At 44.6% G+C, this 1,153,433-nt stretch overlaps 2 protein-coding genes and 1 long non-coding RNA gene across 5 annotated transcripts; 1 reads left to right on the top strand and 2 right to left on the bottom strand.

Annotated features, from left to right (window-relative positions):
* Positions 1 to 116,730: 116,730 nt before the first annotated feature.
* On the bottom strand, positions 116,731 to 117,217 carry LOC138667687 (uncharacterized). The gene is made up of 2 exons (XR_011318889.1): positions 117,139 to 117,217; positions 116,731 to 116,938 (listed from the first exon to the last, which is right to left on the bottom strand). It is a non-coding gene; the product is annotated as an uncharacterized lncRNA (long non-coding RNA).
* A 5,037-nt stretch (positions 117,218 to 122,254) lies between these two features.
* On the bottom strand, positions 122,255 to 123,909 carry LOC138667686 (uncharacterized). Its single transcript, XM_069755805.1, has 2 exons — positions 123,592 to 123,909; positions 122,255 to 123,102 (listed from the first exon to the last, which is right to left on the bottom strand). The coding sequence occupies exons 1-2, from the start codon at positions 123,892 to 123,894 to the stop codon at positions 122,302 to 122,304; spliced, it is 1,104 nt and encodes a 367-aa protein (XP_069611906.1). The 5' UTR covers positions 123,895 to 123,909; the 3' UTR covers positions 122,255 to 122,301.
* Positions 123,910 to 328,442: 204,533 nt separating this feature from the next.
* DLG5 (discs large MAGUK scaffold protein 5) lies at positions 328,443 to 1,007,887 on the top strand. 3 transcript variants are annotated; one of them, XM_069753072.1, is made up of 33 exons: positions 328,443 to 329,275; positions 489,392 to 489,460; positions 507,393 to 507,561; positions 507,725 to 507,868; positions 546,834 to 547,017; positions 594,163 to 594,422; positions 619,936 to 620,248; positions 628,682 to 628,912; positions 646,569 to 646,753; positions 648,115 to 648,240; positions 661,639 to 661,771; positions 663,068 to 663,195; positions 681,611 to 681,786; positions 734,300 to 734,403; positions 773,850 to 773,942; positions 778,253 to 779,161; positions 779,342 to 779,471; positions 779,573 to 779,717; positions 780,594 to 780,715; positions 814,269 to 814,343; positions 837,690 to 837,858; positions 910,244 to 910,406; positions 913,038 to 913,168; positions 913,272 to 913,436; positions 920,271 to 920,454; positions 931,906 to 932,054; positions 942,740 to 942,910; positions 955,409 to 955,605; positions 976,628 to 976,771; positions 976,916 to 977,043; positions 978,637 to 978,746; positions 999,151 to 999,260; positions 1,007,434 to 1,007,887. In XM_069753072.1, the coding sequence occupies exons 1-33, from the start codon at positions 328,831 to 328,833 to the stop codon at positions 1,007,535 to 1,007,537; spliced, it is 6,066 nt and encodes a 2,021-aa protein (XP_069609173.1). In that variant the 5' UTR covers positions 328,443 to 328,830; the 3' UTR covers positions 1,007,538 to 1,007,887. The 3 variants fall into 3 exon arrangements, with proteins under 3 accessions (XP_069609173.1, XP_069609174.1, XP_069609176.1); XM_069753073.1 differs by having other exon boundaries at positions 955,409 to 955,548; positions 1,007,434 to 1,007,689; XM_069753075.1 differs by lacking the exon at positions 489,392 to 489,460 and having other exon boundaries at positions 328,705 to 329,275.
* The last annotated feature ends 145,546 nt before the right edge of the window (positions 1,007,888 to 1,153,433 follow it).

Here is a 1,153,433-nt window from a genome sequence, read left to right as displayed (position 1 = left end):
CCAGTATTTTTGGTCCATTGTTTTGTTTTTGAATTTTTGATTTTTATGTCCATTGTTTTTTTTGGACTACATTGGTTTTCTATTGGTTGCAAACAAATAAACATATTAGGGAACAATAATGTATAATGGTTTATGAAGAATTTGAATATTTTAGTGGTAGGATAATTAATTAAAGTGATTGAAATCATGGGTGGAATGTGTTGTATTATATATTTTTATAATGATTTCAACACTCCAATTAATTAATACGAATGATAGAGCTATTTATATGGTTTCAATCGGATATATATTTCCCCCACATGTGTTCAGGAGCCCATCCCCCAGTTGTTGAATTTCTGCCATGTGTCCTACATGAAGCCCCCTCCTCCAGTTGCAAAAAACTGGTTAATCAGGTTTCATTGGGGATTGAGGGGATGTACCTTTGAGAGTGGACAAGAGACTGGTGACATCATTCCCCACACATGGGGGCTGGACACCTTTGGTAGCTGGAGAGATATAACACATGGGCTTGGGCCCTTTCTCTTGCTTCCTGGACGATGAGTGATGGACTTGCAGCGCCCCAGAGTCCTGGTCATTGCAGTAATGTCGCTCTGCCACTAAGGGGAGTGATGTTATGTCTGATTGCACTAAAGGAGTTCACCTGACCAGGTATCACAGTCACACATTACACTTCACACTCTGGCCACCAGGGGGAGCAAAAGGCACTATGTATTAGGCCACTCCTCACACTCTGGTGAAACTGAGGGTTGGATAGGAAGTTAGGGAGAAAGAAACCTGGGAGAGCTCCAGGGAGGACCTGTCAGGAGTGGGTTCCTGGCAGGTACCTAGCAGAAAGGACAGATCGTTACGGAGCCGCGCCTGCACTACCTTGTGGCGGCATCCTAAGGAAGGACACGAAGTGAAGTATATTGTGGAGAAGTGAGAAACGAGATCGCAGCACAAAGGAGATAGAAGCAGTAGGAGTCGTGCCCCGAGAACGGCAACATCCTACTGAGGCGCATAGCTGGTGGCCACCAGGGGGAGCAAAAGGCACTATGTATTAGGCCACTCCTCACACTCTGGTGAAACTGAGGGTTGGATAGGAAGTTAGGGAGAAAGAAACCTGGGAGAGCTCCAGGGAGGACCTGTCAGGAGTGGGTTCCTGGCAGGTACCTAGCAGAAAGGACAGATCGTTACGGAGCCGCGCCTGCACTACCTTGTGGCGGCATCCTAAGGAAGGACACGAAGTGAAGTATATTGTGGAGAAGTGAGAAACGAGATCGCAGCACAAAGGAGATAGAAGCAGTAGGAGTCGTGCCCCGAGAACGGCAACATCCTACTGAGGCGCATAGCTGGTGGCCGGAACGCCGAGGAAGTAACAGACTTCAAGCATTACTTCAAACAGCGGCAGGATAGGTTGGCTGTCTACCTTAAATCACCTAAGCAGACATAGGGGGCAATTGTGGGAGAGGGGCGTCTCTAGGGTCCCAGAATAACTCCAGGCCTTCCCGTCATACGGGTGCGTCCTAGCCAGATAAACTGGGGGAGGAGAGAGAGAGAACGAACAGATATGAGAGTTGTGAGGACTATCCCGTGGTGCTCAGCAGGGAAGGACTACAACACACAGGCGCTAGTTGGTAGGCACTGATTTCCACCTGCAAAGGGAACTCTGGATGTGCCTTCGGACCGGCCGGTCTCAGCCAGCCCTGTTAGCAGTGCTCTGGATTGCGGATCCTCGTTATTAACCACGTCTTTCATCATCAACACCTACACTACTGGGAAGCCCTGGGGAAGCACTTCACCTGTGGGAAGGTATTCCATCTAGCTGCCATAACACCACCCCAGTGGACCCCAAGCAACGTCGGTCACCCTGACCGAACACCACAGGTGGTGTCACGAATCCTTGACAGACTTTGATCACCTTTCATTGGACGCCCCTTAACAGGGTCACGGACCGGGTCCAGCCACCGTGACAACCCCAGGACCGAGACAGAGAGGACCGGTATCGAGTATCCCGCGGCCCTGCATCTGGGGGCGCTCCAGACTTTTACCTTGAGAGTGTAATGTATGACTATTGATTCTGTGCTATTTTTAGTGATTGTTTATATTTATTATCTTTTATTAAGTAAATTCATTTTTGTCTTATTCAATTTTCATGTGAGATTTATTTATTCATCACAATTCTTTGAACCTTAACATAACACTTCCCTTCTGAGCTCTGCCATGCGCATAAACCCTGGTTTACCCCCACATGTGCGGTATCAGAGTACTCAGGACAAATTTCACAATAACTTTTGTGGTCCAATTTTTTCTGTTACCCTTGGAAAAATAAAAAATTAAGGGCAAAAAAGATCATTTTTGTGAAAAAAAAAGGATTTTTTATTTTTACGGCTCTACGTTATAAACTTCTGTGAAGCACTTTGGGGTTCAAAGTGCTCACCACACATCTAGATAAGTTCACTAGGGGGTCTAGTTTCCAAAATCGTGTTACTTATGGGTGGTTTCCACTGTTTAGGCACATCAGGGGCTCTCCAAACGTGACAAGGTGTCCGATCTTAATTCAAGCCAATTTTGCATTGAAAAAGTAAAATGGCGCTCATTCCCTTCTGAGCTCTGCCATGCGCCCAAACAGTGGTTTACCCCCACATATGGGGGTATCAGCATACACAGGACAAATTGCACAACAGCTTTTGGGGTCCAATTTCTCTTGTTACCCTTGGGAAAATAAAAAATTGGGAGCGAAAAGATCATTTTTGTAAAAAAAATATGATTTTTTTATTTTCACGGCTCTACGTTATAAACTTCTGTGAAGCACTTGGGGGTTCAATGTGCTCACCACACATCTAGATAAGTTCATTGGGGGGTCTAGTTTCCAAAATGGTGTCACTTGTGGGGGTTTTTCACTTTTTAAGCACATCAGGGGCTGTCCAAAGGCGACATGGCGTCCAATCTCAATTCCAGCCAATTTTGCATTGAAAAGTCAAATGGCGCTCCTTCCCTTCTTAGCTCTGCCATGCACCCAAACAGTAGTTTACCTGCACATATTGGGTATCAGCGTGCTCAGGACAAATTGCACAACAATTTTCGTTGTTTTCTGTTATATTGACCCCACAAAGTCACTTCAAATGTGAGGTGGTCCTTATAAAAATGGTTTTGTAAATGTTGTTGGAGAAATGAGAAATTGCTGGTCAACTTTTAACCCTTATACAGTAAATTCCTAACAAAATAAATGTATTCCAAAATTGTGCTGATGGAAAGCAGACATGTGGGAAATGTTATTTATTAACTATTTTGTGTGACAACACTCTCTAATTTAAGAGTCTAAAAATTCAAAGTATGAAAATTGCTAAATTTTCAAACTTTTTGCCATATTTCCAGTTTTTTCATAAATAAATGCAAGTCATATCAAATAAATTTACCACCATCATGAAGTACAATATGTCACAAAAAAATAGTCTCAGGCCGGTTTCACACATCAGTGTCTCTGGTACGTGTGGTGACTAGTGTTGAGCGATACCTTCGGATATCCAGAAGTATCGGTATCGGATTGGATCGACCGATATCCAAAAAATATCGGCTATCGCCGATACCAATACCCGATACCAATGCAAGTCAATGGGACACAAATATCGGAATGTAAATAAGCCCTTTCTGTCCTTCTACATCCTATTCCGGAGGGGGGAAAGTGTGGGCGGTGCGTGGGCGCACACTGTGTGTGTCTGTGTGTGCAGGCGGGATTTGTGCAGGCCTGCCGGGGGTCTGTGCGGGCCTGCCGGGGGTCTGTACGGGCCTCTCGGGGGACTGTGCGTGCCTCCTGGGGGTCTGTGCAGCGTGCGGGGCTCTGTGCGGTGTGCCGGGGCTTTGTGCGGCGTGCGGGGCTCTGTGCGTGTGTGCCGGGGCTCTGTGCGGCGTGCCGGGGCTCTGTGCGGCGTGCATGGCTCTGTGCATGTGTGCCAGGCTCTGTGCGTGTGTGCTGGGGCTCTGTGTGGTGTGCGGGGCTCTGTGCATGTGTGCCAGGGCTCTGTGCGGCATACCGGGCTATGTGCGACGTACCGGGGCTCTGTGCGGTGTGCCAGGCTCTGTGCAGTGTGCAGGGCTCTATGCATGTGTGCCGGGCTCTGTGCGTGTGTGTCGGGGCTCTGTGCGGCGTGCGGGGCTCTGCGGCGTGCCGGAGCTCTGTGCGGCGTGAGGGGCTCTGTGTGGCATGCAAGGGCTCTGTGCGGGCTGCCGGGGCTCTGTGCGGCATGCCGGGGCTCTGTGCGGCGTGCCGGGGCTTTGTGTGGGCTGCCGGGGCTCTGCGGCGTGCCGGGGCTCTGTGCGGCGTGCCGGGGCTTTGTGCGGCGTGCGGGGCTCTGTGCGTGTGTGCCGGGGCTCTGTGTGGCATGCCGGGGCTCTGTGCGGCATGCGGGGCTCTGTGCATGTGTGCCAGGCTCTGTGCTTGTGTGCCGGGGCTCTATGTGGTGTGCGGGGCTCTGTGCGTGTGTGCCAGGGCTCTGTGCAGCGTGCCGGGGCTCTGCGGCGTGCCAGGGCTCTGTGCGGCATGCGGGGCTCTGTGCATGTGTGCCGTGGCTCTGTGCAACATGCAGGGGCTCTGTGCGGCATGCCGGGGCTCTGTGCGGCGTGCCGGGGCTCTGTGCATGTGTGCCGGGCTCTGTGCGTGTGTGTCGGGGCTCTGTGCGGCGTGCGGGGCTCTGTGCGGCATGCGGGGCTCTGCAGCATGCCGGAGCTCTGTGCGCGTGTGGGGCTCTGTGCAGCGTGCCGGGGCTCTGTGCGGCGTGCCGGGGCTCCATGCGGCGTGCGGGGCTCTGTGCAGCCTGCCGGGGCTCTGTGCAGGCTGCCGGGGCTCTGTGTGGCGTGCCGGGGCTCTGTGCGGCGTGCCGGGGCTCTGTGTGGCGTGCGGGGCTCTGTGCTTGTGTGCCGGCCGGGGCTCTGTGTGGCGTGCGGGTCTCTGTGCGGCGTGCGTATGTATGTAGCATGTATGTTTTTTTTTTTCATTCAACACATTAGCCAGATGATAGGACTACTACTGTCCCATCATTGGCTAATGTGTCAATCACTGTCACTGTAGTAGGCAACGTCCCATGGGACTTGTAGTCCCATCGGACGATGCCTGCACACAGGCACAGAGCCCCGGCACGCCGCACAGAGCCCCGCACACCGCACAGAGCCCCGGCACGCCGCACAGCCCCGACATGCTGCACAGAGCCCCGGCACACACGCACAGAGCCCCGCACGCCGCACAGAGCCCCGGCACGCCACACAGAGCCCCGGCACACTGCACAGAGCCCGGAACACACGCACAGAGCCCCGACACGCCACACAGAGCTCCGCACGCCGCACAGAACCCCAACACACACGCACAGAGCCCCGGCACGCCACACAGAGCCCTGGCACACATGCATAGAGCCCCGGCACACATGCACAGAGCCCCGGCACACATGCACAGAGCCCCGGCAGGCCCGCACAGCGCCCCGGCACACACGCACAGAGCCCCGGCACACACGCACAGAGCCCCGGCAGGCCCGCAAAGAGCCCCGGCACACATGCAAAGAGCCCAGGCACACACGCACAGAGCCCCGACACACACGCACAGAGCCCCGGCAGGCACGCACAGACCCCCCCCTTCACGGTCATGCACAGACCCTGCCCGCACACAGACACGCAGTCTCCACCCACGCACCGCCCACACTCCATTATAGTGCATCATTGCACAGAGCCCCGGCACACATGCACAGAGCCCCGGCAGGCCCGCACAGCGCCCCGGCACACATCACAGAGCCCCGGCACACACGCACAGAGTCCCGGCACACATGCACAGAGCCCCGGCACACATGCACAGAGCCCCGGCACACACGCACAGAGCCCCGACACACACGCACAGAGCCCCGGCAGGCACGCACAGACCCCCCCCACGGTCACGCACAGACCCTGCCCGCACACAGACACGCAGTCTCCACCCACGCACCGCCCACACTCCATTATAGTGCATCATTGCACTATAGGAACTTCCGATTCCAGTATCCAATATCGCAAAAGTATCGGAACTCAGTATCGGAATTCCGATACAGCGAATATCGTCCGATACCCGATATTTGCAGTATCGGAATACTCAACACTAGTGGTGACAGTTTTCTCACGTACCGGAGACACTGACACACGTAGACCCATTCAAATGAATGGATCTATGGACATGTCATCGTGTTTTCACGGACCATGTGTCCGTGTGCAAAACACGCAGACATGTCCTTTCTCACCCGGACACACGAGCCGCAAAATGTGCCACACACGTACACATGGAGAGCAGTGCACACTCTCCTCCATGTGCACGGATGACCGCCGGGGAAGAATCGCTACTGTAAGCCGCTGTTTCTCGGCGGCTTGTGCTGAACATGGCTTTCATCCATTTACCCCTGCTCTGCCGGCGAGCAGCGTGAGCAGGGGAGAATGAATGAATTAAAAACCCGACGTGGGGTCCCCCTATGTTTTTAAACCAACCCGACAAAACTCACAGGTGCGGGCTGCTATTCTCAGGCTGGTAAATGGCCATGGATATGGGCCCCCATCCTAAAAACAGCAACTCGCAGCTGCCCAGAAGAGGCGCATTTATTAGATGTGCCAATTCTGGAGATTTGCCGGGTTCTTCCCACTTGCACTGTAGCGGTGGCAAGTGGGGTAATGGGGGGTTAATGTGACCTTCCTGTTGTAAGGTGACATTAAGCCCAGCTTAGTAATGGAGAGGTGTCAATAAGATACCTCTCCATTACTAATCCTATAGTTGGTAAAGGGTTAAATAAACATGCACACACACACACGCAGAATAATGTAGTTTAATGAAATCATACACCACACGATTTTGCCATTTTTATTATACTGGTAATTCAAAAGATGCCCTCGATCTCCTGTAAAAAAAATAAAAATGATAAACCAACAATATACCATACCTGTCCGGTGTTCAGTCAGTCCCACGTCGTAATCCATATCTAGGGGAATGTACAGTTTACAACCGGGAGCGGTGCTAATGAAACCGGCCTGGCTGTAAACTACTGGGGAATGAATGAGAAGCAGTGGGCCCATGCTCAGTATCTAGCGGTGATGTCACTGAGTCTGTGCTCGCTGCCGGCATGAACTCCAGTGACCTCAGGACCATTGGAGAATGCAAATGATGAGGTCACCGCAGTTCAAGCTCGGTCACAGTGACCTCAACACTTGCATTCTCCTATGGTCCTGAGATCACAGGAGTTCATTCCGTGTCATGATTCCAATGGCAGGGAATCACAAAAGGACAAGCACCAACGAGCTCTAGGGTGATGGAACCTGAGCTGACCGCGACCCTAAACCTGAACACACAAATAACAATAGCCGGGGAACGTGCCTACGTTGATCCTAGACGTCTCGCACCAGCCGAAGATCTAACTTCCCCTATTAGAAGAAACACAGACCTCTCTTGCCTCCAGAGAAATACCCCACAGAAATAGCAGCCCCCCACATATAATGACGGTGAAATGAGAGGAAGGCACATACACAGTATGAAAACAGATTCAGCAAAATGAGGCCCGCTAAAACTAGATAGCAGAGGATACAAAAGTAAACTGCGCGGTCAGCAAAAAAACCTTCAAAAAACCATCCTGCAATTACTTGAACTCATGTTCCAACTCATGGAACATGAGGAGCAATTACAGCCCACTAGAGCAACCAGCAGCAAAGAAACAATTATATGCAAGCTGGAAAAGACAAAAATAAAGCAAAACGTGGAACAAGAAAATCAAAAACTTAGCTTGTCCTGAAGATTACTGAAGCCAGAAGCTGAGGTAACAAAACACTCTGATAACCTTGATAGCCGGCGGGGAAATGACAAGAAAGCCCAGTTAAATAGGAAACTCCCAAATCCTAATAGAACAGGTGGACACCAGAGACAGCAGAACACAAATCACCCAGTACCATCAGTAACCACCAGAGGGAGCCCAAAAACAGAACTCACAACAGTACCCCCCCCTTGAGGAGGGGTCACCGAACCCTCACGAGAACCACCAGGGCGACCAGGATGAGCCCTATGAAAAGCGCGGACCAAATCATCAGCATGAACATCAGAGGCAACCACCCAAGAATTATCCTCCTGACCATAACCCTTCCACTTGACCAAATATTGGAGTTTCCGTCTGGAAACACGAGAATCCAAGATCTTCTCTACAACATACTCCAATTCTCCCTCCACCAGCACCGGAGCAGGAGGCTCAAGCGAAGGAACAACAGGTACCTCATACCTCCGCAACAACGACCGATGGAACACATTATGAATAGCAAACGATGCCGGGAGATCCAAACGAAACGACACAGGGTTAAGAATTTCCAAAATCCTATAAGGACCGATGAACCGAGGCTTGAACTTAGGAGAAGAGACCTTCATAGGAACAAAACGAGAAGACAACCACACCAAGTCCCCAACACGAAGTCGAGGACCCACGCGGCGACGGCGATTAGCAAACTGCTGAGCCTTCTCCTGGGACAACTTCAAATTGTCCACCACATGACTCCAAATCCGATGCAACCCATCCACCACCATGTCCACTCCAGGACAATCAGAAGGCTCCACCTGACCAGAGGAAAAACGAGGATGAAACCCCGAATTACAAAAAGGAGAAACCAAGGTAGCAGAACTAGCCCGATTATTAAGGGCAAACTCGGCCAGCGGCAAAAAGGTAACCCAGTCATCCTGATCAGCAGAAACAAAACACCTCAAATAAGTTTCCAAGGTCTGATTAGTTCGCTCCGTCTGGCCATTCGTCTGAGGATGGAATGCAGACGAAAAGGACAAATCAATGCCCATCTAGACACAAACTGGGATCCCCTGTCAGAAACGATGTTCTCCGGAATCCCATGCAAACGAACCACGTTCTGGAAAAACAGAGGGACCAACTCAGAGGAGGAAGGCAACTTAGGCAAGGGTACAAGATGAACCATTTTAGAAAAGCGGTCACACACATCCCAGATGACAGACATTTTTTGAGAGACAGGGAGATCCGAAATAAAGTCCATGGAAATGTGCGTCCAAGGCCTCTTCGGGATATGCAAAGGTGACAACAATCCACTGGCTCGAGAACAGCAAGGCTTAGCCCGAGCACAAACCTCACAAGACTGCACAAAAGAACGCACATCCCTCGACAAGGAAGGCCACCAAAAAGACCTGGCCACCAAGTCTCTAGTACCAAATATTCCAGGACGACCTGCCAACGCAGAAGAATGGACCTCGGAGATGACTCTACTGGTCCAACTATCCGGAACAAACAGTCTCTCAGGCGGACAACGATCAGGTTTACCCGCCTGAAACTCCTGCAAAGCACGTCGCAAGTCTGGGAAGACGGCCAACAAAATCACCCCATCCCTAAGGATACCAGTGGGCTCAGAATTTCCAGGGGAGTCAGGCACAAAACTCCTAGAAAGAGCATCCGCCTTCACATTCTTTGAACCTGGCAGGTATGAAACCACAAAATTGAAACGAGAGAAAAACAGTGACCAACGAGCCTGTCTAGGATTCAGACGCCTGGCAGACTCAAGGTAAATCAGATTTTTGTGATCAGTCAAGACCACCACACGATGTCTAGCACCCTCCAGCCAATGACGCCACTCCTCAAATGCCCACTTCATGGCTAAAAGTTCCCGATTACCCACATCATAATTCCGCTCAGCGGGCGAAAATTTTCTAGAAAAGAACGCACATGGCTTCATCACCGAGCAATCGGAGCTTCTCTGTGACAAAACCGCCCCCGCTCCAATCTCGGAAGCATCAACCTCAACTTGGAAAGGAAGCGAAACATCAGGCTGACGCAACACAGGAGCAGAAGAAAACCGGCGTTTAAGTTCCTGAAAGGCCTCCACAGCCGCAGGAGACCAATCAGCAACATCAGCACCCTTCTTAGTCAAATCCGTCAAAGGCTTAACAACACTAGAAAAATTAGTAATAAAACGACGATAGAAATTAGCAAAGCCCAAGAACTTCTGCAGACTCTTAAGAGATGCAGGCTGCGTCCAGTCACAAATAGCCTGAACCTTGACGGGATCCATCTCAATAGTGGAAGGGGAAAAAATATACCCCAAGAAAGAAATCTTCTGGACTCCAAAGAGACACTTTGAGCCCTTTACAAACAAGGAATTAGCCCGCAGGACCTGAAACACCTTCCTGACCTGCTGAACATGAGACTCCCAGTCATCAGAAAAAACCAAAATATCATCCAAATACACAATCATAAATTTATCCAGATATTCACGGAAAATATCGTGCATAAAGGACTGGAAGACTGAAGGAGCATTAGAAAGTCCGAAAGTCATTACCAAATACTCAAAATGGCCCTCAGGCGTATTAAATGCGGTTTTCCACTCATCACCTTGCTTTATTCGTATAAGATTATACGCACCCCGAAGATCAATCTTAGTGAACCATTTAGCCCCCTTAATGTGAGCAAACAAATCAGTCAACAAAGGCAAAGGATACTGATATTTTACGGTAATCTTATTCAAAAGACGATAATCTATACAAGGCCTCAAGGACCCATCTTTTTTGGCCACGAAAAAAAAACCTGCTCCCAAAGGGGACGAAGATGGACGGATATGTCCCTTTTCCAAGGACTCCTTAACATAATCCCGCATAGCAGTATGCTCTGGCACTGACAGATTGAACAAACGACCTTTAGGAAATTTACTACCAGGAATTAAATCTATAGCACAATCGCAATCCCTGTGAGGAGGAAGCGAACTGAGCTTAGGCTCCTCAAAAACATCCCGATAATCAGACAAAAATACAGGAACCTCAGAAGGAGTAGATGAAGCGATAGAAATCGGAGGTGCATCATCATGAACCCCCTGACATCCCCAGCTTAACACAGACATTGTTTTCCAGTCAAGGACTGGATTATGAGTTTGTAACCATGGCAGACCAAGTACTAGAACATCATGTAAATTATACAATACCAGGAAGCGAATCACCTCCTGATGAACGGGAGTCATACGCATGGTCACTTGTGTCCAGTACTGAGGTTTATTCATAGCTAAAGGTGTAGAGTCAATTCCCTTCAAAGGAATAGGGACTTCCAGAGGCTCAAGACTAAACCCACATCGCTTGGCAAATGACCAATCCATAAGACTCAGGGCAGCGCCTGAATCTACATAGGCATCGACGGAAATGGATGATAATGAGCAAATCAGAGTCACAGACAGAATGAACTTAGACTGTAACGTACTAATGGCAACAGACTTATCAACCTTTTTGTGCGTTTAGAGCATGCTGATATAACATGAGCTGAATCACCACAATAAAAGCACAACCCATTTTTCCGCCTATAGTTTTGCCGTTCACTTCTAGACTGAACTCTATCACATTGCATTGTCTCAAGTGCCTGTTCAGAAGACACCGCCAAATGGTGCACAGGTTTGCGCTCCCGTAAACGCCGATCAATCTGAATAGCCATAGTCATAGACTCATTCAGACCCGTAGGCGCAGGGAACCCCACCATAACATCTTTAATGGCCTCAGAAAGGCCATCTCTGAACTTTGCAGCCAGGGCGCACTCATTCCACTGAGTAAGCACTGACCATTTCCGAAATTTTTGACAATATATTTCTGCTTCATCTTGCCCCTGAGAGAGAGCTAATAAAGCTTTTTCAGCCTGAATCTCCTGGTTAGGTTCCTCATAGAGCAAACCCAATGCCAGAAAAAACGCATCCACATTAAGCAACGCAGGATCCCCTGGTGCCAATGCAAATGCCCAATTTTGAGGGTCACCCCGCAGGAAAGATATAATAATCTTAACCTGCTGAGCAGGGTCTCCAGAAGAGCGAGATTTCAAAGAAAGGAACAGCTTGCAATTGTTCCTAAAATTCAGAAAACTAGATCTATCTCCAGTAAAGAACTCTGGAATAGGAATTCTAGGTTCAGACATAGGAGCATGTACAACAAAATCTTGTATATTTTGAACCTTAGCAGCAAGATTATTCAAGCTGGAAGCTAAACTCTGGACGTCCATGATAAACAGCTAAGGTCAGAGCCATTCAAGGATTAAGAGGAGGAAAAAAAAAAAAAATCAGCCAGGCTGCAATTAAGGCTAGGCAGCAACCTCAGAGGAGAGAAAGAAAAAAAAAAAAAAAAACTTCCTCAGACTACTTTTCCTCCTACTTCAGCCCAAACATTTTGGCCGGCTATACTGTCATGATTCCAATGGCAGGGAATCACAAAAGGACAAGCACCAACGAGCTCTAGGGTGATGGAACCTGAGCTGACCGCGACCCTAAACCTGAACACACAAATAACAATAGCCGGGGAACGTGCCTACGTTGATCCTAGACGTCTCGCACCAGCCGAAGATCTAACTTCCCCTATTAGAAGAAACACAGACCTCTCTTGCCTCCAGAGAAATACCCCACAGAAATAGCAGCCCCCCACATATAATGACGGTGAAATGAGAGGAAGGCACATACACAGTATGAAAACAGATTCAGCAAAATGAGGCCCGCTAAAACTAGATAGCAGAGGATACAAAAGTAAACTGCGCGGTCAGCAAAAAACCCTTCAAAAAACCATCCTGCAATTACTTGAACTCATGTTCCAACTCATGGAACATGAGGAGCAATTACAGCCCACTAGAGCAACCAGCAGCAAAGAAACAATTATATGCAAGCTGGAAAAGACAAAAATAAAGCAAAACGTGGAACAAGAAAATCAAAAACTTAGCTTGTCCTGAAGATTACTGAAGCCAGAAGCTGAGGTAACAAAACACTCTGATAACCTTGATAGCCGGCGGGGAAATGACAAGAAAGCCCAGTTAAATAGGAAACTCCCAAATCCTAATAGAACAGGTGGACACCAGAGACAGAGTCTCTGGGTGAGAGGCTGGGAGAGTGGTTAGATCTGCTCCTCCAGCCTCTCGTCCAGAGAACACCTGGGCACCTTAGGGATAGTACTGATGTCCTGAATTTCATGGAGGGGTTTATATGGCAGTCTAATTTCTCTTGGATCACTTCAGATGTCACCTCGTTATATACCTCTATACCACATGAAGTGGCGATATTTGCTCTTAAATTTCACATGCAGAAGTATAGTGATTTTTCCGTAGATTTACAGTCTTATGTCATAGAGGTCACTTCTTTTCTCATGACTACAAATTTTTTCTGCTTCAACCAAGTATATTTCATGCAAACCAGTGGTGTCTCAATGGGTGCCAAATATTCACCCTCCATTGCTAATCTGGTTATGAGTTGGTGGGAAGAATCTTACATATATAATGATGAGAATCCATTTAAAGACTGTATACGATGGTACGGTAGATACATTGATGACCTGATATTTATCTGGAGTTCTGATGTATCTACCGTACAGGATTTAACAAACTATTTAAATTACAATCCATTCAATCTCAAATTTATTTCACGTCAAGACCACACGTGTATAGAGTTTCTAGATTTAAAATTAAAGGGGATACCTAATACCCCGATTGTTACCTCCACTTTCCGGAAAACCACAGCAGGGAATACAATATTGCGTGCAAATAGTCACCATCCTAAACATACTATCAAAAGTATTCCTATAGGGGAGATGGTAAGAGCTAAACGTAATTGTAGCACACTAGAAGATTACTCCCAAGAGATTGAGGGAATGAAAGGCAGACTTGTGCAGAGAGGCTACAGTGACTGGCATTTAAAAAGAGCAGAAAAAATTGTCGCTCGACGACCTCGTTTTCATAGTAAACAAAACCAAAGTTTATCTCCTCAAAATCCAATCACTGTGGTCTTCCAGTACAGTAATCAATTTAATGCAATCAGGAAAATATTGACTAATAATTTGACTATTCTTAAGGAAGATGCTGATATAGCTCAAATTTTGAGTAATGGATACAGAATTGTGTCTAGAAGAGCCCCCTCTTTAGGCTCTAGTTTATCTCCGAGTTCTCTTCATGCCCACCCTGCACAACCTTCTCATTGGCTCAGCACAAAAGGCTTTTTCAAATGTGGTGCGATGGCTTGTAAAACTTGCAAATTTTCGAGCAAATGCTACAATTTCACTGATGCCAGTAATCAAAATGTTTATCCCATCAAGACTTTCATGAACTGTAACACCAAAAATGTGGTATACATTATGGAATGCATGGCATGCCATCTTAAATACGTGGGGAGTACCATACGGTCTTTAAAAACACGTATTCGTGAACATATTTACGATGTTGAAAATATTAGTGCTAATAGGAATACTTCACAAGCTTCACAACATTTTATTAATTATCATCAATCTAACCTTGAGTCACTCAAAATTTATGCGATTGAAAAAATTCATAAACCATTTAGAGGAGGAGACATCGAGGTGACCCTGAGAAACAGGGAATCATGGTGGATCTTTAAACTCGGAACAAGAATTCCACATGGTTTAAACAAAAGGAAAGATCTCATGCTCTTCTATTAGTATTCTGAGGGTTTACAAACAATGAAGTTGCTTTTCTGACATCTAGTAACTAAATTTGTAGTTTATATTTCTCGTATAATTAATTTTTGTGAGGCTAATAGCTATCAATTTGTCCTTCTGTTTCCCCTTGTTTCCCCTTGCTTGCTGGCCGCTGTCACATTGTCACGGCGTCTGCAGCTGTGCTTTCACTTACTTGCTCCAACCTATTTTGGCTGTTACAGCTCCCTGATTGGGAGATTCCTGCCATTGATTTTTTTGTTTTTCCATCCATGGTTGTCTGTGAGCTCACTATTTTTTAGGTACTAGGGAATTTTGTAGTTTTATTTATTATAAGATTTACATGTATGTCTCATTTTTTCCAGAACTCATATGAGTTTGTGTCTACTTAAGGATAGCCTTTTTTTTTTTTTTTTTTTTTCCCTTGCTTGCTGGCCGCTGTGACATTGTCACGGCATCTGCAGCTGTGCTTTCACCTATTTGCTCCAACCTATTTTGGCTGTTACAGCTCCCTGTTTGGGAGATTCCTGCTAATATTAGTTTTTTTTCTATATTGTTATGTGGGTTCATGACATAGGACACTGTACATACTATTATATTATTTTTCTATCATATTCTTGGATTTATTTAATGATTATTGTAATGTCATTTTGTTTTTTTATATAGTTCCTGTATTTTGTGTTATTTCTGTTTTTTCTGCATTTATGTTTAGCCAAAACATTTGTTTTTGTCTTTCCATCAAGCTTGTCTTGCTTTCATTACCATGTGTGCCTATTTTTGCTTGATTAGACAATTCTACCAATTGCAACACTGGAGTGATAACCGGATACTAGTATAAAAGTATAGACATGTCTTGTACCAGGTATCATGATTAAGGGTGCTTAGTCACCGGAAACGCGTTGACCTTGTTTTTATAATTTTTTCTGTATGCTGATGTTTTGTCCTTTCATTGTATTTTGAGTGAAATAAATTATGGATTTTTCACTATTTCGTTGAGCTGGATCTCCTTCTCTTTCCTGTTCGTCCACGCCCTGACACAGCGGTTCCGTGCTCCGAGCTCCTGGGAATGTCGGTATGGTGAGCTGGATTTTGTTTTTCCTGGACACCAGAGACAGCAGAACACAAATCACCCAGTACCATCAGTAACCACCAGAGGGAGCCCAAAAACAGAACTCACAACAATTACGGCAGCGAGCACAGAGTCAATGACGTCAGCGCAAGTTACTGGGCTTGTGCCCGCTGCGTATCATTCATTCATTCTCAGCTGGTGACCAGTGTGAGCAGGGGAGAAGGGATGACAGACGGCATCAGCACCAGCCACCGGGGAACAGCGCTTACAGTAGCGCTACTTCCCCGGCGGCTGTCCGTGTGGTACTGATGCGGCAAACGGTTGCCACACGTGTGCAGCACATAGTACACACACGGACACATGGATACAGAGACATTGATATATCCAATACTGTTTTTTCCAGTACTGGAAATATTAGGATGTGTGAAACCGGCCTCAGAATCAGTGGGATCCATTGAAGCATTTCAGAGTTATAACCACATAAAGTGACAGTGGTCAGAATTGTAAAAATTGTCTTGGTCAGTAGGCAGAAAACTGGCTCTGTCACTAAGGGGTTAAATGATGTACCGTAGAGGGGGCAGTAGGAAAAAAACATTAATGCTGGTGGGTGTGGACCCACTGCACCATAGTTCAGGCTTAGCTTGGAGAGGCGTAACTAAGTGACTAACTGGTATTCACTAGAGCCTCTGATGGTGAGGATAGGCTTGATGGCAGGTAGTCACAAGGTATCACTCCAGGACAGTCCCGGGTTTTCAGCAGCTGACCGGAGGTTCAAAGGCACAGGTGCAAGGTACAAGGGGTCTAACGCAAAGATGTGGTCAGATAATCTGACGTCAAAGCAGACTTCACTAGTTCAATATATGTAGCCGAGAAATCAGGATAAACTGTAAATGAGCCAGGTCAATAACAGTGGAGACAGAACGAACAGGCACAAACCAGAAATAGAGACAAGCTACTAGGAACCTATGTTTAGGCAGGGAGTGGCGGGAGGAGCTGCCTAATAAACCCCCTGCTGCTGAGGGATTGGCTAGGGAAACCAAACTCTGCTGGACACGAGTGGTTAAGGTCCTGCAAAATCTGGCCTTGCCTCCCTTTAGCCAGGTGGAGACCAGAGGCATATCTAGAGGGGGTAGCCGGGGCATGTGCCCTGGGTGCAGCAGGCAGGGGTGTGCAGTAAGGCCGCCTAATGTGACAGTCTGAAATGTCTCTTCTGGCAGCTGCATTCTGCCACTCACTGGACTGGGAGTCGGCAGTTCTCTGAGCCAGCTGTCAAGCTGACAGCCGGCACAGAAAAACTGCAGCGTGCTGGCTCCCAGACTAGCTCCCAGCTAACAGACACGAGTACAATTGAAGCTCTGACCGCCGGGTCAGGGCGACTCCAGCAGTGTGGTCATTTCATCTGATCACGCTGCTGACATTACTTACTGGCGCTGCAGATGTGAACACTGGTGCTCCACACTGGAGCTGAAGATATGAAAGATATGGAGGGTGTATTTACTGCTTGGGGGTGTTTCATTCAAGGGGGTGTATTTACTGGGTGTAGGTGGTATTTACTGGGTGTACTAGGGTGGTGCATTTGCTGTGTATGTGTGTGTATATTTACTGTGTGTGAGGGGGTATTTAGTGTGTGGTTGTATTTCGTGGTTGTGGGTGGTGTTTACTGGGTGGTGGTACAATTACTGTGTGTCTGTGGCTGTATTTAGTGTGTGGGGGTATTTACTGTGTGTGTGGCGGAGATTTACTGTAATGGTGCTGAAGGAGATTTGCAATAGAGATTGTTTGAGAAGCAGTATGAAAAGTGAGACGTAAATGTATGAGTAAGGAGGGAGAAACGTGTGAGGAAACAATTGAGGGAAATAGTGCAAGGAGACCGTATAAGTGAAAAAATGCGAATGGGCACAGAATCGAGACTAAGTAGTGTGGGGAGTGATGCATGGGGGAACAGTGTAAGGGTCCAGTCATGAGTCGACAGTATACCAAGGAGTTGGAGTGTGATAAGGGGGCACAGTATAGAGATGGCCCTATAGGGGGGATTCAGTGTGAGAGAACAGTGTGAATAGGTGGGCCCAGTATGGAAAGGAGGGAGCAGTGTGCCATAAGAGGGACAGCGTGGGGTCATATTTTGTGCAGGGAATATAGTGAGGGGGCAATTATTTAATCAGGGGCTGAAGACATTCTATGTGACTGCAGACTTCTGAATTCTAACAGTGCGCACTGCACGCTGTCAGGATTCTCTGGTGTCAGCGATTTGCATACATGTGGTCACGTGCTGACTAGACATGCGTAACCTCACTCAATAAAAGTGAACTGAGAGAGGCCGGCATGTCTAGACGGAATGTGGCCAGAAGTATACATATCTCATATCTGTGCAAGGGAGAATCCTAAAAGTGTGCAATGCATGCACTGTGATAATTCAGAAGCCTGCAGCCACATATAGTGACTGCAGACTTTCATCTCAAACCTGGATGAACCCTTTAGTTATACAATGAAGCCCTGCAGCCAATCCTAACAGCCTGAAATATACTCTGTCAGGATTCAGCTCTGCTTGCAGGTTCCAGCAGTCATCACATGGCTGCTTCACTCATATGCAATTTTCATACTTGTGCTGTTACATGACAACGAGCTTCTCGTCTGCTTCTCTGTTTTTCACTGAACATTGAATTAGGGCAAGCAGCTTGTCAGCACATAATAATAATCTCTTTATTTATATAGCACCTACATATTCCGCAGTGCTTTACAGTTTTGCACACATTATCATCGCTGTCCTCCACGAGGCTCACAATCTAGATTCACTAGCTGTATGTGTCATGATCCATCTTTGGATCTGTGGCAGATTTGGCGTTTCATATTAAAACTTTTTTCTTTTCAGGTCATCGGGGGTTAATGCAGTTCCCCCTTACCCGGTGACCGCTGGTGTAATTACATTGCTGCCTAGTCTGCTGATGTGGTTGATGACTACTCCCACCATCCTTGAAAAGGTCACCTGATGCATCAGCTGACTATTGGTTATACAGGTCCTTTTGGATACCAACCGTGCTGAAAACTGGAGGTTGCTGGTTCAGTGGTGCTTCATTTCAATGCAGTAATTTGGTGCCTTACTCTGCTGTGCATTTCAGCAGAGAAAAGCTGAGTTCTGTTTTGTGTTTCCTTTTCCCTATGGTGTTTGTCTTAACTTACCTTGTGTTGTCTTAGTGCAGCAGTGGGACCAGTGTTCTCACTTGCCAATTCCCTACTTAGTGATAGGAGCAGGGCAAGTGACAGATTAGGTGTCCTGCTCGGCGACAGGGTGAAAGAACCCGTATAGGGACGATAGGGAGATGAGGGTACAGCCTCAGGTGAGTGCAGGAGGTGTCCATTCCCCATTCCCAACTGACATTGCCCACCGTTGTTAAAGTGTCCCCGGAGTACCCTTGTGTGTTTCGCCGTTTTGTGAACGACCCCTCTTCTGGTCGTGTCATGCTAGTACAGTCACTTCGTGACATTATAACCAACCATTCCATTTTTTCTAGTGATCCATGGCTTAAATGCAGGCCTTTGCCTCACTGCTTCAGATGCTCACCGAGGAGTTTAAGGTGAGGTGGTGCAGCAGCTGCAGCATTAAGTGGGGATTTGGGCTCCGACAAAGGTGCAGGCTCAACCAGAACCCAAGATATTTCTTCCTGACAGGTTCTCTGGAGGGAAAGATACATTTTTGTTTTTTCAGGAAGCCTGTGAATTGTACTTTAGGCTCCGCCCTTGTTCATCAGGGAGTGAGGAACAGCGTGTGGGGATTATAATCTCCCATTTTAAGGGTGATCCCAAATCCTGGGCTTTCTCCCTGCCGGCCGGTTCTCCATCTTCACGGTCCATGGACAAGTTTTATGCGGCATTGGCGCTTGTGTATGGGAATCCAGATGGCGCCTTCCTGGCGGAATCCCGACTGTGTAAAATCAAGCAGGGGGTTCAGGAGGTGGGCCCCTGACACACAGTGGAATGAGCCTGCCCTTAGGAACCATTTTAGGCAAGGTCTGTCTCCAAGGTTGCTGAATACTCTTGTGCAGTACGCTGCCCCAGGTCATTGGAGGCCGCCATGTCCCTTGCCATCCGGGTAGATAGACAATTGAGGGAGAGACATACACCAAATGTGCCCCCAGTAGTGCTTGCTAGGGATGAGGACACCTGAGCAGGCGGACAAACCCATACAGGTGGGAGGAGTTGGTTCCCAAACGGGGTTGCCTGCTGTTCACCGTGGTGTGGGGCATGTTTTTACTGTGGACAGACTGGTAATTTCATCATTGTCTGCCCAGCTCGCACCAAAATACCTTTACCACCTAAGAAGCCGCGTCCCCCTGGACTTGTGGAGGGGGGCGACCAGGGAGTGTATATTTCCTCCACTTCTTCCTCTCGGTTTACCTTGCCTGCTGAAGTGGTGGTTGGCCGGGTAACTGAGTGTATACTGGTGCTTGTGGACAGTGGAGCAGGTGTCAATCTGGTGGATGCTCATTTTGTCCAGACCCATGGCCTGAGATGTAGGATACTAACTAAACCCCTAAGCGTCCAGGCCATTGACTCCGTACCACTCAGCCAGGAGTGATTGACCCAAGTCGTGGATGATATACACATGCATATAGGGACTCCTCATGAGGAGTTCTTGTCGTGCTACGTCTTGGGAGGAATGCCTATACCCATTGTTTTGGGATTCCCTTGGTTGAAAAAACACAACCCGGTCATAGATTGGTGGTCAATGGAAGTGGTCATCTGGGATCAGTCATGTGAGGGCTGCTGCCCGAAGGCTACTGTCTCTGCCATCCTTCTACAACCTACCCCTTTTACTCCAGTCAGGGCAGCAGAGGTGCTGCCAGGGAGTAGAGGCAGGACTCAACCCTCACCACAAGCTAACTCTGAGTGTCGAAGTCCTCTTAGGAGGGGGTCAGGGGAGGGTGGTGGTTTCCTCTGAGCTCTGTGGGGGGTGTGAGTGTGGCAACACAGGGGGACGCCTCTGTTCTCGATTCCTCAAAGAGTTCACCATCTTGTAGCCAACGTATGTGTGGCAATAAACGTTCAGGTCCGGACCTGTGTGTGAATGAGTACGTATGGGTGTCCACCATAAACATCAGGTGGAAGTGTGCAACTGCGACCTGGAGTTCCAGGGTTATCGGGCAGTATCGGGTGTCGGCCATTCTCAGCCCAGGGATTTTCCAGTTGGAGTTACCCCCAGTTATAGATGTACACAACTCATTCCCCAGGTTGGCACTCTGGAGATTTGTGGTGCCTTGGAGCCTTCGTTGTTGGCATTTCCATCAGGCCGTGTTTGCTATAAACCTGAGGGTCTGGTGAACTCTGGTGATTCGTGGCGTTCTCACCGAAGGTTGTTTTCTAGTGAGGTCCAGTGTTGAGGGTCAACAGGCCCCTCTTTGAAAGGGAGGTACTGTCACAATACATTTTTGGATCTGTGGCAGATTTGGCGTTTCATATTAAAACTTTTTTCCTTTCAGGTCATCGGGGGTTAATGCAATTTTCCCCCCGGTGGCAGCTGGTGTAATTATATTGCTGTCTAGTCTGCTGATGTGGTTAGTGACCACTCGCACCATCCTTGAAAAGGTCACCTGATGCATCAGCTGACTGTTGGTTATACAGGTTCTTTTGGATATCAACCGTGCTGAAGACTGGAGGGTGCTGGTTCAGTGGTGATTCAGTTGAATGCAGTAATTTGGTGCCTTACCCTGATATGCGGTGCATTTCAGCAGACAAAAGCTGAGCGTTGTTTTATGTTTCCTATTCCCTGTGGTCTTTGTCTTACCTTACCTTGTGCTGTCTTAGTGTGACCAGTGTTCTCAGTTGCCAATTCCCTACGTAGGGATAGGAGCAGGGCAAGTGAGGGATTAAGTATACTGCTCAGCGACAAGGTGAAAGAACCCGTGTAGGGAAAATAGGGAGATTAGGGTACAGCCTCAGGTGAGTGCAGGAGGTGTCCCTACCGACAGGGCCCACCATTGTTAAAGTGTCCCTGGTGTACCCTTGTGTAACACCCCTTTAGGGCTACCACGGTACACTGGGTGTTATGGGGGGTCTCACCTCTCCAGGGCGCAGTGCCTCCACCCGAATCTTGATTGGAGTTCTCTCTCTGGGACTGCAGAAGGGCTATTATCTTCTGCCAGGGGCTGATTCGGGAAGCCCCTGCCACTCTCAGTACACACTCACAGGGATCAGGAGTAAAACAGTTTAACAGGTTTATTGCTACGCAGCATAAATTAGATGGATTTAAAAGAATAACATGAAATACAAATAACTGTGCTCTGTCAAGGTCATATACACATCTCACTCTAATTCTACTTCAACCCTGCAAGTATAACATAGTAGGGTTTTTTGTTTGTTTCTTCTAGTTTAACTCAGTCCAAACGTTGGGGCCCAGTTGCCGCGGATGCAGGCGCGCAAATTAAAACAGTTGGTGCACTTAGACGAATATAACTGGCAATAGTCTGGGCTGTAATGTACTCACTGTAAATAACGCTGGTAGGACCACAAGTCTCAGAAAGTCACTCACGGCACGTCTCTAACGGTCGGATGGTTCTCTGGACACCAGCTGGGGGCGGTCGGATTCAGTCCTTTATACGGTGGGAGTGCAGGCAGAACTCTCCAAGTTCTTGATGCAACTTGCTCCAGAGGGTAAAACAAAGTCGCACTCTCTCCAGCAACACGAGTATATCCGGGAGGACAGCAACCCTGCAGCATGGGGCCAGGCAAGTCCCCCGTGCTCCGTCTCTCCCAACAAGATACCACGCTCTTTTCTTCCTCTGAATTCTTAGTTTCACTTTCTCCCCAGCTACTGCCTCCAAGTCCCTCCTCCTCCAATCCAAGCTGTGTCATCTGACTCAAACAAGGATCCCTGGGAATTGTAGTCCAGGGGTCCTTGGGAATTGTAGTCCACTGCAGCTCAGAGGAAAATCTGCTAATGTCTGTAGGTCCTGGTATAACAGCAGCTGCAAAGCTCTTCTTAGTGTCTGTAAATCCCAGTATACCAGTAGCTGCCCTAACAGTTCCCAGTGCAGGTGTTACACTCTCCCCCTGGTGAGTCATTGAAAGTGTCCCATCACGACATGAGGACTCACCACCTGAAACATGAATGGGGGTTAAAGCATCCTGACTAACACCAAATTTACATGCACGCAAACCACCTCCTGGACACATAGGAGATACTGGGAAATAAGGCCAAACAGATTTTGAATTAAAGTGTATCAGCCGGAGGACCTCAGTGGTATGTCCCATTCTATCATAGGTCAGCATCATGGGTGGCCTAGTGTCCCGTTTGGGACGAGTGTGTACTGAGGGGGCCCCCTCCTCAGCTCCCGACTCTTGTCGGTCAAGAACGGGCTCCTCCAGGTGGATCTCTTCATTTAATAAATGTCCCTCTTCTAAACTCTCCCCCAATGGTGGGCAGAGCGCACTCGCCTCCTGACGAATGTCCTTTTTTTGTGCTTCCACTTCAGAAGTCTGGTTTTCAGGGCCCCCCCCCCCTATGGGGCATGGGTCCTCAGTCCACCTGTAGCTCCATTGACCTTCAGATCCCCATTCATCCCCAGATTCGCTGTCACTTCCTCCTGAAGCAACTCCAGGCTGGGGTGGTTGTTGACACCTACGACTTCTCCTATTGCATGGAAGGTTTGTATGACCTCCTTGGGTTGGCAATGGCGGTAACAGGATGTTTTTTCCCACAGGCAACAAATGGTGTCGATGATAGGTTTTGACAGCTCCACTCCCTTTCTCGGGCTTCACTCTGTAGGCCGGGACACCAGGCAGCTTCTCCATCACCACATAAGGGTCAGTACACCACCGATCAGCAAGCTTATGCTTCCCAGGAAGACCTAGAAGTTGGATAAGAACTCTATCTCCAGGCAGTAAAACTTGTTCCCGAACTCTACAGTCGTAGCGAGTCTTATTGCGCTTCCCTGACCGACCAGAGGCCTGCTCTGCCAATCTGTACGCTTTTTCCAAATCTTCTTTTAGCTGGGACACATATTTTAAATAGGTCTTCCCATTAGAATTTTCAAAGGATGTCCCAAAACTAATATCCACTGGTAGCCGAGCTTTTCTTCTAAACATGAGAAAATAGGGAGAGTATCCCATTGACTCATTTGAGGTGCAATTGTAGGCATGAACCAACTGACTCACATGCCTGCTCCATTGTCCCTTCTTCCTGGGATCCAAAGTGCCTAACATGTTCAGAAGGGTACGGTTGAACCTCTCAGGTTGAGGGTCCCCTTGGGGGTGATACGGGGTGGTTCTGGATTTCTTGATCCCACAGATAGCGCATAGCTCCTTGATTAGTCTACTTTCAAAATCTCTTCCTTGATCGGTATGGATGCGGGCAGGCAGCCCATAATGCACGAAGAACTTCTCCCATAGTGTTTTTGCTATAGTAGTTGCCCTTTGATCTTTGGTGGGGTAGGCTTGGGCATATCGGGTGAAATGGTCAGTGACCACTAACACATTACTGACATTGCTTTCATCAGGCTCGATGGAGAGGAAATCAATGCACACTAGCTCAAGTGGGCCATCACTGGTAATGTTCACAAGGGGGGCTGTTCTCAAAGGCAAGGTTTTTCTCAACACACATTGGGAGCATGATTTGCAGTAGTCTTCAACATCCGCTTCCATCCGAGGCCAGTAAAATCTGTCAGCCACAAGACTCGTGGTCTTTTTGATGCCAAGATGTCCATGGTCATCATGCAGGGACATCATGATCATCCTCCGGAATCGGGTGGGTAACACCAGCTGTCGGTGGACTCCTTCCTTCTGGCGCTTTGCCTCCCGGTATAGTAGTCCATTTCTTACTACCAGAGACTCTAGCTGCCGCGTCAGCAGGACAGATTCCTCTGTTCGTAATGCATTCTTTTCGGGCCTCCAGCCCCTCTTAACCCACCATCGGACCACCCCCACTGATCGATCCTCCTGCTGCGCCTTTTGGACTTGATTACGAGTCAGTTGAGGGAGAAAGTCTGGGGTTACATTTGTCACTTGGCAGTACAACAACGGGATCGCTTCACTGGATACTCCTAGGAATTCAGCACAACCCTGCATAGGGAGAGCATTAGTTTGATGTCTATGGCACAGAGTCTTCACCTCAGGGGCAGGGACCTCTATCCATCCTCCTTCTTCTTCTTCATTTAAGGGTTCCCTAGGCAGGCGAGAGAGTGTGTCTGCATCGATGTTACTGATCCCCGGTCGATATTTTAAGCTGAAATCGTACAAAGAGAGTGCGGCAAGCCACCGGTACCCCGTGGCATCCAGTTTTGCCATGGTTCTCACGTAGGTTAATGGATTGTTGTCGGTATGAACCACAAAGGGTACCCCATAGAGGTAGTCATGCAGCGTGTCCACTACAGCCCATTTCAAGGCCAGAAACTCCAGTTTGTGGGCTGGGTAGTTGCGTTCACTGGGAGTCAATCCTCGACTAATGTAGTAGACGGGACGCAGACAGCCTTCATGGTCTTGATAAAGAATCCCTCCTTGCCCATCAAGAGAAGCATCTACATGTAACACATATGGTTTGCTGGGGTCTGCATAGGCCAACACTGGAGTTTGGGTCAAGCATGACTTCAATTTCTCGAATGCCTCATCGCATGCCGGTGTCCATCTATCCCCAAAAAGTTCGTTAACTTTGAAGTAGACCTTCTTTCCTGACCTTGAGGAATGGGCTGTCCTCCCGGAAGGGGGATACCCCTGAGTAAGGGCAGTTAACGGCTTCGCAATCCGAGAGTACAAATCTTCGGTAGTATCCGCAAAATCCTAAAAAGGGCCTAAGCTCCTTCAGTTTGGTGGGTTTTGGCCAGTTTACAACAGCCTCCACTTTGGCGGGGTTGGTGGAAATTCCTTCTCTGCTGACTATGTGCCCCACATATTTCACAGTCGTCTGGCAAATCCGGCACTTATCAAGGGACAACTTCAACCCAGCCTCCTTCAACCGATCCAGCACCTTGAACAACCGCTGGTTGTGTTCTTCCAGAGTCTTCCCAAAAACAATTAGATCATCGAGATAAACCAGGACCTCACGTAAGTGCATGTCCCCCACTACTTTGTCCATACATCTCTGAAAAGTGGCCGGAGCACCTGTCAGTCCTTGAGGCAGTCTCTGAAACTCGAAGAACCCAATGGGGCAGATAAAAGCAGTCTTCTCTTGATCTTCTTTTGACATGGGTATCTGATAGTAGCCACTCCGGAGATCTAACACAGAAAACCATTGGCTCCCTTGCAAGCAATCCAAAGCTTCATTGATTCTGGGCACAGTGTACTGGTCGGGGATCGTACGCTTATTCAAGGTTCGATAATCCACACACATCCGAATAGCTCCATTTTTCTTTCGAGCTATCACAATGGGGGAAGCATAAGGGCTACTAGATTCTATGATGACTCCTGTGTCTAACATACCGCGTAGATGCTGCCTGACATCTTCGATATCTGCTGGGGCCAATCTTCGGGACCTCTCTCGAAAAGGCTTTTGATCCTTCAACCAAATGCGATGCTCCACTCCATGAGCGAGGCCCATGTCCCATTCACCTAGAGAAAAAACTGCACCTCGCATCATCAGGCCATCAATGACCAACCCCCTCTCTTCTCCTTTTAGCTCGCTTCCTTCAAAACAAGGATCAAAGCTTTCAGGCCGTAGTTCCCTCTTCTCCTCCTCCGTTCTCACATAGGCCTCCAGGCAGACTGGGTGGATGGATAGGGTCTGCGAGTAATTTTCTCCCCCAAATTCCCGACACCACTGAGCTAACGTACGGAAGATGTTGGCATTTGTTCCCACTATGACAGGTGTTTGTCTCTCATCTGCCTCGGCTTCTGGGCAGATTAGCGCTATGATGGGTATCTCTTTATCCACTCCAACAACAGTCTCTGAGAATCGTAGCGTCACGGACACGTATCCTCTGTAGGGGTAGCTGTGCTCACTCAGTCACCACACCACGAGTCCAGACAATGGTTTCAGAGGCACTTTGGATAAATATCTCTTATACCATCCTTCAAAGATGATAGATACCTGAGACCCGCTATCCAGTAATACTGTGCAAGGTTGATCATTGATATATGCGGGGACATGTGGGGATGGTCCCACTAAACCTTCAGGCAGGGTTTTCGATGATGCACTATTAGATGGGGCGGTAGAGTAGGTCCTAGTTGCTGATGGGGGCTCAGTATGGGGTTCTACTGGCCCCCTTTCCCGTTTCCCGACTGCCTCTGAGGGTGATGGGGAAGCTGTGAAGAGTTCTTTGAGCTCCACCTCTTTGGACACTGACGAGCTATATGGCCTGGACTCCCACAGATGAAGCACCCTTTTGGTTTCCTACTCTCCACTCTACCGAGATCTTCTTTCTCTCTTCCTGAAACCAGTGTTTTCTGCTCGGCTACCTCCGCAACACTTTGAAGTCGCTGTATTGTCTTGGCCTGAGCACTTAACAGTTGTGTAATCTGCTCCCCCTGTTTCTCGATGACTTTCAACAGTTCTATGTGTCGGCAGTCGGCTTCTGGCTTCAAGGCAACAGTAGTCACCCCAGGGGAAGCCTTCTCTCTTGCGGCCAAAATAACCTCCTCCTTCCGAACTTCCTTAAGCAACTCATGAAAAGATCCAGGAATCTTCTCTCTATCACAAGACCTCATCCGCTGGGCAATTGGATCATGAGTGAGAGCTCCTCTGAGTACTTGTTCCAGGCGACACTGATCAACTTCTTGAGGGCTGATGCCACCTTTAGCTACTATTCTATGAACCAGCTTATCTAGTCGGTATAAATAGTCGGACATCTTCTCATCTGGCTGTTGGTAGGTGGTACGGAGTTTAAAGAGTAGATCAGTAGCATCTTCAGGGGATCCAAAAGCATCTTCTAAAGCACTCATATAATCTTGATAAGTTGCCAGAGGCTTGCTCCGCCAAGCAGCCTGCACCACCTCCATAGCAGTACCCTTCAAGCTCTCTACTATTCCCTGCCTCTTTACAGCATCAGTGCACTGCCACTCTTCTAGGCACTGTAAAGTGACATCCCTCCAAGTATCATATCCTTCTTCTCCAGTAGGGGTGGGGAGGGCACCCGAGAAAATTCTTAGACAACGGTAGTTCCCTTCTGGCTGCATCTTGGCAAACTGACTGACTAACTTTTCCATAGCTGTCATAAGCACATCAGCAGGGGCCGCTGTCTCTTCAGGACGGAATCTAGGTGGAGTAGAAGGTGGAGATATACTAGTCTTTCTAGGCTGAGTGGTTGATTCCTGTTGCCGGGTCTCAACTTTGGACTCAGTAGGCCAAGTGATCTGCCATTGTCGACCATACTCTGAAGACACAACTACCATAGAGGGGAAGTATTCTTTCCTCAAGATCTGCCCGGTTGAAATCAGGGCTGTGGGTAACTGTCCCCCCTTTTCCTTCCGGCGATCAAATACTTTAGGGTGGGCAAGTTTAGTGAGTCGGTTAACTATTTTCAGTATCTCTTCATCAGACGTATCACAGAGCTCACCACTCACTGCAAAGCTTTGTTTGGCGGGAACATCCATCTCTTCACACCATAAATACACTTCTTGTTCTGTCAAAGTCTCCATAGTAAATACTCCTGTGTTAGTTCTAGATCTCAACAGTGCCTCCACTGTAACACCCCTTTAGGGCTACCACGGTACACTGGGTGTTATGGGGGGTCTCACCTCTCCAGGGCGCAGTGCCTCCACCCGAATCTTGATTGGAGTTCTCTCTCTGGGACTGCAGAAGGGCTATTATCTTCTGCCAGGGGCTGATTCGGGAAGCCCCTGCCACTCTCAGTACACACTCACAGGGATCAGGAGTAAAACAGTTTAACAGGTTTATTGCTACGCAGCATAAATTAGATGGATTTAAAAGAATAACATGAAATACAAATAACTGTGCTCTGTCAAGGTCATATACACATCTCACTCTAATTCTACTTCAACCCTGCAAGTATAACATAGTAGGGTTTTTTGTTTGTTTCTTCTAGTTTAACTCAGTCCAAACGTTGGGGCCCAGTTGCCGCGGATGCAGGCGCGCAAATTAAAACAGTTGGTGCACTTAGACGAATATAACTGGCAATAGTCTGGGCTGTAATGTACTCACTGTAAATAACGCTGGTAGGACCACAAGTCTCAGAAAGTCACTCACGGCACGTCTCTAACGGTCGGATGGTTCTCTGGACGCCAGCTGGGGGCGGACGGATTCAGTCCTTTATACGGTGGGAGTGCAGGCAGAACTCTCCAAGTTCTTGATGCAACTTGCTCCAGAGGGTAAAACAAAGTTGCACTCTCTCCAGCAACACGAGTATATCCGGGAGGACAGCAACCCTGCAGCATGGGGCCAGGCAAGTCCCCCGTGCTCCGTCTCTCCCAACAAGATACCACGCTCTTTTCTTCCTCTGAATTCTTAGTTTCACTTTCTCCCCAGCTCCTGCCTCCAAGTCCCTCCTCCTCCAATCCAAGCTGTGTCATCTGACTCAAACAAGGATCCCTGGGAATTGTAGTCCAGGGGTCCTTGGGAATTGTAGTCCACTGCAGCTCAGAGGAAAATCTGCTAATGTCTGTAGGTCCTGGTATAACAGCAGCTGCAAAGCTCTTCTTAGTGTCTGTAAATCCCAGTATACCAGTAGCTGCCCTAACAGTTCCCAGTGCAGGTGTTACACTTGTGTTTTTCGTCATTTTGTGACCAAACTCTCATCGGGTCGTGTCACGTTAGGACAGTCACTTTGTGACAGTGTTACATAGTTACATAGTTATTAAGGTTGAAGGAAGACTATAAGTCCATCTAGTTCAACCCATAGCCTAACCTAACATGCCCTAACATGTTGATCCAGAGGAAGGCAAAAAAAAAACCATGTGGCAAAAAGTAAGCTCCACATTGGGGAAAAAAATTCCTTCCCGACTCCACATACGGCAATCAGACTAGTTCCCTGGATCAACGCCCCATCAAGGAATCTAGTGTATATACCCTGTAACATTATACTTTTCCAGAAAGGTATCTAGTCCCCTCTTAAATTTAAGTAATGAATCACTCATTACAACATCATACGGCAGAGAGTTTCATAGTCTCACTGCTCTTACAGTAAAGAATCTGCGTCTGTTATTATGCTTAAACCTTTTTTCCTCCAAACGTAGAGGATGCCCCCTTGTCCCTGTTTCAGGTCTATGAATAAAAAGATCGTCAGAAAGGTCTTTGTACTGTCCCCTCATATATTTATACATTAAAATAAGATCACCCCTTAGTCTTCGTTTTTCCAAACTAAATAGCCCCAAGTGTAATAACCTATCTTGGTATTGCAGACCCCCCAGTCCTCTAATAACCTTGGTCGCTCTTCTCTGCACCCGCTCCAGTTCAGCTATGTCTTTCTTATACACCGGAGACCAGAACTGTGCACAGTATTCTAAGTGTGGTCGAACTAGTGACTTGTATAGAGGTAAAATGATGTTCTCCTCATGAGCATCTATGCCTCTTTTAATGCATCCCATTATTTTATTTGCCTTTGTAGCAGCTGCCTGACACTGGCCACTGAATATGAGTTTGTCATCCACCCATACACCCAGGTCTTTTTCATTGACGGTTTTGCCCAGAGTTTTAGAATTAAGCACATAATTATACATCTTATTACTTCTACCCAAGTGCATGACCTTACATTTATCCCCATTAAAGCTCATTTGCCATTTATCAGCCCAAGCTTCTAGTTTACATAAATCATCCTGTAATATAAAATTGTCCTCCTCTGTATTGATTACCCTGCAGAGTTTAGTGTCATCTGCAAATATTGAAATTCTACTCTGAATGCCCCCTACAAGGTCATTAATAAGTATGTTATAAAGAAGAGGGCCCAATACTGACCCCTGTGGTACCCCACTGCTAACCGCTACCCAGTCTGAGTGTGCTCCATTAATAACCACCCTTTGTTTCCTATCCCTGAGCCAGCTCTCAACCCACTAAGGCTACGTTCACATTAGCGTCATGCGACGCAGCGTCGCCGACGCAACGCACGACGCATCGGAAACGCACGCAAAAACGCACCATTTTTTACGCATGCGTCGAACGGATGCGTCGTAAAACGCAGCGTTTTTTGTGCGTTTTTGTTGCGTTTTTCCAAAAAACGCAGTGTTTTACAAAGAATGCGTTGTCAAACAATGATGTCATCTTTCAACACAATTTAGTGTCTAGACACTAGATAATACCACCAATGAATAGAAGAGGGTGGGTCTAGTGTCTAGACACTAGATAATGCCACCAATGGGTAGATGAGGGTGGGTATAATGTAATTGTGGTATATATACCCCTGCATAGATTAATTCCAACCATACAGCATCAAGATGGAGCGTCCCATGGAGAGTATCTACCTCAATATGGAGCTGGAATTTGCCCTTGCTATTGCTTATGCTATTGCCTGTCATGAACAGAGGAAAAGAGACAAACTACGGAGAAGGAGTCGTCGGCGTTTTTGGCTACACCCTATAGTGGAAGTCCGAGAGAGTCGTGGAGCCTACCATTGTCTGTTTGGCGAGTTAAATGAGAACCAGGAGAAATACTTTGAGTACACCAGGATGTCTCAAAACAGCTTCCGATATCTGCTGCGTCTGGTGGAAGGAACCATTTCCAGGCAGGACACGCAGCTCCGTAAATCGATTTCCCCCGAGGAACGTCTGCTGGTGACTCTACGGTACGTAATGCAATGTGAAGGATTTATATGTTCTTGCCATTTTTTAAAGTAACGTGTTTTGGTTTTGTGGGGTGGGGGATTGTAATTAAAAATGAAAATTTATTTCATAACAATTTAATTAATTATATTTATTTATTTTTCTTCTTGTCAGTTTCCTGGCTACCGGAGAGACCTTGAGATCACTGCATTTCCAGTTTAGGATTGGAGTCTCCACACTTTCTGGTATTATTGCCGACACATGCCGCGCATTGCGAGACAACCTCCGGGAGGAATTTTTACCCATCCCTACAACAGAATTATGGCAGGCCAACGCCCAAAAATTCGAACAAGTGTGTTATTTCCCAAACTGTATTGGAGCCGTGGATGGGAAGCACATTAGGATTACCAAGCCTTCAAGAAGTGGATCTCTGTTTTTTAATTATAAAAAATACTTTTCCACCGTGCTCATGGCAATTGCAGGTGCGGACTGCAGGTTTCTCGCTGTGGACATTGGAGCGTTTGGCTGTGCAAATGATTCACAGACATTTAAGGAGTCTGACATGGGCCAAAGATTATACGAGAACAATTTTAATTTCCCCCAGCCACGACCTCTTCCCAACACCGAAGGCCCGGCCATGCCATTTGTTGTGGTTGGGGATGAGGCTTTTCAAATGAGTGGCAACCTACTTAAACCGTACTCCAGTCGGGGGTTGGACCGCACAAAAAGTATTTTTAATTATAGACTGTCCAGGGCCAGAAGAACTGTGGAGTGCGCCTTTGGAATCCTTGTCTCCAAATGGCGTATCTTAGGATCCGCTATAAATTTGAAAATTGAGACAGTGGATGAGGTGGTGAAGGCTTGTGTGGTTCTCCACAATTATATTATTGATAAAGAGAGAGTCACCGTGGAACTCGATGAACCCATACCAAATCCATTGCCTGATTATCAAGATCATGCTCTGCGGACAACTGTGGAGATTGCTCATATGAGGGACCAATTTGCTGCATACTTTGTTTCAGATGTTGGGCATGTTTCATGGCAAGATCAAATGGTTTAATTCATCTTGGTATTATGATACAATAAAAACACTGTCATGTAAACACTGTGGAGTCCATGTCATTTTACCAGCCTATGTTATTATTATTATTATTATTATTTATTGTTATAGCGCCATTTGTTCCATGGCGCTTTACATGTGAGGAGGGGTATACATAATGAAAACAAGTACAATAATCTTAAACAATACAAGTCATAACTGGTACAGGAGGAATGAGGACCCTGCCCGCGAAGGCTCACAATCTACAAGGGATGGGTGAGAATACAGTAGCATATGTAATGTTATTTAAATGTTGTTAATGTCCCCTCATTTTCTAATGCGCTGTGTTTTGAAATAAAGTTCTTGTGCCTTTCCGTTTTAACAAAACAAATCTCCCATATGTTTTTGAATAGTAAACTAAATTTAAAATCCAATGTTCTAGAAACTAATGTGTGTCCCACAAAATTTATGTGAGCACCAGTACCCAAATGGACTGTGACAAAACAAAAAAAATTTTCAGCCGTGTGTTCCATAGTTTTGACATATAACATGATCGGCTGCCACCTTGTCAACCATTTTTAATCTTGCAGACTTTTTGCATATGGAACCTGGCTTGACAAGGAGGGAGACGATCATGTTTGCAAAACTCTACAGAGTTAACACTATTGGACTCAGGATGCTAGAATACGTCCAGAGTCAAATAGTGGCGACACTGTGAACATTGCTACCACCTCACCTGACCAATATTCTTAAGGTACCGTAATAATACGATTAGCCAACGATCCCGACCAGTGATACGACCGGACCGTGATCGTTGTTAGTCGTCGCGTGGTTGCTGGAGAGCTGTCACACAGACAGCTCTCCAGCGACCAAAAAAGAGCAAGTCCCCGTGTAATCTGCATGGCCGCACTCACGATGTTTTCCCTGTTTACCATTGTAAATTTAATAAAAAAAAAAAAATACCCTTACATTCCGGTGTGTGACACGTCCATCGCCGTCAGCTTTCCGTACTGTGCCAGCCCTAAAGCACAGCACAGCGTTAATTATTAAGTCAACGGTGTGCTCTGCTTTACGGGCGGGAAGGACAGTGCTAGTCACTGCGGGAAGATGACGTCGAGGGACGTGGTTGACACCTTTTTTTTTGGGGGGGGTATTGTTCACTTTTTGGATTGTTTAAAACACTGCGCTAGTAACCCAATATTCCCTTGTTTACAGCAAAGACATCGCTGGATCGGTGTCAAACACGCCGATCCAACAATGACAGCGTGTGATCATTTACCCAAACAAAATTCCTAATCATTCGCTGAGACCTACAATCTCCCAGCAGGGGACCACCTCCCGACTGCCCCTCCACCCTGCCCTAATATATGGTAAGCCCCTGTTATTTCGCTGGCGATTTATGATCTTTTTACTTGTGTGTTGTACTGCCAGCAGCTATGGCACCTGTGTGCACATCGGTGCTTACCGGTGAGGTTAGTGACACTGAAACCTTCTCCATTTGCCCCTAGACCGGTATAATTTTGGTATTATCCCCATGTCAGCCTTATGATTTTTGGTGCTCTATGGGTTCCCTAGATACTGTTTTACATGGCACATGGGGGTCCATGTTTATTCGGGTGGACACATGTGTGACTTCATTGTGAGTCTTATTCGTATTCAGTGTGTTACTTTCCTCTCTTTTCCCTCCCTTAGTCTATTGGGGGAGGGTGGGGGAGGGTGGGCAGGGGTAGGATATACACCCATCTAATAATCTTAATAATAATCTTTATTTTTATATAGCGCTAGCATATTCCGCAGCGCTTTACATTTTTTCACACATTATCATCACTGTCCCCGATGGGGCTCACAATCTAAATTCCCTATCAGTATGTCTTTGGAATGTGGGAGGAAACCGGAGTGCCCGGAGGAAACCCACGCAAACACGGAGAGAACATACAAACTCTTTGCAGATGTTGTCCTTGGTGGGATTCGAACCCAGGACTCCAGCGCTGCAAGGCTGCAGTGCTAACCACTAAGCCACCGTGCCGCCCATCTGGGTTTATATCATAGGGAGAGGGAATAAGGGTATGGGGTTATGTTTTCAGCTTATCATTCACAGTCATCTTTGTTCACATTACCTGAATATATTTGAAATGTTATTATATGTTATGTGTAGCTTTTGAATAAAGTTGATTTATTGTTCATCGATGCTCAGTTTTTCCTCCGGGCATACACAATCTCCCAGCAGGGGCCTGATCGTTGGACTATTTCAGAAAAGATAACGTTGGTTACTGACAAAAAACAACTATATCGTTAATGAAATCGTTGTGTGATGGTACATTTTAAAATTGATATATTGAGCAATGCTCTTTGTGTTTGTAACATCTCATAGTACAATGAGCGACAGCCCTATAAAAAAATGAAAAAAAATATTGATAAAATAGTGTCAGACATTGCACATCAGGTGTTACAAACACAAGATTTGTTTATACGGCGCACGGTGTGATTTGGTGCAAACTTTATTATAGACAAGAAAAACTCAGTATTTTTGAACAAATTAACAAATTTATTAGGGACACAAAAAAAAAAAGGGTAAATGTTATGGGGTATCAATGTCTGCGATTAAGGGGGATTGATATCCTCCACTTTTGCTGTGTCTTGAGGAGACCGAGGAGGAGGACGAGGGGGAGGAACCAGCATACTCTATCACACTAGACGGGATGCCGACATCAATCCAGCCAGTAGACGGTGGCGAGACTGCCAACGCAGGAGGTGAGGGAGGAGGAGGGACGACCAGTGTCCTTGGCTGGCTACTCCTGCTCCGGGTAGACCCAGGCTGAGTACTGGGTGTGCTCCGTGTAGACCCAGGCTGGGTACTGGGTGTGCTCCGGGTAGACCCAGGCTGGGTACTTTGGGTGCTTGTTTTGGGAGCAGCCATAGCCGATGTTGTAGTGCTAGTCATCTTCTTCTTTTTTTTCCTCCTCTCTCCCTCTGGGTGTGGGTCGGCTTCCCGTCTGTGTGCCCTTGAAGGCCTGGCAGGAGCAGAAGTTTGGGGCTCTGTTCTGTGGTGGCGGTGGCGGTGGCCCTCAGCACGCGGAGCTCTGTGGTGGTGCTCTGCAGCAGGAGTCGGAGCCATGGCAGCCAGCGATGGTACTGTGGGCATTGTAGTCGCTGACTGCATGACCCGAGCCTGCTGCAGAGCAGTGACATATGCGTTGTTGCAGGCCTGCATCACCGAAATCTGGAGTTCCGGCTTAAGATGTTCAACCATGCCCTTCTGAATGGCACTAAAAAAATGTTTGGCCGGCCTCGAGAGCCCCGATTCTATGGTTTCAAGACGCCGGTCGATATTGGACATTTTATCGCACAGCGCCTTGAAACCATTCTGGAATACGGTGCTCAAATGTAAAAATTCGGGCAGGATCGCCCTGTCCGAGGCCCGCTGACGCTGTCGGGAAGACCCGAAGGAAGGAGCGACAGAGGCCTCGGCCAGGGGAACATCTGATGGACCGGCTGCCGGTTCGCCAGATTGTGGTGGTGCAGACCTGCTCTCGCTGTGGGATGGCTGCGACGGTTCAGATGGCGCTTCACGAAGGACCGCTCCAGAGGGTCGGACAGTCTCGCGGGTGCTGCTGTGTGTTCTGTGAAAACATAAGGAAACCATTAGTATACAAAATATAACATTTCACATTCGTCACCACCTGTGTAAAACTTAACATTGCATCACACACTATTAAGGGTTTGTTCACGTAACGGTTTGCTGATTGAACCAGCCAGCTGCCTGACATGGCTGATGCGACCAATCAGCGCGGGTGACAGGCCTGATTAAAATGCCCGCTCCTTACTCCCCGCAGTGAAGGCCCGTCGCCCGCATACTCCCCTGTCATCAATTAACTTTACTGGCGGTATCCATTGCCGCCGTTAATGTTAACCAATTTTTAATATTGACACTGCATATGCCACATCAATATTAAAAATAGAATACATTTATTTATTTCAAAATAGTCACCCATGTTTGCCGTTTGTAACTCCCGACAATTACGCTTATCGTCGGAACTGCCATGACGTCACGGTCATGTGACCGATACGTCATCACAGGTCCTGCGAGCAGAGCAACCATGGGAACATAACCTGCCTTGGAGTAGAAGGTATGCCGTGTCTATTATATTTTTCCTTTTTTTGAAAAAAATCTGGGATACACCTGGATGGGCAATATACTACTCCACTATGAAGTATTGCCCGGGCATGGCCAATCTACTATCTTTCTGTGTTCTGTATACTTCGTATTTCAGGTAAAAAAATAGGAATTCCAGCTCACCATAGTAGTAATCCCAGAATGCTCGGAGCACGGAGACGCTGTGTCAAGCGTGAGAAGACCAGAAATGATGAAGAAATTCGAGCTCTACGAGGCGTGAAAAGTAAAAACTAAATACTTTATTCACTTCAATCAGAATCAGAGGATGAAACATCAGCACAATACAATAAAAACACTATCTACGCGTTTCAGGTGATAGGGCACCCTTAATCATGATGTCTGATGTTCCCTGTCACCTGAAACGCGTAGATAGTGTTTTTATTGTATTGTGCTGATGTTTCATCCTCTGCTTATGATTGAAGTGAATAAAAGTATTTATTTTTTACTTTTCACGCCTTGGTGAGCTTGAATTTTTTTCTTCATTTCTATACTTCGTACTTGCCAAAATAAATGGCTGGGCAATAAACTACGTGGCTGGAATATAGTACGTGAATATGTATGTTTTAAAAACTAGGTGTGTGCATAGGTACTATACTTACTCTCTGCTTTCAAGGACCGGTCGCAAGAACTGCAAAATACGATTATATTTGTAGATTGAGGTCCTTGAAGCTGCAGCACCACTACGGATCTGTCCCTCCTTTTTCAGGCCCCTCTTGAAACGGTCCTTCATGGAGCGCCATCTGGTCTTCAATTGTTTAACTGTGTATAAATGTAAAAAAAAAAATTAGTTTGAGAGAAAATATTGAAATTGATAACGCAACCGTGTGCAATCCCAATAGAAGACATCACAGACGGTTGTGTATCCTGGCATGATGGGTCATAGCAGCATTTTGGAAATACTTACGAAAATTAGCTTTGCCCACGGGGGAAGCGCTGTCGAAGCCATCCCACAGCGATTTTGCCACCTCAATCCACAAACGGCGCAACACGCCCTGGTCCGCGTGCCGGGGGTCACGGCTGTCCCACAACGGGCCTCGTTCCTGTATGGATGCCACCATCAGGTCTACGTCCAGTGGGTCATCCTGGGCCCATTGTGAAACCTAGAATAAATGGAAAATATTAATGTTTGCAAGATAAAAATTGTTCTCCCTACCTCCTCCACCACCACCTACCACCTCCACCACCCCCCCCCCTCCCACCACCCCCCATACCCCCAAAAACAAAAAAGTTAAAGAAAAAAAAGGAATAGGTTTGACATAACAACTTACTCGCCGTCCTGCCACCACAGCTTGGTCCCGTGGTCTCTGCTCCTGCTGTCTCTGCTCCTGCTGGCTCTGCTCCTCCTGGCTCTCCTCCTCACTTGAAGAAGCCTGGAAAATAGTTTACAAAAAGTTGAGTGACCCATCTACAAATGACAGCGAATAGTAAGCAATAGTTGATCATGTACTCACCGGACTCCTCAGCGGTGGGGTGTGGCTTGAGTCGCTGGCCATTACTAATGCAATTCTGAAATAAAGAACAAAATAAAATTTATCCTATGCACAATACAGCGGAACATAGTAAAATTAAAAAAAAAAAAAACATTTACATTTCAACCACAAAGAACATTGCACTCCAACTGAACTAATGCTGAGCAAACAACTCTGCCACATTGATTAAAAAAAACAATGGCAGAGACAACAAAATGCCAGAGTAAACAAAAGCCTAAAGATAACAAAACAAATACACAACAGACCCTATGTCGTAATCCAAAAAGAGAGTTTTGTTTAAAAAAATGTACAGTATGCACGGAGCAGCCCAAAAAACACAATAGATTTTTTAAAGGAAAAAATTAACAACCCCCAAAAATTAAGGACAGAAACGGCAATCCTGGATACACCGCCATACTTTACAATAAAACCGACAGGGCCGGAGACAATAAAAGGCCACACAACGCCATACATCACAACCAGAAACATGCAACAATGTCTTTACATAACCACAGTGCAGAACATAATACACAACTTGCAATATAAATTATTACATTTAATAAAAGGGCGCAGAATCATTCTATACTACCATACTTTACAATAAAACCGACAGGGCCGGAGACAATAAAAGGCCATACAACGCCATACATCACAACCAGAAACATACAACAATGTCTTTACATAACCACAGTGCAGAACATAATACACAACTTGCAATAAAAATTATTACATTTAATAAAAGGGCGCAGAATCATTCTATACTACCATTCTTTACAATAAAACCAACATGGCCAGAGACAATTAAATTCATATAACGCAAGAATAAAACATCACAACTGAATACAAAAAACAACACCAAACCAATAAATGGAAAAGAAAAATCTATCCTGGAAAGAACAATAATCAAGGCCGCAGACAATGAAACGCCATCCTTTACAACGCCATACATCACAACCAGACTAAAAATACAACAATATCTTTAAACAACCACAGTGCAGAATATAATACACAACTTGCAAAAACAATTTAAAAATAAAACATGTAGAAAATGCACAGAATCATTCTATACTTACATCTCTGGACAGCAGATGAAGATGTCTGGTCTGTCTGGTCTGATGTGTTGCCTGTAGATGCTGCAGCAGAAGTGACAAATGATCCAAACATTTTCTTTATATATGGGGGATGTTTTTATCACTGTTTTCACTGTCTAGACACTGTCTAGACACTTTTTTGTTTAATTTTATTTAACGACGCATGCGTCGCACAATGCACGCACGACGCACACACGCGACGCAAGTGCGTTGTCAATTGGTTTCAATGGGAAATTGTAACGCAATGACAACGCACAGGCGACACAAGTGCGACGCGTGCGTTTTTTAGACGCTACAAAAATGCTACATGTAGCGTCTCCGACGCCACCCAGGTGCGGTGAAACGACGCATGCGTCGTGCGTTTTTACAAAAACGCACGACAACGCAACGCATGCGTCCCCAATGATAAAGATAGGGGCGCATGACGCATGCGTTGTTGTGCGTCGACGACGCTGCGTCGCATGACGCTAATGTGAACGTAGCCTTACACATATTTTCCCCTATCCCCATTATTCTCATTTTATGTATCAACCTTTTGTGTGGCACCGTATCAAAAGCTTTTGAAAAGTCCATATACACTACATCCACTGGGTTCCCTTGGTCCAGTCCGGAACTTACCTCTTCATAGAAACTGATCAAATTAGTCTGACATGAACGGTCCCTAGTAAACCCGTGCTGATACTGGGTCATGAGGTTATTCCTCTTCAGATACTCCAGTATAGCGTCCCTTAGAATGCCCTCCAGGATTTTACCCACAGTAGAGGTTAAGCTTACTGGCCTATAATTTCCGAGTTCAGTTTTTGTCCCCTTTTTGAATATTGGCACCACATTTGCTATACGCCAGTCCTGTGGTACAGATTATGGAGTCCTTAAAGATTAAAAATAATGGTCTATCAATGACTGTACTTAATTCCTGCAGTACTCGAGGGTGTATCCCATCCGGGCCTGGCGATTTGTCAATTTTAGTGATTTTTAGACGCCGCCGCTAGAGTTGAGCGACCTTGACCTTTTTAGAGTCGAGCCGGGTTTTGCGAAACCCGACTATGTCCAAAGTCGGGTCGAGTGAAATCGGCCGATTATGACGTAAAGTCGGGATCGACCGAAACACGAAACCCAATGCAAGTCAATGGGGCAGCATAGTCGGCAGTGAGTGGGGGCCAGGAAAACACCTAGAGTGGCCATTTTAATGTCAAAACCATCCATTCTTCTTAATGAAGCTTGTCAAGCGTAATTTACCTTATAATAATTGGAAGGCATTTGAAATTGGGGGTCATTTGGCTAAAGTTGTGGGGGGTAGGGCTGGTTCAAGTAATTAGTGGGCCCAGGAAATCTGGACCACGTCACGGCAGTGGAGCAGGGAGAGGTAAGTATTTCAACTTTGCAAGTGCTGTGAACCTGAGCAAGCAGGGGGGGCCCACTCGTTGGCATTGGCACTGGCACAGGGCCCCTCAAAGTACAGCGGTGTGTTTGCACGGCGGGGGCGCCTCCCACCGGCAGCAACACTTTTGCGTACTATGAGAGGCCCTGTGCCAGTGACGTCGCCAACTAGTATTCCTCCCCCCACCTGATGAAGGAACCTGCACTTTCATCTGCACCTTCCTCTTTGTCCCCGTGTAAGGTGGTATGGTATGCGGGAAGAGCAACCTGACTTTCAGCAGGGTCACAATGTTGTTGTGTAGCGTGCACGGGGAATGTTGCGTTATGGGTCAATGTACCAGCAGACTCATCTATCACTGGCTGGGCAATGGGCACGATGAAGTGGAAACACAGATATAGGCCCAAAGAAGAAAGTGGGCTAAATGCAGTTCAAAATTGGTAACACAGGAATAACCAGGGGGCATTGCAGTGGAGGACAACTGGAATGAGAGGCTGACACAGAGAGTAGGGCCAAATCAGTAAGTAGTCGAAATGCAGTTCAAAATTGGCAACCGTAGTAAACAGGCGGCACAGCTTTGTTCAGTGGAGGAGAACAGCAAGGAGTGGCAGACACCGATAGTAGGCCCCAAACCAACTAGTACGCCAAATGCAGTTGTTCCATTTAACCACAATTTAATGAGAGCCTGAAGATAGAAGCTCAGGAAAGGCAACCTGGGGAACACCTTGGAGTGTAACACACCATCTCTCTCCACCCCATACCCATTTTGTATGGCCTAATGCAGTGTACTTTTCTACAACTACTAAACGAGAGTCGGAAGACCGAAGCAATGGCAAGGAAACCTGGGGAACACCTTAGAGTGTAACACACCCTCTCTCTACACCCCATACCCAATTTGAAGGCCTAATGCAGTGTAGTTTCCAAGAACTACTAAACGAGAGCCGGAAGATCGAAGCTCAGGAAAGGCAACCTGGGGAACACCTTGGAGTGTAACACACCCTCTCGCTACACCCCATACCCAATTTGAAGGCCTAATGCAGCGTAGTTTCCAACAACTACTAAACGAGAGCCGGAAGATCGAAGCTCAGGAAAGGCAACCTGGGGAACACCTTGGAGTGTAACAAACCCTCTCTCTACACCCCATACCCAATTTGTAGGCCTAATGCAGCGTAGTTTCCGACAACTACTAAACGAGAGCATGAAGATCGAAGCTCAGGAAAGGCAACCTGGGGAACACCTTGGAGTGTAACACACCCTCTCTCTACACCCCATACCCAATTTGTAGGCCTAATGCAGCGTAGTTTCCGACAACTACTAAACGAGAGCCGGAATATCGAAGCTCAGGAAAGGCAACCTGGGGAACACCTTGGAGTGTAACACACCCTCTCTCTACGCCCCATACCCAATTTGTAGGCCTAATGCAGCGTAGTTTCCGACAACTACTAAACGAGAGCCGGAATATCGAAGCTCAGGAAAGGCAACCTGGGGAACACCTTGGAGTGTAACACACCCTCTCTCTACACCCCATACCCAATTTGAAGGCCTAATGCAGTGTAGTTTCCAAGAACTACTAAACGAGAGCCGGAAGATCGAAGCTCAGGAAAGGCAACCTGGGGAACACCTTGGAGTGTAACACACCCTCTCGCTACACCCCATACCCAATTTGAAGGCCTAATGCAGCGTAGTTTCCAACAACTACTAAACGAGAGCCGGAAGATCGAAGCTCAGGAAAGGCAACCTGGGGAACACCTTGGAGTGGAACACACCATCTCTCTACACCCCATACCCAATTTGAAGGCCTAATGCAGAGTAGTTTCCAAGAACTACTAAACGAGAGCCGGAAGATCGAAGCTCAGGAAAGGCAACCTGGGGAACACCTTGGAGTGTAACACAACGTCTCTCTACACGACGGAAGGGCTGATTCTTAGGAAGGAAGGCTGTTGGAAATAAGCATTGCGCGTCCGAGGGTGATTATATTCTTATTAGGTATATACTCACCCTCGGACGCGCCCTGCTTCTTTATTTGGAATGAATGTTTATTTGCAATGTGGTGTTGACTTTCTCTATTATTTTGGTAATTAATGATTTTATTATTTTCATTATTTTGCATCTTCTCGGCAATAATATAAAGAAGACGCGACAGGACAACACTCGGTGGATGCCATATGTGTGTTTTCAATTTAAAAAAACTTTCAGTTAACTACTTGCAGGAGAAAGTAATTGTAGCTGGTGGCCATTTTTAGTACTGTACCAGATTAGAGTTGTGTGTTTGTTTTTAATGTTAAAATGTCTGCATTTGATATCTCACCAGTATTTTCTTTTTTATAAGCAAAATACTTATTTTTATATTTTCTGATGTTGGTTCCAGGGGTACACGGCCAGCAGTGCCCTGGTCAGTGTAGTAGTAGTTGAAAGAATGGACCGCAGACAGGCATCGAAGGCCTAAAATAATAACACATGGCTGTAGGCAATTTTAAATTGGTTCCAGGGGTACACGGACAGCAGTGGTGTGGTCAGTGGAGGCCTAGTGGAAGGAGTGACCGCAGACAGGCATCGAAGGCCTAAAATAATAACACATGGCTGTAGGCAATTTTAAATTGGTTCCAGGGGTACACGGGCAGCAGTGACCTGGTCAGTGTAGTAGTAGTTGAAAGAATGGACCGCAGACAGGCATCGAAGGCCTAAAATAAAAAAATTGGGCTGGCTGTAGGCAATTTTAAATTGGTTCCAGGGGTACACGGGCAGCAGTGGTGTGGTCAGTGGAGGCCTAGTGGAAGGAGTGACCGCAGACAGGCATCGAAGGCCTAAAATAATAACACATGGCTGTAGGCAATTTTAAATTGGTTCCAGGGGTACACGGGCAGCAGTGACCTGGTCAGTGTAGTAGTAGTTGAAAAAATGGACCGCAGACAGGCATCGAATGCCTAAAATAATAACACATGGCTGTAGGCAATTTTAAATTGGTTACAGGGGTACACGGACAGCAGTGACCTGGTCAGTGTAGTAGTAGTTGAAAGAATGGACCGCAGACAGGCATCGAAGGCCTAAAATAAAAAAATTGGGCTGGCTGTAGGCAATTTTAAATTGGTTCCAGGGGTACACGGACAGCAGTGGTGTGGTCAGTGGAGGCCTAGTGGAAGGAGTGACCGCAGACAGGCATCGAAGGCCTAAAATAATAACACATGGCTGTAGGCAATTTTAAATTGGTTCCAGGGGTACACGGACAGCAGTGGTGTGGTCAGTGGAGGCCTAGTGGAAGGAGTGACCGCAGACAGGCATCGAAGGCCTAAAATAATAACACATGGCTGTAGGCAATTTTAAATTGGTTCCAGGGGTACACGGACAGCAGTGACCTGGTCAGTGTAGTAGTAGTTGAAAGAATGGACCGCAGACAGGCATCGAAGGCCTAAAATAATAACACATGGCTGTAGGCAATTTTAAATTGGTTCCAGGGGTACACGGACAGCAGTGACCTGGTCAGTGTAGTAGTAGTTGAAAGAATGGACCGCAGACAGGCATCGAAGGCCTAAAATAAAAAAATTGGGCTGGCTGTAGGCAATTTTAAATTGGTTCCAGGGGTACACGGGCAGCAGTGGTGTGGTCAGTGGAGGCCTAGTGGAAGGAGTGACCGCAGACAGGCATCGAAGGCCTAAAATAATAACACATGGCTGTAGGCAATTTTAAATTGGTTCCAGGGGTACACGGACAGCAGTGGTGTGGTCAGTGGAGGCCTAGTGGAAGGAGTGACCGCAGACAGGCATCGAAGGCCTAAAATAATAACACATGGCTGTAGGCAATTTTAAATTGGTTCCAGGGGTACACGGACAGCAGTGACCTGGTCAGTGTAGTAGTAGTTGAAAGAATGGACCGCAGACAGGCATCGAAGGCCTAAAATAAAAAATTTGGGCTGGCTGTAGGCAATTTTAAATTGGTTCCAGGGGTACACGGACAGCAGTGGTGTGGTCAGTGGAGGCCTAGTGGAAGGAGTGACCGCAGACAGGCATCGAAGGCCTAAAATAATAACACATGGCTGTAGGCAATTTTAAATTGGTTCCAGGGGTACACGGACAGCAGTGACCTGGTCAGTGTAGTAGTAGTTGAAAGAATGGACCGCAGACAGGCATCGAAGGCCTAAAATAAAAAAATTGGGCTGGCTGTAGGCAATTTTAAATTGGTTCCAGGGGTACACGGGCAGCAGTGGTGTGGTCAGTGGAGGCCTAGTGGAAGGAGTGACCGCAGACAGGCATCGAAGGCCTAAAATAATAACACATGGCTGTAGGCAATTTTAAATTGGTTCCAGGGGTACACGGACAGCAGTGGTGTGGTCAGTGGAGGCCTAGTGGAAGGAGTGACCGCAGACAGGCATCGAAGGCCTAAAATAATAACACATGGCTGTAGGCAATTTTAAATTGGTTCCAGGGGTACACGGACAGCAGTGGTGTGGTCAGTGGAGGCCTAGTGGAAGGAGTGACCGCAGACAGGCATCGAAGGCCTAAAATAATAACACATGGCTGTAGGCAATTTTAAATTGGTTCCAGGGGTACACGGGCAGCAGTGACCTGGTCAGTGTAGTAGTAGTTGAAAGAATGGACCGCAGACAGGCATCGAAGGCCTAAAATAAAAAAATTGGGCTGGCTGTAGGCAATTTTAAATTGGTTCCAGGGGTACACGGGCAGCAGTGGTGTGGTCAGTGGAGGCCTAGTGGAAGGAGTGACCGCAGACAGGCATCGAAGGCCTAAAATAATAACACATGGCTGTAGGCAATTTTAAATTGGTTCCAGGGGTACACGGGCAGCAGTGACCTGGTCAGTGTAGTAGTAGTTGAAAAAATGGACCGCAGACAGGCATCGAATGCCTAAAATAATAACACATGGCTGTAGGCAATTTTAAATTGGTTCCAGGGGTACACGGACAGCAGTGACCTGGTCAGTGTAGTAGTAGTTGAAAGAATGGACCGCAGACAGGCATCGAAGGCCTAAAATAAAAAAATTGGGCTGGCTGTAGGCAATTTTAAATTGGTTCCAGGGGTACACGGACAGCAGTGGTGTGGTCAGTGGAGGCCTAGTGGAAGGAGTGACCGCAGACAGGCATCGAAGGCCTAAAATAATAACACATGGCTGTAGGCAATTTTAAATTGGTTCCAGGGGTACACGGACAGCAGTGACCTGGTCAGTGTAGTAGTAGTTGAAAGAATGGACCGCAGACAGGCATCGAAGGCCTAAAATAAAAAAATTGGGCTGGCTGTAGGCAATTTTAAATTGGTTCCAGGGGTACACGGGCAGCAGTGACCTGGTCAGTGTAGTAGTAGTTGAAAGAATGGACCGCAGACAGGCTTAGAAGGCCTAACATAACAAACTTGGGCTGGCTGTAGGCACTTTTAAATTGGTTCCAGGGGTACACGGGCAGCAGTGGTCTGGTCAGTGGAAGTCTAGTGGAAGGAGTGACCGCAGACAGGCTTCCAAGGCCTAACATAACAAACTTGGGCTGGCTGTAGGCACTTTTAAATTGGTTCCAGGGGTACACGGGCAGCAGTGGTCTGGTCAGTGGAAGTCTAGTGGAAGGAGTGACCGCAGACAGGCTTCCAAGGCCTAACATAACAAACTTGGGCTGGCTGTAGGCACTTTTAAATTGGTTCCAGGGGTACACGGGCAGCAGTGGTCTGGTCAGTGGAAGTCTAGTGGAAGGAGTGACCGCAGACAGGCTTCCAAGGCCTAACATAACAAACTTGGGCTGGCTGTAGGCACTTTTAAATTGGTTCCAGGGGTACACGGGCAGCAGTGGTCTGGTCAGTGGAAGTCTAGTGGAAGGAGTGACCGCAGACAGGCTTCCAAGGCCTAACATAACAAACTTGGGCTGGCTGTAGGCACTTTTAAATTGGTTCCAGGGGTACACGGGCAGCAGTGGTCTGGTCAGTGGAAGTCTAGTGGAAGGAGTGACCGCAGACAGGCTTCGAAGGCCTAACATAACAAAATTGGGCTGGCTGTAGGCACTTTAAATTGGTTCCAGGGGTACATGGGCAGCAGTGTATGGTCAGTGGAAGTCTAGTGGAAGGAGTGACGGCAGACAGTCTTCGAAGGCCTAACATAACAAAATTGGGCTGACTGTAGGCACTTTTAAATTGGTTCCAGGGTAACACGGCCAGCAGTGGCCTGGTCAGTGTAGTAGTTGTAGAAAGAAGGGACCGCAGACAGGCTTCGAAGGCCTAACATAACAAAAATGTCAAAACAATGGTATTGTCAGTGCCAGGCATTGAAGGATGTCAGCGGCTAGACTAAACATTGGTGAAGCTGTGAGAGATAATTTTGCTAGTGGTAGAGCACTGTTTGAGCTGGGGGGGGGAACTGTCTTGTGGCCGGCGGTACAGGCACAGGGCCCCTCATATTACAACGGTGTGTCTGACGTTGGGTGCGCACCACCACCGCCAGAGACACTTTATTGTACTATGAGGGACCCAGTGGCAGTGCCGTCGACCAAAAGCGGCCACACCCACCTCTTCAGACAAACAGCACTCTCAAGGGTCCAAGCGCAAAGTGGCGATAGCACGGCCCCGTGTGGGGAGTTTGGCCATTTCGTGAGGTGGAAACATGTCGTATGCTGGACAATCAGGTGAAGAAAATTACGAGATTGGAAAAGTCATTCAGAATAGTCCACAGGCAAGACCTTTTCATAGGAAAGCTAGGTGTCAGCCGGGCAGGGTGGGGCAAAAGATTTTGAAATCCAGTTGTGGTTCATTTTAATGAAGGTTAGATCATCTACATTTTGGGTAGCCAGACGAGTCCTTTTTTCTGTTAGTATTGAACCTGCAGCACTGAATACTCTTTCTGATAGGACACTAGCTGCCGGGCAAGCAAGCTCCTGCAATGCATATTCTGCCAATTCTGGCCAGGTGTCTAATTTGGATGCCCAGTAATCAAATGGGAATGACGGTTGAGGGAGAACGTCGATAAGGGATGAAAAATAGTTTGTAACCATACTGGACAAATGTTGTCTCCTGTCACTTTGAATTGATGCTGCAGTACCTGTCCTGTCTGCGGTCATAGAAAAATCACTCCACAACCTGGTCAGAAAACCCCTCTGTCCAACGCCACTTCTGATTTCTGCCCCTCTAACACCTCTGGTCTGCTGGCCCCTGGAGCTCGTGTGAGAACGATCACGGGCGCTGTGTGCAGGGAATGCCAGAAGCAAACGGTCAACAAGAGTTGATTGTTTTGTTGCTAATATTAGTTCCAAGTTCTCATGTGGCATAATATTTTGCAATTTGCCTTTATAGCGAGGATCAAGGAGGCAGGCCAACCAGTAATCGTCATCGTTCATCATTTTTGTAATGCGTGTGTCCCTTTTGAGGATACGCAAGGCATAATCCGCCATGTGGGCCAAAGTTCCCGTTGTCAAATCTGCGGTTGTGCTTGGTTGAGGGGCAGTTGCAGGCAAATCTACGTCACTTGTGTCCCTCAAAAAACCAGAACCCGGCCTTGCCACGCCACCAATTTCCCGTGCCCCCGGGAAAGCTTCCTCATTAAAAATATACTCATCCCCATCATCCTCCTCATCCTCCACCTCCTCTTCGCCCGGTACCTCGTCATGTACACTGCCCTGACCAGACAATCGCTGACTGTCATCAAGGCTTTCCTCTTCCTCTGGTGCAGACGCCTGATCCTTTATGTGCGTCAAACTTTGCATCAGCAGACGCATTAGGGGGATGCTCATGCTTATTATGGCGTTGTCTGCACTAACCAGCCGTGTGCATTCCTCAAAACACTGAAGGACTTGACACATGTCTTGAATCTTCGACCACTGCACACCTGACAACTCCATGTCTGCCATCCTACTGCCTGCCCGTGTATGTGTATCCTCCCACAAAAACATAACAGCCCGCCTCTGTTCGCACAGTCTCTGAAGCATGTGCAGTGTTGAGTTCCACCTTGTTGCAACGTCTATGATTAGGCGATGCTGGGGAAGGTTCAAAGAACGCTGATAGGTCTGCATACGGCTGGAGTGTACAGGCGAACGGCGGATATGTGCGCAAAGTCCACGCACTTTGAGGAGCAGGTCGGATAACCCCGGATAACTTTTCAGGAAGCACTGCACCACCAGGTTTAAGGTGTGAGCCAGGCAAGGAATGTGTTTCAGTTGGGAAAGGGAGATGGCAGCCATGAAATTCCTTCCGTTATCACTCACTACCTTGCCTGCCTCAAGATCTACAGTGCCCAGCCACGACTGCGTTTCTTGCTGCAAGAACTCGGACAGAACTTCCGCGGTGTGTCTATTGTCGCCCAAACACTTCATAGCCAATACAGCCTGCTGACGTATGCCAGTAGCTGCCCCATAATGGGAGACCTGGTGTGCAACAGTGGCAGGTGCGGATGGAGTGTTTGTGCGACTGCGGTCTGTGGACGAGCTCTTGCTTCTGCAGGAGGACGAGGAGGAGGAGGAGGAGGGGGTGCGAACGGCTACAGACAACTGTTTACTAGACCGTGGGCTAGGCAGAACTGTCCCAAACTTGCTGTCCCCTGTGGACCCTGAATCCACCACATTTACCCAGTGTGCCGTGATGGACACGTAACGTCCCTGGCCATGCCTACTGGTCCATGCATCTGTTGTCAGGTGCACCTTTGTGCTCACAGATTGCCTGAGTGCATGGACGATGCGCTCTTTAACATGCTGGTGGAGGGCTGGGATGGCTTTTCTGGAAAAAAAGTGTCGACTGGGTAGCTCGTAGCGTGGTACAGCGTAGTCCATCAGGTCTTTGAAAGCTTCGCTTTCAACTAACCGGTAGGGCATCATCTCTAACGAGATTAGTCTAGCTATGTGGGCGTTCAAACCCTGTGTACGCGGATGCGAGGCTAAGTATTTCCTTTTTCTAACCATAGTCTCATGTAGGGTGAGCTGGACTGGAGAGCTGGAGATCGTGGAACTAGCGGGGGTGCCGGTGGACATGGCAGACTGAGAGACGGTGGGAGATGGTATTGTTGCCGCCGGTGCCCTAGATGCAGTGTTTCCTACTACGAAACTGGTGATTCCCTGACCCTGACTGCTTTGGCCTGGCAAAGATACCTGCACAGATACAGCAGGTGGTGCGCTAAATGGTGGTCCTACACTGCCGGAAGGGATGTTGCGTTGATGACTAGCTTCATTGGCCGAGGGTGCAACAACCTTAAGGGACGTTTGGTAGTTAGTCCAAGCTTTCAAATGCATGGTGGTTAAATGTCTATGCATGCAACTAGTATTGAGACTTTTCAGATTCTGACCTCTGCTTAAGGAAGTAGAACATTTTTGACAGATGACTTTGCGCTGATCAATTGGATGTTGTTTAAAAAAATGCCAGACTGCACTCTTTCTAGCATCGGATACCTTTTCAGGCATTGCAGACTGAGCTTTAACCGGATGGCCACGCTGTCCTCCACCAGGTTTTGGCTTTGCCACGCGTTTTGGGCAAGATACGGGCCCGGCAGATGGAACCTGTGGCGATGTTGATGCCTGCTGCGGCCCCTCCTCCTCCTCTGCTTCAGAACTGCTGCCGCCTGCACCCTGTTCCCCCAATGGCTGCCAATCGGGGTCAAGAACTGGGTCATCTAATAACTCTTCTTGTACCTCCTGCGCAACTTCGTCTGTGTCACCGTGTCGTTCGGTGGTATAGCGTTCGTGATGGGGCAACATAGTCTCATCAGGGTCTGATTCTTGATCAGCACCCTGCGAGGGCAATGTTGTGGTCTGAGTCAAAGGACCAGCATAGTAGTCTGGCTGTGGCTGTGCGTCAGTGCACTCCATGTCAGATTCAATTTGTAATGGGCATGGACTGTTAACTGCTTCACTTTCTAAGCCAGGGACGGTATGTGTAAAGAGCTCCATGGAGTAACCCGTTGTGTCGCCTGCTGCATTCTTCTCTGTTGTTGTTTTTGCTGAAGAGGACAAGGAAGTGACTTGTCCCTGACCGTGAACATCCACTAACGACGCGCTGCTTTTACTTTTACCAGTTTCACGAGATGAGGCAAAAGAGCTAGAGGCTGAGTCAGCAAGATAAGCCAAAACTTGCTCTTGCTGCTCCGGCTTTAAAAGCGGTTTTCCTAATCCCAGAAAAGGGAGCGTTCGAGGCCTTGTGTAGCCGGACGACGAACCTGGCTCCACAGCTCCAGACTTAGGTGCAATATTTTTTCCCCCACGACCACCTGATGCTCCACCACTACCACTACCCTCATTACCAGCTGACAATGAACGCCCCCGGCCACGACCTCTTCCACTAGACTTCCTCATTGTTTTAAAAACGTAACCAAACTAACGTTATTTGTTGCAGTCACACAACTTACACGGTGAGCTATAACTTCAGTATGATTTAGCTACCCCTTTACAGGTTGGTGAGACCACAGCGAAAATCAGGCCCAATGTTACACACTCTTTTTTTGGTGGCTGCAAATTAGAGAGATGCCCCACACGCAGGACTGTCACTGAAGCACAAATGTTAATATTAATGTCACACTATTATTTTTTTTTTATTTTTATTTTTTTCAGGAACACTTTAGAAACCCCCCAAAAAAAAAAAAATAGATTTTTGCAGGGAGAATTTAGAAAACAAATGTAACAAACTATATGCTTTCTATGGGCCACTGAGTGAGAGATGACGCACACAGGAATCAGGAGTGGCACACAAGCCCAGAGGCCAATATTTTTCTACCAATGATTGATGGAGTTATTTTCTCTGGTAGATTTTGGAACCCAAATCAAGGAAAAAAAATGTAGGCTTTCTATGGACCACAATTGGAGAGAGAGAGAGAGATGGCACACCCAGGAGTCAAGACTGGCACACAAGCAGAAAGGCCAATATTAATCTCCCACTGTTTTTTTTTTGTTTTTTTTTTTTTTTCAGGGAGACTTTAGAAAAAAAAATAATAAAAAAAATATGATTTTATCAGGAAGAATTTAGAAACCAAATAAAATAAAATGATTTTTTCAGGGAGAATTTATAAAACAAATAAAAACAAAAATAGGCGTTCTATGGCCCACTGACTGAGAGATGACGCACACAGGAGTCAGGAGTGGCACACAAACCCAGAGGCCAATATTTTTCTACCAATGATTGATGTAGTTATTTTCTCTGGTAGATTTTAGAACCCAAATCAAGGAAAAAAAATATAGGCTTTCTATGGACCACAATTGGAGAGAGAGAGAGAGAGAGAGAGAGAGAGAGAGAGAGAGAGATGGCACACCCAGGAGTCAAGACTGGCACACAAGCAGAAAGGCCAATATTAATCTCCCACTGTTTTTTTTGGTTGTTTTTTTTTTTTTTTTTTTCAGGGAGACTTTAGAAAAAAAAATAATAAAAAAAATATGATTTTATCAGGAAGAATTTAGAAACCAAATAAAATAAAATGATTTTTTCAGGGAGAATTTATAAAACAAATAAAACCAAAAATAGGCGTTCTATGGCCCACTGACTGAGAGATGACGCACCCAGGAGTCAAGACTGGCACACAAGCAGAAAGGCCAATATTAATCTCCCACTGTTTTTTTTGGTTGTTTTTTTTTTTTTTTTTTCAGGGAGACTTTAGAAAAAAAAATAATAAAAAAAATATGATTTTATCAGGAAGAATTTAGAAACCAAATAAAATAAAATGATTTTTTCAGGGAGAATTTATAAAACAAATAAAACCAAAAATAGGCGTTCTATGGCCCACTGACTGAGAGATGACGCACCCAGGAGTCAAGACTGGCACACAAGCAGAAAGGCCAATATTAATCTCCCACTGTTTTTTTTTTTTTTTTTCAGGGAGACTTTAGAAAAAAAAATAATAAAAAAAATATGATTTTATCAGGAAGAATTTAGAAACCAAATAAAATAAAATGATTTTTTCAGGGAGAATTTAGAAAACAAATAAAACCAAAAATAGGCGTTCTATGGCCCACTGACTGAGAGATGACGCACACAGGAGTCAGGAGTGGCACACAAACCCAGAGGCCAATATTTTTCTACCAATGATTGATGTAGTTATTTTCTCTGGTAGATTTTAGAACCCAAATCAAGGAAAAAAAATATAGGCTTTCTATGGACCACAATTGGAGAGAGAGAGAGAGAGAGAGAGAGAGAGAGAGAGAGAGATGGCACACCCAGGAGTCAAGACTGGCACACAAGCAGAAAGGCCAATATTAATCTCCCACTGTTTTTTTGGTTGTTTTTTTTTTTTTTTTTTCAGGGAGACTTTAGAAATAAAAATAATAAAAAAAATATGATTTTATCAGGAAGAATTTAGAAACCAAATAAAATAAAATGATTTTTTCAGGGAGAATTTAGAAAACAAATAAAACCAAAAATATGCGTTCTATGGCCCACTGACTGAGAGAGAGAGAGAGATGGAACGCTTAGTACTGGCACACAAGCCCAAAGGGCAATATTAATCTCCCTTTTTTTTTCCAGGGAGAATTTCTGAAACCCAAAAAAAAAATAAAATAGGCTTTCTATGGCCCACTATTTGTGAGAGAGATGGGACGCTCAGGACTGGCACAGATGGCACGCTCAGGACTGGCACAGAAGCCCAGAGGCCAATATTAATCTCCCTTTTTTTCTGGGAGAATTTATAAAACCAAAAAAATATTTAAATAGGCTTTCTATGGCCCACTATTTGTGAGAGAGATGGCACGCTCAGGACTGGCACAGATGGCACGCTCACAACTGGCACACAAGCCCAGAGGCCAATATTAATCTCCCTTTTTTCAGGGAGAATTTCTAAAACCCAAAAAAAAAATAAAATAGGCTTTCTATGGCCCACTATTTGTGAGAGAGATGGGACGCTCAGGACTGGCACAGATGGCACGCTCAGGACTGGCACAGAAGCCCAGAGGCCAATATTAATCTCCCTTTTTTTCTGGGAGAATTTATAAAACCAAAAAAATATTTAAATAGGCTTTCTATGGCCCACTATTTGTGAGAGAGATGGCACGCTCAGGACTGGCACAGATGGCACGCTCACAACTGGCACACAAGCCCAGAGGCCAATATTAATCTCCCTTTTTTCAGGGAAAATTGATAAAACAAAAAAAAAAATTAAATAGGCTTTCTATGGCCCACTATTTGTGAGAGAGATGGCACGCTCAGGGCTGGCTGGCACAGATGGCACGCTCAGGACTGGCACACAAGCCCAGAGGCCAATATTAATCTCCCTTTTTTTCTGGGAGAATTTATAAAACCAAAAAAATATTTAAATAGGCTTTCTATGGCCCACTATTTGTGAGAGAGATGGCACGCTCAGGACTGGCACAGATGGCACGCTCACAACTGGCACACAAGCCCAGAGGCCAATATTAATCTCCCTTTTTTCAGGGAAAATTGATAAAACAAAAAAAAAAATTAAATAGGCTTTCTATGGCCCACTATTTGTGAGAGAGATGGCACGCTCAGGGCTGGCTGGCACAGATGGCACGCTCAGGACTGGCACACAAGCCCAGAGGCCAATATTAATCTCCCTTTTTTTCTGGGAGAATTTATAAAACCAAAAAAATATTTAAATAGGCTTTCTATGGCCCACTATTTGTGAGAGAGATGGCACGCTCAGGACTGGCACAGATGGCACGCTCACAACTGGCACACAAGCCCAGAGGCCAATATTAATCTCCCTTTTTTCAGGGAAAATTTATAAAACAAAAAAAAAAATTAAATAGGCTTTCTATGGCCCACTATTTGTGAGAGAGATGGCACGCTCAGGGCTGGCACAGATGGCACGCTCAGGACTGGCACACAAGCCCAGAGGCCAATATTAATCTCCCTTTTTTTCAGGGAGAATTTATAAAACCAAAAAAAAAAATAAATAGGCTTTCTATGGCCCACTATTTGTGAGAGAGATGGCACACTCAGGACTGGCACACAAGCCCAAAGGCCAATATTAATCTCCCACTGTATTTTTATCAGGGAGAATTTATACACCCCACAAAAAAAAATACAGAAAAATGAAAAGGCTTTCTATGGCCCACTATGTGAGAGAGATGGCACACACAGGGATGGCACTCTAGCAGAAATGCCAAATTGCCAATCTTAATCTCCCACCAAAAAAAAAAAAAAAAAAAAAACAGGGAATGTCCTACAATTACTATCTCCCTGCCTGCAGTAATCTCAGCTAGGTATGGCAGGCAGCTACTATCTCCCTGCCTGCAGTAATCTCAGCCAGGTATGGCAGGCAGCAATAAGGAGTGGACTGATGCACAAATGAAATAAAAAGTGTGGACAAACAAAAAAGATAGCTGTGCAGAAAGGAAGGAACAAGAGGATTTGTGCTTTGAAAAAAGCAGTTGGTTTGCACAGCGGCGTACACACAGCAATGCAGCTATCAGGGAGCCTTCTAGGGCAGCCCAATGAGCTACAGCGCTGAGGGGAAAAAAAAAAAAAAAAAAACTTCCACTGTCCCTGCACACCGAGGGTGGTGTTGGACAGTGCAAATCGCTGCAGCACAAGCGGTTTTGTGGTTAATGGACCCTGCCTAACGCTATCCCTGCTTCTGACAAAGCGGCAGCAACCTCTCCCTAAGCTCAGATCAGCAGCAGTAAGATGGCGGTCGGCGGGAACGCCTCTTTATAGCCCCTGTGACGTCGCAGACAGCAAGCCAATCACTGCAATGCCCTTCTCTAAGATGGTGGGGACCAGGACCTATGTCATCACGCTGCCCACACTCTGCGTTTACCTTCATTGGCTGAGAAATGGCGCTTTTCGCGTCATTGAAACGCGACTTTGGCGCGAAAGTCGCGTACCGCATGGCCGACCCCGCACAGGGGTCGGATCGGGTTTCATGAAACCCCGACTTAGCCAAAAGTCGGCGACTTTTGAAAATGTTCGACCCGTTTCGCTCAACCCTAGCCGCCGCACTTCCTGCTGGGTTAAGCAGGTGACATTTAATTGGGAATTTTTATCACTAGTCATTTTGTCTGCCATGGGATTTTCTTGTGTAAGTACTGATGAAAAAAAAAGTCATTTAGCATATTGGCTTTTTCCTCATCCTCATCCACCATTTCACCCAGAGTATTTTTAAGGGGGCCAACACTATCAATTTTTAGTTTCTTACTATTTATGCAGTTAACACTAGAAGTCCCAGAGAGCGGTCATTTGACATTTCTACCTTTGAAACCCAGAGAAGGGTCAAATGACCTAAAGGATTTTATCTATAGCTTATCTTATCTCTATTCACTGTCTTTTGTTCTATAATTAAGGCCATTACTGTTGCACCACAGGAGGTTGTTTGCTGTTTTCCATCCAGTTTACCCATGTAGTTTCAAGTTTCAAGTTAGTTCTGTTCAGTTTATTGTATTTGATAATATAAAGACTATACATATTGTATTTAGTTTAGTATTATTTGTGCAAAAAAGCGCTGAAACAATTAATCATTTTTTTTATATTTTAAATAGAGAATTAGAAATTTTAGAGCAAGGTACAGCTGTGAGTAATGACCAGAAGCATTTGTGTCTAAGGCTACGTGCACATTTTGCTGATTTCACTGCGGATTTTTCCGCAGCGGAATTCCAAAATCCGCAGTGAAAACCCGTTGCGGTTTTACTGCGGATTTATCGCGTTTTTTACTGCGGTTTCTTCTGCGGATTTTCATCTGCAGTTTCCTATTGGAGCAGGTGAAAATCCGCAGGAAAGAAGTGACATGCTGCGGAATGTAATCCGCAGTATTTCAGCGCGGATTTTTCCGCAGCATGTGCACAGCATTTTTTGTTTCCCATAAGTTTACATTGTACTGTAAACTCAGGGGAAACTGCTGCGGATCCACAGCGGTCAAAGGTACCGTTACATGTTACGATCTCGTCGACGATATAGTTAGAAATGTCACGTGATCACATCGTTCGTGCAATCAGTTTCACATCGTCCAAGAGGCGTCACATGCAACTATCTTGTTAACGATGTAAATTTTGGCTCCGCGTTAGCCTCATTGCAAACGTTTGCAGAACGAGTTTTCACAATGGCAGGAATAGGAGAATTTACACCAAAATCGTTCATCTCAGCGTTACACTGAACGATGCTGCACATCTTCTGACACATAATTGGACGAGGATCGTCAGATTTGAGATCCTGACCTCAAATCTGTGATCAGCGATCCAACGATGTGTTCGTCCGATATCTTCACGTTACACGCAACGATGTGAAAACGACATTGCATGAACGACGTGATCATGTGACGTTTTCAAACGATATCATCAACGAGATCGTAACGTGTAACTGTACCTTTAGGCCTCAATCACACTAACGAAAAAAAATCGCAGCATGTTCATTCTTGTGCAAATTTGGCGCGAAAAAAATTCCGACAAGAGGACTGAAATTTTAGTGTGAAAAATATACAAAAGAACAACTGTTATTTGTTTTGATGCTTTTAATTTTTTTTTAAAAACCAATAAGATTTTTTTTTCACTAAAGGGTTATTTCACACCAACATCAAACAAATAGTCACATTTTCAAGATGAGCAGTGTATAAGCGGCATGGCCAAACAAATGTGATAAAACAGTGAACAAGAAAACAATATAATCAAATTATACAACAGGGAGGGATGTTGGTGGAGGAGTGGGAAGAGGGGAGGGGGAAAGGGTAAAGACAAATACATGGGGGTAGGGGAGTAAAGGAGCACGCATCAAAGGATGCTTTTTATTTTTGTTATAAAAATGTTAAAAAAATACAAGGAATAAAACAATTCCACACATATTTTCCATAGGCTGCAGTGGGGGGCTGTGTGTGTGTGAGTGGCATGTCCTTGTGTGACTAGCATTTCAGCACTCACTCAGCAGTCTGTCTGAACATGTCGGAACATACCTGGCACTGCCTGGGTATGTCCCTGGTACATTTGCCACACGTGTATTTGTAGCAGTCAACACATCTCTCAGTTGCACAATTGTTCGTGCATCGATGGTTTACCTGACACTTCACCCTTTTGCCAGGGCTGGGTGTGGAAGGAAGTTGCCAAAGGAGTTTCTCCTTGCGTGCCTTCTTTTCAGTCACATGACGGCCACCTAACTCTTTTGCAAGCTCAACCAGGAAGTCCGCCCGTCTCTCCCGCACCCCAGTGCATGCCTGATAAAGTACATGAGCATAGAGTGCTGCCATGTCAATCATGTTGTAGAACACGGCGACTGGCCATCTCTGTGTTCCTGCACGCATGCTGTACTCCCGCACCATTTGGTCCATTACATCCACACCGCACTTTGTGTGGTTGTATTGTGTGACCGTGTTTGGCTTCCTTTTGTTGGTATCCTCAGTCTCAACCACGCTGTGCATGCTGCTGAGAATGTAGACGGCCTTCTTTCGTTTGGGTGCATACACTGTCAGTGTGGCACCAGTGGTTGAAAACACCTGAGTGGTGAATTCAGTGCGGTCCATCTGTCTAGCGGATTGAGGAATTTCCCGGTGACTCTTGTTGACTGTGCCGAGGATAGTGGTTTCCCGGCTAAGCAGTCGTTGTGCAAGTGACAATGATGTAAAGAAATTGTCCGTGGTTACAGTTCTGCGGTTTCGGGTCATAGTGGCAATGATCCTTGGGTTTCCCAGGTTTGCTGACCAGCTGTCACGTAGTGATGGAATCTTGGTCACCCCCCGCAAGATAATGACTGAAATAAATGCCATTAGTTCCGGGAGACCCATTAACCAATCCACCTGCTCCGTGTGACGTGCATGTTGAGTAGTCCATTCTTCAATGCTACGAAGCATGTCAAGACTGATAAAACAGAAGAAGCTCGGAAGGCGACCGGAAGTGAGAGGAACTGTCAGTGCTGGACTGAGGTGAATATGAAATTCTTTATTTTTAGGCTTTTCACTTTCCTCCATTGTCCGCGCACACGGAAGTCACACGGATGACATCTGTGTGCATGGATGTTTTCGGCAAAAAGCGGTCCGTGTTTCCGCAAAACAACGGACATGTCTCTGTGTGGAGCAGATGGACACGCATGTGCTCCACAGAGAGGCACAGTTTGTGCGGAATGGGGCCATAGGGGAACATGTGTCCCGTATGTCCGTGCCTACTAGTGTTGAGCGATACCGTCCGATACTTGAAAGTATCGGTATCCGATAGTATCGGCCGATACCCGAAAAATATCGGATATCGCCGATACCGATATCCGATACCAATACAAGTCAATGGGACATTTTTGGTAGAGGAGGAGTCTCCTCATCTGCAAGATAAATAATTTCAAATAAGCATTTTGTTTTGGTTCAAAATAAAAAAGATATTCAGAATAATAAAATAGGTAACTCACACTGCCTTTTTGGCATCCTGTTCCATCCGTTTTTGAAACAAGCAGAACAGGATCCCTTTTGGCCCCCGTGCACCGTGGGTGATGTCCGTGTGCTATCCGTGAATCCACAGATAGCGCTGTCTGCTGTCACCACATACTCACCTCCCTCCAGCGCCTCTTCTCCTCTCACTTCCGGTTCACTCTTGGGCTCAGTGAAGTAACATAGTAACATAGTAACATAGTTAGTAAGGCCGAAAAAAGACATTTGTCCATCCAGTTCAGCCTATATTCCATCATAATAAATCCCCAGATTTACGTCCTTTTACAGAACCTAATAATTGTATGATACAATATTGTTCTGCTCCAGGAAGACATCCAGGTCTCTCTTGAACCCCTCGACTGAGTTCATATGAACTCAGTCGAACATATTCATAGCCTAATGAGCGGCACCGGAAGTGAGAGGAACTGTCAGTGCTGGACTGAGGTGAATATGAAATTCTTTATTTTTAGGCTTTTCACTTTCCTCCATTGTCCGCGCACACGGAAGTCACACGGATGACATCTGTGTGCATGGATGTTTTCGGCAAAAAGCGGTCCGTGTTTCCGCAAAACAACGGACATGTCTCTGTGTGGAGCAGATGGACACGCATGTGCTCCACAGAGAGGCACAGTTTGTGCGGAATGGGGCCATAGGGGAACATGTGTCCCGTATGTCCGTGCCTACTAGTGTTGAGCGATACCGTCCGATACTTGAAAGTATCGGTATCCGATAGTATCGGCCGATACCCGAAAAATATCGGATATCGCCGATACCGATATCCGATACCAATACAAGTCAATGGGACATCAAGTATCGGAATGTATCCTGATGGTTCCCAGGGTCTGAAGGAGAGGAAACTCTCCTTCAGGCCCTGGGATCCATAGTGAGGTGTAAAATAAAGAATTAAAATAAAAAATATTGATATGCTCACCTCTCCGGCGGCCCCTGGACATCACGCTGGTAACCGGCCGGCTTCTTTGTTTAAAATGAGCGCGTTTAGGACCTGCGAATGACGTTGCGGCTTCTGATTGGTCGCGTGCCGCTCATGTGACCACCACGCGACCAATCAGAAGCCGCGACGTCATTCTCATTCATAAAACTCCTAATTCTAGGAATTTAGGACCTGCGAATGACGTCGCGGCTTCTGATTGGTCGCGTGGCGGTCACATGAGCGGCACGCGACCAATCAGAAGCCGCGACGTCATTCGCAGGCCCTAAACGCGCTCATTTTAAACAAAGAAGCCGGCCGGTTACCAGCGTGATGTCCAGGGGCCGCCGGAGAGGTGAGCATATCAATATTTTTTATTTTAATTCTTTATTTTACACATCCCTATTGATCCGATACCGATACCCGATACCACAAAAGTATCGGATCTCGGTATCGGAATTCCGATACCGCAAGTATCAGCCAATACCCGATACTTGCGGTATCGGAATGCTCAACACTAGTGCCTACGGCATGTGTCAGCACAGACCCCACATGTGCCGGTTGAAGGACTATCTCTTCTCCATCTGAGTCTGAAGGGTTTGTGTTGCTCAGAATCAGTTCCAATGTCTCTTCAATGGTGTACCTTCTCTCCATTTTCTTTCCTGTGAACAAAATAGGTTTCTCCCCCACACTCAGGGAGAAACCAAAATAGGTTTTTCTTGTGAGCAGCAACCCCCACACTCAGGAATAGCTTGCATTATTCTGTTTACACACTCTTATCTTAGATAATCCCCCCTGCAGATTCCTCAGGCAAGAGCACATTTACAAATGAAAAGATGCTAATTAAGGTGTCACTATGGACTGAGGGTCATTTGACCCTCTCTCAGGACTTCAAGGGGGATCTTGAAATTCCCGGGACTTCTAGTGTTAAAGAATATTTTAGGATTATTTTTACTCTCTCTGGCAATGAGTCGCTCTGTCTCAATCTTTGCTGCCTTGATTTGCTTTTTACAGAATTTATTTAATTTTTTGTATTTATTTAATGCCTCCTCACTACCTACTTCCTTTAATTCTCTAAATGCTTTCTTTTTGTCACTTATTGCGCCCCTTACAGCTCTATTTAGCCATATTGGTTTCCTCCTATTTCTAGTATGTTTATTCCCATACGGTATATACTGTGCACAGGTCCTATCCAGGATGCTAATAAATGTCTCCCATTTTCTTTGTGTATTTTTGTGTCTCAGGATATCGTCCCAGTTAATTGCACCAAGATCCTCTCTCATCCGTTGGAAATTTGCCCTCCTGAAGTTTAGTGTCCTTGTAACCCCTCTATTACACATCTTTTTAAAGGATACATGAAAACTTATTATTTTGTGATCGCTATTTCCCAAGTGACCCCCAACCCTTATATTTGCTATGCGGTCTGGCCTGTTGGTTAATATTAGGTCTAGCAGTGCCCCCCTTCTTGTTGGGTCCTGAACCAGTTGTAAAAGGTAATTGTCTCTCATAGTTGTCAAAAACCGATTACCTTTGCTGGAACTGCAGGTTTCTGTTCCCCAGCCTATTTCAGGGTAGTTGAAGTCCCCCATAATAATGACTTCTCCTTGAGTCGCAGCTTAATCTATTTGCTTTACGAGGATATTCTCCATTGCTTCCATTATTTTTGGAGATTTATAACAAACCCCTATCAGTAATTTATTATTGTTTCTCCCTCCCCTTATCTCCACCCACAGGGATTCTACATTTTCATTAAATTCACCTATATTATCACGCAGGATGGGTTTTAAGGACGATTTTACATATAGACACACCCCACCCCCTCGCTTATCTGTACGGTCTATAGCCCTGCAAGTTAACAGCCCAGTCATGGCTCTCATCCAGCCATGTTTCAGATATCCCCACCATGTCATAATTATGCTCAACATTAGTTCTAATTCGTCCATTTTGTTGGCGAGGCTTCTTACATTAGTATGTCTTTGGAATGTGGGAGGAAACTAGATAATCCTGAGGAAACCCAGGCAAACAAGGGGAGAACATACAAACTCCTTCCAGATGTTGTCCTGTCCTGGTGGGATTTGAACCCAGGACTCCAGGGCTGCAAGGCTGCAGTGCTAACCATTGAGCCACTGACTAAAGGCCCCTTCACATTAAGCGACGCTGCAGCGATACCGACAACGATTCGGATCGCTGCAGCGTCGCTGTTTGGTCGCTGGAGAGCTGTCACACAGACCGCTCTCCAGCGACCAACGATGCCGGTAACCAGGGTAAACATCGGGTAACTAAGCGCAGGGCCGCGCTTAGTAACCCGATGTTTACCCTGGTTACCATGCTAAAAGTAAAAAAAAACAAACACTAGATACTTACCTACCGCTGTCCGTCCTCCAGCGCTGCGCTCTGCTTCTCTGCTCTCCTCCTGTACTGTCTGGGAGCCGGAAAGCAGAGTGGTGACGTCACCGCTCTGCTTTCCGGCTCACAGCCAGTACAGGAGGAGAGCAGAGCACAGCGCTGGAGGACAGACGGCTGTAGGTAAGTATCTAGTGTTTGTTTTTTTTTACTTTTAGCATGGTAACCAGGGTAAACATCGGGTTACTAAGCGCGGCCCTGCGCTTAGTTACCCGATGTTTACCCTGGTTACCAGTGAAGACATCGCTGGATCGGTGTCACACACGCCGATCCAGCGATGTCCACGGGAGATCCAGCGACGAAATAAAGTTCTGGACTTTCTTCAGCGACCAACGATCTCCCAGCAGGGGCCTGATCACACATAACGATTTCATTAACGATATCGTTGCTACGTCACAAATAGCAACGATATCGTTAACAATATCGTTATGTGTGAAGGTACCTTTAGTGTGCAAATCCTATATGTGCTGGGTGGGGGTCAAACTGAATTCGTGTCCCAGGTACCAGAAAATTTAGATACACCTCTGATGGAGACTCACCAGCAGCAGTAGAGGATGCAGCAGAGCTAGAAATGCTGCAAGAAGCAGCTCAGCAAGGAGTCCAGAGCCTGGGGGAGCAGAGTGGAGACCACAGTGAGTAGGGCTGCGCTTAGGCTATGTTCACATTTGCGTTGTGCGGGGCTGCGTCGGCGACACAACGCACAACGCAAACAAGAACGCATGCAAAACGCATAGTTTTGCGACGCATGTGTCCTTTTTTTGCCGGATTTTGGACGCAAAAAAAATGCATCTTGCTGCGTCCTCTGCGCCCTAACGCTTGCGGCACAAAAGACGCATGCATCCCAAAATGCATGCAAACGCATGTCCATGCGCCCCCATGTTAAATATAGGGGCGCATGGCGCATGCGTCGCCGCGGCTGCGCCCAACGCAGCCCGGCAGAACGCAAATGTGAACGTAGCCTTACTGCACATGCGAGTCACCGGTGTGACACACTGCAGACTGAAAAATGTGCATTGTCTTCCAGTCTCCACACTGCACTGTAAAGGCCCCTTCACATTAAGCGACGCTGCAGCGATACCGACAACGATCCGGATCGCTGCAGCGTCGCTGTTTGGTCGCTGGAGAGCTGTCACACAGACCGCTCTCCAGCGACCAACGATGCCGGTAACCAGGGTAAACATCGGGTAACTAAGCGCAGGGCCGCGCTTAGTAACCCGATGTTTACCCTGGTTACCATGCTAAAAGTAAAAAAAAACAAACACTAGATACTTACCTACAGCCGTCTGTCCTCCAGCGCTGCGCTCTGCTTCTCTGCTCTCCTCCTGTACTGGCTGTGAGCCGGAAAGCAGAGCGGTGACGTCACCGCTCTGCTTTCCGGCTCACAGCCAGTACAGGAGGAGTGCAGAGCACAGCGCTGGAGGACGGACGGCTGTAGGTAAGTATCTAGTGTTTGTTTTTTTTTACTTTTAGCATGGTAACCAGGGTAAACATCGGGTTACTAAGCGCGGCCCTGCGCTTAGTTACCCGATGTTTACCCTGGTTACCAGTGAAGACCTCGCTGGATCGGTGTCACACACGCCGATCCAGCGATGTCAGCAGGAGTCCAGCGACGAAATAAAGTTCTGGACTTTATTCAGCGACCAACGATCTCCCAGCAGGGGCCTGATCGTTGGTCGCTGTCACACAGAACGATTTCATTAACGATATCGTTGCTACGTCACAAATAGCAACGATATCGTTAACAATATCGTTATGTGTGAAGGTACCTTAAGGAAACAAGACAGGGGCCCAATCTACACGACATCTTTGCTACATTTTATAGTAGGGATTGTAAATTAACTTTTCCAATTAGTAAAAGGAAAAAAAGATTCCACATGGGCTAAAACATGTAACTGTAAGTAGGCGAAGGAATAGCAGTTATAGGAGGATGCAATGTAAACCTAAGACAAGACCGATCTAACTATTTGCTGTAAATTTATACCCACATTAAAACTATATATAAAAAGAAACAGTTTCAGACTATAATTCAAGTTTCTTTAGTGTTGTTTTTTGGTCTCATATGTTCTTTATTCACTGCTAAGTTCTGCAGCTGGTGAAGCTTAGTGCCAGAGGCACTATAGAAATACATGACACTTATAGAAAGTGATGCTTTCCTTGCAGAAGCATGAGAACTCCCCACGTCACCAACATGCTTTTCGCTCAGGAAAGATCTGGGCTACATTCTAGGCAGGGTGACTTTTCTTCTCCTCCAGGCTTTATGTATTACAGACACAGAACGCAGAAGGTGGGGAGAGGAGTGGTGATACAACAACCAGTGAAACATAACTTCTAGAAGTCACTGACTAGACCATACCCAGAAAAACTTGTTTTTTATGGTATACTAGCTGAAGAGCCTGGCGTTGCCTGGGCATAGTAAATATCTATGGTTAGTTATAGCACCTCACTTCTCTTATTTTCCCATCACGCCTCTAATTTTCCCCCTCACATCTCTCATTTTCTCCCTTACACCTCTCATTTTCCTCCTCACTCCTCTCATTCCCCCCTAACACTTGTCATTTCGACCTCACATCTGTCATTTTCCGATCACTCCACTATTTTCCCTCACTCCTCTCATTTTGCACTCACACCTTTTCATTTTCACCTCACACCCCTCATTTTCACCTCACTCCTCTCATTTTCCCCTCAGTATATACATGTTTGTCATCTCCCTTATATATAGTATACACCTGTATGTCATCTCCTGTATATAGTATATACCTGTATGTCATCTCCCCTGTAAATAGTATATACCTGCTGTATGTTATCTCCTCCTGTATATTGTATATACCTATGTGTCATCTCCTCCTGTATATAGTATTTACCTGTATGTCATCTCTTCTGTAGATACCATATACCTGTATGTCATCTCCTCCTATGTATAGTATATACCTGTATGTCATCTCTTGTATATAGCATATACCTGTATGTCATCTCCCCTGTATATAGTATATACCTTCTGTATGTCATCTCCTCCTCTATATACCTATGTGTCATCTCCTCTTTTATATAGTATATACCTGTAGGTCATCTCCTCCTGTATATAGTATATACCTGTGTGTCATCTGCTCCTGTATATAGTATGTACCTGTGTGTCATCTTCTCCTGTATATAGTATGTACCTGTATGTCATCTCCTCCTGTATATAGTATATACCTGTGTGTCATCTGCTCCTGTATATAGTGTATACCTGTGTGTCATCTCCTCCTGTATATAGTATGTACCTGTATGTCATCTCCTCCTGTATATAGTATATAAATGTATTTACCAAAATCCCACACTGTCTGTCTGCTATCTCGGCCTTCTTTTCTGCTCGCTTTCTACAACTGAACATGGACAAAACAGAATTCATCATCTTTCCCCCATCTCACTCTACCCCTCCAACAGACCTACCCATCAATGTCAATGGCTGCTCACTTTCCCCAGTCCCACACGCCTGGTGCCTCGGGGTGATCCTCGACTCTGCCCTCTCTTTCAAGCCACATATCCAAGCCCGACTAATCTACCTGTCTCCCCGCTACTCCCCAGCCTCTCCCCTATGTCAAGCCATTCACTGGCTTCCTATTGCCCAGAGGCTCCAGTTCAAAACCCTCACAATGACATACAAAGCCATCCACAACCTGTCTCCTCCATACATCTGTGACATGGTGTCCCGGTACCTACCTACACGCAACCTCCGATCCTCTCAAGATCTCCTTCTCTATACCCTTCTCATCTCTTCTTCCCACAACCGCATCCAAGACTTCTCCCATGCTTCCCCCATACTTTGGAACTCTCTACCTCAACACATCAGACTATCGCCTACCATAGAAACCTTCAAAAAGAACCTGAAGACTCACCTCTTCCGACAAGCCTACAGCCTGCAGTGATCCTGAACTTACTGAACCGCCGCACAACCTGCCCTACCCTCTCCTAGTGTTGCATCACCCATCCCCTGCAGACTGTAAGCCCTCACGGGCAAGGTCCTCCCTCCTTATGTACCCATGTGCCTTGTTATTTGCTCATGTTTAATGTATTTGCTATATTTGCCCGTATTCACATGTAAGGCGCCATGGAATAAATGGCGCTATAAAAATATAATAATAATAATAATAATAATGTCATCTCCTCCTGTATATAGTATTTACCTGTGTGTCATCTCCCCTGTATATAGTATATATGTGTGTGTCATCTCCTCCTTTATATAGTATATACCTGTGTGTCATCTCCCCTGTATATAGGATATACCTGTGTGTCATCTCCCCTGTATATAGGATATACCTGTGTGTCATCTCCCCTGTATATAGTATGTACCTGTAAGTCATCTCCTCCTGTATATAGTATATACCTGTGTGTCATCTCCTCCTGTATATAGTATATACCTGTAGGTCATCTGCTCCTGTATATAGTATATACCTGTGTGTCATCTCATGTATATAGTATATACCTGTAGGTCATCTGCTCCTGTTTATAGTATATACCTGTGTGTCATCTCCTCCTGTATATAGTATATACCTGTAGGTCATCTGCTCCTGTATATAGTATATACCTGTGTGTCATCTCCTCCTGTATATAGTATATACCTGTAAGTCATCTGCTCCTGTATATAGCATATACCTGTATGTCATCTCCCCTGTATATAGTATATACCTGTATGTCATCTCCTCCTGTATATAGTATATATCTGTGTGTCATCTCCTCCGGTATATAGTATATACCTGTGTGCCATCTCTCCTGTATATAGTATATACCTGTGTGTCATCTCCTCCTGTATTAGACCGCATTCACATGTTATTTGGTCAGTATTTTTACCTCAGTATTCGTAAGCTAAATTGGTAGCCTGATAAATCCCCAGCCAACAGGAAGCCCTCCCCCTGGCAGTATATATTAGCTCACACATACACATAATAGACAGGTCATGTGACTGACAGCTGCCGTATTTCCTATATGGTACATTTGTTGCTCTTGTAGTTTGTCTGCTTATTAATCAGATTTTTAGTTTTGAAGGATAATACCAGACTTGTGTGTGTTTTAGGGCGAGTTTCGTTTGTCAAGTTGTGTGTGTTGAGTTGCGACATGCATGTAGCGACTTTTGTGAGATGAGTTTTGTGTGGCAACATGCGTGTAGCAACTTTTTGTGTGTCGAGTTGCATGTGACAGGCTAGTGTAGCAAGTTGTGTGCAGCAAGTTTTGCGCATGGCGAGTTTTTCGCGTGGTGAGTTTTATGTGTAGTACCTTTTGAGTATGTGCAAGTTTTGTGTGAGGCAACTTTTGCATGTGTTGCAACTTTTGTGCATGTGGCAATTTTTCCGCGTGTGCAAGTTTTGCGTGTGGCGAGTTTTCCATGAGGTGAGTTTTGCACTTGTGGCGAGTTTTGCGTGAGCCTAGTTTTTGCATGTGGCGAGTTTTGCGCGTGGCGAGGTTTGAGCGGCGACTTTTGTGTTTTGACTTTTATGTGGCGAGGTTGGTGTATGTGTGGCGAAATGTGTGCTGAGGGTGATATGTGTTCAAGCACATTTTGTGTGTGTGTTCATATCCCCGTGTGTGGTGAGTATCCCATGTCGGGGCCCCACCTTAGCAACTGTACGGTATATACTCTTTGGCGCCATCGCTCTCATTCTTTAAGTCCCCCTTGTTCACATCTGGCAGCTGTCAATTTGCCTCCAACACTTTTCCTTTCACTTTTCCCCATTATGTAGATAGGGGCAAAATTGTTTGGTGAATTGGAAAGCGCAGGGTTAAAATTTGACCTCACAACATAACCTATGATGCTCTCAGGGTCCAGATGTGTGACTGTGCAAAATTTTGTGGCTGTAGCTGTGACGCCTCCAACACTTTTCCTTTCACTTTTTTCCCCATTATGTAGATAGGGGCAAAATTGTTTGGTGAATTGGAAAGCGCGGGGTTAAAATTTCACCTCACAACATAGCCTATGACGCTCTCGGGGTCCAGACCTGTGACTGTACAAAATTTTGTAGCTGTAGCTGCGACGGTGCAGATGCCAATCCCGGACATACATACACACACACACACACACACACACACATACACACACACATTCAGGTTTATATATTAGACTAGCTGAAGAGCCCGGCGTTGCCTGGGCATAGTAAATATCTGTGGTTAGTTATAGCATGTCACTTCTCTTATTTTCCCATCACGCCTCTCATTTTCCCAATCACATCTTTAATTCTCCCCCTCACATCTCTCATTTTCTCCCTCACACCTCTCATTTTCTCCCTCACTCCTCTCATTTCCGCCTAACACTTGTCATTTCGACTTCACATCTGTCATTTTCCGATCACTACACTATTTTCCCTCACTCCTCTCATTTTGCACTCACACCTTTTCATTTTCACCTCACACCTCTCATTTTCACCTCAGTATATACATGTTTGTCATCTCCCTTATATATAGTATACACCTCGATGTCATCTCCTGTATATAGTATATACCTGTATGTCATCTCCCCTGTATATAGTTTATACCTGCTGTGTGTCATCTCCCCTGTATATAGTATATACCTGTATGTCATCTCCTCCTATATATAGTATATACCTGTATGTCATCTCCTCCTATATATAGTATATACCTGTATGTCATCTCCTCCTATATATAATATATACCTGTATGTCATCTCCTTCTATATATAGTATATGCCTGTATGTCATCTCCTCCTGTATATAGTATATACCTGTGTGTCATCTCCCCTGTATATAGTATATATCTGTGTGTCATCTCCTCCTGTATATAGTATATACCTGTATGTCATCTTCTATATATAGCATATACCTGTATGTCATCTCCTCCTGTATATAGTATATACCTGTAGGTAATCTGCTCCTGTATATAGTATATACCTGTGTGTCATCTCCTCCTGTATATAGTATATACCTGTATGTCATCTCCTCCTGTATATAGTATGTACCTGTATGTCATCTCCTCCTCTATATAGTATATACCTGTGTGTCATCTCTCCTGTATATAGTATATATCTGTGTGTCATCTCCCCTGTATATAGTATATACCTGTGTGATCTCCTGTGTTAGACCTCGTTCACCTGTTATTTGCTCAGTATTTTTACCTCAGTATTTGTAAGATAAATTGGCAGCCTGATCCCCAGCCAACAGGAAGCCCTCCCCCCTGGCAGTATATATTAGCTCACACATACACATAATAGACAGGTCATGTGACTGACAGCTGCCGTATTTCCTATATGGTACATTTGTTGCTCTTGTAGTTTGTCTGCTTATTAATCAGATTTTTATTTTTGAAGGCTAATACCAGACTTGTGTGTGTTTTAGGGCGAGTTTCGTTTGTCAAGTTGTGTGTGTTGAGTTGTGTGTGGCGACATGCATGTAGCGACTTTTGTGAGATGAGTTTTGTGTGGCAACATGCGTGTAGCAACTTTTTGTGTGTCGAGTTGCATGTGACAGGTTAGGGTAGCAAGTTGTGTGCAGCAAGTTTTGCGCATGGCAAGTTTTGTGCGTGGTGAGTTTTATGTCTGGTGCCTTTTGAGTTTGTGCAAGTTTTGTGTGAGGCAACTTTTGCATGTGTTGCAAATTTTGTGCATGTGGCAATTTTTCCGCGTGTGCAAGTTTTGCGTGTGGCGAGTTTTCCATGAGGTGAGTTTTGCACTTGTGGCGCGTTTTGCGTGAGCCTAGTTTTTGCATGTGGCGAGTTTTGCGCGTGGTGAGTTTTGAGCGGCGACTTTTGTGTTTCGACTTTTATGTGGCGAGGTTGGTGTATGTGTGGTGAAATGTGTGCTGAGGGTGGTATGTGTTCAATCACGTGGTAGTGTGTGGCGCATTTTGTGTGTGTGTTCATATCCCCATGTGTGGTGAGTATCTCATGTCGGGGCCCCACCTTAGCAACTGTACGGTATATACTCTTTGGCGCCATTGCTCTCATTCTTTAAGTCCCCCTTGTTCACATCTGGCAGCTGTCAATTTGCCTCCAACACTTTTCCTTTCACTTTTCCCCATTATGTAGATAGGGGCAAAATTGTTTGGTGAATTGGAAAGCGCGGAGTTAAAATTTCACCTCACAACATAGCCTATGACGCTCTCAGGGTCCAGACGTGTGATTGTGCATAATTTTGTTTCTGTAGCTGCGACGCCTCCAACACTTTTCCTTTCACTTTTTTCCCCATTATGTAGATAGGGGCAAAATTGTTTGGTGAATTGGAAAGCGCGGGGTTAAAATTTCACCTCACAACATAGCCTATGACGCTCGCAGGGTCCAGAAGTGTGACTGTGCAAAATTTTGTTGCTGTAGCTGCGACGCTTCCAACACTTTTCCTTTCACTTTTTTCCCCATTATGTAGATAGGGGCAAAATTGTTTGGTGAATTGGAATGCGCGGGGTTAAAATTTCGCCTCACAACATAGCCTATGACGCTCTCGGGGTCCAGACGTGTGACTGTGCAAAATTTTGTGGCTGTAGCTGCGACGGTGCAGATGCCAATCCCGGACATACACACACACACACATACACACACACATTCAGGTTTATATATTAGATGTATATTACACAGGCTGAAAAAGCTGCCATTGACATCTGAATTAATTTAGGGTATTTTGGAAATACTGAATTCAAAAATGTTATTAGTGTTACATGATGGGCTCTAGTCTTTTTAAATATGTTATAGTCCTTTTGAAATGTGATGTTGCAAAGTGTTACCCTTCATACATATTTTCCAACAGCTGAGTGAACAAATTTAACCTCTCCCTGACATCCTCCAACCATTTATGGATGTTTGTTATGATTGTATGAAGCAGGCTGAGTCATTGAACCCAATCCATAAAAAGCATTTTTTGGCTATTATACAGCCTGCACCTGCCTCTAATAACAGACATGTCAGCTATCTATGATGGCTGCTATTTAACCACTTAGATGCCACTGATAATTGCCGACAGCAGCTAAAGGGAATCTATCATCAGGTGTTTGCTACCTCATCTGAGAGCAGCATAATGTAAGCAAAGAGACCCTGATTCCAGTGATTATGTCACTTAGTTTACTGGGTGATGCAGAGTTCCTCGATGTAGCATGAAGCAGAGTGGAGAAAGCTACCCCTGCCCACACCTGGCTCTCTATATACAAAGTCCATAAACAGTGAGGTGCTTATCAGAGGGGGGTCGTGGTCAGACTAGGTCCCTCGTGCTGCTGTAGTTCGAGTAACGATAAGGTCCTGGTGATAAAATCTTTATCATAAGTAAATAACAACATACAGCCTAATAAGTGACGCATCGCTGAATTCAGTGTTTTAACCCTTACATCATGCTGTCTTCAGATTACATAGCAAAAACCTGTTGACAAATGGTGCAATCTGAACCTCTTTGACGTCATTGCAGGTTCAAGTTCCCAAGGATGCTAACGTGAAGAAAAGTTAAAGGGAACCTGTCACCTCGTTTTTTCAGATTGAGATATAAATACTGTTAAATAGGGCCTGCGCTGTGCGTTACTATAGTGTATGTAGTGTACCCTGATTCCCAACCTATGCTGAGAAATACATTACCAAAGTCGCCGTTTTCGCCTGTCAATCAGGCTGGTCTGGTCAGGTGGGCGTGGTGACATCGCTCTTTTGTTCCCCAGCTTTCCGTTGGTGGCGTAGTGGTGTGCGCATGTCCAATTTCCGAATTCCCTGCGCGCACATGAAGAAACAGCGCGCGATCTGCGCTGTAATCCCTTGCATCGGTGGGGGCGGCCATCTTCCTGGGGCCGCGCGTGAGCAGATGGAGTGCTCTGCTGCACGGGGCTTCAGGAAAATGGCCGCGGGGTGCCGCGCGTGCGCAGAAGAGATCGCGGCGGCCATTTTCCCAAAGCCGAGATGCAAACTGAGACTATGGAGTCTTTCAGTTTCCCGAACGAGTTGAAGGCCGCATCCGAGAGAAGGAACGGGGTTGCATTGATGCAATTGTACAGAGGCTGCATTAAGACTGAGGCATCAAGGATCCAAGTTCTGCACTACAAAACTAGACCAAGGAAGGCCTGTAGCATCTTTGGAGTTGTTGGAGGAGCCAGCTTCTCCACTGTGGTTTTCCGGTCATCTGCCAGATGTTTCGTCTGGTGAGCAATACAGTGTCCCAGGACATAACTAGTTTCTGACACCACTGGGCTTTGTTTTTCAAGACCTTGCATTGCTGCTCCACCAGGTAGAGTAGGAGAGACAAGGAATGGGCTGTGCATGTATTGATATCAGCTGCACAAAGGAGAAGATCATCCACGTATTGTAGTAGAGTGACCTCCGCGTGTTCTGTAATCCAGTTGGCAAGGATGGAGGACATTCATTTGGTGAACTGTGAAGGGCTGTTCTGGGCCCCTTGCGGCATCACTGTCCATGTGTACTGTGCCCCCTGGTGCGTTAAGGTGAACAGGTACTGGTCGTCTGGGTGAAGGGGAACACTGAAGAAAGCATTGGCCAGGTCGATCACTGTGAACACTGTTGCTGTGGAAGGTACATTTGAGAGCAGAGTGTGTGGATTTGGCACAATTGGTGTTTCAAATACCATAGCCTTGTTCACAGCTCTAAGGTCATTCATCATTCTGAACTTGGCTGGCTCCCCTTTTACAGTCTTTTTCTTGACCTAGAAAAGCGGGGTATTGCAAGGCGAAGTGCAGGGATTAATGACCCCTTTTCCAGGAAGACCTTCAGTTGGTCAGAGACAGCTTGACTCTGGGCGATAGACAGGGGATACTGGGCCTTACGAGGGTACGGGGTACCTGGCTTGAGTGACACCCGTACTGGGGCAACTTGAAGTTTTCCCACATCCTAGGGTCCCTTAGACCAGAGGTCCCCAACTCCAGTCCTCAAGGCCCACCAACAGGTCATGTTTTCAGGATTTCCTTTGCATTGCACAGGTGATGCAATTATTACCTGGGCAAGACTAAGGAAATCCTGAAAACATGACATGTTGGTGGGCCTTGAGGACTGGAGTTGGGGACCTCTGCCTTAGACCATAGATTTTCTAGTACTACATCCAGTACCTCCTTGGGTAGGCCTCCATCGGTTGTTTGAGGTTCTTGTAGGGCTGCCAGCATGATTGATTCTTCTTGGGTCAGGGGTGAAGAAAGTGTCACGGTCCCATCTTCTTGGAACACTATGGTCGCTTTCAGCTTCTGCAGTAGGTCTGCTCCCAGCAGGTTGAGTGGACAGATCCTGGACACCATGAACTGGGACAGAATAGCGTGTCCTGGCTGAGTCCACATGCTCAGGGGCTTGTAAGCTGGGAATGTCTGACTTGACCATCAATCCCTATGCAAGACACAGAGGATTCTGATAGGCAGGTGGGATCGGGGAGTTCAACATGTCTCATCACAATTCTGACTGCACCAGTGTCCACAAGATAAGATCTTACAACCCCATCCACTTTCAGGGTAATTTGAGGTATTGGTCCCACTGGTGGGGTTTTGCATGTTAGGAGCGTGGTGTCTTGTGGACCTGGCTTGCCCCTGTCCTACGGGCAGAGCTCTTAACCGATTTCTGTACTTCTTCCTTGACCTGTATCTCTGGGCAAACTCTTGGGTTGCGTGGGTGCTCTGCACTGGTTCCGGAATTGGCCAAACTTGCCACAGTTGTAACACTTGACACTTCTTCTGTCTTTGTAGGGTGGTTGCTCTTCCAGGTCAGTGGTCACCATAAGGGGGGCTGTCTTCCACACTCCTAGTTGGGACTCAATCCCTTTGGCTACTGTGAGCAGGGTGTCCATTGCTATAGACCAGTACTCGGGTCTGGCCACTATAAGTGGTTTCCTGATTACCGCCCTTAGTCCATGCATGAAGGCCTGTGAAAACATTTGCCTGTGTATCTGGTCATGAATGGTGAAGCCCAAGTCTTGGAAAACTTGCATTACTCTGCCATGAAATATCTCTACAGACACTGTCTTGGCTCATGTCATGTAAGCTGAGGGCTTTTCCTGCCAATCTGTCTTTGTTCCACTCTCTGAGCTGTTCAATTAGCTGTGGCCCTCACTCCCAAGCATGTACATCTAATTCTGCTGGAAGTTTGAAGTGTTCCCTCGTGATTGGCCAGAGAGCATCACCTGCTTTTATTTCCATTACGGCCCAGAGATCATTCCAGGTGGCTGCATATGTCCGCTGCTTCTGCTGCATTCTTCGGGAAAATGGCATGGGGTGCATCTCTGGGTCTGGAAGATTATTCAGAATGCTGGTCACCTGACTTGAGGTGAAATGCACATAAGGGTAAGGGTGGTGCCTCCATCTACCCCTGCTTTCTTGGTGCCTGTGGGTTTCTTTTCCTAGTACTAGGCAGCATGTATGACGTTCCCTCTTCATCTTCATCAAAGGAATAGTTGTGATAGCATGTACTGGGGTTATGCACTGGCTGATATTTGGACTTAGAAGTTGCCTTCTTGTGTGAGGATGTCTCCCCCTTGCTGAAGCTGTGGTGGATTAGGAATATAGTTCCATGTTGGTGTGAATGTTGGCAGCTCTGACCGGTGCTGAAGTTGTACATTATCAGCAGATGGTGATGTCTGCCCTCCCCCTCTGCACCTGGGGCTGAGCTGCCTGCTGCTTGGTGTGTCTGGGGTAGTGTTGAGCATTCCGATACTGCAAATATCGGGTATCTGCCGATATTCGCTGTTGGAATTCCGATACTGAGTTCCGATATTTTTGCGATATCGGATACCGGAATCGGAAGTTTCCATAGTGCAATGATGCACTATAATGGAGTGTGGGCGGTGCATGGGCGGAGACTGAGTGTGTGTGTGTGCGTGACCGTGGGGGCTCTGTGCGTGCCTGCCGGGGCTCTGTGCGTGTCTGCCGGGGCTCTGTGCGGCCTGCCGGGGCTCTGTGCGGGCTTGCTGGGGCTCTATCCGGCTTGCCGGGGCTCTGTGCGGGCTCCCGGGGTCTGTGCAGGCATCGTCCGATGGGACTACAAGTCCCTTCGGACGATGCCTGCAACAGTGACAGTGATTGATACATTAGCCAATGATTGGACAGTAGTAGTCCCATCATCCGGCTAATGTGTTGAATGTAAAAAAAAAATACTACATACATACTACATACTACATACATACTACACACATACATACTACAGTCATGGCCAAAATTTTTGAGAATGACACCAAAATTATATTTTCACACGATCTGCTGCCCTCTGGTTTTTATTAGTGTTTGTCTGATGTTTATATCACATACAGAAATATAATTGCAATCATATTATGAGTACCAATAGGTTATATTGACAGTTAGAATGAGGTAATGCAGCAAGTCAATATTTGCAGTGTTGACCCTTCTTCTTCAAGACCTCTGCAATTCTCCCTGGCATGCTCTCAATCAACTTCTGGACCAAATCCTGACTGATAGCAGTCCATTCTTGCATAATCAATGCTTGCATTTTGCCAGAATTTGTTGGTTTTTGTTTGTCCACCCGTCTCTTGATGATTGACCACAAGTTCTCAATGGGATTAAGATCTGGGGCGTTTCCAGGCCATGGACCCAAAATCTCTATGTTTTGTTCCATGAGCCATTTAGTTATCACCTTTGCTTTATGGCAAGGTGCTCCATCATGCTGGAAAAGGCATTGTTGGGTGCCAAACTGCTCTTGGACGGTTGGGAGAAGTTGCTCTTGGAGGACATTCTGGTACCATTCTTTATTCATGGCTGTATTTTTAGGCAAGACTGTGAATGAGCCGATTCCCTTGGCTGAGAAGCAACCCCACACATGAATGGTTTCAGGATGCTTTACAGTTGGCATGAGACAAGACTGGTGGTAGCGCTCACCTCTTCTTCTCCGAATAAGCTGTTTTCCAGATGTCCCAAACAATCGAAAAGGGGATTCATCAGAGAATATGACTTTGCCCCAGTCCTCAGCAGTCCACTCCCTGTACCTTTTGCAGAATATCAATCGGTCCCTGATGTTTTTTCTGGAGAGAAGTGGCTTCTTTGCTGCCCTCCTTGAAACCAGGCCTTGCTCAAAGAGTCTTCACCTCACAGTGCGTGCAGAAGCACCCACACCAGCCTGCTGCCATTCCTGAGCAAGCTCGGCACTGCTGGTAGTCCGATCCCGCAGCTGAAACAGTTTTAAGATACGGTCCTGGTGCTTGCTGGTCTTTCTTGGGCGCCCTGGAGCCATTTTGACAACAATGGAAGCTCTCTCCTTGAAGTTCTTGATGATGCGATAGATTGTTGACTGAGGTGCAATCTTTGTAGCTGCGATACTCTTCCCTGTTAGGCCATTTTGTGCAGTGCAATGATGGCTGCACTTGTTTCTTTAGAGATAACCATGGTTAACTGAAGAGAAACAATGATACCAAGCACCAGACTCCTTTTAAAGTGTCCAGTGATGTCATTCTTACTTAATCATGACTGACTGATCGCCAGCCCTGTCCTCATCAACACCCACACCTGTGTTAATGGATCAATCACTAAAATGATGTTAGCTGCTCCTTTTAAGGCAGGACTGCAATGATGTTGAAATGTGTTTTGGGGGTTAAAGTTCATTTTCTGGGCAAATATTGACTTTGCAAGTACAGTAATTGCTGTTAAGCTGATCACTCTGACATTCAGGAGTATATGCAAATTGCCATTAGAAAGAATGAAGCAGTAGACTTTGGAAAAATTAATATTTGTCTCATTCTCAAAATTTTTGTCCATGACTGAACATACATACTAAATACATACATACTATATACATACTACACACAACATACATACTACATACATATATACTACATACATACTACATACATACATATATACTACATACATACATGCTACATACATACTACATACTACATACATACTACATACATACATGCTACATACATACTAAATACATACATTCTACAAACATACTACATACATACTACACACAATACATTCATACATTACATACAATACATACATACATACAGTACATATAACATAGATTACATACTCAGCATTACTTGTCACTTTGTTCCCCGAAGCCAGTGTCATCTGTAAAAAAGATTAAAATAAACAACCAATATACTCCCTGTCCGCAGAAATCCACGAGTGTCCCACGACGATCTCACGTGGAGAACGGCAGCATCAGCTGATGCGATCGCTCTCCAGGGGCTCCAGGAATACAATGATGGGAGGAAGGTATCCTTCCGCACTGTATTCCTCCGCAGCTGTAAAAAAATAGTCCCTAGTCTCACTTTTGGCATTGCTGTGTGAGAAATTTTCCCACGCAGCAATTGCCATAAAGTGAGACTTTGTCCTAAGGTAACCTCTCAGCGATGCACTGCAGGAGCCATTGCCTCCTGTCAGTGTGTCACTGAGGGTCCTATAGAGCAGTGACATCACCCGATGTCACTGTTCTATAGGGGAGATCATCGTGGGACACTCGTTATTAATTGGACTTCGGCAGACAGGTAGTATACGGTTTATTATTTTACGTTTTTTGCAAGTGCTGAAGTATGGTAAGAATGGTTAAATGAAGAATATTAAAATACTTTTTTCCTAATGTGTGTGTGTGTTTTATTAATCCTTTCCCACTAGTGGATTAATAATGGATAGGCGTCTTATTGACGCCTCTCCGTTATTAACCCGACTTAATGTCACCTTACAATAGCAAGGTGACATTAACCCCTTATTGCCCCATATCCCACCGCTACACGGGAGTGGGAAGAGAGGGGCTAAGTGCCATTTCTGGGGCGGCTGCGGACAGGTATTTGTAGCCAGGCAATATCCATGGCCCCTCTCTAGGCTATGAATATCAGCCCGCAGCTGTCTGCATAGCCTTTCTGGCTATAAAATATAGGGGGACCCCACGTCATTTTTTGGGGGGTCCCCCTATTTTCATAGCCGGTAAAGGCTGCGCAGACAGCTGCAGGCTGATATTCATAGCAGGCTACAAATATTGGCCCCCAGCCGTCGGCTTTCCCCCTCTGGCGCAGAAAATTGTGCAGGAGCCCACACCATTTTTCCATTTTTTTTCTAAAATTCAACGTTCATTAAGGTATCTTTCACACTTGAGTCGGTACGGGTCCGTCGCTATGCGTCGGGCCGACGTACTGACGCACGTTGTGAAATTTGTGCACGACGTGGGCAATGGGATGCAGTTTTTCAACGCATCCGCTGTCCATTCTGAAGTCCGGGGAGGATGGGGTGGAGTTTCAGCCGCGCATGTGCGGTAGAAAATGGCGGACGCAACGGACAAAAAACGTTCACTTGAACGTTTTTTCATGCCGACAGTCCGCCAAAACACGACGGATCCGTTGCACGACGGATGCGACATGTGGCGATCCGTCGCTAATACAAGTCTATGGGTAAAAAACGCTTCCTGCGAGCACATTTGCAGGATCCGTTTTTTCCCAAAACGACGGATTGCGACGGATTGTTAAAAACGCAAGTGTGAAAGTAGCCTTAGAAACATCGGCCTTTCTATTATATATCTATGGATATATCTACCTATAGATATATTTATAGATAGACTCGTATATCTATAGATACATAGATGCATCTATCCATATATCTGGCTGCTTTCACACATCAGGTTTTTGCCGTCAGGCACAATCCGGCGAGTTTTGAAAAAAACCGATCCGTTTTTTTTCTGCCGGATCAGTTTTTTCCGCAGGATCCGTTTTTTTCCACCAGATCCATTTTTTTCCGCAGGATCCTTTTTTTCCCACCGGATACGTTTTTTTCTGCAGGATCTGATTTTTCCACCGCATCCGTTTTTTTCCACCAGATCTGGTTTTTTTCCAAAGAATCCGTTTTTTTCCACCAGATCTGTTTTTTCCGCAGGATCTGTTTTTTTCAAAACTCGTCGGATTGTGGCTGACGGCAAAAACCTGATGTTTGAAAGCAGCCAGATATATGGATAGATACATCTATGTATCTATAGATTTATCTATCTATAAATATATCTATAGATAGATATTTCCATAGATATATAATATAAAGGCCGATGTTTCTAAGGCTACTTTAATAATTGCGTTTATAGCAGTCCGTCGCAATCCATCGTTTTGGGAAAAAAACGGATCCTGCAAATGTGCTCGCAGGAAGCGTTTTTCACCCAAAGACTTGTATTAGCGATGGATGGTCACACGTCGCGTCCGTCGTGCAATGGATCCGGCGTGTTTTGGCGGACCGCCGGCACGAAAAAACGTTCAAGTCAACTTTTTTATCCATCGTTTCTGCCATTTTCTACCGCGCACGCGGGGCCGAAACTCCGCCCCCTCCTCCCCGGACTTCAGAATGGGCAGCGGATGCGTTGAAAAACCGCATCCGCTGCCACGTCGTTCTCAAATTTCACAACGTGCGTCGGTACGTCGGCCTGACGCATAGCGACGGACCCATTCTGACGCAAGTGTGAAAGATTCCTTAATGAGCGCTGAATTTTAAAAAAAATTGAAAAACGGAAAAAAACAGCGTGGGCTCCTGCGCATTTTTCTGTGCCAGTGGGGGAAAGCCGATGGCTGGGGGCCAATATTTGTAGCCTGCTATGAATATCAGCCCGCAGTTGTCTGCGTAGCCTTTACGGGCTATTAAAATAGGGGGACCCCCCAAAAAAATGACGTGGGGTTCCCCTATATATTTTTTAGCCCCTCTCTTCCATCTCCCATGTAGTGGTGGGATATAGGGAAATAAGGTGTTAATGTCACCTTGCTATTGTAAGGTGACATTAAGCCGGGTTAATAATGGAGAGGAGTCAATAAGACGCCTGTTCATTATTACTCCAATAGTAATAAAGCGTTAATAAAACACACACATTAGGAAAAAAGTATTTTAATATTCTTCATTTAACCATACTTACCATACTTCAGCGCCTGCAAAAAACGTAAAATAATAAACCGTATAGTACCTGTCCGCCGTACTCCAATTAATAACGAGTGTCCCACGTCGATCTCCCCTATAGAACAGTGACACTGGGTGATGTCACTGCTCTATAGGACCCTCAGTGATACACTGACAGGAGACAATGGCTCCTGCAGTGCATCACTGAGAGGTTACCTTAGGACAAAGTCTCATTTTATGACAATTGCTGCGTGGGAAAATTTCTCACACAGCAATGCCAAAAGTGAGACTAGGGACTATTTTTTTTACAGCGGTGGAGGAATACAGTGCAGAAGGATACTTTCCTCCCATCATTGAGTTCCTGGAGCCCCTGGAGAGCAGTCGCATCAGCTGATGCTGCCGTTCTCCACGTGAGATCGTTGTGGGACACTCGTGGATTTCTGCGGACAGGGAGTATATTGGTTGTTTGTTATTTTAATATTTTTTACAGGTGACACTGGCTTTGGGGATCAAAGTGACAAGTAATGGTGAGTATGTACTCTATGTTATATGTACTGTATGTATGTATTGTATGTAATATATGAATGTAATGTATGTAGTATGTATGTATGTTATTTTTTTTTTACATTCAACACATTAACCGGATCATGGGACTACTAATGTCCCATCATTGGCTAATGTGTCAATCACCGTCACTGTTGCAGGCATCGTCCGATGGGACTTGTAGTCCCATCGGACGATGCCTGCACAGACCCCCGACAGCCCGCACAGAGCCCCGGCAAGCCCGCACAGAGCCCCAGCAAGCCCGCACAGAGCCCTGGCATGCCGCACAGAGCCCCGGCAGGCCTGCACAGAGCCCCGGCAGGCCGCACAGAGCCCCGGCAGGCACGCACAGAGCCCCGGCAGGCTGCACAGACCCCCGAGATGCCCGCACAGACCCCGCCCATACACACAAATTCGCACAGTGTCCGCCCACGCACCGCCCACACTCTTCCCCCCTCCAGAACAGGATGTAGAAGGACAGAAAGGGCTTATTTACATTCCGATATTTGTGTCCCATTGACTTGCATTGGTATCGGGTATCGGTATGGCCGATATCCTATATTTTTGGGATATCGGCCAATCCAATCCGATACTTCTTGATATCGGAAGGTATCGCTCAACACTAGTCTGGGGGCTACTTGTGCTTTGGGTAGGGAGACTTTCACCTTCTTCCACCGATATCATAACTAGCAATTTCTGGACTGTGCCTGGGACATAGAAGGTGCCTTTTGCTGTAAGCACTGTTTGAATTGGGCATTGGTCCAGCTGGTAACAAGGAAGAAGAAGAAGAGGAGGAAGAAAGAGGGTGGGAAAGAGGAGAGGGAGGTTGATAGAGGAGAGAGAGGAGAAGGATATGAGAGGTCTGCAGAAAGAGGAGCAGGAGAAGATAGGTGTATCAGAGAAGGAGGAGGAGGGGAAGAGAGGTGTGGAGAAGGAGGAGAAGGTGGAGATAGGTGTGGCAGAGAAGGGGGAGGAGGAGAAGAGAGGTGTGGAGAAGGAGTAGGAGGAGTGGAGGAGAGAGAGAGAGGAGGAGATAGAAATGAAGGAGGAGAGGGGAGTGACAGAGGGGAAGAAGGAGAGGTCCTCCCCCTTTTGTGCAGCCTGAGAGGCATGGTTGGAACAATAATGCCTTGTCCCTGTAGGGAGGGACAGGGAGAGCCACATACTGTGCAAGTCTCCCATACAATGGACTATGCTGAGAGCAGACTGCACATGTCCAATATCTCCCATCCTCGTATGGGGGAGGCACTGATGGCTTAACACCTTTTCCCATCTTGTACACATAAAAATCACTTCCTGGATTGTTCACATATCTTTCTGAACCTCCTAAACTATGTAAGTTTGTTGCTTCTTTATACCATGTATTAGCATCATTCAACAATTTAACATCAACTAACTTCCCTTATTTTCCTTTCTCAATACGTCATGCCATTCCGCAGCCTGAAGTCTGCCATTCTTATGAATCCCACATACTTTATACCTTCTAAAATTCTTCACATACTTAACACCTTCTTGTTCTGCCACTATCTGGGGGGCAGTTTTCTCATCAGGAATAAAAAACAAACAAAAAACACTCCTGTATGCCCATCTTACTCCCCATTCAAAAGGAAAAAAAACTTCAAAAAGTAAAAGGTTGAAACAGCTTCTAACACTTCTGTCTGTGCTCAGACATACTCAGACACACTTCCCCTTTCTTATGCTGATGTATCCAAAGTCACTAAAGTCACATATCTAAAAACAGGTATCTCTGAGCAGTCACAGATACCACTCAGTTTCACTTCCTCAAAACTTCTACGCTGTTGCTAGCACTTATCTCAGAATACAAAGACAGGAAACAGCAAAAACAGATGTGACTGTGTGATTTACAAGGGATATTTCCCTGCTAACAGCAAAAGGAGAAGTGTGAAGAAGAGAAAAAAAACTTTCTATTGCAACTTTATGCATTTAAAATCGACAGTACGTGACATAAACAAGAACAGATAAACCGACGTCCGGGAGAAATCGATGCCCTCTTTATTATTTTGTGACTCGTACAAGCTGTCCTGGTAACAGACAACTGCCAATCGCACAGAGCACTCAAATGCTCGGGCAGCCTGCGTGGCAGGTGGGAATTCTACCACCCTCAGCTCCGGTCATCCTGCCTGGCTCGCCAGTTACGGGAATCTGTGGTAGCCCTCTAAGTTATCACCATCCGAGCCTGGATTTCTGGGACCACCTGTCCCTCCTGTGCACGGGAATCTGTGATAACTTATCGAGCGATTTGACTTCCTGGTATCTGTTTCCCAGCAACCACAAGCAAATCAGTCACTGTTTCATCTATCTCCCGGATCTACACAGACATAAAACACATACACGGTACACAGCAGACTCCTTGACTTATATCCCAGGGTTTGGATAAGGCGTGGAATTTTTATACTACCTGGGAATGCGGTGGTGACCACACCTGACCGGCAAGAGGTATTGGACCAGGACTGGGCACAGGGGACATTCAGGTAAGATGACAACATTTTCTTACCTTACTTATGGAGCTGCGCAGTCACCATCCTATGAGCTGAGGCCATGGCCAACACCTCCGTCTCTCCGGTCAGCAGGGTTCCCGTGCATTTTGTCCATTTCCATGCGTGCAGGCGCCAGATGTTATGGAAATTTGGTTTGGATAAATCTATCCCTGTGTGTGCTGTGGCCGTTCCCAATAAGACTGAGTATTTTGAGCGCTCATCAAAAATGAGACTGTACACCATGGTGACAGAATAACATTCCACCAATACCGCCGGTTTATTGTACATACATGGTTTTATAATTGCATATAGAAAGGGGGAGGTTAGGGGTGGTTAGTTCATTACCATCTTGTCAAGCTCCTCTGTTATTGGTTATCTAAATATACCGTATATGGAATATTGTGATTAATGGACATATGAATGCTGATTAGGCAACTAAAGTGTAGCTGTCTCCGTTTTCTGCATCTAAGACAAAGTTGAGACATCTGATCATCACTTAGTACATCTGGTGCTGTTTCACTTTTGCCTGGAAAGCCTCAAACAGTCTGTCTGGCTTATATCTGTTTATGTTAGCCATTTTAAGCAATTGACTATAGTGTACTGTATATATTAGCTGTGAGTATATATGAGTTTATATGCAAGTGATATCTATATGAAATATATATATATATATATATATATATATTTCCAACACAATCACATGGTCAAAAGTATTCAGATCCTTTGCTCATTATTGAGCAGAAGCACCCTTTTTTATCTAGTACAGCCATGAGTCTTCTTGGAAATGATGCAACAAGTTTTTCAAACCTGGATTTGGGGATCCTCTGCCATTCTTCCTTGCAGATCCTCTCTAGTTCCTTCAGATTGGCTGGGCCAGTCCAGAATGGTCGGTGAGTTGTTCTGAAGCCACTCCTTTGTTATTTTAGCTGTGTGCTTAAGGTCATTGTCTTGGAAGGTTAACCTTCGGGCAAGTCTGAGGTCCAGAGCACTCTGGAAGAGGTTTTCATCCAGGAAATCTCTGTAGATGGCCGAATTCATGTTTCCCTCAATGACAACCAGTCGTCCTGGCCCTGCAGCTGAAAAATAGCCCCATAGCGTGATGCTGCCACCACCATGTGTCACGCACGCGCCCAGACTGGATGGCTCGGGCTTACGGGGGTGTGACTGTCACGCACGCGCCCAGACTGGATGGCGCGGGCATACGGGGGTGTGGCCCCACTGGACCACAGACCAAACTTCCCTGGAAGGGGCGTAACTAAGTAGCTTCCTAGGTGTTCGCTGGAGCCTCTGATGGTGAGGTCAGACTTGTGCAATAGGAAGCTACCAGGTGCCACTCCAGGGTGATGTCTGGCTGTGGCTGCTGATCCCACTAAGGAACGGAGCGGGCACGGCTGGCACTCTGGCTGACAGGCGGGCATGGCTGGGACACAGGCAGGCAGACGGGTACAACAGAGACACTGGCGAGCAGGCGGACACGGCTGGCTCTCTGGTAGGCAGGCGGGTATGGCTGGAACATAGGAAGAACCGGTAGGGACCGGTCTGCAGGCAGGTATATGAAACAGGTTGGAACCTGTTCAGACAGGAGGACTAAGTAACAAGTAGAGAAAGACCGCAAGAGCGGATGCAGAGCGAAAGCACAAGAGCTAGAACCAAGAACAGAAACGCAGGAGGCTGAGTACGAGTAGAAGGTGGAACTAAGAGAAGAGAAGGAGAAGGCAGAGGCAAGGGCGGAGCCGCAAGAGGCGGAGCCAAGGGCGGAGATGCTGAAGGCGGAGCCAAGAGCGGAGGCTCTGGAGGCAGAGCCAAGAGCAGAGACGCTGGAGGCGGAGCCAAGAGCGGAGACGCTAGAGGCGGAGCCAAGAGCGGAGACGCTAGAGGCGGAGCCAAGAGCGGAGACGCTGGAGGCGGAGCCAAGAGCGGAGACGCTGGAGGCGGAGCCAAGAGCGGAGACGCTGGAGGCGGAGCCAAGAGCGGAGACGCTGGAGGCGGAGCCAAGAGCGGAGACGCTGGAGGCGGAGCCAAGAACAGAGACGCTGGAGGTAACGCCAAGAGCGGAGATGCTGGAGGCGGAGCCAAGAGCAGAGACGGAGCCAACTGTAGAAACAGGAGGCGGAGCCAGATAGAACCGCAAAGAGCGGAGCCAGATAGAACCGCAAAGAGCGGAGCCACAGAGCAAAGCCAGAGAGTGCGAAGCAAGGTCTGAGTGCAGAGCCGCAAGAGTGCGGAGTGTAAGCAGACTGAGAACACAAGGAAAGACAAAGCAGGGAAGGAAGCCACAGACAAGGAGACCGAGAAAAGACAAAGTACAGACAAGGCAATGGAACAAGACACAGGGACAAAGACACAGGGACCAGGGTATTCTGCCTCCTGGAGGGTGGACTACAAGATAAAGGCAATAGCACAGAGAAAAGCTCAGAGGGAGTAACTCAGAGCAAGGCCAGGCAAACTCAGCAGCTAAACACTAACTGAGCAAACACATTGCACAGGCCCAGACCACAGGGTGGAGCTGCACTATATACAGGAGGCCTCTTGGTAATTGGTCAGGAACTGATTGGACAGGTGCACCTAATTCCTATAAGAACCAGAGAGTTCAGGCGCCGGCCCCCTATACACATAGCCATGAGGCATGCAGAGAGCAGAGACACAGAACATGGAGCTGGCATTAAAGAGAAACCACATCATGGCCTGGAGCAGTGGGTAAGATAGTGTGAGAGATGTGAGGCCATGCTGTGATGCCAGCAGAGTTGTTACAGTACCCCCCCCCCTTTACGGCCCCTCCTCTTCAAGCCCGCCAGAACAACCTGTAGAAGAAGGATAGGAGGACACATAGTCATAGCCATCACAACATTCCTCTCGTAGAATGAGGTATTTGAGACATTAAAGATCTCAGGATGCTCAGTCTCTTTGAGTCCAGTAAGATCAGCCTCCCACTCAGAAGACACAAGGGACAGGACTTCTTTCACCTGGTCAACAGAAAGCAGGGACTTGGAAGCTTGTGATTTGACCACAACATAGTCTGATTCTTTGGACACTGAAGACACCTTCACTGGATCCAACTTAAGTCCATCATCACAAGAAAATTGGACCTCCTCCTTTAGACCGGTGGGAAGCATAGATGAGAACACTTCAGTCTTGGGATCTTCGCCCGATAGCCAGATGGAAACTGGTGGCATACATATAGGAAACATCTTCAACCTGGTACCCTGAAAAAACTGGACTTCCTCTTCAAGATTAGAGGAGGAGTAAGTCTCTGTCTTAGTATTATCAGCAAGTAGCCACTTGGAAGCAGAAGACATACATTTAGCAAGCCCCATCAGCCAGTTGCTCTGACAAGACTGGACCATCTCTTCCTCCGGATTGGTGAAGAACAGAGATGCAAGAGCTTCAGCTTCAATTTCTTCATCCACGTGCCACATGGAATCCGAAGGCATCATTACAGGAAGCATCTTCTTCCCAAAGTTCATAGAAAATTTTTTAAGTGACAGGGATGTTCCTGGGAACTGGTCACAGGTATTGACACTGGAGGTGTGCGGAGAGGACGCCACTGTTTCCTTTACTTCAGTGAGGTCAGCACACCGTGACTCAATAGCCAGCTGATTGGGTGGAGAAGATATCAACACTGTAGGTTGACCTAGCAGTTTAGGAACAAGAAACTTCTGGAGACTTGATAGTTCCAAACGCAGAACCACGCTGGGTCTTTGGACCGGAACAGGCAGCAGAGTATCCGGTTCAGAACAACCGACGGGCGGACTGGTCAACAAGTGGAAAACAAATCTCTCCGCATACAATGCTCCGATTTGGAGATGTAGTTGTCCCTTCAACACTGGACTGTTCATAAGTAGGACTCGGCAATCACCAAACACCTTCACAGGATTCTGGAGCAGTGGAACAGGAATCACACTTAGACTCCGTCTGCTTAGCAGCTTTAACACATCTGCAGGACCGAAGCTCCCACAAGGCACTGGAACAGACTCAGACTTTAGCGGAAGGGAGTTATTCTCACCAAGGGCAGTCTCTCCTACTGGCCCGAGGTTTTGGAGCTTTAGATCCCCTGGACAGAGATCTTCCAGGTGTTCCTCACAACAGCAGCGACATAGTAAGCCCTTCTTACGACTGGTCTTAGACTGATGCTTTGCCAGTCCACTCTTGACAGTCTTTTTGGGTTCTATTAGAGTAGCTGCTTTAACGGGTAGAGGAACTGGAGGATCACAGACGGTCATGGCTTGACGTGGAGGTTTCTTCACAGGTTTCACCCGTCTGGAGCGCCTCTCGGATCTAGATGGGGAAGACTTCACAGGAGCAGCAGGACGAGGCTTGTCAAAGACTTTACGGAAGGCCACCAGGAAGGCCCCAAGACTCATGACGATAGGATCCCCTGCTTCCCAGAGGGGACAAATCCATAATAAAGCATCTCCTGCTAGGTAGGACATGATGTAGGCCACCTTAATCCGGTCAGAGGGAAAGCAAGCTGCATTCTGCAGGATGTAGCGCAAGCACTGTTCCAGGAAGCTTTGGCATTCTTCTGGATTCACATAGAACCTAGGTTGGTCTGCTGGGTTGTGCTCTTCCTCATAGGCCTGGAGTTGATCGTAGAGAGCGTTTGAAATTATGATTGGGCCCGAGGTCTCCTCAATTGGAACGACACAGGGCGGAACAAATTCTTCAGCAGGGGGTGTGGCCCCACTGGACCACAGACCAAACTTCCCTGGAAGGGGCGTAACTAAGTAGCTTCCTAGGTGTTCGCTGGAGCCTCTGATGGTGAGGTCAGACTTGTGCAATAGGAAGCTACCAGGTGCCACTCCAGGGTGATGTCTGGCTGTGGCTGCTGATCCCACTAAGGAACGGAGCGGGCACGGCTGGCACTCTGGCTGACAGGCGGGCACGGCTGGGACACAGGCAGGCAGACGGGTACAACAGAGACACTGGCGAGCAGGCGGACACGGCTGGCTCTCTGGTAGGCAGGCGGGTACGGCTGGAACATAGGAAGAACCGGTAGGGACCGGTCTGCAGGCAGGTATATGAAACAGGTTGGAACCTGTTCAGACAGGAGGACTAAGTAACAAGTAGAAAAAGACCGCAAGAGCGGATGCAGAGCGAAAGCACAAGAGCTAGAACCAAGAACAGAAACGCAGGAGGCTGAGTACGAGTAGAAGGTGGAACTAAGAGAAGAGAAGGAGAAGGCAGAGCCAAGGGCGGAGCCGCAAGACGCGGAGCCAAGGGCGGAGACGCTGAAGGCGGAGCCAAGAGCGGAGACGCTGGAGGCAGAGCCAAGAGCGGAGACGCTGGAGGCGGAGCCAAGAGCGGAGACGCTAGAGGCGGAGCCAAGAGCGGAGACGCTAGAGGCGGAGCCAAGAGCGGAGACGCTGGAGGCGGAGCCAAGAGCGGAGATGCTGGAGGCGGAGCCAAGAGCGGAGACGCTGGAGGCGGAGCCAAGAGCGGAGATGCTGGAGGCGGAGCCAAGAGCAGAGACGCTGGAGGCGGAGCCAAGAGCGGAGACGCTGGAGGCGGAGCCAAGAGCGGAGACGCTGGAGGCGGAGCCAAGAACAGAGATGCTGGAGGTAACGCCAAGAGCGGAGACGCTGGAGACGGAGCCAAGAGCAGAGACGGAGCCAAGTGTAGAAACAGGAGGCGGAGCCAGATAGAACTGCAAAGAGCGGAGCCAGATAGAACCGCAAAGAGCGGAGCCACAGAGCAAAGCCAGAGAGTGCGAAGGTCTGAGTGCAGAGCCGCAAGAGTGTGGAGTGTAAGCAGACTGAGAACACAAGGAAAGACAAAGCAGGGAAGGAAGCCACAGACAAGGAAACCGAGAAAAGACAAAGTACAGACAAGGCAATGGAACAAGATACAGGGACAAAGACACAGGGACCAGGATATTCTGCCTCCTGGAGGGCGGACTACAAGATAAAGGCAATAGCACAGAGAAAAGCTCAGAGGGAGTAACTCAGAGCAAGGCCAGGCAAACTCAGCAGCTAAACACTAACTGAGCAAACACATTGCACAGGCCCAGACCACAGGGTGGAGCTGCACTATATACAGGAGGCCTCTTGGTAATTGGTCAGGAACTGATTGGACAGGTGCACCTGATTCCTATAAGAACCAGAGAGTTCAGGCGCCGGCCCCCTATACACATAGCCATGAGGCATGCAGAGAGCAGAGACACAGAACATGGAGCTGGCATTAAAGAGAAACCACATCATGGCCTGGAGCAGTGGGTAAGATAGTGTGAGAGATGTGAGGCCATGCTGTGATGCCAGCAGAGTTGTTACACCATGCTTCACTGTTGGGATTGTATTGGGCAGGTGATGGGCAGTGCCTGGTTTTCTCCACACATACCACTTAGAGTTATCACCAAAAAGTTCTTTCTTCATCTCATCAGACCAGAGAATCTTATTTCTCATAGTCTGGGAGTCCTTCATGTGTAGGACAGTGCCACAGTTTCCGGGTATCGTGTAGCATAGTCCACCACTGTGAGGATGTACTTTTTGCCAGCGCTGCTAGGGATTGCAAGTGGCCCTATGATATCCACAGCCACTCGCTGGAAGGGCTCGTTGATCACAGGCAGTGGTATCAATGGAGCTTTCTGTATATTCCCGGACTTCCAACTCTCTGACAAACTACACATGATCGACAGTAATTGGCAATATCTGTCCCCATCTTGGGCCAATAGAAGTTATGTGTCAGGCGAGCTTTAGTCTTTTGTATTCCAAGGTGTCTGGCCAAAGGAATTTCATGGGGAATTCTCAGTAATTGTTCCCTAAATGGATAAGGGATGGTCAGCCGCCTTTCATAGTCCCAAGATTCTGTAGTATCCACTGGGATAGTCTCTGTATACAGTCTGCCCTGGTCCCAGTATACTCTCTCCTTGCCAGAAGCAGCAGAGGGTTGGTCTGCAAGACATCTGAGCTCTTCCAGACTGACATCTGTCCGCAGGGCCTCCTGGAAGCTCTGACTGTCAGCCTGCAGGCACTGGCCTAGTGTGACTGCCAGGCTCTGGTCTGAATCTGAGTCTTCAATGTTGGTTATCAGGGACCTTGTTGGGTCTGCCATGTGAGGAGGCTCCGGGACCACAGTATGGGCCTCCTGTTCTGGCAGTTCTGTCAGAGACTAATCCTTGAATCTCTGTGCCTGAGTCTGAGCTGCATCCTGACTCCGGGTCACAGCTGCCACATATTTACAGTCCTGTGCATTGGGACATTTTCCCTCCTCGCACGGGATCTCAGGTGGGTCACTTTCTTCCACCTTCTCTGTACCATTGCCTTGTAAGGGAGGAACATAGTGGGACACCATCCTCCCCAGGTCCATGCCTAGCAACACATTGGTGGGAATAGCCTCCGATACTCCCAATTCTCTCATTCCTTTCCCTGCTCCCCAGTCCAGGTACACACGTGCCATGGGCACGGCAGGGTTGACCACTCCAATCCCGGTTATAGACATAGTCTTTGCTGGTATGATATCGGCAGGGGTTATCATGGCTGGACGCACCAAGGTCACCTCTGCCCCAGTGTCCTTGAAACCAATGGTGACTTTATTGCCAACAGTGACAGATTGACAGTTCTCATTAGCCCTTGCATCAGAGCCGGCCACAAAGAGGACAGATGGTGGGGACACAGTCGGCTTTGTGGTTGTAGTTGGGCGTTTCTCCCTATCAGGGCAGACAGCGCTAACGTGTCCCACTTTATTGCAGGAGAAGCACTGGTGTGCATCGCCTAGAGAATGTCTATTCCCCGGGCCCCATATAAGGTGAGCTTGGACAGCAACGGTGATCGTCCGGCAGAGGGAGAAGGGTCACCATTTGGCTTACCTCCCCTCCAGCTGAATCCCAATGGCTTCCTCACCTCAGGCATCCTGTTAGCCACATAGCAGTCCACAATCCTTGCAGCCTGATCCGCAGTATGTGGCTCCGGATCACTCACAAATTGTCGTACATCCGTGGGGCACATGTGAAGAAATTGATCCTTGAACATAAGATCCGTTAAATCCTCAAAACTGTAAACAGAAAGTCTCTTGATCCATTGGTGGAACGTGGTCCTCAAGGTGCTCACAACATCCGCATAGCTGTCAGTTGATCCACGTTGTAGGTTCCCGAACTTTCTCCGATACACTTCTGGTGTTAAGTTGTATTTCCTGATCTGGGCCTCTTTTATGGCCTCACAGTTCCCATCTAGCTCCGGTGGAAGAAATCACAAAATACTTGGCACTCAGTAGTTTTTTTGCAGAGAAAAGTTGAACATTTTGTTTATTTGTGCATCCAGTTTAAAGATCTTAAATGTTTTCGGTCTAATCACAAGACCTTCATCAGAATGATCTTTATCACAACTGAAATATATACAAAATCACTCAAGGATTTAAGAGAAAATCTGAATGAAGCACAATCAGAATAAACATGAATCATCATCAATACCGTTCAAAATAAATTTTGTCAACTAGTAAACAGAAAAAAGTGACAACCGTGGCGGGTGGGATTGAATCCAAGCTGGTGCTCCATGAGTCGTGGCGGTTCCAATCAGAAAAAAACTATAAACTGTGATTGTGGATAAGGGAAGAATAAAAACGTGATATAGACATAAAAACATATACAAAGAATACTAATGTTAATGCAGCTGAGATACCCTGAAAGGATACTGAGTGGGAAGATTTTCCAGGGCGCTGGGCCATAGCGCTGGGTGTGCAAGTGCAGGATGAATGCCTATAACAGAGATGTATACACTATGAATATTAATATAAGCGCCTAGACACAGTCCTAGGTATCAAGCTGCAAGAAAAAACGCTTCAGCACGTGACAACATAAAATACACAGGAAGAGGCCATCATGGACGAAAAGAGAGACAAATGTTAACCAATGAGCCCAAGAATTGAAATACGCTGTAGTGATACAACTGGTAGTATGTGTACAAAGGAGTGCACAGCATATGGTACCTGGAGTAATGAGCACGGTATGTGGGCCTGCAGGCCTGCGTATATCTACACCCCGGGAGAAATGCACCTAGGGATTATATATAGGGAAAGGAGGGTTACCGCGGTCAGCACGGATATGTGCAGCAGGAGGAAACAAGAAGCGCTAAAGATCTGGGGGTGAACAACAGAGTAAAACTAAATACCTCACCGTAGCCTGGAAAATGCCTGGGCATGGAGGTGCGGAGGTAAGGCGAGGAGTCACAATATGGGCTGGTGCTGGGGAAGAGAGCACACAAGGGGACGATGCCCTCAATATTGTGCAATAAAGATACTAGCCAATATGCGCTATCCCTGTGTGTACCTTAAGTTTCCAGGTCTGTGATGTAGAGCTGCAAAGAAGCCGGTGGCTCCCGAGAACGTTGAGGACCAGCGCAACTTCCGGGTTTATGTGCGCCCTGAACCGCCGCATCATCACGGTCACGTGATCGCGATTTGTGCGAACCGCACATGCGCAATTGAAAATCTGTGCTGTAGTAAGCAAGGAGAGCAGGGATGCCCGGGGCGAGCGCACCAAGGGTCTAGTGGGAGGTACTGCGATCTGATAGGCCATAGGGCATAACATCTAACACAAGGGACATGAGCAAACTATGTGATGGCTCGGAATAATGTTAGCGGAGATGCAGTATATGTGAAGTCAGTACTAGAGAATGTACGTAGGCAAAACATAAAGCAGTACATATTACAGAAATATGTATACTCTACCAGGTGAAGTGCCATAAGTGCCCAGTTCGTGACCTGACCTTAACGGTTCTAAAGGGGGAAAGAAACGACAAACATAAAAATTAGGCAGGAAAAGAAGGATATCCTGTATGGCAGAATGTCACATACCACTTTTTGTAATAAAACATCACATTATGGAAGCATCACATTATAAAAAAGCCGATATATCATAATCTCTATTTAATCCCTTAGATTCTAAAGTCTGCAAAGTAAAAATGCAAAACGCTTCTTGTCTCTTGAGTGTTTTAATACGATTCTGGCCTCTCCTAAGGGGGTCAATTTGCTCGAGAACCTGGAACCTGAGTTGAGAAATATTGCCTGAACCCACATCCGCTTTGACCAATCTGTCTTTCAGATTTTTGGCCCGTCTGAAACAAGAGAGAAATGGTGTTTTAAATTCCGGAATGTGTGGATAACCTTTGACCAGTATATTCCAACTAGCTATTGAACCCGTTCTACGCCCGGGTGGCGAGCATTTATATTGGTATATGGTCTCCATCCTGGTATGTGCTGCTCCATCCTGCGTCCCCATCCTGTCATGTGCTGCTCCATCCTGCGCCCCCATCCTGTCATGTGCTGCACCCATCCTGCGCCCCCATTCTGTAATGTGCTGCTCCCATCCTGCGCCCCCATTCTGACATGTGCTGCTCCCATCCTGCGCCTCCATTCTGACATGTGCTGCACCCATCCTGCGCTTCCATTCTGACATGTGCTGCACCCATCCTGCGCCTCCATTCTCTCATTTGCTGCTCCCATCCTGCGCCCCCATTCTGTCATGTGCTGCTCCCATCCTGCGCCCCGTTCTGTCATGTGCTGCTTCCATCCTGCACCCCCGTTCTGTCATGTGCTGCTGCCATCCTGCACCCCCGTTCTGTCATGTGCTTCCCTATTCTGTCATGTGCTGCTCCCATCCTGCGCCACAGTTCTGTAATGTGCTGCTCCCATCCTGCGCCACCGTTCTGTAATTTGCTGCTCCCATCCATATGCCCCGTACGCTGCTCCATAAAGGTTAATGGCCCCCATAAGATGCTCCATAGTATATGCCTCATATGCTGCTCCATTATGGTTGATGGCCCCCATAAGATGCTCCATAGTATATGCCTCATATGCTGCTGCATTATGGTTGATGGCCCCCATAAGGTGCTCCATAGTATATGCCCCGTATGTTGCTCCATTATGGTTGATGGCCACCATAAGATGCTCCATAGTATATGCCCCGTATGCTGCTCCATTATGGTCGATGGCCCCCATAAGATGCTCCATAGTATATGCCCCGTATGCTTCTGCATTATGGTTGATGGCCCCCATAAGATGCTCCATAGTATATGCCCCGTATGCTGCTCCATAAAGGTTTATGGCCCCCATAAGATGCTCCATAGTATATGCCCCGTATGCTGCTGCGATATATATAAAAAAAATAACATACTCACCTATCGTCGCTGGGCGCCGAGTGCTGGGGGGCCTGAGCAGGAAGGGACACCGACTCGCTGTGGGGGTCAGGTGCCGGAGTCGCCGCTAGCTCAGGCCCCCGACACTTGCTATATTCACCTGTCCCGTTCTAGTGCTGCGTGCCGCTCCGTGTTCCGGGTCCTCTGGCTGTGACTGTTCAGTCAGAGGGCGGCGCGCATTAAGCTCGTCATCGCGCCCTCTGAACTGTGAACGTCACAGGCAGAGGACCCGAAAGACGGAGCGGCACGCAGCGCTGGAACGGGACAGGTGAATATAGCATACTCACCCTCCTGGCACGTCCCTGCTTCTCCGTTGGAGATCGCGGTGCGTGTTCAGTGCTTACGCATACCACGATCTCCTGGGCTGCGTCACTCTGTGGGGTCCAGACTGCGCCGGCACTTGCGCAGTCTATAAAGGCTTCGGACAGAGTGATGCTCCCAGCATTATATTATAGATGTCTCCTGATGATGGATTGCACCAAACCAGAAAACAGATGATAGGTGGTAACAAAAGGAATTCTCTTATTGCCATCCTTAGATTTCGTGGATGCCATGTTCTGTTTGGCCTTAGTGAGAACCCCCTCTCCTTATAAATTAAAGTATCCAGGAAATTAATCCGTTCTGCGCTGTATGGAAAATTTTAATTCAGGCCAAATGTTGTTAATATGACTGTCAATAGGGTTGAGCGAAACGGATCGAACAAATTCAAAAATCGCCGACTTTCGGCAAAGTCGGGTTTCGTGAAACCCGACCCGATCCTAGTGTGGGTTCGGCCATGAGGTCGGCGATCTTCGCGCCAAAGTCGCGTTTTGTATGACGCTTTCAGCGCCATTTCTCATCTCATGATGACATAGGTCTCGGTCCCCACCATCTTAGAGAAGGGCATTACATTGATTGGCTTGCTTTCTGCGGCGTCACAGGGGCTATAAAGGGGCGTGCATGCCGACCGCCATCTTACTTCTGCCAATCTTAGCATAGGGAGAGGTTGCTGCAGCTTCATCAGAAGAAGGATTATAGTTAGGGAGGGAAGATTAACCCCGAAACTGCTTGTGCTGTAGCGAGTTCCACTGTCCAACACCACCTTTTCTTTGCAGGGACAGCGGAGTTTATTTTTTTGTGCATCAGCTCTGTAGCTTATTAGGCTGCCCTATAAGGCTCCCTGATAGCTGCATTGCTGTTTGTACGCCGCTGTGCAAACCAACTGCTTTTTTAAAAGCAAAAATCCCATTGCTCCTTTCTGCACAGTTCTCTTGTTTCTTTGTCCACACTTTTGTGTGCAGCAGTCCTTTTTATTGCTGCCATACTTGTCCTGAGATCATTGTAGGGAGATTGAAATTGTACTACAGCCCTTTTTTATATATCTTCCAGCCACGTTCTGCCACTTACTTTGTGTAGTGTAATACACTACGCCTGAGTTTTGTTGCAGTCTCCCCACCCAAAAAAGGGAGATTTAAATTCTCCACAAGTTTAAATACACCTTCTACCTTGTTTCACAGTACCATATAACGGTTGTTATTTTGGTTAGATTTTTCCAAAAATGGGGAAGTCTGGTGGAAGAGGCCGTGCGCAGTCGTTGTCAGCTGGTACTGATAGTGGTGGTGGTGGTGGAGCATCTGGTGGTAGTGGGAAAAGCAAAATAGCACCAAAGGCTCGAGGTGTTGAACCAGCGTCATCGTCTGGCTACACAAGGCCTCGAAGGCTCCCTTATCTGGAAGTAGGAAAACAGGTTTTAAAGCTGGAGCAGCAGGAAAAAGTTTTGGCTTTCCTTGCTGACTCAGCCTCGAGCTCTTTCGCCTCCTCTTCAGAAGGTTCAAAATCTAAAAGCAGCGAGTCGTGAGTGGATGCTCCCGGTCAGGAACAAGTCGCTTCCTTGAGTCCTTCACCCAAACCAAAAGTGAAGGATGCTGCAGGCGAAACTACAGTTTACTCCATTGAGCTCTTTACACATACCGTGCCTGGGTTAGAGAGGGAAATTGTTAAAAGCCCATTACAAGATGAATAGGATATGGAGTGCACAGATGCACAGCCACAGCTAGATTATTATGCTGTTCCATTGACTCAGATCAATACATTGCCCTCGCAGTGTACTGAGCCAGAATCTGACCCTGATGAGACTATGGTGCCCCGTCACGAACGCTATAGCACCTTACACGGTGACACAGAGGAAGGTGCACATGAAATTGAAGAGGAGGTGATAGATGACCCAGTTGTTGACCCAGATTGGCAGCCATTGGGGGAAGAGGGTGCCGCTGCCAGTAGCTCAGAAGCGGAGGAGGATGATCCACAGCAGCCATCTACATCGCAACAGCTTTCATCTGGCAGGCCTGTATCTGGCCAAAAATATTTGTCAAATCCAAAAACAGGTTTAGAACACCGTGGCCATCCGGTGAAAGTAGCACAGCACAGTGTAATCTATAGTAGGAAGAGTGCAGTGTGGGCATTTTTTAGCCAAGATCCGAATTATCAGTGCAAAGTTATCTGTAAGAAGTGCTCAAAGACCTTTAGCAGAGGGAAGAATCTCCTAAATTTAAATTCAACGTGCATGCGTAGACATTTAACCAGCATGCACTTGCATGCCTGGACTAACTACTCAGAATGAAGGTAGTCAGCAACGCTACATTGCTTCCCTCACAGTAAGAAAAATTTTTGGAAAACAATATAATGCCAAATAGGATCTCAAGAGACTACCATAAGCTATCCTAAAATAATAAATCTTTATTAATAAATACAAAGAACCTATATTGGTTCACACCGCAAAAGACGGATAAAAATCACAAAACTAAACACTAAGTTAAAAAGGGGGGTATGCTATGAATCCCTAGTTAGTACTATACTTCTATCCTACCTGGCTGTGGAGGTTGGCACCCTACGGGGGAGCGTTGTGGCGCCCCCACTCCGCGGCGGCTGTCCCTGGGTTACTGATGCACCCTACGATGGCCACGGGACACCCACTACCCACAGCCTAGGGCCCACTACAGGCTAAACAGAGAAGCTCCTACACTAAGGGAACACTAGATCCCCACAGAATAAAAACAAACGTGCAGAACACATAAGGCACATCGATGCTGACGTATTCGTTGGGGAGTACTTATAGGGGCACAGTCTTATAGAGGTACATGTTGCCAGTCGTGGCCGATCCCATTGACTATGGCTGAACCCGTAGACCAGTGTCACCCATATATTTGTACATGTGTAATCACATATCTCGGTAAAATGTTGTAAGCACTTATCTCCCTCTGTACGTCGTTTGCCCCAGACCACAGCGCCTCAACGCGTTTCGCCCTCCGCGGGCTCCTCAAGAGGCAAGATTCACTGACATAGTGTGTCCTGATGCGGTGTCATGGCTGAGCAGCCCTCAGCATCCCCGCTCCTTTAACCCTCCGTCACGATTGCGGTGGACTAGATCACCACACCCCCTACCTGCGCATTTCCGGTGAGTGTGGCATCACCGCGCATGCTCCCGCTGGCCCGCATGAGACTCCGCCAGCGACAGCACGGCGTCCGAGTCCCCGCTGCCCTTTCACTTCCGGGGACGCGCTAGACAACCCGCACCGCTTCTGGGTCGTCCCTCACCTGTCCTAACTGCGCATGCTCCAGCTACATATCCTGCAGCTGCGCACATCTCTCAATATTCACTGCGCTTGCGCACAGTGAAACAGTGCGATGATAATCATTTTAGTGAGACCCTCGGGCTATGCCCCACTTTAAACATCATACCCCCCACCACTTCAGTTTACTGGATATTTTGACGTCCTTGGATAGAGCCATACCACACCACCACAGATTATTGCGTATGGCCACAATCCACCAGACATCCCTATCTCACACCAAAGGAAGGGAGGGAGATGGGGGGGGGTTTGGTTTTCAGGCCTCGCCAGCTCTTTTAATTAGGCCACGCCTCCTCTAAAGTCCTAGCCGAAGCGTAGGAACCAATGCCCGCCCCCACACTTATCCCCCGGTGTACTTAGTGCCTGCGCACTGTTTGTATATATAACATAGCAGGGAGTTGGTATACTCTAGTCAGATTGTGGTTATCTCCCCATTCGATATTGGGGCCGGACCTTCAAAGGAAAGAATATTACTCTCCCCCTTATCTTAACCATGCTTTTTTCGTCCGGATATAAAAGCCAGAGCGCACCGCCGTAAACCACTGGCGCACGCATCTGGTTCTCATTCACCGCCTCCCTCCTCCTCATATCTTACACTTGCAATGACCTGGTATATTCATTGTTCTATATCTGATTGATAGCCCTCTCAGTATCCATTGATAATATCACTGGTGGACATCTATTCCGATATTCCAGATCAAGTGTATCCGCCCACCGGCGACATTATTATGTACCTAGAGGATTACGCGGGTTTGTTATCGGTAGTAGGGCTATAGGAGCGGGGTATTAATATATGGATATTGATACATCGATATTGCACACTGGTCTATGCCGCTCCCCTATTCCATCGGGAGACTCCAGACAAACGTTAGACAAATGCACAGCTATAAAATATTGACCCCCAGCCAACACCCCTACTTTGACTGTACTGCAAAAAACAGGCATATGATAATTGGTCGTTCAGTCCTTTAGGTTCAAGACTCCCCATTCTAAATATCCATTCACACTCTCTCCTTAGAATGGTCTTATCTGCATTACCCCCTCTGGGGTTGATGTTAACCACTTCGATAACAGTAAAGGTCACACTTTTGACATCTCCCCCATGATGGGTTTGTATATGCTTTGCTAGTGGGGTATCCCGGTTGTTTCTGATATCCCCCATGTGCTCCCCCACTCGTCTCCTAAATTCCCTTTTTGTTTTGCCTACATAGTCTTTCGGGCATGAGCATTTACACCACCCCTGTAGTTTTACAATTGGAGAAGTTTCTCTGATAGTATACTCTCCCTGTGGCCGAGCTACGAAATGATTTCCCTGGTTCCATCCATCTACACATGCTACAGTTGCCACACTTGAAGAAGCCACATGGCTTTCTGTCCAACCAGGTGCCACTTGGTTCAGGTCTTCTATATTGGCTATGTACAAGCATGTCTCTGAGCGACTTCCCTTTCCTGAACGTAATGCTGGGGTATTCTCCCACCACATCACTCAATTCCGGATCCAGTCTGATGATATCCCAATGTTTAAGTAGTATTTTACGGATCTCGTGATGCCTAGTGTCATAAGTGCCAATTATCCTTATGTCCTCCTTTCCTTCCTCATCTCTCCCCTTACTTTGTAGAAGTTTTTGTCTGTCTGTTTTTTTGGCATGTTCATAAGCAGTGTCAAGTACATGTCTCGGGTATCCCTTTTCCCTGAATCTTCTGTACATATCCCCTGCTTGCCTGTCAAATAGATCTTTCCTGGAACAGTTCCTCTTGAGTCTCAGGAACTGGCCCTTGGGGATCCCTCTCTTAAGGGGGGTCGGATGGTGACTTTGCCAATGCAATAGGCTGTTAGTGCTTGTCGGCTTACGGTATATCCCTGTGGAAATTCCCCCTCTACCCTTTTTTTTGATGGTGACATCCAAAAAGGCCAGTTCCTGTTTTTGGATTTCTGATGTGAACCTGAGCCCTAGATCGTTATGATTGAGGTCCCCTAGGAAGTCCCCAAACGTCTCTCTCGTTCCCGTCCATACCAAGAACACGTCGTCTATAAATCTGTACCATACTAGAATAGAGTCCTGCCACCAGCCAGCATCACCCCCAAACACCACCGTTTCCTCCCACCAGCTCAGGAATAGATTTGCATACGATGGGGCACAGGGACTCCCCATCGCAGTGCCCCTGAGCTGGTGGAAGTGCCTCCCATCAAACATAAAGGTGTTATGGATAAGTGTGAATTCCAGAAGGGACAGTACAAATGTGTTATGCTCTCTGCATGCCACCGACCTTTGTTGTAGGTAGAACGGTACTCCTCTGATCCCTGCCTCGTGTGGTATGCTGCTATATAAGGCCTCTATATCAATGGATGCCAACCAGTACTCCCCCTCCAGATGTATTCCCTCCAATTTCAATAGTAAGTCTGCTGTGTCCCTCAGGTATGACGGAGTGGCCACCACAAATGGACGTAAGATTTGATCCACATAAATCCCACAGTTCTGTAGCAGAGAATCCACTCCCGACACTATGGGTCGTCCCTTTAGTGGATTCAGCCCCTTGTGAATCTTCGGGAGTGCATAAAACGTGGCCATGAGTGGATATTTGGGTAGCAAAAACTCATACTCCTGTTTAGAGATAAGATCCCGGGAGAAGGCCCCTTCTAATAGTGCTCTTAGTTCCTCCCCAAAGATCCCCATTTGGCTGCGATCTAGGATCTCATATGTTTCTCTGTCATTTAAGATGGACTGACACATTGACCGATATTCAGTGTGGTTCAGAATGACCAGATTCCCCCCCTTGTCTGAGGGTTTAATTATTATCTGTTCATTCATTTTAAGGGTATCCAGGGCCAGACATTCACTCTCTGACATGTTCCCCTCTCCCCCCATACAGTGTAATTTCCTCAGGTCCCTTTCCACCAATAGTGCAAAGATGTCGATGTTACTTGTGTCCCCCTGCGGTGGCATCCTTGTGCTTTTGTTTTTCAAGGATGTGAATGGACCTTTTCCATCTTGTGGGGCTCTGTCATTTTCTCTAAGGAGATCTCTGAGTGCCTGGTACCCCTCTATATCCTCATGACCCAGGCTGCTGTGATAGGCAATTCAGTATCACAATGGACATGGAGGTCAGAGCACATACAGTGATCTGACAATAACCCAAAATAATAGAACGAGCTCTGAGACGTGGGAACTCTGCAGACCGCAATCCCTAATCCTCTCCAAACAACACTAGAGGCAGCCGTGGATTGCGCCTAACTCTGCCTATGCAACTCGGCACAGCCTGAGAAACTAACTAGCCTGAAGATAGAAAATAAGCCTACCTTGCCTCAGAGAAATACCCCAAAGGAAAAGGCAGCCCCCCACATATAATGACTGTGAGTTAAGATGAAAAGACAAACGTAGGGATGAAATAGATTCAGCAAAGTGAGGCCCGACTTTCTTAACAGAGCGAGGATAGGAAAGATAACTTTGCGGTCTACACAAAACCCTAAAGAAAACCACGCAAAGGAGGCAAAAAGACCCTCCGTACCGAACTAACGGCACGGAGGTACACCCTTTGCGTCCCAGAGCTTCCAGCAAAACAATTAGACAAGCTGGACAGAAAAAATAGCAAACAAATAGCAAAGAAGAACTTAGCTATGCAGAGCAGCAGGCCACAGGAATGATCCAGGGAAAAACAAGTCCAACACTGGAACATTGACAGGAAGCATGGATCAAAGCATTAGGTGGAGTTAAGTAGAGAAGCACCTAACGACCTCACCAGATCACATGAGGGAGGAAACTCAGAAGGCGCAGTACCACTTTCCTCCACAAACGGAAGCTCCCAGAGAGAATCAGCCGAAGTACCACTTGTGACCACAGGAGGGAGCCCTGCCACAGAATTCACAACAGTACCCCCCCTTGAGGAGGGGTCACCGAACCCTCACCAGAGCCCCCAGGCCGACCAGGATGAGCCACATGAAAGGCACGAACAAGATCGGGAGCATGGACATCAGAGGCAAAAACCCAGGAATTATCTTCCTGAGCATAACCCTTCCATTTAACCAGATACTGGAGTTTCCGTCTTGAAACACGAGAATCCAAAATCTTCTCCACAATATACTCCAATTCCCCCTCCACCAAAACAGGGGCAGGAGGGTCAACAGATGGAACCATAGGTGCCACGTATCTCCGCAACAATGACCTATGGAATACGTTATGTATGGAAAAAGAATCTGGGAGGGTCAGACGAAAAGACACAGGATTAAGAACCTCAGAAATCCTATACGGACCAATGAAACGAGGTTTAAACTTAGGAGAGGAAACCTTCATAGGAATATGACGAGAAGATAACCAAACCAGATCCCCAACACGAAGTAGGGGACCCACACGGCGTCTGCGATTAGCGAAACGTTGAGCCTTCTCCTGGGACAAGGTCAAATTGTCCACTACATGAGTCCAAATCTGCTGCAACCTTCTGCACACCAAAGAGACACTTTGATCCCTTCACAAACAAAGAATTAGCACGCAGGACCTGAAAAACCGTTCTGACCTGCTTCACATGAGACTCCCAATCATCCGAGAAGATCAAAATGTCATCCAAGTACACAATCAGGAATTTATCCAGGTACTCTCGGAAGATGTCATGCATAAAGAACTGAAACACTGATGGAGCATTGGCAAGTCCGAATGGCATCTGTAATGATAGGCAATTCAGTATCACAATGGACATGGAGGTCAGAGCACATACAGTGATCTGACAATAACCCAAAATAATAGAACGAGCTCTGAGACGTGGGAACTCTGCAGACCGCAATCCCTGATCCTCTCCAAACACAACTAGAGGCAGCCGTAGATTGCGCCTAACGCTCCCTATGCAACTCGGCACAGCCTGAGAAACTAACTAGCCTGAAGATAGAAAAAACAAGCCTACCTTGCCTCAGAGAAATACCCCAAAGGAAAAGGCAGCCCCCCACATATAATGACTGTGAGTAAGATGAAAAGACAAACGTAGGGATGAAATAGATTCAGCAAAGTGAGGCCCGATATTCTAGACAGAACGAGGATAGGAAAGATAACTTTGCGGTCTACACAAAACCCTAAAGAAAACCACGCAAAGGGGCAAAAAGTCCCTCCGTACCGAACTAACGGCACGGAGGTACACCCTTTGCGTCCCAGAGCTTCCAGCAAAACAAATAGACAAGCTGGACAGAAAAAATAGCAACAAATAGCAAAGAAGCACTTAGCTATGCAGAGCAGCAGGCCACAGGAATGATCCAGAGAAACACAAGTCCAACACTGGAACATTGACAGGAAGCATGAATCAAAGCATTAGGTGGGGTTAAGTAGAGAAGCACCTAACGACCTCACCAGATCACCTGAGGGAGGAAACTCAGAAGCAGCAGTACCAGTTTCCTCCACAAACGGAAGCTCCCAGAGAGAATCAGCCGAAGTACCACTTGTGACCACAGGAGGGAGCTCTGCCACAGAATTCACAACAGTACCCCCCCCCTTGAGGAGGGGTCACCGAACCCTCACCAGAGCCCCCAGGCCGACCAGGATGAGCCACATGAAAGGCACGAACAAGATCGGGAGCATGGACATCAGAGGCAAAAACCCAGGAATTATCCTCCTGAGCATAACCCTTCCATTTAACCAGATACTGGAGTTTCCGTCTTGAAACACGAGAATCCAAAATCTTCTCCACAACATACTCCAACTCCCCCTCCACCAAAACCGGGGCAGGAGGGTCAACAGATGGAACCATAGGTGCCACGTATCTCCGCAACAATGACCTATGGAAGACGTTATGTATGAAAAAAGAATCTGGGAGGGTCAGACGAAAAGACACAGGATTAATAACCTCAGAAATCCTATAAGGACCAATGAAACGAAGCTTAAACTTCGGAGAGGAAACCTTCATAGGAACATGACGAGAAGATAACCAAACCAGATCCCCAACACGAAGTCGGGGACCCACACGGCGTCTGCGATTAGCGAAACGTTGAGCCTTCTCCTGGGACAAGGTCAAATTGTCCACTACATGAGTCCAAATCTGCTGCAACCTGTCCACCACAGTATCCACACCAGGACAGTCCGAAGACTCAACCTGTCCTGAAGAGAAACGAGGATGGAACCCAGAATTGCAGAAAAATGGCGAAACCAAGGTAGCCGAGCTGGCCCGATTATTAAGGGCGAACTCAGCCAAAGGCAAAAAGGACACCCAGTCATCCTGATCGGCAGAAACAAAGCATCTCAGATAGGTTTCCAAGGTCTGATTGGTTCGTTCGGTCTGGCCATTAGTCTGAGGATGGAAAGCCGAGGAAAAAGACAAGTCAATGCCCATCCTACCACAAAAGGCTCGCCAAAACCTCGAAACAAACTGGGAACCTCTGTCAGAAACGATATTCTCTGGAATGCCATGCAAACGAACCACATGCTGGAATAACAATGGCACCAAATCAGAGGAGGAAGGCAACTTGAACAAGGGTACCAGATGGACCATCTTAGAAAAGCGATCACAGACCACCCAAATGACTGACATCTTTTGAGAGACGGGAAGATCTGAAATAAAATCCATAGAGATATGTGTCCAAGGTCTCTTCGGGACCGGCAAGGGCAAAAGCAACCCACTGGCACGAGAACAGCAGGGCTTAGCCCGAGCACAAATCCCACAGGACTGCACAAAAGAACGCACATCCCGCGACAGAGATGGCCACCAAAAGGATCTAGCCACTAACTCTCTGGTACCAAAGATTCCAGGATGACCAGCCAACACCGAACAATGAACCTCAGAGATCACTTTATTAGTCCACCTATCCGGGACAAACAGTTTCTCCGCTGGACAACAATCAGGTTTATTAGCCTGAAATTTTTGCAGCACCCACCGCAAATCAGGGGAGATGGCAGACACAATTACTCCTTCCTTGAGGATACCCGCCGGCTCAGATAAACCCAGAGAGTCAGGCACAAAACTCCTAGACAGAGCATCCGCCTTCACATTTTTAGAGCCCGGAAGGTACGAAATCACAAAGTCAAAACGGGCGAAAAACAGCGACCAACGAGCCTGTCTAGGATTCAAACGCTTAGCAGACTCGAGATAAGTCAGGTTCTTATGATCAGTCAATACCACCACGCGATGCTTAGCTCCTTCAAGCCAATGACGCCACTCCTTGAATGCCCACTTCATGGCCAGCAACTCTCGGTTGCCCACATCATAATTCCGCTCAGCAGGCGAAAATTTCCTGGAAAAAAAAGCGCATGGTTTCATCACTGAACAATCAGAACCTCTCTGCGACAAAACAGCCCCTGTTCCAATCTCAGAAGCATCAACCTCGACCTGGAACGGAAGAGAAACATCAGGTTGACACAACACAGGGGCAGAAGAAAAACGACGCTTCAACTCTTGAAAAGCTTCCACAGCAGCAGAAGACCAATTGACCAAATCAGCACCCTTCTTGGTCAAATCGGTCAATGGTTTGGCAATACTAGAAAAATTGCAGATGAAGCAACGATAAAAATTAGCAAAGCCCAGGAACTTTTGCAGACTTTTCAGAGATGTCGGCTGAGTCCAATCATGGATGGCTTGGACCTTAACAGGATCCATCTCGATAGTAGAAGGGGAAAAGATGAACCCCAAAAATGAAACCTTCTGCACACCAAAGAGACACTTTGATCCCTTCACAAACAAAGAATTAGCACGCAGGACCTGAAAAACCGTTCTGACCTGCTTCACATGAGACTCCCAATCATCCGAGAAGACCAAAATGTCATCCAAGTACACAATCAGGAATTTATCCAGGTACTCTCGGAAGATGTCATGCATAAAGGACTGAAACACTGATGGAGCATTGGCAAGTCCGAATGGCATCACTAGATACTCAAAATGACCCTCGGGCGTATTAAATGCAGTTTTCCATTCATCGCCTCGCCTGATTCGCACCAGATTATACGCACCACGAAGATCAATCTTGGTGAACCAACTAGCCCCCTTAATCCGAGCAAACAAATCAGATAACAAAGGCAAGGGGTACTGAAATTTAACAGTGATCTTATTAAGAAGGCGATAATCTATACAAGGTCTCAGCGAACCATCCTTTTTGGCTACAAAAAAGAACCCTGCTCCTAATGGCGACGATGACGGGCGAATATGCCCCTTCTCCAGGGATTCCTTCACATAACTGCGCATAGCGGTGTGCTCAGGCACGGATAAATTAAACAGTCGACCTTTTGGGAATTTACCACCAGGAATCAAATTGATAGCACAATCACAATCCCTATGCGGAGGTAGGGCATTGGACTTGGGCTCATCAAATACATCCCGGTAATCAGACAAGAACTCTGGAACCTCAGAAGGGGTGGATGACGAAATTGACAAAAATGGAACATCACCATGTACCCCCTGACAACCCCAGCTGGACACCGACATGGATTTCCAATCCAATACTGGATTATGGGCTTGTAGCCATGGCAACCCCAACACGACCACATCATGCAGATTATGCAACACCAGAAAGCGAATATCCTCCTGATGTGCAGGAGCCATGCACATGGTCAGCTGGGTCCAGTATTGAGGCTTATTCTTGGCCAAAGGCGTAGCATCAATACCTCTCAATGGAATAGGACACTGCAAGGGCTCCAAGAAAAACCCACAACGCTTAGCATATTCCAAGTCCATCAAATTCAGAGCAGCGCCTGAATCCACAAACGCCATGACAGAATATGATGACAAAGAGCAGATCAAGGTAACGGACAGAAGAAATTTTGACTGTACCGTACCAATGGTGGCAGACCTAGCGAACAGCTTAGTGCGCTTAGGACAATCAGAGATAGCATGAGTGGAATCACCACAGTAGAAACACAGCCCATTCAGACGTCTGTGTTCTTGCCGTTCAACTCTGGTCAAAGTCCTATCGCACTGCATAGGCTCAGGTTTAAGCTCAGGTAATACCGCCAAATGGTGCACAGATTTACGCTCACGCAAGCGTCGACCGATCTGAATAGCCAAAGACATAGACTCATTCAAACCAGCAGGCATAGGAAATCCCACCATGACATCCTTAAGGGCTTCACAGAGACCCTTTCTGAACATAGCTGCCAGCGCAGATTCATTCCATTGAGTGAGCACTGACCATTTTCTAAATTTCTGGCAATATACCTCTATCTCATCCTGACCCTGACAAAGAGCCAGCAAATTCTTTTCTGCCTGATCCACTGAATTAGGCTCATCGTACAGCAATCCGAGCGCCAGGAAAAACGCATTGATATTACTTAATGCAGGATCTCCTGGCGCAAGAGAAAATGCCCAGTCCTGAGGGTCGCCGCGCAAAAATGAAATAATAATCAAAACCTGTTGAACTGGATCACCAGAGGAACGAGGTTTCAAGGCCAGAAATAACTTACAATTATTTTTGAAACTCAGAAACTTAGTTCTATCTCCAAAAAACAAATCAGGAATAGGAATTCTTGGTTCTAACATAGATTTCTGATCAATAGTGTCTTGAATCTTTTGTATTCTTGCCGAGAGCTGATCCACAAATGAAGACAGACTTCTAATGTCCATCGCTACACCTGTGTACTGAACCACTCAAATGTCTAGGGGAAAAAAAAGACAAAACACAAAGCCAAGAAAAGAAAATGGTCTCAGAACTTCTTTTTTCCCTCTATTGAGAATCATTAGTACTTTTGGCTTCCTGTACTGTAATGATAGGCAATTCAGTATCACAATGGACATGGAGGTCAGAGCACATACAGTGATCTGACAATAACCCAAAATAATAGAACGAGCTCTGAGACGTGGGAACTCTGCAGACCGCAATCCCTGATCCTCTCCAAACACAACTAGAGGCAGCCGTGGATTGCGCCTAACGCTCCCTATGCAACTCGGCACAGCCTGAGAAACTAACTAGCCTGAAGATAGAAAAAACAAGCCTACCTTGCCTCAGAGAAATACCCCAAAGGAAAAGGCAGCCCCCCACATATAATGACTGTGAGTAAGATGAAAAGACAAACGTAGGGATGAAATAGATTCAGCAAAGTGAGGCCCGATATTCTAGACAGAACGAGGATAGGAAAGATAACTTTGCGGTCTACACAAAACCCTAAAGAAAACCACGCAAAGGGGCAAAAAGACCCTCCGTACCGAACTAAAGGCACGGAGGTACACCCTTTGCGTCCCAGAGCTTCCAGCAAAACAAATAGACAAGCTGGACAGAAAAAATAGCAACAAATAGCAAAGAAGCACTTAGCTATGCAGAGCAGCAGGCCACAGGAATGATCCAGAGAAACACAAGTCCAACACTGGAACATTGACAGGAAGCATGAATCAAAGCATTAGGTGGGGTTAAGTAGAGAAGCACCTAACGACCTCACCAGATCACCTGAGGGAGGAAACTCAGAAGCAGCAGTACCAGTTTCCTCCACAAACGGAAGCTCCCAGAGAGAATCAGCCGAAGTACCACTTGTGACCACAGGAGGGAGCTCTGCCACAGAATTCACAACAGGCATCACTAGATACTCAAAATGACCCTCGGGCGTATTAAATGCAGTTTTCCATTCATCGCCTCGCCTGATTCGCACCAGATTATACGCACCACGAAGATCTATCTTGGTGAACCAACTAGCCCCCTTAATCCGAGCAAACAAATCAGATAACAATGGCAAGGGGTACTGAAATTTAACAGTGATCTTATTAAGAAGGCGGTAATCTATACAAGGTCTCAGCGAACCATCCTTCTTGGCTACAAAAAAGAACCCTGCTCCTAATGGCGACGATGATGGGCGAATATGCCCCTTCTCCAGGGATTCCTTCACATAACTGCGCATAGCGGTGTGCTCAGGCACGGATAAATTAAACAGTCGACCTTTTGGGAATTTACCACCAGGAATCAAATTGATAGCACAATCACAATCCCTATGCGGAGGTAGGGCATCGGACTTGGGCTCATCAAATACATCCCGGTAATCAGACAAGAACTCTGGAACCTCAGAAGGGGTGGATGACGAAATTGACAGAAATGGAACATCACCATGTACCCTCTGACAACCCCAGCTGGACACCGACATGGATTTCCAATCCAATACTGGATTATGGGCTTGTAGCCATGGCAACCCCAACACGACCACATCATGCAGATTATGCAACACCAGAAAGCGAATAACCTCCTGATGTGCAGGAGCCATGCACATGGTCAGCTGGGTCCAGTATTGAGGCTTATTCTTGGCCAAAGGCGTAGCCTCAATTCCTCTCAATGGAATAGGACACTGCAAGGGCTCCAAGAAAAACCCACAACTCTTAGCATATTCCAAGTCCATCAAATTCAGGGCAGCGCCTGAATCCACAAACGCCATGACAGAATACGATGACAAAGAGCAGATCAAGGTAACGGACAGAAGAAATTTTGACTGTACTGTACCAATGGTGGCAGACCTAGCGAACCGCTTAGTGCGCTTAGGACAATCAGAGATAGCATGAGTGGATTCACCACAGTAGAAACACAGCCCATTCAGACGTCTGTGTTCTTGCCGTTCAACTCTGGTCATAGTCCTATCGCACTGCATAGACTTAGGTTTAATCTCAGGTAATACCGCCAAATGGTGCACAGATTTACGCTCACGCAAGCGTCGACCGATCTGAATGGCCAAAGACATAGACTCATTCAAACCAGCAGGCATAGGAAATCCCACCATGACATCCTTATGGGCTTCAGAGAGACCCTTTCTGAATATAGCTGCCAGCGCAGATTCATTCCATTGAGTGAGAACGGACCACTTTCAAAATTTCTGACAATATACCTCTATCTCATCCTGACCCTGACAAAGAGCCAGCAAATTTTTTTCTGCCTGATCCACTGAATTAGGCTCATCGTACAGCAATCCAAGCGCCAGGAAAAACGCATCGATATTACTTAATGCAGGATCTCCTGACGCAAGAGAAAATGCCCAGTCCTGAGGGTCGCCACGCAAAAAAGAAATGACGATCCTAACCTGTTGAACTGGGTCACCATAGGAGCGAGGTTTCAAAGCCAGAAATAGTTTACAATTATTTTTGTAACTCAGAAATTTAGTTCTATCTCCAAAAAACAAATCTGGAATAGGAATTCTCGGTTCTAACAAAGAATTCTGAACCACAAAACCTTGAATATTTTGAACTCTTGCCGTGAGCTGATCCACACATGAAGACAGACCTTTAATGTCCATTGCTACACCTGTGTCCTGAACCACCCAAATGTCTAGGGGAAAAAAAAGGCAAAACACAGTGCAAAGAAAAAAAAATGGTCTCAGAACTTCTTTTTTTCCTCTATTGAGAATCATTAGCACTTTTGGCTTCCTGTACTGTTGTGATAGGCAATTCAGTATCACAATGGACATAGCGGTCAGAGCACATACAGTGATCTGACAATAACCCAAATTAATAGAACGAGCTCTGAGACGTGGGAACTCTGCAGACCGCAATCCCTAATCCTCTCCAAACAACACTAGAGGCAGCCGTGGATTGCGCCTAACTCTGCCTATGCAACTCGGCACAGCCTGAGAAACTAACTAGCCTGAAGATAGAAAATAAGCCTACCTTGCCTCAGAGAAATACCCCAAAGGAAAAGGCAGCCCCCCACATATAATGACTGTGAGTTAAGATGAAAAGACAAACGTAGGGATGAAATAGATTCAGCAAAGTGAGGCCCGACTTTCTTAACAGAGCGAGGATAGGAAAGATAACTTTGCGGTCTACACAAAACCCTAAAGAAAACCACGCAAAGGAGGCAAAAAGACCCTCCGTACTGAACTAACGGCACGGAGGTACACCCTTTGCGTCCCAGAGCTTCCAGCAAAACAATTAGACAAGCTGGACAGAAAAAATAGCAAACAAATAGCAAAGAAGCACCTAACGACCTCACCAGATCACCTGAGGGAGGAAACTCAGAAGCACCACTTTCCTCCACAAACGGAAGCTCCCAGAGAGAATCAGCCGAAGTACCATTTGTGATCACAGGAGGGAGCTCTGCCACAGAATTCACAACACCAGGCCATGTTGTTGGCATTCTTCCCGAGTGTTATGCTGGAAAAACTTTTTCCACTTTAACTTCCTACAGAATAGGTTCAAGTCTTTTACCCATTCAAAACAGTTGTATTTGTTGGTTGGTACAAAATTAAGGCCCCTAGACAATACACGCATTTCATTATCAGTGAGTAGGTGCGAGGACAGGTTCACAATCTGACCTTTTATTGGTTGAATCGAGTTCACAATCCGTATCCTGTTCTCGCACCCTGCTCCAAAAAAGATGGTACTGAGGAGGATGAGGATGGTTGTGTAGATGCCACTCCCCCACTGTGTGGAAAGAAGGAGGCAGACATTCCTGCTGCCCCGTTGTATGCTCCTCTTCCTCTTTTCCCTGTTTTTCTCACAGTAAGCCCACCGGTTAGGACACCACCAGCAGCAAATGTGGAGGTATCGTCGTGTCGGGATCACACTCAGTCGGAGCAGCCTTTGGAAGTGGAGAATCACCAGAAATAATACACAAGACACGTCTTGTATAGTGTATCACTGGGAAGTCTCTGAAGCACGCCTGCCTTCAATGGTGCTATCCCTTCTTTATATAGTTGTTTCAGCAGGTTTAGTGGTTATACAAGTTTTGCATGTTTAAACAAAGAGACAAAACAGGAAAGAAAGAAAAGAAAAGAAAACAGTTTCGTGGGCGGCAGTTTCACAACAAACAGTACAAAGGCAATTCCACAGACAGGAAAAACAGGATTTCATACTATAGCTAAAATGTCCTTGAATGGACAGGTCAATATTTATCACAAATTCTTTTTTTTTATTTTTGTTCATTGAGGTAATCATTTTTGTTCTGCTCTTCACAATCCCCCCTTTGACATATTCCATTCAAAACCTTGTCGATCATTTTAGTCATTCTTTTTGTGATATTACAAAAAAAAACTTTATATTCTCGCATCCATTACACAAAATTTATTTGTGCATACCGAGATACCCTTGAGTACAACCTTGAACAATACATATATAATTACAATAACCATAACTGTATGTATTAGGCTTTGCATAATCCCGGTAACCCACCCACCGATCCCTCTGAACCAATTGGCCAGGTTAAGAAAAGAAAAGGTATCTGACCACCAGCTATCCTTATTTTGGTCATTGTCTTTGTCATACTGATCCCTGAGTCGTTGTACGTCTTTTAATTTAAATCTCATACTCATTGGATTCATTACAAACCAGGTTCCCCGGCTTACTTGTACAACTGTTTGCATCACCTTGGGGGAACAACTCAGAATGTTCCCATTTTCTATTATGTATGTATCTTTCCAATACTGTAGGTTTGAAAGCATCAGAGGAAGGGGTGGTTGTACTGAAACTGAGCTGTAGATTTTCAGTGGGGACCTGTCCTAAATCAGTTAATCCAGTCTTATTCCTAGGTACCCATTTTCCTCCCTTGAATGCTAAATATTGTAAGTTGTCTATTTTTCCTGTAAGATTGCCCTGCCACCAAGGAAATTCTACCCATCTCACAATTGGTATGGCGATTGTAGTATTCCATAGTCTAGTATTGCCAGGTTGGTTGTTGGCCAGGTTGTCTGAACAATTAGGCCAATCGAATATTTCTTCAGCTGACACGGGAACTGCTAGAAAAGGTATACTTGTGGCTGATACTGGTGAATGGGTACAGATCCAACAATCTGCCAGGGGTTGCGTATTATTTAACAAGTCATGCACTAATTTTCTATGATGTTGTACGAATCTATTGTTCAAAGGGGCTAGAGAATTCAGTCTTTCCCATGCCTCCGTTGAGGTTAACATTATTAACATCAATATCATGAGTCTTATACTGCTTTTTTGCAATGGCTTGCATGTATCCATGATGCCTTTCCTTCAAGCTTGACTGCTGTTGGAGTTGTTAACAGGACTTGGAAAGGTCCGTCAAATCTCAGTTCCAGAGTCTTTCTGGTGTGTCTTTTCACGTAGACTTGATCACCAGGTTCCAACTTGTGGCCTCCTTCGAGATTTTCTGGATCTGGAAGGGAAGCAAAAACTTGCGAATGCACTTTAGTTAAACGTTTTTGTAATTCTTGTACATAAGCAGTTAAAGTCTCAGTATTCAACATCAGTTGTTGTGGAAAATAACAACCCAAATTTGCTGCTCTACCAAAAAGAATCTCATGTGGTGACAGCTTAGCCTTCCCCCTTGGGGTGTTTCGGATGGAATACAGGGCAAGTGGTAGACACTCGGTCCAAGGCTTTCCTGTTTCTGCCATGGCCTTCTGGATTTTTAATTTTATTGTCCAATTTAATCTTTCCACTTTACCTGAACTCTGTGGATGATATGGAGTGTGAAACTGGTTTTCTACTCCCAACATTTTCATAACATTCTGGAATATTTCCCCAGTAAAATGGGTACCTCTATCTGACTCGATCACCTCAGGCATGCCGTAACGGGGTATCAGTTCATGTGCTATTTTAATGGCAGTAGTTTTTGCTGAGGCTCTACGAACTGGATAAGCCTCTGGCCACCCTGAGAACATGTCCACACACACAAGCACATATTCGTATCCATTGTACCTAGGAAGTTGGATGTAGTCGATCTGGAGTCTTTGAAAGGGATACAGTGGTCTTACATGATGCTTGGTTGGGGTTTTAATGGCCTGACCTGGATTGTGTGCCAGGCATATAGCGCATGCAGCACACATGTTCCGAGCAAAATTACCAAAACCTGGAGCCAACCACCTTTCTTTTACCTTGAGCGTCATACCATTTGCCGACACATGCGTGGGTAGGTGGAGGTCACTTGCCACTGCGGGGTACCAGGCTCTGGGTAAACACAACAAAGTTTCTTTTTTCCATAATCCTTGCTGATCTTCTGCCCCTTTTTTCTGCCACTGCCCTCGTTCTTCGTCGTCTACCTGTTTCTGAGCTTCCTTCAATCTTTCCTCATCATCTTCAGAGCTATCTAGTGTGTGGGCATGATGTAAGGGTTTACGTGCTGCCTGTTTTGCTGCCTTATCGGCTTTATCGTTACCCCTGGCTTCCTCGGTGTCGAGTCTCACATGTGCAGCTACCTTTATCACCGCTATTTCTTTAGTTTCTTGTGCTGCCTCCAGAATCTGTCTAATGAGGGAGGCATGTTTAACAGGTTGGCCTGAAGCAGTCATATAACCTCTGGCTCTCCATATTACGCCAAAATCGAAAATAATGCCATGTGCATATCTAGAATCAGTGTATATGTTTGCTGTCTGATCTTTGGCTATTTTTAGAGCTTCAACTAATGCCGTAAGTTCTGCTTCTTGTGCAGACTGATTAGCAGGGAGAGGTTCTGCTTTCAGCACTTCATGCTGAGTTACTACCGCATAACCTGTATGAAATTGTCCATTCATATCTGCATATCTACTGCCATCTATGAAAAGTTCAAATGTAGCATTACAGAGTGGCTTGTCACGTACATTACATAAGCCCTGAGTCTCTTGTTCCATTAATTGTACACAATCATGCATTGACTTTGATGGGTCAAAGGAGTTGGAGAGTGCAGTTGCAGTTTCCTCAGGTATGGTACCCCCCTCAGACTCTAAAGGGAGCAAAGACGCGAGATTAAGAGTCTGAATCCTGGCAAAGGAAATGTTGGGCGGCAGTAGTAGGGAACATTGGAGACGGAGGTGTCTGGCCATTGAAATATGTTTAGGTTGGACCTGGTTAAGAATGCCATGTACATCATGAGTGGTCTGAACTAGAAGTGGGTGATCAAGAACAATCTCAGAAGCTTTATCTAATAACAGTGAAATTGCGGCTACTACTCTTAGGGTACCGTCACACAGTACAATTTTGATCGCTACGACGGCACGATTCGTGACGTTATATCGTCGCTTAATTATCGCTCCAACATCGTAGACTGCGGTCACACTTCACGATGCACGGCGCTGGAGCGATAATTTCATGACGTATTTGCGATGTAGAAGTCGTATGGGACAGTCCTACGGTCGTGTCACACAAGACGATTCAGAGCACATTTTGCATAATCTGTGCGTGACGTTGTTCACTAGGGGGCGTGTTGAGCTGCTAGCTAATGTGCTGATAGGCCACAGGTTCTGTGCACACAATTGGTTGGAAAATTTGTCACCTGAGCGCTATTGTTCCCAAAGCCACCTCACAGATTTCAAAATTTCCTTTCTTCACTTTGTACTTGGACACTTGTTGGACCTGGACGTCGGATTTAGTATTTCACAGAATATTCCACGCTTTGCACCGCAGCTTCGAGGTATGTTAAACCGCTTGGGCATAGTGGATGGAACGATGTACGGTCGGCATGAGCGCTTCGTTCCGCCGCTGAAGCGATGCAGATGGTACGCTGTTGTGACTGGTTGTGACTGGTGGGCTACAGCGTGGCAGATGGTACAATGTACGGTCGGCATGAGCGCTTCGTTCCGCCGCTGAAGCGATGCGGATGGTACGCTGTTGTGACTGGTTGTGACTGGTGGGCTACAGCGTGGCAGATGGTACAATGTACGGTCGGCATGAGCGCTTCGTTACGCCGCTGCAGCGATGCGGATGGTACGCTGTTGTGACTGGTGGGCTAGAGCGTGGTAGATGGAACGTTGTTTGGTCGGCATGAATGCTTCGTTCCGCCGCTGAAGCGATGCGGATGGTACGCTGTTGTGACTGGTTGTGACTGGTTGTGACTGGTGAGCTAGAGCGTGGCAGATGGTACAATGTATGGTCAGCATGAGCGCTTTGTGTGGCTGCTGTTGTTAAGCGTTTGGCACACTGGTAAAAGTAGTGTTTTAAGGACTCTTTGTTAACTTTTTTTTATAATTATTTTTCAGATGTCAAATCGTGTGGAATTTATCAGGGATTTCATAGAAATCTACCAGTCATTTCCCTGCCTCTGGAAGATCAAATCTCCAGAGTATTGTAACAGGGAAAAGAGGAAGGAGGGTTATTCAAAGCTCATTGAGTTTTACAATCGCCATGCACCAGAAGAGCCAGCAAACGAAGCGGTAATCAAAAAGAAAATTCAGGCGCTACGCACGGTGTGGAGGAAGGAGCTTAACAAGGTTCTTCATACTACAAAGTCCGGGGCTTCCACCGAAGATGTTTACGTGCCAAAGCTTTGGTATTTCGAACATATGAATTTTCTGAGGGACCAAGAGGTGCCACGGACATCCACGTGTTTACGCTTGTTGGCACCTGTGGAACAAATTGTATCGGAGAACCACGCCGAGCAGGACTCACAAGGGCAACAAGTAAGTAGCTCTTTGCACGACAGTTCACCAATGTGTCCTATAATTACATATAATTTCTCTGCATTTTATGTTTTATACTTCTGATTATCCCATCAATTAGAAGTTATTACAAAAACATGTACACATAAGTAACCCTGTCGCAGTAAAGTATTATATGGGGAACTTCATATGTATGAAATGGCGACATTTCTAAACCATACCATCTAAGCATTATAGAAAATAGTATCACTTCAAGCTGCCGATGTACTCTTGTTGAGACTATTTTGACAATAAAATATTCATCAGGTTCCCCTAGCAGTCAGAACAGTGTAGTTCAAAGTAATAAAAAAATGGGAAGGTTAAAGAATATTACTAAGCTAAAAATATATTACAACCTTTTTTTCCCTAATACGAATATATAGTTTGGATGCGGTTATGGTGTTAAAACTTTTTGTTGCCGGGTTCATAACTTACTTTTTTTTTTTCTCCCCAGTAGGACAGTGAACAGGACAGTACACAGGACTGTTCACAGGACTGCACGACAACTGATTTAGTGGAGGCTGCACCTGCCAGGACTCAATGGAGGCAAGGTCCAAGGAAACGGAAAGCCACCTCAGACGTCTCACATGAACTGTTGAGCCTTGCAAAAAAGGTGTTAACAAACAATGTTAGCCCTGCGTTGCAGGGTTTTGGACACTATGTTGTTGACAAACTGGCCAAAATGGATGACAGCCAAAGAACACTAGCGGAGCGTCTAATTATGGAAGCTGTGAACAAGGGTACAGATGGCAATTTGGACGAGCACACTCGTTTGGTCTCTTCCCGGCCAATGCAGCGGACAGAGCCCTCATATCATAATGGTTGGTCACAGTGTCAGACACCAATGTGACACAATGTTCCCGTTTCCCACTTCGGCCAGCCACCCCCTAACTCCTACACGCCAATACCTTCACATATGGCTTCGCCCATCAGGCACCCAAGTTATCAGCCAGAAGAATCGGCGTATCACGATTTGTGATTTCCTAACTTATTTTAAATTACTTTTTTTTTTTATTGTCTTGTTAACATAATGTGTTAAATAAAAGCTTTTCTTTGAAATTCTATCACGACTGTTTGATTGGTGTGTCTCGATCACAGCACTGTATGAGGGCACAAATTAACGTAACAAAGTCATGTACATTTAACTAATACAAAAAAAAAATGAATCATAGTTTAACTAAATTTTTTTAATGTAACAACAAAAAATTTTTTAACCCGGTAATAATATGTATTATTGTCCCGCCTCCAACAGTTGGCACATGTCTTTAATCTTATTCAACTCTCCGATTGCCAGATTCTGCTGCTCCTGAATCTGCGCCAGAGTCACGCACAGCCTTTCAATCCTGGCTTTAACATCTACGATGGTCACACTGCCGGCTGCTGTTGTTGAGAAAGCATAAAAACATAACATTAATACCACAGTATTATCCAGATAGTGGGCTGTGATCACATCCCCATAATAGCGTAAAGGATGAATGAAACATCTGAGGCGGCGGAAGGCTCTGAAACGGCCCTTGATGTACAGGGTTACATAGAGAGATGCAGTGAGTGACAATCTTAAGCGAGTTGGAAAAACTTACGTGGCAAGACCTCGTCTGGGGTCATATTCTCCGGAAGAGCATCAGGGGGCCAGTACTGCGGTGACTGGGATGCCTCGGGGTTGCTTTCCTGTTTCTTTGCCTCTGTGAAGGGAAAAAAACTAAAAAATATTTAACATAAATGGCAACAGTGACTGCAGTTGAGGGGGGGGGGGGGGGAAGAGGGGACCTGCCACCAATTTCTAATCACATTATTGTGGGAACCTACTAGGTTGTTCAGCCGTTGACCCAGAGGGCGCACGGACATGTGAGGCGGGGTGGGAAGCCTCGTGGCTGCGGCGCTGTGTCTTTGCCTCTGTGAAGGGAAAATTTTTTTTTTTTTTAACATAAATGCCAACATTGACTGCAGTTGTGGGGGGGGGGAAGAGGGGACCTGCCACCAAATCCTGAACACATTATTGTGGGAACCTACTAGGTTGTTCAGCCGTTGACCCAGAGGGCGCACGGACATGTGAGGCGGGGTGGGAAGCCTCATGGCTGCGGCGCTGTGTCGTTGCCTCTGTGAGGGAAAAAAAAAAATTTTTTTACATAAATGGCAACAGTCACTGCAGGTGGGGGGGCGGGGAAGAGGGGACCTGCCACCAAAACCTAATCACATTATTGTGGGAACCTACTAGGATCTGTAGGCACGGAGGGCAACTCTGGATCAGAGTCCGTGTCAAAGGCCTGGTAAAGTCGACAGCGGCGCTGTGTCTTTGCCTCTGTGAAGGGAAAAAATAAAAAATTTTTTTTTACATAAATGGCAACAGTGACTGCAGGTGGGGGGGGGGAGAGGGGACCTTACAACAAATCCTAATCACATTATTGGGTGAACCTACTGGGTTGTTGAGCCGTTGACCCAGAGGGCGCACGGACATCTGAGGCGGGGTGGGAAGCCTCGTGGCTGCGGCGCTGTGTCGTTGCCTCTGTGAGGGGAAAAAAAATTTTTTTTTTACATAAATGGCAACAGTCACTGCAGGTGGGGGGGGGGGGAGAGGGGACCTGCCACCAAAACCTAATCACATTATTGTGGGAACCTACTAGGATCTGTAGGCACGGAGGGCAACTCTGGATCAGAGTCCGTGTCAAAGGCCTGGTAAAGTCGACGGCGGCGCTGTGTCTTTGCCTCTGTGAAGGGAAAAAATAAAAATTTTTTTTTTACATAAATGGCAACAGTGACTGCAGGTGGGGGGGGGGGTAGAGGGGACCTTACAACAAATCCTAATCACATTATTGGGTGAACCTACTGGGTTGTTGAGCCGTTGACCCGGAGGGCACAGCGATATCTGAGGCGGTGTGGGATGCCTCGTGGCGGCGTCGGTGTGTCTTTGCGTCTGTGAAGGAAAAAATAACGTTCGATCAGCAGATATGGCAACAGTGATATTTTACCATAGCAGGTCCACATAGTGCTCTGTACCTTTCATTATTGCACCATAGCAGGGCCACATAGTGCTCTGCACCATTCATTATTGCACCATAGCAGGGCCACATAGTGCTCTGCACCTTTCATTATTGCACCATAGCAGGGCCACATAGTGCTCTGCACCTTTCATTGTTGCACCATAGCAGGGCCACATAGTGCTCTGCACCTTTCATTATTGCACCATAGCAGGGCCACATAGTGCTCTGCACCTTTCATTGTTGCACCATAGCAGGGCCACATAGTGCTCTGCACCTTTCATTATTGCACCATAGCAGGGCCACATAGTGCTCTGCACCTTTCATTGTTGCACCATAGCAGGGCCACATAGTGCTCTGCACCATTCATTATTGCACCATAGCAGGGCCACATAGTGCTCTGCACCTTTCATTGTTGCACCATAGCAGGGCCACATAGTGCTCTGCACCATTCATTATTGCACCATAGCAGGGCCACATAGTGCTCTGCACCTTTCATTATTGCACCATAGCAGGGCCACATAGTGCTCTGCACCTTTCATTGTTGCACCATAGCAGGGCCACATAGTGCTCTGCACCATTCATTATTGCACCATAGCAGGGCCACATAGTGCTCTGCACCTTTCATTGTTGCAACACAGTAGGGCCACATAGTGCTCGGCACCATTCATTATTGCACCACAGCAGGGCCACATAGTGCTCTGCACCATTCATTATTGCACCATAGCAGGGCCACATAGTGCTCTGCACCTTTCATTATTGCACCATAGCAGGGCCACATAGTGCTCTGCACCTTTCATTATTGCACCATAGCAGGGCCACATAGTGCTCTGCACCTTTCATTATTGCACCATAGCAGGGCCACATAGTGCTCTGCACCTTTCATTGTTGCAACACAGCAGGGCCACATAGTGCTCTGCACCATTCATTATTGCACCATAGCAGGGCCACATAGTGCTCTGCTCCTTTCATTATTGCACCATAGCAGGGCCACATACACACCACATACACACCCAATTAACCCTTCGCCGTGCAATACTTTTGGGTACCTGCGTACTCACCACTGCGGATCTCACGGCGAAGCTCCTGCAGGCGCGCTGGGCTTTTTGATTTAAGATCTCTCCATTTCTTCACAATCTGGGCCTTACTTCTCGTTATCCCAAACTGCTTCCTGAGGCCCTCAGACACCACCCGCACAACTTCATCCTTGTGCTGGTTGCGGTGCAGCACCAGCCCTGTGGTTTCATACTGCATCTGATCCATAGTGGTAATCATGAACTTTAGCTCTGGGACACCCATAGGAGGATCACGTCGCCTGGCAGCCATTTTAAGGATGTCAGGGAAGCAAAGCAAGGTAGCGCAGGCACGCAGGAACGCTGTAACGTCATCACGCCGTCATATACCACGAGCGCACATTACGTGCCGCACGGGCGTTATATCTTCATCGTTCGAACGTCATTTACTATGTGCGTTCCTTCTGTAGCGCTCAGCCGTCACAAATGTGACGCTGTCCATAAACGGCAACGCTATAGCGATGCGGATCGCGCGGGAGAACTGCACAGTTAAGGACTTCCTCTGGGCGTGGTTAGGTGCTGCTTTATAGCGTCTTTTTATCTGTAATGGCTGGAAGACAGAGATCTGCCCCTTTGGGGCACACCGAGCTCCGGTTTTTGGTACATCGCATGGATGCACTTGATTATGAGTGCCAGAAGACTCTCCCAGCACACCCGAACCAACATAAGCAGGAGGTGCTGCGTCGCATTGTCCAAATGCTGGATAGGAGGTTTGGCGTCCGCCGGAGTGCGCAGCAGTTGCATAAGAAATGGGCCGACCTCTGACACAAAAATCCACACCTTCTTGCTGAGTTGCGTGCGGAAACAAGGCGAGGCAAGTACCAGTATGGGGGAATTGGGCGATGCACGCTTTTATGAGGAGGTAGGCCTGCAGGCTATTTTTTTGGGGGGGGGGCTCTGGAATCCCTGTTCTTTGTTTTTAAAACATTGCTTTTATTTCATTTATGTGTAGAAAGAAGGCGACGGCAACACAGACCTGCCATTGCTGCCAGTTCTCCTTCATCCACCAACAGCAGCAGGCCACAGCCCAGGACCTCACGTAAGTGTACCATCACTCATAGAAATGTAATTATAGCATAGGTGACATAACAGTGTAGCGTACATATTGTATACATTATCCTGCGCGCACAGTGCCCGGAGGAGAAATAATGGCAGCTAATCAGTAGACGCGCACAGCCGTGATGCTCTTCTAGTACTGCGGCATACACACCGTGTCGCACATAATACGGAGCACACACAGTGCCGCACACACAACGACGTACACACCGTGCCGCACACAGTACCACGTACACATCGTACGGAACACACAATATGGAGCACACACAGTACTACACATATAAAAGACAAGCTTCTCTGTTACAACTTCTCCAAATGCTGCTGCAAAACACGATCAGAACACAGCGTTCATTCCCTTTGAATTTTAGGACTAATTAAAGCAGGAAACGTATTGGTTTAAATGATTCCCTTTGCTCTGCACTTGGTTTACAACATACAGTATAGGAATGTCTAAACATTTTGTTTGTTTCATTTATGTGTAGAGAGAAGGCGCCGGCAACAGGCACCTCTCATTGAGACAAGCTCTCCTTCATCCGCCACCAGCGGCAGCCCAGAGCCCGGGACCTCAACATGTTTATTGACCATGCGGCCTCGCACCCCAACACCACCCTCAACACCTCCCTTCCGGCCCTCATTTTCCTCCCCCGGGTCGGCGGCCTTCTCCCCAGAAGCTACCATACGTAAGTGACAAAAACAGCGAGCGCTTTGCAACGGCGTGTTCCATAGTTAAACAGATCTGTTATTATTTCCTTTTAGCAGCAGTGGCCAGATGTCATGGATGGGAAATAAGCAGTAGTGGTTCTGGCAATGAAGAACCGGCGTCCCTTCTCCGTAAGTATTAAGATAATACGAGTGGATATCTCGGTGGAATGTCACAATTGACAACAAAAACTGTAAAATTTAATTTAAAAAAAAAATGCCCTGTGTGCCCGGACCAAATAGAAATTTACAACACACTCAATTTGGTCCAGCAACAGAGGTCGATAGGTATTTTCAGCGGAATCACCATCAGTTCTCCAACCTCTTCTATCCACAGAACCGCCCACCGTGAGAGAGCTCCTGGCCAGACAACTGCGCCTGGAGCGTACAGCAGCGCTCCTGCAGCAGACAGCAGCGCTCCTCCAGGCTCAAGTTGAGCAGCAGGGCGTGATGCTGCGACACCTGTTGGGCCGTGGAAGAAGATAATTTTTCTTTTTTATTGTTTTTTTTGTTATGTTATATTTTGGAGTTAGATTGTTACATATAAAGAAATGGTTATCTAAAAAAAAAAAATCTCATTATTTAATGTTTATGGAGCTATAAGGGTTTACAACACTATTTTTTAGGCATCTCATCACATTTTAAGTCATTTACAGAGGTTTATATGATTGAAAATACGATTCTGTGTGGGTACACCTTTGTTTGTGTGCATGGCAGAGCTTGGAATGGAAGGAAGTCAACATTTGACTTTGGAATGCAATATAGACCGACCGCTATAACGTAGTATCTAAAATGAACAATCAACAATAACGGGAGAAATAAATACAATTTAATTTTATTACAGAAAAGACAGTGACCTACTCGCAAATTTACATTGTGGACATGAAAGCATAACATACATATTGTTGAGTAAACAGCAAAACAAAAAGAAATATTTTTTTTATACGGCGCGATCCTGCCAGGGTACAGCTCCAGAACCATTAAAGTACTGACAGTATTTTTCTCGACAGTCCCTTGCATCGTCTGCCTGTCTGCCAGATCCAAGTGCTTGAAGAGCTGTTAAATTATCAGGTTGTGTACGCCATTCCCCGGGCACAATATCTCCGGTTCTTGGGTCCACTGCATCAATAAACGAAGGAGGAGAATAGGAGCTCGTATCATGATGTCTCAGGAAATTATGGAGCACACAGCATGCCAAAACCACAAAGTCTATAGACGGCAGCTTCAAGTTGATAGCTGTGTGGAACACTCTAAACCGATTAGCCATAATCCCAAAGGCATTTTCAACCACACGACGGGCCCTCGACAACCGGTAATTATAGATTCGGCGCTCCGGTGTGAGTGTTCTCTGTGCAAATGGCTTCAGCAAATGTGGATGAAGAGGGAAAGCTTCGTCTGCGATGAAAACAAAATTGAGGTTTGCTTTTGTGTCTTCATTTACTGGCAACTGCAGTTGATTGTTCCTTAAGCTTTCCCCAAATGAAGTGTGTTCAAAAACTCCACCGTCGGAGACTCGACCATTCATGCCAACATCCACATCGACGAACTCATAGTTCGCATTGACAAGGGCCATGAGGATCACACTGAAATATCCTTTGTAGTTGAAAAAAAAGGATCCAGAGTTGGCTGGTTGCGTGATGCGCACATGCTTTCCATCTAATGCACCACCGCAGTTTGGAAACTGCCACAGCTGATCAAAATCGGAAGCAATCTTCTTCCAGTCCTCCGCCGTCTTGGGAAACTGCAAGATGAGAAGGAAACATGTACAAATTAGGTCAAATATATTGTTGTGCACATACACTCTCATGTGGACATCCTAGAGTGATTGACGCACAGTTTTGATTAGTATAACAAAGTTATAGTCAACAATCCAGAATATGCAGGCAGCCATTTTATCAGACGGCTTCACTGACTGAGAGGGGGTGCAAAACAATATATCGAAATAATATAACCTATTAAATTACGTTGGGAGCAGCAAATAAAAGAAGGGTGGCGCAGGATTGGAGCAGCACATGTCAGAATGGAGCCGCAAAATGGGAGCAGCACATGTCAGAATGGAGGCGCAGGATCGCAGCAGCACATGTCAGAATGGGGGCACAGGATGGGAGCAGCACATGATAGGATGTAGAACATATACCAATAGAAATGCGCGCAACCAGGGCGTAGAACGGGTTAAATAGCTAGTATAATATATCGACATAACACAACAGCCAAAATAATATAGTAGTACCTCCATATAATGCCTTAAGCTGTGCACAATGGCCTCGCATGTCTCCGGAATCACAACGCTCAGGAAAGGTCTGGAAACAGCTGCGGAAAACTGCAAATCCTGAAGAGACCTTCCTGTTGCCAGGAACCGCAGTGTCACCGCCAACCTTTCATCCACGGGCACGGCTGCACGCATCGGCGTATCACGCCTTTGTATGAGTGGCGTAACAGCAGACAGTATTATTTGGAAGGATTCCTCTGACATCCGAAGGTAGTTTCGGAAATCATGAGGGTTATTGTCACATAACTCTCTTATGAGACCCATGTGTGACAATGTGGATCTTTTCTGCAGCCAGCTCCGGGTCCACATGCGACGTTTTCGTTTAGGACGTCTCTCCTCTTGGAGACGTGCTGCCTCAAACACCAGGGCTGCAGCAACAACAGAACTCTCATCGGAAGTGAGCATAGTTCCTAAAAATAAAACAAATGTACAATAAATACACGTGCTTACAAAACAATGTTTTGACCATTGATCTAATAACTATATATGTTACTACTGGCATTAAATGGGGCAGTCAACCATCTCGATCTGTAAAAGGATTAATTAATTGGGCCACGCTACAGCTGTGTACCTGAGGTTCTCTGGCCTACCCTACCCTACTCTCCATAAAGGAACAATCGACCACGCTCCAGCGTTTATCCCCGTTGAAGCGCAACATCTGCTACGCTGTAGCGTTATGCATACCTTTTGCGGTAAAAGTCTGTAGTTGTAGTAGTTATAAAAGTCCAGGGAATCCAGCGAATTTAGGAGTTCTGTATCCAGCACGTGCTACAGAGAGAAATGAATAGAGCGCTCGACAGCTCCGGTTTTATCCGCTTGGAACAATAGTCCTTTGTCTGTCGAATGAGCGCACAGTATTGTACCGCCCAATCAGCACACGGGAGGTGGAGAATTTTGCGCTCCTACGTAGCCAGCTCCTCCGCCCTTTACATCATATACAATATCGTGCACACCTTTGTTACACCATGCGATCATGCCGCCACAGCGGGACACTAGACGACGAAAGAAAGTTTCAAACGATGTGCTACGACGTACGATTCACAGCGGGGTCCCTGATCGCAGGAGCGTGTCACACACTGCGATATCGTAACTATATCGCTCGAACGTCACGAATCGTGCCGTCGTAGCGATCAAAATTGTACTGTGTGACGGTACCCTTACACAAGCTACAGGGTCCAGATGAGCTGATATGCATGCCACAGGTCTCTGTTTGTTTCCATGTTTTTGTGTGAGCACCCCTGTAGCATGTGAGGATATCTCAGCTGCCATCAATTGAAAAGGTTTAGTGTAGTCTGGGAGTCCCAAAGCCGGAGCTGATACCAGTGCTGTTTTCAAAGAGGAAAATGACTGTTTAGCCTCTTCACTGAGTGAATATGGTGTGTTGGCAATACAGTCATATAAAGGCTGCATGAGTTGACTTGCATGTATGATCCACTGTCTACAGTGTGAAACAATACCTAGGAAAGCACGCAGCTGTTTGTGATTCCTGGGTTCAAGCATGTTACGTATGGCTTCCGTACGTTGAGGTGTGAGGTGTCTGATGCCCTGTGATATGCAGTGACCTAAAAACACGACTGTTTGTTGACAAGCCTGGAGTTTCTGTCTATTTACTTTACAGCCTTCTTGTGCTAGGAAAATTAAGAAATTAACAGTTGAGGTAACTGCCGTCTGCTCATCAGGGCAACAAATAAGTAAGTCATCTACATACTGTAGAATGACTACTCCTGGTTCTGGGATGAAATTTTTTAGCACGGTCTGCATTGCTTCAGAGTACAAAGTTGGTGAGTGTACCATACCTTGTGGCAATCTTGTCCATTCTAATTGTTTACCCTTGAATGTAAAGGCAAACAAATGCCAACAGTTCTTATGTAGTGGCACAGAAAAAAATGCGTTTGATAAGTCAATTACCGTAAAATATGCAGCAGTGCTGGGAATTTGAGACAGTAAGGTATGAGGATTCGGTACCACAGGGGTGACCGGTGCCAAAACCTTATTGATTTCCCGTAAGTCGTGCACCATGCGATATTTCACCATAGTTTCTTTGGAGGACACTTTCTTTTTAACAGGATATAAGGGTGTATTGGCGGGTGACCTGATTTCTACCAAAACACCTTGTAACACATAATCCTGAATTTGTTGAGAAATCGCCTGTTCTTGCTGGGCGCTGATGGGGTATTGCCTAAGCTGAGGTAATATGGTTCCCGGGGCAGTTTCTAACAGTATAGGAGCTACTGATAAAAATCCTACATCAGTGTCTCCTTTTGCCCATAGGCTGTCAGGAACCCGAGACAAGTCAATTTTTGCTTGTTGAGTGTAAATTTAGGGAAAATCCTCCATTGCCTGTATTCTAACATATGGTTCCAGAGTTTCTGCATCTTCAGGGATGGTCAGCATAACTGTGCCATCTTCTCTAAAATGGATGTTTGCATGCATTTTACTTAAGACATCAGTACCCAACAAGCAGGTAGGTGCACCTTTAGCAAATAAAAATTTGGATACAAAAGTTTTAGGGCCAAAGCTCACATTTAAAGGTTTTGTAAAGGGCAACGCCTGAATTTTACCATCATACCCTTCTGCATATGTAACCTTTGAGGATATATTGTCAGGATATGGTAAAAAGTCCTGATTTAAAATGGAGGATGTTGCTCCCGTATCTATCAGAAAAGGTACATTTTTACCCTCAACTTCAACTTGTATTATTGGTCTTCTAGAAGGAAGAGAGACCTGCATAACTTTCAGTCATTCTGAGCTGTCTGTTTGATCAGGCACTGGGTTATTTATCCTATTTTTGGGTACAAAGGTTCCTGAATCTATATCTGCTTTTCTCTTCCTACATTCCCTTTGGAAATGTCCTGGCTTCTTACAGTAATGACAAGTAAACTTTTGATTAGCAGAGCCAGTATTAGCCTGTGCAATTCTTACTGGCTTAGAATTTTCTCTTAAGTCCATTTCTATCCCTACAGCTTTCTGTCTAGCCAGGTGTGGGTCTTCCAAGGTTCTCCAATCAGGGGTTGCGGCCTTAAGCTTTTCCTTCACTTTTGGAGACAATCCATCTATAAAGGTTTTTGTAACTAACCTCATCATTCCTGGAGCGGTTAGATCCATGCCTTCATCTATGAAATTATTTTCTACACTTAGATAATATTCGTCTACTGATTGTCCAGATTTCTGAGCCACCACTCCCGTTGTTCCTCTCTGCCTCTGTCTCTCCCTCATGAAAACCATTAAGTGATCTACAAATTGTGTACCTGATTCTATCGTTTGTAAGGCACCATCTCCTGCTTGGGGCCTATGTACCTGTAGATTCGCTAATAGCTCCTGGAAGAGTCCAGGAGTCATTTTCATTCTACATAATTCTTCTCCATCTGCCCAAACTCCAGCGTGAGTCTGCATAATTTGCTGTATATATTGTGCAAATCTAACTGGACACTGGGTGGGATCTGGTGCGTTATGCAAGAGAGACATGCCTTCAGCGGGGGACCAAGGGAAATATTGTCGAGTTTGGTGATATCTAGTTCCCATTACTCCGTCAGCACCAGGTTCCCTAAAGGGTCTTGGTACTACCCTAACAGGGGCAAGTACAGCGCCATGTCTAGGTGTACCACAGGCTAGGCAATCATTTCTCCAGTCTGGATTTTGTTGTCCACAGTGCGGACATACCCATCCTCCTGGTCCGGCTAAACTTTGAGGTAGTGTTTGGAGAAAAGATGGGGCATGTGGGTTAAGGTATGGGGGTGGGGTATTTTTAGATTCCACATTTTGTTTTTCTCCACAGCCTGTGGGTCTAATACACCACTTTTTACTCTGTTGATTATATGTCCATCCCTCATTTTCTGCTACCCTAGAGACATCAATCAATGCTTGGATCTTATCTATCCATTTCTTGTCTCTGATTATGCCTTTTTTCCTTTCCTGAATTCCTTCCCATAGTTTTCTACTAAAAGCTTCTGCCCTGGTAACGCCAAACTTACTAAAAATCTTTTTCAGCCCCTTAGTGGCATCTTCACCACTTCTCTCCTTTATGATAGTATAGATATCTAATTCTTCTGGTTCCGACTTTGTTTGCTTATTCCCCATTTTCTTATCCTGAGCTTTCTTGCCCTAGGTGGCGTTTGGGTATGAGAATACCTCGTTACCTTCTTCCTAAGGAGCTAGGATGTCTTTTTCTTGCCCTAGGTGGCGTTTGGGTATGAGAATACCTCGTTACCTTCTTCCTAAGGAGCTAGGATGTTTAAACTGTGTTGATGTAAGAAAATCCTGATTCCTACACCTATAGCAAACAACACAAATGCAACCAGACAGAAAAATAAAAAGAACATACAACGTATCTTGTCCCAGGCTAATTTATCTGTCCTGGGCTTATACTATCACACACAACGTATTCTTGTCCCAGGCTAATTTATCTGTCCTGGGCTCATACTATCATACACTTATCCGTCACCAGGTTTTTGTCAAAGACAGGATCAGAGATTGAACATAGGCGCGGAGGTCTCCCCGAAAGGACGCAACCACGTTGCCCAGTGGGACAGTCACTTCTTCTGTTTCAACCCCCTGGGCGGCTTATAGGGCTATTCCCAACTTCCACACACCTTCTATTCACATTCACTCTCATTCAATGCCGTACTCCGTGAGGTGATCAATTCCTAAATAGTTTAAGAACCCGAGCTATAGGTATCCTCCTCTACTAGAACTACCCGCTAAAGAACACGACACAGAAAATCTTACGGACAGTGCAGGGCAGATATAAGAGATCTAACAGTGTCTCTTACCTGGCCAGGTTTTTGTTCATCTGCCGTCCATTATCCCAGATTCTCTTTTCGTTCGTATTCTGCCGGTGTTCTTGAAGGAATACACAGACCTCGGGTCCCTGTTCGGGCGCCAGGAAATGTCGGGATCACACTCAGTCGGAGCAGCCTTTGGAAGTGGAGAATCACCAGAAATAATACACAAGACACGTCTTGTATAGTGTATCACTGGGAAGTCTCTGAAGCACGCCTGCCTTCAATGGTGCTATCCCTTCTTTATATAGTTGTTTCAGCAGGTTTAGTGGTTATACAAGTTTTGCATGTTTAAACAAAGAGACAAAACAGGAAAGAAAGAAAAGAAAAGAAAACAGTTTCGTGGGCGGCAGTTTCACAACAAACAGTACAAAGGCAATTCCACAGACAGGAAAAACAGGATTTCATACTATAGCTAAAATGTCCTTGAATGGACAGGTCAATATTTATCACAAATTCTTTTTTTTTATTTTTGTTCATTGAGGTAATCATTTTTGTTCTGCTCTTCACAGTCGCAAGGCCAAAGCAGTCAGAGAATCACAAGGTTATTGGTAGGAAACACTGTAGGTAGGCCAACATCAAGAATACCATCACCAACCCTCTCTAAATCTGCCATGTCCACCACCACCCCCGCTAGTTCCACCATATGCAGCTCTCCAGTCCAGCTCACCCTACAAGAGACTCTTGTTGGAAAAGAAAGTACTCATCCTGTCATCTGCGTACACAGGGTTTGAACTCCCACATTGCTAGAATAATCTCGTTAGAGATGATGCCCTACCGGTTGGTTGAAAGCGAAGCTTTCAAAGCCCTGATGGCCTACGTAGTACCACTGTGATAGAAATATTTATATCATGTAGATCTCACTTGCATGTATACTCCTCTATAATCATATATACTCATATAAACGCAAATATATCTATATACACTATAATCAATTGCTTTAAATGGCTGACATAAACTGATATAAGCCAGACAGACAGTCCGGTGTTTTCCACCCAAAAAGCAGAAGAACTCCAGATGTATTAAGTGCTGATGAGTTGTCTCAACTTTGTCCCAGATGCAGAGAACTTCATTTTAGTTGCTTAACCAGCAGTCATATGTGCATTAATCACAATATTCCATATATATTCAGATAACCAATAACAGAGGAGCTAGACAATATGTTAATTAACTAACCACCCCTAACCACTCCTTTCTATATGCAATTATAAAACTATGTATCAGGAAATAAAGAGGCAGTATTGATGGAATGCTTTCCTGTCACAATCGTGTACAGTTTCATTCTTGAGCGCTCAAAATACTCAGTCTTATTGGGAACGGCCACAGCACACACGGGATAGATTTATCCAACCCAAATTTCCATATCACCACGCTATGACCTACCCAGTCAACACTTCTTTGCGAGAAAAGCCATCCCAGCCCTCCACCAGCATGTCAAAGACCGCATTGTCCATGCACTGAGGCAATCAGTCAGTAGAAAGGTGCACCTCTTAACAGATGCATGGACCAGTAGGCATGGCCAGGGACGTTACGTGTCCATCACGGCGCACTGGGTTAATGTGGTGGATGCAGGGTCCACAGGGGACAGCCATAGTGGAACAGTTCTGCCTAGCCCACGGTCTAGGAAACAGTTGGCTGTAGACGTTCGCCACCCCTCCTCCTCCTCCTCCAGAAGCGAAAGCTTATCCACAGAGCGCAGTTGCACGACCACTCCATCCGCAGCTGCCAGTGTTGCACACGAGGTGTCCCATTATGGAACAGATAGTGGTAAGCGACAGCAGGCTGTGCTACAAATGAAGTGTTTGGGCGACAACAGACACACTGCGGAAGTACTGGCCGAGTACTTGCAGCAAGAAACTCAGTCATGGCTGGGCAGTGTACATCTTGAGGCAGGCAAGGTAGTCAGTGATAATGGAAGGAATTTTATGGCTGCCATAGCCCTTTCAAAACTGAAACACATTCCTTGCCTGGCTCACACCTTGAACCTGGTGGTGCAGTGCTTCCTGAAAATTTATCTGGAGTTACCAGCCCTGCTCCTGAAGGTGCGAAGACTTTGCTCGCACATCCGCCGGTCGCCCGTACACTCCAGCCATATGCAGAACCATCAGCGATCGCTGAATCTTCCCCAGCACCGCCTAATAATCGACATTGCAACAATGTGGAATTCCACACTGCACATGCTTCAGAGGCTGTGCGAACAGAGGCGTGCTGTCATTTATTTGTGGGAGGATACACATACACGGGCAGGAAGTTGGATGGCAGACATGGAGTTGTCTGGTGTGCAGTGGTCGAAGCTCCAAGACTTCTGTCAAGTCCTTCAGTGTTTTGAGGAATGCACACGGCTGGTAAGTGCAGACGATGCCATCATAAGCATGAGCATCCCACTAATGCGTCTGCTGATGCACAGTTTGACGCAGATCAAGGAGCAGGCATCTGCAGCCGAGGAGGAGGGTAGCCTTGATGACAGTCAGCCATTGTCTGGTCAGGGAACTCTCCTGGACGAGGTGGCGGATGAAGAGGAGGAGGAGGATGATGGGGATGAATATTTATGGGAGGAGGCTTCTCAGGGGGCAATATAAACTGGTGGCGTTGCAAGGTCAGGTACAGGGTTTTTGTGGGCCACAAGTGATGTTGATTTTCAAGAAAGTGCTCCTCAACCCAGCACAAGCAGTGAATTGACACCTGGAACATTGGCCCACATGGCAGAGTATGCCTTGCGTATCCTAAAAAGGGACCCCCGCATTATCAAAATGATGACCGATGACGATTACTGGTTGGCCTGCCTCCTGGATCTACGATACAAAGGAAAATTACAAAATATCATTCCATATAGTAACGAAGAAAATGTGGCACTCACCCAGAAGAACTGCTGAATTAGTTTTCTTTATTCATCGTGCGGTAAAACAAAACATTTTTGGAGAGGCGGCTGGGATCGGGTGATGGTGCGGGGAGAAGGAAAAAAGGACGACGATCGTTTCGCGCAAATGCGCTTCAACGGGTCCAGGTGCACAAATTAAAAACGTCATATCCTTTATAGGGAACCAGCTGACGTAATACTTGCAGGTGTGTGAATTAAAAACACAAATGGTTAAGTGCAAAAACAATATTAACAAGCACAAATAAATTGTAACATTATCAATCATATATGAAAAAAGAATCTTCTCTGATATTACAAACAAAGAGTCTTATCTGATATTACAAGAAAATCGACATGTCTAATTTATCATTAAAGGGAACCTGTAACCTGAATTTGGCGGGACTGGTTTTGGGTCATATGGGCGGAGTTTTCGGGTGTTTGATTCACCCTTTCCTTACCCGCTGGCTGCAAGCTGGCTGCAATATTGGATTGAAGTTCATTTTCTGTCCTCCATAGTAAACGCCTGCGCAAAGCAATCTTGCCTTGTGCAGGCATGTACTATGGAGGACAGAGAATGAACTCCATTCCAATATTGCAGCCAGCATGCAGCCAGCGGGTAAGGAAAGGGTGAATCAAACACCCGAAAACTCCGCCCATATGACCCAAAACCAGTCCCGCCAAATTCAGGTGACAGAGTCCCTTTAAGACCAATAGGTCCCTGGGCATTAGTGTCCATTATCCATTTTGCCTCCCGTTGTAGTAAAATTTTATTGCGATCTCCACCCTGCACGGGGTGTTTTACAACTTCTAAGCCAGCGAACCGTAAAACATTGGGGTTCGCATTATGGTACTCATGTACATGTTTGATAAACCGGGGGCAGCCTTTACCAGATAATACTGAGTTATAATGCTCTTTAAATCTGGTAACCATCGGACGTATTGTTTTACCGATATAATAAAAAAGACATGGGCAGAGAATTAGATAGACTACGTATTGGGTTTTGCATGTGATGAAATGCCGGACGAAATGGCGAACAGGACCTATGCGGATAGGATTCTCCAAAAGTCTTAAATGGCAAAACTTACAGTTTCCACACTTGTGGTTACCTGTTGGTTGTGCACATGTGAGCCAATTGCTATCTACCAGAGATAAACTGTTGGTAACTAACAAGTCACCCAAATTTCTTGTCCGCTTATAGCCAAATCTCGGCCGATTCATGGCCACTGCTGATAAATCTCTGTCATTTTGCAAAATGTGCCAGTTTTTATTTATGGCCGCATAGATGTTTTTATCGATGGGACTGTGCGTAAAAGTAAACGTAAATCTTTTTTGTCGTTCATCATCTTCACGATGAAGCTGTTGTTTGCGCTTACGAGTTTTTAATAACTCATTTTGGGTAAGTTGTTTAACACGCTGTTCAGCTGCTGTTAGGATATAGGGAGGATAATTTCTTTTTAGGAAATCATTTTTTAACTCTGCTAACTGGCGTTCAAAGCTTATTTCATTATTGTTAATTTTTTTGTAACGTACCATTTGGCTATACGGGAGACTATTTTTAGTGTGTTGTGGGTGCGCACTAGAGAAATGCAACAAACTATTTGTTGCACTCGATTTTTTATGTACTTGCGTACTCAAAATTCCATCCGTAATATTAAGCTTGACATCCAGAAATTCAAGAGTATTACCGCCATAGCAAGCTGTGAATTGCATGTTTTCGTTGTTTACCTCATTTAGATACTTAACAAAAGAGTCAAAATCATTATGGGAACCATCCCAGACGATAAAAATATCGTCTGCGAATCTGAGAAATAAACGAATAAATTTCAAGAAAGGGTTCGTAATGGAAGTAATATATTTTTCTTCAAACGCCGCCAAAAATAAATTAGCAAAAACGCAAGCCACGGGCGTACCCATTGCGGTTCCGGTATGTTGTAGGAACCACTTTTCGCCAAATTTAAATGCATTATGGGATAAGACGAACCGCAGACTTTCGACGATAAACGCCACAAAATCCTGATCCTTATTTGTGTTCGAAAGAATAGTTTCAATAGCCGCAATACCTTTATCCTGAGGAATCCTCGTATAAAGGCTGACAACATCAATAGAAGTTAGTACATATGTAGGTTGCCAGTTTACTGATTGTAAGGCTACCAAAAAATCTCCTGAATCCTTTACAAAAGAGGGGATTTTATGCAGCAGTGGTTTTAGAAGCCAATCAAGGAATTGGGATAAGGGTTCCGTCAATGACCCAATTCCGGAGATTATCGGGCGTCCAGGGGGGTGAGTAGCATTTTTATGCACTTTGGGCAAACTGTACCAATAAGGAATGGAGGGATGGGTAGGAAGTAATCTTTCCGCTCTGCTCTTTAACAAAGTACCCTTTGATACATACTTATTTAATAAACATCTTAATTTCTCTTTATACTTTTCTGTTGGATTGTGATCTAAGAGAATATAAGTATTTTTATCATTTAGTTGGGACATAGCTTCATTGACATAATAGCTCTTATCGAGCAGCACTAGATTACCCCCCTTATCTGCTTTTCTTATGATGACATCCTCCCACTGCTGCATTTCCCGTATTGCGGATTCCTCTATACATGACAAATTCTTTTTTGGCTTACGATATAAAATAGCCTCAACATCCTTTATCACTAAGTCCTGGAACAAGTCAATCACATTACCCGGAGAAACCGGGGGCATAAAGGTTGAACTCAGGCCACCTTTAAAGGGCTCGACACCTATCGCTTTATCGTCAGCATATGTAGAGACGATAGTTTCTTGCGATGATTCACAGAGATTGGCTAGCATCCATGCGTCTTCAAGATCCTGTGGATCAGAGGGAGGAAACGCAATGAAGCCCAAAGTTCCGATGGTAACCGGGTTGTCCGTCGACGTGGTGTGAGGCTTGTTACTCAGGTTTTTAGTGCTAGAAAAATATTTATGCAAATGTAGTTTTCTTGTAGCCTTGAAGAGATCGATTTTAAAATTTGTTAGATTAAACTCGTCCGGAACACAAAAATTGAGACCTAAAGACAACACCATCCTCTGTGCGGGAGATAAAGTCCTGTTGGATAAATTTATTATCTGGAGTTCGTTGGATGTCATTTCCTCCACGAAACTTCTTTGCGTTTTTTCTGCAGATTTTTTACGGCCACCTCGTCTAGTCTTTTTTCTAAAGGGTCATTTACTGCTGAAGAAGTAATTGCGGTGGTACTCTCTTTTTCATGATCATCCACACCACTGGAATCTGAGTCTGTAATCCACCCGTCTTTTTGTGGCTTGCGTTTGTTAAATTTTTTGGGGTGATGCTGTCTTTGAAAATTTCTTCTTTTGTTTTTGTTCCAAGTAAAAACCTGGCCAGTTTCGAAATCCTTTTTATCCCTAAGAAATTTGTCTTTCTTTTGTTGTTTCGTCTCAATTTGAATCAATACTAATTTTTTCTCCAGTTTTTTAAGGAACAGCTTGTTTTGATTATCTGTCAGCCGGGATTTTAGTTCTTGTTTGGCTTTATCTAATTGTTCACACAGATTAATATATTCCTTATCATTTTGTGCAATAACCAATGCTAAGAGACTTCGAGAGCATTGTAAATGTATTTCGTCCCATGCTTGTTGGAATGCAGGATCTTCAGCAAATTGGGAAATTTCCTTGAAAACACGTAGTCCTCTTGGAACCCTTCCGCATTCTACGTAAGAATTTAAAGATTTAATTGTCCAATACATTCTGATTTCTCTTTCAGCCAGAGAATAAATTTTTGTTTCCAATAATTTAGTGCTTATCAATAATAAATCCTCTTTATGGTTGCAGTCCATAAAGAACTCCTCCGCACCTTCCCATCCAGCCAACAAGCCACCCTCCGCAGATGTGCTTGCTTCTGAGTCCATAACATCATCTTGATTGTGATCCATTATAGTGTGCTATAAAAAACACACCCTGCGTGCAAATTATCACAGCCTGTGCTCAGTCTCAATGCAAGTAGAACATATACAGACAAAAGAAAAGAGTATGTAGACGGCACCAGGCTCAAAATGCACTAACTCTTCACAACAAGGAAGCACAGTGTCTCCACGGGAGTCATGCAGCAAGCACAAATAAAGCAGGATACGGGGGTGCTTCACAAGAAAAAAACCAAGTCCAGTCCATATAGTAACGAAGAAAATGTGGCACTCACCCAGAAGAACTGCTGAATTAGTTTTCTTTATTCATCGTGCGGTAAAACAAAACATTTTTGGAGAGGCGGCTGGGATCGGGTGATGGTGCGGGGAGAAGGCAAAAAGGACGACGATCGTTTCGCGCAAATGCGCTTCAACGGGTCCAGGTGCACAAATTAAAAACGTCATATCCTTTATAGGGAACCAGCTGACGTAATACTTGCAGGTGTGTGAATTAAAAACACAAATGGTTAAGTGCAAAAACAATATTAACAAGCACAAATAAATTGTAACATTATCAATCATATATGAAAAAAGAATCTTCTCTGATATTACAAACAAAGAGTCTTATCTGATATTACAAGAAAATCGACATGTCTAATTTATCATTAAGACCAATAGGTCCCTGGGCATTAGTGTCCATTATCCATTTTGCCTCCCGTTGTAGTAAAATTTTATTGCGATCTCCACCCTGCACGGGGTGTTTTACAACTTCTAAGCCAGCGAACCGTAAAACATTGGGGTTCGCATTATGGTCCTCATGTACATGTTTGATAAACCGGGGGCAGCCTTTACCAGATAATACTGAGTTATAATGCTCTTTAAATCTGGTAACCATCGGACGTATTGTTTTACCGATATAATAAAAAAGACATGGGCAGAGAATTAGATAGACTACGTATTGGGTTTTGCATGTGATGAAATGCCGGACGAAATGGCGAACAGGACCTATGCGGATAGGATTCTCCAAAGTCTTAAATGGCAAAACTTACAGTTTCCACACTTGTGGTTACCTGTTGTTTGTGCACGTGTGAGCCAATTGCTATCTACCGGAGATAACCTGTTGGTAACTAACAAGTCACCCAAATTTCTTGTCCGCTTATAGCCAAATCTCGGCCGATTCATGGCCACTGCTGATAAATCTCTGTCATTTTGCAAAATGTGCCAGTTTTTATTTATGGCCGCATAGATGTTTTTATCGATGGGACTGTGCGTAAAAGTAAACGTAAATCTTTTTTGTCGTTCATCATCTTCACGATGAAGCTGTTGTTTGCGCTTACGAGTTTTTAATAACTCATTTTGGGTAAGTTGTTTAACACGCTGTTCAGCTGCTGTTAGGATATAGGGAGGATAATTTCTTTTTAGGAAATCATTTTTTAACTCTGCTAACTGGCGTTCAAAGCTTATTTCATTATTGTTAATTTTTCTGTAACGTACCATTTGGCTATACGGGAGACTATTTTTAGTGTGTTGTGTGTCATGATCCCAATGGCAGGGGATCACTAAAGGACAAGCACAGATACAAACAAGCTCTAGGGCGATGGAACCTGAGCTGACCGCGACCCTGAACCTAACACACAAATAAAAGTAGCCGGGGAACGTGCCTACGATGATCCTAGACGTCTCGCTCCAGCCGAAGATCTAACTTCCCCTATTAGAAGAAACACAGAGCTCTCTTGCCTCCAGAGAAATACCCCACAGAAATAGCAGCCCCCCACATATAATGACGGAGAAATGAGAGGAAAGCACATACGCAGTATGAAAACAGTTTCAGCAAAATGAGGCCCGCTAAAGCTAGATAGCAGAGGATACAAAAGTGAACTGCGCGGTCAGCGAAAAACCCTTCAAAAAACCATCCTGAAATTACTTGAACTCATGTGCCAACTCATGGTACATGAGGAGCAATTTCAGCCCACTAGAGCAACCAGCAGCAAAGAAGCACATATCTGCAGGCTGGACTAAAAACCAAATAAAGCAAAACACCAAAACAGGAAAATCCAAACTTAGCTTGACCAGAAGGTTCTAGGAGCAGGGAGCAGAGGTAACAAGACACACTGGATACATTGATAACCGGCGAGGAAATGCCAGCAAAGCCAGGTTAAATAGGAAACTCCCATATCCTGATGGAACAGGTGAAACCCAGAGACCCAGGAAAGACAAGTCACCCAGTACCATCAGTAACCACCAGAGGGAGCCCAAAAACAGAACTCACAACAGTACCCCCCCCTTGAGGAGGGGTCACCGAACCCTCACGAGAACCACCAGGACGACCAGGATGAGCCCTATGAAAAGCGCGAACCAAATCATCAGCATGAACATCCGAGGCAACCACCCAAGAATTATCCTCCTGACCATAACCCTTCCACTTGACCAAATACTGGAGTTTCCGTCTGGAAACACGAGAATCCAAGATCTTCTCCACAACATACTCCAATTCTCCCTCCACCAGCACTGGAGCAGGAGGCTCAAGCGAAGGAACAACAGGTACCTCATACTTCCGCAACAACGACCGATGGAACACATTATGAATAGCAAACGATGCCGGGAGATCCAAACGAAACGACACAGGGTTAAGAATTTCCAAGATCCTATAGGGACCGATGAACCGAGGCTTGAACATAGGAGAAGAGACCTTCATAGGAACAAAACGAGAAGACAACAACACCAAGTCCCCAACAAGAAGTCGAGGACCCACGCGGCGATGGCGATTAGCAAACTGCTGAGCCTTCTCCTGGGACAACTTCAAATTGTCCACCACATGACTCCAAATCCGATGCAACCTATCCACCACCATGTCCACTCCAGGACAATCAGAAGGTTCCACCTGACCAGAGGAAAAACGAGGATGAAACCCCGAATTACAAAAGAAAGGAGAAACCAAGGTAGCAGAACTAGCCCGATTATTAAGGGCAAACTCGGCCAGCGGCAAAAAGGTAACCCAGTCATCCTGATCAGCAGAAACAAAACACCTCAAATAAGTTTCCAAGGTCTGATTAGTTCGTTCAGTCTGGCCATTCGTCTGAGGATGGAATGCAGACGAAAAGGACAAATCAATGCCCATCTTAGCACAGAACGTCCGCCAAAATCTAGACACAAACTGGGATCCCCTGTCAGAAACGATGTTCTCAGGAATCCCATGCAAACGAACCACATTCTGAAAAAACAGAGGGACCAACTCAGAGGAGGAAGGCAACTTAGGCAAGGGTACCAGATGAACCATTTTAGAAAAGCGATCACACACAACCCAGATGACGGACATTTTTTGAGAGACAGGGAGATCCAAAATAAAGTCCATGGAAATGTGCATCCAAGGCCTCTTCGGGATAGGCAAAGGTGACAACAATCCACTGGCCCGAGAACAGCAAGGCTTAGCCCGAGCACAAACCTCACAAGACTGCACATAAGAACGCACATCCCTCGACAAGGAAGGCCACCAAAAAGACCTGGCCACCAAGTTTCTAGTACCAAATATTCCAGGATGACCTGCCAACGCAGAAGAATGGACCTCAGAGATGACTCTACTGGTCCAATTATCCGGAACAAACAGTCTCTCAGGCGGACAACGATCAGGTTTACCCGCCTGAAACTCCTGCAAAGCACGTCGCAAGTCTGGGGAGACAGCAGACAAAATCACCCCATCCCTAAGGATACCAGAGGGCTCAGAATTTCCAAGGGAGTCAGGCACAAAACTCCTAGAAAGAGCATCCGCCTTCACATTCTTTGAACCTGGCAGGTATGAAACCACAAAATTGAAACAAGAGAAAAACAGTGACCAACGAGCCTGTCTAGGATTCAGACGCCTGGCAGACTCAAGGTAAATCAAATTTTTGTGATCAGTCAAGACCACCACACGATGTCTAGCACCCTCTAGCCAATGACGCCACTCCTCAAATGCCCACTTCATGGCCAAAAGTTCCCGATTACCAACATCATAATTCCGCTCAGCCGGCGAAAACTTTCTAGAAAAAAACGCGCATGGCTTCATTACTGAGCCATCGGAGCTTCTCTGTGACAAAACCGCCCCCGCTCCAATCTCGGAAGCATCAACCTCAACCTGAAAAGGGAGCGAAACATCTGGCTGACGCAACACAGGAGCAGAAGAAAACCGGCGCTTAAGTTCCTGAAAGGCCTCCACAGCCGCAGGAGACCAATTAGCAACATCAGCACCCTTCTTAGTCAAATCCGTCAAAGGCTTAACAACACTAGAAAAATTAGTTATAAAACGACGATAGAAATTAGCAAAGCCCAAGAACTTCTGTAGACTCTTAAGAGATGTAGGCTGCGTCCAGTCGCAAATAGCCTGAACCTTGACGGGATCCATCTCAATAGTAGAAGGGGAAAAAATATACCCCAAGAAAGAAATCTTCTGGACTCCAAAGAGATACTTTGAGCCTTTTACAAACAAGGAATTGGCCCGCAGGACCTGAAACACCTTCCTGACCTGCTGAACATGAGACTCCCAGTCATCAGAAAAAAACAAAATATCATCCAAATACACAATCATAAATTTATCCAGATATTCACGGAAAATATCGTGCATAAAGGACTGGAAGACTGAAGGAGCATTAGAAAGTCCAAAAGGCATTACCAAATACTCAAAATGGCCCTCAGGCGTATTAAATGCGGTTTTCCACTCATCACCGTGCTTTATTCGTATAAGATTATACGCACCCCGAAGATCAATCTTAGTGAACCATTTAGCCCCCTTAATGCGAGCAAACAAATCAGTCAACAATGGCAAAGGATACTGATATTTTACGGTAATCTTATTCAAAAGACGATAATCTATACAAGGCCTCAAGGAACCATCTTTTTTGGCCACGAAAAAAAAAACCTGCTCCCAAAGGGGACAAAGATGGACGGATATGTCCCTTTTCCAAGGACTCCTTAACATAATCCCGCATAGCAGTATGCTCTGGCACTGACAGATTGAACAAACGACCTTTAGGAAATTTACTGCCTGGAATTAAATTTATAGCACAATCGCAATCCCTGTGAGGAGGAAGCGAACTGAGCTTAGGCTCCTCAAAAACATCCCGATAGTCAGACAAAAACACAGGAATCTCAGAAGGAGTAGATGAAGCGATAGAAATCGGAGGTGCATCATCATGAACCCCCTGACAACCCCAGCTTAACACAGACATTGATTTCCAGTCAAGGACTGGATTATGAGTTTGTAACCATGGCAGACCAAGCACTAGGACATCATGCAAATTATACAGTACCAGGAAGCGAATCACCTCCTGATGAACAGGAGTCATACGCATGGTCACTTGTGTCCAGTACTGAGGTTTATTCATAGCCAAAGGTGTAGAGTCAATTCCCTTCAAAGGAATAGGGACTTCCAGAGGCTCCAAACTAAACCCACAGTGATTGGCAAATGACCAATCCATAAGACTCAGGGCAGCGCCTGAATCCACATAGGCATCGACGGAAATGGATGATAATGAACAAATCAGAGTCACAGACAGAATGAACTTAGACTGTAAAGTACTAATGGCAACAGACTTATCCACCTTTTTTGTGCGTTTAGAGCATGCTGATATAACATGAGCTGAATCACCACAATAAAAGCACAACCTTTTTTTCCGCCTATAATTTTGCCGTTCACTTACTGTCATGATCCCAATGGCAGGGGATCACTAAAGGACAAGCACAGATACAAACAAGCTCTAGGGCGATGGAACCTGAGCTGACCGCTACCCTGAACCTAACACACAAATAAAAGTAGCCGGTGAACGTGCCTACCATGATCCTAGACGTCTCGCTCCAGCCGAAGATCTAACTTCCCCTATTAGAAGAAACACAGAGCTCTCTTGCCTCCAGAGAAATACCCCAAAGAAATAGCAGCCCCCCACATATAATGACGGAGAAATGAGACGAAAGCACATACGCAGTATGAAAACAGTTTCAGCAAAATGAGGCCCGCTAAAGCTAGATAGCAGAGGATACAAAAGTGAACTGCGCGGTCAGCGAAAAACCCTTCAAAAAACCATCCTGAAATTACTTGAACTCATGTGCCAACTCATGGTACATGAGGAGCAATTTCAGCCCACTAGAGCAACCAGCAGCAAAGAATCACATATCTGCAGGCTGGACTAAAAAACAAATAAAGCAAAACACCAAAACAGGAAAATCCAAACTTAGCTTGACCAGAAGGTTCTAGGAGCAGGGAGCAGAGGTAACAAGACACACTGGATACATTGATAACCGGCGAGGAAATGCCAGCAAAGCCAGGTTAAATAGGAAACTCCCATATCCTGATGGAACAGGTGAAACCCAGAGACCCAGGAAAGACAAGTCACCCAGTACCATCAGTAACCACCAGAGGGAGCCCAAAAACAGAACTCACAACAGTTGTGGGTGCGCACTAGAGAAATGCAACAAACTATTTGTTGCACTCGATTTTTTATGTACTTGCGTACTCAAAATTCCATCCGTAATATTAAGCTTGACATCCAGAAATTCAAGAGTATTACCGCCATAGCAAGCTGTGAATTGCATGTTTTCATTGTTTACCTCATTTAGATACTTAACAAAAGAGTCAAAATCATTATGGGAACCATCCCAGACGATAAAAATATCGTCTGCGAATCTGAGAAATAAACGAATAAATTTCAAGAAAGGGTTCGTAATGGAAGTAATATATTTTTCTTCAAACGCCGCCAAAAATAAATTAGCAAAAACGCAAGCCACGGGCGTACCCATTGCGGTTCCGGTATGTTGTAGGAACCACTTTTCGCCAAATTTAAATGCATTATGGGATAAGACGAACCGCAGACTTTCGACGATAAACGCCACAAAATCCTGATCCTTATTTGTGTTCGAAAGAATAGTTTCAATAGCCGCAATACCTTTATCCTGAGGAATCCTCGTATAAAGGCTGACAACATCAATAGAAGTTAGTACATATGTAGGTTGCCAGTTTACTGATTGTAAGGCTACCAAAAAATCTCCTGAATCCTTTACAAAAGAGGGGATTTTATGCAGCAGTGGTTTTAGAAGCCAATCAAGGAATTGGGATAAGGGTTCCGTCAATGACCCAATTCCGGAGATTATCGGGCGTCCAGGGGGGTGAGTAGCATTTTTATGCACTTTGGGCAAACTGTACCAATAAGGAATGGAGGGATGGGTAGGAATTTTGTGGCGTTTATCGTCGAAAGTCTGCGGTTCGTCTTATCCCATAATGCATTTAAATTTGGCGAAAAGTGGTTCCTACAACATACCGGAACCGCAATGGGTACGCCCGTGGCTTGCGTTTTTGCTAATTTATTTTTGGCGGCGTTTGAAGAAAAATATATTACTTCCATTACGAACCCTTTCTTGAAATTTATTCGTTTATTTCTCAGATTCGCAGACGATATTTTTATCGTCTGGGATGGTTCCCATAATGATTTTGACTCTTTTGTTAAGTATCTAAATGAGGTAAACAACGAAAACATGCAATTCACAGCTTGCTATGGCGGTAATACTCTTGAATTTCTGGATGTCAAGCTTAATATTACGGATGGAATTTTGAGTACGCAAGTACATAAAAAATCGAGTGCAACAAATAGTTTGTTGCATTTCTCTAGTGCGCACCCACAACACACTAAAAATAGTCTCCCGTATAGCCAAATGGTACGTTACAGAAAAATTAACAATAATGAAATAAGCTTTGAACGCCAGTTAGCAGAGTTAAAAAATGATTTCCTAAAAAGAAATTATCCTCCCTATATCCTAACAGCAGCTGAACAGCGTGTTAAACAACTTACCCAAAATGAGTTATTAAAAACTCGTAAGCGCAAACAACAGCTTCATCGTGAAGATGATGAACGACAAAAAAGATTTACGTTTACTTTTACGCACAGTCCCATCGATAAAAACATCTATGCGGCCATAAATAAAAACTGGCACATTTTGCAAAATGACAGAGATTTATCAGCAGTGGCCATGAATCGGCCGAGATTTGGCTATAAGCGGACAAGAAATTTGGGTGACTTGTTAGTTACCAACAGGTTATCTCCGGTAGATAGCAATTGGCTCACACGTGCACAACCAACAGGTAACCACAAGTGTGGAAACTGTAAGTTTTGCCATTTAAGACTTTGGAGAATCCTATCCGCATAGGTCCTGTTCGCCATTTCGTCCGGCATTTCATCACATGCAAAACCCAATACGTAGTCTATCTAATTCTCTGCCCATGTCTTTTTTATTATATCGGTAAAACAATACGTCCGATGGTTACCAGATTTAAAGAGCATTATAACTCAGTATTATCTGGTAAAGGCTGCCCCCGGTTTATCAAACATGTACATGAGTACCATAATGCGAACCCCAATGTTTTACGGTTCGCTGGCTTAGAAGTTGTAAAACACCCCGTGCAGGGTGGAGATCGCAATAAAATTTTACTACAACGGGAGGCAAAATGGATAATGGACACTAATGCCCAGGGACCTATTGGTCTTAATGATAAATTAGACATGTCGATTTTCTTGTAATATCAGATAAGACTCTTTGTTTGTAATATCAGAGAAGATTCTTTTTTCATATATGATTGATAATGTTACAATTTATTTGTGCTTGTTAATATTGTTTTTGCACTTAACCATTTGTGTTTTTAATTCACACACCTGCAAGTATTACGTCAGCTGGTTCCCTATAAAGGATATGACGTTTTTAATTTGTGCACCTGGACCCGTTGAAGCGCATTTGCGCGAAACGATCGTCGTCCTTTTTTCCTTCTCCCCGCACCATCACCCGATCCCAGCCGCCTCTCCAAAAATGTTTTGTTTTACCGCACGATGAATAAAGAAAACTAATTCAGCAGTTCTTCTGGGTGAGTGCCACATTTTCTTCGTTACTATATGGACTGGACTTGGTTTTTTTCTTGTGAAGCACCCCCGTATCCTGCTTTATTTGTGCTTGCTGCATGACTCCCGTGGAGACACTGTGCTTCCTTGTTGTGAAGAGTCAGTGCATTTTGAGCCTGGTGCCGTCTACATACTCTTTTCTTTTGTCTGTATATGTTCTACTTGCATTGAGACTGAGCACAGGCTGTGATAATTTGCACGCAGGGTGTGTTTTTTATAGCACACTATAATGGATCACAATCAAGATGATGTTATGGACTCAGAAGCAAGCACATCTGCGGAGGGTGGCTTGTTGGCTGGACGGGAAGGTGCGGAGGAGTTCTTTATGGACTGCAAGCATAAAGAGGATTTATTATTGATAAGCACTAAATTATTGGAAACAAAAATGTATTCTCTGGCTGAAAGAGATATCAGAATGTATTGGACAATTAAATCTTTAAATTCTTACGTAGAATGCGGAAGGGTTCCAAGAGGACTACGTGTTTTCAAGGAAATTTCCCAATTTGCTGAAGATCCTGCATTCCAACAAGCATGGGACGAAATACATTTACAATGCTCTCGAAGTCTCTTAGCATTGGTTATTGCACAAAATGATAAGGAATATATTAATCTGTGTGAACAATTAGATAAAGCCAAACAAGAACTAAAATCCCGGCTGACAGATAATCAAAACAAGCTGTTCCTTAAAAAACTGGAGAAAAAATTAGTATTGATTCAAATTGAGACGAAACAACAAAAGAAAGACAAATTTCTTAGGGATAAAAAGGATTTCGAAACTGGCCAGGTTTTTACTTGGAACAAAAACAAAAGAAGAAATTTTCAAAGACAGCATCACCCCAAAAAATTTAACAAACGCAAGCCACAAAAAGACGGGTGGATTACAGACTCAGATTCCAGTGGTGTGGATGATCATGAAAAAGAGAGTACCACCGCAATTACTTCTTCAGCAGTAAATGACCCTTTAGAAAAAAGACTAGACGAGGTGGCCGTAAAAAATCTGCAGAAAAAACGCAAACAAGTTTCGTGGAGGAAATGACATCCAACGAACTCCAGATAATAAATTTATCCAACAGGACTTTATCTCCCGCACAGAGGATGGTGTTGTCTTTAGGTCTCAATTTTTGTGTTCCGGACGAGTTTAATCTAACAAATTTTAAAATCGATCTCTTCAAGGCTACAAGAAAACTACATTTGCATAAATATTTTTCTAGCACTAAAAACCTGAGTAACAAGCCTCACACCACGTCGACGGACAACCCGGTTACCATCGGAACTTTGGGCTTCATTGCGTTTCCTCCCTCTGATCCACAGGATCTTGAAGACGCATGGATGCTAGCCAATCTCTGTGAATCATCGCAAGAAACTATCGTCTCTACATATGCTGACGATAAAGCGATAGGTGTCGAGCCCTTTAAAGGTGGCCTGAGTTCAACCTTTATGCCCCCGGTTTCTCCGGGTAATGTGATTGACTTGTTCCAGGACTTAGTGATAAAGGATGTTGAGGCTATTTTATATCGTAAGCCAAAAAAGAATTTGTCATGTATAGAGGAATGCGCAATACGGGAAATGCAGCAGTGGGAGGATGTCATCATAAGAAAAGCAGATAAGGGGGGTAATCTAGTGCTGCTCGATAAGAGCTATTATGTCAATGAAGCTATGTCCCAACTAAATGATAAAAATACTTATATTCTCTTAGATCACAATCCAACAGAAAAGTATAAAGAGAAATTAAGATGTTTGTTAAATAAGTATGTATCAAAGGGTACTTTGTTAAAGAGCAGAGCGGAAAGATTACTTCCTACCCATCCCTCCATTCCTTATTGGTACAGTTTGCCCAAAGTGCATAAAAATGCTACTCACCCCCCTGGACGCGCGATAATCTCCGGAATTGGGTCATTGACGGAACCCTTATCCCAATTCCTTGATTGGCTTCTAAAACCACTGCTGCATAAAATCCCCTCTTTTGTAAAGGATTCAGGAGATTTTTTGGTAGCCTTACAATCAGTAAACTGGCAACCTACATATGTACTAACTTCTATTGATGTTGTCAGCCTTTATACGAGGATTCCTCAGGATAAAGGTATTGCGGCTATTGAAACTATTCTTTCGAACACAAATAAGGATCAGGATTTTGTGGCGTTTATCGTCGAAAGTCTGCGGTTCGTCTTATCCCATAATGCATTTAAATTTGGCGAAAAGTGGTTCCTACAACATACCGGAACCGCAATGGGTACGCCCGTGGCTTGCGTTTTTGCTAATTTATTTTTGGCGGCGTTTGAAGAAAAATATATTACTTCCATTACGAACCCTTTCTTGAAATGTATTCGTTTATTTCTCAGATTCGCAGACGATATTTTTATCGTCTGGGATGGTTCCCATAATGATTTTGACTCTTTTGTTAAGTATCTAAATGAGGTAAACAACGAAAACATGCAATTCACAGCTTGCTATGGCGGTAATACTCTTGAATTTCTGGATGTCAAGCTTAATATTACGGATGGAATTTTGAGTACGCAAGTACATAAAAAATCGAGTGCAACAAATAGTTTGTTGCATTTCTCTAGTGCGCACCCACAACACACTAAAAATAGTCTCCCGTATAGCCAAATGGTACGTTACAGAAAAATTAACAATAATGAAATAAGCTTTGAACGCCAGTTAGCAGAGTTAAAAAATGATTTCCTAAAAAGAAATTATCCTCCCTATATCCTAACAGCAGCTGAACAGCGTGTTAAACAACTTACCCAAAATGAGTTATTAAAAACTCGTAAGCGCAAACAACAGCTTCATCGTGAAGATGATGAACGACAAAAAAGATTTACGTTTACTTTTACGCACAGTCCCATCGATAAAAACATCTATGCGGCCATAAATAAAAACTGGCACATTTTGCAAAATGACAGAGATTTATCAGCAGTGGCCATGAATCGGCCGAGATTTGGCTATAAGCGGACAAGAAATTTGGGTGACTTGTTAGTTACCAACAGGTTATCTCCGGTAGATAGCAATTGGCTCACACGTGCACAACCAACAGGTAACCACAAGTGTGGAAACTGTAAGTTTTGCCATTTAAGACTTTGGAGAATCCTATCCGCATAGGTCCTGTTCGCCATTTCGTCCGGCATTTCATCACATGCAAAACGCAATACGTAGTCTATCTAATTCTCTGCCCATGTCTTTTTTATTATATCGGTAAAACAATACGTCCGATGGTTACCAGATTTAAAGAGCATTATAACTCAGTATTATCTGGTAAAGGCTGCCCCCGGTTTATCAAACATGTACATGAGTACCATAATGCGAACCCCAATGTTTTACGGTTCGCTGGCTTAGAAGTTGTAAAACACCCCGTGCAGGGTGGAGATCGCAATAAAATTTTACTACAACGGGAGGCAAAATGGATAATGGACACTAATGCCCAGGGACCTATTGGTCTTAATGATAAATTAGACATGTCGATTTTCTTGTAATATCAGATAAGACTCTTTGTTTGTAATATCAGAAAAGATTCTTTTTTCATATATGATTGATAATGTTACAATTTATTTGTGCTTGTTAATATTGTTTTTGCACTTAACCATTTGTGTTTTTAATTCACACACCTGCAAGTATTACGTCAGCTGGTTCCCTATAAAGGATATGACGTTTTTAATTTGTGCACCTGGACCCGTTGAAGCGCATTTGCGCGAAACGATCGTCGTCCTTTTTTCCTTCTCCCCGCACCATCACCCGATCCCAGCCACCTCTCCAAAAATGTTTTGTTTTACCGCACGATGAATAAAGAAAACTAATTCAGCAGTTCTTCTGGGTGAGTGCCACATTTTCTTCGTTACTATATGGACTGGACTTGGTTTTTTTCTTGTGAAGCACCCCCGTATCCTGCTTTATTTGTGCTTGCTGCATGACTCCCGTGGAGACACTGTGCTTCTTTGTTGTGAAGAGTTAGTGCATTTTGAGCCTGGTGCCGTCTACATACTCTTTTCTTTTGTCTGTATATGTTCTACTTGCATTGAGACTGAGCACAGGCTGTGATAATTTGCACGCAGGGTGTGTTTTTTATAGCACACTATAATGGATCACAATCAAGATGATGTTATGGACTCAGAAGCAAGCACATCTGCGGAGGGTGGCTTGTTGGCTGGACGGGAAGGTGCGGAGGAGTTCTTTATGGACTGCAAGCATAAAGAGGATTTATTATTGATAAGCACTAAATTATTGGAAACAAAAATTTATTCTCTGGCTGAAAGAGATATCAGAATGTATTGGACAATTAAATCTTTAAATTCTTACGTAGAATGCGGAAGGGTTCCAAGAGGACTACGTGTTTTCAAGGAAATTTCCCAATTTGCTGAAGATCCTGCATTCCAACAAGCATGGGACGAAATACATTTACAATGCTCTCGAAGTCTCTTAGCATTGGTTATTGCACAAAATGATAAGGAATATATTAATCTGTGTGAACAATTAGATAAAGCCAAACAAGAACTAAAATCCCGGCTGACAGATAATCAAAACAAGCTGTTCCTTAAAAAACTGGAGAAAAAATTAGTATTGATTCAAATTGAGACGAAACAACAAAAGAAAGACAAATTTCTTAGGGATAAAAAGGATTTCGAAACTGGCCAGGTTTTTACTTGGAACAAAAACAAAAGAAGAAATTTTCAAAGACAGCATCACCCCAAAAAATTTAACAAACGCAAGCCACAAAAAGACGGGTGGATTACAGACTCAGATTCCAGTGGTGTGGATGATCATGAAAAAGAGAGTACCACCGCAATTACTTCTTCAGCAGTAAATGACCCTTTAGAAAAAAGACTAGACGAGGTGGCCGTAAAAAATCTGCAGAAAAAACGCAAAGAAGTTTCGTTGAGGAAATGACATCCAACGAACTCCAGATAATAAATTTATCCAACAGGACTTTATCTCCCGCACAGAGGATGGTGTTGTCTTTAGGTCTCAATTTTTGTGTTCCGGACGAGTTTAATCTAACAAATTTTAAAATCGATCTCTTCAAGGCTACAAGAAAACTACATTTGCATAAATATTTTTCTAGCACTAAAAACCTGAGTAACAAGCCTCACACCACGTCGACGGACAACCCGGTTACCATCGGAACTTTGGGCTTCATTGCGTTTCCTCCCTCTGATCCACAGGATCTTGAAGACGCATGGATGCTAGCCAATCTCTGTGAATCATCGCAAGAAACTATCGTCTCTACATATGCTGACGATAAAGCGATAGGTGTCGAGCCCTTTAAAGGTGGCCTGAGTTCAACCTTTATGCCCCCGGTTTCTCCGGGTAATGTGATTGACTTGTTCCAGGACTTAGTGATAAAGGATGTTGAGGCTATTTTATATCGTAAGCCAAAAAAGAATTTGTCATGTATAGAGGAATCCGCAATACGGGAAATGCAGCAGTGGGAGGATGTCATCATAAGAAAAGCAGATAAGGGGGGTAATCTAGTGCTGCTCGATAAGAGCTATTATGTCAATGAAGCTATGTCCCAACTAAATGATAAAAATACTTATATTCTCTTAGATCACAATCCAACAGAAAAGTATAAAGAGAAATTAAGATGTTTATTAAATAAGTATGTATCAAAGGGTACTTTGTTAAAGAGCAGAGCGGAAAGATTACTTCCTACCCATCCCTCCATTCCTTATTGGTACAGTTTGCCCAAAGTGCATAAAAATGCTACTCACCCCCCTGGACGCGCGATAATCTCCGGAATTGGGTCATTGACGGAACCCTTATCCCAATTCCTTGATTGGCTTCTAAAACCACTGCTGCATAAAATCCCCTCTTTTGTAAAGGATTCAGGAGATTTTTTGGTAGCCTTACAATCAGTAAACTGGCAACCTACATATGTACTAACTTCTATTGATGTTGTCAGCCTTTATACGAGGATTCCTCAGGATAAAGGTATTGCGGCTATTGAAACTATTCTTTCGAACACAAATAAGGATCAGGATTTTGTGGCGTTTATCGTCGAAAGTCTGCGGTTCGTCTTATCCCATAATGCATTTAAATTTGGCGAAAAGTGGTTCCTACAACATACCGGAACCGCAATGGGTACGCCCGTGGCTTGCGTTTTTGCTAATTTATTTTTGGCGGTGTTTGAAGAAAAATATATTACTTCCATTACGAACCCTTTCTTGAAATTTATTCGTTTATTTCTCAGATTCGCAGACGATATTTTTATCGTCTGGGATGGTTCCCATAATGATTTTGACTCTTTTGTTAAGTATCTAAATGAGGTAAACAACGAAAACATGCAATTCACAGCTTGCTATGGCGGTAATACTCTTGAATTTCTGGATGTCAAGCTTAATATTACGGATGGAATTTTGAGTACGCAAGTACATAAAAAATCGAGTGCAACAAATAGTTTGTTGCATTTCTCTAGTGCGCACCCACAACACACTAAAAATAGTCTCCCGTATAGCCAAATGGTACGTTACAGAAAAATTAACAATAATGAAATAAGCTTTGAACGCCAGTTAGCAGAGTTAAAAAATGATTTCCTAAAAAGAAATTATCCTCCCTATATCCTAACAGCAGCTGAACAGCGTGTTAAACAACTTACCCAAAATGAGTTATTAAAAACTCGTAAGCGCAAACAACAGCTTCATCGTGAAGATGATGAATGACAAAAAAGATTTACGTTTACTTTTACGCACAGTCCCATCGATAAAAACATCTATGCGGCCATAAATAAAAACTGGCACATTTTGCAAAATGACAGAGATTTATCAGCAGTGGCCATGAATCGGCCGAGATTTGGCTATAAGCGGACAAGAAATTTGGGTGACTTGTTAGTTACCAACAGGTTATCTCCGGTAGATAGCAATTGGCTCACACGTGCACAACCAACAGGTAACCACAAGTGTGGAAACTGTAAGTTTTGCCATTTAAGACTTTTGGAGAATCCTATCCGCATAGGTCCTGTTCGCCATTTCGTCCGGCATTTCATCACATGCAAAACCCAATACGTAGTCTATCTAATTCTCTGCCCATGTCTTTTTTATTATATCGGTAAAACAATACGTCCGATGGTTACCAGATTTAAAGAGCATTATAACTCAGTATTATCTGGTAAAGGCTGCCCCCGGTATATCAAACATGTACATGAGTACCATAATGCGAACCCCAATGTTTTACGGTTCGCTGGCTTAGAAGTTGTAAAACACCCCGTGCAGGGTGGAGATCGCAATAAAATTTTACTACAACGGGAGGCAAAATGGATAATGGACACTAATGCCCAGGGACCTATTGGTCTTAATGATAAATTAGACATGTCGATTTTCTTGTAATATCAGATAAGACTCTTTGTTTGTAATATCAGAGAAGATTCTTTTTTCATATATGATTGATAATGTTACAATTTATTTGTGCTTGTTAATATTGTTTTTGCACTTAACCATTTGTGTTTTTAATTCACACACCTGCAAGTATTACGTCAGCTGGTTCCCTATAAAGGATATGACGTTTTTAATTTGTGCACCTGGACCCGTTGAAGCGCATTTGCGCGAAACGATCGTCGTCCTTTTTTCCTTCTCCCCGCACCATCACCCGATCCCAGCCGCCTCTCCAAAAATGTTTTGTTTTACCGCACGATGAATAAAGAAAACTAATTCAGCAGTTCTTCTGGGTGAGTGCCACATTTTCTTCGTTACTATATGGACTGGACTTGGGTTTTTTTCTTGTGAAGCACCCCCGTATCCTGCTTTATTTGTGCTTGCTGCATGACTCCCGTGGAGACACTGTGCTTCCTTGTTGTGAAGAGTTAGTGCATTTTGAGCCTGGTGCCGTCTACATACTCTTTTCTTTTGACAAAATATCATTCCACATGAGAACCTGGAGCAAATATTGGCTACCAAACAAGCAACTCTTGTAGACCATTTGGTTCAGGCATACCCAGCACACAGAGGCGGTGATGGTTCTCACACGAGCTGTAGGGGGCAACATGGCAGAGGTGTTAGAGGTGCACAAATCCGAAGTGGCGTTGGACAGAGGGGTTTAATGACCAGGTTGTGGAGTGATTTCGCAGTGACCACAGACACGACAGGTACTGCTGCATCAATTCAAAGTGACAGGAGACAGCATTTGTCCAGTATGGTTACCAACTATTTTTCCTCCCTTATCGATGTCCTCCCTCACAGGTCATTCCCCTTTGATTACTGGGCATCTAAAATAGACACCTGGCCTGAATTGGCAGAATATGCATTACAGGAGCTCGCTTGCCCAGCTGCTAGTGTGCTATCAGAAAGAGTCTTCAGTGCTGCTGGTTCAATACTGACTGAAAAAAGGACACGTCTGGCTACCCGAAATGTTAATGATCTAACCTTCATTAAAATGAACCAATCATGGATTTCAAATTATTTTGCCCCACTTTCCCCTGCTGACACGTAGCTTGCCTTCAAATTGTCTTGCTTTTGGCCTCCTCTTACTGACTGCTCCAATTTCTCCATTTGCAGCTGCTGAATGTCCACCATAGGCCATTTTTATACCTCCCTAAATGGGCTGACTCCCCCCACAGGGCCGTGGTCAACACTTGGTGCAAGCACCCGTGCGAGTGCCATTTGCCTGGACAGGTGAGTGTGCCCACTCTTGGGCCACGGCACTGGCACAGGGTCCTTCATAGTACAATGAAGTGTCTCTGATGGTGGTGGTGCACAACCAACGTCAGACACACCGTCGTAATATGAGGGGCCCTGTGCCAGTACCTCCGCCCACGAGAGAGTGTTCATCCCAGCTCGAACAGTGCTCTACCACTTGCAAAACTTACCTTTCCCTGCTCCACTACTGTGTAGTCTGTGTTGTTAAATCCTTCAATGGCACTGCCAATACAAATTTGTTGAAATGATAGATGATAGTAAAAACATACAGGAACCCTGGCCTCCATTAAGACCAGTTAATACTTTGCGCCAACTTCCACTGTCTACTACTGAGCAGAGGAGCCCACCCCTGTACCTAGCTATGCCACCAGTTTATTTATGAACATTTTTTGGGCTGACATTTAGCCCACTTTATTATTTTGGCCTACTAACTGTGTCAGCCACTTATTACAGTTGTCCTCCACTGAAAAAAGCAATGCCGCCTGTGTACTCCTCTTAACAATTTTTAACTGCATTTAGCCTACTTACTTACTTGGGCCTAGTAACTGTGTGAGCCTCTCATAACAGTTGTCCTCCTCCGCTGAAAAAAGCTATGCCGCCTGTGTACTCCTCTTACCAATTTTTAACTGCATTTAGCCTACTTACTTACTTGGGCCTAGTAACTGTGTGAGCCTCTCATAACAGTTGTCCTCCTCCACTGAAAAAACCTATGCCGACTGTGTACTCCTCTTACCAATTTTGAACTGCATTTAGCCTATTTTTTTATTTTAGGCCTACTAAGTCTGTCTGAGCCACTTATTACAGTTGTCCTCCACTGAACAAAGCAATGCTGCCTGTGTACTCCTGTTACCAATTTTGAACTGCATTTAGCCTACTTTTTTATTTTAGGCCTACTAAGTCTGTCTGAGCCACTTATTACAGTTGTCCTCCACTGAACAAAGCAATGCCTCCTGTGTACTCCTGTTACAAATTTTGAACTGCATTTAGCCTACTTTTTTATTTTAGCCCTACTATGTCTGTGTGAGCCTCTCATAACAGTTGTCCTCCTTTGCTGAAAAAAAGATTTGCCGCCTGTGTACTCCTCTTACCAATTTTTAACTGCATTTAGCCTACTTACTTACTTGGGCCTAGTAACTGTGTGAGCCTCTCATAACAGTTGTCCTCCTCCACTGGAAAAAGCTATGCTGCCTGTGTACTCCTCTTACCAATTTTGAACTGCATTTAGCCTACTTTTTTATTTTAGGCCTACTAAGTCTGTCTGAGCCACTTTTTACAGTTGTCCTCCACTGAACAAAGCAATGCCGCCTGTGTACTCCTGTTACCAATTTTGAACTGCATTTAGCCTGCTTTTTTATTTTGGGCCTACTAACTGTGTCAGCCACTTATTACAGTTGTCCTCCACTGAACAAAGCAATGCCGCCTGTGTACTCCTGTTATCAATTTTGAAAAGCATTTAGCCAACTTTTTTATTTTAGGCCTACTAAGTCTGTCTGAGCCACTTATTACAGTTGTCCTCCACTGAATAAAGCAATGCCGCCTGTGTACTCCTGTTACCAATTTTGAAAAGCATTTAGCCAACTTTTTTATTTTAGGCCTACTAAGTCTGTGTGAGCCTCTCATAACAGTTGTCCTCGGCTGAAAAAAGCTATGCCGCCTGTGTACTCATCTTACCAATTTTGAACTGCATTTAGCCTACTTACTTACTTGGGCCTAGTAACTGTGTAAGCCTCTCATTACAGTTGTCCTCCTCCGCTGGACAAAGCTATGCCGCCTGTGTACTCCTTTTACCAATTTTGAACTGCATTTACCCTACTTTTTTATTTTGGGCCTATTAACTGTGTCTGCGTCACTTATTACAGTTGTCCACCACTGAACAAAGCAATGCCGCCTGTGTACTCCTGTTACCAATTTTGAACTGCATTTAGCCTACTTTTTTATTTTAGGCCAACTAAGTCTGTCTGAGCCACTTATTACAGTTGTCCTCCACTGAATAAAGCAATGCCGCCTGTGTACTCCTGTTACCAATTTTGAACTGCATTTAGCCAACCTTTTTATTTTAGGCCTACTAAGTCTGTCTGAGCCACTTATTACAGTTGTCCTCCGCTGAAAAAAGCTATGCCGCCTGTGTACACCTCTTACCAATTTTGAACTGCATTTAGCCTATTTTTTTAATTTAGGCCTACTAAGTCTGTCTGAGCCACTTATTACAGTTGTCCTCCACTGAACAAAGCAATGCCGCCTGTAGACTCCTGTTACCAATTTTGAACTGCATTTAGCCTGCTTTTTTATTTTGGGCCTACTAACTGTGTCAGCCACTTATTACAGTTGTCCTCCACTGAACAAAGCAATGCCGCCTGTGTACTCCTCTTACCAATTTTGAACTGCATTTAGCCTACTTACTTACTTTGGGCCTAGTAACTGTGTGAGCCTCTCATAACAGTTGTCCTCCTCCGTTGAAAAAAGCTATGCCGCCTGTGTACTCCTCTTACCAATTTTGAACTGCATTTAGCCTACTTTTTTATTTTAGGCCTACTAAGTCTGTCTGAGCCACTTATTACAGTTGTCCTCCACTGAACAAAGCAATGCCGCCTGTGTACTCCTGTTACCAATTTTGAACTGCATTTAGCCAACTTTTTTATTTTAGGCCTACTAAGTCTGTGTAAGCCTCTCATAACAGTTGTCCTCCTCTGCTGAAAAAAAGATTTGCTGCCTGTGTACTCCTCTTACAAATTTTTAAATGCATTTAGCCTACTTACTTACTTGGGCCTAGTAACTGTGTGAGCCTCTCATAACAGTTGTCCTCCTCCTCTGAAAGAAGCTATGCCGCCTGTGTACTCCTCTTACCAATTTTGAACTGCATTTAGCCTACTTTTTATTTTAGGCCTACTAAGTCTGTCTGAGCCACTTATTACAGTTGTCCTCCACTAAACAAAGCAATGCCGCCTGTGTACTCCTGTTACCAATTTTGAACTGCATTTAGCCTACTTTTTTATTTTGGGCCTACTAACTGTGTCAGCCACTTATTACAGTTGTCCTCCACTGAACAAAGCAATGCCGCCTGTGTACTCCTCTTACCAATTTTGAACTGTATTTAGCCTACTTACTTACATGGGCCTAGTAACTGTGTGAGCCTCTCATAACAGTTGTCCTCCTCCGCTGAAAAAAGCTATGCCGCCTGTGTACTCCTCTTACCAATTTTGAACTGCATTTAGCCTACTTTTTTATTTTAGGCCTACTAAGTCTGTCTGAGCCACTTATTACAGTTGTCCTCCACAGAACAAAGCAATGCCGCCTGTGTACTCCTCTTACCAATTTTGAGCTGCATTTAGCCTACTTTTTCATTTTAGGCCTACTAAGTCTGTCTGAGCCACTTATTACAGTTGTCCTCCACTGAACAAAGCAATGCCGCCTGTGTACTCCTCTTACCAATTTTGAACTGCATTTAGCCAACTTTTTTATTTTAGGCCTACTAAGTCTGTGTGAGCCTCTCATAACAGTTGTCCTCCGCTGAAAAAAGCTATGCCGCCTGTGTACTCATTTTACCAATTTTGAACTGCATTTAGCCTACTTATTTATTTTGGGCCTACTAAGTCTGTCTGCGTCACTTATTACAGTTGTCCACCACTGAACAAAGCAATGCCGCCTGTGTACTCCTGTTACTAATTTTGAACTGCATTAAGCCTACTTTTTTATTTTAGGCCTACTCAGTCTGTCTGAGCCACTTATTACAGTTGTCCTCCACTGAACAAAGCAATGCCGCCTGTGTACTCCTGTTACCAATTTTGAACTGCATTTAGCCTACTTTTTTATTATAGGCCTACTAAGTCTGTCTGAGCCACTTATTACAGTTGTCCTCCACTGAACAAAGCAATGCCGCCTGTGTACTCCTGTTACCAATTTTGAACTGCATTTAGCCAACTTTTTTATTTTAGGCCTACTAAGTCTGTGTAAGCCTCTCATAACAGTTGTCCTCCTCTGCTGAAAAAAAGATTTGCTGCCTGTGTACTCCTCTTACCAATTTTTAAATGCATTTAGCCTACTTACTTACTTGGGCCTAGTAACTGTGTGAGCCTCTCATAACAGTTGTCCTCCTCCTCTGAAAGAAGCTATGCCGCCTGTGTACTCCTCTTACCAATTTTGAACTGCATTTAGCCTACTTTTTATTTTAGGCCTACTAAGTCTGTCTGAGCCACTTATTACAGTTGTCCTCCACTGAACAAAGCAATGCCGCCTGTGTACTCCTGTTACCAATTTTGAACTGCATTTAGCCTACTTTTTTATTTTGGGCCTACTAACTGTGTCAGCCACTTATTACAGTTGTCCTCCACTGAACAAAGCAATGCCGCCTGTGTACTCCTCTTACCAATTTTGAACTGTATGTAGCCTACTTACTTACTTGGGCCTAGTAACTGTGTGAGCCTCTCATAACAGTTGTCCTCCTCCGCTGAAAAAAGCTATGCCGCCTGTGTACTCCTCTTACCAATTTTGAACTGCATTTAGCCTACTTTTTTATTTTAGGCCTACTAAGTCTGTCTGAGCCACTTATTACAGTTGTCCTCCACAGAACAAAGCAATGCCGCCTGTGTACTCCTCTTACCAATTTTGAGCTGCATTTAGCCTACTTTTTTATTTTAGGCCTACTAAGTCTGTCTGAGCCACTTATTACAGTTGTCCTCCACTGAACAAAGCAATGCCGCCTGTGTACTCCTCTTACCAAATTTGAACTGCATTTAGCCAACTTTTTTATTTTAGGCCTACTAAGTCTGTGTGAGCCTCTCATAACAGTTGTCCTCCGCTGAAAAAAGCTATGCCGCCTGTGTACTCATTTTACCAATTTTGAACTGCATTTAGCCTACTTATTTATTTTGGGCCTACTAAGTCTGTCTGCGTCACTTATTACAGTTGTCCACCACTGAACAAAGCAATGCCGCCTGTGTACTCCTGTTACTAATTTTGAACTGCATTAAGCCTACTTTTTTATTTTAGGCCTACTCAGTCTGTCTGAGCCACTTATTACAGTTGTCCTCCACTGAACAAAGCAATGCCGCCTGTGTACTCCTGTTACCAATTTTGAACTGCATTTAGCCTACTTTTTTATTATAGGCCTACTAAGTCTGTCTGAGCCACTTATTACAGTTGTCCTCCACTGAACAAAGCAATGCCGCCTGTGTACTCCTGTTACCAATTTTGAACTACATTTAGCCAACTTTTTTATTTTAGGCCTACTAAGTCTGTGTGAGCCTCTCATAACAGTTGTCCTCCGCTGAAAAAAGCTATGCCGCCTGTGTACTCATCTTACTAATTTTGAACTGCATTTAGCCTACTTACTTACTTGGGCCTAGTAACTGTGTAAGCCTCTCATTACAGTTGTCCTCCTCCGCTGGACAAAGCTATGCCGCCTGTGTACTCCTCTTACCAATTTTGAACTGCATTTAGCCTATTTTTTTATTTTAGGCCTACTAAGTCTGTCAGAGCCACTTATTACAGTTGTCCTCCACTGAACAAAGCAATGCTGCTTGTAGACTCCTGTTACCAATTTTGAACTGCATTTAGCCTACTTTTTTATTTTGGGCCTACTAACTGTGTCAGCCACTTATTACAGTTGTCCTCCACTGAACAAAGCAATGCCGCCTGTGTACTCCTCTTACCAATTTTGAACTGCATTTAGCCTACTTACTTACTTGGGCCTAGTAACTGTGTGAGCCTCTCATAACAGTTGTCCTCCTCCGTTGAAAAAAGCTATGCCGCCTGTGTACTGCTCTTACCAATTTTGAACTGCATTTAGCCAACTTTTTTATTTTAGGCCTACTAAGTCTGTCTGAGCCACTTATTACAGTTGTCCTCCACTGAACAAAGCAATGCCGCATTTGTACTCCTGTTACAAATTTTGAACTGCAGTTAGCCTACTTTTTTTTTTTAGGCCTACTCAGTCTGTCTGAGCCACTTATTACAGTTGTCCTCCACTGAACAAAGCAATGCCGCCTGTGTACTCCTGTTACCAATTTTGAACTGCTTTTAGCCTACTTTTTTATTTTAGGCCTACTAAGTCTGTGTGAGCCTCTCATAACAGTTGTCCTCCTCTGCTGAAAAAAAGATTTGCTGCCTGTGTACTCCTCTTACCAATTTTTAAATGCATTTAGCCTACTTATTTACTTGGGCCTAGTAACTGTGTGAGCCTCTCATAACAGTTGTCCTCCTCCGCTGAAAAAAGCTATGCCGCCTGTGTACTCCTCTTACCAATTTTGAACTGCATTTAGCCTACTTTTTTATTTTAGGCCTACTAAGTCTGTCTGAGCCACTTATTACAGTTGTCCTCCACTAAACAAAGCAATGCCGCCTGTGTACTCCTGTTACCAATTTTGAACTGCATTTAGCCTATTTTTTTATTTTAGGCCTGCTCAGTCTGTCTGAGCCACTTATTACAGTTGTCCTCCACTGAACAAAGCAATGCCGCCTGTGTACTCCTCTTACCAATTTTGAACTGCATTTAGCCTACTTACTTACTTGGGCCTAGTAACTGTGGGAGCCTCTCATAACAGTTGTCCTCCTCCGTTGAAAAAAGCTATGCCGCCTGTGTACTCCTCTTACCAATTTTGAACTGCATTTAGCCTACTTTTTTATTTTAGGCCTACTAAGTCTGTCTGAGCCACTTATTACAGTTGTCCTTCACTGAACAAAACAATGCCGCCTGTGTACTCCTGTTACAAATTTTGAACTGCATTTAGCCTACTTTTTTATTTTTGGCCTACTCAGTCTGTCTGAGCCACTTATTACAGTTGTCCTCCACTGAACAAAGCAATGCCGCCTGTGTACTCCTGTTACCAATTTTGAACTGCATTTAGCCAACTTTTTTATTTTAGGCCCAATAAGTCTGTGTGAGCCTCTCATAACAGTTGTCCTCCTCTGCTGAAAAAAAGATTTGTTGCCTGAGTACTCCTCTTACCAATTTTTAAATGCATTTAGCCTACTTACTTACTTGGGCCTAGTAACTGTGTGAGCCTCTCATAACAGTTGTCCTCCTCCGCTGAAAAAAGCTATGCCGCCTGTGTACTCCTCTTACCAATTTTAAACTGCATTTAGCCTACTTTTTTATTTTAGGCCTACTAAGTCTGTCTGAGACACTTATTACAGTTGTCCTCCACTAAACAAAGCAATGCCGCCTGTGTACTCCTGTTACCAATTTTGAACTGCATTTAGCCTACTTTTTTATTTTAGGCCTACTAAGTCTGTCTGAGCCACTTATTACAGTTGTCCTCCACTGAACAAAGCAATGCCGCCTGTGTACTACTCTTACCAATTTTGAACTGCATTTAGCCTACTTACTTACTTGGGCCTAGTAACTGTGTGAGCCTCTCATAACAGTTGTCCTCCTCCGCTGAAAAAAGCTATGCCGCCTGTGTACTCCTCTTACCAATTTTGAACTGCATTTAGCCTACTTTTTTATTTTAGGCCTACAAAGTCTGTGTGAGCCTCTCATAACAGTTGTCCTCCTCCGCTGAAAAAAAGATTTGCCGCCTGTGTACTCCTCTTACCAATTCTTAACTGCATTTAGCCTACTTACTTACTTGGGCCTAGTAACTGTGTGAGCCTCTCATAACAGTTGTCCTCCTCCGCTGAAAAAATCTATGCCGCCTGTGTACTCCTCTTACCAATTTTGAACTGCATTTAGCCTACTTTTTTATTTTAGGTCTACTAAGTCTGTCTGAGCCACCTATTACAGTTGTCCTCCACTGAACAAAGCAATGCCGCCTGTGTACTCCTGTTACCAATTTTGAACTGCATTTAGCCTACTTTTTTATTTTGGGCCTATTTTAACTGTGTCTGCGTCACTTATTACAGTTGTCCTCCACTGAAGAAAGCAATGCCGCCTGTGTATTCCTCTTACCAATTTTGAACTGCATTTAGCCTACTTTTTTATTTTAGGCCTACTAAGTCTGTGTGAGCCTCTCATAACAGTTGTCCTCTAACGCTGAAAAAAAGCTATGCCGCATGTGTACTCCTCTTAAAAAATTATTAACTGCATTTAGCCTACTTACTTACTTTGGCCTAGTAACTGTGAGAGCCTCTCATAACAGTTGTCCTCCTCCGCTGAAAAAAGCTATGCCGCCTGTGTACTCCTCTTACCAATTTTGAACTGCATTTAGCCTACTTTTTTATTTTGGGCCTATTAACTGTGTCTGCGTCACTTATTACAGTTGTCCACCACTGAACAAAGCAATGCCACCTGTGTACTCCTGTTACCAATTTTGAACTGCATTAAGCCTATTTTTTTATTTTAGACCTACTCAGTCTGTCTGAGCCACTTATTACAGTTGTCCTCCACTGAACAAAGCAATGCCACCTGTGTACTCCTGTTACCAATTTTGAACCGCATTAAAGGGAACCTGTCACCTGAATTTGGCGGGACTGGTTTTGGGTCATATGGGCGGAGTTTTCGGGTGTTTGATTCACCCTTTCCTTACCCTCTGGCTGCATGCTGGCTGCAATATTGGATTGAAGTTCATTCTCTGTCCTCCATAGTACACGCCTGTACAAGGCAAGATTGCTTTGCGCAGGCGTGTACTATGGAGGACAGAGAATGAACTTCAATCCAATATTGCAGCCAGCATGCAGCCAGCGGGTAAGGAAAGGGTGAATCAAACACCCAAAAACTCCGCCCATATGACCCAAAACCAGTCCCGCCAAATTCAGGTGACAGAGTCCCTTTAAGCCTATTTTTTTATTTTAGACCTACTCAGTCTGTCTGAGCCACTTATTACAGTTGTCCTCCACTGAACAAAGCAATGCCGCATTTGTACTCCTGTTACAAATTTTGAACTGCAGTTAGCCTACTTTTTTAGTTTAGGCCTACTCAGTCTGTCTGAGCCACTTATTACAGTTGTCCTCCACTGAACAAAGCAATGCCGCCTGTGTACACCTGTTACCAATTTTGAACTGCATTTAGCCTACTTTTTCATTTTAGGCCTACTAAGTCTGTGTGAGCCTCTCATAACAGTTGTCCTCCTCTGCTGAAAAAAAATTTGCTGCCTGTGTACTCCTCTTACCAATTTTTAAATGCATTTAGCCTACTTATTTACTTGGGCCTAGTAACTGTGTGAGCCTCTCATAACAGTTGTCCTCCTCCGCTGAAAAAAGCTATGCCGCCTGTGTACTCCTCTTACCAATTTTGAACTGCATTTAGCCTACTTTTTTATTTTAGGCCTACTCAGTCTTTCTGAGCCACTTATTACAGTTGTCCTCCAATGAACAAAGTAATGCCGCCTGTGTACTCCTCTTACCAATTTTGAACTGCATTTAGCCAACTTTTTTACTTTAGGCCTACTAAGTCTGTGTGAGCCTCTCATAACAGTTGTCCTCCTACGCTGAAAAAAAGATTTTCCACCTGTGTACTCCTCTTACCAATTTTTAACTGCATTTAGCCTACTTACTTACTTGGGCCTAGTAACTGTGTGAGCCTCTCATAACAGTTGTCCTCCTCCGCTGAAAAAAGCTATGCCGCCTGTGTACTCCTCTTACCAATTTTAAACTGCATTTAGCCTACTTTTTTATTTTAGGCCTACTAAGTCTGTCTGAGACACTTATTACAGTTGTCCTCCACTAAACAAAGCAATGCCGCCTGTGTACTCCTGTTACCAATTTTGAACTGCATTTAGCCTACTTTTTTATTTTAGGCCTACTAAGTCTGTCTGAGCCACTTATTACAGTTGTCCTCCACTGAACAAAGCAATGCCGCCTGTGTACTCCTCTTACCAATTTTGAACTGCATTTAGCCTACTTACTTACTTGGGCCTAGTAACTGTGTGAGCCTCTCATAACAGTTGTCCTCCTCCGCTGAAAAAAGCTATGCCGCCTGTGTACTCCTCTTACCAATTTTGAACTGCATTTAGCCTACTTTTTTATTTTAGGCCTACAAAGTCTGTGTGAGCCTCTCATAACAGTTGTCCTCCTCCGCTGAAAAAAAGATTTGCCGCCTGTGTACTCCTCTTACCAATTCTTAACTGCATTTAGCCTACTTACTTACTTGGGCCTAGTAACTGTGTGAGCCTCTCATAACAGTTGTCCTCCTCCGCTGAAAAAATCTATGCCGCCTGTGTACTCCTCTTACCAATTTTGAACTGCATTTAGCCTACTTTTTTATTTTAGGTCTACTAAGTCTGTCTGAGCCACCTATTACAGTTGTCCTCCACTGAACAAAGCAATGCCGCCTGTGTACTCCTGTTACCAATTTTGAACTGCATTTAGCCTACTTTTTTATTTTGGGCCTATTTTAACTGTGTCTGCGTCACTTATTACAGTTGTCCTCCACTGAAGAAAGCAATGCCGCCTGTGTATTCCTCTTACCAATTTTGAACTGCATTTAGCCTACTTTTTTATTTTAGGCCTACTAAGTCTGTGTGAGCCTCTCATAACAGTTGTCCTCTAACGCTGAAAAAAAGCTATGCCGCATGTGTACTCCTCTTAAAAAATTATTAACTGCATTTAGCCTACTTACTTACTTTGGCCTAGTAACTGTGAGAGCCTCTCATAACAGTTGTCCTCCTCCGCTGAAAAAAGCTATGCCGCCTGTGTACTCCTCTTACCAATTTTGAACTGCATTTAGCCTACTTTTTTATTTTGGGCCTATTAACTGTGTCTGCGTCACTTATTACAGTTGTCCACCACTGAACAAAGCAATGCCACCTGTGTACTCCTGTTACCAATTTTGAACTGCATTAAGCCTATTTTTTTATTTTAGACCTACTCAGTCTGTCTGAGCCACTTATTACAGTTGTCCTCCACTGAACAAAGCAATGCCACCTGTGTACTCCTGTTACCAATTTTGAACTGCATTAAGCCTATTTTTTTATTGTAGGCCTACTCAGTCTGTCTGAGCCACTTATTACAGTTGTCCTCCACTGAACAAAGCAATGCCGCCTGTGTACACCTGTTACCAATTTTGAACTGCATTTAGCCTACTTTTTTATTTTAGGCCTACTAAGTCTGTGTGAGCCTCTCATAACAGTTGTCCTCCTCTGCTGAAAAAAAGATTTGCTGCCTGTGTACTCCTCTTACCAATTTTTAAATGCATTTAGCCTACTTATTTACTTGGGCCTAGTAACTGTGTGAGCCTCTCATAACAGTTGTCCTCCTCCGCTGAAAAAAGCTATGCCGCCTGTGTACTCCTCTTACCAATTTTGAACTGCATTTAGCCTACTTTTTTATTTTAGGCCTACTAAGTCTGTCTGAGCCACTTATTACAGTTGTCCTCCACTAAACAAAGCAATGCCGCCTGTGTACTCCTGTTACCAATTTTGAACTGCATTTAGCCTACTTATTTATTTTGGGCCTATTAACTGTGTCTGCGTCACTTATTACAGTTGTCCACCACTGAACAAAGCAATGCAGCCTGTGTACTCCTGTTACCAATTTTGAAATGCATTTAGCCAACATTTTTATTTTAGGCCTACTAAGTCTGTGTGAGCCTCTCATAACAGTTGTCCTCCTCCGCTGAAAAAAAGATTTGCCGCCTGTGTACTCCTCTTACCAATTTTTAACTGCTTTTAGCCTACTTTTTTCTTTTGGGCCCATTAACTGTGTCTGCGTCACATATTACAGTTGTCCACCACTGAACAAAGCAATGCCGCCTGTGTACTCCTGTTACCAATTTTTAACTGCATTTAGCCTACTTTTTTATTTTAGGCCTACTCAGTCTGTCTGAGCCACTTATTACAGTTGTCCTCCAATGAACAAAGCAATGCCGCCTGTGTACTCCTGTTACCCATTTTGAACTGCATTTAGCCAACTTTTTTATTTTAGGCCTATTAAGTCTGTGTGAGCCTCTCATAACAGTTGTCCTCCTCCGCTGAAAAAAGCTATGCCGCCTGTGTACTCCTCTTACCAATTTTGATCTGCATTTAGTCAACTTTTTTCTTTTGGGCCCATTAACTGTGTCTGCGTCACTTATTACAGTTGTCCACCACTGAACAAAGCAATGCCGCCTGTGTACTCCTGTTACCAATTTTGAACTGCATTTAGCCTATTTTTTTATTTTAGGCCTGCTCAGTCTGTCTGAGCCACTTATTACAGTTGTCCTCCACTGAACAAAGCAATGCCGCCTGTGTACTCCTCTTACCAATTTTGAACTGCATTTAGCCTACTTACTTACTTGGGCCTAGTAACTGTGGGAGCCTCTCATAACAGTTGTCCTCCTCCGTTGAAAAAAGCTATGCCGCCTGTGTACTCCTCTTACCAATTTTGAACTGCATTTAGCCTACTTTTTTATTTTAGGCCTACTAAGTCTGTCTGAGCCACTTATTACAGTTGTCCTTCACTGAACAAAGCAATGCCGCCTGTGTACTCCTGTTACAAATTTTGAACTGCATTTAGCCTACTTTTTTATTTTAGGCCTACAAAGTCTGTGTGAGCCTCTCATAACAGTTGTCCTCCTCCGCTGAAAAAAAGATTTGCCGCCTGTGTACTCCTCTTACCAATTCTTAACTGCATTTAGCCTACTTACTTACTTGGGCCTAGTAACTGTGTGAGCCTCTCATAACAGTTGTCCTCCTCCGCTGAAAAAATCTATGCCGCCTGTGTACTCCTTTTACCAATTTTGAACTGCATTTAGCCTACTTTTTTATTTTAGGCCTACTAAGTCTGTCTGAGCCACTTATTACAGTTGTCCTCCACTAAACAAAGCAATGCCGCCTGTGTACTCCTGTTACCAATTTTGAACTGCATTTAGCCTACTTATTTATTTTGGGCCTATTAACTGTGTCTGCGTCACTTATTACAGTTGTCCACCACTGAACAAAGCAATGCAGCCTGTGTACTCCTGTTACCAATTTTGAACTGCATTTAGCCAACATTTTTATTTTAGGCCTACTAAGTCTGTGTGAGCCTCTCATAACAGTTGTCCTCCTCCGCTGAAAAAAAGATTTGCCGCCTGTGTACTCCTCTTACCAATTTTTAACTGCTTTTAGCCTACTTTTTTCTTTTGGGCCCATTAACTGTGTCTGCGTCACATATTACAGTTGTCCACCACTGAACAAAGCAATGCCGCCTGTGTACTCCTGTTACCAATTTTTAACTGCATTTAGCCTACTTTTTTATTTTAGGCCTACTCAGTCTGTCTGAGCCACTTATTACAGTTGTCCTCCAATGAACAAAGCAATGCCGCCTGTGTACTCCTGTTACCCATTTTGAACTGCATTTAGCCAACTTTTTTATTTTAGGCCTATTAAGTCTGTGTGAGCCTCTCATAACAGTTGTCCTCCTCCGCTGAAAAAAGCTATGCCGCCTGTGTACTCCTCTTACCAATTTTGATCTGCATTTAGTCAACTTTTTTCTTTTGGGCCCATTAACTGTGTCTGCGTCACTTATTACAGTTGTCCACCACTGAACAAAGCAATGCCGCCTGTGTACTCCTGTTACCAATTTTGAACTGCATTTAGCCTATTTTTTTATTTTAGGCCTGCTCAGTCTGTCTGAGCCACTTATTACAGTTGTCCTCCACTGAACAAAGCAATGCCGCCTGTGTACTCCTCTTACCAATTTTGAACTGCATTTAGCCTACTTACTTACTTGGGCCTAGTAACTGTGGGAGCCTCTCATAACAGTTGTCCTCCTCCGTTGAAAAAAGCTATGCCGCCTGTGTACTCCTCTTACCAATTTTGAACTGCATTTAGCCTACTTTTTTATTTTAGGCCTACTAAGTCTGTCTGAGCCACTTATTACAGTTGTCCTTCACTGAACAAAGCAATGCCGCCTGTGTACTCCTGTTACAAATTTTGAACTGCATTTAGCCTACTTTTTTATTTTAGGCCTACAAAGTCTGTGTGAGCCTCTCATAACAGTTGTCCTCCTCCGCTGAAAAAAAGATTTGCCGCCTGTGTACTCCTCTTACCAATTCTTAACTGCATTTAGCCTACTTACTTACTTGGGCCTAGTAACTGTGTGAGCCTCTCATAACAGTTGTCCTCCTCCGCTGAAAAAATCTATGCCGCCTGTGTACTCCTCTTACCAATTTTGAACTGCATTTAGCCTACTTTTTTATTTTAGGTCTACTAAGTCTGTCTGAGCCACCTATTACAGTTGTCCTCCACTGAACAAAGCAATGCCGCCTGTGTACTCCTGTTACCAATTTTGAACTGCATTTAGCCTACTTTTTTATTTTGGGCCTATTTTAACTGTGTCTGCGTCACTTATTACAGTTGTCCTCCACTGAAGAAAGCAATGCCGCCTGTGTACTCCTCTTACCAATTTTGAACTGCATTTAGCCTACTTTTTTATTTTAGGCCTACTAAGTCTGTGTGAGCCTCTCATAACAGTTGTCCTCTAACGCTGAAAAAAAGCTATGCCGCATGTGTACTCCTCTTACCAATTATTAACTGCATTTAGCCTACTTACTTACTTTGGCCTAGTAACTGTGAGAGCCTCTCATAACAGTTGTCCTCCTCCGCTGAAAAAAGCTATGCCGCCTGTGTACTCCTCTTACCAATTTTGAACTGCATTTAGCCTACCGTATATACTCGAGTATAAGCCGAGATTTTCAGCCCAAATTTTTGGGCTGAAAGTGCCCCCCTCGGCTTATACTCGAGTCACGGTAGCGGTGGGGTCGGCGGGTGAGGGGGTGAGGGCGCTGAGGCATACTTACCTAGTCCCAGCGATCCTCGCGCTGTCCCTGCCGTCCCACGGGCTTCGGCGCTGCAGTTTCTTCCTCTCTTCAGCGGTCACGTGGGACCGCTCATTACAGAAATGAATAAGCGGCTCCACCTCCCATAGGGGCGGAGCCGCTTATTCATTTCTCTAATCAGCGGTGCCGGTGACCGCTGATAGAGAAAGAAGCTGCGGCACCGAAGACAGGAGGGGACAGCGCGAGGATCGCCAGGACTAGGTGAGTATGTTATATTCACCTGTCCTCGTTCCAGCCGCCGGGCGCCGCTCCATCTTCCCGGCCGGCGCCTCCATCTTCCCGGCGTCTCTGCTCTCTGACTGTTCAGGCAGAGGGCGCGATGACGCATACAGTGTGCGCGGCGCCCTCTGCCTGATCAGTCAGAGCAGAGACGCCGGGAAGATGGAGGCGCCGGAACGAGACGCCGGGAGCTGCAATCAAGGGAGGTGAGTATGTGTTTTTTTTTCTTTATTGCGGCAGCGGCGGCACAAATTTATGTGGAACATCTATGGGGCACAGTGAACGGTGCAGAGCACCGTATATGGCACAGCACAGCTATGGGGTACAGTGAACGGTGCAGAGCACCGTATATGGCACAGCACAGCTATGGGGCACAGTGAACGGTGCAGAGCACCGTATATGGCACAGCACAGCTATGGGGCACAGTGAACGGTGCAGAGCACCGTATATGGCACAGCACAGCTATGGGGCACAGTGAACGGTGCAGAGCACCGTATATGGCACAGCACAGCTATGGGGCACAGTGAACGGTGCAGAGCACCGTATATGGCACAGCACAGCTATGGGGCACAGTGAACGGTGCAGAGCACCGTATATGGCACAGCACAGCTATGGGGCACAGTGAACGGTGCAGAGCACCGTATATGGCACAGCACAGCTATGGGGCACAGTGAACGGTGCAGAGCACCGTATATGGCACAGCACAGCTATGGGGCACAGTGAACGGTGCAGAGCACCGTATATGGCACAGCACAGCTATGGGGCACAGTGAACGGTGCAGAGCACCGTATATGGCACAGCACAGCTATGTATGGGGCACAGTGAACGGTGCAGAGCACCGTATATGGCACAGCACAGCTATGGGGCACAGTGAACGGTGCAGAGCACCGTATATGGCACAGCTATGGGGAACAGTGAACGGTGCAGAGCACCGTATATGGCACAGCTATGGGGCACAGTGAACGGTGCAGAGCACCGTATATGGCACATCTATGGGGCACAATGAACGGTGCAGAGCACCGTATATGGCACAGCTAGGGGGCACAATGAACGGTGCAGAGCACTATATGGTTCACACCTATGGGGAAATATGAACGGTGCAGAGCACTATATGGCACAGCTATGGGGAAATAATGATCTATTTTTATTTTTGAAATTCACCGGTAAATGCTGCATTTCCACCCTAGGCTTATACTCGAGTCAATAAGTTTTCCCAGTTTTTTGTGGCAAAATTAGGGGGGTCGGCTTATACTCGGGTCGGCTTATACTCGAGTATATACGGTACTTTTTTATTTTGGGCCTATTAACTGTGTCTGCGTCACTTATTACAGTTGTCCACCACTGAACAAAGCAATGCCACCTGTGTACTCCTGTTACCAATTTTGAACTGCATTAAGCCTATTTTTTTATTTTAGACCTACTCAGTCTGTCTGAGCCACTTATTACAGTTGTCCTCCACTGAACAAAGCAATGCCGCCTGTGTACTCCTGTTACCAATTTTGAACTGCATTTAGCCAACATTTTTATTTTAGGCCTACTAAGTCTGTGTGAGCCTCTCATAACAGTTGTCCTCCTCAGCTGAAAAAAGGATTTGCCGCCTGTGTACTCCTCTTACCAATTTTTAACTGCTTTTAGCCTACTTTTTTCTTTTGGGCCCATTAACTGTGTCTGCGTCACGTATTACAGTTGTCCACCACTGAACAAAGCAATGCCGCCTGTGTACTCCTGTTACCAATTTTGAACTGCATTTAGCCTACTTTTTTATTTTAGGCCTACTCAGTCTTTCTGAGCCACTTATTACAGTTGTCCTCCAATGAACAAAGTAATGCCGCCTGTGTACTCCTCTTACCAATTTTGAACTGCATTTAGCCAACTTTTTTACTTTAGGCCTACTAAGTCTGTGTGAGCCTCTCATAACAGTTGTCCTCCTACGCTGAAAAAAAGATTTGCCACCTGTGTACTCCTCTTACCAATTTTTAACTGCATTTAGCCTACTTACTTACTTGGGCCTAGTAACTGTGTGAGCCTCTCATAACAGTTGTCCTCCTCCGCTGAAAAAAGCTATGCCGCCTGTGTACTCCTCTTACCAATTTTGAACTGCATTTAGCCTACTTTTTTATTTTAGGTCTACAAAGTCTGTCTGAGCCACCTATTACAGTTGTCCTCCACTGAACAAAGCAATGCCGCCTGTGTACTCCTGTTACCAATTTTGAAATAAATTTAGCCTACTTTTTTATTTTGGGCCTATTAACTGTGTCTGCGTCACTTATTACCGTTGTCCACCACTGAACAAAGCAATGCCGCCTGTGTACTCCTGTTACCAATCTTGAACTGCATTTAGCGTACTTTTTTATTTTAGGCCTGCTCAGTCTGTCTGAGCCACTTATTACAGTTGTCCTCCACTGAACAAAGCAATGCCGCCTGTGTACTCCTCTTACCAATTTTGAACTGCATTTAGCCTACTTTTTTATGTTAGGCCTACTAAGTCTGTGTGAGCCTCTCATAACAGTTGTCCTCTAACGCTGAAAAAAAGCTATGCCGCCTGTGTACTCCTCTTACCAATTTTTAACTGCATTTAGCCTACTTACTTACTTGGGCCTAGTAACTGTGGGAGCCTCTCATAACAGTTGTCCTCCTCCGCTGAAAAAAGCTATGCCGCCTGTGTACTCCTCTTACCAATTTTGAACTGCATTTAGCCTACTTTTTTATTTTAGGCCTACTAAGTCTGTCTGAGCCACTTATTACAGTTGTCCTCCACTGAACAAAGCAATGCCGCCTGTGTACTCCTGTTACCAATTTTGAACTGCATTTAGCCAACTTTTTTATTTTAGGCCTACTAAGTCTGTGTGAACCTCTCATAACAGTTGTCCTCCGCTGAAAAAAGCTATGCCGCCTGTGTACTCCTCTTACCAATTTTGAACCGCATTTAGCCTTCTTACTTACTTGGGCCTAGTAACTGTGTGAGCCTCTCATAACAGTTGTCCTCCTCCACTGAACAAAGCAATGCCGCCTGTGTACTCCTGTTACCAATTTTGAACTGCATTTAGCCTACTTTTTATTATAGGCCTACTAAGTCTGTCTGAGCCACTTATTACAGTTGTCCTCCACTGAACAAAGCAATGCCGCCTGTGTACTCCTGTTACCAATTTTGAACTGCATTTAGCCAACTTTTTTTATTTTAGGCCTGCTAAGTCTGTGTGAACCTCTCATAACAGTTGTCCTCCGCTGAAAAAAGCTATGCCGCCTGTGTACTCCTCTTACCAATTTTGAATTGCATTTAGCCTACTTACTTACTTGGGCCTATTAACTGTGTGAGCCTCTCATTACAGTTGTCCTCCTCCGCTGAAAAAAGCTATGCCGCCTGTGTACTTCTCTTACCAATTTTGAACTGCATTTAGCCTACTTTCTTACTTGGGCCTAGTAACTGTGTGAGCCTCTCATAACAGTTGTCCTCCTCCACTGACCAAAGCAATGCCGCCTGTGTACTCCTGTTACCAATTTTGAACTGCATTTAGCCTACTTTTTATTATAGGCCTACTAAGTCTGTCTGAGCCACTTATTACAGTTGTCCTCCACTGAACAAAGCAATGCCGCCTGTGTACTCCTGTTACCAATTTTGAACTGCATTTAGCCAACTTTTTTTATTTTAGGCCTGCTAAGTCTGTGTGAACCTCTCATAACAGTTGTCCTCCGCTGAAAAAAGCTATGCCGCCTGTGTACTCCTCTTACCAATTTTGAATTGCATTTAGCCTACTTACTTACTTGGGCCTATTAACTGTGTGAGCCTCTCATTACAGTTGTCCTCCTCCGCTGAAAAAAGCTATGCCGCCTGTGTACTTCTCTTACCAATTTTGAACTGCATTTAGCCTACTTTCTTACTTGGGCCTAGTAACTGTGTGAGCCTCTCATAACAGTTGTCCTCCTCCGCTGAAAAAAGCTATGCCACCTGTGTACTCCTCTTACCAATTTTAAACTGCATTTAGCCTTCTTTTTTATTTTATGTCTACTCAGTCTGTCTGAGCCACTTATTACAGTTGTCCTTCACTGAACAAAGCAATGCCACCTGTGTGTTGTGAGTTCTGTTTTTGGGCTCCCTCTGGTGGTTACTGGTGGTACTGGGTGACTTGTGTTCTCTGCGGTCTCTGGTGTCCACCTGTTCCATCAGGATATGGGAGTTTCCTATTTAGCCTGGCTTTCTTGTCATTTCCTCGCCGGCTATCAATGTAATCAGTGTGTCTTTTTACCTCTGCTACCCGCTTCTGTAATCTTCAGGACAAGCTAAGTTTTGATTTTCCTGTTCCACGTTTTGCTTTATTTTTGTCTTGTCCAGCTTGCAGATATGTGATTTCTTGTTGCTGGTTGCTCTTGTGGGCTGAAAATACTCCTCATGTTCCATGAGTTGGCACATGAGTTCAAGTAATTTCAGGATGGTTTTTTGAAGGGTTTTTCGCTGACCGCGCAGTTCACTTTTGTATCCTCTGCTATCTAGCTTTAGCGGGCCTCATTTTGCTGAATCTGTTTTCATAACTACGTATGTGCTTTCCTCTCATTTCACCGTTATTACATGTGGGGGGCTGCTATTTCTGTGGGGTGTTTCTCTGGAGGCAAGCGAGGTCTGTGTTTCTTCTAATAGGGGAAGTTAGTTCTTCGGCTAGACGTCTAGAATCATCGTAGGCACGTTCCCCGGCTACAGCTAGTTGTGTGTTAGGTTCAGTATCGCGGTCAGCTCAGGTTCCATCACCCTAGAGCTTGTTTTGCTTTTGTGCTTGTCCTTTTGTGGTCCCCTGCCATTGGGATCATGACAGTATAGCCGGCCCGAAAGTGGTAATCGTATTGGCTGAAGTAGGAGGAAAAGTAGTCTGAGGAAGTTTTTTTTTTTTTTCCTCTCCCAGAGGTTGCTGCCTAGCCTTAATTGCAGCCTGGCTGCTTCTATCCTCCTCTTAATCCTTGAATGGCTCTGACCTCAGCTGTTTATCATGGACGTCCAGAGTTTGGCTTCCAGCCTGAACAATCTTGCTGCTAAGGTTCAAAATATACAAGATTTTGTTGTACATGCTCCTATGTCTGAACCTAGAATTCCTATCCCAGAGTTTTTTTCTGGAGATAGATCTAGTTTTCTGAATTTTAGGAACAATTGCAAGTTGTTTCTTTCATTGAAATCTCGTTCCTCTGGAGACCCTGCTCAGCAGGTCAAGATTATTATATCTTTCCTGCGGGGTGACCCTCAGAATTGGGCATTTGCATTGGCACCAGGGGATCCTGCGTTCCTTAATGTGGATGCGTTTTTTCTGGCATTGGGTTTGCTCTATGAGGAACCTAACCAAGAGATTCAGGCTGAAAAAGCTTTATTGGCTCTCTCTCAGGGGCAAGATGAAGCAGAAATATATTGTCAGAAATTTCGGAAATGGTCGGTGCTTACTCAGTGGAATGAGCGCGCTCTGGCTGCAAAATTCAGAGATGGCCTTTCTGAGGCCATTAAAGATGTTATGGTGGGGTTCCCGGCGCCTACAGGTCCGAATGAGTCCATGGCTATGGCTATTCAGATTCATCGGCGTTTACGGGAGCGCAAACCTGTGCACCATTTGGCGGTGTCTTCTGAACAGACACCTGAGACAATGCAATGTGATAGAATTCAGTCCAGAAGTGAACGGCAAAACTATAGGCGGAAAAATGGGTTGTGTTTTTATTGTGGTGATTCAGCTCATGTTATATCAGCATGCTCTAAACGCACAAAAAAGGTTGATAAGTCTGCTGCCATTGGTACTTTACAGTCTAAGTTCATTCTGTCTGTGACTCTGATTTGTTCTTTATCATCCATTTCCGTCGATGCCTATGTGGATTCAGGCGCTGCCCTGAGTCTTATGGATTGGTCATTTGCCAATCGCTGTGGGTTTAGTCTGGAGCCTCTGGAAGTTCCTATTCCTTTGAAAGGAATTGACTCTACACCTTTGGCTATGAATAAACCTCAGTACTGGACACAAGTGACCATGCGTATGACTCCCGTTCATCAGGAGGTGATTCGCTTCCTGGTACTGTATAATTTACATGATGTCTTAGTGCTTGGTCTGCCATGGTTACAAACTCATAACCCAGTCCTGGACTGGAAAACAATGTCTGTGTTAAGCTGGGGATGTCAGGGGGTTCATGATGATGCACCTCCGATTTCTATCGCTTCATCTACTCCTGCTGAGGTTCCTGTATTTTTGTCTGATTATCGGGATGTTTTTGAGGAGCCTAAGCTCAGTTCGCTTCCTCCTCACAGGGATTGCGATTGTGCTATAGATTTGATTCCTGGCAGTAAGTTTCCTAAAGGTCGTTTGTTCAATCTGTCTGTGCCAGAGCATGCTGCTATGCGGAATTATGTTAAGGAGTCCTTGGAAAAGAGACATATCCGTCCATCTTTGTCCCCTTTGGGAGCAGGTTTTTTTTTCGTGGCCAAGAAAGATGGTTCCTTGAGGCCTTGTATAGATTATCGTCTTTTGAATAAGATTACAGTCAAATATCAGTATCCTTTGCCATTGTTGACTGATTTGTTCGCTCGCATTAAGGGCGCTAGATGGTTCACTAAGATTGATCTTCGGGGTGCGTATAATCTTGTGCGGATAAAGCAGGGTGATGAGTGGAAAACCGCATTTAATACGCCTGAGGGCCATTTCGAGTATTTGGTGATGCCTTTTGGACTTTCTAATGCTCCTTCTGTCTTCCAGTCCTTTATGCATGATATTTTCCGTGAATATCTGGATAAATTTATGATCGTGTATTTGGATGATGTTTTGGTTTTTTCTGATGACTGGGAGTCCCATGTTCAGCAGGTCAGGAAGGTGTTTCAGTTCCTGCGGGCCAATTCTTTGTTTGTAAAGGGTTCAAAGTGTCTCTTTGGAGTCCAGAAGATTTCTTTTTTGGGGTATATTTTTTCCCCTTCTACTATTGAGATGGATCCCGTCAAGGTTCAGGCTATTTGTGACTGGACGCAGCCTACATCTCTTAAGAGTCTACAGAAGTTCTTGGGCTTTGCTAATTTTTATCGTCGTTTCATAGCTAATTTTTCTAGTATTGTTAAACCTTTGACGGATTTGACTAAGAAGGGTGCTGATGTTGCGGATTGGTCTCCTGCGGCTGTGGAGGCCTTTCAGGAACTTAAGCGACGGTTTTCTTCCGCTCCTGTGTTGCGTCAGCCAGATGCGTCGCTTCCTTTTCAGGTTGAGGTTGATGCTTCCGAGATTGGAGCGGGGGCGGTTTTGTCGCAGAGAAGCTCCGATGGCTCAGTGATGAAGCCATGTGCGTTCTTTTCTAGAAAATTTTCGCCCGCTGAACGGAATTATGATGTTGGTAATCGGGAGCTTTTGGCCATGAAGTGGGCATTTGAGGAGTGGCGTCATTGGCTTGAGGGTGCTAGACATCGTGTGGTGGTCTTTACTGATCACAAAAATCTGATGTACCTTGAGTCTGCCAAGCGTCTGAATCCTAGACAGGCTCATTGGTCACTGTTTTTCTCCCGTTTCAATTTTGTGGTTTCATACCTGCCAGGTTCAAAGAATGTGAAGGCGGATGCTCTTTCTAGGAGTTTTGTGCCTGACTCCCCTGGAAATTCTGAGCCTACTGGTATCCTGAGGGATGGGGTGATTTTGTCGGCTGTCTCTCCAGACTTGCGACGTGCTTTGCAGGAGTTTCAGGCGGATAAACCTGATCGTTGTCCGCCTGAAAGACTGTTTGTTCCGGATAATTGGACCAGTAGAGTCATCTCCGAGGTCCATTCTTCTGCGTTGGCAGGTCATCCTGGAATATTTGGTACTAGAGACTTGGTGGCCAGGTCTTTTTGGTGGCCTTCCTTGTCGAGGGATGTGCGTTCTTTTGTGCAGTCTTGTGAAGTTTGCGCTCGGGCTAAGCCTTGCTGTTCTCGGGCCAGTGGATTGTTGTCACCTTTGCCTATCCCAAAGAGGCCTTGGACGCACATTTCCATGGACTTTATTTCGGATCTTCCTGTCTCTCAAAAAATGTCCGTCATCTGGGTTGTGTGTGACCGCTTTTCTAAGATGGTTCATCTTGTACCCTTGCCTAAGTTACCTTCCTCCTCTGAGTTGGTCCCTCTGTTTTTTCAGAACGTGGTTCGTTTGCATGGTATTCCGGAGAACATCGTTTCTGACAGGGGATCCCAGTTTGTGTCTAGATTTTGGCGGACGTTCTGTGCTAAGATGGGCATTGATTTGTCCTTTTCGTCTGCATTCCATCCCCAGACGAATGGCCAGACTGAACGAACTAATCAGACCTTAGAAACTTATTTAAGGTATTTTGTTTCTGCTGATCAAGATGACTGGGTTACCTTTTTGCCGCTTGCCGAATTTGCCCTTAATAATCGGGCTAGTTCTGCTACCTTGGTTTCTCCTTTCTTTTGTAATTCGGGGTTTCATCCTCGTTTTTCCTCTGGTCAGGTGGAGCCTTCTGATTGTCCTGGAGTGGACATGGTGGTGTATAGGTTGCATCAGATTTGGAGTCATGTGGTGGACAATTTGAAGTTGTCCCAGAAGAGAGCTCAGCATTTTGCTAATCGCCGTCGCCGCGTGGGTCCTCGTCTTCGTGTTGGGGACTTGGTGTGGTTGTCTTCTCGTTTTGTTCCTATGAAGGTCTCTTCTCCTAAGTTCAAGCCTCGGTTCATCGGTCCCTATAGGATCTTGGAAATTCTTAACCCTGTGTCGTTTCGTTTGGATCTCCCGGCATCGTTTGCTATTCATAATGTGTTCCATCGGTCGTTGTTGCGGAAGTATGAGGTACCTGTTGTTCCTTCGCTTGAGCCTCCTGCTCCGGTGCTGGTGGAGGGAGAATTGGAGTATGTTGTGGAGAAGATCTTGGATTCTCGTGTTTCCAGACGGAAGCTCCAGTATTTGGTCAAGTGGAAGGGTTATGGTCAGGAGGATAATTCTTGGGTGGTTGCCTCTGATGTTCATGCTGCCGATTTGGTCCGTGCATTTCATAGGGCTCATCCTGGTCGCCCTGGTGGTTCTCGTGAGGGTTCGGTGACCCCTCCTCAAGGGGGGGGTACTGTTGTGAGTTCTGTTTTTGGGCTCCCTCTGGTGGTTACTGGTGGTACTGGGTGACTTGTGTTCTCTGCGGTCTCTGGTGTCCACCTGTTCCATCAGGATATGGGAGTTTCCTATTTAGCCTGGCTTTCTTGTCATTTCCTCGCCGGCTATCAATGTAATCAGTGTGTCTTTTTACCTCTGCTACCCGCTTCTGTAATCTTCAGGACAAGCTAAGTTTTGATTTTCCTGTTCCACGTTTTGCTTTATTTTTGTCTTGTCCAGCTTGCAGATATGTGATTTCTTGTTGCTGGTTGCTCTTGTGGGCTGAAATTACTTCTCATGTTCCATGAGTTGGCACATGAGTTCAAGTAATTTCAGGATGGTTTTTTGAAGGGTTTTTCGCTGACCGCGCAGTTCACTGTTGTATCCTCTGCTATCTAGCTTTAGCGGGCCTCATTTTGCTGAATCTGTTTTCATAACTACGTATGTGCTTTCCTCTCATTTCACCGTTATTACATGTGGGGGGCTGCTATTTCTGTGGGGTGTTTCTCTGGAGGCAAGAGAGGTCTGTGTTTCTTCTAATAGGGGAAGTTAGTTCTTCGGCTGGCGCGAGACGTCTAGAATCATCGTAGGCACGTTCCCCGGCTACAGCTAGTTGTGTGTTAGGTTCAGTATCGCGGTCAGCTCAGGTTCCATCACCCTAGAGCTTGTTTTGCTTTTGTGCTTGTCCTTTTGTGATCCCCTGCCATTGGGATCATGACACCTGTGTACTCCTCTTACCAATTTTGAACTGCATTTAGCCTATTTACTTACTTGGGCCTAGTAACTGTGTGAGCCTCTCATAACAGTTGTCCTCCGCTGAACAAAGCAATGCCGCCAGTTTAGTCCTGTTAGCAATTTTGAACTACATTTAGCCTACTTTCTTATTTGGGCCTACTAACTGTGTCTGCCCCTCATTACAGTTGTCCTCCGCTGAACAAAGCAATGCCGCCAGTTTAGTCCTGTTAGCAATTTTGAACTGCATTTAGCCTACTTACTTATTTGGGCCTAGTAATGGTGTCAGCCACTCCTTACAGTTGTCCTCCACTGAACAAAGCAATGCCGCCAGTTTAGTCCTGTTACTAGTGTTGAGCGATACCGTCCGATACTTGAAAGTATCGGTATCGGATAGTATCGGCCGATAACCGAAAAGTATCAGATATCGCCGATACAGATACCCGATACCAATACAAGTCAATGGGACACCAAGTATCGGAAGGTATCCTGATGGTTCCCAGGGTCTGAAGGAGAGGAAACTCTCCTTCAGGCCCTGGGATCCATATTAATGTGTAAAATAAAGAATTAAAATAAAAAATATTGATATACTTACCTCTCCGGAGGCCCCTGGACATCACCGCTGGCAACCGGCAGCCTTCTTTGTTTAAAATGAGCGCGTTTGGGACCTGGGAATGACGTCGCGGCTTCTGATTGGTCGCGTGCCGCTCATGTGACCGCCACGCGACCAATCAGAAGCCGCGACGTCATTCTCAGGTCCTAAATTCCTAGAATGAGGAGTTTAGGGCCTGAGAATGACGTCGCAGCTTCTGATTGGTCGCGTGCCGCTCATGTGACCGCCATGCGACCAATCAGAAGCCGCAACGCCATTCTCAGGTCCTAAATTCCTAGAATGAGGAGTTTAGGGCCTGAGAATGACGTCGCAGCTTGTGATTGGTCGCGTGGCGGTCACATGAGCGACACGCGACCAATCAGAAGCCGTGACGTCATGGAAGTCCCTAAACGCGCTCATTTTAAACAACAAGGCTGCCGGTTACCAGCGGTGATGTCCAGGGGCCTCCGGAGAGGTAAGTATATCAATATTTTTTATTTTAATTCTTTATTTTACACATTAATATGGATCCGATACCGATTCCCGATATCACAAAAGTATCGGCCGATACCCGATACTTGCGGTATCGGAATGCTCAACACTACCTTTTCAACTGCATTTAGCCTACTTACTTACTAGGGCCTAGTAACTGTGTGAGCCTCTCATAACAGTTGTCCTCCTCCACTGAAAAAAGCTATGCTGCCTGTGTACTCCTCTTGCCAATTTTGAACTGCATTTAGGCTACTTTTTTATTTTAGGTCTACTCAATCTGTCTGAGCCACTTATTACAGTTGTCCTCCCCTGAACAAAGCAATGCCGCCTGTGTACTCCTAGATAGGGAAAATGGTGTGCACTCAGGTCAGGGACAAGGAGGTGCTGGTAAACTGACCGTGTGGTCAAGTCAATCATAGAAAAAAATTACCGCACACTCAAGACTGGTATGATGCAAAAGGTGTATGCCAATTTTATTCAAGAAGACAAAAAAAGTGATTGCCACATTCACATTCATTTGTGTGGACAGAAACCCGACGTTTCGACCCTCCCGGGTCTTATTCATGGGGTTACTAAAAAAGCAAATAAACTGTATAAAACACTGTTTTACATAAGACAACACTTCAAAAGAACATAAAGAGAAAAAAAGGGAACAAAAAAAGAAACAAAACAGTACATACAATAATAAATCACCAACAAGAAAAAAGGAGAAAACATTATGTACAAAGCAACCTAAAAGGCGAAGGTAATACAATCAGGAACAGCGAAAAGCTATAGTGATTAGGTGTAAAAATAGAGGAGCATGATAACGAACTGTACAAGGTTTTACCTCTAGTCCTTTGATATAAATGCATAAAAGGTGGCAGTGGTAGGGGTAAACGAACGGTCCTTTGTTAAGGCATAACCTGTCGTAGTGGCAAGATAACACAGTTACAAAATATTAATCAAAAACAGAGTATACAGATAGATCCTAATGGTGTAGGGTGGGATCCAGACACGTGTATCCCTCATGAAGTATATTGTATAGTAATGCTGGTAGTGGTGGGTTATAGTAGTAGGAGAATTATATCCCTGCGGGGGGTCCCATAAGATCAGATGTAGAGTAATATAATGTGACCAGGGTATAGCTAGAGAACCTACAGGGGTAGGGTACTATGACAAAGTACCATCTGGGGTGAGCACATAAGCACTGGTTACTAGCAAAACATAGGACTTAGTAAAAACTTCTCTTCCCTCTCCTAGTGTATCCTCACCCACCCCCTGCAGACTGTGAGCCCTCGCGGGCAGGGTCCTCCTTTCTTATGTACACGTGTGCCTTGTTATCTGCTCATGTTTAATGTATTTGTCTATATTTGCCCCGTATTCACATGTAAAGCGCCATGGAATAAATGGCGCTATAAAAATGTATAATAATAATAATAATAAAAAACGGTAGCTGTACCTTACAATGAAGCCAGTACGGGCTGTGGTGTCCCGGGAGCATAAAACCTGTACGGTGAGGGCCGTTAGATACCCAGTCGGCCTGTAAGTTAGGTAAAGGTACGGGGAGTCAGAGAGTGGTAACAGGGCAAACAGTGGCCGGAAATGGCCGGCAGAAGGTGGAGAGGTGGCGACGCATGTCTACCTGGAAGGAGTCCGTAGGGGAGTCAGTGGCGCATCCCACGCCTTGCTGCCTTGTCCTAGAGGGAGACCTGAAAAGTGAGGGTGGCTGGGGATGCCGCCCTCAAATAACGCCGGACCGGAAGTCCTGGACCGGAAATGATGTAATGACGGAGCCGCGCCTGCGCACTGGGCTCCGTATGTAAGTGTGGGCAAGATACTGCCCAGGAGTGAGAATGTCTCAGCGCTACTAAGCGCGATGGAGGGGATGACATGCGAGCATGTCATGGCAGTGAATGCTAGCAGTGTAGTTTATATGTGATGTAGTATGTGGTCCGCTGGAAACAAAGCTGGGAGTGGGATTGAGAATGGTAAATAAAGCAAATACGGCTAATCACATGTTGGGGCAGAGATTGCTTGGGAGATGCGGAATGAAATAAAAAAGGGGAAGGAAAAAAAGAGGAAAAAGGGAAAAAAACAACCACTGAGATGGACATGTGGAAACAAAGCTGCAGATGGATATGGAGAAAATATAGGAAGAAAAATAATGAAAAAAAAAGAATGAAACAATGATGTTAATAAAAATAATAAAAATAATGCGGTAAAATGAAGAATGGAAGTAAAAATAAATAAAATAAAAATGAATGAAAATAAAATGCCAGAAAACGGAAAAAGAAAAATAAGCAAAAATTAGAAAAAAGAAAAATTACTAAAAATAAATACTAAAAAGAAAAAGAAAAAAAAGAAAATAAAAAGAAAACAAGATTTATGAAAATCAAAAATCTAGAACTGTGTGCTAGAAAACTCACCTACTGGATAGTGGACTCAACGTGTCTGGAAGGTAAAGAATTAGAAAATTAGAACAGCGTTATAGTAACCAATCAATTTCCCTGTTGAGGCCTTTGGGGCTTAGGGTCTCAAGTTTGTGGATCCAATATGTTTCCCTCATTTTAAGATGTCTAATGTGGTTCCCCCCTCTCCTGGGTCTAGGGACTTGCTCAATGACCTGGTATTTTAACTGCGCCACCGTGTGTCTACATTTAATAAAATGCTCCGGGATTGGTAACCAAGTTTTGCTGCAACGAATGGTCGATTTGTGGCTAGCTATACGATCTTTTATGTGCTGGGTAGTCTCTCCCACGTACAGGAGTCCACACGGGCACTTTATAACGTATAACGTACTCCTGTTACCAATTTTGAACTGCATTTAGCCTACTTTTTTATTTTAGGCCTACTCAGTCTGTCTGAGCCACTTATTACAGTTGTCCTCCACTGAACAAAGCAATGCCACCTGTGTACTCCTCTTACCAATTTTGAACTGCATTTAGCCTACTTACTTACTTGGGCCTAGTAACTGTGTGAGCCTCTCATAACAGTTGTCCTCCGCTGAACAAAGCTATGCCGCCTGTGTACTCCTCTTACCAATTTTGAACTGCATTTAGCCTACTTACTTACTTGGGCCTAGTAACTGTGTGAGCCTCTCATAACAGTTGTCCTCCGCTGAACAAAGCTATGCCGCCTGTGTACTCCTCTTACCAATTTTGAACTGCATTTAGCCTACTTACTTACTTGGGCCTAGTAACTGTGTGAGCCTCTCATTACAGTTGTCCTCCTCTGCTGAACAAAGCTGTGCCGCCTGTGTACTCCTCTTACCAATTTTGAACTACATTTAGCCTACTTTTTATTTTGGGCCTACTAACTGTGTCTGCGCCACTCATTACAGTTGTCCTCCACTGAACAAAGCTATGCCGCCTGTTTAGTCCTGTTACCAATTTTGAACTGCATTTAGCCTACTTTATTATTTGGGCATATATCTGTGTTTCCTACACATCATGCCCATTGCCCAGCCACTGCTAGATGAATCTGCTGGTACATTGACCCAGACCACTACATTCCCCTTGCACTCTACACAGCCAGACTCTGACCCTGCTGAAAGTCAGGTTCCTTTTCCCGCATACTATACCACCTTACACGGGGACAAAAAGGAAGGTACAGATGAAAGTCCAGGTTCCTTCATCAGGTGTGGGGGCATACTCATTGGCACTGGCACAGTGCCCCTCATAGTAAGCAAAAGAGTCTCTGGCAGTGGGAGGCGCCGCCTGCCATCAAACACACCGCTGTACTATGAGGGGCCCTGTGCCAGTGCCAACTAGTGGGCCCCCCCTGCTTGCTCAGGATCACAGCACTTGCAAAGATGAAATAGTTACCTCTCCCTGCTCCACCGCCGTGACGTATTCCGCGTTTCCTGGGCCCACGAAAATCTTGAGCCAGCCCTACCCCCCCACAACTTTAGCCAAATGACCCCCAGTTTTCAATGCCTAACTATTAATATAAAGTAAATTAAGATTGACAAGCTTAAGTAATAAGAATTGATGTTTTTGGCATTAAAATGGGCACTGTAGGTGTTTTCCTGTCCTCCACTCACTGCCGACTTTGATTCCCCATTGACTTGCATTGGGTTTCGTGTTTCAGTCGGCTCCCGACTTTTCACAATAATCGGCCGATTTCACCCGACCCAACGTTTGAGAAAGTCGGGTTTCGCAAAACCCGACTTGATCCTAAAAAAGTAAAAGTCGCTCAACTCTACTGTCAAATATTAGAAGTGATTCAATGGGTCCATCCCAGATGCAAAAAATATCATCTATGTATATCTGCCAGATTTTGCAGCGATCAATGAACAGAGGATGAGGATAGACAAAGTCTTTTTCAAAAGCTGCCATGTAGGCAATAGCATACGGGGGCGCTACGTTCGAGACCATTGCTGTGCCCTGTTGCTGGATATAAAAGGTATCCTGGAACATAAAATAATTTTCTTTAAGTACCAGGTCTAAAAGATCAGCACAAAAATGTTGGATTTTACTATCAACACCCGCTTCACTGAGGAGTCTATCAGTTGCCAACAGCCCTTTCTCATGGGTTAAGGACGTATATAAGCTGTTTGCATCCCAGGTGATCAGGAAGGATGTAGTTAGTAAAGGGCCCAGAGATCTGATGACTTATGAATTCGTTAGTGTCTAGTAAGAAGGACTGAGTAGATTTGACCAATGGTGTGAGGATTGTTTTCCAACACTATCGCCAATGGTGATAGAATGGAGTCAGTCAGTGACACAATGGGCCGTCCTGGTGGCTTAAACTGTCTTTTGTGTATTTTGGGTAAAATGTAAAATATTGGGGGGACAGGATCTGATTTGATGAGGAAATCCCTCATTTTACTATCAATAGTACCTGCCTGTAGATGAAAATCTAGAACCGGCTTGATTTTTTGGGCTATCCGATTGAGGGGATTGTGCGGTATCATTTTATAGACCGAAGTATCATTGAGCTGTCTGAACACCTCCTCTAAATAATCAGTTTTATCCATAATCACAGTAGCCCCACCCTCATCCGCTGGTTTTATTATCAGTGTTTTGTCAGAAGATAACTGATCAAGAGATAATCTCTCACACTGCGTGAGATTAGTTTGATAGTGAAACTTCCCCCGATTCACATCTCGATTGAACAAATTAATGTCCCTTTCCACTAGGGAAACGAATGTTTCCACTGGAGGACTGTACCTTGGTGGCATAAAGGAACTGGAAGTCCGTAGTCCTAATCCCCGGAGTTCAATTAGATTGCTGATACCCTGACGTGATGAATCCAATACAGGTGGCTGATCTGCAAAGTGAACTTGTAATCTGAGGCTGCGATAGAACCTCTGTAGGTCCATACTGAGTTTGAAAGAGTTAAATTTGTACATAGGGCAAAACGACAAGCCCTTTTGAAACAGGAATATTTGATGCGTGTCCAGATTCTTGGAGGAGATATTGATTACCAATGGGAGGTCCTTACCTGTGATCTGGTTGACATCTGATTTCTGGAGTCCCGGGCGGCATTGGCCCCCCGCCTCGTCTTCCTTTTTGTCAACCCCGGCTGTTCCCTAAAAAAGTGTAGGAAGCGGAAATACTGGAAGTGCCGGGCCTGCTGTCGGTCGAGTCAGATGAGCTTAGAGAGCTGCGTCGCCTGGTAAAATGCCGAGTATCCCCCCACTGGTTAACGCGGTTCTGCAAGTAATAATCCGTATCCCTCAAAAATTTTGATCTTTTTCTCTTTTCTAGCTCCAACCTATGTGTACGTAACAGCTCTTGATTTTTTGTTTTGAGTTCTTGAAACTCCTGGGACATCGTACTTGTAAGTTGATTCTCGATAGCACTTAGTTAGGTGTTTACAGTGTCCAGGGTCTTTTGCAGATAGGACAAGGTTAGCGTCATCAAGTCCACCGAACATTTGTTGAGGATGTGTTCGAATTTTGTGCAATAATCCTTGTCTTCCCTGAAGAAATTAGGTTGCAGAGGAACCCGTAAACCCCTGTGGAATTGTTGAACCCGGAGATATTCAGCTAATGTAATAATGTGAAGTTCTAAATTGACTGCCCTTCTGGACTCATGTTCCAAGTCACCGGTTCTTGATCTCCTGGGTGGGAATTTGAAGAAAGTCGCTTGGTGCAGTCACTTTAGAAAGAATCTCTCGGCCGCTCCATTGCGTTGTAAGAGAAAGTCTCACTTGACATTGTCCTAGGTGCTTGTGTAAGATCCAATAAAGAAGGTATACAGGGCACTCAAGGTACTCGGTGCTGCACAAGTCAGGTATCCAGCCCGTCAAATAGTAATCACAAAATATTTGGCAATCAGTAGTTTTTTTGCAGAGAAAACTTGAACATTTTGTTTATTTGTGCATCCAGTTTAAAGATCCTAAACGTTTTCAGTCTAATCACAAGACCTTCATCAGAATAATCTCTATCACAACTGAAATATATACAAAATCACACATGGATTTAAAGAGAAAATCTGAATGAATCAGAATAAACATGAATCATCATCAATACCGTTCAAAATAAATTTTGTCAACTAGTAAACAGGAAAAAAGTGACAACCGTGGCGGACGGGATTGAATCCAAGCTGGTGAGTCGTGGCGGTTCCAATCAGAAAAGAACTATAAACTGTGATTGTGGATAAGGGAAGAATAAAAACGTGATATAGACATAAAAACATATACAAAGAATACTAATGTTAATGTAGGACTTCCAGTACCTTTATGCCACCAAGGGACAGAACTCTAGTGGAAACATTCGTTTCCCTAGTGGAAAGGGACATTAATTTGTTCAATCGAGATGTGAATAGGGGGAAGTTTCACTATCAAACTAATCTCACGCAGTCTGAGAGATTATCTCTTGATCAGTTATCTTCTGACAAAACACTGATAATAAAACCAGCGGATAAGGGTGGGACTACTGTGATTATGGATAAAACTGATTATTTAGAGGAGGTGTTCAGACAGCTCAATGATACTTCGGTCTATAAAATGATACCGCATAATCCCCTCAATCGGATAGCCCAAAAAATCAAGCTAGTTCTAGATTTTCATCTACAAGCAGGTACTATTGATAGTAAAATGAGGGATTTCCTCATCAAATCAGATCCTATCACCCCAATATTTTACTTTTTACCCAAGATACAAAAAAGACTGTTAAACCACCAGGATGGCCCATTGTGTCACTGACTGACTCCATTCTATCACCATTGGTGATAGTCTTGGAAAAAAATCCTCACACCATTGGTCAAATCTACCCAGTCCTTCTTACTAGACACTAACAAATTCCTTAGAGTCATCAGATCTCTGGGCCCTTTACCCACTACATCCTTCCTGATCACCTGGGATGTAAACAGCTTATATACGCCCATAACCCATGAGAAAGGGCTGTTGGCAACGGACAGACTCCTCAGTGAAGCGGGTGTTGATAGAAAAATCCGACATTTCTGTGCTGATCTTTTAGACCTGGTACTTAAAGAAAATTATTTTATGATCCAGGATACCTTTTATATCCAGCAACAGGTCACAGCAATGGGCTCGAACGTAGCGCCCCCATACGCTATTGCCTACATGGCAGCTTTTGAAAAAGACTTTGTCTATCCTCATCCTCTGTTCATTGATCGCTGCAAAATCTGGCGGAGATACATAGATGATATTTTTTGCATCTGGGATGGACCCATTGAATCACTTCTACTATTTGACAGTCATATTACACACATTTGCCTGAGCTAAAATTTTCCATACAATACAGCACAGAACGGATTAATTTCCTGGATACTTTAATTTATAAGGAGAGGGGGTTCTCACTAAGGCCAAACAGAACATGGCATCCACGAAATCTAAGGATGGCAATAAGAGAATTCCTTTTGGTTACCACCTATCATCCGTTTTCTGGTTTCGAACAATCCACCATCAGGAGACATTAGAATATACTGGCCAAAGGTTATCCACACATTCTGGAATTTAAAACACCATTTCTCTCTTGTTTCAGATGGGCCAAAAATCTGAAAGACAAATTGGTCAAAGCGGATGTGGGTTCAGGCACGACCATTTCCAGGCAATCCTTTCTGCAGACACAGAGACGGGGTACTTTCCCTTGTCTTAACTGCCTCCAGTGCAGCAATGTACAAAAGGGGCCCTCGGTGTTTCACCCCCAAACAGGAAAGGCAATACCAATTAAAGGCTTTTACACATGCACATCCTCATTTGTTATTTACTTAAGTGCCCATGTGGCTTGGCCTATGTGGGGAAACCACGCAACCTGTAAGGGACAGATTGTCCCAACACAAATCCACCATCCGATGCAAAAAAACATCTTCCCCTTCCACATCATTTTGTCAAAAAACCCCACAATATTTCTCAACTCAGGTTCCAGGTTCTCGAGCAAATTGACCCCCATAGGAGAGGCCAGAATCGTATTAAAGCACTCAAGAGACGGGAAGCGTTCTGCATTTTTACTTTGCAGACTTTAGAACCTAAGGGATTAAATAGAGATTATGATATATCGGCTTTTTAATAATGTGATGTTTCCATAATGTGATGTTTTATTACAAAATGTGGTATGTGTTACATCTTCGCTTCCACCACGGTTCCCTGCTCCCTCTTGCACTCACCTGTCTTCGGCGCCTCGGCGCGCCTCCTTTGCTGCGGGTTCCCGTCCGGCGTCCTCTCATCTGCGTGCGCGCCTGGACTCTGCTTCTCGCCAGCTGCGCGCGCACGCTCGGTTCAGCGCTGTGCGCGTACGTCTCTGAGAGTCTCCCTGCCGCTCTATCTTTTCCTCTTTTCCCTGGAGGACTCCAACCCGGAAGTGCTCACAGCACTGGCCTTATTAGTCCACCTCTTCCTCCAAACCTTGCCTTGTGATCATTTGTACTTGCAACTGACCTTGGCCACACTATTGTCCTGCGTCTCATTTGCCTGACCTTGTGCTACTTTGTCTATCTCCACGTAGTTCTGCTTGCTAGTCTGCTTCTTCAGCACCGTCCCTGCTTCTCTCTCCAGCCTGTCCTCAGTTATCTTCCGGATTTGTGCTTCTTTCTTGTACCACTACGTCACCTTGTCTTCCAGCTGCCGTGGCGATAGTCTCTCGCGGGTCTTCCCCTAACGCTCCCTGTATAGGGGGCGGTTCTGTTATGATCAGGTGACCTTGGAGCAGCATGAAAACTTTCACTGGAGTAGGTGGTAACTATACTGACCGCAAACCCTGATCTTAACACCGCAACTAGAAGTAGCCGTGGGGTGTGCCTAACAAAACCTAGACACCTCAACACAGCCGGAGGACTAAATACCCCTATAGATGGAAATAGGAATTCTACCTTGCCTCAGATCAGAACCCCAAAGGATAGGCAGCCCCCCACAAATATTGACTGTGAGTAGTAGAGGAGAAGACACACGCAGGCAGGAAACAGGATTTAGCAAATGAGGCCACACTAGCTAAATAGGAAAGGATAGGACAGGATACTAAGCAGTCAGTATTAAAAATCCTTCCAAAAATATCCACAGCAGAAAATACAAAAACTCCACCATCTAACTAAAGATGTGGAGCATATATCTGCAACTCCAGGGAATCCAACAAGACTGAGAAAACACTGACACAGTCTAAGCTGGACAAGAGAAAAACAAATGAATAGCACAGAATATAAGCACACTGCATGTGTGCCACAGAAAAAGAAACAGACTCTGAGGTGCGCCCTAGAGACGTCATCTGCAGGGTGCATTATTTCAGAATTAAGGAGGCCATCATGATGGCCTCTAGGAAAAAGGGATCCCTCCAGTTTGAAGGTCATCCAATCCTACTCCTATCAGATCTTTCCAGGCGCACTCTATTCTTGCGCAAAGCTCTGAAGCCCTTGCTGGAGGTTCTCAAGGAAAGAGATATCCCCTACAGGTGGGGGTTCCCATTCCAACTAACAGCATTCAAAGATGGCAAAAGCGCATACTTTCGCCGGATTGGGGACCTGGCTAACTTCCTGGGCACGTTTGAACTTCCACTAATAGATCTTCCGGATTGGCCTCTGGCTCCGACACTTCCAGATGCTCCTCCAAGGTGGCTCAAGGTTCCCCGTTCCAAGAATCGTCATACCAACGAAGGCTCCTCAGATCCTCCATGAAGTTTTTCTCTCTTCTCTTGTTCCATTTTCTTCTTAGTTTCAATTAGTTTCTATTCATTGCTGCAATATACTCAGATACTCTGCTGCAGTTGAGTGGTCTCATGAACACCTATTGTTAATCGGCTGAGTCTCCTGGCGGGGCGGTCTGTCCCACCATGGGCTTGCCTTGAAAGTTTGATCCTATTCTTTGAGCACCCGGGCGCGTGGTGTCCTGCCTGTCATCGGTGAATTTGTCCTCCTTCCCTCTCCCCTAAATTCCCCCCTTTCCCCCCCCCCCCCATTTTTTTTTTTTCCCTCCTGTGTTCTCTGATGGCATGCGGGACGCCTCGCTGGTGCAAGGGCTATTATTCTGTTTAACTAGACGTTACATGTTTGCAAGTTCTCGTTTATGGGACTTACCAAGTTCGGGGGGGCTGGGGGGGTCAGTGTTTCCCTTGGCTTCCCTAAAGGTCCCTTCACATTAAGCGACGCTGCAGCGATACCGACAACGATCCGGATCGCTGCAGCGTCGCTGTTTGGTCGCTGGAGAGCTGTCACACAGACCGCTCTCCAGCGACCAACGATGCCGGTAACCAGGGTAAACATCGGGTAACTAAGCGCAGGGCCGCGCTTAGTAACCCGATGTTTACCCTGGTTACCATCCTAAAAGTAAAAAAAAACAAACAGTACATACTTACCTACAGCCGTCTGTCCTCCAGCGCTGTGCTCTGCACTCCTCCTGTACTGTCTGTGAGCGTCGGTCAGCCGGAAAGCAGAGCGGTGACGTCACCGCTCTGCTTTCCGGCAACTGTGCTCACACAGACAGTACAGGAGGAGTGCAGAGCACAGCGCTGGAGGACAGACGGCTGTAGGTAAGTATGTACTGTTTTTTTTTTTTTACTTTTAGGATGGTAACCAGGGTAAACATCGGGTTACTAAGCGCGGCCCTGCGCTTAGTTACCCGATGTTTACCCTGGTTACCAGTGAAGACATCGCTGGATCGGTGTCACACACGCCGATCCAGCGATGTCAGCAGGAGTCCAGCGACCAAATAAAGTTCTGGACTTTATTCAGCGACCAACGATCTCCCAGCAGGGGCCTGATCGTTGGTCGCTGTCACACATAACGATTTTATTAACGATATCGTTGCTACGTCACAAAAAGCAACGATATCGTTAACAATATCGTTATGTGTGAAGGTACCTTTATCCACCTAAGGTGCACGGGTGAAGGGAGGGGAGGAGACTTCTCCTTCTCCATTCTTTTGCCCTAACTACACAGATGTATAGTCTGACCTGGTGCATCAATCCTAACGCACCTTCTTTTATGTTTTCCATGTTCTATTATTTCTTCTCTACCCCGCCTTTTTCCCTTCCCTCCTATTGTCTCTTCCCTACTACCCCTGGCTGTCGCGTGTTCTGGCGGATGGGGCGCATGGTACTGCGGAATGGCATAAAGGTATTTGATAATGGATGAAATTAAATTTTGCTCCTTCAATGTTAAGGGGCTAAATATACCAGAAAAAAGACGGCGGGTCCTATTTGATAGCCACAAACAGAGGGTCTCTGTGCTACTGCTCCAAGAGACACATTTCAAAACTGGTGTGGTGCCACACTGTATCACGAAAAATTATCCTAAATGGTATCACTGCCCAAATCCATTTTCAAAGTCAAAAGGTGTCTCAATAGCCTTCCACAAATCCTTTGTGCCTGAGATCTTAGACTCACAAATTGACAAAAACGGCAGATATATCTTCCTACTCATCACATGGGCAGCACATAAACTTGTAATTGCTAACGTATATTTCCCAAACCAAGGGAAACAGAAGTTTGGAGCCGAATGCAAAAGACGTCTCGAGGAGTTTGCTGGTTCCTCTCCTGTGATACTTGGGGGCGACTTTAATATTCCTATGAACCCTGCGGTGGATGTCTCTTCGGGTAAGTCTTCATATCCTGCATCTTCTATTAAAAAAATAAGATCCCAGCTACGCAGCATGAGACTAGTAGATGTTTGGAGGGTTCTCAACCCAACAACTAAGGACTATAGCTTCTTCTCAAAAATACATAACACCTACAGTAGAATAGACTATTTTTTCGTTTCACATAAGTTGCTTGATATGCAGGTGAAGGCGGACGTGGGGTCGATACTATGGTCAGATCACGCTCCTATTTACCTAACAATCTCACTTCATTCTGCCTCGAGACCAGGTTTCTCCTGGTGCCTGAATGAAAACCTGTTACAGGATCCCATATGTAAATCCAAGATTGATCAAACAATCACAGATTTCCTGACTGACCACGAGGAAGACACCACGTCCCCCACTTTAAAATGGGAGGCTTTGAAAAGTGTAATAAGAGGCGTCATTATTTCTCATGGCGTTAGGGTAAAAAAAGAAAGAGCGGCGGAAATACTTAGCTTAACAGAACAAATCCACCAATTAGAAAACAAACATAAGCGAGACCTTGAGGCCAGCACATTTGCTAGGCTCTCCTCGGCCAGACAAAAACTGCTATCTATAATAGACCAAAAATCCAAATGCCTCAGAGAAAGACTCAAGAGTCGCTTCTACCAGCTCGGCAATAAAAGTGGTAGACTCTTGGCCATAGCCCTTAATCAACGTAATCCCAATACCTACATTCCTTTTATTAAAAACAAAGAGGGGAAGAAAGTGTTTAATACCAGAGATATTCTTTCCAACTTCAGCGAATACTACAAATTTCTATATAATATAGCGGGTCACTATAAAGAGGCTCCACTACATTCTCTCCATAATAAAATCAAATCATATTTACAGGAACATAAATTATCCACTCTGCCTGAAGGTGACCTACTTGATCTTGAAAAGGAATTCTCAGTGGAGGAGGTTTCTGAAACCATCGGCGCCCTGAAACAGGGCAAGAGCCCGGGCCCTGATGGGTTCTCAGCAGGCTTTTACAAGTCATTCAACACACTGCTTAGCCCAATACTTCTGAAGGCTTGTAATTTTGTCTCTCTTGGGGGCTCGTTCCCTACACAGGCACTCATCGCTCACATAACAGTTCTCCCTAAGCCGGGCAAGGACCCTTCTACATGCAATAATTACCGCCCGATCTCTTTAATAAACCTAGATATTAAAATATATGCAAAAATGTTAGCCAATAGATTATGTCCCCTTTTACCAAAACTAATAAACCAGGACCAGGTGGGCTTCGTTCCAGGGCGAGAGGCGAGGGACAACACAATCCGGACTATCTCTCTAATTGACAGAGCGGGCAGAGAGGGGGACCCCCTGTGTATCATGTCAATTGATGCTGAAAAGGCCTTTGACCGGGTCCATTGGGAATTTATTTCCCAGACCCTAGAGGAAATTGGCCTAAAAGAAAACATGCTGCGAAGGATCTCTGCCCTGTATTCTTCTCCTAGTGCTCAGGTCAAGGTAAACGGCACATTATCGGATATGTTCCCGATCAGAAATGGTAGAAGGCAGGGGTGCACACTCTCTCCCCTCTTATATATCCTAACAATGGAGCATTTAGCTGTGGCCTTGAGAAACAACCCATCAATTAAGGGTATAAAACTAAGTTCTGAAGAACATAAGCTAGCACTTTTTGCAGATGACATCCTGCTATACATTACGTCCCCCTCTACAAGCCTACCAAACATCATTTCGGAGCTACATAAATTCGGTCACCTAAGTAACTTCAAAATGAATTCCCATAAATCCGAAATCCTAAACATTTCACTCCAACTCCCTTTGGTAGATCAATTAAGGAAGACCTTCCCATTTAAATGGTGCTTTGATTCCCTTACTTATTTAGGTATTAAAATTACAAGCAAAACGTCTAAACTGTTTGAAACCATCCTTGCGCCAACCCTGCAGAAAACAAACTCAGACTTGGAGAAATGGCATAAGCTCCAATTGTCCTGGCTGGGTAAGATCAATGCAGTTAAGATGGACCTCCTGCCTCGCCTCTTATATTTTTTTCAAACAATCCCCCTATACCTACCAGCTTCCTTCTTTTCCCGCCTCAAACAAATAATTACTCGTTTTATTTGGTCTCATAATCGGGCACGTATTTCATATACAACATTAAGTAGATCTAAACTGACAGGTGGATTGGGTCTCCCGGATCTCGCGATATATAGTTATGCATCCATGGGAACCTGTATCCTAGACCTTTATCTCAGTAAAAGCAACAAAAAGTGGGTAAACCTAGAAAACGATCTTAACGGATGCGACTCCCAAGTTGTTCTTTGGACAGGAGGCAGGGGGCTAGGACCAGGCACTTACATACCCTTCCTCACGCAAAACATATTGCTTCTTATTAAAAACCGAAACAAAGACCTTCAGATCACAACTCTCCCGGGCCCCTTAATTCCAATTTATGACAATTCTGCTTTTCCAGCGGGGCTAAATAGAGAGACATTTCTAAATAAGAGAAAAGATTCCAAACCCATCATCCACGACTACTTAAAAGAAACTGGGATGAAGTCCCTTCGGGAATTATTCCCAGAGGAGGAATCTCACTCTATTGATTGGTTCTTCTATGAACAACTAAAAAGTTATATCCACTCAATCTCTAAACAAACCAATATCAGCAGGCCGCTAACTCCCTTTGAGATGCTTTGTATATCAGCAAATCCCCTGGATCATACTGTCTCGCTGCTATATAAAATCTTCCAAGAGGGGAGGGCTCCACTGCAGGGTTGGCCATTGTTTTTCTCGAAATGGGAGGGCGATCTGGGAAGGCCCTTGTCATCTGAAGACAGGGGAAAAATTCTTCTCTTCTCGTCCAGATCGTCATTATGCCTGGAATCACAGGAGAGGAGCTATAGGATTCTAGCAAGATGGTATAGATGCCCCTCCATGGTGCATGCGGTGTTCCCCACGACCCCTCCCCTGACACCTGCTGGAAATGTCTAAAGGAGATAGGCTCTTACATACATATCTGGTGGGACTGCCCCCCCATAAAGGATTTGTGGTTGGCTGTCTTTGAACTTCATAATAAGCTGTCTATCACACAGATCCAGCCTTCACCAAGTATAGCATTGTTGTCTCTCTGCGACTTGTCAATATCTAGGTTCAAGAGGGGAATCCTCAGACACTTTCTTACCGCAGTCAGAAATCTAATCCCTCGGTTTTGGAAACAAGAAAAATTTCCTTCCCGTACAGAATTTGTGGCAGAACTTAATAACATATATAGAATGGAGCAGTTGATAAACCAGTCACCAGGTAACGTAGAAAAAATCTACAACATATGGGCCCCGTGGATCGCTTTTAGGGAAACTCCTGAACTAGATCTCTGGGTTTCCAGAACCCGACACACTATGTAGCTTATTTTCGTGTACTTCCGGGCCGTTCCTTGGCGTGCGTCCTGTCCGCTGGGGTACGGGGGCAGCCACACTCCCTCCCTGAATTCCCCACACCCTTATCCATCCTTCTCTTCTTCTTCCTACCCTCTTTTCTTTCCCCTTTCTTACCTTCTATGTTTGTCCTCCTCATATCTAGTTTGATTATTCATATTGTATTTTAAATATCCACAAAGGAATCTAACAATTGTTACCAACTATCCCGGCTGTTCTTTATTGTTATCAACTCATAATCTCGGGATAGCCAAGAGCATTATTAATCAGAAAGTTAAATCATAAGACATAAATGCTGTATCTATGCTCCTCTTGTTCGACTTAAAACTATTGCCTATCATTGCACAGATTTACCAGTTTGTACTGTTTACCTTTTTTCTTTATTGCTGTGACCAATAAAAATGATTTATACAGAAAAAGAAACAGACACTTATCTTTGCTGAATTGGCAGCTAAGCAGAAGCAGCCAGAAAGTGATCCAACACTTCACAAGAAACATTAACAACTGGAAAGGACTAATGAAACCTGCACACCTAAATATCCCAGTCAGAACTGCAATCAGCAGATACACCTGGCCAGGACTGCGACTCAGAGACAACTGCATTCCCACCTACAACCACTGGAGGGAACCCAAAAGCAGAATTCACAACACGGTTCCATCTAGTCAGCTCGCTCGTGGGAGGATCGTTGTCACGGTCCAGTGGGTCCACCCCTTTGTTCCTTTATGTCTCCGTCATTGTCACACTAGTCACAGTAGTAGTTACAGGACTGCACTCGGACGACATCAGAGTGCAGCCCGATTCTTACACACCCCTTCGTTCCTTTACGTCTCCGTCATTGTCACATTAGTCACAGTAGTAGTAGTTACTGGACTGCACTCGGACGACATCTGAGTGCAGCCAGATTCTTACAGTATGTGACATTCTGCCATACAGGATATCCTTCTTTTTCTGCCTAATTTTTATGTTTGTTGTTTCTTTGCCCCTTTAGAACCGTTAAGGTCATGTTACGCACTGGGCACTTATGGCACTTCACCTGGTAGAGTATACATATTTCTATAATATGTACTGCTTTATGTTTTGCCTACGTACATTCTCTAGTACTGTCTTCACATATACTGCATCTCCGTTAACATTATTCCAAGCCATCACATAGTTTGCCCATGTCCCTTGTGTTAGATGTTATGCCCTATGGCCTATCAGATCGCAGTACCTCCCACTAGACCCTTGGTGCACCCGCCCCAGGCATCCCTGCTCTCCTCCCTTACTACAGCACAGATTTTCAACTGCGCATGCGCGGTTCGCACAAATCGCGATCAAGTGACCGTGATGACGCGGCGGTTCAGGGCACACATAAACCCGGAAGTAGCGCTAGTCCTCAGCATTCTCCAGAGCCACCGACTTCTTTGCAGCTCTACACCACGGACCTGGAAACTTAACCTCTTCATGACCCAGCCTATTTTGACCTTAAAGACCTTGCCGTTTTTTGCAATTCTGACCAGTGTCCCTTTATGAGGTAATAACTCAGGAACGCTTCAATGGATCCTAGCGGTTCTGAGATTGTTTTTTCGTGACATATTGGGCTTCATGTTAGTGGTAAATTTAGGTCAATAAATTCTGCGTTTATTTGTGATAAAAACGGAAATTTGGCGAAAATTTTGAAAATTTCGCAATTTTTACATTTTGAATTTTTATTCTGTTAAACCAGAGAGTTATGTGACACAAAATAGTTAATAAATAACATTTCCCACATGTATACTTTACATCATCACAATTTTGGAAACAAAATTTTTTTTTGCTAGGAAGTTATAAGGGTTAAAATTTGACCAGCGATTTCTCATTTTTACAACGAAATTTACAAAACCATTTTTTTTAGGGACCACCTCACATTTGAAGTCAGTTTGAGGGGTCCATATGGCTGAAAATACCCAAAAGTGACACCATTCTAAAAACTGCACCCCTCAAGGTACTCAAAACCACATTCAAGAAGTTTTTTAACCCTTCAGGTGCTTCACAGCAGCAGAAGCTGTTAGGACTGGCGGAACGCACCAAGACAGATGATAAAGGTGCGTTCGCAGTCCGGGGTCCACCGTGCAGGTGAGAACCTGCTGCTAGCAATTAGCAGACAATATGGCGGTACACTAAAGTATACACGCGTGGGTTAAACCTCACCCAGCGTGAAGAAAGCGATCCTGTTAATTCACAGGACCGCAGTACCGCACTAGTGCGCGAGCAAGTGGTCAGCGGACTTAACCCCACAAGGGATTGGAGCCCGATTAGACCCTTGCTGGCGTAACACCGCAACTGGGTGTGTAGAGAACCTTAAGCAATCTGTGCACAAGAGTGCGAGCGATGCCGCACTAACGGACGCCACTAACCACCCAGACTCGGGTATGGAAAGCGCAAGGCAGGCGCACGGCGCCGTACTGGCAGGCACAGCTACAGGACGCTGTGATGTGTGTTAGTGCTGTAGGCTAAGTCGGGCGCTAGGTAGCAGCCATACACCTTCCGCGAACAGACATTCAATAGGGTAGGGGTTTCCAAGGACGACTTGCACTCACAACATACACACATAAGCAATTGTAAAACAATACTAGCGCATGGCCGTGCGGTCATGCGCAGTTTATATAACAGCAGCACAGGAAGTGGCCACAGCACTTTTGCCCTTCTAGGACCTGCCAAGAGGACCAATGGAATGTGCTGCAGAGCCTGAGCACATGACCCTCGATCTCCAACGGGAGACCTTACGCTGGGCATGCTCAGTACATGCAGACAAGGACTTAGTCCCAGAGAAGTCCGCTCGCTGCTGACCAGCACTGACTTTAAAGGCAGAGACTGGAGAAGCAGCACTAACTCTCAGAACAGAGTGAGAATGAGCAAGACGCTGGGACCGACGTCCTTGCTGAGCAGGCTCCACTGCGGCTGGACAAGAATGGGAGACCGCAGCGGAAGTGGCTCGAGATTCCCCCTGTGCAGAAGCGGGAACTCGACCCCTAACATTACCCCCCCTCCTAGGGCCCCCCCCCTCCTTGGGCCTCGCTACGTTCGAAGGCAGCAATGAGCTGCGGGGCCCGAATGTGCTCAACAGGTTCCCAGGACCTGTCCTCGGGGCCATAACCCTTCCAGTCCACCAAATAAAATTTTTTACCACGCACCACCTTGCACCCCAAAATAGCGTTCACCTCATAATCGTCCGTAGACGAACCCGATGTCCCAGCAGATGACTCGGAAAAGCGGGACATATACACGGGTTTCAAGAGGGACACATGAAAGGTGTCGGTGATACCCAGGCGTGGCGGAAGGGCCAAACGATAGACCACAGGATTAACCTGCTCGAGGACCTTGAATGGACCCAAGTAGCGAGGAGCAAATTTAGTGGACTCAACTCGCAGCCTGATGTTACGGGCGGAGAGCCACACCAAGTCGCCAGGAGCAAAGGTCGGGGCGGGGCGCCGATGAGCATCAGCGGAGGACCTCATTCTCTCCTTAGAGGCCCGAATGGCATCCTGAATGCGGTCCCAAATATCCCGTGCCTCCACAGCCCAGTCTGCCACCCTGGAGTCGGCGGAAGACACGGGCATAGGCACAGGTACCCGTGGATGCTGACCATAGTTGAGGAGGAATGGGGTTTGTCCAGTGGAGTCGGCAACGGCGTTGTTCAGTGCAAACTCTGCCCATGATAGCAAGGATGCCCAGTCATCCTGCCTGGCTGAAACAAAATGTCGCAGGTATGTGACCAAGGTCTGGTTGGCCCTCTCTACCAACCCATTCGTCTCGGGATGATAAGCGGAAGAGAGATTCAACTCAATACTGAGAAGACGACAGAGCTCTCTCCAGAACCGAGACGCAAACTGGGGACCCCGGTCACTGACAATTTTGTCTGGCATACCATGTAGGCGGAAGATATGTCTGATGAACAACGCTGCCAAGGCCCGTGCAGAAGGTAACCGCGGCAGCGGCACCAAATGCACCATTTTTGAGAAATGATCGGTGATGACCCAAATGATGGTACAGCCGCGAGACTTGGGCAAACCCACAACAAAGTCCATCCCGACCATCTCCCAGGGCCTATCTGCCACCGGCAAGGGATAGAGCAAACCAGCTGGCCTTTGACGCGGAGATTTATTTTTGGCGCAGGAGACACACGCCAGAACGTAATCCCTGACATCCCGGACCATATGCGGCCACCAGTACGTCCTCGCCAGTAGCTCAGATGTCCTCTTTGTCCCAAAGTGTCCACCCACCCTGGACGAATGAGCCCAAGAGAGAACCTCCGGTCGCAAATTAATGGGCACAAAAGTCTTGCCCGGAGGCACAGACTCTAGCGATACCGGCGCCACGGTTCTCAGGCTCTCGGAAGGGACAATAAGCCGAGGCTCCTCTTCCTCCTCCTCAGTTGACATAAGGGAGCGAGAGAGAGCGTCAGCACGGATATTCTTCTCCCCGGCGAGATAATGCAGGGAAAAGTGGAACCGGGAGAAGAACAGGGACCATCTGGCCTGGCGAGAATTTAGCCGCTGGGCTGTCTGCAAATAGACCAAATTTTTGTGGTCCGTGTAAACTTGGAAGGGAAACCGCGCACCTTCCAGAAGGTGTCTCCACTCCGAAAAGGCCAACTTCATTGCTAGCAACTCCCTGTCCCCGATGGAGTAGTTCCTCTCCGCTGGCGTGAAGGTCTTGGAGAAGAAGAAGCATGGATGCTTCCGACCTTGAGCATCCTTTTGGTAGAGGACTGCTCCAGCACCAACGGACGAGGCATCCACCTCCAGTAGGAATGGCTTATCCACATCGGGACGATGTAAGATGGGAGCGCTAGCAAAGTGGGACTTAATAGAAGTGAAGGCCTTGGAGACCTCTTCCGACCACAATTTGGGATTCGCTCCCTTCTTGGTGAGGGCTACCAAGGGAGCCACCAGAGTTGAGAAGTGGGGAATGAACTGGCGGTAATAGTTTATGAACCCCATAAAGCGCTGCACCGCTTTAAGAGAATGGGGCTCTTGCCAGTCCATCACAGCCTGTAGTTTGGCAGGATCCATAGCCAATCCCTGGGCGGAGATGATATAGCCCAGGAAAGGTAAGGACTCCTGCTCAAACACACACTTCTCCAACTTTGCGTAAAGAGAGTTTGCCCGTAGGAGGTCGAAGACTCTGCCAACATCTCTCCGGTGGGAGTCAATATCTGGAGAAAAGATGAGAATATCATCCAGATAGACTACAACCGAGGTGGAAAGCATATCCCGGAAGATGTCGTTGACAAAGTCTTGAAAAACGGCAGGTGCATTACAGAGCCCGAAGGGCATCACCAGATACTCATAGTGCCCATCTCTGGTGTTAAATGCCGTTTTCCACTCGTCCCCCTCACGGATGCGAATCAGGTTGTAAGCACCCCGCAGATCTAGTTTCGTAAACACTCTAGCTCCCCGAAGCCTATCGAAAAGCTCAGATATCAACGGCAAAGGGTACTTGTTCTTAACTGTGATAGCATTAAGACCCCTGTAGTCTATGCATGGACGTAGTTCTCCATTCTTCTTCTGCACGAAGAAGAACCCTGCCCCAGCAGGTGACACTGACTTCCTAATGAACCCTCTTGCCAGATTCTCTTGTATGTACTGAGACATTGCCTCCGTTTCCGGGAGAGATAATGGGTAGACTCGACCCCGGGGAGGCTCAGCACCAGGCAAGAGATCGATAGGACAGTCATAGGGGCGATGGGGCGGAAGGGTCTCCGCCGCCTTCTTGGAGAACACGTCTGCATAAGACCAATATTGCTTGGGGAGAGAGGATAGATCTGCGGGTACCTCAGTAGTAGCAACCTGAACGCACTCTCGGTGACACCTACCCCCACATGATTCACCCCATCCCAGAATTCTGCCTGAGGACCACTCGATGTGAGGAGAGTGGTACCGTAGCCAAGGTATCCCCAACAGGACCTCATCAATACCCTCAGGAATGATGAGTAGAGAAATAATCTCCTGATGGGATGGCGACAGGGACAGAGTAACAGGGATGGTCTGATGTGTTATCTGTGCGGGGAGTGTCGACCCATTCACCACTCGTACCGTTACTGGTTGGGATAGCATAACCAGGGGTATTGCGTGACGTTGGGCGAAGGCAGAAGACATAAAATTGCCCTCCGCCCCAGAATCCACGCAGAGGTCTACCGAGTGGGAGGATGAGCCAAAGGTAATTGTCCCCTTAAAGGACAATTTGGAGGCAAACGTCGCAGTGTCTAGTGCACCTCCACCTACTACCACTAGACGCTGACGTTTCCTCGACCGCTGATGACATCTGGTGGCAAGATGTCCTGACTGTTGGCAAACCTGGCAACCCTGGAGTGCACGAGCAGTCTGGGACTTAGATCCCGCTCGTGACACCACCTTAGGTTCCTGAACCTCAGGAGCCTGAACTGGAGATTCCAAAGGTTTGGCGAAGGTGGGAGCCAGCCGAAACCTCTGCCTACACTGGGCTCGCTCTAACCTCCGCTCGTGAAAACGGCGGTCAATGCGAGTAGATACTGCTATTAACTCCTCCAGTGTGGCGGGAATCTCCCTAGTGGCCAGAGCGTCCTTAACGTGGTCAGCCAGCCCCCTCCAAAATATAGGGATAAGGGCTTTATCCGACCACTCCAGCTCAGATGCCAGAGTGCGGAAATGGACGGCAAAAAGGCTGACCAAGGACGAGCCCTGAGTCAGTGCCAACAGTTGGAGCGCCGTGTCATGGGTGACACGAGGTCCAAGAAAGACCTGTTTCAGAGTGCTCAGGAATAACGGAGCACTCTGCACCACATGATCGCCACGCTCCCACAGCGGCGTAGCCCACTGCAACGCCCTGTCCGACAATAAGGAAATTATAAAGCCCACCTTAGCCCGCTCTGTAGGGAAACGAGAGGCCAGAAGCTCGAGATGTATTGAGCACTGACTCACGAAACCCCTACAGGACTTACTGTCACCAGAAAATTTCTCTGGTAGCGGGAGGCGAGATAGCGTCGGTACAGGAGCGGCAGTGGACAAGGTAGCTGCAGCCACACTTGCAGCCTGAACAGCGACAGCAGTAACATCCACAGCTGAGGTTGAACGCTCAAAAGCCGCCAACCTTCCCTCCAGCTGCTGGATGTACCGCTGTAAACGCTGATCGTCCGCCATTTTACTAGCCAGACCCTGGCGCTAGTATTCTGTTAGGACTGGCGGAACGCACCAAGACAGATGATAAAGGTGCGTTCGCAGTCCGGGGTCCACCGTGCAGGTGAGAACCTGCTGCTAGCAATTAGCAGACAATATGGCGGTACACTAAAGTATACACGCGTGGGTTAAACCTCACCCAGCGTGAAGAAAGCGATCCTGTTAATTCACAGGACCGCAGTACCGCACTAGTGCGCGAGCAAGTGGTCAGCGGACTTAACCCCAGAAGGGATTGGAGCCCGATTAGACCCTTGCTGGCGTAACACCGCAACTGGGTGTGTAGAGAACCTTAAGCAATCTGTGCACAAGAGTGCGAGCGATGCCGCACTAACGGACGCCACTAACCACCCAGACTCGGGTATGGAAAGCGCAAGGCAGGCGCACGGCGCCGTACTGGCAGGCACAGCTACAGGACGCTGTGATGTGTGTTAGTGCTGTAGGCTAAGTCGGGCGCTAGGTAGCAGCCATACACCTTCCGCGAACAGACATTCAATAGGGTAGGGGTTTCCAAGGACGACTTGCACTCACAACATACACACATAAGCAATTGTAAAACAATACTAGCGCATGGCCGTGCGGTCATGCGCAGTTTATATAACAGCAGCACAGGAAGTGGCCACAGCACTTTTGCCCTTCTAGGACCTGCCAAGAGGACCAATGGAATGTGCTGCAGAGCCTGAGCACATGACCCTCGATCTCCAACGGGAGACCTTACGCTGGGCATGCTCAGTACATGCAGACAAGGACTTAGTCCCAGAGAAGTCCGCTCGCTGCTGACCAGCACTGACTTTAAAGGCAGAGACTGGAAAAGCAGCACTAACTCTCAGAACAGAGTGAGAATGAGCAAGACGCTGGGACCGACGTCCTTGCTGAGCAGGCTCCACTGCGGCTGGACAAGAATGGGAGACCGCAGCGGAAGTGGCTCGAGATTCCCCCTGTGCAGAAGCGGGAACTCGACCCCTAACAGAAGCAACATTGAAGGAAAAAATGAACATTTAACTTTTTAGTCACAAAAATTATATTTTAGCAACAATTTTTTTATTTTTCCAATGGTAAAAGGAGAAACTGAACCACTAAAGTTGTTGTCCAATTTGTCCTGAGTACGCTGATACCTCATATGTGGGGGTAAACCACTGTTTGGGCGCACGGCAGGGCTTGGAAGGGAAGGAGCGCCATTTGACTTTTTATGAAAAATTGGCTCCACTCTTTAGCGGACACCATGTCACGTTTGGAGAGCCCCCGTGTGCCTAAAAATTGGAGCTCCCCCACAAGTGACCCCATTTTGGAAACTAGACGCCCCAAGGAACTTATCTAGATGCATAGTGAGAACTTTGAACCCCCAGGTGCTTCACAAATTGATCCGTAAAAATGAAAAAGTACTTTTTTTCACAAAAAAATTCTTTTAGCCTCAATTTTTTCATTTTCATATGGGCAACAGGATAAAATGGATCGTAAAATTTGTTGGGCAATTTCTCCTGAGTACACCAATACCTCACATGTGGGGGTAAACCATTGTTTGGGCACATGGTAAGGCTCGGAAGAGAAGGAGCGCCATTTGACTTTTTGAATGAAAAATTATCTCCATCGTTAGAGGACACCATGTTGCGTTTGGAGAGACCCTGTGTGCCTAAACATTGGCGCTCCCCCACAAGTGACCCCATTTTGGAAACTAGACCCCCCAAGGAACTTATCTAGATGCCTAGTGAGCACTTTAAACCCTCAGGTGCTTCACAAATTGATCTGTAAAAATGAAAAAGTACTTTTTTTTACAAAAAAATTCTTTTCGCCTCAATTTTTTCATTTTCACTTGGGCAATAGGATAAAATGGATCGTAAAATTTGTTGGGCAATTTCTCCCGAGTACGCCGATAACTCATATGTGGGGGTAAACCACTGTTTGGGCACTCGGCAGGGCTCGGAAGGGAAGGCGCGCCATTTGACTTTTTGAATGGAAAATTAGCTCCAATTGTTAGCGGACACCATGTCGCGTTTGGAGAGCCCCTGTGTGCCTAAACATTGGAGCTCCCCCACAAGTGACCCCATTTTGGAAACTAGACCCCCCAAGGAACTTATTTAGATGCATATTGAGCACTTTAAACCCCAAGGTGCTTCACAGAAGTTTATAACGCAGAGCCATGAAAATAAAAAATAATTTTTCTTTCCTCAAAAATGATTTTTTAGCCTGGAATTTCCTATTTTGCCAAGGGTAATAGGAGAAATGTTGTTGTCCAGTTTGTCCTGAGTACACTGATACCCCATATGTGGGGGTAAACCACTGTTTGGGTGCATGGCAGGGCTCGGAAGGGAAGGCACGCCATTTGGCTTTTTAAATGGAAAATTAGCTCCAATCATTAGCGGACACCATGTCACGTTTGGAGAGCCCCTGTGTGCCTAAACATTGGAGATCCCCCAGAAATGACCCCATTTTGGAAACTAGACCCCCAAAGGAACTAATCTAGATGTGTGGTGAGCACTTTGAACCCCCAAGTGCTTCACAGAAGTTTATAATGCAGAGCCGTGAAAATAATAAATACGTTTTCTTTCCTCAAAAATAATTATTTAGCCCAGAATTTTTTAATTTTCCCAAGGGTAACAGGAGAAATTTGACCCCAATATTTGTTGTACAGTTTCTCCTGAGTACGGTGATACCCCATATGTGGGGGTAAACTACTGTTTGGGCACATGCCGGGGCTCGGAATTGAAGTAGTGACGTTTTGAAATGCAGACTTTGATGGAATGCTCTGCGGGCGTCACGTTGCGTTTGCAGAGCCCCTGATGTGGCTAAACAGTAGAAACCCCCCACAAGTGACCCTATTTTGGAAACTAGACCCCGAAAGGAACTTATCTAGATGTGTGGTGAGCACTTTGAACCCCAAGTGCTTCATAGAAGTTTATAATGCAGAACAGTGAAAATAATAAATACCTTTTCTTTCCTCAAAAATAATTATTTAGCCCAGAATTTTTTTATTTTTCCAAGGGTTACAGGAGAAATTGGACCCCAAAAGTTGTTGTCCAGTTTCTCCTGAGTACGCTGATACCCCATGTGTGGAGGTAAACCACTGTTTGGGCACACGTCGGGGCTCAGAAGGGAAGTAGTGACTTTTGAAATGCAGACTTTGATGGAATGGTCTGCGGGCGTCACGTTGCGTTTGCAGAGCCCCTGGTGTGCCTAAACAGTAGAAACCCCCCACAAGTGACCCCATTTCAGAAACTAGACCCCCCAAGGAACTTATCTAGATATGTGGTGAGCACTTTGAACCCCCAAGTGCTTCACAGACGTTTACAACGCAGAGCCGTGAAAATAAAAAATCATTTTTCTTTCCTCAAAAATGATGTTTTAGCAAGCATTTTTTAATTTTCACAAGGGTAACAGGAGAAATTGGACCCCAGTAATTGTTGCGCAGTTTATCCTGAGTATGCTGGTACCCCATATGTGGGGGTAAACCACTGTTTGGGCACACGTCGGGGCTCGGAATTGAGGGAGCCCCATTTGAATTATTGAATACGAGATTGGCTGGAATCAATGGTGGCGCCATGTTGCGTTTGGAGACCCCTGATGTGCCTAAACAGTGGTAACCCCTCAATTCTACCTCCAACACTAACCCCAACACACCCCTAACTCTAATCCCAACTGTAGCCATAACCCTAATCACACCCCTAACCACAACCCTAATTCCAACCCTAACCCTAAGGCTATGTGCCCACGTTGCGGATTCGTGTGAGATTTTTCAGCATCATTTTTGAAAAATCTGCGGGTAAAAGGCACTGCGTTTTACCTGCGGATTTACCGCGGATTTCCAGTGTTTTTTGTGCGGATTCCTATTGAGGAAGAGGTATAAAACGCTGCGGAATCCGCACAAAGAATTGACATGCTGCGGAAAATACAACGCAGCGTTTCCGCGCGGTATTTTCCGCACCATGGGCACAATGGATTTGGTTTTCCATAGGTTTACATGGTACTGTAAACCTGATGGAACACTGCTGCGAATCCGCAGCGGCCAATCCGCTGCGGATCCGCAGCCAAATCCGCACCGTGTGCACATAGCCTAATTCTAAAGGTATGTGCACACGCTGCGGAAAACGCTGCGGATCCGCAGCAGTTTCCCATGAGTTTACAGTTCAATGTAAACCTATGGGAAACAAAAATCGCTGTACACATGCTGCGGAAAAACTGCACGGAAACGCAGCGGTTTACATTCCGCAGCATGTCACTTCTTTGTGCGGATTCCGCAGTGGTTTTACAACTGCTCAAATAGAAAATCGCAGTTGTAAAACCGCAGTGAAATGCGCAGAAAAAACGCGGTAAATCCGCCATAAATCCGGAGCGGTTTAGCACTGCGGATTTATCAAATCCGCAGCGGAAAAATCCGCAGAGGACCAGAATACGTGTGCACATACCGAAACCCTAACCCTAACCCTAGCCCTAGCCCTAGCCCTAACCCTAGCCCTAACCCTAACCCTACCCCTAACCCTAGCCCTAACCCTAACCCTACCCCTAACCCTACCCCTAACCCTAACCCTAACCCTATTCTAACATTAGTGGGGAAAAAAAATTCTTTATTTTTTTATTGTCCCTACCTATGGGGGTGACAAAGGGGGGGGGTCATGTATTATTTTTTTATTTTGATCACTGAGATATAATCTATCTCAGTGATCAAAATGCACTTTAAAACGAATCTGCCGGCTGGCAGATTCGGCGGGCGCACTGCGCATGCGCCCGCCATTTTGGAAGATGCCCAGGGAGAAGACGGACGGACCCCGGCAGGATCGGTAAGTATGATGGGGTGGAGGGGAGCACGGGGGGGGGGGATCGGAGCACGGGAGGGGTGGAACGGAGCACGGGGGGTGGAACGGAGCACGGGGGGTGGAAGGGAGCACGGGGGGTGGAACGGAGCACAGGGGGGTGGATCGGAGTGCAGGGGGGGTGATTAGAGCACGGGGGGAGCGGACAAGAGCACGGGGGGAGCGGAGCACAGGACGGAGGGGAGCCGGAGCAGTGTACCGGACAGATCGGTGGCTTGGGGGGGCGATCGGTGGGGTGGGTTGGGGGCACATTAGTGTTTCCAGCCATGGCCGATGATATTGCAGCATCGGCCATGGCTGGATTGTAATATTTCACCAGTTATAATAGGTGAAATATTACAAATCGCTCTGATTGGCAGTTTCACTTTCAGCAGCCAATCAGAGCGATCGTAGCCACGGGGGGGGGGGGTGAAGCCACCCCCCCTGGGCTAAACTACCACTCCCCCTGTCCCTGCAGATCGGGTGAAGTGGGAGTTAACCCTTTCACCCGATCTGCAGGGACGCGATCTTTCCATGACGCCACATAGGCGTCATGGGTCGGATTGGCACCGACTTTCATGACGCCTACGTGGCGTCATGGGTCGGGAAGGGGTTAAGGTACACACAGGGATAGCGTGTCTTGGCTAGTTTCTTTATTGCACAATATTGAGGGCTCTCTTTCCCAGCGCCAGCCCACATTGCGACTCCTCGCCTTACCTCCGCGCCTCCATGCCCAGGCATTTTCCAGGCTACGGTGAGGTATTTAGTTTTACTCTGTTATCCACCCCCAGTTCTTTAGCGCTCCTTGTTTCCTCCTGCTGCACATATCCATGCTGACAGCGGTAACCCTCCTTTCCCTATATATAATCCCTAGGTGCATTTCTCCCGGGGAGTAGATATACGCAGGCCTGCAGGCCCACATACCGTGCTCATTACTCCAGGTACCATATGCTGTGCACTCTCTTATACACATACTACCAGTTGTATCACTACAGTGTACTTCAATTCTCGGGCTCATTGGTTAACATTTGTCTCTCTTTTCCTCCATGATGGCCTCTTCCTGTGTATTTTAAGTTGTCACGTGCTGACGCATTTTTTTCCTGCAGCTCGATACCTAGGACTGTGCCCAGGCGCTTATATTAATATTCATAGTGTATACATCTCTTTTATAGGCATTCACCCTGCACTTGCACACCCAGCGCTATGGCCCAGCGCCCTGGAAAATCTTCCCACTCAGTATCCTTTCAGGGTATCTCAGCTGCATTAACATTAGTATTCTTTGTATATGTTTTTATGTCTATATCACGTTTTTATTCTTCCCTTATCCACAATCACAGTTTATAGTTTTTTTCTGATTGGAACCGCCACGACTCACGGAGCACCAATAAGCGAAATGTTCAACTTTTCTCTGCAAAAAAACTACTGAGTGCCAAGTATTTTGTGATTAATTTTTGACGAGCTGGAAACCTGACTTGTGCACCACCAACAAGTACCTTGATTGCCATGTGTACCTTCTTGATTAGCTCTGGTGGGAGGCCAACAAAAACTTCCAGGGCTTTGCCTCTCAACCCCGGGGTTAGATACCGCGCCCACTGTTCACAAGGTAGATGGTATTGCCTGCAGGTTTTTTCAAACCCCCGAAGGAAAGTATCTAAGTCCGTATCCTTCTCAGTCACAGGGAAGTTTTCCAGACGTGGTCTCCTTGGGTTTATGTCCTGGGAGGGGGTTATCTGAGGACTAATACCCAGCTCTATTTGAGCCTTCTGAAGCTGGAAAGCTCTGTCCTCCTGGTGTTCTGCAGCCTCTCTCTCAGCCCGGTCCCGGCATTCTGCAGCCTCTCTCTCAGCCTGTCGGTCCCGGCATTCTGCAGCCTCTCTCTCAGCCTGTCGGTGCTGTAGGATAAGCTGCATGCGCAGATTGGGATCATTTGTTTCCAGCCGTTGTAAGTCCATTTGTAAAGTACAGTCCATAGGCTCCTCAGCACTGGCATTTCCATTAGGTATCTCTGGTGCAAGAGCTGGCATTGCTGGGTCTCTGTGAGGTGAACTCTCTCCTTGGCCAGATGCTTCAGCATATCAGCCGCTCCCTTGATTTGTCGGCCATCTCTATTCCTCTCTGCTCACAGAGGCCGGTCAGGGCCTCTTTGCTCAGCTTCTTGTACTGGGCTGCCATATCTATGAACAGCCTTTGCCAAATAAAAGTTAGAATAGAAAAACGGGGAAGGGAAACTGTTTGCAAGTATGTCTAAGTAAGCACTGAGTTGAACCTTGTAGAACTGGTGCACTCTGTTATGGACCTGGTGGTTAGGAGCACCCGGAACGACCTGATGGTTAAACTACCACAGGACAAGCTCTGGGAAGTGGGAGCTCTGCTGACCGCAACCCCTAATCCTATCACACAACTAGAAATAGCCGTGGAGCGTACCTAACCCGACCTAGACGTCTCTTCACAGCCTAAGAGCTAACTAGCCCTAAAGATAGAAAATAAAGCCTACCTTACCTCAGAGAAATTCCCCAAAGGAAAAGGCAGCCCCCCACATATATTGACTGTGAGTTAAGATGAAAGTCAAAACACAGAAATGAAACAGGTTTCAGCAAAGGGAGGCCAGACTTACTAAACAGACTGAGGATAGGAAAGGTATCTTTGCGGTCAGCACAAAAAACTACAAAAAGACCACGCAGAGTGTGCAAAAAGACCTCCGCACCGACTCACGGTGCGGAGGTGCCACTCTGCATCCCAGAGCTTCCAGCTAGCAAGGCAAAATCATGATAACCAGCTGGACAAGGAAACAATGAACAAATAGTTAACTAGCAGGGACTAAGCTTCTGCTGGAGTAGACAGGTCACCAGAAAGATCCAAGAGCGAACTGAACCAGTACAAGAACATTGACAGCTGGCATGGAGTAATGATCTGAGTGGAGTTAAATAGAGCAGCCAGCCACAGAATAAACTACGTCACCTGTGGAAGGAACCTCAGAAGCAGCAGCTCCACTCACAGCCACCAGAGGGAGTCCATAGACAGAACTCGCCGAAGTACCATTCATGACCACAGGAGGGAGTTCAATAACAGAATTCACAACAGTACCCCCCCCCTTGAGGAGGGGTCACCGAACCCACACCAGAGCCCCCAGGCTGATCAGGACGAGCCAAATGAAAGGCACGAACTAGATCTGCAGCATGAACATCAGAGGCAAAAACCCAGGAATTATCTTCCTGACCATAACCCTTCCACTTGACCAGGTACTGGAGTTTCCGTCTCGAAATACGAGAATCCAAAATCTTCTCCACCACATACTCCAACTCCCCCTCGACCAACACCGGGGCAGGAGGATCAACGGAGGGAACCATAGGCGCCACGTATCTCCGCAATAACGACCTATGGAACACATTATGGGTGGCAAAAGAAGCTGGAAGGGGCAAACGAAATGACACAGGATTGAGAACCTCAGAAATCTTATACGGACCAATGAAACGAGGCTTAAACTTAGGAGAGGAAACCTTCATAGGAACATGACAAGATGACAGCCAAACCAAATCCCCAACACGAAGTCGGGGACCCACACAGCGCCGGCGGTTAGCGAAACGTTGGGCCTTCTCCTGGGACAATGTCAAATTGTCCACCACATGAGTCCAAATCTGCTGCAACCAGTCCACCACCGTATCCACACCAGGACAGTCCGAAGGCTCAACCTGCCCTGAAGAGAAACGAGGATGGAAACCAGAATTACAGAAAAAAGGCGAAAGCAAAGTAGCCGAGCTGGCCCGATTATTAAGGGCGAACTCAGCCAAAGGCAAGAAGGACACCCAATCATCCTGATCAGCAGAAACAAAGCATCTCAGATATGTTTCCAAAGTCTGATTAGTTCGTTCGGTTTGGCCATTTGTATGAGGATGGAAAGCCGAAGAAGAAGATAAATCAATGCCCATCTTAGCACAAAAGGACCGCCAAAACCTCGAAACAAACTGGGAACCTCTGTCCGAGACGATGTTCTCCGGAATGCCATGCAAACGAACCACATGCTGGAAAAACAATGGCACCAAATCAGAGGAGGAAGGCAATTTAGACAAGGGTACCAAATGGACCATCTTAGAGAAGCGATCACAAACCACCCAAATGACCGACATCCTTTGAGAGACAGGGAGATCTGAAATAAAATCCATGGAAATATGCGTCCAGGGCCTCTTCGGGACCGGCAAGGGCAAAAGCAACCCACTGGCACGAGAACAGCAGGGCTTAGCCCGAGCACAAGTCCAACAGGACTGCACAAAAGAACGCACATCCCGTGACAAAGAAGGCCACCAAAAGAATCTAGCCACCAAATCTCTGGTACCAAAGATTCCAGGATGACCCACCAACACCGAACAATGAAGCTCAGAGATAACTCTACTAGTCCATCTATCAGGGACAAACAGTTTCTCTGCTGGACAACGATCAGGTCTATCAGCCTGAAACTTCTGCAGCACGCGCCGCAAATCAGGGGAGATGGCAGACAAAATTACCCCCTCTTTGAGAATACCCGCCGGCTCAGGAACACCCGGAGAGTCAGGCACAAAACTCCTTGACAGGGCATCAGCCTTCACATTCTTAGAGCCCGGAAGGTACGAAACCACAAAATCAAAACGGGAGAAAAACAGCGACCATCGAGCCTGTCTAGGATTCAACCGTTTGGCAGACTCGAGATAAGTCAAATTCTTGTGATCCGTCAAGACCACCACGCGATGCTTGGCTCCTTCAAGCCAATGTCGCCATTCCTCGAATGCCCACTTCATGGCCAACAACTCTCGATTGCCAACATCATAATTGCGCTCAGCAGGCGAGAATTTTCTAGAAAAGAAGGCACATGGTTTCATTACCGAGCCATCAGAACTTCTTTGCGACAAAACAGCCCCTGCTCCAATCTCAGAAGCATCAACCTCGACCTGAAACGGGAGCGAAACATCTGGCTGGCACAAAACAGGGGCAGAAGAAAAATGACGCTTCAACTCCTGAAAAGCCTCTACAGCCGCAGAGGACCAATTGACCACATCAGCACCTTTCTTGGTCAAATCAGTCAACGGTTTAGCAACACTAGAAAAATTAGCGATGAAGCGACGGTAAAAATTAGCAAAGCCCAGGAACTTCTGCAGGCTCTTCACAGATGTCGGCTGAGTCCAATCATAAATGGCCTGAACTTTAACAGGGTTCATCTCGATAGTAGAAGGGGAAAAAATGAAACCCAAAAATGAAACCTTCTGAACCCCAAAGAGACATTTCGACCCCTTCACAAACAAGGAATTCGCACGAAGGACCTGGAACACCATTCTGACCTGTTTCACATGAGACTCCCAATCATCCGAAAAGACCAAAATATCAACCAAATATACAATCATGAATCTATCTAGGTACTTTCGGAAGATGTCATGCATAAAGGACTGAAACACAGATGGAGCATTAGAAAGCCCGAATGGCATAACCAGGTACTCAAAATGGCCCTCGGGCGTATTAAATGCTGTTTTCCATTCATCGCCCTGTTTAATTCGCACAAGATTATACGCCCCTCGAAGATCTATCTTGGTGAACCAACTAGCCCCCTTAATCCAAGCAAACAAATCAGACAGCAGCGGCAAAGGGTACTGAAATTTGGCTGTGATCTTATTAAGAAGGCGGTAATCAATACAAGGTCTCAAAGAGCCATCCTTCTTGGCCACAAAAAAGAACCCTGCTCCCAACGGTGATGACGACGGGCGAATATGACCCTTCTCCAAGATTCCTTTATATAACTCCGCATAGCGGCGTGCTCTGGCACAGATAAATTAAACAGTCGGCCCTTAGGAAACTTACTACCAGGAATCAAATTAATAGCACAATCGCAATCCCTATGAGGAGGTAAGGCACCGGATTTGGGCTCTTCAAATACATCCCGGTAATCTGACAAAAACTCAGGGACTTCAGAAGGAGTGGAAGGCGAAATTGACAGCAATGGAACATCACCATGTACCCCCTGACAACCCCAGCCGGACACAGACATAGATTTCAAATCCAATACTGGATTATGGACCTGAAGCCATGGCAACCCCAAAACGACCACATCATGCAGATTATGCAACACCAAAAAGCGAATATCCTCCTGATGTGCAGGAGCCATGCACATGGTCAATTGAGTCCAGTACTGAGGCTTATTCTTGACCAAAGGCGTAGCATCAATTCCTCTCAATGGAATAGGATACTGCAAGGGCTCCAAGAAAAAACCACAGCGCCTGGCAAACTCTAAGTCCATCAAATTCAGGGCAGCACCTGAATCCACAAATGCCATAACAGAATAGGACGACAGAGAGCAAATCAGAGTAACGGACAATAGAAATTTAGACTGTACCGTACCAATGGTGGCAGACCTAGCGAGCCGCTTAGTGCGCTTAGGACAATCGGAGATAGCATGAGTGGAATCACCCCAGTAAAAACACAGCCCATTCCGACGTCTGTGTTCTTGCAGTTCAGCTCTGGTCAAAGTCCTATCACATTGCATAGGCTCAGGCCTATGCTCAGAGAATACCGCCAAATGGTGCACAGCTTTGCGCTCACGCAAGCGCCGATCGATCTGAATGGCCAAGGACATAGACTCATTCAGACCAGCAGGCGTGGGAAATCCCACCATGACATCCTTAAGGGCTTCAGAAAGACCCTTTCTGAAAATTGCCGCCAGGGCACACTCATTCCACTGAGTAAGCACAGACCACTTTCTAAACTTCTGACAGTACACCTCCGCTTCATCCTGACCTTGACACAAAGCCAGCAAGATTTTGTCTGCCTGATCCACTGAATTTGGTTCATCATAAAGCAATCCAAGCGCCAGAAAAAACGCATCTATATCACGCAATGCAGGATCTCCTGGCGCAAGGGAAAATGCCCAGTCTTGAGGGTCACCACGCAACAAAGAAATAATGATTTTTACTTGTTGAACGGGGTCACCAGAAGAGCGGGGTTTCAAAGCTAGAAACAGTTTACAATTATTTTTGAAATTCAGGAACTTAGATCTATCCCCAGAAAACAAATCAGGAATTGGAATTCTAGGCTCTAACATCGGATTCTGAACCACAAAATCTTGAATGTTTTGTACCCTTGCAGTGAGATGATCCACACAAGAGGACAGACCTCTTGTCTACACCTGTGTCCTGAACCACCCAGAGATTAAGGGGAAAAGAAAGACAAAACACACTGCAGAGAAAAAAAAATGGTCTCAGAACTTCTCTTATCACTCTATTGAGATGCATTAATACTTTGGGCCAGCTGTACTGTTATGGACCTGGTGGTTAGGAGCACCCGGAACGACCTGATGGTTAAACTACCACAGGACAAGCTCTGGGAAGTGGGAGCTCTGCTGACCGCAACCCCTAATCCTATCACACAACTAGAAATAGCCGTGGAGCGTACCTAACCCGACCTAGACGCCTCTTCACAGCCTAAGAGCTAACTAGCCCTAAAGATAGAAAATAAAGCCTACCTTGCCTCAGAGAAATTCCCCAAAGGAAAAGGCAGCCCCCCACATATATTGACTGTGAGTTAAGATGAAAGTCACAAACACAGAAATAAAACAGGTTTCAGCAAAGGGAGGCCAGACTTACTAAACAGACTGAGGATAGGAAAGGTATCTTTGCGGTCAGCACAAAAAACTACAAAAAGACCACGCAGAGTGTGCAAAAAGACCTCCGCACCGACTCACGGTGCGGAGGTGCCACTCTGCATCCCAGAGCTTCCAGCTAGCAAGGCAAAATCATGATAACCAGCTGGACAAGGAAACAATGAACAAATAGTTAACTAGCAGGGACTTAGCTTCTGCTGGAGTAGACAGGTCACCAGAAAGATCCAAGAGCGAACTGAACCAGTACAAGAACATTGACAGCTGGCATGGAGTAATGATCTGAGTGGAGTTAAATAGAGCAGCCAGCCACAGAATAAACTACGTCACCTGTGGAAGGAACCTCAGAAGCAGCAGCTCCACTCACAGCCACCAGAGGGAGTCCATAGACAGAACTCGCCGAAGTACCATTCATGACCACAGGAGGGAGTTCGATAACAGAATTCAAAACAGCACTCCTCGCAAGGAAACCAGTTCTTTAACCCCTTTACCCCCAAGGGTGGTTTGCACGTTAATGACCGGGCCAATTTTTACAATTCTGACCACTGTCCCTTTATGAGGTTATAACTCTGGAATGCTTCAACGGATCCCAGTGAATCTGACATTGTTTTCTCATGACATATTGTACTTCATGACAATGGTAAAAATTCTTTGATAGTACCTGCGTTTATTTGTGAAAAAAACGGAAATTTGGCAAAAATTATGAAAATTTCGCAATTTTCCAACTTTGAATTTTTATGCAATTAAATCACAGAGATATGTCACACAAAATACTTAATAATTAACATTTCCCACATGTCTACTTTACATCAGCACAATTTTGGAACCAAAATTTTTTTTTGTTAGGGAGTTATAAGGGTGAAAAGTTGACCAGCAATTTCTCATTTCTACAACACCATTTTTTTTTAGGGACCACATCTCATTTGAAGTCATTTTGAGGGGTCTATATGATAGAAAATACCCAAGTGTGACACCATTCTAAAAACTACAACCCTCAAGGTGCTCAAAACCACATTCAAGAAGTTTATTAACCCTTCTGGTGCTTCACAGGAATTTTTTGAATGTTTAAATAAAAATGAACATTTAACTTTTTTTCACAAAAAATTTAATTCAGCTCCAATTTGTTTTATTTTACCAAGGGTAACAGGAGAAAATGGACCCCAAACATTGTTGTACAATTTGTCCTGAGTACGCCAATACCCCACATGTGGGGGTAAACCACTGTTTGGGTGCATGGCACAGCTCGGAACAAAGGAGCGCCATTTGACTTTTCAATGCAAAATTGACTGGAATTGAGATGGGACGCCATGTTTCGTTTGGAGAGCCACTGATGTGCCTAAACATTGAAACCCCCCACAAGTGACACCATTTTGGAAAGTAGACCCCCTAAGGAACTTATCTAGAGGTGTGGTGAGCACTTTGACCCACCAAGTGCTTCACAGAAGTTTATAATGTAGAACCGTAAAAATACAAAATCATATTTTTTCACAAAAATTATCTTTTCGCCCCCAATTTTTTATTTTTCCAAGGGTAAGAGAAGAAACTGGACCCCAAAAGTTGTTGTACAATTTGTCCTGAGTACGCTGATACCCCATATGTGGGGGTAAACCACTGTTTGGGCGGATGGGAGAGCTCGGCAAGGAAGGAGCGCCGTTTGACTTTTCAATGCAAAATTGACAGGAATTGAGATGAGACGCCATGTTGCGTTTGCAGAGCCCCTAATGTACCTAAATAGTAGAAACCCCTTACAAGTGACACCATTTTGGAAAGTAGACCCCCTAAGGAACTTATCTAGATGTGTGGTGAGCGCTTTGACCCACCAAGGGCTTCACAGAAGTTTATAATGGAGAGCCGTAAAAATAAAACAAAAATTTTTTTCCCACAAAAATTATTTTTTAGCCCCCAGTTTTGTATTTTCCCGAGGGTAACAGGAGAAATTGGACCCCAAAATTTGTTGTCCAATTTGTCCTGAGTGCGCTGATACCCCAAATGTGGGGGGAAACCACTGTTTGGGCGCATGGGAGGGCTCGGAAGGGAAGGAGTGCCATTTGAATGCAGACTTAGATAGAATGGTCTGCAGGTGTCACATTGCGTTTGCAGAGCCCCTAATGTACCTAAACAGTAGAAACCCCCCACAAGTGACACCATTTTGGAAAGTAGACCCCCTAAGGAACTTATCTAGATGTGTGGTGAGCGCTTTGACCCACCAAGGGCTTCACAGAAGTTTATAATGGAGAGCCGTAAAAACAAAGCAAAAATTTTTTCCCACAAAAATTATTTTTTAGCCCCCAGTTCTGTATTTTCCCGAGGGTAAGAGGAGAAATTCGACCCCAAAAGTTGTTGTCCAATTTGTCCTGAGTACGCTGATACCCCATATGTTGGGGGAACCACCGTTTGGGCGCATGGGAGGGCTCGGAAGGGAAGGAGTGCCATTTGGAATGCAGACTTAGATGGAATGGTCTGCAGGTGTCACATTGCGTTTGCAGAACCCCTAATGTACCTAAACAGTAGAAACCCCCCACAAGTGACACCATATTGGAAACTAGACCCCCCAGGGAACTTATCTAGATGTGTTGTGAGAACTTTGAACCCCCAAGTGTTTCACTACAGTTTATAACGCAGAGCCGTAAAAATAAAAAATATTTTTTTTCCCACAAAAATTATTTTTTAGCCCCCAGTTTTGTATTTTCCCAAGGGTAACAGGAGAAATTGGACCCCAACAGTTGTTGTCCTATTTATCCTGAGTACGCTGATACCCCATATGTTGGGGTAAACCCCTGTTTGGGCACACGGGAGAGCTCGGATGGGAAGAAGCACTGTTTTACTTTTTCAACGCAGAATTGGCTGGAATTGAGATCGGACGCCATGTCGCTTTTGCAGAGCCCCTGATGTGCCTAAACAGTGGAAACCCCCCAATTATAACTGAAACCCTAATCCAAACACTCCCCTAACCCTAATTCCAACGGTAACCCTAACCACACCTCTAACCCTGACACACCCCTAACCCTAATCCCAACCCTATTCCCAACTGTAAATGTAATCTAAACCCTAACTGTAACTTTAGCCCCAACCCAAACTGTAGCCCTAGCCCTAACCCTAGCCCTAACCCTAGCCCTAACCCTAACCCTAACCCTAACCCTAGCCCTAACCCTAGCCCTAACACTAGCCCTAACCCTAACCCTAGCCCTAACCCTAGCCCTAACCCTAACCCTAGCCCTAACCCTAGCCCTAACCCTAGCCCTAGCCCTAATGGGAAAATGGAAATAAATACATTTTTTTAATTTTTCCCTAACTAAGGGGGTGATTAAGGGGGGTTTGATTTACTTTTATAGTGGGTTTTTTAGCGGATTTTTATGATTGGCAGCCGTCACACACTGAAAGACGCTTTTTATTGCAAAAAATATTTTTTGCATTACCACATTTTGAGAGCTATAATTTTTCCATATTTTGGTCCACAGAGTCATGTGAGGTCTTGTTTTTTGCGGGACGAGTTGATGTTTTTATTGGTAACATTTTCAGGCATGTGACATTTTTTGATCGCTTTTTATTCCGATTTTTGTGAGGCAGAATGACCAAAAACCAGCTATTCATGAAATTCTTTTGGGGGAGGCGTTTATACCGTTCCGCGTTTGGTAAAATTGATAAAGCAGTTTTATTCTTCGGGTCAGTACGATTACAGCAACTCCTCATTTATATCATTTTTTTTATGTTTTGGCGCTTTTATACGATAAAAACTATTTTATAGAAAAAATAATTATTTTGGCATCGCTTTATTCTCAGGACTATAACTTTTTTAATTTTTGGCAAATGATGCTGTATGGTGGCTCGTTTTTTGCGGGACAAGATGACGCTTTCAGCGGTACCATGGTTATTTATATCTCTCCTTTTGATCGCGTGTTATTCCACTTTTTGTTCGGCAGTATGATAATAAAGCGTTGTTTTTTGTCTCTTTTTTTTTTCTTACGGTGTTTACTGAAGGGGTTAACTGGTGGGCCAGTTTTATAGGTCGGGCCGTTACGGACGCGGCAATACTAAATATATGTACTTTTATTGTTTTTTTTTATTTATTTAGATAAAGAAATGTATTTATGGGAATAATATTTTTTTTTTTTCATTATTTAGGAATATTTTTTTTTATTTTTTTTTACACATTTGGAAATTGTTTTTTTTACTTTGTCCCAGGGGTAGACATCACAGATCGATGATCTGACAGTTTGCACAGCACTCTGTCAGATCACCGATCTGATAGCAGTGCAGGCTGCTTCACGGTGCCTGCTCTGAGCAGGCTCTGTGAAGCCACCTCCCTCCCTGCAGGACCCGGATCCGCGGCCATCTTGGATCCGGGTCTGGAGCAGGCAGGGAGGGAGGTAAGACCCTCGCAGCAACGCGATCACATCGCGTTGCTGCGGGGGGCTCAGGGAAGCCCGCGGTGTGCCAGGGGTTAATGTGCCGGGGGTGGTCCATGACCGCTCCTGGCACATAGTGCCGGATGTCAGCTGCGATAGGCAGCTGACACCCGGCCGCGATCGGCCGCGCTCCCCCCGTGAGCGCCGCCGATCGTGCTGGACGTACTATCCCGTCCGTGGTCATAGGGGCCCACCCCACCTCGACGGGATAGTACGTCCGATGTCAGAAAGGGGTTAATACAGGGAATAATTGCTTAAACCATGCACTAATGCTCTAATGCTCTAATAGAAATAATTCTATCCCACCGCTCTGCCACCAGTTGTCACGGATCCCTTACTCCGTGGTGCCACTAATTCGTCACGTGTCCGCTCTCACACGAGACTTGGGGTTGTGCCTGCAAGGGTTAATCTATCTCCTCTCTCAGTTCAGCATTCAACCTCTGTCCTATCTCGTAATGGGAGCATAAATCACACACCGACCCAGGCCACACACCCGCTCATACACGCTGCCACCACTCACTGAATACACGGGCGATGAGTCCTGGACTATTAATACTAATAATGTCTATCCCTCATAAGGTCACACACCTTAGGCTATGGATTCTTTTAGAACATTCAAGGTTCAACTTGTTAAAGTTTTTTACTTAAATAACAAAGGGTCAGTCCTTACAATAAGAAATAGGTACAAAAATATGATAATAAAAAGACATACAACTTATGCAAAACAGTATAAAAATAAAGAGGAGAAACTTACAGAAATTATCTAACTGGTAGTTGTTTTCTACTCCATGAGGGTAGGAGGAATTTAGATTGGATCACACCAGCTTCTCAGTTCGCCCCCTGTTATGATCTGGTGGCCTAGGAGCAGCATGAGACGGACTCTGGAGAAGGTGGTCCCTGTACTGACCACAAACCCTGAACCTAGCAGCGCAACTAGTGGCAAACCACTATGCCACCAACGGAAATATATGCAAGATCTGGGGGAAGATACAGCGATGTCGCCACGCCCATCTGACCTGACCAGCCTGATTGACAGGCGAAAACGGCGACTTTGATAAGTTATTTCGGCAGCATAGGTGGTGAATCAGGGTACACAAAATACACTACAGTAACGCACAGCTCAGGCCCTATTTAACAGTATTTTTATCTCGTACTGAAAAACCGGGGTGACAGCTTCCCTTTAAATATGAGTGTCTGGGCAAAGGGTCTGAATACTTATGACCATATGGCATTTCAGTTTTTCTTTTTTGTTAAATTTTTACATTCCTGTTTTTTTTTCAGTCAATATGGGGTGCAGAGTGTACATTCATGAGAAAAAATGAACTTTTTTAAATTTACCAAATGACTGCAATGAAACAGAGTAAAAAATGTAAAGGGGTCTGAATACTTTCTATACCCACTGTATGTCACAAGAAAACAGTTTCCGAATCAGTCGGATCCATTGAAGCATTCCAGAATCATGACCTCATAAAGTGGCAGTGGTCAAAATTGTAAAAATTGCCCTGGTCAGGACTATGAAAACAGTCTTCGGGGGGAAGGGGAGTAAAAAAACAAAACAAAAAAACAAAACAAAAATAGCTGTAACATAGGTCCAGCCTATTTGCAAAAGCTTTCTCTTTCAAAATAATTTAACCACATGGTAAATGCAATAAAGAACAAAAATAGAACAGAAACCTCATAATTTAGTTTTTTGTTTTTTACTGACACCACAGTTCCCCATCAAAGCAGTATATGAGTTCCAAAATGGCATCAGTAAAAGCATCAACTTCCACCTAAAGACAAAGCCCTCATACAGCTCTATCAGCAATAAAGGAAAGTTTTATATAAAAAATGAATAATTTTTTTGCTAAGTTCACATACCAAAAAAAATAGCTTAAAGGGAACTTGTCACCCCCAAAATTGAAGGTGAGCTAAGCAAACCGGCATCAGGGGCTTATCTACAGCATTCTAAAAGATGAGAAAAAGAGGTTAGATTATACTCACCTGGGCGGGCGGTCCGATCCGACGGGCGTCGCGGTCCTGTCCGGGGCCTCTCATCTTCATAGGATGATGTCCTCTTCTTGTCTTCACGCTGCGGCTCTGGAGCAGGCGTACTTTGTCTGCCCTGTTGAGGGCAGAGCAAAGTACTGCAGTGTGCAAGCAGCGGGCCTCTTTTCCCGGCGCCTGCGCACTGCAGTACTTTGCTCTGCCCTCAACAGGGCAGACAAAGTATGTCTGCGCCGTAGCAGCAGCATGAAGGCAAGAAGAGGACGTCATCTTAAGAAGATGGGAGGCCCCGGACCGCACCGCGACGCCCATCGGACCGGACCACAACGGGACCGCCCCTGTGTGAGTATATTCTAACCTCTTTTTCTCATCTTTCAGGACACATCGGGGGCTTATCTAAAGCATTCCAGAATGCTCTAGATAAGCCGCTTATGCCAGTGGGCTTAGCTCACCTTCGATTTTGGGGGTGACAGGTTCCCTTTAATGAGCAAATAAATCAACTCCTGAGCAGAGGCATAGCTAAGGGATTGGTTCGAGGGGGAAAAACTTCTAAGTGGGTCCCTAACCAGGTAATCCTGATTAGAACTATGGTGGCGTACCCTAATAGTTGATGTAGGAGAACCTCAACAGATAACTGCACTGTTACTAAAAAAAAAGTCTCTATACAAAGACCAACACTGATATTACCACCATATGATGACCATATAGTGGTAGATATTAGACCTGCGTAACATGTAAGAAATTACAACACAGTTATATATGGTGACTTACAGCTGACCTTCCTTCTGGTGGAGTCATTCACATTACCCATCTTTTCCATCTTGACAACATGACAACTTCTTTCAGCCAGGACTTGGCTGCAGATATTACAATAGACAAATATGACTTCTCACGTTTCAAGCGCCATCTCCATCCAGGGTAGGACTGGCCTGGCGCGGTACCGGGGATTTCCCCGGAGGGCCCATGGCTGTGGGAAGGAGAGGAGTAGAAAAACAAAAAGGAAAAAAAGGGCACAGCCCCTTTAAAAGCGTAGGCCACGTATGTGCAGGGGCGCTCGCACGCAGTGTTCATTACCTGAACTGCTGTGGCGCACGTCCCGATCAACAGTGAACAGTGTGCGCCCGTCGTCACCGCCGCATGCCACGGGTGCACACATTCACCGCCGGCCTCAACTATGTCGGCAGCCATGTTAGTATGTGCACACCGACCTGCAGAGAGGAGGACGACGACGAATCTGGGAGCGCAGGAAGTTGAGGAATCTTTTTTTTTTCTTTTCTCTCTCACATACAGGGGTAGGATGGATACACATGGGGGGGCAGGATTGATACATATACGGGGAGCCAGGAAGGATACATACAGTGGGGCAAAAAAGTATTTAGTCAGTCAGCAATAGTGCAAGTTCCACCCCTTAAAAAGATGAGAGGTGTCTGTAATTTACATCATAGGTAGACCTCAACTATGAGAGACAAACTGAGAAAAAAAATCCAGAAAATCACATTGTCTGTTTTTTTAACATTTTTTTTTGCATATTATGGTGGAAAATAAGTATTTGGTCAGAAACAAAATTTCATCTCAATACTTTGTAATATATACTTTGTTGGCAATGACAGAGGTCAAACGTTTTCTGTAAGTCTTCACAAGGTTGCCACACACTGTTGTTGGTATGTTGGCCCATTCCTCCATGCAGATCTCCTCTAGAGCAGTGATGTTTTTGGCTTTTCACTTGGCAACACGGACTTTCAACTCCCTCCAAAGGTTTTCTATAGGGTTGAAATCTGGAGACTGGCTAGGCCACTCCAGGACCTTGAAATGCTTCTTATGAAGCCCCTCCTTCGTTGCCCTGGCGGTGTGCTTTGGATCATTGTCATGTTGAAAGACCCAGCCACGTTTCATCTTCAATGCCCTTGCTGATGGAAGGAGGTTTGCACTCAAAATCTCACGATACATGGCCCCATTCATTCTTTCATGTACCCGGATCAGTCGTCCTGGCCCCTTTGCAGAGAAACAGCCCCAAAGCATGATGTTTCCACCACCATGCTTTACAGTAGGTATGGTGTTTGATGGATGCAACTCAGTATTCTTTTTCCTCCAAACATGACAAGTTGTGTTTCTACCAAACAGTTCCAGTTTGGTTTCATCAGACCATAGGACATTCTCCCAAAACTCCTCTGGACCATCCAAATGCTCTCTAGCAAACTTCAGATGGGCCCGGACATGTACTGGCTTAAGCAGTGGGACACGTCTGGCACTGCAGGATCTGAGTCCATGGTGGCGTAGTGTGTTACTTATGGTAGGCCTTGTTACATTGGTCCCAGCTCTCTGCAGTTCATTCACTAGGTCCCCCCGCGTGGTTCTGGGATTTTTGCTCACCGTTCTTGTGATCATTCTGACCCCACGGGGTGGGATTTTGCGTGGAGCCCCAGATCGAGGGAGATTATCAATGGTCTTGTATGTCTTCCATTTTCTAATTATTGCTCCCACTGTTGATTTCTTCACTCCAAGCTGGTTGGCTATTGCAGATTCAGTCTTCCCAGCCTGGTGCAGGGCTACAATTTTGTTTCTGGTGTCCTTTGACAGCTCTTTGGTCTTCACCATAGTGGAGTTTGGAGTCAGACTGTTTGAGGGTGTGCACAGGTGTCTTTTTATACTGATAACAAGTTTAAACAGGTGCCATTACTACAGGTAATGAGTGGAGGAAAGAGGAGACTCTTAAAGAAGAAGTTACAAGTCTGTGAGAGCCAGAAATCTTGATTGTTTGTTTCTGACCAAATACTTATTTTCCACCATAAAAGGAAAAAAAAATGATAAAAAAACAGACAATGTGATTTTCTGGATTTTTTTTTCTCAGTTTGTCTCCAATAGTTGAGGTCTACCTATGATGTAAATTACAGACGCCTCTCATCTTTTTAAGTGGTGGAACTTGCACTATTGCTGACTGACTAAATACTTTTTTGCCCAACTGTATATGGGGGGGCAGGATGGATACACATGGGGCCAGGGGCAGGACAAGGGGCCAGGATGGATAAACATATGGGGAGGCAGGATGGGTACACAAATGGGGGGGGGGCCCAGGAGGGATACACATATGGGGGGCCACAATGGATACACATATGGGGGCCCAGGATGGATACACACACGGAAGGCCCAGGATGCATACACATATGGGAGGCAGGATGGGTACACAAATGGGGGGCCCAGAATGAATACACATACGGGGGGCCCAGGATGGATACACATACGGGGGGCCACAATGGATACACATATGGAGGGAGCAGGATGGATACACATGCGGGGGGCCCAGGATGGATACAGATGAGGGGGGCCCAGAATGGATATACATACGGCGAGGTCCCAGGATGGTTACACATACGGGGGCCCAGGATGGAGATGGAACACCCGACAGGGCCGTGGGGTACATGATACTGGATCCGTTACTTAAAGGGATGAGTCACGGCGGTGACGACCCGGTCCATGGCCCTGGGTGCCCATGTTAAAGGGACGGTCTTTAAAGCGATTAGTTGAATAATAAAAGTTTGTGACGACACCTGTGGTATTCGGTCAGGGGTGACTGACGCTGCTTAAAGGGGTCTACTGGGGTGATGTTATGGCAGCAGGGATGGCATGGCTTCCCACAGGTGAAGCTGGGTCCTTAGGGCTCCCGATGTAGTAGGGACAGGTAGTAGGTGGTGTAGAAAGAAACGGAGGACACAGGGTTTCAGTCTCTTTACCTCTTTACTGAATGATTCAGGCAGCCACAGTCCAGGGTACCGGATCACAGGAGCTGGTGGTGGTCCGGCCGGCTTGGAAGGGTCTCAGGAATCTTGTGGAGTTGGAAGCCTTCCTTCTAGCGCTGTGTTGTTGCAGTCCCTTGCTGCCTTAGGCCTCACACAGGGTCCTCGCATTCTCTTTGTCCCCCTTTAGGTAGGACATTAACCCGTACAACAGGTAACTCGAGCCTTTTTACAGGATCTCTATCACGACCCGGGCTCTATCTGTTACAGTGTCCTCAGGTGTTAATTGTGGACAGGTAACTTGAAATCTAGCTGTCCGCCGGTTTCTGCCGTGGGGCATGAACTTACCCCCCACAACCTCGATCTTCTGGCTACCGGTATATGCGCTCAGCGTGGAGGAAGTTCAGTTGCAACTTCTCTCTCCAGCTCTTCACTTCGCCTTTGCTCCTCCCTCCTTTCAGCCTATTTACAAGTTGCTCTGCTCTCTTTTTCCTTCCCAGGAGCTGCAGAATCACTCATCTGCACAGCCCCAACTTTACTTCCTCACTCCTCGCTCTTTTCTCACCAACTGTCTAACTTCAACTGCATAGCAACTGACTCCTCCTCCTGTCCAGAGAGAGCAGCTTCCCTGAAGTCGGGTGTAGAGCTCCCCCTTCTGGTCTGGAGTCAGAACGGTGTTGTATGTGCTGAATACCTGTTAAAGGGATCCTTCCTTGCTTCCAAGCATGACATCACTTTCCCCGTGAGGAAAGCAATGCCACTGTAACAACCAGTTACCTGGGGGGTTACAGATACACATACGAGGGGGGCAGGATGGGTACACATATGGGGAGGCAGGATGGGTACACAAACGGGGGGGCCCAGAATGAATACACAAACGGGGGGCCCAGGATGGATACACAAACGGGGGGCCCACGATGGATACACATATGGGGGGAGCAGGATGGTACACATATGGGGGCAGGATGAATACACATACGGGGGGCCCAGGATGGATACACATATAGAGGTGGGCAAGACGGATACACATACGGGAGGGAACCAGGATAGATACACATATTTGGGGGGGCAGGATGGATACGCATACGGGGGAGGCATAGGATGGATACACATATGGGAGTGCAGGATGGATACACATATGGGGGGCCCAGGATGGATACACATATGGGGGACCAAGGATGGATGCACATACGAGGGGGCCAGGATGGATACACATACACGGGGCCCATGATATAGACACATATGGTGGGCCAGGATGGAGACACATGGGGGCCTGGGACAGGACAAAGAAATCTGAGCTTTGGTCTGATGAGTCCAAAGTTGAGATCTTTGATTCCAACTACTGTGTCTTTGTGCGACGCAGAAAAGGTGAGCGGATGGACTCTACATGCCTGGTTCCCACCGTGAAGCATTGAGGAGGAGGTGTGATGGTGTGGGGGTGCTTTGCTGGTGACACTGTTGGGGATTTATTCAAAATTGAAAGCATACTGAACCAGCATGGCTACCACAGCATCTTGCAGCAGCATGCTATTCCATCCGGTTTGCGTTTAGTTGGACCATCATTTAGTTTTCAACAGGACAATGACCCTAAACACACCTCCAGGCTATGTAAAGGCTAATTGAGCAAGAAGGAGAGTGCTGGGGTGCTACGCCAAATGACCTGGCCTCCACAGTCACCAGACCTGAACCCAATCGAGATGGTTTGGGGTGAGCTGGACAGCAGAGTGAAGGCAAAAGGGCCAACAAGTGCTAAGCATCTCTGGGAACTCCTTCAAGATTGTTGGAAGACCATTTCTGGTGACTACCTCTTGAAGCTCTTCAAGAGAATGCCAAGAGTGTGCAAAGCAGTCATCAAAGCAAAAGGTGGCTACTTTGAAGAACCTAGAATATAAGACATATTTTCAGATGTTTCACACTTTTTTGTTAAGTATCTAATTCCACATGTGTTAATTCATAGTTTTGATGCCTTCAGTGTGAATGTACAATTTTCATAGTCATGAAAATAAGGAAAATCTTTAAATGAGAAGGTGGGTCCAAACTTTTGGTCTGTACTGTATATGGGGCGGCTAGGATGGATATATGGGGGGCCAGGCTGGATATATGGGGGGGGGATGGATATATATGAGGGGGCCAGAATGCATATATGGGGGGCCAGGAAGGATATATGGGGGAGGGGCAGGACAATGGACCAGGATATATATATGGGGAGCCACAATGCATATATATGGTACAGCCAGGATGCATATATATGGGGGACCAAGGTGGATTTATGGGGGAGGGGGCAGAACAAGGGACCAGGATTCATATATATGAGGGGAGCCAGGTTGCATGTATGTGGGACCAGGATGGATATATGGGGGGCAGGACAAGAGACCAGGAACCATATATCTGGGGGCAGGATGCTTATATGGAGGGGGGGCAGGATGAATATATGGAGAGAGGCAAGGATGGATATATATGGGGGAGCAAGGTTGTATGTATGTGGGACCAGGATGGATACATGGGGGCAGGATAAGAGACCAGGAAGCATATATCTGGGGGCAGGATGCATATGTAGAGGGGGCAGGATGGATATATGGCGGTCCAGGAGAGATATATGGTGAGGCAGTACAAGGGACATATGAGGGCCAGTATGTATAGCTGGGGAAGCGGAATGGATATCTGGGGGCCAGGCTGGGGCATATTATAAAATTTAGGGGGCCAGGCTGGGCTAGATTATTAAATAAAGGGGGCCAGGATAATTACTGTTCGAGGGCCAGAACGAGGAACATGCTATATTAGTTTATGGTGACAAATGGGGAACACAATTTCTTTAGGCTCCAATTAGGGACATTATTACTACTGTAATATAATTTACATTTTAGGAAACAGTTTTCCATGGAGGGAACAAAATGGGGGTCCTGTTACTGTTTAGGGGGCATCACTACGACACTTTTCTTCTTCATCTGACATAGTATAGAAGTCAGGGAAAAAGTGGGGAAAGTGCTCTGGAAGTGATCAGCTATTGATGGCTGTGTGTTATTTTTTGCAGAGAGGAGTCCTGGCTGGAAGAAGTGATGGCAGTCTATGCTGGTTGAAGAAGAAAAGCGAAGATGAAGGACTTTAACTATAGACGTCACTGGTGAGTCAGTGTATTACATGTACATGCACACTATACTGTTGTGAATTCTGCTTTTGGGTTCCCTCCAGTGGTTGTAGGTGGGAATGCAGTTGTTTCTGAGTCGCAGTCCTGGCCAGGTGTATCTGCTGATTGCAGTTCTGACTGGGATATTTAGGTGTGCAGGATTCATTAGTCCTTTCCAGTTGTCAATGTTTCTTTGGAAGTGTTGGATCTTTGTCTGGCTTCTCCTGCTTGGCTGCCAATTCAGCAAAGATAAGTGTCGGTTTCTTTTTCTGTGGCACACATGCAGTGTGCTTATATTCTGTGCTATTCATTTGTTTTCTCTTGTCCAGCTTAGACTGTGTCAGTGTTTTCTCAGTCTTGTTGGATTCTCTGGAGATGCAGATATACGCTCCACATCTTTAGTTAGATGGTGCAGTTTTTTTGTATTTTCTGCTGTGGATATTTTTGGAAGGATTTTAATACTGACCACTTAGTATCCTGTCCTATCCTTTCCTATTTTAGCTAGTGTGGCCTCTCTTGCTAAATCCTGTTTCCTGCCTGCGTGTGTCTTTTCCCCTACTACTCACAGTCATTATTTGTGGGGGGCTGCCTATTCTTTGGGGTTCTGCTCTGAGGCAAGGTAGAATTCCTATTTCCATCTATAGGGGTGTTTAGTCCTCCGGCTGTGTCGAGGTGTCTAGGTTTTGTTAGGCACACCCCACGGCTACTTCTAGTTGTGGTGTTAAGATCAGGGTTTGCGGTCAGTATAGTTACCACCTACTCCAGTGATAGTTTTCATGCTGCTCCAAGGTCACCTTATCATAACACTATACACTAATACTGTGTACAGAGCTCCTGTGTATAATGTCACTTGTGATCCATGTATTACCTGTACACTGACACTACACTAACACTATACACAGAGTGCCTGTGTATAATGTCACTGGTGAGCACTGTATTAAATATACACTGACACTATATACAGAGCTCTTACGTATAATATCACTGGTGATCACTGTATTACCTGTACACTGACACTATATACAGAGTTCCTGTGTTTGTCACTAGTGATCACTGTATAAGCCTAGTTTCACATTTGCATTTGAATCCGTAGCGTTTAATCCGCATCCGTAAGTTCAGGAAAAAACACATGGAAACACGTACAAACGCAGCGTTTTTTAGGCACATGCGGGAACGCATGTGGTTAATAAAACGCCAGGTTTTCACGCTTTTCCATGCGTTTTGTCATGCGTTTGCGGTTTTTGTGCGCATGGTGGAAAATTTTACAGGAGAAAAATCTAGATAACCAGACACCGCCAATGGGACTACAGAGGGCATGTATTATGGGACATCTATATATAGACCCTAGGACTGCTGAAATCTTAACAGTGTGCTACTGTATTCTGTGTCATGATGGCGCTTCGCATGGAGAGCTTTTATTTCAACCTGGATTTAAGCATCAAGCTGTTTCTTGCCTGTGCGTTTGCTTGGGAGCAACACAGAAATCGCGAAAGACAGAGAAGGACACGGCATAGGCGTTTCTGGCGACACCCCATTATCGAACTACGTGAGAGCCATGGAGCCTGTCACACGCTATATGGCGAGCTTAATGCCATCCTGGACAAATTCCTGGAATATACCAGGATGTTGCAAGACTCTTTCCAGGAATTGCTTGGTCATGTCCAAGGAGCCATCCGGAGACAGGACACCCAGCTCCGTAGAGCGATTCCAGGATAGGAACGTCTGATGGTTACATTAATGTACGTAACAATTCTAAACAAATACCAGTCATAATATTGGTTGATCTGACATGTATTCTTTGTATTTTCCTTTATGTCTTTAGCAGAACAACACCATAAATAGAATTGATTGTAATTTATTTTTTATTTTATTACAGATTTCTGTCAACCGGAGAGAGCTTATCATCCCTCCACTTCCAATGCTGGCTTGGAATTTCCACTCTGTCGGGAATAGTTGCGGACACCTGCCGGGCTTTGTGGAATGTTCTCCAGGATGAGTTTATACTCATACTCAACGAGGACATGTGGATGGGAATTGCAGAGAAATTCTGGAGTGTGTGTGATTTCCCGAACTGTTTGAGTGCGGTGGATGGAAAGTACATTCGCATTATCAAACCTGCCAGAACAGGATCGGAGTACTTCAACTATTGAAAATATTTTTCTGTTATGCTCATGGCAATAGCAGATGTGGACTGTCGCTTCATCGCCGTGGACATTGGAGCTTTTGGCAGTGGCAACGATTCCCAGACTTTCAAGAACTCGGATATGGGCCGACGTGTTTATGGCAAAAATTGTAATTTTCCACAGCCACGACATCTCCCCAACACTCAAGGTCCGCCGATGCCATTTGTTATGATTGGGGATGAGGCCTTTCAGATGTGTGAAAACCTACTGAAGCCATATTCCAGTCGGGACTTGAACCACACTGAAAGGATCTTTAACTACAGACTGACCAGGTCCCGAAGAAGAGTAGAGTGTACCTGAGATTTTAGTCTCAAAATGGCGCATTCTTGCAACAGCAATTAATCTAAAAATGGAGACAGTCAATGAGGTGGTAAAAGCCTGTGTGGTTCTCCACAATTACATAATGGCTAAGGAGCAACCCAACATTGAACTGGATGAACCAGTTGGAAACCCATTGCCAGATTACCAGCATCAGCCACTGCGGACAACTGCTGAAGTTGGCCACATGCAGGACCAATTTGCTGCCTTTTTTGATTCTGATATTGGACGTGTGGCATGGCAGGACAATATTGTGTAAATGTTCTGTTGGGATTTGGTCTGTACCAGTTATGTTTTAAATGTTTCTAATATTTGTTGTTAATAAACTTTATTTTTTTGGTATCTTGACCGTGTCTGATATGTATTTCCTCTACAAACCACTTAGGCTGCCATCACACTAGCAGTATTTGGTCAGTATTTTACATCAGTATTTGTAAGCCAAAATCAGGAGTGGGTGATAAATGCAGAAGTGGTGCATATGTTTCGATTATACTTTTCCTCTAATTGTTCCACTCCTGGTTTTGGCTTACAAATACTGATGCAAAATACTGACCAAATACTGCTAGTGTGACAGCAGCCTTAGGTTGTTAGTGGTAAGGTTGTTGACGTCATTGCGTCCTGATTCTGTTCTACAGTATCTATTGGATGCAGACTGAAGAGAAGATGGAAGTATAATAAAAAGCAGATCTACACTCATCAAGTCAGGTGTCAGAAATAATGAATTCATCTAGTAACTAAAGCGGGGGCACCACATATGGACCGGGGATCCAACCAAGTCTATATAATGCTAAACCAAAGAAACAAGACAAGAAATAGACCATAAATGGGGATCACCCAAGGCAATGGATTGAATATGCAAAAAATATACAATCTTTATTGAAATAATATATAAGGACATACAAAACACCACAAAGAGCACACAAATGTAAAAACATTTAAAAATGGTCACACATAGGACCTATATACATATACACTCGGCTCACAATAGAACCCTCCCCCTTGTACGGCACCACCCACACCCTGATAATGATGTTGAGCTAATAGTGTATGCAATATGGGACATCTGCATGAACAGCACCAAACAAATCTTGGGGCAATAATATTGCCCAAAACAAGATGGATACCAGCGACCAAATACCTAACATCAACAGGCTAATTTATGACATGAGTGAACAGATGTATGTGGATGTATTTAACAATATAGGAGCAACATGAACGGAAATCATATCACACCGACATGTGTGCAAAGAATAGATTGGGTTCTAGACCACAATGATGACAGAAAACATTGCCCACTATAATATATACCAATATATGATCACTAGATGGACTATATAGCAGTTCCACTAATCAAAAAAAAAAAAAAACCTAAAACATAACATGCCATAGACCCCTGTGATAAGGCGCATAGAAAACCTGTTGAAATATAGGACTATCAATAGCCAAATGGCATAAAGCTGGTAGGCAAACCCAAGTGCTGTTAGAGCCCCGAATGCAGTTAGGGGGGTGCCGACAGGAGGAGCAGAGACCCGACGCGTGTCGCCACACCAGTGGCTTCGTCAGGCCACTGGTGTGGCGACACGCGTCGGGTCTCTGCTCCTCCTGTCGGCACCCCCCTAACTGCATTCGGGGCTCTAACAGCACTTGGGTTTGCCTACCAGCTTTATGCCATTTGGCTATTGATAGTCCTATATTTCAACAGGTTTTCTATGCGCCTTATCACAGGGGTCTATGGCATGTTATGTTTTAGGTTTTTTTTTTTTTTTTGATTAGTGGAACTGCTATATAGTCCATCTAGTGATCATATATTGGTATATATTATAGTGGGCAATGTTTTCTGTCATCATTGTGGTCTAGAACCCAATCTATTCTTTGCACACATGTCGGTGTGATATGATTTCCGTTCATGTTGCTCCTATATTGTTAAATACATCCACATACATCTGTTCACTCATGTCATAAATTAGCCTGTTGATGTTAGGTATTTGGTCGCTGGTATCCATCTTGTTTTGGGCAATATTATTGCCCCAAGATTTGTTTGGTGCTGTTCATGCAGATGTCCCATATTGCATACACTATTAGCTCAACATCATTATCAGGGTGTGGGTGGTGCCGTACAAGGGGGAGGGTTCTATTGTGAGCCGAGTGTATATGTATATAGGTCCTATGTGTGACCATTTTTAAATGTTTTTACATTTGTGTGCTCTTTGTGGTGTTTTGTATGTCCTTATATATTATTTCAATAAAGATTGTATATTTTTTGCATATTCAATCCATTGCCTTGGGTGATCCCCATTTATGGTCTATTTCTTGTCTTGTTTCTTTAAATAATGAATTCATGAGGCAAAAATAACAGCCTCGTGAATTCACTATTCCTTCTATGACCTCCATCGTCCCTTCACTTTGTGTGAAATAGATTACGTACACAGAAGAGAAAATGGAGGTTATACAAGGCAGTTCTCTACTCACCAGGTCAGGTGTCCTAACTAATTAGTTTTTGGACACATGACCTGTTGAGTATAGTTCTGCATTGTATTGCCGCCATTTTCTCTTCAGTCTGCAACACTAGTCACAGACTAAGCAGAAGGAAGAGATTATGGAGAAAATACAAGTATAAATTTTTTGGCCCACCTCATATCTCTATACTAAAGACACACAAAGCTGCAATGTTGTACTTGCTAACTACTGAAGCTATGATGTGGCCAAAAAATAAAGTGTGCGGCGCAGTGTTTTATTTGGCGCACGGTGTGTGTTGCCGGTGGCAAAATACACAATTAACCAGACATTTTTGGGTGCAAAAAATATTATTATTTATTTTTAAAACAAAAAAAATTAACTGCTCCTGCTTGGGGTAGAGTGTTGAAAACGGGGGGTATGTAGCTGTGAAGCTTGACTCACTGTGGACGACGCAGGGGTGGCAGGAGAAGGGGCAATTAAATTACTGGGGTCTGGCATATCGGCGATGGGGCTCGACACATGAGAGGGCCGAGGCACACTGGAAAGGTGAGACAAACCTGACACTACAGACACATTGGGAGGTGAGGAGGGAGGAATAGCAATTGTCTTATTTTTTGCCCTTTTTGGGATCGGCGCTGCGGTCTGGGGAACCTCGGCGGGCTCATTTTTTGCAGCCTGGTCATAGTGGCCGAACTGTCAGTGTCTTTGTCCCGCTGCTGCTGCATGGTTGTGGTAGGAGGTTGGAAGGCCATGCCAGGGTCCTGCTGCTGAATCGTGGTGGCAGAGCGGAAGGCCATACCAGGGTCCTGCTGCTGCATCGTGCTGGTGGAGCGGAAGGCCATGCCAGGGTCTTGCTGCTGCATCGTGGTGGCGGAGCGGAAGGCCATGCCAGGGTCTTGCTGCTGCATCGTGGTGGCGGAGCGGAAGGTCATGCCAGGGTCCTGCTGCATCGTGGTATCAGTGGAGGTGGTCCAAGCAGGAGAAGCAGTTGTCATGGTGGCGGTGGCCGTGCAGTGGTATGCAGCAGAGGTCAGCATTGAGGTCAAGCGTGACAGTGTAGGCACAGGTGGATATGCCATCACTATCTGCTGAAAATACCGACTCTGCTGCATAGCCTGCACGTAAGCAGCATTGAAGGCCTGCATGACACTAAGCTGGAGATCAGAAGTAAGGTGTTCCGACATGCCCTGTTCAATTTGATTAAAAAAATGATGTGCTGGCCTCTGGAGGTCGGCTTTTACTTGGTCAAGGCTTTTGGTGACCTCCTGAATACGTGTATTCATATGGCTAATGGCAGTATCCAGGCAGTCACCAACGCCTTGAGTCCATCGTGAAAAACCGAGCTCAAGTGCAAAATCTCGGGCATGAGTGACCTGTCCGAGGCCCTCTGCCACTGCCGGGACGAGCCCAAAAAAAGGGGCAGAGGCAGGGGACTGGGAAAGGGGAACACCTGATGGACCAGCTTCTTGGTCTCCAGTTAGTGTGGCAGGCCCACTTGCTGCAGTGCTGCTGGATGGCTGCGATGGGTCGGTGGCTGTCTGATGAAGGACCGCTGCAGAACCAGGGTCAAGAGTGCTGCTCTATGTGCTATGAAAAAAGAAAAAAAAATTAATACCAAACATTTACAAAACGCCAACTCCTGTGGAATGGAAACATACAGATTATGGCAATACAACACAACCTAATACACCGAAAAAATACTTATGTTCTCTGGGCAAGGACTGGTCTTAAAAATGCCAGAATGCGGTGGTATTTATACTTTCGGATCCTTGCTCCAGAACCACTAGGAACACGGCTCTCTTGACGAAGGTCCTTGTTGAAGTGGTCCTTCATCGAACGCGAACGTGTGTTGACTTTGAGCACAGTTGAAAAAACAAAAAATAATGGTTAGACAATGGACTTTTGGCCGTGCTCACACTGAATTGCAATACTTACAAAATGCATTTCGGACCCGAGTCGGGGCGTTGTCCCAGCCATCCCACATCGCTTTGGCCACCTCATTCCATAGCCGCCGAATCGTCACGTTGTCCGAGTGCTAAGGAACCTGGTTGTCCCACAACGGGACTCGCTCATGGACCAGGGAGATAAGAAGGTTATTTTCAATGAGGTCCTCATCCCGTTCTGAAACCTAAAAAATAAATAAAGACATTAAGATTGGAGACATTAACATAAGAAAAAGAAAGAAAACGGAGGCAGAGAAATGGCATGAATAATGAAAGTCAAGATAAAAAAGGAGTCCAGAAGAAAAATGTAAAGAAAGAAGAAAGTAAAGAAAGGAAGATTCAAGAATACTAAAGTGAGGATACAATAAACAGTCAGCCAGGTATACTTACATGCTGCCGCCTTGCCACCCGACCGTGAACCCGCTGCTCTTGCTCAGCCTCTGCCGCAGTGGAAGAAGTGCTCTAAAAAAAGGGGAAAAAAATGTCACATGTGTAGATGTGACAGTGAATACTTACCAATCTGAGGAGTTGAGTACTCACTTCACAGACATGTTCGACTTGTGAAGGCCTAGGACTTTGCTCCTCATCAGATGACATTCTGATGCATGCAGAAAGAAAGAAATTGCAGAAATTAGGACATGTAGAGACAGAAAATAGAAAATAAAGGCATTGGCTAGGATATACTCACATTGTTCAGTGTCTTGTTTCCTCCAAGGTTCTTGCCTGCGTCTGCTCTGCTTGTCTGTCTGCTGGGTAGTGATTTGCAAATGTCCACTCCCTCTCTTTATCACTTTGTATATGGGGGGTGGTTAATCAGTGTCTAGACATGTTTTCCTGTGTTGCAACGCATGCGTTCACATAGACAGCAATGCGTTTTTTTGCCGCATTCCATCCGCTAACAACCGCATACGTTTCTAGGTGGCAAATTGACGCCTCTAAAATTACTACATGTAGCGTTTACCGCGCCAAACCACAGACGATGAAACGACGCATGTGTCGTCAAACGCGTCAAAACGCAACCAAATTGCAGACACCTGCGTCTCTAATGTTAAATATAGGAATACACAGCGCATGAGGATAATTGCGGAAGAAATGATGCGGACACAGCCGCAAATGTGAAACCGGCCTTATCTGTACACTGACACTATATACAAAGCTCCTGTGTATGTCACCAGTGATCACTGTATTACCTGTATACTGGCACTATGTACAGAGGTACTGTGTACAGTATAATGTCACTGGTGGTAATAACAGTGTTGTTAGTGTTGTGTTTTTTATTCATAATCAGTGTTGTAGTATTCGGGCACTATGTGGTGGTAATATGTGGTCTGGTCATGGTGTGGCTGTGTTTTTCCCTTGTCTGCAGTATTATTCGGTCACTATGTGGTCTGGTCATGGTGTGGTGGTATTTCTTCTTGTATGTGGTGCTATTGGTTTTGGTATAGGGGATTGTGTTGTGTATGGTGGTAATTTGTTCTCTCTGATGTTAATTAGAAGATTATTTATTTCCATTAGAGATTAAATACTTTGTACACAGGGGCGGAGATTCACTTACAGGGATTTCCTGTGGAAAAAAAGTAATCACCTCTCCACAGGATTTGTGATAACGTATTGATTGGTGGGGGGGGGCTGACTACTTCGATCTATTCAGCAAAATGTGGAACTTTTTATCCCCATTAGACTGTTAGACTGGAGTGACATGTCCGACTTGACCACTGATCCATTCATTCCCTCAGTGACTGCACTTGTTTTTTTATAGAAGCCCAAAAGAGAATGAATGGAGTCAGATATCCCACCTGCCGCTCCATTTTAAAATGGATAAAACTTTCTCATTCTTCCGAACGGTGCAGTTTCTAATGGTTAGACCTAAGCGATCACCTATCCTGTGGAGCCCATGGATCAGTGATAACTTGTTTTAGCCAAAGAACCCCATTAATGTAAACTAACGCAATTATACATCCCAGTTACGGGGGTGCACAGTAGATGCGCAGAAGCCTGCCTGTGTTTTACAGCCGATTCTCCACTATAATCAGGATTGACAGTTATTTGCCTATAGCTGTAGGGTGAGCCCCTAGAGTCCATTCCTCTGGTGGGCCCCAGACACCCCAGTCCATCCCTGTCTCCATCTATCCCTAACCTGCACAAACTCCTTAGTCTGCTGATACCTCAATGCTGTGCCGCTGCTACCGTATGTGTCCCTATTACTGCACCTACTGCTTGGTACTGTGTGCCCTCTAATTTTACTCCTACTGGAGCCCTAGATTCCCCTTTCATTGTACTCAAAGTATGATGTAAAAAAAAATGCCCTCAAAACATTGTAAGATATCCCCACATTCAATTCCTCCACAGTACCCTCCACATGCACAGCATGCTGACCCTACTGTACCCAACCCCTCAACTCCCACGGAAAAATGTGACCTAAACACAGTATGATCCCCAAACTGTGACCCCCTCAATGCAGTATAATGGGCCTACATACAGCATAATGGCCCCACACATCTCCACACTGTATAAGGGCCCCACAAAAACCTTCACACTGTATAATTGCTTGCATACAGTATAAAGGTCACACATAGCCCTCCAAATATTATAATAGCCCCCATATAGTCTTCCGTGTAGCATATTGCACCCCATAGTCCTTCATATAGAATAATGCACTCCCCATAGCTCTCCCAATAGTATAACGCACCCCATAGTCTTCAATAAAGTATAATGCATTCCCAATAGTCCTCCATATAGTATAATGCACTTCCAGTAGTCATCCATATAGTATAATGCATGTTAGGATTCGTTCTATTCCCGTGACCACCATCTCTGTCCACTATGGGTAAGAGTTCAATATCTGCTATAGGCATTTGACACTTTACAAAGCTCTGGGTTTATTTGGCCACTGTAACAAGCATTGTGACACGCATTGTGTATACTATTATACAACTCATTTACCTTTACTGTGCTTTAGATAAACTGGATAGCTATGCCCATCCGTGATTGAACATATACTTTTATTCTGGAATTATAGTCTAATACTTACTACTCGTCACTTGGACATTTTGGTTCTTTATCATCCTTGTTTGTCATTTGTCATAATATGTGATTAGGTGTCGGTTAAAATACTCCTGTGTCTCTGATTGCGCTATAGTCCTCCATATAGTATAATGCACCCCATAGTCCTCCATGCATTATATTGCACTTCCCACAGTCCTCCATATAGTATAATGCACCCAATAGTCCTAACATACAGTATTCTGACGATCACAATTTTCTCACTGATTGTTAAAAAAGGAAGGAAATACAATACTCACCTCTCCTCCTCACAATCCCTCTGCTCCGGTCACCTAGGCCCTGGACAGTACAACAACTTGTACTGTGCATTTTCTCCTGTTATCCTTATGAAAATAAAAAGAATTTGGGCTAAAAGAACATTTTTGTGGGAAAAATTTGATTTTTTTTTTGTTACCGGACAACCCCACAGGTGAGTATAGTAAGTTATTTTTCTTTTCTTATAGAATGCTGCATATCAGCCCTGAAATGTGGTGGCCGTATCTCATATCCACCAAACCTGGCGACATGTTCCCTTTAAAAGAAAAAGAGATTCTAATGCAACCATCTAATTTCCCCAAGCACCGCTGGTTACTGTTCTTATTGAGACTGCATTATTAGTTTGCATTTAACACTTACAGTGTACATGTTTTATCATTCAAATGTTTGTTTTTTGTTTTCCTAATCTTTCAATATAAAGAGATTTTAAAAAATGGCATGTGGAATTTTTTACCTGGTGTGATGCTGTCAAAAAGTTCTGGTCTGAGTACAAAGCAGACAAATATAAAGAACTCTTCTTGCAAAATATATTTGAAATATTGTTGAAATTGGGGACCAATATAAGTATAAAGATTAATGATGAGCGAGTGTGCTTGTTACTCGAGATTTCCGAGCATGCTCGGATGTTCTCCGAGTGTTTTGGGTGTCGCCGCATCTGCATGATTTGCGGCTGCTAGACAGCCTGAATACATGTGGGGATTCCCTAACAAGCAGACAATCCCTGCATGTGTTCAGGTTGTCTAGCAGCCGCAAATCATGCACACAAACATAATCTACGAGCCAGCCCAAAATACTCGGAGAACACCCGAGCATGATCGGAAATCTCGAGTAATGAACTCATCACTAATAAAGATATACTTTCTCTGTAGCCACTTTCACTGATTTACAAGGAAATTTAGTGATTTTAATATTGTAATAAATATATCAAGATGATGAAGGATGGATATCAAGGCAGAAGCTATGATAGCAGACCACTCTAGAACTTATATTGTGGTAGTCCTAATGAACCACATTAAAGAGAATCAAACAAAAAGTGTTTTTCTATGAATCAAAGTGATTGTCCACTGCTTTGAACTTGGATATTGATGACCTATCAAATTCACTCGAATAGGAGCTGAACTGCTGTTCTCAGCAATGGCCAATAAACGTTTTGCAGAGCTCTGCTGTTCCCCCTGCTGTTTATGACCGGCTGATGGAGCTTTTAACCAACTGATTAGCGTCGTTCAGTCACATGGCATCTTGACCAATCTGTGAATAGGTCCTACATACAAAGTATTGGAGATACCCTATAGTTGGGATTATCTGAATTGGTTGCTTTGTTGTTCTGCTATTTTATCAAACACAACATTTTATATGTTTACTATGATTTCAGACATTATGTATGGATTTGTCAGTAAGTTATGCCTAACAAAAAATCTTCACCGAGAAGATTGTTCACTTGACAATATTCTGAGTTCCTGTAGAAATGAATAAAAAAGGCCACCTTTCATTTCCTGTCAGCACTTACTAGATGTGAAACCCTACATATATTTGATATAAAAAGAAGAAAGTATGACGGCACCAGGATAAATGGTTTTAGATGGCCTTCAAGTGAGCAATTTACTGCAGTGATCAAAGTCTCTCATGGCAATCGGACCAACGGTGGAATACAATCGTGCTGTGGTGCTCTACCAAACAGTAATTTGTATTGAACATCCAAAGAAAAAGAAAAGGTGGCACTCACCAAGCGATGTATTAAAAATCCTTTATTCTTCCATATATTGGAGTAAGGACATGCCTTTAGGGCTGCAGGTAAAACGAGAGGGTGCGGGGAGTGAAACGGACGACGGCCGTTTCGCGCGCAATGTGCTTCAACGGGTCCAGGTATGTGATTGGGAAACAAAACCATTCCTTTATAGTGAATACAAAAACAGCTGTGTGACATCACTAATATGGATCACCAATATGGACGAGGTATATAAAGAACAATTAAAAAATCTAAAGTTAAGTTTTTTAGAGAGGGGTTACCCGAAATTATTACTTGACGAAGCAGAAAAACATGCAGAAAAAGTCACACACACTGATCTCCTTAAAAAAACAAGGATATAAAGATAAATCTAGAGACGTCCAGCAGATTAAAACTGAACAGGAGGTGATTTTTAATTTTAAACATAGCCCAATGGACAGAGCTCTTCACACAGCTATTAGAAAGAACTGGCACATTTTGCACTCAGATCGGGATTTAGCCAAAATGAATATTGGCAATCCACAATTTGCGTACAAACGCACAAAAAATCTGAGAGACATATTACTGCAGAATCGCATAGTACCGGAGGAAAAAAATTGGTTACAAACCACCTCCAGTCCGGGTAATTATAGATGCGGAAATTGCAATTATTGCCAGCTCCATTTAACACATAGTCCATTAAAAATAGGTCCTATAAAACATATTACTAAAGATTTCATTTACTGTAGGAGTAAAAATGTTGTATATATTCTTTTTTGTCCTTGCCATTTTTATTACATAGGCAAAACTATTCGTCCAATGTGCACAAAATTTAGGGAACATTTTAGTTCCATTAGTTCAGGGAAAGGTTCCTTGCGGTTGATTAACCACATGCGGGAAAAACATAACTCTAATCCCAGATTACTGAACTTTACAGGATTGGAAGTAGTTAAACACTTCTCGAGGGGAGGAAATTACAACAAGCTTCTCCTACAACAGGAAGCAAAATGGATTCTGAGAGCTAATGCTCAAGGTCCAATGGGTCTAAATGACAAGTTAGACATGTCTTTTTATAGAAATAAGGTTTTTTATAGTAAGTGATTTATTTGTTGCTCTGCAAATTTATGTGATTGTGACTGTTTTTAAGATTGCACATATTTATTCGGGCCTAGACTAATTAGTGATGTCACACAGCTGTTTTTGTATTCACTATAAAGGAATGGTTTTGTTTCCCAATCACATACCTGGACCCGTTGAAGCGCATTGCGCGCGAAACGGCCGTCGTCCGGTTCACTCCCCGCACCCTCTTATTTTACCTGCAGCCCTAAAGGCATGTCCTTGCTCCGATATATGGAAGAATAAAGGATTTTTAATACATTGCTTGGTGAATGCCACCTTTTCTTTTTCTTTGGATGTTCACTACATATATTTGACATTAATAGAATATTGTGGCACCCCAGGAGTTTGGGCACCACAAGTGGTATTGCCTTCCTTTCAGGGAGGGTGATGCCATGCATGGAAGCGAAGATGATCCCTTTAACAGGTAGCACATACATGCAACATGTTCTGACTCCAGGCCAGAAGGGGGAGTGTCGCACCCCAGGAGTTCATGTACCACAGTGGTATTGCCTTCCTCTCGGGGAGGGTGATGCCATGGTTGGAAACGAGGAGAATCCCTTTGGTAGGTAAGCTGTACATTCAACACATTCTGACTCCAGGCCAGAAGTGGGAGCTCTGAACCCCGTTTTCAGGGGAGCTTCCCTAGTGTTAAATATTAATTATTAATTGAATTATTTTTATTTTCAATTCTGTACTGAGCACATTGCTTCTTGCTGACATTACCAAAAGCTATTTCTGTGTATGTAGCTCAGAGTATAAGTCAATGCCATATACAGGGAACACGTGGTCTGTGGGACATATAAATAACGTCTCTTAGGAGGGTGGGGGGCTTTTTGTCACATGGGAGCTGCCACCTCCTGCCTTCACCATCATTCACCATGGATGTCAGACAAGTCATAGAAGGAAGGAACAGCTGATAGCCATGATTCTACTCCATGAAAGTAAGATGACTTCTCCATCTCAGAAACGATGATGAACAAACGCTGATATTTACACATGGACAATCTGTTCATAACTATTTCTTCTATTTTTATGTTTTGCTGCAATGTGGTTTTTCTGTGGACAATTCAATAAACCACTATATTTTTAATGAGAATATCATGACATTTTTCTTTAAGAGTAAGCACCTGGTGAATAGTCCTGATTAAATAAATGTGTGAAATAAGCATATTTAACATTGGCCAAGCCAGCCAGTTTTGAGTTTTTGTGCTATTTTTGCGTGAATTTCCTTCATCTTGCACATGGGGGAAGACAGAAGAGCATCGCTAGATGTTGTGCAAGTTTTCAGGAATTCCACTACAAAACTTCAAGTCACAAAGATCACAGAGAACCTATGAGTAAGGAAATTTTACACAGAGACTAACAGGTGCTAGTTGGATTGACAAGTAGTAGAAGTACTACAAGTGCCAGACGTGCTGAAGACAGACGTGCTGAAAATAGACGTGCTGATGACCAGAGCCCAGCGTTGGACAGCAAAGGAACTACAAGCTGAGACATTTCAAGGTAAGAAAAATGGATTTAATTAATAAGTATTCTAAGTCAAGTTTGCTGGAATTTTTAAGTCTAGGTGAAAAGTCTAAAAACGTAAAAATATTTTGGCTTAGCTTATTTGCAGAATGCAAGATAGCAAATCTAAAGTTAGATTCTAAGCTAGTATCTAGGAAAAAAGAAAAAGAGAAACTGAAAAATATTTTACATCTGATTGATGTATTTCATAAGTATGTCACAGAGAAGTCCAAAAAAGACTGTGTAGAAATAATTTCTAAGGAAATTAATGATGTTCCCAAGATTGACTGTAATGTAAAGAGTCAACAAGATGTGTCACAAGTGTCTGTTATAACCACTCAAGGGGACCTTGTTTCTCATGATGAAAAACAAGATGGAGGAAACGCAGGAGACATGACATCTGACAAAGATGATGTACAAGGGCTATTAAAAATAGGAGACGACTCAGAGGCCCAACTCCAAACTAAATCTAGAAAAATCTTGCTAAAATTATGCAAAATCATTCCTGCATATGATGACAAAATACATGTGTGCAGAAATTCAGAGATATTTGAGAGTTTTGGTGATAAGTTTGATTTGACTAATGAGGAGAAAAATCAGTTGTTTAAAATGTGGCTTCCAGTAACTTTTTCCAGAAGATTCTCATTAAAAATGCAGAATGATGAGATCCATGAAGACATGATTGATGTAGAAAGATTAAAAATTTTGATATTCTGTGAATTAAAAGAAAATTATCCAGATATTGATATTCTTCTAAAATTGAAGATTGGCTGGAAAGAATGTACTTTTACATTGATGTCCATATTTGAAAGATTGTACAAATTTGTCATTTCGAATTTCAATAAACAATCTATGATAAATTGTTTTGTAAACAAATTTGGATTCCTAAATCCTGCATCTCGTGTTATTGCGTCACAAAAAGATTCTTTATTTGAATGTGCGCAATCCCTTGATTTTTCCAGAAAACATGAGAATCTTGAAAGGAAAACAAATCATATTAAGTTTTTTAAAACAGGCAGAATTATATCTTATGAAAAGCTAAAATCAAAATCTCCAAAACGGATCCAAAATCACATCTATGAAGTACGAAGAAAATTACATATTTGTTATAAACTGTCATGTCGGACGCTATTCACACTAGGGCATCCGACAGCGGTAATTCCACATTTGTCCACTATACACTCAGTGACGCCGGCTAGATTTTATCCAGGTTATCCAGGGTTAATCTGGCTGGTAATCTGGTTGGACGCTGGGTCACGCCCGTGGCCTTTAAATAGTCATTCTGGACTTTGGGTGTCGCCAATTATAGCTTGTGTCTTGTGCCCGGTGATCTCGGTCTGGAGTGGTGGTCTAGGAGTTGAAGTATCGTATCTGGTGGTGTATTATCTTTTGTCATATTTCTCCTTCCTATATTTGTGTTTATTTTTGCCCTGTTATCATTATAGTGTTTTCCTGTGTGTCTGCGGCGTGGTGCGTTTTCAGTTTTCCCTGTCTGTACTTTCTGTGTAGGTTGGTGTGTGGTCTTATCACTGGGTGGTGGGTGGAGGTTTCAGCATAGGGCTGAAACAGGAGTTAGGGTCTGGCCTGGCGGCCCAGGCAAGCACACCATCAGTGTAAATTCTGGGAGAGTGACAGACAGGGTTTTCCCTAGTCTAAGGGATATCGCAGGGGCCCGGGTAATCAGCTTTATTCTACCCAATACCCCCGTGACATTATAATCGGCCTAAATTAATTTTGGATGCCATGAATCCCATGACTTCCATAACCTGCCAGTTGGAGGCGCTGTCCTTACAGGTCACTGAGTTGAAGGGGGCAGTTCAGCAACAAAGTCTTGTAGTGTCTAATGTGCAAGCTGAAACTGCAGGTAGAGTCACAGAGCCAAAGATCCCTTTACCTGAGAGGTTTGCTGGGGAACGCAGTAAATTTTTTGGTTTTCGTGAAGCTTGCAAATTATATTTTCGTATGCGCCCGGTTTCCTCAGGTAATGAGGCTCAGCATGTGGGTCTAGTATTGTCATTACTGAACGGAGACCCCCAAGCATGGGCGTTTTTATTACCATCTGATTCAGCTGCATTTAACTCAGTGGAGATTTTTTTTTCTGCTCTTGGACTCATTTATGATGATTCTGACAGACTAGCTCTAGCAGAGTCTAAAATACGCACTCTCCACCAGGGGGAGCGAATGGCGGAGGATTACTGTTCTGAATTTCACCGCTGGGCAGTGGACACACAATGGAATGACCCTGCGCTGCGGAGTCAATTTGTACATGGGGTTTCGAGAAGGGTTAAACAAGCCCTCCTTATGTATGAGACTCCTGTTTCTCTAGAGTCTGGCATGAGTCTTGTTGTCCGCATTGATCACCGTTTGCGTGATGGGGCGCAAGAGACGCCGTCTATGGGGGAGGGCATAGGTGCACGTGTGGTTGCTGCAGGTGAGCCCACGGAGCCTATGCAAATCGCAGGGGTATCACATCATCTTGCCTCCTCACTCAGGAAGCAGGGAGCCTGTTTTTGCTGTGGTAAAAAGGGCATTATGTAAATGCTTGTCCTCTGTTTTCTAAGAAAAGCGCAATGGCGGAAAACTTTTAAGCTCAGAGGGTGTGGAGGAGGCCAATCTGAGCTTATGCATATCCTCCATGGGGGTCTCTCAATATATGCTCTCTGCCAGAGTTATTGTCGCTGGCAGAGAGCTGCCAATCACTGTTTTTGTGGATAGTGGGTCGGCCACCAATCTCATTGATGCGGAGTTTGCGTGCACGGCCGGGTTCACGGTCGATAAACTGACTCATCCTATCCGGGTGGTCACCATCAATGCTACTCCACTCCCACAGGGGGAGATTATTGAGTTTGTGGCTGAGGTTAAACTCCACATTGGGGTCCTACATTGTGAGCAAGTTACATGTAGCGTGCTCAGTTATCTTTCTGCACAAATGGTTCTGGGTTGTCCATGGTTGTCTATGCACAACCCGGTGATTGACTGGAAAACTCAGGATATAATTCAGTGGAGCGGATTTTGCCAGGAGAATTGCCTGTCCACATGTGTGTCTGCTGTGACTGTACTATTAGGTTTAAACCAGGGGCCAAGTTGCCGAAAGCTAGGATGTTTAACATCTCTGGTCCTGAGAGGCAAGCCCTAAAGGACTACATTGCTGAGAGTCTGAGCAAAGTGCACATCAGGCCTTCGTCCTCGTTGGCAGCGGGGTTCTTCTTTGTTAAGAAGAAAGATGGCAGACTATGCCTGTGTCTGGATTTTAGGGAGTTAAACCAGATTACGGTTCGTGATCCATACCCTATGCCACTGATACCTGATTTGTTCAACCAGGTGGCTGGTGCTAAGTGGTTTTCCAAGCTTGACCTCAGGGGGGCGTACAATCTCATAAGAGTCCGTCAAGGTGAAGAATGGAAGACGGCTTTTAATACTCCTGAGGGTCATTTTGAAAATTTGGTGATGCCATTTGGGTTGACAAACGCGCCTGCTGTATTCCAACATTTCATAAATGATGTGTTCTCGCATGTACTGGGGGAATTCATTATTGTGTACCTAGATGATATTCTCATTTATTCATGAGACCGTGATACTCATTTAGAGTGAGGCAGGTGTTACAGCTACTCAGAGAAAATAAGCTCTATGCAAAACTTGAGAAATGTGTTTTTTTGGTTCAGGAGTTGCCTTTCTTAGGTTATTGTTGTGAATTCTGCTCTTGGGTTCCCTCCAGTGGTTGTAGGTGGGAACCTACAGTTGTCAATGTTTCTTGTGAAGTGTTGGATCACTTTCTGGCTTCTCCTGCTTAGCTGCCAATTCAGCAAAGATAAGTGTATGTTTCTTTTTCTGTGGCACACATGCAGTGTGCTTATATTCTGTGCTATTCATTTGTTTTTCTCTTGTCCAGCTTAGACTGTGTCAGTGTTTTCTCAGTCTTGTTAGATTCTCTGGAGTTGCAGATATACGCTCCACATCTTTAGTTAGATGGTAGAGTTTTTGTATTTTGTGCTGTGGATATTTTTGGAAGGATTTTTAATACTGACCGCTTAGTATCCTGTCCTATCCTTTCCTATTTTAGCTAGTGTGGCCTCATTTGCTAAATCCTGTTTCCTGCCTGCGTGTGTCTTTTTCCTCTACTACTCACATTCAATATTTGTGGGGGGCTGCCTATCCTTTGGGGTTCTGCTCTGAGGCAAGGTAGAATTCCTATTTCCATCTATAGGGTTATTTAGTCCTCCGGCTGTGACGAGGTGTCTAGGTTTTGTTAGGCACACCCCACGGCTACTTCTAGTTGCGGTATTAAGATCAGGGTTTGCGATCAGTATAGTTACCACCTACTCCAGTGAAAGTTTTCATGCTGCTCCAAGGTCACCTGATCATAACAGTACAACTGGCCGATGAGTTAAATGCATCTCAGAAGAAGGGAAGAAAGGTCTTGAGCCATTTTTTTTTCTTCAGTCTACTTTGTCTTCTCCTCCCTCTTTATCTCTGGGTGGCTGAAGAGCCTTGTGCTAGCATGAATGTTCAGGAATTAGCTTCTCGTGTAGACCAGCTTGCTGCTAGGGTACAGGGTATTTCTGATTATATTGTTCAGACTCCTGTTTTAGAACCGAAGATTCCTACTCCTGATTTGTTTTTTGGGGACAGGTCAAAATTTTTGAGTTTTAAAAACAACTGTAAACTGTTTTTTGCTTTGAGACCTCGATCCTCCGGTGATTCCATTCAGCATGTTAAAATTGTCATCTCCCTGCTGCGTGGCAACCCGCAGGATTGGGCATTTTCCCTGGAATCTGGGAATCCGGCTTTGCTTGATGTAGACTCTTTTTTTCAGGCTTTGGGATTGTTATATGATGAACCTAATTCTGTGGATCAAGCTGAGAAGACCTTGTTGGCCCTGTCTCAGGGTCAATAGGCGGCAGAATTGTATTGTCAGAAATTCAGAAAATGGTCGGTGTTGACTAAATGGAATAATAGACAAAAAAAGCGTCAGTATAAAAATACTATCTAAGCACTGTTGGCGACTCATTGAACAGATAATAACACCAGGAGAACCAAGAGTCAAAACTGGCCAAAAATTCGTAAGAAGAAATATTTATTGAAAAATCAATTACATAAATACAAAAATAACCGACAATAATCAGTGGTATATAAACATAATAGCAACTGTATCCATAAGTACATCCGGTCATCCAGGTACCGGACCACTAAAGTAAAATGACCATATAATCAAAAGTGTCAAAACATGTATCACCCACACATGAGCAATGTTCATATGGATGTGTGGCAATCAACCCCAATAGTAAACTGCCAGTGGCTGTACATAAAGGTGACCACACATCTCCAAGACATCAAACAACATAATCTAAATAGAATCAGAATGGTAAATTACCCATGTGTGCAGGAGGGTCCCGTACCGGTCCTGGATAACGTACCCCAACGCGCGTTTCACGTTCAAACTTTACCGCTTCCTGAGGGGGCCTGAGGAAGCGGTAAAGTTTGAACGCGAAACGCGCATTTTGGTACGTTATCCAGGACCAGTACGGGACCCTCCTGCACACATGGGTAATTTACCATTCTGATTCTATTTAGATTATTTTCTAAACTCGGCCAACGGCAAGAAAGACACCCAATCATCCTGATCAGCAGACACAAAGCATCTCAAATAGGTCTCCAAGGTCTGATTAGTTTGCTCAGTTTGGCCATTAGTCTGAGGATGAAACGCCGAAGAAAAAGACAAATCAATGCCCATCCTAGCACAAAAGGCCCGCCAAAATCTAGAGACAAACTGAGAACCTCTGTCAGACACAATATTCTCCGGAATGCCATGCAAACGAACCACATGCTGAAAAAACAATGGAACCAGATCTGAGGAGGAAGGCAACTTAGGCAAAGGTACCAGATGGACCATTTTAGAGAACCGGTCACAAACAACCCAGATAACAGACATCTTCTGGGAAACAGGAAGATCCGAAATAAAATCCATGGAAATATGCGTCCAGGGCCTCTCAGGGACCGGCAAAGGCAAAAGCAACCCACTAGCGCGGGAACAGCAAGGCTTGGCCCGGGCGCAAGTCCCACAGGACTGCACAAAAGCACGCACATCGCGAGACAAGGAAGGCCACCAAAAGGACCTAGCAACCAAATCTCTGGTACCAAAAATCCCAGGATGACCAGCCAACACTGAACAATGAACCTCAGAAATTACCTTACTTGTCCATCTATCAGGAACAAACAGCTTCCCCACTGGACAGCGGTCAGGCCTATCAGCCTGAAATTCCTGAAGCACCCGCCGCAAATCAGGGGAGATAGCAGAAAGAATCACCCCCTCCTTAAGAATGCCAACCGGATCCAGGACTCCAGGAGAATCAGGCGAAAAACTCCTAGAGAGGGCATCAGCCTTAACATTCTTAGATCCCGGAAGATACGAGACCACAAAATAAATGGGAGAAAAACAGGGACCATCGAGCCTGTCTAGGATTCAGCCGCTTGGCCGACTCGAGGTAAATCAGATTCTTATGATCGGTCAGGACCACAACACGGTGTTTAGCTCCCTCAAGCCAATGTCGCCACTCCTTAAACGCCCAGTTCATAGCCAACAACTCCCGATTGCCGACATCATAATTCCGTTCCGCAGGCGAAAACTTTCTGGAAAAAAAAGCACACGGTTTCATCAAAGAACCATCAGACTCCCTCTGAGACAAAACGGCCCCTGCCCTAATCTCAGAAGCGTCGACCTCAACCTGAAAAGGAAGAGAAACATCCGGTTGACGCAACACAGGCGCAGAAGTAAATCGGCATTTAAGCTCCTGAAAGGCCTCAACAGCCTCAGAGGACCAATTCGTCACATCAGCGCCTTTCTTCGTCAAATCAGTAAGGGGCTTAACCACACTGGAAAAGTTGACAATGAAACGGCGATAGAAATTAGCAAAGCCCAAAAATTTTTGAAGTCCCTTCACAGATGTGGGTTGGATCCAGTCATGAATAGCTTGGACCTTAACAGGATCCATTTCTATAGATGAGGGAGAAAAAATAAAACCCAAAAAAGAGACCTTCTGAACTCCGAACAGGCACTTAGACCCCTTCACAAATAAAGCATTATCACGAAGGATCTGGAACACCATCCTTACCTGCTTCACATGAGACTCCCAATCATTGGAAAAAATCAAAATATCATCCAAATATACGACCATGAATTTATCAAGATAATTGCGGAAAATATCATGCATGAAAGACTGGAACACAGATGGAGCATTAGAGAGCCCAAATGGCATCACGAGGTATTCAAAATGGCCTTCGGGCGTATTAAATGCAGTTTTCCATTCGTCACCCTGTTTAATACGAACAAGATTATATGCCCCTCGGAGGTCAATCTTAGTAAACCAACTAGCCCCCTTAATCTGAGCAAACAAATCAGTAAGCAGAGGCAAAGGGTATTGGAATTTAACCGTGATCTTATTAAGAAAAAGATAATCAATACAGGGTCTCAAGGAGCCATCCTTCTTAGCAACAAAAAAGAAACCCGCTCCCAATGGTGACGAAGAGGGCCGAATATGCCCTTTCTCCAAAGATTCCTTAACATAGCTCCACATGGCGGCATGCTCTGGCACAGACAGATTGAAAAGTTGGCCCTTAGGGAACTTACAACCAGGAATCAAGTTAATAGCACAATCACAGTCCCTATGTGGAGGTAGGGAACTGGACTTGGGCTCATCAAATACATCCTGGAAATCCGAAAAAAAACTCAGGGACCTCAGAAGAGGGGGAATAGGAAATTGACATCAAAGGAACTGACGTTCCTTTGATGTCAAAGGAACTCCTATGTACTCCTCGACAACCCCAACTAGTCACCGACATAGTTTTCCAATCCAGCACCGGATTATGTTCCTGTAACCATGGAAATCCCAGCACAACAACATCATGCAGGTTATGCAACACCAGAAAACGGCAATCTTCCTGATGTGCAGGAGCCATGTACATAGTCATCTGTGTCCAGTACTGAGGTTTATCCTTGGCCAAGGGTGTAGCATCAATGCCCCTCAAAGGAATAGGGCTCTGCAAAGGCTGCAAGGAAAAACCACAGCGCCTGGCGAATTTTAAGTCCATTAAGTTCAGGGCAGCGCCTGAATCCACAAATGCCATGACAGAAAAGGACGACAATGAGCAAATCAGGGTCACAGATAAGAGAAATTTAGGCTGTATAGTACTAATGGTAACAGACCCAGCGACTCTCTTAGTACGCTTAGGGCAATCAGAGATAACATGAGCCGAATCACCACAGTAAAAACACAGCCTATGCTGACGTCTGAATTCCTGCCGTTCTATTCTAGTCAAAATCCTATCACATTGCATAGGTTCAGGACTATGCTCAGAGGATACTGCCATATGGTGCACAGCTTTGCGCTCACGCAGACGCCGATCAATCTGAATGGCTAGAGACATAGATTCGCTCAAACCGGCAGGCGTAGGAAAGCCCACCATAACATCTTTAAGGGTTTCAGAAAGACCTTTTCTGAAAATAGCAGCCAGAGCCTCTTCATTCCATTTAGTGAGCACAGACCATTTTCTAAATTTCTGGCAGTATAACTCTGCCGCTTCCTGACCTTGACACATGGCCAACAGGGTCTTTTCTGCATGATCCACAGAATTAGGTTCGCCATACAATAATCCGAGCGCTTGAAAAAATGCATCTACATTCAATAATGCCGGATCCCCTGTTTCAAGAGAAAAAGCCCAGTCTTGAGGATCACCACGCAGCAAGGATATGATGATTTTCACCTGCTGAATGGGATCACCAGAAGAACGGGGTTTCAAAGCAAAAAACAATTTGCAGTTATTTTTAAAGTTCAAAAACTTGGATCTGTCCCCAAAAAACAAATCAGGAGTAGGAATTCTGGGCTCTAAAGCTGGAGTCTGGACAACATAGTCCTGGATATTCTGTACTCTTGCAGCAAGTTGATCCACACGAGAAAACAAACCCTGAACATCCATGCCAAAACATACATCCTGAACCACGCAGATATCAAGAGGAAAAAAAAAAGACAAACCAAAGCACAGAAAAAAAAATGGTTCAGAACTTTCTTTTCCTTCTTTTGAGATACATTTAATTCATTTTTTGCCACGTGTACTGTTATGATCTGGTGGTTTAGGAACAACATGAGACAAGCTCTGAAGGAGGTGGTATCTGTACTGACCGCAAACCCTGAACCTAGCAGCGCAACTAAAAATAGCCGTGGGGGTACCTGACGCTCCCTAGACCCCTCGGCACAGCCTAAGATCTAACTTCCCCTAAAGATGGAAACAGGAAACCTATCTTGCCTCAGAGAAAATCCCCAAAGGAAAGATAGCCCCCCACAAATATTGACGGTGAGAGGAGGGGAAAATAACATACGCAGAAATGAAATCAGATTTTAGCATAGGAGGCCAGTCTAGCTTGATAGATAGGACAGGAAAGGATACTGTGCGGTCAGTATAAAAACTACAAAACAATCCACACAGAGTTTACAAAAATCTCCACACCTGACTAAAGGTGTGGAGGGTAAATCTGCTTCCCAGAGCTTCCAGCTAACAGAAAAAATCGATACTGACAAGCTGGACAAATATAGAATGCACAGAACAATAAGTCCACAACATGTGGACTGAAATGAGCAAAGCCAGAACTTATCTTTGCAGAACTGGTCAGGAAACCAGGAGAATCCAAGCAGAGATGTGAATCCAGCCAGGAACATTGACAAGTGGCACAGGCTGAAGAAAGAGCCAGACTTAAATAGCGGACAATAAGTGGAGGCAGTTGATGACAGCTAATTCCAAGGAGCAGCCATACCACTAGGAACCACAAGAGGGAGCCCAAGAGCAGAACTCACAAAAGTGCCACTTACAACCACCGGAGGGAGTCCAAGAGCGGAATTCACAACAGTTTATATACCACTGATTATTGTCGGTTATTTTTGTATTTATGTAATTGATTTTTCAATAAATATTTCTTTTTATGAATTTTTGGCCAGTTTTGACTCTTGGTTCTCCTGGTGTTATTACTAAATGGAATAATGATGCTTTGGCAGCAATTTTCAGAAAGGGTCTTTCTGAATCCGTTAAAGATGTTATAGTGGGGTTTCCCACGCCTTCCGGTCTGAGTGATTCTATGTCTCTGGCGATTCAGATTGACCGGCGCTTGCGGGAGCGCAGAACTGTGCGCGCTGTGGCGTTATCCTCAGAGCAAATTCCAGAGCCTATGCAGTGTGATAGGATTCTGTCTAGAACGGAACGACAAGGTTTCATACGTCAGAATAGGTTGTGTTATTATTGTGGCGACGCTTCCATGTCATTTCTGTCTGCCCTAAGCGGACAAAGAGGATCGCCAATTCAATTACCATCAGTACTGTACAACCTAAATTTTTGTTATCTGTGTCCTTGATTTGCTCATTGTCATCATTTTCTGTCATGGCGTTTGTGGATTCAGGCGCCGCCTTGAACTTAATGGACTTTGAGTTTGCCAAGCGTTGTGGTTTTCCCTTGCAGCCTTTGCAGAACCCTATTACTTTAAGGGGCATTGATGCTACACACTTGGCTAAAAATAAGCCGCAGTTTTGGACACAGGTGACCATGCGCATGGCGCCAGTCCATCAGGAAGATTGTCGATTTCTGGTGTCCCATAATTTGCATGATGCTATCGTGCTGGGTTTTCCGTGGTTGCAGGTACATAATCCTGTGTTGGATTGGAAGTCCATGTCTGTGACTAGTTGGGGTTGTCAGGGGGTTCATAATGATGTTCCTTTGATGTCAATCTCCTCTTCTTCCTCTTCTGAAATTCCTAAGTTTTTGTCTGATTTTCAGGATGTATTCGATGAGCCCAAGTCCAGTTTCCTTCCACCGCACAGGGACTGCGATTGTGCTATTGACTTAATTCCAGGCTGTAAGTTTCCTAAGGGTCGACTTTTCAACCTGTCTGTGACTGAACATACCGCCATGCGGAGCTATATTAAGGAGTCTTTGGAGAAAGGGCATATTCAACCATCTTCTTCACCGTTGGGAGCGGGGTTCTTTTTTGTTGCTAAAAAAAATGGTTCCTTGAGACCCTGTATTGATTATCGCCTCTTGAATAAGATCACGGTCAAGTTTCAATACCCTTTACCTTTGCTTTCCGATTTGTTTGCTAGGATTAAGGGAGCTAGTTGGTTTACGAAGATTGACCTTCGGGGGGCATATAATCTTGTTCGTATTAAGCAGGGTGATGAATGGAAAACTGCGTTTAACACGCCCGAAGGCCATTTTGAATACCTTGTGATGCCATTCGGACTCTCTAATGCTCCATCTGTTTTTCAGTCCTTCATGCATGATATCTTCCGGACTTATCTTGATAAATTCTTGATTGTATATTTGGACGATATTTTGATTTTTTCCGATGATTGGGAGTCTCATGTGCAACAGGTCAGGATGGTATTTCAGATCCTTCGTGACAATGCTTTGTTTGTGAAAGGGTCTAAGTGTCTCTTTGGGGTGCAGAAGGTTTGTTTTTTGGGCTTTATTTTTTCTCCCTCGTCTATAGAGATGGATCTGGTTCAGGTTCAGGCCATTCATGATTGGATTCAGCCCACATCCGTGAAGAGCCTTCAGAAATTTTTGGGTTTTGCGCCGTTTCATTGCTAATTTTTCCAGCGTGGTTAAACCCTTGACCGATTTGACAAAGAAAGGCGCTGATGTGGCGAATTGGTCCTCTGCGGCTGTCTCTGCCTTTCAGGGGCTTAAACGTCGATTTACTTCTGCTCTGGTGTTGCGCCAACCGGATGTTTCTCTTCCGTTTCAGGTTGAGGTTGACGCTTCTGAGATTGGGGCAGGGGCCGTTTTGTCTCAGAGGGATCCTGTTGGTTCCTTGATGAAACCATGTGCCTTCTTTTCCCGTAAGTTTTCGCCTGCTGAATGCAATTATGATGTCGGCAATCGGGAGTTGTTGGCTATGAAGTGGGCATTTGAGGAGTGGCGACATTGGCTTGAGGGAGCTAAGCACCGTATTGTGGTCTTGACCGATCATAAGAATCTGATTTACCTCGAGTCTGCCAAACGGCTGAATCCTAGACAGGCTCGATGGTCCTTGTTTTTTTCCTGTTTTGATTTCGTGGTCTCGTACCTTCCAAGTTCTAAGAATATTAAGGCTGATGCCCTCTCTAGGAGTTTTTTGCCTGATTCTCCTGAGGTCTTAGAACCGGTCGGTATTCTGAAAGAAGGGGTGGTCCTTTCTGCCCTTTCCCCCGATTTACGACGGGTTCTTCAGGAATTTCAGGCTGACAAACCTGACCGCTGTCCTGTGGGGAAACTGTTCCTGACAGATGGACTAGTAGAGTTTTTTCTGAGGTTCACTGTTCCGTGTTGGCTGGTCATCCTGGCATTTTTGGTACGAGACTTGGCTGGCAGGTCCTTTTGGTGGCCTTCTTTGTCGCGTGATATGCGTTTTTTTGTGCAGTCCTGTGGGACTGGTGCGCGGGCCAAGCCTTGTTGTTCCCGTGCCAGTGTGTTGCTTTTGCCATTGCCAGTCCCTGAGAGGCCCTGGACGCATATTTCGATTAATTTTATTTCTGATCGTCCGGTCTCCCAGAAGATGTCTGTTGTCTGGGTTGTTTGTGACCGGTTGTCTAAGATGGTTCATTTGGTGCCTTTGCCTAAATTGCCTTCCTCTTCAGATTTGGTTCCGTTGTTTTTTCAGCATGTGGTTCGTTTGCATGGCATTCCGGAGAATATTGTGTCTGACAGAGGTTCTCAGTTTGTTTCTAGATTTTGGCGGGCCTTTTGTGCTAGGATGGGCATTGATTTGTCTTTTTCTTCGACGTTTCATCCTCAGACTAATGGCCAAACTGAGCAAACTAATCAGACCTTGGAGACTTATTTGAGATGCTTTGTGTCTGCTGATCAGGATGATTGGGTGGCCTTCTTGCCATTGGCCGAGTTTCCCCTTAATAATCAGGCTAGTTCGGCTACTTTGGTTTCGCCTTTCTTTTGTAATTTTGGTTTTCATCCTCGTTTTTCTTCTGGGCAGGTTGAGCCTTCTGACTGTCCTGGTGTGGATTCTGTGGTTGACAGGTTGCAGCAGATTTGGGCTCATGTGGTGGACAATTTGGTGTTTCAAAAACCTGACCGGCACATCCAAACAAAGACTAAGTGTGAACAGGTGCTGAACCTAGAGTCGCCAACTCGTATATAGTTAAGTAAATAAGGCAGCACACTGCAGTACTGAAACATGCAAACTTGAAACACGAAATTTAAACTGCATTACTGCGCTAGAAATATGAAAAATGAGAGCGTTTAGCGCATACAAATGGCCAATTTTATGTGTACCTGGTAGCCCCTTTACGGCATCTCTGTTATACCAGGTCCTACACTTGCCTTACCTCGCTGAGAATAAATGTCTCCATCTGAATGGGTACATGTGAAACCTCTTCCTAGACTAAAATTCTCTCTCTCTGTGGAGGGGTATTGGACCTGCTGTAATTAAAACACCTGTGGCTAGGAGGCGGAGTGCACGATCAGAAGGCTAAAGAATACATTTCAAAAACCTGACCAGCACATCCAAACAAAGACTAAGTGTGAACAGGTGCTGAACCTAGAGTCGCCAACTCGTATATAGTTAAGTAAATAAGGCAGCACACTGCAGCGCTGAAACATGCAAACTTGAAACACGAAATTTGAACTGCATTACTGCACTAGAAATATGAAAAATGAGAGCGTTTCGCGCATAAAAATTGCCAATTTTATGTGTACCTGGTAGCCCCTTAAAGGCATCTCTCTTATACCAGGTCCTACACTTGCCTTACCTCTCTGAGAATAAACGTCTCCATCTGAATGGGTACATGTGAAACCTCTTCCTAGACTAAAATTCTCTCTCTCTGTGGAGGGGTATTGGACCTGCTGTAATTAAAACACCTGTGGTTAGGAGGCGGAGTGCACGATCAGAAGGCTAAAGAATACATTTCAAAAACCTGACCGGCACATCCAAACATAGACTAAGTGTGAAAACGTGCTGAACCTAGAGTCGCCAACTCGTATATAGTTAAGTAAATAAGGCAGCACACTGCAGCGCTGAAATATGCAAACTTGAAACACGAAATTTGAACTGCAATACTGCACTAGAAATATGAAAAATGAGAGCGTTTAGCGCATAAAAATGGCCAATTTTATGTGTACCTGATAGCCCCTTTACGGCATCTCTCTTTTACCAGTTCCTACACTTGCCTTACCTCGCTGAGAATAAACGTCTCCATCTGAATGGGTACATGTTAAACCTCTTCGTAGACTAAAATTCTCTCTTTCTGTGGAGGGGTATTGGACCTGCTGTAATTAAAACACCTGTGGCTAGGAGGCGGAGTGCACGATCAGAAGGCTAAAGAATACATTTCAAAAACCTGACCGGCACATCCAAACATAGACTAAGTGTGAACAGGTGCTGAACCTAGAGTCGCCAACTCGTATATAGTTAAGTAAATAAGGCAGCACACTGCAGCGCTGAAACATGCAAACTTGAAACACGAAATTTGAACTGCATTACTGCACTAGAAATATGAAAAATGAGAGCGTTTAGCGCATAAAAATGGCCAATTTTATGTGTACCTGATAGCCCCTTTACGGCATCTCTCTTATACCAGTTCCTACACTTGCCTTACCTCGCTGAGAATAAACGTCTCCATCTGAATGGGTACATGTGAAACCTCTTCCTAGACTAAAATTCTCTCTCTCTGTGGAGGGGTATTGGACCTGCTGTAATTAAAACACCTGTGGCTAGGAGGCGGAGTGCACGATCAGAAGGCTAAAGAATACATTTCAAAAACCTGACCGGCACATCCAAACATAGACTAAGTGTGAACAGGTGCTGAACCTAGAGTCGCCAACTCGTATATAGTTAAGTAAATAAGGCAGCACACTACAGCGCTGAAACATGCAAACTTGAAACACAAAATTTGAACTGCATTACTGCACTAGAAATATGAAAAATGAGAGCGTTTAGCGCATAAAAATGGCCAATTTTATGTGTACCTGGTAGCCCCTTTACGACATCTCTCTTTTACCAGGTCTTACACTTGCCTTACCTCGCTGAGAATAAACGTCTCCATCTGAATGGGTACATGTGAAACCTCTTCCTAGACTAAAATTCTCTCTCTCTGTGGAGGGGTATTGGACCTGCTGTAATTAAAACACCTGTGGCTAGGAGGCGGAGTACACGATCAGAAGGCTAAAGAATACATTTCAAAAACCTGACCGGCACATCCAAACATAGACAAAGTGTGAACACGTGCTGAACCTAGAGTCGCCAACTCGTATATAGTTAAGTAAATAAGGCAGCACACTGCAGCGCTGAAACATGCAAACTTGAAACACGAAATTTGAACTGCATTACTGCACTAGAAATATGAAAATGAGAGCGTTTAGCGCATAAAAATGGCCAATTTTATGTGTACCTGGTAGCCCCTTTACGGCATCTCTTATACCAGGTCCTACACTTGCCTTACCTCGCTGAGAATAAACGTCTCCATCTGAATGGGTACATGTGAAACCTCTTCCTAGACTAAAATTCTCTCTCTCTGTGGAGGGGTATTGGACCTGTTGTAATTAAAACACCTGTGGCTAGGCGGCGGAGTGCACATCAGAAGGCTAAAGAATACATTTCAAAAACCTGACCGGCACATCCAAACATAGACTAAGTGTGAACAGGTGCTGAACCTAGAGTCGCCAACTCGTATATAGTTAAGTAAATAAGGCAGCACACTGCAGCGCTGAAACATGCAAACTTGAAACACGAAATTTGAACTGCATTACTGCACTAGAAATATGAAAAATGAGAGCGTTTAGCGCATAAAAAAGGCCAAATTTATGTGTACCTGGTAGCCTCTTTACGGCATCTCTCTTATACCAGGTCCTACACTTGCCTTACCTCGCTGAGAATAAACGTCTCCATCTGAATGGGTACATGTGAAAACTCTTCCTAGACTAAAATTCTCTCTCTGTGTGGAGGGGTATTGGACCAGCTGTAATTAAAACACCTGTGGCTAGGAGGCGGAGTGCACGATCAGAAGGCTAAAGAATACATTTCAAAAATGTTTCAGCGCTGCAGTGTGCTGCCTTATTTACTTAACTATATACGAGTTGGCGACTCTAGGTTCAGCACCTGTTCACACTTAGTCTATGTTTGGATGTGCCGGTCAAGGTTTTTGAAATGTATTCTTTAGCCTTCTGATCGTGCACTCCGCCTCCTAGCCACAGGTGTTTTAATTACAGCAGGTCCAATACCCCTCCACAGAGAGAGAGAATTTTAGTCTAGGAAGAGGTTTCACATGTACCCATTCAGATGGAGACGTTTATTCTCAGTGAGGTAAGGCAAGTGTAGGACCTGGTATAAGAGAGATGCCGTAAAGGGGCTACCAGGTACACATAAAATTGGCCATTTTTATGCGCTAAACGCTCTCATTTTTCATATTTCTAGTGCAGTAATGCAGTTAAAATTTCGTGTATCAAGTTTGCATGTTTCAACGCTGCAGTGTGCTGCCTTATTTACTTAACTATATATGAGTTGCCGACTCTAGGTTCAGCACCTGTTCACACTTAGTCTATGTTTGGATGTGCCGGTCAGGTTTTTGAAATGTATTCTTTAGCCTTCTGATCGTGCACTCCGCCTCCTAGCTACAGGTGTTTTAATTACAGCAGGTCCAATACCCCTCCACAGAGAGAGAGAATTTTAGTCTAGGAAGATGTTTCACATGTACCCATTCAGATGGAGACGTTTATTCTCAGCGAGGTAAGGCAAGTGTAGGACCTGGTATAAGAGAGATGCCGTAAAGGGGCTACCAGGTACACATAAGATTGGCCATTTTTATGCGCTAAACGCTCTCATTTTTCATATTTCTAGTGCAGTAATGCAGTTCAAATTTCGAGTTTCAAGTTTGCATGTTTCAGCGCTGCAGTGTGCTGCCTTATTTACTTGACAATTTGGTGTTTTCTCAGGAGGAGGCTCAACGTTTTGCTAACCATCGTCGGTGTGTTGGTTCCCGGCTTCGGGTTGGGGATCTGGTCTGGTTGTCTTCCCGTCATGTTCCTATGAAGGTTCCTTCCCCTAAGTTTAAGCCTCGGTTTATTGGTCCTTATAAGATTTCTGAGATTAATAATCCAGTGTCTTTTCGTTTGGCGCTTCCTGCCTCTTTTGCTATCCATAACGTCTTCCATAAATCTTTATTGCGGAAATATGTGGTGCCCGTTGTTCCCTCTGTTGATCCTCCGGCCCCTGTGTTGGTTGATGGAGAGTTGGAGTATGTGGTTGAGAAGATTTCGGATTCTCGTTTTTCGAGGCGGAGGCTTCAGTACCTTGTCAAATGGAAGGGTTATGGCCAGGAGGTTAGTTCTTGGGTTTTGGCCTCTGATGTCCATGCTGCTGATTTGGTCCGTGCCTTTCATCTGGCTCATCCTGATCGTCCTGGGGGCCCTGGTGAGGGTTCGGTGACCCCTCCTCAAGGGGGGGTACTGTTGTGAATTCTGCTCTTGGGTTCCCTCCAGTGGTTGTAGGTGGGAATGCAGTTGTCTCTGAGTCGCAGTCCTGGCCAGGTGTATCTGCTGATTGCAGTTCTGACTGGGATATTTAGGTGTGCAGGATTCATTAGTCCTTGCCAGTTGTCAATGTTTCTTGTGAAGTGTTGGATCACTTTCTGGCTTCTCCTGCTTAGCTGCCAATTCAGCAAAGATAAGTGTCTGTTTCTTTTTCTGTGGCACACATGCAGTGTGCTTATATTTTGTGCTATTCATTTGTTTTTCTCTTGTCCAGCTTAGACTGTGTCAGTGTTTTCTCAGTCTTGTTGGATTCTCTGGAGTTGCAGATATACGCTCCACATCTTTAGTTAGATGGTGGAGTTTTTGTATTTTCTGCTGTGGATATTTTTGGAAGGATTTTTAATACTGACCGCTTAGTATCCTGTCCTATCCTTTCCTATTTTAGCTAGTGTGGCCTCATTTGCTAAATCCTGTTTCCTGCCTGCGTGTGTCTTTTCCTCTACTACTCACAGTCAATATTTGTGGGGGGCTGCCTATCCTTTGGGGTTCTGCTCTGATGCAAGGTAGAATTCCTATTTCCATCTATAGGGGTATTTAGTCCTCCGGCTGTGACGAGGTGTCTAGGTTTTGTTAGGCACACCCCACGGCTACTTCTAGTTGCGATGTTAAGATCAGGGTTTGCGGTCAGTATAGTTACAACCTACTCCAGTGAAAGTTTTCATGCTGCTCCAAGGTCACCTGATCATAACAGGTTATATTGTGTCTGCATCAGGGTTTAAAATGGACGCCGCTAAGGTGCAAGCGGTCCTGCATTGGGAACGGCCTGATAAACTAAAAGCACTCCAGCGGTTCCTTGGATTTTCTAATTATTATAGAAAATTTATCAAAGATTTTTTTACCATTGCTAAACCGCTTACTGACATGACAAAAAAGGGTACCAATTTCTCCACCTGGCCGGAGGCTGCTGTGCGCACATTCGAATTTCTGAAGAACAGTTTTGCTTCTGCCCCCATTCTGGTGCAACCGGATGTATCAAAACCATTTACTGTGGAGGTCAATGCGTCCGAGGTTGGAGTGGGGGCGGTGCTGTCACAAGGTTCCTCCTTGGGCGAGTTGCGTCCATGCGCCTACTTTTCCAAGAAGCTGTCATCCGCCGAACGTAACTACGATATCGGCAACAGGGAGTTGTTGGCTATCAAGTTGGCTTTTGAGGAATGGCGACACTTCTTGGAGGGGGCAGTCCACCAGGTTACAGTTATCACCGACCATAAAAATCTGCTCTATTTAGAGTCAGCCAAGCGTCTGTCCCCCAAGGCAGGCTCGCTAGGCATTGTTTTTCACGCGTTTCAACTTTTTTGGCACGTACCGTCCGGGGTCTAAGAACACTAAGGCAGATGCTTTACCCAGGTGTTTTCCGGGGGGAGAACCTCGGGAAGATCCCAAGTACCCATCCTCCAAAAGGAGTAGTGGTCTCGGCTCTTACGACAGAGGTTGAGGCGGAGATTGCCGAGGCTCAGGAGGAAGTACCACCAGAGCTTCCCGTTAATAAATCATTTGTACCGCTCCATCTTCGCCTAAAGGTGTTAGGTGAGCATCATGATGCTGTTCTGGCTGGCCATCCAGGGGTTAGGGGTACCTTGGAGTTGGTGTTGCGTCGGTTTTGGTGGCCCAAAATCTGACAGGACGTGGTCTCGTATGTATCAGCATGTACCACGTCTGCTAGGGCTAAGATGCCTCGCTCCCATCCTGCTGGCTCATTACATCCTCTAGGGGTACCCAGTAGGCCATGGACAGAGATCTCCATGGATTTTATTACAGACCTACCTTCCTCTGCTGGGAACACGGTCATCTTGATGGTTGTTGATCGGTTCTCAAAGATGTCGCACTTTGTGTACTTGCCTTCGTTGCCTAACGCAAAGACTCTGGCTCAGGTTTTTGTGCAGGAGGTGGTCAGACTTCACGGGGTCCCGTCTGACATAGTGTCTGATAGGGGTACTCAGTTTGTGGCAAAGTTTTGGAAAGCTTTTTGCTCACGGCTGGGGATTAAGTTGTCGCATTCTTTGGCGTTTCATCCTCAGTCAAATGGTCAGACCGAGCGTATGAACCAGAATTTGGAGCAGTACTTACGCTGCTTTGTTTCTGACAACCAGGAAGAATGGTCGACGTTCCTTCCTTTGGCTGAGTTTGCCATTAACAATCACCGCCAGGAATCGTCTGGAGTTCTTTTGTATTTACGGGTACCATCCTCAATTTTGTACTCTGCATCAGGGTGGCTCTGCTGGCGTTCCTGAGGAGGACCAGCTAGGAGCACAACTGTCATCTGTTTGGAGGAGAGTGACACAGCGCTTGCTGAGAGTGGGTGCTAGGTACAAACGAGTGGCTGACAGTAGATGTGTGCTAGGTCCGGACCTGAGAGTGGGTGATTGGGTGTGGTTGTCCACAAAAAACATAAAGCTCAAAGTACCATCCCTGAAATTGGGTCCAAGGTTTATTGGTCCATTTAGGGTCGCCACCATCATTAACCCGGTAGCCTACCGATTGGAGCTTCCTACTGTACATAAAATACTCGTGTTTCACAGATCTCTGTTAAAGAAGGTGGTGGGTTCCGTGGACGCGGCGCCGATGCCACCTCCTTTCTTGGTGGATGGCAATTTGGAGTTTGAAGTCTCCAAGGTGGTTGACTCTCGTATAGTGCGCCGCACATTACAGTACCTGGTACACTGGCGTGGTTATGGGCCAGAGGAGAGGTCTTGGGTACCAGCTTCGGACATACATGCAGACCGGCTGGTCAGTATGTTTCACCGCCGCCATCCGGACAAGCCGGGCCCTATAAGTCGTGAGGGCCCTGGGGTTCCTCGTAGAAGGCGGGGTACTATCATGTCGGACGCTATTCACACTAGGGCGTCCGACAGACAGCGGTAATTCCACATTTGTCCACTATACGCTCAGTGGCGCCGGCTAGATTTTATCCAGGTTATCCAGGGTTAATCTGGCTGGTAATCTGGTTGGAGGCTGGGTCACGCCCGTGGCCTTTAAATAGTCATTCTGGACTTTGGGCGTCGCCGATTATAGCTTGTGTCTTGTGCCTGGTTATCTCGGTCTGGAGTGGTGGTCTAGGAGTTGAAGTATCGTATCTGGTGGCGTATTATCCTTTGTCATTTTTCTCCTTCCTATATTTGTGCTTATTTTTGCCCTGTGATCATTATAGTGTTTTCCTGTGTATCTGCGGCGTGGTGCGTTTTCAGTTTTAGGGTTAGGGTCAGGCCTGGCGGCCCAGACAAGCACACCATCAGTGTAAATTCTGGGAGAGGGACAGACAGAGTTTTCCCTAGTCTGAGGGATATCGCAGTGGCCCGGGTAATCAGCTTTAGTCTACCCAATACCCCGGTGACATAAACCTTATGAATTGATTCAAGAGTCTTCCACAGAGGCTGCTCTGAAAGGGTTAAAAGCTGACAGGCCAGATCTGTCTGTAAAGGTGGCGGAAATGGACAGACAGAAGCAGGTGAGCATAGGGGGTGAGCTGAACACTCCGTTATCACAGCTCATAAGACTAAAGATGGCAGTATTAGGTTTTCAACAAATTATTGACAGAGAGGTAAATTTTGGTTTAGGAATTTGCTAAAAATGTAATTATATTATATGATGAGTTATACAATGTATTATTTATTAATGTAATTATTTGATTCAATATAATTCTGCAGTTACATATATTAATATAGTATACAGTAAATACTGTAGCATATTATTGTAGCATATTTGTATAAGTAGAGATTATATTAACTGTATTTTTATATGTATAGTGAAATAATTAAAATTTACTCTGGTAATAATATTTAGAATTACATTAAATACATATATTAAATATATACATATGTATGATATTTAAATTATTTTTTTTTTATAAATATGAAATTAACCTTTATCTTTTATTTCTCCATAGAGCTTTCATTTCAAAGCAGGAATTGAAAAAAAAAAAACTCTAAGGCTGGTTTCACACTTGCGTTTTGATCTGCAGCGTTTTTAATGCAAACGCATTTAAACGCATTTGGTGCGCATTTAAACGCTGCGTTTTTTAGACGCATGCGTTTTTGCATGTTTTTTACAAGCGTTTTTTCCTGCGTTTGCGTTTTTGAAACGCATGATGAGAAGTGTGTGATAGCTGCCAATCATCAAAATCAACAAGAAAACCCACTATAAACAGAAATACCTAGGGTTAGGGTTAGTAACCCTAGGGATCCTAACTCTAACCCTAAAACACAAACTCTAACCCTAACCCTAAAACACAAACTCTAACCCAAACCCAAACTCTAGCCCTAACCCTAACACAAACTCTAATAAACTCTAACACAAACTCTAACCCTAACCCAAACTCTAACCCTAACCCTAACACAAACTCTAACAAACTCTAACACAAACTCTAACCCTAACCCTAAAACACAAACTCTAACCCTAACCCTAAAACACAAACTCTAACCCTAACCCTAACCCAAATTCTAACCCTAACCCTAACACAAACTCTAACACAAACTCTAACCCTAACCCTAAAACACAAACTCTAACCTTAACCCTAAAACACAAACTCTAACCCTAACCCTAAAACACAAACTCTAACCCTAACCCAAACTCTAACCCTAACACAAACTCTAACAAACTCTAACAAAAACTCTAACCCTAACCCTAAAACACAAACTCTAACCCTAACCCTAAAACACAAACTCTAACCCTAACCCTAAAACACAAACTCTAACCCTAACCCAAACTCTAACCCAAACTGTTGTGAATTCTGTGGCTGAGTTCACTTCTGTGGTCACAAGTGGTATTGCAGTCTCTGGGCTTCCTCCCTCAGGTGTTTTGGTGAGCTCGTTGGCTGCCTTGCTATTTAGCTCCACCTGAGTCTGTCTTCCTTGCTCCTTGTCAATGTTCCAGTGTTGGATCTGAGCTACTGCATCTTTCCTTGGGCCTGCTGCTCTGCTAGATAAGTGCTTCTAGTTTGTTTTCTGTTTTTTCTGTCCAGCTTGTTATTATCTTTTGCTGGAAGCTCTGAGAAGCAAAGGGGTGCACCGCCGTGCTGTTAGTTCGGCACGGTGGGTCTTTTTGCCCCTTTGCGTGGTTTTCGTTTTAGGGTTTTTGTAGACTGCATAGTTCTCTTTGCTATCCTCGCTCTGTCTAGAATATCGGGCCTCACTTTGCTGAATCTATTTCATTCCTACGTTTGTCTTTTCATCTTGCTAACAGTCATTATATGTGGGGGCTGCCTATTCCTTTGGGGTATTTCTCTGAGGTAAGTCAGGCTTGTATTTCTATCTTCAGGCTAGTCAGCTCCTCAGGCAGTGCCGAGTTGCATAGGTAGTGGATAGGCGCAATCCACTGCTGCTTCCAGTTGTGTGAGGATAGATCAGGTACTGCAGTCTACAGAGATTCCACGTCTCAGAGCTCGTCCTATTGTTTTGGGTTATTGCCAGATCTCTGTATGTGCGCTGATTACTGCACGCTGTGTTGCCTGATTGCCAGCCATAACAGTACAAGGAGCCATTCAATGATTTCCAATAGAGGGAAAAAAGAAATCCTGACATCATTTTTTTTTCTTAGCTCTGTCTTCAGTCTTTTTTTTCCCCTAGACATTAGAGTGCTTCAGGACACAGCTGTGGACATGGATATTCAGGCTCTGTGCTCCTCAATAGATAATCTCGTTGTAAATGTACAAAAGATTCAAGATACTATTGATCAGAAATCGATGCTAGAACCAAGAATTCCGATTCCTGATATGTTTTTTGGTGACAGAACTAAGTTCCTGAGCTTCAGAAATAATTGTAAGCTATTTTTGGCCTTGAAACCTCATTCTTCTGGTAATCCTATTCAACAGGTTTTGATTATTATTTCTTTTTTGCGCGGCGACCCACAGGACTGGGCGTTTTCTCTTGCGCCAGGAGACCCTGCATTGAGTAGTGTCGATGCGTTTTTCCTGGCGCTGGGATTGCTTTACGATGAGCCTAATTCAGTGGATCAAGCTGAGAAAAATCTGCTGGCTTTATGCCAGGGTCAGGATGATGTAGAAGTATATTGTCAGAAATTTAGAAAATGGTCAGTACTCACTCTGTGGAATGAATCTGCACTAGCGGCTTTGTTCAGAAAGGGTCTCTCTGAAGCTCTTAAGGATGTAATGGTGGGATTTCCTATGCCTGCTGGTTTGAATGAGTCTATGTCCTTGGCCATTCAGATCGGTCGTCGCTTGCGCGAGCGTAAATCTGTGCACCATCTGGCGGTATTGTCTGAGAGTAAACCTGAGCCTATGCAGTGCGACAGGACTATGACTAAAGTAGAACGGCACGAACACAGACGTCTGAACAGACTGTGTTTCTATTGTGGTGATTCTACTCATGCTATTTCTAATTGTCCTAAACGCACTAGGCGGTTTGATAGCTCTGCCGTTATTGGTACTGTACAGTCCAAATTCCTTTTGTCCATTACCTTAATGTGCTCTTTGTCATCATATTCTGTCATGGCGTTTGTGGATTCAGGCGCTGCCCTGAATCTGATGGATTTGGATTATGCTAAACGTTGTGGATTTTTCTTGGAGCCTTTGCGGTGTCCTATTCCGTTGAGAGGAATTGATGCTACACCCAAGAATAAGCCTCAGTACTGGGCCCAGCTGACCATGTGCATGGCTCCTGCACATCAGGAAGTTATTCGCTTTTTGGTACTGCATAATTTGCATGATGTGGTCGTGTTGGGGTTGCCATGGCTACAAACCCATAATCCAGTATTGGATTGGAACTCTATGTCGGTAACCAGCTGGGGTTGTCAGGGAGTACATGGTGATGTTCCATTTTTGTTTATTTCGTCATCCATTCCTTCTGACATCCCAGAGTTCTTGTCGGACTTTCAGGATGTATTTGAAGAGTCCAAGTCTGATGCCCTTCCTCCGCATAGGAATTGTGATTGTGCTATCGATTTGATTCCTGGTAGTAAATTCCCTAAGGGTCGTTTATTTAATTTGTCCGTACCTGAACACACCGCTATGCGCAGTTATGTGAAGGAGTCCCTGGAGAAGGGACATATTCGCCCATCGTCGTCACCATTGGGAGCAGGGTTCTTTTTTGTAGCCAAGAAGGATGGTTCGCTAAGACCGTGTATTGATTACCGCCTTCTTAATAAGATCACTGTTAAGTTTCAGTATCCCTTGCCATTGATTTCTGACTTGTTTGCTCGGATTAAGGGGGCTAGTTGGTTTACTAAGATTGATCTTCGTGGTGCGTATAATCTGGTGAGAATCAGGCAGGGAGATGAATGGAAAACGGCATTTAATACGCCCGAGGGTCATTTTGAGTATCTGGTGATGCCGTTCGGACTTGCCAATGCTCCATCTGTTTTTCAGTCTTTTATGCATGACATTTTCCGTGAGTATCTGGATAAATTCTTGATTGTTTACTTGGATGACATTTTGATCTTCTCAGATGATTGGGAGTCTCATGTGAAGCAAGTCAGAATGGTTTTCCAGGTACTGCGTGCTAATTCCTTGTTCGTGAAGGGATCAAAGTGTCTCTTCGGTGTGCAGAAAGTTTCATTTTTGGGGTTCATCTTTTCCCCTTCTACTATCGAGATGGATCCGGTTAAGGTTCAGGCCATCCAGGATTGGACTCAGCCGACATCTCTAAAAAGTTTGCAGAAATTCCTGGGCTTTGCTAATTTTTATCGTCGCTTCATCTGTAATTTTTCTAGCATTGCCAGACCATTGACCGATTTGACCAAGAAGGGTGCTGATTTGGTTAATTGGTCTTCTGCTGCCGTGGAAGCTTTTCAGGAGTTGAAGCGTCGTTTTTGCTGTGCCCCTGTGTTGTGTCAACCTGATGTTTCTCTTCCGTTCCAGGTCGAGGTTGATGCTTCTGAGATTGGTGCAGGGGCGGTTTTGTCACAGAGAGGTTCTGGTTGCTCAGTGTTCAAACCATGTGCTTTCTTTTCCAGGAAATTTTCTGCTGCTGAGCGTAATTATGATGTGGGCAACCGAGAGTTGCTGGCCATGAAGTGGGCATTCGAGGAGTGGCGTCATTGGCTTGAGGGTGCTAAGCATCGCGTGGTGGTTTTGACTGATCATAAGAACCTTACTTATCTTGAGTCTGCCAAGCGCTTGAATCCTAGACAGGCCCGTTGGTCGTTGTTTTTTGCTCGTTTTGATTTTGTGATTTCATACCTTCCGGGCTCTAAAAATGTGAAGGCGGATGCTCTGTCTAGGAGTTTTGTGCCCGACTCTCCGGGGTTATCTGAGCCGGCGAGTATCCTCAAGGAAGGAGTCATTGTGTCTGCCATCTCCCCTGATTTGCGGAGAGTGTTGCAGAAATTTCAGGCTAATAAACCTGATCGTTGTCCGGCCGAGAAACTGTTCGTCCCTGATAGGTGGACTAGTAAAGTTATCTCTGAACTTCATTGTTCGGTGCTGGCCGGTCATCCAGGAATCTTTGGTACCAGGGAGTTGGTTGCTAGATCCTTCTGGTGGCCATCTCTGTCACGGGATGTGCGTGCTTTTGTGCAGTCCTGTGGAATTTGTGCTAGGGCTAAGCCCTGCTGTTCACGTGCCAGTGGGTTGCTTTTGCCCTTGCCGGTCCCGAAGAGGCCTTGGACACATATTTCGATGGATTTCATTTCTGACCTTCCCGTTTCTCAAAAGATGTCTGTCATTTGGGTGGTCTGTGATCGCTTTTCTAAAATGGTCCATCTGGTGCCCTTGGTTAAATTGCCTTCCTCCTCTGATTTGGTGCCTTTGTTCTTCCAGCATGTGGTTCGTTTACATGGCATTCCTGAGAATATTGTTTCTGACAGAGGTTCCCAGTTTGTCTCGAGGTTCTGGCGAGCCTTTTGTGGTAGGATGGGCATTGACCTATCTTTTTCCTCGGCCTTCCATCCTCAGACTAATGGCCAGACCGAACGAACCAATCAGACCTTGGAAACATATCTGAGATGTTTTGTTTCCGCTGACCAGGATGATTGGGTGTCATTTTTGCCGTTGGCTGAGTTCGCCCTTTATAATCGGGCCAGCTCGGCTACCTTGGTCTCTCCATTTTTCTGCAATTCTGGGTTCCATCCTCGTTTCTCTTCAGGACAGGTTGAGTCTTCGGACTGTCCTGGTGTGGATAATGTGGTGGACAGGTTGCAGCAGATCTGGACTCAGGTAGTGGACAATTTGACCTTGTCCCAGGAGAAGGCTCAGCTTTTCGCTAATCGCAGACGCCGTGTGGGACCCCGACTTCGTGTTGGGGATCTGGTTTGGTTATCTTCTCGTCATATACCTATGAAGGTTTCCTCTCCTAAATTTAAACCTCGTTTTATTGGTCCGTATAGGATTTCTGAGATTCTCAATCCGGTGTCTTTTCGTCTGACCCTCCCAGACTCCTTTTCCATACATAATGTATTCCATAGGTCGTTGTTGAGGAGATACGTGGCACCTATGGTTCCATCTGTGGAGCCTCCTGCCCCTGTTTTGGTGGAGGGGGAATTGGAGTATATTGTGGAGAAGATTTTGGATTCTCGTGTCTCTAGACGGAAACTCCAGTATCTGGTCAAATGGAAGGGTTATGCTCAGGAAGATAATTCCTGGGTTTTTGCCTCTGATGTCCATGCCCCAGATCTTGTTCGTGCCTTTCATGTGGCTCATCCTGGTCGGCCTGGGGGTTCTGGTGAGGGTTCGGTGACCCCTCCTCAAGGGGGGGGTACTGTTGTGAATTCTGTGGCTGAGTTCACTTCTGTGGTCACAAGTGGTATTGCAGTCTCTGGGCTTCCTCCCTCAGGTGTTTTGGTGAGCTCGTTGGCTGCCTTGCTATTTAGCTCCACCTGAGTCTGTCTTCCTTGCTCCTTGTCAATGTTCCAGTGTTGGATCTGAGCTACTGCATCTTTCCTTGGGCCTGCTGCTCTGCTAGATAAGTGCTTCTAGTTTGTTTTCTGTTTTTTCTGTCCAGCTTGTTATTATCTTTTGCTGGAAGCTCTGAGAAGCAAAGGGGTGCACCGCCGTGCTGTTAGTTCGGCACGGTGGGTCTTTTTGCCCCTTTGCGTGGTTTTCGTTTTAGGGTTTTTGTAGACTGCATAGTTCTCTTTGCTATCCTCGCTCTGTCTAGAATATCGGGCCTCACTTTGCTGAATCTATTTCATTCCTACGTTTGTCTTTTCATCTTGCTAACAGTCATTATATGTGGGGGCTGCCTATTCCTTTGGGGTATTTCTCTGAGGTAAGTCAGGCTTGTATTTCTATCTTCAGGCTAGTCAGCTCCTCAGGCAGTGCCGAGTTGCATAGGTAGTGGATAGGCGCAATCCACTGCTGCTTCCAGTTGTGTGAGGATAGATCAGGTACTGCAGTCTACAGAGATTCCACGTCTCAGAGCTCGTCCTATTGTTTTGGGTTATTGCCAGATCTCTGTATGTGCGCTGATTACTGCACGCTGTGTTGCCTGATTGCCAGCCATAACACCAAACTCTAACACAAACTGTAACACAAACCCTAACACAAACCCTAACCCTAACACAAACTCTAACACAAACTCTAACCCTAACCCTAACCCTAAAACACAAACTCTAACCCTAACCCTAACCCAAACTCTAACCCTAACCCTAACACAAACTCTAACAAACTCTAACACAAATTCTAACCCTAACCCAAAAACACAAACTCTAACCCTAACCCAAAAACACAAACTCTAACCCTAACCCTAAAACACAAACTCTAACCCTAACCCAAACTCTAACACAAACTCTAACACAAACCCTAACACAAACCCTAACCCTAACACAAACTCTAAAACAAACTCTAACACAAACTCTAACCCTAACCCTAACCCTAAAACACAAACTCTAACCATATCCCTAAACCACAAACTCTAACCCTAACCCAAACTCTAACCCTAACACAAACTCTAACAAACTCTAACACAAACTCTAACCCTAACCCTAAAACACAAACTCTAACCCTAACCCTAAAACACAAATTCTAACCCTAACCCAAACCCTAACCTTAACCCAAACTCTAACACAAACTCTAACACAAACCCTAACACAAACCCTAACCTGTTATGAACTGGTGGTTTAGGAGCAACATGGGACGAGCTCTGAAGGAGGTGGTACCTGTACTGACCGCAGTTCCTAAGCTCAACACAACACTAGAAGTAGCAGTGGGATGCTGCGGTCGCTGCCTAGGCACCTCGTCACAGCCTGAGAATTAACTACCCCTAAAGATAGAAACAGGAAAACTATCTTGCCTCAGAGAAAATCCCCAAAGGATAGATAGCCCCCCACAAGTAATGACTGTGAGTGGAGAGGGAAAAGACATACACAGAATGAAACCAGGATGTAGCGCAGGAAGCCAGTCTAGCTAGATAGATAGGACAGGATAGAATACTGTGCGGTCAGTATTAAAAACTACAAAAATCCACACATAGTTTACAAAAATCTCCACACCTGACTAAAGGTGTGGAGGGTAAATCTGCTTCCCAGAGCTTCCAGCTAAACTGAATTAATCCATACTGACAAGCTGGACAAAACATAGAATGCACAGAACGAATAAGTCCACAACATGTGGACAGAAAAGAGCAAAGCAAGGACTTATCGTTGCTGAACTGGTCAGGATATCAGGGAAATCCAAGAGAGATGTGAATCCAACCAGGAACCATAGACAAGTGGCACTGGCTGAAGGAAGAGCCAGGCATAAATAGCCGAGCAGAAAGACAATCAGTGGAAGCAGCTGCAGACTGCTAAATCCAAGGAGCAGCCATTCCACTTAAAACCACCGGAGGGAGCCCAAGAGCAGAACTCACAAAAGTGCCACTTACAACCACTGGAGGGAGCCCAAGAGCGGAATTCACAACAGTACCCCCCCCCCTTGAGGAGGGGTCACCGAACCCTCACCAGAGCCCCCAGGCCAATCAGGACGAGCCAAGTGAAAAGCACGAACCAAATCGGCGGCATGGACATCGGAGGCAACAACCCAAGAATTATCCTCCTGGCCATAACCTTCCACTAGACAAGATACTGAAGCCTCCGCCTCGAAAAACGAGAATCCAAAATTTTCTCAACCTCATATTCCAACTCTCCCTCAACCAACACCGGGGCAGGAGGATCAAGGGAGGGAACAACGGGCACCACATATCTCCGCAACAAAGATCTATGGAAAACATTATGAATGGCAAAAGAGGCTGGAAGAGCCAAACGAAAAGACACCAGATTGATAATTTCAGAAATCTTATAAGGACCAATAAACCGAGGCTTAAACTTAAGAGAAGAAACCTTCATAGGAACATGACGAGAAGACAACCAAACCAAATCCCCCACACGAAGCCGGGGACCAACACACCGACGGCGGTTAGCAAAACGTTGAGCCTTTTCCTGGGACAACGTCATATTGTCCACCACATGAGTCCAAATCTGCTGCAGCCTGTCCACCACAGAATCCACACCAGGACAATCAGAAGGCTCAACCTGCCCCGAAGAAAAACGAGGATGAAAACCAAAATTACAAAAAAAAGGCGAAACCAAAGTAGCCGAACTAGCCCGATCATTAAGGTCAAACTCGGCCAACGGCAAGAAAGCAACCAAATCATCCTGATCAGCAGACACAAAGCATCTCAAATAGGTTTCCAAGGTCTGATTAGTTCGCTCAGTTTGGCCATTAGTCTGAGGATGAAACGCCGAAGAAAAAGACAAATCAATGCCCATCCTAGCACAAAAGGCCCGCCAAAACCTAGAGACAAACTGAGAACCTCTGTCAGACACAATATTCTCCGGAATGCCATGCAAACGAACCACATGCTGAAAAAACAATGGAACCAAATCTGAGGAGGAAGGCAACTTAGGCAAAGGTACCAGATGGACCATTTTAGAGAACCGGTCACAAACAACCCAGATAACAGACATCTTCTGGGAAACAGGAAGATCCAAAACAAAATCCATGGAAATATGCGTCCAGGGCCTCTCAGGGACCGGCAAAGGCAAAAGCAACCCACTAGCGCGGGAACAGCAAGGCTTGGCCCGGGCGCAAGTCCCACAGGACTGCACAAAAGCACGCACATCGTGCGACAAGGAAGGCCACCAAAAGGACCTAGCAACCAAATCTCTGGTACCAAAAATCCCAGGATGACCAGCCAACACTGAACAATGAACCTCAGAAATTACCTTACTTGTCCATCTATCAGGAACAAACAGCGGTCAGGCTTATCAGCCTGAAATTCCCGAAGCACCCGCCGCAAATCAGGGGAGATGGCAGAAAGAATCACCCCTTCTTTAAGAATGCCAACCGGCTCCAGGACTCCAGGAGAATCAGGCAAAAAACTCCTAGAGAGGGCATCAGCCTTAACATTCTTAGATCCCGGAAGATACGAGACCACAAAATCAAAACGGGAGAAAAACAGGGACCATCGAGCCTGTCTAGGATTCAGCCGCTTGGCCGACTCGAGGTAAATCAGATTCTTATGATCAGTCAAGACCACAACGCGGTGCTTAGCTCCCTCAAGCCAATGTTGCCACTCCTCAAACGCCCACTTCATAGCCAACAACTCCCAATTGCCGACATCATAATTGCGTTCTGCAGGCGAAAACTTTCTGGAAAAAAAAGCACACGGTTTCATCAAAGAACCATCAGAATCCCTCTGAGACAAAACGGCCCCTGCCCCAATCTCAGAAGCGTCAACCTCAACCTGAAAAGGAAGAGAAACATCCGGCTGACGCAACACAGGGGCAGAAGTAAATCTGCGTTTAAGCTCCCGAAAGGCCTCAACAGCCACAGAGGACCAATTCGTCACATCAGCGCCTTTCTTCGTCAAATCAGTAAGGGGCTTAACCACACTGGAAAAGTTGGCAATGAAACGGCGATAGAAATTAGCAAAGCCCAAAAATTTTTGAAGGCTCTTCACAGATGTGGGTTGATTCCAGTCATGAATAGCTTGGACCTTAACAGGATCCATTTCCATAGACGAGGGAGAAAAAATAAAACCCAAAAAAGAGACCTTCTGAACTCCGAATAGGCACTTAGACCCCTTCACAAATAAAGCATTATCACGAAGGATCTGGAATACCATCCTGACCTGCTTCACATGAGACTCCCAATCATCGGAAAAAATCAAAATATCATCCAAATATACAACCATGAATTTATCAAGATAAATGCGGAAAATATCATGCATGAAAGATTGGAACACAGATGGAGCATTAGAGAGCCCGAATGGCATCACGAGGTATTCAAAATGGCCTTCGGGCGTATTAAATGCAGTTTTCCATTCGTCACCCTGTTTAATACGAACAAGATTATATGCCCCTCGAAGGTCAATCTTAGTAAACCAACTAGCCCCCTTAATCTGAGCAAACAAATCAGAAAGCAAAGGCAAGGGGTATTGGAATTTGACCGTGATCTTATTAAGAAGACGATAATCTATACAGGGTCTCAAGGAGCCATCCTTCTTAGCAACAAAAAAGAAACCCGCTCCCAATGGTGACGAAGATGGCCGAATATACCCCTTCTCCAAAGATTCCTTAACATAACTCCGCATGGCGGCATGCTCTGGCACAGACAGATTGAAAAGTCGGCCCTTAGGGAACTTACAACCTGGAATCAAGTTGATAGCACAATCACAGTCCCTATGTGGAGGAAGGGAACTGGACTTGGGCTCACCAAATACATCCTGGAAATCCGACAAAAACTCAGGGACCTCAGAAGAGGGGGAAGAGGAAATTGACATCAAAGGAACGTCACTATGTACCCCTTGACAACCCCAACTAGTCACAGACATAGTTTTCCAATCCAGCACCGGATTATGTTCCTGTAACCATGGAAAACCCAGTACAACAACATCATGCAGGTTATGCAACACCAGAAAACGGCAATCTTCCTGATGTGCTGGAGCCATGTACATAGTCATCTGCGTCCAATACTGAGGTTTATCCTTGGCCAATGGTGTAGCATCAATGCCCCTCAAAGGAATAGGGCTCTGCAAAGGCTGCAAGGAAAAACCACAGCGCCTGGCGAACTCTAAGTCCATTAAGTTCAGGGCAGCGCCTGAATCCACAAATGCCATGACAGAAAAGGATGATAATGAGCAAATCAGGGTCACAGATAAAAGAAATTTAGGCTATACATTACTGATGGTAACAGACCTAGCGACCCTCCTAGTATGCTTAGGGCAATCAGAAATAACATGATGCATCCAAAAAGAGAACAAGAGAAAGCTATAGCCTTAAAATAATTAACATACTTTATTTCAATAAATTTATAAACAAAAAGAAAACAGTATAATAAAAGTTAAAAGGACTATGCGGATACAAAGTGCAACTGATACAATCGAACCAGACTTAAAACAGGCAATGTCATGGGTCATCCAATATAAAGTATATAAAGTGCAGAGTGCAGCCAAGAGCGTATTGACACTTCTGATAAACAGTAAGTGTGCTAATGTGCTATAGTGCACGAATTCTAAGCAGCAAAGAGAGGCTGGTAGAAAAAGGACTATGGGGCTTCACATAAATGAAAGTTATCTTCGTAGGATATGCGGCCTAGCTAGGCTCCAGGAAAGTGAGCAAGTCCTGATATACCAAATATAGGTAATGACCCTAAAGAAGTAAAGCACAGTGGCGGAGACACATTACCTGTTAGCCATGGAACGATTCCCCGACGCGCGTTTCGCGTGTAGCTTTTACGAGGGGTGAGGTGACCCATGACATTGCCTGTTTTAAGTCTGGTTCAATTGTATCAGTTGCACTTTGTATCCGCATAGTCCTTTTAACTTTTATTATACTGCTTTCTTTTTGTTTATAAATTTATTGAAATAAAGTATGTTAATTATTTTAACCCCTTAGTGACAGAGCCAATTTGGTACTTAATGACCAGGCCAATTTTTACAATTCTGACCACTCTCACTTTATGAGGTTATAACTCTGGAACGCTTCAACAGATCCCGCTGATTCTGAGATTGTTTTTTCGTCACATATTGTACTTCATGATAGTGGTAACATTTATTTGATATTACTTGCTTTTATTTATTAAAAAAACGGAAATATGGCGAAATTTTTGAAAATTTAGCAATTTTCAAAATTTGAATTTTTATTCCCTTACATCAAAGAGATATGTCACACAAAATGCTCAATAAATAACATTTCCCATATGTCTACTTTACATCAGCACAATTTTGGAAAAAAAATTTTTTTATTAGGGAGTTATAAGGGTTAAAATTTGACCAGCAATTTCTTATTTTTACAGCAAAATTTACAAAACCATTTTTTTTAGGGACCACCTCACATTTGAAGTCAGTTTGAGGGGTCTATGTAGCAGAAAATGCCCAAAATTGACACCATTCTAAAAACTGCACCCCTCAAGGTGCGCAAAACCACATTCAAGAAGTTTATTAACCCTTCAGTTGCTGCACAGGAACTGAAGCAATGTGGAAGGAAAAAATGAACATTTTACTTTTTTTCACAAACATTTTACTTCAGAACCAATTTTTTTTATTTTCACAAGTGTAAAAAAAGAAAATGAACCACATAATTTGTTGTGCAATTTGTCCGGAGAATGCCGATACCCCATATGTGGGGAGGGACCACTGTTTGGGTGCACAGTAGAGCTTAGAAGGGAAGGAGCGCCATTTGGCTTTTTCAACATAGAATTCCCTGGAATTGAGATCGGACACCATGTCGCGTTTGGAGAGCCGCTGATGTGCCTAAACAGTGGAAACCCCCCAAGTGACACCATTTTGGAAACTAGACCCCCTAAGGAACTTATCTAGGTGTCTGGTCAACACTTTGAACCCCCAAGTGCTTCACACAAGTTTATAACGTAGAGCCGAAAAAATTAAAAATCATTTTTTTTTCACAAAAATGATCTTTTCACCCCCAATTTTTTATTTTCCCAAGGGTAGCAAGACAAAATGGACCCCAAAAGTTGTTGTGCAATTTGTCCTGAGTATGTCGATACCCCGTATGTGGGGGTAAACCTCTGTTTGGGTGCACAGTAGAGCTCAGAAGGGAAGGAGCGCCATTTGACTTTTTCAACATAGAATTCTCTGGAATTGAGATCGGACACCATGTCGCGTTTGGAGAGCCCCTGATGTGCCTAAACAGTGGAAACCCCCCACAAGTGACACCATTTTGGAAACTAGACCCCCTAAGGAACTTATCTAGGTGTCTGGTCAACACTTTGAACCCCCAAGTGCTTCACACAAGTTTATAACGTAGAGCCGAAAAAATTAAAAATCATTTTTTTTCACAAAAATGATCTTTTCACCCCCAATTTTTTATTTTCCCAAGAGTAGCAAGACAAAATGGACCCCAAAAGTTGTTGTGCAATTTTTCCTGAGTATGTCGATACCCCGTATGTGGGGGTAAACCTCTGTTTGGGTGCACAGTAGAGCTCAGAAGGGAAGGAGCGCCATTTGGCTTTTTCAACATAGAATTCCCTGGAATTGAGATCGGACACCATGTCGCGTTTGGAGAGCCGCTGATGTGCCTAAACAGTGGAAACCCCCCACAAGTGACACCATTTTGGAAACTAGACCCCCTACGGAACTTATCTAGGTGTCTGGTCAACACTTTGAACCCCCAAGTGCTTCACACAAGTTTATAACGTAGAGCCGAAAAAATTAAAAATCATTTTTTTTTCACAAAAATGATCTTTTCACCCCCAATTTTTTATTTTCCCAAGGGTAGCAAGACAAAATGGACCACAAAAGTTGTTGTGCAATTTGTCCTGAGTATGTCGATACCCCGTATGTGGGGGTAAACATCTGTTTGGGTGCACAGTAGAGCTCAGAAGGGAAGGAGCGCCATTTGACTTTTTCAACATAGAATTCTCTGGAATTGAGATCGGACACCATGTCGCGTTTGGAGAGCCCCTGATGTGCCTAAACAGTGGAAACCCCCAAGTGACACCATTTTGGAAACTAGACCCCCTAAGGAACTTATCTAGGTGTATGGTCAACACTTTGAACCCCCAAGTGCTTCACACAAGTTTATAACGTAGAGCCGAAAAAATTAAAAATCATTTTTTTTCACAAAAATTATCTTTTCACCCCCAATTTTTTATTTTCCCAAGGGTAGCAAGACAAAATGGACCCCAAAAGTTGTTGTGCAATTTGTCCTGAGTATGTCGATACCCCGTATGTGGGGGTAAACCTCTGTTTGGGTGCACAGTAGAGCTCAGAAGGGAAGGAGCGCCATTTGACTTTTTCAACATAGAATTCTCTGGAATTGAGATCGGACACCATGTTGCGTTTGGAGAGCCCCTGATGTGCCTAAACAGTGGAAACCCCCCACAAGTGACAGCATTTTGGAAACTAGACCCCCTAAGGAACTTATCTAGGGGTGTGGTCAACACTTTGAACCCCAAACTGCTTCACACAAGTTTATAACATAGAGCCAAAAAATTAAAAATCATTTTTTTTTCACAAAAATGATCTTTTCACCCCAAATTTTTTATTTTCCCAAGGGTAGCAAGACAAAATGGACCCCAAAAGTTGTTGTGCAATTTGTCCTGAGTATGTCGATACCCCGTATGTGGGGGTAAACCTCTGTTTGGGTGCACAGTAGAGCTCAGAAGGGAAGGAGCGCCATTTGACTTTTTCAACATAGAATTCTCTGGAATTGAGATCGGACACCATGTCGCGTTTGGAGAGCCCTTGATGTGCCTAAACAGTGGAAACCCCCCACAAGTGACACCATTTTGGAAACTAGACCCCCTAAGGAACTTATCTAGGTGTGTGGTCAACACTTTGAACCCACAAGTGCTTCACACAAGTTTATAACGTAGAGCCGAAAAAATTAAAAATCATTTTTTTTCACAAAAATGATCTTTTCACCCCCAATTTTTTATTTTCCCAAGGGTAGCAAGACAAAATGGACCCCAAAAGTTGTTGTGCAATTTGTCCTGAGTATGTCGATACCCCGTATGTGGGGGTAAACCTCTGTTTTGGTGCACAGTAGAGCTCAGAAGGGAAGGAGCGCCATTTGACTTTTTCAACATAGAATTCTCTGGAATTGAGATCGGACACCATGTCGCGTTTGGAGAGCCCCTGATGTGCCTAAACAGTGGAAACCCCCCACAAGTGACACCATTTTGGAAACTAGACCCCCTAAGGAACTTATCTAGGTGTGTGGTCAACACTTTGAACCCCCAAGTGCTTCACACAAGTTTATAACGTAGAGCCGAAAAAAATAAAAATCATTTTTTTTTCACAAAAATGATCTTTTCACCCCCAATTTTTTATTTTCCCAAGGGTAGCAAGACATAATGGACCCCAAAAGTTGTTGTGCAATTTGTCCTGAGTATGTTGATACCCCGTATGTGGGGGTAAACCTCTGTTTGGGCGCACTGCGGAGCTTGGAAGGGAAGGCGTGCCGTTTGACTTTTTAATCTCTTAATTGTGAGAGCGGACGCCATTTTGGGTTTGTAGATGTGCCTAACAGCAGAAACCCCCCACAATTGACCCCGTTTTGGAAACTACACCCCTCAAAGATTTTAATCAGGGGTATATTGAGCAATTTGAACCCACATGTATGACACAGAGTTTGATAACATTAGGTCGTCATTTTGAAAAAATTAATTTTTTTCCACGAGAATCTTGTTTTAGACCTGAATGTCTCACTTTTTCAGAAATAACATCAAAAAGTGGACCCCACAATTCGATACCCACTTTATTATGAGTGCAGTGATATCCCATATGTAGTAAAAAAGTTCTGTTTGGACAAATGGCAGGGCTTGGACAGAAAGGGGCACAATGTGACAAATTTGGCTTTATTTGAAATTGAAGATCCAGGACCCATTCAAAGCTCCTAGAGACATTGAGCAAAAAAGAAAATCCTTCCAGGAATTATTACTCACAGAGGGAGGCATGCTCCTAAAACACATTGGCTGACTATAAAATTGGTCTTGCTAACAAAACAGTTGTCCCGCATTTGCGTATATTGTAGCAGGAAGAATAAACTGTACTGGAATGAAGGGCAAAATGTGTAGGAAAATGCAGCCAACTATGTGGCAAAGCGGAGTTTGTTCCAAAGATGAAAGAACACCATCAGGGCTAGAATGGCAGACACTTTCAGAGACTGGTCGTACAACGTCCTTTTAGCTCCATCAATCCCTATATGAGAGACGAATAAGCCAATAGACGTGGTACACCATAGCAAGCTCCCACCCACCAAGGTCAGAACCGCTATATGCACAAAACAACCTGTTCTCTATAGAAAGTATTGTCTGGTACCAGAGGTTCGGCAAGAACCATAAAGTAAAGCCCATAGTGTATAAGTACGGAACTTCCTAATTTTTATAGAAATCCTACAATAAAATGATCATGCCCGTATCATCAACATAAATATAAGTAATATAAATGGAAGCCAAAGTTTTGTGTAGCAAGACAGTTATAAAAACAGTCAAAGTTAGATAAATGGTCAAAAATGTTTGTGAGTAATCAAGTCCTAGAATTCATTTTCAGATAATCTCACTTTTCAAGATCATTTCTGGGGTCCACATTCTAACGCTTATTGACATAGGTACGTGGACGAGAATTTGTTGGAATAGTAGTTTGGTATGGGATTGATCGAGTCGTAGAATTTTCAGATGACCTGACTTTGCAAGAACATTTGTGGGGTCCACACTCTAGAGCGTACAGATATGGGTACGTGGATGAGAATTTGTTGGGATAGTAGTTTGGTATGGGATTGATCGAGTCGTAGAATTTTCAGATGACCTGACTTTGCAAGAACATTTGTGGGGTCCACACTCTAGAGCGTACAGACGTGGGTACATGGATGAGAATTTGTTGGGATAGTAGTTTGGTATGGGATTGATCGAGTTCTGGAATTAATGGTGAAATGGGGTAAAATGGGATCTACTAATTAAAATATTATTTATCAATTGTTCCAAATTGTACTACTGGGGCCACTAAGCAGAAAATAAAAATTATTGAAAAAAAAACAAACTAATAATTGTAGGTGGTGTGGTAGGTCTCAAAACAGGGGGAGATACAAAGGCCTGGTTGGGATGGGCATGTGGGGCAATAGAATCGGGAATCACTCCGTCTGCCATGCTTTCTGCAAACTCGGCACCTTTTTTGAGGATACCTTTGGGTGGGAGTGACAGGGACAGGGTGAGGAAAATGGCGTTCTGAAAGTCTCCGGGAATCCTCAGAGTCGAAGGCTTCCCCCGGTGCCATGGACTGAAATATGAGGCTCTCTACTACTTTTTCCTGAAAGTGCAGGAACGTAAGTGGTCCTTGAGATTTTTTATATAGGACAAAGCTGTTATATGTGGCAGTCTGAATTAGATAGATTGCCACCTTTTTATACCACGCCCTGGTCTTCCTCTTGACCAGGTATGGTTGCAGAACCTGGTCTGATAGGTCTACGCCACCCATATGTCTGTTATAGTCTGTGACGCAGACAGGTTTTTCTTTGTCCCTGGTGGCACCCCTCTCTCTGACCGTCACAGTGGTGTCCGTATGCAGTGTGGAAAGCATATAGACGTCCTTCCTGTCTTTCCACTTCACTGCAAGAAGTTGGTCGCTTGCAAGTGAAAATGACGCCCCCCTCTCCAAACGTCTGGACACCAACTGTGACGGAAACCCCACTCTGTTTTTCCTCACTGTCCCACAGGCCCCTGTATTTGCAGCATGGAGGGATTTGTATAGGGGGATGCTCGTGTAATAGTTGTCGGTATACACGTGGTAACCTTGATTGAGAAAGGGCGTCATTAGCTCCCAGACAATTTTGCCTGGGATACCAATTGTCTGGGGGCAGTTTGGGGGGTTTATTTGGCGGTCCCTACCTTCATAAATTAGGAAGGTGGACGTGTACCCTGATGAGCTCTCGCAAGTTTTATATAATTTTACGCCGTATTTGGCTCTCTTGGAGGGAATAAATTGGCGGAATAACAGACGGCCCTTGTAGCTCATCAAGGACTCGTCGACTGCCACATTTTGCTCTGGGGTATAGGAATTTAGAAAGGAAGTTTTTAGGAGGGAAATTAGGGGTCTTAATTTATTTAGCCGATCGTAGTTGGGGTCAGTTCTTGGGAGAGCTTGGGAATTGTCACTGAAGTGGAGAAATCTCATCAGGGCTTCGTAACGGGCTCGGGACATGATGGCTGCAAATACAGGGGTGCAGTGGACAGCTTTTGTTGCCCAGTAAGAGTGGAGAGTGTTTTTTTTTACTATACCCATATTCAGGGTGAGGCCTAAGAATTTTTTAATTTCGGGGACATTTGTGGGGATCCAGGACCGGGAATGAAAGGCAATGGGTTTTTGGAAAATATATTCCCGGGCATATAGGTTTGTTTGGTGGACGATTAATTGCAGGACTTCGGGGCTAATGAAAATTTCAAAAAAAATCAATGGGGGTAAAATTGGTGACATCTACTTTTATTCCAGGGACTGCAGAAAAAGGGGGAATTTGAGGGGAAAATGAGGTGTCATTATACCGCAGCGGGGGGGGGGACTGCGGTACTTGGTCCTGCCTCTGAAGCTTCAGCAGTGACGACCGACTCCGCTACCACCGGGCTGGGGGATCCCGTGGAGGAAGAGTCGTCATCACTGTCTGAAAGCTGCTCAGCTTCAGGGGCAGAATCTGTTTCGCTGCCGGAGCTGCCGGAGCAAAGCAGGCTGTAAGCTTGCTCCGCGCTAAAAGTTCTGTGGGCCATTTTATCTAATTCCTCCCCTAACCCTAACCCTAAAAAAATTAAAAAAAAAAAAATATAATTTTTTTTTTTTTTTTTTATAATCTTCTGCTGATGATGCAGGGATTACGGAGAACGGGGGTGGGTAAATGGGATGCTGGCGGAGGCAGATATTATGTTTTGTGAATAACTGACAGGGCAGCACTTGAACTGTAGTCTCTCTCTCTTCTCTCCTAGAACAAGTACAAGGAGAGAAGAGAGAGGTACAGCCCAAGTGCTGCCATATTTATTAAATATTAGGGGTTTTGATCACTGTAATTGGACATATTACAGTAATCAAAACCCAGCAGCCAATGAGAAAATTCTCATAGGTTGCTGGGTCTCTGCTGGCAGATCATGGCAGGCGCACTGCGCATGCGCCCGCCATTTTCTTCCAGCAGAGAAGAAGAAGTGGGGCCAGGAGCCGTGGGCTGAGGACCGGGGACCATGGACCGGGGACAGGGGCACATGAGAAGTACTTCGAGAGGTATGGTGGGGGGCTCGGGGGCTCTATTTCTCTCCCTTCTGATGTGCGATCACATCAGAGGGGAGAGAAATGCAAAGCATTTTTTTTTTTTTACAAACTATTTGCAGCGATCGCAACCCCGGGGGTCTGTAAAGACCCCTGGGATTGCGATCGCTCCAGGGGGTCGGTAAAAACCGACCCCAATACACCGGGGGGACGTAAGGTTTTGGCGGGCGCATCTGCACATACGCCCGCCATTTTGGAGCCCAAACAGGAAGGAGGAGGGTCGGGGACCGGGGGGGCACCTTCTCCGGTACATAAGGTACCGTGGGGGGCTCGGGGGACCCTATTTCTCTCCCCTGTAATGTCCGATCACATTAGAGGGGAGAGAAACACAATACTAAAGCGTTTTTTTTTTTTTTTTGCGATCGCTGGTAAATGGTTAATTACCGGCGATCGCAAAAGCGGGGTGGGTAAAAAACCCCCCGAATCATGTTCTCTGGGGTCTCGGCTACCCCCGGCAGCCGAGACCCCAGAGAAAATCGGCCTCTGGGGGGCGCTATGTACTTTTTCCACAGCGCCGTTAATTAACGGCACTGTGGCTTAAGTACCCTTAGCGGCCGCCGTTAAAAGGCGTATCGGCGGTCGCTAAGGGGTTAAGGCTATAGCTTTCTCTTGTTCTCTTTTTGGATGCATTTATCTATTGTAAAAGCTGCCTTTCCTAGGCATGTACTCTTTCTGAGGTTACAGAAATAACATGAGCAGAATGACCACAGTAAAAACACAGCCTATTCTGACGTCTGAATTCCTGCCGTTCTGTTCTAGTCAAAATAGGCTCAGGACTCTGCTCAGAGGATACTGCCATATGATGCACAGCTTTGCGCTCGCGCAGACGCCGATCAATCTGAATGGCTAGAGACATAGATTCACTCAAACCAGCAGGCGTAGGGAAGCCCACCATAACATCTTTAAGGGCTTCAGAAAGACCTTTTCTGAAAATAGCAGCCAGAGCATCCTCATTCCATTTGGTGAGCACAGACCATTTCCTAAATTTCTGGCAGTATAATTCTGCTGCTTCCTGACCTTGACACATGGCCAACAGGGTTTTTTCTGCATGATCCACAGAATTAGGTTCATCATACAATAATCCGAGCGCTTGAAAAAATGCGTCTACATTCAGCAATGCCGGATCCCCTGATGCAAGGGAGAATGCCCAGTCCTGAGGGTCACCACGCAGCAAGGATATGATGATTTTAACTTGCTGAATGGGATCACCAGAAGAACGGGGTTTCAAAGCAAAAAACAATTTGCAGTTATTTTTAAAGTTCAAAAACCTGGATCTGTCACCAAAAAACAAATCAGGAGTAGGAATTTTAGGCTCCAAGGCCGGAGTCTGGACAACATAATCTTGGATACTCTGTACTCTTGCAGCAAGTTGATCCACACGAGGAAACAAACCCTGAACATCCATGCCAGAGCATAAATCCTGAACCACCCAGAGATCAAGAGGAAAAAAAAAAAACAGAGCACAGAAAAAAAATGGCTCAGAATTTTTTTTCCTTCTTTTGAGATGCATTTAATTCATTTTTGGCCACTTGTACTGTTATGAACTGGTGGTTTAGGAGCAACATGGGATGAGCTCTGAAGGAGGTGGTACCTGTACTGACCGCAGTCCCTAAGCTCAACACAACACTAAAAGTAGCCGTGGGATGCTCCTGTCGCTCCCTAGGCACCTCGTCACAGCCTGAGAATTAACTACCCCTAAAGATAGAAACAGGAACACTATCTTGCCTCAGAGAAAATCCCCAAAGGATAGATAGCCCCCCACAAGTAATGACTGTGAGTGGAGAGGGAAAAGACATACACAGAATGAAACCAGGATGTAGCACAGGAGGCCAGTCTAGCTAGATAGATAGGACAGGATAGAATACTAAACAACAAAAGCACCAAAAAACGCAGCCAGAAAGCGTCCAATAATGAAAATGTAAAACAACTTTATTGATTAAAAATAGACACACAGGTATGCAGCATGGCAGGCAAAACAGATCCCCTATACGAGCCCACACACGCATATAAAACACAGGGACTGAGCTAAGGTGCACAGCTAGTAATCATGGACCATGTATATCAAATCCATATATATAGAGGAAACATCAATGGTACAAAACCATCGATCAATAATGTTCATAATCTTAGAGACAAGTGTCAGATAAAAAATATCCACAATGGTATAAAGGTTTCAATTAATGGCACTCATGGTCACAGACAGGTATCAGATACCCAGTACATACCACTGTGATGGATCAATGGACTGTGCACCGAAGTCCAGTCCTCCCCGACGCGCGTTTCGGCGGGTGGCCTTCCTCAGGGGGGAAGGCCACCCGCCGAAACGCGCGTCGGGGAGGACTGGACTTCGGTGCACAGTCCATTGATCCATCACAGTGGTATGTACTGGGTATCTGATACCTGTCTGTGACCATGAGTGCCATTAATTGAAACCTTTATACCATTGTGGATATTTTTTATCTGACACTTGTCTCTAAGATTATGAACATTATTGATCGATGGTTTTGTACCATTGATGTTTCCTCTATATATATGGATTTGATATACATGGTCCATGATTACTAGCTGTGCACCTTAGCTCAGTCCCTGTGTTTTATATGCGTGTGTGGGCTCGTATAGGGGATCTGTTTTGCCTGCCATGCTGCATACCTGTGTGTCTATTTTTAATCAATAAAGTTGTTTTACATTTTCATTATTGGACGCTTTCTGGCTGCGTTTTTTGGTGCTTTTGTTGTTTATTATATATATATTTATGCAGTTGTCCCCTTTTTTTGAAGTCCTATGTCTGTCTTGGTCGATATGACTGTTATAATCCATTATTACTATACGATCTAAGTAACCTTGACGGACTATGTATGCTTCTGCTTTGTACAGGATAGAATACTGTGCGGTCAGTATTAAAAACTACAAAAATCCATACAGAGTTTACAAAAATCTCCACACCTCTCTAAAGGTGTGGAGGGTAAATCTGCTTCCCAGAGCTTCCAGCTAAACTGAATTAATCCATACTGACAAGCTGGACAAAACATAGAATGCACAGAACGAATAAGTCCACAACATGTGGACAGAAAAGAGCAAAGCAAGGACTTATCTTTGCTGAACTGGTCAGGATATCAGGGAAATCCAAGAGAGATGTGAATCCAACCAGGAACCATAGACAAGTGGCACTGGCTGAAGGAAGAGCCAGGCATAAATAGCCGAGCAGAAAGACAATCAGTGGAAGCAGCTGCAGACTGCTAAATCCAAGGAGCAGCCATTCCACTTAAAACCACCGGAGGGAGCCCAAGAGCAGAACTCACAAAAGTGCCACTTACAACCACCGGAGGGAGCCCAAGAGCGGAATTCACAACACTAACCCTAACACAAACCCTAACACAAACCCTAACACAAACTCTAACACAAACTCTAACACAAACCCTAACCCTAACACAAACTCTAACACAAACTCTAACACAAACCCTAACCCTAACACAAACTCTAACACAAACTCTAACACAAACACTAACCCAAACTCTAACCCTAACCTTAGCCCTAACCCTAGGGATCCTAACCCTAACCCTAGGGATCCTAACCCTAACCCTTAGGGTTTGTGTTAGAGTTTGGGTTAGAGTTTGGGTTAGGGTTTGGGTTAGGGTTTGTGTTAGGGTTTGTGTTAGAGTTTGTGTTAGAGTTTGGGTTAGGGTTTGTGTTAGGGTTAGGGTTTGTGTTAGGGTTTGTGTTAGGGTTTGTGTCAGGGTTTGTGTCAGGGTTTGTGTTAGAGTTTGTGTTAGAGTTTGGGTTAGGGTTTGTGTTAGGGTTTGGGTTAGAGTTTGGGTTAGGGTTTATGTTAGGGTTAGGGTTTGTGTTAGAGTTTGTGTTAGAGTTTGTGTTAGGGTTTGTGTTAGGGTTAGGGTTTGTGTTAGAGTTTGTGTTAGAGTTTGTGTTAGGGTTTGTGTTAGGGTTAGGGTTTGTGTTAGAGTTTGTGTTAGAGTTTGGGTTAGGGTTTGTGTTAAAGTTTGTGTTAGGGCTAGGGTTTGTGTTAGAGTTTGTGTTAGAGTTTGTGTTAGGGTTTGTGTTAGGGTTTGTGTTAGGGTTTGTGTTGGAGTTTGTGTTAAAGTTTGTGTTAGGGTTTGTGTTAGGGTTTGTGTTAGGGTTTGTGTTAGAGTTTGTGTTAGAGTTTGGGTTAGAGTTTGGGTTAGGGTTAGGGTTTGTGTTAGGGTTTGGGTTAGAGTTTGGGTTAGGGTTTGTGTTAGGTTTAGAATTTGGGTTAGGGTGTTTTCTTGTGTTTTTCTATAAAAACGCATGCAAACGCATGTGCTTAAAAACACATGCGTTTACATAGACATCAATACTTTTTTTGCCGCGAAAAACGCATGCGTTTTTTGCGGCAAAAAAAAAATGCCGCAAAAATTGCTACATGTTGCATTTCTGCAACACAACGCATGCAGAGAAAAACGCATGCGTTGCAAAAACGCGTCAAAACGCATGCAAAAAAACGCATGCGTTTTTAATGTTAAATATAGTTTTTTACCGCAAAAACGCAAAAAAACCGCAAATGTGAAACCAGCCTTATATGATTTATGTCTTTATTCACACAGGAAGTTATAATGACTGCATGATTATATATTTATATATAATATTTAAGGGAAATAATATACAGGTCCTTCTCAAAAAATTAGCATATAGTGTTAAATTTCATTATTTACCATAATGTAATGATTACAATTAAACTTTCATATATTATAGATTCATTATCCACCAACTGAAATTTGTCAGGTCTTTTATTGTTTTAATACTGATGATTTTGGCATACAACTCCTGATAACCCAAAAAAACTGTCTCAATAAATTAGCATATCAAGAAAAGGTTCTCTAAACGACCTATTACCCTAATCTTCTGAATCAACTAATTAACTCTAAACACATGCAAAAGATACCTGAGGCTTTTATAAACTCCCTGCCTGGTTCATTACTCAAAACCCCCATCATGGGTAAGACTAGCGACCTGACAGATGTCAAGAAGGCCATCATTGACACCCTCAAGCAAGAGGGTAAGACCCAGAAAGAAATTTCTCAACAAATAGGCTGTTCCCAGAGTGCTGTATCAAGGCACCTCAATGGTAAGTCTGTTGGAAGGAAACAATGTGGCAGAAAACGCTGTACGACGAGAAGAGGAGACCGGACCCTGAGGAAGATTGTGGAGAAGGACCGATTCCAGACCTTGGGGAACCTGAGGAAGCAGTGGACTGAGTCTGGTGTGGAAACATCCAGAGCCACCGTGCACAGGCGTGTGCAGGAAATGGGCTACAGGTGCCGCATTCCCCAGGTAAAGCCACTTTTGAGCTACAGAGAAGCAGCACTGGACTGTTGCTAAGTGGTCCCAAGTACTTTTTTCTGATGAAAGCAAATTTTGCATGTCATTCGGAAATCAAGGTGCCAGAGTCTGGAGGAAGACTGGGGAGAAGGAAATGCCAAAATGCCTGAAGTCCAGTGTCAAGTACCCACAGTCAGTGATGGTGTGGGGTGCCATGTCAGCTGCTGGTGTTGGTCCACTGTGTTTCATCAAGGGCAGGGTCAATGCAGCTAGCTATCAGGAGATTTTGGAGCACTTCATGCTTCCATCGGCTGAAATGCTTTATGGAGATGAAGATTTCATTTTTCAGCACGACCTGGCACCTGCTCACAGTGCCAAAACCACTGGTAAATGGTTTACTGACCATGGTATTACTGTGCTCAATTGGCCTGCCAACTCTCCTGACCTGAACCCCATAGAGAATCTGTGGGATATTGTGAAGAGAAAGTTGAGAGACGCAAGACCCAACACTCTGGATGAGCTTAAGGCCGCTATTGAAGCATCCTGGGCCTCCATAACATCTCAGCAGTGTCACAGGCTGATTGCCTCCATGCCACGCCGCATTGAAGCAGTCATTTCTGCCAAAGGATTCCCGACCAAGTATTGAGTGCATAACTGAACATTATTATTTGATGGTTTTTTTGTTTGTTATTAAAAAACACTTTTATTTGATTGGATGGGTGAAATATGCTAATTTATTGAGACAGGTTTTTTGGGTTATCAGGAGTTGTATGCCAAAATCATCAGTATTAAAACAATAAAAGACCTGACAAATTTCAGTTGGTGGATAATGAATCTATAATATATGAAAGTTTAATTGTAATCATTACATTATGGTAAATAATGAAATTTAACACTATATGCTAATTTTTTGAGAAGGACCTGTAATACATAACAATCTATAATTTATGTACTGTAAGTTTTCTTTCTGTAACATAATCTAAAACTTGTTTTCCTTTGCATGGTAATAATAACATTTTTTCCCCACTGAATGGTGCATGACATGTCACACCCCTGTTTCAATTTAGAGCTGTAAGAAGAAACTTTAGAAGTTCCAAGTCAGGCCCTGTACCAGATATAGCTTTAGAACAACATTTCTCAAGTTTCTTATGGATGAGTCCTGTCTATAGGTGAGAACATTCAACTCAAGTTTCTTATGGATGAGTCCTATCTATAGGTTAGAACATAGCGCTATTGTAGATAGTGTTAGTATTTGGGGAATATTCAAAGAAATATTAGAATATTAAGTTTAATAGTTTACTATGCGCATTGATAATTAGGATACAATATTTGGGGTTAATATACATGTATTCTTATTCTTTGTATGTGAAATACGTGGTTTCAACTTATATGTGAGTCACAGTCTGAATGACAGATGACAGATGAGCGTATGAGCAGCTGCTAAGAGTGAAGTTAATGTAAGAGTGACTATAGTGTGGAATGTATGCACTGTATGACAGAGGCCTCATGATTTATGGTATGTTGGGAAAAAGAAAAAAAAACCCTTGTGTTATTGAGAAAATAAGATTCAGTTAAATCATTAGAATATTAAGATATATTTAAGTATTATTTACTCAATTTCTTTAGTAATTATTATTTCTTGATTTAGTTAATAGTGAATAAGCGCAATCACACATCAATATGGTTTATCAAGAAAATCTACATTTAGAACAACATTTTTCAAAATGATAATTTTATGATATTCAGTGTTTTTTTTAATGGTTACATAGATGGGTACACATCTTCAAACAAATATAAGGCATAAAGCTGAAATGACAGTTAAAAAATTCATTATTTTTAATTTTGGTTTTTACAAATTAATTTTTTTCATAAAATAATATTTTTTTATATTAAGGGGGGAATGTGTTTTTGATCCAGATTGCATCATCATATTTCATCAATATCTCTTCTTCACACATTTTAATAAAGAAGAGATATTAATAAGGTACTATTGGGTCTAATAACATTAAGTATTATAAAAGTAATTTTTTTCCCCTCTAATGAAGGGTATTATATGCAAAGTTACAGAATTTCAATATTTTGGTTTAGGTTATGACAACATTTAGATGATGAAAATATTAATGGAATGTGTTACTGAGACATAACCTCGGCATTTGTCATCAACAATATAAAGGCCTTATTTTTATTTTTATTCTCATTTTTATTTTTCATTTTTAATTTTTTTACTTCATTTTTATTATTAATTTTTCATTTTTATTTTTTATCTCAAGAAAAAAATAATATTTAATAAAGTAATGTCTATACAAGAATATTTCTTTATTAAATATAATGATCATATGGTTTCATTATATAAGAAATGTTTCAATTCTTTCACTCATTTATTCATTCATTTATTTATATATATATATATATATATATATATATATATATATATATATATATATATATATATATATTCTTATTTTGGTTCATGGCTACACATTCTTAATTATTATTGGTATAATAAATATAAATTATTAATAAAGTTTTAGGAAAAGAAACATTGACATCTATGGGTTCAAAAAGAAATTACACCTATGACATAAAAATGTCCTATCGCATAAAGAATATGGTTAATAATACATTATTATTATTATTATTTTAGTTTTCCAAATATAAAAATTCCATATTAATATTCTGATAATAATTATATTAATATTATTGATTGCTATGGTACGCTGTGATATTACAAGTTAGGAAAATTACCAGATTTGGTATAGAATAGGGAATGAAGACTTCAATCAAGATACTGAAGTTACATTAATAAAGACTTTTCATATTTCTAAATTCAATTCATTCTTAAAAGTTGCAAGAAGAAAAAGCCGTTATCCAGAAGTTCCACAAGGTAACAATGCTATGATTTCTGAGTAATAATAGACTGTGTCAAATACAATTCATGTCACCACTCACAACTACAGCATCCATATGCTAAGATGAACTATGTTATTATGTTTTTATCACGTTCCAGTGGTTTCATAACACCTATAAAGGTACCTTCACACATAACGATATTGTTAACGATATCGTTGCTTTTTGTGACGTAGCAACGATATCGTTAATGAAATCGTTATGTGTGACAGCGACCAACGATCAGGCCCCTGCTGGGAGATCGTTGGTCGCTGATTAAAGTCCAGAACTTTATTTCGTCGCTGGACTCCCTGGAGACATCGCTGGATCGGCGTGTGTGACACCGAACCAGCAATGTCTTCACTGGTAACCAGGTTAAACATCGGGTAACTAAGCGCAGGGCCGCGCTTAGTAACCCGATGTTTACCCTGGTTACCATCCTAAAAGTAAAAAAAAAACAAACACTACATACTTACCTACCGCTGTCTGTCCTCCAGCGCTGTGCTCTGCTCTCCTCCTGTACTGGCTGTGAGCGTCGGTCAGCCGGAAAGCAGAGCGGTGACGTCACCGCTCTGCTTTCCGGCCGCTGTGCTCACACAGACAGTACAGGAGGAGAGCAGAGCACAGCGCTGGAGGACAGACGGCTGTAGGTAAGTATGTACTGTTTGGTTTTTTTTACTTTTAGGATGGTAACCAGGGTAAACATCGGGTTACTAAGCGCGGCCCTGCGCTTAGTTACCCGATGTTTACTCTGGTTACTGGCATCGTTGGTCGCTGGAGAGCGGTCTGTGTGACAGCTCTCCAGCGACCAAACAGCGACGCTGCAGCGATCCGGATCGTTGTCGGTATCGCTGCAGCGTCGCTTAATGTGAAGGGGCCTTAAGACTTCCACGAAAGCTGGTGAACAATCAGGTAATTGTCAGGACACTACATCCCTGACATGTGTCCTGTGCACTAAGGACTGGTTATGGTGCTATGTTTAGCAAGGAAGAGTCAATGTAACCCTTGCTGTGCTGACCAAAGATGTCACACCTGTTCCAAGACCAGTGCGGATGATATGGAAGGATTCCAAATGATTTCCAAGGCGAGCCAATGTAAGTCCAGGTCTTTAAAGGTGACACTGCACAGATATTAAAGCTACATTTCATCTATGAACTTTGTTTTCTTATCAACATTTGAATTTATGGACTTTGATTGACACATGACACACAGTCTCTACAAAATCTACATGCTATCATCTATTTCAAAAGAATTATAATATTGTTTTAAAAGAACCAAGAAGAAGACATCAAGATGAAGACCAGATGACATCAGATGATGATCAGACCTGAGATGCTTCAAATAGATATAGGGAAGTATGATATATATTTTATATGAATATTAGTCACGGCTTACCATAACATGAATTTACTTATTATATTATTGAGTACGTATAACAATATTATTATTGATATTATTATTTATTAAATTATTTTGCCAAAGAAGAAAGAAGATCTTATTAATATGTTTAATTTGAGGGTTCCAATCAATGTCTGTAATTATTAATTAAATTATTCTTATTTTCAATTCTGTACTGAGCACATTGCTTCTTGCTGACATTACCAAAAGCTATTTCTGTGTATGTAGCTCAGAGTATGAGTCAATGCCATATACAGAGAACACGTGGTCTGTGGGAGATATAAATAATGTCTCTTAGGAAGGTGGGGGGCTTTTTGTCACATGGGAGCTGCCACCTCCTGCCTTCACCATCATTCACCATGGATGTCAAGACAATTCATAGAAGGAAGGAACAGCTAATTCTACTCCATGAAAGTAAGATGACTTCTCCATCTCAGAAACGATGAAGAACAAGCGCTGATATTTACACATGGACAATCTGTTTGTAACTATTTCATCTATTTTTATGTTTTGCTGCAATGTGGTTTTTCTGTGGACAATTCAATAAACCACTATATTTTTCATGGGAATATCATGACATTTTTCTTTAAGAGTAAGCACCTGGTGAATAGTCCTAATTAAATAAATGTGCGAAATAAGCATATTTAACACCTAGATAATATACATTCTGGTCTGGAGGAGGAGTTAGTTAGTCTGGTGCAGGCAAGGAAACGTGAAGGAGCACAGGAGAACTACAGAGCTTCTTCCAGGCAGAGGCGCAGAAACCGGGCACTGGGAGCCCGAGGCCGTGTGGAACTACAAGTCCCACGGCAGAATCGGGGGGCAGGAAGCTGAAAGTGACTTGCTCACACTACGCCTGAGGTACAGCAACATCCAGGGCCCAGAGTCACCGTGTAAAGAGACCCCAAGGGAACGGCTCATGTACCTTCGTGGGTGGAGCCTGCAAAAGAGAATGAAGAGGAAGCGGCTGCCGTGCAGGAGAGCCGCAAGTGAGGACGCAGGAAGTCCCGGAAGGAGGACCGGAAGGAGGACCGGGAGGAGCGCCTTACCGAGAGCAGGAGGAACTGCTGCGGACTCCGGTGGCGAGACACCAGTCATGCTTGAGGTTAGCATGGGGGAAGGGACATGTCCGACCCGGGAGATCTGGCGGCGGTCACAGCCGCAGGCCCCATGATGCCCCTATGCCCTGCGGTGAATGCAGCTGCAGGCCGCTAAGTCATCTGGGTAATTTCGCAATGCATCTCTTGGAACTGAAGCTGGTGGCAGCCTCGCACGCATCGGGACAACTTCGGTGGACGCCGGAGGGTGAGTATATAACTATTTTTTATTTTAATTAGTTTTTTTTAACAGAGATATGGTGCCCACACTGCTGTATACTACGTGGGCTGTGTTATATACTGCGTGACTGATATATACTACGTGGGCAGTGTTATATACTGCGTGGGCTGTTATTTACTGCATGGGCTGTTATATACTAGGTCGCTGCTATATACTACGTGGCTGCTATATACCACGTGGCTGTGCTATATAGTATGTGGCTGCTATATACTATGTGGCTGCTACATACTATGTGGCTGCTATATACTACGTGGCTCTGCTATATACTACGTGGCTGTCTGTGTTATATAGTACGTGGGCTGTGTTATATACTGCGTGGCTGTGCTATATTCTATGTGGCTGTGCAATATACTACGTGGCTGTGCTATATACTACGTGGTTGTGCTATATACTATGTGGCTGCTATATACTACGTGGCTGTGCTATATACTACGTGGCTGTGCTATATACTACGGGCTGTTCTATATACTACGTGGCTGTGCTATATACTACGTGGCTGCTATATACTACGTGGCTGTGCTATATACAACGGGTTGTGCTATATACTACGTGGCTGCTGTATACTACGTGGCTGTGCTATATACTACGTGGCTGTACTATATCCTGCACCCCGAACCCCCGACATCCAGCGCCTCGAATCCCCGGCAGGCCGCGACCAATCAGCGATATTGGCGCGGTATTTAAACACCGCTTCGGTCATTGGTCGTGCCCGGCTGGCCGCGATCAATCAGCGACAGGTGCAGTCCGGCTGCGAATTGGCGCCAGATTTGAACCATGCTTTGCTGATTGGCCACCAGGGCACAACCAATCAGCGATATTGGCGCAGAATTTAACCCCCACTCACAGCGCGACGTACATACATACATATTCTAGAATACCCGATGCGTTAGAATCGGGCCACCATCTAGTACTGTATAATGGCCACACATGATGCTCCATACTGTATAATGACCACACATGATGCTCCATACTGTATAATGGCCACACATAGTGCTCAATACTGTATAATTGCCACACAGTGCTCCATACTGTATAATGGCCACACAGTGCTCCATACTGTATAATGGCCTCATATGGTGCTGTGTACAGTACAATGGCCCCACATGATGCTGCGTACAGTATACTGACCCCACGTGATGCTACATACAGTATAACGGGCCCACATGTTGCTGTATACTGTATAATGGCCTCACATGATGCTTTGTACAGTATAATGGCCCCACATGATGCTCGGTACAGTATAATGGCCCCACATGATGCTGGGTACAGTATAATGGCCCCACATGATGCTGGGTACAGTATAATGGCCCCACATGATACTGCGTACAGTATAATGGCCATACATGGTTACCCCACCCCCATCATTGCCCTCACACCCCCATCATTGCCTTCTCAATCACTACACACACACACACACACACCTTTCAACGTGCTCCCTCGCAGCAGCCGGCAGCTTCCACTCCCGAGGCGCTGAATGATGTCATCCAGCGGCGCCGGACCGCTGACTGCTCACGTTGCTGCAGCTCGGGTACGCCACTGATAAAGACCTCTCAGTGTCTCCTGTGCCAAGCAGTGTCAGAGCGAGGAGCAGTATCTGCTCCGATCCGACACAGCTAGCGTCCGCTCCGTACACCTCGTACACACATGGCTCCACTTTGTACACTTCGTATACACACGACTCCGCTCCGTACACCTTGAACACACGGCTCCACTCCGTACACCTCGTGCACACATGGCTCCGCTCTGTACACCTCGTACACATGCGGCTTTGCTCTATATGCCTCGTACACACGCGGCTGCGCTCCGTACACCTCGTACACACGCGGCTGCGCTCCGTACATCTCGCACACATGTGGCTCTGCTCCGTACACCTCATACACACGCGCCTGTGCTCCGTACACCTTGTACACACGTGGATGCGCTCTGTACAGCTCGTACGCATGACGCTGCGCTCCGTACAACTCGTACACATGCGGCTGCGGTCAGTACACACGCGCTTCGCTCCATACACCTTGCAAACGCGCCTCCGCTCCGTACACCTCGTACACACGCGCCTGCGCTCGGTACACCTCGTACACACACGGCTCCGCTCCGTACACCTTGTACACACACGGCTCTGCTACATCCACACTGTAAACACCTCCTGATCCCACACATAAACTTACCCTCATCCAGCACCATGTCAACCAGCAGAGTCCCGCATGCATATACAGAGGCCATGATCATGTGACCCCTGACACCTCTGCTCCTGTGACCTCATCACAGGTCCTGGGCACACAGAGCAGCCATATATGTGGTATGCTGTGCTGCTCTGCGGGCATACCTGCATATGCGGGAATGAGCAGACCTCCCAACCATCCCGGATCCAGCGGGGCAGTCCCGATGAGGCTGACATTGCAGTGTGGGAAAACTAATGTCCCGCCTGTGACCGTGGGGAAGACTGTCAAAATCGGGACTGCCCTGCTGGATCCGGGATGGTTGGGAGGTCTGAAATGTTAATATGGTGTCAGGCAGCAATAGGCCTCAGAGGTAAAGACTACCAAGCCCTGGTAGAACCTGTATATTCAGATAGTAGGCCTACCATCCTGACAGCCAGAGGGGCGGTTGATGTCCGCAAAGGGAGGGTGCCAGTACGTGTCCTTAACTGTGGAGAGAAAGAGGTCCACTTACCCAGATATGCCACAATTGCTAAACTGTTTAATGTTAATGATAATGCAATAAAAGCAACAGAACCCTTGGTCCCGTCCGACCAGGCGGAGGACAATGGCTCTGCAGGACAGTTGGAGGATTGGTGCTAGAAGTTACGTGGGCACTGACTCTACCCTTTCACACCAAAAACAGGGGGCTTATCGGGTGGTCTATGAGTATGAGCGGGTATTCAGCAAGCACCTACTATATTTAGGGCAGGTAAAAGGGGTTCAACATCATACCCCCAATGGAGGTCATCCGCTTATTAAAGAGAGGTACCGGTCTGTACCTCCAGCTCACTACCAATGTGCCAAGAGTATGTTATTATTGTAAAAGAATGGGGAGACAAAGAGCGCAATAGGGTCTTATCCACGTTACACAGAGGAGAATATATACCAAAATTTGCTCACCTGGTTAGGATGAGATTAGAGCATATAGATAGCGGCTGCTGCAGATCCACAGGTCTTCACATTGTACCATCCTTCTTTCTAACAAGGACTAATGGAGCTGCCCAAGGGCTACAACTGTCTCTGGTTATCCCAGCCTTTTTCATCTCTCATAACATACTCTTGTCTTCAAAAGGAGATTTGTAGTTAAAATTCTGCGCTGCCGCTAAGATGAATTTCAGGAGAGTAAAGTTGATTCACAGTGGTTTTATTCAATGCGTTTCAGGGGTCTCATGCCCCCTTCATCAGGAAATACCACACAGAACATACAGGCATCACAGGTATAAATAGTTTTGCTAGGTTACAAAAAAAAAAGGGCACCAACAGGTCAGATGACTCAGTGTCAAAGTTCAATGATGACACACAATTAGCAATTCAAATGATTAGGGAGGTATATACAATGAATAAAATAATGCAATGACTTCTTTTATATTTCTAGACAATATTTCCAAATTTGAAGCATTTAAGCAAAAAAAAAAAAAAACATCTCTACTTAAATGGACAAGAACCTGTAAGAAAAGGAATTACTCCAGTTCAGAAGCAAATGCCTTACAGATGAACTACCGTGTGGAATCAACAAGCTGCTTATTCTTATCGAAAATCCATTGGAATCTTTACATTGAATATGGAATAAAATCATGTTTTATTATTTTACATTAAAAAATATAACTATATATATATATATATATATGTATATATATATATATATATATACATATATATATATATATATATATATATATATATATATACAGGTCCTTCTCAAAAAATTAGCATATAGTGTTAAATTTCATTATTTACCATAATGTAATGATTACAATTAAACTTTCATATATTATAGATTCATTATCCACCAACTGAAATTTGTCACGTCTTTTATTGTTTTAATACTGATGATTTTGGCATACAACTCCTGATAACCCAAAAAACCTGTCTCAATAAATTAGCATATCAAGAAAAGGTTCTCTAAACGACCTATTACCCTAATCTTCTGAATCAACTAATTAACTCTAAACACATGCAAAAGATACCTGAGGCTTTTATAAACTCCCTGCCTGGTTCATTACTCAAAACCCCCATCATGGGTAAGACTAGCGACCTGACAGATGTCAAGAAGGCCATCATTGACACCCTCAAGCAAGAGGGTAAGACCCAGAAAGAAATTTCTCAACAAATAGGCTGTTCCCAGAGTGCTGTATCAAGGCACCTCAATGGTAAGTCTGTTGGAAGGAAACAATGTGGCAGAAAACGCTGTACAACGAGAAGAGGAGACTGGACCCTGAGGAAGATTGTGGAGAAGGACCGATTCCAGACCTTGGGGAACCTGAGGAAGCAGTGGACTGAGTCTGGTGTGGAAACATCCAGAGCCACCGTGCACAGGCGTGTGCAGGAAATGGGCTACAGGTGCCGAAATGGGCTACAGAGAAGCAGCACTGGACTGTTGCTAAGTGGTCCCAAGTACTTTTTTCTGATGAAAGCAAATTTTGCATGTCATTCGGAAATCAAGGTGCCAGAGTCTGGAGGAAGACTGGGGAGAAGGAAATGCCAAAATGCCTGAAGTCCAGTGTCAAGTACCCACAGTCAGTGATGGTGTGGGGTGCCATGTCAGCTGCTGGTGTTGGTCCACTGTGTTTCATCAAGGGCAGGGTCAATGCAGCTAGCTATCAGGAGATTTTGGAGCACTTCATGCTTCCATCGGCTGAAATGCTTTATGGAGATGAAGATTTCATTTTTCAGCACGACCTGGCACCTGCTCACAGTGCCAAAACCACTGGTAAATGGTTTACTGACCATGGTATTACTGTGCTCAATTGGCCTGCCAACTCTCCTGACCTGAACCCCATAGCGAATCTGTGGGATATTGTGAAGAGAAAGTTGAGAGACGCAAGACCCAACACTCTGGATGAGCTTAAGGCCGCTATTGAAGCATCCTGGGCCTCCATAACATCTCAGCAGTGTCACAGGCTGATTGCCTCCATGCCACACCGCATTGAAGCAGTCATTTCTGCCAAAGGATTCCCGACCAAGTATTGAGTGCATAACTGAACATTATTATTTGATGGTTTTTTTGTTTGTTATTAAAAACCACTTTTATTTGATTGGATGGGTGAAATATGCTAATTTATTGAGACAGTTTTTTTGGGTTATCAGGAGTTGTATGCCAAAATCATCAGTATTAAAACAATAAAAGACGTGACAAATTTCAGTTGGTGGATAATGAATCTATAATATATGAAAGTTTAATTGTAATCATTACATTATGGTAAATAATGAAATTTAACACTATATGCTAATTTTTTGAGAAGGACCTGTATATATATATATATATATATATATATATATATGTATATATATATATATATATATATATATATATATAAAGATTAAGTTGTGGTAGTTTGTGGTGATCTAAAATTCCGAAAATTATAATTAGTGAGTTTAAAATTGTGTCACGTACATAAAAGTAAAAATTTAAGCAGCGGTAACCAGCGCTCGAAGTGAGCGCAGAAACAAAGTGAAAGTAACACTTCACCGTCCAGGGATCAATGATAAATATCATATGTAACAAAAAAACAAAAAAAAATTGCACTATTCAGATGAAAACCTCAGTTATTTCATTTAAGCCTTGTGGTTTTAGGCTACCTAATTTGTAGATCCAATATACTTCTTTCCTATTTAATTTCATGGATCTATTAGGTACATGCTTAGGTATATGATCGATAGGGCTGATTTTTAATAGCTTAAAGTCCTTATTATGCACCAGGGCATAATGTCTGGACAGACCGTGAGTGAGTAAGCCTTTTTTTATATTGTGACGATGGGAATTCAGTCTGAGATGTAGGGGCTGTGTAGTTCTCCCCACATACTGTTTACCGCAGGGACATTCAATTTTTTTTTTAATACTTTTATCTATTTATATATATATATATATATATATATATATATATATATATATTTAATGAAACTACAAACGTTTTATCTGAATGCGCAGCCCTCCCCCTTTTTTAAGGATTTGATATTTCTATATTTATATTTTTATTTGTATAGCTATGATAGATTTTTTAATCCTTTATGCTTTGAGCCATTTAAGATTTATATATACTTTTATATTTAGGATTATCTTGGAGTTGTTCATTGATATGTTTAGTTGTAATTTCCGCCTTTAATCCATGTAATTCCTTTTTTTATATTTTTTTATAAGAAAATTATTCTTCCTCTGCCCTGTATTGATCAAATTCCTCATGTAGGCATAGTCTGAGTCTGCCTGGGAGAGGAGCGCTTTCACTCCTTTATCCATACAAATTTTACTCTTGGGATTAAATCCTGGGAGATAGAGCTGATTTTTGGCAGCTTCACAGGGTGTAATGACCCCCTCCCGACAGGAGCACTTATCTCAATCCTCCTTCACTCTGCTGCTGGGTGTCCCTTCTCATGCTGCTGTTCTTTGTGATCACTGAGTGCTGTGTATTCATTCATTCCCCTCTCTTGGCAATGCCATATTGTCTCTTGTTACATATGATATTTATCATTGATCCCTGGACGGTGAAGTGTTACTTTCACTTTGTTTCTGCGCTCACTTCGAGCGCTGGTTACCACTGCTTAAATTTTTACTTTTATGTACGTGACACAATTTTAAACTCACTAATTATAATTTTCGGAATTTTAGATCACCACAAACTACCACAAATTAATCTTTATATATATATATATATATATATATATATATATATATATATATATATATATATTTATATATATATATATATATATATATATATATATATATAGTCATATTTTTTAATGTAAAATAATAAAACATGATTTTATTCCATATTCAATGTAAAGATTCCAATGGATTTTGGATAAGAATAAGCAGCTTGTTGATTCCACACGGTAGTTCATCTGTAAGGGTACGTTCACACTAGCGTTGCGCCGCCATGCGTCGGCGACGCAACGCGCGACGCATCGAAAAACGCGCGTTTTGCGACGCGTGCGTCGTTTTTGACCAAAATCGGACGCACAGAAAATGCAACTTGTAGCGTTTTCGTGCGTCCGACGCCAGCGTCGGAAACGACGCACGTGGCGAAAAACGCAACCAAAAAGACGCACGCGTCCCCTATGTTAAACATAGGGGCGCGTCGCCGCTGCGTCGCCGCTGCGTCGCCGCTGCGTCGCCGACGCAACAGCGGCGCAACGCTAATGTGAACTTAGACTAAGGCATTTGCTTCTGAACTGGAGTAATTCCTTTTCTTACAGGTTCTTGTCCATTTAAGTAGAGATGTTTTTTTTTTTTTTTTTGCTTAAATGCTTCAAATTTGGAAATATTGTCTAGAAATATAAAAGAAGTCATTGCATTATTTTTTTCATTGTATATACCTCCCTAATCATTTGAATTGCTAATTGTGTGTCATCATTGAACTTTGACACTGAGTCATCTGACCTGTTGGTGCCCTTTTTTTTTTGTAACCTAGCAAAACTATTTATACCTGTGATGCCTGTATGTTCTGTGTGGTATTTCCTGATGAAGGGGGCATGAGACGCCTGAAACGCGTTGAATAAAACCACTGTGAATCAACTTTACTCTCCTGAAATTCATCTTAGCGGCAGCGCAGAATTTTAACTACAAATCTCCTTTTGAAGACAAGAGTATGTTATGAGAGATGAAAAAGGCTGGGATAACTAGAGACAGTTGTAGCCCTTGGGCAGCTCCATTAGTCCTTGTTAGAAAGAAGGATGGTACAATGAGGAAGTGTGTTGATTACAGGCAGATAAACCACATTACACACAAGGATGCCTACCCGTTGCCCAGAATCAAAGAGTCATTAGCTGCTTTAAAATCTGCTTTTTCTCCACCTTAGATCTCACTAGTGTGTATTGGCAGGTTCCCGTGGTAGAGGCGGATAAAGAAAAGACCGCCTTCACGACACCGATAGGCCTCTTTGAATTCATCTACATGCCGTTCAGGCTTTGCAACACACCAGGGACATTCCAGAGGATGATGGAGTGCTGTCTCGGGCACAAGAATTTTGAAACCGTCCTGTTGTACCTGGATGATGTCATCATCTTCTCTAAGACTTATGAAGACCACCTGAAGCACCTGGCCGAGGAGTTTGAAGCTCTGTCTAACTTTGGCCTGAATGTAAAGCCATCCAAGTGCCACCTGTTAAAGCCCAAAGTACAGTACCTGGGCCACGTGGTAAGCCCTGAAGGAGTGGCACCAGACCCTGACAAGGTCACCACGATCAGGGACTGGCCGAAACCCAGCAACATCCAAGTTCCTCGGGTTGGTAGGCTACTACCGAAGGTTCATTAAGGACTTCACTAAGATAGCCGCACCCCTGCAAGACATGTTAGTGGGCCAATCCAAGAAGACCAAGAGCAAAGGTCCTCCGTTTGAGTGGAACGTCAGGCTGGAAGGATCCTTCACTCTGTTGAAGTTGGCTCTCACGGGAGATGAGGTACTGGCCTAACCTGACTATGACCAACTGTTTGTACTCTACACAGACGCCAGCAACGTGGGATTGGGAGCAGTGCTGTCCCAGGTGCAGAAAGGAAAAGAAAGAGTAATTGCGTATGCCAGTAGGAAGCTTCGTCCCACTGAAAGGAACCCCGAAAACTACAGTTCCTTCAAGCTGAATTCCTTGCCATAGTCTGGGCAGTAATAGAGCAGTTCAAACACTACCTGGCCTCAGCAAGATTCACCGCTTTCACGGACAACAATCCACTGACCCACCTGTAAACTTCTAAACTAGGTGAACTGGAGCAGCGATGGATGGCCCGGTTGTCCAACTACGAATTTGCCATCAAGTACCATGCAGGGTACAAGAATGCAAATGCCAATGCGCTGTCCAGGATGCCCAATTTCCCAGAAGTGGGAGAAGATCCGGAAGCACATGAAGAGATTGAGTTACCAGCTTTCCATCGCCGCGGGGCGACTCAGTACTCCCATTATGTGAAGAACAAGCGTAATGACAGGCGAGAAGCCACGCTGAACCCATTGCCTCACCATGGATGGGCAGAGACACAGGACAGTGACTCGGCCGTCTGTCTGGTCAAAGAGCTGCTAACACAAGCTGATTCACACCCTGGTCCAGATGCTCCACAAGCGACTCAGCAGTTGTGGAAAGAGAAGAGCAAATTATTTATCTACGACGGTAAGCTGTGCTAGAGGAATATCGACCCACACACTCACGAGCTGGTCTGGCAGGTGGTAGTCCCAAGACAAGATGCGCCAATGGTCTTGGAAGCGTACCACGATGGAGCAGAACACTTCGGATGGATGAAGTTGGAGGTCTTACTTCGAGGGAGGTTCTAGTGGAATGGCATAAGAAGAGCCATTGAAAAGTGGTGCAAAGAGTGTGGCCCATGCAACCTGCGCAGAAAGGACTGTGACCGCCAGAGGGCACCCCTACAGCCCATAGTCACCAAACAGCCACTTGAATTGGTCGCTCTGGATCATGTGAAGCTAACGCCAAGCTGGTCAGGCTATGTCTATGCTTCAACCATAGTGGATCATTACTCCAGATTCTTGGTAGTCGTGCCTGTTAAGCATCAGACAGCGAAGACGGCAGCCAAGGCATTCCAACAACACTTTTGCCAACCACATGATAACCCTGAAAAGGTACATTCCAGGAGTTCTGTAACCTGTACGGATGTAAGAAGATCAGGACAACACCATACCACCCACAAACAAATGGCATGTGTGAGAAGATGAACCAGGTGGTAATCAACCTGTTGAAGACCGTGTCTTTGGAAGAAAGAAACCTGTGGCCAGAGAAGTTGCCAGACCTGGTTGATATGTACAATTATATTCAGGTAAATTCCACTGCACTCCAGCTCACTGTTAGAATCTGTTTTGTTTTTGACCATCTGCCATCTTGTGGTTTTCTGTCTGCTGGTCAATTTCCCCTGGTGCTGGGTTGCCTTAGGTCAGGTGAATGTATCACCCTTTATTACCCAGAACCTGTCTCCCATTCCTTGCTGGACAACAGTGTTAATCCGCTAGAGTTCTGGCTAGGTGCTTTGATATTGTGCAGTTCTGGGATCTCTGGTTCTGCTATCTTTAGTTTCTGTTTTCAGTTGGTTTCTGCAGCCATCTCTGTGTTTTCTATTAGGAGGTGACCTGTTTTTATATCCAGTCCTTAGATCTTTCAGGGACCTCCTTCCCCCTATCTATAGGTCTTCGCTGAGATTAACCTAGGATCATCGGTGGGTCTATTCGCAAGGAATGGGTCGCCCACTCCCTCGCAGGGTATCAGCTTAGTCTCATTGAAGGGTCAGTTTTCCCCCTTCTATCCTAGTTCTGTGTTGCAGTTCCGTAACAGTTTGTCCAGCCACACATATTAAAAAAAAAAATCCTTTCCCGGATTCCTTCAATATGTGCAGCATCCAAGAACTTGCTCAACGCTTGCAAGGTTTAACTTTGGAAGTAGCCGACCTGCAACAGAACATGAGTAATTACTCTGGAGCACGCTCTGAAGAACCTAAGGCAGGATTACCTGAGTTTTTTCTGGTAAACGGCAGGAATTTTTTACATTTAGAAATGCATGTTTACTATATTTTCGGCTTAGACCCAGATCCTCGGGGAGTGAATTACAGCGTGTGGGGATTATTATGTCTTTATTGCGAAATGAACCCCAAAACTGTGCATTTTCATTAAATCCTGATGATCCTTGTTTGACAAGCATTTTTTCTGCTATGGGGTTGTTATATGATGATCCTGATCAGGCCACATCAGCTGAGGCAGAGCTCAGATGGCTTAAACAGGGTTCTATTGAAGCTGAGAGGTATTGCACCCAGTTCAGATGATGGTCCGCAGAGGTCAGGTGGAATGACCCAGCGCTCAAGAGTCAGATTTTAGCAGGTTTGAGTGAAAGAGTTAAAGATTTGCTCATTGCATATCCTGCACCTGATTCTTTGGAAACTGCTATGCAGTTAGCTATCCATGTGGATAGAAGATTGAGAGACAGACAGAATGAAGAGAAGGCTCTTATAATGCTGAACCACGTCTCTCAGGATAGCCCCTTCGACAGTGGGGAAACGATGCAACTTGGAGTGATGTCCTCTCGTTCCCAGGAGAGGGAGAAGAGGTTTTCTGGAGGGCTATGCTTGTATTATGGTAAGGCTGACCATTTTATTAAGCAATGTGAGGTTTGCATAAGGAAAGAAAAAAAAAAGGTCAGTAGGAGTAACACTCCAGTTCGTATTGCTTTTTACGATCCGCAGAAGTTTTTTTTTCTGGTAATACCACATATCATGGTCATTCCATTGATTTTCAGGTAATGGTGAATTGTGGTTCTGCACTTAACTTGATTGATCAACAATTCCTAGATAAATATAAGCTTGATACTGAACCACTGTCATCTCCTATTTCTGTTGTGGCTATTGATAACACTCCTCTGGAACATGGGTGTATTTCTCGAAAGGTTACCGGGTTCCCACTTACTGTGAATATGGAACATCAGGAGTGTATAGACTTGTTTGTCCTTGCTAAATTACCTTGCCCAGTCATCCTGGGTTTACCCTGGTTAAAAATGCACAATCCTTTACTGGACTGGTCGTCTAGTGCTATAAGGTACTGGGGTCAGAGGTGTTATGGTAATTGTTGTAATGTTCACATTGCTGCTGTTGTGAAGAACGAGCTACCTGAAGCCATTCAGGATTTCTGGAGGATATTTTCGGAGGTTGAGTCACAAATTCTACCACTTCATAGAGATTACGACTGCGCTATTGAGTTCGTCCCAGGTGCCACACTTCCTAAGAGTCGTTTATTTAATCTGACGATTCCCGAGAGGGAGGCCTTAAAGGAATACCTACAGACTAGTTTAGCTGCAGGTCATATAAGACCGTCTAAGTCCCCTGTGGCTGTAGGATTCTTTTTTGTCAAAAAGAAGGATGGGGGCCTTAGGCTGTGTCTGGATTTTCGGGAGATTAATAAGATCACTGTGCGCAATCCTTACCCGTTGCCGCTGATTCCGGATTTGTTTAACCAACTAACTGGAGCGAAGTGGTTCTCTAAGATTGACCTTCGTGGGGCATATAATTTGATGCGGGTGAAGGAGGGCGATGAATGGAAGACAGCCTTTAATACCTCAAAAGGTCATTTTGAGTATCTGGTGATGCCTTTTGGCCTTAGGGTGGTTTCACACTTGTGTTTTTGTCTGCAGCGTTTTTTGCGCAAAAAAATGCATGCGTTTTTTTTCCTATATTTAACATTGAAAACGCATGCTTTTTTTGTGTACGCGTTTGGTCGCGTTTTCAATCGCATGCGTTTTTTTACTGCATGCGTTCAATTTCCAAAATGCAACTTGTAGTATTTTTGAGAGGCGTTTTTTGGACACATAAAAACGCATGCGTTTTCATGCGTTTTTTTGGGTCCAAAAATAAATTGGAGTCAATGGGGACGCATGCGTTTTTTTGTACATGCGTTTGCATGCTTTTTTTGACGCATGCGTTTTTTTTACAAAGGTTGAATAGACTGTAGATAAGGTTGTCTAGACACTGATAAGCCTCCCCCATAGCAGCAGGGTTATAAAAGGAAGGTTGGGGGAAGTTTCTGGTCACTTCTCATCAGACTCCAAAGAAGACAAGACCCTGCCCGGACGCATTGGTGGACAAGACCCAGAGCAATGTGAGTATATCCTAGCCAATGCATTTATTTTAAATTTTTTGGATCCACATGTCCCAATTTCTTATTTTTTTTCATTTCAACATGCACCAGAATGTCTTCTGCGGAGTCTTCATCTGATGAGGAGTTTGAGCCACGTCAGTCAGAAGTGGATCATGTCAGTGAGGTTAGTTTTTTGTCCTTCAGCTTGGTAAGTATTGACTGTCACATCGACACATGAGACAATTTGATTTTTTTTTTTTTTTTTTATAGAGCACTTCAACTGAGGGACAGAGAGGGACGGAGCAGTGGAGTCAAGGTCCGGTGGGAAGACGGCAGCGGGTATGTATACAAGGCAGACTGTCCTCATTGTAATATTCTTGAATCTTCCTTTCTGTACCCTTGATTTTCATTTAATTTTTTCTTGTATGATCCTTTTCTGAAACTTGACTTTCATATTCCTGCCCTTTCTTGTCTTCTGGTATTTTTTTTTCCCAATGTGATTGAGCAAACTTATATGATTTTCTTTTACTTTTAGGTTTCACAACCGGACGATGACCGGATCGATAATGACCTCCTGATCACCCTGGTCCAGGAGCGAGTCCCGTTGTGGGACGGCCGGGATCCACAGCACGCAGTCAATAGTACGCTACGCCGGTTGTGGAGTGAGGTGGCCCAAGCGTTGTGGGATGGCTGGGAGAATGCCCCGCCACGGGTCCGTAATGCATTTGGTAAGTATTGCACTGCAGTGTGAAGCAGCAGAGACCTTGGCCGGGCTCTCTTTACTGTGTGTGATGAAAGAAACTTTTCGGAGTTTCTGTCATCACACACAGTCAAGAGAGCACGGCCAAAAGTACTTTTTCTGCCCATTATATGTTATTGTTATTTCACAGTGGACAAAATAAGAACACGTTGGCGTTCCATGAAGGACCGCTTCAACAAGGACCTTCGTGCAGAGAATCGTGCAGCAAGTGGTTCCGGAGCAAGGCACCGGCTGTACAAATACCACCGTGTGCTGGCCTTTTTAAGACCGGTCCTTCTCATGAGAACGTAAGTATTTCTCACATGCTTCCGGTTGTATTGCATTGACATAATCTGTAATATTAAATTTCACAGGATGTACCGTCTTGTTATATTTTGATATTAATTTTCTGTTTTCTTTTTTCTCAGCACACACAGCACGACTGTCCCCCCCCCCCGATGCAGCAGGACCGAGGCATTGCTTTCCGGGCAGGACACCCCCCGATGCAGCAGGACCCAGGCCGGGCGTATAGGACGCCCCCCCCCCCCATGCAGCAGGACCCAGGCATGGCGTATCGCACCGGCCCCCCCACGATGCAGCACGACCAAGCCATAACTTTCCGGGCAGGACCCACCCCGATGCAGCAGGACCCTGCCAGGGCTTTATGTTCCCCACCACCAGCAATGCAGCAGGACCCTGGGAGGGGTTTAAGTCCCCCCAATGATGCACCAGGACCCTGGTATGGGCTTATGTCCCCCCCCCCTACGATGCACCAGGACCCTGGTATGGGCTTATGTTCCCCCCCCAACGATGCACCAGGACCCTGGGATGGTTTTATGTTCCCCCCCCAACGAGGCACCAGGACCCTGGCAGGGCTTTATCTTTCCCTCCCACTACGATGCAGTTGGACTCTAGCGTTGCCGAGCGCTCCACAATGGAGACAGACTGTGTTATTGTGGAGCCGGATCCTGACAAGTCTCCCGCCAACACTCAACATCCCCCTACCAGGAAAACCCAAAGGAAAACAACCAAAACACACAAAAAGCAAAAAACTCTGAGTATTCCTCCCCCATCACCTACCGATGTGTCTGTATTGTCTGTTGTGTCTCACCCTTCCAGTGTGTCTCAAGCCCTTCATGTTTTAAGCCCCATCTCCGAACTTCCAGACCCTTCCAGTTTTATTGCCCCTTCTCCTGCCACCTCTGCCTCCTCCACGGTGAGCCAGGCTTCAGTTCTCAACACCCCCCGGTTACGTCACTCTACCCCCAGCCGTCGTGGTACAACCCGTCACGGTACAAAAAAAAAAATGTTTAAATTTGTTAACTCAATAACAAAAAGTTTATTTGCAACAATTATGTTTGGTTTATTGTGTATTTCACCGCTCTCAATACACACCAATAAACTTCGCCACACACTTATTCTTTTGGCCAAAACATATCTCCAGTAGTATAAAATACAAGACTACATCTATATGTGTTTCTTCAGTATACAGATATGAGTTGGCCAAAAAAATATTTCTTATTTCCATACTCTTATTTTTGTACCTAGTGTTGTGTTACTGTACACAGAGAAAATGGTGGAAATCAAGTTCACTTGCCTGTGGGTTCTGCGGGATATATATCCCTTTTATAATAGGCTTGTATTCAGAGTCCTCATGAGCCATTAGGTAGGTGTTTACCAGCATACATGTCCATATAGGGTGTATATTCCCTATGGACATATTGATAGGCTGTATAATTATTGCTATGTATATACACATGTATTTATGTCCAGGTGGTTTACAGTGGTTCTATGTTTTTAATTGTTTTTATTGTCTATGCCAATAAAGTGTTTTTTGCATGTTCATATACCGGGTGGTGTGCAATTTTTGTAGCAGCGTCTTTCTTCTCCCTTTTTAACCTTTGTTTAGAGATGAAAAAGATAGGAGACATGGTCAACACAACCAACACTCAACTTTATTAATTTGAAAAATTTGTATCAGTCTTTAAGAATTGGTAAAGATAAACATACAACAAGACATTTACACAACATTGTCCTGCCATGACACCCGTCCAATATCGGAAACAAAATAGGCCGCAAATTGGTCCCGCATAAGACCAATGGCTGCAGGTGACCGCATCGGGTGATGCTGAAAATCAGGCAGTGGGTGTGAAACTGGGTCATCAAGTTCAATGTGTGGTCGCTCCTTAGCAATGAGGTAATTGTGTAGAACCACACAGGCTTTGACCACCTCGTCCACTGTTTCCACTTTTAGATTGATGGCTGTTGCAAGAATGCGCCATTTAGCAACCAGAATGCCAAAGGTGCATTCTACGGTTCTTCTGGCCCTGGTCAGTCTGTAGTTGAAGATTCTTCTAGTGTGGTCCAAGTCCCTACTAGAATATGGCTTCAGCAGATTTTCACACATCTGGAAGGCCTCATCCCCAACCATAACAAATGGCAGCGGTGGGCCTTGACTGTTGGGGAGAGGCTGTGGAGGGGGAAAATTAAAATTGTTGCCATACACACGACGGCCCATATCCGAGCTCTTAAAAGTCTGGGAATCATTGCCACGGCCAAAAGCTCCAATGTCCACGGCGATGAAGCGACACTCCGCATCCGCTATTGCCATGAGAATTCCCTGAAAATATTTTTTGTAGTTAAAAAACTCAGATCCGGTTCTGGCAGCTTTTATAATGCGGATGTGCTTTCCATCCACCACCCCTATACAGTTGGGGAAATCACACACGTTCAAAAATTTATCAGAAATTTCCCGCCACATGTCCACGGTGGGTACTGGTATAAACTCCTCACGGAGTACATTCCATAACGCACGACAAGTGTCCACAACAATTCCGGACAGGGTTGAGATTCCAAGGCGGTATTGGAAGTGTAGGGAAGATAAAACTCTCTCCTGTGGCAAGAAATCTAGAAGAAAAAGAAACAAAAAAAACATTTAAAATCGGCTCTTTTAATGGTGTGTTTAAAAATAAGAAAAATAAAAAAACAACATAAAATACATGTCATAACAGAAAATTTGACGGTCATTGGTTTAGTTTTGGAACGTACCGTAATGTCACTAACAGACGTTCCTCGGGTGGAATCGCTCTACGGAGCCGTGTGTCCTGTCGCCGTATGGATCCTTCGACACGAGACAGTAAATCCCGGAAAGATTCTTGAGACATTCTCGTGTAATCCTGGAATTTCTCCGGGTTGGCATTCAGCTCCGCATAGAGCGTGTGATATGCTCCACGGCTCTCACGCACTTCAATGATGGGGTGCCTCCAAAAACGCCGACGCTGTCTCCTTCTCCATCTTTGGCGGTTTCGGTCTTGCTCCCAAGCAAAAACACAGGCAAGGAAAATCTTGAAGCTGAACTCCAGTTTGAAATAAAAGCTCTCCATTGCAAGATCCATCATGACACCGGAAACAGTAGCAAGCTGTGTAAATTTCGGTACCCCTAGGGTCTATATATTGAGAGACAATCATATACGCCCTTTCTATTCCCATTGGTTGTGTCTGGTTATCTTTTTTTTGTATTATTTTTTTTTTGGAAAATGCTGTAAAAAACGCAAACGCATGCAAAAACGCATGTAAACGCGTGTAAACGCTGCGTTTTTTTACGCATGCGTTAAACGTGTGCGTAAAAAAAATGCAGCGTTTACATGCGTTTTTGCACCATGCATTTTTTTTTAAAAACGCATGCATTCAAAAACGCAAGTGTGAAACCAGCCTAACTAATGCACCTGCGTTTTTTCAAAATTTCATTAATGACATTCTGAGGTCATTGATCAGTAGGAGTGTTATTGTTTATTTGGATAATATTTTGATCTACTCGTCCGATCTGGAGTCGCATTGGCAGAGAGTCCACGAAGTTCTACAGATTTTGAGGAAAAACTCACTCTTTGCTAGATTGGAGAAGTGTGAGTTTGCAGTACAGAAAATGAGATTTTTGGGGTACCTTGTCTCCACTGATGGGCTTGAGATGGACCCGGTGAAGGTTCAGGCGGTATTGGAGTGGCCTAGGCCTGAATGTTTGAAGTCGGTACAGAGATTTTTAAGGTGTGCTAATTATTACAAAATTTTTCTGTGATCGCTAAACCTATAACTGATCTTATCAAGAAGGGTTCTAATACTGTTCAATGGTCCTCTGAGGCTGTTAAGGTTTTTGAGCATCTCAAGGAGAGGTTTAGCTCTGCTCCTGTTTTGATCCAGACAGATGAGACCAAGCCATTTCTGGTAGAGGCTGATGCGTCTTCAGTAGGGGTGGGGGCAGTTCTGTCCCAGGAGGGAGAGGATGGGGTGCATCCCTGTGATTTCTTTTCTAAAATTTTTTCGGAGACTGAGCTCAACTATGATGTTGGGAACAGAGAGTTGATGGCCATTAAACTCGTGTTTGAGCATTGGCGACATTTTTCGGAGGGGGCTAGACATCCGATACAGGTTTTTACTGATCATAAGAATCTGATATATCTGGATGCTTCCAAATGTTTAAATGCCCATCAAGCTCGGTGGGCACTGTTTTTTGCCCGGTTTCATTTCTCCGTAACATATATCCCTGGGACAAAGAATGTTAAAGCGGATGCTTTGTCTCGTAGTTTCTCTCCAGCAGTTAATACTGAGAAGGAGGAATGTATTTTGTAGAAAGGGGTGGTGGTGGCAGCATTGGGTTCTGAGTTGGATAGTAGCATCCTAGAGGCTCAGAATGCTGCACCAACTAACATTCCCTATGGTAGGCCTTGCGGAGAGCTTTGTTTGCTGAATGTCATGAGTCTCGGTTGGTGGGTCATCCAGTGATTTCGGAAACTAGAAAGTCAATCGGTCAAAGTTTCTGATGGCCAGGGTGGCAAAGAGAAATCATCAAGTGGGTGCGTCAGTGTACTGTGTGCGTTAGGTCGAAGGCCTCACATGCCCGGCTGCAGGGTTTCTGTGCCCTTTTGAGGGTCCTAGTTCACCATGGTCACATCTTGCTATGGATTTTATCACTGATCTGCCGGTCTCTGAGGGTTTTTCTGTCATCTGGGTTGTTGTGGACCAGTTTCATAAGATCTGTCATCAATAAATTACCCTGTGCCAAGACTCTAGCTAAGGCATTTGTGAAAGAGATTGTCAGGCTCAATGGAGTTCCCACGGACATTGTTTCCGATAGAGGACCACAGTTTGTGGCTAGCTTTTGGCATGGTTTTTGTGACAGATTAAAGGTTCATTTGTCATTTTGGTCAGGTTATCATCCAGAGTCGAATGGACAGACCAGAAGGAACAACCAGGACGTCGAGCAGTTTTTGAGATGCTTTGTAGCAGACAATCAGGAGATGTGGTCGCAATATCTACCACTAGCTGAGTTTGTTCTTAATAATCATACATCTTCCTCGGCTGGGTGTTCTCCTTTTTTTTGCTGTACAGCAAGGTATCCATCTTTCGGTCCATTTTCAAAGATTGGGGCAGCAGTGCCTGAGGAGGAGTGTTTTTCTGGAAATTTGGACAGGGTTTGGACCAATGTACGCCATAATCTGAAGGAGGCAAATAGGAGGTCAAAGAAATATTTTGACAAGAAAAGAAGGGAGGCGTTGCTTGCAGTTGGGGACATGGTCGGGTTGTCCTCTAGGAATCTGCGTTTGAAGATCCCTTCTAAAAAACTGGGGCCTAAGTTTGTAGGACCCTTCAAAGTGGTTCAGGTTGTCAACTTGGCAGCGATGAGATTAGACATCCCCTCGTCCTGGAGAATTAATTCTGTTTTTCATGTATCTCTACTGAAGAAAGTTGACACACCAGATAAGGAGGTGATGCCGACTGTTCCCCCAGTTGATGAGGATGGCGAGTTTGAGATTTCACGCATTTTAGATTCCAGGTGGCACAGAGGAAGGTCTCGTGTCTTGGATGGGTTTTGGTCCCGAGGATAATTCCTGGGTGAAAGCTGAGGACGTCTCGGCCTGAAGGCTGATTAAGGCTTTTCACAGTAGATTTCCATATAAGGCTTGGCCAAGATAATCTGGAGGATCCTCGTAAAAGGGAAGGTACTGTTAGAATCTGCTTTGTTTTTGACCATCCGACATCTTGCTCTGATTTTCTGGCTACTGGTCTTTTTCCCCTGGTGCTGGGTTGCCTTAGGTCAGGTGATTGTATCACCCTTTATTACCCAGCACCTACCTCCCATTCCTTGCTGGACAACAGTGTTAATCCGCCAGAGTTCTGGCTAGGTGCTTTGATAGCTTTCTATGTTTAACATTGTGTAGTTCTGGGATCTCTGGTTCTGCTATCTTTAGTTTCTGTTTTTAGTTGGTTTCTGCATCCTTCACAGAGAAGGATGCACAAAACAGGTCACCTGCTAATAGAAGACACAGAGTCTTCTATTAGCAGGTGACCTGTTTTTATATCCAGTCCTTAGATCTTTCAGTGACCTCCTTCCCCCTATCTATAGGTCTTTGTTGAGATTAACCTAGGATCGTGGGTGGGTCTATTCGCAAGGAATGGGTCGCCCACTCCATCGTAGGGTATCAGCCTAGTCTCAGTGCAGGGTCAGTTTTCCCCCTTCTATCCTAGTTCTGTGTTGCAGTTCCGTAACACTTACCAAATGAGAGGAAGACCTAGCAAAATTACCTGTTGATCTTGATATGGGAGTCCTAACACCAGAAACTACCACACCAGATGCAGATTGGGATACTGAGCGATAGCAGAAATACCGCCAAGTACAAGAATGTGTGGAAAGAAGCTTGCCCCAGGCAAGACAAAGACAAGTAAGAAGCTATAATCAACGTTCCCCTGCAATTCCCTTGAGACCAGGTGAACAAGTCCTAAAGTGGAAAAGGAGAATGCACAAACTTGATGACCAGTGGGAAGCAGAACCACATACCGTTCTACCCTTGAACTTCGATAACACTAAAGTGTGTCTCATAAGCAAAGATGGAGGAGAAACCTCCACTGCGATATCAAGGGATCATCTTAAAGTGTGTCCTGACCAACTGAGAGACAAGGAGAAAGACCCAGGGTACTTCTCAACCTACGGAAGAAGAGGAAAGAGAATCCATGCCGTTCTTGGAGATTTTTCCCAGTCATGGATTCAGGTAAATCAAGCGATAGTCTTGCCTATTTTGACCGTTCCCCAGTTGGAAATACCAGAAGATGTGACTCAAAACCGTCCTGAAGCAGAAGAGACTCTACACCAGCAGGCTCAAGCAGCAGACACCACCCCAGTAGTGGAACCAGAGAATCCACCCCTTGCTATCGGTGAATCTGTCATGCCCACAATGAGCAACAGTACTCTTAGGAGATTAAGTACACCTGTGCTACCTATAATCTCCAGTAGCGTAGCCATGAGAGAGCATAACACCAGTGATAGCAAACCTAGTGAACTTGAACAGATCACCCTCAGTTCCTGTGCTTCGTAGGTCAACCCATCATACCTGAGATCAGATCCCAGCCCGTTACAGGGGCTAAAAATGTAAAATGTCAATAACTGGTGTTACCTGTTTAAAAATGTTTGCTTGTGCTTTCTGAAACACTTTAGATGGACAATAGGGTAATGGACAGTGAATTACTAAAAACTTTAATGTAAATAGTTGGCACCCTCAAGGTGCACCTTTGGTCCTAGCCACATTGCCAGCATGGGTAGGGCCTTGTTTGTTCCTAAGACTGAAGAAAAACTGTCTGGCGCGGCTGAAGAGCAGGTCTGGATAATTCGCCCTGTAGCCTGCCCAAGCCTAAGTTGGGGGTTTATGACGGGTCCCCCGCATCGGTAATGTTGTTCATGAACAAGGACACCCTGGTATAAGACCAGTCGCACTTACCGTATATACTCGAGTATAAGCCGAGATTTTCAGCCCAAATTTTTGGGCTGAAAGTGCCCCTCTCGGCTTATACTCGAGTCAAGGTGGGTGGCAGGGTCGGCGGGTGAGGGGGTGAGGGCGCTGAGGTATACTTACCTAGTCCCAGCGATCCTGGCGCTGTCCCTGCCATCCCACGGTCTTCTGTGCTGCAGCTTCTTCCCTGTTATGACCTGGTGGTCAGGACAATAGTGGACCTGGTGGTTAAGAGCACACGGAATGACCTGATAGTTACTGATAATAAGGACGAGCTCTGGGACGTGGGAACTCTGCTGACCGCAATCCCTAAACCTATCAAACACACTAGAAATAGCCGTGGGTTGCGCCTAATGCTCCCTATGCAACTCGGCACAGCCTAAGAAACTAGCTAGCCCTGAAGATAGAAAAATAAAGCCTACCTTGCCTCAGAGAAATTCCCCAAAGGAAAAGGCAGCCCCCCACAAAGTCGGGCACTTACTGAACAGACCGAGGATAGGAAAGGTTACTTTGCGGTCAGCACTAAAACCTACAAAAAGACCACGCAGAGGGCGCAAAAAGACCCTCCGCACCGACTCACGGTGCGGAGGCGCTCCCTCTGCGTCCCAGAGCTTCCAGCAAGCAAGACAACAAATTAAATAGCAAGCTGGACAGAAAAATAGCAAACCCAAGAAATACAAGCTGGAACTTAGCTTCTGATGGGAAGACAGGTCACAAGAACGATCCAGGAGTGAACTAGACCAATACTGGAACATTGACAGGTGGCATGGAGCAAAGATCTAAGTGGAGTTAAATAGAGCAGCAGCTAACGAATTAACCTCGTCACCTGTGAAACTCAGAAACACCCACCAGAGGAAGTCCATGGACAGAACCAGCTGAAGTACCATTCATGACCACAGGAGGGAGCCCGACAACAGAATTCACAACAGTACCCCCCCTTGAGGAGGGGTCACCGAACCCTCACCAGAGCCCCCAGGCCGACCAGGATGAGCCAAATGAAAGGCACGAACCAGATCGGCAGCATGAACATCAGAGGCAAAAACCCAGGAATTATCTTCCTGACCATAACCCTTCCACTTGACCAGGTATTGGAGTTTCCGTCTCGAAACACGAGAATCCAAAATCTTCTCCACCACATACTCCAACTCCCCCTCAACTAACACCGGGGCAGGAGGATCAACGGATGGAACCACAGGCGCCACGTATCTCCGCAATAACGACCTGTGGAACACATTATGGATGGCAAAAGAAGCAGGAAGGGCCAAACGAAATGACACAGGATAACCTCAGAAATCTTATACGGACCAATGAAACGAGGCTTAAACTTAGGAGAGGAAACCTTCATAGGAACATAACGAGACGACAACCAAACCAAATCCCCAACACGAAGTCGGGGACCCACACAGCGCCGGCGGTTAGCGAAACGTTGAGCCTTCTCCTGGGACAATGTCAAATTGTCCACCACATGAGTCCAAATCTGCTGCAACCTATCCACCACAGTATCTACACCAGGACAGTCTGAAGACTCAACCTGCCCTGAAGAGAAACGAGGATGGAAACCAGAATTGCAGAAAAACGGCGAAACCAAAGTAGCCGAGCTGGCCCGATTATTAAGGGCGAACTCAGCCAACGGCAAAAAGGACACCCAATCATCCTGATCAGCAGAAACATAGCATCTCAGATATGTTTCCAAAGTTTGATTAGTTCGTTCGGTTTGGCCATTTGTCTGAGGATGGAAAGCCGAGGAAAAAGACAAATCAATGCCCATCCTAGCACAAAAGGATCGCCAAAACCTTGAAACAAACTGGGAACCTCTGTCAGAAACGATGTTCTCCGGGATACCATGTAAACGAACCACATGCTGGAAAAATAATGGCACCAAATCAGAGGAGGAAGGCAATTTAGACAAAGGTACCAAATGGACCATCTTAGAAAAGCGATCACAAACCACCCAAATGACCGACATCTTTTGAGAGACGGGGAGATCCGAAATAAAATCCATAGAAATATGCGTCCAGGGCCTCTTCGGGACCGGCAAGGGCAAAAGCAACCCACTGGCACAAGAACAGCAGGGCTTAGCCCGAGCACAAGTCCCACAGGACTGCACAAAAGAACGCACATCCCGCGACAAAGACGGCCACCAGAAGGATCTAGCCACCAAATCTCTGGTACCAAAGATTCCAGGATGCCCAGCCAACACTGAACAATGAATCTCAGAGATAACTCTACTAGTTCATCTATCAGGGACAAACAGTTTCTCCGCTGGGCAACGGTCAGGTCAATCAGCCTGAAATTTTTGCAGCACCCGCCGCAAATCAGGGGAGATGGCAGACAAAATTACCCCCTCTTTGAGAATACCCGCCGGCTCAGGAACACCCGGAGAGTCAGGCACAAAACTCCTTGACAGGGCATCAGCCTTCACATTCTTAGAGCCCGGAAGGTACGAAACCACAAAATCAAAACGGGAGAAAAATAACGACCATCGAGCCTGTCTCGGATTCAACCGTTTGGCAGACTCAAGATAAGTCAAATTCTTGTGATCTGTCAAGACCACCATGCGATGCTTGGCTCCTTCCAGCTAATGACGCCACTCCTCGAATGCCCACTTCATGGGGCCAACAATTCACGATTACCAACATCATAGTTACGCTCAGCAGGCGAAAACTTTCTAGAAAAGAAAGCACATGGCTTCATCACCGAGCCATCAGAACTTCTCTGCGACAAAACAGCCCCTGCTCCAATCTCAGAAGCATCAACCTCAACCTGAAACGGAAGCGAAACATCTGGCTGGCACAACACAGGGGCAGAAGAAAAACGACGCTTCAACTCCTGAAAAGCCTCTACAGCCGCAGAAGACCAATTGACCACATCAGCACCCTTCTTGGTCAAATCAGTCAACGGTTTAGCAACAGTAGAAAAATTAGCGATGAAGCGCCGATAAAAATTAGCAAAGCCCAGGAACTTTTGCAGGCTCTTCACAGATGTCGGCTGAGTCCAATCGTAAATGGCCTGGACTTTAACAGGGTCCATCTCGATAGTAGAAGGGGAAAAAATGAACCCCAAAAATGAAACCTTCTGAACTCCAAAGAGACACTTTGACCCCTTCACAAACAAGGAATTCGCGCGAAGGACCTGGAACACCATTCTGACATGCTTCACATGAGACTCCCAATCATCCAAAAAGACCAAAATATCATCCAAATACACAATCAGGAATTTATCCAGGTACTCTCGGAAGATGTCATGCATAAAGGACTGAAATACTGATGGAGCATTGGAAAGCCCGAATGGCATGACCAGGTACTCAAAATGGCCCTCGGGCGTATTAAATGCTGTTTTCCATTCATCGCCTTGTTTAATATGCACAAGATTATACGCCCCTCGAAGATCTATCTTGGTGAACCAACTAGCCCCTTTAATACGAGCAAACAAATCAGACAGCAATGGCAAAGGATACTGAAATTTGACCGTAATTTTATTAAGAAGGCGGTAATCAATACAAGGTCTCAAAGAACCATCCTTCTTGGCCACAAAAAAGAACCCTGCGCCTAACGGTGATAACGACGGGCGAATATGGCCTTTCTCCAAGGATTCCTTTATATAACTCCGCATAGTGGCGTGTTCTGGCACAGATAAATTGAACAATCGGCCCTTAGGAAACTTACTACCAGGAATCAAATTAATTGCACAATCGCAATCCCTATGAGGAGGTAGGGCACTGGCTTTGGGCTCATCAAATACATCCCGATAATCCGACAAAAACTCTGGAACTTCAGAAGGAGTGGAAGACGAAATAGACAAAAATGGAACATCACCATGTACCCCCTGGCAACCCCAGCTGGACACAGACATAGATTTCCAGTCCAATACTGGATTATGAACCTGTAGCCATGGCAACCCCAAAACGACCACATCATGCAGATTATGCAACACCAGAAAGCGGATATCCTCCTGATGTGCAGGAGCCATGCACATGGTCAATTGGGTCCAATACTGAGGCTTATTCTTGGCCAAAGGCGTAGCATCAATTCCTCTCAATGGAATAGGATACTGCAAGGGCTCCAAGAAAAAACTACAGCGCCTAGCATACTCCAAGTCCATCAAATTCAGGGCAGCGCCTGAATCCACAAATGCCATAACAGAATAGGATGACAAAGAGCAAATCAGAGTAACAGACAATAGAAATTTAGACTGTACCGTACCAATGGTGGCAGACCTAGCGAACCGCTTAGTGCGCTTAGGACAATCGGAGATAGCATGAGTGGAATCACCATAGTAAAAACATAGCCCATTCCGACGTCTGTGTTCTTGCCGTTCAGCTCTGGTCAAAGTCCTATCACATTGCATAGACTCAGGCCCATGCTCAGATAGTACCGCCAAATGGTGCACAGCTTTACGCTCACGCAAGCGTCGATCGAACTGAATGGCCAAGGACATAGACTCATTCAGACCAGCATGCATGGGAAACCCCACCATGACATCCTTAAGGGCTTCAGAGAGACCCTTTCTGAAGATTGCTGCCAGGGCACATTCATTCCACTGAGTGAGCACAGACCACTTTCTAAACTTCTGACAATATATCTCCGCTTCATCCTGACCCTGACACAGAGCCAGCAAGATTTTCTCTGCCTGATCCACTGAATTAGGTTCGTCATAAAGCAATCCAAGCGCCAGGAAAAACGCATCAACATCACGCAATGCCGGATCTCCTGGCGCAAGGGAAAATGCCCAGTCTTGAGGGTCACCACGTAACAAAGAAATAATGATCTTTACTTGTTGAACAGGGTCACCTGAGGAGCGAGGTTTCAAGGCAAGAAACAATTTACAATTATTTTTGAAATTCAAGAACTTAGATCTATCACCAAAAAAACAAATCAGGAATTGGAATCCTAGGCTCTGACATCGGATTCTGAACCACAAAATCTTGAATGTTTTGTATCCTTGTAGTGAGATTATCCATCCAAGAGGACAGACCTTGAATGTCCATGTTTACACCAGTGTCCTGAACCACCCAGAGGTAAAGGGGAAAATAGAGACAAAACACACTGCAAAGAAAAAAAAATGGTCTCAGAACTTCTCTTATCCCTCTATTGAGATGCATTAGTACTTTAGGCCACCTGTACTGTTATGACCTGGTGGTCAGGACAATAGTGGACCTGGTGGTTAAGAGCACACGGAATGACCTGATAGTTACTGATAATAAGGACGAGCTCTGGGTCGTGGGAACTCTGCTGACCGCAATCCCTAAACCTATCAAACACACTAGAAATAGCCGTGGATTGCGCCTAACGCTCCCTATGCAACTCGGCACAGCCTAAGAAACTAGCTAGCCCTGAAGATAGAAAAATAAAGCCTACCTTGCCTCAGAGAAATTCCCCAAAGGAAAAGGCAGCCCCCCACATATAATGACGGGCAGTAAAGATGAAAATACAAACACAGAGATGAAATAGATTTAGCAAAGTGAGGCCTGACTTACTGAACAGACCGAGGATAGGAAAGGTTACTTTGCAGTCAGCACAAAAACCTACAAAAAGACCACGCAGAGGGCGCAAAAAGACCCTCCGCACCGACTCACGGTGCGGAGGCGCTCCCTCTGCGTCCCAGAGCTTCCAGCAAGCAAGACAACAAATTAAATAGCAAGCTGGACAGAAAAATAGCAAACCCAAGACATACAAGCTGGAACTTAGCTTCTGATGGGAAGACAGGTCACAAGAACGATCCAGGAGTGAACTAGACCAATACTGGAACATTGACAGGTGGCATGGAGCAAAGATCTAAGTGGAGTTAAATAGAGCAGCAGCTAACGAATTAACCTCGTCACCTGTGAAACTCAGAAACACCCACCAGAGGAAGTCCATGGACAGAACCAGCTGAAGTACCATTCATGACCACAGGAGGGAGCCCGACAACAGAATTCACAACACTTCCCCTCTTCAGCGGTCACGTGGGACCGCTCATTAGAGAAATGAATAGGCGGCTCCACCTCCCATAGGGTTGGACCAGCCTATTCATTTCTCTAATCAGCGGTAACGGTGACCGCTGATAGAGAAAGAAGCTGCGGCACCGAAGACCGTGGGACAGGCAGAGGGAGCCGGACGTCGGGACCAGGTAAGTATCGCATATTTACCTGTCCCCGTTCCAGCCGCCGGGCGTCGCTCCATCTTCCCGGCGCCACTCCATCTTCCCGGCGTCTCTGCACTCTGACTGTTCAGGTCAGAGGGCGCGATGACGCATATAGTGTGCACGGCGCCCTCTGCCTGATCAGTCAGCGCAGAGAGACGCCGGGACCGGACGCCGGAACGAGACGCCGGGAGTTGCAAGCAAGAGAGGTGAGTATGGCTTTTTTTTTTTTTATTGCAGCAGCGGCACAGATTTATGTGGAGCATCTATGGGGCAGTATGAACGGTGCAGAGCATATATGGGGCACAGATATGGGGGCAGTATGAACGGTGCAGAGCATATATGGGGCACAGATATGGGGGCAGTATGAACGGTGCAGAGCATATATGGGGCAAAGATATGGGGGCAGTATGAACGATTCACAGCACTATATGGGGCACAGATATGGGGGCAGTATGAACGGTGCAGAGCACTATATGGGGCACAGATATGGGGGCAATATGAACGGTGCAGAGCACTATATGGGGCACAGATATGGGGGCAGTATGAACGGTGCAGAGCACTATATGGGGCACAGATATGGGGGCAGTATGAACGGTGCAGAGCACTATATGGGGCACAGATATGGGGGCAGCATGAACGGTGCAGAGCACTATATGGGGCACAGATATGGGGGCAGTATGAACGGTGCAGAGCACTATATGGGGCACAGATATGGGGGCAATATGAACGGTGCAGAGCACTATATGGGGCACAGATATGGGGGCAGTATGAACGGTGCAGAGCACTATATGTGGCACAGATATGGGGGCAATATGAACGGTGCAGAGCATACAGGGCACAGATATGGGGCAATATGAACGGTGCAGAGCACTATATGGCAGAGCTATGGGGAAATATGAACGGTGCAGAGCACTATATGGCACAGCTATAGGGCAATAATGAACGGTGCAGAGCACTTTATGGCACAGCTATGGGGAAATAATGATCTATTTTTATTTTTGAAATTCACCGGTAAATGCTGCATTTCCACCCTAGGCTTATACTCGAGTCAATAGGTTTTCCCAGTTTTTTGTGGCAAAATTAGGGGGTCGGCTTATGCTCGGGTCGGCTTATACTCAAGTATATACGGTATATAAATTCAGTTTTGCAACGTTTAAAGCAAAGTGCCTTCTGTAAGGGAAGAAAAAGTTTGTACCTGTTTAAACCTGTTGAAATCTTTCAAAAATGTTTTGCACAATTTAACCTATACTGTTTGTTTTCTTTTCCCAGTCCGGGAGTACTGGATTTAACGGGGAGGGGGATGTGGCAAATCAGGAGTTCAGGTACCATAGTGGTATTGCCTTCCTCTTTGGGAGGGTGATGCCATGCCTGGAATCGAGGAGAATCCCTTTGGTAGGTAAGCTGTACATTCAACACATTCTGACTCCAGGTCAGAAGGGGGAGCTCTGAACCCGGTTTTCAGGGGAGCTTCCCTAGATAATATACATTCTGGTCTGGAGGAGGAGTTAGTTAGTCTGGTGCAGACAAGGAACAGTGAAGGAGCACAGGAAAACTACAGAGCTGGAAGGGAGCCGTGACTGGGCTCCTTCCAGGCAGATGCGAAGAAACTGCAAAGGGATTCCCACTTGTTTTCAGGCTGTCTGGACTCCATCGACACCTGTTGCTCGTACCCTGGACTGAGGCTGTCTACAACAGTAAACCAGGTAAAGAAACTGCAACCCTGTGTCCTCCATTTATTACCGGCACCACACCATCCCTGCCCAGCACACCGGGAGCCCTAGGGACCCAGCTTCATCTGTGGGAAGCAATACCATCTTGCTGCTGTACCATCACCGCCAGAGGACCCCTTTAAGCAGCGTTAGTCACCCCTGACCGAGTACCACAGGTGGCGTCACAAACTTTTATTGCTTTACAACTGCCTTTAAAAATGATCCTTTTTACTTGGGCTCCCAGGGCCACGGAGCAGGTCGACGCCACCGTGAACACCCCTTTAACGACAACTGGACCCGGTACCGAGTACCCCTAGGCCCTAGCGGGCGACTCAAGAGCTCTAGACCCGGTTTCAGGGGAACTTCCCTTTATATGTTCTGGCTTGGAGGAGGAGTGAGTTTAGTTTGCAGAGAGTGTGAAGGAGTAAGGAGAACAGGAAAAGTGAGGATCTGTAGAGGAGCTGAGACTGGGCTCCCTCCATGCTGCAGCGCAGGAATCGGACACCGGGAGTCTGAGGCTGTGTGGGACTGTATGCCCCACAGCAGAAAATGGAAGGTAGGAGATTAAAAGTTGCTTATCCACAACTACACCCGAAGGCACTGCAGCATAGAGCCCAAGTCGCCGCAGTAGAGACACCTGTAAAAAGGTTTGTTTTGCCTGCCATGCGGGTACTGTCCTAGGACAGAGAGAGAGGACCTTGTGAGAAGCCTCATAAAGCAAGGGACGCACATTACAGCGCAGTAGGGAAGGCTTCCAACCCCCCACCTGGCTAAGGGGGGCTCTAAATAGATTCCAGGCTGCCAAAACCTCTCCATCACCTGTGATCCGTACCCTGGACTGTGGTTGTATACCACCAGTAAAAGGTAGAGACCTTGTGTCCTCCAATTCTTTCCCAGAACTACACCGTCTTGTCATCTTTACCACTACACCGGAAGCCCTGGGAAACAACCTTCACCTATGGGAAGCCATACCATCCCTGCTACAGTAATATCATCCCCAGTGGACCCCTTTAAGCAGCGTCGGTCATCTCTGACTGAATACCACAGGTGGCATCACAAACATTCTTTTTTCACAACAACCCCTTTAAAGACTTTCCCTTTAACTTGGATGCCCAGGGCCACAGACTTGTCTCTGCCACCTTGATTACCCCTTTAATGACCACCGGATCAGGCCCGAGTACCCCAGGGACCTAGCAGGCGCACGAATATCGTGTCAATATGCCATAAATCTCTCATAGGAAATCTATGAAAATATAGAAATCTAGTGGAAAATCCTTTTGAGATCTTACTAATTTTGGTGTATATAACCGGGATAAATATCCTGTAAGGCTGCTTTTACACTTGCTGGGTTTTTCCTGCCCATTTTTGCGGCCCCAATAGACTTCTATGGGGCCGCAAAATCGGCCAGCAAAAATTCCACGGTGCGCCGTGTGCCCGTGAAGGCCATATTTGTGGCCATGCTCAATCTTTTTCACGGCGTACAGACACGGCCCCCATTGAAAATCATTGGGTGCCGCAAAAACAACAGAAGTTGTTTTTTCGCAGTGCACAATCACTTTCGGTTTTGCGGAACACCGTTTTTTTTACAATACTTCTTCCGTAGTATTGGAAAACTGGAAAACGACGATCCGCAATTTTTTTGCAGTCCGTTACTGCGGTAGACCTCCTTTTTTGTGGCGATACTGCCCGCATTATCGGGCGACAAATAACCCGGCAAGTGGTAAAAGTAGCCTTAAAGAAAAGGAATTTAGTATATCTAGAAAAGGAACTATCACATCAACAAAGACAAACAAGAGTCACAAATAAATATTATGTTATTTACTTATTATGCCCTCTAAGAAAACATGTATATGTATTTTTCATGGAATGTATATAATACTGATTCCTTGTTGTAAAGCAAAATGTAAAGGCAATACAAACTAGTATTATACTGTCACTGTGTATAATGTTAGAAATTAACAGATTGAAATCTTTTGTAGCCATGCATGGGAAATTCTAATATATAGAGTTTTAGAGTTTTCTCACCCATGACTTAATTGATTTGTTTGCGATTTGGAAATTGGTGTGGGCACATGTTCAGATTGTTTTTAAATTCTAAGTTCACTTTGATGGTATCTTGACAAAGAACTCATGTCGCTCGAAACGCGTCAAAAGATGCCTGTATTCTCTTTTTTGTGAACATACAATTTTGATCTTTGCTTCATGTACCTTGGATAATAAAATGCACTTGTTTGAATTTCATCTGTTGGCTGGATTAGTCTGCTTTCTTCATTGGATGTTGCACCCTGCCCAGGTGCTATCCGTGCTCCAGAAGTGTGGAATCACAGGTGGTGAGCTGGATTTTCTTCTGTAATAGAATTAAGGCCGCCGTCACACTTGCGAGTTTTACGGACGTATGAGCGCAGAAAATACGTCCGTAAAACTCGCAAAACAAACGGCACAATTATTCTCTATGCCCCTGCTCCTATCTGCCGTATTTTACTGATCCGCATTATACGGCTTTCTACGGCCGTAGAAAATCGCAGCATGCTGCGTTTGTCACCGTACTGCGCAAGAAATACGCCAATGAAAGTCTATGGAAACCTGAAAAATACGGATCACACACGGACCAGCAGTGTGACTTGCGAGAAATACGCAGCGGTGTTAAAGAGAAAAGCCGGTAATTCATTGCGGTGTACAGTAAAATCACACTGACAGCTTACAGAAGAATAGGTAGAATAAGTGTACACATAGAATAGGTATATGTATATATATATATATATATGTCAGTGAGACACATATATATATATATATATTAATATTTCTTCCAGCGCTAGATAGCTTTAAAGCCGGTAATTCAATTACCGGCTTTTGCTCTCTCCTTCCTAAACCCGACATGATTTGAGACATGGTTTACATGCAGTAAACCATGTCATGTCCCCAGAAAAGGCACATCTGGAAGATGCGCCTATTCTGGCACTTGGCCACTCTCTTCCCATTCCCGTGTAGTGGTGGGATATAAGGTAATGAAGGGTTAATGCCACCTTGCTATTGTAAGGTGACATTAAGCCACATTAATAATGGAGAGGCGTCAATTATGACACCTATCCATTATTAATCCAATACTAGTAAAGGGTTAAAAAAATACACGAACCACATTATAAAAAATTATTTTAATGAAATAAAAACAAAGGTTGTTGTAATATTTTATTCAACGCCCAATCCAATCACTGAAGACCCTCGTTCTGTAACAAAAATAACATAATAAACCAGCAATATCCTTACCTTCCGCAGATCTGTAAAGTCCAACGATGTAAATCCATCTGAAGGGGTTAAAATATTTTGCAGCCCGGGGAATGAAGGTAAAGTAGGTCAATGACCTATATTTACCTTCATTTGCGGTGAGGCGCCCTCTGCTGGTTGTCCTCATATGAACTCGAGCCTGGGAGCTTTCTAGGAAAGTTCCCACGATCTAGGAACAACCAGCAGAGGGCGCCTCACCGCAAATGAAGGTAAATGTAGGTCATTGACCTACTTTACCTTCATTCTCCGGGGTTTTGCAGCCACGAACAACGTTGCATTAGCAAAGCTCGTGGCTAATTTTTAATAATGTGTTGTTGTTTTTTTAACCCTTTACTAGTGTTGGATTAATAATGGATAGGTGTCATAATTGACGCCTCTCCATTATTAATTTGGCTTAATGTCACCTTACAATAGCAAGGTGGCATTAACCCTTCATTACCCCATATCCCACCGCTACACGGGAATGGGAAGAGAGTGGCCAAGTGCCAGAATAGGCGCATCTTCCAGATGTGCCTTTTCTGGGGTGGCTGGGGGCAGGTGTTTTTAGCCGGGGGGGGGGGCAATAACCGTGGACCCTCTCCAGGCTATTAATATCTGCCCTCAGTCACTGGCTTTACTACTCTGGCGGAGAAAATTGCGCGGGAGCCCACGCCAATTTTTTCCGCCATTTAACCCTTTAATTTAGTAGATAGAACGGCCAAATTTTGCATATACACACTACTAACATTAGTAATGTGGAATATGCAAAAAAAGGGGGATATGAGATGGTTTATTGTATGTAAACCATGTCTCAAATCATGTCGGGTTTAGGAAGGAGAGAGCAAAAGCCGGTAATTGAATTACCGGCTTTAAAGCTATCTCGCGCTGGAAGAAATATTAATATATATATATATATATATATGTGTCTACTGACATATATATATATATATAGACAGTATATATATATATATATATATATTTTTTTTTACGCATGGATCCCTTCTATAGCGGTATGTTGGTTTTGCAAGCCTGCGAGAAAAACAAGCAGTACGGATGCCATACGGATTACATACGGAGGATGCCATGCGCAAAAAACGCTGACACACCCTGCCTAAGGAGGAGCTACGGACCACTATTTTGGGGACTTTTCAGCGTATTACGGCCGTAATATACGGACCGTATTGTTTTACGTGTGTGACGCCGGCCTAAGGGTGTTATTTATTTGTTAGGTTGTTGAATATTCTATTCTTTTCAGTTATTTCATCAATACATTTACTTTTTTTTTCTTTTCAGGGAAACAAGGTCACATTTCTGGTCCTGGTCCATCTTACCACATCCTTCCACATCCTTTGAACATAACTACATCCTTCTGTCCAAGGACTGTTGATTGTTGGAAGATGAGCCGTGACCAGCGAGGTTGAGTTCACAACATACATTGGAAGCTTTATCATTAACTGTTATAGATGAGAAAAAATGAGAGAATTACATTAAAAGGGGTTGTCCAGTTAAAATAAATTATCCATCAAATAGATACCTTGCTGATAGACAAGTATCGACATTGCTTAGAGCCCCATCGATCAGCAGAATGAATGGGGAACATTTATCCCCATCACAATATGGCATGACAGATCGGATGCTCGACCACTGCTCCATTCATTCTCTATGGAGTTGGTGGAAAAGGCTGATCACAGCCCTCACCAGCTCCATACAGAATGAAGTTCCAGTTGAACATGAGCATTGCCACTCCATTCTAACAAGAATAAAAGTGCCCCGTTTTGCTGATCGGTGCAGGTCCCATCGGTCGGCTCCCACAATCAACAAGTTATAACTGATCCTGTGTATGTGATAACTTATTTTAATTTTGGACATAACTATCATTAGAACTATAATGTTCAGATTTGGTTCAGAATTTCCAGGAGGAAAAATGTAAAGCTAAAAGCAATAAAACACAAATGACCTGCCTTGTGCAAACTTTGCTACGAATATCAAAAACAAAAGCATGTAACAAGTCGTACATTAAGATATTTTCTGTCATTGGCACCAAATGGATATTTCTGCATTTTCTCATACTTCATTGTTCTCTTTCAGATTCCTCTGTTAGTAATATTGTTTAGCTTCTAGTCAACTTTTTTTTAAAAAATCACTGTATCTCCACGCTCCATTTTTGTGGAAGTACCTCAAAAACTTTGCCAACCTACAAATTTCTACACTAGCCCAATTTCTGGTGTCCTGCGATCATGCAGAATGATCTAAAGTGAAGAGACATATCTGAGAGCTGTCCAATTTTTTTTCCCCCTCAGACCGTGTTCGGACCCGCTGAGTAGAATGAATGTTTTCATTCATCCGTTAAAATCACAGATCCAAGATTGAGATCCGTGAGTCTCAGACCAGATTCTATTCAATCAGATTTTTGGCCATTCAAGTCTATAAAGATCCATGAGACACAGATGCAAATCGGAAGGCTTTTGACGTGCCTCCATTTTTGTATCAGTGTCTCACGGATCTGTTGCTTAGTTATAAACTTGAATAAAAACGTGACTTTCCATTGGTTTTGATTGTCGTAGGCTACGTTCTCATTTGCGTTGTTGTGTGCTGCGTCGGCGACGCAACGCACAACACACGCAAAAAACGCAGCGTTTTGTGACGCATGCGTTCATTTTTATAGCGCAAAATAATGCAACAAGCAGTGTCCTCAGCGCCCTGACGCTTGCGCCAAAAAAAACGCATGCGTCACAAAACGCATGTCCATGCGCCCCCCATGTTAAATATAGGGGCGCATGACGCATGCGTCGCCGCGGCTGCGCCTGACGCAACGCAAATGTGAACGTAGCCTTAGAAGAGAATATGCCTTTCAGTGAAAAAAACAAAAGCAGAGGCAACTAGGATGACACCAGAGGAAAATCAATCCATAGCTCTGGGAGTGTGACCCACTGATGGGTGACATTTGCTGCCTTGTACAGCCCAGAAAAGCGCGGCGTGTCCGCGGCCGTGGGACGTAGCCTTATGGAAACAGCACAGCGCCATTTCTACTGTGATCCACTGTGGATTTTCCATCTGTAAATTTGATGGAACGTGTGACCATGCAGTTCGATTGGCATCCCCTTAATTTTGAAACTGGGTCTCCCCATGTTATGTGGACAAGTTCTACTTTTACAAGCAGTAACACTTGTAATCCTGGCCTGTTCTGTAGCGGAACCAGAGCGGAGACTTTCTCCTCATGAAGACACATTTATCACGTAAATACACAGTCCAGAGAACAGAGAGGAAGAAGTGACCCAGCAATGTCCACAGATAGGGAGGAGGGGAGGGCTCGAGGAAGAGGAGGGAAGGCACCGAGAAAGGAGGGGACACGGGAGGAAAGCTCACTCCTAAAGCGGCACATTGTTACTGCCGGTGGGACACGGTGTTCAGGGCGAGGAGTTGTGGAGCAGAAAGTAAGAAGAGCGGCGGCAGCAGCGCCCGGGGAGAGCGCGGAGCAGCCCTGGAGACGGCACTTTTTGTCAGTCATGTAGCTGGAAACAGAGCCTGACTGCCTGCCTGCCGAGGAGGAGGAGGAGGAGGATCGGAGCAGTTTCTTCTTCTCGCCGTTGCTGACTGGGAACAGTTTGGAGGGAGAGGAGCAGTGATAAGGTTGTGAGGTGAGGCACAGATGCACCCCCGCAGCCCTCCCCAGCTGAGCAATATGGCTGCTGCTTGCAGGCTATGTGCAGGCAGAGGGTGCATGAGGGCAGGATTGTGCTCGGCTCCTGTGCAGGCTGCAAGCTGGAGCTTCCTGCTGGGCCTGTAACTCCACAGAGAAAAGCTCACAGACAAGAGGAGGGAGCTGCTGACGAGTCAGCGCTGCTCAGGATGGAGCCCAAGCACAGGGAGTTACTCCAGCAGTGCCACAAGAATCTGGTGGAGGCCATCAGCGATGCAGACAGGTTGCTGAACCTCCTGGAGGAGGCTGGCACCCTCACCCTCAGGGACAGGCAGGAGCTGGACACTAGCTGTACCACACAGCAGGATAAAGTAGACCTACTGCTCAAGATGCTTCTTGTTAAGGACAAGGACCACTTCCAGGACCTGAGAGTAGCCTTGGAGAAGACTGAGCCTCATCTACTACCTATCCTCTACTTGAACGGCTTGGGGAGTGGAGAGGCCGCAGGTGAGATACAGCCTATGTGAGCCCTGTACACACTGTGCTATGAGGCGATCCGCTCTGTCCCCTCTATGGACAGCTATTCCTATGCATATGCACCTAGCAGCCCTCTCAGCTTCCCAGAAAATATAGACCCATTTTATCAATATCAAGAAAGATTTAGGCCTGACTAAAGGTAGCCATACACTGGCCGCTCAACGAGGGCTCAACTGACCGCTAGTCCTCCTGAGTTCTGCCTTGTACATGCATGCTGTGTATTGTGAAATCCATTTCTCCAATGTCTGTCCTTACACATTACATTGTCAGCCGGTCCTGGAAAATCAATGGGTTCAGGAGATTTACCCCCCTCAAAGGGGAGGTTTCAGGTTTGGCAATTATCCCCAATCTGTGTGATAAAGTCCGATCACTGGGCTTCCACCAAACACAAGATCCATTCTCTCAAGGGCCCCTTGTGAATGGAGCGTGGCCAATCATGTGCATTTATGCTTCATTCATTTAATGTGTGACCAAAAATGAAACATTTAGCCCATTTGTGCGCAAAAATATTCTCATACATTTTTATTGGCCAAAGACTATAGAATTACTTTAAAATTTTGTCACAAAAAACTGGGAAAACTCATTGACTCGAGTATAAGCCGGATATGCATTGTCCCCTCATCCCTTGTATGCATGGCTCCCCGTCCCCGTCCTTGTATGCATGGCTTCTTATCCCCTATACTTGTATGCAGGGTTCATATAAAAAAAACAAACATCTGAATTACCTTCAATGCGTGCCCTCCCTGCATCTCCTTCCAGCACCAGCAGCTTTAATGGCTGAGCGATCACATGTCCCCACTCATTAAAGTAATGAATATTCACTCCACGCCTATGGGAGTGGAGAGGGGTGAATATTCATTACCTTAATGAGCGGGGGCACATGATTGCTCGGCAGGAAGACTTGGCACCGGAACGAGATGCAGCGAGGGTGCGCAGGGAAGGTAAGTAGGATGTGTGCTGGAAGCCTGCAGCTGTAACTGTGTACGCTATAAGAGAAATTAATATTCACTGAATATTTCTCTTTAGCAGCCTGTACGGGCTTTAGCCACAGCCACCGGCTCCTGCCTCTGTGACCCGCTGCTCCACCTCTCCACTCCCATGTCGTCTTTCTGGGACAATGACAGGGCTGGCGTCAGCACCCATGCGCACCCGGGCAAGTGCCGTCGCCCTGAGCCGGCAGGGGGCCCACTCGCCATCGGGGACACTGGCGCGCTATAGTGCCAACCCCCGCCAGTGGACCCCCCGTCTGCTCCGAGCCCCGGCACTTGCGATACTTACCTCTCCCGGTTCCAGCGCTGCAGCATTTTCCATCCTCTGACTGTGATGTTCAGGTCAGAGGGCGCGATGCCGTCACCAGTGCACGCCCTCTGCCTGAGCAGTCACATCGCAGAGAGCAGGAAGACGCCGATGCTGAGGAGTCCAGAGCAGAGCAGCGTCAAGCAACGAGAGGTGAGTATTTCATTTTTTTTTTTTAATATTTGGAGCAATATATGGGGACCATCAGAAGGGGCCCATATATGGAGCATTATATGGGGCTAATTCTATATGGAGTATCTTATGGTGCCAATAATATAGGGCGCATCTTATGAAGCCAATTCTATAGGGAGCATTATATGGGGCCAATTTAATATGGAGCATCTTATGGGGCCAATTCAATATGGAGCAGTATATGGGGCCAATTACATATGGAGCAGTATATGAGGCCAATAATATATGAAGCATCTTATGGGACTAATTATATATGGAGCATTTCATATGGCCAGTTATATATGGAGCATTATGTGGTGCCCATTATACATGGAGCATCTTATGGGGCCAATTATTTTTGGAGCATTATATGGAACCCATTCTGTAAGGAGTATTATATGGGGCCCATTCTGTATGGAGCAATATATGGGACTCAGTATACTGTATGGGGCCGATCATATACTGTATGGAGCATTATATGAGGCCCATTATATATGGAGCAATAGATGGGGCCCATCGTATACTGTATGGAGAATTATATGTGGCTCACTATACTGTATGGAGCATTATATGGGATCAATTCCGTATGGAGCAATATATGCGGCTCATTCTGTATGGAGCACTCTGTGGTGCCCATTATACTGTATGCAGCATTATATGAGGCTCATTATTCTGTATGGAGCATAATATTGGGCTCATTATTCTGTTTGGAGCAATATATGGGGCTCATTATTCTGTATAGAGGACTATGTGGTGCCAATTATACTGTATGGAGCACTATATGGGGCCAATCCCATAGATATCAGCGAATTTGGCCGACATTGGTTTAATCTGTATGGGGGGACTCTAGAGGTAGTCTGCTAGCTGGCCTCAGTGTCAATGTGGTCATCTAATATCCGTTGAAGGGCCAGCTTTACTCCATGTTCACACCTATTGGAAATGGCTTACGATCAATATGAAAAGATTGCCACTGATTTGATAGCATTTTTAAACCTTTCTTTTGCAAGGAGTAAAGCTGTGTTCACACTTCATATATATCGGGATTACTCTCACTACATTATAGTCCAGCTTATTGACTGCTTCTAGTGGGAAAAAGTAGTTATAAATTCAGCTCTGGTTGTAATCCCCACTACAATTAAAGGGAATCTGTCACCTACTTTTTTGTAGATAAGCTCCTGATGTAACCTGAAAGATAAGAAAAATAAGTTAGATTGTACTCACCTGGGGGGGGAGGGGGGGGTGCGGTCCGGTCCGATGGGAGTCACAGTTCGGGTTCAGCGCCTCCCCGATGACGTCCTCTTCCTTGCTTCCTGCCGCAGCATCTGAGCAGGCGTACTTTATCTGCCCTGTTCAGCGTAAAGTACTGCAGTACACAGGGGCCGGGCCTCTCTGTCCTTTCCCGGCGCCTGCGCACTGCAGTACTTTACGCTGCTCTCAACAGGGCAGATAAAGTACGCCTGTGCAGGAGCCGCGACAAGGAAGAGGACTGTTGTAGATAAGCCCGTGATGGCGGTGGCCGAAGCTTATATACGAAAAAGTAGGAGTCAGTATAAAATAAATAATGCATTGTATCCACAATCTTCCTATCTTTTTGATGTAAATTGTATGTGGAAAATAAATGATATAGAACCCAATTTTCATTGAGCTAGATCTGACACTTGTTTTTGCCTAACTTTTGGCCTCTGAATCCAAAATTGACCCCAGTTTTTCTCTTATCACAACTTTTTAAGCAACATGATACCCTCTCTAAGGGTATGTGTCCACCTTCAGGATGGCCGGCGCTTTGGACGGAGCGGAAAACGCGCTCCGCCAAAAGCCCCGCCCCCTTCTGGAGATGCGATGATGCCGGATGTGTTCATTGCACACATCCGGAATCATCGCACCCCACACATAGGGCCCTGTGATTTACCTTGCGGCGCCGCAGCGTCGCCGCAAGGTAAACGGACATGCTGCGATCTAAAAAGACGCGCCGCATGTCCGAAATCGCAGGGCTGCCGGATGCGTGTTTTACCACGCATAGTGGAGACGGGATTTCAATAAATCCCCTCCACTATGCTGTAACATCTGGACGCTGCGGATTGAATGCTGCGGCTCCACGCAGTGTTCAATCCGCAGCTAGTCTGGATGTAAAATGGCCCGTGGACACATATTCTTACTCTCTCTGTCTCCAAAACCGTACAAATGGGAAATAATGGTAAAAAAAACTTAAATGTATTGTTTATTTAAAGCTGTTTTGTTCATACAAAGGATATAGTGTTACTGTAAATCAAATTGTGTAGTTAATGTAAATATTGAGGGTATGTGCACACGTCAGGGTATCTTGCAGAAATTTTCCTGACAAAAACCGGGCATTTCTGCCAGAAATCCGCATGTGTTTTTTTCACGCGTTTTTCATGCGTTTTTGGTGCGTTTTTTTCCAAATGCATAGAATAGCGGGAAAAATGCAGAAAATCCGCAAAATTAATGAACATGCTGCTTTTTTTACCGCGATGCGTTTTTTTCGCGGAAAAAGAGTGCATTCTAAACGATAGGATGCATAATGTATGCGTTTTTAATGAGTTTTTATAGCGTTTTTAAGGTGAAAAAACACGAAAAATGTGAAAAAACCTGAACGTGTGCACATACCCTTACTCTTACAGCATTTACTGGAGTGTTCAGTCTGTGAACAATCTCGCCTTATGCTCCAGCAGTCAGTCATGATGTGCACATCCTATCTACACTGATAACGTCCCTGAATGACCTTCAAATCTTGGTAGAATTGTTCACCTTCCTCATTAGTGACTGCAAGAAGATTTCTGGGGAAGCTAGCAAAATAACTATGCAGAAAATGCACCTCAATACTCATGTTGCAACCAAGCATTTTGAAGCTCTCCAAAAGTTTCTGAAGAATTTCAGTGCGATTGTTTGCTTTCCTATTTTGAAAGTCATTGACAAAGGTCTTTGAATGATAACCAAGCATTTATTTGGAGTTCTGACATTGTCTCGATGAAATGTTCATCTTTGATGAGCTGCCGAATCAGTGGACCATGAACCACAGCGGCCTTTATTTTTTCAAATGACAGGCTAGGAAATTCCAAAATGAGGTACTTGAAACAGGCTCCTTCAGTTGGCAAAGCTTTAATCCCTTACTGACATTGGATGGAATAGTACGTCCGAGGTCAGTGCGGGCTCCGGCAGTGAGCCCGCATCAAAGTCCGGACAAGTCAGCTCTTTTGAACAGCTGACATGTGCCCGCAATAGACACGGGTGGAATCGCGATCCACCCGCGCCTATTAACTAGTTAAATGCCGCTGTCAAACTCTGACAGTGGCATTTAACTCACGCTTCCTGCCATCGGGCCGGATATACGTGCACCGCTGACCCCCATCACATGATCGGTGGACATCGGTGCGTCGGCATTACAACCAGAGGTCTCCTTGAGACCTCTATGGTTGTTAATGCCGAATTGCTATGAGCGCCACCCTGTGGTCGGCGCTCATAGCAATGCAGTAATTCTGCTACATAGGAGCGATCTGAGCATCGCCTCTATGTAGCAGAGGCAATCGAGTTGTGGCAGCTTCTGGCCTCCCATGGAGGCTATTGAAGCATGCCAATAGCAAAGAAAAAATATTTTTTTAAATATGAAAAAAAAAAAAGTTCAAATCACCCCCGTTTTGCCCCATTCAAAATAAAACAAGGACGAAAAAAATCAAATCTACACGTATTTGGCATCGCCGCATTCAGAATCACCCGATCTATCAATAAAAAAAGGATTAACCTGATCGCTAAAAGGTATAGCAAGAAAAAAATGTAAACGCCAGAATTACGTTTTTTTGGTCACCGCTACATTGCATTAAAATGCAATAACGGGCGATCAAATGAACGTATCTGCACCAAAATGGTATGATTACAAATATCAGCTCGGCGTGCAAAAAATAAGCCCACACCCAACCCGAGATCATGAAAAATGGAGACGCTAAGGGTCTCGAAAAATTGCGCAATTTTATTTTTTAAGCAAACTTTGGCATTTGTTTTCATCACTTAGATAAAAAACTAGACATGTTTGGTCTCTTTGAACTTGTAATGACCTGGAGAATCATAATGGCAGGTCAGTTTTAGCATTTAGTGAACCTAGCAAAAAACCCAAACAAAAAACAAGTGTGGGATTGCACTTTTTTTTTGCAGTTTCACCACACTTGGAATTTTTTTACGGTTTTCAAATACACAACATGCTAAAACCAATTGTGCCGTTCAAAAGTACAACTCGTCCTGCAAAAAATAAGCCCTCACATGGCCATATTGACGGAAAAGTAAAAAAGTTATGGTTCTGGAAAGAAGGGTAGCAAAAAACGAAAACGCAAAGCCAGAAAAAGCTCTGGGGCTGAAGGGGTTATTATTATTATTATAGCGCCATTTATTCCATGGTGCTTTACATGTGAGAAAGGGTATCTATATATATATATATATATAATTGTCTAAGGGTTTAATTGTCTGTCTGTCCTGGAAATCCTGCGTCGCTGATTGGTCGAGGCCAGCCGGCCTCGACCAATCGGCGACGGGCACAGTCTGCTGCGAATTCTGGAATCATCATTGTCCTCCACTGCTGTCAAGTGCCGCCATTGTGTTGTCTAAGGGTCTAATTGTCTGTCTGTCTCGGAAATCCCGCCTTGCTGATTGGTCGAGGCCAGCCGGCCTCTATTGGGCCATAACTGCATGGAGCATTATAATACGTGACTGGGCAAAATACTACATGGACATGCATATTCTAGAATACCCGATGCGTTAGAATCGGGCCACCATCTAGTACATAATAAAAAACAAGTACAATCTTAATCAATACAAGTCACGACTGGTACATGAGGAGAGAGCACCCTGCCCGTGAGGGCTCACAATCTACAAGGGATGGGTGATAATACAGTAGACGAGGGTAGAGCTGGTTGTTCAGAGGTTTGGTCTATTGATGGTTACTGCAGGTTGTAGGCTTGTCGGAAAAGGTAGGTCTTCAGGTTCTTTTTGAAGGTTTCCACGGTAGGCAAGAGTCTGATATTTTGGGGTAGAGAGTTCAAGAGTATGGGGGATGCGTGGGAGAAATCTTGTATGCGTTTGTGGGAAGAGGAGATAAGAGGGGATTATAGAAAAAGATCTTGTGTGGATCGGAGGTTGCCTGCAGGTAAGTACTGGGAGACAAGGTCACAGATGTGTGGACACAGGTTGTGGATGGTTTTGTATGCCATGGTTAAGATTTTGAACTGGAGTCTTTGGGTAATGGGGAGCCAGTGCAGGGATTGACAGAGGGGAGAGGCTCTGCAATTGCAGGGGGGACAGGTGGATTAGTCGGGCAGCAAAGTTTAGAATAGATTGGAGGGGTGCGAGAGTGTTAGAGGGGAGGCCACAGAGCAGGAGGTTGCAGTAGTGAAGGCGGGACATGATAAGGGCATGGACTAGGGTTTTAATGAATTGCTTCACGGTATCCAGTTTCATGTGTAGAGGTGGGAATGTAATTTTCTTTCTGGCAATAAGTGGCTCATGTAGAATATTTGGATCACCAGGTTTGAGATCAGATCTTGGAGGCCAGTTCCTCTTCACCCAATGCTTCTCATGAGCTCTGCTGTCCCACATGCACAGAAAAAAAGAATGCTTAGTGCATCCACATTACTGACCAAGAAGTAAGCATACCATTTAAGGTAAACATAAATGATTTAATTGTGTTTTTGATATTGCAACAACTCAATGACTCTCTTTATGTTTGTATTCTTCACAAAGAGAAACTGAATAGCCACTTGGGAATGCACCAAATAAATTGCCATTGTGGAGGAGGACACACTTTAAGCTCAGCCTTGAGCTGTCAATGAACAGTTGCCATTCATTTGAGTTATAGATTGCAATTACTCAATTAAAGTATGTAGGTTATGACAATACACAAAGTCACTTCTAAAGTATTGCAGAAACAAGGGCTTTGGAGTCAGTGTCCATTTTGTCGGAGTTATAGTTGGTATAAAACCGACTCCTAAAAATTTCAGTAGTTCAGTGCAGGATGTTATGGGAAAGTTATGAAATGTCCTATAAATGTCTGTTCTGTTCTTGATGTACGGATGTAGGGTTTTACTTTGGATGAATCTGTGCGACACTTTATGTATATGCTCAGTAGTGAGGCAGCGCTTTGGAGTCGGTGGTTTGGTTTACCGACTTCACAACCCTTGCAAAATCGCACTTTCTGGATCAAAAGTAGGATACCTTTTGTTACTTTTTGAAGCAAGTTTTTCACATGCAGTCTTGCGTTTAGAAGCCTTTATTAATAGTCCCAAATCTCATGTGAAATTGTTCAACTCATGCTGGTCAGATCCCTTAGAGGGTATGTGTCCACGGGCTGGATTACATCCGGATTAGCTGTGGATTGAACGTTGCATACAACCGCAGCGTTCAACCCGCAGGGTCCAGATGTTACAGCATAGTGGAGGGGATTTTATGAAATCCCATCTCCACTTTGTTGAAATCCCGTCTCCACTAAGCGTGGGAACACACATCCGGCGGGCCTGCGTTTACGGACATGCGGCGCATCTTTTTTTAACACAGCATGTCTGTTTACCTTGCGGCGACGCAAGGTAAATAACAGGGTCCTATGTATAGGGTGCACGATTTCGGATGTGTGCAATGAACATATCCGGAATCACCGCGTGTACAGAAGGGGGCGGCGCTTTGGGCGGAGCGGGTTTTACAAAGCGCCGACAATCCGGACCGTGGACACACACCCTTATGAACTAAAACATTTTCAATTTCAAAATATTAATTTTCATCTTTGCTGTCATTTTGTTCTATACCATAATGAGGCGGCACTGGGCATACAGCTGACGATAGACTAGAATACTATATAATTTGTTTTTCTTGTTATATCCTGAAGTTTTCACTTTACAAAAGTAACAGTCACTGGAATAATCTCTTAGCTCTCGACAAATCATAGGTATACCAAATTACATCTTATCACATGTTCCCTTTGTCCACATCCGTATACTCTCGACAAACTGCTTGCACACCTTGTGAGAGACCCAAGATGTATCTTGATCACCAAGTTTTACTTCAAAATATGCAAAATAGCCTTGCTTGAGAAATGTGCTGATGTTCGTAATGACTGGGAATGGTGAAACTGCCACCCACACATAAAACAAAAGGAATCAGGGCTGTTTAGGCACTTGTGACGAGAAATAGCAGAAGCAGACATGATATGAAAGAAAGGAAATAAGTGTGTGGTGTAGTAGATCGGCTTACTTTGCTGCACATGTAGGTAGACACAGGAACGCTGTCTCTTTTAGTCTCTCACTGGTGACATATAGTACTTTATGATAGTGGTAACATTTCTTTGATATGACTTGCGTTCGTGTGAAAAAAAAAACGTGAATTTGGCAAAAATTTTGAAAATTTTGCAATTTTCAAACTTCTAATTTATATGCCCTTAAGAGAGTCATATTGCACAAAATAGTTAATAAATAACATTTCCCACATGTCTACTTTACATCAGCACAATTTTGGAAACATCATTTTTTTTGTTAGGAAGTTATAAGGGTTAAAAGTTGACCAGCAATTTCTCATTTTTACAACAAATTTGCAAAACCATTTTTTCAAGGACCACCTCACATTTGAAGTGACTTTGAGGGGTCAAAATTGTAGAAAATACTAGAAAGAGCATTCTAAAAACTTCACCATTCAAAGTACTCAAAACCACATTCAAGAAGTTTAATAGCCCTTCAGGTGCCTCACGGGAATTTTTGCAATGTGGAAGGAATAAATAAACATTTACTTTCACAAAAATTTTCCTTTAGACCTATTTTTTTTTTTTTTTTTTTACTTTCACTAGGGTAACAGGAGCAAAGGGACCATAAATATTGTTGTGCAATTTCTCCTGAGCATGCTGACACCCCATATGTAGGGGAAATCTACTGTTTGGGCACACTGCAGGGCTCGGAAGTTAAGGAGCACCATTTTACTTTTTCAAAGTAAAATTTGCTGGCATAATTAACGGACGCCATTTCATGTTTGGAGAGCCCCTGATGTACTTAAACAGTGGAAACCACAAACAAGTGACATCATTTTGGAAACTAGACCCCTTAGGGAACTTATCTAGATGTGTATTGAGCACCTTGAACCCACAGATGTATCACATAAGATTATAACGTTAAGCAGTGAAAATAAAAAAAATCAAATTTTTCCCAGATAAATCTTTTTTAGCGCCAAATTTTGCATTTTCCTAAAGGTAACGAGAAATTGCACCATATAATTTGTTGTGCAATTTCTCCTGAGGGCGCAGATACACAATATGTGGAGGAAAACATCTGTTTGGGTACATGGCAGGGCTCAAAAGGGAAGGAATGCCATTTGACTTTTTGAATGTAAAATATGCTGGAATAATTAGCAGTTGTCATGTTGCGTGAGAGCCCCTGATGTGCCTAAACAGTGGAAACCCCCAACAAGTAACACCAGTTTGGAAACTAGACACCTTAGGGAACTTATCTAGATGTGTATTAAGCACCTTAAACCCAGAGGTGCTTCACACTAGTTTATAAAGTAGAGCCGTGGAAATAAAAAAAAAATCTAATTTATCCCACAAAAATGTTTTTTAGCTACAAATATTGTTTTCACAAGGGCAAAACGACAATACATATGTGGTCGAAAACTACCTTTGAAGCTCAGAATGGAAGTAGCGTCATATTACAGTGCAGATTTTGCTGTACTTGTTTGAGGGTAGAGCCCCTGAGGTGCCAGAACAGCAGAACCCCCCGTATGTGACCCCAATTTACCTATTAAACCTCTCAGTGAATTCATCTAGGAGTATAGTGATTATATTGACACCACAGGTGTGTCACAGACTTTTATACCATTGGGCAGTGAAGAAAAAATAATTTACATTTTTACCACCAAGATTGTGTGTTAGCCCCAAGTTTTACATTTTCACACAGGGAAATGGGTAAAAATGGCACCCGAATTTGTCCCACAATTTCTGTTGAATGTAGAAATGCCCCATATGTGGCTGTACAGTACTGCTTTGCCATACCCTATTTGCCTCCTGGAGAGCAGATTTTCCTAGACTAGTTTGCGGATCCCATATAAAGAACCTATAAGTGGTAGAAAAGCAGAATCCTGCCTCAGTTGAGCACATTTTAGAAATTATAACCCTTTGGGACTTTATCTACAGATGTTGTAACGATTTTGACTCCATGGGTGTTTTCCAGAAACAGGCAGCAGTGGATTTTGCTGAGTGAAAATTGCAAACTGCCGTTGTAGTGACCAGTACGTTATAGTGACCAGTACTCTGTAGTGACCAGTACATTATGCCCAGTTCATGCTTCTGGAGATAAGTTAGGCAAGCTATCATCGCTACAGAAATGCCAAACATGTAGGCGCTAAATGTTGTTTAGGCACAATGGGGCTCCAAAGGTAGGGGAGGGCATTTGGATTTGGGAGCTGAGAATTTGCTGATTTTTCTTTTGGGGAGCGAGGAGCCATTTAGATTTCCAGAGCCTTTGTGCTGCCATATTTTCGTTATCAGATAACAGATCTGAGTGGGTACTTGCTTTTTTTGTGGATTGAGTTGAAGCTGTTATTGGGAACATTTTAAATAATGTTTGAGATTACAGTTGTCATGCTCTCTACGCTGACTGACGTGATTCAGATGAAACCCCCAACGGATCCATTCACTATAATGACACAGCAGATTTACTCTGGACTCCGTCAGGCCTCTCTTCAGCGGTGTCCTTTTTTTCAGAAGTGCACAAAACTGTGGCTGATGGCACTTTTATGAAGTCCTAAAAAGACGTACACCGCTGGATCACAGGTCCTATATTTGTTCTGTTTACATATAACATCATGTTCTCGGCAGCACCACCATGGGCTTACCCTGGACTTCAGCAGAAAGTTTGCGTTCGGCGAACAGTTTCGAAGGTTCGCCCATCTCTATTGTTAACCTCTTAATTCCATTGGACGTAATATCCCGTCAAGATGATCTGGGACTTAATTCCCAGTGATGGGATAGTACGGCCAGCGCGATCAGCTGCGCTGATGGGGGGAGCGTGGCCGATCGCGGCCGGGTGTCAGCTGACTATCGCAGCTGACATCCGGCACTTTATGCCAGGAGCGGTCACGGACCGCCCCTGGCACATTAACCCCCAGCACACTGCGATCAAACATGATTGCAGCGTTTTGGCGGCATAGGGAAGCATCGCGCAGGGAGGGGGCTCCCTGTGGCCTTCCCTGAGACCCTTGGTACAAGGCGATGTGCTCACCTTGTACTGAGCGTCTCCTCCCTGCAGGCCCCAGATCCAAAATGGCCACGGGACTGCATCCAGGTCCTGTAGGGAGGTGGCTTACAAGCGCCTGCTCAGAGCTGGTGCTGGTAAGCCTGCAGCCCTGCTTGTTAGATCGCTGATCTGACACAGTGCTGTGCAAAGTGTCAGATCAGCGATCTGACCCTATAACATGATGCACCCCCCCGCCAATTCCCTTCCCCCCGGGGCAATGTTATAAAGTAAAAAAAAATATATTCACATGTGTAAAAGAAAAAAAAAAACCTAAATAAAGAAAAAAATATATATATTGTTCCCATAAATACATTCCTTTATCTAAAAAAAAATAAATAAAAGTACACATATTTAGTATTGCCGCGTCCGTAACGACCCGACCTATAGAACTGTCCCACTAGTTAACTCCTTCAGTGAACACCGTAAACAAACAAAAAAAGGCAAAAAACAACCCTATCATGCCGCCAAACAAAAGTGGAATAGCACGCGATCAAAAAGACAGATATAAATAACCATGGTACCGCTGAAAACGTCATCTTGTCCCGCAAAAAAACGAGCTGCCATACAGCGTCATCAGTGAAAAAATAAAAAGTTGAGGTTAAGTCGTTAGGTGCTGCTCTATTTAACTCCACCTGGTGCTTTGATCCTGGCCTCCAGTCAATGTTCTAGTATTGGTCTTGCTTCCTCCTGGATCGTTCCTGTGGCCTGTCTATCCTGCATAAGCTAAGTTTTGCTTGTGTTATTTTTGCTTGCTATTTTTTCTGTCCAGCTTGCTTTATTGGTTTTTCTTGCTTGCTGGAAGCTCTGAGACGCAGAGGGAGCACCTCCGTACCGTTAGTCGGTGCGGAGGGTCTTTTTGCCCCTCTGCGTGGTTGTTTGTAGGTTTTTGTGTTGACCGCAAAGCTATCTTTCCTATCCTCGGTCTATTCAGTAAGTCGGGCCTCACTTTGCTAAATCTATTTCATCTCTGTGTTTGTATTTTCATCTTACTCACAGTCATTATATGTGGGGGGCTGCCTTTTCCTTTGGGGAATTTCTCTGAGGCAAGGTAGGCTTGTTTTTCTATCTTCAGGGCTAGTTAGTTTCTCAGGCTGTGCCGAGTTGCATAGGGAGCGTTAGGCGCAATCCACGGCTACCTCTAGTGTGGTGTGTTAGGATTAGGGATTGCGGTCAGCAGAGTTCCCACGTCTCAGAGCTCGTCCTTTGTTTTTGGTAATTGTCAGGTCACTTTGTGTGCTCTGAACTTCAATGTCCATTGTGGTTCTGAATTACCTGTTCATAACAGTACTGGAGGCCCAAAGTACTAATGCTTCTCAATAGAGGGAAAAGAGAAGTTCTGAGACCATTTTTTTTTTCTTTGCACTGTGTCCTGTCTTTCTTTTCCCCTTTACATCAGGGTGGTTCAGAACACAGGTGTGGACATGGACTTTCAAGGTCTGTTCTCTTTGATGGATAATCTCGCTATAAATGTACAGAATATTCAAGATTTAGTGGTTCAGAATCCTATGTTAGAACCTAAGATTCCTATTCCTGAGTTATTTTCTGGAGATAGAGCAAAGTTTTTGAATTTTAAAAATAATTGTAAACTATTTCTGGCTTTGAAACCCCGCTCCTCTGGTGACCCAGTACAACAAGTTAAGATCATTATTTGTTTATTACGTGGCGACCCTCAAGACTGGGCATTTTCCCTTGCGCCAGGAGATCCTGCATTATGTAATATTGATGCGTTTTTTCTGGCGCTCGGATTGCTGTACGACGAACCTAATTCAGCGGATCAGGCAGAGAAAAATTTGATGGCTCTGTGTCAGGGTCAGGATGAGATAGAGATTTATTGTCAGAAATTTAGAAAGTGGTCCGTGCTCACTCAATGGAATGAATGTGCGCTGGCAGCAATTTTCAGAAAGGGTCTCTCTGAAGCCCTTAAGGATGTCATGGTGGGATTTCCTATGCCTGTTGGTCTGAATGAGTCTATGTCTTTGGCCATTCAGATCGGTCGACGCTTGCGCGAGCGTAAATCTGTGCACCATTTGGCGGTATTATCTGAGCATGAACCTGAGCCTATGCAGTGCGATAGGACTTTGACCAGAGCTGAAAGGCAAGAACACAGACGTCAGAATGGGCTGTGTTTCTACTGTGGTGATTCCACTCATGCTATCTCTGATTGTCCTAAGCGCACTAAGCGGTTCGCTAGGTCTGCCACCATTGGTACGGTACAGTCGAAATTTCTTTTGTCCGTTACTTTGATCTGCTCTTTGTCTTCCTATTCTGTCATGGCATTTGTGGATTCAGGCGCTGCCCTGAATTTGATGGACTTGGAGTTTGCTAGGCGCTGTGGGTTTGTCTTGGAGCCCTGGCAGTGTCCTATTCCATTGAGAGGAATTGATGCTACGCCTTTGGCCAAGAATAAGCCTCAGTATTGGACCCAGCTGACCATGTGCATGGCTCCTGCGCACCAGGAGGATATTCGCTTTCTGGTGTTGCATAATCTGCATGATGTGGTCGTGTTGGGGTTGCCATGGCTACAAGTCCATAACCCAGTATTAGATTGGAAATCAATGTCTGTGTCCAGCTGGGGTTGTCAGGGGGTACACGGTGATGTTCCATCTCTGTGTATCTCATCATCCACCCCTTCTGAGGTCCCAGAGTTCTTGTCTGATTACCGGGATGTATTCGATGAGCCCAAGTCCAATGCCCTACCTCCGCATAGGGATTTTGATTGTGCTATCGATTTGATTCCTGGTAGTAAGTTTCCTAAGGGTCGACTGTTTAATTTATCTGTACCTGAGCACGCCGCTATGCGGAGTTACGTGAAGGAGTCTTTAGAGAAGGGTCATATTCGCCCGTCATCGTCGCCATTGGGAGCAGGGTTCTTTTTTGTGGCAAACAAGAATGGTTCGCTGAGACCTTGTATTGATTACCGCCTTCTAAATAAAATTACGGTCAAATTTCAGTACCCCTTGCCGCTGCTGTCTGATTTGTTTGCTCGGATTAAGGGGGCTAGTTGGTTCACCAAGATAGATCTTCGTGGTGCGTATAATCTTGTGCGTATTAATCGGGGCGATGAATGGAAAACAGCATTTAATACGCCCGAAGGCCATTTTGAGTACCTGGTTATGCCATTCGGACTTTCTAATGCTCCATCAGTGTTTCAGTCCATTATGCATGACATCTTCCGAGAGTACCTGGATAAATTCCTGATTGTATACTTGGATGATATTTTGGTCTTCTCGGATGATTGGGAGTCTCATGTGAAGCAGGTCAGAATGGTGTTCCAGGTCCTGCGTGCTAATTCTTTGTTTGTGAAGGGGTCAAAGTGTCTCTTTGGTGTTCAGAAGATTTCATTTTTGGGGTTCATTTTTTCTCCTTCTACTATTGAGATGGACCCTGTTAAAGTTCAGGCCATTTATGATTGGACTCAGCCAACATCTCTGAAGAATCTGCAGAAGTTCCTGGGCTTTGCTAATTTTTATCGTCGCTTCATCGCTAATTTTTCTAGCATTGCTAAACCGTTGACTGATTTGACCAAGAAGTGTGCTGATGTGGTCAATTGGTCTTCTGCTGCTGTGGAAGCTTTTCAGGAGTTGAAGCGTCGTTTTTCTTCTGCCCCTGTGTTGTGCCAACCAGATGTTTCGCTTCCGTTCCAGGTCGAGGTTGATGCTTCCGAAATTGGAGCAGGGGCTGTTTTGTCGCAGAGAAGTTCTGATTGCTCGGTGATGAAACCATGCGCCTTCTTTTCCAGGAAATTTTCGCCTGCTGAGCGAAATTATGATGTTGGCAATCGAGAGTTGCTAGCCATGAAGTGGGCATTCGAGGAGTGGCGTCATTGGCTTGAAGGAGCTAAGCATCGCGTGGTGGTCTTGACTGATCACAAAAACTTGACTTATCTCGAGTCTGCCAAACGGTTGAATCCTAGACAGGCTCGTTGGTCGCTGTTTTTCTCCCGTTTTGACTTTGTGGTTTCGTACCTTCTGGGTTCTAAAAATGTGAAGGCGGATGCCCTGTCTAGGAGTTTTGTGCCCAATTCTCCGGGTTTGTCTGAGCCGGCGGGTATTCTCAAAGAGGGGGTAATTTTGTCTGACATCTCCCCTGATTTGCGGCGGGTGCTGCAAAAATTTCAGGCTAATAGACTTGACCGTTGCCCAGCGGAGAAACTGTTTGTCCCTGATAGGTGGACGAATAAAGTTATCTCTGAGGTTCATTGTTTGGTGTTGGCTGGTCATCCTGGAATCTTTGGTACTAGAGATTTGGTGGCTAGATCCTTTTGGTGGCCGTCTCTGTCGCGGGATGTGCGTTCTTTTGTGCAGTCCTGTGGGATTTGTGCTCGGGCTAAGCCCTGCTGTTCTCGTGCCAGTGGGTTGCTTTTGCCCTTGCCGGTCCCGAAGAGGCCTTGGACACATATCTCTATGGATTTTATTTCAGATCTCCCCGTCTCTCAAAGAATGTCGGTCATTTGGGTGGTTTGTGATCGCTTCTCTAAGATGGTCCATTTGGTGCCCTTGTCTAAATTGCCTTCCTCCTCTGATTTGGTGCCATTGTTTTTCCAGCATGTGGTTCGTTTACATGGCATTCCAGAGAACATCGTTTCTGACAGAGGTTCCCAGTTTGTTTCGAGGTTTTGGCGAGTCTTTTGTGCCAGGATGGGCATTGATTTGTCTTTTTCCTCGGCTTTCCATCCTCAGACAAATGGCCAGACTGAACGAACCAATCAGACCTTGGAAACATATCTGAGATGTTTTGTTTCTGCTGATCAGGATGACTGGGTGTCCTTTTTGCCTTTGGCTGAGTTCGCCCTTAATAATCGGGCCAGCTCGGCTACTTTGGTTTCGCCGTTTTTCTGCAATTTTGGGTTCCACCCTCGTTTCTCTTCAGGGCAGGTTGAGTCTTCGGACTGTCCTGGTGTGGATACTGTGGTGGATAGGTTGCAGCAGATTTGGACTCATGTAGTGGACAATCTGACTTTGTCCCAGGAGAAGGCTCAACGTTTCGCTAACCGCAGGCGCTGTGTGGGTCCCCGACTTCGTGTTGGGGATGTGGTTTGGTTGTCATCTCGTTATATTCCTATGAAGGTTTCCTCTCCTAAATTTAAGCCTCGTTTCATTGGTCCATATAGGATTTCTGAGGTTCTTAATCCTGTGTCTTTTCTTTTGACTCTTCCAGCTTCTTTTTCCATCCATAACGTGTTCCATAGGTCATTGTTGCGGAGATACGTGGCACCTGTGGTTCCATCTATTGATCCTCCTGCTCCGGTTTTGGTTGAAGGGGAATTGGAGTATATAGTGGAGAAGATTTTGGATTCTCGTGTTTCGAGACGGAAACTCCAGTATCTGGTTAAGTGGAAAGGTTATGGTCAGGAAGATAATTCCTGGGTCTTTGCCTCTGATGTCCATGCTGCCGATCTGGTTCGTGCCTTTCATGTGGCTCATCCTGGTCGGCCTGGGGGCTCTGGTGAGGGTTCGGTGACCCCTCCTCAAGGGGGGGGTACTGTTGTGAATTCTGTGGCCAAGCTCCCTCCTGTGGTCGAGAGTGGTACTTCGGCTGGTTCTGTCTATGAGCTTCCTTTGGTGGATGAGAGTGGTACTGCGGCTTCTGAGTTTCCTTCCTCAGGTGATGAGGTTAAGTCGTTAGGTGCTGCTCTATTTAACTCCACCTGGTGCTTTGATCCTGGCCTCCAGTCAATGTTCTAGTATTGGTCTTGCTTCCTCCTGGATCGTTCCTGTGGCCTGTCTATCCTGCATAGGCTAAGTTTTGCTTGTGTTATTTTTGCTTGCTATTTTTTCTGTCCAGCTTGCTTTATTGGTTTTTCTTGCTTGCTGGAAGCTCTGAGACGCAGAGGGAGCACCTCCGTACTGTTAGTCTTTGCGGAGGGTCTTTTTGCCCCTCTGCGTGGTTGTTTGTAGGTTTTTGTGTTGACCGCAAAGCTATCTTTCCTATCCTCGGTCTATTCAGTAAGTCGGGCCTCACTTTGCTAAATCTATTTCATCTCTGTGTTTGTATTTTCATCTTACTCACAGTCATTATATGTGGGGGGGCTGCCTTTTCCCTTGGGGAATTTCTCTGAGGCAAGGTAGGCTTGTTTTTCTATCTTCAGGGCTAGTTAGTTTCTCAGGCTGTGCCGAGTTGCATAGGGAGCGTTAGGCGCAATCCACGGCTACCTCTAGTGTGGTGTGTTAGGATTAGGGATTGCGGTCAGCAGAGTTCCCACGTCTCAGAGCTCGTCCTTTGTTTTTGGTAATTGTCAGGTCACTTTGTGTGCTCTGAACTTCAATGTCCATTGTGGTTCTGAATTATCTGTTCATAACAGTTAGGGTTATGGTTGGGATTAGGGTTAGGGGTGTGTTGAAGTTTGGGGTGTGGTTAGGGTTGGGGTTAGGGGTGTGGTTGAGATTAGGAGTGTGTTTGCGTTAGGGTTTCAGTTAGAATTGGGGTTTCCACTGCTTAGGCACATTAGGGCTCTCCAAACGCGACATGGTGTCCGATCTCAATTCCAGCCAATTCTGCGTTGAAAAAGTAAAACAGTGCTCCTTCCCTTCCGAGCTTTCACGTGCGTCCAAACAGAGGTTTACCCCAACATATGGGGTATCAGTGTGCTCAGGACAAATTGGACTACAACTTTTGGGGTCTATTTTCTCCTGTTACCCTTGGTAAAATAAAACAAGTTGGAGCTGAAGTACATTTTTTGTGAAAAAAAAAATTAAATGTTCTTTTTTAAACATTTCAAAAATTCCTGTAAAACACCTGAAGGGTTAATAAACTTTTTGAATGTGGTTTTGAGCACCTTGAGGGGTGCAGTTTTTAGAATGGTGTCACACTTGGTTATTTTCTATCATATAAACCCCTCAAAATGACTTCAAATGAGATGTGGTCCCTAAAAAAAAAAATGGTGTTGTAAAAATGAGAAATTACTGGTCAACTTTTAACCCTTATAACTCCCTAACAAAAAAAAATTTGTTTCCAAAATTGTGCTGATGTAAAGTAGACATGTGGGAAATGTTACTTATTAAGTACGGTATTTGTGCGACATATCTCTGTGATTTAAGGGCCTAAGAATTCAAAGTTGGAAAATTGTGAAATTTTCAAAATTTTCGCCAAATTTCCGTTTTTTTCACAAATAAATGCAGGTAACATCAAAGAAATTTTACCACTATTATGAAGTACAATATGTCTCGAGAAAACAATGTCAGAATCACCGGGATCCATTGAAGCGGTCCAGAGTTATAACCTCATAAAGGGACAGTGGTCAGAATTGTAAAAATTGGCCCAGTCATTAACATGTAAACCACCCTCGGGGCTTGAGGGGTTAATATAATTGTTCGATTTGCACAGAACATTATGTTCTCGGCAGCATATGTCCTGTTTATACAGTGTGTTGTGCTGAGGAGGAGAGTGATGATTTTTAAGCAAGCTTAAAATCATTTCACCTGACAAATGGGTGTTTTACTTGTTTGTCTTGTGATTAGCGGCCTTTTTAACCCCTTAATGACCGTCGATACGCCTTTTAACGGCGGTAGTTAAGGGTATTTAATCCACAGCCCCGTTAATTAACGGCGCTGTGAGAAAAAGTGTATAGCGCCCCCCAGAGTCGGATTTTCTCTGGGGTCTCAGTTGCCGGGGATAGCCGAGACCCCAGAGAACATGATTTGGGTTGTTTTTTACTGACCCCAGGTTGCGATCGCCGGTAATTAACCGTTTACCGGTGGCCGCCAAAAAAACCCACAAAACGCAACTTGCCATTTAATTTCTCTGTCCTCTGATGTGATCGCACATCAGAGGACAAAGAAATGGGGTCGCTGATCGCGCCCCGATACTTACCCGTGTCTCCCGCTGCTCCTCGTGGTTCCCCACGAGCTCTGACATTTTCCGGCAAAAAAATGGCTGGCGCATGCGCAGTGCCGGGCCGGCACCCGGCAGATCTTTTGATTCTCGGCTTCCGGGGGTAGCCGAGACCCCAAAGAACATGATCGGGGTCGGTTTGTACCGACCCTGTTTTGCGACCGCCGGTAATTAACCGTTTACCGGCGACTGCAAAAAAAAAAATGCGATGTGTCTGTCATTCTCTGTCCTCTGATGTGCTCACACATCAGAGGACAGAGAAATAGGGGGATCGGGGACCCTGGGTCCTCATGCCTACCCTCCTGGCCGCCGGCTTCTTCCTCCGGTAAGAAAATGGTGGGCGCAGTGCGCCTGCCCTGATCTGTCGGCCAGCAGAGAAAGATTCTTCCTCTTGTTTCATTTTGGTCACTGTGATAGATCCTATCACAGTGATCAAAATAAGAAAAATACTAAATACCCCCCTCTCCCTTTATCACCCCCTTAGTTAAGAAAAAAATAATTAAGTAAAAAATGTATGTATTTCCATTTTCCAATTGGGCTGAACTGAGTTGGGCTAAAGTTATGATTAGGGCTAGGGTTAGGGTTGGGGCTAAAGTTATGGTTAGAGTTGAGATTAGGGTTATGGTTGGGATTAGGGTTTGGATTAGGGTTAGGGTTGGCATTAGGGTTAGGTTTGGGATTAGGGTTAGGTTTGGGATTATATGTTATGTTATGTTTGAGGTTAGGGTTGAGGTTAGGATTAGGGTTGTGTTGGCCTTAGGGTTTTGATTAGGGTTATGGTTGAGATTAGGGTTAGGGGTGTTTTGGGCTTAGGGTTTTGATTAGGGTTATGGTTAGGGTTGTGATTAGGATTATTGATCAGGTTGGGATTAGGATTAGGGGTATGTTGGGGTTAGGGTTGGAGTTAGAATTGGGGGGTTTCCACTGTTTAGGTACATCATGGGGTCTCCAAACTTGACAGCCAATTTTGCGCTCAAAAAGTCAAATGGTGCTCCCTCCCTTCTGAGCTCTGCCGTACGCCCAAACAGTGGTTTACCCACACATATGGGGCATCAGCGTACTCAGGACTACCTGGACAACAACTTTTGGCGTCCAGTTTCTCCTGTTACCCTTGCAAAAATAAAAAAAAATTGGGGGCTAAAAAATCATTTTTGTGGAAAAAAAAAATGTTTTTGTATTTTCACGGCTCTGTGTTAAACTTCTGTGAAGCACCTGGGCGCTCAAAATGCTCACCACATATCTAGATAAGTTCCATGGGGGTCTAGTTTCCAAAATGGGGTCACTTGTGGGGGTTACTACTGTTTAGGTACATCAGGGGCTCTGAAAATGCTACATGACACCCGAAGACCATTCCATCAAAGTCTGCATTTTAAAACGTCACTACTTCCCTTCCGAGCCCCGATGTGTGCCTAAACTGTGGTCCCCCCACACATGGGGTATCAGCGTACCCAGGACAAATTGGACAACAACTTTTGGGGTCCAATTTCTCCTGTTACCCTTGGGAAAATAAAAAATTGGCTAAAAAGATCATTTTTGTGGAAAAAAAATTTTTTTTATTTTCACGACTCTGCATTATAAACTTCTGTGAAGCACTTGGGGGTTCAAAGTGCTCACCACACATCTAGATAAGTTCCTTGGGGGGGTCTAGTTTCCAAAATGGGGTCACTTGTGGGGGGTTTCTACTGTTCAGGTACATTAGGGGCTCTGCAAATGCAACATAACGCCCGCAGACCATTCTATCAAAGTCTGCATTCCATAACGGCGCTCCTTCCCTTCCGAGCTCTGCCATGCGCACAAACAGTGCCCCCCCACGTGTGGGGTATCAACCTTCTCAGGATAAATCTAACATATTTGCACATAGACTCGGCTCTGCACTTAGCATTCACATGGTATGTTCATCCACCCAGCTCTCCTGCTGTCTGTCTATGAAGTGCACATAGTACATCACCCAGCTTTGCACATAGACTCGCCTCTGCACCTAGCATTCACATGGTATGTTCATCCACCTAGCTCTCCTGCTGTCTGTCTATGAAGTGCACATAGCACATCACCCAGCTTTGCACATAGACTCGCCTCTGCACCTAGCATTCACATGGTATGCCTTTCAGCTAACCCCAGCTTTACCCTACCCGTGTTATTTATGACGTTGTTTACTCTGGCTTGATTGTATGCATCTGGTCCACTCTTAATTCTCTGACAATGATGAGCAGAGACCACTCCTCTCTGCTTCACACCTGAATGCACTTAGTTGTACATATATTGCATAGCTCAAGTCTGCATAGACTTCAGTCTGCAGTGTGATTCCTAGAAGTGTGTCCTAGAAGTGTGAAGATTACAGTCGAATTAAAACCTGAATTGAACCTGAAGGTAACTGGACACAGTCACTGTAAACAATGTTTCTGTTTATTTTCACTCTCACCCCTATAATCCTTCACTTTATGCTACCTCCCCTAATCCCCACACCAAGTAAGGAACTGTTTATCTCTGCTTCAATCCTCCCCATCCATCTCACCTCCTCCTCAGAACTGTTCCTTAACCTACAATCCTCTGCCTCCAAACACAGACAGCCCCCACATGCCCTTTCCTGCTCTCACCTGCTAACACTTTCTCTGCTCCTTCTCACTGCTGGTGATATCTCTCCAAATCCTGGTCCTCCTCACCACATTCCCACAGTCATTTCTACCTCCCATCCACGCTCTATCATAAACTTCCGTAATCTCTCTAACCTTATACCCATTCACCCAGCCCCCGCTTCCCCAGTCCCACTAACAGGAGCTCTGTGGAACGCTCGCTTTGTCTGCAACAAGCTTTCCTACATCCACAATCTTTTTGTTACTACCAAACTTTCCTTCCTCGCCATCACCGAAACATGGCTCACCCCTTCTGACACAGCCTCTCCTGCTGCACTCTTTTACGGTGGCTTCCACCTTTCTCCCACACCCCGCCCCAGCAGCAAACATGGCGAAGGAGTTGGTTTTCTCCTGTCAGATAACTGCTCCTTCACCCCAATCCCACTGCCACCCTCTGTTACCCTCCCTTCCTTTGAGGCGCACTCTGTGCGCATCTACTCCTCCTCCAACTTCCAACTGGCTGTCATTTACCGCCCCCCAGGGCCAGCCACCACCTTCTTTGACCATTTCACCACCTGGCTACTTCATTTCCTTTCCGCGGACATCCCCATTATCATCATGGGCGACTTCAACATCCCCATTGACACTTCCCTCTCAGCTGCCACTAAGCTCCTATCTCTCACTTCCTCCTTCGGCCTCACTCAATGGTCTTCTGCAGCCACCCACAAAGATAGTCACACACTGGACCTCATCTTCACCCGCCTCTGCTCCCTATCTAACCTCTCTAACTCACCTCTTCCTCTCTCTGACCCCAATCTTCTCACATTCTCTTTCCTCTCCACTCCATGTCTACAATCCCCACCCCACAAACTTTCACACCCTCGCAGAAATCTTAAATATCTTGACCTACATTCATTCTCTGAATCCCTCCTCCCTCTCACAGATATAAGTTCCTTACACAATGCGGATGACGCTGCTGCTCCATATAACACCACAATAGCTGTAGCTTTGGAATCTGCTGCCCCACTTACACATACCAAAGCTCGCAAAATCAATAGATAGCCCTGGCACACCAGCTGGACCAAAGAACTGAGGCGAGGTTCCAGGGCTGCTGAGCGCAGATGGAAAAGATCCCACTCCAACGAGCACTTCATCGCATTCAAACAGTCCCTCACTACTTTCAAGACCACACTCGCCACAGCTAAACAAACCTACTTCTCATCTCTCACATCTTCCCTGTCTCACAACCCTAAACAGTTATTCAACACCTTCAATTCTCTCCTCCATCCCCCAGCACCTCCTCCTTCCCCACTCATCTCAGCTGAAGACTTTGCCTCATTTTTCAAGCAGAAGATTGATAACATCAGAGACAGTTTTGGTCAACAACCCCCAGAGCCCTTCCTCCCGACTTTCCAGTCCTCCGCCTCCAAAACCAACTTCTCCACCATTACAGAAGATCAACTCTACACTCTACTCTCAAGATCGCATCTCACCACCAGTGCACTTGACCCGCTCCCATCCCACTTCATCCCAAACCTCACCACAGTCTTCATCCCAACCCTAACCCATCTCTTCAACCTATTACTAACAACTGGTGTTTTCCCCTCAAGCTTTAAACATGCCTCCATCACACCTATCCTCAAAAAGCCTTCTCTTGACCCATCCTCTGTATCTAGCTATCGCCCTATATCACTTCTCCCCTATGCCTCCAAACTACTGGAACAACATGTCTACCTTGAACTGTCCTCCCATCTCTCTTCTTGCTCCCTCTTTGACCGCTTACAATCTGGCTTCCGGTCACACTATTCATTCCACTGAAACTACCCTAACTAAGGTCACCAATGACCTCTTAACCGCCAAGAGCAAGCGACACTTATCTGTCCTCCTCCTCCTCGACCTGTTGGCTGCCTTTGACACAGTGGACCATTCCCTATCATTACAGACCCTCTCATCCCTTGGCATCACAGACTTGGCCCTATCCTGGATCTCATCATACCTAACAGACCGGACATTCAGCGTCTCCCACTCACACACCACCTGCTCACCTCGCCCACTAACTGTCGGAGTCCCACAAGGTTCAGTCCTAGGGCCCCTGCTCTTCTCCTATTACACCTTTGGCCTGGGACAGCTTATAGAATCTCATGGATATCAGTATCACCTCTATGCTGATGACACACAGATCTACATCTCTGGACAAGATATCACCTCCCTACTAACCAGAATCCCTCAATGTTTGTCCACTATTTCATCCTTCTTCTCCGCTAGATTTCTGAAACTTAACATAGACAAGACAGAATTCATCATCTTTCCCCCATCTCACGCGACCCCCCCAACGAACCTATCCATTACAGTAAATGGCTGCCCACTCTCCCCAGTCCCACAAGCTCGCTGCCTCAGGGTAATCCTTGACGCTGCTCTTTCCTTCAAACCACATATCCAAGCCCTTTCCACTTCCTGCCGACTTCAACTCAAAAATATATCACGAATCTGTACATTCCTCAAACAAGAATCTGCAAAAACCCTAGTGCATGCCCTCATCATCTCTCGCCTTGACTACTGCAACCTCCTGCTCTGTGGCCTCTCCTCTAACACTCTCGCACCCCTCCAATCTATTCTAAACTCTGCTGCCCGACTAATCCACCTGTCCCCCTGCTATTCCCTGGTCTCTCCCCTCTGTCAATGCCTTCACTGGCTCCCCATTGCCCAGAGACTCCAGTACAAAACCCTAACCATGACGTACAAAGCCATCCACAACCTGTCTCCTCCATACATCTGTGACCTCGTCTCCCGGTACTTACCTACTGTACACGCAACCTCCGATCCTCACAAGATCTCCTTCTCTACTCCCCTCTTATCTCCTCTTCCCACAATCGTATACAAGATTTATCTCGCATATCACCCCTACTCTGGAACCCTCTACCTCAACACATCAGACTCGCCTACCATCGAAACCTTCAAAAAGAGCCTGAAGACCTACCTCTTCCGACAAGCCTACAACCTGCAGTAACCACCGATCGACCAAACCGCTGCATGACCAGCTCTATCCTCGCCTACTGTATTCTCACCCATCCCTTGTAGATTGTAAGCCTTCGTGGGCAGGGTCCTCTCTCCTCCTGTACCAGTTATGACTTGTATTGTTTAAGATTATTGTACTTGTTTTTATTATGTATACCCCTCCTCACATGTAAAGCGCCATGGAATAAAAGGCGCTATAACAATAAATAATAATAATAATAATATAAAGCTGAATGTGTGTATGTATGTATGTATGTGTGTATGTCCGGGATTGGCATCTGCACCGTCGCAGCTACAGCCACAAAATTTTGCAGTCACATTTGGACCCCGAGAGCATCATAGGCTATGTTGTGAGGCGAAATTTTAACCCCGCGCGTTCCAATTCACGAAACATTTTTGCCCCTATCTACGTAATGGGGAAAAAGTGAAAGGAAAAGTGTTGGAGGCAAATTGACAGCTGCCAGATGTGAACAAGGGGGACAAAAAGAATGGAAGCGATGGCGCCAAAGAGTATATACCGTAAGTTGCTAAACTCGCCACACGTTGTTGCAACACATGCAAAAGTTACCTCACACAAAATTTGCACATACTCAAAAGGCACCACACATAAAACTCGCTACGCGCAAAATTCGCCATGCGCAAAACTTGCTGCACGCAACTTGCTACACTAACCTGTCACATGCAACTCAACACACAGAAAGTTGCTACACGCATGTCGCCACACAAAACTCATCTCACAAAAGTCGCTACATGCATGTCGCCACACGCAACTGAACACACACAACCTGACACATGAAACTCGCCCTAAAACACACACAAGTCTGGTATTATCCTTCAAAAATAAAAATCTGATTAATAAGCAGACAAACTACAAGAGCAACAAATGTACCATATAGGAAATCCGGCAGCTGTCAGTCACATGGCCTGTCTATTATGTGTATGTGTGAGCTAATATATGCTGCCAGGGGGGAGGGCTTCCTGTAGGCTGGGGATTTATCAGGCTGCCAATAGCAACCAATCACAGCTCAGCTTCTATTTTGCTACAGTTAATTAATTCTGAGCTCTGATTGGTTAATATAGGCAACAATGGACATTCTCAGTATAACAAAGCTTGTGTGAGGTAATAGCATGTTAGGGTGTGTTGGTGGAAAGGCTGATGTTAAGGCCCCTTCACATTAAGCGACGCTGCAGCGATACCGACAACGATCCGGATCGCTGCAGCGTCGCAGTTTGGTCGCTGGAGAGCTGTCACACAGACCGCTCTCCAGCGACCAACGATGCCGGTAACCAGGGTAAACATCGGGTAACTAAGCGCAGGGCCGCGCTTAGTAACCCGATGTTTACCCTGGTTACCATGCTAAAAGTAAAAAAAAACAAACAGTACATACTTACCTACAGCTGTCTGTCCTCCAGCGCTGTGCTCTGCTTCTCTGCTCTCCTCCTGTACTGTCTGGGAGCCGGAAAGCAGAGCGGTGACGTCACCGCTCTGCTTTCCGGCTCACAGCCAGTACAGGAGGAGTGCAGAGCGCAGCGCTGGAGCACAGACAGCGGTAGGTAAGTATGTACTGTTTGTTTTTTTTTACTTTTAGCATGGTAACCAGGGTAAACATCGGGTTACTAAGCGCGGCCCTGCGCTTAGTTACCCGATGTTTACCCTGGTTACCAGTGAAGACATCGCTGGATCGGTGTCACACACGCCGATCCAGCGATGTCCACGGGAGATCCAGCGACGAAATAAAGTTCTGGACTTTATTCAGCGACCAACGATCTCCCAGCAGGGGCCTGATCGTTGGTCGCTGTCACACATAACGATTTTATTAACGATATCGTTGCTACGTCACAAATAGCAACGATATCGTTAACGATATCGTTATGTGTGAAGGTACCTTTAGTCACATTACCTCTATGTGAGAGGATAGAGAAACTGCCAGTTACAGACAATAATGCCTCATAAGAAAAGGAATTTCATGGCACGAATATCAGCTGATACTAAAAGAAAAGCTGCATTACGGGCCAATGAAAAATGTGAAGACCGAGAAACAAGGCTAACACACATGAGAACAGCAGCTGCTTCCTCAAGAGCCATATCCAACTGAGTTCCTCAATTCCTTTGAGCCACAAGGACTTCTTCCTCACAACCTTTTTCTAAAACCTGGAGCACCTATTCTGCTATTCAGAAATTTGGATCCACCAAAGCTGTGTAATGGAACAAGACTCTTGATTAAGAACCTGTTTCCACATGTAATTCAGGCAACCATTTTGACAGGATGTGCCAGAGGAGAAGATGTTTTCATTCCAACAATTCCTCTCATTCCATCTGATTTGCCTTTTGATTTTAAACGCCTCCAGTTTCCTGTTCGACTGGCATTTGGTATGTCCATCAACAAGGCTCAGGGACAGTCCTTGAAAGTAGTTGGAATCGATTTACAATCTCCATGCTTTTACATAGTAACGTAGTAACATAGTAACATAGTTAGTAAGGCCGAAAAAAGACATTTGTCCATCCAGTTCAGCCTATATTCCATCATAATAAATACCCAGATCTACGTCCTTCTACAGAACCTAATAATTGTATGATACAATATTGTTCTGCTCCAGGAAGACATCCAGGCCTCTCTTGAACCCCTCGACTGAGTTCGCCATCACCACCTCCTCAGGCAAGCAATTCCAGATTCTCACTGCCCTAACAGTAAAGAATCCTCTTCTATGTTGGTGGAAAAACCTTCTCTCCTCCAGACGCAAAGAATGCCCCCTTGTGCCCGTCACCTTCCTTGGTATAAACAGATCCTCAGCGAGATATTTGTATTGTCCCCTTATATACTTATACATGGTTATTAGATCACCCCTCAGTCGTCTTTTTTCTAGACTAAATAATCCTAATTTCGCTAATCTATCTGGGTATTGTAGTTCTCCCATCCCCTTTATTAATTTTGTTGCCCTCCTTTGTACTCTCTCTAGTTCCATTATATCCTTCCTGAGCACCGGTGCCCAAAACTGGACACAGTACTCCATGTGCGGTCTAACTAGGGATTTGTACAGAGGCAGTATAATGCTCTCATCATGTGTATCCAGACCTCTTTTAATGCACCCCATGATCCTGTTTGCCTTGGCAGCTGCTGCCTGGCACTGGCTGCTCCAGGTAAGTTTATCATTAACTAGGATCCCCAAGTCCTTCTCCCTGTCAGATTTACCCAGTGGTTTCCCGTTCAGTGTGTAATGGTGATATTGATTCCCTCTTCCCATGTGTATAACCTTACATTTATCATTGTTAAACCTCATCTGCCACCTTTCAGCCCAAGTTTCCAACTTATCCAGATCCATCTGTAGCAGAATACTATCTTCTCTTGTATTAACTGCTTTACATAGTTTTGTATCATCTGCAAATATCGATATTTTACTGTGTAAACCTTCCACCAGATCATTAATGAATATGTTGAAGAGAACAGGTCCCAATACTGACCCCTGCGGTACCCCACTGGTCACAGCGACCCAGTTAGAGACTATACCATTTATAACCACCCTCTGCTTTCTATCACTAAGCCAGTTACTAACCCATTTACACACATTTTCCCCCAGACCAAGCATTCTCATTTTGTGTACCAACCTCTTGTGCGGCACGGTATCAAACGCTTTGGAAAAATCGAGATATACCACGTCCAATGACTCACCGTGGTCCAGTCTATAGCTTACCTCTTCATAAAAACTGATTAGATTGGTTTGACAGGAGCGATTTCTCATAAACCCATGCTGATATGGAGTTAAACAGTTATTCTCATTGAGATAATCCAGAATAACATCCCTCAGAAACCCTTCAAATATTTTACCAACAATAGAGGTTAGACTTACTGGCCTATAATTTCCAGGTTCACTTTTAGAGCCCTTTTTGAATATTGGCACCACATTTGCTATGCGCCAGTCCTGCGGAACAGACCCTGTCGCTATAGAGTCACTAAAAATAAGAAATAATGGTTTATCTATTACATTACTTAGTTCTCTTAGTGCTCGTGGGTGTATGCCATCCGGACCCGGAGATTTATCTATTTTAATCTTATTTAGCCGGTTTCGCACCTCTTCTTGGGTTAGATTGGTGACCCTTAATATAGGGTTTTCATTGTTTCTTGGGATTTCACCTAGCATTTCATTTTCCACCGTGAATACCGTGGAGAAGAAGGTGTTTAGCTTTTTCCTCGTCATCTACAACCATTCTTTCCTCACTATTTTTTAAGGGGCCTACATTTTCAGTTTTTATTCTTTTACTATTGATATAGTTGAAGAACAGTTTGGGATTAGTTTTACTCTCCTTAGCAATGTGCTTCTCTGTTTCCTTTTTGGCAGCTTTAATTAGTTTTTTAGATAAAGTATTTTTCTCCCTATAGTTTTTTAGAGCTTCAATGGTGCCATCCTGCTTTAGTAGTGCAAATGCTTTCTTTTTACTGTTAATTGCCTGTCTTACTTCTTTGTTTAGCCACATTGGGTTTTTCCTATTTCTAGTCCTTTTATTCCCACAAGGTATAAACCGCTTACACTGCCTATTTAGGATGTTCTTAAACATTTCCCATTTATTATCTGTATTCTCATTTCTGAGGATATTGTCCCAGTCTACCAGATTAAGGGCATCTCTAAGCTGTTCAAACTTTGCCTTCCTAAAGTTCAATGTTTTTGTGACTCCCTGACAAGTCCCCCTAGTGAAAGACAGGTGAAACTGCACAATATTGTGGTCGCTATTTCCTAAATGCCCAACCACCTGCAGATTTGTTATTCTGTCAGGTCTATTAGATAGTATTAGGTCTAAAAGTGCTGCTCCTCTGGTTGGATTCTGCACCAATTGTGAAAGATAATTTTTCTTGGTTATTAGCAGAAACCTGTTGCCTTTATGGGTTTCACAGGTTTCTGTTTCCCAGTTAATATCCGGGTAGTTAAAGTCCCCCATAACCAGGACCCCATTATGGGTTGCAGCTTCATCTATCTGCTTTAGAAGTAGACTTTCCATGGTTTCTGTTATATTTGAGGGTTTGTAACAGACCCCAATGAGAATTTTGTTTTCTCATGGTCAATTTTATGTGGCCTGTTCAAGAGTTGGAACAGCCAAAAATCTGTTTGCCTTTGCACCTGAAGGAAAAACTAAGAATGTCGTTTATCAAAAGGCTCTCGAATAAGTAGTAGAAGATTACTTCACATTACTTGGCCAATTTAGTTAAATCTGTGTGGAATATCTCTGGTGTTGAAATAAATGTTGTGAAATGCTTCTATTAGCTTAGTTTTTGCCTTTTAATAATTACAATTCTATCTATTTGTTTTGTAGTTGTTTGCAGTTATTAACCTGGGCGAAGTCGGTTAGAACAGCTAGTTGCACAATAGATTTTGAGGTCCAATTTCTCCTGTTACCCTTGTGAAAGTAAAAATTTGGGGGTGAAAAGATCATTTTTGTGGAAAAAATATGATTTTTTATTTTCATGGCTCTACATTATAAACTTCTGTGAAGCAGTTGGGGGTTTATAGTGCTCACCACACATCTAGATAAGCTCTTTGGGGGGTCTAGTTTCCAAAATGAGGTCACTTGTGGGGGGTTTCTATTGTTTAGGTACATCAGGAGCTCTGCAAATGCAACATGACGCCCGTAGACCATTCCATCAAAGTCTGCATTTTAAAACGTCACTACTTCCCTTCCGAGCCTCGATGTGTGCCCAAACAGTGCCCCCCCCCCCCCCACATATTGGGTATCAGCATACTCAGGATAAACTGGACAACAAATTTTGGGGTCAAATTTCTCCTGTTACCTTTGAGAAAATAAAAAATTGCTAAAAAATCATTTTTGAGGGAAAAATTTTTTTTTTTTTATTTTCTTGGCTGTACGTTATAAATTTCTGTTAACCCTGCTGTTCTGTTTGGTCTGGGGAGACCTATTTTGAACTTTGGTATTTTTGGGGTATTCAAGATGCGGTTCTGAAACTTGTGGTTGATTGACTTAAATGAGGATGGGTCGGTCGGCCACGGGTTTCAGAGCCGCATCTTGAATATTTTAAAGAATATTGAAGTTCAAAGTCGGTCATTTTTGACCAACAGAACAGCAGGGTTAAGCACTTGGGGGTTCAAAGTGCTCACCACACATGTAGATAAGTTCCTTAATGGGTCTAGTTTCCAAAATGGGGTCACTCGTGGGGGGTTTCCACTGTTTAGGCACATCAGGGGCTCTCCAAGCCAGACATGGCGTCCGATCTCAATTCCAGCCAAATCTGCATTGAAAAAGTCAAACGGAACTCTTTATCTTCCAAGCTCTGCCATGCGCCCAAACAGCGGTTTACCCCCACATATGGGGTATCGACGTACTTAGGAGAAATTGCACAACAACTTTTGTGGTCTAATTTCTCCTTGTACCCTTGTGAAAATAAGAGTTTGTGGGCAAAAAGATCATCTTTGTGTAAAAAATACAATTTTTTTATTTTCACGGTTCTACGTTATAAACTTCTGTGAGGAACTTGAGGGTTCAACGTGCCCACCACACATCTAGATAAGCTCCTTAAGGGTCTAGTTTCCAAAATGGTGTCACTTGTGGGGGGTTTCCACTGTTTAGGCACATTAGGGGCTCTCCAAACGTGACATGGCGCCCAATATCAATTCCAGCCGATTCTGCAATGACAAAGTCAAACGGCACTCCTTCTCTTCCAAGCCCTGCCCTGCTCCCAAACAGTGGTTTACCCCCACATATGGGATATCGGCATATTCAGGAAAATTGCACAACAAATTTTATGGTTCATTTTCTATTTGTACACTTGTGAAAATAAAAAAATTGGTTCTGAAGTAAAATGTTTGCAAAAAAAAGTTAAATGTTCATTTTTTTCTTCCACATTGTTTCAGTTTCTGTGAAGCTTATAACTTCCTAACAAAAAAAATTTTGTTTCCAAAATTGTGCTGATGTAAAGTAGACATGTGGGAAATGTTATTTATTAACTATTTTGTGTGACATATCTCTGATTTAAGGGCATAAAAATTCAAAGTTTGAAAATTTTCGCCATATTTCCATTTTTTCATAAATAATCGCAAGTAATATCGAAGAAATGTTACCACTAACATGAAGTACAATATGTCACGAAAAAACATTCTCTGAATCAGCGGGATCCGTTAAAGCGTTCCAGAGTTATAACCTCATAAAGTGACAGTGGTCAAAATTGTAAAAATTGGCTCGGTCATTAATAATAATAATAATAATAATAATAATAGTAATAATAATTTTTATTTATATAGCGCCAACATATTCCGCAGCGCTTTACAAATTATTAAGTACCAAATTGGCTCTGTAACTAAGTGGTTAAAGAAACTGATTATCCGGAAGCAAGTATTCTTAGTAATGCTAGTTCCTGAAAAAAGGGCAGTAAAATTCACTCTTAGGCCGGCTTCACACTCAGCGTATGAAAATACGGTCCGTTTTTTACGGCCGTAATACGCTGAAAAGTCCCCAAAATAGTGGTCCGTAGCTCCTCCGTAGGCAGGGTGTTTCAGCGTTTTTTGCGCATGGCATCCTCTGAATGTAATCCGTATGTCATCCGTACTGTGTGTTTTTAGCGCAGGCTTGCAAAACCGACATACGGCTATACAAGGGATCCATGTGTTAAAAAAAAAACAAAACATATATACTGTATATATATATATATATATATATATGTCAGTAGACACATATATGTATATATATTAATATTTCATCCAGCGCGATATAGCAGAAAGCCGGTTATTCAATTACCGGCTTTTGCTTTCTCCTTCCTAAACCCGACATGATCTGAGACCTGGTTTACATACAATAAACCATCTCATATCCCCATTTTTTTTTGCATATTCCACACTTCTAATGTCAGTAGTGTGTCTATGCAAAATTTGGCCGTTCTAGCTAGTAAAATAAAGGGTTAAATGGCGGAAAAAATTGGCGTGGGCTCCCGCACAATTTTCTCCGCCAGAGTAGTAAAGCCAGTGACTGAGGGCAGATATTAATAGCCTGGAGAGGGTCCATGGTTATTGCCCCCCCCCCCCGGCTAAAAACACCTGCCCCCAGCCACCCCAGAAAAGGCACATCTGGAAGATGCGCCTATTCTGGCACTTGGCCACTCTCTTCCCATTCCCGTGTAGCGGTGGGATATGGGGTAATGAATGGTTAATGTCACCTTGCTATTGTAAGGTAACATTAAGCCAAATTAATAATGGAGAGGCGTCAATTATGACACCTATCCATTATTAATCCAATACTAGTAAAGGGTAAAAAAAAACACACACATTATTAAAAAATAATTTAATGAAAAAATCACAAAGGTTGTTGTATTAATTTATTCTACTCTCAATCCACTCACTGAAGACCCTCGATCTGTAATTAAAAAAAAATAAATAAACCAACAATATACATACCTTCCGAGGATCTGTCACGTCCAACGATGTAAATCCATCTGAAGGGGTTAAAATATTTTGCAGCCACGAGCTTTGCTAATGCAACGTTGCTCATGTCTGCAAAACCCCGGAGAATGTAGGTAAAGTAGGTCATTGACCTATATTTACCTGCATTTGCGGTGAGGCGCCCTCTGCTGGCTGTTCCTAGATCGTGGGAACTTTCCTAGAAAGCTCCCAGGCTCGAGATCATAAGAGGGCGCCCTCTGCTGGTTGTCCTCATATGAACTCGAGCCTGGGAGCTTTCTCGGACAAGACTCGCCAATGCAAGTCAATGGGTGCGAGAAAAAAACGCACAGCACTCGCACCATGCGAGTGCTGTCCGATTTTTACGCATCGGTGTCCTTTGAAAAGCCGGCAATTCAGCGCAGAGTACAGTAAAATCACACTGACAGGTTAGATTAGAGTAGATATATACACATAGAATAGGTATATATACATATATATATGTCAGGGAGACACCTATATATATATATATATATATATTTATATTTAATGCAGCGCTAGATAGCTTCAAAAAATGGTTATTTGCCCTCCCCCCCTGCGCTGAATTACCGGCTTTTCAAAGGAGACCCATGCGTAAAAATCGGACAGCAATACGGATGTCATACGGATGTTGCAATAAAAAAATCGCATGACACTCGCATGACACTCGCAGACGTTATATCCGTTTTTTCGGTCCGTAATTCGAACCGTTTTTTTTCTCTCAAGTGGAAAGGGGCCCTTAGGCCGGCGTCACACTAGCAGTATTTGGTCAGTATTTTACATCAGTATTTGTGTAGCAGAATTTGGTCAGTATTTTACATCAGTAACATAGTAACATAGTAACATAGTTAGTACGGCCGAAAAAAGACATATGTCCATCCAGTTCAGCCTATATTCCATCATAATAAATACCCAGATTTACGTCCTTCTACAGAACCTAATAATTGTATGATACAATATTGTTCTGCTCCAGGAAGACATCCAGGCCTCTCTTGAACCCCTCGACTGAGTTCGCCATCACCACCTCCTCAGGCAAGCAATTCCAGATTCTCACTGCCCTAACAGTAAAGAATCCTCTTCTATGTTGGTGGAAAAACCTTCTCTCCTCCAGACGCAAAGAATGCCCCCTTGTGCCCGTCACCTTCCTTGGTATAAACAGATCCTCAGCGAGATATTTGTATTGTCCCCTTATATACTTATACATGGTTATTAGATCGCCCCTCAGTCGTCTTTTTTCTAGACTAAATAATCCTAATTTCGCTAATCTATCTGGGTATTGTAGTTCTCCCATCCCCTTTATTAATTTTGTTGCCCTCCTTTGTACTCTCTCTAGTTCCATTATATCCTTCCTGAGCACCGGTGCCCAAAACTGGACACAGTACTCCATGTGCGGTCTAACTAGGGATTTGTACAGAGGCAGTATAATGCTCTCATCATGTGTATCCAGACCTCTTTTAATGCACCCCATGATCCTGTTTGCCTTGGCAGCTGCTGCCTGGCACTGGCTGCTCCAGGTAAGTTTATCATTAACTAGGATCCCCAAGTCCTTCTCCCTGTCAGATTTACCCAGTGGTTTCCTGTTCAGTGTGTAATGGTGATATTGATTCCCTCTTCCCATGTGTATAACCTTACATTTATCATTGTTAAACCTCATCTGCCACCTTTCAGCCCAAGTTTCCAACTTATCCAGATCCATCTGTAGCAGAATACTATCTTCTCTTGTATTAACTGCTTTACATAGTTTTGTATCATCTGCAAATATCGATATTTTACTGTGTAAACCTTCTACCAGATCATTAATGAATATGTTGAAGAGAACAGGTCCCAATACCGACCCCTGCGGTACCCCACTGGTCACAGCGACCCAGTTAGAGACTATACCATTTATAACCACCCTCTGCTTTCTATCACTAAGCCAGTTACTAACCCATTTACACACATTTTCCCCCAGACCAAGCATTCTCATTTTGTGTACCAACCTCTTGTGCGGCACGGTATCAAACGCTTTGGAAAAATCGAGATATACCACGTCCAATGACTCACCGTGGTCCAGCCTATAGCTTACCTCTTCATAAAAACTGATTAGATTGGTTTGACAGGAGCGATTTCTCATAAACCCATGCTGATATGGAGTTAAACAGTTATTCTCATTGAGATAATCCAGAATAACATCCCTCAGAAACCCTTCAAATATTTTACCAACAATAGAGGTTAGACTTACTGGCCTATAATTTCCAGGTTCACTTTTAGAGCCCTTTTTGAATATTGGCACCACATTTGCTATGCGCCAGTCCTGCGGAACAGACCCTGTCGCTATAGAGTCACTAAAAATAAGAAATAATGGTTTATCTATTACATTACTTAGTTCTCTTAGTACTCGTGGGTGTATGCCATCCGGACCCGGAGATTTATCTATTTTAATCTTATTTAGCCGGTTTCGCACCTCTTCTTGGGTTAGATTGGTGACCCTTAATATAGGGTTTTCATTGTTTCTTGGGATTTCACCTAGCATTTCATTTTCCACCGTGAATACCGTGGAGAAGAAGGTGTTTAATATGTTAGCTTTTTCCTCGTCATCTACAACCATTCTTTCCTCACTATTTTTTAAGGGGCCTACATTTTCAGTTTTTATTCTTTTACTATTGATATAGTTGAAGAACAGTTTGGGATTAGTTTTACTCTCCTTAGCAATGTGCTTCTCTGTTTCCTTTTTGGCAGCTTTAATTAGTTTTTTAGATAAAGTATTTTTCTCCCTATAGTTTTTTAGAGCTTCAATGGTGCCATCCTGCTTTAGTAGTGCAAATGCTTTCTTTTTACTGTTAATTGCCTGTCTTACTTCTTTGTTTAGCCACATTGGGTTTTTCCTATTTCTAGTCCTTTTATTCCCACAAGGTATAAACCGCTTACACTGCCTATTTAGGATGTTCTTAAACATTTCCCATTTATTATCTGTATTCTTATTTTTGAGGATATTGTCCCAGTCTACCAGATTAAGGGCATCTCTAAGCTGGTCAAACTTTGCCTTCCTAAAGTTCAATGTTTTTGTGACTCCCTGACAAGTCCCCCTAGTGAAAGACAGGTGAAACTGCACAATATTGTGGTCGCTATTTCCTAAATGCCCAACCACCTGCAGATTTGTTATTCTGTCAGGTCTATTAGATAGTATTAGGTCTAAAAGTGCTGCTCCTCTGGTTGGATTCTGCACCAATTGTGAAAGATAATTTTTCTTGGTTATTAGCAGAAACCTGTTGCCTTTATGGGTTTCACAGGTTTCTGTTTCCCAGTTAATATCCGGGTAGTTAAAGTCCCCCATAACCAGGACCTCATTATGGGTTGCAGCTTCATCTATCTGCTTTAGAAGTAGACTTTCTATGGTTTCTGTTATATTTGGGGGTTTGTAACAGACCCCAATGAGAATTTTGTTACCATTTTTCCCTCCATGAATTTCAACCCATATGGACTCGACATCCTCATTCCCTTCGCTAATATCCTCCCTTAAAGTGGACTTTAGACAAGACTTTACATAGAGACAAACCCCTCCTCCTCTCCGATTTTTACGATCCTTTCTAAACAGACTGTAACCCTGTAAATTAACTGCCCAGTCATAGCTTTCATCTAACCATGTCTCGGTTATTCCCACTATGTCAAAGTTACCTGTAGATATTTCTGCTTCTAGTTCTTCCATCTTGTTTGTCAGGCTTCTGGCGTTTGCGAGCATGCAGTTTAGAGGATTTTGTTTTGTTCCAATCTCCTCACTGTGGATTGTTTTAGAAATGTTCTTACCTCCCTTCTGAGTATGTTTTCCTGGGTCGTCTTTGTTCGAGTCTAATGTTTTTCTTCCCGTCCCCTCTTCTTCTAGTTTAACGCCCTCCTGATGAGTGTAGCGAGTCTTCTGGCGAATGTGTGTTTCCCAGGTTTGTTGAGGTGTAGTCCGTCTCTGGCGAGGAGTCCATCATACCAGTAATTCACACCGTGGTCCAGGAATCCAAATCCTTGTTGTCTGCACCATCGTCTTAGCCAGTTGTTTGCATCAAGGATCCTGTTCCATCTCCTGGTGCCATGCCCGTCTACTGGAAGGATAGAAGAAAAAACTACCTGTGCATCCAGTTCCTTTACTTTCTTCCCCAACTCTTCAAAGTCCTTGCAGATTGTCGGTAGGTCCTTCCTTGAAGTGTCATTGGTGCCAACATGTATCAGAAGAAATGGGTGGACGTCCTTGGAGCTGAAGAGCTTTGGTATCCTATCGGTCACATCCTTGATCATCGCACCTGGAAGGCAGCATACTTCTCTTGCAGTTATGTCCGGTCTGCAGATGGCTGCTTCTGTGCCTCTCAGTAGTGAGTCTCCCACCACCACCACTCTTCGTTGCTTCTTGGCTGTACTTTTTGCTGTCACTTGTTGCTGTGTGCCCTTTTCTTTTTTGCTTGCTGGTATTGCTTCATTCTTAGGTGTGCCATCTTCATCCTCTACAAAGATTTGATATCGGTTCTTCAGTTGTGTGGTTGGTGATTTCTCCATGGTCTTCTTGCTTCTTTTGGTCACATGCTTCCACTCATCTGCTTTTGGAGGTTCTCTGACACTTTTTTCACCTTCTGTGACCAGTAGAGATGCTTCTGTTCTGTCTAGAAAGTCTTCATTCTCTTTGATGAGTTTCAAAGTTGCTATTCTTTCTTCCAGACCCCGCACCTTTTCTTCTAAAAGGGCCACTAGTCTACACTTCTGACAGGTGAAATTGGATTCTTCTTCTGGTCGATCTGTGAACATGTAGCACATGCTGCAGCTCACCATGTAGGTTGTCACATCTGCCATGTTGCTCCTAGATCCTGCTGACTTGCTGTGTGTTTTCCTTCTTGTGTAATCTACTCAGCCAAGCTCTCTTGCAATAATGTCCTACAGGCAAAAATTCGCGCGCCGTAAGGCGCGCGGTTTGGTGATGCTTTCGAAGCAGCTGGTCCCGGCTGTACCCAACGATCTTCTAGCTTAGGGAGACTTCGCTTCTCCCAGAAGGCACCTGGAATATGCAAATTAGCCTCCTGAAGCTTGAATCCCTGGTTTGGTGATGCTTTCGAAGCAGCTGGTCCCGGCTGTACCCAACGATCTTCTAGCTTAGGGAGACTTCGCTTCTCCCAGAAGGCACCTGGAATATGCAAATTAGCCTCCTGAAGCTTGAATCCCTGGTTTTTGTAAGTATTTGTAAGTATTTGTAAGCCAAAACCAGGAATGGGTGATAAATGCAGAAGTGGTGCATATATTTCTATTATACTTTTCCTCTAATTGTTCCACTCCTGGTTTTGGCTTACTAAGGCCGGCGTCACACTCAGCGTATGAAATTACGGTCCGTTTTTTTACGGCCGTAATAGGCCACAAAATTCCAAAAATGGTGATCCGTATTTAATCCGTAGGCAAGGTGTGGTCGCGTATTTTGCGCATGTAATGTTGCGTATGTAATCCGTATGCCAACCGTAATGCGTTTTTTTCACGCAACCTGACAAAATGGACATTTAACGGTTTTTGAGGCTGCAATTGCTTTAAATCACTATCAGCAACCCTATTTAAGGCCTCTACAACAGGTGGCACCCTCCCATATGGCCATTTTGTGGTTGTTGCATCTGGATGAGGAGCATTTCAACGTTTATGATGCTTGCCATGCTGTTTTGAACTCCGTGGAGGCGAGCACCAGACTTCTGGGATGTCTGTGTGGCTTTTTGAGCTAATTAGCATGTCTGAGCTTCCTGATTGAGGGTTTGCAACCATTCCTTGCACCTGGCGATGTCTGGCGTATTTCTCGCAAGTTACACTGCTGGTCCGTGTGTAATCCGTATTTTTCTCGCCCCCATAGACTTTCATTGGCGTATTTTTTGTGCAATACGGTGACAAACGCAGCATGCTGCGATTTTTTACGGCTGTAGAAGCCCGTATAATACGGATCAGTAAAATACCGCAGATAGGAGCTGGGCCATAGAGAATCATTGTACCGTATGCAATCCGTATTTTCTACGCCTCTCATACGTCCGTATAACTCGCTAGTATGAGGCCGGCACAATACTGATGTAAAATACTGACCAAATACTTCTTGTGTGATGGCAGCCTAATTGCTACCTTTTCCAAGAGTTAGAGCTTTTTTCATTTTTCTGAGCTCTGTATTTGGTTTGATAACAACAAATGACACATAAATTTACTTTCCAGCCTCCATTAGATAAGCCTATATGTATGTGTAAACAAACACCTGTCCATACAGATAGTCCAGCAGAAGTGTTCATACAGAGAGTAGGTGATTGTTACAGTATTTATAGCTGATTTTCAAATTCTAGTTTTTATTTTCCCAGTTCAGATTCAGCAGTGAAATTAGTAGTGCCCCACAGAGTATTTTCACATGGGTGGATAGGGTGCGGATTTTCCACACTTTGTGACAAATGATCCACACTAAAATTGCGCTGTGATGTCAATTCATTGTGTGAAATACATGGCTAATTTGGAGCAATGCAAATGCACAACAAGCCCTCATGAAGTAGTGCAGATTTTGCTGTGGATTTGTTAATGATTTTAGATTATGTGAATGCACCCTTGGGGTTCTGTGTGAATATACCGTAGTTTTGATTCAGGAAAATCAATGGGGGTCTGGATGTTCTTGCTTCATTTAGACCCTGAGCCTTTGTTGACATTTTTGACAGAAGAAATAGTACTCTTTGCAGTTTTATTATTCCTGCAAAAACTGCAAAAACAGTGTAAGGTGACAGGCACCATAAGTCAATGAGGATTCTTTGACGCCAGTGGTATCTGTTGTACACTTAAAGCGAACCTAACAACAGGATTGTGCTCAGTAAATTACAGACACTGTCAGGTTGGCGCTATTATGCTGATTAAGATTATACCTGGGTTGATGAAATCTGTCTTGTGGTTGTTGTTTCATCTTTATTATTTGTAGTTTTCAGTTAAAGAGACTCGTGCTCCAGGGCGGCCTGTGAGGGGTCTTTATATAGTGCTCTGCTTGCATATTTATCAGTATAGGCTTGTGACAGGTCACTGATCCCTCACAGACCTTCCTCCTATTTTACATATTGCCTACAATGTAGTGTGAAAAAAAATTAACATTCATCATGCAGGCGCTGTAGCATGATACAAAGGATAATATTCATACATTCATTTATGGTTTAGTCCTATAGTATTGTGGGGAGAAAAATAATTCCTTAATCAAAATGGTGCCTGCGACAGTAACATATATTGCCATTTTGCTAGAGAAAAATTTTTTGGCTCCATCAAATTGGTGCCTACACAGTAGCATTTATCGGAATGCGATATATGTTACTGCGCAGGCATGGCTGCTGGCGCCATATTGATGAAGATTTTTTTCTCTCCATAATACTATATGACTAAATCATAAATTAATATATGCATACTAGATGGTGGCCCAATTCTAACGCATCGGGTATTCTAGAATATGCATGTCCACGTAGTATATTGGCCAGCCACGTAGTATATTGCCCAGCCACGTAATATATTGCCCAGTGACATAGTATATTGCACAGCGACGTAGTATACAGCACAGAGCCACGTAGTATATTGCCCAGCCACGTAGTATATTGCCCAGCCACGTAGTATATTGCCCAGTGACGTAGTATATTGCCCAGTGACGTAGTATAATGCCCAGTGACGTAGTATATTGCCCAGCCACGCAGTATATTGCCCAGCTACGTAATATATTGCCCAGTGACGTAGTATATTGCACAGCGACGTAGTATACAGCACAGAGCCACGTAGTATATTGGCCAGCCACGTAGTATATTGCCCAGTGATGTATATTGCACAGCCACATAGTATATTGCCGAGCCATGTAGTATATTGCTCAGCCACGTAGTATATTGCCCAGTCACGTAGTATATTGCCCAGTCACGTAGTATATTGCCCAGTGACGTAGTATACAGCACAGATCCACGTAGTATATTGCCCAGCCACGTAGTATATTGCCGAGTGATGTAGTATATTGCCCAGTGACGTAGTATACAGCACAGAGCCACGTAGTATACAGCACAGAGCCATGTAGTATATTGCCCAGCCACGTAGTATATTGCCCAACCACATAGTATATTGCACAGCGACGTAGTATATTGCCCAGTCACGTAGTATATTGCCGAGTCACGTAGTATATTGCCCAGTCACGTAGTATATTGCCCAGCTACGTTGTATATTGCCCAGCCACGTATGTCACAGGTTAAAAAATAAACATACTCACCTTCGGATCCGAGGGCCCCTTGTAGCGCGCGGCTACCTCCATCTTCCATTCCCAGGATGTATTGCGAAATTAGCCTGATGACTTGGCGGTCTCGCGAGGCCACTAAGGGTACCGTCACACAGTGGCATTTTGATCGCTACGACGGCACGATCCGTGACGCTCCAGCATCGTAACAATATCGCTCCAGCGTCGTAGACTGCTGTCACACTTTGCAATGTACGACGCTGGAGCGATAATTTCATGACGTATGTGCGATGTAGAAGCTGTTGGTTACTATGCGCACATCGTATACAATATCGTGCACACCTTTGTTACACCATGCGATCATGCCGCCACAGCGGGACACTAGACGACGAAAGAAAGTTTCAAACGATCTGCTACGACGTATGATTCTCAGCGGGGTCCCTGATCGCAGGAGCGTGTCAGACACAGCGAGATTGCTGGAGCGTCACGGATATATCGCTGGAACGTCACGAATCGTGCCATCGTAGCGATCAAAGTGCCACTGTGTGACGGTACCCTAAGTCTTCTGGGTAATTTCGCAATGCATCGCCGGGAACGGAAGATGGCGGTCGGCTCTGCGGACAACGGAAAGTGAGTATAGCAGGTTTTTTGTTTTTTTATTATTTTTAACATTAGATTTTTTAATATTGATGCCTCATAGGCAGCATCAATAGTAAAAAGTTGGGGACACACAGGGTTAATAGCGGCGGTAACGGAGTTCATTACCCGAGGCATAACGCGGTCCGTTACCGCCGGCATTAACCCTGTGTTAGCGGTGACTGGAGGGGAGTATGCGGGCGCCGGGCAGTGACTGCGGGGAGTAAGGAGCGCCCATTTTCTTCCGGACTGTGCTCGTCGCTGATTGGTCGTGGCTGTCAGTGACTTGGATTTCCTTGACAGACAGAGGCCGCGACCAATGAATATCCGTGACAGAAAGACAGAAGGACAGAAAGACGCAAGTGACCCTTAGACAATTATATTGTAGATTAACCATTGTATCATGCTACAGTGCAGGCACCTGCTTGATAAATGTTTTTTTTTTTTTTGTTCGCATAATATTATATGCAGTATGTAAAACAGGGTAGGTCAGTGAGGGATCAGTGACCTGTCACAAGCCTATATTGATGAATACCTAAGCAGAGCACCATATAAAGACGCCCCCCCACAGGCCGCCCCAGAGCACGAGAATCTCATTAACTGAAAACTTCAAATACAGATTAAACAACAACCACAGATTTCAAAGACGGATTTCATCATCCAATGTATCATAGTAATCAGTATAACGGCGCCGACCTGACACTGTCTGTAGGTTACTGTGCACAATCCTGCTGACAGGTACCATTTAAGGAATAGTTGCACTGACAGGATTGAATTCTGTACTGTAGGATTGGGGAAGCTTTCTCTAATACAAATAACGACAGTGTCATGCACTGAGCCATAATATAACCTTGTGTATGATCCCTTAGTGTGTCTGCTATGCATGTAACGCAGTAATTTATAACATGCAAATTGAAAACTGCCTGCAAACGCTGTCTGACAGGATAAAAATAACTCTTCAGTTGTGTTTAGGAGATACAAAGTCATTTACAATTACTTGGAAAACAACAGTGTACCCTGCATATGTGAGCACTGCCAGGGAGCAGAACACATGCTGTATTCTGTTGGTCATTGCTTGCTGGGAAACATTAGGAGATACACAGAGACACTGCATGAATGGTAGAGCATACCTATAAAGCATTGATGCCAGGCTTGTCTTAAGGGAACCTGTCAGCAGATTCATATTGCTCGAGCTGTGGGCAGTGTGACTTTATTACTGGCAGCATTATTGCATCCATCTATGTTTTACTCTGAAATGTCCAGCAGTTCAGAAAAATATGCTTTGTAAAGCTGTCCGGGAACTATGGATCTTGAAAGGCAGATCCCTGGCGGCTTCTTCCCGCCTAGCTCCCTGTAGCTTAAATCTACTGTCAGTTTCCCTTTAAGTACTGTGGAGACACTGTAAGGCTATGTGCACACTTTCTGGATTTTTTGCATTTTTGCGTGTTTTTTCGGTGGTTTTCCGCAGCAAAAATGCTTAAAGAACGCATACATTTAGCATCCCATCATTTTTAATGCATTCCACAATTTTTGTGCACATGTTGCGTTTTTTTCCGCGATAAAAACGCATCACGGGAAAATACGCAGCATGTTCACTAATTTTGCGCATTTCCCGCTATTTAATGCATTGGGAAGTGCAGGAAAAAACACAAAAAATCCGCACAAAAACACACCAAAAACCGCTAGAAAAACGCACAAAAAATGCATACGGATTTCCGGCTGAAAAAGTCCGGTTTTGATCAGTAAATTTCTGCGAATAATCCTGACTTGTGCACACAGCCTAAGGCCGGTTTCACACGTCAGTGGCTCCGGAACGTAAGGTGACAGTTTCCTCACGTACCGGAGACACTTACTCACGTAGACACATTAAAATCAATGTGTCTCTGCACATGTCAGCGTGTTTTCACGGACAGTGTGTCCGTTTGAAAAGCACGGAGACATGTCAGTGTTCGTGGGAGCGCACGTATTACACGGACCCATTAAAGTCAATGGGTCCGTGTAAAACACACACCGCACACGGATGTTGTCCGTGTGCAGTCCGTGTGCTGTGCAGGAGACAGCGCTACTGTAAGCGCTGTCCTCCCCCGCGTGTTGCTGAAGCCGCTAATCATTTCTTCTCTCCAGCATCGTTCGCTGGAGAGAAGATATGAAAACTCTTTTTTTTTGTGTGTTTAAAAAAGATTCCTGTCCCTAACCCCCTCCTCCCCCCTGTGCCCTTCCCCCCCCCCCGCTGTTAATAAAATACTTACCCGGCTCCCTCGCTGGCGCTGCTTCCTGTCCTCGCCACAGCTTCACCTGTATGAGCGGTCACGTGGTGCCGCCCAATAGTGATGAATATGAGGCTCCACCCCTATGGGTTGGGAGGGGGTTGGGGACAGGAATCTTTTTTTTAAACACACACACAAAAAAAAAGAGTTTTCATATCTTCTCTCCAGCGAACGATGCTGGAGAGAAGAAATGATTAGCGGCTTCAGCACCAGATGCAGGGGACAGCGCTTAACTCTAGCGCTGTCTCCTGCACGGTGCGTGTGGTCCTCAGTCGGCACACGGGCGGCACACGGATGCCGCTCGTGTGCCACACTGATGTGCCACATAAACGCACGGACACACGGACATCTGGACGTGTGAGACTGGCCTAAAGCTGCATCACTTTGCTTGTCCAATTTCCACATTGGTTTGATAGTTTTTTCTTGTAGCAGACGCTCTGCATTTTAGTCTAGCTGGGAAATGCTGACACTACAGCCTTCAGCTAATGTTCCTTTAGTGAACAAACAGAGGGGAACGTGGCAGAGCGCCAAGAGTAGTGTTTTATAAGCACTAAGCATCATGTAGTCATGGCCAGCAGAGAGCAGAGGTACCCAGCATTCTTATCTGCTGATTTAGGATAAGCATCTTTTCGTCTAATCTACTATAAGATTATATACATCCATCAAGTAAAATTAAATGCATGTTTATGTGTAAAAAGCATTCACACAATAATCCAGCCTCATCTGCACGAGAACTGGAAAACTCATTACACCTCGTCTGTTATCATGAATTCATGAGCAGTGGATATTTTTTCAGAAAAATTTCTGTTATTTAGAATCTATTCCATACATCTGATTAGAAGAATTATATAATTATTTATTTATATAATATTATTATGAGAAGTCACATACATTTCGGCAACAAATCTTCCTTATTCATTTGAATATACCCTTATTCTTAATCAAGGTGTCACTTTTGATGCATTCATTGGGAAAAAATTTTCATAGCTTAGTTAATGTGGATGGCATTGGAATATTTTAATCATTTATTCACAGCAAATTTCTTTGACACTGTGAAAATCTGTGCATGTAAACATTAACCACTAACACCAGTTGCAAACAAAAACCCAAATTGGTAAAGGTCCTTCCTCATGGAATGAATTTTTGTTCTGCTGATGAAAAGGTTGTGATGCTATGGACTGTCAATACAATGCTCACAATCCTTGCAGCTGGCAATTGCACTACTGATAATTTATACTTCTTGGCACAGTTGATCACAACAATGATGTCAAACTGATCACTTTTTAGAACAGCCTCAGAAAGAGTGGAGCAGATTGTGTTTTTTTTAAAATTGCTATATACAATTATAAGAGCTACTTCTCAGTTGTGTACAGCAGTATGGAGATATTCTTTATGGCAAGCAGTATACCTGAGAAACCTCTGCAAGGAAACAACCTGAGTTGGGAGTGTGTTATGTGCATGCTCTGTGACCTGTGCAGAGGTCACTATTCAGGAAGAGAGACATGTTGTCAGTAGACGATCCTGTGCAATCTGCCTTAAGCTTTTTATCAGACATGTTACTGTTCATTGTAATTTTGCCTTTGATAGTATTGAGATCTTGACTAGTGAAAAGTGCTCTATATAGAAAAGAAAGTGTCTGTTCTGAGATCTTGGATCCAGTATGTTTGCTGCAAAGTTGTTCCCATAAACATTAAATTTCAAAAGGATTTAAAGGGGTTGTCCACTACTGGACAACCCCTTCTTGATCTAAATGTTTGGCGCCCATAAAATAATAAAGCTTATACTCCCCTCCTGTGCCTGTGCCATTCTCGTGGTCTCGGCACTGGCGGTCTCGGGCCTCCGATGATGCCGTTGTGACACTAGTGGCCAATCAGCGCTGGCGTCACTGTCCCCGTCTTCGGAAAAATTGAACAGGAAGAGGAAGTACAGGCTGCAACTGATCCCTGACTTCCTTTTCCTGCTCAGTTTGACAGGAGGTGGGGACAGTGATGCCATCACCGATTAGGCATTGGCATCACATGTCACAACAGCACAAGAGCCCCAGGATATGGAGTGCTGACACCACGGGAATGGCGTCAGTACGGGAGGTGAGTATAAGCTTTATTATTTTATGGGGGCCACGTGTGGGGTATGACAAGAAGTTGTCCAAGTAGTGGACAACTTCTTTAAGAACGTCAAAGTCTCCAAAAGAGTTACTTTGTTCTGAGTATATGGGTTCTAGCCATATGGTAATGGAATGACAGGCACACGTTTTGCCGTGCGAGACTCATCGAGTTTCTCGCAAATGAGTATGAGCCCTAAAACTAAGGCCGGTTTCACATTTGCGGTTGCAGCGTTTCTGACGCATACATCTGCATGCGTTTTGATTTCATATCTTTAACATTGTGAACACAGGTTCATGCATTCGCCTGCGTTTGCTTATGCATGCGTCTTTTCGCGGTGTGCGGCGGGGCTAATGCACCAGGTTGCAATTTTTGAGGTGGCAAATTTCCATCAAATATGCGCAGGCATGCGGATGAGTGTGTTAAAAAATGCATTACTGTCTATGGGGACGCATGTGTACGCATGCGTTTGCTGCGCTTGCGTACTTCGGCCTGCGCATGTCCAGGAACTGATTTATATAGATTCAAAAAAGAGGCAGCACTCCATTCCTTTGGTGAAAACGTGGAGGATTTATTCAACCCACATGTTTGGGTGACGTTTCGGCTCTGAACGAGCTTTTCTCAAGGAACTGATTTAGACACAGCCATTGAGACACGCCCTCTTGGAAATATCGAACGCATGCGCATAAAAGCACAAACGCATGCAAAAATGCAGCTTTTTTTTGTCGTCATGCGTAAGCTGATGCAGATAAAAGCGCTGCGTTATTATGCATTGGCATGCGTTTGCGGTTGCAGACAAGATGCTGCGGACTCAACCGCAGATGTGAAACTAGCCTAGATGCTTCTGGATCAGTGACCTGTCAGAAGCCATACACATGAATACCTAAGCAGAGCACTACATGAAGACCCCCCCCCAGGCCGCCCCAGTTTTTAACTCAAAACTGAAAATAAAGATTAAACAAAAACCACAAGACAAATTTCATCACCCAGGTGTCATTTTAATCAGTATAACGGCGTCGACCTGACAGTGTCTGTAGGCTAGGCCTCTTTCACACTTCTGTCTTTCGGCTTCCGTCACAATCCGTCGATTTTTGAGAATGCAGGATCCTGCATTTGCCCACAGACTTGTATTAGCAATGGATTGTGACGGACGGCCATCCGTTTGATCCGTCGTGCACTGGATCCGTCGGAAAATAGCGGTCTGTCGTGGAGAGAAAAGGTTCAGAGGAACGTTTTTTCTGCATGTGGTAAAATCGGTCAGCAACGCATCCTGCGCTGCCCGTCGTCGGCTATAATGGAAGCCTATGGACGCAGGATCCGTCCCTGACCGTCACACACAGGAATCCAGCGACGTATCACGTTTTTCCCCTCTGAGCATGCCCGGAAGGATTTTCAAATCTGGGAAGAAGTCTCTCTCTCTCTCTCTTTCTCTCTCTCTCTCTCTCTCCCCAACAACACAAACCACACATCCATCATTACACTGGATGCATCACACACATTTTTCAGTATTTTCGTGACGTCCGTCATTTCACTGCACAACGACGCGCAGCAGAAGACGGAAGTGTGAAAGAAGCCTTAGGGTATGTGCACATGTATTCTTGAGCTCTGCGAATTTTTCCGCAGCAGATTTGTGAAAACCACAGGTAAAAGGCATTGCGTTTTACCTGCGGATTTCCTGCGGAATTACTGCGGATTTTCCGCGGTTTTTGTGCAGATTCCACGGCGGTTTTACTCCTGCGGTTTTCTATTATGGAGCAGGTGTAAAACCTCTGCGTTTCCCATAGGGGTGGAGCCGCATATTCATTACTGTAAATGAGCGGCCCCACGTGACCGCTCATACAGTAGAAGGTGCGACCAGGACAGGAAGCAGCGCCAGCCAGCGAGGGAGCCGGGCGAGTATTTTAAAGGGAACCTGTCACCCCATTTTTTCAGATCGAGATAAAAATACTGTTAAATAGGGCCTGCGCTGTGCGTTACAATAGTGTATGTAGTGTACCCTGATTCCCCACCTATGCTGCAAAATACATTACCAAAGTCGCCGTTTTCGCCTGTCAATCAGGCTGGTCAGGTCGGGTGGGCGTGGTGACATCGCTGTTTCTTCCCCAGCTTTCCGTTGGTAGCGTAGTGGTGTGCGCGTGTCCAAGTGCCGAATCCTCTGCGCGCAGGTGAAGAAAAAGCGCGCGATCTGCGCTATTACCCTTGTCATCGGTGGAGGCGGCCATCTTCCTGAGGCCGCGCGTGCGCAGATGGAGTGCTCTGCTGCACGGGGCTTCAGGAAAATGGCCGCGGGATGCCGCTCGTGCACAGATGGAGATCGCGGCGGCCATTTTCCTGAAGCCGAGATGCAAACTCGGCTTTGACATGCGAAAACGGTGACTTTGGTAATGTATTTCGCAGCATAGGTGGGGAATCAGGGTACACTACATACACTATTCTAACGCACAGCGCAGGCCCTATTTAACAGTATTTTTATCTCAATCTGAAAAAACGGGGTGACAGGTTCCCTTTAAGAACAGCGGGCGGGCGCACAGGGGATGGGAGGGGTTTGGGGACATAGATTTTTTTATTTTAAACACGATTAGTCATATCTTCTCTACAGCAAACGCTGCTGCAGGGAAGATATGAATCGCGGCTTCAGCACCAGATGCAGGGGACAGCGCAAAACTTTAGCGCTGTCTCCTGCACGGTGCGTGTGGTACCCAGTGGGCACATGGGCGGCACACGTGTGCCACACTGATGTGCCACAGAAACGCACCGGCATACGGACACGGATAATTCCGGTACCGATTTTTCCGGTACCGGAATTATCTGGACGTGTGAGACTGCCCTTATTGAGACTGAAACAAGTGCAAAAACAAGACATAAAAACATTTAAAAGCATGTGGAAAAAACACCCATACATGCATGATCAATATCCCCTGTATATGAAGACATGAATAAAGCAGGCTCAAAAAGGGTACAATACACCCACATGCTGTTAAATGTTTTTATGTCTTGTTTTTGCACTTGTTTCAGTCTCAATAAAGCATTGTTCATATTAATCATATGGGTTGTGTGTGCACTCCTCTTGTGTCACTTTATTCTTCTCTTGTATAGACATGCTTTTGGCGCATTAGTAGCACCCTTCCTTCATTTAAGATTACACAGTAGTGGTGCCTAGGGTTGAGCGACCTTGACCTTTTTAGAGTCGAGCCGTGTTTCGCGAAACCCGACTATCTTAGATGTCGAGTCGAGTGGAATCGGCCGATTATCGCGAAAAGTCGGGTATCGACCGAAGCACGAAACCCAATGCAAGTCAATGGGGGAGCATAGTCGGCAGTGAGTGGAGGCCAGGAAAACACCTACACTGCCCATTTTAATGGCAAAAACATCCATTCTTGTTACAGAAGCTTGTCAATCGTAATTTAGCTTATAATAATTGGAAGGCATTTGAAATTGGGGGTCATTTGGCTAAAGTTGTGGGGGGTAGGGCTGGTTCAAGTAATTAGTGGGCCCATTAAATCTGGACGACGTCACGGCAGTGGAGCAGGGAGAGGTAAGTATTTCAACTTTGCAAGTGCTGTGATCCTGAGCAAGCAGGGGGGGCCCACTCGTTGGCATTGGCACTGGCACAGGGCCCCTCAAAGTACAGCGGTGTGTTTGCACGGCGGGGGCGCCTCCCACCGGCAGCAACACTTTTGCGTACTATGAGAGGCCCTGTGCCAGTGACGTCGCCAACTAGTATTCCTCCCCCCACCTGATGAAGGAACCTGCACTTTCATCTGCACCTTCCTCTTTGTCCCCGTGTAAGGTGGTATGGTATGCGGGAAGAGGAACCTGACTTTCAGCAGGGTCACAATCTTGTTGTGTAGTGTGCACGGGGAATGTTGCGTTGTGGGTCAATGTACCAGCAGACTCATCTATCACTGGCTGGGCAATGGGCAGGATGAGGAGGAAACACAGATATAGGCCCAAAGAATAAAGTTGGCTAAATGCAGTTCAAAATTGGTAACACAGGACTAACCAGGGGGCATTGCAGTGGAGGACAACTGGAATGAGAGGCTGACACAGAGAGTAGGCCCAAATCAGTAAGTAGTCGAAATGCAGTTCAAAATTGGCAACAGTAGTAAACAGGCGGCACAGCTTTGTTCAGTGGAGGAGAACAGCAAGGAGTGGCAGACACCGATAGTAGGCCCCAACCCAACTAGTAGGCCAAATGCAGTCTAACATTAACAACTACTTAACGAGAGCCTGAAAATGGAATTTCAAGACAGGAAACCAGGAGAACAGCAAGGAGCGGCAGACACTGTTAGTAGGCCCCAAACCAACTAGTACGCCAAATGCAGTTGTTCCATTTAACCACTATTTAAAAAGAGCCTGAAGATAGAAGCTCAGGAAAGGCAACCTGGAGAACACCTTGGAGTGGAAGACACTGTCTCTACACCCCATACCCAATTTGTAGGCCTAATGCAGTGTAGTTTCCAACAACTACTAAACAAGAGCATTAAGATTGAAGCAATGGAGAGGAAACCTGGGGAACACCTTGGAGTGGAACACACCGTCTCTACACCCCATACCCAATTTGTAGGCCTAATGCAGTGTAGTTTTCACCAACTACTAAACGAGAGTAGGAAGATCGAAGCAATGTGGACGAAACCTGGGGAACACCTTGGAGTGTAACACACCGTCTCTCTACACCCCATACCCAATTTGTAGGCCTAATGCAGTGTAGTTTGCAACAACTACTAAACGAGAGTAGGAAGATCGAAGCAATGTGGACGAAACCTGGGGCACACCTTGGGGCGGCAGACACCGTTAGTAGGCCCTACCAAAGTTGTAGCCCCAATGCAGTTTTAAAATTCCTAGAGGCTGAAAACAAGACTATTGACGCTCAGCTTTTTTCAAAGGAACACAGCTGTATTGAGTGGCGCAGACAGACACAGGTAGTAGGCCTTAAACCAAAAATGTGGCTCACTGCAGCTTAAAAAAGGTTACAGGGGTACACAGGCAGCATTGCTCTGGGCAGTGGAGGACAATTTCAATAGTGGACCGCAGACAGACTTTGTACGCCTACTATTAAAAAAAGGATGCTCTATGCAATTAAAAATAGGTTCCAGGGGTACACGGGCAGCAGTGGTCTGGTCAGTGGAGGATTAGTAGAAAGAACGGGCCGCAGACAGGCTTCGAAGGCCTAACATAAAAAAATATTGGGCTGTAGGCACTTTTAAATAGGTTCCAGGGGTACACGGGCAGCAGTGGTCTGGTCAGTGTAGGAGTAGTAGAAAGAACGGGCCGCAGACAGGCTTCGAAGGCCTAACATAAAAAAATATTGGGCTGTAGGCACTTTAACATTGGTTCCAGGGGTACACGGGCAGCAGTAGACTGGTCAGTGTAGGAGTAGTAGAAAGAACGGGCCGCAGACAGGCTTCGAAGGCCTAACATAAAAAAATATTGGGCTGTAGGCACTTTTAAATAGGTTCCAGGGGTACACGGGCAGCAGTGGTCTGGTCAGTGTAGGAGTAGTAGAAAGAACGGGCCGCAGACAGGCTTCGAAGGCCTAACATAATAAAATATTGGGCTGTAGGCACTTTAACATTGGTTCCAGGGGTACACGGGCAGCAGTAGACTGGTCAGTGTAGGAGTAGTAGAAAGAACGGGCCGCAGACAGGCTTCGAAGGCCTAACATAAAAAAATATTGGGCTGTAGGCACTTTTAAATAGGTTCCAGGGGTACACGGGCAGCAGTGGTCTGGTCAGTGTAGGAGTAGTAGAAAGAACGGGCCGCAGACATGCTTCGAAGGCCTAACATAAGAAAATATTGGGCTGTAGGCACTTTTAAATAGGTTCCAGGGGTACACGGGCAGCAGTGGTCTGGTCAGTGTAGGAGTAGTAGAAAGAACGGGCCGCAGACAGGCTTCGAAGGCCTAACATAAAAAAAATATTGGGCTGTAGGCACTTTAACATTGGTTCCAGGGGTACACGGGCAGCAGTAGACTGGTCAGTGTAGGAGTAGTAGAAAGAACGGGCCGCAGACAGGCTTCGAAGGCCTAACATAAAAAAATATTGGGCTGTAGGCACTTTTAAATAGGTTCCAGGGGTACACGGGCAGCAGTGGTCTGGTCAGTGGAGGAGTAGTAGAAAGAACGGGCCGCAGACAGGCTTCGAAGGCCTAACATAAAAAAATATTGGGCTGTAGGCACTTTAACATTGGTTCCAGTGGTACACGGGCAGCAGTAGACAGGTCAGTGGAGGCCTAGTGGAAGGAGGGACCGCAGACAGGCTTCGAAGGCCTAACATAATAAAATATTGGGCTGTAGGCACATTAACATTGGTTCCAGGGGAAACGGGCAGCAGTAGACAGGTCAGTGGAGGCCTAGTGGAAGGAGGGACCGCAGACAGGCTTCGAAGGCCTAACATAATAAAATATTGGGCTGTAGGCACTTTAACATTGGTTCCAGGGGAACACGGGCAGCAGTAGACTGGTCAGTGGAGGCCTAGTGGAAGGAGGGACCGCAGACAGGCTTCGAAGGCCTAACATAATAAAATTTGGCTGTTGGCAATTTAACATTGGTTCCAGGGGAACACGGGCAGCAGTAGACAGGTCAGTGGAGGCCTAGTGGAAGGAGGGACCGCAGACAGGCTTCGAAGGCCTAACATAATAAAATTTGGCTGTAGGCAATTTAACATTGGTTCCAGGGGAACACGGGCAGCAGTAGACAGGTCAGTGGAGGCCTAGTGGAAGGAGGGACCGCAGACAGGCTTCGAAGGCCTAACATAATAAAATTTGGCTGTAGGCAATTTAACATTGGTTCCAGGGGAACACGGGCAGCAGTAGACAGGTCAGTGGAGGCCTAGTGGAAGGAGGGACCGCAGACAGGCTTCGAAGGCCTAACATAATAAAATTTGGCTGTAGGCAATTTAACATTGGTTCCAGGGGAACACGGGCAGCAGTAGACAGGTCAGTGGAGGCCTAGTAGAAGGAGGGACCGCAGACAGGCTTCGAAGGCCTAACATAATAAAATTTGGCTGTTGGCAATTTAACATTGGTTCCAGGGGAACACGGGCAGCAGTAGACAGGTCAGTGGAGGCCTAGTGGAAGGAGGGACCGCAGACAGGCTTCGAAGGCCTAACATAATAAAATTTGGCTGTAGGCAATTTAACATTGGTTCCAGGGGAACACGGGCAGCAGTAGACAGGTCAGTGGAGGCCTAGTGGAAGGAGGGACCGCAAACAGACTTCGAAGGCCTAATGTAATAAATTTGGGCTGTAGGCACTTTGAATTCTCTTGCAGCGGTACACAGGCAGTGGGCACCATTGGTGTTGTCAGCGGCGGCCGATTGTAATGAGTGTCTGCCAGTTAGTAGTCCCAAAAAATAAATACATGTTAATGTCTCGCATTACAAGAAAAAGAAAAACCAAAAGGGTGCAATCAGTAGGTACAGGGGTGGGCTCCTCTGCGTAGTTTCAGACCTAGTAATTTGGCACAAAGTATTTACTTGGGTAAATATAGGACACTGCCCCTGACTATGTTAAGTACCATCATACATGTCAACACAATGGTATTGTCAGTGGCAGGAATTTACGGATGTCAGCGCATAGACTAAACATAGGTGGAACTGTGAGAGATAATTGTGCAAGTGGTAGAGCAATGTTTGAGCTGGGGGTGGGGGAACTCTCTTGTGGCCGGCGGTACATGCCCAGGGCCCCTCATGTTACAACAGTGTGTCTGACGTTGGGTGCGCACCACCACCTCCAGAGACACTTTATTGTACTATGAGGGACCCAGTGGCAGTGCCGTCGACCAAAAGCGTGCACACCCACCTCTTCAGACAAACAGCACTCTCACGGGTGCTTGCGCCAAGTGGCGATACCACGGCCCCGTGTGGGGAGTTTGGCCATTTAGGGAGGTGTAAACATGTCGTATGCTGGACAATCAGCTGCTGCAAATTACGAGATTGGTAAAGTCATTCAGAGTAGTCCACAGGCAATACCTTTTCATAGGAAAGCTAGGTGTCGGCCGGGCAAGGTGGGGCAAAAGAATTCGAAATCCAGTTGTGGTTCATTTTAATGAATGTTAGATCATCAACATTTTGGGTAGCCAGACGAGTCCTTTTTTCGGTTAATATTGAACCTGCAGCACTGAATACTCTTTCTGATAGGACACTAGCTGCCGGGCAAGCAAGCTCCTGCAATGCATATTCTGCCAATTCTGGCCAGGTGTCTAATTTGGATGCCCAGTAATCAAATGGGAATGACGGTTGAGGTAGAACATCGATAAGGGATGAAAAATAGTTAGTAACCATACTGGACAAATGTTGTCTCCTGTCACTTTGAATTGATGCAGCAGTACCTGTCCTGTCTGCGGTCATAGCAAAATCACTCCACAACCTGGTCAGAAAACCCCTCTGTCCAATGCCACTTCGGATTTCTGCACCTCTAACACTTCTGTTCTGCTGCCTCCTGCTGCTCGTGTGAGAACGATCACGGGCGCTGTGTGCTGGGAATGCCTGAAGCAAACGGTCAACAAGAGTTGATTGTTTGGTTGCTAATATTAGTTCCAAGTTCTCATGTGGCATAATATTTTGCAATTTGCCTTTATAGCGAGGATCAAGGAGGCAGGCCAACCAGTAATCGTCATCGTTCATCATTTTAGTAATGCGTGTGTCCCTTTTGAGGATACGTAAGGCATAATCCGCCATGTGGGCCAAAGTTCCAGTTGTCAAATCTGCGTTTGTGATTGGTTGAGGGGCAGTTTCAGGCAAATCTACGTCACTTGTGTCCCTCACAAAACCAGAACCCGGCCTTGCCACGCCACCAATTTCCAGTGCCCCCGGGAAAGCTTCCTCATTAAAAATATACTCATCCTCATCATCCTCCTCGTCCTCCACCTCCTCTTCGCCCGCTACCTCGTCCTGTACACTGCCCTGACCAGACAATGGCTGACTGTCAACAAGGCTTTCCTCTTCCTCTGGTGCAGACGCCTGATCCTTTATGTGCGTCAAACTTTGCATCAGCAGACACATTAGGGGGATGCTCATGCTTATTATGGCGTTGTCTGCACTAACCAGCCGTGTGCATTCCTCAAAACACTGAAGGACTTGACACATGTCTTGTATCTTCGACCACTGCACACCTGACAACTCCATGTCTGCCATCCTACTGCCTGCCCGTGTATGTGTATCCTCACACAAAAACATAACAGCCCGCCTCTGTTCGCACAGTCTCTGAAGCATGTGCAGTGTTGAGTTCCACCTTGTTGCAACGTCTATGATTAGGAGATGCTGGGGAAGGTTCAAAGACCGCTGATAGGTCTGCATACGGCTGGACTGTACATGCGAACGGCGGATATGTGAGCAAAGTCCACGCACTTTGAGGAGCAGGTCGGAGAACCCAGGATAAGTTTTCAATAAGCACTGCACCACCAGGTTTAAGGTGTGAGCCAGGCAAGGAATGTGTTTCAGTTGGGAAAGGGAGATGGCAGCCATGAAATTCCTTCCGTTATCACTCACTACCTTGCCTGCCTCAAGATCTACTGTGCCCAGCCACGACTGCGTTTCTTGCTGCAAGAACTCGGACAGAACTTCCGCGGTGTGTCTGTTGTCGCCCAAACACTTCATAGCCAATACAGCCTGCTGACGCTTGCCAGTAGCTGGGCCATAATGGGACAACTGGTGTGCAACAGTGACAGCTGCCGATGGAGTGGTTGGGCGACTGCGGTCTGTGGAAGAGCTCTCCCTTCTGCAGGAGGACGAGGAGAAGGAGGGGGTGCAAACGCCTACAGCCAACTGTTTCCTAGACCGTGGGCTAGGCACAACTGTCCCGAAATTGATGTCCCCTGTGGACCCTGCATCCACCACATTCACCCAGTGTGCCGTGATGGACACGTAACGTCCCTGGCCATGCCTACTGGTCCATGCATCTGTAGTCTGGTGCACCTTTGTACTCACAGATTGCCTGAGTGCATGGACGATGCGCTCTTTAACATGCTGGTGCATGGCTGGGATGGCTTTTCTCGAAAAGAAGTGTCGACTGGGTAGCTCGTAGCGTGGTTCAGCGTACTCCATCAGGGCTTTGAAAGCTACGCTTTCAACTAACCGGTGGGGCATCATCTCTAACGAGATTAGTCTAGCTATGTGGGCATTCAAACCCTGTGTACGCGGATGCGAGGATAAGTACTTCCTTTTTCTAACCAGAGTCTCATGTAGGGTGAGCTGGACTGGAGAGCTGGAGATCATGGAACTAGCGGATGTGCCGGTGGACATGGCAGACTGAGAGACGGTTGGAGACGGTATTGTTTCCGCCGGTGCCCTAGATGCAGTATTTCCTCCTACGAAACTGGTGATTCCCTGACCCTGACTGCTTTGGGCTGGCAAAGAAACCTGCACAGATACTGCTGGTGGTGCGGAAAATGGTGGCCTTACAGTGACGGAAGGGATGTAGCGTTGCTGACTAGCTTCATTGGCCGAGGGTGCTACAACCTTAAGGGACGTTTGGTAGTTAGTCCAGGCTTGCAAATGCATGGTGGTTAAATGTCTATGCATGCAACTTGTATTGAGACTTTTCAGATTCTGACCTCTGCTTAAGCTAGTTGAACATTTTTGACAGATGACTTTGTGCGGATCAATTGGATGTTGTTTAAAAAAATGCCAGACTGCACTCTTTCGAGCCTCGGATCCCTTTTCAGCCATTGCAGACTGAGCTTTAACCAGATGGACACGCTGTCCTCCAACAGTTTTTGGCTTTGCCACGCGTTTTGGGCCAGATACTGGCCCGGCAGATGGAACCTGTTGCGATGTTGATGCCTGCTGCGGCCCCTCCTCCTCCGCTTCAGAACTACTGCCGCCTGCACCCTGTTCCCCCAATGGCTGCCAATCGGGGTCAACAACTGGGTCATCTATAACCTCCTCTTCTAGCTCGTGCGCAACTTCGTCTGTGTCACCGTGTAAGTCGGTGGTAGAGCGTTCGTGATGGGGCAACATAGTCTCATCAGGGTCTGATTCTGGATCAGTACCCTGCGAGGGCAATGTTGTGGTCTGAGTCAAAGGACCAGCATAGTAGTCTGGCTGTGGCTGTGCATCAGTGCACTCCATGTCAGATTCAACTTGTAATGGGCATGGCCTGTTAACTGCTTCACTTTCTAAGCCAGGGACGGTATGTGTAAAAAGCTCCATGGAGTAACCCGTTGTGTCGCCTGCTGCATCCTTCTCTGTTGTTGTTTTTGCTGAGGAGGACAAGGAAGCGACTAACGACGCGCTGCTTTTACATTTACTAGTTTCAAAAGAGGAGGCAAAAGAGCTAGAGGCTGAGTCTGCAAGGTAAGCCAAAACTTGCTCTTGCTGCTCCGGCTTTAAAAGCGGTTTTCCTACTCCCAGAAAAGGGAGCGTTCGAGGCCTTCTGTAGCCAGACGACGAACCTGGCTCCACAGCTCCAGACTTAGGTGCAATATTTCTTTTCCTACGACCACCTGATGCTCCACTACCACTACCATCATTACCAGCTGACAATGAACGCCCACGGCCACGACCTCTTCCACCAGACTTCCTCATTGTTTTAAAAACTTAACCAAAGTAACGGTATTTGTTGCTGTCAAACAACTTACACGGTGAGCTATAACTTCAGTATGATTTCGATATCCCTTTACAGGTTGGTGAGACCGCAAGGAAAATCAGGCACAATGTTACACACTCTGTTTTCTGTGGCACCTAATCAGAGAGATGCCACACACGCAGGACTGTCACTCAAGCACAAATGTCAATATTAATCTCCCACTGTATTTTTTTTTTTTCAGGGAGAATTTAGAAAGCAAAAAAAAAAAAATTGCCTTTCTATGGCCCAGTGCCCACTATTTGAGAGAGAGAGATGGCACACCCAGGAGTCAAGACTGGCACACAAGCAGAAAGGGCAATATTAATCTCCCACTGATTTTTTTTTTCCAGGGAGACTTTAGAAACAAAATAAAATAAAATGATTTTTTCAGGTAGAATTTAGAAACCACATCAACCAAAAAAATAAATAGGCTTTCTATGGCCCACTGAGTAAGAGATGGCACACACAGGAGTCAGAAGTGGCACACAAGCCCAGAGGCCAATATTTATCTCCCACTGATTGATTTATTGATTTTTTCAGGTAGAATTTAGAAACCAAATCAACCAAAAAAATAAATAGGCTTTCTATGGCCCACTGAGTGAGAGATGGCACACACAGGAGTCAGAATTGGCACACAAGCCCAGAGGCCAATATTTATCTCCCACTGACTGATTTATTGATTTTTTCAGGTAGAATTTAGAAACCAAATCAACCAAAAAAATAAATAGGCTTTCTATGGCCCACTGAGTGAGAGATGGCACACACAGGAGTCAGGAGTGGCACACAAGCCCAGAGGCCAATATTTATCTCCCACTGACTGATTTATTGATTTTTTCAGGTAGAATTTAGAAACCAAATCAACCAAAAAAATAAATAGGCTTTCTATGGCCCACTGAGTGAGAGATGGCACACACAGGAGTCAGGAGTGGCACACAAGCCCAGAGGCCAATATTTATCTCCCACTGATTGATTTATTGATTTTTTCAGGTAGAATTTAGAAACCAAATCAACAAAAAAAATTAATAGGCTTTCTATGGCCCACTGAGTGAGAGATGGCACACACAGGAGTCAGGAGTGGCACACAAGCCCAGAGGCCAATATTTATCTCCCACTGATTGATTTATTGATTTTTTTCAGGTAGAATTTAGAAACCAAATCAACCAAAAAAATAAATAGGCTTTCTATGGCCCACTGAGTGAGAGATGGCACACACAGGAGTCAGAAGTGGCACACAAGCCCAGAGGCCAATATTTATCTCCCACTGACTGATTTATTGATTTTTTCAGGTAGAATTTAGAAACCAAATCAACAAAAAAAAAATAGTCTTTCTATGGCCCACTATGTGAGAGAGATGGCACACACAGGGATGGCACTCTAGCAGAAATGGCAATCTTAATCTCCCACAACTTATTTTTTGTAGGGAGAATTAAAAAAAAAAAAATAAATAAAAGGGACTGTCCTACAATTACTATCTCTGCAGTAATCTCAGCCAGGTATGGCAGGCAGCAATAAGGAGTGGACTGATGCACAAATTAAATAAAAAGAGTGGACAAACAAAAAAGATAGCTGTGCAGAAAGGAAGGAACAAGAGGATTTGTGCTTTGAAAAAAGCAGTTGGTTTGCACAGCGGCGTACACACAGCAATGCAGCTATCAGGGAGCCTTCTAGGGCAGCCCAATGAGCTACAGCGCTGAGAAGAAAAAAAAAAAATGTAGCTTCCACTATCCCTGCACACCGAAGGTGGTGTTGGAAAGTGGAAATCGCTACAGCACAAGCGGTTTGGGGGTTAATGCACCCTGCCTAACGCTATCCCTGCTTCTGACGAAGCGGCAGCAACCTCTCCCTAAGCTCAGATCAGCAGCAGTAAGATGGCGGTCGGCGGGAACGCCTCTTTATAGCCCCTGTGACGCCGCAGACAGCAAGCCAATCACTTCAATGCCCTTCTCTAAGATGGTGGGGACCAGGACCTATGTCATCACGCTGCCCACACTCTGCGTTCACCTTCATTGGCTGAGAAATGGCGCTTTTCGCGTCATTGAAACGCGACTTTGGCGCGAAAGTCGCGTACCGCATGGCCGACCCCGCACAGGGGTCGGGTTTCATGAAACCCGACTTTGCCAAAAGTCGGCGACTTTTGAAAATGAACGACCCGTTTCGCTCAACCCTAGTGGTGCCCGCTCAATTTGTGTGTTTCTATATGTCCGGCCTTAGGCTACTTTCACACATCAGTTTTTTTGCTGTCAGGCAGGATCCGGCAAATTTTTGAAAAAACAGATCCATTGCAAATTGTGAAAAACTGATGCAACTGATCCGTTTTTTTGCCGGATCCGTTTTTTTTTTTTTAAAAATGAACCTGGGGATAGTTTGGACTTCCTGAGAGAGAGAGGGAAAAAAATGTGCATGATTTTTATGGAGAATGCTTGAAAAACCAGATTCATCATTTCACATCTCAGTTTCATCCGTTTATCACTGGAACCGTCGCTGGGCGTTTTTTCGCCGTCTGCTGGAAACAGATTTTTTGACAGATATGGCAAAAAACGGATGAAACGTGTAGCCATCAGGTGCAATCCGGAGCCAATACAACTCTATGAGAAAAAAACGGATTCGGCGAAAAAAACGCATCCGTTTTTTTCAAAACTCGCTGGATTGTGCCTGACTGCAAAAACCTGATGTGTGAAAGTAAAAAACAAAACTAAAAAACGAATCCAGTTTAAATCGTTTTTTTTTTTAAAATGGACAATAAAATGTGTCTGCTCAATTTTTTTTTTGACAACTCATTTCAGCTGGATCCATTCTAACCAATGATTACTGGACATGTGACTATAGTGTTAGGCTAAGTTCACATATCCAGTAATTATCCTTTAGAACAGATCCAGCAGCAATCCATTGAGGAAAAAAGTTGTGCTGTCAGCCTGAAACATTTTTTTTTATTTTAACTGCATCCGTTTTTTTTAACATTGAAGTCTATGGAAAACTGATCCATTAAAGCGAACCTGTCAGCACAAACATGTTCCTCATCATAGAGACGGACTGTGCTTTGGGGTGGCCTGTGGGCAGGTCTTTCCTTGGTTTTTCTGGCCTAGAGCAGAAAGATAAGATTCTGCCTACAGTCCCGCCCCGGAGCACGGGCATATCATTAACTTAAATCTTCTTAAGCTATGTGCACACATTGCAGATTGGTGTGCGGATTTTTCTGCACTGTTTTTGAAAAATCCACAGGTAAACTGCACTGCAGATTACCCGCAGATTTACCGCAGTTTTTGTGCGGATTCCACTTGCGGTTTTACACCTTCGGATTCCTATTGAGGAGCAGGTGTAATCCGCTGCGGAATCCACACAAAGAATTGACATGCTGCCGAAAAAACAACACTGTGTTTCCACGCGTTTTTTTCCACAGCATGTGCACTGCGGATTTTGTTTTCCATACTTTTACATAGTACTGTAGAACGCATGGAAAACAGCTGCAGATCCGCAGCATCAAATCTGCTGCGGATCCACAGCAAAATCCGCAATGTGTGCACACAGCCTAAGGCTGGAGTCACACACTGTTAGGGCTAGCGGAATGCACCAAATAATTATAAGGATGGTATAAGGTGCGATCGCAGCCCGGGGTCCACCATGCAGAGATGGAACCTGCTGATGAGTAATAACATACTATATGGCGGTATAATGTGGATACACACACGGGTTAACTTCACCAGGTGTGAAGGAAGCGAACCCTGTTGCATCACAGGGCTGCGGTACCGCACAAAGAGTGCAAGCAAAGAGTCACGGAACTCTGTCCCAAGACTCTGGGAAAGAGTTCCTCTAGACCTCTTGCGCTCGACACCACTACTGGGGTGTCAGAGAATAACAGAATTAATTATTTACTGCACAAGAGTGCGTGCTGTGCGGCTCTGGCGGACGCCACTAACCACCCAGACTTGGGCCAGGAAAGCGCTCTATTAGCGCACGGCGCCGCACTGACGGTCACTGCTATCATAGTGAGTGGAAAGACGTGGGCACTGCTACTCAGGTGCTCGGGTAGGTTCCCAAACCGTGTGCATATAGATAAGAAGAACCCGGCACTCAACTTTAAGACAAACTTGTGGTTTTTATTTTGTAGTACGTAAAACGTTTCGGCCTGGTCTGGCCTTCGTCAGTTACTACAGTGTTATAAAGAAAATAAATAATGAGTACATCCATGACTACATCTGTACATACATCGGAGAGTACATGCAGTGTGTAATACATCAATAAACAAAAAAACAAGAAAACAGAAAAAAACAAAAGAACAATAAAACAGAAGTATATACAGAGTATCCTATGGTCCTGGTATGATAATCTTAGGAATCCACCATAAGAGGAATTAACTAGTATATCCCGGCCCTCCCTGGTGGTGAAAGAGAATGTGAGAAACAGTGTGTTGCTATGCGTACCGTACTGAGAGGTGTCTGGATAGATGGTGTGCTTCTGAGAGCGTAATGAGCTCCAGGGAAATCCCTAAGTAGGGAGAGAGGGCGAATGAGCCCATAATAGGAGCTACCATCAACATGCTGAAGTGGGACCGTGCCCGTGTTATATGTGGTCCCAGTAGGTGCTAGTACCTTGAACGATGTAAGTCCCTAGGCAGGGTCGCGATTGCAGACGTTGCTGCAGGCTGTGGAGGGAACAAGGGTGAATGTCAGGATACTGAACATGAGGCTGAAGGCTGAATCGCCAGGTGGTATGTCATGCTGGGGCAGAGTCCCTGCAAGCGGTGGCTTAGGGGAGCTAGTTACCTGGAAAGGAGACGGGTCAGGACGCGGTGTCCACCGCTGTCGGATGAGCATGCCCGAGTGAGGAACCGCCAGAGCGGCGTTCCTTATGTGTGCGCCGGTCCGACCGGATGTGATGTACCGGAAGTGACCGCATGTGGTTCCCCGTAATAGACAGAAGAGAGCCAGCCAATCCTGTGGCTCTATGGTAGGGAGGCGGGACAAAAACCCGGTGTGCACTGTGCGATAGAGCAGATGGACAGCCTCAGATGGTACGGAACCAGTGATAGCAGCGCTGGGAAGGTGGAGGTGGTGGTAATTCATAACAAATCCACTGTGACCCCGTGAGAAGGTGGAAGAGTCCTGGTGATTCAATAGAGGCGACTCTAGGAAGATAAATAAATATGTTAGAGACATAGATACACTGGAACATACATATGATAGGAAACAGTTAGGTCATAATGTGCATAGTCCACATTCCGGAGTGTTAAGTAGTAGGAGCCCATAATGAAACCCGTAGTATAATTCTAAAAACGGCACATGTCAATTAGGTAAAAGAAACAAGGTCATAATCCCTGTTGAGACCTTTGGGGTGCAGGGTGTCGAGGGTATGAATCCAGAAAGCCTCCCTACGTTTTAGGGAGGCTAATCTGTCTCCCCCCCGTCTGGGTGCTGGGACCTGCTCTATTACCTGAAACAACAGCTGAGAAATGTTATGACCTTGGGATATGAAATGGTGTGGGATGGGTAAGAGCGTGTTGCCGCATCTGATCGTGGATTTATGCTTAGAGATGCGTTCCCGGATAGACCGGGTTGTCTCGCCAACATAAAGCATGCCACAGGGGCACTTAATGAGGTAGACCACATATGATGAATCGCAATTGAAGTAATTCTTAATGGGAAACGATCTCCCAGATCGTGGATGGTGGAATGAGCTGCCTTTAAGTACATTGCTGCATTGGGTGCAGTGGAGACAAGGGAAGGTCCCAAGACGTGGGTTCTGGAGGAACCGTTGGATGGGTGCTTTTTTGTCTGGACCAACATCCGCTCTTACCAATGTGTCCCGTAGGTTACGGGGTCTTCTAAAACATGGAAGAAAGGGTTCTCTGAACTCCGGGATGTTTGGGTGGGCAGTTGTAAGTAGATGCCAATGTTTGCGAATGTTACTGTGGAGAATGTACGAAAACGGATGGAAGGAATGGACAAATGGTATACGTTTATTGGACTTTGGTCTGCTATTAAGGCTAGGTGTCTGGGATTCTTGGAGGACAGAGGGGGGGTAACCGCGTGCCAGAAACTTGGCTTCCATCTCAGACACTCTTTGTGTCCGTAGTTCGTTATCCGTGACTATGCGTGTTACCCGCTGAATTTGAGATTTAGGGATCGCTTTTTTAATAGCTCTGGGATGTAGACTTTCAAAATGCAACAGGCTATTTCGGTCGGTGTTCTTTATGTGGATATCGGTACTTAACTTGCCAGTGTTGTCCTTAATGACCATAGTATCCAGAAAATTCATTCTGTGCTGGTCATGAGACATTGTAAAGGAGATACCAGGCCACGCGGTGTCAAGAAAATCCACAAAAGACCGGAAGGACTCCAACGTGCCCCCCCATACGCAAAAAATATCATCTATGTAACGCTTCCAGAGTAGAACATTATCCCGGAAGCGTGAGTCGGAATAGATGATAGTCTCTTCGAAATCTGCCATATAGCAGTTAGCGTACGGGGGCGCTACGTTGGAGCCCATAGCGGTACCCCGTATCTGTAGGTAGTATTGGTCCTGGAATAAAAAATGATTAGAATCAAGAACCAATGTGAGTAAATCCACAACCAAGTCAATTTGTTGTTTGTGGGTCCCCGTGGTAGATAGTAATTTTTTGATGGAATTAATGCCATCCGCATGTGGGATGGAAGTGTATAAATCCTTAACGTCCAGTGATGCCAGTATCGCATCGGCCGGTATACTACCTAGGTCTCGTATTGTACCCAGAAAGGCCCCCGTGTCCAACAGAAATGACCTAGTGGATTGGATATGGGGGGTCAGTATTTTTTCCAGTAGCATCCCCCGGGACGACCAATAGTGGCAGCCACTAATTCTATACTGTCCCCGATAGCTATCTTCCTAGAAAAAATACTGACCCCCCATATCCAATCCACTAGGTCATTTCTGTTGGACACGGGGGCCTTTCTGGGTACAATACGAGACCTAGGTAGTATACCGGCCGATGCGATACTGGCATCACTGGACGTTAAGGATTTATACACTTCCATCCCACATGCGGATGGCATTAATTCCATCAAAAAATTACTATCTACCACGGGGACCCACAAACAACAAATTGACTTGGTTGTGGATTTACTCACATTGGTTCTTGATTCTAATCATTTTTTATTCCAGGACCAATACTACCTACAGATACGGGGTACCGCTATGGGCTCCAACGTAGCGCCCCCGTACGCTAACTGCTATATGGCAGATTTCGAAGAGACTATCATCTATTCCGACTCACGCTTCCGGGATAATGTTCTACTCTGGAAGCGTTACATAGATGATATTTTTTGCGTATGGGGGGGCACGTTGGAGTCCTTCCGGTCTTTTGTGGATTTTCTTGACACCGCGTGGCCTGGTATCTCCTTTACAATGTCTCATGACCAGCACAGAATGAATTTTCTGGATACTATGGTCATTAAGGACAACACTGGCAAGTTAAGTACCAATATCCACATAAAGAACACCGACCGAAATAGCCTGTTGCATTTTGAAAGTCTACATCCTAGAGCTATTAAAAAAGCGATCCCTAAATCTCAAATTCAGCGGGTAACACGCATAGTCACGGATAACGAACTACGGACACAAAGAGTGTCTGAGATGGAAGCCAAGTTTCTGGCACGCGGTTACCCCCCCTCTGTCCTCCAAGAATCCCAGACACCTAGCCTTAATAGCAGACCAAAGTCCAATAAACGTATACCATTTGTCCATTCCTTCCATCCGTTTTCGTACATTCTCCACAGTAACATTCGCAAACATTGGCATCTACTTACAACTGCCCACCCAAACATCCCGGAGTTCAGAGAACCCTTTCTTCCATGTTTTAGAAGACCCCGTAACCTACGGGACACATTGGTAAGAGCGGATGTTGGTCCAGACAAAAAAGCACCCATCCAACGGTTCCTCCAGAACCCACGTCTTGGGACCTTCCCTTGTCTCCACTGCACCCAATGCAGCAATGTACTTAAAGGCAGCTCATTCCACCATCCACGATCTGGGAGATCGTTTCCCATTAAGAATTACTTCAATTGCGATTCATCATATGTGGTCTACCTCATTAAGTGCCCCTGTGGCATGCTTTATGTTGGCGAGACAACCCGGTCTATCCGGGAACGCATCTCTAAGCATAAATCCACGATCAGATGCGGCAACACGCTCTTACCCATCCCACACCATTTCATATCCCAAGGTCATAACATTTCTCAGCTGTTGTTTCAGGTAATAGAGCAGGTCCCAGCACCCAGACGGGGGGGGGGGAGACAGATTAGCCTCCCTAAAACGTAGGGAGGCTTTCTGGATTCATACCCTCGACACCCTGCACCCCAAAGGTCTCAACAGGGATTATGACCTTGTTTCTTTTACCTAATTGACATGTGCCGTTTTTAGAATTATACTACGGGTTTCATTATGGGCTCCTACTACTTAACACTCCGGAATGTGGACTATGCACATTATGACCTAACTGTTTCCTATCATATGTATGTTCCAGTGTATCTATGTCTCTAACATATTTATTTATCTTCCTAGAGTCGCCTCTATTGAATCACCAGGACTCTTCCACCTTCTCACGGGGTCACAGTGGATTTGTTATGAATTACCACCACCTCCACCTTCCCAGCGCTGCTATCACTGGTTCCGTACCATCTGAGGCTGTCCATCTGCTCTATCGCACAGTGCACACCGGGTTTTTGTCCCGCCTCCCTACCATAGAGCCACAGGATTGGCTGGCTCTCTTCTGTCTATTACGGGGAACCACATGCGGTCACTTCCGGTACATCACATCCGGTCGGACCGGCGCACACATAAGGAACGCCGCTCTGGCGGTTCCTCACTCGGGCATGCTCATCCGACAGCGGTGGACACCGCGTCCTGACCCGTCTCCTTTCCAGGTAACTAGCTCCCCTAAGCCACCGCTTGCAGGGACTCTGCCCCAGCATGACATACCACCTGGCGATTCAGCCTTCAGCCTCATGTTCAGTATCCTGACATTCACCCTTGTTCCCTCCACAGCCTGCAGCAACGTCTGCAATTGCGACCCTGCCTAGGGACTTACATCGTTCAAGGTACTAGCACCTACTGGGACCACATATAACACGGGCACGGTCCCACTTCAGCATGTTGATGGTAGCTCCTATTATGGGCTCATTCGCCCTCTCTCCCTACTTAGGGATTTCCCTGGAGCTCATTACGCTCTCAGAAGCACACCATCTATCCAGACACCTCTCAGTACGGTACGCATAGCAACACACTGTTTCTCACATTCTCTTTCACCACCAGGGAGGGCCGGGATATACTAGTTAATTCCTCTTATGGTGGATTCCTAAGATTATCATACCAGGACCATAGGATACTCTGTATATACTTCTGTTTTATTGTTCTTTTGTTTTTTTCTGTTTTCTTGTTTTTTTGTTTATTGATGTATTACACACTGCATGTACTCTCCGATGTATGTACAGATGTAGTCATGGATGTACTCATTATTTATTTTCTTTATAACACTGTAGTAACTGACGAAGGCCAGACCAGGCCGAAACGTTTTACGTACTACAAAATAAAAACCACAAGTTTGTCTTAAAGTTGAGTGCCGGGTTCTTCTTATCTGGTCACTGCTATCAGTCGCTGTATCGTGTGCTAGCTGTGCGAGATAGCACGGTCAGGCACTAGGTAGCTTCCACCATTCGCGAACAGTCGACAACACTAGGGATGGGAATGATTCAGAGCTTTCATCCATCGACAGGCATACATCCACACAATAATAAGCCTATACTAGCGTATAGCCGTGCGGCCATGCAAACCTTTTATAGCGCAAGCTCTCCAGGACCTTCCTAGTGGTCCAATAGGAGCTGCTACAGGACCTGAGCATGTGACCCCCGACCTCCAATGAGAGGTCGACCCTTGGGCATGCTCAGAAGAAGAAAAGCAGGACTTAGTCCCAGGGACGCCTGCTCGCTGCTGATCAGTACTGGTTACAATGGCTGAGCCTGGAAGGACAGCAGCAACCAGCCGCACAGTATCAACTTGAGCCAGAAGCTGGGACTGATGTTTCTGCTGAGCAGGTTCGACTGTGGCTGGAGGAGAATGGGAGACTGCAGCGGAGATGGTTTGAGATTCCCTCTGTGCCGCGGTGGGACCTTGACTCCTAACACACACAATGTATAAAAAAACGTTTCTGATTTTGTCTGCCGAGAATCGCACAAATGTCATTCGTGAGCAAGGCCAGGATGCGTTTTTTTCTCAAAAAAGTATCCGTGTGTCATCCGTATGGTGAGATTTTCTCACACACTTGCAAAATGAGCAAATAATGGCTGAGCCAATTTCCTGTCACCTGCCCAATGCCTGAGAATTTCTGGCAAGTCACACGCATGGTCCGTGTGCTGTGCTATTTTTTTTCTTGCACCCATAGACTTGCATTGGCGTTTCTCAGTGGAGAAAAGCGGACAATCGCAGCATGCTGCGATTTCTCTCAAGTATAATACGGATGAGAAAAAAACGGATGATGGGAGCCGCCCTATAGATTAACATTGGTCCGAGTGCTATGCGATTTTTTTTATCGCTTAGCACTCGTCCGTATTACGATGTAGTGTGACCCCGGCCTAACACTGATTACACAAGAACCATAAGACTTTTTTCACCCCAGGTATCATTTCAATCAGTATAACAACGGCAACCTGACAATGCCTGTAGTTTACTTGGCAAAATCCTGCTGACAGGTTCGCTTTAAATGGTCATCAGTTTTGCTCACATTTGAAAAGATCCTTTTTTTTGCTTATTGGAGGTGAAAAAATAAATATTTAACCCCTTTCTGCCATTAGACGTACTATTGCGTCCATGTGGGGTGGGCTTTACTTCCCAAGGACGCAATAGTACGTCATATGCGATCGGCAGCGCTCACGGGGGGAGCGCCGCCGATCGCGGCCGGGTGTCAGCTGTTTATCGCAGCTGACATCCGGCACTATGTGCCAGGAGCGGTCACGGACCGCCCCCGGCACATTAACCCCCGGCACACCGCGATCAAAGATGATCGCGATGTGCCGGCGGTGCAGGGAAGCACCGCTCAGGGAGGGGGCTCCCTGCGGGCTTCCCTGAGCCCCCCGCAGCAACGCGATGTGATCGCGTTGCTGCGAGGGTCTCCTCACCTCCCTCCCTGCTCGAGCCCTGGATCCAAGATGGCCGCGGATCCGGGTCCTGCAGGGAGGGAGGTGGCTTCACAGAGCCTGCTCAGAGCAGGCACTGTGAAGCAGCCTGCACTCCTATCAGATCAGTGATCTGACAGAGTGCTGTGCAAACTGTCAGATCACTGATCTGTGATGTCCCCCCCTGGGACAAAGTAAAAAAGTAAAAAAAAAAAATTTCAAATGTGTAAAAAAAATAAAAAAAAATATTCCAAAATAATGAAAAAAAAAAAAATATTATTCCCATAAATACATTTCTTTATCTAAATAAAAAAAAAAAAACAATAAAAGTACACATATTTAGTATCGCCGCGTCCGTAACGGCCCGACCTATAAAACTGGCCCACTAGTTAACCCCTTCAGTAAACACCGTAAGAAAAAAAAAAAAAAAAACGAGGCAAAAAACAACGCTTTATTATCATACCGCCGAACAAAAAGTGGAATAACACGCGATCAAAAAGACAGATATAACTAACCATGGTACCGCTGAAAGCGTCATCTTGTCCCGCAAAAAACGAGCCGCCATACAGCATCATCAGCAAAAAAATAAAAAAGTTATAGTCCTGAGAATAAAGTGATGCAAAAATAATTATTTTTTCTATAAAATAGTTTTTATCGTATAAAAGCGCCAAAACATAAAAAAATGATATAAATGAGGTATCGCTGTAATCGTACTGACCCGAAGAATAAAACTGCTTCATCAATTTTACCAAACGCGGAACGGTATAAACGCCTCCCCCAAAAGAAATTCATGAATAGCTGGTTTTTGGTCATTCTGCCTCACAAAAATCGGAATAAAAAGCGATCAAAAAATGTCACGTGCCCGAAAATGTTACCAATAAAAACATCAACTCGTCCCGCAAAAAACAAGACCTCACATGACTCTGTGGACCAAAATATAGAAAAATTATAGCTCTCAAAATGTGGTAACGCAAAAAATATTTTTTGCAATAAAAAGCGTCTTTCAGTGTGTGACGGCTGCCAATCATAAAAATCCGCTAAAAAACCCGCTATAAAAGTAAATCAAACCCCCCTTCATCACCCCCTTAGTTAGGGAAAAATTTAAAAAATGTATTTATTTCCATTTTCCCATTAGGGCTAGGGTTAGAGTTAGGGCTAGGGTTAGGGCTAGGGCTAGGGTTAGGGCTAGGGTTAGGGTTAGGTTTAGGGCTAGGGTTAGGGTTAGGGCTAGGGTTAGGGCTAGGGTTAGGGTTAGGGCTAGGGTTAGGGCTAGGGTTAGGGTTAGGGCTAGGGTTAGGGCTAGGGTTAGGGTTAGGGCTAGGGCTAGGGCTAGGGCTAGGGTTAGGGCTAGGGCTAGGGCTACAGTTTGGGTTGGGGCTAAAGTTACAGTTAGGGTTTAGATTACATTTACGGTTGGGAATAGGGTTGGGATTAGGGTTAGGGGTGTGTCAGGGTTAGAGGTGTGGTTAGGGTTACTGTTGGGATTAGGGTTAGGGATGTGTTTGGATTAGGGTTTCAGTTATAATTGGGGGGTTTCCACTGTTTAGGCACATCAGGGGCTCTCCAAACACGACATGGCGTCCGATCTCAATTCCAGCCAATTCTGCGTTGAAAAAGTAAAACCGTGCTTCTTCCCTTCCGAGCTCTCCTGTGTGCCCAAACAGGGGTTTACCCCAACATATGGGGTATCAGCGTACTCAGGACAAATAGGACAACAACTTTTGGGGTCCAATTTCTCCTGTTACCCTTGGGAAAATACAAAACTCGGAGCTAAAACATATTTTTTGTGGGAAAAAAAAAGATTTTTTATTTTCACGGCTCTGCGTTATAAACTGTAGTGAAACACTTGGGGGTTCAAAGTTCTCACAACACATCTAGATTAGTTCCCTGGGGGGTCTAGTTTCCAATATGGGGTCACTTGTGGGGGGTTTCTACTGTTTAGGTACATTAGGGGTTCTGCAAACGCAATGTGACGTCTGCAGACCATTCCATCTAAGTCTGCATTCCAAATGGCGCTCCTTCCCTTCCGAGCTCTGCCATGCGCTCAAACGGTGGTTTCCCCCAACATACGGGGTATCAGCGTACTCAGGACAAATTGGACAACAACTTTTGGGGTCGAATTTCTCCTCTTACCCTCGGGAAAATACAAAACTGGGGGCTAAAAAATAATTTTGGGGGGGAAAGATTTTTTTTTTTAATTTTCACGGCTCTGCGTTACAAACTGTAGTGAAACACTTGGGGGTTCAAAGCTATCACAACACATCTAGATGAGTTCCTTAGGGGGTCTAGTTTCCAAAATGGTGTCACTTGTGGGAGGTTTCTACTGTTTAGGTACATTAGGGGCTCTGCAAATGCAATGTGACACCTGCAGACCATTCCATCTAAGTCCTCATTCCAAATGGAGCTCCTTCCCTTCCGAGCCCTCCCATGCGCCCAAACAGTGGTTCCCCCCCACATATGGGGTATCAGCGCACTCAGGACAAATTGGACAACAAATTGTGGGGTCGAATTTCTCCTGTTACCCTCGGGAAAATACAAAACTGGGGGCTAAAAAATAATTTTTGTGGGAAAAAATTTTTGTTTTATTTTTACGGCTCTCCATTATAAACTTCTGTGAAGCCCTTGGTGGGTCAAAGCGCTCAGCACACATCTAGATAAGTTCCTAAGGGGGTCTACTTTCCAAAATGGTGTCACTTGTGGGGGGTTTCTACTGTTTAGGTACATTAGGGGCTCTGCAAACGCAATGTGACACCTGCAGACCATTCCATCTGAGTCTGCATTCAAATGGCACTCCTTCCCTTCTGAGCCCTCCCATGTGCCCAAACAGTGGTTCCCCCCACATATGGTGTATCATCGCACTCAGGACAAATTGGGCAACAAATTTTGGGGTCCAATTTCTCCTGTTACCCTCAGGAAAATACAAAACTGGGGGCTAAAAAAATAATTTTTGTGGGAAAAAAATTTTGTTTTATTTTTACGGCTCTGCATTATAAACTTCTGTGAAGCACTTGGTGGGTCAAAGTGCTCACCACACCTCTAGATAAGTTCCTTAGGGGGTCTACTTTCCAAAATGGTGTCATTTGTGGGGGGTTTCAATGTTTAGGCACATCAGTGGCTCTTCAAACGCAACATGGCGTCCCATCTCAATTCCTGTCAATTTTGCTTTGAAAAGTCAAACGGCGCTCCTTCCCTTCCGAGCTCTCCCATCCACCCAAACAGTGGTTTACCCCCACATATGGGGTATCAGCGTACTCAGGACAAATTGTACAACAACTTTTGGGGTCCAATTTCTTCTCTTACCCTTGGGAAAATAAAAAATTGGGGGCAAAAAGATAATTTTTGTGAAAAAATATGATTTTTTATTTTTACGGTTCTACATTATAAACTTCTGTGAAGCACTTGGTGGGTCAAAGTGCTCACCACACCTCTAGATAAGTTCCTTAGGGGGTCTACTTTCCAAAATGGTGTCACTTGTGGGGGGTTTCAATGTTTAGGCACATCAGTGGCTCTTCAAACGCAACATGAGGTCCCATCTCAATTCCTGTCAATTTTGCATTGAAAAGTCAAACGGCGCTCCTTCCCTTCCGAGCTCTCACATCCGCCCAAACAGTGGTTTACCCCCACATATGGGCTATCAGCGTACTCATGACAAATTGTACAACAACTTTTGGGGTCCAATTTCTTCTCTTACCCTTGGGAAAATAAAAAATTGGGGGCGAAAAGATAATTTTTGTGAAAAAATATGATTTTTTATTTTTACGGTTCTACATTATAAACTTCTGTGAAGAACTTGTTGGGTCAAAGTGCTCACCACACCTCTAGATAAGTTCCTTAGGGGGTCTACTTTCCAAAATGGTGTCACTTGTGGGGGGTTTCAATGTTTAGCCACATCAGGGGCTCTCCAAACGAAACATGGCGTCCCATCTCAATTCCAGTCAATTTTGCATTGAAAGTCAAATGGCACTCCTTCGCTTCCGAGCTCTGCCATGCGCCCAAACAGTGGTTTACCCCCACATGTGGGGTATTGGCATACTCAGGACAAATTGTACAACAATGTTTGGGGTCCATTTTCTCCTGTTACCCTTGGTAAAATAAAACAAATTGGAGCTGAATTAAATTTTTTGTGAAAAAAAGTTAAATGTTCATTTTTATTTAAACATTCAAAAAATTCCTGTGAAGCACCAGAAGGGTTAATAAACTTCTTGAATATGGTTTTGAGCACCTTGAGGGGTGTAGTTTTTAGAATGGTGTCACACTTGGGTATTTTCTATCATATAGACCCCTCAAAATGACTTCAAATGAGATGTGGTCCCTAAAATAAAATGGTGTTGTAGAAATGAGAAATTGCTGGTCAACTTTTAACCCTTATAACTCCCTAACAAAAAAAAATTTTGTTTCCAAAATTGTGCTGATGTAAAGTAGACATGTGGGAAATGTTACTTATTAAGTATTTTGTGTGACATATCTCTGTGATTTAATTGCATAAAAATTCAAAGTTGGAAAATTGCGAAATTTTCATAATTTTCGCCAAATTTCCGTTTTTTTCACAAATAAACGCAGGTACTATCAAATAATTTTTACCATTGTCATGAAGTACAATATGTCACGAGAAAACAATGTCAGAATCACCAGGATCCATTGAAGCGTTCCAGAGTTATAACCTCATAAAGGGACAGTGGTCAGAATTGTAAAAATTGGCCCGGTCATTAACGTGCAAACCACCCTTGGGGGTAAAGGGGTTAACATATACTACTAGACATGTCAATTTTGAAGTAAACATCTATTTGATTATTTGATACTGATCCAGTCAGCAAAAATCAGATTTGGTTCAAATGGGAGAAAAATGGATAGCTAATTAATGGAAAAATCAGTTTTGAAAAACGGATAAAATTGCTTCTGGATCCGTTCTAACTGATGATTACTGGATACCTGAAATCAGCCTTACACTGCTGAAAATAGTAGCAGAGAACAATTATTTCTCAAGTGTACATTTCAGTAAAATTGTTTAGTTTTTATATTTTATAATGTTCAGTACAGTGAAACATTCTCCAGACACTCATTGAGTATGGTATAAGTATAACATAAAGCCTTTATTTTTATGCAATTTTACTTCTCTAAGCTGCTTCCTATACCACTACTTTTAGGCTACTTTCACACTAGCGTCGGACTCGGCCCGTCGCAGTGCATCGGGCCGAGGTTCCGATGCTAGCAGTGAAACGGAGGCACAACGGAGGCAGCGGATGCATTTTTCCTGCGCATCCACTGCCCCATTGTAAGGTGCGGGGAGGTGGAGGCGGAGTTCCGGACGCGCAAGCGCGGCCGGAAAAAGCGGTCCGTCGGCAGCAAAAACCGTTACATGTAACGTTTTTTGCTCCCGGCGGTCCGCCACAACACGGCGCAACCGTCGCACGACGGTTGCAACGTATGTCAATGCGTTGCAATGCGTCGCTAATGTTAATCTATGGGGCAAAAACGCATCCTGCAAACAACTTTGCAGGATGCGTTTTTTCCCCTAAACGACGCATTGCGACGTATTGCAAAAAACGCCAGTGTGAAAGTAGCCTTAGTTTAACGTGCCTAAATGTTAATATATATATTTAAACATAAGCTGTTTGAAAAATAAAAATGAGGCATGATCACCTTCCAGAGACCCCCTACAGATCCAGCTCAGGGTGCCACCTCTGGAAGTTTTGGAAGTCACAGCATGAATTTTTTTTCGATTACTTGCTATTCTAGTCACCTGACTGCTGCAGCCAATCACAGGCTGCAGTGGTGCTGTGACTTTTGAACGGAGCATACCTCCCAGAGCATCCTCCGCTGGACCCAGGAGGGTGCTGTAAAATAAGTATGGCTCAATTTATTATGTAAAAAAAATTAATGCCTTTAGGGTGTTTTTTATGCTAATTTTCAGCTGCTTTTTACAGTACCAGCAAAGCCTATGAGATTTCACAAATCTCATGCACACACATTGAGTTTTTTGTCATCAGGATTTTGTGCTTTGCTGCTTTTTTTGGACATAGAGCATGTCACTTCTTTCAGTGTTTTTGCAGCGTTTTTCACCCATTGGCTTGAATGGGTGTTGAAAAAACGCTTCAAAAACGCAGGTATCATTATTTGCAGCCTTTTTTCTGCAGAAAAGTCATGGATATTAGCATGGACAAAGACACAAGTTAGCCCAAAAAACACACCAAAAACACGCACCAAAACCACAACAAAATCGCACATAAAAAACGCATCTAAACTTGCGTTTTTGCAGCAGCTTCTTTCCTGCCAAGCAATCAGGTTTTGCTACAGAAAAAAAGAACAAAAATGCCAAGTGTGAACATACCCTTAAAAAAGCAAATTAAATTTTTTTAACCATCCATTTTTTTTAATTGATACATAATTCCAATGAAATGATCTATATAGTCTACATTTCTAAAGATGCTTTAGTTAGTACTATATTTAAACATCTATTTATTTAATAAAGTTGCATTAACGGGATCATTCTTGACTAGACAATCCCTAATTAACGGCCCAAGGAGGAGAAAAAAAAAATTGAAACTCACCTCCCAGACTCTCTGTCTGGGAAATTGAAACTCACCTCCTCACTCTCTGCTGTGTTTCTTAAAGGGACTCTGTCACCTGAATTTGGCGGGACTGGTTTTGGGTCATATGGGCGGAGGTTTTGGGTGTTTGATTCACCCTTTCCTTACCCGCTGACTGCATGCTGGCTGCAATATTGGATTGAAGTTCATTCTCTGTCCTCCATAGTACACGCCTGCGCAAAGCAATCTTGCCTTGTGCAGGTGTGTACTATGGAGGACAGAGAATGACCTTCAATCCAATATTGCAGCCAGCATGCAGCCAGCAGGTAAGGAAAGGGTGAATCAAACACCCGAAAACTCCGCCCATATGACCCAAAACCAGTCCCGCCAAATTCAGATGACAGGTTCCCTTTAACAACATATCCAGCAGAGCCTTCATGTGGGCACTGCAGTCAACCCACCACTAAGTAGTAGCACTTCAGATAGAACGTGAATATAAGGCTGAGGTCAGACCTAACGTATAAAACTACGGTCCGTTTCTTACGGCCGTGGTGCGCAGAAAAGTTCCTGAACAGTGATCCGTATTCAATGCGAGGATGCATTTTTTTTTTTTCTCCAAAAAGTAAGTAGATTTTCTTGCCGGCTTGCAAAATGGTCATATATTGGATCCATGGGCTCAAATATTTGTGAAAACATATATACAGAGCTAGATAGCATAAAAGCTGGTAATTCAATTGCCGACTTTTGCTAACTCCTTACCAAACCCGACAGGATATGAGACATGGTTTACGTACAGTAAACCATTTCATATCCCTTATATTTTTACATATTCCTCACTAATAATGTTAGTAGTTTGTGTGTGCAAAATTTTGGACCTCTCATATAAACTGTAGCGTGGGAATTTTTCTGAATATTTTCTCATGCTACAGTTGATATGAGTTTATCCCACCAGGGGGCGCAGCTTCGGTGACGGAACCGCAAGTCCTCAAAGCTATGTTACCTTCATTTCATTCATTCCCCGTCATTTACAGCAAGGAGCGGCTGCATTAGCAGCGCTCCTGGTTGTAACTGTATTTCAGATGGATTTACATCGTGGGACATGACTGTACGGCAGACAGGTATGGGATATTGTTGCTTTTTTATTTTCCTTTTTTTTTTTTTTTACAGGAGAACGAGGGTCTTCAGTTGGATTGAGCGTACAATAAAGATAATAAAACTCCATGTGTTTATTTATTTCATTAAAATACTTTATTCTTAATGTGTGTGTGTATTTTTAACCCTTTACTAATATTGGCTTAATAATGGATAGGTGTCTTAAGGCAGGGGTCCCCAACTCCAGTCCTCAAGGCCCACCAACATGTCATGTTTTCAGGATTTCCTTAGTCTTGCCCAGGTAATAATTGCATCACCTGTGCAATGCAAAGGAAATCCTGAAAACATGACCTGTTGGTGGGCCTTGAGGACTGGAGTTGGGGACCCCTGTCTTAAGGTACCGTCACATTAAGTGACGCTGCAGCGTCGCTGTTTAGGTCGCTAGGAGACGTCAAACAATGCAACAGCAGAACGATCCAGTGACGTACTTATCGTTCTCGCTGGTTGTTCGCTCCATGAAAAAAACATAGCAGGCATCGTTGCTTTTGCTGTCAAACATGACGAATCACGCCGACCTGACGACCAAATAAAGTTCCGGACTTCTAGCTACGACCAGCGATGTCACAGCGGGATCCTGATCGCTGCTGCGTGTCAAACACAACGAGATCGCTATCCAGGACGCTGCAACGTCACGGATCGCTGTCGTTCTCATTGGAAAGTTGCTCAGTGTGAAGGTACCTTTATTGACATTTCTCCATTATTAACCAGGCTCAATGTCCCCTTACAGTAGCAAGGTGACATTAACCCCTTATTACCCCATATCCTACTGCTACAGGGGAGTGGGAAGAGAGTGGCTAAGGCCGGGATCACACATGCGAGAAACACGTCCGTGTCTCGCATGTGAAATCCAAGCTCTGGCGCCGGCACTGTGGAGAGGAGCGTGCGGCCGCATAGGAACACATGGAGCCGCACGCTCCTCACCCAAGTGCCGGCGCCAGAGCTTGGATTTCACATTCGAGACACGGACGTGTTTCTCGCATGTGTGATCCCGGCCTAAGTGCTAGAATAGGCACATCTTACAGATGTATCTTTTCTGGGGTGGCTGAGGGCAGATGTTTTTAGCCGGGGGGCCAATAACCATGGTCCCTCTCTAGGCTATTAATATCTGTCCTCAATCACTGGCTTTCCCACTCTGGCGGAGAATATTGCCCGGGAGCCCACGCCAGTTTTTTCCCCGTCATTTAACCCTTTATTTTAACAGAGGTCCATAATTTTGCACACACAAACTACTAACACTATTAGTGAGGAATATGTAAAAATATAACGGATATGACATGGTTTACTGTATGTAAACCATGTCTCATATCCTGTCGGGTTTGGTAAGAACTTAGCAAAAGCCGGCAATTGAATTACCGGCTTTTATGCTATCTAGCTCTGTATTAAATATATATATATATACATATATATGTATATACTAGATGGCGGCCCGATTCTAACGCTTCGGGTATTCTAGAATATGCATGTCCCCGTAGTATATGGACAATGATGATTCCAGAATTCGCGGCACACTGTGCCCGTCGCTGATTGGTCGAGGCAACCTTTATGACATCATCGTCGCCATGGCAACCATTATGACATCTACGTCGATACTGTGCCCGTCGCTGAATCAGAAACGTGAGATGTCTACGTCCTTTATGACATCATCGTCGCTGTGCCCGTTGCTGATTGGTCGAGGCCTGGCGGCCTCGACCAATCAGACGCGGGATTTCTACGTCCTTTATGACATTATCGTCGCTGTGCCCGTTGCTGATTGGTCGAGGCCTGGCGGCCTCGACCAATCAGAGACGCGGGATTTCTACTTCGATGCTGTGCCGGTCTCTGATTGGTCGAGGCCTGGCGGCCTCGACCAATCAGAGAGACGGGATTTCCAGGACAGACAGACAGACAGAAAGACAGACAAAAAGACAGACAGACGGAAAAACCCTTAGGCAATTATATATATAGATATATCTATATATATATCTATATATATATATTCTATATGTATACATCTATTCTATTGTAACCTGTCAGTGTGATTTCACTGTACACCGCACTGAATGCAATTACAGCTGCAAATCGCTTTGAATAAGTCTCCATGAGCTTTTTCCATCTTGCCACTGGGATTTTTGCCCATTCCTCAAAGCAAGACTGCTCCATAGCCTTCATGTTAGAGGGTTTGCTCTGGTGAACAGCAACTTTCAAACCTGGGAGCAGATTCTCAATTCGATTAAGGTCTGGTCTTAAACAAGGCAACTCCAAAACATTTACAAGTTTCCCCTTGACCCACTCAAGTGTTGCTTTAGCAGTATGCTTTGGGTCATTGTCTTGTTGGAAGGTGAACCTCACTCCCAGTCTCAAATTACTGACAGACTGAAACAGGTTTAGCTCAATCTATTTTCCACCATCTATCTTCCCCTCAACTAGGACCACTTTCCCTATCCTTGATGCTGAAAACATCACCACAGCATGATACTGCCACCACCATGTTTCACTGTGGGGATAGCTGTATGTATCTCCACTAAAAAAATCTCAGTGATGGTGACTTGTGGGACAAATAACTGTCAAGTAGTTTTGGTTCCACGTATGTGATTCCTGGGCCAATGCAAAAATAAAAAAAGTTTCCCTCGTTTCATCACATTCACTCTTGACTGCTGATCCAAACCTGACAGCCTGACAGGTTGTTATGTTTTGGTGAGAAGACTTGTGGACATTCAGTGCAAAATCACAGTATGTGCTTTGACCGTAACACATGGATGTGTGACAGCGTCATTAGGAGGAGTTCAAAGTCCAGCATTCATCCTTTTGAAACTAACCCATATTTATTGTTACTTATCTATTTCAAACAAATGAAAAGTGGACCCTACTTAAAGGGTTTGGCTACTTTCTCTTGCTAGTGCAGCTTTCCTAGAAAACTGATCAGCAGTGCTGTCCATATTATGGCTGTGGGGTAATTTAGATCCATGACTCTGATCAAAAACAGACATGTCTCCTTGAATTTTTTTCCCCAACATGTGATCTACAAAAAACATGGACATGTGAATAGCACCATATACTTTAATAGATAAGTGTTCTATCTTTCAAAATCACAGAAAGTGTACATTAAAAACTGTTGTCTGCATGAAGTTTAAAACTGATCTGTTCAGATTCACGTCAATGACTTAACAAGTGGTTTCAACTACAATCAGTTATTTTAGCTGGAACAAAAATGTCTGCAGAAAGTTTTTGCCCAACTAAAGTACCGTATTTTGCAGATTATAAGACGCACCCCAAATTTTGAGGAGAAAAATAGGAAAAAACTTTTTTTTAATAAAATGGTGGTGCTTCTTATAATCCATGCATCTTATTGCTTACCAGGGGTGGTGGCTGCAGTGAAACGGGGTCCCAGGGTCGCTGCTGGAGAAGGTAAGAGTGGGTGTTCGGCTGTGCGGCTCGCCGCTGAGGGTGTTTGATGCTGCGGGGGCTCTGCCGACATTTTGTGAAAGCGCAGGGCCCCTGCTGTTACATGATTCCCTATGCGGTCGACTCCGGGAAAATGGGGGCAGCGCATGCACAGATGGAGATCCCGGCACCAAGATCTCCGGAGATGATATCTCAGTGGGAACGCACAGCAATAGTTAAAAGCTGCCAGCCAATCGAAGGCTGTCAGCTGACGTCAGCGCGCATGTTGCTGGCGTATGACATCATTGTCATTTGCCGGCGAGTACGCGCTTGCAATGCCTGGGTTGGACTTCAGCGCTAGAGCGCAGCCAGGTAAGGAGAAAGTTTTTTTCTTTTCACTTTTATTGAAAGTGGCCGCCCGGGGCAGAATGGAGAAACGGAGGCAGGAAAGGAAACACAGGGCAGGAAAAAGACAGGGGGCAGGAATGTAATCACAGGGGGCAGGAATGGAAACGCAGGGCAGGAATGGAAACACGGGGGCAGGAATGTAGACACTTGGCAGGAATGGAGACACATGGGGCAGGATGGAGACATGGGGGCAGGATGGAGACACATGGTGCAGAATCATGGGGCAGGACGAATATGATGGAGAAAGATGGGGCAGGATCATGGGACAAATGGGGCAGGATGGGACATCACATGGATACTCATGAGGGCAGGATGGGAGAACATATGACTGGAGACAGGAATGAGGCACATGGGGCCCAGGATGGGGAATATTATCATAGGGCCTAATTAAGGGATATTATTCCTGCAGTGATGTATTTATTGTATTTTTTGAGGATACTGTTTTAAATGGGGGTTCCTGTTACTGTGCAGAGCGACACTATGTCACCTTTTTTTCTTCATCTGGTGTAGTGTAGAAGTTGGGAAAAAATTAAGTAATGTGTTCTGCAAGCGGTGCTCTAGATAACTGTGTTATTTTCTGCAGAGACAAGCCAATGCTGGAAGAAGTAAGTGATGGCCATCTGTGCTGGATGAAGATGAAAAGTGAAGATGAAGGACTGCACCTAGGAATGTCACTGGTGAGTCAGTGTGTTACCTGTACACTAACACTGTACACTGTATACTATATACAGAGGTCCTGTGTACATTGTCACCAGTGATCACTGTATTACCTGTATCAGGGACACTGCACACTAAGTACAGAACTCCTGTGTATAATGGCACTTATGGTGAAGTTAGTATTGTTTTTTTTAATTAATGATCAGTGTTGTAGTATTCAGTCACTCTGTGGTGATATGTTGTCTGGTCATGGTGTGGTGGTATTTGTTTCTTGTCTGTGCTGTTATTTGGTCACTATGTGGTGGTATATGTGGCCTGGTCATGGTGTAGTGGCATTTGTCCCTTGCATGTGCTACTATTGGTCACCATGTGGTGGTAATACGTGGTCTGGACATGGTTCGGTGGTATTTGTCCCTTGTATGTGATATTATCCGGTCACTGTGGTGGTAATATGTGATCTGGTCATGGTGTGGTGGTATTTGTCCCTTGTATGTGATATTATTGGTCATTTTAAAAATTGAAAAATAAATAAAAATATACCTAAATTGTATTGCATATTTTAACAAATGTTTAATAGGTTAGAGTAGAGAAGGGCCCGGCCAAAGGAGTCTACCTTGTTGTGGTGGTGGTTTAAAAAATCTTTTGGACAAATCAAAAGCTGCTGGCTATATGTGTGATATGGTGATGGGAACTGTTAATGTGTGATTGGTGAGGACGTGGTGCAGATGTGGAGTTTTTCTATGAGTGGGCGGTGGGACTGTGGAAGGTTCAAGGGGTGGAGGCGGGGTTGGAGTGGAGCCTGGGTGGAGTCTCAAGGAGGCCCCAATAATTTTGCCAGTATGTGGCCCCAAAATTCATAGTGGCAGCTCTGCCTATGGTTAAAGGAAAACCATTCCTACTGTAAAGCACGGAGGTGGATCGCTGATGTTTTGGGGATGTGTGCGCTACAAAGGTACAGGAAACTTGGTCAAAGTTGAAGGAAAGATGAATGCAGCATATTATCAGCAAATACTGGAGGCAAATTTGCACTCAACAGCCTGGAAGCTGTACATGGGGCGTACTTGGACGTTTTAACATGAAAATGATCCAAAACACAAGGCCAAGTCGACCTGTCATTGGCTACAGCAGAACAAAGTGAAGTTTCTGGAGTGGCCATCTCAGTCTCCTGACCTCAATATCGTTGAGCATCTCTGGGGACATCTCAAGCGCACAGTTCATGCTAGACAGCGCAGAAATTTACAGGAACTGGAGGCTTTTTGCCAAGAAGAGTGTGCAGTTTTACCATCTGAGAAAATAAATAATCTCATCTACAACTACCACAAAAGACTTCAAGTTGTCATTGATGTTAGAGAGGGCAATACATGGTATTAAGAAATGGGGTATGTGAACTTTTGATCAGGGTCATTTGAATGTTTTGTGTTGTCATGATTTAAAAAGAGAAAACACAGTAGTTTGACAATAAATGGCTTCACCCAACCACTAACCATGGGTGGAGAAAAGGTTTTGGTGTTATCATTCATATTCTCTGAAAAAAGGCCAAGAAAGCAAAAATTCTGCTGGGGTATGTAAACTTTTGACCACAACTGTATTTAAATAACTACTTATGCTATTCATCTTTTTCATAGATAGCATTCGCACTTATGATAGCTTATGGGTTAGTTCACATATCAATTTTTTTCCTTGGACAGAATGGTCCCCACAAGAGCATAAAGACTTGCATGATAATGAACTGAGGCCTGGATCAAACTTTCCATTTTTCATGGACTGTTTGATAGAGGCTTGAGAATCATCCATCAGTTCATTTTTTCATCAGAGACAAACTGATGAAACTCATCATTTTCGTCGTTCTGATCAAAAACACTGATGAAGCCCATACTTTTTTGCGTATATGAAAAATCACTGATGTGTGAATGAGCCCTTATGTTCAGATTGTACTTTTGACTAAAAGTTACAACACTTAATGACGAATAAAATGCGGAAATTAACATTTTACATATACTTCACACTATATTATAATACAGAGCATCAATCTAATGAAAGCTACTAATGTTACTTTAGAGGCGTCATAAGATCATTTCAATCAATAACAGATCATCAGAAAAGAAGTAGCATGACCAATTCAACAATGCAAAAGCATTAAGGCTAGTTTCACATTTGCGTTAGAATCCGCAGCGTTTAATCCGTATCCGCAAGTGCAGGAAAAACGCATATAAACGTGTACAAATGCAGCGTTTTTTAGACGCATGCGGTAAAAAAAATGCCGCGTTTGTACGCGTTTATATGCATTTTTTCCTGCGTTGCGCTTTTGGAGCGCATGGTGACAAATTTTACAGGAGAAAAATCTAGATAACCAGACACCGCCAATGTGACTACAGAGGGCGTGTATTATGGGATATCTTTATATAGACCCTTGAACAGCTGAAATCTTCAGATTTTGCTCCTGTATCCTATGTCATGATGGATCTTCGCATGGAGAGCTTTTATTTCAACCTAGATTTAAGCATCAAGCTGTTTCTTGCCTGTGCGTTTGCTTGGGAGCAAGACAGAAATAGCGAAAGATGGAGAAGGAGACGTCGTAGGCGTTTTTGGAGACACCCCATTATTGAATTACGTGAGAGACGTGGAGCCTATCACACGCTGTATAGCGAGCTTAATGCCAACCCGGACAAATTCCCGGAATATACAAGGATGTCGCAAGATTCGTTCCGGGATTTGCTTGTTCGTGTCCAAGGAGCCATACGGAGATAGGACACCCAGCTCCGTAGAGCGATTCCACCAGAGGAACATCTGCTGGTTACATTAATGTACGTAACAAATCTATACCAATGCCAGTGCTAATGTTGTGTGTTCAGACATGTTTTTTTGGGCGGGTATTTACCTTTATGTCTTTAGCATAACAACACCATAAATAGAATTGATTGTAATTGTTTTTTATTTCTTTTTTTCTTCCAGATTTCTGGCAACCGGAGAGAGTTTATTCCCTCCACTTCCAATACCGGTTTGGAATATCCACCCTGTCCGGAATAGTTGCGGACACCTGCCGGGCTCTGTGGAATGTACTCCGGGATGAGTTTATACCCCTACCCACCTTGGACATGTGGATTGGAATTGCGGACAAATTCTGGAGTGTGTGTGATTTCCCCAACAGTTTGGGAGCGGTGGATGGAAAGCAAATCCGCATTATCAAACCAGCCAGAACAGGATCGGAGTACTTCAACTATAAGAAATATTTTTTCAGTTGTGCTCATGGCAATAGCCGATGCGGACTGTCGCTTCATCGCTGTGGACATTGGAGCTTTTGGCCGTGGCAACGATTCCCAGACTTTTAAGAACTCTGATATGGGCCGCCGTATGTATGGCAAAAATTGTAATTTTCCACGGCCACAACCTCTCCCCAACACTCAAGGTCCACCAATGCCATTTGTTATGGTTGGGGATGAGGCCTTTCAGATGTGTGAAAACCTACTGAAGCCATATTCCAGTCGGGACTTGAACCACACTAAAAAGATTTTTAACTACAGACTGACCAGGGCCCGAAGAACAGTTGAGTGTACCTTTGGTATTCTAGTCTCAAAATGGCGCATTCTTGCATTTGCCATTAATCTAAAAATGGAGACAGTCGACGAGGTGGTCAAAGCCTGTGTGGTTCTGCACAATTACATAATGGCTAGGGAACGGCCCAACATTGAACTGGATGAACCAGTTGCACACCCACTGCCCGATTACCAGCATCACCCACTGCTGTCAACAGCTGAAGTTGGCCACATGCGGGACCAATTTGTTGCTTTTTTTTATTCGGATATTGGACGTGTGTCATGGCAGGACAATGTTGTGTAAATGTCCTGTTGTGATTTTATCTGTACCAGTTATTTTCTTAATGTAAGATTTTTCGTTAATAAACTTTAATTTTTGGTGTCTTGACCGTGTCTCCTATGTATTTCCTTTACAAACCAAGGCTGTCCTCACACTAGCAGTTTTTGGTCTGCATTTAATATCAGTATTTGTAATCCAAAACCTGGAGTGGGTGATAAAGGCTGAGGTGCTAGATATGTAAATATTACAATTTTCCTCTATTTGTTCCACTCCTTGTTTTGGCTTACAAATACTACTATAAAATACTGACCACATACTGCTAGCGTGACGGCAGCCATGTTGTTTTAGTGATAAGGTTGTTGACATCATTGTGTCCTGATTCTCTTCTGCAGTATCCATTGGACACAGACTGAAGAGACATTGGTTGTCATACAAAACAGATCTATACTCATCAAGTCAGGTGTCAGAAATAATGAATTCATGATGCATATATAACAGCCTCATTAATTCACTATTTTTGACACATGTCCAGGTGACTATTGATATGACGTGTATGACCGCCATCGTCACTTCACTTTGTGTCAAATAGATTACGTACACAGAAGAGAAAATGGAGGGTATACAAGGCAGTTCTCTACTCACCAGGTCAGGTGTCCTAACTAATTAGTTTTTGGACACATGACCTGTTGAGTATAGTTCTGCATTGTATTGCCACTATTTTCTCTTCAGTCTGCAACACTAGTCACAGACTAAGCAGAAGGAAGAGATTATAGAGAAAATACAAGTATAAATTTTTTGGCCCACCTCATATCTCTATACTAAAGACACACAAATCTGCAGTGTTGTATTTGCAAACTACTGGAGCTATGATGTGGCCACAAAATAAAGTGTGCGGCGCAGTTTTTCATTTGGCGCACGGTGTGTTGCCGGCGGCGAAATACACAATTAACCAAACCTTTTTGGGGGCAAAAAACATTATTATTTATTTTTTAACAACTATAAAAAAATTAACTGCGCCTGCTTGGGGTAGAGTGATGGAGACGGGGGGTATGTAGCTGTGAAGCTTGACTCACTGTGGACGACGCAGGGTTGGCAGGAGAAGTGGCAATTAAATTACTGGGGTCTGGCAGATCAGGGACGAGGCTCGATGCATGAGAGGGCTGAGACACACTGGAAGGTTGAGACAAACCTGACACTACAGCCACATTGGGAGGTGAGGGGGAGGAATAGAGATAGTCCGCTGTTTCTTTTTACCATTTTGTGATCGGCGCTGTGGTCTGGGGAGCCTTGGCGGGCTCTTTTCTTGCAGCCTTGTCATAGTGGCCGAACTGTCAGTCTCTTTGTCCCGCTGCTGCTGCAGCAGCTGCATGGTTGCAGTTGGCGGTTGAAAGGCCATGCCAGGGTCCTGCTGCTTCATCGTGGTGGTGGCGGTATGGAAGGCCATGCCAGGGTCCTGCTGCTGCATCGTGGTGGCGGTACGGAAGACCATGCCAGGGTCCTGCTGCTGCATCGTGGTGGTGGCGGTATGGAAGGCCATGCCAGGGTCCTGCTGCTGCATCGTGGTAGTGGCGGTGCGAAAGGCCATGCCAGGGTCCTGCTGCTGCATCATGGTGGTGGCGGTACGGAAGGCCATGCCAGGGTCCTGCTGCTGCATCGTGGTGTCACTGGAGGAGGTCCAAGCAGGAGCAGCGGTTGTCATGGTGGTGGCGGTGGGCTGTCCTACAGCACTCGGCATGGAGGTGGAGCTGTACTGGTGTCTGCCAGTGCTAGGAATAGAGGTGGCCGTGCAGTGGTATGCAGCAGAGGTCGGCATTGAGGTTAATCGTGACAGTGAAGGCACAGGTGGATATACCGCCACTGTCTGCTGAAAATACTGACTCTGCTGCATAGCCTGCACGTAAGCAGCATTGCAGGCCTGCATGACACTAAGCTGGAGATCAGGAGTAAGGTGTTCCGACATGCCCTGCTCAATTTGGTTAAAAAAATGATGTGCTGGCCTCTATAGGTCGGCTTTTACGTGGTCAAGGCTTTTGGTGACCTGGATACGTGTATTCATGTGGCTAAGGGAAATATCCATTCGGTCACCCAAAGCCTTGAGTCCTTCATGAAAAACTGAGCTCAAGTGCAAAAACTCGGGCATGAGGGACCTGTCTGATGCCCTATGCCGCTGCCGGGAGGAGCCCATAAAAAAGGGGCAGAGGCAGAGGACTGGGAAAGGGGAACACCTGATGGACCAGCTTCCTAGTTTCCAGGTAGTGTGGCAGGCCCACTTGCTGCAGCGCTGGAGGATGGCTGGGACGGGTCCGTGGCTGTCTGATGAAGGACCGCTCCAGAACCTTGGCCAACAGTGCTGCTCCATGTGCTGTGAAAAAAGGAAAAAAAATTAATACCAAAAATTAACCAGACGCCAAATCCTCTGGAATAGAAACATACAGATTATAGCGATACAACACAACCTAATGCATGGGAGAAATACTTATCTTCTCTGGGCAAGGTCTTAAAAATGCCAGAATACGATTGTATTTGTACTTTCGGATCCTTGCTCCTGAACCACTGGGACCATGGCTCTCTTGACGCAGGTCCTTGTTGAAGCGGTACTTCATCGAACGCCAACATGTTTTGACTTTCTGCACTGTTGAAAAGACTAAAAATTATGGTTACACAATGTACTTTTGGCCATGCTCACACAACTGTGTGTGATGAGAGAAACTCCTGAGAGTTTCTCTCATCACACACAGTTGTGTAAGCACGACCAAGGTCTCTGCTGCTTCACTGCATTGCAATACTTACAAAATGCATTTCAGACCCGAGTAGGGGAGTTGTCCCAGCCATCCCACATCGCTTTGGTCACCTCATTCCATAGGCGCCGGATCGTCACATTGTTCGAGTGCTGTGGAACCCGGGTGTCCCACAACGGGACTCGCTCCTGGACCAGGGAGATGAGGAGGTCATTTTCTGTGAGATCTTCATCCCGTTCTGGAACCTAAAAATTAAATAAAGACATTAATGTTGGATACATTAATATAAGGAAAAGAAAGAAAACAGAGGATGAGAAATGGCATGAATAAGGAATTTCAAGATACAAAAGGAGTCCAGAAGAAAAATGTAAAGAAAGAGGAAAGTAAAGAAAGGAAGATTCAAGAATACTAAAGTGAGGATACAGGAAACAGTCAGCCTTGTATACGTACACGCTGCCGCCTTGCCACCCGACCGTGACTCCGCTGCTCCTGCCCAGCCTCTGCAGCAGTAGACTTACTAATCTGACGAGGTGAGTACTCACTTCACTGACATGTTCTACTTCAGAAGGTCCAGGACGTTGCTCCTCATCAGAAGAAGACGTTCTGATGTATGCATGCAGAAAGAAATGGCAGAAATTAGGACATGTAGAGACAGAAAATAGTAAATAAAGGCATTGGCATATACTCACATTGTTTACAGGCTTGTTTCCTCCAAGGTGCTTTGGTCTGTCTGCTCTGTTTCTCTGTCTGGTGCGTAGTGACCTGCAACTGTCTACTCCCTCCCTTTATCACCTTGTATGTGGGGGGGTGGCTTATCAGTGTCTAGACATGTTTTTCTCTGGTGCAACGCATGCGTTCACGAATGCAAGCAAACGCATGTGCTTGCGGCCGCATGCGTTCACTTAGACAGCAATGCATTTTTTTGACGCATTTGTGCCGCTAACAACCGCATACGTTTCTAGGCGGCAATTTGACGCCTCCAAAATTACTACATGTAGCGTTTACCGCGCCAAACTGCAGACTATGAAACGCCGCATGCGTCGTCAAACGCGGCCAAACGCAATCAAACGCAGACCCTTGTTAAACATAGGAATACACAACGCATGCGGATCTTTGCGGATGAAACGCTGCGGACACAACCGCAAATGTGAAATCGGCCTAACTCTTCACTACCTTGCGATTTTCCCTATTTTTTCATTTTTGCTTTTCCTTTTCTTTTAAGAGCCCTAACTTTTTTATTTTTCTGTTAATATAGTCATATGAGGTCTTGTTTTTTGCGGGACGAGATGCACTTTTGAATAACATAATTTTACCATGCAATGCACTGGAAAGGGAAAATTTCCAAATGCGTTGAAATTGGGAAAAAAAAGTACTTGTCCGCTTTTGTTTTTTTTTTTTTTATCTACCATGTTTACTATTTGGTAAAACTGACCAAGCAATATGATTCTCCATATGATTTCGAGTGTGCACACCCCAAACATGTATAAGGTTTCTTTTTGTGAAAAGTGGTGAAACAAAAATTGGAAATTTGTAATAAAAAAAGTTTGCTTGTGTTGCCATTTTTGGATACCTATAGCGTTTTCTTCTTTTGGGATATGGGGCTGTGTGAAGGCTTGTTTCTTGCACACTGATCTGACATTTTTACTGATTCCATTTTGGGGTAGGTAAAATGTTTAAATCACTTATTGAAGCATTTTATTGCGGACATCAAAAAACGTAATTCTGGCATTTTGATTTTTTTTCCCATTATGCCGTTTACCGATCGGATTCATTTATTTTATATTTTGATAGATCAGGCATTCCTGAATACAACAATATCAAATAACATATATACTAGTGTATAAGTTGACCCAAGTATAAGCCGAGGCACCTAATTTTGCCACGAAAAGCTGGGAAAAATGTATTGACTCGAGTATAAGCCCGGTATGCATTGTCCCCTCATCCCTATCTTGGTATGCATGGCTCCCTATCCCTGTCCTTGTATGCATGGCTCCTTATCCCTGTCCTACTATGCGTGGCTCCTTATTCCCTGTCCTTGTTTGCATGGTGCCTATAAAAAATACTAATTTTATACACGAGTCACGGAAGCAAGGTGCAGTTACTGCACCGGCAGAAGCCTGCTGCTGGGGCCCGATGGGCGGAAGAGAGGGGGCCTGATGCGGGCTCCCACTGTTCATAGGGCCCAATACGCTAGTCAGGACAGTAATGCCCTGATGGGGGCCCTGATCATAGGCCTTGTTGACCTCTCTAAAAATGTAACGTTTATGGTTGTGGCCAAAAAGTTCAATTTTGGTCTCATCACTAGAAATTACCTTCTTCCAGAAGTTTTGAGGCTTGTCTCTGTGCTGTTTTGCGTATTGTAGGCGAGATACTTTGTGGAATTTGTGCAGTAATGACTTTCTTCTGACGACTTCACCATGCAGCCCATTTTTATTCAAGTGCCTCCTTCAAGTGCACCTTGAAACAGCCACACCGTTAGTTTTCAGAGAAGTCCTGTATTTCAGCAGATGTTATTTGTGGGTTTTTCTTTGCATCCCGAACACTTTTCTTGGCAGTTGTGGACGACATTTTTGTTGGTCTACCTGACCGTGGTTTTGTTTTTACAGAGTCCCTGATTTACCATTCGTTAGTCACAGTTTAGACGATGCTGACTGGCATTATCAATTCCTTGGATTTCTTTTTGTATCCCTTTCCTGTTTTATACAGTTCAACTACATTTTCCCGCAGATCCGTTGGCAATTCTTTTGCTCTCCCCATGACTCACAATCCAGAAATGTTAGTGGCTGGATGAAAGATGCAAGACTCTGTCTGGATCCCAGAAACTCACTCAGCTTTTATGCACACACTGATTACAAGCAAACCGGTCACAGTTGAGGATGTTACCTTTAGTAGCCATTCAAACCCATTTGTGTCAGCTTCTGTGCATGTTACACAGGTCTACAAAAAATATTTTTTCTAATCATCGCAGGTGACTTTGTACTTTTCTGAATCATCTTTTTGTCCTGATTTTAAAAATGTATATAGTTTTTCTGTAGCACTTATAGTTTCCATGGGGCAGCTTCATTGTTATAATGTATAGGAAATATACTGGCGACATCAAGAAAACAGTAATCTACATATCAGAAAAAAAATGCTTCATCTTACAAAACCGTTTTTATTGAACCAAAATATTTTCACATGCAAAGTAGAAACCAAAATACGAGCAGAAATTAAAAGTGCTTGACATTAGACTGTCGTTGATACAATTTTTTGGGGTTGTCCTTATATACTGTAACATCCAACAGTAATCTCCCATCATTGAGTCAATTCAAAAACCCTGGTAGCGGTGTTCGATTATTTAATGTCCTGGTGAAACCGCTCTCCTTGTTCATCGCTTACATCCCCAAGATTTTGAGGGAAGAAATCTAAATGTGAATGCAAAAAGTGCATTTTCAGAGACATGCGACATCCAAGACACTGGTATGCATTTAGCAGTTTCTCAACACCTTCAACATATTCAGGAGATTTTTGTTTTCCTAAGAAATTTTCGCAGATCCACTTGAAGCTTTTCCAAGATCTCAATTCCTTATCATTTAGAGTTCCTTCAAACACATCATCTCTCATAAGCTCCATCTGAGGACCAGCAAATACCCCTTCCTTCAGTTTTCCTGGTAAAATGCTGAAGTATTTCTGTGAAATGTAGTGGAATCTGTTGTGAATTCTGTGGTCAAGCTCCCTCCTGTGGTCATGAATGGTACTTCGGCTGGTTCTGTCTATGAGCTTCCGCTGTTGGATGTGAGTGGGGCTGCGGCTTCAGAGTTTCCTTCCTCAGGTGACGAGGTTAAGTCGTTAGGTGCTGCTCTATTTAACTCCACCTAGTTCTTTGTTCCTGGCCTCCAGTCAATGTTCCAGTATTGGTCTGGCTCTCTCCTGGATCGTTCTTGTGGCCTGTCTGCCCTGCATAAGCTAAGTTCTGCTTGTGTTACTTTTGTTTGCTATATTTTCTGTCCAGCTTGCTATATTGGTTTTTCTTGCTTGCTGGAAGCTCTGAGACGCAGAGGGAGCACCTCCGTACCGTTAGTCGGTGCGGAGGGTCTTTTTGCCCCTCTGCGTGGTTGTTTGTAGGTTTTTGTGCTGACCGCAAAGCTATCTTTCCTATCCTCGGTCTATTCAGTAAGTCGGGCCTCACTTTGCTAAAATCTATTTCATCTCTGTGTTTGTATTTTCATCTTAACTCACAGTCATTATATGTGGGGGGCTGCCTTTTCCTTTGGGGAATTTCTCTGAGGCAAGGTAGGCTTATTTTTCTATCTTCAGGGCCAGTTAGTTTCTCAGGCTGTGCCGAGTTGCATAGGGAGCGTTAGGCGCAATCCACGGCTACCTCTAGTGTGGTATGATAGGATTAGGGATTGCGGTCAGCAGAGTTCCCACGTCTCAGAGCTCGTCCTATGTTAGTAACTATCAGGTCACTTTGTGTGCTCTTAACCACTAGGTCTATTGTGGTTCTGAATCACCTGTTCATAACAGTACTGGAGGCCCAAAGTACTAATGCTTCTCAATAGAGGGAAAAGAGAAGTTCTGAGACCATTTTTTTTTCTTTGCACTGTGTTTTGTCTTTCTTTTCCCCTTTACATCAGGGTGGTTCAGAACACAGGTGTAGACATGGACATTCAAGGTCTGTCCTCTTTGATGGATAATCTCGCTATAAGTGTTCAGAACATTCAAGATTTAGTGGTTTAGAATCCTATGTTAGAACCTAAAATTCCTATTCCTGAGTTATTTTCTGGAGATAGAGCTAAGTTTCTGAATTTCAAAAATAATTGTAAACTATTTCTGGCTTTGAAACCCCGCTCCTCTGGTGACCCAGTTCAACAAGTAAAGATCATAATTTCTTTATTACGTGGCGACCCTCAAGACTGGGCATTTTCCCTTGCGCCAGAAGATCCTGCATTATGTGATATTGATGCGTTTTTTCTGGCGCTCGGGTTGTTTTATGATGAACCTAGTTCAGTGGATCAGGCAGAGAAAATCTTGCTGGCTCTGTGTCAGGGTCAGGATGAGGTAGAGATATATTGTCAGAAATTTAGGAAGTGGTCTGTGCTCACTCAATGGAATGAATGTGCTCTGGCAGCAATTTTCAGAAAGGGTCTCTCTGAAGCCCTTAAGGATGTCATGGTGGGATTTCCTATGCCTGCTGGTCTGAATGAGTCTATATCCTTGGCCATTCAGATCGATCGACGCTTACGTGAGCGTAAAACTGTGCACCATTTGGCGGTATTATCTGAGCATAAACCTGAGCCTATGCAATGCAATAGGACTTTGACCAGAGCTGAACGGCAAGAACACAGACGACGGAATGGGCTGTGTTTTTACTGTGGTGATTCCACTCATGCTATCTCCGATTGTCCTAAGCGCACTAAGCGGTTCGCTGGGTCTGCCACCATTGGTACGGTACAGTCGAAATTTCTTTTGTCCGTTACTTTGATCTGCTCTTTGTCATCCTATTCTGTCATGGCATTTGTGGATTCAGGCGCTGCCCTGAATTTGATGGACTTGGAATATGCTAGGCGCTGTGGGTTTTTCTTGGAGCCCTTGCAGTATCCTATTCCATTGAGAGGAATTGATGCTACGCCTTTGGCCAAGAATAAGCCTCAGTACTGGACCCAGCTGACCATGTGCATGGCTCCTGCGCATCAGGAAGATATTCGCTTTTTGGTGTTGCATAATCTGCATGATGTGGTCGTGTTGGGGTTGCCATGGCTACAAGTCCATAACCCAGTATTGGATTGGAAATCAATGTCTGTGTCCAGCTGGGGTTGTCAGGGGGTACATGGTGATGTTCCATTTCTGTCTATTTCATCATCCACCCCTTCTGAGGTCCCAGAGTTCTTGTCGGATTACTGGGTTGTATTTGATGAGCCCAAGTCCAGTGCTCTACTTCCGCATAGGGATTGTGATTGTGCTATCGATTTAATTCCTGGTAGTAAGTTTCCTAAAGGTCGACTGTTTAATTTGTCTGTGCCTGAGCACGCCGCTATGCGGAGTTACGTAAAGGAATCCTTGGAGAAGGGTCATATTCGCCCGTCGTCGTCGCCATTGGGAGCAGGGTTCTTTTTTGTGGCCAAGAAGGATGGTTCGCTGAGACCTTGTATTGATTACCGCCTTCTAAATAAAATCACGGTCAAATTTCAGTACCCCTTGCCGCTGCTGTCTGATTTGTTTGCTCGGATTAAGGGGGCTAGTTGGTTCACCAAGATAGATCTTCGTGGTGCGTATAATCTTGTGCGCATTAAACAGGGCGATGAATGGAAAACAGCATTTAATACGCCCGAGGGCCATTTTGAGTACCTGGTTATGCCATTCGGGCTTTCTAATGCTCCATCAGTGTTTCAGTCCTTCATGCATGACATCTTCCGAGAGTACCTGGATAAATTCCTGATTGTATACTTGGATGATATTTTGGTCTTCTCGGATGATTGGGAGTCTCACGTGAAGCAGGTCAAAATGGTGTTTCAGGTCCTGCGTGCGAATTCTTTGTTTGTGAAGGGGTCAAAGTGTCTCTTTGGTGTTCAGAAGGTTTCATTTTTGGGTTTCATTTTTTCCCCTTCTACTATCGAGATGGACCCTGTTAAAGTTCAGGCCATTTATGATTGGACTCAGCCGACTTCTCTGAAGAGTCTGCAAAAGTTCCTGGGCTTTGCTAATTTTTATCGTCGCTTCATCAATAATTTTTCTAGTATTGCTAAACCGTTGACTGATTTGACCAAGAAGGGTGTTGATGTGGTCAATTGGTCTTCTGCTGCTGTGGAAGCTTTTCAGGAGTTGAAGCGTCGTTTTTCTTCTGCACCTGTGTTGTGTCAACCAGATGTTTCGCTCCCGTTCCAGGTCGAGGTTGATGCTTCTGAGATTGGAGCAGGGGCTGTTTTGTCGCAAAGAAGTTCTGATGGCTCGGTGATGAAACCATGCGCCTTCTTTTCCAGGAAGTTTTCGTCTGCTGAGCGTAATTATGATGTTGGCAATCGAGAGTTGCTGGCCATGAAGTGGGCATTCGAGGAGTGGCGTCATTGGCTTGAAGGAGCTAAGCATCGCGTGGTGGTCTTGACTGATCACAAGAACTTGACTTATCTCGAGTCTGCCAAACGGTTAAATCCTAGACAGGTTCGTTGGTCGCTGTTTTTCTCCCGTTTTGACTTTGTGGTTTCGTACCTTCCTTCCAGGCTCTAAAAATGTGAAGGCGGATACCCTGTCTAGGAGTTTTGTGCCCGACTCTCCGGGTTTGTCTGAGCCGGCGGGTATTCTCAAAGAGGGGGTAATTTTGTCTGCCATCTCCCCTGATTTGCGGCGGGTGCTGCAAAAATTTCAGGCTAATAGACCTGACCTTTGCCCAGCGGAGAAACTGTTTGTCCCTGATAAATGGACGAGTAGAGTTATCTCTGAGGTTCATTGTTTGGTGTTGGCTGGTCATCCTGGGATCTTTGGTACCAGAGATTTGGTGGCTAGATCCTTTTGGTGGCCGTCTCTGTCGCGGGATGTGCGTTCGTTTGTGCAGTCCTGTGGGATTTGTGCTCGGGCTAAGCCCTGCTGTTCTCGTGCCAGTGGGTTGCTTTTGCCCTTGCCAGTCCCGAAGAGGCCCTGGACACATATCTCTATGGATTTTATTTCGGATCTCCCCGTCTCTCAAAAAATGTCGGTCATTTGGGTTGTTTGTGATCGCTTATCGAAGATGGTCCATTTGGTACCCTTGTCTAAATTGCCTTCCTCTGATTTGGTGCCATTGTTCTTCCAGCATGTGGTTAGTTTACATGGCATTCCGGAGAACATCGTTTCTGACAGAGGTTCCCAGTTTGTTTCGAAGTTTTGGCGAGCCTTTTGTGCTAGGATGGGCATTGATTTGTCTTTTTCCTCGGCTTTCCATCCTCAGACAAATGGCCAGACTGAACGAACCAATCAGACCTTGGAAACATATCTGAGATGTTTTGTTTCTGCCTTTCAGGATGATTGGGTGTCCTTTTTGCCTTTGGCTGAGTTCGCCCTTAATAATCGGGCCAGCTCGGCTACTTTGGTTTCGCCGTTTTTCTGCAATTCTGGTTTCCATCCTCGTTTCTCTTCAGGGCAGGTTGAGTCTTCTGACTGTCCTGGTGTGGATACTGTGGTGGATAGGTTGCAGCAGATTTGGACTCATGTGGTGGACAATTTGACATTGTCTCAGGAGAAGGCTCAACGTTTCGCTAACCGCAGGCGCTGTGTGGGTCCCCGACTTCGTGTTGGGGATTTGGTTTGGTTGTCATCTCGTTATATTCCTATAAAAGTTTCCTCTCCTAAGTTTAAGCCTCGTTTCATTGGTCCATACGGGATTTCTGAGGTTCTTAATCCTGTGTCTTTTTGTTTGATTCTTCCAGCTTCTTTTTCCATCCATAACGTATTCCATAGGTCATTGTTGCGGAGATACGTGGCACCTGTGGTTCCATCCGTTGATCCTCCTGCCCCTGTTTTGGTTGAGGGGGAGTTGGAGTATATAGTGGAGAAGATTTTGGATTCTCGTATTTCGAGATGGAAACTTCAGTACCTGGTTAAGTGGAAGGGTTATGGTCAGGAAGATAATTCCTGGGTCTTTGCCTCTGATGTTCATGCTGCCGATCTGGTTCGTGCCTTTCATTTGGCTCATCCTGGTCGGCCTGGGGGCTCTGGTGAGGGTTCGGTGACTCCTCCTCAAGGGGGGGGTACTGTTGTGAATTCTGTGGTCAAGCTCCCTCCTGTGGTCATGAATGGTACTTCGGCTGGTTCTGTCTATGAGCTTCCGCTGTTGGATGTGAGTGGGGCTGCGGCTTCTGAGTTTCCTTCCTCAGGTGACGAGGTTAAGTCGTTAGGTGCTGCTCTATTTAACTCTACCTAGTTCTTTGTTCCTGGCCTCCAGTCAATGTTCCAGTATTGGTCTGGCTCTCTCCTGGATCGTTCTTGTGGCCTGTCTGCCCTGCATAAGCTAAGTTCTGCTTGTGTTACTTTTGTTTGCTATATTTTCTGTCCAGCTTGCTATATTGGTTTTTCTTGCTTGCTGGAAGCTCTGAGACGCAGAGGGAGCACCTCCGTACCGTTAGTCGGTGCGGAGGGTCTTTTTGCCCCTCTGCGTGGTTGTTTGTAGGTTTTTGTGCTGACCGCAAAGCTATCTTTCCTATCCTCGGTCTGTTCAGTAAGTCGGGCCTCACTTTGCTAAAATCTATTTCATCTCTGTGTTTCTATTTTAATCTTAACTCACAGTCATTATATGTGGGGGGCTGCCTTTTCCTTTGGGGAATTTCTCTGAGGCAAGGTAGGCTTATTTTTCTATCTTCAGGGCTAGTTAGTTTCTCAGGCTGTGCCGAGTTGCATAGGGAGCGTTAGGCGCAATCCACGGCTACCTCTAGTGTGGTATGATAGGATTAGGGATTGCGGTCAGCAGAGTTCCCACGTCTCAGAGCTCGTCCTATGTTAGTAACTATCAGGTCACTTTGTGTGCTCTTAACCACTAGGTCCATTGTGGTTCTGAATCACCTGTTCATAACAGGAATCCTTGTGAATTTGTCTTTGCCATGGCTTTCACAAAGTTTTTAATCACTTCGAATTTTAAATGTAGTGGAAGAAGAAAGATTTTTTGTTAGAGCAACTAAAGGATTATGCTGAACATTGTCTTTACCTGGAGCATAGATCTTTCTCTGTCCCCAATCACGACGAACATAATGCTCTACTGTATTTCTACTGTCCCGTAAACACAAGAAGCAACAATATTTTGTGAAGCCTTGCATTCCCATTAGCAGACCAATCGCTTTCAAATCTCCACAGATATTCCATTGATGATGCTTATATTGTATAGCATCCAAAATAACTGACAGATTTTCATAACTTTCCTTTAGATGGCATGAGTGAGCAATAGGGATCGATGGTTTCATATTTCCATTGTGAAGCAACACTGCTTTCAAACTTGTCTGGGATGAGTCAATAAACAATCGCCAATCTGCAACAAAATACTCTTGATTCAGTTCTTCAAAGAGGCCATTGACATTGTTACAGTAAACCATTTGTCCATCAACTGTGAAAAATTGTGTTAAAGTGTTACTTCTGTTTCGGTATTAATGCACTTTGACATCATCATGAAGAAGATTCTTCTGTTTTAACCTAGATGCAAGAAGTTCAGCTTTATCTTTTGTCAATGAAAGGTCTCTGATGAGATCATGTAATTCATGTTGAGTAAAGCATTCTAGCTGCTCCATCAGTTACATACTCCTCTTGACTTGAGGGGTCTCCATGTCTTCGCCAGTAGCTTTGCTCCATAGTCTTCATATTCTACTTTATTTTTATCCAATTAAGACAACGGTGGTACAGGAACTGGCAAGGTACCATCATGTGGAACTGGCCTAATCGCAGATTCAAGTTCGTGGCAACTAATCTTATGTTTGTTCTTTGTAGAAAAGCCCTTCAGTTTGACAAAGCAAAAGTAGCAGTCATCATTATGATTTTTGGGTTCTCTCCAAATCATGGGTACAGCAAATGGCATAGCCATTTTCCTCATATTCAACCAGTCTCGAAAATCATTTGAACAACTTGAGCATATCACATGAGGGGCCCAGCTTTTGTCTTGATCACCAAGTGGACACTTAAAGTACATCTGGTACATTTTTTTAATATCATGAGTGATTGAACGTACTTTGCCGTTTAGTGTAAAAGAACAACATACATAGCATAATCTGTTCAGATGATTGATACACTGTCGGGGCATTTTTCTCCTTTAAATCAGATCAAACAGTAGAGTAAGTTCAATGATGGTGACAAACAAAAAAAAATGTGATCAGCCAGCCAGCTATATGTAGCTATTTCCCTAGAGATGACAGAGGCAGCTTGTATTTAGTACTGATTTTACTGGAGGTAATCTGGTAGATAACTATATACAGTTGTGAGGTAAATTGATCAGCCTATTCCTTACAGATGAACATTTGCAGACAGGCAGTTTGTCAGTGTGATATTGGCTGCTTTCAGGTTCTTTGTGGAGTCCTTCACTCAGTTACACCTCAGTGACTGACCTGTTTTCTTCCCTCTGAGGTGACTTTTCCTCTCAGAAATGCAGTGAAAATCCTCTCACAATGGCGGCTGTCCACTGCCTTCCCTTCTATCTCCCTGTGGCAGAGCGCAGATCCCTGTAGAGGCCTGTCTCCTGTCAGTCTCACATACCAGTTCTTGCTGCCATCACCATCCTTTTCTGACTCACTCAAATCTTACTGCCTCATAACAGTTAGCTCTTCCCCATAACGTGACTTTCCGAGAAACAGTTATTGGTTGACTGCACTGTCAATACTCCTTCCCATAAAACTCACTAAAACCTTTACTGATGTTGTCCCTGTAAGAAAATTCCCAATTAAGACTAGCAAAGAAATGGGAATAACATAGGAAAACCACATACATTGAAAATGCAGAAATAACGTAATAACAAAAATACTTCTATCTCAGCAAAACTTTGTTAGAGTAGAGATGAGTGAATTTGACGGGTCCCTGGTTATTCGGCAAGCTATAGCTTACTGAATAATCTGCTGCGTGAAGCCGGATACATAATAATAATATTCTTTATTTTTATATAGCACTAACATGTTCTGCAGCTCTTTACAGTTTGCACACATTATCATCGCTGTCCCCGATGGGGCTCACAATCTAAATTGCCTATCAGTATGTCTTTGAAATGTGGGAGGAAACGGAAGAACCCAGAAGAAACTTACACAAACACGGGGAAAACATACAAACTCCTTGAAGATGTTATCCTTGGTGGGACTTGAACCCAGGACTCCCGCGCTGCGAGGCTGCAATGCTAACCACTAAGCTACCATGCTGATACATGGAGCGCATTGGCTAATCAGCTGTTCGGCTCTGCAGCTGCATGTGTCGCGGCTGTGTCACAGTCACAACACATGCATGGAGAGCCTGTGTGTGCAATCCCACACTGGTTTTTTATTTGGCTTTTTTTACTAGGTTCACTAAATTGTTGTGAATTCTGTTGTCGAACTCCCTCCTGTGGTCGTGAATGGTACTTCGGCGAGTTCTGTCTATGGGCTCCCTCTGGTGGCTATGAGTGAAGCTGCTGCTTCTGAGGTTCCTTACACAGGTGACGTGGTTTATCCTTTGGTTGGCTGCTCTGTTTAACTCCTCTCAGATCGTTACTCCATGCCAGCTGTCAATGTTTTTGCATTGGTTCAGTTCGCTCCTGGATCTCTCTGGTGACCTTCCTTCTCCTGCAGAAGCTAAGTTCCTGATAGTCATTATTTGTTCACTGTTTTCTTGTCCAGCTGGTTATCATGATTTTGTCTTGCTAGCTGGAAGCTCTGTGATGCAGAGAGGCCCCTTTTTTGCACACTCTGCGTGGTCTTTTGTAGGTTTTTGTGCTGATCGCAAAGTTACCTTTCCTATCCTCTGTCTATTTAGTAAGTCTGGCCTCCCTTTGCTGAAACCTGTTTCATTTCTGCGTTTGTGACTTTCATCTTTACTCACAGTCAATATATGTGGGGGGCTTCCTTTACCTTTGGGGAATTTCTCTGAGGCAAGGTAGGCTTTATTTTCTATCTCTAGGGCTAGATAGTTCTTAGGCTGTGACGAGGCGCCTAGGTCTGGTCAGGAGCGCTCCACGGCTATTTCTAGTGTGTGTGATAGGATTAGGGCTTGCGGTCAGCAGAGCTCCCACATCCCAGAGCTCTTCCTGTATGAGGTTTAACTATCAGGTCATTCCGGGTGCTCCTAACCACCAGGTCATAACACTAAATGCTAAAATTATGATTCTCCAGGTCATTACGAGTTCATAGACACCAAACATGTCTAGGTTCTTTTTTACCTAAGTGGTAAAAAACAATTCCAAACTTTGTTTAAAAAAAAAATTGTGCCATTTTCCGATACCCATAGTGTCTTCATTTTTCGTGATCTCGGGTTGGGTTATGGCTTATTTTTTGTGTGCTGTGCTGACGTTTTTAATGATACCATTTTGGTGCAGATACGATCTTTTGAGCGCCCGTTATTGCAATTTAGTGCAATGTCGCGGCGACCAAAAATTTTGGTATTTTTTACTTTTTTCTCTTTTTGTTTCTTAGCGATCAGGTTAATTCTTTTTTTCTATTGATAGATCGGGCGATTCTGAACCCGGCAATACCAAATATGTGTATGTTTGATTTTATTCTTAATGTTTTATTTTGAATGGGGCGAAAGGGGGGTGATTTGAACTTTTATAGTGTAAGCCATAAAGCTAACCATTAGTAACCCCACAGTGATATTGTATTAAAACACAGACACCCAGAATAAAGTCCTTTATTTGAAATAATGACACAGACTCCTTTAATGAATCTGAATTTAACCATACTCACCGAACGCCTAATCCACCGAAGCCAACATCTCCTGCAAGAAAAATAAAATAATAAACCACAATATTCCTCACTTGTCTGCAGAGAAGATAATCCATAATGTCCAACAACGATCATGATGAGCAGTCACTGATGTCATGGGATTAGTGACGCGCTACCGGCGCGATCACATTAAATGCCATTGTCAGAGATTGACAGCAACATTTAACAGGTTAACAGATCGCGATTCCACCCGCAGCTGTTAGGGGCACATGTCACCTGTTCAAACAGCTGACGTGCTGGGAAAGATGTGGGCTCAGCGCCTTGCATGTCGTGAAGAACTGGGGCATTAATATAATTTTAATTAGGTTTCACCTTCCCGCTGCTGAAAGTATTAATTTAGACCACGCTAGTATCTTTTGTTTACATTTTATTAGTAAAGGGATCTAGTTTAGTTGCTTGTATTCTGCAATTTTAGAGGTTACTGTGATACCCAAAAAACATAAACCTGAAAATCACTTGCATCAGAACTTTGGTACATTGTAAAGAGGTGTATCCATAGTCCAGGGAGAGCAGGACTGACTTATCCCAATATATTGTTGGACCAGAAATTTCTCCAAAGCTAGAAATAGTCTCCTTTGTGTTCTCAAACGACCCCTGTGCATCACCCAGAAATAACAGCAGATCAGCCACAGATTAGCCACCTTCTGTTTTTTAGTCCCATATTTAAAACCAATTATCTTTGGTGTTCCCTAGATTACTGCTGCCAGGGGTTCGATTTCTATTGCAAATAACAGAGTGGATAGGGATCACCCCAGTCTCGTACCCCTATACAAAAGAGAATTGATGGAACATAAAGCTGTTGGCTTGAATCTTACTTTTCAGTGCTGAGTAGAGCTGTTGAACCCATCTTATGAACGTGTTTCCAAAGCTCATTTGACTTAGCGTAGCCCTTAAATACCTCCACTTTATACTGTCAAAAGACTTGGTGACATCTAAAGACGAGACCACCTGTTGGCCAGTATTATCTGTGTTTGCTTGCTTATTAATGTAGAGCCTACTGGGGTATATTGGAGCGCCCCCAGATGCAGGGCCGCGGGTTACTCGGTACCGGTCCTCTGCTGGCTCAGTTCGGTGGATGTCACGTTGGCTGGACCCGGTCCGTGACCCTGCTAAGGGGCATCTAATGAAAGGTGATACGAGTCTGTCAAGGTTTTGTGATGCCACCTGTGGTATTCGGTCAGGGTGACCGACGCTGCTTGGGGCCCACTGGGGTGATGTGATGGCAGCTAGATGGTAAACCTTCCCACAGATGAAGTATGTCCCCAGGGCTTCCCAGTAAGGTGGATGGTGATGGTGTGAGGTGCAGACAATAACGAGGACACAGGGTTGCAGTCTCTTTACCTCTTTACTGGTGACTTCAGGATCCTCAATCCAGAGCACAGTTAACAGGGCTGTCTGAGACCGGCCGGTCTGAAGGCACATCCAGAGTTCCCTTTGCAGGTGGAAATCGTTGCCTACCATTAGCGCCTGTGTGTTGTAGTGCTTCCCTGCTGAGCATTCGGGATAGTCCTCTGTTATGTTTGCTAATGACAGGTGTTATGAAGGCAATCCAGAAACACAGTGTGCTTAGCGATCAGAGCGCACACAGTGATCTGACAAATACCCAAAAATACAAGAACGAGCTCTGAGACGTGGAAACTCTGTAGACTGCACACCTGATCCTATCCTAAACACAACTAAAAGCGGCTGTGGATTGCGCCTAACAACTACCTAGGCAACTCGGCACAGCCTAAGAAACTAGCTAGCCTGAAGATAGAAAAATAGGCCTGACTTGCCCCAGAGAAATTCCCCAAAGGAAAAGGCAGCCCCCCACATATAATGACTGTGAGTAAGATGAAAAGACAAAACGTAGGGATGAAATAGATTCAGCAAAGTGGGGCCCGATATTCTAGGACAGAGCGAGGACAGTAAAGCGAACTTTGCAGTCTACAAATAACCCTAAAGCAAAACCACGCAAAGGGGGCAAAAAAAACCCACCGTGCCGAAATAACGGCACGGCGGTACACCCTTTGCGTCTCAGAGCTTCCAGCAAAACAAAAGAGAAGCTGGACAGAAAAAAAGCAACAAAAAAGCAAAAAGCACTTAGCTATACAGAGCAGCAGGTCACAGGAACAATCAGGAGAAGCTCAGATCCAACACTGAAACATTGACAAGGAGCAAGGATAGCAGCATCAGGCGGAGTTAAGTAATGAAGCAGTTAACGAGCTCACCAGAACACCTGAGGGAGGAAGCTCAGAAGCTGCAGTACCACTTGTGACCACAGGAGTGAATTCAGCCACAGAATTCACAACAGTCCTCACAACTTATATTCTCGTTCGTTCCAGTTCTTTCTAGTTCTTTCTATTCTCCGTCCCCCAGGTATGTTATGGCTAGGACACACCCGTTTGACGGGTAGGCTCGGAGCTCTTCCGGGACCCTAGAGACGCCCCTCTCCACGCGATGCCCCTATGTCTGCTTAGGTGATGTAAGGTAGACAGCCAACCTATAATTAACTGTCCTGCGGTATTTGAAGTAAGGCCTAAAGTCAGTTACTTCCTCGGTGTTCCGGGCACCGGCTACGCGCCTCAGTAGGATGTTGCCGTTCTCCGGGCATGACTCCTACTGGCTCTCCTTTGTGCTTGATCTCGTTTCTCACTGTCCACAATATCCTTTGCTTCGTGTCCTTTCTTAGGATACCGCCACAAGGTAGTGCAGGCGCGGTTCCATAACGTTCTGTTCTTGTCGCTAGGTACCTGCCAGGTTCCCACGCCTGACAGGGACCCCCCCCGAATCTTCCCCCGCAACACCCCCTGCCACGGGATGTTGCCTGGACAAAACCCAGTCAGCTTCTGACTAACTTCCTATCCAACCCCTAGTTTTACCAGTACCTGGAGTGGCCTAATAAATAAAACCTTTTGCTCCCCCTAGTGGCCAGAGTTGCATACAGGCTTGGGTCTTTGCTTTGTTTAGGTAATACTGTAATTATAGCTTCCTCCATGGAAGCTGGTAATGACCCTCCTTCAAGGTATGAATTATTTACCTCCACCAACACAGGTAACACGGACAGGTCCCTCGCCCATTTATAATAATTTTATTACCATTGTATTTGTTTATGTGCTTTGTTTTTTCAAACTTTGTGTATTCATTTTTTATTCCTTCTGCCTTTCCCCCAACTTTTCCTGGATGCAGACATTGAAGACTGTAACATTACACCTCAGGAGTCTCACACTAATACAACACACCCGGGCTGACTGGTTTCACCACCCATTAACAACAAGGCTTTTGTTTTGTTGTGTCCAAAGTGCATTGTCATTGTGCTCTCTTGCCTTTAACTCCTTCCTGCCAACTTGCTATAGCATGTAAAAGGTTACAGGTGAAGGAAGTGACTAATTTGTTGTGTTGTGAAGAGTCATCACAGTCTTCTCATTGATCTGCATGTCTATCATCATGGTAACTTAAAGAAATCTCAGAAAGTACATTACATGCTGTAACTTACCGTAGTTATTGTCAGTGGGTTAAATGATGACATTTGCAGAATACCTGTTTCAGTAAAATGAGTGTTCTGATTGACATAATGATGTTTTGACACACTATGAATTTTTAAGTATCGCAGTGAATTGATTAACTGTATTATTATTTATTTATTTTTTATGCTTACTTATACAGCGCCAACATATTCTGCAGCGCTTTACAGACATTATCATTGCTGTCCCCATTGGAGCTCATAATATAAATTCCCTATCAGTATGTCTTTGTAGTGTGGGAGGAAACCGGAGAACCCAGAGGAAACTCACGCAAGCATGGGGAGAACATACAAACTCCTTGAACATGTTGTCCTTGATGGGATATGAACCCAGGACCTGAGGAACTGTATGAGTACACTCTCATGGGACCTTTCTATGTTGGCATTTCAACCCCTAAATACCACTTCAGTGCAGGAAATCTATGGCATAGCCATAGCAAGAAATCCAATTCCCAGTAATATACAGTCATATGAAAAAGTTTGGGCACCCCTATTAATCTTAAGCTTAATGTTTTCTAAAAATTGTTTTTTTTTGCAACAGCTATTTCAGTTTCATATATCTAATAACTTTTGGACACAGTAATGTTTCTGCCTTGAAATGAGGTTTATCGTACTAACAGAAAATGTGCAATCTGCATTGAAACAAAATTTGACAGGTGCATAAGTATGGGCACCCCACCAGAAAAGTGATATTAATATTTAGTAGATCCTCCTTTTGCAAAAATAACAGCCTCTAGTCGCTTCCTGTAGCTTTTAATGAGTTCCTGGATCCTGGATGAAGGTATTTTTGACCATTTTTCTTTACAAAACAATTCCAGTTCAGTTAAGTTTGATGGTCGCCGAGCATGGACAGCCCTCTTCAAATGATCCCACAGATGTTCAATGATATTCGGGTCTGGGGCCTGGGATGGCCATTCCAGAACAGTGTAATTATTCCTCTGCATGAATGCCTGAGTAGATTTGGAGCAGTGTTTTGGATCATTTTCTTGCTGAAAGATCCATCCCCTGCGTAACTTCAACTTTGTCACTGATCCATGAACATTATTGTCAAGAATCTGCTGATACTGAGAGGAATCCATGCGTCCCTCAACTTTAACAAGATTCCCGGTGCCGGCATTGGCCACACAGCCTCAAAACATGATGGAACCTCCACCAAATTTTACTGTGGGTAGCAAGTGTTTTTCTTGGAATGCTGTGTTATTTGGCCGCCATGCATAACGCCTTTTTGTATGACCAAACAACTCAACCTTGGTTTCATCAGTCCACAGGACCTTCTTCCAAAAAGAAATTGGCTTCTCCAAATGTGCTTTTGCATACCTCAGCCGACTCTGTTTGTGGCGTGCTTGCAGAAACGGCTTCTTTCGCATCACTCTCCCATACAGCTTCTCCTTGTGCAAAGTGCGTTGTATAGTTGACCGATGCACAGTGACACCATCTGGAGCAGGTTGATGCTGCAGCTCTCTGGAGGTGGTCTGAGGATTGTCCTTGACTGATCTCACCATTCTTCTTCTCTGCCTTTCTGATGTTTTTTTTGGCCTGTCACTTCTGGCCTTAACAAGAACTGTACCTGTACTGTGTTCTTCCATTTCCTTACTATGTTCCTCACAGTGGAAATTGACAGGTTAAATCTCTGAGAAAGCTTTTTGCATCCTTCCCCTGAACAACTATGTTGAATAATCTTTGTTTTCAGATCATTAGAAAGTTGTTTTGAGGAGCCCATGATGCCACTCTTCAGAGGAGATTCAAACAGGGCAACAACTTGCAAGTGGCCACTTTAAGTAGCTTTTCTCATGATTGCATACACCTGGCTATAAAGTTCAAAGCTCAATGAGGTTAGAAAACCAAAAAAAAGTGCTTTAGTAAGTCAGTAAAAAGTAGGTAGGAGTATTTAAAACAAGAAAATGATAAGGGTGCCCATACTTATGCACCTGTCAAATTTTGTTTGAATGCAGATTGCACATTTTCTGTTAGTACAATAAACCTCATTTCAAGGCAGAAACATTACTGTGTCCAACAGTTATTAGATATATGAAACTGAAATAGCTGTTGCAAAAAAAAACAAACAATTTTTAGAAAACATTAAGCTTAAGATTAATAGGGGTGCCCAAACTTTTTCATATAACTGTAATGTAATGTAATATGCAACATATTTTCAGGTCACATTTCCACAGCAGAACATTTGTGTTCACCTAGTGGGTATATATTGCGTTGGAGAGGACAGTGGGATTTAAGGACCTGTAGATTTGCAGCTAAGGCTGCTTTCACACATCAGGTTTTTGCCGTCAGGCTCAATCTGGCAAATTTTGAAAAATAACCGATCCGGCGAATGATGTCGCCAGATCTGTTTCTTTTTCTCATAGACTTGTATTAGTGCCGGATTGCGCCGCATGGCCTCATGTTTCGTCCGTCTTTCGCTGGTGAAAATTGTTTGTCCGGCATCTGGAAAAAACGTAAAAAGTTACGCTTTTTGTCTGCGGCTGTAGGCTTTTCCTACAATGTAATCCTATGTGTGCCGGAAGGCGCCAGATCCGTCAGAGGACGGATTCCGGCGCCGGATTCCGGTTTTTCTAACTGCGCATGCTCAGATACAATTGGCCAACCCCCAATTAGGAAAAGTGTATATAAAGCCTGCTAATAGGGCTCATCCATTTACCAGCCAGCAAGCAATCAAGACAGACTTGCCGCCAGAGCTAAAACCTGCCACCAGAGCTGAAATCTGCCACCAGAGCTGAAACCTGCCACCAGAACTGAAACCTTGCCCCCGGAGCTGCCACCTGCCACCAGAGCTGATACCTGCCTCCAGAGCTGATACCAGCCAGGCCAGTCAGGCCAGGCAGCCGCAGCCTACCAGGCCAGCCACAGCCTACCAGGCCAGCCAGTCGCCAGCCACATCTTACCAGGCCAGCCAGACACAGCCTACCAGGCCAGCAGCCAGCCACAGCCTACCATGCTAGCTAGGCCAGCAGCCAACTACAGCCTACCAGGCCAGCAGCCAGCCACAGCAAGCTACAGCCTACCAGGCCAGATTCCAGCCACAGCCTACCAGGCCAGCAGCCAGCCGCAGCCTACTATGTCTTCTCTGGGAGCCCTTCCTCGCATCGTCAGCACTGTGAGGTAAATATATATATTTTTGTTTTTTTCTTTTTGGTGATGTTCACCTAATAATATGCATTATTTCTTAACAGGAAGCTGCTGCATCAGAGGTGCTTCCCGAAGGAGATTTACAGGGAGGAGAAATGCCTGGAGCGGGCTCGTGTTTAGTATCTTACATGCATTGCAGAACCACATCATCACAGACATCACAGTACACACAACACATGAAAACAGATCATTACAGACATCACAGAACACACAACACATAAGCCTACATACAAGCACATCATTTTTTTTTTTCTTTTAGTCTTCCGATTCGGGGGCTCGATCAAAAGATCCGCAAAGCGCCTCCCAGGGTTGTCGGCGTGAGCATCAGGGCAGTCGCCATTGGTAAGTACCTTTTTTTTTTTTCCACTTTATGTTGTTGTTTTAAGTCTAATGTCTTTGTTTTTTGTCTTTTTTAACAGGCCTCCTCATCGATCTAATCCGAGATCAGGAGCCGCTGTTGATTATGGGGGACCGCCACCACGAAGATCTTGGTGTGACCCATCGGCTCTGGGAGGACGTTTGCCGCGAAGTTGTGGACCACTGGAAGGACCTTGATGTTCGGGCCCAGAATCAAGTGCGTAAGTATTCACAGTTCAGTTATGTTGCTGGATGTAATGTGTTGTATACTAACCAATTTGTGCTTTCACTTTACAGGCGAAAGAGTTGTTGTCACGGCGCCGCTCAGCGCCGCCGCTCCGCCTGCCGCTCCGCCTGCCGCTCCGCCCCCTGTTCGCCGACATACTTACCCGACCCAGCGCGCTCCTGCGGTGTGTGTGCGCCTTCTGGTCTCTGCTCCTCCAGTCTTGCCGCCGGTCCCTGGCTCCCATCGGGTGCGCGTGCGCACTCCTCTCTCTAACTCCTTCTGCGCACGCGCACTTCCTTCCTCTGCTCTGCAGACGCTCCGTTCCTCCTTTCTTTGACCATGGAGGACCCTGACCCGGAAGTCCTTCTGCGTCTCTCCAATTTAAGGTAACTCCTTCCTCTGCTCCATGCCTGATTGTCATTTGTCCTCATTTGACCCAGGTCCCTCTGTACCTTGCTCTGTCCTGTGCTTTCGCCATACCTTGCTCTGTCCTTTGCTTTTGCCATACCTTGCTCTGTCCTATGCGTTCGCCATACCTTGCTCTGTCCTGTGTGTCCGTCATACCCTGCCTGTCCTGTGTTTCCGTCATACCCTGCATGTCCTGTGTTTCCACCATACCCTGCTTGTCCTGTCTTTCCACCATACCCTGCCTGTCTTGTGTTTCCGCCATAACCTGCCTGTCCTGTGCTTCCGCCATACCCTGCCTGTCCTGTGTTCCCGCCATATCCAGTCTGTCCTGGGCATCTGCCATATTCTGCCTATTCTTAGTCTCAGTCATTGCCAGTCAGTCCTGTGTCTCCGTTATAGCCAGTTCTGTGTCTTTTCCACTCCTACTTCCTGTCCCCGGGTATCAGCTTCTGCGGCAATAGTCTCCCTCGGGCCTGCCCCTAACACTTCCTGTATTGGAGGTGGTTCACCTGGCCAGCTTACCCTTGGGAGGTTCGTTGTCATGGTTCTGCGGGTTCACTTTAGGAGTTCCAAAAGAGCTGACAGTACAATCAGGCCATGGACCCCGCTGGTACCCCGACTCCTACCCAAAAGGAACTACTGTTTATCTGAGAGAATCAGTCTAGGATCATTTCCTTCTTAAAATCCATGGCGTCTCGTCTCTCGTCTCTGCAGGCCTCCGACCGTGGGAGTGATCCGCAGCTGGCAGGTCTCCAACAGGAGCTTGCTCAGCAGCGTGACACGCAAACCCACATCCTTAATTTTATGGCATCCATGGATGATCGCCTTCGTGTCCTCCAGTCTCCTGCTCCTGTTTCCTCTCACTCCTCGGTCCCTCACCCACAGCCTCGCCTGGCTAAACCACCTCGTTAAAGTGGGGATAGAAAATTATGTAGGGGGTTTCTGAACCAGTGCCAACTCCATTTCGAGTTGCTCCCTATGCAGTACGCTACTGATCGAGCAAACGTGGCCTTTGGAATTTTCCACTTCGAGGGAGAGGCGTTAGCTTGGGAGCGAGGTGACCCTCTTGTCTCTCAACTATCCATATTTTTAAATACTTTTCGTAAAGTATTCGATGAACCGGGTCGTTTGGCCATTCAGTTTCACACACTTTCATCTGAGTTAGGATGGAACAATGAGGCATTGGTGGGAGCCTTTTGGCGAGGTCTCTCGTCTCGAATTAAGGACGAATTGGGGGGTTGGTATACTCCGACTACCTTGGAAGATCTAATATCCCTGGCAATCCGCATAGACTTACGTTTCCTAGAGCGTACCCGAGAATTTGCTAGGGAGAGGAGAGTTCTCCATCTTCCTTCGGCTACTCTGTGTCCTTTCTGTCCGTCTCCTGTGACGACTTCTGCTGTTTCTGTCCCAGAGCCCATGCAGGTGTATCGTCTCAAACCGGCGGAACAGCGCCGGAAGGAGAGACTGGCTCAAGGTCTCTGTTTCGATTGTGGCAGTGCGGCTCATCTTTTGCGTTCCTGTCCATTGACGCCGGGAAACGCCTCAACCTAGGACAGGTAAGAGAGGTCTCCCTAGGTATCCCTGAACTCTCTCAACCCCTCACTCTTTCAGTTCTTTTGCATCTGGGTAATAAGCGTTTTTCTGATTTTGCTTATATAGATTCCGGTTCGTCCGGGAATTTCATCCAACTCAAGGCAGTTAGGAGGTTGCGGATTCCGGTGAGATCCCTGGAGACGCCTCGACAGATTGCGTCGGTCGATGGTCAACCTCTGTGGGAGTCCGTTACCTTGGTTACAGAAGAGTTGGAACTCCAAATTGGAATCCTGCATCGGGAGAAGATCGTCTTCTATGTGCTGCCCTCCTTATCCCATACTATTTTGCTTGGTCTTCCTTGGTTGAGGACTCACGAGCCTTGTCTTGACTGGCGGTCTGGTGAAATCCTGCGCTGGGGACTCTTCTGTCAGAGTAACTGCCTGCTTCCTGTTCAGCCAAGAAAACCACCTCATCCAAGTTCTGTGCCTGCTAATTTACCTTCCTCATACTTGTCTTTCTTGGATGTCTTCGACAAGAAAGAAGCAGAGATCCTGCCTCCACATCGGCCATACGACTGCCCAATCGATCTTGTACCTGGTTCCACTCCATCCCGGGGTCGTATCTATCCATTGTCTCCAACCGAGACCCAGGCCATGACTGAATATTTCCAGGAAAATTTGGCTAAAGGCTTTATTCGCAAGTCCTCCTCTCCTCTGCAGGTGCTGCTTTTTTCTTCATAAAGAAGGATGGATCCCTCCATCCATGTATTGACTACCGAGGCCTCAACAATCTCACGATCAAAAACAAGTATCCTTTACCTCTTATTCCAGAGCTGTTTGATCACCTTAGGGGAGCACAAATTTTCACGAAATTAGATCTTCGCGGAGCTTTCAACCTAATCCGTATTCGTTCTGGAGACGAGTGGAAAACCGCCTTTAACACCCGACACGGCCACTATGAGTATCTTGTAATGCCTTTCGGCCTGTGTATTGCTCCAGCGGTGTTCCAGGAGTTCGTGAATTATGTACTCTACTCCTGCGTGGTGGTATATTTGGATGACATTCTTGTGTTTTCCTCGGATCTTGCTTCCCACAGGAGAGATGTCCGCCAAGTCCTATCTCGTCTAAGACAGAATCATCTTTATGCAAAATTCGAGAAGTGTGTCTTTGAACAATCTTCGTTACCGTTTCTCGGCTATGCCATCTCTGACTCAGGCTTACTGATGGATCCGGATAAAGTGTCTGCCGTTCTTAACTGGCCACGACCTCAAGGGGTAAAGGCAATTCAACGCTTTCTCGCGTTCGCAAACTACTACCGGCAGTTTATTCCACATTTCTCTACTCTGGTCTCCTCAATTTCTACCTTGACTCGCAAAGGGTCTAATCCTCACATCTGGACTTCGGAAGCTGAAGAAGCATTTCGATCTCTTACGCAAGCCTTTGCTTCCGCTCCTGTACTTTGGCATCCTGAGGTCAACAAGCCTTTCATCCTTAAGGTAGATGCTTCTCCCATTGGCGCTGGTGCGGTACTTTCCCAGAGATCATCTTCCGGACAATTGGCTACTTGTGGTTTCTTTTCCAAAATCTTCTCCGTCTTGGAGAGAAATTACGCCATTGGCGACAAAGAACTATTGGCCATCAAGATGGCGCTCGAGGAGTGGCGGTATTTGCTGGAGGGAGCTTTTCACCCTTTCAAGATCTATACTGTTCACAAGAATCTGGAATACATCCGTTCTGCGCAAAGACTAAATCCCCGACAGGCCAGATGGTCGTTATTCTTTGCCTGCTTTGACTTTGAATTACATTTCCGTCCTCGCAACAAAAACTTTAAAGCTGATGCCTTGTCCAGATCTTTTCTTGCATCCGATGTAGAATAAGAACCTTCGCATATCATGGATCCCAGCAAGATCATTCTTGTAGCTCCGATCAGCATGTCTTATTTACCTCCAGGTAAGACCTTCGTCCAGGCTAACAAGAGGTCTCGAGTTCTACGTTGGGGTCATGCCTCCAAATTAACAGGCCACAAGAAGACACTCGCTCTCATCACGCGCTATTATTGGTGACCGTCTCTTTTACAAGACGTCGCCTCATGTCCTTCTTGTGCAAGGAACAAGGTTCCTAGACATTTACCCTCCGGTCTCTTGCATCCGCTTCCAGTTCCTTCGGCTCCCTGGCAACACATCGCCATGGATTTTATTACTGATCTTCCTCGCTCTTCTGGACATTCGGTCATTTTTTTATAGTCGTGGATCGATTTTCCAAGATGGCTCATTTTGTCCCTTTGCCTGGTTTACCTTCCGCTCCAGAGTTGGCAAGCATCTTCATAGCTCACATCTTCCGGATTCACGTTTTTCCTCTACACATAGTCTCTGATAGAGGAGTCCAGTTCACCTTTCGATTCTGGCACGCTCTATGCAAGCAGATGAATGTTACTTTGGATTTCTCTACTGCTTACCATCCACAGACCAACGGACAAGCTGAGTGCACTAACCAAATTCTAATGACCTATCTCCGTCATTTTTCCAACAGTCATCGTAATAACTGGGCTGATTTGCTTCCGTAGGCCGAGTTCACGTACAATAACCATATCAATGGCTCTTCTTCCAAATCTCCCTTCTTCATCGTTTATGGACAACATCTTGGAGTTCCTCTGACGGTGCTTCCTGTCTTGGGTGTGTCAGCGGCCGATCTTCTGTCCGAGGAGTTCTCCAGGGTCTGGCAGGAGACCAAAATCGCTCTTGAACAGGCACAGGTCAGGATTAAAGGTACCTTCACACTAAGCGACGCTGCAGCGATACCGACAACGATGTCGATCGCTGCAGCGTCGCTGTTTGGTCGCTGGAGAGCTGTCACACAGACAGCTCTCCAGCGACCAACGATGCCGGTAACCAGGGTAAACATCGGGTTACTAAGCGCAGGGCTGCGCTTAGTAACCCGATGTTTACCATGGTTACCATCGTAAAAGTAAAAAAAACAAACACTACATACTTACCTTCCGCTGTCTGTCCCCGGCGCTCTGCTTTCCTGCACTGACTGTGAGCACAGCGGCCGGAAAGCAGAGCGGTGACGTCACCACTGTGCTTTCCGGCTGGCCGACGCTGACACAGGATGCAGGAGGAGTGCAGAGAAGCAGAGCGTCAGGGACAGACAGCTGAAGGTAAGTATGTAGTGTTTGTTTTTTTTACTTTTACACAACGATATCGCTAGCCAGGACGCTGCATCGTCACGCATCGCTATCGTTATCGTTGTGAAGTTGTTTAGTGTGAAGGTACCTTAAGAGACATGCTGATAAGAGACGCCTGGATCCTCCTTCATATCAGCCTGGTGATAAGGTCTTGATGTCTTCCAGGTTCATTCGTCTTAAAATTCCTTCGTATAAATTGGGTCCTCGGTACATTGGTCCTTTCGAGATTTTGGCTCGTATTAACGACGTTGCCTGCAAATTGAAATTGCCCGCTTCACTTCGCATACCCAACTCTTTTCACGTTTCCCTTCTGAAACCAGTCGTTTTCAATCAGTTCCATGCTTCTCTTGCTCAAACGCCTTTGCCGGTTTCTGACCCGGATGTCTTTGAGGTTAAAGATATTCTTGCCATGAAAAGGTCTAGAGGTAAAACTCTCTTTTTGGTCGATTGGAAGGGTTTTGGTCCCGAGGAGAGGTCTTGGGAACTCCATGAATACATACAGGCTCATCGTATTTTAGCCAGATTCCTTTCTGGTCTTAGAAAGATGGGGGTTAAGGAGAGGGGTACTGTTATGGCGCCGCTCAGCGCAGCTGCTACTGCGCCCCACCTGCCGCTCCAACCCCTGTTTGCCGACATACTTACCCGGCCCGGCGTGCTCCTGAGGTGTGCGCGCTCCTTCTGGTCTCTACTCCTCCAGTCTCACCACTCTCTCCAACTCCTTCTGCGTTCGCCATACCTTGCTCTGTCCTGTGCGTCCGTCATACCCTGCCTGTCCTGTGTTTCCGCCATACCCTGCTTGTCCTGGTTCCGCCATACCCTGCCTGTCTTGTGTTTCCGCCATAACCTGCCTGTCCTGTGCTTCCGCCATACCCTGCCTGTCCTGTGTTCCCGCCATATCCAGTCTGTCCTGGGCATCTGCCATATTCTGCCTATTCTTAGTCTCAGTCATTGCCAGTCAGTCCTGTGTCTCCATTATAGCCAGTTCTGTGTCTTTTCCACTCCTACTTCCTGTCCCCGGGTATCAGCTTCTCTGGCAATAGTCTCCCTCGGGCCTGCCCCTAAGGCTAGTTTCACACTAGCATTTTGAGGAGCTGCGGATTTCATCAGTAAAGCCCCGCCCTCGGCCGCACCTCCGCCGCTAGCTCTGCCTACCTCTGCATGCGGCGTGCATGCGGCCTGCGTACCTATCTTTAAGATTAGGTACGCAGGTCGTGCCGTTTCGGAGAAAAAAAATTGCTACAAGCTGTGTTCTACGCTGGTCGCCGCATCGTCAAAACGACGCATGCGGAAGCATTCGCATACAGCGGCACGACCAGCGTACGTAATGATAAAGATAGGTACGCAGGCCGCATGCACGCTGCATGCAGAAGTAGGCGGAGCTAGTGGCGGAGGTGCTGCCAAGGGTGGGGCTTCATGGAGGAAGTTCGCAGTCGTCCGCAACGCTAATGTGAAATCGGCCTAACACTCCCTGTATTGAGGGTGGTCCACCTAGCCAGCTCACCCTTGGGAGGTTCGTTTTCGTGGTTCTGTGGGTTCACTTTAGGAGTTCCAAAAGAGCTGACAGTTGTCAAGCGGTGGCGGTCAATCAGGGATCGCTTCAAGAAGGAGTTCAACAAGGAGATGCAGGCCCCGAGTGGATCGGGAGGATGCAGGAGCAAGTATAAGTATGAAAGAGATCTGTCGTTCCTCCAGTCGACGATGGTGAGCAAAAGGTAAATCTTACCCACCCCATTTAATAAAAAAATGTTTACATGTCTCACACTTTTTTTGGGTTTCAGCCAGGGCCAAGCAATATCAATATATTAATTACCTTCTTTATTCTTCGTTCCACAGCACCGTCTGCAGCATTCGGGAGCCTGCAGAGTTGAACCCTTCTGGAGCGATCCCTCAGGAGTCTGCCACCGCAGGACACTTCGACAGACCCGATCCATCCACACCTTCCCAGCCTTCCCTCACATCTGGTCCCTTGGTCCCATCCACCAGCTCTGGAGCATCGTGGCCGACTTCGTTACATGAAGCTGCTGGTGAGGATATAGCTTTTCCTTTACCCCACCCCTCTGACACTGCTGCCACCTCTAGAACACCTGTGGGTTCTGGGCGGCAGCGCCAGAGGGGTCAGAAAAAGAGCTATGTACCCGAGTTCTTGCATCTGAATGCAGTCTTCCAGAACTATATCAATCTGTTGTCTGAGCAAATGACTGCAGGATTTAATTTGCTCAACAACAGTATTCTTGAGTTTCATACACGTCTGGATAGGATGCATTCAGATGCAAGTAAATCTCCAAATCACTCCTTTTTCCAGGCAGTACTCAATCGCATAGACAAGCTATCTCCTGACCAGCAGATGCGTGTAATGGAAGCCTGCCTGTTTTCTCTAGCGCAGGTTACCTCCCAAGCCCCTCCACTTTCCACGGTAGTTCCTGCCGTACCTGACCCCCCTCCAGCCACTGTACCTCCACCCCCTCCTATACAATACAAGCTTCCTGCCCAGTACCAGTTCCCAACCACATCATCTGTGCCTCCACTCCCTGCCCAACGTTTACTCCCTGCCCACTACTATCACCAGACTCTTCCACACCAATCATGCCCCAAACACAACCCTCTTCTCCACCACCACATCTTCTGCCTCCCAATCCCTCCACTACACCCCTCAAACCTTCCAAATTCCCAACACAACTCCCGGTTTTATGTCTACCCGTTCTCTGTCATTCTCCACCCCTTCACCTTCTGTTTTACCTCCTAATCCGTCATCACCACAATCCTCTCTCCACTCTCCCACTGTTGAAGTGTCCCAATCTGACAGCCCCTTCAGTATTATATTCACCCCACACTATATGAATTTATAAAAATTTTGGAAAACATTTGTAAATAATAAACAATTTTTTGGTTTAAAAATTGTCTTTCATTTATTAAATTATAATGTTAAATACTTTGGGTAAAATAAGGTACAATACTTTGGGTAAAACAAGGTACAATACTTTGGGTACAGCAGGTACAATACTTTGGTTAAAACTAAACCAAGTACAATAATCTGGGTACAACAGGTACAATACTTTGGGTCAACCAAGGTACAATACTTTGGGTAAAACAGGTATAATACTTTGGTTAAAACGAAACCAGGTACAATACTTTGGGTAAAACAAGGTACAATACTTTGAATAAAACAAGGTAACATACTTTTGGTTATACAGGTACAATACTTTGGTTAAAACCCAACCAGGTACAATACTTTGGGTACAACATGGAAAAAACATTGGGTAAAACCCAACCAGGTACAATACTTTGGGTACAACATGGAAAAAACTTTGGGTAAAACCCAACCAGGTACAATACTTTGGGTACAACAGGTCCAATACTTTTTTTTGTAACAAGGGTCAAGAGTTATTTTTCAAACTATATTATCCTGCCAGTGTACTCTTCTTTGAGGTGAAATAAAGTATTCAGCAAATTTGTCCCTCATTCTGGAAACTGACACAGAACTTTTAAAAGTAATGTTATGATAATCAATCAAGGTGGTTTCTTCAAAGTGGTCATCAATAGCAATCTGTTCCTTGCATATTATGAAATTGTGCAGGACCACACAAGCTTTCACCACCTCGTCAACAGTGTCAGTCTTCACGTTTATAACGGTCAACAGAACTCGGCATTTGGCTGTTAGAATCCCAAAAGCACACACCACCATTCTTGGTGCTCGTGCTAGATGGTAATTAAAAATTCTTTTAGTTGGCGTCAATCCACTACTTGTGTCTGACTTCAGCAGGTGTTCCGAGAGTTGGAACGCTTCATCTCCAACACATACAAATGGCATTAGTGGCCCAGAGGTTTCAGGCAGCGGTATTGGGGGTGGAAATTGGAAGGTGTTTCCATAGAGATGAAGCCCCATTGCAGACACTTTAAAAACTTGGGAATCATTGGAGAGGCTATAGGTCCCAATATCGACCGCTATAAATTTGTATTCTGCATCTGCGATGGCCATGAGCACAATGGAGAAATATTTCTTGTAGTTAAAATATTCAGATCCAGAAGCAGCAGGTTTGACGATGCGGATATGTTTCTCGTCCACTGCACCCAAACAGTTGGGAAACTGACAAATTTGTTGGAATTTTTCTGCTATTGCCAGACAACTCTCTGTTGTGGGATGTGGTATAAATTTGCCATGTAAAGAGTCCCACAATGCATGGCAGGCGTGCTTCACAATTCCTGATATTGTTGAAATCCCAAGTCTGAACTGAAAATGTAGTGAGGAATGGGATTCTCCAGTTGCAAGGAATCTGTGAAAAAATAAGGCAAAAATTAGTACAAAATACCAGCAATAACATTACAGTTATAAGTCAGCTTTAACAGTAAGAGATACAATAAAAATAATTATTAAAAAATGCCAGCAACAACATTACAATTATAAGTGTGCTTTAACAGTAGGAGATGCAATAAAAATGGTTTACCTAAGAGTCACTATCAGACGCTCCGCCGGTGAAACTGAGAAGCGGCAATATGTATCACTTCTTGCGATGAGGTGTCCAATCTGTTCCATCAACAAGTTGAAGTTCTCTGCTTTCATCCGCACGTAGCTGAAAAACCTTTCGGAGTTTCCTTGTAACTCCATGTATAAAGTAGAATAAACCAAACGCGTCATTCTCTGTGCTGTGATTGGGTGGATCCAAAAACGTTGGCGTAGATGCATGATGCGCTGCTGTCTCTCTCGCTCCTTCTCCAGAACAATCGCTTTCAAACGATTCGCCTCAAAAGTAAATTCCACAGAAATCTTCAGAATGTTTGCCATCACACCTTCCATCTTCGCCACTTGATCTACAACCTGTCAAAGATGGGCTGTAGGAACACTGTATATACAATGCCTACAAGTAGTATTCAACCCCCTGCAGATTTAGCAGGTTTAATAAGATGCAAATAAGTCAGAGCCTTCAAACTTCAAACAAGAGCAGGATTTATTAACAGATGCAAAAAGTTTTGTTGCTCAGTTAAATTTTTATAAATTTTAAACATAAAAGTGTGGGTCAATTATTATTCAACCCCTAGGTTTAATATTTTGTGGAATAACCTTTGTTTGCAATTACAGCTAATAATCATCTTTTATAAGACCTGATCAGGCCGGCACAGGTCTCTGGAGTTATCTTAGCCCACTCCTCCATGCAGATCTTCTCCAAGTTATCTAGGTTCTTTGGGTGTCTCATGTGGACTTTAATATTGAGCTCCTTCCACAAGTTTTCAATTGGGTTAAGGTCAGGAGACTGACTAGGCCACTGCAACACCTTGATTTTTTGCCTCTTGAACCAGGCCTTGGTTTTCTTGGCTGTGTGCTTTGGGTCGTTGTCTTGTTGGAAGATGAAATGACGACCCATCTTAAGATCCTTGATGGAGGAGCGGAGGTTCTTGGCCAAAATCTCCAGGTAGGCCGTGCTATCCATCTTCCCATGGATGCGGACCAGATGGCCAGGCCCCTTGGCTGAGAAACAGCCCCACAGCATGATGCTGCCACCACCATGCTTGACTGTAGGGATGGTATTCTTGGGGTCGTATGCAGTGCCATCCAGTCTCCAAACGTCACGTGTGTGGTTGGCACCAAAGATCTCGATCTTGGTCTCATCAGACCAGAGAACCTTGAACCAGTCATTCTCAGAGTCCTCCAAGTGATCATGAGCAAACTGTAGACGAGCCTTGACATGACGCTTTGAAAGTAAAGGTACCTTACGGGCTCATCTGGAACGGAGACCATTGCGGTGGAGTACGTTACTTATGGTATTGACTGAAACCAATGTCCCCACTGCCATGAGATCTTCCCGGAGCTCCTTCCTTGTTGTCCTTGGGTTAGCCTTGACTCTTCGGACAAGCCTGGCCTCGGCACGGGAGGAAACTTTCAAAGGCTGTCCAGGCCGTGGAAGGCTAACAGTAGTTCCATAAGCCTTCCACTTCCGGATGATGCTCCCAACAGTGGAGACAGGTAGGCCCAACTCCTTGGAAAGGGTTTTGTACCCCTTGCCAGCCTTGTGACCCTCCACGATCTTGTCTCTGATGGCCTTGGAATGCTCCTTTGTCTTTCCCATGTTGACCATGTAGGAGTGCTGTTCACAAGTTTGGCGAGGGTCTTAAATAGTCAGAAAAGGCTGGAAAAAGAGATAATTAATCCAAACATGTGAAGCTCATTGTTCTTTGTGCCTGAACTACTTCTTAATACTTTAGGGGAACCAAACAGAATTCTGGTGGGTTGAGGGGTTGAATAATAAATGACCCTCTGAAAAGACTTTTCACAATTTAAAAAAAAATAAACAAAGAAATAACATTCTTTTTTGCTGCAGTGCATTTCACACATCCAGGCTGATCTACAGTCCAAATGTCACAATGCCAAGTTAATTCCAAATGTGTAAACCTGCTAAATCTGCAGGGGGTTGAATACTACTTGTAGGCACTGTATAGGATTTCAGTAGCGAATCACGTTTGGGAGCCTCCCGTGGCCGTTTATAAAAACCGGATCCATCGTAATCCGTTGAAAAACGGATGAAAACCATCGCATCAGTTTTTCACAATTTATGACGGATTAGTCGCGCCGACGGATTAAGCCTGACGGCAAAAACCTGATGTGTGAAAGCAGCCGAAGTCGGCTAGGGCAGATACATTAACATAAAAATACACTACACTTACATAGTCCTTCCAAAGCAAGCAGTCTCATGTAAAAACATCATCAGTGGAAGCTGATTGTATGGATACCAGTGAAATGTTTGCACAAAGGTGCATGTGACAGCAAGTATAGTTCTATTTTATTCTAGGCAATTTTCTGTATTCTGAAGGGAAATCTGTAAGGCTAAGTGCACACGTTGCAGATTTGACTGTGGAATTTTCTGTGCAGATTCTGCATTTCTTGGCAGAAAATGCAGGTCAGAATCTGCACCTTTTTTGGTTTGTGCACACGTTGCAGAATACGTTGCAGATTTTTGTACAGATTTCTTCCATTTTTTTTCACCCCTGCACATTTCTATTATGGAATGGGTGCAGAAACGCAGCAGATCTCCACAAAGAATTGACATGGTCCTTTTTTGAATCTGCTGCGTTTTCTATACAGATTTTTCTGCACCATTAGCACAGCATTTTTTTTTATGCCATTGATTTACAATGTACTGTAAATCACTTGCAGATCTGCAGCGCTTCTGCGCGGAAAAAAAGCTGCAGATCTTCAGGAAATCTGCAACGTGTGCACATACCCTTAAAGACAGCTGCTGCAAAATGAACTTGTTTTGGTGGAAATGTATAATGCAAATGGTTGACTGTTCCAAAATTGCACTTTAACCCTTTAAGCCCCATGGGTGGTTTGCACGTTAATGACTGGGCCAATTTTTACAATTCTGACCACTGTCCCTTTATGAGGTTATAACTCTGGAATGCTTCAACGGATCCTGGAATTCTGACTTTGTTTTCTCAAGACATATTGTACTTCATGTTAGTGGTAAAAATTTTTTTGATATTACCTGCATTTATTTGTGAAAAAATGGAAATTTGTCGAAAATTTTGAAAATTTCACAATTTTCCAACTTTGACTTTTTATGCCCTTAAATCACAGAGATATGTCACACAAAATACTTAATAAGTTACATTTCCCACACGTCTACTTTACATCAGCACATTTTTGGAACCAACATTTTTTTTTTGTTAGGGAGTTATAAGGGTTAAAATTTGACCAGCAATCTCTCATTTTTACAACACCATTTTTTTAGGGACCACGTCACATTTGAAGTCATTTTGAGCGGTCTATATGATAGAAAATACCCAAGTGTGACACCATTCTAAAAACTGCACCCCTCACGGTGCTGAAAACCACATTCAAGAAGTTTATTAACCCTTCAGGTGTTTCACATGAATTTTTGGAATGTTTAAATAAAAATGAACATTTAACTTTTTTTCACACAAAATTTTCCTCAGCTCCAAATTGTTTTATTTTACCAAGGGTAACAGGAGAAAATGGACCCCAAAAGTTGTTGTATAATATGTCCTGAGTACGCTGATACCCCATATGTGGGGGTAAACCACTGTTTGGGCGCATGGCAGAGCTCGGAAGGAAAGGAGCGCTATTTGATGTTTCAATGCAAAATTGACAGGAATTGAGATGGGACGCCATGTTGCGTTTGGGGAGCCCCTGATGTGCCTAAACATTGAAACCCCCCACAAGTGACACCATTTTGGAAAGTAGACCCCCTAACGAACTTATCTAGATATGTGGTGAGCACTTTGACCCACCAAGTGCTTCACAGAAGTTTATAATGCAGAGCCGTAAAAATAAAAAAAAATCATATTTTTTCACAAAAATGATCTTTTCGCCCCCAATTTTTTATTTTCCCCAGGGTAAGAGAAGAAATTGGACACCAAAAGTTGTTGTGGAATTTGTCTTGAGTACGCTGATACCCCAAATGTGGGGGTAAACCACTGTTTGGGCGCATGGCAGAGCTCGGAAGGGAAGGAGCGCCGTTTGACTTTTCAATGCAAAATTGACAGGAATTGAGATGAGACTCCATGTTGCGTTTGGAGAGCCACCGATGTGCCTAAACATTGAAACCCCCCACAAGTGACACCATTTTAGAAAGTAGACCCCCTAAGGAACTTATCTAGATGTGTGGTGAGCACTTTGACCCACCAAGTGCTTCACAGAAGTTTATAATGCAGAGCTGTAAAAATAAAAAATCATATTTTTTCACAAAAATTATCTTTTCGCCCCCAATTTTTCTGTTTGGGCACATGGCAGAGCTCAGAAGGGATGGAGCGCCGTTTGACTTTTCAATGCAAAATTGACTGGAATTGAGATGGGACACCATGTTGCGTTTGGAGAGCCACTGATGTGCCTAAACAGTGAAACCCCCCAAAGGTGATACTATTTTGGAAAGTCGACCCCCTAAGGAACTTATCTAGATGTGTTGTGAGAGCTTTTAACTCCCAAGTGTTTCACTACAGTTTATAACGCAGAGCCATGAAAATAAAAATTATCTTTTTTCCCACAAAAATAATTTCTTAGCCCCCAGTTTTGTATTTTGCCAAGGGTAAAAGGAGAAATAGGACCCTAAAAGTTGTTGTCCAATTTGTCCTGAGTACGCTGATACCCCATATATGGGGGGGGGACTACCGTTTGGGCGCATGGCAGAGCTCGAAAGGGAAGGAGCGCCATTTGGAATGCAGACTTAGATGGAATGGTCTGCAGGCGTCACATTGCCTCTAATGTACCTAATCAGTAGAAACCCCCCACAAGTGACCCCATATTGGAAACTAGACCCCCCCAAGGAACTTATCTAGATGTGTTGTGAGGATTTTGAACCCCCAAGTGTTTCACTAGAGTTTTTAACGCAGAGCCGTCATTTTTTCCGTCAAAAATGTTTTTTTAGCCCCCCAAATTTTTATTTTCCCAAGGGTAACAAGAGATACTGGACTGCAATAGTTGTTGTCCAATTTGTCCTGAGTATGCTGATACCCTATATGTTGGGGTAAACCCCTGTTTGGGCACACGGGAGAGCTCGGAAGGGAAGAAGCACTGTTTTACATTTTCAACGCAGAATTGGCTGTAATTGAGATCGGTTGTGTTTGGAGTGCCCCTGATGTGCCTAAACAGTGGAAACCCCCAATTGTAACTGAAACCCTAGCCGCAACCCTAACCCTAGTCGCAACCCTAAGTCTAGCTCCAACCCTAGCCCTAACCCTTGCCCTAACCCTAGCCCAACCCTAACCCTAGCCCTAATCCTAACCCTAGCCCTAATCCTAACCCTAGCCCTAACCCTAATGGGAAAATGGAAATAAATACATTTTTTTAATTTTATTATTTTTCCCTAACTAAGGGGGTGATGAGGGGGGGTTTGATTTACTATTAATAGCTTTTTTTAGCGGATTTTTATGATTGACAGCCGTCTCAGACTAAAAGACGCTTTTTATTGCAAAAAATAGTTTTTGTGTCTCCACATTTTGAGAGCTATAATTTCTCTATATTTTGGTCCACAAAGTCATGTGAGGTCTTGTTTTTTGCGGGACGAGTTGGCGTTTTTATTGGTAACATTTTCGGGCACGTGACATTTTTTGATCCCTTTTTATTCCGATTTTTATGAGGCAGAATGACCAAAAACCAGCTATTCATGAATTTCTTTTTGGGGGGCGTTTATACCGTTCCACGTTTGGTAAAATTAATAAAGCAGTTTTATTCTTCGGGTCAGTACGGTTACAGCGATACCTCATTTATATAATTTTTTTTATGTTTTGGTGCTTTTATACGATAAAAACTATTTTATAGAAAAAATAATTATTTTTGCATTGCTTTATTCTGAGGACTATAACTTTTTTATTTTTTCACTGATGATGCTGTATGGCGGCTTGTTTTTTGCTGAACAAGATGTCGTCTTCAGCAGTACCATGGTTATTTATATCCGTTATTTTGATTGCGTGTTATTCCACTTTTTGTTAGGCGGTATGATAATAAAGTGTTGTTTTTTGCCTGTGTTTTTTTTTTTACCGCATTCATTGAAGGGGTTAACTAGCTATATATTTTTATATGTGGGGACGTTACGGACGCGGCGATTCTAAATATGTGTTCTTTTAATGTTTTTTTTATTATTTAGGGAACAATATATATATTTTTTCTCTTTATTTAGTTTTTTTTTTTTTTTTTACACATGTAAATATATATATATTTTTTTACTTTATAACATTGCCCCAGGGGGGGCATCATGTTATAGGGTCAGATCGCTGATCTGACACTTTGCAGAGCACTGTGTCAGATCAGCGTTCTGACATGCAGGGCTGCAGGCTTATCAGCGCTTGCTCTGAGCAGGCGCTGGTAAGCCACCTCCCTACAGGGCCCGGATGTAGCCCTGCGGCCATTTTGGATCCAGGGCCTGCAGGGAAGACGCTCGGTACAAGGTGAGCACATCGCCTTGTACCAAGGGTCTCAGGGAAGCACGCAGGGAGCCCCATGTTTGATCGCAGTGTTCCGGCGTGAATGTGCCAGGGGCGGTCTGTGACCGCTCCTGGCACGTAGTGCCGGATGTCAGCTGCAATAGTCAGCTGACACCCGGCCGATCGCATATGACATACTATCCCGTCACTGGGAATTAAGTCCCATTTCACCTCGACGGGATAGTACGTTATATGGGATTAATGGGTTAAAGGGGTTGTCCACTACTTTCAATTAACCCCCCAATGTACCCCCCCGGGGCCCCTAATGAATTGTGCAATTACCTTCCGTTGCCATTTTTGCCTGTGAGCGGCGCTATTCCGGTGGCTGAGTCCGGGTCACGTGACCCCCAGGCTGCAGCCGCCGCTCATTTCCGTCGACTTCACGTCAATTTCCAGACTCTAGAAATTGACGTGACGTCAGCAGCAGGCGTGACCCAGCCTCACAGTCAGCAGTCACTCAGCAAGAGTGACTGGGCTGGGGGCAGGACTGGGCTGGGGGCTGCCTGCATAGCTGTGCGGGGGGCGGGCGGGGCTGTGTGTGCTGCTGTCGCTGGGGGTCTGCCCGCCGGCGGCCGGTGTCTGCGGACCGGCGGCCAGTGTCTGCCTGCCGGCGGCCGGTGTCTGCGGACCGACGGCCGGTGTCTGCCTGCCGGTGGCCGGTGTCTGTGGACCGGCGGCTGGTGCCTGCCCGCCGGCATGTGCGTGCCGGTGCTGTGTGTGTGTGTAAGCAGGCATCGTCCGATGGGACTACAAGTCCCATCGGGCTATGCCTGCTACAGTGACAGTGAGTGACACATTAGCCAATGATGGGACAGTAGTAGTCCCATCATCCGGCTAATGTGTTTCGAATGTAAAAAAACAAAAACAAAAACACAGTACATACTTACATACAACACACACCATGTGACATCATGCAACACATGCACCATGCGACGACATGCACCATGCAACAACATGCGACATGCTACATGCACCATGCGACTACATGCTATATGCACCATGCGACGACATGCACCATGTGACATGCTACATGCACCATGCGGCGACATGCACCATGCAACGACATGCACCATGCGACGGCATGCACCATGCGACGACATGTGACATGCACCATGTGACATGCACCATGCGACGACATGCGACATGCTGCATGCACCATGTGACGGCATGCGACATGCAACATGCGACATGCACCATGCGACAACATGCACCATGCGACGACATGCACCATGCGACGACATGCACCATGCGACGGCATGCACCATGCGACAACATGCGACATGCACCATGCGCCGACATGCTGCATGCACCATGTGACGGCATGCGACATGCAAAATGCGACATTCACCATGCGACATGCACCATGCGTTGACATGCACCATGCGACGACATGCACCATGCGACGACATGCACCATGCGAAGACATGCAACATGCACCATGCGACGCGTGCACCATGCAACAACATGCACCATGCGACGACATGCGACATGCACCATGCGACAACATGCGATGACATGCGACGACATGCACCATGCGACATGCACCATGTGATGACATGCGACATGCACCATGCGACGGCATGCACCATGCGACAACATGCTACATGCGACATGCACCATGCGACGACATGCTGCATGCTGCATGCACCATGTGACGGCATGCGACATGCAACATGCGACATTCACCATGCGACATGCACCATGCGACGACATGCTACATGCACCATGCGACGACATGCACCATGCGACAACATGCACCATGCGACGACATGCACCATGCGACGACATGCGACATACAGTACATACATACTACAGACATACAGTACATATAACATAGAGTACATACTCACCATCACTTGTCACTTTGTTCCCCGAAGCCATTGTCACCTGTAAAAAATATTAAAATAATAAACAAACAATATACTCCCTGTCCGCAGAAATCCCATTAAAACGAGTGTCCCACGACGATCTCCCGTGGAGAGCAGGAGCATCAGCTGATGCGACCACTCTCCAGGGGCTCCAGGCACACAATGATGGAAGGTATCCTTCCATCATGTATTCCTCACAAGGTATTCCTACGCCCCTGTGAGAAAATAGTCCCTAGTCTCACTATTGGCATTGCTGGGTGAGACATTTTCCCACGCAGCAATTGCCATAAAGTGAGACTTTGTCCTAAGGTAACCTCTCAGTGATGCACTGCAGGAGCCATTGTCTCCTGTCAGTGTGTCACTGAGGGTCCTATAGTGCAGTGACATCACCCGATGTCACTGTTCTATTGGGGAGATCATCGTGGGACACTCGTTATTAATTGGACTACGGCGGAAAGGTAGTATACGGTTTATTATTTTACTTTTTTTTGCAGGTGCTGAAGTATGGTAAGTATGGTTAAATGAAGAATATTAAAATACTTTTTTCCTAATGTGTGTGTTTTATTAACCCTTTCTTACTATTGGATTAACCTCTTCATGACCTTGGGATTTTTCGTTTTTCCGTGTTCGTTTTTCACTCCCCTCCTTCCCAGAGCCATAACTTTTTTATTTTTCCGTCAATTTGGCCATGTGAGGGCTTATTTTTTGCGGGACGAGTTGTACTTTTGAACGACATCATTGGTTTTAGCATGTCATGTACTAGAAAACGGGAAAAAAATTCCAAGTGCGGTGAAATTGCAAAAAAAGTGCAATCCCACACTTTATTTTTGTTTGGCTTTTTTGCTAGGTTCACTAAATGCTAAAACTGACCTGTCATTTTGATTCTCCAGGTCAGTACGAGTTCATAGACACCTAACATGACTAGGTTATTTTTTATCTAAGTGGTGATAAAAAATTCCAAACTTTGCTGAAAAAAAAAAAAAAATTGCGCCATTTTCCGATACTCGTAGCGTCTCCATTTTTCGTGATCTGGGGTCGGTTGAGGGCTTATTTTTTGCGTGCCGAGCTGGCGTTTTTAATGATAGCATTTTGGTGCAGATACGTTCTTTTGATTGCCCGTTTGATCGTTCCATTTTAATGCAATGTCGCGGTGACCTAAAAAACGTAATTCTGGCGTTTCAAATTTTTTTCTCGCTACGCCGTTTAGCGATCAGGTTAATGCTTTTTTTTAATTGATAGATCGGGTGATTCTGAGCGCGGCGATACCAAATATGTGTAGATTTGATTTTTTTTATTGATTTATTTTGATTGGGGCGAAAGGGGGGTGATTTAAACTTTTATTTTTTTTTATTTTTTTCACATTTTTTTTTACTTTTTTTTTTTACTTTTACTTTTGTCATGCTTCAATAGCCTCCATGGGAGGCTAGAAGCAGGCACAGCACGATCGGCTCTGCTACATAGCAGCGATTTGCTGATCGCTGCTATGTAGCAGAAATGGAAGTGTGCTGTGAGCGCCGACCACAGGGTGGCGCTCACAGCCACCGGTGATCAGTAACCATAGAGGTCTCTAGGACCTCTATGGTTACCATCCTGACGCATCGCCGACCCCCGATCATGTGACGGGGGTCGGCGATGACGTCATTTCCGGCCGCCCGGCCGGAAGCGGTAGTTAAATGCCGCTGTCTGCGTTTGACAGCGGCATTTAACTAGTTAATAGGTGCGGGCAGATCGCGATTCTGCCCGCGCCTATTACGGGCACATGTCAGCTGTTCAAAACAGCTGACATGTCCCGGCTTTGATGCGGGCTCACCGCGGAGCCCTGCATCAAAGCAGGGGATCTGACCTCGGACGTACTATCCCGTCCGAGGTCAGATAGGGGTTAATAATGGATAGGCGTCTTATTGACGCCTCTCCGTGTTTAACCCGGCTTAATGTCACCTTACAATAGCAAGGTGACATTAACCCCTTATTACCCCATATCCCACCGCTACTCGGGAGTGGGAAGAGAGGGGCTAAGTGCCGGAATTGGCGCCATTTCTGGGGCGGCTGCGGACTGGTATTTGTAGCCGGGGAGGGGCGGGGGGGACAATATCCATGGCCCCTCTCTAGGCTATGAATATCAGCCTGCAGCTGTCTGCGTAACCTTTCTGGCTATAAAATATAGGGGGACCCCACGTCATTTTTTTTGGGGGGGTCCCCCTATTTTAATAGCCAGTAAAGGCTACGCAGACAGCTGCGGTCTGGTATTCATAGCAGGCTACAGATATTGGCCCCGGCCGTCGGCTTTCCCCCTCTGGCGCAGAAAATTGCGCGGGAGCCCACGCCGTTTTTTTCCGTTTTTTTTTTTTTTTTTTTAAATTCAACGCTTATTAAGGCCTCTTTCACTCTTGCGTCGGTACGGGTCCATCGCTATGCGTCGGGCCGACGTACCGACGCACGTTGTGAAATTTGTGCACGACGTGTGCAGCGGCTGCAGTTTTTCAACGCATCCGCTGCCCATTCTGAAGTACGGGGAGGAGGGGGCAAAGTTTCTGCCGCGCATGCGCGGTAGAAAATGGCGGGCGCGACGGGCAAAAATTTTTTCCAATTGAACGTTTTTTCGTGCCGACGGTCCGCCAAAACACGACGGATCCGTAGCACGACGGAGGCGATGTCTGGCTATCCGTCACGATCCATCGCTAATACAAGTCTATGGGTAAAACGCATCCTGCGAGCACATTTGCAGGATCCGTTTTTTTCAACCGGATCCGTTTTTTCCGCCAGATCCATTTTTTTTCCACCGGATGTTTTTTTTTTCCGCCAGATCTTTTTTTTCTCATAGAGTTGTATTAGCGCCGGATTGCGCCTGATGGCCACACGTTTAATCCGTTTTTGCAGGATCCGTCAAAAAAGCTGTTTCCGCCGGACGGAAAACACATACAGAGGAACGGTTTTTCGGTACGTCGAAAAAATGCACAGCGACTGATCTAGCAAAAAACGGATGAAACGTGTGGCCATCAGACGCACTCCGGCGCTAATACAACTCTATGAGAAAAAAACGGATCTGGTGGAAAAAAACGATCAGGTGGAAAAAAACGGATATGGCGAAAAAAAAAAAGATCCGGCGAAGAAAAACGGATCCTGCAAATGTGCTCGCAGGATGCATTTTGTACTTGTATTAGTAACGGATCCGTCGTGTTTTGGCGGACGCGATGCACAAAAAAAGTTCAATGTAACTGTTTTTGTGCGATGTGTCTGCCATTTCCGACCGCGCATGCGTGGCTGGAACTCCGCCCCCTCCTCCACGCTCATCACAATGGGCAGCGGATGCGTTGTAAAACTGCATCCGCTGCCCACGTTGTGCTAAATTTAGCATAACGTCCGTCGGTACGTCTGGCCGAAGGTTTGCGACGGCCACGTACCGACGCAAGTGTGAAAGTAGCCTTACATCTGAATTTTCTGAGTATAAGGCCGGCTTCACACTTGCGAGTTTTACGGACGTAAGAGCGCAGAAACTACGTCCATAAAACTCGCAAAAAATATGGCACAATTATTCTCTATGCCCCTGCTCCTATCTGCCGTATTTTACTGATCAGTATTATACGGCTTTCTACGGCCGTACAAAATCGCAGCATGCTGCGTTTGTCACCGTACTGCGCAAGAAATACGCCAATGAAAGTCTATGGAAGCGTGAAAAATACGGATTCCACACGGACAAGCAGTGTGACTTGCGAGAAATACGCAGCGCTGTTAGAGAGAAAAGCCGGTAATTCAGTGCGGTGTACAGTAAAATCACACTGACAGCTTACAGTCCAATAGGTAGAATAAATGTGTACACATAGAATAGGTATATATATATATATATGTCAGTGAGACACATATATGTATATATATTAATATTTATTCCAGCGCTATACAGCTTGAAAGCCGGTAATTCAATTACCGGCTTTTTCTTTCTCCTTCCTAAAACCCGACATGATTTGAGACATGGTTTACATACAGTAAACCATGTCTTCTTTCCATTTTTTTTGCAGATTCCACACTACTAATGTCAGTAGTGTGTATCTGCAAAATTTGGCCGTTCTAGCTCTTAAAATAAAGGGTTAAATGGCGGAAAAAATTGGCGTGGGCTCCCGCGCAATTTTCTCCGCCAGAGTAGTAAAGCCAGTGACTGAGGGCAGATATTAATAGCCTGGAGAGGGTCCATGGTTATTGGCCCCCCCCTGGCTAAAAATATCTGCCCCCAGCCACCCCAGAAAAGGCACATCTGGAAGATGCGCCTATTCTGGCACTTGGCCACTCTCTTCCCATTCCCGTGTAGCGGTGGGATATGGGGTAATGAAGGGTTAATGCCACCTTGCTATTGTAAGGTGACATTAAGCCTAATTAATAATGGAGAGGCGTCAATTATGACACCTATCCATTATTAATCCAATTGAATGAAAGGGTTAAATAAAACACAAACACATTATTTAAAATTATTTTAATGAAATAAAAACAAAAGCCTGGGAGCTTTCTAGGAAATTTCCCACGATCTATGAACATCCAGCAGAGGGCGCCTCACCGCAAATGAAGCTAAATATAGCTCATTGATCTATATTTAGACTCATTCCCCGGGGTTTTGCAGCGAGGAGCAGCCTGCATTAGCAAAGCTCCTTGCTGCAAAATGTTTTAACCCCTTCAGAAGGATTTACATCGTTGGACGTTACAGATCTGCGGAGGGTAAGTATATTGTTGGTTTATTATGTTTTTTCTTTCACAGAACGAGGGTCTTCAGTGATTGGATTGGGCGTACAATAAAATACTCCAACAACCATTGTTTTTATTTCATTAAAATAATTTTAAATAATGTGTTTGTGTTTTATTTAACCCTTTCATTCAATTGGATTAATAATGGATAGGTGTCATAATTGACGCCTCTCCATTATTAATTAGGCTTAATGTCACCTTACAATAGCAAGGTGGCATTAACCCTTCATTACCCCATATCCCACCGCTACACGGGAATGGGAAGAGAGTGGCCAAGTGCCAGAATAGGCGCATCTTCCAGATGTGCCTTTTCTGGGGTGGCTGGGGGCAGATATTTTTAGCCAGGGGGGGGCCAATAACCATGGACCCTCTCCAGGCTATTAATATCTGCCCTCAGTCACTGGCTTTACTACTCTGGCGGAGAAAATTGCGCGGGAGCCCACGCCAATTTTTTCCGCCATTTAACCCTTTATTTTAAGAGCTAGAACGGCCAAATTTTGCAGATACACACTACTGACATTAGTAGTGTGGAATCTGCAAAAAAAATGGAGAGAAGACATGGTTTACTGTATGTAAACCATGTCTCAAATCATGTCGGGTTTTAGGAAGGAGAAAGAAAAAGCCGGTAATTGAATTACCGTCTATCAAGCTGTATAGCGCTGGAATAAATATTAATATATATACATATATGTGTCTAATGACATATATATATATATATATATATATATATATAGACAGTATATATATATATATTTTTTTTTTTCTTTTTGGGACACATGGATCATTTCTATAGCGGTATGTTGGTTTTGCAAGCCTGCGAGAAAACCACGCAGTACGGATGCCATACGGATTACATACGGAGGATGCCATGCGCAAAAAACGCTGACTCACCCTGCTTTCGGAGGAGCTACGGACCACTATTTTCGGGACATTTCAGCGTATTACGGCCGTAATATACGGACCGTATTTTCATACGCTGAGTGTGAAGCCGGCCTAATGCAGCCACCCCAGAGTATAATGTAACCCCCCAAAGAATATAATGCAGCCCCCCATAGAGTATGATGCAATCACCCCTCATAGAATATAAATATAATACAGCCCCCCATAGAATATAATGTAGCCCACCTCCCCATAATATATAATGTAGCCCCCATTGAATATAATGCAGCCCCCCATAGTATATAAGACAGCCTCCCCCATAGAATATAATATACCCCCCATTGTATATAAGACAGCCTCCCCCATAGAATATAATATACCTCCCATAGTATATATCAAAGCCCGCATAGAATATAGCACAACTTGCATAGTATATAGCACAGCCTGCATAATATAGCACAGCCCGCGTAGTAGTATACAGCACAGCCCGTGTAGTAGTATACAGCACAGCCCGGGTCGTAGTATATACAGCACAGCCCACATAGTAGTATATACAGCACAGCCCGCGTAGTAGTATACACAGCACAGCCCACACAGTGATATATACACAGCACAGCCCACACAGTTTTTATATACACAGCACAGCCCACACAGTGGTATATACACAGCACAGCCCACACAGTGGTATATACACAGCACAGCCCACACAGTGGTATATACAGCACAACCCACATCTCATCCCCCCGATAATGGCTCCACAGTCCAGTAAATAAAAAGAAAACACTCTCCTCACCTTTCCTCTTGCCCGCGCTGCTCCTGTCTCCTATCTCGGCGTCTGCAGTCTGCCCGGGACACAGCAGGTGTGCGATGATATGACGTCATCGCGCACCCGCAGTGTCAGAGGCAGAGCGGGGAATGATGGGAGAGGGAGCGTAAGCGGACGCTCTCTCCTCCATCATTGCATTGAACTATACCGGCGTCATAGACGCCGGTATAGTTGAATGCGGCGGCGGCACTGGCGGGAGTAGGGGTGAAAGAGTGCAGCGGCCCACTACTGGCACCGGCCCTTCTGGCATTTGCCAGAAGTGCCCGATGGCCAGTCCGGCCCTGGTCACCGCCCACACACTTCCCTCCTCCTGAACTGCAGCGTTTCTTGGACCCACATCCGCAGCAAAACTGCAGATATTTTTTACATCTTAATGAAAGTCTAAGGCCGGAGTCACACTACAGCGAGATACGGCCGAGTCTTGCAGGTTAAATACAAGCTCTGGCATCGGCACTCCGGAGCGGAGCGTGTGGCTCCATGTATTGCTATGCGGCCGCACGCTCCGCTCTGGAGTGCCGATGCCAGAGCTTGGTTTTAACCTAAGAGACTCGGCCATATCTCGCTGTGTGTGATCCCGGCCTAAGGGTGCAGAAACGCTGCAGTTCGGCACAAAAGGAGTGACATGCTGCGGAGAAAAAAAAAAGCTGCGTTTCGGTGCGGCCTTTTCCGCAGTATGTGCACAACAAGTTTACGGCTGCCATAGACTTACATTGATTGTCCACAACACTGTGGATTTAATGCAATTCCGTACTGCAAAAAATGCTGCGGATCTGCAATCAAATCCGCAACATGTGCACACAGTCTTAGCATTTAGTGAAGCTAGCAAAAAGCCAAGCAAAAGACAAGTGTGGGATTGCACTTTTTTTGCAATTTCATCGCACTTTGAATTTTTTTCCCATTTTCTACTACACGATATGGTAAAACCAATAGTGTCGTTCAAAAGTAGAAATTGTCCCGCAAAAGACAAGGCCTCACATGGCCGTATTGACGGAAACATTATGGCTCTGGAAAGAAGGGGAGCGATAAACGAAAAAAGCTCCAGGGGTGAAGGGGTTTAGAAACATGGATATGGACATATCTATGGAAATAGATATATAGATATATCTGTATGTATCTATCTATCCCATATCTATCTAATTCTATCTATCTGTCTGTCTGTGTCTATCTATCCCACATCTATCTATCCCACATCTATCTATCCCTCTATCCCACATCTATCTATCTATCTATCTATCTATCTATCTATCTTTCTATCTATCTACCTATCTATCCCATATCTATCTATTTATCTATCTATCTATCCCATATCTATTTATCTATCTATCTATCTATCTATCTATCCCATATCTATCTATCTATCTATCTATCTACCTATCTAATATCTATCTATCTATCTATCTATCTATCTATCTATCTATCTATCTATCCCATATCTATCTATCTATCTATCTATCTATCTATCTATCTATCTATCTATCTATCTATCTACCTAATATCTATCTATTTATCTATCTAATATCTATCTATCTAATATCTATCTATCTATCTATCCCACATCTATCTATCCCACATTTATCTATCTATCTATCTATCTATCCCATATCTATCTATCTATCTATCTATCTATCTATCTATCTATCCCATATCTATTTATCTATCCCATATCTATCTATCTATCTATCTATCTATCTATCTATCTATCTATCTATCTATCTAATATCTATCTATCTATCTATCTATCTATCTATCTATCTATCTATCTATCTATCTATCTATCTATCTATCCCATATCTATCTATCTATTTATCTATCTATTATCTATCTATCTAATATCTATCTATCTATCTATCTATTTATTATCTATCTATCTAATATCTATCTATCTATCCCACATCTATCAAATTCAAATTCAAATGAGCTTTATTGGCAGGACTAAGTACATGTTAGCATTGCCAAAGCATATGGTAAAAATACGGGGGTGGGGGAGGGGGGGCATATAGAGGTCCAGGGAATATCAAATTCCTTTTAGAGGATAGGGGATGTTTCCAGGGTGGGGTATAGGAGTCCATGACATATCGGGCTCTTTAGTCGGGGGATAGGGATATGTCCAGTGTTGGGGTACGGGAGTCCATGACATATCAGGCTCCTCTTAGTCTGTGGCAGGCACTGACATATTCCGCTGCTACGGCCACTGCACTTTCCTCTTCCCCCAGTATTATCGGCAGTTTCTCTTCCTCCTCCTTGGAGGTGAAATCTGGGAGGAGATCAGACAGTCTCTTGAAGTGAGTGTCCCTCACTGCGGAGTATTTGGGGCACCTCAGCAGGAAGTGGGCCTCATCCTCCACGGCCTCCTGGGGGCACTGCTGGCAGAGTCTGTTCTCTCGAGGCTTGTAGTTCTGTCGGTGCCGCCCGGATTCGATGAGTAGGCTGTGGGCGCTCAGTCTGTACCGGCTCAGGATCTGTCGATCTTTGGGGTTTTCTAGTTTCTCTAGATATGGGGCCAGTTTGTACTCCCTCTGTAGATTCCGGTATATTGTCAGTTTCTGGGATTTGTTTATGTCGTTCCTCCAGATGCTGAGATATTCCTCTTTGACTTTGTGTACCATTTTCTGGATTTCACCTTTTGTCAGGCCATGGAGGTTGATGGCTTGGTCAGACTGGCTTTGGGTACTTTTCCTTGGGAGGCTTCCTGAGGCTTCCTGGTGTAGGAAGGCTTTGTGATGGTAGGAGCTGGGACTGCTACTTTGTAGATGAGCCTTGAATGACAGCGCCTTCTTCTTTATTGCGATGTGTAGTGGGAATCTGCCCAGCTCTGCTCGGCAGGCGCTATTTGATGTGATCCGATGGACTTGGAGAAGATGCTTGCAGAACTCTAGGTGGAATATTTCTGTCGGCCCAGCGTCCCACTTTGACCAGTTTGGGTATGAGACTGGGCCCCAGACCTCACTACCGTATAGAAGAATTGGGGCAATGATGGAGTCAAAAATTTTTAGCCATACGGTTACTGGTGCCTTGAGGTGGTACAGACGCCTTCTGATGGCATAGAAGGCTTTGGATGCCTTGTCTTTTAGTGACTCTATGGCTTGCTTGAAGCTCCCTGACTGGCTGAGTTCTAGGCCCAGGTAGGTGTACCTGTTGGTTTCAGTAAGTGGACGGTTGTCTATCATAAAGGTAGGATTGCCAGTGGGTTTCTGCTTTCTTTTCTGGAACACCATGATATTAGTTTTTTTCTCGTTGATTGGCAGTGCCCATGTGCTGCTGAAGGTCTCTAGGATTTTCAGATGATCTTGGAGGCCTTTCTCAGTTGGTGATAACAGCACGAGGTCATCTGCATACAGCAGAAATTTCACCTGGGTGTCATGGAGGGTGAGTCCTGGTGCTGAGGAGGACTCTAGGGCCACTGCCAGCTCGTTGATGTAGATGTTAAAGAGCGTTGGACTGAGGCTGCAGCCCTGTCTCACTCCTCGACTTTGTTGGAAATAGGCTGTCCTCCTTCCGTTGACCTTCACACTGCAACTGTTCTCTGTGTAGGAGCTTCGGATGACATCATATGTTTTGCCTCCTATTCCGCTCCCCAGCAATTTTAGGAATAGTCCTGGGTGCCACACTGAGTCGAAGGCCTTCTTGAAGTCCACAAAACAAGCGTATATCTTCCCGTTCTTTGTATTGTGGACGTGGCTCTTGATGAGGCTGTGCAGAGTGTAGATGTGGTCAGTGGTGCGGTGGTTTGGCATGAACCCTGCTTGGCTCTTGCTGAGGACGTTGTGCTCGGTGAGGAAGGTGAGGATCCTCTTGTTCAGGATGCAGTTGAAGAGTTTACCCAGGTTGCTGCTGACACATATCCCTCGGTAGTTTGCTGGGTCGTACTTGTCCCCATTTTTGTGTATAGGGGTTATGAGGCCTTGGTTCCAGTTTTTGGGGAAGCAGCCGGCCTGCAGTACAATATTAAATAGTTTTGTTATCGCAGCCTGGATGTCTGGAGGGCTGTATTTCAGCATTTCTGGGAGGATCCCATCTGGACCACTGGCTTTTTTACCTTTTATCTGTGTGATCCTTTCTGTTATTTCTGTCAGTGTGATTGGTGTATCCAGAGGATTTTGGAAATCTTTGAACTTTTCCTCCATATCTTTCAGTTTTTTCACAAGCTCTTTTTGTGCCAGGTTCAGGTCTTCACTTGGGATGTCATTGTAGAGGTCCTTGAAGTACTGGAGCCAGATGTTGCCGCTCTGGATGTGGAGGCTGTTGCTTTTCTGGTTGGATCCAAGGTGATTCCACAGTTCCCAAAATTTGTTGTCTTCAAGGGCATCTTGGAGTTGGAGGAGTTTGGTAGAGATGTCGTTTTGCTTTTTCTTTCTGAGGATGGCTTTGTAATTTCGTTGTACGGTGTGGTAGGCTTCTCTCAGAGTGGGGTTATTGGGGTCTCTGTGTTTTTTATTTGAGGCCATTCTTAGGGCCTTCCGTATGGTCTTGCATTCTTTGTCAAACCAGTTGTTGGGATTTTGTTTACTCGGTCTCTTGTTGATGATTCTTTTCAGGTCAGACATTTCTGCCATGGCATATAGAATGTCGTTAAGGTCTCTTACCGCTAGGTGTACTCCTTCTGGGTTGAGTTCATACACGTTATTATGGAAACATTGGAGCTTCTCCTTGATCTCTGGTCTGTTGATGGCATCTTTGTATTTTGGGGCCGACATCTTGGACCATTTGAAGGATGATGGCAGGCTAAAGAGGCCGGTCTTTTGCGGGGTTTGTGAGGGTGATTTCTTTGTGGATTTGATGTATAGGAGCAGTTGGTTATGGTCTGACAGATGTGTTTGTGGGGTGACTATAAGGGCGCCAATATTTGTAGGGTCCATATCTGTGATGGCATAGTCTATCACACTGCTGCCCACATGGGAGTTTAGGGTATGTCTTCCCAGTGAGTCTCCCTTGGTGCGGCCATTGAGGATACGAAGTCCAAGGCTTCGGCATAGGTTCAACAGCGTTCTGCCACTTTTATTAACTGTGCAATCATAGCTGTTCCTGTCGGTGTGCACTGGGTTGTCACAGTCGGTATCTGCTCCAAGTATATAGATGTTTCCATCAGTGGTCAGGTAGTCTCTTTCTCTTCCCGTTCTTGCGTTGAGGTCTCCGTAGATGAGAACGTTCCCAAGAGTCTGGAAATGGGCAGCTTCAGTCTTTAGGGTCTCAAAGCTGTCTGGGTTGAAGTATGGAGACTCTGGAGGTGCTACGTACACTGCACAGAGGTAGATGTCGGCCACGGATGTGAGGATGGAGCGGCTTATTCTTATCCAGATATGGCTGTCTCCTCTCTTCACTGCTCTGATATGTTCATGGAGCTCTTCTTTGTACCATACTAATATTCCTCCTGAGCTCCGGCCCTGTTTGATGTTTTTGTTTTTCAGGGCGGAGACAGAGAATTCCCTGTATCCGATGGGGACATAGGATTCATTATTGGCCTTAGTCCATGTTTCAAGGAGGATCTGTATATCAATGTCTTTCAGTCTTTGGTTAAAGTCTGGGTCATTTGTCTTGTATCCAAAGGCTGAGGTGTTCAGGCCCTGGATGTTCCAGCTACTAATGATTAGAGTTGACATTGTGTAGCTGTATGCCTTGTAATGGGCTGTCCTGCATAGGACATCTTGGGTTGCTGACTGGTGAACTTGTTGTAGGCAATTGGTCCAGTCGCGTGAGTTTCTTGCATATGGAGCTGATCATGGTCTTTATTTCTGCCAGCTCACTGCTCTGTTTCACTCTGTGTGGGGAGGGTGGTGTCTTCCATGGTTTGTGTCTCTCATAGACTGGTTTTCCATACAGGTTGCAGTTTTCAGTTCGTTGAGCATATTCCATATTAGGTCTGTTAGTTGGTGCTCTTCCTATAGGTTTTCGGTTTGTATGGGTTCTTGGTCCAGGGACTCTGTTGAGTACAATGTCTTTAAGTTCTTTGGCAAGAAGGCTGACTCCTTGGTTGTTAAGATGTTTGTCATCATACAGGTGGTGGAGGTTTATGATGGGATGTTGTGCCAGGGTGATGTCTAGCATCGTATTGATCTTGGCTATTAGTTCTCTGTTGACGTCTTGGGTGATGTATTGGAAGGAATCTTTTCTTGGCAGCAGAGATGACAGGATGATCTTGCTGCTGGGGAACTTCTGTTGTGTGGTCTCTGCCAGCTGACACAATTGTCCTGCTACCTGCTGGTGTTGGTCCTGGAGATTGTTGGTGCCAGTATGTATGATGATGTGGTTTGGGTTGGTGAAATATGGATTGTCAATTACGGCCTTTGCTTGTTCTATAGTTGAGCAGCGGATTTTGGAGACCTTTTTTCCTGGGAAGAGTCGCCTTGTATTGAGGTATTTTCCGTTGGAGTCTATAATCAGGACTATATCCGGACATGTTGGTTGGCTGCTCCTATGGGAGATTCTGTTTACGTTCTTCTTGTTGCTCTGTCCTGTTGTTGTGGTCTGCTTTTGTTCTAGACTTGGGGTTTGTTTGGTGCTTGGGTCTGGCCCATCCTGTGGTTCTTGGTTATTTTCTCTTTTGCCCTCAATATATAGGCAGTTATTTAAGTTAGTGGTGGTTTGGCTGTTAGCTCTCATTGTGTCTTCACCTGTCTCCTTCCCTGGGTCCCCCTCCTGTGTTAGGGGTGGTGTCTGGCTCTTTAGGTTTTCTATTTCTCCTTTTAATTTAGCATTTTCTTGCCGTAGTTCATATAGTTCATGTTTGATTTCCTGCACCGCTGAGTCCAGTACACACTTCAGTCTGGTTATCTCTGCATCTGTTGGGTCATTTGTCTGTCTTTGGATCTGTTCCTTAACCCTGCTGTTCTGTTGGTCAAAAATGACCGACTTTGAACTTCAATATTCTTTAAAATATTCAAGATGCGGCTCTGAAACCCGTGGCCGACCGACCCATCCTCATTTAAGTCAATCAACCACAAGTTTCAGAACCGCATCTTGAACACCCCAAAAAATACCAAAGTTCAAAATAGGTCTCCCCAGACCGAACAGAACAGCAGGGTTAAGCAGTGTGAAGTCCCTCTCCAGCTGGGACAGGCATTCTCTGAGGGTGTCCAATGAGGGGAGTGCATTATTAGGGCTTTGGGCTGCAGGGGGGTCCCTGGTGGTCTTTTTTGTACGTGTGGGCCCATCACTCTTTCTACGTGCTGGCTTTACTATTTTATATTTTTGAGCCTTGAGTTTGATATGAGGGAAGATTTCCTCAAATGCCTCGAGGTTGTCCTCATTGCCCTGTATGACTATTATGCCAGAGTGGTATAGATTGATGGTGAGTGAGATATCCTTGTTTTGTGGGTCTTTTACTCTGATTTGTCGGCCCCTGTTGATGCCATTTTTTAGAATGTTTTTATAGTATTTGCACAAGGCTGTGTGCCATGCCTCAGGCTGCTCACTATAGAAGAGATAATTTGCTTTTCTATTCTCTTTCTTAGTAAAGTCTGCAAAGAGAGTTTCTGGTTCCTCTTTGATGATGGAATGTTTTATGGCCTTCTATCTATCTATCTATCTATCTATATATCTATCTATCTATCTATCTATCTATCTATCTATCTATCTATCTATCCCATATCTATCTATCTATCTATCTATCTATCTATCTATCTATCTATCTATCTATCTATCTATCTATCTATCTATCTAATATCCATCTATTTATTTATCTATCTATTATCTATTTATCTAATATCTATCTATCTATCTATCCCACATCTATCTATCTATCTATCTATCTATCTATCTATCTATCTATCTATCTATCTATCTATCTATCTATCTATCTCTGTGTGTAATGGAGTGTGGGTTGGACAAATGTAAAAGAGGAGTTGGACAGAAATGACACCACAAATCTTTTTGAAGAGAGAGGAGGGAGGGGTTTGGGTGTGTTTTTGGAGTGGGTGTGCTAGGTTCGGGCTTAGTGGCAGTGCAAAGCATCATGGAACTTGTAGTATTAGAGCACAATAACTCAGGAGATAGGAAGTTGTCGATTAACCCCATGAGAGCTGAATCCAGCACTGAAGATGTGCTGCTACAGCATGATAACAGCTAATATTGCTAAAATAAACACAGTAGATGTTTTCAGTGGCACATAATAGCAAGATTTATGAAAAAAAACACAACTTTATAGTAGTGGACAACTTCTTTAACCCCTTCCCGACCTGTGACACAGCGTATGCGTCATGAAAGTCTGTGCCAATCCGACCTGTGACGCATATGCTGTGTCACAGAAAGATCGCGTCCCTGCAGATCGGGGGAAAGGGTTAACTCCCATTTCACCCGATCTGCAGGGACAGGGGGAGTGGTAGTTTAGCCCAGTGGGGGGGTGGCTTCACCCCCCCGTGGCTACGATCGCTCTGATTGGCTGTTGAAAGTGAAACTGCCAATCAGAGCGATTTGTAATATTTCACCTAAAAAACTGGTGAAATATTACAATCCAGCCATGGCCGATGCTGCAATATCATCGGCCATGGCTGGAAACACTTATGTGCCCCCCCCCCCACTCCACCAATCGCCCCCCCAGCCCTCCGATCTATGGTCCGCTCCACTCCGTCCTGTGCTCCGCTCCCCCGTCCTCCTGTCCGCTCCCCCCGTGCTCCAATCCCACCCCCCATCCTCCAATCCAACCCCCCGCACTCCGATCCCCCCCGCACAGCGATCCCCCCGTGCTCCGATCCACCCCCACGCACAGCGATCCCCCACCCCGTGCTCCAATCCACCCCCCCCGTGTTCCGATCCACCCCCCCATGCTCCGATCCACCCCCCGTGCTCCGACGCCCCCCCCGTGCCCTGATCTCCCCCCCCCCTTATACTTACCTAGCCTCCCGGGGTCCGTCCGTCTTCTTTGCTGGGCGCCACCATCTTCCAAAATGGCGGGCGCATGCGCAGTGCGCCCGCCGAATCTGCCAGCTGGCAGATTCGTTCCAAAGTGAATTTTGATCACTGTGATAAAACCTATCACAGTGATCAAAATAAAAAAACAGTAAATGACCCCCCCCTTTGTCACCCCCATAGGTAGGGACAATAATAAAATAAAGAATTTTTTTTTTTCCCCCACTAGGGTTAGGGTTAGGGGTAGGGTTAGGGGTAGGGTTAGGGGTAGGGGTAGGGTTAGGCTTTCGGTATGTGCACACGTATTCTGGTCCTCTGAGGATTTTTCCGCAGCGGATTTGATAAATCCGCAGTGCTAAACCGCTGTGGATTTATCGCGGATTTACCACGGTTTTTCTGCGCATTTCACTGCAGTTTTACAACTGCGATTTTCTATTGGAGCAGTTGTACAACCGCTGCGGAATCTGCAGAAAGAAGTGACATGCTGCGGAATGTAAACCGCTGCGTTTCCGTGCAGTTTTTCTGCAGCATGTGTACAGCGATTTTTGTTTCCCATAGGTTTACATTGAACTGTAAACTCATGGGAAACTGCTGCGGATCCGCAGAGTTTTCCGCAGTGTGTGCACATACCTTTAGAATTAGGCTATGTGCACACGGTGCGGATTTGGCTGCGGATCCGCAGCAGAGTTCCATCAGGTTTACAGTACCATGTAAACCTATGGAAAACCAAATCCGCTGTGCCCATGGTGCGGAAAATACCACACGGAAACGCTGCGTTGTATTTTCCGCAGCATTTCAATTCTTTGTGCGGATTCCGCAGCGTTTTACACCTGTTCCTCAATAGGAATCCGCAGGTGAAATCCGCACAAAAAACACTGGCAAGCCGCGGTAAATCCGCAGGTAAAACGCAGTGCCTTTTACCCGCGGATTTTTCAAAAATGGTGCTGAAAAATCTCATACGAATCCGCAACGTTGGCACATAGCCTTAGGTTTAGGGTTGGGTTGGAATTAGGGTTGTGGTTAGGGTTAGGGGTGTGTTGGGGTTAGGGTTGTGGTTAGGGGTGTGTTGGGGTTAGGGTTGTGGTTAGGGTTACGGCTACAGTTGGGATAAGGGTTAGGGGTGTGTTGGAGTTAGAATTGAGGGGTTTCCACTGTTTAGGCACATCAGGGGGTCTCCAAACGCAACATGGCGCCACCATTGATTCCAGCCAATCTTGTATTCAAAAAGTCAAATGGTGCTCCCTCACTTCCGAGCCCCGACGTGTGCCCAAACAGTGGTATACCCCCACATATGAGGTACCAGCATACTCAGGACAAACTGCGCAACAATTACTGGGGTCCAATTTCTCCTGTTACCCTTGAGAAAATAAAAAATTGGTTGCTAAAACATCATTTTTGAGGAAAGAAAAATGATTTTTATTTTCACGGCTCGGCGTTGTAAACGTCTGTGAAGCACTTGGGGGTTCAAAGTGCTCACCACATATCTAGATAAGTTCCTTGGGGGGTCTAGTTTACAAAATGGGGTCACTTGTGGGGGGTTTCTACTGTTTAGGCACACCAGGGGCTCTGCAAACGCAACGTGACGTCCGCAGACCATTCCTTCAAAGTCTGCATTTCAAAAGTCACTACTTCCCTTCTGAGCCCCAACGTGTGCCCAAACAGTGGTTTACCCCCACACATGGGGTATCAGCGTACTCAGGAGAAACTGGACAACAACTTTTTGGGTCCAATTTCTCCTGTAACCCTTGGGAAAATAAAAAATTCTGGGCTAAAAAATTATTTTTGAGGAAAGAAAACGTATTTGTTATTTTCACGGCTCTGCGTTATAAACTTCTGTAAAGCACTTGGGGGTTGAAAGTGCTCACCACATATTTAGATAAGCTCCTTTGGGGGTCTAGTTTCCAAAATGGGGTCACGTGTGGGGGGTTTCTACTGTTTAGGCACAACAGGGGCTCTGCAAACGCAACGTGACGCCCGCAGACCATTCCATCAAAGTCTGCATTTCAAAAGTCACTACTTCCCTTCTGAGCCCCGACGTGTGCCCAAACAGTGGTTTACCCCCACACATGGGGTATCAGCTTACTCAGGAGAAACTGGACAACAACTTTTGTGGTCCAATTTCTCCTGTAACCCTTGGGAAAATAAAAAATTCTGGGCTAAAAAATTATTTTTGAGGGAAGAAAACGTATTTATTATTTTCACGGCTCTGCGTTATAAACTTCTGTGAAGCACTTGGGGGTTGAAAGTGCTCACCACATATCTAGATAAGTTCATTTCGGGGTCTAGTTTCCAAAATGGGGTCACTTGTGAGGGGTTTCTACTGTTTAGCCACATCAGGGGCTCTGCAAACGCAACGTGATGCCCGCAGAGCATTCCATCAAAGTCTGCATTTCAAAACGTCACTACTTCACTTCCGAGCCCCAGCATGTGCCCAAACAGTGGTTTACTTCCACATATGGGGTATCAGCGTACTCAGGAGAAACTGGACAACAACTTTTGGGGTCAAATTTCTCCTGTTACCCTTGGGAAAATAAAAAATTGCGGGCTAAAAAATCATTTTTGAGAAAAGATTTTTTTTTTTTTTCATGGCTCTGCGTTATAAACTTCTGTGAAGCACTTGAGGGTTCAAAGTGCTCACCACACATCTAGATTAGTTCCTTTGGGAGTCTAGTTTCCAAAATGAGGTCATTTGTGGGGGATCTCCAATGTTTAGGCACACAGGGGCTCTCCAAACGCGACATGGTGTCCGCTAATGATTGGAGCTAATTTTCCATTTAAAAAGCCAAATGGTGTGCCTTCCCTTCTGAGCCCTGCCGTGCGCCTAAACAGTGGTTTACCCCTACATATGGGGTATCTGCGTACTCAGGACAAACTGGACAACAACATTTTTGGTCCAATTTCTCCTATTATGATTGGCAAAATAGGAAATTCCAGGCTAAAAAATCATTTTTGAGGAAAGAAAAAATATTTTTTATTTTCATGGCTCTGCGTTATAAACTTCTGTGAAGCACCTGGGGGTTTAAAGTGCTCAGTATGCATCTAGATAAGTTCCTTGGGGGGGTCTAGTTTCCAAAATGGGGTCACTTGTGGGGGAGCTCCAATGCATAGGCACACAGGGGCTCTCCAAACGCGACATGGTGTCCGCTAACAATTGGAGCTAATTTTCCATTCAAAAAGTCAAAAGGCGCGCCTTCCCTTTCGAGCCCTGCCGTGTGCCCAAAAAGTGGTTTCCCCCACATATGAGGTATCGGTGTACTCAGGAAAAATTGCCCAACTAATTTTAGGATCCATTTTATCCTATTGCCCATGTGAAAATGAAAAAATTGAGGCGAAAATAAATTGTTTGTGAAAAAAAAGTACTTTTTCATTTTTACGGATCAATTTGGGAATCACCTGAGGGTTTAAAGTGCTCACTAGGCATCTAGATAAGTTCCTTGGCGGGTCCAGTTTCCAAAATGGGGTCACTTGTGGGGGAGCTCCAATGTTTAGGCACACAGGGTCTCTCCAAACGCGACATGGTGTCCGCTAACGATGGAGATAATTTTTCATTCAAAAAGTCAAATTGCGCTCCTTCCCTTCCGAGCCTTACCATGTGCCCAAACAGTGGTTTACCCCCACATGTGAGGTATCGGTGTACTCAGGAGAAATTGCCCAACAAATTTTAGGATCCATTTTATCCTGTTGCCCATGTGAAAATGAAAAAATTGAGGCTAAAAGAATTTTTTTTGTGAAAAAAAAGTACTTTTTCATTTTTACGGATCAATTTGTGAAGCACCTGGGGGTTTAAAGGGCTCATTATGCATCTAGATAAGTTCCTTGGGGCGTCTAGTTTCCAAAATGGGGTCACTTGTGGGGGAGCTCCAATTTTTAGGCACACGGGGGCTCTCCAAATGTGACATGGTGTCCGCTAAAGAGTGCAGCCAATTTTTCATTCAAAAAGTCAAATGGCGCTCCTTCCCTTCCAAGCCCTGCCGTGCGCCCAAACAGTGGTTTACCCCCACATATGAGGTATCAGCGTACTCAGGACAAATTGGACAACAACTTTCGTGGTTCAGTTTCTCCTTTTACCATTGGGAAAATAAAAAAATTGTTGCTGAAAGATCATTTTTGTGACTAAAAAGTTAAATGTTCATTTTTTCCTTCCATGTTGCTTCTGCTGCTGTGAAGCACCTAAAGGGTTAATAAACTTCTGGAATGTGGTTTTGTGCACCTTGAGGGGTGCAGTTTTTAGAATGGTGTCACTTTTGGGTATTTTCAGCCATATAGACCCCTCAAACTGACTTCAAATGTGAGGTGGTCCCTAAAAAAATGGTTTTGTAAATTTCGTTGTAAAAATGAGAAATCGCTGGTCAAATTTTAACCCTTATAACTTCCTAGCAAAAAAAAATTTTGTTTCCAAAATTGTGCTGATGTAAAGTAGACGTGTGGGAAATGTTATTTATTAACTATTTTGTGTCACATAACTCTCTTGTTTAACAGAATAAAAATTCAAAATGTGAAAATTGCGAAATTTTCAAAATTTTCGCCAAATTTCCGTTTTTATCACAAATAAACACAGAATTTATTGACCTAAATTTACCACTAACATGAAGCCCAATATGTCACGAAAAAACAATCTCAGAACCGCTAGGATCCATTGAAGCGTTCCTGAGTTATTACCTCATAAAGGGACACTGGTCAGAATTGCAAAAAACGGCAAGGTCTTTAAGGTCAAAATAGGCTGGGTCATGAAGGGGTTAAGGACTGCATCGAACCAGGGAGTATACTGTTGGTTTATTGATTTATTTTTTTCAGAAGATCATGGCTTCGCTTGGATTACCAGTGTAAAGATGGAAAAACTGAGTGGTGTTTTATTTAATTTAAATACTTTATTCTGCATGTGTGTGTGTTTTATTAACCCTTTACCAGCTATAGGATTAGTAATGGATAGGTATCTTATTGACACCTCTCCATTACTAAGCCGGCTTAATGTCATCTTACAATTCAAAGGTGGCATTAACCCCTTATTACCCCATATGCCACCTCTACAGGGCAGTGGGAAGAGAGAGGCTAAGCGCCGGAATTGGCACATCTTACAGATGCACCATTTCTGGGGCAGCTGGGGGCTGGTATTTGTAGCCAGAGGGGGGAAATAACCATGGCCCCTCTCTAGGCTATGAATATCAGCCCCCAGCCGTCTGCACAGCCTTTCTGGCTATAAATTATTGGGGGACCCCACATCATTTTTTGTGGGGGGTCCCCCTATTTTAATAACCAGTAAAGACTATACAGTTGCAGATTGATATTCATAGCCTGGGAAGCTCCATGGATGTTAACCCCTCCCAGGCTACAAACATCGACCCCTAGTTGCTGGCTTTCCCTCTCTGGCGCAGAAAATTGTGCAGGCGCCCATTTTAAATTTTTTTTTTTAAAAAAATTAAACAGATATTGCATTTAAGGCCGGGGTCACACTTGCGAAAAAGTTGCACGAGTCTCGCACCTCAATCCCCGGCACTGCTGGCGGCACTCGGAGCGGCACGTTCAGCTGCATAGAAATACATGCAGCCCCACACTCTGGTCCCGAGTGTCTGCGGCAGTGGCGGGTATTGATGCGAGTTTCTCACATGTGTGATCCCAGCCTTATTCTTTATGTACCATTTTATTATGTTTATTACTAAACATCAGGCTTGGTATTATCTATAGATATATCTATAGATCTATTGTATCTATTGATATATCTTTCTAGCTGTCTATAGATCTATCTATTGTGAGATTGCGCTCCCTAAGTGGGTTTGGGAACACTCGCTTGGCAAGGGGATTTAAAGCACTCAGGCACGGTTCCTCACATAACAGTCTATTTGGTTTATTTAGGCATCATAAACCACATAACGTAAAGTCCATTTCGTTACATGTAACTTACATCCACGAACATATGATGACCAGCAGTCTGTTCATGTAGCACATAAACCTCTCTGCCGTATGTTACAACCCCCTTGTCTGAGGTTACCATCCAGGAGCTCCATTCCTCACGCTGACTCCTTGTCAGTCCTGGCTTCGCCAACACAGAAGCCATCCCAGGTACTGCAAGTACATGGTCTCTCCACGTGCTCTTCAGGAAGTCTCCACTCGCTGGAACTTCCAACACAGACCTGACCTTTTTCAGGACGTACAACACAGACCATTCAATGGTCACATGTACCTGTAACCCCTCCCCTGGATGGGAGGTGTGTGTGGTTGACCAGACCTGCCCAGCTCTCCGACCAACCCTGCAAGCCTCCCTTTTCTACTATACAAATACTTGCGGGACTACAGGTCTCAGAATAACAATATTATTTCAGGCTTACAGGGCATACTCCTTCTGCGACACATACCGGCCATTTACAATCACGCCAGACACAGTTTCATTATCACCATTACAGATACACCTTCATGCGTATCCTGAGGAGCACATACAGAGCCCCCTGTCTGTAAACATGGGTCACTGCACCACACTATTTATCGATAGATATAGCGATACATAGATCTAGCGATAGATAGATGATAGATAATAGATAGATAGATACCATAGATCTATAGATAGATAAATTTAGATTTATCTATCTAACTATTATCTATCTGTCTATCTATCTATATCTATATCTATCATCTATCTATTGTCTATCATCTATCTATTATCTATTTATAGATGTATCTATCTATCTGTGTGTGTAAACATTATTCTTCAATGGAGTATGTAAAAGAAGAGGTTGGGCAAGGAAATTACATCACAATTCTTTTTTTTTGTATATCTTTATTTAGCTTACAAAAACACACAAATCCGCATTAAAAAAACACAAAAGTGCAATAAAAAAAAAAAAAGCAGAGAAAATGCAGAAAAAAAACGCAGGTGACCTGAGAGTGACCTCAGACGCAGATTTTACCTGTGTCAAATCCTGAGCAAATACTGAGCCATTCCTGACTGTGGAAACATACCCTAAAGTGTGTTTCCACGGTCCGATAACTGCAGACCCGTGTAAACAGACATGCGGTGCGTCTTTCCAGAATGCAGCATGTCTGTTTACATGCGGCGACGCTCCGTTGCTGCACCGTAAATTTACCATAAACTATCATTAGATGCAGTAAAACCGCATCTAATGATTAGTCACATGCATAGTAACTGCGTAAACGCACAGCTTACTACGCATGTCTCTTAATTTAAATAAGGTCTTACCTGTCACACCGCCAGAAGTCCGCGTCCACTGCAGTTCTCACGATAACTTAGCTTACCGCGAGAACTGCCGTGCACGTGACCGGGGGTTATCTCTGGTCACTAGACTGGTTCTCACAATCAGCTGATTGTGAGAACACTGCAGTGTAGGTGATGGCTCGAGAGTTATCTCCGACGGTCATCTACAAGCTCTGCTATGTCTGGATGTAAGGCATCCAGATGTAGCAGAGCTGGACTCGTCGTGGGACACTCGTTATTAAATGGACTATGTCGGACACAGGGAGTATACAGTTGTTTTTTTATTTTTTTCCAGGAGAACAAGGGCGTCGCAGGAATGAGCGTACAATAAAGATGTCAAAACTGTGTGGTGTTTTATTTCATTAAAATACTTTGTTCTGCATGTGTGTGTTTTATTAACCCTTTACCAACTATAGGATTAGTAATGGTAGTTATCTTATTGATGCCTCTCCATAACTAAGTCGGCTTAATGTCACCTCATTACCCCATATGCCACCACTACAGAGCAGTGGGAAGAGAGAGGATAAGCGCTGGAATTGACGCATACAGATGCCCCATTTCTGGGGTGGCTGGGAGCTGGTATTTGTAGTCGGAGGGGGGGGGGGGGGGGGGGGCAATATCCATGGTCCCATCCCAGGCTATGCATATCAGCCCGCAGCTATCTGCATAGCCTTTCTGGTTATAAATTATAGGGGGACCCTACGTCATTTTTTTGGGGGGTCCCCCAATTTTAATAGCCAGCTAAGGCTAAATATACAGCTGCGGGACGTTTTGCGCTCGTGGTGCTGTTAAAAAACGGACATGTGCGCGTATTTTGCCCACAGACACACTACGTGGAAACATTGACATGTGCACAGACCCATACACTTGAATGGGTCTATGTGTGTAAGTGTCTCCGATTCGTGTAAAAACTGTCACCACATGTACCGGACACATTGATGTGTGAAAGAGGCTTTAACTCTGATGACACTGATAAAAAACAATAATGAAACTCAGACCATGTTTTGCTTACGAGAAAAATCACTGACGTGTGAAGGCGCCGGGGTTCAGAAGATTTGTAGCTTTTCTAAAAACAGCTCCAAGACTTAGGCTATGTTTACACTTTGCGTTTTTGCTGCTTTTTTTTCCCGCATTCAAAACCTGCTCTCTTGATAGTAAAGAAGTAGTTTCAAAAAGCAGGTTTTGCTGAATTTTTTGCTGGATTTTTTGGTTTGTATTTTTTTGTTTTTTTGCTGCATTTTTATTGCCTCTTGTGCATGCTGATAAAGTTTACTGTCCCCCCAAAAAGATTATGCAACTTCTTTAAGGTTTTGGTACCAAAAACACAGCAAAACCTGATACATGCGTTTTTTGCTGCATTTTTGCACTCAGTGCTTTCTATGGGTGAAAAAACACTGCTAAATTGTTGAAAGAAGTGACATGCTGCAGTTTGCAAAAATGCAGCAGTTTTCCTAATCGGTCAGGAAAAAAAAAACCTGTGTGTATGACATTTCTGAAAACGCAGCTTAGAATTTGCAACAAAAATGCAGAAAAAAAAGCAGCGAAAACGCCAATGCTATTACCCCACTTGCCACTGCACCAATGCAAGTGGGAAGAGTGGAGGCCAAGCTCCACAATTGGTTCATCCAATAGATGTGCTATTTCTTGGGGGGCTGAGGGCTGATGTTCTTAGTCTGGGAGGGGGCCATTATCCATGTTGCCTTCCTAGGCTTTTAATAACAGCCCACAGCTGTCTGCCTAGCTGTTGCTGGTAATTAATAATAGGAGGGACCCCACATCATTTTTTTTTGGGGGGGGGGGGGGAGGGGCAGGGGTCACGCCTTGTTAATAACCAGTAAAGGCTAAGTAGACAGCTGTGAGGTGATATTAATAGCCTGGGAAGCTCCATGTTTATTATCCCGTTCCCAGATTATAAACACTAGCCCCCAACTGTCAGCTTTCACTCAACTGATAAAACATGAGGGATCCCATGCCATTTTTTAAAATTCTATCTACAGTCATGGCCAAAAGTATTGACACCCCTGCAATTCTGTCAGATAAGACTCAGTTTTTTCCTGAAAATGATTGCAAACACAAATTATCTTCATTTAATTTGTCTTAAATTAAAAAACACAAAAGAGAATGAAGCAAAAAGCAAAACATTGATCATTTCACACAAAACTCCAAAAATGGGCCAGACAAAAGTATTGGCATCCTCAGCCGAATACTTGGTTGCACAACCTTTAGCCAAAATAACTGCGACCAACCGCTTCCGGTAACCATCAATAAGTTTCTTCCAATGCTCTGCTGGAATTTTAGACCATTCTTCTTTGGCAAACTTCTCCATGTCCCTAATATGTGAAAGGTGCCTTCTCCAAACTGCCATTTTTAGATCTCTCCACAGGTGTTCTATGGGATTCAGGTCTGAACTAACTGCTGGCCACCTTAGAAGTCTCCAGTGCTTTCTCTCAAACCATTTTGTAGTGCTTTTTGAAGTGTGTTTTGGGTCATTGTCCTGCTGGAAGACCCAAGACCTCTGAGGGAGACCCTGCTTTCTCACACTGGGCCCTACATTATGCTGCAAAATTTGTTGGTAGTCTTCAGACTTCATATTGCCATGCACACGGTCAAGCAGTCCAGTGCCAGAGGCAGCAAAGCAACCCCAAAACATCAGAGAACCTCCGCCATGTTTGACTGTAGGGACCGTGTTCTTTTCTTTGAATGCCTCTTTTTTTCTCCTGTAAACTCTATGTTGATGCCTTTGCCCAAAAAGCTCTACTTTTGTCTTATCTGACCAGAGAACATTCTTCCAAAACGTTTTAGGCTTTTTCAGGTAAGTTTTGGCAAACTCCAGCCTGGCTTTTTTATGTCTCGGGGTAAGAAGTGTGGTCTTCCTGGGTCTCCTACCATACAGTCCCTTTTCATTCAGATGCCGATGGATAGTACGGATTGACACTGTTGTACCCTCGGACTGCAGGGCAGCTTGAACTTCTTTGGATGTTAGTCGAGGTTCTTTATCCAACATCTGCACAATCTTGTGTTGAAATCTCTTGTCAATTTTTCTTTTCCGTCCACATCTAGGGAGGTTAGCCACAGTGCCATGGGCTTTAAACTTCTTGATGACACTGCGCACAGTAGACACAGGAACATTCAGGTCTTTGGAGATGGACTTGTAGCCTTGAGATTGCTCATGCTTCCTCACAATTTGGTTTCTCAAGTCCTCAGACAGTTCTTTGGTCTTCTTTCTTTTCTCCATGCTCAATGTGGTATACACAAGGACACAGGACAGAGGTTGAGTCAACTTTAATCCATGTCAACTGGCTGCAAGTGTGATTTAGTCATTGCCAACACCTGTTAGGTACCACTGGTAAGTTACAGGTGCTGTTAATTACACAAATTAGGGAAGCATCACATAATTTTTCGAATGGTGCCAATACTTTTGTCCACCCCCTTTTTTAAGTTTGGTGTGGAATTATATCCAATTTGGCTTTAGGACAATTCTTTTTGTATTTTTTTCATTTAAGACAAATTAAATGAAGATAAAAATACCAAAGAATTTGTGATTGCAATCATTTTCAGGAAGGAACTGAGTATTATCTGACAGAATTGCAGGGGTGTTAATACTTTTGGCCATGACTGTATATATCTATTCTATTCTGACGGTTCGTGCTATGACTTTACTGTACTTTGCTGATAAAATGCTGGGTTTCCTATGAGACGGGTGGGTAAAAATCACACGACACACACACATGGTCTGTGTGATTTTTTTTCTATCACCCATTGGCTTGCATTGCAGAGTCTCGTCCGATATATGCGGCCACTCGCAGCATGCTGTCAGTTTTTTTTCTCAGCCTGATCTGCGCTGAGAAAAAATTATCACAGGTGAACACTGAATCACTAATAACACAAGTCCCCATGCAATCTGATTTTTTTAATCAGATTTCACTCATCTGTTTTAACCCCTTCAAGACCTTGCCCTTTTCCGTTTTTGCGTTCTCGTTTTCGCTCCCCTCCTTCCCAGAGCCAAAACTTTTTTATTTTTCCGTCAATATGGCCATGTGAGGGCTTGTTTTTTGCGGGACAAGTTGCACTTTTGAATGACATCATTGGTTTTAGCCTGTCTTGTACTAGAAAACGGGAAAAAAATTCTAGTTGCGGTGAAATTGCAAAAAAAGTGCAATCCCACACATTTTTTGTTTGGCTTTATTGCTAGGTTCACTAAATGCTAAAACTGACCTGACATTTTGATTCTCCAGGTCAGTACGAGTTCATAGACACCAAACATGTCTAGGTTACATTTTATCTTAAGTGGTAAAAAAAATTGCAAACTTTGCGAAAAAAATGGCGCAATTTTCCAATACCCATAGCGTCTCCATTTTTCGTGATCTGGGGTCAGGTGAGGGCTTATTTTTTGCGTGCCGAGCTGACATTTTTAATGATACCATTTTGCTGCAGATAGTTCTTCGGATCGCCCGTTATTGCATTTTAACCCATTAATCCCATATGACGTACTATCCTGTCGAGGTGACCTGGGACTTAATTCCCAGTGACGAGATAGTACGTCATATGCAATCAGCCGATCGCGGCCAGGTGTCAGCTGACTATCGCAACTGACATCCGGCACTATGTACCAGGAGCGGTCAAGGACCGCCCATAGCACACTAAACCCCGGTACACTGCGATCAAACATGATCGCAGCATTCCGGGGGCCTAGGGAAGCATCGCGCAGGGAGGAGGCTCTGTGCTTCCCTGAGACCCTCGGTACACGGCGATGTGCTCACCTTGTACCGAGCGTCTCCTCCCTGCAGGCCTCGGATCCAAAATGGCCGCGGGACTACTTCTGGGTCCTGCATGGAGGTGGCTTACAAGCGCCTGCTTTATTATCATACCGCCGAACAAAAAGTGAAATAACACACGATCAAAAAGGCGGATATAAATAACCTTGGTACAGCTGAAAACCTCATCTTCTCCCGCAAAAAAACGAGCCGCCATGCAGCATCATCAGCGAAAAAATAAAAAAGTCATAGTCCTCAGAATAAAGCGATGCAAAAATAATTATTTTTTCTATAAAATAGTTTTTATCGTATAAATGCACCAAAACATAAAAAATGATATAAATGAGGTATCGCTGTAATCGTACTGACCCAAAGAATAAACCTGCTTTATCAATTTTACCAAACATGGAATGGTATAAACGCACCCCACAAAAGAATTTCATGAAAAGCTGGTTTTTGGTCATTCTGCCTCACAAAAATTGGAATAAAAAGCGATCAAAAAATGTCACGTGCCTGAAAATGGTACCAATAAAACGTCAACTCGTCCCACAGAAAACAAGACCTTACATAACTCTGTGGACCAAAATATGGAAAAATTATAACTCTCAAAATGTGGAGACGCAAAAACTTTTTCTTGCAATAAAAAGCGTCTTTTAGTGTGTGACAGCTGCCAATCATAAAAATCCACTAAAAAACCCGCTATAAAAGTAAATCAAACCCCCTTCATCACCCCCTTAGTTAGGGAAAAATAATAAAATTTAAAAAATTTATTTATTTACATTTTCCCATTAGGGTTAGGGCTAAGGCTAGGGTTAGGGCTAGGGTTAGGGCTAGGATTAGGGTTAGGGCTATGGTTAGGGCTAGGGTTAGGGCTAAGGTTAGGGTTGGGGTTAGGGTTGGGGTTAGGGTTAGGATTGAGGCTAGGGTTAGGGCTAGAGTTAGGGTTGGGGCTAAAGTTAGGGTTAGGGTTGGGGCTAAAGTTAGGGCTGTGGCTAACGTTAGGTTAGGGTTGGGGCTAAAGTTAGGGTTAGGGTTGGGGCTAAAGTTAGGGCTACAGTTAGGGTTGGGGCTAAAGTTAGGGTTGGGGCTAAAGTTAGGGTTAGGGTTGGGACTAAAGTTAGGGTTACGGTTGTGGCTAAAGTTAGGGTTGGGGCTAAAGTTAGAGTTAGGGCTACAGTTAGGGTTAAGGTTTGGATTACATTTACGGTTGGGATTAGGGTTAGGGGTGTGTCAGGGTTAGGGGTGTGGTTAGGGTTATGGTTGGGATTAGGGTTAGGGGTGTGTTGGAGTTAGGGGTGTGGTTAGGGTTGGGATTAGGGTTAGTGATGTGGTTGGGGTTAGGGGTATGGTTGGGATTAGGGTTAGGAGTGTGTTTGGGTTAGGGTTTCAGTTACAATTGGGGGTTTCCACTGTTTAGGCACATCAGGGATCTCCAAACGCGACATGGCGTCTGATCTCAATTCTAGCCAATTCTGCGTTGAAAAAGTAAAACAGTGCTCCTTCCCTTCCGAGCGGTCCCGTGCGCCCAAACAGGGGTTTACCCCAATATATGGGGTACTAGCGTACTCAAGACAAATTGAACAACAACTTTTGGGGTCCAATTTCTCTTGTTACCCTTGGGAAAATAAAAATTTGGGGGGCTAAAAAAACATTTTTGTGGAAAATTTTTTTTTTTTTCACGGCTCTGCGTTATTAACTGTAGTGAAACACTTGGGGGTACAAAGTTCTCACAACACATCTAGATAAGTTCCTTGGGGGGTCTAGTTTCCAATATGGGGTCACTTGTGGGGGGTTTCTACAGTTTAGGTACATCAGGGGCTCTGCAAATGCAGTGTGACGCCTGCAGACCAATCCATCTAAGTCTGCATTCCAAATGGCGCTCTTTCCCTTTCGAGCTCTGCCATGCGCCCAAACGGTGGTTCCCCCCCACATATGGTGTATCATCATACTCAGGACAAATTGGACAACAACTTGTGGGGTCCAATTTCTCCTGTTACCCTCGGGAAAATACAAAACTGGGGGCTAAAAAATAATTTATGTGGGAAAAAATTTGTTTTATTTTTACGGCTCTGCATTATAAACTTCTGTGAAGCCCTTGGTGGGTCAAAGTGCTCAACACACATCCAGATAAGTTCCTTAGGGGGTCTACTTTCCAAAATGGTGTCACTTGTGGGGGGTTTCAATGTTTAGGCACATCAGTGGCTCTCCAAACGCAACATGGCGTCCCGTCTCAATTCCTGTCAATTTTGCATTGAAAAGTCAAACGGCGCTCCTTACCTTCCGAGCTCTCCCATGCGCCCAAACAGTGGTTTACCGCCAAATATGGGGTATCAGCGTACTCAGGACAAATTGGACAACAACTTTTGGGGTCCAATTTCTTCTCTTACCCTTGGGAAAATAAAAACTTGGGGGCAAAAAGATGATTTTTGTGAAAAAATATGATTTTTTATTTTTATGGTTCTGCATTATAAATTTCTGTGAAGCACTTGGTGGGTCAAAGTGTTCACCACACCTCTAGATAAGTTCCTTAGGGGGTCTACTTTCCAAAATGGTGTCACTTGTGGGGGTTTCCACTGTTTAGGCAGATCAGGGGCTCTCCAAACGCAACATGGCGTCCCATCTCAATTCCTGTCAATTTTGCATTGAAAAGTCAAACTGCCCTCCTTCCCTTCCGAGCTCTGTCATGCGCCCAAACAGTGGTTTACCCCCACATATGGGATTTCGGCGCACTCAGGAGAAATTGTACAAGAACTTTTGGGGTCCATTTTCTCCTGTTACCCTTGGTAAAATAAAACAAATGGGAGCTGAGGTAAATTTTTTGTGGAAAAAAAAGTTAAATGTTCATTTTTATTTAAACATTCCAAAAATTCCTGTGAAACACCTGACGGGTTAATAAACTTCTTGAATGTGGTTTTGAGCACCTTGAGGGGTGCAGTTTTTAGAATGGTGTCACACTTGGGCATTTTCTATCATATAGACTCCTCAAAATGACTTCAAATGAGATGTTGTCCCTAAAAAAAAAATGGTTTTGTAAAAATGAGAAATTGCTGGTCAACTTTTAACCCTTATAACTCCCTAACAAAAAAAAATTTTGGTTCCAAAATTGTGCTGATGTAAAGTAGACATGTGGGATATGTTACTTATTAAGTATTTTGTGTGACATATCTCTGTGATTTAATTGCATAAAAATTCAAAGTTGTAAAATTGTGAAATTCTCAAAATTTTCGCCAAATTTCCGTTTTTTTCACAAACGCAGGTAATATCAAAGAAATTTTACCACTATCACGAATGTCGCGGCGACCAAAAAAACGTAATTCTGGCATTTCTAATTTTTTTCTCGCTACGCTGTTTAGCAATCAGGTTAATGCATTTTTTTTTTATTGATCGGGAGATTGTGAACTCGGCGATACCAAAAATGTGTAGGTTTTATTTTTTTTTAATTGTTTTATTTTGAATGGGGCGAAAGGTGGTGATTTAAACTTTTATATTTTTATATTTTTTTTTCATATTTTTTTAAACTTTTTTTTTTTTTTTTTTACTTTTGCCATGCTTCAATAGCCTCCATGGGAGGCTAGAAGCTGGCATAGCCTGATCGGCTCTGCTACATAGCAGCTATCATCAGATCGCTCCTATGTAGCTGAATTTCAGGCTTGCTATTAGTGCCGACCCCAGGGTGGCGCTCACAGCAAGCCGGCATCAGCAACCATAGAGGTCTCAAGGAGACCTCTGGTTGCTATGCCGACGCATCGCTGACCCGCCTCCGATCATGTCTTATTGACACCTCTCCATTATTAACCAGGCTTAATGTCACCTTACTTTAGCAAGGTGACTTTAACTCTTTATTACCCCATATACCACCGCTATAGGGGAGTGGGAAGAGAGAGGCTAAATGCCAGAATAGGGGCATCTTATAGATGTGCCTTTTCTGGGGTAGCTGGGGGCAGATGTTTTTAGCGAAGAGGGTGGCCAATAACCATGGTCCCTCTCTAGGCTATTAATATCTGCCGTCAGTCACAGGCTTTCCCACTCTGGCGGAAAAAATTGCACTGGAGCACACACCAGTTTTTTCCATGATTTAACCCTATATTTTAACACCTAGAGCTCCCAAATTTTGCACACATACACTTCTAACATTAGTAGTGAGGAATATGCAAAAAAAAGGGATATGTATGTAAACCATGTCTCATATCCTTATGGGTTTGATAAGGAGATAGCAAAAGCCGGCAATTGATTTACCGGCTTTTCTGGTATATAGCTCTGTATTAAATATAAATATATATACCATATATACTCGAGTATAAGCCGACCCGAGTATAAGCCGACCCCCTAATTTTGCCACAAAAAACTGGGAAAACTTATTGACTCGAGTATAAGCCTAGGGTGGAAATGCAGCATTTATCGGTGAATTTCAAAAATAAAAATAGATCATTATTTCCCCATAGCTGTGCCATATAGTGCTCTGCACCGTTCATTATTTCCCCATAGCTGTGCCATATAGTGCTCTGCACCGTTCATATTGCCCCATATCTGTGCCATATAGTGCTCTGCACCGTTCATATTGCCCCATATCTGTGCCCCATATATGCTCTGCACCGTTCATATTGCCCCATATCTGTGCCCCATATATGCTCTGCACCGTTCATATTTCCCCATATCTGTGCCCCATATATGCTCTGCACCGTTCATATTGCCCCATATCTGTGCCCCATATAGTGCTCTGCACCGTTCATATTGCCCCATATCTGTGCCCCATATAGTGCTCTGCACCGTTCATATTGCCCCATATCTGTGCCCCATATAGTGCTCTGCACCGTTCATTATTTCCCCATAGCTGTGCCCTATATAGTGCTCTGCACCATTCATATTTCCCCATAGATGCTCCACATAAATCTGTGCTGCTGCTGCAATAAAAAAAAAAAAACCATACTCACCTCTCTTGCTTGCAGCTCCCGGCGTCCAGTCCCGGCGTCTCTCCGCTCTGACTGATCAGGCAGAGGGCGCCGCGCACACTATATGTGTCATTGCGCCCTCTGACCTGAACAGTCAGAGCGCAGATAGACGCCGGGAAGACAGAGCGGCGCCCGGCGGCTGGAACGTGGACAGGTGAATATGACATACTTACCTAGTCCCAGCGATCCTGGCGCTCCCCGCCTGTCACACGGTCTTCTGTGCTGCAGCCTCTTCCTCTATCAGCGGTCACCGGCACCGCTGATTAGAGAAATGAATAGGTGGCTCCACCCCTATGGGAGGTGGAGCCGCATATTCATTTCTCTAATGAGCGGTCCCACGTGACCGCTGAAGAGGGGAAGAAGCTGCAGCACAGAAGACTGTGGGACGGCAGGGGGAGCGCCAGGATCGCTGGGACTAGGTAAGTATACCTCAGCGCCCTCACCCCCTCACCCGCCGACCCCACTGCTACCGTGACTCGAGTATAAGCCGAGAGGGGCACTTTCAGCCCAAAAATTTGGGCTGAAAATCTCGGCTTATACTCGAGTATATACGGTATATATGTGTCTCACTGACATATATATGTACATATATATGTATATGTATACTGTATATATGTTTTCACAAGTATTTGAGCCCATCGATCTATTCTATGCCCATTTTGCAAGCCTGCGAGAAAATCTCGCTGTACGGATGCCATACGGATGACACACAGATAATTTTTTGAAAAAAAATCGCATCCTTGCGTTGAACACGGATCACTGTTCAGAAACTTTTCTGCATATTACTCCTGTAAAAAACGGACCGTATTTCCCTACGCTAAGTGTGACGCCGGTCTAAAGAGAGTTTTTTCTCTGAAAAACATGGATCGCATTTGTACACAAAAATCTGATGTGTGGAGGAAACGTTATTTAAAGACATAGGATGTAATAGAATAGAATTTTATATTTGACAAATTAGGATGACTTTAGTGGAGGGGCAAGGGGCTTTAAAACATGTTAAAACATACCACTCATGCCCCTGTAGAAAATATTATGATAAATGGCACCTAGTGAAATTAGTTGACAATCGTTTCAGTACATGGTCGCGTCCATTTTTGCCACCTCTTTTCAGTATTGCTCTTATCTCTGGCTTGGCTTCCAAACCAAAACCAATTACAGCTATCTAATGTCAGCCTTGCTTCTGATTTGTATAGCCAATTGCCCAATACCAGTAATGCCTGACTCTTCGTCACTAATTGTTATTTCTTATTCTTTGCAACAGGCTCCACATACAGTGTCCTCACCACCATGCCTTCAGACTCAGAAAGCAGTGGCTCTCTCAGTAGTGTTGGTAAGACAGTTTTTTTATGTTTACATAATTGTGTTGTTTATTTTGAAATATAATGATAGCATAAGAAAAAATCTGATTTCTGATGGTATAGATTTAGTGTGTACCTCCTGTTGGATTAAGGTAGAATTTGTGCTAAAATGCCTACAAGTTGGAGGTCTCATATGACCCTGAGAACTGTGCAATCTATGCACCTTCTGTAAGTCTAGGGATGTCTGTAGCCAAGAGCCTCATTGGGTAGACATTATTCATACCAGAGAAAACTTGAAATAGCTTCTAGTCTGAGCTGAACTACTGCCAAGTTCTGACAACATTTCTGTTAGCTAATCGGGTACGGACTGGGGCTGAAATTCAGCCCTGGCATTTGAAATCACACAGGCCCATGCTGTCCCCATCCCCAAGCACCAAATGGGAATATATTACTAATATTACCCTGGATAGAGGAAAGCAAGATTTACTACAAGACCAATATTTCTAATGATATCCATTACCTGCTGGGGTAAGTGACTGAGTCAGCGACTTTGTGCTCCATCACAACTCTTAACAGTATGGGTGCCTTGAGAACACTGATTCTACTAACAACATAGCAGACAAGGTAGCCCATGACCAGACAGGCCCTTCTGGCATTTGCAACTATATAGTCAAGAAACTATTAGTAAAATCTGTCACTAGATTAAAGAATCTGTGCATACTAGCTTAACACCTTCATGACCAGGGGCTTGGAACAGTTTTCACACTTATACAAAACCTGAATTAAATAGAATTTTCATTTTATCTTCCCATATATATTTTTAGAAAATAGACACCTTGCACGTTGTCAAAGGGGTAATCTATATACATAATTGTCTAAGGGGTACTTCTTTCTTTCTGTCCTCAACTTCCGTAACGGAAATCCCGCGTCGCTGATTGGTCTCGGCAGCTGCCTGTCATGGGACGGGAACAGTCCGATTAGTCCCTCCCCTACAGTCACAGTGCCCGCCGCCCGCTCCATACTCCCCGCAGTCAGTGTCCCCGGCGCCCGCTCCATACTCCCCGCAGTCAGACAGAATTCTATCACATTGCATAGGCTCAGAAATTTGCTCTGAGGATAACGCCACAGCACGCACAGGTCTGCGCTCCCGCAGGCGTCGGTCAATCTGAATGGCCAGAGACATAGAATCACTCAGACCGGAAGGCGTGGGAATCCCCACCATAACATCTTTAACGGATTCAGAAAGCCCCCTTCTGAAAATTGCCGCCAAAGCATCATTATTCCATTTAGTCAACACAGACCATTTTCTGAATTTCTGACAATACAATTCTGCCACCTCTTGACCCTGAGACAGGGCCAACAAGGTCTTCTCAGCTTGATCCACAGAATTAGGTTCATCATATAATAGTCCTAAAGCCTGAAAAAAGGAGTCAATATTAAGCAAAGCCGGATTCCCAGATTCCAGGTAAAACGCCCAATCCTGCGGGTCGCCACGCAGCAGGGAGATTACGATTTTTAACTGCTGAATGGAATCACCAGAGGATCGAGGTCTCAGGTCAAAAAACAGTTTACAGTTGTTTTTAAAACTCAAAAATTTAGACCTGTCACCAGAAACCAAATCAGGGGTGGGAATCTTCGGTTCTAAAGCAGGAGTCTGAACAATATAATCAGAAATACCTTGCACCCTAGCAGCAAGCTGGTCTACACGAGAAGCTAATTCCTGAACATTCATGCTTGCACCAGGCTCCTCAGCCACCCAGATATTAAGAGGGAAGAGAACACAAAACAGAATAGAGAAAAAAAAATGGCTCAAGAGCTTCCTTCCCTTCTTCTGAGATGCATTTAACTCATTGTTGGCCAGTTGTACTGTTATGATCCGGTGACCTTGGAGCTGCATGAGAACTTTCACTGGAGAAGGTGGCCTCTATACTGACCGCAATCCTGAACTTAACACCGCAACTAGAAGTAGCCGTGGAGTGTACCTAACACACCTAGACACCTCGTCACAGCCGGAGGACTAAATACCCCTAAAGATGGAAATTGGAATACTATCTTGCCTCAGAGAAAATCCCCAAAGGATAGACAGCCCCCCACAAATATTGGCGGTGAGTCGGAGAGGAAAAAACATACACAGACAGAAAAACAGGATTTAGCACAGGAGGCCACTCTAGCTAGATAGGACAGGATAGGACAGAGTTCTGTGCGGTCAGTATTAAAACTTTTCAAAACATCCACAGCAGAATATATAAAAAACTTCCTACATCTAACTAAAAGATGTAGGAGCGTAAATCTGCAACTCCAGTGAATCCTACAATCAAAGCAGGAATAAAACTGAAACAAGCACACAGCAGTGTGCCACAGATACAAAAACCAAACACTTATCTTTGCTGAATTTGGCAGCAAGCAGGAGAAGCCAGAAAGTGATCCAACACTTCACAAGGAACATTGACAACTGGCAAGGGCTAAAGGATCCTGTACACCTAAATATCCCAGTCAGAATTGTAATCATCCGATACACCTGGCCAGGACTGCGAGTCAGAGACAACTGCATTCCCACCTACAACCACTGGAGGGAACCCAAGAGCAGAATTCACAACACTCCCCGCTCCATGCTTTCCGCAGTGAGTGTCCCCGGCGCTCCGCTCCATACCCCCCACAGTCAGTGTCCCCGGCACCCTCTCCATACTCCCCGCAGTCAGTGTCCCCGGCTCCCGCTCCATACTCCCTGCAGTCAGTGCCCGCTCCATAATCCCCTCCAGTCACCACTCACACAGGGTCAATGGCAGCGGTAACGGACTGCGTTATGCCGTGGGTAACGCACTCCATTACCGCCGCTATTAAACCTGTGTGACCAAGTTTTTACTATTGATGCTGCCTATGCAGCGTCAATAGTAAAAACATCTAATGTTAAAAATAATAAAAAAACAAAAAACCTGCTATACTCACCTTCCGTCGTCGGACGATGCGCTCGCGCCGGCCGCTATCTTCCGTTCCCAGAGATGCATTGCGAACTTACCGAGAAGACTTAGTGGTCTCGCGAGACCGCTAAGTCATCTGGGTAATTTTGAATGCATCTTGGGAACGGAAGATGGCGGCCGCATCACACAGCTTTGCTGGATCCCAGGGGTGAGTATGTAACTATTTTTTATTTTAATTATTTTTTTTAACAGGGATATGGTGCACACACTGCTAAATACTGCGTGGGCAGTGTTAGGCTAGGTTCAGATTGCGTTAGTGCAATCCGTTTAGCGCCTAGCGCTAGCGGATTGCGCTAACGCAATGTGTTTTAAAGGGGTCGCGTTACGTCCCCGCTCTCGCAGATCTCTGATCTGCGAAAGCGGGGAACGGACCGCGGGCGCGCCTCGGATGCTGCAAGCAGCGCCCGCGGCGCGCCACAAAACACCGGCACATCGCTAGCGCGTGCCGAAAGTGGCATGCGCTAGTGATGCGCGTCCCCATTGCTGTTAATGGGCGCGCTAACGGACGCGTTGCACGGCGTTAATTTCGCCGTGCAACGCTGTCCGTTAGCGCGGTCCCATTAACGCAATGGGAACCTAGCCTTATATACCTACGTGACTGGCCAATATACTACGTGACTGGCCAATATACTACGTGACTGGGCAATATACTACGTCGCTGGGCAATATACTACGTCGTTGGGCAATATACTACGTGACTGGGCAATATACTATGTGGCTCTGTGCTGAATACTATGTCGTTGGGCAATATACTACGTCGCTGGGCAATATACTACGTGACTGGGCAATATACTACGTAGCTGGGCAATATACTACGTGACTGGGCAATATACTACGTGGCTGGGCAATATACTACGTCGCTAGGCAATATACAGTACTACGTGACTGGGCAATATACTACGTGGATGGGCAATATACTACGTGACTGGGCAATATACTACGTGACTGGGCAATATACTACGTGGCTCTGTGCTGAATACTACGTGACTGGGCAGTATACTACGTCGCTGGGCAATATACTATGTGACTGGGCAATATACTACGTGGCTGGGCAATATACTACGTGACTGGGCAATATGCTACGTGACTGGGCAATATACTACGTGACTGGGCAATATACTACGTAGCTGGGCAATATACTACGTGGTTGGGCAATATACTACATGGCTGGCCAATATACTACGTGGGCTGTGCAATATACTACGTGACTGGGCAATATACTACGTGGGCTGTGCAATATATTACATGACTGGACAATATACTAAGTGGACATGCATATTCTAGAATACCCGATGCGTTAGAATCGGGCCACCATCTAGTAATAATATAATGGCCCATTATTGCAGGAGCACCTCAATGTAATTTTACATACCTTCCTTTATTCTACCCTCCGTAGGAACACACAAGATCAGAACTCTCTAAAATGAAATCAGAAATAGCCCTTTTTTAGTTGTTGGGGTCACCAGCCATGATTTATTATACATATAATACATTTTGACACTCAACTTGTCAAATGAAAAAGTTTTATTGGCAGTCACTGGTATAAACATTTCAGTCAATATAGATGACCTTCCTCAGTACACTGCAGAAATTCAAAGAACAGAAAAATGTACAATCAATATTCATAGGAATAACAACCATGCGGCTAACATCATGAAACTAATACGACAACATTGTGCAAAAATGGTGAAGGATGGGTAAAAGGAAAGGGGATAGGATAAACATGAAAGGAAATGAAAAATCATACCTCACTGCTGTACAGGAAAAATATATACGTGGCTGATGCCAAAATAGTAGAAGGTCCTAGGATGGATCCTAGAGAGTAGCAGTATCATGAAATCACTAATATGTAATGAGAAGTATAAAAAAAGGGTGTATGGGGGTGAGGGGACCAACCTATTGCTTAGTGTTGGTCAAGAGTGATTAATGTGAAGGTCCCGTCTTGATCCTCTAAAATCTATGAGGATTCGATTCTATCATGAGATAATAATACAGACTATGGGTAAATATCATATATATAAAAGAGTGACGCATGATCTAGGAATAAATCCTACCCATATCAATCTGTTGCAGGCGAATTGACTTCATATGTCTATGAAAAAAATGGACCTGTGTAAAATAAGGGAGTGCTATAAATGTAGTAAAGCCAATGGGAGCAATTAGTCCATATGAAGAGAGTGCGCATACATACCCTATATAATCTTATGCACTGCTCAGATCCATGTAGTGGACCAATATAGTAGTTGCCCCATCTGTATGTCAAAAATAGTGCATGTCACAACAAGAGGGGGTGATCGCTCTATGATAGAAAAAAGCTACATAAGTGTCTCTAATCGATGGTGGATAGTGGAGTCGCCTGCCTGATGGGAGCGCGGTGTTCGTCGCTTGTTCCGGGGTGGCAGGACTTCATGTCGGCGTGTTATTTATGGAATGGGGGCAGGAACTAAGTCCCAGCCATATACCGGAAGTGACGTCGCACCTGGTTCTTACTGCTGAATGCGTTCCAGGAGAGACAGGAAGTGGTATGGCGGTGCGTTCCACCTCTATGTATCGTTATAATCTTGTTGAGATTAGTTGGTATTTGATCAAATGTAAGAAACAGCTATAGAAAGTAAAGCCAGCTCACCGAGTAACCACCGCAGCTTTGATAAACATCTTTAATTATAGAAACGCGTCGCTTTTGTCCCGTTGTGCTTCTGGAGAGCACATTCCCACTGCTTTTATATTGGCAAAATAAAGTTTCAAGCCTGAATTTTACAGATATGGAGCTGGAACGAGTTCTTTTTTTTTCCCTTCATTTGATCAAATGTGACTGTTGTAATATCATGTTAATGACACTTGTAAAGGATGTGAGGGTCAAAACAAAAGAGAAAAGCCAAGCGGTGGGTAAAAAATAATGAAGGATAAGACATGGAATGGGGATCCAGGAGGAAGAAGGACCAGGAGGAGAACAATTGCGTGACGTCAGTTTAATATAGGTGACTCTGTAAAACAAAATAGTGTGTCTATATATACACACATATATACACTGAATAAGTATATGTCACATCAATTAATTATTACATCCTCATGTATGAACAAAGAAAAATCCCTTATTGATTAGCCTATATGTTACATGCAAAGGATTCACATAACTGAGTCTTATCGTATGGAAAAAATCACAAAAAGGAAAAGAGATCATATTCCCTGTTGAGACCCCTAGGGGACAGGGTCTCCAACTCATGTACCCAGAACGCTTCCCTTCTTTTGAGAGTCTGGATATGGTTACCACCCCATCTGGGTTACGGGATTTGCTCAATTACTTGAAATTTTAATTGGGTTATGGTGTGACCCGCATTGATAAAATGCTGGGGTAAAGGTAATAGTGTGTTCTTGCATCTAATGGTGGGTTTATGTTTACTGATACAATCATTAATGGGTTGTGATGTCTCCCCACTATAGAGGAGACCACATGGGCATTTGATAAATAAATCACATGTGACGTATTACAGGTACTGTAATCTCTTATCTTGTATTGTTTCCCCGAATGTGGATGGTAAAAGTAATCCCCCTTCAAAACATTACCACATTGGTTACAATGTAAGCACGGGTATGTACTCGTCTTAGGGTGAGATAAAAATCTCTGTGTGGAGAGTCGTGGACCCGAGCCGATGTCTGCTTTGATGAGAGTGTCTCGAATATTTGCCGGGACGTTTGTAGCAAGGTAAAAAATTCTGTTGGAATTCAGGTATTTCAGGATGTGCCTCTTTCATGAGGTTATTATTATTATTATTATTATTTATTTATATAGCACCATTGATTCCATGGTGCTGTACATGAGAAGAATCTGAACCAATTAAAGAACCTGTTTGCAGACAAGGGCTCGTATAGAGCATAAGGTTGTATTGTTATACAAATTTCTTTACAAGTAATTTAGCTCAAAAACAGGTATGTAACATAGAAATAAAATATTTTCATTTGAGGAATACCTTTCTTCTCGTTTCAGCCTTCTATTTTGTTAAAAGTAAAGATAAATATAAAAATGCAGTTCTTCATAATTGGTAGCTTTTTTGTGTAAATGCTCTTTATAGACACTGTTGGTACTGGAACATTTTAGCTGACCTTGCAGTGTCTTTCCTAGCGTGAGAGACAAGCCCAGGTGTCTGTGTACAGTCATGAGACCGCCATATACTGTACATGAGATTATAGGCCAATCTTGACAAAAAATAACTTTCCAACTTAGGCAGGCTTCAAGCAAGCATATAAAAAATCATCAGTTTCATCTACATTTACAGTTTCTGATGTTGCAGAATTGCAATGTATGCATAAACAGATGCTATACTGATGTCCAGTATGGGATCTGCTTTTTTCTGCACACTCATAGATTTGAAAGGGGGAGTCTGTCCCGACATATGGAAGAAACTAGTGCATTCTGCGATTTTTGTTTTTTTCACATGCAGATTCGGTCAATAGAAAAAAACACTCATCTGCACTGCCTCATTGAATAACATTGGTCTGAGTACTGTCATTTTTTCTTGTGACCTACCTAGGTGTAATGGTCGTTTACATCAAGAATAAACTACTTACTTGCATGGAGCATCATTGTTACATTGCGAATATTGGCCAATATTAAGATGATTTCCCTCTATACAGCGGGTGAAATAAGTATTGAACATGTCACCAATTTTAAGTTAATCTAATATATAAAGCTGAATGTGTGTGTGTTGTGTGTGTGTGTGTGTGTGTATGCAAGTGTGTATGTCTGGGATTGGCATCTTCACCGTCGCAGCTACAGCCACAAAATTTTGCACAGTCACACGTCTGGACCCCGAGAGCGTCATAGGCTATGTTGTGAGGTGAAATTTTAACACCGCACATTCCAATTCACCAAACAATTTTGCCCCTATCTACATAATGGGGAAAAAGTGAATGGAAAAGTGTTGGAGGCAAATTGACAGCTGCCAGATGTGAACAAGGGGAACTTAAAGAATGAGAGCGATGGCGCCAAAGAGTGTATACCGTACAGTTGCTAAGGTGGGGCCCCGACATGGGATACTCACCACACACGGGGATATGAACACACACACAAAATGCGCCACACACTACCACGTGCTTGAACACATATACCACCCTCAGCACACATTTAACCACACATACACCAACCTCGCTACATAAAAGTCGAAACACAAAAGTCGCCACTCAAAACTCGCACCGCGCAAAATTAGCCACATGCAAAACTTACCACATGCAAAACTAGGCTCACGCAAAATTCGCCACACCTGCAAAACTCACCTCATGGAAAATGCGCCACACGCAAAACTTGCACATGCGGAAAAATTAACACATGCACAAAAGTTGCAACACATGCAAAAGTTGCCTCACACAAAACTTGCACATACTCAAAACGCACCACACATAAAACTCGCCATGCGCATAACTTGCTGCACACAACTTGCTACACTAACCTGTCACATGCAACTCGACACACAAAAAGTTGCTACACGCATGTCGCCACACAAAACTCATCTCACAAAAGTGGCTACATGCATGTCGCCACATGCCACATGCAACTCAACACACACAACTTGACACATGAAACTCGCCCTAAAAACACTGTCTGGTATTATCCTTCAAAAATAAAAATCTGATTAATAAGCAGACAAACTACAAGAACAACAAATGTACCATATAGGAAATACGGCAGCTGTCAGTGACCTGTCTATTATGTGTATGTGTGAGCTAATATATACTGCCAGGGGGGAGGGCTTCCTGTAGGCTGGGGATTTATCAGGCTGCCAATAGCAACCAATCACAGCTCAGCTTCTATTTTACTACAGTTAATTAATCTGAGCTCTGATTGGTTAATATAGGCAACAATGACATTCTCAGTATAACAAAGCTTGTGTGAGGTAATAGCATGTCAGTTAGGGTGTGTTGGTGGAAAGGCTGATGTCATTACCTCTATGTGAGAGGATATAGAAGCTGCCAGTTACAGACTATTTTTACCACAATAATGCCTCATAAGAAAAGGAATTCCATGGCACGAATGTCAGCTGATGCAAAAAGAAAAGCTGCATTACGGGCGAATGAAAAATGTGAAGACCGAGAAACAAGGCTGACACATATGAGAAACAGCAGCTGCTTCTTGAAGAGCCAATGGACTTTCTGAGCAGAATGAAGCGAGGCTTGCAGACAAGAGAACAAGAGCTGCTTCTTCAAGGGCCAATGAACTTTCTGAGGGAGGGAAGCAAGGCCTGCAGACATGAAAACAAAAGCTGCTTCCTCAAGAGCCAATGAACTTTCTGAGGAGAGGGAATTGAGGCTTGCAGACATGAAAACAAGAGCTGCTTCCTCAAGAGCCAATGAACTTTCTGAGGAGAGGGAAGTGAGGCTTGCAGACATGAAAACAAGAGCTGCTTCCTCAAGAGCCAATGAACTTTCCGAGGAGAGGGAAGCGAGGCTTGCAGACATGAAAACAAGAGCTGCTTCCTCAAGGGCCAATGAACTTTCTGAGGAGAGGGAAGCGATGCTTGCAGACAAGAGAACAAGAACTGCTTCTGCTAGAGCCAATGAACTTTCTGAGGAGAGGGAAGGGAGGCTTGCAGGTAAGAGAAGAAGAGCTGCTTCCTCAAGGGCCAATGAGTCATCTCAGCAGAGAGAAGGCCGACTTGCCACTAAGAGAATTGCTATTTCTTCCACCAGGGCACAGGAAATGAGATTTGAAACATGCTGCCTTTTGTTACCAGTCAGACATAAACTATCAGGATAATCCTAATGTTCAGATAGGAAAATGGATGTGGTCTGCATGTACTGCAGTGCTCTGAAATGCAAAGATGGACCGCCAGGTTTATGCCGTGCAAATGGCAAGATAAAACTTCCACCTCTCCTGTCAGCACCAGATCCCCTAAAGTCTCTGATGACAGGTACCAGTACAATATCAAAGTATTTCTTGGACAACATCAGGAAGTACAACTCCTTCTTCCAAATGACATCATTTGGTGCAACAAAAGAAATGTTTACAACAGGATTTATGCCGACATTTAAAGTTCAAGGACAGGTTTACCGCTCAGTTGGCTCACTGCTTCCATTAAGGTACCGTCACACTAAGCGACGCTGCAGCGATACCGACAACGATGTCGATCGCTGCAGCGTCGCTGTTTGGTCGCTGGAGAGCTGTCACACAGACAGCTCTCCAGCGACCAACGATCCCGAGGTCCCCGGTAACCAGGGTAAACATCGGGTAACTAAGCGCAGGGCCGCGCTTAGTAACCCGATGTTTACCCTTGTTACCAGCGTAAAAGTAAAAAAAAAAAAACACTTCATACTTACCTACCGCTGTCTGTCCCCGGCGCTCAGCTTCTCTGCACTCCTCCTGCACTGGCTGTGAGCACAGCGGCCGGAAAGCAGAGCGGTGACGTCACCGCTCTGCTTTCCGGCTGACCGACGCTCACAGCCAGTGCAGGAGGAGTGCAGAGAAGCTGAGCGCCGGGGACAGACAGCGGTAGGTAAGTATTATTATTATTATTATTATTTATTGTTATAGCGCCATTTATTCCATACATAATAAAAACAAGTACAATAATCTTAAACAATACAAGTCATAACTGGTACAGGAGGAATGAGGACCCTGCCCGCGAAGGCTCACAATCTACAAGGGATGGGTGAGAATACAGTAGGTGAGGGTAGAGCTGGTCATGCAGCGGTTTGGTCGATCGGTGGTTACTGCAGGTTGTAGGCTTGTCTGAAGAGGTGGGTCTTCAGGTTCTTTTTGAAGGTTTCGATGGTAGGCGAGAGTCTGATGTGTTGTGGTAGAGGGTTCCAGAGTAGGGGTGATACGCGAGAGAAATCTTGTATACGATTGTGAGAAGAGGAGATAAGAGGGGAGTAGAGAAGGAGATCTTGTGAGGATCGGAGGTTGCGGGTAGGTAAGTACCGGGAGACGAGGTCACAGATGTATGGAGGACACAGGTTGTGGATGGCTTTTGTACGTCATGGTAAGGGTTTTGTAGTGGAGTCTCTGGGCAATGGGGAGCCAGTGAAGGGATTGACAGAGGGGAGAGGCCGGGGAATAGCGGGGGGACAGGTGGATTAGTCGGGCAGCAGAGTTTAGAATAGATTGGAGGGGTGCGAGAGTGTTAGAGGGGAGGCCACAGAGCAGGAGGTTGCAGTAGTCAAGGCGAGAGATGATGAGGGCATGGACTAGGGTTTTTGCAGATTCATGGTTGAGGAATGAACGGATTCGTGAAATATTTTTGAGTTGAAAGCGGCAGGCAGTGGAAAGGGCTTGGATATGTGGTTTGAAGGAGAGATCAGCGTCAAGGATTACCCCGAGGCAGCGAGCTTGTGGGACTGGGGAGAGTGGGCAGCCATTTACTGTAATGGATAGGTTCGTTGGGGGGGTCGCGTGAGATGGGGGAAAGATGATGAATTCTGTTTTGTCCATGTTAAGTTTTAGAAATCTAGTGGAGACGAAGGATGAAATAGCAGACAGACATTGAGGGATTCTGGTTAGAAGGGAGGTGATATCTGGTCCAGAGATGTAGATCTGTGTGTCGTCAGTGTAGAGGTGATACTGAAAGCCATGAGATTCTATAAGCTGTCCCAGGCCAAAGGTGTAATAGGAGAAGAGCAGGGGCCCTAGGACTGAACCTTGTGGGACTCCGACAGATAAGGGGCGAGGTGAGGAGGTGGTGTGTGAGTGGGAGACGCTGAATGTCCTGTCTGTTAGGTATGACGAGATCCAGGATAGGGCCAAGTCTGTGATGCCAAGGGTTTGTAATAATAGGGAATGGTCCACTGTGTCAAAGGCAGCCGACAGGTCGAGGAGGAGGAGGATAGAGTAGTGTCGCTTGCTCTTGGCGGTTAAGAGGTCATTGGTGACTTTAGTTAGGGCAGTTTCGGTGGAATGGTGTGACCGGAAGCCAGATTGTAGGCGGTCAAAGAGGGAGCAAGAAGAGAGATGGGAGGACAGTTCAAGGTAAATGTGTTGTTCCAGTAGTTTGGAGGCATAGGGGAGAAGTGATATAGGGCGATAGCTAGATATAGAGGATGGGTCAAGAGAGGGCTTTTTGAGGATAGGTGTGATGGAGGCATGTTTAAAGCTTGAGTTTTTAGTGATAGGTTGAAGAGATGGGTTAGGGTTGTTTTTTTTTAACTTTTACGCTGGTAACCCTTACTCAAGGGAGAGTTGAGGAAGCTGCCCCACGCTGCCGCAAAACACGCGTCAGGATCTTATACCCGACCTCTCTTTTCCCTCATCCTGTCACTGGTAAGCATGGCATAGTTGTATTGTTCACTGCTACATTTTTAACTATGGGTATGCTTAGTGCATTTACATGTTTGCACTACTTGCCTTGCTTGCCATGGTTCTGGCCTCCTTTTAGTCTTTTTCCATAATTATAGGATCAATTTGCATGTGACGGGCCAGCGCTTGTTATTGTTACTGTGGTTGGGGGGCTTGTGAGGGTGGGGATCTGGCTGTCTGCATTGCATTGATATGTCATGTGATATAGCATTATTTATTTGTAATACTTTTCTACTATCTTAATGATCTAATAAAATTGATATTTTGACTTTTATGAAGTGTTCTTGCATGTTACTTCATGTTGTCAAAGGCCCTACATCATTTTGTGACCCGAAGACCGTCGGAGGCCATGTGTGTGAAACATTCAGGGACGCTTGCCAAAGAAAAGCACTTCTTGAAAATGATGGACACTGGGACATGACCCTCAGTGAGGCAGCAGCCACAGAAACCCCAAAGCGACTAAGACACCTCTTTGCTATTATTCTAACAACCTGTAGCATTTCAAATCCTCTTGAGATTTAGACAAAGTACAAAACTGATCTCAGTGAGGACATCCTCATGCAGATTACAAGGGAAAATACTCAGCAACTCATCAACTTCACTGAGGAAATGTTCAATGAAACTTTAATGCTCCTTGAAGATCAGTGCAGAGCAATGTCAGAAAAGCCTTACAGTTGCTTGGTTTGCCTGCTCCAATAAGAAATCCTAAAGGCATCCAAATGTGTAGGGAGATTTTCATAGAAACAAATTACAATATTGATGAACTGACAGCATTTGTGTCTCAGAATGAGCCGATATTGCTACAAGATCAAAGGGACGCCTATAACTACATTATTTTAAGTTTCAGTGAAACCAACAAAGGTGGGATTGTCTTCCTTGATGCTCCAGGTGGAACAGGAAATACATTTGTAATCAACTTGCTCCTGGCAAAATTTCGACAACAAAAAAAGATTCCACTTGCAGTGGCATCTTCTGGAATTGCAGCTACGCTTTTAAAAGGTGGCAGGACAGCACATTCGACATTCAAACTACCACTTAACCTGTCTCTTAGAGACAGCCCTGTGTGTAATATTGCCAAGGGATCAGGACTTGCCAAATTGCTTCAAAAATGCAGTGCCATCATTTGGGATGAGTGCGCCATGTCACACAAAAGGGCTCTGGAAGCAGTGGACAGACTGCTGCAAGACCTGCGTAACAACAAATATATCATGGGAGGAGTAGTTGTTTTGGCAGGTGACTCCCGCCAAACACTACCTGTTATTCCAAGATCAACCCCTGCAGACGAACTCAAAGCCTGTCTCAAAGCATCGTACTTTTGGAGAAAAGTAAAGAAAATGTCACTGAACACAAACATGAGGGTCTACATGACAGGCGATGTTTCTGCAGGACTGTTTTCGAGCCAGCTGTTGACTATTGGAGATGGCAAGGCACCAGTAAACCCAACCACTGGACAGATCGCCTTCTCAAGCAACTTTTGTTGCATTGTGACTTCCATTGAGGAGTTGAAAGCAAAGGTTTTTCCAAACATTCAACTCCACTTCACAAATTCTGGCTGGCTGTGTGAAAGGGCTATTCTAGCTCCCAAAAATGACAGCGTCAAAAAGATCAATCTTCAAATTCTAAATCTCCTTCCAGGTGTGTGCATAACCTACAAGTCAGCAGATACAGTAATAGACCCTGCTCAAGCATTATTTTATCTAACTGAGTTCCTCCATTCCTTGGAGCCACATGGACTTCCTCCTCACAATCTCTTTCTAAAACCTGGAGCACCTCTTCTGCTATTGAGAAATTTGAATCCACCAAAGCTGTGTAATGGAACAAGACTCTTGATAAAGAACCTGTTTCCACATGTAATTGAGGCAACCATTTTGACAGGACGTGCCACAGGAGAAGATGTTTTCATTCCAACAATTCCTCTCATTCCATCTGATTTGCCTTTTTATTTTAAACGCCTCCAGTTTCCTGTTCGACTGGCATTTGCTATGTCCATCAACAAGGCTCAGGGACAGTCCTTGAAAGTAGTTGGAATCGATTTACAATCTCCATGCTTTTCTCATCGTCAACTTTGTGTGGCCTGTTCAAGAGTTGGAACAGCCAAAAATTTGTTCATCTTTGCACCTGAAGGAAAAACTAAGAATGTCGTTTATCAAAAGACTCTCGAATAAGTAGTAGAAGATTACTTCACTTGACTTGGCCAATTTAGTTAAATCTGTGTGGAATATCTCTGGTGTTGAAATATATGTTGTGAAATGCTTCTATTAGCTTAGTTTTTGCCTTTTAATAACTACATTTCTATCTATTTGTTTTGTGGTTTTTGTGTGCAGAATACATTTTTGTTAACACATTCTATTTTGCTAACAGCAGTTATTAACCCGGGCAAAGCCGGGCAGTACAGCTAGTCTACTATATAAAGCTGAATGTGTGTGTGTGTATGTGTGTGTGTATGTCCGGGATTGGCATCTGCACCGTCGCAGCTACAGCCACAAAATTTTGCACAGTCACACGTCTGGACCCCGAGAGCGTCATAGGCTATATTGTGAGGCGAAATTTTAACCCCGCACGTTCCAATTCACCAAACAATTTTGCCCCTATCTACATAATGGGGAAAAAAGTGAAAGGAAAAGTGTTGGAAGCGTCGCAGCTACAGCAACAAAATTTTGCACAGTCACACGTCTGGACCCTGAGAGCGTCATAGGCTACGTTGTGAGGTGAAATTTTAACCCCGCGCGTTCCAATTCACCAAACAATTTTGCCCCTATCTACATAATGGGGAAAAAGTAAAAGGAAAAGTGTTGGAGGCGTCGCAGCTACAGCCACAAAATTTTGCACAGTCACACGTCTGGACCCCGAGAGCGTCATAGGCTATATTGTGAGGCGAAATTTTAACCCCGCGCGTTCCAATTCACCAAACAATTTTGCCCCCATCTACATAATGGGGAAAAAAGTGAAAGGAAAAGTGTTGGAGGCGTCGCAGCTACAGCAACAAAATTTTGCACAGTCGCACGTCTAGACCCCGAGAGCGTCATAGGCTATGTTGTGAGGTGAAATTTTAACCCCGCGCTTTCCAATTCACCAAACAATTTTGCCCCTATCTACATAATGGGAAAAAATGAAAGGAAAAGTGTAGGAGGCAAATTGACAGCTGCCAGATGTGAACAAGGGGGACTTAAAGAATGAGAGCGATGGCGCCAAAGAGTATATACCGTACAGTTGCTAAGGTGGGGCCTCGACATGGGATACTCACCACACAAGGGGATATGAACACACACAAAATGCGCCACACACTACCACGTGCTTGAACACATTACCCTCAGCACACATTTCACCACAAATACACCAACCTCGCCACATAAAAGTCAAAACACAAAAGTCGCCACTCAAAACTCGCCACGCGCAGAACTCGCCACATGCAAAAACTAGGCTCTTGCAAAACTCGCCACAAGTGCAAAATTCTCCTCATGAAAAACTCGCCACACGCAAAACTTGCACACGCGGAAAAATTGCCACATGCACAAAAGTTGCAACACATGCAAAAGTTGCCTCACACAAAACTTGCACATAGTCAAAAGGCACCACACATAATACTCGCAACGTGCAAAACTCGCCATGCGCAAAACTTGCTGCACACAACTTGCTACACTAACCTGTCACATGCAACTCGACACACAAAAAGTTGCTACACGCATGTTGCTACACAAAACTCAACACACACAACTTGACAAACGAAACTCGCCCTAAAACACACACAAGTCTGGTATTATCCTTCAAAAATAAAAATCTGATTAATAAGCAGACAAACTACAACAATTGCACCATATAGGAAATACGGCAGCTGTCAGTCACATGACCTGTCTATTATGTGTATGTGTGAGCTAATATATACTGCTGGGGGGAGGGCTTCCTGTTGGCTGGGGATTTATCAGGCTGCCAATTTAGCTTACAAATACTGAGGTAAAAATACTGAGCAAATAACGTGTGAACGAGGTCTAATACAGGAGGAGATGACACACAGGTATATACTATATACAGGGGAGATGACACACAGATATATACTATATACAGGAGAGATGACACACAGGTATATACTATATAGAGGAGGCGATGACATATAGGTACATATATATACAGGAGGAGATGACATACAGGTATATACAGGAGGAGATGACATACAGGTATATGCTATATATAGAAGATGACATGCAGGTATATACTATATGCAGGAGGAGATGACACTCAGATATATACTATATACAGGGGAGATGACACACAGGTATATACTATATACAGGAGGAGATGACATACAGGTATATGCTATATATAGAAGATGACATGCAGGTATATACTATATGCAGGAGGAGATGACACTCAGAATTATACTATATACAGGGGAGATGACACACAGGCATATACTATATACAGGAGGAGATGACATACAGGTATATACTATATATAGAAGGAGATGACATTCAGGTATATACTATATATGGGGGAGATGACACACAGCAGGTATATACTATATACGGGGGAGATGACATACAGGTATATACTATATATAGGAGATGACATACAGATGTATACTATATATAAGGGAGATGACAAACATGTATATACTGAGGTGATGAGGTGAAAATGAGAGGTGTGAGGTGAAAATGAAAAGGTGTGAGTGCAAAATGAGAGGAGTGAGGAAAAATAGTGGAGTGATCAGAAAATGACAGATGTGAGGTTGAAATGACAAGTGTTAGGGGGGAATGAGAGGAGTGAGGGAGAAAATGAGAGGTGTGAGGGAGAAAATGAGAGATGTGAGGGGGAAAATGAAAGATGTGATTGGGAAAATGAGAGGCGTGATGGGAAAATAAGAGAAGTGAGGTGCTATAACTAACCACAGATATTCACTATGCCCAGGCAACGCCGGGCTCTTCAGCTAGTGTATTGATAAAGGTGCTATTGCCATGGAATTTTCACCACATGTCAGAAACAAGCCACCCAATCACAGAGGCAAAGAAATCATACCATAGATGTACATTAATTAAGTTATGTGTGATAATGATAAATGACACAGGGCAGAAGTATTGTACACACGAAGAAAGAGAGGTGCAAAAAGCCATGGAAAGTCATGACCAGAGTGAAAATCTATCAGTAATAAGAAAGCAATCCTGCCACTTAGTGAAAAAGAATATCTGCTTGTTCAACTGATGGCCTATAAAAAGGTGTCTCATTACCAAGGTGCCAAACAAGAAACACCTCATGATGGGTAAAGTGAGCTGTCTTAAGACCTTCACAACCTTATCATTGCAAAATGTACTGATGTTATAAAACTTAATAATATACTTTTCTTTTCTCATACTTATTCAAGAATATAGTCTGTTACCCAGACATTGATAGATATTTGGAAATAACAGTATAACAGATATAATAGACACACAGCACAACCTCTTTAATGGATCTTCCGCAAGAAATTATTTCTCTTTAGGTAGCAATGTTTCTATGTGTGTTATCTTTTTCTTGTCTGTGAAAAATAGGAGACCTCAATAAAGGTTTTTAAATTCTATCTTCCTTTCAAAATGTAATTGGCACAAAAAATGTATCTGGCCATTCATGGTTACATTTATCTGTCACCCTAGGTAACTGATAAATCCAGTATGTTTCCTTGTTATGGTTAGTGATAGATTAAAATGCTTATTTTTTCTAAATACATTCTTACAGGTACGACCAATAAGGCTTCCTCTCCTCCCTTATCTACCACCGATGGCCGTCTTATGAGTGAGAAGTTAGACACCATACTGTCACAGTTGAGACAAGTGACACGTGAAAGAGATGAGCTTCGGAAACGACTGGCTTTGTCCTCTCCTGGCTCAACGTTTGATGACTGCAGGTAACAGTAGAGAAGATTACCTAGCCATCATTTATTTATTGCAATGTTGTTCTTAAAAGTGTTGTAGCACAGCTTACAGTTTTTTTTTATTCCTAATATTTTAGACATATGAAACACTGATGTTGAATGCATCAAAAATGTCTTTGTTCTAATTTTTATACAGACCAAGCCCCAAAGTCACACCGGACTATGAACGATTAAAGGTGCAGTGTATGAAAGCGATGTCAGAACTGGAGGCATTACAGAGCCAGCACTCCAAAGCACTTAAAAAGTGTGAGGAGGCTGCAAAGGAAGCAGATTTCTACCAGTAAGTATGTTGTTAACACTGTGACAGTGCTGTCAGCTAAGGTTTTGGATCGTTTTTACATGGCAAATTCACATAAAAATCGGTGTTGTTTAAGTGAGAACATTTATATAATATACGCTTCTTAACATGGAAATTGCAATAGAAAGAAGCAACATTATTGAAATTGTGCAAATCACAGGATGAATAGACATGTTAATGGCATTCAAATTATGAAAAAAGAGGGATATTTTGGAGAAATGGCCATGCCATTGGCTCCACGACCAAGTCATTGTAATGCCGATCTGTCTCAGTCTGTGCACATCTTGCGTTTTTTTGTTGCAGTGTTTTTGCGCACTTTGTCACAAAAACAGAAGAATTTCCCAGTAACAGTAAAGTGAATGAGAATCCTGCAGTTTTATGCACATGCTGATTATTTACATACAGATTTGCAACAGATTTATATCTGTATTCAAATACTGAATGTGTGCACATACCCATAGAGTATTTGGAATGAAGAGCAGAGGGTGTCGGCAATGAAAATCCCTAGGCCGGTGTCACACTTGCAACTGCAATGCGAGAAACTCACCTCTCTCCTCAATACCGGACACTGGCACTCGGGACTGGAGCGTGTGGCTGCATGTATTTCTATGCAGCTGAATGCTCCAATGCGAACCACCGGCGGCAGTGCAGGGTATTGAGGCGAGAGACTCGTGCCAGTTTCTCGCATTGCAGTTGCAAGTGTGACCCCGGCCGTAGATTTAGACCGGCGTGACATTTATCCCTTGGAGGCTTCTTCATGGTGTTCCCACATGAAATCATTGAGTCCAAGGCAAAAGTGGTACTCCTCGCTGTCTTTCTCTGCACCAGGATAACCTAGAGTGGTGATGTGAGGTCAATAGAGCCCGATGTTGTAATGGTTTTTGTTGACACTGTTTGACACCTTAGACTGTGTGCACACGATGCAGATTTAGTGCGGATCTGCAGCGTTTTTTCCACGTAGAAACGCTACAGTTCCGCAAAGTGATTTACAGTACAATGTAAATCAATAGAAAAAAAAAATGCTGTGCTAATGGGGCGGGAAAATCTGCATGAAAACTGCTGCGGATCAAAAGAAGTAGCATGTCACTTCTTTTGTGCGGATCTGCAGCGTTTCTGAACCCTTCCATTATAGAAATCGGCAGGGGTAAAAAACGCAGAAAATCCGCACAAAATTCGTAACAGAAACGCACAAAATCCTCATAAAAATGCATCAAATCCGCACCTGCGTTTTCTGCCAGGAGATGCGGATTTTGTGCAGAAAATTCTGCACCCCCATCCGCAACGTGTGCACATAGCCTTAGACTTGATACGTGACTTTTAATTTCACTTGCAGTACAGAATGGGCCATTCCGGAGTCACACTAAAGACTTTTACAGACATATGAGAGGCGCAAAAACTACACATTGCACATGGACCATTGTTTCTCTATGGGGCAGCTCCTATCTGCCGTATATTTGTCAGCTGTATTTTGCGGGCATGGAAAATCGCAGCATGCTGCGTTTGTCAGCGTATTGCGCAAAAAATCCGCTAATGAAAGTCTGTGGGTGCGAGAAAAATACGGAATACACACGGACCATCAGTGTGACTTGCTAGAAATACGTACCGGTGTTCTACAGAAAAGCCGGCAATTCAACGCGGTGTACAGTAAAATCACACTGACAGGTTAGAATAGAATAGATAGAATAAATGTCTACACATAGTATAGGTATATGTATATATATATATATATATATATATATATATATATATATATATATATATATCTCATTGAGACACATATATATATATTTATAATTTAATAAAGTGCTAGATAGCAGAAAAGCCGGTAATTCAAAGTAAATCATTTCATATCCCTTCTATTTTTACATATTCCTCACTACTAATGTTAGAAGTGTATGTGTGCAAAATTTTGTGGCTCTAGCTCTTAAAATAAAGTGTTAAATCACGGAAAAAAGTGGTGTGGGCTCCCGCGCAATTTTCTCCGCCAGAGTGGGAAAGCCAGTGACTGAGGGCAAATATTAATAGCCTAGGGAAGGACCATGGTTATTGGCCACCCCCCTGGCTAAACATCTGCCCCCTGCCACCCCAAAAAAGACACATCTGTAAGATGCGCCTATTCTGGCACTTAGCCTCTCTCTTCCCACTCCCCTGTTGTGGTGGGATTTGGGGTAATAAAGGGTTAATGTCACCTTGCTATTGTAAGGTGACATTAAGCCTGGTTAATAGTGGAGAGGTGTCAATAAGACACCTATCCATTATTAATCCAATATTAATAAAGGGTTAAAAACACACACACATTTGGAAAAAAGTATTTTAATGAAATAAATACACATGGTGTTGTAATATCTTTATTATACGCTCAATCCTTGTCACCTGAAACAAAGTTAAAATAAAAAAAGCAACAATATCCCATACCTCTGCGGTGTTACAGACAAGTCCCACGCTGTAAATCCATCTGAAGGGGTTAAATAATTTTACAAGCAGGAGCCTGCTAATGCAGCTGTTGCCCCTGCCTGTAAAAACTGGTGAATGAATGGAATGCAGAGGAACGTAGCTACCTAGACTTGCGGTAAACTCATATGAACTCTAGCGTGAGAAAATATTCAGAAAAATTCCCATGCTAGAGCTCATATGAGGTTATGCCAGCAGGGGGCACAGCACCGCAAGTCTAGGTAGCTACCTTCCCCTGCATTCCATTCATTCACCAGTTTTTACAGGTTTTCTGTTACACGACATGGCAAAACCAATGGTATCGTTCAAAAGTACAACTCGTCCCTCAAAAAATAAGCCCCAAGATGGCCATATTGATGGAAAAATAAAAAAGTTATGGCTCTGGAAAGAAGGGGAGTGAAAAACTAAAATGAAAAAATGAAAAAAGCTCCAGGGGTGAAGGGGTTAAAATGTAGTTTCCATTTTTTGTAGAACAATAACATGTCTCCTTTCTGTGATCTCCACAATTCCATGACTTCCTACTTTGTGTCACAATCTCAATGTTGGGACCACAATTCAACAAGAAAGGGTGCACTATGGTATATATATAGAACAATTAACAGATAGGGGGGCAATACCTAGTCCATAGTAATTGGTAACTGACAAAAAGAGAAAGACTGGACTAATAAGGGTATGCACAGCCACATAGTAATACAATATCCAAAACCTTTATTTTCACCTCAATTTTTTTTTTTACATAAAAACAATAAAAAATATACAATATACAGAAACCACACCTCCACTCATAAATAGTACATATAAATATCAAAACATGTAAGCCTACTGAGAATACAATCAAAATCCCAAAAAATGTCCTATGAGCAAATATATGGCAAAGGGGCACATATGCGTAATAATTGATGGTTATGTAAATAATATAAGCACTCTTATTTATGGACAGCCAAACATGAGGCAAAAAGACCACTCAGGATAAATATCGTATATCACGGACTTTTTAGGAAACTCCCAAAATATTGGTCCCTATATACAACCTGGTAGTAGATCCCAGAATCGTGCACTGTAGTCCTATGTTGTCAAAGCAGCTGCATAGGCCAGGCAGCCCCTAGTGCACATGTAAAGACCATCATGTGGCAAGCTCAAGAAGAAAGAGATGAAACTCCACAGAGGAGTTAGAGTGGTATAATCCATAGTCCAAAAATCATAAACACTGTGGATGAGGTTTTTTAGGTATAACCTCAATAATCAAGAAAGTCTAGTCCCCTTGTGATCCTTCTCAGTTCTTCCTTTTTTCAGGCTGATATATTGATCCATGATATTTCCAACATGTTGAGTTCCTTGTATATGCTAAGACCAGTCATCTTGTATAGTTCTTAGTTGTCCAGATCTCTTCCGTAAGAAATATATATGTAGTAGGGCATCTCCCTCAACCCACCTGAAAAAGTATATATATACATGTATAAGAGCATAAAATTATTATCAAAGGATCGCATGTGACATCCTATCCTAGTTCATCCCAAGAAGCCAGTGAAAAGAAGCTCCTCGTTCAGCCCTGTGGGCGCCACCTACTGAAGTTGAAAAATCCATCTAGATTCAGTTTGTAGAAGGCGTTTGCGCATATTGCCACACCTATCATTAGAGGCAATTTTCTGCAATCGCACAATTCTCAAATTTGTGGGAGAGCCTCTATGTGTTGTTAAAAAATGAGCAGCCACAGGGGTGAGGGTTTTGCCCTTCTTTTGGTCATTGGCAGCCAGATGTATGGTGGATACATGTTTTTGTGCCCTCTTCCTCAGTTCTTGGGAGGTTTGTCCCACATATATCATGTCACAAGGACAGATAAGGGCATAGATAACATCCCTGGACTTAAGGTACCTTCACACATAACGATATCGTTAAGGATATCGTTGCAACGTCATGCTTTTTGTGACGTAGCAACGATCCCGCTAACGATCTCGTTATGTGTGACAGCGACCAACGATCAGGCCCCTGCTGGGTGATCGTTGGTCGCTGGTGAATGATCAGGACCTTTTTTTGGTCGCTGATCACCCGCTGTCATCGCTGGATCGGCGTGTGTGACGCCGATCCAGCGATGTGTTCACTTGTAACCAGGGTAAATATCGGGTTACTAAGCGCAGGGCCGCGCTTAGTAACCCGATATTTACCCTGGTTACCATTGTAAAAGTAAAAACAAACAAACAGTACATACTCACATTCTGATGTCAGTCACGTCCCCTGGTGTTCACAAGGTTAAAACTGCTTTCGGCAGGAGCGCTGCTAATGCAAGCGCTCCGGCCGAGAGCTTCCCTGCACTGACTGTCAGTGCCGGCAGTAACAGCGGTGACGTCACCGCTGTGCTCTGCTTTACGGCCGGCACTGACACAGTCAGTGCAGGGAAGCTGTCGGCCGGAGCGCTTGCATTAGCAGCTCTCCTGCCGAAGCAGTTTTAACCCTGTGGACGCCGGGGGACGTGACAGACATCAGAATGTGAGTATGCACTGTTTTTTTTTTTTTACTTTTACAATGGTAACCAGGGTAAATATTGGGTTACTAAGCGCGGCCCTGCACTTAGTAACCCGATGTTTACCCTGGTCACCCGGGTGCTGCAGGGGGACTTCGGCATCGTTGAAGACGGTTTCAACGATGCCGAAGTCTTTCCCCTGATCGTTGGTCGCTGGAGGGAGCTGTCTGTGTGACAGCTCCCCAGCGACCACACAACGACTTACCAACGATCACGGCCAGGTCGTATCGCTAGTCGTGATCGTTGGTAAATCGTTTAGTGTAACGGTGCCTTTACAGTTGATATACGCTTTCAATGGATGTTGACTGTGATTGACCGGATGCCTAAATAAATCCCGAGTTGGAACCATAAAGGGACAAATATTACAATCCCCACATGGGAATGACCCCCTCAAAACGATCCCCCTGTTGAGTCTCGAAGTGGGCATGGAAAAGTGGCTCTTGGTCAGTAAGTCTCTTAAATTTGGGGCTCTCCTCGCCGTTAATAGCGGCCTATCGCTAGTAACCTCAACAGTTTGGGCATCCGCTCGAAGTATTGGCCAATGTCTAGAAAGAATCTGTCACCTGCTGCCAATTGTTGTTGCAATCCGTGATAAATCTTGTTTGTGCCTCTCGGCAGTGTCTTCCAGATGACAGGAGTGATGCTTGATCATGTTGTCTAGTGCATTGAAAGGCTTTAGAGATCACATGTTTGGGGTATCCCCTTTGTCTGAAGCGATCCGTGAGATGCCGGGCCTGTAATAAGAAATCCTGATCAAGGGTGCAGTTGCATCAAATGCGCAAGAATTGTCCGGTAGGTACACCCACCTTGGTATGCCAGGGGTGAAAACTAGTAAATTCCAAAAGTGCATTCGTTGCAGTTGGTTTACGAAAAAGGTCAGTGGCCAGTCGGTTGTCCTGTATAAACACCCTCAGATCCAAGAAGGTGACAGCGCTGTTGGAAATGAAATGCGTGAGAAAGATATTATGGGGATTGGTATTGAGTCCCTCAATAAACTCAATACAGTCATGCTTTGTACCCATCCATAAAAAGAATAAATCATCTATATAGCGATGCCAGTAATGGACCTGAGTTTGAAAGGCCGTGGATGGGTATACAAATTTCTCCTCCCACCAGCCTAAAAAGATATTCGCATAGGCCGGTGCGCATTTCGCGCCCATGGCCATTCCTGACGTTTGCAGAAAAAAAGTCCTGTCAAATAAAAAGAAATTATGATGGAGTACAAACCCCAAAAGGTCCAGGAGGAAAGAATCATGTCCACAATCATTTTGCTATTTTTTATCCAAGAAAAAAGTCACCGCTTCAATACCATCCTTGTGGTTGATATTAGAGCACAGTGATTCCACATCACAAGTCACTAGGTAGAATTCTGCTGGTAATTTAATCTGTCCACAAATCTCAATAAAATGAGCAGATTCCCTTACAAAGGACAGTACAGAGGAAGCTACAGGTTGAAGAAAAAAGTCTAGATACTCACTTGCTTTCTCGCAAATACTGCCAATACTGGAAACGATTGGTCTGCCTGGAGGTGTCTTATTATCTTTATGGATCTTCGGCAACATGTAAAATGTTGCAGTAACTGGATGTTCCACCCATAAGTACTTTTTTTCTTGAGAAGAGATGATGCCAAACTGCAGAGCCCTGCAAAGTAATGATTCAAATTTAATAAGAAATGTCTGCGTGGGATTTGACGGTAGTTTCTCATAGAGCCGTAAATTGCTAAGCTGTCTATTGGCCTCAGCTAAGTACAGATGGGTAGACCAAAGAACCACATTGCCCCCTTTGTCCGCCTCTTTGATGATAAATCCCTTGTTATTTTGTAAATCAGAGAGGGCACGTCTTTCTGTTGAATTCAGGTTCAAGAGTTTACCCACCTGGTTAGGCATTGTGAGAATGTCCCGTTTGACCAATTCAAAAAATATTTTGATGGCAGGCACCAGGGAAAAGGAAGGTGATTTCAAAGATTTATTTTTATTTGGGAATCTTCTCCTGTTCAGACCAGACTAATTTTCCTCCAACAATTCTAGTAGATCTTGGAAAGTTTGTCGTTCATCTATAGGAATCAATTGCATGAGATCAGGTTTCTTGTAAATAACCTGGAAGGTCAAGTTCCTACAGAAAAGGTAAAGATCCTTAGCCAAGGTAAATTTGTCCACTGCATGTGTGGGAACAAAAGTTAGCCCTTTCTGAAGAACAGAGAGTTCTGCAATAGGCAATGTATGTTCCAAAAGATTGATCACCTGTAATGCGGCTGAGGGTACTCCAGAGTCCGATATGGTTTGGTGGGAAGTGTCAAAACGACTTACTTCCGTCTGGGCGGGTATTTGTGGTGGTAGGGCGATACCCGGCCCTTGTAACAAGCCGTGCGTTTTTTTACGGTTCTTCATTCTCCCGCCCCGTCTGGTCCGCGGTCTACACTGCGTGCAGAATTATTAGGCAAGTTGTTTTTTGGATCACATGATACTTTTTATACATGTTGTCCTACTCCAAGCTGTTCGGGCTTGAGAGCCAACTACAAATTAAGTAAATCAGGTGATGTGCATCTCTGTTATGAGGAGGGGTGTTGTCTAATGACATCAAAACCATATATAAGGTGTGCTTAATTATTAGGCAACTTCCTTTCCTTTGGCAAAATGGGTCAGAAGAGAGATTCGACAGGCTCTAAAAAGTCCAAAATTGTGAGATGTCTTGCAGAGGGATGCAGCAGTCTTGAAATTGCCAAACTTTTGAAGAGTGATCACCGAACAATCAAGCGTTTCATGGCAAATAGCCAACAGGGTTGCAAGAAGCGTGTTGGGCAAAAAAGGCGCAAAATAACTGCCCATGAATTGAGGAAAATCAAGCGTGAAGCTGCCAAGATGCCTTTTGCCACCAGTTGTGCCATATTTCAGAGCTGCAACGTTACTGGAGTAACAAAAAGCACAAGGTGTGCGATACTCAGGGACATGGCCAAGGTAAGGAAGGCTGAAAAATGATCACCTTTGAACAAGAAACATAAGATAAAATGTAAAGACTTGGCCAACAAATATCTTAAGACTGACTTTTCAAAGGTTTTATGAACTGATGAAATGAGAGTGACTCTTGATGGGCCAGAGGCTGCATCAGTAAAGGGCAGAGAGCTCCACTCCAACTCAGACGCCAGCAAGGTGGAGGTGGGGTACTGGTATGGGCTGGTATCATCAAAGATGAACTTGTGGGACTTTTTCGGGTTGAGGATGGAGTGAAGCTCAACTCCCAGACCTACTGCCAGTTTCTAGAAGACTTCTTCAAGCAGTGGTACAGGAAGAAGTCGGTATCGTTCAGTAAAAACATGATTTTCATGCAGGACAATGCTCCATCAGATGCCTCCAACTACTCCACAACGTGGCTGGCCAGTAAAGGTCTCAAGGAAGAAAAAATAATGACATGGCCCCCTTGTTCACCTGATCGGAACCCCATAGAGAACCTGCGGTCCCTCATAAAATATGAGATCTACAGGGAGGGAAAACAGTACACCTCTCGGAACAGTGTTTGGAAGGCTGTGGTGGCTGCTGCACGCAATGTTGATCGTAAACAGATCAAGCAACTGACAGAATCTATGGATGGAAAGCTGTTAGTGTCATCATAAAGAAAGGTGGCTATATTGGTCACTAATTTTTGGGGTTTTGTTTTTGTAGGTTAGAAATGTTTATTTCTAAATTATGTGCAGTTATATTGGTTTACCTGGTGAAAATAAACAAGTGAGATGGGAATGTATTTGTTTTTTATTAAGTTGCCTAATAATTCTGCACAGTAATAGTTACTACTAAATAAATAAATAATAATAAAAAAAATATTATTCCCATAAATACATTTCTTTATCTAAAAAAACAAAAAACAAACAATAAAAGTACACATATTTAGTATTGCCGCGTCCGTAACGACCCAACCTATAAAACTGTCCCACTAGTTAACCCCTTCAGTGAACACCGTAAGAAAAAAAAAAAAAAAAAAAAAAAACGAGCCAAAAAACAACGCTTTATCATACCGCCGAATAAAAAGTGGAATAACACGCGATCAAAAAGACAGGTGTAGATAACCATGGTACCGCTGAAAACGTCATCTTGTCCCGCAAAAAACGAGCCGCCATACAGCATCATCAGCAAAAAAAAAAAAAAGTTATAGTCCTGAGAATAAAGCGATGCCAAAATAATTATTTTTTCTATAAAATAGCTTTTATCGTATAAAAGCGCCAAAACATAAAAAAAATGATATAAATGAGATATCGCTGTAATCGTACTGACCCGAAGAATAAAACTGCTTTATCAATTTTACCAAACGCGGAACGGTATAAACGCCTCCCCCAAAAGAAATTCATGAATAGCTGGCTTTTGGTCATTCTGCCTCAGAAAAATTGGAATAAAAAGCGATCAAAAAATGTCACGTGCCCGAAAATGTTACCAATAAAAACGTCATCTCGTCCCGCAAAAAACAAGACCTCAGATGACTCTGTGGACCAAAATATGGAAAAATTATAGGTCTCAAAATGTGGAGACGCAAAAACTTTTTTGCTATAAAAAAAGCGTCTTTTAGTGTGTGACAGCTGCCAATCATAAAAATCCGATATAAAAAATGCTAGGGCTAGGGTTAGGGTTGGGGCTAGGGTTGGGGTTAGGGTTGGGGCTAGGGTTAGGGTTGGGGCTAGGGTTAGGTTTGGGGTTAGGGTTGGAGCTAAAGTTAGGGTTGGGGCTAAAGTTAGGGTTAGGGTTGGGGCTAAAGTTAGGGTTAGTGTTGGGGCTAAAGTTAGGGTTAGGGTTTGGATTATATTTACGGTTGGGATTAGGGTTGGGATTAGAATTAGGGGTGTGTCAGGGCTAGTAGTGTGGTTAGGGTTACCGTTGGGATTAGGGTTAGGGGTGTTGTTGGATTAGGGTTTCAGTTATAATTGGGGGGTTTCCACTGTTCAGGCATATCAGGGGCTCTCCAAATGCGACATGGCGTCCGATCTCAATTCCAGCCAATTCTGCGTTGAAAAAGTAAAACAGTGCTCCTTCCCTTCCGAGCTCTCCGGTGCGCCCAAACAGGGGTTTACCCCAACATATGGGGTATCAGCGTACTCAGGACAAATTGGACAACAAGTTTTGGGGTCCAAGTTCTCTTGTTATCCTTGGGAAAATAAAAATGTGGGGGGCTAAAAATCATTTTTGTGGGAAAAATAAGATTTTTTTTATTTTCGCGGTTCTGCGTTGTAAACTGCAGTGAAACACTTGGGGGTTCAAAGTTCTCACAACACATCTAGATAAGTTCCTTGGGAGGTCTAGTTTCCAATATATGGGGTCACTTGTAAGGGGTTTGTACTGTTTGGGTACATCAGGGGCTCTGCAAATGCAACATGACGCCTGCAGACCAATCCATCTAAGTCTGTATTCTGTTATGAACAAGTAATTCAGAACCACAATGGACCTTGAAGTTCAGAGCACACAAGGTGACCTGACATTTACCAAAAACATAGGACAAGCTCTGAGACGTGGAAACTCTGCTGACCGCAATCCCTAATCCTAACACACCACACTAGAGGTAGCCGTGGATTGCGCCTAACGCTCCCTATGCAACTCGGCACAGCCTGAGAAACTAACTAGCCCTGAAGATAGAAAAATAAGCCTACCTTGCCTCAGAGAAATTCCCCAAAGGAAAAGGCAGCCCCCCACATATAATGACTGTGAGTAAAGATGAAATACAAACACAGAGATGAAATAGATTTAGCAAAGTGAGGCCCGACTTACTGAATAGACCGAGGATAGGAAAGATAGCTTTGCGGTCGTCACAAAAACCTACAAACAACCACGCAGAGGGGCAAAAAGACCCTCCGCACCGACTAACGGTACGAAGGTGCTCCCTCTGCGTCTCAGAGCTTCCAGCAAGCAAAAAAAACCAATATAGCAAGCTGGACAGAAAATATAGCAAACAAAAATAACACAAGCAGAACTTAGCTTATGCAGGATAGTGAGGCCACAGGAACGATCCAGGAGGAAGCAAGACCAATACTAGAACATTGACTGGAGGCCAGGATCAAAGCACCAGGTGGAGTTAAATAGAGCAGCACCTAACGACTTAACCTCTTCACCTGAGGAAGGAAACTCAGAAGCCGCAGTACCACTCTCATCCACCAAAGGAAGCTTATAGACGGAACCAGCCGCAGTACCACTCACGACCACAGGAGGGAGCCTGGCCACAGAATTCACAACAGTATTCCAAATGGCGCTCCTTCCCTTCCGAGCTCTGCCATGCGCCCAAACAGTGGTTCCCCCCCACATATGGGGTATCAGCGTACTCAGGACAAATTGGAAAACAACTTTTGGGGTCCAATTTATCCTGTTACCCTTGTGAAAATACAAAACTGGGGGCTAAAAAATCATTTTTGTGAAAAAATTTTGTTTTATTTTCACGGCTCTGCATTATAAACTTCTATGAAGCACTTGTTGGGTCAAAGTGCTCACCACACATCTAGATAAGTTCCTCAAGGGGTCTACTTTCCAAAATGGTGTCACTTGTGGGGTGTTTCAATGTTTAGGCACATCAGGGGCTCTCCAAACGCAACATGGCGTCCCATCTCAATTCCAGTCAATTTTGCATTGAAAAGTCAAATGGCGCTCCTTCCCTTCCGAGCTCTGCCATGCGCCCAAACAATGGTTTACACCCACATATGGGGTATCAGCGTACTCAGGACAAATTGCACAACAACTTTTGTGGTCTAATTTCTTCTCCTACCCATGTGAAAATAAAAAATTGGGGGCAAAAAGATCATTTTTGTGAAAAAATATGATTTTTTATTTTTACGGCTCTGCATTTTAAACTGCTATGAAGCACTTGGTGGGTCAAAGTGCTCACAACACATCTAGATAAGTTCCTTAAGGGGTTTACTTTCCAAAATGGTGTCACTTGTGGGGGGTTTCAATGTTTAGGCACATCAGGGGCTCTCCAAACGCAACATGGCGTCCCATCTCAATTCCAGTCAATTTTGCATTGAAAAGTCAAATGGCGCTCCTTTCCTTCCGAGCTCTGCCATGCGCCCAAACAGTGGTTTATCCCCACATATGGGGTATCAACGTACTCAGGACAAATTGTACAATAACTTTTGCAGTCCATTTTCTCCTGTTACCCTTAGTAAAATAAGATAAATTGGAGCTGAAATAAATTTTGTGTGAAAAAAAGTTAAATGTTCATTTTTATTTAAACATTCCAAAAATTTCTGTAAAACACCTGAAGGGTTAATAAACTTCTTGAATGTGGTTTTGAGCACCTTGAGGGGTGCAGTTTTTAGAATGGTGTCACACTTGGGTATTTTCTATCATATAGACCCCTCAAAATGACTTCAAATGAGATGTGGTCCCTAAAAAAAAATGGTGTTGTAAAAATGAGAAATTGCTGGTCAACTTTTAACCCTTATAACTCCCTAACAAAAAAAAATTTTGGTTCCAAAATTGTGCTGATGTAAAGTAGACATGTGGGAAATGTTATTAAGTATTTTGCATGAAATATTTCTGTGATTTAAGGGTATAAAATTTCAAAGTTGGAAAATTGCAAAATTTTCGCCAAATTTCCGTTTTTTTCTCAAATAAACGCAAGTTATATCGAATAAATTTTACCACTAACATGAAGTACAATATGTCACGAGAAAACAGTGTCAGAATCGCCAAGATCCGTTGAAGCGTTCCAGAGTTATAACCTCATAAAGGGACAGTGGTCAGAATTGTAAAAATTGGCCCAGTCATTAACGTGCAAACCACCTTCGGGGCTTAAGGGGTTAAGCTTTGATATTTACAAGTCTTTTGGGTTGATTGAGAACATAGTTGTTGATCAATAATAAAAATAATCCTCTAAAATACAACTTGCCTAATAATTCTGCACGCATTGTATTTGGCTTCCGGTGGACGATAAAAAATCACTAGAGCTTTCTTCTCTATGAGAGGATATGGTGGTTACTGATGGAGAGTTGCCCCTATTGAATTTGGTGTGACGGAGGTTACCCGTGTGTCTCCATCTATAGACTGTGTGTTGTTCACAATCAGTCTTGTCCCTCTTTCTTAAGTTTCCTATGTGTTACAGTACTTCCGTTTCATATTTATCCAGAGTGTCTTTAAGTTTAGTTTTAAAAGCATTAATATGTGTTTCCTCAAAGGTACCCAGTTTTGTCTCCAACTCTTTAATAAGAGTTTTAGTGGAGGCAAATAAATCTTTGTCATGTTCCAAAAATAAGTTCATCAGGATGTTGGAACAATGTGTAAGCCCCTGCTCGCATACCTGCTGAAACAAAGCAGAGGGTTCCCAAGTCGGGAAAATAGAAACATGCAGACCACGAGGAATGAGACCCGACATTACATACTCCTCCATACTTCTCATATTCCACCAAAGCCTGACCCCTGTCTTATGGGCCCTAGTGAGATCAGAACATAGTGTAGAAAAACCCGCATCAGGTTCTACTGTCGTGGTCCCTATCATGTCAAAGACACTGGAGGGCTTGGCCCGCCAAGCAGCCTCCCTAGCCTCCTAATCCATGATCCCACACACCAGTATGTATTATGATTATGTATATACTTATACCAACCACGCCATAATATGCGTGTGCAACCCTTAAGAAACGACCTGGAGCACAGGGCAAACAAATGGTACCTCAAATCAACAAGAAAGGGTGCACTATGATATATATAGAACAATTAACAGAATTAAGAATTTCAATGTTAGGGGTCGCTCACACTAGCACCTGATGATTTTCTCATGCGTGAAACAGAGTGTCATTTTACTGTGGGGTCCGATTCTCTCCCATGCGAGAATCACAGAGAGCTTAATTTTTTCATCTTTTCCATTCTGTGAGTTGGTGTGTACTGGTGTATTGCAGTGCACTTGGATGACATCTGAGTTCAGTCTCATGTTTTGCATGCACCCATTGTACTTGGCTGTCCGATATACGCTGCTAGTTGCAGCATGCCAACTTGTCATGAGTTAAAAAAACTCTAGTTGGCTCCATAATGTAACATTGGACCAAGTGCTATCTGTTGCAACATCAGATACCCCTCTTTGAGTTACCGTATACACCCGAGTATAAGCCGACCCCCCTAATTTTGCCACAAAAAACTGGGAAAACTTATTGACTCGAGTATAAGCCTAGGGTGGAAATGCAGCATTTATCGGTGAATTTCAAAAATAAAAATAGATAATTATTTCCCCATAGCTGTGCCATATAGTGCTCTGCACCGTTCATTATTTCCCCATATCTGTGCCATATAGTGCTCTGCACCGTTCATATTGCCCCATAGCTGTGCCCCATATAGTGCTCTGCACCGTTCATATTGCCCCATATCTGTGCCCCATATATGCTCTGCACCGTTCATATTGCCCCATATCTGTGCCATATAGTGCTCTGCACCGTTCATATTTCCCCATATCTGTGCCCCATATATGCTCTGCGCCGTTCATATTTCCCCATAGCTGTGCCCCATATATGCTCTGCACCGTTCATATTTTCCCATAGCTGTGCCCCATATATGCTCTGCACCGTTCATATTGCCCCATATCTGTGCCCCATATAGTGCTCTGCACCGTTCATATTGCCCCATATCTGTGCCCCATATATGCTCTGCACCATTCATATTTCCCCATAGCTGTGCCCCATATATGCTCTGCACCGTTCATATTTCCCCATAGCTGTGCCCCATATATGCTCTGCACCGTTCATATTTCCCCATAGCTGTGCCCCATATATGCTCTGCACCGTTCATATTTCCCCATAGCTGTGCCCCATATAGTGCTCTGCACCGTTCATATTGCCCCATATCTGTGCCCCATATATGCTCTGCACCGTTCATTTTTGTCCCATAGCTGTGCCCCATACAGTGCTTTGCACCATTCATATTTCCCCATAGATGCTCCACATAAATCTGTGCCGCTGCTGCTGCTGCAATATAAAAAAAAAGCCATACTCACCTCTCTTGATTGCAGCTCCCAGCGTCCGGTCCCGGCGTCTCTCTGCTCTGACTGATCAGGCAGAGGGCGCCACACACACTATATGCGTCATCGCGCCCTCTGATCTGCACAGTCAGTGCAGATAGACGCCAGGAAGATGGAGCGGCGCCCGGCGGCTGGAACGCGGACAGGTGAATATAAAATACTTACCTAGTCCCAGCGATCCTGGCGCTCCCCCTGCCGTCCCACGGTCTTCTGTGCTGCAGCCTCTTCCTCTTCAACGGTCACCGTTACCGCTGATTAGAGAAATGAATAGGTGGCTCCACCCCTATGGGAGGTGGAGCCGCCTATTCATTTCTCTAATGAGCGGTCCCACGTGACCGCTGAAGAGGGGAAGAAGCTGCAGCACAGAAGACCGTGGGACGGCAGGGGGAGCGCCAGGATCGCTGGGACTAGGTAAGTATACCTCAGCGCCCTCTCCCGCCGACCCCACCGCTACCGTGACTCGAGTATAAGCCGAGAGGGGCACTTTCAGCCCAAAAATTTGGGCTGAAAATCTCGGCTTATACTCGAGTATATACGGTATATGCTGGCTACTCACAAGTGTGAGCTTACCTGCAAGGAGGGTGTAAATCCTCTTTTCCACATGCTGAATATAATTCACTTTGAAGTCTTTGTTTTACTTTTCTAAGTTTTTTTTTCTTCATATTTTGTATTTCTTCACATTTGAATTCAAAGCAATATAGATATGCAACATAATGGAAAATAATCAGTTGCCATGTGTGTCTGTTTGTGGGGAAGGAAGGAGATGAGAATACAACTTCAGTGTTTGTCAGGCCGGTTGCACACGTCCTGATATTTCCGTTACCGGAAAAAACGGTATCTGAGATATCAGTGTCCGTGTATGTACTTTGTGTGGCACATGTGTATCAACCGTGTGCCGCCCGTGTGCCGCATCAGTACCACACGGATGGCTGCCGGGGAAACGGAGCTACAGTAAGCGCTGTTTCTTTAATTAATTCTCCCCTATTCACGCTGCTCACCGGCAGAGCAGGGGAGAATGGATGACAGCCGCATTCAGCACCACACACAGGGGAACAGTGCTTACAGTAGCGCTTCTTCACCGGCGGCCGTCCGTGCACATGGAGGACAGTGTGCACTGTTCTCCATGTGCACATGTGTGGCACATTTTGCAGTCCGGGCAAAAACGGATATGTCTGCTTGTTTTGCACACGGACACACGATCCGTGAAAACACGCTGACATGTGCATAGACCCATTCATTTTAATGGGTCTACGTGTGTCAGTGTCTCCGGTACGTGAGAAAACTGTCACTACACGTACCGAAGCCACTGACGTGTGAATGAAGCCTCATTGGAATAGTTTTTGCGTGCTCTCTGTCTCGTTATAAACGAGGTGCTGGTGTAAGGGACCAGATGGCCCCAATATAGAGCAGAATTATAATTCACCGCACACTCTTGTGGATTATCATGCAGAAAAGTTTAAATTTTATTGTCACACAATCTGGGAGCGTGACAGAATACTGCAGTGGAAGTGATATAAAAAACGTTTCGGCTCCGCTGGAGCCTTTATCACACAATCGCTGCAGAATAAAGAGAAACATATAGATAAAACAAACACATATTAACATATCCATAAGGAAGAACAAAAAATAAGAAAATCATCCTGGTGCAAATTTGTATATTGATCAAAGGATCACAATATATAAATAATATGTTTAGCGAAAAATATTTCTTTACATAGACTGTTAAAAAGGACTGGTAACAAATGAGGCAAAAAATGAGAAGTAAATAGAGGATTATAATTACCTTATTCCAGTACCTGAGAAAGGGGTACAAAGGGGAGGAATGAGGATCCCTATAGTGTCACATAGAGACTGTAAGGAATGGTTAAGATAATTCGCATGTGAGGGACACAGTATGAGTGCCTATAGAACTACATGGTACCTAGTCATATGTTCATATCCATATGGGGGTGCTAGATCACCATCGCTGGCTGGTGGGGATCTGTAAACATTAGGTAAAGAGTATATGTACTAGGTCTGAATTAGCCTAAATTAGCCTAATTAGCTCGCCTAGGAGCAGTGTTAAGGTGAAATATGAGCGGTTGTTACCTGCAGAGGTAGCTATCAAAAACGGATCTCCCGCGCCTGGCTGAGTCTGCGTGTGTGTTCATCGCTCTTGATGGATGTTTAAATGCCCCTGTGTGACGCTGGACCGGAAGTGTGCTGTCCGGAAGTGACGTTGCGCAGCTGCTGTGTATGTACTGTGTAAGCGCGGCCGTTCTTTCACACTTCCGTCTTCCAAGTCTGCACAGGATCCGTCAAGACGTTGAAATGACGGATCCTGTGCAGATTGTGGAAAGCATGTGCACTGGGCCCGTCTTTCTGACGGACCTGTCGAACCTATGTGCACCTGTTGTGTATGTTTCTTCGCAGCGGTTTTCCGCTGCGAAAACGCATACACAACACAAACCAGGTTAAAAAAAATAAAAAATCGCAGTATTCTCACCTACCGGCGTTCGCGCTCAGCGATGTTCTCTGCAGCTAGCGTTCCTAGTAATACATTGCGAAATCTCGCGAGATTTCGCAATGTATTACTAATAAGCAACGCTAGCTGCCGGGAACATCGGTGACACTGCGTGGGAACGCCAGTACGTGAGAATATTGCGATTTTTTATTATTTTTAACATTATATCTTGCTACTATTGATGCTGCACAGGCAGCATCAATAGTAGAAAGAGAAAGAGAGCGAGCGAGAGAGAATTTCCCTGACGGGAAATTCTTCCACGCATGTTCTCTTTGCATAGGCGTGACTCATCGCTGGATTCCTGCTTTTCACAGGCAGCGACTCATCCTGCGCCAATAGGCTACTATTGTAGCCAGTGACGGACAGCGCAGGATGCGTCGCTGACCGATTTTCCGACGTGCAGAAAAACATTCCTCTGAACGTTTTCTCTGCCCGACGGACCCTTTTTATGCAGGATCCAGTGAAATACGGATGGCCATCCGTCACAATCCGTCGCTAATACAAGTCTATGGGAAAATGCAGGATCCTGCAAATTTTTTTGCAGGATCCTGCATTCTCAAAAAATGATGGATTGTGACGGGAGCTGAAAGACATAGGCTTCTTTCACACTAGCGTCGGAATCTCCCCGTCGCAATGCGTCGGGGAGAGATTCCGACGCTAGCGTTTGCTGCATTGCACAATGGGTGCAGCGGATGCATTTTTCCGGCGCATCCGCTGCCCCATTGTAAGGTGCGGGGAGGTGGGGGCGGAGTTCCGGCCGTGCATGCGCGGTCGGAAAAAGCGGTCCGTCAGGAGAAAAAAACGTTACATGTAGGGTTTTTTTCTCCCGACGGTCCGCCAAAGCACAACGCATCCGTCGCAAGACGGATGCGAAATGTGGCAATCCGTCGCAAATGCGTCGTCAATAGAAGTCTATGGGGAAAAAACGCATCCTGCAAGCACTTTTGCAGGATGCGTTTTTTCTGCAAAACGACGCATTGTGACGGATTTAAAAAAACGCTAGTGTGAAAGTACCCATAAGTGTGAAAGAGGCGGCAGCTAAAAGCTTGACAATGTATATCTAACCAGTGGTAGTGGCTGTGTGTGCATCCCTGCCTTAGAACAATAGCACTAGCGTTTTCTATAACATTGCGTGAATAAGATATGAGTCACTAACTCGTAATGTAGGCAGTATGTCCTGGCTAATAGTGGGTATGTAGGGGAGCATATTGAGCAAGGCAACAGGATAAGATACCACTGTAAGTAGTGATACACGTTTCTTTTAAAGAGGAATTACATGAAGGAGGATAGGGTAGGGATTATCTAAACCATGAGTTATGTATAGGGAAAATACTACTATAAAATAATACTGGGAGTTGCAAAATAAGAGTCAGGGGGTAGGGTGAACTCACCTATGGTCACAGTAAATTAGCGGGTCTGTAAAATAACAGAGAAAACGTTAATAAATGTTCAAAGTAGCCAATCTATCTCTCTATTAAGACCCTTGCGGCCAAAGTGTCCAACTTATGAATCCAATAGGTCTCATATGATTTAAGTAATTTAATATGATCACCGCCTCTTCTGGGGCATGGGACATGTTCGTTGACCTGGAATTTAAGCTGGGCTACTGAGTGTCTAAATCTCGCTAAATGGTCAGGCAAAGGCAGCCATGTTTTGCCACATCTATTGATGGACTTATGGCTTGCTATTAGATCTTTAATGTGCTGCTGTGTGGCCTCACCCACGTAAAGGAGTCCACAGTAGGGTTGAGCGAAACGGATCGGTCATTTTCATAAGTCGCCTACTTTTGACAAAGTCGGGTTTCATGAAACCTGACCCGATCCCTGTGTGGGGTCGTCCACGCGGTCGGCGACCTTCGTGCCAAAGTCGCGTTTCATATGCCATTTCTCAGCCAATGAAGGTGGACGCAGAGTGTGGGCAGCGTGATGACATAGTTCTCGGTCCCCACCATCTTAGAGAAAGGCATGGCAGTGATTGACTTGCTTTCTGCGGCGTCACAGCGGCTATAAAGGGGCGTGCACGCCGACCGCCATCTTACTGCTGCTGATCTGAGCATAGGGAGAGGTTGCTGCCGCTTCGTCAGAAACAGGGATAGCGTTAGGCAGGGAATATAAACCCCCAAACCGCTTGTGCTGTAGCGATTTCCACTGTCCAACACCACCTTTTCCTTGCAGAGACAATGGAGGCTAGATATCTGTGCATCAGCTCTGTAGCTTATTAGGCTGCCTTATAAGGTTCACTGATAGCTGCATTGCTGTTTGTACGCCGCTGTGCAAACCAACTGCTTTTTTCAAAGCACAAATCCTGTTGTTCCTTCCTTTCTGCACAGCTATCTTGTTTGTTTGTCCACACTTTTGTGTGCAGCAGTCCTTTTTATTGCTGCCTGCCATACTTTTCTGAGATTACTGTAGGGAGATAGTAATTGTAGTACAGTCCCTTTTTTTCTGTTATATATCTTCAAGCCACTTTCTGCCCCTGAAACTGTGTAGTGTGAAACAGTGGACCTGTATTTTTTCTGCACTGTCCCACACCTAAAAAGGGAGATTTATATTGCCAATCAGTGCATCTGTGCCAGTCCAGTCTGTTGTATCTGTCAGTCATTTTCTGCCACAGAAATAATACTGTAAAACCGTGGGCCAGATTTATTCACTAGTCTTCCATATAAAAACAAAAAGGGGAGATTAATATTGGCAAATCTGTGCATCTGTGCCAGTCCAGTCTGTGGTATCGGTCTGTCATTTTGTGCCACTGAAACAATACTGTAAAACAGTGGGCCAGATTTATTCACTAGTCTCCCATCTCAAAAAAAAAGAAGGGGAGATTAATATTGGCAAATCTGTGCATCTGTGCCAGTCCAGTCTGATATTGGTCTGTCATTTTGTGCCACTGAACCAATACTGTTAAACAGTGGGCCAGATTTATTCACTAGTCTCCCATCAAAAAAAAGAAAGAAGGGGAGATTAATATTGGCAAATCTGTGCCAGTCCAGTCTGTGGTATCGGTCTGTCATTTTGTGCCACTGAAACAATACCGTAAAACAGTGGGCCAGATTTATTCACTAGTCTCCCATCACAAAAAAAGAAGGGGAGATTAATATTAGCAAATCTGTGCCAGTCCAGTCTGTCATTTTGTGCCACTGACACAATACTGTTAAATAGTGTGTTAGGGGTCGAGTTCCCACTTCTGCACAGGGGGAATCTCGGGCCATCTCCGCTGCGGTCTCCCATTCTTCTCCTGCCGCAGTGGAGTCTGCTCAGCGGAGACATCGGTCCCAGCGTCTTGCTCAGTCCCACTCTATACAAAGAGTTGCTGCTGCTTTTCCTGCTTCTGCCATTGAAGTCAGTGTTGGGCAGCGGCGAGCGGATACTTTTGGGACTAAGTCCTGCTTTTCTCTTTCTGAGCATGCCCAGGGCAAGATCTCCCGTTGGAGATCGAGGGTCACATGCTCAGGTACTGCAGCACATCCCATTGGTCCTCCAGGAAGGTCCTGAAAGTGCAAAACTTCGGTAGCAGCTTCCCATTGGTCCTTTATTGGAAGGTCCTGAACGTGCTGCAAATATATAAGCTGCGCATGACCGCACGGCCTTGCGCTAGTATTGACTTGATATAATGTGTGTGTGTAGATGGATGTATGTCGATGGATGAAAGCTCCTAAATCATTCCCATTCCTAGTGTTGTTGACTGTTCGCGAATGATGGTAGCTATCTAGCGCCTGACTAAGCCATCAGCACGAAACACACATTACAGCGTCTAGATTGCTGTGACCGCCAGTGCGGCGCCGTGCGCTTTCTCAGCGCTTTCCTGACCCAAGCCTGGGTGGTTAGTGGCGTTCGCCAGTGCGGCACTGCACGCACTCACGTGCTTCTTTAATTCATTTATTTCTGTCACTCTGACACCCCAGTAGCGGTGTCGAGCACATGAGGTTTTTATGAACACTGCCAGGCAGGATGACTGGGCATCCTTGTTACCGTGGGCAGAGTTTGCCCTTAACAACGCTGTAGCTGACTCCACCGGTCAGACTCCTTTCCTCCTTCATTACGGCCAGAATCCGCGGGTTCCTGTGCCTATGCCCGTGTCCTCTGCTGACTCCAGGGTGGCAGACTGGGCTGTGGAGGCACGGGACATTTGGGACCGCACTCAGGATGCCATCCGGGCCTCCAAGGAGAGAATGAGGTCCTCCGCCGATGCACATTGGCGCCCTGCCCCGACCTTTGCTCCTGGCAATTTGGTGTGGCTCTCCGTTCGTAACATCAGGCTGCGTGTAGAGTCCACTAAGTTTGCACCTCGCTACTTGGGTCCCTTCAAGGTCCTCGAACAGGTTAACCCTGTGGTCTACCGTCTAGCCCTTCCTCCACGCCTTGGTATCACCGACACCTTTCATGTGTCCCTCCTTAAGCCCGTATACATGTCCCGGTTTTCTGATTCATCTGCCGTGACATCGGGTTTGTCTACGAACAATTTCGAGGTGAACGCTATTCTGGGGAGCAAGGTGGTACGTGGCAAAAAATTTTATTCGGTGGACTGGAAGGGTTACGGTCCTGAGGATAGGTCCTGGGAGTCTGTTGAGCACATTCAGGCTCCACATCTCATTGCCGCCTTCGAGCGTAGCGAGGCCCAAGGAGGAAGGGGGGGGGGCGGGGCTAGGAGGGGGGTAATGTTAGGGGTCGGGTTCCCGCTTCTGCACAGGGGGAATCTCGGGCCATCTCCGCTGTGGTCTCCCATTCTACTCCTGCCGCAGTGGAGTCTGCTCAGCGGAGACGTCAGTCCCAGCGTCTTGCTCAGTCCCACTCTATACAAAGAGTTGCTGCTGCTTTTCCTGCTTCTGCCATTGAAGTCAGTGTTGGGCAGCGGCGAGCGGATGCTTTTGGGACTAAGTCCTGCTTTTCTCTTTCTGAGCATGCCCAGGGCAAGTAAATTCAGCAATCTTTGCGGTATATCCAGCAGCTGGAGGGTAGGTTGGCGGCTCTCGAGAGCTCAACCTCAGCTGTGGATGTTACTGCAGTTGCTGTACAGGCTGCTAGCGTGGCTGCAGCAACCTTGTCCACTGCCACCCCTGTTCCGACATTATCTCGCCTCCCGCTGCCAGAAAAATTTTCTGGAGATAGCAAATATTGTAGGGGATTCGTGAGTCAGTGCTCTATTCACCTTGAGCTCCTGGCACAGAGCGGGCTAAGGTGAGATTTATTGTGTCTCTCTTGTCGGACAGGGCGTTGGAGTGGGCTACGCCGCTGTGGGAGCGTGGCGATCATGTGGTGCAGAGTGCTCCGCTGTTCCTGAGCACTCTGAAGCAGTTCTTTTTAGGACCTCAAGTCACCCATGACTCGGCGCTCCAACTGCTGGCATTAACTCAGGGTGAGTCCTTGGTTAGCCATTTTTCCGTCCGCTTTCGCACTTTAGCTTCAGAGCTGGAGTGGTCGGATAAAGCCCTTATCCCCATATTTTGGAGGGACCTGGCTGATCACGTTAAGGACGCTCTGGCCACTAGGGAGATTCCTGGCACACTGGAAGAATTAATAACTGTCTCTACTCGAATTGACCTCCGTTTTAACGAGCGGAGGTTAGAGCGAGCCCACTGTAGGCAGAGGTTTCGGCTGGCTCCCACCTTCGCCAAACCTCTGGAATCTCCGGTCCAGGTTCCTGAGTCACATGAGGCCATGGAAGTGTTACGAGCGGGATCTAAGTCCCGGACCGCTTGTGCACTCAAGGTCTGTCATGCTTGCCAGCAGTCAGGACATCTTGCCACCAGATGTCCCCAGCGGTCGAGGAAACGTCAGCGTCTAGTGGTAGTAGGTGTAGGTACACTAGACACGGCGACGTTTGCCTCCAAATTGTCCTTTAAGGGGACAATAATTATAGGCTCATCCTCCCACTCTGTAGAGCTCTGTGTGGATTCTGGGGCGGAGGGCAATTTTATGTCTTCTGCCTTCGACCTGCGTCACGCAATACCCCTGGTTATGCTAGCTCAACCAGTAACGGTACGAGTGGTGAATGGGTCGACACTGCCCTCAGAGATAACACAGCAGACCATCCCTTTTACTCTGTCCATGTCGCCATCCCATCAGGAGATTATATCTCTACTCATCATTCCTGAGGACCTGTTATAAGAGAGATGCCGTAAAGGGGCTACCAGGTACACATAAAATTGGCCATTTTTATGCGCTAAACGCTCTCATTTTTCATATTTCTAGTGCAGTAATGCAGTTCAAATTTCGTGTTTCAAGTTTGCATGTTTGAGCGCTGCAGTGTGCTGCCTTATTTACTTAACTATATATGAGTTGGCGACTTTAGGTTCAGCACCTGTTCACACTTAGTCTATGTTTGGATGTGCCGGTCAGGTTTTTGAAATGTATTCTTTAGCCTTCTGATCGTGCACTCCGCCTCCTAGCCACAGGTGTTTTAATTACAGCAGATCCAATACCCCTCCACAGAGAGAGAGAATTTTAGTCTAGGAAGAGGTATCACATGTACCCATTCAGATGGAGACGTTTATTCTCAGCGAGGTAAGGCAAGTGTAGGACCTGGTATAAGAGAGATGCCGTAAAGGGGCTACCAGGTACACATAAAATTGGCCATTTTTATGCGCTAAACGCTCTCATTTTTCATATTTCTAGTGCAGTAATGCAGTTCAAATTTCGTGTTTCAAGTTTGCATGTTTGAGCGCTGCAGTGTGCTGCCTTATTTACTTAACTATATACGAGTTGGCGACTTTAGGTTCAGCACCTGTTCACACTTAGTCTATGTTTGGATGTGCCGGTCAGGTTTTCGAAATGTATTCTTTAGCCTTCTGATTGTGCACTCTGCCTCCTAGCCACAGGTGTTTTAATTACAGCAGGTCCAATACCCCTCCACAGAGAGAGAGAATTTTAGTCTAGGAAGAGGTATCACATGTACCCATTCAGATGGAGACGTTTATTCTCAGCGAGGTAAGGCAAGTGTAGGACCTAGTATAAGAGAGATGCCGTAAAGGGGCTACCAGGTACACATAAAATTGGCCATTTTTATGCGCTAAACGCTCTCATTTTTCATATTTCTAGTGCAGTAATACAGTTCAAATTTCGTGTTTCAAGTTTGCATGTTTCAGCGCTGCAGTGTGCTGCCTTATTTACTTAACTATATACGAGTTGGCGACTTTAGGTTCAGCACCTGTTCACACTTAGTCTATGTTTGGATGTGCCGGTCAGGTTTTTGAAATGTACTCCTTGTTTCCTGTCCTGAACTTCTATCTTCAGGCTCTTGTTAAGTACTTGTTAATATTACACTGCATTTGGCCTACTAGTTGGATTGGGGCCTACTGACGGTGTCTGCCGCTCATTGCTGTTCTCCTGGTTTCCTGTCCTGAACTTCCATTTTCAGGCTCTCTTTAAGTAGTTGTTAATATTACACTGCATTTGGCCTACTAGTTGGGTTGCGGCCTACTAACGGTGTCTGCCGCTCCTTGCTGTTCTCCTGGTTTCCTGTCCTGAACTTCCATTTTCAGGCTCTCGTTAAGTAGTTGTTAATATTACACTGCATTTGGCCTGCTAGTTTGGTTGGGGCCTACTAACGGTGTCTGCCGCTCCTTGCTGTTCTCCTGGTTTCCTGTCCTGAACTTCCATTTTCAGGCTCTCGTTAAGTAGTTGTTAGTATTACGCTGCATTTGGCCTACTAGTTGGGTTGGGGCCTACTAACGGTGTCTGCCGCTCCTTGCTGTTCTCCTGGTTTCCTGTCCTGAACTTTCATTTTCAGGCTCTCGTTAAGTAGTTGTTAATATTACACTGCATTTGGCCTGCTAGCTGGGTTGGGGCCTACTATCGGGGTGTGTCTGCTGCTCCTTGCTGTTCTCCTGGTTTCCTGTCCTGAACTATGATCTTCAGGCTCTCGTTAAGTACTTGTTAATATTACCCTGCAATTGGCCTACTAGTTGGGTTTGGGCCTACTACCGGTGTCTGACGCTCCTTGCTGTTCTCCTGATTTCCTGTCCTGAACTTCCATTTTCAGGCTCTCGTTAAGTAGTTGTTAATATTACACTGCATTTGGCCTGCTAGTTTGGTTGGGGCCTACTAACGGTGTCTGCCGCTCCTTGCTGTTCTCCTGGTTTCCTGTCCTGAACTTTGATCTTCAGGCTCTCGTTAAGTACCGTACTTGTTAATATTACACTGAATTTGGCCTACTAGTTGGGTTGGGGCCTACTAACGGTGTGTGCCGCTCCTTGCTTCAGGCGCTCGTTAAGTAGTTGTTAATATTACACTGCATTTGGCCTACTAGTTGGGTTGGGGCCTACTAACGGTGTCTCCCGCTCCTTGCTGTTCTCCTCCACTGAACAAAGCAGTGCCGCCTGTTTACTACTGTTACCAATTTTGAACTGCATTTAGACTACTTACTGATTTGGGCCTACTCACTGTGTCAGCCTCTCATTACAGTTGTCCTCCACTGAACAATGCAATGCCGCCTGTTTAGTCCTGTTAACAATTTTGAACTGCTTTTAGCCTACTTTTGTATTTGGGACTATATCTGTGTTTCCTCCTCATCCTGCCCATTGCCCAGCCAGTGCTAGATGACTCTGCTGGTACATTGATCCAGACCGCTACATTCCCCTTGCACGCTACACAGATTCTGACCCTGCTGAAGGCGAGGTTCCCCTTCCCGCATACTATACCACCTTACACGGGGACAAAGAGGAAGGTGCAGATGAAAGTGCAGGTTCCTTCATCAGGTGTGGGGGGGGGGGGATACTCGTTGGTGACGTCACTGGCACAGGGCCCCTCATAGTACGCAAAAGTGTCGCTGCCGGTGGGAGGCGCCCCCGCCGTGCAAACAAACCGCCGTACAATGAGGGGCCCTGTGCCAGTGTCAATGCAAACGAGTGGGCCCCCTCAGCTTGCTCAGGATCACAGCACTTGCAAAGTTGAATTACTTACCTCTCCCTGCTCCACTGCCGTGACGTGGTCCACGTTTCCTGGGCCCACTAAATACTTGACCCAGCCATACCCCCCACAACTTTAGCCAAATGACCCCCAATGTCCAATGCCTAACTATTATTATAAGGTAAATTAAGATTGACAAGCTTCAGTACCAAGAATGGATGTTTTTGCCATTAAAATGGGCACTGTAGGTGTTTTCCTGGCCTCCACTCACTGCCGACTATGCTTCCCCATTGACTTGCATTGGGTTTCGTGTTTTGGTCGATCCTCGACTTTTCGCGATAATCGACTCGACTTTTGAGATAGTCGGGTTTTGCGAAACCGACTCGACCCTAAAAAAGTAAAAGTCGCTCAACCCTAGTCCACAGGGACATTTCACCAAATATATCACGAAATTGCAGTCACATGTATAAAAACCATGTATCGGATATGATTTACCGGTCCTGGGATGGGTTATATTGTCCGATTTGATAATGTTAGAACAGGCTGCACAATTTAGACATGGAAAGGTACCATTTTGTCGAGTAGCAAGAAGCCTTTGTGTAGTGGTAGAACGTGCGCTGCCTATGTCGGCTCTCACAATTTTATCTTTGATATTGGTGGTCTTTTAGTACATATTAATGTTGGTTCACTAAAGGAATCGATCTTGGAATAGGCCCTTGTTAAAAGAGGCAAATGTTGCCTAATGATGGAATAGACCTTGGGCATCAATGGATGGAATGTATGCACAAATGGAATCCTTTCCCTAGAACGTGTACAAAGGGGAGGAGATGAGGGTGCTAGGGCACGTGCCTTTTCATCATTGACAAGTCTCACAGGGTAACATCTTTCTTGAAATTTATGAGCCATAGTGTCCAATCTATTATTAAGAGTTCTAAAGTGAGAGACGATACGAGTAACTCTGTTGAATTGGGAACGTGGCAGACTGTTTTTGATGGTTCAAGGATGGCAGATTGTATAGTGCAGAAGACTATTGCAATCTGTAGGTTTACAGTAAATGTCTGTTTAAGGGTATCCATTGGTGTCTTTGAGAACTCTTGTGTCTAAGGCCACTTTCACAATTCAGTCTTTTGGCGTCAGTCTGAAACCGCCATTTTCCTCAAATAGCGGATCCGCCATTTTTTTTTGGCGGATCCGTTATTTTCCCATAGACATGCATTAGCGACGGATTGTGGCGGATGGTCGTCCGTTCTATCCGCCATGCGACGGATCCGTCGAAATTTGGCGGACGTCATCTAGACATTGACGGACATTGTAACGTTTTTTGTCTGCGCTGAAATGGCGGTTCGCGACGGATCCGTCGCCTCCGCCATTCCATAGAATGGCCGCCTATGCGCAACGGATCCGTCGCAACTGTCATTTCGGCGGATCCGTCGCCCCAATCCGCTTTTTCAATTGCGCATGCTCCAAAAAGTAGATACTTTTCCCAGACAACCCCCAAGTAACTGATCCATCAAAAAAACGGATCCGTTAGAACCGTTTTCTCAACAATTGTGACGGATCCGTCAATCCGTCACTATGTCGGAGCTGACTGACGCCAAACAACTGAAGTGTGAAAGAAGCCTAAGAAAGGTACAGATTCAGTGCTATAGTGGATTGTAAACCGAAGTCAGGGAGAATGGAGTTAAGATAGGAATGGAAGGTCATTAGAGAATCAGACGTGCCCGTCCAGACGAAAAAGATATCATCTATGTAACGATGATATCCTGAGACATGCTGTAAAAATAAATTGTTACAAAATACATGCGTGACTTCAAAGTAATTCATAAAGGCATTAGCATAAGCAGGCGCGACATTCGAACCCATTGCTGTGCCACACTTCTGAATGTAGAAGGTATCCTCATACAAAAAATAATTTTCATAGAGTACCAGGTTAAGGAGATTAAGACAAAATTGGATAGAGTCACTCGACATGTTGGATAGGTTCAGTAGGTATTTTGTAGCTTCAACACCTTTATCATGTTTAATCGAGGTGTAGAGACTATTGATGTCTAAAGTAACCAGAGTACTATCTGGAGGTACTGTACCAAGTTGTGTGTGGTCATCCTTTCTTCTGGATCGCCTTGTGGGTCTGTGTTTTGGTGTCCTCCCCTGCGGCCCTTCGATAAAAAATAGTAGCGGCCAGAAGTTGTTGAGGAATCGCTCTCTGAGCTGAAGGACCCATATCTGCGTGGGTTTTGGGGTCGGCGCCAGGAATTTGAAGAGGCGGAGGAGTCGGTCCATTTGTATACTCAATTGTTGGAGTAATCTTCGGAGTCTCGTTGGAAGTTTTGTCTTTTACGCTCCTGTAATGCCTTTTGATAGTCGGCCAAGGCCTTGTCCGTTACTGTCTTGTCTTTAACGAGGTCCACTCAGAGGAGGAGAGAGTGGTTGAAAATTGTTCCTCAATAGTCAGAATATTCAGTTTTGTCTTAGTTATGGCTTTTTGAAGATATTCCACAGTTAATATTATAATATCAAGAGAACATTTATAAAGGATCTTTTTGTATTTTTCACAGTATTCCGGATTATTGGAAAAGAGGGTAGGGTGAAGATTACACCTAAGCCCCCTGGGGATCTTACCTTGCCTGTGATATTCCGCTAGTGTTGTACAGTGGAGGTCGTAGAAAATTAATCTACTTTTCTCCATTTCAAAATCCCTGGTCCTCAGTTCATTCACTGCAAAAGGCCTCTCTGTTTTTCAGACTCCCTTGCCCTCTGATAGTTGTGTTATTTTGTAGAAATGCTTTTTGGGAATCTGAGAAAGCTTGTAGATTACTGGCATCAATTTCATATTATTTTAGAAAACAGCAGGAAAAGAAACAGAACTAAACAAAATATAATTTTTAGCTATCAGAACAGATCAAAATCTAGTACTTTTATTTCATGTAGCCTCACAAAAGTTATGGGTTCTCCATGCATAGATTAAAAAAACATAGAAAGATTTTAACAGGAACCTGCCATGTCCCCAAACACTATTAATCTGCAGATATAGGGTTAATCTGCAGGATGATAATGTTACAATGCTGTCTTGACACCTTACTGAATGCTGCCAGGAGAAAATTAACTTAAATCCTTCTTGGAACAACCGGCTTTTAGTCATACAGGTGTGCCCGGAGCGACTTAAGTCACCTCTCGGCGCACAGTGACGGCAGTAAGTACGGACTGAGAGTTTGCTCCGCAGAGATGCATCGCAGATCAAGCTGTCAGGAGTGTGTTCACAGTATACTGAGTGGTGACTCAAACCACTAAAGGCACGCCTGTATGACTGAAAGCCTACGGCTCTCCTGAGGGATGAAGTTAGTTTTCTCTTGGTAGCCACACTCTCAATAAGGCTGCCAGAGAGCATTGTAACACTATTTACCTGCAAATTAACCCTACATCTGTAGGTTAATAGTGTTTGCGGACATGACAGTTTCCCTTTATGGTAATTCTTAGTGATAAATGTATGAATGATAAATTCCCTCCAGAGGGAGAAAAACCTGTCTGTTTATTGCCACCTTTATGTGTTCATCTTGTAAGGCACGGTCTGATGTCTTGTTAGTAAAACTCTGTTCAGCTGGTCGCTATAATGACTAGAAAGTTGGCTGGTTACTGGGTTTTGGCTCCATAATAATAATTTTATTTCTATAGCACCCACATATTCCGCAGCACTTTACATTTTAGAGGGGACTTGTACATACAATAGATATTACAGCATAACAATAAGCACATAGATCAAAACAGATACCAAGAGGAATGAAGGCCCTGCTCGCAAGCTTACAATCTATGAGGAAAAGGGGAGACACAAAAGGTGGATGGTAACAATTGCTTTAGTTGTTTCGTCCAGCCATAGTGTAAGAAAAGGGTGTTCATGTAATTCTGCATGAACCGGTTATCAGCCTAAGTATGTAACAGTACAGACACAGAGGGCTATTAAATGCATAAAGTATGTGAGAACATGATGCGAGGAACCTGGTTATGGTAAAAATTTTGAATGGGCAACACAGGGATAGTTAGGTTAAAGCAGTGAGACGGTAGAACAGTCTGAACAAAATGCATTTTTAGGCCACGTTTAAAACTGTGTGGATTGGGGATTTATCGTATCAACCTGGGTAGTGCATTCCAAAGGATTGGCGCAGCCCGTGCAATGTCTTGGAGACGGGAGTGGGAGGTTCTGATTATTGAGGATGCCAACCTCAGGTCAGTAGCAGAACGAAGGGCGCGGGTAGGGTGGTAGATTGAGACGAGGGAGGAGATGTAGGGTGGTGCTGAGCCATGGAGTGCTTTGTGGCTGAGGGTAATAAGTTTGTACTGGATTCTGGAGTGGATGGGTAACCAGTGTAATGACTGGCACAAGATAGAGGCATCGGTGTAACGATTGGTGAGGATATGATCCTGGCTGCAGCATTCAAGACAGATTGGAAAAGGGAGAGTTTGGCAAGAGGGAGACCGATTAGCAGAGCGTTACAATAGTCCAGACGAGAATAAATAAGAGAAACAGTGAGAGTTTTTGCAGAGTCGAAAGTAAGAAAGGGTCGAATTCTAGAAATTTTTGAGGTGCAGATAACAAGAGCGAGCCAGTGATTGGATGTGGGGGGTGAATGAAAGCTCTGAATCGAGAATGTCCCCAAGACAGTGGGAGTGTTGCTGGGTCGTAATGGAGGAAACACAAGGAGTTCAGTTTCAGATAGAAGGAGGACATGATGTTAGAGACAGCAGTAAGACAATCACTAGTATTTTCTAAAAAGGCAGGCGTAATATCAGTAATAGAGGTGTATAATTGGGTGTCATCAGCATAGAGATGGTATTGGAAACCAAATCTACTAATTGTTTGACCAATAGGAGCAGTATACAAAGAGAAGAGGAGGGGGGCCTAGAACTGATCCTTGAGGAACTCAAACAGTAAGGGGAAGATGAGAGGAGGAGGAGACAGCAAAAGATACAGTGAAGGAACGGTCAGAGAGCTAGGAGGAAAACCAGGAGAGAACAGTGTCTTTGAGGCCGATGGAGCGGAGCATTGTGAGGAGGAGCTGAAGATCTACAGTGTTGAATTCTGCAGAGAGATCCAAGAGAATTAGCAGGAAGCAGTGACCATTAGATTTAGCTGTTAGTAGATCATTATAGACTTTAGTAAGGGCAGTTACAGTAGAGTGAAAAGAGCGGAAACTGGATTGTAGAGGGTCGAGAAGAGAGTTATCTGAGATATAGCGGATAAGATGGGAGTGGACCAGGCGTTCCAGGATTTAGAGATGAAGGGAAGAATAGAGACAGGTCTATAGTTATTGGCACAGTTTTGGTCAAGGGATGGTTTTTTAAGAAATGGATGTATGATCGCATGTTTAACCCCTTTACCCCCAAGGGTGGTTTGCACGTTATGGACCGGGCCAATTTTTACAATTCTGACCACTGTCCCTTTATGAGGTTATAACTCTGGAACGCTTCAACGGATCCCGGTGATTCTGACATTGTTTTCTCGTGACATATTGTACTTCATGATAGTGGTAAAATTTCTTTGATATTACCTGCGTTTATTTGTGAAAAAAACGGAAATTTGGCGAAAATTTTGAAAATTTCGCAATTTTCCAACTTTGAAGTTTTATGCAATTAAATCACAGAGATATGTCACACAAAGTACTTAATAAGTAACATTTCCCACATGTCTACTTTACATCAGCACAATTTTGGAACCAAAATTTTTTTGGGAGTTATAAGGGTTAAAAGTTGACCAGCAATTTCTCATTTTTACAACACCATTTTATTTTAGGGACCACATCTCATTTGAAGTCATTTTGAGGGGTCTATATGATAGAAAATACCCAAGTGTGACACCATTCTAAAAGCTGCACCCCTCAATGTTCTCAAAACCACATTCAAGAAGTTTATTAACCCTTCAGGTGCTTCACAGGAATTTTTGGAATGTTTAAATAAAAATTAACATTTAACTTTTTCACAAAAAATTTACTTCAGCTCCAATTTGTTTTATTTTACCAAGGGTAACAGGAGAAAATGGACCCCAAAAGTTCTTGTACAATTTCTCCTGAGTACGCTGATACCCCATATGTGGGGGTTAACCACAGTTTGGGCGCATGGCAGAGCTCGGAAGGGAAGGAGCGCCATTTGACTTTTCAATGCAAAATTGACTGGAATTGAGATGGGACGCCATGTTGCGTTTGGAAAGCCACTGATGTGCCTAAACATTGAAACCCCCCACAAGTGACACCATTTTGGAAAGTAGACCCCCTAAGGAACTTATCTAGAGGTGTGGTGAGCACTTTGACCCACCAAGTGCTTCACAGAAGTTTATAATGCAGAACCGTAAAAATAAAAAAATCATTTTTTTTCACAAAAATTATCTTTTCGCCCCCAATTTTTTATTTTCCCAATGGTAAGAGAAGAAATTGGACCACAAAAGTTGCGGCACAATTTGTCCTGAGTACTCTGATACCCCATATGTGGGGGTAAACCATTGTTTGGGCGCATGGGAGAGCTCGGAAGGGAAGGAGCGCCGTTTGACCTTTCAATGCAAAATTGACAGGAATTGAGATGGGACGCCATGTTGCGTTTGGAGAGCCACTGATGTGCCTAAACATTGAAACCCCCCACAAGTGACACCATTTTGAAAAGTAGACCCCCTAAGGAACGTATCTAGATGTGTGGTGAGCACTTTGACCCAATAAGAGCTTCACAGAAGTTTATAATGCAGAGCCGTAAAAATAAAACAAAAATTTTTTCCCACAAAAATAATTTTTTAGCCCCCAGTTTTGTATTTTCCTGAGGGTAACAGGAGAAATTGGACCCCAAAAGTTGTTGTGCAATTTGTCCTGAGTGCGCTGATACCCTATATGTGGAGGAGAACCAGCGTTTGGGCGCATGGGAGGGCTCGGAAGGGAAGGAGCGCCATTTGGAATGCAGACTTAGATGGAATGGTCTTCAGGCGTCACATTGCGTTTGCAGAGCCCCTAATATACCTAAACAGTAGAAACCCCCCACAAGTGACCCCATATTGGAAACTAGACCCCCCGACGAACTTATTTAGATGTGTTCTGAGAACTTTGAGCCCCCAAGTGTTTCACTACAGTTTATAACGCAGAGCCGTGAAAATAAAAAATCTCTTTGTTTCCCACAAAAATTATTTTTTAGCCCCCAGTTTTGTATTTTCCCAAGGGTAACAGGAGAAATTGGACCCCAAAAGTTGTTGTCCAATTTGTCCTGAGTACGCTGATACCCCATATGTTGGGGTAAACTCCTGTTTGGGCACACGGGAGAGCTCGGAAGGGAAGGAGCACTGTTTTACTTTTTCAATGCAGAATTGGATGGAATTGAGATCGGTCGCCATGTCGCGTTTGGAGAGCCCCTGATGTGCCTAAACAGTGGAAACCCCCCAATTATAACTGAAATCCTAATCCAAACACACCCCTAACCCTAATCCCAACGGTAACCCTAACCACACCTCTAACCCAGACACACCCCTAATCCTAATCCCAACCGCAAATGTAATCCAAACCCTAACCCTAACTTTAGCCCCAACCCTAACTGTAGCCTTAACCCTAACCCTAGCCCTAACCCTAGCCCTAACCCTAGCCCTAACCCTAGCCCTAACCCTAACCCTAGCCCTAACCCTAGCCCTAACCCTTGCCCTAACCCTAGCCCTAACCCTAGCCCTAACCCTAGCCCCAACCCTAACCCTAGCCCTAACCCTAACCCTAGCCCTAACCCTAACCCTAGCCCTAACCCTTATGGCAAAATGGAAATAAATACATTTTTTTAATTTTTTAATTTTTCCCTAACTAAGGGGGTGATGAAGGGGGGTTTGATTTACTTTTATAGCGGGTTTTTTAGCGGATTTTTATGATTAGCAGCCGTCACACACTGAAAGACGCTTTTTATTGCAAAAAATATTTTTTGCGTTACCACATTTTGAGAGCTATAATTTTTCCATATTTTGGTCCACAGAGTCACGTGAGGTCTTGTTTTTTGCGGGACGAGTTGACGTTTTTATTGGTAACATTTTCGGGCACGTGACATTTTTTGATCGCTTTTTATTCCGATTTTTGTGAGGCAGAATGACCAAAAACCAGCTATTCATGAACTTCTTTTGGGGAGGCGTTTATACCGTTCCGCGTTTGGTAAAATTGATAAAGCAGTTTTATTCTTCGGGTCAGCACGATTACAGCGACACCTCATTTATATCATTTTTTTTATGTTTTGGCGCTTTTATACGATAAAAACTATTTTTTAGAAAAAATAATTATTTTTGCATCACTTTATTCTGAGGACTATAACTTTTTTATTTTTTTGCTGATGTTGCTGTATGGCGGCTCGTTTTTTGCGGGACAAGATGACGCTTTCAGCGGTACCATGCTTATTTATATCCGTCTTTTTGATCGCGTGTTATTACACTTTTTGTTTGGCGGTACGATAATAAAGCGTTGTTTTTTGCCTCGTTTTTTTTTTTTTTCTTACGGTGTTTACTGAAGGGGTTAACTAGTGGGACAGTTTTATAGGTCGGGTTGTTACGGACGCGACGATACTAAATATGTGTACTTTTATTGTTTTTTTTTTTTATTTAGATAAACAAAATGTATTTATGGGAATAATATATATATATTTTTTTTCATTATTTAGGATTTTTTTTTTTGTTTTTTTTTTTTACACACTTGGAATTTTTTTTTTTAACTTTTTTACTTTGTCCCATGGGGGGACAATACAGATCGGTGATCTGCCAGTTTGCACAGCACTCTGACAGATCACCGATCTGTCTGAGAGCAGTGCAGAGTTACCAAGTGCCTGCTCTGAGCAGGCACTTGGTAAGCCACCTCCTTCCCTGCAGGACCCGGATCTGCGGCCATTTTGGATCCGGGACTTGCTGCAGGAAGGAGGTGGGAGACCCCCGGAGCAACGCGATCACATCGCGTTGCTGCGGGGGTCTCAGGGAAGCCCGCAGGGAGCCCCCTCCCTGCGCGGTGCTTCCCTGCACCGCCGGCACATCGCGATCATCTTTGATCGCGGTGTGCCGGGGGTTAATGTGCCGGGGGCGGTCCGTGACCGCTCCTGGCACATAGTGCCGGATGTCAGCTGCGATAAGCAGCTGACACCCGGCCGCGATCGGCGGCGCTCCCCCCGTGAGCGCGGCCGATCGCGCTGGACGTAATATTCCGTCCTTGGGAATTAAGGCCCACCCCACATGGACGGAATATTACGTCCAATGGCAGAAAGGGGTTAAATGAGGAGGGAAAGATACCAGAAGAGAGAGAGGTTGAATATTTTTGTTAGGTCGGTGGTGACAGCAGGGGAAAGGGACTGGAGGAGATGTGATGGAATGGGGTCACTGGTGCAAGTGGACAGGCGAGAAGATGCAAGGAGCCTGATTACTTCTTCTTCTGTGACTGGTTCAAAGTCAGAGAGTGAGCTAGATGCAGTGGAGGAAGGAGGAGAGTGCATGGTATGAGAGGATTGGGAGATAATTTCCTGTTGGATATGGTCAATTTTTTTCTTTGAAATTATTGGCCAAATCGTCAGCATGGAGATCCGTGGTTGAGGCCTGCACTCTTGGGTTAAGTAGGGAATTAAACGTGTCAAAGAGATGTTTCGGGTTATTGGATAGTGAGAGGTGAAGGGCAGTGTTGTATGTTGTAAGCATAAACTTATAATGGATGAAATCTTCAGGTAGATTGGATTTTCTCCACAGACGTTCGGCGCACCTGGAGGAAACGTGTTTGCAGCGTGTGCCAGGGTTGTCGCCGCCTGTCTCGTGTTGTTCTATGTATAGGAGGTGCATCATCATCCAGGGCACGTTGCAGTGTTTCATTGCCCTGTTCACTCTGATAGCATCCAGATCCATCTCTTTCAGCAGGAGAGTGCAGACCTTGCCATTTAACCCCTTAACGACCGCCGATATGCCTTTTAACGGTGGCAGTTAAGAATACTTAAACCACTTCGCCGTTAATTAACGGCGCTGTGGAAAAAGTGAATAGCTCCCCCCAGAGTTGGATTTTCTCTGGGGTCTCGGTTGCCGGGGGTAGCCAAGACCCCAGAGAACATAATTCGGGGGGTTTTTACCGACCCCCGGGTTGCAATCGCCGGTAACTAACCATTTACCAACGGTCGTAAAAAAAAAAACCCACGTGATTTCCCATTTAATTTCTCTGTCCTACGATGTGATCGCACATCAGAGGACAGAGAAATAGGGTCCCCGATAGCCCCCCGATACTCACCTTTCTCCCCCGGTTCTCCTCTTGGCTCCCGATGGGCGCCGTCATCTTGTTCCGGCCAAAAAATGGCGGGCAAATGCGCAGTGCGCCTGCCGGCCGACACCTGGAAGATCTTTTTTAACCATTTCATACTTTTGGATTAATAATGGATAGATGTCATAATTGACGCCTCTCCATTATTAATCTGGCTTAATGTCACCTTACAATAGAAAGGTGACATTAACCCTTCATTACCCCATATCCCACTGCTACACGGGAATGGGAAGAGAGTGGCCAAGTGCCAGAATAGGCGCATCTTCCAGATGTGCCTTTTCTGGGGTGGCTGGGGCAGATGTTTTTAGCCGGGGGGGGGGGGGGGGGGGGGGGGGAAGGGCAATAACCATGGTCCCTCTCCAGGCTATTAATATCTGCCCTTAGTCACTGGCTTTACCATTCTGGCGGAGAAAATTGCGCAGGAGCCCACGCCAATTTTTTCCGCGATTTAACCCTTTAATTTAATAGCCAAATTTTGCACATGCACACTACTAACATTAGTAGTGTGGAATATGCAAAAAAAAGGGATATGAGATGGTTTACTGTATGTAAACCATGTCTCATATCATGTCGGGTTTGTGAAGGAGATAGGAAAAGCTGGCAATTGAATTACCGGCTTTTAAGCTATCTAGCGCTGTATGATATATTATAATATATATACCGTATATATTTGAGCCCATGGATCCATTGTGTGTCCGTATGTCGGTTTTGCAAGCCTGCGAGAAAATCTCGCAGTACGGATTACATACGGAGGATGCCATGCGCAAAATACGCTGACACACCCTGCCTACAGGTGACATACGGACCACTATTTTGGGGACTTTTCTGCGTATTACGGCCGTAAATAACGGACCGTATTTTTATACGCTGAGTGTGAGGCCGTCCTTACAAATACTGATGTAAAATACTGACCAAATACTGCGAGTGTGATGGCAGCCTCAAAATGGCTTCAAATGTGATGTGGTCCCTAAAAAAAATGGTGTTGTAAAAATGAGAAATTGCTGGTCAACTTTTAACCCTTATTACTCCCTAACAAAAAAAATTTGTTTCCAAAATTGTGCTGATGTAAAGTAGACATGTGGGAAATGTTATTAATTAACTATTTTGTGTGGCATATCTCTCTGATTTAAAGGTATAAAAATACAAAGTTTGAAAATTGCAAAATGTTAAAAATTTTCGCCATAATTCCATTTTTTTTTCATAAATCGCAAGTAATATCGAAGAAATGTTACCACTAACATGAAGTACAATATGTCACTAAAAACAATCTCTGAATCAGCGGGATCTGTTAAAGCGTTCCAGAGTTATAACCTCATAAAGTGACAGTGGTCAGAATTGTAAAAATTGGCTCGGTCATTAAGTACCAAATTGGCTCTGTCACTAAGGGGTTAAACAACCAATAAAGAGACTGTTTTCTTTTTTTTCTGGAGAGAAATCTATTTTAGGAGAATACACATGTATTAATCAGTGTTCGTGGGAGCGCATGGATCACACGGACCCATTAAAGTCAATGGGTCCGTGTAAAACACGTACCGCACACGGATATTGTCCGTGTGCAGTCCGTGTGCCGTGCAGGAGACAGCGCTACTGTAAGCGCTGTCCCCCCCGCCTGTGGTGCTGAAGCCCCATTCATTTATTCTCTCCAGCAGCGTTTGCTGGAAAGAAGGAATAAATAATCTTTTTTTTTTGTTTTGTTTTTAAAATAAAGTTGCCGGTAATCTGCCCCCTCCCACCCCCTGTGCGCCCCCCCCCCCCCCCGCTGGCATTAAAATACTTACCCAGCTTCCTCGGCGCTTGCATCCTTTCAGCGTCGCTGCTTGTCCTGTATGAGCGGTCACGTGGTGCCGCACATTACAGTGATGAATATGCGGCTCCACCTCCCATAGGGGTGGAGCTGCATATTCTTTACAGTAATAAGCGGCACCATGTGACCGCTCATACAGGAAAAGCTGCGACGCTGAGAGGATGTAAGCGCCGAGGGAGCTGGTCAAGTATTTTAATGCCAGCCGGGGGGCGCACAGGGGGTGGGAGGGGGCAGATTACCGGCAACTTTATTTTAAAAATAAAAAAAAAGATTATTCATTCCTTCTTTCCAGCAAACGCTGCTGGAGAGAAGGGATGAATACCGGGTTCAGCACCGCACGCAGGGGACAGCGCTTAACTCTAGCACTGTCTCCTGCACAGTCCGTGTGGTCCTCAGGCGGCACATGGCTGCCGCACGTGTGCCACACTGATGTTCAACGTAAGCACACGGACACATGGATAATTCCGGTACCGATTTTTCGGGTACCGGAATTATCTGGACGTGTGAGACTGGCCTTAGGGTTTATCTTTCAGAAAATGTTCTTTCCTTTAGTAAATATCCTTTATTTAACATTAATTTCCTAACACTTGTTGTTCCTTGTAGTACTCTGCACAGCCGAGTTTTAAGTGAACAAACTCAACTACAAGAAGATGGTGAGAGTCTGCGCAGAAAATATGCCCAACTACAGCGTGAGTTTACCCATCTGCAGCAGTCCTGCCAGGATCTAAAGAGAATGCATGAGGCTGATCAGAAGGAGATCTCTGAGCTGCGCAGACAGCAGCAACTGGTAACCTTCACTTGTATTCATTTACATTACAAACACCAGTCATTTTCCTAGTTCTGTATGTGTGCAAAAACACCTTCTTTTAGGCTGTGTTCAAGAGTTGCTTTTTTTTGTGTGCAAATTTTACTCTGCGTTTTACAGTACCAGCAAAAGTCTACCAGATTTCAGAAATCTCATGCACACACATTGGTTTCGTTTTCCTGACTGATTTGGAAAATTGCTGTGTTTTTTAAAACTGCGGCATGTCACTTCTTTTAGCATTTTTTCTGCGTACTTACAGCCTTTTTTTCACCCTTAGGAAACAATTGGTAAGTGCAAAACCGCAGGAAAAAATGCAGGTATCAATTTTTGCTGCGTTGTTGGTGCAAAAACTTAAGGCCTCTTTCACATTTCTGTCAGTACGGGCCCGTCGCAATGCGTCGGGCCGACGTACCGACGGACGTTGTGAAATTACTGCACGACGTGGGCAGCGGATGCAGTTTTTCAACGCATCCGCTGCCCATTCTGCAGTCCAAGGAGGAGGGCGGCGGAGTTTCGGCCGCGCATGCGTGGTCGAAAGTGGCGGACGCGACGCACAAAAAAAGTTACATTGAACGTTTTTTGTGCGTCGCGTCCGCCAAAACACGACCATCCGTCGCGATCCGTCGCTAATACAAGTCTATGGGCAAAAAACCGACAGATTGCGACGGAGGACAAAAGACGGAAGGGTGAAAGTAGCCTAATAAGGCTAGGTTCACATTGCGTTAATGGGTTAACGCTAGCGGAATCCGTTACATGGCGAAATTGTCGCAATTAACGCCATGCAACGGATCCGTTAGCGCACCCATTGACGGCAATGTGCTAACGGATATCTAGCGCATCGCTAGCACATGCCATTTTCTGCGATGTCCCATTAGTTTCGGACGGACTGCGGACGCTGCTTGCAGCATCCGAGGTCCCTTCCTCGCTAGCGCAGGTCGGGTGTCTGCGCTAGCGGGATTGCTAAACGTGATCCCTTTTGGGACATTGCGTTAGGGCAGTCCGTAGCGCTATGCGCTAAACGGACTGCCCTAACACAATGTGAACCTAACCTAAGAAAGTTAAATCATGCTTTTTGGGGGCTACTAAACGTTATCAACATGCGCAAGACGCAACAAAAATGCAGAAATAGAAATGCAGCAAAAACATTTGTAGGCAGCTTTTTTACTGCCAAGAGAGCAGGTTTTGCCTGCAGAAAAAAAAACGCAGCAAAATCGCAACATGTGAACATAGCCTAATAGTGACAGAAAAGCTGTGGTTGGCTCCCTTACTTACTGGCTTACCCAATACTGACAGATACATTGTAAGGCCTCCTTCACACATCCTGATGATTCTTGTACAGGAAAAACCAGTACAGTTGAGACCCATAGTCCATGTCCGTGTGCACTTATGTGATATCTGTGTGCTGTCCGTGTCTGCTGTTTTTGTGTTACATCTATGTGCTGTCCGTGTAACAAATATCGGTGCCTCAGAAAAGCAGTATAGTTTGCACAGATCCCAGTCGCCGGCTGCTTAAAGCAGCACTCAGTGGGAGTTGTATTCAGCACCAGCTGTATTAAATATAGAAAAAAAAATACGGTGTGGGCTCCCGCACAGTTTTCATAACCAGCAGATGGCAAGCCTACGGCTGGGGATTGATGATAATAATTTGGGGCAATATCCCATAAGGTTGCCAGGCTTTTAATAGCAGCTCATAGTTGTTTGCTTAGCCTTTTCTTGTGAATTTGGGACCCCCCAAAAAAATGATTCAGGGTCCCCATATAAATTGAAACCAGCAAAAGCTAAAGAGACAGCTGTGGGTTCATATATTAACCCCTTCATGACATGTGTCATACATGTACTTCGCATGTCGTGTCTCTCCCTTTGATGTGGGCTCCCACCTGCTTCGGCACTCGTCGTCCAGCATTGAGACGTGAGTATGTCATTTGTTCTTTTTTTTTAATCGCAGCAGCAGCATATGGGTCATAATATGCTATGGAGCATCTTATGGGGCCATCAACCTTTGTGCAGCATTATATGGGGCGTAATATTCTATGGAGCATCTTATGGGGCTATCAACCTTTGTGTAGCATTATATGGGACATAATATTCTATGGAGCACCTTATGGGGCTCTCAATCTTTGTGCAGAATTATATAGGGCATAATATTCTATGGAGCATCGTATGGGGCCATCATTAACTTTTTATGCAGCTTTATATGGGGCATATTTTAATATGGAGCATCTTATGAGGCAATCTGTTGTGAATTCTGTGGCAGGGCTCCCTCCTGTGGTCACAAGTGGTACTTCGGCTGATTCTCTCTGTAAGCTTCCGTTGGTGGAGGGAAGTGGTACTGCGGCTTCTGAGTTTCCTCCCTCAGGTGATGTGGTGAGGTCGTTAGGTGCTGCTCTACTTAACTCCACCTAGTGCTTTGATCCTGGCTTCCTGTCAATGTTCCAGTATTGGACTTGTTTTCCACCTGGATCGTTCCTGTGGCCTGCTGCTCTGCATAGCTAAGTTTTCCTTTGCTATTTTGTTTGCTTTTCTTATGTCCAGCTTATCTATTTGTTTGCTGGTAGCTCTGGGACGCAGAGGGTGTACCTCCGTGCCGTTAGTTCGGTACGGAGGGTCTTTTTGCCCCCTTTGCGTGGTTTTTAGGGTTTTGTGTTGACCGCAAGGTTATCTTTCCTATCCTCGCTCTGTTCAGAAAGTCGGGCCTCACTTTGCTAAATCTATTTCATCTCTACGTTTGTCTTTTCATCTTACTCACAGTCATTATATGTGGGGGGCTGCCTTTTCCTTTGGGGTATTTCTCTGAGGCAAGGTAGGCTTATTTTCTATCTTCAGGCTAGCTAGTTTCTCAGGCTGTGCCGAGTTGCATAGGTAGCGTTAGGCGCAATCCACGGCTGCCTCTAGTGTTGTTGGATAGGATTAGGGATTGCGGTCAACAGAGTTCCCACGTCTCAGAGCTCGTTCTATGTTTTTGGATTATTGTCAGATCACTGTATGTGCTCTGACCTCTATGTTCACTGTGGTACTGAATTTCCTAATCACAACAGTACAGGAAGCCTAAGTACTAATGATTCTCAATTGAGGGAAAAAAGAAGTTCTGAGACCATTTTTTTTTCTCTGCACTGTGTTTTGCCTTTTTTTTTCCCTAGACATTTGGGTGGTTCAGGACACAGGTGTAGCAATGGACATTAGAAGTCTGTCTTCATGTGTGGATCAGCTCTCGGCAAGAGTACAAAAGATTCAAGACACTATTGATCAGAAATCTATGTTAGAACCAAGAATTCCTATTCCTGATTTGTTTTTTGGTGATAGAACTAAGTTTTTGAGTTTCAAAAATAATTGTAAACTATTTCTGGCCTTGAAACCTCGCTCCTCTGGTGATCCAGTTCAACAGGTTTTGATCATTATTTCTTTTTTGCGTGGCGACCCTCAGGACTGGGCATTTTCTCTTGCGCCAGGAGATCCTGCATTAAGTAATATCGATGCGTTTTTCCTGGCGCTCGGATTGCTGTACGATGAGCCTAATTCTGTGGATCAGGCAGAAAAAAATTTGCTGGCTCTTTGTCAGGGTCAGGATGAGATAGAGTTATATTGTCAGAAATTTAGAAAGTGGTCCGTGCTCACTCAATGGAATGAATCTGCGCTGGCAGCTATTTTCAGAAAGGGTCTCTCTGAAGCCCTTAAGGATGTCATGGTGGGATTTCCTATGCCTGCTAGTTTGAATGAGTCTATGTCTTTGGCCATTCAGATTGGTCGACGCTTGCGTGAGCGTAAATCTGTGCACCATTTGGCGGTATTACCTGAGCTTAAACCTGAGCCTATGCAGTGCGATAGGACTTTGACCAGAGTTGAACGGCAAGAACACAGACGTCTGAATGGGCTGTGTTTCTACTGTGGTGATTCCACTCATGCTATCTCTGATTGTCCTAAGCGCACTAAGCGGTTCGCTAGGTTTGCCACCATTGGTACAGTACAGTCAAAATTTCTTCTGTCCGTTACCTTAATCTGCTCTTTGTCATCGTATTCTGTCATGGCATTTGTGGATTCAGGCGCTGCCCTGAATTTGATGGACTTGGAGTATGCTAAGCATTGTGGGTTTTTCTTGGAGCCCTTGCAGTGTCCTATTCCATTGAGAGGAATTGATGCTACGCCTTTGGCCAAGAATAAGCCTCAGTACTGGACCCAGCTGACCATGTGCATGGCTCCTGCACATCAGGAGGTTATTCGCTTTCTGGTGTTGCATAATCTGCATGATGTGGTCGTGTTGGGGTTGCCATGGCTACAAGTCCATAATCCAGTATTAGATTGGAAATCCATGTCGGTGTCCAGCTGGGGTTGTCAGGGGGTGCATGGCGATGTTCCATTTCTGTCAATTTCGTCATCCACCCCTTCTGAGGTTCCAGAGTTCTTGTCTGATTACCGGGATGTATTTGATGAGCCCAAGTCCGATGCCCTACCTCCGCATAGGGATTGTGATTGTGCTATCAATTTGATTCCTGGTAGTAAGTTCCCAAAAGGCCGATTGTTTAATTTATCTGTGCCTGAGCACGCCGCTATGCGCAGTTATGTGAAGGAGTCCCTGGAGAAGGGGCATATTCGCCCGTCATCGTCGCCATTAGGAGCAGGGTTCTTTTTTGTAGCCAAGAAGGATGGTTCGCTGAGACCTTGTATAGATTACCGCCTTCTAAATAAGATCACGGTTAAATTTCAGTACCCCTTGCCGTTGTTATCTGATTTGTTTGCTCGGATTAAGGGGGCTAGTTGGTTCACCAAGATAGATCTTCGTGGTGCGTATAATCTTGTGCGAATTAAGCGAGGCGATGAATGGAAAACTGCATTTAATACGCCCGAGGGTCATTTTGAGTATCTAGTAATGCCATTCGGACTTGCCAATGCTCCATCAGTGTTTCAGTCCTTTATGCATGACATCTTCCGAGAGTACCTGGATAAATTCCTGATTGTGTACTTGGATGACATTTTGATCTTCTCGGATGATTGGGAGTCTCATGTGAAGCAGGTCAGAACGGTTTTTCAGGTCCTGCGTGCTAATTCTTTGTTTGTGAAGGGATCAAAGTGTCTCTTTGGTGTGCAGAAGGTTTCATTTTTGGGGTTCATCTTTTCCCCTTCTACTATCGAGATGGATCCTGTTAAGGTTCAAGCCATCCATGATTGGACTCAGCCGACATCTCTGAAAAGTCTGCAAAAGTTCCTGGGCTTTGCTAATTTTTATCGTCGCTTCATCTGCAATTTTTCTAATATTGCTAAACCATTGATCGATTTGACCAGGAAGAGTGCTGATGTGGTCAATTGGTCTTCTGCAGCTGTGGAAGCTTTTCAAGAGTTGAAGCGTCGTTTTTCTTCTGCCCCTGTGTTGTGTCAACCAGATGTTTCGCTTCCGTTCCAGGTCGAGGTTGATGCTTCTGAGATTGGAGCAGGGGCTGTTTTGTCGCAGAGAGGTTCTGATTGCTCAGTGATGAAACCGTGCGCCTTCTTTTCCAGGAAGTTTTCGCCTGCTGAGCGAAATTATGATGTGGGCAACCGAGAGTTGCTGGCCATGAAGTGGGCATTCGAGGAGTGGCGTCATTGGCTTGAAGGAGCTAAGCATCGCGTGGTGGTCTTGACTGATCATAAGAACTTGACTTATCTCGAGTCCGCCAAGCGGTTGAATCCTAGACAAGCTCGTTGGTCGTTGTTTTTTGCCCGTTTTGACTTTGTGATTTCATACCTTCCGGGCTCTAAAAATGTGAAGGCGGATGCTCTGTCTAGGAGTTTTGTGCCCGACTCTCCGGGTGTATCTGAGCCGGCGGGTATCCTCAAAGAGGGAGTAATTGTGTCTGCCATCTCCCCTGATTTGCGGCGAGTGCTGCAAAAAATTTTAGGCTAATAAACTTGATCGTTGTCCAGCGGAGAAACTGTTTGTCCCTGATAGGTGGACGAATAAAGTTATCTCTGAGGTTCATTGTTCGGTCTTGGCTGGTCATCCTGGAATCTTTGGTACCAGAGAGTTAGTGGCTAGATCCTTTTGGTGGCCATCTCTGTCGCGGGATGTGCGTACTTTTGTGCAGTCCTGTGGGATTTGTGCTCGGGCTAAGCCCTGCTGTTCTCGTGCCAGTGGGTTGCTTTTGCCCTTGCCAGTCCCGAAGAGGCCTTGGACACATATCTCTATGGATTTTATTTCAGATCTTCCCGTTTCTCAAAAGATGTCAGTCATTTGGGTGGTCTGTGATCGCTTTTCTAAGATGGTCCATTTGGTACCCTTGTCTAAATTGCCTTCCTCCTCTGATTTGGTGCCATTGTTCTTCCAGCATGTGGTTCGTTTACATGGCATTCCAGAGAATATCGTTTCTGACAGAGGTTCCCAGTTTGTTTCGAGGTTTTGGCGAGCCTTTTGTGGTAGGATGGGCATTGACTTGTCTTTTTCCTCGGCTTTCCATCCTCAGACTAATGGCCAGACCGAACGAACCAATCAGACCTTGGAAACATATCTGAGATGTTTTGTTTCTGTTGATCAGGATGACTGGGTGTCCTTTTTGCCTTTGGCTGAGTTCGCCCTTAATAATCGGGCTAGCTCGGCTACCTTGGTTTCGCCATTTTTCTGCAACTCTGGGTTCCATCCTCGTTTCTCGTCAGGACAGGTTGAGTCTTCGGACTGTCCTGGTGTGGATACTGTGGTGGACAGGTTGCAGCAGATTTGGACTCAGGTAGTGGACAATTTGACCTTGTCCCAGGAGAATGCTCAACGTTTTGCTAATCGCAGACGCTGTGTGGGTCCCCGACTTCGTGTTGGGGATCTGGTTTGGTTATCTTCTCGTCATATTCCTATGAAGGTTTCCTCTCCTAAGTTTAAACCTCGTTTCATTGGTCCATATAGGATTTCTGAGGTTCTTAATCCTGTGTCTTTTCATCTGACCCTTCCAGATTCTTTTTCCATACATAACGTATTCCATAGGTCATTGTTGCGGAGATACGTGGCACCTATGGTTCCTTCTGTTGACCCTCCTGCCCCGGTTTTAGTGGAGGGGGAGTTGGAGTATATTGTGGAGAAGATTTTGGATTCTCGTGTTTCAAGACGGAAACTCCAGTATCTGGTTAAGTGGAAGGGTTATGCTCAGGAAGATAATTCCTGGGTCTTTGCCTCTGATGTCCATGCTCCCGATCTTGTTCGTGCCTTTCATGTGGCTCATCCTGGTCGGCCTGGGGGCTCTGGTGAGGGTTCGGTGACCCCTCCTCAAGGGGGGGTACTGTTGTGAATTCTGTGGCAGGGCTCCCTCCTGTGGTCACAAGTGGTACTTCGGCTGATTCTCTCTGTAAGCTTCCGTTGGTGGAGGGAAGTGGTACTGCGGCTTCTGAGTTTCCTCCCTCAGGTGATGTGGTGAGGTCGTTAGGTGCTGGTCTACTTAACTCCACCTAGTGCTTTGATCCTGGCTTCCTGTCAATGTTCCAGTATTGGACTTGTTTTCCTCCTGGATCGTTCCTGTGGCCTGCTGCTCTGCATAGCTAAGTTTTCCTTTGTTATTTTGTTTGCTTTTCTTCTGTCCAGCTTATCTATTTGTTTGCTGGTAGCTCTGGGACGCAGAGGGTGTACCTCCGTGCCGTTAGTTCGGTACGGACGGTCTTTTTGCCCCCTTTGCGTGGTTTTTAGGGTTTTGTGTTGACCGCAAAGTTATCTTTCCTATCCTCGCTCTGTTCAGAAAGTCGGGCCTCACTTTGCTAAATCTATTTCATCTCTACGTTTGTCTTTTCATCTTACTCACAGTCATTATATGTGGGGGGCTGCCTTTTCCTTTGGGGTATTTCTCTGAGGCAAGGTAGGCTTATTTTCTATCTTCAGGCTAGCTGGTTTCTCAGGCTGTGCCGAGTTGCATAGGTAGCGTTAGGCGCAATCCACGGCTGCCTCTAGTGTTGTTGGATAGGATTAGGGATTGCGGTTAACAGAGTTCCCACGTCTCAGAGCTCGTTCGATGTTTTTGGATTATTGTCAGATCACTGTATGTGCTCTGACCTCTATGTTCACTGTGGTACTGAATTGCCTAATCACAACAGCCATCATGAACTGTATGGAGCATTATATGGGGCTCCTGATTTAATATGGATATTCAAAAACACTTAACCTAGTACTGATGTCTCAATTAATTTTACTTTTATTGGTATCTATTTTTATTTTTGAAATTTACCAGTAGCTCCTGCATTTCCCACCCTAGGCTTATACTCGAGTCACTAAGTTTTCCCAATTTTTTGTGGCAAAATTAGGGGTCTCGGCTTATACTCGGGTTGGCTTACACTCGAGTATATATGGTATAAAAAAGTGTTTTTAAAAATATAAAAGTTTAAAATCACCTCCCATTCGACCCATTGAAAATAAAACAACTAAAAAAAATGCACATATTTGGTATCACCTGATCTATCAAGATATAAAAAGAATTATGGTATGTGCACACGTTGCGGATTTGGCCCTGCCGATCCGCAGCAGTTTTCCATGCGGTGTACAGTACCATGTAAACTCATGGAAAACCAAATCTGCAGTGCACATGCTGTTTAAAATTCTGCGCAGAAACGCATTGGTTTATTTTCCGTAGCATGTCAATTGTTTGTGCGGATTCCGCAACATTTTACACCTATTTCATTATAGGAATCCGCAAGTGTAAAAACGCAAGCGAATTCTGTACCAAATCTGCACAAAATCCGCAGGGAATCCGTGGTAAAATGCAGGTCGTTTTACCTGCGGATTCTGTAGAATCCACACGGAAAAATCCGCAATGGAATCCGCAACGTGTGCACATACCCTTAATCCGATCGGTGAACGGCATAGCGAAAAAAAAGTCAAAACAACAACATTGTTTTTTGTTTGCCACAACATTGCATTAAAATGCAATAACGGGCGATCAAAAGAACGTATCCACACCAAAATGGTATAATTAAAAACGTCAGCTCGGCACGCAAAAATTAAGCCCTCACCCAGCCCCAGATCATGAAAAATGGAGACGTTACTGATCTCGGAAAATGACACATTTTTTATTTATTTATTTTTTTATTTAACAAACTTTGGATTTTTTCTTCATCACTTAGATAAAAAAGAACCTATACATGTTTGGTATACAGAAACTCGTAATGACCTGGAGAATCATAATGGCAGGTCAGTTTTAGCATTTGGTGAACATGGTAAGAAAAAAAAAAACAGTTGTGGAATTGCACTTGTTTGCAATTTCTTTGCACTTGGAATTTTTTTCCATTTTTCAGTACACGATATGGTGAAACCAATGGTGTCGTTCAAAATTACAACTCATCCCCCCAAAAATAAGCCCTCACATGGCCATATTGACGGAAAAATAAAAAAGTTATGACTCTGTTCAGAAGGAGAGAGAAAAACAGAAACGCAAAAACTTAAAAAAAAAAGCAAATCAAGGCAGCAAAGATTGAGACAGAGAGACTCATTGCCAGAGGGAGTAAAAATAATCCTAAAATATTCTTTAACTACATAAATAGTAAGAAACTAAAAAATGATAGTGGCCCCCTTAAAAATAGTCTGGGTGAAATGGTGGATGAGGATGAGGAAAAAGCCAATATGCTAAATGACTTTTTTTCATCAGTATTTACACAAGAAGATCCCATGGCAGACAAAATGACTAGTGATAAAAATTCCCAATTAAATGTCACCTGCTTAACCCAGCAGGAAGTGCGGCGGCGTCAAAAAATCACTAAAATTGACAAATCTCCGGGCCCGGATGGGATACACCCTCGAGTACTGCAGGAATTAAGTACAGTCATTGATAGACCATTATCTTTAAAGACTCCATAATACCAGTGTCTGTACCACAGGACTGGCGTATAGCAAATGTGGTGCCAATATTCAAAAAGGGGACAAAAACTGAACTCGGAAATTATAGGCCAGTAAGCTTAACCTCTACTGTGGGTAAAATCCTGGAGGGCATTCTAAGGGATGCTATACTGGAGTATCTGAAGAGGAATAACCTCATGACCCAGTATCAGCACGGGTTTACTAGGGACCGTTCATTTCAGACTAATTTGATCAGTTTCTATGAAGAGGTAAGTTCCGGATTGGACCAAGGGAACCCAGTGGATGTAGTGTATATGGACTTTTCAAAAGCTTTTGATTCGGTGCCACACAAAAGGTTGATACATAAAATGAGAATAATGGGGATAGGGGAAAATATGTGCAAGTGGGTTGAGAGCTGGCTCAGGGATAGGAAACAAAGGGTGGTTATTAATGGAGCACACTCGGACCGGGTAGCGGTTAGCAGTGGGGTACCACAGGGGTCAGTATTGGGCCCTCTTCTTTTTAACATATTTATTAATGACCTTGTAGGGGGCATTCAGAGTGGAATTTCAATATTTGCAGATGACACTAAACTCTGCAGGGTAATCAATACAGAGGAGGACAATTTTATATTACAGGATGATTTATGTAAACTAGAAGCTTGGGCTGATAAATGGCAAATGAGCTTTAATGGGGATAAATGTAAGGTCATGCACTTGGGTAGAAGTAATAAGATGTATAATTATGTGCTTAATTCTAAAACTTTGGGCAAAACCGTCAATGAAAAAGACCTGGGTGTATGGGTGGATGACAAACTCATATTCAGTGGCCAGTGTCAGGCAGCTGCTACAAAGGCAAATAAAATAATGGGATGCATTAAAAGAGGCATAGATGCTCATGAGGAGAATATAATTTTACCTCTATACAAGTCACTAGTTCGACCACACTTAGAATACTGTGCACAGTTCTGGTCTCCGGTGTTTAAGAAAGACATAGCTGAACTGGAGCGGGCGCAGAGAAGAGCGACCAAGGTTATTAGTGGACTGGGGGGTCTGCAATACCAAGATAGGTTATTACACTTGGGCTATTTAGTTTGGAAAAACGAAGACTAAGGGGTGATCTTATTTTAATGTATAAATATATGAGGGGACAGTACAAAGACCTTTCTGATGATCTTTTTAATCATAGACCTGGAACAGGGACAAGGGGGCATCCTCTGCGTTTGGAGGAAAAAAGTTTTAAGCATAATAAGAGACGCGGATTCTTTACTGTAAGAGCAGTGAGACTATGGAATTCTCTGCCGTATGATGTTGTAATGAGTGATTCATTACTTAAATTTAAAAGGGGACTGGATAACTTTCTGGAAAAGCATAATGTTACAGGGTATATACACTAGATTCCTTGATAGGGCGTTGATCCAGGGAACTAGTCTGATTGCCGTATGTGGAGTCGGGAAGGAATTTTTTCCCCAATGTGGAGCTTACTCTTTGCTACATGGTTTTTTTTTTGCCTTCCTCTGGATCAACATGTTAGGGCATGTTAGGTTAGGCTATGGGTTGAACTAGATGGACTTATAGTCTTCCTTCAACCTTAATAACTATGTATGTAACTATGTAAAAAAAGGCTGCAGCATTCAGGGGTTAATATCCTGTGAAGGGGTCCCAGATATTTTGCTCCCCACAGTCTATCAACATCAGTCCTCAGCCGATCCCAGAATTGGTACATCCATAAGATGCGCCAAATCTGGTGATTATTCTCGCATTTCCCACTTGTTTTATGGCGGTAGCAAGTGGGGTAATAAGGTTGGGGTTGATGTAACATAGTAACATAGTAACATAGTAACATAGTCAGGTGTGTGTATTGTCAGGTGACAACAAGCCCAGGGGTTAGTAATGGAGAAGGGCACCCATTAGTAATACCATAAAAATTTTGGAAATACACACAGCCAGAATAAAGTCCTTTATTTGAAAGAAAACAAGACACCCTGTTTATTTTTTAACTTAATATTTACTTACCTTGTAGTTGTTCCATTCAGGTGTGTCCGGATCCTAGAATTCCAAGCGGCGGAAGTTCACCGACCGCCATATTGGGACATCCAAGTGATGGGTGTCTCAATAGGGAAACTGCTGGTGGTACCAGCCTCTTGCACGGTACCACCAGCGGAACACTGTCGCACCACACACACACAGTGTATATGCCGTACACACCACACACACACACACACAAACACACACTGTATAAGCCGTACGCAACACACACACACACACACTGTATACACCGTACCAAACACACACACACACACACACACACTGTATACGTGAGTCGCCCGTTGGGGCCATGGGGTACTCGGTACCGGGTCTGTTACTTTAAGGGCATGTGTCACGGCAGCAGCGACCTGGTCAGTGGCCCTGGGCGCCCATGTTGAAGGGACGGTCTTTAAAGGGTTTTTTGAAATAAAGAAAGTTTGTGAGACCACTCGTGGTATTCGGTCAGGGATGACCAACGCTGCTTAAAGGGGTCCTCTGGGGTGATGCTATGGCAGCCAGATGGTATAACTTCCCACAAGTGAAGTAGGTCCACAGGGCTCCCAGTGAATAGATGGAGGATGGTGAGTGGTGCAGTAAATAACGAAGGACACAGTTGTGCAGTCATTTCACCTAGTTTACTGATGGTAGCAGGTAGCCACAGTCCAGGGCACCAGACCACAGGTACAAGCAGGGTCCCGCCGGCTTGGAAGCGAGTTCAGAGTCCAGCTTTATCAGGTGGAGTTAAAAGCCTTCCTTCTAGCGCTGTGTTGTTATAGTCCCTTACTGCCTATGGCTTTGTAGCAAGGTCATCTCCGTTATCTCTGTTCTTTGTTGAACTGGGACACAAACCCGTATGACAGGTGACTCAAGCCTTTTACAGGGTCCACGACCCGGGCTCTATGCGTCACTGTGTCTCCTGGGTGTTAGGGTGAACAGGTGATGTATAATCCAGCTGTCCTGCCGGTTTCTGCTATGTGTCTTAGTGTCCCACAAAAGCCTCGGTCTTTCGGCTACCGGTGTCTGCACTCAATCAGGGATGTAGCCCAGTCCCAGCTATTCTCCCCTGTTGTCACACTTCTGTGCTTCGCTCTCCGGCACGTTAGCTAAAGGCTGTTCTTCCTTCTGTATCTCGCTTTCTAGGAGCTACAGCACCCCAGGCTGTACGTCCCCTCACCCGTCCTTCTGCCTCAGACTGCTCAAGTCTGCTGTCTGGCATCAACTGTCTAAATCTTTCCAATTGCCTAGCAACTGCCTAGCAACTAACTCCTCCTCCCGTCCAGAGAGAGCAGCTCCCCTGAAGTCGGGTGTAGAGCTCACCCTTCTGGCCTGGAGTCAGAATGGTGTTGTATGTGCTGATTACCTGTCAAAAAGGAATTCTCCATCGCTTCCAAGCATGACATCACTCTCCCCGTGAGGAAAGCAATGCCATTGTGACAACCAGGACCCTGGGGCGTCACATACGCTGTACGCAGCCTCTTGAGAGGTACCAACATTGTCGCAAACATGCTTCCACCGGATCAGCTGAATGATTCACTGACCGACACCATCTTTGTACAGGAGGAGCGCATGCACAGTTTTAATGTGACCGCCGCTATCTGTCTGCACAAAGATGGCGGCGATCTGCTTTACTGCGCCTGCGCAAATTCCGTGCAAGCGCAGTGAATCATTTGGCTGATCCCGGCAGCAGATGCACGAGGTGTCTACAGGCAGGTGAAGCCGGTCACGTTAAGGGGTATTCCCACTAACGAAAGTTCATTTTAAAAATTGTCTGTGTCTGACCATGTACGGAGCATACCACATCTCCTGGGCAGGGGAGGAAGCAAAAGACAATACTGACATTACCGCAGGGGATCACAGAGGATTCATTTTGTCAGTTAAAATATTTCACTGATTGTTTTTAAACAATATTTTACCTTACAAAATGTATCCTCTGCGATCTCCTTCTGTAATGTCACTATTGTCTTTTGCTTCCTCCATTGCCCAGGAGCTGTGGTATGTTCTGTACATGGTCAGACACAGACAATTTTTAAAATGAACTTTCATTCGTTGGAAAACCCCTTTAAAAAGCAAATACCTACGCCAACATGGCTCCTCCTAAAAAGTACGCCAATGACAATGAAGGGAAAGCAGCAAAGGCACAACGTCGAAGACTACAACGGGCAAATTAGACTCGAAGAGCAACAGCATCACTGGGACAAAAACAATGCATATAGCACATAGGGTAGACAGGTCAAAGAAGAGCGCACAGACTGGAGAAGTCAGCACATGGGGAAAGAGAGAGTGGATAACTGGGTGAGCACATGGGGGGAGAGATTCTCAACGCTGCAAAGCCTGCCCCCATCGTGACATTATCGCCCTCCCGATGTGATAGCATCAGGCCTTCATCTAGTTTTTAAATAAGTGTGTTAAAGTTATACTCACCTTATACCTATTCCATTAAAGCCCTTGTCCACTGTAAAAGACATAAAATAATAAACAGCAAAAATATTCACCTTATGCCTGATCCACCAATGTCCATGTCCCCTGTAAAAAGCAAAAAAACAAAAAAAAAACATATCCCCACGTCCAAAGTGCAGATAAGCCTTACTGCCCCATGCCTTAATCCATCTCTATGATATGTGGTTTTCAAATGAGCGGCGCCATAATGCAACCGTCCACGCTGAAAACCAGGACACAATGATCTGCTGCGAGCGCTGTTCACTGTGAGCCGGGATGATGTACTGCGGTGACCTCCATAAAATCTCCGTTAGAAAATTCTCACGATTCTCATTGTGATCTCATTGAAATCATCGCAGTTCATTGTTCTGGCTGAGTTTATTATTATCGTTGTTTATTATTTTTGTTTTTTAACAGTGGTGATCTCAGCGTGTCCTACGCAAGACATATCAGTGTGCATTTTTTCCTACTAGGCAGCCACCCCCTAATTTTGGTAGATTTGTGAGTGGCTGCTTATATCAGTGAGTTGTACCTGTGCTGCCCCAGACTATATAATGGAGGCTGGCTGCATCCTGTCAGTGCATTTGTCTTTTGACTGGGCTTAGTTAGGCTGTTTTTTATGGCATGTGGTTGTTGATCTCAGCACGAGCAGGAGACAGTGATGAGAACTGCCTTGCGTCTCCACAAGATAAACTGACATGCTGCAGTCTGGAAAGACATGCCGCATGTCCGTCTCCGAGAGTGATTTGCAGGCGTCGGTGCACGCATAGTGGACATGGGATTTCTTAAAGGGAACCTGTCACCCCCAAAATCGATGGTGAGGATAGCTCACCGTCATCATGGGCTTATCTACAGCATTCTGTAATGCTGTAGATAAGCCCCCGATGTAACCTGAAAGAGGAGAAAAAGAGGTCAGATTATACTCACCCAGGGGCGGTCCCGCTGCAGTCCGGTCAAATGGGTGTCTCAGGTCTCTCTGACCTTTCCGGCGCCTGCGCACTGCAGCACTTTGCTCTGCCCTCAACAGGGCAAACAAAGTACGCCTGCACCGGAGCCGCGGCATGAACACCAGAAGAGGACGTCATGGAATGAAGATGGGAGGCGCCGGAGCGGACCTGAGACACCCATCGGAGCAGGACCGCCCCTGGGTGAGTATTATCTAACCTCTTTTTCTCCTCTTTCAGGTAACATCGGCGGCTTATCTACATTATCATTACAGAATGCTGTAGATAAACCCCTGATGACGGTGAGTCTACCTCACCATCAATTTTGGGGGTGACAGGTTCCCTTTAACCCCTTAACGACCAGAGGTATTTTTTGTTTTGCATTTTCAATTTTTGCTCCCCTTCTTCCCAGAGCCATAACTTTTTAATTTTTTGTCAATATGGCCATGTGAGGTGTTGTTTTTTTGCGGGGTGAGTTGTACTTTTGAACGACACCATTGGTTTTAACATATCGTGTACTAGAAAACCGGGAAGAAAATTCCAACTGTGGTGAAATTGCAAAAAAGTGCAATCCCGCAGTTGTTTTTTTGTTTTGCTTTTTTACTATGTTCACTAAATGCTAAAACTGACCTGCTATTATGATTCTCAAGGTCATTACGAGTTCATAGATAAAAAAGAACCTAGAGATGTTTAGTGTCCAGGTGGTGAAAAAAATGCCAAGCTTTGTTTAAAAAAAAAATAAATTGTGCTACTTTCCGATACCTGTAGCGTTTCCAATTTTCGTGATCTCCGGTTGGATGAGGGCTTATTTTTTGCGCACCAAGCTGATATTTTTAATGATACCATTTTGTCGCAGATACTATCTTTTCTCACCCGTAATTGCATTTTAATGCAATGTCTCGGTGACCAAACAAGGTAATTCTGGTGTTTTGACTTTTTTCTTGCTACGCTGTTTAGTGATCAGGTTAATCCTTTTTTTATTGATACATCGGGTGATTCTGAATGCGGCGATATCAAATATGTGTATGTTTGATTTTTTTTTTTCATTGTTTAATTTTGAATGGGGTGAAAGGGGAGTGATTTGAATTTTTATATTTTTTGTATTTTTTAAATATTTTTAAAAACATTTGTTTTTTTTTACTTTTGGCATGCTTCAATAGTCTTCATGGGAGACTAGAAGGCATATGATATATCGTAGAAGGATAAGGTAGAAATTATTGTATCTTAGAATATTTTGGTACATTGGTGAGGATAAGAAGGATTCCCAATGAAACCATTTCGCAGCCACTTTGTTAGCTGTCTTTTGCGTATGGGCTATCAGGGATTCCATCCGGTGAACTCTAGCCACCATTCTTCTAGCAAAGGCGGGTCTAAAGACTTCCAGTGTCGTGAAATTATCACCCACCTTAGTGGCCTGAAGAAGGTGCCTCAATGACAATTTCTTGAAAGCATTCTTAGGCATGGAAAACATAAATACGGTAATAGAATTGCTTCCAGGCTTTTAGGTATTGACACCCCCATTATTTCTTTTAATCGCTTTAAGAACACCTTCCCAGAAGGCCGCCAAGACCGGGCACGCCCACCAGATATGTGAGATCGAACCCACATGAGCCCCACATCGCCAGCTGGATACTCCCGGGAACCATTTATGTAAGACCGAAGGAACACGATACCATCTATACACTATTTTATAACTGGGTTCCTGAGCTTTTACGCTATATTAGATTTATGAGAGAGATGGAAACATTTATACCATTGTTCTCTTGTAAAGCATTGATGGAGCTCCCTTTCCCATGCTTTACAAAAAGGGAGAAACGTATCCGGATCACGATCCAATAGAAGCTTATAGATATCGGAGATTGTGTGTACAGGGTTAGTGGGAGCCATACATAAGGATTCAAATGAAGAAAGGGTGCGCACCCATTCTACGTGATTGGCAAATGTAGAGAAAAAATGCTCTAGTTGAATATATTCAAAAGAATATCTCACCGTCTATAAATGATCACCTAGAATAGCTGAGAGGGGAAGCAATACACCCTCAGGAGCCACATGATAAAGACGCAAGGGGTTTCTCTTAGAACAATCCAGGAAAATGCTTGAGACACTGGATGGGAATTTTGGGTTATCTATTATCGGTCCTAATGGGTCAGTTAGAATTTAAGTGTTATACTATATAATTCTGTGAAGCTCGTGGGTTGAAAATGTTCATTATACCCCTAGATTAATTCTTTACTGGGTGAAGTATTGAAAATGGGTTGACTTAAGAGTAAATTCTACTGTTTTGGCAACATGGCTGTTTGCAAATAGGACTTTGTATCAGGCTCAGCAATCTATTTCAGACAGGTAACGCTCCTTCCCTTTCGAGTCCTGCCATGTACGCAAACCATAGTTTTTGACCAGAAATGGGGTTATTGCTGTGTTCTGGAGAAACTGTAGCAAATTGTGTGATACTTTTTCTCCTCTTACTCCTAGTAAAAATTAAACAGGTAAGTGGAAAATTGTCATTTTTAATTTTTTCCTTCCACTTTGGGTTAAGGGTATGTGCACACGTTCAGAATTTCTTGCAGAAATTTCCTGACAAAAAACGGACACTTCTGCCAGAAATCCGCATGCGTTTTTTTCGCATTTTTTATGCGTTTTTGATGCATTTTTTGTGCTTTTTTCGCGTTTTTTCCCAATGCATTAAATAGTGGGAAAAGCGCGAAAAATTCGCAAAATTAATGAACATGCTGCTTATTTACCGCGATGCGTTTTTTTGCAGAGAAAAACTCATCATGTGCACAAAAATTGCAGAATTGATTCTAAATGATAGGATGCATATGTATGCGTTTTTTATGTGTTTTTCTCGCGAGAAAAAAAATAAACCGCGAAAAAACCTGAACGTGTGCGCATAGCCTATATCTTATGAAGCACCTGGAGTATTAACAAGCTTCCAAACTGTGGCTTTAAATTCTTTAAAGGGTCTTTTTTTAGGGGATTTCTGTCATATAGGTCCCTTCCAAGTCACTTCTAAGGTGGAGTGGTCCCAAGAAAAATAAGTTTTCTCTATTCTGTTTTTTTTATTGCAGCTAAATTCAGCCTTTATAAAATATTAAAAAATTAAAGGACATTTCAAAAATGATGAAAATTTAAAATATAACTAGAGAAACCGATGTCTAATAATGTAAGGGTGATACCTCAGCAAGCAATATGAGTGACCGAAAAGAAAAAGAGCAAATCGTGATATAATGTATTACATTTATTAACCCCTTTACCCCCAAGGGTGGTTTGCACGTCAATTACCAATTTTTACAATTCTGACCACTATCCCTTTATGACTTTATAACTCTGGAACGCTTCAACGGATCCTGGTGATTCTGAAATTGTTTTCTCGTGACATACGATACGATACGATACGATACACTTTATTGATCCCGTGGGAAATTATGGTATCACAGCAGCTCAACTTAAATCAAATCATAAAAATCATAAAAGAATTACATAGTTGACATGACAGTGGAGTTGACAGAAGAACATTATACATTATACATTAGAATAGGACATACACAAGTGAACTGAAATGTAGAGAAATAAGTAGACATTCACCTTGGTGGTTTAACCCTAATGTTATTGTTGTACATTCCCATGGCAGTTGGCACAAACGATTTCCTATATTTTTCCTTCTTACACCTCAGAAGTATTAGCCGGTTACTGAAGGTGCTCTTCTGTCTCATGAATAGCTCATATAGTGGATGTGCATTATTGTTCATAATCGCCATACACTTTCTCAGAGTTCTTTTCTCCACTACCTCCCCAAAAGAGTCCAGCTTGCAGCCCACAGCAGAACTTGCCTTCTTAATAATCTTATTCAGCTTATTAGCATCAGAGGCCTGCACACTACTACCCCAGCATGTGATTGCAAAAAAGATGGCACTTGCCACCACAGACTGGTAGAACATTTCTAACATTTTGCTGCACACATTAAAAGACCTCAGTTTCCTTAGGAAATACAATCTGCTCATCCCCTTCTTGTAGACAAACTCTGAGTGGCATCTCCAGTCCAGTTTGCTATCCAAATGGACCCCCAAATATTTGTAATTCTCCACCTGCTCTACCTCGACATATTGTACTTCATCATAGTGGTAAAATTTCTTTGATATTACCTGCGTTTATTTGTGAAAAAAACGGAAATTTGGCGAAAATTTGGAAAATTTCGCAATTTTAAAACTTTAAATTTTTTAAATCACAGAGATATGTCACACAAAATACTTAATAAGTAACATATCCCACATGTCTACTTTACATCAGCACAATTTTGGAACAAAAATTTTTTTTTGTTAGGGAGTTATAAGGGTTAAAAGTTGACCAGCAATTGCTCATTTTTACAACACCATTTTTTTTTAAAGCCCACATCTCATTTGAAGTCATTTTGAGGGGTCTATATGATAGAAAATACCCAAGTGTGACACCATTCTAAAAACTGCACCCCTCAAGGTGCTCAAAACCACATTCAAGAAGTTTATTAACCCTTCAAGTGTTTCACAGGAATTTTTGGAATTTACTTCAGCTCCAATTTGTTTTATTTTACCAAGGGTAACAGGAGAAAATGGACCACAAAAGTTGTTGTACAATTTCTCCTGAGTACGCCATTACCCCATATGTGGGGGTAAACCACTGTTTGGGCGCATGACAGAGCTCGGAAGCGAAGGAGGGCAATTTGACTTTTCAATGCAAAATTGACAGGAATTGAGATGGGACGCCATGTTGCGTTTGGAGAGCCCCTGATGTGCCTAAACAGTGGAAACCCCCACAAGTGACACCATTTTGGAAAGTAGACCCCCTAAGGTCATCTTTTTGCCCCCAATTTTTTATTTTCCCAAGGGTAAGAGAAGAAATTGGACCCCAAAAGTTGTACAATTTGTCTTGAGTATGCTGATACCCCATATACGGGGGTAAACTACTGTTTGGGCGCATGGGAGAGCTCGGAAGGGAAGGAGCGCCGTTTGACTTTTCAATGCAAAATTGACAGGAATTGAGATGGGACGCCATGTTGCATTTGGAGAGCCACTGATGTGCCTAAACATTGAAACCCCCCACAAGTGACACCATTTTGGAAAGTAGACCCCCTAAGGAACTTATCTGGATGTGTGGTGAGTAGGGTTGAGCGAAACGGGTCGGTCATTTTCATAAGTCGACGACTTTTGGCAAAGTCGGGTTTCATGAAACCCGACCCGATCCCTGTGTGGGGTCGGCCATGCGGTACGCGACTTTCACGCCAAAGTCGCGTTTTAATGACGCGAAAAGCGCCATTTCTCAGCCAACGAAGGTGGACGCAGAGTGTGGGCAGCGTGATGACATAGGTCTCAGTTCCCACAATGTTAGAGAAGGGCATTGCACTGATTAGCTTGCTTTCTGCAGCGTCACAGGGACTATAAAGGGGCATTCCCGCCGACCGCCATCTTACTGCTGCTGATCTGAGCATAGGAAGAGGTTGCTGCCGCTTCGTCAGAAGCAGGGATAGCGTTAGGCAGGGTACATTAACCCCCAAACCGCTTGTGCTGTAGCGATTTCCACTGTCCAACACCACCTTTTGTTTGCAGGGACAGTGGAGGCTACATTTTTTTTCCTCAGCGCTGTAGCTCATTGGGCTGCCCTAGAAGGCTCCCTGATAGCTGCATTGCTGTTTGTACACCGCTGTGCAAACCAACTGCTTTTTTCAAAGCACAAATCCTGTTGCTTCTTCCTTTCTGCACAGCTATCTTGTTTGTTTGTCCACACTTTTGACTTTTTGTGCAGCAGTCCACTCCTTGTTATTGCTGCCTGCCATACTTTGCTGAGATTACTGCAGGGAGATAGTAATTGTAGGACAGTCCCTTTTTTTGTTTTGTTTTGTCATATCTCTTGAAGCCACTTTCTGCCACAGAAAATATACTCTAATACAGTGGCCCAGATTTATTCACTAGTCTCCCTGAAGAAAAAAAATAAAAATAAAGGGTGCAGATTAAAATTGGCAAATCTGTATCAGTGGCAGTCCTGTGTGTGGCATCTGTGTCAAATTTTTCTGGCACAGAAAACATACAGTCTAACAGTGGGCCTGATTTCTTGCCAATTCTCCCATAAATAAAAAAAAAAATAGTGGGAGATTAAGTATGGCAATTTTGCCTCAGTGCCAGTGCTGTGTGTGCCACCTTTCTCAAATTTTGTGCCACATTAAACCTATTGTGTAATACTGGGCCAGATTTCTTTTAAATTCTCCCTGAAAAATAAAAATAGTGGGAGATTAAGACTGGCAATTCTGCCTCATTGCCAGTGCTGTGTGTGCCACCTGTCTCAAATTGTGTGCCACATTAAGCCTAGTGTGTAATACTGGGCCAGATTTCTTTTAAATTCTCCTTGAAAAAAAAATAGTGGGAGATTAAGATTGGCATTTCTGCTTCAGTGCCAGTGCTGTGTGTGCCACCTGTCTCAAATTGTGTGCCACATTAAGCCTAGTGTGTAATACTGTGCCAGATTTCTTTTAAATTCTCCCTGAAAAAATAAAAATAGTGGGAGATTCAGATTGGCATTTCTGCTTCAGTGCCAGTCCTGTGTGTGCCACCTGTCTCAAATTTTGTGCCACATTAAACCTAGTGTGTAATACTGGGCCAGATTTCATTTCAATTCTCCCTGAAAAAAAAAATTGTGGGAGATTAAGATTGGCATTTCTGCTTCAGTGCCACTCCTGTGTGTGCCACCTGTCTCAAATTTTGTGCCACATTAAACCTAGTGTGTAATACTGGGCCAGATTTCTTTTAAATTCTCCCTGAAAAAATAAAAATAGTGGGAGATTAAGATTGGCATTTTTGCTTCAGTGCCAGTCCTGTGTGTGCCACCTGTCTCAAATTTTGTGCCACATTAAACCTAGTGTGTAATACTGGGCCAGATTTCTTTTCAATTCTCCCTGAAAAAAAATAGTGGGAGATTAAGATTGGCATTTCTGCTTCAGTGCCACTCCTGTGTGTGCCACCTGTCTCAAATTTTGTGCCACATTAAACCTAGTGTGTAATACTGGGCCAGATTTCTTTTAAATTCTCCCTGAAAAAATAAAAATAGTGGGAGATTAAGATTGGCATTTCTGCTTCAGTGCCAGTCCTGTGTGTGCCACCTGTCTCAAATTTTGTGCCACATTAAACCTAGTGTGTAATACTGGGCCAGATTTCTTTTCAATTCTCCATGAAAAAAAAATAGTGGGAGATTAAGATTGGCATTTCTGCTTCAGTGCCACTCCTGTGTGTGCCACCTGTCTCAAGTTTTGTGCCACATTAAACCTAGTGTGTAATACTGGGCCAGATTTCTTTTCAATTCTCCCTGAAAAAAAAATTGTGGGAGATTAAGATTGGCATTTCTGCTTCAGTGCCACTCCTGTGTGTGCCACCTGTCTCAAATTTTGTGCCACATTAAACCTAGTGTGTAATACTGGGCCAGATTTCTTTTAAATTCTCCCTGAAAAAAAAATAGTGGGAGATTAAGATTTGCATTTCTTCTTCAGTGCCTGTCCTGTGTGTGCCACCTGTCTCAAATTTTGTGCCACATTAAACCTAGTCTGTAATACTGGGCCAGATTTCTTTTAAATTCTCCCTGAAAAAATAAAAATTGTGGGAGATTAAGATTGGCATTTCTGCTTCAGTGCCAGTTCTGTGTGTGCCACCTGTCTCAAATTTTGTGCCACATTAAACCTAGTGTGTAATTCTGGGCCAGATTTCTTTTCAATTCTCCCTGAAAAAAAAATAGTGGGAGATTAAAAGGAACCTGTCACCCCGAAAATCGCGGGTGAGGTAAGCCCACCGGCATCAGAGGCTTATCTACAGCATTCTGTAATGCTGTAGATAAGCCCCCGATGTTACCTGAAAAAGGAGAAAAAGACGATTTATTATACTCACCCAGGGGCGGTCCCGCTGCTGGTCAGGTCGGATGGGCGTCTCCGGTCCGCTGCGGCGCCTCCTATCTTCATTACAAGACGTCCTCTTCTGATCTTCAACCACGGCTCCGGTGCAGGCGTACTTTGCTCTGCCCTCTTGAGGGCAGAGGATAGTACTGCAGTGCGCAGGCGCCGGAAAGGTCAGAGGCCCGGCGCCTGCGCACTGCAGTACTTTGTCTGCCCTCAACAGGGCAGAGCAAAGTACGCCTGCGCCGGAGCCATGGCTGAAGATCAGAAGAGGACGTCTTGGAATGAAGATGGGAGGTGCTGCAGCGGACCAGAGACGCCCGTTTGACCTGACCAGCAGCGGGACCGCCCCTGGGTGAGTATAATATAATGTCTTTTTCTCCTTTTTCAGGTAACATCGGGGGCTTATCTGCAGCATTACAGAATGCTGTAGATAAGCCCCTGATGCCGGTGGGCTTACCTCACCCGCGATTTTCGGGGTGACAGGTTCCCTTTAAGATTGGCAATTCTGCCTCATTGCCAGTGCTGTGTGTGGCATCTGTCTCTAATTTTGTGCCACAGAACATATACTGTATAAGAGTGGGCCACATTTCTTCAATATTCTCCCAGAAAAAATAAAAAGGGGGAGATTTTTATTGGTAGTGTCTGCATCAGCGTTAGTCCTGTTAGTAGCATATCTGTCTGCCACTGAAGCTGTGTACTGTTATACATTGGGCCTGATTTTCCCTGCAGTCTCACCCACTTATAAAGGGATATATAAATCCAACAGAAGTTTGAGTTCACCTTGTAACTGGATTTACAGTAACAAATACTGTTAGTTTGGTTACGTTTTTCAAACAATGAGGAAGTCTGGTGGAAGAGGTCGTGGCCGTGGGCGGTCATTGCCAGCTGGTAATGATGGTAGTGGTGGTGGAGCATCAGGTGGTCATGGGAAAAGCAATATAGCACCTAAGTCTCGAGTTGTTGAGTCAGGTTCGTCGTCTGGCTACACAAGGCCTCGAACGCTCCCTTTTCTGGGAGTAGGAAAACCGCTTTTAAAGCCGGAGCAGCAAGAACAAGTTTTGGCTTTCCTTGCTGACTCAGCCTCTAGCTCTTTCGCCTCCTCTTCTGAAACTGCTAAATGTAAAATCAGCGCGTCGTTAGTGGATGTTCACGGTCAGGGACAAGTCGCTTCCTTGTCTTCTTCACCAAGAACAACAGAGAAGGATGCGTCAGGCGACACAACGGGTTACTCCATGGAGCTCTTTACACATACCGTTCCTGGGTTAGAAAGTGAAACAGTTAACAGGCCATGCCCATTACAAGTTGAATCGGACATGGAGTGCACAGATGCACAGCCACAGCCAGATAACTATGTTGTTCCTTTGACTCAGACCAGAACATTGCCCTCACAGTGTACTGATCCAGAATCAGACCCTGATGAGACTATGGTGCCCCGTCACGAACGCTATACCACCGGCTTCCACGGTGACACAGACGAAGTTGCACACGAGATAGAAGAGGACCCAGTTGTTGACCCCGATTGGCAGCCATTGGGGGAACAGGGTGCAGGCGGCAGTAGCTCTGATGCGGAGGAGGAGGAGCCGCAGCAGGCATCAACATCGCAACAGGTTCCATCTGCCAGGCCCGTATCTGGACAAAAACGCGTGGCAAAACAAAAAACAGTTATAGGACAGCGTGGACATCCGGTTAAAGAAGCTCAGTCTGCAATGCCTGAAAAGGTATCCGATAGTAGAAAGAGTGCAGTCTGGCATTTTTTTAAACAACATCCAAATGATCAGCGCAAAGTCATCTGTCAAAAATGTTCAACTACCTTAAGCAGAGGTCAGAATCTTAAAAGTCTAAATACAAGTTGCATGCGTAGACATTTAACCACCATGCATTTGCAAGCCTGGATTAACTACCAAACGTCCCTTAAGGTTGGAGCACCCTCAGCCAATGAAACTAGTCAGCAACGCTACATCCCTTCCCTCACTGTAAGCCCACCATTTCCCGCATCACCTGCAGTAAATGTGCAGGTTTCGTCGCCAGGCCAAAGCAGTCAGGGAATCACCAGTTTCGTAGTAGGAAACACTGCATGTAGGGCACCAGCAAGAATACCATCTCCAACCCTCTCTCAGTCTGCCATGTCCACCGGCACCCCCGCTAGTTCCACGATCTGTAGCTCTCCAGTCCAGCTCACCCTACATGAGACTCTCGTTAGGAAAAGGAAGTACTCATCCTCGCATCCGCGTACACAGGGTTTGAACGCCCACATTGCTAGACTAATCTCATTAGAGATGATGCCCTACCGGTTAGTTGAAAGCGGAGCTTTCAAAGCCCTGATGGACTACGCTGAACCACGCTACGAGCTACCCAGTCGACACTTCTTTCCGAGAAAAGCCATCCCAGCCCTCCACCAGCATGTAAAAGACCGCATCGTCCATGCACTCAGGCAATCTGTGAGTACAAAGGTGCACCTGACAACAGATGCATGGACCAGTAGGCATGGCCAGGGACGTTACGTGTCCATCACGGCACACTGGGTTACTGTGGTGGATGCAGGGTCCACAGGGGACAGCAATATTGGGACAGTTCTGCCTAGCCCACAGTCTAGGAAACAGTTGGCTGTAGGCGTTCGCCCCTCCTCCTCCTCCTTGTCCTCCTGCAGAAGCGAGAGCTCGTCCACAGACCACAGTCGCACAACCACTCCATCCGCAGCTGACACTGTTGCACACGAGGTGTCCCATTATGGGACAGCTAGTGGCAAGCGTCAGCAGGCTGTATTGGCAATGAAGTGTTTGGGCGACAACAGACACACCGTGGAAGTTCTGTCCGATTTCTTGCAGAAAGAAACTCAGTCATGGCTGGGCACTGTACATCTTGAGGCAGGCAAGGTAGTGAGTGATAACGGAAGGAATTTTATGGCTGCCATAGCCCTTTCCCAACTCAAACACATTTCTTGCCTGGCTCACACCTTAAACCTGGTGGTGCAGTGCTTCCTGAACAGTTATCCGGGGTTACCCGACCTGCTCCTCAAAGTGCACAGACTTTGCACGCATATCCGCCATTCGCCCGTACACTCCAGCCGTATGCAGAACCATCAGCGGTCCTTAAACCTTCCCCAGCATCGCCTAATCATCAACGTTGCATCAAGGTGGAACTCCACACTGCACATGCTTCAGAGACTGTGCGAACAGAGGCGTGCTGTTATGTATTTGTGGGAGGATACACATACATGGGCAGGCAGTTGGATGGCAGACATGGAGTTGTCATGTGTGCAGTGGTCGAAGGTACAAGACCTGTGTCAAGTCCTTCAGTGTTTTGAGGAATGCACACAGCTGGTTAGTTCAGACAACGCCATAATAAGCATGAGCATCCCCTTAATGCGTCTGCTGATGCAAAGTTTGACGCACATAAAGGAGCAGGCGTCTGCAGCCGAGGAAGAGGATAGCCTTGATGACAGTCAGCCATTGTCTGGTCAGGGCAATCTACAGGACGAGGTAGCGGGCGAAGAGGAGGAGGACGAGGAGGATGATGGGGATGAGTATTTTTTGAATGAGGAAGCTTCTCCGGGGCCAATAGAAACTGGTGGCGTTGCAAGGCCGGGTTCAGGTTTTTTGAGGGAGACAAGTGACGTAGATTGGCCTGAAACTGCCCCTCAACCCAGCACAACCGCAGATTTGACAACTGGAACTTTGGCCCACATGGCGGATTATGCCTTACGTATCCTCAAAAGGGACCCACGCATTATTAAAATGATGACCGATGACGATTACTGGTTGACCTGCCTCCTTGTTCCTCGCTATAAAGGCAAATTGCAAAATATCATGCCACATGAGAACCTCAAACAAATGTTAGCAACCAAACAAGCAACTCTTGTAGACAGTTTGATTCAGGCATTCCCAGCACACAGCGCCGGTGATGGTTCTCACACGAGCTGCAGGGGGCAACAGGGCAGAGGTGTTAGAGTTGTACAAATCAGAAGTGGCATTGGACAGAGGGGTTTTCTGACCAGGTTGAGGAGTGATTTTGCAATGACCGCAGACAGGACAGGTACTGCAGCATCAATTCAAAGTGACAGGAGACAACATTTGTCCAGTATGGTTACTAACTATTTTTCATCCCTTATCGATGTTCTCCCTCAACCGTCATTCCCATTTGATTACTGGGCATCCAAAATAGACCCCTGGCCTGAATTGGCAGAATATGCATTGCAGAAGCTTGCTTGCCCAGCAGCTAGTGTGCTATCAGAAAGAGTATTCAGTGCTGCTGGTTCAATATTGACCGAAAAAGGACTCGTCTGTCTACCCAAAATGTTGATGATCTAACCTTCATTAAAATAAACCACTCATGGATTTCTAATTATTTTGCCCCACCTTTCCCGGCTGACACCTAGCTTTCCTATAAAAAGGTCTCGCTTGTGGACTGGTCTTACTGACTGTTACAATCTCTTAATTTGCAGCAGCTGTTTGCCCAGCATACAACATGTTTACACCTCCCTAAATGGGCTAACTCCCCCCAGGGGGCCGTGGTCTCGCCACTTGGCGCAAGCACCCGTGAGAGTGCCGTTTGTCTGAAGAGGTGGGTGTGCCCGTTTTTGGTCGACGGCACTGGCACTGTGTCCCTCATAGTACAATAAAGTGTCTCTGGCGATGGTGGCGCGCAACCAACGTCAGACACACCGTTATAACATGAGGGGCCCTGGGCCTATACTGCCGGCCACAAGAGAGTTCCTTCCCCCCCCGCTCAAACACTGTTCTACCACTTGCAAAATTATCTCTCACAGCTCCACCAATGTTTAGTCTATGCGCTGACATCCTTCAATGCCTGGCACTGACAATACCAATTTGTTTTCATGTATGATGCTAGTTAAAATAGTCAGGGTCAGTGTCCTATATTGACACCAGTAAATACTTAGCGCCAAATTACTATGTCTGAAACTCAGCAGAGGAGCCCACCCCTGTACCTAAGTATGCCACCCTTTTGTTTTTTGGTTTTGTTGTTTTGCGAGACATTAACATCTATTTATTTTTTGGGAGTACTAACTGTGTTAGACACTACTTCCAATCGTCCTCCGCTGACCACACCAATGCTGCCTGTGTACCCCTGCAAGATAATTCAAACTGCATTGAGCCTAATTTTTTTATTTTAGACCTACTAAGTCTGTCTGCGGTCCCTCCTTCCAATTGTCCTTCGCTTACCACACCAATGCTGCCTGTGTACCCCTGCAAGATAATTCAAACTGCTTTGAGCCTATTTTTTTTTTTAATTTTAGGCCTACTAAGTCTGTCTGCGGTCCCTCCTTCCATTTGTCCTCCGCTGAGCACACCAATGCCGACCGTGTACCCATGTAACTTTTTTTCATCCTGCAGTGAGCCTACTTTGTGGTGTAAGGCCTACTAGCAGTGTCTGTCTGCGCCACTTAATACAGCTGTCCTCCTCTAAAAAAAAAAAAAAAAGGCTGATTTTCACCTTGTCGGAATTATAAAACTGCATTGGAGCCACAAGTTTCGTTGTGGTCTACAAACTGAGTCTTCCGCTCCAAGGTGTTCTATCTGTTGCCTCTCCCTCGCTTCTATCTTGAAGCTCTTGTTAAGTAGTTGTTGAAACAACACTGCATTAGGCCTACAAGTTGGGTCTGGGTTGTAGAGACGGTGTCTGCCGCTCCAAGGTGTTCTCCTGGTTGCCTTTCCTGAGCTTCAATCTTCAGGCTCTTGTTAAATTGTTTTTTAATCAAACAACTGCAGTGGGGCTACTAGTTTGGTTGGGGCCTACTAACAGTGTCTGCCGCTCCAAGGTGTTCTCCTGGTTGCCTTTCCTGAGCTTTAATCTTCAGGCTCTTGTTAAATAGTTTTTTAATCGAACAACTGCAGTGGGGCTACTAGATTGGTTGGGGCCTACTAACAGTGTCTGCCGCTCCAAGGTGTTCTCCTGGTTGCCTTTCCTGAGCTTTAATCTTCAGGCTCTTGTTAAATAGTTTTTTAATCGAACAACTGCAGTGGGGCTACTAGTTTGGTTGGGGCCTACTAACAGTGTATGCCACTCCGTGCTGTTCTCCAGGTTTGCTGTCCTGAAATTCCATTTTCAGGCTCTCGTTAAGTAGTTGTTGAAACAACACTGCATTAGGCCTACAAGTTGGGTCTGGGTTGTAGAGACGGTGTCTGCCGCTCCAAGGTGTTCTCCTGGTTGCCTTTCCTGAGCTTCAATCTTCAGGCTCTTGTTAAATAGTTTTTTAATCAAACAACTGCAGTGGGGCTACTAGTTTGGTTGGGGCCTACTAACAGTGTCTGCCGCTCCAAGGTGTTCTCCTGGTTGCCTTTCCTGAGCTTTAATCTTCAGGCTCTTGTTAAATAGTTTTTTAATCGAACAACTGCAGTGGGGCTACTAGTTTGGTTGGGGCCTACTAACAGTGTATGCCGCTCCGTGCTGTTCTCCAGGTTTGCTGTCCTGAAATTCCATTTTCAGGCTCTCGTTAAGTAGTTGTTGAAACAACACTGCATTAGGCCTACAAGTTGGGTCTGGGTTGTAGAGACGGTGTCTGCCGCTCCATGGTGTTCTCCTGGTTGCCTTTCCTGAGCTTCAATCTTCAGGCTCTTGTTAAATAGTTTTTTAATCAAACAACTGCAGTGGGGCTACTAGTTTGGTTGGGGCCTACTAACAGTGTCTGCCGCTCCAAGGTGTTCTCCTGGTTGCCTTTCCTGAGCTTCAATCTTCAGGCTCTTGTTAAATAGTTTTTTAATCAAACAACTGCAGTGGGGCTACTAGTTTGGTTGGGGCCTACTAACAGTGTCTGCCGCTCCAAGGTGTTCTCCTGGTTGCCTTTCCTGAGCTTCAATCTTCAGGCTCTTGTTAAATAGTTTTTTAATCGAACAACTGCAGTGGGGCTACTAGTTTGGTTGGGGCCTACTAACGGTGTATGCCACTCCGTGCTGTTCTCCAGGTTTCCTGTCCTGAAATTCCATTTTCAGGCTTTCGTTAAGTAGTTGTTGAAACAACACTGCATTAGGCCTACAAGTTGGGTCTGGGTTGTAGAGACGGTGTCTGCCTCTCCAAGGTGTTCTCCTGGTTGCCTTTCTTGAGCTTCAATCTTCAGGCTCTTGTTAAATAGTTTTTAATCAAACAACTGCAGTGGGGCTACTAGTTTGGTTGGGGCCCTACTAACAGTGTCTGCCGCTCCAAGGTGTTCTCCTGGTTGCCTTTCTTGAGCTTCAATCTTCAGGCTCTTGTTAAATAGTTTTTAATCAAACAACTGCAGTGGGGCTACTAGTTTGGTTGGGGCCCTACTAACAGTGTCTGCCGCTCCAAGGTGTTCTCCTGGTTGCCTTTCCTGAGCTTCAATCTTCAGGCTCTTGTTAAATAGTTTTTTAATCGAACAACTGCAGTGGGGCTACTAGTTTGGTTGGGGCCTACTAACGGTGTATGCCGCTCCCTGCTGTTCTTCAGGTTTCCTGTCCTGAAATTCCATTTTCAGGCTCTCGTTAAGTAGTTGTTGAAACAACACTGCATTAGGCCTACAAGTTGGGTCTGGGTTGTAGAGACGGTGTCTGCTGCTCCAAGGTGTTCTCCTGGTTGCCTTTCCTGAGCTTCAATCTTCAGGCTCTTGTTTAATAGTTTTTTAATCAAACAACTGCAGTGGGGCTACTAGCTTGGTTGGGGCCTACTAACAGTGTCTGCCGCTCCAAGGTGTTCTCCTGGTTGCCTCTCCCTAGCTTCTATCTTCAAGCTCTTGTTAAGTAGTTGTTGAAACAACACTGCATTTGGCCTACAAGTTGGGTCTGGGTTGTATGGACGGTGTCTGCCGCTCCAAGGTGTTCTCCAGGTTGCCTCTCCCTAGCTTCTATCTTTGAAGCTCTCGTTAAGTAGTTGTTGAAACAACACTGCATTAGGCCTACAAGTTGGGTCTGGGTTCTACAAACGGTGTCTTCCGCTCCAAGGTGTTCTCCATTTTGCCTTTCCCTAGCTTTTATCTTCAGGCTCTCGTTAAATTGTTTTTAATATAACACTGCATTTGGCCTACTTGTTTTGTTGGCCCTACTAACGGTGTCTGCCGCTCCTTGATGTTCTCCTACACTGAACAAACCAGTGCCGCCTGTTTACTTCTGTTACCAATTTTGAACTGCATTTAGCCTACTTACTGATTTTGGCTACTCACTGTGTCAGCCTCTCATTACAGTTATACTCCACTGAACAAAGCAATGCCCCCTGGTTAGTCCTGTTACCATTTTTGAACTGCATTTAGCCCACTTTATTATTTGGGCCTATATCTGTGTTTCCTCCTCATCCTGCTCATTGCCCAGCCAGTGATAGATGAGTCTGCTGGTACATTGACCCAGAACGCTACATTCCCCGTGCACGCTACACAGCCAGAATGTGACCCTGCTGAAAGTCAGGTTCCCCTTCTCGCATACCATACCACCTTACACGGGGACAAAGAGGAAGGTGCAGATGAAAGTGCAGGTTCCTTCATCAGGTGTGGGGGGGGGATACTCGTTGGTGACGTCACTGGCACAGGGCCCCTCATAGTACGCAAAAGTGTCGCTGCCGGTGGGAGGCGCCCCCGCCGTGCAAACACACCGCCGTACTTTGAGGGGCCCTGTGCCAGTGCCAATGCCAACGAGTGGGCCCCCCCCTGCTTGCTCAGGATCACAGCACTTGCATAGTTTAAATACTTACCTCTCCCTGCTCCACTGCCGTGACGTGGTCCAGATTTCCTGGGCCCACTAAATACTTGAACCAGCCCCACCCCCCACAACTTTAGCCAAATGACCCCCAATTTCCAATGCCTTACTATTATTATAAGGTAAATTAAGATTGACAAGCTTCAGTATCAAGAATGGATGTTTTTGCCATTAAAATGGGCACTGTAGGTGTTTTCCTGGCCTCCACTCACTGCCGACTATGCTCCCCCATTGACTTGCATTGGGTTTCGTGTTTCGGTCGATCCCCGACTTTTCGCGATAATCGGCCGATTCCACTCGACTCGACTTTTGAGATAGTCGGGTTTTGCAAAACCCGACTTGACCCTAAAAAACCCTAGTGGTGAGCACTTTGACCCACCAAGGGCTTCACAGAATTTTATAATGGAGAGCCGTAAAAATAAAACAAAAATTTTTTCCCACAAAAATTATATTTTAGCCCCCAGTTTTGTATTTTCCTGAGGGTAACAGGTGAAATTGGACCTCAAAAGTTGGTGTCCAATTTGTCCTGAGTACGCTGATACCCCATATGTGGGTGGGAACCACCGTTTGGGCGCATGGGAGGGCTCGGAACGGAAGGAGCGCCATTTGGAATGCAGACTTAGATGGAATGGTCTGCAGGCGTCACATTGCGTTTGCAGAGCTCATAATGTACCTAAACAGTAGAAACCCCCCACAAGTGACACCATTTTGGAAAGTAGACCCCCTAAGGAACTTATCTGGATGTGTGGTGAGCACTTTGACCCACCAAGGGCTTCACAGAAGTTTATAATGCAGAGCCGTAAAAATAAAACAAAAATTTTTTCCCACAAAAATTATTTTTTAGCCCCCAGTTTTGTATTTTCCCGAGGGTAACAGGTGAAATTGGACCCCAAAAGTTGTTGTCCAATTTGTTCTGAGTACGCTGATAACACATGTGGGGGGGCAACCACCGTTTGAGCGCATGGCAGAGCTCAGAAGGGAAGAGCATCATTTGGAATGCAGACTTAGATGGATTGGTCTGCAGGCGTCACATTGCGTTTGCAGAGCCCCTAGTGTACCTAAACAGTAGAAACCCCCCACATGTGACCCTATATTGGAAACTAGACCCCCCAAGGAACTTATCTAGATGTGTTGTGAGAACTTTGAACCCCCAAGTGTTTCACTAGTTTATAACGCAGAGCCGAGAAAATAAAAAATGTTTTTTTTTCCCACAAAAATTATTTTTTATCCCCCAGTTTTGTATTTTCCCAAGGGTAACAGGAGAAATTGGACCCCAAAAGTTGTTGTCCAATTTGTCCTGAGTACGCTGATACCCCATATGTTGGGGTAAACCCCTGTTTGGGCACACGGGAGAGCTCGGAAGGGAAGGAGCACTGTTTTACTTTTTCAACGCAGAATTGGCTGGAATTGAGATCGGACGCCACGTTGCGTTTGGAGAGCCCCTGATGTGCCTAAACAGTGGAATCCCCCCTAATTATAACTGAAACCCTAATCCAAACACACCCCTAACCCTAATCCCAACGGTAACCCTAACCACACCCCTAACCAAGACACACCCCTAATCCTAATCCCAACCCTATTCCCAACCGTAAATGTAATCCTAACCCTAACTTTAGCCCCAACACTAACACTAACTTTAGTCCCAACCCTAACTGTAGCCTTAACCCTAGCCCTAACCCTAGCCCTAACCCTAGCACTAACCCTAACCCTAGCCCTAACCTAATGGGAAAATGGAAATAAATACATTTTTTTTAATTTTTTTATTTTTCCCTAACTAAGGGGGTGATGAAGGGGGGTTTGATTTACTTTTATAGCGGGGTTTTTAGCGGATTTTTATGATTGGCAGCCGTCACACACTTTTTTATTGCAAAAAATATTTTTTGCGTTACCACATTTTGAGAGCTATCATTTTTCCATATTTGAGTCCACAGAGTCATGTGAGGTCTTGTTTTTTGCGGGACGAGTTGACGTTTTTATTGTTAACATTTTCGGGCACCTGACATTTTTTGATCGCTTTTTATTCCGATTTTTGTAAGGCAGAATGACCGAAAACCAGCTATTCATGAACTTCTTTTGAGGGAGGCGTTTATACCGTTCCGCGTTTGGTAAAATGGATAAAGCAGTTTTATTCTTCGGGTCAGTATGATTACAGCGATACCTCATTTATATTATTTTTTTATGTTTTGGCGCTTTTATACGATAAAAACTATTTTACAGAAAAAATAATTTTTTTTGCATCGCTTTATTCTAAGGACTATAACTTTTTTATTTTTTTGCTGATTATGCTGTTTGGCGGCTTGTTTTTTGTGGGACAAGATGACATCTTCAGCGGTACCATGGTTATTTATACCCGTCTTTTTGATCGCGTGTTATTCCACTTTTTGTTTGGCGGTAGGAGAATAAAGCGTTGTTTTTTGCCTCATTTTTTTTTTTACGGTGTTCACTGAAGGGGTTAACTAGTGATATAGTTTTATAGGTGGGGTCGTTACGGATGCGGCGATACTAAATGTGTGTACTTTTATTGTTATTTTTTTTAAATTTAGATAAAGAAATGTATTTATGGGAATAATATATATTTTTTTTTCATTATTTAGGAATTTTTTTTTTTATTCTTTTTTACACATTTGGAAATTTTTTTTTTTAAACTTTTTTACTTTATCCCAGGGAAGGATATCACAGATCAGTGATCTGTCAGTTTGCACAGCACTGTCAGATCACCGATCTGTCTGAGAGCACTGTAGGCTTACCCAGCGCCTGCTCTGAGCAGGCACTTGGTAAGCCACCTCCCTCCCTGCAGGACCCGGATGCCGTGGCCATCTTGGATCCGGGCCTGGAGCAGGGAGGGAGGTAGGGAGACCCTCGCAGCAACGCGATCACATCGCGTTGCTGCGGGGGGCTCAGGGAAGCCCGCAGGGTGCCCCCTTCCATGCGCGATGCTTCCCTATACCGCCGGCACACCGCGATCATGTTTGATTGCGGTGTGCCGGGGGTTAATGTGCCGGGAGCGGTACGTGACCACTCCTGGCACATTGTGCCGGATGTCAGCTGCGATAGGCAGCTGACACCCGGCCGCGATCGGCCGTGCTCCCCCCGTGAGCGCGGCCGATCGCTATGACGTACTATCCCGTCGAGGGTCAGATAGGCCCAGGGCACCTCGACGGGATAGGATGTCTAAGGTCAGAGAGGGGTTAAATATGATGTGCCAGATTAAAGCAGTTACAAACCAAAATGACCTACATGCTGCATCCAAAATAACCATCAATAATAAAGCCCCCGAGAAAATGGTTCCCTGAAAAATGCCCACAGGAAAAATGCCCACAGGAAAAATGCCCATAGGAAAATTGCCCACATGAAAAATGCCCACAGGAAAATTCCCCACACGGAAAATTCCCCACACGGAAAATTGCCAATTGCATCATCACAAAGTTTCAGATCTATGATTTTTCAGGTGCAAGGTGTTCACATGATATGTGAAAAGTGCCCACAGACATGAATACTCACAGGAAAACAGTAGAGAGTTATAAGTGAGATGCTCTGCAGAACAGAGAATAGCATAGAGCTATAGGCTAAATGCTCTGCAGGACAGAGGGATAGTATGCAGGTATATGTGAGATGCTCTGCAGGGCAGGAGAATAATATAGAATTATAGGTGAGATGCTCTGCAGATCAGGAGAATAATATAGAATTATAGGTGAGATATTCTGCAGGGCAGGAGAACAATATAGAATTATAGGTGAGATACTTTGCAGGGCAGGAGAATAATATAGAATTATAGGTGAGATGCTCTGCAGATCAGGAGAATAATATAGAATTATAGGTGAGATGCTCTGCAGAGCAGGAGAATAATATAGAATTATAGGTGAGATACTCTGCAGGGCAGCAGAATAATATATAATTATATGTGAGATGCTCTGCAGATCAGGAGAATAATATAGAATTATAGGTGAGATACTCTGCAGGGAAAACAACTGAAGCAGTGTGCGTAAATACCCAGGCAACTAATAATGCATTCATATGTCCTGTTCACATGTCAAACAGGTTTCCCAAATTGGTTAATGTGCAGTTATAACTTACTGAGAACTTTAAACACCAGGACCCAAACAGCAAGTTATAAGATACAGAGAGAATTCAATCATATACTCATCGTAGCTAAATAGATCGCACACTACAATATAGATAAACAAGGGTGCTCAGTTCACTTGCAGTGAACATTCATTTCTCTTATAGCGCGTGCACAGGCTTTAGCTGCAGTCTCCTGCTTCTGCTTCCTGTCACCTGCAGCTGCTAGGCTATCACAAGTGCCCACTTAGTAAGGAAATTAATATTTACCTCTCTCCACTCCTATAGTCGTGGAGAGAGGTGAGTATTCATTCCCTTAACCCTTTTCCGACATAGGGCGTAATAGTTTTGAACAGCTGACATTTGGCCGCAATAGCCGTGGGTGGAATCGTGATCCACACGTGGCTATTAACCAATTAAATGCCGCTGTTAAACTCTGACAGCGGCATTTAACAAAGGCTTCCGGCAATCGCGCTGGAAATACTCACACAGGTGACCCCCGTCACGTGATGTGTTGGCATGACATCCGGAGTTCTCCTGGAGACCTCTGTGGTTGTCACTGCCGGCTTGCTGAGAGTGCCACCCAGTGGTCGGCGCTCATAGCAAGTGAGTAAATCTGCTATATAGAGGCGATCTGACCATCACCTCCCATGGATACTATTGAAGCATGCCAAAAGTTAAAAAAAAAGTTTTTAAAAATATATAAAAAAAAGTATACAAAAAGTTCAAATCACTCTCCTTTCGCCCCATTCAAAATAAAACCATAAAAAAAAATCAAACATACACATTTTTTGTATTGGGCAGCACGGTGGCGCAGTGGTTAGCACAGCAGCCTTGCAGCGCTGGGGTCCTGGGTTCTAATCCCACCCAGGACAACATCTGCAAAGAGTTTGTATGTTCTCTCCGTGTTTGCGTGGGTTTCCTCCGGGCACTCCGGTTTCCTCCCACATTCCAAAGACATACTGATAGGGATTCTAGATTGTGAGCCCCATCGGGGACAGTGATGATAATGTGTGCAAAACTGTAAAGCGCTGCGGAATATGTTAGCGCTATATAAAAATAAAGATTATTATTGCCGCGTTCAGAATCGCCCTATCTATCAATAAAAAAGAAGGATCAACCTTATCGCTAAATGGTGTAGCGAGAAAAAAAGTCAAAACGCCAGAATTGCGTTTATTTGGTCTCCGCAGCATTGCACTAAAATGCAATAACGGGCGATCAAAAGATTGTAGCTGCCACAGAATGGTATAATTAAAAACCTCAGCTCGGTGTGCAAAAAAATAAGCTCTCACCCGACCCAAGATCCCAACAAATAGAGACTCTACGGGTATCAGAAAATGGCGCTTTTTTTTTTTTTTTTAGCTAAGTCTGGAATTTTTTTTCACCAGTCAGATAAAAAAAAGAACCTAGACATGTTTGATGTCTATGAACTCTTAATGACCTGGAGAATCATAATGACAGCTCAATTTTAGCATTTAGTAAACCTAGTACAAAAGCCAAACAAAAAACAATTGTGGGAGTGCAATTTTTTTTGCAATTTCACTGCACTTGAAATTTTTTTCCCTTCCCTTCTAATAGACGACATGGTAAAACCAATGGTGTCATTCAATAGTAAACTCGTCCCGCAAAAAACAAGTCTTTATATGGCCATACTGACTTAAGAATAAGAAAGTTATGGCTCTGAGAAGGATAGAAAAAAACGCAAAACCGAAAAAAGCTTCGGGGTCTAAGGACTTAATGTGTGGGGACACGTGACTGCTCGGCCGCAGGAGCTGCTGGCATCAGAACGAGATACTTCAAGGGTGCACAGGGAAGGTAAGTATGAGGTTTGTTTTTTTTCTCATGGGGGCCATACATACAATAAGGAACCATGGGGATAAGGATGGGAATTAGTAGCCATGCAGACAAGGATGGGAATAATGAGACGTGCAGACAAGGATGGGAATAATGAGACATGCATACAAAGATAGGAATAAGGAGCCATGCATGCAAGGATGGGAATAAGGAGCCATGCATACAAGGAAGGGAATAAGGTGCCATGCATACAAGGATGGGAATAAGGTGCCATGCATACAAGGATTGGAATAAGGAGCCATACATAAAGGATGGGGATAAGGAGCCATGCCTCCCAAGATGGGAATGAGGAACCATTCACACCAGAAGAAGGATTAGGGAACAATGCATACCCGGCTTATACTCGAGTTAATAAGTTTTCCCAGTTTTTTGAGGCAAAATTAAGTGCCTCAGCTTATACACGAGTTGGCCTATACACGAGTACATACGGTATATATGTAACCAATGCACCAAATTAGTCTTCAGCATAAAACTTCAATTAAGGTAATAATGACAATCATGGTGCCAGGAAATATGTGAGCCTATAGCTCTGTAAATGTTTCTGACATCCGTCAGTAATCAAGATATCAGGCCGTATGATTGAAAAAGGGGAGCATGTGAAATGTCAGTCCTAGAGTAATGATCAACTCGATAAGACATAAATCAAGATGCTCATTAGAAAACTCTATAATCTTTAAATCTCCAAAAGAGTCAAGATAAATAAATAAATAAAAAAGCTTGAAAATGTTAAGTTAACCCACATAAGGCATGATCGGCAACATTTTTCCTGTACAACCCCTTAAAATTTCTTCTATATCATTTTTGGATTTGTTATTAAAGGGTATTGTGGGTAAACCTATAATTACTTCCACTTTTCTGAAACCACTGTCAGGTAATAGTATCCTTCATGCTACTAGCAATCATCCTCAACATATGATCAAGTCCATATCAGTCGGTTAGTTCACACGAATCACCAGAAATTGTAATGACAGTTCTATCTTGGGTCAGGAAATTGATACATGCCACAACAAATTGAGGATGAGAGGTTATCCACAATGGAGTTTGGATTGGGCAATGCAGATTGTGCAGAAGAAAAAACGTTGCAAATTGGTTGCATCAAAATCGACTTCAAAGGGTGTTTTGAGCAAAAAAACCCAATTTTATCCATTCGATATAGTCCACAATCTAACGCAATAAATTGAGGTAACTCTCGAATCTGCCCTGTCCTTCAAACCGCATATCCAAACTCTTGCCACCTCCTGTCGCCTCCAACTCAAAAATATTGCCAGAATCCGTCCCTTCCTCACCCCACAATCTACTAAAACTCTTGTGCATGCCCTCATCATCTCCCCCCTCGATTACTGCAACACCCTCCTCTGTGGTCTCCCCGCTAACTCTCTTGCACCACTCCAGTCTGTTCTCAACTCAGTCTGCCCGGCTAATCCACCTCTCTCCTTGCTACTCTCCTGCTTCTCCCCTCTGCAAATCCCTCCACTGGCTCCCAATTCCCCAACGAATCCAGTTCAATCTGCTAACACTGATCTAAAAAGCGATCCACAACCTATCTCTGAACTAATCTCCCGCTATCTTCCCTCAAGTAATCTTCGATCCTCCCAAGACCTCCTACTCTCCTCAACACTTATTTGTTCCTCACACAACCGCTTCCAAGATTTCTCCCGAATATCACCCATCCTCTGGAATTCCACGCCTCAACACATCCGATTATCCACCACCCTCGGATCCTTCAGACGGAACCTGAAAACCCATCTCTTCAGGAAAGCCTACAGCCTGCAAAAACCATTCTGCTGCCTCACCAACCACCCGAGCTGCCTCCTCACCAACCACCCATGCTGCCGCCTCACCAACCACCCGTGCTGCCGCCTCACCAACCACCAGAGCTGCCGCCTCATCACCACCAGAGCTGCCGCACCCCTGACCTTATGTCTCTTCCCCAGTATCCCGTAGAATGTAAGTCGGCAAGAACAGGGTCCTCCCCCTTTGTACCAGTCTGTCATGGTAAATGTGTGTACTGTAACTGGTATCTATAACCCTGTATGTAACCCCGTTCTCATGTACAGCACCATGGAATTAATGGTGCTATATAAATAATAATAATAAAATGTATAATTGAGAAACACATCCCTATTCTATTTGAGGATGACATTTTATCCTCTGTTTTGTCATCTCGATGTCACATTGTGGCTAAAAGAGCTGCAACTTTGGGCAGCTGGGTCTACTGTCAATGATCACAAGCTCCTTCAGGATGATCAAGGTAGGACTCCTAAAACATTGCATAACGGCCGCTCATGCTATCATTCCTAGGAAGTGGCGTTCTAAGACAGCCCAAAGTATCGGGGATTAGATAGTTGAAATGGATTTCCAATGTAGGATGGAGAGGCTATCCACCGTTACGACACAGCGTGAGGATACGTTTTACAAAACGTGGCAGGAATGCATTATGTTTCACGAATCACCGGAATTTCTAACGCTCTTGGAGACAAATTAGCAGCTAACACAAACGGGGGAGATTCAACTATCCTCATACTTCACCCCTCAGTTCCCTTCTCTCCTTCCTACCCCCCACTTTCTTCCGTCCTCTTAATCAGACCCCCTCTTTCTTCCTTTCTCTTTTTTCCATACTTTCTATTACCTACTCAACACTCTTTTCTTTTCTTCTTTTCATTCTGTTTTGTTTATTGGATGTTTATGATGATAAGGAATATGATACTCAAGACAGCATTATGGCAAATCTCTGGTCATTCAATTAATGGTTATTGAGTGAATCCGACTCATGTAATGCTTATGCTTTACCTGATTGTCTTGCCATTTTACTTGACTGTTTTGCTATTTTTTGCTTTTCCTTGTCCTTGCATGGATACTTTTTACTTTTTGTATGTTATATATGAAAATATTCAATAAAAACTGTTTAACCCCTTCCCGACCTTTGACGCCACGTAGGCGTCATGAAAGTCGGTGCCAATCCGACCTATGATGCCTATGTGGCGTCATGGAAAGATCGCGTCCCTGCAGATCAGGTGAAAGGGTTAACTCCCATTTCACCCGATCTGCAGGGACAGGGGGAGTGGTATGTTAGCCCAAGGGGGGTGGCTTCACCCCCCGTGGCTACGATCGCTCTGACTGGCTGTTGAAAGTGAAACTGCCAATCAGAGCGATTTGTAATATTTCACCTATTAAAACTGGTGAAATATTACAATCCAGCCATGGCCGATGCTGCAATATCATCGGCCATGGCTGGAAACACTAATGTGCCCCCACCCCACCCCACCTCACCGATCGCCCCCCCCCCCAAGCCACCGATCTGTCCGGTACACAGCTCCGGCGCCCCTCCGTCCTGTGCTCCGCTCCCCCGTGCTCTTTTCCGCTCCCCCCGTGCTCCAATCACCCCCCCCCGTGCTCTGATCCAAACCCCCGGACTCCGATCCACCCCCGTGCTCCGATCCACCCCCCGTGCTGCGATCCACCCCCGTGCTGCGATCCACCCCCGTGCTCCGATCCACCCCCCGCGCTCAGATCCACCCCCCCCCCCCCCGTGCTCCGAACCCCCGCCCCATCATACTTACCGATCCTCACGGGGTCCGTCTGTCTTCTCCCTGGGCTCCGCCGTCCTCCAAAATGGCGGGCGCATGCGCAGTGCGCCCGCCGAATCTGCCGGCCGGCAGATTCGTTCCAAAGTGCATTTTGATCACTGAGATATAACCTATCACAGTGATCAAAATAAAAAAAATAGTAAATGACCCCCCCCCTCCCTTTGTCACCCCCATAGGTAGGGACAATAAAAAAAAAAAAAGATTTATTTTTTTTTTCACTAAGGTTAGAATAGGGTTAGGGTTAGGGTCAGGGTTAGGGTTTTGGTATGTGCACACGTATTCTGGTCCTCTGCGGATTTTTCCGCTGCGGATTTCATAAATCCGCAGTGCTAAACCGCTGCGGATTTATGGCGGATTTACCGCGGTTTTTCTGCACATTTCACTGCGGTTTTACAACTGCGATTTTCTATTGGAACAGTTGTAAAACCGCTGCGGAATCCGCAGAAAGAAGTGACATGCTGCGGAATGTAAACCGCTGCGTTTCCGTGCAGTTTTTCTGCAGCATGTGTACAGCGATTTTTGTTTTCCATAGGTTTACATTGAACTGTAAACTCATGGGAAACTGCTGCGGATCCGCAGCTTTTTCCGCAGCGTGTGCACATACCTATAGAATTAGGCTATGTGCACACGGTGCGGATTTGGCTGCGGATCCGCAGCGGATTGGTCGCTGCGGATTCGCAGTAGTGTTCCATCAGGTTTACAGTACCATGTAAACCTATGGAAAACCAAATCCGCTGTGCCCATGGTGCGGAAAATACAGTGCGGAAACGCTGCGTTTTATTTTCCGCAGCATGTCAATTCTTTGTGCGGATTCCGTAGCGTTTTACACCTGTTCCTCAATAGGAATCTGCAGGTGAAATCCGCACAAAAAACACTGGAAATCCACGGTAAATCCGCAGGTAAAACGCAGTGCCCTTTACCCGCGGATTTTTCAAAAATGATGCTGAAAAATCTCACACGAATCCGCAACGTGGGCACATAGCCTTAGGGTTAGGGTTGGAATTAGGGTTGTGGTTAGGGCTGTGATTAGGGTTATGGCTACAGTTGGGATTAGGGTTGGGGTGTGGGGGGGTTAGTGTTGGAGGTAGAATTGAGGGGTTTCCACTGTTTAGGCACATCAGGGGTCTCCAAGCGCAACATGGCGCCACCATTGATTCCAGCCAATCTTGTATTCAAAAAGTCAAATGGTGCTCCCTCACTTCCGAGCCCCGACGTGCGCCCAAACAGTGGTTTACCCCCACATATGGGGTACCAGCATACTCAGGACAAACTGCGCAACAATTTTTGGGGTCCAATTTCTCCTGTTACCCTTGTGAAAATAAAAAATTGCTTGCTAAAACATCATTTTTGAGGAAAGAAAAATGATTTTTTATTTTCACGGCTCTGCGTTGTAAACATCTGTGAAGCACTTGGGGGTTCAAAGTGCTCACCACATATCTAGATAAGTTCCTTGGGGGTCTAGTTTCTAAAATGGGGTCACTTGTGGGGGGTTTCTACTGTTTAGGCACACCAGGGGCTCTGCAAACGCAACGTGACGCCCGCAGACAATTCCATCAAAGTCTGCATTTCAAAAGTCACTACTTCCCTTCTGAGCCCTGACGTGTGCCCAAACAGTGGTTTACCCCCACACATGGGGTATCGGCGTACTCAGGAGAAACTGGACAACAACTTTTGGGGTCCAATTTCTCCTGTAACCCTTGGGAAAATAAAAAATTCTGGGCTAAATTATGATTTTTGAGGAAAGAAAACGTATTTATTTTTTTCACGGCTCTGCATTATAAACTTCTGTGAAGCACTTAGGGGTTCAAAGTGCTCACCACACATCTAGATAAGTTTCTTTCGGGGTCTAGTTTCCAAAATGGGGTCACTTGTGGGGGGTTTCTACTGTTTAGCCACATCAGGGGCTCTGCAAACGCAACGTGACGCCCGCAGAGCATTCCATCAAAGTCTGCATTTCAAAATGTCACTACTTCACTTCCGAGCCCCGGCATGTGCCCAAACAGTAGTTTACCCCCACATATGGGGTATCACCGTACTCAGCAGAAATTGGACAACAAATATTGGGGTCAAATTTCTCCTGTTACCCTTGGGAAAATTAAAAAATTCTGGGCTAAATAATTATTTTTGAGGAAAGAAAACGTATATTTATTATTTTCACGGCTCTGCGTTATAAACTTCTGTGAAGCACTTGGGGGTTCAAAGTGCTCACCACACATCTAGATAAGTTCCTTTCGGGGTCTAGTTTCCAAAATGGGGTCACTTGTGGGGGGTTTCTACTGTTTAGCCACATCAGGGTCTCTGCAAACGCAACGTGACGCCCGCAGAGCATTCCATCAAAGTCTGCATTTCAAAACGTCACTACTTCATATCCGAGCCCCGGCATGTGCCCAAACAGTAGTTTACCCCCACATATGGGGTATCACCGTACTCAGGAGAAACTGGACAACAACTTTTGGGTCAAATTTCTCCTGTTACCATTGGGAAAATAAAAAATTGCAGGCTAAAACTCATTTTTGAGAAAATATTTTTTATTTTTTATTTTCATGGCTCTGCGTTATAAACTTCTGTGAAGCACTTGGGGGTTCAAAGTCCTCACCACACATCTAGATTAGTTCCTTTGGGGGTCTAGTTTCCAAAATGGGGTCATTTGTGGGGGATCTCCAATGTTTAGGCACACAGGGGCTCTCCAAACGTGACATGGTGTCCGCTAATGATTGGAGCTAATTTTACATTTAAAAAGCCAAATGGCGTGCCTTCCCTTCCGAGCCCTGTCGTGCGCCCAAACAGTGGTCTACCCCCACATATGGGGTATCAGCGTACTCAGGACAAACTGGACAACAACATTTGGGGTCCAATTTCTCCTATTACCCTTGGCAAAATAGGAAATTCCAGGCTAAAAAATCATTTTTGAGGAATTATTTTCATGGCTCTGCGTTATAAACTTCTGTGAAGCATCTGGGGCTTTAAAGTGCTCAATATGCATCTAGATAAGTTTCTTGGGGGGGTCTAGTTTCCAAAATGGGGTCACTTGTGGGGGAGCTCCAATGTTTAGGCACACAGGGGCTCTCCAAACGCGACATGGTGTCCGCTAACAATTGGAGCTAATTTTTCATTCAAAAAGTCAAATGGCGCGCCTTCCCTTCCGAGCCCTGCCGTGTGCCCAAACAGTGGTTTACCCCCACATATGAGGTATCGGCGTACTCGGTAGAAATTGCCCAACAAATTTTAGGATCCATTTTATCCTATTACCCATGTAAAAATTAAAAAATTGAGGCGAAAATAATTTTTTTGTGAAAAAAAGTACTTTTTCATTTTTACAGATCAATTTGTGAAGCACCTGAGGGTTTAAAGTGCTCTCTAGGCATCTAGATAAGTTCCTTTGGGGGTCTAGTTTCCAAAATGGGGTCACTTGTGGGGAGCTCCAATGTTTAGGCACACAGGGGCTCTCCAAACGCGACATGGTGTCCGCTAACGATGGAGATAATTTTTCATTCAAAAAGTCAAATGGCGCTCCTTCCCTTCCGAGCCTTACCATGTGCCCAAACAGTGGTTTACCCCCACATGTGAGGTATTGGTGTACTCAGGAGAAATTGCCCAACAAATTTTAGGATCCATTTTATCCTGTTGCCCATGTGAAAATGAAAAAATTGAGGCTAAAAGAATTTTTGTGTGAAAAAAAAGTACTTTTTCATTTTTACGGATCAATTTGTGAAGCACCTGGGGGTTCAAAGTGCTCTCTATGCATCTAGATAAGTTCCTTGGGGCGTCTAGTTTCCAAAATGGGGTCACTTGGGGGGGAGCTCCAATTTTTAGGCACACAGGGGCTCTCCAAACGTGACATGGTGTCCGCTAAAGAGTGGAGCCAATTTTTGATTCAAAAAGTCAAATGGCGCTCCTTCCCTTCCAAGCCCTGCCGTGCGCCCAAACAGTGGTTTACCCCCACATATGAGGTATCAGCGTACTCAGGACAAATTGGACAACAACTTTCGTTGTTCAGTTTCTCCTTTTACCATTGGGAAAATAAAAAATTTTTTGCTAAAAGATAATTTTTGTGACTAAAAAGTTAAATGTTCATTTTTTCCTTCCATGTTGCTTCTGCTTCTGTGAAGCACCTGAAGGGTTAATAAACTTCTTGAATGTGGTTTTGAGCACCTTGAGGGGTGCATTTTTTAGAATGGTGTCACTTTTGGGTATTTTCAGCCATATAGATCCTTCAAACTGACTTCAAATGTGAGGTGGTCCCTAAAAAAAATGGTTTTGTAAATTTCATTGTAAAAATGAGAAATCGCTGGTCAAATTTTAACCCTTATAACTTCCTAGCAAAAAAAAATTTTGTTTCCAAAATTGTGCTGATGTAAAGTATACATGTGGGAAATGTTATTTATTAACTATTTTGTGTCACATAACTCTCTGGTTTAACAGAATAAAAATTAAAAATGTGAAAATTGCGAAATTTTCAAAATTTTCGCCAAATTTCCGTTTTTATCACAAATAAACGCAGAATTTATTGACCTAAATTTACCACTAACATGAAGCCCAATATGTCACGAAAAAAGAATCTCAGAACCGCTAGGATCCGTTGAAGCGTTCCTAAGTTATTACCTCATAAAGGGACACTGGTCAGAATTGCAAAAAACGGCCAGGTGAATAAGGTCAAAATAGGCTGGGTCATGAAGGGGTTAAGAAAAAAACAAAGAGCTGCAACTTTGGACAACATCATTTCCCCAAGTTTTTTGTAATCCTGGTTCAAAGCAAAGAACATGGTTACATTACCCAGGTTTTTACAAGTGCAGTCTTTCAAGATGTAGAACACATACTTTTTCAGATGTTGCTAATGTAAAATACGACAATACATTAATTGTAATTCAAAGAAAACCATTTATTTGATTAGATGTATGGAATGTAATTTGAGTTATGTGGGATTAACAACTCAAAATTTAAAGATCAGGATTTCAGAGAATATTACTGATAGTATTTCCTCTACCAGCTCTAACCGCACAATGTCTTTTGCCCCCAAACATTTTGTTACTCACCATCAGAGGAGCACGGCATCGCTGAAAGTCACTGGCATCGAAAGGGTGATGACATCAGCAAGGGGCAGAGATGCAAAGAAATTGCTGATGATCAGGGAGGCGTATTGGATCTTTTACCTTGGAACTTGCCATCCTGCGGGTTTGAATGCCCGCAGGGAAATCATGTATCACTACTAATGCACAGCGGGGAGTTTTCATTTGATTTTAAGTGGATTATTACAATTTTTGTTTGTGAATTCTTTTTGTTATTAATGTTTTTAATTTATTAACTGTGTCATGTGATTGTGGGTGTTGCTTCTCATTGGCTGGAGTTTGTATAAAACCACCATGTTAATTTTTTCATGTAGCTTTGAGAAAGGACACTGGAGTGTGTTCGAAACGCGTGTCTGCTACAGATGCCTTTATGAACACTGTTCTGCCATGACTCTTTTTTTTATATCTGATTCGATAAATTTTGGACTTTTATTGGAAGCTGGAGCGCCTTCCTTCTTTTTTCCTTTAAATAACTACCAACGATGAATTTATGTAGTAGTGAGAAGTGGAGAAATCTACTGGACTTGTCTAGAAATCTTTTGCACGTTTCTTAAATTTGTACAGTTGCGTTCTAGAATTCATTTGCAGGCTTTTTGATGCTGAAGTTACTAATATCAAACTGTAAAAATATTGAATCCTATTTTTATAAATTTATGTAACAAGAGGATATTTCTTTTGGTCTGGCATAGAATCATTAGTAATGATTGTACAAGTTACTATTTATTTAGGAGAAAAGTGTCAGGCTATAAAATGTTTGTCATTTGCCATATATTAATAATTATTGCTCTAGTATATGCACTCATACTGATGTTTTTCTATACCTTGTAGGTTGTAAAACAGAATGGTTCTTCAGAGCTAATTAACAAGTTATACGACACTGCTCTAGACAAGCTGGAAATTGTGAAGAAGGACTATGATTCCTTACGTAGGCAGTACAACGACAAAGTGTCTAATCACAATGTGGATTTAGGGCGATTGGAGCAGAGTGAGGAAGAGAAGAGAAGCCTTCAGAAACAACTGGAGGGGCTGCTGAAGCAAAGGGACAGTGCTTTGCATCTCCAACATCAATATTCCTCCTCTATGAGAAGGTAATATTTTTCACATGGGTTGAAATAATGTTTTAAATCACTCTTGTATCTTGTTCTTGCCGCACATTAGTTGTGACAGCCTAATTATTATTATTATTTATTATTATAGCGCCATTTATTCCATGGTGTTTTACATGTGATGAGGGGTATACATAATAAAAACAAGTTCAGTACAATACAAGTCACAATAGTACAAGAGGAGGGAGGATCCTGCCTGCGAGGGCTCACAATCTACAAGGGTTAGGTGAGGATAGAATAGGCGAGGGTAGAGCTGGTTGTGCAGTGGCTTGGTCGAGCGGTGGTTACTGCAGGTTATAGGCTTGTTGGAAGAGGTGGGTCTTCAGGTTCTTTTTGAAGGTTTCGATGGTGCAGTTTCTCCTGAATACGCCGATACTGTTCGAGTGCAGGGCTCGGCAGGGAAGGAGCACCATTTGACTTTTGCAACACAAAATTGGCTGCAATCAGTAGTGGATGCCATGTCATGTTTGGAGAGCCCCTGATGTGCCCAAACAGAGGACACCCCCCAAAAGTGACACCATTTTGGAAACTACACCCCCTGAAATTTTTATCCAGGGGTATAGTGAAGATTTTGGATAATTCACTATGCACAATGTGATAACATTAAGTTGTCATATAGAAAGATTTAACATTTTTTCACAAAAATGTTGTTTTAGCCCACTTTTTTTTTCGGTTTTGCAAGCGATAACAGGAAAAAAATGGACCACTCAGTTTGTTACCCACTTCTTCTGAGCATGGCAATACTCCACATGTGGTAAAAAAAACTCTGTTTTTTTGAGATGGGATGAATTTTGTGGGGGTAGATGTCAGAGGGAGAGCGTTCAGGTTGCTACAACTGAGGTACCCGCAGATCTATCCTCTCTGCCCAAGCAATATTGGCCCTATGCGCAGGGCCGCCATCAGGGCATGACAGCCATGACTGGCGTATGGGGCCCGGTGGGCAGAGGGGGCCCGCATCGGGCCCCGTCTCATCTGCTCACCGGGCCCCCCCTGCAGGCGCTGCAGCACCAGTGGCGTAGGAAGGGGGAGGGGTGCGGGGGGGGCGGGCCGCCCCAGGCGGCACAATGCGGGGGGTGGGTCACAGAGTGACAGACTGCAGGGCATCAGGAAGAAGCCAGGTGTAAGTGCTGTGCAGCCCTCCACCAGTCATCCGGGTCTCCAACAAAATGGCCGCAGCTCTGGGAGGTGGAAGTGATGACATTGCCAGCTGCCACCTCTATCGGAAGCACAGGGCGCGCCTGTGAATACTGTCCCCCATCTTCCTGCACATGTGCTGCCTGAATTCCGGGCTGTACAGCGCCATCACTGCACGCTATGGAGGCGGCCCAGAAGTGGCTCACACTGCCCAGCCAGCCCAGTCTGAAGAAGCTGACTGACCCCAGCTATGGAAAGCCTGGACGTCAGCAGCACCCGCCGCTGCAGGACCTGACCAGGGCTCACACCGAGAGCTTCAATGAGGCCATGACTTACGGGCTGTACCGGGCGATCCAGGTGAGGAGCCGGCCCGGCTCTGCATGGGACTTGTTGCACTAGGGGTTATGCAGGATCTTTAAGGACAGAGGCTAGTTTTGCTCTTGCAGATGTCCTTTTCTTCCAAAACAATGCAGACTTTTGTTTTTGAGGGATAATTTGTATTTTTTTTCCTTGCACTTTCCCGTATAATATGCATAAAATTCCCAAGTGCGAGCGATGAATTGGTGAAAAAGCAATGTCTCCTCCCTTGTTTCGTTACGTTCCTCTTTGTGCTGTAGAAATAAGCCGATAGCCCGATTCCCGGGGCGGATCGATGACGGCGACACCAAACTTGTGAGGTTTTATGTTAGTGGCTCTGCTGAAATGTGGATTGTCGCCAATGTCCGCGACCGCACCCCGCGGGCTTGTGTTATATCTGGCGAGGTGCGGCTTTTATGAAGCACAGCAGTATTCTGCACACAATGGACAGTACAAGGTAGATAGAATTGTACTAATCTCTTTGCTGCGATTACCATTACACCGGGAAGGCTCCAGGTCACTGACAGCAAACAGAGATCATAAACATTACAGAGTAATTCCAGAACAAATAATAATACAAGTTTCAGAATGATCTTCTATTACACACGTCACCAGCTCTGTACTCACACTGTGCCACACATAAAATACAGGGCGCCAAACTCGGGAACAGCCCCGGGTGGCAAAAGCTCTAGCTACGCCCGTGTGCGGCACACTATTGACGTGCGGGCCCGTGCCTGCACGTCAATAGTTAACAGTCACCGCCAGCCAGTCGGAGGCTGGCAGCTGACTTGAGCGGCCGCAGTGCGCAGTCGCACGTTGCCGGCGTCTGACGTCATCGTCAGCCGCCGGCGAGTGCGTCCTTCATCTGCGTGGAGGAGCTTCGCCCGCCGCAGGAGCACACGGCCAGGTAAGAAGTTTTTTTTTTTTTTGTAGCGGCAATCCAGGGGAGGGGGCCTGGGGAACTATGCTGGATACGGGGGCAGAATGCTGGGCATGGGGGCAGAATGCTGGGCACGCTGGGGCAGAGGAGATGCTGGACACAGGGGCAAAATGCTGGACAAAGGGGCAGAAAGCTGGACACAGGGGCAGAGGAGATGCTGGACACGGGGGCAGAATGCTGGACAAAGGGGCAGAAAGCTGGACACAGACAGGGGCATTATGCTGGACACAGGGGCAGAATGCTGGACACAGGGGCATTATGCTGGACACGGGCAGAATGTTGGACAAAGGGGCAGTATTCTGGACACAGGGGCATTATGCTGGACAAAGGGGCAGAAAGCTGGACACAGAGGCATTATGCTGGACACAGGGGCAGAATGCTGGACAAAGGGGCAGTATTCTGGACACAGGAGCATTATGCTGCACACAGGGGCATTATGCTGGACACAGGGGCAGTATGCTGGACACAGGGGCAGAGGAGATGCTGGACACGGGGGCAGAATGCTGGACAAAGGGGCAGAAAGCTGGACACAGACAGGGGCATTATGCTGGACACAGACAGGGGCATTATGCTGGACACAGGGGCAGAATGCTGGACAAAGGGGCAGTATTCTGGACACGCTGGGGCAGAATGCTGGACACGCTGGGGCAGAATGCTGGACACGCTGGGGCAGAATGCTGGACACGCTGGGGCAGAATGCTGGACACGCTGGGGCAGAATGCTGGATACGCTGGGGCAGAATGCTGGACACAGGGGCAGAATGCTGGACACGGGCAGAATGCTGGACACAGGGGCAGAATGCTGGACACGGGCAGAATGGAGATACGGGGTATGATGAAAGACATGGGGGCATGACTGGAGACAGATGGGGAAGGATTGGAGACAGATGGGGCAGAATGGAGACACAGGAGGCATGATTGGAGACAAGTGGCAGGATTGCAGACATGGGGGCATGATTGGAGACACTGGGGGCAGAATTGGAGACAGATCTTGCAGGATCATGGGGCAGGATGGATATGATGGAGACAAATGGGTCAGGATGGGGAGATCATATGGGGCAGAATGGATGTTCATGAGGGCAGGATTGGAGAACATATGGCTGACGCCAGGAATGAGACACACATTGGCCAGGATGGGGAATTTTATTATCATAGGGACTAATTTAGGGATATTATTACTGCAGTGATGTATTTATTTTATTTTTTGAGGATACTGTTTTAAATGAGGGGGCGGTCCTGTTACTGTGTAGAGTGATACTATGTTGCCTCTTTTTCTTCATGTGGTGTAATGTAGAAGTTGGAAAAATTAAGTAATGTATTCTACAAGCAGAGCTCGAGATAACTGTTATTTCCTGCAGAAACGAGTCCTGGCTGGATGAAATGATGCCAGTCTGTGCTGGATGAAAGATGAAGGACTTCACCTAGAGACGTCACTGGTGAGTCAGTGTGTTACCTATACACTGACACTATACACTGTATACTATATACAGAGCTCCTGTGTATAATTTCACTAGTGATCACTGTATTATCTGTACACAGACACTGCATACTAAGTACAGTTCTCCTGTGTATAATGGCACTTATGGTGATAGTATGGTGCTTTTTTTTTTATTACTGATCAGAATTGTAGTATTCAGTCACTATATGGTGGTAATATGCGGTCTGGTCATGGTGTAGCGGTATTTGTTCTTTGTATGTGATATTATTCGATCACTGTGGTGGTAATATGTCATCTGGTCATGGTGTAGCGGTATTTGTTCTTTGTATGTGATATTCGATCACTGTGGTGGTAATATGTCATCTGGTCATAGTGCTGTGGTATTTGTTCTTTGTATGTGATATTACTGGTCATTTAAAAAATTGAAAAATAAATTAAAATATACCTAAATTGTATTGCATATTTTAACAAATATTTAATAGGTTACGGCCAAAAGTGTCTACCGTGTTATGGTGGCGGCTTAAAAAATCTTTTGGCCAAAACAAAAGCTGCCAGCTATGTATGTGATCTGGTGATGGGAACTGTTAATGTGTGATAGGTGAGAAGTGTAGTTTTTCCAAGAGAGAGCGGTGGGATTGTGGACAGTTCGAGGGGTGGAGCGTGGAGGCGGGGCTGGGGTGGAGCCTGGGCGGAGTCTCAAGGGGGCCCCAAAAATTTTGCCAGTATGGGGCCCCGAAATTTCTAGTGGCAGCCCTGCCTATGCGGATGTGTTCTCCAAAAGGGCTGCGGAGACCCTTCCGCCTCACCGTCCCTATGACTGACCTATTGACCTCTTGCCTGGTGCTGAGCCTCCCCGGGGTCGAGTCTATCCGTTATCTCTCCCGGAGACGGAGGCAATGTCTCAGTACATCCAGGAAAATCTGGCAAGAGGATTCATTGGAAAGTCAGTGTCACCTGCAGGGGCTGGGTTCTTCTTCGTGCAGAAGAAGAACGGGGAACTACATCCATGCATAGACTACAGGGGTTTGTATGAGTGTATTCAGGGCCTTGGCTGAAATAAGCCGCTAGAATACCGGCATCTCCGGTGAGGAGTTGTTTGTCTCTTTTCTCTGACTGCATGACCACAGTTTGCTCTGGTTGGTAGCTGTGTACCTCTGTGAGGTTAACAGGGCACAGCATCTTGTTCCTAACGACTCTGTGGAGTTAACAGAGTTCGCTTATACCACCATATAGCGCCGCCATTTGCTAGCAGCAGGTTCCTTTCCTGCACGGTGGACCCCGGGTTGCGAAGGCACCTAATAATACATATATATATATACCCGGTGCGTTCCGCCAACCCTAACAACATAGCAGTGAGAAGGGGGGAAATGTACAATGTCCCTAGCATCACATTTTGGCAGTAAATACGACTATACTGTGCTAACAAAGCATACCACAGTTACCGTATTTTATTTGAGCTGGGAAAAACTGCATTGAAATGAAAGACACCATATTTTGAAATGGAGGAGTGTAACAATGTTGCAATGCTGGGCAAATTCACTAGATAATAGAACATCCAGGGCAGCAGCCACACTTTCAAAAAAGGGAGTAGTTGTACAACATCTCTATAGTACAATCAATCCCCATATGAGGGACGGCTGTGCCATGTGTCGCTGGCACACTATAGCAGGTCCCTGTCTTGCAAGTTAGGAACTGCCATGTGCGCAGAACAACCCATGTTTTTACCAAGTATATAAAGAAGCAGTATGCTGCACTACAATGTGGACAGTTTTTAGCTGGTATAACGGGTTTTATAATTACCAAATAAAACTATAAGAAAACCCATTCTTTATAAACCAGGAACGGCTCGTGTACAAGGTATCCTCCATGAAACACTGCCATGTCTATTACACCAAACAGTAGAAAGGTTCAGAATGACTTTAGATGGCAAGGCATAGCCAAACTGGCGAATAAAAAGCTTTGCTATTTCAGCAAATTCCCTTTACAGTATTCATCTAGGGGTATAGTGAGCATTAACCTTAATTTTTTTTTTTTGTATTCCAATTTGTTAATGGACGATGAAGAAATTAAAAGTGAATAAAGAAAAAATGGCAGGAGGTGGCAAGGGTAAAAACAAAAAAATAAATCCAGTTATTCTAGGGATGTATGATTGCAACGGACACATTCCCTTACGCATAGGTCAGGCTTATCAAGATATGAGTCACACTAGTAAATGTTTTAACTTATCTTTTTTGTCACAAAATTTTACAAGCAGCATGTCATCATTACAGTGCACCTTAATTTTGTCTGCCTTTTAATTTTTTAGTGACAAGAGTATTGGGCAACGCTCTTTGGTTCTGGTGTAAGGTTCCACTGGCCACTTTTTTTTTTTGGCTGAACAGGGGTACACACGAATAATAGTTATATGTGTACACCTTATACCCCTTATGTAAAAGGAGATGCAGCAGGTCCCAGACAATTTTCCCAACTGTGTTTAGGGAAGGGTGGCATTCGGGAGGAACAATCTGGGTGTCTTTTCCCTCTTACACCCAGAATTTGTGTGTAGCCAGTGTCGCTTTCACACAGCTTGTATATTTTCTGTCCGAATTGGGACCTTTTATTCGGCAAGTCATAGAGTGGGTGGGAGGATGTCCACCGTATCTCCACCCAAGGGTGTGGACTGGGGCTTAAGTAGCTCACCTCCAGAGGCAGTAGTTGTCCATTGTCCTGAGAGGAACATTCCAGAGAAGTATTTGTGGTTTGCTGATACCTGAACTGTAGGTCTTGCTAACCATGAGTAGGCTGATCCCCGCTAATACAAGGACTGTGCTTAGTGCTACTATTTTGTTTTGTTTCACAGTTTTTTTGCCCTGAGGGCCGTGTTTTCAGGTTCTAAAAGCAGCAGAGCTCTGATCTCCAGAAATATCACAGACAAAGTGACAAGATGGAGCTGTACTGCTGTTTCCCGCATTTGATACATTGCTGTGATTGGATAGTTACAGTTACTATCCAATCACAGCAATCAGAGATGCTGTCATTGGTCTCTGCATCTCTTCACTACCTTCAATATGATATGGCATCTGCACCGCAGGTTTAATCATCCAGGGGCGGTGCTGAGCACCATCCCTGGCTGTTCAAGCACCACCCCGGCTCTCACAGCAGAAGCTCGGCCACTTGCAGCACTGAGCTTCTGCTCTGATTGTGCAGGAGATTCTGATATTTCAGCACCTCCTATGTGATCATGCTGTGATCGGTCAGTCAGATTGGCTACATGTAAAGGTCCGTTCAATAGCACATGTATTAGTCTGCTGTGTAGGTCCGTCTATTTGTCTTGGTATCACTCTGTGTAATAGTGTAGGATGAATTACCACCCCCCCCACAAAAAAAAAAAAATAGTACTAATAAGATGTAGGCATGGAACTCACCATGTTCCAAATTAATTTCTGCCTTTATTAATCCATAAATAAAATTATTGTAAGTTTTAGGCCACTGTCACACTTTGAGTATCTGGTGAATTTTTTAGATCAGTATTTGTGAGCCAAAACCAGTAGTGGGTGATAAATACAGAAGTGGTAACGTGTTTCTATTATACTTCTCCTCTGATTGTCACACTCCTGGTTTTGACTTACAAATACTGAGGTAGAATACTGGACTTGTGCATGTGGCCTTATAGTTCCAGCAGAGTGGAAGTGGTTTATAGAAATCTCTTTATTTCCCACGCGGTATAAACTGAGCTGTGGTGCTCGTTTGAAATCCACAACATGTCATTTTCTTATGTGGGTATGTTGAGTTGTGCTAAAATTGCCTTAGATGCAGAAAATCTGCCAGTAAAAAATGCATGTGTGGAAATGCACTGAAAACACATGTAATCCACAGATGATTGTAAAATCATAATCAGAATAAAGTTTTATCAAAAGGCAAATACCAGGAAGTATCAAAAACAAAGCAGCTTTAGTTAAAAAATGACTTACCAAAAAGATACAAAAACAGCAGAGTAAAAAATGTGCTAAAAATACATGTAAAAAATGCACTAAAACATGCAATGAAAAAAAAATCAAGTAACCTAATTTACCAAATAGGTGCAGACATGCTGTAGAAAATCTGCAATCTCAAAAACTCACCAAATTCTCATTATTGGAACATACGCTAAAAGAGCTTGGCAATAGAGATGAGCGGTGTTCGAGTCAAACTGTTTGCCAATTTCAAATTTGAGCTGTTTTGGGCGGTGTTCGAGTCGTTCGACAAACCTGAACAATTTGCTTAAAATTCAGCTGTTCGAGTTTATGTTCGATAACTGTTCGTTCACCAAAAGCCTAGCTTGATTTGCACATTAAAACTGTTTATCATTGTTAATAGACTGCTTCAGTGTATAGTGGGCGGGGGATAGATCTCTGCTGAAATAACGCTGATCTCCATTTTTTTTCTTTCCCGCATTTACAATGGGGCGATGCAGTCTCTCAGCCTATTAGCAGTGCGCTCATACACAGCAATGTGCATGTGATGCACACAAGCAAGGGCATGTGTCATTGGCTGTGTATGTCACATGTCCTCCTTGCCCTATAAGAACCAGCCATTTGCCCCGTCGCCACCATTTCCTCACTGCTGCAGCGTAGTGTTAGACGGCACCGCTGCTGCTGTGGGCGCTATAAAGACTAAGAGTGCTTTTTTGGAACGACTTGTCAGAGAAATAGGTTTAGGCTACGTTCACATTAGCGTTGCGCGCCGGTGCGTCGGCGACGCAACGGCGACGCAACGCACGACGCACCAAAAAACGTGCGCAAACGCACGCAAAAACGCTGCGTTTGCGACGCGTGCGTCGTTTTTTGACGAAAATCGGACGCACGAAAAATGCAACTTGTTGCATTTTCTTGCGTCCGACGCTAGCGTCGGAAACGACGCACGTGTCGGAAAACGCAACCAAAAAAACGCACGCGTCCCCCATGTTAAACATAGGGGCGCGTCGCTGCTGCGTCGCCGACGCAACAGCGACGCACATTAGCGGAACGCTAATGTGAACGTAGCCTTAGGGAGTCGGGAGGAGTAGGGAATAGTTGTAATATCAGCCCTTTTCAGGGTATGTTACAGCAGTTCATAGCAATGTTTGCCAGGCAGGTCTGTGCCAGTGCTGTGCAAGTGTTTGTCACAGCATTTGGTGTAATCTAGCTCAGCCAATCCTTTTGGGCTAGTAGCATTGTAACATAGTTATTAAGGTTGAAGGAAGACTTTAAGTCCATCTAGTTCAACCCATAGCCTAACCTAACATGCCCTAACATGTTGATCCAGAGGAAGGCAAAAAAAACCCATGTGGCAAATAGTAAGCTCCACTTTGGGGAAAAAAATTCCTTCCTGACTCCACATACGACAATCAGACTAGTTCCCTGGATCAACGCCCTATCAAGGAATCTAGTATATATACCCTGCAACATTATACTTTTCAAGAAAGGTATCCAATCCCCTCTTAAATTTAAGTAATGAATCACTCATTACAACATCATATGGCAGAGAGTTCCATAGTCTCACTGCTCTTACAGTAAAGAACCCGCGTCTGTTATTATGCCTAAACCTTCTTTCCTCCAGAAGTAGAGGATGCCCCCTGTCTTAGGTCTATGATTAAAAAGATCATCAGAAAGGTCTTTGTACTGTCCCCTCATATATTTATACATTAAAATAAGATCGCCCCTTAGTCTTCGTTTTTCCAAACTAAATAGCCCCAAGTGTAATAACCTAGTCCTCTAATAACCTTGGTCGCTCTTCTCTGCGCGCGTTCTAGTTCAGCTATGTCTTTCTTATACACTGGAGACCAAAACTGCGCACAGTATTCTAAGTGTGGTCGAACTAGTGACTTGTATAGAGGTAAAATTATGTTCTCCTCATGAGCATCTATGCCTCTTTTAATGCATCCCATTATTTTATTTGCCTTTGTAGCAGCTGCCTGACACTGGCCACTGAACATGAGTTTGTCATCCACCCATACTCCCAGGTCTTTTTCATTGACGGTTTTGCCCAGAGATTTAGAATTAAGCGCATAGTTATACATCTTATTACTTCTACCCAAGTGCATGACCTTACATTTATCCCCATTAAATCTCATTTGCCATTTATCAGCCCAAGCTTGATTACCCTGCAGAGTTTAGTGTCATCTGCAAATATTGAAATTCTGCTCTGAATGCCCCCTACAAGGTCTTAAATAAATATGTTAAAAAAAGAGGGCCCAATACTGACTCCTGTGGTACCCCACTGCTAACCGCGACCCAGTCCGAGTGTGCTCCATTAATAACCACACTTTGTTTCCTATCCCTGAGCCAGCTCTTAACCCACTTACACATATTTTCCCCTATCCCCATTCTCATTTTATGTATCAACCTTTTGTGTGGCACCGTATCAAAAGCTTTTGAAAAGTCCATATACACTACGTCCACTGGGTTCCCTTGGTCCAGTCTGGAACTTACCTCATACACTACGTCCACTGGGTTCCCTTGGTCCAGTCTGGAACTTACCTCTTCATAGAAGCTGATCAGATTAGTCTGACATGAACGGTCCCTAGTAAACCCGTGCTGATACTGGGTCATGAGGTTATTCCTCTTCAGATACTCCAGTATAGCATCCCTTAAAATGCCCTCCAGGATTTTACCCACAATAGAGGTTAAGCTTACTGGCCTATAATTGTCCGATAGTCATCTGAGTAGCCGGCCTGTGAAGCTAGCTACATCGCCTGTGTATCTCAATGTTTACTGCATCTAACCCAGTTAATAGTTTTGGGCCTAGGAGCAGTGTCTGCACGTCAGCAGAGTAGCGCGCCTGTGAAACTAACTACACCGCCTGTGAATCTCTATTTTCACTGCATCTAATCCAGTTAATAGTTTAGGGTCTAGGAGCAGTGTCTGCACGTCAGCAGAGTAGCCCGCCTGTGAAACTAACTGCACCGCCTGTTTATCTCTATTTTCACTGCATCTAATCAAGTTAATAGTTTAGGGCCCAGGAGCAGTGTCTGCACATCAGCAGAGTAGCCCGCCTGTGAAACTAACTACACCGCCTGTGTATCTCAATTTTCACTGCATCTAATCCAGTTATTAGTTTTGGGCCTATGAGCAGTGTCTGCACGTCAGCAGAGTAGCCCGCCTGTGAAACAAACTATACCGCCTGTGTATCTCAATTTTCACTGCATTTAATCCAATTATTAGTTTTGGGCCTAGTACCACAGTTTGGCCACTCAGTTCTGCTCGGTTTTCATCCATCGGTTGTTGTGCCAACAACTACAGATACAGAGTTGCCAATTAGTTAAGCACTAAAATGAGTGGCAAAAGGCCTGCTGCTGGTGGAAAGGGGAATAGGCGTGTTGGAAAGGGAAAAAAGGTTGTGTCCGTGGGGTAGGTGGTAAAGCAACAGTAACATCTGCAGAAGAAAGACCATCTTCCAGCCAAAGTAAGATGTCTACTTCTTTTCGTGGACAATCTGATATGATCCCTTTCTTACGACCAACGCTACAAGCATCGCCAAAAATTCCAGATGAGGCACAACAATAGCAGGTGCTTGAACAGATATCAAGTGCTCCTTCAAGTGGCCTCTCCTCCATGTCAACTTCAACATCACAACTACTCCAGTCCTCAGAGTTGTCACCCCAATCGCACTTGCTTCCTCACATCTCCCAAGTCTCCAGCTGCCCGTATGAGCATGGGGTAACACACATGGTTGAGTCTGTAGAGCTGTTTACGCATACTATAGCCTGGGAATCAGAGGTCTGCTCCAGAGCTTCTGTGAATCCAGACGAGGAAATGATCTGCACTGATGCCCAGAATCTTTGTGAGTCAGATCCAGGCCCAGATGAAGAAGGTTCTGAGCATAATGTAGACCCTCGTTCCCAAACTGTAACTCCTGTTGGTGGAGACAATGAGGAAGATGATGATGAGACTGAGATACCTGATTGGAACGAAAACTTGACTTTTCGGTCGGGGCAGGAAGAGGCTGGCTCTGAGGACGACGGGTGTGAGAACACAGAGGATGATGATGACGAGGTTGTAGACCCCACTTACTGTTAAGCCCCAGTCCGCCAGTCCATGAGGTCAGCAGAGGTGGAGGAGGATGCTAGAGACGAGTCTCACGACGAGGTAACGGTGCGCCTTCCTGGACAGAGACGGAGTACTGGAAGCAAATCAACAGCTGCATCCTCAACCCCAACTGTGCCTCAGACCAGAAGTCGTGGTGGCTCTGCAGGTTGCACGGGCTCTAAGCCTTGCATAGCCTGGGCATTTTTTGACATCACAAAGATGACCCAACTCATGTTGTCTGTAAGATTTGTCAATAAAATCTCAGTAGAGGCCAAAAAATCACTAGCTTGAGTACTTCATGCATGAACCGTCACATGGGTATGAGGCATAAGTTGCAGTGGGAAGCTCACTGTGCTGCAATGCGGCCTAGTGGGCCGGGTCAACCACCGTCTGCCCCATCAAGTGCATCCGCGTCCTCTTCATCCTCTGTGACTGTGGGGACAGCAGTCGCACATGGTTTTGGATGCAGACCTTCCACCTCTTTACCCGCAACAGCCAGTGTGATTGGCAGGTCGTCAGGACATTTGCAAGTGGAAACACCTGCTTGTGTTGAGCGCTCTCCGACATCGACACCACATTTTGATCAAGGCAACATAACATCTCTGCCTGCACCTTCCTCACAGACCAGCAGCCTACTCAACTCCATCTAAGCACGGCAGCCAGCCCTCAGTCCCTCAGATGTGGACAAGTAAAAGACCATTTGCTCCTAGCCATGACAAAGCTAAGAGGTTGAATTTCTCCATCTGCAAGCTGTTGGCTACAGAAATGCTGCCTTTCCGCTTGGTGGACAACTTCTGTATCTAGAAGTTCCTCCACTGCTTCTGCCTCCTCAACCTCCTCTCGGTCTTCCACCTGCGCCCAAAGCCTGTCTGGTAATGTCACCCGCTTTGTAACGGCGCAGAAGAAATCCTGCACACCTCCTCACTATGCTGTCACCAGGGCTCAACGGCATCAGGCAGTGTTTACATTGAAATGTCTGGGAAATGTGAGTCACACAGCTGAGGAGTTGTGGTCAGCTCTGGAGACCGAGTTCCATCAATGGTTGTCTCCACTCAACCTGCAGCCAGGGAAGGCTGTGTGCGACAATGCTGCAAACCTAGGTGCGTCCCTTCGCCGGGGCAATGTCACACATGTACCTTGTATGGCTCACGTTTTGAACCTGGTTGTCCAGCAATTTTTATACCACTATACCGGACTAGATGGGCTTCTGCAGAGGGCACGGTCGCTGTGTGCTCACTTCCGCCGTTCGCATGCCGCAGCTCGACGACTTGCATCTATACAGCAGTCGTTGGTCCTGCCAGTTCACCGCCGGCTGAAATGTGATGTGCCCACACAGTGGAATTCAACTCTGCACATGTTGTAGCGACTGTGGCAGCACCGACGAGCCCTGGTGCAATACGTTATGACGTATAGCCTGGGCCAACGAGATCAAGAGGTGGGGCAAATCACGCTGCAGGAGTGGTCCCAGATCAGGGACCTATGCACCCTTCTGCACAGTTTTGAAATAGCGACGAAGATGTTTAGTGCTGACGATGCCATTATCAGCATGACCATTCCGGTGATTTACATGCTGGAGCACACCTTACACAGTGTTTGGAGTCAGGTGGTGGAACAAGAGGAGGAGGAGGAGGAACAGTAGGAGTCGTATGCGGAAGGGATCATATCTCCAATGTCTTGAAGGTTGGCAGCACCAAGGTGGCTGGCATTGGAGACTGGGGGAGAGGGATTACCAAGGGTGCATGGTAGCAGCCAAACTGTTGAGGAAGATGCAGGAGGCGAGGAAGAAGTGGAGGATGAACTGGCGCTGGGCATGGAAGACTCATCAGATGAGGGAGACCTTGATCAAATTTCTGTTGTGCGAGGTTGGGGGGAGAGGGCTGACGAAGGAAGCATGATTCTCACCTCGCCACCACCAAGACAACAAGGACTTGGTCCTCCTGGATGCGCAAGACACATGAGTGCCTTCTTGATGCACTACCTGCAACATGACCCTCGGATTGTCAGAATCCGAAGTAATGCTGACTACTGGGTTGCCACACTCTTAGATCCTCGGTACAAAAGGCAAATTTGGCGAAATAATTCCTGCCATAGAAAGGGATTCACGCATGCAGGAGTATCAGCAGAGACTGTTACAGAATCTAACATCTGCTTTTCCACAAAATACCAGTGGTGCACGTAGTCAGTCTCTGAGTTCTAACTTGCCAACCGTGGGACTATCGAGTCATCACTCAAACCGTAACAGTAACATCGTATCTGGTGGCAACAGCAATTTTTTCCAATCGTTTCAAGATTTTTTTTAGACCATCCTTTGCAAGGCCACAGGAGACAAGAAGTCTGACGCACAGCCAATGCCTAGAGAGGATGGTACAAGAGTATCTCCAAGTTAACATCGATGCCATGACGTGTGTTCAGCGCTGCATGTGGTATGCTGACAGATAAGCGCACGCGGCTGTCCAGTGACAGTGTAGACAGACTAACGTTCATCAAGATGAACAAATCCTGGATCCGCAAGGACTTTTCTCCCCCTGTGTCATCTTGGGGAGACTAAAAGCTTGATGATTTTTGAAAACCACCTCACCAACCGTTTTAACAAACTCTGGCAAAATTGATGCCACTTAAGTGGTGTCTGTGGCCGAATTTTTGAAAAAATGGAGACTCTTTTATTTAGTCCCTTTGCTGAGTTTTACATGACGTTGCCTGTTATGACCTGGTGGTCAGGACAATAATGGACCTGGTGGTTAAGAGCACACGGAATGGCCTGATAGTTACTGATAATAAGGACGAGCTCTGGGACGTGGGAACTCTGCTGACCGCAATCCCTAAACCTATCAAACACACTAGAAATAGCCGTGGATTGCGCCTAACGCTCCCTATGCAACTCGGCACAGCCAAGAAACTAGCTAGCCCTGAAGATAGAAAAATAAAGCCTACCTTGCCTCAGAGAAATTCCCCAAAGGAAAAGGCAGCCCCCCACATATAATGACTGTGAGTAAAGATGAAAATACAAACACAGAGATGAAATAGATTTAGCAAAGTGAGGCCCGACTTACTGAACAGACCGAGGATAGGAAAGGTTACTTTGCGGTCAGCACAAAAACCTACAAAAAGACCACGCAGAGGGCGCAAAAAGACCCTCCGCACCGACTCACGGTGTGGAGGCGCTCCCTCTGCGTCCCAGAGCTTCCAGCAAGCAAGACAACAAATTAAATAGCAAGCTGGACAGAAAAATAGCAAACCAAAGAAAAACAAGCTGGAACTTAGCTTCTGATGGGAAGACAGGTCACAAGAACGATCCAGGAGTGAACTAGACCAATACTGGAACATTGACAGGTGGCATGGAGCAAAGATCTAAGTGGAGTTAAATAGAGCAGCAGCTAACGAATTAACCTCGTCACCTGTGGAAGGAAACTCAGAAACACCCACCAGAGGAAGTCCATGGACAGAACCAGCCGAAGTACCATTCATGACCACAGGAGGGAGCCCGACAACCGAATTCACAACAGTTGCCATCGTCAATTCCAGGTGAGTGGGTTCGTCGGCAGAGTTGTTTCCTCATACTATGGCCTGGGATTCAGTGGTCTGCTCCAAAGCTTCAGTGTCTGCTAGTCAGTAGGGTAGCCCAGCCACCCACCGCCTGTTTACCTAAGTACTATTTTTAATGGCATCTGGCCCAAAATATCCTTTTGGGCCTAGTAGAATTTGGTGTTACTCAGCAGCGTACTTCACCCATGAAGCAAGCTACATCACCTGTTTACCTAACTACTATTTTGTAACGGTATCTAGTCCAGGAAATCCTTTTGGGCCTAGTATAATTTGGTGCTACTCAGCAGCGTTCCCCACCCATGAAGCAAGCTACACCGCCTGTTTACCTAACTACTATTTTGTAACGGCATCTAGCCAAGGAAATCCTTTTGGGCCTAATAGAATTTGGTGCTACTCAGCAGCGTACTTCACCCATGAAGCAAGCTACACCGCCTGTTTACCTAACTACTATTTTGTAACGTCATCTAGCCCAGGAAATCCTTTTGGGCCTAGTAGAATTTTGGTGCTACTCAGCAGCGTACCCCACCCATGAAGCAAGCTACACCGCCTATTTACCTAACTACTATTTTGTATCGCCATCTAGCCCAGGAAATCCTTTTGGGCCTAGTAGAATTTGGTGCTACTCAGCAGCGTACTTCACCCATGAAGCAAGCTACACCACCTGTTTACCTAACTACTATTTTTTAACGGCATCTAGCCCAGGAAATCCTTTTGGGCCTAGTAGAATTTGGTGCAACTCAGCAGAGTACCCCACCCATGAAGCAAGCTACACCGCCTGTTTATCTAAGTACTATTTTTAACGGCATCTAGCCCAGGAAATCCTTTTGGGCCTAGTAGAATTTTGGTGCTATTCAGCAGCGTACCCCACCCATGAAGCAAGCTACACCGCCTTTTTACCTAACTACTATTTTGTAACGTCATCTAGCCCAGGAAATCCTTTTGGGCCTAGTAGAATTTTGGTGCTACTCAGCAGCGTACCCCACCCATGAAGCAAGCTACACCGCCTGTTTACCTAACTACTATTTTGTATCGGCATCTAGCCCAGGAAATCCTTTTGGGCCTAGTAGAATTTGGTGCTACTCAGCAGCGTACTTCACCCATGAAGCAAGCTACACCACCTGTTTACCTAACTACTATTTTGTAACGGCATCTAGCCCAGGAAATCCTTTTGGGCCTAGTAGAATTTGGTGCAACTCAGCAGAGTACCCCACCCATGAAGCAAGCTACACCGCCTGTTTACCTAAGTACTATTTTTAACGGCATCTAGCCCAGGAAATCCTTTTGGGCCTAGTAGAATTTTGGTGCTATTCAGCAGCGTACCCCACCCATGAAGCAAGCTACACCGCCTTTTTACCTAACTACTATTTTGTAACGGCATCTAGCCCAGGAAATCCTTTTGGGCCTAATAGAATTTGGTGCTACTCAGCAGCGTACTTCACTCATGAAGCAAGCTACACTGCCTGTTTACCTAAGTACTATTTTTTAACGACATCTAGCCCAGGAAATCCATTTGCGCCTAGTAGAATTTGGTGCTACTCAGCAGCGTACTTCACCCATGAAGCAAGCTACACCGCCTGTTTACCTAACTACTATTTTGTAACGGTTATATCAAGATACAGATTCAAAAAGCAGAAATAGCTAATCTAAGGACACTCCCCTTGAAAAAGCACGGGCGAAACGCGCGTCGGGGCGTTCCTGGGCAGCGGTGCACTGACTATGGGTAAGCATGAATCCACTCATATTATATATTGAATTCTCATCATCCGGGAACAATAAATGTTGAAATTACCTTAAAGGATGTTTCTGGGAATCTTATATTTAAATGAGAGTAATATTGATCTCAGTGTATCTTAATGCTTGACATGACATGGTTGGATGCGGTATTTCCGCTGCTCATGGAATTTTGACTAATTCTCTTTGATAAAACTCACATGGTGTTATGTATAATTTTTACATTTGTTGTCAATAAACTTTATTGATTTATAGTATTGTGATATAGTGGTCTGTGGGTACTTGGTACTCATCTTGTGGTAGCTATTTTGTAACGGCATCTAATCCAGGAAATCCTTTTGGGCCTAGTAGAATTTGGTGCAACTCAGAAGCGTACCCCACCCATGAAGCAAGCTACACCGCCTGTTTACCTATGTACTATTTTTTAACGGCATCTAGCCCAGGAAATCCTTTTGGGCCTAGTAGAATTTGGTGCAACTCAGCAGCGTACCCCACCCATGCAGGAAGCTACACACCCTGTTTACCTAACTACTATTTTTTAACGGCATTTGGCCCAGGAAATCCTTTTGGGCCAAGTAGCAATTTTTGCTACTCAGCAGAGTACCCCACCCATGAAGCAAGCTACACCGCCTTCTTTCTTTCTCAATCTAACTCCTCGGCTCTGGGGTGTCCACTCTCCCTCCAGCTCTCTCCTCACAGGTGGACTACTGTTGTGAATTCTGTTGTCGGGCTCCCTCCTGTGGTCATGAATGGTACTTCGGCTGGTTCTGTCCATGGACTTCCTCTGGTGGGTGTTTCTGAGTTTCACAGGTGACGAGGTTAATTCGTTAGCTGCTGCTCTATTTAACTCCACTTAGATCTTTGCTTCATGACACCTGTCAATGTTCCAGTATTGGTCTAGTTCACTCCTGGATCGTTCTTGTGACCTGTCTTCCCATCAGAAGCTAAGTTCCAGCTTGTATTTCTTTGGTTTGCTATATTTCTGTCCAGCTTGCTATTTAATTTGTTGTCTTGCTTGCTGGAAGCTCTGGGACGCAGAGGGAGCGCCTATTTGGATGATATTTTGGTCTTTTCGGATGATTGGGAGTCTCATGTGTAGCAGGTCAGAATGGTGTTCCAGGTTCTTCGTGCGAATTCCTTGTTTGTGAAGGGGTCAAAGTGTCTCTTTGGAGTTCAGAAGGTTTCATTTTTGGGGTTCATTTTTTCCCCTTCTACTATCGAGATGGACCCTGTTAAAGTCCAGGCCATTTACGATTGGACTCAGCCGACATCTGTGAAGAGCCTGCAAAAGTTCCTGGGCTTTGCTAATTTTTATCGGCGCTTCATCGCTAATTTTTCTACTGTTGCTAAACCGTTGACTGATTTGACCAAGAAGGGTGCTGATGTGGTCAATTGGTCTTCTGCGGCTGTAGAGGCTTTTCAGGAGTTGAAGCATCGTTTTTCTTCTGCCCCTGTGTTGTGCCAGCCAGATGTTTCGCTTCCATTTCAGGTTGAGGTTGATGCTTCTGTGATGCTTCTGAGATTGGAGCAGGGGCTGTTTTGTCGCAAAGAAGTTCTGATGGCTCGGTGATGAAGCCATGTGCTTTCTTTTCTAGAAAGTTTTCGCCTGCTGAGCGTAACTATGATGTTGGTAATCGTGAATTGTTGGCCATGAAGTGGGCATTCGAGGAGTGGCGTCATTGGCTAGAAGTAGCCAAGCATCGCGTGGTGGTCTTGACAGATCACAAGAATTTGACTTATCTTGAGTCTGCCGAAAGGTTGAATCCGAGACAGGCTCGTTGGTCGTTATTTTTCTCCCGTTTTGATTTTGTGGTTTCGTACCTTCCGGGCTCTAAGAATGTGAAGGCTGATGCCCTGTCAAGGAGTTTTGTGCCTGACTCTCCGGGTGTTCCTGAGCCGGCGGGTATTCTCAAAGAGGGGGTAATTTTGTCTGCCATCTCCCCTGATTTGCGGCGGGTGCTGCAAAAATTTCAGGCTGATAGACCTGACCGTTGACCAGCGGAGAAACTGTTTGTCCCTGATAGATGGACTAGTAGAGTTATCTCTGAGATTCATTGTTCAGTGTTGGCTGGGCATCCTGGAATCTTTGGTACCAGAGATTTGGTGGCTAGATCCTTCTGGTGGCCGTCTTTGTCGCGGGATGTGTGTTCTTTTGTGCAGTCCTGTTGGACTTGTGCTCGGGCTAAGCCCTGCTGTTCTCGTGCCAGTGGGTTGCTTTTGCCCTTGCCGGTCCCGAAGAGGCCCTGGACGCATATTTCTATGGATTTTATTTCGGATCTCCCCGTCTCTCAAAAGATGTCGGTCATTTGGGTGGTTTGTGATCGCTTTTCTAAAATGGTCCATTTGGTACCTTTGTCTAAATTGCCTTCCTCCTCTGATTTGGTGCCATTATTTTTCCAGCATGTGGTTCGTTTACATGGTATCCCGGAGAACATCGTTTCTGACAGAGGTTCCCAGTTTGTTTCAAGGTTTTGGCGATCCTTTGTGCTAGGATGGGCATTGATTTGTCTTTTTCCTCGGCTTTCCATCCTCAGACAAATGGCCAAACCGAACGAACTAATCAAACTTTGGAAACATCTGAGGTGCTTTGTTTCTGCTGATCAGGATGATTGGGTGTCCTTTTTGCCGTTGGCTGAGTTCGCCCTTAATAATCGGGCCAGCTCGGCTACTTTGGTTTCGCCGTTTTTCTGCAATTCTGGTTTCCATCCTCGTTTCTCTTCAGGGCAGGTTGAGTCTTCAGACTGTCCTGGTGTAGATACTGTGGTGGATAGGTTGCAGCAGATTTGGAGTCATGTGGTGGACAATTTGACATTGTCCCAGGAGAAGGCTCAACGTTTCGCTAACCGCCGGCGCTGTGTGGGTCCCCGACTTCGTGTTGGGGATTTGGTTTGGTTGTCGTCTCGTTATGTTCCTATGAAGGTTTCCTCTCCTAATTTTAAGCCTCGTTTCATTGGTCCGTATAAGATTTCTGAGGTTATCAATCCTGTGTCATTTCGTTTGGCCCTTCCTGCTTCTTTTGCCATCCATAATGTGTTCCATAGGTCCTTATTGCGGAGATACGTGGCGCCTGTGGTTCCATCCGTTGATCCTCCTGCCCCGATGTTAGTTGAGGGGGAGTTGGAGAATGTGGTGGAGAAGATTTTGGATTCTCGTGTTTCGAGACGGAAACTCCAGTACCTGGTCAAGTGGAAGGGTTATGGTCAGGAAGATAATTCCTGGGTTTTTGCCTCTGATGTTCATGCTGCCGATCTGGTTCGTGCCTTTCATTTGGCTCATCCTGGTCGGCCTGGGGGCTCTGGTGAGGGTTCGGTGACCCCTCCTCAAGGGGGGGGGGGGGGGTACTGTTGTGAATTCTGTTGTCGGGCTCCCTCCTGTGGTCATGAATGGTACTTCGGCTGGTTCTGCCCATGGACTTCCTCTGGTGGGTGTTTCTGAGTTTCACAGGTGACGAGGTTAATTCGTTAGCTGCTGCTCTATTTAACTCCACCTAGATCTTTGCTCCATGCCACCTGTCAATGTTCCAGTATTGGTCTAGTTCACTCCTGGATCGTTCTTGTGACCTGTCTTCCCATCAGAAGCTAAGTTCCAGCTTGTATTTCTTTGGTTTGCTATTTTTCTGTCCAGCTTGCTATTTAATTTGTTGTCTTGCTTGCTGGAAGCTCTGGGACGCAGAGGGAGCGCCTCTGCACCGTGAGTCGGTGCGGAGGGTCTTTTTGCGCCCTCTGCGTGGTCTTTTTGTAGGTTTTTGTGCTGACCGCAAAGTAACCTTTCCTATCCTCGGTCTGTTCAGTAAGTCAGGCCTCACTTTGCTAAATCTATTTCATCTCTGTGTTTGTATTTTCATCTTTACTCACAGTCATTATATGTGGGGGGCTGCCTTTTCCTTTGGGGAATTTCTCTGAGGCAAGGTAGGCTTTATTTTTCTATCTTCAGGGCTTGCTAGTTTCTTAGGCTGTGCCGAGTTGCATAGGGAGCGTTAGGCGCAATCCACGGCTATTTTTAGTGTGTTTGATAGGTTTAGGGATTGCGGTCAGCAGAGTTCCCACGTCCCAGAGCTCGTCCTTATTATCAGTAACTATCAGGTCATTCCGTGTGCTCTTAACCACCAGGTCCATTATTGTCCTGACCACCAGGTCATAACAGACTACCGCGTGTTTTCACACTGTGGCGAATCTTTTGGGCCCAGGCATAAGAAGTCTTACAAATGCCTTCCAATCGTCAATGATGACACATTCGAGGAAGCAACTAAACGCCTCAATTAGTGAGCAGGATATGGAGCACCCCATGGGCAAACAGCGATCTATGTAGTATGCTTCTTCACAGAAGCAGCCCAATGCGAGGACACTATTCGGAGGCACAGGTAGTAACCGGAACGCCCCCTTAATGTCTGTTTTGGCCATTACGGTGCCCCTTACCAACTTCTTGACCCGCCTGATTGCCTCGTCAAAGGAGGTACAGTACATAGTACTGTACTTGGTTCCGCATCAATGTTGTCGTTTAGTGACATGCCCCTTGGATATGACAAATTAGTCTGAATGTATTGGGTTCATTTTTTTGGCACAACTTCCAAAGGGGGTACCACTACGTCTTCTAAATAAAGTGTTCTGAATGGACCTGCTGCCATTCTACCTAAAGATATTTATTTTTTTTTTTTTTTTTGTCAAGACGTCTGCGTGTTGGTAGAGTGAGTTTACATTTTTACTCCAGCCTTTCTTGATTTTAGAAGGGCATGACATGCCTATATCTGTGTCTCCTCCTCCTTTTACTCCTCCACCTCTTTTCTTTTCTCATGACTATATGTAGTTGTGACTTTTCCATGCATTTGTTGTGTCTTATGAGCAGTTTGTCAGCTTTTGGACACCTTTTTAGGTGTTTTCCATGTGTTTTCCATGTGTTTGTATGTGTTTGTGTTTGCCTGCCATTGGTTTCAATGGGGTTCAACGGTGTTCGTTGAACACGTCCCTGTTCGATGAACCGAACCGAACCCGAACACTAGGGAGGTGGCTCAACACTACTTGGGAATGGTTTGTTGTTTTCTAATGATCAGTAAGAAGACAGTTTCTCATCATAACCGAACGCAACGTCTCGTGCAAACTTTGACCATACCATCCACTTTCTTTTATGTAAGTAAATCATATCAGTCTAGATTTACACATCTGTTTGTCACAGTCCAAGTATGGCGTGTGATGTATGGAGCCACCATGGATCCTCTGATCCAAACACCGCAGCTTCATAGTCATATATAAGGCCGCCAAATTGTAGTCATGTCACCCTCGGTCACTTGAACTGCTTGAACTGTTGCAAATGGGTGCGTGGAAATATAGCCTAAGATACACAAATCAAAAACATACACAACAAATGAATGGAATATGAACAATAGATGGTAATTAAGTATAACACTCACAAAAAGCAGGTAACTTAGAAAGACAAAACATTCAGTTCCTTTCTATTATTAAAACCAAGTGGAAATAAGTTATCAGTGTGCATGATTATAGTTCCTCAGTTCGAAGTCATGCTTGTTAGAAAATAGACAACCAGCTTTTAAGCTATTGTATACTAATAGTGTGTGTGTGTGTGTATATATATATATATATATATATATATATATATATATATATATATATATATATATATATATATATACAGGTCCTTCTCAAAAAATTAGCATATAGTGTTAAATTTCATTATTTACCATAATGTAATGATTACAATTAAACTTTCATATATTATAGATTCATTATCCACCAACTGAAATTTGTCAGGTCTTTTATTGTTTTAATACTGATGATTTTGGCATACAACTCCTGATAACCCAAAAAACCTGTCTCAATAAATTAGCATATCAAGAAAAGGTTCTCTAAACGACCTATTACCCTAATCTTCTGAATCAACTAATTAACTCTAAACACATGCAAAAGATACCTGAGGCTTTTATAAACTCCCTGCCTGGTTCATTACTCAAAACCCCCATCATGGGTAAGACTAGCGACCTGACAGATGTCAAGAAGGCCATCATTGACACCCTCAAGCAAGAGGGTAAGACCCAGAAAGAAATTTCTCAACAAATAGGCTGTTCCCAGAGTGCTGTATCAAGGCACCTCAATGGTAAGTCTGTTGGAAGGAAACAATGTGGCAGAAAACGCTGTACAACGAGAAGAGGAGACCGGACCCTGAGGAAGATTGTGGAGAAGGACCGATTCCAGACCTTGGGGAACCTGAGGAAGCAGTGGACTGAGTCTGGTGTGGAAACATCCAGAGCCACCGTGCACAGGCGTGTGCAGGAAATGGGCTACAGGTGCCGCATTCCCCAGGTAAAGCCACTTTTGAGCTACAGAGAAGCAGCACTGGACTGTTGCTAAGTGGTCCCAAGTACTTTTTTCTGATGAAAGCAAATTTTGCATGTCATTCGGAAATGAAGGTGCCAGAGTCTGGAGGAAGACTGGGGAGAAGGAAATGCCAAAATGCCTGAAGTCCAGTGTCAAGTACCCACAGTCAGTGATGGTGTGGGGTGCCATGTCAGCTGCTGGTGTTGGTCCACTGTGTTTCATCAAGGGCAGGGTCAATGCAGCTAGCTATCAGGAGATTTTGGAGCACTTCATGCTTCCATCGGCTGAAATGCTTTATGGAGATGAAGATTTCATTTTTCAGCACGACCTGGCACCTGCTCACAGTGCCAAAACCACTGGTAAATGGTTTACTGACCATGGTATTACTGTGCTCAATTGGCCTGCCAACTCTCCTGACCTGAACCCCATAGAGAATCTGTGGGATATTGTGAAGAGAAAGTTGAGAGACGCAAGACCCAACACTCTGGATGAGCTTAAGGCCGCTATTGAAGCATCCTGGGCCTCCATAACATCTCAGCAGTGTCACAGGCTGATTGCCTCCATGCCACGCCGCATTGAAGCAGTCATTTCTGCCAAAGGATTCCCGACCAAGTATTGAGTGCATAACTGAACATTATTATTTGATGGTTTTTTGTTTGTTATTAAAAAACACTTTTATTTGATTGGATGGGTGAAATATGCTAATTTATTGAGACAGGTTTTTTGGGTTATCAGGAGTTGTATGCCAAAATCATCAGTATTGAAACAATAAAAGACCTGACAAATTTCAGTTGGTGGATAATGAATCTATAATATATGAAAGTTTAATTGTAATCATTACATTATGGTAAATAATGAAATTTAACACTATATGCTAATTTTTTGAGAAGGACCTGTATATATATATATATATATATATATATATATATATATATATATATATATATATGTATATATATATAATTTTTTAATATATATTAATAAAGGAAGAAATTAATTTGGAATGTGTGTGCTGGGTCTCTATCTTCTTATTAGTTCTATATTTTTGGAAATCTACGGCTCATCCTTCAAAAAATAATCCCCTATAGCTCCATCATCAGAAAAATAAAAATAAGTTATGGCTTCCAGAATATGGCAAAGCAAAAATTTGTTTGTTTTCTTAAATTTTTTTTTATTATGCAAATATAGTACAGCATAAGTATGACTACCGTATATACTCGAGTATAAGCCAAACCGAGTATAAGCCGAGACCCCTAATTTTGCCACAAAAAACTGGGAAAGCTTATTGACTCGAGTATAAGCCTAGAATAGGGAATGCAGCAGCTACTGGTAAATTTAAAAAATAAAAATAGATACCAATAAAAGTAAAATTAATTGAGACATCAGTAGGTTAAAAGATTTTGAATATCCATATTGAATCAGGAGCCCCATAAGATGCTCCATACAGTTCATGATGGGCCCCATAAGATGCTCCATGTAAAATACGCCCCATATAATGTTGCACAAAGGTTAATAATGGCCCCATAATATGCCCCTTATAATACTCCGTAAAGGTTGATCGCCCCATTAGATGCTCCATAGAATATTATGCCCCATATAATGCTCCATAAGGTTGATGGCCCCATAAAATGTTCCATAGAATAATATGCCCCATATAATGCTCCATGAAAGTTGATTGCCCTATAAGATGCTCCATAGCATAATATGTCCCATATGCCGCTTCATAAAGGTTGATGGCCCCATAAGATGCTACATAAGACTACAATGTGATAAAACATTCTCAGTTACTTAAAACTTCCAATAGATGGCACCATAGAGTTCAAGTTCTTTTTTTCTCTGAAGAGGCAATTTTCATCTTAAAACGGAAAGACGTTCCTAAGTTATTGCCATGTAAAGTGACATATGCCAGATTTGTAAAATGAGTGTGAATTCGAACGTCAAAAGTAGGCTGTTATTAAGGGGTTAATTACTTAGTATTGACATGTGTTTTCTACTCTGCACAGGTATGATTCTATCCAGCAGGAACTGAATAAAGCCACTTTACAGAACAAAGAGCTTCAAAGAGAGATTGAGCGGCTACAGGCAGAGGCCACACGTTTTAAGACCGTGCAGCTTAAAGCTGTCAAGGATGCTGACAAATACAAGGAAGAGAGAGATTCTGTATTTAATGAATATCGCTTAATTATGAGCGAGCGAGACCAAGTCATTAAAGAGATGGACAAAATGCAAACTGAACTTGAATTAGCACAAGGAAGGCTGAAAAACACATCAAGTGAGAAGAGAGTTGCAAGTGAGGAGATGGAAGCGCTCAGACAGGTATTTCTGCATGTATTCTAAATGATGCTGTGTATTATAGGGACCATAAGGAATGTTTATTAGTGCGGTGATTAACTGTCCATTACTGGGAAGGACAAAATAGTTATTAGTGCATGTACGTATATGAAAATAATTTGCTTCAATTTCTGGGATAATTACTAGTTCCCGAGCATGCTATAGTTTGTCTGTTTGCAGTTTTAAAGGGTGTCTGTCATGTCCCAAAATGCTGTTCTCCTACAGAAGAAGGGTTAGGTAAATTTGAAGATCAATAGCATTCTAAAGCTGCAGGCTTGCAGCACTAAAAGCCCGGCTGGCATGGCTTCACACCTCTATGATGAAATCTGGAGACTGCTGGGAGGAATAAAGGTAATTTCAGCAAGGCTTCCAGTGTGGCAGCCCCACAGCTTTGGAATTCTAGTAACCTACAGATTAAGCCCATATTTGCAGATTAATAGCGTTTTAGGACACAGCAAGTTCCCTTTAAGACTTACAAATATCACTTATTATTAATGCCTGTCTTCAATAACATAGAAAGAAGGCAGGAAGGCTGTGTGATGCTGCATTTCTTTTTTTTTTTTTTTTTTTAATTCTTTTTTATTAAGTTTTAAAAGAATTAAGCAATGCTAAATAGATGTTGGAGCCATGCATATGATTGACAATGTACCTGCAGTTCTGTGACCCAAACTATTTGTTAGGGCTCACACCCATTTGTGTGAAAAACGGACAAGTACAATCCAAGAAAAATCGGATTGCACTCTGACCAATGTTATTCTATGGGTTACATCTCATCTGCGAAATCGGACTGAGAAAAAATGCAATGCAAGTCAATGGGTGTGAGGAAAAAATTGCACAGAACAATTTTTATGCACCGGTGTCCTTTGAAAAGCCGGTAATTCATATCCGGCTACTGTAAAATCACACTGACAGGTTATAATAGAAAAGATAGAATAGATATGTCGAGCCGAAATGTCGCACAGAGATGTGGATTTGAATAAACTACACACTTCTTCACCTTGAAAGGATTTGGAGCGCTGCCTTCTTTTTTCCATTTTGTATCTATATATATAATTGTCTAAGGGTTTTTCCGTCTGTCTGTCGTTCTGTCTGTCTGTCTTGGAAATCCCATGTCTCTGATTGGTCGAGGCCGCCAGGCCTCGACCAATCAGAGACCGGCACAGCATCGACGTAGAAATTCCGCGTCTCTGATTGGTATATATATATATATATACTAGATTGTGGCCCGATTCTAACGCATCGGGTATTCTAGAATATGCATATCCCCGTAGTATATGGACAATGACGATTCCAGAATTCGCGGCAGACTGTGCCCGTCGCTGATTGGTCGAGGCAACCTTTATGACATCATCGTCGCCATGGCAACCATTATGACATCATCGTCGCTGTGCCCGTTGCTGATTGGTCGAGGCCTGGCGGCCTCGACCAATCAGAGACGCGGGATGTCTACGTCCTTTATGACATCATCGTCGCTGTGCCCGTCGCTGATTGGTCGAGGCCTAGCGGCCTCGACCAATCAGAGACGCGGGATTTCTACGTCGATGCTGTGCCCGTCGCTGATTGGTCGAGGCCTGGCGGCCTCAACCAATCAGAGAGGCGGGATTTCCAGGACAGACAGACAGAAAGACAGACAGACAGACAGACGGAAAAACCCTTAGACAATTATATATATAGATATATATCTATATATATAATTGTCTAATGCAGAGGGCATTCCTCGAGGGCCGCAAACAGGTCATGTTTTCAGGATTTCCTTGTATTGCACAAGGTGCTGGAATCATTCTGTGCAGGTGATTAAATTATCACCTGTGCAATACAAGGAAATCCTGAAAACATGACCTATTTGCGGCCCTCGAGGAATGCAGTTTGACACTTCTGGTCTAAGGGGTACTTCCGTCTTTCTGTCTGCAACTTCCGTAACAGAAATCCCGCGTCGCTGATTGGTCTCGCCAGCTGCCTGTTATGGCTGCCGCGACCAATCAGCGACAGGCACAGTCCGATTAGTCCCTCCCTACTCCCCTGCAGTCAGTGCCCGCCACCCGCATGCTCCCCTCCAGTCACCGCTCACACAGGGTTAATGCCAGCGGTAACGGGCCGCGTTATGCCGCAGGTAATACACTCCGTTACCGCTGCTATTAACCCTGTGTGTCCCCAACGTTTTACTATTGATGCTGCCTATGTAGCATCAATAGTAAAAAGATGTAATGTCAAAAATAATAAAATAACAAAAAATCTGCTATTCTCACCTTCCGTAGTCCACCGAGCCGCGCGCGATCTCCGCCAGCTTCCGTTCCCAGAGATGCATTGCGAAATTACCCAGAAGACTTAGCGGTCTCGCGATACCGCTAAGTCATCTGGGTAATTTCGCAATGCATCCTGGGAACGGAAGATGGCAGCAGCCGCGCGCTCATCGCCAGAGCATCGCTGGATTGGATCCCGGCGGGTGAGTATATAACTATTTTTTATTTTAATTATTTTTTTTTTAACAGGGATATGGTGCCTACACTGCTATATACTACGTGGGCTGTGTTATATACCACGTGGCTGCTATATACTACCTGGCCAGTGTTAGATACTATGTGGGCTGTGTTATATACTGCGTGGGCTGTGCTATATATTACGTGGCCAGTGTTATATACTGCGTGGGCTGTGTTATATACCACGTGGCTGCTATATACTACCTGGCCAGTGTTAGATACTATGTGGGCTGTGTTATATACTGCGTGGGCTGTGCTATATATTACGTGGCCAGTTTTATATACTGCGTGGGCTGTGTTATATACCGTGTGGCTGCTATATACTACCTAGCCAGTGTTAGATACTATGTGGGCTGTTATGTACTGCGTGGGCTGTGCTATATATTACGTGGCCAGTGTTATATAATGTTTGGCCTGTGTTATATACTACATCGTCTGTGTTATATACTGTGTGGCTGCTATATACTGCGTGGACTGTGTTATATAGTACGTGGGCTGTGTTATATACTGATTGGGCTGTGTTATATACGTGGCCACTGTTATATATTGCGTGGCCTGTATTAAAGCATCGGGTATTCTACAGTATGTATGTATATAGCAGTCACATAGTATATAGCACAGGCCACGTAGTATTTGTCTTCTATATACTACATGGCCTGTGCTATATACTATGTGGCTGCTGTAATCATACATACATACATATTCTAGAATACCCGATGCATTAGAATTGGGCCACCATCTAGTGTATATATATATATGTATATGTATATATATATATATATATATATATATACACAGTATATATGTATTTTATCAGCAAAACACACACACACACACAGATATATATATATTTATAGTACAAAGATAGAGAGATAGATAGAAGAATAGCCGGTAATTCATTTGCCGGTTTCTGTAAATTCACTGCAGGAGCCGACAGGATAGAAGAGATGGATTACATACAGTAAATACATATAGAATAGGTAGATATACAGATGTCAGTGACAAATACAAAAGTGTGTGTGCAAATTTCTGGACATGTATTTAATTAATAAAAGATTATTTTACAGAAAAAAATGGCATGGGCTTCCACGCAATTTCAAAAACCAGCAGAAGGAAGCCAGCGACTGGGGGCAGATGTTTATAGCCTAGGAAGGGCGTAATACCCATTGAGCTTCGGAGGCTATTAATATCAGCTCACAGCTGTACACTTGGCCTTAACTGGCTATTAAAATGGGGGACCCCCAAAACATATGACGTGGGGTCCCCCCATAATTAATAACCAGCCAAGGCTTTGCAGACAGCTGCGGGCTGATTATTAATAGCCTAGGAAGGGACCATGTATATTGCCCCCTCCCCCCAGCTAAAAAAATCAGCACTTGGCTGCCCCAGAAAAGGCGCATCTGTAAGATGTACCTATTCTGGCACTTAGCCTCGCTCTTCCACTTGCCCTGTATCGGTGGCAAGTGGGGTAATAGTTTAAGGGTTAATGTCACCTTTGTATTGTAAGGTAACATCAGGCCCGGACTAGTAGTGGCGAGGTGTCAATAAGACACCTATCCATTACTAATCCAATAGTTTTTAATGGGGTAAATAAAGACACAGCCAGAATAAAGTATTTTAATGAAATCAAACACAACACAGTTTGCCATCTTTATTGTACTCCTAATTCCCCAACGCCCTCGATCTCCTGTAATAAACATAAAATAATAAACCAACAATATACCATACCTGTCCTTTGCTGTGTTCCACGCCGTAATCCATATCTGGGGGATATACAGTTTACAATCAGGACGGTGCCAAGATGCGACCGTCCTGACTGTGAACCACTGAAGAATGAATGAGATGCTGGGAGCGGAGCTTCAGTGACTAGTGATGATGTCACTGAAGCTGCGCACCCTCACAGCCTGACCCGCGCTGAACTCTGGAGCATGGGAAAATGAACTGGCATTTTCCCACGCTCAAGAGTTCAATACGGGTCAGGCAGTGAGGGAGCGCAGCTTCATTGATGTCACCGCTAGTCACTGAAGCTGCTCTCAGCTTCTCATTCCCCAGTGGTGTTCAGCGGGAACGGATGCATCTTGGCATCGTCCACGTTGAAAACTGTAACTGTGAAGAATTAAAAGTGGAATCTGATTGGTTGCTAGGGGCAACTGAGTCAGTTTCACTTTACACCATGTTTGATAAATCTCCCCCTTCATAACCCTATTACACATACTGTCCACCTACTATATATATATATATATATATACAGTGGGGCAAAAAAGTATTTAGTCAGTCAGCAATAGTGCAAGTTCCACCACTTAAAAAGATGAGAGGCGTCTGTAATTTACATCATAGGTAGACCTCAACTATGGGAGACAAACTGAGAAAAAAAAATCCAGAAAATCACATTGTCTGTTTTTTTAACATTTTATTTGCATATTATGGTGGAAAATAAGTATTTGGTCAGAAACAAAATTTCATCTCAATACTTTGTAATATATCCTTTGTTGGCAATGACAGAGGTCAAACTTTTTCTGTAAGTCTTCACAAGGTTGCCACACACTGTTGTTGGAATGTTGGCCCATTCCTCCATGCAGATCTCCTCTAGAGCAGTGATGTTTTTGGCTTTTCGCTTGGCAACACGGACTTTCAACTCCCTCCAAAGGTTTTCTATAAGGTTGAGATCTGGAGACTGGCTAGGCTACTCCAGGACCTTGAAATGCTTCTTACGAAGCCACTCCTTCGTTGCCCTGGTGGTGTGCTTTGGATCATTGTCATGTTGAAAGACCCAGCCACGTTTCATCTTCAATGCCCTTGCTGATGGAAGGAGGTTTGCACTCAAAATCTCACGATACATGGCCCCATTCATTCTTTCATGTACCCGGATCAGTCGTCCTGGCCCCTTTGCAGAGAAACAGCCCCAAAGCATGATGTTTCCACCACCATGCTTTACAGTAGGTATGGTGTTTGATGGATGCAACTCAGTATTCTTTTTCCTCCAAACACGACAAGTTGTGTTTCTACCAAACAGTTCCAGTTTGGTTTCATCAGACCATAGGACATTCTCCCAAAACCCCTCTGGATCATCCAAATGCTCTCTAGCAAACTTCAGACGTGCCCGGACATGTACTGGCTTAAGCAGTGGGACACGTCTGGCACTGCAGGATCTGAGTCCATGGTGGCGTAGTGTGTTACTTATGGTAGGCCTTGTTACATTGGTCTCAGCTCTCTGCAGTTCATTCACTAGGTCCCCCAGCGTGGTTCTGGGATTTTTGCTCACCGTTCTTGTGATCATTCTGACCCCACGGGGTGGGATTTTGCGTGGAGCCCCAGATCGAGGGAGATTATCAGTGGTCTTGTATGTCTTCCATTTTCTAATTATTGCTCCCACTGTTGATTTCTTCACTCCAAGCTGGTTGGCTATTGCAGATTCAGTCTTCCCAGCCTGGTGCAGGGCTACAATTTTGTTTCTGGTGTCCTTTGACAGCTCTTTGGTCTTCACCATAGTGGAGTTTGGAGTCAGACTGTTTGAGGGTGTGCACAGGTGTCTTTTTATACTGATAACAAGTTTAAACAGGTGCCATTACTACAGGTAATGAGTGGAGGAAAGAGGAGACTCTTAAAGAAGAAGTTACAGGTCTGTGACAGCCAGAAATCTTGATTGTTTGTTTCTGACCAAATACTTATTTTCCACCATAATATGCAAATAAAATGTTAAAAAAACAGACAATGTGATTTTCTGGATTTTTTTTTCTCAGTTTGTCTCCCATAGTTGAGGTCTACCTTTGATGTAAATTACAGACGCCTCTCATCTTTTTAAGTGGTGGAACTTGCACTATTGCTGACTGACTAAATACTTTTTTGCCCCACTGTATATATATATATATATACATATACATATACATACAGTGGGGCAAAAAAGTATTTAGTCAGTCAGCAATAGTGCAAGTTCCACCACTTAAAAAGATGAGAGGCGTCTGTAATTTACATCATAGTTAGACCTCAACTATGGGAGACAAGCTGAGAAAAAAAAATCCAGAAAATCACATTGTCTGTTTTTTTATCATTTTTTTGCATATTATGGTGGAAAATAAGTATTTGGTCAGAAACAAACAGTCAAGATTTCTGGCTCTCACAGATCTGTAACTTCTTCTTTAAGAGTCTCCTCTTTCCTCCACTCATTACCTGTAGTAATGGCACCTGTTTAAACTTGTTATCAGTATAAAAAGACACCTGTGCACACCCTCAAACAGTCTGACTCCAAACTCCACTATGGTGAAGACCAAAGAGCTGTCAAAGGACACCAGAAACAAAATTGTAGCCCTGCACCAGGCTGGGAAGACTGAATCTGCAATAGCCAACCAGCTTGGAGTGAAGAAATCAACAGTGGGAGCAATAATTAGAAAATGGAAGACATACAAGACCACTGATAATCTCCCTCGATCTGGGGCTCCACGCAAAATCCCACCCCGTGGGGTCAGAATGATCACAAGAACGGTGAGCAAAAATCCCAGAACCACGCGGGGGGACCTAGTGAATGAACTGCAGAGAGCTGGGACCAATGTAACAAGGCCTACCATAAGTAACACACTACGCCACCATGGACTCAGATCCTGCAGTGCCAGACGTGTCCCACTGCTTAAGCCAATACATGTCCGGGCCCGTCTGAAGTTTGCTAGAGAGCATTTGGATGATCCAGAGGAGTTTTGGGAGAATGTCCTATGGTCTGATGAAACCAAACTGGAACTGTTTGGTAGAAACACAACTTGTCGTGTTTGGAGGAAAAAGAATACTGAGTTGCATCCATCAAACACCATACCTACTGTAAAGCATGGTGGTGGAAACATCATGCTTTGGGGCTGTTTCTCTGCAAAGGGGCCAGGACAACTGATCCGGGTACATGAAAGAATGAATGGGGCCATGTATCGTGAGATTTTGAGTGCAAACCTCCTTCCATCAGCAAGGGCATTGAAGATGAAACGTGGCTGGGTCTTTCAACATGACAATGATCCAAAGCACACCGCCAGGGCAACGAAGGAGTGGCTTCGTAAGAAGCATTTCAAGGTCCTGGAGTGGCCTAGCCAGTCTCCAGATCTCAACCCTATAGAAAACCTTTGGAGGGAGTTGAAAGTCCGTGTTGCCAAGCGAAAAGCCAAAAACATCACTGCTCTAGAGGAGATCTGCATGGAGGAATGGGCCAACATACCAACAACAGTGTGTGGCAACCTTGTGAAGACTTACAGAAAATGTTTGACCTCTGTCATTGCCAAAGTATTGAGATGAAATTTTGTTTCTGAGTTTCTGACCAAATACTTATTTTCCACCATAATATGCAAATAAAATGTTAAAAAAACAGACAATGTGATTTTCAGGATTTTTTTTTCTCAGTTTTTCTCCCATAGTTGAGGTCTACCTATGATGTAAATTACAGACGCCTCTCATCTTTTTAAGTGGTGGAACTTGCACTATTGCTGACTGACTAAATACTTTTTTGCCCCACTGTATATATATATATATATATATATATATATATATATATATATGTATGTGTGTGTGTGTTTTGAAGAATATTTCTTTTTTGTGTAAATGATGCATTGCACACGAATTGCATACGCATGTCATTTGGATGTTGCGTTTAAAAATCTCATTGTACTCGCATGACTCTCACATAGCATTTGTCTGTTTTTTTCGGTCTGGAAATCGGACGTTTTTTTTTCTCACAAATGGGTATGAGCCCTTAGACATATGCTTTGACTGAAGAGAAAGATCAGTTTATTGCAGATTGTTTTACACCTATATCAGCCCAATTTTACAAAAAATAAAGGGGAGAAAAAGCACAAACTTTGAACTTAATTTCTATCAAACACTGAATTTAGTACTGAAATGTAATAATGTTGCATGTGGGGGTAGAAATAACGAGAATAAAAGACCTTTACTTTCTTCATCTTCTGTTGCACAGGAGCTAAACTCTGCCCTTGTGGAACGGGATAGGGCCATTTTTGAAAGGAATGAGCTCTTAGAGAAGTACTGCCATGAGGTGAAGGACAAAACAGAAGCGCAAAAAGAATTGGACCAAGTATGTAAAGACATTGAGACTGTGAAAGAAGAACGGGATGTGGCAAGGAAGGAAAGGACTGAGGCCATCATACAGAGAGACCACCTACTAAGAGAGTACTATCAAGCCAGACAGGTACGCACTATGTTTTGGTGTACATGTTTGTTGCATGACTTCATTTCTGTGCTCCTCACATTTGCTTAATCTTGATAGTCTGAACTTTAACTGTTTTGCATGCTGTACACTCAAGTCAGAAGATGACACATGATGTAACCGGCAAAACAAAGGGGGAAATTAAGAAGAATAGAAGGCATTAATAGGATAAGAACTAAAAAGGGGGGCACACCAGTCCATCAAGGAAAAATACAAATACATGCAATGTGACAAGCAAAACAGTATGCCTGTAACAAAGCCACTAAGAGACCTAGTAAGGGTAAAAGTGTGTGAATAAAAGATATGGGAAACAAAGGAGAATGAACTAAGCAAAAATAAAGTTAAATGGTAAAGGTAGAGAACGATTTTCCCACGTCCACTGTCTCACTGTCCTCTCTGGGGATGATACAAGACAGACCAAGAAAAGCATTTATTGTGCTTGTATTACTTTGAATTAGGTAGTGTATTTTTGCTGGTTGTTTATTTGAGGAGTTAATCCCTCCATATAAAGCAGCCAAAGTTTCAGGAAAGACTAGGAGTCTCAGAATAAATACTCAGGATTTCATGAAAATGTCTCTATGATGTAAATAGAAAAATCGTTGGTGAAAGGATAAAGAAAAATTGGTGATGGTGCAGGGGACTCTCCATATCTCTCTCCAAAAACAGGGCCAGAGTTTGGCATTCCACAAAAGAGTCAAAGTATAAAGACTTCAGTGGCTTGGAAGCACTGGAAAGAGGAGCAATATACGATGGCTTGTGATTTGAAGGGAACCTATTGCCATACCTCCAAACATTTTGGGGAAGGAAAGGGGGATAAATTGTGCAAAGTTTTATGCCACGCCCCCTGAATGACCACACCCCGACCACACCCATGACCACGCCTCCAACACACCCATTCAGTACTGTCGACCATTGTTTCAGAAACACTGCAGTAATCAAAACCAGAAAAAATAAATATTTATTTCCAATAACTAATGAATTAGAGTACAAATGCAAATTTGCTAGCGTTACTTTTAAATAAGAATACTTTCAAGTACAAAATTCTATTTTAAAAGTTGCACATTATATAACATGTCCACTGGAGGTATTTTTTGTGAGGCCAAGCCCCACCACCTGTGACTGTATGTCTGACCCCCTGTGGTTACGGCACCACTAGGTCTACCTACACAATGGGCCTAGTGGCTGGGAGAACAATGGCTTAGGCCCCCCTAAGATACTAAGGGTACCATCACACAGTGGCATTTTGATCGCTACGACGGCACGATTTGTGATGTTCCAGCGATATATCCGTGACGTTCCAGGGATCTCGCTGTGTCTGACACGCTCCTGCGATCAGGGACCCCGCTGAGAATCGTACGTCGTAGCAGATCGTTTGAAACTTTCTTTCGTCGTCTAGTGTCCCGCTGTGGCGGCATGATCGCATGGTGTAACAAAGGTGTGCACGATATTGTATACGATGTGCGCATAGTAACCAACAGCTTCTACATCGCACATACGTCATGAAATTATCGCTCCAGCGTCGTACATTGCAAAGTGTGACAGCAGTCTACGACGCTGGAGCGATATTGTTACGATGCTGGAGCGTCACGGATCGTGCCGTCGTAGCGATCAAAATGCCACTGTGTGACGGTACCCTAAGAGGGTAAAGGAGTGATGGCTTTACCTGATTACCAATCTTGGGTCTCACTTTAGGTATACAGAAGATCCAGCTCCCATGTCTTCATCTGCTTACGGTCACTGAATAGAAACATGGATTTCTGAAGCTGAAATGAGCAAGCAAATCTACTATATAAAGCTGAATGTGTGTGTGTGTATGTGTGTGTGTATGTCCGGGATTGGCATCTGCACCGTCGCAGCTACAGCCACAAAATTTTGCACAGTCACACGTCTGGACCCCGAGAGCATCATAGGCTATATTGTGAGGTGAAATTTTAACCCCGCGCTTTCCAATTCACCAAACAATTTTGCCCCTATCTACATAATGGGGAAAAAGTGAAAGGAAAAGTGTTGGAAGCGTCGCAGCTACAGCCACAAAATTTTGCACAGTCACACGTCTGGACCCTGAGAGCGTCATAGGCTTCGTTGTGAGGTGAAATTTTAACCCCGCGCGTTCCAATTCACCAAACAATTTTGCCCCTATCTACATAATGGGGAAAAAAGTGAAAGGAAAAGTGTTGGAGGCGTCGCAGCTACAGAAACAAAATTTTGCACAGTCCCACGTCTGGACCCTGAGAGCGTCATAGGCTACGTTGTGAGGTGAAATTTTAACCCCGCGCTTTCCAATTCACCAAACAATTTTGCCCCTATCTACATAATGGGAAAAAATGAAAGGAAAAGTGTAGGAGGCAAATTGACAGCTGCCAGATGTGAACAAGGGGGACTTAAAGAATGAGAGCGATGGCGCCAAAGAGTATATACCGTACAGTTGCTAAGGTGGGGCCTCGACTTGGGATACTCACCACACACGGGTATATGAACACACACAAAATGCGCCACACACTACCACATGCTTGAACACATATTACCCTCAGCACACATTTCACCACAAATACACCAACCTCGCCACATAAAAGTCAAAACACAAAAGTCGCCACTCAAAACTCGCCACGCGCAGAACTCGCCACATGCAAAAACTAGGCTCTTGCAAAACTCGCCACAAGTGCAAAATTCTCCTCATGAAAAACTTGCCACACGCAAAACTTGCACACGCGGAAAAATTGCCACATGCACAAAAGTTGCAACACATGCAAAAGTTGCCTCACACAAAACTTGCACATACTCAAAAGGCACCACACATAATACTCGCAACGCGCAAAACTCGCCATGGGCAAAACTTGCTGCACACAACTTGCTACACTAACCTGTCACATGCAACTCGACACACAAAAAGTTGCTACACGCATGTTGCCACACAAAACTCATCTCACAAAAGTCGCTACATGCATGTCGCCACACGCAACTCAACACACACAACTTGACAAACGAAACTCGCCCTAAAACACACACAAGTCTGGTATTATCCTTCAAAAATAAAAATCTGATTAATAAGCAGACAAACTACAACAAATGTACCATATAGGAAATACGGCAGCTGTCAGTCACATGACCTGTCTATTATGTGTATGTGTGAGCTAATATATACTGCCAGGGGGAGGGCTTCCTGTTGGCTGGGGATTTCTCAGGCTGCCAATTTAGCTTACAAATACTGATGTAAAAATACTGAGCAAATAATGTGTGAACGAGGTCTAATACAGGAGGAGATGACACACAGGTATATACTATATACAGGGGAGATGACACACAGATATATACTATATAGAGGAGCAGATGACCTACAGGTATATACTATATACAGGAGGAGATGACATACAGGTATATGCTATATACAGAAGATGACATGCAGGTATATACTATATACAGGAGGAGATGACACACAGATATATACTGTATACAGGGGAGATGACACACAGGTATATACTATATACAGAAGGAGATGACATACAGGTATATACTATGTATAGAAGGAGATGACATTCAGGTATATACTATATATAGGGGAGATGACACACAGCAGGTATATACTATATACAGGGGAGATGACATACAGGTATATACTATATACAGGAGATGACATATATAAGGGAGATGACAAACATGTATATACTGAGGTGATGAAGTGAAAATAAGAGGTGTGAGGTGAAAATGAAAAGGTGTGAGTGCAAAATGAGAGGAGTGAGGAAAAATAGTGGAGTGATCAGAAAATGTGAGGTTGAAATGACAAGTGTTAGGGGGGAATGAGAGGAGTGAGGGAGAAAATGAGAGGTGTGAGGGAGAAAATGAGAGATGTGAGGGGGAAAATGAAAGATGTGATTGGGAAAATGAGGCGTGATGGGAAAATAAGAGAAGTGAGGTGCTATAACTAACCACAGATATTTACTATGCCCAGGCTACGCCGGGCACTTCAGCTAGTCTAATATATAAAGCTGAATATGTGTGTGTGTGTGTGTGTGTGTGTGTGTGTGTGTGTATGTATGTCCGGGATTGGCATCTGCACCGTCACAGCTACAGCCGCAAAATTTTGCACAGTCACACGTCTGGACCCCGAGAGCGTCATAGTCTATGTTTTGAGGTGAAATTTTAACCCCGCGCGTTCCAATTCAACAAACAATTTTGCCCCTATCTACATAATGGGGAAAAAAGTGAAAGGAAAAGTATTGGAGGCGTCGCAGCTACAGCCACAAAATTTTGCACAGTCACACGTCTGGACCCCGAGAGCGTCATAGGCAATGTTGTGAGGTGAAATTTTAACCCCGCGCTTTCCAATTCAACAAACAATTTTGCCCCTATCTACACAATGGGGAAAAAGTGAAAGGAAAAGTATTGGAGGCGTCGCAGCTACAGCCACAAAATTTTGCACAGTCACACGTCTGGACCTCGAGAGCGTCATAGGCTATGTTGTGAGGTGAAATTTTAACCCCGTGCTTTCCAATTCACCAAACAATTTTGCCCCTATCTACATAATGGGGAAAAAGTGAAAGGAAAAGTGTTGGAGGCAAATTGACAGCTGCCAGATGTGAACAAGGGGGACTTAAAGAATGAGAGCGATGGCGCCAAAGAGTATATACCGTACAGTTGCTAAGGTGGGGCCCCGACATGGGATACTCACCACACACGGTGAGATGAACACACAAACAAAATGCACCACACACTACCACGTGCTTGAACACATATCACCCTCAACACACATTTCACCACACATACACCAACCTCACCACATAAAAGTCGAAACAAAAGTCGCTGCTCAAAACTCGCCACGCGCAAAACTCGCCACATGCAAAAACTAGGCTCACGCAATACTCGCCACAAGTGCAAAACTCACCTCATGGAAAACTCGCCACACGCAAAACTTGCACACGTGGAAAAATTGCCACATGCACAAAAGTTGCAACACATGCAAAAGTTGCCTCACACAAAACTTGCACATACTCAAATAGGCACCACACATAAAACTCGCCATGCGCAAAACTTGCTGCACACAACTTGCTACACTAACCTGTCACATGCAACTCGACACACAAAAAGTTGGTACACGCATGTCGCCACACAAAACTCATCTCACAAAAGTCGCTACATGCATGTCGCCACATGCAACTCAACACACACAACTTGACAAACGAAACTCGCCCTAAAACATACACAAGTCTGGTATTATCCTTAAAAAAACACTGATTAATAAGCAGACAAACTACAAGAGCAACAAATGTACCATATAGGAAATACGGCAGCTGTCAGTCACATGACCTGTCTATTATGTGTATGTGTGAGCTAATATATACTGCCAGGGGGAGGGCTTCCTGTTGGCTGGGGATTTATCAGGCTGCCAATTTAGCTTACAAATACTGAGGTAAAAATACTGAGCAAATAACGTGTGAACGAGGTCTAATACAGGAGGAGATGACACACAGGTATATACTATATACAGGGGAGATGACACAGATATATACTATATACAAGAGAGATGACACACAGGTATATACTATATAGAGGAGGAGATGGCATACAGGTACATACTATATACAGGAGGAGATGACATACAGGTATATACTATATACAGGAGGAGATGACACACAGGTATATAATATATACAGGAGCAGATGACCTACAGGTATATACTATATACAGAAGGAGATGACATACAGGTATATGCTATATATAGAAGATGACATACAGGTATATACTATATACAGGAGGAGATGACACACAGATATATACTATATACAGAGAAGATGACACACAGGTATATACTATATACAGGAGGAGATGACACACAGATATATACTATATACAGGGAAGATGACACACAGGTATATACTATATACAGGTATACAGGAGGAGATGACATACAGGTATATACTATATATAGAAGGAGATGACATACAGGTATATATTTTATATAGGAGGAGATGACATACAGGTATATACTATATACAGGGGAGATGACACACAGCAGGTATATACTATATACAGGGGAGATGACATACAGGTATATACTATATACAGGAGATGACATACAGGTGTATACTATATATAAGGGAAACTAATATGGTGGGATACAGCACAGTCCCCCACATAATACCCTCAAAGTACTTATATATTACGGTGTAATGGGACTAAATAAGGACCATATAGGACACAACTGCATGATATATACAAGAGACACACTAGAGAAACCACAGTCAAACAGTCCAATATACAAAATTAACAAATTTTATTAGATAGAAACATCATAGAGATGGAAAAAGGTATCAAGAAACAATGAAAAAAAGATCACCGTGCACATCCACAGCACGAAAAATGGGGCGGGGGGAGGCAGCCCATTATCACAAAACCCATATCCTATATACATATATAACCCCGCATGGTACGTATAACAATACAGAGTATAGATAAATAGATCCCAGCCAGCTCCTATATCAGTAATCAAGGGCACCGAGTCCCAACACATGTAAAATCATAAGAGCCGCTGGAACAAACATTTACATACCGTGATGATAACATGGGATGAATGGACCTGCCACCCCCGTCCCCCCCGACGCGCGTTTCGGCGGGTGCCTTTCTCAAGGGGACCCCTTGTAAATGTAAACATGTAAATGTTTGTTCCAGCGGCTCTTATGATTTTACATGTGTTGGGACTCGGTGCCCTTGATTACTGATATAGGAGCTGGCTGGGATCTATTTATCTATACTCTGTATTGTTATACGTACCATGCGGGGTTATATATGTATATAGGGTATGGGTTTTGTGATAATGGGCTGCCTCCCCCCGCCCCATTTTTCGTGCTGTGGATGTGCACGGTGATCTTTTTTTCATTGTTTCTTGATACCTTTTTCCATCTCTATGATGTTTTTATCTAATAAAATTTGTTAATTTTGTATATTGGACTGTTTGACTGTGGTTTCTCTAGTGTGTCTCTTGTATATATATAAGGGAGATGACAAACATGTATATACTGAGGGGAAAATGAGAGGTGTGAGGTGAAAATGAGGGGTGTGAGGTGAAAATGAAAAGGTGTGAGTGCAAAATGAGAGGAGTGAGGGAAAATAGTGGAGTGATTGGAAAATGACAGATGTGAGGTCGCAATGACAAGTGTTAGGGGGGAATGAGAGGAGTGAGGGAGAAAATGAGAGGTGTGAGGGAGAAAATGAGAGATGTGAGGGGGAAAATGAAAGATGTGATTGGGAAAATGAGAGGCATGATGGGAAAATAAGAGAAGTGAGGTGCTATAACTAACCACAGATATTTACTATGCCCAGGCAACGCCGGGCTCTTCAGCTAGTCTATAATAAAAATCAGCAAACAAATCACCAATACAAACACAATAATATTGACGTAACCGACGTAGCAGCCGGCTCCTCTTAGCCAGTGAGAGCGAACCCTAATAGCAGCTGCTAATTGGCTGCAGTGCTCACGTGGCATAACGTCACGTGAGCCTTGGGAGACCAGGTGCCTGCATCACTAAGAGAGGGGAGTATTTTAGAGTATTTTTATTTTACAAAGGGAACTACTGTTGTCAGACCTTTGAATCCTGACTAGTGATGAGCGAGTATACTCCATGCTCGGGTGTCCTCAGAGTATTTTTTAGTGCTCAGAGATTTAGTTTTCATCGCCTCAGCTGAATGATTTACATCTGTTAGCCAGCATAAGTACATGTGAGGGTTGTCTGGTTGCTAGGGAATCCCCACATGTACTTAAGCTGGCTAATAGATGTAAATCATTCAGCTGTGGCAAGAAAAACTAAATCTATGAGCAGTCATAAATACTCGGAGGTCACCCAAGCATGCTCTGGAAAACCCGAGCAACGAGTATATTCGCTCATCACTACTCCTGAAAACAACTGCACTGCATGTTGGGAGGATTCTCCAGTGCCAGCAGCGGACAGTCATGTGTCCACAAGTATGTGATTTACATACATGCAGTCAGGTACTGACTAGATGGGTGCAGACTATATCAGTGCAAGAGTATTGACTGAGATTGGTCATGTCTAGTCAGAATGTTTAAAGGAGTATGCAAGACACATACTCAAAGTCATATAACCGCCCGCTGCCGTGTCTGGAGAATCCTCACAGCGTGCGATGTGAACGCTGTGAAGATTCAAATGTCTACAGTCACATAGAGCGACCGAGAACAGTGGCATAAATAGAGTGTGATGGGTTGTGGTGCAAGATTTGAACCGGGCCCCTGCATCATATCTTTCTATAATATAACATTGGGAGCGTCACTCTGTCCAAAACCTTTATAAACTCCACAGAGTTACGCATCCGGGGATGAGAATTGTGGCCCAGGAGATCACGGTATGCGTAAGCACTGAACGCATACCGTGATCTCTGACGGAGAAGCACGGGCGAGTATGCGATATTCCCCTGTCCCCGTTCCAGCACTGGGCTCCGTCTTCGGCGTCCTCTGGCTGTGACGTTCAGGTCAGAGGGCGCGATGACATGCTTAGTGCGCGCCATCTGACTGAACAGTCACAGCCAGAGACCCGGAAGACAGACTGGCTCACAGCAGTGGAACGGGGACAGGTGAATATCGCAAGTGCCGGGGGCCTGAGACATTTTTTTTTTTAATCGCAGCAGCATACGGGGCATATTATGCTATGGAGCATGTTATGGGGGCCATCAACCTTTATGGAGCAGCAAACGGGGCATATGGATGGGAGCAGCACATGACAGAATGGGGGCGTAGGATGGGAGCAGCACATGACAGAATGGGGGTGCAAGATGGGAGCAGCACATGACAGGATGGCGGCGCTGGATGGGAGCAGCACATGACAGGATGGCGGCGCAGGATGGGAGAACATGACAGAATGGGGGTGCAGAATGGGAGCAACACATGACAGAATGGGGGCGCAGGATGGGAGCACATGACAGGATTGGGACGCAGGATGGAAGCAGCACATACCAGGATGGTAAATGCTCGCCACCCGGGCGTAGAACGGGTTCAATAGCTAGTCTATCTATATACACACACACTGGTATATGTCCCTTATACTGGGCCTCATCTTGGTATATATATCCCACATCCTGGTAATATATATCCCTTATCTTGGTATATGCCCCCCCATTCTGGTGCTGTTCTTTAACTCCTTTATTACCTATGCCGTAATAGTACGACATAGGTAATAAACCCCGTTTCGGCGCGGACTCCGGCGCTGAGCTGCACTGATCACGTCAGCTGATCTATACAGCGGAGCCGCGTGTGTGTACGAGGTGTACCGAGTGGAGCCGCGTGTGTGTGTACGAAGTGTGTACCGAGAAGAGCCGCGTGTGTGTGTACCGAGCGGAGCTGCTTGTAATTTTTGTGTAGAGCAATTGTGCCATGATTTGCTGTCTCATTATAAGCACATGATGATACAGTGTCACAGGCTTAGCCCTTTATGTGTGGGGAAAAATAGCAGCCACAACATTGATTAGCCTAGCGTCATTGCCCTCTCCCAGGGAGCTGCAGCTGCTCCTCCTCCGCAATCATGCACTGGAGTCATCTGTGACATCGACTACTGGTGATCATCTGTCGCTCAGCAATCACACAGCACTCAGCAGCCGAGGCAAACAGAGGAGGCTGTGAGATCCCACCCTGCTCAGCCCCACTCATTCCACGCACAATTACTAGCCAGGCATTAGCTCCAGTCCACTGGTCTGGCTGCTTACATTGCGGCACCCAGGCTGTGTTCGGCAGGTAAGCCCTGGTAAGGTGGTGACTGTGTTGCGTACCTCAAAGAAGTGTCCCCTCTCTCTCCCTCTCTAAACTGTACCGCACATGCACACTGGAAGACTCAGGAACATACGGAAGTTGAAGGGGCGTGGCCTAACACAAAGGGGGCGTGTGACTGCTGCTTCTCCTGTTGTCTGCGGGAAGCAGAGTGTCCCGTGCGGGACAGCGGGGAAAAGCATCAAAACCGGGACAGTCCCGCACAATAAGGGACGGTTGGGAGCTATGCCTATTGCCATCTCAAGAGCATTTTATATAACATAGTAACATAGTATTTAAGGTTGAAGGAAGTCTTTAAGTCCATCTAGTTCAACCCATATCCTAACATGCCCTAACATGTTGATCCAGATCAAGGCAAAAAGACCCATCTGGCAAATAGTAAGCTCCACATTGGGGAAAAATTGGGGGGAAAAATTCCATTTATGCCTGCTTACTGGAGATAGAGGTGGAGCTATGGACCACGCAATAACATGTCTGTTTGTTTGTGTGAAAGTCAGGATAAAGCTCCTAAAGAAATTAGAAAGTACCACCTAATTATCAAATTGTACGTTGCATATTTAACATAAAATTACATAGCCAAAAAGTGACAGGTTTTCCACCTTTAGACAAAGAAACACCAAATTCTCTAAAATACCTAAAATCACAAACAGAGCAGGTTTTCTACTTACCTGGGTACAGCTTTGGTTCAGTTTTGCTGCTTGGGATTGAGTTTTATGGCTGCAGCAGTGACATCATGTTATGAAGCCACTAACTGACCTCAATGGATGTGCCAAGGTTGACGACCACTAATTGGGTACACCAGTGATACATGCTGTCTGTCTGAATGTGAGGTTACCTCTGTACCAAATTATCATCCCCAAACCTTGGCGGGGCGTCATTGGTGGAGGATGAGTTCCTACTTAGTATTTGGAGTTTACTTTCCTGAAAGTGGAAAACACTTTAAGCATTAATGTTTTCAAAAGGATTCTGCTGAATATCTGGTGTGTAACCTAGTCAATCAAAAATAAAACTAAAATGGGGCAGGAAGCCCCAAATGGTAATAGTAAAGAAATGCATAATAACATAGCAATAAAGTGCACTAGAAAATATTGTACAACTTAGTGTGCAAACAAGTCAAGTGCTAATACAAAGCCAATCGTATAAAAGCCCTGATATGTATCAAGAAATTTTCAAGCCAACCGCTATGCCTGCCGACTCCCCCATACAGAGGAACATTTGGCCTCACACCGGTACCAGACATTTGACATATATGTACATTGCAATATGTCATGTTTTGGTCAATGTGGCGTATTTTTCGGACTATAAAATGCACCAGACCATAAGATGCACCTAGGTTTTAGAGGAGGAAGTTAGGAAAAAAAAGAAGCAAAAAATGTGGTGAAATCTGTACTTAATATCCCCTATCCTGGTATAAGTAGTCCGCTCATCCCCATCGTGATACACATGGACCCCTCATCCATTTCTTGGTATGCATGGCCCCCCTCATCACTACCCTGGTGTGCATGGCCCCCTCATCCCTGCCATGGTGTGCATGGCCCCCTCATCCCTATCCTGGTATGCATGGCCCCCTCATCCCTATCCTGGTGTGCATGCCTCCTCATCCCCATCCTAATATGCATGCCTCCTCATCCCTAGCCTGGTATGCGTGTCCCCCTTATCTCTAGCCTGGTAGGCATGGCCTCTCATCCCTATCCTTGTAGGAATGGACCCCCTCATCCCTATCCCGGCAGGAATGATTGCACTCATCCCTATCCTGGTATGCAGGGCCCCCATCTCATCCTAGTATGCATGGCCCATCTCTATCCTGGTATGCAGAGCCTCATCCTTAACCTGGTATGATTGACCCCCATCCCGGTCCTGGTATGCATGTCCTTATCCTTATCCTGGTATGATTGTCCCCTACCCCCATCCTGGTATGCATGGCCCCATCAGAAAACATTAAAAAAAATAAAACATTACACTTACCCGTTCACATGCAGGTAATGCATAGTGTCTGGTTCACAGCCTTTTAGTCAAGCCCATACTATTCAATTAGGCGGGCTGGCCAGCACTTTCTCAATGCATCCCATGAGAACACCCTTGTATACAAGACCAAATGTGCTGTGCTTGGCTACATCTTGAAAAATAGTGCACGAGATACATATAAATATGTGAGGTATTGTTCGATATTTTGGCCAAGATAGCAAGCTCGGAACCCAGACACTGTACATTACCTGCATGTGAAAAGTGCCCCTTACAAACCTTTATTGTGCATGCATATACTAAGCAGTCACCCCCTCCATAAATTGGTAGGGTGTGAGTGGCTATTTAGTATTTTGCACCTGTGTTGCCAACATCTTTGCTACATGGGTTGGCTGTATCTTGCAGTGCATTTGTTCAGAGACCTGGGCAGGTTAGCGGTGCTGCCCCTTTTTTCAGCTGTATTTTTGCATCAATTACTGCATCAATGCGTCAAGCTGGCGATCAGCCTGTGGCACTGGTGAGGTGTTATGGAAGCCCAGGTTGCTTTGATAGCAGCCTTCAGCTCATCTGCATTGTTGGCTCTCTATGGGGTTAAGCTCAGGCGAGTTTGCTGGCCAATCAAGCACAGTGATAGTGTTGTTTTTAAACCATGTATTGGTACTTTTGGCAGTTTCCATCTCCAAAAAGCTTGTTGGCAGAGTGAATCATGAAGTGCTCTATAATTTCTTGGTAGACAGCTGCGGTAACTTTGGTCTTGATAAAACACAGTGGACCTACACCAACAGATGACACGGCTTCCCAAACCATCACTGATTGTGGAAACTTCACACTAGACCTCAAGCAGCTTGGATTTTGTGCCTCTCCACTTTTGCTTCAGACTTCTGGACCTTCATTTTCAAATGAAAAGCAAAATGTACTTTCATCTGAAAACACCTTGGACCACTGAGCAACAGTCCAGTTCTTTTTCTCCTTGGCCCAGGTAAGACGCTTCTGGCGTTGTGTATTGGTCATGAGTGACTTGACACAAGGAATGCAACACTTGTAGCCCATGTCCTGGATACGTCTATGTGTGGTGGCTCTTAAAGCAATGACTCCAGCAGCAGTCCATTCCTTGTGAATCTCCCCCAAATTTTTGAATGGCCTTTTCTTAACAGTCCTTTCAAGACTGCGGTTATCCCAGTTGCTTGTGCACCTTTTTCTACCACACTTTTTCCTTCCACTCAACTTTTCATTAATATGCTTGGATACAGCACTCTGTGAACAGCCAGCTTCTTTAGCAGTGACTTTTTGTTGCTTACCCCCCTTATGTGGTGTGCCAATGACTGCCTTCTGGATAGCTGTCAAGTCAGCAGTCTTCCCCATGATTGTGGAGCTTACTGAAAAAGACTAAGGAACCTTTTTCAACGCTAAGGAAACCTTTGCAGGTGTTTTTTGTGAATTATTCTAATTTACTGAGATGATGACTTTTGGGTTTTCATTGGATATAAGCCACAATCATCAATATTAACAGAAATAAACACTTGAAATAGATCACTCTGTTTGTATTGACTCTATATAATATATGAGTTTCACTTTATATTGAAGAGCTGAAATAAACTTTTTGATATTATAATTTTGTGAGACGCACCTGTATATGTCACTGACATCTATATAGCTTATCTATTCTATGTGTATTTACTGTATGTAATCCATCTATTCTATGCTGTCGGCTCCTGCTTTGATCTTACAGTACGCGGCTGCTGAATTGCCAGCTTTTCTTCTATGTAATATCTACTATATAATTGTCTAAGGATCACTTCCATCTGTCTGTCTGTCCCAGATATTCATTGGTCGCGGCCTCTGTCTGTCATGGAATCCAAGTCGCTGATTGGTCTCGCCAGCTGCCTGTCATAGCTGCCACGACCAATCAGCGATGCCCACAGTCTGATTAGTCCCTCCCTACTCCCCTGCAGTTAGTGCCCAGCGCCGGCTCCATACTCCCCACAGTCACCGCTCACACAGGGTTAATGCCAGCGGTAACTGACCGCGTTATGCTGCGGTTAACTCACTCCGTTACTGCCGCTATTAACCCTGTGTGATCAAGTTTATACTATTGATGCTGCCTATGCAGCGTCAATAGTAAAAGGATCTAATGTTAAAAATAATAAAAAAAATTAAAAATCATTATATACTCACCTTCCGCCGCCTTTCCCGCTCCTCGCGACGCTCCTGTAACCGCTCCATGCAAGCGGCAGGTTCCGGTGGCAAGGATGGTATGCGACAAGACCTGCCATGACGTCATGGTCATGTGACCGCGGCCTCATCACAGGTCCTGTGCGCCTGCACGAGGAAGGACCTGCCATGACGTCACGGTCATGTGACCGCGACCTCATCACAGGTCCTGCGCGAGAAGGACCTGCCATGACGTCACGGTCATTTGACATCAACGTCATCACGGGCCCTGCACTACCAACCCTGGGACCGGAAACTGCCGAGTGCACCGCACACAGGCGACATGACTACAAGGGCTCCTTCGGAAGGTGAGTATATGTTTATTTTTTATTTTTTAACCTGTGACATACGTGGCTGGGCAATATACTACATGACTGGCCAATATACTTTGTAGCTGTGCAATATACTACGTGGCTCTGTGCTGTATACTACGTCACTGTGCAATATACTACGTGGCTCTGCTGTATACTGCGTCACTGGGCAATATACTACGTGGGTTGGCAATATACTACGTGGGTTGGCAATATACTACGTGACTAGGCAATATACTACGTGGCTGGGCAATATACTATGTGGCTGGGCAATATACTACGTGGCTGGGCAATATACTACGTGGCTGGGCAATATACTACGTGTCTGGGCAATATACTACTTCGCTGGGCAATATACTACGTCTCTGGGAAATACACTACGTGGCTGGGCAATATACTACGTGGCTGGGCAATATACTACGTGGCTGGGCAATATACTGCGTGGCTGGGCAATATACTATGTGGCTGGGCAATATACTACGTCGCTGGGCAATATACTACATGACTGGGCAATATACTACGTGTCTGGGCAATATACTACGTGGCTGGGCAATATACTACGTGGCTGGGCAGTATACTACGTCACTGGGCAATATACTACGTGGCTGGGTAATATACTACGTGGGCTGTGCAATTTACTACGTGGACATGCATATTCTAGAATACCCGATGTGTTAGAATCGGGCCTCCATCTAGTATATATTTATTTATGTGTATTCATATAAATGACCCACCCTGTATATACAGTGGGGCAAAAAAGTATTTAGTCAGTCAGCAATAGTGCAAGTTCCACCACTTAAAAAGATGAGAGGCGTCTGTAATTTACATCATAGGTAGACCTCAACTATGGGAGACAAACTGAGAAAAAAAAATCCAGAAAATCACATTGTCTTTTTTTTATCATTTTATTTGCATATTATGGTGGAAAATAAGTATTTGGTCAGAAACAAAATTTCATCTCAATACTTTGTAATATATCCTTTGTTGGCAATGACAGAGGTCAAACGTTTTCTGTAAGTCTTCACAAGGTTGCCACACACTGTTGTTGGTATGTTGGCCCATTCCTCCATGCAGATCTCCTCTAGAGCAGTGATGTTTTTGGCTTTTCGCTTGGCAACACGGACTTTCAACTCCCTCCAAAGGTTTTCTATAGGGTTGAGATCTGGAGACTGGCTAGGCCACTCCAGGACCTTGAAATGCTTCTTACGAAGCCACTCCTTCGTTGCCCTGGCGGTGTGCTTTGGATCATTGTCATGTTGAAAGACCCAGCCACGTTTCATCTTCAATGCCCTTGCTGATGGAAGGAGGTTTGCACTCAAAATCTCACGATACATGGCCCCATTCATTCTTTCATGTAGCCGGATCATTCGTCCTGGCCCCTTTGCAGAGAAACAGCCCCAAAGCATGATGTTTCCACCACCATGCTTTACAGTAGGTATGGTGTTTGATGGATGCAACTCAGTATTCTTTTTCCTCCAAACACGACAAGTTGTGTTTCTACCAAACAGTTCCAGTTTGGCTTCATCAGACCATAGGACATTCTCCCAAAACTCCTCTGGATCATCCAAATGCTCTCTAGCAAACTTCAGACGGGCCCGGACATGTACTGGCTTAAGCAGTGGGACACGTCTGGCACTGCAGGATCTGAGTCCATGGTGGCGTAGTGTGTTACTTATGGTAGGCCTTGTTACATTGGTCCCAGCTCTCTGCAGTTCATTCACTAGGTCCCCCCGTGTGGTTCTGGGATTTTTGCTCACCGTTCTTGTGATCATTCTGACCCCACGGGGTGGGATTTTGCGTGGAGCCCCAGATCGAGGGAGATTATCAGTGGTCTTGTATGTCTTCCATTTTCTAATTATTGCTCCCACTGTTGATTTCTTCACTCCAAGCTGGTTGGCTATTGCAGATTCAGTCTTCCCAGCCTGGTGCAGGGCTACAATTTTGTTTCTGGTGTCCTTTGACAGCTCTTTGGTCTTCACCATAGTGGAGTTTGGAGTCAGACTGTTTGAGGGTGTGCACAGGTGTCTTTTTATACTGATAACAAGTTTAAACAGGTGCCATTACTACAGGTAATGAGTGGTGGAAAGAGGAGACTCTTAAAGAAGAAGTTACAGGTCTGTGAGAGCCAGAAATCTTGATTGTTTGTTTCTGACCAAATACTTATTTTCCACCATAATATGCAAATAAAATTATAAAAAAAACAGACAATGTGATTTTCTGGATTTTTTTTTCTCAGTTTGTCTCCCATAGTTGAGGTCTACCTATGATGTAAATTACAGACGCCTCTCATCTTTTTAAGTGGTGGAACTTGCACTATTGCTGACTGACTAAATACTTTTTTGCCCCACTGTATGTATGTGTATATATATATATATATATATATATATATATATATATATATATATATATATATATATAACATATATATATATATATATGTGTATATATATATATATATATATATATATATATATATACATACATACAGCGTGGGTCATTTATATGGATACACATGAGTAAATTGGAATGGTTGGTGATATGAACTTCCTGTTTGTGGCACATTAGTATATGGGAGGGGAAAAACTTTTCAAGGTGGGTGGTGACCATGGCGGTCATTTTGAAGTCATCCATTTTGGATTCATCTTTATTTTTTCCAATGGGTAGAGGGTCATGTGACACATCAAACTTGTTGAGAATTTCACAAGAAGAACAGTGGTGTGCTTGGTTTTAATGTAACTTTATTCTTTCATGAGTTATTTACAAGTTTATGACCACTTATAAAATGTGTTCAAAGTTATGACCATTGTGTTGGATTGTCAATGCAACCCTCTTCTCCCACTCTTGACGCACTGATAGCAACACCACTGAAGAAGTGCTAGCACAGGCTTCCAGTACCCGTTGTTTCAGATGCTGCACATCTTGTATCTTCACATCATAGACTATTGCCTTCAGATGACCCCAGCATCTGAAACAACGGATACTGGAAGCCTGTGCTAGCATTTCTTCTGCGGTGTTGCTGTAAGTGTGTCAAGAGTGGGAGAAGAGGGTTGCATGGGTTCCATGTTTTTCATGGATAGATAAATAAATTACAGACTTTCACATATACTTAGCAATGCTAAATACGGACAGCACATGGATTGTACACCAGTGCCATCCGTGTACTCTACGTTTTTTTCACAGAACCATAGACTTATTTTGGCACTGGTTATCCGTGATACCAGGAAACAACAGACAGTTTTGCACAGATACATGTCCATAAATACACCATAGATTATAATGAGTGCTGTTAAAAAAAATTGACTGAACATGTACAAGAAACACAGACGTCTGAATGAGGCCTTATGTAGTGTTCGACTTTGACTTTATATGTGGCCTTCATTATTTTCAGATACAGGATTCTGCAACTTTGGACATGGAAAGGGCCAACAAGGAAATTGAAGTACTGAGAAAACAATATGAAGCAATGACCCATGAACTCAAAGAGGCCACCCAGGAAGCTGAGGTAGCCAAATGCAGACGAGATTGGGCCTTCCAGGAGAGAGACAAGATTGTAGCTGAGAGAGAGAGCATCCGGTGAGTAATTTATAGTCAATAAAGGGATTGCCCACAAACAAAAGTTAATTTAAATCAATGGACCTTGGAGTAATAATAACTTCCACCAATAAATGTGTTTAAATATAATGTTCCTGTGCTAAGATGATCTTATAAATGTGCCTCTGCTGTGTACTGTAATAGCCGTGTCTGACTGGGCATGGGCATGGTCTGATCATACCACAGCTACTGGGCATGGGGGGAGAAAAAAAAGAGTATACAGACTTTACAGTGCAGGATCGCAAATGGTTCTTTCTTTGAAGTAATACATTGTTTAAAAAGAGGTAGGGAAATGTTTTACTGTTTTACCTCTCAAAAAGAATAAGCTGTGATCCCCATCCTGTAATGTCTGTATACTCTTTTGCTTCCCCCCCCTGCCCAGGAGCTGTGGTATGATCATATCATGTCCCTGTACAGTCAGACACAGCCATTACACAAGTACACAGCATGGGCACATTATACGATTATCTCAGCACAGGAACATTTTATTTAAACACATCCAATTGTGGAAGTTATTATTATTCCAAAGGTCTACTGATTAAAATGAACTTTTGTTCGGGGACAGTCCCTTTAATGACTTTGTTTAAAAGTGGTTTAATACCTATTTCTATGAAAACAGAGTTCTCCACCATGTTGATGTTACTTTTACATTACTTTTGTCAGTAAGCAAAATAACAGTACATACTGAAAAAGTTTCAGCAACAAATTTCAGTGTGATAACCCAGTGATGGGATAGGCATTATTAACCATGGCTGTGTAGTCTGAGTCGGTGTCCATTTTGGTGGAGTCAAAATCCATATAAAATGGACTATGTATTTGGTTTTTATTACGTTGCCTAATAATTCTGCACAGTAATAGTTACCTGCACAAACCGATATCCTCCTAAGATAGCCAAATCTAAAAAACCCCATTTCAACTTCCAAAAATATTAAGCTTTGATATTTATGAGTCTTTTGGGTTGATTGAGAGCATAGTTGTTGATCAATAATAAAAATAATCCTCTAAAATACAACTTGCCTAATAATTCTGCACACAGTATAATTCTGACTCCTAAAATATAAAATAAATTGGTTCAGTAGGACAAAGCTGGATATGATGTAAATGTTTTCATAATAATTTGTGAAAGTTATGAAATGTCCTATTAATGTCTGTCCTGTTCCTGATCTAAGGATCTCAGATTTTAGTTGAGATTAATCTGTTCTGCACTTTATGTACATGCTCAGTAGTGAGGTAGTGCTGTGGAGTCTGAGTCAGGGAAATTTACGAGTCGGAGGTTTGACTTACCAACTTCATAGCCCTGTGACTAACATCCTAACCCTCATTTTTTACATTTTTTTTATCAGGACCCTGTGCGATAATTTGCGCAGAGAACGAGACCGTGCAGTTAGTGAACTAGCAGAAGCATTGAGAAATCTAGATGACATGCGGAAACAGAAAAATGATGCCACGCGAGAACTGAAGGAATTAAAGTGAGTTTAGCAGTTACAAATGATCCGGTTTGTAAGTTCTGGACAGTTTGATTTCATAGAAGTTTGATTTACTTGGAGTTACAGTACAGACCAAAAGTTTGGACACACCTTCTCATTTAAAGATTTTTCTGTATTTTCATGACTATGAAAACTGTACATTCACACTGAAGGCATCAAAACTATGAATTAACATATGTGGAATTATATACTTAACAAAAAAGTGTGAAACAACTGAAATTATGTCTTATATTCTAGGTTCTTCAAAGTAGCCACCTTTTGCTTTGATGACTGCTTTGCACACTCTTGGCATTTTCTTGATGAGCTTGTCACTGGGAATGGTTTTCACTTCACAGGTATGCCCTGTCAGGTTTAATAACTGGGATTTCTTGCCTTATAAATGGGGTTGGGACCATCAGTTGTGTTGTGCAGTCTGGTGGATATACAGCTGATAGTCCTACTGAATAGACTTTTAGAATTTGTATTATGGCAAGAAAAAAGCAGCTAAGTAAAGAAAAACAAGTGGCCATCATTACTTTAAGAAATGAAGGTCTGAAAAATTGGGAAAACTTTGAAAGTGTCACCAAGTGCAATGGCAAATTCCATCAAGCGCTACAAAGAAACCGTCTCACATGAGGATCGCCCCAGGAAAGGAAGACCAAGAGTCACCTCTGCTTCTGAGGATATTTATCCGAGTCACCAGCCTCAGAAATCGCAGGTTAACAGCAGCTCAGATTAGAGACCAGGTCATTGTCACACAGAGTTCTAGCAGCAGACACATCTCTACAACAACTGTTAAGAGGATACTTTGTGCAGCAGGCCTTCATGGTAAAATAGCTGCTAGGAAACCACTGCTAAGGACAGGCAACAAGCAGAAGAGACTTGTTTTGGCTAAAGAACACAAGGAATGTACATTAGACCAGTGGAAATCTCTGCTTTGGTCTGGTGAGTCCAAATTTGAGATCTTTGGTTCCAACCACCGTGTCTTTGTGCGACGCAGAAAAGTTGAAAGGATGGAATCTACATGCCTGGTTCCCACCGTGAAGCATGGAGGAGGAGATGTGATGGTGTGGGGGTGCTTTGCTGGTGACACTGTTGGGGATTTATTCAAAATTGAAGGCATACTGAACCAGCATGGCTACCGCAGCATTTTGCAGTGGCATGCTTTTCCATCTGGTTTGTGTTTAGTTGGACCATCATTTATTTTTCAACAGGACAATGACCCCAAACACACCTCCAGGCTGTTTAAAGGCTATTTGGCCAAGAAGGAGAGTGATGGGGTGCTACGCCAGATGACCTGGCCTCCACAGTCACCAGACCTGAACCCAATCGAGATGGTTTGGGGTGAGCTGGACCGTAGAGTGAAGGCAAAAGGGCCAACAAGTGCTAAGCATCTCTGGGAACTCCTTCAAGATTGTTGGAAGACCATTCCCGGTAACTACCTTTTGAAGCTCATCAAGAGAATGCCAAAAGTGTGCAAAGCAGTCATCAAAGCAAAAGGTGGCTACTTTGAAGAACCTAGAATATAAGACATAATTTCAGTTGTTTCACACTTTTTTGTTATGTATATAATAACACGTGTTATTTCATAGCTTTGATGCCTTCAGTGTGAATGTACAATTTTCATAGTCATGAAAATACCGAAAAATCTTTAAATGAGAAGGTGTGTCTAAACTTTTGGTCTGCACTGTATATTCTGTTGTTTAAATGTTCCCCTTATTTTTTTGAGCAGCATTTCCTTGTCTTGAGGCATTTCCACTGAAGTTGGATCAACCTGTAACTTCATTTTCCACTTTGATTTTGAGCATCATTCCAACTCCAGACCTCCGTGGGATATTAGTTGTGATTGAAGTTAATCACTTTTAGGTTTTATTGTTCCCTACACATTCCACTATGTAATGAATAAAGATTTATAACTGGAATACTTCATTCAGTGATGTCTAGGATGTGGGATTTTAGTGTTCCCTTTATTTTTTTGAGCAGTGTATATTGTACCCATAAAAGATATTTTCATGGAAAAAATATAAACAGTAAAAGTACACACATTTGGCATTTCAGCGTCCAGAAGGACCCGACGTGTAAAACTTTCCCACTTGTTAATCCCTTTAGTGAACACCGTAATAAATATCAAGGCAAAATACAATGCTTTTTCATCATACCGCCTAACGAAAGTGGAATAAAACGCGATCAAAAAGACGATTATGAAAAAACAAGATACCGCTGCAATCGTCATCTTGTCCTTCAAGAAAAAAGCCATCACGCGTCTCCATCAGTGGAAAAATGAAAAAATTATAGCTCTCAGAAAAAAGCCACGCAAAGATAATTATTTTTCTAAAAAAAAAGATTATATTGTGTAAAAGTGCTAAAACATAAAATATATAAATTTGGATAGCTGTAATGGTACTAACCCAAAGAATAAAGCTGCCTCATCAATTTTACCACAGGCGAAACAGGGAAAAAAAAACATAAAAAATTCCTGAATTGCTGTTTTTTCTTTCATTCTGCCTCCCAAAAATCGGAATAGAAAGCAGTCAAAACAATGTCATGTGCCTGAGAATGGTAAGAATAAAAACATCAACTCGTCGCGCAAAAAACAAGCCCTCACATGACTCTGTCGTCTGAAATATGGAAAAATGATAGCTCCCAAATTATGGCGATGCAAATACTAGTTTTTGCAAAAAAGAAAAGCATGTGACAGCAGCCAAACATAAAAAACAGATGTAAATCTGGCATGAGTGTAATCGCAACAACCCAAAGAATAAAGTTGCCTTATCACTAATACCACATGAGGACGGCATTTATAAAACAATTCTTCACCTTCTTTTGATTTGTTCATTCTGTCTCCCAAAGATCGCCGTAAGGCTTCGCACACATTTATCCTGATCTCTGCGCTGAGCGCTTACACCGAGGCTTCCATGTAAATCTCTGAAATGTGTTTCGACGGTACCCCGGGCGGAAGATTCCCATTAATGAGGCAGATGGAGGCACTGCGGATGCCATCTGGACTGTGATCCTGTGGTATCTTTATTTTTAGGCATGCATAAAAGTGCAGTCGACCATAGTTTTGTGCAGTTCTGAAAAGAAGGACACCGCTGAACAGAGGCCTGGCAGTCATGAGTAACCCAGTTGTCTTATTATAGTGATTAGATCTCTCGGGGGTTTTATCTGAATCACTTCACATGGAGGTTTAGATGGAAACCTCGATGTAAGTTCTTCAGCATAGAGCACAGAATAAATGTGATCTCAAACATTATGTAAAATGTTCCTAACAAAAGCTTCAACTCTATCCTCAAAAAAAAGCTGATATCGGAAAGTAATACAAAGGCTCTGGAAAAGCAAAATGGCTCCTCACCCTCCGAAAGAAATTCAACAAATTCTGCACTCCCAAATCCAAATGAACCTTCCCTTATGATCCCCAGTGTGACTAAACCACGTACAACGTTCACATGTTTGGTATTTCTGTAGCGATAAGAGCCAGCCTAATGTGCGGCTGCGTATCTCCAGAAACATGAACTGGGCATAAAGTACTGGTCACTATAAGGTACTGATCTCTACAGTGTACTGGTCACTACAACAGCAGTTTGCAATTTCCATTCAGCAACATCCATTGCTACGTGTTTCTGGAAAACACTCATGGAAGTCAAAATACACTACATCTGTAGATAAATTCACAAAGGGGTATAATTTCCAAAATGGGGTCACTCGAGGGAGGGATTCTGTTCTTCTATCACGTAGGGACTCTGTAAATGGAGTCCACAAACTGTTCTAGGAAAATCTGCGTTCCAGGAGGCAAATAGCGCTCCGTCCTCCTGAGTCTCGCTGTGTGGGTAAGCAGTGCTGTGCAGCCACAAATGGGGTATTGCCATGTTCAATAGAAATTGTGGGACAAATTATGGTGCCATTTTTATCCACTTTTTGCGTGAAAATCTAAAATCTGTTGCTAAAACAAAATTTTGGTTGTAAAAATGTAATTATTTTTTCTTCACTGCAAAATGGTATAAAATTCTGTGACACACCCGTGGTGTCAGTATGATCAGTGCACCCCCTAGATAAATTTGTTCAGAAGTGTAGTTTGTAAAATCGGGTCACTTATGTTTTTTTGCTGTTCTAGCACCTCAGGGGCTCTCCCAGTGGGTCATTCCACCCGCAAACCAAAATAGCAAAATTTGTACAATATATTGCGCCTTTCCTGCTGAACTTTTCACTGTGTTTGAAAAGTATTTCCCGAATGCATGTAGGGTATTGTGCACTCAGAAGAAATTTTTACAATAAACTGAGGTCAATCTATTATAAAAATGTCTCTTATTAGCCCTTAGAAAAATTAAAAACTTGGAGCTAAAACAACATTTTAGCGGTAAAAATGTAATATATTCTTACTTCACCACTCAATGTAAAAAATTCTGTGAGGCACATGTGGTATCAATATGATCACTGCACCCCTAGTTTGTAAAATGAGTTCATATATGAGGGGTTTCTATTGTTATGGCACCTGAGGAGTTCTGCCAATGTGACATGGCACCCTTAAACCATTCCAGCTAAATCTGCACTCCAATATGTCGCTTCTTCCCTTCTGAGCTTTGCACTGTGCCTCAAAAGCAGTTTTCCCCCATATATGGGATATCAGCGTACTCGGAAGAAATTGCACAGCAAATTGTATGGTGCAATGTGTCCTGTTACCCCTGTGAAAGTAAAAAAAAATGGGGCTAAAATAACATTTGTGGGGAAAATGTGATTTTATTATTTTCACAGCTCAACTTCTGTGAACCACCTGGATGTTCAAGGTACTTACCACGCATCTAAATACATTCCTTTAGGGGTCTTGTTTCCAAAATGTGGTCACTTGGGTGTTTCCACTGCTTTGACACATCAGGTGCTCTCCAAACGGGACATTGCATCTGCTTGTGATTCCAGTACATTCTGCATTTGAAAAGTCAAATGATGCTCCTTTCCTTCCGATCCCTGCTGTGTAAGAAAACAGTAGTTTTCTTCCTCATATTGGCATACTCAGAAGTTGCACAACAAAGTGTACTGTGCAATTTGTCCTGTTACCCTTAACAAAATACAAAATCTGGGGCTAAAAAACATTTTTGTGGGAAAAATGTGATTTTTTTTATTTTCACAGCTCAACGTTACAAACTTCTGTGAAGTACTTGGGGGTTTAATATGCGTATCATACATCTAGATAAGTTATGGGAGATTTTCACTGTTTAGGCACATCAGGGGCTCTCCAAAACACATGGTGTTTGTTCGCTAATTGTTCCAGCAAGTTTTACATTCAAAAAGTCAAATGGCATTTCTTCCCTTCTGAGCTTTGTCGTGTGCCCAAGCATTGGTTTTACCCCCACATATGGGATATCGGCATGCTCAGGAGAAATTGCACAACAAATTTTGGGGTCCATTTTTTTCTGTTACCCTTACAAAAATAAAAAAATAGGGTCTAAAGTTAAATTGTTGTGAAAAAAGTTAAATGTTTTTTCCACATTCCAAAATTTCCTGTGAAGCATCTGAAGGGTTAATATACTTCTTGAATGTTGTTTTGAGCAACTTGGGTAGCGTTGAGCGAATTTTTCAAAATTCAGTTCCAATTATGATCGGTGGTGAATTATGTATTTGCAAAATTCGCCAAACACAGCTGAATATCATTGGAGTCAATGGGAGTAGAAATGATGATGATCGTCAAACATAAATTTGGCACAAATAGGGTACCAATATGGCACGAATATGGCAAATTCATATTCGGTGACCTATTCTGAACATATTCACTCAACTCTACTTGAGGGGTACAATTGACCCCTCAAAGTCACTTCAAATGTGATATGGTCCCATAAAATATAATGGTTTTGTAAATTTTGTTGGAAACATTAGAAATTGGTGGTCAACTTTTAACCCTTATAACTTCTTAACAATAAAAATGTTTTCAAAAATTGTGCTGTTGTAAAGTAGATATGTGGGAAATTGTATTTAACTACTTTGTGTGACATATCTCTCTGTTTTAAGGGCATAAGAATTCATAGTTTGAAAAATGCAACATTTACCAAATTTTTGCCAAATTTCAGTTTTTCTCACAAATAAATGCAAGTCATATCGAAGAAATTTTACCACTATCATAAGTAAAAATATGTCACAAAAAAACAGTCTTCAAATCAGTGCGTTGAAGCGTTCCAGAGTTGTTACCTCATAAAGTGGCATTGGTCAGAATTGGAAAAATTGGCCTGGTCATTAATGTGCAAACCACCTTGGGGGGTGGGGGAGGGGGATAAAGGTTTGGATGGATTTGTCTTTGCAAGAGCTACATCTTAATATATACTTTCCTTGTAATGTCTCCACTGTTATGATCAGGTGACCTTGGAGCAGCATGAAAACTTTCACTGTAGTAGGTGGTAACTATACTGACCGCAAACCCTGATCTTATCACCACAACTAGAAGTAGCCGTGGGGTGTACCTAACAAAACCTAGACACCTCGACACAGCCGGAGGACTAAATACCCCTATAGATGGAAATAGGAATTTCTACCTTGCCTCAGAACAGAACCCCAAAGGATAAGCAGCCCCCCACAAATATTGACTGTGAGTAGTAGAGGAAAAGACACACGTAGGCAGAAAACAGGATTTAGCAAATGAGGCACACACTAGCTAAATAGGAAAGGATAGGACAGGATACTAAGCGGCCAGTATTAAAAATCCTTCCAAAAATATCCACAGCAGAAAATACAAAAACTCCACCATCTAACTAAAGATGTGGAGCGTATATCTGAATCTCCAGAGAATCCAACAAGACCGAGAAAACACTGACACAGTCTAAGCTGGACAAGAGAAAAAAAAATGAATAGCACAGAATATAAGCACACTGCATGTGTGCCACAGGAACAAAAACAAGACACTTATCTTTGCTGAATTGACAGCTGAGCAGGAGAAGTCAGAAAGTGATCCAACACTTCAGAAGAAACATTGACAACTGGCAAGGGCTAATGAATCCTGCACACTTAAATATCCCAGTCAGAACAGCAATCAGCAGATACACCTGGCCAGGACTGTGACTCAGAGACAACTGCATTCCCACCTACAACCACTGGAGGGAACCCAAGAGCAGAATTCACAACACTCCACATCCTGTTCCGTCCAGATGGGTCCAGCCTTTTGCGTGGTACCACCAGCGGAACACCGTCGCACCAGACACACACACTGTATACGCCGTACGCACCACACAAACAGACACCAATGGAACACCGTCGCGAACACGTTGCCACTTGGATAAGCCGAATGATTCATTGACCACCGCCATCTTTGTACAGGAGGAGTGCAGGCGCAGTTTTAATGTGACCACCACTATCTGTCTGCACAAAAATGGCAGCAGTCTGATTTACTGCACCTGTGCGAATTCCGTGCAGGTGAAGTGAATCACTCGGCTGATTCCGTCGGCAGATGCGCAACGTGTCTACAGGTAGAGGAAGCCGTTCACATTAAAGCGGTTTTCCCACAAACGAAAGTTCATTTTAAAAATTGTCTGTGTCTGACTGTGTACGGAGCATACCACATCTCCTTGGTAAGGGAGGAAACGAAAAACAAAACTGACATTACAGCAGGGGATCACAGAGGATTTATTTTATCAGGTAAATATTTCACTGATTGTTTTTAAACAATATTTTAACTCACAAAATGTATCCTCTGAGATCTCCTGCTATAATGTCAGTATTGTCTTTTGCTTCTTCCCCTGTCCAGGAGCTGTGGTATGTTCTGTACACGGTCAGACACAGACAAATTTTAAAATGAACTTTCGTTCATGGGAAAACCCCTTTAAAAGCAAATATAAATACCAACATGGCTGCTCCTAAAAAGTATGCCAATGACAATGAAAGGAAAGCAGCAAAGGCACAACGTCGAAGACAACAACGGGCAAATGAGACTCTTGAAGAGCAACAGCATCACTGGGACAAAACAATGCATATAGCACATGGGGTAGACAGGTCAAAGAAGAGATCACAGACTGGAGAAGTCAGCACATGGGGAAAGTGAGAGTGGATAGGTGGGTGAGCACATTGGGGGATTCTCAACGCTGCAAAGCCTGCCCCCATTGTGGCATTACCGCCCACCCGATGCGATAGCATCGGGCCTCCATCTAGTGCACTTATAAATAGTTTGGGTATGAAGTCCTGCTGACAGATTCGCTTTAGGCATGTAATTAATACCCATGATTGTGTTTTTTCAGAACTGCAAATTTGAATTTTTGTTGGCCTTTTTTTAGTTAAATGCATCTGTAATGTAAGTTTTAGTTAAAAACTCATTAATATGCTTAGTTTCATTAATAAAGTGACAGCAAGTATTTGTTCCCTTTTGAATTTCACAATAGAACATATACACACATGGTCAATATTGCTGGTACCCCTCTTTTAATGACAGAAAAACCCACAATGGTCACATTAATAACTTTAATCTCACAAAAGTAATAATAAATAATAGCACTGTGCCTGCTAATATAAGGCACCCCCCCCCAAAAAAAAGGGCATACCTTGTTCTGTGCATGGGGCATGCAGTTGTGTCTCGCTCCCGCTGTCTGGTGCCCGCCACTGCAGCCGCGCTGTTCGCAGGAGTTAATCACAGCCGATCTCTGTGTGCCAATCTCTGCTCATGAGCCCTGCACCAATCAGAGCGCAGGAAACATGGGCCAGCTGACGTCATCCATAGCCTCTGATTGTTCCTGGGCTGTGATTGGCCCAGGGCTCCTGCGCTCTAATTGGCCCAGGGCTCATTTAAGGACAGTGCTATTGCTAGACATGAGAGATATGGGCCAATGATTCTGAAAGAAATGGAGTCACAAGAATTTCCACAGGAACTTCAGAGTATGGATTGTTGTGATGATGTTCCAGAAGATGATGACATGGTTGTCATTGAATAAATCTCGATTTGTGTTATTAAATATTGAGATCAGTAAATGAACCATTGTTCGTTGTTTTACATGTTGTACTTGGAAATACCGTAATTATACGGCAGTAACAAGAAATTCTTGATACGATTCACAGTTTCTTTGATTCTATTGTTTTGTGATGACTACTTTTCAGCATACGCTGGTATGTTAATAAATGCAAATTTTTTTGTTCAAAAAGAATTTATCAATTCTTTTTCTTGAGAAAATAAGACACCCCCCTGAAAATAAGACACGGTGCAACTTTCGGAGCAAAAATTAATATAAGACGGTGTCTTATTTTCGGGGAAACAGGGTACATACATGCTAATATATGGTAACAATAAAACTTTACTTTCTATTGAATTGGATTAATCGTAAGGTGTAATAGTATGTCTCTGTTTCTGTTTGCTTGTAGGTATATTTTACATATTGAGGACATTTTTAGACTACATTAGCCAAAACTTGTACGTCCATAATAAGCTTTTGAACACAAAATGTGTATTTTACTGCATAATGGAAGATTTTGAAATTGTCTTGCATTATAGGCATCATTCATGTTTTGCTGATTTCCTGTGGTGAAAATCTACAAAAATTACAGGTCGTGTTAATAGGGTTTTTTTTTAATACAGGTGTAATAGGGAGCAGATACTGAGCGTGTCACCACGGAACAGACAGACCAACAGTTGAGGGGTTCATTAACAGGAATCAGGTTCTCCTCGCAGGGAGGAAGCAGTAGAATATAACTAACAATAAAACAGTGCAAAAATAGGGGAGTCAAACAGTGTAACAGAAGTAAGCAGGATTTCATGAAAATAAAACACTTATCAGTCTGATGAGGACTTGCTTGAAGGGTCGTCTTCTCCAACATTGGCACCGAGAAACAGCAGCACTTGTCGTCCCTCTGTTGTTCGTGGGCTGAGTAGTCTCTAGGAACCCGCTGCCTGGGGTTTCGGCTGAGTCTTTAGCTTTTACAGCACAGCCTATCCCGGGAAATCGATGGTCAGTCTATTATTAAGTCTCTCACCAGGAATCAAGGGCTCTGCACTGATACCGTGGGTACCAGGGGTCACAGTCTCTGCACTGATTCCGTGGGTACCAGGGGGTCACAGTCTCTGCACGGGTCAATGCCTCTGCACGGGTCTTAAGGCGCCCCTCTCCAGTCACAGCAGAGTCTGCTTTCATGTACTCACAAGATGCAGTTTTCCTGGCCAATCTCCCTGTATTTGTCCTCTGACCGGGAGCTCTCTCTCTCTCTCTCTCTCTCTCCCGGAGCACAGATGGACCTGCTTGACCGCTGCTCTGACCCTTGCAATCGCGCGCCTTTCCCACTCTCTGCCCGGCTTCCTTCCTGTCCCAGTCGCTAATTCTGCCCCCTGGGGAACCTGTAGCACAGCTAAATGGTTCCAGGCACGGAGCCGATAAGTAACCGCCCCCGGCCTCCTCTTGTGCTTCACCTCCTTACACAGGTTAAATAAGATTTTCTGGAAATTAGTTTAGGATGATTGGTTTGCAGAAGTTGCAAATACTTGTAACAAATTACCAGCCAGTGCCACAGTATATGTAGTCACAACTACAGCCCACTTTAGCACTTTTTGCCAAGCACTCGACTCAGTAGTGATGCTCATGTAGATCACACAAACCGCTGAGTCCAGCTGTCTCATGTGTTGTAGTCATGATGTCGATGTTCTCATTGCAGCCTGTCAATAAAGACTGGCTCAGCAGCATGGAGGGTGAGACTCCTGAGACTGCTTCAAATTATCCCACTAATTCTGAGACTGTTTTTTCGTGACATATTGTACTTCATGTTAGTGGTAAAATTTCTTTGATATAACTTGCGTTTATTTATGAAAAAAGCGTAAATCTGGCAAAAATGTAGAAAATATTGCAATTTTCAAAGTTTTAATTTTTGTACCTTTAAATCAGAGAGTGGTGTCACACAAAATAGTTAATAAATAACATTTCCCACATGTCTAATTTACATCAGCACAATTTTAGAAACGTAATCTTTTTGTTATAAGGGTTAAAAGTTGACCAGCGATTTCTCATTTTTCCAACAAAATTTATAAAACCATTTTTTTAGGGACCACCTCACATTTTAAGTGAGTTATGGGGGCCAACATAACAGAAAATATCCAAAAGTGGCACCATTCTAAAAACTTCACCCCTCAAGGTGCGCAAAAGAAAATTCAAGAAGTTTATTAACCCTTCAGGTGCTTCACGAGAACTAAAGCAATGTGGAAGGGAAAAAAATAACATTTAACTTTTTTCACAAAAATTTTTACTTTGGAACCATTTTTTTTTATTTTTGCAAGGGTATCAGGAGAAAATGGACCACAAAATGTGTTGTGCAATTTCTCCATATGGGGGGAAAGCCACTGTTTGGGTGCATGGCAGGGCTCAGAAAGGAGGGGGCACTGTTTGTTCCCAACCCAAACCGTAACCATAACCACAACTCTAACCCTATCTTTAGCCCAACCCTAACTTTAGCCCATCCCTAACACTAGCCCCAACCCTAACCCTAACTTTAGCCCAACTCACTTTAGCCCAACTATAACCCTAATGGAAAAACGAAAATAAATATATACAGTGGGGCAAAAAAGTATTTAGTCAGTCAGCAATAGTGCAAGTTCCACCACTTAAAAAGATGAGAGGCGTCTGTAATTTACATCATAGGTAGACCTCAACTATGGGAGACAAACTGAGAAAAAAAAATCCAGAAAATCACATTGTCTGTTTTTTTAACATTTTATTTGCATATTATGGTGGAAAATAAGTATTTGGTCAGAAACAAACAATCAAGATTTCTGGCTCTCACAGACCTGTAACTTCTTCTTTAAGAGTCTCCTCTTTCCTCCACTCATTACCTGTAGTAATGGCACCTGTTTAAACTTGTTATCAGTATAAAAAGACACCTGTGCACACCCTCAAACAGTCTGACTCCAAACTCCACTATGGTGAAGACCAAAGAGCTGTCAATGGACACCAGAAACAAAATTGTAGCCCTGCACCAGGCTGGGAAGGCTGAATCTGCAATAGCCAACCAGCTTGGAGTGAAGAAATCAACAGTGGGAGCAATAAATAGAAAACGGAAGACATACAAGACCACTGATAGTCTCCCTCGATCTGGGGCTCCACGCAAAATCCCACCCTGTGGGGTCAGAATGATCACAAGAACGGTGAGCAAAAATCCCAGAACCACGCGGGGGGACCTAGTGAATGAACTGCAGAGAGCTGGGACCAATGTAACAAGGCCTACCATAAGTAACACACTATGCCACCATGGACTCAGATCCTGCAGTGCCAGACGTGTCCCACTGCTTAAGCCAGTACATGTCCGGGCCCGTCTGAAGTTTGCTAGAGAGCATTTGGATGATCCAGAGGAGTTTTGGGAGAATGTCCTATGGTCTGATGAAACCAAACTGGAACTGTTTGGTAGAAACACAACTTGTCGTGTTTGGAGGAAAAAGAATACTGAGTTGCATCCATCAAACACCATACCTACTGTAAAGCATGGTGGTGGAAACATCATGCTTTGGGGCTGTTTCTCTGCAAAGGGGCCAGGACGACTGATCCGGGTACATGAAAGAATGAATGGGGCCATGTATCGTGAGATTTTGAGTGCAAACCTCCTTCCATCAGCAAGGGCATTGAAGATGAAACGTGGCTGGGTCTTTCAACATGACAATGATCCAAAGCACACCGCCAGGGCAACGAAGGAGTGGCTTCGTAAGAAGCATTTCAAGGTCCTGGAGTGGCCTAGCCAGTCTCCAGATCTCAAACCTATAGAAAACCTTTGGAGGGAGTTGAAAGTCCGTGTTGCCAAGCGAAAAGCCAAAAACATCACTGCTCTAGAGGAGATCTGCATGGAGGAATGGGCCAACATACCAAAAACAGTGTGTGGCAACCTTGTGAAGACTTACAGAAAACGTTTGACCTTTGTCATTGCCAACAAATGATATATTACAAAGTATTGAGATGAAATTTTGTTTCTGACCAAATACTTATTTTCCACCATAATATGCAAATAAAATGTTAAAAAAAAACAGACAATGTGATTTTCTGGATTTTTTTTTCTCAGTTTGTCTCCCATAGTTGAGGTCTACCTATGATGTAAATTACAGACGCCTCTCATCTTTTTAAGTGGTGGAACTTGCACTATTGCTGACTGACTAAATACTTTTTTGCCCCACTGTATATATTTTTTATATATATATTTTCTTATTTTATTATTTTTCTCTAACTAAGGGGGGTGATAAATGGGATTTTAATTACTTTTTTTTATCACTGTGATAAGGTCTATCACAGTCATAAAAATGAACCAACAGGAACATTTTCCTATTGTTGCCAGATGGCCGGCAGATTTCTGCGAGTGCACTGCTCTTGTGTTTTCCATTTTCATCCTGGAAGAGGACGTCGGCGGCCCGGGGACTTCAAGGTTAAATAACCCTGTATTTTCTTACTATTGTTGTGAAAATTGTGCTTCATTCGTTCGCTTTAGAGAAAAGATGGATAATCAGATTGAGAAAGAAGCCCGTTTTCGGCAGTTAATGGCTCACAGTTCTCACGACTCCGCTATTGACACGGACTCGCTGGAGTGGGAGACAGAAGTGGTGGAATTTGAGCGTGATAGGGTGAGTTTAGTGTAAATTCATGAGCAAGTCTCTCAATCCTCCCTGAGTTAAAATTTCAAGTTTTCATTTTTCTTGTTTCAGTTCTGTTTTTATTTAAATGAGTTTTTTTTTACATTTCATCATTACTTTAGACAATTATTTGTGGCATTTAATTAAAGTAATGTGTCATGATTTAAGTAATGTTTTATTGTTACATTTTTCAGAAAATTAAATTTGTTTCTTGGACGCTTCATTGGGGGAGATGGGAAGCCATGGGTGTATGCTACTACCACGAGAAGGCTAACTGTTTTGCTATTTATTTAAAAAAATGTTGGAGGCAGCAATATCAGATGCACAAATAATCCTTATATTATCTGATTCGTTAATGCATGTGCTTTAAAATAGCACTGTGAGTTAATTAAGCGAGAAATATCAAAGACTATTTACTGTCTCGAGAAAGTGAATAAGTCCATCCCTCTCTACCACCTACTAGGGAGGGACAGGACAATATATACGGACTCTTATCTGTCCATATATTGTTATAGTAACCATATACTTGCGATAACTGACTTTACCTCCCAACTCATCCATAAACATGCCAGCTTGACTTGATTGAACGTGCATATTTTTTGGGAGAGGGAGTTCAGCCTAAAACAGGTCACTCTGAAAATGTCCTGAGTTTTCTGGAGGTAGAGATCAGACATGTTGAAATTCAGTATGCCAGATACTATTTTTCTCTTTTTGTTAGCATGTTGCACGAACCTATATACATTAGGTACATTTTGTTTGGATTGGCGGCCATTTATCTGACGTGTATAGCTACAGTCTATTGTAACTGTATGCAATTTCAAGATTTTTTAAAAAAATATGCTTAAAGGAGTTCTCCGGTATTTTAACATTGATGGCCCATCCTTAGGAGAGATCATCAATGTAAGATCGGTGGGGATGCGTCTTCTGGCACCCCTGCTGATAAGCTGTTATCTGTGTCGGTGGTGAACAGAACTGCTCATACATGGATCTTCGCTGCACAGCTCCGTTGACAGAATAGTGGATGTGGCCGGGTACTGCAGTACCTGGCCATGCCCACTATACAGATGACGGGGCTGTGCCGCTATGTAACTGAGCAGCTCCTGCCACCAGTGAGACGAGGAGTAGCTGATCGATGGAGTTGCTGAGTGTCGCACCCCTACTGATCAGATTGATGACGTATCTTAAGGATCAATGTTAAAGTCCCAGACAACCCCATTCAAATAAAAATTTAATTCGAATAATATGAGATTTGCTGCTGATTTGTGTACTTTAAACTTTTCTTTGCAGGACAACATGGACCTCAAAGCACTAGGATTCGATGTGGCAGATGGAGTTAATGAGTCTTTTTTCCCAGGGGACAGCGGCATTTTTGTAACTAAAGTGGATAAAGGCAGTATTGCTGATGGCCGGCTAAGGTATTTGTATCCAATTGGAAAAGTGTTTCAAGTGGGGTACCACAAGGCTCTGTCCTGGCTCCAGTGTTGTTCAAGATTTTTATAAATGATCTAGAAAAGGAAACTGGATGTAAAATAATCAAACTTGCAGAAGATGCAAAGCTAGGAGTGGTTGCTAACACTAGAGAACAAAGAGAAAGGATTCAGGAGGATCTAGATAAGTTAGAACAATGAGCAATGACTAATAGAATGGTGTTTAACAGGAAAAACTGCGAGAGTCTAAAGGTACCGTCACACTGGACGATATCGCTAGCGATCCGTGACGTTGCAGCGTCCTGGCTAGCAATATCGTCCAGTGTGACAGGCAGCAGCGATCAGGCCCCTGCTGTGATATCGCTGGTCGGGGCAGAAAGTCCAGCACTTTGTTTCGTCGCTGGCTCTCCCGCTGACATCGCTGAATCGGCGTGTGTGACGCCGATTCAGCGATGTCTTCGCTGGTAACCAGAGTAAACATTGGGTTACTAAGCGCAGGGCCGCGCTTAGTAACCCAATGTTTACCCTGGTTACCATCGTTAAAGTAAAAAAAACAACCACTACATACTTACCTACCGCTGTCTGTCCCCGGCGCTGTGCTTCTCTGCTCTGGCTGTGAGCGCCGGGCAGCCGGAAAGCAGAGCGGTGACGTCACCGCTGTGCTTTCCGGCCGCTGTGCTCACAGTCAGTGCAGGAAAGCACAGCGCCGGGGACAGACAGCGGTAGGTAAGTATGTAGTGGTTGTTTTTTTTACTTCAACGATGGTAACCAGGGTAAACATCGGGTTACTAAGCGCGGCCCTGCGCTTAGTAACCCGATGTTTACCCTGGTTACCGGCATCGTTGATCGCTGGAGAGCGGTCTGTGTGACAGCTCTCCAGCGACCAAACAGCGACGCTGCAGCGATCCGGATCGTTGTCGGTATCGCTGCAGCGTCGCTTAGTGTGACGGTACCTTTAGTCTGGGCAAGAAAAACGAAAATTACATCTACAGAATGGGAGGAATAGAATTAAGCAACAGCATATGTGAAAAAGACTTGGGGATACTAATGGAGCACATGCTGCACATGAGGCAACAGAGTGGTGCAGCAGCAAAAAAGGAAAACACAGTTCTAGGATGTATTAGGAGAAGCATAGAGTCTAGATCATATGAAGTAATTATCCCCCTCTACTCCTTGGTCAGACCTCATCTGGAACACTATATTAAGTTCTGGGTACCACATTTTAAAAAAGACTTTGAAATACATGAGCAAGTTCAGAGAAGAGCTGCTAGAATGGTTAGCTGACTGCAAAGTGTGTCCTACGAGGAACGGTTAAAGGATCTGGGAATGTTTAGCTTGAACAACAGAGGGCTAAGAGGAGACTTAATAGCTGTCTACAAATATCTGAAGGGATTCATAACAAGCAATGGAATGAAACTGAAAGGGAGAACATACAGAATAGATATTAGTAAAAAAAAATTACAGTAAGGCTATGTGCCCACGTTGAGTATTTGCTTAAACACAAACGCACAAACACACACATTGTCACCAGCCTACGTAGGACCGTTAATAGAACGAAGGTACGTAGGCTGTAACCCGACAACTGTTAATTTAAAAAAAAATTGCATGGGCTCCTGCGTAATTTTAACCTTTTCCCGACCTGTGACGCCACGTAGGTGTCATGAAAGTCGGTGCCAGTGCGACCTGTGACGCCTATGTAGCGTCATGGAGGAATCGCATCCCAGCAGATCGGGTGAAAGGGTTAACTCCAATTTCACCCGATCTGCAGGGACGGGGGAGTGGTACTTCAGCACATGGGGGATGGCTTCACCCCCCCATGGCTACGATCGCTCTGATTTGCTGTTGAAAATGAAACAGCCAATTAGAGCGATTTGTAATATTTCACCTATGAAAACTGGTGAAATATTACAATCCAGCTATGGCCGATGCTGCAATATCATCGGCCATGACTGGAAACCATGATCTGCCCCCACCGCCACTGATCTCCTCCCCAGTCCTCCGTCCTGTGCTCCGCTCCCCTCCATCGTCCAGTCCGCTCCCCCGTCTTCTTGTCTGCTCCCCCGTGCTTCGATCCCACCCCCTGTGCCCCAATCCCCCCCGTGCTCCGATCTCCCCCCTCAAACTTACCGAGCCTCCCGTTGTCCGTCCGTCTTCTCCATGGGCGCCGCCAACTTCCAAAATAGCGGGCGCATGCACAGCGTGCCCGCCCAATCTGCTGTCCGGCAGATTCATTCCAGGTACATTTTGATCACTGTGATAAATCCTGTCACAGTGATCAAAATAAAAAAATAGTAAATGAACCCCCCTTTATCACCACCATAGGTAGGATCAATAATAAAATACAGAAAATATATTTACTTTTATTTTTCCTCTAGGGTTAGGGTTAGAACTAGGCTTAGGGCTAGAACTAGAGTTAGGGTTAGAACTAGGGTTAGTGTTAGAATTAGGCTATGTGCACACGGTGCGGATTTGGCTGCGGATCCGCAGCGGATTCGTAGCAGTGTTCCATCAGCTTTACAGTACCATGTAAACCTATGGAAAACCAAATTTATTGTGCCCAGGTGCGGAAAATACCGCGGTGTATTTTCTGCAGCATGTCAATTCTTTGTGCGGATTCCGCAGCGTTTTACACCTGTTCCTCAATAGGAGTCCGCATGTGAAATCCACACAAAAAACACTGGAAATCCGCTGTAAATCCGCAGGCAAAACGCAGTGCCTTTTACCTGCGGATTTTTCAAAAATGGTGCTGAAAAATCTCACACGAATCCGCAACGTGGGCACATAGCCTTAGGGTTAGGGTTGGAATTAGAGTTAGGGTTGGAATTAGGGCTAGGGTTGGAAATAGGGTTAAGATTAGGCTTGTGGTTAGGGTTATGGTTAGGGGTGTGTTGGGGTTAAAGTTGTGGTTAGGGTTGGGATTAGGGTTAGGATTAGGGTTAGGGTTGGGATTAGGGGTGTGTTGGGGTTAGGGTTGTGGTTAGGGGTGTGTTGGGGTTAGGGTTATGATTAGGGTTATGGCTAGATTTGGGATTAGGGTTAGGGGTGTGTTGGGGTTAGTGTTGGAGTTAGAATTGAGGGGTTTCCACTGTTTAGGCACATCAGGGGTCTGTGACCACATATGAAGTATCGGTGTACTCAGGAGAAATTGCCCAACACTTTTTAGGATCCATTTTATCCTGTTGCCCATGTGAAAATTTAAAAATTGAGGCTAAAAACTTTTTTGTGAAAAAAAAGTACTTTTTCATTTTTACGGATCGATTTGTGAAGCACCTGGGGGTTCAAAGTGCTCACTATGCATCTAGATAAGCTCCTTGGGGGGTCTAGTTTCCAAAATGGGGTCACTTGTCGGGGAGCTCCAATGTTTAGGCACACGGGGGTCTCCAAACGCGATATGGTGTTCGCTAAAGATTGGAGCCAATTTTTCATTGAAAAAGTCAAATGGCGCTCCTTTTTCCGAGCCCTGTCATGCGCCCAAACAGTGGTTCCCCCTACATATGGGGTATCGGCGTACTCAGAACAAATTGTGCAATAACTTTTGTGGTCCAGTTTCTCTTTTTACCCATGGGAAAATAAAAAAATTGTTGCTAATAGATCATTTTTGTGACTAAAAAGTTAAATGTTCATTTTTTCCTTCCATGTTGCTTCTGCTGCTGTGAAGCACCTGAAGGGTTAATAAACTTTTTGAATGTGGTTTTGAGCACCTTGAGGGGTACAGTTTTTAGAAGGTTGTGACATTTGGGTATTTTCAGCCATATAGACCCCTCAAACTGACTTCAAATGTGAGGTGGTGCCTAAAAAAAATTTTAAATTTCGTTGTAAAAATGAGAAATCGCTGGTCAAGTTTTAACCCTTATAACTTCCTAGCAAAAAAAAAATTTGTTTCCAAAATTGTGCTGATGTAAAGTAGACATGTGGTAATGTTATTTATTAACTATTTTGTGTCACATAACTCTCGTTTAAAGGGAATCTGTCACCCCATTTTTTCAGATTGAGATAAAAATAATGTTAAATAGGACCTGCGCTGTGCGTTACAATAGTGTATGTAGTGTACCCTGATTCCCCACCTATGCTGCGAAATACATTACGAAAGTCGCCGTTTTCGCCTGTCAATCAGGCTGGTCAGGTCAGGTGGGCGTGGTGACATCGCTGTTTCTTCCCCAGCTTTCCGTTGGTGGCGTAGTGGTGTGTGCATGTCCAAGTGCCGAATCCACTGCGCGCAGGTGAAGAAAAAGCGCGCGATCTGCGCTATTACCCTGGTCATCGTGGGGGCGGCCATCTTCCTGAGGCCGCGCGTGCGCAGATGGAGTGCTCTGCTGCACGGGGCTTCAGGAAAATGGCCGCGGGATGCCGCGCGTGCGCAGATGGAGATCGCGGTGGCCATTTTCCCAAAGCCGAGATGCAAAAATAAAATAGTAAACCACAATATTCCTCACCTGTCTGCAGAGAAGATAGTCCATAATATCCCACGACGATCGTGATCACTTTGAGAGCAGTCACATCAGTGATGTGACTGCTCTCAAAGACAGCCGGCGGTAAACTGACAGGAGGTAATGCTCTCTCAGTGTATCACTGAGCTGACATGAGAGAGTTCACTGGAGTTTATCAGCTGATCAGCTCCGATGATCTCTGTAGAAGGGAAGTGCCCCAAAATGTACATCTTTATATAGAGATGTGTATAGTTGTGTATATATCTATATATATTCCCCCCACATGTGTTCCCAGAAGCCCCTCCTCCAGCTTGCTTTAAAACAAAGCTGCCATGTGCTGGAAAAACAGGTTTCGTTTAGGACTGAGGGGATGTATCTTGGTGGACAATAACTGTGACATCATGGATGCTCTGATTTTGTTGCTTGAAATAAGATAGACAGAGAGGTGTGGCTTCACCTAGGCCTTGAAGTTCAGCGGTTAATTTTGTTTGTTTATTTTAAAATATTCTTTTTTTTTTTAGTTTTCTGTGCATTTTGGACTGGAAAAAGGGTGTTGTTACTTGGACTAAAGGTACCGTCACACTTAACGATATCGTTAACGATATCGTTGCTTTTTGTGAAGTAGCAACGATATCGTTAAGGAAATCGTTATGTGTGACAGCGACCAACGATCAGGCCCCTGCTGGGAGATCGTTGGTCGCTGAAGAAAGTCCAGAACTTTATTTCGTCGCTGGACTCCCTGCAGACATCGCTGGCTCGGCGTGTGTGACACCGATCCAGCGATGTCTTCACTGGTAACCAGGGTAAACATCGGGTAACTAAGCGCAGGGCCGCGCTTAGTAACCCGATGTTTACCCTGGTTACCAGCGTAAAAGTAAAAAAAAACAACAGTACATACTTACCTACCGCTGTCTGTCCCCGGCGCTCTGCTTCTCTGCACTCCTCCTGCACTGGCTGTGAGCACAGCGGCCGGAAAGCAGAGCGGTGACGTCACAGCGGTAGGTAAGTATGAAGTGTTTTTTTTTTTTACTTTTATGCTGGTAACCAGGGTAAACATCGAGTTACTAAGCGCGGCCCTGCGCTTAGTTACCCGATGTTTACCCTGGTTACCCGGGGACTTTGGGATCGTTGGTCGCTGGAGAGCTGTCTGTGTGACAGCTCTCCAGCGACCAAACAGCGACGCTGCAGCGGTCGACATCGTTGTCGGTATCGCTGCAGCGTCGCTGAGTGTGACTGTACCTTAAGACAGGCGGAGAAGCATGGACAGATAATGGACGTACACGAAGGAGTGTCTTGTTATACTGTGTGGTTAGACCTTGAAGTTTGGATGGATAACATCGTTTTGTTTCAGACCTAATGCAGAATAAAACTAAGTCCGTGTACCTTAGTTTTATATTTTCTTTTCCTAGGGTGTTAAGTAGCTGCGAGGGTTGTATGTTACTCTTTTGAATTGTGGAAAATTGGTAGGGGTGTCTGTATAGGAAACAGAAGAAATTGACTTGGATCGTACTAAAGGAAAACTGCATTCATTTTGTGGGGTTCAGGGGAGTCGAGACATTAGCTGACTTACTGGACAGCTCAAGAAAGGTTAACTGGAGAGGTCACCCTGAAGTAAAGAATGAGTGAGTTTGGTGGGACAGGGAAGCATCAAATAAGGGAGATTATCCAGTGCTAGGATGGTTATTAACTGCACTGGGAGCACTCCCAGGAGGATATTGTTCCCTGAATCCTATTTTAGGTATTGATGTAGAGTAACCCTTATCACTCAAGATGAGCACCATTATCTCAGCCGGAGAAGGGGGTTAAGGACATAAGAAAAATCCAGTCCTTTACTCCGAATCCAATATATATCTTGTATATAAATATTAATGTTATGTAAATTGATCAGTTACTGTGTAGCAAATTCCATATGTGTGCATTTAGACACTTTAGGTGTAAGAGCAGGACTACCTGTACACGAACATACTCAGTAAGTGTGTTCATGTGAAGGTGTCCATGCATTTACAGCCAGTAGAGAACTACAACTACACATGGATCAATGATCTGCATGTGCATTATGGATCATTAGCAATCATGCTATTTTAGCTTAAGTCTCTATATGCATTATGGAATTGTAATATGTGTTTTGTGTGAATAGGGAAAAAGAGTGAGGTTCTCTACAGACAGGTCCCCTCGCCTTCTAAGGTATTTGCCACTTTAACCCTAGCAGTGGTGAAGTTCGTAAGGGATGGATTGAATGTCGGTTAGAACTAGACGGTGTTCTTTACCGCAGTCTACTTAGGTATTGTGACATCACTCCCTACTCAAGAAATTATGACCTGCCTGGTAAAGATCTGCGTATCTATCCATGGGGGAACCTCATCAACGATCTTCAATCAAGACTACAGGAGAAGTACCTCTTGGAAGTCGTGTCTGATGAAAGTCGTTTCCAGCGCCTGAGTCCGCGAGGCCCAGAAAAAAAAACCCTGTGACATCCGGCAGTTTGACAGGTGCACACAGGATGATGTTGACTGACCTATGGACTGTGAGGGTGAAGAGTCTGACCAGTCACAACTAGAGAAAGATGGCTTTGGGATAGGCGGATACCTGAAGATTGACTGACATGAAGGCAGAAAAGACTGCATAAGACTCCAAGAAAGAAGAAGGTGTACTCTGTGGGTGGAAATGTTGGGTTACGGTGAACGACAGGGAAGAGCTGATGGCCGCGTGGATGATGTCTAGGTACCTAGGTGCCGAATTATGCTTCTATCCTGAACTGTCACAAGTTATAATGGAGTTGATTAGGCAAATAAAGCCCAGCACAACACTTCCCTAAAATTTCATTGTCATGTTCTCGACAATGGGGATTGTAGAAGGGAAGTGCCCAAAAATGTACTTCTTTATATACAGATGTGTATAGTTTTGTATATATCTTTATATAATCCGCCCACATGTGTTCCCAGAAGCCCCCTCCTCCAGCTTGCTGTTGTGACGCCCAGGAGACCGGGATACCCAGCACCGGACCAATGGAGTCTGTCTCTTGAGGGGGATGTCACGGGTGGCTTGACCCGGTGCTGTGGCCTCAGGCAATGCACAGTGTAAGGGGTATCATGAGGGGACAGGCACTTACTTGATCAGCAGCAGGTTCTCCCAGCGGTGATGATCCTGATCCTGGATAGATGGCTATTGTCCAAATGAAAGACTGAGGCACTGAAACGTTTAACCAGTTTACTTTAACATAAAAGGATTTACAACCAGTCCTGTCACCGGAGTCTGTATGGGAACTCTGAGTTACTTTGACCCTGCCGGGGTCTTCGCCTCTTATTGTGCGCAATTTCTGTGTGGCCCTGCTGCTGTATGTGAACTGGCTGCCGGCCCAATCTGTCCCCTCCGGGTCCTGGTTCGACGGGCAACCCGAGTCCTTTTATCGGTTTACCCCCTCTGGGAGTACCGCTGAACTCTGTGTCTGTTGCTGCATCCGACCCTAGTGAAGCTGATATCACCTCACGTTTTTCCGGTTGCTGTATTATATATAATGAATACAGCCACGGATCCGGTATCCGTCTTTGCGCCTGTTCTGGGTAGTGATTAATGCTACCCGGTTCTCACAATGTCCTTTTTCTCTATCCCTCTTCTCCTCAGGCCGGTGATTTAGGCCTGGTAACAGTCACAGGGCTGTTAGAGATTCAACTGTATGACCTCTCACTATCAGCTCCTTGGCCCAACTGCCATTTCTTCTCTCAGACCAGAATGGATCAAGGGGAATCTCTGGAGCTCCCCCTTCTGGCCGGAGGTGGTAGTGCAGTCTTGCTATTTTAGTATTTGTACTTACTGTCAGTAACTATTTTTGTGGCAAATACCCCTAGGGGTGCCACATTCCCCCTTAGTTAAGAACAGTACTCCGGGACTGTGGGACAATAACATTTTGAAATAACAATTAATATGTACAGAGTCTTAAAAATGAAAAGTTACAAAAACCACTCAAGGAAACAAAAATAGAGTTCTGTAAAAAGTCACTTCAAATAGCGTCCATTAATACAGTTCTATCCTTGAAGGTATTAGGAACGGCACTGTACTTAGTGTCCAGGAATTTAGTTCCATTTTTCCAACGGAGTTATCAATATAAAGTCTAAAGAAAGTTCAAAAAGAGCAAAAAGCAAAGTTCAAAAAGCAGTCTTTCCGGAGCTTTGATTTAGTGCCTCCGGGCTGATAAAAAGTTCAAGAATATGCAATAAGTTCATACAGACAAGTCTCTGTAGGCACTGGGCTTAAACGTTGCAGACTGATAGCAATGACTATACTACATTTTCTGTTTAACTATATACGGCATAACATATATACAATTCACATTATGAGCTTTATAGTTGGTAATCTGCATACCTGGCCGGTAATTGACCCTGGGTACTACGCTGTGATCTACGTAATAGCGGTGTCTCTTCATGTGGTGTACTACTGTCTACTGCGGATGTAGTATCTGCCCGCTCTGCTAAAGATAATTCCACGACTATGGAGTTGGCAAGTCCACCGTGAATGGGATTACTCTGACCAGGAATCTGTTCTTCCTGGCCTGGAACCTCCTGTAGTACGGGGTCAGCCTCTTCCTGTCTTGGGACTTCTGGTATTGGGTTCGGTGTTGGGTAAAAGGCCACCATGGGAACCACTACTGCACCATGGTATGTTAGTAGGGTTTTGGGAAAGTCTCCTATACAGGTGTGATACACTTCCTATTCTTTTTCCTTTACTGGTTGAACCTGTATGGGTTGAATAACTTCTGGTTCTGGCTGGACAACGTCTGGCTCTTTCAATGCTTCCGGACATAATTTAAGATTGTCTCGTGACACTAGTACAGATGTTAAGCCTCCGTTTTTGCTAATGAGACACATTTTAGGATTATCCACTCTTGTTGGTAAAACTGTGTAGGGTACGGCTTCCCACTGATTGTCCAGTTTATTGGTTCGACGATTTCTCTTGAGCACTTGGTCACCCGGTCTTAATGGGGTCGCTAGAGCATTCTGGTTGAAAGTTCGCTCTTGTCTTTCTCTAGTTTGCTGAAGGCTTCTTTCCACACTCTCTTGCACTTGGCGATACTGCTTTTGCCGTATGATATCCCAATTGGAGTCTTGAACTTCTGCGTCTGGTTTCAGAATTCCCATTTCTAGATCGATTGGTAATTGGCCGGGTCTTGCACGCATAAGGTAAGCTGGGGTGCAGTTGGTGGAGCTCACCGGGACATGATTATACAGATCCACCTGTATAATAGGTGAGAACCTGTTCCGGATATCCATGGGGTCTACAAAAGTACGTTTGGAATGCTTTGGCTGCTGTTTTTGCTGTCAGATCTTTTACGGGTACTACTACCAAGAAACGTGAATAATGGTCCACGATGGTCAAGGCATAGACATAGCCGGACCGGCTTGGTGTCAACTTCACGTGGTCCATGGCTACAAGTTCAAGTGGTTGTTTGGTGATTATGGGCTGCAGTGGTGCTCTTTGGTTCTTTTGATCGTTTCTTCTGAGGTTACACGGGCCACAATTTCTGCACCACTGTTCGATTGATTTTCTCATCCCGACCCAATAAAATCTTTCTCTTAGAAGTACTTCTAACTTTTTCCAACCGAAGTGACCAGCACCATTATGGTAAGCTTCGAGGACCATCTTCACATCTTGTTTAGGCACAATAATCTGCCAAACCAATTCATGTGTTTTCGGATTGGTGTATCTTCTACAGAGCTTCCCTTGATACAGGAACATTTTGCCTCTCTCTTTCCAGAGTTGATGCGTCTCTTCTGGGGCATCCTCATAGGGATATGCACTTTGCTCAGTCAACAGTTCCTTCACCAACTTCACAGCCGGATTGCTGTCTTGGGTGTCAGCCCATCTATGGTGTGCTAACGGATTAAAATTCACCTCTTGTTGTTTCTGATAGGTACTTGACTGATGATGTTTTGCCTTGGGATGATGGAAGGCTGGTAGTTCAATTTCTTCAAGCTCCCCCGTTTCCTCTTCTACATCTCTCAAGTGTGGCATCCGGGATAGGGCATCGGCATTTCCATTCTTGCGACCTGCTCGATACTTGATTATGAAGTTGTAATTAGATAACCGGGCTATCCATCGCTGTTCTAACGCACCTAATTTGGCTGTGTCCAGGTGGGTCAACGGATTGTTGTCAGTATAGACAATAAATTCTGCAGCGGCCAGATAGTGTTTGAAACGCTCCGTCACAGCCCAAACTACTGCCAGTAGTTCCAATTTGAAGGAGCTGTAATTTTCTGAATTTCTTTCAGTAGGCCGGAGCTTTCTACTTGCAAAGGCGATGACTTTCTCCCGACCTTCTTGCTTTTGTGACAGCACCGCTCCTAGTCCCACATTACTGGCATCGGTGTAGAGGATGAAAGGTTTATGGTAATCTGGGTATGCCAGAACCTCTTCTCCGGTTAGTGCCTTCTTTAGTTGTTCAAAGGAGTCTTCCCTTTCGTCGTTCCACTGAAAAGGAGGGTTTCGGTTTGAAGGTTTCTTCGTCTGCCCTACCAAGGTGTCTTGCAAGGGTGCTGCCAACTTGGTAAATCCTTTTATAAATCTGCGATAGTAACCCACCAATCCCAGGAATTGTCTCACTTCTTTTGCGCTGGTAGGTCTTGGCCAATCCCTTATGGCGCTTATTTTCTCGGGATCTGGTGCTACTCTCTCCGAACTCACGATGTGTCCCAGGTACTGTACCTTTGGCTTGAGAAGGTGACATTTGGATGGCTTGACTTTCATGCCATACCTGGATAAGGCTTTGAACACTTCTGCCAGGTCTATTAAGTGTTGTTCGTAAGTCTTTGAGTAGACGATCACATCATCTAGGTACAGGAGGACGGTCTCGAAGTTCTTGTGTCCGAGGCAGCATTCCATCAGCCGCTGGAAGGTACCGGATGCGTTGCAGAGTCCGAACGGCATGCGATTAAATTCACATAGACCCATTGGTGTGGTGAATGCCGTCTTTTCCTTATCTCTCTCAGCCACAGGGACTTGCCAATACCCGCTTGTTAAGTCTAAGGTGGAAAAATAATTAGCAGATTTCAAAGCAGTTAAGGACTCTTCTATCCTAGGCAAGGGGTAGGCGTCTTTATGGGTGATGTTATTAATCTTCCGGTAGACTACGCACATTCTCATGGTTCCGTCCTTTTTTTTGACAATCACTAGAGGGGCCGCCCAGGGGCTACAGCTGTCTCTTATTACCCCGGCCTGTTTCATTTCCCTCAGCATATCTTTTGCACATTGATAGTGAGCGGGCGGTATGGGTCTATATCTTTCTTTTATTGGGGGATGGTCACCTGTGGGGATTGTGTGTTCTACCCCTTCTATCCGTCCGAAGTCCAATGGGTGTTTACTGAAGACTTGTTCATATTCCGTCACTAGCCTATACACCCCTTGTTTTTGATGGGTAGGTGTTGAATTTATGCCCACGTGTAGCTGTTGGCACCAATCCTCCATTTCTCCATCTGAGCCATTGCCTTCCACCTGACAGGTTGGTTCTAAGGGCTCAATGGTTGTGATGGCATCGTTGTCAACAGTATATAGCTTTGCCATTGTAGCATACCTTGGCAAAGTGACCTCTTCCTCTCCACAGTTCAAAAGTCGTACCGGCACTCGTCCCCGGTGTACCTCGACTATCCCTCGTGCTGTGAGTATAGTGGGCCTGCTGTCGGTGTACACTGGTTCTATTAAGGCTTGATAATCTCGTCCCTTAGTACCAATGGCTGCTCTACACCATACCAGCATTTCTGTTTTTGGTGGGATTACAATAGACGTTGGATCACTTAACCTCACACTGCCGATTTCTCCACCTGCAACTTCTACCTGTTGCCTTAACATCAATACTTTTATTTCCCTCCGGAGAACTCTCTGTTGGCAGGATTGGGCAGTTTCAGCAATTTGCTGTAAGACAGAAATGACTTCGGAAAAGCAGTTCTCTAACACATTCATTCCTATCAATACAGTTGGTTCACAGTTCCGCCGGTCAACATCAACAACAATTATACCCTGTTTCTTCAGTTCTACTTTACCAATCTTTATGGTCATCTCCCTGAATCCTAGTTTCGGTACCAACTTACCATTACTGGCCCATATATCTAGTTCAACATCAGAGGGCCCTTTATCAATATCTGCATCAGCCCAGTACCTCTTATAAAGGATATACGGTATAGATGAAATCTGGGAACCTGTGTCCAGCAAAGCGTTGAGGGGAATTCCGTCCAGCACGATAGGGATAATGGGTCGTCCTCCGATGTACCTGTCGTGCCAGGGTGTTGGGCCTTGAAAGTTCATTCCTTCGAAGCGGCCCGCATTCCCAGGGGATTCCCGTTTAAATCACAATCTCGTGCAAAGTGGCCCGGCTGCTGGCAACGGCGGCAAATGGGCTGTCCATCCGGTTGGTAGCGGTCGCGGGGTCGTCCTCTCCATGTCGGGTATCTCCGGGGTCTCATCCATGGAACATCCTCTCTACAGTTTGCCAACTCCATCTTGTGTCCTCTCATCTCCTGCATGGTTTTAGCCATTGAAGCAACAACATCAGCTAAAGAGTCAAGCTTTTGTTGAAGAGCCTCATTAGTACTGGGCCCCAGGGGCTTAGCAATGGCCCCGGACATAGCTGATGTCACTGGCACTCCCTGTTGTTGAGGTGCCTCTGCCATGGGTTGTGCAGGATCCTGATCCCGAGGTGCCTCTGCCAGCTCGAGACGTATAGCGCTCTCCTTTAATTGGGCAAATGTCAATTCAGGGTTCTTAAAAACAAGCATGCTCACATGCCCCCGGTGAGAAGGGGTGTAGAGTCCCTCAATAAATTGATCTCTTAGCAGTTTATCTGCTCCGGTGTTAAAAATGGGTTCAGCCAGTGTAAGTGATTTAAGGGCTTCCTGCAGGTTTAAGGCAAAGTCTCTCACGCCCTCATTAGCTTTTTGTTTGCAACTAAAGAATCGTATTTTAGCTTTGCTGCTGGCCGTGGTTTCAAATGTAGCTTTTAATCCAGCAAATATGCGTTCAACAGTGCCTTTTAGATCAGCTGCCCATGCTGTGACTTCTCGCTTAGCATGGCCACTTAACTGCATCATCAGGAGACTAACACGCTGAACTTCACCCACAGGGAACATGTCAAAATGGGCCAGCATCTTTTCTCTGAAATCGTCAAGGGTATTAGGCTCACCTTCATACATTGGAAGCCATGGGCCACCCGGGGTATATGGCATCAGCACCGGCATGATGGGCGCCACTCCTTGCACCGCTGCGCTGCCGGACTCTCTATTGACACTCTGTCTTTCAGCTGCATTAGCGTTGCCGAGTGCTGCGGCGTCTCTGTGCTGCGACATACTGTGCCCCCTTAGTTAATCCGGACCCTTCCGGTCCTCCGCTTCCGTCGGGATAGTGTAGATTCGTTCCGCTGTGCAGCAGGATCGATTTTCCCCTTGCTCTGATGTCAGAGCGCTCAGCTTGGTGCCGCCCACAATGACACGCCCCCTGCTGCTCCCACCCACCGCGCTCTGTAATGGCGGATTCTGAAGTTTTTCAGTTAGACTGGGGCTCAGGTGATGGCGTAGCTCAATTAACAGTCTCGTGCCTAACGGTTATGAAGTGATTACCTCAGGGGATGGCGGCCATCTTTACTCCATTATAACCAATGGGGAAAAGTCACTTTCAATAGTTTTCAATGGGGAATGGATTTTTCTTTAATAAAGTCAATTTTCAAGATTTTTCATCCCAGTTTTCACAGTTTTGGGCTCCAATCACGGCACACAATACCCGGTATACGGGCTGGCTAGATTCTGTTCGTGACGCCAATTGTGACGCCCAGGAGACCGGGATACCCAGCACCGGACCAATGGAGTCTGTCTCTTGAGGGGGATGTCACGGGTGGCTTGACCCGGTGCTGTGGCCTCAGGCAATGCACAGTGTAAGGGGTATCATGAGGGGACAGGCACTTACTTGATCAGCAGCAGGTTCTCCCAGCGGTGACGATCCTGATCCTGGATAGATGGCTATTGTCCAAATGAAAGACTGAGGCACTGAAACGTTTAACCAGTTTACTTTAACATAAAAGGATTTACAACCAGTCCTGTCACCGGAGTCTGTATGGGAACTCTGAGTTACTTTGACCCTGCCGGGGTCTTCGCCTCTTATTGTGCGCAATTTCTGTGTGGCCCTGCTGCTGTATGTGAACTGGCTGCCGGCCCAATCTGTCCCCTCCGGGTCCTGGTTCGACGGCCAACCCGAGTCCTTTTATCGGTTTACCCCCTCTGGGAGTACCGCTGAACTCTGTGTCTGTTGCTGCATCCGACCCTAGTGAAGCTGATATCACCTCACGTTTTTCCGGTTGCTGTATTATATATATTGAATACAGCCACGGATCCGGTATCCGTCTTTGCGCCTGTTCTGGGTAGTGATTAATGCTACCCGGTTCTCACAATGTCCTTTTTCTCTATCCCTCTTCTCCTCAGGCCGGTGATTTAGGCCTGGTAACAGTCACAGGGCTGTTAGAGATTCAACTGTATGACCTCTCACTATCAGCTCCTTGGCCCAACTGCCATTTCTTCTCTCAGACCAGAATGGATCAAGGGGAGTCTCTGGAGCTCCCCCTTCTGGCCGGAGGTGGTAGTGCAGTCTTGCTATTTTAGTATTTGTACTTACTGTCAGTAACTATTTTTGTGGCAAATACCCCTAGGGGTGCCACACTGTAAAACAAAGCTGCCATGTGCTGGAAAACAGGTTTCATTTAGGACTGAGGGGATGTATCTTAGTGGACAATATACTGTGACATCATCCCCACACACCTGGGGCTGGACACCAGGGCCGCCATCAGGGCATTACAGCCGTGACCGTCGTATGGGGCCCGGTGAGCAGAGGGGGCCCGCAGGCTGAACCGGGCCCTTAGCGGCGGCCGGCGCTGCAGCTGTTTAATGCTATTGACGTGCGGGTGCGGGCCCGCGCCCGCACGTCAATAGTTAACAGCCGCCAGCCGCAGCGTGCAGGTCGCCGGCGTCTCACGTCATTGTCAGTCGCCGGCGAGTGCACGCTTCAGCTGCGTGGAGAGAGCAGGAGCGCGGCAGGTAAGCAGAAAGCTGGACACAGGGGGGGGCAGAAAGCTGGACACAGGGGGGGGCAGAAAGCTGGACACAGGGGGGGGGCAGAAAGCTGGACACAGGGGGGGGGGGCAGAAAGCTGGACACGGGGGGGGGGGGGCAGAAAGCTGGACACGGGGGGGGCAGAAAGATGGACACAGGGAGGACAGTAAAGCTGGACACAGGGAGGGCAGGAAGCTGGACACAGGCGGGGGGGCAGAAAGCTGGACACGGGGGGGGCAGAAAGCTGGACACGGGGGGGGGGCAGAAAGCTGGACACGGGGGGGCAGAAAGCTGGACACGGGGGGGCAGGAAGCTGGACACGGGGGGGGCAGAAAGCTGCACACAGGGGGGGCAGAAAGCTGGACACAAGGGGGGCAGAAAGCTGGACACGGGGGGCAGAAAGCTGAACCGGGCCCTTAGCGGCGGCCGGCGCTGCAGCTGTTTAACGCTATTGACGTGCGGGCCCGCTGGACACGGGCAGAGAGCTGGACACGGGCAGAAAGCTGGACACGGGCAGAAAGCTGGACACGGGCAGATTGCTGGACACAGGGGCAGATTGCTGGACACAGGGGCAGATTGCTGGACACGGGCAGATTGCTGGACACAGGGGCAGATTGCTGGACACAGGGGCAGAATGGAGAAACGGGGCATGATTGGAGACACAGGGGGCAGGATGACAGACATGGTGGCATGACTGGAAACACTGGGGCATGACTGGAGACAGATGGGGCAGAATTGAGACACATGGGCATTTTTATACTTGCGTTTTTGCTGTGGATTTGACTGACTCAGTTGAAGTCAATGGGAGAAAAACGCTGCAGAAAGAATTGACATGCTGCAGAAAAAACGCACTGCACATACTTAAGGATCATGTGCACAATACTTCAGGATTGTCAATGAATTAGCTTGCATAAGGATTCCATAGCGTTTTTGGCCCATTTCTACGCAGGAAAATGCAGCGAAAACGCATAAAAAATGCACTGTGTGCACATAGCCGGGTGATCAATGAGTGGAACAGGCTGTCACAAGAGGTGGTGAGCTCTCTTTCAATGGAAGTCTTCAAACAGAGGCTGGACAGACGTGTCTGAGATGGTTTAGTGAATCCTGCGTTGAGCAAGGGGTTGGACACGATGGCCCTTGAGGTCCCTACCAACTCTAGCATTCTATAATTTTTTGAGTTGATTTGTCTTGCACTTTAATTTGAAACACTAGCAATCATTTGCTTTCCACATTTCTACTAGAGTCAGAATTACCCAGCCATCCATAACCTTTCTCCTCTGTATATTTCCGAACTAATCTCTGAATATCTTCCCTCACATAGTCTCCGGTCCTCCCAAGACCACCTCCTCTCCTCCACGCTTATTCACTCTTCACCCACTCGCATCCAAGACTTCTCCCGAATATCCCCCATCCTCTGGAATTCCGTGCTCCAACACATCCGGTTATCCAACACATTTGGATCCTTCATAAGAAACCTGAAAACCCACCTCTTCAAAGAAGCTTACAGCCTGTAATGACCATACGGCCATCTCAACACCATCAGAGCTGCTGTAACCCTCGACCTACTGTCTCCTTCCCCATAATCCTATAGAATGTAAGCCCGCAAGGGCAGGGTCCTCTTCCCTCTGTACCAGTCTGTCATTGTTAGTTTTGTTTACTGTAAGTGATATTTGTATTTTGATGTAACCCCATGGAATTAATGGTGCTATATAAATAAATAATAATAATAATAATAATTAGTTGTTACCTTTTTATTGTAAAGAAAAAACCATATCACCTTAGTAGATAAGTACCTTATTACCCATCTGTCAGTCACTAGTAAAAGGTTCATAAGACTCCCATGTCTTCTGAATTCAAGATGGAAGAGAAACAAAATACGAGATCATTTAATAGCTTAAAAAAAGTACCATAAGTGATGTTACAAAGTTAGCTTTCAGAACTACTTATGGCTCTTCATCACTACCATTCTTTACCATGTCCAAGGGAAATAGTTATAAAAACTGCTGATCGCTCTACATGAGCATCGTAAATTAAGTAAAAGTAATTTCAGGAACTTTATTTGTGTTTATCAGACCCCTTTCAAATCCAGTTATAAATTATGGAACTTTTTTAATGTACATAGCAAGGCCTAAAAAACAAGGTGAACATAACTTTATAAAGATAGAGACCAATATGTTACATTTAATGGAAATGCCCGCTGATAGCTACTAATAAACGTGACTAATGTTCCTACTGTGTAGTTTAGTGTTTTGTGTAAGTAATAATAATTTCTATAATCACAATTTTATTTATATAGCACCAACATATTCCACAACACTTTTCATTTAAGTATGTAGCGCTAATATTTATTTGGGACCCTGTTCACAGTCTTCTCTGGGGAAATGTTATGTTATTTAGAGATGAAATGCCAGAAGAGAAACAATCGATAGGTGGCCTGGCTTCTGATGGGATCTGAGAATGGTCCAGGATACAAAGTAGACTTGATTTATTATCAACCTGTTTCGAAGTCTTCAGACTTCTTCATCAGGATATAACCAAATACAAATCTTTGCTTTGCTTCGTATGTGGTTATATTTTGATGAAGAAGTTTGAACACGTTGAAATGCATTGATAATAAAACCACATCAAGTGTACTTTGTATGCTGGACCATTCTCTTGGATCTCCATCAGCAGCACAGACGACACACCTGTTCTTTCTCTTTTGGCATTTCAAGGTTTTTTTTTAACCTGTGGGACTGCAGCAGATGACAAATTTAAGCTTGATCCTTTTTGTATGATATAAAACTTTACTATCCCTACACCTTATTGTCCTTTATCAAGACCATATTACACTTTTAGTTCCTCAGTTTTTATTATACATGTTATTTACAGAAACTCAATTCATTGTCTCCCATTTTCCAGGGTCAATGACTGTCTCCTGAAAATAAATGATGTGGATCTTGCAAATAAGGACCGAAAGCAATTGATAAAAGCTGTCCTTAGCGGAGGGGATGTAATCAATATGGTAATACGGAGAAGAAAGTCTCTTGGAAGTCGTAATGTGACACCCTTGCATATCAACCTGGGCAATCAGAAAGGTTAGGACATATGAAATCTATGCATATAACTAAAAGGATGTCTTGTTAGTCTGATATTAAAGGTGCACATGTATCTGGTGTCAAATATATGTATCAGAATCTGACGAGTATGTTGCTTTGTTTTTAGAAAAGATGCAACTAATCTTTAACCTGATGAAAGTGCAAAGGAGGATTTTGTTCCTTTATATTTTGAGGAATCAGCACCATCTAAAATATATCACATGAAAATGTTGTGTTCAGTTAAACCTTTTTGGACATGTGATATTCATCCTGGAATATGGCTTAGGGCTCATTCAGATTTATGTTTTTTTAAAGAGAAAAGCGGTCCTAGCTTCATCAGTGGTTATGTTCAGAGGTTCATCAGATCTTCATTAGAGTGTCATTCAAGTTTTATTTGAGTATGGTGTGAATTTAATCAGTTTTTCTATTATGAGAAAAAAAAGGGTTTTCCACCTTCTACTACCTAGAAGTTCATGGAAAACAGAGAGCACTTGGATAGCATCTGAATGTTGTCTATTTTTTTTCATGGGCACATAGACTGAATTGGCAATTTAGATCCAACACTTGAATCAATATCAGACATAGTATGTGGCATTTTGTGCAGACCACTGATCCACAAATAAAATTGGACATGTGAACAGGCCTGTAGATTACAATAGGTACGTGTTATAGCCGTGCAAAATACTTTTGGAACATGTACTCAAAAAAATATTACTGAGCCGTGCTAAAGTCATTCCATATGCAGTGTCTTCTAATTGGGGCTGTATCGTCGATCGCGGAAGTTCTGACTGTGACAACGACTCCTGAATAGGCCAATATTTATGTAATGCAATTCAAAGACATTTTAACCCCTTCATGACCCTGGGATTTTTCGTTTTTCCGTGTTCGTTTTTCACTCCCCTCCTTCCCAGAGCCATAACTTTTTTATTTTTCCGTCAATTTGGCCATGTGAGGGCTTATTTTTTGCGGGACGAGTTGTACTTTTGAATGACATCATTGGTTTTAGCATGTCGTGTACTAGAAAACGGGAAAAAAATTCCAAGTGCGGTGAAATTGCAAAAAAAGTGCAATCCCACACTTGTTTTTTGGCTTTTTTGCTAGGTTCACTAAATGCTAAAACTGACCTGCCATTATGACTCTCCAGGTCAGTACGACTTCATAGACACCTAACATCACTAGGTTATTTTTTATCTAAGTGGTGAAAATAAAAATTCCAAACTTTGCTAAAAAAAAAAAAAAATTGCGCCATTTTCTACTCGTAGCGTCTCCATTTTTCATGATCTGGGGTCGGTTGAGGGCTTATTTTTTGCGTGCCAAGATGACGTTTTTAACCCCTTTCTGCCATTGGACGTAATATTCCGTCCATGTGGGGTGGGCCTTAATTCCCAAGGACGGAATATTACGTCCAGCGCGATCGGCCGCGCTCACGGGGGGAGCGCCGCCGATCGCGGCCGGGTGTCAGCTGCTTATCGCAGCTGACATCCGGCACTATGTGCCAGGAGCGGTCACGGACCGCCCCTGGCACATTAACCCCTGGCACACCGCGATCAAAGATGATCGCGATGTGCCGGCGGTGCAGGGAAGCATCGCGCAGGGAGGGGGCTCTGTTATGGCTGGCAATCAGGCAACACAGCGTGCAGTAATCAGCGCACATACAGAGATCTGGCAATAACCAAAAACAATAGGACGAGCTCTGAGACGTGGAATCTCTGTAGACGGCAGTTCCTGATCTATCCTCACACAACTATAAGCAGCAGTGGACTGCGCCTATCACTACCTATGCAACTCGGCACTGCCTGAGGAGCTGACTAGCCTGAAGATAGAAATACAAGCCTGACTTACCTCAGAGAAATACCCCAAAGGAATAGGCAGCCCCCCACATATAATGACTGTTAGCAAGATGAAAAGACAAACGTAGGAATGAAATAGATTCAGCAAAGTGAGGCCCGATATTCTAGACAGAGCGAGGATAGCAAAGAGAACTATGCAGTCTACAAAAAACCCTAAAACGAAAACCACGCAAAGGGGCAAAAAGACCCACCGTGCCGAACTAACAGCACGGCGGTGCACCCCTTTGCTTCTCAGAGGTTCCAGCAAAAGTTAATAGCAAGCTGGACAGAAAAAACAGAAAACAAACTAGAAGCACTTATCTAGCAGAGCAGCAAGCCCAAGGAAAGATGCAGTAGCTCAGATCCAACACTGGAACATTGACAAGGAGCAAGGAAGACAGACTCAGGTGGAGCTAAATAGCAAGGCAGCCAACGAGCTCACCAAAACACCTGAGGGAGGAAGCCCAGAGACTGCAATACCACTTGTGACCACAGAAGTGAATTCAGCCACAGAATTCACAACAGTACCCCCCCCTTGAGGAGGGGTCACCGAACCCTCACCAGAACCCCCAGGCCGACCAGGATGAGCCACATGAAAGGCACGAACAAGATCTGGGGCATGGACATCAGAGGCAAAAACCCAGGAATTATCTTCCTGAGCATAACCCTTCCATTTGACCAGATACTGGAGTTTCCGTCTAGAGACACGAGAATCCAAAATCTTCTCCACAATATACTCCAATTCCCCCTCCACCAAAACAGGGGCAGGAGGCTCCACAGATGGAACCATAGGTGCCACGTATCTCCTCAACAACGACCTATGGAATACATTATGTATGGAAAAGGCGTCTGGGAGGATCAGACGAAAAGACACCGGATTGAGAATCTCAGAAATCCTATACGGACCAATAAAACGAGGTTTAAATTTAGGAGAGGAAACCTTCATAGGAATATGACGAGAAGATAACCAAACCAGATCCCCAACACGAAGTCGGGGTCCCACACGGCGTCTGCGATTAGCGAAAAGCTGAGCCTTCTCCTGGGACAAGGTCAAATTGTCCACTACCTGAGTCCAGATCTGCTGCAACCTGTCCACCACAGAATCCACACCAGGACAGTCCGAAGACTCAACCTGTCCTGAAGAGAAACGAGGATGGAACCCAGAATTGCAGAAAAATGGAGAGACCAAGGTAGCCGAGCTGGCCCGATTATTAAGGGCGAACTCAGCCAACGGCAAAAATGACACCCAATCATCCTGGTCAGCGGAAACAAAACATCTCAGATATGTTTCCAAGGTCTGATTGGTTCGTTCGGTCTGGCCATTAGTCTGAGGATGGAAGGCCGAGGAGAAAGATAGGTCAATGCCCATCCTACCACAAAAGGCTCGCCAGAACCTCGAGACAAACTGGGAACCTCTGTCAGAAACAATATTCTCAGGAATGCCATGTAAACGAACCACATGCTGGAAGAACAAAGGCACCAAATCAGAGGAGGAAGGCAATTTAACCAAAGGCACCAGATGGACCATTTTAGAAAAGCGATCACAGACCACCCAAATGACCGACATTTTTTGAGAAACGGGAAGGTCAGAAATGAAATCCATCGAAATATGTGTCCAAGGCCTCTTCGGGACCGGCAAGGGCAAAAGCAACCCACTGGCACGTGAACAGCAGGGCTTAGCCCTAGCACAAATTCCACAGGACTGCACAAAAGCACGCACATTCCGCGACAGAGATGGCCACCAGAAGGATCTAGCAACCAACTCCCTAGTACCAAAGATTCCTGGATGACCGGCCAGCACCGAACAATGAAGTTCAGAGATAACTTTACTAGTCCACCTATTAGGGACGAACAGTTTCTCGGCCGGACAACGATCAGGTTTATTAGCCTGAAATTTCTGCAACACTCTCCGCAAATCAGGGGAGATGGCAGACACAATGACTCCTTCCTTGAGGATACTTGCCGGCTCAGATAACCCCGGAGAGTCGGGCACAAAACTCCTAGACAGAGCATCCGCCTTCACATTTTTAGAGCCCGGAAGGTATGAAATCACAAAATCAAAACGAGCAAAAAATAACGACCAACGGGCCTGTCTAGGATTCAAGCGCTTGGCAGACTCAAGATAAGTAAGGTTCTTATGATCAGTCAAAACCACCACGCGATGCTTAGCACCCTCAAGCCAATGACGCCACTCCTCGAATGCCCACTTCATGGCCAGCAACTCTCGGTTGCCCACATCATAATTACGCTCAGCAGCAGAAAATTTCCTGGAAAAGAAAGCACATGGTTTGAACACTGAGCAACCAGAACCTCTCTGTGACAAAACCGCCCCTGCACCAATCTCAGAAGCATCAACCTCGACCTGGAACGGAAGAGAAACATCAGGTTGACACAACACAGGGGCACAGCAAAAACGACGCTTCAACTCCTGAAAAGCTTCCACGGCAGCAGAAGACCAATTAACCAAATCAGCACCCTTCTTGGTCAAATCGGTCAATGGTCTGGCAATGCTAGAAAAATTACAGATGAAGCGACGATAAAAATTAGCAAAGCCCAGGAATTTCTGCAAACTTTTTAGAGATGTCGGCTGAGTCCAATCCTGGATGGCCTGAACCTTAACCGGATCCATCTCGATAGTAGAAGGGGAAAAGATGAACCCCAAAAATGAAACTTTCTGCACACCGAAGAGACACTTTGATCCCTTCACGAACAAGGAATTAGCACGCAGTACCTGGAAAACCATTCTGACTTGCTTCACATGAGACTCCCAATCATCTGAGAAGATCAAAATGTCATCCAAGTAAACAATCAAGAGTTTATCCAGATACTCACGGAAAATGTCATGCATAAAAGACTGAAAAACAGATGGAGCATTGGCAAGTCCGAACGGCATCACCAGATACTCAAAATGACCCTCGGGCGTATTAAATGCCGTTTTCCATTCATCTCCCTGCCTGATTCTCACCAGATTATACGCACCACGAAGATCAATCTTAGTAAACCAACTAGCCCCCTTAATCCGAGCAAACAAGTCAGAAATCAATGGCAAGGGATACTGAAACTTAACAGTGATCTTATTAAGAAGGCGGTAATCAATACACGGTCTTAGCGAACCATCCTTCTTGGCTACAAAAAAGAACCCTGCTCCCAATGGTGACGACGATGGGCGAATATGTCCCTTCTCCAGGGACTCCTTCACATAACTGCGCATAGCGGTGTGTTCAGGTACGGACAAATTAAATAAACGACCCTTAGGGAATTTACTACCAGGAATCAAATCGATAGCACAATCACAATTCCTATGCGGAGGTAGAGCATCAGACTTGGACTCTTCAAATACATCCTGAAAGTCCGACAAGAACTCTGGGATGTCAGAAGGAATGGATGACGAAATAGACAAAAATGGAACATCACCATGTACTCCCTGACAACCCCAGCTGGTTACCGACATAGAGTTCCAATCCAATACTGGATTATGGGTTTGTAGCCATGGCAACCCCAACACGACCACATCATGCAAATTATGCAGTACCAGAAAGCGAATAACTTCCTGATGTGCAGGAGCAATGCACATGGTCAGCTGGGCCCAGTACTGAGGCTTATTCTTGGCCAAAGGTGTAGCATCAATTCCTCTCAACGGAATAGGACACCGCAAAGGCTCCAAGAAAAATCCACAACGTTTAGCATAATCCAAATCCATCAGATTCAGGGCAGCGCCTGAATCCACAAACGCCATGACAGAATACGATGACAAAGAGCACATTAAGGTAATGGACAAAAGGAATTTGGACTGTACAGTACCAATAACGGCAGAGCTATCGAACCGCCTAGTGCGTTTAGGACAATTAGAAATAGCATGAGTAGAATCACCACAATAGAAACACAGTCTGTTCAGACGTCTGTGTTCTTGCCGTTCTACTTTAGTCATAGTCCTGTCGCACTGCATAGGCTCAGGTTTACTCTCAGACAATACCGCCAGATGGTGCACAGATTTACGCTCGCGCAAGCGACGACCGATCTGAATGGCCAAGGACATAGACTCATTCAAACCAGCAGGCATAGGAAATCCCACCATTACATCCTTAAGAGCTTCAGAGAGACCCTTTCTGAACAAAGCCGCTAGTGCAGATTCATTCCACAGAGTGAGTACTGACCACTTCCTAAATTTCTGACAATATACTTCTACATCATCCTGACCCTGGCATAAAGCCAGCAGATTTTTCTCAGCCTGATCCACTGAATTAGGCTCATCGTAAAGCAATCCCAGCGCCTGGAAAAATGCATCAACATTACTCAATGCAGAATCTCCTGGTGCAAGAGAAAACGCCCAGTCCTGTGGGTCGCCGCGCAAAAAAGAAATAATAATCAAAACCTGTTGAATAGGATTACCAGAAGAATGAGGTTTCAAGGCCAAAAATAGCTTACAATTATTTCTGAAGCTCAGGAATTTAGTTCTGTCACCAAAAAACAAATCAGGAATCGGAATTCTTGGTTCTAGCATCGATTTCTGATCAATAGTATCTTGAATCTTTTGTACATTTACAACGAGATTATCCATTGAGGAGCACAGAGCCTGAATATCCATGTCCACAGCTGTGTCCTTAAGCACTCTAATGTCTAGGGGAAAAAAAAGACTGAAGACAGAGCTAAGAAAAAAAAATGCTGTCAGGATTTCTTTTTTCCCTCTATTGGGAATCATTGGTGTGGCTCCTTGTACTGTTATGGCTGGCAATCAGGCAACACAGCGTGCAGTAATCAGCGCACATACAGAGATCTGGCAATAACCAAAAACAATAGGACGAGCTCTGAGACGTGGAATCTCTGTAGACTGCAGTACCTGATCTATCCTCACACAACTATAAGCAGCAGTGGACTGCGCCTATCACTACCTATGCAACTCGGCACTGCCTGAGGAGCTGACTAGCCTGAAGATAGAAATACAAGCCTGACTTACCTCAGAGAAATACCCCAAAGGAATAGGCAGCCCCCCACATATAATGACTGTTAGCAAGATGAAAAGACAAACGTAGGAATGAAATAGATTCAGCAAAGTGAGGCCCGATATTCTAGACAGAGCGAGGATAGCAAAGAGAACTATGCAGTCTACAAAAAACCCTAAAACGAAAACCACGCAAAGGGGCAAAAAGACCCACCGTGCCGAACTAACAGCACGGCGGTGCACCCCTTTGCTTCTCAGAGCTTCCAGCAAAAGTTAATAGCAAGCTGGACAGAAAAAACAGAAAACAAACTAGAAGCACTTATCTAGCAGAGCAGCAAGCCCAAGGAAAGATGCAGTAGCTCAGATCCAACACTGGAACATTGACAAGGAGCAAGGAAGACAGACTCAGGTGGAGCTAAATAGCAAGGCAGCCAACGAGCTCACCAAAACACCTGAGGGAGGAAGCCCAGAGACTGCAATACCACTTGTGACCACAGAAGTGAATTCAGCCACAGAATTCACAACAGGGCTCCCTGTGGGCTTCCCTGAGACCCCCGCAGCAACGCGATGTGATCGCGTTGCTCCGGGGGTCTCCTACCTCCCTCCCTGCAGTAAGTCCCGGATCCAAGATGGCCGTGGATCCGGGTCCTGCAGGGAGGGAGGTGGCTTACCAAGTGCCTGCTCAGAGCAGGCACTTGGTAACGCTGCACTGCTCTCAGACAGATCGGTGATCTGTCAGAGTGCTGTGCAAACTGGCAGATCACCGATCTGTATTGTCCCCCCCTGGGACAAAGTAAAAAAAGTAAAAAAAAAAAATTCCAAGTGTGTAAAAAAAAAAAAAAAAAAATCCTAAATAATGAAAAAAAAAAAAAATATTATTCCCATAAATACATTTATTTATCTAAATAAAAAAAAAAAAAACAATAAAAGTACACATATTTAGTATCGCCGCGTCCGTAACGACCCGACCTATAAAACTGGCCCACTAGTTAACCCCTTCAGTAAACACCGTAAGAAAAAAAAAAACGAGGCAAAAAACAACGCTTTCTTATCATACCGCCAAACAAAAAGTGGAATAACACGCGATCAAAAAGACGGATATAAATAACCATGGTACCGCTGAAAGCGTCATCTTGTCCCGCAAAAAATGAGCCGCCATACAGCAACATCAGCAAAAAAATAAAAAAGTTATAGTCCTCAGAATAAAGCGATGCAAAAATAATTATTTTTTTCTATAAAATAGTTTTTATCGTATAAAAGCGCCAAAACATAAAAAAAATGATATAAATGAGGTGTCGCTGTAATCGTACTGACCCGAAGAATAAAACTGCTTTATCAATTTTACCAAACGCGGAACGGTATAAACGCCTCCCCCAAAAGAAATTCATGAATAGCTGGTTTTTGGTCATTCTGCCTCACAAAAATCGGAATAAAAAGCGATCAAAAAATGTCACGTGCCCGAAAATGTTACCAATAAAAACGTCAACTCGTCCCGCAAAAAACAAGATCTCACATGACTCTGTGGACTCAAATATGGAAAAATTATAGCTCTCAAAATGTGGTAACGCAAAAAATATTTTTTGCAATAAAAAGCGTCTTTCAGTGTGTGACGGCTGTCAATCATACAATCCGCTAAACAACCCGCTATAAAAGTAAATGAAAAAAATGTATTTATTTCCATTTTCCCATTAGGGTTAGGGCTAGGGTTAGGGCTAGGGCTAGGGTTAGGGTTAGGGCTAGGGCTAGGGTTAGGGCTAGGGCTAGGGTTAGGGCTAGGGTTAGGGCTACGGCTAGGGTTAGGGCTAGGGTTAGGGCTAGGGTTAGGGCTAGGGTTAGGGCTAGGGTTAGGGTTAGGGCTAGGGTTAGCATTAGGGCTAGGGTTAGGGCTAGGATTAGGGTTAGGGCTAGGGTTAGGGCTAGGGTTAGGGCTAGGGTTAGGGCTAGGGTTAGGGCTAAGGTTAGGGCTAGGGTTAGGGCTAGGGTTGGGGTTGGGGCTACAGTTAGGGTTGGGGCTAAAGTTAGGGTTAGGGTTTAGATTACATTTACAGTTGGGAATAGGGTTGGGATTAGGGTTAGGGGTGTGTCTGGGTTAGAGGTGTGGTTAGGGTTACCATTGGGATTAGGGTTAGGGGTGTGTTTGGATTAGGGTTTCAGTTATAATTGGGGGGTTTCCACTGTTTAGGCACATCAGGGGGATCTCCAAACGCGACATGGCGACCGATCTCAATTCCATCCAATTCTGCATTGAAAAAGTAAAACAGTGCTCCTTCCCTTCCGAGCTCTCCTGTGTGCCCAAACAGGAGTTTACCCCAACATATGGGGTATCAGCGTACTCAGGACAAATTGGGCAACAACTTTTGGGGTCCAATTTCTCCTGTTACCCTTGGGAAAATACAAAACTGGGGGCTAAAAAATAATTTTTGTGGGAAAAAAAAGATTTTTTATTTTCACGGCTCTGCGTTATAAACTGTAGTGAAACGCTTGGGGGCTCAAAGTTCTCACAACACATCAAAATAAGTTCGTGGGGGGGTCTAGTTTCCAATATGGGGTCACTTGTGGGGGGTTTCTACTGTTTAGGTATATTAGGGGCTCTGCAAACGCAATGTGACGCCTGCAGACCATTCCATCTAAGTCTGTATTCCAAATGGCGCTCCTTCCCTTCCGAGCCCTCCCATGCGCCCAAACGCTGGTTCCCCCCCACATATGGGGTATCAACGCACTCAGGACAAATTGGACAACAACTTTTGGGGTCCAATTTCTCCTTTTACCCTCGAGAAAATACAAAACTGGGGGCTAAAAAATAATTTTGAGGGGAAATTTTTTTTTTTATTTTCACGGCTCTGCGTTATAAACTGTTGTGAAATACTTGGGGGCTCAAAGTTCTCACAACACATCTAGATAAGTTCCTTGGGGGGTCTAGTTTCCAATATGGGGTCACTTGTGGGGGGTTTCTACTGTTTAGGTACATTAAGGGCTCTGCAAACACAATGTGACGCCTGCAGACCATTCCATCTAAGTCTGTATTCCAAATGGCGCTCCTTCCCTTCCGAGCCCTCCCATGCGCCCAAACGCTGGTTCCCCCCCACATATGGGGTATCAACGCACTCAGGACAAATTGGACAACAACTTATGGGGTCCAATTTCTCCTTTTACCCTTGAGAAAATACAAAACTGGGGGCTAAAAAATAATTTTGAGGGGAAAATTTTTTTTTTATTTTCACGGCTCTGCGTTATAAACTGTAGTGAAATACTTGGGCTCAAAGTTCTCACAACACATCTAGATAAGTTCCTTGGGGGGTCTAGTTTCCAATATGGGGTCACTTGTGGGGGGTTTCTACTGTTTAGGTACATTAGGGGCTCTGCAAACACAATGTGACGCCTGCAGACCATTCCATCTAAGTCTGTATTCCAAATGGCGCTCCTTCCCTTCCGAGCCCTCCCATGCGCCCAAACGCTGGTTCTCCCCCACATATAGGGTATCAGCGCACTCAGGACAAATTGCACAACAACTTTTGGGGTCCAATTTCTCCTGTTACCCTCAGGAAAATACAAAACTGGGGGCTAAAAAATTATTTTTGTGGGAAAAAATTTTTGTTTTATTTTTACGGCTCTGCATTATAAACTTCTGTGAAGCTCTTATTGGGTCAAAGTGCTCACCACACATCTAGATAAGTTCCTTAGGGGGTCTACTTTTCAAAATGGTGTCACTTGTGGGGGGGTTTCAATGTTTAGGTACATCAGTGGCTCTCCAAACGCAACATGGCGTCCCATCTCAATTCCTGTCAATTTTGCATTGAAAGGTCAAACGGCGCTCCTTCCCTTCCGAGCTCTCCCATGCGCCCAAACAATTGTTTACCCCCACAGGGCAGCACGGTGGCGCAGTGGTTAGCACAGCAGCCTTGCAGCGCTGGGGTCCTGGGTTCTAATCCCACCCAGGACAACATCTGCAAAGAGTTTGTATGTTCTCTCCGTGTTTGCGTGGGTTTCCTCCGGGCACTCCGGTTTCCTCCCACATTCCAAAGACATACTGATAGGGATTCAAGATTGTGAGCCCCATCGGGGACAGTGGTGATAATGTGTGCAAAACTGTAAAGCGCTGCGGAATATGTTAGCGCTATATAAAAATAAAGATTATTATTATTATTATTACATATGGGGTATCAGAGTACTCAGGACAAATTGTGCCACAACTTTTGTGGTCCAATTTCTTCTCTTACCATTGGGAAAATAAAAAATTGTGGGCGAAAAGATAATTTTTGTGAAAAAAAAATGATTTTTTATTTTTACGGTTCTGCATTATAAACTTCTGTGAAGCACTTGGTGGGTCAAAGTGCTCACCACACCTCTAGATAAGTTCCTTAGGGGGTCTACTTTCCAAAATGGTGTCACTTGTGGGGGGTTTCAATGTTTAGGCACATCAGTGGCTCTCCAAACGCAACATGGCGTCCCATCTCAATTCCTGTCAATTTTGCATTGAAAGGTCAAACGGCGCTCCTTCCCTTCCGAGCTCTGCCATGCGCCCAAACTGTGGTTAACCCCCACATATGGGGTATCAACGCACTCAGGACAAATTGGACAACAACTTTTGGGGTCCAATTTCTCCTTTTACCCTCGAGAAAATACAAAACTGGGGGCTAAAAAATAATTTTGAGGGGAAATTTTTTTTTTTATTTTCACGGCTCTGCGTTATAAACTGTAGTGAAATACTTGGGGGCTCAAAGTTCTCACAACACATCTAGATAAGTTCGTTGGGGGGTCTAGTTTCCAATATGGGGTCACTTGTGGGGGGTTTCTACTGTTTAGGTACATTAGGGGCTCTGCAAACACAATGTGACGCCTGCAGACCATTCCATCTAAGTCTGTATTCCAAATGGCGCTCCTTCCCTTCCGAGCCCTCCCATGCGCCCAAACGCTGGTTCCCCCCCACACATATGGGGTATCAACGCACTCAGGACAAATTGGACAACAACTTTTGGGGTCCAATTTCTCCTTTTACCCTCGAGAAAATACAAAACTGGGGGCTAAAAAATAATTTTGAGGGGAAATTTTTTTTTTTATTTTCACGGCTCTGCGTTATAAACTGTAGTGAAATACTTGGGGGCTCAAAGTTCTCACAACACATCTAGATAAGTTCCTTGGGGGGTCTAGTTTCCAATATGGGGTCACTTGTGGGGGCTTTCTACTGTTTAGGTACATTAGGGGCTCTGCAAACACAATGTGACGCCTGCAGACCATTCCATCTAAGTCTGTATTCCAAATGGCGCTCCTTCCCTTCCGAGCCCTCCCATGCGCCCAAACGCTGGTTCTCCCCCACATATAGGGTATCAGCGCACTCAGGACAAATTGCACAACAACTTTTGGGGTCCAATTTCTCCTGTTACCCTCAGGAAAATACAAAACTGGGGGCTAAAAAATTATTTTTGTGGGAAAAAAATTTTGTTTTATTTTTACGGCTCTGCATTATAAACTTCTGTGAAGCTCTTATTGGGTCAAAGTGCTCACCACACATCTAGATAAGTTCCTTAGGGGGTCTACTTTTCAAAATGGTGTCACTTGTGGGGGGTTTCAATGTTTAGGTACATCAGTGGCTCTCCAAACGCAACATGGCGTCCCATCTCAATTCCTGTCAATTTTGCATTGAAAGGTCAAACGGCGCTCCTTCCCTTCCGAGCTCTCCCATGCGCCCAAACAATTGTTTACCCCCACATATGGGGTATAAGAGTACTCAGGACAAATTGTGCCACAACTTTTGTGGTCCAATTTCTTCTCTTACCATTGGGAAAATAAAAAATTGGGGGCGAAAAGATAATTTTTGTGAAAAAAAAATGATTTTTTATTTTTACGGTTCTGCATTATAAACTTCTGTGAAGCACTTGGTGGGTCAAAGTGCTCACCACACCTCTAGATAAGTTACTTAGGGGGTCTACTTTCCAAAATGGTGTCACTTGTGGGGGGTTTCAATGTTTAGGCACATCAGTGGCTCTCCAAACGCAACATGGCGTCCCATCTCAATTCCTGTCAATTTTGCATTGAAAGGTCAAACGGTGCTCCTTCCCTTCCGAGCTCTGCCATGCGCCCAAACTGTGGTTAACCCCCACATATGGGGTATCAACACACTCAGGACAAATTGGACAACAACTTTTGGGGTCCAATTTCTCCTTTTACCCTCGAGAAAATACAAAACTGGGGGCTAAAAAATAATTTTGAGGGGAAATTTTTTTTTTTATTTTCACGGCTCTGCGTTATAAACTGTAGTGAAATACTTGGGGGCTCAAAGTTCTCACAACACATCTAGATAAGTTCCTTGTGGGGTCTAGTTTCCAATATGGGGTCACTTGTGGGGGGTTTCTACTGTTTAGGTACATTAGGGGCTCTGCAAACACAATGTGACGCCTGCAGACCATTCCATCTAAGTCTGTATTCCAAATGGCGCTCCTTCCCTTCCGAGCCCTCCCATGCGCCCAAACGCTGGTTCCCCCCCACATATGGGGTATCAACGCACTCAGGACAAATTGGACAACAACTTTTGGGGTCTAATTTCTCCTTTTACCCTCGAGAAAATACAAAACTGGGGGCTAAAAAATAATTTTGAGGGGAAATTTTTTTTTTTATTTTCACGGCTCTGCGTTATAAACTGTAGTGAAATACTTGGGGGCTCAAAGTTCTCACAACACATCTAGATAAGTTCCTTGGGGGGTCTAGTTTCCAATATGGGGTCACTTGTGGGGGGTTTCTACTGTTTAGGTACATTAGGGGCTCTGCAAACACAATGTGACGCCTGCAGACCATTCCATCTAAGTCTGTATTCCAAATGGCGCTCCTTCCCTTCCGAGCCCTCCCATGCGCCCAAACGCTGGTTCTCCCCCACATATAGGGTATCAGCGCACTCAGGACAAATTGCACAACAACTTTTGGGGTCCAATTTCTCCTGTTACCCTCAGGAAAATACAAAACTGGGGGCTAAAAAATTATTTTTGTGGGAGAAAAATTTTGTTTTATCTTTACGGCTCTGCATTATAAACTTCTGTGAAGCTCTTATTGGGTCAAAGTGCTCACCACACATCTAGATAAGTTCCTTAGGGGGTCTACTTTTCAAAATGGTGTCACTTGTGGGGGGTTTCAATGTTTAGGTACATCAGTGGCTCTCCAAACGCAACATGGCGTCCCATCTCAATTCCTGTCAATTTTGCATTGAAAGGTCAAACGGCGCTCCTTCCCTTCCGAGCTCTCCCATGCGCCCAAACAATTGTTTACCCCCACATATGGGGTATCAGCGTACTCAGGACAAATTGTGCCACAACTTTTGTGGTCCAATTTCTTCTCTTACCATTGGGAAAATAAAAAATTGGGGGCGAAAAGATAATTTTTGTGAAAAAAAAATGATTTTTTATTTTTACGGTTCTGCATTATAAACTTCTGTGAAGCACTTGGTGGGTCAAAGTGCTCACCACACCTCTAGATAAGTTCCTTAGGGGGTCTACTTTTCAAAATGGTGTCACTTGTGGGGGGTTTCAATGTTTAGGCACATCAGTGGCTCTCCAAACGCAACATGGCGTCCCATCTCAATTCCTGTCAATTTTGCATTGAAAGGTCAAACGGCGCTCCTTCCATTCCGAGCTCTGCCATGTGCCCAAACTGTGGTTAACCCCCACATATGGGGTATCAGCGTACTCAGGACAAATTGTACAACAACGTTTGGGGTCCATTTTCTCCTGTAACCCTTGGTAAAATAAAACAAATTGGAGCTGAAGTAAATTTTTTGTGAAAAAAAGTTAAATGTTAATTTTTATTTAAACATTCCAAAAATTCCTGTGAAGCATCTGAAGGGTTAATAAACTTCTTGAATGTGGTTTTGAGAACCTTGAGGGGTGCAGTTTTTAGAATGGTGTCACACTTGGGTATTCTCTATCATATAGACCCCTCAAAATGACTTCAAATGAGATGTGGTCCCTAAAATAAAATGGTGTTGTAAAAATGAGAAATTGCTGGTCAACTTTTAACCCTTATAACTCCCTAACAAAAAAAAATTTTGGTTCCAAAATTGTGCTGATGTAAAGTAGACATGTGGGAAATGTTACTTATTAAGTATTTTGTGTGACATATCTCTGTGATTTAATTGCATAAAAATTCAAAGTTGGAAAATTGCGAAATTTTCAAAATTTTCGCCAAATTTCCATTTTTTTCACAAATAAACGCAGGTAATATCAAAGAAATTTTACCACTATCATGAAGTACAATATGTCACGAGAAAACAATGTCAGAATCACCGGGATCCGTTGAAGCGTTCCAGAGTTATAACCTCATAAAGGGACAGTGGTCAGAATTGTAAAAATTGGCCCGGTCCATAACGTGCAAACCACCCTTGGGGGTAAAGGGGTTAATGATAGCATTTTGGTGCAGATATGTTCTTTTGATCGCCCGTTATTGCATTTTAATGCAATGTCGCGGCGACCTAAAAAAACGTAATTCTGGCGTTTCTAATTTTTTTCTCGCTACGCCGTTTAGCCATCAGGTTAATGCTTTTTTTTAATTGATAGATCGGGCGATTCTGAGCGCGGCGATACCAAATATGTGTAGATTTGATTTTTTTTTTTATTGATTTATTTTGATTGGGGCGAAAGGGGGGTGATTTAAACTTTTATATTTTTTTTATTTTTTTTTAATTTTTTTAACTTTTTTTTAACTTTTGCCATGCTTCAATAGCCTCCATGGGAGGTTAGAAGCAGGCACAACTCGATCGCCTCTGCTACATAGCAGCGATCTGCTGATCGTTGCTATGTAGCAGAAATGGAGGTGTGCTGTGAGCGCCGACCACAGGGTGGCGCTCACAGCCACCGGTGATCAGTAACCATAGAGGTCTCTAGGACCTCTATGGTTACCATCCTGACGCATCGCTGACCCCCGATCATGTGACGGGGGTCGGTGATGACTTCATTTCCGGCCGCCCGGCCGGAAGCGGTAGTTAAATGCCGCTGTCTACGTTTGACAGCGGCATTTAACTAGTTAATAGGTGCGGGCAGATCGCGATTCTGCCTGCACCTATTACGGGCACATGTCAGCTGTTCAAAACAGCTGACGTGGCCCGGCTTTGATGCGGGCTCACCGCGGAGCCCTGCATCAAAGCAGGGGATCTGACCTCGGATGTACTATCCCGTCCGAGGTCAGAAAGGGGTTAACTAGAGGCAAGCATGAAGATACCTAGTATAAGGGACAAAAGGAAACACCGTATAGATAACGAATTCTGTATGTGCACTAGAAATCCTGGTATGACTGTTTATTTGATGAATATGGTCATAAGATTGCAGAGCATAAAGGTACATTAATATTAACATTTCTAAATTACTGTGAAAGTTAATAAATACATAGTAACATAGTAACATAGTTAGTAAGGCCGAAAAAAGACATTTGTCCATCCAGTTCAGCCTATATTCCATCATAATAAATCCCCAGATCTACGTCCTTCTACAGAACCTAATAATTGTATGATACAATATTGTTCTGCTCCAGGAAGACATCCAGGCCTCTCTTGAACCCCTCGACTGAGTTCGCCATCACCACCTCCTCAGGCAAGCAATTCCAGATTCTCACTGCCCTAACAGTAAAGAATCCTCTTCTATGTTGGTGGAAAAACCTTCTCTCCTCCAGAAGCAAAGAATGCCCCCTTGTGCCCGTCACCTTCCTTGGTATAAACAGATCCTCAGCGAGATATTTGTATTGTCCCCTTATATACTTATACATGGTTATTAGATCGCCCCTCAGTCGTCTTTTTTCTAGACTAAATAATCCTAATTTCGCTAATCTATCTGGGTATTGTAGTTCTCCCATCCCCTTTATTAATTTTGTTGCCCTCCTTTGTACTCTCTCTAGTTCCATTATATCCTTCCTGAGCACCGGTGCCCAAAACTGGACACAGTACTCCATGTGCGGTCTAACTAGGGATTTGTACAGAGGCAGTATAATGCTCTCATCATGTGTATCCAGACCTCTTTTAATGCACCCCATGATCCTGTTTGCCTTGGCAGCTGCTGCCTGGCACTGGCTGCTCCAGGTAAGTTTATCATTAACTAGGATCCCCAAGTCCTTCTCCCTGTCAGATTTACCCAGTGGTTTCCCGTTCAGTGTGTAATGGTGATATTGATTCCCTCTTCCCATGTGTATAACCTTACATTTATCATTGTTAAACCTCATCTGCCACCTTTCAGCCCAAGTTTCCAACTTATCCAGATCCATCTGTAGCAGAATACTATCTTCTCTTGTATTAACTGCTTTACATAGTTTTGTATCATCTGCAAATATCGATATTTTACTGTGTAAACCTTCTACCAGATCATTAATGAATATGTTGAAGAGAACAGGTCCCAATACTGACCCCTGCGGTACCCCACTGGTCACAGCGACCCAGTTAGAGACTATACCATTTATAACCACCCTCTGCTTTCTATCACTAAGCCAGTTACTAACCCATTTACACACATTTTCCCCCAGACCAAGCATTCTCATTTTGTGTACCAACCTCTTGTGCGGCACGGTATCAAACGCTTTGGAAAAATCGAGATATACCACGTCCAATGACTCACCGTGGTCCAGTCTATAGCTTACCTCTTCATAAAAACTGATTAGATTGGTTTGACAGGAGCGATTTCTCATAAACCCATGCTGATATGGAGTTAAACAGTTATTCTCATTGAGATAATCCAGAATAACATCCCTCAGAAACCCTTCAAATATTTTACCAACAATAGAGGTTAGACTTACTGGCCTATAATTTCCAGGTTCACTTTTAGAGCCCTTTTTGAATATTGGCACCACATTTGCTATGCGCCAGTCCTGCGGAACAGACCCTGTCGCTATAGAGTCACTAAAAATAAGAAATAATGGTTTATCTATTACATTACTTAGTTCTCTTAGTACTCGTGGGTGTATGCCATCCGGACCCGGAGATTTATCTATTTTAATCTTATTTAGCCGGTTTCGCACCTCTTCTTGGGTTAGATTGGTGACTCTTAATATAGGGTTTTCATTGTTTCTTGGGATTTCACCTAGCATTTCATTTTCCACCGTGAATACCGTGGAGAAGAAGGTGTTTAATATGTTAGCTTTTTCCTCGTCATCTACAACCATTCTTTCCTCACTATTTTTTAAGGGGCCTACATTTTCAGTTTTTATTCTTTTACTATTGATATAGTTGAAGAACAGTTTGGGATTAGTTTTACTCTCCTTAGCAATGTGCTTCTCTGTTTCCTTTTTGGCAGCTTTAATTAGTTTTTTAGATAAAGTATTTTTCTCCCTATAGTTTTTTAGAGCTTCAATGGTGCCATCCTGCTTTAGTAGTGCAAATGCTTTCTTTTTACTGTTAATTGCCTGTCTTACTTCTTTGTTTAGCCACATTGGGTTTTTCCTATTTCTAGTCCTTTTATTCCCACAAGGTATAAACCGCTTACACTGCCTATTTAGGATGTTCTTAAACATTTCCCATTTATTATCTGTATTCTCATTTCTGAGGATATTGTCCCAGTCTACCAGATTAAGGGCATCTCTAAGCTGTTCAAACTTTGCCTTCCTAAAGTTCAATGTTTTTGTGACTCCCTGACAAGTCCCCCTAGTGAAAGACAGGTGAAACTGCACAATATTGTGGTCGCTATTTCCTAAATGCCCAACCACCTGCAGATTTGTTATTCTGTCAGGTCTATTAGATAGTATTAGGTCTAAAAGTGCTGCTCCTCTGGTTGGATTCTGCACCAATTGTGAAAGATAATTTTTCTTGGTTATTAGCAGAAACCTGTTGCCTTTATGGGTTTCACAGGTTTCTGTTTCCCAGTTAATATCCGGGTAGTTAAAGTCCCCCATAACCAGGACCTCATTATGGGTTGCAGCTTCATCTATCTGCTTTAGAAGTAGACTTTCCATGCTTTCTGTTATATTTGGGGGTTTGTAACAGACCCCAATGAGAATTTTGTTACCATTTTTCCCTCCATGAATTTCAACCCATATGGACTCGACATCCTCATTCCCTTCGCTAATATCCTCCCTTAAAGTGGACTTTAGACAAGACTTTACATAGAGACAAACCCCTCCTCCTCTCCGATTTTTACGATCCTTTCTAAACAGACTGTAACCCTGTAAGTTAACTGCCCAGTCATAGCTTTCATCTAACCATGTCTCGGTTATTCCCACTATGTCAAAGTTACCTGTAGATATTTCTGCTTCTAGTTCTTCCATCTTGTTTGTCAGGCTTCTGGCGTTTGCGAGCATGCAGTTTAGAGGATTTTGTTTTGTTCCAATCTCCTCACTGTGGATTGTTTTAGAAATGTTCTTACCTCCCTTCTGAGTATGTTTTCCTGGGTCGTCTTTGTTCGAGTCTAATGTTTTTCTTCCCGTCCCCTCTTCTTCTAGTTTAACGCCCTCCTGATGAGTGTAGCGAGTCTTCTGGCGAATGTGTGTTTCCCAGGTTTGTTGAGGTGTAGTCCGTCTCTGGCGAGGAGTCCATCATACCAGTAATTCACACCGTGGTCCAGGAATCCAAATCCTTGTTGTCTGCACCATCGTCTTAGCCAGTTGTTTGCATCAAGGATCCTGTTCCATCTCCTGGTGCCATGCCCATCTACTGGAAGGATAGAAGAAAAAACTACCTGTGCATCCAGTTCCTTTACTTTCTTCCCCAACTCTTCAAAGTCCTTGCAGATTGTCGGTAGGTCCTTCCTTGCCGTGTCATTGGTGCCAACATGTATCAGAAGAAATGGGTGGACGTCCTTGGAGCTGAAGAACTTTGGTATCCTATCGGTCACATCCTTGATCATCGCACCTGGAAGGCAGCATACTTCTCTTGCAGTTATGTCCGGTCTGCAGATGGCTGCTTCTGTGCCTCTCAGTAGTGAGTCTCCCACCACCACCACTCTTCGTTGCTTCTTGGCTGTACTTTTTGCTGTCACTTGTTGCTGTGTGCCCTTTTCTTTTTTGCTTGCTGGTATTGCTTCATTCTTAGGTGTGCCATCTTCATCCTCTACAAAGATTTGATATCGGTTCTTCAGTTGTGTGGTTGGTGATTTCTCCATGGTCTTCTTGCTTCTTTTGGTCACATGCTTCCACTCATCTGCTTTTGGAGGTTCTCTGACACTTTTTGCACCTTCTGTGACCAGTAGAGATGCTTCTGTTCTGTCTAGAAAGTCTTCATTCTCTTTGATGAGTTTCAAAGTTGCTATTCTTTCTTCCAGACCCCGCACCTTTTCTTCTAAAAGGGCCACTAGTCTACACTTCTGACAGGTGAAATTGGATTCTTCTTCTGGTCGATCTGGATCTGTGAACATGTAGCACATGCTGCAGCTCACCATGTAGGTTGTCACATCTGCCATGTTGCTCCTAGATCCTGCTGACTTGCTGTGTGTTTTCCTTCTTGTGTAATCTACTCAGCCAAGCTCTCTTGCAATAATGTCCTATAGGCAAAAATTCCTGGACCTGGAATATGCAAATTAGCCTCCTGAAGCTTGAATCCCTGGTTTGGTGATGCTTTCGAAGCAGCTGGTCCCGGCTGTACCCAACGATCTTCTAGCTTAGGGAGACTTCGCTTCTCCCAGAAGGCACCTGGAATATGCAAATTAGCCTCCTGAAGCTTGAATCCCTGGTTTGGTGATGCTTTCGAAGCAGCTGGTCCCGGCTGTACCCAACGATCTTCTAGCTTAGGGAGACTTCGCTTCTCCCAGAAGGCACCTGGAATATGCAAATTAGCCTCCTGAAGCTTGAATCCCTGGTTTGGTGATGCTTTCGAAGCAGCTGGTCCCGGCTGTACCCAACGATCTTCTAGCTTAGGGAGACTTCGCTTCTCCCAGAAGGCACCTGGAATATGCAAATTAGCCTCCTGAAGCTTGAATCCCTGGTTTGGTGATGCTTTCGAAGCAGCTGGTCCCGGCTGTACCCAACGATCTTCTAGCTTAGGGAGACTTCGCTTCTCCCAGAAGGCACCTGGAATATGCAAATTAGCCTCCTGAAGCTTGAATCCCTGGTTTGGTGATGCTTTCGAAGCAGCTGGTCCCGGCTGTACCCAACGATCTTCTAGCTTAGGGAGACTTCGCTTCTCCCAGAAGGCACCTGGAATATGCAAATTAGCCTCCTGAAGCTTGAATCCCTGGTTTGGTGATGCTTTCGAAGCAGCTGGTCCCGGCTGTACCCAACGATCTTCTAGCTTAGGGAGACTTCGCTTCTCCCAGAAGGCACCTGGAATATGCAAATTAGCCTCCTGAAGCTTGAATCCCTGGTTTGGTGATGCTTTCGAAGCAGCTGGTCCCGGCTGTACCCAACGATCTTCTAGCTTAGGGAGACTTCGCTTCTCCCAGAAGGCACCTGGAATATGCAAATTAGCCTCCTGAAGCTTGAATCCCTGGTTTGGTGATGCTTTCGAAGCAGCTGGTCCCGGCTGTACCCAACGATCTTCTAGCTTAGGGAGACTTCGCTTCTCCCAGAAGGCACCTGGAATATGCAAATTAGCCTCCTGAAGCTTGAATCCCTGGTTTGGTGATGCTTTCGAAGCAGCTGGTCCCGGCTGTACCCAACGATCTTCTAGCTTAGGGAGACTTCGCTTCTCCCAGAAGGCACCTGGAATATGCAAATTAGCCTCCTGAAGCTTGAATCCCTGGTTTGGTGATGCTTTCGAAGCAGCTGGTCCCGGCTGTACCCAACGATCTTCTAGCTTAGGGAGACTTCGCTTCTCCCAGAAGGCACCTGGAATATGCAAATTAGCCTCCTGAAGCTTGAATCCCTGGTTTGGTGATGCTTTCGAAGCAGCTGGTCCCGGCTGTACCCAACAATCTTCTAGCTTAGGGAGACTTCGCTTCTCCCAGAAGGCACCTGGAATATGCAAATTAGCCTCCTGAAGCTTGAATCCCTGGTTTGGTGATGCTTTCGAAGCAGCTGGTCCCGGCTGTACCCAACGATCTTCTAGCTTAGGGAGACTTCGCTTCTCCCAGAAGGCACCTGGAATATGCAAATTAGCCTCCTGAAGCTTGAATCCCTGGTTTGGTGATGCTTTCGAAGCAGCTGGTCCCGGCTGTACCCAACGATCTTCTAGCTTAGGGAGACTTCGCTTCTCCCAGAAGGCACCTGGAATATGCAAATTAGCCTCCTGAAGCTTGAATCCCTGGTTTGGTGATGCTTTCGAAGCAGCTGGTCCCGGCTGTACCCAACGATCTTCTAGCTTAGGGAGACTTCGCTTCTCCCAGAAGGCACCTGGAATATGCAAATTAGCCTCCTGAAGCTTGAATCCCTGGTTTGGTGATGCTTTCGAAGCAGCTGGTCCCGGCTGTACCCAACGATCTTCTAGCTTAGGGAGACTTCGCTTCTCCCAGAAGGCACCTGGAATATGCAAATTAGCCTCCTGAAGCTTGAATCCCTGGTTTGGTGATGCTTTCGAAGCAGCTGGTCCCGGCTGTACCCAACGATCTTCTAGCTTAGGGAGACTTCGCTTCTCCCAGAAGGCACCTGGAATATGCAAATTAGCCTCCTGAAGCTTGAATCCCTGGTTTGGTGATGCTTTCGAAGCAGCTGGTCCCGGCTGTACCCAACGATCTTCTAGCTTAGGGAGACTTCGCTTCTCCCAGAAGGCACCTGGAATATGCAAATTAGCCTCCTGAAGCTTGAATCCCTGGTTTGGTGATGCTTTCGAAGCAGCTGGTCCCGGCTGTACCCAACGATCTTCTAGCTTAGGGAGACTTCGCTTCTCCCAGAAGGCACCTGGAATATGCAAATTAGCCTCCTGAAGCTTGAATCCCTGGTTTGGTGATGCTTTCGAAGCAGCTGGTCCCGGCTGTACCCAACGATCTTCTAGCTTAGGGAGACTTCGCTTCTCCCAGAAGGCACCTGGAATATGCAAATTAGCCTCCTGAAGCTTGAATCCCTGGTTTGGTGATGCTTTCGAAGCAGCTGGTCCCGGCTGTACCCAACGATCTTCTAGCTTAGGGAGACTTCGCTTCTCCCAGAAGGCACCTGGAATATGCAAATTAGCCTCCTGAAGCTTGAATCCCTGGTTTGGTGATGCTTTCGAAGCAGCTGGTCCCGGCTGTACCCAACGATCTTCTAGCTTAGGGAGACTTCGCTTCTCCCAGAAGGCACCTGGAATATGCAAATTAGCCTCCTGAAGCTTGAATCCCTGGTTTGGTGATGCTTTCGAAGCAGCTGGTCCCGGCTGTACCCAACGATCTTCTAGCTTAGGGAGACTTCGCTTCTCCCAGAAGGCACCTGGAATATGCAAATTAGCCTCCTGAAGCTTGAATCCCTGGTTTGGTGATGCTTTCGAAGCAGCTGGTCCCGGCTGTACCCAACGATCTTCTAGCTTAGGGAGACTTCGCTTCTCCCAGAAGGCACCTGGAATATGCAAATTAGCCTCCTGAAGCTTGAATCCCTGGTTTGGTGATGCTTTCGAAGCAGCTGGTCCCGGCTGTACCCAACGATCTTCTAGCTTAGGGAGACTTCGCTTCTCCCAGAAGGCACCTGGAATATGCAAATTAGCCTCCTGAAGCTTGAATCCCTGGTTTGGTGATGCTTTCGAAGCAGCTGGTCCCGGCTGTACCCAACGATCTTCTAGCTTAGGGAGACTTCGCTTCTCCCAGAAGGCACCTGGAATATGCAAATTAGCCTCCTGAAGCTTGAATCCCTGGTTTGGTGATGCTTTCGAAGCAGCTGGTCCCGGCTGTACCCAACGATCTTCTAGCTTAGGGAGACTTCGCTTCTCCCAGAAGGCACCTGGAATATGCAAATTAGCCTCCTGAAGCTTGAATCCCTGGTTTGGTGATGCTTTCGAAGCAGCTGGTCCCGGCTGTACCCAACGATCTTCTAGCTTAGGGAGACTTCGCTTCTCCCAGAAGGCACCTGGAATATGCAAATTAGCCTCCTGAAGCTTGAATCCCTGGTTTGGTGATGCTTTCGAAGCAGCTGGTCCCGGCTGTACCCAACGATCTTCTAGCTTAGGGAGACTTCGCTTCTCCCAGAAGGCACCTGGAATATGCAAATTAGCCTCCTGAAGCTTGAATCCCTGGTTTGGTGATGCTTTCGAAGCAGCTGGTCCCGGCTGTACCCAACGATCTTCTAGCTTAGGGAGACTTCGCTTCTCCCAGAAGCCACCTGGAATATGCAAATTAGCCTCCTGAAGCTTGAATCCCTGGTTTGGTGATGCTTTCGAAGCAGCTGGTCCCGGCTGTACCCAACAATCTTCTAGCTTAGGGAGACTTCGCTTCTCCCAGAAGGCACCTGGAATATGCAAATTAGCCTCCTGAAGCTTGAATCCCTGGTTTGGTGATGCTTTCGAAGCAGCTGGTCCCGGCTGTACCCAACGATCTTCTAGCTTAGGGAGACTTCGCTTCTCCCAGAAGGCACCTGGAATATGCAAATTAGCCTCCTGAAGCTTGAATCCCTGGTTTGGTGATGCTTTCGAAGCAGCTGGTCCCGGCTGTACCCAACGATCTTCTAGCTTAGGGAGACTTCGCTTCTCCCAGAAGGCACCTGGAATATGCAAATTAGCCTCCTGAAGCTTGAATCCCTGGTTTGGTGATGCTTTCGAAGCAGCTGGTCCCGGCTGTACCCAACGATCTTCTAGCTTAGGGAGACTTCGCTTCTCCCAGAAGGCACCTGGAATATGCAAATTAGCCTCCTGAAGCTTGAATCCCTGGTTTGGTGATGCTTTCGAAGCAGCTGGTCCCGGCTGTACCCAACGATCTTCTAGCTTAGGGAGACTTCGCTTCTCCCAGAAGGCACCTGGAATATGCAAATTAGCCTCCTGAAGCTTGAATCCCTGGTTTGGTGATGCTTTCGAAGCAGCTGGTCCCGGCTGTACCCAACGATCTTCTAGCTTAGGGAGACTTCGCTTCTCCCAGAAGGCACCTGGAATATGCAAATTAGCCTCCTGAAGCTTGAATCCCTGGTTTGGTGATGCTTTCGAAGCAGCTGGTCCCGGCTGTACCCAACGATCTTCTAGCTTAGGGAGACTTCGCTTCTCCCAGAAGGCACCTGGAATATGCAAATTAGCCTCCTGAAGCTTGAATCCCTGGTTTGGTGATGCTTTCGAAGCAGCTGGTCCCGGCTGTACCCAACGATCTTCTAGCTTAGGGAGACTTCGCTTCTCCCAGAAGGCACCTGGAATATGCAAATTAGCCTCCTGAAGCTTGAATCCCTGGTTTGGTGATGCTTTCGAAGCAGCTGGTCCCGGCTGTACCCAACGATCTTCTAGCTTAGGGAGACTTCGCTTCTCCCAGAAGGCACCTGGAATATGCAAATTAGCCTCCTGAAGCTTGAATCCCTGGTTTGGTGATGCTTTCGAAGCAGCTGGTCCCGGCTGTACCCAACGATCTTCTAGCTTAGGGAGACTTCGCTTCTCCCAGAAGGCACCTGGAATATGCAAATTAGCCTCCTGAAGCTTGAATCCCTGGTTTGGTGATGCTTTCGAAGCAGCTGGTCCCGGCTGTACCCAACGATCTTCTAGCTTAGGGAGACTTCGCTTCTCCCAGAAGGCACCTGGAATATGCAAATTAGCCTCCTGAAGCTTGAATCCCTGGTTTGGTGATGCTTTCGAAGCAGCTGGTCCCGGCTGTACCCAACGATCTTCTAGCTTAGGGAGACTTCGCTTCTCCCAGAAGGCACCTGGAATATGCAAATTAGCCTCCTGAAGCTTGAATCCCTGGTTTGGTGATGCTTTCGAAGCAGCTGGTCCCGGCTGTACCCAACGATCTTCTAGCTTAGGGAGACTTCGCTTCTCCCAGAAGGCACCTGGAATATGCAAATTAGCCTCCTGAAGCTTGAATCCCTGGTTTGGTGATGCTTTCGAAGCAGCTGGTCCCGGCTGTACCCAACGATCTTCTAGCTTAGGGAGACTTCGCTTCTCCCAGAAGGCACCTGGAATATGCAAATTAGCCTCCTGAAGCTTGAATCCCTGGTTTGGTGATGCTTTCGAAGCAGCTGGTCCCGGCTGTACCCAACGATCTTCTAGCTTAGGGAGACTTCGCTTCTCCCAGAAGGCACCTGGAATATGCAAATTAGCCTCCTGAAGCTTGAATCCCTGGTTTGGTGATGCTTTCGAAGCAGCTGGTCCCGGCTGTACCCAACGATCTTCTAGCTTAGGGAGACTTCGCTTCTCCCAGAAGGCACCTGGAATATGCAAATTAGCCTCCTGAAGCTTGAATCCCTGGTTTGGTGATGCTTTCGAAGCAGCTGGTCCCGGCTGTACCCAACGATCTTCTAGCTTAGGGAGACTTCGCTTCTCCCAGAAGGCACCTGGAATATGCAAATTAGCCTCCTGAAGCTTGAATCCCTGGTTTGGTGATGCTTTCGAAGCAGCTGGTCCCGGCTGTACCCAACGATCTTCTAGCTTAGGGAGACTTCGCTTCTCCCAGAAGGCACCTGGAATATGCAAATTAGCCTCCTGAAGCTTGAATCCCTGGTTTGGTGATGCTTTCGAAGCAGCTGGTCCCGGCTGTACCCAACGATCTTCTAGCTTAGGGAGACTTCGCTTCTCCCAGAAGGCACCTGGAATATGCAAATTAGCCTCCTGAAGCTTGAATCCCTGGTTTGGTGATGCTTTCGAAGCAGCTGGTCCCGGCTGTACCCAACGATCTTCTAGCTTAGGGAGACTTCGCTTCTCCCAGAAGGCACCTGGAATATGCAAATTAGCCTCCTGAAGCTTGAATCCCTGGTTTGGTGATGCTTTCGAAGCAGCTGGTCCCGGCTGTACCCAACGATCTTCTAGCTTAGGGAGACTTCGCTTCTCCCAGAAGGCACCTGGAATATGCAAATTAGCCTCCTGAAGCTTGAATCCCTGGTTTGGTGATGCTTTCGAAGCAGCTGGTCCCGGCTGTACCCAACGATCTTCTAGCTTAGGGAGACTTCGCTTCTCCCAGAAGGCACCTGGAATATGCAAATTAGCCTCCTGAAGCTTGAATCCCTGGTTTGGTGATGCTTTCGATGAATAATATAACATTAATAACAAATAATATTTTTATTTTTAAAACTGGAGTCAGTATTTCTCTACTGACTCCTATTCTATTGTTTTTTTCCGAGTGTGTTATACAACTATCACCCGCATGCATACCCCTGATCCATTATCTTATCCCTGATTCATGTTTACTTGTGATTTTGGAATCTAAGCAGAGTAGGTATTCATGATGAGCAATAGACAGCGTTCACACAGGCATTAGATTCTTGTGTCATAACAATGTGAAATTTATTTCCACAGGTTGCACGGCACCAAAAAGAAAAAAACAAACCCAAGCTCCCTAGCCTTGTCTAGGCGCTGATGACACTCCCTGACAGAAGTTATGTCGCTTATCCATGTTATGTAAATAACAGTTTATAACCTGATGTTAAATTCATCCATTGGTTGTATAAATTATTCTTTTGAAAGCTGAAACCCTCCAAAATGTGGTTTAGGTTAAGAAAATACATTTTCATTAATGCAGAAATATTGATCAGTTAATGGACACAGAATAGTCAGATTTTGGCAAGACAAAAGTTTTGTCGCCTGGTCATATAATGCACCCAATCCTAGTTTACATCCCCACCTGTGCTCAGTAAATGATCGGTTAAAGTGTGTGTGTATAAAAAAAATACCCAGCACCCCAGACCTTCACTTGAACTGCAACTTGAATTCTGACAACATGCCAAAAATCCACCCTGCGACCAACGCCTGGATTATCAAGAGGCTGAAGACCAGATCCACTGCAGAGGTGGCTGGCATCTTTAATGTGTCTCAGCGTCAAGTACAAAGAATTAAAAAAAGATTTGAAGAGACTGGAGATGTGTTTAACAAACCCAGGTCTGGCAGACCCTGCAAGACAACTGCTCAAGAGGAACGTTTGTTGGTTAGAAAATCCAAAGCAAGCCCCTCTTCCACTTCAGCAGAGCTCCAACAGGCCTGGTCACCTCAAGTCCCTGTGTCAACTAGAACAGTTTGAAGGAGTCTGTCTCGAAATGGCCTCCATGGTCGAATCAGTGCCCAGAAGCCAGCACTAAACAAAAGGCAAATAAAAAACTGTGTGGCATTTGCAAAGTCCCGCAGCCTGCTAAACAGATGGACGCTGGAAAAATGGCAGAAGGTGGATTTCTCTGATGAATCACCAGTAGAATTACACCATAGCCACTACAAATGCTGCAGGAGACCTACTGGAGCCTGTTGGATCCAAAATACACCCAGAAAACAGTTACATTTGGTGGTGGAAATATCATGGTCTGAGATTACATTCAGTATGGGGGTGTGCGAAACATTTGCAAGGTGGAAGGCAATATCAGTAGCCTAATATATGAAGAAGTATTAGCTACCTCTCATATTCCAAATCATAAAAGGGATCAAATTCTGCAGCAGAATGGTGCTCCATCTCATGCATCCATCTCTACAACAAAGTTCCTCCAGGCAAAAAAGATCAAGGTGCTCAAGGACTGGACAGCCCAGTCACCAGACATGAACATTATTGAGCATGTTTGGGGTAGGATGAAAGAGGAAGCTTGGAAGACAAAACCAAAGAATCTAGATGAACTCTGGGAGGCATGTAAGACTGCATTCTTTGCTATTCCTGATGACTTCATTAATAAATTGTATGAATCATTATTGAACCGCATGGATGCAGTCCTTCAAGCTCATGGAAGTCACACAGTATATTAAATATGACTCTAATAGCACCACAACTTCATTCACCAATGTTATGCAACATATATTTGTATTTTAAGTTAATTATTTGTTTGAAAATCACATTACTTTCTGTGGGCGACAAAACTTTTGTCTAGCCAAAATCTGACCATTCTGTGTCCATTAACTGATCAATATTTCTGCATTGATGCCAATTTATTTTCTTTACCTAAACAACATTTCGGAGGGTTTCAGCTTTCAAAAGAATAATTTATACAACCAATGGATGAATTTAAGGTCAGGTTATAAGCTTTTATTTACATAACATGGATAAGCAACATAACTTCTGTCAGGGAGTGTACTTAAACTAGACCCTGGCTACTCTTACATGGCTCGGCTAGTCCCAGTTTGGGCAAACAAAACGGCTATTATCCATAGCAACCACCAATACTTGCAATTTGGTGCACACTGTGCAGATTACTATGACTCTGGCTTATCTCTACCCAGCTTCAACACAACCCACTCTACTCAGCTTCCCCATCAAACTGACAGTGAGCAAGGTGCACACATATCCTGTTTCTAAGTCAAGATGCATCTAATAAAGACACACATTGCTAGAACTTAACCCAGTCCTTCTTAACTTTCCTACAGTAGTTAGACTAAGGGGTCCCCTCTGTCACCCCTTTTGTGCAAACTAAACCATCCATCCACCCTACATCACTAGGGCTCTGTTAGCTGGTACCCCACTGATCAACTCATCAGGTTTTACGGTTTCCAGATATAAACAGAGCATAGATCTGTTCACTGTGTAGTGTTGGCGCTGATCTGCTGTATCTTTTCAAGATTTTCAATTGCCACTACTCAGAAAACAAAGATTTGCTTCTATCGGCTGCATACAATGTTAATATATCCAGATGTCAGTGATCTTGAAAATAGCTGATCGGTGGGGGTGTTGGGTTTCAGACTCCAATCGTTCTGATCTTGATGACCTAGCCTGGGAATAGGTCATCCGATGAAGCAGTGGACAACCCCTTTAAGCCGTGCCACAGTGTTCAATGAGAGAACGCTGACAAAACAGTACACTGCAATACAGAAATAAAAGGACTCTTAGTCATGTGTATTAACCCCTTCCCGACATGTGCCCTACATGCACTACCATTCAAATTTCTAAGGGTCACTTAGAAATTTCCTTATTTTTGAAAGAAAAGCACTTTCCAATGAAGCTAACATTAAGGCTACGTTCACATTAGCGTTGCGCGCCGGTGCGTCGGCGACGCAACGGCGACGCAACACACGACGCACCAAAAACGCGCGCAAAAACGCTGCGTTTTGCGACGCGTGCGTCGTTTTTTGACGAAAATCGGATGCACGAAAAATGCAACTTGTTGCATTTTCTTGCGTCCGACGCTAGCATCGGAAACGACGCACGTGTCGAAAAACGCTAACAAAAAAACGCACGCGTCCCCTATGTTAAACATAGGGGCGCGTCGCCGCTGCGTCGCCGACGCAACAGCGACGCACATTATCGTAACGCTAATGTGAACGTAGCCTAAATGATTCAGAAATACACTCTATACATTGTTAATGTGGTAAATGACTATTCTAGCTTCAAACGTCTGGTTTGTAAAGCAATATCTTCATAGGTGTATAGAAGCCAATTTCCAACAACCATCACTGCAGTGTTCTTATGGTACTTTGTGTTTGCTAACTGTGTAAGAAGGCTAATAGATGGTTAGAATACCCTTGAAAACCCTTGTGCAAATATGTTAGCACAGCTGAAAACCATTTGGCTGATTAGAGAACATATTAGGGTATGTGCACACGTTCCAGATTATTCGTGGATTTTGCTCGTTTTTTTGGTGGCTATCCGTGGCAAAAACGCTTAAAAAAAGCATACATTAAGCATCCCATCATTTTTAATAGTTTCCGCAATTTTTGTGCACATGTTGCGTTCCCCCCCCCCCCCAAAAAAAAAAAAACGCATGTGGAAAAATATGCAGCATGTTCATTAATTTTGCGGATTTTAAGCGGATTTCCCACTATATGATTGCATTAGGAGCCTCCGGAAAAAAACACGAAAAATGCGCACAAAAAACGTGCAAAATACACGACAAAAACGCGTGAAGAATTCCTGCAGAAAACCTCAGGATTTTCTCAGGAAATTTCTGCATACTTTCCGCACGTGTGCACATAGCCTAAACCTGACCTTCCTTTGAGCTAGTTGAGATTCTGGAGCATTACATTTGTTGGAAAAAGCAGAAGTCCAGCGCGGGTGATGTCCATAAAAAATACCTTTTATTCCATTTTCATTAAAAGCACATAAATCCAAAGTCCATCTTCATATCCATAGACACAAAAACGGGTGTTTTTGTGTCTATGGATATGAAGATGGACTTTGGATTTATGTGCTTTTAATGAAAATGGAATAAAAGGTATTTTTTATGGACATCACCCGCGCTGGACTTCTGCTTTTTCCTTCAAACCACTTGCAGCACTGCATGATCCGTGCGCTGGGCCTGAGAGGAGGTGAGCTGATCTTCGTTGCTTTTTCTTTTCATTACATTTGTTGGTTCCATTAAACTCTCAAAATGGCCAGAAAAAAAGAACTTTCATGTGAAACTCGACAGTCTATTCCTGTTCTTAGAAATGAAAGGCTATTCCATGCGAGAAATTACCAAGTCACTGAAGATTTCCTACATCGGTGTGTATTACTCCCTACAGAGGAGAGCACAAACAGGCTCTAACCAGAGTAGAAAGAGAAGTGGGAGGCTCCGCTGCACAACTGAGCAACAAGACAAGTACATTAGATTCTGTAGTTTTAAAAATCGACGCCTCACAGGTCCTCAACTGGCAGCTTCATTAAATAGTACATGCAAAACGCCAGTGTCAATGTCTACATTGAAGAGGTGACTCTTGGATGCTGGCCTTCAGAGCAGAGTGGCAAAGAAAAAGCCATATCTGAGGCTGGCTAATAAAAGGAAAAGATTAATATGGGCAAAAAACCCACAGAAATTGGACAGAGGAAGATTGAAAAAAAGTGAAAGGGTACGTATCCACCTTCAGGATGGCCGGCGGTTTGGTCGGAGCGGCAAACCCGCACCGCACTAAGCTCCGCCCCCTTCTGTGACGCGATGATGCCGGATGTGTTCATAGCACACATCCGGGATCATTGCACCCCACCATAGGGCCATGTGTTATACCTTGCGGCGACGCAGCGTCACCGCAAGGTATACGGACATGCTGCGATCTTAAAAGACGCGCCGCATGTCCGGAGTCGCTGTGCCACCGGGTGCGTGTTACCACGCATAGTGGAGACGGGATTTCATTAAATCCCCTCCACTATGCTGTAACATCTGGACGCTGCGTGTTTGACGCTGCGTCTCTATGCAGGGTCAAACACGCAGCGTTTCCTGAACGTGGACACATACCCTTATGGACAGATGAATCCAAGTTTGAGGTGTTTGGATTGCACAGAAGAACATTTGTGAGAAGCAGAACAATTGAAAAGATGCTGGAAGAGTGCCTGATTCCATCTGTCAAGCACGGTGGAGGTAATGTGATGGTCTGGGGTTGCTTTGGTGCTGGTAAAGTGGGAGATTTGTACAAGGTAAAAGGGATTTTGAATAAGGAAGGCTATCACTCCATTTTGCAACGCCATGCCATACCCTGTGCACAGCGCTTGATTGGAGACAATTTCATCCTACAACAGGACAATAACCCAAAGCACACCTCCAAATTATGCAAGAACTATTTAGGGAATAATCAGGCAGCGGGTATTCTATCTGTAATAGAATGGCCAGCGCAGTCACCTGATCTCAACCCCATTGAGCTGTTGTGGGAGCAGCTTGACTGTATGGTATGCAAAAAGTTCCCATCAAGCCAAGCCAACTTGTGGTAGGGGCTCCTGGAAGCATGGGGTATAATTTCCCCAGATTATTTCAGCAAATTAACTGCTGGAATGCCAAAGGTCTGCAATGCTGTAATTGCTGCAAAGGGAGCATTCGTTGACGAAAGCAAAGTTTGAAGGAGAAAATTATTATTTCAAATAAAAATCTTTTTTTCTAACCTTGTCAATGTCTGGACTAGATTTTAAATTAATTTGGCAACTCATTTGATTATTAACAGTATGAGTTTTCATGGAAAACACAAAATTGTCTGGGTGACCCTAGACTTTTGAACGGTAGTGTATGTTCCCGCAAACAGCAGTATATGTATGGTGGCACGATCACGTGGCCTGACGCTGAGCGCTGCGGCGATCAGATGCGGGTGTCAGCTCTGCTAGCACTGATCGCGGGCGTTTAACCCCTCTGATACCGCTGTCAGTAGTGACAGCGACGTTGAGGAGAATCGTGCAGGGAATGAGTTCCCGGCGCACTTCCATCAGGACAATGCGATGGTCAGAGTATCAGAGCAGAGACCTTATGCTATACAGTGATGATCCAGGATGGGTCAATGTAAAAAAAATAAAGTGTAAAAATATTTTTTTTAAATCCCCAAATAAAAGAAAAAAAAAAGGTAACAAATATTTTCCAATAAATACATTTACTTATGTAAATAAAGAAATAAACAATAAAAGTATCGACGCAGCCGTAACGACCCGCGCAATAAAACTGTTCCACTAGTTAACCCCTTCAGTGTGCATCGAAAAAAAAGAGGCAAAAAAGCAATGTTTTATCATCATACCGCCAAACAAAAAGTTCACTAAAATGTGATCAAAAAGACGAATGTAAATAGAAATGGTACCGCTGAAAATGTCATCTTGTCCCGTAAAAAAACAAGCCGCCAGACAGCTCCATCAGCAGAAATATAAAAATATTATAGCTCTCAGAATAAAGCGATGCAAAAATACTATAATTATTTTTTCTATAAAATAGTTTGTGTAAAAGCGCCAAAACATAAAAAAATATAGATTGGGTATCACTGTAATCGTACTGACCCGAAGAATAAAGCTGTCTTAACAAATTTATCAGACGCAGAACGGTATAAGGAAAACAAACAAAAGCAATTCCTGAATTGCTGATTTTTGTTCATTCTGTCGCTCAAAAATCGAAGTAGAAAAAAAGTCATATGTCTGAAAATGGTTCTAATAAAAACATCAGCTCATTATGCAAAAAAAAAAGCTATAACATGCCTCTGTCGAACGAAATATGGAAAAATGATAGCTCTCATAACATGTTGATGCAAAAACAAAATCCAAACATAAAACCCTGTCTGTCTAAATCTGGTATTGCTGTAATCACACCGACCCAAAGAATAAAGTTGCCTAATCACTTATACTGCGAGAGGAATGTGAAAAATATATAAAATCAATTCTTCATTGATTTCATTCATTTGATTTTTTCATTCTGCCTACCAAAGATCGCATTAAGGCTTGGCGCACATTTATCTTGCACTCTATAATGAGCTCTTACACCTGGGTTTACACTGTATAAGTCTCTGAAATACGTGATTCAGACAGAACCCCCGGCGGAAGATTCCCTATGATGAGCCAGATGCAGGCACTGTGGATGCCAACGGACCTGTGATCCGGCGGTGTCCGTCTTTTTAGGATTCCATAAAAGTGCTGTCTGCTACAGTTTTGTGCTCTTATTGAAAGAAGCATACCACTGAACAGAGGCCAGACGGAGAGCAGAGTAACTCTGCTGCTTCATTATAGTGAATGAATCAATCAGGGATTTGATCTGTCACGTCACTTGGAGATTTAGATGGAAACCCCGATGTAAGTGCTCAGCATAGAGCGCCAGATAAATGTGATCATAAATGTTAAAATTTTCCCTGTAAAAGCTTCAACGCAATCCACAAAAAAAAGAGCAAACCCTCGCTCATTTCATCTGTTAACGGAAATATAGGGGGCTTCCTCGTTACTTTTACAAAGGCTCTGCTAAAGCTAAATAGCTCCTCGCTCCCCAAAAGAAATTCAGCAAATTCTCCTCTCCCAAATCCAAATGCCCCCCCCCTCCCTTCCGAGCCCCCGTGTGCCTAAACCACATTTAGCGCCCACATATCTGGCATTTCTGTAGTGATGAGAGCCCGCCCAAATTACAGGTGCGTGTCTCCAGAAGCATGAGCTGGGCATAATGTACTGGTCACTACAAAGGCAGTTTACAATTTTCACTCAGCAACATCCACTGCTGCTTATTTCTGGAAAACACCCATGGTGTCAAAATCGACACTAAACCTGTAGATAAATTCCCAAAGGTTTGGAGTTTGTTATCTGGTCCATGGTCCCTGGACACCCTCTATACCACTGGTAAGTTATGCACTCCATGAACATTTACTATTTATTCACTGGTTGTTACTGGCTTCTGGAGGTTAATTTACCTGGGTACACCATGTGGTTTAAGGCTAGTTATATGTAACCATCTTTGATATATTGAGTGACATTTCACCTTTTCTGCCTTTTGCTTGGGGTGACTTTGGTCCACCTATGTTGTCTTGGTGATGTGTTATTAAAATTGCACTTTATTTTGTTATTTGATCTTATAATAAAGTAATACCTGATTTTACTCTGTCACCTGATACTCCTATTTTCTCCTTTTTTCTATGACTTTTTAAGTGGGTGTTGGTCTCTGGGGTGGGTCATGATTCATGCCACGACAGAAAAAAGACTGGCACATCCAAACTAGTGTGAATAGGTGCATACCAGGAGCAGCTACCTCCATATATAATATACAAAAAAAGATTGCGCTCTATCGTGCCAAAACACGTCAAATATGAAATATGAATAGCAAAATTGCTTTTTGAACATTAGGAAAAAAGGTTTTGAGACGCTTAGCACAGAATTTGGCCAAATAGTGTGAGCCCATCAACCATCGTCAAGGTGGTCTCATTAAAGGGAACCTGTCACCCCGAAAATCGCGGGTGAGGTAAGCCCACCGGCATCAGGGGCTTATCTGCAGCATTCTGTAATGCTGTAAATAAGCCCCCGATGTTAACTGAAAAAGGAGAAAAAGACGTTATATTATACTCACCCAGGGGCGGTCCCGCTGCTGGTCAGGTCGGATGGGTGTCTCCAGTCCGCTCCGGCGCCTCCCATCTTCATTACAAGACGTCCTCTTCTGATCTTCAGCCACGGCTCCGGTGCAGGCGTACTTTGCTCTGCCCTGTTGAGGGCAGACAAAGTACTGCAGTGCGCAGGCGCCGGACCTCTGACCTTTCCGGCGCCTGCGCACTGCAGTACTATCCTCTGCCCTCGCAGAGATTCCGCACACATAGGAATGCATTGATCCTCTTACTTCCCGCATTGGGCTATGCCCACCATGCGGGAAGTAAGCAGATCATGTGCGGATGGTACCCAGGATGGAGGAGAGGAGACTCTCCTCCATGGACTGGGCACCATATAATTGTTAAAAAAAGAGAATTAAAATAAAAAATAGTGATATACTCACCTTCCGATGGCCCCCGGAGTCCTCCCGCCTCTCAGCGGTGCACGCGGTGCCTTCAGTTCCCCGGGATGCTGTGTGTGAAGGACCTGCGATGACATCAGGGTCACGAGACCGTGACGTCACCGCAGGTCCTTCACACACAGCGTCCATGGGAACGGAAGCCGCCGCGTGCCTTCTGAGGAAATCGGGACGCCGGAAGGTGAGAATAACCCGTTTTTTAAATTTTTTTAAAATTATTTTTAACACTCTATCTTTTACTATTCATGTTACATAGGCAGCATCAATAGTAAAAAGTTGGTCACACTTGTCAAACACTCTGTTTGACAAGAGTGACTAACCTGTCAGTCAGTTTTCCAAGCGATGCTACAGATCGCTTGGAAAATGCTAGCATTCTGCAAGCTAATTACGCTTGCAAAACGCTAGTGTTTAGCGGGAATACGCATGCCAATTCCGCATGCGATATACCCGCGGCAATTCTGCGACGTGTACACTTAGCCTTAACCCTTATAACTTCCTAACAAAAAAAATATGTTTCAAAAATTGTGCTGATGTAAAGTACACATGTGGGAAATGTTATTTATTAACTATTTTGTGCAATTTAATTTTATGCCCTTAAATCAGAAAATCATAAGTTTGAAAATTCCAAAATTTTCGCCAAATTTCCATTTTTTTCATAAATAGGCACAAGTCATATCAAAGAAATTTTACTATCATGAAGTACAATATGTCCTGAGAAAACACGGTCAGAATCAGTGGGATCCATTGAAGTTTTCCAGATTTATGACCTAATAAACTGACAGTGGTCAGAATTTTAAAAATTGCCCTGGTCAGGAAGGTGTAAACAGACTTCGGGTGAAGGGGTTAATTCATCTCTGCAATATTTGATTGTGTGAGAAGGCCTGTCTTGACCACAGTCTAGAAACTGCTTGTGGGTCTGATTTAACCCTTTCGTGCCTGGGCCTGTTTTTGCCTTCGTGACCAGGCCAATTTTTACCTTTCTGACCACTGTCCCTTTATGAGGTCATAACTCTGGAATGCTTTAACGGATCCTGGTGATTCTGAGATTGTTTTCTCGTGAGATGTTGTACTTCATATTAGAGGTAAAATTTATTTGATATGACTTGCATTTATTTGTGAAAAAAATAGAAATTAGGTGAAAATGTTGAAATTTTCACGTAATTTTTATGCCCTTAAATCAGAGAGTCATTGTTAGGACTGGCGAAACGCACTGAGTAAATAATAAGGTGCGTGCGCAGTCCGGGGTCCACCGTGCAGGAGAGAACCCGCTGCTGGCAAATGGCACTATATGGCGGTGGAAGAGGTTGAAGACTTTGCCAACATCTCTCCGGTAGAGTCAATATCTGGAGAGAAGATGAAAATATCATCCAGATAGACTACGACCGAAATTGAGAGCATATTCCGGAAGATATCGTTGACAAAGTCTTGGAAAACGGCTGGGGCATTACAGAGCCTGAAGGGCATCACCAGATACTCATAGTGCCCATCCCTCGTATTAAAAGCCGTCTTCCATTCGTCCCCATTACAGATGCGAATCAGGTTATAAGCACCCCGCAGATCTAATTTGGTGAATACCCCTGCTCCCCTTAGCCTGTCAAAGTGCTCAGAATCAGGGGCAACGGATACTTATTCTTAACAGTGAGGGCGTTAAGACCCCTGTAATCGATGCACGGACGTAATTCTCCATTCTTCTTCTGCACGAAGAAGAACCCCGCCCCTGCAGGTGACACTGACTTCCTAATGAACCCTCTTGCCAAATTCTCTTGGATGTATTGAGACATAGCCTCCGTCTCAGGGAGAGAGGGGATAGACCCGTCCCCGAGGAGGTTCAGCTCCAGGCATGAGATCAATAGGACAGTTATAGGGGCGATGAGGCGGAAGGGTCTCTGCAGCCTTTTTGGAGAAGATGTCTGCATAGCACCAAAAGCACTTAGGAAGGGAAGAAAGATCTGCGGGTATCTCGGTAGTGGAAACCTGTACGCACGCTCTCACACATCTGCCCTTACAAGACTAACTCTAACCCAATATCCTCCCAGAGGTCCACTCAATATGTGGGGAGTGGAATTTGAGCCAGGGTATTCCTAGCAGAATCTCATCCATTCCCTCGGGAAGGACAAGAAGGGAAATAATCTGGTGGGAAGGGGACATTGATAACGTGAAAGGGACAGTCTGGTGTGTGATTTGGAGAGGAAGTGTTAACCCATTTACTACTCTAACAGTTACCAGTTTGGCGAGCATCACCAGAGGTATTGCGTGGCGCAGATCAAAAGCAGAGGACATGATATTTCCCTCTGCTCCAGAATCCACATAAAGCTCGACTGTTAGAGTGGATAAGCCTAACGTAATTGTCCCTTTAAAGGACAGCTTGGAGGAAAATGCAGCTGTATCTAGTGAACCTCCTCCAATGGTCACTAGACGCGATCGTTTTCCCAACCGCCGTGGATATTTATTGGTATAATGTCTTAGCTGTTGGCAATTTTTACAAAGCACGGGTACTCAAGCGGTCCGAGACTTTGGTTCCGCTTGAGAAACCTCCATGGCCACATGGTTGTCGGAAGCCTGAATGGAAGATTCCAGAGGTCTGGCGAAGGTGGGAGCCAGCCGAAACCTCTGCCTACATCGGATCCGCTCTAATCTCCGCTCGTTAAAACAGAGGTCAATGCGGGTAGATATAGAAATGAGCTCCTCCAGTGTGGGGGGAATCTCCCTAGTGGCCAAGGCGTCCTTCACATGGTCTGCCAGTCCTTTCCAGAACACCGGAATAAGGACTTTATCTGGCCACTCTAGCTCAGAGGCTAGAGTCTGGAATTGGACGGCGAACTGACTGACCATGGACGAACCCAGAGTTATTGCCAACAATTGGAGCGCGGCATCGTGGGTGACACTGGGTCCCAAAAAGACCTGCCTCAGAGCGTCCAGGAAGAGAGGAGCACTCTGCACCACACGATCATCACGCTTCCAAAGTGGCGTTGCCTACTCCAACGCCCTGCCCGACAAAAGAGATAAAATAAATCCCACTTTCGCTTGTTCCGTAGGAAAACGTGCAGCCAGGAGCTCGAGATGTTTGGAGCACTGGCTCACGAATCCCCGACATAGTTTACTGTCTCCAGTAAACTTGTCTGGAAGCTGGAGACGGGATATAGTCGAAGCAGGGGTGGCAGCGGACAAACTGGCTGCAGCTACACTTGCAGCCTGAACAGCGACAGCAGTGACATCCACAGCTGAGGTTGTACGCTCTAGAGCCGCCAACCTACCCTCCAGCTGCTGGATGTACCGCTGTACACGCTGATCGTCCGCCATTTACTAGCCAGACCCTGGCGCTAGTGTCTGTTAGGACTGGCGGAACGCACCGAGTAAATAATAAGGTGCGTTCGCAGTCCGGGGTCCAATGTGCAGGAGAGAACCCGCTGCTGGCAAATGTCGGCACTATATGGCGGTGGAAACAAACTCTGTTACGTCACAGAGCCGTAGTACCGCACCAAGAGCGCAACCAAGAGGTCATAGAACCCAGTTCCAAGACACGGGATTGGGTTCGTCTAGACCACTTGCGCTCGACACCACAACTGGGTGTCAGAACAAACTAAAGAAGTTTGAAGCACAAGAGTGCGAGCAGTGCCGCACTGGTGGATGCCACTAACCACCCAGGCTTGGGTTGGAAAGCGCTTTATAACGCATGGCGCCGCACTGGCGGTCATATCAATGGACGCTGTAACGTATGTTTTTGTGCTGAGACGCTGTAGCTTATGCTAGATGCTGATAGCTCAGCTGGGCGCTAGATAGTATACATCTGCCTTTCGCGAACAGTCATACACAAGGGAGGGAATGTTTAAAGAACGACTTGCACTCATCAACACACAATACATTTTCAAATGTACTCTAGCGCATGGCCGTGCGGTCATGTGAAACTTTTATAGCTACAGAAGGGAGAAGACCTTCCAAGAAGGACCAATGGGAGGCTGCCACAGAAGTTGAGCACCTTCAGGACCTTCCTGGAGAACCAATGGGATCTGCTGCAGTATCTGAGCATCTGACCCTCGATTTCCAACGAGAGAGCTTGTCCTGGGCATGCTAAGAAGGGGAAATGCAGGACTTAGTCCCAAAAGCGTCTGCTCGCCGCTGCCCAGCACTGGCTTCAATGGCAGAAGCTGGAAAAGCTACAGTTACCCTTTTCACAGAGTGAGACTGAGCAAGACACTGGGACTGATGTCTCTGCTGAGCAGGCTCCACTGCAGCAGAAGAAGAATGGGAGACCGCAGCGGAGATGGCCCGAGATTCCCCCTGTGCAGAGGTGGGAACTCAACCCCTAACAGTTATATCACACAAAATTGTTAATAAATAACATTTACCACATGTCTACTTTACATCAGCATAATTTTGGAACCAACATTTTTTTTTTTATGACGTTTTAAAGGTTAAAAGTTGACCAGCGATTTTTCAGTTTTTTCAACAAATGTTACAAAATCATTTTTTTAGGGACCACCTCACATTTGAAATCACTTTGAGGGGTCTATATGAAAGAAAATACCCCAAAATGACACCATTCTAAAAACTGCATCTCTCAAGGTGCTAAAAACCACATCCAAGAAGTTTATTAACCCTTCAGGTGCTTCACAGGAATTAATGGAATGTGGAAGGAAAAAATAAAGATTTACTTTTCTTTCACAAAAATTTTCCTTTAGACCTAATTTTACTTTACTTTCGTAAGGGTAACAGGAGAAAATGGACCATACATTTTGTTTTGCAATTACTCCTGAGCATGCCGATACCCCATATGTAGGGGAAATCTACTGTTTGGTTGCACGGCAGAGCTCGGAAGGGAAGGAGCGCCAGTTGACTTTTTGAATGTAAAATATGCTGGAATAATTAGCGGTTGCCATGTCACGTTTGGAGCGCCCCTGACATGCCTAAACAGTGGAAACCCCCAACAAGTGACAGCATTTTGGAAACTAGACCCCTTAGGGAACTTATCTAAATGTGTATTGAGCACCTTGAACTCACAGGTGCTTCACAGAAGTTTATAACGTAGAGCCATGGAAATAAAAAAAAAAATAACATTTTCCGAAATAAATCTCTTTAGCTCCATATTTTGCATTTTCTTAAAGGTAACAGGAGAAATTTCACCATACAGTTTGTTGTGCAATTTCTCCTGAGCATGCTGATACCCCATACATGGGGAAATACTACTGTTTGGGCGCACGGCAGGGCTCGGGAGAAAAGGAGCGCCATTTGACTTTTTGAATGTAAAATATGCTGGAATAATTAACTGCCTCCATGTTGCGTTTGGAGAGGCCCTGATGTGCCTACACACTGGAAACACCCAACAAGTGACACCATTTTGGAAACTAGACCCTTTGGGGAACTTATCTAGATGTGTATTGAGCACCTTGAACCCACAGGTGCTTCACAGAAGTTTATAACGTAGAGCCGTGGAAATGAAAAAAAATAACATTTTTCCGATATAATTCTTTTTAACTCCATATTTGGCATTTTCATAAAGGTAACAGGAGAAATTGCACCATACAGTTTGTTATGCAATTTCTCCTGAGCACGTCAATACCCCATATGTGGGGGAGTACTACTGTTTGGGCGCACGGGCCCCATGTTGCATTTGGAGAGCCTCTGATGTGCCTAAACAGTGGAAACCCCCAACAAGTGACCCCATTTTGTAAACTAGACCCCTCAATGAATTTATCTAGATGTCTGGTGAGCACCTTGAACCTCTGGGGGCTTCACAGAATTTTAGAATATTGAGCCGTCAAAATTAAAAAAAAAACATTTTTACCACAAAAATGCTATTTTAGCCCCCACTTTTTCATTTTCACAAGGGTAGCAAGAAAAAATGGACTCCAAAGTTTGCCATATTACAGTGCAGGTTTTGCTGCATTGGTTTGAGGGGCCATGTCACATTGGCAGAGCCCCTGAGATGCCAGAACAGCAGAAACCCCCGTAAGTGACCCCATTTTACAAACTACACCTCTCAATGAGTTCATGTAGGGATGCAGTGATCATATTGACACTACAAGTGTTCCACATAATTTGATACCATTTGGCAGTGAAGAACAAATGAATACATTCTTACCACAAAAAAATTGTTTTAGTCCCAAATTTTATATTTTTACACTGGGAAATGGGTAAAAATGGTGCCAAAAAGTGTTACACAATTTCTTCTGAACTTGGCAATACCCCGTATATGGCAGTACAGTACCGCTTAGCCACACAGCAAGACTCTAAAGGGACGGTGTTATGAAAGGCAATTCAGTAACACAATGTACATAGCGATCAGAGCACATACAGTGATCTAACAATAACCCAAAATAATAGAACGAGCTCTGAGACGTGGAAACTCTGTAGACCGCAATTCTTGATCCTCTCCAAACACAACTAGAGGCAGCTGTGGATTGCGCCTAACGCTCCCTATGCAACTCGGCACAGCCTGAGAAACTAACTAGCCTGAAGATAGAAAAATAAGCCTACCTTGCCTCAGAGAAATACCCCAAAGGAAAAGGCAGCCCCCCACATATAATGACTGTGAGTAAGATGAAAAGACAAACGTAGGGATGAAATAGATTCAGCAAAGTGAGGCCCGATATTCTAGACAGAACGAGGATAGGAAAGATAACTTTGCGGTCTACACAAAACCCTAAAGAAAACCACGCAAAGGGGGCAAAAAGACCCTCCGTACCGAACTAAAGGCACGGAGGTACACCCTTTGCGTCCCAGAGCTTCCAGCAAAACAAATAGACAAGCTGGACAGAAAAAATAGCAACAAATAGCAAAGAAGCACTTAGCTATGCAGAGCAGCAGGCCACAGGAATGATCCAGAGAAACACAAGTCCAACACTGGAACATTGACATGAAGCATGGATCACAGCATCAGGTGGAGTTAAGTAGAGAAGCAGCTAACGACCTCACCAGATCACCTGAGGGAGGAAACTCAGAAGCTGCAGTACCACTTTCCTCCACAAACGGAAGCTCCCAGAGAGAATCAGCCGAAGTACCACTTGTGACCACAGGAGTGAACTCTGCCACAGAATTCACAACAGTACCCCCCCCTTGAGGAGGGGTCACCGAACCCTCACCAGAGCCCCCAGGCCGACCAGGATGAGCCACATGAAAGGCACGAACAAGATCGGGAGCATGGACATCAGAGGCAAAAACCCAGGAATTATCTTCCTGAGCATAACCCTTCCATTTAACCAGATACTGGAGTTTCCGTCCTGAAACACGAGAATCCAAAATCTTCTCCACAATAAACTCCAATTCCCCCTCCACCAAAACCGGGGCAGGAGGCTCAACAGATGGGACCATAGGTGCCACGAATCTCCGCAACAATGACCTATGGAACACGTTATGTATGGAAAAAGAATCTGGAAGGGTCAGACGAAAAGACACAGGATTAAGAACCTCAGAAATCCTATACGGACCAATAAAACGAGGTTTAAACTTAGGAGAGGAAACCTTCATAGGAATATGACGAGAAGATAACCAAACCAGATCCCCAACACGAAGTCGGGGACCCACACGGCGTCTGCGATTAGCGAAAAGTTGAGCCTTCTCCTGGGACAAGGTCAAATTGTCCACTACCTGAGTCCAAATCTGCTGCAACCTGTCCACCACAGTATCCACACCAGGACAGTCCGAAGACTCAACCTGTCCTGAAGAGAAACGAGGATGGAACCCAGAATTGCAGAAAAACGGCGAAACCAAGGTAGCCGAGCTGGCCCGATTATTAAGGGCGAACTCAGCCAAAGGCAAAAAGGACACCCAGTCATCCTGATCCGCAGAAACAAAGCATCTCAGATATGTTTCCAAGGTCTGATTGGTTCGTTCGGTCTGGCCATTAGTCTGAGGATGGAAAGCCGAGGAAAAAGACAAGTCAATGCCCATCCTATCACAAAAGGCTCGCCAAAACCTTGAAACAAACTGGGAACCTCTGTCAGAAACAATATTCTCCGGAATGCCATGCAAACGAACCACATGCTGGAAGAACAAAGGCACCAAATCAGAGGAGGAAGGCAATTTAGACAAGGGTACCAGATGGACCATCTTAGAAAAGCGATCACAGACCACCCAAATGACTGACATCTTTTGAGAAACGGGAAGGTCAGAAATAAAATCCATAGAGATATGTGTCCAAGGCCTCTTCGGGACCGGCAAGGGCAAAAGCAACCCACTGGCACGAGAACAGCAGGGCTTAGCCCGAGCACAAATCCCACAGGACTGCACAAAAGTATGCACATCCCGCGACAGAGACGGCCACCAAAAGGATCTAGCCACTAACTCTCTGGTACCAAAGATTCCAGGATGACCAGCCAACACCGAACAATGAAGTTCAGAGATAACTCTATTCGTCCACCTATCAGGGACAAACAGTTTCTCCGCTGGGCAACGATCAGGTTTATTAGCCTGAAATTTTTGCAGCACCCGCCGCAAATCAGGAGAGATGGCAGACACAATTACTCCTTCCTTGAGGATACCCGCCGGCTCAGATAAACCCGGAGAGTCGGGCACAAAACTCCTAGACAGAGCATCCGCCTTCACATTTTTAGAGCCCGGGAGGTACGAAATCACAAAGTCAAAACGGGCAAAAAACAACGACCAACGAGCTTGTCTAGGATTCAAGCGCTTGGCAGACTCGAGATAAGTCAAGTTCTTATGATCAGTCAATACCACCACGCGATGCCTAGCTCCTTCAAGCCAATGACGCCACTCCTCAAATGCCCACTTCATGGCCAGCAACTCTCGGTTGCCCACATCATAATTTCGCTCAGCAGGCGAAAACTTCCTGGAAAAGAAAGCGCATGGTTTCATCACTGAGCAACCAGAACCTCTCTGTGACAAAACAGCCCCTGCTCCAATCTCAGAAGCATCAACCTCGACCTGGAACGGAAGAGAAACATCTGGTTGACACAACACAGGGGCAGAAGAAAAACGACGCTTTAACTCTTGAAAAGCTTCCACAGCAGCAGAAGACCAATTGACCAAATCAGCACCCTTCTTGGTCAAATCGGTCAATGGTTTGGCAACACTAGAAAAATTGCAGATGAAGCGACGATAAAAATTAGCAAAGCCCAGGAACTTTTGCAGACTTTTCAGAGATGTCGGCTGAGTCCAATCATGGATGGCTTGGACCTTAACCGGATCCATCTCGATAGTAGAAGGGGAAAAGATGAACCCCAAAAATGAAACCTTCTGCACACCAAAGAGACACTTTGATCCCTTCACAAACAAAGAATTAGCACACAGGACCTGAAAAACCGTTCTGACCTGCTTCACATGAGACTCCCAATCATCCGAGAAGATCAAAATGTCATCCAAGTACACAATCAGGAATTTATCCAGGTACTCACGGAAGATGTCATGCATAAAGGATTGAAACACTGATGGAGCATTGGCAGGTCCGAACGGCATCACTAGATACTCAAAATGACCCTCGGGCGTATTAAATGCAGTTTTCCATTCATCGCCTTGCCTGATTCTCACCAGATTATACGCACCACGAAGATCTATCTTAGTGAACCAACTAGCCCCCTTAATCCGAGCAAACAAATCAGATAACAATGGCAAGGGGCACTGAAATTTTACAATGATCTTATTAAGAAGGCGGTAATCTATACACGGTCTCAGCGAACCATCCTTCTTGGCTACAAAAAAGAACCCTGCTCCTAATGGCGACGATGATGGGCGAATATGCCCCTTCTCTAGGGATTCCTTCACATAACTGCGCATAGCGGTGTGCTCAGGCACGGATAAATTAAACAGTCGACCTTTTTGGGAATTTACTACCAGGAATCAAATTGATAGCACAATCACAATCCCTATGCGGAGGTAGGGCATCGAACTTGGGCTCATCAAATACATCCCGGTAATCAGACAAGAACTTTGGAACCTCAGAAGGGGTGGATGACGAAATTGACAGAAATGGAACATCACAATGTACCCCCTGACAACCCCAGCTGGACACCAACATGGAATTCCAATCCAATACTGGATTATGGGCTTGTAGCCATGGCAACCCCAACACGACCACATCATGCAGATTATGTAACACCAGAAAGCGAATAACCTCCTGATGTGCAGGAGCCATGCACATGGTCAGCTGGGTCCAGTACTGAGGCTTATTCTTGGCCAAAGGCGTAGCATCAATTCCTCTCAATGGAATAGGACACTGCAAGGGCTCCAATAAAAACCCACAACGTTTAGCATAATCCAAGTCCATCAAATTCAGGGCAGCGCCTGAATCCACAAACGCCATGACAGAATACGATGACAAGGAGCATATCAAGGTAACGGACAGAAGAAATTTTGACTGTACAGTACCAATGGCGGCAGACCTAGCGAACCGCTTAGTGCGCTTAGGACAATCAGAGATAGCATGAGTGGAATCACCACAGTAGAAACACAGCCCATTCAGACGTCTGTGTTCTTGCCGTTCTCTGGCCATAGTCCTATCGCACTGCATAGGCTCAGGTTTAATCTCAGGTAATACCGCCAAATGGTACACAGATTTACGCTCACGCAAGCGTCGACCGATCTGAATGGCCAAAGACATAGACTCATTCAAACCAGCGGGCATAGGAAATCCCACCATGACATCCTTAATGGCTTCAGAGAGACCCTTTCTGAAAATGGCTGCAAGCGCACATTCATTCCATTGAGTTAGCACGGACCATTTTCTAAATTTCTGGCAATATAGCTCTATCTCATCCTGAGCCTGACCAAGAGCCAGCAAATTTTTTTCTGCCTGAACTACTGAATTAGGTTCATCGTACAGCAATCCAAGCGCCAGGAAAAACGCATCGATATCACTCAATGCAGGATCTCCTGACGCAAGAGAAAATGCCCAGTCCTGAGGGTCGCCACGCAAAAAAGAAATGACGATCCTAACCTGTTGCGCTGGGTCACCAGAGGAGCGAGGTTTCAAAGCCAGAAACAGTTTACAATTATTCTTGAAACTCAGAAATTTAGTTCTATCTCCAAAAAACAAATCTGGAATAGGAATTCTCGGTTCTAACAAAGAATTCTGAACCACAAAATTTTGAATATCTTGAACTCTTGCCGTGAGCTGATCTACACATGAAGACAGACCTTTAATGTCCATTGTAACACCTGTGTCCTGAACCACCCAAATGTCTAGGGGAAAAAAAAGACAAATCACAGTGCAAAGGGAAAAAAAATGGTCTCAGAACTTCTTTTTTCCCTCTATTGAGAATCATTAGTACTTTTGGCTTCCTGTACTGTTATGAAAGGCAATTCAGTAACAATGTACATAGCGATCAGAGCACATACAGTGATCTGACAATAACCCAAAATAATAGAACGAGCTCTGAGACGTGGAAACTCTGTAGACCGCAATTCCTGATCCTCTCCAAACACAACTAGAGGCAGCTGTGGATTGCGCCTAACGCTCCCTATGCAACTCGGCACAGCCTGAGAAACTATCTAGCCTGAAGATAGAAAAATAAGCCTACCTTGCCTCAGAGAAATACCCCAAAGGAAAAGGCAGCCCCCCACATATAATGACTGTGAGTAAGATGAAAAGACAAACGTAGGGATGAAATAGATTCAGCAAAGTGAGGCCCGATATTCTAGACAGAACGAGGATAGGAAAGATAACTTTGCGGTCTACACAAAACCCTAAAGAAAACCACGCAAAGGGGGCAAAAAGAACCTCCGTACCGAACTAACGGCACGGAGGTACACCCTTTGCGTCCCAGAGCTTCCAGCAAAACAAATAGACAAGCTGGACAGAAAAATTAGCAACAAATAGCAAAGAAGCACTTAGCTATGCAGAGCAGCAGGCCACAGGAATGATCCAGAGAAACACAAGTCCAACACTGGAACATTGACAGGAAGCATGGATCACAGTATCAGGTGGAGTTAAGTAGAGACGCAGCTAATGACCTCACCAGATCACCTGAGGGAGGAAACTCAGAAGCTGCAGTACCACTTTCCTCCACAAACGGAAGCTCCCAGAGAGAATCAGCCGAAGTACCACTTGTGACCACAGGAGTGAACTCTGCCACAGAATTCACAACAGGACGGAGCGCTATTTGACTTTTGGAGAACAAATTATTATAGATTAGTTTCCAGACTCTATAGAAAGAGCCCTTAAATGCCATAAAAGCAGAATCTACCCTCAAGTGACCGCAGTTTGGAAATTATACCCCTTTAGGAATTTATCTACAAGTGTAGCGATGATTTTGACTCCATGGGTGTTTTCCAGAAACAGGCAGCAGTGGATGTTGCTGAGTGAAAAATGCAAACTGCCATTGTAGTGACCAGTACACTGTAGTGACCAGTACGTTACAGTCACCAATATATTATGATGCCCAGTCCGTGCTTCTCGATACATGCACCTATAAATTAGGCAGGTTCTTATCACTACAGGAATGCCAAACATGTGGATAATATAAGTGGTTTAGGTACACTGCGGGGCTCAGAAGGGAGGGGGGCATTTGAATTTGGGAGCGCAGAATTTATTTTAGGGGGGTGAGTAGCCATAACGCTTTTCCAGAGCCTTTGTACTAGCAGTAATGTGGAAGCCCCTTATATTTCCGTTAACAGATGACAGACCTGAGTGGGGACCTTTTTTTTGTGGATTGAGTCGAAGCTTTTATTGGGAGTATTTTACATAACGTTTGGGATCACATTTATGTGGTGCTCTACGCTGAGCACTTACTTTGGGGTTTCTGTCCAAATCTGAGTGACGTGACAGATGAAACCCCCGATCCATTGACTATGATGAGGCAGCAAAGTTACTCTGGACTCCGTCTGGCCTCTGTTCAGCGGTGTCCTTCAGCGGTGCACAAAATTGGCTGACTGCGCTTTTATGTATGACTAAAAAAACAGACACCGCCGGATCTCACAGGTCTTATGGTATTCACAGTGCCTCCATCTGCCTCATTATGGGGAATCTTCCGCCAGGGGTTTCGTCTGAATCTTGTATTTCAGAGATTTACATGGAAGTCCTGGTGTAAGCGCTCAGCGCAGTGCGCGGGACAAGTGTGCGCTGAGCCTTACTGCGATCTTTGGGAGGCAGAATGAAAAAATCAACAGCATGTGAAGAATTGGTTTTATTTATTTTTTACTATATTTTTCATACGGTATAAGTGATTAGGCGACTTTATTCTTCGGGTTGGTGCGATTACAACGATACCAGATTTATAGCGGGTTTTTATGTTTGGCAGCTGTCAGACACTAAAAAATGCTTTTTATTGCAAAAACAAATTTTAGCATCACCACATTTTGAGAGCTATACATTTATCATATTTCGGCCGACAGAGCCATGTGACAGCTTGTTTTTTGCGGGAAGAGCTGACCTTTTTATTGGTACCATTTTCGGGTACATGACATTTTTTATCACTTTCTATTCTGATTTTTGTGAGACAGAATGATCAAACACCAGGATATCAGGAATTGTTTTTTTTTATGACATTACGTGTGTAATAAAATTAATAAAGCAGCTGTAGTCTTGGGGGTTAGTATTATTACAGCGATACCACATTTATGTATATTTTTTTTTCATTTTGCTGCTTTTTCACAATAAAAACTATTTTATAGAAAAAATAATTGTTTTTGCATCGCTTTATTCTGAAAGCTATAACTTTTTTATTTTTCTGCTGTTGGAGCTGTATGGCGGCTTGTTTTTTGCAGGACAAGATGAAGTTTTCAGCTGTACCATTTTTATTTTGATATGACTTTTTGATTGCATTTTCTTCTACTTTTTGTTTGGCGGCAATATGAAAAAGCAAAGGTTTTTGCTCTGTTTTGTTTCTGTTTTTTTATAGTGTACACTGAAGGAGTGAACAAGTGTGACCGTTTTATAGGTTGGCTCGTTCCAGATGCTGCGATACCAAATTTGTGTATTTTTTTTGATTTATTGGTTTAATATTTTTTATTTTATTTTTTAATAGTTTTAAAACTTTTTTTTTTAGTTTTTATTAACTTTTTTTACTTAGTCCCTGTATGAGACAGCACTTTTTATTTTTCTGATCTCAGGTCTCTTACAATGCAATACACATGTATTGCATTGCAAGAGACCTGTGAGTTTTACACTGTTAAAACTGTTCGCTTGTTAGGCCGGCCTCACACTAGCAAGTTTTACGGATGTAAGAGAGGTGCAGAAAATACGGATTGCATACGGTACAATGCTTCTCTATGCCCCTGCTCCTATCAGCCATATTTTACTGATCCGTATTATACGGTCTTCTACGGCCGTAGAAAAATGCAGCATTCTGCGTTTGTCACCGTATTGCGCAAAAAATCCGCCAATGAAAGTCTATGGGGGCCAGAAAAATACGGATTACACACGGACCAGCAGTGTGACTTGCGAGAAATACGCAGCGGTGTTAGAGAGAAAAGCCGGCAATTCAGTGCTGTGTACAGTAAAATCACACTGACAGCTTACAATAGAATAGGTAGAATAAATGTGTACACATAGAATAGGTATATATATATATATATATATATATATATATATGTCATTGAGACACATATATGTATATATGTATGTATATATATTAATATTAGCTTTATAGCTTTAAAGCCGGTAATTCAATTGCCGGCTTTTGCTATCTCCTTACTAAACCCGACATGATATGAGACATGGTTTACATACAGTAAACCATCTCATATCCCCATTTTTTTGCATATTCCACACTACTAATGTTAGTAGTGTGTATGTGCAAAATTTGGGCTCTCTAGCTATTAAATTAAAGGGTTAAATGGCGGAAAAAATTGGCGTGGGCTCCCGCGCAATTTTCTCCGCCAGAGTAGTAAAGCCAGTGACTGAGGGCAGATATTAATAGCCTGGAGAGGGTCCATGGTTTTTGCCCCCCCCCCCCCACTGGCTGAAAACATCTGCCCCCAGCCACCCCAGAAAAGGCACATCTGTAAGATGCGCCTATTCTGGCACTTGGCCACTCTCTTCCCATTCCCGTGTAGAGGTGGGATATGGGGTAATGAAGGGTTAATGTCACCTTGCTATTGTAAGGTGACATTAAGCCAGATTAATAATGGAGAGGCGTCAATTATGACACCTATCCATTATTAATCCAATTGAGTGAAAGGGTTAAAAATCACACACATTATTAAAAAGTATTTTAATGAAATAAACACAAAGGTTGTTTTAATATTTTATTGTTCTCTCAATCCACCTGAAGACCCTCCCTCTGTAACAAAGAAAAAATAATAAACCAACAATATACATACCTTCCGATGATCTGTAACGTCCCACGATGTAAATCCATCTGAAGGGATTAAAATATTTTACAGCCAGGAGCTCTGCTAATGCAGCTGTGCTCGTGGCTGTAAAACCCGGGGAATGAAGGTAATGTAGGTCAATGACCTATATTTACCTTCATTCGCGGTGATGCGCCCTCTGCTGGATGTCCCTCGAGCGTGGGAACTTTCCTGGAAAGCTCCCAGGCTCGAGTTCATATGAGGACAACCAGCAGAGGGCGCATCACCGCGAATGAAGGTAAATACAGGTCATTGACCTACATTACCTTCATCCCCCGGGGTTTTACAGCCACGAGCACAGCTGCATTAGACATATATAGACAGTATATATGTTTTTATGATTTTTTGAGCCCATGGATCCATTGTAAATCCGTAAGTTGGTTTTGCAAGCCTGCGAGAAAAACACGCAGTACGGATGCCATACGGATTACATACGGAGGATGCCATGCGCAAAATACGCTGACACACCCTGCCTACGGAGGAGATACGGACCACTATTTTGGAGACTTTTCTGCGTATTACGGCCGTAGTATACGGACCGTATTTTTATACGCTGAGTGTGACGCCAGCCTTAGACTCAGCTGCAGGCTGAACTTAACAAGCCACCGTAGCTGGAAGTCATCACGTGACTTCCAGCTGCCATGGCAATTCGGGATCCCCCGTGATGTGATCAGATCTCATCACGGGGGGCGTCAGAGAGGTGAGTATAGCAGGAGTCTCCCTCTGCTATTTTCTAAATGCCACGATCGCGGCATCTAGAAGATAGCAAAGGGTTAACATCATTGGGACCTGATCTAATCAGGTCCCAATGATGTCACCTGGCAGAGCAATGGCTCTGCACAGGAATCGCAGCGCTTGCAGGACCTTGGGGGTCCTGAGCGCTGCGAGACCACCAACCGTAGAGAAATGTTGCACAAAGCCCTGCTAGCCCCGACGTATATCTACCATTGGCAGTCATAAAGCGTTTAAGTGCCATCTGTCAGGAAAGAGTTTAAATGATTCTGGGACTCGCTTCACCCACAATAGGTGTTGCCTAGTTTTTATCATAGTTTCTTTGGTAGTACACTATGGCTGGTCTGAACAACGAAAGCATTTATTACCATCCCCCTTTTTCTTATAGATTGTAAACTTGCGAGCAGGGCCCTCATTCCTCTTGGTATCTGTTTTGATCTATGTGCTGTTGTTTTACTGTAATGTCTACTGTCTGTACAATTCCCCTCTAAAATGTAAAGTGCTGCGGAATATGTTGGCGCTATAGAAATAAAATAATTATTTTTATTGTTATATGAAATGGCAGAAATGAATGTTTATTAGGCAAAATCTGTACATATTATACCTGTGACTCATATATACAGTGTTTCCTTGGTCTGGGAGATGTATAACTGTTATGGCTCTTACAGATGGCATTATATAAAAATGCAGTCTTTATCTGGTCTTGTTTTAGCATCTTTGGAGTTTACACCTACTGTATATACTAACTAGTACAGCTGTTTTCTCCCTGTTATAGAAAGCGGAGTTTCTTTGGAGAATGGAGTGTTGATAGCATCTGTGATGCCTGGGAGTCCTGCTGCCAAAGAAGGATCTCTCACTGTTGGTGACCGGGTAGTGGCTGTAAGTATCAACAAGTTTTCCGTATACTTACTATGCATGTGCAAAGCTAAGCTACAACCTGGAACATAAATCGTACATTGATATGATATGCTACAATAGCTTAAATTATGATGAGAATGCACTCCTGCTGCATGATTAATTGACCACCAATCCAGACAAAATCAATGTTGTTAGGGTACTTTGGTCTACTTTGTACAGTGAATTTAAAATAAGTATTATGGTTTCAGCAAATAAAGCTTATTTTTGGTAAAAGGGTTGTTTACTTTCTACAATTTTTTTCAGTCCTTTTTAACTTGTAGATGTTGAAAATAAGAAGTACTGCAATGTTAATCCTCCGCTGCTTCAGTGATGCCTGTCGGCCATTGCTCCCATTCATTGTTTAAAGGCAATGGTTATGACGTTATGAGTGCAGACCACTGGAGCCAATCACTGGGCTAAGCAACTATGCCTCCTTCTCCTTAAGGGAGTGACTTAGGAGGCTATATTAGCCTCCCCTTCACAATGTTCTATAGCATTGTCCCATAGCCCCTGAAGATGTCACATTTAGAGCAAACCTGTCAGCAGGATTTTGAATAGAAAATTGGTTGATGAAATCCATCTTGGGGTAACCCCTTTCGGACCTCGGACGGGATTAGTACGTCCGAGGTCAGACCCCCAACGACGGTGAGCCTGTATCAAAGCCGGGACATGTGCCCACAAAAGCGGCGGGTGGAATCGCGATCCACCCGCCGCTATTAACTAGTTAAATGCTGCTGTCAAATGCTGACAGCGGCATTTAACTAGCGCTTCCCGCCATTGGGCCGGAAATGAGTGCATCGCTGGCCCCTTCACATGATCGGTGGTCAGTGATGCATCGACATGACAACCAGAGGTCTCCTTGAGACCCCTATGGTTGGTGATGCCGGATTGCTTTGAGCGCCACCCTGTGGTCGGTGCTCATAGCAATGAAGTAATTCTGCTACATAGGAGCGATCTGAGCTTAGCTCCTATGTAGCAGAGCCGATCGAATTGTGCCACCTTCTAGCCTCCCATGGAGGCTATTAAAGCATGGCAAAAGTAAAAAAAAAATGTTTTAAAAATATGAAAAAAATATAAAAGTTTAAGTCACCCCACTTTCGCCCCATTCAAAATAAAACAATAAAAAGAAAAATCAAATCTACACATATTTGGCATCGGTTTGGTCGGTTTGAGCATTTAGTGAACCTAGCAAAAAAGCCAAGCAAAAAACAAGTGTGGGATTGCACTTTTTTTTGCAATTTCAATGCACTTGGAAATTTTTTCCCATTTTCCAGTACATGACATGCAAAAACCAATGATGTCTTTAAAAAGTCCAGCTTCTCCCGCAAAAAATAAGCCCCACTTGGGCATATTGATGGAAAAATAAAAATGTTATGGCTCTGGAAGGAGGGGGAAAAAACGTAAACGCGTAACCGAAAAAAGCTACGGTCATGAAGAGGTTAATCTTTAATTGTAGTTTTCAGTTAATGAAATTCTCGTACTCCGGGGCGGCCTGTGGTCGGTGCTTTATGTGGTGCTCTGCTTAGATATTCATCCTTATTCCCTTATGACAGGTTACTGATTCCTCAGTGACCTACCTCCTATTTTACATACTGCATATACCAGGGGTCCCCAACTCCAGGCCTCGAGGGCCGCCAACAGTGCAGGTTTTCAGGATTTCCTTAGTATTGCACAGGGGTTGGAATCATCACCTGTGCAGATGATCACATTACCACCGATGCAATACTAAAGAAATCCTGAAAACCTGCACTGTTGGCGGCCCTCGAGGCCTGGAGTTGGGGACCCCTGGCATATACTATGGTGTGTTTAGAAAAAAATAAATTTACTTTGAGCAAAATGGCGACGGCGATGGATCTTGCGCAGCAGCATGTAAAGCACTATGTAATATTGCCGGGTTAAAAAAAAAATTACCTTCATCAAAATAGCGCAGGCGGGGGCAAATGCTGATTATAAGCATCTATCATGTTCTGATAGATTCTACAGCGCAAGCACCACCACCGGTGCCATTTTACTGCAGCCAAATTTTTTTTTATCTACCAAATGGCGCCTGTGGCAATTGCACAGTAGCAACTATCAGACTGCAATAGATGCTACTGCGCAGGTGCAGCCACCAGTGCCATTAAAAAAAAAAAATTGGCTCCATCAAGATGGCGGTGGCGCCTGCGCAGTAGCATTAGTCATGTTTTTATCTATGCTACTGCTCAAGCACCTTCAGGTGTTATTTTACGAGAGGAAACAAATTGGCTGCAGTAAAATGGCGCTGCCAGCGGCGCTTGTGCAGTTTCATCTATCGTTACGTGATAGATGCTACTGTGCATGCGCCCCTGCCAGACCCATTTTGATTAGGGTAATTTTTATTTTTTCCCAGCAATATTACAAGCATAATGCTTTACAAGCTACTGCGCAGGCGCCGGCGCCATTTTGCTCAATGTAAATTTGTTTTTTCTAAACCCACCATAGTATATTAGATATAGCACATACGTTGGGGGAGTGCATCGCACTTGAACTAAGTACCACCCAGGTAATTACCTTGTTTCTTCATTTATTCATCTACCAATTACAGGCTCTATATGGATGCCTTTCCCCCATTCCACATACAGCTCTGGCAAAAATTGAGACCACCATCAAAACCTTGTCATGGGCAGCCCAATCTCCAGACCTGAACCCCATTGAAAACCTCTGGAATGTAATCAAGAGGATGATGGATAGTCACAAGCCATCAAACAAAGAAGAACTGCTTCAATTTGTGTACCAGAAGTGACATACAGTGCCTTGTGAAACTTTTCAACCTTTTCCCACATATCATGCTTCAAACAGAAAGATACCAAATGTAAATTTTTGGTGAAGAATCAACAACAAGTGGCACACAATTGTGAAGTTGAACGAAATTTATTGGTTATTTTAAATTTTTGTGGAAATTCAAAAACTGAAAAGCTGAAAAGTGGGGCGTGCAATATTATTCGGCCCCTTTAACGTAATACTTTGTTGTGCCACCTTTTGCTGCAATTACAGCTTCAAGTCGCTTGGGGTATGTCTCTATCAGTTTTGTACATCGAGACTGAAATTCTTGCCCATTCTTCCCTGGCAAACAGCTCGAGCTCAGTGAGGTTTGATGGAGATCGTTTGTGAACAGCAATTTTCAGCTCTTTCCACAGATTTTCAATTGCATTGAGGTCTGGACTTTTACTTGGGCATTCTAATACCTGGATACGTTTATTGGTGAACTATTCCGTTGTAGATTTTGCTTTATGTTTGGGATCACACTGATGGTCCGTGTGGCGTGCGGGTTTTTCTCGCACCCATAGACTTTCATTGGCAAGTCTCTGCTGATATACGGTGAAAATCACAGCATGCTTCGATTTCTCTCGCACATATAATACGGCCGAGAAAACAACGGATGATAGGAGCTGCCCCATATATTAACATTGGTCCGAGTGCTATGCGATTTTTTATCTCATAGCCCTCGTCCGTATTACGGTCTAGTGTGACTCCGGCCTTATAGGTATATTTTTCAGTAAAATGTAAATTGTTCTTTTATTCTATAAACTTCTGACAACATGTCTCCAAATTTCCAAGCAATCAATTTTTCGGGGTTTTTTTCTGACAAAGAAAAATGGTAAAAAAAAACAAAAAAAAACAGTGCTTTCAGACCTCAAATAATGCAAAGAAAACAAATCTATAATCATTTAGAAACAACAATACTAATGTTTTAACTCAGGAAGAGTTCAGAAATCAATATTTTGTGAAATAACCATGATTTTAATCACAGCTTTCATGCATCTTGCCATGCTTTCCACCAGTCTTTCACATTGCTTTTGGATGACCTTACAGTGCCTGTATAGTTAAGCCGGCAATTCAGTGCGGTGTACAGTAAAATCACATGGACAGATTAAAAATATAATCTACTATATAATTGTCTAAGAGTCACTTCCGTCTGTCTGTCTTACTGTCTGTCTTTCTGTCTGTCACGGATATTCATTGGTCGCGGCCTCTGTCTGTCATGGAAATCCAAGTCGCTGATTGGTCGCGGCAAAACAGCCACGACCAATCAGCGATGGGCACAGTCCAGAAGAAAATGGCCGCTCCTTACTCCCCGCAGTCACTGCCCGGCGCCCGCATACTCCCCTCCGGTCACCGCTCACATAGGGTTAATGCCGGCGGTAACGGACCGCGTTATGCCGCGGGTAACGCACTCCGTTACCGCCGCTATTTACCCTGTGTGTCCCCAACTTTTTACTATTGATGCTGCCTTTGCGGCATCAATAGTAAAAAAATGTAATGTTAAAAATAATAAAAATACAAAAAACCTGCTATACTCACCCTCCCTAGTCCGCCGAGCCGCTCCAGCCTGCCACCATCTTCCGTTCCCAGCGATGCATTGCAAAATTACCCAGAAGACTTAGCGGTCTCGCGAGACCGCTAAGTCAGCTGGGTAATTTCGCAATGCATCCTGGGAACGGAAGATGGCGGCTGGCGCGAACGGCTCGGCGGAGCTTCGTTGGATCCCAGGGGTGAGTATATAACTATTTTTTATTTTAATAATTTTTTTAATGGGGATATGGTGCCCACAGTACTGTATACTATGTGGGCTGTGTTAGATACCGCGTGGCTCTGTGCTGTATACTACATAGGCAGTGTTATATACTATGTGGGCTGTGTGATATACTCCGTGGGCTGTGCATTATATAACGTGACCACTGTTATATATTGCGTGAACAGTGTTATATACTACGTGACTGGACAATATACTACGTGACTGGGCAATATACTACGTGGCTCTGTGCTGTATACTACGTCGCTGGGCAATATATTATGTGGCTGGGCAATATACTACGTGGCTCTGTGCTGTATACTATGTGGCTCTGTGCTGTATACTACGTCGCTGGGCAATATACTACGTGACTGGGCAATATACTACGTGACTGGGCAATATACTATGTAGCTGGGCAATATACTACGTGGCTGGGCAATATACTACGTGTCTGTGCTGTATACTACGTGGCTCTGTGCTGTATACTACGTCGCTGTGCAATATACTACGTAGCTGGGCAATATACTACGTGACTGGGCAATATACTATGTGGCTGGGCAATATATGACGTGACTGGGCAATATGCTATGTGACTGGGCAATATGCTATGTGACTGGGCAATATACTACGTGGCTGGGCAATATAATATGTAGCTGGGCAATATACTACGTGACTGGGCAATATACTACGCAGCTGGGCAATATACTATGTGGCTGGGCAATATACTACGTAGCTGGGCAATATACTACGTGGCTGGGCAATATACTACGTAGCTGGGCAATATACTACATGACTGGGCAATATACTAGTTGGCTGGGCAATATACTACGTGGCTGGGCAATATACTACGTAGCTGGGCAATATACTACGTGACTGGGCAATATACTACGTAGCTGGGCAATATACTACGTGGCTGGGCAATATATTACGTGACTGGGCAATATATTACGTAGCTGGGCAATATACTACGTGGCTGGGCAATATACTACGTAGCTGGGCAATATACTACGTAGCTGGGCAATATACTACGTAGCTGGGCAATTTACTACGTGACTGGGCAATATACTACGTGACTGGGCAATATACTACGTGGCTGGGCAATATACTACGTGGCTGGGCAATATACTACGTGGCTGGGTAATATACTATGTGACTGGGCAATATACTACGTGGGCTGTGCAATATACTACGTGGACATGCACATTCTAGAATACCCGATGCGTTAGAAGAATCGGGCCACCATCTAGTAGATAAAATAAATGTCTACACATAGTATAGGTATATATACAGTACAGGCCAAACCTTCTCATTTAAAGATTTTTCGGTATTTTCATGACTATGAAAATTGTACATTCACACTGAAGGCATTAAAACTTTGAATTAACACATGTGGAATTATATACTTAACAAAAAAGTGTGAAACAACTGAAATTATGTCTTATATTCTAGGTTCTTCAAAGTAGCCACCTTTTGCTTTCATGACTGCTTTGCACACTCTTGGCATACTCTTGATGAGCTTCAAGAGGAATGGTCTTCCAACAATCTTGAAGGAGTTCCCAGAGATGCTTAGCACTGATTTGGCCTTTTGCTTTCACTCTGCGGTCCAGCTCACCCCAAACCATCTCAATTGGATTCAGGTCTGGTGGCTATGGAGGCCAGGTCATCTGGCGTAGCACCCCATCACTCTCCTTCTTGGTCAAATAGCCCTTACACAGCCTGGAGGTGTGTTTTGGGTTATTGTCCTGTTGAAAAATAAATGATGGTCCAACTAAATGCAAACCGGATGGAGTAGCATGCCGCTGCAAGATGCTGTGGTAGCCATGCTGGTTCAGTATGCCTTCAATTTTGAATAAATCCCCAACAGTGTCATCAGCAAAGCACCCCCACACGATCACACTTCCTCCATGCTTCACGGTGGGAACCAGGCATGTAGAGTCCATCCGTTCACCTTTTCTGCATCCCACAAAGACATGGTGGTTGGAACCAAAGATCTCAAATTTGGACTCATCAGACCAAAGCACAGATTTCCACTGTCCATTCCTTGTGTTCTTTAGCCCAAACAAGTCTCTTCTGCTTGTTGCTTTTCTTTTGCCTGTGGTTTCCTAGCAGCTATTTTACCATGAAGGCCTGCTGCACAAAGTCTGCTCTTAACAGTTGTTATAGAGATGTGTCTGCTGCTAGAACTCTGTGTGGAATTGACCTGGTCGTTAATCTGAGCTGCTGATAACCTGCGATTTCTGAGGCTGGTGACTCGAATAAACTTATCCTCAGAAGCAGAGGTGACTCTTGGTCTTTCTTTCCTGGGGCGGTCCTCATGTGAGCCAGTTTTTTTGTAGCGCTTGATGGTTTTTGCCACTGCACTTGGAGACACTTTCAAAGTTTTCCCAATTTTTCGGACTGACTGACCTTCATTTCTTAACCCCTTAGCGACCGCCGATATTCCTTTTAACGGCGGCCGCTAAGGGTACTTAAACCACAGCGCTGTTAATTAACGGCGCTGTGGAAAAAGTAAATAGCGCCCCCCAGAGTCGGATTTTCTCCGGGGTCTCGGCTGCCGGGGGTAGCCGAGACCCCCAGAGAACATGATTCGGGGGGTTTTGTACCGACCCCGCATTTGCGATCGCCGGTAATTAACCGTTTACCGGCGATCGCAAAAAAAACAAAAACGCGATTTATTTTTCATTTCTCTGTCCTCCGATGTGATCGCACATCAGAGGAGAGAGAAAAGGGATCCCAGGTAGCCCCCCGATACTCACCTATCTCCCCCGGTGCTCCTCGTGTCTCCCGGTGGGCGCCGCCATCTTCAAAATGGCTGGCGCATACGCGGTGCGCCCGCCGGCCGGCCCCGCGAGAATCTTTGGGGTCTCGGCTGCCGGGGGTAGCCGAGACCCCAAAGAGCATGATCGGGGTCGGTTTTACCGACCCCTGTTTTGCGATCGCCAGTAATTAACTGTTTACCGGCGACCGCAAAAAAAAAAAAAAATCAAAGTGTAATTCTCTGTCCTCTGATGTGATCGCACATCAGAGGACAGAGAAATAGGGGGATTCGGGGACCCTATCATACTCAACTGTGTCCCTGGGTCCTCCTGCTGCTCCTACTGGCCGCCGGCAAAAGAAAATGGCGGGCGCATGCGCAGTGCGCCCGCCATCTGTCGCCATCTGCCGGCCGGCATGAGAAGTGCAGTTGGGGCTAAAATTAGGGCTAGGGTTAGGGCTAGGGTTTAGGGATAGGGTTAGGGCTAGGGTTAGGGCTAAATTTAGGGTTAGGGTTGGGACTAAATTCAGGGTTAGGGTTCTTTCACACTTACGTCGGTACGGGGCCGTCGCAATGCGTCAGCCCGACATACCAACGCACGTTGTGAAAATTGTGCACAACGTGGGCAGCGGATGTAGTTTTTCAACGTATCCGCTGCCCAATCTATGTCCTGCAGAGGAGGGGGCGGAGTTACGGCCACGCATGTGCGGTCAGAAATGGCAGATGCGACGTACAAAAAAACGTTACATTGAACGTTTTTTGTGCCGACGGTCCGCCAAAACACAACTGATCCAGTGCACGACGGACGCGACGTGTGGCCATCCGTCACGATCCGTCGGCAATACAAGTCTATGGGCAAAAAAACGCATCCTGCAGGCACATTTGGAGGATCCGTTTTTTGTCCAAAACGACGGATTGCGACGGATGCCAAACAACGCAAGTGTGAAAGTAGCCTTAGGGCTAGGGTTAGGGTTGGGGCTAAAGTTAGGGTTAGATTTGGGATTAGGGTTAGGGTTTGGATTAGAGTTGGTATTAGGGTTAGGGTTGGCATTAGGGTTACGCTTGGGATTAGGGTTAGGTTTGGGATTAGGGTTAAGGTTAGGGTTGTGATTAGGGGTGTATTGGGATTAGGGTTAGGTTTGAGGTTAGGGTTGAGATTAAGATTAGGGGTGTGTTGGATTTAGGGTTTTGATTAGGGTTATGGTTAGGGTTGACATTAGGGTTGTTTTGGGGTAAGGGTTGTGATTATCGTTAGGGTTAGTGATTAGGATTATGGATCAGGTTGGGGTTAGGGTTAGGGGTGTGTTGGGGTTAGAGTTGGAGCTAGAATTGGGGGGTTTCCACTGTTTAGTTACATCAGGGGGTCTCCAAACACGAAAGCCAATTTTGCGCTCAAAAAGTCAAATGGTGCTCCCTCCCTTCTGAGCTCTGCCGTGCGCCCAAACAGTGGTTTACCCCCACATATGGGGCATCAGCATACTCGGGATAAATTGGACAACAACTTTTGGGGTCCAATTTCTTCTGTTACCTTTGTGAAAATAAAAACTTGGGGGCTAAAAAATCTTTTTTGTGGGAAAAAAAATATTTTTTTATTTTCACAACTCTGCATTCTAAACTTCTGTGAAGCACTTGGGCATTCAAAGTTCTCACCACATATCTAGATAAGTTCCTTGGGGGATCTAGTTTCCAAAATGGGGTCACTTGTGGAGGGTTTCTACTGTTTAGGTACATCAGGGGCTCTGCAAACGCAACATAGCGCCCACAGACTATTCTATCAAAGTCTGCATTTCAAAACGGCGCTCCTTCCTTCCGAGCTCTGCCGTGCGCCCAAACAGTGGTTTACCCCCACATATGGGGTACCAGCATACTCAGGACAAATTGGACAACAACTTTTGGGGTCCGATTTCTCTTGTTACCCTTGTGAAAATAAAAACTTGGGGGCTAAAAAAATCTTTTTTGTGGAAAAAAAATATTTTTTATTTTCACGACTCTGCATTCTAAATTTCTGTGAAGCACTTGGGCATTCAAAGTTCTCACCACACATCTAGATAAGTTCCATGGGGGGGTCTAGTTTTCACAATGGGGTCACTTGTGGGGGGTTTCCACTGTTTAGGCACTTCAGGGGCTCTCCAAACACGACATGGCGTCCAATCTCAATTCCAGACAATTCTACATTGGAAAAGTAAAACGGCACTCCTTCTCTTCCAAGCTCTGCGGTGCGCTCAAACAGTGGTTTAACCCCACATATTGGGTATCGACGTACTCAGGAGAAATTGCACTACACCTTTTGTTGTCTAATTTCTCCTGTTACCCTTGTGAAAATAAAAATTTGGGAGCAAAAAGATCATTTTTGTAGAAAAAATGCGATTTTTTATTTTCACGGCTCTACGTTATAAACTTCTGTGAAGCTCTTGGGGGTTCAAAGTGCTCACCACACATCTAGATAAGTTCCTTAAGGGGTCTAGTTTACAAAATGGTGTCACTTGTGGGGGGTTTCCACTGTTTAGGCACATCAGGGGCTCTCTAAACGTGACATGGCGTCCGATCTCAATTCCAGCCAATTCTGCATAGAAAAAGTCAAACGGCGCTCCTTCACTTCCAAGCTCTGCGATGCGCCAAAACAGTGGTTTACCCCCACATATGGGGTATTGGCGTATTCAGGAGAAATTGCATAACAAAATTTATGGTTACATTTCTGTTTTTACACTTGTGAAAATAAAAAAAATGGTTCTGAATTAAAATGTTTGCAAAAAAAAGTTAAATGTTCATTTTTTCCTTCCACATTGTTTCAGTTCCTGTGAAGCACATAAAGGGTTAATAAACTTCTTGAATGTGGTTTTGAGATCCTTGAGGGGTGTAGTTTTTAGAATGGTGTCACACTTCGGTATTTTCTATCTTATAGACCCCTCAAAATGACTTCAAATGTGATGTGGTCCCTAAAAAAAAAAGGTGCTGTAAAAATGAGAAATTGCTGGTCAACTCTTAACCCTTATAACTCCCTAACAAAAAAAAATTTTGTTTACAAAATTGTGCTGATGTAAAGTACACATGTGGGAAATGTTATTTATTAACTATTTTTGTGACATATCTCTCTGATTTAAGGGCATAAAAATACAAAGTTTGAAAATTGCAAAATTTTAAAAATTTTCGCCATATTTCTGTTTTTTTCATAAATAATCGTAAAAAGTAATATCGAAGAAATGTTACCACTAACATGAAGTATAATATGTCACGAAAAAACAATCTCAGAATCAGCGGGATCCGTTGAAGCGTTCCAGAGTTATATCCTCATAAAGTGACAGTGGTCAGAATTGCAAAAATTGGCTTGGTCATTAAGTACCAAATTGGCTCTGTCACTAAGGGGTTAAAGTAATGATGGCCACTCATTTTTCTTTACTTAGCTGCTTTTTTCTTGCCATAATACAAATTCTAACAGTCTATTCAGTAGGACTATCAGCTGTGTATCCACCAGACTTCTGCACAACACAACTGATGGTCCCAAACCCATTTATAAGGCAAGAATTCCCACTTACTAAACCTGACAGGGCACACCTGTGAAGTGAAAACCATTCCCGGTGACTACCTCTTGAAGCTCATCAAGAGAATGCCAAGAGTCTGCAAAGCAGTCATCAAAGCAAAAGGTGGCTACTTTGAAGAACCTAGAATATAAGTCATAATTTCAGTTGTTTCACACTTTTTTGTTAAGTATATAATTCCACATGTGTTAATTCATAGTTTTGATGCCTTCAGTGTGAATGTACAATTTTCATAGTTATGAAAATACCGAAAAATCTTTAAATGAGAAGGTGTGTCCAAACTTTTGGTCTGTACTGTATATATATGTGTCTCACTGACATATATACTGTATATTTATATTTCATACAGAGCTAGATAGCAGAAAAGCCGGTAATTCAATTGTCGGCTTTTGCTAAATCACTACCGCACCCGACAGGATATGAGACATAGATATGAGACATGGTTTACATACGGTAAACCTTTTCATATCTGTTAGATTTTTACATATAATATTAGAAGTGTTTATGTGTAAAATTTTGGAGCTGTAGTTGTTAAATTTAAGGGTTAATTCACGGAAAAAACTGGCGTGGGCTTCTGCGCAATTTTCTCCGCCAGAGAGGGAAAGCCAGTGAGTGAGGGCAGATACTAATAGCCTAGAGAGAGACCATGGTTATTAGACCCCCTGGCTAAAAACATCTGCCCCCAGCCACCCCAGAAAAGGCCCATCTGTAAGATAAGCCTATTCTGGCACTTAGCCTCTCTCTTCCCACTGCCTTTGGCATTGACATATGGGGTAATAAGGGGTAAATGCCACCTTGCTATTGTAAGCTGACATTAAGCCTTGTTAATAATGGAGAGGTGTCAATAAGACACCTCTCCATTATTAACCCAATAATAGGAAAGGGTTAACAATACACACATTAAGAATAAAGTGTTTTATTGAAAGAAAGAAACACATAAGTTTTTAATCAAAATCCAAAGCGAAGCCCTCGTTCTTATGTTAAAAAACAAAAAAAAAAAAAAAACAACAATATCCCATACCTGTCCGCCATACAGTCAAGTCCCATGCTGTAAATCCATCTCAAGGGGGTTAAAAACTTTACAACCAGGAGCTCTGCCAATGCGGCCGCTCCCGGCTGTAAAAGACTGGGAAATGAATGAAATGAAGGGAGCAGAGCTTCGGTGACTAAGCTCCACCCCCTGGCGGCATGAACTCATATGAACCCGTTGAAGCGCCGGATAGGTGCGAAACGGCCGTATTTCAGCCCTCACATTACCTTGGTAATACACCCCCGTGCCGTGAAATCGATGTATTAATAAAGTAACCTGCACAGAAGATTGGTGAGTGCTGCCATATTCTTTCCTGCTCATATGCACGTTCGCTTGCTTTCTTGGCTACAGCACCCGATATCCAGCAGACCAGCATAGGTTCATGTACTGGACAGTTCACTGTGGGTTTTACATTGGTGGTGCGGATCGCTGTCCTCTTTGTCTTTTTATGACTCATATGAACTGTAGCGTGGGAAAGTTTCTGAGTATATACTCTGAATACTATTTACATAATGGAGATATATGTATTATTCTCCTATTTTACCTGATATTTTTTGAGATAAAGACAGAATTTTTATTAAGAAAACTTTGCTATCGTTGTCTTTATTTGTGGAGATTCAGCTTCCAACATTACTTGCCAGAATGCAAAATTTAATAATTTGCCAAATTTTCCTTCAAAGCAGCGGGGTCGGCTAATGTTCGCCATTTGCACGATCGGTTAGGCTGGGCCAAACAGCTACAAGGCAGCATTCTGTCTGAACCTTTCTTTTGGCAGACCTTGCTCAACTGATCTCTAAAGCAGCTTTATAACAAATACCGACCAACCTGCCCATAAAGTGCAAATCATGGCTCAATATAGCCAAAGCACGAATCCTGTGACGCGCTTACCCATATGTGCCATCTCCCGTCCAGGGTGTCCTCAAGATAGCCTCGACGCGCGTTTCGCGTATTACAGGCTTCCTCGGGGGGAAACGCGCGTCGGGGCCATCTTGAGGACACCCTGGACAGGAGATGGCACATATGGGTAAGCGCGTCACAGGATTCGTGCTTTGGCTATATTGAGCCATGATTTGCACTTTATGGGCAGGTTGCAATATGGGGAAATACTTTTTAGGATAGGGTTAACCACATTATTTATGGCTATTGTTTAGCTTGTGGTCCTTTGTCCCTTCCCAATATATACATATATTTTGATGTTATACTTCCAGCCCTGAGAGTGCACCCATACAGATATACATATGTTGGCACCTCCTGTTTTAGTGTGTTTTTTTCTGAGTCATTTACCTTATCCACTCATTCCTTGATGTTTGTACATATATTTGTCTTCAATTTTGTCTTAATAAAATTTGTATATTTCAAATGAAACAGTTATTGGCATGTGTCTTTGCTTGGGGGCAATATGCTCTTGGCAGCTTATAGGTTTAATTTGATCTCTAAAGCAGGTAGCTTTTATTTGCTAGATCTCCATTGACACTTCAAGGCTCCCTTGCCCTCTGTAATCATTTGCTCCTCATTGTGGACTAAATGCTGGTCTTTGTACACAGTGTCAAAAACGTCTGACAGCCAAAGCTCTCTCTGCCTTACAGGTTCATTGCTAGGTAGGATATGATTGGATTAAATAATCTGGAAATGATAGGCCCAAAGAGTACTCACATTCCTCTGAACAAGCATATTCACCTTTGTGCTCAGAGAAGATCAAGAACACATACCTTCTCTTTTTGCTGCTTCTCCAGTCAACATCATGGTTTTTAGAAACTGGAAGCTGAGAACCAGAAAAAGAAGCTCTTCCTTAATCTGTTCCATTCATGGCTGCCCTGCCAACTGACATGTAAACCTTTCTCTTCCAAGTTCAACTAAGCATGAAGTGCGGCCTACACCTGACTAGGTGTGAATGGGGAAGGGGGGCAATTGTTCTCCCTTTCAAGTATATATGGTTCTCCCATATGCAAAATTTCTGGATATGTAAGGTGGTTTTCACAGGCTACAAAATAGTACTTTTTTCCATGCCCCCAAACCTATCAAAGTAAGGGGTTGATTGGTGCTTGATCTTTTTAAAGTTTCTACAGTTCTTATTCTTATCTTTTTGTGGTTCCCAAAAAGGACAGCACAGTGAACAAGTCAGCCCTATTCAAATGGAATTATATCCCTTTAATATGAAACTTCCAAGCTGACTTAACTAGATTGTCTTCTATGACACTGTCCTGGCTAGGAAGATTAAATGCCATTAAGATGGTACCTCTACCTCGCTTTTTATATTTATTCCGTTCCCTCCCCATTGCGATCCCATCCAAGGTATTTCATAATATTCATACTTTAATTTCAAAGTTTATTTGGCAGGGAAAGAAACCTAGAATCTCACAAAAATTATTGGGCATTTTAGCGCCCTTGCCTCCCCCACACCTTCTACCTCTTATTACATTGATGCTCCACACAGAGATTCTATTCAGGAAGCTCCATTCACAGGCTCAGGTTTTATAGGCTTTCTTTTGTTTCCTCATTTGAGGGAATTATTCTACCATTGTGGTTAAGTGACTGATAGCACTCTTTAAAGGGACTCTGTCACCTGAATTTGGCGGGACTGGTTTTGGGTCATATGGGCGGAGTTTTCGGGTGTTTGATTCACCCTTTCTTTACCCGCTGGCTGCATGCTGGCTGCAATATTTGATTGAAGTTCATTCTCTGTCCTCCTTAGTACATGCCTGCGCAAAGCAATCTTGCCTTGTGCAGGCATGTACTACAGAGGACAGAGAATGAACTTCAATCCAATATTGCAGCCAGCATGCAGCCAGCGGGTAAGGAAAGGGTGAATCAAACACCCAAAAACTCCGCCCATATGACCCAAAACCAGTCCCGCCAAATTCAGGTGACAGGTTCCCTTTAAAGGATAACCAGTTTCTCCTATATGCCCTTTGAGCAGAACTATGTCCCTGTCTATCTCCTTCTAGATAGCACCTAGTATGGACTTTATGAACATTAGGTTCAGTTTATTCTTTGGAACATTTACTTATGCACTTTTCAGCCCATAAGCCAGGGCTTTCTCTGCATGTGTTTATTATACGATATTGACAGAAGGACTCCTTTATTATCTCCGTGTGGTTTTTCTTGAGTGATTATTAGCATTATAGATATTGATCTTTGTTCCTTTACATCTGGGGTATGACAGGGGCATGAACCTATTGTGGATCTGTGTATTTGTGTGCTTTATGCTATTTTAAATGTTTTTACATCTTTTTGCAGTGTTTGTATTATGACCTAATAAAATTTACTAATTTTTTTGATATTTTGCTGTGGTGATCCCTGTGGAATGCATGCTACTTTTCTCAGTTTGTTGTGCTCATTATCTTTAGCATGCAATAGGTGATCCCTAGTAGTGATGCCCGCCAACATTAGCTGTAAAAAAACTCACAAAAAATTATGTTTCTCCATAGAAAGCTAGGGGTTTATCATTACCTAATTTCGCGTTATATTTTAAATCCGCTCAGATAGCCCAATTGACTAATATTTGCTCATACACTAATAAACCTAGATGGGTTATCCTGGAGTCGATTCTTATTCGATTTTCATTATCAGGCCTCCTATGGACTACAGAGAGACTTTCACAAGGTCTCTCCATCTCAGCTCCCTTTAGGCTATGTGCACACGTTCAGGATTTCTTACAGAAATTTCCTGAGAAAATCCAGAAATTTTCTGCAAGAAATCTGCAAGAAAACCGCATGCGTTTTTGGTGCGTTTTTTTTTTTTTTGCGGATTTTTCTGGACATTTCCCAATTATATAGTGGGAAATCCGCGAAAAATCCGCAAAATTAATGAACATGCTGCCTTTTTTACCGCGATGCGTTTTTTTCACGGAAAAAACGCATCATGTGCACAAAAATTGCGGAATTCATTGTAAATGATGGGATGCTTAATGTATGCAGTTTTTTGCGGTTTTATAGCATTTTTATCGCAAAAAAAACACGAAAAATCAGCAACGTATACACACAGCCTTACTGCTCACTCTCTGATTCTTTGGAGGAAGGAGAGATTTAAATTTGGTCTGCAATCTAAACATTCCCCGCTGATCTCCTTCTTTCATAACCCAATGTTTACTCCTGGTCTCGAATCTCACCACTTTTCTTGGTGGATTTTAAAAGGAATTATTACATTAAAACGTCTTTGCTCTCCATTTAACATACCGTAATACTTACTAGACAGGAATTCATTCAGAATCATGAACCACCAGCCAGAGAGGCCTTACTTTTGAATTAGATTCTCCATTTTGCTAGACAAGTTTTACAACATAAGACTCCTTTTTATGTTTTCGGCTTTGAACAAAAATGTGTAAATGATCCCTTGGGAAGAGGAACAATTTCTTTGTTATATTCATCTATTAACGCCCTGCATGGTGAAGAAAAACTAAAATATATGGTGCAGTGGGAGGAAGATTTGGAATTTACCTTGTCTGTAGAAGATTGGCGACGATGTTGTGATATATTATCAAAAGGTAGCCGTCAGATTTCTCTTGTAGAAGCATGTCTTAAAGTCCTCCACAGAACATATCATGTCCCGACAAAACTTCATACCATTTACCCAAACATCTCAGATAGATGTTTTAGAGGTTGTAACTCCCCAGGAGATATGAAACATATCTGGTGGAGCTGTTCAGTGGCATCAGATTTGTGTCAAGAGGTGAAACTTATTGTAGAACATATGTTTGGCAAGGCAATCCGACTCCACCCTTCTGTTTTCTTTCTGGGGGCGAAATATCCGGGTTTCTATAATAGTCTACATAGATTAGTGAGTCTATTTTGTATGGCTGTTAAAATCCACATAGCAGCGAAGTGTAGATCCCCTTCACTTTCTATATATCTAGTTATAGAAAGGATGAATGCAATTTTATTGCATGAGCGTATTCAAGCTACTAGGGATGATACATGGGACACCTTCTTTCAGATGTGGAATCCTTGGCTAGATTTGGACCCTAATGCTCAACTGAATCAAGCTCCTACTCTAAATCCATGATAGTCTCTGATATCAAGATTTTCAAATAGAGGGTCGCCTGTGTGATAAGGAAAGTTGGATTCTGGGCCTCTAACGAAGCAGACTGGTTCGCGACATACAAATAATTCCTATTTTCCATGATATTTTTTAATATTAAACCTCATGCTTGGCTTTGTACAAATGATTTTTGATGTCATTTTTGCGGCCGTGGATGAATAATTTTATTTTATTAATGTCAAAATTATGATATCCTGTGGATTTCTTATCTGTTTTCCTTCGATGTTATTAATCTCTTGTTATTGTCCTGTCTCCCCATGTGTAGGTCTGGTATTATGTGTTCTTTGTTTCTTAATGTAATAATGTTATCTCCCCTGCGATGGAGATAATTTCTGAACAGTTATATATTGTTTAACACCAAGCACTTAAATAAAAATCTATTAAAACTAAAAGGACAGCGCAGTGCACCCTGTCCTAGATATCAAGTGGTTCAACATTACTGGGTAGATTTCCCCAGGACATCAATGGAACATGGAGAATTTTTGTGATCCATAGACATCAAGAATGCATACCTACACGTTTCAATCCATTAGACACTTTAGCTCTTATTTCCCTTTGCTGTTTAAGCCTGCCACTAGCACTTTCTGACACTCCTTTTCATTCTGGCCATTGCTTTACGAGTTTCCATGTGGACTATTTTTCACTCTAGGGATGCAGTAGCCATTCTTTATTTGGATGATCTCTTGATAAAGGCACCATCCAGAGCAGGTAACCTGGAGAGCCTTCACATGCTTTGAACAACTTGGTTGAACAATCAGTATAAAGAAGAACTCTGCACTCTAAGGCCGGGATCACACATACGAGAAATACGTCCGAGTCTTGCATGGTAATACCTGGCATTGCCACTGTCTCCCTGGAGCGGAGCGTGCGGCTGCATGTATTGCTATGGGGCCGCACTCTCCGCTCCTGAGTGATGGCAGCAATGCCGGGTATTACCATGCGAGACTCGGACATATTTCTCGCATGTGTGAAACGGGCCTTAGGCCACGTGCACACGTTGCGGAAAGTGGTGCGGATTTTTCCAGACTCATTTTGGTAAATCCGCAGGTAATCCGCACTGCGGATTTCCTGCGGATTTCCGGCAATTTTTTTGCGGATTTTGTGCAGATTCCACCTGCGATTTTACACCTGCGGATTCCTATTATGGAGCAGGTGTAAACCGCTGCGGAATCCGCACAAAGAATTGACATGCTGCTGAATAAACAATGCTACGTTTCCACACGTTTTTGTTCCGCAGCATGTGCACTTTGGATTTTGTTTTCCATAGGTTTACATGGTACTGTAAACTCGTAAAACTGCTGCGAATCCGCAGCGGCCAATCCACTGCGGATTCGCAGCAAAATCTGCAAAATGTGCACATACCCTTAATATACCATATGTTTGTCAATGCAAATTGTTTATCTCTCACAATCCAATAACAGTTTCCTGTAATGCATCGGTCTGACATAGCAGACTTTTCTCAAACACACTGTGAAAAAAATATATACCGAAAATGAAGAATAGAAATACCATTTTACTTGTAGGACTAAAAGAAAATTCCATACTGGAGGCAGACAATAATATTGTGAATGCATATACATTTGATGGCCATCAGAAAAGATATCATAAATGAGTATAACGAAATTGGATTCTATATCAACATGCTGGAAATCCATGCCATCCTTCTCTCACTGAGACACTGTACTCTGTCCTTATCAGGTTATCCAGTCAGGGCTCAGACGAATAGCGTAACAGCTGGATCACCAGCAAGCAGCCAAGATGGGCTGAAGCACACGGTCTAGCCCTCTGAGTAGTCTATATCCTAGATATGGACAGTTGGATGGCTACTTCCTCAATAGCAAATGATTCAACTCAGGAGGGTAGTCTCTACACCTGGAAGTGCTCACTGAACACCTAACCAGATGGGACCCCGGATGACGACTTCATAGCTTTCAGACTCAACCACAAGTTCCCAAGGTTTGTGTTCTGACTCCAGTATCTCAAAGCTTTGGCCGTGCAAACTCTTGTCATTCCCTGGAGCAAATTCAAGTTAACCAGCATATACCCTCCTCTTGCAATGCTTCCTTAGTTAAAGTACTTATGTAGGTCAAAATAATTAGCACAGGCAAGCATGGTATGCACATTCAGTCAACCTACTAGCTGATGACCCATGTCATCTTCAGCAAGATCATCTCCTTCAGGTGCCACTCTTACACCTGATTTTAGCTGCAGTGGCATGTAAAAGTTTGGGCACCCCTGGTCAAAATTACTGTTATTGTGAACAGTTAAGCACGTTGAAGATTAAATGATCTCTGAAGGGCCTAAAGTTAAAGGGAACCTGTCACGTGAATTTGGTGACAGGTTCCCTTTAAAGATAACACATTTCCTTTGTTTTAGGCAAAACATTTTTTTTTTTTATATATATTTTAAAAATTGCAAAAAGGAAAATAGACTGATGCAAAAGTGTGGGCACCCTTGGAGATTTGTGTGCTCAGATAACGTTGACTAAGTGTATTATTTACATAGCACCATTGATTCCATGTTGCTGTATAAGAGAAGGGGTTACATAAAAATAGAAATATGACTTACAGTAGACAAACTAACAAAGGTAGACTGGTCCAGAGGGAAGAGGACCCTGTCCTTCCGGGCTTACATTCTACAGGATTATGTGGAAGTAGACAGTAGTTTGGGGGTTGCAGTAGCTCTCATGGTGTTGAGGTGGCAGTGTAGTCATTGTAGGTTGTAAGTTTCTTGAAGAGATGGGTTTTCAGGTCCCGTCTGAAGGATCCAAAATCCGATGTGGTTGATAATCGGACATGTTGGGGCACAGAATTCCAGAGGATGAGGGATATTTGAGACAGTCCTGGAGGCGGTTGGGTGAGAAATGAATTAGTGTGGAGGAGAGAAGGAGGTCTTGGGAGGACAGGAGATTACGTGAGGGAAGTTATCGGGAGATTAGTTCGTAGTTATACGATGGAGAAAGGTTATGGATGGCTTCAGATCTTAATTTGCCTGTGAGAGTCATGGCTTGTTCACTATCATCATTAGGAAATGTCAGGTGATACAACATTTCCCAGTTTTATAAAACCCCAGCCTCCTCTAACAATGGGTTAATTGGTTCTTCTAAGCAACTGCTTAGCACTCTGAAAATTATAATGGTGGATGCCCACAAAGCAGGAGAAAGCTATCAGAAGATAGCAAAGCGTTTTCAAGTCGCCCTTTCCTCAGTTGAAAATGTAATTAAGAAATGACAGTTAACAGGACAGTGGAGGTCAAGATAAGGTCTGGAAAACCATGCAAAATTTCAGTGAGAGCATTGGATTGCAAGAGAGGCAAATCAGAACCCCCGCTTGACTGCAAAAGACCTTCAGAAAGATTTAGCAGACTCTGGAGTTGAAGTATATAGTTCCACTGTTCAGAGACACCTGTACAAATATGGCCTTCATGGAAGATGCTTATATAGAAAGGTTCTTGCACCAAAGGGTAAAATGAGCTAGTATACATTGATCCCTTTAAAATGTATATTTATTGAAAATATCTTAAAATAGCACCTATAAGCCCAAATGCACAGTGAGGAACTAAACACTGTTTCAATACAGCTATTAACCCCTTCACCCCCCGAGCTTTTTCGCTCTCCTTCCCAGAGCCATAACTTTTTTTGTGTAAATCATTTTATTAAACAGTCATAAAGAAGCATTCAGTCAGTACATATAGAATCATCTATAGACAGAAAAACAGTAATATATTGCTTTCAATGTAACATTTGAATAATAAAGCATATTAGGTTATAAAGTAAATCTCGGTAGCAACATTCTTCGGTATCATCCACATGTGAGAGGAGTATCCCTCCTCTAACCAATCAGAGAGCGATTGAAGGTTGATACTCAGAATCTGTAATTCGATCTTAGGAATATATTGTTAGTTAATTAAGAGATCAATCAATATTGCACCGGAGATTTGTAGAATGAAAGGAAAAGAAAGAAAAAGGGAGAAAAGGAAAAAAGGAAGAAAAAAAGGGGGGTGGGGGGGGTGGGAAGGAAAAGAAAAATCAAAAAGAGAAAAAAGGGGAAGAAAGATTGGGGGAAAAGAGAGAGGGGGGGGAGGTATATGGATCCCGGCTCCCCATCCACCTCCTCCCACTTCTGGTGTGCTCACCATTGAGACTCAGCCACCCGTTGGCAAAGTTATGAATATACACCTCTATAGGTCAAAAATAAAATCAATTATCTAACCAGGTCGTCAGATCTGTAGTTTCTCAAGACATAATCCAAGGGGACCATGTATTCAGTACCTTGTCCAAGGTTCCAGTATCCTGTCCTATTAGCTGCTCCATCCTGAAAATATGTTTGAACTCCGAAACCAGTTCAGAGCATGAGGGAGACTTTGATTGTTTCCAATAACGGGGTATAAGGTTGCGTGCGGCTGTGAGGAAGTGTCTAAGGAGGCCTCTCTTAAACCCGGCAATGGAGAGATCACAGATAGACAATAAGGCTAATTCCATTGTAGGCTGAATCTTGTTAAATGCTAGCTTATTGTGGAGGTCAAAGACTGCTCCCCAAAAATCATGGATGCGTGGGCAAGACCACCAAATATGCGAATATGTTCCCTTTTCCGCCAAGCACCTCCAACATAAATCTGGGGTGTTGGGAAACATGTTGTGTACACCATCTGGGTACCTATACCACCGAGTTAGCAATCTGTAACCCTTCTCCTGGTAGTCTGCAGAAAATGAGGATCTAAATGTGTACAGGAGACTCTTACTTCTATCTTCTGGTGTTAGCGGTCTATTTAAATCATGTTCCTATCTCAAGAAAAATATGGGAGAGTCAGACCTAGTAACCTGGGCAGAAAAAAAAAGAGGGGCTGACAGCACTCACACAAACGGGCGCTCGTTCCTTGTCCAGGGAACCAACCTGGATATATCAAATAGTCCAAAAGAAGGGATGAACAGCGCTCCAGCCGGGTGTCGTGGTAACAAAAAGGTCTTTATTAATCCATGTAAAAGCGACGTTTCGACCAGTATCCTGATCTTTTTCAAGCATGTAACATAATGCAAGGTGTCGGCTTAAATGGTGTGGATACCACACAGGGCACCAATCACCAGTTAGCCACTAATTACATAAATACATATAACAAATAACATCAATCAAATAATACCCCACCCATTAAAATGGATACATACAATGTCAGCAGCATGAAAAACACAAAAACGAAAAAAAACAAAGCAAAAGAGCTTATATCACATAACATTGCTGCAGTGTTTATATATCCTCCAACCAATTGGGTTCCGGCATATCCGTAACCAAGGCTACAAATGTCCAATAATCATCACAGTCCTCATGTCCAATCCAGGTCCTCTCTGTTAGGCGCCAAAATTCAGCCAGCCTATCCGAGTTCATCACGCTTCCAAAGAGCCCTAAATAACAAATCAGGCAGCCACTTACAACTTACATAATAGCTACATTACAATCCCGCGTCCTATCCCGGCAAGCCACAGGACCGCAGCAGACTTAGAAGCGCCCGGATGGCTGTAGCTGCGCGCCATGGCAACAGCCCGCCCATCTCACATGACCACAGAGCACGGTCCGCCCCGCTGCGGCGCGAAAACCCCCCCCCAGTAAAGGAGAAGCCGCAGGCGTGCGCAGGCGCGATACCGCCGGAAAAACCGCAGCACCGCATAACACGATGCAAACCGGTCCAGCGGCACCGCGCATGCCACACCCCCCGACTCCTCCCACCCAGGGAGGCCGCCGACGCGCCACAGCCAGAATGCCCCAAACCTGACGTCACGGAGCCGGCAAGCTAGATGTCAAAGCGCAGGCGCCCGAACCGTCACAGGAACTACGTAGCCACGGCCACAGTGGGTTGTCACGGTAACCTAAAAAACAAAAATAGATTGGTTAAACCAGCTCTAGGCAGTACAGCTCAAATATATAATGCAAACAGGCATCCATACTGGTTATACAAATCTACAGAGTTCCACTAATGGAGGACAACAAAACCGGCATTGTATATTCAATCCTTAATAAAAAACATTAAAAAATGAAGACACCTTAAAAACAAAATACTGATAAAGAAGCCATAACTGGGAGAAGAGAGAACTATTTAGGAGTACAGACCTGTAAATTGAAATCTAAATTAAGACCTCCAGGTTGTAAGGTCCCCAAAGAGTAAATCCATCTCATTTCCTTTTTCCTAAGCAATGATAGTCTATCCCCTCCTCTCCTCAGAGCCGGCACACTGTGTATTACTCTAAAGCGTAATTGATTGACCGAATGCTTATTATCCAAAAAGTGTTTGGGGACTGGCAAATCTGTAAGTCCTGTACGTATCGTGCTTTTATGCTTACTGATTCGCGTCCGAACCTCCATCGTGGTCTCCCCCACGTAGGCTAACCCGCACGGACACGTAATCATGTAAATAACAAAGCTCGAAGAGCAAGTATAGCGTTCTTTTAGATAAATTTTCTTCCCCGTATGGGGGTGATAAAAAAACTCTCCTTTAAGCATGTTGTTACAGCTTGCACAACTCAGGCATGGAAAGTTTCCAAGTCTGGGTGTGCTCAGAGTTGTTTGAATTGAGGAGCTCTTAAAGGACCCAATGTCCGATCTTATTAGACTATCACCCAGATTACGTCCCCTTCTGTAAGACATCATTGGATAATTATTAAACGCCGGTATTAATGGTAAACCGCGTTGTAGGCCCAACCAATGTTTTCTCAAAATCCTGTCAATTTGACCACTAGCTGAAGTGTATGTGGATACAAAAGGGATACGCTCCCCAGTCTGCTTAGAAGAACCTGACTCACGAGTGGATTCCCGTGATAAGTTACGAACCTTATGATTAAATCTACTCAGCTCCTTCTTAGGATAACCCCTGTTGGAGAATTTAAGACACATCTCATCCAGCCTCCGATCAACCACAGTGTCATCCGACACAATTCTCCGCACCCTCAGGAGTTGGCTCCATGGTAAGGAGTTAACCATTCTCCGAGGATGGTTGCTATCAAAAAGCAACAGGCCATTCCTGTCCGTCTCTTTCACAAAGATGTCTGTCTTTAGTCTATCTCCCTCTCTATACACAAGGGTATCCAGGAACTGGAGCTGAGAAGTAGAGAATGTCAAGGTGAATTGTAATTCCACGTATATTCCATTAAGATATTGATGGAATTCATTAAGCTCTGTCTCATTACCATCCCAAATTAGAAAAATATCATCAATGTAACGCCACCAAGCTCTGACGTGGCGCCAGAGGGTAGAACAGTACACGAACCTGTCCTCGAATACCGCCATGTAGATGTTGGCATAAGTGGGGGCCACACTTGACCCCATGGCGGTACCCCTCAACTGTAAAAAGAACTCATCCCCAAAGAGAAAATAATTCCTCCTGAGGATGAGCTCCAACAGTGTGAGGACAAGTCGTGCACTCTCTGGGGCCACGTCAGAGCCGGATAGCGCACATGAAACCGCATCGAGCCCCTTATCATGCTCGATCGACGTGTATAAAGATACCACGTCGAACGATGCAAGCAGGGTAGTCTCAGATACAGTGATGCCTTCAAGTTTGTTAAGAAAGTCATTGGTGTCACGAATGTAGGATTTAGCAGATATGGCATACGTACGCAATACTTTATCCCAAAAAATTGCTGTTTTGTTAAAGAGAGAACCCCTCCCCGACACAATGGGTCTTCCGGGGGGGTTTAGCAAGTCCTTATGAATTTTCGGTAGTATGTAAATAACCGGTATTACTGGTGCATCAACAATCAAATATTCTGACAACTTGTGGTCAATGAGTCCCATGGCTAGGGAGTCACTGACCACAAGTTGTAATTCCTTCTGAAAACGATTAGTTGGATTACATGGTAGTTTCTCATAGACACACTGGTCTCCCCGTTGTCGCAAAATCTCCGCTTTGTATTTTACACTATCCATCACGACAACCGCCCCACCCTTATCGGCCTGTTTAACGGTTATCAAAGCATTGTCTGCCAAGGCCCTCAAAACCTTCTTCTCAACTGATGTCATATTATGATGACCCGGAGATTTGAATGTCTTTTTCAATTTATCAATATCTCTCTGTACCAATTCTATATAGGATTCCACAAAATGATCCCTGTTGGGCGGCTGGAAATTACTTTTAGTATACAACCCCAATTCACGCAGGGCAAAGCCCTGTGATGGTATACTCGTATTACACGACATATCATTACATTTATCAGCAAAAAATGCCGGAGCCCACATCAAAGGGAGGATAACATTGGTGTACTATTACGCCCGATGTCGGTAAGGGGTTAAAGGTTCTTAGATATATATGTATATTAGCAGAAAATAACATCTCTTATCATGCAATCAAATCATTGCTGTGTCAAATAAATTTAAAATTCATTATCCATCCCATGTTATATCACAGTTAATGGGACTAGATGACCCTATACTAACCGCTAAGTTGTTTCTGCCTAACAGTGTGGGTTGACACCCTATTGATATGAGATTTGGCGCTCCATGGCGGCTCGCCCTATTATTCCCTTGCGACTAAGGTAAATAACATCCTAATCACTACAGAGTAATGCTATTCTTTTCATAAAACATGAAAAAATATTTAAACTTGTAATTTTGTTGATTAGTCATGATGGCAGTCTTTACAACTCATACCTTAATGTCTTTCATTGTATTTGGATCCTCAGGAGGCAAGGTATAAAGGTTATGTCATATGTTAAATACAGGATGATGGTTTTATTTAAAGGGAAGCTGTCACTCACAAAATCGAAGGTGAGAAGCGGAGAGGGAGGGAGGTGAGAAGATAGCTACTGTATAGAAATCATTGTGCTAGAGAGCTGACTAGAATGTTAGGCTTTAACCCCTTAGTGACAGAGCCAAATTTTTGAAATCTGACCAGTGTCAATTTATAGAACCAGAAACACATGGGTTACTTGCACAATGAACAAGTCTGTAGGAACCTGTTCACACACCACCAAGAAACTTAAAGACAAAAAAGAGCACAGTGACGTCAAAAATACTCTGTTGTGAAAAAAATCACAGTAATAAGCAAGTGCTAGTCAAAAGATGGAAAAAACAGGGTATTTAGTTGATATGTTTTTTTGCAAAAAAATGTATACTAAGCTGCTCCACCAATCTTCAAGGTATACCCATATAGAGCAGTCCTACCTAATGTATATATTCCCTATCTGATGTATTTTTATTACCGCATAAATTGACCGGACTGCGACGCTCATCGTATCGGGACCGCCCCTGGGTGAGTATAATCTAACCTCTTTTTCTCATCTTTCAGGATACATCGGGGGCTTATCTACAGCATCCCAGAATGCTGTAGATAAGCCCCTGATGCTGGTGGGCTTAGCTCGCCTTCGATTTTGGGGGCGACAGGTTCCCTTTAACATCTGACATAACTTTTATACCTGACTTCCTGATCATCCAATACATGGAGAAACGCGTTGAGGTATGAGATGTAAAGACTGCCATCATGACTAATCAACAAAGTTATAAGTTTTAATATTTTTCCATATGGACTGTGCTTGCTTTAAGAAAAGAATATGTATAACATATATTTCTAAGAACCTTTGATAGCTGTGTTCAAATATTGTTTAGCTCCTCACTGTGCACTGGGGCTTATAGGTGCTATTTTAAGATATCTTCATGGAAGATTCATCAGAAGAAATCCTCTCCTGCGTTTTTGCCATAAAATTCAGAGTCAGAAGAATGGAAAAGAAATATACAGAAGCCTGAAATATTTTGGAAACAAGTCCTATGAACCGATGAGGTTAACCTCTTTACCCCCAAGGGTGGTTTGCACGTTAATGACCGGGCCAATTTTTACAATTCTGACCACTGTCCTTTTATGAGGTTATAACTCTGGAACGCTTCAACGGATCCCGGTGATTCTGACAATGTTTTCTCGTGACATATTGTACTTTATGTTAGTGGTAAAATTTCCTTGACATTACTTGAGTTTATTTGTGAAAAAAACAGAAATTTGGCAAACATTTTGAAAATTTAGCAATTTTCCAACTTTGAATTATCATGCCCTTAAGTCACAGAGATATGTCACACAAAATACTTAATGAGTAACATTTCCCACATGTCTACTTTACATCAGCACAATTTTGGAAACAATTTTTTTTTTGTTAGAGAGTTACAAGGGTTAAAAGTTGACCAGCAATTTCTCATTTTTATAACACCATTTTTTTAGGGACCACATCACATTTGAAGTCACTTTGAGGGGTCTATATGATAGAAAATACCCAAGTGTGACACCAATCTAAAAACTGAAACCCTCAAGGTGCTCAAAACCACATTCAAGAAGTTTATTATCCCTTCAGGTGTTTCACAGGAATTTTGGGAATGTTTTAAAAAAACGAACATTTAACTTTTCTTCACAAAAAATTTAATTCTGATCCAATTTGTTTTATTTTACCAAGGGTAACAGGAGAAATTGGGCCCCAAAAGTTGTTGTACAATTTGTCCTGAGTACGCCGATACCCCATATGTGGGGGTAAACCACTGTTTGGAAAGAAGACCCCCTAAGGAACTTATCTAGATGTGTGGTGAGCACTTTGAATCCCCAAGTGCTTCACAGAAGTTTATAATGTAGAGCCGTAAAAATAAAAAATCTTATTTTTTTCACAAAAATGATTTTTCTCCATTTTTTTATTTTCCCAAGGGTAACGGGAGAAATTGGACCCCAGAAGTTGTTGTACAATTTGTCCTGAGTACGCTGATACCCCATATGTGGGGGGTAAACCACTGTTTGGGCGCATGGCAAAGCTCAGAAGAAGGGAAGGAGCGCCATTTGACTTTTCAATGCAAAATTGGCTGGAATTGAGATGGGACTCCATGTCTCGTTTGCAGAACCCCTGATGTGCCTAAACAGTGGAAATCCCCTAAAATGACCCCATTTTGGAACGTAGACTCCCTAAGGAACTTATCTAAATGTGTGGTGGGCACTTTGAACCCCCAAGTGCTTTACAGGAGTTTATAATGTGGAGCCGTGAAAATTAAAAAATCCTTTTTTTTCCCACAAACATGATCTTTTAGCCCCCAATTTTGTATTTTCCCAAGGGTATCTGAAGAAATTGGATCTCAAAATATTTGGGAGAAAACTACTGTCACAACCCTAATTCTAACTTTAGCCCCAACCCTAATTCTAACTTTAGCCCCAACCCTAACTTTAGCCCCAACCCTAGCCCTAAACCTAATGGGAAAATGGAAATAAATACATTTTTTTAATTTTATTATTTTTCCTCAACAGTTTTTTCTTTATCGCTTTTTATTCCGATTTTTGTTAGGCAGAATGAGCAAAAACCAGCAATTTGTGAATTTCTTTTGGGGGGCGTTTATACCGTTCCGCGTTTGGTAAAATTGATAAAGAAGTTTTATTCTTCGCGTCAGTACAATTACAGCGATACCTCATTTATATTTTTTTTATGTTTTGGCGCTTTTATAAAATAAAAACTATTTTATAGAAAAAATAATAATATTGGCATCGCTTTATTCTGAGGGCTATAACTTTTTTATTTTTTTGCTGATGACGCTGTATGGCGGCTCGTTTTTTGCAGGACAAGATGATGTTTTCGGTGGTACAATTTTTATTTATATCCGTCTTTATTGATCACGTGTTATTCCACTTTTTGTTCGGCGGTATGATGATAAAGCTTTGTTGTTTGCCTAGTTTTTTTTTTTTTTACAGTGTTCACTGAAGGGGTTAACTAGTGGGACAGTTTTATAGGTTGGGTCGCTACGGACGCGGGGATACTAAATATGTGTACTTTTATTGTTTTTTTTTTTATTTACATAAAGAAATGTATTTATTGGAACAATATTTTTTATTTATTTATGTAGGTTTTTTTTTTTTTTTACACAAGTTAACATTTTTTTTTAACTTTTTAACTTTGTCCCAGTGTGGGACATCATGGTAAAGTGTCAGATCGCTGATCTGACACTTTTGCAATGCACTGTGTCAGATCAGCGATCTGACAGGCACTGCAGGAGGCTTGCCGGTGCCTGCTTTGTGCAGGCACTTGCAAGCCACCTCCCTGCAGGACCTGGAAGGAGCCCCGCGGCCATCTTGGATCGGGGGCCTGCAGGGAGGAGGACGGAGGAGACCCGCGGAGCAACACGATCACATCGCGTTGCTCTGAGGGTCTCAGGGAAGCACACAGGGAGCTCCCTCCCTGCGCGATGCTTCCCTATGCCGCCGGAACACTCCGATCATGTTTGATTGCAGTGTTCCGGGCTTAATGTGCCAGGAGCGGTCTGTGACTGCTCCTGTCACTTAGTGCCGGATGTCAGCTGTGCAGTCAGCTGACACCCGGCCGCGATCGACCGCGCTCCTCCCCTGAGCGCGCCTGATCGTGTTAGACGTACTATCCCGTCGGTGGTCATACGGTCCCATACCACCTCGACGGGATAGTACGTCTAATGTCAGAAAGGGGTTAAAATAGAACTCTTTTAACACAATTATCAAATGTATATGCGGAGAAAAAGGGCACAGAATTTCAGGAAAAGAACATCTCTCCAACGATTAAGCATGGGGGTGGATCAATCATGCTTTGGCGTTGTTTTGCAGCCAGTGGCACAGAGAACATTTCACAGGTAGAGGGAAGAAAGGCTTCAATGAAATTTCAACAAATTCCTGATGCAATCAAAACACCATCTGAAGTTGAAAAGAGGATGGCTTCTGTAAATAAATAATGATCCTAAACACATGTCAAAATCCACTATAGATTACCTTTTGAGGTACCTCAAAAGGCGCAAGATGAAGGCTTTACAGTGGCTCTCACAGTTCCCTCATCTGATCATCATTGAAAATTTGTGGCCAGACCTTTAAGTAACAGTGCATGCAAGACAACCCAGGAATCTCACAGTACTGGAAGAATTGTCCAAGGAAGAATGGATGAAAATCTCTCAAAAAAGAACTGGGGCTGTTTTATGACTTTAAAAAGGGTTTACAAGCTGTGATACTTTCAAAAGGTCCTAACCATGCAGGGTACCCAACTTTTGCATTGGACCATTTTCCTTTTTGTAATTTTTCAAATGTAAAAGTTGAAAAAAAATATTTTTATTGCCTAAAATACAAAGGAAATGCGTCATCTTTAATTTTAGGCCTTTTAGAGATCATTTCATCTTCAACTGGCTTATTTGTCCACGATAACAGTAATTTTGACCAAGGGTGCCCAAACTTTTGTATGCCACTGTATGCTATATATAATGGTGTGGCTGTTTAAGGTGTGTTAGGAGCAAGATATTTTTCAGACAGTGTCCTTCAGACTGTGATTAAGGGCTCCATTCCACTTGCTAGAAAAAAAACGGTCCGATTTACGGACCGAAAAAACGGATGTAACGTATGCGATTGTCATGGGAGTGTCATGCGATTTTTTTTATCGCAACATCCATATGACATCCGTGTTGCTGTCTGATTTTAACACACCGGTGTCCTTTGAAAAGCTGGTAGTTCAGCGCAGCGTACAGTAAAATCACACTGACAGCTTAGATTAGAGTAGATATATACACATAGAATAGATATATATACATATATATATATATATATATATATACAGTGGGGCAAAAAAGTATTTAGTCAGTCAGCAATAGTGCAAGTTCCACCACTTAAAAAGATGAGAGGCGTCTATAATTTACATCATAGGTTGACCTCAACTATAAGAGACAAACTGAGAAAAAAAAATCCAGAAAATCACATTGTCTGTTTTTTTATCATTTTTTTTGCATTTTATGGTGGAAAATAAGTATTTGGTCAGAAACAAACAATCAAGATTTCTGGCTCTCACAGACCTGTAACTTCTTCTTTAAGAGTCTCCTCTTTCCTCCACTCATTACCTGTAGTAATGGCACCTGTTTAAACTTGTTTCAGTATAAAACGACACCAGTGCATACCCTCAAACAGTCTGACTCCAAACTCCACTATGGTGAAGACCAAAGAGCTGTCAAAGGACACCAGAAACAAAATTGTAGCCCTGCACCAGGCTGGGAAGACTGAATCTGCAATAGCCAACCAGCTTGGAGTGAAGAAATCAACAGTGGGAGCAATAATTAGAAAATGGAAGACAAACAAGACCACTGATAATCTCCCTCGATCTGGGGCTCCACGCAAAATCCCACCCCGTGGGGTCAGAATGATCACAAGAACGGTGAGCCAAAATCCCAGAACCACGCGGGGGGACCTAGTGAATGAACTGCATCGAGCTGGGACCAATGTAACAAGGCCTACCATAAGTAACACACTACGCCACCATGGACTCAGATCCTGCAGTGCCAGACGTGTCCCACTGCTTAAGACAGTACATGTCCGGGCCCGTCTGAAGTTTGCTAGAGAGCATTTGGATGATCCAGAGGAGTTTTGGGAGAATGTCCTATGGTCTGATGAAACCAAACTGGAACTGTTTGGTAGAAACACAACTTGTCGTGTTTGGAGGAAAAAGAATAATGAGTTGCATCCATCAAACACCATACCTACTGTAAAGCATGGTGGTGGAAACATCATGCTTTGGGGCTGTTTCTCTGCAAAGGGGCCAGCACGACTGATCCGGGTACATGAAAGAATGAATGGGGCCATGTATCGTGAGATTTTGAGAGCAAACCTCCTTCCATCAGCAAGGGCATTGAAGATGAAACGTGGCTGGGTCTTTCAACATGACAATGATCCAAAGCACACCGCCAGGGCAACGAAGGAGTGGCTTCGTAAGAAGCATTTCAAGGTCCTGGAGTGGCCTAGCCAGTCTCCAGATCTCAACCCTATAGAAAACCTTTGGAGGGAGTTGAAAGTCCGTGTTGCCAAGCGAAAAGCCAAAAACATCACTGCTCTAGAGGAGATCTGCATGGAGGAATGGGCCAACATACCAACAACAGTGTGTGGCAACCTTGTGAAGACTTACAGAAAACGTTTGACCTCTGTCATTGCCAACAAAGGATATATTACAAAGTATTGAGATGAAATTTTGTTTCTGACCAAATACTTATTTTCCACCATAATATGCAAATAAAATGTTAAAAAAACAGACAATGTGATTTTCTGGATTTTTTTTTCTCAGTTTGTCTCCCATAGTTGAGGTCTACCTATGATGTAAATTACAGACGCCTCTCATCTTTTTAAGTGGTGGAACTTGCACTATTGCTGACTGACTAAATACTTTTTTGCCCCACTGTATATATATATATGTCAGGGAGACACCTATATATATATATATATATATATATATATATATATATATATTTAATGCAGCGCTAGATAGCTTAAAAGCCGGTAATTCAATTGCCGGCTTTTCCTATCTCCTGCTCAAACCATGATATGTGACATGGTTTACATAGAGTAAACCATCTCATATCCCCCTTTTTTTGCATATTCCACACTACTAATGTTAGTAGTGTGTATGTGCAAAATTTGGGCGCTCTAGCTATTATATTTAAGGGTTAAATCGCGGAAAAAATTGGTGTGGGCTCCCGCGCAATTTTCTCCGCCAGATTGGTAAAGCCAGTGACTGAGGGCAGATATTAATAGCCTGGTGAGAGTCCATGGTTATTGCCCCCCCCCCCGGCTAAAAACATCTGCCCCAGCCACCCCAGAAAAGGCACTTCTGGAAGATGCGCCTATTCTGGCACTTGGCCACTCTCTTCCCACTCCCGTATAGCCGTGGGATATGGGGTAATTAAGGGTTAATGTCACCTTGCTATTGTGAGGTGACATTAAGCCAGATTAATAATGGAGAGGCGTCAATTATGACACCTATCCATTATTAATCCAATAGTATGAAATGGTTAAAAAACACACACACATTATTACAAAGTATTTTAATGAAATAAAGACACAGGTTTTTTTAATATTTTATTATACTGATAATCCACCTGAAGACCCTCGTTCTGTAAAAAAGTTAAAATAAAAAAACAACAATATCCCATACCTTCTGATGATCAGTCTTGTCCCACGCTGTGAATCCATCTGAAGGGGTTAACTAATTTTACAAGCAGAAGCCTGCTAATGCAGCTGTGCTCCTGCCTGTAAAACCCTGTGGAATAAATGGAATGTAGGTCAATGACCTGTAGTTACCTTCAGTCACGGTGATGCGCCCTGTGCTGGATGTCCTCATATGAACTTGAGCGTGGGAACATTACGCAATATTTTCCCACGCTCGAGTTCATAAACCATGTCTCATATCATGTCGGGTTTGTGAAGGAGATAGCAAAAGCCGGCAATTGAATTATCGGCTTTTAAGCTATCTAGCGCTGCATTAAATATAAATATATATATATATAGATGTCTCCCTGGCATATATATATATATATATATATATGTATATATACCTATTCTATGCGTATATATGTACTCTAATCTAACCTGTCAGTGTGATTTTACTGTACACCGCGCTGAATTGCCGGCTTTTCAAAGGACACCGGTATGTAAAAATCAGACAGCACTCGCATGGTGCGAGTGCTGTGCGTTTTTTTTCTCGCACCCATTGACTTGCATTGGCGAGTCTCGTCCGAGAATCGCAGCAATACGCAGCATGCTGCGATTTTTTTCTCAGTCCGATTTTGGCTGAGAAAAAAAATCGCAAATGGAATGTCACCTATTGAATAACATTGATCCGAGTGCAATCCGATTTTTTATCGGATTGCACTCATCCGTTTTCCTCGCAAGTGGAAAGGAGCCCTAAGGCTAAAAATCTGTCCTCCTTCCACATTTACTACAGAACCTGGAAGACTTAGGCTAGGTTCACACCAGGTATTTTTGCTGCATTTTTTATGCTAATTTTCAACTGTATTTTACAGTTATAGCAAAGCCTATGAGATTTCAGAAATCTCATGCACACACATTGTTTTTTTTGTCATCAGTATTTTGTCTGTTCCCTGTTTTTTTTGGACATAAGAGTCACTTCTTTTTCTAGGAGGCAATTAGTGATGAAAAAAATGCTGACAAAATGAAAATAAGCAAGTACACTAGTATATGAAACCCATTTATTTTGTGATTTTTCAAGGTTTACCATCTTGTCTTGGTCACCTGAGATGGCAGTTTGGAGTAGTATAGTCTCATTAAATTAGTGATGCGTACAAAGCTGGGCGTGACCAATCAGCAAAGCGTGGTTTAAATCCCGCACCAATTCGCGGCCGGACTGCGCCTGTCGCTGATTGGTCGTGGGCGGCTAGCGCGACCAATCAGCGACGCGGGATTTCCGTTACAAACAGACGGAAATGGACCTTAGACAATTATATACATATATAAACATATGTTTTATATTAGTGACCTGTGTTCATGCTTGTGTGGTGGAAGCAATGCTGAAAATAGGATAACCCAGGTGCACTACTATAGCAAACGTAAATCCGGGAGGTGCAAAGCCAGTAGTAGAAGCAATCAATGAGAAAAGAGATTAAAGAAGCACTACTGCAAAATATGCACACTACACTTGAAAATAATGAAATACCATATATATAAACTTTATTGGCACACGATACAGCAAGTAACATAAAACATAATTAAAAACAAATGTGGATACAACCACTCCAACGTCCTGGAAAGTTAAGAATCAAATCAGCAGTACACATAACCCTGTACTGAGACTTGTAATTAGTTCCATAAAGAATACAGTATCTAATACCCAGTGTAATTCAGGGTATGTAAAGCCATAAATCATGACATGGGTCTGCTCCCTATAAGGACCCCCATAAAGCAATAAGGGATCATAAAGTCTGCAGCAGTAGGCTGCATAAAAAAATAAAGGAAGAACCCCGGGAGGCACAGTTGCCAGTACAAAGGCAGTGGTGAAAAAGATTGTAATAAAAGTGAAAACCAAAAGTGGACAATAAATGACACCATTGTCAGTCACAATATAGCAATCACCAGCAAAAAAACAGTAAGGTGGAACTTACATCAGTATATCAAGAGGTTAAACCCAGATGCGGCCCCACGTTTATCGCCGTAGCGGTATGGCTTCGTCAGCGGAAGTCAAAGCATGTCAAGCTTTACTTTGAGATCCTGAAAAACGCACCAAAAACTTGCGTTTTTGACGCTGCTTCTTTTCTGCCAAGAGTGGAGGTTTTGCTGCAGTAAAAAACGCTTACCATAAGGAAAAAGCCTTACCAAAACCTGTCAAATGACAAATTCACTAGCAGGATGCAGCAAGCCCTCACTAATAAAGGCAGGGGCTACACAGGTGCAAACTATTGACAGAAACAGCCACCCACACACCTACCAGATTATGGAGGGGTTGGCTGCCTAGTAGAAAAAATGCACAATAATGAGGCTTGCGTACAAAGCCAGTCACACAGGTATGTGTGATGCAAAGTGTCCGGCTTACAGCCTATTAATAACGCCCATAATATTATAAGGCGGGCTGCCCAGCAGTATATATATATGCACCCCACAGGGACACACGCCTAGTACACCTATCCAACAATTAAGAACCGGGCTGCATTCTGCAAAAAATGATAAAAAGTGCAATTAAAGATGAAAAAAAATATTTATATGATAAATATATTAAATGAGGTATTCATTGATCTTTTGGCCAAGATAGATACGTTCACTACCCCACGTCAAGGGTCCCCATACTTGCGAGTCCTAACACTAATTTCAAAAACAGCTAGCATAGAAAAATTGAGGATAACATACCATAAGGAAAAGGCCTTACCAAAACCTGTCAAATGCACTAGCAGGATGCATCAGGCCCCTGCTTTTATTAGGGCTTGTTTCCACATGCGAGAAACACGTCCGTGTCTCGCATGTGGAAACGAAGTTCTGGCGCCGGCACTCCGGAGTGGAGCGTGCGGCTGCATGTGTTGCTATGCGGCCGCACGCTCTGCTCCGGAGTGCCGGCGCCAGAACTTCGTTTCCACATGCGAGACACGGACGTGTTTCTCGCATGTGGAAACAAGCCCTTAGTGGGGGCCTCCTGCATCCTCCTAGTGCATTTGTCATTTGACAGAAAAAAAACGCTGCAGAAACGCCTAGTGTGAACTGAACCTTACATCCATTGTTGCAAGAACTGGTAAATTCAACCTAGGCTGTTTTCAATCTCCCGGTTACTTTAGTTCCTTCAGTGTGGATTGAATTTGAGCCCATATTCAAACTCTGACAAAGGACAGGGCCCTATCTATTTTGTTTAAGTGCTCCTTGGCATCCTAGTTTTACATGTATGATGTGGCTTATACAGTCCCTCCTTAGCCTCATCCTACCTCACCCATGGATTTTAATTTTGATCCATGATGTAGTGCAGTCATATTCTTTTGAGCTTGTTGGCAGCCTTACACATCCTCTCTTTGGAAGGTTGAATTTCTAGTGGCCATTACTTCCATCGAGCAAGTTAAAGAATTGGCAACCTTGTCTTTAAAGTCTTATTTAAGAGTTTTCCATAATCACAAAGTAGTCCTAGACCATCGTCCTGTGTCCCCCAATGATTGTGGATCTTGCTGACAGATTCCCTTTAGAGAGGAACTGTCAGCAGGTCAAAAGTAGCCAGTTTTTGTTCTTATTTTGTCCTGATACGTCTCTCAGTAATCTAATTTTTATAGTCTTTACAAAGGGGGTGATGCTAATAGATATTGTGCTTAGCAGTCTAAAGATACACCCGTAGAGAGTCCTGTGAGCCACGCCCCATCGGGAAAGACCTTATAAAAACAGAATATTCAGGGGAACAGCTGGAAATAAAATAAAAGCAAAAAATGGCCACTTTTATCCTGACAACAGGTCCTCATTAAACCTGCTTGTAAGTTAAACACTAAAAGGGCCCAATTCTCACTGTTCAGCCCTCGGATATACAGGGTGGGCCATTTATATGGATAGATCTAAATAAAATGGGAAGGGTTGGTGATATCAACTTCCGGTTTGTGGCACATTAGTATATGGGGAAGGGGGGGGGGCAAAACTTTTCAAGATGGGTGGTAACCATTGCGGCCATTTTGAAGCCCACACATTTTTTTTTATCCAACTTTATTTTTCAGTGGGAGAAGGGTCATGTGACACATCAAACTTATTGAGAATTCCACAAGAGAAACCATGGAGTGCTTGGTTTTAACGTAACTTTATTATTTCATGAGTTATTTACAAGTTTATGACCACTTATAAAATGTGCTCAAAGTGCTGCCCATTGTGTTGGATTATCAATGCAACCCTCTTCTCCCACTCTTGACACACTGATAGCAACACCGCAGAAGAAATGCTAGCACAGGCTTCCAATATCGGATGTTTTAGATGCTGCACATCTCGTATCTTTTCAGCATAGATAATTTCCTTCAGACAGATGACCCCAAAGATAAAAGTCTAAGGGGGTCAGATCAGGAAACCTTGGTGGCTATTCAACTGGCCTACAATGAAAAATCCACTTTCCAGGAAACTGTTCATGTAGGAATGATCGGACCTGACACCCATAATGTGGTGGTGCACAATCTTGCTGGAAAAACTCAGGGAACGTGCCATCTTCACACAGGTGGATTATATTTATCATCATTAGGCATTTAGGACAACACTGGATCATTCAGAGATCCACAATGAACTTCTGGAGTGAGTTTGCTGCACTGAAAGTAAAGGAACCGAATAATATTGCACGCTCCACTTTTCAGTTTTTGATTTTCCGCAAAAATTTAAAATAACCAATAAATTTCGTTCAACTTCACAATTGTGTTCCACTTGTTGTTGATTCTTCACCAAAAAATTTACATTTGGTATCTTTATGTTTGAAGCATGATACAGTTATATGAAAAAGTTGGGCACCCCTATTAATCTTAAGCTCAATGTTTTATAAAAAAAAAAAATTTTGCAACAGCTATTTCAGTTTCATATATCTAATAACTGTTGGACACAGTAATGTTTCTGCCTTGAAATGAGGTTTATTGTACTAACAGAGAATGTGCAATCTGCATTCAAACAAAATAGGTATGGGCACCCTTATCATTTTCTTGTTTTATATACTCCTACCTACTTTTTACTGACTTACTAAAGCACTTTTTTTTTTGTTTTCTAACCTCATTGAGCTTTGAACTTCATAGCCAGGTGTATGCAATCATGAGGAAAGCTTCTTAAAGTGGCCACTTGCAAGTTGTTCTCCTGTTTGAATCTCCTCTGAAGAGTGGCATCATGGGCTCCTCAAAATAACTGTCTAATGATCTGAAAACAAAGATTATTCAACATAGTTGTTCAGGGGAAGGATACAAAAAGCTGTCTCAGAGATTTAACCTGTCAATTTCCACTGTGAGGAACATAGTAAGGCAATGGGAGAACACTGGTACAGTTCTTGTTAAGGCCAGAAGTGGCAGGCCAAGAAAAACATTAGAAAGGCAGAGAAGAAGAATGGTGAGAGCAGTCAAGGACAATCCTCAGACCACCTCCAGAGAGCTGCAGCATCAACTTTCTGCAGATGGTGTCACTGTGCATCAATCAACTATACAACGCACTTTACACAAGGAGAAGCTGTATGGGACAGTGATGCGAAAGAAGACGTTTCTGCAAGCACGCCACAAACAGAGTCGGCTGAGGTATGCAAAAGCACCTTTGGAGAAGCCAATTTCTTTTTGGAAAAAGGTCCTGTGGACTGATGAAACCAAGGTTGAGTTGTTAGGTCATACAAAAAGGTGTTATGCATGGCGACCCAAAAATATAGCATTCCAAGAAAAACACTTGCTACCCACAGTAAATTTTGGTGGAGGTTCCATCATGCTTTGGGGCTGTGTGGCCAATGCCGGCACCGGGAATCTTGTTAAAGTTGAGAGACGCATGGATTCCTCTCTCAGTATCAGCAGATTCTTGACAATAATGTTCATGAATCAGTGACAAAGTTGAAGTTACGCAGGGGATGGATCTTTCAGCAAGACAATGATCCAAAACACCGCTCCAAATCTACTCAGGCATTCATGCAGAGGAACAATTACACTGTTCTGGAATGGCCATCCCAGTCCTCAGACCTGAATATCATTGAACATCTGTGGGATCATTTGAAGAGGGCTGTCCATGCTCGGCGATCATCAAACTTATCTGAACTGGAATTGTTTTGTAAAGAGGAATGGTCAAAAATACCTTCATCCAGGATCCAGGAACTCATTAAAAGCTACAGGAAGCGACTAGAGGCTGTTATTTTTGCAAAAGGAGGATCTACTAAATAGTAATGTCACTTTTCTGGTGGGGTGCCCATACTTATGCACCTGTCAAATTTTGTTTGAATGCAGATTGCACATTTTCTGTTAGTACAATAAACCTCATTTCAAGGCAGAAACATTACTGTGTCCAACGGTTATTAGATATATGAAACTGAAATAGCTGTTGCAAAAAAAACAACAATTTTTATAAAGCATTAAGCTTAAGATTAATAGGGGTGCCCAAAATTTTCATATAACTGTATGTGGGAAAAGGTTGAAAAGTTCCAGGAAGCCGAATACTTTGGCCCTCCTTGTATTATTCTATACTATTTATTTATTAACTTACTACAGGTTAGTTGCTCATTTTGTTTTTATCTTAGGTTCTGTTATATTAATCCATTATAAAGTGGATTTTGTCTTTTTACTGTGCCCCTTACAATTGGTGTTATTAATCAGGTATGGTCTTTCATTGCAGATTAATGGTATATCTTTGGACGACAAATCTATTACAGAATGTGAGGCTCTACTCAGGAACTGTCGGGAATCACTCAGCATCTCTCTAGTAAAGGTAAATTCAAGATTAGTGTAGTCAAGCCATGTAAAATTCTGAAGTTTCCAGGTTATATTGAAATTGTAGGTTTACACAGCATTGTTGAAACTATAAGGCTGGAATCACACTAGCGTACAAAAAAATGGTCTGAAATTGATCCAGAAAAGTAGGACGAGTGTCATGCGATTACAATGCGATTTGTCTCACTTAGCATCCATATAACATTCTTGTGCAATCTTCTTTTACATACTGTAATTCCCTATGCAATTTAAAGCTAGTTTACAAAACTAATAAAGAATTCTCATATCAAGATATACAATAGATAGAATATAGAAAGATATTACATATGTAATAGAAAAAAAATTGATCTAAAAAGAAAAAAGAAATGTCATTGGCAAGCAAACTGAGACTAATGTGGGTTCCAAACCTTCCAGGCAATTAGATAGCAGCTGGAAGAGTATATCCCAATAAAATTAAAACATAACTTTTACTAATACTATTAAAAATGGACAAAAAATACACAACACAAATACAAAATAAAGGTGCTCACGCCGAAAACTGTGCTCTAATAAAAAACTGGTTTGGTCTCACCAATTGTGGACGAGGGTACCGATGCCAATGATAGAGGATCCCAGGGAGGGTCCAGTAGTTGTAGGATTAGACAGAGGGGACGGGGACCTTATTCCTAAACCCCTGTCATGCCCCAGCAATAACTCCTGTCCTCACAAGGACAGGCCCAAATGAGCCCTACTACGGACACCCCCCACCGAGAAGAAACGCGTAGGGAGGCGTTTACTACATCTTACACGGTGGGGGGTGTCCGTAGTAGGGCTCATTTGGGCCTGTCCTTGTGAGGACAGGAGTTATTGCTGGGGCACGACAGTTGAAATTGATTGTCACACAGTGTTGCTTCTTAAGTGGACAGTTTGATTTCACAGAAGTTTGATTTGCTTGGAGTTATATTTTGTTGGTTAAGTGTTCCCTTTATTTTTTTGAGCAGTGTGTGTGTATATATATATATATATCAGTGCCACAGATATATCTATATATATAATTGTCTAAGGGTTTTTCTGTCTGTCTGTCTGTCCTGGAAATCCCGCGTCTCTGCTTGGTCGAGGCCGCCAGGCTTCGACCAATCAGCGACGGGCACAGCATGGCGACGATGATGTCATAAAGGTTGCCTCGACCAATCAGCGACGGGCACAGTCTGCCGCGAATTCGCCTCGACCAATCAGCGACGGGCACAGTATCGACGTAGATGTCATAATGGTTGCCATGGCGACGATGATGTCATGAAGGTTGCCTCGACCAATCAGCGATGGGCACAGTCTGCCGCGAATTCTGGATCATCATTGTCCATATACTACGGGGACATGCATATTCTAGAATACCTGATGCGTTAGAATCGGGCCACAATCTAGTATATACATATATATATTTATCTTTATATTTCTTAGAGAGATAGCAGAATAGCCAATAATTCATTTGTCGGCTTCTGTTAAATAATTGCAGAAGCTGACAGTATAGGAGACATGTATTACATACGTTAATCCATTGCAGAACAGTTAGATTTTTAGATTTCAGTGTCTAATACTGTTAGTACTATATGTGTGTAAGATTGGGACCTGTATGTATTTAATAAAAGAATGCATTTTCCCACGCCCCAGAGTTCATCTGAGTTCAGGCTGTGAGGGAGTGCAGCTTCAGTGACGTCACCGCTAGTCACTGAAGCTCCGCTCCCAGCATTTCATTCATTCCCCAGTAGTTTACAGCCAAGACACACTGATAGCAACACCGCAGAAGAAATGCTAGCACAGGCTTCCAATATCGGACGTTTTAGATGCTGCACATCTCGTATCTTTTCAGCATAGATAATTTCCTTCAGACAGATGACCCCAAAGATAAAAGTCTAAGGGGGTCAGATCAGGAGACCTTGGTGGCTATTCAACTGGCCTACAATGAAAAATCCACTTTCCAGGAAACTGTTCATGTAGGAATGATCGGACCTGACACCCATAATGTGGTGGTGCACAATCTTGCTGGAAAAACTCAGGGAACGTGCCATCTTCACACAGGTGGATTGTATTTATCATCATTAGGCATTTAGGACAAGATTGGATCATTCAGAGATCCACAATGAACTTCTGGAGTGAGTTTGCTGCACTGAAAGTAAAGGGGTCGAATAATATTGCACAACCCACTTTTCAGTTTTTACATTTCCACAAAAATGTAAAAATAACCAATAAATTTTGTTCAACTTCACAATTGTGTTCCACTTGTTGTTGATTCTTCACCAAAAATTTACATTTGGTATCCTTACGTTTGAAGCATGATATGTGGGAAAAGGTTGAAAAGTTCCAGGGGGCCGAATACATTCGCAAGGCACTGTATATATATATATAGAGAGAGAGAGATATAAAGAAACACAGCAGCACATGTACATGAATCCAGGCTGCTGTGTTTCTTTATATCTATATGATGCAGCTTGCATGTGTTCACATTGGGAGTGCTGGTTGTTGTTTTTTTTCTCTTTATATATATATATATATATATATATATAGATAGATAGATAGATAGATAGATGGATATAGACAGATATATAGATATACTAGATGGTGGCCCGATTCTCACGGATCTGGTATTCTAGAATATACATGTAGTATATAGCACAGCCCACGTACTATATTGCACAGCCATGTAGTGTATAGCACAGCCCACGCAGTATATAACACAGCCCACGTAGTATATAACACAGCCACGTAGTATATTGCACAGCCACGTAGTATATAGCACAGCCCACGTAGTATATAGCACAGCCCACGTAGTATATAACACAGTCCACGTAGTATATAGCACAGCCCACGCAGTATATAACACAGCCCACGTAGTATATAGCACAGCCCACGTAGTATATAACACAGCCCACGTAGTATACAGTATAACAGCCACTTAGTATATAACACACCCCACGCAGTATATAACATAGCCACATAATATATAACACAGCCCGCATAGTATATAGCACAGCCCATGTAGTATATAGCACAGCCCACGTACTATATAACACAGGCCACACAGTATATAGCACAGCCCATGCAGTATATAACACAGCCCACGTAGTATATAACACAGCACACGTAGTATATAACAATGTGGGCACCATATCCCTGTTAAAAAAATAATTAAAATAAAAAATAGTTATATACTCACCTTTCGGCGGCCCCCGGATCCAGGGCAGGCCTTGACCGATGCTCGTCGCGACTCTCCGTTCCCAGTAATGCATTGTGGCAATAGCACGTGATGATGTAGTGGTCTCGTGAGACTGCTACGTCATCATCTCGCGAGACCGCTACGTGATCTCGAGTCATTGCCGCAATGCATTCTTGGGACCGGAGAGCCGCGAGGATCGGGAAAGGCTGGCGCGGTTTGCGGAAGGTGAGAATATAATGTTTTGGAGTTTTTTTTATTATTTTTAACATTATATGTTTTTACTATTGATGCTGCATAAGCAGCATCAATAGTAAAAAGTTGGGCACACTTACACAGTTAATCACAGTGTTAACGGACTGCGTTACACCACGTTATGCCGCTGTGCAACGCAGTCCTAAAACGCTATGTGGGCGCTGACTGGAGGGGAGTATGGAGGGGGCACTGACTGGACGGAAGTAGGGAGGGTCTAATTCGCGTCCGGACTATGTCTGTCGCTGATTGGTCGCGGCCAGCCGGCTGCGACCAATCAGCGACCCGGGATTTCCGTTATAGACAAACAGACCGAAGTACCCCTTAGACAATTATATAGATACATATATGTATATATATGTCTGTGTGTGTTTTGAAGATTATTTGGTTTTAAAATGATGTGTACAATTGTATTTTACAAGGCGATTTTAACTTGAGCTTTTACAGAGAGATCTGCTGTATGTGAAATCTCATGTTAAAATTGCATTGCAAATGGATGCCATACAGATATCACACTGTTAATAGATGCAAGGAAATTGCATCCTCGCATTGCAAACTGATTACATACGGATCACTGTTCGGGAACATTTGTTCGATTCTCGGCCATCAAAATCGGACCGATTTTTTATACGGTAAGTGTGACTCCAGCCTATCAGTAAAAATCGGATGCCTCTCTGATGGTCTGTATTGCATGTAATTTATTTCTGGCACTGTCTGATTTCAGAGTGTAATTGCAGTGGAGAAAAAATACACTGATCTGTTCTGCCACATTGAATTAAATTGGTTTTGATTTTTTTATCGGATTTCACTCGTCCAATTTTAAGCGCAAGCTTATACCAAGCTCAAAGTTAATCAAGATTTTCTTATAGGTCTTTCCACCCACTACATCTTGGAGTGGACAAAACCTCTTTGAAAACCTGAAGGAATCTTGTCGCATTCTTCCTCCAAACATTCAAGCCCAGAATAACAGGAACCTAAAGAATAATAGCTCAACACAGACTGATATATTTCGCACAGACATTCTTGATCACAAGAAAGAGATGGGTGATAGCAGTGGATCAGAAAGGGCACTTCAATTGAGCTGCCACAGTCATTCTGAGCACAGCTTGGGGTCCATCTGTGGAGATGCTTTTGTGGGACGTGGCTATGAATTTCTTGAAGAGCAAAGTAGACCTATTGGGTATACTGATGCTATTGCAGACTCTTTGGCTGAGACGTCCACCAACAAGAGGAGTAGTGGCACATGGCCAAAGGTTATGGTGAGCCCTGGACACTCTCAGAGTGAGTTCACTGTCTATAAAAGACCAAAACAGAGAAAGTCCATCTTTGATCCAGAGACTTTCAAGAGACCTCAGACACCTCCAAAACTATGTTTTATGACATCTCACTCATCCCAGCCTTCTAAAGTAGACAGGCCATCCTCTCCCCCAACACCTCCCAAACGCAGTGACTCCATTAAGTTTAAACACAGACATCAGTCAAGTTCAGCGTCCGATTCCACTGTTACTGCTGGTTCACCACCTACTAGTCCATTACCAACTTCTCTTCCTAATAGCTCCCATGACAGTACCCATAAAATCCATCAAAACAGAGGGGTCGGAAAGTGCTGCAGAGAGGATGGGGTAGATTGTTCTTTGGCAGGTTGTAGAGGAAGTGGAGATGTGGAAAGCTGTTTGCAAAGGGCGGAAGAGCCAGAAGTGAAGAGGCCAAGACCGTTATCAGCACCAGCCTTAAAACATAGATTGGCACCCGTTACTATTCCCCACCATTCACTTCAAGTGAGTTTTCATAATTTTGGCAATTTCTGAATTGTAATTATTATAAAATATACTGTGATATGTCCAATTTAACTAGCATTTTTTTTTTACTGTACCAGGTGCATTTTTGTATGTTGGAAACTTATACCTTGTGAAAGTGGGCGGGTCGCTATACTGATTAGTCATTGTCTTCCTTCACAGAAGTTTTCTCCTAGTTCAGAAGATCGCCTTTCTCCTGAACTAAATCATGAGTGGGTTAGGTTCTCTCCCACCCGTTCTCCCCGCCATAGTGACATTTTTGCGTCTACTTTGTATGGATCTGGTATGTCAGGTGAGTAAACAACTTGGATAAAGAAACAATGATGTTAATATTGCTGTAATATTGAAGTATGTAGATACATCAGTTATTCTTAGCCTAAAATTACCTACTAGGTACTGTACCTCGGAGTCTCGCTCCATGTCCTGCTGTTACCGCAGTTTTAAGGAATCCAATCTACACCGCTTGGAGTCATCGTGTGCCATCTAATAACTGTCCCTCCTCTACAGGCCAGGTCTGCTCTCAGCACATGCATCAAAGGTATTTCTATTTGTTTAATGTCTGTTCATTTGTCCTCCACTTTGCACTCATAAACTTTAAATCAGATCTACGCTGTTTGCTTTAGGGTAGGTGCACACGGTCAGTAAACGCTGTGGGTTGGACGCCGCGTACATCCGCAGCGTCCAACCCGCAGCATCCAGATACTACAGTATAGTAGATGGGATTTTAAGAAATTCCATGTCCACTATGTGTGCACCGACTCCCGTGGCTTCCCTGCAGAGATAGACATGTGGTGCGTCTCGCCAGACCACAGCACGTCTCTGCAATGTATTAGACTCAGTGAGTCCGCACGTTTCCATGAACACATGCGGAATCACCTGCGTTCAAAAGCCAGCAGCACTTTGGACACAGTGGACACTGACTGTGTGCACATACCCTTACAAATGCTTAAAACAACTATTTATTGCTCACAAATTACCAAATTACTATTTCCAAAATAGGGAGTGTGAGGGTAATGTATCTTTAAAGACCATGCATGATGCAGTATTGCAGTAACAGCCAAAGCACTAACATTGTTCATAGCTCCTAGCGTAAATTGTGCATGTGTGAGCTCTGGAAGAACTAGTCATCATTGTTGGTTACGTGTAAAGAAAATAAAACTACATAATAGTTTTCACTGTTACTATGACTTTCATGAAAGTTGATCTTTCATTATTATGAGGAACGTTGACAGTTTTTCTAAAATACAGGACTACTGTTTTCTGTAAGAAGGACGGCATTTGTCCTAATCACAGGAATTGTGGTGATTTGGGTTGTACACAATGTGTTATTTGCAAACATTATATTTGGAAGAAAATATTTGAACTGGATTTTAAAGATTTGTATTTTATGTAACTGTATTCTAACTACTTGCAGTGCTCAACACCATGGCAGGTTAAGCTTGGATCTGAGTCATAAACACCCCAGTGAATACTGTGATACCTCCCGTCCAAGAGTACCACATGGCTCAAACTCTCTACCATCAAGTGCACGTTTAGGTAAGACATCTTATGCTTTGTAACTTATTTATGATATTTTCTCATCCGTGTCATTGGGGATGTAGAGACTTTTGAGTGCAGCTGCTGCTACCATATTAGGAGGCAGACACTAAATAGTAGGCAGCCCTGCTGGTACACCGGGGGAGCCAAAGCAAAGAGAATAAACTTGTGGAAACAGTATTTCAGAGTTAAGAGACTACAGAAACAAAAAAACCATGACCATGTGATATTTCGGTTTTTCTTTTTTAATAAATTTGCTAACATTTCAACATTTCAGGTTTTTTTCAGTTAAGATGGGGTGCAGAGTGTACATTAATGAGAAAAATGAACTTATTTGAATTTACCAAATAGATGCAATGAAACAAAGGGTGAAAAATATAAAGGGGTCTGAATACTTTCCGTACCCACTGTACTTTGGAATTGATTAGAAAGTGTCTTAGTAAACATCCAATTTTTTGTTTGTTAAATAGTAGCTAAACATTTATAACTTTTTTTTTTAAATACTCAAGTTCCCTTTTTTTATTCTAAGCAGATCAGTGGGGGCTTGGACCAGAGATCCCTTTGATCACTCTAAAAACTCTGCTAGAGGTGCACAGCTGAATCACTAGGAGCAGGCATCTCTTGCCTGACAGCACACACAGAGCGGGGTACAGATTCAAAAAAAATCCTAAGGCTTCTTTCACACTTCTGCCTTCCAAATCTGCACAGGATCCGTCAAGACTTTGAAATGACGGATCCTGTGCAGATTGTGGAAAACGTGTGCACTGGGCCCGTCTTTCTGACTGACCCATCGATGCTATGTGCACCTGTTGTGTATGTGTCTTTGCAGTGGTTTTCCGCTGCAAAAATGCATACACAACACAAACCAGGTTAAAAAAAATAAAAAATTGCAGTATTCTCACCTACCGACGTCCTCCGCAGCGATGCTCCCGGCAGCTAGCGTTCCTAGTAATACATTGTGAAATCTCACGAGACCGCGACTTCTTGCGAGATTTCGCAATGTATTACTTGGAACGCTAGCTGGGGCGGCGTAGCTGCCGGGAGCATCCGTGACGCTGTGCGGGAACGTCGGTAGGTGAGAATATTGCAATTTTTTTTTATTATTATTTTTAATATTATATCTTGTTACTATTGATGCTGCATAGGCAGCATCAATAGTAAAAAAGAGAGAGGGAGCAAGCGAGAGAGAATTTCCCTGACGGGAAATTCTTCCACGCATGCTCAGTTTGAAAAGACGGGACCCATCACTGGATTCTTGCTTTTCACAGTCAGCGATGCATTCTGCACTCATAGGCTTCCATTGTAGCCAGTGACGGACAGCGCAGGATGCGTCGCTGACCGATTTTCCGACGTGCAGAAAAAACGTTCCTCTGCCCGACGGACTTTTTTTTTTTCTTCATTTTTTTTATGAAATCCATCACAATCCGTCGCTAATACAAGTCTATGGGAAAATGATAATTTTTTTTGCAGGATCCTGCATTCTCAAAAATCGACGGATTGTGACGGGAGCTGAAAGATGGAAGTGTGAAAGAGGCTAAAAAGCTTCTTAAGGCCGGAATCACATTAGAGAGGAATACGGACGAGTGCTATGCGAGAAAAAAATCACATAGCACTCGGCCCAATGTTAATCTATGCCCCATTATCAGTTTTTTTCTTGGCCGTATTATACGTGCGAGTAAAATTGCAGCATGCTGCGATTTGCACCTTATATCGGCCAAGACTCGCCAATGAACGTTTATGGGTGCTAGAAAAACTCGCACACCACACGGACCATAAGTGTTACTTGCAAAAAATACGCACCCGTGTCCTTTCGAAAAGCCGGTAATTCTGTGCGGTGTACAGTAAAATCACACTGACAGGTTAGAATAGAATAGATAAAATAAATGTATACACATAGTATAGGTACATATATATATATATATATGTGTATTTCATAGAGAGGTAGCAGAATAGCCGATAATTTAATTGTCGGCTACGGTAATATCATTACAGAACCCGACAGGATATGACACATGACATACAGTAAACATTGCATATCCGTTAGTTTTTTTTATATGTCCCTCACTAATAATGTTAGTAGTGTGTGTGTAAAATTATAGAGCTGTAGTTGTTAAAGTAAAGGATTAATTCATGGAAAAAACAGGCGTAAACCATGTCTCATATCCTGTCAGGTTCTGTAATGATTTTACAGATGCCGACATTTGAATTATCGGCTATTCTGCTATCTAGCTGTGTATAAAATATAAAGATGTATATATATATATATATATATATATATATATATATGTATATATATATGTATATATATATATATATACATATATATGTCTCACTGACATACAGTTAGGGCCAGAAATATTTGGACAGTGACACAAGTTTTGTTATTTTAGCTGTTTACAAAAACATGTTCAGAAATACAATTATATATGTAATATGGGCTGAAAGTGCACACTCCCAGCTGCAATATGATAGTTTCCACATCCAAATCGGAAAAAGGGTTTAGGAATCATAGCTCTGTAATGCATAGCGTCCTCTTTTTCAAGGGACCAAAAGTAATTGGACAATGGACTCTAAGGGCTGCAATTAACTCTGAAGGCGTCTCCCTCGTTAACCTGTAATCAATGAAGTAGTTAAAAGGTCAGGGGTGGATTCCAGGTGTGTGGTTTTGCATTTGGAAGCTGTTGCTGTGAGCAGACAACATGCGGTCAAAGGAACTCTCAATTGAGGTGAAGCAGAACATCCTGAGGCTGAAAAAAAAGAAAAAATCCATCAGAGAGATAGCAGACATGCTTGGAGTAGCAAAATCAACAGTTGGCTACATTCTGAGAAAAAAGGAATTGACTGGTGAGCTTGGGAACTCAAAAAGGCCTGGGCGTCCACGGATGACAACAGTGGTGGATGATCGCCGCATACTTAATTTGGTGAAGAAGAACCCGTTCACAACATCAACTGAAGTCCAGAACACTCTCAGTGAAGTAGGTGTATCTGTCTCTAAGTCAACAGTAAAGAGAAGACTCCATGACAGTAAATACAAAGGGTTCACATCTAGATGCAAACCATTCATCAATACCAAAAATAGACAGGCCAGAGTTAAATTTGCAGAAAAACACCTCAAGAAGCCAGCTCAGTTCTGGAAAAGTATTCTATGGACAGATGAGACAAAGATCAACCTGTACCAGAATGATGGGAAGAAAAAAGTTTGGAGAAGAAAGGGAACGGCACATGATCCAAGGCACACCACATCCTCTGTAAAACATGGTGGAGGCAACGTGATGGCATGGGCATGCATGGCTTTCAATGGCACTGGGTCACTTGTGTTTATTGATGACATAAGAGCAGACAAGAGTAGCCGGATGAATTCTGAAGTGTACCGGGATATACTTTCAGCCCAGATTCAGCCAAATGCTGCAAAGTTGATTGGACGGCGCTTCATAGTACAGATGGACAATGACCCCAAGCATACAGCCAAAGCTACCCAGGAGTTCATGAGTGCCAAAAAGTGGAACATTCTGCAATGGCCAAGTCAATCTCCAGATCTAAACCCAATTGAGCATGCATTTCACTTGCTCAAATCCAGACTTAAGACGGAAAGACCCACAAACAAGCAAGACCTGAAGGCTGTGGCTGTAAAGGCCTGGCAAAGCATTAAGAAGGAGGAAACCCAGCGTTTGGTGATGTCCATGGGTTCCAGACTTAAGGCAGTGATTGCCTCCAAAGGATTTGCAACAAAATATTGAAAATAAAAATATTTTGTTTGGGTTATGTTTATTTGTCCAATTACTTTTGACCTCCTAAAATGTGGAGTGTTTGTAAAGAAATGTGTACAATTTCTACATTTTCTATCAGATATTTTTGTTCAACCCTTCAAATTAAACGTTACAATCTGCACTTGAATTCTGTTGTAGAGGTTTCATTTCAAATCCAATGTGGTGGCATGCAGAGCCCAACTCGCGAAAATTGTGTCACTGTCCAAATATTTCTGGCCCTAACTGTATATATATTTAAAACTACGGTATATTTATGTTTTCATATTTAAGGCCATGGATCCATTATATGTTCATTTTGCAAGCCGGCGAGATAATCTCGCCATACGGAAGCCATATGGATGTCACACAGATGTTTACATGCTAGAAAATCGCATGCTCGCATTGCACACGGATGATATACGGATCACTGTTCAGGGAACATTTCTGCGATTCTCGTCCGTGTAAAACGGACCGATTTTGTATGTGTTGTGTGTGACTCCAGCCTAACTCAGAGAGACTGGCAATCTCTCGTAGATTGTACAGGTGTTCTTTGACCTAGGAAACAAGCAGTATGCAATATAATTAAAAATACTTCTGTTCTTGATCAGAAAGAGGATTTTAACCTCTTTCTGCTATCGGACAGAATAGTATGTCCGATAGCAGATCTCCTGCTTTGATGCTTGCTCCGGCAGTGAGCCCGCATAAAAGCCGGGACATGTCAGCTGTTTTGTACAGCTGACATGTGCTCGAAATAGCGGCTGGTGGAATCGCGATCCACTCGTCGCTATTAACTACACTGCTCAAAAAAATAAAGGGAACACTTAAACAACAGAATATAATTCCAAGAAAATCAAACTTCTGTGAAATCAAACTGTCCACTTAGGAAGCAACACTGTTTTACAATCAATGGAATAGACAACAGATGGAAATTTTTTGCAATTGTCAAGACACACTCAATAAAGGAGTGCTTCATCAAGTGGGGACCACAGACCACTTCTCAGTACCAATGCTTTCTGGCTGATGTTTTGGTCACTTTTGAAAGTTGGTTGTGCTTTCACTCTTGTGGTAGCATGAGACGGACTCTACAACCCACACAAGTGGCTCAGGTAGTGCAGCTCATCCAGGATGGCGCATCAGTGTGAGTTGTGGCAAGAAGGTTTGCTGTGTCTGTAACTGTAGTGTCCAGAGGCTGGAGGCGCTACCAGGAGACAGGCCAATACACCAGGAGACGTGGAGGGGCCGTCGGAGGGCAACAACCCAGCAGCAGGACCGCTTCCTCAGCTTTTGTGCAAGGAGGAACAGGACGAGTACTGCCAGAGCTCTGCAAAATTATCTCCAGCAGGCCACAAATGTGTATGTGTCTACACAAATGGTTAGAAACCGACTCCATGAGGATGGTCTGAGTGTCCGACGTCCACAGATGCGGGTTGTGCTCACAGCCCAACACCGTGCAGGACGATTGGCAGTTGCCACAGAACACCAGGATTGGCAAATTTGCCTCTGGCGCCCTTTGCTCTTCACAGATGAAAGCAAGTTCACACTGAGCACATGTGACAGAGTCTAGAGGCGCCGTGGAGAGCAATCTGCAGAATGCAACATCCTTCATCATAACCACTTTGGCAGGGGTCAGTAATGGTGTGGGGTGACATTTCTTTGGGGGGCCGCACAGCCCTCCATGTGCTCGCGAGAGGTAGCTTGAATGCCATTAGGTACAGAGATGAAATCCTCAGACCCCTTGTGAGACCATATGCTGGTGCGGTTGGCCATGGGTCCTCCTAATGCAGGACAATGACAGAACTGATGTGGCTGGAGTGTGTCAGCAGTTCCTGCAAGATGAAGCTATGGACTGGTCCGCCCGTTGCCCAGACCTGAATCCTAACTCGCACCATCCACCAATGTCACATTGCATCACAGACTGTCAAGGAGTTGGGGAATGATTTTGTCCAGGTCTGGGAGGAGATTTCTCAGGAGACCACCCGCAGCCTCATGAGGAGCATGCCCAGGCATTGTAGGGAGGTCATACAGGCATGTGGAGGCCACACACACTACTGAGCATCATTTAATTGTCTTGAGGTATTTCCACTGAAGTTGGATCAGCCTGTAACTTATTTTTCCACTTTGATTTTAAGCATCATTCCAACTCCAGACCTCCGTGTTATATTAGTTGTGATTTACGTTGATATTTTTTAGGTTTTATTGATCTCAACACATTCCACTATGTAATGAATAAAGATTTACAACTGGAATATTTCATTCAGTGATATCTAGGATGTGGGATTTTAGTGTTCCCTTTATTTTTTTGAGCAGTGTAGTTAAATGCCACTGTCAAACGCTGACAACGGCATTTAACAAGTGCTTTCGTACATCTGGCCGGAAATGCATGCATCGGTGACCCCCATCATGTGATCTGGTGTTATCGGTGCGTCAGCATAACAACCAGAGGTCTCCTGAAGACGTCTATGGTTGTTGATGCCAGATTGCTTAGGAGCATCGCTCCTGTGTAGCAGAGCCGATCAGGATATGCCAGTTTCTAGCCTTCCATGGAGACTATTGAAGTATGGCAAAAGTAAAAAAAAAATGTTTCAAAAAATATGAAAAAAATATAAAAAATATAAAAGTTCAAACACCCCCCTTTCGCTCCATCCAAAATAACACAATAAAAAAAAATCCAACCTACACATATTTGGTATCGCCAGGTTCAGAATCACCCGATCTATCAATAAAGAAAAAGGATTAAGCTGGTCGCTAAACGGCGCAGCGAGAAAAAAAATGCCAAACTCCAGAATTACGGTTTTTTTGGTTGCCGCAACTTTGCATTAAAATGCAATAACAGGCGATCCAAAGGACATGTCTGCACCAAAATGACATCAATGGAAACGTCAGCCCGGCGCGCAAAAAATAAGCCCTCTCCCGACCCGAGATCCTAAAAGATGGAGACGCTACGGGCCTCGGAAAATTGCACAGTTTTGTTTTTTTTAAGCAAAGTTTGGAATTTTTTTTCACCACTTACATAAAAAATAACCTAGACATGTTTGGTGATTATGAACTCACTAGATGGTGGCCCGATTCTAACGCATCGGGTATTCTAGATTATGCATGTCCACTTACTATATTGCACAGCCCACGTAGTTTATTGCCCAGCCACGTAGTATATTGCCCAACCACGTAGTATATTTCCCAGCCACGTAGTATATTGCCCAGTGACGTAGTATATTGCCCAGCCACTTCGTATATTGCCCAGCCACTTCGTATATTGCCCAGCCACTTCGTATATTGCCCAGTCACGTAGTATATTGCCCAGCCACGTACTATATTGCCCAGCTATGTAGTATATTGCCCAGTGACGTAGTATATTGCCCAGCCACATAGTATATTGCCCAGCCACATAGTATATTCCCCAGCCACGTAGTATATTGCACTGTGACGTAGTATATTGCCCAGTCACGTAGTATATTGCCCAGCCACGTAGTATATTGCCCAGCCACGTAGTATATTGCACAGTGACGCAGTATACAGCACAGAGCCATGTAGTATACAGCACAGACACGTAGAATACTGCCCAGTCACGTAGTATATTGGCCAGTCACGTGGTATATTGCCAAGCCATGTAGTATATTGCCCAGCCACGTATGTAACAGATTAAAAAAGACTTAAAATAAAAAATAAACATATACTCACCTTCCGAGGGCCCCTTATAGTCCTGACGCCTGTGTGCGGTGCACGCGGCAGCTTCCGGTCCCAGGGTTGGTATGAGCGCAGGACCTGTGATGACGTCGCGGTCACATGACCGTGACGTCATGGCCGGTCTTTCTCGCATAGCATCATTGGCACCGTAACCTGCCGCTTGCACTGCCGAGGAGAGTGCGCGACGTCAGAGGGTGAGAATAACGTTTTTTTTTTATTATTATTATTTGTAAAATTAGATCTTTTTACTATTGATGCTGCATACGCAGCATCGATAGTAAAAAGTTGGTCACACAAGGTTAATAGCTGTGTTAATGGAGTGCGTTGCACCGCGGTCCATTAACGCTGGCATTAACCCTGTGTGAGGGCTGACTGGAGAGGAGTAAGGAGCGGGCACTGACTGCGGGGAGGATGAAGCGGCCATTTTGCCGGCGGACTGTGCCCGTCGCTGATTGGTTGTCGCAATGGTCATGGGCGTTTTGCCATGACCAATCAGCGACTTGGATTTCCATGACAGACAGAGGCCACGACCAATGAATATCCGTGACAGACAGACAGAAGGACAGACGGAAGTGACCCTTAGACAATTATATAGTAGTTAGTGACCTGGAGAATCATAATGGCAGGTCAGTTTTAGCATTTAGTGAACCTAGGAAAAAAGCCAAACAAAAACAAATTTGGGATTGCACTTTTTTTTGCAGTTTCACTGCCCTTGGAATTTTTTTTCCGTTTTCTAGTACACGACATGGTAAAACCAATGGTGTCGTTCAAAAGTACAACTCGTTCTGCAAAAAATAAGCCCTCACATGGCCATACTGATGTAGAAATAAAAAGGTTATGGATGTGCGAAGGAGAGGAGCGAATAACAAAAGCGCAAAACCAAAAATATCTCCGATCATTAAGGGATTAATAAGAGGTGAAATGCATAGTTACTGTTTTTTACAAGCGCTTTGCAATTTTATCCATTTAAAGAGAATCTGTCAGCAGGTTTTTGCAACCTCTTAAGATTGCTGCCAGATGTACAGTCATGGACAAAAATTTTGAGAATGAGACAAATATTAATTTTTCCAAAGTCTACTGCTTCATTTTTTCTAATGGCAATTTGCATATACTCCTGAATGTCAGAGTGATCAGCTTAACAGCAATTACTGTACTCGCAAAGTCAATATTTGCCCAGAAAATGAACTTTAACCCCCAAAACACATTTCAACATCATTGCAGTCCTGCCTTAAAAGGAGCAGCTAACATCGTTTTAGTGATTGATCCATTAACACAGGTGTGGGTGTTGATGAGGACAGGGCTGGCGATCAATCAGTAATGATTAAGTAAGAATGACATCACTGGACACTTTAAAAGGAGGCTGGTGCTTGGTATCATTGTTTCTCTTCAGTTAACCATAGTTATCTCTAAAGAAACACGTGCAGCCATCATTGCACTGCACAAAAATGGCCTAACAGGGAAGAGTATCGCAGCTACAAAGATTGCACCTCAGTTAACAATCTATCGCATCATCATCATGAATGAGAGAGCTTCCATTGTTGTCAAAAAGGCTCCAGGGCGCCCAAGAAAGACCAGCAAGCGCCAGGACCGTATCTTAAAACTGTTTCAGCTGCGGGATCGGACTACCAGCAGTGCTGAGCTTGCTCAGGAATGGCAACAGGCTGGTATGAGTGCTTCTGCACGCACTGTGAGGCGGAGACTCTTTGAGCAAGGCCTGGTTTCAAGGAGGGCAGCAAAGAAGCCACTTCTCTCCAGAAAAAACATCAGGGACCGACTGATATTCTGCAAAAGGTACAGGGAGTGGACTGCTGAGGACTGGGGCAAAGTCATTTTCTCTGATGAATCCCCTTTTTGATTGTTTGGGACATCTGGAAAACCGCTTATTCGGAGAAGAAGAGGTGAGCGCTACCACCAGTCTTGTCTCATGCCAACTGTAAAGCATCCTGAAACCATTCATGTGTGGGGTTGCTTCTCAGCCAAGGGAATCGGCTCACTCACAGTCTTGCCTAAAAACACAGCCATGAATAAAGAATGGTACCAGAATGTCCTCCAAGAGCAACTTCTCCCAACCCTCCAAGAGCAGTTTGGCGCCCAACAATGCCTTTTCCAGCATGATGGAGCACCTTGCCATAAAGCAAAGGTGATAACTAAATGGCTCATAGAACAAAACATAGAGATTTTGGGTCCATGGCCTGGAAACTCCCCAGATCTTAATCCCATTGAGAACTTGTGGTCAATCATCAAGAGACGGGTGGACAAACAAAAACCAACAAATTCTGGCAAAATGCAAGCATTGATTATGCAAGAATTGACTGCTATCAGTCAGGATTTGGTCCAGAAGTTGATTGAGAGCATGCCAGGGAGAATTGCAGAGGTCTTGAAGAAGAAGGGTCAACACTGCAAATATTGACTTGCTGCATTAACTCATTCTAACTGTCAATATAACCTATTGGTACTCATAATATGATTGCAATTATATTTCTGTATGTGATATAAACATCAGACAAACACTAATAAAACCAGAGGGCAGCAGATCATGTGAAAATATAATTTTGGTGTCATTCTCAAAAATGTTGGCCATGACTGTATGCAAAGAAGCTGAATCCAACTATGTATCAGTTAGATTACTGAGTGCAGCTGTTCTTTCTCAATCAGATTGTTTAGATTTAGCTTTGAAGAAGAGCAGAGAAAGCTAACCCCGCCCACACCAGGCTCTATATGTACAAAGTCCATAAACAGTGAGGAGCTTTCAAATAAATCTTTAAGTGTATGTGCACAAGTTGTAGATTTGCCTGTGGAATTTTCTGTGCAGATTCTTCCTCTCTTTTTTTCATGCAGATTTGTATGAATTTTTGAAAGCTAAATAAAGACCGATTATTGAACAAAAAAAAGATTTGTGATGTCATTTCTTGTCCAACCTCTTCATTTACATTCTCCATTGAAGAATAAAATTTACACATACAGAAAGATAGATAGATCTATAGATAGATAGATCTATAGAAAGATCTATCTCTAGATCTATCTATAGATAGATCTATTTATCTATAGATCTATCTACAGATCTTTCTATCTATCTATCTATTTATAGGTTAAAAAATTGGAACAGCACCAAACACAGTACCTTAACAAAGTGCATGTATCCCCAGCCAGCAATCTCAGAAGGCTCCTTGCAATAGTAGGAAAAAAAAAAGGGGAAACAGCACAGCAGACTTCCAGAAAAAAAAGTGATGTTTATTGCCCAAATGGCGTGGTGGCGTTTTGGATTCGGCTTAAGAAAGGATTGCATCCTAAACATCGCCGTGCCATTTGGGCAATAAACATCACTTTTTTTTCCTGAAAGTCTGCTGTGCTGTTTCCCCTTTTTTTTCTACTATCTATAGATTTATCTATCCATCTATCTTTGTATCTATTTATCTATACGTATTCACAATGAGTTGCCCATGCCTCCCGAAGAAGCAGTGCGAAACGCGCGTTGGGGCAGAGGGACGCCAAGAGGATTCCACATGGCTGCACGTCAGGTAATAGGACTGTCCTATATTTATCATTTAGAGCAAAATCATCATACAACTAAGTACATGCAGGCACAGGGGGACAAATATAGATTCATCCTGCAATGTAGGAATGCCTAGGTAGTCTCTATTTTTCGCTCTCACATATAAAAAATTAAGGGATTTTACTCAAGTAATAAGAGATGTTCAGTTCACTGCTCTTGTGGCCAATGTTTTGGAATACCCTATGGTAATGAAGTCCCTCGTCATAGGACTTAGTACCCTTCCTTTTATGTAACTCCTTGTTTTTAAGGTTTATTAATAAAAGTGATACTTTATACATGAGTACTACTTAGGGGAACATTTCTTATTGTTGTTTGGTCACAATTAAATGATAAGCTATTTATCTATGCATATATCTATTTATCTATAGATGTATCTTTCAATATATCTATCCATCTAGCTATAGATAGATCTATCTATAGATAGATAGGTAATACCAAGCCAGATGTTTAGTAATAAACATAATAAAATGGTACTTAAAGAGTTAAATAAAGACACACACACAAAATCTGCATTGGCTGGGTTCACACTTGCAAGAAACTCGCACCTAAATACCCAGACCTGCTGCCGCCACTGGGACCGGAGCGTTCGGCTACATAGAAATACATGCAGCCGCACACTCTGGTCCCAAGTGCCGGCGGCAGTGCCGGGTTTTGAGGTGTGAGACTCGTGCGAGTTTCTCGCGAGTATGACCCTGGCCTTAAACGCAATATCTGTTTAATTTAAAAAAATGGAAAAAAGCGTGGGCCTCAGCGCAATTTTCAAGTCCAGAGTGGGAAAACCAGCAACTGTGGGCCGATGGTTGTAGCCTGGGATGGGGTTATTACCCATGGATCTTCCCAGGCTATGAATATCAGCCCACAGCTGTATATTTAGCCTTTATGGCTGTTAAAATAGGGGGACCCCCCAAGTAAAAATGACGTGAGTTCCCCCTATAATTTATAGCCAGAAAGGCTATGCATACAGCTGCAGGCTGATATTCATAGTCTAGAGAGGGGCCATGGATTTTGCCTCCCCACATGCTACAAATACCAGGTCCCAGCCGCCCCAGAAATGGCGCATCTGTAAGATGCGCCAATTCCGGGACTTAGTCTCTCTCTTCCCACTGCCCTGTAGCAGTGGCAATGGGGTAATAAGGGGATAATGTCACCTTTGTATTGTAAGGTGACATCAAGTCTGGTTAGTAATGGAGAGGCGTCAATAAGACACCTATCCATTATTAATCCTATAGTAGTGAAAGAGTTAACAAAACACAGCCAGAAAAAAATTATTTTAATATTCTTAATTTCACCATACTTACAACCACGCCTAATTCCCCGAAGCCATCGATCACCTGCAAAAAATAAAAAATAATAAACCAACCGTATACTCCCTGTCCGATATTGTCCAATTAATGAGTGTTCCATGACGATCTCCCCTATAGAACAGTGACATCTGGTGATGTCACTGCTCTATAGACCTCCTGTGATGCACTGACAGGAGATAATGTCTCCTGCAGTGCATTGCTGAAGAGGTTACCTGAGAGTTCATTCTCTCGCTTTGCAGCAGTGCTGCGTGGGAATTTTCTCACACAGTGTTGCCGGCAAGAGAATGAACTTAAGTGACCTCTATCCCAGCTGCAGCGGAGGGATATACAGTACATCGCGGAGTATTACCCCCCGCTGTCAGTTCATCGCGGGACCCCTGTAAAGCATGCACATCTCCCGATATCACTGTTCTACACGGGACACTCGTTAACTGGACTACGGCAGAAAGGTAAGTATAGGTTGGTTTATCATGTTATTTTTATCAGAGGAGAATCGAGGGCTTCGGGGACTAGTTGATTAGTAAGTATGTACTCTATGTGTTAGGGTTGGCGGAACGCACCAAATATATAGTTTATTAGATGGAATTGGTGCGTTCGCAACCCGGGATCCACCGTGCAGGAAAGTACCTGCTGCTAAGTAAGACGGACTATATGGCGGTACTATAAGTATAAATACAAGGGTTAACTTCACCCTGCGTGAAGGAAGCGATCCTGTTGCGTCACAGGACCGCGGTACCGCACATAGAGCGCGAGCAATAAGTCAGCGAACACAACCCCAACTAGGATTGAAGTCCGATTAGACCACTGCTGGCACAACACCGCAACTGGGTGTGTAAGGAAACTATTGAAATAGTAAATAAGGCACGAGAGTGCGTGCGGTGCCGCACTGACGGACGCCACTAACCACCCAGGCTTGGGTAAGTAAAGCACAGAGGAAGCGCACGGCGCCGTACTGGCGGGCACAGCAACTGGACGCTGTGATGTGTGTAACGTGCTGTTGGATAAGTCGGGCGCTAGATAGCAAACATACACCTTCCGCGAACAGACATTCAATAGGGAGGGTTATTTAAAGAGCGACTTTCACTCACAACACACACATATTTACAAGACAATACTAGCGCATGGCCGTGCGGTCATGCGCAGTTTATATAGTTGCAGCACAGGAAGCTGCTACTGAAGTTTTTGCCCTTTCAGGACCTTCCAGAAGGACCAATGGAAAGTGCTGCAGTACCTGAGCATGTTTTGCCCTTTCAGGACCTTCCAGGAGGACCAATGGAATGTACTGCAGCACCTGAGCATGTGACCGAACATGTGGCCCTCGACCTCCAATGGGAGACCCTGCCCTGGGCATGCTCAGTGTGAGTAAACAAGGACTTAGTCCCAGAGAGGCTCGCTCGCCGCAGATCAGTGCAGGGTACCATAGGAAAGCCAGAAAAGGCAGTAGTGACCCTATGCACCGAATCAGCCTCAGCGAGACGCCGGGAGCGACGTCTCCGCTGAGCAGAGCCCACTGTGGCCGATACCGAATGGGAGACCGCAGCAGACACGGATCGAGATTCCCCCTGTGCAGCAGAGGAAACTCGACTCCTAACATTACCCCCCCTCCTATAGCCCCCCCTCTTTGAGCCTCACTACGCTCAAAAGCTGCGATAAGCAGCGGAGCCCGAATGTGCTCCACAGGCTCCCAGGTTCTATCCTCTGGGCCGTGACCCTTCCAGTCCACCAGATAAAATTTCTTGCCACGTACCACCTTGCACCCCACAATAGCATTCACCTCAAACTCATCTGTGGATGAACCCGATGTCCCAGCAGATGACTCAGAAAACCGGGACAAATGAACGGGCTTTAAGAGGGAAACGTGGAAAGTATCGGTGATACCAAGGCGTGGAGGAATAGCCAAACGGTAGACCACAGGGTTGACCTGTTCCAGAACCTTAAACGGGCCAATGTAGCGAGGAGCAAACTTAGTGGACTCAACTCGCAGCCTGATGTTACGGGCGGAGAGCCACACTAAGTCGCCAGGAGCAAAGACCGGAGCGGGGCGCCGGTGTGTATCAGCTGAAACCGTCATTCTCTCCTTGGAGGCCCGGATGGCATCCTGTGTGCGGTCCCAGATGTCACGTGCCTCCACCGCCCAGTCTGCCACCCTAGAATCGGTGGATGACACGGGCATGGGCACAGGGACACGCGGATGCTGGCCGTAATTAAGGAGAAAAGGAGTTTCACCAGTGGAATTGGCTACGGCGTTGTGCAGGGCAAATTCCGCCCAAGGTAGCAAAGATGCCCAGTCATCCTGCCTAGCAGAGACGAAATGTCGCAAATATGTCACCAGAGTCTGGTTGGTTCTCTCCACCAACCCATTCGTCTCGGGATGGTATGCAGAGGAGAGGTTTAACTCTATGCTGAGTAAACGGCAGAGCTCTCTCCAAAACCGAGATGCGAACTGGGGACCCCGATCGCTGACAATCTTATCAGGCATTCCATGCAATCGGAAAACGTGTTTAATGAACAACACCGCCAAGGCCCGTGCTGAGGGTAACCGAGGAAGCGGCACCAAATGCACCATCTTGGAGAAATGGTCGGTGACAACCCAAATAATGGAGCAGCCACGCGACTTGGGTAGACCCACCACAAAGTCCATCCCGACCATCTCCCAGGGCCTGTCTGCCACCGGTAGAGGGTAAAGCAACCCAGCAGGCCGTTGCCGAGGAGACCGATTCTGGGCGCAAGAAACGCACGCCTGAATATAGTCCTTGACATCTCGGGCCATATGCGGCCACCAGTATGTTCTCGCCAGAAGCTCAGATGTCCTCTTGGTCCCAAAATGCCCACCCACTCTGGAGGAGTGAGCCCAAGAGAGAACCTCCGGTCGCAAGTTAGCTGGTACGAAAGTCTTGCCCGGGGGCACAGACTCTAGCGAAACCGGAGCTACAGTTCTCAGGCTCTCAGAAGGGACAATAAGCCGAGGCTCCTCCTCCTCCGATGACACCACGGAGCGGGAGAGAGCGTCAGCACGAACGTTCTTCTCCCCGGAGAGGAAATGGAGAGTAAAATGGAACCGGGAGAAGAACAGGGACCATCTAGCCTGGCGAGAATTCAGCCGCTGGGCCATTTGCAGATACACCAAGTTCTTGTGGTCAGTGAAGACTTGGAAGGGAAAGCGAGCTCCCTCCAAGAGATGTCTCCACTCCGAAAAAGCCAACTTCATGGCCAGCAACTCCCTGTCCCCGATGGAATAATTCCTCTCCGCTGGTGTGAAGGTCTTGGAGAAGAAGAAGCAAGGATGCTTCCGACCTTGAGCATCCTTTTGGAAAAGGACTGCTCCAGCACCAACGGATGAGGCATCCACCTCCAAGATAAATGGCTTATCAACATCGGGGCAATGTAGGATGGGAGCGCTAGCGAAGTGTGACTTGATCGAGAGAAAGGCTTTGGAGACCTCCTCTGACCACAACTTGGGATTTGCTCCCTTCTTGGTGAGGGCAACCAAGGGAGCTACCAAAGTTGAGAAGTGTGGAATGAACTGGCGATAATAATTAATGAACCCCATAAAGCGCTGCACTGCTTTAAGAGAATGGGGTTCCTGCCAGTCCATTACAGCCTGTAGCTTGGCAGGATCCATAGCCAAACCCTGGGCTGAGATGATATAACCAAGGAAAGGCAAGGACTCCTGCTCAAACACACACTTCTCCAACTTGGCGTAGAGGGAGTTTGCCCGTAAGAGGTCGAAGACTTTGCGAACATCTCTCCGATGGGAGTCAATATCTGGAGAGAAGATGAGAATATCATCCAGATAGACTACGACCGAGGTGGTGAGCATATCCCGGAAAATGTCGTTCACAAAGTCTTGGAAAACGGCTGGGGCATTACAGAGCCCAAAGGGCATCACCAGATATTCATAGTGCCCATCCCTGGTGTTAAAAGCCGTCTTCCATTCATCCCCCTCACGGATGCGAATCAGGTTGTAGGCACCCCGCAGATCTAACTTCGTAAATACCCTCGCTCCCCGTAGCCTATCAAACAGCTCAGATATCAGGGGTAATGGGTACTTGTTCTTAACGGTGATGGCGTTAAGACCCCTGTAGTCTATGCATGGACGTAAGTCTCCAGTCTTCTGTACAAAGAAGAACCCAGCCCCTGCCGGTGACACTGACTTCCTAATGAATCCTCTTGCCAGATTCTCTTGGATGTACTGAGACATTGCCTCCGTCTCCGGGAGAGATAACGGATAGACTCGACCCCGGGGAGGCTCAGCACCAGGCAAGAGGTCAATAGGACAGTCATAGGGGCGGTGAGGCGGAAGGGTCTCCGCAGCTCTTTTGGAGAACACGTCTGCATAGGGCCAATAGTGCTTGGGGAGAGAGGAAAGATCTGCGGGTACATGTGTAGTAGCAACCTGAACGCACTCCCTCAGACATCTACCCTCGCAGGATTTACTCCATCCCAAAATTCTCCCAGAGGACCACTCAATATGAGGAGAATGGTAGCGAAGCCATGGTATCCCCAACAGGACCTCATCAATTCCCTCAGGAATGACTAATAGGGAGATTATCTCCTGATGTGATGGAGACACAGAAAGCGTGAAAGGAATGGTTTGGTGGGTAATCTGTTAGGATAGTGTTGACCCATTTACCACTCGAACGGTCACAGGCTTGGCGAGCATCACCAAAGGTATTGCGTGACGCTGGGCAAAAGAGGAAGACATAAAATTACCCTCTGCCCCAGAATCCACGCATAGCTCGACCATAAGAGTGGATGGGCCTATGGTAATTGTCCCCTTGAAGGACAACTTTGAGGCAAACGTCGCCGTGTCTAGTGTACCTCCTCCAACTGCCACTAAACGCTGACATTTCCCTGACCGCTGAGGACCCTTGGAGGCAAGATGTCCTGACTGCCGGTAAACATGATGGACCTTATGTGCACGGGCAGACTGAGACTTGGATCCCGCTCGTGTCACCTCTAAGGCCTCATGTGACTCGGACGCCTGGACTGGAGATTCCAAAGGTTTGGCGAAGGTGGGAGCCAGCCGAAACCTCTGCCTCTGGGCTCGCTCCAACCTTCGCTCGTGAAAACGAAGGTCTATGCAAGTAGATATGGCTATGAGCTCCTCCAGTGTGGCGGGAATCTCCCTAGTCGCCAAAGCGTCTTTCACATGGTCAGCCAGCCCCCTCCAAAATACGGGAATGAGGGTTTTATTTGACCATTCCAACTCAGACGCTAATGTCCGGAAGAGAACAGCAAAATGGCTGACCATGGTTGAACCCTGAGTCAAAGCCAGCAGCTGGAGCGCTGTATCATGGGTGACTTGAGGTCCTAAAAAGACCTGTTTCAGAGAGTCCAGAAACCGAGGAACACTCCGCACCACATGATCGTTGCGCTCCCACAGCGGCGTAGCCCACTCCAACGCTCTGTCCGACAAGAGGGAGATTATGAATCCCACCTTTGCCCGCTCAGTAGGGAAACGTGCAGCCAGGAGCTCGAGGTGTATACCACATTGGCTCACGAAACCCCTACAGGACTTACTGTCCCCAGAGTATCTCTCAGGCAAAGGAAGGTGAGATAGGGTCGGAACAGAGATGGCAGTGGGTAAAGCTGCTGCAGCCACGCTAGCAGCCTGAACAGCTATTGCGGTAACATCCACTGCCGAGGTTGCACGCTCAAGAGACCCCAACCGGCCCTCCAGCAGCTGGATGTACCCCTGCAATCGCTGTTCATCCGCCATTACTTAGCCAGATCCTGGCGCTAGTATTCTGTTGCGTCACAGGACCGCGGTACCGCACATAGAGCGCGAGCAATAAGTCAGCGAACACAACCCCAACTAGGATTGAAGTCCGATTAGACCACTGCTGGCACAGCACCGTAACTGGGTGTGTAAGGAAACTATTGAAATAGTAAATAAGGCACGAGAGTGCGTGCGATGCCGCACTGACGGACGCCACTAACCACCCAGGCTTGGGTAAGGAAAGCGCAGAGGAAGCGCACGGCGCCGTACTGGCGGACACAGCAACTGGACGCTGTGATGTGTGTAACGTGCTGTTGGATAAGTCGGGCTCTAGATAGCAAACATACACCTTCCGCGAACAGACATTCAATAGGGAGGGTTATTTAAAGAGCGACTTTCACTCACAACACACACACATATTTACAAGACAATACTAGCGCATGGCCGTGCGGTCATGCGCAGTTTATATAGTTGCAGCACAGGAAGCTGCTTCTGAAGTTTTTGCCCTTTCAGGACCTTCCAGAAGGACCAATGGAAAGTGCTGCAGTACCTGAGCATGTTTTGCCCTTTCAGGACCTTCCAGGAGGACCAATGGAATGTACTGCAGCACCTGAGCATGTGACCGAACATGTGGCCCTCGACCTCCAATGGGAGACCCTGCCCTGGGCATGCTCAGTGTGAGTAAACAAGGACTTAGTCCCAGAGAGGCTCGCTCGCCGCAGATCAGTGCAGGGTACCATAGAAAAGCCAGAAAAGGCAGTAGTGACCCTATGCACCGAATCAGCCTCAGCGAGACGCTGGGAGCGACGTCTCCGCTGAGCAGAGCCCACTGCGGCCGATACCGAATGGGAGACCGCAGCAGACACGGATCGAGATTCCCCCTGTGTAGCAGAGGAAACTCGACTCCTAACACTATGTTATGTGTATGTACTGTACAGTCATGGCCAAAAGTATTGACACCCCTGCAATTCTGTCAGTTAATACTCATTTTCTTCCTGAAAATGATTGCAAACACAAATTATTTGGTATTATTATCTTCATTTAAAACACAAAAAGAATTGTCCTAAAGCCAAAATAGATATAATTCCACACCAGACATAAAAAAGGGGGTGGACAAAAGTATTGGCACTGTTCAAAAAATCATGTGATGCTTCTCTAATTTGTCTAAATAACAGCACCTGTAACTTACCTCTTACATCTGTGTGTTTACTGCGGATTTGCCTGACTCCATGAAAGTCAATGAGTGCAGAAACGCTGCAGATCCGCCAAAAGAATTGACATGCTGCGGATATAAAAAAAGCCGCAATTCCTCGCGTTTTTTTTCCGCAGCATGTGCACAACAAATGTCAGTTTCACATAGACTAACATTGTCTGTCTCATGCTGTCTTCAGATTGCATAGCAAAAACCTGCCAACAGATTCCCTTTATCCCCTACCCGACCTGTGACACAGCGTATGCGTCATGAAAGTCTGTGCCAATCCGACCTGTGACGCATATACTGTGTCACAGAATGATCGCGTCCCTGCAGATCGGGTGAAAGGGTTAACTGTAATTTCACCCGACCTGCAGGGACAGGAGGTGTGGTGCTTCAGCCCAGGGGCTTCTAACCCCCTCCAGCCCCCCCCCCCCCCCCATCCCGTGGCTACAATCACTCTGATTGGCTGTTGAAAGTGACGTTTCACTTTCAATCAGAGCAATTGTAATATTTCACCAATGAAAACTGGTGAAATATTACAATCCAGCCATGGCCGATGCTACAATATCATCGGCCATGGCTGGAGACCGCGATCTGGCACCGATCCACCGCCCCGTCCACCGTCCTGTCTTCTGCTGTCCTCCGCTCCCTTAAGTCCTCCTGTCCACTCCCCCCGCAGTCCGATCTCACCCCCCCGTGGTCCGATCTCACCCCCACATACTTACAGAGCTCCAGTGTCCCTCCCGGTGTCCATCCGTCTTCTCCATGGGCGCCGCCATCTTCCAAAATGTCAGGCGCATACGCAGTGCGCCCACCGAATCTGCCCGCCGGCAGATTCATTCCAGGTACATTCCAGGTACTTTTATTTTTCCACTAGGGTTAGGTTTAGAACTAGGGTTAAGGTTAGAACTAGGGTTAGAATTAGGGTTAGGGTTAGAATTAGGGTTCAGGTTAGAATTAGGGTTAGAACTAGGGTTAGGGTTAGAACCAGGGTTAGTGTTAGAACTAGGGTTAGAGTTAGAATTAGGGTTAGGGTTCCAATTAGGGTTGCAATTATGGTTAGGGTTGCAATTAGGGTTAGGGTTAGAATTAAGGTTAGGGTTGCAATTAGGGTTAGGGTTGCAATTAGGGTTAGGGTTGCAATTAGGATTAGGGTTAGAATTAGGGTTAGGTTTGCAATTAGGGTTAGGGTTGCAATTAGGGTTAGGGTTGCAATTAGGTTTAGGGTTGCAATTAGGTGCGGATGTGGCTGCGGATCCGCAGCGGATTGGCCGCTGCGGATTCGTAGCAGTTTTCCATTACGTTTACAGTACCATGTAAACCTATGGAAAACCAAATCCGCTGTGCCCATGGTGCGGAAAATACAGTGCGGAAACACTGCGTTGTATTTTCCGCAGCATATCAATTCTTTGTGCGGATTCCGCAGCGTTTTACACCTGTTCCTTAATAGGAATCCTCAGGTGAAATCCGCACAAAAAACACTGGAAATCCACGGTAAATCCGCAGGTAAAGCGCAGTGGTTTATACTCTGACTCTTGGCTGAGTGTGTCTGACCCTGATGTGCCCTCTGCTTTGTGCATGTACTATTGTTTGTCTGATTGGTTTCTGATCTGGTTCCATCCCTGTTGTGATTCCTGCCTGCCTTTTCTGTACCATCTATTGCCCGTTCTGGTTTTCTGATCTCTTGCTACGTCATGACTATTCTTCTGACTGCCCCTGTGTACTTCACCGACCTCTCTGTGTATGACCTTGGCTTGTGTGACTACGTTTTGTCCTGTAATCCCTTTTAACAGCCTTGGGGGTTCCTGTCCTTCTTACACTTTCTCCCAGAGCCCGCGCTGCAGTCTCAAATAGCGGCACTAACCTCCTCCCACTCCTCTGACACGCGGTCACGTGTCTGCAGGTCCTGTCTGCCTGCTCTGGAGAACGGCTACCCCCAGCAGCACCACTGCTACCGCTCTCCTTCACAGCTCCTTGGTGTCACAGGCAGTCCCTGGCACCAGACGTCCAGGCTAGCCTCCTGCGCTGTTGCCGGTGAGTGCCAGTCAGGTAGCTGGTCCTGACAAAAATAACTTTTAGCCATGCCAAAGGAGAAGAAAAGAAAAGTCTTGAGTGAGGAAAAGAAGGGCTCAATTCTGGCTTTACTAGCAGTTGGACACAGTGGTCAGCAGTCCATTACAACAAGGTCAAGCAGCAGAACGGCAGAGGGCGAAAACGACTCTCCACTGACCGGGATGATCTTATTCGAATGTCACTCAGCAGCTGCAGGATAACATCAAGTGAGCTACAAAAGGAATGGCAAATGGCAGCTGGGGTGAAGTGCATGGCAAGAACAGTTCATAACAGGCCCCTAGAGCTAGTAATGTAAAGCTAGAAAAAAGCCTTTCATCAATGAGATGCAAGGCTGAAGTGTGCCAAAGACTACAAGGATTGGGCCATAGAGGACTGGAGTAAGGTAATATTCTCCGATGAGTCTAATTTTCAGCTTTGCCCAACACCTGGCCATCTAATGGTTAGACGGATATATAAAGAGCAAAACCTGGCACTCAACTTTTTAGTATATGCAGGTGGTTTTATTATTATTCCAAGCGGAAGTGCAGTAAGTGCAGTGTTGTTACTGCACTTCCACTTGGAATAATAATAAAGCCACCTGCATATACTAAAAAGTTGAGTTCCAGGTTTTGCTCTTTATATATCACTAAGGTTTTGGAACCTACCTGGGCACCTTTTCTAGAGCTGTGCACACGCTTATTTTGCTAATGGATAGACGGAGACCTGGAGAGGCGTACAAGCCATAGTGTCTTGCACCCACTGTGAAATTTGGTGGCGGATCGATGATGATCTGGGGATGCTTCAGCAAGGTTGGAATTGGGCAAATTGTTATTTGCGAAGGACGTATGAATCAAGCCGCACACAAGGTTATCCTGGAAAACCAGTTGATTCCTTCTGCTCAGGCAATGTTCCCCAACTCTCAGGACTGTTTTTAACAGCAGGGCAATGCGCCATGCCACACAACTAGGTCTATCAAGGTGTGGATGAAGGACCACCACATCACATCCCTGTAATGGCCAGCCCAATCTCAACACCTGAATCCCATTGAAAACCTCTGGAATGTAATCAAAAGGAAGATGGATAATCACAAGCCATCAAACAAAGAACTGCTTACATTTTTGTACCGGGAGTGGCATATGGTCACCCAAAAGCATTGTGAAAGTCTGGTGGAAAGCATTACATGACGCATGAAAGCTGTGATTACAAATCTTGGTTATTCCACAAAATATTGATTTCAGAACTCTTCCTGAGTTAAATCATTAGTATTGTTGTTTCTAAATGATTATGAATTTGGGTTTTTTGCATTTATTTGAGGTCTGCAAGCAATGCATTTTTTGTTATTTTGACCATTTCTCATTTTCAGAAAATAAATATTATTGCTTGGAACTTTGGAGACAAGTTGTTAGTTTATAGAATAAAAGAACAATTTAACATTTTACTCAAAAATATACCTATAAAGAGAAAAATCAGACAAACTGAAAATTTTGTAGTGGTCTCTTAATATTTGCCAGAGCTGTATATTGATTTTTTATAATTATTTTTGATTTTTTTAACAATGATTGAAACTTTTTTTTTTACTTTTTTATAACTTTTTTACTTTGTCCCACTATGGGACAATCATTTTTTGCAGGCTGATTGCTTCTATAGCATGCAGATAAAGCAGCATCTGCATGCAATGGAAGCTGTCAGCGCTGCATTGACAGGGAGACTTGCTGATCATGCACTGCGCATGATCAGCAAGTTTCCTCAGTCTGGTGATCCGGATGGTGTCATGACGACATCAGCTCACCATGGCAATGAACGGGACCCTGCGTCACGCCGCGGGGTCTCCGATTTAAAGGTAGTGGGGCTGTCATCTCTGTGCCGGCTTCAAATTGGGCCTGGTCACATGGATGGAATATTACGTCTAATGTCAGAAAGGGTTTAATATCTTGTGGACACGCTGCTCATAATCAAACAGGACTGTCTGTGTCAACCTCTTTTATAGGTTAGGAGTTCACTGTTCAGTAAATAGAGTGTGTCCGTAAAGTCATGGTGCACTTTTGACCAGTCACTGGAAAGCAACAAAATATGATAGAAATGTGTAATCTGCTCCAAATAAAAGAAAAACTCTCCCAGTTTCATACCTAGTCAGTGCAGTTCGATGTGGGCTCCATTTGTTGCCCTACACATATCCAAATGATAGTGAAGTTCTTGCCACACACGAGTAAGGACGTCTGTGATTCTCTGTTTTAAGTGATTAATGTTATTGATACGCTCAATGTACACATGTTGCTTCACATAACCCCAAAAGTAAATGTCTAAGGGTGTCAGATCCGGGGATCGTGGTGGCCATGGCTTGATAGAACCCCTGCCTATACACCGCCAGGGAAATGTTCTATCCAGAAACTCATGAATAATGGTGGCATAGTGTGGAGGAGCGCCGTCCTGTTGAAAGATGACACCTTCTGGAAATTGTGGCACTGCATACAATTCCAACATGTCGAGATACGTGTTTGCCATCACAGACTGCTCTGCATAAAAAATTGTGCCTATCACCTTATGCATCAGGCCACACCACACGTTCACTTTAGGGGTGTTAGGTCCGTACTTGACATAGGCATGGAATGTTCAGCAGCCCATAACCGGACGTTATGGCGATGAACATGTCCACAGATATGGAACGTCACCTCATCGCTAAACCCAATCTTCTGCATGAAGTATATCTGTAGCAAACGCGCATCCTTTGGATCTATCCGCCAGTTTGATAGCGTGCAACAGCCGCAATTTGTACCACGTAAAACAAAGACGTTTCTTTAACACCTTATGAACTGTAGTCTTGCTTAGGTGTAATTTTTGAGCTTACGCACGCTCAGATTTTTTAGGGCTCCTAAGGTAGCTATCCTATATAGCCTCTACAGACTTGTCACTGACTGACGGCCTACCAAAACGGGGTTTCTCCACAGATATGGAACGTCACCTCATCGCTAAACCCAATCTTCTGCATGAAGCATATCTGTAGCAAACGCGCATCGTTTGGATCTATCCGCCAGTTTGATAGCGTGCAACAGCCGCAATTTGTACCACGTAAAACAGAGACGTTTCTTTAACACCTTATGAACTGTAGTCTTGCTTAGGTGTAATTTTTGAGCTTACGCACGCTCACATTTTTTAGGGCTCCTTAGGTAGCTATCCTATATAGCCTCTACAGACTTGTCACTGACTGACGGCCTACCAAAACGGGGTTTCTCCACCAAACTGCCGGTTTACTTCAACTGCTTATCCCACCGAGTAATGTTATTCCTATGTGGTGGCAGTTCGTTATAAACGCACCAATCTTCATATAACAGTTTGGTCATGGATTCGAATTTAGCGAGCCATAGAACACACTGAACTTTCCTCTGTACCGTCCACATCTCGACTGGCATGGAAAATCACACTGCTGGCATAAGTTTGTGGTTGCATGATGTCACAGACCTGGCAGTGTATTAATCAGGGTTCTGTTTATCAGGGGCTAATCTGACTGGGGGCTCAGCAACAGCTTAAATGAGTTTGTGTTGTTTGATTGGTTCTTGTTATCTCTCCTCATGAACAGGTCTGATATGATTGGGCCAGAGAAAGGGCGCCAAAATGTAAACTATAAAAGTGCACCATGACTTAACGGACACGCTGTATTACAATATACTGCACATAAAGCATGAATATAATTTCTGGCAGTCATATTATTTTCACTAGTGTAAGAAGAAAATTCTCATTTCATATAGGGTGGGGAAAATAAGTATTTGTTACACTGCCGATTGTGCAAGATTTCCCACCTGCATAGAATGGAGAGGTCTGTAATTTTTATTGTAGGTACGCTTCAATTGTGAGAGACAGAATCCAGAGATAAAAAAACATAAAATCACATTGTATGATTTTTAAATTACCGTATTTCCCAGCGTATAAGATGACTTTTTGACCCCTAAAAATTGCCCCAAAAGTCGGGGGTCGTCTTATACTCCGGGTACGGCATGTGCAGGGAGCGATCCTGCATTTCGGCGTGTGGTTCCCAGGGTCTGGAGGAGAGGAGACTCTCCTTCAGGCCCTGGGATCCATATTCATGTAAAAAATAAAGAATAAAAATATAAAACATGGATATACTCACCCTTAGATGGGCCCTGGATCACAGCGCTGCTAGCGTCTGCCTCTGTTCCTTAGGAATGCAGTGAGTGAAGGACCTTCAGTGACGTCGCGGTCACATGAGCGGTCAGGTGACCGGTCACCTGACCGCTCATGTGACCGCGACATCATCGAAGGTCCTTCACTTACTGCATTCTAAGGAACAGAGGGAGACGCTAGCAGCGCTGTGATCCAGGGCCCGTCGGAGGGGTGAGTATATCCATGTTTTTTATTTTCATTCTTTATTTTTAACATGAATATGGATCCCAGGGCCTGAAGGAGAGTCTCCTCTCCTCCAGGCCCTGTGAACCACACGCCGTATAAGATGACTGGGCGTATAAGATGACCCCCGTCTTATACGGCGGGCATATGCCAAATTCCATATTTTATATGGAAAAGTTGGGGGTCGTCTTATACGCCCAGTCGTCTTATACGCCAGAAAATACAGTAATAAATTTTTATTAATAATTTATTGCATGAAATATGGTGTATACTCGTGCCCCCCACGGATTATACACGAGTCACTGTTCCAGAAGACGACGGGGGAGGAGGAGCGGCAGAGCTGTGGGTGACAGTAGGCAGAAGACGGTGGCTGCGACTAAAGCCTGTGCTCGCTGCTAAAAAGAAATGAATATTCACTGCACTTGCAGTGAACATTCATTTCTCTTATAGCGTGCGCACAGTGTGAGCGGCAGTCGTCGGCTTCTAGCAGCTTCCGTGCTAGCATGGGTGCCCGCTCATTAAGGTAATAAATATTCATCTCCCTCCATTCACATAGGCGTGGAGAGAGATGAATATTCATTCCCTTAATGAAAGGGGACATGTGATCGCTCGGCCACAGGAGCTATTGGCACCGGAGCAAGATGCTGCAAGGGTGTGCAGGAAAGATAAGTAGGATTTTTTTTTATTTTTCTCATGGGGGCCATACATACAAGGATGGGGATGAAGAACCATGCAGACAAGGATGGGAATAATGAGTCCTGCATACAAGGATGGGAATAAGGAGCCATGCATACAAGGATGGGAATAAGGAATCATGCATACATGGATGGGAATAAGGAGCCATGCAAACAAGGATGTGAATAAGGAGCCAGCCAGACAAGAATGGAAATAAGGAGCCATGCAGGCAAGAATGGGAATAAGGAGCCATGCAGACAAGGATGAGGATAAGAAGCCAATGATACAAGGATGGGGATAGGGAGCCATGCATATAAGGATGGGGATGAGGAACCATGCATACCAGAATAGGGATTGCGGAACAATGCAAACCTGGCTTATACTCGAGTCAATACGTTTTCCTAGTTTTTCCAGGCAAAATTAGGTGCCTCGGCTTATACTCGGGTCTGCTTATACACAAAATATTTATGGTAGGTGTTTGATCAGCTACCAACCAACAAGAATTCTAGCTCTCACAGACCTGTTAGTTTTTCTTTGAGAATTCCTCCTTCTCTGCACTCATTACCTGCATTAATTATACCTGTTTGAACTTGTTACCTGCATAAAAGATACATGTCCACACATTCAATCAATCACACTCCAACATCTCCACCATGGCCAAGACCAAATAGCTGGGAAAAAAATTGCTGACCTGCAAAAGGCTGGGATGAGCTACAGGACAATAGGCAAGCCACTTGTTGAGAAGTCAACAACTGTTGGCACAATTATTAGAAAATGGAAGAAACGCAAGATGACTTAATCTTCCTTGGTCTGGTCCTCCTTGCAAGATCTTGCCTTGTGGGGTGAGGATGATTCTGAGAAAGAGCAGGAATCAGCCCAGAACCACACAGGAGGACCTGGTCAATGAGCTGAAGAGAGCTCGGACCACAGTCTCCAATATTACTCTTAGTAACACACTATGTATTAAAACCCTGCAGGCCACGCAAGGCCCCTTTGCTCACACCAGCACATGTCCAGTCACGTTTGAAGTTCGCCAAAACCATGGGATTAGGTTATGTGGTCAGATGAGACCGTGTTTGAAGGAATAAGTACAACCCCAAGAACACTGTCCCTACTTTGAAGCATGGTGGGGGTCCTTTTCTGCAAAGGGGGCAGGATGACTGTACCATATTGAAGGGAGGATGGATGGGGGCATGTATCACTAGATTTATGCCAACAATCTCCTTCCCTCAGTAAAAGAATTGAAGATGGGTTGTGTTTGGGTCTGCCAGCATGACAATGACCAAAAACACAGCATGGGCAACTAAAGAGTGGCTCTGTAAGAAACATTTCAAGGTCCTGGAGTGGCCTAGCCAGTCTCCAGATCTGAACCCAATAGAAAATCTTTGGAGGGAGCTGAAACTCAATGTCCCAAAACCCCATAGATCTGGAGAAGATTTGTATGGAGGAGTGGGACAAAATCCCTGCTGCAGGAATTAGTTATGTAAAAATCATGTAGTGTGATTTTCTGGTTTTTGTTTTTAGATTCTGTCTCTCACAGTTTGTGTACTTATGATAAAAATTACAGACCTCTCCATTCTACGTAGGGAATTTTTCAAAATCAGCAGTGTATCAAATACTTATTTTCTCCACTCAAAGAGTGAAAGGTATCCAACAACAGATCCATCGGTAAATAATTATTTAAAAACAAAAATCTTTAATGTATAACATGGTTAATATTATGGTATAAAACCATTAGCTTAGATAAAAAGGCAAGTAACCAGGGAAACTCATGGCCTTGCGCGTTTCAAACTGACTGAGTCTTAATCATAGTTCGGAGTGTTCCCATACTCAAAGTAGCCACAATACGCCTCCGTGCACATCCTGTGGGGACACATAGCGACCCACGCATGTGACACCGGTCACTGCCTCACAATATGATAGACCTTTTTGTCTGATGATGAAATACAGGTTTTAGTATTAGACATGTGCTTGCAGAGACCACAATGTCTCTGTTCACATTTATAAGAACCACTGGTGGAAAGCCAATTATTGGGTTTTCCTTTTTTATTTATACTTTTATTGGTGTGGTCGCTAGGGGCAACCAGATTGCCAATTGTAGCTCCACGATGGGATACAAATTTACATTCCCCCTTCAGTATGTTTTTTAAAGAAGTATCAATATAAAAAATAGGTAAATATTTTTTAATAATAATAGTAACTTGATAGAAGTTGTTGCTAAATTCCGTAGAAAAACCACTTTGTTGTCATCAAAAACATTTTTATTCTGACAATTTTGGTTAGTTTTTTCTTGGGAGAGATATTCCAATCTAGTTTTAGAATTACCGTATATACTCGAGTATAAGCCGAGATTTTCAGCCCAAATTTTTGGGCTGAAAGTGCCCCTCTCGGCTTATACTCGAGTCAATGTGGGTGGCAGGGTCGGCGGGTGAGGGGGTGAGGGCGCTGAGGCATACTTACCTAGTCCCAGCGATCCTCGCGCTGTCCCTGCCATCCCACGGGCTTCTGTGCTGCAGCTTCTTCCCCTCTTCAGCGGTCACGTGGGACCGCTCATTAGAGATATGAATAAGCGGCTCCACCTCCCATAGGGGCGGAGCCGCTTATTCATTCCTCTAATCAGCGGTGCCGGTGACCGCTGACAGGAAGAGCTGCGGCACCGAAGACCAGGCAGAGGGACAGCGCGAGGATCGCCAGGACTAGGTAAGTATAGCATATTCACCTGTCCTCGTTCCAGCCGCCGGGCGCCGCTCCATCTTCCCGGCCGGCGCCTCCATCTTCCCGGCGTCTGCGCTCTGACTGTTCAGGCAGAGGGCGCGATGACGCATACAGTGTGCGCGGCGCCCTCTGCCTGATCAGTCAGAGCAGAGACGCCGGGAAGATGGAGGCGCCGGAACGAGACGCCGGGAGCTGCAATCAAGGGAGGTGAGTATGTGGTTTTTTTTTTTATTGCAGCAGCGGCGGCAGAGATTTCTATGGGGCACAATGAACGGTGCAGAGCACCGTATATGGCACAGCAATGGGGCACAATGAACGGTGCAAAGCACCGTATATGGCACAGCAATGGGGCACAATGAACGGTGCAGAGCACCGTATATGGGCACAGATATGGGGCACAATGAACGGTGCAGAGCACCGTATATGGCACAGCAATGGGGCACAATGAACGGTGCAGAGCACCGTATATGGCACAGCAATGGGGCACAATGAACGGTGCAGAGCACCGTATATGGCACAGCAATGGGGCACAATGAACGGTGCAGAGCACTGTATATGGCACAGCAATGGGGCACAATGAACGGTGCAGAGCACCGTATATGGCACAGCAATGGGGCACAATGAACGGTGCAGAGCACCGTATATGGCACAGCAATGGGGCACAATGAACGGTGCAGAGCACTGTATATGGCACAGCAATGGGGCACAATGAACGGTGCAGAGCACCGTATATGGCACAGCTATGGGGCACAATGAACGGTGCAGAGCACTATATGGGGCACAGCTATGGGGAAATAATGAACGGTGCAGAGCACTATATGGCACAGCTATGGGGAAATAATGATCTATTTTTATTTTTGAAATTCACCGGTAAATGCTGCATTTCCACCCTAGGCTTATACTCGAGTCAATAAGTTTTCCCAGTTTTTTGTGGCAAAATTAGGGGGGTCGGCTTATACTCGGGTCGGCTTATACTCGAGTATATACGGTAGCTTTATTTTTTGCCCTATTAAGGACAGCTGAAGAGTACTACCTGTTCTTTGGAGTCTGGATCTAATATTGCGACATTCAGAAATATATTTGTCATTTTTTGTGCAACATCTCCTGGCTCAAACATATTCACCAACTTGGTAAATTGTTTTACACATGTCTTGGGTGTGAACTGTTGGCTAGCAAAATGAAGTTACCTGGTTTACTAGGTTTTCCGAAAAGTTCACAGAGAACAATTGCATCACCTATATCGCCCGTCAGGATAATGTCTTAAGTAGGATATGACTTTAGGATGGAAGCAATATGAAAAAACGATGTTAGCAGAATTATTATTGATGTATGAGATAAATTTCGGTATGGATGCCCCATCACCCTGCCTGATAATAAAAATCCATGAAGCGTCCAAACCAAAAAATATCCAGCAAAAAAAGGATTATCAGTGGAATAAATACACTTCTCCTCCTATCAATTCATAAATATATTTGCAACAGGCACATGAGAGATGATATATACACAGCTGATATGTGCCCATAACAGCCATGGGTGGAATCGCGATCCACCTGCGGCTGTTAACTAGTTAAATGCAGCTGTCAATCTCTGACAGTGGAATTTAACTCGCGCTTACCAGAAGCGCGTAACTAATCCCGCCCATTGGTGACCCCCATCACATGATCGTGGGTCACCAATGGGTTGGCATGACAACCAGAGGTCTCTAGCACATCCCTATGGTTATTATTGCCGGATTGCTATGAACACCGCCCGGTGATCGGCGCTCATAGCAAGTGAGCATTTCTGCTACACACAAGCGATCTGATCATCGTCTGTGTGTAGCAGAGGCGATCAGACAACTGCAACTTCTAGTCTCCCATGGAGATTATTGAAGCTTGCAAAAAGTTTTTAAAAATATAAGAATGTTCTAATTAACCTTTTTTCGCCCCATTCAAAATAAAACAATAAAGAAAAATTCAAATATACGCATATTTTGTATCACTGCGTTCAAAATCGCCCGATCTTTCAATTTAAAAAAAATAATTAATTTGACAAAATGCAATAACGGGCGATCAAAAGATTGTATCTACACCAAAATTGTATCACTAAAAATGTCAGCTCAGTGCGGAAAAAATAAGCCCTCACCCATCCCCAGATCACGAAAAATAGAGACACTAACGGGTCTCGGAAAATGGCGCTTTTTTTAACCAAACTTTGGATTTTTTTCCCACCGCTTAAATAAAAAAGAACCTAGACATGTTTGGTGTCTATGAACTTGTCAGGACCTGTAAAATCATAATGGCAGGTCAGTTTCAGCATTAAGTGAGCATCGTAAAAAAAAAAATAACAAAACTGTGGATTTTCACAGTGCTTGCTCTGCGAAGAAGGGGAGCAAAAAAAATAAAAAAGCAAAAACGAAAATACCTCTGGTCGTGAAGGGGATAAATAATTATATCATTGTATGGATCTATTGCTGGATACTTTCCCCCCTTTGATACTGCTCGTTTGCTGCTAATACGAACTTCTTTTGGTGCATAGCCATTGGATTCTACTGCGGTGAGCTGGATTTTTTCTACAAATTTTTCTTATTTTCCCCACTGTACATGTGTGTGTTTTCTTATTTTTGTCATATAATCCTGAAGAAAGGAACTGTTCACTTCTGCTTCTTACATCATTATATAAAAAGGGTTCCCAGATAATTAAATGATCATAGGCGGTCCTACATTTGGTATTCCTAAGAATCACCCGTGATTTCTGGGAAATCTCACAGCAAGCATTAATTCTTTATTCAGTGCTGATGGATAATGGTGCCTATATAATATAATAGAATGTATTTTTGTCTTTTATAGAGACCAATATGATTTTTACTCCAGGAAGAGAGATTCTCTTTTAGGCCCGTTTCACATGTCAGTTTATTTGCAGTAGCGGAAAAAACGGTACTGGAGATATCCGTGTCCGTGTGTGTACTACATGCAGAACACATGTGGCAACCGTGTGCCGCATCAGTACCACATGGACAGCCACCAGGGAAGAAGCACTACAGTAAGTGCTGTTCCCCGGCAACTGGTGCTGAATCCGACTCTCATCATGCTTCCCTGCTCTGCCAGTGATCGGCACGAGCAGAGGAGAATGTTGTCCGAGTGATGACAGCAGGTGGGGGCTTTTGGGACTCTTACCCCCATCTTCCGACACCTGCTGCCGCTAATAACAGTGACAGCAGGAGCGGATGATCGGGGTATTTCACGGTCACCGCCTGCGATCTAACTAAATAAATGAATGAAAAACCCGACTTGGGTTCCCCCTTATTTTCTTTAACCAGCCAGGCAAAACTCACAGCTGGGGGCTGCAACCCTCAGCTGTCAGCTTCTGCAAGGTTGGTTATCAAGAATAGAGGGGTCCCCAAGCTGTTTGTTTTAAATAGTTAAAAAAAATGGTGTGGGGTCCCCCACATTCTTTACAACCAGCCTTGTTAAAGCTCACAGCTGGAGGCTGCTATTCTCAGGTTGGTTAGGGGCCATAGATATTGCCCCCCAGCCTAAAAACAGCAGCCCGCAGCTGGCCAGAAAAGGCGCATCTATTAGATTCTCCAATTTTAGCGCTTTGCCCGGCTCTTTCCACTTGCCCTTTAGCGGTCGATATTTATGGGGTTGATGTCTCCTTTGTCATGTCAGGTGGCATCAAGCCCACGGATTAGTAATGAAGAGGTGTCTATAAGACACCTCTCCATTACTAATCCTATAGTTATATGATAAATAAAGACACAGCCAGAATAAAATCCTTTATTTGAAAAAAATGACACAGACACCTTTAATATTCTAAATTAAACCATACTTACTGCAACACCTAATTCCCCGAAGCCCTTGATCTCTTGTAATAAAAATAAAATAAAAAAATAGCAGTATGCCATACCTGTCCGATGCTGTAATCCATGTCTGGGGGCTAAATAGTTGCAACCGTCCCGGCTGAAAACCACTGATGAATGATATGCTGAGAGCGCAGCATCTTTCACCAGCGGAGATATCATCGAGGCCGGGCTGAACTGTGGTGACCTCAGGACCGTGGGAAAATGCCGATGATGATGTCACCACTTATGAATGATGCTGCGCTCAGCATCTCATTCACCAGTGGGTTTCAGCTTGGACGTTCGCTGTGGAATATACCGATCATCCGTTCCTGCTGTCACTGTTATTAGCAGCAGCAGGTGTCCGATGATAGGGGTAAAAGTCCCAAAAGCCCCCGCCTGCTGTCATAGTTCGGACATCATTCTCCTCTGCTTGCGCCGATCGCCGGCAGAGCAGGGGAGAATGATGAGAGCGAGCTTCAGAACCAGCCGCCGGGGAACAGCACTTACTGCAGCGGTCTGCATGTGTCGGTGTCTCTGGTACGTATGAAAGCTGTCACCACACATACTGGAGAGACTGACATGTGAAAGAGGCCTTATAGATACTTTTTGATCTGGCTGGTAGATTGTGGGACTCTTCCTGTATTTATTTTTCCCCTCAAGCAGACAAAACATATAAGTGTACTATTAAAAAATATTTTTTTACATTGTCTGGTTCTTTCTTTCAGGATCCTCAAGAAATGAACGCATTAAAATCCCTTTAACACCAAGATATTTGAGGTGCACAATGGGGTCAGACAGAGGTATGTTCCATACATTGTTTTGTGTGACAACATAGTGTGTGTTTGTTTAAAGTGAACCTGATCGCTGATGCAAAGTGTCCAATCCACAAGCAACATGTATCAGGCACTAGATGTATTATTATTATACATTTTTATAGCGCCATTTATTCCATGGCGCTTTACATTTGAATACGGGGCAAATATAGACAAATACATTAAACATGAGCAGATAACAAGGCACACGAGTACATAAGGAGGGAGGACCCTGCCCGCGAGGGCTCACAGCCTGCAGGGGGTGGGTGAGGATACTCTAGGAGAGGGAAGAGCTGGCTGTGCGGCTGTTCAGTAGGTTGAGGATCACTGCAGGCTGTAGGCTTGTCGGAAGAGATGAGTCTTCAGGTTCTTTTTGAAGGTTTCTATTTTAGGCGCGAGTCTGATGTGTTGATGTATGATCTCAGCCATGAATCTTTGACTCTGACACACTGCAGCGTTTTCAAAGAAAAACATCTTTAAAGCCTCCAGGGACCAAGACTGTGCTGGAGACTATTTAGACAAGCGGGTCCCTGCGGCGTCTCACCACCCACTGCACTCTATAGACAAGTCTCTCACTACGTCCCCTTAAAGGAAGACACCTCTCAATCCAGAGCAACACTTGGGAAAAAGTTGCTTTCAACCCCTTCACGACCTTGGACGTATCATTACATCCAGGTTGGCAAGTACATATGATACGTTCAGGCGATTTTGCGCTCACAGGGGCTGTGTGATCTCGATTGCGATCTCCTCATATAGAGGGCAGGCAGAAGGAAGGGATCCTCTTTGCTCTCCAATAGGCGCTCCTACGATGTCATTGTGCGACCCGATTATTGTCATGGTGACTTGATATAGTTATGAAGACATAAGGGTCACCAGGACTAGCAAGCTTGTTAAACCATGCTCAGAGCATGGTGTGACCCACCATGCTCTGAGCATGGTTTAACAAGCTTGCTAGTCCTGGTGATCCTTATGTTGTTATGTACATCAGTGCAGTACTTACAGTTTATAAAGCATAGCAAAAAAAAATAGAGTGAAAAGAGTGAAAGTCACATAGACTAAGTAAAAAAGTTAAAAAAAATTGTAAAAATAAGCTAGAAAATATCACAAAATAATAATAAATATATAGTACCTATAAATAAATTTTTTTAGAGAAACAAAAATTTGCAAAAAAGTACACGTTTGGTATCACCATGTCCATAACGACCCAACTAGATAATCCCTTCAGTGAACACCCTAAAAAAGAAAAAAAGCAATGCTTTATCGTAATATTTCCGAAAAAAGTGTAATAAAACACGATCAATAAAAAAAAACTGTAGCTCTGAAAACGTCATCTTGTCCCGCAAAGAAGCAAGCCACCATACAGCTCCATCAGCAGAAAAAATAAAAAGTTGTAGCTTTCTGAATAAAAAGATGCAAAAATATTTTTTCCTATAAAATGGTTTTACTGTGTAAAAGCGCCAAAACATAAAAAAAATATAAATGTGGTATCACTGTAATTGTGCTGACCTGAAGAATAAAACGGCCATATTAATTTTAACACAGTGGAATGGCATTTAAAAAAAACTGTTTCTGAATTGCTGTTTTTTGTTCATTTTGCCTACCAAAAATTGGAATAGAAAGCAATAAAAAAATGACATGTGCTTAAAATGGTACCAATAAAAACATCAACTCGTCCCGCCAAAAAACAATCCCTCACAAGACTCTGTCTTCCGAAATATGGAAAAGTTAAAGCTATCAGAATATGGCAATTGAAAAACTTGCTTTTGCAATAAAAAAGCATCTTTTAAAGTGTCACAGCAGCCAAACATAAAATAAGATATACAGTGGGTATGCAAAGTATTCAGACCCCTTTAAATTTTTTGCTCTTTGTTTCATTGCAGCCATTTGGTACACTCTGCGCCCCATCTTGACTGAAAAAAAACAGAAATGTAGAAATTTTTACAAATGTAATAAAATAGAAAAACTGAAATATTACATGGTCATAAGTATTCAGACCCTTTGCTCAGTATTGAGTAGACACACCCTTTTGAGCTAGTACAGCCATGAGTCTTCTTGGTAATGCAACAAGTTATTCACACCTGGATTTGAAGATCTTCTGCCATTCTTCCTTGCAGATCCTCTCCAGTTCCATCAGTATGGATGGTGAACATTGGTGGACAGTAGTGTTGAGCATTTCGAAACTGCAAATTTCGGGTATCGGCCGATATTCACTGTATCGGAATTCCGATACCGAGTTCCGATACTTTTGCAATATCGGATACCGGAATTGGAAGTTCCCATAGTGCAATCATGCACTATAATGGAGTGTGGGCGGTGCGTGGGCGGAGACTGCGTGTGTGTGTGGGGGGTCTGTGCGTGTCTGCCAGGGGTCTGTGTGGGCTGCTGAGGGTCTGTGCGGGCTGCCGAGGGTCTGTGCATGCCTGCCGGGGGTCTGTGCAGGCCTGCCGGGGCTCTGTGCGGGCCTGCCGGGGCTTTGTGCGGGCTGCCGGGGCTCTGTGCAGGCTGCCGGAGGTCAGTGCGGGCTGCTGGGGGTCTGTGCGTGTGTGCAGGCATCGTCCGATGGGACTACAAGTCCCATCGGACGATGCCTGCAACAGTGACAGTGATTGACACATTAGCCAATGATGGGACAGTAGTAGTCCCATTATCCAGCTAATGTGTTGAATGTAAAAACAAAAAATACTACATACATAGTACATACATACTGCATACATACTACATACATACATACTACATACATACTACATACATACTACATACAGTACAGACCAAAAGTTTGGACACACCTTCTCATTTAAAGATTTTTCTGTATTTTCATTACTATGAAAATTGTACATTCACATTGAAGGCATCAAAACTATGAATTAACACATGTGGAATTATATACTTAGCAAAAAAGTGTGAAGCAACTGAAATTGTGTCTTATATTCTAGGTTCTTCAAAGTAGCCACCTTTTGCTTTGATGACTTTGCATTCTCTTGATGAGCTTCAAGAGGTAGTCACCGGGAATAGTCTTCCAACAATCTTGAAGGAGTTCCCAGAGATGCTGAGCACTTGTTGGCCCTTTTGCCTTCACTCTGCCGTCCAGCTCACCCCAAACCATCTCGATTGGGTTCAGGTCTGGTGACTGTGGAGGCCAGGTCATCTGGCGTAGCACCCTATCACTCTCCTTCTACGTCAAATAGCCCTTACAGAGCCTGGAGGTGTGTTTGGGGTCATTGTCTTGTTGCGAAATAAATGATGGTCCAACTAAACGCAAACCGGATGGAATAGCATGCCGCCGCAAGATCCTGTGGTAGCCATGCAGGTTCAGTATGCCTTCAATTTTGAATAAATCCCCAACAGTGTCACCAGCAAAGCACCATCACACCTCCTCCTCCATGCTTCATGGTGGAAACCAGGCATGTAGAGTCCATCCGTTCACCTTTTCTGCGTCGCACAAAGACACGGTGGTTGGAACCAAAGAGCTCAATTTTGGACTCATCAGACCAAAGCCCAGATTTCCACTGGTCTAATGTCCATTCCTTGTTTTCTTTAGCCCAAACATGTCTCTTCTGCTTGTTGCCTGTCCTTAGCAGTGGTTTCCTAGCAGCTGTTTTACCATGAAGGCCTGCTGCACAAAGTCTCCTCTTAACAGTTGTTGTAGAGATGTGTCTGCTGCTAGAACTCTGTGTAGCATTGACCTGGTCTCTAATCTGAGCTGCTGTTAACCTGTGATTTCTGAGGCTGGTGACTCGGATAAACTTATCCTGAGAAGCAGAAGTGACTCTTGGTCTTCCTTTCCTGGGGCAGTCACATGTGAGCCAGTTTCTTTGTAGCGCTTGATGGTTTTTGCCACTACACTTGGGGACACTTTCAAAGTTTTCCCAATTTTTTGGAATGACTGACCATCGTTTCTTAAAGTAATAATGACCACTTGTTTTTCTTTACTTAGCTGCTTTTTTCTTGCCATAATACAAATTCTAACAGTCTATTCAGTAGGACTATCAGCTGTATATCCACCAGACTTTTGCACAACACAACTGATGGTCCCAACCCCATTTATAAGGCAAGAAATCCCACTCATTAAACCTGACAGGACACACCTGTGAAGTGAAAACCATTCCCGGTGACAACCTCTTGAAGCTCATCAAGAGAATGCCAAGAGTGTGCAAAAGCGGTCATCAAAGCAAAAGGTGGCAACTTTGAAGAATCTAGAATATAAGACATATTTTCAGTTGTTTCACACTTTTTGTTAAGTATATAATTCCACATGTGTTAATTCATAGTTTTGATGCCTTCAGTGTGAATTTACAATTTTCATAGTCATGAAAATACAGAAAAATCTTTAAATGAGAAGGTGTGTCCAAACTTTTGCTCTGTACTGTACATACATACTACATACTGTACATACATGCTACATACATACTACACACATCATACATACTACATACATACTACATACATACATACTACATACATACACACTACATACATACTACATACATACTACATACATACTATCTATATACATACTATATATGTACTATACATACATACTATACATAACCATCGCACTACCGACCACATCTACACCTTGCACAGCCTCATTCAGAGCCACGTCCACAACACAAAGCACGGGATGATGTATGCTTGTTTTGTGGATTTCAGAAAGGCTTTTGACTCAGTGTGGCACCCCGGCCTGTTAATGAAACTGCTGGAGAGCGGAATAGGAGGAAAGACCTACGATGTCATCAAAAGCTCCTACACCGAGAACCGCCGCAGTGTGAGAGTGAACGGTAGAACGGCTAATTTCCAACAGAGCCGCGGAGTCAGACAGGGCTGCACCCCAAGCCCAACGCTCTTCAATATCTACATCAATGAGCTGGCCACCACTCTGGAATCTTCCATGGCACCAGGTCTCACACTCCATGATGCCCAGGTGAAATTCTTGCTGTATGCAGATGACCTATTGCTGCTGTCACCAACAGAGAAAGGTCTCCTAGAAACCTGAAAATCCTGGAGAAATTCAGCTCCACGTGGGCACTACCGATCAATGCAAAGAAAACCAACATCATGGTGTTCCAGAAGAGAAAGCCAAGACCGAACCAGCACCTTCCATTCATGCTAAAAAAAACTGCGCTCTTACAGAAACGGACAAATATACCTACCTGGGCCTGGAAATTCACCAGTCAGGGAGCTTCAAACAAGCCATAGAGACACTGAAGGACAAGGTCTGCAAAACCTTCTATGCCATCCGAAGGAAGCTCTACCATCTGAAGCCACCAGTGAGGGTCTGGCTAAAAATCTTCGATGCCATAATCACCCCAATCCTCCTATACGGCAGTGAAGTCTGGGTCCCTCACACATACCCAGACTGGTCAAAGTGGGATTTCAGTCCAACAGAAATATTCCACCTAGAATTCTGTAAACACCTTCTCCAGGTCCATCGGTGCACCACCAACAATGCCTGCCGAGCTGAGCTGGGCAGATTCCCACTACACCTAGCAGTCCTGAAGAGGGTGCTGTCCTTCCAGGCTCACCTACAGAGTAGCAACCCAAGCTCCCATCACCATAAAGCCATGCTACATATAGGTGGTCCCCACAAACCAGGACCCCCAGAACAGCTCACCCAAACCCAACCTGACCGAACCGTCAACCAAAACAACTTGACAAAAGCCACAATCAGGAAGATGGTAGAGGAGGGGCAGGAGAGGTACGTCAATGTCTGGAGGAACGAGATCAGCAGCTCACAGAAACTGTCCATGTACCAGAGTCTACAGAGAGACTACAGACTGGCTCCATATCTGGAGAAACTCTTGGACCCCAGAGACCGCCAGATCCTGAGCCGGTATAGACTCAGTGCCCACAATCTGGCCATCGAGGCCGGCCGGCACTGACAGAGCTACAAGCCCAGGGAGGACAGACTGTGCGTACACTGTGACCTGGAGGCCCTGAAGGATGAGAACCACTTCCTGCTACACTGCCCCAAATACTCAGCAGTGAGGGACACTCACTTCAGGAGACTCTCCGATCTCTTACTGGATTTCAGCACCTTGAAGGAGGAAGAGAAAACATATATCCTGCTGGGGGAAGAAGAGAGTGCGGTGGAGATAGCAGCGCAGTATGTAAGCGCGTGCCATGGACTGCGAGAAAGACAGCCATGATATGCCATGGACTTCCTTACCCCCACCCTGCACCCCATCCATCTTTCCCACAGTCCCCATCCATCGTCCCCGCAGTCCCTACCCATTATCCCCACAGTCCCTACTCCCTATTCCCTACTGTACCTGTGCTTTGGCAAAACTGATGTTTATTTGGTCCTGCCAATAAAGCTTCTTTGAATTGAATTGAATCGAATCATACTACATACTACATACATGCTACAAACATACTACATACATACATACTACATACATACTACATACTACATGCATACTACATACATACTACATACAATACATTCATGCATTACAAACAATACATACATATAGACATACAGTACATTAAACATACGGTAGATTACATACTCACCATCACTTGTCACTTTGTTCCCCGAAGCCAGTGTCATCTGTAAAAAATATTAAAATAACAAACAACCAATATACTCCCTGATCCGCAGAAATCCACGAGTGTCCCACGACGATCTCCCGTGGAGAACGGCAGCATCAGCTGGTGCGACCGCTCTCCAGGGGCTCCAGAAATCCAATGACGGATTTTTTGTAAAAAAAAATAGTGCCTAGTCTCACTTTTGGCATTGCTGTGTGAGAAATTTTCCCATGCAGCAATTGCCATAAAGTGAGACTTTGAACTATAGTAATCTCAGTGATGCACTGCAAGAGCCATTGTCTCCTGTCAGTGTGTCACTGAAGGTCCTATAGAGCAGTGACATCACCCAATGTCACTGTTCCATAGGGGAGAATGTCGTGGGACACTCGTTATTAATTGGACTATGGCGTACAGGTAGTATACGGTTTATTATTTTACGTTTTTTGCAGGTGCTGAAGTATGGTAAGTATGGTTAAATGAAGAATATTAAAATACTTTTTTCCTAATATGTGTGTGTTTTATTAACCCTTTATTACTAAAGGATTAATAATGGATAGGCGTCTTATTGACGCCTCTCCGTTATTAACCCGGCTTAATAGCAAGGTGACATTAACCCCTTTTTACCCCATATCTCACCGCTAAACGGTAGTGGGAAGAGAGTGGCTAAGTGCCGGAACCGTATACTACCTGTACGCCGTAGTCCAATTAATAACGAGTGTCCCACGACGATCTCCCCTATAGAACAGTGACATCGGATGATGTCACTGCTCTATAGGACCCTCAGTGATACACTGACAGGAGACAATGGCTCCTGCAGTGCATCACTGAGGTTTCTATAGTTCAAAGTCTCACTTTATGGCAATTGCTGCGTGGGAAAATTTCTCACACAGCAATGCCAAAAGTGAGACTAGGGACAATTTTTTTACAGCGGTGGAGGAATACAGTGCAGAAGGATACCTTCATCCCGTCATTGGATTCCTGGAGCCCCTGGAGAGCGGTCGCATCAGCTGATGCTGCCGTTCTCCACAGGAGATCGTCGTAGAACACTCGTGGATTTCTGCGGATCAGGGAGTATATTGGTTGTTTGTCATTTTAATATTTTTTACAGGTGACATTGGCTCCGGGGATCAAAATGACAAGTAATGTTGAGTATGTAATCTATGGTTAATGTACTGTATGTCTATATGTATGTATTGTATGTAATGCATGAATGTATTGTATGTAGTATGTATGTAGTATGTATGTAGTATGTATGGTTTTTTTTTTTACATTCAACACATTAGCCGGATGATGGGACTACTGCTGTCCCATCATTGGCTAATGTGTCAATCACTGTAGCAGGCATCGTCCGATGGGACTTGTAGTGTGATTTTTACGCACTGATGTCCTTTGAAAAGCCTGCAATTTATATGCGGCTAATGTGAAAAAAGCTAATCAAAATTGATCTATTTGGAAAAAATCCAACAAAATCCCACCAAAATTAGAGGAACATAGCTATAGTAGGAATTAAAACGTAACCTTTAATATGTACAAAGTAAAAGCGTAGACAACAACAAAAACAAATAGTGTCACCCCAAAATAATAAACCTATAGTGGTACTAAATGATGTGGCCTGTAGGAAAAAACTTCACTTATGGGCAATACCACAATAGAAAATCAGTGGGAACTGCCGCACACGTGCAACGTATGCTGTCCCACACTATCAAGATACCACTAGTTAATAGCAAAAATATACATAAGTGCAAGAAATGCTAAGCCAGGTAACCTTTTATGTATAGGTATTAGCAGGTATCCAATAATAGGCAGGCGGGAGGGGGTAAGGCAAATGAGATGTCATACATAGTCAAAAAATGTAAAACAAGAACAATCTCACCAACTGCCGAAACCCGGATAGGTGAAGCCCATAATGAGCTGAAGTGGAAGGGTCCAAGAATCAGCGACGTCAGGAGACAATACCCTGTCACACCCTGAAGGGCTATCCGTAAACCTAAGTTCCCGAGCTCCTGCCCTTACAAGGGCAGTCCACAGCTACCCCTGAGCAACATCATGCCCTGCACTCTCCATATTGATGTCCCGACGCGTTTCTTCGCAGGCCGTATCATCAGGGGACTGGCCTGCTTGGTATCTAAACTGCACGAGTGCTAAGAACAAAAGAACCTGCCACCCTCCAAGTTACTCTGAGGAGAGTGCACAGGATAACTAGGTCCACTTAAATAGTGTGCTGGCGGGCATAATTCGCCTATCACGTACTAGATGCTGGTCATGTGATCAGTAAATGTGAAATAGTACTTATAAAGCGGTATATAACTGAACCAATGGGCAAAAAGACCGTGGTCAAAACAAGAATCACAGCGTACTATACCCAAAGGTACCTGTAAAACGATGGTCCGGAATGCAGACGCCATAGTCCCGATGAAGGAACACGAGAGGTACACTTCCGGTAATGACGGAAGTACAAGTTGCTAGGAGACTACTGACGCCGCTGCGCGCCACAAAGCGCCAATATCTAGCAGCTACGGAAAACCGGAAGTGATGGTTACCAAGGTACCAAGTCACTCGCATGCGCTAAGACGCACCAAGACATAGAAATTCCCAGATACACCGGAAGTGTGGTGGTTACTATGACGCTATAGCGCTACTGTTACAGCGGAGTAGTTGCTAGGAGACTACTGACGCTGCTGCGCGCCACAAAGAGCCGATACCTAGCAGCTACGGAAAACCGGAAGTGATGGTTACCAAGGTACCAAGTCGCACGCGCTAAGACGCACCGAGACATAGAAATTCCCGGATACACCGAAAGTGTGGTGGTTACTACGATGCTATAGCGCTGCTACTACAGCGGAGTGGCCCTTCTTTGATAGGATCGCCAGAAAGGCTTGATTCCTTGTAAACAACGCTAGGGGCGTCACCATTGCGCGATGACTAACAAAGCACTGGAGCGTCACCGCTGTGTTAGTATCTCCCTGAAGAGAGAGATCCAAACCCCTTCCGCTGTACACTAATCACGTGACATACCATGACGTGATTTTTTGTCTCCTGAGGTCAGAACGCTAGTACGTCAACATGTATGTCTACTAAGGGTCAGAACGCCACCACTGAAAAGTTACTAGAGCGCTTAGGTGACCTTATGTAAAATACAACATCGTGAAGCATAAAGTATTATATGTGCATCAATACATTCCTATACCATATAGGTGCATCAATACATTCCTATACCATATCACAAAAGGACCGGGTAATCAAAAAAGGCGCACCATTGAAAACAACAGATTTACTCGCATAAATAACCCCAAATAAAATTAGATGAGGGGTAATCATGATAACAACCAATACTTATACAAATAATTGAAACAAAGGGCGACAAAAAGAGGATTTCAGGGGGGCATATAATATAAATGAGCTTAACAAAGCAGTTATGTTGATGATATTGCTGACCCCTGGTGTTGAGGAAGTACCGCACTGCCTCCAGGCCTCTGTCGTGGGGAATAAAAGAATAGAGGGCTTCTACATCAATACTGGCGAGAGATGATTCCAGACCGATAGTAAGGCCCTCTAGACGACGTAGAAGATCTTGAGTATCTTTAACAAATGACTGCAGTGCTGAGACAAAAGGTGACAAAATGCGATCCAAGTAAATACCTGCGTTCTGGCAGAGACTGCCTACCCCTGATACAATGGGCCTACCCTTAAGAGGGTGCAGGCCCTTATGTATCTTAGGTAAGCTATAAAATGTGGCAGTCACTGGACACTTGGGAAGGATATAATCAAACTCAGTTTTATTGATGATCCCATCATTCAAACCTTCCTGTAAGATATTTCGTAACTCAACACTATATTCATTTGTGGGATTATGCGAGAGGATTTCATATGTTGTTCTATCCGCCAGGATGGATTGGCACATATCCTGATACTCTGTTATCCCAAGTATAACAACATTGCCCCCCTTGTCGGAGGGCTTTATCACTATCTTGGTGTTTTGTTCCAACCATTTAATAGACTCCATTTCTTGCTTTGAACAGTTAAAGTTACTTGGTATATGACTTATGGAGAGCTCCCTTAATTCTGCGGTCACAAGATTTGAAAAAATATCAATTCCTGATAGGTCGCCCGTATTAGGTGGCATCTTGGTACTTTTTTCTTTTAGTTGTGTAAAAGGTCCCATGCCCTGGGAATTGGGTTCAATGTCACCGATACTATTCAATAATCTAACATCAGATAGCATATCCACCGGGATGCCAAGATCAAGACATAAACGGGTTTCCTGTTTGTGAAAGAATTTCTTCCATCTTAATTTACGCAGAAAAAGATTAAGGTCTTTTACCGCCCTGAATAAGTCAAAGTCAGTGCTAGGGACAAAAGAGAGCCCTTTACGCAGGACTGCCATTTCCCAGTCATCAATATGATGGTCAGACAAATTGATGACCTGTATACTAGCACCAGTCCGAGTGGAGGAGGAATCGCCAGTCAAAACAGAGACCGGTGGAGACATAATCATTGTTTTCTCCCCTGCGCTTGTCGATTTCGTAGGGGGTAGACCTGATCTAAAAAAAAAACGCTTTGTATGTTATCCGCTCTATCCGTGGCCCCTCGAGCACCACGGCCTTTGCCCCTCCCCCGACTTTTCCCTTTATAAGATCTCAATCTATTTTCAGATTCAGAGAAATCGGTGTCAGTGGATGATAGTTCTGTCTCCCTATCGGCTGGGGTAACTCTAGGAGCCAAGACCAAGTATGCCTTGTTATCTTTGAAATCCTGAATATCTCTCAGGTATTGGCAATGTTTCCTCTCCTTCAGATGGTATTGAAAACGCTCAATTTTTTTTTTTTGGGGGGGGGTTTGTCTTGATCTTGGCATCCCGGTGGATATGCTGTACGGTACGGAGGAGGAGTTCGCCGCATTTGTAAACTCCTTAAACCGTAATAATATTGGCCTCTTTTTTACATCGGTTTTCGATACTCGTTCTTTACCATTTCTGGACATCCTGATTACAAAGGGTGGAGGGGGTGAATTACTTACCTCCACATTCCGCAAACCCACAGCCACTAATGCGCTCCTACATTGGGAGAGCCACCATCCTGTCCATCTAAAAAGGGATATCCCAAAAGGGCAATACCTCCGGGTTCGGAGAAATTGCTCCGACAATCATGTCTTTGAGACACAGTCCCAGGAACTGAGAGAGCGATTCTTGGCGAGAGGTTATCCCCAGGATGTCCTGAGAAAAGCGTATCGTGAGGCAAAAAGGAGGAACCGTGGTGAACTGCTGAATCCTGCCCCTAAAAAACAGGATGATAACTTTGTTTTATTACCACATATGACAATGGGGCCAATAAAGTTAGAGACATCCTCAAAAGACACTGGTCCATCCTTCAGATGGATCCGGATATCTCTGATCATCTGGGGGATGTCCTTACTATCACCTATAAGAAATCTAGATCGCTACAAGACAGAATTGTCGATAGCCATTTTACCCATTCTTCCAAGGACACATGGCTTAAGAGTAGCGTCACGGGGTGATACAAGTATGGGCACTGCACAGTATGCCAATACGTCGACAACAGTAAATCGTTTGTCAGTAATGTTACTGGCAAACAGTACCCCATCAAGCAGTTTATTAACTGCAGCACCAAAGGGGTCATTTATAGGGCCTCTTGTACTTGTGGATGTGGAGTATATAGGTAAGACGATTAGGGAGTTTAAGAAGAGAATTGGAGAACATGTGGGTGATGTGCTGCACAACAGGGACACTTCTGTGTCTCGACATATCAATCAGATGCATAATGGCCAAGTAAAGAACCTGCGGTTTATAGCTATTGAAAAAATTACTATGCCCATACGAGGAGGCAACTGGGATCAGTTGCTGCTACAAAAGGAGGCAAGATGGATTTTCTATCTAAATACCGTCTTGCCCCATGGGCTCAATGACCAAATTAATTATGGATGTTTTCTTTAATACTCTGCTAAGACTTTTTCTTGTCCTCTTTCCAGATAGCCAAATTGTCAGTTCATTTATATTATATGCCCCCCTGAAATCCTCTTTTTGTCGCCCTTTGTTTCAATTATTTGCATAAGTATTGGTTGTTATCATGATTACCCCTCATCTAATTTTATTTGGGGTTATTTATGCGAGTAAATCTGTTGTTTTCAATGGTGCGCCTTTTTTGATTACCTGGTCCTTTTGTGATATGGTCTAGGAATGTATTGATACACCTATATGGTATAGGAATGTATTGATGCACATATAATACTTTATGCTTCACGATGTTGTATTTTACATAAGGTCACCTAAGCGCTCTAGTAACTTTTCAGTGGTGGTGTTCTGACCCTTAGTAGACATACATGTTGATGTGCTAGCGTTCTGATCTCAGGAGACAAAAAATCACGTCATGGTATGTCACGTGATTAGTGTACAGCGGAGGGGGTTTAGATCTCTCTCTTCAGGGAGATACTAACACAGCGGTGACGCTCCAGTGCTTTGTTAGTCATCGCGCAATGGTGACGCCCCTAGCGTTGTTTACAAGGAATCAAGCCTTTCTGGCGATCCTATCAAAGAAGGGCCACTCCGCTGTAGTAGCAGCGCTATAGCGTCGTAGTAACCACCACACTTTCGGTGTGGGAATCTGGGAATTTCTATGTCTCGGCGCGTCTTAGCGTGTGCGACTTGGTACCTTGGTAACCATCACTTCCGGTTTTCCGTAGCTGCTAGGTATCGGCGCTTTGTGGCGCGCAGCAGCGTCAGTAGTCTCCTAGCAACTACTCCGCTGTAACAGTAGCGCTATAGCGTCATAGTAACCACCACACTTCCGGTGTATCCGGGAATTTCTATCTCTTGGCGCGTCTTAGCGTGTGCGAGTGACTTGGTACCTTGGTAACCATCACTTCCGGTTTTCCGTAGCTGCTAGGTATCGGCACTTTGTGGCGCGCAGCTGCGTCAGTAGTCTCCTAGCAACTTGTACTTCCGTCATTACCGGAAGTGTACCTCTCGTGTTCCTTCATCGGGACTATGGCGTCTGCATTCCGGACCATCATTTTACAGGTACCTTTGGGTATAGTACGCTGTGATTCTTGTTTTGACCACGGTCTTTTTGCCCATTGGTTCAGTTATATACCGCTTTATAAGTACTATTTCACATTTACTGATCACATGACCAGCATCTAGTACGTGATAGGCGAATTATGCCCGCCAGCACACTATTTAAGTGGACCTAGTTATCCTGTGCACTCTCCTCAGAGTAACTTGGAGGGTGGCAGGTTCTTTTGTTCTTAACACTCGTGCACTTTAGATCCTAAGCAGGCCAGTCCCCTGATGTTACGGCCTGCGAAGAAACGCGTCGGGACATCAATAGGGAGAGTGCAGGGCATGATGTTGATCAGGGGTAGCTGTGGACTGCCCTTGTAAGGGCGGGAGCTCGGGAACTTAGGTTTACGGATATAGTCCTTCAGGGTATGACAGGGTATTGTCTCCTGACGTCGTTGATTTTTGGACCCTTCCACTTCAGCGCATTATGGGCTTCACCTATCCGGGTTTCGGTAGTTGGTGAGATCGTTCTTGTTTTACATTTTTTGACTATGTATGACATCTCATTTGCCTTACCCCCTCCCGCCTGCCTATTATTGGATACCTGCTAATACCTATACATAAAAGGTTACCTGGCTTAGCATTTCTTGCACTTATGTATATTTTTGATATTAACTAGTGGTATCTTGATAGTGTGGGACAGCATACGTTGCACGTGTGCGGCCGTTCCCACTGATTTTCTATTGTGGTATTGCCCATAAGTGAAGAACTATAACTCCCAGCATGTCCTGTAGATCCTATGACATGCTGGGAGTTATAGTTCACCAAAGGAGTAGCAAAGTGCTTTATTGTGTTTTGTAAAGACTAACCTCTTAATTGTGGCAGCCAGCCACTGTGGTGAGGTAAAAGCATCCCATGACCGCACACACAGAGCCCTCCCTCTTGTTGCCTTTCCAGCACAGATGTGACAGCACAGGTTATAAGAGGAAGCCAGCAGATTCTAGTGGGGAGTCTGAAGGACCTGTGATGATGTCAAGAAGAGGGAGGGCTCTGAGCTGCCATGTGATGCTCCAGCCCGCCCACTTCTGACATGACACAGGTCCTCCTTGTGCACAGCAGCACTCAGCGTCCAGCCCAGGCAGGTATGAGGCGATCTGATCTCCTCTCCCCTGCCACTCTGCTGCTGCCTCCTCCTCCCCCGGACACACAGATCTCCCCAGCTGCTGCAGGAATCCAGCGCTGGGGAAACCATGTGTGTCCCTGTGAAGGAGTATTCATTTGCTGCTCCTGGCTCACCCCTCAGCTGATAGGTGGGCGGGGAAGCAGCTAATTAATATTCACTGCACTTAATCATCGGGACCATGTGGTTTCCCCAGCACTGATTCCGGGCAATGGGGACATTTTTCTGCCTCCTGAAGTGGGATAACAGTGCGATCCCACTCGCTGCTGCCACCCTCCCCACATGCTACATCCCTACCATAAGACGCACCCACACTTTCCTCCCAAATTTGGAGGAAAAAAAGTGCGTCTTATGGTCAGAAAAATACGGTAACTCCAAGTAAATCAAACTTCTGTGAAATCACAACTTCCCAACTGGTTTAGAACTAGGAGAAAGAGACTAGCCTCAAAAATCTCTCGCTCCAACTCCGTCATGATGTCGGCCACCACCACCCCAGGTTGAAGATTGGAGGATGGAGGTTTGGGAGGAGACACTGGATCGAAGCTGCGGGATAAAGCATCAGCCTTAACGTTTTTAGATCCGGGCGAAAAGTAGTGGAAGATTGAAACCGAGAAAAAAAAAGCAACCAACGGGCCTGCCTGGGGTCAGTCTTTTGGCAGACTCAATGTAAGCTAAATTTTTATGATCGATAATTAATGTAATAGGATAAGAAATGCCTCGACTTCAAAAGCCAACTTGGCCACATAATAATTTCTCTCTGCTAAAGAGAACTTTTTAGAGAAGAAGGCACATGGTTTGAGGTTGTCAAAGTGGTGGGTCCCTGAGACAACACTGCCCCCACCCCCACCTCAGAAGCGTCAACCTCCACAATAAAAGGTTCTGATGGATTAGGTTGAACCAGTACCGGGGCGGTCATGAAACACTTTGTCAATGTCAAAAACAATTCTATGGCGGATGTTGACCAATTCTTAACATCCGTACCCTTTAATGTGAGATCAGTAAGGGGCTTAACTATCTGTGAAAACCCCTTGATGAACTTTCGATAGTAGTTTGCGAACCCCAAGAAGCATTGTAGACCCTTCAAATCTCGGGGCTGAACCCAATCACTATTAGCCTGCACCTTCTTGGGACCCATGCAAAACTCCTCTTTGGAAACAATCCCAAAAATGGTAACTTTTGTACAAAAAATGAACATTTTTCCAATTTTGCAAAATAGTTGGTTTCCCTGAGTCTCTGAAGGACAGTACGTAAATGTTGTAAATGGGTTTGACTATCAGAGACGTACACCAAGAAGTCGTCAAGGTAAATGACCACAAAGCAACCAATCTGAGCCACAAACACAACATTAATAAAGTTTTGAAAAATTGCCGGGGTGTTTGTCAGGCCGAAAGGCATTACCAGATTCTCAAAGAGACCTTCTGTCAGGAGAAACGCCGTCTTCCACGCTTCCCCCCTCTAACCCTTATCAGGTTATAGGCTCCCCGCAGATCCAGCTTAGAAAACCACTTAGCCCTAGACAATTGGTTACACACATCGGGAATGAGAAGGACTGGATAGGTGTTTCTCACAGTGATTTTATTGAGTTCCCGAAAGCCGTGGCATGGCAGCAACCCACTGTCTTTACTGTTAACAAAAAAAAAATAGCTGCCACAGGAGAAACAGAAGGGCGGATATGCCCCTTGCGGAGACTCTCAGCAATATACTCCTTCATGGCGAGCCCCTCAGGACCAGACAAATTAAACAACCGGGCCTTGGGTAATTTAGCCCCAGAAACTAAATCGATGGCACAATCAAAAGATTGATGTGGTGGGAGAGCCTCCGCCTCGCTTTCGGAGAACACGTCTTCAAAGTCCTTCAAGTACTCCGGAATACCCTCCAGACCAACAGACGACACAGGTAGAGACTTCAAAGATTTTGAAAAGGACACAGATTCAACACATAGATTGACACAGTTAGACCCCCATTGGATAATTTCTCCGGTAACCCAAAACCATCCCCACAGGCAAATTGTCCAGCACAAAACAACTTATGATTTCCACATGAGCAGGGCCAACCTTGAGTAGGAAGACCTCCGAGACATAGAGGATCCCTTTTTTTGGAAGGGGAGAGGTGTAAATGGCCACAATTTTAAACGGAGTCTCCAGCCTAACTGTCCCTAAACTACATTAAGTCACCAGACAAGAGTCCAATCAAGTTGATGGTAGAGCCACAATCGACAAAAGCTGTGATAAGTGACAAAACACCGTCTACCTCGAGCTCCACCTGGAGTAGAATCTTAGAAAAGGAGGAAAATTGTACCTGAAGGTCTGTGTAACTTCCTCGACCGTTGCTCAGACCTAGACGTTTCCCGATGGCTTGACGGATGAAGGACAAGAGGGACAGTCCCTTTTCCAGTGTCCTGGAGCTCCACAGTAGAAACACAGCTGATTATCTCGGGGGTGAGTTGTGAGTTGTCATTGCCATTACCACAATGCATGACTAGCACATGCATCTTTGATGGTTTTTAAATGTTTTTAACACTGTTGTTGCTGTGTCCTGTTTAAAATAGTTTGAATTGTGATTTTTTTTATTTTTTGGATAATAAAGTATGTTTTTTTTTACCTGTTACGGGTGTTCCCATTCTGTGGGCATGTTCTGTTTTCTTTTTCTTCCACAGCTGATTATCCCAGCGGCACCTCCTCTGCTTCTCCTTGAATGAAATGGCTCCCACCTCCATGGGTTCAGCAGCCGATGACATATCAACTTTGATAGGATATAGAGGGGTTTCCAGCTGCATCACCCCCCTAGTACGGAGCCTTTGGTCCATGTGGACAGCCTGAATCATAGCGTCTTCAAGGGAGTCTGGAGGAGGAGGTAACGCAAATGTGTCCTTCAGGCGTTTAAACAGTCCCTGGCAGAAGAGACCCCTGAGGGCCGCGTCGTTCCATGATACCTATGCAGCCCAATGCCTGAACTCCTAGCAAAGCCATTCAGCAGAGTACTTCCCCTGTGCCACACTCATGACCATGTCCTCAGCCAGATGCACACCATCAGACTCATCATATATATGCCCAAGGGCCTCAAAAAACGATCCACTGAAATTCTTCAAGGGGCCATAATAGAGAGAGAGAGAAATCCCAAGCCTGCGGAGCCTCCCTTAACAAAGAAAATTATAATTCCCACCCTTTGACTCTCATTCCCCAAAGCACGGGGACGCAGTGAAAAAAAAAACAATTTACACCCTTCTCTGAAAGCCTGAAACTTCTTCTTGTCCTCAGAGAACGTGTCAGGTAATTTTACTGACGGTTCAGGAGTGAGGAGGGACACATTGGCGCTGTCACCCTGAGTCCCAGAGGAAAATGCACCCTGCACAGCCTCAGCAACCTCCCTCTGGACTTGCTGCTGAGACTGAGCCAGGGTTCTCTGCTCCACAGACAATTTTTGCATCATCTGGGTGAGACTGCTTACCTGCTCAGAGAGAGTGTGCAGAGTATCCATAATACCACCAAAAACAAACGCCAAAGAAACCCCACACCAAAAAAAGGGAAAACTTTGAAGGTCAGTTATAATGTGATGGACATCATACCAGACTCACTACCAGAGACTGCATATGCCCAGGATTATGCACGGGAACCCCGGTGAGGAGTCCTACAGAGACGTGTGAGCGCGGTTGGGAGTGTGCTGCAGGTGAACAGGACCTGCAGCATGTGACCGCCGGGGGAGTAGCTGGACACGGTGCAAGGCCCTGGTCTCCCGTGGATGATAGCAGGACCGGCAAGCCTGTAGGAGTGTCAAAACTAGCCGAGGTCAGAAGCCAGAGAACAGCACGGTAACCAAAAGGGGCAGGCGAATAGAGCGGTCAGAGACCGGCCGGGGTCAGAATTCCGAAGATGGAGCAGTACCGGAAGGACAAGTAAGAGGCAAGTCGGCAGACGTCGCCGAGGTTAAAAGCTATAGTGTTGCAGACAGAACAGAGTCAACAGGCAGATAGCAAACGAGGAACAGACCGGGTGATTCACAGGCAAAAATACAAAGACAGGCAATATGCACAGAAATACAGGGGTCAGCCGCCCAGCCGAGAACAGACGTATAACTGACAACCAGCACAGCACAGGGGCAGGTAGATATAGCCCTCCCCCAACCAAAGAGAGGCCACATAGTATTAACTCTAGCAGTACTGCCAAAGAACTGCTGGGCAAGCCATGACAAACAGCCTACAATGAAAAAGTCATCCAGATAGGGGACCACCAGGATGTCCTGCTCATGAAGATGCGCCATAACCTCTTCGATTACTTTAGTAAATACCCGAGGAGCAATGGCGAGGCCAAATGGAAGGGCTCTAAACTGGAAATGATTTATCATCCCCCCCAGTGACACTGCCACTTTAAAATACTCCTGGAAATCTGCATGTATTGGAATATGATAGTAGGAGTTCTTAAGATCCAATACTACCATGAGGCAATCTTTAAAGAGTAGCTTTATTGCTGACCTCACCAACTCTTTAAAGGAATGGACCAACAAGAATCTGTTCAGAACCCTCAGATTAATAATTGTCTGAAAGGAGCCATCTGGTTTCTTAATCAGGAAGAGGGGTGAATAGAACCTTTTACCTCTCTCTGACGGAGGAACTTCTATAAAGACTGCTTTCTGTCGTAGTTCCTGGACCTCCAGTGCCTGTTGTTCTGCTGGTGAAGAATGAGTGGAAGTTAACATAAGCTGTGCAGGTGGCCGCCACTACTGGCCTAAGTGACCCTGCTGACGTTTCCCAGGCACCCTTTAGAAAGACATCTGCTTTCCTGTCCTTTAAATTCCCCATATCCTCAAATGGTAGTGAGGTCGTCCTGGGCACTTTAGCAACTGCTGCGTCTAGCTTCATGGCTTTATCCCACGAGGATGAGGCTGACTTCTCAAACTCATATCTTCTCTTGAAGGCTGGAGGCAGAGACCCTTTCCTCTCAGGCTTCTTTCATTCAAGCGTAATCAGTGAACTGATCTTATCATTTAGTGGAAAGGATATGCGAACTTTCTGATCCAGACTCTCCTGCCGAAGTTCTAAAATACCCATCGTCTTACTGCCGATCCACTTGGTCAAGCGGAAAGCAGGAGCAGCTTGACTGGGCCTCTGAAGATGATGAAATTGAAGGCGATGAAACAATCTCCCCAGAGTCACTCTCAGACACTGACACCGGAGACCTGGGTCTTCTTTCCTTAAGGCCCATTTCTTGGGAAAGAGATCTTACCGAACTCCTGACCTCCGCTCTAACCATCTCCCTTAAACTGGAAGCAAAGTCTGGAGTCTCCTCCGCCACCATCTACTTAATGTGAGGCAGGCATAGCTTTTTCCCATAGTGGTCTGGTAGCGGAACTCCGCAAACCGCACACTCCTTGTGTTTGGCCTTAGAGGTATACTTCTTTCCCTAACAAAATATAGAGAGATAAGGGGAAAAGTACATCACCAAGTGAACTTTCACAAAGATCACTTACCAGTAATGTGCAACTGAATGGTACTGTAATCCCCAGGGGGCCTCTCTTAGCCGAAGGGTCATCCTTATAGGCTGGAGACTCATCCAGTCTACTCTTTTGACAGTATCTCGTGTCACCAACGTGACCACCTGCTGTGATACTACGCGATTGTTGCTGGGTGACTTTTATGTGGGGCTTCTCCATCTGCTGCTGCTCTGGTGATTGCTGCCGCATCTGCTGCTCTGATGACTATATTGGAATATGGTCCTTGAAGCACCTGGCACCCACCATGGCCTCATTAATAATAGAATTAAAAGCAATAACATCATATGCAATCGGGAGATGGATAGTTAGAAAAAGCCAAATCAACACCCCAATGCATCTATGGACAAATGTAGGACAAACTGCAAAATTCAACAAGAAAAAACAAAGCGCCAACAACAGTTTATAGTCCAAAATATTAAATATAATTTATTGTAATTGAATAACAAACAGGTACAAGGTAAAACATGAGTGAGACATGCAGCAATGTGGCACATGTGTGTGCCCAAAAGAGCGGTGGACAGCACGAGGGGTAAATCATAGGTGTAGGAGGGCAATTCCACCAAACAAAGCCATAATGAAGCTGGTATATAGCACAGCCAGTAATGAGTTAGCACCTGGGCACATCTTCAGTCTTCCACCTTCATCCACAGGTATGTCTGAAGAGGTTCACCTGTCAGGGACAGGAAACCAACTGAGAGAGGTGTCGCCCTTTTATGTCTGTCGGGTTTCCTGTCCCTGAAGGGCAGATCCCATCTCTTGTGGTGCTGTCATGGGAGACCGAATAAAAATGCAAATTTTAATTTTTTTATTTTTACGGCTCTACGTTATAAACTTCTGTGAAGCATCCAGGGGTTCAAAGTGCTCACCACACATCTAAATAAATTCCTTGAGGGGTTTTAATTTCCCAAATGGCATCACATGGAGGTTTACACTGTTTAGGCATGTCAAAGGCTCTCCAAATGCGACATGGCGTCTGCTGATGACCTCATCGAATTTTGTGTTCAAAAAGTCAAATGGTGCTCCTTCCTTTCCGAGCCTTGCTGTGCGTTCAAACAGTAGCTTTCCTCCACTTATGGGGTATTGGCAGGTCTGATTTCTCTTGTTACCCTTGTGAAAATAAAAAAAATTGGGTCTAAAGTTAAATTTTTGTAAAAAATAGCAAAATATTCATTTTTTTCTTCCACATTTTTAATTATTGTGAAGCACCTGAATGATTGATAAACTTCTTGAATATGGTTTTGAGCATCTTGAGGGGTGCAGTTTTTAAAATGGTGTAGTTTTTGGGTATTTTCTATCATATATCACCCTGAAAGTCACTTCAAATGTGGTCCCTAAAAAATGGCCCCTGATGTGGTCCCTAAAAAAATGGTTTTGTAAATTTTGTTGTGGAAATGAGAAATTGCTGGACAACTTTTAACCCTTCTAACTTCTTAACAAAAGAAAATTATGTTTCAAAAATTATGCAGATCTAAAAGTAGACATGTGGGAAATGTTATTACTGTAACTATTTTGTGTGACATACAGGAACTGTCTGGTTTAAGGGCATAAATAATAAGTTTGAAAATTGCCAAATTTCCAATTTTTTCACAAATAACAAAGTTTACCACGATCATGAAGTACAATATGTCATGAAAAAACAATATCAGAATCACCGGGATCCATTGAAGTGTTCCAGAATTATTACTACATAAATGACAGTGGTCAGAAGGGTGAAGGGGTAAAAGTACGGTATGTTTTTCTCTGAAACACCGCAGTGTTTAAATCAAACATAACTTGCTGAGATCACATAGCCGCGTGTCTGATACATGCTGCCCACGGATCTGGCTTCATGTATCTGTTTGTCATGTTCACTTTAAATCCTGTGGCTTAAAAATGCATTAAAATGAACACTGATATGCAGTTCCCTATCAGCTAAACAATCATAGTAGTAATTTATTACAACAGGAGAGAGAAGTGATGATAATATACTATGCTCAATAGAAGCTGTGAGTGTTTGCTTAGTTTTTCAGCTTCTGCATGAATAATCTTGAATAATATGAAATATATGCTATGAGCTGTTCCCTTAAAGATATAAAAACCCCATCAAATGTAATGAATTCTAGATGGGATTATGTAGCTATAATATGTGTACTAGCCTGTAGTTTTGCTTCATGGTACCATGATACTTTGGTTATTGAGCAGAGCTCTTCTGTCCTGAACTAAGCATATTACATAGCTCTGACTGTTTCATTAAAGGGGAATCCACTTCCTAATTTTGAAGCATCCTAATTGAGTTACAGATATAATTGAATCCCTAGAGCAGCGTTAATGTCCTCTTTTTAATAATGCTGCCCCCGAATAGTACAGTGCACCAGTATAGAACATGGTAGCTGATTAACTGGCATCTTATAAAACTTGTTGATCAGCGGCCACCAATAACACTGCACATGGCATTAGAAGGTACCACATGTGCAATACCTTATGGTGTCAGCAGTTTTTTCTATTTAATCTTAGAGTGGCATAATATAGGGCAAGAGAGCCTGATTCCAGGGATATGTCACTTACTTGACTGTGTGTTGTAGATTCACTACAGTCAGTGTGTCATCAGCAGTATATTATCACTGCCATACTAGATCTCATGTGCAGGCCAATCAGGTTAATCTCTGTAACATATCCCCAGCTTGCGGAGAATTCACAGCGTACACAGGGAGCTGCCAATCAGTATTGTGGGTAGTGTCATACACAGCTCAGCTTTCTGACTACTGCTGTATCTACAACATGGATTCTATCAGAACTACAGTAAGCTGTCCAACAAGTGATACATCTTTGGAATCAGGCTCTCTGCCCTTACGGCTTCTCTCAGATTACATAATATAAACGTGCTAACATATTCCCTTTAATGTTGAATGCTAATGAGACAGTCTGGTCACATGGACCATGTGTTGGACTTTAGTTCTGGAATGTGAGCAGCAATAGTTTTGAAAACAGGACATACCGATCAGTGCTCCTCTATTTTAATTTGCAGGTCACTCAATAAAATGGATATTTGTTGCCAATTTCTAGAGATTATTAAAAAGTGGCTAACATGTTGCTTCTTGTACAAAGATGTATGCCCATTTGCATTGCCTTTCTTTTTTATTCATAGGTTCTCTTTCACAATCCGACAGCAGTAGTCCCAGCCTTGCCAGCCCTCCTCATTCTCCCCTTAACTTAGAAATGTTGTCGTTTTCAAGTAGCCAGTCACAAAATTCCATTGCTAGCTTGCCTAGAATTTCCATCAGCACTGTACCCATGGGGGAACGCAGGAAAGACAGGTAAGATTATATTATTTTTTGCACCTAAATATAGATATGCAATAATCCTGTATTCTAACGGTTTCTTTACAAAAATGTTAGGTGACAGAACCAATTATTTTTTCTGGATTCATACATCCATAGTAATAGAATTGGAGAGACATTTCAACCTATTGTGCCAGATTACATTCAAATAAGTTGTATTTGTCATATTATCCCATTGAAATTTCTCATTCATGTCAATGGTGGACACAGAAGACCTTGGGTATAGTAGCTGCCACTAGAGGCTGGCACTGAGTAGCTAAGTGTCAGCTCCTCTTAGCACCTGCACTCCTGAAGGCAGTGAACTGATGAGCTAAATCAATTTTAGCATGATATCCCTGGTGTTGCAAGGCTCTTCTACTTTTATTATTGTAGTTTGCTACTTTTCTCTTTTTCCTCACTAACCAGTAAATTGGGGACAACACAATCTCCCTGCTTACTCATCCTTAAAGAAGCACTTCCATCAACATTTTTATTAATATTGCAGTCATCATATTATATAGCACTTGTCATTATATACTTACATTTACTCATTTGCCTTTCTACCCAGCTAAATCTTCTTTTTTCTATTGGGTCTACGATGTCATATGATTTAAAACTTACTAGCTTTAACCCCTGTGGCCATTTTCCGTTTTTGCGTTTTCTCTTTTTGCTCCCCGTCTTCCCAGTGCCATAACTTTTTTATTTTGTGGTCAAAATGGCCATCTGAGGGCTTGTTTATTCCACAACAAGTTGTATTTTTGAACGACACCAATGGATTTAACATATTGTGTACTGGAAAACAGGGAAAAAAATTCAAAGTGCGGTGAAATTGCAAAAAAGGTGCAATTCCACAGTTGTTTTTTCTGTTTTTTCTTTCTTTTTTTTTTTACCATGTTCACGAAATGCTAAAACTGACCTGGCATTATGATTCTCCAGGTCATTACGAGTTCATAAACACCAAATATATCTAGCTTATTATTTTATTTAAATGGTGAAAGAAAAATCCAAACTTTGGTAAAAAAAAATGGTGCCATTTTCCTGAGACCTGTAGTGTCCTCATTTTTCGTAATTTGGGGCAGGGTAAGAGCTTATTTTTTTGCTTGCTAAGCTGACGTTTTTATTGATACCATTTTGGAGTAGATACAATCTTTTGATCGCCCGTTATTGCATTTTATTGCAATGTAGCGGGGACAAAAAAAGTAATTCTAGAGTTTTGACTTTTTTTTTCTTGTTACGCTGTTTAGCTATCGGATTAATTATTTTTTATATTGATAGGGCAATTCTGAACGTGATGTTACCAAATATGTGTATGTTTGATTTTTTTTTATTGTTTTATTATGAATGGGGCAAAATATTTTTAAAACATTTTTTTTTTACTTTTTGCATGTTTCCATAGTCTCCATGGGAGACTAGAAGCTGCAGTTGTCCGATCGGCTCTGCTACATACAGGCGATGATCAGATCGCCTGTATGTAGCAGAAATGATCACTTGCTATGAGTGCCGACCACCGGGCAGCGCTCATAGCAATCCGGCTATGACAACCATAGATGTCTGCTGGAGACCTCTGATTGTCATGCCAACCCATCGGTGACCCGTGATCACGTGACAGGTTCACCGATGGGCAAGATTTCCAGCGCACTCTCAGGAAGCGCATGTTAAATACTACTGTCAGAGATTGACTTTGGCATTTAATGGGTTAACAGCTGCGGATGGATCACGATTCCACACGCGGCTGTAAGAAGTACACGTAAGCTGTTGAAAACAGCTGACGTGCTGGCAAAGATGTGGGCTCAGCGCCGGAGTCCAATGTGGGCATATTATTACACCCAACATCGGAACGGGGTTAATCCTTCTAAGCTCCTTTCTAAGTAGAAACAGGAGGTCAATTTCCCTGCATGACTCATGAGTCCCTACAAAAGTTCCTGGCAGGGGGAGGCAGCTGGGTCAGGAGTTGAACAGGGGAATTATAAACGCAGGCGCAAGAGACTTTCTGTTTCTGCATAGAGCACAGAAGAGAGAAGAATTAGCTGATCAAAAAGACTAAATGAACAATTTTAAGTACCCAGGTTTTTTATAATATGTTGACCGCAATATACACTGCTCAAAAAAATAAAGGGAACACTTAAACAACAGAATATAACTCCAAGTAAGTCAAACTTCTGTGAAATCAAACTGTCCACTTATGAAGCAACACTGTTTGACAATCAATTTCACATGCTGTTGTGCAAATGGAATAGACAACAGATGGAAATTATTGGCAATTATCAAGACACACTCAATAAAGGAGTGGTTCTGTAGGTGGGGACAGAACTTGTGGTAGCATGAGACAGACTCTACAAGCCACACAAGTGGCTCAGGTAGTGCAGCTCATCCAGGATGGCACATCAATGCGAGTTGTGGCAATAAGGTTTGCTGTGTCTGTCAGCGTAGTGTCCAGAGGCTGGAGGCGCTACCAGGAGACAGGCCAGTACACCAGGAGACATGGAGGGGGCCGTAGGAGGGCAACAACCCAGCAGCAGGATCGCTACCTCAGCCTTTGTGCAAGGAGGAACAGGAGGAGCACTGCCAGAGCCCTGCAAAATGACCTCCAGCAGGCCACAAATGTGCATGTGTATGCACAAACGGTTAGAAACCGACTCCATCAGGATGGTCTGAGTGCCCGACGTCCACAGATGGGGGTTGTGCTCACAGCCCAAGACCGAACAGGACGCTTGGCATTTGCCACCCAACACCAGGATTGGCAAATTCACCACTGGCGCCCTGTGTTTTTCACAGATGAAAGCAGGTTCACACTGAGCACATGTGACAGACATGACAGAGTTTGGAGATGCCGTGGAGAGCAATCTGCTGCCTGCAACATCCTTCAGCATGACCGGTTTAGCAGTGGGTCAGTAATGGTGTGGGGTGGCATTTCTTTGGAGGGTGCACAGCCCTCCATGTTCTCACCAGAGGTAGCCTGACTGCCATTAGGTACCGAGATGAGATCCTCAGACCCCTTGTGAGACCATATGCTGGTGTGGTTGGCACTGGGTCCCTCCTAATGCAGGACAATGCCAGACCTGATGTGGCTGGAGTGTGTCAGCAGTTCCTGCAAGATGAAGGCATTGAAGCTATGGACTGGCCCGCCCATTCCCCAGACCTAAATCCAATTGAACACATCTTGGACTTCATGTCTCGCACCATCCACCAATGTCACGTTGCACCACAGACTGTCCAGGAGTTGGCGGATGCTTTGGTCTAGTCTGGAAGGAGATCCCCCAGGAGACCATCCGCCAGGCGTTTTAAGGAGGTTATACAGGCACGTCTGGGCCACACACTATGGAGCATCATTTCCTTGTCTTGAGGCATTTCCACAGAAGTTGTATCAACCTGTAACTTCATTTTCCACTTTGATTTTGAGCATCATTCCATCTCCAAACCTCTGTGGGATATTAGTTGTGATTTACGCTGATAATTTTTAGGTTTTATTGTTCTCAACACATTCCACTATGTAATGAATAAAGATTTACAACTGGAATATTTCATTCAATGATGTCTAGGATGTGGGATTTTAGTGTTCCCTTTATTTTTTTTGAGTAGTGTATATAGTGCTGGGCAGCCTGCCTGATAATATTATGGGCGTTATTCATAGTCTGTAAGCCGGAAACGTACCTGTGTGACTGGCTTTTTACGCAAGCCTCATTAGGGTGCATTTTTTCTACTAGGCATCCAACCCCTCCATAACCTGGTAGGTGTGTGGGTGGCTGTTTCTATCAGTAGTTTGCAACTGTTCTGCCCCTGCCTTTATTAGTGGCAGCATGCTTCATCCTGCTAGTGCATTTGTCATTGGACAGGCTTTGGGAAGGCTGTATCCTTATGGTATGTGTTTCACTCTATGCATGACCACCAAGTGCCTTTTTCATTGTGAGTCTATGACATGTCAGAACAAGGCTTTTAGATTGTAAAAAGACTTCCAGCTCACGCATAGAACATAGAGTGATCAGGAGAGTCTGAAGAGCGGTGATATCACTGAGAAGAGGAGCAGAACGCGCTAGATACTGGAAAAGATGATGGTTGGTAATTACATTAACATACACACTACAGTATACACATATGTACATATGTTTAGGGGGGAAAAAGTTAATGGAAAACTTCTGCTGGTGGCAGCAGGTATACACAAAGTTCTCTGTGTCCTCCAGTCAATGTGACAAGAAAAAGATTTTTATAGTGAGTAATAAAAATTATTTCTTCATATCTTGCTGTATGGAAGATGCACAACAGTATTCATAAATAATCCCTTATATTCGCTAATATAGCAGTGATGGAGCAATAACCTTAATTTTACAACTATAGAAGAAACGCTGGAGAGTTTTGTGAATTCTTGTTAAAACTGTAGACATTTATCTTTATTGTCATAAGATCCATACACTTACTAGGTTTGGCCTAAATTGCACAGAATAAAAATGCCACACAAGGTGTAAGTTTGGTACCACTTGCTAGATATGGGAAACACACTTCTTTGTCACCTTGTGGCTGCTATTCAAATACAACTATAGTTTTTACCATAAAAAAATGTGTAATAGATCTAAAACTAGTATTAATTTGCAGTGCACTGTGTACTGCCCCAATGTTTCAAGAAATAAATCCATATTGTAAATTTACATAGAGTAAGCCTTAAGCAGGATTGATCATTTATATTAATAATTGTTTGTATGTTTAAAGTGTAGCTTAAATCCTGTAATTAAGAGTTCTGTTAAGAAATGTTGTCTTGTGGTGTTTAATGGTTTTCATGGTGTTTGCCTTAAGTGTCAGCTACTAATCCATGTTCCTTTTATATTTCCCTCTTTTCCCTCCTCTTAACATGGTCTGTTCCTATACTTCTCATTCTGACTTTTATGCTACTTTCCTAACCATACTTTGCATGTAACTTTCTGCTTAAAATTATTTTCACTACTATATTTATTCGCATATCCTTTCATTCTCTTTTTTGCCACCTTTCCATATCTTCTTTCTTTTTATATATGTTGCTTTTGTACCCCAAGCCATTATTACTTTCTTCCCCACTTTTCGTCTTCTAGATATGTCTTCCGTACTAGGTCTTTACTGAGGCTTCCAGCCCATTCTAGGCCCAGGTTTTCCTCAGTAAGATGCTTAAGGTCTGCCTCATGTCTGACTTTGTCTTCTCCATTCTTGACTTCAGCTTACATCTTCCTCTAATGTGTACAGAGCCTCTGCTGCTTTTCTTACAGCTTTCTTCGCCCTTGCTTTCTTGGCATGCTGGAATGGTATCTTGCTTTTCTCATACATTTATTTTGTCATTATTGGATGGGTGGTGTAAGTTGCTGTTATTGATGTGTTATGTAATTGAAACGTCAAGTCTTATATTTTCTTTAGTTTCTGCATGTTGGTGCATGTGTTGATTCTACTTTGTCTTGAGGTTATCAAGGGGAAGTATTTGATACAATGGCATTATTGGAATCAGTGTATTAGGCATTGGGTATGTAAAGTATTCAGACCCCTTTACATTTTTCGCTCTTTGTTTCATTGGAGCCATTTCGTAAATTTAAAAAAAAAAAATGTTCTCATCAATGTACACTCTGCACCCCATCTTGACTGAAAAAAACAGAAATGTAGAAATTTTTACATTTCTATTAAAAAGAAAAACTGAAATATCACATGGTCATAACTATTCAGACCCTTTGCTCAGTATTGAATAGAAGCACTCTTTTGAGCTAGTACAGCCATGAGTCTTCTTGGTAATGATGCAACAAGTTTTTCACACCTGGATTTGGGGATCCTCCGCCATTCTTCCTTTCAGAACCTCTCTAGTTCCATCAGATTGGATGGTGAACGTTGGTGGACAGCCATTTTCTGGTCTCTCCAGAGATGCTCAATTGGGTTTAGGTCAGGACTCTGGCTGGGCCAGTCAAGAATGGTCACATAATTGTTCTGAAGCCACCCCTTTGTTATTTTATCTGTGTGTGTCATTGTCTTGTTGGAAGGTGAACCTTCAGCCAAGTCTGAGGTCCAGAGCACTCTGGAAGAGTTTTTTATCCAGGATATCTCTGTACTTGGTCGCATTCATATTTCCTTCAATTGCAACCAGTCGTCCTGTCCCTGCAGCTGAAAAACACCCCCATAGCATTATGCTGCCACCACCATGTTTCACAGATGGGAATGTATTAGGCAGGTGATGAGCAGTGCCTGGTTTTCTCCATACATACCGCTTAGAATTATCTTCAAAAAGTTCTTTGCCTCATCAGACCAGAGAATCTTATTTCTCATAGTCTGGGTGTCTTTCATGTATTTTTTAGCAAACTCTATGCAGGCTTTCATATCCATTACACTGAGAAGAGGCTTCCATCGGGCCACTCTGCCATAAAGGCCCGACTGGTGGAGGGCTGCAGTAATAGCTGACTTTGTGGAACTTTCTCCCATCTCCCTACTGCATCTCTGTAGCTCAGCCACAGTGATCTTGGGGTTCTTGTTCACTTCTCTCACCAAGTTTCTTCTCCCACGATTGTTCAGTTTGGATGAACGGCCAGGTCTAGGAAAGCTTCTGGTGGTCCCAAATTGCTTTCATTTAAGGATTATGGAGGCCACTGTGCTCTTAGGAACCTTGAGTACTGCAGAAATTCTTTTGTAACCTTGGCCTTGCCACAATTCTGTCTCTGAGCTACTTGGCCAGTTCCTTTGACCTCATGATTCTCATTTGGTCTGACATGCACAGTGAGCTGTGATGTCTTATATAGACAGGTGTGTGCCTTTGCAAATCAAGTCTTATTAGTTCATTTGAACACAGCTGAACTCCAATGAAGGAGTAGAACCATCTCAAGGAGGATCACAAGGAAATGGACAGCATGTGACTTAAATATGAGTTTCTGAGAAAAGAGTCTGAATATTTATGACCTTGTGACATTATTATTTATTGTTATAGCGCCATTTATTCCATGGCGCTTTACATGTGAGGAGGGGTATATATAATAAAAACAAGTACAATAATCTTAAACAATACAAGTCATAACTGGTACAGGAGGAGTGAGGACCCTGACTGCAAAGGCTCATTTCAGTTTTTCTTTTTTTAATAAATTTGCAAACATTTCTACATTTTTGGGGTTTTTTACATCAAGATGGGGTGCAGAGTGTTAGGTGTCGAGTTCCATGTCGAACCATGTTTGTGTACAGCGCGACTCTGTGAGTCAACAGAGATCACTTCCAGTTCACACGGAGTGAAGCTTAACCCACGTGTGAGCCCAGAGGTTATTCACCTTTACTTTGCAGCAGATATCTCTGCACGGTGGACCTTGGGCTGCGAATGCACCTTGTAGCTACCTATCTATACTCGGTGCGTTCCGCTAGCCCTAACAGTATACTAGCGCCAGGGTCTGGCTAAGTAATGGTGGACAAACTGCGATTGCAGGGGTACATCCAGCAGCTGGAGGATAGGTTGGCGGCTCTTGAGTGGGCAACCTCAGCTGTGGATGTTACCGCAATAGCTGTTTAGGCTGCTAGCGTGGCTGCAGCAACTTTAACCACTGCCACCCCTGTTCTGACCTTATCCCACCTTCCGCTGCCAGAGAAATACTCTGGTGATAGTAAATCATGTAGGGGTTTCGTGAGCCAGTGCGGTATACACCTCGAGCTCCTGGCTGCACGTTTTCCCACAGAGCGGGCAAAGGTGGGATTCATTAATTCTCTTCTGCCAGACAGGGCATTGGAGTAGGCTTGTGCCGCTGTGGGAGCGCGACGATCATGTGGTGCAGAGTGCCCCTCGGTTTTTGAACACTCTGAAACAGGTCTTTTTAGGACCTCGAGTCACCCATGATACGGCGCTCCAACTGCTGGCATTAACTCGGGGTTCGTCCATGGTCAGCCATTTTGCCGTCCACTTTCGGACTTTAACATCCGAGCTGGAGTGGGTAAAGCCCTCATCCCGGAGTTTTGGAGGGGGCTGGCTGACCATGTGAAGGACGCTTTGGCCACACTGGAGGAGCTCATAGCAGTATCAACTCGCATCGACCTTCGTTTTAACGAACGAAGGTTGGAGCGAGCCCAGTGTAGGCAGAGGTTTCGACTGGCTCCCACCTTCGCCAAACCTCTGGAATCTTCGGTCCAGGGGTCTGAGTCACATGAGGCCATGGAGGTGTCACGAGCGGGATCTAAGTCCCGAACCGCCCGTGCACTTAAGGTCTGTCATGTTTGCCGGCAGTCAGGACACTTTGCCTCCAGGTGTTCTCAGCGGTCGGTAAAAAACATCAGCGTCTAGTTGTAGTCGGAGGAGGAGGTACACTAGACACGGCAACGTTTTCCTCCAAATTTACCTTCAATATGACAATTACCATGTTCCCATCCACTCTTAGGTTAGAGCTTTGCGTGGACTCCGGGGCGGAGGGCAATTTTATGTCATCTGCTTTCGCCCAACGACACGCAATACCCCTGGTGATGCTCGCCAAATCTTTGACCGTTCGAGTGGTAAATGGGTCGACACTACCCTCATAGATTACACACCAAACTATTCCATTCACTCTTTCCATGTCTCCATCTCATCAGGAGATTATTTCCCTACTAGTCATTCCCAAGGGAATTGATGAGGTCTTGTTGGGGATACCATGGCTACGCTACCACTCTCCTCTTATAGAGTGGTCCTCAGGGAGAATTCTGGGATGGAGTAAATCCTGTGAGGGTAGATGTCAGAGGGAGTGCATTCAGGTTGCTACAACTGAGGAACCCGCAGATCTTTCCTCTCTCCCCAAGCACTATTGGCCCTGTGCGGACGTGTTCTCCAAAAGGGCTGCGGAGACCCTTCCATCTCTATGACTGTCCTATTGACCTCTTGCCTGGTGCAGAGCTTCACTGCGGTTGAGTCTATCCGTTATCTCTTCCGGAGACGGAGGCAATGTCCCAGTACATCCGAGAGAATCTGGCAAGAGGATTCATTAGGAAGTCAGTGTCACCTGCAGGGGCTGGGTTCTTTGTGCAGAATACAAGGGTATTTACTAAATTAGATCTGCGGGGTGCTTACAACCTGATTCGCATCCGTGAAAGGGACGAATGGAAGACGGCTTTTAACACCAGAGATGGGCACTATGAAAATCTGGTGATGCCCTTCGGGGTCTGTAATGCCCCAGCCGTTTTCCAAGACTTTGTGAATGACATCTTCTGGGATATGCTCACCACCTCGGTCATAGTCTATCTGGATGATATTCTCATCTACTCTCTAGATATTGATTCCCACCGGAGAGATGTTTGCAAAGTCTTTGACCTCTTACGGGCAAACTCCCTCTATGCCAAGTTTGAGAAGTGTGTGTTTGAGCAGGAGTCCTTGCCTTTCCTTGACTATATCATCTCTGCCCAGGGATTGGCTATGGATGCTGCCAAGCTACAGGCAGTGATGGACTGGCAGGAAACTCATTCTTTTAAAGCAGTGCTGCACTTTATGGGGTTTATTAATTACTGTTGCCAGTTCATTCCCACTTCTCAACTTTGCTAGCTCCCTTGGTTGCCCTCACCAAGAAGGGAGCAAATCCCAAATTGTGGTCGGAGGAGGTCTCCAAGGCCTTTCTCGCTATTAAGTCACACTTCGCTAGCGCTCCCATTTTACATCGCCCCGATGTAGATAAGCCCTTTATAATGGAGGTGGATGTCTCATCCGTTGGTGCTGGAGCAGTCCTCTTCCAAAAGGATGCTCAAGGTCAGAAGCATCCTTGCTTCTTTTCCAAGACTTTCTCACCAGCGGAGAGAAATTATTCCATCGGGGACAGAGAGTTTCTAGCTATGAAGTTGGCTTTCTCAGAGTGGAGACACTTGGAGGGGGCTCGCTTTCTTTTCCAGGTTTTTACAGACCACAAAAATGTTGTGTACTTTCAGACAGCCCAGCGGCTAAATTCTCGCCAAGCCTGATGGTCCCTGTTCTTCTCCCAGGTTCCATTTCACCCTCCATTTTCTCTCCGTGGAGAAGAACATTCGTGCCAACGCTCTTTCCCGCTCTGTAGTGTCATCAGAGGAGGAGGAGCCTCGGCTTATTGTCCCTTCTAAGAGCCTGAGAACCGTGGCTCCGGTTTCGCTAGAGTCTGTGCCCCTGGGCAAGACTTTTGTACCATCAAATTTGCGACCGGAGGTTCTCTCTTGGGCTCATTTGTCCAGATGGGTTGGACATTTTGGGACCAAGAGGACATTTGAGCTTCTGGCGAGGACATACTGGTGGCCGCATATGGCTCGTGACATCGGGGATTATATTCGGGTCTGTGTCTCCTGTGCCAAGAATCGGTCTCCTCGGCAACGGCCTGCTGGACTACTTTACCCCCTGCCGATGGCAGACAGGCTCAGGGAAATGGTCGGGATGAACTTCGTGGTGGGCTTACCTAAGTCTCATAGCTGCACCGTTATCTGAGTAGTCACCGATCATTTTTTTAAAATGGTGCACTTGGTGCCGCTTCCACGGTTACCTTCTGCACAGGCCTTGGCGGCATTGTTCATTAAACATATTTTCTGTTTACATGGCATGCCTGATAAAATTGTCAGTGACCGGGGTCCCCAGTTCGCGTCTCGGTTTTGGAGAGAGCTCTGCCGTTTACTCAGCATAGAGCTGAATCTCTCCTCTGCATATCATCCCGAGACGAATGGGTTGGTAGAGAGGGCCAACCAAACTCTGGTGACATATTTGCAACATTTTGTCTCTGCTAGGCAGGATGACTGGGCATCTTTGCTACCTTGGGCAGAATTTGCTCTGAACAACACCATAGCAGATTCCACTGGGCAGACTCCTTTTCTCCTTAATTACGGCCAGCATCCGCGTGTCCCTGTGCCCATGCCCGTGTCATCCACTGATTCCAGGGTGGCAGACTTGGCAGTGGAGGCACGTGACATTTAGGACCGCACACAGGATGCCATTCGGGCTTCCAAGAAGAGAATGAGGGTTTCTGCCGATGCTCACCGGCGACCCGCTCCGACCTTCTCTCCTGGCTACTTAGTGTATCTCTCCGCCCGTAACATCAGGCTGCGAATTGAGTCCACTAAGTTTGCACCTCACTACATTGGTCCTTTCAAGGTTCTGGAACAGGTTAACCCTGTGGTCCACTGTTTGGCTATTCCTCCGCGCCTTGGTATCACCGACACCTTTCTTGTTTCCCTCCTAAAGCCCGTCTATATGTCCTGCTTTTCCGAGTCATCTGCCGGGACATCGGGTTCATCCACGGATGAGTACAAGGTGAACTCTATCTTGGGGTGCAAGGTGGTACGTGGCAAGAAGTACTATCTGGTGGACTGGAAAGGTCACGGCCCAGAGGACAGAACCTGGGAACCTGTCGAGCACATTTGGGCTCCGCTGCTCATTGCAGCCTTTGAGCGTAGCGAGGCTCAAAAGAGAGGGGGCCCTAGGAGAGGGGGTAGTGTTAGGTGTCGAGTTCTCGCCGCTGCACAGGGGGAATCTCGAACCATGTCGGCTGCGGTCTCCCATTCTCCAGCCGCAGTGGAACCTGCTCAGCGGAGATGTCGGTCCCAGCGTCTTGCTCAGCCTGATACTGTGCGAATGGTTACTGTTGCCTTTCCAGGCTCTGCCCTTGTAGTCAGTACTGGTCAGCGGCGAGCAAGCTTTTCTGGGACTAAGTCCTGCTTTTCACACACTGAGCATGCCCACGGGAGGACCTCTCATTGGAGGTCGGGGGTCACACGCTCAGGCCCTGTTGCAGCTGCTCTTGGTCCACAAGGAAGATCCTGTAGAGCTGCAACTATAAAAGGTTTGCATGGCCACACGGCCATGCGCTAGTATCAAATGTGTTTGGCTTATGCCAGTGGATACTATACCACTCTATACATATGCGGCGTGAGGCTGTAGCTTTTGGACTGTACACTCAGGCAGGCAGCTAGCGTCAGTGGGAGCTATTAGCCTTGGCTTAGCATCTGGTTCCTTCAGGTGTGCGCTTAGCACAGAAGAGTTCCAGAGCAAGCACAACCCTTAGTTAGGGTAATAGTTTGTGTACAGTGTGACTCTGTGAGTCAACAGAGATCGCTTCCAGTTCACACGGGGTGAAGCTTAATCCACGTGTGAGCTCAGAGGTTATCCGCCGTTCTTTGCAGCAGATATCTCTGCACGGTGGACCCCGGGCTGCAAACGCACCTTGTAGCTACCTATCTATACTCGGTGCGTTCCGCTAGCCCTAACACAGAGCGTACTGTACATTAATGAGAAAAAGAATGAACTTTTTTGAATTTACTAAATGACTGTAATGAAACAAAGAGTGAAAAATTTACCCACTGTGTATGTAGTGCCTCCTCACAAGTCTGTTAATCACTGCTTAAGCCTGGAATTAAAAGAAGACTTCACCCTGCTATACGCACGTGCATTATATTATCCCACTGGGTTAATTCACAGTAAAAAAAAACATGTTATAAAAGTTCTGCAAGTAAAGTTCCCAATTTCCAGAGCAAGAGATGTAGTTACCAATTCTCAAGTTTATTTCAAGAGGGTTTTCAGCTCATAATAATAATTTTATTTATATAGCGCCAACATATTCCGCATTTACTTTAACGGTACAGTCAGCAAAGTTTTGTTTGCAAGGTGTTTGGTTCAAAATCCACATAAAAACTGCAAAAAATATTAATACTAATTGAATATTCCTTGGTGGATAGTATTAGGTCTAAAAGTCACACTTACCCTAAGCTGGAGAGATGCACGTTAAAGGGAACCTGTCACCCCAAAAATAGCAGGTGAGCTAAGCCCACCGGCACCAGGGGCTTTGCAGAGCAAAGTACTGCGTTGCGCAGGCGCCGGGCCTCTCTGACCTTTCCCGGCGCCTGCATACTGCAGTACTTTGCTCTGCCCTCAACAGGGCAGACAAAGTACGCCTGCACCGGAGCCGCAGCGTGAAGACCAGAAGAGGACGTCATCTGATGAAGATGGGAGGCGCCGGACCCGGACCAACAGCGGGACCGCCCCTCGGTGAGTATAATCTAATGTCTTTTTCTCATCTTTTAGGATACATCGGGGGCTTATCTACAGCATTCCAGAATGCTGTAGATAAGCCCCTGATGCCAGTGGGCTTACCTCACCCGCGATTTTGGGGGTGACAGGTTCTCTTTAATCTTTTGAAAATGGCATTGCTTACAAAATTTTGTTTATATTTTCAGTAATTCCCTTGTATGTTTCTTTAAGAACTTGTTCACTTCAGATCCATTTTTTTTTATTTTCCCAAGAGTAATAGGAGAAATTGTATCTCAAAAGGTGTTGTACAATTTGTACTGAGTATGCTGATACCCCATATGTGTGGGTAAACCACTGTTTTGGTGCATAGCAGAGTGACTTTTTCAATGCAAAATTGGCTGGAATTGGGATCGTCCCTGATGTGCCTAAACAGTGGAACCTCCCCCAAACTGACTAGACCCCCGCCCCCCCCAAGGAACTTCTCTAGTTGTGTGGTGAGCACTTTGAATGCCCAGGTGCTTCACAGATGTTTATAACGTTGAGCCATGAAAATAAGAAAATCACATTTTCCTCACAAAAATGTTATTTTAGCTCCAAATTGTACATTTTTATAAGGGTAACAAGATAGATTGCACCATACAATTTGTTGTGCAATTTCTCTTGAGTATGTTGATGCCCCATATGTAGAGGAATACCACTTTTGAAGCACAGTGCAAAGCTCAGAAGGGAAGAGGCGTCATATTGGAGTTCAGATTTTGCTGGAATGGTTTGAGGGTGCCAAGTCACATTGGCAGAGCCCATGAGATACCAGAACAACAGAAACCACCCTATATGTGAATTAATTTTACAAACTACACTCCCCAATTAATTCATCTAGGGGTGCAATAATGATATTGACACCACATGTGCCTCACAGAATTTTATACCACTGAGTGGTGAAGAAACAATTAATTACATTTTTACCACTAAAATGTTTTTTTTGCCCCAAGTTTTTAATTTCTCAAAGGGATAATAGGTATATTTTTTTACAACAAACTGAGGTCCATTTTTTCCTGAGTGCATCAATACCCTACATGTAATTGGGAAATATTTTTGAGCACAGTGCAAAGCTCAGAAGGCAAGGAGCGCAAGATTTTACTGTTATTGTTAGCACGTGCCATGACACACTAGGAGAGCCCATGACGTGCCAAAATGGCAGAACCCCCCATTAGTGACCCAATTTTACGAACTACACCTCTCATTGAATTCATCTACGGGTGCAGTGATCATATTGACACCATGTGGTCCAATCAGCCTACCCGTGCTGCCGCTAATAATATTGACAGCAGGAGCAGCTGATGGGGGAATTCATCAGCCGCTGCCTGTGCTATAAATAAATAAATAAATGTAAAAAACGACATGGGATCCCCTTTATTTTCTATAATCAGCCAGACAAAACTCACAGCTGGGGGCTGCAACCCTCAGCTGTCAGCTTCAACAAGGTTGATTATCAAGAACAGAGGAGTCTCCTGTTGTGAATTCTGTGGCTGAATTCACTCCTGTGGTCACAAGTGGTACTGCAGCTTCTGAGCTTCCTCCCTCAGGTGTTCTGGTGAGCTCGTTAACTGCTTCATTACTTAACTCCGCCTGATGCTGCTATCCTTGCTCCTTGTCAATGTTTCAGTGTTGGATCTGAGCTTCTCCTGATTGTTCCTGTGACCTGCTGCTCTGTATAGCTAAGTGCTTTTTGCTTTTTTGTTGCCTTTTTTCTGTCCAGCTTGTCTTTTGTTTTGCTGGAAGCTCTGAGACGCAAAGGGTGTACCGCCGTGCCGTTAGTTCGGCACGGTGGGTTTTTTTTTGCCCCCTTTGCGTGGTTTTGCTTTAGGGATTTTTGTAGACTGCAAAGTTCGCTTTACTGTCCTCGCTCTGTCCTAGAATATCGGGCCCCACTTTGCTGAATCTATTTCATCCCTACGTTTTGTCTTTTCATCTTACTCACAGTCATTATATGTGGGGGGCTGCCTTTTCCTTTGGGGAATTTCTCTGGGGCAAGTCAGGCCTATTTTTCTATCTTCAGGCTAGCTAGTTTCTTAGGCTGTGCCGAGTTGCCTAGGTAGTTGTTAGGCGCAATCCACAGCCGCTTTTAGTTGTGTTTAGGATAGGATCAGGTGTGCAGTCTACAGAGTTTCCACGTCTCAGAGCTCGTTCTTGTATTTTTGGGTATTTGTCAGATCACTGTGTGCGCTCTGATCGCTAAGCACACTGTGTTTCTGGATTGCCTTCATAACACCTGTCATTAGCAAACATAACAGTACAAGGAGCCAAAACTAATGATTCTCAATAGAGGGAAAGAAAAAGTTCTGACATCATTTTTTTTTTTTTTCTGCTCTGTGTTCACTTTTTTTTTTTTTCCCCTAGACATTTGGGTGATTCTGGACACAGGTGTGGACATGGATATTCAGGGTCTGTGCTCTTCAATGGATAATCTCGTTATAAATGTACAAAAAATTCAAGATACTATTGATCAGAAATCTATGTTAGAACCAAGAATTCCTATTCCTGATTTGTTTTTTGGAGATAGAACTAAGTTTCTAAGTTTCAAAAATAATTGTAAGCTATTTCTGGCCTTGAAACCTCATTCTTCTGGTAATCCTATTCAACAGGTTTTGATTATTATTTCTTTTTTGCGCGGCGACCCTCAAGACTGGGCATTTTCTCTTGCGCCAGGAGACCCTGCATTGAGTAGTGTCGATGCGTTTTTCCTGGCGCTCGGATTGCTGTACGATGAGCCTAATTCAGTGGATCAGGCTGAGAAAAATTTGCTGGCTTTGTGCCAGGGTCAGGATGATATAGAAGTATATTGTCAGAAATTTAGGAAATGGTCAGTACTCACTCAGTGGAATGAATCTGCGCTGGCAGCTTTGTTCAGAAAGGGTCTCTCTGAGGCTCTTAAGGATGTCATGGTGGGATTTCCTATGCCTGCTGGTTTGAATGAGTCTTTGTCTTTGGCCATTCAGATCGGTCGACGCTTGTGCAAGCGTAAATCTGTGCACCATTTGGCGGTACTGCCTGAGGTTAAACCTGAGCCTATGCAGTGCGATAGGACTATGACTAGAGTTGAACGGCAGGAATACAGACGTCTGAATGGTCTGTGTTTCTACTGTGGTGATTCCACTCATGCTATTTCTGATTGTCCTAAGCGCACTAGGCGGTCCGCTAGGTCTGCCGTCATTGGTACTGTACAGTCCAAATTCCTTCTGTCCATTACCTTGATATGCTCTTTGTCGTCGTTTTCTGTCATGGCGTTTGTGGATTCGGGCGCTGCCCTGAATCTGATGGATTTGGATTATGCTAAACGTTGTGGGTTTTTCTTGGAGCCTTTGCGGTGTCCTATTCCATTGAGAGGAATTGATGCTACACCTTTGGCCAAGAATAAACCTAAATACTGGGCCCAGCTGACCATGTGCATGGCTCCTGCACATCAGGAAGTTATTCGCTTTCTGGTGTTGCATAATCTGCATGATGTGGTCGTGTTGGGGTTGCCATGGCTACAAACCCATAATCCAGTATTGGATTGGAATTCCATGTCGGTATCCAGCTGGGGTTGTCAGGGGGTACATGGTGATGTTCCATTTTTGTCGATTTCGTCATCCACCCCTTCTGAGGTCCCAGAGTTCTTGTCTGATTATCAGGATGTATTTGAAGAGCCCAAGTCCGATGCTCTACCTCCGCATAGGGATTGTGATTGTGCTATCAATTTGATTCCTGGTAGTAAATTCCCTAAAGGTCGATTATTTAATTTATCCGTGCCCGAACACGCCGCTATGCGCAGTTATGTGAAGGAATCCCTGGAGAAGGGACATATTCGCCCATCGTCATCACCACTGGGAGCAGGGTTCTTCTTTGTAGCCAAGAAGGATGGTTCGCTGAGACCGTGTATTGATTACCGCCTTCTTAATAAGATCACTGTTAAATTTCAGTATCCCTTGCCATTGTTATCTGACTTGTTTGCTCGGATTAAGGGGGCTAGTTGGTTCACTAAGATAGATCTTCGTGGTGCGTATAATCTGGTGAGAATCAGGCAAGGAGATGAATGGAAAACTGCATTCAATACGCCCGAGGGTCATTTTGAGTATCTAGTGATGCCGTTCGGACTTGCCAATGCTCCATCTGTGTTTCAGTCTTTCATGCATGACATCTTCCGTGAGTGTCTGGATAAATTCCTGATTGTTTACTTGGATGACATTTTGATCTTCTCAGATGATTGGGAGTCTCATGTGAAGCAGGTCAGAATGGTTTTTCAGGTCCTGCGTGCTAACTCTTTGTTTGTGAAGGGATCAAAGTGTCTCTTCGGTGTGCAGAAAGTTTCATTTTTGGGGTTCATCTTTACCCCTTCTACTATCGAGATGGATCCAGTTAAGGTCCAAGCCATCCAGGATTGGATTCAGCCGACATCTCTGAAAAGTCTGCAAAAGTTCCTGGGCTTTGCTAATTTTTATCGTCGCTTCATCTGTAATTTTTCTAGCATTGCCAAACCATTGACCGATTTGACCAAGAAGGGTGCTGATTTGGTTAATTGGTCTTCTGCTGCTGTGGAAGCTTTTCAGGAGTTGAAGCGTCGTTTTTGTTCTGCCCCTGTGTTGTGTCAGCCAGATGTTTCTCTTCCGTTCCAGGTCGAGGTTGATGCTTCTGAGATTGGAGCAGGGGCGGTTTTGTCACAGAGAGGTTCTGATTGCTCAGTGATGAAACCATGTGCTTTCTTTTCCAGGAAGTTTTCGCCCGCTGAGCGTAATTATGATGTGGGCAATCGAGAGTTGCTGGCCATGAAGTGGGCATTCGAGGAGTGGCGTCATTGGCTTGAAGGAGCTAAGCATCGCGTGGTGGTATTGACTGATCATAAGAACTTGACTTATCTCGAGTCTGCCAAGCGCTTGAATCCTAGACAGGCCCGTTGGTCGTTATTTTTTGCCCGCTTCGACTTTGTGATTTCGTACCTTCCGGGCTCTAAAAATGTGAAGGCGGATGCTCTGTCTAGGAGTTTTGTGCCCGACTCTCCGGGTTTATCTGAGCCAGCGGGTATCCTCAAGGAAGGAGTCATTGTGTCTGCCATCTCCTCTGATTTGCGGCGGGTGCTGCAAAAATTTCAGGCGAATAAACCTGATTGTTGTCCAGCAGAGAAACTGTTCGTCCCTGATAGGTGGACTAATAAACTTATCTCTGAACTTCATTGTTCGGTGTTGGCTGGTCATCCTGGAATCTTTGGTACCAGAGAGTTAGTGGCTAGATCCTTCTGGTGGCCATCTCTGTCACGGGATGTACGTACTTTTGTGCAGTCCTGTGGGATTTGTGCTAGGGCTAAGCCCTGCTGTTCTCGTGCCAGTGGGTTGCTTTTGCCCTTGCCGGTCCCAAAGAGGCCTTGGACACATATTTCGATGGATTTCATTTCTGACCTTCCCGTTTCTCAAAAGATGTCAGTCATTTGGGTGGTCTGTGATCGCTTTTCTAAAATGGTCCATCTGGTGCCCTTGGCTAAATTGCCTTCCTCCTCTGATTTGGTACCTTTGTTCTTTCAGCATGTGGTTCGGTTGCATGGCATTCCTGAGAATATTGTTTCTGACAGAGGTTCCCAGTTTGTTTCAAGGTTTTGGCGAGCCTTTTGTGGTAGGATGGGCATTGACCTATCCTTTTCCTCGGCTTTCCATCCTCAGACTAATGGCCAGACCGAACGAACCAATCAGACCTTGGAAACATATCTGAGATGTTTTGTTTCTGCAGACCAGGATGATTGGGTGTCCTTTTTGCCGTTGGCTGAGTTCGCCCTTAATAATCGGGCCAGCTCGGCTACCTTGGTTTCTCCATTTTTTTGCAATTCTGGGTTCCATCCTCGTATCTCTTCAGGACAGGTTGAGTCTTCGGACTGTCCTGGTGTGGATTCTGTGGTGGATAGGTTGCAGCAGATCTGGACTCAGGTAGTGGACAATTTGATCTTGTCCCAGGAGAAAGCTCAACTTTTCGCTAATCGCAGACGCCGTGTGGGTCCCCGACTTCGTGTTGGGGATCTGGTTTGGTTATCTTCTCGTCATATTCCTATGAAGGTTTCCTCTCCTAAATTTAAACCTCGTTTTATTGGTCCGTATAGGATTTCTGAGGTTCTCAATCCTGTGTCTTTTCGTTTGACCCTCCCAGACTCCTTTTCCATACATAATGTATTCCATAGGTCGTTGTTGCGGAGATACGTGGCACCTATGGTTCCATCTGTTGAGCCTCCTGCCCCGGTTTTGGTGGAGGGGGAATTGGAGTATATTGTGGAGAAGATTTTGGATTCTCGTGTTTCTAGACGGAAACTCCAGTATCTGGTTAAATGGAAGGGTTATGCTCAGGAAGATAATTCCTGGGTTTTTGCCTCTGATGTTCATGCTTCCGATCTTGTTCGTGCCTTTCATGCGGCTCATCCTGGTCGGCCTGGGGGCTCTGGTGAGGGTTCGGTGACCCCTCCTCAAAGGGGGGGTTCTGTTGTGAATTCTGTGGCTGAATTCACTCCTGTGGTCACAAGTGGTACTGCAGCTTCTGAGCTTCCTCCCTCAGGTGTTCTGGTGAGCTCGTTAACTGCTTCATTACTTAACTCCGCCTGATGCTGCTATCCTTGCTCCTTGTCAATGTTTCAGTGTTGGATCTGAGCTTCTCCTGATTGTTCATGTGACCTGCTGCTCTGTATAGCTAAGTGCTTTTTGCTAATTTGTTTCCTTTTTTCTGTCCAGCTTGTCTTTTGTTTTGCTGGAAGCTCTGAGACGCAAAGGGTGTACCGCCGTGCCGTTAGTTCGGCACGGTGGGTTTTTTTTTGCCCCCTTTGCGTGGTTTTGCTTTAGGGTTTTTTGTAGACTGCAAAGTTCGCTTTACTGTCCTCGCTCTGTCCTAGAATATCGGGCCCCACTTTGCTGAATCTATTTCATCCCTACGTTTTGTCTTTTCATCTTACTCACAGTCATTATATGTGGGGGGCTGCCTTTTCCTTTGGGGAATTTCTCTGGGGCAAGTCAGGCCTATTTTTCTATCTTCAGGCTAGCTAGTTTCTTAGGCTGTGCCGAGTTGCCTAGGTAGTTGTTAGGCGCAATCCACAGCCGCTTTTAGTTGTGTTTAGGATAGGATCAGGTGTGCAGTCTACAGAGTTTCCACGTCTCAGAGCTCGTTCTTGTATTTTTGGGTATTTGTCAGATCACTGTGTGCGCTCTGATCGCTAAGCACACTGTGTTTCTGGATTGCCTTCATAACACCTGTCATTAGCAAACATAACAGTCTCCACACTGTTTTTTTAAATTATTTCAATAAAAAATAAAGAAAAACGACATGGGTTCCCCCCATGTTTGGCAACCAGCCTTGCTAAAGCTCACAAGTGGGGGCTGGTATTCTAAGGCTGGTAAGGGGCCATTGATATTGACCCCCTCAGCCTAAAAATAGCAGCCCGTAGCCACCCAGAAAAGGCACATCTATTAGATTCGCCAATTCTGGTGCTTTGCCCGCCTCTTCTCACTTGCCCTGTAGCGGTGGCAAGTGGGGTTAATGTCACCTTTGTTTATATATATATTTTTTTAATTCAAATATTTATTTAGTGATAGAATATATATTGATTTTTTTTGTTTTTCATTAAAAAAAAAATATTTTTACAAATATTTAAAAAATTTTTGTAAGTTTTTTATATCTTTTTTACTTAGTCCCACTATGGGACAATCATTTTTTGCAGGCTGATCGCTTTTATAAAATGGAGATGAAGCAGCATCTGTATACTATAGAAATTGTCAGCTCTGGACTAACAGAGAGTCTTGCAGATCATGCACTGCATATGATCAGCAAGCTTACTAGCTTTGGTGACCCAGATGTCATCATGACGACATTGAGTCACCATGGCAATAATCGAGGGGCTGTCAGCCCTCTGTCGGCCTCCTGAATGCTGCGATCGTGTTTGATTGCACTATTTCAGGGGGTTAAAGTGACTGCACCTGGCACCTAGTGCCGGGTGTCAGAATCAGCTGACACCCCGGAGGCGATTGCCCTTGCACAACCCCCCCCCCCCCCCCCTTGAGTGTGGGCGATGACGTAATATTCTGTCCATGGACAAATAGGCCCTGGTGACATGGACGGAATGTTAATTTCAATGTCAGAAAGGGGTTAATTGTGTTGAAAATGTGATTTGCTATTCTCCATTTGACCACTAACAAGAAGGCTAAATGGTCACCAAATACATGGCTGGGACTGAATTCATGCTCTCCTCATATCAGAAATATACCAGGGATTTGAATTTTAAATTGCATTCTCTTTTCTGTCTAACTTTGTAGAGGGGAATATGCTCTGCACAGCCCTGCAGTCACAACTGGCTGTTTACCTTCCTGTTTATTCACTGTTCAGATTATTATTATTTATTATTGTAGCCCATTTATTCCATGGCGCTTTACATGTGAAAAAGGGTATACATAATAAAAAACTTGAACCAAACAAGTCACCGACTGGTAAAGGAGAAAAGATGTCCCTGCCCATGAGGACCCGATATACAAGGGACGGATGAGGATACTGTAGGTGAGGGTGGAATGAGGATTGCTCCAGTTTGTAGGTTTGTCGCAAGAGGTAGGTCTTTAGGTTCATTTTGAAGGATTCCACGGTAGGTGAGAGTCTGATATGTAGGTGTAGCGAGTTCCAGAGTATAGGGCATGCACGGGAAATATCTTGTATTCGATTGTGGGAAGAGGGGAGTAGAGAAGAAGATCTTGTGAGGATCGGAGGTTGTGTTCAGGTAAGTACCGGGACACTAGGTCATGAATGTATGAAGGAGACAGGGTGTGGATAGAGATGAAAGAATCTGTAGTAAGAGGGAATGGTCCACTATGTTGAAGGCAGAGGAGCGGTCCATGAGGAGGAGGACAGAGTAGTGCCGCTTGGATTTTGCAGTTAGTAGGTCATTGGTGACTTTAGTCACGACAGTTTCAGTGGAATGATGTGGTTAGAGACCAGACTGTAAGCAGTGAAAGAGGGAGCAAGGAGGAATGGTGGGAGGACAGTTCAAGATGGGCGTATTGTTCCAGTAGTTTTGAGTCATAAGAGAGAAGTGATATGGGGTGATATCTAAACACAGAGGATTGTTCATGTGAGGGCTTTTTGAGGATGGGTGTGATTGAGGCATGTTTGAATCAAGAAGGGAAAACACCAGTTAGTGACAGTGATGTGGATGTTTGGGATGTGGTAGGACAGGATCGTGTCAAGTGCACAGGTGATGAGATGTGATCTGAGATAAAAGTTGATCATCTGTCAAGGTTTTGGAGGAGGAGGGCTGAGTAGTTGTGAGGACAGGCTATGGGGACAGTAGGCAAAAGATTTCTCTGATATTTTCAATCTTCTGCTTGAAGAATAAGGCAGTGTCTTCAGCTGAGAGGAGATGGAGGAGATGCTGGGGAATGGTGGAGATAATTTAAATTGTTGAATAGCTGTTTAGGGTTGTGAGACAGGGAGGATATGAGAGATGAGAAGTTTGTTTGTTTTGCTGCAGTGAGTGTGGACTTAAAAGTAGTGAGAAAATGTCACGATTGGACTGGCGATCAAACTGGGACCAGGGGCACCTTTCCAGGCCCTAGCACTAGGGGGCGCCCTAGCTCGCCCTGTTCCCCGGGATACCTCAGATGGTGAGGATGCCGGGGTCTCCGCCCTTGCCCTGTCTCCTAGCTGCAGCCCTGCATCTGTCCCCCTCCCTCACCTGGGAAAGAGAGGTGCTACCGTGTACCGCAGTACACCAACCCGACAGACAGGGGAACAAAGGTAAAAGAAAATTCCACTCACACAAAATATACTCTCACAAATAACAGAGGTATTCACCAGGATGTGAAGGATGGGGAAAGAAAATAAGGCAGGTAATGATGAGGAATTTCCAGTCATACACACCAAGCAACTATTGCACAATAAACTCCTCCAGCTCTCCAAACACCAGCTCCTCACTTTCCAGGTCTATATATCAAGTGCTAACTCAGACAAGGATCTGGCCAGAAGGCCTAGCTTTTATAGGAGAGAAGAGTGGCTTACCGAGCACAGCTGAATGCAGGGATTTACACATGGCCGATTAACCCCTGTCCTGCTGAAAGAAAACAAACATCTTTAATACACCGGAGAAGTGCTTCTTCTCAGCGGCGAAGCGGGAGCCATCAGACGCTGCGGTCTTCTGGCACTGCTCTGTGGCTGTAACTCAGTGACAGAAACTATTTCAATGTGATGAAGTGCTCGTTGGAGTGGGATCTTTTCCATCTTTTCTCAGCAGCCCTGGAGGTTTGCCTCAGTTCTTTAGTAAGGCTGGTGTGCCAGGGTTGAATGTGCGAGCTTTGGTGTGCGTGAGGGGAGTGACCGATTTGAGTTCTGCAGCTATTGTGTTAATATATAAAGCGGCAGCAGCATCTGCATTGTTTAAAGAACTTACAAAACCTTCTTATGTATGCAGGAAGGTGAAAGGATTCAGATAGTGTGTTTAAATCAAGGTGTTTGAGATTTCCATGAGGTTATGCAAGTTTGTGGAGTGCGGATTGTGCACCATGAGAGGAAAGAGAGTAGAGATGGGCAGACACCAGGATGTTCAAGTCCGGCAGGTTCGGTCGAACAGTTAGAAAAAGTTTGGGTTCGTGTACCAGAACAGTAGGTGTTCGGTACAGACGCCGAACTTTACTGATCGGGTTTGCCCATCTCTAAAAGAGAGTGTAAGTAGGTTGTGGTCAGGCAGAAGAAGAGATGAGTTGGAGAGGTTAGATAGTGAACAGAGGCAGGTGAAAATGAGGTCCAGTGTGTGGCCATCTTTGTGAGTGGCTGCGGAAGACCATTGAGCAAGGCTGAAGGAGAAAGTGAGAGATAAAAGCTTAGTGGCAGCTGAGAGGGAAGTGTCAATGGGGATATTGAAGTTGCCAATGATGATAGTGGGGATGTCCGCGTAAAGGAAATTAAGTAGCCAGGTGGTGAGGTGGTCAAAGAAGTTGGTGGCTGGCCCTGGGGGGCGGTAAATGACAGCCACTTGGAGGTGCAGAGTCAGTGAGTCGGATGTGTAAATATGGATGTTGAAGTCACCAATGATAATAGTGGGAATGTTAGCGGAAAGTAAATGAAGTAGGTAGGTAATAAAGGGGTCAAAAAAGATGGTGGATGTTCCTGGGGAAGGTAAATGACAGCCAGTTGGAAGGGGAAGAAAGTCGCACAGAGTCCACCTCAAAAGAAGGTAGAGTAATGGAGGGTGGCAGTGGAATTGGGGTGGAAGAGCATTTATCTGACAGGAGAAAAACAACTCTTCCACAATGCTTGTTGCTGGGTTGAGGGCTATGAGAAAGATGGAATCCACCATAAGAAAGTTTAGCTGGAGAGACTGTGTCAGAGGGGGTAAGCCAGGTTTCAGTGATGTCAAGGAAGGAGAGTTTATTAGTAATGAAAAAATCATGGATGTATAAAAGTTTGTTGCAGACAGAGTGAGCGTTCCAATCATCTCCTGTTAGACAGACTGGGTGAGCAGTGGCTGGGCAAATGGGTATGAGGTTAGAAAGGTTGTGGAAATTTGTGATAGATTGTGGAAGGAGGTAGAAATGACTGTGGGAATTGTGATCAGGAGAACCAAGATTTGGAGAGATATCACCGGCAGTGAGGAGGAGCATAGAAATTGTTAGTAAGTGGGAGCAGGAAAAGTCATGAGGTGGCTGTCTGTGTTTGGAGATACAAGATTGTATGTTGAGGAACAATTCTGGTAAGGAGGATGGAGGGAGACCTTACCAGTTCATTACTAGGTGTCTGGATTAGGGGTTAGAAGGAAGTGACGGAATATGGGGGTGAGAATGAAAACAAACAGAAACATTGTTTACTGTAACTATGAATCCAGTTAATTTCAGTTCCCTTCTGGTTCAATTCTGATCTAATTCATTGCAGTACTCTTAAGTGGAGCAAGTAGGTAATGCATTGAGCAGACGAGTCTATGCAGAATCCTTACAATTTATTTGCTTACAAATGTATTCAGGCGTAAAACAGAAGAGAGGCCTGGGCTCATCTTTATAAGATAATTAAAACTGAGCCAGATGCAGAATATATCACATTCAAAGTAAACAAGCAGGTCATAAAGAAAAGTGGTGATGGGGGTTGTGAAGTGTTCAGTTCCAAAACATGACAAGTAAGTACAAGCAGTAGAAGTAGGGGATATCACAGGTTAGTAAAGTTAGGTAGCAGTAGCAAACTACCTGTGGGAAGAATACATAAATAGACATGCTGATTAGAGAGCGGTGGTGGTAGATGACAGGTGACAGGGTGCACTGCATATACACCACATTAAATTGTGGTCTAATTCATTGCAGTGCACTTAAGTGTTGCACTTAGGTGATGCATTTAGTAGGCAAGATACAATTCAGGTACAGTGGGTACGGAAAGTATTTTTACCCCTTTAAATTTTTCACTCTTTGTTTTATTGCAGCCATTTGGTAAATTCAAAAAAGTTCATTTTTTTCTCATTAATGTACACTCTGCATCCCATCTTGACTGAAAAAAAACAGAAATGTAGTAATTTTTGCAAATTTATTAAAAAAGAAAAACTGAATTATCACACGGTCACAAGTATTCAGACCCTTTGCTCAGTATTGAGTAGAAGCACTCTTTTGAGCTAGTACAGCCATGAGTCTTTTTTGGAAATGATGCAACAAGTTTTTCACACCTGGATTTGGGGATCTTCTGCCATTCTTCCTTGCAAATCTCCAGTTCCATCAGGTTGGATGGGGATCGTTGGTGGACAGCCATTTTCAGGTCTCTCCAGAGATGCTCAATTGGGTTTAGGTCAGTGCTTTGGCTGGACCAGTCAAGAATGGTCACAGAGTTGTTCTGAAGCCACTCCTTTGTTATTTTAGCTGTGTGCTTAGGGTGATTGTCTTGTTGGAAGGTGAGAAAGTCTGAGGTCCAGAGCACTCTGGAAGAGGTTTTCATCCAGGATATCTCTGTACTTGGCCGCATTCATGTTTCATTCAATGACAACCATTCGTGCTGTCCCTGCAGCTGAAAAACACCCCCATAGCATGATGCTGCCCAAAATGTTTCACTGTTGGGATTGTATTGGGCAGGTGATGAGCAGTGCCTGGTTTACTCCACACATACCGCTTAGAATTATTACGAAAAAGTTATTTGTCTCATCAGACCAGAGAATCTTATTTCACATAGTCCTGGAGTCTTTCATGTGTTTTTTTTAGCAAACTCTATGCAGGCTTTTATATGTCTTGCACTGAGGAGAGGCTTCCATCAGGCCACTCTGTCATAAAGGCCCGACTGGTGGAGGGCTGCAGTGATAGTTCACTTTGTGGAACTTTCTCCAATCTCCCTACTGCATCTCTGGAGCTCAGCCACAGTTATCTTGGGGTTCTTGTTTACCTCTCTCACCAAGGCTCTTCTCCCACAAATGCTCAGTTTGGCTGGAAAGCCAGGGTTAGGATGACTTTTGGTGGTCCCAAACTTCTTCCATTTAAGGATTATGGAGACCACTGTGCTCTTAGGAACCTTGGGTACTGCAGAAATTCTATTGTATCCTTGGCCAGATATGTGCCTTGCCACAATTCTGTTTCTGAGCGCCTTGTTCGGTTCCTTTGACCTCATGATTCTCATTTGGTCTGACATGCACTGTGAGCTGTGACAGGTGTGTGCCTTTCCAAATCAAGTCCTATCAGTTTAATGAAACCCAGCTGGACTCCAATGAAAGAGTAGAGCCATCTCAAGGAGGATCACAAGGAAATGGACAGTATGTGACTTAAATGAGTGTCTGAGCAAAGGGTCTGAATACTTATGACCATGTGATATTTCAGTTTTTCTTTTTTATTAAATTTGCAAATATGTTTTTTTAATCAAATTTTTTTATTGAATTTTATAAAGTTTTCCCCGTAAAAAAGGAAAAACAGCAACAACCAGACAAACATTGGAGAAACACAGTTCTCTACACCTCAACCTTAAGAAGAAATTTGCAAAAACCTCTACATTTCTTTTTTTTTTTTCAGTCAAGATGGGGTGCAGTGTGTACATTAATGTGAAATAAATGAACATTTTCGAATTTACCAAATGGATGCAATGAAACAAAGAGTGGTCTGAATAATTTCCATACCCACTGTACAATTAATTGCAGCATGCACTTAAAGGGAATCTTTCTGTAGGTTTTGTTACCTCATCTGAGAGCAGCCTATTGTAGGCAAATAGACCATGATTCCAGCAATGTATCACTTACATTACTGGGTGCAACAGAGAAAAGTACACAGAATGTCAGGAAAAGAACATCTCGCCAACTATTAAGCACTGGTGGCCCGATTCTAACGCATCGGGTATTCTAGAATATGCATGTCCACGTAGTATATTGCCCAGTCACGTAGTATCTTGCCCAGCCACGTAGTATATTGCCATCGACGTAGTACATTGCCCAGCGACGTACTATATTGCCCAGTCACGTAGTATATTGCCCAGCCACATAGTATATTGCCCATTTACGTAGCATATTGCCCAGCCAAGTAGTATACAGCACAGAGCCACGTAGTATATTGCCCAGCCACGTAGTATACAGCACAGAGTCACATAGTATATTGCCCAGTGACGTAGTATATTGCCCAGCCACGTAGTATACAGCACAGAGCCACGTAGTATATTGTTCAGCCCCGTAGTATATTGCACAGCGACGTAGTATATTGGCCAGCCTTGTAGTATACAGCACAGAGCCACGTAGGATATTGCCCAGTGACGTACTATATTACCGAGCCACGTATGTCACAGGTTAAAAAAATAAACATACTCACCTAACGATCCGAGGGCCCCTTGTAGTTGAACATACTCACCATTCTGGTCGCTGCTCCTCAGCGTCCCGTCTCTCTGCTTCCTGGGATCCAATGGCGCTGTGCAGATGGGCGCGCGGCTGCCGCCATCTTGCGTTCCCAGGATGCTTTGCGAAATTACCCATATGACTTAGCAGTCTCGCGAGACCGCTAGGTCTTATGGGTAATTTCGCAAAGCATCGCTGGGAAAGGAAGATGGCGGCAGGCGCGAGCGGGTCAGCGGACAACGGAGGGTGAGTACAGCAGGTCTTTTGTTTTTGTACTATTTTTAACATTACTTTCTTTTACTATTGATGCCGCATAGGCAGCATCAATAGTAAAAGGTTGGCGACACGTAGGGTTAATAGCGGCGGTAACGGAATGCGTTACCGCCGGCATTAACCCTGTGTTAGCGGTGACCGGATGGGAGTATGGAGCGGGCGCCGGGACACTGACTGCGGGGAGTAAGCAGCGGAGCGCCGGGGACACTGACTGCGGGGAGCGGATCGCCGGGGACACTGACTGCGGGGAGCGCGCGCCGGCCACTGACTGCGGGGAGTATGGAGCGGCCATTTTCTTCCGGACTGTGCCCGTCGCTGATTGGTCGCCGCAAAACAGACACGACCAATCAGCGACTTGGATTTCCATGATAGACAGAGGCCACGACCAATGAATATCCGTGACAGAAGGACAGACGGACAGACGGAAGTACCCCTTAGACAATTATGTATATAGATGGGGGTGGATCAAGTATGCTTTGGGGTTTTGTTTCAGCCAATGGCACGGGGAACATTTCACGTGCAGAGGGTAGAATGGATTCAAAGAGATTTCAACAAATTCTTCATGCAAACATAACACCATCTGTTAAAAAGCTGAACTTGAAAAGAGGATGGCATCTACAAATGGATGATTCTAAGCACACATCTAAATCCACAATAGACTACCTCAAAAGGCACAAGTATAAGGTTTTACAATGGTCCTCATTTATCTGAATATCATTGAAAATCTGAGGCTATACCTCAAAATAGCAGTGTATGCAAGACAGAACCAGGGCCGGCGTTAGGGGCAGGCAGACTAGGCAGCTGCCTAGGGCCCCCCACTGCCCTAGGGGCCCCCAGCCAGGGTTGGACATACTGCTGATGGCACTGTTTCGGGGCCCAGAGGTGGAGAGGGGCCTCTGCAGGAAGGCCCAGTATCATGAAGGATCAGGCCCCTTTCACTCCCTCCTGTAATCATGGAACACCCAGTGCCGGAGAAAGAGCGGGGCGCAAAGTGCAGGAGTTCAAAAAGGGTGTGTGTCATGCAGGGAGAGAAGCTAGCCAATGAACGCTTTCCCCACCAGACTGAGGAGAGTGCTCACTGGCTGCTGTCCTCCTGCATGGCGCGTCCCAATGGTGAGTACTCACCTACAGTCAGGGGCCCCTGCCGCACAGCACACAGGGACAGCAGTGGAGGACGAGCAGAACTTACATTGTGTCTTCTGCTTCCTCCACTGTTCTATTCGGAGCAGGCTGCAACATCTCCTCACTGTGAAGGGATGGGGAGGAGCTCACTGCATGGGACAGCACTGCAGAACCAGGGGCTGATATCAGCCCTGCCTGCTCTGTGCCCCATCCCCCACAGTTGTTTCTGCAGCCCTCTCCAGCTGAACTATGTAACCTCATCCAGGGCTCATCTGATCACCTGATATCACAGATTAGTATGTATGTGTGCATCTGTGTATGTACAGTATGTGTGTGTATCTATGTGTATGCTTCTATCTGTGTGTGTGTACTGTATGTATGTATGGTATATGTGTGTATGTATGGTATATTTGTATGGCTGTGTGTGTACAGTATATGTGTGTATCTATGTATGTGAAATAACTTTGTATGTATATATGGTATATATGTGTGTTTATGTGCATGTACATACAGTATATGTGTATGTATATGTGTGTACGGTTTGTATACTATATGTGTATAACTGTATGTGTGTATGTACGGTATGTGTGTGTATGTATGGTACGTGTATGTGCATCTGTATGTATGTACGGTATATGTGTGTATGCATGTACAGTATATGTATGTGTATGTATGTACGGTATTTGTATGTGTATTTGTGTATGTACGGTATATGTGTGTGTATGCATATAAGGTATATGTATGTGTATGTATGGTATATGTATGTGTGTATGTACGATATATGTATGTACGGTATGTGTGTGACTGTACAGTATATGCATGTGTGTATATACGGTATGTGTATGTATGGCGGTATATGTATGTGTGTCTGTGTGTATGTATGGTATATGTATGTGTTTGCATATACTGTATTTGTATCTGTGTCTAAGTACGGTGTATGTATGTACGGTATGTGTATCTGTATGTACAGACTATATATGTACGGTATATGTGTGTATGTATGTACAGTATATGTAGATCAGACACCAGACATATCGTATATAATATATATATATATATTTTAGAGCTGTGGGGGCCCTGTGATTGCTATGTATGCCCCTGCTTGCAGGGCAGTAATAATGAGGGCAACATGACTTGTTTCTCGGACCCCAAGGCTCCAGGGTCTCATTGCCAGATTGCAATCATCATAAGCAGCATACCGGGCAGGGAGGGCGGCCCACACACATTTCCTGCCCGGTGTCAGTGAAGCAGCAGCAGCGGAGACTGGAGGTGGGTGACTGGAGGTAAAAGTCGGCTGCTGTGGCTAAAGCCTGTGCCCGCTGTTAAAGAGAAATTCATATTCACTGCTCCCCATGCCCATAGTCCCTCCCACTGCTATGCACTGAAGCGGGCGCTGAGAGATGGGTGGGACTATAGGAGTGGAGAGCAGTGAATATTCATTTCACTTTAATAGCGGGCACAGTAGCAGCAGCTGCAGGCTTCCTGCTGCTGGGCAATCACATGTGCCTGCTATTAAAGGGAATGAATATTCACTGATCTCCACGTCCATGAATATGGTATATATCAGTGAGCGAGTGAGTACGTGGTGGCCATAATACTGTAGGACTGAATTATATTCTATGGGCGACTGCATTATATTCTATGGGGAGGCTGCATTATATTCTATGAGGTCAGAATTATATTCTATATGGGGTCTGCGTTATACTCTATGGAGGACTATGGGGAGTGTATTATACTCTATGGAGAACTATGGGAAATGTATTATACTCTATGGAGAACTATGGGGAGTGTATTATACTTTATGGAGGACTATGGGGAGTGTATTATACTCTATGGAGGACTATAGGGAGCGTATTATACTCTATGGAGGACTATGGGGAGTGTATTATACTTTATGGAGGACTATGGGAAGTGTATTATACTTTATGGAGTACTATGGGGAGTGTATTATACTCTATGGAGGACTTACTGGGAGTGTATAATACTCTATGGAGGACTATGGGAAGTGTATAATACTCTATGGAGGACTATGGGGAATTTATTATACTCTATCGAGGACTGTGGGGAGTGTATTATACTCTATGTAGAACTATGGGGAGTCTATTATCCTATATGGAGGACTATGGGGAGTCTATTATACTATATAGAGGACTATGGGGAGTGTATCATACTATATGGAGGACTACCGGGAGTCTATTATGCTATATGGAGGACTATGGTGAGTGTATTATGCTATATTGAGGACTAGGGGAGTACATTATACTATATGGAGGACTATGGGGAGTCTATTGTACTATATGGGAGGACTATGGGGGTGTATTATACTATAGGGAGGACTAGAGGGAGTGCCAGATGCTGCATATTCATCATGTATTTGGGTTGGTTATGCTGGAACAAAAATCATTGCTCTCATCAGCACATCGCCCAGTGAAAACTGCAGATATGCTGCTAAGATGATACTGTATAGGGACAGATTGATCTACTAGTGATCATTCTGTCCCCATCATTATTACTCAGCAGGTGTAAAGAGGCTGGGAAACAAGTGGCAAATGACTTCAATATTGTTGATCACACTCGTTTAGTGGCCTGAAATCAGCGCATGTAGCTACAACCAAAATGTTTCTTTGTGATGTGCAATATGTTAGTATTTGGCGCCTCATTGTAAACTTTTGCCTAGGGCCCCACGTTGCCTAAAACCGGGCCTGCACAGAACTGGATGAATTTTCCAAGGAAGAATGGATGAAAATTCCTCAAACAAGAGTTGAAAGATTTTTGTATGGCTACAATTTGGCCTGCAAGTATCAAACCCTCACACACAGTATGTCGACAGAAAAATAAAAAAAGTTATGGCTCTTAAAAGAAGATAAGGAAAAAACTAAAACTCAAAAATGAAAAATCTTCTCTTCATTCATGGATTTTAAATGTTTAAAAAATGAGTACACCCCAAAAGAAGTCTTAGCAGCAAAGCTAAAGTTTAGACTTGATAATAAATATTAAACCACAGGCAAGTCTTATTTTACACATGGGGTCCATTAGAAAGGGGTGTTACATAGCAGAGTAAACATCGTCACATTTCATTCCGTCAGCAATGGCACCACATGGAAGAGAAATTTCAAATGAACTGAGAAAGAAACTAATTTCATTACCCCAAAAATGTGAAGGCTACAAAAATATCAGCAAAGATTTACTTATCAGTCAGAACACTGTAGCAAAAGTGATGCAAAAATTTAACAAAGATGGAACTGTAACTATCTCACAGAGATGTCTAGGCCAGGTACGGAAGTTACAACCTAAACAAGAGCGTCTTCTGATGAGAAGGGTTGAAGAAAATCAATATGCAAATTCACTCCAGTTATCTAATCAAGTTGAGTGCCAAATCGGGGTGAGTGTTTCCTGTGACACACTATGGCATACACTACAAAGGAATGGCATACATATGGGTGTCATCCATGAAGGAAGCCGCTCCTAAAGCCCATACAGAAGAAAGCCGCCTACAATTTACTAGGGCCAATGCTGAAAAACACCAAGACTACTGGGATTCTATACTCTGGAATGATGAGACCAAGAAAAAGTATTTGGAACTGATATGGTGTTGCAAAGGTGAGGAGTACAAAGAAACGCATGATGCCTCAGCAATACATGGTCGTGGCAGTGTCTTTATGTGAAGATGCATTAGTGCTGCTAATTTATTAATGGTACTATGAATTCACAGGTGCAGTGCCCTACATTAAAAGTGAAGATGCTAACATTACTCTGTGCCTTTGGTCAAACAGCACTTTTCTAACATCACAAAGATCCAAAACACATATCTGTAGGATCTGCAGCCAGGGGATTTTTATCTCAGAAACTGAATATTTATTTACACTGATTGCACAGTACCAAAAATACCTTCAAAACATAAGCTTAAAATCTCTAGCCTTGTCAGAGAGTAACTAAACAACACAGACCCTGGCTACGCAGACGTCTGAGCTAGTTTCATTTTGGTCATACAAAACAGCTATTGTCGATAGCAACCAGTGTTACTTGCAGTTTGGTGCACACGGTCTGTGTAGTCTCCTCTCAGAGAGATTCTGGCTTGTCTCTCTCCAGCTGCAACACAACCCACTCTGCTCAGTTTCCCCAGCTGTCTGACCAGTGAACGCATGGTGTGATTTTAGTCATAGCTATCCAGGTGCATTTAAAAAGGACCTCTAGTCCTAGGAATTAATCCTAGCCTTCCTACTATTGCTGGAAATTTCACCTGAGGGATTTAGATCACCGAGGCTAGCCATCTCGGTGACACATATCTCCCATCCAGGGCTTTAATTCCTGCTTTCCTACAATATATACACTGCTCAAAAAAAAATAAAGGGAACACTAAAATCCCACATCCTAGATATCACTGAATGAAATATTCCAGCTGTAAATCTTTATTCATTGCATAGTGGAATGTGTTGAGAGCAATAAAACCTTAAAATGATCAATGTAAATCACAACTAATCTCCAACGGAGGTCTGGAGTTGGAATGATGCTCAAAATCCAAGTGGAAAATGAAGTTACAGGCTGATCCAACTTCAGTGGTAATGCTTCAAGACAAGGAAATGATGCTCAGTAGTATGTGTGGCCTCCACGTGCCTGTATGACCTCCATACAATTCCTGGGCATGCTCCTGGTGAGGCGGTGGATGGTCTCCTGAGGGATCTCCTACCAGACCTGGACTAAAGCATCCGCCAATGCCTGGAGAGTCTGTGGTGCAACGTAACGTTGGTGGATGGTGTGAGACATGATGTCCCAGATGTGTTCAATCGGATTCAGGTCTGGGGAACAGGCGGGCCAGTCCATAGCTTCAATACCTTCATCTTGCAGGAACTGCTGACACACTCCAGCCACATGAGGTCTGGCATTGTCCTGCATTAGGAATCCAGGGCCAACCGCACCAGCATATGGTCTCACAAGGGGTCTGAGGATCTCCTCTCGGTATCTAATGGCAGTCAGGCTACCTCTGGTGAGCACATTGAGGGCTGTAAGGCCCTCTAAAGAAATGCCACCCTGCACCATTACTGACCCACTGCCAAACGGTCATGCTGAAGGATGTTGTAGGCAGCAGATCGCTCTCCACTGTGTCTCCAGCCTCACATGTGCTCAGTGTGAACCTGCTTTCATCTGTGAAGAGCACAGATGGCGAATTTGCCAATCCTGGTGTTCTGTGGCAAATGTCAAGCGTCCTGCACGGTGTTGGGCTGTGAGCACAACCCCATCTGTGGACGTCGGGCACTCAGACTGATATGGAAATATGCACTACCCGTGCCTGGAGCCACCTGCCCCGGAACTACCTGTTCCTCCTATGCACGGGAATCCTGCAATAACTTATCGAGCGATTTGACCTCCTGTGGTCTGTTACCCAGCAACCACAAGCAAAACAGTCACCGTTCCATCCAACTGTCTCCCGGATCTTACACAAACATGGAACACATACACGGCACACAGCAGACACCTTGATCCCAGGGTTTTGGATACGGGCTTGGACTTTTTACACTACCTGGGAATGCGGTGGTGACCACACCTGACCGGCAAGAGGTATAGACCCGGACTGGGCACAAGGGACTTTCAGGTAAGATGATAACATTTTCTTACCTTACTTATGGAGCTGCGCAGTCTCCGTCCCGTGAACCAAGGCCGTGGCCAACACCTCCGTCTCTCCGGTCAGCAGGGTCCCCGTGTGCATTTCGTCCATTGCCTCGCGGGGCGCCATTTGATATGGAAATTTGGTTTTGATAAATTTATCCCTGTGTGTGCTGCAGCCGTTCCCAATAAGACTGAGTATTTTGAGCGCTCATCAAGAATGGACTGCACACCATTGTGACAGAAAAGCATTCCATCAATACTGATCATTTATTGTACATACATAGTTTTATAATTGCATATAGAAAGGAGTGGTTAGGGGTGGTTAGTTAATTACCATATGGTCTAGCTCCTCTGTTATTGGTTATCTAAATATATATGGAATATTGTGATTAATGCACATATGAATGCTGATTAAGCAACTAAAGTGAAGTTCTCTGCATCTAGGACAAAGTTGAGGTATCTCATCAGTACTTAATACATCTGGAGTTCTTCCGCTTTTCGGGTGTCTGGAAAGCACCGAGGAACCATCTGGCCTAGCTCATGTGGTCAAGCTGAGCAATTGATTATAAACTAGCTGAGTATATATTAGCTGTGGATATATGAGTATATATGATTATAGAGGAGTATACATGCAAGTGAGATCTACATGATATAAATATTTCTATCACAAGCCCCCCTTAGATATCACTTGCCCTAAACCTAGCCTCCTGTCCCAAAGCGCTGCAACTCTTTTGTGCTTCCGGTGAACTGACACAAGCCTAGTCCCTACGCCCCACTCCGTACAGACTTTTCGCAAATGGGCGGTCAGGAGATCTGTCCCTAACGGGGGTTAGTTGCAATCAGTCTCTTAGTCAATAGCATGTGTAGTGTAATCTTTATCAGGTAGGTCATCTATTCGGTCAGGCAGGGCATCCACAACATCGTTCTGGCTTGGGTGTCAACTTCTGGTAGGGGAGCGTTCTTGCAATGCGATGCGTGGATCCAAGTGGGTCTTCCCTCCAGCATCACAGAGGTTGGTGTCATCAGCGGCACTTGGACAGGACCATCAGATCTGGGATCGAGTGGTGTTCTCCTTACAAACTTTTTTCACCAACACCCAGTCTCCTGGCTTCAAGGAGTGCGTACCGGACACTGAATCTGGATCTGGCAATGAAGAAAAAACTTGAGAATGGATGTTAGCAAGTTTCTTGGTGAGTTCAGTTACATAAGCAGACAAAGTATCATATTACATAGTCAGCTGCTGAGGGAAAGAATACCCCTAACCTGGGACTAGACCCAAACAAAATTTCATATGGTGACAGCTTTTCTGGGCCTCTGGGTGTGTGCCTAACACTAAGTAGTGTGATTGGGAGTGTCTCCTGCCATGGTTTGTTTGTCTCTTGGGCAATTTTCAACATCCTGTTCTTAAGTGTCTCATTAAGTCTTTCCACTTTCTCGCTACTCTGGGGATTGTAGGGAGTGTGTAGGCCTAAGGGTACCGTCACACACTGCCATTTCGATCGCTACGACGGTACGATTCGTGACGTTCCAGCGATATCGTTACGATATCGCTGTGTCTGACACGCAGCAGCGATCAGGGATCCTGCTGAGAATCGTACGTCGTAGCAGATCGTTTAGAACTTTCTTTTGTCGCTGGATCTCCCGCTGGCATCGCTAGATCGGTGTGTGTGACACCGATCTAGCGATGCGATCTAGCGATGCGTTCGCTTGTAACCAGGGTAAACATCAGGTTACTAAGCGCAGGACCGCGCTTAGTAACCCGATGTTTACCATGGTTACAAGCGTAAAACTAAAAAAAAACAAACAGCACATACTTACATTCTGGTGTCCGTCAGGTCCCTTGCCGTCTGCTTCCCGCACTGTGACTGCCGGCCGTAAAGTGAAAGCAGAGCACAGCGGTGACGTGCTTTCACTTTCACTTTACGGCCGGCAGTCACAGTGCGGGAAGCAGACGGCAAGGGACCTGACGGACACCAGAATGTAAGTATGTGCTGTTTGTTTTTTTTTAGTTTTACGCTTGTAACCAGGGTAAACATCGGGTTACTAAGCGCGGTCCTGCGCTTAGTAACCCGATGTTTACCCTGGTTACCCGGGTACCTCGGCATTGTTGGTCGCTGCAGAGCTGTCTGTGTGACAGCTCCCCAGCGACCACACTACGATTTACCTACGATCACGGCCAGGTCATATCGCTGGTCGTGATCGTAGGTAAATCGTATAGTGTGACGGTACCCTAAGTCTGACCCTACTGCTGACCAAATCTCTCGTGTGAGACTTGCTGTTAATGCGGGTCCCCATATCTGCATATCTCATCTCTAAGAGTAGCTTCTTTGCAGTAGTCTTTGCTGACTGGTTCCTCACTAGGAAAGCTTCTGGCCATCCTGAGAACACGTCCACGACCACAAGAGCATATTCGAATCCTCCACTTGGCATCTGGATGTGGTCTATCTGGATCCTCTGGAAGGGGTACAGCGGTCTGGCAAGATGATGTGTGGGAACTTTCTCCATTCTTCCAGGGTTGCATTTGCCGCAGGTCAGACAGCTGCTAGTGAACTTGGCTGTTAGGGTGGAGATCCCTGGAGCGAACCAGTAAGCACCTATCAGATCATTCATCTGTGTCTTTGATATGTGTGTGGGCCCATGTGCCCACTGGACCACCATAGGATACATGCTTCGGTATAAACAGGGTTTGTAGTTCATTGCGTATACCCTTCCTTCATGTGTTGCTCCCTTGCTCCCTTCCGCATCCAGCATTCCTTCTTATTTTCCTTTTTTTTCGGCTTGCTCTTGCAGCTTTTTGAGCAGATCTCAGGACGTCATCTGGTCAGGTTTCTTGTCTTCAGTCATCATGTAGTAGCCGTCCGGGTCTACGACTTCTTCCACTTCTCCATATTGTCTTCCCTTGGCTGCTTCTTTGGCTGCCATATCTGCCATGTTGTTGCCCCGGGCCTCTGCTGTGTTCAACTTTCCATGTGCTTTGACTTTTAGTACTGCCACCATTTTTGGAAGTTGGAGTGTGTCCAGCAAGTCCTTGATGGCTCCATGATGCTTCATGGTTGTTCCGCTTGCTGTGATGAAGTCTCCTGCAGTCCAGACGGGTCCAAAGTCGTGTGCTATGCCATGCGAGTACCTTGAATCGGTATACATGTTCGCAGTCTTGCCTTCTGCAATCTGGCAGGCCTTCATCAGCGCTATCAGTTCTGCTTCCTGGGCTGACAGACTAGGCGGCAGACTTCTGGACCACAGGATCTCTTGATTGCTGGTCACTGCACATCCCGTGTAAAATCTTCCTTCATCATCTGCAAATCTGGAGCCATCCAGATAGAGAATCAGCTCTGGGTTGGTCAGTGGCTCTTCTGCCACCTTGGGTAGTCCTGCTGTTTCCTTTTGCATGATGCTGACGCAATCATGGTCACCTGTCCGGAGCAAATCCAGATCCATATGTAAGGTATCATGCAGATTTTGATCAGAATTTTGATCTGAGAATCCATATCTGTATCCCCCCTTGGGAGTGGGGGTAGAGTGGACGGCTTGAGGACTGTGCATCTGGAGATGGTGACATTGTCGGGCAGGAGTAGTGAGCACTGGAGGCGAAGATGCCTGGCGGTGGAGAGATGTTTTGGCTGGGTTCGGTTGAGGATTGCTGAGATGTCATGCGGAGCCAGGATTTCCAATGGATACCCAAGAACGATGACAGTAGTCCTGTCCAGGAGGGCATATGCTGCAAATGCTGCTCTCATGCAGGAGGGGGCTTCCCTTGCAACTGGATCCAAGCAAGCTGAAAAGTAGCCCAAAGGTCTCTGCTTTCCCCCCTGAAGCTGCATCAGGACTCCAGTAGCAAGGCCTTCTTTTTCCATCAGGTAGAGATGGAATGGCTTCTCGTAGTCAGGTAAGCCTAGTGCTGGCGCTGAGACTACAGAGTCTTTTAACTTCTTGAACGAGCTGAAGGCTGCATTAGGACTGAAGCATCAGGGATCCAGGCTCTGCCATACGAAACTAGACCAAGGAAGGCCTGTAGTGCCCTTGGAGTTGTTGGAGGAACCGTCTTCTCCACTGTGGTCTTCCGGTTATCTGTCAGATGTTTCGTCTGGTGAGCGATACAGTGTCTCTGGAACGTAACTCGCTTCAGACACCACTGGACTCTGTTCTTTGAGACCTTGCAGTGCTGCTCCGCCAGGTAGAGTAGGAGAGACAAGGAACGGGCTTTACCCGTGTTAATGTCAACTGCACAAAGGAGTAGCTCGTCCACGTATTGTAGCAGGGTTACTTCTGCATGTTCTGTGACCCAGTTGGTAAGGACTGTGGACATTGCTTTGCTGAGCTGTGAAGGGCTCTTCTGGCCCCGCTGTGGCATAACTGTCCATATGTGCTGTCCCCCCTGGAGCGTTAAGGCAAACAGGTACTGGTCATCCGGGTGAAGTGAACACTGGAGAAAGCATTAGCCACGTCGGTCACTGTGAACACTTTTGCTGTGGAAAGCACATTTGAGAGCAGAGTGTGCGGATTTGGCACAATTGGAGTTTCCAACACCATGGCATCATTCACATCTCTCAGGTGTTGTACCATTTTGAACTTGGCTGGCTCTCCTTTTACAGTCTTTTTCTTGACCGGGAAAAGCGGGGTACTGCACGGCGATGTGCAAGGAACAATGATTCCTCTTTCCAGGTAGACCTTCAGTTGTTCAGAGACAGCTTGACTCTGGGCAATGGGCAGGGGATACTGGGCCTTACGAGGATATGGAGTGCCTGGTTTGAGTGATACCCGCACTGGGGCAACTTGAGATTTTCCCACGTTCTGGGGTCCCTTTGACCATAGAATTTCTGGGACTGCGTCCAGTACCTCCTTGGGTAGGCCTCTGTCAGTTGTTTGAGGTTCTTGTAGGGCCGCCAGCATGATTCTTCTTGGGTCAGGGATGAAGAAAGTGTCACTGTCCCATCTTCCTGGAACACTGTGGTTGCCTTCAGCTTCTGCAGTAGGTCCGCTCCCAGCAGGTTGAGTTTCAAGTCCCTGACACCACAAACTGGGACAGGATAGAGTGTCCTGGCTGAGTGCATACGCTCAGAAATTTTGTAAGCTGAGAATGTCCGACTTGACCATCAATGCCCATGCGAGACACAGAGGATTCTGATAGGCAGGTGAGATCGGGGAGTTCCACAGATCTCATCACTCTTCTGGCTGCACCCTTGTGTAGAAGAAAAGATCTGACAACGCCATCCACTTTCAGGGTAATTTGAGGTATTGGTCCTGCAGACGGGGTTTTATGTCATGATCCCAATGACAGGGGATCACTAAAGGACAAGCACAGATACAAACAAGCTCTAGGGCGATGGAACCTGAGCTGACCGCGACCCTGAACCTAACACACAAATAAAAGTAGCCGGGGAACGTGCCTACGATGATCCTAGACGTCTCGCTCCAGCCGAAGATCTAACTTCCCCTATTAGAAGAAACACAGACCTCTCTTGCCTCCAGAGAAATACCCCACAGAAATAGCAGCCCCCCACATATAATGACGGTGAAATGAGAGGAAAGCACATACGCAGTATGAAAACAGTTTCAGCAAAATGAGGCCCGCTAAAGCTAGATAGCAGAGGATACAAAAGTGAACTGCGCGGTCAGCGAAAAACCCTTCAAAAAACCATCCTGAAATTACTTGAACTCATGTGCCAACTCATGGTACATGAGGAGCAATTTCAGCCCACTAGAGCAACCAGCAGCAAAGAATCACATATCTGCAGGCTGGACTAAAAAACCAAATAAAGCAAAACACCAAAACAGGAAAATCCAAACTTAGCTTGACCAGAAGGTTCTAGGAGCAGGGAGCAGAGGTAACAAGACACACTGGATACATTGATAACCGGCGAGGAAATGCCAGCAAAGCCAGGTTAAATAGGAAACTCCCATATCCTGATGGAACAGGTGGAACCCAGAGACCCAGGAAAGACAAGTCACCCAGTACCATCAGTAACCACCAGAGGGAGCCCAAAAACAGAACTCACAACAGTACCCCCCCCTTGAGGAGGGGTCACCGAACCCTCACGAGAACCACCAGGGCGACCAGGATGAGCCCTATGAAAAGCGCGAACCAAATCATCAGCATGAACATCCGAGGCAACCACCCAAGAATTATCCTCCTGACCATAACCCTTCCACTTGACCAAATACTGGAGTTTCCGTCTGGAAACACGAGAATCCAAGATCTTCTCCACAACATACTCCAATTCTCCCTCCACCAGCACTGGAGCAGGAGGCTCAAGCGAAGGAACAACAGGTACCTCATACTTCCGCAACAACGACCGATGGAACACATTATGAATAGCAAACGATGCCGGGAGATCCAAACGAAACGACACAGGGTTAAGAATTTCCAAGATCCTATAGGGACCGATGAACCGAGGCTTGAACTTAGGAGAAGAGACCTTCATAGGAACAAAACGAGAAGACAACCACACCAAGTCCCCAACAAGAAGTCGAGGACCCACGCGGCGACGGCGATTAGCAAACTGCTGAGCCTTCTCCTGGGACAACTTCAAATTGTCCACCACATGACTCCAAATCCGATGCAACCTATCCACCACCATGTCCACTCCAGGACAATCAGAAGGTTCCACCTGACCAGAGGAAAAACGAGGATGAAACCCCGAATTACAAAAGAAAGGAGAAACCAAGGTAGCAGAACTAGCCCGATTATTAAGGGCAAACTCGGCCAGCGGCAAAAAGGTAACCCAGTCATCCTGATCAGCAGAAACAAAACACCTTAAATAAGTTTCCAAGGTCTGATTAGTTCGTTCAGTCTGGCCATTCGTCTGAGGATGGAATGCAGACGAAAAAGACAAATCAATGCCCATCTTAGCACAGAACGTCCGCCAAAATCTAGACACAAACTGGGATCCCCTGTCAGAAACGATGTTCTCAGGAATCCCATGCAAACGAACCACATTCTGAAAAAACAGAGGGACCAACTCAGAGGAGGAAGGTAACTTAGGCAAGGGTACCAGATGAACCATTTTAGAAAAGCGATCACACACAACCCAGATAACGGACATTTTTTGAGAGACAGGGAGATCCGAAATAAAGTCCATGGAAATGTGCGTCCAAGGCCTCTTCGGGATAGGCAAAGGTGACAACAATCCACTGGCCCGAGAACAGCAAGGCTTAGCCCGAGCACAAACCTCACAAGACTGCACAAAAGAACGCACATCCCTCGACAAGGAAGGCCACCAAAAAGACCTGGCCACCAAGTCTCTAGTACCAAATATTCCAGGATGACCTGCCAACGCAGAAGAATGGACCTCGGAGATGACTCTACTGGTCCAATTATCCGGAACAAACAGTCTCTCAGGCGGACAACGATCAGGTTTACCCGCCTGAAACTCCTGCAAAGCACGTCGCAAGTCTGGGGAGACAGCAGACAAAATCACCCCATCCCTAAGGATACCAGAGGGCTCAGAATTTCCAATGGAGTCAGGCACAAAACTCCTAAAAAGAGCATCCGCCTTCACATTCTTTGAACCTGGCAGGTATGAAACCACAAAATTGAAACGAGAGAAAAACAGTGACCAACGAGCCTGTCTAGGATTCAGACGCCTGGCAGACTCAAGGTAAATCAAATTTTTGTGATCAGTCAAGACCACCACACGATGTCTAGCACCCTCTAGCCAATGACGCCACTCCTCAAATGCCCACTTCATGGCCAAAAGTTCCCGATTACCAACATCATAATTCCGCTCAGCCGGCGAAAACTTTCTAGAAAAAAAACGCGCATGGCTTCATCACTGAGCCATCGGAGCTTCTCTGTGACAAAACCGCCCCCGCTCCAATCTCGGAAGCATCAACCTCAACCTGAAAAGGGAGCGAAACATCTGGCTGACGCAACACAGGAGCAGAAGAAAACCGGCGCTTAAGTTCCTGAAAGGCCTCCACAGCCGCAGGAGACCAATTAGCAACATCAGCACCCTTCTTAGTCAAATCCGTCAAAGGCTTAACAACACTAGAAAAATTAGTTATAAAACGACGATAGAAATTAGCAAAGCCCAAGAACTTCTGCAGACTCTTAAGAGATGTAGGCTGCGTCCAGTCACAAATAGCCTGAACCTTGACGGGATCCATCTCAATAGTAGAAGGGGAAAAAATATACCCCAAGAAAGAAATCTTCTGGACTCCAAAGAGACACTTTGAGCCTTTTACAAACAAGGAATTGGCCCGCAGGACCTGAAACACCTTCCTGACCTGCTGAACATGAGACTCCCAGTCATCAGAAAAAAACAAAATATCATCCAAATACACAATCATAAATTTATCCAGATATTCACGGAAAATATCGTGCATAAAGGACTGGAAGACTGAAGGAGCATTAGAAAGTCCGAAAGGCATTACCAAATACTCAAAATGGCCCTCAGGCGTATTAAATGCGGTTTTCCACTCATCACCTTGCTTTATTCGTATAAGATTATACGCACCCCGAAGATCAATCTTAGTGAACCATTTAGCCCCCTTAATGCGAGCAAACAAATCAGTCAACAATGGCAAAGGATACTGATATTTTACGGTAATCTTATTCAAAAGACGATAATCTATACAAGGCCTCAAGGAACCATCTTTTTTGGCCACGAAAAAAAAACCTGCTCCCAAAGGGGACAAAGATGGACGGATATGTCCCTTTTCCAAGGACTCCTTAACATAATCCCGCATAGCAGTATGCTCTGGCACTGACAGATTGAACAAACGACCTTTAGGAAATTTACTGCCTGGAATTAAATTTATTGCACAATCGCAATCCCTGTGAGGAGGAAGCGAACTGAGCTTAGGCTCCTCAAAAACATCCCGATAGTCAGACAAAAACACAGGAATCTCAGAAGGAGTAGATGAAGCGATAGAAATCGGAGGTGCATCATCATGAACCCCCTGACAACCCCAGCTTAACACAGACATTGATTTCCAGTCAAGGACTGGATTATGAGTTTGTAACCATGGCAGACCAAGCACTAGGACATCATGCAAATTATACAGTACCAGGAAGCGAATCACCTCCTGATGAACAGGAGTCATACGCATGGTCACTTGTGTCCAGTACTGAGGTTTATTCATAGCCAAAGGTGTAGAGTCAATTCCCTTCAAAGGAATAGGGACTTCCAGAGGCTCCAGACTAAACCCACAGCGATTGGCAAATGACCAATCCATAAGACTCAGGGCAGCGCCTGAATCCACATAGGCATCGACGGAAATGGATGATAATGAACAAATCAGAGTCACAGACAGAATGAACTTAGACTGTAAAGTACTAATGGCAACAGACTTATCAACCTTTTTTGTGCGTTTAGAGCATGCTGATATAACATGAGCTGAATCACCACAATAAAAGCACAACCTTTTTTTCCGCCTATAATTTTGCCGTTCACTTCTGGACTGAATTCTATCACATTGCATTATCTCAGGTGACGGTTCAGACGACACCGCCAAATGATGCACAGGTTTGCGCTCCCGTAAACGCCGATCAATCTGAATAGCCATAGTCATAGACTCATTCAGACCTGTAGGCGCCGGGAACCCCACCATAACATCTTTAATGGCCTCAGAAAGGCCATCTCTGAACTTTGCAGCCAGGGCGAACTCATTCCACTGAGTAAGCACCGACCACTTCCGAAATTTTTGACAATAAATTTCTGCTTCATCTTGCCCCTGAGAGAGGGCCAACAAAGCTTTTTCAGCCTGAATCTCTTGGTTAGGTTCCTCATAGAGCAAACCCAATGCCAGAAAAAACGCATCCGCATTAAGCAACGCAGGGTCCCCTGGTGCCAATGCAAATGCCCAATCCTGAGGGTCACCCCGCAGGAAAGATATAATAATCTTGACTTGCTGAGCAGGGTCTCCAGAGGAGCGAGATTTCAAAGAAAGAAACAACTTGCAATTGTTCCTAAAATTCAGAAAACGAGATCTGTCTCCAGAAAAAAACTCTGGGACAGGAATTCTAGGTTCAGACATAGGAGCATGTACAACAAAATCCTGTATATTTTGAACCTTAGCGGCAAGATTATTCAGGCTGGAAGCCAAACTCTGGACGTCCATGATAAACAGCTGGGATCAGAGCCATTCAAAGATTAAGAGGAGGAGGAAGTAGCCAGGCTGCAATAAGGCTAGGCAGCAAACTCTGAGGGAAAGAGAAAAAAAAAAAAAAAAAAAAACCTCCTCAGACTACTTATCCTCCTACTTCAGCCAATACAATTAACACTTTGTTGGCCGGTTATACTGTCATGATCCCAATGGCAGGGGATCACTAAAGGACAAGCACAGATACAAACAAGCTCTAGGGCGATGGAACCTGGGCTGACCGCGACCCTGAACCTAACACACAAATAAAAGTAGCCGGTGAAATGAGAGGAAAGCACATACGCAGTATGAAAACAGTTTCAGCAAAATGAGGCCCGCTAAAGCTAGATAGCAGAGGATACAAAAGTGAACTGCGCGGTCAGCGAAAAACCCTTCAAAAAACCATCCTGAAATTACTTGAACTCATGTGCCAACTCATGGTACATGAGGAGCAATTTCAGCCCACTAGAGCAACCAGCAGCAAAGAATCACATATCTGCAGGCTGGACTAAAAAACCAAATAAAGCAAAACACCAAAACAGGAAAATCCAAACTTAGCTTGACCAGAAGGTTCTAGGAGCAGGGAGCAGAGGTAACAAGACACACTGGATACATTGATAACCGGCGAGGAAATGCCAGCAAAGCCAGGTTAAATAGGAAACTCCCATATCCTGATGGAACAGGTGGAACCCAGAGACCCAGGAAAGACAAGTCACCCAGTACCATCAGTAACCACCAGAGGGAGCCCAAAAACAGAACTCACAACAGTTTTACATGTCAGGAACGTAGTGTCTTGCAGACCTGGCTTGCTTACCCCTGTCCCATGGACGGGGTACTTCACTGCCTTCTGTACTTCTTCCTTGACCTGTTTCTCTGGACCAACTCTTGGGTTGCATGGGTGCTCTGCACTGGTTCCGGAAATGGCCAAACTTGCCACAGTTGCAACACTTGGCACTTCTTCTGTCTTTGTAGGGTGGTTGCACTTCCTGGTCAGTGGTCACCATGAGAGGGGCCGTCTTCTGCACTCCTGGTTGGGACTCAATCCCTTTGGCTACTGTGATCAACGGCATGATGGGCACTGTAGCGGCAGCGGGGTCCGGCCTGCTGATTGAAGCTGCGGGGCCTGGTGGTAAGATGGGGCCTGCAGGTGCGTCCATGGCGAGGCCCGGGGCTGCCATGAGACCGGCGGCTACATCCAACCTGAGGTCTTGGGGCAATACAGGGGCTGCGGCTACATCTGTGTTGTGAATTCTGTGGCTGAGTTCACTTCTGTGGTCACAAGTGGTATTGCAGTCTCTGGGCTTCCTCCCTCAGGTGTTTTGGTGAGCTCGTTGGCTGCCTTGCTATTTAGCTCCACCTGAGTCTGTCTTCCTTGCTCCTTGTCAATGTTCCAGTGTTGGATCTGAGCTACTGCATCTTTCCTTGGGCCTGCTGCTCTGCTAGATAAGTGCTTCTAGTTTGTTTTCTGTTTTTTCTGTCCAGCTTGTTATTATCTTTTGCTGGAAGCTCTGAGAAGCAAAGGGGTGCACCGCCGTGCTGTTAGTTCGGCACGGTGGGTCTTTTTTGCCCCTTTGCGTGGTTTCCGTTTTAGGGTTTTTTGTAGACTGCATAGTTCTCTTTGCTATCCTCGCTCTGTCTAGAATATCGGGCCTCACTTTGCTGAATCTATTTCATTCCTACGTTTGTCTTTTCATCTTGCTAACAGTCATTATATGTGGGGGCTGCCTATTCCTTTGGGGTATTTCTCTGAGGTAAGTCAGGCTTGTATTTCTATCTTCAGGCTAGTCAGCTCCTCAGGCAGTGCCGAGTTGCATAGGTAGTTGATAGGCGCAATCCACTGCGGCTTCCAGTTGTGTGAGGACAGTTCAGGTACTGCAGTCTACAGAGATTCCACGTCTCAGAGCTCGTCCTATTGTTTTGGGTTTTTGCCAGATCTCTGTATGTGCGTTGATTACTGCACGCTGTGTTGCCTGATTGCCAGCCATAACAGTACAAGGAGCCAATTCAATGATTTCCAATAGAGGGAAAAAAGAAATCCTGACATCATTTTTTTTTTCTTAGCTCTGTCTTCAGTCTTTTTTTTCCCCTAGACATTAGAGTGCTTCAGGACACAGCTGTGGACATGGATATTCAGGCTCTGTGCTCCTCAATGGATAATCTCGTTGTAAATGTACAAAAGATTCAAGATACTATTGATCAGAAATCGATGCTAGAACCAAGAATTCCGATTCCTGATTTGTTTTTTGGTGACAGAACTAAGTTCCTGAGCTTCAGAAATAATTGTAAGCTATTTTTGGCCTTGAAACCTCATTCTTCTGGTAATCCTATTCAACAGGTTTTGATTATTATTTCTTTTTTGCGCGGCGACCCACAGGACTGGGCGTTTTCTCTTGCACCAGGAGATTCTGCATTGAGTAATGTTGATGCATTTTTCCAGGCGCTGGGATTGCTTTACGATGAGCCTAATTCAGTGGATCAAGCTGAGAAAAATCTGCTGGCTTTATGCCAGGGTCAGGATGATGTAGAAGTATATTGTCAGAAATTTAGAAAATGGTCAGTACTCACTCTGTGGAATGAATCTGCACTAGCGGCTTTGTTCAGAAAGGGTCTCTCTGAAGCTCTTAAGGATGTAATGGTGGGATTTCCTATGCCTGCTGGTTTGAATGAGTCTATGTCCTTGGCCATTCAGATCGGTCGTCGCTTGCGCGAGCGTAAATCTGTGCAGCATCTGCCGGTATTGTCTGAGAGTAAGCCTGAGCCTATGCAGTGCAACAGGACTATGACTAAAGTAGAACGGCACGAACACAGACGTCTGAACAGACTGTGTTTCTATTGTGGTGATTCTACTCATGCTATTTCTAATTGTCCTAAACGCACTAGGCGGTTCGATAGCTCTGCCGTTATTGGTACTGTACAGTCCAAATTCCTTTTGTCCATTACCTTAATGTGCTCTTTGTCATCATATTCTGTCATGGCGTTTGTGGATTCAGGCGCTGCCCTGAATCTGATGGATTTGGATTATGCTAAACGTTGTGGATTTTTCTTGGAGCCTTTGCGGTGTCCTATTCCGTTGAGAGGAATTGATGCTACACCTCTGGCCAAGAATAAGCCTCAGTACTGGGCCCAGCTGACCATGTGCATGGCTCCTGCACATCAGGAAGTTATTCGCTTTTTGGTACTGCATAATTTGCATGATGTGGTCGTGTTGGGGTTGCCATGGCTACAAACCCATAATCCAGTATTGGATTGGAACTCTATGTCAGTAACCAGCTGGGGTTGTCAGGGAGTACATGGTGATGTTCCATTTTTGTCTATTTCGTCATCCATTCCTTCTGACATCCCAGAGTTCTTGTCGGACTTTCAGGATGTATTTGAAGAGTCCAAGTCTGATGCCCTTCCTCCGCATAGGAATTGTGATTGTGCTATCGATTTGATTCCTGGTAGTAAATTCCCTAAGGGTCGTTTATTTAATTTGTCCGTACCTGAACACACCGCTATGCGCAGTTATGTGAAGGAGTCCCTGGAGAAGGGACATATTCGCCCATCGTCGTCACCATTGGGAGCAGGGTTCTTTTTTGTAGCCAAGAAGGATGGTTCGCTAAGACCGTGTATTGATTACCGCCTTCTTAATAAGATCACTGTTAAGTTTCAGTATCCCTTGCCATTGATTTCTGACTTGTTTGCTCGGATTAAGGGGGCTAGTTGGTTTACTAAGATTGATCTTCGTGGTGCGTATAATCTGGTGAGAATCAGGCAGGGAGATGAATGGAAAACGGCATTTAATACGCCCGAGGGTCATTTTGAGTATCTGGTGATGCCGTTCGGACTTGCCAATGCTCCATCTGTTTTTCAGTCTTTTATGCATGACATTTTCCGTGAGTATCTGGATAAATTCTTGATTGTTTACTTGGATGACATTTTGATCTTCTCAGATGATTGGGAGTCTCATGTAAAGCAAGTCAGAATGGTTTTCCAGGTACTGCGTGCTAATTCCTTGTTCGTGAAGGGATCAAAGTGTCTCTTCGGTGTGCAGAAAGTTTCATTTTTGGGGTTCATCTTTTCCCCTTCTACTATCGAGATGGATCCGGTTAAGGTTCAGGCCATCCAGGATTGGACTCAGCCGACATCTCTAAAAAGTTTGCAGAAATTCCTGGGCTTTGCTAATTTTTATCGTCGCTTCATCTGTAATTTTTCTAGCATTGCCAGACCATTGACCGATTTGACCAAGAAGGGTGCTGATTTGCTTAATTGGTCTTCTGCTGCCGTGGAAGCTTTTCAGGAGTTGAAGCGTCGTTTTTGCTGTGCCCCTGTGTTGTGTCAACCTGATGTTTCTCTTCCGTTCCAGGTCGAGGTTGATGCTTCTGAGATTGGTGCAGGGGCGGTTTTGTCACAGAGAGGTTCTGGTTGCTCAGTGTTCAAACCATGTGCTTTCTTTTCCAGGAAATTTTCTGCTGCTGAGCGTAATTATGATGTGGGCAACCGAGAGTTGCTGGCCATGAAGTGGGCATTCGAGGAGTGGCGTCATTGGCTTGAGGGTGCTAAGCATCGCGTGGTGGTTTTGACTGATCATAAGAACCTTACTTATCTTGAGTCTGCCAAGCGCTTGAATCCTAGACAGGCCCGTTGGTCGTTATTTTTTGCTCGTTTTGATTTTGTGATTTCATACCTTCCGGGCTCTAAAAATGTGAAGGCGGATGCTCTGTCTAGGAGTTTTGTGCCCGACTCTCCGGGGTTATCTGAGCCGGCGAGTATCCTCAAGGAAGGAGTCATTGTGTCTGCCATCTCCCCTGATTTGCGGAGAGTGTTGCAGAAATTTCAGGCTAATAAACCTGATCGTTGTCCGGCCGAGAAACTGTTCGTCCCTGATAGGTGGACTAGTAAAGTTATCTCTGAACTTCATTGTTCGGTGCTGGCCGGTCATCCAGGAATCTTTGGTACCAGGGAGTTGGTTGCTAGATCCTTCTGGTGGCCATCTCTGTCGCGGGATGTGCGTGCTTTTGTGCAGTCCTGTGGAATTTGTGCTAGGGCTAAGCCCTGCTGTTCACGTGCCAGTGGGTTGCTTTTGCCCTTGCCGGTCCCGAAGAGGCCTTGGACACATATTTCGATGGATTTCATTTCTGACCTTCCCGTTTCTCAAAAGATGTCTGTCATTTGGGTGGTCTGTGATCGCTTTTCTAAAATGGTCCATCTGGTGCCCTTGGTTAAATTGCCTTCCTCCTCTGATTTGGTGCCTTTGTTCTTCCAGCATGTGGTTCGTTTACATGGCATTCCTGAGAATATTGTTTCTGACAGAGGTTCCCAGTTTGTCTCGAGGTTCTGGCGAGCCTTTTGTGGTAGGATGGGCATTGACCTATCCTTTTCCTCGGCTTTCCATCCTCAGACTAATGGCCAGACCGAACGAACCAATCAGACCTTGGAAACATATCTGAGATGTTTTGTTTCCGCTGACCAGGATGATTGGGTGTCATTTTTGCCGTTGGCTGAGTTCGCTCTTAATAATCGGGCCAGCTCGGCTACCTTGGTCTCTCCATTTTTCTGCAATTCTGGGTTCCATCCTCGTTTCTCTTCAGGACAGGTTGAGTCTTCGGACTGTCCTGGTGTGGATTATGTGGTGGACAGGTTGCAGCAGATCTGGACTCAGGTAGTGGACAATTTGACCTTGTCCCAGGAGAAGGCTCAGCTTTTCGCTAATCGCAGACGCCGTGTGGGACCCCGACTTCGTGTTGGGGATCTGGTTTGGTTATCTTCTCGTCATATACCTATGAAGGTTTCCTCTCCTAAATTTAAACCTCGTTTTATTGGTCCGTATAGGATTTCTGAGATTCTCAATCCGGTGTCTTTTCGTCTGACCCTCCCAGACTCCTTTTCCATACATAATGTATTCCATAGGTCGTTGTTGAGGAGATACGTGGCACCTATGGTTCCATCTGTGGAGCCTCCTGCCCCTGTTTTGGTGGAGGGGGAATTGGAGTATATTGTGGAGAAGATTTTGGATTCTCGTGTCTCTAGACGGAAACTCCAGTATCTGGTCAAATGGAAGGGTTATGCTCAGGAAGATAATTCCTGGGTTTTTGCCTCTGATGTCCATGCCCCAGATCTTGTTCGTGCCTTTCATGTGGCTCATCCTGGTCGGCCTGGGGGTTCTGGTGAGGGTTCGGTGACCCCTCCTCAAGGGGGGGGTACTGTTGTGAATTCTGTGGCTGAGTTCACTTCTGTGGTCACAAGTGGTATTGCAGTCTCTGGGCTTCCTCCCTCAGGTGTTTTGGTGAGCTCGTTGGCTGCCTTGCTATTTAGCTCCACCTGAGTCTGTCTTCCTTGCTCCTTGTCAATGTTCCAGTGTTGGATCTGAGCTACTGCATCTTTCCTTGGGCCTGCTGCTCTGCTAGATAAGTGCTTCTAGTTTGTTTTCTGTTTTTTCTGTCCAGCTTGTTATTATCTTTTGCTGGAAGCTCTGAGAAGCAAAGGGGTGCACCGCCGTGCTGTTAGTTCGGCACGGTGGGTCTTTTTTGCCCCTTTGCGTGGTTTCCGTTTTAGGGTTTTTTGTAGACTGCATAGTTCTCTTTGCTATCCTCGCTCTGTCTAGAATATCGGGCCTCACTTTGCTGAATCTATTTCATTCCTACGTTTGTCTTTTCATCTTGCTAACAGTCATTATATGTGGGGGCTGCCTATTCCTTTGGGGTATTTCTCTGAGGTAAGTCAGGCTTGTATTTCTATCTTCAGGCTAGTCAGCTCCTCAGGCAGTGCCGAGTTGCATAGGTAGTTGATAGGCGCAATCCACTGCTGCTTCCAGTTGTGTGAGGACAGTTCAGGTACTGCAGTCTACAGAGATTCCACGTCTCAGAGCTCGTCCTATTGTTTTGGGTTTTTGCCAGATCTCTGTATGTGCGTTGATTACTGCACGCTGTGTTGCCTGATTGCCAGCCATAACACATCTGCCATCTCTTCTTCCCCCTGGTTTGACATAGCTTCTCCCCTTTGCTAACCTTATTGAGGTTGGTGTCTCCTTTCCGGAGTCTGCAGCGGTTTTTCCGGTGTGTCGCTCGGCACTTTGCAGCGTCTTCACCTCTGGCTCCCCTTCCGGCGTTCTCAGCAGCACGGCACCCGTTTCCTTCTTCGCGCTCTTTTTGGTGCTATGATGACGGCAGTTTTGGCAACAATTGGCAATAAACAGTCTCCTAGGCACACATAACCCGTTTTGCTGGGTCAGTCCACTGCTATTGAAATGTTCTCGGGCCTAGCCACTACCAGTGGTTTCCTGATTGGCTGTCTCAGTCCATGCACAAAGGTCTGTGCCAACCTTTGCCTGTGTATCTGGTCATGAATAGTGAAGCCCAAGTCTTGGAATACTTGCATTACTCTGCCATGAAACTTCTTTACAGACTCTGTCTTGTATTGGCTCATGTCATGTAAGCTGAGGGCTTGTCCTGCCAATCTGCCTTTGGCCCACTCTCTGAGCTGTTCAGTTAGCTGTGGCCCTGACTCCCAAGCATATACGTCTAATTCTGCTGGAAGTTTGAATTGTTCCTTCATGATTGGCCAGAGTGCATCACCCACTTTTATTTCCATTTATGGCCCAGAGATCATTCCAGGTGGCTATATATGTTCGCTGGTTCTGCTACATTCCCTGGTAAAATGGCATGGGATGAATCCCTGGGTCTGGAAGATTGTTGAGGATGCTGGTCACCTGACTTGGGGTGAAGTGCACATAGTGTAATGGTGGTGCCTCTACCTGCCCCTGCATTCTTGGTGCCTGTGGGTTTCTTTTCCTAGTACTGGGCAGCATGTATGATGTTCCCTCCTCATCTTCATCAGAGGAATACTTGTGATAGCATGTGCTGGGGTCATACAGTGACTGATTTTTGGACTTAGAAGTTGCCTTTATATGTGAGGATGTCACCCCCCTTGCTGAAGCATAGGCTTATAGTTCTATGTTGGTGTGAATGTAGGCTGTTCTGACCAGGGCTGAAGTTGCACATTATTAACAGATGATGATGCTAAAGACATACAATTCTGCCCTTCACCTCTCCAAACAAACCTACTTCAACACCCTCATCACCTCCCTGTCCAATAACCCTAAACGTCTCTTTGACACGTTCCAGTCCCTACTCAACCCAAGAGCGCAGGCCCCAACCACGGATCTCCGTGCTGACAATCTGGCCAATTACTTCAAAGAAAAAATTGACCATATTCGACAGGAAATCATCTCCCAATCTCTTCATACCATGCACTGTCCTCCCTCCCCCACTGCATCTAGTTCACTCTCTGACTTTGAACCAGTTACAGAAGAAGAAGTAAGCAGGCTCCTTGCATCTTCTCGCCCGACCACTTGCACCAGTGACCCCATTCCGTCACATTTCCTCCAGTCCCTTTCCCCGGCTGTCACCTCTCACCTAACAAAAATATTCAACCTTTCCCTCACTTCCGGTATTTTTCCCTCCTCATTTAAGCATGCCATCATACATCCATTACTTAAAAAACCATCCCTCGACCAAAACTGTGCCGCTAATTATAGACCTGTCTCTAATCTTCCCTTCATCTCTAAACTCCTCGAACGCCTGGTCCACTCCCGTCTTACCCGCTATCTCTCAGATAACTCTCTTCTCGACCCTCTTCAATCTGGTTTCCGCTCTTTACACTCTACTGAAACTGCCCTCACTAAAGTCTCTAATGACCTACTAACAGCTAAATCTAATGGTCACTACTCCATGCTAATTCTCTTGGATCTCTCTGCAGCATTTGATACTGTGGATCATCAGCTCCTCCTCACTATGCTCCGCTCCATCGGCCTCAAGGACACCGTTCTCTCCTGGTTCTCCTCCTATCTCTCTGACCGATCCTTCACTGTATGTTTCGCTGGTTCCTCCTCCTCTCACCTTCCCCTTACTGTTGGGGTTCCTCAAGGATCAGTCCTAGGCCCCCTCCTCTTCTCTTTGTATACTGCCCCTATTGGACAAACAATCAGTAGATTTGGCTTCCAGTACCATCTCTATGCTGACGACACCCAACTATACACTTCTTCTCCTGATCTCACGCCTGCCTTATTAGAAAACACCAGTGATTGTCTTACCGCTGTCTCTAGCATCATGTCCTCCCTCTATCTGAAACTAAACCTGTCAAAAACTGAACTCCTCGTGTTTTCTCCCTCTACTAACCTACCTTTGCCTGACATTGCCATCTCCGTTTGCGGTTCCACCATTACTCCAAAGCAACATGCCCGCTGCCTTGGGGTCATCCTTGATTCTGACCTTTCATTCACCCCCCACATCCGATCACTGGCTCGCTCTTCTTACCTGCATCTCAAAAACATTTCTAGAATTCGCCCTTTTCTTACTTTCGACTCTGCAAAAACTCTTACTGTTTCACTTATTCATTCTCGTCTGGACTATTGTAACTCTCTACTAATCGGCCTCCCTCTTACCAAACTCTCCCCGCTCCAATCTGTCCTGAATGCTGCTGCCAGGATCATATTCCTCACCAACCGTTACACCGATGCCTCTACCTTGTGCCAGTCATTACACTGGTTACCCATCCACTCAAGAATCCAGTACAAAACTACTACCCTCATCCACAAAGCACTCCATGGCTCAGCACCACCCTACATCTCCTCTCTGGTCTCAGTCTACCACCCTACCCGTGCCCTCCGCTCCGCTGATGACCTCAGGTTAGCATCCTCAATAATCAGAACCTCCCACTCCCGTCTCCAAGACTTTACACGTGCTGCGCCGATTCTTTGGAATGCACTACCTAGGATAATACGATTAATCCCCAATCCCCACAGTTTTAAGCGTGCCCTAAAAACTCATTTGTTCAGACTGGCCTACCGCCTCAATGCATTAACCTAACGATCCCTGTGTGGCCTATATTAAAAAAAAAAAAAAAAAATTAATTAACTGGTTCATGCAGCTTTACATGAACACCCAAGCCTTACACTATGGCTGGTCCGAATAACTATAGCAATTGTTACCATCCACCTCTCGTGTCTCCCCTTTTCCTCATAGTTTGTAAGCTTACGAGCAGGGCCCTCACTCCTCTTGATATCTGTTTTGAACTGTATTTCTGTTATGCTGTAATGTCTATTGTATGTACAAGTCCCCTCTATAATTTGTAAAGCGCTGCGGAATATGTTGGCGCTATATAAATAAAAATTATTATTATTATTATTATTATGATGAAGTCAGTCCTCCCCCCTCTGCACCCAGGGCTGAGCTGTCTGCTGCCTGATGTGTCTGGGAGCTGCCCATTGCATTGTGTGTAGGGGGATTTTCACCTTCTTTTCCTGACATAACAACTGGCAATGACTGGACTGTGCAAGGGACATAGAAGGGGTACCTTGTGCTGTAAGCACCACATTGTTTGAATTGGACGTTGGCCCAGCTGGCAACAAAGAAGAAGAAGAAGAGTGTGAAACAGGAGGAGATATATGGGGCAGAGAAAAAGGAGATGAAGAAGAAGAAGAAGGGGTTGATGAAAGGTGTATAGGAGGAGGAGGTGAGGAGTGAGGAGGTGTGGAGGAGAGAGAGAATGTGGAGATGAGTGAAGAAGGAGGAAAGAGGCATGGAGAAGGAGAATGAGGAGATAGAGAGAGATAGAAAGGTGTGATGAAGAGAAAGGAGGAGAATCAGGGTGTGCAGCAGGAGGTGGAGAGAGAAGAAGAAGAAACAGGAGGATTGGGTGAAGGGAGTGGAGAAGAAACAGGAGGAGAAGATAGGTGTGGAGGGGGAGTGGAGAAGGAAGAGAGAAAGAGGAGAGAGAGGGTGAGTGTTGTAAATTCTGCTTTTGGGTTCCCTCCAGTGGTTGTAGGTGGTAATGCAGTTGTCCCCGAGTTGCAGTCCTGGTCAGGTGTTTTTGCTGATTGCAGTTCTGACTGGGGTATTTAGGTGTGCAGTATTCATTAGTCCTTGCCAGTTGTCCATGGTTCTGGGAGGTTTTGGATCTTTGTCTGGCTCCTCCTGCCTTGCTGCCAATTCAGCAAAGTTAAGTGTCAGGTTTTTGTTTCTGTGGCACACATGCTGTGTGCTTAATAATTCTGTGCTATTCATTTGTTTTCTCTTGTCCAGCTTAGACTGTGTCAGTGTTTTCTCAGTCTTGTTGGATTCTCTGGAGTTGCAGATATATGCTCAACATCTTTAGTTAGATGGTGGAGTTTTTTGTATTTTCTGCTGTGGATATTTTTGGAAGGATTTTAATACTGACCGCTTAGTATTCTGTCCTATCCTTTCCTATTTTAGCTAGAGTGGCCTCTTTTGCTAAATCCTGTTTCCTGCCTGCGTGTGTCTTTTCCTCTACTACTCACAGTCAATATTTGTGGGGGGCTGCCTATCCTTTGGGGTTCTGCTCTGAGGCAAGGTAGAATTCCTATTTCCACCTATAGGGGTATTTAGTCCTCCGGCTGTGTCGAGGTGTCTAGGATTTGTTAGGCACACCCCATGGCTACTTCTAGTTGCAGTGTTAAGTTCAGGATTTGCGGTCAGTACAGTTTACACCAACTCCAGAGAAAGTTCCATGCGGCTCCAAGGTCACCGGATCATAACAGTACAACTGGCCAATAATGAGTTAAATGCATCTCAGAAGAAGGGAAGAAAGGTGTTGAGCCATTTTTTTTTCCGCACTCTATTTTGTCTTCTCTTCCCTCTTTTTCTCTGGGTGGCTAAGGAGTCTTGTGCTAGCATGGATATTCAGGAATTAGCTTCTCATGTGGACCAGCTTGCTGCTAGGGTACAGGGTATTTCTGATTATATTGTTCAGACTCCTGTTTTAGAGCCGAAGATTCCTACTCCTGATTTGTTTTTTGGTGACAGGTCCAAATTTTTGAATTTTAAAAACAACTGTAAACTGTTTTTGCTCTGAGACCTCGATCCTCCGGTGATTCCATTCAGCAGGTTAAAATCATCATCTCCCTGCTGCATGGCGATCCACAGGATTGGGCATTTTCCCTGGAATCTGGGAATCCGGCTTTGCTTAATGTAGACTCCTTTTTTCAGGCTTTAGGTTTATTATATGATGAACCTAATTCTGTGGATCAAGCGGAGAAGACCTTGTTGGCCCTATCTCAGGGTCAACAGGCGGCAGAATTGTATTGTCAGAAATTTAGAAAATTGTCTGTGTTGACTAAATGGAATGATGATGCTTTGGCGGCAATTTTCAGAAAGGGTCTTTCTGAATCCGTTAAAGATGTTATGGTGGGGTTTCCCACGCCTTTCGATCTGAGTGATTCTATGTCTCTGGCCATTCAGATTGATCGGCGCTTTCGGGAGCGCAGAACTGTGCACGCTGTGGCGTTGTCCTCAGAGCAAATTCCTGAGCCAATGCAGTGTGATAGGATTCTGTCTAGAACGGAACGACAAGGTTTCAGACGTCAGAATAGGTTGTGTTATTATTGTGGCGACGCTTCTCATGTCATTTCAGTCTGCCCTAAGCGGACAAAGAGGATCGCCAGTTCATTTACCATCAGTACTGTACAACCTAAATTTCTGTTATCTGTGTCCTTGATCTGTTCATTGTCATCATTTTCTGTCATGGCGTTCGTGGATTCAGGCGCCGCCTTGAACTTAATGGACTTTGAGTTTGCCAGGCGTTGTGGTTTTCCCTTGCAGCCTTTGCAGAACCCTATTCCTTTAAGGGGCATTGATGCTACACCCTTGGCAAAAAATAAGCCCCAGTTTTGGACACAGGTGACCATGCGCATGGTGCCAGCCCATCAAGAAGATTGTCGATTTCTGGTGTTGCATAATTTGCATGATGTTATTGTGCTGGGTTTTCCGTGGTTGCAGGTACATAATCCTGTGTTGGACTGGAAGTCTATGTCTGTGACTAGTTGGGGTTGTCAGGGGATTCATAATGATGTTCCTTTGATGTCCATCTCCTCTTCTTCCTCTTCTGAAATTCCTAAGTTTTTGTCTGATTTTCAGGATGTATTCGATGAGCCCAAGTCCAGTTCCCTTCCACCGCACAGGGACTGTGATTGTGCTATTGACTTGATTCCAGGCTGTAAGTTTCCTAAGGGCCGACTTTTCAACCTGTCTGTGCCTGAACATACCGCCATGCGGAATTATATTAATGAGTCTTTGGCGAAAGAGCATATTCGGCCATCTTCTTCACCGTTGGGAGCGGGATTTTTTTTTGTTGCTAAGAAGGATGGTTCCTTGAGACCCTGTATTGATTATCGCCTCTTGAATAAGATCACGGTCAAGTTTCAATACCCTTTACCTTTGCTTTCTGATTTGTTTGCTAGGATTAAGGGGGCTAGTTGGTTTACTAAGATTGACCTTCGGGGGGCATATAATCTTATTCGTTTTAAGCAGGGTGATGAATGGAAAACTGCATTTAATACGCCCGAAGGTCATTTTGAATATCTTGTGATGTCATTCGGGCTCTCTAATGCTCCATCTGTTTTTCAGTCTTCATGCATGATATCTTTCGGACTTATCTTGATAAATTCTTGATTGTATATTTGGACAATATTTTGATTTTTTCCGATGATTGGGAATCTCATCTGCAACAGGTCAGGATGGTATTTCAGATCCTTCGTGACAATGCTTTGTTTGTGAAGGGGTCTAAGTGTCTCTTTGGGGTGCAGAAGGTTTCTTTTTTGTGCTTCATTTTTTCTCCCTCATCTATGGAGATGGATCCGGTTAAGGTTCAGGCCATTCATGATTGGATTCAACCCACATCCGTGAAGAGCCTTCAGAAATTTTTGGGTTTTGCAAATTTTTATCGCCGTTTCATTGCTAACTTCTCTAGCGTGGTTAAACCCTTGACCGATTTGACGAAGAAAGGCGCTGATGTGGCGAATTGGTCCTCTGCGGCTGTCGCTGCCTTTCAGGAGCTTAAACGCCGATTTACTTCTGCTCCGGTGTTGCACCAACTGGATGTTTCTCTTCCGTTTCAGGTTGAGAATAACGCTTCTGAGATTGGGACAGGGGCCGTTTTGTCTCAGAGGGATCCTGTTGGTTCCTTGATGAAACCGTATGCCTTCTTTTCCCGTAAGTTTTCGCCTGCTGAACGCAATTATGATGACAGCAATCGGGAGTTGTTGGCTATGAAGTGGGCGTTTGAGGAGTGGCGACATTGGCTTGAGGGAGCTAAGCACCATATTGTGGTCTTGACCGATCATAAGAATCTTATTTACCTCGAGTCTGCCAAACGGCTGAATCCTAGACAGGCTCGATGGTCCTTGTTTTTTTTCCGTTTTGATTTCGTAGTTTCGTATCTTCCGGGTTCTAAGAATATTAAGGCTGATGCCCTCTCTAGGAGTTTTTTACCTGATTCTCCTGAGGTCCTTGAACCGGTTGGCATTCTGAAAGAAGGGGTGGTCCTTTCTGCCATTTCCCCTGATTTACGATGGGTTCTTCAGGAATTTCAGGCTGACAGACCTGACCGCTGTCCAGTGGGGAAACTGTTTGTTCCTGACAGATGGACTAGTAGAGTGATTTCTGAGGTTCACTGTTCTGTGTTGGCTGGTCATCCTGGTATTTTTGGTACCAGAGATTTGGTTGGTAGGTCCTTTTGGTGGCCTTCTTTGTCACGTGATGTGCGTTCTTTTGTGCAGTCCTGTGGGACTTGTGTGCGGGCCAAGCCTTGTTGTTCCCGTGCTAGTGGGTTGCTTTTGCCATTGCCAGTCCCCGAGAGGCCCTGGACGCATATTTCTATGGATTTTATTTCTGATCTTTCGGTTTCCCAGAAGATGTCTATTATCTGGGTTGTTTGTGACCGGTTCTCTAAGATGGTTCATTTGGTGCCTTTGCCTAAATTGCCTTCCTCTTCAGATTTGGTTCCGTTGTTTTTTCAGCATGTGGTTCGTCTGCATGGTATTCCGGAGAATATTGTGTCCGACAGAGGTTCCCAGTTTGTTTCTAGGTTTTGGCGGGCCTTTTGTGCAAGGCTGGGCATTGATTTGTCTTTTTCTTCTGCATTTCATCCTCAGACAAATGGTCAGACCAAGCGAACTAATCAGACTTTGGAGACTTATTTGAGATGCTTTGTGTCTGCTGATCAGGATGAGTGGGTGGCCTTCTTGCCATTGGCCGAGTTTGCCCTTAATAATCAAATGGCTAGTTTGGCTACTTTGGTTTCGCCTTTCTTCTGTAATTTTGGTTTTCATCCTCGTTTTTCTTCTGGGCAGGTTGAGCCTTCTGACTGTCCTGGTGTGGATTCTGTGGTTGACAGGTTGCAGCAGATTTGGGCTCATGTGGTGGACAATTTAGTGTTGTCTCAGGAGGAGGCTCAACATTTTGCTAACCGTCGTCGGTGTGTTGGTTCCCGGCTTCGGGTTGGGGATCTGGTCTGGTTGTCTTCCCGTCATGTTCCTATGAAGGTTTCTTCCCCTAAGTTTAAGCCTCGGTTTATTGGTCCTTATAGGATTTCTGAGATTATTAATCCGGTGTCTTTTCGATTGGCGCTTCCGGCTTCTTTTGCTATCCATAATGTCTTCCATAGATCTTTATTGCGGAAATATGTGGTGCCCGTTGTTCCCTCTGTTGATCCTCCGGCCCCTGTGTTGGTTGATGGGGAGTTGGAGTATGTGGTTGAGAAGATTTTGGATTCTCGTTTTTCGAGGCGGAGGCTTCAGTACCTTGTCAAATGGAAGGGTTATGGTCAGGAGGATAATTCTTGGGTTTTTGCCTCTGATGTCCATGCTGCTGATTTGGTCCGTGCCTTTCATCTGGCTCGTCCTGATCGTCCTGGGGGCCCTGGTGAGGGTTCGGTGACCCCTCCTCAAGGGGGGTACTGTTGTGAATTCTGCTTTTGGGTTCCCTCCAGTGGTTGTAGGTGGTAATGCAGTTGTCCCTGAGTTGCAGTCCTGGTCAGGTGTTTCTGCTGATTGCAATTCTGACTGGGGTATTTAGGTGTGCAGTATTCATTAGTCCTTGCCAGTTGTCCATGGTTCTGGGAGGTTTTGGATCTTTGTCTGGTTCCTCCTGCCTTGCTGCCAATTCAGCAAAGATAAGTGTCAGGTTTTTGTTTCTGTGGCACACATGCTGTGTGCTTAATAATTCTGTGCTATTCATTTGTTTTCTCTTGTCCAGCTTAGACTGTGTCAGTGTTTTCTCAGTCTTGTTGGATTCTCTGGAGTTGCAGATATACGCTCCACATCTTTAGTTAGATGATGGATTTTTTTGTATTTTCTGCTGTGGATATTTTTGGAAGGATTTTAATACTGACCGCTTAGTATTCTGTCCTATCCTTTCCTATTTTAGCTAGAGTGGCCTCTTTTGCTAAATCCTGTTTCCTGCCTGCGTGTGTCTTTTCCTCTACTACTCACAGTCAATATTTGTGGGGGGCTGCCTATCTTTGGGGTTCTGCTCTGAGGCAAGGTAGAATTCCTATTTCCATCTATAGGGGTATTTAGTCCTCCGGCTGTGTCGAGGTGTCTAGGATTTGTTAGGCACACCCCACGGCTACTTCTAGTTGCGGTGTTAAGTTCAGGATTTGTGGTCAGTACAGTTTACACCAACTTCAGAGAAAGTTCCATGCGGCTCCAAGGTCACCGGATCATAACAGGTGAGTAAAAAAAGGAGGAAAGAGGTGTGGAGAAGAAGGAGATGGAGGGGTAGAGAGGTGTGGAGGAGAGAGAAGAGAAAAGTGTAGAGAAAGAGGAGAGGAATGGAGAGTGAGAGAGAAGGAGGAGAGAAAGAGTGACAGAGAAAAAGGAGGATAGAGAAGGTGGATTTATCCCCCCTCTGCAGTCCATGCAGAGGGCATGGTTGGAACTATGATGCCTTCTCCCTGTAGGGAGGGACTGGTCGTGCCACACACTGTGCAAAAATATGGGGAGGATCTGATGGTTTAATACCTTTCCCCATTTATACAAAAATCACTTCCTGGTTTGCTCACATATCTTTCTGTACCACCTAAATGATGTAAGCTCTGCTGCTACTGTATACCATGTATCAGCATTCAGCAATTTAACATCAGCTAACTTCCCTTATTTTCCTTTCTATGTCATGCCATTCCGCAGCTTGAAGTCTGCCATTCTTATGAATTTCACATACTTTATACCTTCTAAAATTCTTCACGTACTTAACACCTTCGTGTTCTACCACTATCTGGGGGACCGTTTTCTCATCAGGAAGTAAAAGACCCTCCTGTTGCTTGGCCACTTTTTTTCCCATTTCAAAAATAAAAAGGAAAAACAAACAAAAAAGGAAAAAAAACAGCAAAAAAACTTCAGAAAGATTGTTATATAAAAACACAAAAAATGAAAGGAAAAGGAAGCTTTCAAAAAATTGATGCAAGAAGTTGAAACCAAAAGAATACCATCAAAAAACCTTGGTGCACGACCAAAAAACCTTAAAACCTTGATACAGAAAGAAAAAACTTTTTTTTTATATATATATTTTTCCTTTTTTCAAAAAAAAACCCAAAGAGATAGAAAGAAAAACTTTTGGAAACTAAAAAAAACTGAAAAAAACTTTAAAATGAAAAAAAAAAAAGACAGAAGGAAAATTTTAAGAAGAATAAAAATTTAAAACGGCTTCCTCTTTTTTTTTTTCCTTCTGTGCTCAAACACAGTTAGACACACACACTTCCCCTTTTCTCATGCTGCTATATCCAATGCCACTAAAATCACGTATCTGAAAACAAGTATGTCACAGCAAAAATGATAGATACCATTTAGTTTCACCTCTTCAAAAATGGCTACACCATAGCCAGCACTGCAGAAACAGGAAACTTTAAAAAACAGATTTGACAGTCTGATTTACAATGGATATATCTCTACTAGCATCGTGGAGAAGGAAAAAGAGGAAGAGAGAAGAAAAAAAAAACTTCTCTATACAATTGTATGCAATTTAAAGGAGCAATACGTGACACGAAAAGAACAGACACAGACGTCCGTGAGATACCATTTTTATTATTTTATGACACGTGCAGGTTGCGCTGGGAACAGACTACTGCCAATCGCACTGGACACACCTGTGCCCAGGCCACCTGAGTGAGAAACACAACAAGCGGAAAATCTACCACCTCGGTCTGGTCATCCTGACTAGCTTGCCGACACTATGGGAATCTGCAGTAGCCCTCTAAGTTATCACTACCTGTGCCTGGAGCCACCTGCCCCGGAACTACCTCTTCCTCCTTTGCACGGAAATCCTGCAATAACTTATCGAGCGATTTGACCTCCTGCGGTCTGTTACCCAGCAACCACAAGCAAAACAGTCACCGTTCCATCCAACTGTCTCCCGGATCTTACACAAACATGGAACACATACACGGCACACAGCAGACACCTTGATCCCAGGGTTTTGGATACGGGCTTGGACTTTTTACACTACCTGGGAATGCGGTGGTGACCACACCTGACCGGCAAGAGGTATAGACCTTAGGAATTGACCAATGGGGATACCCCTTTTAGTGTGGAGAGGGTGGAAGCTATCATACCTGAGCAGGCTGTTCATCGCGGTGGATTTGCGATACAGATCCGTGACCAGACGTTCGTCTCGAATGCAGACTTTTAAGTCCAAAAAAGTTCCTAAGGATCCGTCGCAACTGCACCTTGGATGAGGACTTCCTAACACAGTCAAGGGCACTTACCTCTAGATTTAGGCAGCGGGGTTATCCTAAAAAGACCATCTCCCAGGCCTTTCAGAGGGCTTCGGGTATGAATCAGGACCTATTGATTTCTCCTAGTGCTCGCCATCAAGATAATAGTGTCCGTTTCATTACGGATTTTAATGATCAATGGGATTGGATAAGAGGTGTCCTAACATCCCATTGGGACATCCTTACCACTGACACACAAACCTCCACTCTTGTCACTCCCCGCCCTACCTTGACAGCTAAGAGGGCTCCAAACCTTGGGGATATCCTGACTAGGAGCCACTTTCTACGCCCTACCACCAGTTTGAATCGTGGCATACGCCTGAGAGGGTCATTCCCCTGTGGGGGATGCAGTGTCTGTCAATATGTTCCTGTTACCAGAGATCGGTTTATCAATCCTTTGGATTCAAAACCATACCGACTAACATCGTACATTAATTGCCGAACGGTCAATGTGATTTATGCCATCATCTGCCCATGTAATAAGGTGTATGTGGGCCAGACCTCCCAGGAATTCAGGAAGAGGGCACAGAAGCACCTGTCCACAATACATCTAGCGGCATCTGATACCAGAAAAGGCAGGATGGTGTCCCCAGTCGCTTCGCATTTTTTAATTGCTCATGGTGGCTCCTCGGCTCATATCTCATTCTTTGGTTTACAGAAAATCTTTCCTAACGCCAGAGGAGGAAACTTGAAGAAGCGGCTGTTGCAAACTGAGTCCCAGTGGATCTTCAATCTACGGAGTCTTTCCCCCACTGGACTCAATGAGGAATTGCTTTTCACAAGCTTCCTGGGATGATTTTACTGGAGCCAGGCTCCATGAATTGGACACTAAGGATGAGGACGAGGGACTATGAGTGGCTTTGGGACCTTCATAGGAATCTTGACCTTCAATATAAGAACACCGGTTCTCTCTCCCCCTCATGGACGCTGTATTCTTTGTGGACTCACGCTTTGCCCACCCGTTTTGGCTTTCCCCATATCTTATGCAACTATTTTCATGGGTTGTGTACCATGTTTGGCAACTCATACGTATATTACCTGTGCCATAAGAGGATTGGTTACCATATTTTGTCATGTTCTTTCATCATGTACCTGCTCATGTGGGGTGGGGGTCCCTTGTTCATAGAGACTTAGCTACTAAATTGGGGGCCTCGCTGTTGTTCCCTTTATATTTGTCTCTATATATAACTTTATTATTTCTCTATTAAAATATTCTTTAAGCACTTTAGTATCACATTTTTGTATATATAGTGCATACACATACTTATATTTCTCATATATTTTTGTATGAATGTATGTGCATTTCTATGCTTGTTATGTCCATGGAATTGGATATTTATGGGTAACTGTCATTGTAATCATTTTTACCACATTGTGGTCTCTGAAACCTCCTTTCCCTGCCCCCTTCTATTTGGGGTACTGTGTTAATTTGCTCATCTCGCATATGTGGTTTCCAATCTTATAGCATATATGTCCCACTTGGACATTGCCCTGTCCGATCAGTCCTGCTTTTCTACCTACCTTTTTTTTTTTTTCCCCATCTGCCAGAAATCATCTTAATCTACTCACCGCTACTTAACCCCTTTCTGCCATTGGACGTAATATTCCGTCCATGTGGGGTGGGCCTTAATTCCCAAGGACGGAATATTACGTCCAGCGCGATCGGCCGCGCTCACGGGGGGAGCGCCGCCGATCGCGGCCGGGTGTCAGCTGCTTATCGCAGCTGACATCCGGCACTATGTGCCAGGAGCGGTCACGGACCGCCCCCGGCACATTAACCCCCGGCACACCGCGATCAAAGATGATCGCGATGTGCCGGCGGTGCAGGGAAGCATCGCGCAGGGAGGGGGCTCCCTGCGGGCTTCCCTGAGACCCCCGCAGCAACGCGATGTGATCGCGTTGCTCCGGGGGTCTCCTACCTCCCTCCCTGCAGTAAGTCCCGGATCCAAAATGGCCGCGGATCCGGGTCCTGCAGGGAGGGAGGTGGCTTACCAAGTGCCTGCTCAGAGCAGGCACTTGGTAACGCTGCACTGCTCTCAGACAGATCGGTGATCTGTCAGAGTGCTGTGCAAACTGGCAGATCACCGATCTGTATTGTCCCCCCCTGGGGCAAAGTAAAAAAGTAAAAAAAAAAATTTCCAAGTGTGTAAAAAAAAAAAATCCTAAATAATGAAAAAAAAAAAAAAATATTATTCCCATAAATACATTTCTTTATCTAAATAAAAAAAACAAAACAATAAAAGTGCACATATTTAGTATCTCCGCGTCCGTAACGACCCGACCTATAAAACTGGCCCACTAGTTAACCCCTTCAGTAAACACCGTAAGAAAAAAAAAAAAAAACGAGGCAAAAAACAACGCTTTATTATCATACCGCCAAACATAAAGTGGAATAACACGAGATCAAAAAGATGGATATAAATATCCATGGTACCGCTGAAAGCGTCATCTTGTCCCGCAAAAAACGAGCCACCATACAGCGACAACAGCAAAAAAATAAAAAAGTTATAGTCCTCAGAATAAAGCGATGCAAAAATAATTATTTTTTTCTATAAAATAGTTTTTATCGTATAAAAGCGCCAAAACATAAAAAAATGATATAAATGAGGTGTCGCTGTAATCGTACTGACCCGAAGAATAAAACTGCTTCATCAATTTTACCAAACGCGGAACGGTATAAACGCCTCCCCCAAAAGAAATTCATGAATAGCTGGTTTTTGGTCATTCTGCCTCACAAAAATCGGAATAAAAAGCGATCAAAAAATGTCACGTGCCCGAAAATGTTACCAATAAAAACGCCAACTCGTCCCGCAAAAAACAAGACCTCACATGACTCTGTGGACTCAAATATGGAAAAATTATAGCTCTCAAAATGTGGTAACGCAAAAAATATTTTTTGCAATAAAAAGCGTCTTTCAGTGTGTGACGGCTGCCAATCATAAAAATCCGCTAAAAAACCCGCTATAAAAGTAAATGAAAAAAATGTATTTATTTCCATTTTCCCATTAGGGTTAGGGCTAGGGTTAGGGCTAGGGTTAGGGTTAGGGCTAGGGCTAGGGCTAGGGTTAGGGCTAGGGCTAGGGTTAGGGCTAGGATTAGGGCTAGGGTTAGGGCTAGGGTTAGGGCTAGGGTTAGGGCTAGGGTTAGGGCTAGGGTTAGGGCTAGGGTTAGGGTTGGGACTAGGGTTAGGGCTAGGGCTAGGGTTAGGGTTGGGGCTAGGGTTAGGGCTAGGGTAAGGGCTAGGGTTAGGGTTAAGGCTACAGTTAGGGTTGGGGCTAAAGTTAGGGTTAGGGTTTGGATTACATTTGCGATTGGGATTAGGATTAGGGGTGTGTCTGGGTTAGAGGTGTGGTTAGGGTTACCGTTGGGATTAGGGTTAGGGGTGTGTTTGGATTAGGGTTTCAGTTATAATTGTGGTGTTTCCACTGTTTAGGCACATCAGGGGGATCTCCAAACGCGACATGGCGTCCGATCTCAATTCCATCCAATTCTGCATTGAAAAAGTAAAACAGTGCTCCTTCCCTTCCGAGCTCTCCCGTGTGCCCAAACAGGAGTTTACCCCAACATATGGGGTATCAGCGTACTCAGGACAAATTGGACAACAACTTTTGGGGTCCAATTTCTCCTGTTACCCTTGGGAAAATACAAAACTGGGGGCTAAAAAATAATTTTTGTGGGAAAAAAAGAGATTTTTTATTTTCACGGCTCTGCATTATAAACTGTAGTGAAACACTTGGGGGCTCAAAGTTCTCACAACACATCTAGATAAGTTCGTGGGGGGGTCTAGTTTCCAACATGGGGTCACTTGTGGGGGTTTCTACTGTTTAGGTATATTAGGGGCTCTGCAAACGCAATGTGACGCCTGCAGACCATTCCATTTAAGTCTGCATTCCAAATGGCGCTCCTTCCCTTCCGAGCCCTCCCATGCGCCCAAACGCTGGTTCACCCCACATATGGGGTATCAACGCACTCAGGACAAATTGGACAACAACTTTTGGGGTCCAATTTCTCCTTTTACCCTCAAGAAAATACAAAACTGGGGGCTAAAAAATAATTTTGAGGGGAAATTTTTTATTTTATTTTCACGGCTCTGCGTTATAAACTGTAGTGAAATACTTGGGGGCTCAAAGTTCTCACAACACATCTAAATAAGTTCCTTGGGGGGTCTAGTTTCCAATATGGGGTCACTTGTGGGGGGTTTCTACTGTTTAGGTACATTAGGGGCTCTGCAAACACAATGTGACGCCTGCAGACCATTCCATCTAAGTCTGTATTCCAAATGGCTCTCCTTCCCTTCCGAGCCCTCCCATGCGCCCAAACGCTGGTTCTCCCCCACATATAGGGTATCAGCGCACTCAGGACAAATTGCACAACAACTTTTGGGGTCCAATTTCTCCTGTTACCCTCAGGAAAATACAAAACTGGGGGCTAAAAAATTATTTTTGTGGGAAAAAAAATTTTGTTTTATTTTTACGGCTCTGCATTATAAACTTCTGTGAAGCTCTTATTGGGTCAAAGTGCTCACCACACATCTAGATAAGTTCCTTAGGGGGTCTACTTTTCAAAATGGTGTCACTTGTGGGGGGTTTCAATGTTTAGGTACATCAGTGGCTCTCCAAACGCAACATGGCGTCCAATCTCAATTCCTGTCAATTTTGCATTGAAAGGTCAAACGGCGCTCCTTCCCTTCCGAGCTCTCCCATGCGCCCAAACAATGGTTTACCCCCACATATGGGGTATCAGAGTACTCAGGACAAATTGTGCCACAACTTTTGTGGTCCAATTTCTTCTCTTACCATTGGGAAAATAAAAAATTGGGGGCGAAAAGATAATTTTTGTGAAAAAAAAATGATTTTTTATTTTTACGGTTCTGCATTATAAACTTCTGTGAAGCACTTGGTGGGTCAAAGTGCTCACCACACCTCTAGATAAGTTCCTTAGGGGGTCTACTTTCCAAAATGGTGTCACTTGTGGGGGGTTTCAATGTTTAGGCACATCAGTGGCTCTCCAAACGCAACATGGCGTCTCATCTCAATTCCTGTCAATTTTGCATTGAAAGGTCAAACGGCGCTCCTTCCCTTCCGAGCTCTCCCATGCGCCCAAACAATGGTTTACCCCCACATATGGGGTATCAGAGTACTCAGGACAAATTGTGCCACAACATTTGTGGTCCAATTTCTTCTCTTACCATTGGGAAAATAAAAAATTTGGGGCGAAAAGATAATGTTTGTGAAAAAAAATGATTTTTTATTTTTACGGTTCTGCATTATTAACTTCTGTGAAGCACTTGGTGGGTCAAAGTGCTCACCACACCTCTAGATAAGTTCCTTAGGGGGTCTACTTTCCAAAATGGTGTCACTTGTGGGGGGTTTCAATGTTTAGGCACATCAGTGGCTCTCCAAACGCAACATGGCGTCCCATCTCAATTCCAGTCAACTTTGCATTGAAAAGTCAAATGGCGCTCCTTCCCTTCCGAGCTCTGCCATGCGCACAAACTGTGGTTAACCCCCACATATGGGGTATCAGCGTACTCAGGACAAATTGTACAACAACTTTTGGGGTCCATTTTCTCCTGTTACCCTTGGCAAAATAAAACAAATTGGAGCTGAAGTAAATTTTTTGTGAAAAAAAGTTAAATGTTAATTTTTATTTAAACATTCCAAAAATTCCTGTGAAGCACCTGAAGGGTTAATAAACTTCTTGAATGTGGTTTTGAGAACCTTGAGGGGTGCAGTTTTTAGAATGGTGTCACACTTGGGTATTTTCTATCATATAGACCCCTCAAAATGACTTCAAATGAGATGTGGTCCCTAAAATAAAATGGTGTTGTAAAAATGAGAAATTGCTGGTCAACTTTTAACCCTTATAACTCCCTAACAAAAAAAAATTTTTGGTTCCAAAATTGTGCTGATGTAAAGTAGACATGTGGGAAATGTTACTTATTAAGTATTTTGTGTGACATATCTCTGTGATTTAATTGCATAAAAATTCAAAGTTGGAAAATTGCGAAATTTTCAAAATTTTCGCCAAATTTCCGTTTTTTTCACAAATAAACGCAGGTAATATCAAAGAAATTTTACCACTATCATGAAGTACAATATGTCACGAGAAAACAATGTCAGAATCACCGGGATCCGTTGAAGCGTTCCAGAGTTATAACCTCATAAAGGGACAGTGGTCAGAATTGTAAAAATTGACCCGGTCCATAACGTGCAAACCACCCTTGGGGGTAAAGGGGTTAAGACTTCCCTATTTGTCTCCCAGCACTTCCCCTGACGAAGCTGCGTCTAGCAGCGATACGCGTGGGGCTCCCCCCACACTCTCTGTATCCCGGGTTCGCCCTTTTCCACCTTTGACTACTGACTGCCGACGACCCATGCCACATACTGGATGACCTACTTTGGGTATTTATCTTTAACCCCTGTATCTTTTTACATCATTGTGCCACATACTTCCATCTTTATGGACGCCTTCTCTATACCTGAGTGGGTTTATTTCCCCACCTGGCTGCTTTGCTTGTCGCATCTCTTTACTTAGCTAATATCTCTTTTTTTTTTTTTATACTATTCTCTTATGCGCTTATTGGGGCCCCATTGATGGTATTAGTCTCTTTCTCTATATTAGGGTACTTTATTTATTGCAAGGTTGTCTGGGGACGCCCAGACTCTTTATGCTCATATATGTTTATATTTGTATAGATATTGTTATATTGTGGCCATTTGAAATATTGAGTCATATTTTACCTATATAAGTATCAGGGGGTTCTTATTTTTCCATATTATAGGCCTTTCCCATATATTGTTTTGGGAAAGGTATGTATATATATTCATGCATATACTTCTGTGGTATAACAATCCAATTGTGGCATGTCTTTATTGCTGTCATTTAATATCATTTATATTTGGGCTGTTTATATATGAATATCTTGGGACCAGTAGTGTGGTTGTTGTATTTTATATGTTTTTATTTTTGTGCATTTGTCTCTTTCTTTAATAAATTATTTTTGTATTGTTTGTATTTTTTTGGGCGTGCGCCCTATTTGCATAGCTTTCTTTCTCTTGTTGTTTGAGCAATTGATTATAAACTAGCTGAGTATATATTAGCTGTGGATATATGAGTATATATGATTATAGAGGAGTATACATGCAAGTGAGATCTACATGATATAAATATTTCTATCACAAGACCATCCTCATGGGGTCGGTTTCTAACCGTTTGTGCAGACACATGCACATTTGTGGCCTGCTGGACGTCATTTTGCAGGACTCTGGCAGTGCTCCTCCTGTTCCTTCTTGCACAAAAGCTGAGGTAGCGGTCCTGCTGTTGGGTTGTTGCTCTCCTACGGCCTCCTCCACGTCTCTTGGTGTACTGGCCTGTCTCCTGGTAGTGCCTCCAGCCTCTGGATACTACGCTGACAGACAAAGCAAACCTTATTGCCACAGCTCGCATTGATGTGCTATCCTGGATGAGCCACTTGTGTGGGTTGTAGAGTCCGTCTCATGCTACTATGAGCGTGAAAGCACTTCTAACATTCAAAAGTGACCAAAACATCAGCCAGAAAGCATTGGTACTGAGATGTGGTCTGTGGCCCCCACCTGCAGAACCACTCCTTTATTGTGTGTCTTGATAATTGCCAATAATTTCCATCTGTTGTCTATTCCATTTGCACAACAGCAAGTGAAATTGATTGTCAAAAAGTGTTGCTTCCTAGGTAGACAGTTTGATTTAACAGAAGTTTGATTTTCTTGGAGTTATATTCTGTTCTTTAAGTGTTCCCTTTATTTTTTTGAACAGTGTATATTGCGTACCCAATTTCTTAATGCTGCAGTCAAATGAGAGCTCCTGAATAACTGGATTCTATAAAAGTGTATTCACAGCCACACAACAATATTTTTTTTTATTTCTGTAGTGCCAACATGTTCGAAAGCACTTTACATTTCAGATGGGACTTGTACAGACACTAAACACATACCGTATTTTATTTTCTGGCGTATAAGACGACTTTTTAACCCCTGAAAATCTTCTTAAAAGTCGGGGGTGGTCTTATACGCCGGTGGGTGGGTGGGGGTTAGTGATCCCGATGACGGAGGGGGCGTCTCACAGGAAAGTTTGAGTGGAGTATGCCCCATTACCTCACATTGTAGCTGCAGCCAGCGTCAGCGTGGGGTGCTGGGGAGCGGCGGCGGCTGCTCCTCTTTGTGCCGCGTGGGTGCTGTGGGGCGGCGGTTCCTCTTCATACAGCGTCGGGGCTCTGTGCTGTGGGGCGGCAACGGCGGCGTATCTTCCCGCAGAGTCAGTCGGGGCTCCTCCGGCATCTCCTGAAATGGCAGCTGGGGGCGGCGCATGCTCAGATTCAGATCTCATCCCGAGCATGCGCCGCCCCCAGCGGCCATTTTCCCGGAGGCCACCGCATCGCAGCAATGGAGCTGCCGGCGCCTCCGGGCTTTCAGGAGATGCCGGAGGAGCCCCGACTGACTCTGCGTGAAGATACGCCGCCGCTGCCGCCCCACAGCACAGAGCCCCGACGCTCCCCAGCACCCCACGCTGACGCTGGCTGCAGCTGCAATGTGAGGTAATGGGGCATACTCCACTCACACTTTCCTGTGAGACGCCCCCTCCGTCATCGGGACCACTCCCCCCCAAAAAGGCACATTAGTCACCGGCCCTATAAGACGACATACAGCGTATAAGACCACCCCCGACTTTTAAGAAGATTTTATATTTTAACTGGAAAAGTTGGGGGGTCGTCTTATACGCCCAGTCGTCTTATACGCCGGAAAATACGGTAATTGAACAGATACCAAGAGGAGTGAGGGCCCTGTTCGCAAGCTTACAGTTTATGAGGAAATAGGGGAGACAAGAAACGTAAATGGTAAAAAAGTGCTTGTATTGTATGGTGCAGCCATTAAAATAATAAATTGGGGTGATGATAAACATCCATTGAAGGTTTGAGGTTTTTAAAAACCCCTGGAAGCTGTTCTCTATTTGTTTTTTCTTTGTGGACAAAGTACTGTAGCGTAAATCCTGTAGTGCAATTCTGTATGTTTTCTCCACAGACCACTAGTAGATGAACCTCGACATGTGAAGGTACAGAAAGGAGCTGAACCGCTAGGAATTTCAATTGGAGGTGGAGAGAGTGGGGGAATCTTTGTCTCGAAAGTGATGGTTGGGAGCATTGCTCAACAAGCCGGGCTGGAATATGGAGATCAGCTGCTAGAGGTATTGTAGCGTTTTATTAGTTATAAGTTCGCAATGTTTGGAATCTGTGTCATATAGACACAATCAGTGCCTTAATAATTGACACAAAGTAAAGCTTAAAGAGTAATTGTTGTTTTAATTCCTTCACCACCAAGGCTGTTTGCACCTTCATGACCAGGCCAAATTTTACAATTTTTACCATTTTATGAAGTGGAAGTGGTAGTTCTGGAACGCTTCAAAAAATCGAACTAATTCTGAAATTGTTGTTTCACGACAATATTTTACTTTATGATAGTGCTAAAATTTCTTTGATATGACTTGGTACGCAAAAATGACCTGACAGATTTGCTTTCAATTTGATTTCATAAGTCAATAGTATTAAGAGAAAATATGTAACTGTAATATATCTTCTATCTTAGAATCATCTGCTTCTTTGTCCACTATGACTGATCAGTCATTTTCAAAAATATCAATTCTCAGGTAAAATCTGTGTTCAGTGAAGACATATATTCCCATTACTGAGATAGGAAATGACTGTTACTACGGGTAAGATTCTATGTATAGGAGAGAGAAGAGGAGGGAGGGAAGAGCTAGAGGTACATCTTCTCCTCTCCTATCCCATCTACATAGAATCTTATCAGATCACGGTGATGAAGGTGCTTGCTTGAAGAAACACACATGTAGTAATCCGAGAATGAAGACAAAAGTAGGAACACTGTTTATCGTGTCATAAAAACCTTAGTCCTTTATTTACGAATACTTTCCATGGACAAGGTGTATAAGGACAGGACAAATGCGGGCATGCAGGCAAAAGAACAGGACTACAGCCGTTTTGCGTATAACGTGTGTTATACGCGAAACGGCCGTAGTCCTGTTCTTTTGCCTGCATGCCCGCATTTGTCCTGTCCTTATACACCTTGTCCATGGAAAGTATTTGTAAATAAAGGACTAAGGTTTTTACGACACGATAAACGGAGTGTTGCTTCTTTTTTCTTTGTTTTTGGATTACAAAGTCACTTATGTTCATGTTTATTATTGATTTTTTAAATAAAGATTAAAATGACAGTTACTCTTTATAGATGCACATCATTAAAAATGACCCATTTAAGTCAGGGTTAGTGCATCTGTGGTTAAAAAAAAACAAACGCAATAATTTTTTCCCATATCACAAGTTTTTTTTAAATCTGACCCATTTTTAGTAATCGGAATTTTTAACACACAAGTCGAAAGAAAAAATTATATATACAGAGTCTAAAATGTAATGGGCAAAGTACATTGGAAAGAATGACCTTTCCCTCTCCAGCCCGTCAAACCACAAGTAGACCGTCATATCACGATATTTATTAAAAAAATAATATTAGCAATCTTGCAATTCATACTGTGTATGGTTTCTGTGGCTTTTTTTTTACACTTGTTCTTATTGTCCTTTGTGGAGTTTTCAGCAAGGCTCCTTATCAGCAGAAGGAGGATTACACTGACTGGAAAAATCTGTCAAAGTTGAAATCACAGGATCCCCCAATCATACAGACGATGTCAACACTAATGCTGATCTTCCCAATAACCTTTGTACAGGCTCATTAGGCTGCGTGTCCACGATCAGGATGGCCGGCGGTTTAGTCGGAGCGGCAATCCCGCTCTGCGGTAAGCTCCGCCCCCTTTCTGGGACGCGATGATGCCGGATGTGTTCATAGCACACATCCGGGATCATCGCACCCCACACATAGGGCCCTGTGCTATACCTTGCGGCGACGCAGCGTCGCCGCAAGGTATACGGACATGCTGAGATCTTAAAAGACGCATGTCCGTAGTCGCAGGGCCGCCGCGTGCGTGTTACCACGCATAGTGGAGACGGGATTTCATTCAATCCCCTCCACTATGCTGTAACATCTGGACGCTGCGTGTTTGACGCTGCGGCTCTATGCAGCGTCAAACATGCAGCGTTTCCTGCACGTGGAAACATACCCTAAGATGCTTCAATTAGGATAAGGTTTGAGTCTGTTCACTGTGACAAAGGTAGAGTCTAAGGGTATGTGCACACGTCCGGATTTTTTGCGTTTTTTTTGCGGAATTTCGCTATAAAAACGCTATAAATCCGCATAAAAAACGCTAAAATTATGCATCCTATCATTTAGAATGCATTCCGCATTTTTTGTGCAGATGTATGCGTTTTTTTCCGCAAAAAAAACGCAATCCGCAAAAAGAATGGACATGCTCATTCTTTTTGCGGATTTTTTGCGGATTTAATAGCAAAACTGACATTCAGGAAAAAAAAAAAAACGCAAAAAATCCGCGCAAAAAATGCGCAAATTCCGCGAGAAATCCGCGCGGAAAAAAACGCGAATTTCTGGCAGAAATCTCAGGATTTTGTCAGGAAAAAAACCTGACGTGTGCACATACCCTAAGAAAGCCAGTGTCCAGTGTGAACATTGCAAAATTTCAACTTTTTTATTTTTAATAATGATTGTGATATGGAAAAACCACATTGTCAAACATAAAAATATGTTTCTCAGAATGTTTCGCTTATTATTGACCTGGTTAATTTCGAGGGTCTTGTTGCAAAAAGTCTATGAGTAGATTCAGCCTTATGTAGTTTCTTTAGTAAAATCTCCTTTTGTGCATTTTTTATATTAATCTTCACACTGTTTCCTGCAGTTTAATGGTATAAATTTGAGAAATGCAACAGAGCAGCAAGCACGATTGATCATCGGACAGCAGTGTGATACCATCACAATCCTAGCCCAGTATAACCCTCACATGTGCCAGCCACTTCATTCACGATCCAGGTATTATGTGCAGTCATGTTTTCTAGTTCATTAGAACAATCCTTAACGTTTTCTGCAATTACTGCATATTTTCTATGGATTTGTTTGTTCATTTTTTCACCAGTTCACGCTTGGATTCCAGTACTTCTCACTCTACACCTCACGGAAGCGGTGCTGCAACACCTGACAATCATTCCGTCATTGACACTGTGAGTGAACAAGATGAGGGGACCATAACCCCACCTTCAAAAGAAACCACTCCCAGTACAAGCCCTCACAGCTCACTTAGGTGATTTTTCTTTTCTCCCTCTAAGAAAAAACTATTTATCTTTTTCATAATATACTCAACCTACAAACTTTTAACATGGACGCTACATAGCATCTATACTTCATAAGCCCTTAGGGTACCGTCACACAGTGGCATTTTGATCGCTACGACGGCACGATCCGTGACGCTCCAGCATTGTAACAATATCGCTCCAGCGTCATAGACTGCTGTCACACTTTGCAATGTACGACGCTGGAGCGATAATTTCATGACGTATGTGCGATGTAGAAGCTGTTGGTTACTATGCGCACATCGTATACAATATCGTGCACACCTTCGTTACACCATGCGATCATGCCGCCACAGCGGGACACTAGACGACGAAAGAAAGTTTCAAACGATCTGCTACGATGTACGATTCTCAGCGGGGTCCCTGATCGCAGGAGCGTGTCAGACACAGCGAGATCGCTGGAACGTCACGGATATATCGCTGGAACGTCACAAATCGTGCCGTCGTAGCGATCAAAATGCCACTGTGTGACGGTACCCTTAGTCCTTTATGTCTGCTTATCATGATAATCCCCAGGCTATTTCTTCAGTACCCATGTGATGAGCAGCAGGAGCCAAACTGATATCCAAAGCCAGGCTCCTGCTGTGACTGCTAGGATTAATGTTCTGATGGATCCAGGCAGGTAGCCCCTCATATTCCACTGTCAATAGTGACATCAGCACGTGAGGAGTTTGACAGTCAAAAAGAGACCTATCTATGCCATATCAACGTGATCCACCTTAATGTGTAGTTTTGGCAACTGGACAACTAACAAAGGCCTCAGTGTCTATGACATGCTGATGCCTATCAGACCCTCTGGGAGGCATTATATCTAATAGGCTTATAACACTGACTTCATAAGGTAATGCACTGTACTACATATGGAGTGCAGTGTATTTACCTGTGCAATCATCCAATTGCATGTTGAAGTCCCCTTGAATGACTAATAAATACTGTAAAAAATGCTTATGTGTTTTAGATACTAACTGTAGGATAAAAATCCCAGTTCTTCAAGTAAAAAATGCTTTAATCTGTGGAAAAAAGCCCTTATTCTAACAAGACAGCATTTTATACTACAGGTTGTTTCAGATGCAGGGATAAAAAAAAAACTCTATTTCACCTACAAAAAAAACCTGCTGGAATTAATGTTTTTGTTCATCCTGCCTTACAGGAAAAAAATGAAATAGAAAAAAATGAGTCTCCACATAGCTAACTCTATCTAATATATAAAGCTGAGTGTATATGCGTATGTATCAGCCACGCCCAGGCCAAATAGCCCCACTCACTCCACAACCAATCACTAAGCATCTTTTATTTCACCAGAGCTGTTTAAAAGATGAAAGCTGAGCTGTGATTGGTTGCTATGAGCAACAGTTTTCCTTGTAGACAGTTGTGGTAACTGAGTCCTATTATTCTTATCATTTCTATGGTATTTTCTGTTAAGCTGGAAAAATAACACAATTTTTTTACCGTGCCAACACAGACTACCCTCTGACACAGACTGCAGGGGGAGCCCAGAATCAGGAACTTCTGTTAATGAAGCGTCTCATTAACTTAAAAATTAAAACACAGATTAAAAACAAACAAACACAAGACGGATTTCTCCAACCCAGGTATTCTTTTAATCGGTGTAACAGCGCCATCCTGACAATATTGGCTCTGACGGGATGATGTGGGATATTAGGGGTAGTAGTCAGGTGGCCCTTGCTGGCGTGATGATGTGAGATATTAGGGGTAGGGTTGAGCGAAACGGATCGTTCATTTTCAAAAGTCGCCCCTGTGTGGGGTCGGCCATGCGGTACGCGACTTTCGCGCCAAAGTCGCGTTTCGTATGACGCGCTTGGCGCCATTTTTTCAGCCAATGAAGGAGTGTGGGCAGAGTGATTACATAGGTCTTAGGGGCGTGGACGCCTATCGTCATCTTGTCGCTTGTGCGATGTAGCGATTTGAAATGTGTAACACCAGCTTTTCTGTTCAGGGACGGAAGAGAGAGAGAGAGAGAAAAAAAAAATCCCATTGACTTTGCATTGGGTTTCGTGTTTCAGTCGATCCCCGACATTTTTTGCCATTTTTCGGTCGATCCCCGACTTTTCGCCATAATCGGCCGATTTCACTCAACTTTAGAGATAGTCGAGTTTCGCGAAACCTGACTCGACCCTAAAAAAGTAAAAGTCGCTCAACCCTAATTAGGGGTAGTCAGGGGTGGATTAAGGGTAGCCAGGGCCCCGGGCTGTTCAGACACTGTGGGCCCCCCCCCGGTCATGTGACGGGGGTCATGTGATGGGGGTCATGTGACGGGGGTCATGATATACCCGAACCAGATTATTCCAGAAAAATGGCCGGGCCCTACTCTACTGTAACCTATTAAATATTTGTTAGAATCTGCAATACAATTTAGGTATATTTTGACCAATAATATCACATACAAGGAACAAATACCACCGCACCATGACCAGACCACAAATTACAACCACAGTGATCGAATAATATCACATACAAGGAACAAATACCACCGCGCCATGTCAAGACCACATATTACCACCACTTGGTGACCAAATATCACATACAAGGGACAAATACCACAACACCATTTCCAGACCACATATTACCACCACATAGTGACTGAATACTACAATACTGATCAGTAAAAAACAACAACACAATACTATCACCATAAGTGCCAGTATTCACAGGAGATCTGTACTTAGTATGCAGTGTCTGTGTAGAGGTAATACAGAGATCACTGGTGGTATTATACACAGGACCTCTATATAGTATACAGTGTATAGTGTCAGTGTATAGGTAACACTGACTCACCAGTGACGTCTCTAGGTGAAGTCCTTCATCTTTCATCCAGCACAGACCGCCATCATTTCTTCCAGCCAGGACTCGTTTCTGCAGGAAATAACACAGTTATCTCGAGCTCCGCTTGCAGAACACATTACTTAATTTTTCACAACTTCTACATTACACCACATGAAGAAAAAAAGGCGATATAGTGTCACTCTGCACAGTAACAGGACCGACCCCCATTTAAAACAGTATACTCAAAAAATAAAATAAATACATCACTGCAGTAATAATATCCCTTAATTAGCCCCTATGGTAATAATATTCCACATCCTGGCCCCGTGTGTCTCATTCCTGGCTCCAGCCATATGTTCTCGCATCCTGCCCTCATGAGTATCCATTCTACCCCATATGATCTCCACATCCTGCCCCATATGTCTCCATCATATCCATCCTGCCCTATGATCCAATCCTGCCCCATGTCTTTCATTCTGCCCCGTGTCTCCAATCATGCCCCGTGTCTACATTCTGCCCATTCCTCCAGTCCTGCCCCCAGTGTGTCCAGCAATCTGCCCCAGTATGTCCAGCATATTGCCCCAGTGTCCAGCAATCTGCCCCAGTGTCTCCAGCATATTGCCCCCAGTGTGTCCAGCATTGCCCCCAGACAGTGTGTCCAGCAATCTGCCCCAGTGTGTCCAGCATATTACCCCCAGTGTGTCCAGCAATCTGCCCCAGTATGTCCAGCATATTGCCCAAGTGTGTCCAGCATATTGCCCCCAGACAGTGTGTCCAGCAATCTGCCCCAGTGCGTCCAGCATTGCCCCCAGACAGTGTGTCCAGAATATTACCACCAGTGTGTCCAGCAATCTGCCCCAGTATGTCCAGCATTTCCCACAGTGTCTCCAGCAATCTGCCCCAGTGTCTCCAGCAATCTGCCCCAGTGTCTCCAGCAATCTGCCCCAGTGTCCTCCAGCCATCTGCCCCAGTGTCCTCCAGCCATCTGCCCCAGTGTCCTCCAGCAATCTTCCCCAGTGTCCTCCAGCCATCTGCCCCAGTGTCCTCCAGCAATCTGCCCCAGTGTCCTCCAGCAATCTGCCCCAGTGTCCTCCAGCATTGCCCCAGTGTCCTCCAGCATTGCCCCAGTGTCCTCCAGCATTGCCCCAGTGTCCTCCAGCAATCTGCCCCAGTGTCCTCCAGCATTGCCCCAGTGTCCTCCAGCATTGCCCCAGTGTCCTCCAGCATTGCCCCAGTGTCCTCCAGCAATCTGCCCCAGTATCCTCCAGCAATCTGCCCTAGTGTCCTCCAGCATTGCCCCAGTGTCCTCCAGCAATCTGCCCCAGTGTCCTCCAGCAATCTGCCCCAGTGTCCTCCAGCAATCTGCCCCAGTGTCCTCCAGCCATCTGCCCCAGTGTCCTCCAGCAATCTGCCCCAGTGTCCTCCAGCAATCTGCCCCAGTGTCCTCCAGCAATCTGCCCCAGTGTCCTCCAGCAATCTGCCCCAGTGTCCTCCAGCCATCTGCCCCAGTGTCCTCCAGCCATCTGCCCCAGTGTCCTCCAGCCATCTGCCCCAGTGTCCTCCAGCCATCTGCCCCAGTGTCCTCCAGCCATCTGCCCCAGTGTCCTCCAGCATTGCCCCAGTGTCCTCCAGCCATCTGCCCCAGTGTCCTCCAGCATTGCCCCAGTGTCCTCCAGCATTGCCCCAGTGTCCTCCAGCAATCTGCCCCAATGTCCTCCAGCAATCTGCCCCAGTGTCCTCCAGCAATCTGCCCCAGTGTCCTCCAGCCATCTGCCCCAGTGTCCTCCAGCATTGCCCCAGTGTTCTCCAGCATTGCCCCAGTGTCCCCCAGCATTGCCCCAGTGTCCGCCAGCAATCTGTCCCAGTGTCCTCCAGCATTGCCCCAGTGTCCTCCAGCATTGCCCCAGTGTCCTCCAGCATTGCCCCAGTGTCCTCCAGCAATCTGCCCCAGTGTCCTCCAGCAATCTGCCCCAGTGTCCTCCAGCAATCTGCCCCAGTGTCCTCCAGCATTGCCCCAGTGTCCTCCAGCATTGCCCCAGTGTCCTCCAGCATTGCCCCAGTGTTCTCCAGCATTGCCCCAGTGTTCTCCAGCATTGCCCCAGTGTCCCCCAGCATTGCCCCAGTGTCCGCCAGCAATCTGTCCCAGTGTCCTCCAGCATTGCCCCAGTGTCCTCCAGCATTGCCCCAGTGTCCTCCAGCATTGCCCCAGTGTCCTCCAGCAATCTGCCCCAGTGTCCTCCAGCAATCTGCCCCAGTGTCCTCCAGCATTGCCCCAGTGTCCTCCAGCAATCTGCCCCAGTGTCCTCCAGCAATCTGCCCCAGTGTCCTCCAGCAATCTGCCCCAGTGTCCTCCAGCAATCTGCCCCAGTGTCCTCCAGCATTGCCCCAGTGTCCTCCAGCATTGCCCCAGTGTCCTCCAGCAATCTGCTCCAGTGTCCTCCAGCAATCTGCCCCAGTGTCCTCCAGCATTGCCCCAGTGTCCTCCAGCATTGCTCCAGTGTCCTCCAGCAATCTGCCCCAGTGTCCTCCAGCAATCTGCCCCAGTGTCCTCCAGCAATCTGCCCCAGTGTCCTCCAGCAATCTGCCCCAGTGTCCTCCAGCAATCTGCCCCAGTGTCCTCCAGCAATCTGCCCCAGTGTCCTCCAGCATTGCCCCAGTGTCCTCCAGCAATCTGCCCCAGTGTCCTCCAGCAATCTGCTCCAGTGTCCTCCAGCATTGCCCCAGTGTCCTCCAGCATTGCTCCAGTGTCCTCCAGCAATCTGCCCCAGTGTCCTCCAGCATTGCCCCAGTGTCCTCCAGCATTGCCCTCAGTGTGTCCACCGTTATAAAAAAACAAAAAAAAAACAAAAACAAAGTCTCCTCCCCTGTCCGCGCTCCAGCGGTGAGCTCCCTCCAACAGAGCACACTCGCCGGCGACTGACAATGACGTCAGACGCCGGCGACGTGTGCGCCTGCGGCCGACATCAGCCGCCAGCCTCCAATTGGCTGGCGGCTGTTGTTAACTATTGACGTGCGGGCGCGCGCCCGCACATCAATAGGAAACCGCCGCAGCGCCGGAAGGGGCCCGGTGAGCAGATGAGAAGGGGCCCGATGTGGGCCCCCTCTCTCTGCCCACCGGGTACGGCGGGGGCACATAAATGCCGGCGGCGGCCGCCGGCATTCACAGATGATTATCAGAGGGTCAATCTGTGCGGTAGACCAGGGCCCCCCCAGACCTCTGGGCCCTGGGCTACCGCCCATATTGACCCTCTGATAATCCGCCCCTGGGGGTAGTAGTTTGGTGGCTCTGGCTGACGAGATGATGTGGGATATTAGTGAGTGTGGCTATGCGGCGTGGGTGGGTCTATACACTCAGCTATATATATATATTCATTTTAATTTGTTATAACTAACCACTGCTAGTGTAAAAATAAAAAAGCTATTGGTTTGAAAAAAATGTATACTTAAAAAAAATCTATATTTGATATTGTCATTATTGTATCGACCTGCAAAATGAAGTTAACTTCAATTTTAATGAATGATATTTATAAAATAAAACAAAACCGAATTGTTTTTAATAATTTTCATTCCACCTGCTAAAAAAGTGATTAAAAAGTTGTGTAAATTCCACAAAATAGTATATTTGGTAATGGCGTTGTGCAAGAATAATAACATGTAAAATTGCTATAACCATAATCAAGCTGACCCACATAATAACCGTATTACTTTAATTGGGCAACACATGAATACTGTAAAAGTTTAAGGAATCAAAAATAGAATTGTTATTTTTGTTCCATTTCGCCCCATAAAAAGTTAACCAAAGTTAGGTAATAAGTTATATGTACCCCAAGCTATCATACAACTGCATCAACAAAAAAATATTTTGTCCCCTGAAATGCATTAATAAAAACAGCGAGAAAGGGGGATATTTTATTCTATATCTGACTTTTCTTCTTTTACCTATGACATTTGATACAGTGCCTTGTGGTGTCCATAATAATGTGGTTTTTTTTCTTAACTAGGACACCAGTGGATGGCATAAAGAAACACTCAGAAATCCGCATAGTCATTCTGTCAAAATCTCCTGTGGAGCTTGGAATGCAGATCTGTGGAGGCAACCTTCATGGAATATATGTGTTGGATTTAGATGAGGATAATGCATCCAGCGGACTGGAAGGGCTGATGTCAGGAGACTTCATTATAGATGTATGTGGGATCTATAAACTGACTGTCTAAGCTGTTTAAAGAGAATCTTTCACCAGGAGTTTGTTACCTAATCAAAGACAAGCATAATATAGACATAGATACCCTAATTCTAGCAGTTTTTCACTTCCGGGCTCCTTGCTGTAGTCTTGATAAAATCATATTTTTATCAGCAGGAGATTATTACAAAAGGACTGGTAAACCTGCTGACACTTAGTCTTCCATATTCATGAGCTCTGTATAAACCCCACCCCAAAGTTTGGTTCGCAGATTTCTGTGTATACTGTGTATAGTCAGAAAGCTTGTAATCAGTGGTGTGGGTGACATTATACAGAGATCGGTAGCTAAAAGGAATATAGAGCGCACATAGGGTCTTATCCGAGATAAAGGGAATATTCGTGAGAGATAGTATAAATTCACTCACCTATTATGGTTGTGTAAGACACAACCACTGCACTTAGCATTGGCGGCTGCTGCAAGCCCCGATGTGATGATCCTTTGCTAGGTGAAGAGAATGGGGCATCAGACTGTGCTGCTCGCCTGTCAGGATAATGTACCAGAGAAGTCCAAATAGATGTAATAGAGAATAGACTTTATTTCTACGCGTTTCATGGTGATCACACTGTCCTGAGGAAGTGGTGTGATCACCACGAAAGGCGTAGAAATAAAGTCTATTCTCTATTACATCTATTTGGACTTCTCTGGTACATTATCCAGACAGGCGAGCAGCGCAGTCTGATGCCCCATTCTCTTCACCTAGCAAAGGATCATTATACGGAGATCAGCATTCATGGAACTGCTAGATCTGCAGCAGATAAATCTGTAATTTTATCAAACTGCAACAAGCAGCCCAGTAAATGACACATCACTGGATTCAGGCCCTACCTGCTCCTTTCAAATAGGTTTGGAAAAAAAAACTAATGGTAGATTCCCTTAAAGATTGTGATGGTGCTTCTATCATCTAACATGTTTTACTTAAGATGAAATAATTTTATGGGATATGAATGTTCTACATTCTTTATTAGTATAAATCATCATGCTTGAGTTTTTTAGAGCCTGAGTTCTTTAGAACCAGAATATTTATGTGTTTTTTTACATGTGTTATTGCTTAACGTATACATTAGAACAAGAAAATCCCAAACACCCTGGTAAAAAATTAATCGGACAATAAACCAATACTCAATATTGATGATGTTGTCAATTCAAACAAAGACCAAAAACAGCATAAGGCCAGTCTCACACGTCCAGATAATTCCGGTACCGGAAAAATCGGTACCGGAATTATCCGTGTCCATGTGCCCGTGCGTTTCTGCGGCACATCAGTGTGGCACACGTGTGCTGCCCGTGTGCCGACTGGGTACCACACGCACCGTGCAGGAGACAGCGCTAGTGATAAGCGCTGTCCCCCCCACGTGGTGCTGAAGCTGCCATTCATATCTTCTCTGCAGCAGCGTTTGCTGTAGAGAAAATATGAATAATCCTTTTTTTTTTTGTTTCTCGTGTTTAAAATAAAGATCCATGTCCCCACCCCCTGTGTACCCGCCCGCTGTTATTAAAATACTCACCCGACTCCCTCGCTGGCGCTGCTTCCTGTCCTGGCCTCACCTTCTACTGTATGAGCGGTCACGTGGGGCCGCTCATTTACAGTAATGAATATGCGGCTCCACCCCTATAGGGGGTGGAGCCGCATATTCATGACTGTAATCGGCGGCCCCACATGACCGCTCATACAGTAGAAGGTGCGGCCAGGACAGGAAGCAGCGCCAGCGAGGGAGCCGGGTGAGTATTTTCATAACAGCGGGCGGGCGCACAGGTGGTGGGAGGGGGGTGGGGACATGGATCTTTATTTTAAACACGAGAAACAAAAAAAAAAAGGATTATTCATATCTTCTCTACACCAAACGCTGCTGAAGAGAATATATGAATGGCGGCTTCAGCACCACGTGGGGGAGACAGCGCTTACTGTAGCGCTGTCTCCTGCACGGCACACGGACAATGTCCGTGTGCGGTACGTGTTTTACACGGACCCATTGACTTTAATGGGTCCGTGTAATCCGTGCACTCCCACGAACACTGACATGTCTCCGTGTTTTCCAAACGGACACACGGTCCGTGAAAACACGCTGACATGTGCAGAGACACATTGATTTCAATGTGTCTACGTGAGTCAGTGTCTCCGATACGTGAGGAAACTGTCACCTCACGTACCGGAGCCACTGACGTGTGAAACCGGCCTAACAAGAAGACTTGATTTAAAATGTGCATAGCATAGGGAGGGAGAGGACACCAACTGATTGCATGGAAAATAAACGCAATATTTAATGCTAAATGCATAAACCAAATCAGTATTGTGTGCATCTAATAAAATATATACGATAAAAAAAAATTAATCTGCTATGCGCCCAAACAGTGGTTTACCCCGACATATGGGATATCGGCGTACTCAGGACAAATTGTACAACAACTTTTGGCGTCCAATTTCTCCTATTACCCTTGGTAAAATAAAACAAATTGGATCTGAATTAATTTTTTTGTGAAAAAAAAGTTAAATGTTCTTATTTTTTTTAAACATTCCAAAAATTCCTGTGAAGCACCTGAAGGGTTAATAAACTTCTTAAATGTGGTTTTGAGCACCTTGAGGGGTGCACTTTTTAGAATGGTGTCAATTTTTGGTATTTTCTATCATATAGACCCCTCAAAGTGACTTCAAATGTGATGTGGTCCCTAAAAAAGTGGTGTTGTAAAAATGAGAAATCGCTGGTCAACTTTTAACTTTTATAACTCCCTAACAAAAAAAATTTGGTTCCAAAATTGTGCTCATGAAAAGTAGACATGTGGGAAATGTTACCTATTAAGTATTTTGTGTAACATATCTCTGTGATTTAAGAGCATGAAAATTCAAAGTTGGAAAATTGCGAAATGTTAAAAATTTTCGCCAATTTCCGTTTTTTTCACAAATAAACACAAGTAATATCAAAGACATTTTACCACTGTCATGAAGTACAATATGTTACGAGAAAACAATGTCAGAATCACCGGGATCTGTTGAAGCATTCCAGAGTTATAGCCTCATAAAGGGACAGTGGTCAGAATTGTAAAAATTGGCCCGGTCATTAACCCTTGGGGGTAAAGGGGTTAATGCACCATAAAAAATATGCACAAAATAGATGAATAAATACATAATTAATATGAAGAATAAATACAATGGAAAAAGGTGAATCAAATATATAATTCACATGAAATTACATTAATAAAGTGAAAGTATATAGCAATTATAAAATAGTCAAATACTATGTATCCAATAAGCTGATTTTTATATAGGCCTGTATTTATAGTGAACACTGCTTAGTCTGTGTCATGATCCAGGTCTTGGCTTGCTTTCTTCCATCTCTTCCCAGTCCTTGTCATGTGTGGGTTAACCTTTCTCTGCCTCTCTTTGGTGCATGGTCGGCATGATTGGACCCCGTTTTGTTTTGACCTGGCTTGTTTTCTGACCTGTGTCTCTGTCTAACGTCCTCAGTATTCCCGCTCCCGACTGGCTCTGACCCTTGGTTAGGGGTTGAGTTCCCGCCTCTGCACAGGGGAGGTCTCGGTCCGTCTCCACTGCGGTCTCCCATTCTTCTCCTGCCACAGCGGAGGCTGCTCAGCGGAGACGTTGGTCCCTGCATCTTGCTCGGTCTGACTCTGTGCAGAGGGTTGCTGCTGCCTCTCCAGCTTCTACCATTGAAGCCAGTACTGGGCAACGGCGAGCAGACGTTTTTGAGACTAAGTCCTGCTTTTTCCCTTCTGAGCATGCCCAGGGCAAGATCTCTCGTTGGAGATCAAGGGTCACATGCTTAGATACTGCAGCAAATCCCATTGGTCCTCTAGGAAGGTCCTGAAGGTGCCCAACTTCTGTGGCAGCCTCCCATTGGTTCTTCTGGGAAGGTCCTGTACTTGCTGCAGCTATAAAGGGTTCGCATGGCCGCACGGCCATGCGCTAGTGTACATTTGAAAACGTGTGTGTGTTGATGAGTGTAAGTCGTTCTTTAAACATCCCCTCCCTTGTGTATGACTGTTCGCAAAAATTGGATGTATGCTATCTAGCGCCTGGCTGAGATATCAGCATTAAGCATACGTTACAGCGTCTCAGCACTAAACATTTGTTACAGCGTCTACTACTGTGACCGCCAGTGCGGCGCCGTGCGTTATTAAAGCGCTTTCCAACCCAAGTCTGGGTGGTTAGTGGCATCCGCCAGTGCGGCACTGCTCGCACTCTTGTGCTTCAAATTACTTTTGTTTAATCTAACACCCAGTTTAATCTGCCACAACATTATAACTGACCAACATAGTGAAGAGTTTCTTTTTTTTTCCTTCATTCTTTCTGTGCTATGGATCCACTTCGTACCTTGGTGGATCAAATTTCCAGCCTGACACAGATGATGCAGGAATTATCGGTGGAGCATAGGGCCCTGGCCACATCCCATTGTCAGTTGCAGAGAGAGCTGACTGAGACGATAAAAACGGATCCGGGTTTTTTCTTCCTCATCTGTCAGTAAGTCGGTTGATGTTTCTCTGCACTTTCCTGAGCCATCTGTCAAACTCCCTGACACCTACTCCGGGGAGAAGGATAAGTTCCGTGTTTTCAGGGAAAGTTACAAGTTGTTGTTTACCCTTAGACCCCGATCCTCTGGGGATGAGAGTCAGCGGGAGGGGATAATAATTTCTTTACTTAGGGAGGATCCGCAGTCTTGGTCTTTCTCTTTACCCCCGACCGCCCCTGAAAGAATGTGGATAGGTTCTTTGAGGCCTTAGGATTAATCTTTAATGAACCTGACTGCGTTAGGGTGGCGGAGGACACTATCATGGGTCTCTTTCAGGAAAAGCTCTCTGCTGAGTGGTACTGCTCGGAATTTAGACAGTGGTCCACTGAGGTGACCTGGAATGATTCTGCGCTCCGTTGTCAGTTCAGGATGGGACTGTCGGACTATCTTAAAGACGCTCTTGCTCTCCACCCTCGACTCAGCTCTCTGGAGGAAGCCATGACACAGGCCATGGATCGGAGATTACGGGAGAGGGGTGTCATGCAACGTGAGGTTCCTTTGCTCCCGGTAAACCCTGATGTCCATCACATTCCGAACCCATGGAGATGGGGGCCACCACCGTCAAGGACAGAGAGAGAAGACGGTGGCGAGAAGGAAAACTATGTTTTTACTGCGGTAATCTGGGACACTGGAAGAGGGACTGTCTCACCTGCCCTCCGATTCCGGGAAACGCCTAAGTCTGGGTAACTACCGAGGAGGTTGCCCAGAACTCAGGTACCTTTTTCCTAATTTCTAAAATTACTATTCGATGTGGAGCTGGGTGTTGAGAACCTCTTGACTTCTACTTCGGCTTTTGTGGACTGTGGGTCTTTCTTGAACTTGATTGATTCTAATTTGGTGGCCAAATGTAAGTTAGGGACAGTTAGGTTGAAGATTCCCTTGAATCTCGTTGCCATTGATACTACACACCTCACTAAGAATGTGGTTAATTTAATCTCTGAGGAGTTTACCCTCTAGGTGGGGCCCTTACATCAAGAACACATTGCATGTTTTGTTCGGGACAATCTTCATGCTGGACTGGTGTTAGGGCTTCCCTGGTTACAACTACATGACCCGGTCATTGACTGGGAAGCTCGGGATATAGTGAAATGGGGACCTAATTCTTCCCGGGGTTGCCTTGTTTCTGTATCTGTGTCATCCTTCAGTCTGGAGGGTATTAAGTACCTGAAGGATTTTGAGGATGTGTTCTCTGAAAAGGAGGCTGAGGTTCTACCACCACACCGCCCATTCGATTGTACTGTAAACCTGATTCCGGGTGCTAAATTGCCCAAGGCCCATTTGTACAATCTCTCCGGTCCTGAGCGGGCCGCCATGAAGGAATATATTTCTGAAAGTCTTCATAAAGGTCACATTCGTCCTTCTGTTTCTCCTGTGTTGGTGGGGTTCTTTTTTGTAAAAAAAAAAGATGGTGGTCTACACCCATGCCTCAATTTTCGAGAACTGAACAAAATGACTGTGAGGAATACGTACCCCCGCCCTCTTATTCCTCACTTATACAATCAATTGTCTGGGGCCAGTTGGTTCTCTAAGTTGAGCCTTCGGGGAGCATATAATCTTATCTGTTTGGGGAGGAGGATGAGTGGAAAACTGCATTTCTTACCTCACAGTCGCTGTGTGAAAATTTGGTTATGCCCTTTGGCCTTACTAATGCGCCGGCAGTTTTCCAGAACTTTATTAACCATGTTTTTTCTGATTTTATTAGGCACTTTATGGTGGTTTATTTGGATGATATCCTGGTATACTCTGCTGATAAACAGGCCCACATGGGTCATCTTCGTGCTGTTCTTCAGAGGCTCCGGAGAGCTCGCTCTTTGCTAAACCATAGAAGTGTTCATTTTTTCGTTCAGGAATTGTCTTTTCTGAGTTTCATTTTATCTGCTGAATGGTTTCATATGGACCCTAGAAAAGTACAGGCCATTGTAGATTGGGTGCAACCCAGGAATCTTAAAGGGCTTCAGCGTTTCTTAGTGTTTGCCAATTATTATCGAAAATTCATTAAAGATTTTTCCCAGGTTGTCAAACCTCTTACTGATCTGAACCAAAAGGGAGCTGGTATTTAAAATTGGTCGGCCTCAGCTATTACGGCATTTTCTTCTTTAAAGAAATGTTTTATATCTGCCCCTGTATTGATCCAACGGGATCCGTTGGAACCATTTATTATTGAGGTTGATGCCTCTGAGGTGGGGGTGAGGGCAGTATTATCCCAGGGACCCACCACTTTGACCAATTTAAGACCCTGTGCCTTCTTCTCTTAGAAGTTTTCTCACGCTGAAAGGTATTATGATGTGGGTAACTGGGAGTTATTAGCCATTAAACTGGCTTTTGAAGAATGGAGGAATTTTTGGAGGGAGCTCTCCATCGGATCACAAGAACCTGTCCTATATTGAGTCGGCCAAACAATTGACAACGAGATAGGCAAGGTGGTCACTTTTTTTCTCAGTTTCAGGTTTCTATCACTTTTAGACCTGGTTCCAAGAATGTCAAGGCTGATGCTTTATATCATAGCTTGGACACTATATTACCTCCTGAATCTCCTGCCTCCATTCTTCAGCACGGAGTGTTTGTGGCTGGGGTTTCCTCAGCATTGGAGCAAGAGACTCATGAGGCTCAAACTCTTGCTCCTCCGTCGGCACCTGACAATAAGCTCTTTGTGCCTGTTCAGTTTTGTTTGAGGGTGCTCCAGGAGATCCACGACTCTGCCCTGAGTGGGCATCCTGGGATCTCGACCACCCGTAGAGCCATTGCTAGGCTGTTTTGGTAGTCCTCGTTGGCTTCTGATGTGGAGATGTTTGTGTTATCCTGTGATATATAAATGTGCCTGTGGAAAAAACTTCCATAACCAGCCGGCCGGGGAATTGGTGCCATTGCCAATTCCGAATAGACCATGGACTCACCTGTCGATGGATTTTATCACCGATCTCCCGCCGTCTAGTGGCAAAACTGTGATTTGGGTGGTGGATAGATTTAGTAAGCAAGCGCATTTTGTGCCTCTGACTGGTATGCCTAATGCTGAAACTTTTATCTAAATTATTCATGGAACATGTGGTTCTGTTGCATGGTGTGCCTTTGAGTGTGATTTCAGATAGAGGGGTGCAATTTGTGTCCAAATTCTGGAGGGCCTTTTGTAAGAGGTTATGTATTTGACATTTTCATCGGCCTACCATCCTGAGACTAACGGTCAGACGGAGAGGACCAATCAGTCTTTGAAGCAAATTTTGCAATGTTTGGCCACATCTCAGGAGTGCGATTGGTGCTCTTGGTTGTCTGTGGCAGAATTTGCTTTTAATAACCGTATTAATCAGTCCACTGGCACCTCTCTGTTTTTTTGTAATTACGGTTTTCGCCCTCATTTTGGGGAATTTTCCCAACTGGATTCGGGGTGTCCAGGGCCAGATTTGGCTATTCAACGGTTGAGGGAGGTGTGGAAAGTGGTTCAGAGGAATATTGGGGAGGCTCAGGGCAAATATAAATTTTTTGCTGATAAAATACAATCGGTAGGGCCTGTATTCCAGGTGGGGAATAAGGTTATCTACCAATAATATAAGGTTGATGGTTCCTTCTGCTAAGCTGGTGCCTAAGTTCATCGACCCTTATGAGATTGTGGAGGTGATTAAACCATTCGGCCTTCCTTTTGCACCTGCCCCCATCGCTTCGGATCCTTATCATGTTCCATAAAGCCCTTTTGAAACCTTTTGTGTCCTCCTCAGGGGAGTCTCCGACTCATCTGTCACCTGTCTCGGTGGATGACCGAGTATGAGGTGGAACACGTGGTGGACTCTCGCATGGTCTGCTTTCACTTCAATACCTAGTTCATTGGAGGGGTTACGTTCCCGAGGACCGGTCATGGGTTCCAGCGCATTCGGTCCATGCTGATCAGTTGGTTTGGACCTTTCACGCGTGTTATCCTGTGGCCCCTCCATTAAGAGGAGGGTACTGTCATGATCCAGGTAGGGGCTTGCTTTCTTCCATCTCTTCCCCGTCCTGGTCATGTGTGGGTTAACCTTTCTCTGCCTCTCTTTGGTGCATGTTCGGCCATTTCTCTGCGCTGCTGCTGACAGCCCATGTCAGTTATAGTTCCAGTCTTCGGCTTGAGCCGCTGACCCCGTTACACCCTGATTTGTCCTCTTGCTGTTTCCTGACTCTCGGTGCTTGCACGTTCCCTGTACCCATCCTTGACTTAAATTTTTCGCCTGTGATTGGACCCCGTTGTGTTTTGACCCGGCTTGTTTTCTGACTGGTGTCTCTGTCTAACGTCCTCGGTATTCCGGCTCCCGACCGGCTCTGACCTTCTGGCTTGTTTCTGACTACGCATTTGTTTCTCCCCACTGGTACCTCGCTCCTGTCAGTTACCGACCTGGCTTTGTTGACTATCCTTCCCCCCCTTTGTGGAGGCCGCTGCAGCAGCGTGGGTTTATGTTAGTAGGGCCTTACTGAGTCCTCCGCTCTATCGACCTCTGGTGGAGGTCTCTTGTACCTGCTCAGCAGCGGCCACGACAGTCTGATTAAATAAACCAACTATAAATCAAGTGAGATAGCACTCACTATCTGTTTGTGTTGGGGGACTCTCACTTGACCGCGATATTCAGGCACACAGGGATGCTTGCTCACTTAAAGGGAACCTGTCACCCCGTTTTTGCAGTATGAGATAAAAATACCGTTAAATAGGGCCTGAGCTGTGTGTTACAATAGCATATTTTTTGTCCCCTGATTCCCCACCTATGCTGCCGAAATACCTTACCAAAGTCGCCGTTTTCGCCTGTCAATCAGGCTGGTCTGGTCAAAAGGGCGTGGTGAAATGGCTGCTTCTCCCCCACCTCTTGCTTATCTTTCCGGTGTTGGTGTAGTGGTTCTCACATGCGCAACAGCCGAAAAAGAGCGCGATCTGTGCTATTCCCCTGGTTATCGGTGGGGGCGGCCATCTTCCTGAGGCCGCGCGTGCGCAGATGAAGTGAAATGCAGTGTGCAGATGCAGAATGCAGTGAAATGTTTTGTGTCCTTTTGTAGTGTTTATTTCATGCAAGTTTCTTGCTGAGTGTCCCTGATGCCAGCTCTGTGCACACAAAGCGGCACCTACTAATCAGGTGCCAGTCTTATGCAGAAGCTGATTAATCTCATTTATAAGGCTTTCTTTTTCCCCTACAGGTCAATCCCTGAGGAAGCAGCATGCAAGCCGAGATGCGAACTCGGCTTCAGGAAAATGGCCACGGGATGCCACGCGTGCGCAGATGGAGATCGCGGCGGCCATTTTCCTGAAGCCGAGTTCGCATCTCGGCTTGCATGCAGAAAAAGGCAGAAAAAAGTCAGCTATATTTGCCAACACCAGTCACAGAAGCAATGCACCACAGGATACTGCAGGTCCCCTTTGATAAAGGCTAAAGTGCAGAATATTGATGAAACAACCACTCACACAACTATCAAATCATGGAAAGGGGCTGTCGCCGAGGATTAGAATTGCTCACAGATAAAGGTACCGTCACACTGGACGATATCGCTAGCGATCCGTGACGTTGCAGCGTCCTGGCTAGCGATATCGTCCAGTGTGACAGGCAGCAGCGATCAGGCCCCTGCTGTGATATCGCAGGTCGGGGAAGAAAGTCCAGAACTTTATTTCGTCGCTGGATCTCCTGCTGACATCGCTGAATCGGCGTGTGTGACGCCGATTCAGCGATGTCTTCGCTGGTAACCAGGGTAAACATCGGGTTACTAAGCGCAGGGCCGCGCTTAGTAACCCGATGTTTACCCTGGTTACCATCGTTAAAGGAAAAAAACAACCACTACATACTGTACTTACCTACCGCTGTCTGTCCCCGGTGCTCTGCTTCTCTGCTCTGGCTGTGAGCACAGCGGCCGGAAAGCAGAGCGGTGACGTCACCGCTCTGCTTTCCGGCTGCCCGGCGCTCACAGCCAGTGCAGAGAAGCACAGCGCCGGGGACAGACAGCGGTAGGTAAGTACAGTTAGGTCCATATATATTTGGACAGACAGCGGTAGGTAAGTATGTAGTGGTTGTTTTTTTTACTTTAACGATGGTAACCAGGGTAAACATCGGGTTACTAAGCGCGGCCCTGCGCTTAGTAACCCGATGTTTACCCTTGTTACCGGCATCGTTGGTCGCTGGAGAGCGGTCTGTGTGACAGCTCTCCAACGACCAAACAGCGACGCTGCAGCGATCCGGATCGTTGTCGGTATCGCTGCAGCGTCGCTTAGTGTGACGGTACCTTAAGGCTTGTATAGTGCACCAGTCACACAGATGAAGTGCACATTTTCTGGCTTACAGCTTATCAGTGACGCCCATTATATTAGATCAGGCAGGCTATCCAGTACTGTATAAGTGGGAAGCACACAGGGACAGACACCCTAATTTACAAAGCCAACATTGATGGGCCTGGCTATATCCTGCATATAAATTAAAACGAGTAATACTATGTAATATGCATGAGGTATCGTTCGATATTTTGGCCAATATGCAAAAGTTCCAAACCCATGTCAAGGGTCCTCATTGTTTTGCGAATCCCTACACTGAAGTCAAAAGCAAAAAACACAGTAAAAAAAATCTAAAACCATTACAGAAAAAAAAGTAATCGTGTATTCTGTTTTGAGAAACTCGTGTGAAGTTGAAATCAGCAAGCACATGCATAGCAGCATAGAGTAGCAGTAATACAGAGTAATCTAGATAAAAGAAACAAAGTAATACGATAATTGAAAACATTAAATACAGAAATATTAAAAAGGAGGGAAGTAATGAACTAAAACAAAACCCAAATGTCAAATAAAGATAAATATCTTGCGGGGGGCTTGCATATTATTATTTTTTCACATTTTCTTCCTATTCCTTTCTTTTTACCCAGTTTTTTTTATTGTTTCCCTCCTTAGTATGGCTCTGTTGATATGAGAAACAAAACAGCAGAGGAAGCCTATCTAGAGATGCTAAAGCCAACAGAAAACGTTAAATTGAAGGTGCAGCAAAAAGTGGATGAGTTCAACAAAATCAAAGACCAGGCTGGTGATGGGTTTTACATAAGGTCAGTCTCCTGAAACTTTATTAAACGTTTTCAGGAACATAATAATGTATGTCCTGTACTTAGAGTATTACAACAGTTTGATGATTGTCATGGTCCTCTTCTAATTAGCAGGATGATGGCACTACATTGTGTAATCTCCACAATTGACACAGGTCAAGCAGTTGTTACAGTTGTGTGAAAAAGTGTTTTCCCCTTTCCTGATTTCCTATTCTTTTGCATTTTTGTCAAACTTAAATGTTTCAGATCTCAAAACAAATTTAAATATTAGACAAAGATAACGCAAGGAAATACAAAATGCACTTTTTAAATTAAGGTTTTTATTATTGAGGGAAAAGTAAATCCAATTCTACAGAGCCCTGTGTGAAAAAGTTCCCAAGCCACACGCAGGCCTGATTCCTGCTACACCTGTTCCCAATGAAGAAATCACTTACCGTATATACTCGAGTATAAGCCGACCCGAGTATAAGCCGACCCCCCTAATTTTGCCACAAAAAACTGGGAAAACTTATTGACTCGAGAATAAGCCTAGGGTAGAAAATGCAGCATTTACCGGTGAATTTCAAAAATAAAAATAGATGCTCCATACCGTTCATTATTGCCCCATAGATGCTCCATATACAACTGTGCTATATAGAATGCTCTGCACCGTTGATTATGGCCCCATAGATGCTCCTTATAATGCTGTGCCATATATGCTCTGCACCTTTGATTATGGCCCCATAGATGCTCCTTATAATGCTGTGCCATATATGCTCTGCACCTTTGATTATGGCCCCATAGATGCTCCTTATGTTGTGCCATATATGCTCTGCACCTTTGATTATGGCCCCATAAATGCTCCTTATAATGCTGTGCCCCATATATGCTCTGCACCTTTATGGCCCCATAGGTGCTCCTTATAATGCTGTGCCCCATATATGCTCTGCACCTTTATGGCCCCATAGGTGCTCCTTATAATGCTGTGCCCCTTATATGCTCTGCACCTTTATGGCCCCATAGGTGCTCCTTATAATGCTGTGCCCCATATATGCTCTGCACCTTTATGGCCCCATAGGTGCTCCTTATAATGCTGTGCCCCATATATGCTCTGCACCTTTATGGCCCCATAGGTGCTCCTTATAATGTTGTGCCCCTTATATGCTCTGCACCTTTATGGCCCCATAGGTGCTCCTTATAATGCTGTGCCCCATTTATGCTCTGCACCTTTATGGCCCCATAGGTGCTCCTTATAATGTTGTGCCCCATATATGCTCTGCACCTTTATGGCCCCATAGGTGCTCCTTATAATGCTGTGCCCCATATATGCTCTGCACCTTTATGGCCCCATAGGTGCTCCTTATAATGCTGTGCCCCTTATATGCTCTGCACCTTTATGGCCCCATAGGTGCTCCTTAGAATGCTGCTGGTGCTGCCATAAAAAAAAAAAAAAAATCACATACTCACCTCTCTTCTCAGGACGCCGGCGCTTTCAATAATTACCTGCTCCTCTGCGGCTCCGTCTCCAGCACTGACGCTCAGCAGAGGGCGCGCACTGACTACGTCACAGCGCCCTCTAACCTGAGCGTCACTGCTAGAGGACGCTGCAGACGGAGCCGGAGCGAGGAGCAGGTAATTATAGCGCTGCGCTCCCCTTACCTGCTGCGGCGCGGTCCCTGCAGTCCCTGGCTTCTCCGGCGCTGCAGCTTCTTCCTGTAATTGAGCGGTCACATGGCACCGATCATTTACAGCAATGAATATGCGGCTCCTCCCCTATGGGGGTGGAGCTGCCTATTCATTTCTGTAATGAGCGGTGCCATGTGACCGCTCAGTGCAGGAAGAATCTGCAGCGCCGGAGAAGCCAGGGACTGCAGGGACCGCGCTGGGAGCAGGTAAGTATGACTACACAGCCCCCGCTCCACCTCCCCTGCTGACACCCGGGTATATGACTCGAGTATAAGCCGAGAGGGGGACTTTCAGCCCAAAAAAATGGGCTGAAAATCTCGGCTTATACTCGAGTATATACGGTAATTAGTACCGGCCTAACAAAGTGAAGTAGACCAAAAGACCCTCAAAATCTAGACATCATGCTGTTATTTAAAGAAATTCTGGAATAAATGAGAAACAAATTAACTGAGATCTATCAGTCTGGAAAAGGTTATAAAACTATTTCTCAATTTTTGGGACTCCAGCGAACCACAGTTAGAGCCATTATCCACAAATGGTGAAAACATGGAACAGGGGGGAACCTTGCCAGGAGTGGCCGGCCGACCAAAATTACCCCAAGAGCACAGCAAGGACTCATCCAAGTGGTCACAGAAGACCCCACAATAACATCCAAAGAATTTCAGGCCTCACTCGTTTCAGTTATGGTCTACGTTCATGACTCCACCATAAAAAAGAGACTGGGCTAAAATGGCATGCAGGGTAGAGTTCCAAGACGAAAACCTCTGCTAAGCAATAAGAACATAAAGGCATCTCAGTTTTGCCAGAACACATCTTGATGATCCCCTAAACTTTTGGGAGAATACTCTGTGGACTGACAAAACGTTGAACTTTTTGGAAGATATACTGTATGTCCCATTACATCTGGCATAGAAGGAACACAGCATTTCAGAAAAGGAACATCATACTAACAGTAAAATGTGGTGGTAGTGTGTTGGTCTGGGGATATTTTGCTGCTGCAGGACCTGGAAGACTTGCTGTGGTAAATGGAACCATGAATTCTGCTGTATTTCAAAAAAGCCTGAAGGAGAATGCCCGGCCATCTGTTCGTGACCTCAGGCTGAAGTGAAATTGGATTATGCAGTTGGGCAATGATCCAAAACACACCAGCAAATCAACCTCTGAATGGCTTAAGAAAAACAAAATTAAGACTTTGGAGAAGCCTAGTCAAAGTCCTGATCTTATTCCGATTGAGATGCTGTGGCATGACCTTAAAAAGGCTGTTCATAAATCCGAAGCCTTGAACGTCTTGACACTGGAGTCGGTGGTATCTAGACTTAAACAAATCACCCCTTTGAAATGGCCTTCTGGGAAACTGAAATAACTGGGTTTTTTCCTAACGGCAGATCCCTCTACGCTATATAAACATAATTTCCCTCCTCTGTTAGATAAAGTACAATTCTTACTCAAATCATATGATTTACCCTACCTTTCCTGGATTGGCAGGATTAATATAGTCAAATCCTATATTCTCCCCAGATCCCCGATCTGCGCTAGCGAGGAACGGACCGCGAACACTCCAAGCAGCGTTCGCAGACCGTCACTCAAATGACGGCACATCGCTAGCGCACGCCCAATGTTGGCGTGCGCTAGCGATGCGTTCGCCATTACAATCAATGGCGGCGTTAACAAACTACGTTACACCGCGTTATGCCGCGGTGTAACATAGTCCGTTAAACGGGGTCACATAACGCAATGTGACCCTAGCCTAAGCCTACATTTTACTCTCTATTACTCGCCATGTGTCTTACCTAGATTTCATTGCCTTAAATGTTCTAATATGTCTCAACCCTGTAAAAACTCAGGATTTCGAGTTCCTGATCCCCTGAGCTACAGTTCTAAGACTATTCGTACCATGCTATATACCTGAAAGTTGTGTTGTTTAGTTAAACACATTTCCTGACTTATATCTGTGGTTTTTTCAATTCACCGGTGGGCTTGCCTAACGTCGCTGCTCCATTATCTTGATTTTTTTGAAGATGTAAGTTCTTGTATGTTTATTTTCTTTGTAATTTTGAAAATTCTAAATAAAGAATTTTAAAAAAAAAGGCGGTTCATGATTGGAATACTTCCAGTGTGGCTGCAAATGTGGCTGCAAATTTTGCAAGGATGAGTGGGCCAAAATTCCTCCAGAGCGTTGTAAAAGACTTGTTGCCAGTTATCGAAAACACTTGATTGCAGTTGTTGCTGCTAAGGGTGGCTCAACCAGTTATTAGGTTTAGGGGGCAATCACTTTTTCCACATAGGGCTCTGTAGGTTTGGATTTCTTTTTCTTTTTCTTCATTTATAAACTGCATCTTGTGCTTACTTCTGTTTTCTTTGTCTAATATTTAAATTTGTTTGGGAATCTGAAACATTTAAGTGTGATAAACATGCAAAATAATAGGAAATCAGGAAGGGGACAAACATTTTTTCACCCAACTATATGTGAAATAGGCTTTGGCTTGTACTGCAGCTCAGTCCTATTCTAAGTTTTCACAGCAATCGTGTTCGTGAATGTGTCATCAGAAAATAGCCTATTGTTTAATGTTTTTAATGTTGTCTATATTTAAATAAAATCAAAAGTTTTAACACTGCTCACTAGACCTAACATATCTCTCACACACAAGCAGACTGTCTATGACCCTATTGAATTTTTTGTTCATTGTCTGATCTGGGCAAAGGTCTTTGTGAATGTATGGGAGTAAATGAATTGTGACTATCACCTCTTGTGAAGGGTTTGTTATCTACTGTATATAGAGAGGTGTTACCTTTCATTGTAATGCTATTATGTTAGGCATGGCAGCCAATGTGAAAATTGAAAGATTTATTTTTAACACTAGAAGTCGAGCTCCCCCCTGAAGTCCTGAAAGAGGGTCAAATGACCCTTAAGGTACCTTCACACATAACGATTTCGTTAACGATATCGTTGCAACATCACGCTTTTTGTGACATAGCAACGATCCCGCTAACGTTCTCGTTAGGTGTGACAGCGACCAACGATCAGGCCCCTGCTGGGAGATCGTTGGTCGTTGGGGAATGATCAGGATCTTTTTTTGGTCGCTGATCACCCGCTGTCATCGCTGGATCAGCGTCTGTGACGCCGATCCAGCGATGTGTTCATCGATGTGACGTCACAGCTGTGCTCTGCTTTACGGCCGGCACTGACACAGTCAGTGCGGGAAGCTGACGGCGGGGGACGTGACAGACATCGGAATGTGAGTATGTAGTGTTTTTTTTTTTTTTTACTTTTACAATGGTAACCAGGATAAATATCGGGTTACTAAGCGCGGCCCTGCACTTAGTAACCCGATGTTTACCCTGGTTACCCGGGGACTTCGGCATCGTTGAATACAGTTTCAACGATGCCAAAGTCGTTCCCCTGATCGTTGGTCGCTGGAGAGAGCTGTCTGTGTGACAGCTCCCCAGCGACCACACCACGACTTACCAACGATCACGGCCAGGTCGTATCGCTGGTCGTGATCGTTGGTAAGTCGTTTAGTGTAACGGTACCTTAAAGGCCCCGTCACACATAGCGAGATCGCTAGCGAGATCGCTGCTGAGTCACAAGTTTTGTGACGCAACAGCGATCTCAGTAGCGATCTCGCTATGTGTGACACGTACCAGCGATCAGGCCCCTGCTGTGAGATCGCTGGTCGTGTCGGAATGGCCTGGGCCATTTTTTGATTGTTGAGGTCCCGCTGACATCGCTGACGGCGTGTGTGACGCCGATTCAGCGATGTCTTTGCTGGTAACCAAGGTAAACATCGGTTAACTAAGCGCAGGGCCGCGCTTAGTAACCCGATGTTTACCCTGGTTACCATCGTTAAAGTAAAAAAAACAAACGCTACATACTTACCTACCGCTGTCTGTCCCCGGCGCTCTGCTTCTCTGGTCTGGCTGTGAGCGCCGGTCAGCCGGAAAGCAGAGCGGTGACGTCACCGCTCTGCTTTCCGGCCGCTGTGCTCACAGCCAGACCAGAGAAGCTGAGCGCCGAGGACAGACAGCGGTAGGTAAGTATGTAGCGTTTGTTATTTTTACTTTAACGATGGTAACCAGGGTAAACATCGGGTTACTAAGCGCGGCCCTGCGCTTAGTTACCCGATGTTTACCCTGGTTACCGGGGACCTCGGGATCGTTGGTCGCTGGAGAGCTGTCTGTGTGACAGCTCTCCAGCGACCAAACAGCGACGCTGCAGCGATCCGGATCGTTGTCGGTATCGCTGCAGCGTCGCTATGTGTGAAGGGGGCTTTAGTCCAAACTGACAACTCTGATGGCTCCAATTAGCATCCTTTCATTTGTAAATGTGGCCATTGCCTGAGGAATCTGCAGGTGGCAATTGTGTTGATCCACCTCAACAAAGGTCTTGTAAGAGAGTGTAAACAAAAGAATGTTAGCAAATTTGCATGCAGCCTTTTGTGCTGTGGGGGATAAATAGGTGACTGCTTCTCCTATTTTGTTCACAAGAAACAAAATGCATAGAAGGCACACCATTCAACAGGCATTGGAACTGATCCTGAGCAACACCAACCTTTCTGACTCAAATGGAGAACACATAGTCCTTCAACCGGATTCGGACTCTGAGATGTCTTCAGGTTAAATTTTTCAAATTACCTATTTTTATTTCCTGACTATCTTTTTGCTAGGTTCACATTTGAGAGAATTTCAGTTCCCTGCGAATCCAGCAGGGAACTTAGAAATTTTCTCAGCCTCCGCATGTTTCCTGCATGCGGGAGAGCGGGGAACGCGGTCCCTAGCAACCCGCTGTGTTTACTGGTTACCAGCTAAACAGCGGGCTGCGGGGAGTGTGATTCGCACCCCCGCATCCCTCCTCCCCAGGGAACACATCTTGAGGAGTTCTCTGTGTGGGGTGATGCGGGGGTGCAAATTGCACTCCCTGCAGCCCGCTGTGTAGCTGGTAACCAGTAAACACAGCGGGTTGCTAGGGACCATGTTCCCCGCTCTCCCGCATGCAGGGAACATGCGGAGGCTGAGAAAATTTCTAAGTTCCCTGCTGGATTCGCCGGGAACTGAAATTCTCTCAAATGTGAACCTAACCTTATTTAGAACCAAAACAAAATGTTAATTTGAAATTATTTATCTTGCAGATGAGGAGACTCCTCCTCTACCAAAAAAGAGAGCTCTGTTGGCGAGTGAGCCGACAGAGACCGCAAAAGATGGCACAGTGTGACGTGAAGTACAAGTGGGGAGACGTCTCCATTTCACCCCAATAGAACCGTACCCTACAGAGGGAGAGCCAAGTGCTAAGGCCAGACGAAGTGTCCAGAGTCGCCTTCAGAGCTTCCTCTGTTTTATCACTCTTGACATGCTTCGTAGCATTCAAGAGTGGACTACTCAACATGCACGCCAAACGGAGCAGGTGGATTGGTTCATGGGTCTCCCAGAACTAATTTATTTCAGTCATTATCTTGCGGGGGGGGGGGGGGGGGTGACCAAGGTTCCATCACTATGTGACAGCTGGTCAGCAAACCTGGCAAACCCAAGGATCATTGCAACTATGACCCGAAACCGCTTCCAAGACATCATGCAACACCTACGCTTTGATGACATGTTCACACGCAGTGAGCGAGTGGAGACCGATAAGTTTGCTGCAATCTCCGATGTGTGGAGATCGTTTGTCACCAACTGCATCGCATCCTACAACCCTGGTTGACACATCACTATTGATGAACAGCTTTTCCCGTCAAAGACTCGCTGCTGTTTTCTGCAATACATTGCAATAAAACCAGACAAGTTTGGCATCAAATTTTGGGTGGCTTCGACTTGAAATCAAAGAATATCTCTAATGTCCTCCCATATCTTGGCAAGGACCCCAGTCGTCCCAGCGGGGAGAGACTGTCCGAAACTGTAGTGATGAGGCTGATGGAACCATTCATGGACAAGGGCAGAACTGTAACTACAGACAATTTCTTTACATCATTGTCACTTGCACAACGACTGCTTAGCTGGAAAACCACTATCCTCGGCACAGTCAACAAGAGTTGCCGGCAAATTCCTCAATCCGCTAGATAGATGGACCGCACTGAATTCACCATTCAGGTGTTTTCAACCACTGGTGCCACACTGACAGTGTATGCACCCAAACGAAAGAAGGCCGTCTACATTCTCAGCAGCATGCACAGCGTGGTTGAGACTGAGGATACCAACAAAAGGAAGCCAAACACAGTCACACAATACAACCACACAAAGTGCGGTGTGGATGTAATGGACTAAATGGTGCGGGAGTACAGCGTGCATGCAGGAACACGGAGATGGCCAGTCGCCGTGTTCTACAACATGATTGACATGGCAGCACTGAATGCTCATGTTCTTTAGCGCTGGGGTCCTGGGTTCAAATCCCACCCAGGACAACATCTGCAAAGAGTTTGTATGTTCTCTCTGTGTTTGCGTGGGTTTCCTCCGGGCACTCCGGTTTCCTCCCACATTCCAAAGACATACTGATAGGGAATTTAGATTGTGAGCCCCATCGGGGACAGTGATGATAATGTGTGCAAAACTGTAAAGCGCTGCGGAATATGTTAGCGCTATATAAAAATAAAGATTATTATTATTATTTATCAGGCATGCACTGGGGTGCAGGAGAGATGGATGGACTTCCTGGTTGAGCTGCAAAAGAGTTAGGTGGCTCTCATGTGACTGAAAAGAAGGCACGCAAGGAAAAACTCCTTCAGCAAGAACCTTCCACACCCAGCCCTGGCAAAAGGGCGAAGTGTCAGGTCAACCATCGATGCACGAATAATTGTGCAACTGAGAGATGTGTTGACTGCTACAAATACACGTGTGGCAAATGTACCAGGGACATACCCAGGCAGTGCCAGGTATGTTCCGACAGTGCAGACAGACTGCTGAGTGAGTGCAGAAATGCTAGTCACACAAGAAAGACATGCTACTCACACACACACGCAGCCCCCCACTGCAGCCTATTGTAAATATGTGTGGAACTGTTTTATTCCTTGTATTTTTTAAATTATTTTTATAACAAAAATAAAAAGCTTGAAAACAAATAACAGTTGTTCTTTTGTATATTTTTCACACTGAAATTTCAGTCCTCTTGTGCGATTTTCGCGGGATTTTTTTTCGCTAGTCTGCTTGAGGCTTTAGACACAAATGCTTCTGGTCATTACTCACAGCTGTACCTTGCTCTAAAATTTTAATTCTCTATTTAAAATATATAAAAAATTATTCATTGTTTCAGTGCTTTTTTGCTCAAATAAAACTAAACTAAATATAATATGTATAGTCTTTATATTATCAAATACAATAAACTGAATAGAACTAACTAGAAACTAAAGGTACCTTCACACTGAGCAACTTTAGAACGAGAACGACAGCGATCCGTGACGTTGCAGCGACCTGGATAGCGATCTCGTTGTGTTTGACACGCAGCAGCGATCAGGATCCCGCTGTGACATCGCTGGTCGTAGCTAATAAAGTCCGGAACTTTATTTGGTCGTGATTCGTCATGTTTGACAGCAAAAGCAACGATGCCTGCAATGTTTTTTCATGGAGCTAACAACCAGCAAGAACGATAAGTACGTCACTGGATCGCTCCTGCATCGTTCTGCTGTTGCCGTGTTTCACGTCTCCTAGCGACCTAAATAGCTACGCTGCAGCGATCGGCTCGTTGTCTATATCACTGCATCGTCGCTTAGTGTAACGGTACGGTACCTTTAATGCCTAAACTAAATAGAAAACAACAACCTCCTGTGGTGCGACAGTAATGGCCTTAATTACAGAATAAAAGACGGTGATTAGAGGATGTTAGCTAAAATCCTTCAGGTCATTCGACCCGTCTCTGGGTTCCAAAGGTAGAAATGTTAAATGACCCCTCTCTGGGACTTCTAGTGTTAAATGTAGATGATATGATAAAATTAAATCTAAAAAATAAGTTAGCAATTATACCACTATTTGGGGGTTGCTACAAATATTTGGGGGTTCACCTTGACAGTAAACTCGATTGGAGGTGTCATACAGAAAAGGTTTACAAGAAGGGAATGAGCAGACTGTACTTTCTTCGGAAGCTCAGGTCATTCAATGTGTGCAGTAAAATGCTGGAAATGTTCTACCAGTCCGTTGTGGCAAGCGCCATCTTTTTTGCTATCATATGCTGGGGCTGTAGTGTGCAAGTAGCTGCCGCTAATAAGCTCAACAAACTTATCAAGAAGGCAAGCGCGGCTGCTGGCCTTTATCTGTGCTCTTTTGAGGAGGTATTGGAGGATAGAATTCATAAGAAGTGTAGGGCTATAATGAACAATATTACACACCCACTATATGAGCTGTTCTTGAAGCAGAAGAGCACTTTCAGCAGCTGGCTAATCCTACTAAGGTGTAAGAAGGAGAAATTCAGGAAATCGTTTGTACCTACTGCTATGGGGATGTATAATAATTTCCTAAGGGTGGTAGACAATAATGACTGATTGCAGGTGTACTAATGTCAATTAACAGTGATTTATATACCTGAACCACCCACATTTATTTGTTATGTAATGTTGGTATACCTGTGCAAGATTTGTGTCCAAATATTTTATGTACTGCTGTTTGTATTGCTGCTGTAATAATGTAATTTCCCCCCAGGATCAATAAAGTGTATCACATCGTATTACTACTTGTACTAATTGTACTACTGGTCTGCTTAGGTATAGATGGCCTTTCCTTATGATAGGTCATTGGTATCAGTTCTGTCAAGGTCTGACACCCTCTACCTGGATTTGCCACAGTCAGATATTGCAGCTCTGCTCCCGTTAAAGTGAAAAGGATCTTTGCTACAGTACTTGAGAATGCCCACTACACAGTGTACAGACCCTTGCTTCTCTCATCAATCAGTAAGGCCCATTGTGGTACTTATTCACTGAAGTAAACACATTTATTGCCCTTTTGATCACTGTTTTTACAAGATGAAGCAGGATGCTTCCATAAATATGATTTTATTGTTTATGAAAGAGAATGGAAGCAGCATTACCATTCAATAACATGTTTTCCTGCAGAGCCCTTTATGATCGACAAGCTGAACATCCTCAGGAGTTGAGTTTCAAGAAGGATGATATTTTATTTGTGGATGACACACTCCCTCAAGGAGCTTTTGGTACATGGATGGGTTGGCAGCTCGATGAGAATGCACAGAAACTGGAAAGGGGTCAAATTCCCAGTAAATATATGTGAGTATTAAAATTGTTGCAAAGCTTGTAAATCATTTACTGTATGTAAATTTCTTAATATAGGATTTACTATCTGTTTTGGTATATTCCAAAGATTATTATGATAAGTTGCCAAAAAGCCACTTTTATTATTATACATTTTTATAGCGCCATTTATTCCATGGCGCTTTACATGTGAATACGGGGCAAATATAGACAAATACATTAAACATGAGCAGATAACAAGGCACACGAGTACATAAGGAGGGAGGACCCTGCCCGCGAGGGCTCACAGTCTGCAGGGGGTGGGTGAGGATACACTAGGAGAGGGAAATACATACATGGCAACTGCAAATACATACAGGCAAAATTATTAATATAATCCCTGATGAGGTGTAAAGTGGGAACCTGTAACCTCAGAAAACGCTATATAAGCTATATATGCAGATATAGTGTTAATAGTGTTGCCTAACCTACAAAGATGCACTGCAGAGTTGGCTATCAATCAAAGAGCTTACAGCTCACAGTATAATGTAGAATATAATGAGCAGTGCTGTGAGAGGTGACTATAGCTGCTCTGTTCACGCTCCCTGGACCGAACGCCGGTGACTCCTGAGAGGAAATAAGTTCATTTTCTCTAGGTAGCTGCACTTTCAGTACTATTGCAGCCAGGCATCATTGTAACGCTAGTTACGTGCAGATTGAAAAAAATAAATAAATACATTTAAAAAAAATAATAATGATGTACAGCTATGGCAAAAATTAAGAGACCACTGGACAGTTTTATAAAAATCAGCTTCTCTACATGTCTGACAGTCATTCCATTCCAGTGTCACTTGAATTCCAACCAGAGTACACCTCATTCTACTTAATGTGCTTCTGATTAGGTGATCATCTGAACCAAATCTTATTTAACGAATGAAAGTGTAAAAAACACTGCTATGGTGTTCACAATCCTCTTGCAGTAGGGCAAGCTGGATGGCAAAACAAGTACTAGTAATATTCCACAAGTAATAGGAATGAAAAAATAACTTTTAACCATGCCAAAGGAGTTGAAAAGAAAAGTCTTGCATGAAGAAAAGAAGGGCTCAATTCTGGCTTTACTAGCAGAGGGACACAGTGAGCGTCATGTTGCCTCCATCCTTAAAATTTCTAAGACAGCAGTCCATTACAACAAGGTAAGGTAGCAGACATTGGGGACAACAAAGCTACAGACCGGCAGAGGGCGAAAATGACTCTCCACTGACCGGGATGGCCATCATCTTATTCAAATGTCTCTCAGCAACTGCAGTGTAACATCAAGTGACCTACAGAAGGAATGCCAAATGGCAGCTGGGGTGAAGTGCACGACAAGAACAGTTTGTAACAGGCACCTAGAGGCAGGACACAAGTCATGTAAAGCTATAAAAAAGCCTTTCATCAATGAGAAGCTAAGGAGAGCCAGGCTGAAGTTTGCCAAAGACCATAAGGATTGGACCATAGAGGACTGGAGTAAGGTAATCTTCTTTGGTGAGTCTAATTTTTAGCTTTGCCCAACACCTGGTCGTCTAATGGTTAGACGAAGACCTGGAGAGGTGTACAAGCCACAGTGTCTTGCACCCACTGTGAAATTTGGTGGAGGATCGGTGATGATCTGGGGATGCTTCAGTAAGGCTGGAATTGGGCAGGTTGGTCTTTGCGAAGGACGTATGAATTAAGCTGCATACAAGGTTATCCTGAAAAAACAGTTGATTCCTTCTGCTCAGACAATGTTCCCCAACACTGAGGACTGGTTTTTCAAGCAGGACAATGCGCCATGCCACACAGCTAGGTCAATCAAGGTGTGGATGAAGTAGCACCACATCAAATTCCTGTCATGGCCAGCCCAATTTCCAGACCTGAACCCCATTGAAAACCTTTGTAATGTAATCAAGAGGAAGATGGATAGTCACAAGCCATCAAACAAAGAACTGCTTAAATTGTTGTACCAGGAGTGGCATAAGGTCATCTAAAAGCAGTGTGAAAGACTGGTGGAAAGCTGCCAAGACGCATGAAAGCTGTGATTAAAAATCATGGTTATTCCACAAAATATTGATTTCTGAACTCTTCCTGAGTTAGAACATTAGTATTGTTGTTTCTAAATGATTATGAACGTGTTTTTTTTGCATTATTTGAGGTCTGCAAGCAATGCATTTTTTTGTTATTTTGACCATTTCTCATTTTCAGAAAACAAATACAAAATTTATTGCTTGGAACTTCGGCGACATGTTGTCAGCAGTTTATAGAATAAAAGAACTATTTACGTTTTACCCAAAAATATACCTGTAAAGAGAAAAATCAGACAAACTGAAAATTTTGCAGTGGTCTCAATTTTTGCCAGAGAAAATAAGTTTACATACTGCGGCAGAATTTTTGCTTTCTTGGCCATTTTTCTGATAATATGAATGATAACACCAAAACTTTTTCTCCACTCATGGTTAGTGGTTGGGTGAAGCCATTTCTTGCCAAACTACTGTGTTTTCTCTTTCTAAATCATAATGACAACACAAAACATCCAAATGACCCTGATCAAAAGTTCACATACCCCATTTCTTAATACCGTGAATTGCCCCCTGTAACATCAATGACAGCTTGAAGTCTTTTGTCGCAGTTGTGGATGAGGTTCTTTATTTTCTCAGATGGTAAATCTGCCCACTCTTCTTGGCAAAAAGCCTCCAGTTCCTGTGAATTCCTGGGCTGTCTAGCATGAACTGCGCACTTGAGATCTCCCCAGAGTGGCTCAATGATATTGAGGTCAGGAGACTGAGATGGCCACTCCAGAACCTTCACTCTGTTCTGCTCTAGCCAATGACAGGTCGACTTGGCCTTGTGTTTTGGATCGATGTCATGTTGGTACGTCCAAGTACATCTCATGTGTAGCTTTCGGGCTGATGATTGCAAATTTGCCTCCAGTATTTTCTGATAACTTTGACCAAGTTTCCGGTGCCTTTGTAGCTCACACATCGTCAAAACATCAGCGATCCACCTCCGTGATTTACAGTAGGAATGGTGATCCTTTCATCATAGACCTTGTTGACCTATCTCCAAATGTACCATTTATGGTTGTGGACAAAAAGTTCAATAATAATAATAATTTTTATTTACAGGTCCTTCTCAAAAAATTAGCATATAGTGTTAAATTTCATTATTTACCATAATGTAATGATTACAATTAAACTTTCATATATTATAGATTCATTATCCACCAACTGAAATTTGTCAGGTCTTTTATTGTTTTAATACTGATGATTTTGGCATACAACTCCTGATAACCCAAAAAACCTGTCTCAATAAATTAGCATATCAAGAAAAGGTTCTCTAAACGACCTATTACCCTAATCTTCTGAATCAACTAATTAACTCTAAACACATGCAAAAGATACCTGAGGCTTTTATAAACTCCCTGCCTGGTTCATTACTCAAAACCCCCATCATGGGTAAGACTAGCGACCTGACAGATGTCAAGAAGGCCATCATTGACACCCTCAAGCAAGAGGGTAAGACCCAGAAAGAAATTTCTCAACAAATAGGCTGTTCCCAGAGTGCTGTATCAAGGCACCTCAATGGTAAGTCTGTTGGAAGGAAACAATGTGGCAGAAAACGCTGTACAACGAGAAGAGGAGACCGGACCCTGAGGAAGATTGTGGAGAAGGACCGATTCCAGACCTTGGGGAACCTGAGGAAGCAGTGGACTGAGTCTGGTGTGGAAACATCCAGAGCCACCTTGCACAGGCGTGTGCAGGAAATGGGCTACAGAGAAGCAGCACTGGACTGTTGCTAAGTGGTCCCAAGTACTTTTTTCTGATGAAAGCAAATTTTGCATGTCATTCGGAAATCAAGGTGCCAGAGTCTGGAGGAAGACTGGGGAGAAGGAAATGCCAAAATGCCTGAAGTCCAGTGTCAAGTACCCACAGTCAGTGATGGTGTGGGGTGCCATGTCAGCTGCTGGTGTTGGTCCACTGTGTTTCATCAAGGGCAGGGTCAATGTAGCTAGCTATCAGGAGATTTTGGAGCACTTCATGCTTCCATCGGCTGAAATGCTTTATGTAGATGAAGATTTCATTTTTCAGCACGACCTGGCACCTGCTCACAGTGCCAAAACCACTGGTAAATGGTTTACTGACCATGGTATTACTGTGCTCAATTGGCCTGCCAACTCTCCTGACCTGAACCCCATAGAGAATCTGTGGGATATTGTGAAGAGAAAGTTGAGAGACGCAAGACCCAACACTCTGGATGAGCTTAAGGCCGCTATTGAAGCATCCTGGGCCTCCATAACATCTCAGCAGTGTCACAGGCTGATTGCCTCCATGCCACGCCGCATTGAAGCAGTCATTTCTGCCAAAGGATTCCCGACCAAGTATTGAGTGCATAACTGAACATTATTATTTGATGTTTTTTTTGTTTGTTATTAAAAAACACTTTTATTTGATTGGATGGGTGAAATATGCTAATTTATTGAGACAGGTTTTTTGGGTTATCAGGAGTTGTATGCCAAAATCATCAGTATTAAAACAATAAAAGACCTGACACATTTCAGTTGGTGGATAATGGATCTATAATATATGAAAGTTTAATTGTAATCATTACATTATGGTAAATAATGAAATTTAACACTATATGCTAATTTTTTGAGAAGGACCTGTATATAGCGCCAACATATTCGGCCGCACTTTACAATTAAGCGGGGACATGTACAGACAATAAATTCAGTACAAGTTAAGACAATTTAAACAGTGACATTAGGGGTGAGGTCCCTGCTCGCAAGCTTACAATAGGTGAAAAGTGCTTGTTATTTCAGGTCTGGCAATTATAATAAATAGGGATTTTCATATAAAGCTGCATGATCCGGTCATCAGCCCGTGTGTTTAAGTGCAATAGTCAAGTATCAAGTGCAGTTATCGTGTGCATGGAGGGTGTGGAGACAGATGAATAGTAGTGTGCAGATTCACATGCAGATAATATTTGGAAGGAGGGAACAGGACAAAGTTAGTTTACTGAGTAGTTGATGTGGTAGGCTTGTTTGAAGAGATGGATTTTTAAAGCACGCTTGAATAGGTCGTGGCTAGGTATCAATCTGATCGTCTGGGGAAGTGCATTCCAGAGAGCTGGCGCAGCACGAGAGAAGTCTTGGAGACGGAAGTGCGAGGTTCGGATTACGGGGGATGTTAGTCTTAGGTCATTTGTAGAACGGAGGGCACGTGTAGGGCGATAGACGGAGATGAGAGAGGAGATATAAGGCGGTGCAGAACTGTGGAGAGCTTTGTGGCTGAGAGAGATGAGTTTATACTGGACCCTGTAGTGAATGGGTAGCCAGTGTAATGACTGGCACAAGATGGAGGCATCGGTGAAGCGGCTGGACAGAAATATGACCCTGGCTGCTGCATTCAAGATAGATTGGAGAAAAGAAAGTTTGGAAAGAGGGAGACTGATCAGAAGAGAGTTGCAGTAGTCCAGACGAGAATGAATAAGAGCGACAGTAAGAGTCTTAGCAGTTTCAAAGGTGAGAAAAGGTCGGATTCTGGAGATGTTTTTAAGATGCAGGTTACAGGAGCAAGTGAGTGATCGGATATAGGGAGTAAAGGAAAGTTCAGTGTCGAATATGACCCCAAGACAGCGGGCATGCTGCTTGGGAGTTATGGTTGAACCCTCTAGGGTAATTTCGATGTTGGGTAGAGTGAGGATAGTAGAAGGGAGAAACACAAGTAGTTCAGTTTTGGAGAGATTTAGTTTCAGATAGAGGGAGGACATGATGTTAGAGACTTTTGTCTATTTTGAATTAGATTTGGGGTGATGTCAGGGGAAGAAGTGTATAATTGGGTGTCGTCAGCATACAGATGGTACTGGAACCCAAATCTGCTGATTGATTGTCCAATAGGGGCAGTGTATAGAGAGAAAAGGAGGGGGCCCAGGACTGAGCCCTGCGGAACCCCGATAGTAAGGGGACGAGGAGAGGAGAGGAAGAGGAGCTGGCATAAGATACAGTGAAGGAGCGGTCAGAGAGGTAGGAGGAGAACCAGGAGAGGGCTGTGTCCTTGAAGCCTATGGAGCGGAGCATAGTGAGAAGGAGCTGGTGATCCACAGTATCAAATGCGGCAGATAGATCCAGGAGAATCAGCAGAGAGCAATGACCTTTGGATTTAGCTGTTATTAGATCACTAGAGACTTTAGTGAGGGCAGTTTCAGTGGAGTGTAAAGAGCGGAAACCAGATTGTAAGGGGTCAAGAAGAGTTATCCGAGAGATAGCGGATTAGACGGGAGTAGACCAAGCGTTCCAGGAGTTTAGAGATGAAGGAAAGGTTAGAGAGAGGTCTGTAGTTAGCTGTGCAGTTCTGGTCCAGGGATGGCTTTTTAAGTAAAGGGGTAATGATGGCATGTTTAAATGAGGAGGGAAAGATACCTGAAGAAAGAGAGAGGTTAATTTTTTTAGTCAGGTGAGTGGTGACCATTGGTGAGAGAGACTGCAGGAGAGGTGAAGGAATGGGGTCACTATTGCAGGTTGTAGGCCGAGCAGAAGTGAGGTGCTTGGAAACTTCTTCTGAAACAGGCTCAAAGATATCTAATGAGCTTGAGGTGCTGCAGGGAAGAGGATCCAGGCACTGAGGAGATTGGGCAGAGATATCCTGATGGATGTGGTTGATTTTTTCTAGGAAATAAGTGGCCAGATCCTTACCACTGAGATTGAAGATGGGGCCTGTACCTTAGGTTTCAGGAGGGAGTTTAAGGTTTCAAAAAGTCGTTTTGGGTTGTTGGATAGTGAGGTGATGAGGGTGGTGAAGTAGGATTGTTTGGCCAGAGAAAGGGCAGAGTTATACGTTTTGAGCATGAACTTATAGTGGATGAAGTCTTCTGCTAAGAGAGATTTTCTCCACTGCCGCTCTGCACACCTTGAGCAACGCTGAAGAAAGCATGATTGCATAGTGTGCCAGGACTGCCGTTGTCTGTGTCGGGTCTTTCTGCGTGTAGAAGGTGCTGCTTCATCCAGGGCATTCTTCAGTGTAATATTGAATTGTGACAATGCTAAGTCTGGACAGGAGAGGGAGGAGATGGGGGCTAAAGATGTGTGGAAGTTGTCCATAAGCTGCTGGGTATTAATGGTACGTGTATTCCGATAAGTGTGGTAAGTGGGGGTGTCCTGGGTGAGGAGACAATTCTTAACAGAGAAGGAAAGAAGGTTGTGGTCCGAGAGCGGGAGAGTGGAGTTAGTAAAGTCGTGCGGCGATCCGGGACGGGAGAAAACCAGGTCCAGAGTATTCCCGTCCTCATGCGTAGGAGAATTGGTAAACTGTGAGGGGTTGAATGAAGAAGTTAGAGAGAGAAGATGAGAGGCAGATTGGGAGAGGGGAGTTCAATTTTGGATTCATCACTCCAAATTTCCTTGTTCCAGAAGTTTTGATGATTTTCTCTATGCTGTTTTGCCTATTGTGGAGACGAGTTACTTTCTGGCATTTGTGCAGTAATGGCTTTCTTCTGCCGACTCGACCATTCAGCCCATTTTTCTTCAAGTGCCTCCTTATTGTGCATCTTGAAACAGCCACACTGCTAGTTTTCAGAGAGTCCTGTAGTTCAGATGATGTTATTTTCGAGATTTTCTTTGCATCCCGAACAATTTTCCTGGCAGTTGTGGACAAAATTTTTGTTGGTCTACCTGACCGTAAGTTTTGATTTTACAGAGCCCCTGATTTTCCATTTTTTGATCACAGTTTGGACATTGCTGATTGGCATTGGATATCTTTTTGTATCCCTTTCCTGTTTTATACAGGTCAACTAACTTTTCTCGTAGATCCGATGGCAATTCTTTTGCTTTCACCATGACTCATGATCTAGAAATGTCAGTGGCTGCATGAAAGATGCAAGAGTCTGTCTGGATTCCAGAAACTCACTCAGCTTTTCTGCACACACACTGATTACAAGCAAATGGTCACAAGTGGGGATGTTATCTTTAGTATCCATTCAAACCCATTTGTGTCAACGTCTGTGCATGTTATCAAGCCAAAATCATCAGGGTATGTGAACTTTTGATCAGGGTCATTTGGATGTTTTGGGTTGTCATTATGATTAAACCCCTTAGTGATGGAGCCAAACTTTGAAATCTGACCAGTGTCATTTTATGTGGTAATAACTCTTCAACCCTTCAACAAATCACAGTGATTTTGAGACCGTTTTTTCGTGGCACATTACACTTTATGAAAATGTTAAATTTAGGTCGATATGTTTTATGTTTATTGATAAAAAATATCAGAAATTTGAGAAAAATGTAAAAAAAAATTAGCAATTTTCAAACTTTGAATGATTATCCCTTTAATCCAGATAATCATACCACTGAAGAACATTAATAAATAGCATTTCCCACATGCCTGCTTTAGATCAGCACCATTTGTAAAATGTTCTTTTATTTTGTTAGCATTTTAGGAGGTTTAAAAATGTAGCAGTAATTTTTCATTTTTTCAAGGAAATTTAATTTATTTTTTTAGTGATCTATCCATGTTTGAAGTGCCTTTAGGGGTCCCATATATTGGGAAACCCCCAAAAGTTATACCATTTTAAAACAGCACCCCCTGACATATTGAAAACTGCAGTCAGGTAGTTGTTTAACCCTTCAGGTGATTTTCAGGAATTAAAATGGCATGACAAAAATGAAAATATGTATTTTTACCACCTAAATGCCGCTAACTTCTGAACAGGTTAAAGGGAACCTGTCACCCCGTTTTTTCAGTAGGAGATAAAAATACCGTTAAATAGGGCCTGAGCTGTGCTTTACAATAGGGTATATTTTGTCCCCTGATTCCCTACCTATGCAGCGCGTGCGCAGATTGACATCGCGGCGGCCATTTTCCTGAAGCCGAGATTCGAACTCGGCTTCAGGAAAATGGCCGCCGCGATGTCCATCTGCGCACGCGCGGCATCCCGCGGCCATTTTCCTGAAGCCCGGGGAAGCCGGAGACTCCATCTGCGCACGCGCGGCCTCAGGAAGATGGCCGCGCCCACCGAGAAACCGCTGAATAGCGGCGAGCGTGCTCTTTTTCTACAGCTGCGCAATGCATTCGGCACTTGCGCATGCAAGAAGCACTACGCCACCAACGGGAACATAAGCAAGATGTGGGGGAGAAACAGCGCTGTGACCACGCCCATCTGACCTGACCAGCCTGATTGACAGGCGAAAAAGGCCACTTTTGTAAGGTATTTCGGCAGCATAGGTAGGGAATCAGGGGACAAAAAATACCCTATTGTAAAGCACAGCTCAGGCCCTATTTAACGGTATTTTTTCTCCTACTGAAAAAACGGGGTGACAGGTTCCCTTTAAAACAGCTGTCAGACTCTAAGGGTATGTGCACACTATGCAGATTTAGTGCAGAATTAGTACAGTTCTGCAGCAGATTTTTCTGCTGCAGAAACGCTGCAGAACTGACTGTGATTTACAGTACAATGTAAATCAATGTGGAAAAAAAAAGCTGTGCACATGGTGCAGAAAAATCTGCGCAGAAACGCTGCAGATTTCAAAGAAGTGCATGCCACTTCTTTTGTGCGTTTCTGCAGCGTTTCTGCACCCCTCCATTAATAGAAATCTGCAGTGGTAAAAACTGCACAAAATCTGCATCAATTATGCACTTAAAACGCATAAAAAACGCACCTGCGAATTCTGCCAGGAGATGCAGATTTAGTGCAGAAAATTCTGCACCACATTTCCTACGTTTGCACATAGCCTAAGGCTGCTATTTGGTCAAGAATTGCCAAGGCAAACATCAAGACCACACAATTATGATCTGAGGGCAACAATTGGAATAAAGAGGAAGCCCCCACACTCTATTAACCATTTATATGATGTAGTTACTATTGACAGCAGCATCTAAGGGGGTTAACAGAATTAAACAGTGCAAGCACTGATCATGGCTGATGCAGCAAGTTGTCAGCTATAGTGCACAACCGACAGCTGCTGGATTGTGACCTATATGGGGATGCTATTCTCTTATATCTCAGGTCCATTAAAAAAAACGTAATGGCTAGTGATGAGCGAATATACTCGTTACTCGAGATTTCCCGAGCACGCTCGTGTGACCTCTGAGTATTTTTTAGTGCTCGGAGATTTAGTTTTCCTCAGCTGAATGATTTACATCTCTCAGCCAGCATAAGTACATGTGGAGATTCCCGAGCAACCAGGCAACCCCCACATGTACTTATGCTGGCTAACAGATGTAAATCATTCAGCTTTGGCGATGAAAACTAAATTTCCGAGCACTAAAAAATATTCGGAGGTCACCGAGCATGCTCGGGAAATCTCGAGTAACGAGTATATTCGCTCATCACTAGTATTGGCGATCATTAAGGGGTTAAAAAAGAAAACATTAGGTTGACAATAAATGGCTTCACCCAACCACTAACCATGAGTCGAGAAAATGTTTTGGTGTTATCATTCATGTTCTCTGAAAAAAGGCCAAGAAAGCAAAAATTCTGCCTGGGTGTCATGCTGATGCGTTGCAGTATAGCGCAACCTCCACCAGAGGGAGCTTGAGAGGGGAGTGAGACTGCGTACACAGAGAAGCACCACAGAGCAGCAGCACAGGCACCACCAAGTGGCGAGAGAGTGATCAGACAAACCGAGTCAAAAGACAGGCAAATGTACTAAAAGGATCAGAAGTACATGTGGTCAGGAACAAGCCAGGAGGTTCAGCAATGGTCAGGAGCGGATAAGACAAGGTCAGAAGGCAGAAGCAAGTCCAAATACAAGCCAAGTCAGAAACCAAAGAATCAAACCAACAAACAGGGAGACGATGGGAAAAGGGCACACAGAGAGAGTCAACAGACCTGGGTAAAGTCAGGGATCACAGCAGGAATAATCAAGGGCTACCAGAGTCAGGTTCACACGTCGAAGGCAGAACTATAGCTGACACCGCCAGCAGGATGCATAAGAGCTAAGTAGCAAACCTGAACCCAGAATGAGGCAGAGCAAAGTTATCCCTTGACATGATCCGCCGGGAAAAAGGGCAAACAGGATTAAACCCTGGAATGGATCATGACACTGGGTATGTAAACTTCTGAGCACAACTGTATAATAGATACGGTATATATACAATTATGATGTTTTGCACTTTTTGAGTACTCTGGCTCTTCATTGCTGTTTTATTGTCCCCTTTAATATATTTCAATATATTTCCATACTTGTTAGGTCTCGAGTTCCCGCTTCTGCACAGGGGGAATCTCGAGCCATCTCCGCTGCGGTCTCCCATTCTTATCCAGCCACAGTGGAGTCTGCTCAGCAGGGACGTCGGTCCCAGCGTCTTGCTCAGTCTCACTCTTTACAGAGAGTTACTGCTGCTTCTTCAGCTTCTGCCATTAAAGTCAGTGCTGGTCAGCAGCGAGCGGACTTCTCTGGGACTAAGTCCTTGTCTGCACACACTGAGCATGCCCAGGGCAAGATCTCCCGTTGGAGATCGAGGGTCATGTGCTCAGGCTCTGCAGCACATTCCATTGGTCCTCTTGGCAGGTCTTGGAAGGGCAAAGTTTCTGTGGCCACTTCCTGTGCTGCAACTATATAAACTGCGCATGACCGCACGGCCATGCGCTAGTGTACAATTGTTAATGTGTGTATGTTGTGAGTGCAAGTCGTCCTTGGATACCCCTACCCTATTGAATGTCTGTTCGCGGAAGGTGTATGGTTGCTATCTAGCGCCCGACTTATCCTACAGCACGAATCACACATTACAGCGTCCAGTTGCTGTGACCGCCAGTACGGCGCCGTGCACTTCCTCTGTGCTTTCCTTACCCAAGCCTGGGTGGTTAGTGGCGTTCGTCAGTGCGGCACCGCATGCACTCTTGTGCCTTAATATTGTTATTTAGTTTCCTTACACACCCAGTTGCGGTGCTGTGCCAGCAAGGGTCTAATCGGACTTCAATCCTAGTTGGGGTTGAGTTCGCTGACTACTTTCTCGCGCTCTATGTGCGGTACCGCGGTCCTGTGACGCAACAGGATCGCTTCCTTCACGCTGGGTGAAGTTTAACCCATGTGTGTATACTTATGAGTACCGCCATATAGTCCGTCATTACTTGGCAGCAGGTTCCATCTCTGCACGGTGGACCCCGGGCTGCGAACGCACCATACTCTATCTGTCTTATTATTTGGTGCGTTCCGCTAGCCCTAACAATACTTTTGCTCTTTGTGGTGATGGCGAACTCAGTCGAGGGGTTCAAGAGAGGCCTGGATGTCTTCCTGGAGCAGAACAATATTGTATCATACAATTATTAGGTTCTGTAAAAGGACGTAAATCTGGGGATTTATTATGATGGAATATAGGCTGAACTGGATGGACAAATGTCTTTTTTCGGCCTTACTAACTATGTTACTATGTTACTATCTACATCACTTATTCATAGCTATTCTCAGTGCATATGAAAGATGGGAAAATTGTGTCTACTACAAAACATTCATTCTGTATTATTTCTTGGCTTTTGTTTACAAGTGTTCTTGGTGTGCATGCCATTCAAGTATTAAATTGATTATTTTAGGATGGAGCAAGAATTTTCCCGCCGCCTCAGTGTTTCTGAAATACGAGATGAAGGTGGTGCTGCCAAAACCCTCTCTGCTGCTGCTAGGCGTTCCTTTTTTCGTAGAAAAAATAAACACAAGCGAAGTGGGTCTCGAGATGGTAAGGAACTTCAAGGGTTGGACACCATTAGCACAGATTCTATCCCTTTACTTGACGGTAAGGAAAATGAAATAAAACAAATGCAATGGGATTTCCAATGCTTGCTTGTCCTCTAGATTTCAGTCCTTGTTTTTTGTAACTAACCTTAGATTAAACAAAGATAAAACTTGGAAGCAAAACAATAAAAAAAGTATGTTTAGATAAAATGCAAAAAGGTCTCAAAACCGCAAAATCCTTGTATGTGTTGGATATAATCCTCTTACCAAAACCTCCAATACATAAGAGGTAAGAGGAAGGCTCATTATATAGAACCAAAATGTCACATCAGCATTATAACGATATGTTCTACTGGAATGCTGCTTTCTTTTGTGAACTATATGCATATAGATAGAAATATATTAAGCGTATGGTGAGATTCTCCGCTTTATATTTTAACAAATATGTTGGGGATATAATTTTGTGCTACTTATTAATATATATACCGTATATACTCGAGTATAAGCCGACCCGAGTATAAGCCGACCCGAGTATAAGCCGACCCCCCTAATTTTGCCACAAAAAGCTGGGAAGACTTATTGACTCGAGTAAAAGCCTAGGGTGGAAATGCAGTATTTACCGGTGAATTTCAAAAATAAAAATAGATCATTATTTCCCCATAGCTGTGCCATATAGTGCTCTGCACCGTTCATATTGCCCCATATCTGTGCCCCATACAGTGCTCTGCACCGTTCATATTGCCCCATAGATGCTGCACAGATGCCCCATACAGTGCTCTGCACCATTCATATTGCCCCATAGATGCTGCACAGATGCCCCATACAGTGCTCTGCACCGTTCATATTGCCCCATAGATGCTGCACAGATGCCCCATACAGTGCTCTGCACCGTTCATATTGCCCCATAGATGCTGCACAGATGCCCCATACAGTGCTCTGCACCGTTCATATTGCCCCATAGATGCTGCACAGATGCCCCATACAGTGCTCTGCACCGTTCATATTGCCCCATAGATGCTGCACAGATGCCCTATACAGTGCTCTGCACCGTTCAAATTGCCCCATAGATGCTGCACAGATGCCACATACAGTGCTCTGCACCGTTCATATTGCCCCATAGATGCTGCACAGATGCCCCATACAGTGCTCTGCACCGTTCATATTGCCCCATAGATGCTGCCCAGATGCCCCATATATTGCTCTGCACCGTTCATACTGCGCCATAGATGCTCCACATAAATCTGTGCCGCTGCTGCTGCAATAAAAAAAAAAAAACACATACTCACCTTTCTTGATTGCAGCTCCCGGCGTCCGGTCCCGGCGCCTCCATCTTCCCTGCGTCTCTACTCTGACTGATCAGGCAGAGGGCGCCGCGCACACTATATGCGTCATCGCGCCCTCTGCCTGAACAGTCAGAGCGCAGACGCCGGGAAGATGGAGGCGCCGGGAAGATGGAGCGGCGCCCGGCGGCTGGAACGTGGACAGGTAAATATGCCATACTTACCTAGTCCTAGCGATCCTGGCGCTCCCCGCCTTCCTCCCCGTCTTCTGCGTTGCAGCCTCTTCCTGTCAGCGGTCATCGGCACCGCTGATTAGAGAAATGAATAGGCGGCTTCACCCCTATGGGAGGTGGAGCCGCCTATTCATTTCTGTAATGAGCGGTCCCACGTGACCGCTGAAGAGGGGAAGAAGCTGCAGCACAGAACACCGTGGGACGGCAGGGACAGCGCCAGGATCGCTGGGACTAGGTAAGTATACCTCAGCGCCCTCACCCCCTCACCCGCCAACCCCACCACTACCGTGACTCGAGTATAAGCCGAGAGGGGCACTTTCAGCCGAAAAATTTGGGCTGAAAATCTCGGCTTATACTCGAGTATATACGGTGTATATATATATATATAATGTATATATATAAAAAGAAAACACAAAGCAGCACCAAAAGAAAACAAAGGGTGCAAAAAATCCTTCCAGGTATATACCAAACCTCATGCTTTTATCCAGAAAAATTAAGGCAGCACTCCAATAGAAAAAATAAATGTGGTATATTGGCCCATGTGCGACGTTTCGGTCCAGGATGTGGACCTTTCTCAATTGACAGCTGCCAGATGTGAACAAGGAGGACTTAAAGAATGAGAGCGATGGCGCCAAAGAGTATATACCGTACAATTGCTAAGGTGGGGCCCCGACATGGGATACTCACCACACACGGGGATATGAACACACACACACAAAATACGCCACACACTACCACGTGCTTGAACACATATACCAGCCTCAGTACACATTTCACCACACATACACCAACCTCGCTACATAAAAGTCGAAACACAAAAGTCGCAACACATGCAAAAGTGGCCTCACACCAAACTTGCACATACTCAAAACGCACCACACATAAAACTCACCATGCGCAAAACTTGCTGCACACAACTTGCTACACTAACCTGTCACATGCAGCTCGACACACAAAAAGTTGCTACACGCATGTCGCCACACAAAACTCGTCTCACAAAAGTCACTACATGCATGTCGCCACACGCAACTCAACACACACAACTTGACACATGAAACTCGCCCTAAAACACACACAAGTCTGGTATTACCCTTCAAAAATAAAAATCTTATTAATAAGCAGACAAACTACAAGAGCAACAAATGTACCATATAGGAAATACGGCAGCTGTCAGTCACATGACCTGTCTATTATGTGTATATGTGAGCTAATATATACTGCCTGGGGGGAGGGCTTCCTGTTGGCTGGGGATTTATCAGGCTGCCAATTTAGCTTACAAATGCTGAGGTAAAAATACTGACCAAATAACGTGTGAACGAGGTTTAATACAGGAGGAGATGACACACCGATATATACTATATACAGGAGGAGATGACATACAGGTACTTACTATATACAGGGGAGATGACACACAGGTATATACTATATACAGGAGCAGATGACACACAGATATATACTATATACAGGAGGAGATGACATACAGGTATATACTATATACAGGGGAGATGACACACAGGTATATACAGGAGCAGATGACACACAGGTATATACTATATGCAGGAGGAGATGACACATGGGTATATACTATATACAGGAGGAGATGACATACAGGTATATACTATATACAGGAGGAGATGACTTACAGGTATATACTATATACAGGAGGAGATGACACAGGTATATTCAGGAGGAGATGACATACAGCAGGTATATACTATATACAGGGGAGATGACATACAGGTATATACTGTATACAGGAGGAAATAACGTACAGTTATATACTATATACAGAAGAGATGACATACAGGTGTATACTATATAACATGTATATACTGAGGGGAAAATTAGAGGTGTGTGGTGAAAATGAAAAATGGTGACTGCAAAATGAGAGGAGTGAGGTAAAATAGTGGAGTGATCGGAAAATGACAGATGTGAGGTCGAAATGACAAGAGTTAGGGGGGAATGAGAGGAGCAAGGGGGAAAATGAGAGCCGTGATGGGAAAATAAGAGAAGTGAGGTGCTATAACTAACCACAGATATTTACTATGCCCAGGCAACGTCGGGCTCTTTAGCTAGTGTGTATATATATATATATATATATATATATATGTGTGTGTGTATATTTATACTGTGTGTGTTTATATAGATATACAATGGAACACATTGTTTGCTTATATTTTGCTCTCACCAAATCTGTATTTTCCATGCTAACAATGTTTCTAAAGAAGCTTTATTTGGTTTCAAATGGAAAAAAGAAAAGAGAACTGGTTTGGGGGAAGCCATTTATTGTCAAACTACTGTGTTTTCTGTTTTTAAACCATAATGACAACCCAAAACATCCAAATGACCCTCATCAAAAATTAATATACACCATTTCTTAGTACCATGTATTGCCCTCTCTAACATCAATGACAGCTTGAAGTCTTCTGTGGTTGTTGTGGATGAGGTTCTTTATTTTCTCAGATGGTAAAGTTGCCCACTCTTCTTGGCAAAAAGCCTCCAGTTCCTGAAAATTCCCGGGCTGTCTAGCTTGAACTGCACACTTGAGATCTCCCCAAAGTGGCTCAATGATATTGAGGTCAGGAGACTGAGATGGCCACTCCAGAACCTTCACTTTGTTCTGCTGTAGCCAATGACAGGTCGACTTGGCCTTGTGTTTTGGATCGATGTCATGTTGGAATGTCCAAGTATGTCCCATGCGCAGCTTCCGGGCTGATGAGTGCAAATTTGCCTCCAGTATTTGCTGATAAGGTGCTGCATTCATCTTTGACCAAGTTTCCTTTGCCTTTGTAGCTCACACATCCCCAAAACATCAGAAATCCATCTCCGTGCTTTACAGTAGGAATGGTATTACTTTCATCATAGGCCTTGTTGACCGCTTTCCAAGTGTAACGTTTATGGTTGTGGCCAAAGAGTTAAATTTTGGTCTCATCACTCCCAATTACTTTGTTCTAGAAGTTTTGAGACTTGTCTCTATGCTGTTTTGTGTATTGTAAGTGAGATACTTTGTAGCATTTGCGCAGGAATGGCTTTCTTCTGGCGACTAAACCATGCAGCCCATTTTTCTTAAAGAGCTTCCTTATTGTGTATCTTGAAACAGCCACACTGCTAGTTTTCAGAGAGTCCTGTATTTCAGCTGAAGTGTTATTTGTGGGTTTTTCTTTGCATCCTGAACAATTTTGCTGGCAGTTGTGGACAACATTTTTGTTGGTCTACCTGACCGTGGTTTGGTTTTTACAGAGCCCCTGATTTTCCATTTGTTAATCACAGTTTGAATGCTGCTGACTGGCATTATCAATTTTTGGATATCTTTTTGTATCCATTTCCTGTTTTATACAGTTCATCTACCTTTTCCCATAGATCCGTTGACAATTCTTTTGCTTTCCCCATGACACACAATCGGGAAACGTCAATGGCTGGATGAAAGATGCAAGAGTCTGTCTGGATCCCAGATCACTCAGCTTTTATGCACGCACACACTGATTACATGCAAACAGGTCACAGGTGAGTATGTTACCTTTAGGGTATGTTCACACGTTCAGGATTTCCATCCTTTTTTTTTCAGGACAGTTTTTTTTAAAAAACTGCAGCTCTTGGCAGAAAACGCAGGTCCTTTTTTTGGTCCTTTTTTTGTCCTTTTTTGATGCGTTTTTTGATGCGTTTTTTTTATGCGTTTTTTTATCCTTTTTTTATGCAGTTTTCTATGCAGAGACTGTGTGTTTCCTAGGAAGCTTTTTAGGGCTAAAATGGCTGAAAATACCCTACCCCTAACCCTACCCCTAACCCTAACCCTACCCCTAACCCTACCCCTAACCCTACCCCTACCCCTATTCTAACCTTAGTGAAAAAAAAAAAAAAAAAATTCTTAATTTTTTTATTGTCCCTACCAATGGGGGTGACAAAGTGGGGGGGGTGTCATTTACTATTTTTTTATTTTGATCACTGAGATAGGTTATATCTCAGTGATCAAAATGCACTTTGGAGCGAATCTGCCGGCCGGCAGATTCGGCGGGCGCACTGCGCATGCGCCCGCCATTTTGCAAGATGGCGGCGCCCAGGGAGAAGACGGCCGGACGGACACCGGGACGCCGGGTAAGTATAAGGGGGGGAGATTAGGGCACGGGGGGGGCATCGGAGCACTGGGGGGGGCATCGGAGCACGGGGGGGGGCGGGATCGGAGCACGGGGGGGCAGCCACACTCCGCCCACGCACTTCCGCCCGCTCCCCCGCACTTCCTGCTGCAGCGGTTCTGCACATCAAATCGCAGTAAAACCCGCAGATATATTTTTGATCTGCGGGTTTTACTGCGATTTTGACCTCACAATGGAGGTCTATGGGTGCAGAACCGCTGCGGTTCAGGAAAAAGAAGTGACATGCTCCTTCTTTTTTGCCGCAGCTATTCTGCGCGGCTTTTTAAACGAAATTACGGACCATGTGCACAGCAGTGACTGTTTTCCATAGGGTTACATTGTTATGTACCCTGCATGGAAAACTGCTGCGGAACCGCAGCGGCAATACCGCTGCGGTTCCGCAGTAAAAAACGCACTGTGTGAACATGGCCTTAGTATCCATTCAAACCCATTTGTGTCAACTTCTGTGCATGTTATCAGGCCAAAATCACCAGGGTATGTGAACTTTTGATCAGGGTCATTTGGATGTTTTGGGTTGTCATTATGATTTAAAAAGAGAAAACTCAGTAGCTTGACAATTGTGAGGCAGTGACCGGTGTCACAGGTGGGGGGCGCTGTATGTTCTCCCCAGGATGCACACGGAGGCATATTGAGGCCATGGGGGTGCCTTGCAGTTACAGGTGAAGATGTGATTGCAATTGTAATGCAGTAACCAATGCCACAGGCAGGGGTCCCTGTGTGTTCTCCCCAGGATGTGCACAGAGGCGTATGGAGGCCTTGAGAGTGCATTGAAGCATGTTAGTGTCCAAGACAGAGTTGGGAAAACCTGCTCTGGGGTTTTTGTATTTTGAAACGGACAAGCGGAGCCAAAGCAGCCAGGGCTCCATGAGTATGGCCTGAGTGCCCGACGTCCACAGATGGGGATTGTGCTCACAGCCCAACACCGTGCAGGACGCTTGGCATTTGACACAGAGCACCAGGATTGGCAAAATCGCAACTGTCGCCCTGTGCTCTTCACAGATGAAAGCAGGTTCACACTGATCACATGTGACAGATGTGACAGAGTCTGGAGATGCCGTGGAGAGCGATCTTCTGCTTGCAACATCCTTCAACTTGACCAGTTTGGCAGTGGGTCAGTAATGGTGTGGGGTTGCATTTCTTCGGAAGACCGCTCAGCCGTCCATGTGCTTGCCAGAGGTAGCCTGACTGCCATTAGGTACCAAGATGAGATCCTCAGACCCCTTCTGAGACCATATGCTGGTGCGGTTTGCCCTGGGTTCCTCCTAATGCAGGACAGTGCCAGACCTGATGTGGCTGGAGTGTGTCAGCAGTTCTTACAAGACAAAGACATTGAAGCTATGGACTGTCCCGCCCGTTCCCCAGACCTGAATCCAATTTAATGCATCTGGGACATCATGTCTCGGCCATCCACCAATGTCACATTGCACTACAGACTGTCTAGGTGTTGGCGGATGCTTTAGTCCAGGTCTGGGAGGAGATCTCTCAGGAGACCATCCACCGCCTCATCAGGAGCATGCCCAGGCGTTGTAGGGAGATCATAGGCTACGTTCAGATTAGCGTTTCCCGACGCTGCGTCGGGAAACGCAGCGGCGACGCACGCGTCATGCGCCCCTATGTTTAACATGGGGGACGCATGCGTTTTTCTTGTTGCGTTTTCCGACACGTGCGTCGTTTTTGACGCTAGCGTCGGACGCAAGAAAACGCAACAAGTTGCATTTTTCTTGCGTCCGATTTTCGTCACAAAACGACGCACGCGTCGCAAAACGCAGCGTTTTTTCGTGCGTCGTGCGTTGCGTCGCCGACGCAGCGGCGCGCAACGCTAATCTGAACGTAGCCATACAGGCACTTGGAGGCCACACACTACTGAGTATAATTTCCTTGCATTGAGGCATTTCCACTAAAGTTGGATCAGCCTGTAACTTCATTTTCCACTTTGATTTTGAGCATTATTCCAACTCCAGACCTCCGTGGGATATTAGTTGTGATTTACATTAATAATTTTTAGGTTTTGTTGTTCTCAACACATTCCACAATATTTTATTAATGTGGGATTTTAGTGTTCCCTTTAGTTTTTTGAGCAGTGTATATACAGACAGTATAAGTACATAAATGTATATTAAAAAGTACCACAGACTCATATCTCAGTATAGGTGGCTGGTATAATGTAATGGTTCATTGCACAGCCTACATAGTTACATAGTTATTAAGGTTGAAGGAAGACTATAAGTCCATCTAGTTCAACCCATAGCCTAACCTAACATGTTGATCCAGAGGAAGGCAAAAAAAAACCCATGTGGCAAAGAGTAAGCTCCACATTGGGGAAAAAAATTCCTTCCCGACTCCACATACGGCAATCAGACTAGTTTCCTTGTATCAACGCCCTATCAAGGAATCTAGTGTATATAGCCTGTAACATTATGCTTTTCCAGAAAGGTATCCAGTCCCCTTTTAAATTTAAGTAATGAAACACGCATTACAACATCATACGGCAGAGAGTTCCATAGTCTCACTGCTCTTACAGTAAAGAATCCGCGTCTGTTATTATGCTTAAACCTTTTTTCCTCCAAACGCAGAGGATGCCCCCTTGTCCCTGTTTCAGGTCTATGATTAAAAAGATCATCAGAAAGGTCTTTGTACTGTCCCCTCATATATTTATACATTAAAATAAGATCACCCCTTAGTCTTCGTTTTTCCAAACTAAATAGCCCCAAGTGTAATAACCTTGGTCGCTCTTCTCTGCACCCACTCTAGTTCAGCTATGTCTTTCTTATACACCGGAGACCAGAACTGTGAACAGTATTTTAAGTGTGGTCGAACTAGAGACTTGTATAGAGGTAAAATTATGTTCTCCTCATGAGCATCTATGCCTCTTTTAATGCATCCCATTATATTATCTGCCTATGTAGCAGCTGCCTGACACTGGCCACTGAATATGAGTTTGTCATCCACCCATACACCCAGGTCTTTTTCATTGACAGTTTTGCCCAGAGTTTTAGAATTAAGCACATAATTATATATCTTATTACTTCTACCCAAGTGCATGACCTTACATTTATCCCCATTAAGGCTCATTTGCCATTTATCAGCCCAAGCTTCTAGTTTACATAAATCATCCTGTAATATAAAATTGTCCTCCTCTGTATTGATTACCCTGCAGAGTTTAGTGTCATCTGCAAATATTGAAATTCTGCTCTGAATGCCCCCTACAAGGTCATTAATAAATATGTTAAAAAGAAGAGGGCCCAATACTGACCCCTGTGGTACCCCACTGCTAACCGCTACCCAGTCCGATTGTGCTCCATTATTAACCACCCTTTGTTTCCTATCCCTGAGCCAGCTCTCAACCCACTTGCACATATTTTCCCCTATCCCCATTATTCTCATTTTATGTATCAACCTTTTGTGTGGCACCGTATCAAAAGCTTTTGAAAAGTCCATATACACTACATCCACTGGGTTCCCTTGGTCCAATCCGGAACTTACCTCTTCATAGAAACTGATCAAATTATTCTGACATGAACGGTCCCTAGTAAACCCATGCTGATACTGGGTCATGAGGTTATTCCTCTTCAGATACTCCAGTATAGCGTCCCTTAGAATGCCCTCCAGGATTTTACCCACAGTAGAGGTTAAGCTTACTAGCCTATAATTACCGAGTTCAGTTTTTGTCCCCTTTTTGAATATTGGCACCACATTTGCTATACGCCAGTCCTGTGGTACAGACCCTGTTATTATGGAGTCTTTAAAGATTAAAAATAATGGTCTATCAATGACTGTACTTAATTCCTGCAGTAGTCGAGGGTGTATCCCATCCGGGCCCGGAGATTTGTCAATTTTAGTGATTTTTAGACGCCGCCGCACTTCCTGCTGGGTTAAGCAAGTGACATGGGAGACTGAAAAAAAGGTACAACCACCAACGTGGGAGACTGGGGTTCAAATCCTGGCTTTGTCCTGTTGGAAATGTTATATCAGTAGTGGTCCTTGAGCAAGGCTACTAACACTATAGTGCCTAACTGAATAAATATGAGAGTGTCACGAACAAAGAGAGTCATGCTGCACGACGTTGTTTGGATTAACAAGGTCTGCATCAGATGTTGAGGAACCAGGACAATCTGATAATAAATGGGCTACTAGAACAAACCATACATGACAAGGCAAGAGAAACCTGGATCTGATGAAATGCTACTCTAACAGCAGAGAGGATATATGAAGCGTATGAGTAAACTCTGGATGGATACAAGACCTGCATTTCCACTGACTGAGAAACAAATAATTACCCAATGTTACATTGTCATAAAGAGAAAGCTATTATCACAACTTGAGATATATCAACTCCACTGCAAACCACCCCACATGAAGACCTGGATGAACAACATTTGCACTCCCCTGAAACTAGAGAGCACTGCAGCTGATCTGAAAGACAAGATCTTAGATAAACTCAATACCATGAATACCAGAGATAGACTGCCAAGGCTCAGCAAAGAAATACCATGCTCTATGCTATAAGATGCCAATAGAGCACTTGCATCAATACCTACCATTATCATAACTCAAACTAATAAACTTATCTATGCTACTGCCTCATCAATCATCAAAATGCTTGGCTATACAACCAGCAAGTACGTGCACCCCTTGAAAAATAAGACTGGAGACAAAGATCAAGGTGAAACAAAGCCATCTAACAGAAATACAGAAGGGTGTAAAGATCAAGAATAAGACCAAGCTGGACAAGTACAAAGGCTTGACCCCAACTGAAGCCCTAGAGACTGCTAACCAAAGGCTCACAGCACTCACGGCAAGACTAGTGGATATCGTATATACTGGAGTATAAGCCGACCCGAGTATAAGCCGAGGCACCTACTTTTGCCACGGAAAACTGGGTAAGCTTATTGACTCGAGTATAAGCCAGGTATGCATTGTCCCCTCATCCCTGTCCTATGCATGGCTCCCTTTTCCCTGTCCTGGTTTGAATGCCTCCCCATCCCTGTCTGCATGCCTCCACTGTCCCTGTCATTGTATGCATGCCTCCCTCTTCCCTGTCCTGGTATGAATGCCTGCCTCCCCATCCCTGTCCCTTACTGCATGCCTCCCCTGTCCCTGTCATTGTATGCATGCCTCCCTCTTCCCTGTCCTGGTATGAATGCCTCCCCGTCCCTTCCGCTGTCTGCATGCCTTCCCGTTCCTTCCCTGTATGCATGCCTCCCCGTTCATTCACTGTATGCATGCCTCCCCCATTCAGTCCCTGTATTCATGCCTCTCCCTTCCCTGTCCTGGTATGAATGCCTCCCCCGTTCTGTCCCTGTATTCATGCCTCCCAGTTCCATCCCTGTATGCATGCCTCCTTATTCCCTGTCCCTGTGTGCATATTTCCTATTTAAAAAAACAAAAACATCATACTCACCTATCTGCACGCCCTGGGTGCTGGCACTGTATCTCTTTCCGGCTGCCGACACCTGCCTGCAGCTCATCCTCTGCTCACCGGTCACGTAGTACCGCTCATTAAGGTGATGAATATGCACTCCACCCTTATGGGAGTGGAGACGTGTCCATATTCTTCACCTCAATGAACGGTACCACGTGACCACTGAGCACAGGAAGAGCTGCAGACAGGGTGCGCAGATAGGTGAGTATGATGTGTGCGCAGGCTCCTGGCACCCGCTGCTTCGCCGCCGCCCCTCCCCTGCTGGCTTTCTGTACCATGACTCGTGTATAAGCTGAGGGGGGCGATTTCAGCACAAAAATATGTGCTGAAAAACTCAGCTTATACACGAGTATATACGGTACACTAGAAAAGCTGAGGCCAAGAAAATAAATGTTCTGTTCTCCAAAGAACCATCCAAGCTGTAATAGCAGCACAAAGGCTGCAAGATCTGAGAATGAAACACAGCAACTGTCTAGAGCGAGAACCAGTCACCATTACAGAAGCAGATATCCAAAAGCAGAAGAGCTGGACAGCTCCTGGCCCAGACATGATCCACACCTACTGGCTAAAGAAATTTACAGTGGTAAATGAATGCATGACTAAGCAGATGAACCAACTGCTAGAAGCAGGCCACCATCCAGCTTGGCTAACACAAGGAAGAACAGTGCTGGTCATGAAGGATCCTCACAAAGGAACAGTTCCATCCAACTACCGCCCAATAACCTGCCTTACAATATGGAAACTCCTGTCAGATATCATAGCCACAAAGCTACAGAACCATATGAACCAGTACATGAATGCAGCTCAGAGATGCATTGGGACCAACACCAGAGGTTCTAAGCACCAGCTCCTAGTAGATAGAGCAGTCGCTCAAGACTCAAGATCCAGACAGACCAATCTTAGCACTGCCTTTATTGACTACAGGAAAGCCTATGTGAGTCACACACATGGATCTGTGAATTTTTATTGTCTCTCTATAATGTCAACAGGAAATTAAGAACATTCCTCAGAAACTCAATGGGGCAGTGGAAAACAACATTGGAAGTCAACTCAAGACAACTAGCACAAGTGGCCATCCAATGGTGCATATACCAAGGTGATGCACTGTACCCATTACTTTCTGCTTAGGCTTGAACCCCCCTATGGATATAAGTTCAAGAGTGGAAGCACCATGAGCCACTTGGATGACCTTAAGCTGTATGCGAAAAATGAATGAGACATCAATTCACTGATCCACCTCATAAGGTATCAGCTAGCTATCGCCCTATATCACTTCTCCCCTTTGCTTCAAAACTACTGGAACAACATGTCCATCTTGAACTGTCCTCCCATCTATCTTCCTGCTCCTTCTTCGACCGCTTTCAATCAGGCTTCCGGTCACACCACTCCACTGAAACTGCCCTAACTAAGGTCACCAATGACCTATTAACCGCCAAGAGAAAACGACACTATCCTCCTCCTCCTGGACCTGTCCTCTGCCTTTGACACAGTGGACCATTCCCTGCTGCTGCAGACCCTCTCATCCCTTGGAATCACAGAATTGGCCCTATCCTGGATCTCATCATACCTAACTGACCGTACATTCAGCGTCTCCCACTCACACACCACCTCCTCACCTCGCCCCCTATCTGTCGGAGTCCCGCAAGGTTCAGTTCTAAGACCCCTGCTCTTCTCCATTTACACCTTTGGCCTGGGACAGCTCATAGAATCTCACGGCTTTCAGTATCATCTCTACGCTGACGACACACAGATCTACATCTCTGGACCAGATATCACCTCCCTACTAACCAGAATCCCTCAATGTCTGTCTCCTATTTCATCCTTCTTCTCCACTAGATTTCTAAAACTTAACATGGACAAAACAGAATTCATCATCTTTCCCCCATCTCACACGACCTCCCCAACGAACCTATCCATTACAGTAAACGGCTGCCCGATCTCCCCAGTCCCACAAGCCCGCTGTCTTGGGGTAATCCTTGACACTGATCTCTCCTTTAAACCACATATCCAAACCCTTTCCACTTCCTGCCGCCTCCAACTCAAAAATATTTCACGGATCCGCACATTCCTAAACCAAGAATCTGCAAAGACCCTAGTCCATGCCCTCATCATCTCCCGCCTTGACTACTGTAACCTCCTGCTCTGTGGCCTCCCCTCTAACACTCTTGCACCCCTCCAATCTATTCTAAACTCTGCTGCCCGACTAATCCACCTGTCCCCCCGCTATTCCCCGGCTTCTCCCCTCTGTCAATCCCTGCACTGGCTCCCCATCACCCAGAGACTCCAGTACAAAAGCCTAACCATGACATACAAAGCCATCCACAACCTGTCTCCTCCATACATCTGCGACCTCGTCTCCCGGTACTTTCCTGCACGCAACCTCCGATCCTCACAAGATCTCCTTCTCTACTCCCCTATTATCTCCTCTTCCCACAATCGCATACAAGATTTCTCTCGTGCATCCCCCCTACTCTGGAATTCTCTACCACAACATATCAGACTCTCGCCTACCATCGAAACCTTCAAAAAGAACCTGAAGACCCACCTCTTCCGACAAGCCTACAACCTGCAGTAACCACCGATTGACCAAACCGCTGCACGGCCAGCTCTACCCTCACCTACTGTATCCTCACCCATCCCTTGTAGATTGTGAGCCCTCGCGGGCAGGGTCCTCTCTCCTCCTGTACCAGTTGTGACTTGTATTGTTCAAGATTATTGTACTTGTTTTATTATGCATACCCCTCCTCACATGTAAAGCGCCATGGAATAAATGGCGCTATAACAATTAATAATAATAATAATAAGGATCTACAATGAAGATATCGGGATTTCCTTCAGGCTGGAGAAGTGCGGCCGGTTGGTAATGAAGAGAGGATAGGTAGTAAAGACTGATGGAGTGGAATTACCAGCAGGGCACATATCAAATGTACAGACATTCTACAAGTACCTCAGCATCCCACAGGGATACAGTAATCATGATGAGGAGGCAAGGAAAGCAGCAACATCCAAATTCCATCAAAGGTTAAGACGGGTCCTGAAGAGCCAGCTCAATGGGAAGAATAAAATCCGTGCCATCAATACATATGCCTTGCCAGTTATCAAATACCCTGCTGGCATAGTGTGCTGGCCAAAAGAAGAGATGGAAGCTGCAGATGTGAACACATGAAAGCTCCTCACAATGCATTCAAGATCTCCACCCTAAGTCTAACATCCCAAGATTGTATATCAACAGAAACAGTGGTCGAGGCTTGATAAGCATCCAAGCTACCATCACGGATGAAACAAGGAGTATCCAGGAATACATCAGAAAAATGGCACCAAAAGATGAGATGCTGAGAGAAAGCCTAAGGCAGCAACAACAACAGATCTGGAAGGAAGAGCAGGAACATGAAGCGCCATTGCAAGACAAGCAGCTACATGGCATGTACCATCGAAAGATAATGGAGGTGGCTGAGAGATAATGGAGGTTGCTGACATGGAGAAATCCTACCAATGGCTGGAGAAAGCTGGACTCTGAGACAGCACAAAGGCACTAATCATAGTGGCACAAGAGCAAGCACTAAAAACCAGATTCATAGAAGCAGAAATCTACTGCACAAAACAAGACCCAATGTGCAGACTATGCAAACAAACCTCAGAAATAGTCCAACACATAGTGGCAGGATGCAAAATGCAAGCACAAACAGCGTATAGCACGAATTGTATACAGAAACATCTGGACAGCATATGGGCTTAGTCCCCCTTAATCCAGGTGGGAGACCCCAGAGAAAGTGGTGGACAATGAAAGGGCTAAAATCCTGTGGGATTTCAAGATCCAGATGGATAAGCAAGGCGTTGGCTAACCAACCAGACATTGTGATAGTAGACAAGGATCAGAAGACAGCAATGATAATAGATGTGGCAGTGCCAAGTGACAGCAACATCAGAAAGAAGGAATATGAGTAGCCTCAAAGGAGAACAGGAGAAGATGTGGAGGGTGAATGCAACAGTGATTCCAGTGGTGATATGATCACTTGAAGCAGTGACCCCTAACTTGAGAAAATGGCTACAACAGATCTCAGGAGCAACATCTAAACTCTCTGTCCAGAAAAGTGCAATGCTGGGAACAACTAAGATCCTGCGCAGAACCCTCAAACTCCCAGGCCTCTGGTAGAGGACCCGAGAATGAGAAGAAAGTTTTTTTTGTTTGTTTTAATATATACAGTATGCAATATAGGTTGAGCACCAGTTTTCTTTTCTTTTTTTCTATTTGAAGCAAAATAAAGTTGTCAGCAAGGAAGATACAGTTTTGGTGAATGCAAAATATAAGCAAACAATGTGTTCCATTTATCCCCTTAACGACCGCCAATATGCCTTTCAACAGCTGCAGTTAAGGGTACTTAAGCCACAGCACCGCTTTTTAACCGCATTGAGTAATAAGGGTATAGCGCCCCCAAGAGTCGGAATTTCCATGGGGTCTCGGATACCGGGGGTAGCTGAGACCCCAGAGAACATGATTTGGTTTTTATCGACCCCGGTATTGCGATCGCTGTTAACAGTATAACGACGACCGCAAAAAAAAAGTCTGATTTTGCATTTAATTTCTCTCTCCTCTGATGTGATCGCACATCAGATGAGAGAGAAATAGGGTTCCCCGATGCCCTCAGGTACCTCTGTTGTCCCTGCAGTTCCCCGTTAAGTCCCCTGAACCACCGGCGTCTTCTTCCAGGAGAAAATGGCAGGCGCATGCGCAATGCGCCAGCCGAGATCTGCTGACCAGCACCCGGCAACAATAGGAAATTTTTCCAGATAGAAGAAATAGAGCAGGCACCACTAACTTGTAAATAGATGAAATAATAATAGGGGTGCTACCACTGTGCTCAACACATGAATGAATGAATAGAAAGAAAAAAGAAGGCGCAATAGAAGGTGCACACATCTAATGTAATTGTGAACAAAGCTTTATTGAAACAACATAGAGTGCACATACGTGTATCAAACATTAAAAATATTTAAAACACAAACAAACATATAAAACATTTAAAAATGGGGCTTTCCAAGTGCGACATGGCGTCTTATCTCAATACCAGCCAATTCTGCGTTTTCTAAAGTCAAACGGTGCTCCTTCCCTTCTGAGCTCTGCCATGCACCAAAACAGTGGTTTACCCCCACATATGAGGTATCAGCGTACTCAGGACAAATTGCACAACAACGTTTGTGGTCCAATTTCTCCTGATACCCTTGGGAAAATAAAAAATTGGGAACTAAAAGATCATGTTTGTGGAAAAAATATGATTTTTTTATTTTCACGCCCAGGCTCTATAAACTTTAGTGAAACACCTGGGGGTTCAAAGTTCTCACCTCACATATAGATAAGTTCCTTGGTGGGTGTAGCTTCCAAAATGGGGTCACTTCTGGGGGGTTTCCACTGTTTAGGCACATCAGGGGCTCTCCAAACGTGACATGATGCCTGGAGACCATTCCATCAAAATCTGCATTCCAAAACGTCACTACTTCTCTTCAGAGCCCTGACGTGTGCTCATGCAGTAGTTTTCTCCTACATATGAGGTATCAGCGTACTCAGAACAAATTGGACAACAACTTTTGGGGTCCAATTTCTCCTGTTACCCTTGGGAAAAGAAAAAATTGGGGACTAAAATATCATATTTGTGGAAAAAATATGATTTTATTTTCACGCCCGGGCATTATAAACTTTAGTGAAACACTTGGGGGTTCAAAGTTCTCACCACACATCTAGATAAGTTCCTTGGGGGATCTAGTTTACAAAATGGGGTCACTTGTGGGGGGTTTCCACTGTTTAGGCACATCAGGGGCTCTCCAAACGCGACACAACGTCCGATCTCAATTCCAGCCAATTTTGCTTTGAAAAAGTCAAGCGGCGCTCCTTCCCTTCCGAGTTCTGCCATGCGCCCAAACAGTGGTTTACCCCCACATATGGGGTATCCGCGTACTCTGGACAAATTGCACAGTAACTTTTGGGGTCCTGTTACCCATGGGAAAATTAAAATTGGGCGTGAAAAGAATTTTTCTGGGAAAAAATATGATTTTTTATTTTTATGGCTCTACATTATAAACTTCTGTGAAGCACTTGGTGGGTCAAAGTGCTCAGCACACATCTAGATAAGTTCATGTGGGGGTTGCCTGGTTGCTAGGCAACCCCCACATGTACAGTCATGGCCAAAAGTATTGACACCCCTGCAATTCTGTCAGATAATACTCAGTTTCTTCCTGAAAAAGACTGCAAACACAAATTCTTTGGTATTATTATCTTCATTTAATTTGTCTTAAATGAAAAAACACAAAAGAGAATGAAGCAAAAAGCAAAACATTGATCATTTCACACAAAACTCTAAAAATGGGCCAGACAAAAGTATTGGCACCCTCAGCCTAATACTTGGTTGCACAACCTTTAGCCAAAATAACTGCGACCAACCGCTTCCGGTAACCATCAGTGAGTTTCTTACAATGCTCTGCTGGAATTTTAGACCATTCTTCTTTGGCAAACAGGTCCCTGATATTTCAAGGGTGCCTTCTCCAAACTGCCATTTTTAGATCTCTCCACAGGTGTTCTATGGGATTCAGGTCTGGACTCTTTGCTGGCCACCTTAGAAGTCTCCAGTGCTTTCTCAAACCATTTTCTAGTGCTTTTTGAAGTGTGTTTTGGGTCATTGTCCTGCTGGAAACCCATGACCTCTGAGGGAGACCCAGCTTTCTCACACTGGACCCTACATTATGCTGCAAAATTTGTTGGTAGTCTTCAGACTTCATAATGCCATGCACACGGTCAAGCAGTCCAGTGCCAGAGGCAGCAAAGCAACCCCAAAACATCAGGGAACCTCCGCTATGTTTGACTGTAGGGACCGTGTTCTTTGAATGCCTTGGCAAACTCCAGCCTGGTTTTTTTATGTCTCGGGGTAAGAAGTGGGGTCTTCCTGGGTCTCCTACCATACAGTCCCTTTTCATTCAGACGCCGACAGATAGTATGGGTTGACACTATTGTACCCTCGGACTGCAGGGCAGCTTGAACTTGTTTAGATGTTAGTCGAGGTTCTTTATCCAACATCCGCACAATCTTGCGTTGAAATCTCTTGTCAATTTTTCTTTTCCATCCATATCTAGGGAGGTTATCCACAGTGCCATGTTCTTTAAACTTCTTGATGACACTGTGCACGGTAGACACAGGAACATTCAGGTCTTTGGAGATGGACTTGTAGCCTTGAGATTGCTCAGGCTTCCTCACAATTTGGTTTCTCAAGTCCTCAGACAGTTCTTTGGTCTTCTTTCTTTTCTCCATGCTCAATGTGGTACACACAAGGACACAGGACAGAGGTTAAGTCAACTTGAATCCATGTCAACTGGCTGCAAGTGTGATTTAGTTATTGCCAACACCTGTTAGGTGCCACAGGTAAGTTACAGGTGCTGTTAATTATACAAATTAGAGAAGCATCACATGATTTTTCGAACAGTGCCAATACTTTTGTCCACCCCCTTTTTTATGTTTGGTGAGGAGTTATATCCAATTTGGCTTTAGGACAATTCTTTTTGTGTTTTTTCATTTAAGACAAATGAAATGAAGATAATAATACCAAACAATTTGTGTTTGCAATCATTTTCAGGAAGAAAATGAGTATTATCTGACAGAATTGCAGGGGTGTCAATACTTTTGGCCATGACTGCACTTATGCTGGCTATCAGATGTAAATCATTGAGCTGCGGCAAGAAAAACTAAATCTCTGAGCACTAAAAAATACTCGGAGGACCCCCGAGCATGCTCGAGAAATCTCGAGTAATGAGTATATTCGCTCATCACTACTAAGGGTACAAAAATTAAAAGTTTTAAAAGTTGCAAAATTTTCAAAATTTTTGTCAAATTTAATTTTTTTTCATAAATAAACACAAGTTATATTGAAGAAATTTTACCACTAACATGAAGTACAATATGTCACGAATAAACAATCTCAGAATCAGTGGGATAGCGTTCCAGAGCTATAACTTAAACTGAGAGTGGTCAAAATTGTAAAAATTGGCTTGGACATTAAGTACCAAATTGGCTCTGTCACTAACGGGTTATGTATAGTTATTTAGCACAAATAGGCCTCCCCTGGCTGAAGAAGGAATCCCTGATTCCCATCTATAAACTGTTCAGTAGGCAGAATGCAAACAATTACAATTTGCCTCTGTATGGGACAATACAGATAGATCAATAAAGTAAAGACTACTCAACCATTCCTGCTGTGTCTTGCGTCTATACGTGCTTTGATAGCTTAGGAGTTTTGTTTGATTCTGATTTTGATTCTAGGACACTAGAAGCAGACTTGTATATTCTGCCCCCAACCCCCCCCCACCCCCCCACCCCCCATTAAATCCTTTTGCACAGATAAAGTACATACTGATGAAAAAGGACCTATCACATAAATTATAGAGAAAATAACAGGGCTCACCACCTTTTTTATATATTAGCTGGATGCGGGATGGATGAATGAACTGCCGTGGGTGCCAGGAATTTCACTGGTGTTCTCAGCAGCAGTAGACAAAATTTGAGAAATTTGGTAAATCCCATTATTCTATTGACTAAGGGCGGTTGCCAGAAACAAGTCAAAATATTTTAATGTATTACCTAAACTAGTTTGTGGTTTTATGGATTTTCAATAAAGACCATTTACTTTTATCTACTTCCATTTGCACGTGCCAAATTTCTCAAATTTTTTCTATCACAGAAATTAACAATCTTCAACTTTTTGAAATGCCATCCACTTGTTAGGGAAGCCTTCCTCACAGACTGCACTGCTTCTACACACTCCTGTTCTCCAAATCACTAGTGATGAAGGAGCATGGGACAAGACCCGTCCATCAGCCTCCTCCATCTGAAGAACACTGTGTATGGAAAAGCTATTTCCAATTGGAGGAGGCTGATAAACCGATCTGGTCACATTCCTGTCTATCAGTTGCCATATTATGGACAGGACTGATTCAGAGTCTGTGATGTAGGCTCCTCTATAAAGGGGGTGGTGCTTCACAAAGGATGAGATGTGCCTTGTACCTGTAACATAACATTATTATATTAGTGTCACAAAATAATTTCTCCAATACATTTATGAAAATAAAGATCAAGTGGACAACCTTTTTAATATCGTTTGCGTTTAGGACATAAAGGACTTTGCAATTTCTTTGGTTACTTTAATTGTCATATTTCAAGAAATATATTTTTTTCCTGGTGATCTAGCTGTGCAAGAACTTGTCTTTTTTTAAGGGGAAAATATTACTTTTCATTGGCATCATTTTGGGGTATATAAAAATTCATTGATTTAGCTCTTATTACTTTTTTGTGTCGAAGTAAAAACCTCAAGTTTACAGTTAGTGTATTTTCTCTTTTTACCATGCAGTAAAATTGCAAAGTTAATTTTATTTTATGAGTTGCTGCAACCACAGTGATGCCAAAAAGTATGGTTTTCTTTTACTTTTTAGTACTTTTCTTACCTAAAAATATGTTATGGGAAAAGGTAATTTTTGTTGCTGCTTTCCATGATCCATAAAATTTGTTTCTTTCTGTCTACATAGCAGTACAATTGATTTTTTGCAGTATAGGTTGACAGTTTTATTAGTAGTATTTTTAGTATACATAAACATTTAGGTACATGAAATGATCCAAAGCCAGAATTATTAGTCTCCAATTAGTACTTATTATCGAAGTCTGTTGTCAACAGTTTGAGCATTAGGTTTCTACAGTGCATAGCTAAACAGGACCCTTCTAAAGCAGCAAAAGGAGTGAAAGGGCGATGTTTCAAAAGTCTCATGAATGGCTATTGTAAAAAAACATTATATTGTGGTCATTAAAAGATTACTATATAGTATTTTTTTCATACTTTAAAGACATGTTATTTTCTTATAACTGAGCTTCTTTGGAGAATAGGGTTTTCCTTGCAAATAAATGATTGATACATATATTATGTTGTAGGAACAATGTTTCATCTTTCTGGTCATATATCTTTTTCATCAGACTCCATGAACTTGGCGTACCAACGAGTACAGAGGGTAGACTGCACTGCACCACGACCTGTGTTGATTTTAGGACCATTAATTGATGCTGTGAAGGATATGCTGGCTAAAGAGTCCCCAGGGAGGTTCTGCAGATGCCCTCTTGGTAAGATTGGATTATGTAGTTGTCTTCTCTGAAGAAATCTTGTGGCCGTTGTGCATTCATGGCATGTAGCTTCCAGTATGCCAATTTATGATTTTTTTTCATTGTGTACTAATTACTTTTTTTTACATCTTTTTGTACTTACAGAGGTAATGAAGGCCTCTCAGCAGGCCATTGAACGTGGAATAAAGGATTGTCTGTTTATAGATTACAAGAGGCGTAGTGGCCATTTTGATGTAACTACAGTGACTTCAATCAAGGAGATCACAGATAAGGTACATTTTATTCAGCCAATGCTATAAAAGTTCCTGACAAGGTTCTAAAAATATACTTTAATTATCAAACTTATTTACAAGTATATGAATAACGGTAAAAAAGCAGTAAAGAGCTACAATTATGGCTGCAATCAATTTGTGAAAACCATCCAGATCAGAAAATTATGCATACAATCCATATTAGTGAGTTTTGAATCTTAACCCCTATCTGACCTCGGACGGGATAGTACGTCCGAGGTCCGATCCCCTGCTTTGATGCAGGGCTCCGCGGTGAGCCCGCATCAAAGCCGGGACATGTCAGCTGTTTTGAACAGCTGACATGTGCCCGTAATAGGCGCGGACAGAATCGCGATCTGCCCGCACCTATTAACTAGTTAAATGCCGCTGTCAAACGCAGACAGCGGCATTTAACTACCGCATCCGGCCGGGCGGCCGGAAATGACGTCATCGCCGACCCCGTCACATGATCGGGGGTGGGCGATGCGTCTCCATTGTAACCATAGAGGTCCTTGAGACCTCTAAGGTTACTGATCGCCGGTGGCTGTGAGCGCCACCCTGTGGTCGGCGCTCACAGCACACCTGCATTTCTGCTACATAGCAGCGATCAGCAGATCGCTGCTATGTAGCAGAGGCGATCGAGTTGTGCCTGCTTCTAGCCTCCCATGGAGGCTATTGAAGCATGGCAAAAGTGAAAAAAAAAAGTTGAAAAAAATGTTAAAAAAATAAAAAAAATATAAAAGTTTAAATCACCCCCCTTTCGCCCCAATCAAAATAAATCCATAAAAAAAATCAAATCTACACATATTTGGTATCGCCGTGCTCAGAATCGCCCGATCTATCAATTAAAAAAAAGCATTAACCTGATCGCTAAACAGCGTAGCGGGAAAAAAATTCGAAACGCCAGAATTACGTTTTTTTGGTCGCCGCGACATTGCATTAAAATGCAATAACAGGCGATCAAAAGAACGTATCTGCACCGAAATGCTATCATTAAAAACGTCATCTCGGCACGCAAAAAATAAGCCCTCAACCGACCCCAGATAACGAAAAATGGAGACGCTACGAGTATCGGAAAATGGCGCAATTTTTTTTTATTTTTTTTTAGCAAAGTTTGGAATTTTTTTTCACCACTTAGATAAAAAATAACCTAGTCATGTTAGGTGTCTATGAACTCGTACTGACCTGGAGAATCATAATGTCAAGTCAGTTTTAGCATTTAGTGAACCTAGAAAAAAAGCCAAACAAAAAACAAGTGTGGGACTGCACTTTTTTTGCAATTTCACCGCACTTGGAATTTTTTTCCCGTTTTCTAGTACACGACATGCTAAAACCAATGATGTCATTCAAAAGTACAACTCGTCCCGCAAAAAATAAGCCCTCACATGGCCAAATTGACGGAAAAATAAAAAAGTTACGGCTCTGGGAAGGAGGGGAGCGAAAAACGCACACGTTAAAACAAAAAATCCCAAGGTCATGAAGGGGTTATTCTTCCTATAAAACATGTTTCTAGTCACATTTTCTATCAGATGCCGCCATATCTTATTTTCAAGGAAAATAGAATATAAATGTGACGTCTTTCTATTTATCTCCTAGAACTGCCACTGCCTTCTGGACATAGCTCCTCATGCAATTGAAAGACTTCACAGTATCCACATATATCCCATTGTCCTTTTTATCCGCTACAAAAGCACTAAACAGATAAAGTAAGTCATATGGAAGCAACACTGATGATGTTTGTGTGTATTTTAGGAGATTGCTGGACCTGTGCTGTGGTAGTAACGTATATTTAAAGGTGTAATGTCAGTATACTCTTTTGCTTCCACCTTGCCTAGGAGATGTAAGATCAGGCCATGTTACTGCTCGGTCATACACAGCCATTGCACAGATTATCTCAGTTTAGGAACATTTTGTCTTAACTCAGCCAGTTGTGGAAGTTATTATTCCAAGATCTATTCATTAAAATTAACTTTTGTTTGTGGGAAAACACCTTTAACCCCTTTCTGACATCTGACGTAATAATCCCTCCCTGTGCACTGGGCCTATTTGACTAGGGACGGATTATTACATCATCGCCTGCAGAAACGAGCTGTGTGCGGGTGATGCCAGCCTGGTGTCATGTGCCCGGAAATGGTAGCAATAAAAATGTCAACTCATCCCGCAAAAATAAGCTCTCACATGACTCTGTGGGTGAAAATATAGAAAAATTAGAGCTCTCAAAATATGGTGATGCAAATCTATTATTTGCAATAAAAATGATTTTATAGATTATGTCAGCAGCCAAACATAAAAACCGATATAAATCTGGTATCGCTGTAATCACCCCGACCCGAAGATTGAAGTCACCTAATCACTTATAACGTACGAGGAACTGCATAAAAAAAAATAAAGCCAATTATTCACCTGCTGTTGATTTTTTCATTCTGCCTCTCAAAGATGGCAGTATGGTTCGGCGCACATTTATCCTGCGCTCTGCACTGAGCGCTTACACCAGGGTTTCCATGTACATCTCTGAAATACATGATTCTGACAGACCCTCTGGCAATAGATTTCCTATAATGAGGCAGATGGAGGCACTGTGGATGCCATAGGACGTTTGATCCAGTGGTGTGTCCTTTTTTTTAGGATTGCATAAAAGTGCCGTCGGCCACAGTTTTGTGCATTTCTGAAAAGAAGGACACCTCTGAACAGAGGCCAAACGGAGTCCAGAGTAACTCTGCTGCCTCATTATAGTGAATGGATCCCTCTGGGGTTTCATCTGAATCACATCACTTAGAGATTTAGATGGAAACTCCAAGGTAAGTGGTCAGTGTGCAGCGCCAGATAAATGTTATCCCTAACGTTATGTAAAATGTTGCCAATAAAAGCTTCCACCCAATCCACAAAAAAAGCAAGCTCTCACTCAGGTCTGTCATCTGTTAATGGAAATATACAGATATAGTACAAATGCCCTGGAAAAGCGAAATGGCTCCATAACTCTGCAAAAGAAATTCTGCAAATTCTGTGCTTCCAAATCCAAATTCCCCCTCCTTTCTGAGCCCTACAGTGTACCTAAACCACATATTGCGTCCACATGTTTGGCATTTCTGAAGCGATGAGAGCCTGCCTGACTTACAGGTGCATGTCTCCAGAGGCACTGGTTGGGCATAACGTACTGGTGACTTCAACGTACTGGTCACTACAGTGGCAGTTTGCAATTTTCACTTGGCAACATTCATTGCTGCTTGTTTCTGGAAAATACCCATGGAGACAAAATAGTTACTACACCAGTAGATAAATTCGCAAATGAGTATAATTTACAAAATGGGGTCACGTGAGGGGGGATTCTGCTCTTCTAGCAATTAGAGGTCCTATATATGGAGCCCGCAAACTGTTCTAGGAAAACCTACGCTCCAGGAGGCAAATAGCGCTCCGTTCCTCCCGACTCTCTCTGTATGGCTAAGTATTACTGTACAGCCACATATGGGATATTGCCACGTTCAATAGAAATTGCGGGACAAATTATGGTGATACTCTTACCCAATTCTTGTGTGAAAATGTAAATTCTGGGGCTAAAACACAATTTTGGTGGTAAAAATGTAGTTATTTTGTCTTCACTTCCCGATGGTATAAAATTCTGTGACACACCCGTGGTGTCCATATGATCACTGCACCCCTAGATGAATTCATTGAGAGGTGTAGTTTGTAAATTGGGGTCACTTATGGGGGGTCTGCTGTTCTGGCACGTCATGGGCTCTCCCAATGGGTCATGGCACCTGCAAACCATAACAGTAAAATCTGGCGCCCCTTGCCTTCTGAGCTTTGCACTGTGCCTGAAATATATTTCCCGATTACATGTAGGGTATTGGCACAGCAAGGAAAAAGTGGACCTCAGTTTGTTGTAAAAGAAAATTCCTATTAGCCCTTAGAAAAATTTAAAACTTGGGACTAAAACAGCATTTTAGTGGTAAAAGTGTAATTTTTTCACAGCTCAATGGTATAAAATTTCTGTGATTCACATGTGGTGTCAATATGATCACTGCAACCCTAGATGAATTCATTAGGGAGTGTAGTTTGTAAAATTAGTTCACATATAGGGGGTTTCTGTTCTGACACCTCAGGGACTCTGCAAATGTGACATTGCCCCCTCAAACTATTCCAGCAAAATCTGAACTCCAATATGGCGCCTCTTCCCTTCTGAGCTTTGCATTATGCCTCAAAAGTAGTATTCCCCCAAACAAGGAGTATCAGCATACTCAGGAGAAATTGCACAACAAATTGTATGGTACAATTTCTCTTGTTACCCTTTATGAAAATGCAAAATTTGGGGCTAAAATAACATTTTTGTGGAGAAAATGTGACTTTATTAATTTCATGGCTCAATGTTATGAACGTCTGTGAAGCACCTGGGGGTTCAAGGTGCTCACCACACATCTAAATACATTCCTTGAGTAGTCTAGTTTCCAAAATGGGGTCACTTGTAAGGGGGGTTCCACTGTTTAGGCACACCAGGGGCTCTCCAAACAAAACATGATGTCCGCTAATGATTCCAGGAATAGGAGGAAACCAATATGGCTAAATAGAGCTGTAAGGGGTGCAATAAGTGACAAAAAGAAAGCATTTAGAGAATTAATGGAAGTAGGTAGTGATGAGGCATTAAATAAATACAAAAAATTAAATAAATTCTGTAAAAAGCAAATCAAGGCAGCAAAGATTGAGACAGAGAGACTCATTGCCAGGGAGAGTAAAAATAATCCCAAAATATTCTTTAACTACGTAAATAGTAGGAAACTAAAAAATGATAGTGTTGGACCCCTTAAAAATAGGCTGGGTGAAATGGTGGATGAGGATGAGGAAAAAGCCAATATGCTAAATGACTTTTTTCATCAGTATTTACACAAGAAAATCCCATGGCAGACAAAATGACTAGTGCTAGAAATTCCCCATTAAATGTCACCTGCTTAACCCAGCAGGAAGTACGTCGGCGTCTAAAAATCACTAAAATTGACAAATCTCCGGGCCCGGATGGGATACACCCCCGAGTACTGCAGGAACTAAGTACAGTCATTGATAGAACATTATTTTTAATCTTTAAAGACTCCATAATAACAGGGTCCGTACCACAGGACTGGTGTATAGCAAATGTGGTGCCAATATTCAAAAAGGGGACAAAAACTGAACTAGGTAATTATATGCCAGTAAGCTTAAACCCTACTGTGGGTAAAATCCTGGAGGGCATTCTAAGGGATGCTATACTGGAGTATCTGAAGAGGAATAACCTCATGACCCAGTATCAGCACGGGTTTACTAGGGACCGTTCATGTCAGACTAATCTGATCAGCTTCTATGAAGAGGTAAGTTCCGGACTGGACCAAGAGAACCCAGTGGACAAAAGCTTTTGGTACGGTGCCACACAAAAGGTTGATACATAAAATGAGATTAATGGGGATAGGGGAAAATATGTGTAAGTGGGTTAAGACCTGGCTCAGGGATAGGAAACAAAGGGTGGTTATTAATGGAGCACACTCGGACTGGGCCGCGGTTAGCAATGGGGTATCACAGGGGTCAGTATTGGGCCCTCTTATTTTTAACATATTTATTAATGACCTTGTAGGGGGCATTCAGAGCAGAATTTCAATTTTTGCAGATGACACTAAACTTTGCAGGGTAATCAATACAGAGGAGGACAATTTTATATTACAGGATGATTTATGTAAACTAGAAGCTTGGGCTTATAAATGGCAAATGAGCTTTAATGGGGATAAATGTAAGGTCATGCATTTGGGTGGAAGTAATAAGATGTATAACTATGCGCTTAATTCTAAAACTCTGGGCAAAACCGTCAATGAAAAAGACCTGGGTGTATGGGTGGATGACAAACTCATGTTCAGTGGCCAGTGTCAGGCAGCTGCTACAAAGGCAAATAAAATAATGGGATGCATTAAAAGAGGCATAGATGCACATGAGGAGAACATAATTTTACCTCTATAAAAGTGACTAGTTTGACCACACTTAGAATACTGTGCACAGTTCTGGTCTCCGGTGTATAAGAAAGACATAGCTGAACTGGAGTGGGTGCAGAGAAGAGCGACCAAGGTTATTAGAGGACTGGGGGTCTGCAATACCAAGATAGGTTATTACACTTGGGGCTATTTAGTTTGGAAAAACGAAGACTAAGGGGTGATCTTATTTTAATGTATAAATATATGAGGGGACAGTACAAAGACCTTTCTGATGATCTTTTTAACCCCTTTCTGGCATATGACGTACTATCCCGTCGAGGTGGGGTGGGCCCGTATGACCACCGACGGGATAGTACGTCATACGCGATCGACCGCGCTCATGGGGGGATCGCGGCCAGGTGTCAGCTGCCTATCCCAGCTGACATCTGGCACTATGTGCCAGGAGCGGTCACGGACTGCTCCCGGCACATTAACCCCCGGCACACCGCGATCAAACAGGATCGTGGTGTGCCGGCGGTACAGGGAAGCATCGCGCAGGGAGGGGGCTCCCTGCGGGCTTCCCTGAGACCCCCACAGCAACACGATGTGATCGCGTTGCTGCGAGGGTCTCCTTACCTCCCTTCCTGTAGCAGGCCTGGATCCAAAATGGCCGCGGCATCCGGGTCCTGCAGGGAGGGATGTGGCTTACCAAGTGCCTGCTCAGAGCAGGCGCTTGGTAAGCCTGCACTGCTCTCAGACAGATCGGTGATCTGACAGAGTGCTGTGCAAACTGTCAGATCAACGATCTGTGATTTCCCTTCCTGGGACAAAGTAAAAAAGTAAAAAAAAATTTTTTCCAAATGTGTAAAAAAAAAAAAAATTCCTAAATAATGAAAAAAAAATTTTTTTATTCCCATAAATACATTTCTTTATCTAAATAATAAAAATAAACAATAAAAGTACACATATTTAGTATCGCCGCGTCCGTAATGACCTGACCTATAAAACTGGCCCACTAGTTAACCCCTTCAGTAAACACTGTAAGAAAAGAAAAAAAAACGAGTTAAAAAACAACGCTTTATTATCATACCGCCAAACAAAAAGTGGAATAACGCGATCAAAAAGACAGATATAAATAACCATGGTAACGCTGAAAACGACATCTTGTTCCGCAAAAAACGAGCCGCCATAAAGCATCATCAGCAAAAAAATAAAAAAGTTATAGTCCTGAGAATAAAGCGATGCAAAAATAGTTATTTTTTCTATAAAATAGTTTTTATCGTATAAAAGCGGCAAAACATAAAAAAATGATATAAATGAGGTATCGCTGTAATCGTACTGACCTGACGAATAAAACTGCTTTATCAATTTTACCAAACGCGGAACGGTATAAACGCCTCCCCCAAAAGAAATTCATGAATAGCTGGTTTTTGGTCACGTACCCGAAAATGTTACCAATAAAAACATCAACTCGTCCCGCAAAAAACAAGACCTCACATGACTCTGTGGACCAAAATATGGAAAAATTATAGCTCTCAAAATGTGGTAATGCAAAAAATATTTTTTGCAATAAAAAGCGTCTTCCAGTGTGTGTGTGACGGCTGCCAATCATAAAAATCCGCTAAAAAACCCGCTATAAAAGTAAATCAAACCCCACTTCATCACCCCCTTAGTTAGTGAAAAATTAAAAAAAATGTATTTATTTCCATTTTCCCGCTAGGGTTAGGGCTAGGGTTAGGGTTGGGGCTAGGGTTAAGGCTACAGTTAGGGTTGGGGCTAAAGTTAGGGTTGGGGCTAAAGTTACGGTTAGGGTTTAGATTACATTTACGGTTGGGAATAGGGTTGAGATTAGGGTTAGGGGTGTGTTTGGATTAGGGTTTCAGTTATAATTTGGGGGGTTTCCACTGTTTAGGCACGTCAGGGGCTCTCCAAACGCGACATGGCGTCCGATCTCAATTCCAGCCAATTCTGCGTTGAAAAAGTAAAACAGTGCTCCTTCCCTTCCGAGCTCTCCAGTGTGTCCAAACAGGGGTTTACCCCAACATATGTTTTTTGTGGGAAAAAAAAGATTTTTTATTTTCACGGCTCTGCGTTATAAACTGTAGTGAAACACTTGGGGGCTCAAAGTTCTCACAACACATCTAGATAAGTTCCTTGGGGGTCTAGTTTCCAATATGGGGTCACTTGTGGGGTGTTTCTACTGTTTAGGTACATTAGGGGCTCTGCAAACGCAATGTGACGCCTGCAGACCATTCCATCTAAGTCTGCATTCCAAATGGCGCTCCTTCCCTTCCGAGCCCTCCCATGCGCCCAAACGGTGGTTCCCCCCACATATGGGGTATCAGCGTACTCAGGACAAATTGGACAACAACTTTTGGGGTCGAATTTCTCCTCTTACCCTCGGGAAAATACAAAACTGGGGGCTAAAAAATAATTTTTGGGGGAAAGTTTTTATTTTTTATTTTCACGGCTCTGCGTAATAAACTGTAGTGAAACACTTGGGGGTTCAAAGCTCTCACAACACATATAGATAAGTTCCTTAGGGGGTCTACTTTCCAAAATGGTGTCACTTGTGGGAGGTTTCTACTGTTTAGGTACATTAGGGGCTCTGCAAATGCAATGTGACACCTGCAGACCATTCTATCTAAGTCTGCATTCCAAATGGCGCTCCTTCCCTTCCGAGCCCTCCCATACGCCCAAACAGTGGTTCCTGTTGTGAGTTCTGCTTTTGGGCTCCCTCTGGTGGTTACTGATGGTACTGGGTGACTTGTCTTTCCTGGGTTTCTGGGTTCCACCTGTTCCATCAGCATATGGGAGTTTCCTATTTAACCTGGCTTTGCTGGCATTTCCTCGCCGGTTATCAATGTATCCAGTGTGTCTTGTTACCTCTGCTCCCTGCTCCTAGAACCTTCTGGACAAGCTAAGTTTGGATTTTCCTGTTTTGTGTTTTGCTTAATTTGGTTTTTAGTCCAGCCTGCAGATATGTGATTCTCTGCTGCTGGTTGCTCTAGTGGGCTGAAATTGCTTTTCATGTACCATGAGTTGGCACATGAGTGCAAGTAATTTCAGGATGGTTTTTTGAAGGGTTTTTCGCTGACCGCGCAGTTCACTTTTGTATCCTCTGCTATCTAGCTTTAGCGGGCCTCATTTTGCTGAAACTGTTCTCATACTACGTATGTGCTTTCCTCTCATTTCACCGTCATTATATGTGGGGGGCTGCTATTTGCTGTGGGGTATTTCTCTGGAGGCAAGAGAGGTCTGTGTTTCTTCTGATAGGGGAAGTTAGATCTTCGGCTGGAGCGAGACGTCTAGGATCATCGTAGGCACGTTCCCCGGCTACTTTTATTTGTGTGTTAGGTTCAGGGTCGCGGTCAGCTCAGGTTCCATCGCCCTAGAGCTTGTTTGTATCTGTGCTTGTCATTTTTGTGATCCCCTGCCATTGGGATCATGACAGTATAACCAGCCCACAAAGTGTTAATTGTATTGGCTGAAGTAGGAGGATAAGTAGTCTGAGGAAGTTTTTTTTTTTTTTTTTTTTCCCCTTTCCCTCAGAGTTTGCTGCCTAGCCTTATTGCAGCCTGGCTACTTCCTCCTCCTCTTAATCTTTGAATGGCTCTGATCTCAGCTGTTTATCATGGACGTCCAGAGTTTGGCTTCCAGCCTGAATAATCTTGCCGCTAAGGTTCAAAATATACAGGATTTTGTTGTTCATGCTCCTATGTCTGAACCTAGAATTCCTGTCCCAGAGTTTTTTTCTGGAGATAGATCTCGTTTTCTGAATTTTAGGAACAATTGCAAGTTGTTTCTTTCTTTGAAATCTCGCTCCTCTGGAGACCCTGCTCAGCAAGTCAAGATAATTATATCTTTCCTGCGGGGTGACCCTCAGGATTGGGCATTTGCATTGGCACCAGGGGACCCTGCGTTGCTTAATGCGGATGCGTTTTTTCTGGCATTGGGTTTGCTCTATGAGGAACCTAACCAAGAGATTCAGGCTGAAAAAGCTTTGTTGGCCCTCTCTCAGGGGCAAGATGAAGCAGAAATTTATTGTCAAAAATTTCGTAAGTCGTCGGTGCTTACTCAGTGGAATGAGTGCGCTCTGGCTGCAAAGTTTAGAGATGGCCTTTCTGAGGCCATTAAAGATGTTATGGTGGGGTTCCCTGCGCCTGCTGGTCTGAATGAGTCTATGACTATGGCTGTTCAGATTGATCGGCGTTTACGGGAGCGCAAACCTGTGCATCATTTGGCGGTGTCGTCTGAACCGTCACCTGAGATAATGCAATGTGATAGAATTCAGTCCAGAAGTGAACGGCAAAAGTATAGGCGGAAAAAAGGGTTGTGCTTTTATTGTGGTGATTCAGCTCATGTTATATCAGCATGCTCTAAACGCACAAAAAAGGTTGATAAGTCTGTTGCCATTAGTACTTTACAGTCTAAGTTCATTCTGTCTGTGACTCTGATTTGTTCATTATCATCCATTTCCGTCGATGCCTATGTGGATTCAGGCGCTGCCCTGAGTCTTATGGATTGGTCATTTGCCAATCGCTGTGGGTTTAGTCTGGAGCCTCTGGAAGTCCCTATTCCTTTGAAGGGAATTGACTCTACACCTTTGGCTATGAATAAACCTCAGTACTGGACACAAGTGACCATGCGTATGACTCCCGTTCATCAGGAGGTGATTCGCTTCCTGGTACTGTATAATTTGCATGATGTTCTAGTACTTGGTCTGCCATGGTTACAAACTCATAATCCAGTCCTTGACTGGAAATCAATGTCTGTGTTAAGCTGGGGTTGTCAGGGGGTTCACGATGATGCACCTCCGATTTCTATCGCTTCATCTACTCCTTCTGAGATTCCTGTGTTTTTGTCTGATTATCGGGATGTTTTTGAGGAGCCTAAGCTCAGTTCGCTTCCTCCTCACAGGGATTGCGATTGTGCTATAAATTTAATTCCAGGCAGTAAATTTCCTAAAGGTCGTTTGTTCAATCTGTCAGTGCCAGAGCATACTGCTATGCGGGATTATGTTAAGGAGTCCTTGGAAAAGGGACATATCCGTCCATCTTTGTCCCCTTTGGGAGCAGGTTTTTTTTTCGTGGCCAAAAAAGATGGTTCCTTGAGGCCTTGTATAGACTATCGTCTTTTGAATAAGATTACCGTAAAATATCAGTATCCTTTGCCATTGTTGACTGATTTGTTTGCTCGCATTAAGGGGGCTAAATGGTTCACTAAGATTGATCTTCGGGGTGCGTATAATCTTATACGAATAAAGCAAGGTGATGAGTGGAAAACCGCATTTAATACGCCTGAGGGCCATTTTGAGTATTTGGTAATGCCTTTTGGACTTTCTAATGCTCCTTCAGTCTTCCAGTCCTTTATGCACGATATTTTCCGTGAATATCTGGATAAATTTATGATTGTGTATTTGGATGATATTTTGGTTTTTTCTGATGACTGGGAGTCTCATGTTCAGCAGGTCAGGAAGGTGTTTCAGGTCCTGCGGGCGAAATCCTTGTTTGTAAAAGGCTCAAAGTGTCTCTTTGGAGTCCAGAAGATTTCTTTCTTGGGGTATATTTTTTCCCCTTCTACTATTGAGATGGATCCCGTCAAGGTTCAGGCTATTTGTGACTGGACGCAGCCTACATCTCTTAAGAGTCTACAGAAGTTCTTGGGCTTTGCTAATTTCTATCGTCGTTTTATAACTAATTTTTCTAGTGTTGTTAAGCCTTTGACGGATTTGACTAAGAAGGGTGCTGATGTTGCTAATTGGTCTTCTGCGGCTGTGGAGGCCTTTCAGGAACTTAAGCGCCGGTTTTCTTCTGCTCCTGTGTTGCGTCAGCCAGATGTTTCGCTCCCTTTTCAGGTTGAGGTTGATGCTTCCGAGATTGGAGCGGGGGCGGTTTTGTCACAGAGAAGCTCCGATGGCTCAGTGATGAAGCCATGCGCGTTTTTTTCTAGAAAGTTTTCGCCGGCTGAGCGGAAATATGATGTTGGTAATCGGGAACTTTTGGCCATGAAGTGGGCATTTGAGGAGTGGCGTCATTGGCTAGAGGGTGCTAGACATCGTGTGGTGGTCTTGACTGATCACAAAAATTTGATTTACCTTGAGTCTGCCAGGCGTCTGAATCCTAGACAGGCTCGTTGGTCACTGTTTTTCTCTCGTTTCAATTTTGTGGTTTCATACCTGCCAGGTTCAAAGAATGTGAAGGCGGATGCTCTTTCTAGGAGTTTTGTGCCTGACTCCCTTGGAAATTCTGAGCCCTCTGGTATCCTTAGGGATGGGGTGATTTTGTCTGCTGTCTCCCCAGACTTGCGACGTGCTTTGCAGGAGTTTCAGGCGGGTAAACCTGATCGTTGTCCGCCTGAGAGACTGTTTGTTCCGGATAATTGGACCAGTAGAGTCATCTCCGAGGTCCATTCTTCTGCGTTGGCAGGTCATCCTGGAATATTTGGTACTAGAGACTTGGTGGCCAGGTCTTTTTGGTGGCCTTCCTTGTCGAGGGATGTGCGTTCTTTTGTGCAGTCTTGTGAGGTTTGCGCTCGGGCTAAGCCTTGCTGTTCTCGGGCCAGTGGATTGTTGTCACCTTTGCCTATTCCGAAGATGCCTTGGATGCACATTTCCATGGACTTTATTTCGGATCTCCCTGTCTCTCAAAAAATGTCCGTCATCTGGGTTGTGTGTGATCGCTTTTCTAAAATGGTTCATCTGGTACCCTTGCCTAAGTTGCCTTCCTCCTCTGAGTTGGTCCCTCTGTTTTTTCAGAATGTGGTTCGTTTGCATGGGATTCCTGAGAACATCGTTTCTGACAGGGGATCCCAGTTTGTGTCTAGATTTTGGCGGACGTTCTGTGCTAAGATGGGCATTGATTTGTCCTTTTCGTCTGCATTCCATCCTCAGACGAATGGCCAGACTGAACGAACTAATCAGACCTTGGAAACTTATTTAAGGTGTTTTGTTTCTGCTGATCAGGATGACTGGGTTACCTTTTTGCCGCTGGCCGAGTTTGCCCTTAATAATCGGGCTAGTTCTGCTACCTTGGTTTCTCCTTTCTTTTGTAATTCGGGGTTTCATCCTCGTTTTTCCTCTGGTCAGGTGGAACCTTCTGATTGTCCTGGAGTGGACATGGTGGTGGATAGGTTGCATCGGATTTGGAGTCATGTGGTGGACAATTTGAAGTTGTCCCAGGAGAAGGCTCAGCAGTTTGCTAATCGCCGTCGCCGCGTGGGTCCTCGACTTCTTGTTGGTGACTTGGTGTGGTTGTCTTCTCGTTTTGTTCCTATGAAGGTCTCTTCTCCTAAGTTCAAGCCTCGGTTCATCGGTCCCTATAGGATCTTGGAAATTCTTAACCCTGTGTCGTTTCGTTTGGATCTCCCGGCATCGTTTGCTATTCATAATGTGTTCCATCGGTCGTTGTTGCGGAAGTATGAGGTACCTGTTGTTCCTTCGCTTGAGCCTCCTGCTCCAGTGCTGGTGGAGGGAGAATTGGAGTATGTTGTGGAGAAGATCTTGGATTCTCGTGTTTCCAGACGGAAACTCCAGTATTTGGTCAAGTGGAAGGGTTATGGTCAGGAGGATAATTCTTGGGTGGTTGCCTCGGATGTTCATGCTGATGATTTGGTTCGCGCTTTTCATAGGGCTCATCCTGGTCGCCCTGGTGGTTCTCGTGAGGGTTCGGTGACCCCTCCTCAAGGGGGGGGTACTGTTGTGAGTTCTGTTTTTGGGCTCCCTCTGGTGGTTACTGATGGTACTGGGTGACTTGTCTTTCCTGGGTTTCTGGGTTCCACCTGTTCCATCAGCATATGGGAGTTTCCTATTTAACCTGGCTTTGCTGGCATTTCCTCGCCGGTTATCAATGTATCCAGTGTGTCTTGTTACCTCTGCTCCCTGCTCCTAGAACCTTCTGGACAAGCTAAGTTTGGATTTTCCTGTTTTGTGTTTTGCTTAATTTGGTTTTTAGTCCAGCCTGCAGATATGTGATTCTCTGCTGCTGGTTGCTCTAGTGGGCTGAAATTGCTTTTCATGTACCATGAGTTGGCACATGAGTGCAAGTAATTTCAGGATGGTTTTTTGAAGGGTTTTTCGCTGACCGCGCAGTTCACTTTTGTATCCTCTGCTATCTAGCTTTAGCGGGCCTCATTTTGCTGAAACTGTTTTCATACTACGTATGTGCTTTCCTCTCATTTCACCGTCATTATATGTGGGGGGCTGCTATTTGCTGTGGGGTATTTCTCTGGAGGCAAGAGAGGTCTGTGTTTCTTCTGATAGGGGAAGTTAGATCTTCGGCTGGAGCGAGACGTCTAGGATCATCGTAGGCACGTTCCCCGGCTACTTTTATTTGTGTGTTAGGTTCAGGGTCGCGGTCAGCTCAGGTTCCATCGCCCTACAGCTTGTTTGTATCTGTGCTTGTCATTTTTGTGATCCCCTGCCATTGGGATCATGACAGGTTCCCACCCCACATATGGGGTATCAGCGCACTCAGGACAAATTGAACAACAAATTTTGGGGTCCAATTTCTCCTGTTACCCTCGGGAAAATACAAAACTGGGGGCTAAAAAATAATTTTTGTGGGAAAAAATTTTTGTTTTATTTTTACGGCTCTGCATTATAAACTTCTGTGAAGCCCTTGGTGGGTCAAAGCACTCACCACACATCTAGATAAGTTCCTTAGGGGGTCTACTTTCCAAAATGGTGTCACTTGTGGGGGGTTTCAATGTTTAGGCACATCAGTGGCTCTCCAAACGCAACATGGCGTCCCATCTCAATTCCTGTCAATTTTGCATTGAAAAGTCAAACGGCGCTCCTTCCCTTCCGAGCTCTCCCATGCGCCCAAACAGTGGTTTACCCCCACATATGGGGTATCAGCGTACTCAGGACAAATTGTTTAACAACTTTTGGGGTCCAATTTCTTCTCTTACCCTTGAGAAAATAAAAAATTGGGGGCGAAAAGATAATTTTTGTGAAAAAATATGATTTTTTATTTTTACGGTTCTGCATTATAAATGTCTGTGAAGCACTTGGTGGGTCAAAGTGCTCACCACACCTCTAGATAAGTTCCTTAGGGTGTCTACTTTCCAAAATCGTGTCACTTTTGGGGGCTTTCAATGTTTAGGCACATCAGTGGGTCTCCAAACGCAACATGGTGTCCCATCTCGATTCCTGTCAATTTTGCATTGAAAAGTCAAATGGCGCTCCTTCGCTTCCGAGCTCTGGCATGCAAACCAAAACCAAACAATGGTTTACCCCCACATATGGGGTATCGGTGTACGCAGGACAAATTGTACAACAACTTTTGGGGTCCATTTTCTCCTGTTACCCTTGGTAAAATAAAACAAATTGTAGCTGAAGTCAATTTTTTGTGAAAAAAAGTTAAATATTCATTTTTATTTAAACATTCCAACAATTCCTGTGAAGCACCAGAAGGGTTAATAAACTTGAATATGGTTTTGAGCACCTTGATGGGTGCAGTTTTTAGAATGGTGTCACAGTTGGGTATTTTCTATCATATAGACCCCTCAAAATGACTTCAAATGAGATGTGGTCCCTAAAAAAAAAAATGGTGTTGTAAAAATGAGAAATTGCTGGTCAACTTTTAACCCTTATAACTCCCTAACAAAAAAAATGTTGGTTCCAAAATTGTGCTGATGTAAAGTAGACATGTGGGAAATGTTACTTATTAAGTATTTTGTGTGACATATCTCTGTGATTTTATTGCATAAAAATTCAAAGTTGGAAAATTGTAAAATTTTCAAAATTTTCGCCAAATTTCCGTTTTATTCACAAATAAACGCAGGTAATATCAAAGAAATTTTACCACTGTCATGAAGTACAATATGGCATGAGAAAACATTGTCAGAATCACTAGGATCCGTTGAAGCGTTCCAGAGCTATAACCTCATAAAGGGACAGTGGTCAGAATTGTAAAAATTGGCCCGGTCATTAACGTGCAAACCACCCTTGGGGGTAAAGGGGTTAATCATAGACCTGAGACAGGGACAAGGGGGCATCCTCTATGTCTGGAGGAAAGAAGGTTTAGGCATAATAACATACGCGGGTTCTTTACTGTAAGAGCAGTGAGACTATGGAACTCTCTGCCGTATGATGTTGTAATGAGTGATTCATTACTTAAATTTAAGAGGGGATTGGATACCTTTCTTGAAAAGTATAATGTTGCAGGGTATATATACTAGATTCCTTGATAGGGCGTTGATCCAGGGAACTAGTCTGATTGCCGTATGTGAAGTCGGGAAGGAATTTTTTTTACCCAATGTGGAGCTTACTATTTGCCACATGGGTTTTTTTTTTGCCTTCCTCTGGATCAACATGTTAGGGCATGTTAGGTTAGGCTATGGGTTGAACTAGATGGACTTAAAGTCTTCCTTCAACCTTAATAACTATGTTACTATGTAATTTTTACATTCAAAAAGTCAAACGACGCTTCTTCCCTTCCGAGCCCTTCCATGCATCCAGACAATAGTTTTCTCCCTCATATGGGGTATCGGCTTTGCATTTTCATAAAGGGTAACAAGATAAATTGCACCATACAATTTGTTGTGCAATTTCTCCTGAGTACGCCGAAAATGTGATTTTATTATTTTCACAGCTCAACGTTATAAACTTTTGTGAAACACCTGAGGTTTCAAGGTGCTCACCACACATCTAATTACATTCCTTAAGAGGTCTAGTTTCCAAAATAGGGTCACTTGTGGGGGGTTTCCACTGTTTATACACATCACGGGTTCTCCAAATGGGACATGGCATCTGCTAATGATTCAAGGAAATTTTACATTCAAAAAGTCAAATTATGCTCCTTCCCTTCCGAGTTCTGTTGTGCGCCCAAACAGTGGTTTTCTCGCTCATTTGGAGTATCGGTATGGTCATGAGAAATTACACAACAAATTTTGTGGTCCACGTTTTCCTGTTACCCAATCAAAATAAAAACATTATGTAAAATATTTTTTTGTGAAAAAAGTTAAATGTTCATAGTTTTTTTTCCACATTCCAAAAATTCCTGTTAAGCACCTGAAGGGTAAATAAACTTCTTGAATGTGGTTTTGAGCACCTTGAGTGGTGCAGTTTTTAGAATGCTGTCACTTTTGAGTACCATATATACTCGAGTATAAGCTGAGATTTTCAGCCCATTTTTTTAGGCTAAAAGTGCCCCTCTCGGCTTATACTCAAGTCATTGTCCCAGGGGGTCATCAGGGGAGGGGGAGCGGCAGGAGTGGCAGCTGTCACATCATACTTATCTGCTCCCGGCACGGTCTCTGCACTTCCCTGCTTCTCCGATGGTCTCCGGTGCCCACAGCTCTTCCTGTGTTCAGCGTTCACGTGGTACCGCTCATTAAAGTAATGAATATGGACGCGACTCCACTCCAATAGGAGTGGAGCGCATATTCATTACTTTAATGAGTGGTCCATATAATCAAAGAAAGGTACATCCGCACCACTGCTATTAGTTAGACCCTTATGACACTCCTATGTTGCACCATTCTGCCGTATATAGCCTATATAGCAAAAAATCTCGCCGGGGTGCTGCTTATGCGACAGTTCATGTAAAATACCAAAAAAATAGAAAAAAGATGACGGACGACGGCCGTTTCATGCTTAATGCACTTCAACTGGTCCTGTCAACCAGTTGAAGTGCATTAAGCACAAAACGGCCGTCGTCCATGTGTGTTCACAACCCTCCCTGCAGCACAGTATTTATGTCTGAATAAATATGACGAATCATCACTGGTGAGTGCGCTTCATCTTTTTTCTTTTTTTTTGGTACTTTAATGAGTGGTACCATGTGACCGCTGAACACAGGAACAAGCTGCCAGCGTGCGCAAGAGACCATCGCAGAAGCAGGAACATACAGAGAGACCGCACGAGGAGGGGGTGAGTATGACGAGGGAGGTGAGCCATGCGATATTCATCTGTCCCCGTTCCACCGCCGGGCTCCGTCTTCCACGTCCTCTGGCTGTGATGTTCATGTCAGAGGGTGCGATGACGTGGTTAGTGCGTTACCTCTGTCACTGCAAAGACCCTGAAGACACATCGGCGCACGGCGGTGGAATGGGGACAGGTGAATATCTCAAGTGCCGGTGTCCTGAGCCAGCGGCGACATCGGCACCTGGTCCCCATAGTGTGCCGTTGTCCCCACCTGCTCAGGCACTCGGCACCCAGCGATGAGAGGTCAGCATGTAATTTTTTTTTAATCGCATCAACATACAGGGCATTATCTATGGAGCATCTTATGGGGCCATCAACCTTTGTGCAGCATTATATGGGGCATAATATTCTATGGGGCATCTTATGGGGCCATCAACCTTTGTGCAGCATTATATGGGGCATAATATTCTATGGAGCATCTTATGGGACCATCAACCTTTGTGCAGCGTTATATGGGGCATAATATTCTATGGAGCATCTTATGGGGCCATCAACCTTTGTGCAGCATTCTATGGGGCTTAATATTCTATGGAGCATCTTATGGGGCCTTCAATAACCTTTTATGCAGCATAATATGGGGCATATTTTAATATGTAGCATCTTATGGGGCCGATCGTGAACTTTATGAAGCATTATATGGGGCTCCTGATTCAATAATGGATATTCAAAAACACTTAACCTACTGATGTCTCAATTAATTTTACTTTTATTGGTATCTATTTTTATTTTTGAAATTTACCAGTAGCTTCTGCATTTCCCACCCTAAGCTTATACTCGAGTCAATAAGTTTTCCCAGTTTTTTGTGGCAAAATTAGGGGTCTCGGCTTATACTCGGTGTCACAATAATGTAAAAATGTCATAATGTCAGTTTAGTTCTAGAATGTACCATGGCACAGACACACGCTGCAGATTCGACCCCCCTTTCTCCCCCACTGCAGTCGCTGATACAAAAACCAAGCCCTATGCCAGGCACACTCTGTGCAACTTGATACCAATGTGTCGCAGCCCACTGAGAAGTTTTATGGCTTTACGCTGCAAATTCCAGTCTCCCTACATTACCCATTCCCTCCTCCCAACCAAAACCAGCCAAAACTGGTATAGCCACTTCCAAACTGCATGGAGATCTATCACTCACTGAAAGCGCTAGCAGCTACACGCAACGAATGCAAAGCGTGGATTTCTCCTTAAGCGGTTCATGTAAGTACCTCGTGCTTACACTTAAAAGAATTGCCCCGACGTGGTGCACATCTGGGACCTGATGTATTTAGTATACAAGATTCATACAGCAAGAAATGCATAAAAGTAGTTTTCATATTCTAAGTAAAGGGGAGGTGTCAGCCTGTAAGTGATGCCACCACACGGGGAGTGCCTGGGTTTTGGGCTAGGAATAACTTAATGAGACAGCATTGTTGCAGTGTCTTTTTGCCCGGGGTCCAGCTGCTCTATAGATGTGATATGCATCTTGATGTATCTCCTGAGCACATGGGCAAACAGGAGATGAAATGATCTGAATGCTATGTAAGTGTTTTTTCAATTTTAATCCTTTTATTTGTAATTGTAATGTACACATGATTTTGTCTTTATAATATCTTTTTTATACTTTTATAAACACTGCCTGCCTTTTTTGGAGTAAAATACAAAATTACTAGCTTGTCTCTCCATGCTCTAAACGAACTGTGGCATCCTCTGAAGTGAATTACGCTACTGATTTGGGTTGGCTCCGGACCCGTTAACAATTAAGAGAATTGGAGCTGGTGGTAGCATACTTGGCCCTGTACGATTGGGCGTCTTTGCAGCAAACGGTAGCATTGATAGTTATTGTTCCCACCTATGTGGGAAAAGTTATATCGCCCTCGCTGCAATGTGCCCCATAGCCAGTACATAGCAGGCAGCCTTTCTGGTGCAGTACCCTGACTGACCTGAGGGTTAACAGGGTTCTAGAGAGCTGCAAGTTCCAAACCGGAACTGGGAAGTGGGATTCCTGACACTTGGGTCGGCTTATATTCGAGTATATACGGTATCTTCTATCATATAGACCCCTCAAAGTGACTTCAAATGTGACGTGGTCCCTGAAAAAATGTTTTTGTCAATTTTGTTGTAAAAATGAAAAATTGCTGGTCAATTTTTAACCCTTATAACTTCCTAACAAAAAAAAATAATTCCAAAATTGTGCTGATGTACAGTAGACAGTAGTGGGAAATGTTACTATTTTGTGTGACATACAGTATCTGTTATTAAAGAGCATGAAAATTCAAACTTGGAAAATTGTGAAATTTTCCAAATTTTGCCAAATTTCCGTTTTTATTTTCACAAATAAACGCAATTCATACCAAAGAAATTTTACCACTATCATGAAGTACAATATGTCATGAAAAAACAGTCTCAGAATCACCAGGATCCGTTGAAGTGTTCCAGAATTATTACCCGATAAAGTGACAGAGGTCAGAGTTGTAAAAATTGGCCTGGTTGCAAACTACCTTCGAGGGTAAAGGGGTTAATTATTTACCACTTATATGTATACTAGATTGTGGCCCGATTCTAACGCATCGGGTATTCTAGAATATGCATGTCCCCGTAGTATATGGACAATGATGATTCCAGAATTCGCGGCAGACTGTGCCCGTTGCTGATTGGTCGAGGCAACCTTTATGACATCATCGTCGCCATGGCAACCATTATGACATCTACGTCGATACTGTGCCCGTCGCTGATTGGTCGAGGCGAATTCGCGGCAGACTGTGCCCGTCGCTGATTGGTCGTGGCAACCTTTATGACATCATCGTCGCCATGCTGTGCCCTTCGCTGATTGGTCGAGGCCTGGCGGCCTCGACCAATCAGAGACGCGGGATTTCCAGGACAGACAGACAGATGGAAAAACCCTTAGACAATTATATATTTAGATTAAAAAACTTTTGATGAGTAAACTTTTTGTTTAAAGCTTTCTGGAAGGATTTATTTGCTGAGTTTAAGCATTTTGCTTGACATCACCACAACTAAAATTGGTTATGCTTGCAAAATGTACTATATGTAGTGCATTTTAACAATAGTCCAGAAGAAGGAATATAGTTCTATAATTGAGTCTACTGTATTAATGAGCCCAACCACCCCTTTATTAACAATAAATGGATACTGGTGTATAAGCCTGTAGAAATAGGGAAACATCACTCTTTATTATTGTAAAAAGATGTAGATGCCAAGATCATAAATACCCAGAACTCATGATTGTAAGTCTGCCGATTTCCTTCTTTGCTTTTATCCTATTGCTATACTCTCAATGTCTGAGCCTGATAATCATAACCAAATAACTGTGGTTTAAAGTGATGTGCCCTACGAAACTGAAGTTTCCCATGTGTTCAATTAAGAAATATTATTTATCTGCCCTTTACCTCTTCTTTTTCTTTTTGCTTCTCTCTCTAAGTATCACACTGAGGTCAACGAATAGTAATAGTCAGAATTAGGCTAAGGTGGCACAATTTTTTTTTTAATAGAACTATATGGGTTGAAATCTGTGTGTGAGAATCTAGAGGCGAGGATAATTACATTGTCCATTGATCAGGGAAGTATCGTACTGGCTCTAGTTGCCATTGTAATAATATTCTGATACATTATTAGATTGGAAGAGTAGCACATAAAAAATGAAAGTAGGACAAAACCTGTAATTCAATATGGTGTCTGATTAGAAAACGACAAGAGATTGAGGTGCATGAGAGTGACTACGATATACTTAGTAAAAGAAACCGATGTTAATTTTCTTATTATATTTGCATTTTAATTGCAAGTAGATCGCCTAGTTTACAGGTCCCCCACTGATCGCTCAAGCCACACCCTCCCACTTCCCTCAAGAAGTGCACAGCTCACTAGACAGGAGCACACACAGAGCTGCGGAGCGGATTCAGTAGAAAGGATCTTAGATTCGGAGCCTATGCTTTCTACTGAAAGCGGACTCAGCTTCTTTTAAAGATTTACTTATTCGTTAATAGATACCCAGACTATGATATATATATAATCCGGTGAGAGGTGCTGTAATAGAAAGTTGTGTTTACTCTAGAGGTCTTATTTGAACAAGTATGTACTTACATGAGAAGTCTTAAGATTTCTTGCTTATAACTGATTGCAAAATAATAGGGTGGTTTATTTTTGTTCAAATGCTGCTCCTTTATAAAAATATTGTCAAATTAATGCAATGATAAAATTTAAAAATTTTAAAAAGCCTGTATATGAAATGTTCAGAAATGGTCACATGACTTTATGTGTATGCAGGGAACAGAAGGATCCAATATTTCTGCGAGACAAGGTAACACAGAAAAATTCCAAAGAGCAGTTTGAATCTGCTCAGAAAATAGAGCAAGAATACAGCAAGTATTTTACAGGTATGTTATCAAAACTTTGGTACCTACCAAGATTGCAGTCCATCTGTTTGGCAACCAGATGCCATTTTTCACCACCAGAAGTGTTTGTGCCGTGTATGGTATTCGATTTAAGTGTCAGTGCTGAATGCTATTGATGAAGACTCACCTTTGGCTCATGCAGACCTAATTTAGCATGACTTAACATGTAAACTTTGCGCAATCTTTCTGATTCTATAATAAATATTACAAACTGTGCTCCCAGCATTTTCCACTCAACTTTATCTCACATTTGTATAAAGTTAGGCAAACAAATAGAAAAGGCCTTTTATTTGTGGTGAGGGACTCCTACCTACAGTATTTCTTCATCCCTCTTTAGACAAGTGTGACTCTATCCACCTCCTCTCAGCCCCCTCAGCAGTCTCTGTGTTAAGGTACCGTCACACTTAACGATATCGTTAACGATATTGTTGCTTTTTGTGACGTAGCAATGATATCGTTAAGGAAATCGTTCTGTGTGACAGCGACCAACGATCAGGCCCCTGCTGGGAGATCGTTGGTCGCTGAAGAAAGTCCAGAACTTTATTTCGTCGCTGGATCTCCCGCTGACATCGCTGGATCGGCGTGTGTGACACCGATCCAGCGATGTCTTCACTGGTAACCAGGGTAAACATCGGGTAACTAAGCGCAGGGCCGCGCTTAGTAACCCGATGTTTACCCTGGTTACCAGCGTAAAAGTAAAAAAAAAAACACTTCATACTTACCTACCGCTGTCTGTCCCCGGCGCTCAGCTTCTCTGCACTCCTCCTGCACTGGCTGTGAGCACAGCGGCCGGAAAGCAGAGCGGTGACGTCACCGCTCTGCTTTACGGCTGACCGACGCTCACAGCCAGTGCAGGAGGAGTGCAGAGAATCTGAGCGCCGGGGACAGACAGCGGTAGGTAAGTATGAAGTGTTTTTTTTTTTTTACTTTTACGCTGGTAACCAGGGTAAACATCGGGTTACTAAGCGCGGCCCTGCGCTTAGTTACCCGATGTTTACCCTGGTTACCGGGGACCTCGGGATCGTTGGTCGCTGGAGAGCTGTCTGTGTGACAGCTCTCCAGCGACCAAACAGCGACGCTGTAGCGATCGACATCGTTGTCGGTATCGCTGCAGCGTCGCTTAGTGTGACGGTACCTTTAGACTTTAACCTAGTTGATACCTGGATGAAGTTGAATATGTCTTCTAAAGACTTTTCCTTAGATACCAATCAACACAACACCGGATTTATTCAAAGATAACAAAGCGGGTTGTTTTTCCAAACATAGCAAAATACTATTATGTGGTGGTTATAACTCAATTGTTTGTTTTTTTTCATGACAAGTCTGACATGCCTCTCTGGGTCTTTCTAGAGATCTCAATTTCTCACATACAGTGCCTACAAGTAGTATTAAACCCCCTGCAGATTTAGCAGGTTTAATAAGTTGCAAATAAGTTAGAGCCTTCAAACTTCAAACAAGAGCACGATTTATTAACAGATGCATAAATCTTACAAACCAAAAAGTTTTGTTGCTCAGTTAAATTTTTATAAATTTTAAACATAAAAGTGTGGGTCAATTATTATTCAACCCCTAGGTTTAATATTTTGTGGAATAACCTTTGTTTGCAATTACAGCTAATAATCGTCTTTTATAAGACCTGATCAGGCCGGCACAGGTCTCTGGAGTTATCTTGGCCCACTCCTCCATGCAGATCTTCTCCAAGTTATCTAGGTTCTTTGGGTGTCTCATGTGGACTTTAATCTTGTGCTCCTTCCACAATTTTTCAATTGGGTTAAGGTCAGGAGACTGACTAGGCCACTGCAACACCTTGATTTTTTGCCTCTTGATCCATGCCTTGGTTTTCTTGGCTGTGTGCTTTGGGTCGTTGTCTTGTTGGAAGATGAAATGACGACCCATCTTAAGATCCTTGATGGAGGAGCAGAGGTTCTTGGCCAAAATCTCCAGGTAGGCCGTGCTATCCATCTTCCCATGGATGCGGACCAGATGGCCAGGCCCCTTGGCTGAGAAACAGCCCCACAGCATGATGCTGCCACCACCATGCTTGACTGTAGGGATGGTATTCTTGGGGTCGTATGCAGTGCCATCCAGTCTCCAAACATCACGTGTGTGGTTGGCACCAAAGATCTCGATCTTGGTCTCATCAGACCAGATAACCTTGAACCAGTCAGTCTCAGAGTTCTCCAAGTGATCATGAGCAAACTGTAGACGAGCCTTGACATGACGCTTTGAAAGTAAAGGTACCTTACGGGCTCGTCCGGAACGGAGACCATTGCAGTGGAGTACGTTACTTATGGTATTGACTGAAACCAATGTCCCCACTGCCATGAGATCTTCCCGGAGCTCCTTCCTTGTTGGCCTTGGGTTAGCCTTGACTCTTTGGACAAGCCTGGCCTCGGCACGGGAGGAAACTTTCAAAGGCTGTCCAGGCCGTGGAAGGCTAACAGTAGTTCCATAAGCCTTCCACTTCCGGATAATGCAACCAACAGTGGAGACAGGTAGGCCCAACTCCTTGGAAAGGGTTTTGTACCCCTTGCCAGCCTTGTGACCCTCCACGATCTTGTCTCTGATGGCCTTGGAATGCTCCTTTGTCTTTCCCATGTTGACCACGTATGAGTGCTGTTCACAAGTTTGGGGAGGGTCTTAAATAGTCAGAAAAGGCTGGAAAAAGAGATAATTAATCCAAACATGTGAAGCTCATTGTTCTTTGTGCCTGAACTACTTCTTAATACTTTAGGGGAACCAAACAGAATTCTGGTGGGTTGAGGGGTTGAATAATAATTGACCCTATGAAAAGACTTTTCACAATTTTTAAAAAAAAAATAAACAAAGAAATAACATTCTTTTTTGCTGCAGTGCATTTCACACTTCCAGGCTGATCTACAGTCCAAATGTCACAATGCCAAGTTAATTCCAAATATGTAAACCTGCTAAATCTGCAGGGGGTTGAATACTACTTGTAGGCACTGTATAGTAAACTAGTTTCTATGGATTCCACCAGGTCATCATCTCCAATAATAATAATAATCTTTATTTTTATATAGCGCTAACATATTCCGCAGCGCTTTACAGTTTTGCACACATTTTCATTGCTGTCCCCAATGGGGCTCACAATCTAAATTCCCTATCAGTATGTCTTTGGAATGTTGGAGGAAACCGGAGTGCCCGGAGGAAACCCACGCAAACATGGAGAGAACATACAAACTCTTTGCAGATGTTGTCCTTGGTGGGATTTTAACTCAGGACCCCAGCGCTGCATGGCTGCTGTGCTATCCACAGCGCCACCGTGCTGCCTCTTAGTCCATTAATTCAATATTATCAGGATATCTCGAACTAGGATATCTGGGACTACAGCAAAGCTTACCACAGTGTTATTCACCAGAAACTTTGAAATGCCATGAAGTATTTGGGTTCATGCCAATAAGCAGTAGTCCGAATGGAACACAGTGAAATGGCATGGTTCAAAGTAAAGCGAGGTGTCAGACAATGCTGCATACTGTCACCATTTCTCTTCAGTTTATATGCAGAAGCTATTTTGAGGAAGGCTGGACCTTCCCAGAAAGCAGAAGGATTTATAATTGCTGGACGAATCATCAACAGTCTTAAATACGCAGACGATACAACATCCGGGACTTGGTTTAATATTCCAGTCAATTGACCTCTCCCCGTCTTCTGTTATTTAGTCTCTGGTTTAACCAAGACTTTTATCCAGGATCCTCAGTTCAGGCCTTTCGCTCGTGAAGATTTAAGTTATTTTCTAGGGTTTATCAATCTATGCTATCCACCTTGTGGCATGCAGTTATTGCCTCTAATTCTGACATTCCCTGATGGTGAACTATTACAATATTTGTAGCTCAAGCACTAGGTTGGATCTGTCCTTTCACAATATAAGCCACTCTAAAAATGGACTAGATTTAAATCAGTTTGTCTAAATTTCCCTCTTTCAAAAGAGTTAAGTCTTTAATACTCCCTTATAATTAAAGAAGCAGTCCCATCAACGTTTTTATCTACCTAATATATTGTAATCATCATATGATATAGGACTATGTACGTACAATTGCTCATTTTGCCTTTCTACCAAGCTAATTCAATATTTTCTGTGCTCTATTTTGAAACATGAAACATGTTGAAACTCTTGTCCCTTTTATAATTCCCCTGTTCAACTCCTGACTTAGCTGCTCCATTCCTCCCCCTGCCAGGGCCTTTTGCAGTGACTCATGAGTCACACAGGGAAAATGTACTTCCTGTTTCTACATAGAACTTAGAAGGAGGATTCAGTCAGTTTTTAATCACATGGTCTCTTAGACCTAATGGAAAAGAGAAGGATTAGCTTGGTAGAAGGACTATTGTAAATTAATAATTGTAAGTACACAGTGCTATGTAATACGATGATTTCACTATATTAAGTGGATACACATTTTGATGGGAGTGCTTCTTTAACAATACCTCTCATACTTCATATACAGTTGTGCTCAAAAGTTTACATACCCCGGCAGAATTTTTGCTTTCTTGACCTTTTTTCAGAGAATATGAATGATAACACCAACACTTTTTCTCCAGTCATGGTTAGTGGTTGGGTGAAGCCATTTATTGTCAAACTACTGTATTTTCTCTTATTAAATCATAATGACAACCCAAAACTTCCAAATGACCCTGATCCAAAGTTTACATACCCCATTTCTTAATATCGTGTATTGCCCCCTCTAAAATCAGTGACAGCTTGAAATCTTTTGTGGTAGTTGTGGATGAGGTTCTTTATTTTCTCAGATGGTAAAGGTGCACAATCTTCTTGGCAAAAAGCCTCCAATTACTGTAAATTCCTGGGCTGTCTAGCATGAATTGTGCACTTTAGATCTCCCCAGTGTGGTTCAATGATATTGAGGTCAGGAGACTGAGATGGGCATTCCAGAACCTTCACTTTTTCTGCTGTAGCCAATGACAGGTCGATAGGCCTTGTGTTTTGGATCGTTGTCATGTTGGAACGTCCAAGTACGTCCCATACGCAGCTTCAGGGCTGATGAGTGCAAATTTGCCTCCAGTATTTGCTGATAACATGCTGCATTCATCTTTTCTTCAACTTTGACCAAGTTTCCTGTGCCTTTAAAGCTCACACATCCCCAAAACATCAGCAGTTCACCTCCGTGCTTTACAGTAGGAATGGTGTTCCTTTCTTCATAGGCCTTGTTGACCTCTCCAAATGTATCGTTATTGGTTGTGGCCAAAAAGTTAAATTTTGGTGTCATAACTCCAAATTATTTTGTTCCAGAAGTTTCGAGGCTTGTCTCTGTGCTGTTTTTCATATTGTAGACAATATGCTTTGTGGCATTTGCGCAGTAATGGCTTTCTTCTGGCGACTCAACCATGCAGCCCAGTTTTCTTCAACTGCCTTCTTATTGTGCATCTTGAAACAGCCACACCACTAGTTTTCAGAGAGTCCTGTATTTCAGCTGATGTTATTTGTGGGTGTTTCTTTTCATCCCGAGCAATTTTCAAGCAAGTCGTGGAACGACATTTTTGTTGGTCTACCTGACCGTGGTTTGTTTTTTACAGAGCCCCTGATTTTCCATTTGTTAATCACAGTTTGAACGCTGTTGACTGGCATTATCAACTCCTTGGATATCTTTTTGTATCTCTTCCCTGTTTTATACAACTCAACTACCTTTTCCTGTAGATCGGTTGACAATTCTTTTGCTTTCCCCATGACTCACAATCTAGAAACATCAGTGGCTTGATGAAAGATGCAAGAAAGAGTCTGTCTGGTTCCCAGAAACTAACTCTTAAATGCACACACACACTGATTACAAGCAAACAGGTCACATGTGAGGATGTTACCTTTTGTAGCTATTTAAACCCATTTGTGTCAGCTTCTGTGCATGTTATCAGGTGAAAATCACCACGGTATGTGAATTTTTGATTAGGGTAATTTGGATGTTTTGGGTTGTCATTATGATTTAAAAAGAGAAAACACAATAGTTTGACAATAAATGGCTTTACCCAACCACTAACCATGAGTGGAGAAGATGTTTGTTATCATTTATATTCTCTGAAAAAGGGCAAAGAAAGCAAAAATTCTGCCGGGATATGTAAACTTTTGAGCACAACTGTAGTTATATTATTAGATGGGAGATTGGCTCGTGCATAACCAAGGAAGCCATGGATTTGGCCTGGACTTGGTCCTACATTTCTTCTTGCTCTATTAATACTTTTAACAATTGAATCAGCCTGCAAATGCAATGGTTCCTGCTCCAATTGCTAAGGTCGTTCCAGGCTTTTCTCCTGTCTCCTTCTGAGGGTGTAGTCTACATGGTGATATGTTACAATCCTTTTGGCCTTATACTCCTACTTTAGTCTAGATTGTATTGTCTATTTTTTCTCTTTTTTTTTTTTTTTTTTACACACAACTTAAAAAAAAACTTCTACATCTTAAAACTACTAAATTCACACGTTCTTAATTCAAAATCTTGCAATTGTTTAACAGCAACAAACACAAATGACAACAGCTTGGAAAAAGGAAATTCTCTTAAGGCTACGTTCACATTAGCGTCTTTGGGCGCAGCGTCGTTGATGGATACCGACGCATGCGTCATGCGCCCCTATCTTTAACATGGGGGGCGGATGGACATGCGCCGGTATGCGTTGTCAAGCATTGTATTGTACGAAGCATGCGTCATTTGGGCGCACCAGACAGGGCGCGGCCGACGCAACATGTTGCATTTTTCCTGCGCCAAATTTCCGGTAAACAACACATGCAACGCACTTGCGTCATAAATGCGCCAAAAAAACACATTAGTGTCTATGTAAAACGCATATGGTGCAGGTGCCTGCGTTGACCCACGTTGCTCGACGCATGGGCCTTTTGAGTAAAAAACAAGTGATGAAGTGTCTAGACAGTGACAAGAGCATATGCATTAGCCAAGGCAAAATCCAACTCATATTCATGTAGATACTCTCCATGGGACGCTCCATCTTGATGCTGGAAACACAAGCAAAATGGGAGGAATTCATCTCTGCAAGGGTATATATATACACAAATTCCATTACACCCACCCTCTTCTATCCCATTGGTGGTCTTTTCTCTTTATAGTGTCTAGACACTTTTTTGGGCGTTTTTTATCTTCAATTGTGTCAAGAATAATAACCTTTTAGGACAACGCATGCATCAAAAAACGCTGCGTTGTGTATACGGTTTGACATGCGTTTTGGGTTGCGTCGACGATGCTGCGCCTAAAGACGCTAATGTGAACGTAGCCTAACCCATTTGAAGAAGGGAAGTCCTAAATGTATGGTTTTTCTAGTTAATGCAAAAATGTGTCTGCATTTTAATGGATATGCATTGTAAACATGCAAAAATTCAGTCGCACCACGTTACATATGAAAATCCACAACGTGCTACTGATGTTCGCGTCCCATCGTACCTTTCTGGTTTTACTTTTCTCTTTGCTTTTTGTTTGTGTAGTCATTTACTATTTGTACATTTTCTTTTATTTGTTGTTTATTTTGTTTTGTTAAAAAAGACATAATTATTTGTTATTTTAAAATAGTTATGGAACACTTTGTAATCTCTCATCATCATTCAAACTCCATTTTAGCATTTTTAAGCCTATTTTTGTGAAAGTTCTTAAAAAGGTTGCCAAAGAGAAAGGATGGTATTAAAAAAAATACATAAAAACCTGAGTACTGTTCAACTGATCAATCTCTTACTTTTCTTTTCCAATTTTTCTACTAGTCTGAATTGATATGGACAATTGTAGCTAATGACTGTGAGGTTAGTGGTGTATGCCTAATAGACCTTGTAAGAGGAATTACCTAATCTAACAGGCTGTAATGTTGGCATTGACAAGCAAAAGTGCTCCAAATCAGATGGCCACATTTGAGCGATTAAAATGTAATGAAGTTAAATATAAATAATTTCCCAGAAATTATTATATTTCATAAAAACCCATTTCCAAAATCATAATGACTTGTAAAATAAAGTTAAGATTATTATTTATACAAAAAATGCAAATAGCTTAAAAAAAGTCACAAAAACAATGGCAGATTTTTTTCTTAATTTTTTTTTTCTATGTACCTTAAAACTATGGCAATGAAAAATATGTTAGTATTTGTGTTGTATATTGAGTAACTTGGAATTTTATGTCTCTCTCTCATTTTATTTTAGCTGTAATTCAAGGGGGTGCACTATTCAACATTTGCACTCAGATTCTGTCAATCGTGGATCAAGAACAGAACAAAGCCCTGTGGATCCCAGCTGGTGCCTTGTGAAGTTATTCCTTCTATACCATATCACCGTCAAGTAAAGGACGATGAGCAGCCTGTGTATGCAACCTAATGGTCCTTGAAATTTTAGTTGAAAACCATTGTTCATTCAATCATATTGCCATTGCATCATCAAATCATCGGACCATCGGTTATTGGCAAACCAGATCATTAAAAAATGGATAAATGGTTTTAATCATCTTGCATTTCATTGTACAAGATGATCCAAAGAGAAACCAGCTTTGAAAAACTGACAGAAACAAACAGGATAAACAATCACGGACAAACTCTACAGGACCGTAGAAGGAAAGAACGAGTCCAGTACATGAAAAGCAAAATAAATGTTGACTGTCATTAACAATGACTAATGAGTTGGCCAAAGGTGGTGGAACTTTTCACATGCTTGGTTGATGCAGATAAACCAGGCAGCATTTTCCTCTTCATAATACACTAATCATAGGTACTCAACTGGGGATGTCAACATAAAATTGTTTCTCAGCATTATACAATCTAAGCTTTTGCTGGGTCCTGTAGTATAAACAGTCTTACCAACCCTTTACTGCTACAGGTGACTAGCATTGATATGCTTCTGCTGATACTTGAATTAGGAGCACCGTAGCACGCTCCAAAATTGTTCCTGTAGACCAGTTTAAAGGACACTACAAGTAACTGCACTTTTAATTTTGGAATACTTGACACATGCCAGTTAAATCTTTGATAAGTAAATCAAAGTGTATCCTAAATTTCCACCCAAGAACACTTTAAAAATGTATGTGTAAAATATCGTGAAGCTAGTGCAATCTGTCATCCATGCCCTTTGGCAGTGTATGCAATACATTTCTTAGGTGATAAGTGGAGTTACATGCAAGACTGGTAACTCAGATCAGCTAAACATTCCGTTATCGCCACATTCTTTCTATTGTCCCTTAAAATGTACCTCAACTATAAATGAAAAAAAAATCCTGTGATAGTACGTCCTGTAAGCTTTCATTTTACTTGTAGTTCATTAGCACAGTAAGGCTGCCGTCACACTAGCAGTATTTAGTCAGTATTTTACATCAGTATTTGTAAGCCAAAACCAGGAGTGGAACAGTTAGAGGAAAAGTATAATAGAAACATATGCACCACTTCTGCATTTATCACCCACTCCTGGTTTTGGCTTACAAATACTGATGTAAAATACTGACCAAATACTGCTAGTGTGACGGCAGCCTAAAGGTTGCTATACACCAAGCAACTTGTAACACTGAACACCTGCCGATCAGCTTAGTAACCTGGCTGGACAGGCACACCACATTTTGTATGCCCATAGACTGATTATCGAGAAAGAAGCATTACTATGAACACTCATTCCCTATAATCGTGCATTGTAGGTGCACCATGACAGCAGCACAGATCTCTGTTGCACACGCCGACTGCTGCTGAAGTAAACTGCTAAAAGCCCTGCATCTTATAGGCATCTACAAGTGGCAAGACGTTTTATCAACCTGCTGCTATTACGATCAATAGAAGTTTTGCAGCAGATCGTTTCTACTGGCTATGATTGAAAACTCTTTGTCATTATTGAACTGCCATGGAAAGCTTTATTGTCAGCTGTAAGTGTGTCCATTGCATGTGCTGCTAGAAATCAGAAAAAAAAGGACTCTGCTAATAATCTACACGGCTATTTCTAACTTTTGCAGCATATGATTTTTAATTTATAACTGGGGGTACACTTTAAAATGGGTTCCTCTGATGATCATGATCATCAGATTTTATTTTTTTTAAACCAATAATAGTTTTATTGGTTCTATCCATACATTTTCTTGCTATGTGTATGACCTGTGGTTATCTGTTGGATTATTAGAAGAAATATACTGTAAACCCACAATTAGGTGTTGTGATCCGAATAATCTCCAAGCACTGATGAAAATACATGATCATCATTGGGCCGTCATGGAATGCTTAAATCATAAAATAAGACTTTGTTCAAGTATGTGGCAATTCACTTAAGAGCCGTTTAGAAGTTACATTTTACCCATTTTATGAGGTTTAGATTCTGAATACGTTCTGCACATTGGGTTTCGTTGGTAGCCTACAGTTTTGTATTTCTCACATAAAAGGGACCTGAGAAAATGATTTCAGGAGTTGTGGAATTTGGTAATTTATGAATAAATCAATATGTTTATACAAAGTCAAAGTGTCAGCTTTAAGGTAGATGTTCACAATCCTGTATTGGGAGAGCAAGATTTAAAATAGCTGTACCTATAACCATGCTCTACAATTGGGGAGGGTAAACTTTCTTTTAGTCCAAGAGTCACTTTGTCAGCTTCAACCTATCCCTAGGGCAGATCTGTCCTCGCATTTTACAAAACAATCTGCATACATTATTCTCTAGATATCTTAAGGTACCGTCACACTCAGCAACTTTACAACGAGAACGACAACGATCTGTGACGTTGCAGTGTCCTGGATAGCGATCTCGTTGTGTTTGACACGCAGCAGCGATCTGGATCCCGCTGTGACATCGCTGGTCGGAGCTAGAAGTCCAGAACTTTATTTGGTCGTCAGGTCGGCGTGTATCGTCATGTTTGACATCAAAAGCAACAATGCCAGCAATGTTTTACATGGAGCTAACAACCAGCGAGAACGAGAAGTGAGTCGCCATTACGTCACTGGATCGCTCCTGCATTGTTCTGGTGTTGCTGTGTTTGACGTCTCTACAGCGACCTAAACAGTGACGCTCCAGCGATCGGCTCGTTGTCTATATCGCTGCAGCGTCGCTGAGTGTGACGGTACCTTTAGACCTGATGAGGCTGTGTGCATAGTTTGGAAATGCATTTCAGGATGGCAATATAATACTTGTTGAACGTATAATCTCAATCTCTGCTTACTTTTCCTTATTGATAAGCAAGCTTCTCAGCATCCCTCCAGCTGCTGTGGAAATCATTCACTGAACATTACTAGCTACAACAGTCAGTCAGACTGTGTGAGTGGAGACTGTATACCCATGATGGCAAACTTAGAGCACGCGTGCCACAGGGGCACACAGAGCCCTATCTGTGGGCACACACCAGGCCTACTGCAGGACACATTCCACTCTTTTCTGATGTTCAAATGTATTTGTATCTTTCAGACCCTAACACATTTAAACAGTGCTGTGCTGAGACCAAGGCAGAGGCGCTGCTGCCTGCCCCAGGTCCAACATGCAGCATTGTGATGACGTCCTCATGCTACTGATCTCATCACACTGCTGCCGAGGCCGCAGAGGAGAAAAGACAGTGCGGGCGGGCACTGGTAAGAGCTCCAACAGGAGCCGGACATTAAATGTATTATGAAAGCGGACACAGTTTTGAGAGATATAGAAGATGCTAAGCACAGCCTAAATAGGGGAGGTGCACAGTCATAGGTGCCCAAACCTGAGCGTATACAATATAAAGTGACTAGCACACTCCAGGGTGTTGTGATGCAAAAAAGTGGGGATTTATTACATACAGTAAATCACAAACGTTTCGGTCGATACTGGACCTTCATCAGTGTGCTACAAAAAAGAATTATATACAGAACAAAAAACAATAAATGTGTTGTACATATGAAAGACAAAAACAAAAGTATATACATCACGGAGACACAGGTCATAAAATGAGGAGAGAGAACAATGACCCTAGAGAACATTCAACTTGCGTGGATACAGGTATATATATATATATATATATATCCATACATAATACTTTAAATCATAGGCTGCAAGTTCTAACATGGAAAAGCTGTTGGTACGCTGAGGACATAGGTCCAAGAGGGAGTGTGAGAGGACTATTTTGTGGAACACGAGCAGTGAAGTGATATGCCGAGGGGAGAGTCGGTGTACAGTGAACACATACCTAGGTATAATTGTATACTTGTATGGCCCCAAAAACAATAGAATACTCGGATTTGCATCTAGAGATGAGAAAACGGGGTTACGGTCACAGACACTAATGGTGCCGAGTGTGTGTGGAGCTAAATAAGGCTACCTACCAATCAGACATGCTGGAAAAAAAGGCAACAAGCCAGGAAGAAACAGAACCAGGCTGGTCTGTGGAGTAATGGCGAAATAATAATGGAAATGTAAGACAAGATGCTATTGTGTGTACATGGAGAGTAATAAGGAAGGGTACATACCAACTGACGGTGAGTCAGAATAATAGGTGGCGCTGAGGCTTAAAAGAGCTGTCTGTAGGAGGAGGGTAAAAATCTATTGTTAATGTACTACTACAGAGACCATGTAAATTGTACCGCCATAAGCTGCAGAGTCTCAAATGCTGGTTTGCAGACGTGTATTATCACTTTTATTCCAAAAAAAATCTTTTTGTATCAGACAGAAAATATAACCACAAGCAGTGTAGAAGTGAAGTAAGGTACAACAACCCAACGTTTCGACCCTCCTGGGTCTTAATCATGGGGTTACTAGTGAAGACAAAAAGACAAAGTATAAGACACTGAACAATATATACATTATATACAATATGTACAAAGGAATAATCGGCAATAGGATTTTAGCATAGTAGCATAAGTATGATAACCAACAATAGTAGAATAGCATCAAAGAGAGACTGGGCTACCAACATTAGTAGCATTGAACCAGAATAGGATACAATATGAAATGGTAGATATACATCTATGACAGGCCAGTATTACCTTAGTAGGAGATGCCAAAGTAGAAAGAACAAGATGTAGGACCCTTAGATTTAGGGTAACCGAAACTGTAATGGATAATGGGAATACTGTCAGTGGAGTAAGCAACTAAAATGACTAGAGAGGGTAGCTATATAGAATGGTACTACTAAAATGGATTGTTACTTCTGGAATAGCTGAAATATGCATGCAGGGACACAGAGGTAGGCAATTTACATGAGTTAAAAGGCTGCGGTAGTGTATAGTGGAGCAGAAATATGGGCACAATCAGATGGGTAGCTGTCAATGGGCTAATGGTAGCTAATCACCCGGGAGGCATGTGGGATATACAGATCATGATTTACCTGCTGACGGTGTGGTGTCCAGGGTGCTAGAGCGGCGCATCCGCGTCCTGCTCAGAGTGCGGCTGTCTGATGTGTACAATGAGGCCAACAGCGGCGTTATAAATGATTCCATACCGCCGGACCGGAAGTGCGTCACCGGGACCGGAAGTGACATATCGTTACTGAAAAGGTTACACTGCGCATGTCTGGTGGTGAAACCAAGGCGACGGACATGATGAGGCAGGGGAGGGAGCATAGATGACCAGCCACAGATGACATATAGTAGCTGGGAAAGATGTGTGGTATGCTCACGGTAACCATAGCGACGGTTATGTTAGGATAGGGGAAGGAGCAGTTAATAAAGAGCCCTGCATGATGGATGCTACGTAACAAATGATAGCAGATAGAAAATGGACAGAAGTATGAGTAATAAACTGTCCTAGAAACCTGTTCTAATGATATAAATGGGAAAAAAATAAAAAAGGGGAAAAAATAAATAAGAAAAAAAATAAATAAAAAGGGGGTAAAACAAAAATGACAGTCTAATGCAAAAAGAGGGACAACTCACCTATAAGAAATAGAATTTAGCGAGTCTGCAAAAATAAATGGTAAAATGATTAGGATCATATTAACCAGTCAATCTCTCTGTTGAGGCCTCTAGGGGCCAGAGTATCTAGTTTATGTATCCAGTAGGCCTCCCTAGTTTTAAGAAGTCTGATGTGATTACCTCCTCTCCTAGGCCTGGGTACGTGTTCGATCACCTGGTATTTGAGTTGTGCCACAGTGTGTTTTAATTTAGTGAAGTGGTCTGGTATAGGAAGCCAGGTTTTCCCACATCGAATGGTCGATTTGTGGCTCGCGATTCTGTCTCTGACATGTTGAGTAGTTTCCCCAATGTATAGGAGGCCGCATGGACATTTTATCAGGTACACTACGAAATTTGAATTACAGGTATGGTACCCATGGATAGGAAACGATTTACCCGTCCTAGGATGAGTGACATTGTCCGATTTGATCACATTGGAACATGAGGCGCAGCTCAGACAGGGAAAGGTGCCCTGTCTACGTGTAGTAAGGAAGCTCTGAGTCATGGTTGGTCGGGAACTGCCAATGTCAGCACGTACCAACTTATCCCTGATGTTGGGAGCCCTTCTGTTGCACATTAGAACTGGTGAGGTAAAGCAATCTATTCTGGGGTATGCCTTGGATAGTAAAGGCCAGTGCTTTCTGATGATAGATTGGACTTTTGGCATCAGGGGATGATATGTGTGTACAAAGGGAACACGTTCTTTGGTAGCCAATTGTGGGCAACGGGGTTGAGGACTCAGGATGTTGTTTTTCTCTAATTCCAGCAAGCGTGCTGGGTAGTTCCTGTCCCTAAATTTCTGGGACATGGTATCCAGGCGTATTGGAAGTAAGGCTGGATCCGACACAATCCTAGCTAGCCTTGTGAATTGTGATCGGGGTAAGCTGTTTTTGGTGGCCTTAGGGTGGCTACTAGAGTAGTGTAGGAGATTGTTACAGTCTGTGGGTTTGGTGAATAAGTCCGTAGTGAGTTTACCTGATTGGTTTTTATGTACCATAGTGTCTAGGAATGATATATCAGTCGTATCATACTGAATAGTAAACTGTAGCTCAGGGTGAACTGAATTAAGATGTTGATGAAAGGCTAGTAGCAGTTCAGATGACCCTGTCCAGATAAGAAAGATGTCATCAATGTATCGGTGATAACATGTGACGTACTGCTTGAACAGTTCCTCTGGGTAGACGTGATTATTTTCAAAATGGCTCATGTACGCATTTGCGTAAGCCGGTGCGACATTTGAGCCCATCGCGGTCCCGCAGCATTGTACATAGTATGTATCCTCATATAAGAAGAAATTTTCATATAGGACTATTTTGAGGAGATCAAGACAGAATTTGATGGAATTATTGGACATGTTTGAGGCCTGTAGGAGTGTCCTTGTGGCTGTGATGCCTCTCTCGTGTGTAATGGACGTATATAGACTGTTTACATCTAATGTAACGAGTAGGCTATCTGGTGGTATGGTGTCCTGTTCTCTGATGAGGCTCAAAAAATGTCCAGTATCTAGCAAGAAAGATTTGGTGGTCCTAATGAGGGGTGTCAGTATTTTTTCTAGGTAAATCGACAAAGGTGATAGAATCGAGTCAGTAGAGGCCACGATGGGTCTACCGGGAGGATTGGTAAGTGATTTGTGGATTTTTGGGAGTATATAAAAAACAGGGATGACAGAGAAGTGAGGGAGATTTCCGCAACAGAGACGTCCCCGTTAGGAGACACTCTGCTCTCGGAAGTCTCTGATGATGTCCCAAAGTGAGTCTTTAGTCTCACAGCGCGGTAAAACCGCTGGAGGTCCCTCTCCAACTGGAAAGCATCCCAGTTGGGAGTAGGACAAAACGACAGTCCTTTCTGTAAAAGAGCCAATTCAGCCGGGGAGAGCGTGTAGCTGGAGGTGTTGATCACCAGGTTAGGTGCCTTACCTGGGAGCGGGTCGTCATTTTTTCTCCTGGATCTTCTCGTCGGTCGGTGCGTTGGTGGCCTCCCCTGTGACCTTTTGATAAAAAATGGGACCTGTTGGAATTTGTGAACCCACTTCTCTGGGTTTACGTAACCCGAGTACGTTTAGTCCACCTCAGTCTTTTCATGCTACTGAAACTTTCATTTCGTTGGTTGACCGTGAGGTGAGGGAATTATCACACCAACAACGCCTTGGCTTCTTCCCTACACACACCAACCTCACCTTAGCAGAAAAACAGGCACTGTCATCCCTTAAGGATAATAAATCCATAATAATAAAACCTGCAGATAAGGGGGGCGCAATTGTAATCATGGACCGCGCCGGATACTCTAACGCCAACTTTCGGACTCCAATACATATAGACCTATCCCGAGAGACCCCACATTTGAAATTGACAAGAAAATCCGTAACCTTATTAGGACCTACTTGGATAACCACACTATTGATCTGAACACTGCCAAATTCCTCTCTAATTCCAACCCTGTCATCCCTGTTTTTTATATACTCCCAAAAATCCACAAATCACTTACCAATCCTCCCGGTAGACCCATCGTGGCCTCTACTGACTCGATTCTATCACCTTTGTCGATTTACCTAGAAAAAATACTGACACCCCTCATTAGGACCACCAAATCTTTCTTGCTAGATACTGGACATTTTTTGAGCCTCATCAGAGAACAGGACACCATACCACCAGATAGCCTACTCGTTACATTAGATGTAAACAGTCTATATACGTCCATTACACACGAGAGAGGCATCACAGCCACAAGGACACTCCTACAGGCCTCAAACATGTCCAATAATTCCATCAAATTCTGTCTTGATCTCCTCAAAATAGTCCTATATGAAAATTTCTTCTTATATGAGGATACATACTATGTACAATGCTGCGGGACCGCGATGGGCTCAAATGTCGCACCGGCTTACTCAAATGCGTACATGAGCCATTTTGAAAATAATCACGTCTACCCAGAGGAACTGTTCAAGCAATACGTCAGATGTTATCACCGATACATTGATGACATCTTTCTTATCTGGACAGGGTCATCTGAACTGCTACTATCCTTTCATCAACATCTTAATTCAGTTCACCCTGAGCTACAGTTTACTATTCAGTATGATACGACTGATATATCATTCCTAGACACTATGGTACATAAAAACCACTCAGGTAAACTCACTACGGACTTATTCACCAAACCCACAGACTGTAACAATCTCCTACACTACTCTAGTAGCCACCCTAAGGCCACCAAAAACAGCTTACCCCGATCACAATTCACAAGGCTAGCTAGGATTGTGTCGGATCCAGCCTTACTTCCAATACGCCTGGATACCATGTCCCAGAAATTTAGGGACAGGAACTACCCAGCACGCTTGCTGGAATTAGAGAAAAACAACGTCCTGAGTCCTCAACCCCGTTGCCCACAATTGGCTACCAAAGAACGTGTTCCCTTTGTACACACATATCATCCCCTGATGCCAAAAGTCCAATCTATCATCAGAAAGCACTGGCCTTTACTATCCAAGGCATACCCCAGAATAGATTGCTTTACCTCACCAGTTCTAATGTGCAACAGAAGGGCTCCCAACATCAGGGATAAGTTGGTACGTGCTGACATTGGCAGTTCCCGACCAACCATGACTCAGAGCTTCCTTACTACACGTAGACAGGGCACCTTTCCCTGTCTGAGCTGCGCCTCATGTTCCAACGTGATCAAATCGGACAATGTCACTCATCCTAGGACGGGTAAATCGTTTCCTATCCATGGGTACCATACCTGTAATTCAAATTTCGTAGTGTACCTGATAAAATGTCCATGCGGCCTCCTATACATTGGGGAAACTACTCAACATGTCAGAGACAGAATCGCAAGCCACAAATCGACCATTCGATGTGGGAAAACCTGGCTTCCTATACCAGACCACTTCACTAAATTAAAACACACTGTGGCACAACTCAAATACCAGGTGATCGAACACGTACCCAGGCCTAGGAGAGGAGGTAATCACATCAGACTTCTTAAAACTAGGGAGGCCTACTGGATACATAAACTAGATACTCTGGCCCCTAGAGGCCTCAACAGAGAGATTGACTGGTTAATATGATCCTAATCATTTTACCATTTATTTTTGCAGACTCGCTAAATTCTATTTCTTATAGGTGAGTTGTCCCTCTTTTTGCATTAGACTGTCATTTTTGTTTTACCCCCTTTTTATTTATTTTTTTTCCTATTTATTTTTTCCCCTTTTTTATTTTTTTCCCATTTATATCATTAGAACAGGTTTCTAGGACAGTTTATTACTCATACTTCTGTCCATTTTCTATCTGCTATCATTTGTTACGTAGCATCCATCATGCAGGGCTCTTTATTAACTGCTCCTTCCCCTATCCTAACATAACCGTCGCTATGGTTACCGTGAGCATACCACACATCTTTCCCAGCTACTATATGTCATCTGTGGCTGGTCATCTATGCTCCCTCCCCTGCCTCATCATGTCCGTCGCCTTGGTTTCACCACCAGACATGCGCAGTGTAACCTTTTCAGTAACGATATGTCACTTCCGGTCCCGGTGACGCACTTCCGGTCCGGCGGTATGGAATCATTTATAACGCCGCTGTTGGCCTCATTGTACACATCAGACAGCCGCACTCTGAGCAGGACGCGGATGCGCCGCTCTAGCACCCTGGACACCACACCGTCAGCAGGTAAATCATGATCTGTATATCCCACATGCCTCCCGGGTGATTAGCTACCATTAGCCCATTGACAGCTACCCATCTGATTGTGCCCATATTTCTGCTCCACTATACACTACCGCAGCCTTTTAACTCATGTAAATTGCCTACCTCTGTGTCCCTGCATGCATATTTCAGCTATTCCAGAAGTAACAATCCATTTTAGTAGTACCATTCTATATAGCTACCCTCTCTAGTCATTTTAGTTGCTTACTCCACTGACAGTATTCCCATTATCCATTACAGTTTCGGTTACCCTAAATCTAAGGGTCCTACATCTTGTTCTTTCTACTTTGGCATCTCCTACTAAGGTAATACTGGCCTGTCATAGATGTATATCTACCATTTCATATTGTATCCTATTCTGGTTCAATGCTACTAATGTTGGTAGCCCAGTCTCTCTTTGATGCTATTCTACTATTGTTGGTTATCATACTTATGCTACTATGCTAAAATCCTATTGCCGATTATTCCTTTGTACATATTGTATATAATGTATATATTGTTCAGTGTCTTATACTTTGTCTTTTTGTCTTCACTAGTAACCCCATGATTAAGACCCAGGAGGGTCGAAACGTTGGGTTGTTGTACCTTACTTCACTTCTACACTGCTTGTGGTTATATTTTCTGTCTGATACAAAAAGATTTTTTTTGGAATAAAAGTGTTAATACACGTCTGCAAACCAGCATTTGAGAGTGTGCGGTGAATTTCTACTATTTAGCTTTGGGGCCATCTAAGTCCATTACGCCAGCACCTCGTAAACTTGACCTGAGTGCACACCATTTTTCCTCTATTATAAGCTGCAGAGTTACGCTGAGAGACTTACCAGTACGCCGGGACACTAGGGATAAATGCGGTATCCACCGCTAATAGAGTGTGTGCAGGGATCGCCGACATGGCCCTTTATATAGTGGGGCAGAGCGCATAGTGTGTGCTGTGTGAGCTGGCAAGACACGGGAAGGGGCGGGGCGGTAACGACATGGGAGTCAGCTGACTACAGGGGGCGGTGATCTGAGCGTTCCACTGACACAAAAAAAAAAATATGTTAGAGGTGCGTTCCAGCTGCTGGGATGAGGTGTTAGCTGACCGCAGAGGGTGGTGATGTGAGCGTTACACAAATGGAGGTGCGTTCCAGTTGAGAGGAGCAGTGAATAGCCGTGCATTAGTGGTGGCCGAAAGGTGTCACAAAACGGCAGTGGAGAAGTGAAGTCAGAGTGGGCGATTCTGTGAAAAAGAGCAAAGATAATTACTATGCTATATTGAACACATTTAGCAGCAGACATGATAACTACATTGGAATATACCAAACGTGCAATATTGATACCGATATAGATGCAAACCAAGGGGTTATACAGGTAAAAAAAAAAAAAGGGGGTTATATTACAGACCTGGAGAATAGGAATAACAATAATAATTGTTAGCAAAAACTCACAGTGAGTTACGGGGGTGAAAAGGACAACCCCTTAATTATGGGATATACAAGACCCAAAGATACTATACCATAGCATAATGGTTGCATGATAAAAAAAGGTGCACTTAGGTATAAACCTGATGAAAGAAACCATATGGGGCCACTAAAGATAGAGGTACTCCTGTCAAGGAAACAGAACTGCAGGTTATAAATAATATGATAACAAAATGTAGAATCATAAGGCAACGATAGCACATTGATGTAACAGATGATCAGAAATTGGATTTTTAATTTCAAATGAAGGACATTAGTTCGTAATCCCTGTTGAGACCTTTGGGACTTAAGGTGTTAAGCTCGTGTATCCAATAAGCCTCCCTACGCTTCAGCATAGTAACTCTGTCTCCCCCGCGGCGAGGTGGTGTGACCTGTTCGATTATTTGAAATTTGAGTTGGGACAGGTTGTGGCCTTTCTCTATGAAATGAAACGGTAATGGGAGCATGAGATTTTTGCACCGAATGGTGGACTTATGTTTAGATATACGTGATTTTACTGACTGAGTGGTCTCGCCCACATACAAAAGACCACAGGGGCATTTGATTAAATAGACTGCGTAATTAGTATCACAGGTAAAAAAGTTGTTGATTGGGTATCTCTTTCCTGTGTGTGGGTGATGTATGGTATTGCCCCGCAGTACGTTGTTGCACTGATTGCAACTCAGGCACGGGAAGGTACCCGTTTTGGGGTTGGCTAGAAAACGCTGAGTTGGGCCAGAGTGTGTGGGGCCAATGTCTGCACGGACTAGGTTATCCTTGATATTACGCGGTCTTTTAAAGCATGGGAGAAAAGGATGTTGAAATTCTTGGATCGTGGGGTATGCTTCTTGAAGAATATGCCAATGTTGGCGAATGGTTCTGTGTAGTTTATAAGCTGCAGGATGGTACTGGTGTACAAATGAGATTCGTGACGTAGCGGATATCCTGTCTCTGGTAGTACTGTTGGCCTGGGCGATATCAAGGATACGTGGTGGATAACCCCTTTCACGGAATTTTGACCTCATCTCAGTTGTTCTAAGGTCTTTGGTGGCAGGGTCTGAGACTATTTTTGATACCCTGTTTAGTTGTGATTTGGGAATAGATTTTATCATGTTTTTGGGGTGGAAACTACTGTAATGCAACAGACTGTTGCGGTCCGTAGGTTTTGAGTATAAATCTGTTGACAAATTCCCATTATCATCTTTGATGACCAATGTATCGAGGAAACTGATTTGGTGAGTGTCATATGTCATCGTGAAATCCAATCCGGGCCACGAGGTCCTAAGAACTTGAAAAAAGGCTTGTAGGGTGTTATGATCTGGTGGTTTAGGAACAACATGAGACAAGCTCTGAAGGAGGTGGTATCTGTACTGACCGCAAACCCTGAACCTAGCAGCGCAACTAAAAATAGCCGTGGGGAGTACCTGACGCTCACTAGACTCCTCGGCACAGCCTAAAATCTAACTTCCCCTAAAGATGGAAACATGAAACCTATCTTGCCTCAGAGAAAATCCCCAAAGGAAAGATAGCCCCCCACAAATATTGACGGTGAGAGGAGGGGAAAATAACATACGCAGAAATGAAATCCGATTTTAGCATAGATGGCCAGTCTAGCTTCATAGATAGGACAGGAAAGGATACTGTGCGGTCAGTATAAAAACTATAAAACAATCCACACAGAGTTTACAAAATCTCCACACCTGACTAAAGGTGTGGAGGGTAAATCTGCTTCCCAGAGCTTCCAGTTAACAGAAATAATCCATACTGACAAGATGGACAAATATAGAATGCACAGAACAATAAGTCCACAACATGTGAACTGAAAAGAGCAAAGCCAGAACTTATATTTGCAGAACTGGTCAGGAAACCAGGAGAATCCAAGCAGAGATGTGAATCCAGCCAGGAAACATTGACAAGTGGCACAGGCTGAAGAAAGAGCCAGACTTAAATAGCGGAGCAGAAGAGACGATAAGTGGAGGCAGCTGATGACAGCTAACTCCAAGGAGCAGCCATACCACTAGAAACCACAAGAGGGAGCCCAAGAGCAGCACTCACAAAAGTGCCACTTACAACCACCGGAGGGAGCCCAAGAACGGAATTCACAACAATACCCCCCCCCTTGAGGAGGGGTCACCGAACCCTCACCAGAGCCCCCAGGCCGATCAGGACGAGCCAAGTGAAAAGCACGAACCAAATCGGTAGCATGGACATCGGAGGCAACAACCCAAGAATTATCCTCCTGGCCATAACCCTTCCACTTGACAAGATACTGAAGCCTCCGCCTCGAAAAACGAGAATCCAAAATCTTCTCAACCTCATATTCCAACTCTCCCTCAACCAACACCGGGGCAGGAGGGTCAACCGAGGGAACAACGGGCACCACATATCTCCGCAACAAAGATCTATGGAAAACATCATGAATGGCAAAAGAGGCAGGAAGAGCCAAACGAAAAGACACCGGATTAATAATTTCAGAAATTTTATAAGGACCAATAAACCGAGGCTTAAACTTAGGAGAAGAAACCTTCATAGGAACATGACGAGAAGACAACCAAACCAAATCCCCCACACGAAGCCGGGGACCAACACGCCGACGGCGGTTAGTAAAACGTTGTGCCCTTTCCTGAGACAACGTCAAATTGTCCACCACATGAGTCCAAATCTGCAGCCTGTCCACCACAGAATTAACACCAGGACAATCAGAAGGCTCAACCTGCCCAGAAGAAAAACGAGGATGAAAACCAAAATTACAAAAGAAAGGTGAAACCAAAGTAGCCGAACTAGCCCGATTATTAAGGGCAAACTCGGCCAACAGCAAGAAAGACACCCAATCATCCTGATCAGCAGACACCAAGCATCTCAAATAGGTCTCCAAGGTCTGATTAGTTTGCTCATTTTGGCCATTAGTCTGAGGATGAAACGCCGAAGAAAAAGATAAATCAATGCCCATCCTATCACAAAAGGCCCGCCAAAATCTAGAGACAAACTGAGAACCTCTGTCAGACACAATATTCTCCGGAATGCCATGCAAACGAACCACATGCTGAAAAAACAATGGAACCAGATCTGAGGAGGAAGGCAACTTAGGCAAAGGTACCAGATGGACCATTTTAGAGAACCGGTCACAAACAACCCAGATAACAGACATCTTCTGGGAAACAGGAAGATCCGAAATAAAATCCATGGAAATATACGTCCAGGGCCTCTCAGGGACCGGCAAAGGCAAAAGCAACCCACTAGCGCGGGAACAGCAAGGCTTGGCCCGGGCGCAAGTCCCACAGGACTGCACAAAAGCACGCACATCGCGAGACAAGGAAGGCTACCAAAAGGACCTAGCAACCAAATCTCTGGTACCAAAAATCCCAGGATGACCAGCCAACACTGAACAATGAACCTCAGAAATTACCTTACTTGTCCATCTATCAGGAACAAACAGCTTCCCCACTGGACAGCGGTCAGGCCTATCAGCCTGAAATTCCTGAAGCACCCGCCGCAAATCAGGGGAGATAGCAGAAACAATCACCCCCTCCTTAAGAATGCCAACCGGCTCAAGGACTCCAGGAGAATCAGGCGAAAAACTCCTAGAGAGGGCATCAGCCTTAACATTCTTAGATCCCGGAAGATACGAGACCACAAAATCAAAACGGGAGAAAAACAGGGACCATCGAGCCTGTCTAGGATTCAGCCGCTTGGCCGACTCGAGGTAAATCAGATTCTTATGATCGGTCAGGACCACAACACGGTGTTTAGCTCCCTCAAGCCAATGTCGCCACTCCTCAAACGCCCACTTCATAGCCAACAACTCCCGATTGCCGACATCATAATTGCGTTCCGCAGGCGAAAACTTTCTGGAAAAAAAAGCACACGGTTTCATCAAAGAACCATCAGACTCCCTCTGAGACAAAACGGCCCCTGCCCCAATCTCAGAAGCGTCGACCTCAACCTGAAAAGGAAGAGAAACATCCGGTTGACGCAACACAGGGGCAGAAGTAAATCAGCGTTTAAGCTCCTGAAAGGCCTCAACAGCCTCAGAGGACCAATTCGTCACATCAGCGCCTTTCTTCGTCAAATCAGTAAGGGGCTTAACCACACTAGAAAAGTTGGCAATGAAACGGCGATAGAAATTAGCAAAGCCCAAAAATTTTTGAAGAGCCTTCACAGATGTGGGTTGGATCCAGTCATGAATAGCTTGGACCTTAACAGGATCCATTTCTATAGACGAGGGAGAAAAAATAAAACCCAAAAAAGAGACCTTCTGAACTCAGAATAGGCACTTAGACCCCTTCACAAATAAAGCATTATCACAAAGGATCTGGAACACCATCCTGACCTGCTTCACATGAGACTCCCAATCATTGGAAAAAATCAAAATATCATCCAAATATACGACCATGAATTTATCAAGATAATTGCGGAAAATATCATGCATGAAAGACTGGAACACAGATGGAGCATTAGAGAGCCCAAATGGCATCACAAGGTATTCAAAATGGCCTTCGGGCGTATTAAATGCAGTTTTCCATTCGTCACCCTGTTTAATACGAACAAGATTATATGCCCCTCGGAGGTCAATCTTAGTAAACCAACTAGCCCCCTTAATCTGAGCAAACAAATCAGTAAGCAAAGGCAAGGGGTATTGGAATTTGACCGTGATCTTATTAAGAAGACGATAATCTATACAGGGTCTCAAGTAGCCATCCTTCTTAGCAACAAAAAAGAAACCCGCTCCCAATGGTGACGAAGAGGGCCGAATATGCCCTTTCTCCAAAGATTCCTTAACATAGCTCCGCATGGCGGCATGCTCTGGCACAGACAGATTGAAAAGTCGAAAGTCGGCCCTTAGGGAACTTACAACCAGGAATCAAGTTAATAGCACAATCACAGTCCCTATGTGGAGGAAGGGAACTGGACTTGGGCTCATCAAATACATCCTGGAAATCCGACAAAAACTCAGGGACCTCAGAAGAGGGGGAAGAGGAAATTGACATCAAAGGAACGTCACTATGTACTCCTCGACAACCCCAACTAGTCACCGACATAGTTTTCCAATCCAGCACCGGATTATGTTCCTGTAACCATGAAAATCCCAGTACAACAACATCATGCAGGTTATGCAACACCAGAAAACGGCAATCTTCCTGATGTGCAGGAGCCATGTACATAGTCATCTGTGTCCAGTACTGAGGTTTATCCTTGGCCAAGGGTGTAGCATCAATGCCCCTCAAAGGAATAGGGCTCTGCAAAGGCTGCAAGGAAAAACCACAGCGCCTGGCGAATTCTAAGGCCATGTTCACACAATCCTTTTTTTAATGCGGAACCGCCGCGATTTTGCCGCTGCGGGTCCGCAGCTGTTTTCCATGCAGGGTACATTACAATGTACCCTATGGAAAACAGGAACTGCTGTGCCCACATTGCGGAAAATCCTGAAAAAAGCCGCGCTGAATAGCTGCGGTAAAAAAGAAGTACCATGTCACTTTTTGCGGAACTGCAGCGGTTCTGCACCCATTGACCTCCATTGTGAGGTCAAACCCGCAGTAAAACCCGCAGACGAAAAAAATATCTGCGGGTTTTCTGTGGTTTGTGGTGCAGAACCGCTGCAGCAGGAAGTGCGTGGGCGGAGTGTGGCTGCCCCCCCGTGCCCCAATCCCACCCCCCCATGCTCCGATGCCACCCCCCCGTGCTCCAACGCCCCCCCCCCCGTGCCCTAATCTCCCCCCTTATACTTACCGGGCCTCCTGGTGTCCATCCGGCCATTTTCTCCCTGGGCGCCGCCATCTTCCAAAATGGCGGGCGCATGCGCAGTGCGCCCGCCGAATCTGCCGGCCGGCAGATTCGTTCCAGGCACATTTTGATCAGTGTGATAACCTCACAGTGATCAAAATAAAAAAAAGGTAAATGCCCCCCCCTTTATCACCCCCATAGGTAGTAACAATAATAAAATAAAGAATTTTTTTTTTTCCCCACTACAGTTAGAACTAGGGTTAGGGGTAGTGTTAGGGGTAGGGTTAGGGTATTTTCAGCCATTTTAACCCTAAAAAAACTTCCTAGAAAACAGACTCTGCAGAGAAAACTGCATAAAAAACTGCACTAAAAGCCGCATCAAAAAAACGCATCAACAAAAACAGAAGAAAAAAAGAGGACATACAACTAACCGGGGATCACCAAAAGAAAAACAATAATAATAATACTAAATAATTTTTATTAAGGTCAAAGAAACAGGACATAGCACACATTAAAAACATTTAAAAACCAAACAGGTACATCCCTGAATAGGGAATACCCCCCAAGACCAGATCAAAGCTAATACTCTAATAGAGATACAAATGTATCACAGCTAATACATGACATGGCAAATAGATGGTATATGAAAGGCACATGCAAATATACAAACACTTGCTGAGGAGCAGAGAAATACAATCTGCCCTATATACACAGAGTTGTTATGGCCATAACAAGTACAAAAATATCTATATAATACAATACATAAACAATAGTGCTATTGTGCGCATACAAACAAAACGCCCAAACTGCCAGACAAAGACCCCGATTGAAAGGTGTCATATACAGGGTATATAGCATCAGCAGTGTAAGGTGAACCAGAAAATACTAGACCCTGCAAAATAATGGGTATATATCCCCCAGTAAAGAGTGTATAGATGTAATACCTGCCTATCAAAATAATCACTGATATTCACTTTATAGGGCCTTTGCAATCTGCCTCATCTTTTGATAATAGACCACGTTATGGGGTGTATATTTCAGATGCATGTATGCACCAGTTCCTGCTCTACCAGCTATCGCTTATTTTGTGTATATATTACTCCTTGCTTCATATAGATTATTTTGATAGGCAGGTATTACATCTATACACTCTTTACTGGGGGATATATACCCATTATTTTGCAGGGTCTAGTATTTTCTGGTTCACCTTACACTGCTGATGCTATATACCCTGTATATGACACCTTTCAATCGGGGTCTTTGTCTGGCAGTTTGGGCGTTTTGTTTGTATGCGCACAATAGCACTATTGTTTATGTATTGTATTATATAGATATTTTTGTACTTGTTATGGCCATAACAACTCTGTGTATATAGGGCAGATTGTATTTCTCTGCTCCTCAGCAAGTGTTTGTATATTTGCATGTGCCTTTCATATACCATCTATTTGCCATGTCATGTATTAGCTGTGATACATTTGTATCTCTATTAGAGTATTAGCTTTGATCTGGTCTTGGGGGGTATTCCCTATTCAGGGATGTACCTGTTTGGTTTTTAAATGTTTTTAATGTGTGCTATGTCCTGTTTCTTTGACCTTAATAAAAATTATTTAGTATTATTATTATTGTTTTTCTTTTGGTGATCCCCGGTTAGTTGTATGTCCTCTTTTTTTCTTCTGTTTTTGACAATACTTTAGTTTGACATACCCCGGGTAGATCCCAGTTTGTTACAAGGATGATGGTGCCCTCCACCCTCCTCTCTTAAAAAAACGCATCAAAAAACGCACCAAAAAGCACCAAAAAACGGACCTGCGTTTTCTGCCAAGAGCTGCGGTTTTTAGTGCAGATAAAACAGCAGGGAAATCAGGAACGTGTGAACATTGCCTTAGTCCATTAAGTTCAGGGCAGCGCCTGAATCCACAAATGCCATGACAGAAAAGGACGACAATTAGCAAATCAGGGTCACAGATAAGAGAAATTTAGGCTGTATAGTACTAATGGTAACAGACCTAGCGACTCTCTTAGTACGCTTAGGGCAATCAGAGATAACATGAGCCAAATCACCACAGTAAAAACACAGCCTATTCTGACGTCTGAATTCCTGCCGTTCTATTCTAGTCAAAATCCTGTCACATTGCATAGGTTCAGGACTATGCTCAGAGGATACTGCCATATGGTGCACAGCTTTGCGCTCGCGCAGACGCCGATCAATCTGAATGGCTAGAGACATAGATTCGCTCAAACCGGCAGGCGTAGGAAAGCCCACCATAACATCTTTAAGGGTTTCAGAAAGACCTTTTCTGAAAATAGCAGCCAGAGCCTCTTCATTCCGTTTAGTGAGCACAGACCATTTTCTAAATTTCTGGCAGTATAACTCTGCCGCTTCCTGACCTTGACACAAGGCCAACAGGGTTTTTTCTGCATGATCCACAGAATTAGGTTCGTCATACAATAATCCGAGCACTTGAAAAAATGCATCTACACTCAATAATGCCGGATCCCCTGTTTCAAGAGAAAAAGCCCAGTCTTGAGGGTCACCACGCAGCAAGGATATGATGATTTTCACCTGCTGAATGGGATCACCAGAAGAACGGGGTTTCAAAGCAAAAAACAATTTGCAGTTATTTTTAAAGTTCAAAAACTTGGATCTGTCCCCACAAAACAAATCAGGAGTAGGAATTCTGGGCTCTAAAGCCGGAGTCTGGACAACATAGTCCTGGATACTCTGTACTCTTGCAGCAAGTTGATCCACATGAGAAAACAAACCCTGAACATCCATGCCAAATATATCCTGAACCACCCAGATATCAAGAGGAAAAAAAAAAGACAAACCAAAGCACAGAAAAAAAAATGGTTTAGAACTTTCTTTTCCTTCTTTTGAGATACATTTAATTCATTTTTGGCCACTTGTACTGTTATGATCTGGTGGTTTAGGAACAACATGAGACAAGCTCTGAAGGAGGTGGTATCTGTACTGACCGCAAACCCTGAACCTAGCAGCGCAACTAAAAATAGCCGTGGGGGGTACCTGACGCTCCCTAGACCCCTCGGCACAGCCTAAGATCTAACTTCCCCTAAAGATGGAAACAGGAAACCTATCTTGCCTCAGAGAAAATCCCCAAAGGAAAGATAGCCCCCCACAAATATTGACGGTGAGAGGAGGGGAAAATAACATACGCAGAAATGAAATCAGATTTTAGCATAGGAGGCCAGTCTAGCTTGATAGATAGGACAGGAAAGGATACTGTGCGGTCAGTATAAAAACTACAAAACAATCCACACAGAGTTTACAAAAATCTCCACACCTGACTAAAGGTGTGGAGGGTAAATCTGCTTCCCAGAGCTTCCAGCTAACAGAAAACATCGATACTGACAAGCTGTACAAATACAGAATGCACAGAACAATAAGTCCACAACATGTGGACTGAAATGAGCAAAGCCAGAACTTATCTTTGCAGAACTGGTCAGGAAACCAGGAGAATCCAAGCAGAGATGTGAATCCAGCCAGGAACATTGACAAGTGGCACAGGCTGAAGAAAGAGCCAGACTTAAATAGCGGACAATAAGTGGAGGCAGCTGATGACAGCTAACTCCAAGGAGCAGCCATACCACTAGAAACCACAAGAGGGAGCCCAAGAGCAGAACTCACAAAAGTGCCACTTACAACCACCGGAGGGAACCCAAGAGCGGAATTCACAACAGTAGGGTTCTAAGATCACCCCTCCAGTGCGAGAGTGACACGATCTCAGGTACACAACCGTTAGTCGTAAATATTTCCTCCAAAACTCTAGCGGTAGCTGAACACATCGCCTTACAGAAAGGGCTCTCATTTTGTCCGAGTTACAAACAACACGTTCCAAATGGATATGGATCTGCAGAAGTTCTACAGATCCTTAAGACTCAAGTTACACTTTGCTGATACAGACCATGCAACACCCCCTAACCTACAAGCCACGGCACCTATACTGATTACTGCAGCTAGCCTTGGGCTACGTGATAAGAGCACATATCAGCCACCAAAAGGGTCACATCCCCTTGAGACCTTCATCCAATTTGTAGACAAATCTTTTCAAAAACTGAGGATCCAGTACCCTTCAAATCTTTCCGTTACCGAGAGACAGGCCTTAACATCCTTAAAACAAGAGAAGGACATCATTATTAAGCCAGCAGATAAGGGTGGGGCCATAGTGGTAATGGACAAAACCCTCTATAAGAATGAAGTGTACCGCCAACTCAGCGACACTACCATATACAAAAAACTTTCCCATAATCCCACTCAAACCATCCAAGATGTTATCCGCACAACTCTAGACGGGTTTCAAACCCGGACATCCTAGATTGCAAAACTCGGGCCTTTTTGACTAAGAAACATCCGATTATACCAGTAATTTACATCCTACCCAAGATCCACAAGTGTTTACATAATCCACCTGGTAGACCCATTGTGGCATCTACTGATTCGATCTTGGCCCCCATTTCTATCTACTTAGAAAAGATCTTGACACCCCTCATTAGGAACACCACTTCCTTCCTTCTTGACACGGGTGCCTTTCTGGAAACTGTTAGGAACATATCCCCTGTCCCTCCTGACGCCTATCTAGTATCCTTTGACGTGAAGGACTTGTACACGTCCATACCCCATACAAATGGCATACAATCTGTCCGCTGGCTACTCACCACTAATCACATGAACCCCGATCTTTCTGACCTGTGTTGTGAGCTCCTGTCTATCGTTCTGAATAATAACTTTTTCTTGTTCGATGACACCTACTATCTCCAAATAAAGGGCTCGGCCGTGGGCTTGAACGTGGCACCTCCATATGCCAATGCCTACATGGCCCATTACAAAGACACATCTGTATACACTCAAGATCTCTTTCGTAGCCATGCATTGACATGGAAGCGCTATATAGATGATGTCTTCTGTGTCTGGGGGGGTGATCTTAGAACCCTACAAACCTTTTTTCAAGTTCTTAGGACCTCGTGGCCCGGATTGGATTTCACGATGACATATGACACTCACCAAATCAGTTTCCTCGATACATTGGTCATCAAAGATGATAATGGGAATTTGTCAACAGATTTATACTCAAAACCTACGGACCGCAACAGTCTGTTGCATTACAGTAGTTTCCACCCCAAAAACATGATAAACTCTATTCCCAAATCACAACTAAACAGGGTATCAAAAATAGTCTCAGACCCTGCCACCAAAGACCTTAGAACAACTGAGATGAGGTCAAAATTCCGTGAAAGGGGTTATCCACCACGTATCCTTGATATCGCCCAGGCCAACAGTACTACCAGAGACAGGATATCCGCTACGTCACGGATCCCATTTGTAAACCAGTACCATCCTGCAGCTTATAAACTACACAGAACCATTCGCCAACATTGGCATATTCTTCAAGAAGCATACCCCACGATCCAAGAATTTCAACATCCTTTTCTCCCATGCTTTAAAAGACCGCGTAATATCAAGGATAACCTAGTCCATGCAGACATTGGCCCCACACACTCTGGCCCAACTCAGCGTTTTCTAGCCAACCCCAAAACGGGTACCTTCCCGTGCCTGAGTTGCAATCAGTGCAACAACGTACTGCGGGGCAATACCATACATCACCCACACACAGGAAAGAGATACCCAATCAACAACTTTTTTACCTGTGATACTAATTACGCAGTCTATTTAATCAAATGCCCCTGTGGTCTTTTGTATGTGGGCGAGACCACTCAGTCAGTAAAATCACGTATATCTAAACATAAGTCCACCATTCGGTGCAAAAATCTCATGCTCCCATTACCGTTTCATTTCATAGAGAAAGGCCACAACCTGTCCCAACTCAAATTTCAAATAATCGAACAGGTCACACCACCTCGCCGCTGGGGAGACAGAGTTACTATGCTGAAGCGTAGGGAGGCTTATTGGATACACGAGCTTAACACCTTAAGTCCCAAAGGTCTCAACAGGGATTACGAACTAATGTCCTTCATTTGAAATTAAAAATCCAATTTCTGATCATCTGTAACATCAATGTGCTATCGTTGCCTTATGATTCTACATTTTGTTATCATATTATTTATAACCTGCAGTTCTGTTTCCTTGACAGGAGTACCTCTATCTTTAGTGGCCCCATATGGTTTCTTTCATCAGGTTTATACCTAAGTGCACCTTTTTTATCATGCAACCATTATGCTATGGTATAGTATCTTTGGGTCTTGTATATCCCATAATTAAGGGGTTGTCCTTTTCACCCCCGTAACTCATTGTGAGTTTTTGCTAAAAATAATTATTGTTATTCCTATTCTACAGGTCTGTAATATAACCCAGTTTTTTTTTTTACCTGTATAACCCCTTGGTTTGCATCTATATCGGTATCAATATTGCACGTTTGGTATATTCCAATGTAGTTATCATGTCTGCTGCTAAATGTGTTCAATATAGCATAGTAATTATCTTTGCTCTTATTCACAGAATCGCCCACTCTGACTTCACTTCTCCACTGCCGTTTTGTGACACCTTTCGGCCACCACTAATGCACGGCTATTCACTGCTCCTCTCAACTGGAACGCACCTCCATTTGTGTAACGCTCACATCACCGCCCTCTGCGGTCAGCTAACACCTCATCCCAGCAGCTGGAACGCACCTCTGAGGGTGGTTTCACACTTGCGTTTTTGTCTGCAGCGTTTTTTGCACAAAAAACGCATGCGGTTTTTTTTCTATATTTAACATTGAAAACGCATGCGTTTTTTGTTGTACGCGTTTGGTCGCATTTTGAAACGCATGCATTTTTTTGCTGCATGCGTTCTTTTTCAGAAATGCAACTAGTAGTATTTTTGAGAGGCTTTTTTTGACACATAAAAACGCATGCGTTTTCATGCGTTTTTTTTTGTGTCAAAAAATACATTGGAGTCAATGGAAACGCATGCATTTTTAAGCACATGCGTTTGTTTGCTTTAAAAACGCATGCGTTTTTATTTAAAAAAAAACAGAAAACACACTGATATGCCACCCCCCACCATAAAGGTGATAAAGGGATCCTAACCCTAAAGGGATCATAACCCTAACCCTAAAGGGATCCTAACCCTAACCCTAAAGGGATCCTAACCCTACCCCTAACCCTAAAGGGATCCTAACCCTAAAGGGATCCTAACCCTAATCCCTTTAGGGTTAAGATCCCTTTAGGGTTAGGGTTAGGATCCCGTTAGGGTAATGATCCCTAACCCTAACTATTTCTGTTTATAGTGGTTTTTTTACTTTATTGTGATGATTGGCAGCTGTCACACATTTCTCAGCATGCATTTAAAAAACGCAAACGCATGAAATAACGCATGTAAACGCGTGAAAACCTGCGTTTTTTTCACCACATGCAAAAACGCATGCGTCAAAAAAATGCAGCGTTTGCACGCGTTTACATGCGTTTTTTCACCATGCGTTTTTTTTTTAAACGCATGCGTTTTGAAACACAAGTGTGAAACCAGCCTGACATTTTTTTTTTTGTGTCAGTGGAACGCTCAGATCACCGCCCCCTGTAGTCAGCTGACTCCCATGTCGTCACCGCCCCGCCCCTTCCTGTGTCTTGCCAGCTCACACAGCACACACTATGCGCTCTGCCCCACTATATAAAAGGCCATGCCGGCGATCCCTGCACACACTCTATTAGCGGTGGATACCGCATTTATCCCTAGTGTCCCGGCGTACTGGTAAGTCTCTCAGCGTCACTCTGCAGCTTATGGCGGTACAATTTACATGGTCTCTGTAGTAGTACATTAACAATAGATTTTTACCCTCCTCCTACAGACAGCTCTTTTAAGCCTCAGCGCCACCTATTATTCTGACTCACCGTCAGTTGGTATGTACCCTTCCTTATTACTCTCCATGTACACACAATAGCATCTTGTCTTACATTTCCATTATTATTTCGCCATTACTCCACAGACCAGCCTGGTTCTGTTTCTTCCTGGCTTGTTGCCTTTTTTTCCAGCATGTCTGATTGGTAGGTAGCCTTATTTAGCTCCACACACACTCGGCACCATTAGTGTCTGTGACCGTAACCCCGTTTTCTCATCTCTAGATGCAAATCCGAGTATTCTATTGTTTTGGGCCATACAAGTATACAATTATACCTAGCTATGTGTTCACTGTACACCGACTCTCCCCTCGGCATATCACTTCACTGCTCGTGTTCCACAAAGTAGTCCTCTCACACTCCCTCTTGGACCTATGTCCTCAGCGTACCAACGGCTTTTCCATGTTAGAACTTGCAGCCTATGATTTAAAGAATTATGTATGGATAGATATATATATACCTGTATCCACGCAAGTTGAATGTTCTCTAGGGTCATTGTTCTCATTTTATGACCTGTGTCTCCGTGATGTATATACTTTTGTTTCTGTTTTGTTTTTGTCTTTCATATGTACAACACATTTATTGTTTTTTGTTCTGTATATAATTCTTTTTTGCAGCACACTGATGAAGGTCCAGTATCGACCAAAACGTTTGTGATTTACTGTATGTAATAAATCCCCACTTTTTTGCATCACAACACCCTGGAGTGTGCTAGTCACTTTATATTGTACAGTTTTGAGAGAGGCAGTGTGTGGGGATGGGGGCTACTTTATAGCGAGGGAGTGTGTGTGTATATATTTTTGCAGACGGGTAATGTGTGTGTGTAAATATTTTGCAGAGGCAGTGTATACATACCTTGCAGTGGGGCAGTGTGTGTGTATATATATATTTTGCAGAGGGGCAGTGTGTGTGTATATTGTGCAGAGGGGCAGTAGGTGTATATATTTTGCGGCGCACAATGCATCCCTGGGAACGGAAGCCGCCGCATGCACCACTGAGAGCCGGGAGAACTCCGGGGGCTGTCGGAAGTTAAGTATATCCATATTTTTTATTTTTATTCTTTTTTTCTACATCAATATGGATTCTAGGGCCTGAAGGAGAGTCTCCTCTCCTCCAGACCCTGGAAACCATCTGGGACCGCTCCCTGCACCATATGCGGCGACCTCAGAGCTCCGCACATGCCGTTCCCGGCGTATAAGACGACCCCCGACTTTTGAGAAGATGTTCATGGGTTATAAAGTTGGGTTATATATATATATATATATATTATACAATGAAGGAAATATTTATTTGATCCCTTGCTGATTTTGTAAGGTTGCCCACTGACAAATGTACAATTTTCATAGTCATGAAAATGCAGAAAAATCTTTAAATGAGAAGGTGTGTCCAAACTTTTGGTCTGTACTGTATATACAGTATATCTATATATAATCACCAGTTGGGACTTCCGGCCGCTGTCCCGGAATCCCATAAGGCACCCCGGCAGTGTCACTTGCGCAGGCGCAAGTGACATACACATCTCCGCTATTCCCACACAGGCGCACTAACAGCCGCATTGTTACTATGCATGCGCGGTAATAGCTGTGACGTGTATGTCACTTGCGTAGGTGCAGTTCGTGGACACAAAAGGCCATGAACTGCGCCTGCGAAAGTGACATTCACATTACCACTTTTCCAGCGCATGTGCAGTAACAGCCACAATTGTAAGAAAGCGCAAATGGTGTGAGACATGTCCGCTGCTCCTGTCAGCATCACTAAGCATACACAGATGTTAATTTCACCACACTCCCGATGCGATAGCATCAGGCCTATTTCTAGTATATATATATATATATATATATATATATATATTTTGCAGAGGGGCTGTGTGTGTATTTTGCACAGGGGCAGTGTGCGAGTGTGTGTATTTTCCAAAGGGCCTGTATTTATGTGTATTTTGCAGAGGGGCAGTGTGTGTGTATATATACTGTATATACATGGTAGGCCGTTTATATGGATACACCTAAATAAAATGGGAATGGTTGGTGATATCAACTTCCTGTTTGTGGCACAGTATTTGGGAGGGGGACAATATTTCAAGTTGGGCTATCATGCTATAGGGGTGTTTTTCAGCTGCAGGGACAGGACAACTGGTTGTCATTGAAGGAAACATGAAGGTGGCCAAGTACAGAGATATACTGGATGAAAACCTCTTCCACTGTGCTCTGGACCTCAGACATTCCCTGAAATTTCACCTTCCAACAAGACAATGACCCTAAGCACACAGCTAAAATAACAAAGGAGTGGCATCAGAACAACTCTGTGACCATTCTTGCCTGGCCCAGACAGAGCACTGACCTAAACCCAATTGAGCATCTCGGCAGAGACCTGAAAATGGCTGTCCACCAATATTCACCATCCAACCTGATAAAACTGGAGAGGATCCCCAAATCCAGGTGTGTAAAACTTGTTGCATCTTTCCCAAGAAGACTCATGACTTTACCAGCTCAAAAGGGTGCTTCTACTCAATACTGAAGCAAAGGGTCTGAATACTTATGACCATGTGATATTTCAGTTTTTCTTATTTAATAAATTGACAAAAATTGACTGCATTTCTTTTTTTCAGTCAAGATGGGGTGCAGAGTGTACATTAATGAGAAAAAAATGAAATTTTTTGAACTTACCAAATGGCTGCAATGAAACAGTGAACAATTTTAAGGTGTATGAATACTTTCTGTACCCACTATATATATATATATATATATATATATATATATATATATACAGCTTTGTTCAGTGGAGGACAACTGTAATGAGTGGCGCAGACACAGTTAGTAGGCCCAAAATAAAAAAGGCTAAATGCAGCTCAAAATTGGTAACAGGACTAAACAGGCGGAATAGCTTTGTTCAGTGGAGGACAACTGTAATGAGTGGCGCAGACACAGTTAGTAGGCCCAAATAATAAAGTAGGCTAAATGCAGTTCAAGATTGGTAACAGGACTAAACAGGCGGCATAGCTAGGTACTGGGGTGGTCTCCTCTGCTGAGTAGCAGACAGTGGTAGTAGGCGCAAAGTATTAACTGGTCTAAATGGAGGCCAGGTCCCCTGTATATTTTAACTATCATTTCAACAAATTTGTATTGGCAGTGCCATTGAAGGATTTAACAGCACAGACTACACAGTGGTGAAGCAGGGAGAGGTAAGTATTACAAGTGGTAGAGCACTGTTCGAGCTGGGGGGGAACACTCTCTCGTGGGCGGCGGTCCTGGCACAGGGCCCCTCATATTATGACGGTGTGTCTGACGTTAGTTGTGCACCACCACCGTCAGAGACACTTCATTGTACTATGAGGGACCCTGTGCCAGTGCCGTCGCCCAAGAGTGGGTACACCCACCTGTCCAGGTAATGCATATTCTGCCAATTCAGGCCAGGTGTCTATTTTAGATGCCCAGTAATCAAAGGGGAATGAACTGTGAGGGAGCACATCGATAAGGGAGGAAAAGTAGTTCGTAACCATACTGGACAAATGCTGTCTCCTGTCACTGTGAATCGATGCAGCAGTACCTGTCGTGTCAGCGGTCATTGTGAAATCACTCCACAACCTGGTCATAAAACCCCTCTGTCCAACGCCACTTCGGATTTGTGCACCTCTAACACCTCTGCCTTGTTGCCCCCTACGGCTCGTGTGAGAACCATCACCGCCGCTGTGTGCTGGGAATGCCTGAACCAAACGGTCTACAAGAGTTGCTTGTTTGGTAGCCAATATTTGCGCAAGGTTCTCATGTGGCATGATATTTTGTAATTTTCCTTTATTTCATGGATCCAGGAGGCAGGCCAACCAGTAATCATCATCGGTCATCATTTTGATAATGCGGGGTCCCTTTTTAGGATACGCAAGGCATACTCAGCCATGTGGGCCAATGTTCCAGGTGTCAATTCACTGCTTGTGCTGGGTTGAGGAGCACTTTCTTGCAAATCAAGATCACTTGTGTCCCGCAAAAACCCTATACCTGACCTTGCAACGCCACCAGTTTCTATTGCCCCCTGTGAAGCATCCTCCCATAAATATTCATCCCCATCATCCTCCTCCTTTTCGTCCACCACCTCGTCCAGGAGAGTTCCCTGAGCAGACAATGGCTGACTGTCATCAAGGCTTCCCTCCTCCTTGGCTGCAAATGCCAGCTCCTTAATGTGCGTCAAACTTTGCATCAGCAGATGCATTAGTGGGATGCTCATGCTTATGATGGCGTCATCTGTACTTACCAGCCATGTGCATTCCTCAAAACACTGAAGTAACTTGACAGAGGTCTTGGAGCTTCGACCACTGCACACCAGACAACTCCATGTCTGCCATCCAACTGCCTGCCTGTGTATGTGTATCCTCCCACAAATTAATTACAGCACGCCTCTGTTCGCACAGCCTCTTAACCATGAGCAGTGTGGAGTTCCACCTTGTTGCAATGTCGATTATTAGGCAGTGCTGGGGAAGATTCAGCGATCGCTGATGGTTCAGCATACGGCTGGAGTGTATGGGCGACTGGCGGATGTGCGAGCAAAGTCTTTGCACCTTCAGGAGCAGGGCTGGTAACTCTGGATAATTTTTCAGGAAGCACTGCACCACCAGGTTCAAGGTGTGAGCCAGGTAAGGTATGTGTTTAACCCCTTCATGACCCAGCCTATTTTGACCTTAAAGACCTGGCCGTTTTTTGTAATTCTGACCAGTGTCCCTTTATGAGGTAATAACTCAGGAACGCTTCAACGAATCCTAGCAGTTCTGAGATTGTTTTTTCGTGACATATTGGGCTTCATGCTAGTGGTAAACTTAGGTCGATAATTTTTGAGTTTATTTGTGAAAAAAATAGAAATTTGGCAAAAATTTTAAAAATTTAGCAATTTTCAAATTTTGAATTTTTATTCTGTTAAATGAGAGAGTTATGTGACACAAAATAGTTAATAAATAACATTACCCACATGTCTACTTTACATCAGCACAATTTTGGAACCAAAATTCTTTTTTGCTAGGAAGTTATAAGGGTTAAAATGTGACCAGCGATTTCTCATTTTTACAGCAAAATTTACAAAACCATTTTTTTTAGGGACCACCTCACATTTGAAGTCAGTTTGAGGGGTCTATATGGCTGAAAATACCCAAAAGTGACACCATTCTAAAAAATGCACCCCTCAACGTGCTCAAAACCACATTCAAGAAGTTTATTAACCCTTCAGGTGCTTCATAGCAGCAGAAGCAACATGGAAGGAAAAAATGAACATTTAACTTTTTAGTCACAAAAATGATGTTTTAGCAACAATTTTTTTATTTTCCCAAGGGTAAAAAGAGAAACTGGACACCAAATGTTATTGTACAATTTGTCCTGAGTACACTGATACCCCATATGTGGGGGGGGAACCACTGTTTGGGCGCACGACAGGGCTCGGAAGGGAAGGAGCGCCATTTGACTTTTTCAATTAAAAATTGGCTCCAATCTTTAGCGGACAACATGTCACGTTTGGAGAGCCCCTGTGTGCCTAAACATTGGAGCTTACCTACATGAGATCCTATTTTGTTAACTAGACCCCCCCCCCCCCCCAAGGAACTTATCTAGATGCATAGTGAGCACTTTGAACCCCCAGGTGCTTCACAAATTGATCCGTAAAAATAAAAGTACTTTTTTTTCACAAAAAATTTCTTTTAGCCTCAATTTGTTCATTTCCACATGGGCAACAGGATAAAATGGATCCTAAAATTTATTGGGCAATTTCTCCTGAGTACACTGATACCTCACATGTGGGGGTAAACCACTGTTTGGGCACACGGTAGGGCTCAGAAGGGAAGGAGCGCCATTTGACTTTTTGAATGAAAAATTAGCTCCAATCGTTTGCTGACACCATGTCGCGTTTGGAGAGCCCCTGTGTGCCTAAACATTGAAGCTTCCCCACATGTGACCCCATTTTGGAAACTAGACCTCCCAAGGAACTAATCTAGATGTGTGGTGACCACTTTAAATCCTCAAGTGCTTCACAGAAGTTTATAACGCAGAGCCGTGAAAATAAAAAATCATTTTTCTTTCCTCAAAAATTATTTTTTAGCCCACAATTTTTTATTTTCACAAGAGTAACAGGAGAAATTGGAACCGAAAAGTTGTTGTCCAGTTTGTCCTGAGTACGCTGAAACCCCATATGTAGCCCACTGTTTGGGCACACGTCGGGGCTCGGAAGGGAAGTAGTGACTTTTGAAATGCAGACTTTGATGGAATGGTTTGCGGGCGTCACGTTGCGTTTGCAGAGCCCCTGATGTGCCTAAACAGTAGAAACCCCCCACAAGTGACCCCTCTTTGGAAACTAGACCCCCCAAGAAACTTATCTAGATATGTGTTGAGCACTTTGAACCCCCAAGTGCTTCACAGAAGTTTACAACGCACAGCCATGAAAATAAAAAATCATGTTTCTTTTCTCAAAAATGATGTTTTAGCAAGCAATTTTTTATTTTCACAAGGGTAACAGGAGAAATTGGACCCCAATAGTTGTTGCTGAGTTTTTCCTGAGTACACTGATTCCCAATATGTGGGGGTAAACCACTGTTTGGGTGCACGTCGGGGCTCGGAAGGGAGGGAGCACCATTTGACTTTTTGAATGCAAGATTGACTGGAATCAATGGTGGCGCCATGTTGCGTTTGGAGACCCCTGATGTGCCTAAACAGTGGAAACCCCTCAATTCTAACTCCAACACTAACCCCAACACACTCCTAACCCTAATCCCAACTCTAGCCATATCCCTAATCACAACCCTAACCCCAACACACCCCTAACCCTAATCCCAACCCTAACCCCAACACACCACTAACCACAACCCTAACCCTAATCCTAGCCCTAACCCCAACACACCCATAACCCTAACCACAGCCTAATCTTAACCCTATTTCCAACCGTAGCCCTAATTCCAACCCTAAGGCTATGTGCCCCCCTTGCGGATTCGTGTGAGATTTTTCCGCACCATTTTTGAAAAATCCGCAGGTAAAAGGCACTGCTTTTTACCTGCGGATTTACCGGGGATTTCCAGTGTTTTGTGTGCGGATTTCACCTGTGGATTCCTATTGAAGAACAGGTGTAAAACGCTGCGGAATCCGCACAAAGAATTGACATGCTGCGGAAAATACAACACAGCATTTCCGCGCTGTATTTTCCGCACCATGGGCACAGCGGATTTGTTTTTCCATAGGTTTACATGGTACTGTAAACCTGATGGAAAACTGCTACGAATCCGCAGCGGCCAATCCGCTGCGGATCCGCAGCCAAATCTGCTGCAGATCCGCAGCCAAATCCGCACCGTGTGTACAAAGCCTAATTCTAACCCTAACCCTAGTTCTAACCCTAATTCTAGCCGTAACCCAAACCCTAACCCTAAGGCCAGGTTCACATTGCGCTAGCAGCAGCCCGTTCAGCACATACACTAACGGGCTGCTGCTAGCGCAAGTGCCGACGTTTGCATCGGGCTAGCACAGATAGAGCATCTGCTAGCTCTATCTGTGCTAGCAGTGGCGGACCCGGAAACGCTGCAGCCCGCGTATCCGGGTCCTTCACTCAATGACGGCACATCAATGATGCGTCTGACATTGCTGTCAATGGCGGCCGTAACGGACTACGTTACACCGCGTTTATGCCATGGTGTAACATAGTCCGTCTAACGGACTGCTTAGATGCAGTGTGAACTAACCCTAACCCTAGTGGGGCAAAGAAAAAAAAATTTTCTTTGTTTTATTTTTGTCCCTACCTAGCGGTGAAATATTACTATCGCTCTGATTGAAAGTGAAAGTGAAACGTCACTTTCAACAGCCAATCAGAGCGATCGTAGCCACGGGGGGGGGGGGGGGGTCGGTGAAGCCCCCCCCACCCACCCCTGGGCTAAAGTACAACTACTCCTGTCCCTGCAGGTCGGGTGAAATTACAGTTAACCCTTTCACCAGGCCTGCAGGAGTCCAATCCGGCCATGACGCATATGCTGCGTCACAGGTCAGAATGGCACAGGTTTTCATGACGCATACGGTGCGTCAAAGGTCGGGAAGGGGTTAAGTTCTGAAAGGGCTATGGCAGCCATAAAATTCCTTCCGTTATCACTGACTACCTTGCCTGCCTCAAGATGTACACTGCCCAGCCATCACTGAGTTTGTTGCTGCAAGTACTCAGCCAGTACTTCCGCAGTGTGTCTGTTGTCGCCCAAACACTTCATTTCTAACACAGCCTGCTGACGCTTACCAATAGCTGTTCGATAATGGGACACCTCGTGTGCAACACTGGCAGCTGCAGATGGAGTGGTCGTGTAACTGCGCTCTGTGGACGAGCTTTCGCTTCTGGAGGAGGAGTAGGAGGGGTGGCGAACGCCTACAGCCAACTGTTTCCTAGACCGTGGGCTAGGCAGGACTGTCCACTATGGCTGTCCCCTGTGGACCCTGCATCCACCACATTAACCCAGTGTGCCGTGATGGACACGTAACGTCCCTGGCCATGCCTACTGGTCCATGCATCTGTTGTGAGTTGCACCTTTCTACTGACTGATTGCCTCAGTGCATGGACAATGCGGTCTTTGACATGCTTGTGGAGGGCTGGGATGGCTTTTCTCGCAAAGAAGTGTCAACTGGGTAGGTCATAGCGTGGTACTGCGTAGGCCATCAGGGCTTTAAAAGCTTCGCTTTCAACCAACCGGTAGGGCATCATCTCTAACGAGATTAGTCTAGCAATGTGGGCGTTGAAACCCTGTGTACGCTGATGAGAGGATGAGTACTTTCTTTTCCTAACCAGAGTCTCTTGTAGGGTGAGCTGGACTGGAGAGGTGCATATGGTGGAACTAGCGGTGGTGGTGGTGGACATGGCGGATTGAGAGAGGGTTGATGATGGTATTCTCTATGTTGGCCGACATAGAGTGTTTCCTACCAATAACCTTGTGATTCCCTGACTGTTTTGGCCTTGCGACGATACCTCCACATTTGCTGCTGGTGTTGTCATAACCTGTGGGCTTACAGTGAGGGAAGCAATGTAGCGTTGCTGACTACCTTCATTCTGAGCAGGTGCACCAACGGTATGGGACGTTTGGTAGTTAGTCCAGGCTTGCAAGTGCATGCTGGTTAAATGTCTAAGCATGCACGTTGTATTTAAATTTTGAAGATTCTTCTCTCTGCTAAAGGTCTTTGAGCATTTCTTACAGATAACTTTTGACTGATCATTCGGATCTTGGTTAAAAAATTGCCACACTGCACTCTTCCTACTATGGAATACCTTTTCAGGCATTGCACGCTGTGCTACTTTCACTGGATGGCCACGCTGTCCTAAAACTGTTTTTGTTTTTGACAAACGTTTTTGGCCTGATACAGGCCTGCCAGATGACAGCTGTTGTGATGTAGATGGCTGCTGCGGATCATCCTCCTCTGCTTCTCCGCTTCTGAGCTACTGGCAGCGTCACCCTCTTCCCCCAATGGCTGCCAATCTGGGTCAACAACTGGGTCATCTATCACCTCCTCTTCAATGTCATGTGCACCTTCCTCTGTGTCACCGTGTAAGGTGCTATAGCATTCGGGATGGGGCACCATAGTCTTATCAGGGTCAGATTCTGGCTCAGTACACTGCGAGGGCAATGTAGTGATCTGAGTCAATGGAACAGCATTATAATCTAGATGTGGCTGTGCATCAGTGCACTCCATGTCCGATTCATCTTGTAATGGGCAGTTAACAATTTCCCATTCTAACCCAGGCACGGTATGTGTAAAGAGGTCCATGGAGTAACCTGTAGTGTTGCCTGACGCATCCTTCACTTTTGGTTTGGGTGAAGGACACAAGGAAGCGACTTGTTCCTGACCGGGAGCATCCACTGACGACTCGCTGCTTTTATATTTGGAACTTTCTGAAGAGGAGGCGAAAGAGCTAGAGGCTGAGTCAGCAAGGAAAGCCAAAACTTTTTCCTGCTGCTCCGGCTTTAAAAGACGTTTTCCTACTCCCTGATAAGGGAGCCTTCGAGGCCTTGTGTAGCCAGACAATGACGCTGGCTCAACACCTCCAGCCTTAGGTGCTATTGTGCTTTTGCCACTACCACCAGATGCACCACCACCACCATCAGTACCAGCTCGCAACCACCGCCCGCCCACGGCCTCTTCCACCTGACTTCCTCGTTTTTTGGAAAATCTAACCAAAATAACAACCGTTATATGGTACTGTAAAACAAGGTAGAAGGTGTATATAAACGTGTTGAGATTTTAAATCTCCCTTTTTTGGGGGGAGACTGAACAAAAAATCAGGCCCTGTGCAAAAAACAACACAATGTAAGTGGCAGAAAGTGGCTGGCTGATATACCACAAACTAACAGGACTGAAATATATTCACTTTGTGATAATTTGAATCTCACTTTCTTTGGGGGGAGACTAAACCAAACCTCAGGCCCTGTGCATAAAACAACAAGACAATGTAAGTGGCAGAAAGTGGCTGCCTGATATACCACAACCTAACAGGACTGCAGTATATCCACTTCGTGATAATTTGAATCTCTCTTTTTTGGGGGGGAGACTAAACCAAACCTCAGGCCCTGTGCATAAAACATCACAATGTAAGTGGCAGAAAGTGGCTGGCTGATATACCACAAACTAACAGGACTGCAGTATATCCACTTTGTGATAATTTGAATCTCACTTTTTTGGGGGGGAGACTAAACCAAACCCCAGGCCCTGTGCATAAAACAACACAATGTAAGTAGCAGAACGTGGCTGGCAGATATATCAAAAATACAAGAACTGTAGTACAATTTCAATATCCCTACAATGATCTCAGGACAAGTATGGCAGCAATAAAAAGGACTGCTGCACACAAAAGGGTGGACAAATAAACAAGATAACTGTGCAGAAAGGAGCAACAGGATTTTTGCTTTTAAAAAAAGCAGTTGGTTTGCACAGCGGCCTTATAAGGCAGCCTAATAAGCTACAGAGCTGATGCACAAAAATATAACCTCCACTGTCCCTGCAAACAAATGGTGGTGTTGGACAGTGGAAATCGCTCCAGCACAAGCAATTTTGGGGCTTAATCGTCCCTCCCTAACTATATCCCTTCTTCTGATGAAGCTGCGGCAACCTCTCCCTATGCTACGATCGGCAGAAGTAAGATGGCAGTCGGAGTGCACGCCCCTTTATAGCCCCTGTGACGCCGCAGAAAGCAAGCCAATCACTGTCATGCCCTTCTCTAAGATGGTGGGGACCGAGACCTATGTCATCATGCTGCCCACACTCTGCGTCCTCCTTCATTGACTGAAAAATGGCGCTGAACGTGTCATACGAAACGCGACTTTGGTGCGAAGATCGCCGACCTCATGGCCGATCCCACACTAGGATCGGGTCGGGTTTCACGAAACCCGACTTTGCCGAAAGTCGGCGATTTTTGAATTTGTCCGATCCGTTTCGCTCAACCCTAGTTGCCGCTTCTGTACTTGGTCTCTAAGAGGTTCGCCATCACTGCTGGTTTTATGAACTTACACCATAAAATGTTCATATTCATTTCTGGATTATAACAACATTCCAACATGGATTTTCACTGTAAGAACAACACCGTCATCAGATTTATTTAATAATCTTATGTCTCACCTGGAGAGGTGACTTCTGAAAGTTCTTGGACCGAATGAGCAGCTATTTTGCAACATGGACAGAAGATCTTAGTGCAGCATGGGTATGCAGATGGAACAAGATGGAAGGCAGAGTGGCAGAAAGAACAGGAGGAGCAAACTGGAATCACGGGATCCTGTGTAGGAGATTAGACTCCACGATGAATGATTGGTGGAGCAGACCAGAGGTGAGTCAGCAATGCAGCAGATATCAAAATAGTACAGCAGAGTTGACTCAGTGATATAGAAAAGTTAATTTTGTCACAGTCCAATGCACAATCTGTATGGCAGAGTACTCAGAGATGTAGCAGAGCTTGGATTGCCACAAGTTTGAAGCCATACTGACTAGAGTACCAAAAAATGTAGTGCAGCTGGGTTTGTCACAACTGGCGCAGGTCGTAACCAGAGCTGAGATTGTGTGAAGTCCACAGTAATTCCGTGAATGCCATGAGCCTGAATACTCAGATGGCTGTTTGTGGCATATTAGTATATGGGAGAGGGAAAACTTTTCAAGATGAGTGGTGACCATGGCGGCCATTTTGAAGCTGGCCATTTTGGATCCAACTTTATTTTTCCAGTGTGAATAGGGTCATGTGACACATCAAACTTACTGAGAATTTCACAAGAAAAACAATGGTGTGCTTGGTTTTAATGTAACTTTATTCTTTCATGAGTTATTTACAAGTTTATGGCCACCGCCCATCTTGAAAAGTTTCCCCCTTCCTTATACTAACAGGAAGTTGATATCACCAACCATTCCCATTTTATTTAGGTGTATCCATATAAATGGCCCATCCAGTATTTCTGTTAATGTTGATAATTATGTCTTACAGCCAATGAAAACCCCAAATTCATTATGTCAGTAAATTAGAATACTTTATAACACCAGCTTTAAAAATGATTTTAAAATCCAAAATGTTGACCTACTGAAATGTATGTTCAGTAAATTCACTCAATACTTGGTTGGGGCTTCTTTTGCATCCATTACTGCATCAATACAGAGTGGCATGCAGACGATCAGCCTGTGGCACTGCTGAGGTGTTTGTTGTGAATTCTGTGGCGGAGCTCCCTCCTGTGGTCACAAGTGGTACTTCGGCTGGTTCTCTCTGTGAGCTTCCGTTGGTGGAGGAAAGTGGTACTGCGGCTTCTGAGTTTCCTTCCTCAGGTGATGTGGTGAAGTCGTTAGGTGCTGCTCTATTTAACTCCACCTAGTGCTTTGATCCTGGCCTCCAGTCAATGTTCTAGTATTGGACCTGTTTCCTCCTGGATCGTTCCTGTGGCCTGCTGCTCTGCATAGCTAAGTTCCTCTTTGCTATTTGTTTGCTGTTTTTTTCTTTCCAGCTTGTCAATTTGTTTTTTCTACTTGCTGGAAGCTCTGGGACGCAGAGGGTGTACCTCCGTGCCGTTAGTTCGGTACGGAGGGTCTTTTTGCCCCCTTTGCGTGGTGTTTGTAGGGTTTTGTGTTGACCGCAAAGTTACCTTTCCTATCCTCGCTCTGTTCAGAAAGTTGGGCCTCACTTTGCTAAATCTATTTCATCTCTACGTTTGTCTTTTCATCTTAACTCACAGTTATTATATGTGGGGGCTGCCTTTTCCTTTGGGGTATTTCTCTGAGGCAAGGTAGGCTTATTTTCTATCTTCAGGCTAGCTAGTTTCTCAGGCCGTGCCGAGTTGCATAGGGAGCGTTAGGCGCAATCCACGGCTGCCTTTAGTGTGGTTGGAGAGGATTAGGGATTGCGGTCAACAGAGTTCCCACGTCTCAGAGCTCGTTCTTGTTTTTTGGGTTATTGCCAGGTCACTGTATGTGCGCTGATCTCTATGTCCATTGTGGTACTGAATTACCTTTCATAACAGGTGTTATGGAAGCCCAGGTTGCTTTGATAGCAGCCTTCAGATCATCCACATTAATGGGTCTGGTGTCTCTTATCTTCCTTTTGACAATACCCCATACTGTTGTTTTTAAACCAGGTATTGGTACTTTTGGCATTGTGAACAGGTGCCAAGTCCTGCTGGAGAAAGAAATTTGCATCTCCGAAAAGCTTGTCGGCAGAGGGAAGCTTGAAGTGCTCTAAAATTTCCTGGTAAACAGCTCCGCTGATTTTGGTTTTGATAAAACACAGTGGACCTACACCAGCAGATGACATGGCTTCCCAAACCACCACTGATAGTGAAAACTTCCCACTAGACCTCCAGCAGCTTGGATTGTGTGCCTCTCGACTTCCTCCAGAATCTGTGACCTTGATTTCCAATTGAAATGCTAAATTTACTTTCCTTGTAGACTGTGTCAATGACTGCCTTCTGGACGTCTGTCAAGTCAGCAGTCTTCCCCATGATTGTGGAGCCTACTGAAACAAACTATGGGACCTTTTTAAACACTTAGCAAGCATCTGCAGGTGTTTTTTTCTAATTTACTGAGATAATGACTATTGGGTTTTCATTAGCTGTAAGCCATAATCATCAACATTAACAGAAATAAACACTTGTAATAGATCACTCTGTAATGACTCTATATAATATATGATTTTCACTTTTTGTGTGGAAAAACTGAAATAAATTAACTTTTTGATGATTTTCTAATTTTGTAAGTAGCACTTGTGTATTGAACACCTCTCTTTTGGGTAGGGCGATTCAGGTTTCAAGAGACACAAATTCTTCTATATGGGCATCCCAGTAATTGTAGCCCATCTCTGCTTGTGACTTACACTCCAGGGTGTACATAGAAATCAAAGGGCCTAAAAAAAGTTGTAATTCAGCCCCACCAGCTCCCCTCAAAAAAAAATATTTGGCGGGGTCATATCTCCCAATTTTTATAAAGGAAAGGGAAGTGTATTATGGCACTTACTGTTGTGAATTCTGTGGCTGAATTCACTCCTGTGGTCACAAGTGGTACTGCAGCTTCTGAGCTTCCTCCCTCAGGTGTTCTGGTGAGCTCGTTAACTGCTTCATTACTTAACTCCGCCTGATGCTGCTATCCTTGCTCCTTGTCAATGTTTCAGTGTTGGATCTGAGCTTCTCCTGATTGTTCCTGTGACCTGCTGCTCTGTATAGCTAAGTGCTTTTTGCTTTTTTGTTGCTTTTTTTCTGTCCAGCTTGTCTTTTGTTTTGCTGGAAGCTCTGAGACGCAAAGGGTGTACCGCCGTGCCGTTAGTTCGGCACGGTGGGTTTTTTTTGCCCCCTTTGCGTGGTTTTGCTTTAGGGTTTTTTGTAGACTGCAAAGTTCGCTTTACTGTCCTCGCTCTGTCCTAGAATATCGGGCCCCACTTTGCTGAATCTATTTCATCCCTACGTTTTGTCTTTTCATCTTACTCACAGTCATTATATGTGGGGGGCTGCCTTTTCCTTTGGGGAATTTCTCTGGGGCAAGTCAGGCCTATTTTTCTATCTTCAGGCTAGCTAGTTTCTTAGGCTGTGCCGAGTTGCCTAGGTAGTTGTTAGGCGCAATCCACAGCCGCTTTTAGTTGTGTTTAGGATAGGATCAGGTGTGCAGTCTACAGAGTTTCCACGTCTCAGAGCTCGTTCTTGTATTTTTGGGTATTTGTCAGATCACTGTGTGCGCTCTGATCGCTAAGCACACTGTGTTTCTGGATTGCCTTCATAACACCTGTCATTAGCAAACATAACAGTACAAGGAGCCTAACTAATGATTCTCAATAGAGGGAAAGAAAAAGTTCTGACATCATTTTTTTTTTTTTTTCTGCTCTGTGTTCATTTTTTTTTTTTTCCCCTAGACATTTGGGTGATTCTGGACACAGGTGTGGACATGGATATTCAGGGTCTGCGCTCTTCAATGGTTAATCTCGTTATAAATGTACAAAAAATTCAAGATACTATTGATCAGAAATCTATGTTAGAACCAAGAATTCCTATTCCTGATTTGTTTTTTGGAGATAGAACTAAGTTTCTAAGTTTCAAAAATAATTGTAAGCTATTTCTGGCCTTGAAACCTCATTCTTCTGGTAATCCTATTCAACAGGTTTTGATTATTATTTCTTTTTTGCGCGGCGACCCTCAAGACTGGGCATTTTCTCTTGCGCCAGGAGACCCTGCATTGAGTAGTGTCGATGCGTTTTTCCTGGCGCTCGGATTGCTGTACGATGAGCCTAATTCAGTGGATCAGGCTGAGAAAAATTTGCTGGCTTTGTGCCAGGGTCAGGATGATATAGAACTATATTGTCAGAAATTTAGGAAATGGTCAGTACTCACTCAGTGGAATGAATCTGCGCTAGCAGCTTTGTTCAGAAAGGGTCTCTCTGAGGCTCCTATGCCTGCTGGTTTGAATGAGTCTTTGTCTTTGGCCATTCAGATCGGTCGACGCTTGCGCGAGCGTAAATCTGTGCACCATTTGGCGGTACTGCCTGAGGTTAAACCTGAGCCTATGCAGTGCGATAGGACTATGACTAGAGTTGAACGGCAGGAATACAGACATCTGAATGGTCTGTGTTTCTACTGTGGTGATTCCACTCATGCTATTTCTGATTGTCCTAAGCGCACTAAGCGGTCCGCTAGGTCTGCCGTCATTGGTACTGTACAGTCCAAATTCCTTCTGTCCATTACCTTGATATGCTCTTTGTCGTCGTTTTCTGTCATGGCGTTTGTGGATTCGGGCGCTGCCCTGGATCTGATGGATTTGGATTATGCTAAACGTTGTGGGTTTTTCTTGGAGCCTTTGCGGTGTCCTATTCCATTGAGAGGAATTGATGCTACACCTTTGGCCAAGAATAAACCTCAATACTGGGCCCAGCTGACCATGTGCATGGCTCCTGCACATCAGGAAGTTATTCGCTTTCTGGCGTTGCATAATCTGCATGATGTGGTCGTGTTGGGGTTGCCATGGCTACAAACCCATAATCCAGTATTGGATTGGAATTCCATGTCGGTATCCAGCTGGGGTTGTCAGGGGGTACATGGTGATGTTCCATTTTTGTCGATTTCGTCATCCACCCCTTCTGAGGTCCCAGAGTTCTTGTCTGATTATCAGGATGTATTTGAAGAGCCCAAGTCCGATGCTCTACCTCCGCATAGGGATTGTGATTGTGCTATCAATTTGATTCCTGGTAGTAAATTCCCTAAAGGTCGATTATTTAATTTATCCATGCCCGAACACGCCGCTATGCGCAGTTATGTGAAGGAATCCCTGGAGAAGGGACATATTCGCCCATCGTCATCACCACTGGGAGCAGGGTTCTTCTTTGTAGCCAAGAAGGATGGTTCGCTGAGACCGTGTATTGATTACCGCCTTCTTAATAAGATCACTGTTAAATTTCAGTATCCCTTGCCATTGTTATCTGACTTGTTTGCTCGGATTAAGGGGGCTAGTTGGTTCACTAAGATAGATCTTCGTGGTGCGTATAATCTGGTGAGAATCAGGCAAGGAGATGAATGGAAAACTGCATTCAATACGCCCGAGGGTCATTTTGAGTATCTAGTGATGCCGTTCGGACTTGCCAATGCTCCATCTGTGTTTCAGTCTTTTATGCATGACATCTTCCGTGAGTATCTGGATAAATTCCTGATTGTTTACTTGGATGACATTTTGATCTTCTCAGATGATTGGGAGTCTCATGTGAAGCAGGTCAGAATGGTTTTTCAGGTCCTGCGTGCTAACTCTTTGTTTGTGAAGGGATCAAAGTGTCTCTTCGGTGTGCAGAAAGTTTCATTTTTGGGGTTCATCTTTACCCCTTCTACTATCGAGATGGATCCAGTTAAGGTCCAAGCCATCCAGGATTGGATTCAGCCGACATCTCTGAAAAGTCTGCAAAAGTTCCTGGGCTTTGCTAATTTTTATCGTCGCTTCATCTGTAATTTTTCTAGCATTGCCAAACCATTGACCGATTTGACCAAGAAGGGTGCTGATTTGGTTAATTGGTCTTCTGCTGCTGTGGAAGCTTTTCAGGAGTTGAAGGGTCGTTTTTGTTCTGCCCCTGTGTTGTGTCAGCCAGATGTTTCTCTTCCGTTCCAGGTCGAGGTTGATGCTTCTGAGATTGGAGCAGGGGCGGTTTTGTCACAGAGAGGTTCTGATTGCTCAGTGATGAAACCATGTGCTTTCTTTTCCAGGAAGTTTTCGCCCGCTGAGCGTAATTATGATGTGGGCAATCGAGAGTTGCTGGCCATGAAGTGGGCATTCGAGGAGTGGCGTCATTGGCTTGAAGGAGCTAAGCATCGCGTGGTGGTATTGACTGATCATAAGAACTTGACTTATCTCGAGTCTGCCAAGCGCTTGAATCCTAGACAGGCCCGTTGGTCGTTATTTTTTGCCCGCTTCGACTTTGTGATTTCGTACCTTCCGGGCTCTAAAAATGTGAAGGTGGATGCTCTGTCTAGGAGTTTTGTGCCCGACTCTCCGGGTTTATCTGAGCCAGCGGGTATCCTCAAGGAAGGAGTCATTGTGTCTGCCATCTCCCCTGATTTGCGGCGGGTGCTGCAAAAATTTCAGGCGAATAAACCTGATCGTTGTCCAGCAGAGAAACTGTTCGTCCCTGATAGGTGGACTAATAAACTTATCTCTGAACTTCATTGTTCGGTGTTGGCTGGTCATCCTGGAATCTTTGGTACCAGAGAGTTAGTGGCTAGATCCTTCTGGTGGCCATCTCTGTCACGGGATGTACGTACTTTTGTGCAGTCCTGTGGGATTTGTGCTAGGGCTAAGCCCTGCTGTTCTCGTGCCAGTGGGTTGCTTTTGCCCTTGCCGGTCCCAAAGAGGCCTTGGACACATATTTCGATGGATTTCATTTCTGACCTTCCCGTTTCTCAAAAGATGTCAGTCATTTGGGTGGTCTGTGATCGCTTTTCTAAAATGGTCCATCTGGTGCCCTTGGCTAAATTGCCTTCCTCCTCTGATTTGGTACCTTTGTTCTTTCAGCATGTGGTTCGGTTGCATGGCATTCCTGAGAATATTGTTTCTGACAGAGGTTCCCAGTTTGTTTCAAGGTTTTGGCGAGCCTTTTGTGGTAGGATGGGCATTGACCTATCCTTTTCCTCGGCTTTCTATCCTCAGACTAATGGCCAGACCGAACGAACCAATCAGACCTTGGAAACATATCTGAGATGTTTTGTTTCTGCAGACCAGGATGATTGGGTGTCCTTTTTGCCGTTGGCTGAGTTGGCCCTTAATAATCGGGCCAGCTCGGCTACCTTGGTTTCTCCATTTTTTTGCAATTCTGGGTTCCATCCTCGTTTCTCTTCAGGACAGGTTGAGTCTTCGGACTGTCCTGGTGAGGATTCTGTGGTGGATAGGTTGCAGCAGATCTGGACTCAGTTAGTGGACAATTTGATCTTGTCCCAGGAGAAAGCTCAACTTTTCGCTAATCGCAGACGCCGTGTGGGTCCCCGACTTCGTGTTGGGGATCTGGTTTGGTTATCTTCTCGTCATATTCCTATGAAGGTTTCCTCTCCTAAATTTAAACCTCGTTTTATTGGTCCGTATAGGATTTCTCAGGTTCTCACTCCTGTGTCTTTTCGTTTGACCCTCCCAGACTCCTTTTCCATACATAATGTATTCCATAGGTCGTTGTTGCGGAGATACGTGGCACCTATGGTTCCATCTGTTGAGCCTCCTGCCCCGGTTTTGGTGGAGGGGGAATTGGAGTATATTGTGGAGAAGATTTTGGATTCTCGTGTTTCTAGACGGAAACTCCAGTATCTGGTTAAATGGAAGGGTTATGCTCAGGAAGATAATTCCTGGGTTTTTGCCTCTGATGTTCATGCTTCCGATCTTGTTCGTGCCTTTCATGCGGCTCATCCTGGTCGGCCTGGGGGCTCTGGTGAGGGTTCGGTGACCCCTCCTCAAGGGGGGGGTACTGTTGTGAATTCTGTGGCTGAATTCACTCCTGTGGTCACAAGTGGTACTGCAGCTTCTGAGCTTCCTCCCTCAGGTGTTCTGGTGAGCTCGTTAACTGCTTCATTACTTAACTCCGCCTGATGCTGCTATCCTTGCTCCTTGTCAATGTTTCAGTGTTGGATCTGAGCTTCTCCTGATTGTTCCTGTGACCTGCTGCTCTGTATAGCTAAGTGCTTTTTGCTTTTTTGTTGCTTTTTTTCTGTCCAGCTTGTCTTTTGTTTTGCTGGAAGCTCTGAGACGCAAAGGGTGTACCGCCGTGCCGTTAGTTCGGCACGGTGGGTTTTTTTTGCCCCCTTTGCGTGGTTTTGCTTTAGGGTTTTTTGTAGACTGCAAAGTTCGCTTTACTGTCCTCGCTCTGTCCTAGAATATCGGGCCCCACTTTGCTGAATCTATTTCATCCCTACGTTTTGTCTTTTCATCTTACTCACAGTCATTATATGTGGGGGGCTGCCTTTTCCTTTGGGGAATTTCTCTGGGGCAAGTCAGGCCTATTTTTCTATCTTCAGGCTAGCTAGTTTCTTAGGCTGTGCCGAGTTGCCTAGGTAGTTGTTAGGCGCAATCCACAGCCGCTTTTAGTTGTGTTTAGGATAGGATCAGGTGTGTAGTCTACAGAGTTTCCACGTCTCAGAGCTCGTTCTTGTATTTTTGGGTATTTGTCAGATCACTGTGTGCGCTCTGATCGCTAAGCACACTGTGTTTCTGGATTGCCTTCATAACACCTGTCATTAGCAAACATAACAACTTACACAGTAATTATGTGCCTATGGAAGCCTCTTTAGTGTTCTCAACCACGATATCTTTGATGGCCATTATAAACTATGAGGTTCTTAAAAATGTCCCCACTCGTTCAGTCCATACTGATAGGCCGCAGTCACACTACAGCGACGGCCGAGTCTCGCACGTTAAAAACAAGCTCTGGCACCGGCACTCCGGAGTGGAGCGAGCGGCTCCATGTATTGCTGTGCGGCCGCACGCTGGAGTGCAGGTGCTAGAGCTTGGTTTTAACCAGCGAGACTCGGCCGTATCTCGCTGTGTGTGATCCCGGCCTTAGAAGGTAGTGAGTGAATTTAAATATGTGAAAGGTGAAGTCTGCCCAGCAACCAACTGCTGTGTCAGACAGAGAAAGGAGACAATTTTTGATTGGGAGGGGTTTAGACCAGTAAAAGGCAACCATTTCCTGGTTTAGTCTGTTAGTGAGGAGAGTTCATTGGTGACAGTTCAAGGTGCAGAGGGCTGGAGGCACGGTGTGGACAAAATCGATCTGGCAGTATGAGGTCGCACAAATCTCCCTGTGGATATTGTTCTATCATCCAGAGCCTAAGGCTTGAGTCTGGGGTTATGGAGAGCACCAACACCCCTTCTGTACAAAGGTTGCTGGAAATGGAAAGGTTGTGGATTCCAGCAATACTGCCTGGCGTGATGCAAAATCTCTGAGGCTGACAGGAACTGTTACAGCAGGGATAGTTTCGGCAGATACTAAAGGAAAATGGGAAACATACTGTGTTACTGAACCTATTAACAGAGGGTGCTGTGCCTTCAGTAAAGACAAACTTATTAAAATGAATGGGGTGTCCCCTATTGAATGTGCGACTGTTCCTGGATACAGCGGAACCCCACGGCCGAAATGTAAGTGAACTGCACTGCACTCACAGCACTTGGGAACTGGGACACCAATTCTTTGTAGGGTGCCAGGATGTGGGAACACAGCAGCCGCTCACCCATGCCAACCGCCCAGTGCACTTTACAGCTCCAAAGTGCCTCCAGCAATGTAAATTCCCCCACACATTATAATGGCCTGTGTGTATAATGCCCCCACACAGAATGGTTGCCCCTGAGTATCATCTACCACAGCCCACTCCCCAGTCAGTGTAATGGTTCCACACCACACCCCGGTGGTCGGCGCTCATAGCAAGTGAGGTATTCTGCTACATACAGGCGATCTTATCATTGCCTGTAAGTAGTTGGGTTATGGCAGCTTGTAGTCTCCCATGGAGAATATTGAAGCATGCCAAAAGTAAAAAATATATATATTTTTAAAATATAAAAAAAATGTAAAAGTTGAAATCACAACCCCTTTCACCCCATTCAAAATAAAACAATAAAAAAATCAAACATACGCATGTTTGGTACTGCCGAGTTCAGAATCACCCGATCTATCAATATTAAAAAAAAAACGCTAAACGCCATAACGAGAAAAAAATAAAAAATGCCAGAATTGTTTTTTTGGTTGACGCAACATTGCATTAAAATGCAATGACAAGCGATCAAAAGATCTTATCTACATTACAATGGTATCATTAAAAACATCAGCTCGTCATGCAAAAAATAAACTCCCACCCAACCCGAGATCACAAAAAATGGAGACGCTACAGGTATCGGAAAAAATGGCACAATGTTTTTTGTTTGCTTTTTTTAACAAACTTTGGATTTTTTTCATCACTTAAATAAAAAAAGAACCTAGACATGTTTGGTGTCTATGAACTCTTAATGACCTGGAGAATCATAATGGCAGGTCAGTTGTAGAATTTGGTGAACATGGTAAAAAAAAAATGCAATAAACCATTGTGGAATTGCACTTTTTTGCAATTTCACCGCACTTGGAATTTTTTTCCCATTTTTGAGTACACGATATGCTAAAATCAAATCAAAGGTGTCACTCAAAAGTACAACTTGTCCCACAAAAAACAAGCCATGGCCATATTGAGGAAAAATAAAAAATTGATGGCTCTGGGAAGCAGCGGAGTGAAAAACGCGAAAACGAAAATGGGGTTAAGGATAATAAAGTCAATGTTTTGTAGTGACCATCACAAAGTCCTGATCTCAATCCTTTTGAAAATTTATGTGCAAAACTGAAAAGGCAGATGCGAACAAGGCAACCTACAAACCTAGATCAGTTACACCAGCTTTGTCAGGAGAAATGAGCCTAAATTCCAACCAACTATTGTGGAAGGATATCCCAAACGTTTGACCCAAGTCATTCAGTTTAAGGGCAATGGTACCAAATACTAATGAAATGTATGTAAACTTTTGACTTTGCAGTAAGTAATAAAAAGGCCTTAAAATATTCTTTCATTCTGGCATTTGGCAAATGGTCTACAAAAAAAAATAAAAATGTTCTGGCATGGACTTTAAGAACAGTTTTAGACTAATTTGAGGGTGCTGAATTCAAATCTGATCTTATAATTTCTCTATCACATCACGTTTTTGCGCTTTAGGTATATAGCCCATTTTCATGAATTCCATGATAAATATAAGTAGTGTATGAAATATGCCGGTTTATACGGTTCACTAAGGTAAATTTAATTTTCATTTAGTCTACCAATAAATGTGAGAATATCTTTGTTTTCTTTAAACATGCATAATTCCCATTTCCAGGACGTCCTCCTGACAGCACCCTGGAGGACGTCCTCCTCCCCTTGCTGGGACAGGAAACACACGAGTTTAAAAGGTCAAGTCCCACCCATAGACCTCAGTGTTTTTCCTGTCCCTCCAAGGAAGGGACGCACGAGTGAGAAGCTGCGCAGGACTTACCGGAGCTCAGGGGGATCGTGCGGCTTGCCAATACCCTTCCCCCTGTCAAGAGGCTCAGAGCAGAAACCCTCCGGTTGGGGGTCCCTCTGCTCCAAAGACCAGGAGTGGGACGAGGCTCCTGGTGGCAGCCGCTCCTCCCGGTGGGAGGCTCTCGGCTGCGGACGCTATCCACGTGGTGTGCGGCCATCCCGGGCAGCGTGGTATCCAGAACGGCGTCTCCAGGCAGGAAGTCGTCAGAACGCGTCACTTCCGGTCCGTCGGCATTTCGTTACCGCTACTTCCGGTAACGCTGTATGTGCGGGGGAAAGCGTGCAGTGAATCGCACAGCGGCAGAAGCGCTCCTGATCTGGCGCCGAGAGCTGCGGGGACCTGCTACCCTCATCATGGAAGCAAGTACTCCAACCGAGGAGGGGGTAAGTACGCATGGCGCAAGTTCCCCTATCTATATGCAGAAGCAGGCTCACCCCAGTGCTTATCCCTTCTTATGTCATTTAAGGATAAGGGAAACCCCGCGGGTCCTCCTGTTCAGATTAAGAAATCCGGCAAGGCATCTGGGAAATCCTTTAGATGTCCCCTTTGTAATATGAAGCTCCCGGACTCCCATGGGAAATCCTTATGCGGGGACTGCACAGCTAAGGTCGTAAGGGACAAGCAACCCACACTGCTGGCTGAAATGAGATCCCTTATACGTGAAGAAGTACAAGCTTCTTTGTCCACCATGGTGCAGAAATCCAGTCCTATCCCCAGCCGTAAGCGGGCCAGACGGGAGCAGGATTTAAGAGAACAGGAGGTTACTTCTGAGGACAAGTCTAACTCAGAGGACTTTGTCTCAGAGGAAGAGGGAGAGCTTCCGTCAGGAAGCCAAGATTATCAAAGAAAATACCTCTTCCAGGCAGAAGACACAAATGATCTGGTGCAGGCGGTGCGATGCACCATGCAAATAGAAGAGACATCTAAACCACAGACCAGGCAGGACTTGATGTTTGGGGGACTTATGTCACGTCAGCAGACAGTATTTCCAGTTAGCGAGCACATTAAGGCCATGATTTTGGAAGAATGGAAAGAGGCAGAACGCCGGCTGGTGTTATCCAAGGACTTTAAAGCTCGTCTACCTTATGAGCCTGAAGACATAAAACTATGGGACGAAGTTCCTAAAATAGACGTTCCCGTGGCAAAGGTGGCTAAGAAAACGGCCATACCTTTTGAGGACTCATCAAACCTGCGCGATCCTATGGATAGGAAGGCTGACATATTGTTAAAAAGAGCCTGGGAATCTTCTGCGGCTCTAATAAAAACTAAAATAGCTGCTACTTCGGTAGCTCGGTCTATGTACCTATGGATGGGTCAATTGGAAGAGCACCTATCCAATAAGACCCCGAGATCCGAAATCATAAATTCTCTTCCTATAATGAAATCTGCCACGGCTTATCTGTCTGATATGACTGCTGAGTCAGTCAGATTTTCGGCCAGATGCAGTTCCTTATCTAACGCGGCTAGGAGGGCGGTCTGGCTAAGGTCCTGGTCAGGGGATAATGCCTCTAAATCAAAATTATGTTCAATTCCCTTCTCAGGTAAAAGGGTTTTTGGACCCTCTCTGGATACTATTCTGGAGTCAGCCTCCGACAAAAAGAAGGGGTTTCCAGAGGAGAAATCTAAGAAGCCCCAGTCCTTTCGGAGAGGATTCCCCTTCAGAAGGCAGTCTGAGTTTAGAGGAGGCAGATCCAATAGAGGATCTTACAGGGGCTCCCATAGCCAGGGCTACAGAAACAGAGGTTTCTTCTTCAGCCCTTCCTCAAAATCTAAATCGCAATGACGTCAGTCTTATAGGGGGTCGGCTCCGCCAATTTTCGCACAATTGGGCCCGGATCACCCAAAATCAGTGGGTCCATCGGACCATCTCAGAAGGCTACAATATCGAGCTCTACTCCCCCCCACCAGACAGATTCATCAGTCCTACGGTAGTATCGCGAGACTCTCCCATGTTGATAGACCTAATGGAGATGCTCTCCTCAGAGGTCATAATTCCGGTACCATCTCTGGAAATAGGCCTGGGGCATTACTCCTCCCTTTTTTCCATAATGAAACTGTCCGGCGAATCTCGCACTATAATAAATCTGAAACCTCTGAATGCCTGGGTCAGGTACAAGAGGTTTCGTATGGAATCCATCCGTTCGGCAATACTCCTAATAGATCAGAATGCTGTGATGTGCACTCTAGATCTAAAGAGTGCCTATTATCAGGTTCCCGTCCACCCTTCTTCTCAGAGGCTTCTGAGGTTTGCGGTAGTTCTGCCGTCCGGGACCTGTCACTTCCAGTTTCAGTGCCTTCCATTTGGTCTTGCCTCAGCACCTCGTATCTTCACAAAGCTGGTGTCGGAGATTGTCGCTTTCCTAAGAAATCAAGGGATCAGAATAATCCCTTATCTAGACGACTTTCTTCTGGTGGCAAGAACGCCAGAAATTCTATCAGACCACAGGAACCGAACTATTTCGGTGATGGAAGAACTTGGTTGGGTCATAAATTGGCGAAAATCCGATTTAACTCCAGAGTGCAGGAAGACTTTTCTGGGAGTATTTAAGGCACAATAAAGTGTTTATTTCTTTTCACCCGGATTGGATGCTGTCCTTCACATTTGAACTTTTCTGGGAGTATGTCTGGATTCAATAAACAGAATATCCCTTTTACCCGAGTGCAAGCTGATTGCAATACAGTCTCAGATTCGGCTCCTGCTGGAGCACAGAGTGACAACAAGGATGGCCATGCGAGTCCTCGGCCTAATGACGGCCTGTATCCCGTGCGTAAGATGGGCTCAGTTCCATTCAAGACCACTGCAGAAATTGATTCTTTCCAGATGGGACAGGAGTCGGTCTTCTCTGGACAGTACTTTAGAACTATCACATCGTGTAAGAAGGTCTCTCCTCTGGTGGACAGAGCCAGAGAAGTTAAGAAAAGGAGTGTTATGGTCCGCAGATCCCTACGTAGTAGTTACTACAGACGCCAGCGCTTGGGGCTGGGGAGCTCACCTAGAAGACAGGATCCTTCAGGGGAGATGGCCGGAAGACGTCATCCACAGCTCCTCCAACTTCAAGGAACTATACGCGGTCTGGGAAGCCTTGAGAAGGAACCGACACATCCTGGAGAATCGTCATGTCAGGATAATGTCCGACAATGTGACGACAGTCTCTTTCCTGAAACATCAGGGAGGTGCGAAACACCATGCACTTCAGGAACTGACAGAGAAGATATTTCGTTGGGCAGAAAGATCGGTCCTTTCTATCTCAGCAGTCCACCTGGAGGGCTCCCAGAATGTTATAGCGGACTATCTCAGCAGAAGAAAGGTGTCTGCAACAGAGTGGGAACTCAACCAGGATGTCTTCCAAGACTTATGTCTTCGCTGGGGAACCCCCTGTATAGACCTATTCGCAAGCAGGAGAAATTCAAAGGTCTCAAAATTCTTCTCTCTGAACCCGCGGGATCTTCCGGAAGGGATAGACGCTCTGAGCCAGGACTGGACGGAACCTCTCTCATATGCATTTCCCCCTCTGGCGTTAGTTCCGGCTGTTCTCAGAAAGATCAAGAAGGATCGAGCTCTCGTCATATTGATCGTTCCTTACTGGCCAAGAAGGAGTTGGTTTTCCCTTCTACTAGAACTCGCAATCGAGAATCCAGTAGAGCTCCCTCTCAGAGCGGACGTAATCCACCAGGGTCTGGTATTCCACCCAAACCCAGAGAAGCTCCATCTCTCGGCATGGATCCAGAAGGGTCCATCTTGAAGGCAAAGGGTCTATCGAGCCAAGTAATATCTACTATGAAGTCTAGTAGGAAGCCTGTTACGTCAGCAATTTACTTGAAAATTTGGAGACGGTTCTGTCTGGAGGGTGGCAGGTCTGAGGTTACGGCAGGCTCTCCCGACTTACCCAGAATTTTAGATTTCCTGCAGGCTGGGTTTGACAAAGGTCTTAAACCAAGCACATTAAAGGTGCAGATCTCGGCACTTAGTTCTTTTCTTGACTATCCCCTAGCGTCACACCCGTGGATAGTTAGATTCATCAGAGCCACCCAAAGGTTGCGCCCCACTATCAGACAGATGTCTCCTTCTTGGGACCTTAACCTGGTCCTCAGATTTCTCTGCAAAGACCTCTATGCGTCAGTGGATAATATGCCCATTTCCATTCTTACACGTAGAACGGCATTTCTTGTGGCAGTGACTACGGCTAAAAGGGTGGGGGAGATTCAGGCCCTGTGTACTAGGGACCCATACCTCCAAATTAGAGAGGATTGTATAATTCTTAAACTCGACCCCTCTTTTATTCCAAAAGTAGGAACAACTAAAAATAGAAATCAAGAGATTGTGTTACCATCTTTCTGCAATAACCCTGCTAATGCTAAAGAAAAGGCCCTTCATTCGCTGGATGTCAGGCAGGCAGTTCTAGACTACCTGGCAGCCACCAACGCTTGGCGCATTGACCCAAACCTATTCATTTTGTACGGGGGCAAAAATAGGGGTAAAAAAGCCTCTAAGGCCTCTATTGCACGGTGGATCATGTCGGTAATCTCTGAGGCCTATCAATCTGAAGGTCTCTCTCCTCCGGAGGGTCTCCATGTACATTCGACTAGAGGGATAGCTACTTCTTGGGCAGAGAGGGCAGGCGCCTCTCTAGAACAGATTTGTAAGGCTGCGACATGGGCTAGTGCCAATACCTTCTGCAAACACTATAAACTTGATGTTTTGTCTGGTCAGCATACTGCATTTGGGAGAAAGGTTCTCCAAGCGGTAATCCCACCCTGAGGAGGTGCTTTGGTACTCTCCAGGGTGCTGTCAGGAGGACGTCCTGGAAAATAGGTATTAAGCTTACCGTTAATGATGTTTCCAGGAGTCCATCCTGACAGCACGGGTAGTTCCCTCCCTGTGTTATTGTTATATTATGCATGGTATTCTAGCATGTTTATAACCTATTCCTAGCATATGATGTAATATGTTCCTGGTTATAATGTAATATGTTTGTTACCATTAAACAATTTTTTTCTGCATTTCCTTGAGGCGGTTCTTGTTACAACACTGAGGTCTATGGGTGGGACTTGACCTTTTAAACTCGTGTGTTTCCTGTCCCAGCAAGGGGAGGAAGACGTCCTCCAGGGTGCTGTCAGGATGCACTCCTGGAAACATCATTAACGGTAAGCTTAATACCTATTTTCTTATGATAACACCCTTGTTTTCTGTGATACTGGGACAGTAGAGCTACAGCAGAGCATTGAGTGAAAACTGAATGGCCTCAGGGACAGAGTTTTGGCATCTGGCGATAAGAATGTCATCCATGATCCTCTAGTGGATAGGAAGGACATTGTCTTTCTTCCCTTACACATAAAACGTGGATTGAAGAAGCAGTTCGTCAAAGCTCTCAATCTCAGTGGAGAATGCTTTAACTATATATGTTCAACTTTTCCTGGTCTTACTGAAGAGAAGAAAAAGGCTGGAATATTTGATGGACCTCAAATAAGAACACTTATGAGAGACCCAAATTTTATCACATCAATGAATGAGACAGAAGAAAGAGCTTGGAATGCATTTTGTAATGTGCAGAATTTTCTAGGGAATAAGAAAGCAGACAACTATGAAGAGATTGTGGAAGAGCTACTAATGAGTCTGCGAAATCTTGGATGTAGAATGAGTATCAAGAATCACTATTTACACAGCCATTTGGACTTTATTTCCAGAGAACCTTGGGGATGTGAGTGAGGAACAAGGGGAGCGTTTTCATCAGGATTATTGAGGCTGGCGTCACACTAGGCGTATGAAAATACGGTCCGTTTTTTACGGCCGTAATACGCAGAAATATTCCCAAAATAGTGATCCGTATGTAATCCGTAGGCATGGTGTGGCAGCGTATTTTTCGCATGTCATCCTCCGTATGTAATCCGCATGGATTCGTACAGCGAGATTTTCTCGCCGGCTTGCAAAACGTACATACAATGGATCCATGGGCTCAAATATTCATTAAAACATATATACAGTCTATATATATATATATATATATATATATATATATATATATATATATATATATATATATATATATATATATATGTGAGACACATATATATATATATATATATATATATATATATATATATGTATATTTCATACAGCGCTAGATAGCAGAAAAGCCGGTAATTCAATTGCCGGCTTTTGCTATCTCCTTCCCAAACCCAACATGATATAAGACATGGTTTACATACAGTAAACCTTTTCATATCCCTTTTTTTTGCATATTCCTCACTACTAATGTTAGTAGTGTGTATGTGCAAAATTTGGGCGCTCTAGCTGGTAAAATAAAGGGTTAAATCGTGGAAAAAACTGGCGTGGGCTCCCGAGCAATTTTCTCCGCCAGAGTGGTAAAGCTAGTGACTGAGGGCAGACATTAATAGCCTGGAGAGGGACCATGGTTATAGCACCCCACCCCCACCCCCTGGCTAAAAACATATGCCCCCAGCCACCCCAGAAAAGGCACATCTGTAAGATGCGCCTATTCTGGCACTTGGCCACTCTCTTCCCACTCCCGTGTAGCCGTGGGATATGGGGTAATAAAGGGTTAATGTCACCTTGCTATTGTAAGGTGGCATTAAACCAGATTAATAATGGAGGTGTCAATAAGACACCTATCCATTATTAATCCAATAGTAGTAAATGGTTAGTAAAGCACACACACATTAGGAAAAAAGTATTTTATTGAAATAAAGACACAGGGTGTTGTAATAGTTTATTATACTCTATTATACTCATAACCTCAGATTAACTCGAGCGTGGGAATTTTTCTGAATATTTTCTCACGCTCAAGTTCATCTGAGGTTATGCCAGCAGGGGGCGCAGCACCGCAAGTCTAGGTAGCTACGTTCCCCTGCTTTCCATTCATTCCCCAGATTTTACAGTCAGGAGCACAGCTGCATTAGCAGGCTCCTGCTTGTAGAATTATTTAACCCCTTCCATCTTCCCCATTACAGCGTGGGACAAGACTGAACGACGGAAGGTATGGGATATTGTTGATTTTTATTTTAACTTTGTTTCAGGTGACAAGGGTCTTCAATTGGTTTGAGAGCATAATAAACTATTACAACACCCTGTGTCTTTATTTCAATAAAATACTTTTTTCCTAATGTGTGTGTGCTTTACTAACCATTTACTACTATTGGATTAATAATAGATAGGTGTCTTTTTGACACCTCCATTATTAATCTGGCTTAATGTCACCTTACAATAGCAAGGTGACATTAACCCTTTGTTACCCCATATCCCACGGCTACACGGGAGTGGGAAGAGAGTGGCCAAGTGCCAGAATAGGCACATCTTACAGATGCGCCTTTTCTGGGGTGGCTGGGGGCAGAGTTTTTAGCCGGGGGGGGGGTCCTATAACCATGGTCCCTCTCTAGGCTATTAATATCTGCCCTCAGTCACTGGCTTTACCACTCTGGCGGAGAAAATTGCGTGGGAGCCCACGCCGTTTTTTTCCACGATTTAACCCTTTATTTTACCAGCTAGAGAGTGCAAATTTTGCACATACACACTACTAACATTAGTAGTAAGGAATATGCAAAAAAAAAAAAAAGGGATATGAAAAGGTTTACTGTATGTAAACCATGTCTCATACCATGTCGGGTTTGGGAAGGAGATAGCAAAAGCCGGCAATTGAATTGCCGGCTTCTCTGCTATCTAGCACTGTATGAAATATATATATATATATATATATATATATATTTGTCCCACTGACATATACGTTATATATATATACCCCTATACTATGTGTAGACATTCATTTTAGCTATTCTAGTCTAACCTGTCAGTGTGATTTTACTGTACACCGCACTGAATTGCCGGCTTTTCTATAGAACATTGCTGCGTATTTCTCGCAACTCACACTGTTGGTCCGTGTGTAATCCGTATTTTTCTCGCCCCCGTTGACTTTCATTGGTGGATTTTTTGCGCAATGCGCTGACAAACGCAGCATACTGCAATTTTCTACGGCAGTACAAGACCGTATAATACGGAGGTGTAAAATACGGCAGATAGGTGCTGGGCCATAGAAAATCATTGGTCCGTGTGCAATGCGTATTTTCTGCGCCTCTCATACGTCCATAAAACTCGCTAGTGTGACGCCGGCCTAAAACAATGGAAGAACGGTATCATGGCCGGTGGGACTCACATATGATGGCTGACTATGGAGCTTGATGAGAGACAACCCAGAAGCTGTACATCACAGATCAGCCAAGAAAAGAATGTTCAAATAACTGCCATTTGTCATTCATCTGTGTGACATATATGTGTGTGTTTTTATATTTTGTAGTTTAATTCTGTAAGTATATTTGATTTGCTGTACATAGACTTTGTAATCTTTGTCATGTGTTTTTATCACAAAACATTAGGAGTAATTTTGATCAAAAATTGAAAATATCTCGAAATCCTGATGTGATAGCCAAAAACAGAGTTCATATTCGTAATCAGCAGCCAAAATTGAATTAAAATATGTTTTAAAACCTTTTGCCAGAAAAATTGCGTTAACCAGTGTAATTAGTGATGATCGAATATACTCGTTACTCGAGATTTCCCGAGCACGCTTGGGGGTCCTCCGAGTATTTGTAAGTGCTCGAAGATTTTGTTTTCCTTGCAGCAGCTGAATGATTTACATCTGTTAGCCAGCTTGATTACATGTGGGGATTCCCTAGCAACCACACATGTACTTATGCTGGCTAGTAGCTGTAAATCATTCAGCTTCGGTGATGAAAACTAAATCTCCGAACACTTACAAATACTTGGAGGACACCCGAGCATACCCAAGTATTCTCCTATTTAATGGATATGCAAGAATAGGATTACTCCATTCTAGGTGCATTACTCTACAATTATCTACACTAAACCTCATTTTCCAAGTGTTTGTTCATTCTGTTAAAATTGTAAGATAGTGGGTCTACTATACTCATAAAGCCTATGCACAAAATACAAGGCCTGCCAAAAGTTAGGAGGGACTGCAACACCCTGGAATACACATATTTGAGGACCTCAGAAAACATTTTTTCCCATTTTTAACCCCTTAACCACCAGAGCTTTTTTCGGTTTTGCATTTTCATTTTTCGCTCCCCTCCTTCCCGGAGCCATAACTTTATTTTTCTGTCAATATGGCCATGTGAGGGCTTATTTTTTGTTGTACTTTTGAACTACACCATTGGTTTTACCATGTCATGTACTAGAAAATGGGAAAAAAATTCCAAGTGCGGTGAAATTGCAAAAAAAGTTCAACCCCACACTTGTTTTTATTTTGTCTTTTTTGCTAGGTTCACAAAATGCTAAATTTGACCTGCCATTATGATTCTCCAGGTCATTACTATTTCATAGACTCCAAATATGTCTAGGTTATTTTTTATCTAAGTGGTAAAAAAAAATCCAAACTTTGCTTAAAAAAATTGCGCAATTTTCTGAGACCCGTAGCGTCTCCATTTTTCATGATCTCAGGTTGGATGAGGGCCTGTTTTTTGTGTGCCAAGCTGATGTTTCTAATGATACCATTTCGGTGCAGATACGTTCTTTTGATCGCCCGGCAACCAAAAAAAGTAGTTCTGGCGTTTTTATTTTTCTTTTCTCACTACGCCGTTTAGCTATCAGGTTAATTCTTTTTTTTATTGATAGATTGGGCAATTCTGAATGTGGCGATACCAAATATGTGTAGGTTTGATTTTTTTATCGTTTTATTTTGAATAGGACAAAAGGGTGGTGATTTGAACTTTATTTTATTTATTTTTTTCATATTTTTAAAAACATTTTTTTACTTTTGCCATGCTGCAAAGGGCTCCATGGGAGGCTAGAAGCTGGCATAGCATAATCGGCTCTGCTACATAGGAGTGATGCTCAGATTGGCCCTATGTAGCTAAATTACAGCATTGCTATGAGCGCCGACCACAGGGTGGTCAAACTAGATCGCAGCATTCCGGGAGCAGACAGAGGGAAGATCGCATCTCTGCCCTTGGATCGGAGACCCTGTGGCATCATTGTGGGTTCCCAATCATTGCCACGGTGACCTAATGTCGTAATAATGACATCTTGGTCACCAGAGCTAGTAAAGTTGCTAGATTATGCTCAGAGCATGATCATTAACTTTGTCAGTGCAGAGTTTACAGTTTGCATAGCACAGGGATGCAAATGCATCCCCATGCTATATGAGCGATCAGCCTGCTAAAAATGAAAGTCACATAGTGGGACAAAGTAAAAAAAAAAAAAAAACATTTTTAACATTTAAAAAAATTGTAAAAATACTTGTAAAAATAAATAAAAAAGATATTGTACCCATAAATAAAAATTTGTATGAAAAAAATTATAAAACAATAAAAGAACACATATTTAGTATTGCCATGTCCAGAATGACCTGACCTATAAAACTATCCCACTAGTTAATCCCTTTAGTGAAGACCATAAAAAATAAATAAAAAACAATGTTTTATCATCATACTGCCAAGCAAAAAGTGGAATAAAAAGCGATCAAAAAGATGGATATAAATAAAAGTGACACAGCTGAAAACGTCATCTTGTTCCACAAAAAAAAAGCCACTATAGAGCTCCATCAGCGGAAAAATAAAAAAGTTATAGCTCACAGAATAAAGCGATGCAAAAATAATTATTTGGGGGGGGCGGTGGTATCGCTGTAATCGTACTGACCGGAAGAATAAAACTGCCTTATCAATTTTACCACACGTGGAATTACATAATACCACCCCTCAAAAAAATTTTCCTGAACTGCTGGTTTTTGTTAATTTTGCCTCTCAAAAATCAGAATAGAAAGCGATCAAAAAATGTAATTTGTCTGGAAATTGTACCAATAAAAACATCAAATCGTCACCCAAAAAACAAGCCTAATCACTTATACTGCATGAGAAACTGCTTGAAAAATTAATAAAACCAATTTTTCACCTGCTGTTGATTTTTTCATTCTGCCTCCCAAAGATCGCAGTAAGGCTCGGTGAACATTTATCCTGTGCTCTGCGCTAAATCTTCTGGTAGAAGATCCCCTTTATTGAGGCAGATGAATGAAGGCACTGTGGCCATTTGACCTGTGATCCGGCAGTGTCCGTCTTTTTAGCATAAAGTGCCGCCGGCCAGAGTTTTGTGCACTTCTGAAAAGGACACCACTGAACATAGACCAGATGGAGTCCAGAGTAACTGTGCTACCTTATAGTGAATGGATCCCTCAGAGGTTTCATCACGTCACTCAAAGATTTAAATGGAAACCCGAAAGTAAGTGCTTAGCATAGAGCACCGGATAAATGTGATCCTAAATGTTATGTAAAATGTTGCCAATAAAAGCTTCAATTCAATCCACAAAAAAAGCAAGCCCCCCACTCAGGCCTTTCATCTGTTATCGGATATATAGGGGCTTCCACAATACTGGTAGCAAAAAGGCTCTAGAAAAAACAAAATGGCTGCTCACCTTCCAAAAGAAATTTAGCAACTTTTGCGCTCTCAAATCCAAATGCCCCCTTCCCTTCTGAACCCCACAGTGTATCTAAACCACATACAGTATAGTGTCCACATGTTTGGCATTTCTGAAGCGATTAGTGCTTGCCTAACTTACGGGTGCATGTCTCCAGAAGCACAGGCTGGGCATAACGTACTGGTGACTGCAATGTACGGGCACTACAACGGCAGTTTGCAATTTTCACTCGGCAACATCCACTGTTTCTTGTTTCTGGAAAATACCCATGGAGTCAAAATCCACACTACACCTGTAGATAAATACCCAAAGTGGTATAATTTCCAAAATAGAGTCATTTGAAGGGGGATTTTGTTCTTCTAGCAATTAGGGGCTCTGTATATTGAGTTCTCAAGCTGTTCTAGGAAAATCTGCGCTCCAGGAGGCAAACAGCGCTCCGTTCCTCCCGAGTCTCTCCTTATGTCTAAGTAGTACTGTGCAGCCACATATGGGGTATTGCCACGTTCAGTAGAAATTGTGGGACAAATTATGGTGCCATTTTTACAAACTTCTTTTGTGAATATTGCAAATCTGGGGCTAAATCAATTTTGGTGGTAAAAATGTAGTTATCGTTTCTTCACTGTCCAATTATGTTAAATTCTGTGACGCATCCGTGGTGTCAATATGATCATTGCACCCCTATATGAATTCATTGAGAGATGTAGTTTGCAAAATGGGATCACTTATGGGGAGCTCCGCTGTTCTGGCACCTCATGAACTCTCTCAGTGGGTCATGACACCTGCAAACCATAACTGTAAAATCTGGTGCTCCTTGCCTTCTGAGTTTCGCACTGTGCCTGAAAAATATTTCTCCATTACATGTAAGTTATTGTTGCACTCGGGGAAAAAATGGACTTCAGTTTGTAGTAACAAAAATTTCCTATAAGCCTTTAGTAAAATTAAAAACTTGGGTCTAAAACAACATCTGAACTCCAATGGCACCTCTTCCCATCTAAGCTTTGCACTGTGCCTCAAAAGTCGTATTCCCCTACACAAGGGGAATCGGCATACTTAGCAGAAATTGCCCAACAAATTGTGTGATACAATTTCTCCTGTTAGGCCTCTTTCACACTTCCGTCTTTTCAGATCCATCGCATTGTGTCGTTTTGGGAAAAAACGGATCCTGCAAATGTGCCCGCAGGATCCATTTTTTTCCCATAGACTTGTATTAGCGACGGATCGAGACGGATGGCCACACGTCGCATCCGTAATGCGACGGATCCGTTGTGGTTTGGTGGACCATCGTCTGGAAAAAACGTTCAATGTAACGTTTTTTGTCTGCGTTGGGAAAACGTGTTGCGATGGATCCTGCGGCATACGTCGTTGAGTAGAATGGAAGCCTATGGACGCAGGATCCGTCGTGACACGTCCTATGATGGAATCCAGCGCTGGAATCCGTTTTTTTACCCTGAGCATGCTCAAAATCAGGAATTTGTTGCCAATTGGCCAGACAGGCCCCAAATCTATATTTGGCCTGTGGCTTCATTCCTTTATGTGCCATTAAGAAGCCTACAAGCAAGAAGCCTGCCAGCAGCGTGCCTGATGGATAGATGCATAGATGGTCACAATATTTGCTATAACTCCTTCCATTTCTGCCACTTGCTCTAAACCCTCTCAAAGATGGGGTGTTAAAACACTCAATATATAGGTTTCCATTATTTTCCAGTAGCCAATCACATTTGGGAGCCTCCCATTTGGAGCTATGGAAAACGTATCCGTCAAAAAAACGAATGAAATGGATGGTAAAAATGGACAAAACGGATCCAGTTTTTCGACGGAACCGTCTAGCGGATCTGTCGAAATACTGGATGCGTTGCATCCATTTTTCACTATTTTTGATGCATCCGTCGATACGTTGCACCGACGCATTGTGACGGATTCCAAAAAACAGAAGTGTGAAAGAGGCCTTAACCTTACAAAAATTTGTGGCTAAAATAACATTTTTGTGATGAAAATGTGATTTTTTTTATTTTCACGGCTCATCGTTATAAACTGCTGTGAAGCACCTGGGTGTTCAAGGTGCTCACCACACATCTAAATACATTCCTTGAGTGGTCTAATTTCCAAAATGGGGTCACTTGTGGGGCGTGTCCACTGTTTAGACACATCAGAGGCTCTTCAAACACATGACATCCCCTAATGATTCTAGAAAATTTTACATTCAAAAAGTCAAATGACTCTCCTTCCCTTCCTAGCCCTGTCGTGCGCTCAAACAGTAGTTTTCTACCTCATATGGGCTATCGGCGTACCCAGGAGAAATTGCACCACAATTTGTTTGGTATAATTTCTCCTGTTACCCTTATGAAAATGCAGAATTTGGAGCCTAATGTGGTTCTATTATTTTCACGCCTCAACGTTACAAACTAATGTGAAGCACCTGGGAATTTAAGGTGCCCACCACACATCTAAATACATAGTTTGAGAAGTCTAGTTTCCAAAATTGGGTTACTTGTGGGGATCAAATGTTCCAGCAAATTTTGCATTCAAAAAGTAAATGGCGCTCCTTCCCTTCCTTGCGCCCAAACAGTGGTCTTTTCCCTCATACAGGGTATCGGCATGCTCAGGAGAAATTTTCAAACAAATTTTGGGGTCCATTTTTTCCTGTTACCCTTGTCAAAATAAAAATACATTTGGATGTAAAGTTAATTTTTAGTGAAAAAAGTTAAATGTAAAAAAAAATTTCACATTCCAAAAATTCCTGTGAAGCACCTGAAGGGTTAATACATTTCTTGAAAGTGGTTTTGAGCACCTTGAGGGGTGTAGTTTTTAGAATGGTGTCACTTTTGGGTATTTTCTATAAAATAGACCCCCACAGACCTTCAAATATGAGGTTGTCCCTAAAAAAGTTTCTCTTAAATGTTGTTGGAAAAAGAAGAAATCGATGGTCATCTTTTAACCCTTATAACTTCCTAGCAAGAAAAAGTTTTTTTTCAAAAATTGTGCTGATGTAAAGTAGACATTTTTGAAACATTTATTAACTATTTTGTGTGACACATCTCTTTTTTACGGGCATAAGAATTAAAAATTTGAAAAAATTATTCCGATTTTTGTGAGGCAGAATTACTAAAAACCAGCTATTCATGAATTTCTTTTGGGGGAGGCGTTTATACCGTTCCGCGTTTGGTAAAATTGATAAAGCAGTTTTATTCTTCGGGTCAATACGATCACACCCGGCTGCGATCGGCCGCGCTCCCCCTTATTACCCCATATGCCAACACGACAGGGCAATGGGAAGAGAGAGGCTAAGTGCCAGAATAAGCGCATCTTACAGATGCGCCTTTTTTGGGGTGGCTGGTGGCAGATTTTTTTAGCCGGGGGGCCAATAACCATGGTCTCTCTCTAGGCTATTAATATCTGCACTCAGTCACTGGCTTTACCTCTCTGGTGGAGAAAATTGCGCGGGAGCTCACACCAGTTTTTTCCGTGAATTAACCCATTAATTTAACATCTAAAGCTCCAAAATTTTACATACACACGCTACTAACATTATTAATGAGGGACATATAAAATCTAACAGATATGCAATGGTTTACTGTATGTAAACCATGTCTCATATCCTGTCGGGTTCTGTAATGATTTCGCAAAAGCCGGCAAATTAATTACAGGCTATTCTGCTATCTAGCTCTGTATGAAATATAAAGCGATAAATGTATGTGTCTCACTGATATATATATATCTATATATATAATTGTCTAAGGGTTTTTCCGTCTGTCTGTCTGTCTGTCCTGGAAATCCCGCGTCTCTGATTGGTCGAGGCCGCCAGGCCTCGACCAATCAGAGACCGGCACAGCATCGACGTAGAAATCTCGCGTCTCTGATTGGTCGAGTCCGCCAGGCCTCGACCAATCAGCGACGGGCACAGCGACGATGATGTCATAAAGGACGTAGACATCTCACGTTTCTGATTCAGCGACGGGCACAGTATCCACGTAGATGTCATAATGGTTGCCATGGCGACGATGATGTCATAAAGGTTGCCTCGACCAATCAGCGATGGGCACAGTCTGCCGTGAATTCTGGAATCATCATTGTCCATATACTACGGGGACATGCATATTTTAGAATACCCGATGCGTTAGAATCGGGCCACAATCTAGTATATATATATATTTGGTCTGTACTGTATATATATATATATATATATATATATATATATACAGTACAGACCAAAAGTTTGGACACACCTTTTGATTTAATGATTTTTCTGCATTTTCATGACTATGAAAATTGTACGTTCACACTGAAGGCGTCAAAACTATGAATTAACACATGTGGAATTATATACTTAACAAAAAAGTGTGAATCAACTGAAATCATGTCTTATATTCTAGGTTCTTCAAAGTAGCCACCTTTTTGCTTTGATGATTGCTTTGCACACTCTTGGCATTCTCTTGATGAGCTTCAAGAGGTAGTCGCCCGGAATGGTCTTCCAACAATCTTGAAGGAGTTCCCAGAGATGCTTAACACTTGTTGGCCCTTTTGCCTTCACTCTGTGGTTCAGCTCACCCCAAAACATCTCGATTGGGTTCAGGTCTGGTGACTGTGGAGGCCAGGTCATCTGGCGTAGCACCCCATCACTCTCCTTATTGGTCAAATAGCCCTTACACAGCCTGGAGATGTGTTTGTGGTTATTGTCCTGTTGAAAAATAAATGATGGTCTAACTAAATGCAAACCAAAATACAAAACCAACAACAGACCTTCACACAACAGACCCAAGGAAAATGAACCAAGATATATAAAAAAATATATTTTATTGAATAAATACACATATAAAATAAAAACAGGGCAGTAGACACCAGTGCAGCAGCAATGGTGGGACTCCCACAAGGACGGCCTCATAAACGTACGTAGCAAGTAAAACAGTAACAACTATTCTGGTGCCTAGCTTTGCATACAGTAAAAGGATATATGTGGAACATACAGTATAATGAAAAATCGATAAAGATAAACAGTGTAATCTATATGTTAATAAGTAATCCTAGTGATCCACAATATATATGTTAGAAATAAATACACTAAAATAACCAGCTAGCAAACCATATATATAGACATAGTACTAGTAAGGGTATAGTTACCGTGAGGAAGACCCCGGGGACCCAGGAAATCCCCCTTATTAACCCCTTCCCGACCCATGACGCCACGTAGGCGTCATGAAAGTTGGTGCCAATCCGACCCATGATGCCTATGTGGTGTCATGGAAAGATTGCGTCCCTGCAGACCGGGTGAAAGGGTTAACTCCAATTTCATCTGATCTGCAGGGACAGGGGGAGTGGTACTTTAGCCCAGGGGGGGTGGCTTCACCCCCCCGTAGCTACGATCGCTCTGATTGGCTGTTGAAAGTGAAACTGCCAATCAGAGCGATTTGTGATATTTCACCTAAAAACTGGTGAAATATTACAATCCAGCCATTGCCGATGCTGCAATATCATCGGCCATGGCTGGAAACACTGATGTGCCCCCCCCACCCCACCGATCGCCCCCCCAGTCCACCGATCTGTCGTTCGCTCCCCTCCGCCCTGTGCTCCGCTCCCCCGTCCTGCCCGCTCCCCCTGTGCTCCTATGCCACCCCCGTGCTCCGATGCCCCCCCATGCCCCGATCTCCCCCCCTAATACTTACCGAGGCTCCCGGTGTCCGTCCGTTTTCTCCATGGGCGCTGCCATCTTCCAAAATGGCCTGCAGATTCGTTCCATGTACATTTTGATCACCGTGATATCACAGTGATCAAAATAAAAAAAATAGTAAATGAACCCCCCTTTATCACCCCTATAGGTAGGAACAATAATAAAATAAAGAAAAAAAATTTTTTCCACTACAGTTAGAACTAGGGTTAGGGTTAGGGAATGTGCACATGTATTCTGGTCGTCTGCAGATTTTTCCGCAGCAGTTTTTATAAATCCGCAGTGCAAAACCGCTGCGGATTTATCGTGGATTTACCGCGTTTTTTCTGGTGATTTCACTGCGGTTTTCTATTGGAGCAGTTGTAAAACTGCTGCGGAATCCGCAGAAAGAAGTGAAATGTGCGGAATGTAAACCGCTGCCTTTCCGCGCAGCTTTTTCCGCTGCAAGTGCGCAGTGTTTTTTGTAAACTCATGGGAAACTGCTGCGGACCCGCAGCGGCGGAAACGCTGTGGATCCGCAGCGTTTTCCGCATCGTGTGCACATGCCCTTAGAATTAGGCTATGTGCACACGGTGCGGATTGGCCGCTGCGGATTCGTAGCAGTTTTCCATCAGCTTTACAGGTCCATGTAAACCTATGGAAAACCAAATCCGCTGTGCCCATGGTGCGGAAAATACCGCGCGGAAACGCTGTGTTGTATTTTCCGCAGCATGCCAATTCTTTGTGCGGATTCCGCAGTGTTTTACACCTGTTCCTCAATAGCAATCCGCAGGTGAAATCTGCACAAAAAACACTGGAAATCCACAGTAAATCCGCAGGTAAAACGCAGTGCCTTTTACCCGCGGATTTTTCAAAAATGTTGTGGAAAAATCTTAGGGTTAGGGTTGGAATTAGAGTTAGGGTTAGAATTAGGGCTACGGTTGGAAATAGGGTTAAGATTAGGCTTGTGGGTTATGGTTAGGGGTGTGATGGGGTTAGGGTTTGGATTAGGGTTAGGATTATGTTTAGGGTTGGGATTAGGTTTAGGGGTGTGTTGGGGTTAGGGCTGTGGTTAGGGGTGTGTTGGGGTTAGGGTTGTGATTAGGGTTATGGCTAGAGTTGAGATTAGGGTTAGGGGTGTGGGGTTAGTGTTGAAGTTAGAATTGATGGGTTTCCACTGTTTAGGCACATCAGGGGTCTTCAAACGCAACATGGCGCCAATCTTGTGTTCAAAAAGTCAAATGGTGCTCCCTCCCTTCAGAGCCCCGACTTGCACCCAAAAAGTGGTTTACCCCCACATATGGTGTACCAGCATACTCGGGACAAACTGGGCAACAACTATTGAGGTCCAATTTCTCCTGCTACCCTTGTGAAAATAAAAAACTGCTTGCTAAAACATCATTTTTGAGGAAAGAAAAATTATTTTTTTATTTTCACGGCTCTGCGTTTTAAACTTCTGTGAAGCACATGGCGGTTCAAAGTGCTCACCACATATCTAGATAAGTTCCTTTGGGGGTCTAGTTTCCAAAATAGGGTTACTTGTGGGGGGGTTTACTGTTTAGGCGCATCAGGGGCTCTGCAAATGCAACGTGACGCCCGCAGACCTTTCCATCAAAGTCTGCATTTCAAAACGCCACTACTTCCCTTCCGAGCCCCTATGTGTGCCCAATCAGTAGTTTACCCCCACATATGGGGTATCAGCGTACTCAGGACAAACTGGGCAACAAATATTGGGGTCTAATTTCTTCTGTTACCCTTGTGAAAATAAAAAATTGCTTGCTAAAACATCATTTTGAGGAAAGAAAAATTATTTTTTTATTTTCACGGCTCTGCTTTGTAAAATTCTGTGAAGCACTTGGGGGTTCAAAGTGCTCACCACATATCTAGATAAGTCCCTTGTGGGGGTCTAGTTTTCAAAATGGGGTCACTTGTGGGGGGTTTCTACTGTTTAGGCACATCAGTGGCTCTGCAAACGTAACATGATGCCCGCAGACCATTCCATCAAAGTGTGCATTCCAAAACGTCACTACTTCCCTTCTGAGCCCCGACGTGTGCCCAAACAGTGGTTACCCCAACATATGGGGTATCAGCGTACTCAGGATAAACTGGACAACAACTTTTGGGGTCCAATTTCTCCTGTTACTCTTGTGAAAATAAAAAATTGCGGGCTAAAAAATAATTTTTGAGGAAAGAAAAATGATTTTTTATTTTCACGGCTCTGCGTTATAAACTTCTGTGAAGCACTTGGGGGTTTAAAGTGGTCACCGCACATCTAGGTTAGTTCCATGGGAGGTCTAGTTTCCAAAATGGGGTCATATGTGGGGGAGCTCAAATGTTTAGGCACACAGGGGCTCTCCAAACGTGACATGGTGCCCGCTAACGATTGGAGCTAATTTTAGTCAAATGGCGCTCCTTCCCTTCCAAGCCCGGCTGTGTGCCGAAACAGTGGTTTACCCCCACATGTGAGATATCACTGTACTCAGGAGAAATTGCCCAATAAATTTAAGGATCCATTTTATCCTGTTGCCCATGTGGAAATGAACAAATTGAGGCCAAAATAGTTTTTTTGTGAAAAAAAAGTACTTTTTCATTGTTACGGATCAATTTGTGAAGCACCTGGGGGATCTATGTGCTCACTATGCATCTAGATAAGTTCATTGGGGGGTCTAGTTTCCAAAATGGGGTCACATGTGGGGGAGCTCCAATGTTTAGGCACACAGGGGCTCTCCAAACGCGACATGGTGTCCAATAACGATTGGAGCTAATTTTTCATTCAAAAAGTCAAATGGTGCTCCTTCCCTTCCGAGCCCTGCCGTGTGCCCACACAGTGGTTTACCCCCACATGTGAGGTATCAGTGTACTCAGGAGCAATTGCCCAATAAATTTTAGGATCCATCTGATCCTGTGGCCCATGTGAAAATGAACAAATTGAGGCTAAAAGAAATTTTTTGTGAAAAAAAAGTACTTTTTCATTTTTACGGATCAATTTGTGAAGCACCTGGGGGTTCAAAGTGCTCACTATGCATCTAGATAAGTTCCTTGGGGGGTATAGTTTCCAAAATGGGGTCACATGTGGGGGGCTCCAATGTTTAGGCATACAGGGGCTCTCCAAACGCGACATGGTGTCCGCTAATGATTGGAGCTAATTTTTCATTCAAAAGTCAAATGGCGCTCCTTCCCTTCCGAGCCTTGCCGTGTGCACAAACAGTGGTTTGTGACCACATATGAGGTATCGGTGCACTCAGGAGAAATTGCCCAACACATTTTAGGATCCATTTTATCCTGTTGCCCATGTGGAAATGAACAAATTGAGGCTAAAAGAAATTTATTGTGAAAAAAGTACTTTTTCATTTTTACGGATCAATTTGTGAAGCACCTGGGGGTTCAAAGTGCTCACTATGCATCTAGATAAGTTCCTTGGGGGGTCTAGTTTCCAAAATGGGGTCACTTGTGGGGGAGCTCCAATGTTTAGGCACACAGGGGCTCTCCAAACGCGACATGGTGTCCGCTAAAGATTGGAGCCAATTTTTCATTGAAAAAGTCAAATGGCGCTCCTTCCCTTCCGAGCCCTGTCGTGCGCCCAAACAGTAGTTCCCCCCCCCCACATATGGGGTATCGGCGTACTCAGGACAAATTGTGCAATAACTTTTGGTGTCCAGTTTCTGTTTTTACCCTTGGGAAAATAAAAAAATTGTTGCTAAAAGATCATTTTTGTGACTAAAAAGTTAAATGTTAATTTTTTTCTTCCATGTTGCTTCTGCTGCTGTGAAGCACCTGAAGGGTTAATAAACTTCTTGAATGTGGTTTTGAGCATCTTGAGGGGTGCAGTTTTTAGAATGGTGTCACTTTTGGGTATTTTCAGCCATATAGACCCCTCAAACTGACTTCAAATATGAGGTGATCCCTAAAAAAAATGGTTTTGTAAATTTTGCTGTAAAAATGAGAAATCGCTGGTCAACTTTTAACCCTTATAACTTCCTAGCAAGAAAAAAAATTTTGTTTCCAAAATTGCGCTGATGTAAAGTAGACATGTGGGTAATGTTATTTATTAACTATTTTGTGTCACATAACTCTCTCGTTTAACAGAATAAAAATTCAAAATTTGAAAATTGCTAAATTTTCAAAATTTTAGCCAAATTTCCATTTTTTTCACACGTAAACACAAAAATTATTGACCTAAATTTACCACTACCATGAAGCCTAATATGTCACGAAAAAACAATCTCAGAACCGCTAAGATTCATTGAAGCGTTCCTGAGTTATTACCTCATAAAGGGACACTGGTCAGAATTGCAAAAAACGGCCAGGTCAATAAGGTCAAAATAGGCTGGGTCATGAAGGGGTTAAACCTGACAGGGCACACCTGTGAAGTGAAAACCATTCCCAGTGACTACCTCTTGAAGCTCATCAAGAGAATGCCAAGAGTGTTCAAAGCAGTCATCAAAGCAAAAGGTGGCTATTTTGAAGAACCTAGAATATAAGACATAATTTCAGTTGTTTCACACTTTTTTGTTAAGTATATAATTCCACATGTGTTAATTCATAGTTTTGACGCCTTCAGTGTGAACGTACAATTTTCATAGTCATGAAAAGGCAGAAAAATCTTTAAATTAGAAGGTGTGTCCAAACTTTTGGTCTGTACTGTATATATATATATATATATATATATATATATATATTCACAAATATTTGAAGCCATGGATCCATTATATGTCCATTTTGCAATCCGGCGAGAAAATCTCGCCATACTGATGTCACACGGATGCTTACATGCAAGAAAATCGCATCCTCGCACTGCACACGGATGACTTATGGATCACTGTTTAAGGAACAGTTCTGCGATTCTCGTCTGTGTAAAACGGACCTTTTTTATATTTTGTGTGTAACGCTGACCTAATGCTGATTATGGCATCATCGCCACTCACCATCTTGGTTGATTCCTCAAAAGTTCTGTAGAACCTCACAGATGTCAGACATCTATTTCCACTCAACGATTGTTATGTGAAGAGGCTGACTAGAATAACGATATGATATAGGTGGTATTCAACTACTGCCCTCTGCTGCTCACAAAGCCTTGCCAACACATGTAATATAGAATTTTAGCACGTGGTCACATTGCACACCTGTCAGTGAGCCGGCACTTGCTGCTGCACCACTGCCAGAGAGGAGGCAGCTGTAACTGACTAGCAGAAATGGGAGCACACATAGTGTACCTTCACAAATAGCTATGGCAAATCTGAGCAGGTTTTTCAGAAGTCACTGAACCACTAAGTTGAGCACGTGGCCCATGCATGGTAAGTGTACGAGCTTGCCAAGCTTCAGTGCCACCACCAATTATGGCCATTATCCCACACGACCATGCCAGGTTGTAGGTTCTGCGGTGAGTGCCACAGATCTGTCTGGTCTGCTATACTTTTCCACAACTCTGCTGCGGTGTGCTGTTTGTCACCTAAACAAAATAGTTTAAGCAAAGCCTGTTGCCACTTCATAGAGGCTGTGCTGCAGTACTTCTAGCGTGCGAATAATATGGACGACTTGCTCCGAGAAGACAATTCAGAGCTGGAGGATGAAGAGAAAGGGGTGCAGGAACTGGTGTGTGAGGTGGAGGAAACTGTGATGGAACTTGGGCCCGCAATCCTTGGTGTCATAACACACCCAGGGTCTGACTCAGTTGCGGCCCTTACAAGGTTCACCCAGTGTGCTGTCAGGGAAATGTAACGTCCCTGGCCACAATCACTTGTCAACATTTCGTTCATTAACCCCTTCATGAACGGGGGATTTTTCGTTTTTCCGTGTTCGTTTTTCGCTCCCCTCCTTCCCAGAGCCATAACTTTTTTATTTTTCCGTCAATTTGGCCATGTGAGGGCTTATTTTTTGCGGGACGAGTTGTACTTTTGAACGACATCATTGGTTTTAGCATGTCGTGTACTAGAAAACGGGAAAAAAATTCCAAGTGCGGTGAAATTGCAAAAAAAGTGCAATCCCACATTGGTTTTTTGTTTGGCTTTTTTGCTAGGTTCACTAAATGCTAAAAATGACCTGCCATTATGATTCTCCAGGTCATTACGAGTTCATAGACACCAAACATGACTAGGTTATTTTCTATCTAAGTGGTGAAAAAAAATTCCAAACTTTGCTAAAAAAAAAAAAAAAAAAAAAAAAATTGCGCCATTTTCCGATACTCGTAGCGTCTCCATTTTTCGTGATCTGGGGTCGGTTGAGGGCTTATTTTTTGCGTGCCGAGATGACGTTTTTAATGATAGCATTTCGGTGCAGATACGTTCTTTTGATCGCCCGTTATTGCATTTTAATGCAATGTCGCGGCGACCAAAAAAACGTAATTCTGGCGTTTCGAGTTTTTTTCCCGCTACGCTGTTTAGCGATCAGGTTAATACTTTTTTTTATTTGATAGATCGGGCAATTCTGAGCGCGGCGATACCAAATATGCGTAGATTTGATATTTTTTTTATTGATTTATTTTGATTGGGGCGAAAGGGGGGTGATTTAAACTTTTATGTTTTTTTTATTTTTTTTCACATTTTTTTAAACTTTTTTTTTTTACTTTTGCCATGCTTCAATAGCCTCCATGGGAGGCTAGAAGCAGGCACAGCACGATTGGCTCTGCTACATAGCAGCGATCTGCTGATCGCTGCTATGTAGCAGAATTGCACGTGTGCTGTGAGCGCCGACCACAGGGTGGCGCTCACAGCGACGGGCAATCAGTAACCATAGAGGTCCTTGCTCTATGGCTACAATGGAGACGCATCGCCGACCCCCGGACATGTGACGGGGGTCGGCGATGACGTCATTTCCGGCCGCCCGGCCGGAAGCGGTAGTTAAATGCCGCTGTCTGCGTTTGACAGCGGCATTTAACTAGTTAATAGGTGCGGGCAGATCGCGATTCTGCCCGCGCCTATTACGGGCACATGTCAGCTGGTCAAAACAGCTGACATGTCCCGGCTTTGGTGCGGGCTCACCGCGGAGCCCTGCATCAAAGCAGGGGAGCCGGCATCGGACGGTATAGTACGTCCGATGCCGGTAAGGGGTTAATAGAGATGAGCAAACTTGTTCAGAAAATGTTTGACAATCTTAAATTCGGCACAAATGTAGCTCATTCGGATTCGTGTTCAGGTTCCCAAGCATTTTCCTTCAAAGTCTTCAAAATTCAGGCGCCATTCGGTAAATGATCTCATTTCCACTAATGCTTTTTTCGACTTTGGCTAGGATAGTGGTGCTGAGCTGGTGGGACATGTTTGATGAGGAGAGCAAGTGGTAAGAGGTCGGAGTTGCGGCGGACTGTTATTCTTTTTTTTTTTTTAATTAACTTAATGTGTGGAGATTCTGGCAGTCAATCACAGGCCATAAACCATCCACAATGTCCAGACACAAGAGCTTCTGTCATTGGCTGCCGATGTCACATGTTCCTCTCTATATAAAAAGCGAACATGTTGTTTTTGTGCTATTGGTCAGTTTAACAGCGCAAAGAAGAGGCTTCTGCAAGAAGTCAGTTAGGTAGGCGGTTTATTGTTAGTTAGTTTAGCTAGATAGGATTCTGTGCAAAATTGACCTTCCAGCATATAACTCATTTGTGCTAATAGGGTGGAGCAGGCAGGAGGCCACATTTTCTAATTAAAATTGTTTGGGCTTATACTCTGGTTCAGGCACCAGACATTTTAAAATAAAAAATAATTTGGGCTAATCCACTGGTACAGACACCAGTCCACATTTCATAACCAAAATCTTTTGGGCTAATACTGTGGTGCAGGCACCAGTCCACATTTCATAATCAAAATCTTTGGACTAATACTCTAGTGCAGGCACCAGTCCACATTTCATAATCAAAATCGTTTGTGCTAATAGTGTGGTGCAGGCATCAGTCCACATTTCATAATCAAAATTGTTTGGGCTAATACTCTGGTGCAGGCACCAGTCCACATTTCATAATCAAAATCATTTGTGCTAATAGTGTGGTGCAGGCACCAGTTCACATTTCATAATCAAAATCTTTGGGCTAATATTCTAGAGAAGGCACCAGTCCACATTTCATAATCAAAATCATTTGTGCTAATAGTGTGGTGCAGGCATCAGTCCACATTTCATAATCAAAATTGTTTGGGCTAATACTCTGGTGCAGGCAACAGACCACATTTCATGATCAAACTTGTTTGGGCTAATACTCTGGTACAGGCAAAAGTCCACATTTAATAATCAAAATCGTTTGAGCTAATACAGAGGTCCAAAGAAAAACATAAGAACTGAGCTTGGATTAAGTTGGTATACATGCAGCACATAAATGCATGTTCACATTAGCCATAAAGCGTAGAAAACCTACAAGAAACAAAATGAGCAAAAAAACCCTGCTGTGACTCGGGGTTCTTAGTAATACTAATTTTGATCAAAAATAGCATAAAAGCCATCCCACCATCGTCAAGGGGCCTTGATTGGGATGGTCTTGCGCTGTCTAATATTAAAAACCTTACCATGTGTCAGAGTTGCTCTCAGTGTGTGAATAAGGGCAGACAAAAACACAGAATCCCATGTAGGGAGGTGTATCAGGGCAGCGCTCCCTCTTATGTTTCTGCACTGGAACTGTTGGGACTGTCACCATTATTCCGGGGAGAGTTTTCTGACCGGAACAGTTCAGGAGACCTGACTAGTGGGGGCATGTCCGACTTAAGTAGTGGTGTGAGCAGAGAGATGGTTGACTCCCTCTCGACGGACCCATGCCAGCTGGCTGTGCCTTCACACCCAGCTAGCACAACTGCTAAGACATGCTACCCACAGCCCAGAGACATCTACATCGTTTACTGACCAGTACAGAGTGCATACCTTTGCTCTGCTCACCACCGTGGAGGCATCGCTTAGTCATATCCCTGCAGTGTTCATTGAGAACCGGACTGCGCCTGTGTCAGCTGGACTGTGCGTTTCTACTGAGGCCTTCTCTAATAAACTTTCTGCTTCATCCTCTGTGCTGCGGACCGCCATCTCTACTCCACTGTGTGTCCGGACCTAGAGACCACGTACCGAAGGACAAGGAGGATTCATCATCACAAGGAGACAGTGCATCGCCTTTCTGCCGGACCTGATCGGAGACATCAGGTGCCGCCTACAGCGCCACCGAGGGATCTTCCAGCCACCTTCTTCCAGTGCACAGAGACTAATAAGTTAACCCGTTGTTACCTGCTGTATTTGTCTTTCCTCCATCCGCAAATTCATATCCTTTACCCCCTGCTTATTCCATCACTATTTTATATAAAGAACCTGTTAACCCTTGCTCTGTCTCCTGTGTGTCACTGCATCCTACTCACCTGCTAGCATCTTACACTTGGCGTAGTCGGCGGATGCAGTCCAATAGCACACAGGTGGCAGACCAAGCAGAAGGGAGTGGCCCCAGAACCAGCATTTCACTGGGGGCCATGGTAAGTAATCTGCCAAAAATTACAGGGAGCAACACTATGCTGTGTAGCTGGACTGAACGCCTTAGAGGCATGATGAAAATGCACCCCATGACCCCTGCGCTGGAGGCTGAGGTGGCTATCATGGCACTGGATGGGGAAGCCAGTGACTCAGTGATGTTGCGGACTAGGGTTGAGCGACTTTTACTTTTTTAGAATCGAGTCGGGTTTCGCGAAACCCGACTTTTTCAAAAGTCGGGTTGGGTGAAATCGGCTGATTATTGTGAAAAGTCGGGGGCCAACCGCAACACGAAACACAATGCAAGTCAATGGGGAATCAAAGTCGGCAGTAAGTGGAGGACGGGAAAACACCTACAGTGCCCATTTTAATGCCAAAAACATCAATTCTTATTTCTTAAGCTTGTCAATCTTAATTTACTTTTAATAGTTAGGCATTGAAAACGGGCTCATTTGGCTAAAGTTATGGGAGGGTAGGGCTGGCTCAAGATTTTCGTGGGCCCAGGAAACGCGGAATATGTCACAGCGGTGGAGCAGGGAGAGGTAAGTATTTCAACTTTGCAAGTGCTGTGATCCTTTGCAAGCAGGGGGGCCCACTAGTTGGCACTGGCACAGAGCCCCACATAGTACGGCGGTGTGTTTGACGGCGGGTGGCGTCTCCCACTGCCAGAGACACTTTTGCGTACTATGAGGGGCCAAGTGCCAGTGCAAACGAGTATGCCCCCTCACCTGATGAAGGAACCTGCACTTTCATCTGCACTTTCCTCTTTGTCCCCGTGTAAGGTGGTATAGTGTGCGGGAAGGGAAACCTGACTTTCAGCAGGGTCAGATTCTGGCTGTGTACAGTGCAAGGGGAATGTAGTGGTCTGGGTCAATGTACCAACAGACTCATCTAGCAGTGGCTGGGCAATGGGCAGGATGAGGAGGAAACACAGATATAGGCCCAAAATAAAAAAAGTAGGCTAAAAGCAGTTCAAAATTGGTAACAGGACTAAACAGGCGGCATAGCTTTGTTAAGTGGAGGACAATTGTAATGAGCGGCGCAGACACAGGTAGTAGGCCCAAAATACAAAATTAGGCTAAATTCAGTTCAAAATTGGTAACAGGACTAAACAGGCAGCATAGCTAGGTACTGGGGTGGGCTCCTCTGCTGAGTAGCAGACAGTGGTAGTAGGCGCAAAGTATTAACTGGTCTAAATGGAGGCCAGGGCCCCTGTATATTTGAACTATCATCTATCATTTCAACAAATTTGCATTGGCAGTGCCATTGGAGGATTTAACAGCACAGACTACACAGTGGTGGAGCAGGGAGATGTAAGTATTGCAAGTTGTAGAGCACTGTTCGAGCTGGGAGGGAACACTCTCTCGTGGGTGGTGGTGCTGGCACAGGGCCCCTCATATAACGACGGTGTGTCTGACGTTGGTTGTGCACCACCACCGTCAGAGACACTTCATTGTACTATGAGGGACCCTGTGCCAGTGCCGTCGCCCAAGAGTGGGCGCACCCACCTGTCCAGGCAAATGGCACTCGCACGGGTGCTTGCGCCAGGTTGTGACCTCGGCCCTGTGAGGGGAGTCAGCCCATTTAGGGAGGTATAAAAAAGGCCTATGGTGGACATTCAGCAGCTGCAAATGGAGGAATTGGAGAAGTCAGTAAGAGGAGGCCAAAAGCAAGACATTTTTCAGGCCAGCTACGTGTCAGCAGGGGAAGGTGGGGCAAAATAATTTGAAATCCATGATTGGTTCATTTTAATGAAGGTTAGATCATCCGACTTTAAAAGCTGTTTTCCTACTCCCAGATAAGGGAGCCTTCAAGGCCTTGTGTTGCCAGATGATGACACTGGCTCATCACTTCCAGCCTTAGGTGCTATTGTGCTTTTGCCACTACCACCAGATGCACCACCACCATCAGTACCAGCTAGCAACCACCGCCCATGGCCTGTTCCACCTGACTTCCTCATTTTTTGGTAAATCTAACCAAAATAACAACCGTTATATGGTACTGTAAAACAAGGTAGAAGGTGTATATAAACATTTTGAGATTTTAAATCTCCCTTTTTTGGGGGGAGACTGAACAAAAAATCAGGCCCTGTGCAAAAAACAACACAATGTAAGTGGCTGAAAGTGGCTGGCTGATATACCACAAACTAACAGGACAGAAGTATATCCACTTTGTGAGAATTTGAATGTCCCTTTTTTTGGGAGACTGAACCACTACTTAAGCCCAGTGTATATAACAACGCAATCTAAGTGGCAGAAAGTGGCTGCCTGACATACACCAAACTAACAGGACTGCAGTAGATCCACTTTGTGAGAATTTGAAACTCCTTTTTTTGGGGGGGGAAGACTGACCCAAAACTCAGGCCCAGTGTATATAACAACTCCATCTAAGTGGCAGAAAATGGCTGGCTGACATTCACCAAACTAACAGGACTGCAGTAGATCCACTTTGTGAGAATTTGAATCTCCCCTTTTTTGGGGGGAGACTGACCCAAAACCCAGGCCCAGTGTATATAACAACGCAATCTAAGTGGCAGAAAGTGGCTGGAAGATATATGAAAAAATACAAGGACTGTAGTACAATTTCAATCTCCCTACAATGATCTCAGGAAAAGTATGGCAGCATTAAAAAGGACTGCTGCACACAAAAGTGTGGACAAATAAACAAGATAACTTTGCAGAAAGGAGCAACAGGATTTTTGCTTTTAAAAAAGCAGTTGGTTTGCACAGCGGCGTACAAACAGCAATGCAGCTATCAGGGAGCCTTATAGGGCAGCCTAATAAGCTACAGAGCTGATTCACAAAAATATAGCCTCCACTGCAAACAAATGGTAGTGTTGGACAGTGGATATCGCTACAGCACAAGCAGTTTCGGGGCTTAATCTTCCCTCCCTAACTATATCCCTTCTTCTGATGAAGCTGTGGCAACCTCTCCCTGTGCTATGATCGGCAGAAGTAAGATAACGGTCGGCGTGCACGCCCCTTTATAGCCCCTGTGATGCCGCAGAAAGCAAGCCAATCACTGTCATGCCCTTCTCTAAGATGGTGGGAACCGAGACCTATGTCATCATGCTGCCCACACTCTGCGTCCTCCTTCATTGGCTGAAAAATGGCGCTGAAAGCGTCATACAAAACGCGACTTTGGCGCGAAGATCGCAGACCTCATGGCCTATCCCACACTAGGATCGGGTCGGGTTTCATGAAACCCGACTTTGCCGAAAGTCAGCGATTTTTGAATTTGTCCGATCTGTTTCGCTCAACCCTATTGCGGACCCCCAGAGACCAGGATACCTTTATTAAGGTGTTGCAAATCCTAGAGGAAACTCACAGAGACCCCACTAACGTAGGGGAACTGAGGATCCATCTCTTTAGCAGAATGCAGAGGGAGGGTTAGACCGTAACACAATATATGAATGCATTGTAGGAGTTACACACTGCGATTACTAGAAAGGATGGTATGGGGGTAGGTCCAACAGACATAATGTTGCGAGACCTCCTAGTGACTGGCTTATGAGATGTGATGACAAAACAGGCCCTGCGGTAGCGTATGCAAGTAAACCCGCAAATGACTTTCCCTAAGGTAGGGAGTGAAGCACGCATGCGTGAACAGGAGCAGGGGGTAACATTCCCAATGGGGAAGGTCCAGAGCGAAGGAGTGTCTGTAAACTCCATTGCTGAATCCCAATGGGTGGAAGAACTCTAGATAGAACTTGTGAGTATGAAGGAAGAACTGGCCAACCTAAAGATGAAAGCGGATGCTACTAACAATCCACCAGAGCGCGGGGAAGGCCCAGAACCTTGTCATGACTCCAGAATGTTTCACCTGCCTAGACTCATCACTTGTTTCAATTGCGGAGAGAGCGGACACATGGCGCGGAAATGCACCTGCCGAGGAAGAGTGACATCTTGCCACCCGTTAAACTAGAGGGCTCCAAGCCGGGAGAATGCCTCCCGGAGCCAGAACAGGTGAGGAAGAGTAGGGGATGTCCTGCAAGTTTAGTGTCAACATGCCCCCTGATATGTGCAGAAATGGATGGACGTGCAGTGTGATGCCTGGTGGACACGAGCTAGCAGGTGACAACGATGCCAGAAGCTTACTTCTGGCTACATTTTCCTGGAGCAAAACAGCCTGAATGGGGCCATGTGATAAAGTTAATGGCGGCCAACCAACTGCCCATCCCGGTCGCAGAGGTGGTATGGATGCAAGTGTCTATCTGTGGGAAAGACATGGGACAGAAAGGCGTGGTATTGACACAAGGAGAAGTGAGTAATGGACCCGCTGTCACCTTGGGGATGAATGTGCTGAAGGAGTTTGGAAACCTCATCAGGGAGCCCTATAATGAGACTCTAAAACAGTGGGGCCTATATACACCACAGAGAACAATTTTTCAACAACTAGCATCAGTGGCACAAGTACAGGAGTCTAGCTGTGAGGGTGGAGTGTTAGGAAATGTAATCGTCCCGGCCTCCACCAAAATTGTTCTTCCACCAGGACAAACCGTACTGTCCCTGCCTGTTCGTGACTGTGTCCCCTTGGAACGGGCTGAGGTCCAAATTGAACCATCTTCTTCAGAACAATTACCCATGAGACTCCTAGTGGCGCATACATTAGCCATTGTACGATAGGAGACTGTTCCGGTACGGTGCATTAACTTAAGAGAAAAGGCCATTACTGTCATTCCCAGAACAGTACACCTGGCGAAACAACCTGGAGACCCCTGGACTGTGTCAGTATACTCCAATTCAGTGGCATAACCTCATTACATCAAAGATGGCCAACCCATATTGGAACAAATGCGAGCTGAGCTGGCCGAACTCACACCCACTCAGGTGCAACAGACAGAAGCTCTGCTGTGGAGGTATAAAGAAGTTTTTGCCCTTCACGAAGATGATTTTGGCTGCACTACCACCATTACGCATGAAATACCAACTGGGAGCACCACGCCCATAAGAGAGCATTACAAGCAAATTCCCGGACAGTTATACCAGGAAGTGAAGAGCTGTTATGGACCATGGACCTGGAGCACCCGGAACGACCTGATGGTTAAACTCACACAAGACAAGCTCTGGGAAGTGGGAGCTCTGCTGACCGCAACCCCTAATCCTATCACACAACTAGAAATAGCCTTGGAGCGTACCTAACACGACCTAGACGCCCAAACCCAAAAATGAAACCTTCTGAACCCCAAAGAGACATTTCGACCCCTTCACAAACAAGGAATTTGCACGAAGGACCTGGAACACCATTCTAACCTGCTTCACATGAGACTCCCAATCATCCGAAAAGACCAAAATATCATCCAAATATACAATCATGAATCTATCCAGGTACTCTCGGAAGATGTCATGCATAAAGGACTGAAACACAGATGGAGCATTAGAAAGCCCGAATGGCATAACCAGGTACTCAAAATGGCCCTCGGGCGTATTAAATGCTGTTTTCCATTCATCGCCCTGTTTAATTCGCACAAGATTATACGCCCCACGATCTATCTTGGTGAACCAACTAGCTCCCTTAATCCGAGCAAACAAATCAGACAGCAGCGGCAAAGGGTACTGAAATTTGACTGTGATCTTATTAAGAAGGCGGTAATCAATACAAGGTCTCAAAGAGCCATCCTTCTTGGCCACAAAAAAGAACCCTGCTCCCAACGGTGATGACGACGGGCGAATATGACCTTTCTCCAAGGATTCCTTTATATAAATCCGTATAGCGGCGTGCTCTGGCACAGATAAATTAAACAGTCGGCCCTTAGGAAACTTACTACCAGGAATCAAATTAATAGCACAATCGCAATCCCTATGAGGAGGTAAGGCACCGGATTTGGGCTCTTCAAATACATCCCGGTAATCTGACAAAAACACAGGGACTTCAGAAGGAGTGGAAGGCGAAATTGACAGCAATGGAACATCACCATGTACCCCCTGACAACCCCAGACGGACACAGACATAGATTTCCAATCCAATACTGGATTATGGACCTGTAGCCATGGCAACCCCAAAACGACCACATCATGCAGATTATGCAACACCAAAAAGCGAATATCCTCCTGATGTGCAGGAGCCATGCACATGGTCAATTGAGTCCAGTACTGAGGCTTATTGTTGGCCAAAGGCGTAGCATCAATTCCTCTCAATGGAATAGGATACTGCAAGAACTCCAAGAGAAAACCACAGCACCTGGCAAACTCCAAGTCCATCAAATTCAGGGCAGCGCCTGAATCCACAAATACCATAACAGAATAGGACGACAGAGAGCAAATCAGAGTTACGGACAAAAGAAATTTAGACTGTACCGTACCAATGGTGGCAGACCTAGCGAACCGCTTAGTGCGCTTAGGACAATCGGAGATAGCATGAGTGGAATCACCACAGTAAAAACACAGCCCATTCCGACGTCTGTGTTCTTGCCGTTCAGCTCTGGTCAAAGTCCTATCACATTGCATAGGCTCAGGCCTATGCTCAGAGAATACCGCCAAATGGTGCACAGCTTTGCGCTCACGCAAACGCCGATCGATCTGAATGGCCAAGGACATAGACTCATTCAGACCAGCAGGCGTGGGAAATACCATCATGACATCCTTAAGGGCTTCAGAAAGACCCTTTCTGAAAATTGCCGCCAGGGCACACTCATTCCACTGAGTAAGCACAGACCACTTTCTAAACTTCTGACAGTACACCTCCGCTTCATCCTGATCCTGACACAAAGCCAGCAAGATTTTCTCTGCCTGATCCACTGAATTTGGTTCATCATAAAGCAATCCAAGCGCCAGAAAAAAACGCATCTACATCACGCAATGCAGGATCTCCTGGCGCAAGGGAAAATGCCCAGTCTTGAGGGTCACCACGCAACAAAGAAATAATGATTTTTACTTGTTGAACGGGGTCACCAGAAGAGCGGGGTTTCAAAGCTAGAAACAGTTTACAATTATTTTTGAAATTCAGGAATTTAGATCTATCCACAGAAAACAAATCAGGAATTGGAATTCTAGGCTCTAACATCGGATTCTGAACCACAAAATCTTGAATGTTCTGTACCCTTGCAGTGAGATGATCCACACAAGAGGGCAGACCTTGAATGTCCATATCTACACCTGTGTCCTGAACCACCCAGAGGTTAAGGGGAAAAGAAAGACAAAAAACACTGCAGAGAAAAAAAAATGGTCTCAGAACTTCTCTTATCCCTCTATTGAGATGCATTAATACTTTGGGCCAGCTGTACTGTTATGGACCTGGTGGTTAGGAGCACCCGGAATGACCTGATGGTTAAACTCACATAAGACAAGCTCTGGGAAGTGGGAGCTCTGCTGACCGCAACCCCTAATCCTATCACACAACTAGAAATAGCCGTGGAGCGTACCTAACACGACCTAGACGCCTCTTCACAGCCTAAGAGCTAACTAGCCCTAAAGATAGAAAATAAAGCCTACCTTGCCTCAGAGAAATTCCCCAAAGGAAAAGGCAGCCCCCCACATATATTGACTGTGAGTTAAGATGAAAGTCACAAACACAGAAATGAAACAGGTTTCAGCAAAGCGAGGCCAGACTTACTAAACAGACTGAGGATAGGAAAGGTATCTTTGCGGTCAGCACAAAAAACTACAAAAGACCACGCAGAATGTGCAAAAAGACCTCCGCACTGACTCACGGTGCGGAGGTGCCACTCTGCATCCCAGAGCTTCCAGCTAGCAAGGCAAAATCATGATAGCCAACTGGACAAGGAAACAATGAACAAATAATAACTAGCAGGGACTTAGCTTCTGCTGAAGTAGACAGGTCACCAGAAAGATCCAAAAGCGAACTGAACCAGTACAAGAACATTGACAGCTGGCATGGAGTAACGATCTGAGTGGAGTTAAATAGAACAGCCAGCCAAAGAATAAACTACGTCACCTGTGGAAGGAACCTCAGAAGCAGCAGCTCCACTCACAGCCACCAGAGGGAGTCCATGGACAGAACTCGCCGAAGTACCATTCATGACCACAGGAGGGAGTTCGAAAACAGAATTCACAACAAAGAGCATGTTGAACTAAATGTTGCAGGCTGGCGTGATTAGGGAGAACGAGAGTCCATGGGCTGCCCCGATTGTGTTAGTGCGGAAGAAGGACGACACCTTGCGTTTTTGTGTGGATTACTGAAAGCTCAACGCCTGTACCGTGAGAGACTAATACCCATTACCCCGGATTGAAGAGTCCCTGTCTGCTCTGGGGCTACTGGCAAGTACCCATGTCTGAACAAGATCGAGCAAAGACTGCCTTTATTCTTCCCATGGGCCTATACTAGTTTAACCGTATGCCATTTGGCTTAGCCAACGCTCCTGAAACTTTTCAACGTCTAATGGAGTGGTGCCTAGGAGATTTGATCTTTGAATCTATGCTCATCTACCTGGACAACATTATAGTCTTTGCGGCTTCATTTGAGGAACATCTGCTGTGCCTAGAACAAGTGTTGGCCCGCCTTCAGAGACACAGACTAAAAGTGAAGCCCCAAAAGTGCCATTTGTTTCCAAATTGAATACTTGGGCCATGTCGTTTCTGCTGAAGGAGTAGAACCCTACAGAGATAAGATCACCGTGATTCAAGACTGGCCCACTCCAGAGACAGAGAAGGATGTATGGGCGTTCCTGGGACTGACCAGATATTACAGGCATTTTGTGAAGAACTTTGCTCAACGGGCAAAGCCCTTACAGGAGCTGTTGAAAAAGGTATTCTCGGGTGCCAAGAACTGGAAGATCCACTGGCAGGAGTCCCAAGAACAGGCTTTTCAAGATCTCACCAAAGCTCCTATCTTGGCTTATGCAGATTTCTCACAACTGTTCATTCTCCACACTGACGGGAGTCTGCTGGGTCTTGGGGCTGTGTTGTCACAGATGCAGGACGGAAGAGAGAGTGTGATCGCTTATGCAAGCCAGTCCCTTCACGATTCTGAGTGCAATCCGGACAATTACAGTTCTTTCAAGTTGGAGCTGCTGGCGTTGGTGTGGGCTATGACGGACAGATTTGCGGAATATTTTTCTGGCTCCCAAGTGTTAGTGCATACTGATAACAACCCGCTTGTGCACCTGGAAAATGTGAGACTGAGGGCCTTAGATCAGTGATGGGTAGCTAGGATAGCGAAGTTCCACTATAAGATTGCCTACAAAAGGGGGGCAGAAAATACTCATGCCAATGCCCCGTTCAGGAGGACGAGTACCAAGCCCGAGCGAGACAAAGACGAAGAACTAGAAGATAAAGAAATCCCTAGATTCCAGAGATCCACCAGGACGGTGGTGGCAACGCAGGGACAGATACACTCCTTAGCCCAAGAATGTGTACTGGGACAAACTCGAGATGAGTGGGTTCAGCTTCAACAGGAAGATAGCGAACTGGCTTGGTTGAGACATTGTGAGGCTTCTCAGAGACTCCCCAGCGCGACAGAAAGAGGTACTTTGTCTCTAGAGGCATTAGGGATCCTTCAACAGCGGGAACAACTACAGATGAAGAAAGGCTTACTATATCAGAAAATGTAATTGCGGACTGAGCCGAGTGTGACCTGGCAAGTCCTAGTAAGAACAACATCATTGTGTGAAATTGCAGTCGCTGTACACAAGCAAGGAGCCCACTTTGGTTCAGAGAAAACCTTCCAATGGTTACAACGGTTCATCAACCACCCCCAGTTGAAGACGAAAGTGGAAGAGGCCTGTGGAATGTGTCGGACATGTGAACTGGCTAAGCCACCAGAGCAAAGAGTTCCTGTCCAGTCCATCGTACCCTCCACTCCTCTGAAACTCTTGACAATAGACTATCTGACCATTGGCCCAGCCCATCAGGGCTATGAGCATTGCCTGGTGATGGGGGATCACTTCACAAAATATGCCGTGGTAACTCCAACTCGGGACCAGACTGCAGGGTCCGCTGTGTACGCAATCTGCAAGAGCTTTATCCAACCCTATGGGTGTCTGAAGAGAATTTACTATGATCAGGGAGCCTGTTTCTTGGGAAGACTAATGGATGAGTTGCATCGCCTGTACTGGATTGGCAAGTCCCGCACCACACCGTACCATCCTCAAGGTAATGGTGCCTGTGAACGATTTAACCGTACACTAATTCAGATGCTAAGAACTCTAGAGGAAGATTGGAAGGCCCGGTGGCCAGAGTATGTTTCTGAACTGGTGTGGGTATATAATAATCGAGTACATTGAACCACGGGATATACACCTTACTCCCTTGTGTTCATCTGAGAAGGAAAAGGAATCACCGAGTTGGCATTGGATCCAGAAGAGGACTACCCATGGACGTGGGGTGTCCTCATGGGTATGGGAGCATCGGCATCATCTGCAAACTGTACATTGGTTGGTCCAGACTAGATTAAAGGAGTTAGAACATGCAGAAAAGATCCCTCCCAGAGCAATGGAGTTTCAAATTGGAGACCGTGTCTTAGTGTGGGAGAAGCGTCCTCGGGACAAACTGGAAAATCATTGGAAGAAAGATCTGTATCAGGTGAAGAGAAGAGTTAGTCCTGAGGGGCCGGTGTAAAAAGTCCAGCCTGAGGGAAAAGAGGATGCTCCCACTCAAACTCTTCACTGGAATATGCTCTGACCCTGTCTATCTAAAAATCCTGTCCGAGCAGAAGAGGAGTCCGAGGCCCCTGAGGTGATCCATACACCAATGGAAGAAGAGGACGAAAAAGGGGGTGAAGGATTGAGCCCTGTGGAATTGGAAGCAGAGGGTACAGGCTCACCCATGGCTCTCTCTCCACAGACGGAGTCTGCCCCACAGAACTCCACTACTTCTACTAATCTTAGACGCTCCGAACGAACAACAGCTGGCAAATCCCCCAATCGCTATGACCAAGAGAATTTTGTCTGGCAGCAAACCACCCAGGAGAAGAGGAAACAGTCACGCTCTCCTCGAGGTGGTCCCTCTTGCGTGTCTGGGCCGGGACTGTCAGGACAGTCACCATAATTCCAGGGGGAAAAGTTTTCTGACCAGAACATTTCAGGAGACCTGATTGGTGGGGGCGGGTCCGACTTAAGTAGCGGTGCGAGCGGGAAGATGACACACTTGGCGGGGAACGAGTTTGTGAGCAGTCAGACTGTTGACTCCCTCTCGATGGACCCACGCCAGCTAGCTGTGCCTTCACACCCGGCTAGAAAAACTGCTAAGATGTGCTACCTACAGCCCAGAGAGAAATCTGCACCATGTAGTGACCAGTACAGAGTGGATACCTTTGCTCTGCTCACGACTGCGAGGGTACTGCTTTGTCATAACCCTGTGGTACCGTTGAGAACCGGACAGCATCTGTGGCTGTGTCCGCTGGACTGGGCGCTTCTACTGCGGCATTCTCTACTGAAGTTTCTGCTTCATCCTCTGCCGTGGACCCTCATCTCTAGAGTTGAGCGACTTTTACATTTTTAGGATTGAGTCGGGTTTCGCGAAACCCGACTTTCTCAAAAGTCGGGTCGGGTGAAATCGGGCGATTATTGGGAAAATTCGGGGGCCGACTGAAACACGAAACGCAATGCAAGTCAATGGTGAATCAAAGTCGGCAGTGAGTGGAGGACAGGAAAACACCTACAGTGCCCATTTTAATGCCAAAAACATCAATTCGTATTACTGAACCTTGTCAATCTTAATTTACTTTATAATAATAGTTAGGCATTGAAAACAGGGGGTCATTTGGCTAAAGTTGTGGGGGGTAGGGCTGGCTCAAGATTTTCTTGGGCCCAGGAAACGCGGAATACGTCACAGCGGTGGAGCAGGGAGAGGAAAGTATTTCAACTTTGCAAGTGCTGTGATCCTGAGCAAGCAGGGGGGGCCCACTAGTTGGCACTGGCACAGGGCCCCACATAGTATGGCGGTGTGTTTGACGGCGGGCGGCGCCTCCCACTGCCAGAGACACTTTTGCGTACTATGAGGGTTCCTGTGCCAGTGCCAAAGAGTATGCCCCCCCCACCTGATGAAGGAACCTGCACTTTCATCTGCACCTTTCTCTTTGTCCCCGTGTAAGGTGGTATAGTATGCGGGAAGGGGAACCTGACTTTCAGCAGGGTCAGATTCAGACTGTGTAGAGTGCAAGGGGAATGTAATGGTCCGGGTCAATGTACCAGCAGACTCATCTAGCAGTGGCTGGGCAATGGGCAGGATGAGGAGGAAACACAGATATAGGCCCAAAATAAAAAAGTAGGCTAAAAGCAGTTCAAAATTGGTAACAGGACTAAACAGGCAGCATAGCTTTGTTCAGTGGAGGACAACTGTAATGAGTGGCTGACACAGTTACTAGGCCCAAATAAGTAAGTAGGCTAAATGCAGTTCAAAATTGGTAACAGGAGTACACAGACGGCATTGCTTTGTTCAGTGGAGGAGAACAACTGTAATGAGTGGCGCAGACAGACTTAGTAGGCCTAAAATAAAAAAGTAAGCTAAATGCAGTTCAAAATTGGTAACAGGAGTACACAGGCAGCATTGCTTTGTTCAGTGGAGGACAACTGTAAGGAGTGGCTGACACAGTTACTAGGCCCAAATAAGTAAGTAGGCTAAATACAGTTCAAAATTGGTAACAGGAGTACACAGGCGGCATTGCTTTGTTCAGTAGAGGAGGACAACTGTAATGAGTGGCTCAGACAGACTTAGTAGGCCTAAAATAAAAAAGTAGGCAAAATGCAGTTCAAAATTGGTAACAGGAGTACACAGGCGGCATTGCTTTGTTCAGTGGAGGACAACTGTAATGAGAGGCTGACACAGTTACTAGGCCCAAATAAGTAAGTAGGGTATTATGATTAGGCAATTCAGTACCACAGTGGACATAGAGGTCAGAGCACATACAGTGATCTGACAATAACCCAAAAACATAGAACGAGCTCTGAGACGTGGGAACTCTGTTGACCGCAATCCCTGATCCTCTCCAACAAACACTAGAGGCAGCCGTGGATTGCGCCTAACGCTCCCTATGCAACTCGGCACAGCCTGAGAAACTAGCTAGCCTGAAGATAGAAAATAAGCCTACCTTGCCTCAGAGAAATACCCCAAAGGAAAAGGCAGCCCCCCACATATAATGACTGTGAGTTAAGATGAAAAGACAAACGTAGAGATGAAATAGATTTAGCAAAGTGAGGCCCGACTTTCTGAACAGAGCCAGGATAGGAAAGGTAACTTTGCGGTCAACACAAAACCCTAAAAACCACACAAAGGGGGCAAAAAGACCCTCCGTACCGAACTAACGGCACGGAGGTACACCCTCTGCGTCCCAGAGCTTCCAGCAAACAAATAGATAAGCTGGACAGAAAAAAAAACAAACAAAATAGCAAAGGAAAACTTAGCTATGCAGAGCAGCAGGCCACAGGAACGATCCAGGAGGAAAACAAGTCCAATACTGGAACATTGACAGGAAGCCAGGATCAAAGCACTAGGTGGAGTTAAGTAGAGCAGCACCTTACGACCTCGCCACATCACCTGAGGGAGGAAACTCAGAAGCCACAGTACCACTTCCCTCCACCAACGGAAGCTCACAGAGAGAATCAGCAGAAGTACCACTTGTGACCACAGGAGGGAGCTCTGCCACAGAATTCACAACAGTACCCCCCCTTGAAGAGGGGTCACCGAACCCTCACCAGAGCCCCCAGGCCGACCAGGATGAGCCACATGAAAGGCACGAACAAGATCGGGAGCATGGACATCAGAGGCAAAGACCCAGGAATTATCTTCCTGAGCATAACCCTTCCACTTAACCAGATACTGGAGTTTCCGTCTTGAAACACGAGAATCCAAAATCTTCTCCACAATATACTCCAACTCCCCTTCCACCAAAACCGGGGCAGGTGGGTCAACAGATGGAACCATAGGTGCCACGTATCTCCGCAACAATGACCTATGGAATACGTTATGTATGGAAAAAGAATCTGGAAGGGTCAGACGAAAAGACACAGGATTAAGAACCTCAGAAATCCTATACGGACCAATGAAACGAGGTTTAAACTTAGGAGAGGAAACCTTCATAGGAATATGACGAGAAGATAACCAAACCAGATCCCCAACACGAAGTCGGGGACCCACACAGAGGCTGCGATTAGCAAAACGTTGAGCCTTCTCCTGGGACAAGGTCAAATTGTCCACTACATGAGTCCAAATCTGCTGCAACCTGTCCACCACAGTATCCACACCAGGACAGTCCGAAGACTCAACCTGTCCTGACGAGAAACGAGGAAGGAACCCAGAGTTGCAGAAAAATGGCGAAACCAAGGTAGCCGAGCTGGCCCGATTATTAAGGGCGAACTCAGCCAAAGGCAAAAAGGACACCCAGTCATCCTGATCAGCAGAAACAAAACATCTCAGATATGTTTCCAAGGTCTGATTGGTTCGTTCGGTCTGGCCATTAGTCTGAGGATGGAAAGCTGAGGAAAAAGACAAGTCAATGCCCATCCTACCACAAAAAGCTCGCCAAAACCTCGAAACAAACTGGGAACCTCTGTCAGAAACGATATTCTCTGGAATGCCATGTAAACGAACCACATGCTGGAAGAACAATGGCACCAAATCAGAGGAGGAAGGCAATTTAGACAAGGGTACCAAATGGACCATCTTAGAGAAGCGATCACAGACCACCCAAATGACTGACATCTTTTGAGAGACGGGGAGATCTGAAATAAAATCCATAGAGATATGTGTCCAAGGCCTCTTCGGGAGCGGCAAGGGCAAAAGCAACCCACTGGCACGAGAACAGCAGGGCTTAGCCCGAGCACAAATCCCACAGGACTGCACAAAAGTACGTACATCCCGCAACAGAGATGGCCACGAAAAGGATCTAGCCACTAACTCTCTGGTACCAAAGATTCCAGGATGACCAGCCAAGACCGAACAATGAACCTCAGAGATAACTTTATTCGTCCACCTATCAGGGACAAACAGTTTCTCCGCTGGACAACGATCAGGTTTATTAGCCTGAAATTTTTGCAGCACCCGCCGCAAATCAGGGGAGATGGCAGACACAATTACTCCTTCCTTGAGGATACCCGCCGGCTCAGACAAACCCAGAGAGTCAGGCACAAAACTCCTAGACAGAGCATCCGCCTTCACATTTTTAGAGCCCGGAAGGTACGAAATCACAAAGTCAAAACGGGCAAAAAACAGCGACCAACGAGCCTGTCTAGGATTCAACCGCTTGGCAGACTCGAGATAAGTCAAGTTCTTATGATCAGTCAATACCACCACGCGATGCTTAGCTCCTTCAAGCCAATGACGCCACTCCTCGAATGCCCACTTCATGGCCAGCAACTCTCGGTTGCCCACATCATAATTTCGCTCAGCAGGCGAAAACTTCCTGGAAAAGAAGGCGCACGGTTTCATCACTGAGCAATCAGAACCTCTCTGCGACAAAACAGCCCCTGCTCCAATCTCAGAAGCATCAACCTCGACCTGGAACGGAAGCGAAACATCTGGTTGACACAACACAGGGGCAGAAGAAAAACGACGCTTCAACTCTTGAAAAGCTTCCACAGCAGCAGAAGACCAATTGACCACATCAGCACCCTTCTTGGTCAAATCGGTCAATGGTTTAGCAATACTAGAAAAATTGCAGATGAAGCGACGATAAAAATTAGCAAAGCCCAGGAACTTTTGCAGACTTTTCAGAGATGTCGGCTGAGTCCAATCATGGATGGCTTGGACCTTAACAGGATCCATTTCGATAGTAGATGGGGAAAAGATGAACCCCAAAAATGAAACCTTCTGCACACCAAAGAGACACTTTGATCCCTTCACAAACAAAGAATTAGCACGCAGGACCTGAAAAAGCGTTCTGACCTGCTTCACATGAGACTCCCAATCATCCGAGAAGATCAAAATATCATCCAAGTACACAATCAGGAATTTATCCAGGTACTCTCGGAAGATGTCATGCATAAAGGACTGAAACACTGATGGAGCATTGGCAAGTCCGAATGGCATTACAAGATACTCAAAATGACCCTCGGGCATATTAAATGCAGTTTTCCATTCATCGCCTCGCTTAATTCGCACAAGATTGTACGCACCACGAAGATCTATCTTGGTGAACCAACTAGCCCCCTTAATCCGAGCAAACAAATCAGATAACAACGGCAAGGGGTACTGAAATTTAACCGTGATCTTATTTAGAAGGCGGTAATCTATATAAGGTCTCAGCGAACCATCCTTCTTGGCTACAAAAAAGAACCCTGCTCCTAATGGCGACGATGACGGGCGAATATGCCCCTTCTCCAGGGACTCCTTCACATAACTGCGCATAGCGGCGTGCTCAGGCACAGATAAATTAAACAATCGGCCTTTTGGGAACTTACTACCAGGAATCAAATTGATAGCACAATCACAATCCCTATGCGGAGGTAGGGCATCGGACTTGGGCTCATCAAATACATCCCGGTAATCAGACAAGAACTCTGGAACCTCAGAAGGGGTGGATGACGAATTTGACAGAAATGGAACATCACCATGTACCCCCTGACAACCCCAGCTGGACACCGACATGGATTTCCAATCTAATACTGGATTATGGACTTGTAGCCATGGCAACCCCAACACGACCACATCATGCAGATTATGCAACACCAGAAAGCGAATAACCTCCTGATGTGCAGGAGCCATGCACATGGTCAACTGGGTCCAGTACTGAGGCTTATTCTTGGCCAAAGGCGTAGCATCAATTCCTCTCAATGGAATAGGACACTGCAAGGGCTCCAAGAAAAACCCACAACGCTTAGCATACTCCAAGTCCATCAAATTCAGGGCAGTGCCTGAATCCACAAATGCCATGACAGAATACGATGACAAAGAGCAGATCAAGGTAACGGACAGAAGAAATTTTGACTGTACCGTACCAATGGTGGCAGACCTAGCGAACCGCTTAGTGCGCTTAGGACAATCAGAGATAGCATGAGTGGGATCACCACAATAGAAACACAGCCCATTCAGACGTCTGTGTTCTTGCCGTTCAACTCTGGTCAAAGTCCTATCGCACTGCATAGGCTCAGGTTTAAGCTCAGGTAATACCGCCAAATGGTGCACAGATTTACGCTCACGCAAGCGTCGACCAATCTGAATGGCCAAAGACATAGACTCATTCAAACCAGCAGGCATAGGAAATCCCACCATGACATCCTTAAGGGCTTCAGAGAGACCCTTTCTGAACATAGCTGCCAGCGCAGATTCATTCCATAGAGTGAGCACGGACCACTTTCTAAATTTCTGACAATATAACTCTATCTCATCCTGACCCTGACAAAGAGCCAGCAAATTTTTTTCTGCCTGATCCACTGAATTAGGTTCATCGTACAGCAATCCGAGCGCCAGGAAAAACGCATCGATATTACTTAATGCAGAATCTCCTGGCGCAAGAGAAAATGCCCAGTCCTGAGGGTCGCCACGCAAAAAAGAAATAATGATCAAAACCTGTTGAACTGGATCACCAGAGGAGCGAGGTTTCAAGGCCAGAAATAGTTTACAATTATTTTTGAAACTCAGAAACTTAGTTCTATCTCCAAAAAACAAATCAGGAATAGGAATTCTTGGTTCTAACATAGATTTCTGATCAATAGTGTCTTGAATCTTTTGTACTCTTGCCGAGAGCTGATCCACACATGAAGACAGACTTCTAATGTCCATTGCTACACCTGTGTCCTGAACCACCCAAATGTCTAGGGAAAAAAAAGGCAAAACACAGTGCAGAGAAAAGAAAATGGTCTCAGAACTTCTTTTTTCCCTCTATTGAGAATCATTAGTACTTTTGGCTTCCTGTACTGTTATGATTAGGCAATTCAGTACCACAGTGGACATAGAGGTCAGAGCACATACAGTGATCTGACAATAACCCAAAAACATAGAACGAGCTCTGAGACGTGGGAACTCTGTTGACCGCAATCCCTGATCCTCTCCAACAAACACTAGAGGCAGCCGTGGATTGCGCCTAACGCTCCCTATGCAACTCGGCACAGCCTGAGAAACTAGCTAGCCTGAAGATAGAAAATAAGCCTACCTTGCCTCAGAGAAATACCCCAAAGGAAAAGGCAGCCCCCCACATATAATGACTGTGAGTTAAGATGAAAAGACAAACGTAGAGATGAAATAGATTTAGCAAAGTGAGGCCCGACTTTCTGAACAGAGCGAGGATAGGAAAGGTAACTTTGCGGTCAACACAAAACCCTAAAAACCACGCAAAGGGGGCAAAAAGACCCTCCGTACCGAACTAACGGCACAGAGGTACACCCTCTGCGTCCCAGAGCTTCCAGCAAACAAATAGATAAGCTGGACAGAAAAAAACCCAAACAAAATAGCAAAGGAAAACTTAGCTATGCAGAGCAGCAGGCCACAGGAACGATCCAGGAGGAAAACAAGTCCAATACTGGAACATTGACAGGAAGCCAGGATCAAAGCACTAGGTGGAGTTAAGTAGAGCAGCACCTAACGACCTCACCACATCACCTGAGGGAGGAAACTCAGAAGCCACAGTACCACTTCCCTCCACCAACGGAAGCTCACAGAGAGAATCAGCAGAAGTACCACTTGTGACCACAGGAGGGAGCTCTGCCACAGAATTCACAACAGTAGGGTAAATGCAGTTCAAAATTGGTAACAGGAGTACACAGGCGGCATTGCTTTGTTCAGTGGAGGACAACTGTAATAAGTGGCTCAGACAAACTTAGTAGGCCTAAAATAAAAAAGTAGGCTAAATGCAGTTCAAAATTGGTAACAGGAGTACACAGGTGGCATTGCTTTGTTCAGCGGAGGACAACTGTAATAAGTGGCTCCGACAGACTTAGTAGGCCTAAAATAAAAAAGTAGGCTAAATGCAGTTCAAAATTGGTAACAGGAGTACACAGGCGGCATAGCTTTGTTCAGCGGATGAGGACAACTGTAATGAGAGGCTCACACAGACTTAGGCTGCCGTCACATTAGCAGTATTTGGTCAGTATTTTACATCAGTATTTGCAAGCCAAAACCAGGAGTGGGTGATAAATGCAGAAGTTGTGCATATGTTTCTATTATACTTTTCCTCTAATTGTTCCACTCCTGGTTTTGGCTTTCAAATACTGATGTAAAATACTGACCAAATACTGCTAGTGTGATGGCAGCCTTAGTAGGCCTAAAATAAAAAAAAGTAGGCTAAATGCAGTTCAAAATTGGTAAAAGGAGTACACAGGCGGCATAGCTTTGTTCAGCGGAGGACAACTGTAATAAGTGGCTCAGACAGACTTAGTAGGCCTAAAATAAAAAAAGTAGGCTAAATGCAGTTCAAAATTGGTAACAGGAGTAGACAGGTGGCATTGCTTTGTTCAGTGGAGGACAACTGTAATAAGTGGCTGACACAGTTAGTAGGCCCAAATAATAAAGTGGGCTAAATGTCAGCCAAAAAATGTTCATAACTGGTGGCATAGTTAGGTACAGGGGTGGGCTCCTCTGCTGAGTAGCAGACAGTGGTAGTTGGCGCAAAGTATTAATGGTCTAAATGGAGGCCAGGGCCCTTGTATATTTTTACTATCATCTATCATTTCAACAAATTTGTATTGGCAGTGCCATTGAAGGATTTAACAGCACAGACTACACAGTGGTGGAGCAGGGAGAGGTAAGTTTTGCAAGTGGTAGAGCACTGTTCGAGCTAGGGGGAACACTCTTTCATGGGCGGCGGTACTGGCACAGGGCCCCTCATATTACAACGGTGTGTCTGACGTTGGTTGTGCACCACCGCCATCAGAGACACTTCATTGTACTATGAGGGACACTGTGCCAGTGCTGTCGCCCAAGAGTGGTCACACCCACCTGTCCAGGCAAACAGCACTCGCACGGGTGCTTGTGCCAAGTGGTGACCACGGCCCTGTGGGGGGAGTCAGCCCATTTAGGGAGGTATAAAAATGGCCTATGGTGGACATTCAGCAGCTGCAAATGGAGGAATTGGAGCAGTCAGTAAGAGGAGGCCAAAAGCAAGACATTTTTCAGGCAAGCTACGTGTCAGCAGGGGAAGGTGGGGCAAAAGAATCTGAAATCCATGATTGGTTCATTTTAATGAAGGTTAGATCATCAACATTTCGGGTAGCCAGACATGTCCTTTTTTCGGTCAGTATTTAACCAGCAGCACTGAATACTTTTTCTGATAAGCACACTAGCAGCTGGGCAAGCGAGCTCCTGTAATGCATATTCTGCCAATTCAGGCCAGGTGTCTATTTTAGATGCCCAGTAGTGTTGAGCATTCCGATACCGCAAGTATCGGGTATCGGCCGATACTTGCGGTATCGGAATTCCGATACCGAGATCCGATACTTTTGTGGTATCGGGTATCGGTATCGGATACATAGAGATGTGTAAAATAAAGAATTAAAATAAAAAATATTGATATATTTACCTCTCCGGCGGCCCCTGGTGAGTCCGCGGGTAACCGGCAGGCTTCGTTGTTCAAAATCAGCGCTTTTAGGACCTGAGAAACACGTCCCGGCTTCTGATTGGTCGCGGGCCGCCCATGTGACCGCCACGCGACCAATCACAAGCCGCGACGTCACCGCAAGCTATTAGCGCGCTCATTTTTGAAAAATGAGCGCGTTAATGACTTTCAAAGACGTTGCGGCTTGTGATTGGTCGCGGCCACGCGACCAATCACAAGCCGCGACGTCACCGCAAGCTATTAGCGCGCTCATTTTTGAAAAATGAGCGCGTTAATGACTTTCAAAGACGTAGCGGCTTGTGATTGGCCGCGGCCACGCGACCAATCACAAGCCGCGACGTCACCGCAAGCTATTAACGCGCTCATTTTTAAAAATGAGCGCGTTAATGGCTTTCAAAGACGTAGCGGGTTGTGATTGGTCGCGGCCGCGACCAATCACAAGCCGCGACGTCACCGCAAGCTATTAACGCGCTCATTTTTAAAAATGAGCGCGTTAATGGCTTTCAAAGACGTAGCGGGTTGTGATTGGTCGCGGCCGCGACCAATCACAAGCCGCGACGTCACCGCAAGCTATTAACGCGCTCATTTTTAAAAATGAGCGCGTTAATGGCTTTCAAAGACGTAGCGGGTTGTGATTGGTCGCGGCCGCGACCAATCACAAGCCGCGACGTCACCGCAAGCTATTAGCGCGCTCATTTTTGAAAAATGAGCGCGTTAATGGCTTTGAAAGACATAGCGGCTTGTGATTGGTCGCGTGGCCGCGACCAATCACAAGCCGCTACGTCTTTGAAAGTCATTAACGCGCTCATTTTTCAAAAATGAGCGCGCTAATAGCTTGCGGTGACGTCGCGGCTTGTGATTGGTCGCGGCCACGCGACCAATCACAAGCCGCTATGTCTTTCAAAGCCGTTAACGCGCTCATTTTTAAAAATGAGCGCGTCAATAGCTTGCGGTGACGTCGCGGCTTGTGATTGGTCGCGGCCACGCGACCAATCACAAGCCGCTATGTCTTTCAAAGCCATTAACGCGCTCATTTTTAAAAATGAGCGCGTCAATAGCTTGCGGTGACGTCGCTTCTTGTGATTGGTCGCGGCCACGCGACCAATCACAAGCCGCTATGTCTTTCAAAGCCATTAACGCGCTCATTTTTAAAAATGAGCGCGTCAATAACTTGCGGTGACGTCGCGGCTTGTGATTGGTCGCGGCCGCGACCAATCACAACCCGCTACGTCTTTGAAAGCCATTAACGCGCTCATTTTTAAAAATGAGCGCGCTAATAGCTTGCGGTGACGTCGCGGCTTGTGATTGGTCGCATGGCGGTCACATGGGCGGCCCGCGACCAATCAGAAGCCGGGACGTGTTTCTCAGGTAATAAAAGCGCTGATTTTGAACAAAGAAGCCTGCCGGTTACCCGCGCTGAGTTCAGGGGCCGCCGGAGAGGTAAATATATCAATATTTTTTATTTTTAATCTTTATTTTACACCTCCCTATGGATCCCAGGGCCTGAAGGAGAGTTTCCTCTCCTTCAGACCCTGGGAACCATGAGAATACCTTCCGATACTTGATGTCCCATTGACTTGTATTGGTATCGGATATCGGTATCGGCGATATCCGATATTTTTCGGGTATCGGCCGATACTATCCGATACCGATACTTTCAAGTATCGGACGGTATCGCTCAACACTAATGCCCAGTAATCAAAGGGGAATGACCTGTGAGGGAGAACATCGATAAGGGAGGAAAAACAGTTGGTAACCGTACTGGACAAATGCTGTCTCCTATCACTTTGAATCGATGCAGCAGTACCTGTCGTGTCTGCGGTCATTGCGAAATCACTCCACAACCTGGTCATAAAACCCCTCTGTCCAACACCACTTCAGATTTGAGCACCTCTAACACCTCTGCCATGTTGCCCCCTGCAGCTCGTGTGAGAACCATCACCGCCGCTGTGTGCTAGGAATGCTTGAACCAAACGGTCTACAAGAGTTGCTTGTTTGGTAGCCAATATTTGTTCAAGGTTCTCATGTGGCATGATATTTTGTAATTTTCCTTTGTATCATGGATCCAGGAGGCAGGCCAACCAGTAATCGCCAACGGTCATCATTTTGATAATGCGGGGGTCCCTTTTTAGGATACGCAAGGCATACTCTGCCATGTGGGCCAATGTTCCAGGTGTCAATTCACTGCTTGTGCTGGGTTGTGGAGCATTTTCTTGCAAATCAACATCACTTGTGTCCCGCAAAAACCCTGTACCTAACCTTGCAACGCCACCAGATTCTATTGCCCCCTGAGAAGCATCCTCCTCCCATAAATATTCATCCCCATCATCCTCCTCTCCTCTTCGTCGAGGAGAGTTCCCTGAGCAGACAATGGCTGTCATCAAGGCTTCCCTCCTCCTCGGCTGCAGATGCCTGCTCCTTGATGTGCGTCAAACTTTGCATCAGCAGACGCATTAGTGGGATGCTCATGCTTATGATGGCATCATCTGCACTTACCAGCCGTGTGCGTTCCTCAAAACACTGAAGGACTTGACTGAGGTCTTGGAGCTTCGACCACTGCACACCAGACAACTCCATGTCTGTCATCCAACTGCCTGCCCGTGTATGTGTATCCTCCCACAAATAAATGACAGCACGCCTCTGTTTGCACAGCCTCTGAAGCATGTGCAGTGTGGAGTTCCACCTTGTTGCAACATCGCTTATTAGGCAGTGCTGGGGAAGATTCAGCGATCGCTGATCGTTCTGCATACGGCTGGAGTGTACGGGCGACCGGCGGATGTGCGAGCAAAGTCTTCGCACCTTCAGGAGCAGGGCTAGTAACTCCGGATAATTTTTCAGGAAGCACTGCACCACCAGGTTCAGGGTGTGAGCCAGGCAAGGTATGTGTTTCAGTTATGAAAGGGCTATGGCAGCCATAAAATTCCTTCCATTATCACTGACTACCTTGCCTGCCTCAAAATGTACACTGCCCAGCCATGACTGAGTTTCTTGCTGCAAGTACTCGGCCAGTACTTCCGCGGTGTGTCTGTTGTCGCCCAAACACTTCATTTGTAGCACAGCCTGCTGACGCTTACCACTAGCTGTTCCATAATGGGACACCTCGTGTGCAACACTGGCAGCTGCGGATGGAGTGGTCATACGACTGCGCTCTGTGGGTGAGCTTTCACTTCTGGAGGAGGAGGAGGGGTGGCGTACGCCAACAGCAAACTGTTTCCTAGACCATGGGCTAGGCAGAACTGTCCCACTATGGCTGTCCCCTGTGGACCCTGCATCCACCACATTAACCCAGTGCGCCATGATGGACACGTAACGTCCCTGGCCATGCCTACTGGTCCATGCATCTGTTGTGAGGTGCACCTTTCTACTGACTGATTACCTCAGTGCATGGACAATGCGGTCTTTGACATGCTGGTGGAAGGCTGGGATGGCTTTTCTCGCAAAGAAGTGTCGACTGGGTAGGTCATAGCATGGTACTGCGTAGGCCATCAGGGCTTTGAAATTTTCGCTTTCAACCAACTGGAAGGGCATCATCTCTAACGAGATTAGTCTAGCAATGTGGGTGTTCAAACCCTGTGTACGCGGATGACAGGATAAGTACTTTCTTTTCCTAATGAGAGTCTCTTGTAGGGTGAGCTGGACTGGAGAGCTGCATATGGTGGAACTAGCGGGGGTGGTGGTGGACATGGCAGATTGAGAGAGGGTTGGTGATGGTATTCTTGATGTTGGCCTGCCTACAGTATTTCCTACCAAGAACCTTGTGATTCCCTGACTGCTTTGGCCTTGCGACGATACCTCCACATTTGCTGCTGGTGGTGTCCTAACCGGTGGGCTTACTGTGAGAGAAGCAATGTAGCGTTGCTGACTACCTTCATTCTGAGCAGGTGCACCAACGGTACTGGACATTTGGTAGTTAGTCTAGGCTTGCAAGTGCATGCTGGTTAAATGTCTATGCATGCACGTTGTATTTAAGTTTAGGACATTCTTCCCTCTGCTAAAGGTCTTTGAGCACTTCTTACAGATAACTTTGCACTGATCATTCGGATCTTGGTTAAAAAATTCCCACACTGCACTCTTCCTACAATGGATTACCTTTTCAGGCATTGCACGCTGTGCTACTTTCACTGGATGGCCACGCTGTACTAAAACTGTTTTTGGTTTTGACAAACATTTTTGGCCAGATATGGGCCTGCCAGATGAAAGCAGTTGCGATGTAGATGGCTGCTGCGGATCATTCTCCTCCGCTTCCGAGCTACTGGCAGCGGCAACCTCTTCCCCCAATGGCTGCCAATCTGGGTCAACAACTGGGTCATCTATCACCTCCTTCTCAATGTCATGTGCACCATCCTCTGTGTCACCGTGTAAGGTGCTATAGCGTTCGTGACGGGGCACCATAGTCTCATCAGGGTGATATTCTGGCTCAGTACACTGCGAAGGCAATGTAGTGATCTGAGTCAATGGAACAGCATAATAATCTAGCTGTGGCTGTGCATCTGTGCACTCCATGTCCGATTCATCTTGTAATGGGCTTTTAAAAATTTCTTTCTCTAACCCAGGCACCCTATGTGTCAAGAGCTCCATGGAGTAAACTGTAGTGTCGCCTGCCGCATCCTTCACTTTTGGTTTGGGTGAAGGACACAAGGAAGCGACTTGTTCCTGACCGGGAGCATCCACTGACGACTCGCTGCTTTTAGATTTCGAACCTTCTGAAGAGGAGGCGAAAGATCTAGAGGCTGAGTCAGCAAGGGAAGCCAAAATTTTTTCCTGCTGCTCTGGCTTTAAAAGCTGTTTTCCTACTCCCAGATAAGGGAGCCTTCGAGGCCTTGTGTAGCCAGACGATGATGCTAGCTCAACACCTCGAGCCTTTGGTGCTATTTTGCTTTTCCCACTACCACCAGATGCTCGACCACCACCACCACCATCAGTACCAGCTAGCAACGACCGCCCACGACCTCTTCCACCAGACTTCCTCATTTTTGCAAAAATCTAACTAAAATAACAACCGTTATATGGTACTGTGAAACAAGCTGGAATGTATATATAAACTTGTGGAGAATTTAAATCTCTCTTTTTTGGGGGGCAAACTGCAACAAAACTCAGGCCCAGTGTATTACAGTACACAATGTAAGTGGCAGAACGTGGCTGGAAGATGTACGACAAACTAACAGAACTGTGACGTAGATCCATTTAGTGCCAATTTAAATCTCCCTTTTTTGGGGGGGAGACTGCAACAAAAATCATGCCCAGTGTATTACAGTACACTATGTAAGTGGCAGAACGTGGCTGGAAGATGTATGACAAATTAACTGAACTGTGACGTAGATCCACTTAGTGCCAATTTAAATCTCCCTTTTTCTGGGTGGAAACTGCAGCAAAACTCAGGCCCACTGTATTACACTACACATTGTAAGTGGCAGAACATGGCTGGAATATATATAAAAAAATACAAAGGCTGTAGTACAATTTCAATCTCCCTACAATGATCTCAGGACAAGTATGGCAGCAATAAAAAGGACTGCTGCACACAAAAGTGTGGACAAATAAACACGAGAACTGTGCAGAAAGGAGCAACAGGATTTATGCTATTAAAAAAGCAGTTGGTTTGCACAGCGGCGTACAAACAGCAATGCAGCTATCAGGGAGCCTTAGGCCGGCGTCACACACAGCGTAAAACAATACGGTCCGTATATTACGGCCGTAATACGCTGAAAAGTCCCGAAAAAAGTGGTCCGTAGCTCCTCCGTAGGCAGGGTGTGTCAGCGTTTTTTGCGCATGGCATCCTCCGTATGTAATCCGTATGGCATCCGTACTGCGTGGTTTTCTCGCAGGCTAGCAAAACCAACATACCGCTATAGAAGTGATCCATGTGTCCCAAAAAGAAAAGAAAATATATATATACTGTCTATATATATATATATATATATATATATGTGTCAGTAGACACATATATTAGAGAGAAAAGCTGGTAATTCAGTGCGGTGTACAGTAAAATCACACTGACAGCTTACAGTAGAATAGGTAGAATAAATGTGTACACATAGAATAGGTATATATATATATATATGTCAGTGAGACACATATATGTATATATATTAATATTTTTTCCAGCGCTATACAGCTTGAAAGCCGGTAATTCAATTACCGGCTTTTTCCTTCTCCTTCCTAAAACCCGACATGATTTGAGACATGGTTTACATACAGTAAACCATGTCTTCTCTCCATTTTTTTTGCAGATTCCACACTACTAATGTCAGTAGTGTGTATCTGCAAAATTTGGCCGTTCTAGCTCTTAAAATAAAGGGTTAAATGGCGGAAAAAATTGGCGTGGGCTCCCGCGCAATTTTCTCCGCCAGAGTAGTAAAGCCAGTGACTGAGGGCAGATATTAATAGCCTGGAGAGGGTCCACGGTTATTGGCCCCCCCCTGGCTAAAAATATCTGCCCCCAGCCACCCCAGAAAAGGCATATCTGGAAGATGCGCCTATTCTGGCACTTGGCCACTCTCTTCCCATTCCCGTGTAGCGGTGGGATATGGGGTAATGAAGGGTTAATGCCACCTTGCTATTGTAAGGTGACATTAAGCCTAATTAATAATGGAGAGGCGTCAATTATGACACCTATCCATTATTAATCCAATACTAGTAAAGGGTTAAATAAAACACAAACACATTTTTTAAAATTATTTTAATGAAATAAAAACAATGGTTGTTGCAGTATTTTATTCAACGCCCAATCCAGTCACTGAAGACCCTCGTTCTGTGAGTAAAAAAACATAATAAACCAACAATATACTTACCCTCCGCAGATCTGTAACGTCCAACGATGTAAATCCTTCTGAAGGGGTTAAAACATTTTGCAGCAAGGAGCTGTGCTAATGCAGGCTGCTCCTCGCTGCAAAACCCCAGGGAATGAGGCTAAAAATAGATCAATGATCTATATTTAGCTTCATTTGCGGTGAGGCGCCCTCTGCTGGCTGTTCATAGATCGTGGGAAATTACCTAGAAAGCTCCCAGGCTTTCTAGGCAAGTTTCCACGATCTATAAACATCCAGCAGAGGGCGCCTCACCGCAAATGAAGCTAAATATAGATCATTGATCTATTTTTAGCCTCATTCCCTGGGGTTTTGCAGCGAGGAGCAGCCTGCATTAGCACAGCTCCTTGCTGCAAAATGTTTTAACCCCTTCAGAAGGATTTACATCGTTGGACGTTACAGATCTGCGGAGGGTAAGTATATTGTTGGTTTATTATGTTTTTTTACTCACAGAACGAGGGTCTTCAGTGACTGGATTGGGCGTTGAATAAAATACTGCAACAACCATTGTTTTTATTTCATTAAAATAATTTTAAAAAATGTGTTTGTGTTTTATTTAACCCTTTACTAGTATTGGATTAATAATGGATAGGTGTCATAATTGACGCCTCTCCATTATTAATTAGGCTTAATGTCACCTTACAATAGCAAGGTGGCATTAACCCTTCATTACCCCATATCCCACCGCTACACGGGAATGGGAAGAGAGTGGCCAAGTGCCAGAATAGGCGCATCTTCCAGATGTGCCTTTTCTGGGGTGGCTGGGGGCAGATATTTTTAGCCAGGGGGGGGCCAATAACCGTGGACCCTCTCCAGGCTATTAATATCTGCCCTCAGTCACTGGCTTTACTACTCTGGCGGAGAAAATTGCGCGGGAGCCCACGCCAATTTTTTCCGCCATTTAACCCTTTATTTTAAGAGCTAGAACGGCCAAATTTTGCAGATACACACTACTGACATTAGTAGTGTGGAATCTGCAAAAAAAATGGAGAGAAGACATGGTTTACTGTATGTAAACCATGTCTCAAATCATGTCGGGTTTTAGGAAGGAGAAGGAAAAAGCCGGTAATTGAATTACCGGCTTTCAAGCTGTCTAGCGCTGGAATAAATATTAATATATATACATATATGTGTCTCACTGACATATATATATATATATACCTATTCTATGTGTACACATTTATTCTACCTATTCTACTGTAAGCTGTCAGTGTGATTTTACTGTACACCGCACTGAATTACCGGCTTTTCTCTCTAACAGCGCTGCGTATTTCTCGCAAGTCACACTGCTTGTCCGTGTGTAATCCGTATTTTTCACGCTTCCATAGACTTTCATTGGCGTATTTCTTGCGCAGTACGGTGACAAACGCAGCATGCTGCGATTTTGTACGGCCGTAGAAAGCCGTATAATACTGATCAGTAAAATACGGCAAATAGGAGCAGGGGCATAGAGAATAATTGTGCCGTATTTTTTGCGAGTTTTACGGACGTAGATTCTGCGCTCTTACGTCCGTAAAACTCGCATGTGTGACGGCGGCCTTATAAGGCAGCCTAATAAACAACAGCGCTGATGCACAAAAATATAAACTCCACTGTCCCTGCAAAGAAAAGGTGGTATTGGACAGTGGAAATCGCTACAGCACAAGCAGTTTCGGGGTTAATCTTCCCTCCCTAACTATATCCCTTCTTCTGATGCAGCTGCAGCAACGTCTCCCTATGCTAAGATCGGCAGAAGTAAGATGGCGGTCAGCATGCCCGCCCCTTTTTAGCCCCTGTGACGCTGCCGAAAGCAAGCCAATCACTGTCATGCCCTTCTCTAAGATGGTGGGGACCGAGACCTATGTCATCACCCTGCCCACACTCTGCGTCCTCCTTCATTGGATGAGAAATGGCGCTGAAAACGTCATACGAAATGCGACTTTGGCGCGCTGATCTCCGACCTCATGGCCTTTCCCACACTAGGATTGAGTCGGGTTTCACGAAACCCGACTTTGCGGAAAGTCGGCGATTTTTCAATTTGTCCGATCCGTTTCGCTCAACCCTACTCATCTCTACTCCACTGCGTGTCAGGACCAGGAGACCACGTGCCGAAGGACCCAGAGGATTCATCATCGCAAGGAGACAGTGCATCGCCTTTCTGCCGGACCGGATCAGAGACATTATGCGCCGCCTACAGCGCCACCGAGGGATCTTCCAGCCACCTTCCTCCTCCAGTGCACAGAGACTGATAAGTTAACCCATTGTTACCTGCTGTATTTGTCTTTCCCCATCCGCATATTCATATCCTTTACACCCCTGCTCATTCCATCACTGTTTTATATAAAGAACCCTTGCTCTGTCTCCTGTGTGTTACTGCATCCTATGCACCTGCTAGCATCTTACACCCAATCCATGGACACCAGTCTGGGGAAGCTTTTAAATGTATTTACCAGCTCAGAAAAGGCAAGCAACACCCCGGCTTGCACAAAATGCAAAAATACAAAGAAAGACACAAAAATTGAGCTTCGATTTAGTTGATATACATGGATTTATGTGAACATTATGTGCTGCATGTATACAAGTTAATCCAAGCACAATTTTTTTTTCTAAAAGCTTCACCAGACTGGTGTCCATAGATTGGGATCTGGTCCTTTTGTCTGCCCTTATTCACACACTGAAGTCAACTCAGACACTGTTAAGGACTGGCGGAACGCACCAAGTATAGATGATATGAAACTAGGTGCGTTCGCAGTCCGAGGTCCACCGTGCAGGTAAAAACCCCGCTGCTAGTAAGACGGACTATATGACGCTACTATAAGTATACACGCACGGGTTAACTTCACCCTGCGTGAAGGAAGCGATCCTGTTGAGTCACAGGACCGCGGTACCGCTCATAGAGCACGAGCAAGAAGTCAGCGAACACAACCCCACACAGGATTGAAGTCCGATTAGACCACTTGCTGGCACAACACCGCAACTGGGTGTGTAAGGAAACTATTAAAATACTATATAAAGGCACGAGAGTGCATGCAGTGCAGAGATTCCCCCTGTGCAGCAGAGGAAACTAGACTCCTAACAGACACATGGTAAGGTTTTTAATATTAGACAGTGTAGGACTGTCCCAATCAAGGCACCTTAACAATGGTGGGATTGCTTTTATGCTATTTTTTTTAATCAAAACCAGTATTACTTAGAACACTGAGTTATTTAAAGGGACTCTGTCACCTGAATTTGGCGGGACTGGTTTTGGGTCATATGGGCGGAGTTTTCGGGTGTTTGATTCACCCTTTCCTTACCCGCTGGCTGCATGCTGGCTGCAATATTGGATTGAGGTTCATTCTCTGTCCTCCATAGTATACGCCTGCGCAAAGCAATCTTGCCTTGTGCAGGTGTGTACTACGGAGGACAGAGAATGAACTTCAATCCAATATTGCAGCCAGCATGCAACCAGCGGGTAAGAAAAGGGTGAGTCAAACACCCGCAAACTCCGCCCATATGACCCAAAACCAGTCCCGCCAAATTCAGGTGACAGGTTCCCTTTAAATGCACTTGCTTTTTATTTGTCTAGTTACAGCAGGGTTTTTTGCTCATTTTGTTCCTTGTCGGTTTAATAAAGGGGTCACAAAGGAGTTCACATCTCAAAATCTTAATCCTTTGTGCAAATTGTGTCGTCCATCCAGCAGTATACATTCCATCATCTAAATCCTTTTTGATAATTATGTTGACCATCCAAGAGTCCACATTTCAGCATCTAAATCTTTTGTACTAATTCTGTGGTCCAGCCACAATAAATACAGATTGTTAATTGTAGGGTTGTGAAACAGCTAGTTAAAGAGGGGAAGGGTACAGTCAACATGAGTGGGAAAAAGCAAGGTCGTGTTGGAAGGGGGAAATAGTCTTGGTGTTCAAAGTGTTCGTGGAGTAGATGGTAATATAACTGACCAGGTAGCACCAGAACACTTTACACTTCACACTACGGCCACCAGGGGGAGCAAAAGCCTTTATTTATTGGGCCACTCCTCACACTGGTAAAACTAGGGGTTGGGGAGGAAGTTAGTCAGAATCTGACTGGGTTGGATTCAGGCAACATCCCGTGGCAGGGGGTGTTGCAGGGAGAAGACACAGGGGTGCCCTGTCAGGCGTGGGAACCTGGCAGGAGCCTAGCGAACAGAACAGAACGTTACGAAACCGCGCCTGCACTACCTTGCGGCGGTATCCTAAGAAAGAGACATGAAGGGAAGGATATTGTGGAACAGTGTAAATGAGATCAAGCACAAAGGAGAACCAGTAGGAGTCGTGCCGTGAGACCGAGGCAACATCCTACAGAGGCGCGTAGCCGTTGGCCGGAACACTGCGGGAGTAACTGACTCTAGGCCTTACTTCGAACTCCACAGGACAGTTCATTATAGGTTGGCTGTCTACCTTAAATTTCCTAAGAAGACATAGGGGGCAACAGTGGGAGAGGGGCATCTCTAGGGTCCCGGAAGACCTCCAGGCCTTCCCGTCATACGGGTGTGTCCTAGCCAAAACATACTGGGGGACGAGAAACTAGCAACATCTGGAACTAAAGAGAGAGAGAGCTGTAGAGAACGACGAACGAGAACAGCAGTTGTGAGGACTATTCCGAATGCTCAGCATGGTAGGACTACAACACACAGGCGCTAGTGGTAGGCAACGATTTCCATCTGCGAGGGAAACTCTGGAAGTGCCCATCGGACCAGTCGGTCTCTGATAGCCCTGTTAAACATGCTCTGGATTGAGGATCCTGAAGTCTTCAGTAAAGAGGTAAAGAGACGGCAACCCTGTGTCCTCGTTATTGACTGCACCTCACACCATCACCATCCACCGTACTGGAAGCCCTGGGGATATACTGCACCTGTGGGAAGGTATACCATCCAGCTGCCATTCCATCACCCCAGCGGACCCCACAGCAGCGTCGGTCACCCTGACCGAACACCACAGGTGGCGTCACAAACCCTTGACAGACTGCACCACCTTTATTGGACGCCCCTTAGCAGGGTCACGGACCGGGTCTAGCCACCGTGAGAGCCACAGAACCGAACCAGAGAGGCCCTGTGTCTGGGGGCGATCCACTTGTGTACCCCAAGTACAACTGTCCAACTGCCCAACTGACCCAGAGTACAAACAGGAAAATTGCACAGCATGGATGCATGGGACAGCACTTGGACAAGCATTTACAGCTTAAACATTGATCAACAACAGGTGGATGAGTGACAGGTGTAGGCCTTGTGCTCTTAGAGCCCAGCCAAATTCAAGCAACACACATGAAAGAGAGACAATTTGGAGTCTAAACATCTCCAGAAATTTGGGCCAGACACCACTTATCACAACTCTGTTGTCAGGTGTCATGGGACCAGGGGTTCCTGTTATGATCCGGTGACCTTGGAGCAGCATGAAAACTTTCACTGGAGTAGGTGGTAACTATACTGACCGCAAATCCTGATCTTAACACCGCAACTAGAAGTAGCCGTGGGGTGTACCTAACAAACCCTAGACACCTCGTCACAGCCGGAGGACTAAATACCCCTATAGATGGAAATAGGAATTCTACCTTGCCTCAGAGCAGAACCCCAAAGGATAGGCAGACCCCCACAAATAATGGCTGTGAGTAGGAGAGGAAAGACACACACAGGCAGAAAACAGGATTTAGCACAAGAGGCCACTCTAGCTAAAATAGGAAAGGATAGGACAGAGTACTGTGCGGTCAGTATGAAAACCCTTCCAAAAATATCCGCAGCAGATTATACAAAAAATTCCTCCATCTAACTAAAGATGTGGAACGTATATCTGCAACTCCAGAGAATCCTACACTCAGAGCAGAAATACAATAAAAAAGCAAGCACACAGCTTGTGTGCCATAGAAAAAGTAACAGACACTTATCTTTGCTGAATTGGCAGCTAAGCAGGAGAAGCCAGACAGAGGTCCAACACTTCCCAAGAAACATTGACAACTGGCAAGGACTAATGAGTCCTGCAAACCTAAATACCCCAGTCAGAATTGCAATCAGCAGATACACCTGTCCAGGACTGCAGCCCAGAAACAAATGCATTACCACCTACAACCACTGGAGGGAGCCCAAAAGCAGAATTCACAACAGTACCCCCCCCCCTTGAGGAGGGGTCACCGAACCCTCACCAGAGCCCCCAGGCCGATCAGGATGAGCCAGATGAAAGGCACGAACCAAATCAGCGGCATGGACATCAGAGACAAAAACCCAAGAATTATCCTCCTGGCCATAACCCTTCCATTTGACAAGGTACTGAAGCTTCCGCCTCGAAAAACGGGAATCCAAAATCTTCTCAACAACATATTCCAACTCCCCATCAACCAACACAGGGGCCGGAGGATCAACAGAGGGAACAATGGGCTCCACATATTTCTGCAATAAAGATCTATGGAAGACATTATGGATAGCAAAAGAGGCCGGAAGCGCCAGTCGAAAAGACACAGGATTAATAATCTCAGAAATCCTATAAGGACCAATAAACCGAGGCTTAAACTTAGGAGAAGAAACCTTCATAGGAACATGACGGGAAGACAACCAGACCAGATCCCCAACCCGAAGCCGGGAACCAACACACCGACGATGGTTAGCAAAACGTTGAGCCTCCTCCTGAGACAACACCAAATTGTCCACCACATGAGCCCAAATCTGCTGTAACCTGTCAACCATAGAATCCACACCAGGACAGTCAGAAGGCTCAACCTGCCCAGAAGAACAACGAGGATGAAAACCAAAATTACAAAAGAAAGGCGAAACCAAAGTAGCCGAACTAGCCCGATTATTAAGGGCAAACTCGGCCAATGGCAAGAAAGCCACCCAATCATCCTGATCAGCAGACACAAAGCATCTCAAATAAGTCTCCAAAGTCTGATTAGTTCGCTCGGTCTGACCATTTGTCTGAGGATGAAACGCCGAAGAAAAAGACAAATCAATGCCCAGCCTAGCACAAAAGGCCCGCCAAAACCTAGAAACAAACTGGGAACCTCTGTCAGACACAATATTCTCCGGAATACCATGCAAACGGACCACATGCTGAAAAAACAACGGAACCAAATCCGAAGAGGAAGGCAATTTAGGCAAAGGCACCAAATGAACCATCTTAGAGAACCGGTCACAAACAACCCAGATAACCGACATCCTCTGGGAAACCGGAAGATCAGAAATAAAATCCATAGAAATATGCGTCCAGGGCCTCTCAGGGACCGGCAATGGCAAAAGCAACCCACTAGCACGGGAACAACAAGGCTTGGCCTGCGCACAAGTCCCACAGGACTGCACAACAGAATGCACATCACGCGACAAAGAAGGCCACCAAAAGGAACTACCAACCAAGTCTCTGGTACCAAAAATGCCAGGATGATCAGCCAACACGGAACAGTGAACCTCAGAAATCACTCTGCTTGTCCATCTGTCAGGAACAAACAGTTTCCCCACAGGACAGCGGTCAGGTTTGTCAGCCTGAAATTCCTGAAGAACCCGTCATAAATCAGGGGAAATGGCAGAAAGGACCACCCCTTCTTTCAGAATACCGACCGGTTCTAAGACCTCAGGAGAATCAGGCAAAAAACTCCTAGAGAGGGCATCAGCCTTAATGTTCTTAGAACCCAGAAGGTACAAGACCACGAAATCAAAACGGGAAAAAAACAAGGACCATCGACGATTCAGCCGTTTGGCAGACTCGAGGTAAATCAAATTCTTATGATCGGTCAAGACCACAATACAGTGCTTAGCTCCCTCAAGCCAATGTCGCCACTCCTCAAACGCCCACTTCATAGCCAACAACTCCCGATTGCCGACATCATAATTGCGTTCAGCAGGCGAAAACGTACGGGAAAAGAAGGCACACGGTTTCATTAAGGAACCAACAGGATCCCTCTGAGACAAAAGGGCCCCTGCCCCAATCTCAGAAGCGTCAACCTCAACCTGAAACGGAAGAGAAACAACCGGTTGGCACAATACCGGAGCAGAAGTAAATCGACATTTAAGCTCCTGAAAGGCAGAGACAGCCGCAGAGGACCAATTCGCCACATCAGCGCCTTTCTTCATCAAATCGGTCAAGGGTTTAACCACGCTGGAAAGATTAGCAATGAAACGGCGATAAAAATTTGCAAAACCCAAAAATTTCTGAAGGCTCTTCATGGATGTGGGCTGAATCCAATCATGAATGGCCTGAACCTTAACCGGATCCATCTCTATAGACGAGGGAGAAAAAATAAAGCCCAAAAAAGAAACCTTCTGCACCCCAAAGAGACACTTAGACCCTTTCACAAACAGGGCATTGTCACGAAGGATCTGAAATACCATCCTGACCTGTTCCACATGAGACTCCCAATCATCGGAAAAAATCAAAATATCGTCCAAATATACAATCAAGAACTTATCAATATAAGTACGGAAAACATCATGCATGAAGGACTGAAAAACAGATGGAGCATTAGTGAGCCCGAATGGCATCACAAGGTATTCAAAATGGCCTTCGGGCGTGTTAAACACAGTTTTCCATTCATCACCCTGCTTAATACGAACAAGATTATATGCCTCCCGAAGGTCAATCTTCGTAAACCAACTAGCTCCCTTAATCCTAGCAAACAAATCGGTAAGCAAAGGTAAAGGGTATTGAAACTTGACCGTGATTTTATTCAAGAGGCGATAATCAATACAGGGTCTCAAGGAACCATCTTTTTTAGCAACAAAAAAGAACCCCGCTCCCAACGGTGAAGAAGATGGCCGAATATGCACTTTCTCCAAAGACTCCTTAATATAGCTCCGCATGGCGGTATGTTCAGGCACAGACAGGTTGAAAAGTCGACCCTTAGGAAACTTACAGCCTGGAATCAAGTCAATAGCACAATCGCAGTCCCTGTGCGGTGGAAGGAAGCTGGACTTGGGCTCATCGAATACATCCTGAAAATCAGACAAAAACTCTGGAATTTCAGAAGAGGAAGAAGAGGAGATTGACATCAAAGGAACATCATTATGAACCCCCTGACAACCCCAACTAGTCACAGACATGGACTTCCAATCCAACACAGGATTATGTACCTGCAACCACGGAAAACCCAGCACGATAGCATCATGCAAATTATGCAACACCAGAAATCGACAATCTTCCTGATGGGCTGGCGCCATACGCATGGTCACCTGTGTACAAAACTGGGGCTTATTTTTAGCCAAGGGTGTAGCATCAATGCCCCTTAAAGGAATAGGGTTCTGCAAAGGCTGCAAGGGAAAACCACAACGCCTGGCAAACTCAAAGTCCATTAAGTTCAAGGCGGCGCCTGAATCCACAAACGCCATGACAGAAAATGATGACAATGAGCAGATCAAGGACACAGATAACAGAAATTTAGGTTGTACAGTACTGATGGTAAATGAACTAGCGATCCTCTTTGTCCGCTTAGGGCAGACTGAAATGACATGAGTAGCGTCGCCACAATAATAACACAACCTATTCTGACGTCTGAATCCTTGTCGTTCCGTTCTAGACAGAATCTTATCACGCTGCATTGGCTCAGGAATCTGCTCTGAGGACAACGCCACAGCGCGCACAGTTCTGCGCTCCCGCAAGCGCCGGTCAATCTGAATGGCCAGAGACCTAGAATCACTCAGACCGGAAGGCGTAGGAAACCCCACCATAACATCTTTAACGGATTCAGAAAGACCCTTTCTGAAAATTGACGCCAAAGCATCATTATTCCATTTAGTCAACACAGACCATTTTCTGAATTTCTGACAATGCAATTCTGCCGCCTCTTGACCCTGAGACAAGGCCAACAAGGTCTTCTCAGCTTGATCCACAGAATTAGGTTCATCATATAATAATCCTAAAGCCTGAAAAAAGGAATCTACATTAAGCAAAGCCGGATTCCCAGATTCCAGGGAAAACGCCCAATCCTGCGGGTCGCCACGCAGCAGGGAGATGACGATTTTAACCCGCTGAATGGAATCACCGGAGGATCGAGGTCTCAAAGCAAAAAACAGTTTACAGTTGTTTTTAAAACTCCAAAATTTGGACCTGTCACCAAAAAACAAATCAGGAGTAGGAATCTTCGGTTCTAAAGCAGGAGTCTGAACAATATAATCAGAAATACCCTGTACCCTAGCAGCAAGCTGGTCTACACAAGAAGTTAATTCCTGAACATTCATGCTAGCACAAGGCTCCTCAGCCACCCAGAGATAAGGAGGGAAGAGAAGATAAAGCAGACTGAAGAAAAAAAAAATGGCTCAACACCTTTCTTCCCTTCTTTTGAGATGCATTTTACTCATTATGGGCCAATTGTACTGTTATGATCCGGTGACCTTGGAGCAGCATGAAAACTTTCACTGGAGTAGGTGGTAACTATACTGACCGCAAATCCTGATCTTAACACCGCAACTAGAAGTAGCCGTGGGGTGTACCTAACAAACCCTAGACACCTTATCACAGCCGGAGGACTAAATACCCCTATAGATGGAAATAGGAATTCTACCTTGTCTCAGAGCAGAACCCCAAAGGATAGGCAGACCCCCACAAATAATGGCTGTGAGTAGGAGAGGAAAGACACACACAGGCAGAAAACAGGATTTAGCACAAGAGGCCACTCTAGCTAAAATAGGAAAGGATAGGACAGAGTACTGTGCGGTCAGTATGAAAACCCTTCCAAAAATATCCACAGCAGATTATACAAAAAATTCCTCCATCTAACTAAAGACGTGGAACGTATATCTGCAACTCCAGAGAATCCTACACTCAGAGCAGAAATACAATCAAAAAACAAGCACACAGCTTGTGTGCCATAGAAAAAGAAACAGACACTTATCTTTGCTGAATTGGCAGCTAAGCAGGATAAGCCAGACAGAGGCCCAACACTTCCCAAGAAACATTGACAACTGGCAAGGACTAATGAGTCCTGCAAACCTAAATACCCCAGTCAGAATTGCAATCAGCAGATACACCTGTCCAGGACTGCAGCCCAGGGACAACTGCATTACCACCTACAACCACCGGAGGGAGCCCAAATGCAGAATTCACAACAGGTTCCTTCCCTGTCCCTATTGCTAGGGGCACCCTAGCTAGCCCTGTTGTTTGGATTACTTCTGATGGTGAAGACCCCGGGGCCACTTACCTTGCTTTAACTCCTGAATGCACCCTCCGTCTGTACCCTCCCACACCCAGGGAAGAGGGGAGTAGTAGTGTCCCGTAATACACCAACCAGACTAATTATACACACAAGCAACAGAGGTAAACATCGAGAAGTGGAGGATGGGGTAAAACCAAAGTTTTTAGAAGGAGGGGAATTAGCACACACCCAAAACCAAGCAACAGTCTCAGATAAATCCACCAAAAGCCTTCTCAAACAACCAGCACAAACCACCATCTCCTATCCATGTAGCATAAGCTATCCTCTGGCAATGAGTGCTAGCAGAGCGCAGAATATGTAGGAGATGGGAGTGGCTAACAGTAAACAGCTGAGAGATTAATGCAGGAAAGCTTCCAAGAGTTCTCAAATGAGCAGATTAACCCCTGCACTGCTAAAAGAAACCTGCACCGTTTAATGTAAAGGTGAAGACTTCCGATTCCGGCGCTGAGGATATAGCACACTGAAGGAACAGCTCTCACACCAGACAGAAATCCTACTAACAAATCTGACGTCTACAGCTCCTACACAAGACAAAGACAGATTACCACTGGCCCCCACTCCACATCACCTATAAAGGTCAGTCACTACAATCCTGGAACAATCCTGAGACCTGGAAGGGGTGTGGCCAGCTGCCCATGTGGGCAGCCGGGCCAGGAGGCACTGCTCTCCCCACAGCAAAACCCACTGTGACTAAAGGCACAATCAGACTAGCTGCACATAAAACCTCCCCCCATGAAAACACAGGAGATATATACTTGCTATTTTCTAGCTTGTAAAGGGGACCCTAAAAGTGGGGCTGCAACCGGAAAAAGCAGAGAGAAAAAGGTCTCTCCAGCAACTACAGGGCCCCAGGAGGGAGGTTAAACACAGTCCGCTGGTCATTTCTCTAGGGAAAACTGGTGACATCTGCTGGCCGCTACAGTGAACTGCGAATGCTTTTCGCACAAGGAAAAGCTCTGCTGCCACCTAGTGGACAAACAAAGAACTACAAGTACAGAGGTCTCAGACGTTGACTCCATTTACATCACCAATTCAGCAAATGGATCGCTACGTTTTACGTAGCTCACAAAAGCCAGAGAGCCCTAGGCAAACAAGCAGTGGGAACCACAGTAAGGGGGAAGACATCATGGACCCAAGTCCCACAGGAGAGGACGTTACTGCAACACACTCGCAACAGAAAACCCTTGGTAGGGAGGGAATTAACTGAGTGTAGTAGGGAAGACCCTTCAAGAATGCTAACAATAGACTATAACAAACTGGCGGCTGACGTGGAAAGTAGCATCATGCCAGGCATCCAAAAGACCCTGGAACATGCTATCAAGAAGGCCCTGCAGCACATTCAAGAGGAATTGAGCAAACATGGAGGAGAGATAGAGGAGCTGGAGCAGAGGGTCTCACAACTGGAGGGTGATAACGTGCAGCTCTCCTCACAGTTGAAAGAGACAACACCAGAAACAAAACGCCTGTCTGAGAAGGTCAAGGACCTGGAAAACAGGTCAAGGCGCAGCAACTTAAGGCTAGTGGGCCTCTCGAGTTGATCCCTGCAGCTGAACTGTAAAGACTCTGCAAAAGAGACCTACCAATGGCCCTGGGAATTAATCATGGTTGTAGGGTTGAAAGGGCTCACAGAGTTGGGCCAGATCTATGATCTCACAACCATGGGTCGAGTGACTGGACATTAACCCCTTCATGACCTTGGGATTTTTTGTTTTTTTCGTGTTCGTTTTTCACTCCCCTCCTTCCCAGAGCCATAACTTTTTTATTTTTCTGTCAATTAGGTCATGTGAGGGCTTATTTTTTGCAGGACGAGTTGTACTTTTGAACGACATCATTGGTTTTAGCATGTAGTGTACTAGAAAACGGGAAAAAAATTCCAAGTGCGGTGAAATTGCAAAAAAAGTGCAGTCCCACACTTGTTTTTTGTTTGACTTTTTTGCTAGGTTCACTAAATGCTAAAACTGTCCTGCCACTATGATTCCCAGGTCAGTACGAGTTCATAGACACCTAACATGACTAGGTTATTTTTTAGCTAAGTAGTGAAAAAAAATTCCAAACTTTGCTAAAAAAAAAAAAAAAAAAATTGCGGCATTTTCCGATACTCGTAGCATCTCCATTTTTCATGATCTGGGGTCGGTTCAAGGCTTATTTTTTGCGTGCCGAGATGACGTTTTTAATGATAGCATTTTGGTTCAGATACATTCTTTTGATCGCCCGTTATTGCATTTTAATGCAATGTTGCGGCGACCAAAAAAAGTAATTCTGGCATTTCGAATTTTTTTCTCACTACGCCGTTTAGTGATCAGGTTAATGCTTTTTTTTATTTGATAGATCGGGCGATTCTGAACGCGGCGATACCAAATATGTGTAGATTTGATTTTTTTTTATTGATTTATTTTGATTGGGGCGAAAGGGGGGTGATTTAAACTTTTATATTTTTTTTATTTTTTTCACATTTTTTTAAACTTTTTTTTTTTACTTTTGCCATGCTTCAATAGCCTCCATGTGAGGCTAGAAGCAGGCACAGCACGATCGGCTCTGCTACATTGCAGCGATCTGCTGTTCGCTGCTATGTAGCAGAAAATCAGGTGTGCTGTGAGCGCCGACCACAGGGTGGCGTTCACAGCTGCCGGGGATCAGTAACCATAGAGGTCTCAAGGACCTCTATGGTTACAATACTGAAGCATCGCCGACCTCCGATCATGTGACGGGGGTCGGCGATGCCGTCATTTCCGGCCGCCCGGCCGGATGCGGTAGTTAAATGCCGCTGTCTGCGTTTGACAGCGGCATTTAACTAGTTAATAGGCGCGGGCAGATCGCGATTCTGCCCGCGCCTATCACGGGCACATGTCAGCTGTTCAAAACAGCTGACATGTCCCGGCTTTGATGCGGGCTCACCGCCGGAGCCCGCATCAAAGCGGGGCTTCTGACCTCGGACATACTATCCCATCCGAGGTCAGAAAGGGGTTAAGACCATGTCAAGTAATCATGAAATTGATGGACTATAATGATAAGTTTGACATAAAGAGAGCATATAGAAGATGTTCCCGGGCAGTGACTTTGAGAAGGATGAAAGTCCTACTATTTGAAGACTATTCCGTGGAGGTGGCAAAAGCAGAAGAGCCTTTAGTAAAATATGTGCATCATTCTATCAAGCAAGGAAAAGTTTTGCACTGCAGTACCCAGCGACACTGAGGATTTTCCAAAACGAAGATGATAACCTCATCTACAACTTGCCGAGTAATGCAGAAAAAGATATGGAAAAAATACTGTGCAACGCAAAAAACATCGAACGAAGAAGAGGCCGTGAGGAAGACAGCTTTTCCTCAACACCAAAGCCTCAGAGGACATCTGGCTGGCCCAGGTGAAGCACCATAGAAATGGACTGCACCATGTACAGTACATCTTGCTCTCGACGGTATTCTCCCCCACCACCACACACACTTTTCCTACAAACAGGACAATGTCTCCCCAAGATGACAGAAGTGTCCATCTGCTCCATATTTGTTGGAAGGGACCTGGGTTTTGGAAGGGTGGAGGGGAAAGAGCTATGCAAAGGTGCTGCCCAGGGCGGAGGAGAAGATGCAGATGGCATTTTGACAATTATTTAAGACATGTGGTGTGGGATATGTTTCTTCTCACAGGTTTTGTTAATCTCTTTTTTTTCCTTTGGTGGTTCTTACTTCCTCAGAAAAAAGCAAAGTCCTCAACGCTATTAGTGGTGTAAGAAGCTAGAAATACACTACAGCATATTGAGAACTCACTGTTTGCTTGCTTTAAGGTTTAAATCTCTATCCCCTTTCATATCTTTTTTGAGTATTTTTTCTTTCCTTTCTACCCTTCTCCAACCACCTGAGAATCTCCCTTTAATCCTAAGAACCCTTAGAAGGAAAACAAAGCAAGAGGCAATAGGTAGTAGTGACAGTGATTATGAAGATCATCTCCTGAAATGTGAAAGTCCTAAGATCCCCGAATAAAAGAGTAAAGATACTGAGAAATCTGAAAAGGTACATATCAGATATTGTATTGCTTCAAGATATCCATCTAAAGGAAGAGGATTTTTCTAGGCTCAACAAGCTGTGGGTAGGGAAAGTAGTGGGCTCGGCAGCTCAAGGTAGACACGCAGGGGTAGTGATACTATTCCATCATAATTTTGTATTTAATCTGCTGTCCCAGGAGTGTGATGATCGGGGAAGATGGGTTTAGATCACCATAGAGCATGGAGAAGTCTATTCAATCTACAATGCATATTGACCTAATGGTTCAAACAAAGTCTTCTTTGATGACCTGGAGAGGAAAATTGTCTTGAACAACTCGCCTCTGATAATTCCTGGGGGAGACTTGAATAGGATTCACCATGGGGAGGAGGACAGAAAACGCCAGATCCCTTCAAAAAAGACTATTCTCCCCTCCTTCTGTTGAGGGAGGATCTAAATTGATCATTCACGGTTGACTCAGTGATTTCCAAATTAATCTACAGGGTGTTGCAGGCAACTGAAAATGACCAGACGGAGACGTGTGCCCCCGTATGGGGGATCGAGCATATCTCTGGCCCCCCGTTTATTGTGTTGCAGTTTTATCATGTTAGCAAATTCTACTTCAACCAATAGTATAAAAACACACTTTCAGCACTTAACCTATAAAAATGCAGGAAAAACTTAACCTATGAGGATACAGAAAAAACGGAAACTACATATATGGTTGTGTCTTTTTGGCATAAAAGAACATATTAACAGGTGTCTCAAAGTCTTATCTAGCGATACACCCCTCCCCCCCCCCCCCCCCCCGAGTTCCTTCCCTGGCTCGAGTCAGAACACTCAAGGTCTTTATACCAATTATAAACCATAGCCTAATTAAATAACAAAATGTTATCTTCGTGAGAAACAGGACAGAGTTACTTCATGGCAGCTGTAACCTTTTACCTAATTAAATAACAGAATTTATCTTTAACCAACAAGAAAATGGAGTCAAAGCACAAAATGGAGAATCTTTCTTAATCTGTTCCTTCACATTCCCCCCTAGATAAATTTTGTTAAGTAATGTCCAACATCAGAGGCACTATCCCAAGCTATAAGCTCAAGGGGTACTGGTCTTCACATGACTGGTGCCATGTTACCAGCCATGGCTGTTGCGGCGTACCCGTCGCCCCTGTATACTAGAATTTACGAATAACAATTATTGATAACAGTGGTGGGGATCTTTTGAAGATAGCCATGCGCTTGGCTTCAACATCTTTATCAGGTGACTTTATGAAATCGGTGTAGAGAAGAGCAGGGGTGGCAACGCTTTTGGTTTCATCATTAGTTGTCTTAGTGCAGGATTTCCTAAGACATACAGAAATACACCAAAGAACAAGTTTTAGTATTACATACATGACAATGATAAAGGCAGCGATGTGTAACAAACTTTGCAAGATTCCAGCTATCCAGCCCCCAAGTCCCTCAAACCAATTGGCTGGATTAAGAAAGGAAAAGGTGTGTGCCCACCAACTGTCCTTATTACGGTCATTGTCTTTATCATATTAATCTCTGAGTCTTTGAATGTCTTCTAACTTTAACTTTAGAGTACTATTGGGATCTGTATAATGACAGAAAGTGGGTCCAATAATCTGACACATACCACCCTGTGCTGCTGTTAAGTAGTCCAGTACTACAGTGTGTTGATTAGTGACTATGATAAGTTGGTTTTGGACAGCAACAGTAGTATTAAGTATATCCAATATATCCCAAATGTGATCATCTAGATAGTCTGTAGCCCTAAGCAATTTATCCCACATTTGTGTAATCATAGGGTAAATGAAAATAGAACTGACAATTTTATTGCCTATACTCATCTGTGCTACTAATCTTTCATGATATTGTACAAACTTATTATTCAAGGATGTTGGAGAATTTAGGCTGTCCCATGCGGTTACCAATATTATTAAATAGAAATACGAAAAACTAAAACATTATGTCCCCTTATTTGCTACTAGTCTGTTTGACCAGCTTGCAGTGCGATATGTGGATCCACGTCGGCCTTCCTTCCAGCTTTACTGACATAGGAGTAATGAGGAGGACTTGGTAGGGACCGTCATACAAGGGTTCTAGTCCGTGTTTTCTGACATAGCCTTTTCACGACCATAAAACCACCAGGCTTCAAATTGTGACAAGTGTCAGTTTCTGCTGAATCTGGAAGGGAAGAATAAACTAAAACATGGGTGTTAGCAACATTTTTACTAAGCTGAATAACATATTGACAACTGATAACTACTGAGACTGGAAATTTGCAACTGGGGGCCTAGCACCAAACAATATCTCATATGGGGACAGGCCATGTTTTGCAATAGGGGTAGTACGGATGTGGTACAGTACAATAGGTAGGAGCTCTGGCCATGGAGCCGTAGTCTCCTGCATCATTTTGGTCAATTGTCCCCTCAGTGTGCCATTCAGCCTCTCCACTTTTCCACTAGATTGTGGATGGTACAGAGTATGAAGAGCTACAGGGGATCCAAGCATTGTCAGAACCTCCTGATACACATGAATAGAAAAGGCCGGATCTTGTCACTTTCAACAACTTCTGGAACACCATATCTGCATATAACTTCCATCACCAGTTTCTTTGCTGTGGTCTTTGCAGTCATGTTGGTAACAGGGAATGCTTCTGGCCAACTGGAGAACATGTCGACAACCACCAGACAATATTCATACCTTCCAAACTTAGGCAACGTGATGTGGCCCACCTGGAGCCTTTGGAAAGGATAGTCGGGCTTAGCAAGGTGCTTCGGGGGTACACGTTGAAGTTGACCGGGATTGCAGGTCTGACAGATGTTACATGCACGGTTGAGTGCTGTCAGGACTGTAGAAATACCTGGAACCCAGTAGAATTTTTGTACCAGGGCAAGGGCCTGTTTTTTTTCCTCGATGTGTGGGCCCATGTGCCCATGTGGCAATAGCAGGGTACATCCGCTTAGGGAGACACACAAGTTGGTCCTTCTTCCAGAGACCATTGTCCATACATGCTCCATCAGCCTTCCACTGCTTCACCTCTTCCTTTGGAGACATTCTCTGCATCGTCATTAAGCGGTCTCGCGGAGTCCGACAGAAAACTTCAGTCTGTCGTGGATCATCAGGTTCCTGTAGAGTCAGTGTTTCTTGTAACTGTTTACGCTGAGAGCGTGTGGTCACCATAGCTGGTATGGTCTGTTCAACGGGTAGGAGAGCAGCAGCTTTTGCTTGCATATCCGCAAAGGCGTTACCAACAGTCTGTGGACTGTTCCATAGTACCGTGCTCCTTAACTTTGATAATGGCCACCTGAGTAGGTAATTTGATTGAGTCCATGAGGGTTTTAACAGCTTCAGCATTCTCCACTGGAGTCCCGGCGGTAGTAACAAGCCCTCGATTGGCCCATAGGGCTCCAAAATCATGAAAAATACCAAATGCATACTGTGAGTCCATGTATATATTAGCCCACCTGTCTTTGGCCAGAACACATGCAGTAGACAGAGCCTGAAGTTCTACTTCTTGTGCTGACAGTGAGGGAGGGAGTGCAGCTCCATGCACTACAGTGTCTTCCGTAGTAACAGCGTATCCGGTGTGGAATCTGCCAAAATCATCACCATATCTTGAACCGTCTTTCAGGGCATTGTAGAGAGGTTTTATTATGCGGGATGCGTCCAGTATCCACTGACAACAATAAGTACATAGTCCAAGAAAACGCTGGAGTTCAGTCTCATCTTTTGGGAAAGAAAGGGAGCTGATGGCTATTTTTCTTTCTTCTGTGAGGTATCTGGCACCCTGAAAGAGACAGTGACACAAAAATATCACTTGACCAAGGCAAAACCGAAGTTTCGAGGCCGAAACCCAACAGTTCAGATCTGCCAGATACTTGAGGAGGCTAACAGTGGCAACAATGGCTTCCTGCTCTGTTCGTGCACACAACAAAAGATCAGCCACATACTGAAGCAGCGTGACATAGGGGTGATTTAACTGCCAGGGTAAAAGACACTCGCCCATATTTTTTTTTGCAAACTGATTGGGACTGTTTTGGGCCCCTTGTGGCATAACTGTCCACATCAATTGTCGTCCCTGATAAGTGAATGCAAACAGAAACTGGCAATCTGGGTGTAATGGAATGCTGAAGAAGGCATTGGCAAGATCGATAACTGTGAACCAAGCAGCATCCTGAGGTATCTGGGACAAGAGAGTATGTGGATTAGGCACCACCGGAGTTTCTAGAACAGTAGCTACATTAACTGCCCGTAGATCTTGTACCAGCCGGTACACAGGGGGTTGGCCGGGTGGGGTCTTTTTCTTAATGGGAAACAAGGGCGTGTTACATGGGGAAACACAGGGTACTAGAGCACCATTATTGAGTAATGTTTGTATTTGCCCCTTGAGGCCCCTCTCCTGATCATGTTTCAAAGAGTACTGATGGACTTTGGGAAAAGGGGCACCAAGTTTGATAAACACTTTGACTGGTTCTACAGGCATTATTGGGGGTGGATCAGGGCCATCATAACCGTGGGAAGGGCATGTAAGATATGCATCTCATTATGTTCATCTGCATAGGGGTTATATAACGTAAGTACCATCTGACCATCATCTTGGAATTGTATTCTGGAGCGGAACTGTGATAATAAATCTGCCCCCAGTAAATTTACCGGACATGTAGGAGAGATTGCGAACTGAGCAGTAACTTCTGGGAAGGGTCCCACAGGGATAGGTTTTGTAAGAGTATGTTTATTGGGCCTGCCATCTACTCCAATTAAAAAAAGCTCTTGGTCTGAGAATTGAATAGGGATATCCGTAGGTACATCTGATGACTTGATTATGGAATTAGCCGCCCCAGTGTCTACCATAATCTTGACGAGGGTGTCTCCGACAGGAAGCGTGACAGATGAGCATGCCCCAGGCTTGCTGGAGGACATTGTGATGGCAGACCCTGGTTGGCCACCCCTTCAGTATGGGCGATTATCAGGATTTTGAGACTGTCTGTAACCAGAGTATTCCCCAGAGTTCCAAGTATTCAGATTACGGGTAGAAAGGGGAACTGGAAGGTAACATCTGTCAGCAGCGGTATGACAATCTCTCTGAAAGTGACCGGGCCAGCCACAGCGCCAACACTTCAAGCGAGAATTGGCAGGGCAGGGCTGGGGAGTGAGATTCCCGGACATAGGGTTAAAAGGGATATTGGAGTAGAGAGCTGAATTTGTGTATGGTGGGAGGGGTGGAGCTGGAGTCTGTTGCGTGGGCCACTGATAAGGAACGGAGCTGTGTCCTTGTACTGCGGTGGGGGCTAGAGAGTGAGCAAGAATCGCTGTGGCCACTGATTTAACCTTTGCCTTTCCTACTGATGCAGAACGTGCTAAGTTCTTCTAAAAACTTTGTACTACTTTTTTTCAATGCATCGTCCGGAATGGAAGTCTTAATATCGGGTCTGACTGACATTATTGCCTCTTTCAATTCAGATTTAAGGCCGGACATTAAAGCTGCCACAAAAAGGTGTGAATGGGCTTTATTATACAGTGAAAACCCCAAATCTTTAAACACTACCACAATACGCCCATAGAACTTCTTGGCAGTCTCCCCCTTGTCCTGTGTGAAATCTGTGAGGGAGGTAGCTTGGTCCGTTAGTCTATCTTGTGCCCAAACCTTTAAAGCATTACAGAAATCAACACCACTCTCATAGGTTCCCCCGTCCAGGTTCACATTATACATTATGCCACCCTCAATAATTGGAAAATACCCCTCTCCAGCCTTCACTTGGAGTAACAGATCTCTCCGGGGAGTGGAATAAATCTCTCGATTCGCTGCTATTTGTCTATAGAAGGCCATGGGGGATGTTTCTGAATCGGGTAACTGGTTACAAAGGGTGTCTGTCTGGGATGGAGAAAAGGGGGTATACTTTGGCCTGTCAGGAGTAGTTTCCACATCATCCTCTCCAAACTCTGATATTACTGACTTGGAGGTGGGAGGGGGTGGCGGTAGTACGGGCACAAGAGACATCTGCTGCGGAAGCGGGGCAGGACGCTCTGTTACAGTTAGAGATTGTATTGCCTGATGAGCCGTTAGGCGGCTGTCAAGGACAAATCGGACCTCCTCCAATTTTATGGGGTTTTCCTGTATACACCGCCCTATTGCTGATACTATGACCATGGCGGCATCCTTCCTGGAGATTAATGGGATGGCCATTGTACGTTGAGGCATTGTACTGGGGGGGGGGGGTACAGATGAGGCATACAAGATTGCATTCTGGACAGTCTCGGTAAGTAATTGTTGGGATCTTGGGATATTGGTAGGATCATATCGTGGTCCCACTGCATGTATCACATATTGGCACGACAGCTGTCCTGCTCTGGTTTATCTGTCATGTTTCTACCTGGCCATAAGTTTGTATATATGAATTAGATTCTTCCTGTATCATAGGTCCGCCTTTCTGTGAAATTGTCGTGGCCAGTCCTCCAGCATGGTGGAGTTGATTATTTGCGGCATTTACTATGGCCCCAACGTGCTGCTTCGTAAGATCCCCTCTCCCTATCCTAAAGAGCACATCATGACGGTGGGATCCAGGAATAACATTGGAATACATTTCCTGGAAATCTTCTATTTCCTCTGTGTATCCCGTCTCTGAGCGGGTGACTAAAGTAGGAGGGGGTGAATACTCATAACCACTAGCAATACTAGGCATAGCAGGGACTGGTGCTGGCGGTGGCTGATAATAAGTGCCATCAGCGTTTAGCAAGGAAAAGGTGCGGGCTACAACTCCGGGTCTCCTTGCTTCACAATTGTAACAGACCTGTCTCCACTGAGAATTAGTAACTCTGCATACGTCACAAATCCACCCGGCAGGATCATAGGGTGGGGGCGCACTAAGTTTTGGCAACCTAGTATATATTGGAGCTTTGGGGTTAAGGGGCACAGAGCTTACAGCCAGGAGAAGAGGCTTGATTTCCTGGGGAGGAACTTTATTATCTAGCAGGGAGACCCCCTGTTCCAGATCATCATTTTTAATTGTTTGTCTTTCTGACACATTACTCTCAATCACTTTCTCAGTTTCTTCCACAAAACATCCAGTTTTTTTGTCATAGTAATAGACAACTTTCCTTTTTTTTTTTTTAACTTACAATATTTCTTTCTACTGCAAAACAATATTATTTCTTTAAACAAAACACAGATCTCCCAGCACATACTACACAAGGATAGAAAATTCAGAGAGAACGCAGCTACGTGCCCCCTCCATACCAGACACACAGAAGAGATAAGAATATCACAGCATTCCTCAACACAAAAGAAAGCAATAATGCAGCTCTTTGACTCCCCCCTACCATCGGGTATCTTAGAAATTTACACAGAAACAGAATACAGCAGTTCTCAGACTTAATTAATTTTCTACAAAACCTTCATCACACAATTCACATGCCAGAACACCTTAGAAAAACCAATGATTGAGAATATCTTTCCTGCATTCCTGACAGATTTATTTCCCCGTCTTTGGGCTAACAATATCAGATTCATCATACAAATTCAAAGTCTGCTTTTATTTCGACAGAAACTGATTCTCCTTTAGAGCTAAATATCCTTACTTTAGTCGTGCATAGTACTAGAGCGGCCGGATAGTCTATTCCACTGGGTCTACCTGTCCCCCGCTGGGACAACCCAAAAACGCAGTACTCAGTGAAATGAGGAGGGCGTCTTAGACTAACCCTCCAGATACCACTGGATATATTTACTGTATATCAATATAGCCCTGAGTTACGTATCCTACCCAATCTTCGATCACCTCACCGCGCCTGATTCTAACAATGATCAGGAATTCAGGATATTTTGACCAAAAAGAGAATTACATCACTGGTCAATCCGGGGTGTCCGTCCCTTATGAGGTACGGTTTGAGCACTGGGCTCCCAACGGAACTACACCTCTATATGATTCCACCCAAGAATCAACCCACCATCGGGGACAAACCTCAGATCCTCTTTGCAGCACAAACACAGGAAAACCACACCAAACGGCCAGTCTGGACAGTATAACTGCCAACTTACCGTGGTTGTTGTGGGGGATGATCAGTCCCAATTTTCCAGTGCTTGTGTCCGGTCCGAGGGTCCTTTGTCTTGTTGTCCTCCGGGGGGCAGAGGCGTTCCTGTTTGGAGCCCCACGTTTCGGGGGAGGATCTAAATTGTTCCTTCACGGTTGACTCAGTGATTTCCAAATTAATCTACAGGGCGTTGCCGGCAAGTGAAAATGACCAGACGGAGACGCGTGCCCCCGTATGGGGGATCGAGCATATCTCTGGCCCCCCGTTTATTGTGTTGCAGTTTTATCATGTTAGCAAATTCTACTTCAACCCTACTAGCACCCTTTTTCCACCACCATACTTAATGGCATTACTATAGAATCCCACTGCTTTGGGGTGACCTTGGTTGGATAGTGTAGGTGCTTTTTCTTATGCATACCATTACAAGGGTATTTACATTTGGGGGAGCGGGGGGATGGGAGCTTTTCCAGCATTCCTGGGACATTCATCCTGTGCTCTAGTCATTAGATAATGTAATATTTTGATATATGTTTTTGTATTATTTATGGCAATTAAAGTTTGTTTTATAAATCATTGCTCTGAATTGCTCTCCTTTTGGCATACTTCAACCAATAGTATAAAAACACACTTTCAGCACTTAACCTATAAAAATGCAGGAAAAACTTAACCTATGAGGATACAGAAAAAACGGAAACTACATATATGGTTGTGTCTTTTTGGCATAAAAGAACATATTAACAGGTGTCTCAAAGTCTTATCTAGCGATACACCCCCCCGAGTTCCTTCCCTGGCTCGAGTTAGAACACTCAAGGTCTTTATACCAATTGTAAACCATAGCCTAATTAAATAACAAAATGTTATCTTCGTGAGAAACAGGACAGAGTTACTTCATGGCAGCTGTAACCTTTTAACTAATTAAATAACAGAATTTATCTTTAACCAACAAGAAAATGGAGTCAAAGCACAAAATGGAGAATCTTTCTTAATCTGTTCCTTCACATTCCCCCCTAGATAAATTTTGTTAAGTAATGTCCAACATCAGAGGCACTATCCCAAGCTATAAGCTCGAGGGGTACTGGTCTTCACATGACTGGTGCCATGTTACCAGCCATGGCTGTTGCGGCGTACCCGTCCCCCCTGTATACTAGAATTTACGAATAACAATTATTGATAACAGTGGTGGGGATCTTTTGAAGATAGCCATGCGCTTGGCTTCAACATCTTTATCAGGTGAGAGTCAAAGCACAAAATGGAGAATCTTTCTTAATCTGTTCCTTCACACTTCCTTGAACAAATTGGATTGAGAGATGTTTGGCGTTGGCTCCATCCAGAGGATAGAGAGTTTACCCACTTCTCTCATGCTTACCAATCCTGGTCAAGGATAGACTATCTGTTGATCTCGGAGAGACTATTAAATAGAACGAAGTCAGTGGAGATCCATGACCTGGTCATTTCTGACCATGCTCCGGTGAGTATGGAATTGATGGATAACCAGATGAAAGGTACACATTACCTATTGAAATTTCCAGCTTATCTTACAAAAGATGAGGGATTTAATGACAAACTACGGGGCTGGTGGGAGGAATTTGAATGGGACAACAAGGAATATGCAAACCAACACGCTTTGTACTGGAATATGGCGAAAGTGGTACTAAAAGGCAAAATTATGGTGTTTGTGGCCTTACTCAAGAAAAGAGTAGCGGAAAAATACTCAGATTCTAGTGCAAAGCTTAGAAATCTATATACAGTTCTTGCAGAGCCCCACAACTCAAAACAGGGAACAATGGAAGCTGACCAAAAAAGAGTTTGAAACCTGGATTGATAGGAGGGAGCAGATGTCCCGCTCTAGGCAGGAGGCTGAATTGCTGAGATATGGGAACAGAGCAGGGACATTGCTGGCAAGACTGGCAAAAGGGCGACTGCAAGCAAATCCAATAGAAAAAGCTTTGGTAATGATAGGTGGGACTAGCTTGGGACAACTCTGGACACGATCAACATAAAGTGCAATTTTAGAATATTCCTGGAGGGGGTGTATAGGGACCCGACAGCTAGAATACACATGCCAGGCTTCCTCTCTGATTCATTTCCTTTATATAAAGGGACCAGGCAGGGGTGCCCGATGTCACCACTACTGTTCAACTTGGCATTGCAGCCCTTTGCTCGGTATATGGAAGAGTCAGATTAATTTGAGGGAATCGGGGTGGGCACTAGCAGCAATAAAATAGCATTATTTGCAGATGATGTCATCTTATTTTTGTCCCGGCCACTGGAACAATTAGGAAATATCTTTCAGTTTATCCAGAAATTTGGTGAATACTCGGGCTATAAGGTCAATATCGCCAAGTGCGAACTCTTGGAATTGGGAGACAAAACACCTGCAGAACAATGGAAGAAACTAGGTTTAGAACTACATATTGCAAATATTTATATAGCGCCAACATATTCCGCAGCACTTTACAATTAAGCGGGGACATGTACAGACAATAAATTCAATACAATTTAAGACAATTTAAACAGTGACATTAGGAGTGGGGTCCCTGCTCGCAAGCTTCAAATCTACAATGAAATGTGGGGGTGGGGGGGCGGGGCACAATAGGTGAAAAGTGCTTGTATTTCAGGTCTGGCAATTATAATAAATATTGATTTTCATATAAAGCTGCATAATCCGGTCATCATCCCGTGTGTTTAAGTGCAATAGTCAAGTATCAAGTGCAGTTATCGTGTGCATGGAGGTTGTGGAGACAGATGAATAGTAGGGTGCAGATTCAGAGTAATATTTGGAAGCAGGTGTGGCACCCCTAGGGGTATTTGCCACAAAAACAGTTACTGACACTAAATACAGATACTAAAATAGCAAGACTGCACTACCACCTCCGGCCAGAAGGGGGAGCTCCAGAGACTCCCCTTGATCCATTCTGGTCTGAGAGAAGAACTGGCAGTTGGGCTAAGGAGCTGAAAGTGAGAGGTCCTACAGCTGAATTTCTAACAGCCCTATGACGGTTTCCAGGCCCAAATCACCGGCCTGAGGAGAAAAGGGACGGAGAAAAAGGACATTGTGAGAACCGGGTAGCATTAATCACTACCCAGAACAGGCGCAAAGACGGATACCGGATCCGTGGCTGTATTCATTATATAATACAGCAACTGGAAAAATGTGAGGTGATATCAGCTTCACTAGGGCCGGACGCAGCAACAGACACAGAGTTCAGCGGTACTCCTGGAGGGGGTAAGCAGATAAAAGGACTCGGGTTGCCCGTCGAACCAGGACCCGGAGGGGACAGATTGGGCCGGCAGCCAGTTCACATACAGCAGCAGGGCCACACAGAAACTGCGTACAATAAGAGGCGAAGACCCCGGCAGGGTCAAAGTAACTCAGAGTTCCCATACAGACTCCGGTGACAGGACTGCTTGTAAATCCCTTTATGTTGAAGTAAACTGGTTAAACGTTTCAGTGCCTCAGACTTTCATTTGGACAATAGCTATCTATCCAGGATCAGGATCATCACCGCTGAGAGAACCTGCTGCTGATCAAGTAAGTGCCTGTTCCCTCATGATACCCCTTACACTGTGCATTGCCTGAGGCCACAGCACCGGGTCAAGCCACCCGTGACATCTCCCTCAAGAGACAGACCCCATTGGTCCGGTGCTGGGTACCCCGGTCTCCTGGGCGTCACATTGGGAACAGCTCAGAGTTAGTTTACTGAGTAGTTGATGTGGTAAGCTTGTTTGAAGAGATTGGTTTTCAAAGCGCACTTGAATAGGTCGGGGCTAGGTATCAGTCTGATTGTCTGGGGAAGTGCATTCCAGAGAGCTGGCGCAGCACGAGAGAAGTCTTAGAGATGGAGGTGCGAGGTTCGGATTACGGGTAGAGTTGAGCGACTTTTACTTTTTTAGGATCGAGTCGGGTTTCGCGAAACCCAACTTTCTCAAAAGTCGGGTCGAGTGAAATTTGGCGATTATTGCGAAAATAATTAATTTACTTTAAAATAATAGCAAGGCATTGAAAACAGGGGCTCATTTGGCTAAAGTTGTGGGGGTATCGGGCTGGCTCAAGATTTTCGTGGGCCCGGGAAATGCAGAATACGTCACGGCGGTGGAGCAGCGAGAGGTAAGTATTTCAACTTTGCAAGTGCTGCGATCCTGAGCAAGCAGGGGGGGGGCAATAGTTGGCACTGGCACAGGGCCACTCATAGTACGGCGGTGTGTTTGATGGCGGGTGGTGCCTCCCACTACCAGAGACACTTTTGCGTACTATGAGGGGCCCTGTGCCAGTGCCAATGAGTATGCCCCCCACCTGATGAAGGAACCTGCACTTTCATCTGCACCTTCCTATTTGTCCCCTGTTGTGAATTCTGTTATCGAACTCCCTCCTGTGGTCATGAATGGTACTTCGGCGAGTTCTGTCCATGGACTCCCTCTGGTGGCTGTGAGTGGAGCTGCTGCTTCTGAGGTTCCTTCCACAGGTGACTTAGTTTATTCTTTGGCTGACTGCTCTATTTAACTCCACTCAGATCGTTATTCCATGCCAGCTGTCAATGTTCTTGTACTGGTTCAGTTCGCTCTTGGATCTTTCTGGTGACCTGTCTACTCCAGCAGAAGCTAAGTCCCTGCTAGTAAATTATTTGTTCATTGTTTTCTTGTCCAGCTTGCTATCATGATTTTGCCTTGCTAGCTGGAAGCTCTGGGATGCAGAGTGGCACCTCCGCACCGTGAGTCGGTGCGGAGGTCTTTTTGCACACTCTGCGTGGTCTTTTTGTAGTTTTTTGTGCTGACCGCAAAGTTACCTTTCCTATCCTCAGTCTGTTTAGTTAGTCTGGCCTCCTTTGCTGAAACCTGTTTCATTTCTGTGTTTGTGACTTTCATCTTAACTCACAGTCAATATATGTGGGGGGCTGCCTTTTCCTTTGGGGAATTTCTCTGAGGCAAGGTAGGCTTTATTTTCTATCTCTAGGGCTAGTTAGCTCTTAGGCTGTGAAGAGGCGTCTAGGCAGAGTTAGGTACGCTCCACGGCTATTTCTAGTGTGTGTGATAGGATTAGCGGTTGCGGTCAGCAGAGCTCCCACTTCCCAGAGCTTGTCCTGTGTTAGTTTAACCATCAGGTCGTTCCGGGTGCTCCTAACCACCAGGTCTATAACAGTACAGATTGTCCAAAGTGTTAATGCATCTCAATAGAGGGATAAGAGAAGTTCTGAGGCCATTTTTTTTTCTCTGCAGTGTGTTTTGTCTTTCTTTTCCCCTTAACCTCTGGGTGGTTCAGGACACAGGTGTAGATATGGACATTCAAGGTCTGTCCTCTTGTGTGGATCATCTCACTGCAAGGGTACAAAACATTCAAGATTTTGTGGTTCAGAATCCGATGTTAGAGCCTAGAATTCCAATTCCTGATTTGTTTTCTGGGGATAGATCTAAGTTCCTGAATTTCAAAAATAATTGTAAACTGTTTCTTGCTTTGAAACCCCGCTCCTCTGGTGACCCCGTTCAACAAGTAAAGATCATTATTTCTTTGTTGCGTGGTGACCCTCAAGACTGGGCATTTTCCCTTGGGCCAGGAGATCCTGCATTGCGTGATGTAGATGCGTTTTTTCTGGTGCTTGGATTGCTTTATGATGAACCAAATTCAGTGGATCAGGCAGAGAAAATCTTGCTGGCTTTGTGTCAGGATCAGGATGAAGCGGAGGTATATTGTCAGAAGTTTAGAAAGTGGTCTGTGCTTACTCAGTGGAATGAGTGTGCCCTGGCGGCAATTTTCAGAAAGGGTCTTTCTGAAACCCTTAAGGATGTCATGGTGGGATTTCCCACGCCTGCTGGTCTGAATGAGTCTATGTCCTTGGCCATTCAGATCGATCGGCGCTTGCGTGAGCACAAAGCTGTGCACCAGTTGGCGGTATTCTCTGAGCATAGGCCTGAGCCTATGCAATGTGATAGGACTTTGACCAGAGCTGAACGGCAAGAACACAGACGTCGGAATGGGCTGTGTTTTTACTGTGGTGATTCCACTCATGCTATCTCCGATTGTCCTAGCGGTTCGCTAGGTCTGCCACCATTGGTACGGTACAGTCTAAATTTCTTTTGTCCGTTACTCTGATTTGCTCTTTGTCGTCCTATTCTGTTATGGCATTTGTGGATTCAGGCGCTGCCCTGAATTTGATGGACTTGGAGTTTGCCAGGCGCTGTGGTTTTTTCTTGGAGCCCTTGCAGTATCCTATTCCATTGAGAGGAATTGAAGCTACGCCTTTGGCCAAGAATAAACCTCAGTACTGTACTCAATTGACCATGTGCATGGCTCCTGCACATCAGGAGGATATTCGCTTTTTGGTGTTGCATAACCTGCATGATGTGGTCGTTTTGGGGTTGCCATGGCTACAGGTCCATAATCCAGTATTGGATTGGAAATCTATGTCTGTGTCCAGCTGGGGTTGTCAAGGGGTACATGGTGATGTTCCATTGCTGTCAATTTCGCCTTCCACTCCTTCTGAAGTCCCTGAATTTTTGTCGGATTACCGGGATATATTTGATGAGCCCAAATCCAGTGCCTTACCTCCTCATAGGGATTGCGATTGTGCTATTAATTTGATTCCTGGTAGTAACTTTCCTAAGGGCCGACTGTTCAATTTATCTGTGCCAGAGCACGCCGCTATGCGGAGTTATATAAAGGAATCCTTGGAGAAAGGTCATATTCGCCCGTCGTCATCACCGTTGGGAGCAGGGTTCTTTTTTGTGGCCAAGAAGGATGGTTCTTTGAGACCTTGTATTGATTACCGCCTTCTTAATAAGATCACAGTCAAATTTCAGTACCCTTTGCCGCTGCTGTCTGATTTGTTTGCTCGGATTAAGGGGGCTAGTTGGTTCACCAAGATAGATCTTCGAGGGGCGTATAATCTTGTGCGTATTAAACAGGGCGATGAATGGAAAACAGCATTTAATACGCCCGAGGGCCATTTTGAGTACCTGGCTATGCCATTCGGGCTTTCTAATGCTCCATCTGTATTTCAGTCCTTTATGCATGACATCTTCCGAGAGTACCTGGATAGATTCATGATTGTATATTTGGATGATATTTTGGTCTTTTCGGATGATTGGGAGTCTCATGTATCATAGAAAAATTAGTTGGCGCACCACAATGATATCAAATAAATAAATATATATTGGGGGTGCAAAACAATGGCTAATACGCAGAGCAGATAATAAACAAGAAAAGAAAAGCCACTATAATGTATGCACACCACCAAAAGTTATAATAAGTCACACAAGCTTTATTGGTAACATATAAAAACAATTAAAACCATACACACAAAACTCCCTCCATATATGTGTGCCCAACACTGCCCAATACACAATACTTCCATATAGTAGTGGAAAACATGCATCAAATATGGCAGATAATGAAATAGTATACACAAATAATTATTGGCAAAGCCGCCCTGTCCTGATCAGCAAAATATATATCTGTCAATAGCAAAACCCTGTCTGGCTGCAGCTTACCCACAGCAAATAGTCCTCCTGGTATGTAATGAGTAGGGCACATGCAAATATGACCAAATAATTACCCCAAATAGGAAAAAGGAGCACGGCTGTCACCCGTCCTGAGCATAAGAGGGGAACATGCTGCGGCAGCTAGAAGGTGATCCAGACAGAAGGCTCCCACAAGGCTCACAAAATATAGAGACAATATAGCAAGGACTGGGCAGCCAGCAAGTGAAGGGCAACGGAGGGAGAGCCCTACGCGTATCGCTGTTCAAGACAGCTTCGTCAGGGGAAGTGAGCTCTAAATGCATCAACAGCGCTTGTATATACCTGATCTAATGAAGCAGATCGCAGTCTGGTGTGCAGGTAATCAGGAACGACATCAGAGGCTGTAGTAAAAAGATATTGCACTGACCCCTGGTGGATGAACAGCGCATACGCCGGCCTGCCAGACCGACGGATCGCACAGAGGAAAAAGTAAGAAGCTGGAGCAGGGGAAAACAAATAGATAGGAAATGCTAAAGCGCACGCGCGGCTCCCGGGAGCGGGCGATGTGACAGTCAAACATGCTCGACTGTCACAGTGCCACAGAGAACCCACTGAAAAATGAAGAGATAATTTATCTGTGCACATATGCAGAAAGAGGGGGCAAAGATAAGTCCTATTGCCATAAGTCCTGTTGTCACAGTACCAAGGAGAACACACTAGAAAATGAGAAGATAACTTATTTGTACACATATGCAGAGAGAGGACAAAGATAAGTCCTATAGTGAAAACAAAAACAAAAAAAAAACAACAAAAAAAACCGCTGTCATATAAGCCCAAGAAAAAGCAGGAAGGCAGAAGAACATCCCCCCCCTAATCTGAAAGAGAAGTTGCATAATTAAATAAGGCATAGGGATGTGTGTATGCCACACTAGATATTATAACAACATGAAAAATACATACACATGGATGTCCATAATATATAATTAGTAGGAGTACAAAATGGTGATATACATATTTATGCATTCTCCATAAGGAACAAGCAAATGAATGGCAATGCACAGCCAAAATGCTGAAAAATCAGTGAATTTCTTCCATTCAAAACAAAGTTCGTTCTCATATAATCATCTCCCGAGCAGGATCGAGCCAAGTCTCACTCGCCAGAGACCAATTCTTCATGCTTGAACATAGCACGCAGCCCCATATTCTCCAGATCCACGCGGTATAGATGTAGTTTTGACTAGACAAGGTCCCATTTCGTGTCCACATAATAAAGTCCAATTATCCCAGGAAGCCTGTAAATAAAAGATCTTCATTAATCCCGTGGGGTGCCATGGAGTGAAGTAGGTATATCCATCGGGATTCTACCTGTAACAGCTTGGTCCGTAAAGATCCACCCCTGCCTGAACTTTTCAAATGTTCAAGTCCAACCACCCTTGTGTCCATATAGCTCCCAGTGTGATGGGTCAGATGAGCTGCCACTGGGGTTAATGTTTTACCTTTCCGCTTGTCAGCAGCTGCTGTGTTGATCGTAGAGAAATGTCCCTGAATCCTTAGTCTTAACCCTTGTGAGGTTTGCCCTACATATACACGAGGGCAGGGACAAATGATGGCATAAATAACATTAGAGGTTTTACAGTTGATATAAGATTTCAATTTATAAGTCCTCTGATCAAGTGGGTTAATGAAACTGTCACGAGTGGGATGCATATATGGACATACCGTACAATCTCCACATGGGAACGAACCTCTAAGTATGATACCACGATTGAGTCTAATGGTGGGCCTGGAGTAGTGGCTCCTCATGAGCATGTCCCTAAAATTTGGGGCCCTTCTAGCCGTCACCAAGGGTCGTGGGCTAATTACTTGCGCCGTTTGTGTGTCCATAGTCAATATTCTCCAATGGTTATTTAAGATGTTTCTTACCTGATCCCACTGAGTGTGGTATCCTGTAATAAAGCGTGCAAAGTTGTCTGTTTTTTTCTTTTTGGGGACAAGTAGGACATCCTGTGACTTAGACTTGGCTCCCTGATATGCTCGAGATATGCACTTCCTGGGATAATTTCTCATTTTAAATCTTTCTGTGAGATCACGTGCTTCCTTTCGAAAGTCTTCGTCACTTGTACAGTTACGTCTTGTCCTAAGGAACTGGCCTCTTGGAATTCCATCTTTCGTGTGTCCAAGGTGAAAGCTGCGATACTCCAGCAAACTATTAACCGCTGTAGGTTTTCGATATAGGCAGGTGGACAGAATGCCATCTTGACACTTGACCTCAAGGTCTAAAAAATAAACTGCAACAGAAGAAAACTGGTGGGTCACAAAAATATTAAAGGGATTATGATTGAGCAAATCCAAAAACTCCATACATTCCTCTGGAGAACCTGACCAAATGAAGAAAATGTCGTCTATGAATCGCGACCAATGGCGTACCTTGTTGTTGAACTGGCTTGAAACATAGACGACCGTGGATTCCCACCACCCTAAAAACAAATTTGCGAAAGCCGGGGCACAGCGCGCCCCCATAGCTACGCCGGATGTTTGAAGAAAGAAAGACCTGCCAAATAAGAATAAATTGTGTCTCAAAACAAAATCCAATAGATCAATGATAAAGGAATCGTGCATTCTGTCAGAGTTGACTTGTTGGTCTAGAAAAAACAAAACTGCCTGTAAACCATCATCATGGTTAATATTTGAGTAAAGGCTTTCCACGTCACAGGTGACCATAATCTCATCTGGAGATAGAGTAGTACCCTTATACGTATTAATAAAATGTGACGAATCTCTGATATACGAAGGTAGTTTTAACACAAGTGGCTGGAGAAAAAAGTCAATGTACGTGCACGTCCTCTCACAAAGGCTGCCAATACTAGACACAATTGGCCGACCTGGAGGTTTAGTCAGGTTTTTGTGAACTTTGGGTAGTAAATAGAACGTAGACGTTATTGGCTCATCTGCCCAAATAAAATTCCGTTCACTAGCACTGATGACTCCCAGTTCAAAAGCTCTATCTATCAGGGTTCTCATTTTACTGGCGAAAATCTCCGTAGGATTAGAGGGAAGTTTCCGGTAAAACCGTTGGTTATCCAGCTGTCTATGGGCTTCTTCAAGGTCATGAGGCCATAAAATGACATTACCCCCCTCATCTGCTTCCCTAATTAGAAACTTGTTGTTCACTCGCAAGGCAGATAAAGCCTGCCGCTCCTCAAATGTTAGATTAAATGTAGGGTATGATCTTAGGGGTAACGCTTCAATGTCCTGTTTCACCATATCAAAAAAAATCTTTACAGCTAGTACAATAGAGAAAGATGGAGAGACAGTAGATCTATTTTTATGAGGGAATCTTGGCCTACCTGTGGTCGAATCAGCTTCCTGAAGAAGATCCATCAGATCTTGAAAGACCCTATGTTCCGTTTGTTCCAAGGAGGACATAACCTGCGGCTGGATATGCAGGACCTGTAGGACAATTTTCCTACAGAATAAAAAAAGGTCCTTGATCAAGGTAAATTTATCAGTCTGTTTTACGGGTGAGAATGTTAATCCCCTGCTTAAAACAGAAATTTCTGTAGGTGTCAATTGATGTTGAGACAGATTAATGATCTGCAATGTGTCATGTTTAACAGCAGAAATACACTCACCCGTGTCTGTAGTACATGATGTGATTATTTGCGATGTTGTTTCCGTCTGTTCTGGTACGAGGGCCTGTGCCCCCTGCTTCTGGTAATCCGAGTGAACAGACCTGTATTTCCTACGCCCTCTCCTAGTCCGAGTCCTGGTTCTGACTCGCTTTCCGCGGATGATAAAAAAATCACTCGATGACGGACCGTCCGTTGTAAGAACATTCTGTGAGGAGCCAACAGGACCTTGTCTAGTATTTGTCCCCCGACGCCGGTTACCCTGATGTCTCCATTTATATGCAGTGTGTTGGTCAAAATCCAACTTGTCCCTTAAAAATTTGGATTTTTTTTATTCATGATTTCTTGATCATACTTATCAAGACTTTCTTTAAGTCTAACCTTGAATGGTTGAACTTGTGAGACATCATCAAATTTATGGAGCCCACCTTCCAAATCCTTGATTTCGGTTTTTACCTGTGCCAGAAGTTCTTTGTCATGCGTATTCAGCATCTTAATCAAAATCTGCGAGCAACGGAGCAACCCCTCCTCCCAAGTAGTGCGAAAAGCCATGGAGGGAGTCTCATGTAAAGCAGGTCAGAATGGTGTTCCAGGTCCTTCGTGCGAATTCCTTGTTTGTGAAGGGGTCAAAATGTCTCTTTGGAGTTCAGAAGGTTTCATTTTTGGGTTTCATTTTTTCCCCTTCTACTATCGAGATGGACCCTGTTAAAGTTCAGGCCATTTATGATTGGACTCAGCCGACATCTGTGAAGAGCCTGCAGAAGTTCCTGGGCTTTGCTTATTTTTACCGTCGCTTCATCGCTAATTTTTCTAGTGTTGCTAAACCGTTGACTGATTTGACCAAGAAAGGTGCTGATGTGGTCAATTGGTCCTCTGCGGCTGTAGAGGCTTTTCAGGAGTTGAAGCGTTGTTTTTCTTCTGCCCCTGTGTTGTGCCAGCCAGATGTTTCGCTCCCGTTTCAGGTCGAGGTTGATGCTTCTGAGATTGGAGCAGGGGCTGTTTTGTCGCAAAGAAGTTCTGATGGCTCGGTGATGAAACCATGTGCCTTCTTTTCTAGAATGTTCTCGCCTGCTGAGCGCAATTATGATGTTGGCAATCGAGAGTTGTTGGCCATGAAGTGGGCATTCGAGGAGTGGCGACATTGGCTTGAAGGAGCCAAGCATCGCGTGGTGGTTTTGACGGACCCCAAGAATTTGACTTATCTCGAGTCTGCCAAACGGTTGAATCCTAGACAGGCTCGATGGTCATTGTTTTTCTCCCGTTTTGATTTTGTGGTTTCGTACCTTCCGGGCTCTAAGAATGTGAAGGCTGATGCCCTGTCTAGGAGTTTTGTGCCTGACTCTCCGGGTGTTCCTGAGCCGGCGGGTATTCTCAAAGAGGGGGTAATTTTGTCTGCCATCTCCCCTGATTTGCGGCGGGTGCTGCAGAAGTTTCAGGCTGATAGACCTGACCGTTGTCCAGCGGAGAAACTGTTTGTCCCTGATAGATGGACTAGTAGAGTTATCTCTGAGGTTCATTGTTCGGTGTTGGCTGGTCATCCTGGAATCTTTGGAACCAGAGATTTGGTGGCTAGATCCTTTTGGTGGCCTTCTTTGTCACGGGATGTGCGTTCTTTTGTGCAGTCCTGTGGGACTTGTGCTCGGGCTAAGCCCTGCTGTTCTCGTGCCAGTGGGTTGCTTTTGCCCTTGCCGGTCCCGAAGAGGCCCTGGATGCATATTTCCATGGATTTTATTTCAGATCTCCCTGTCTCTCAAAGGATATCGGTCATTTGGGTGGTTTGTGATCGCTTCTCTAAGATGGTCCATTTGGTACCCTTGTCTAAATTGCCTTCCTCCTCATTGTTTTTCCAGCATGTGGTTCGTTTGCATGGCATTCCGGAGAACATCGTCTGGGACAGAGGTTCCCAGTTTGTTTCGAGGTTTTGGCAGTCCTTTTGTGCTAAGATGGGCATTGATTTGTCTTTTTCTTCGGCTTTCCATCCTCAGACAAATGGCCAAACCGAACGAACTAATCAGACTTTGGAAACATATCTGAGATGCTTTGTTTCTGCTGATCAGGATGATTGGGTGTCCTTCTTGCCTTTGGCTGAGTTCGCCCTTAATAATCGGGCCAGCTCGGCTAGTTTGGTTTCGCCTTTTTTCTGTAATTCTGGTTTTCATCCTCGTTTCTCTTCAGGGCAAGTTCAGCCTTCGGACTGTCCTGGTGTGAATACTGTGGTGGACAGGTTGCAGCAGATTTGGACTCATGTGGTGGACAATTTGACATTGTCCCAGGAGAAGGCTCAAAGTTTCGCTAACCGCCGGCGCTGTGTTGGTCCCCGACTTCGTGTTGGGGATTTGGTTTGCTTGTCGTCTCGTTATGTTCCTATGAAGGTTTCCTCTCCTAAGTTTAAGCCTCGTTTCATTGGTCCGTATAAGATTTCTGAGGTTCTCAATCCTGTGTCATTTCGTTTGGCCCTTCCAGCTTCTTTTGCCATCCATAATGTGTTCCATAGGTCGTTATTGCGGAGATACGTGGCGCCTATGGCTCCCTCCGTTGATCCTCCTGCCCCGGTGTTGGTCGAGGGGGAGTTGGAGTATGTGGTGGAGAAGATTTTGAATTCTCGTATTTCGAGATGGAAACTCCAGTACCTGGTCAAGTGGAAGGGTTATGGTCAGGAAGATAATTCCTGGGTTTTTGCCTCTGATGTTCATGCTGCCGATCTAGTTCGTGCCTTTTATTTGGCTCGTCCTAATCGGCCTGGGGGCTCTGGTGAGGGTTCGGTGACCCCTCCTCAAGGGGGGGGTACTGTTGTGAATTCTGTTATCGAACTCCCTCCTGTGGTCATGAATGGTACTTCGGCGAGTTCTGTCCATGGGCTCCCTCTGGTGGCTGTGAGTGGAGCTGCTGCTTCTGAGGTTCCTTCCACAGGTGACTTAGTTTATTCTTTGGCTGACTGCTCTATTTAACTCCACTCAGATCGTTATTCCATGCCAGCTGTCAACGTTCTTGTACTGGTTCAGTTCGCTCTTGGATCTTTCTGGTGACCTGTCTACTCCAGCAGAAGCTAAGTCCCTGCTAGTAAATTATTTGTTCATTGTTTTCTTGTCCAGCTTGCTATCATGATTTTGCCTTGCTAGCTTGAAGCTCTGGGATGCAGAGTGGCACCTCCTCACCGTGAGTCGGTGCGGAGGTCTTTTTGCACACTCTGCGTGGTCTTTTTGTAGTTTTTTGTGCTGACCGCAAAGTTACCTTTCCTATCCTCAGTCTGTTTAGTTAGTCTGGCCTCCTTTGCTGAAACCTGTTTCATTTCTGTGTTTGTGACTTTCATCTTAACTCACAGTCAATATATGTGGGGGGCTGCCTTTTCCTTTGGGGAATTTCTCTGAGGCAAGTTAGGCTTTATTTTCTATCTCTAGGGCTAGTTAGCTCTTAGGCTGTGAAGATGCGTCTAGGCAGAGTTAGGTATGCTCCACGGCTATTTCTAGTGTGTGTGATAGGATTAGGGGTTGCGTTCAGCAGAGCTCCCACTTCCCAGAGCTTGTCCTGTGTTAGTTTAACCATCAGGTCGTTCCGGGTGCTCCTAACCACCAGGTCCATAACAGTCCCCGTGTAAGGTGGAATAGTATGCGGGAAGGGGAACCTGACTTTCAGCAGGGTCAGATTCAGGCTGTGTAGAGAGCAAGTGGAATGTAGTGGTCTGGGTCAATGTACCAGCAGACTCATCTAGCAGTGGCTGGGCAATGGGCAGGATGAGGAGGAAACACAGATATAGGCCCAAAATAAAAAAGTAGGCTAAAAGCAATTCAAAATTGGTAACAGGAGTACACAGGCGGCATTGCTTTGTTCAGTGGAGGACAACTGTAATGAGTGGCTGACACAGTTACTAGGCCCAAATAAGTAAGTAGGCTAAATGCAGTTCAAAATTGGTAATAGGAGTAGACAGGTGGCATGGCTTTGTTCAGTGGAGGAGAAAAGCAAGGAGCAGCAGACACCGTTAGTAGGCCCAAACAAGTAGGCCAAATGCAGTTTAATATCTGAAACGGTGAAAATTGAGGCTCTGCTTTGTTCAGTGGAGGAGAACAACAAGGAGCGGCAGACACCTTTAGTAGGCCCAACCAAATAAGTAGACCAAATGCAATTTAATATCTGAAATGGTGAAAATTGAGGCTCAGCTTTGTACAGTTGAAGGAGAACAACAAGCAGCGGCAGACACCGTTAGTAGGCCCAACCAAACAAGTTGGGCAAATGCAGTTTAATATCTGAAATGGTGAAAAGTGAGGCTCAGCTTTGTTCAGTGGAGGAGAAAAGCAAAGAGCGGCAGACAACGTTAGTAGGCATAACCAAGCCAGTAGGCCAAATGCAGTGTAATATCCTAACCAGGATGAAAATTGAAGCTCAGCTTTGTACAGTTGAAGGAGAACAATAAGCAGCGGCAGACACCGTTAGTAGGTGTAACCAAACCAGTAGGCCAAATGCAGTGTAATATCCTAACCAGGATGAAAATTGAAGCTCAGCTTTGTACAGTTGAAGGAGAACAACAAGCAGCGGCAGACATCGTTAGTAGGCGTAACCAAACCAGTAGGCCAAATGCAGTGTAATATCCTAACCAGGATGAAAATTGAAGCTCAGCTTTGTACAGTTGAAGGAGAACAATAAGCAGCGGCAGACACCGTTAGCGGCGGCAGTCCCTCATGTTCCACAGCAGCTCACTGTCTCGGACAAGATCGATGAGGAGGTCAATATCGAGGCCGACCTCCTCACGGTCAGAATCAGGAGCACGCTGTGATGCCTGTTAAAAGAAAGGAAAAAACAAATTAAAACTAAATTGTAAACAACATAAAGAATAAAGCTTAAAAAAAAAAATATATATATATATATGCTTACACAATGACGGCCGCCATGACTCGCATGCCGACGACCCTGGGAGCCACTGGGAGGACCTCTGGATTGAGCACCAGAATCCGAACTCTAGAAGAGAAAAAAACATAATTATGTGCTTGTATGTAGCCTTTTTATGTGTGGTGTGCCATGTGATATCTACAATGATCATTTTTTATGTGTTGTGTGATGTCTGAATTTATCAGTTTGTATGTGTTGTGTTCTATCTGTAACTATCTTGTGTTGCTATGTGTTGTGTGTAGTGTGAGGTTGTGGTTCCATTATACATGAAAGAAACATACCAATTGTGATCCCGCTCCAGGTCTTTCTCCACCCTCTTCTTCGGGGAGCACCTCTTGGACTGTGGCAGCAGCTTCATCAGCTTCCTACAAAGATGAAAAATGACAAAATACATTAATATATACACATACAGTTAGGGCCAGAAATATTTGGACAGTGACACAATTTTCGCGAGTTGGGCTCTGCATGCCACCACATTGGATTTGAAATGAAACCTCTACAACAGAATTCAAGTGCAGATTGTAACGTTTAATTTGAAGGGTTGAACAAAAATATCTGATAGAAAATGTAGGAATTGTAAACATTTCTTTACAAACACTCCACATTTTAGGAGGTCAAAAGTAATTGGACAAATAAACATAACCCAAACAAAATATTTTTATTTTCAATATTTTGTTGCAAATCCTTTGGAGGCAATCACTGCCTTAAGTCTGGAACCCATGGACATCACCAAATGCTGGGTTTCCTCCTTCTTAATGCTTTGCCAGGCCTTTACAGCCGCAGCCTTCAGGTCTTGCTTGTTTGTGGGTCTTTCCGTCTTAAGTCTGGATTTGAGCAAGTGAAATGCATGCTCAATTGGGTTTAGATCTGGAGATTGACTTGGCCATTGCAGAATGTTCCACTTTTTGGCACTCATGAACTCCTGGGTACCTTTGGCTGTATGCTTGGGGTCATTGTCCATCTGTACTATGAAGCGCCGTCCAATCAACTTTGCAGCATTTGGCTGAATCTGGGCTGAAAGTATATCCCGGTACACTTCAGAATTCATCCGGCTACTCTTGTCTGCTCTTATGTCATCAATAAACACAAGTGACCCAGTGCCATTGAAAGCCATGCATGCCCATGCCATCACGTTGCCTCCACCATGTTTTACAGAGGATGTGGTGTGCCTTGGATCATGTGCCGTTCCCTTTCTTCTCCAAACTTTTTTCTTCCCATCATTCTGGTACAGGTTGATCTTTGTCTCATCTGTCCATAGAATACTTTTCCAGAACTGAGCTGGCTTCTTGAGGTGTTTTTCGGCAAATTTAACTCTGGCCTGTCTATTTTTCGTATTGATGAATGGTTTGCATCTAGATGTGAACCCTTTGTATTTACTGTCATGGAGTTTTCTCTTTACTGTTGACTTAGAGACAGATACACCTACTTCACTGAGAGTGTTCTGGACTTCAGTTGATGTTGTGAACGGGTTCTTCTTCACCAAATTAAGTATACGGCGATCATCCACCACTGTTGTCATCCGTGGACGCCCAGGCCTTTTTGAGTTCCCAAGCTCACCAGTCAATTCCTTTTTTCTCAGAATGTACCCAACTGTTGATTTTGCTACTCCAAGCATGTCTGCTATCTCTCTGATGGATTTTTTCTTTTTTTTCAGCCTCAGGATGTTCTGCTTCACCTCAATTGAGAGTTCCTTTGACCGCATGTTGTCTGCTCACAGCAACAGCTTCCAAATGCAAAACCACACACCTGGAATCCACCCCTGACCTTTTAACTACTTCATTGATTACAGGTTAACGAGGGAGACGCCTTCAGAGTTAATTGCAGCCCTTAGAGTCCATTGTCCAATTACTTTTGGTCCCTTGAAAAAGAGGACGCTATGCATTACAGAGCTATGATTCCTAAACCCTTTCTCCTATTTGGATGTGGAAACTATCATATTGCAGCTGGGAGTGTGCACTTTCAGCACATATTATATATATAATTGTATTTCTGAACATGTTATTGTAAACAGCTAAAATAACAAAACTTGTGTCACTGTCCAAATATTTCTGGCCCTAACTGTACATACACAAATACACACACACACAAACACACACACATATATACACATACACTCACATACACATACACACACACATACATACACATACACACACATACATACACACACATACACACAAACATACACAAAAGATAGCGAGGGAGAGAGAGCAAGAGAGCAAAATTATGTTTAAAACATATTTACCTCAATGCGCTGCCGACGGGAGGGAGGGCTCCCAGAAGAAGACATGGCTGCTCTGGTACGGCTTGGCTGGCTGGGCTCTGTAGCAGGAGAGCAGGCTGGGCTCTGTAGCAGGAGAGCTTGCTGGGCTCTGTGCCAGGAGAGCTGGCTGGGCTCTGTGGCAGGTTATAGCTGGCTGGCCTCTGTGGCAGGTTATAGCTGGCTGGCTGGCCTCTGTGGCAGGCCCGTGGCTGGCTGGGCTCTGTGGCAGGAGAGCTGGCTGGGCTCTGTGGCAGGAGAGCTGGCTGGGCTCTGTGGCAGGTTATAGCTGGCTGGCTGGCCTCTGTAGCAGGAGAGTTGGCTGGGCTCGGTGGCAGGTTATATCTGGCTGGCCCCTGTGGCAGGTTTGTAGCTGGCTCCGCTCTCTGGCTCCTTTGTTCTTCAGTCTTGGCAGGGTGTGGTCTCTCTGGCTGGCAGTATGGCTGTAAATGAGTGAAGGCCTCAATGGCATTGCTTTATATATGTGTCCTGGGGGCAGGCACATAGTTTCTGAGCATGCTCAATGTAAAAAGCCGGATCAGACCGCCGGATCTGCCTTTTTCCGGATCCGGCGCAATCCGGCGTCCATAGACATGCATTGTAGCGAAAAGCCGGAAAGGATGGATCCGGCCCTTCCGGCTTTTTCACCGCAGACAAAAAACGTACAGTAGACGTTTTTTCCAGATGCCGGAATCGAGTGTACGCCGGATCCGGCATCAAACCGGAAGGAATGCTGGGCCATCCGGCGCAATCCGGCGCTAATACAAGTCAATGGGGGAAAAAAAGTTTCCGGTTTTTATTTTTTCCGGTTCCGGTTTTTCTTCCGAGAGCCGGATTTAGCCTGAAACAAAATACCTGATGTGTGAAAGTAGACTAAGAGTTCTGACTCCTACAGACCAGTTAGATGCTCCTAATCAACTCGTTACCTGCAGTAAATACAGCTGTATATTAATTTATATAATTTACACAATGTGATTTTCTGGATTTTATTTTTGATATTCTATCTCTTAATGTTAAAATTAGCCTACCCATAAAATTATAGACTGTTCATGTCATTGTCAGTGGGCAAACTTACAAAATTATCAAAGGATCACATACTTATGTCCCCCACTGTAACTATAGGGATTGCTCAGGCACCCTGTTGGGGACGGTGCTTTTTATACAAGATGTCCCCAAGCTATTGACTGGGAGTGAACACTCATTTACCTGAAAGCCTCCCAGCTCTTGCTGGGAGCATTTACCATGTGCCCATGCTGCCCCTTTTAGAACAAGGGAGTGCACACACACGCACCCTAGGCACACCGTTGGGACACAGTGCAGCGTGCATAGTGGAGATAAAAGGCAGGAGCATGCTGGGGACAGCGCCATGAGCCGGTGAGTAAGGGTACCGTCACACAGTGGCATTTTGATCGCTACGACGGCGCGATTTGTGACGTTCCAGCGATATATCCGTGACCTTCCAGCGATCTCGCTGTGTCTGACACGCTCCTGCGATCAGGGACCCCGCTGAGAATCGTACGTCATAGCAGATCGTTTGAAACTTTCTTTCGTCGTCTAGTGTCCCGCTGTGGCGGCATGATCGCATGGTGTAACAAAGGTGTGCACGATATTATATACGATGTGCGCATAGTAACCAACGGCTTCTACATCGCACATACGTCATGAAATTATCGCTCCAGCGTCGTACATTGCAAAGTGTGACAGCAGTCTACGATGCTGGAACGATATTGTTACGATGCTGGAGCGTCACGGATCGTGCCGTCGTAGCGATCAAAATGCCACTGTGTGACGGTACCCTTACTCACCGGCTCATGGCGCTGTCCCCAGCATGCTCCTGCCTTTTATCTCCACTATGCACGCTGCACTGTGTCCCAACAGTGTGCCTAGGGTGCGTGTGTGTGCACTCCCCTGTTCTAAAAGGGGCAGCATGGGCACATGGTAAATGCTCCCAGCAAGAGCTGGGAGGCTTTCAGGTAAATGAGTGTTCACTCCCAGTCAATAGCTTGGGGACATCTTGTATAAAAAGCACCGTCACTGTGTGACGGTACCCTAAGCTGGCATCCCTGCATGGAGAGAGGAGAAGACACCATGCATAGCACTACATGCCCGTTTCTCTGATAATTTGGCTTGTTCTTCTGTAACACATGAAAATAAACCTTGATTCTACTCACTTTTCTCCACTCCCATGCCACACAGCGTCCTCTTCTGCAACCGATGCAAGAGCCGCCAGCTGAATTTGGCATCCCCACCATTGCTCATGTTGTCACTGTCATATGCCCCCCAGTCATGGACACACAGTCAGATCCTGGATGCAAACTGGTCAGTGGTGTGTACTGCAGCAGAACTGACGGATCACATCCGCTGCAATATATTTCAGCTCAATGTGAGTCCGAGTATGCAGATCGAGCATTTATATTGGTATATGATCTCCATCTTGGTATGTGCTGCTTCCATCCTGCACCCTAATCTTGCCATGTGCTGCTACCATCTTGCACCTCCATCTTGTTATGTGCTACTCTCTTCCTGAGCCCTTATCCTGTCATGTGCTCCCATCCTGCACACCAATCCTGTCATGTGCTGCTCCTTTCCTGC

The sequence above is a fragment of the Ranitomeya imitator genome, chromosome 2, assembly GCF_032444005.1.
Source record: "Ranitomeya imitator isolate aRanImi1 chromosome 2, aRanImi1.pri, whole genome shotgun sequence".
Classification (NCBI taxonomy): Eukaryota; Metazoa; Chordata; class Amphibia; order Anura; family Dendrobatidae; genus Ranitomeya; species Ranitomeya imitator.
Note: the sequence above shows the minus strand (reverse complement) of the source record. Positions and strands in the feature narration are given on the sequence as shown.

Coding starts and splice junctions, on each gene's coding strand:
- LOC138667686 (XM_069755805.1), bottom strand. CDS start 123,894: ATGGGTCTCATAAGAGAGTTATGTGACAATAACCCTCATGATTTCCGA. Junction 123,103..123,591: donor GCTTAAGGCATTATATGGAG/GTACTACTATAT, acceptor CTCATCTTGCAG/TTTCCCAAGACGGCGGAGGA.
- DLG5 (XM_069753072.1), top strand. CDS start 328,831: ATGTGCAGGCAGAGGGTGCATGAGGGCAGGATTGTGCTCGGCTCCTGT. Junction 648,241..661,638: donor CGAGAACTGAAGGAATTAAA/GTGAGTTTAGCA, acceptor CGTTCGCTTTAG/AGAAAAGATGGATAATCAGA. Junction 661,772..663,067: donor TGGAATTTGAGCGTGATAGG/GTGAGTTTAGTG, acceptor TTTTCTTTGCAG/GACAACATGGACCTCAAAGC.